General features: G+C 35.9%; 4 protein-coding genes, 4 long non-coding RNA genes, 1 other non-coding gene and 4 pseudogenes across 12 annotated transcripts in view; 4 read left to right on the plus strand and 9 right to left on the minus strand.

Moving 5' to 3' along the window:
• LIN7A (lin-7 homolog A, crumbs cell polarity complex component) overlaps positions 1 to 41987 on the minus strand; it is a 124076-nt gene extending 82089 nt beyond the window's left edge. Inside the window, exons 1-2 of one of the 2 annotated variants that reach the window (XM_042992816.1) lie at positions 41897 to 41987; positions 40985 to 41389 (exon numbers count right to left, since the gene is read on the minus strand). In XM_042992816.1, coding sequence (XP_042848750.1) covers positions 40985 to 41066 — 82 coding nt within the window. In that variant the 5' untranslated portion in view covers positions 41067 to 41389; positions 41897 to 41987. The remainder of the gene's footprint in view (positions 1 to 40984; positions 41390 to 41896) is intronic. The other variant, XM_042992815.1, reaches the window with a different exon arrangement.
• Positions 41988 to 56783: 14796 nt separating this feature from the next.
• Positions 56784 to 57680, minus strand: LOC102949616 (annotated as a pseudogene).
• Positions 57681 to 62149: 4469 nt separating this feature from the next.
• Positions 62150 to 69817, plus strand: LOC122240396. Its single transcript, XR_006220077.1, has 3 exons — positions 62150 to 62238; positions 66487 to 66520; positions 69522 to 69817. It is a non-coding gene; the product is annotated as an uncharacterized LOC122240396 (long non-coding RNA).
• Positions 69818 to 75602: 5785 nt separating this feature from the next.
• Positions 75603 to 75698, plus strand: LOC122240722 (annotated as a pseudogene).
• Positions 75699 to 155857: 80159 nt separating this feature from the next.
• On the plus strand, positions 155858 to 311377 carry ACSS3 (acyl-CoA synthetase short chain family member 3). The gene is made up of 16 exons (XM_007088761.2): positions 155858 to 156592; positions 190096 to 190240; positions 203961 to 204149; positions 208169 to 208303; positions 212334 to 212474; positions 222088 to 222168; positions 222250 to 222345; positions 247768 to 247919; positions 262051 to 262154; positions 278341 to 278436; positions 281140 to 281203; positions 291426 to 291507; positions 293685 to 293807; positions 307353 to 307452; positions 307543 to 307718; positions 309102 to 311377. Exons 1-16 carry the CDS (start codon positions 156279 to 156281, stop codon positions 309168 to 309170), a joined length of 2067 nt encoding a protein of 688 aa, XP_007088823.2. The 5' UTR covers positions 155858 to 156278; the 3' UTR covers positions 309171 to 311377.
• LOC122240713 lies at positions 254036 to 254193 on the minus strand (annotated as a pseudogene).
• PPFIA2 (PTPRF interacting protein alpha 2) lies at positions 309847 to 797478 on the minus strand. Of its 3 annotated transcripts, XM_042992819.1 has the most exons (32): positions 797424 to 797478; positions 792984 to 793234; positions 710153 to 710206; positions 511337 to 511438; positions 500437 to 500601; positions 494176 to 494250; positions 460835 to 460951; positions 433671 to 433892; positions 424635 to 424781; positions 423486 to 423620; positions 417971 to 418054; positions 417578 to 417709; positions 415957 to 416019; positions 411077 to 411168; positions 406778 to 406913; positions 404493 to 404713; positions 391535 to 391772; positions 388180 to 388209; positions 384212 to 384342; positions 380928 to 381082; positions 372143 to 372236; positions 347703 to 347784; positions 343565 to 343765; positions 335634 to 335696; positions 334056 to 334085; positions 332262 to 332455; positions 327958 to 328055; positions 321676 to 321851; positions 320718 to 320786; positions 316966 to 317125; positions 315652 to 315743; positions 312030 to 313407 (listed from the first exon to the last, which is right to left on the minus strand). In XM_042992819.1, the coding sequence occupies exons 2-31, from the start codon at positions 793230 to 793232 to the stop codon at positions 315685 to 315687; spliced, it is 3774 nt and encodes a 1257-aa protein (XP_042848753.1). In that variant the 5' UTR covers positions 793233 to 793234; positions 797424 to 797478; the 3' UTR covers positions 312030 to 313407; positions 315652 to 315684. The 3 variants fall into 3 exon arrangements, with proteins under 3 accessions (XP_042848752.1, XP_042848753.1, XP_042848751.1); XM_042992818.1 differs by lacking the exons at positions 312030 to 313407; positions 315652 to 315743; positions 710153 to 710206; positions 792984 to 793234; positions 797424 to 797478 and adding an exon at positions 309847 to 309930 and having other exon boundaries at positions 511337 to 511416; XM_042992817.1 differs by lacking the exons at positions 315652 to 315743; positions 710153 to 710206; positions 792984 to 793234; positions 797424 to 797478 and having other exon boundaries at positions 511337 to 511416.
• Positions 402441 to 403253, plus strand: LOC102958660 (hsc70-interacting protein-like). The gene is given in 1 exon segment (XM_042992820.1): positions 402441 to 403253. A coding segment is annotated over 1 exon segment (783 nt). The 5' UTR covers positions 402441 to 402470.
• LOC102959227 lies at positions 610101 to 641434 on the minus strand (annotated as a pseudogene).
• A 53988-nt stretch (positions 797479 to 851466) lies between the features above and the next one.
• LOC122240601 lies at positions 851467 to 851573 on the minus strand. Its single transcript, XR_006220381.1, has one exon. It is a non-coding gene; the product is annotated as a U6 spliceosomal RNA (small nuclear RNA).
• A 120592-nt stretch (positions 851574 to 972165) lies between these two features.
• On the minus strand, positions 972166 to 986810 carry LOC122240144. Its single transcript, XR_006219500.1, has 3 exons — positions 986694 to 986810; positions 984975 to 985089; positions 972166 to 972250 (listed from the first exon to the last, which is right to left on the minus strand). It is a non-coding gene; the product is annotated as an uncharacterized LOC122240144 (long non-coding RNA).
• A 44809-nt stretch (positions 986811 to 1031619) lies between these two features.
• Positions 1031620 to 1049945, minus strand: LOC122240398. Its single transcript, XR_006220081.1, has 3 exons — positions 1049765 to 1049945; positions 1047249 to 1047378; positions 1031620 to 1031737 (listed from the first exon to the last, which is right to left on the minus strand). It is a non-coding gene; the product is annotated as an uncharacterized LOC122240398 (long non-coding RNA).
• A 20672-nt stretch (positions 1049946 to 1070617) lies between these two features.
• LOC122240399 lies at positions 1070618 to 1131430 on the minus strand. Its single transcript, XR_006220082.1, has 3 exons — positions 1131372 to 1131430; positions 1087270 to 1087367; positions 1070618 to 1070685 (listed from the first exon to the last, which is right to left on the minus strand). It is a non-coding gene; the product is annotated as an uncharacterized LOC122240399 (long non-coding RNA).
• Positions 1131431 to 1153433: the final 22003 nt, after the last annotated feature.

Consider the following 1153433-nt stretch of genomic DNA (forward strand, 5'->3'; position numbering starts at 1 on the left):
TGGTTTTGTAGTGCCTGGAGAAAATGATACGATGAAAGGACATTTTAAAAATAACTTACGGTGACCTCTTCTATCTGTTGTAGTTAATAACTCAGTGCAGTCACTTAGGCATTTATGTTTAAGATGGAAGGTTTTCAGTTTCTAAGTGATTAGCTACAGAAAGCATCCCATATCCCTGTCAGATTATAAATTCATCCATCCATCCATCCATCCATCCACTAATTTCTCTTCCCATTAGACTTGGCACTAAGTTTAACTGGAAGAGTTAAGACATACTTCCTTTCTGAACTCACAATCAAATGAAAAAGAAATATAACAGCATTGCTACCTATAATAAAATCATTACCTCCTCAGAATTTGGGTGGGAATGGCATACATATATGTCTCTATCAAAGAAAATAACTAGTGAGTGACTTTAATGGAGACTCTCCCTTGAAGTATTGCCAACTGATTGTTAATTGTGGCCCAATGAAGAAAAAATCATGAAATCAACACAACACTGCCAGTCTGAAGAGTTTGTCTTTTTGTGCGTAAATTGGAAGTCAACGTAGTCAGTTAGACAATACCAACTGTATCCACAATCAATAAGTTACCAAGCTAAGAACGTATGCATCTTTAACTACACAAAAGACTACATGGATGTCTACAGGTATGTGGAACTCTCAACTGTTACAAACTGAGCTCATTAATTTTTTTCCTGAAACTAGTTCTTCTCTTTCCTTATTCCATAATTCCATGAATAGCATTCCTACCAAGCCTGTCCTCCAAGCTAAACATCATCTTTCACATTCACCCCCACACGCAGTTAGTCAGTAAGAGCTGTATATTCTATCTGAAATGTACGTTTTGAATGGAGCCCTTTCGCTTGATTACTTCAGAAAAGCCTTTATTATTTTTCACCTGTATTACTGGAACATCTCCCAACTGTTTTTTAAATTAGCCTTTTTTTGTTCATTCCATCCTCCACCTTGCTACCAGAGTGATTATCCTGAATGATAAACCTCATTATTATACTCCGCCACATAAAACCTCTGACTTCCCACTGCCTACAGGGTGAAGTTCAGATCATATAGGGTTACATACAGGGCCCTTAATAACCATCCTCTCCAGACTCATCTCTAGAAACCTCCTCCTGCCCATTCTATACTTTGGCCATCCAAAATATTTTTTATTCTAGGACATGCCACAGATTTCCATACCTATATGGCTTTGCACATATCATCCCTTATTCCTGGAATGCAGTTAATTCATTCATCCAATAATGCCAGACACTGCAGTATGCATGGGACATAGTGCTGAAGGGGATAGCTGGTTGCTGTCACTTGCATGAAATTTATAGGTTTGGCGGGGGGGGGGGGGAGGAGTCACAGACATGCAATAAAATGGGCTTGTCCTATAAAAGAATTGCTTAAAGTTAGTGGATGAATGTATAACAAAGACATTTATCATAGTTCAGGAGGTCAGGAAGGATCTCTTCGTGGAAGTAACAGCTAAGCAGAATCCTAGGCAGGAGGTGCAGGTGGGGAAAATGGGAAGAGTGTTCTAGGCAAATAAATGCAGGTTGAAGTCTTGTAAGAGAGTGTGGGGCATTCAGAGAACTGAAAAGAATTAGGCAGGCTGAAATTGGAACCAGAGTAAGAGTAGCAAGAGATGAAGTAGAGAGATATCATAATCATGGAAGGTGTTTTAAATCATGTATGGAAGACTTGGCTTAAATAGCATCTCCTTAGACATGTCTATGTCTATGTTCTACATTTCTCTTTTCATTCAGCCACTGTAATAAATACTACTCAATTCTACACCTCTGTTTGCATGTATACACGCCCCTTTACCCTTGCAAATCTATAAGCTTCTTGAGATTCCAGGAACAATATCTTATTTGTCATTGTATCCATTGTTCAATGCAGAGTACTAGACAAATATTAGGTGTTTGATACACACTTACAGAATGAGCAATAGATTAATTAATGAAACTAACTCAAAGGGTTAGAGATTTATGTCTAGGTGGACACATAACTTCTCATGAGACTAAACCTCCAGATCGCTATGAACCTTGGTCAAGACTGGCATGGATCTGGTGTGGGGAAGGAGGCAAGCCTGCATCTGTAGGCTAAAGGGCACTGAGTAACCACACTGAGGGAAGTTCAGAAAAGCTGAAAATGACACCAAGCGGAATATTCAGGAGTTCTCAACCTTGGCTGCACATTACATTCATCTGAGGTACATTTAAAAATTATTAGCGCCTGGGACTCATCTCCCCCCCACCCCGCAGATTATACCAGAATATTCAGAATACTGGTTCTCAGGGGCGCCTGGGTGGCTCAGTCAGTTAGGCATCCGACTTCGGCTCAGGTCATGATGTCACGGTTTGTGGGTCAAGCCCCGCATCAGGCTCTGTGCTGACAGCTCAGAGCCTGGAGCCTGCTGCAGATTCTGTGCCCCCGTCTCTCTCTGCCCCACCCCTGCTTGTGCTCTGTCTCTCTCTGTCTTTCAAAAATGAATAAACATTAAAAAAATTTTTTTAAAAGAATATTGGTTCTCAACCTTGGCTGTAGATTGGTATCACTTAGGGAGTTGTAAAAACCATAGAGGCTTACGTCCCACCCGGGAGATTCTGATGTGATTGGCAGAGTAAGGCCTGGGTATGAGGCTTTCAAAAAGCCTCCAGGTGATGCTGAAGTGCAGCCAAGGTTGAGAACCACTGGTCTATTTGGCATGGGTATCTTTATAGCCCCTATGTGATTCTAATGTGCAGTCGGGGTTGAAGAACTCAAGTACAGATTAATGGCTCTAAACCATGAATATGCTTAACAGTCACCTGGGGGAAATTACTAAAATGTATGTTTATGACCCCTCTCCCACCCCCACTTTAAAGAGGTTAATTCAGAAGGTTGTGAAAGTAAGGCCTAGGAATTTGCCTTTTAAACAAACACTTCAAGTGATTCCAAAGTTGTCGGTTCACAGACCCCATTTGTTGAGAAAGTAAATAAAATGATTTTTCATTATTCTTTAATGCCCTGGATAACACTAAATGGGGTTTTTCCAAGGGTCTCAGAATGACTGATAAAAGCCCATGGATGAAAGTAATTAGTGTTAAGTACCACCCCATTCTAAACAGTGTTCCTTAGCAAAGGCTGTCACTAGAATCACTTGCAGAGTTTTTAAACCAGTCTGCTACCCCACACTAATTGTATCAAAATCTCTAAGCCTGAGATCCAGTCATCAAGATTTTTGTTTGTTTGTTTGTTTGTTTGTTTGTTTAAGCTCCAGATGATTCCTGTGACCATTCAAGGTTAAGATATATCATTCAAAAAAAGCGATCAAGGAAACCAGCACATCCTATTAAAGGCTGGGCCAGAAATAAAAAATAAAAAATAAAAAATAAAGGCTGGGCCAGCCCTGTCACATTACACCATAGGCCTTTTCCAGTCCTGAGTAAACAGTAATTGTGAGATGAAAAAAAAAAAAAATCCATGGAGAAGTGTTACATCACTAATTGGGGTCACAGTACTGTCTTTGCTTCCCTTGTGTCACTGAGAAGTGTTCACAGTAGAACCAATGGTAGCCACTGGGGGTGCCTGAACGAAGGCAGACTAGACTCTTTCCTGGGTGCACAGGAAACGCAATGGACTTGGTGTCTGCCTGCCATCTATGCCTATGTGATCAGAGGGAGAGAACTGGACAGTGGAGCCCACGGGAGCCTGACCCATCTTGTCGGTACCCACCCAAGAGAATCGAGCAGTATGAGGTCACGGGATATATAGCAGTTGGTAAAAGCCAAAAGAAGTCCAAGAACCAAACGTGGGAGAAATCAGATCCCTCCAGCCCAGACTTGGCTGGTGCTACAAACAAAGAGGTGATGAGTGGATAAACTGGATACGAGACTGGAATTTTCAAAGTAATTCTGATCCCTTTTAGCTCTGTAAAAGTACCAGAAACCTACAAGGCCAGGACCTGGAAGGGAGCAAAAGAAGCCTTTGAGTCAGCAAAAATGCTTGCTTTTAAAACTAATGCAATAAAGTGTGCATAGTTTAGTTATGAGTCCACACAATGTTCCTATTCAGAACCTCCTTGCACTTATTTTATGAAACTATTCTACCAAATTTGGTTACTAATATAGAAGTTTGGGCTAACTAGTTTAGCTCAGGTTAGGAGGAATATTAGGGAAGGATGGGGAGGCTGCCAGACAAACAATGAAAGCAAGAAGATCTCAAGAATATTTTCTAGAAACCCACTCCTCCTCTGGCCCACCATTTCTCAGGTTCATCCGCCTACTCATTACCTAAGCAAATGCTGGGGTATTACCTTTGCCCCCTCACGCTTTCTCATACTCTGGATTCCATTAAACCGCACTTCTTTTTTTTTATTAGTAATTTTTATTGAAATATAATTAACATACAGTGTGATATTAGTTTGGGGCATAAAACATACTGATTCTTGAATTCTATATGCTATTTAGTGCTTATCACAATAAGTGCAGATACATCTGTCACCAAACAATATTATTACAATCTTTTTTTTTTCAGGTGTACAATTTAGTGATTCATCATTTACATACAAAACCCAGTGCTCATCATAAGTGCCTTCCTTAATCCCCATCACCCATTTAACCCATCCCCCTATCACTTCCCTTACAGTAACTATCACTTTGTTCTCTATAGTTAAGAGTCTGTTTGTTAGTTTGCCCCCCGCACCATGTTCATTTATTTTATTTCTTAAATGCCACATATGAGTGAAGTCATATGGTATTTCTCTTTCCCTAACTGACTTATTTGACTTAGCCTCATACTCCCTTGCTCCTCCCACATCATTGCAAATGGCAAGGTTTCATTCTTTTTAATGGCTGAGTAACACACACACACACACACACACACACACACATCTTCTTTATCCATTCATCAGTCATAAACATCGGGGTGCGTGTATCCCTTCGAATTAGTATTTTTGTATCCTTTGGGGAAATACCTAGTAGTGCAATTGCTGGGTGTAGGGTAGTTCTATTTTTAACTTTTTGAAGAACCTCCATACCGTTTTCCAGAGTGGCTGCACCAGTTTGCATTCCCAACAGTGTAAGACGATTCCTGTTTCCCCACATCTGCCAACATTGTTGTTTCCTGTGTTGTTAATTTTAGCTATACAATAATCCTCACTTTTTAAAAATTTTTTAATGTTTATTTATTTTTGAGAAAAAGAGAGAGACAGAGCATGAGCGGGGGAGAGGCAGAGAGAGGGAGACACAGAATCCAAAGCAGGCTCCAGGTTCTGAGCTGTCAGCACAGAGCCTGACGCGGGGCTTGAACACGAGAACAGCAAGATCATGACCTGAGCTAAAGTTGGATGCTTAACCGACTGAGGCACCCAGGGGCCACAAGAGTCCTCGCTTCTAAAGGCAACAATAACAATAAACTTTTATTTAATGTCTATGAAGTAGGGGTCACTGTATACTAAGAGCTTTACATTTTCTCCTTACAACAACCTTTATGTGGTAGTAAATATCCACATTTTGCAATGAGAAAATTGAGGCTTCTACAGAGTTTTAAGTATCTCATTAACAAACAGGAGATCTGGGCCTGGAGTCCTAGTCTAAGTGATTCTAAACCCTGTGCCTTTTATTTTTATTCCATTCACAGCTTTTCTTTTAGCAGCTTTTCCTTCAACATTCAGTACTTTTGTAATAGCTCTGTGCTCTGCAGGCTTTCCTGGTCAGAGGCTGAGCTCTTAATCTTTCCTCCCTCAATAAAGATTAATCCCTAGTCCATTTACCAGTAGACCCCTTTCAGATAGTATTCACTGATCATCAGAATCACCTGGAGAGCTTTTAAATGACAAGGAGTGGTTCCCAGTCTTGGCTACCCACTGTAGTTACCTGGGAGCGCTGGGGAAAAAAAACAAAACAAAACAAAAAAAAACACCCAACAACACATACGTAGATCCTACCTACATATACTTCTGCTTTCATTGCTCTGGGGTATGGCCTAGACATCAGGATCTGCAGAGCTCCTCAGTGATTACAATGTATAGTTATAGTGAGAATCACAGATATGGAATCTTAAGATATACCCTGGGGATTTTATTTTTTTAATTTACATCCAAGTTAGTTAACATATACTGCAGCAATGATTTCAGGAGTAGATTCCTTAATGCCCCTTACCCATTTAGCCCATCCCCCTACACCCTGGGGATTTTAAATAAAAATGCTACTTATAATATTAGTATCTGTTATACATAATATTTAGTACCACATTTATTTAAACATTTTCCTCCTCTTTTTTAAAAAAAAATTATTTAAGTTCAAGTTAGTTATCATACAGCGTGGTATTGGTTTCAGGAGTAGAACCCAGGGTTTCATCACTTACATACAACACATAGTGCTCATCCCAACAGGTGCCCTCCTTAATGTCCATCATCCATTTAGCCCATCCCGCACCCAGCATTTTACTCTTCCTAACAGCACTATGAGATAGGTACTATTATCCTCGTTTTACAGAAAAGGAAACTGTGACCAATAGAGTTAAAATTACTTCCCCAAGGAAACAGTTAAGTTGTAGAATTAAGATTTGAATCTCAGTGACATGGCTCTAGAATCTGGGCTACACTGAGATGTAACTCAGAATCCATATTCTTAAAATCATTCCCAGCACTTCTCCAAGGTTGTTAACAGAGATTAAGCTAAGCTGATCAACAAATCCTTACTTGAGGGTGAAATGCAGTGGTTCTCAAATTTTAATCAACAAACAAATTTAACCCTGGACCATTTATTATTAAAAATTGACATAAAAAGGGGGCGCCTGGGTGGCTCAGTCAGTTGAGCGTCCGACTTTGCCTCAGGTCATGATCTCGCCCTTGTGGGTTCGAGCCCCGCATTGGGCTCTGTGCTGACAGCTTGGAGTCTGGAGCCTGCTTCGGATTCTGTGTCTCCTTCTCCCTCTGTTCCTCCCCTGCTCGCACTCTGTCTCTCTCTCTCTCTCTCTCAAAAATAAACATAAATTTCTTTTAATTGACATAAAAAGAACATGGAGGGTTGAGCCTTGAAATCTGCTCTTTTATTAGTCCTCTCAGATGACGCTGATGCAGGAAGCTGGTCACAGAGGCATCTCTTCAGTTTACTACTGACACACAGTTTTCTATGTGATCCAGAGCAAGGTGAGGTAATGGTCATCATTTATTCAGTGCTTACTGACCCTACTTATATCATTTTGCAATATCCTCATAAATAAATAAAAGAATTACTATTGTTTCCTCTGTGTACTTAAAGATAAACAACGAAAAACTAAGGCTTGGAAAGATGAATTATCTGGGTCAAGGCAATACAACGAATAAATGATAGGGCCAGGATCCAAAACCACATGTTTGACTGCAGTGTCTATGCTCTTATTTATTTCCTTATGCTGTCACAGAAAAGGGAGTAACAATAAAATAAAGGTATGGCCAAAAAAAATTTTAGGGGCGCCTGGGTGGCTCTGTGGCGTCTGACTTCGGCTCAGGTCATGATCTCGCGGTTTGTGAGTTTGAGTCCTAGGTCGGGCTCTGTGCCAACAGCTTAGAGCCTGGAGCCTGCTTCGGATTCTGTGTGTGTCTGCCTCTCTGCCCCCTCCCCTATTTGCCCTCTCTTTCTTTCAAAAATAAATAAACATTAAAATTTTTTTAATTTTTTTTTTTTTTACATAGCATCATGGGTCATTATATGCTGGGGCAAATAACACTACCCAAAGTCTCAGGAGGTAACCCTTCAATATATTATGTTATAATCAATATGTTCATATTGATAACATATTTTGACCATTGAAAAGTGATCAATCATCAACTGCCTCATGGTAGCAAGATAACATATCTTGAAAAGATTTCCTTTAAGATAGGTTGGACATTACAACCCAAACCAAGAAAATACTGAGACTTAAATGGCATGTGCTTCTCGTGATCTGGAATAATCCAATTATCATTTTCTTTTTTCCTTTGCAGTGAATTTTTATCAACTTGACTGACATTTAGACTGAAGAATTTGACCTATGACTCATCTGAATCTGGAACCTGGGTGAAGATGGATCTGGGTCATTTAAAGCATATTGTCCACTAATTCCATAAACATGCACTGGGTTCTGTGGCAAACAATGCACATTATCTACTCCAAAACCATCTAAAACCTGCATGTCCCTTGCCTTCTACTATAAAAGCTGGAAAGCAAAAATACTTTTCTTTCCAGACTCTTGTCATCTGGCCAATTGTTTTAAGTGTAAAGGCACTGGGTATGGCTTCCAGGAAGTCTTTTTAAGTGGACAAACTGCTGACATATGCCTTCAGCAATTTGGTCTTTGCACCTTTCCTCTTTTCCCACTTTGCGATCATACAGAAAACCCTCCCATGCTAAGGAAGGTGGAGCAGGAAGAAGAAAGGGGCCTAGCCCTTGACGCCATCACTGAGCTGTTGTACTAGCCTTGAATTGTGTAACCCCATGGTTCTTGATTCTTGTCTCTGAGACAAACACATGCTTTCCCACCTGGTTTTCTGTGGCTTGCAATCAGATACAAACGAACTGATACAAGAACATGTAACATTTTTTTAAGTGTGTTTACTTATATTGAGAGAAAGGACACAAGCAGGGGAGGGCAGAGAGAGAGAGGGAGAGAGAGAATCCCAAGCAGGCTCCACAGAGTCAGTACAGAGCCCGATACGAGGCTCGAACTCATGAACCGTGAGATCATGGCCTGAGCTGAAACCAAGAGTCAGACGCTTAACTGACTGAGCCACCCTGGCGCCCCACGGAGCACACTTTGAAGACACTATTCCAGGTTGCAGAGCTAAGGTTGATAACATTGAGTCACATGTGGTGGTCCCTTGATGAGGATAGTCTTGGAAAGCCTCTCTGGAAAGGTGACATTTAGAGTGAAACCTGAATGTTAAGAGACAACCTTCTGAAAATCCAAAGGAGGACCATCCAGATAAAGAGGATAGAAAGGGCAAAGACCTTAAACTGAGGGGAGCAAGTCCCATGTTGGAAAAATAGGCAAAACCAGTGTCACTGGAACATGGTGAGTGAGGCACAGAACAAAACAGCAAGAGTGGTGTCCTGGTAAATAATCAGTAACCGGCTCTCCAAAATAAATTGACAAAACAGAACAAAACAGAAGCCCTGGCTGGTACCATTTGCTGATTTCTGTTGTGTAAATATTCCTACCATAGGCAGTTTCAAACCACCAATAAAATTCTTCACTACTTCATAACCAGCTCCCAGTACACAGATAAATGGTCAGTTTAAAAATCTAAAGCTGTACAACAGAGCATATGTACCAAGAAAATGAAATAAATGGTCAATAATGCTTTGCACTTCCATGGCTGTGTTGTGAAAGAAAACACTCTCACACTACCGGTTACTAATAAGACATGATCATCAGTGTGTCCTTCTCATCTACCAATCATTTCTGCTTTCATCCACCAAAAACTCGCCATGTTTCTTAAATGAAGACTAACTGGTAAACCCTAAAGATAATCAGCCCAATTTAAATGTGCTCAAATTAAAAACTTCACTCCCTATGGTGTTAAAGATATTCTACTCTGTGTTATTTATCAAAAACTGAATGACTTCTCTTCATGGGATTTGGGCTGGCATTGGAGTATATCACAAAAAACGTTTGACAATCCTAGAATTGTTAAATCATGAATTTATATAATGACAAAATCCTGGCCCAGACTCTGCTTAAAGTGTTTGCCAAACCTACCACAACCAAAGGAACAATTTAGGCTCCAAAACGAAAAGCTGTAGTTGCTAAGAGAGTCTCTGAAATGGAAGGTACCTATTTCATTTGAAAGTGATTACTTACCCAATAAACAAATCTTTAGGTATACAAAGCTTAAGATACAGTTTTCTTTGTTAAACAATCCATTATGTGGTCAGAATGAGTAATGCTTCCCAGTTTTTCCAGGAACTATATTCAGCATTTCGTCCTTTTTCTTTTCTTCTTCTTCCTTCTCCCTCACCACCTTTTTAAATTCATTCTAATTTTCCCAAGCAGCTAAAATTGAATCTTGATTTGCCTGCATTACCTGAGACCTCAGGAAATCAAAATTCACTTCCTTTTGTTTGAGCTTTCTTTTCTATTATATTAGATGTCTTCCCTTTTCTTCTATAGCTTCACCTCACTTTTCTATTTAATCTCGCATCTATGTCTGTACATCATGACAACCAACTATACCCTTGCTCCTTGAAATTAGCTCATTTCATTTTTTCTTGTTTCCAACCTTCATGGCATCCATGCAAATGAACACCTGATTTGATTGTTTTGGGAATCTGTCAGGGATTAGACCTGAACAAAATGTAATCTGTCTTTGCATGTTTGAAAGACGTTGAACAACCTACTGTCCTCTCCTATACTAAATACTAGGACATCCATGTCCTACTAATTTTTGTTTATGCCATTGTATCCAATACAGCATCATGACAGTTGTAGGCACTTAAAAATTGTTTGTTGAGTGGAACTGATTGTATGGAATTAGGTTTTCTTGTGACATAAATATAAGTATTTGTATTCACTAGTTAACAGTGATACCTGTGTCAGGCTCTACTGACAAGATTTAGACTTCTTACAAAATGTGAATTCTGAGAAAATGAGGATTTAAGGGGCTGGACTCCATCTTTCTACAATGATCAAATTTAATCTTCCTTCCACAAGTGGGAGGAGTAAGAACCAGTGGGTATGACTCAAAAATACATCAAAGTTCATTTTAGCACTTGTGAAAAATTTTAAGGAAGTCTTATTTTAAGCTCTCTGGGGAGATATTTTAAAATACATTGTCCAAACTACAACATTTTGTGTGTAGACAAGTTGTTTCTGAAGTTTCTTAGAAAATGAATATAATGAACACTTATCCACTGGCCAGTTAAGTATACTGGATATATATGACTGTAGGAATACAATAAAACTACCACATACAGATTAGCAATATGATACCTCAATAGTGCACCCCCAGCTACCCAGCCTGTCCAGCCACACTATTATTTATTTATGCTTCATTTATGACCTCAACTGACCTTAGATGCAGCTGGATGAAAGAACGGAGTATCTTTCACAGAGCTTTACGTTTACCTTAAAATTGAAGTGTGTGTATTTTACCTTTTCTTCCACAACTCCTGATCTAATGATTTCTCAATAAAAGTTAAATACTTATTATTCAGCATCTTAAAATACTAGACACAAAATGATGTGGACCCTTCGGCTCTGTAATATTTCCCTAGCTTAGCACATAAGAAAGCAACCAAGCTTTTATATTGGTAGTGATTCTACCCGTGCATATTGTAAAACTGGGAGGCTTTTTTCATAATTATCATTAGTAAGTCCCAATTCCCTTTTTCATAGTGCTCAGGAAATTGGAAGAGAAAGACTTTATCAAGAAATTGCTGGAGAGACACCCAATCAAGCTGGGTAAGTTTTCAGAGAGCTTGTTATAAAGAAACCTTACAAATTTAACTTTTTATGTCCTCGAGTGTCTCCTCTACTAGAAAATGAATGAATGTTTTTATCCAAACTGACACACTTTGATATATTATTCTGCTATCAAGCTACTTAACAATATGTTTCCCCTTTTACCTTATCTCTGCTATATCATACTGTCATCCAATTTCTTAGTTACTTTGGGAATTGCATGGTGAGGTTAGCGTGATACTATCTACGTCTACATCTTTAAAAGATGTTCATAAGACAAGGTGAAGCTTGGAGTTTGCAGAAATGGTTATAGTGAATAGTTTATGCATTTTGTTAAGAACATGATTACTATTAAGATGATTTAAACTTCTAAGTAAAAAACAAAATAATGAGTTTCTCCTCATTATGTTAGATTCCCTGGGGCTGCTTTCTAGCTTTCTATTGATGTTTCTTTTATAAACTAAAGCTTGGGATAGAGAAGGAGGAAAAATACTTGTTTAGTAACTTACTGCATTTTCATATCAAACTAACAAGTAACTAATGAAGTGTTGCTTGGTTATAAGTATAGTTATATGGAATATTGGATAAAATTAAAGATTATCAAAAACAAACCTGAGTACATTTTCTCCTAATTATAAAACAAAATCACATCTTCTGAATTTATGAGGTGTATGAATCTCAATCCTGTGATTTAGACATTTTTTCTTTGTTTAAAAAATCTTTTAAGATTTTCTACATTTTTTCCTGAAATTAAAATGAAGATTTTCAAAGATGATGCAAAATAATTTAACTAAATAAATAACTTTAGGTTAAAATCAAAATAATATATTTTTTAATTTTTTTAATGTTTATTTATTTTTGAGAGGGAGAGACAGAGCGTGAGCAGGGGAGGGGCAGAGAGAGAGGGAAACAGAATCTGAAGCAGGCTCCAGGCTCTGAGCTGTCAGCACAGAGCCCAACTCAGGTCTTGAACCCACGAACCGTGAGATCATGACCTGAGCCAAAGTCGGACGCTTAACCAACTGAGCCACCTAAGTGCCCCTCAAAATAATTATTGTATGTAATTTTCTGACTCCTAAAATTCATTATTTTATCAAGACTTGTAATCATGGGTATACATTGATTCCATTCTATAAAATGTTAGTTTTATGATAATCATTTACTCTGACATCAGATCATTTGTTATATTAGAATTAATCAAATGCTGGCTAATATTTTATTTACTGAGTTACAAGATACTATTTTCCATTAGTTTTAGTTAAAACATTTTAGAAGTACCTATTCTTTGAAGGGTAGATTTCTGTAAATTCATTTGGAACTGGGGCCTTTCTTAAGGATAGGTTTTAGCTTTTCTTTTCAATTTCTTCTGTTATTAAGCTATTTCAATTTTCTATCACCTGTCAGTTTTAATACTTTCTATGGTCTTAGAATGTGTATTTCATCTGGATTTTCTCTTTTTATAAGTTGTACCAGTGCTCTTTTTATTGACAAACATGAAAACATTTCACTTATGTTATTGGTCTTTTCAACAATCCAGTATTTGTTTTTATGAAATATATTTTGCGTCATTATGATTTACTAGTACCGTATGCTTTTATTCTTATTACTTTATTCCTTGTAGTTTGCTTAGGTTATGGGTGTGTTAATGACCCTGCATGTTTCCTCAGAATCCCAATTATAGCTATATCTTGTTTCTTTTGGCAGAGTGGATCATTTCATTCTTGTCTACCATTCAATTTTGATTTCTTATTTAAAGCAAATGTTACTTAGATAAAAAAAAATGTTTCCAAGGGAATGGTTTTAAGAAGACTACACTTTTATTCTTTATTTTGTGATTTTGTTACATATTCATCAGAGAATATTACCTGTGTGATTTCTCATTTTTTATTTTAGTAATATTTTTGGAGTCCTACATGGTAAATATTCCACAGATGTCTGAAACAATAAATAAATATATATACAAACCTATATGTGTACTCAAGCTTGTTAAGTAATTTACTGAAATCTCATATAGTCTTACTTTTTTGTCTATTTGAGCTATTAATCTCTGAGAAAGTTGTGTGAATTGCTAATTTTTCCCACTATCAGTTTTTGCCTCATTCACATATATTTCAAAACTCTGATGCCAGATACATGAAATTTAGGAGGCTAATAAATTCTTTGTAATTTTTCTCTAAATTAAGTATTATCCTTTATCACATTTAATTTTGGCTTAAATTCAATTTTGACTGGTATTTTAATATTGTTTTGCCATATTTTTGTGCTAATTATTCCTAGTATTTCTCTTTTTAGTGTATTTTTCATTTTGTTATTGTATTCTTCAACTCTGATAGGTTCCTTACATCTTTCATCTCTTATTTTCAAAGTTTTTCTTTATGATTGTCTCTTTTTCACATCAGCCTATTATTTTCTTGATTTTCTCTGATATTTAAAGAATGCAATCTGTTTGCTCTATGAATTCTATTTGCTCTGAGATAATTTTATATATAAAGATATACATATACCTTCTTCATAAAGAATAAGGTAATTCTCAAAGAGTCAGTGATTTTTTGCTCTACTTAATATGTTTACTTAAAGACTTAAACTATATGCTTCCATAATCAAATATGCATTTCTATCTGTCAGTGGATACAGTTTCTAATAATAACAGCTTATTTCCAGGAGTAGGTATGCAAGTGACTCAAGAATGGCCACTTCAGCAAGGGGTAATAAAGAGATGGTCTGTCACTGTGTATGGTGGCTCAGTCCACCCCTGGCCTTTGGAAAGCATCTGGGGATATTGCTATGCCTCTTTTCTCATCTCAGCTCCTACTCCAAAATTCAAATGTCCTACTTTAGAGAGGTTTAACCTAGGAACAACTGCTACTGTCTTGAAGTCTAACGAAGGAAGAAAAGAGAGGGGATACACTCGATCAACTGAGTTCTTTAAACAATTACCAAATGTTTGTACTAGGAATCCCTTCTGCCCTTTGTATTTGAGTTTATGGTTTTTCTGTAGCCTTCACTGGGAGGATCTGCCCATACCCATGCACTACTTTCTCAGGTTGATGCTTTGAGTTTTAGTCTTCTCTGTTCTGGCAGAATATCACAGTGATTCGAAACAGACAAAACCCAGAGAGGCAGGGAAGCTGAGGGATTTGAGCATAGGGGATTAGATGGGGGTATTAACCTACCTGAGTTTCCTTTTCATTAAAACAAAGATCATAATAGAACCTATCCAGGTGTGTGTGTGTGTGTGTGTGTGTGTGTGTATGTGTGTTGAGGATTAAATAACATAATAAATAACATAATAAATGAAAATGGTCAGCACAGTACCTGGTAAATGCCTAATAAATGTTACTACTGATTATTATTATCATTTTCACTCATCTATCTGATCCTATGTGCTTGTTACTTCCAGGAATTCTTCAAAATTTTGTCTTTTAATAATACCCTTTATCCCCCATCACATTTTATTTTTTATTTTATTTTTTGAATATTTATTTAATTTCGGCAGAGACAGAGACAGAGCGTGAGCAGAGGAGGAGCAGAAGAGAGAGGGAGACACAGAAGCCGAAACAGGCTCCAGGCTCTGAGCTGTCAGCACAGAGCCCGACGTGGGGATCGAACCCAAGGACCATGAGATCATGACCTGAGCCGAAGTCGGACGCCTAACTGAGCCACCCAGGTGCCCCTCCTCCATCACCTTTTAAAATTTATTGTTTGTTTCACATCTTTTTGACATTTATGATGCTTGAGATGGGAGGAAATAAAGGAAACAAAAACCTACAACCTTGGTACAAATCTTCCTTTTATCATGATCCACTTGCTCTAGAAACACATTATGGTATTATGAAAAACATAAAGGCTTAAAAAGCCAAGAGCCCTGGTTTCTAGTACTGAGATTGTTACTCTAACTTAATTTTTGGAAATATGCTTAATTTCTGTCAACTTCAGCATTTTTATCTATAAAATGAGTGTCTTGGACTAGCTGATCCTCTTTTGGCCTAAAAACAAGAAGTGTTCTGCCTGAAAGACTGGTTCATTTAACAAGAGTGCTATTAAGTAACAAGTGGGACACAAAACATGAGTGGTGGGAAAGGGCAGTTTGAGTTCCCAAAACAACAGGCCAACACAGAATTTATGCTAAGATGGCTTCAGAGAGCTGAGTTCAAAAGGCAGAATCTCGAAGAAAAGGAGGTTATAGAATACCCTGCCACCAGGTAAACAAACAGTAAATATAAGACAGTAAAAGAAAATGAGTTATTTAAAAGTGCTCTCGATAGACAGTGAGCCTAATTTAAATTTTCCTATGTGCCTGAAAGTAATAAATCTGAATAGAAGCAATCAACTATCCAAATGGAAGGTACCCTAGTGGTAATCAAATTAGACTCCATACATTTAAAGATGAGGAAACCAAAACCTTACTTGTCCATGATCTAAAGGTTGAGTACTTCTAAGTAGTGTGAAATAGTGATAAAGCCAGAACCAAAACTAAGATACTCTGAATCCCAGGGCATATCTTTTTCCACTATCCTTTTCAATACTTAATTGAAATTGTTCAGACTTGCTTTTGTCCTGGAGTTCTAATTAAAAATAGCTTGCTGTATACAGAAATGTGTACCAATTATAAGAATGAGTCCAGCGTCTCCTGGGAGGCTCAGTCTGTTAAGCGTCTGACTTCGGCTCAGGTCATGATCTCGTGGTCTGTGAGTTCCAGCCCCGCACTGGGCTCTGTGCTGACAGCTCAGAGCCTGGAGCCTGCTTCAGATTCTGTGTCTCCCTCTCTCTGACTCTCCCCCCGCTCATGCCTCTGCCTCTCTCTACTTCTCTCAAAAAGTAAATAAACATTAAACAAATTTTTAAAAATGAATACAACATTTCCTAAAATCAACACTCACGTGTCTACTCTATCACTATTCATTTTTTTGGGGGGGGTTGGAATTCAGATAGATAAGTAATGAGAGTTAAAATAAGAATTTGCCTCAGGGGAAAGGGTTGAAAAATAATCAAAATAAATGCTATGGTTTTAAAATGCACAATTGTACTAGGAGTAGGTCTTACCAGAATTAGATATCTATCTGCATCTATTCATAGCATAGATATGGCAAATGTAACTGAAGGAGGCTATTTTTGCTTGATTTTTATCAAAAAGTTGTCTCAATTTTAGGAGAGTAAACTAGTATCACAGGGTTGGAAGAGACTTAATGTTCCAAACTCTACACTTTACATTTGAGGAAACTGGGGTCAAAGGACACAATATGATTTGGCTGAGGTTTTGGACAGGGATAATTTTGGGAAGATGAGTGTTTATTATCAAATGAAAGGTAACTACTAGAGAAAGAAGATGGAAGGCATTGAGACTACATAAGAGATCTTGTACGAGAGAAGAACCATTTCTATCCTGTCTGTAACTGAGACAATAATCATGCACGGTACAGTTTACCTTTAAAAAAAATCATACACAGAAATAAGGACTATTAAAAAAATCCTAATACAAGTATCTTTAGTGTAGTTTTAATTTGCTTTTCCCTAAATGCTAATGATATTGAATATCTTTTCAGATGCTTACTTGGGTCCACTTATATATCTTCTTTGGTGGAGTGTCTATTCAGATCTTTTGTTTTAAATTGGGTCATTTCTTTCTTTTATTGAATTTTAAGAGTTCTTTATATGTTCTAGACAAAATCCTTTATCAGATATATTTTACAAATATTTTCTCTTATTCCTTGGTTTTTATTTTGCTTAATCTCTTTTGAAAACGAATTATTTTATTTTTCATTTTTTTGAAAACCAATCATTTTAGATTTGGCACTCTTTTCTATTATGGCTCATGCGTTTTACAGTCGATCTAAGAAATCTTGGCTTAACCCAAAGTCTTAAAGATTTTCTTCTATATGTTCTTTTAAAATAATATAGTTTTAGGTCTTACATTTATATTTATGGACCATTTTGAGTTGATTTTTGAATATGGCACCAAAGATATAGTTCATACAGGTATCCAATTTGTATAGTACCATTTATTGAAAGGCCTAGCCATTCCTCATTGAGTTTCTGAGCATAAATATTCAATATCAATTGACTATGTATTTGTGAGCCTTTTTTATTTTTTTAATTTTTTTAATGTTTATTTATTTTTGAGAGAGACAGCATGAGGGGGGGGAGGAGCAGAGAGAGCGGGAGACACAAAATCCAAAGCAGGCCCCAGGCTCTGAGCTGTCAGCACAGAGTCCGATGCAGGGCTGAAACCCACAAACCAGGAGATCATGACCGGAGCCAAAGTCAGACCGACTGAGCCAGCCAGGCGCCCCAATGCGAGCCTATTTCTAAGCTCTATTCTATTCCATTGATCTATATATCAATACTTAAACTAATACCGCCCTTTCTTGATTATTATATCTTTAAAATAAGTTTTGAAATAAAGGAGTACTATAAATCTTCCAACTTTATTTCTGCTTTTCAATTTTGCTATTCTATACCCTCTGCAGTTTCATGAAAATTTTATAATTAGCTTGTTAATTTTTTTTTTTTTTTAACAAGAGACTGCTGACATTTTAACTGGGATTGTCTTGAAGTTTTGTAACAGTTTAGGAAAAACTAACATCCCTACAATACTGAGTATTCCAATACCATAAATATGGCATGCCATTCCATTTATTTAAATCTTTAATTTCTTTCAGCAGTGTTTTATAGTTTTTAGTATACAGTAATTGCACATATTTTGTTACACTTGACTCTAAGTATTTCATGGTTTTGATGCTATTGTAAATATTACTGTTTCTTTTTTTAGTTTCTAATTGCTCATTGTTACTCTATAGAAATACAATTGATAGTTTAATGTTAACTGTATATTTTCTCACCTTATAAAAATCAATTCGTTTTAGTAGCTTTTTTGGTAGATTGTGTAAGATTTCCTACATAGACAGTCATGTTGTCTGTGAATAAAGACCACCCACTCCAGCTATTTTGAACTTCTATTACAAGCTCATTCTTCTTTATCTGGCATGTTCTATCTTGCCACCAAGGCCTTATTTTCATTTTTGTTTTAGACCCCCTTTCCTACAATCTTTACCAAGTGAATGCTTATTCAGGCGTCAGATCTCAGATCAAATATACCTTCCTCAGGGAAGTTTTCTCTAAGAGAAGTCTCTATGTTATCCCTTTCCTTCAGTAATTCTTTCATTAATCCAGCCAACAAATATTAAGTGCCTACTATTAAATGCCTACCACGTGCCTTCATTCTTTCATAGTACCATCTATCTTTGCTTCCTAGCATTTATCATTATTTGAACTTTACATTTATCCCCATAATTATTTGGCTACTTTCTGTCTCCTGTAGATTGTAAGCTTCATGAGAACGAGAACCATGATTGCTTTTTGTTTTGCTTTGACGTCCATGCCTAGCTTAAAGTTTGTAACATGACAGGTACTCATTAAGTATTTACAGAATAAATAAGTGAGCCAAAACAAAATACCTGTCCAGAGGGTAGAGGAAATATTTGGAGGTAGGGTTGAATTGCTTAATGCTATTCAACACACACTGTTGTTCAAAAGGCTATTTACTGACTCTATAACAACAATTCAATCTGTATGTACATGAAAATGTATCAGAAACTTTTTTAAATGTAATTTTAAGGAAGTTCTATGAGATGAATTGGGACATTGAGTTGTAGACAGCATGAGGAGTTAATGTTTAAATTCACAAGTAACATAATTGCATAAAAACAGATGCTACAAGCTCATATTAGATTAAATAGTAATTTAATATTTTGTCAGATGAAAAAATTTAATCCCACAGACCACTAGATGTCCTTAAAATTATACTTATACTTGTACCTTTTCTAATTCATGAGTCATTAGGATCTAATTAACTAAAATAAACAGGTAAATGCAATAAACCTGAAATGACTTACTCAACAAGGTCTCAAATTTATAGTAAATAACTTGGTTTTGTTCCATTTGAGAGAATATTAAATAAAATAAGCTTAACTTTATCTTTGGAACAAGATTCCAATCCTTAAATCTGACCATGGATTCTCTCTCCCTCCCTCTCTCTCTTTTTTTTTAATGCAAGACAAATTACTCACACATGAACAAGTTTAATTTGAAAGGCATTTGTTTTTCAAGTGGTATTAAACCACTCCTGCCATAATTTACTGAGTAGTTTTATCTTATCTTTACTTGTACATACATTGAGCACCTTAACTCACGTGCAAATAAGTACTTCATCACATTTTACTAATGCTTTAGGCGCATTTATTTTCCCATTACATTGATCAAAGGTATCTCTAACAGAAAGAGAAAAAAGTAATAGGTATCTCTTAGGAATCACTTTTCTTTTACATGCATCTCAATGTTAACACTTATTAATGCAAAAGAAATCATTGTGTTGGTTTATTAGGCACTGATAGAAGTAGCCTTATTATCTTTACCTGACATTTCAATAACAGAATGCCAGTTCAAATGCCATAGAAGTCTGAAAGCAGTGACTGAGAAAAGTACATTGTTTACCTGAAAATCATTGTTTATTTAAAGATATTATGTTCTTCTCAAGCATGGGGTAGATGATGTGTGCAGTAGAACGCGTGACTATCACATTCAAGAACATTTTAAATTCAATCAGGTATGAAATCTATATGGCTATCCTTATCATACGTCATTGATCTACTTCAAAAATGCAGGCTATAGAAAAGATGTAATATATATTTTGAAATTGAACAGATCCTAAAAGTTACTCAAGCCAGTCTCCTGAAAAATGCAAAAAAGAAAACCTTTATGTGTGTCAAACCACTATACTTGCATTTCTATTATCATAACATATCATACAATTTGAATTATAAAATTCAAACAAGCATTCTAGGAATCCCCAAATATGAATATGTTACTTCATTCCAAGCAAAAATAAGAGTAAAAAAATATAAGGGGTTTTTTTGGTGAAAAAAATCAGGATTTATTGTTTTTATTTTCAATTAAAATGTCAAATGCAAGAAATCACATGGCAGGGAGTGAGTTGAAGAAAACACAGGTGCCTAATTCACAAGCTACAAAAACAGTATAAAGGTGACCATCTGGGGAGAGCTGGCTGACTTAATTTTCCTATGAGCTTACCGTCTGCTCGATATTTTTCTTCCAAACTCCACATCCTGACCTTGAAAATGCATTTACATGTTTTGCTACATCCATTTCTTTCTGATCATAAATGCAGGGAGACCCAATTACATAAAGGATATTCATACAACAAAGGACATAGTGCGTTATATATCATTTAATTTCAGATTTCTGAATTTTTAAAGGTTTTGTTTCAGGTGGTGGCGCTCTGTCAGCTTTTCTGCCAGTCAGTAAATTCCTACACTTTCCCTGATACACCTGCAACTGCTGACATGCACGGTTCTAAGGACAAATGCTTCTTTGAGAACGATGGTTCTCCAGAAAGCCCAGAACGTAGACTTCTGAGCATGTCCAGGAGAGGAGACAGGAACCTAGTACTGTAATCCTGATGTGGATACCACTGATGGATTGCCATCAATACTTACAGGAAAGATGACAAAGCTAAAAGAGTGAGGAATTCCTGACTTGTCACAAAACACTGAGTGCGCAAGTATGCTGAGTATGTTAGGATTTCTGAAGGAGGCATCACACTTTCCTGCCATGGTGAATTAATATGCTGAGCAGAAAAACATTTTTTACATTGGTTGTTTTTTTTTATATTTCAGTCTGAACATTGAAAATGTTGCAGTCATATACTAAAAAAAAGTACTTAGGGGCGCCTGGGTGTCTCAGTCGGTTAAGCGGCCGACTTCGGCTCAGGTCATGATCTCGCGGTCCGTGAGTTCGAGCCCCGCATCAGGCTCTGTGCTGACAGCTCAGAGCCTGGAGCCTATTTCAGATTCTGTGTCTCCCTCTCTCTGACCCTCCCCCATTCATGCTTTGTCTCTCTCTGTCTCAAAAATAAATAAACGCTAAAAAAAAAAATTTTTTTTTAATTTAAAAAAGTACTTATTTTAAAGTACTTGTTGCCATATCTCTTCTAAAACTAGTCTTTTTTGCTCTACCCTGCATTTTTCCTGAAAAAAAAAAATAGCAGCAGCTATTATTTCTTCAATATCCTTAATTCATGCTCTAATCATTCCCATTATTCTCCAGGTGTCTGTGCTTCTGAAATCTTTCCCGTCTTGAACCCTTTCCCAGGTCAAAGCCCTGGTTTATACTTCGTTGTTCCTCCAGCATCTCAAAGCTCGTTAAGTGCTAAGCTAAACTCATTCAGCTTTGGGGACCAAGATGTTTCTCTTCTGGCTTTTTCCTTTCCCTATTTTCACCACCTATTAGTCAATAAGGCATGCTCATTATTGTCTCTTCCTTCCTTCCCATTCCTATCATTCCTCCTCAAGTTCAGGTTGGGTCATCCAGATCACAGTGATAATACAGCCCCAAATTGTCAAACTGTTCCAAAGAAAAATGGAGTTCTTGAACAAAGAGTCCTATGATGTGCATTCAACTTGGGAGATTCACAAAGCCCGTCAGAGACTACATTAAAGAAACATCTTTAAATCTGTTTAATCCAGTGTTTGGAAACCTGGTATTTCCTTATTTGTTTCACCATGGAACTTTTTCAAGGAGCATCCAATAAAATCTCTCAGAGCTGTGTTTGTAAAACACTGCTCTTCTCCATACATTTCAATCCTGCAACCAATTTTCATATTAGTTAATAAATACACAGCTCAGATCATTTCACTTCCCTGCTTAAAACTTTCAAACACTCTTGACTATCCATCAAACAAAGCTAAGCACCCCTATCTATCTGCACCTAGATATTTCATCTTATCTTTTGTGACTTCATTCATTTCTGTAGTTTCCTAGATGTCAGGCTTTCCTAGATGTCAGGTCTATAGTACAACAATTGACCATTCTTATATAAAAGAAATGCGTTTCATTAAATAAATGTGTACCATCACTTAGCAATAAATCAACCTTTCACATACAACTACTGTACTCCTTAAAGACTCTCCAAACCTAAATCAAAGTCTACTTTATTGAAGAAAAATAGATTTACTTTCTTTTCTCCATGGTTTGAAAAACTCTGCTACAGATAATTAAAGCTACCTGTCCTGAATATTTTAGGCAAATTAATTTGTCACATTGCATGGTTTTTCCGAAATAAAGGTGGTATGCAGTGTTCACACAATTAAGTCAGCTGGAGAACTGGGGAGTAAATGTGGAATAATCATATTATCTGTGATCACTTCATTTTTTTTTTACCACTGTCAAAATACATATTCTGAAAAAGCAGCATCAATTGAAAATATTTCTAAACGATAACAAATTTGGGGTTGCAATTTTAGCTAAATTGTACCTGTCTGCTTGTACTTCTACATCTCACTTAGGTCAGGTATTATGGTAAGCAAAAAGGAGTCAACAAGATGGACATAACTGTTAACCACAATGTACGGTTCTTACCATTCTTACAGACACAGGCATTGTAAGCACATTGAGTATTATCTCTTCCTTCAACTACTCTATGATGTGTCTGCTACTTCTGAAAGCAAAAGTTCTCCAAAAAATAATTCACTCTGTCTTTAAAATATCTGCTTCCATTCCCTGTTGTAGTTGCTCCAATGAAGCCTTCACCTGTTTTTCACCAAAATGTCAGAACCACCAATGACGTCCACACGGGTAGACACAATGGTCAATTTCCAAATGGCATCTCCCCTCACCTAGCATCATTTCACACAAATAATCCTTATCATCTTCCTAAACACATTTTCTTGAACTCTGATCACCATCTTCTTTTGGTTTTCCTCCCCAGCTGGTGCTGGTGCCTCATCTTCTCCACCCTTAAGTGTTGGAGTTGCCCAGAGCCGAGTCAACAACCTTCATCTTTTCATCCTCCAGACGGATTTAAATACTATCTATATGTTAATAATTCCCCTATTCACATCTCCATCCTGAACTTTTCCCTTTAGTTCCAGAATCTTATATACAGCTGCCAACTCAAACTCTTCATTTGTGTGTCCAAATTTATACTCCTCCCGGAATAACCTCTTCTGCGCTGCTCTTCTGTTGTCTTTCCAATCTCAGTAAATTGAAGCCTCACTCTTTCCAGATACTCAGGCCAGAGGCCTGATTCATCCTCGCCTACTTGGTTTCTCTCACACTCTCCATTCAATCTTTCATCAAATCCTGCTGGCTCAACGTTCCAATGTATTCAGAATTTGACCACCTATCACAGTTTTTACTACCCAGATCCCAAACACCATCATCTCTGTTCTAGATCCTTTTCATTACTTTCTAACTAATCTCCCTGTCTACTCTTTACCCTCTATGGTTAACATAGCAGAGACCTTGTTCGAACTAAAATCCCTCCCGTGGCTTTGATATCTTAGGGATAAAAACCAAAGCCCTAAAATAGCAAGCCTCAGCCTCAGCCAGTCCGTGGGCGCAGTGGCCTCCCTCCAGTGCTTGGCTCATCTCCAGGAAAACTTACATGCCCTCTTCCAGGAGGTGGCCAACGTGGCCCTCAGCAGCCACAGTCGTAGGGACTGGGCTGTGTGGGTCCCTCTCTACAGTGACCGTCCGAGCAGCACGTAAAGGAGCTGGGTGATGCTGACCTTCTGCTGCGTTGGCTGAGCTCGACCCAGTCCCAAGCTGTGACCACCGAACTGTACCTCAAACGGATTCCAGAACTGGGGACCGGGATCCCTTAAGTGGAGCGAACCCCCTCTGAGGCTTGAGGAAAGGAGTTTAGGCCCACCAGCCTTGTAGAGGGCTGGTCCTGGAGTCCCCTAGAATCACTGGCGGCCTCCCATTTCCCAGCCGGGGGCCACACATTCTCAAGCGGCCAGTGCAGCCTGGCGCCATCTCGCGGCTGGTCCTGGGGCTACACCTTCAACGCGGGGTGCTCCTTTGACCATGTGCAAGGCAGAAGCCACACCCATCCCCTTCCCCCTCGGCCAAGCCCATCCCAGTGGTTGATAAAACATCACTAAAAACAAACAAACAAACAAGTCCCTCTCTGACTTCATATTGTTCACCCTTCCCCTTGTTCACCCTGCTCCAACCACACTGGACTCATTGCTATCCTACAATACTTTTAGAACATTAGTGCCTCAAGGCATTTACCCTTACTTTTCCCTGTAACTGTACCACTTTCCCCCAGTAGTCCTCAGGGCCAATGCCTCATTCTCTTTAAAAACATCTAATGCATGAGGACCTCCATGGTCTCTTATGTAAAGGAGCCACCCCCAGTTCCTCGGCTCTCTCATTCCCCCTTAGCTTGCCTCATGTTTCCTCAGGTTACTTACAATTAAACGCAATACTGTGTATTTACTTGTTTACGTACTTCTTGTCTGTCCCTTCCCACCCCAACCTCACTGGAATATAAACTTCATAAGACTTGGGATGATCTGTTGTTTTGGACTGCATTCCCAGGGCCTAGGAAGGCATTGGGACATAGCAAGCACACAAAAACCATCTGTTGAGTGAATGACCGAGTGATAACCGGGCATTATAAGGTGCTCTGGAAGCACAAAACAGGGATGGAAACAAGGCTGAGAGAACAAGAAGAGATTTCTTGCCAGGAAAAGGGATGAGGTGGACAGGAAGAACTTCCCCACAAAGCACACCATTGCCAAGACCTTGAGTTTATCTGTTCATTCAACAACTATTTATTAAACACCTACAATGTACCGGACTGTTCCAGGCATTGGGGACATAGAGCAAAAGGGAAACGTCATGCAGAATAAAATATTTGGCATATGCTCAATTAATAAAATTAAGAACATATAAAACATAGCAAGAATGTTGGACAAAGGGAAGTCACCGAAGAGTTTAACGCTAGGGATGGCATGACCAGATTAATACTCAGAAAACCAAAACCGAACATAACGCTCACCCCCAGTACCTGGCTTGTTTAATATGTAACCCACAAGAACTTCCTTTCAGATTCCCCAGTAATTTCTAATTGAGCCTATAACATCAGATAAAGTGAAAAGGTTCCTATGTAAGTAATTTTTTTCCTGTATGTGAATGCACAATAATGGTCTTCTAAGTAAAAGTTTTCAAATTTTTCAGAACTTTAATATCATTTAATGTCATTTTATTTTTAAAACAATCTTCTTTCAGTATTCTCTTCTCATATTTTTCAATTATGTTTCTCAAACATACCTATTACTTTTTCAGGATCACATTCCTTCCTTTTAGTTTCCATTCTTCTAAACTACACTTTTAAAATAATTATAAATTGCTAATTTTATAGTCTCTTTCTGATTTTTTTTTCCTACATCAACTTGTTTTCATTTTTCAGACATACCTTATTCTCTGCGAATTTCTGTTCCCTCTGCCAGAAATGCAGGGTTTATTCACTTAATGATTTGTCATGAATACTGACTCAGTCCAAGGTTCTAGTTTCTTCTCACATGTTTCTTTTTATTTATTTATTTATTTATTTACTTATTTATTTACTTACTTATTTATTTATCTAGCTAGCTAGCTATTTTTAGAGAGAGAGAGAAAGAGAGGGAGAGTGTGCACGAGCGGGGCAGAAAGGCCAAGGGAGCAATCTAGAGAATCTCAAGCAGCTCCAAGCTCAGCAAGGAGCCTGATCCAGGGCTTGATCCCATGACCCTGGGATCATGAGCTGAGCTGAAATCAAGAGTCAAATGCTTAACCAACAGAGCCACCCAGGTGTCCCTCTTCTCATATGTTTCTAATGTCTGTGAGTGCACCTCTGACAGGGATTATTTATGAGAAACCAGTGTAGCTAGGTGTTTCTCAAGAGTACGGTCTTCAATTTTCTTCCTCTAGTTTGTTCTAGCTTAAGAATCATTTTATGTAAATTTGAGAGAACATTTCCTAAACCAACTCCATAGTGCATATTTCGAATCCAAGCTTAGTAACACAGGTTAAGGTACGGGAGTGCATATCTAATACCTCACCCCCAGTTCCTGCTTTGCCCCCAGCCATGGGGCGAATTTCTAAGTCTAGAACCACTTGACACATTTTTCATCTCCCTTCCCCTTCACTTCTACCAAGACGTCAGCTCAAAATCACTACCATTCTAGCCTTCACCTCCCTTTTCATTTTTGGCATCTGGAGATTATTCTTTCTCCCTTGCAATCTCAGCTATAGATAGTTTTATAATTGTTAGATTTTATCTGGCACATCTTGATGCTTGTAATGGGAGAGGTTCTGTGTTAGCTCAGTCTACCATATTACAGATTCAGTCAAATTAGTCTCTAAATTAGATTTTAATGTGAAATATGACTAACAACATAAAGACAGTCTACCTAACCTAATAGATACTCAGATGTGCAAATCAGTACCAAAAATTAACTAGGCTGTAAAAAAGCTTGCAAAGCCTGTCTTCCCAACTGGGAACACAATTCCTTACTCAACTAGGTTAGTATGAATTATAGCTCACACAGGATGAGCTAACTTTGCAAAACAGTAGCTGCAAGGGTATAGAAACTCTTCCAAGCTGAGAGGGAGAACGAGCACAGGCAAATATTCATAGGCTTTTTTCCACAAATGTTTACTGGGGGCTCATGAGAAAGAATGGACCAAGATGAGGACCAGAAATGAAGACCCATTACAACCAAGAGAAAGTAAAAGAAAAAAACCCTCCACAACAAGGGGGAGGAAAAAGAAGAGGAAAAACAGTCCTAGTTCCAGGATCTTATGCGAATGCTATTAGAAATCCCCTACCACCAGGAAGGGGCAGAGAACTCTCCCACATAAGACCCTCCAATGATGAAGGCACAATTTTTAGTCTGTAGAACAAAGACAGGCATTATCACTGAGAAAGCCCCATTCTTGAGACTTAGTTATAGGGACTTCCTGAGACTGAGGCTGGGCCAGGAAAACAGAGAAACCTCTCCTCCCCCCACCTCCTAGACTAATAAGTATCAAGTAACAAGCAAGAGGAGTCTGCCCTTGGGGGGAAGGCAGAGAGCAAGAAGAAAGAACCCTCTGGAACACAGGTGACTAAGACTGAGAAGACTAAAAGCTGAGGGTGAAGACGCTCAAATGTTTAAATTGAAGGTAAATACAAAACACATGTTCTCTTCTCTATTTTTTTAATGCTCTAAAATCAGAGGTCAGCAAGCATTTTCTGTAAAGAATCGGATAGTAAGCAGTGTGGGCTTTATAGGCCAAATGGTCTGTCACAGCTCCTCAACTCTCAACATTGCCTCTGTAGCTAGAAAACAGCCATGGACAAAATGTAAATGCATGACCATGGATGTGTTCCCATACAACTTTACTTATGGGCACTGAAATTTGAATTTAATAGAATCTTCATCCATCAAAATATTCTTTTGAGTTTTCTAACTATTTAAAAACGTAAAAAAAAACAATCTTAGCTCATAGGCTGGATGGGATTGGGGGGCTATAGCCTGTGACCCCTGGTTCAAAGCAAAATTAGTAGCTGTGAATCATTGGTTTCCAACATGGGCACAACAATAGCACAAAAGATGGGAGTGAGCAGCGAGGTATATTGTTTGAAGCACAACTATGCTAAATTAAAGACGTATACCATACACCCTAGGGCCTACAACCACAGATAGAAAAAGGAAGGTAACAGCAAGATAAGCAAAGGCCTGCATCAATAACAGATGGGTAAAGTATTATTTGAATATAAGACAATATTAGTGAGCGATCCTTTACATTTGGAAAAGATATAATTTGCAAATAGAAAATCTCCTCTTGAAAAATATTCCAGAGAAACTTTTAAGAAAGATAAATGAAATGTATTTTCTTTTCAAGCCCTGAAAACAATGGAGAGCAATCCCAGAGAAGACGCTTTGAAAACTTGTTAGTACATGTAAAACAGAGATTTCTAAACCCGGAGAGGGGAGAAAATGGAATTAGGTAGGAAATTAGGCATGCTTTAGGGTGTGTCTATGTACAACACATCTTGCCTATGGCTAGTTCGTTTAGCTGCTAGGACAGAGGGTTGCTAAGGCCAAGACTGTGGGGTGAATGTTACACTGTCTTAGTTCAGAGTGACTATAGATATCGTCAATATAGTCAATGCAATGACTTAGATATCACAAAATAGCATAGAATAGGTGGCTTAAAAGTTTATTTATTTCTCATATTTCTAGAGGCTGCGACGTTCAAGATCAAGGTGCCAGCAGATTCCGTTCCTTCAGTTCACTTGCTGGCTTGCAGCCTCTGCCTTCTGGATGTGTATACTCAATCAGTGAAGAGAAAACTCAGATGTCTTCTTATAAGGGCAATAATCCCATCTTGGGGCTCCACGCTCATGACCTCATCTAAATCTAATTACCTTCCAAAGTCCCCATGTCAAATATTATCATCTTGGGGACCAGAGCTTCAACATACAAATAAGAAGGGGAGAGACACAGTCAGTCCATAACATATGCCCAACTTAATATTTTTCTATTTACAGTTATCATTTGGATGCCAAATTGGCAATGCTTGGAAAGTGTGTGACATCAGAAGAAATGAGTGCCTACGTGATCCAGAATCGTTCATTTATCCAGAGGCAGGTTATCTGTCAACCTCAACTAACTAAAATAGGTCTGAGAAGCAGGAGAGACGCAGAATTTCCCTTTGAGCCAGCCAAATAAGTACCTCATCATTCCTTCAGTAATGTGCATTAAGCCTCACTGACTTCTTTGTTTTATCTTCCACAATTCCTTTATAAAAATCCCACTTTCTGGAGAACATACACTGTACCAAAGAAGGAAAGTAAATGAATTTTTAGGTTAAAAATTAGTAAGTTTGGGGCCTCAAGGAATAAACTTCAGCTATTTGTTAAGTTTTATTTAGATGGAACATCTCTTTCACATTTAATGCTAAGCAAATACAGTATTACTTGGACCACTGGAATCCATATTAAAACCTCAGTGCATGCATTTTAATAATAATGAGTAAGCAGAGAGTATTTATAATCTTCAAGATATTTAAAGCTAATTTGGAAGAAGAAAAAGAAGTCACAATTTTCTCTGGGTCTGAAATTTAGGTCCTACTATATTCCCAAATTCCTCTCACTAATCCCACTTAGAAGCAAGGACTGTAAGGAAAGGGGATTTGGGACACTATTATCACTCACTTATAAGAGCCTGTCAAAATTCTATGTCTATTAAAGAAATTTTGGCAGTGCAATATAGGTCACTGAAAGGTAATCTGAATGCCACAGTCATTTTCTCTTGGTTCACTGGCACAACATGGGAAGGAACAGAATATTGCTAGTACTTCGTGATACTAGCATTTATGAGTATTTTGCTCTTCGGTATTAAGAAATCAACAGTAAGCACAACCATTTATTAAACATTTGCTATTTTATAATAATTGTGCTAAACTTGTAAAATATATCACTTAGGGTCGCCTGGGTGACTCAGTCGGTTAAGCGTCCGACTTCGGCTCAGGTCATGATCTCAGTTTGTGGGTTCCAGCCTCACGTCGGGCTCTGTGCTGCACAGCTCAGAGCCTGGAACCTGCTTCACATTGTGTCTCCCTCTCTCTCTGCTCCTCCTGCATTCATGCTCTGTCTCTCTCTGTCTCTCAAAAATAAAAATAAAAGTTAAAAAAATTTTTTTAAATATCACTTACGCTAATCTTTACCAACATTAGTATAAGGTCCTTTTTGCGAGCATGGGAGAAAGTCATTTCTCTTTAGTCCAGGGTCACATGCTCTCCTGGTGTGCCTTCTGTCTGTTTGTCTCCTGAAGACTTTACAAGCACCTCTGCATCTTCTGTCCCTTAGAAGTAAGTTCAAATTCCTCAAAGCTTGATACAGACCCTGTTACAGACCTATGCCCTTGCTCTCCAGTGTAGCATAGTGAGCTGAAGGCCTCAAGAATAAACCAGCCTGAGCCTCGATCACTTTATTTAGCCTCTTAAGGCTCCAATTCCCACATCTTCAAAATACTAATAGCATCTGCCTCAAAGGCTCATTTTGACGACTAACTGGAATGAAATAAGAAGAGATCTATGCGTGGGGCACCTGGGTGGCTCAGTTGGTTGGGCGACTGACTTCAGCTCAGGTCATGATCTCGCAGATAGTGAGTTCGAGCCCTGCATCGGGCTCTGTGCTGACAGCTCAGAGCCTACAGCCTGCTTCAGATTCTGTGTCTCCCCCCCCCCACCCCTCCCCTGCTCACACTCTGTGTCTGTCTCTCAATAATAAATAAACATTAAAAAAAAAAGACGAGATCTACGTGCAACGCCTGGCTGTGTAGTAGTCTATGTAATGTGATGCAGTGTAATGTAGTAAATGCTCAATGTGTGAGCTATTATTATAATCCTTAAATTATGTATCATAAGTCATCTGCTTAATGTCCATCTTCCCTAGACTGCAAGCTCTACCTCTAGCCCTTGACTTGCTACCAGGCACAAAGTAGACTCTCATTCACTCCTCTTTGAATGACTAAGTGAAGGAAGAATCAAAGGACTGTATCCCCACACAAAGTGAATGTCATCCCTGCATTAAGAATGAGAGAACTGGGGCGCCTGGGTGGCTCAGTCGGTTGAGCGTCCGACTTCAGCTCAGGTCACGATCTTACGGTTCGTGAGTTCGAGCCCCGCGTCAGGCTCTGGGCTGATGACTCAGAGCCTGGAGCCTGCTTCCGATTCTGTGTCTCCCTCTCTCTCTGCCCCTCCCCCATTCATGCTCTGTCTCTCTCTGTCTCAAAAATAAATAAACATTAAAAAAAAATAAAAAAAAAAGAATGAGAGAACTAAGATGTGGAGAGAATAAACAATATTTTAAGTGTCCACAGATAGTAAGTGGCAGAATTGCAATTCAAATCTCTATGTGTCTGAAACTGAAGCTTGTGCACTTCCCATTTATTGCACTGGGGGAAATGCATGCCCTGGGGAGAAGAGGTGGGGAATAATCAATCAGTATTGAGCACTTGTACGGACCTGGAAGTTCTAAGCACTTGCATATGTTTTCCCAGTTCATTTTTATAACAATCTCAGGAGGTAAAGAAATACTATTTTCAATTTTACAGGTGAAAACTCAAATACAGAGAAGGTAGCAACAGGCCAAGTTTACATACCAAGGAGGAGGCAAGGATAAGTAGAATTTGAACCCAGGCATCTGGACCAGAGCTCACACCTCTGAGGGGCACACGTATGTTTCTCAGCATTTTGTGATGCCTAACAATTAAATAGCCCTAAAAAGGAGTTAAAAAGTCGTTTTCGGTTGTATTTTCCCCAGTCAACTATTTAATACATATTTGTTTGATATCTGCATATAAATCAAATCAAACATAAACAATGAACATCTACATAAACTCAAATCCCTGTCTTAAACTATTACTGAATCTTAAAGTCATTCTGTAGCTTTTCCAGTTTGTCATTCAACTTTTGTCTGTACATTTCCAATAATCCAGTAAAAGGATTTTCACTGATTCCTGGAAGGCACTCATTTGAATTTTGAGCAGAATAGGTGTAGGGAATTTTTTCTTGAATAAAAAGTTATCATCTTGTGCCATCAGCTCATTTACCTAATCTTATCCCCCCACAAAACTATGCAACATGTGAAGACAAACCAGTGATTTATTTAATACACTGTGATAGGCAACGGGTACACAAAGATAGATGTAAATAACTTATGTTGTTAGGGTGACAGCAATGTAAAAGAAAAAGAAAAGTTAATCCTGTGTGGTAAGTACTCCAATAGAATTATGAAGAAAAGTGTCATTTAAGCATCAAGAAAGAAGTGATCTGGGGAGAGGAAGTTGGCAAATGAGGAAACTTTTGGTTTCAACCTCCAGGCACTTCCAAATGCATCTTGCTTCTAGAGAATACCAAAATAAATAATTTCTACCTTTTAGTATAGCCTGAAGACAAGAAATATCTTCTGTCTATGCCCCTTGGCAGTAGGGTGGGAGTACAGAACTTCCAGGACTCAAGGAAGAAATAATTATCATTGTCGAGTGGTTCCTAGGATGACCTGTTCTAACTACTTCATACATATTAACTCATTTAAAGCCAACATTTCATGGAGTTAGCGCTATTTTTGTCATTTGCCATTTTACAGATAAGACAATGGAGATTCAAAGCGGTCTAGCAACCTTGGAAGTTTGCAGAGCTAGTAAACAGAAAAGCAGGGCTTCAAAATCAGGCAGGCGGGCTGTGGAATGCATCTTTGCCATTTGAAACCACCCCTAACTCCAGCCCAGGACTGAGTCATGATGACATGGCCCGTCTGTGGTTTTCAAAGTAACTGAGTGGAGTCTAGTGGGGCAGTATTCACTGGACAGTATAACCAAGAGCAATAAATAGTCAAGGCTGGCTCCTTTTATCCCAGTGGAATGAATGAATGAATGAATGGCTATATTCACTGTCCCTATATTTTTCTCTTATATTGTAACCTGCTATTCCAGCTAGGTATAATTTTAGAATATCGATAGGATTTCTCAAATAATTTGCTATTCCTCCTAGTTCTATGTCACCTACATAAATCTTCTGGGGACTCTCCTCCAAAATATCAGTAACAATGTCGAATAGGACAGAGAAGCAAACTGCCTTGTAGTAGTGTTTCAACCACTAGAAATCCAAAAGTGCAATCATCCACTTGATGTATTTCTACATTTTCCACAAGGCTTCTATAAAAGTTGTGATGTCATGGGTGTCATGAGGATGGTAGGGCCATAGCACACACCTGAAATTCGACAAGATCTATTCTTAGTGATCCCATGTAGGCTCTGTGGGATCATCACTTTCTTTTATAAGTGCCAATACCCCATTCTTTTATTAATATCATTAGAGTTTTTTTCTTTTTTTGCCAGAAAGCAAAAACAAGTAGATTGAACGGTAGTCTCCTAAGACACCTTTCTCACCTTTTTGGAACCCAGGATATTTGTCCATCAGCAATTACTGCTCTTCCCCAATTTTTCTCAAAGATCTCTTTCAGGAGTCTCTCAGCCATATTCCCCACCTCTCTTATTATTATTAAATAGATTCAGCTGTAATTTAATGGTTTTCTTCCCCGTATAAATTGGGGGCTTAACTTGTACTGTCACTTTGGATTCCCATTATTCTATCCTTTTTTGATTACAGATAATTCTTTGGTAGGAAAAAAAAAACACAGATTTTATACTGAAATATCAGAACTATCACCACACTGAGCAAGTAAACAAAAATAGCAGAACTGGCTGGACTTGAAATAGCCACATTATTTCTGTGGGAAATTACCATCAGTTTAAAAAAGAAGCTATAGTTTTCTGTCCAATACAGATAACTATCCGAGTATAACTTCAAAATAAGTTTCAATTCAACATAACTTTTTTGCAAGTAATCCTTGGGCATATTTATATTTTATAAGACCAGTCTTCAAATTCAGCTAGCACATAACGGTGGTAAAATTCAATCATAAAACAACTTGTCTATCACTTAAACCATTAGTAAATCATTGATGTAATCAATATGACTTTTAAAATGTGTGCTCACTTGCCAACACAGAGTGATTTCAAATTAAATCCATTTTAACTGCTTTATCAAGACACAGCTTTCTCATTCATCCATTTGTAATTTTTAAAAAAAGGATGAGGCAGTGGAGCTTGTGTGTGTGTGTGTGTGTGTGTGTGTAGAGGAAATTCTGCTAGACCTCTCCCCCTCACACACACACACACACACACACACACACACACTTTTTTTTTTTTGGATGGGGGTTGCTTTTCAGTTGTATTTTGGCCTTAGTTTATGTGGTTCAAATAACAAGTTAAAATAGTGGGTGGAGGTGAGCAATGGAAGTAGGCTATGATATCAATACCATCACTTCACATCCTTTCTTGGCCGGGGAAAGCTGTCGCTCTTAGGAGTTTGTTACACATAAGCACAGAAACAAAGTGATAAAGTAAGGTAGTCATCCCTTTCATATTATTATAGGTTGGAAGGCTTTGTTTTTTAAGCACTAAAAATGTGTCCATGATAACGAGTCCAGCTAGGTCAATTGCATTCCATCATTCAATCAACAAATATTAAGGGTGTGCCAACTATGTGCCAGACAATGTGTTGGGCTCTACATAAACAAATCCAGCATGGTCTCTGATCTGACGAAGACTGTATCCTAATCGACAGATGTCAAGACTAAGAAAAGAACTCTCTATTGGCTTTGCACTTAGAATTGCATCCCTAAGATCCAGTATACATTTGATGCTACTCTCTCAATGTTTCCTTTTCTTTACTAATAGTTAAGTCCTAGTTGTGATCCCTGATAGTTCTGTAACTATATAGTGCAGAATGAAAGACTCAAACATTGATTTGCCAAAAAAAAAGTTCAGTGAAAGTATTTTTTTTAATGGGTAGTGAAGCTCACAGAAAACGTGAGAAATCAAGCAAGCACTTAATGTTTGTAGACTAAAACATTCTGGCAGCTGCTGTGAGAAGGTTTTAGGACAAGAGCCGTATATAGTCAACCCCTCTTCTTTTTTTTCTCCACAATCATGATCACTGGGGTATACATCTTTAAAGCAACAGAAGAAATAACTTACTTTTTTAAATTTTTATTTACTTATTTTGAGAGAGAAATAGAACAAGGGTGGGGGGGAGGCACAGAGAGAAAGGAGAGAGAGAATCCCAAGCAGGCTCCACACTGTCAGTGCAGAGCCTGACACAGGACTCAAACTCAAGAACTGTGGAACCGTGAAATCATCACTTGAGTTGAAATCTAGAGTCAGATACCTAACCCACTGAGCCACTCAGGCACCCTGAACTAATTTAATTTTTATTTTCCTTTCTTAATCTCTCCTCATGTTAAAAAAAATAGTAAGGAGAGAGAAAAGGGGCAAGTCCCTTTGGACTGTGAGCAAAAGCAATTTTCAGGCAAATATAGATTTTATAAAAACTGGTGAATACAGTCGATTAGAAAGCTATATGCTGCCCAAGGCTTGAATTGGGAGATATATAAAGTAATAAGCTCTGCATGCCTTGAAAAGTGGAAAGAAAAGAAAGAAAAATTTTAATGTATCACAAATTCCATGAAAAGTGTGGTGCCCATGGGATTTTCATTTGCGTTCAATTTCGGTTTTTTTTCCCCCATAAGGTTGAAACCCACAAAATATAAGCTCTTGGTTTTAGGTTTTATATTAGAATTTCTGAAGGACTAAAAGTTTTATTTTTTTAAAAGGGAAAACACATCAAGATTTGTTTAATCAATATCTTAGATTAAAATTCTTTTTAGAAGCCAGGAATCAAGATTTCCATTTATACTTTTGTGACTTAACCAAGTTGTATTTAACTCACAGAAAAAAGTTCGATGACTGACAACATTTTATTTTACATAGGCACCTAATACAGATTATAAACTATCGATTGTGTCATTAACAAAGTCTCAAATATTTAAAATTAGATAATTTTAATTACTCCTAGCAATTGCTTTATTTATCCCTATTTCTCCAAGACCTGGTTTTGTATTATTTGTTTATGAATGATGATTTAAAAAAAAAATCTCCCTCTGATTAAAGTTAGAGGGAGAAGTTACACAGACGTGAAATTTTGAAGAATTCTGTTGTATTTCCTTTTCCAACCTTGAGATGGAGAGTGAAGGAGAGTTTGAACTACTATATTTAAGAAAGTACCTAAATCCATGGAGTCTTGAATGTAGTGAAGTATTCCTGTGTTGTTACAAAAGTGTTAAGTATCGAAGATTGCATCCTGCTTTGTTCTCCTGAGTTTAGCTGAAGGTCATTCCTGGTTTTAGAGATTATAATGGGGCAAACTAACCTCTGGTGGAGGGAAGAATTGCTATAAACATCTAAACTCTGGCAGAAAAGACTCCACACTAATCTCCTTATCAGCCTTTCCTCTTTGCCATAAGGGTAAGTTATAGGCACTACTTCCTATATCACTAATATAAAATACTAGACTAAAAGCAACTATATCTCATATTACGACCACTTGGGTTCGACATGTAGATTTATGCATAGTGACATGTAAATTACAGTGTTCCGTATGCCTTTGAACGTTTAATTATATGATATTTTAGCCTAGTAATAAGCAAAAGCTGATCTATAGATTTCTCTTAGTATACTTGAAACCATATTCCTATCCTAGGATGAATACCTAGAGTGCTATTACTTCTTGGTAATTTTTCTTTTTGATTATATGTTTGGTTATAGATGTATTAATGGGATGGTAGTCAAGATATACACGTACTAGTTGCTTTTAGGGTCTTCTTCCCTTTATCCAGAATTATCCAGAATGCCGTTCCTAAGAATCTTATTAATATATCAGAACTCTGTTTAAATTTTCCTTTCTCATGGAGCTTACCTTGACCAGCACAATCTAAATAAATAGGTCCTCCCCCATTAGTCTCCATCCTTTTGTCATTTCCATTGTCTTCATAGAACTTCATACTTTAAACCCCAATCTAAAATCCTAATCATAAAATACATCATCTGACCCCTGGCCACCAACTTCACACATTCATTTTCCACCAGTCTTCCCTGCGCTCCCATTTTCATGTTGACTTCCTTGTTTTCCCAGATTGCACACGTGACCTCCTTCTCCAGAGTGCATTCCCCGAGACATCTGCAAAGTTTGCTTCATTTCCTTTGGATCTTTTCTCAAGCATCATCCATTTAGGAAGGAGGACCTTTCTTGACTATCATATGCACAACAGCAGCCCCTGCCACTGTCCCTGACCCAGTCTTATTTTTTCTTCCTGGCACTTACAGTTTTATGTGTATATGTTCTGTGAGTGACTCACTCATTAGTGTATAAACTCCATTAGACTTTATCTCTTATGCTCATTAGCCACAAACCTGAAAACAGTGCTTTCCATAAGGCTGACACTTAATACTTATTTGCTGAATTAATTAATTAATCCCTTATTTATTATCTATTACCCCCACTACGCTCTTAAGGACCAGGAAAGCAGAAACTTTGTTTCTGGCATTTCTATAGTATATTATTATCATATATATATACACATATATGATACATTCAAGGAATGAATATTTATTGAATGAGTAAATTGTGTATGTGTGTGTGCGTGTGTATGTGTGTATATTAATCTCTCTCCCCCCATGGGCTCTAATTGCCACAGAGACTAGAATTATGTCTGTTTAGCTTACCACTGTATTAACCAATTCCACAGTAGGGTCTGGCTTATACCAGGCACTCAATGGGTTAGTGAAGAATCCAAAGTACTGGGACCAGAGTGAACAGGAGCCTACTCTGGCTCATAGCCACCCAGAGGCCTACACAGGGTTAATCTGAGGTCTTAATGACAGGTGGAAAAGAGTTTGGAATATGCACAGAGTGGTGAAAACCTTAAGTAACTCTGTTCATCCTTTCCAGGGCCCAGTCTGATCTTGGCAAAGGCTTCCTTCCCAAATAAGATCCAAGAAGCTAGTGCAGACTTCTGAGTGTCTTGCTTTCAGATAGTATCTTTTAAATTCTGGGAGGAGTAAATCTTAATTTCAGTCATAGGTTTGATTTCTTTAATTAAAACCTTTGCCCTGAAGATTCCAGATAAATCAGTTTATGGTGCCAAAGGGCATCAAACAAGAAAATCTAAATTTTAGCATAAAATGTCCCACTCACTAGTAGAGTAACCTTGAAAATACTTATCATTGCTTCTTCAATATTTTTCACTTGAAAAGGAAAGATGCTAGAAAAAAATCAAACTATGGATTCATGCTTTAGGTTTGCTGAGATGCCCTTGGAAGGTCTGGTCAAGCATCTTCTTTCCTTCTTCTCCTTTGCCCACCTGCCCCAACCCCTCTTGGTTATTAATCATAACTTTGGTGAGCTACGGTTACTGATTGGAATCCAACAAGCACACAACGGAAAAGAAAGGTTAAGAATCACTGGCCTGTGTTCCTCCTGCCATCTTTCCCAGGGCCAAAATATTGTGAATCTGTGAACTGTACCTTGGTTCACTACTAAATCCCTATCTTTTAACATTGCTTAAATCACTGCAGTCCTTAGTTCACTTACACTAACTTACATTAATTTTTGATCTACTGTGCATCAGAAACTATGACAGGCACAGAGAATACCAAGATGATTTTAGAAATGGTCTCTTCCCTCAAGGAGCACCATTCAGTAAGGAGACAGATACATCATCAGCATGTGAGAAATGCTTTGATAGGGCCAAATCAGTGAGTGACCTCCAAGCACATCAAAGGGCACCACAACAACCTGGGAGAGGGAGTAATCTGGAAAACCTTGCAGTAGATGACCAGACACTGAGTTCTAATTGCAACTAATCGAATTATAGACTGTTAAAGCTGCACAGTGTCAGAATCATCTCATCTAAATTTCTTATGGAGCAAAAAAACAAAACAAAACAAAACAAACAAACAATCCCCCTGCTCCCCCCAAAAGAACTGATGCCCAAAGATGCTAACCAAGCCATCCAATGTAAGTATGACAGTTATAACTAGATGGGACCAACGTGCATATTATTATGCTGCCTTTTTAAAAAGACTTTGGTTTTTTTTGTAGGAACATTTTCAGAACCCCTTCTTTCATTGGTTTAATGATGCTATTAATCAATTAATTAATCACATTTTAATAAGGTATGGGAAAAATATTTGACTTCATGCACAGCAATGATGTCAATAACCCATCATCCATTAATTACATACTTTGCAGTTAGCTTCTGGTTAATTTATTCAGTTACATCCACAGCCTCATTTTGCCTCTTGAGCTACTTACTAAACGGACCTAACCACACTGGAAAGGACAGGTACTGTCTGGCTGTGAACAAGAACAAACTTTAAGAATAGATCTAGGTCTGACTGCAGTTCTTCTCCACAACTGAGTAAAGAATCTAAGGGTCAGGATAAAATCCAAAAAGTGAAATATTTTCAGTGGTAGCAATATGTAAAATTGCCCAGGTATGCAGTTTTCTTGGAGTTTGTTTTTTTCTCCCAATGTAGTCGTTTTACTTGGGATGTTTAAAGACTGATTTAGTAATGGGACAATATAAGAGCCCATTACATTAAAACAGAAATTCATGGGAAATCTATAATTTCTAATAGCTCGCCATCTGTTCGGCTCTTAGTGGCAATGGATTTATCCTGCTTAGTATAGATGATGATACTGGGGTGCATTCATGGATTATAGAGTGCATTTCTGAGCTCTTTAAGTACTGTTATTAATTTACGAACTTGCAAATCAACATTTCCCAACACAAAATCAATTATTACTTTTTTTTTTTTTTTTTGGCTAATTTTTCAACTCTTACCCCAAGTAAGGTTGCTATGGGCACCACATAATATCTGTTCTGGCGCCAACAGATTGCGTTAAAGTCATCCACAGTCTCTCCAAATTAAAGCCCTACTGAGTTCACCGGCTTTGCACTGTACTCGCAGCAGGATGCTCTTTTGCTTTGCTCCACAGTCCAGTTTAATCTGCTAGAAGAATATTTTTAGAGGCACATCGGACTAAATCATCTTCGACTGAGCACACCATCTCCAAATGGCCGCCCAGGGTCCTAAATCCGGCCGCTGCGGACCGGGACGAGCAGGTGTCCTCCGCTGCGGCGGCGTCGTGGGACTCCAGCGCCAACATAACTAGACGTCGGAAGCCAGAAAGGAAACCTGAACACACAGGCACAGGTATAACCTCGCACGCGCGCTCCAGACAGACCCCCAGCGCAGCGGAGCCTTCTAGCCTTAGGCTTGGCAAGGCTCTGGGGGGAAGCAAACACTGCTTCCCCATTCAAGTCAGAGAGCAGGGCGCAGAGGGTCGCGGGTCAGAAGTTGAATTTCAACCCAGCCTGCGCAGCGTCCCGGCGCCTTCCGCAGCCCCGGCATCGCTCTGGCGCCCGGGCTGGGAGAGAAACCAGGCTGGCTGGGGCAGGAGAAACTGAGTTGCCACCACCGGAGAGCTGCGGGTGGCGGGGGCAGAGGAGACCCCGGCCACCTTCGGAGCACGAAGCCGAGCAGAGTCGGGCTCCGCTGCAGCGACGCTGCGCCCCTAGCCTGGCCACTGCTGCCCGCGCCCCGCGTTGCCCTTTCGGCCGAGGGCGACTCCCCGCCGCCGCAGCCCGGCCGCCGTGCGCCCCGGCACAGGCCACCCCGGGTGCGCCTCCTCCGCCCCCGGGCGGTCGCCTGAGCACCCGCAGCCGGACAGACCTTCGTCCTCCCCGGCGCCCGGACAAACTTCCTCCCTCCTGGACCCCCCCACTCCCCTCCCCCCCACCCCCCCCCGGGCCGCGCTGGCTGGCAGGCGGCTCTCTCGCCAGGCTTCCCTGGTCTCCGGCTGCAGGCGCCCTCGCCCGGCACGGCGAGCTTCCTCCCTGCCCCTCTCCAGCCCCGAGCCCGGGCGCCTACCGGTCCCTGCGCCTCAGCTCCAACAAAGCCGGCGGCCCCTAGGCGACCCGGCGAGGGGCTGGGAGTGGCGGCGGGGGCGCCAGAGCCCGACGAAGGCATCCCTCGGCCGGGCGAGTGCAGCGTGCGGGGGCAGTGGGGACGTGGCGGGCAGAGAAAGGGGAAGAAAGTGTCCTGCTCCTGGCGCGAACGCCTTCTACGCTCGTTTTCGCTCGTTTTCGCCCGCCCCGCTGCCCCTGCTCGAGCGCGTCCGGCTGTCCCGGTGGGAGTTGGCAGGGGCAGAGGGGCAGGCAGAGGGGACGCAGTGGGCTGGCGGGCGAGCCGCTCCCTTACCTCTGTCCAGAGTGAGCGGCTGGACCACTGTCAATGTCGCCATGTCTGCCGTGGGAGCCGAAGTGACGCTCGGCTTCAGCATCAGCAACCGCTTGTAGTGAGAAAAAGAGGAGGAGATTGGGGGCGGGGGTGGAGAGGGAAGACGGAAAGGAGGGGGAGGCGGGGGGAAGGAGGGAAGGTGGTGGTGGTGGAGGAGAAGAAAGCTTGGGTGGGTTGGCAGCCAGATGGAGACGCAACTGTTCCGCGGCGGGCGGACCTTCAGTTGCGGCGTGAAGCTGAGCAGGTATCGGAAGTCGGCTGCATCGCGGGCTCCGGGCAGGAAGGCTCTGCCCTAGAACTTTGCTATGCCACCCCAACGAGCGCCGGATGGGTGCAGCCGGTGTGGTGTTCGCTTTCAACTTTCCACTCAAATAAAAATGGTCAGAGTGTAGGTGTGCCGGGGGGGGGGGGGGGGGGGGGGGGGGGGGAGGCGGAGTGAAAGGGGATGGGGAGGAGAGGGAGGGAGATGGAGAGATGGATTTTTTTTTTTTTCAGATTCAGAGAATTTGTCAATCCGGTAATCCCATCCCTTAGAGACAAAATGCTTCTAGTTCAGAAATGTTAGGATTTCATTATAGTTGCTGTTAATTTCTGTTAAAGTACCCCCCCCCCCCCGTTTGGAATGTTGATTTGTAACAGTATATAAGACAACTGACTTAAGGCCAGGGTTTCATCATTAGGTCTCCATTAAGGACCTGAGTGTATTGCCTAGAAAATTACTTACTTTAAACACAAACTTCTTAAAAATGATTTTGAATCAAAAAACACAAAGGGAAATTTCTACCACTCGGTTTGAAGAACATGTACCAGGTACCTAGCAGTTTGTCGGGTTAATTTATAGTCAGTCAGTGGTTACTGAGAGTTGCCACTTACTGATTAATTGGCATGTGTGACAGGAAATTAGCTAGGAGTGTTCCATGCCCTGTGCCATGGTCTGACTTGGGGGTTCAGGACAGTTCCTGCCTTCATGTAGCCTGTGGTCTAGGGGGAGATGATGCTATTAAAAGGGTCATTTTAGAGTCAGTTGATCAAGATTCCATGACTAGAACCTTCAAATACTGACTGTGACCCCTTCACCCCAACAGACTGTTTTCACTATCCTGCCACTGTTGGGACTTTCATTTTCTGATCAAGAAAATAAGGAGCATATAGAAATCTTATATAAGCAGAATGGTGATGACTGTGGGTTCAGGATTGAAAATGACAAGGCTGTCTCCATCCCCTTCCCTATGACAAAGCAGAATTGTTTTGGCTAGCAATCTACTCTTAGAGGCAGACACTGTTTTATAGCAAAATATTTGCATATTATCTACTTCATTGTCTTCGGATTATAGAAACCACTGGTTTCTGAAGATCTTTTCTATCCCATTTTCTACATTTAAAAAAAAAAAAAAAGCAAGATTTCGCCAATGATTCAAACAAGTCAAAGATGACTGGCCACACACCAAATAGATCCTAAAGACATACTTAAAATAGTAGTTCAAAATGCCTATGTTTTCACTTAGTGTTTAAAAAAGAACCCTGATCTTGAAATTCAAGTCTTAGTTATGTGCTCTTCAGAAATCATGTAATCTCTCACTGATCCCCTTCCCTCATCTGTCAAACAAAGGAATTAATAACCTTCCATTTCACTGAGATTCTGTAAAATGAGAGAAGTAATTCTACCCTGCAATCAAACTGAGTTTTGTGAAGGTCTGATGATACTCTGCATGTGAGCATGCTTTGGAAACAGTAAAGTATATATACATTTACTCATACAACAAACATACATCCCACATGAACTGTCCAGCAAGCACTATGCTGGGTGCTGGCCATGCAGAGATTAAAGAGAGTTGGCCTTCTCCCTGGACAGTGCTCAGTGCAAGTTGGGAGACAAAAAATGAGCAAGCTGTGAGAATTCCATGAAGTAAGTGCTCCAAGCAGCATAGAAAGGACAGGACGAAGCAACAACTATGGTTATCATTATTCACATCCCTTAAATCAAACAACAGAGAAAAGTTTAATTGTGCACAATAAACAGTAGAGTATGTTCTGTGGATTTGCACAAATATCCAACCTCATTCAATAATTGAAGATGAAAAGAACATATAAATCTCTTGGTCACTAATGTAGCTCTTTTAACAACAGAGTTTATTATGAATATGCGTTTGAGTGGCTTGATTCATAAGTCTAAAAGCCATAATTGTACCAATTTCCACACAAATCCCAGATTGTAAGGTCTATAAAATTAGGTTTTTTGTCTTTTTGTTTTCTGATGTATCCCCAGCACCAAACATTTTATAACGTGTTTCTGTACTTATAACTTGAGCTCCCTAATTGAAAATTTGCTCTATCATTCTCTATGTTGACCCTGTAGGGCTTTTGTAAGGATTAAAAGAAAAAGTAAGAGAAAGCACAAATCACCATATATTCATTAGTTATTATTTCTAGTAGGGACAAGTTCAGTGTCTTAGCTTATGTGTATGTAGGTGTAGAAAATTAACAGCAAATACTGCATTATCTGTTAAGATTTATTTTTTATAGAATATGAATAACTATCTCCAATAGTATTTCTGAGTGTCTGCTTAAGACTTGCAGACACATAAGAAAAGTTCCTTATCCTCTTCTTTTGCTTCAGTAGATGTGATCATACTTAGGTCTCATGAATAATTGCCTGGATCACTACTATACTAACCATAGCATTTCATCAAGGTCAATATATTTGATCTATTCATATGTTTTTTGCTTTGTTGATTGTGTATTAATCAGGGAATTGTAAAACACCTGTAATTACACTTGTACCTTAGCTATTGGGTTACACAATCACTACAGTCTTTCATTAAATCATGTATAGTATATGTGTGGTAACTATGTTTTCAGTGGAATTCATTAATTCAATAAATGATTATTGAGCACTTACTATATGCTAGGCTTAGTGCCAGGTTGGTTTCTCTCCTCTTTTTAGTCCAAAAAAGTAGGTATTGTTATCCCATTTTATAGATAAGTAAACTGAGGGCAGAGGGGTTAAGCACCTTGCTTAAGAATAGTAGCACCGAGGTTCAAGAGCCCCTGTGCTTCCTGCTAAGAAATATTACACCTCATTTTGTATTACTGAAGATTTAGGGAATTCAGCCTTTTATATTATATTTGTAATTATGTAATATGTATAATATATATGTAACTTATATATATGTAACATATATATATGTAATGTATGTATAAAATATCTCTTCTCTCTTTTTGTTATGCTTGAGTTAACCTCAAAGAGAGGAATGCATGGAAGAAATTTAGGTCAAAGGAGAAAAGAATTGTGATCCTGAATCCATTCTATATCCATACAGATTAATATTAAAATGACTACCTACTTTGAAATATAAAATCTGTTTTTTCTAAAAAAGTATTTCAAACCTATGTTAAGGTCTGTTTCACTTAATTGAATCTTTTTGAATTATATGACAAAACCAAGTGAGTGTTTGCATGAAGAATTAGTATACCAAGAAAATGAGTTTAGTTAGATTATAAATGGAGTATAATAAACACAGTTTCATATGAGGAAAATAGCACCTTGAAACTGGAGTTCTTTCAACCTTAGGTGTTAAAAATTATTTTTGACTTATTCAAGATATCACATTATCTTCCTTGATTCTCACAGCTTTGTCAAAATAACACTAGATTAAGATGAAGTGCCAAACTATACTTTGGAATGTAAATGTTTGTGTTTTTTTAGTCATCATAAATATAGAATCCTACTAAATTTATTTAATCCTTGGATCTGTTTTGATTATTACTTTGTTCATTTAACAAATGCTTAATGCACTTGCTATATACTAGGCACTGTTCTAGGCACTGGGATATTGCAGTAAACAATTATTCTCACTTGGTTTATATTCTGCAGGAGAGAGAAAGACAATAAACAGAGTAATAAACAAACATGAAAGAGATCAATTAGTGACTAAGTGCTGTGCAAAGAATGAATGATTTGATGACTGAACTGGGTCTAGAATAACATTAGGTTTACAAAAGACAGTGATAGGGAGAAGGGCATTCCCAGAAGCAGGAGAGCAAAACCACGGATGGGAGAACAGACATGGTGTATATTTGGGGGGAAAAAAGCTATTTAATCTGGAGTAAAAGAAAAACCTAAAGAGGGCCTTTGACAGTCAGGTTGTGAAAGATAATCTAATTAACAGAAATGTAATGAACCTTTTTATGAACTACTTTGTGTCCGTTATACAATGAAATGTACCAATACAATGCAGGTAAGAAAAAACATTGTATGGTAGCATCTACATTAAAAATCACTCGCATCAGAATGAAATGAAGAGTTACTAATTCAGAGTTGGATGTTAGAAAATTAAAGATGAAATAAAAATACAAAAAGTCAATTCTAATTATTTTTTATTTCTTTCCAAAAAAACGAAAAAAGACTTTGAGAGACAGAAATCTGAAATATGAATAATTTTTCCTCAGTGGTACGGTCTTATTTGCATTTTTTTACATTACCAGTTATCCTGCAAATCATAAGTATAATAATTAACTTGTACTCTGATTCTGCCACAGGCAATGGCACATATAATAAGTCCAAAGTCTTTCTGGTACTAGGGTATTTTATTTATGCCTATTTAACTCATTGAATATAAAGATGTTTTTGTTTCATTTTGAAATGAACATTTTTCTGTTTTCACAATTGCAAATTGTGACTGATCTTTTTATAATGAAATTTAAATTCAAAGCTCACAAGTTTCTTCTTTTTTTCTTTATGCATCCCAACCTCATATATACACCACTGAGAAAGCCTAAGAGATTTAAGAGAAGCAAGATAAAATGATTTTTACAAGGGATACTGGACTTATCTCTTTCTCACATCTACTTAGGAGATATCTCCAAATGTTTAAAACTCACAACCTTTGGGAAAGGTTCAATAAAAGCAATTATTACTGTTGCATTTTTTAACATTTAATACATTCAATTTTGAGTGGAGAATTGCGTGTTTTACAAAAACTGCTTACTATGTCCTTGCTATGCTCCAGGCACTGTTTTATGGCTGGAGAGATTCGATGGTAAAATAGGATACGTCCCTTTTCTTATGCACCTTAGTTTTTATGAAGGGAAACAGATAAACTACTAAGAAACAGTCATTATACCAAGTAATCTTAGGTAGTGGTAACAACCACAGACAGTGATCTGCTGAAACTTGTTCGCACTGTTCACAAGACCCAATTATGTGCATAATATTCCAATATTGCTTTCAGTGACATCACGTACAAATGGCCACGGTGGGAGCATTTACACCCTGTGCATTGGCAAATACTCTATGCGAAGTTTTTTGTTTTGTTTTTCTTCTCCCCCCACCCACCCCGGAAAGTTAAACATTTGCCAGCACACCACAAAGTCCACAAAAAAAGTAAAAAAGGAAGGTGTGATGAAATATGCCTCAGGGGGTAAGTCAACTTTAGAATGGTCAGAAAATAGGTCACATTGTACTTGATAGAAAATTTGTTTAAATGACAAATCTACCCGTAGTTGATGGAGTGCTGACTAGCATAAAATGTTATACTTTTGAACAGGAAGCTACTCTTTGCAGTTTTGAATCAAAGGATTGCTAACCAAGTGGGCCAGGATCTTTTGATGAGAAACTAAAGAAAAAGGAGGAATATGATCATTGTAATTGGGCATCTGTATTGTTGGAGAATCTGACTATGGTGAAAAGAGAACACTCTTACCTTGATCCTTGAAGAGGGCACTGTGGCCAAGGCTTGTTTGTTTGTTTGTTTAGGTTCTCAGCTTCAATTAAAATATGATTTACATGGGTTTTTATTGAAAAACACCTCAATCCTGACTTAAAAAAATATCCAGCTCAACTTATTTATTTTTCTCTAATTCTGGTGCTATGGAATTAATTAAGGATATTAGGGAGAAACAGATGAAAAGGGCATCCTTGAATTCTTCCCAGATTGTGATACAGTACAGTAATTGAGGCTAGTAACAGAATTTATTGTAGGTGTGCTGAGGGACATATATGTCAGTAATTAGCAAGCTTAACAGCAAAATGCAAAATTAGCATGGACAGCACATTCAGAACAGAGCTTAAAACTCTCGTTTTTATCCTCCAGTGCTCTAATTTAAAGCAAAAATTGCTACAATTTTAATTGGTTTGCATTTAAATTTCTGACCCCAACCCAAAGCATTAAGTTTTTGGTTTTGTTTTTTGTCTTTGTTTGTTTTGTTTTGTTTTTGTTTTTAGTTTGTTTGTTTTTGTAATTTAGCAGTTGGATTAAATTATGCTCTTTTATTTTTTATTTTTATTTATTTTTAATATTTATTTATTTATTTTTGAGAGAGAGGGACAGAGCACAAGTGGGGGAGGGGCAGAGAGAGGGAGACACAGAATCTGAAGCAGGCTCCAGGCTCTGAGCTGTCAGCACAGAGTCCAACACGGGGCTCGAACTCACAAACCACGAGATCATGACCTGAACCGAAGTCGGACCCTCATCTGACTGAGCCACCCAGGCGTCCCAAATTATGCTCTTTTAAACTAAGTTCCTCTCTTTTAGCTTCTCTGCCTTCCCTGCCTTTCTGGTACTGGATGAACTCTTACCCACTTGCCTATGTCAGTGGCCCTTTCTGACACTTATAATCTCACTTTGCCTTTTCCAGAGTCTGTAGTTACAAGGTAGATCTGCCTCCTGAAATAGTGTCTCTGAGAAATTTCCTTTTTTTAAAGATTTCTTAATTTTACTTCTTACTCAAAACATGTACTCACATAATAAATCCAATTATGACTTGTATTTTGGCTTCTTGAGGATTTAACTAGAATAAGAAAAAAGTGAGGCAAATAGAAATGGTTTTAATTCCAAATATCTTCACGTTCCTGTCACCTGGAATTTTGCCTTGATCAGTAGTGGTGAATCAAGCCAAACAAATATTTTTGGCAGATAAATGGGGAGAGTAAACAAATCTCTACCGTTCGTCTAGGACAAGTAAATAAACTATTAAATATTTTATATGGTTTCTGTATTCTCTTTTTAACAAGTGATTTTGTTTTGAAATTTTAAGTGTAAGACCATGCACATGGAAAACAATTCTCAAAAGGTACTGCAAAAGCTCTCTCACTCATTGCAAGCAATAAATGTTAACAGGGATTTTTTTTTGGTGTATTCTTCCAAAAATTATACATATTATGTCACATTATATTATATTATTGCATTATTATATTATATGTATCTTATTAAATATTATATATTATACATATATTAAATATTATATACAATATTTTAATTTCTATAGATACACACATGTGTATGCACATATCTTTTTTAAAACTCAAATAGCTTTGGGGCACTTGGTGGCTCAGTGGATTAAGCATCTGACTCTTGATTTTGGCTTAGGCCATCATCTCACGGTTGGTGGGACCAAGCCCTGTGTGGGCTCTATGCTTACAGTACAGAACCTGCTTAGGATTCTCTTTCTCCTCCCTCTCTCTCTGCCCCTTTCCCATTCATGCACACGTGTTCTCTCTCTCAAAATAAATAAATAAAAGCTCAAATAGCTATATTGTACACCATATTTACACCTTGATTATTTTATATACTGATATTTTCATAGCAATCCATATAGATATATATAACATTTCTTAAGTACTTCACAAAATTCCATTGAAATAGGCTCTTACAGGTATTCTTCCAGGTTTTTTCTAGGTTTTTTTTCTATGTCAAACAGTGCTACAATTGACAATCTTTGTTATTTATATCATCATTATGAACGTAGATTCCACTCAGTGAAAGCTTTGTACTTTTGTATAATCCAATGCTAAATGTGGCCATTCTCAATGATATGCTTCCAGATTATAATATCTGTGACTATTTTATTCCTGCTCCATTAACATTCTATCATACACCAGCTGATACCTCTTAGCTACAGAAATGTTATATTTAATTGAATTTTTGAAACCTAAGATGACAAAGTGATTTAAAAAAATTAGTTGCCAAAGACTGATGTCCATTATTCTGTCTAAAATATGTGGTATGATGCACCGTCCAGCAATTCAGAAAGTCAATGATGATTACCATAATTTTCACCTAAGAAGCTGACAGTATATATGTCTAAAGGAAGTGAAAATTAAAAACTTAAAAATACACTTTTAGATGTTTTTTTAATTGATTTTTCTATTTCCACCAAATGAAATGAGATAGGAACACCATGAAAACAAAAGGAGATGTTTAAGTACCTTATTTTTCAAATAAAAAGAACACATTGATTATTAATTGGAGAAAAACATAAGTAATATTTAAGATGAAAAATAATATCCTTTCATTAAATGTTGTTACTAGTTAGTATTCGAAAGAATATTTAAAAATTTAGTGCAAGCAGTGCTCTCTACTGGTCTTATATTTATTGCAACTACAATCAGTGTCAAATAGGTATTTATACAGAGTTACAAAAATCATCTCTATCCTAAAAGACTACTAGTATTTTTATTTTAATCTCTATTTGGTTTCCACTTTAACCGTGTGTGTGTATGTTGCATGTATATGTATGTGTGTACATAAATATTCACTCTTGAATTTCTATACTAAAGTTAGTTTTGAACTTTGCAAATGAATTGCTGTCATACATTATCACAAATAATTATATATTAAAGAGATGATACAGAAAAATGAATGGGGAGCTTTAATGTAAGGCATACTTTTGTATACAGTTGTTTTAATAAGCAGTGGCACTTGTTTTCCCTGATCCCTGGAAAATACAGGGGAAGGCCTCCCAAGGGAATGGGTGTCCGTGTATATGGGCAATTCAGAGTAAACAGTGACCACCACCACGGACTCTTTCCTCTTTTCTCTCTCTACCACACCTTCCTATACCACTCTGCAAATACTAAAACGATCAACATATTGGTGCTTCTTTTAAAGCTTGGGAGAAAATTTTATTACAAGTACTTATGCAAGCCATTTGTTTCAGAAGGGTGTGTGTGTGTGTGAGAGAGAGAGAGAGAGAGAGAGAGGTAATCAAGTGATTACCATGTGCTAAGCCTTGATGATAAAGCAGTTTTTAAGACAACAAGTACCCTACTGGAATTAATTGGTATTTATTGAATTATTTCTCAATTTAAAAAGTTATAAATGCTATTAAGGAAAGTACATGGTGCAATGAGAGTCTATAACCTAAACCAATCTGGGGATTCAGAAAAAAACTTCTCCAAAGATGAAATATTTATGGTGTGTTAAGGGAAATCCTTGAGCATATTTAAATACTTTTAAGGGAGAAGTAGCTACCAGGGATGGAAGGTTGAAGATACAGGAGAAACAATAAAAGGTAGCATATGGTTATCAAGAGGGCAGGAGAAGGTAAGAGGGATCCAGAGAATAGGTGGCAAGATAGGTCTTGATAAGAGAAGAGAATAGAAGCTGTTGCAGGCAGGTTTGTAGAGTTTGTGAAGTGATTGGCAAAGCTCCCACTGCAAGGCTTCTATGATATCAATGATGTAGGAAACAAGCCCATCTGTTGAGATAAAAGTCGGTCTGGGAAGAGTAGAGACTATCTGAAGCAACTATTTTATAGAGTTGATAAAAGTGGATATAGGTCCAGGTTCAGTCAGTCTTAGAGGGATTTTTCTCCTGCGTTCACTGATAATGACTGGGTCTGTAAGGTCTTCTGATCTCGAATCCCTTAAGTGCCAAACTGTGGACTCTGAATGGCTTTGTGAATTACTCTCTTTAATGTTCTTCAAAGTAGATCATAACATTCTATAGTTTATGGTTTAGCCATTGTTTAGTGTCCTTATTTCCTTCCTATAGCACTGAACTAATCTTGTGAAAGTCATCTTTCCATCATGACTATCTGACTGAATAAACATGGCTGGAGGGAACACTCAACTCTGGCGCACTTTCTGGCCAGGAGTTTCCAATAGGGAGGGCCATCATTTGTCTGAAGCAATACATACTAATCCTATATTTTTTATTATTAACATTTTGTAAATTATACTAGGCCTACTAAAATATTTGTTTGAAGCTGATTTCTTTTTCCTTAAGATTAAGTGCTTTTACTTAGTAAATACATGTGCCGGTACTCTATTTGGTCTACCCAGAGAGAAAGCAATCTAATTATTTTTAAAAAAGACAACATTGATATTGACATATATATAATTGAACAAGTTGCATCCACTGTGTTTCTCTAGAGTCAAAATAAAATATAATGATATTTTTGAGCCATAAAAGATGGTAAAGAACATCAAATCTAACCAACAGTGGTAAATGAGATCCAGAGAGATTAAATTTGAGATTACAGCTATATGCACAACAGGGTAGTGTGTGGTAAATGCAACATACAAGACATATGAACAAAGCATTATGTGGAACATGGAAGGCTTTATAGAAGAGATGGCATTTATGCTGGGTATCTAAAAATAGGAGGATTTTTTAGATGGAGATAGAATCAGAAGACATTTTACTTAAACTGACAGAGCATGTAAATGGAGTCAGGAAACAATGGCTTGCGTGTTATTGTTGAAACAGTTCACTTTACTAGAACATGGAAGACATGAAGTAAACAAATGTTAAGACGAGAAAGAAACTGGCAGGGAAGGGGAATGGCAGGGACTGCAGAAGGCTTTGGGAATCACTCTCAGGACTTAGAATTTATTCAGAAGGCCCTTAGAGCTTTTTGAGTGAGAAAGTCATATGTGGCTCTTCTTGAAATAGTATATTAAGATTTATTACAGAAAAATGATTACAAGTTCTAAATTGGATAAAACAGTCAAAATTATCCATATCAGTGAGGGATGTTCTAGCCACGTCACATTTGAAGACAACAAATCCATTCTGAGGTTATAGATACAGACCTTTACACCAAACTATAGCTCGATTCATTGGTTTGATGGCACTGACTACCATTTTCTTTATTGGGAGATGAGAAATTTTAATGTGGATAGGATATAAACAAAATATGGTATTACACCGAGGATAAGATGCTCATTAAGAAAGGCTTTAGGAAATTATCGAGGAAACCTCTTCATTCCCAGATGAGTTTTGAAATCATGATATGTTCCTTCAGTCGAAATGTTTTGAAGAAAATGAACTAGGCGAGGAGAGAGAATAGCTATAGAGATTTAAATGGCGGCGCATACACGGAGTTACTTATGTCGTTCTTGTTACAATTACTATTAACACCAATTTTTAGATTAGAGACAAAACCCGGGAAAAAATGGAACATGTCACTGAGCCTGTAGAGGTTATGTTATCAGGTAGGAGAAATCTTCCTCTCCTTACCCCAAGTCTTTATTTGGACAACATTCCTACCAGAGACTTTCAGCATCATAATGTGTTAGTGCACAGTGATTGCCATTTGTCTTCAGACAAGTGGTTATATAAGACAAAGATTCATGTGTGTAAGACATATCTTAAGCAAAGACATGAGATTTATCTTTCATTTTCATATGGGATGTATATAAACATTATAGCTCTTAAGATACAAAATATCTGCACTTGACGTCAGTGGAACCTTCATGTTAGTAGATGAGATAAAATATTTAAAGAATAGGAGAGATGGTAAATGAGCAAGGTAGCAGTTTTGTATTATGTGCAGCTCATAATTGTAGCTCTGTAAAGAGCTCCCATTGAGTCAATGGGAAGTGTAGGTGGAGGTTAGTGCCAGGTTAATTGTTGCATTCAACATCATTCAGGAGAAAAAGTGGAGATAAAATTACAGCATTTATATTTCTGCCCTTCAATTTTCCTTCATCTCTATACTTGTTAGATTTTCTTCACTTGTTATTATTTACATCCCATGTCTGATTTTTTTTCCTCCCCTAACTCCTTGGGTTATTGAAGAAATATATTCCATAAAGTTGACTTTCAAGACAGTTTCAAAATAAAGAAAATGCCATTCATCTATTCATTTTCAATATAGAGTTGGAAATACAGTTTCATGGAAAATATTATCAAGTAACCTTTTGAAAAATAGATTTTATGAAGAAAGAGGTATATTACTAGATGTCTCCATGGCATTCTAAAGATTGTGGTATATCACCAATGCTAAGCCTGCAGGTAATTTTAATTATTATCTGACAGGTCATTTTTCTCTTTTAGTAGTTTTCTAGTCCTCTGGGATCCACCTACTCAATGACTATAGAAATTTCTTCCCTGTTAAGAAAGAACTTTTGACTTCAAATACGCAGTTTCAATAATTTGGCTTTCATATTATCTGAGTCCTCATCTTTACAATGTGATTTAGATGTTGATTATACTATAATAATGTACTAGGATACTACTACCTAATTATCATCAATTTCATGTTGACATTGTCTTTAAATTTGAGACTTCAGATTACTATCAACATAGTTTACTTTGCTAATTCAGAAAGTCAATATTTATGTAAATTAAAAATAGCTACATTTTTCTTTCCATCTACTAATGTATTCTTTTCTTCACGCTGTCATTCTTCAAATTTCCACTTCTATGTTTGCTTTTATTTTTATCCTTTTTATTGATATTAATATTACCTTTCCAAATGTCTATATTTTAAGACATTCCATTGTTCAGTTTGGAAACACACAAATCTTGATGAAGTTAAGGTGGCAAAAAGAAATATAAAACAACCTTTTGTGAACTGTAAATTGTCATGCTTATTAAATGCAAAAATTACTAAAAAAAGGAATAAACAAAACTTACTTTTCTTTTGTCTCTTCAACTTTAAAAGAGAGCTCTGGAAAAGAACATTCCATTGGGTTCCAAATTTTATTAGGTGGTTTAGTGAAACAGTCAAATTAAATTTATAGGCCTTTGTCATCACTTACATGTTTAAAATTGTATGGGGGTCCCTGGGTGGCTCAGTCAGTTGAGTGTCTGACTTTGGCTCAGGTCATGATCTCATGGTTCATGGATTCGAGTCCCATGTCGGATTCTGTGCTGACAGTTCAGAGCCTGGAGCCTGCTTCAGATTCTATGTCTCCCTCTCTCTGCCCCTCCTCACTCATGCTCTGTCTCTGTCAAAAATGAATAAACATTAAAAATTTAAAAAAACTTGTCATTACCTTGCCCACCTCACAATTTAAGTTCTCTGTCAGAAAATGCCTATTTTGATAAAAAAAAAAAACAATCACTTAGGGGCGCCTGGGTGGCTCAGTCGGTTAAGCGTCCGACTTCAGCTCAGGTCACGATCTCACGGTCCGTGAGTTCGAGCCCCGCGTCGGGCTCTGGGCTGATGGCTCAGAGCCTGGAGCCTGCTTCCGATTCTGTGTCTCCCTCTCTCTCTGCCCCTCCCCTGTTCATGCTCTGTCTCTCTCTGTCTCAAAAATAAATAAAACGTTAAAAAAAATTTTTTTTAAAAACAATCACTTAAAATTGTTTTTTAAGTTTTACAAAACTGTGTATATTCTACAGTAAAAAAGCTTATATATTTGTTCATAAGCTTATCAGTGATTTTGATCGTTGTTTTATCTATATGGAAAACGTGAGTCATACATTCATTTTCCTGGATATACAAACTACAAGTTCATCATAAAATTTTAAATATATTAAGATGTCTTTCTAAAACTTGACAATATCCTTGTCTCCACTAATGGAGATCTTTTCCAATGGGCATCACTTTATTGCATTGAGGGAATATAAATGTGTTTCCTTCAGAATCAGATGTAGGTTGAACTTCCTCATCCTATTGGCCTGGATTCTTCTCACAAGATTCATTTAATAATATTCTGGTAATATTCATGACTTAGAAATTTTCTTTTGGACAGAATAGCATTTGGGCATCAAACTTTGTAATTCTATTTGTAATGTTGGAATACTTAGAAATTAAAATCCAGGAATTCTTACTAAGGAAATTTTAAATGTGGAAACATAAAAATAGAATACAGATAACTGCATAGAATAGAATACAGATATCCTAGCTTGATAACAGATGGACGTTTTTAAGAGCTAAACACATTATTTCTATTATTTAGCAATAAAAGAAAGTGTTATGATGACAAGCAAATACATGTACCAAATTCAAAAGAGATTATTTTAATCCTCTTATTTTGCCGCAATTTTATCCATTAGAATTCTAAAATATAAGTATCAAGACATAATTCTATGCATCTTAAATTTTTCTATGGCTTTAGGCAAAAGGCCTAGTTCCACTGATTAATATTTGGCATGTTTCTTATTTATTTATTATTAATTAATTCATTTATTTATTTATTTTTGAGGGAGAGAAAATGTGCAGGTGAAGGGTAGAGAGAGAAAGAGAGAGGAAATACCAAGCAGGCTCTGCACCATCAGTGCAGAGCCAGTTTTGGGGCTGGAACCCACAAACCATGAGATCATAAATCAAGAGTCAGATGCTTAACTGACTGAGCCACTCAGGTACCCAGTCATGTTCCTAGGAGGGAAGGCACTACTGAGAAAGGTAGCTGGTTCTTAGTCATTTGAAGGGCATAAGCTGAGCATGTTTGAGTTTTATTTTATTTTGTTTTGTTTGGTCCACATACCCAGCACATAGTAACAAATGAATTATGAATAGATGGAAAGAAAGGAGAGAAAGAGTAAAGGGACAAATGAGTGAATAAATTAATGAAGAGTGATTAAGGCTTGCTTGAAAAGGCGATATTTACAAAAATACATTTCTTTTTTTTAGAAATATTTAGTGAGTTTACTCAAATGAAGAAAGCTTAAATGATACAGAACTGAAAATATTAGAACTCTACATACAATAAAAAGTGAATATAAATTAACCAACTACATGGACATTTCTAGTTAAGCATTCATACAGATATATATTCATCTTTTCCTTTTATATAGGAATAGCACATACATACATGACACGATTCTGGCAAAAAAAAAATCAGAGATACTAAAAATATTCTCAAGTTTTAAAAATGGTATGGAATAAGTTTTAACAATATTCTACCTGATTGCAAACCCCTGATTTAATTCCATAATTTTATCATGCCAGAAGCATGGTTGGTATTAATTTTTTAAACAGATATTCATATCATACACATTGGCTTATTAGTAATTAAGGCATTTTGTATACACAGTATCTCAGTGTGGACAACAGATTTTTAGTATTGATTATTTCCTATGACAGTTTAAACTTGCAAAATCTTTTCAAAATAAGAAAGTGGCTGCACACATTTAAGTGTTTTCTTATAAAACACAATCTTCAAAAAAGTCACAATGATTGGTCATTGTGATTCCTAGTAATAAGTCCTGTCTTCTTTCTGACATAGTATCAATGATATTCTTTTTTTTATTAAGAACAATTTTTTAATGTTTATTTATGTTTGAGAGAGAGAGACAGAGCACGAGCTTGGGGAGGGCCAGAGAGACACAGAATTTGAAATAGACTCCAGGCTCTGAGCTGTCAGCACAGAGCCTGACACGGGGATCAAACTCACAAATTGAGATCATGACCTGAACTGAAGTCGGACGCTTAACCGACTGAGCCACCCCGGCACCCCTAGCATGAATTATATTCTTATGCAGGATTGCATTAAGACCCAGTAGCTCTTGAACAATGTTACCAAATAACCATATTAGTCCCAAATGCAGCAAAAGCCACAGTCTTCACTGTGCACTTTCACCTCATTGAAGTTGAAGCTGCTCCTTTTGTATATTTTTCCACTTCAGTGTGACATAGATTGTTAGGGTTTCATTAGTGGTTTCATATGTGGCTTTTTAAGGAAAAAAAAAGGTTTCAATTTCTTGCGCAATTCACAGTTCTCAGATGAGACTTTTTTTTTTTTTTTAAATCTTAGTCTGGGGACATTTTAAATAATCAAATGCTCTTTATAGTAGACTGTGTCTCAATGCAACTGCAATAAATAAGCATCTACATCCTTGGCTATGTTACCGGTATATCCTGGAAGCAAAGTAAGGTGATTTTCCTGTTCCCATAGTCCACTTAATTGTTGCTTTAAAATCTGAATATGTCCATCATTTATAGTTTCTGATTTGGATGATATTTCTGACCACCACCTTTTTATTTCTGCCTGAGGCCAATTTAAAGCAACTATTCTATATTTGTCAAATTTGCTTTTAAGTAGGGACTTGACTAGAGGTAACAAATCTACACAGCAGCCAAGTGAGATGTATTGTTTTTCCTTCTGTAAACTATTGGTGAGCACAAGAAGGCAATCCATGACAACTCCAAGGTCTTCTATCCTTACCAAATAAGCTACAAGCTCACTTATACTTCTCTTTTTCCAGAACGCTAAAGCTATTCCTGCTGAACAAAACCTGTGCCATTGTTTCATGGTCCTGAGAAACCTCAGAGAAAAACCCACTATATTTTAATGATGGGCTTTCTGTCTGTGAAGAACCAGAATCACTGGAGTTAAGCAAGTATGTTCGACTATCATGGCGTAATTTTTCAGGTGGGTGGCCTGCACAAGCCAGTTCATTTTATTTGCCGTGTCGCAGCCCGCACTTCTAGGGGACTGCTTTTTTCTGTAACAAAGATTTGGAAAAGGATGATGCACTTTCTGCGATAGATCACCTCACGTAGTTTATCTGGGCTTTTCACAGCTTGTCCAACTGTTCTATTTATGTAAGCAGCCAACTGTTTTGGAGATTTCTTAACCTCCCTCCTTCATGTTCTTATTAGTAAAATTAGAGACCCTTTTTCTAGGAAGACCGGTGGAATAGGCCTCCATAGTATCACAATAAGTTCTTTTTTTAACACTCTGGGCTTCACATGCCATCATGTCTTAAATACCGGCGTCTCTTGGTACCACAGCACCTCAGCCCTGCCCCGGGGCTGACAAGCTGCGCCCGGCAGCCTAGAACGTCCCTCCGCTGCTGGGCCAAGCCCCACTCTGAGCCATTCAAACAGGGCCGTGCCAATAAAAATACATTTCTAAGTACTTATTTTACATTTTGCATTTCATATACTAACTGTAATACCGCAGGCACACTAATGGTACCTAAAAAATGCCTAGGCCCAAATAGATAAGTTATCAATAGTTAGCATGTCCAAGCACCCTATTAGGGAGGGCTGGCTTCTACTTACATTACATTTACTTCACAGGCTGGCTATGATCTTGCACATTACAGTGAGATTGCTTCTTGCCAGGGTTAAATTCTCAAGTCAGCTAGTAAGGCAAAAATTGTCCTTGAATTCCTTTATATCATCTATAAAACTTGATTTGGGTCTATACCCTAATTCTTTTTTTTTTTTTTAATGTTTATTTATTTTTGAGAGAGAGACAGACAGAGCACAAGCTAGGGAGGGGCAGAGAGAGGGAGACACAATCCAAAGCAGGCTCCAGGCTCTGAGTTGTCAACACAGAGCCCGGCTCAGGGCTCACACTCACAAACCGTGAGATCATGACCTGAGCTGAAGTCGGACACTCAACCAACTAGCCACCCAGACACCCCTTATACCCTAATTCTTAGATGCATTAAAATCTGAGGACTACTATGCTAAACTTAAAACCAAAGTTGAAACCTTCAGGTAGCTAGTGACTTGGTGCCGGGAGACAGTGTGGCCGCAGTTTAAGCGTCCCTCCCTTGAAATCAGCCCACAGACTTTGAATCCTAGAGCCATCACTTAGCACCTGTGTGACCTTGGTTAAATGACAGTGTCTCTTGCTCTGTTTCCACATCTGTAAAATTGGATTATAATTGTACCTATGGAATAGGCTGGTGTGAAGGTCAAAGGAGATAATCTGTATAAGCTGTTTGCAACGGTGTCTGGCATGTAGTAAATGTGTTCGCTATTCCTCCTGACTTGAAAACTATAAAAATCCTAATAGAGAGCAAATGATGGATGAGAATTATAAAATGTTTCTGTTTGCCTGAAGGATTTAGTCCATTCTGTTTTAATAAATCAGCCTCTGCAAACCTAATGAATATAAATAAATAGTTTCCTGGGAGGAGGTAACAAAATAAAATGTCACCTGGCACACAGTAGGTAAATGCTTACAGGATTTTAAGTTAAATCTTGCGTGCACAGCTGGACATGCATACTATTCTTGGAAAAAGTATGGAGAGGACCTTGACTGCTTGCATCTATCTTTCCAGTCTGTCAATACCTTTTTGAGGCCCCGCTGAACAGGAATCAGGCTCGTGCTCTTAGGCATTAATGCCATGAAATAAGGGTTAGGCTCTAAATCCACCTCAAAAGTACCTATACTATAACTCCACTGCACTGAGACCTCCCACGTCACTCCTTCTGCATAAAACGTTTTCAGCTTCTTGGCCAAAAAGCCCCCCCATAGTATGATAGCTCACCAAGTTTCAACAGCATATCCAACCCCAGCTAGAATTCCCAAAGGAATGGTTTCTCTAGGTGCTCTGTCTGAAAGCTGTGGGGTCCATTATTCACTCTGCACACACACACACACACACACACACACACACACACACACGTTCTGTAACTCCAGTTACTTAAACTTCTACCTCTTTGTCACCATTACCTCCATTGAGCTTTTGCCTGGTAGAGCAGTCAGGAGAGCCCCTGCCTCTGCCAGTGTAAGGGCAGACTGTACCCTTTCCTGCTGAAAGCATACCTAGTCTGAATATCTCAGTCACTGAACCAATATGCATTCTGTATTGCAGCCTACCAGAGATCGCATAGTGCATTTAGGAGACCAATGGATGAGGAAGAAGATACACTGATCTCATGACACCTATGAGCTGGAAGGGAGGAATGAAAATTATATTAATGAAAATTTGCTATAATATGTGCCACTGTTGCGACTCTGTACCTAACTTTCCTTTGTAGGATAGCAAGACCAGACCACATCCTACGTAAATATGAAACACTTGTCAACATTCAGGTATTATTCACATGTGAGGGGCAAATATAGTTGATGAGGGACCATAAGGCAAGCTGAGGGCCAAGCACAAGCTGGCATTAACCCTCCCCCCAAGGGTGGGATACATGTGACCTTCCTCAGGCACTTCTGGCTGCCTAAGGACAAAGGAAAGGACAGAAAGCAAATGGTTAAACTGATAGAGTCTCCATCAGTTTACAAACACCTTACTAAATTACAAGAAAAAGCAATCTATTAATAGCCTAATCTCCAAAAACCTATAGACTCAGTTTCCTGGAGCCCCCAAATCACCCTCCCCTCCATAGTGATGTGGGGAACAAAGGCAAGAAGGAAGTGGCAGATAAAATTTGAATTTCCTTATAACCTGCAGCCCACTGACAAATACTTGAGTCAGGCAGAGTAAAATGTTTCTCCAGGAACTTCCTGATGTCTTAATTCTAACATCATTTTACTTAATTTTTCCTGTATCTCTACGAAGAAGATACTACTCTCTAAGAATAGAGAATCAATACACAGGCCACTTTCCCTCATGAGCTTGATTTCAAAGCCCACCTCTCTTTCTTTCGGCCCTATCTCCACCTCTCAAAAAGCTGCTTTTAAAGACGTACCCTGGACCATATCAGCTTTTCATCCACTGTTCAAAAGTGAATTCACCTATCACCTCCCCAATCTTCCTTGTTAATAATTCTGAGATTAATATTCAAGGCCGGAAATTGTTTAAATGCCAGCAGGTTAGCTGGCCAAGAGGAACTGTATTGATATGAACACTATTTTGAATAAGACTGTAATGTGGACAAAGCAGATAGAAATGCTATAATTATATAAGACAATGAGGATCGATGCAGAGGTTGATTTGTAGTTACAATGTATTTCTCACAAAAAGAACACACTCAAATGTTTTCTTTAGCTTTTCTTATATATGTATATAATTGGCCCTCAGATCTGAGGAGTGGTTTGAATGTACCACATAAGTGGAAAGTAATGTTGTTTCTTTTTTATTTAAATCTCTTGTTTATCCATATAAATCGTGCCCATCTCCAGCTCCTCTTAAAAAACCTTCAAGCATTCTCAAAGCACAGAACCAGTGCCTTAAAGACAATTTGCATTTTACATTTGGCTATTTCAATTACTGTGAATGGCTCCTTTCAGTTTTCTTTCTGTTTTTATGCTTTGTTCTATCATCCAAATGCCTTTGTAAAGTTTGGAAGTTTAAGAAACAACAGGAAAGGACCATATGTTTTAATCTCCTTAGTGAGCTCCTTTTATCTTAATAATATTTCTTGCCCAGTTTCAAAGTTACTTTGGACATATTTACTTTCTCTGACATGATAGCTTTACGGCAATATAAACCAGGGACATACATGCAATGTCTCTGAGATGTTTTCTTCAACCACCTCTTTGTTTAGTCCCTAGGGCCCTTATCTCCCCTACTTTATTTTTTATATTCTTTTTAAAAATTGTGCTCTGTAACTTCATTATTGCTATGGACTGAATGTGTCTCCCCCAAATTCACATGTTTAAATCCTAATCCCCAATGTAATGGCCTTTGGATATGCAACCTTTGGGAGGTGATCTGGTCCCAAGGCTGAAGCTCCCACAAATGAGATTAGTGTCCTTATAAAAGAGACCCCAGAGAACTCCTTTGCCCCTTCTACCTTATGAGAACCGGTTAGAAGATCCAGGAAGTGGTCCTTCACATAGTCTGCTGGTGCCTTGATCTTGGGCTTCCCAGATTCTAGAACAGTGAGAAATATATTTTGTCTATGGTGTTTCTGTTATTGCAACCTAAATGAAGACAATGATGAAACTTTCCACTGAACAACATATTAAAATTTTTCTTAATTTTTTAATGTTTATTTATTTTTGAAGGAGAGAGAGAGAGAGAGACAGAGCGCAAGCAGGGAAGGGATAGAGAGAGGGGAAGATACAGAATCCGAAGCAGACTCCAGGCTCCAAGCTGTCAGCACAGAGCCCGACATGGGGCTCGAACCCACGGACGGACGGTGAGATCATGACCTGAGACGAAGTCAGATACTTAACTGACTGAGCCAGCCAGGTGCCCCTAAACATATTAAAAATTTAAGGAAAACTTTATACCCTTGCATCCAAAGTTATTATCTTTCCTATAAACACCAAACATTGAAAGTTATCATTCCATCCTTTTTATTTTTTGTAACAACTTTATTGAGTTATAATGCACACGTCATAAAATTCATCCATTTCAAGTGTACAATTGAATATTTTCACATAGTTGTACATTCTTCACCTCTATATAATTTTAGACTATTTTCACCACCCCAAAAGAAAACACCATATCCAGAAGCTTTCACTCCCTATTCCCACTTCCCCCCAGCTCCTAGAAATCACAAATCTTTTCTCTCTCTAGATTTACCTATTCTGGAAGTTTAATACAAATGGAATAATTTTGTGTCTAGTTTTGTACACTTACCGTGATGTTTCGAGATGATCCATGTTCCAGCAGGTATCAATACTTCAGTCCCTTTTATGGACAAATAATATTCCCTTATATAGATACACCATATTTTTGTATCCATTCTTCAGTTGATGAATATTTGTGTTGTTTCCAATTTTTTGCTATTATAATGTTGCTATGAACGTTTATGTATGAATTTTGTATAAACATAGATTTTCAATTTCTCTTGGACATATATCTAGGAATGGAATTGCTGGATCTTAAAGTAACTCTACCTTTAAGAATTTTAGAAACTGCCAAGGTGTTTTCCAAAATGGCTGCACCACTTTGCAACTTCACTGACAAAGTTGTTTGTTTAGTGACTTACCTGAGCTATTTCCACCTGTGTTCTTTGTTATGTGCAGCCAATGAGGACTTTTCTCAATTAACTTAGTGATCAGCTAGCGATTAGACAAACATTTCCTTAGAGGCCTTGAACCACTAAGTCATTCAGTCTTTCTTGACGGGCCCTGTATGCTGGGATATGCCTTCAATGCCCCATTATGCAGTTAAACTCTGCCTTAGTCACTACTTCCTTCTTGGGCAGAGCATCAGTATCAGCCAAAGGTGAGAGACTAGAGCCTTCTCAAGTCATTCCTGGGTATATGCACAGCCTCGCAGGTGAGCATGTCCTTCTGGATTTCCAAAAATATGCTGGACCCTTTCAAATCCCCCAGGGGACATTTCATTACCCCATTTGCCTTGTTAAGATTGTGATTTTTATTTCTTAGCTACAACTGGTATTGCTGCCTAAAGCAACTGTAATGTTAAATAATTACTAGTAACCATTTTCCATGAATGCAATGGATATAAAACAAACAGAGAAGGAGTTCTGAGTTATGTCAACTAAACGCAAGCCCTAAGAAGGGAGCTATACCTTCTTTGCTGCTAGAAAGACCAAATAGCAACATTTCTCTGGGGATGGGGCTTTAGGAAGGTCCAAACCCACTCTGTTCCCTCTAGTGGCTGATGGGTGCTGATTGTTAGCTTGTGGGTTTTCAGTGCTACTGAGCAGCTGGGAACAGGGTGATGGGAGTAAGGCAAATTAAAGTGCCACAGAGCTCACTGTTGTGATTCAGCCATCTTCCTTACATGAAAACTCCTGTAATCATTGTAAGCCTTTGCTTGATTTCCAGAGTTTTAAAAAAGTTGATTTTGACAATTGTTGCCAGTGTTCTCATTGTTCTTATGGGGGGCAAATTTTCAGAAATCCTTATTCTGCCATTCAGGAAGTGCCACTGTGGCCATCCTTTCTTCTAGATCCCAGTGGTATCTTAAAGTCAACATCCCAAAATGGACTCATTGTATTCAACATCATCTTCTTTCTTTAATAGTCTTTTGTCGTCGGTCCTAATGAAACTCCGCTACACTAACCAGAAATCTATGGGCTAATTTTTACACCTGTTTTTCTTTCTACACTAACAGAAACTACACTACACTACATTAACCAGAAACTACACTAACCAGAAATCTATAGGCTAATTTTTATACCTGTTTTTCTTTCTCTCTTTTATCTCCCAGCCCATGTTCCACCCATCACCAAGTCCAGTGCATATTCTTTCTTAAATGGCGCTCAAATCTATCGACTTTCTTAGAATCTCCAGAGAAAACATCATGACTCAGGTTCTCAGAAACTAACTCCCCTATACTGTAATAGCCCTTTTACTAGGTTATTTGAAACTGGATCAACCCTGTCTCGTCATCTATCCACATAGTAAACTACATGGCATTTTTAAAAGGCAAAAATAGTTACACCACTTTGGTTAAAACGCAATGTTTTCCTACTCTTTTAAGATAAAGGCAGATATTCTTACTGTGATCTCCAAAGCTCCTCATGGTCCACACTAACTTTCAAAGAATGTAGTAGCATACATTTTTCCCTCTACCTGGGAAATTTTCCCTCTTCTCGTGTTCTAGTGAACTTTTACTTACTCTTTAGGTCTGATCTCAAGTGTGATTGTCAGAGAAGATTTTCCAATTCTCTGATTATGCCACATAGCACTATGTACTTGTCCTTCTTGCCAATTATATAAGAGGAATTTCACATTTGCTCATGTGATTATTTAATTAATATCTGTCTCTTCTATTGTCTTATAGGCTCCCCAAAGACAGACACCCCTTTTTAATTTTGCTTACAATTGTATCCCTAGAGTTTTAGTATAGTATCTGATGCAAATTTTGTGATTAGTAAACATTTGTTAAATAAATGAAACTTGATTAATCTATGCGAAGGCTATACTGGAATAAGCAAAATTAATTCTTACTCTGGATCCAAGAACTGAAACAACATTAACTATTAAGCAGTCAAAGGGATCAGTCTGTCTGTTTCACCTTTACTGTTTTACTCTTCAATGAAATACCAGTTGTGTTAAAACAACAACAAGAACAACAACAACAACAACAACACTATGGACATCAGGCTAAAGCAAACATATGTAGAATTTATAATGCTCAATTTTTAGTGAGTCATTATAATAAAATTTTGACAGTGAAGTTCCTAATAGCTCATTGTCTGATTTTTGTATATGTAAGTACAAATATAGAATATCAATAGCCAATACATACATTCAATTTAACAGATATTCTCCCATCTAGTATCATGGAACTGATAAGTTAAATTGCTTTATTACTTTGAGTTGTTTGAGGACTATCTATCTTTAAAAAATTATTTTCTAGGCAAAGGTGGTATAATTCTGAGTGTTTCTATTCTTTCAGGGAAAACCATTGAAACCTGTGATTTGGGTTAACTGTATTCACAATAGCATGTCTTCTGAAGGGAATAACATAGTTTTCTGAAAGGTTGCATTACTTCCTTCTATTTGAATAGATTGAAAAAGATATTTCCTGAGAATTGAATCCCTTTGCTTCTAGCATCAGAGACCCAGGGTATCAATACCTTACTCCAACATGACCTGACAACAGCCCTTGTGAAATACCCAGTTTCTCTTTCGGGAAAGGTTGCCAGTATGATTTAATTTGGCTTAGAGTCATCATTTTAAAACCAAGCATTGTGTCATGGATTTAAAATGCTTCAGATGACAGCTTTGGATTTTTTTGCTTAACTTTTTAAAAAATGTTTTAATGTTTATTTTTTAGAGAGGGAGAGAGAGAGAGCATGAGCGGGGGAGAGAAGAGAGAGAGAGAGGGGGACACACAGATTTTGAAGCAGACTCCAGGGTCTGAGCTGTCAGCACAGAGACCGACGTGGAGCTCGAACTCACCAACCGTGAGATCATGACCTGAGCTGAAGTCGGACGCTTAACCGACTGAGCCACCCAGGCGCCCCTTTTTATTTAACTTTTAAAGCATTCAAACTTTAGCAGTCTCTAGAATAAACTGTGTGTCAATTTTAGATTTAGTCTTGGCCAAAAATTGCCCTTGCATTATAAGCTGCACATAATAAGCTGCACATTTTTTTAACCTAAAAACAGTTATTTCTTTGGGAAATATGCTTATGGCTTAGACTATTTTTTCTTTCAAAAGTAGGAAAAGTTGTTGTTTTTTTCTTATTATGCCCGTGTCTTTCCTCCAATGTACAAATGAACTGCCATTTTATTGTACTGCTCTCTCTAATTTTCCTGACATTGTGCTAAGTCTCTTACTGCTTTTGGGTAGTTTCCAAAACACAATGCTTGAATTAAACATGTCCCCAGTAGATTTTACCCTTTAACTGTATCCCTTTCTCATTTTTTGTACTGCAATGACATAGAACCTCTGAATGACTTTATTATATTTCAGAACATGACTGCTATTTCCTGCTATTTTTGTCTTTTCTACTTGAAATAGAGTTTCTTATTTCTTTAGTACTTTTAGGATCAGAGCCCATTCGTTACAAATGCAAAAGCTGCAGAAATTTTCAAGTAAACATTTTAGTACAGTAGATTACTATAAGAGAATAAAAATATTTGGAACTTTTTTGTTCATTTTGTTCTGCTTTGTTAGAGACACATGGTGAAATAATTTCTACATCTAAATGCGTAGAGATAGCCATCCAAATACACTAGCTTTTCAAGTGTTTTCTCCCAAATCTTTATATAAACTTTTTCTTTTAGCATAGTTTTAGATATACGAAATGTATAAAAATAGAACAGAAAGTTCTGTTTACCCCAAACTGTCTCCTCTATTATTGACATCTTACATTAGTATGATACATTGTTATAATTAATGTGGCAGCAATATTGATAGAGTATCATTAGCTAAAATCCATAGCTTATTCTGATTTTCTTAGTTTTTACCTATACCCTTTTTTTGTTCCAGAATTCCATCCAGGAAGGAACATTACATTCAGTAGGTACGTCTTCTTAGCCTCCTCTTGACTGTGACACTTTCTCAAATTTTCCCTTGTTTTTGATGACCTTGAGAGTTTTGAGGAGTACTGGCCAGACACTTTTGGAATAAGTCTCAATTGGGATTTTTCTGGTGTTTTTCTTATGATTAGTCCTGGGTTATATGTTTTGTAGAGGAAGGCCATGGAGGCAAAGTACCATTCTCATCCCATCATATCAAGGGTACATATTATCAATCTGACTTACTCTTGTTACTGTTGACCTTGATCTCCTGGCTGCAGTAGTGTTAGTCAGGTTTCTCCACTCCAAAGTTACTCTTTTCCTTTTTTTTTTTTTTTTTGTACTGTACTCTTCAAAGGAAGTCACTAGTGCAGCCATGCTTAAGGAATGGACAGTTATGTTACACCTCCTTGAGGGCAGAGTATCTACATAAATTATTTAAAATTCTTCTGTACTGGAGATTCTTTGGTTTTATCCTATTAGTTATTTATTCAGTCAGGTATTTATATCACTTTGGACTCATGGAGATTTATTTTAGACCTTGAGTTACAATCCAATACCATTTTTTATTTGTCTATTTATTTACTCAAATGTTTCAGCTTTTGCCATCAGGAGAACCTTCATTTGTCTCTTGTGTCGCACTGACATACCCCTATTATTATTTATTTTGCTTTTTTTAATCGCTTCTTTATTTTTTGCCACTATAGGGTGCTCCAGGCTCATCCTGTGTATTTCCTGCCCCAGCCCTAGAATCAATCATTTCTCCAAGAAGCCCTGGTTCTTTTTACTGGAGGTTGGTTTAGAAAAAAACCAAGACCCAAGGCACTAGGTGTTCTGTCATATTTTTTCAAGCTAAAAGGGACAAGACTACTATTTCTTGGTATTCTGCTATAATCTAAGCCAGAGATCAGCAAATGTTTTCTATAAAGAATAAGATAGTAAATATTTTAGATTTTGCAACCATTTGGTCTCTGGCACAACTACTAAATTGCTTTTGAAGTGAACAAATAGCCATAGAGAAAATGTAAACAAATGGATATGGCTGTTTTCCAATAAAACTTTATTTACAAAAATAGGTGACAGGCTAACTTTAGTCTGCAAGTCATAGTTGGCTGGCTCCTGATATAAGCCAAATGTGTGGCATGTGCGTGCATGTGTGTGTGTGTGAGAGAGAGAGAGAGAGAGAGAGAGAGAGAGACAGACAAATGGACTGAAAGAGAGAGGTGAATTAAATGAGTTAATCTTTAGAATAAAAGAGTCAGGGGCGCCTGGGTGGGTCAGTCAGTTAAGCCTTGGACTTCGGCTCAGGTCATGATCTTGGGGTTGGTGAGTTTGAGCCCCTTGTCTGGCTCTGGGCTGCTTGGGTTTCTGTGTCTCCCTCTCTCTCTTTGCCCATACCCCCCTTCCCCGCGCCTGTGCGTGCACTCTCTCTGTCTCAAAAATGAATAAACATTTCTTAAAAAAAAAAAAAAAAAAGAGTCAGGGAATGAGTTCAAGGCTTCTCATTATAAAGTCAGTGTTATTTTTATTTCACCATAATGTCTTCTAGTAAACAACTTTTTCAAATGACGTTCCAGCAGTTCTTTGGATTTTCTTCTTTCAGCTTTCAGAAAGCAATAAATTGTTTCATGTGTAGAATTAACAGATGTCACAAGTAGTGTAACTGTAACAACAATGCCGATTCTAGTGTGATGCCTGGATATCAATCTTATTTATATTTACTCATATGTGGTATGGTTATCAACTCCAGATTATTAATAAAGGCATCAACCTAACCAACAAAACTGCTTGCTGAAAAATACTGTTGGGAACAGCCATTCAAAGTAAAGACATTTTTCCAGCTAACATAATTAATGTGTAATAAGGAGCCTCTTGTTGGCCAGCAAAAACAAGAATATAGGACTGACAAAGTGAGTGATAGTCTTTGTCAGACAGCAACAAAAGAAGACAATGAGGAAAGACAGATATGACAGTTTTAAGATAGAATTAAGTCCTTGAAGAAAGAGAAGAATGAGAACCAAATCAAAACGAAGAGACCCTAATGTGAGCCAGATTGATCTCTTAGAACATTTTAAGTGCATTGCTGAGCCAGATGCTTTCCCTCCACATCAGTTTTCTCTTTTCCAGATATTTTTTTAAAATTATTCCCTAGTTTTAAGTCCTCACATTTACAAATTTTTCTGTGAGTTTGTAATTCTAGATTCTAAGTCCATTGATTAAAGTTCCTTCTAGCAAGGCAGTCCAGATACTGAAAATAAACTACAGTTGTTTCAGCGGTACAAGGTCACCTGTGTGGTATATATTTTCTCCTTCAAACTGTTGTAAGTCATGGGTAATCAATAGAGAGTTAGAGAAAGATAATGTATTAAAGGTAAATCACACAATATTTCTTGACATGTTTGCTTTATGTAGGACAGAAGAACTCTCCTATTATTGATTACACATTTTTCTAATTGTTCAAAATCTGTTCTCCAAAACACCAATGATCTTCCTTAGACTGGTGTCAAAGGAAGTAAATCTGTCCACCCATTAGGCCGTTGATCAATGATAGATATAAACCCATAGTGGTGTATTTAAATGAGACAACAGTTCATACAACTATTGATCATTCATTATATATGCTTCTGGATCAAGGATTAAGTCTGTGGGGAAAAGAAATAGAGGAGTGGATTGAAAACATTGGATAGGGATGTTATATTCTTAGACATTGTGGTTCCTGGAAAATGTTTCAGAGGATATGAATGGTAATATTAATACTATAACTGATATTAATAATAGAAATAATATAATAAAGTTCTAAGAACTATGTCCATCAGTCGGAAAAACAGAAACCATTAGATATTTCAAGTGTAAAAGGATTTAATGCACAGTATTAGGTACTGGCAGAGCTGGGTGAACAAAAGGGTACAGGGGTTTCTTCATCGATCCCGAGCTGGTAATACGCCTAGGTCAAAGCCCTGCCTAACCACCACTCTGATGGAGGCTCTGTCTTTCCTGTTTTTGCAGCTGACTGGAAACCTGAGAGCGACATTCCCACGGAAGAGCCTACTGACACTGCTGCTACTCCTTCTGCTGAAGGCATCTCCAAAAGAAAGGAAAATGGCATTTCTCTTCCTTTTGCTTTCCGAAAATCTGAGCCTAACTAACAAGGGAAATACGATTTTCAGGCTATGGCTCCTATAATTCACAAGGGAGTGTTGAAAGGCAAGAAAGAGTTATGGCAAGAGAAGATTGCCAAAAGATATGCGATATGATAGGCACCGCTTTAAGTCTTTTAAGATGATGGATAGTGATAGATGATAGACAGATAGATATTTTTAACTTTTTTAATGTTTATTTATTTTTTAGAGATATGGACAGAGGATGAGCGGGGGAGGGGCAGAGAGAGTAAGAGACACAAAATCTGAAGCAGGCTCCAGGCTCTGAGCTGTCAGCACAGAGCCTGACTTGGGGCTCGAACTCAGGAACCATGAGATCATGACTTGAGCCAAAGTCAGATGCCCAACCGACTGAGCCACCCAGGTGCCCCAGATGGGTATACATTTAGTTCCTAACAACCCTGTGTGGTAGGTATGCTTTATATGTATTTCACCACAAGGAATTAGAGGCAATATGAAGCTAGATCACATCAATCAAACTCATATAGCTATCAAGAGGTGGAATTAAAATTTGAACCCGGACAATATGATTCTAGAGTTCATACCTGCAATTGTACTACAATTCAACAAGCACAGGTGCTCAGCACCCTCATTCATTTGTCTAAAATTAAAAGCTAGTTTTTTCCAGGACCCCCTTCTAAGCATTGTGACACACATCAGCCTAGGTCTTTCATATGACCTGATCTTTGCTTACCACTGGTGTTGGCCAAGTTCAATCTATACAGCTCTTTTTCTTTGTATAACCAACGATTTTTAACATTATGTAATTTCATATAGGTTGTCTTGCTTGGTCACCTTTCCTTGAACAACTGCTGCTAACTATACTGGCCTCAGCATTTGGAAAACTACTGTCCCTCCCTTTTCTCTCCATGCTTAACATGAATACTTCACCCAGTCATGGAACAGACCCTCTGTTTAAGTTCTTATCCATTGGCTATCCATAGCCAAGAGGCTATCCATTGACTGGGTTTTACCAAAGGCTGGAGATACAGAAAAGCTATCAAAACACAGAATAAACACAATTACAATAAAATAAGGCTACTTTTGGAGTGCACCCCTCCTGGCTGATCCTTGAAGAATCCCAGTCACAGGGCACCTCCTGGCCTTATTTATGCCTCTGCTTGGGCAAAGCCAAGTTACTCTTACTACATGGCATGTGTTTGAGTCTACTTACAGTCATCAGAGTCCTGGCCTACAGCCCAAGCTCCAGTTAAAGAAGTCCCTCTCTCACCCCAATATATTATTTTATTTTATTTCCTTTCTCTTACTGAGAAAAAGTATCCAAAATTTGGGGATACAAAGAATGACTGCACATCCTGTCCATGACATGCTAGAACACTAACAGCTCTAGTCAAAGTTTATCTGATTTTCTAGGAGGCTTCAGTTTTCTTTGATTTACTATTTACTATTGATAAAGTTCCAGACTCTGTGCAGTTAGATGTAACCTTTAGAAGATTGTTAAATTACAAATGATTTTTGTTCAGTTGAGATACAAATGAGTTCTGTCTGATAGAAAAGATAACCCCAAAGGTTATGTTTTATGGACCTGGAGGATATTAAATAGTTTTGTATTTAATTTAGCAATGCCATTTCAGCATTTTTTTCCCTTCTGTGACTATGCACACTTTGGTCTTTCCTATACTTCACTGAACTAGTTTAACCCTTAGCTTAGTCCCCTATGAATGTTTTCGACATGAGCTTACTTTATGTTTTTATGAGTTATATTTTTTTTTAATATTTTTTTTTAACGTTTTATTTATTTTTGAGACAGAGAGAGACAGAGCATGAACGGGGGAGGGGCAGAGAGAGAGGGAGACACAGAATCGGAAGCAGGCTCCAGGCTCCGGGCCATCAGCCCAGAGCCCGACGTGGGGCTCGAACTCATGGACTGTGAGATCGTGACCTGAGCTGAAGTCGGACGCTCAACCGACTGAGCCACCCAGGCGCCCCTATGAGTTATATTTTTAACTGGTAGAAAATTATACTTTGATGCTCTGGCTTCTTCACAAGATTAGTGAAAATAGAAATGCCTACTTCCTTCAAAGCAAGACTCACTATCAGATTTACACCTGCTATTTGTGAGACCTAGAAAATATTATAAATCTAGGTCTATATACAATAAGATGAAATATTTAAAAATTATAAATTAGACTTACAGGCTATTAAATGAAATATAGTCTTCCTTTTTACCTTGACAAACATCCCTTCATAATGAATACATTGAAATATGTGCACTAAGCTTTGATAATTTTTATTACTGAAGGTCAGCAATACATCAAAAATGAACAAATTTAAATATGACACATGCTTGGCTATCCTATTGAAAGGAAGAAGGTATTTGGATGAATAATAAAGCAAAGCAAATCATAAATTATTATATATTTATTTCATATAATTTTCTAGCTCTCATGTCAGCAGAATTACTCATTATATTGCTATCATCAAGGTTTTCAAATAATTTTTATTATATTGACAGCAATGCCAAATTAGACTTTTGTCAAATCATCACAGTGCTTAAAAACAGTGTATTTGCTTTAATAACTTCAATTTGGAGAAATTTGTCTGGAATTGTTTATAAATTTATAGTGCAATAGCTGGAATTATTACATGTTCAAACATTGTATTGGTAGTAATACATGAAAAATTAACACTTCACAGAAGCTATTACAAAAATATCTAATTACACTATTTTATATTATTTATATCAAATTTTTGCCATTTCATAATACAACTTCTAGAAATATACGTGTTTCTTTGACTTTTTCCAATAAGATATTATAATGAAAATTGAAAGTAGTAATATATGCTTCAGTTTGTATGTTTTATACTTTGAATTTACACTTTTTATACTTTGAATATTCTAGTTTTGAATTTATACTATTTTATACTTTGAATTTATAATAGCTAGAAAATAGTATCTATAGACAGTTTCACTATTATTTGATGTGAATCTTCTCCTTTATAGTTATGCAAGTATTTTCATTTCCTTAATTTCTTCACATTTTATTGGAAATTCAATTTTGTTGCATATCTTATATGCAGTTTTTTCCATTTAAAAATTATTTTCTCTAGATTTTGAAATAGTGTGCTTTAAACTGTCTAAAATTGAGGTGTCCAACATTAGTGTTTTCTAACATCATCAATGTCAAGCAATAGTTCATACCAAACAATTATATATAGAACAAAATTAAAACTGTTTTCATTTTCTGCCAAAGACCTTAATTCACTCCTTTATTATTGTTGATATTTGAAAAATTATTTTACTATTTTAATACCTTATCCAATTATTTACATTAATCCCAGTGGAAATTTTTAATATATAATGAACATTATCTGTAGTTAATTTTTTGCAGCACATAGACAACAATTTTAAACATCACGTGTGCAAAATTAAGGACAGATTCCAAAAGTATTGATTGACAATACTTGTCAAGTATTGACGTTGACATCTCAAATTCCCATCGCAGTATAAAGATCTGATACTATTTCAAAGATACAGCTCCACATTTATACACATCCCATGAGATTCTCAGACCTATTATGGAATTGGTCAAAGAGATACGAGAGTTCTTTGCTCAAGACAAATTCTTAATAATTTGGGTATTCTGGGGGCAACACATGAACTAATTAACTTCATTTAACAAAACAATAAATACAAGATTTTGTTGTGATATTTGAATAACATATAGACTACGAAAGTTTTATAAACCTTTCCCCAAACAGAGCTTGACCTCCAAGCATCTCCTTTTCTTGGCACTCCTTGAATTTGGGGTCTGGTTTTATCAATCACTCCTAATCTGAGAACCTTGTTGTTGTTTTTTTTCCTTAACTTCTCTAGTGTGTCTTGTTTTAAAACCATGTGGTAGACATTTTCATAGTGAGTCTGAGTGTGGGATTTGGTATTTATTTCACCAGATATTTCAAAGAATGTTTCCACTATTGGCCTAGTTGAAGCCCCATGTTTTTTTGTTTGTTTGTTTGTTTTTGTTTGTTTGTTTGCAGTAGTTTAGAGTAAGCTCATACACAGCAAACAATGTGATTCTAAGTGTTTGGCTGCAATTCTTGAATTTAGTACTAATTCGTGAGCTTGCCCTTAACATTATTTAACTTTATCATGTATTTTATTTTATTAGTCTTCTAGCCTATTTAAGTAAAATAAAATGAAGCATTTAATCACTTTTTGAAATTTCAATTAAATCTTCCTAAACATTTTTACACTATCAATTGTAGCAAATACCAACCTATACTCACATTTAAGAGAAATATGAATTGTTTTATATTGTAAACTGTTTTTCAGCCTCCACAAGTGACTGGCACAAATATTGTGCAATTTGAAACTGCCTCTGAAACTATGAATTGGATCAGTAGGCAAGAAAACATACACCCAGTTACAAATGGGAAAAGAGATTTTGTTAGGCGAGACTTTGCTGCATGCCTAAGAGAAGGAATTTGAGAAGTTACTTGTCTTTTCTCTCACCTTTCGCCATTGTTCACCACTTAAATAATCCCTATCTTTGGAAGTACTAAGGTCTGTCTCAAACTTCATCAAGGCACAGCACAGCACGCAAACCTCCACACCTAACAGCAGGTGCCTTTGTTTTGAAGACACGAAAACGCTGGGCAAGAGATGGGGAACCTTTCCTCACCAGTGTTTGTGATACGTGGATCCCTGTAAAGTGCTGGGCACATTATTTAATTCTTGGTTAAAGATCCGATACTCCTTACCTTAAGTGAGTGAGACTCCCCTCTTTATTTTATGAGTAACTTCCCCAAAGAAATAGAGCTCTGATTAATTGCCCCAGTTTCCTTTAAGAACAAAGAGGAGGCAAAGAACTCGCTTTGTTTATGTGTAACTGAATAGCCTAATAAAGTGTCTCCTTTCCCCAACAAAGCACTGTCCTTTAAAGGACTATTCAAATTCCACCATTTTCTCCTAAATTTCTTTCCAGTTCTCTTTTTCTAATTTTAGCTGACCTCAAAATTCAAGAATAATATTTTTCCAAATTGAGATAAAATGGTTAATGACTATTTTTTCAAGACATTTATTCATTCACACAAGCATATTTTATACTGCATCTGTTTCATTCCAGCCACTATTCTAGTTGCTGGGAGTAAAAATGCACAATCGATGCTTTTGGTCATGTAAAGGATACATGTCATTGCCTGGCTTATTTATTTATCCAAGTGAAAATATCTCTGTAGGCAAGGTGCCTTGGGAGCACAGAAGGGATCTATTGGACAAGCAGGCACAGCCTCCATTCTCAGTGCTATTTCTCCAGAGTAATGAGAATTAAATTCAATTCCCCATATTAATCTGCATTCATTTAATGACTGTTGATGACCTTGAACCCATGAATAACCACAATTCAACTGAGGGATTGGAGACCCCAGCTGAGACTCCTTTCCAATAATATATTGAATTCAATAAATAAATAAATAAATAAATAATAAATCCAACCTAGTTACAGTCACATTTTTACAATCCCCACAACTGTCCCCATTGCATAGAATTGCTTATTCTGCCAGAGGGATCAATGGATTATCTGTTGTTTCTGATAACTTGCATCATCGCTCATCTCTATTTATAGGTAAAATGGTGGTTTGGAAATAACACAATTAAGATTGAAGATAACAACACAATGGATTTTATGAATTAATGTGAAGAATATAATTTGTTAACTCTATATAGCCATTGACTTAACTGTTTATGGTTGTAATGCAGGATAAAAAGGTCTGGGTATGTAATTCTGGGTTTAAGCTCGATGGCCCAGAAAGAAATGCTGTGAATGCTGGCCCATGAGGACTTACTAGAAGATCAAAACTAATGAACTCAAGAAGAAAAACTCAATAGCATTTATTCTGAATCATCTGAATCAGAGAATGTGATAAATCACTGACGCTTTTTTTTAAGATATATTGAATATATCTAATCGCTTCTCGGCCTTTTGGCTAAGATCAAGTGGAATATATCTATGTAATTTTATTTACATTAAAGTATAAAAATATTATTAAATGTCCATTCTATAGCTTCTCAATAGCAATTAATAATATAGTCTGGTTGACCTCTTAATCTACAGGCTGTTCTTCTAAATGACTCTTTCAAGTCTCTATACATACTCTTTCAAGTAACCCAAAACATGTTCATGTATATTATGCCACTTATCTTCATAATAGCCCCTGTGAGATACAGGGGAGTTATTATTATCACCTCCTTGGAAAAAAAGAAGTTGAGGGAACAATAGGTTAAACGAATAGAAGCAAGCATAAATTGATTTATAGCTTCAAAGCCCTGCAAAATAAAATCATGCTTAGTTTACAATTTATTTTCAGAAATAATGGTTTCTCGGGTGTTTTAAAGACCATATTTATTGCCTTAGACTTTATCTGATAATTGTAGAATGTATCGGTTTTTCAATTACCCTAGAGGCTCATATTTTATTTCTGGACGTATACTCCACATAAGAAAATAATGCCTGAATGATGTGTATCTAGCTATTATTAATACGATTTTGGTCAATAACTAACATATGAAGAAAATTCAACAATTTCCACTTACACATGAATACTTGAGTAATTAACTTATGGATAAATGTCAAAAATGCAGTTCACATTTCCCATTATGGCATTACTATTCTAAACATACCTCACATAATCATTCACTTTCAAATTTGTCATGTTGAGAGATTTCGTGAGGATGTAAACGGCTCATATATAATTCAGATTACTTTTATAACCTTGGTTCAAATGAAAATACGGGAAGAAAAAGTCCGATACGCTTTAGTTACAAAAAGAAACAACAAAACCCAGACAATAAATAAGATGATCTCTAAACCTTCCCTTAATAGACAGTCTGTTCTTGTGAGGCAACCCTTGGGGAATGGTTTAATTTATGTCCTAGCCTAAGGGGGTATGCCACAAAGGCTCTCAACCTGTGTTCCAGTATTTGGCTCTTCCCTTCATCTCTTTGCAATATTGACATTATCTTTCCTTTCCTGATATTACCATATAAAAAGCTTAAAAATAAGTCAGAGGCAAGATGACAGAATCCTTTGTTTACTTTCTTTCTTTGTTCTTTCTTTTCTATTTTTTTAATGAAAGAGATTATGTATGTATATTTCAAATATGGTTACACTATAGGATTATCCATCTCCTAAATACACTTTCTAGGAGGGGATTTTATAAATACGCAGCCTTAGCCCCTGTGAGCGTGCATTTACTTCTTTTGTGGGAATAGGCACACTGCTCTTCTGTACTGATAAACCATAACTATAGTCATGGAGTCTGCATGTTTACATCCCAATAAGAGCTGCAGAAGACTTGAACATAACTGAAGAGTGAAGAGTGTTTATCAAAGGCAGAGGTTGATGCCCTGGGGAAGTATTTCAACGCCACATGGAAGGACACCTGGAGTGAGGAAATACATGCACAGTATCAACCACATTCTAAATCTCTACTACCTTTTTCTTCCTTCCTTCAGATTGTGGGTGTCAGCTAAACCATTGTCCCATTTATGGAATATCATCTTCTGCATTAGCATGTGTGAAAAGCTCAGAGGGAGAATTTTTGGCTTTCTGTACATTGAGGTTCAATAAACGCCCTCCTAGATGTCAATGACTCAGATTCATTGGGTGCAGCAGTTTTGTTGCCCACTTAATCCACACGCTGTTAGTTTTTCTAAATGACTATTTCATTTGCTGTCAACACAGAACAAAATATCCTTGGTACTACATGGCACTTGAACTTCCCCTCATTGACCCTTTTTAAAATGCGGTTGTGATAAGAATAATTCTCCTTTTCATATCTGTCAATAAAAACACTGTGATAAAAATGGGAGTGTTTAGCGAATATAATACTGATGGTATTTTTAAATCTGAATTGCATTGGCTTCACATGTCTCCATGCCTGGAGCACTGCTCCGAGCCAAATGCACAGAGTCAGATGGCAGTGTGAATCACCACATTCATAAACCAATTTCGTTGTGATGGAAACTGTTTTGACTGGATTTGGACCAGGCCTCAATATTGGAAGGGTGACTGGTGTGACTGGCAAAACAGAGGAAGCTGATCAGGCTCTCTGGGGCCAATTTGGTCATAGTTCTTCCCAAACTCACTAATATATTTGTGGGCAATTGTTTGGGGCTAATTTTGTTTTTGTTTTGCACAGCACCTGGCGCAGTGTGAGCTCACCCAGAAAAGCACATGAATAGGTGTGAAGTCACACTAATAAGGTAAGGAGTGTCCCCTGACCACCCAATCTAAAGCGACCCATTCCCTGGCACTGCCTGGCACACCATCCTGTTTAATTTTATATGTAGCTCTTCTCACTATCTAATGTTTTCTAGTTCATTTGGTTTCCTGGTTATTATCTGGTGTCCCCATGAGGGCAGGGCCCCCAGCATACAGTAAACTGTCTGAATGACTTTTGTTATAAAGTAGATATTTGTTCAATGAATAAATAAATGAAGAATGCTAAGGTTTTTAAGAGTTTCCTCCTCAGGAGGATGGGGGGAGCAGTTGACTGGCTCAGTTAGTTAACCCAAGTGTCCCACTTGGGTTCGGGTCATGATCTCTGTTCGTTAGTGTGAACCCCATGTTGAGTTCCGCACTGTCGTCACAGAAGCTGTTTTGGATCCTCTGTCTCCCTCTCTCTTTGCCCCTCCCATACATAAGCACGCATATGAGCTCGTCCTCTCTCTCTCTCTCTCTCTCTCTCTCAAAAATAAACATTAAAAAAAAAAGAGTTTCCTCTTCAGGAAGGTAACGACTATTAGGCTTTCTTCCTTCCCACCTTTCCTTCATTTTATGTGTGTGTGTGTGTGTGTGTGTGTGTGCACGCGTGTGTGTCTCCCTCTTTCTTTTTCTTTCTTTTCTTTTAGCTTTCACCCAATATCTCATATGGCACAAGAATATTGCTAAGAATTTGTGGTCACAAAATAAAAAGATAGGGCATTAGCAATGGATGAGAATGTCACTCAGGTCATAGATCTCGGGTTCTTTCATGTTTGACGATGACAATGACAAGACACATTCACATATACTCACTTTCAGTTTAAGAACTGAAAAGGCCACTTTATTGTTAGCTTTCACTGAGGCCACACTTCATGAGCTTTCCTACCAGAAGGAATAGGAATTGCTGTGTCTTTTAACAAGCTGTGACTCATGTATTGTCATCTCCTTGCTAGAAAATAGATGGTACCTGCATCATGCCCCAGCAGCCAATAGAACAGGCAAAGAGTGCCTGTGGCTCCCTCAAGCTGTTCCCAAAAGAAGGCTTAGCACCACCACTTTTTTTTTTTTTACACCACCACTTTTTAAAGTAGCTGAGCATCTGAAACTATGATTGTCCTCATAGATGCTCACTGGCTCACTTCAGTTCTTCCCAGTTAATAACACTATTTGAGTACAAAACAACATGTACAGCATCATCACATATTATTTTCACCTTAGGACCTAAAAACTTTTCAAATGTGGTTTGGTGACTGACTAGAGAGTCTCAGCAGCAGGCGAATATTAACCAATAAACCATGACTAGAACATTCTCAGGAATTTTTCTGGTCATAAGCATAAACACCGTGTAAAAGAATTTACAGTATTAAAGATAGAATAATCAAAACTGGAAAGCTATAATAAAAACAAATGAAATTACAATGTGTTAATTTTATACATTTAGGGAACGCTTAGCAGTAAAAGCATTCTGTTGAGCCTTTTCCAAGGACACTCTTACTTAATCTTTGTAACACACCTATGACACAGCCATACTTTACTAACTCAGATGTGCCAAGAAGCAATGTCAGGTGAGGTGAAATTCTATCCATCTTCCTGAAGAAATCAAATCAATAGAACCTTCACAGAACATTCACAGAAGACCTAAAGAATGATTAGGGGTTGGCTAGTCATATAAGCATTCCAAACAGATGGAAAAACATGATGTCAGGAAAAGATATAGTTTGGAGGAAATGGGAGGAAATAAGGTTCAAAGAGTGAAAACACAAAGTGCCTTTTGAGCCATCCTAAAAAGCATAGATATCATAGTGTAAGTGATAGGGAGCCATTGAAGAACTATGAGCAAGAGATGACTATATTACTTGCTTGTGAAAAAAAAGAAAACAAAACACCCTGTGGTTATGGAAGATGGGTTGGAATAATACAGATGAAGACTATAGACTTCTTTATTATATGTGTAGATATAACTCAGAGAATCTGCCGGTATAACCAGTATGGGCTTCAAGGACACAGAAACCTGGGTTTGATACCTAGCTTCACTACCTAGTAACTTTTTGACTATGGAAGTATTACTTAACCTTTTTTTTAATGTTTGTTTATGTTGAGAGAGAGGAAGAGTGTGTACAGGGGACACAGAGAGAGCAGCAGAGAGAGAACCCCAAGTAGGCTCTGAGCTGTCAGTGCTGAGCCTAACATGGGAACCGTGAGATCATGACCTGAGCCAAAACCAAGAGTTGGACACTTAACCAACTGAGCCACCCAGAGGCCCCTAACCTTTTTTTGATTCTGTTTTTTCATCAGTAAAATGTAAATGATTACAGTACTTACTTTGCCAAATTGTTTAATGATTAAATAAGATAATGATTATAAACCCCTTAGTGAAGTGCCTTGAACATACAATGCACTAAAAAGTACTATCTCATTATTATATAAAATGAATCACACAGGATCTGACACATAATTGCTTCTCATAAAATGGCAGTCTTTACACATGTATTTATAGATATCAACATCTTTATCAGTGTATTTATCTACATGCCTTGGTTGTAGTACCAGATTTGTATTATACAAGAAAAAAATTGGAAAACTGGCTGAAAACAAAATGAGCAGAAAATAACACTCTAAGAACTCTTTTTCAAAGGCGAAGATGAGGGGCACCTGGGTGGCTCAGTTGGGTAAGTGTCCAACTTCGGCTCAGGTCGTGATCTCATGGTGTGTGAGTTCTAGCCCCACGTCAGGCTCTGTGCTGATAGCTCAGACCCTGGAGCCTGCTTTGGATTCTGTGCTTCCCTCATTCTCTACTCTTCCCCTGCTCATGCTCTGTCTCTCCATCTCTCTCAAAAATAAACATTTAAAAAATTAAATTTTAAAAACGGTGAAAGATGAAAATGAATACTATCTCTTCATGCATTCCCACAAAGTCTCATAAGTAAGCAGAGCCTCCCATAAGAAATCAGAGGTTCCCCACATGTTGTCCATGCAGAGACATCTGACTGAAGTGGGAAGAAAATTCTCTGGGCTATGATATTTCAAGAGCTAGGCAGCGGAGCCCATTCTGCCACAGGCACTAAGACAGTGACCTCAGCATAAAGCACCAGTAGAAAACTTTCCCTCTTTTTGTAGACAATCTGGATGAAGCTACAGCAATGCCAAGGCAAGGGGTATAGCCGCATGAGAAAGTTTCTTGTAATAATGTTTAAAATAAAATCTCTTACACATGTGGATAGAATTTTGATTTCACAGGACTTAAAAATATGTGTGTGGTAAAGCCTCCAACGTAAATATATCCAGTTTCAATAAGAAAAAACAAAAATTATTCTAAGTGTTATAAGAAGGAAAAGATTTAATACAAGGACTTAAAAACTTGGAAAACCATTGGGTATGTTGGAAGAGAAAAGGTAAAAAAAAAAAAGGCTCTATAAGTCTCAGGTTCACTGTTAACGTTCTGAGACCTAAGCAACTTCAGGAAATGTGAAGATTCACTATGTATATTTATAGTCATCTATAGTATCCAAGCAGAAATTTATGGGAGAATTCTCAGAGGCTATGGCAAATCTTCACATCTGCTGAATCTCACATGTATCCCACTGTTGATCCAAGAGCAACCAGTGGCTTTTATTTCTCACAGGAGGGCTTTTCATGAAAAATTCATGAAAATTTCAGTCCAAAAACCTGCCAACCTAGATGCAGAATAAGATGATTTAGGAATGATGCTAAATTTCCAATAATCAGAGATGATAATGAATGATAACTTTTTTACCCCTCCAGGTTGGTGTGACAAAGACATTCATAAAATTTATAACCTGTGTATGCGTTATTTTGTTAAAGAATGGATCTTACTTATACTGGCATGTGTTGCCAAATGACCTAGCAATTCCATTCCTAAGTGTGTACCTAGGACAATTGAAAACGTATGTCCACACAACAACTTGTATATGAATGTTTATGGCAGCATTGTTCATAGTAGCCCAACTGTAGAAACAATCAACATTATCAGTCAACTGATGACTGGATAAACAAATATGGTATTCCACATGTCCTATTTGTCCATAAAAACAGGAAAGTACTGATACACGGTACAATATGGATGAATCTTGAAAATATCAGTGTAAGTGAATGAAACTAGATGAAGAAAGCCATATATTGTATGATTCTGTGTATATGAAATATACAGAATGGACAAATAGGCGGTGAATCCTAAGGACTCAGATAAAGGAGGAATGAGTACTGATTGCTCCAGAATTCTTGGGGATGATGAAATGTTCTAAAATTAGATAGTGGCAAATATACTAAAAACTACTGAATTGTACATTTCAAATGGTTCAATTTTATGGTATGCAAATTGTATTTCAATAAAACAAATTTTATAAAATACTAGAGCTGAAATCTGAAGAAAAAAAAACGAACATTAAAATGCATACCACTTAACTTCTTATGTTGACAGATCATTAGAACTGTAATGTTATAAAATCCAAACTATAGGGGGACCTGGGTGGCTCAGTCGGTAAAACATCAGACTTCAGCTCAGGTCATGATCTCGTGGTTCATGAGTTCTAGCCCTGTATCTGGCTCTGTGCTGACAGCTCAGAGCCTGGAGTCTGCTTCAGATTCTGTCTACCTTTCTTTCTGCGTCTCCCCCACTCGTGCTCTCTCTCTCTATCAAAAATAAATAAAAACGTTTAAAAAATTAAAAATAAAATAAAATAAAATCCAAACTATAAAACAATGAAATGAGATTTTTTTAAATTCACAGATGTATAAAATGAGGAGGGATTTAGAGTCGTTTATGAATTAGATTGTAAATTACCAGAAGACGATGAGCATTTATGTTTTGTTCTGTAGTCAGTTTTTCTAAAACACTAATTCACACAAGTGAAAAGCCTATAGCTAGTCTTTAAAGTTAAACCCATTAAAAAGATTACTAGGAGCAGTTTGTCTTTGCTTACCACGGTTATTTCAATTTTCTACCTCTCTACAGGAATCTTAATCATCCTTACAGCCCATAGTTTTTTTTTAAGTTTACTGCACTGATGACATCTTTTTTGGATCTGGTTGACAAGAATCAACAGGTATCCTAGATGCCCTTGGTAGGATAAATAATGTGCCAGAAGTTCACAAGTAATCTCCATGAAAATTCTGGAGCCTGCTACCTCAGCAAAGTTTCTAAAGTGCCAGTGGCCTCTGTCATCTTAACATGTTCCCTTCAAAGTACAAGAGAAGTTGCTACACCTTGCACTATCACTGAGAACAAAGAGCCCCTTCAGATTCTGCAGTTAGCAAGCATTACCACCTCTCTCTCGGCCTACAAGGGTGACCTCGTGGGGAGTTTCTTATAACGGATTGTGTAAGAAAGAAAAATTCCAAGTCTGGTTTTGGTTTACACATAAAAAGAGATTTGCAACCTGTCAGAACTACACAACAGTAGCATAATAACTCTACTCAGTCGGGGTCCTAGAAGGCTCGGAAAGAGAAATCTTCCTAGTGGACTGAACCTTGAGCAAGGCGTTTAGTGTTTCACTTTGCTGGTAATCTGGAAATGACCAGATATACAGGTATACACCAATTAATAGATGATTTTAATGGATTTACTAAATAGTGATAAATATGGGAGGAACATCGCTGGAACACTGGTGACAAGGAAGTCAGAGAAGGAATTAAATAAAAGATCAGCAGAAGAGGACCTTTTTAAGTCATTACTTAGTGTAAGGATTCTTGTGTCCCTCTTACACGCTGCCTCACCAAAAGGTCACACACTGAGGAGGAAACTCTCAATAATCACGTGCATGTTAATCACTGTTTTTTAACAGCCACCCCAGTGTTTGCTCAATGAATTAAAAAACAAAGTATTCAGTGTAGTTCAGGTGGAAGTCATGCAAAGTTAAGCCATTTGAGTGGAAGTTCTCTAATGCTAATCCAGCCAGTGAGTACTGTCACTGAGTCCCCAGTCCACCAAGGGCTGAGATGAAACCTGAGTCCCCAGTACTGCACCATTCCCTACCATCAGCCAATCACATGGCGGCAAGTTGATCCATTGAATTTTTATATCTCATTAAAGGTAGCAATTTGAGCTCTGTTCAATAGACACTATGGGTATAGATTTTCCTCGCCAGTCCCATAAACTTTGCTGGCAGAGTCAACCTCGAACTTCCTGTCATAGGATCCATTGTTTCTGTCAGAGAAAACATTGTTTCTGACCAAGGAACTGATTTATTGCACTATAAGTGAGGGAATGAACTAATACCCAAAGGATCCACTGGTCTTATCAGACACCCAATCACCTAGAAGTGTAATGAGAATACAAGGGTCTGAAACTAAGGAAATAAGTGGGAGTGGCTCATTTCATTCTTAATGTCCCACATCCTGTCCTAACAACTTTTGCTCCCTGGGTCCCAAGGGAGGAATGCTTCTACTATAGGACAAATGGAATTTCTATGAAACTGGAAGATGAGATTGCCAATGAATCAATAGGCAAAGAAGAGGTTCACTAAACGGTTTGGAGTGAATGGTCTTGGTTATTAAGGAAAAATAAGATCTCTGCTACACAGTGGGATGGGGTGTGAAACAGAAGGGATTTTCTAGGACATTCTTATGACTTGCATCTATGGAGGACCATAGCAACCTAATGCAGGTGGGACCACTGAGGTTTAGGGCAACTCACCAGGTAAAGAACTACAAGGAGCTAAAGTGCCAACTGAGCACAAAGGTGACAAAACAGTTACCACAAAAACAAAGTTATTAAAATCAATTATTATTTCCTATCTAGGTACAGAAATCACTATACTGCCCAGACATAATTTCTTGCCAGATTCATTATGAATATACTTGTGTATATTAACCTATATTATTTTTTTCCTTTCTCCTATTTTATATAAAGTATTCTGGTGGTGGATAACTTAAAAATTTATGGTTTAGGCTAAAGTTTATCAAAACAGTGTCATGACCAAACTAGAAGGGTAAGTAACATCACTCTGGTTTGGATAAAGTATCTGATGTAATTTGGTATCTTTCCCTTATAAGAAGAGAGTAGGGGCGCCTTGGTTAAGTGTTGGACTTCCACGCAGGTCATGATCTCACAGTTTGTGAGTTCGAGCTCCATGTCAGGAGCCTGGAGCCTGCTTTGGATTCTGTGTCTCCCTCTCTCTCTGTCCCTCCCCTGCTTGCACACTATCAATCTCTGAAAAATAAATAAACATTAAAAATTTTAGAAAAAAAGGAGAGTAAGCACACCTGTATTTAAATAAGAAATAATAGCAATATGTTAGATTTAGGAACATTGTTATTTTTATTGTTGTTTTTAAACTTAAATATATGTAGAAGGGTCTATATGGATGCTGAATGGCCAAAGAAGTGACTTACATATTATTTTTCCATGCCAGAACGACTGGCATGCACTTTTTTGTTTTTCTTGCTGTCCTCACATCACAGTGGCTGAGAGTCTAGAAAACACATTTCCCAGAATCCCTTGCTAACAGCTTTCTGGTTTAGAGTCCACTAAGCAGAGGTCACAAAGGAGGAAAGAAGCAGAAACCATTATTTTTCGTCCAGTAAGGAGACCTCATGGGCTTCAACAGATGTGATTCTTTGCAACTCCTTCGGATCCCTGGAAATTGTTCATCTGGTGCTGTGGTGAGCTGAGATCATTAGCAAACTTTCCTGTGACTCCTGGAACTTTCTAATCCTCTCATGGTTGGTGATAAAAGTGAATAACATTGAGTAATTGTGGGTGCTTTCCACAATCACTACTCCTCTAGCCCTTCTTAGGTATTTTTAAAAACATTTTTTTAATGTTCATTTATTCTTGAGAGAGAGAGAGAGAGAGAGAGAAGAGACAGAATGTGAGCAGGGGAGGAACAGAGCGAGAAAGGGACACAGAATCTGAAGCAAGTTCCAGGCTCTGAGCTGTCAGCACAGAGCCCGACCCAGGGCTCAAATTCACAAGCCATGAGATCATGACCTGAGCCAAAGTCTGATGCTTAACCGACTGAGCCACCCAGGTGCCCCAATCCCTTATGTATTTTTAAGTCACTAGTTCACTGTATTAAATTTCTTCCTGTTCGAAATACCAGAGTAGTCCATTTTTCTGACTCAACCTGGACTGATACCACAAATTGCTTAAATCAATCCTGAAAATTTGAGATTTGGCAACACTACCTGTTTTAGCCCAAACTTTTTTGGTGAAAATTTGATCAACATTTACCACACTGAGCAAAATCCTTAAACAGGCTCTACAGGATAAGAAATGAGAACACTATTGATTTTGAGGGAAGAACATAATAAATCTATGATGCTCTATAATATCATTATAGTGAACTAACATTTCTTGAATATTTACCTTGTGCTAGGCTCTGTTCTGGAAACTTTATCTATCTTATCTCATTTAATCCTCACGACTCTATGAGGTATACACTATTAGTACCACTATTTTGAAGATGTGAAATAGAGGTTCAGAGAGGTAACTTGCCTGACACTGCATAGCTTGAAAATGGCAGAAACTGCATTTGCATCCAGGCATCCTGATTCCAGAGACCTTATTCAAACATTTTAATGAGCTGCTTGTAATGTGATAAATAAAGGTTAATCCAAAGATGCATAGTCAATAAAAATGTTTAGAATGAATAATGTAGATGAGCATAGGTTTTATATAAATTAAAATGTTTCCAGAGGCTGCCTATGTGACATGAATGTGCTCCTTTCCCTGTTTATCTTTCTGTGGCCCAAAACTTCCACTGATATTCTGGTATTACTCTTTGAAATAATACTCTTTGAAATAATTACTCTTTTGAAAAAATAATGATGATGGCTATGTTAATGGGTACCAGCTGTCGGGGAGATATTGGCCAGGCACTGTACGAAATCCATCACAAATGTATTTCATTCATTCCTCACCAGAATCTTACTACTGCCCACATTGCACAGACTGGAAAATTGAGTCTTAGGTGATTAAACTATTTTCCCATGAAAGTGACAGTTATAAATAATAACCTACTCTATTGGCTTCGGAGCCTGGCTTTTAGCCATTGGGCTATCATGTTTAGGAAGCTGCCACTATGAAGGAAATACATTCATGTTCCTTGGAGAGAGCCCTGATATCTTAAAGGCACTGGAGAAATTCAAATTTAAACTTCTCTCTCGTCTTCTCTCTATAAATACCTCTGTGAAAATAAACTCATGCCCAGGACCTAAATTAAACTGAAGTGGCAAAGAAAATGAGAACACTAGCCTAAAAGAAAATCTATTTTCTGCTTTGTGGATAGTGGGTTTTTATGGGACTCTGTTTCTCAAGGAGAATTCTGGATTTATTTCCTGCAGGTGGAAACTTCTACTCTCTGAGTTTACAAGACCTAACCAGGAGAAGTAAAGGCTGCACACAGGAACGGCGCGACTTTGCAGATAACTTGATGTCTGAGGCGACCAGGAGACATTTATTTGCTTTTTCATGACTGTCTTTCTCAAGTGATGTGAACACCTATTTTGGGTTGGTGAGGGGAAGAAAACTGGATCCAAGCCCTTTGAGGATTGAGGTTCCAGAACTCCAAGAGGAAAAGAGGATTAATAAAGCATGTCAGCAGACTGACGCCATACATTGCCCTGTGCTTCAGTTTGATCTTCATCAAACACATCAGCTGGAGAACATCCCTGTACCCATCAGCTGCCAGCCTTAATATAATCCAGATTCCACCTTTATCACAGCTTTGAAAAATGCATTGCTTCTCTCGGAGGCACTTACCTGCCAGGTGCCTCGTTATGTGTTTTCACAGCACCCTGTTCAACTTTTGTGGCACATACCACAGTTGTGATATGCTTATAAAATTGCTCTTTTTGTAATTGTCTTCCGCTTTGGCCTGGAGATTATGTTAAATTGTAGCCTCAAGAAGTTGGTTTAATTGTAAATGAATAATCCAAGTCTATAGTTACAAGGTTAAAAAAATGAGTACTTTTTGAGGAGATAAATTAGTAAATGTGGTTTTACGTTTTAGAACTTTGGTGGACATATCACTCAGCAGGGAAATAAAAAAAAACCCAGATTTATTGCAGGCTTTGTCAATAATTCTGATTCTGTTGACACGTGAATATTTGGGGTAGGAGCTGTCAAACCACTGGGTTAAATATAAATTTAGTTTGCAGACATTTACTGCATGTAGATTCCATCATGGTTAAAGTATCAAGAACTTTAGGCTTGGGGGCAACTGAAATGATAGTCAAATATTCTAATTTTGTAAGTGAAGATGTTAGGTACTCAAAGTCATAGTTACTCAGTTTCAAAGCTGAACTTAAAAGATGGTATATTCTCCTCCATATCAGTACCCTTTCCAATAAGTGAAAGACATGACTAAGTTCCATAAATCTAATCAGCCAGTGAATGTCCTCTATTGTGAGCTATAGAAATGGACTCTGGTTAACTTTAGCAGAAATGCAATTTACAAAATAATTTCAGGGATTGTGGATAAAATCTCTATGAATTAGGCTTCAGTGGGGTCAACCATGAGGCAGAATTTCTTTGGTCAGAACTCCATTATCTTTCTGACTGCAATAAACTCATTCTAACTGACAGACTTCAGGGGTGATGTGGGATAATAGGAGATAACCAGGCTCAGTGTACCAATTCCCTGATGTGATTGGGCCGTTATGTGGGTGACTAGTCACGAGTGGCTTTAGGAAATAAACAATTAGGCTCATGTCAGCTGACTGACCTAACATATTGAATCAGTAATCTCTGGGAGGTATGTTTACATTAATACTTTCAGCTCAATTTCAAATTATATTAGTCCCTTTTTTTGAGTACTCTTAGAATCTATTTTCACTCATGTTCCCACACATTTACAGAAATAAATATCAACATTCTGAAATTCTTTGAGCCTATAGGAACCATGTTAATACCTGACTCCAACTGGAAGCCCAGAGACCATGAAGGATGGACCGTGTGATATGAAGGAAATTGGCTTAATTTTCTATGTAACACTCTCATGCAAGAGAATTACAGTGTTTTAGGCAAATGAGAAAGGACTTCTTTATATGGCAAAAGGAGTTCAGTGGGATTGAAGAATGAGGATATTTCAAGTCCTCCAGAATCTCACCTATCTATCCCTATTGTGTCCTCACTTTCTCAACCAATGCCATAACCCACAAGCCAGAAATGTAAGTCTCATGTAATTTAAAATTTTCTGGTGGCCACATTTTAAAAAGTAAAAATTAAACAGATGAAATTATTTCTATATTGTATTTCATCCAACATACCCCAAATATTATTATTTCAACATAAAAACAGTATAAAAATTAATACTGAGATATTTTACATTCTTTTTTTCCAAGCGTTAAGTCTTTAATATCTATAGAGTTTAGCCATATGGAGCTAGTGGCTACCACAATGGACAACACAAGTTTTAGTCTCTTTCTTTTTCTTTCCAACATAATTAAAAGTAGCCACCCCACCTTACAGTCTTGAATTGTTCATGCCTTGCATACCTTTATTGCCAGATTTCCATGCATCATAATAACAGGAGATTCCCATTCCCCTTCCACATTCTTGAGCCCATAACCAATTCAAAATTTCTTATTTCTCTAAGTATCTGCTGTATACAATCTATTCCCCCAAGCCAATTTCTTCACCAGAGCTTTTGTTGTACGCAACACTATCAATTCTGGAGAACTTAAGAAAAATTATTGTTTTCAACTATCTTACAAAAACATCCAGGAACTAAAAACGGTGGGATACATCTATCTTCTTGTTATGGCAAATGAATATATGGACTATAATAAATATGCTCTATAAAAACTAAGGACTAACCAACTTCTTTGAAATGAGAGCTCATTATTTTTTGTGATCAAATTTATGTTGCTAAATATTTTAAATTTCAAAAATAATATTTCTTATTTTAACAAGTAGCAAAAAATTATAATCCTTCCTGCAGTAGCCAGTGTTAATAGTTTGGAAGTTTTTTTTCTATGTCAGGAGTGAAATTTTAGAGACTTCTCTGACCAAATTACTTTGAAGTGATAAAGAAAAGCCTCCATCCACTCTTTATACTTTTAATTTTGATGTTGTCAGAGTCTTAAAGTCCCTAGGAAAGGGAACCTTTAGCTCTGAAAACAGCTTTAAAAAAAAAAGCATTAAAAAAATCTTTGTTATGAAATCAAGGCAGTGGTATAATACTTATTTTCAATAGAGAAGGAAGACAGTCACAGAATCACCACTTACATTAATTTCAATGTCACTATATTAGGATTTAAAATGGATTTTTATTGCCATTTGTCATGTCATCAGTTTCAAAGGTTAGAAAAATGATGTATACTATGCCCCAGTCTTCCCCATGCTTCATTTTCTCTATGTAATGAAATGTGAAAATGGCAAGACAGTGAACTCGGTGGATCAAGAGACTGTGTAAAACCTCATCACAACCAACCAATAAAGCCTTTTAATCAAGAAAAATGTACACAGGACACAACACAGCCGGATTGTGATCCAGGGGCTGGCAGTCACATAGCAATGAAGAACTAGGAAAATTTTAAACTGAGTTGCAATCTAATTTTGATTGACTCTAAATGGAAAATGACACAAGGAAATTCAGGTGCTGAATGTTTTAGGGTGAGGTCTGTTTTTCCTAATTTTCTCCACTGATGCCTCAGTACATATTTTAGGTTAATCAAAAACATTCATTGACAGCTAATAGAGTTTATATTTAGGACAATATTCCGGAGTCATAATGTAAAGATAAGTCTAATATTACCAAAAAAAAAAAAAATTAGCTGTGATGTTATTCTATTTTCTCTTCCATATGTAATAATTAACATTTTTAAGTGCCTACTAATGGCACATACTGAGCACATAATATTAACCCATATAAATGGGTAACTAATTCCACTTCCTTGTAATGATTTGAAATGCCAATTTGGTAAATGTGTCCCAGCTGCTTATATTGGAAGCAATTTGATGTAATCAGCCAGCAAAGTGATTTATCTCCACCTGGCATATTGCTACTTTCTTCATTCTGCATCAGGAACTAGTGTGAAAATGAGCTATGGTTCCATATTTGCTGCTTTGGTATGCTCCTACCTATTCAGCTGTAGAACACTTTGCTTCTGTAGACACTGAGGAGCACCTTGAATGCTAGAGGAACAAACTCTATTGAGTGTCTTTATTTACCTACTGCTATGCATGCCAGAAGATAGGAAAAAATCAATACAGAGTTGTTTTATATTTTTCAAGCTCTTATATTGCTCTTGGCAGTGAGGAGGAAGTCACAATGAAAATGACTGAATGAGACACAGCATCTGGGAATGGAGAAGCAACCTATCACTAGCATATCTGGTTCAGTTTTCCATCTTCTACTATATTCCCACCCTTCATAGCACATGCTCATGCCATCATTTAATATTTTCATTGTCAATATGAATCCAGAGTACTGAGAACTTCATTCTTATTTTCTATCTCAAGATACTATCAAATATTACGGTCCTATCCAACTGTATAACTATTATGTGGGAATATAGAAACTCATATAGACCAGCTTCTGTTGGCACATGTTACCAAGAATACTAAATGCCGTATTGCATAATATAATAAAAAAAGTTTTATTTAAAAACTTTCTCCATTACTTCCTGTAACACCCTTGACATTTTCTATAAATACATTTCCATTTCAACCTGGGTTTTGTTTTTTGTTCAACAAATATTGATTGAGAAACCATTCCGGAAACTATTCTAGTAGCAGCGATTAGAGCATGAACAAGGGCATATAACATCTCTGACATCTCAAAACTTAAGTTCTAGAGTGCTGAGGCAGACCATAAACAAACAAACAAATAATAAATAAAATATAAAATATCAGAGGGTGATAAACGCTATGAGGTAAAATAAATCAGGGTAGGGGACATTGGCAGCATATTTTTAAATAGGATGGCTAGGGAAAGGCTTGCCAGGAAGATAACATTTGAGTTAAGACCTGAAAGAAGAGAAAGATCAAACATTGTGTATATCACAATTAAGTTATTAGTAAGAAAATTGGTTTGGGTGGCTGGAGGTGAACTACATAAAAATGCATTAATGTAGGTATCATAGAAATTATTAACACAATAGCCACAATGCTGTTCCAGTACTTTTGACAGAAGTATTTAGTTTACTCTCAGAAGCAGATTCCATTTAGCACCTGTAAACTATGAATCAAATAACAATGGCAAGTTTGAATTACACTTGAAATAAGAGTATAAAAAACTCACAATATGCTGTGTTCAAAATCATATCCAAACTAGATGGCTGGAAATTAACCAAGCAGAAGGTGGCAACTTTTAAAGGTAATGATATATGATAGTTTGAAAAATGCATATAGTGTAATATTATGAGACAGGTTAGTCCTCATTAATATAAATCTACCACTAGAATTTTTAGAGACAATTTTGTTAGTGGGAGGAGAGACTGTACAACTGTGATGAATAATAAGCTTACATGTAGACGGCTTACGTGTAACTAGGATAAGAGTAGATCTTGTGTAGTGATCATTACTTAGAGCCTATTACCAAAAACATAAAAATTAGGAACTTGCTAATACTTCTTTTTAAGAGATATTTTAAAACTTACATTAATAGATATTAATGTTAATAGATATTAATGTCCTTCCTCAACTTTTTAAAAAATTTGGATAGCCTTTCATTTTATATGTAAAAGCTAAAGAAGTCCGGGACACAAATTAGTTTGATTATATCATACATACAATGAATCAGATCAAACTAATAAAAGAAGTCACAGAATAGTTCACTAGATCATATGAATAATTACTAAGTGCATGATAAAAAATATAGACTATTCTAGTGATTTACTTAGCTTTCCAAATATTGAAGACATTCAAATCGACAATTAACTGTTTTTCTTTGGATTCATTTTATTTTTATCATTATCCTCCAAAATACCTTGTAATCCAGCTATCACTCTTGGTATGATTCCCTAGATATAAATTCAATTTAGCTTCTAAAATGTTAATCACACATTCTTTGAATAGACACAGGATGCCTGAACATTAATTAACTTAAAGTTAGATTAGTTGATGAAAAAGTTTAATTTAAAATTAACTTCAGTAGTGATGAGATGCTATAAAAAGGATATTCATATATTGAATGAGCAGAGACCGTAGCAGAGAGAAAAGATCCTTTCTGCCATGGCAGATTTATTAAGTCACTATAAATATTTTACAAATTCAATCTCCAAAAAAAGTAGCAACGACTTAGTTACTTATCTTACCATTGCTCTCCTACAAAGCATCAAGGAGAATGGAGGGGAAAAAAGAGGAAGTTATAAATATTATTTTCTGCAAAACTATAAAGGATGGAAATTGTATGTACATCTAGCAAAAGCATGTGAGACTTGGGGAATCAGCAGGGGAAACAGCTGGGCACAGGGGCCTGGGGCTGAACAGGGAGGTCTGATTGGCAAGTATCAGACATTAATGGAAAATAATATTTCTCAGAGAGAAAGAGCCATACACAGAGTAAGAATTTAAAACCTTAATTAAAAAAATTCCCAAAGTAATTATTTGCTTAAATAGAAAATAAAATCTGCATTAATAAAATTCTTAGATATAAAGAAAAGAAAAATGAGAGCTTGTAAGACAGATGGCCAAATGTATACTCAGAGGTAAAGTAACTTATTTCAAAGAGGGCAATATGTTATTAAGAAAGGAGAAATTAATATAAATTATTCAAATAAAGAATACAGAAGGGACAAAAATAGTTAACAGAGAGTACTGAAATGGAAATAAATGGGATCAAGGTAGAAAATTGATAACTTATAAAATTTTAGTAAGAAACATAATTCATAAATATAAAAATTGTGATTTCTGTTGTACTTGCTTTTGCTTTTACTTGTGTGTGGAGGATGGGAATGAGGAGAAGGTGTGGTAAAATGGAATATAAACTCTCTGACAAATGTAATAAGGGAAAAAATAGCTTTAGACATAAAAGTAAGAAATATGAATTGGTTTTAAGAGACTGCTTTTCATAAACCTAAAAAATTTGAAAATATTAATGAAATAGATAATTTTCTGAAAAGTTACCAATATGGACACCAGAAGTAAAAAAAAAAAGTATTCTGAATAAATAACCATGATAAAAATTTATGGGGCGCCTGGGTGGCTTAGTTGTTAGGTGTCTGACTCTTGATTTGGGCTCAGGTCATGATCTCACAGTTTGTGAGATCAAGCTCTGCATTGACAGCATGGATCCTGCTTGTGATTCTCTCTCTCTCTCTGTCTCTCTCTGTCTCTCTCTGTCTCTCTCTCTCTCTCTGTCTCTACCCCATTTGTGCTCTGTCTCTCTTTCTCTAAATAAGTAAATATTTTAAAATATATTTATTTAAATATAAAATAAATATTTATTTAAATACTTAAATAAATAAATATTTAAAAAATGAAAGCACATTATTATATTTATTAAAGACATTGCTAAATTTATTTAAGAATTCTTCCCTGAATAGCTTTATTGCAGATGTAACAGGTGCTATGGGAACTACCAAAGGTTAGAAAAATGGAGAGTTTTTTCTATTATTTTCAAAGTTAACATATGTATTTCTGAGATCAAGACACAGGAAATCACTCTCTTTCTCACTTAACTCAAACCTGCTTAGGAATATGTAGAATAAAAAAAAACTTTGGAATTGATTACAAACAGCAATAGCTAATAATCCTCTGTAATCTTGTAGGTATTCATAGTAATTCAAGGATATATTAATATCAGGAAATATATTGATATATCATCAATGTATTATAAAGAAAACACAACCATTTAACAAGTGAGCGAAATAATACGTAATAAAATTATATGTCTAGAAGCTGGTGAACTAGGAGGAAAATGAGGCAAGGGTAGAATCATAGAAACCAGAGGAAAAGAAGTTTCAATACCAGGGTAGGTGTTGTTGGTTCTAAGAGTTGGAATATGATGAAGATAGAAAGCCCTTGCATTCTGTAAGATGAAAATCATTGTAACCGTGATAAGGAGAATTTCGGTGGATACAGTTAGGAATTATAGTAAACTTATGGTGTTTGGCTATAAGGTCAACAACATATAAATAATTAAATTGTGTGGCTAGCAATCCAACTTCATTAATATCAACCTGGGAATAGGTAGAATTTAGAAAATTGTGTATCTAACTAGTGATTCTATTATTTAGGAAATTCATTCATTTTTTTTTCCTTTTATTCACCAGTAGCAGCTAGTGAGTAGAAAGTACTATATCAAAGGATTTCAAAAACAAAATTCTATTCTATTCATGAGGAGTGTGTATTCTAGTTTGGGAGATTAGGAAAATTAAAATACAGAAGGGAAGGTTTAGGACTCTAATAAATTTTTGTCCTGGAAAGAAAACTCACAGCAGCAGAATATTTCCCATAATACTTTTTCTGCAGGCCATAGCTTAAAATATATCCCAACAAAATGCATGTTGATACTTTTTAAATTGCACTGTGTCTAGAAAATAAAGGTAGAAATATGTAAATATGTTACACCATGATAATGTGGAACATCTCAAAATAAAAGGCAATTACTCGGATGCTTCTGGCAGTAATAATATATAACCATAAATCTTTCAAGGATAATTGTTGGTTATTCAGAATTTCTGTTTGGATAGCACAAATCTCATTCCTTCTGTAAATATTGGCCTGATTCTAGTAAAATTTTGGGGTAGGACAGGTGAGTCAAAATCTTCAAATGCGAGGGATAGCAGAATTGGGCTAGGAAAACAAAAATTGCAAAAGTTGGAAAATGAGTTATTGATCATTCAGATAATTGGAAACTACTTTTTATTTGTTAATTAATTACAATAATGGATTGTAAGAAATTAATTCCTGAGCACCTACCTTGAGTAAGTCCATGACCTGCGATGGGAGGAATACATAAAGGAGAAAGAGCAGTCTGCCCAATTCCATTTCATCATCTAGAATCTTTAGCATTTCTTGTAGTATAGATCTCTGGTATGGATTATGTCAGTTTTGGCTTTACTGAAAAATATCTTTTTAAATCCTTATTGTTAAGGAATATTTTTTCTTGACATAGAATCCTGATTTCTTTTGGCACATTGAAGGTATCAGTCCATTCTCTTTATCTTTTTTTCTAGTGAAAAATCAGCCCACTTAATTCATATTGCTATTTCCCTAAATGTAATATATCTTTTTCCCCCTCTTGCTGCTTAAGACACTCTCTGTATCTTTGATATTCATTTGTACCTTAATTATGGTTTTCTTTGTGTACTTTCTGTGCATTTATCCTGTGTGGAGTTAGCTGAGCTTTCTTGCTTTTCACCATATTGGTGAAAAATGTCTCCAAATATTTTCTGCTCTCTTCTTCTCTTTCTAGAACTCCATTTGCAGACCTCTTCATATTTATCACAGTTTAGTGAGACTGTGTTCTGTTCTTTTTTTTTTTTTTTTACAATTTTTTTCCTCTATCTTAAGATTGGATAGTTTCAACTGATTTGTGTTCAAGTTCATTGACACTTTCTTCTGTTATCTCTAATCTCATACTAAGCACATTGGACGTATTTATCATGGTTCCTTTAAAGCCCTTGTCTGGTCATCCGGATGGCCAACAGGCACATGAAAAGATGCTCAACGTCGCTCCTCATCAGGGAAATACAAATCAAAACCACACTCAGATATCACTTCACGCCAGTCAGAGTGGCCAAAATGAACAAATCAGGAGACTATAGATGCTGGAGAGGATGTGGAGAAATGGGAACCCTCTTGCACTGTTGGTGGGAATGCAAACTGGTGCAGCCACTCTGGAAAACAGTGTGGAGGTTCCTCAAAAAATTAAAAATAGACCGACTCTATGACCCAGCAGTAGCACTGCTAGGAATTTACCCAAGGGATACAGGAGTGCTGATTCATAGGGGCACTTGTACCCCAATGTTTATAGCAGCACTCTCAACAATAGCCAAATTATGGAAAGAGCCTAAATGTCCATCAACTGATGAATGGATAAAGAAATTGTGGTTTATATACACAATGGAGTACTACGTGGCAATGAGAAAGAATGAAATATGGCCCTTTGTAGCAACATGGATGGAACTGGAGAGTGTTATGCTAAGTGAAATAAGCCATAGAGAGAAAGACAGATACCATATGTTTTCACTCTTATGTGGATCCTGAGAAACTTAACAGGAACCCATGGGGGAGGGGAAGAAAAAAAAAAGAGGCTAGAGTGGGAGAGAGCCAAAGCATAAGAGACTCTTAAAACCTGAGAACAAACAAAAGGGCTGATGGGGGGTGGGAGGGAGGGGAGGGTGGGTGATGGGTATTGAAGAGGGTATCTTTTGGGATGAGCACTGGGTGTTGTATGGAAACCAATTTGACAATAAATTTCATATATTTAAAAAAAAATTAAAAAATAAAGTAAAAACTAACCTAGAAAAAAACAAATAAATAAAGCCCTTGTCTGTTACTTCTAATACCTTGGCTATCTCAAGGGAGTTTTCTATTGAACACTTTTTTAAAAAATTGCTTGACAATGATTTATATTTTCTTGCTTCTTTGAAGCCTAGTACTTTTTATTACATGTTAGACATAATGGAGGGGGGAGTTGTAGAAACTGTGCATTCTGCTACCTTTCTCTGAAAATGTTTATTTTTGTTCTAACAGGCAGTTAAATTACTCATCATTCCCCTAGACCTTGTGGAGGTTTGGTTTGATACTTTGTTACATTTTGGGGGCTCCCGGGTGGCTCAGTCGGTTAAGCATCTGACTTCAACTCAGGTCATGATCTCACTGTCTGTGAGTTCGAGCCCCTCGTTGGGCTCTGTGCTGACGGCTCGGAGCCTGGAGCCCGCTTCAGATTCTGTGTCTCCCTCTCTCTCTGCCCCTCCCTGTTCATGCTCTGTCTCTCTGTCTCAAAAATAAATAAAACATTAAAAAAATTTAAAGAAATAAAAATAAATACTGTTACATTTTTTATAAAATCTGAAACCTATTGTTTTAATAAATGATTTTTCACTAAATGTAGCTGAGACACAATTGGGAACAACTATAACTGCAACAAGAAAATCTTCTAATGAAGTGAAAAACTTTTGAAGGATAGATTCAAACAAAAAGAGAGTAAAGACAAAGAAAATAAGGCTGCTGCCTTCTCCATTGCCCATAGGATGAAATGCAATCTCCTGAGAATGAGATACATCACCCTTCATAGACCATCCAAGAGGAACTTTCCAGCTTTCTCATCTCCGCTATATTCTACTAACACCCAGCAATAGAACTTACCTCTGTTCAAGCCTCACAGCTTTGCAAATGCTGTTTTCTACACTAACAATACTCTTATGGCTAATCTCTTTTAAACACTGCTCACATGTTACTCATGAAACCTGTCCTAATTCTATCAGATCCTGCACTTGAGACCTTCCATAATACTTATTTTTTCAGGTCTCTAATACGGATTTTATCTCACCATATCACTTCTCTAGAGGAATTCTTGAGCATTCATTCATTTATTCAACAACAGCTATTCTGTACATAAAATGTATCAGTCATCAGTCTGGGTGCTCAAGATGCAGTGATGAAAACAATATAAATGATTTCTGGCCTCAGCATATAGTAGGTGTTGTGTATAGATTTTATCTTGAGGAACAGTACTAGAGGGTGGTTAAGAGAACAGACTGGAACTAGACTGAATGGTTCAAAGCCAACCTCTACCACTTATGAGCTGTGTGCCCTTGCAGAAGCTACTTAATTTCTCTGTGTCTCATTTTCACTATTAACTATAGATAATACTTCATATATTTGATGTGAGTGTAAAATAACTTGAAATGTGTAAAGCATTTAAAATGGTGCCTGGCATATAAGAGGTCAAGGAATATTTGATATTGTTGTTTTTGTCTCTCATACTTATTGTATTATGTCCAAACAATAGTTAGTATAGACCACATACTGTTGAATGAATGAATACACGAATGAAGAAATATCCATGCTTCTGGATTGAAAATTACATATCATATGTTGAAGAAATTTTGTATTACTTCTATCTTTTCTATGTTTTATAAAAGAAGCCCTGGCTAAGAGATGTTACAAGTGGATTTGTTAATGCAATAACTGTATTTGCTTGTTCCCTACTGCTAATTTCATTTACTCATTCATTCCTTCAACAATTTGTGTGTGTGTGTGTGTGTGTGCGTATGTGCTCTTCTTCATTAGAAACAAATAAAAGTGACAGTTCTTTTCCTTAGGATTTTTCTAGCTAAATGGGAAAATGGTATGTTTAATTACATACAATGAAATGTATACAATGAGTACATGAGGGAATTAAATGAATGACACATTTGAGAGCATGCACTTCCTGCTTGACATATATTAATCTGAATTATATGAAATTGCCAACATTTTGACGCTTTAAGTATTTTAAATGGCAATCTTATATGGCTTAAAATAATGGCAGATAATAATATATATATTGCATCTATCAGAATAATATATCATTCAGAAGAGGAGGAAGCGTTCAATCAGGATGAGCAAAACGAAATTTAGGAGAGGAAGCAAGTGCGATAGATTTGAGGAAAAAGTAGATTAGGGTCAAGAGGTTCAAGTCAATAATTCTCAAAATGTGTCCCACGATTTTAGATGAGCATAGGAAATGGTGACCAAAACATAGCTAACCTGGAAGAACAATGATGAGGGGTTTTTGTTTGTTTGCTTGTTTGTTTTGTTTTTTTGAGAGAGCATGCACCAGTGTGAACGGGGGTGGGGAGAGTGGGAATTGGGGTGGGAGGGGTTGGAACAGAAGGGAAGGAGTAGCAGGGGAGAGGAGGGATTCTCAAGCAGGTTCCATGCCCAAGGCAAAGCCCCATAGAGGGCTGGATCTCACAATGATGACATCATGACCTGAGCAGAAATCAAAATCAAGAGTCAGATGGTTAACCAATGGAGCCTCCCAGGCACTCCAGGTATTTTTTAATAGTGATTTCACTTCCTTTTCTTTATTTTTCCTATAATATCCCACTTTCTGAAATTGGAAGGGAGAGAGCAAATTGCTCAAGACAGAGTATCCCTAAGCAGTAAACATTCTTATAATTAGTTAAATTGTACAGATCTGAGAATTTTATAGATCTAATAACTTCAAACATCAAAGTTTATGTGCCATATGGTAACATTTCTCCCAGGTAACTTTTACTTCACGTAACTTCTAAAATTCCAAGTGACTAAGCTGGTTTTCAGTTCTCTATTGTGTAGTACTAAAATATTCTCTGTTAAGTCAGAAAATTTTAAATTCAATTTTTGATCTACTTAGACATTCATTCAATGAAATGCAACAACATGCATTCCAAGGAGGCAGCTCTTTGTTCAAAATAAAACATTTAACGAATAGAAGGAAACCAGAGCTACAGGACCCTCAATACTTAAAGCACTGCATAAAATTAAAAAACACTGTGAATTTAAAAGAGGAATTTTTAGTGAAGTTCCATGTTTTAAAGTGTAAGTAACTTGAACTCTAAAGATGAATTGTTTGTTGATATTTCTCACTTGAAGGCTTGGGTTTATGCTTTTCTAAAATGGAAATTTCAAAGGATGTATGTGCTATTTATGATAACTCTGCTTAGCTAAGGGACAGTTTTGACTATATTTCATATTCATTTGTAAGGTTTTAATGCTAATAATGTTATTTTACTATCTTTATATGACATTAAAATAAGCAAAATAGCTACTCAGTTTTGAACAAAATATCATATTACTACTAAAAAAATGTGTTTTGCCTAAAATACTGATTCAAAAATTACTTCACTCTGCTAACTTATCTGAACATTATTCTCTTACAGTTATCAGTTCCATTCCTGAAACAATTATAAATAAAAATGCATATGTAAGGAGACATTTTGATATTGCACAATCACTTCTGAACTGGGATTTAGGAAATCTTTGTTCATCACCTGGGAAATGAAGAGTGTAAATTAGATTGTCTTTATCAGCTCTAAAGTTCCATGATACTAATATTAGGCACACAAAGAATTCCAAAACTACTGTAACAATGACTTAATGGAAAATGCAAAGAGTTTGCCAGAAGATAAGCTATGTGTCTTGTCTTTTCCTTTCCCATAGTTTAATCTCTGTCTGTACATATCTCCTGCGTTTAGGGAGAAACAAAACAAAACAAAACAAAAACTTTAAAACACATAGAAGAGATATCTGTTTAACTGAAAGCCCTTCCAAAGACAACAGAAAGGAGATAGAATTCTTCTCTATATTTAAATAACCCATAGGAAAGGATTAAAATATAGTCTTTAACTTTGATTAAAGTATCCATTTTGCAGTTAATCCCACTTACAAAACAAATATTTTTTATAGAATTAATTTTTTTTAACATTTATTTATTTTTGAGACAGAGAGAAACAGAGCATGAACGGGGGACGGGCAGAGAGAGAGGGAGACGCAGAATCAGAAGCAGGCTCCAGGCTCTGAGCCATCAGCCCAGAGCCCCACGCGGGGCTCTACCTCACAGACCATGAGATCGTGACCTGAGCTGAAGTAGGGCGCTTAACCGACTGAGCCACCCAGGCGCCCTATTTTTATAGAATTAAATACAGGCAAATCTGCGAAGAATCTATAGGAAAACATCTTGAATTTCAAATATTTAATCATCACACTGGGCTTCTCTTTCCATTATCCTGATACCTTTTCTAACCTGGGCAGTTCTTTTTCTTACCCTACAAGTACTGAGACTAGTTTCCAACTGATTCTTCCTTATAGGGCAAGCAGCCAGCAAGTTTAAGTATGATTCTACCCAGTGAGAAATACTTAGACTTTAATACTGAGGACCCAAAGGAGTGAATACTGAAGTATTGAAATCTTGATATGACAATTTATTTAAACGAAATTGTCTTCCATGAGACTACCAAATAGATACCTACAGGGAAAGCTGGTCATATATTTGCTCTTCTGTGTTAAACTCTAACAAATCTATTTTCTTGGGCACAAATTCACACTCACACTCACACTCACGTCGACTCACACTCATATAAAGGAATAAGTGGTTTACAAGTTTAAAGTTAGGGGTAATGAGGAACTAGGTCTAGAGAGAGGCCATCAAAGGGATTTTTGGCAGTAGGAAGAAAGAGTAATTGTCATGCCAATCAAGCATCAACAGATAGGAACCTACTCAGGCAGAGAGGGGGAAAGCATCAAAAATGCACTGGAGGGGCAGCCTCTGTTGGATTTCAGAGTACACTTTATATCTGGTGTGTGAAACACTGATGATGCTGATCAAGCTGTAACAGATTTCTTAGAATATTCAACTTACACTTGTGGAAGACTGTCCTTGTCTGAGCATACGTGCCCTCCATCTGATCCTTCACTAATGCTCTGCCCTTCTGAGAGTACCCAACAAAACACCAATCAACCAACCAGCAAATGAAATCAGGTAGACAATTTTTCTGCTTGATTTTTAAAATCATTTTACAGAATGGTGTAAAGTGAAAACCTTATTCCTTTATACTTGATAAAAATAAATACCTCTCTGGTTGATTAGACAGATGATACAGTATTTTTAAGTCTAGTTTCAAATAAGTAAAAATTTGGTACAATTATAAGTGTTGGAAATAGCTAAAAGCTATCTAAGCTATGATGAAGAAATAAAAGTCAAAATTCCCAAATGTCTAGGACTGCCATTTCACCAATTTGTGTATTATTGTCAATATCTTTCAAAAATATTTAAACGGTATATGTATTTTGCATAAACATTGTTTAACTATATTTGAACAAATCCATATTTCCCAAAATTCAGGTGTATTTGCTAAAATCTTAGCTCTCACATATTGAAGTGCCTTCAGAATTATTTAAAAATAAATAGCCTTTATAAAGGGTGAAATAGTCATAAAAACATATATTTTAGGTACAAGCTAACAAAACCCAAATGGTTAATTGGATTCTTCCAAATTTTTAGGATGTTTTGACATTATCAAGACATGTAAAAATTATCTTCATTTTTATATTTATTTATTCTTTTAGAGAGAAAGAGCATGAGTGAGGAAGGGGCAGAGAGAGAGAGAGAGAGAGAGAGAGAGAGAAGAGGGTGAGAGAAAGAGAATGCTTAAGCATGGAGCCAGACATAGGGTTTGATCCACGACCCTGGTATCACAACCTGAGATGAAATCAAGAGTCAGATGCTCAACCGACTGAGCCACCCAGGCGCCCCTCATTTTTATACTTATTATGAAGCATATCTACATTATGCCACATTGATGACTTATCAGGGGGATGTTTAGATGATCAATTGGCACCTATATTAGAGTGGATGCAGTTACACGCACAGAAGGGTCTTCAATCCTTTCAAATTTTTTACTAGCTTTTGCCCTTCAGGTACTGAGACTTCATTAGCAAAGGTTATAAAAACAAAAAACTTTTAGAAAAAAAGTTATTTAAAAGATACCAAATACAAATAAAAAACTCTTTACTTGATTGTTGGTTATGGTTGATTGGTTATGAGAAAGATGGGGAAATTATGCAATATACCAATCATTGATAGTCAGTAAGCTTACCTACCAGCTTGAAAAGAATTTTTGTCAAGAATTAACGTACTCTCATTGGTAATTGAGCAGAGATGGGAATTCTGAAAGCCTGAAGTAAGAATCTTGTGGAACTAACATGGAAGGAAGACAGGAGAAAATGACAGGAAAAATTTCTTAAGAGAGACAATTTACCACAAGTGACATGATAAAAAATAGTGTCTGAACAGCCCTATATGCTTTGAAGGAATTGAATCTGTAACTTAAAGTCTTCACAAAAAATAAAACTCCAGCCTTTACTGGTGAAGTCTTCTAAACACATAAGGAAGAAATAATATTAATCAAAAGGCAAAAAACTTCTTTGGCATATAAAAAGAAGGAATACTTCCCAGGGCATTTTAGGAAGCCAAAATAAATTTGATACTAAAACCTGACAAGAACAATATACGAAAGAAAAATTATGGGTAGTGTTTTTCGTGGTGTGTAAGTAAAACTCTTAAATAAAAATTAGCAAGTCGAATAAAGTAATATGCAGAATATATGATATGGTATCTTGATGAAGAATGTTTTATTTCAGGAAAGCAAGATTGGTTTAATATTAGAAAAGTTATCAATATAATTAATCGTATGAAGAGAATAAAGAATAAAAATAATATAATCATATCAATAGATGCAGAAAAATCATCTGACAATATTGAACACTCATTAGATATTAAAAAAGAGAGAAACCACAAATTGCAGTGGAAGGAAGCTTCCTTGATTGGGTAAAGGATATTTACAAAAAACCCATAGGAAATATCATAACTAATGGTGAAATATTTAACTTTCTTTTTTAGGGTGGGAACAAGACAAGAATGCCACTATCACCACTTCCATTAAATTTGTACAATAGGTTCTGTCCAATGCAAAAGACATTTAAAAAAGCATAAAATTGAGGGGACAAAAGAACAGATGACATGATTGTATATAAAATCTAATAATATTTATTTATAGATAAACTAGTAGAAGTTACTGTGTACATTTACTAAGGTTGTTGGATTCAAAGTTAATATACAAAAGTAAATTTTATTTTGATATGCTGAAAACAGCAGTTAGAAAATAACACTAAAATATTATTTATAACAGCACAAAAATAATTCCTAGGAATAAATCTTCCAATAGATGTGCTGCAATGCAAACTATAAAATACGGTTGAGAGAAATTTAAAAGTGGCTTCAAGAGGGGCATCTGGGTGGCTCAGTCAGCTGAGTGTCCAACTTTATCTCAGGTCATGATCTCGCAGTTCGTGAGTTTGAGCCCTGCATCAGGCTCTGTGCTGACAGCTCAGAGCCTGGAGCCTACTTCAGATTCTGTGTCTCTCTCTCTCTCTCAAAATAACCAAAGATTGGGGTGCCTGGGTGGCTTGGTTGGTTAAGCGTCCCACTTCGGCTCATGTCATGATCTCACAGTCTGTGAGTTCGAGCCCCGCGTCGGGCTCTGTGCTGACAGCTCAGAGCCTGGAGCCTGTTTCAGATTCTGTGTGTCTCTCTCTCTCTGCCCCTCCCCTGTTCATGCTCTGTCTCTCTGTCTAAAAAATAAATAAACGTTAAAAAAATTTTTTTTTAAATAACCAAACATTAAAAAAATAATAATAAAAGTTGCTTAAATAGAGAAAATGGCATTTTCCTGTATTGGAAGACTTATTACTTTGTACTATGCAGAACTGTAAAATGAGCTCTAATGATTCATACTTTATATAATTTCTTTTAGACTGTGGTCAGGGCCCTTAGCTTGCTTCTTACCTAAGGAATATGGCAAAAGTGAAGGGATTTTGCAGATATAATTAATGTCTCTAATTAGTTGAAGTTAAGGAAAAGTTCAATTTTCCTAGATGGGCCTGACTGATCACAGGAGCCCTTTAAAGACGGTTTAGACAGCAAAGAAGGAAGAAGTCAGAGACTCTCCAGGTCTTAAAGAAGCAAGCTGTCAAGAATTCTACATAGTAAGGAAAAAATAACTGATTCCTGACCGTTGAGTGCCCCTGAGGCTGATTTAAAGTAAGGAGAGGCCCGTCCTAGGGTGAATGGAGGGAAAAACATAACCAATGACCTGGTGAGAACCACCATGGCACTCACCATATTTAATGTAGAGGTCAAGGTAAATGTCGTCTTCCCCAATGATCCAGGTCACAATCCACTTCCAGATTCACCCTGCACGTTCAGACAAGAGCTCATCAAGAGCATTGTGGCTGATGACTGTCCAGTTTTGTGTGTTGAACCCCTCTGAATGACCAGGCCTTGGGCTATCAGCTGCACCAACAGATCATGCAATTCATCTTCCTGGGAGTCACCATTGGTATGCATAACATAGACAGCCACACTATATGAACTTCACGACTGGCATCTACTGGTTTAACCTAATTGACCTCTACCTTCAGGACTTCAGTAGTATCCAAGGAATCAGGGAGAAAATCTTATGGCAAGCCTATGAGAACCAGGTGAAATTCATCTTTGAGTTGATGCAGAAGCTGACACAGACCCCAGCCAGTTTCTTATCTACATGAACTGAGGGATTGTGGAGCCAGCTAGATTAGGGGTGCCTGGCTCTAAACCAGGACTAACCCAAGGGGGAAAGCCAACCTTTAGTCAAATCTATATCATAGTACATTGCCCACCTGCCTTGCTCATTTTTAAACTCACCCAAGGCCAAAGGTAGTAAGAATAGGCCAGCTAGAATCTGGTTCTCCCTTTCTTCTGACATCTCCATCCTTCTAACCAACTGACCTGTATTTATTTGCTATTGCCCCTCTTAGAAGGTATCTGGCTTCTCTGTCTTATGCTAATTATTTAGATGCTCCCCTCTTCAGGCTTGACTTAAGAAACGCAAATTTGAAAAATCTCAACCACTTTTTACCAACCAGAAGTGTTTAAATTTGGACACTCTTGCAGGACTGCTTTCACTAGGGTTTATATTTTTCTTCTTGTGGTAACTTCCTTTCCCTTCCCCAAATCCCCAAGCTGGATTATTTAGCTGTCTCTTCATCTCTCCTCTCCTGCCCTGCATCCCATCCCTTCCCCTCCAATTTATTTTACTTCAGTAGCAGGACTTATTCAAACTCTGATATTACTGTCGTCGTCACAACAAGTTGTCAGAAAAGTGATCTACACAGCAAATTAAAAAAAAAAAAAGGAACAAGTACTTGGAAGAGGACCTCGAGCCTCATTTAAGACCCCAGATCCCACCAACACTTTGGCTGTAGACAAACAGCCTTGTGATTCTTGACCTTGGCCAGAGAACCCAGATAAACCATGCCCAGACTTCGGACTATGGAAATTGAGGTAATTAATGTGTTGTTTTAATTCCTTAAATGTGGTAATTTGCTAGGTAGTGACAGAAAACTCAAATACTAAAGATTTTAGACCCCATCCAAATTAGTCTTTATATTAAATAAAATCCCAATCAAAATCCCAGCAGCTTTTTTTTAATGACAATTAAGCTAATTCTATAATGTATAAGAAAATGAAAAGGATTTAGAAGGGTCAAGGAAATATTGAAGAAGAATAAAGTTGAATTACTTATATTAGTAGGTATCAATACTTAGTATAACGTCACAGTAATTGTGAAAGTGTAATATTGGCACGAGTATAGACATAGAGATTAAGGAATCACAATGAGGAGTTCAGAGATAGATTCACACATACATGTTCATCAGTTTTGTGATAAGAACACCACTGCAATTTGTTATACAAAGATGGTCTTTTCAATAAATGGTACTGTGCCAGTTGGATATTTATAACTAATAAAATTACACTTGACTCATAAAGGGGCACCTGGGTGGCTCAGCCAGGTAGGCATTTGACTCTTGATTTCGGCTCAGGTCATGAGCTCATGACTGTGGGCTGGAGCCCTGAGTCAGGCCCTGCACTAACAGCATGGACCTGCTTAGGATTCTCTCTCTCTCTCTCTCTCTCTCTCTCTCTCTCTCTTTCTCTCTCTCTCTCTGTCTCTCTCTCTCTGCCCCTCTCCACTCCCATGTGTGTGCTGTCTCTCTCTTTCAAAAATAAATAAACATTTTTAAAAATTTGACTCTTAAAAACTAGTTTGAGATAGATCATAGATTAAAATATAAAAGGTAAATTAATAAAGCTTCCAGAATAAAATATAAGAGAAGGCTTTCATGTTTGAGGTATGCAAGATCCCTGAAACAGTTCACAAAAAGCAAATCATAAAAGAAGGTTTGATAAATTAGCTTTTATGAAATTAAGACTATTCACAAAAGATACGGTTATGAGACTGGAAAGATAAGCCACTGACTAGAATGGATAATTGTCTCACATACATTCCTCAGAGGACTTGTCTCCAGACTATCTTATTCAATAAATAATCTATCAATAAAATTAAGGTTAAAAAAAACCAGTCAATAGGAAAACATAAATCTCAATTTTCTAAATGGGAAAAAGACAAAGGCATACAAAAGACATAAGAGTCAGGTGGCCAAAACTCACAAAATGTACATTTATCATTAGTCATCAGGGAAATGCAAATTAAAATTGAAATGAGGTATCATTGCACAGCAACTGAAATTGTTAAGATAAAAAAAAAAGGCTGATAATACTAAATGTTGTCTTCTTATATCTTTCCCTGTTAAAAAAGAACCTGGTTGGAAAGTATGATTCAGATCTTGATTTGGGATTGAGTTTGAATTGCTAATGCAGGGTCCTATTCTTTCTTTTACTTTTTATGTTAATATCCACAATGGACATTACAGATATTAACTAGTTAGCTTGTGAAAGATAATCTGTGGCTCTTCATGGTAACTAAGAAAACTATGGTATTCTTCAGTGTAGTGGAGAGAAGAGTCCAACATGCTAAGAAGAGAGGAAGCTCTTGGATAGCTTTGGACCAGAAAACTCAGTTATAGTGCAAGCCACTCTCTATAAAAAGATGTGAAGAGACATCTACAGCCATTATGTCCAGGGAAGTGATTATTGCACTTCCGAGTATGAGTTCTTGGTTGTTCTATGTTGTGTTGTGTTTTGATATTCTCTTTTACTTCTTTGCTCCTGGAAAGAACATTTTTTAAAAGAATGAGTATAATAGCAGAAAACTTCCAGACAGCAATGTCTTATTACTGCAATATTCTGTAAAACATGCTACTTACATGGTCTGCCATCACCAACTATAAGAACCTTAACTACAATTCCACTGAAAGTCCCTATTTTGATATAACTTTATAAAACTATCAGGAAGGATTCTCTGACTCATATTATGAGAAATTGGTAAGAATGGTTCAACTCACACTACAGGAAAAAACAAGTATGTTATGAAGTTAAACATAAGTAATAACTATAAATAATTCATAAATTCCCCATGTCCATTACTAAAGCACTTATCCAGACCCTTAGACATAAAGCTAAGGAATTGTGCCTCTGCAAAGTATCTTTCCTGTTCCTTTGTCCAGCTTCTTCTGATCTCTGTATGTCCCGTTTTCCTCTAATCCTACTACGCATTCATATAGCATTGTTTCCTTTCATCAGAGCTGTTGTACTAATAGCAAAAACTGGTCTATTCCTGTCCTCCTCATCCTCCTATTCTTCCTCCTCCTCATCATCGTCCTCCTCCTCCTCCATCTTCTTGAACTATAAGATTCTTCTTACTAGATATAGCTGAGTGAATCATTCATGGACATTTAACCTTAGCTGGATCAATCAGATTCTTTATTCCAGGAATTTGAAACTATGATTTAGAAATAGGTAGACACCGGGCATGTGGGTGGCTCAGTTGTTTACATGTCCAACTCTTGAATTCAGCTCAGGTCATTATCTCATGGTTGTAGGTTTGAGCCCGGCACTGTCGGTGCAGAGCCTGCTAGGGATTCTCTCTCTCTCCCTCTCTCTCTGTCCCGCCCCAGCTCACGCTCTCTCTCTTTCTCAAAAATAAATAAATAAATATTTTTAAAAAAGAGAAACTGTCTTTATGTGTGCATGAATATGAAGCTGCAAACTCAGGGAGTCTGGGGTTCTTGTGCATGGAAACTCCTGCTGGTTGAAGAGCTCTAAACTTATCACATAGCAGATGTGTGTGTGGTGGGGGGGGGGGGAGATGACAATATAAGCATTCTTTTGTGTAGGGACTTATTCCAACTATAAAAGCAACTCCTTGAAGCATAGAGTGCAATGAAAGACAGATTGACTCCAGAGTTCCCAATAATATGTGCTAAAAGGACCATTTCAAGGATTAAAAGCGCTAAAGTGAGGCATCTGGGTGGCTCAGTCAGTTAAGCATCTGACTCTTGGTTGCAGCTCAAGTCATGATGTCACGGTTCATAGGTTCCAGCCCCACATTTGGCTCTGAGCTGACAGCGCAGTCTGCCTGGGATTCTTTCTCTCTCTCTCTCTTTCTGTCCCTCCCCTGTTCGCACTCTCTCTCTCTCTAAAAATAAATAAAGAAACATTTAAAAAAGAGAGAGATTTAAGGCATATAAAAATATAACACAGCCTCTGGGAAATAATAGGCAGTCAATAAATTTTAGCTAATATTATCATTATAAAAAATTGGGTTTGGTGAAGTGACATAGAATCTCTTATGATAAAAAAAAGAGAGAGGTGCCTAGAAAAGGAAGGGGAAAAAAAGAGAGATGACATGTTTATCAGAATATGTGAAAACATCTTGCAAGTTCACAAGATTGTGGTCAGAGTAGGACATAATATAAAACTACACAGTCACTCGGTTCTGAAAAAGATAGTTGAATAACTTCAATGAGAGGATTTCTTCCCTTTAATTTTCTGAAATGTGCTTTAAAAAATTACTCATTTTCTTTTAATCCCTTTAAATATTCAGCTCAAATTGGTGCATTTGAAAGTGTATCATGAACACATACATCTTGAGAACCAATGAGCTAGTTAATGAAATTACTGTACTGTAGTTTTTTATTTGCAAATAAACCATTGCTGAATAATTAATTTAATTATAAATATTTTTATGGAAATAAAAAGGGAGGATGAGAGCAAAGAATTGTTTGAATCAAGATATACGATTAGGCTCTCTGTATAAGTCAAATTCAGCACATAAAATAACAATAGTTTAATTTAGTCATATAGAATAAGTATCCCAGAAAAATTACTTATAAGATACTCTATATAATTGTGCCTCCTATATTTTAGATTGTCTGCTAATAAAATCATCAAATGAAATGAAAATAAAGTAAAAGCATTAGAGGAAAAACATTATCTCATGTTTATGTATTTTTTTACTGTGTGTCAGAAACTCTCCTGGGCGCACTGCATAGATTACTTCTTTCACTCTGTAACCACCCAATAAGGAAGGCTGCAGGGGACAATGATTTTGGCATTCTCCATTGCCATTTCTGTCTCTTCCCTCACTGTGAGCTTGCTATGTGGCCTGTTTACTACTGAGCCTGTGCCCAGATCAACACATTGGCTTAAGCCACTAAGAGTACTCCTCATTCTTCCTGCTGCAGAAACAATTTTTAAAACCTTCTAGATAGTTAAATCCCAATGAAACTTGAAGGGTTTGCATTTGACGATTGTAAGGTAGAGCTCTCTTACTCAGAAGGACACAGCGTGACATGGAAGGTCAGAACTATTGCAGGCATTTGGCCATCCTGAAGTAGGCCAACATTGTCACAAAACTTGAGAAAAATGAAGCCAGAGCTGGGATCAAAGACTTCTTGAGAACTCTGAACTCTTAATTTACATAGGCCACTGCATTTTGGTTATGGAGGTTTGTTTTGAGGAGTTTTATAAAACTTATAATCAAGCATCATAAATGATTCATAGGCATATTATTGTCTCCATTACATGCATGGAAAAAATAGTTTCAGAAATGTTATATCACTGTCTAGAAAATAAGTTCTAGAGCTAGGATTTGGATTCTGAAAGTCAGAACTCCAAAGCCCAGTGTGAGATAAATGGCCTTCCTAATTGATGACTGAAAACATTGTAGCATTTACTATCAGCACATTCAAGAAATTTTATTTTATTTTTCAACGATAGTTCAAATTTTTTTTATTCAAGAAATTTTAAAGAGTATTTCTTTAATATTTCTCTATCTAATTCAAAAAATATTGATGGAGAAGTATTTTTTTTTTCATTTAATTTATTTGGCAAAGTGAAAGAAAAGATTGAAATAATTATTTGGATGTTTTGGAATCTGAATACTTGGGTTACACTGTACAAAAACGAATTTTGGAAGTGTGTATAATTGCAATAATTGTCTCATTTTCTTAATTTGAAATCATTGTTGGGCTCTTGACTGTCCTCCTTCTCTGATGTATTGAATAGACCCCTTGGAGTTGTGGGAAGAGTATTAGTTTAGGGGACTAGAAGTTTGGAAATCTTTGAATTCTAATAGATCAAGTCGCTTACTTCTCTCAGGTCATTTGCCTAAAAGAAAAAAAGAATGCTTGAAAAGAAAAGAAATAAATGAGTGAATTACAAGAAATAGCATCAACCACAATAATAATATAAATAATACATAAAATGTCTTCCAGGAATTAGTCATTATATTAATGTTCGTTCTCATTTGTCTCTCTTACCTATCTTCTTCCTCATTGTTACCCGTGCACCACATCAGAGTATTCTTTTATGTGTGGAAAAATCAACATCTTTCTGCTTTAATGAATGAAATTTATTCTCTTTGTGCTGAATATAGTTTAAAAGTGCTGAATATAGTTCAAAACAATGTTAAAACTAAAACAAACAATATTTCCTTCTATGTTTCAGATGAGTTAATGAAATCCTTCTGAAAATGTTGGAAAATGTTGGTTGGAAATGGAAAATGTTACTTTAAAAACTTCAAGTGGCTTAAGAAATGTAAGGTCTCTTGGAAGCCTTTTGTTTGATTTTTACTGTAAAATGTAAGACCATTTAATTCCATGTATTTTACTACACACACACACACACACACACACGCACATGCACACACGCACACACAGAAACCATACACAAAATAATATATCAAAATTATACAGATCCCAAATCTTTCTCTTTTTATTTATACATATATTGGAATTTTTAATCTGAAAAGCATAAATAATTGCCTTAGTTCTCCATTTTTCATGCACTTCATACATCAACTTTAAATTTCGCTCTTTTAAATTAACTTTGTTTGCTGTCCCAACAGACCAGCACTACATAGCATATATTAAATATGTAAAAAAGGTACTTTATAATGCATTATCTTCACCAAAGTAAATTAAGGCTCTTGGTCAAAGAAAAAGAATGTCTGTGTAGAATGCTAATAAGCTAAATGTTTATTCTTCGGCATCCATTTCTAACAAACAACAATGGTTCTTTAAAAAAAAAAAGAAGAAGAAGAAGAAGAAGGAAAAGAGCAGCAGAACAAAGCAATAGTCTAAAATAAAACCTGAGCAGGTGCAGAGTAATGCAGTATTCAGGGTAGAGTAGTGGTAACCTCTCCCTTTGGGTATTTGTCGTTTATGTATTTAGCATTAGCACGGTGTCTGTAAGAGATTAACTTATAAAAAGAAAACCAAATTGGAACCAAAGGCTTCTCTAAATGAGGTGTATATTGTGTAGGGACTATCTGTCATCTTGTGCTCCTGAGATTGGCTCTGACAATGGGCCATATTAGTATGCAGGCACTTGTGTTTTATTCCTTTTCCAGTTTTTGTTCTTGGAATGAGGTATCCCCATGAAACTCATTAAACCTCCTATTTCTGCAGCTGACACTTCACTCAGGCATGAATAATCTAAGGGGTAAACAGACAGTTGATATAAATATGCAAGCATTTTTGATTAAAAATAACATAATAAATAACTAAAAAACTAAAAGTGAGTCATCCACATGAAAAGAACATTTTACTACTTTTATTATGCTTAGTTACAAGAAACTTTAATCTGAGTTTTAAATGCTTGTCAAATGCATTTAGAACTCTTTAAAATTGCCAAGTGCTCATAAGGTATAAGATATTATTAGTATTATGAATATTTAAAGCCCAGGGATGAGCAAATTCAAATAAATAATTGTAAATTCCTTTTCCTTGATCACCTTTAAGATAGTCTTATATACAAGGTAACATTGGGGGAAGGATACATTATTTAATACATTCTTTGGGGATATTTGCTTCTCACTGAAAAAAATAAACTGGGATTCACAAATCATGCAAACTTAGCAAACAGACCACCCATTTTGGAAAAGTAAGTGTGTAATATATCTCAAATAAACAAATTGAAAGAAAAAATATCTTTGTAAAATGACTGCTGATAGAACAATTAAGGCTTATCAGATTGGTGCAATTTAATGTTTGTTGATGCTCATGAGGAGGTAGAACTCATACTTTACTAGTAATAGAACCAATTTAACAATTTCCTTAGGATAATAATTTTGGCAGTAGCTAGTGAATACGAAAACATGCATTTTCTTCACCCCAGTACCTCCTCTTTTTCTTTTCCATGTGCTCATGTGCACAAGGAAGCCAGTTGCATCATAGTTTGTATTAGTGAAAAAATGGTTTCAATGTGGTTATTGATGCAGCAAAAATAAACTTTTGGAACCATACCTCAAATGATAACTAAAATCTATGGATTAAAGACTCACAAGGAAAAGTAAAACTTTATAAAAATATTCACGAATGTATAGGACAATTATTTTTCTTACAGGGACAGGAGGTGGGGAAAAGCATAAAAACTTAACACCACAAGCCATATGTGAACATTTGTTGGAATATATATTACATTAAAATGACAAGTTTTATTTCAAAAAGAGACACTGAAAATTAAGAAAACATACCTGAAACTTAAGAAAAAGATACTTGAAATGCGTATAACAAATAGAGTACTGCTTTCCAGAGTAGCTTGAAGAATTGTTATCAAAGAATCAAGAAGAAGAAAAGAAAACTGAGGAAAATAGGAGATATGAGCAGGTAATTCAGAAAAAATATGATAATTATATTGAAATGAAAAACCTCATTAGTAATCACACAGTTAAAAATTTAAATAATATTTTGATAGCATTTCACTCCCAAGAGATTGGCAAAATTGGAACAGTTTGACAATAAAAATGTAGATAAATATATGTAGAACTGTTAAGTCTCCTAAAATATTGGTGTAAATGTAAACTAGCAAAACTACTTTTACTTTATCTTTTATGCCATTTTAGATAGCAATTTAGCAATATTTAGTAAATTTAAAGATGTATAGGTGCTTGGATGAAGCAATTCCCACATCTCAGCATATATCGCAGTGAAACTCTAGCACTTGTATTCCAACCTACAGGCACAATTATTCATCAAAGTATTTAAAAAATAAAATTTGATTAGTTTTTGAGTTCTGCCATCACACTTCTAGGCTTTTCTAAGTCTAATTGTTGCAATATTTTTATGTATTTATTTCTTATTTAATAATTTGGTACCTTTTCACTCATTTTGAAATAGTGGGTATAGTTTTAATATTTGTTTATTCTAAATAAAGTTCTCTAAGGAATTAAATCTTGACAGCAACCATGTGAGTGAGCCTGAAAGCAGATCCTCCCCCAGTCAAGCCTTCAGATGCAGACACAGACCAATCCCTGATAATAGCCTCATGAGACTTACTGAGGCAGAAGAATCTAGCTAAAGATTGTATGTGGATTGTATCTGGAATCTCAGCACACAGAAAATGTCAGATAATAAATATTTGTCAATTTAAGCTAAAAGTTTCTTATGCTATAATAGATAACTAATATAATTCATATGTGCAAAGTTACATATATGGGTATATACTTATATGTTGCCACATTATTTGTAGTGGCTAAAAAAATAGACACAACTTAAAAGTACATTAATAGAATAGTAAATATGCAAAGGTCCAATCATAAAATGAAACATCATGCTACACTAAGAAGGGGTAAAGGATGTTTTTTCTTCACGGATGTGAAAAGATAATACATTATTAAGTAAAGAAAGCAATCTACAGAACATTACATAGCATGCTATCATTTATTTGTGCATTTAAAACATTTCTGGAGAGATACACAAGGAATCAGTAACCATGGGTACCTATTTTGGGGAGTGGAGGTGGGTGGAAACTGGGTGGCTAAAGTACAGGGGTGGGAGGAAGACTTAACTCTACAGTGTTTTATGCTTATTGACTTTGGAACCATATGAATGGATTAGCACAAATTAATTAATTGTTTAAATGCTTAAGGAGAAAAACAAGTAAAATATTTAACAGGAATGCATTCGCTTTTTTGAACACAAACCAAAAAAAAAGCCCATAATGTTGAATAAGAAAAAACAAATTGCATTGCGTGTGGTGCATACATAGCTAACCCTTGAACAACCCTTGACCCTTGACCCTTGGGTTTGACTGCAGGGGTCGACTTATGCGTGGATTTTTTTTTTTAAATACAGTACATTACTGTAAATATATTTTCCCTTCCTTATGACTTTCTTTTTTTAAAAATTTTTTTTTAATGTTTATTTATTTTTGAGACAGAGAGAGACAGAGCATGAACAGGGGAGGGTCAGAGAGAGAGGGAGACACAGAATCTGAAACAGGCTCCGGGCTCTGAGCCGTCAGCACAGAGCCCGATGCGGGGCTCGAACCCACGGACCACGAGATCATGACCCGGGCTGAAGTCGGACGCTCAACCGACTGAGCCACCCAGGCGCCCCGCTTATGGCTTTCTTAAAGACATTTTCTTTTCTCTATCTTATTATAAGCATACAGTATATAATATACACAACATGCAAAATGTGTAAATCATCTGTTTATGTTATTGCTAAGGCTTCCAGTCAACTGTAGGCTATTAGTAGTTAAGTTTTGGGGTAATACATGGATTTTTGACTGTGTGGGGGATTGACCCCCCAACCCCTGCATTGTTCAAGGGTCAACTATATATGTTTTCACAGCAGCCAAATCAATAATATATAATTTATTAATACCTGCTTATGTAGTAATTCCAAAATATGCATGGGAACTATAAATTCCAAATTTAGGTTAATGGTTATTTCTGGAAAGATAAAGAAGTGAATAGGATTGAAAGGAAAGCCACATGATTTCAAGAGTAACTTTCACATTTTAATTTTTGATTTTTTTAATGTTTAGTTTTGAGAGAGAGAGAAACAGAGAGAGCATGATCGGGGAAGACAGAGAAAGAGGGAGACACAGAATCTGAAGTAGGCTCCAGGCTCCGAGCTGTCAGCACAGAGCCCAACACAGGGCTCAAACCCATGAACCGTGAGATCATGACCTGAGCCGAAGTCAGATGCTTAACTGACTGAGCCACCCAGGCACCCTCATATTTTTATTTGAGATTAGGTCACATAGATTGAAAAGTTCAGAAAAGGGCAGAAAGACAGATATACGTGTTTTTTTTCAGATAAAGGAATTATTTTAGGGAAGTCTTTTGAATATATTTTATATTTTAATGATGTTAACATTAACTAGGATTCTGTAAAAAATCATGAAATTTTAAAATGGTTATAAATTGAATAGTCACTGGATCTCTTTAAGAAGATTCACATAAAGAAACATAAAAGCTCATCTATCTTCAATATTAGGAGCTATGAAAGTAACACTGTAGCATCATTAGGGTCTATTGATTATTAATTACTTTACCAAGGCAATTTCATTTTGTATTCATAATAAACAAATCAATCTGTAACACAGCTGAAGTTCACTTTGTTTTTTTTTTTGTTTTTTTTTAATTTTTTTTAACATTTATTTATTTTTGAGACAGAGAGAAAGAGAGAGCATGAACAGGGGAGGGTCAGAGAAAGAGAGAGACACAGAATCTGAAACAGGCTCCAGGCTCTGAGCTGTCAGCACAGAGCCCGACGCGGGGCTTGAACTCACAGACCATGAGATCATGACCTGAGCCAAAGTGGGACGCTTAAACGACTGAGCCACCCAGGCGGCCCTGAAGTTCACTTTGTAAAAACAAAGCATAATAAGTTAATTGTAACAATAAAAACAACCAAACTAAAACAAAACAAAAACTGTAATATTCCAAGGACAGCAGAACCTATAATAGGTATAGTCACATATAATATGAGTCACATATAATAGGAGTAATTTTTAGCACAAACTTAATAAAATCTATGAATTTTTCTGAAATTCAGGAGACTTCTAGTCCAACCTATTAATCCAATATAAAAATAGTCTCTGTTACACCCTGGAAGGTGGTTTTTAGTTCTATTTTTGTCCAGTTGGTCATAATTATGTCCTCCAGAGATATAAAAAGCAAGCTCAAATCCTCATTGCATAACCCTTTCAAATATTTGGAGATTGCTTAAAATACCTTCTAAATTTCCAAGCTGTACACTCATAATTCTTTCAACTGTTCTTTTTTATGATAAGTAATCCAGGTTTTAGTAAAATAGTTTTTAAATACTTCACTTTGTCAAATTCCTTTTAAACTCAGTCCTCAAAATTTGCTCTATGACTGCTCTCAGTGCATAATTAAGTCAAAAAGGCAACTCATTGGAATTAGGAAGGTTAATTGGGATTGGTGGAGATCATGGTGAACTATAGACTGCCTACCACTGTCTGAAGAGACTGTATTAGGGATGCCTGGCTGGTTCAGTCAGTAAAGCATGTGATTCTCGATCTTGAAGCTGTGAGTTTGAGCCCCACTTTGGGGTAGAGATTAGTTTAAAAAAAAGAGGTTTAGGCTAACTATTGTAACAAACAATCTTCAAATCCTAATGGTTTAATAAATACAGTGAGGGTTTATTTATTGTTTATGTTATAGTGTAGATTAGCATGGGAATTCTGTTCCATGTAATAGCTCAAGGATTCAGACTCCTTCTATGCCTCTATTGTCTCTTATAGCCTTGAAGTTTTCCAATTGTATCCTCTGTACCAGTCTGACATACAGGGTAAGAAAGGGAACAGTGAGTATCATATAGGCAATTTTTTCAGCAGCCATTCCTCCAAGTTACATGTATCACTTTAACTATATTGTATTGGTTGAACTCAAACAGCCATACCTGTTTGATTGCAAGTGCTCAGAAAAGAAGACAAGAAAAAGAAACAAGATTTAGTGAACACATAGCATTGTATCTTCTAACAGGATAACAGCTACTCAGCTCAAGCCTATTAATAGAATGAAGGCATGTTGGCCCAATGTTGCCAGATCTTTGAATTTTTTCAAGAACATCTAGAAATTCTATTTTCTTTTTTTAACATGACTTCTCCTGATTTTTAAATGTTGGCAACTAAATCACTCTTTTAATGACCTTAATGAGCCAAGTAAAATAGGTCTATAAATCAGATCCAGTCTGTAGGCTAACAGTGTGCAAACTTTGACTGTATTAAAATATCTTACAAGTGAGCACTGAGTGGGGCTCAAAGTGCAAGATTTCTTCTACTATGGATTGTGAGAAAAGTGTTCTAACACTAACCTTCTAGTTGCAACTCATAAGAAGAGTTGATGTGTGACACCACAGAAGTCAAGGGGTGGGATGAAGCTTTGTAAACAATTCTGGTCAACAAGGTTACAGCTACTAAACTAGATTGAAGGTCCAAGTGTCATTGGGTCCAGAAAATAAAAAACTTGGGTCAGTTACAATTCTATAGTAACATTGTACTCTCAGGCCTTTTGGAATTGAGATGCAGTTGGAAAAAGTCTGCATACAAACAGAAGTGCCTACAATACAATACCTCCCAGAAGTTGTAGTATAGATGGAATACATGAAAATTCAGAGACATAAATCATCATAATGAGGTTTGATAATCAGGAAAAGCTTTATGAGGAAGGGAAGATTTGAAATAGAGCTTGAAGACTTTAATAATGGAGAACCTGAGTATATTCACATAATAAGGGGAGATGTGGTAAAAATAATAAACAAACAAACAAATAAAAATAAAGAATAAACAGGGGGGTGAATGGGTAGTTCAATCGGTTAAGCATCCGACTCTTGATTTCAACTCAGGTTATAATCTCATGGTTCTTGGGTTCGAGCCCTGTGTAGGGCTCTATCCTGACAGCATGGAGTCTGCTTGGGATTCTCTCTCTTTCTCTCTCTCTCTCCCTCCCTCTCTGCTCTTCCCCTGCTTATCCACTCTCTCTCGCTCTAAAAATAAATAAATAAACTTTTTAAAATTTTCTATAATTTATTTTTTTTCATAATTTACATCCAAGTTAGTTAGCACATGGTACAAAAATTATTTCAGGAGTAGATTCTTTAAGCCCCTTACCCATTTAGCCCATCCCTCCTCCCACATCCCCTCCAGCAACCCACTGTTTGTTCTCTATATTTAAGTGTTTCTTATGTTTTGTTCCTGTCCCTGTTTTTATATTATTTTTGCTCCCCTTCCCTTATGTTCATCTCTTTTGTATCTTAAAATCCGCATATGAATGAAGTCATATGATATTTGTCTTTCTCTGACTAATTTTGCTTAGCATAATACCCTCTAGTTCCATCTACATAGTTGCAAATGACAAGATTTCATTCTTTTGGACTGCCGAGTAATATATATATGTGTGTATATATAATATATATGTGTATATATTATATATATACATATATATACACCACATCTTTATCCATTCATCCATCGTAGACATTTGGGCTCTTTCCATACTTTGGCTATTGTTGATAGTGCTGCTATAAACATGGGGGTGCATGTGTCCCTTCAAAACAACACACCTGTATCCCGTGGATAAATGCCTAGTAGTGAAAATTTCTGGGTCTAGGGTAGTTCTATTTTTAGTTTTTTGAGGAACCTCCATACTGTTTTCCAGAGTGGCTGCACCAGCTTGCATTCCCACCAACACTGCAAAAGAAATCTTCTTTCTCCACATCCTCACCAACATCTGTTGTTGCCTGAGTTGTTAAAGTTAGCCATTCTGACAGGTGTGAGGTAGTATCTCAGTGTGGTTTTGATTTATATTTCTTGGATGATGAGTGATATTGAGCATTTTTTCATGCGCCAGTAGGCCATCTGGATGTCTTCTTTGGAGAAGTGTCTATTCATGTCTTTTGCCCATTTCTTCACTGGATTATTTGTTTTGGGTGTTGAGTTTGATAAGTTCTCTATAGATTTTGGATACTAACCCTTTATCTGATATGTCATTTGCAAATATCTTCTCCCATTCTGTCAGTTGCCTTTTAGTTTTGCTGATTGTTTCCTTCGCTGTGCAGAAAGAAGCTTTTTATTTTGATGAGGTCCCAATAGTTCATTTTTGCTTTTGTTTCCCTTGCCTCTGGAGACGTGTTGAGTAAGAAGTTGCTCCAGCCAAGATTAAAGAGGTTTTTGCCTGCTTTCTCCTCGAGGATTTTGATGGCTTCCTGTCTTACAGTTAGGTCTTTCATCCATTTTGAGTTTATTTTTGTGTATGGTGTAAGAAAGTGGTCCAGGTTCATTTTTCTGCATGTCGCTGTCCAGTTTTTCCAGCACCACTTGCTGAAGAGACTGTCTTTATTCCACTGGATATTCTTTCCTGCTTTGTCAAAGATTAGTTGGGCATACGTCTGTGGGTTCATTTCTGGGTTCTCTATTCTGTTCCATTGATCTGAGTGTCTGTTCTTGTGATAGTACCATACTTTCTTATGATTACAGATTTGTAGTATAGCTTGAAGTCTGGGATTGTGATGCCTCCTGCTTTGGTTTTCTTTTTCAAGATTGCTTTGGCTCTTCGGGGTATTTTCTGTTTCCATACAAATTTTAGGATTATTTGTTCTAGCTCTGTGAAGAATGCTGGTGTTATTTTGATAGGGATTGCATTGAATATGTAGATTGCTTTGGGTAGTATTGACATTTTAACAGTATTTGTTCTTCCTATCAGGAGCGTGGAATCTATTTCCATTCTTTTTGGGTGTCTTCTTCAATTTCTTTCATGAGCTTTCTATAGTTTTCAACATATAGATTTTTCGCCTCTTTGGCTAGATTTATTCCTATGTATTTTATGGTTTTTGTTGCAATTTTAAATGGGATCGATTCCTTGATTTCTCTTTCTGTTGCTTTATTGTTGGTGTATAAGAATGCAACCGATTTATATGCATTGATTTTATATCCTGCAACTTTGCTGAATCTATGGACCAGTTCTAGAAGTTTTTTGGTGGAATCTTTTGGGTTTTCCATATAGAGTATCATGTCATCTGCAAAGAGTGAAAGTTTGACCTCCTCCTGGCTGATTTAGATGCTTTTATTTCTTTGTGTTGTCTTACTGAGGCTAAGACTTCCAATACTATGTTGAATAACAGTGGCCAGAGTGGACATCCCTGTCTTGTTCCTGATCTTAGGGGGAAGCTCTCAGTTTTTCCCCATTGAGGATGAAACTAGCTTTCATATATGGCTTTTATGATCTTGACGTATGATCCTTTTATCCCTACTTTTTTGAGGGTTTTCATCAAGAAATGATGCCATCTTTTGTCAAATGCTTTCTCTGCATATATTGAATATGGATATTGAACCAGCCCTTCATCCCAGGTATAAATCCCACTTGGTCATGGTGAATATTTTTTAAATGTATTGATAGATCCGGTTGGTCAATATCTTGTTGAGGATTTTTGTATCCATGTTCATCAGGGAAATTGGTCTATAGTTCTCATTTTATGGGGATTTTTGGTTTTGGAATCAAGGTAATGCTGGTTTCATAGAAAGAGTTTGGAAGTTTTCCTTTCATTTCAATATTTTGGAACAGCTTCAAGAGAATAGGTGTTAACTCTTCCTTAAATGTTTGGTAGAATTCTCATGGAAAGTCATCTGGCCCTGGACTCTTGTTTTTGGGGATATTTTTGATTATTAATTTGATTTCTTTACTGGTTATGGTCTGTTCAAATTTTCTATTTCTTTCTGTTTCAGTTTTGGTAGTTTATATGTTTCTAGGAATTTTTCCATTTCTTCCAGATTGTCCAATTTATTGGTGTATAATTGCTCCTAATATTCTCTTATTTGCATTTCTGTTGTGTTGGTTGTGATGTCCCTCTTCCATTCTTGACTTTATTTATTTGGGTCCTTTCCTTTTTCTTTTGGATCAAACTGGTTAGATGTTTATTAATTTTGTTAATTCTTTCAAAGAACCAGCTTTGGGTTTCATTGATCAGTTCTACTGTTTTTTTTAGTTTTGACTGCATTGATTTCTGCTCTAATCTTTATTATTTCCTGTCTTCTGCTGGTTTTGGGTTTTATTTGCTGTTCTTTTTCCCGATCTTTAAGGTATAAGGTTAGGTTGTGTATCTGAGACCTTTCTTCATTCTTTAGGAAGGCCTGGATTGCTATCTACTTCCCTCTTATGACTGCCTTTGCTGCCTCCGAGAGGTTTTGGGCTGCGGTGTTGCCATTTTCATTGGCTTCTATGTACTTTTTAATTTTCTCTTTAACTTCTTGTTTAGCCCATTCATTCTTTAGTAAGATGTTCTTCAGTCTCCAAGCATTTGTTATCTTTCCAAATTTTTTCTTGTGGTTGATTTTGATTTTGAGCGTGGTAGTCTGAAAATATGCACGGTATGATCTTGACCTTTTTGTACTTGTTGAGGGCTTATTTGTGCCCCAGTATGTGATCTATTCTGGAGAATGTTCCATGTGCACTGGAGAAGAATGTGTATTCTGCTGCTTTAGGATGAAATGTTTTGAATATGTCTGTTAAGTCCATCCGGTCAAGTGTGTCATTCAAAGCCATTATTTCTTTGTTGATTTTCTGATTAGATGATCTGTCCATTGTTGTAAGTGGGGTGTTGAAGTCCCCTACTATTATGGTATTAGTATCAATGAATTTCTTTATGTTTGTGATTAAGTGATTTATATATTCGGGTGCTTTCACATTTAGAGCACAACTGTTTACAATTGTTAGATCTTCTTGGTGGATAGACCCCTTAATAATGATATGATGCCCTTCTTCATCTCTTGTTACAGTCTTTATTTAAAGTCTAGATTGTTTGATTATGGCTACTCTGGCTTCCTTTGTCTACCATTAGCATGATAGAAGGTTCTCCATCCCCTTACTTTCAATCTGAATGTGTCTTCAGGTCTAAAGTGGGTCTCTTGTAAACAGCATACAGATGGATCTTGTTTTCTTATCCATTCTGTTACCTTATGTCTTTTGATCAGAGCATTTAGTCCGTTGAAATTTAGAGTATGTACTGAAAGATATGAATTAATTGCCTTTATGTTGCCTGTAGAGTTGGAGTTTCTGGTGGTGTTCTCTGGTCCTTTCTAGCCTTTGTTGCTTTTGCTCTTTTCCCCCCCGTCTTTTCTCTTCTCAGAGAGCCCCCCTTAAAATTTCTTGCAGGGCTGGTTTAGTTGTCACAAACTCCTTTAATTTTGTTTGTCTGGGAAACTTTTTATCTCTCCTTCTATTTTGAATGACAGCCTTGCTGGATAAAGAAGTCTTGGCTGCACATTTTTGAATATTTCTGAATATTTTGTGAATTTGGCTAAGATATGCCTTGTTGATGGTTGGTTTTTGTTGAATCTAATGGGAGTCCTCTGTGCTTCCTGGATTTTGATGTCTGTGTTTTTCCCCAGGTTAGGAAAGTTTTCCGCTATGATTTGCTCACATAGCCCTTCTACCCCTTTTAGTCTCTCTTCATCTTCTGGGTCCTCTATGATTCTGATGTTGTTCCTTTTTAATGAGTCACTGATTTCTCTAATTCTTAAATTTGCTCTTTTGTCTTAGTCTCCCTCTTTTTTTTCTGCTTCATTGTTCTCTGTAAAGTTGTCCTCTGTAATACTGATTTGGTGCTCTGCTTCAACCATCCTTGCTGCTGTGGCATCCATTGGAGATTGCATCTCAGTTATACCATTTTTTATTTCATTCTGACTAGCTTTTATCTCCAGCGAAAGGGATTCTAATCTGTTTTCAACTCCAGCTAGTATTCTTACTATCATGATTCTAAATTCTGGTTCAGACATTTTGTGTGTATCTGTGATGATTAAGTCCCTGGTTGTCATTTCTTCCTGTTCTTTCTTTTGGGGTGAATTCCATCATTTCATCGTTTTAAAGGAAGAAAAGGAATTAATAAGGTAAAAAAATTACAATTAAAAAATTAAAAACAACACAAAAAATCAAATAAGGGATGCTACATCTTAGGTGTGTTCTGGTCTGGTTGTCGAAAGAAACTTGATAGATTAGAGAAAAAAAGGGAAAGATAAGAAAAGAAAGAAACAAACAAACAAAAAATAGGAAAATGTTTGAAAATCTGAAAATTTGAATACAACGAAATAGAATAAAATAAAATGATGGAAGTAATAAAATAGAATTTGAAAAATTTACAAAAAAGTAAAAAATATAGTAGAAAAATAAATTAAAGTATTTATAAGAGAAATGGAAAATAAAAATAAATTTTTTCTCTTTCTGTATTCAAGAATAATAAAAGAAAAAAAAATTGAATAGATGGAGCAGCAATCAGACTGAAGTACAACTGAAATTACATAGGTTTCTCTTAGAAGTCAAACTATGAATCATTTTATAGTCTGTAAACCAAGCAAGCAGAGAGATTTGTGATGTTCCTGAAGAGCAAGGTTGGCCCAGGTGGGCGGGGCTTAGTGTAACGGCTCCATTCTCCACTAGATGATGTTGCTTAGCTTACTGAGGTGGATTGCTGGGCGCCTGTAGGTGTGTATGCACAGGTGCTGGAGGAGTGAAAATGGCGTCATCCAGCTACCCAGTCTTTAGTATCAGAACTCTGTTCTCCCCAACTAGCAATTGCACATTCCTCCTTTGTCTCTGGCTTCCATCCACTGTCTGCTTTTACACTGTCCATGACCAAGCCATCAGATTGCCAGGCAGCACCTCCCTCCTGAGTTTTATCTCAGATGCAGCTGTGGGGTTCCCAACCTCTCACTTCTGAGGGACTATAGTTTTGACCCTTCTGGAAGAGGGTCATACCTTCTGGGAGAGGGTCTCACTGAGAAATGGCTGGGTGCTGGCCTGCCTCCAGGAACATTTGGGAGACCGTGCTGCTGCTGATGATCAGAGACTCTGGCTGAGTGCCAGCCGGTCCCAGAAAAAGTTCACGCGATCATGTAGCAGCAGTGCTTCAGAATTTATGGAAAATCACAACACGCATCTGACACCAGGCTTCCTCCTTAATGTCCTTGTTCCAACAACAGCAATGTGGTTGTTCTCCAGGGTCTGCTGGGACCTTGGCCTGTGGGGTGGCCACACAGACTTTACTAAATGTCCTCCCAGCAGGGGAACTGCCTCTCCCCATGTGGCCTGAGGACCCTGAGGACCTCGCTCTCTGCTCCTGGGGATTCGCCCTTCCCACCAGAGCACCGCCAGGTATCAAGCTGTGGAGTTTCAGACACTGCACTCCCTCTGTTTATAGAGTCTTAATGGAATTTAAACCCTCTCCTTTCTCCTTTATCCCTTTTTTCTTCAGTCCCTTGTGTACTCTTTCTTTTCTCTCCAGCTGCTTGGGCAGGGGTGGGGGGGATGCTTTCCATACTCTGCTCCCCCCATCTCCATACTCTCTCCTCAAGCCAAAACAGCTCCTTGCCCTCCGCAGCTTCTCTCTCCCCCAGTTCACCTCTCCAGACCGGGTACCTGCTGAGTTCTCTGGTTCAGGTTGTTGTGTTAATCCTCAAATCAGTTTTCTAGGTGTGCGGGATGGTTTATTGTTGATCTGGCTGTATTTCAGGGACGAGTGACGCAAAAAAAAAAAAAAAAACTTCCATGCTGTTTGGCCATCTTGGCCCCTCCCTCAATAAACTTTTTTTTTTATTTAAAGAAAAAACAGTAAATCTAAAAAGCTGATGCCTTAATTGGCTTCCTGAGTGGCAGAGGTTGTTAATTATCCCTTAATCACTATTCTCACTTTCTTCTCAATTTTTAGCTGGGCATACGGCTTCCTTGCCTTTAGGTTTTGACCATATGCCTAAATTCTAATGGTGGATATGAGGAGAGAAGGGTGTGCAACTTCCGGAAAATGCTCTTAAAGAGAATCCTTTTGGGGCACTGGGATGGCTCAGTTAGTTAAGCGTCTGACTCTTGATATCAGCTCACATCATGATGTCCCAGTTGTAAGACTGAGCCCCAAGTTGGGCTTCTTGCTGAACATGTAGCCTGCTTACGATTCTCTCTCATTCCCTCTCTGTCTGCCCCTCCCCCACTCTCCCACTCGTGTTTTTTTCTCTTTCTCTCTGTCAAAATAAATAAATAAATAAATAAATAAATAAATAAATATTTTAAAAAAGAGAAAGAGAGAATCCTTTCATCCTCCTCTTGTTGCTGCTTAGAACAAACACATAAATACTGAAATGCCAGCAGCTACCAGGGACCATGATGGGGCCTTGGGAATGGAAGCCCATGTCATCAAGACAAGAGCCAGGGCTGGAAATCTTTGGGTTCCCTAAAGATACGAGAGAGAAAAAAAACAGATATCCTGTTTATTACTGTTTTTCTTAGTTTTTGCTGTTTTTTTTTTCTTTTCTAATACTTAGACTTGAACATGTTACTTTATCTCCTTGAACTGGGATTTCCTTAAAGCAAGAGAGGTAAATTTATTAAACAGTTCCATTGACTTCTTCATACTTTAATATTCTATATGATTCAGCAAAACTTTCAAATAATTTATTTGAACAATCCATGCCACGTCACAGTCTGCATCAACACATTTCATATAGAAATGTGAAAAATTCAGTGACTCACTCAGGTTTTCCACATATACAGACATTTCTCTTTGAGAAAATATGTGATGATACACATCACACCTAAAATGTTATAGACTATGTCCCAATAAAAATTGGAATCAAAAAATATTTCAAATCTTCTCATTCACTAATATCACACTTAAAGAAGAAAAAAACATCATTAATGATAGTATTAAACTTTTCACAATTGTTTCTTTAAAACAAAGTATTAACATTAGCTTCTACCAGGCCAACATTTCCCAAAGTACCTTCATTTGAGATCAAATCTTCATAAGAAATCAACAAAACATGCATGCTGTGGTGAAACCACTGTTTGTACCACTTTTATCCATATTTCCTTTTGAGGATTCACCAAACACATTAGAATACAAAAACCCCTAAGCCATCTCAAACAAGCAGATACACAAAAACATTCATTTTTGTTGAATCAGTTATTTCTACATAACATGTGACCACATCAAAAGGCTGGGGAAACAGTTCTAGATCGCGTACTTTCCCAGAATTCTTTCTTTAATATCCTGCTGCTTCTCCATTTAGGAGAGTAAACAAAGCCCCAAGGTAACAGATAAGTTAAAATCAGTTTGCTATTTTAGGGCACATCCTGCAAGAAAACTGTTTGTAAACCACAGCTTGAGGTTCTCAGAGGAAAACAAGATGATCAGTGAACTCAGTTTAGACATTGCACATTTAATTTTGCCTTCTGGCTATGCCTATTACAGCAGAACTCAGCTTTGAATCATAAGTACCACTGTCACATTATGAGCATCAGTCAGACATTTGATTTACACCCTGGAGTTTATATTCTTAGAGAGAGATTTTAAGAAGAGAATTTTAGTGGTTGCTTCTAGGTCTTTCCTTGGTAATAAACCTGATAGTTTACATAGGCAATAAATAATCTTTTTGTTAACATCAGTAAAAATGGAAGCAAGAAACTAACAAGTGAGGAAAGGACATACAAAAATAAAGTGAGTACTTGGAAACAGCTCCTTTCTGGTACAGAATAATTCATTTTGTTCTTTCAAAGGTTTTGTCTACCAAGAGAACAGCAATCTTCTATAGAGACTAGGAGATGTCATCTGGTGATTTTACACAATATTATTACTTAAAAAACTCTATTTTTTCCCAATTTTATTATATCTAAAGACTCATTCTTTTGGGATTTCAGTGATTGTGCCTAGGGAAACAGATTTTTAAAAATTTTTTTTTATCATTCAAGAAAATAAGGTAAAAGTTATTTTCATTATTTAAAACATGTCCATAGATTTATAATGTAAAAGTAAGGAATGGAAGGTAAAACTGATATGTATCAAGAACCATAAATTCATAAAGTTGCTGAGAGTCCAAAATATTTTGAAATATGCCATCAAAAAAGATCTGAATATACTTCCTCTGGAAATCAAAATAACATGAAAAGGCTACAATAGACCGTGTTGCAAAGAGGTGGAATTTTAATACATAGAACAGATGGCAGGTTTTCATTTTATTCAGTTGCTTTACAAATGGATGAACCAAACATCCGGTCAAATTTTTATTTTTATTTCATTTGCATTTATAACTCTAATTACATATAATGGGATAATAAGAACTGTTAACAGAATGCTTTTATAGAAACATAACAAGAATAATGTAGGATTATTGGTTCAAAACTGCTGTTCTTGGGGAAAGCCTAGAAATCAGTAAGTTGCTAAAATATAAAACATTTGCTTAGAAATAATTATCAACTTTACATTTCAAAATATGTGAATGATCATGTATAGCTATTTTTGGTAATGACTAGCTTTGAGGTATGTTGGTAGGTTAAAACAATGAGTACATATTATACAGAAAACAAAGAACATCTTTAGGAGATCAGACATGAGAATGCCAAATTTGGGTTTTAGCCAAATTGAATTTTACTGGGATGTTAATAATTTGGTGGTGACCATTTGTGTTTATTTTTGGAAACTGTGCATTTTATATGTGCACAAAATGTGATAATGTACATGTAACTTAGACCAGAAAATACATTAAGCTATAGACCTGAGGCTTCTCTGTTCAATTTTTATTTAAACGTTTACTTGCCCACAGGAATATTTTATGAAGCTCTTGAACTTATGAACTCATGGCATTCTACATGGCTAGTTTAACATGTGCGATGTTTGATTACTTTTCTGAATGACCGCTAATATTAATGCGTGTACATATTCAGAATATTCTATTTTGAAATCCAGAATAACATTGCATTTCAAACTACTGATTTAGTTCTCTAGGATGGACAGAGACTATTATATTTTTAAAGCTTCTTGGTGCTGTTCCTGTATCTAATAGAAATAGCCAATTGAAAATAACTACTGTGGTTTCTCCAGGGAATCTAGCTGTGCCTTATTACACAATGTCCATTTTCTGAGACATGATGAAATCATAATTAATCTCAAGCTTATTAAATTTCTCTACTGGCCTTTAGAGATTGTTATTTTTTATGAAAATAAATTCTAAAAGTTTCTAAAGAAACAGTGAGGCGCTGCGTGGTAATATTGTCATATACCTGCTGCTGTTGTGAAATTCACTGCTTCAATAAATGAATTTTATATAAGAATACCAAATTAAGTATTAAAGATCACATTTTCAACAATATGTGTTTTAAGTTACAATCCTATAAAATGATGAGAAAATTTAAAAAATTCTACTAAAATAAACACACTTCCTGTTTGCTTTCAGAAAAAGAAAATCATAAGCATAATTTAGCTCTAACTTTAATAATTTAGAGTCCTTTCCATGACCATCAATTTTATTCGTAGTTTTAGTATGGTTGTTTTTCTGTTGTCTATTGACTAGAACCTTGATTCAATATTTTATATAATGAATGGACATTTTTATTTGCTTTCGCAAAAAGAAAATCATAGGTACAATTTAGCTTTATTTTAACAATTCAGAGTCATTTTCATGACCATCAGTTTTATTCTTGGTTTTAGTATGGTTGTTTTTCTATCCCACCCCTTGCTGTTATTTCACTATTATACAACATGTTAGTTTGTCAGTGCAGGGCTGACCACATGGGAAGTTCTTTCAAAAATGTTTATGGAATGAATGCATGAATTCTCAAATGAAGCTTTCACTTCTTCTCCTTCTACTTTGATGTGGGCAGAGAAATCAAATACCCAAGCTTGTTGAAAATGTCCATTCATACTATAAAATATTGAATCAAGGTTCTAGCTAGTAGACAAGTTGCACGAATCTTCGAACACCAGGTATTTCAATAGGTCAGAAATTTCCCACTTGCAATCAGGTTCTCAGGTTGTTAACGATGTTGAAGCTGCCAGAGACTGACCGCTGACTAAATCAGATGTTATTACCAAACAGACAATGCCATTTGGAAAACAACATGTTGTACTCTTGGGCAATACTATTATATTAATAAATATATGCATCGCCTTAAATAGTTGTAATATATTTAGTCATTGGCTTCGATATTGAGGAAAATTCTGTGCCCATTTTTATTTTAGTTTTTTATATTTTAGTTGTTGTATTTTATTTTTGTTTTATTTTCACTTTTTCGCTGGATGCCGTCCATCCTTCGGGAACCCCTGGACTTGCTGGAGCTGGAGTCCAGCACAATTCTACATTCTGAAGAATGTTAGATATAATTAAGGGTCCATGATCTCTCTGAAGGCTGATTACAAATAGCTTAGCTGTTACCTACCTATCATTGCCCTACTTTCTATCCCAACCCTGTTTATTTAAGCAGAACCTCAGGGAATAGGGACAGCTGAACTGTATCCAGATTGTAAATTATTAACCCAGGGTTTTCACTTCTTTGCCTCAACAGTGGAGAAATGGTGTTTACTAAATCCAAGAGAGAAAGCCTCAAGAAGTGATACTCCACGAAATTAGAAGTCAATAGTAGTATCTTATTCCCCAGTTGAACATTTTTCTATGCAGCATATTTGTTGATTTATGCCTATCTGTTCAGAATTAAGAGAATTAGATTAAGGATATACATTAAACTTAATTTATTAATTTGTTAAAAATTTCCTATAGGTTTAACATGTATTTTTTTCTGGATCAAGTTATTTTAATATGGTGTGCAATTCATCAAAACAACATATTCTACAAATGTAATCCAAAATAACAAAAGGTAAAATTTTATTACAAATATAAAATTATTAAAAATGAATCTCCTAATGAGATTAAGTTATCTATAAATTTAAATTTAAAATATTAGTTAATATATGCAAAGATTAATATCATTTAATGTTAGAATACAACAAATTAAGGATCAATTCCATATCTGTTTTTTATAGTTGTATAGAGCTAAAAATATGCCTATATAAATATGTTGATAGGAATGATAGTATTTTTTAATATAAACATCACTCACTTATTTGAACTCTTTCTATGTTGTAAGTAAAAATAGCACAGTAATCTATCACCAAAAATAACTGTTAATGAGCTATTTAGTCATAGCTCAGTTAGGTCTTCCTTCGGTTTTGTCAAAAGCGAATAATTTGAAAAGCACTGACTTGCAAAAAGATTTGTTACCTAGAGGCGAAAATCATTTGCTTTCTCCAATTCTGGGAAGTATTCTGAAATGGCTATACCAAAACTTACCAAACAACTGTTATCTGTAACAGTTACTCTAATAGTATCTAGTTGAACTGAATCATAGCTAAGACTTATTCTGTATATTTCCCACCATATGACAGGCACTGTTTGTTCTAAGAACTTCTTATATTAGGTTGAACCCCATGAAACTGAACTTATAGGTCAAAAGGTTTGGCACAGAAATTTCATACAGCTTAACCTATCTACTAACAATTCAATCCTCATCACAACCTTATGGATAGGTCCTGTTGATACCTCATTCTAAAGATGAAAATTGAGGGGCACCTAGGTGGCTCACCTGGTCAAGCATCCAACTCTTGATTTTGGCTCAGGTCATGATCTCACAGTTTGTGACATCAAGCCCTGCGTCGGGCTCTGTGCTGTCAGTGTAGAGCCTGCTTGGATTCTCCCTCACTCTTTCTCTCACTCTCTCTCTCTCTCTCTCTCAAAATAAATAAATAAATAAACTTCTTTTAAAAAAGATGAAAATTGAAGCATGGAGAGGTTAAGTCACTTGCCTAATATCTCCTGGCTAGAAAGTGGTGAAGCCAGGATTTCCATTCAGGTCATCTTGCTTTAGTTTGTTCTCTCACCCACTAAATTAAAACTCCCCTCAGTGTACTCAGAGATGTTGGAAAATAAATTAATCTAAATTTTAATATATATTTGCCAATATAATATTTTTGATAATATGTTTTTCTCTTGCCATATGCTTTAAATAAGCTTTATTAAAAAAAAACTTTGGAGCTGCAGATTTAGCTAAGTTTGATTACTATGCAATTTAGCTAGTAAAACCATTTCTCATTGCCAAACCAAAAAAAAAAAAAAAAGAAAGAAAGAAAGAAAGAAAAACACATTATCAAAAATACTATCTGGAGCACCTGGCTGGCTCAGTTGGTAGAGTATACAACTCTTGATCTCAGGGTTGTAAGTTCAAGTCCCACAGTGGAGTAGCGATTACTTCAAAATAAAATCTTAGAGAAAATGCTTTCTGATGAGAGTCTAATATCAGATACTACAATTTCCAGAAAAAAGAACAAAGGTGATAAAGAGGAAATTCTAAAGAAATGACAGAAGAGAAGTTCCCAGAGCTAAAGAGCCAGGAGTCTTAGTACTGAAAGAACCCATCAAATACCTCGTATAATGGATGGGGAAAAATACCCAGAACCCACAGTGAGGCACTTTGAATATTTCAATATTCCAGGGATGAAGGGAAGATCTTAACAGGTTTTCAGGCAGAAAAACAATTCTTCTCACAAAATAATAGGAATTATACCAATCTCAAAATGTTAGCAGTAACACTGGATGCGAGAATCTAATGGAGTAGCATCTTCAAAATTCTGTTGGGAAATGATTTGCTAGTCAGAATTTAATAAACAACCAAAACACCTAATCGAATGTAAGGGTCAACTAAAGCCATTTTTTTTTATTTTTTTTAATATTTATTTATTTTTGGGACAGAGAGAGACAGAGCATGAACGGGGGAGGGGCAGAGAGAGAGGGAGACACAGAATCGGAAGCAGGCTCCAGGCTCCGAGCCATCAGCCCAGAGCCCGACGTGGGGCTGGAACTCACGGACCGCGAGATCGTGACCTGAGCTGAAGTCGGACGCCCAACCGACTGAGCCACCCAGGCGCCCCTAAAGCCATTTTAAAGTATTCATAGATGCAGTATTACCTCTGACGACCTCTTTGTTAGGAAGGGACTTGAGAATGTGTTCTTACAGAAGTGAAAGTAAATCGAGAAAGAGGGAACAGAAAACCTAATAAACAGTGAATCCAAACCAGAGTAGTGTTCTTCATCAGTAGAAAAGAAAAAAGTTTTACATTAAATTGGCTATCTGTGACCTTTTGAAGCGGCAGCCTATCCTATCCTTGTTTGTTTCATTAAATTACACTCTCTCTTGCCTGTTAATAGAGTTGTTTGGCACACACCACAGACTCCTTGTGTGATACAACATGGATTGCTGTGTGCTACAGGTTAGATGGTGTTCTCTAAATCTCAACTTGGGCAATAAAAATCTTAGCAAAATACAGTATGCTGGCTTATAGCATAGTTACTGATTCTGTCTTCTCATCCTCAAACAATACTATGTTACAAAATTGCTATCATCACACTTATTTAATAAGTCAACGACACTACTAATTGCAAACATAACATTACTATTTGCCAAGCAAGTTTTTGCACTTGAACTGATGACACTAATAGTTGGACAAATCATTATGCTGCAGTTTAAATGCAATTATACATACCAGTGAATAAAGAAGAGACATATTCAAGAAATATCAATAGATAACCTCTTTAAAATAAAACTTGGAAAACAGAAAAAAATACTTTGTGATAAGGAAAGTCTAATGGCATTTTTCTAGTCAAGTAAGCATGTTAATACTCGTTTTCAAAAGTATTACAAAAAACTGAGAAATATAGTATAGAACATGTCTTGTAAGATAGAATCCTCTCAATCAAGATAAGATTAATTCATACAATTTTATAATAATTTATAAAATAAAATTGTAAATCAATGTGCTATTTCTTATTACTAATTTTTAAAAATAATGCATGTAATACAAAGCCTAGATCATAAATCATTTATTTACCCCGAAATATTTCCTTGTTAAATATGTGTACATTCATCTATCAGGGTCTGTTACTTGGTCACTGGGAATAATTAAATTTTTCCATATGAAATTAGAAAGAACACTATCAATTTTACTAGCCATCATGATCAAACTTCCCTTATATCTTAACAAAGGGAAATTTCTCTATTGGTAAAACCTAACTAGTCTAGAAGCTAGTATATACCTTTATTTTTCATAAATAAAAAGTAGAAAATATAGTCATTTTATAAGATAAGAGGAGAACTGAGTAATTAGAATAAGTATTTCATGATATGACTTGATAAAACAGGTTTTAACTCCTTTGTTGAATAATACATACCAACTCTGAAAGAAATCATAAAAATTTTATCCAAAGTATCTTGAAAATTTTGGTGGTCTCAAAAAATATTCCAATTATATTAAAAGGATCTACTTCATTAACCTATACTGCTTTAACTCTTCAAAATTTTTCTTTTCATCTAAAAACATGTCCCAAAGATGAGAAAGCTGAAAAGAACTGCTTACATTTAAATACATGAAAAAAGCTGTTTTCAATTTTTAATATTTCTTACCCATATGTTATTTGCTTTGCTTTTGTGGAACCCCCTCAAAATTGATGCATTCTTTGGCAAAAGTGGGAAGATAGAAGATGTATTGTTTAAACAATAATTAACAAAACCAATCCATTTTAAGTGTCAGTTTTTCAGCTTTAACAGAAATGTCTACAAGATAGGGAAAGGCACAAGTCGTAAAATGGTGTATATTTCCTTGGTTATCCATTGACGGTGATATATTTTCTTAGGTCAGTATTTTGAAATCACTTTCTTTGATGTCCAGGGAGATTTTTGAAGTGTGTGCCTCAGGGAGACACAGGGAGAGAGAGAGATGGAGAGGGAGAAACTGCCTTTGAGTCTCTCCCACAGATCTCTCAAAACTAGATCAGTATTAGAAAAGAACACATAAGAAATTGAGTGTATGGAAACTGATACTCTTTCAACTACCCTTGCTCCTTTATTACTTTTAAAGTCTTGGTGTTACAGCTGTGTGCAGACCTAGATTTAGAGACTGCTTCCAGAGCACTGCAAAGGCAGTGATTAGAGAAAACTAATGTCTCTATTTGTGCACAACCAAGTCCAGACTCTTCAATAACTGGATGAACAAATGGATGGATAGACAGATGTGCATGTATGTACACACATATTTTAGGTAATTCTATAGCTTCTTTTATCATCGTGCAACTGCCTTGTAATTTCTGTGTAAATTTGTGTTTATAGTTGTACTAGACCAAGCTATAATGAGACTATGTTCAGTAGTTAATTGTAGTATTTCTCAATTAGGGTCTATAGACCCTTAGGGAACCACAGATACATTCTCAACAATCTGTAAGTTCTCCAGTCTGAAAAATTCTGGTTAATGGATTTAGTCATTAAAAGGTCAAGCTATCAGAGCCAATCTCATTAGGGTCAAATGCAGCTCTCCCACTTATTAGCTGTGGATCCTTAAACAAGTTACCTTCCTGCTCTGAATCTCAATACTTTCATCTGTAAAATGAGAAATTTAATGTAATACAAAATGCTCACTTCCTTTTAGAATTAAGGGGAACATTGCATTCACCCATAAAATTAGTAATCCAAAAATGCTATTTTAGAATAACAGTGATTCCTTGTTATTGTGGTGTGGATTCTGAGTATAATTAAGTGAAAATAATGTATAGTACTTTAGAAATAATGGTACTACTTTTGTTAGCCATCATGACCAAACTCTTTCTATGTATTTAAAGAATGAGAAACTTTATATTGCTAATAGCTAGTCAGTCTGATAACTAGCATATAATTTTGTTTTTTTAAATAGAAAGCAGAAAGTATATTCATTTTATAAGATGAAATAAAATGAGGATTAACTTTAATTTGAATGAGTATTTCATGATATGATTTGATAAAATGGGTTTTGACTACCAATATGGATTTTCATTAAATCAGACTCCCTAGAAGCCCAAATTATTCTTTTTCTACCAATAGGAAATTGTCCAGTAAAATGATCTTACAGAAAATACAGAGCATGTGGGAGAAGAAAGTAGTACTAAGAACTAACAAAGGTGTTTTAGTGTTCTGTGGGACAAAAGGAGAATAGTTTGGCTCTATGGTAAATACTATATACTTCTAATTTAGACTCACACTTTTTATTATAAAAATGCAGGAAACAATTGATAACTAGATTTCCTAGCAATATCCAGGTCAATGCTATCTTTGTTTAGACCAATTTGTACACAATTAATGATAATTCAGTATGTAGCAAGGTTGAGCATGTTGGGTGGTATTTAAGAAAGGAAGGCATCAGACTAAGTTTAGAATCTTCTTCATATCCTCTATATTATTCAGATTAGACTATCTACTGTAATAAACTATCCCTAAATCTCGATGGCTTACCATAGTAGAGATTTATTTTTTTACTCATATCACCTCTAAGCCAGGAAGTGGTAGATGTTACTCTTCATGGTTTCTCAGGGATGTAGGCTTCTGTCATGTATTTCCACTACATTCTAAGGTCTTGGAGACTTCCAAAGGATTTTCTGCCGTTAGATAGCAGACAGGTAGAAAAAGGATCTGGAGCATCTTGTTCAAAGGTTTAGGAACCAGGCTTGGAGAATACACATCATTCAGGCCCACATTAGCTGTCCAGAACTTGAACTCTTGGCCCCACATCATAAGGGGCTAGAATGTAGTGTAGTAGTGTGCCAAACATAAGAGAACATAGATATTGATCATCAACTGGCTGGGCTTTGCCAGTGTTCTATAAAAATTAAGGAATCTTGGTTTAAGTTCACAGATTCTTGCTGATATAGTAATGGCATTATTTTTTACAAATATTTCTGTTACACTCAACACTTTTATTTAATCATAATTGAATTAATTCATTTATCCTAATTTCCTGAGATTCTGAACAATCTTATATACATGTTGACTTAATTCTTTTGTAAAGATTGAGTTAATTATAATAAGAGCAATTAAATAATTGCCAGCAGGTTAAATTTGAGTGATTTTAAATCCAATTTACTGAAGAAAAAAATCTACAAAGATTAAGTACAATTTTCCATAACCCCAAGTAAACAAGCAACAAGGATCTTGAGGTTAGTAATAAAAATAATGATCATAAAACTAAAATCTCATAGGAGATCTTCTTTCAAACAAATTACTACATTTATAGGTGATAAAATATAAATTTTATGGTGGCAAGATGTAACAAGAAAGGAATATTACCCAAAACTTGCTGTTATATCTTACTGTCTTCAAAGGTATCTGACTTATAAATATTATTCAGCCTTCTATTCTATTATTTACTAGATGTTGAAACATGGCCTATTGCTTTGTATATTCAAAACAGTCATATGAAGAACTTTAAGTTTCTTATTCTCTCAAAATTCTGGTTACTCAAGCTTGGGGACAGGTGTCACTTCTAATTTATTTTAATTGACACTGCACTAAAGACATTTGATATTTAAATTTAAAACAGAGGGCTTAAATGAACAAAATTACTACTGAAAGAGAATAAATAAGAACCAGCACCACAAAAATACAAACAGTTGAACAGAATATTATGAAAACCTCTATATCAACAAATTGAACAACTAGGAAGAAATGAAGGAATTCCTAGAAACATTTAACCTACCAAAACTGAACCAAGAAGAAATAGAAAATTTGAACAGACTGATTACCAACAATGAAATTGAAATAGTTATAAACAAAGAAACAAACAACCCCCCCCCAAAAAAAAACCTCCCAATAAACAAAAGTCCAGGACCAGGTGACTTCACAGGTGAATTCTACCAAAGAAGAAGAGTTAATACTTATGTTTCTCAAACTATTCCAAAAAATAGAAGAGAAAAAAAACCCTTCTAAATTCATTCTATGAAGCCTGCATTACCCTGATACCAAAACCAGATAAAGACTTACAAAAAAAGAAAACTACAGGCCAATATTTCCAATGAACATAGATGCAAAAACCCTCAACAAAATACTAGCAAATCAAATCCAACAATACATGAAAAAAAATAATTTACCATGATCAAGTGAGATTTATTCCTGGAATGCAAGGGTGGTTCAATATTCACATATCAATCAATGTGATACATTGCATCAATAAGAGAAAGGATAACAACCATATGATCATTTCAATAGATGAAAAAAAGACATTTGATAAAGTACAACATCTATTCATGATAAAAAAACCTTCAACAAAAGAGGCTTAGAGGAAATCTACCTCAATATAAAGGTCATATATGAAAAAACCGCAGCAAACATCATACTCAATGGTGAAAAACTGAGAGCTTTTCCCCTAAGGTCAGGAATAAGACAGGGATGTCCTCTCTCACCCCTTTTATTCAACGTAGTACTAAGAAGTCCTAGCCACAGCAATCAGAGAGCAAAAAGGAATAAAAGGCATCCGAATTGGTAAGGACGAAGTAAAATTTTCACAACTTGCGGATGACATGATACTGTATATAGAAAACCCTGAAGATTCCATCAAAAACTACCAGAACTGATAAATGAATACTATCAGAACTGATTAGTAGAATACAAAATCAATATACAGAAATCTGTTACGTTTTTGTACACTGATAATGAAGTAATACAAAGAGCAGTAAAATCTTTTTAAACATTATGGGTAAGGCGTCATTACAGTGTCCTGCCCTCCCTTCTTTCTTTTCATGTGTGCTCTTAAGTCTTTTTGTTTTGATTTTTTTTATCTCATTCATTCATTCATTCAGTCAGTCAACTGGCAGGTCAGATCCAGCCTCCAACAAACACTTATTAAACGGCCACTATGCAACAGTGCTATCATGGATTCCATGATTCCTCTGGAAGTTAGATCCTTACTTTCACAAGTTATAGTTTGTTGGGGCAGAGAGTAAAGTGTGGGAAGTGCTCTGACAGGCGAAGAATGTAACCAGAGGCATATACTGTGCTTAGAAAAGCTTTCTTGAACAATCAACATACAAGGACAGATCTGAAGGCTAGGGAGAAATTAAGCAAGTGAATAAGGAAAGAATGATCTAGCAAAATGAAACCATGTGTAAAGCAGCAGGGGATGAGAAGCAGGCATAAAGAAACTGAAAGTCCAGAGGCAACTTGGGGATGTGGCAAGAGATGAGGAAAGGGAGGTAAAGAGAGGATAGACATCAGAGAAAGTTCTAAGTTAAGTGGAGAAATACGGAGTTTATTTGGAGTATAATAAGCATATCAAATTATTTTCCCAATTTCTCTTCTATCTCTGACCCATTACGGTCCATTTCTTGCATCGCATTCTGGCGTAAAAGCCTCTTGTGAGTTTTCTCAGCAGACAGTCATGTTTCTGTTGTCACCACAGCTGTCACTATCTTTTGGGCTGCACATTCTGAACATTTATTCCTTTATACTCTGCTGGGTTCAGTTTCTCTTCTTGCTGCATATATGAGTTTAGTATCACAGCAGATACTGTTTTCACACTGACTATAGAGCTATATAAATCTTAAATTAATGCTATAACTTTCAGCTTCTGGACCATTTCATCTGTGGGTCTTTTTTCTCAGCATCCAGGAAGATCCATTTCTCCTCTTCTCAATGTAAGTTGATGCTGTCTAAGTAAAGCACAATGAAGAATAGTACCCTCCAGGAAGCAATGGTGTCACATACATATGCACTCTCTCTCTCTCTCTCTCTCTCTCTCTCTCTCTGTCTCTCTTTCTCTCTTACACACACACACACACACACACACACACACACACACACTTAAAAACCTTCAATGACTTCTTGTGACTCTGAAGATAAATTTCATATAACTTTGTGTGATTTAAACAGTACTAATATGACCTTGTAGGTCCTGATAACACCTTTCCTTGACCATTAGAAACCACTGTGTATGGGTGAGGTGGAATGGGGAGGGAGCATACAAAGAGGCAGAAAAGTATGCTAGACAGAGGTCACGGTAAGTAAAAATAACTAGAGGTGACGATAGGAAAAGTGTATGTCCATCTCAATCTCTGAAAAATAATAGGCCTATTTGCATATGCTTTTTCCTCTGTCTGGAGCATTTCTTACCTTGTTTCTTGCTTAACCCCTGTCTATTCCTGCATTTCTAAACTTTTAAAAATCATCTCCAAGCAGCTTTCTCTGGTTTACCTCTTCCCCCACCCTCTTCAAGAATGATCATGTGCTCCCATATTCCCACAGCACTTTCTTATAATGGATTATTTAATTTTCTGTCCTTCTTATTAAGTTCCATGACAAGAATCTTGCTTCTGTTATATTCCTATTCACCAGCAGAATACCTTGCATATATACCTGGTACCTAATAAATAGATGTTGAATGGATGAATGGAAATAACCATTGTTTAGTGTGAACAATGAATTAAGCATTGTACCAAGTACTTCATATACATGACCTTACTTAAGCTTCCCAGTATTATTCTCATTTTAAACATGAGGCAACTGAGTCTTGAAACAAGAGGCTTACCTCAAATTATACAGCTAATAAGAGACAGAATGTGGACTGAAATCAAGGACTATCTGAGTCCAGAGCCTGAACTCTTAACATCTATATGATAATAATTTCTCTCTGGTTCTGTCTTTGATAATTACTCCTTTGTTTTTGATGGCCTAGAATTTACAGCTTATTTGGTCCACATTAAAGGTTATTGTGCAGAGTGGAAAAAATCATAAAATTTTTAAATATTCTTGTTTCCTTCCTCTATTTTTCTCTCCTCTGGGTAAATGTTAGCTACACATGTTTATTATCAATGTTTCCACATGTATTTTGAACAGATACATCTTCAAATTGTGCACCTCAAATTTTATTAATTTACCTCTACAGAATGGATAAAGGCCACTTTTTTTTAATAAGTGGGGAGCTTACAGGTAAATTCAGAGTAGAATTTAAATAAAGAGTTGTGCTCTTTTAGGAAAGAGCCCAAATGTCCATTGATGGATGAATGGATAAAGATGTGATATATATATACAATGGAGTATTACTCAGCATTCAAAAAGAATGAAATCTTGCCATTTGCGACTACGTGGATAGAACTAGAAGGTATGATGCTAAGCAAAATTAGTCAGTCAGAGAAAGACAAATATCATATGATTTTGCTCATATGAGGACTTTAAGATACAAAACAGATGAACATAAGGGAAGGGAAGCAAAAATAGTATGAAAATAGGAAGGCAGACAAAACATAAAAGACTCTTAAATATAGAAAAACAGAGGATTGCTGGAGGGGTGGTGGGAGGGGGGATGGGCTAAATGGGCAAGGGGCATTAAAAGGAATCTACTACTGAAATCATTGTTGCACCATATGCTAACTAACTTGGATATAAATTAAAAAATAAATAAATTACATATAAAAAAAGTTCTGCTCTTTTAGTTCTTAATAAATCTGTTTTGATTGCATGATAATTGAATCATTATTATTTTTTAATGTTATTTTTTAAAAGCTATGTTCCATCTCCAAAAGAGAAATTTGAAGTGGGTTGAACCTTTCCTTTGCAAGCTTACCAATTATAATTTTTCTAACCTAAGCTGGCTAAGTTTATTTTTTGAGAAGTGAAGGAAAAGTATTACCTACAAAACCCAAGTCTCCTGAATTTAAATCTTGCACAAAATCTTGATCAAATTACCAAAAGTAAAACTGTGGCAGTTCAGTTAAACATTCACTTCATTCTCTATTTTGAATTCATTTAAATTTCTATTACAATAAATCACTTAAATGTTATTTTCTAATGCTATTTGTGGAGAAACAAGCCAACTTGAAGGTGAACACAACAAAAAAAAATTTGACCATCATTTGGTTATATACAATGCAACCAAATCCTTAGGATATATTTAATTTATGTTTCACTGTAAAAGCATTTGCTTTGCCATATGTAATTGTTTTGACTTCCATATAAACTTAAGAATTTTGTTACCTACCTTAATTACAACATAATTTTAACAGCTTGGACTTTTTAATCACCAAAAATGCATTTATGGTGTTGAGGTTCAAATTTATTTTCCCTCTACAGAGTCTGAGAACAGTGCTTCTGCACATAGATGTTCCTTGTAGTGCTATCAAAACCGATGGACATTATATATTTACACATCTGGTAGATAATAAAGAAGTACAGAGATGCAAAGTTAGTCACTTTTCTATTATTCCTTGTCTAATCCCAAAAGCATAAATGCTCATGTTTAAGGACATTTTGGTTTTTTTTAATCTAAATTTTTACTTCAAATATTGATTGGGGTCTAAGGGTTATTTATAACAATATTGTTCAAAGACAGAAATAAAGGTTTACTTTAGTTCCTGAAGCATCGAGTCCCAGGAAGGCAAAGTATAAAGGGGGCATCCACATAACTGAGCCTCTTTCTACCTCGGCTATACTTGTTTATACAAGGTGTGATTTTGTTTGTTTTTAATGGTTTTCCATTATAGAAAACTTATATGGAAAAAGCATGGTCTTGATAATATTGAGGAGGAGAATTTTTGAGGAAAGGGGTAAGAAATATCTTTAAAAAATTTTTTTATGTTTATTTATTTTTTGACAGAGGGAGAAAGACAGATGGTGAGCTGGGGAGGAGGGGAGAGAGAGGGAGACACAGAATCTGAGGTGGGCTCTAGGCTCTGAGCTGTCAGCACAGAGCCTGATGCGGGGCTCGAACCCACAAATGGTGAGATCATGACCTGAGCCAAAGTCAGATGCTTAACTGACTGAGCCACCCAGGTGCCCCGGGGGTAAGAAATATCTTAAAGTAAATGATCTTTTATCTAAAGTTGGTAGGTTAAGAACTTTCTTAAGCAGTCTGAATGTTCTGGACTTAGAATATCCATTGAATGTGCTCCAATTTGTAAAAAATAATGATCAGTTATGACACTGAATGAGCAAGGAATATGTGGCATTATCTGGCTGTGTTAAAATTGTATTTTTAAGGGCCTAATCCATTTAATCATTTTTAGTCTTAAGAAGCCCGGGATGGAGTTTGAGACGTTTGAGTTTTGGGGGTTCATTTGTTTTTTTGGAAGGGGAGGAGGAGATGTGGAGGGGGAAGTTTCCTTATAGCTCTCTAATATGGACCTGACAAGGGAGTTAAAAAGGCTGAGAATGACTGAAGAATTGAGTGCCTGTCTAACCAAAAGGTAAAAGTAGAATATAGAATCTAGGAGAAAGGACTTCCTGAACTTGAGTCAGGGTGGGACTGTATTGAAGCTCCATGATATGTGAACATTGTAAATAGAAGAGACAGTGTACTCTTCTCAAACCCAAGCCACCTCTACTTTTAGATACTTTGAAGACCTTTTGTCAGAGATGTAAATTCAGGAGCTAATGATTATGTTACCAGCTTAGGAGGGTCAGAACATCCCTTCGGTTTTTGAAATCCACCCAATGGCTCTCAACTGAATTGAAAACAAAATCTGAGCCTCTTTCCATAGTCTTCCTTCTTGATCTAGCTCCTCCTGTCTCTCATACTGCACCTCTCCATCTTTTGACATGCTCCAACTATGCTTGTTAACTTTCTGACTCCCATACTTGCCAGACTTGTTCCAACAATGGAAACCTTGCACTTGTTAGTCTCTGTCTCTCTAAAGTTCTCGTTCCCCAGATATTCATCATGGCAGTTCTTTCCTATAATTCAGGACTTAGTTTAAATATCACCTCCTAAGGGAAGTCACTCATGCACCCTTTACTTTGTTTTATTTTCACTACAGTTCACATCCTTATCGGTAATATTTATTTATTGTATTATAATGTGCTAGATTAGTATTTCCGATATTTGCCCACTAGAAACTAAATATCAAGAGATATAGCTAAAAGTGTCTTTCTTTTTGACCTCTGTTATCCATATATATGCCTGACATATAGTTGACATTGAATTGCTCTTTGCCAAAAGGCTACCTGAATGAATGAATATACATTGAAATAGCCATATTTCTAAGAGCATCGGAGGAGTTTAGGACCATGTGAAGGTCCAGGAAGCCATTCAGTATCTGGAAGATTTAGTGGAAGTCAGTCAAGGCATGATCATGACTGGCAGGCTGAATCTTTCATAAATAGAAATACACAAAAACAGACAATTCTGGGATCAAACACCAGAAGTAAAGCCCCAAGCCCTAGGAGGCTACTAAATGATTCCTAAATAGCACAGGTGCTTCTGTTAATAAGCTACTCCTTAAGTTAATGCATTTACATACTGCATTAACTCTTTTAGCATAGTAAACTTCAGTTTTCGTAGCTTCAGATTACTGTTGTTCATAAGTTAGCCCATTTCTCTTTGAGGATAGTAACCTTTTATCCTATTATTGTAGATCCAGTTTAATAAATTGTAGTGGCTGCAACATAAGATGCATGTATTAACTCTTGGAGTTCAACATTTAAACATCATGAAATATACTGAGGCACGATTATTCTTTCTTGGTTTGTACTGGATCCTAAGCTCTTTAACATGAACATTTTCCAAAAGATAAGTGTATTAATCAGGTAGTGTCCCCTAAAATTTGCAGACATGATCTATGAAAACACAGCTTTCGGTTATCCTTTGGCCAAAGATACGAGATGTTTATTGTAAAAACATATGAAATGTGAAGGTGAATTTTCACTTGAATAAGACATGAATGCAACAACGCAGAATCTGGGTTGAAAGAGAGCACATCAGTTCTCAATCTCTTACGTTCTGCAGTTCTCTCTCAAATGCCACCATCCTTGTAAACACATGTCCACCAACACAGACAACATCTCACTAAGTGGTTCATTCATTCGACAAACTTGTATTAAGAAGTATTTGCTGTGTGCAGGGACTGTGTAAGGTATGGGGACGCAGAGATTAAACTAAGATTATACAACACGTTCCTGCTGGGACTCTTAGTCTTCTAAGGGAGAATAGCTGGCAAAGGTAGTTACAGCAGTGTAATAAGTACTGTAAGTGCTATAACAAAGATGTAAACAAGGCAGAGAAAAGCAAGGGCTCATCTGCTTAATGTGATCAGGGAATGCATCCAGGAGATGAAGGTATTTGTACTAAATCCTAAAGAGGGAGTTTGAAGGGTTGCCAAAGTGAAGAAGGCACTGCAGCCAGAAGGAAGATTTGTGGAGATCAGAAGAAATAGCATTTTATAGGGAATTGCCAGAAGCCAGGTATGGAGAGGCCCAGGTGTGTACATACGGGAAAAGGTAATGTACACAAAGCATAGAAGAGCTATTTGGCAACACTGTTGACAGTTTAAAGAGTGGATACAATTCTTTCTTGTTCAAGACTTTAAAATCCTTGTTCTTTGCCCATGCTAATAACAATCACCATCATTATAACAAACCAAAGGTATCCAGTCTCCAAATGGTTCCCAATCATCTAGACTCTTGCTATGCACACCCTCGTGTAGTCTCCTCCCACTTTGCACTAGAGTTTGTGTGATCAGTGGCATAAAAGCAGTGACAAATTGCCTTTCTGAGATTGGATCATTGAAAGATTGTGGAGTGTGTCTTGGTTTCTTTCTGTCTGTCTCTCTCTCTGCCTCTCTCTCTCTCTCTCTCTCTCTCTCTCACACACACACACACACACACACACCCTTAAATCACTCATCTTGGGAAAGGCAGCTGCCATGCCCTCTAAACAGCTCAGTGAGCTGTAGCAGTTTTCTGCAAACAGCCACATGAGTGAACACAGTCCAGATTCTCCTGCCCTTTCAGATGACCATACTTCTTTAAAAAAACTTTTTTAATGTTTATTTATTTTTGAGACAGAGAGCAACGGAGCATGAACGGGGGAGGGTCAGAGAGTGAGGGAGACACAGAATCTGACACAGGCTCCAGGCTCTGAGCTGCCAGCACAGAGCCCAACACGAGGCTCGAACTCACGGACCTGGAGATCATGACCTGAGCTGAAGTCGGACACTTCACCGACTGAGCCACCCAGGTGCCCCTCAGATGACTTTACTTCTGACCAACAACCAGACCATAACCTTAATATAACCAGAACTACCTAGTTAAGCCATTCCAATTCCTGATCCATAAATCTCATATAAACATTTGCTGTTTCAAGCTGCTAAATTGGGATAATTTATTAGTTAGCAATAGATAAGAATGCACTACTCACCTCCAAATGCCCTCCGGGGAACAGTGTAAATAACAAATGAAAACCACAGATCTATGTGGAGGGCTTTAGACTTTTCACATTTAAGGTAAGGGAGTGATACAATTAAATTATGTTTTAGAATGACTATTTTTGCTTTGAACACAGAGTTTTCTGTTTGCTTCTCGGGTCCTTCGCTATTGCCTTTTCACCTAGCTCAAAAGGAGTAACAAACTTTAATGGAATTTGTTGACTTGTTTTCCTCCTGACTAGACTGGGAGCTACCTGAGAACATAAATGAATTATTGGTCATTATAAATCATTCTTTGCATTCCCAGAATCCTTCTGACCATGGTAAGAGGCAATCAGTAAATACTTGCTGATTCATTGAGTGATAGTAGGTAAATGAAACTGAAGACAGGAAGTTGGCTAGCAGGCTATTACATTAGCTCATTGGAAAAGTTTTGAAGAAAGAGATTTTAGGGGCACCTGGGTGGCTCAGTTGGTTAAGTGTCTTACTCTTAGTTTCAGGTCAGGTCATGATCTCACAGCTCACAAGATCGAGCCCTGTATTGGGCTCTGCACTGACAGCATGGAGTCTGCTTAGGATTCTCTCTCTCTCTCTCTCTCTCTCTCTCTCTCTGCCTCTACCCTGCTCATGCTTTCTCTCCCTCTTTCAAAATAAATAAACATTAAAGAGAAAAGAAATAAACTTTAGAGATGTTAAAGAAGAAGAAACAGAAATTAGTCATTTTACACACACAAGGATTTATAGTTAATTTTGCAGGTGTCATGAATTATCAAAAAGTCTAATTCTTTGTACTGCCTCCTGGTCTTGTCATAACTTTTAAGCAGAAATACCAGGAAGACTGCTCTATTCTATTCTGCTAGAATGTCTGGCATAGCCCAATAATATTAGCTGAAGTTTGTAGTTATAAAAACAACAATCGAAAAAAAAAAAGGACAAATAATAAAATTTAAAAAACCAATAACAGTTTTCTTGCTCTTTCAAATTGATGAGTTGGTTTATACTGAGCTGATACAAATATCAATAGGAATGAACAATAAAATGTTATAAAAATATAAACCCTATATCCACATAGAGTTATAAGTATATAGGCATAAAGAAATGAATTTTATATTCACATCAATGTATAGCAGTATCTGAATTAAAATTCCAAGTGTAAGCAAACAACAAAGACATGTTAATTGAGATAATTTTTTCAGAGAGAGAGAGAGAGAGAGCATGCACAAGCGGGGGAGAGAGACAGAAGGGGGAGAGAGAGAAAGAGAGAGGGAGGGAAAGAGAGAATCTTAAGCAGGCTCCACGCTTAGTACAGAGCCTAACATGGGGCTCAATGTGCGGCTCTGATCCCACGACCCTGGGATCATGACCTAAGCCAAAATCAAGAGTTGTATGCTCAACTGCCTGAGCCACCCAGGCGTCCCAATCAAAACACTTTTTATACACAAACATCTCCACTGAAAATTCTGAATACATTCTGGACCTTTTAATAAAATTTACAAAAATCTTTTTTTAAACATTTTTTTAAACGTTTATTCATTTTTGAAAGACAGAGAGTGAAGGAGGGCCAGAGAGAGAAGGAGATACAGAATCTGAAGCAGGCTCCAGGCTCTGAGCTGTCAGCCCAGAGCCCGATGTGGGACTTGAACTCACGAACTGAGCTGAAGTTGGACACTTAACCGACTGAGCCACCCAGGTGCCTCACAAAAATCTCTTTTAAAACAAATGTCTTAAGCAAGTCTTAAACATTTACTTGTTCAACACTAAATACAGATAGAAAGTTGTATCAACAAATAAAGCATAAAGGTACCACAAGATTCATCTAAGCATTCCATCATTCAGCATGATGGCTGAAAAAGGGTGCCCATATACCTCACGTGTACTTTATACTTTTTAGTTTTTTTACCTACACTGCTTCCAATAAATAAAGGAGACATCTGACTTCATGATCTATCTAAAGTAAGTCATTTATGTGTCCTTATATTTTTGTCGTCAATTAAAAAAAATTTTTTTACATTTATTTATTTTTGAGAAACAGAGTGAGACAAAGCGTGAGTGGGGGAGGGGCAGAGAGAGAAGGAGACACAGAATCTGAAGCAGGCTCCAGGCTTTGAGTAAGTGGTCAGCACAGAGCCTGTTGTGGGGCTTGAACCTGTGAACTGTGAGATCATGACCTGAACCGAAGTCGGAGGCTCAACCGACTGAGCCACCCTGGTGCCCCTTTGTCTTCAATTTTAAAACAGCACTTCAGTTGAGATACTTGCGTTTTTTTGGAAACCCCAAAATTACTGCTCACTTCCTGGTTATATAAGAATAGCTCTTGTTGTCATAAACTGGCTTTAAGTTTCTTTTGCTGGTTCAATTTCATATGCTCCCTCCACACGTTCACAGAAACATAAAAAATGGCAACCTAACGTAATGGTAGGTAATTACACTGTATGAAAAAAATATTAGTACAAAAATATTTCTTTTCCTTTCATCGTTTATTTGCTGACGCTAAGATAATTTCTTATGTATTCAAAGTCTTATTACAAATATATGGGCACCATAGAGTGATTTTAGTTGTGGAATATGAAACAGAAACAGGGCAATTTCTTAGCAATGATCTGTACAGAAGAATTAAAATGATCTCACAAGGATTTTGGTGATCTGAATTAAATATTAATGATTTGTATTGGGATTTCCATCACAACTTCATTATCTGATAAAGCATTTTTAAAGTTTTTATTTAGAGTCCAGTCAGTTAACATACAGTGTAATATTAGTTTCAGGTGTACAACATAGTGATTCAAAACTTCCATATATCACCTAGTGCTCATCACCACAGGTGCATTCCTTAATCCCCATCATCTATGTAACCCCCCATCCCCACCCCTCTGGTAACCATCAGTTTTTTCTCTATAGTTAAGAGGTTTTTCTTGGTTTGCCTCTTTCTCTTTTTCTTTTTGCTCTTTCGTTTTGTTTCTTGAATTCCACACATGAATGAGATCATATGGTATTTGTCTCTGACTGACTTATTTTACTCAGTATAATACTCTCTAGCTGCATTCATGTCATTGCAAAAGACAAGATTTCATTCTTTTTTTAAATTTTTTTTAACGTTCATTCATTCTTGAGAGACAGAGCATGAGCAGGGATGGGGCAGAGAGAGAGAGAGAGAGAGAGAGAGAGAGAGAGAGAGAGGAAGACACAGAATCCGAAGCAGGCTCCAGGCTCTGAGCTGTCAGCACAGAGCCCAAAGTGGGGCTCGAACCACAAACTGTGAGATCATGACCTGAGCCGAAGTCGGATGCTCAGCTGACTAAGCCACTCAGGTGCCCCGAGATTTCACTCTTTTTTATGACTAATATTCCTTTATACCTCTATACCACTTCTTTATCCATTTATCAATTGGTGGATGCTTGGGCTATTTCCATAATTTGGCTACTGTTGATAATGCTGCTATAAAAATCAGGGTGCACATACCCCTTCAAATCTGTATTTTTGTATCCTTTGGGTAAATACCTGGTAGTGTAATTGTTGGGTTGTAGGGTAGTTTTACTTTTAACTTTTTGAGGAACCTCCATACTGCTTTCGACAGTGGCTGCACCAATTTGCATTCCCACCAACAGTGCAAGAGGGTTCTCCTTTTTCCACATCCTTGCCAACAGCTATTGTTTCTTGTGTTAGTGATTTTGGCCATTCTGACAGGTGTGAAGTGGAATCTCATGGTAGTTTTGATTTGCAGTTCCCTGATAATCAGTGATGTTGAGCATCTTATGTGTCCGTTGGCCATCTGGATGTCTTCTTTGGAAAAATGTCTGTTCATGTCTTCTGCCCATTTTTAAATTGGATTATTCATTTTTGGGCATTGAGTTGTATCAGTTCTTTATATATTTTGGTCATTAACTCTTTATCAGATTTGTCATTTGCAAATATCTTCTCCCATTATGTAGGTTGTCTTTTAGTTTTGTTAATTGTTTCCTTTGCTGGGCAGAAATTTTTATTCTGACGTAGTCTCAATAATTTATTTTTGCTTTTGTTTTCCTTGCTTCAGGATATATATCTAGAGAAAAGTTGCTATGGCCAATGACAAAGAAGTTACTTTCTGTATTCTTTTCTAGAATTTTTATGGTTTCAGGTCTCACATTTAAATCTTTAATCCATTTTGAATTTATTTTTCATTTTGGTGTAAAAAAAGTGGTCCAGTTTCATCCTTTTGCACGTTGCTGTACAGTTTTCTCAACACCATTTGTTGAAGAGACTGTCTTTTTTCCATTGGTGAGGATGCAGAGAAAGGGGAACCCTCTTACTTTATTGGTGGGAAAGAAAACTGGTGCAGCCACTGTGGAAAACAGTATGGAGATTCCTCAAAAAGTTAAAAATAGAACTAACCAACAACCCAGAAATTGCACTACTAGGTATTTATTCAAAGGATACAAAAATAATGATTTGAAGGGGCATATGTACCCTGATGTTTAGAATAGCATTATCAACAATAGCCAAACTATGGAAAGAGCCCAAATGTTCACCTACTGATGAATGGATAATGAAGATATGGGTTATGTGTGTGTATGTATGTGTATATGTATATACATATATATATATATTTATATATATGTATATACATATATATGTATATATATGTTTATAAATATATATATGTATATACATATATATGTATATGTATACATATGTATATATGTATACATATACATATATATGTATATACATATGTATATTTATATACATATATATACATACACACACACACATACACATACACATGCAATGGAATATTACTTAGTCATAAAAAAGAAATAAAATCTTGCATTTGTAACAACAAATGGATGGAGCTAGAGTGTATTATTCCAAGTGAAACAAGTCAGTCAAAGACAAATACCATATAATGTCACTCATATGTCTAATTTAAGAAAGAAAACAGATGAACATATGGCAAGGGAAGAAAAGAAAGAGGGAAGCAAACCATAAGAGACTCTTAACTATAGAGAACAAACTGAGAGTTGGGAGAGGGAGGTGGTTGGGTGATGGGCTAAATGGGTTATTGGTATTAAGGAGGGCATTTGTTATGATGAGCACTGGGTATTGTATGTAAGAATCATTAAATTCTACTCCTGAAACCAAAAAAAAAAAAAAAGAGTTAGGTATAAATAAAACCCAGAATACATAAGGAATTGATACAACTCAATACCCTTCAAGTGGTCCAATATAAAAATGGGTAAAAGACATGAACAGACATTTCTCCAAAGAAGACATCCAGATGGCCAACAGACACATGAAACAACCCAACATCACTCATCATCAGGGAAATGAAACCCAAACCACAATGACATATCACCTCATACCTTTCAGAATGGTTAAAATAAAAAACACAAAACAATAAGTATTGGGGAGGATATGGAGAAAAAGGAATCCTCATGGACTGTTGGTGGGAATACAAATGGATGCGAGCATTGTGGAAAACAGTATGGAGTTTCCTCAAAAAATTAAAAATAGAACTACCCTAAAATCTAGTAATCACACTACTGGGTATTTACCTTAAGAATACAAAAACACTAATTTGAAGGGATAAATGCACCCCTACGTTTATTGCAGCATTATTTATAATATCCAAACAATGGAAGCAGCCCAAGGGTCCAGTGATAGATAAATGGGTAAAGAAAATGTGGTATATATATACAATGGCATGTTATTCAGTCATCAAAAAGAATGAAATCTTGCCATTTGCAGCAACATGAATAGAGATAGAGAGTATAATGCTGAGCAAAATATGTTACTCAGAGAAAAACAAATACCATTACCATATGATCTCACTGATATATGGAATTTAAGAAACAAAATAAATGAGCAAGGGAAAAAAAGAGAGAGAGAAATCAAGAAACACACTTCTAACTATAGAGAACAAACTGATAGTTACCAGAGGGGAGGTGGGGAGAGGATGAGGGAAATAGGGGATGGGGATTAAAGAGTACACTTATCATAATGATAAATAAATGAAAAATATATACACAATTTATTGACACACAAGAAAATAAATATTTTGTATTAAAAAGCTGGAGGTTTAGAGGTATAACCATTGCAAAGGTTGTGATTAACCTGTCCCCAAATTAGTTAAATATACAGTTTTATTTTTTGAAGCAGTACAGAATGTACATGCATGTTTGTTTGCTTGCTTGTTTATATTTTAGAGACAGCAAGAGAGAGTGGGACAGAGGAGTGGAAGGAGAGAGAGAAACGTTCATATGCAGGCTCCATGCTCAGCACAGAGCCTGCATGATGCGGGGCTCAATCTTGGGACCCTGGGATCATGACCTGAGTTGAAATCAAGAGTCTGATGCTCATTCGACTGAACCACCCAGATATCCCCATGCTTTTTTTTAATTTAAATTTAAATTTTTAGTTATTATTTTTTTTAATAATTATATTTGAGAGGGAGAGAAAGACAGAGACAGAGTGCAAGTGGGGGAGGGGCAGAGAGAGGGAGACACAGAATCCAAGGCAGGCTCCAGGCTCTGAGCTGGCAGCACAGAGCCCAACATAGGACTCGAACGCACAAACATGTGAGATCATGACCTGAGCCGAAGTTGGATGCTTAATTGACTGCCCCCATGCACGTTTAAATTAAAATAAGTTCTTTCATAATTTTCTGATTGTAAATTTTTAGGTATGTTGATGAAGCTGGAGGCTTTTGCGGTTGACCTTTAAGGTTGGTTGGTTGTTTATAGGCTTGGCTGCTGTCCTAAATTGGCTTGTTTTGCTACTGACCTGATGCTAATCAATGTACACATATTTAAATCTTGCAACAATCCTGTTAAATAAGGATTGTGAGCCTCAGAATACAGATACTGATATTACAGTGTAAGAGAGTAAATAATTTTCCAAATTTCACCAGCACTAGGATCCAAAATGAGACTCAGTGGTTAATGATCTTAAGCTTAGTGGCCAGTCAACAGGCTTTGAGTGGCTTAATTTAAAGGCCAGTGTGTACCCTCTGACTCTGGTCTGCATTTGGCATTATTTTGCACTTCCATATTGAGCTCCAATAAAAATTTCTAGTCTCATTGCTCACTCGTGTTCTACTTATACACTATGCTCTTTGCCTTTGCTGGACTGTATCTTCACTCATGCTCTTCCTGTGGCCTGAACTGGAACTTACATTAACAATCTATTTTTTTTTCAAGAATTTTTCTTTCTTTTTCTTTCTTTCTTTCTTTCTTTCTTTCTTTCTTTCTTTCTTTCTTTCTTTCTTTCTTTCTTTCTTTCTTTTTTGTTCGTTCTTTCTTCCTTCCTTCCTTTCTTCCTTTCTCTCTCTTTTCTTTCCTCTCTCCCTCCTTTCTTTCTTTTTCTTTCTCTTTCCCTTTCTTTTTTCTTTCTTTCTCTTTCCTTCTTCCTTCCTTTCTTTCTTCCTTTCTCTCTCTTTCCTCTCTCCTTTCTTTCTTTCTTTCTTTCTTTCTTTCTTTCTTTCTTTCTCTCTCAGAGAGCATGTGCATTTGTGTGGGGGAGGGGTAGAGGAAGAGGGAGAGAGAGGATCTTAAGCAGGCTCCATGCCCAGCTCTAAGTTCCACATGGGGCTTGATCTCATGACTGTGAGATCATGACCTGATCTGACATCAAGAGTTGGATGGCTCAACCAACTAAGCCATCCAAGGGACCCAGTAATCTATTTTGTACAATTACTTAAAATAAGACCATGTATTGCCAGGTCCAGAGAAAATGGTTTCACCCAGCAATGTGATAGTCTTTGTCTCACACAATGTTTCAATTAATGTTTTTGTTTTTAAGCCCTAAACCTTCATTCTGAACCTTCAGAGGAAATCCGGGCCTTGAAATCCTGAGGCATTCCAAGTTTCTGAAGAGAAAATCCCTTTCTCCAACAAAAGCAGTTAAATTCAAGACCCTCTTCACCTTTAAGTGACCCTGTAATTCTCATTTGGTTATTTTCTCCTATTCTTTGCCCTTGTAGGTTTTTACCACCACTACTACTGCCCCTCTTAGATTCTCTTTCAGTGGGGTTTGTAGGAGAGGAATGGATGTGGATACTCAATCTGTCATATTTTATTGGAGGTCTAAAATCTTCCCCTTCCTTCCTTCCTTCCCTCCTTGTCTCCTTCTGTTTCTGTCTCTTTCTAAATAGGAAGATTATCACCTTAGTGCAAAAATTATAGATTTCAGAGTCAAATTCCCTACCTTGTTCCAGTCATGACACACAGAGAAAATGATACTATTTGTAGAGTATTCTGGGGTAAGGAACAGAAGTGGAGCAAACCGACTCAGAGAGCCCTCCAGTTTGAGGCCATGGTGATCAGTGTCAAGGGCGTTCAGGCCCTGAAATGTGCAGGGGCTGCCAAACTCTGAGCGTCAACAAGGTCTGAATCCTATTTTGCTTGCCCTCAAGCAAGTTAATTTATCTCTAATCTCCATTTGTAAACATGGGGATAATAGTTCCAACTTCTTAGCACTTCTTTGAGAATCATAGGCACTAACATATTTGAAAGGGGAGCACCACACACATACATAGTAGGTGCCAATAACGTCTGCTTCCCTCCTTCAAATCTCCCCCAACAAACCATATCTTGCCGGGTAGGTGCTCACCCATTTCTTAAGCAAATAAGGGAACTGCACATCATTGTAATACAATAGGGGATAATTTGGAGTTAAGGGATCTTGTATACCAGGGAGCAGCATTAAGCAACTGGGCAGATGAAAGGAAGAGACTAGGAAGTGAAATGGCTTTATCTCTGAGTTCAAGTGGTAGTGAGTGACTCTTAGCATTGGAAATCATTTGATGCGAAGCCTTTGGAAGGAATAAAGTAGGCTGCAGGTGTCAGGGGAAAGTCTAGTGCCTTGTTTCTCAGTTGAAAGGGAATAACTGAAGTGGTTATTTAACTTTTCTAAGTTCTGCATTACATTTATCTCTGTTCTGTTTAGCCTTTATCTCCGGATTATTCTGTTGCTACAGAGTAAACTGGCAACAGCTTCTCAAGTTTACTATCCTTCCCAGGGGCAGGGGACATTCCGCTATTTCTCACCTCTGATTTGGGGATACACAATTTTACAAATAAAATGGCAAATGCTAAGGCAAACAAGATCGCATCCGAATTTCACTAGGGTGTAAAAAACAGCGAAAGCGCTTTTAGAATGTTAAACCCAGATAATAATTTATAGGGCCTTTGTGTTTTCATTTTCCCCAGCTTCCTCTTTCTCCCTTTTGTTTGATTCACGTCTTTACCTAGCTCCTCCTTTTGGCTTTCTTGTTTTCTCATCAAAAAAAAAAAAAAAAAAAAAAAAAAAAAGAATAAATAAATAAATAAATAAATAAATAAATAAATAAAAGGACACAGAAACTCGAAGGACGCAAATTGGAAGGGAAGAGATGCAACAAGTCGGTTCTGTTTTCAGCTCCTACAACTGTGGGGGAGTCGGGCAGCAGGTGAATCCGAGTTCAAGCGGCCTGTCAATCACTCTCACGAAGCACTACTCAATTCTTTGCAACCTTTCTCCACTCCTCCTACCCTCTCAGCTGTGATGAAATCCTGGAGCAGTCCTTGCCCTGGAGCCGCTTGTGCTTTTAATATCCCGGGGCTGGGCCGAGTTTAAAAAATAAACAAACACCGCAAACGGTGCAGGGGCCTTGCCGCAAAGCCCACGACGGTGGGTTTCCGCCGCAGGCCAGAGGCGGTGCGCTTCCACCAGCGCGCAGTCCAAAGAGGAAGCCCGAGAAGCTGCGCGCGACTTGTTTGTTTGAAAACTGAGTTGGGCGCGTCGGCCTCTTCCGAGGGCCGCTGGAGGGTCTGCAGCGTTTCCCGGGGGAGCCGCGGGGTCGGGAATGCACCGAACGGCTGGATTCCTCACTCTGTGGCCCCCCACCCCTCACCCCCGAGCCCCAACACTCCAGCCTGTTGCTTCGTCCCCACCCCCTCCGCTCCAGGTCGGCTTTTCCCGGCAACTCCAGTGTGACTTCCAAACTCCTGGGCCCCAGGCTCACCTCGGGATCTGCCTCCGCCTCCCGCCTGCTCCCCGAGGGCCTCAGGAAGTCGCCAGAGCCCTAGTCTTCGCCCGAGAAGTGCACTCCGGACCGCGGGCAGCGCTGCCGGCGGGGGCCAGCCCGCGGCGATGAAGCCGTCCTGGCTGCAGTGTCGCAAAGTCACCGGTGCCGGGGGACTCGGGGGGCCCCTGCCCGGGTCCTCGCCGGCCCGGGGCGCGGGCACTGCCCGCAGGGCTTACTTGGCCCCCGGCCCGCGGGGCGCGCTCGGGGGTCGGGGCTGCCGAGCGCTGTCGTCGGCCGGCGGTGGCGGCGAGTACAAGACCCACTTCGCGGCCTCGGTGGCCGACCCCGAGAGGTTCTGGGGCAAAGCCGCCGAGCAGATCAGCTGGTACAAGCCCTGGACCAAAACGCTGGAGAACAGATACCCGCCTTCCACCAGTTGGTGAGTGCTTCCTTCGCCTAGCCAGAACTCTCACGACTTTTGAGCGACAGGGCTTATCGTTCCTTTCTCTGGGAATCCGGCCTTGTGTCAGGACAGGAAATCAAGAGCGGAGACGTGTTCAGATCTTTTCATTCGAATCTCATTTAGTTCCAGAGTCAACTCTCCTCCCTTCTCTTGAGGAATTCGCTTACCCGTTATGAGCTGAGCTTCCTATAGACCAGAGATTTACCAATATGGCAGGACTCCACTTGGCATTGGAGATGTTCCACGGTCAAAAACAAGGGTCTGTCTCCACGGACAGCACTGTCTAGTGTAGGAGACAACCACGGAAACAAATAGGGAAGTACTGTCAAGTGCCCTATACTGCAGGGAGGAAGAGATTTGAGGAAAGACTTCAATAAAATCACACCTAAGTAGGGTCTGGAAGTATGGTTGTATCTTCTCAAGGTCGGCAAAGATCTAATTATTAAGACCAGGAGGTGGCTGAAATTTGGCTGGTAACCGTGGTTGCAAATAATTGTGTTGACTGGAGAGGTGGGGGAGTGGGCTGGCTGGTGAGTCAAGGGTTGGGAGGGGAAGGGATTTCTGTGTGTTGACCAGTAGATTGGGTTAGATCCATAGCCCTGTCGTGTATAGGGAGCTGTGATATGAGGTTCTCCAAAATTATGCACAGATAGCCAGGTAGTGCTGGAAATCATGGTAGGAATACAATTTTTTTTTCTGCAGTTGCAATTATAAGTAGTTATACACATCAGTTTTGCATTACAACAAAACAGATACATTGTAGAATAAATGCCAGACTTGCCGGAATGGTGAGGCACACAGCTATGAGAGTTCAGAGTTCTGGGTGTTCTTTAGGCTATGTGCCTAATCCTAAAAACGTGGTTGCTCTCATCTTCCAGCCATTAGGGAGAGTTGTTTCTTGTAAAAGTTTGAGAAACACTACAGTGGACTTTCCCAAATTTCCAAATTCCCAGCAGTGAGTTGGGGGAATGACACAATCAGGTTTGCATTTGACAAATGTCTCCTTGTTGAGAGCAAGGGAGATGGAATGGAGAAAGGCCAAGCCAATAAGAGTCTGTTCTATATTGTCACTATGCCGGGTTCTCTCTTCAATGTTTGGAATATTTATGTTGTTTTCCTTTAGAATCTGAACACATGTTCTCTTCTAGTTCAGTTGTTTCAGTGGTGTTTGACTAACCCTTTTTAACAGGGCCAACAGTGATTCAAGCACTGTGTGTATGCCCATGAGTAATATAAGACCCCTGCTTTTTGGGAGTCATGGTGACTAACCGCATGGTCTGTGGAGCTAGAATACTGGGTTTGAGCTCTAGCTCTCCCAGTTACTGGCGGTGTGTTCACAGCCAAGTTATTTAATCTCTGCTTCCATTTCTTTATATATAAATGTGGAAATAGTATGAGGATTAAATGGGTAAAGATTTAAGACCCAAGACCATGTCTTGGATGAAATAGACCTTATAAATGTTGGAGGAAGAGTAGCTAGCTATCTTTGCACTCTTAAACCACAATTATTTTAGGAGCAGAAAACCCTCTTTGTGTTTCTCAGATCAAAACAGAAATTAAATAACTTTCCTAAGAGTGTGTTCTCAAAGGTCTGTGTCTGCATATCTGTCCTAAGGTGTGGTACTGAAATTATTTATGTGACCCTCCCCTCCCCTTAAAACCATGTGCAGAGAAGTTAGTTTTTCCAAGTAAAAACCAATGGGGGCCAGATGTAAGGCAGTGACAGTGGCAATGAAAGGGAAAGGACAGATTGTTAGAGGGTTTGGTTGGGGTTAGCAAGGGCCTAGGTGAGTGCAGAGAATGCAGAAATCAAAAGTTCATCAAGTAGACATTTTAGACCTGGAGGTTTTCTTTCTGTTTTTTTCTTCTTCTTAATCTCTAATTCCTCGCCTAAATTTTCTAAAATTGTGTGCATAAAATGTTTTTAATGAGAATTTTTGCCAAAAGGTCTTTGTATTTTTAAAACTTCAGTACATTGTAGATCACTGACATTTGATAATACTGTAGCTGAACTCTTCATCTTTGAGCTCTTGGAATTGGAATCGCATGGCCAAACCTGTTTACAGCAGCCCAAAAGATCAAAGTGAATAAAGATAAGTCTTTGGCTTTGTATTTATTTCAGAAGAGTGATTCGATCTTACTAAAAATTTTGGTTGGCAGAGCAGATTTGGGCAGGGAAATTGAGGTGGAAGATCACATATCTAATCTTAAACTTCATCAATAAGACTTTTCAGTTTCAAGTAGAATCCATTACTGTGTTGGACACTTATTTGCAGACACTCCTCATTGGTTAACAGTTTTCTATAAAGCTAAATTCAAGGGCAGGATGAAATGTCTCTCTCTCTCTTTTTTTTTATCTTTATATCCCTAGGGTCTAGGGCAGAGCTGACATATGAGTTTAAAAAATTATAGTAAAGTAACAGAATGCATAGATTTGCTGATTTTTGCTACTATATGTCTTTGGGAGGTAGTAAGAGGATATAGGCACAATTTGATGTGAAAGAGATTTGCTTATTTTCTTCGAAGCTGGGGTCTTGGAAATGTGGATGTGGGTAGCCAAATCTTTAAGAAAACTGAGGAGTTCATTGGGTGCTGTAGCTAACTTCTAGATGGAGCTGACATACAGGGAGTCAAGATCTCTGATGCCCTTTGGCTTCTCTTTTTTCATTATAATCTTGTCTGTTTGTTTTTCATGAAAGTAAACTCCGCTCAGAATCTGCAGCCTATCAGAAGCTCCAACATATAAATAGTAATGCATATTAGCTTTCACAGTGGCATAAACTACCCAATGGTAATTTACATATGCAGGAGTATAAACATGGGATAGAAATCTCTTTTTTTTGTCAAGTTAGCCAACATACAGTGTAGTCGTGGCTTCAGGAGTAGATTCCCATAATTCATCACTTACATATAATACCAAGTGCCCATCCCAACAAGTACCCTCCTCAATGCCCATCACCCATTGTCCCCATCCCCCACCGAACCTGCATGCCCATCAACCCTCAGTTTGTTGTCTGAATTTAAGAGTCTCTTATGGTTTGCCTCCCTCTCTGTTTGTATCTTATTTTTCCTTTCTTCCCCCATGGTCTTCTGTTAAGTTTCTCAAATTCCAAATATGAGTGAAAACATATGATATCTGTCTTTCTCTGACAGACTTATTTCACTTAGCATAATACCCTCCAGTTTCTTCCACATTGTTGCAAATGGCAGATTTCATTCTTTCTCATTGCTGAGTAGTATTCCATTGTATGTATAAACCACATCTTCTTTATCCATTCATCAGTTGATGGACATTTGGGCTCTTTCCATAATTTGACTATTGTTGGTAGCACTGTTATAAACATTTGGGTATGCGTGTCCCTACAAATCAGCACTCCCATATCCTTTGGATAAATTCCTAGTAGTGCTATTGCTGGGTCACAGGGTAATTCTATTTTTAATTTTTTTAAGGAACCTCCACACTGTTTTCCAGAGCAGCCATACCAGTTTGCATTCCCACCAACAGTGTAAAAGTGTTCCTGTTTCTCCACATCCTTGCCAACATCTGTTGTTTCCTGAATTGTTAATTTTAGCCACTCTTACCAGTGTGAGGTAGTATCTCAATGTGGTTTTGATTTGTATTTCAACATGGGATAGAAATCATTAAGGGTGATAGACTGAAGGAACTTTTCACTGAAGTCAATAGCCCTGTAAAATATATTTCTTAAAAAAAATTTTTTTTAATGTTTATTTTTGAAAGAGAGAGAGAGAAAGAGAGAGAGAGAGTGTTGGGGAGGGGCAGGGAGAGACGGAGGCACAGATTCCAAAGAGCCTGATGTGGGGCTTGGACCCGTGAGCCATGAGATCATGACCTGACCTGAAATCGGATGCTCAACTGACTGAACCACCCAGATGCCCCAATACACTTCTGGTACTGTAATCTCTACAATCTTTGGAAAATAAATCCCAGGTATATGTAGGTGCTTTAGGAAGTTGTGAAGAACCACCTTTTTCTCAGTTTGGTGGTCAATTCACATTGTTGACACCTGGTTTCTGCGGTGATGAAATATCTATTTCAGAGACTTTAGTGGAAAACTATAGCCAAAGGGGAAGCAATTAGAATTCCTAGTAGTTTCTCTAATCCTGGAACAACAAAATGGATGTTTGGTTAGTTTCTCCTCACGAATTAGGATTCCTGCTGCCTATCCTGAAGTTGAAATCGAGCTGCCACCCTGTGATATAAAGATTAGGCAATCTACTTTTGCATTACACATTGTGGTTGACTCTTCTGTCTAGTTCATCAATTTATTCCTTTCTATGGAAGCATTACAATCCCATTTTTGTTTATTTTTATTTAAACAATGTTCCATGATAAGACTCTCATATACTATTTGATTTAGAATTTAATATTTATTAACAGTGACTATAAGCTGAAAAGGAAAGACTCCAACTTAATGCAGATTATTAGAAAATGGTTTCAGGTTGGTTAACATTTCTATAATGGAGTATAGTTTTTTCAACATGCAAGATCTCACTTACTAGCTATGAGATAAAGGTTGTTTAATCCCTCCAAGTCTTAAAATGGTTCATAGAGTTAAAGATATCAATCATTAACTTACTGTGTGGATAAGACAGAGAAAATTGTGGAAAAGGTAGTGAAGAAACTCACCACATAGTAGCAGGGGGGATGTACATTGACTAAACTATCACAGAGCTATTTATTTAGAATTGCAGTACATACTATTCAGTACAATGGTTAGTGGTGGATTTAACATAGTCTTCTCTAGAAGGATCATGGGAGGAGTCTTGAGGAAATGATATTTAAACTGAGATTCCAATGAGTAGAGATTAGACATGAGAAGTGGGGAGGAACATTCCAGGCAAAGAACACAGTATATGCAAAGGCCATGAAGTATGCAGTGGCTCAGTAGATTGTAGAAACTGAAAGAAGACTACTGTGGCCGGGGCTTAAGGAATGATGGGGAAATTATCAAGAAATGGAAGAAAATAGCCATATGGTGAATGGCCTTGTGAGTCATGTTACAGATTTTTTTATTTTTTTCCCGGTACATAATAAATCATATAATGCATGACCAAAACATGAATTTCCTACTCTTATTTCTGCACTGGAAAAAAATAGTTATGAGTTCAACTCCAGTTCTGCCACTTACCTTGGGCCAGCTTCAATACCCTTATTTGTAAAATGGGAATGATTGTAGTATCAATTTTTTGGGATTATATGGGGTGGAGAGGGGCTTGTAAAGTGTCTGAGACTGTGCCTGACACACAATACTAGGTATGAATGTCTTTGGATTTGGGCAAGATATTCCCATAAGCTAATGTGGTCTAGGAGGTTTTCAGAGAAATGATAGCGTTTGAAAATAGGACTTAGGAAAAAACTTTTTGTGTGTGGGAAACAAACATGACAGGCACAGAGGTTAGAAAGAATCAAGTGTGCTTAGAGAATAATGTAGTAGAGCAGTTGGCTTGTAGAGGTTATTTTGGATTGTCCCCTTTATCCCCCTTATACATTCCAAGATCCACAGTGGATGCCTGAAACCATGGATAGAACTGAACACTTATATACTGTTTTTTCCTATGCATGCATACCTATCATAAAATTTAATTTATAAATTAGGCTCAGTAAGAGATTAACAGCAACTAATAAAATAGAATTATAACAATAGCCTGTAATAAACATTATGTGAAAGTGGTCTCTCTCTCTCAAAGTATCTTATTGTACTGTACTCACCTTTCCTCTTGTGATGATGTGAGATGATAAAATGCCTACAGAATGAGATCAAGTGCAATGAATGACATAGGCACTGTGAGATCACATTAGGCCTGAGATTGACCTCAGGTAACTGAAACACCAGAAAGTGAAACCACAATTGGGCAGGGAAGGCGGGGCACTACTGACCTCGGATTCAGAAGGTAGTTTCAGGATGGTTTTAAAAATCTTGGAATAATAAGAAAAAGGGATTTGCATTTATGTCTTAGGCTACAAATCACAATCTGACTGTAAACCTGAAGGTAGGTTTTGTTTGCCCCAGGTGCTGAGTTTTTGTTTATTTAGGTAGTTCTCAGTATTTAAACATTGGAAGATTTTATTTAAAATCTACATTTCTATTAACAATTCAAGTTTTGGTCTTCTTTTGGAAAAAAAAAAGCGGAATATCCATCTGCAGTGGGCAACACTTGGCCGGAACTGAGTAGCCCCTATGGAAGGCTAAATGAGACATCATGACTTCCTGGCAGCGGGATTCAGGGAAGGAAGGCATTTATGGTAACTGCAAGAATTTGAGTCAGATGTCCAACTGGAGCAACTGATTGTGAAGTGAAAGTTAATGGGTTTAAAACTGGGTGGAGCTTATGTAGAATTATAGATTTAACTATAAGTTAAAAAGATGTGAGAGTTAAAGCCTGTGAATGTTGAGTGGAGAGTGGGGTGGAGGGGGAGAGAGGGAGAGGCAGAGCAAAATACTAAGAAGTGAACTTAGGAGACAAGTAGAAGAAAGAAAAAAAATACCCCGTAAGAATGGATGAGACTTAATCAAAGAAGTAAAAGGAAGAGCAGGATATTTTAGTGTCATGGAGCATGAGGGAGAGAAGAGATAAAAATAGGGGAAGTCAGTAGAGGTCAAGGGCTCTGGAGATGTTTTGAGGCTATTGAGGATTGAACAGGCAGTTTTGATTCAGAAACCCTCAGTGACTTTTCATAATGTGGTATCAATGTAGAGATGGAGGCCAAGGCGAGAATAGTGCGTTACAGAGTGAACCGATGGCGGAGGGGTTAGAGACCGGTACGGAGACCAGATGACTGTGTGTGGAGGTACCTGGGTTATGTAACTTTCCTCGCCATCTTTACTTTTCCTTCCTCCCCTTTTAGGAGAAACTTCTGACTAATGGCAGAAGTGATGAAATCTGTGACATAGGAATGAAGGGAATTTTGCTTATTCTGAAACCCATTCCTCATCAGCAGCTCTCCCTGTTTTTTGCAAGTTGAACTTTGTGTGGTTTCTTATCTTTTTTGTTTGTTTAGATACTAGAAGTTCATGGAAGAAACCCAATGGAAAAGCCTAAATGTTGAAATAAAGAGCTACTCAGGCAATCTGTATGTTCTTGATATATACTGGAACAATTCTATTAAGTTAGATATCCCACATTTGATTGTGAGTTTGACAGGGAAGATACGGAGACAGTTGAAAAGGGGTGAAATAATTAAAATTTGTTGATTTGTTAAGTTATTCTGGGGTTATTAGGCATCATGTAAGTAACTGGTTCAGAGGGAACAAACGTTTTTTTATTCTTGTATTTGCAACTTTTCTGAGTTTGACTGTGTTTCAAAGGAAAACAAATAAGCAAAATATAATGTGGATTTTTATGTAACCGGGAGGTAATTTAATTTCGCTACTGAATCTTAGTACTTTGGCAGTCAACTGGTTAGCCACATTAAACTGTTTGGGAATTTTTTTTAAACTTATTAAGAGTCTGTGACGTTTCCTTCATATTTATCAGATTTTATTAAAATGATATTTAATTCTGGTTTGAAGGTGAGAGGTTTACCTAAAAATGAAAAATCAGTCCCCTTTTGACAAACTCTAAATGAAATGAATTTATTCATAATATTGTGCACAGTACAGGCATATTTAAAATTTAAATTATCATTTTTTTTATAAATACAAAAAATATTTTAAGAAGGTACATGGTCAGCATGAAAAATTGCCTGCTGGAAATATAGTCCTGCAGAGTAACCTCATCAAGAAAGACCAATTTTAAAAGATGGGCCTTATTTTATATTCTGAAGGTCAGCAGCTTGAGGCTGTGCCATATCTAATTTTCTCAGTCCTCATGCTGCCGAGCCTTCAGGGCAGAAAGAAGTGAACTACAGGAACGCTGCAATTACATAAGCAAGGATGGATTGCCTCACAAATGGCACAATCAATGAACAATGGAAATTCAATCGGCTGTGACCCGATCAAGTACCAGGTGTAGGGGAAAATCCAAAGGCTTAGCACCTCCTGGAAGGTGGCTTAGTCTTCCTTTGTTCATGCCATATACTATTAGTTGAGGGGAAGAAATCCAGTGGTCGAAGTTATTTGCTTCTGCTGTTACCTCCGCTGCTGCTGCTGCTGCTTCTGCTGCTTTTTAAAAAGAATTCCAGTTTGATAAGCAACAAGCAGCAACTCATTGCTTTCCATTGTGGTGTGACATTTGCAAGAGAAATATGTAGGAGGCTAATGAATCTTTGTGACAATATATATGAATCTAAGAACCTCTTTAAATTGTAGTTTTAGAAGCACATCTGAATGTGGAACTCAAATCTTTTAGCTAAACCATGTGGATAGAGAATTTATTATGACAGATTCTGTGTGCTTGTGCTAGTATTGGGGCCAAATGAGGTAAAGGACAGTGCATGGAAAGGAGAGGCATTCATCTTATGATATCTAGGAAAACTGAAGTTTAAGAATTTTAACTTGGAGGGGCACCAGGGTGGCTCAGTCAGGTAAGCCTCTGACTCCTGATTTCCACTCAGATCATGATCTTGTGGTTCGTGAGTTTGAGTCTTGCATCAGGCTCTGCACTCTCAGTGTGGAGCCCACTTGGAATTCTCTCTCCCTCTCTCTCTGCCCTTCTTCCACTCACTTGCTCTCTCTCAAAAATAAATAAATATACTTAAAAAAAAGAATTTTGAGTTTGAAATAGTCCAGTTAAAAGTCCTAGAATAGCTAATAACAACAACAACAATAATAATAATAATAAAAAGAAGCAGCACTTTCAGATTCTAAGCTAGAGAGCAGTAGAATTTAGTTTATGAATTTTAGGTAAATAGTGAATTTTACTGATTTAAAATATAAATTTTTCTAAGTGGAAGGGAAGCAATTAATTTCCATAGGTCTTTGACTTAAAAGCTGACTCTGGACAATAGGAATAACTTCTCCTTAGGTTTTAATATTAGAATAAAAATATTTCCCAAGTATAATCTTTCAAGACCTCTCTCCTAAGTGGATACATTAGCTAGGTAAAAGAACTTTAGGAAGATTTAAAAAAAAAAAAGAATGCTCAGTATCTACCTTAGACATGACCAATATAGATATTTGTAAAAAAAAAAAAAAAGTTGGTATGATAGATAGTAGTCAAAGGGATATAGCATCAGTATCATTGACTGTTTGCTAAATAACTGTAAGCAAAGCATTGGAGCTTAGAAAAGTCCATTTTTGTACAAATCTAACTTTGCTTTCTCTCCACAGTTTTTCTTATTTTTACAGGGTTGTATTGATTCTCAGCTGAGAGTTAAGTGCTTTTCTAAACCACAGATGCCCTGACTTTGCCTTCCTCCCTACTCCCTGCCTTCATCAAGGCCAAATGAAGTTTGCCAGTTACCAATGGGAGTTTGTTAGACACCCGATTTTGGTGGGTAGGAGAAAAAAAAAATCAAGGATCATTATTAGTGGAGAAAACAAATGATTCCTAGAGATTAGAATTTTGGTTCCAGTCTTTGAACAGTGCTTTGCCCAAAATAATTGTAAAATGGGAGAATTATAAAATTAGTCTGTGATAGTTATTATTAGTCAGTGGTATCTGTTTTCTACTTCAGACATGCAGGGGGATTGGATATCCCCCTATACCCAGGGTTATATAGTTAGCTTTGGCCAAGGCGGTGAGAAGAGGAAGGTGTGTCACTTCAGGGTGAAGCCTTTAGCTGTGAGTGCTTCAATCTATAGTTCTCCGGTCTTCTCCACCATCGTGGAACACGTGTGTAATAGATGTAATCTGGATTGCTGAGCAAAAATCATTGATGTCAATGCTTTGGGGAGTCCACCCCGCAGTAAAGTCATATGAATAAGACATAAACATTTGTTTTTGCAAGTTACAGAGAGTTTGCAATTGTTACTGCAGTGCAATCTGTCCTGTCCTTTTGACTGAGAAGGAAATAATAGGAAATAATATTTCCTCAGCACAGAGCCCCACACGGGCCTCGAACTCATGAGCTGGGAGATCATGACCTGAGCTGAAGTCTGACGCTTAACGGACTGAGCCATCCAGGCACTCCTCAGTTTTTTATTCTCATTTAATGGGTGTGGGAATGAAGATATGGAGAGTTTAAGAAACTTGCCTAATCTTATAAATCTAGTAAGTAGCAGATACAGGATTTGAACCCAGGTAGTCTGAGCTTAGCATCTGTACTCTTTCTAAATACATTATAGTGTTTCTGTAATAAGAATCTCAATCAGGGGCGCCTGGGTGGCTCCATCAGTTGTGTCTAACTTTGGCTCAGGTAATGATCTCACTGTTTTTGAGTTCGAGCCCCCTGTGGGGCTCTGTGCTGACAGTTCAGAGCCTGGAGCCTGCTTCGGATTCTGTGCCTCCCTCTCTCTCTACCGCTCCCCCACTTGTGCTCTGTTGTCTGTCTCTCTCTCTCAAAAAATAAACATTAAAATTTTTTTTTAAAAAGCATCTCAATTAATTTTAGTTTTTCTTTCTTTTTTTATCCCTTCTCCAAGGAGACCACTAAAAGTAATTTAGAACATCTAGATCTAATTCCCAGAAACATTTGGAAAATATCCATATTATATATATGGAATAATATGTTGATACTCTTTGAAAAAAATAAACCATGTTTTATATGTAAATATTTCAAATGTGTACCACAGTCTCAAAGTTGGGGGAAGAGAGGCTTTATATTAATTGTTACCTATCTTAGAAATTTTTCTTGGACTCTAGAAAGTAGTATTAATCTTCTCTCTAAAAAATGCTCTGTTGGTTTTCTGGCTTAAGGAAAATCTATAATGACCACATTATTCATTGCTTGCAGTATGCTTTAATATTATTTTTATTAGAAGATAGGAATAGTCTAATTAATTCATCTAAGTATGAATATTTGAACTTTTTTTCCCTCTAACCTTTCAGTAAAAGAAAATACTTGACTTCTTGTATGTTTGTAATTATGGAACTTGTTGATTTTGTTTACTGCATTTATTACTGATTTACACATTCATTTACAGTATTCTTTCCTGTTTTTCTTTCGTTGCTTTCATCTTGATCCTAGTGTGCATGGACAGACCTTGATAAATGGCTTATGTTAAGTGCAGAGATGAGTTTCTCAGGAATCATACTGCATACAGCTTATATATATATAATATTATATATCATAGATTATCTGATTATATATGGTATATAATATTATATATCATCACATACATAATCATATACATGATTATGTATGATGTATAATATTATATAGGATCATATATATGATTATGATATATATAATTTATATTATATATATTTTTAAAATATACATAATTTTTAAAAATTTAGTACAAGGACAATGAGTTGTAGGCGCTCCCACTTACTGTGTTATTGCATAGATGTAACAAACTTTGGGGAACACGTGATGTAAAAATGTTAAAATGCTTTCTTTGAGTATTTAGAGGATGTGCCACATTGAAATTTGGGATGTTTGTAGAGTCTGTAATGGATTGAGAAGGGAATTCACATGTAATTGTTCTCTAGCTCATGCCTGAGCTTTTCCATTCTTTAATACTAACAACTATGGCAATACAAAAGCAGTTAACTAATTATGGAACACTTACTGTGGCTCAGGCCCTGTGCTAAAACTACATATGTATTCTTCGACTCCTTCCAACACCTTATGAAATAGATATAATGCACTTTTATAGCTCTGTAAACAAAAGGACAGAGAGATTAAGTGACTTGCCGTATAGTGGTGGACTTAATTTTTCAACCAGTTGGGTCACACTATGAAGCACTATTTCTGTAATGAGTTGTAACTGCACTCTTTAACTTCTGTCTGGTTGTCCTGTGACTGTTTAGACATCAGGACCTAGAGGGTACAAAAGAATGAGAACTATGTTACAGTTCTAAAAATTTTTAATCAGAGATGTAGTTTCCCTTTTTGTCCTGTGTCAATTGTGCTTCCATGTATCTTCCATTCTCTCATTTTAGAGGAATTGTAAATCTTCACCGCTTTCCCAGAATCAACTTTTACATGTGTTCTTGACTAAGTGTTGTTTTTTCCCCCTAAAAATCACGTCACCTTGAATCGTATTTCCCTTTAAGTAGTTTGGCAAAGAATAACTCAGTACTCATTTCCATCCACTATACATCCACTTGATAAGCTCACACTCCGCGGATACTTTACCAGCAATTTAACCAATCATACTAGGTAATAGAAGGGCAGGGATCAGGATTCAGTCACCTTTATATCCACAGTGGAATGCAGATAACCTTGTGGATATCAGTTGCTCTGATTTAAAAACTTTGCCATGTGCAGATGTACTTTCTTAATCTATCTTATATTCGGGTTCCTATATAGATTGTAGGTAGGTATTACCTGAATCATCCATCCTACCTGAACCCAAAATGACTTATGAATCTTCTTTCTATCAAGGCATCAAAGAGTTTGAAATTTTTTTTTTCCTCCAAATTTTTATTTAAATTCCAGTTAGTTAACATACAGTGTAATATTAGTTTCAGGAGTAGAATTTAGTGTTTCTTTACTTACATTTAACACCCAGTCCTCATCACAACAAGTGCCCTCCTTAATACCCATCACCCATTCAGCCCATCCTGTCACCCAGCTCTCCAGCAACTCTCAGTTTGTCTTCTATAGTTAAAAGTCTCTTTTATGGTTTGCCTCCCTCTCCTTTTTTTTTTAATGTTCCCTTATGTTTTTGTTTTGTTTTGTTCCTTAAATTCCATATATGAGTGAAATCATATGGTATTTGTCTTTCTCTGCCTGATTTATTTCGCTTAGCATAATACTCTCTAACTCCATCCGTGTCTTTGCAAATGGCTAGATTTCATTCTTTTTGATGGCTGAGTAAATAGTCCATTGTATGTATATACCACCATTTTCCATTCATCAGTTGATGAACATTTGGACTTTTTCCATAATTTGGCTGTTGTTGATAATGCTGCTATAAACATTGGAGTACATGTATCCCTTTGAATCATTATTTTTGTATCCTTTGGGTAAATACCTAGTAATGCAATTGCTAGATCGTAGAGTAGTTTTATTTTTAACTTTTTGAGGAACCTCCATTTGTTCTCTAGAGTGGGTACACCAGTTTGCATTCTTCATGGGTCTAAGTGCCATTATGAGGCAGTTGGCTTTCTTTGCTTCTCTTTAGCTCATTTATCTTTAAGTTGTAGTAGAGACTATTTTACAGTCAGCATGAGTTTCTAGTCATCGAGCCAAAGACACACATATTACATGGAAGGAAAATACTTTACTTATGTGGTACAGACCCAGTGCCCATGTGAGTAGGGACTGAAAAAGTTGTCTCTCTGGAACATACCAGATTCCCAGTTTCAGATTTAATAGTTGAACCAATAACATATTACCATATTGTCAGTTATTAGTCATTTTGTAGTCAATAAGTTAACCAAATAAACCAAATTTTATTGATCAAATGAAAATTATTGCTTAAAAGTGATAAAAGACAAATACTGAATGGCCTCACTTATAGGTGGAATCTAAACAAAACAAAACAAAACAAAAACCTAAGCTCACAGATACAGAGAATAGATTGGTGGTTGCCAGAGTGGGGAGCGGAAGGGGGTTGGATGAAATGGGTGAAGGGGGTCAAAAGGTACAAACTTCCAGTTATAAAATAAATGTCATGGGGATATAGCATGATGACTATACTTAATAATACTGTATTGCATATTTGGAAATTATGAAGAGAGTAAACCTTAAAAGTCCTCATTACAAGAAGAAAGAAAAAAAAGACAAAAATTTTGTGCATGGTGATGGATGATAACTAGACTTATTGTGGTAATGATTTAGCAGTGTGTACAAATGTTGAATCATTATGTTGTATACCTGAAGTCTATATAATGCTATATGTCAATTATGCTTTAATTAAAAAAACAATAAAAAATAAAAAAGTGATAGCAATGAGATAACCTAAAAATATTATATTTCTAGGACACATTTATGGTATTGCCATAAATAATGATACAAATCTTAATATTTTGTTATTTGGAGTAAAAGCTGAATATATTCTGTTAAGCGCTTACATTTTGAAAATATAAAACTGATTTTTATTATTGTTTTATTTATTTTATTTTTTTAACATTTATTTATTTTTGAGACAGAGAGAGCGCATGAACAGGGGAGAGTCAGAGAAAGAGGGAGATACAGAATCTGAAACAGGCTCCAGGCTCTGAGCTGTCAGCACAGAGCCCGACGTGGGGCTCGAACCCACAGACCGCGAGATCATGACCTGAGCCGAACTCGGACGCTTAACCGACCGAGCCACCCAGGCGCCCCTTTATTAGTGTTTTAAAATTCTGGGTCCTGACTGTTTAACACCTGCTACATGTGTCTACTAGAAACATTTCATTATTTCGCCTGAATATTTTAAGAGCTATTTGAAACGTGATTTGTAATTACACGATTAGTCGATCTAATTTGATGACATTTTCTCTTATCTAGGTTTAATTAACTTATAAAAAATTTAATTTTTAAATTTATAATCAGTAAAAAATATCTTTAATTAGGAAGATTTTCCTTTTTTTAATTACATATCTAGTTATTTCAAAGTCTGTATCTGATGGAAATAATAATACTCTTAAATCAAAATTGCTTAAATCCTAGAAGATGATTTTACTCTATATGTGTGTATTTGTATGAGTAAGTGTGCACACACGTGTGTGTGTGAGTTTGTGAGTGAGTGGTAAAGTGTTACAGAATACATAATATATTATTACAGTAATGATAACAATGCATCGTTACCATAGTTATTTAATTTCTCAAGCACATACGTTCTGAAAGAAGAATTTAGGGAAGATTAAGTACCTTGTTCATGTTTACTTGGCATGCAGGTGGCAGATCTGGGATGAAAAACCAGATGTGTTAGACTCTGGAGTGTGTCAGCATCTCACTGTATCATAATTCCTCTCCAGTTAATCCTATTTTATCCTCATAATACCAGTGTTTCAGATTTAAAAACAAGCCAGGCACATATATACATATATACACACCTATATGTTTGTGGTCCTACTATATTTATGAGTGGAGTATTTTTGGCTCTAGAATTTATTTATTCATTAACTCATTTGTTCCTTCATTCATTCTTTCTTTCTCTTGTTCATTCATTGAACATTTATTAAATGCCTTCTACAATCCAGGAGCTATTCCAGATACTGAATGAGATTCCAGATAGATTGTAACTTTGAAGGGCAATTTCATACATCAAAGGAAAAAAGTGTGTTTGCGTGCAATGAGATAGCTTTCATTTTCCTGTTTAAAAAGAGTAATTATGAGTGCTATGTACTATCTAGTTATAATTTTTGAAAATATGGGTAATAAAATTTGTTTTATTTGACAATTGACTCTACCCTGAATTACCTTTGACTGTTGAGGTGTGAGTAGGTAGAGTATAGAACCTCACACTTTGGTCAACAGAAGCCATTTTCTGACTAATGAATCTTTTCATAGATAAGAGAATCAGCCATTTTAAATTTTATCCATTTGTACAATCTCTCATTTTCTGCTAGAGGTGCTAATACACAGGAAAGTGAGGAGAAGACAAGTAACAACAAAGAAAATAAAGGGAAATAATGGGCTTAGAACCAGCTAGACGATGAACTCTTGGTTAATTGAGTAAACTGCACTGTATTCAAGTTTCATATTATGGAAATGTTAATGGGAAATGTTTTATTTATGAATATAATACATATGTAGATATTGGGGACATTGACAAGGATAAAGCAAAGATACAGTTTGTGATATTGTTCTCAGATTATTTTGAGGATAAGGCTAGGGAAAAAGGCATAATAAAAATTTTAAGTTATGTTCAATAGTATCTAGTCCAATTAGATGATCTTTGTAGATATGTCCATAGCATGCATGCTTGTATCTGAGTGTAAGGTTGTTTCGGTGACGAACGAAGGTGGGAAGTTGGATGGGACATAGTAGGGTTTAATTAAGAGAGCAGAGGTTTTATGATTACAAGGCCTAGGTTTGAGACCTAGGTTTGAATTGACATGGCCTCTTCAGTGACATTGCTTTATTAAAAATAATTTTGATTAGGGGCACCTGTGTGGCTCAGTCAGTTGGGCGTCCGACTTTGACTCAGATCATGATTTTGTGGTCTGTGGGTTCGAGCCCCGCACTGGGCTCTGTGCTGACAGCTCAGGGCCTGGAGCCTGCTTCAGATTCTGTTTCTCCCTCTCTCTCTGCCCCTCCCCTGCTGATGCTCTATTTCTGTCTCTCTCAAAAATAAACATTAAAAAAAACGACTAAAATTTAGGTTTATGCTTTTTTTTCTCCATAAAGAAGCAGTAGTTCTTTAAATTCTTATTGGGTAAACTCAGGAAAGCTGAAATAGATGGAAAATCGGCTGTATAGTTCAATATCTCAATACATTCTCAGTGTATATCTTGGTATATTTTGCATATTTTCCTTCAGCCTTTTTATTTCATTTAAAATTTTTATTTTGTAATGATTGTACACTCACAAGAAGGTACAAAAATAGTGCAAAGAGATTTGTTTGTGCCTATCCCTCAGCCTTTCCTAATGGTGATGTCTTACACAACTAGTATATTATCAAAACCAAAACTATTATATTATCAAAACCAAAATCTACATTGGCACAGTACAATGAACTAAACTAATAAACTTTAATCAGATTCACCAGTGTTTGCAGGCACACATATTTATTGTGTATGTGTTTTGCTTTTTAAAAATCTATATGTCTGTAAGTCTGTTTGACACTCTAGGTCTCTATTTTTGTTCTTACAGAAAAATGGAATTATGCTATCCCTACTATTGATAGGTCTTTTTTCCACTGCAATAAGCTATATTTTTCCATTCTTCTATTTCTTCTATTCAGTGATTTTTAATGTTTGCAGAATGCTTTAACATATTGGATGAATGTTATTTATTTCACAATCCCTTCATGCTGAAATTTAGGTTGTTTCTCTTTATTGTTATTATAAGCAGGCAGATATACTTACATCTTCGGATACAGCATTCTGAAGATTTCTCTCTCTGTCTCTATCTTTCTCTGCTTCTTTCTTTCCTTTCTTCTTGCTGATGAATTCTTAGATTTCTAGATCAAAGAGATATTATGCCCTTTCTAATATAGAGTCAAATTTTTTGTTCAAAAACATTAATACTGTGAATAAGGTATCACAACCTTCTTCCTTATGAAATATCTGAAGAATAAATAAAGATAATAATCTAGTGGACATCGAACACCGGGCTTTGTAAAATCTTAATGTTGTATCACATTTCCTTTAAATCTTTTTGTTTTAAGCAGGAAAACAAAATTGATGCCCCCTTTGTAGCTCTGCCAACTACACAATCTTTGTAGAAACAATCTCAGAATAATTTATGTAGCTCAGTGGGAAGAAAAAGCTCTTTTCAGACATTCTAAGATGACTGATTGTATTCCTCCTCTTTAATAAGAGCTTGTATTAAACATCTCTCTGTGGACATGAGCTAAGTGTTGTGCAGAATGAGTTAATGAACGTGGTGTCTGCGTTCTGGGAGCGTCAGCTGTAGAGGAGAGTTTCATCAGAACATTGTGGTGTGTAATTCTACATGAGTTATAGCCTTAAAGAGAAAGAAATGGATAGCTAAGATGAAAATGCAATGTGAAAATAGGAAAAAATATACACTCCTAACGTTCTCATGGTTAGAGCACATTAGTTTCAATTCTTACCTATTTCTCGCCTCACTTCCTATTTCTCCTTAACCAGAGTAAAGTAACACCATATTAACAAATTAGCTTCCTTCTCCCCTGCGTGGTCCTGGGGCCACTATCTCTCTTCTCCTTTCCTCCCCTCTTCCCTTTTTTTTTTTTTTTTTGTTCTTTCTTCATCACTTCATCATTGTTATCAGTATTAAATTCTGAGAGCTCTTTTTCTTCCCTTCAACCAGTACTGATTGACATTGGAGATGTACCTTCTCTTCTGTCCCTTCCTGGTTCTCTGGATAGTTTTGAGGTTCCAGGGTTACCTTCTGGGAGACCTTTTGAGCACCCTGGTCTGTAAGTCTGGTTTTCTAGGAACCTGCCCCAGTTTGGAGTTTAGTTCCTCATGAGCTCATCATGGCTTGTTTCTTAATTGGTTGATTGAGGACCTCTGCTCCTAAGAGTATGCTAAATACCGTCTTGAAGAGGGCAGAATGATGCAGTTTACTTTCCTTTAAAATGTTCTTTTAAATTTATATTCATTTATGATTATATTTCAATCTTAATAGATTTGTGCTTTGAAATCCAAATGTATTTCGATTGTATCTTTAACATTTGACCTTTAATATTAATTTAATTCATTATAATTTTCTCTTTTGTTTTTTATATTAAACTGAATCCTATTTCTGTTTGCTTAAACCCTGTTTTTCCTAGAATAAAATAAACCTGTATTTCCTAGAATAAAATAAAATATTTTCCTAGAATAAAATAAACCCTGTATTTACTAGAATAAAAATGAGGCAAACAAGGCAAAATGGTGTCTTTACTTTCAGCTTTGAATTTAACTGTCGGACATGACTCACAGTCTGTGGATCTTTAAAATCCTTCATTCATGTCTTTCCTCTTCATTGACAGTGTGGATCCAGTTCAGATAACAGGTATTGATTTCTTGAAAGTCTTTCTTTCTATTCTTTTTTCCTGTTGGCTGCATTTCTCACCTTTGGCAATTCACTCAGTTTTAATCCGAGATGATCTGGCAGAGATGCAGATGCCTGGGCTGTCCTTTCATGTTGAGATGGGACAGTCTGTGGCTAGGGCTGGTGGATGGGGCCAGGTTCTGCACACACGTACTCATGTATAAAGGATTGGTAGGGCTAAAGAATGTCGCTCTCTTTGTGTTAGGTTTTTCTGTTAAAATAATTGTCCTATAGAGAGATGTGCTTTCCAAGTACGTTTACAAAAACAATATCCCTAGTGGTTAAATTAACGTAAGGTTATTATGCTGCCCCAAGTAGGCAATTACCCAATTTGGAGGGTTTCCTGGAACAGTCAGTTGATACTGCTCAAGGCCAAGTATCTGTAATTTAGATGAGATGTCCCTGTGTGAAGAAAGTAATGTGATGCCCTCCTCAAAATGCTTAAAGCCTTGTCTGTTTGTGTGCAAGAGTAGTCTTTGGAGCTTGTCATTGTTTTTACTGAGCGTTTACCTCATGAGACTCTTTTTCTTATTTGTGTTAATGTGTCAGAAGAGTACTATTTCAATTCACGTTCATTCACACTTGCAGGCATTTACTTAAAAATAATTATTGAGCATTTGCTGTGTGCCATTAATGAGCTAGCATGTGGTCTCTGCGCACAGGAAACAGCTTCTCGTGAAGGTTCACGAATTACTCAAATAAGCAGACAGACATGTAAAATTGGAAACTCATCACATTTTCCTTAGAGGCAGAAAGCACTGGGCTATAGTCTGCCATGTGTTAGTTTTATAATTCTGGGGAGTTATTTGACCTCTCTGAGGCTCATTTCTCATCTATAACATGGGAATAACAGTGTCTTCCTCAAGGGATAGTGTGTGGATTAAATGATTTGATGCATATAAATTTCCAGATGCAGAACCTGGCATACTGGCGATTAACAAAATATTATTTCCTTTTCATACTTCAAAACTGTTTCTTTTTCTTCTTATTCCAGGTCTCCCTTAAAGACAACATAAACTTGGCATCCAGAGATGGGGAAAAAAAAAACCCTCAATTTTCTTTGATGTCACTCTTCCCCTACTTCTAGTTCCTTTTTAATTTGTTTCTATAATAGTTCCTCTTCCCCCAAGTTTTCATTACTTACTTTGCCTTTCTTGGCTAGTCAGTATAGATCCTAGCTGATTCCATTTCCTCCTTTGCCTCTCAAGACTGACCTGAAATCCATTTCTAAGCACAGCATTCTCCAGCTCTGAACCCTTTAACGGCCTGCCCTTCCTTAACTAGGCATTCCAGGCTTTTAAGATAAGGCTTACTCTCATCTTCGTTGCTTTAGTTCAGGTTATGCTCCACGCTAAACACACATCTATTTCAGCGGCATTAGTGCACTTCTAAACCAGAACCTGAACTTTGCCTACTTTTTGCACATGTTCCACTTGCCACTGCCATTAAAGAATCATATTGCCATTAATTTTCAATGCTGCCTCCCCTCAACTGCCTTCACTTTTCACCCTTTTAGATAAAAGCCAGTTGAAAGATTTGCACAAGCCCAAAGAGATGTCAGAGCATCCCCCTTCTCTTGATATCCTCAGTTCTCAGCCACATTGTCTATACTCCAGGCTTTTCTCTCCCTTATACCCCTACATATCCTTTTCCCTTATACCCCTTATATCCACTGCAGGGGGCCTCAGTCCTCATCACTGTATGCAAACTGCTGTCCCCAAGATCACCAGTACCTGTTTGTTCCTTAATTCAATGGATTGACTTGAAGTCCTACCTCATTTGATCTCCCTTCAGTATTTGACTCTGGGGACCACCTCTGCCACTTCTAAATTCCCTACAACTGCAGTGTCCAACAGGAAAGTTGGTAGCCACATGTGGCTATTTTAAGTTTAATTTGAATTAAGATTAAAATTCAGTCCTGCAGTAACATTAGCCAAGTGTGGCTAACTGAGCACTTGAAAGGTGGCTAGTGTGACTGAAGAACTAAATTTTGAGTTGCATTTACTTTTAATTAATTAAAATTTAAATTTAGCCAGCTACCTGTGGCTATGCAATTGAACAGTGAAGGTACAGAAAACTTCCATCATCACAGAAATTTCTGTTGTACAAGGCTTCGCTAGAGACAAGACTGGCAAAGTTTTTAACAGGTCAAATGGTAAGTATTTTTGGTTTTGCGGGCCAGATAGATTCTGTTGCAAGCACTCAATCTTGCTATTAACGAGCAAAAGCAGCCACAGAGAATACAGAAACAATGGAGTGTGGTTGTGTTTCAATAAAACTTTATTCACATAGATTGTGGGCCAGATTTGGCATGTGACTATAGTTTGCTGACTCCCCTTGAGCCCCAGTTTCTTTGATATGCATTCTTTTCATTCTCTTCCTCTTATTCTCTAAAATTCTTTTTTCAGTCTTCTGCATTTCTCAAACCCTTCCCTCCCTTCCATCTCTATCACCACAACATTATTATTGCAAAAAAGTCTTGCAACAGTCGCCCTCCCCTTATGTCCTGCTTCAGCCCCAATCATACCCATTGCCACAAAAATGTGCTTTCATAACTTATCTAATCAGTTTCCCCATTTGTAAATGTGTATAATGATAGTAATTGCCTAATAGGGTTATTGAAAGGAGTCAAGGAAATGTGTATGAAAGCATGTTTGTGGAGAGTGTAGAGTACTTTCGTATTAACTCCTCAGTGCAGAATAAGAGGTTGTGACTTGGAGCCTGACTGCTTGACATCCAGTCCAAGCCTGTAACACACCAGTGTGGACCTCGACTAGGCCACTTAACCTCTCCATACCTCAGTTTCCTCATCTGTAAGATGAAGACGATATTGGTGTCTACATTGAGTCATTATGAAAATTGAATGAATGTGTGTTAAATGTTCATAGTGTTGTCTTGGTATAGAGTAAGTGCTATGTTGTTGGGTTTTCTTTGTTTTGTTTTCCTGGTTTTATAGATGGAGGAAGAAATACCTAGGCATGTTAATTTGCCTGCAGGCCTGCAACTATTACATGACATGCCCGAGATTTGAGCTCTGGTCTTTTGACCTCAAGGCTCAGACCTTTATAACTAGACTACATTCCTTGCAACATCACCAGTTCCTAACCACATTCCCCTAGCCAGAATTAATCTCTTTTTTACTGTGCTTTCATCACACTTTGTTTCTACCTCTGCCAGGAAGTTGGCCACATTTTGCTTCTTATTATAGTTATTGTAAATCAGTATGCCTGTAAATCAGTATGTTCTGTAAATCAGAATGGTGGACATGTTCCCAATTATATTTTTTGCCTTTTCTTAACAGTTTCAGGTCGAACCAACAACAAATTATTGTTAAATTTGTTGGCTAAAAAAAAAAAAAAAAACATTTGAAGAGAAAATCATTATTTAAAAAAAGTTAATGTTTTTATTTATTTATCTTGAGAGAGAGACAGAGAACATGAGCAGAGGAGGGACAGAGAGAGAGACACAGAATCTGAAGCAGGATCCAGGCTCTGAGCCATCAGCACAGAGTCCAACGTGGGGCTCTAACTCACAAATTGCAAGATCATGACCTGAGCCGAAGTCAGATGCTTAACTGACTGAGCCACTGGGGAGCCCTGAGGAAATAATTATTGATAGTTAATATTGGAGGTTATAATCTGCCAAAGTCTGCCTATAATATAATAAATTATTTCTTATAAATGTTACACATTCCTAATATAGATTTAGTATTTTAGTAGGTAGATAACCAAATATATCCATTACCCTCAAATTCTTTTCAGTATGTTATCCTTAGATTTATTTAACTTTTGAAAAAGAACTTGAATTTTTTTTCTGAAATTGTGCCAAAATAAAAACCCAAATAGGAGATCATCAAGGAAGGACATTGTAATATGATCCAGGGAAAGGAGCTCATATCAGAAGGTAAATTATATGTTGGACTTTCCAGTTATTTAGTAGAAAATGTATGTCCAGTACAGAAATCACTAGCTGGGACTACAGACAGGGTTGCAACATTGCAACTACCAAATATACTCATGTCAATAACTATTTCATGCAGATTGAAATATGGCAGTTTGTGAAAGAGTTTCATAGTCCACACTATTGAAAGTACAATAAGTTTTGTTCTTGAAATAGGAGGGAGTGGTGAAATTGAGAGGAACACTTTAGTCTTTAGTTCTTCTAAAGAAGAAGTCAAATTCAAACAAGCTTCCCTCCAAAGAACTGAGTCAAAGTTTTTATTCTGGATGTAAACTAGCAGGGTTAATGAGGAAAAGGCAAGGGAAAATAGAAAATTATGCATCAGAAAAAGCCTCGAAAGAATTTCAAGAGCTTTCTTCTTTTTTTAAATGTTTATTTTTGAGAGAGAGAGAGAGAGAGTGAGTGAGTGAGTGGGGGAGAGGGCAGAGAGAGAGAGAAAATTCCAAGCAGACTGTGTGCTGTCAGTGCAGAGCTCAGTGCAGGGCTTGATCCCACGACCCTGGGATCATGGCCTGAGCCAAAATCAAGAGTCTGATACTTAACCAACTGAGCCACCCAGGCGCCCCAAGAGCTTTCTTCTTAAAGGAGCTCCTTCTGAAGCCTCTCAGCTCCACCTCTCTGAGCTCAGACACAGATGATGGTGCACCTTGACTTCTTTTCAGGGACATCTAACAATTCTATAGTGACTACATAATTATACCAGCTGAGATTACACTCATTGCTTTTGCCCTGGAATGTATCCCTCTGCCTCTAAAATTGTAAACTATGACAATTTTAAAGTTTGTTTGAGTTTGCCAAAATAGATGGGTCTGGGGACTTTTCTCTCAGTCGGAATAGACTAGGCTGTGCTGTAGGAGTAAACAGCTTTCAAATATCCCTAGTTTAAAATAGCCCAGGTGTATCTCACTCATGTAAATGTATCTTTGATTACGCAGCAAATTTGTTTCATATCATCCGTGTTCACTCAAGACTACAGGTTGGGGACACCTGGGTGGCTCAGTCAGTTGAGCATCTGGCTCTTGATTTCAGCCCAGGACATGATCTCGTGGTTCGTGAGTTCAAACCCTGAATTGGGCTGTGTGCTGACAGCATGGAGATGGCTTGGGATTCCCTCTTTCTCTCCCTCTGTGCCCCTCCCTCTCTCTCCCTCTCTTTCTCTCTCTCTCTCTCTCTCAAAATAAATACATAACCTTAAAAAAAATACAGGTCGACAGTGCTGTCACCGTTTGGAATGTCACTGGTCCTTGTGACACACAGAAGGAAATGTGGAAAACACACACTGAATCTTAAAGGCTTCTTGCGTTATTTCTGTAGCCACGTCATGGGCCACAGCAAACTTCGTGGCCGTGCCTCATTTCTAGTGCAGTGTTACAAGCGCCTGGAATGAGGGCAACCAAAATCACAGTGGGCAGCAAGCAAGAATGATGAACACAGATTTATAGTAGATCTGTCTATGCGATTTGAAGGTTCTGTCTAGCCATTCTTAGTATTACTATATATCTTCTTGAGGTTGATTCTGGTGAGAAAAATAAATAAAAAGGAAAAGCAAAAATTTGATGGCCCGTTTTAGTTTTTTAAAACTGAGTTTAGATGTTGTCATAAGTATAAGAAATACTCCTTTTTACGAGAAGAAAATTGAAAAGAGATGTTTTAATTAATTAATTAAATTATTTTTTTTCATTAGTGGCAGTTATAATGATATGGAGTTGATGATTCGGTCAATCCAAGAGCCAAGCAATCTTCTGTTAAAATTTATATTTTTATTAAAATATATTTAATACATAAAAGAATATTGGTAAAAATCAAATCACCCAAGTATTTATTACAGAAAAATATAGACTATTCTTTTCTGTATTGCACCTCAATTTTTCTTTTACCCAACTTTACCTCTCTTGTACTTTTTTCTAGACTCTTTCTTGTGCTTTTATTTATTTATTTTTTTTAAATTTTTTATGTTTATTTATTTTTGAGAGAGAGAGACAGACAGCGAGTGGGGGAGGGGCTGAGAGAGAGAGGGAGACACAGAACTCCAAGCAGGCTCCAGGCTCTGAGCTCTCAGCATAGAGCCTGATGTGGGGCTTGAGCCCCTGAACCGTGAGCTCATGACCTGAGCTAAAGTCGGATGCTTATTAATCAACTGAGTCATCCAGGCGCCCCACCTTCCTGTGCTTTTCTATAAGCACAGAGATAAACATACAGGCAACTTGCTTTGGCTGAGTTAAAACTACTGTGTATTGTATCTTTGTATCAATCCAATGGGGAGAAATGGAATATTATTATTGTTTTAATGTTCATTTTCCTGATTGTCAGTGAAGCTGAGCATCATCTTTTTTTGCTTATTGACCATTATCATTTTTTTCCTCTATGGATGGTGTGCTGAGATTCTTTACCTACTGGGTTTTTAATTTTTTCTGTATTGATTTTTAGGTACACTTTAGATATTGTTGAAGTTAAAAATATGCCTTTCCCCTTGTTATTTATGTTGACAATATGCCTTTCCCGCATCTCAGCTTTATGCTGTCCTCTTTTTCATATATATGTTCATACACACCTACGTGAACACCTACACACACACACACACACACACACACACTCACTCACTCATCTGAGTGCCCAGGTTCAGGTAGCTAAGTGGAGTACATTTCAGAATCCAGGTAAGGATCTTAGTTCATGTGTCAGTAAATGTAGATTTTGGTTACTTAAATCCTTCTTACTGTGATTGAGAGAAAAGAGGGGATTTCCGGGTGGCAATGGTATGTGGGGTTCCTAGGCCTCCTGGAAATTATATAGAACCTTGTTCTTGTCCTACTCCTAGATCATTCACGCAGAAACTTGTTTCAGAAAGTTAGCCTCTGGGCTGGTGAAAGTTTGTGCGACATGTATGTAGGTGTGGCTTATGTGTTAATAATACATCCAAACATTTATGGCCTGTTTTTTATTCCTACTTGCCTCTGATCTTGGAAATAGTTCAGAGTTCTATTGAGAGCCTTTTAACGAGCCTTTTAATTACCTGCTTGGGGTTTATAGTTTCCCCATAAATGTATTCTATAGTATGGTTACATAATTTTTCTACACATTATTTTCTTTCTTTAATCTAACTAATAGTATCTAAGATGTCATGGAAATCTTTCCATGTCAGGAGTCCACCCACATCCACCCTGTTTGGCATGACTTCTGGGTTTAGCAGTCATTCTGCTTCTGTTTGCTTCTTGTAGTCCCCAAATTTGCCACTGCTGTGATCTCGTGGTCACTCCATTTCTAGTGGTTCCACTGCTGCTATCAATTTCATTTCAGTTTTATATTTTTTCTGTTTTTTGAGTGAGCTGTGGGGTGCATTCAGATTTCTTTCAATTTTCTGCAGAAGGAATTCAGGGCAGAGATGGGGTAGAATAGAATATGAGGTTTTTTTTCCTTTCTTTCTTCAACAGAACTTAAAGCTGACTGAGTTTAAAGAGAGAACTATTCACAAGACTCTACTGACAGAACATTCCAGTAGTTATAGCTAGAAACTACATAGCCTTGACAGAGACTCTGATATATATATATATATATATATATATATATATAGATAGATAGATAGATAGGAGTATGTATGCATAATACATATGGGAAGAATGAAGCATCATAAAAAAGTGAGGACAGTAAGCATTAGTCAAACATTGATGCTTGTAAAATTGACTAAGGATAAATAAATATAATTGTACTATCATTTAATATATATACATATATATATATGTATATATATACATATATATATATATATATCAACACACACATACACACACAGACGTCATGTGATACATCTATGTGTAGATGCCTCTTATGTGATTTGAAGGTTCTGTGTAGCCAGAACTTTTGAATATGTGTGTATACACACACACACGTATATTATGTACATGTGCATAATATGTATACATGCACAGTTGTCCTACGATACATATGTATAATATATTCTGTATAACATGTATTACCTACAAGTTTTATACATGTATGAATACTTATTGGCTCATATCAAAGATCAATATAAAAACTGAAACCAGAAGAGAGTAGTATGAAGTTTCTTACACAAAGAAATTGTAAAGGAAAATGAGTATTTGACTATATGCAAATTTCAAATAGTTTTAAAATGTTTATTTATTTTGAGAGAGATGGAGGGAGGGAGGGGTAGAGAGAGAGAGAGAGTGAGAGAATTCCAAGCAGACCCTGCACTGTCAGCGCAGAACCTGACATGGGGTTTGATGTCATGACCCATGAGATCATGACCTGAGCCAAAATCAACAGTAGGATGCTTCACCAACTGACCCACCCGGGCACCCTAACAAATTTCAAATATTTTTATATCAGGAAATGGCATGAATTAAAATTAGTGAATAAACTGAGAAAATAATTTGTAAGTGTCAGACTTAAGTCTAATGTTCTATATAAAGCGCTTTTAAAACTTGGTAAGACATCATACGTAATACCAGTAACCAGAGAAACTAAAATTGAAACTATTTTTCAATTCTCCAATTGAAGAAGATTGAGAATAATCTGTATTTGGAGGAATGTGATAAAATGGAATTTCAGGTAATGCTGATTGTAATATAAATTGATTCAATATTTCCAGAAGGAATTTAATTATTTGATGTATGTGTTTGATTGTAGGAATGACATTTGCCTGCAAATGTAATAAAAAAACAATGTAACCAATATTTCTCTATAAGAAACATCATTTCAGGATCATTTAAAATAATGACAATATTATGAAAGGCAATTTGCAACAATACAGAGTTAACTTTATTATTGAATAGCCATTGAATGTAATATGATGCCGTCATTAAATGTGTGTTGTTGTTGTTTTTTTAAATTTTTCAGGCTCTTGGGAAAAGCTCATAATGCAATCTTAAACATAGAGGCAAAATATTTACATATATAAAAAATAAGAGAAAATACTCTAAAGTTATTTTCTCAGTTGTCTAGAGGGGGGCATCAGTTATTTTTATAATCTGGGGAGACAAACCCTTTGGAACCTACTCATGAATTTAGAAGGGACAATGAAGAGCTATCACATAGAAGGCTTTCAGTTGACCTTTACTGAAATGATTTGAGTTAAAATGAAATAAGAATCTTGTCATAGTAGAATAATCAAATCTTTGAGCCGGAAGGCCCCTTGCAGGTCACTTGGTCCAGTCAACCACAGTAAACCAATCTTTAATTTAGCCAATTTATAGTGGTATATGCACTAACTCTTACCACCTCTGGAGCCATGCCAATTTGTCATCTCCTGCAGCAGTTCTTGTTTAATACTATTTGCAGGCCCTTCCCTCTGAATTTCCTTTCTGCCCTCCTAAAGGGAGCCCTTAAAATTTTCAAAACTTCTTTAAGGGTATCCTTCAAAAAGAAAACCCTAGGGTATAGTAACCTATATACTAAACTTGTACATATTTCCCCTGCTCTTAGCCAGGCCAGTGTCATGGAAGCCTAGTGGGATCCTGAACTTTTACCCTAGTCCGGCAGTAATGAGATACCCCTCACGCCCACCAGTGTCAAAAGAGGACATTAGGGGAACAGGGACTAACACACCTGTACCTGGGAGTAATGAGACGTCCCTCTCCTCCATTGACACAGTGTTAGAGGAGGTATGGAATTTAAATAGAATCTTTAAGCTCCACAGTCTCAGTAAGATGCCCACGATGTTCAGGATACAACCCTAAATCACTCGCCGAAACTGAGATGACACAGAGATTGGAACACTCTGATAAGGACTTTAAAGCAGCCATCATGAAAATGCTTCAACAAATAATTATAAACATACACAAAATATATTTTTTAAAAGCCTCAATAAAAGAAATAGAAAGCTTCAGCAAAGAAATTAAAGATATAAAAAAGAAGCAAGTGGAAATTTTAGAGCTGAAAAATACATTTACCAAAATAAAAATTCTCTGAATTGGCTCAATAGCAGAACGGAGACCACAGAGGAAAGAATCTGTGAATTTGATGATAGTAAATAAATGATTGATAAATGAGTGAATTAATATGATGTGAATAATGATACACGTCTAGATGCCTAAAGATTTGGGTTACAAGTGTGGCATTCTTGAATTTCTTGCCAAATGTCCTGGGAAATATTCTTTTTAAGTCTCTGTTCTCTCAGCTTTAAAATAAGTTAGTAAAAACTACCCTGACTACTCTAGCTGGATTCTAAATCCAATGTTTCTTGAACACCTATTAATATTTTTATTCATTGATTTATCAAATATATACTGCATCCAAATACAGAAGAGCTTCTATAGTAGATCCTAGTGATGAAGTTTTGGGGTGATGGTGAGGTGATCCGGACCCAACAGCCAAGAAAGAATTCTTGAAGAAGTCTTTGATGCAAAAGGTGATGTTATTAAAGCATGGGGATAGGACACTTGGGCAGAAGAGCAGCTCTCTACCCTCAGGTTAGGAGACGGGGGGTCAGGGATAGAGTAAGTCTCTAAGGAATTTTGGAAGCAAGATTTCCAAGACCTTGAGGGGCTAGCTGTTGGTAGCGAAATTCCATTGATTACTGTTTAGTAAAACCTCAGTCATGAGACCCTTCAGATGCATATTGGGGGGCCATAATCTTGGAGTACGATTGCCAGCATATGTCTTGGGGGCAGTTGAGATAAAGCAAGTAGACTTACAGGATCTTCAAGGTTGGGATAATGTTAAACCAAGATTCTCTTTTGCTCCTAAAAGTGTCATCATCCAGGCAGCTGGGCTTCTAGGGGGTGGTCACTCTGCCAGTTTCAAGGACTTGTCAATGGGCTGTAGGCAGGAAGGGAATTTAATTTTTCATTTGCCTTAGTTTCCCACATTCCCATGGCAAGCATTTAAAACCCCTTTCCTTTGTTCTTGAGTAGCCAGGAGTGTCTGAGGAATATCACACATTCCACTTGGTGGGGAGGTTGCTGTTAGCCTGTGTTTTGCCCTCAGCTTGCCCCACACTCCGACATCACTAGGACTATAAGGAGAATAAGGCATTTTCTCTGCTGTAAGGTAGATTACAGTATAATGAGGGAAATATATCAGTAGGTAGACCAATTGTTAATACAATGTGATAAGTACTATGGTAGAGATGTGTGCATAGGGCTTTGGAACTGCTTGGGGGAGGTAAAGGTGGAGTAAAGGTAAAGGTGGAGAACAATCACAGAAAGAATCCGCAGCTGAGCGGATTCAGGAAATATAGATTTTATAATTCATTAGAGCTGGAGTGTGGGAAGTTGGATGAGGAGAAATAAAGCTGAGGTGAATGGGCTTTGCATGCCATCTAAAGATACGTAGTTTTTATTCTGAACTTCATGCAACAGTAGTAAATGACTTTGAGCACCAAATAGTTGGTATGAGAACATTTATGAGGAAAAACATTCTTTAAAAACTTTTTTTTTAAATTTGAGTATTGCTGACACACAATTTACATTAGTTTCAGGTGTACGGCATAGTGATTCAATTTATACATTATACTATGCTCCCTCACCACATGTGGAACTACCTTCTGTCGTTGTAAAATGCTATTGTATCATTACCTACGTTGCCTAGGCTGTGCTTTTCATCTTTGTGACTTCATTACATAACTGGAAGCCTGTATCTCCCACTCTCTTTCACACATCCCCCACCTCCTTCCCTCTGGCACCCATCAGTTTGTTCTCTATATTTATAGGTCTGATTCTCCTTTTTGTTTGTTTATTTATTCATTTGTTTTGCTTTTTAGATTCTGCATTTGAGTGAAATCATGAAATTTGTCTTTCTCAGTTTGACTTATTGAGGAAAAACATTCTAATAGCATAGAGAGATGACTTGAGAGGATAGGGTAAGGCCTGGGGCAGGAGGATTAATTAGGAGGCAGTAATTCTAACCCAGGTTGTGAATGAGAGAACTGAATTTACAGAGACTAATGTAATGTTACATATACCCAACTGAATGTAGAGAATGAGGGGTCAAATCTGACTGTGGGGTTTCTAATTCAGGTCCTTGGGTGCAAGGTGGTTCCTTGAAATATGGAAAACAGGAGAAGGGGAGGGTTTGCATTTGGCATGGGGCTATGGGTTGAGATAGGGCGAAAATGACTATTGTTTTGGACGTGTTATTCTTTCCAAATAGATGTTGTTGGGGAGGAAATCCTGTATCCTTCATCGTTCTTTTGGCTGATCTATTAATTAATTTGACATAAAGTGAAATTAATAGGAGAAAAATTAATTTTGGATGTATGGGAGTCTCACACAGACATGAGAGGTTTGAAGAGAGACCGTTGAGGTTTATATGCCATCCTGAGCTAAGGAGAAGGGGGTAGGGGCCTATAGCTTCAAAGGGAAGGAAGACAGTTCACAGGAAGATGGCAGGAGCAAGCGTTTGGTAAACAAACGTTTGCCATGCCATGCAAAAGCCACGGGATACAGAGAGGAATTGAACAAATAGGCCCTGCCAAGTACTCTCCACTCCCCACTCCACCCCTACCATGCCCAGCCCATACTCTTTGTACTTATCTTCAGTGATAAGCCTTTCCTTGGACTAGGCCCTCTATCTAAATTCTTAGAGACAATAAAGAGGGGAGGTTAAAAAGTCTTCCTGAGTCTTGGTACTTGATTGTCTTCTACCCAAAATAACCTACATTCCAAAGTAGCATGTTTTGGGGAGGTTCATTCTGGACTCCCTTCAATGTCCAGCAGACTGTTGGCTATAAGAGTATGGAGCTCAGAAAGGAGGCCAGGGCTGGAGCTGAGGATGGAAGTTAAAGCCATATGAGTATTAAGATCACCCAGGGAGTATATGCAGAGTGAGCCAAGGGATGGATATGGAACCTTAGGGATCACTGTCAAAGATCTGGCAGAGGAAGTAGACTCCGTGAAAGATATTGAGAAGGAAGAAGAGGTAGGAGAATAGTCAGCAAATGATAAAGTGAATCCTTTATCAATCTTTGGTATTGAGAGGGCCTCTTTATTGTGCAATGTCATGAGTGTAATTAACTGTTGAGCACAGAGTGGTAGAGTAGAAGTTGTAGATAAAGAGAAGGACAATAATAACAACATCAAGAAGTATTCCAGCAAGCCAATATTCCATGTGTCCGAAACGTGTTCTTTTCAGGAACAAAAACAAAAACAATACAAATAAATATTCTTGTGGGAAAATTCCATAAAACATCTTTTCTTCTTTCTGATACAAAACATTGAGCAAACTATCTTTTCTCTTGGCATGTTAGCTAATTAAAGCCACAATTATGCTGCATGTCAAATCATCATACCAAATGTCCAAATCATAACATATTCGGCAGTTATTCCCATGTATCTCTAGGTTGTCACGGGGTCAGATGACTGGAAACGTTGCTCCTAGACATGTATCTGACTGGGTTACACTTCCTGCTTCTTGGGCTCTCCTCCACCTGCAAATATTTGCTTTGGATACTAGGCCGAGGAGGCAGCAGTCACAGACACCCGGAGGCTCTTCTGGAGAAAGTAGAGGTGAAGGAGGCTCTTCTGGAGAAAGTAGAGGTGAAGGAGGCTCTTCTGGAGAAAGTAGAGGTGAAGGAGGCTCTTCTGGAGAAAGTAGAGGTGAAGGAGAGCAGGCACAGGTGCCTTCACGCCTCTGCTTGACTTATGTCAGCTCTTTGGCCAAAGCACAGTCACCTGCATGAGCCCCAAACAAGGGAAGTATTCTCCACTCGTGGAGGTGGGGCAAGGGGAAGAGACGGTATTTTCGAACAAACATTGAATCTTTCGCACTTGGTGATTCAGAATCTTTACATTAGCTGCTCCTTGTGCTATGCTGTCAGGTAGTCATATTTGGGTTATTGAAGTATATAGGGTCATTTGACCCTGAGTAAGTGATCCCTCCTCCTGTTGTGTTCTCTATGTGTTATTTCTTAATGCTGCCACTGTATCTATAGCTGCTTTTAATTCACTGCCTCATTTCACATAGGGCTTTTTGGGTGAAGACCTGAAGGTGATATTCTGCTATCTGACAGGACTTTTTCTTTTTGCTTCAATGTTTTTTTTTCCCTGTTATTTTGCATTGTTATGATATTTGCTAGCCTGATGTTGGGACAAATAGACCATTACTGTCCTTGTATGCTTTGGTTTAATCCCCTCCTCCTAGAGAAGGGGCAAATGCAAAACTTTTTCTTTTGGAAAAAAAATGAGCTATATTTTTCAAAATGTTATCTCCATCCATCTACATGATGTCTGTGTTTTCAGAGGAAGGCATTGACAAATTGGGAGATGAAAAGTACGAAATTGCAAAAGTTTTTGAAAAAATTAATTAAAATGTTATATGCATGTCCATACTTTATTCAAATTATGGAGCATTTCAAACATGCAGAATAGAGCTTATCCATTTGGGCAATTGGAGGCATCCCACTTAATTGAAACAAATATATATATGTGTGTGTGTGTGTGTGTGGGTGTGTGTATATGTATATATATGTATATATATATATATATTGCTCTTTTAAAGGAGAATTGAATTTTCCAGTAAGCTGGTCTGTTTACAGCAGTTACCCAAACTCAGTCATACATCTGCCATTTGTTCTCTCAGCCTAATGCTTCCGTGGGCTGCGCTGTATTTACATACAATTCATTTCATCCATTTCACGTAGATTATTTTGGTGTCTATACTGTCGTTCCGTCCTAAGCAATAAAATCTACAAAGCTGTCACCTTGAAGTGTGGGGTATATTTTTTTTCTAGTGCACATGAAAGCAAACACACATGAAAACAAAGATGTCACTTCTGTACCGTCTTAAATGTCTGCTTTCTAGATACTACCTGGCGTTGCATGTGTGCCACGGGAAGCACTAATTTAAGGGCAGCGCTGCCAAACTAGAAATATACAACCTAGTTAAGCAACGGTATATTTTGGAAAGAATTATTAACCTTTACCTTCCAATTTTTCAGGTTTGTGGAAGGAATGCTTAACATTTGTTACAATGCCGTTGATCGTCATATTGAAAATGGTCAAGGAGATAAGATTGCTATCATCTATGACAGTCCTGTTACTGATACTAAAGCAACTATTACCTACAAAGAAGTTCTGGAGCAGGTAATATCATACACTTTCTGTATATGCTGTTTGGAAATGCTATCGAAATTACTTAAAACGCATTCATATTGTTCAAACTTTAATTCACTTAATTCACTGACATGTGTTACTTTGCTTTTCTTTTGATGCACATTGGAAAAAATAGAGGTATGTTAACTAATTGAGTTTTTATCCCTTATATTTATATGTTATTGTACTGGAGAATACTCATTTTACAGGGAGAGGTGAGCAAGACTCTAAGAATATGTTCAAATCCTCTCCTGGCCTCTGCTTCCACCCACGTTGCCATCCTGTCAGCCTGGCTCCTTTCAGCTCTTGTACCAGTGCAGCAGCCTCTCCCACCCTCCCGATGACCAGCCTCCTCTCACGTTAGATCACCACCTAGTGTGACACCAGAGTTTTCTCCCTAAGGAACAACTAGTTAAAAATGTTTTCCTTAAAAATTAGTGTTACTTAGGGGTGCCTGGGTGGCTCAGTCTGTTAAGCGTCCAACTCTTGATTTCAGCTCATGATCTCAAGGTTGGTGGGATCGAGTCCCGTGTTGGGCTCTGCGCTGACAGAGTAGAGCCTGCTTGTGATTCTCTCTCTCCCTCTCTCTCTCTCTGTCCCTCTCTCAAAATAAGTAAATAAACATTTAAAAAAATTACTACTACTTAGTATAATCTAGACTCCTGTGATGTAGAAGACATTTGGAATCTGATCACAGCATTTCTGCAAGCTTTATTTCCAGATATTCTTTGCCATAAACACAACTCTTCTTCACCCTGGGGATCCTGTCTTGCCCTTGGGCACTCCTGGCCCTTTACAGGTCTTTTTACATACTGTGCCTTTCCCTTATTTGTTCCTTTTTGTTGTCCTTTCCCATCTGTGTAGTTCTTGGGTGAATTATAATACTGACAGATGAATTATGAGACTCACTCTTTCTCTTTCTTTCTTTCTTTCTTTCTTTCTTTCTTTCTTTCTTTCTTTCTTTCTTTCTTTCAAGAGCACACATGCACAAGCAGGGGAGGGGCAGAGAGAGAGAGACGGAGACACAGAATATGAAACAGGCTCCAGACTCCGAGCTGTCAGCATAGAGCCCAACATGGGGCTCGAACTCAGGAACCCTGAGATCATGACCTAAGCCGAAGTGAGATGCTCAACCAACTAAGCTACCCAGGTACCCCATGAGATTTTCTTTGAACATTAGGGTGGAAATGAGGTTTCACAAGTAATTATAAAAGGATTTGGGTATTGTGGACTATGTAACACGTATTCTGTGGGACATTTACTTATATTGATTTAAAGGGAGATAATAGTATAGGGCAGGGTTTCTCAACCTTGACACTGTTGACATTTTTAAAGCAGAGAATTCTTTGCTGTGGGGTGCCGGTACGTACATTGTATGATGTTTAGCAGCATTCCTGGTCTTTGACCATTAGATGCCAATAGCACCCCTCCAGCAGTTGTGATGACCAAAATGTCTCCAAACCTTGCTAAATGTCCCCTGGGTGGCAAAATGGTTACTAGTTGAGAACTACTGATTGGGCAAAGTGTGTCACAGTAGGGTTTGGAAGCATTTGCTTTTAAGTTAGGGCTTGTGGAAACACATTCTCTTCTTTTGCTTTTTAAACCTATTTGGTGTTTGTGCTGGATTTTTAGAAAATCTGGTCAACTTTCCTTGACTCTCTGAAATTATACCCTTTTATGTCAGCAATATTCTTGTTTATTTTTCTAAGAGATTTCAAAAAAGGCAACTGGGACAATCCAATGTCTCAATCCTGAGTTGTTGCAAACAATTAAGAGAAAATTTAAACCAGTTTTGCTCAAGCTGGGTCTCAGCCTGGTTGTATGAACAAATGCCAGCTTCAGCTGATGTAAATATAAGAGGAATTCATAAAAAGGGAAGACTGAAGAACTGGATTCAGAAAAAAGTAGCCCCAAGAGAGAAGGGGCAGCGGTAAAAATTTAAGGAGAACCTACAAATTGGTAACTAGACTTGCTGACTTGAATCAATCTCCTAGATTGACATATTAGGAACACCTACGTGGCCAATTTTAGGTTACATGGCTAAAGCACCAGGCAGTGGAGAAAGAGATGTCTTTTCCTCTTTTGATTTCATAGTAGGAATTCCAAGATAATAAGAGGGAAGTTCAAATGCTGGGCAGCCCAACACAGAACAAAACAAAATACTGCCACAAAGATACTGTTGGATACTTTGTATTGGTCTGTAAGTGGGAACTCTATTTTCAGAATGAATTAAACAGAGACAGAGCTCACACTGAGCCTGAAGAGAGAAAGAACTCCATTAGCAAATGACCTTGTTACTCATCTAAAGCCATGTTTTATTCAAAGAGATAATGAAATTCCCCGATAACCTGTTATACTCTGTGTTTTATTGTAGGTTTACATTTTCAGCTTTTAGATGAGGTTTTGTCTATGATTAAAATCTTATTCCTATGATTTGGGCATATTGTCACAGTTTCATTTTATTAATTAAAGGCCTAAGACACTGGTGAATCTTAATTAGTATACAGATTAGGAAGCTTATTTGTATATTACACAGTATTATCTATGCCAATATTGAATTTGATTCATAACCAAACATCAGAGTCAACAAGAAAGCTTTAGGAGCACCTGGGCCACCTAAGACTTTAGTCGGCTAAACATCTAACTTCAGCTTCGGTCATGATCTCACAGTATGTGAGTTCTAGCCCCATGTTGGGCTCTGTGCTGACAGCTCAGAGCCTGGAGCCTACTTTGGATTCTGTGTCTCCTGCTCTCTCTGCATTTCCCCGCTTGCACACTCTCTTTCTCTCAGAAATAAATAAAAACATTAAAAAAAACTGAAGAAAAACTAAGAAAAAGCCTTAGAGAAACATAAAATAAGAAGAGTTAAGTAATTTGCTCATTTTCTATTTTTTTTTTTTTTAGTCAATTGTATGAGTGTATATGATAAATACACATTTTGCTTAGAAGCATTTCTGCTAACCCATCTTGATTTTCTAATATGGAGTCTGGACTCTTAGACCCTTTTGAGGTTTGTACTGGTTCATTGGTTTCAGTTTAGCCTGACATCAAAGTACTTAAAAGGCCTGTTTCTCTCACCTGCTGACAGCTTCTGATTCCCCAGGCTTTTCTTCTCTAAAGTACTAAAGGAAGAAGAGTTAGGAAAGAGGGAGGCATTGTGCTTGACTTTGATTACCTGCTCCTGGGTCCCTGTGGCCTTTATTTTATTAAGTAGAGAAGACAGAGGAAGAAAGATTTAATGGTAATGCCATTGAGAACAAACAAAGAGAAGTGGCTTTGTACTTTAACTTGTTTTAACCTCCCCCATCTCATTTCTATTGGGAGTTTCTGGCTATGTAAAACTTGATTAAGTTAGTTAGCATTTCTTATTTAATTAGCGGACGGATAAATGTTAGACTAAATTGTTTCAGTGACATAAAAGATCTGAATGATTCAGAAGTAGAGCTTTTCTGAAACTTTCATTTTTTATGTAGATCTGAGAGTTCATACAACCCTTTATTAAGATTTTTGTATAGTGATTTGAACCTTGTTCAAGATCCATTCTTTATTCATTCAACAAGCATTGACTTTGTATGCCAAACCCTGTTAGGAACAAGGGATACAAGCTAAATGCACCATTCCATAACTTTAAGGAGCTAAGCAACCCGTATAAACACGATCAGGGTGATGTTCGAGGGTAGTAGTATATTCTGTGGAAACACATGGGAAAACATGTAGTTCAGCCAACCGTTAATATGGCATAGAAAGACTTTTTGGAAGAACCAGTGCCTAAAATTGCCAAACCACCAAAAGTGGGAACGGAAGTGGTAGACAGGAGAGTCCTGCAGATAGAGGAAATAGCACCTCCAGAGATCTTCAGGGCAGGAAGATCCTAGCACCTCCACAGTGGCTTTGGCAGAAAGCACAAGTGGTTGGGGGATGGGACTCCCATGAGCCAGACTCTCGAGAACTCTGAGTGTGGCACTACAGATTTGTTCTTAATTCTGAGAGCATGGAAAGAAAAAAAGCAAAAGCCGCTCCCCACTGTGACCTGTGCTTCTGCATGATTGCCTCCGGTGACCTACTCCCCAGCCCCACTGCATCGCACACCCCAGCCCCCTGCCTCCTGAAGCCAACTGTCAGCTTGCTCTATTCCCAACTTTGTACTTACCTACCTTCTGCTGGAAATAGTTTTCTTCCAGATATCTTATGGTTCATAGGACCTGGGTATTACTTTCTCAATGAGATTTTCCCTGGCCGTATTGAAGACAAATGTTCCCATGTGCACATCACTTCGGATCTTCCTTTTCCACTTTCTTTTTAATTTTGCCACTTATTACTCAGTACCTTTGTTTATATTTTACTTGTCTATCTTCTTTAGTGCTGTTTCCTCTTCTACAGTGTACTTTCCATCAGGGAAGGAAGGGGAAGGGGTTTTTGTTCTGTTCACCGAATAGTGCCTGGTACATAGCAAATGTGTTCAATGATGAAGGAATGAATGAAACTGTATTTGAAATTTTTAAATGACTCTAACTTCCTTTATTGTGGGAACTTCTTATCTTTGAATTGGGTCAGTAATATAACTTGAACTTCTTTCTAGGCAAATTCTGACCTCTTACTATCTCTGAAGAATTGTAGCCTATTTACATTTGGCTTGGAAGTTCAAGATGAATATTTCCTCTTTGAATTTTCCACACTTACACCCAGATCTGCATTCCAGGAGAAATATATATGCTTATTGTGTCCTTCTCTTGGTAGCTCTTTTCTTTTCTTTACAAAGTTTTTAAATGTTTATTTACATTTGAAAGAGAGAAAGAGACCTTGCACGAGTAGGGGAGGGGCAGAGGGAGAGGGAGACACAGAATCCGAAGCAGGCTCCAGGCTCCGAGCTGTTAGCACAGAGCCGGGTGCGGGACTGGAACTCACGGACCACGAGATCATGACCTGAGCTGAAGTTGGACGCTTAACTGACTGCACCACCCAGGTGCCCCTAGCTCTTTTCAAATTAGTGGTTATATTAAACCTCAGCAAAGTAAAGGGGTGTATATGAGAGTTTTGTTTGTATTTGGCTGTATATGTTATATACTGTATTCATCATTTTAAGAAATTCCTTCTTTAATTTTTTTGAGTTTGTTTTCTCTATCTCTAATTTCATTTTGAATTACCTCTGAGTTTGCTTTATTTTTTTATTTTTATTTTTGGTATTCAAACAATTGTGAATTTTTATTTATTTGCTAAATAAAAATGTGACCACTAGAAATTTTCATGAATATATATATACAGGGAGAATTGAGGAAGCCCAGAGTGTGCCAAATTTTCTTGATTTAATTCAAACTGAAAGTGTCTGTGATCTCCGCTGAAGGCAATTGTTTGAAATATGATTACAGTGGTGGTTGTAATTATGAAGTTTGAGTAATTTGGAGGAGAAAATTACTCTGAAATCAAGGGTCATGTCGCACGAGAAGTCCTTTCTCCAGCTCTGCCCTTTAAGGTGCTCTTTTCAAAGTGTGATTTCCATCTTCTCAGAAGTATGTCAGGGTATGATAATCTGATATTTCTTTGTCTGTCACATCATCATCATTTTCTTAAGCAAGAACTGAAAATGCAAAAACGTGCCGAACCTGCAGAAATTCAGCCCTGCCAGCACTTGCCTTGTTGAGGGGAAAGAATGCAACAGGGCGTGTGCAGTTTTCGTTCTTTAAGCTTCTTAAATAAGCAATAAGAACTTCAGTTGTACTGCAGTCAGCTCTGCTAAAAAGTACGTCTCTGTAAGGTGAATTACCTTTTCCGTGCTTGATGCTGGAATCATCATTCCGTGAATGATGCTGGTTTGAGGTTGAACTTCATTCACAGTGTTTTGTGTAGGTTTTTTCCTCACATGCCACTTTGTCAACTTTTAATGAAATGAATATACGTTCAGATGAGTACACAGAACCATGTTGGATTTTTCACAAACAGAACACACCCACATAACTGGATCTGGAGACAGAAGATCTCCACCCCCAGAAGCACGTACCATGCCTCATGTTAGTCATTTCTCATTCAGCCTTTATGGGATTATCATGCAGACATTGATACACCGTCCATGATGACATTTCCTTGCTTTTGAACTTTGTATAAATTGAATAATAGGATGCACTCATTTGTGTCTGGCTTTTTTTACTCAACTTTTTGTTCATGAGATTCTTTCGTGTAATAGTTTTCCAGACTGGTTGTACCCATTTACCATTCCCCCTTGCAGTGTATGAGAATGCTAGTTGTCAATAGTTGGCATTGAGAATCCCAAGTCTTTTTTTTTCTTTTTTTAATTCTTTTAACGTTTATCCATTTTTGAGAGAGAGAGAGAGAGAGAGAGTGAGTGAGCAGGGGAGGGGGAGAAAGAGGTGGGGAGACACAGAATCCAGAACAGGCTCCAGGCTCTGACCTGTTAGCACAGAGCCTGACACAGGGCTCACACCCACATACTGTGAGATCATGACCTGAGCTGAAGTCAGACACCTAACCGATTGAGCCACCCAGGCGCACCCCCCCTAACCCCAAGTCTTTTTTAATCTGGGCCTTTCGGGTGAATGTGTGGTGGTATCACATTGTGCTTTTAATTTGCTTTTCCCTAATGACTGCTGAAACTGAGCTCCTTCACCCGTGCTTATTGGCCATTTGTTTCACTTTTCTGGAGTGCTCATTTGGATCTTTTGCCCATTCATTCTCCTATTGGATTGTTGTTACCTTGTTAGCAAGTTGCAGGGACTTTCTCACAATTTAAAGCGAATATCTTTTCAATATCTGAAAACCTCAAGAAAAAAATGATGAAGATTCTTTAGCGCAAGTGTTGCTGAGTTAAGTGCCTTTCAGAATCTAAAGCTAAGAAAATATTCTCCCCTGTTTTAAAAATCGTTAATGATAAAGTCTACACTGTGCTATTTTGACTGCTCATTCTTTGCAAGGATATTTAGAAGCGAATGCCTTCCGATAGAATACCTTAAAACAGGAAGCGTTATTTCCACTGTTTAAGGCTCTAAATGATCTATTGAACATGATATTATGTTAAATGAATGTTAAAGAGTTCTAGTTATGTTGATTTTTGAGTGGTCTGGTTAAGTCTTATTTTCCCATAAGCCTTAATTTTTGTGAGCTATTTTGGGGGCACCTGGGTGGCTCAGTCGGCTAAGCATCTGACTTCTGCTCAGGTCATGATCTCGTGGTTTGTTGAGTTCGAGCCCTGTGTCAGGTTCTGGGCTGACAGCTCAGAGCCTGGAGCCTGCTTCAGATTTTGTGTCTCCCTTTGTTTCTGCCCCTCCCTCACTCACACCCTGTCTTTCTCTCTCTCTCAAAAATAAATAAACATTAAAAAATTTAAAAACAATTGTGAGCTATTTTGTATAATGCAATGTTGTAAAATACGTTTTAGTAGACGCTTGTATTTCATGTGAAGTTGTACATGAGTAGGCACCAACTACTGATTTACATTTTTATCAAAATTGTAGCTAAAAGTTTGTTTTGAATAACTTCTCAACTTAATAAAATTTGTTAGATTCTAAGAATACTCCATGTAAATAAAATAAATATTATACCAATTTGATAGATAATATAGGAATTAATTAAATGAGAAAACAACATTTTAGTATCTCCTAGCTTCCTTTTTCCATGTTTAGAGTCATGTATTCAAAATACAAATGTCTAAATTAAATTTTTACATCAACCAAAATAACAATGCAACCATTCCCTTTGAATTTTCTCAGCAGACTTTTTGAGATTGTTTGAAGTGTAACCTCACTTCTTTTCACTTCCCTCTACAACAGAAACTATTTCACCATGATTTGAAGTCCAGAACACTTTATTTGTACCTTTCTCCGTGTATGGGTTTATTTTTGCTTTTTACATTACTTGTTAGTATATCTACTTATTAGCGTATTTCTTGGCCAAAGTAATACCCCTTGAAGATAGAGTTAATATTTTATTTATGTATTTGTTTTTAGACCAACACAATGTCTAATACAGACCTCACAGCATACTCTCATATTATATAGAAAGAATAGTAACTCATCCATTAAAAAGTAAAGAAAAATGTAATCCTTGTCTGAGAGAAATAATTATTTCCAAAAATATCACTTGTCTCCTCCACATTGTGAGTTTCTTTTTACACTGGGAAATTTTTATTTTTTAATATGGTGAGAAATTTCCTTGTTTTAGTGCATTGCCTGACTGTGAAGGTTTATATCCTGCCTCAGCTAAAACTCTGCTTATAACATTTACCTTAACTTGGCTTTCTTGCAAGCCTGAAATTCTGGTTCATGGCTTTTATTCTTACATTTGCTTAACTGATTATTTTTATCATTCATTGATAGATTCTTAACAGATGATTTGTATTATCTTCAGAGTGGCTAAACTCTGACTTTTAGAAAGTCAACTTAACAAAATCAGTAGACTGTTTTGAATTCATTTTTCTGGACTGGAATGATGATGGAGTCAATTTACTTATTAAAACATACTTTTAGGGCACCTGATCTATATGGCACTACTGTGGGCATCATAGACTGCAGTAGTGAATATTATAATCTTTTCCCATAGGGAAGTTGCATTCTAATTAGGGAGCTACATTATGAATAAAAAGATAATACACCATAAATGAAAAATTATACAATATAAGTAAAGAAAAATATGCTACAGAGTGACTTGGGCTGCCATTTTAGATGTATGTCAGAGAAAATTACTTGTCATCGAGGAGATGACCCAGTGACACAAACCCAAATGCAGGCTGGGAGACAACCATGTTCCCATTTGTGTGAAAATCAGGTGAAACAGAGGCCCCAGAACAAGAACAGACTTGGACCACCATGGGGTGCCTGGAGGCCCGCCATGAGAAGAGAGTGGAAGAAGGTGAGGTTGTGGGAGCCTCTGGGAGTCAGATTCCATAGGACCTTGGGCACCATTATAAAGACTGTATTTTATTCTAAGTATGATGGAAAGCTCCATCACTTTGATTTCTCCAAAGAGGAAGCTGTGGTGGGCAAGATTGGAAGTCAAGAGATGACAAATGGTCCAAGAGAGAAATAAATAGGTCCCCTTTAGCTTAAAATCTCCTTAATGATAGCAACAGTTGCTTGCATGGGCAATTAAAGGATACCACCACTTTGTGCCTTGTGGAAACTATTCCATATGCATATCTTTATTTAGGATCTCTGGCTATACCTACTAGGCTTGAAACAAGTCTGATTCGAACTTTTATAGAGCAGCTACTTGTAAATTCCCTGCTTGCTCCCCATTTTTCAGGGTGGTTTTATATAGCATACTAAGGGAAGGTTTCTGAATATTTTTCAAGTAGAATCCTCGGAAAAGAAGACTGTTTTCTCAGATAATGTAATTGGTTTTTCAATTAGTTATATTTTCTGTGATTGATTAGACCAGGGTTTGCAGGGTGACATCACTGCAGCTTGAAAATAGGCTTCCTCGTGTCTTCTCTTTCATATAATTTTCTTTGACATGGCCCTGAAATTGCCCATAATTATTATCTTTTTGCTATAATTTGGACACCAGCTCTATCTTTTTCATACAAACATTATTTTCTTTAGATGGACACACTTGCTGCTTGTGAAGCAGGTGCTAATTTGCTCTATAGAACATAGTGTTTGGTCAGTTTCACCTAATGTTTATATTTGTGTCCTGGGCATTTGATCATGAAACTATACTAACCCACAGACTGCTTGTGAATGAAGATTTTGCAGAATGAATACATAAAAAAAATCTATAAAAATCTTTTTTATTATTTATATGAGCATGTTTTCATTTTATAATTTTAAAGTTTAAAGTTTTTACTTGTGTCAAAATAAGCATGTGTTACATATAAACCAAATACATGTGTATACTATTTTATATAACATAAATATCTGTTACTGTATTTTCTTATGTTGGTATTACTATTTATTCATATTATTTTTCCCTGGACTCTGAATTGCTTTGCTTTAAGGACTATGTCTTCCTCTTTTGCATCTGACTTGCAAACTTGACTTTAGTATACATAGCTGATACTGTATAAATTGAGTCAATAACAGGGCACTCATATGTTAGAATGGTTTTAAATTAGTACCAAAATAATGATTAATTCATATAGTCTCTAGTGGGAAGAAACAAATAATGTTGTATCTAAATGAATATGTGTGTTCATTTTGTTTCTTCAGGCTTCCTTCACAGCTCAGTTATCATCATGCTAGCGGAGAGGCATGGCCTGACCATGATTGCATAGCATAGGTCCTGCCCTTAACTCAGACTAAAAACCAAATTTGGTGGTGTGTGAGTGATAAAATGATTAGATTGTTTACAAATTAAAACACAACTTTAAGAAGGTGCAAAAATGAATATGGATTGGGTGAATTACACATGATTTAACTTTTCCTTTAACTATAGTTGAGAAACTATAAATTATACAAGATATATGTTAAATATTTTCCCTTTGGATAGCAATAGAAATTATAAATTTACATTCAGATATCTATGGTAGGATAAGACTATAACATTAAACAAAAAGAATATAGAATTTCTTTCTCTTTGATAATTTTACATCTGAAGGTCAATAAAAGCAAGGCGAGCCCTGAAATAGCAATCATCACATCCCCCTTGTGTTGAAGCTTCATAGCACTTTATTTGAGCGATTATGAACTTTCAGGTGACTGGGATTTCTAGATTTTTCCTCTGTTTGCTGCTGCTCACCCTTCTTTTCAAAATGATTGTATTGTGTCTGAAGTAAGACCTAAGTATTCTGTTCTAGGTCTCCCATATTAACTAATTCTAGATTTAATATTAGTAAGAAATACTTTTTAATGAAATATTATCACATATGTTCATATTAAACCAATGTCCATTCTTGCAATGAGTTAATATTTTGTTTTCCATATGCATATTTATTAGAAATCTCACCAGAAATGAATGTTTTCCCGTTTTCATTCATATATATAAATATATATGTAAAATTTCATATATGTGTATCATTTATATCGATATAATTTCATACATGCATATCATTTACATAATTTACAATGTAAACTTTTACTGGAGCGGCATTTATCCCTGGAAACTACTGAAAAATAGATTTTCTCTGTTGATCACATATAGCTTTTTTTCTCTAGAGCAACTCTGGTGTGGTTAGCACAGTATCAAAACATTGAATGGCTACAGGAAGCCAGTTTAAGAAGGCCAGATGGGCGCCATCTAGTGGTTGTACACACCTGCTGCAGCCTAATTTATTGAAGGTTGTCTTCATTCAGGGAAGTGGTTCACAATTCAGATGCTGGAGCCAAGTAGGTAACATAAGTGGGAGAAGTGGGTGGGAAAAAAATTCATTATCAGTATATATCACACCTTTATGGCTATAGAACTATGGTTTAAGCATATGATATAAAATAAACAAGATGTAGAAGAATACATTTTAAACTCAGGATGGAAAGAAAAATTAATTCTCTGTCAATAATGCCCCCAGGAATGGTGAGCTCAACCTAGTAGCTGATCATCAGGTTCAGTTGATAGTTGTTATTCAAGAACACAGGCTCGGTGTTGCTAGACTTGACAGTTTTTCAGGAGAACCTGAAAAACTGGATTTGTATATGAAACATTCTAATTTAATATGTTGGCTCATTTTTTTGAAGCTGTGACATGACTCCAACTTAAATACTTCTTGGGGTCTCATTGGGTCATTTTGAGATCTTTTTTTCAAAAACTTTTTTGAATTCATTGATTTCATTTCTTTCAAAGGACAGAAAAGTTTTGGGGGACATCTTTCAGCAACATTGAGAAGTGAGACTAGAATATAAAGTTACTGAATAACTACTAGATTGGGTGTTGGTTGAAGGTTATTTTTATTCAGCAATAGGCACTATTCAAGATGCTGAAGTTATAGCTGTAAATAGGACAGACTTCTCATTGGTCTCTCCTAGTGCTGTAGCTTAAATGGGATACCCAGTAATGTGATCACAGAGCATGGTACTTTTCTGCATGGATTGCACACTGAGGGTTTGGATAGAACCTTCCAGTGTTTATTTTGGTCTTTAGCTCCAGAAAGAATTAAAGTTCATGATTATATCACTTTGGTGTATCTTTCTCATAACTTGATGCTGGGCAGCTTTGAGTTCTTAAAAAATAGCACTAAATTATACCATGCAAATAGGAGAGAATAAAACACTAAGATAGCTGTTACTTTCTGTCTTTCACCAGAGCCCTTAATTTTGACCACATTTTTCCCCCTCTGCACAGAGGAAGGGAATAAAGAGAAAAAGGAAGAATGATCAGGATCCCAAATCCTTTCAAATTGTTGAAAAAGTAGGAAAGGCAGAATAAAATGAAAGGATCCATATAAATAGCCCTGCGGCCCAATTCCTTGTCTCAGGTCTCCTCTGTTCATTACCTTGAGCAGCCACATCCAAAGGCAAGCCAAGGTCCTTCCAGTTGCCCACTGGACCCCTACAGTCCTTTCGTTAGCTCTCTGACCTGATCTACGACCACTTTCTCACTTGTTCTTTCTGTTCCAGCTCCCTAGTCTCCTTGCTTTTCCTCCATCACATCACAAATGATCTCCCTTACACCTCTGTGCTGGTGTTCTCTTTGTCTGAAATAGTATACTCCACTCATTCTTAACTTCTACATTACTTGCTAAAGTGCTACTTTCTGAATGAGGTCTACCCTCACCTTCCCACTGAGAATTACATTTTCTGCATTCTCAATCCCTCCACTTTGTCCTGCCCTCCCACCCCCAACAGTACTGACTACCTTTTCACATAATAGATCACTTACTAATTATGTTTATTGTATTTCTTCTGCTAAACCATAAGAGATCTTTGTCCTGTTTTGTTTACTGGTGTATCAGAAAATAATGTCTGCCATATACAGGTGCTCAATATACATTTTTTAAGTGAAGGAATGTTGAACTTCTTTTTCATAGGTCTGGGTGTATTTTTCATAACCTGTTTTAATTTCCAAAACACATGTTAAAAGTTAAGCAAAGTTTGTGTGTTTGGTCTCAATGTACAGGGCAGTCACTTTGTATAGATAATTAGTATAAAAAACTATAAAGAAAAAATAATTGGCTCGAAGCAATAGAAAGGGCAAAGAATATGAGGTCAAAAGATTTGTGATGGTATCCTGGCTGTATTTACTATCTCTCTGCTTCTGAGTTAGCTGTTTATTATATCTGAGTCTCAGCTACCTTATATTTAAAATAAGAATAATAATAACAGAATCTATCTTACTTACCTTATAAGTAGATGATATGTTTTCTTTCCTAACATGTTCTTGTCTCTTTTAATAGTTAACCCAATGTAGGTCTAAATTTGCCATTATTTTACTTTTCTGTTCACTTGACAGATTTGCCCTTTAGAATAAAAGCTCCATGGGGATATATCTGTGTGCTTGTTTTTCATCATTATGTTCCCAACTCTAAACACAGTGTCTGGTACATCATAGTTGCTCACTAAATATGTTGCTGAATTAATAATTAAGCAAATTTAGGCCATAGAGTTCATGTGGCATAATAATAATAAGTTGGTTCATAGTCAATTATTGTCATACTGTTTGTTATTACTGTTATTACTCTCACTATCTAAGCTCACATCATCATCAAATATGTGTTACTCAGGCTTCTTTAATCCACTACCAAGAGGATGATCAACTTCTTGTGTTACTGTCTTAACTTAGAAGTCTAGTGAAATAACACAGAAAACACTTTGCTGATGTAATGATTTTGTTGTAGGTCTCTAAGCTGGCTGGTGTTTTGGTCAAGCATGGTGTCAAAAAAGGTGACACTGTGGTTATCTACATGCCCATGATACCGCAGGCGATGTATACCATGCTGGCATGTGCAAGAATAGGAGCCATCCACAGTCTCATATTTGGGGGATTTGCATCCAAAGAACTAAGTAGTCGTATTGACCATGCAAAGGTAAGTGCTTTATTTGGAGAAATCAAGTAGTAGCTACGTGTAGTACAGCCATAGTTATCTGTGAAGGAACCATCTGGAAGTGCTCTGTACTTACTAGATTCCCCTTTCCAATGAGATGCTTAAAGTTTATATATATATATATATACATATATATATATATATATATGTATATATATATATATATATATGTATATATATATGTATATATATATATACATATATGTATATATATATATATATATCTCCTTAGGTTTGCATTTCACTGTATGTATGTATGTGTATATATATATGTATATGTATATATGTATATACACATACATACATACATACATACACACACACACACACACACACCAAATTTTATTTTGGGGTCAGTTTTATGTGAAAAACATCTTGCTAGATGCTGTGAGGGATGTAAAATAGAAGATTAGGTATATACTTTTCAAGTTAGCTTGCCATTTATATGGGTATATAAGACATACAGGGAAAATAACTAATAACCAATTTATTCACTTACCCTATATTTATTAACTTCCCACAATATGCCAGGTACTGTCCTTAAATCCGGATAATGAGTCATACTTATCAAATGGATGGCACGCATATTAAAGTTTTATAATTTACACACATCCAGGAATGGTGGTATACCACCACACAGTGGTTAAGAGGGGTGCCAGTAGGGGTGGAGTTACATCTTCAAATGGGGGTACTAGGATAACAAGCTTGATTAGGCTGTTGTGAAATGATGATTGAGATATTACATTGAAAGCACTTAACACAGTACCTGGTATATAGTACTCATTTAAAAAAAGGTTAGCTATCGTTCCTCTATGAGTCAGAAAACTTTGTTCTGGCAAGTTACCAGATAGTAAATGTTTTAGGCATTGTGGTTTACACGTGGCTGCAGCAAGTACTCAGCTGTGCTGTTGTAGCACACAAGCAGTGTTAGATACTACATAAGCAGAGGGCATGACAGTGTCCCAGTGAAGCTTTGCAGAAACATGCTGTGGGCAGAGTTTGGCTCTCAACTGTCATCCGTAGACCCCTGACTTAGAGGAAGGAGTGATTTCTTTTAGTTGGGGTGGCTGAAGAAGACTTCCTAGAGGTGAGATTTGGGTTAGATCTTGGCCAAGATTCAGCTAGTTGAAGAGAATGATGTCAGGGGATCCAAAAGAAGAAAAAAAGACTATGAGTCCAGCATTCGAGAGGAAAGGGTAAAATTCATTTGGAGGACAGTGAAGAGACTGAGGAGCCCAGAGAGGGAGAGATGGTGAGCTTGCAAAGTCAGTTTTTGTCTGAACTGGGTGCTGTAGATCTTGACCTGTCAACGTTTTTGAGCAGGTGGGTGTCTTGTTGTAGGCAATGCTAAGAGGAGGAAGGTCTTGCAAATAACGTGAATGGGGAAGAGGGGAGGGTGAAAGAAGACATTTTGCACGTGATCTGTTTGTGAAGTGTTGGGTAATGTGCAGCAGACTAATAGCAGTGGGAAGATTAAGGAAGGAAGGTCGTTATGGGAGTAAGAGATGGTTGGCTTTCAGAGTTCCATAAATCCGAGATGAGACATTCCTAACAAGGGAACTAATATCTGATATTAGTGCGAGATAGACAGTGAGGGTTTGCATATCTGACTTCATCTTGTAATAGATCAGTTATTAGAACTAGGAAGCTGGCTTGTGAACTAACTAGATAGATTTGTTCCCCTCTCTTTTTTAAACTTGTTGAGTTAGTGCTTATGAAGGTAAATCTAGGGGGAAATATCAGTCAGTCACTGACCTGGAAACCAGTGGGCATTTGGGGGCTTCTCCAACGAAGGTATAGACTCCAGTTTTTTAACTAAAGAAATCCTTAACACCATTTGGATAAAAGAATGAGATATATTATTTTCTTTTTAAAAAATTTATATGATGTGGGGAAATTTAGATACATAAAAATAAGGATTTATAAAATGTTTACTATATCACTTGCTAAGTTTTCATTACACACACACACACACACACAACCTTGTTAAGCAGCTTAGGCAATGAGTGTATATTCCTATGGGCAAGACCTTTGAGCAGGTCAAATTAAAGGTGAGAAGATAGAGATATATATCTGAGATATTTGGATAGAATTACTCAGGAATGATTGAAATCAGGAATGATTTTGATGTCAGGATTTTCAAATAAACTGGCTCAAGAAAAAGCTTTATGTTGCCGGCTGACGATGGGAAGAATGTACAGTACCCTAACAAGTCAGTCTAGACTAAATAGAGCCTCCAATAAAAGGCCGTTAATAGAAATGTAGAAAGGATTCTTTTTCAAGATGAAGGTTCTAATTTTGACTTTATTAAATTATTCAAGTTTTGATATATTCTCTATATATTTTTAATTTGATATGGAACTTACTTTCATTTATTCTGAATTCTAATCTTAGGAAATATTGCCTGGAGTTATTTTTGTGAGTATTACAGATAGTAAAATGTGAATTCTATTCAAATGCTGGATCTTTAAAAATATAATAAAAGGAAACAAGACTTATTTTTGTTTTCTTTCCTTTGTGTGTGTGTGTGTCTTTTAAAAGGTAGCTTGATATAGTGGGAAGAGACAGGTTCTGTAATCAGACAAAACTGGCCCTCTTTCTGATTCCACTACTTGTAACCTGGGGCAAGCTATGTAACTGCACTGAGCCTCAGCTCCATGAATATTAAATGATATTCAAAAAGCAGACAGTAATGATATATGCATATACTTGGTATAATATAAACCTTCCCTAGATGAAATGTATTGTAACTAGAAATCAGAATTCAGGAATAGATGCACTGTCTTGGATTGATTATCTGTCTCTTGAATAATTTATTAGCTGCCTCCTTTGCTTTGGATTTCTTGGTGAAGAAACAGTGTACTTAAAAGAATAAAGACATGTTTGTTTCTGCAAATTAATGAGAATTTTGGTTCAGTTCCAAAAACATTTGAGAGCTTACCATATGGCAAGCAAGCATTGTACCAGGCATAGAAGACAAAGAGATAAATGGGATCCAGATTTGGCCTCAGAGAGCTTCCTGTGCAGTGTGTGGCTGAGGGAACATTTGACTATATAGTAGGGCATCTGAGGCCTGCCCAGAATGGAGATTAACCCTAACTTCTTAAGCTTCCAGGGACTCCTTTTGGCTACATCTCTGTATATCTTGAAGGAGACTAGAAAGTTGTCAGGTAAAGAGAAGTTACTGAGTGTATCTTAAGGAGCAGGTTCAGGCTTGTGGGGCTTGAAGATTAAATCATTTGGGGGCCCTTTTAAGAAAAATACAACAAAATTACAAATATAGTATTTGGCAATGAGAAAAGAATCGCGAAAGAAAAATCAGAGATTCGAGCCCTTTTTTCTGTGGTCACATTTAAGGAGAGATGCTGACATTTAAAAATGTAGTAATGCTTCCTGATAGCAATTGGCTGCTCTCCCCACCTGAGAAATACTACAAGGTCACAATAACCAGCAGGTACAAAGGTCTCAGTAAGTGAGGGGCCCCTAGGTTTGCATCTCACTGGTTCAGGGCAAGTCTTTCTGGTTTCATGAATTCTTTGGATAGTATTTTTTATTTAAAAAAATTTTAATGTTTATTTTTGAGGGTTGGGGGGAGAGGGGCAGAGGAGAAGGGGACAGAAGATCCCAAGCGGGCTCTGCGCTGATAGCCTGATGTGGGGCTTCAACTCATGACCCTGAGATCATGACCTGAGCCAAAGTCAGAGGCTTAACTAGGTGAACCACCAGGTGCCCCTGGGAAGTATTTTTTAACAGCTCATACTCACTAGCCCAAAGCCTCACTGAACTTGTAGTTTCAAACAGGTTAGATCTGTGTGGAATTCGTTAGGTCTACAACATTTACAAATGAATTTTTTGTTTTCAAGCCATTTATTCAATAGAGAACAGAATCATTAAAACATTTCTTTAGAAATGTCAAATTGCCAATCTGCACCTGAAATATTGGGATTACCTTAATTGGTGTTGTTAAACTTTCTCAATTACTGTTATTTTTTCCATTGTAGCCCAAGGTGGTTGTTACAGCATCCTTTGGGATTGAACCCGGACGGAGAGTAGAATACATACCACTTCTAGAAGAAGCACTGAGACTAGGACAACACAAACCAGATCATGTTGTCATTTATAATCGTCCAAATATGGTAATCTGAATATTGAATTTGGTTCTTGCGTATGGTGATGCACTAAGGATTATTCTAGTGTTGACCTTATGAAATACTTGATTTATACACCATTTAATATACTTCCTGAATGTCACAATTTTGGCAAAAAAAAAAACTGAAAAAGGTATGAATGATGTTTTCTGTCTTTATGGAAAAAAACTAGGTTAGAAACGCCTGGGTGGCTCAGCCAATTGGGCATTCGAGTTCAGCTCAGATCTCGCGGGTCTTGTGTTCAAGCCCCACGTTGGACTCTGTGCTGACAGCTCAGAGCCTGGAACTTGCTTCAGATTCTGTCTCTCTCTCTCTCTCTGCCCCTCCCCTGCTTGTGCTGTCTCTTTCTCTGTCGCTCAAAAATAAACATTAAAAAAATTTTAAAAACTGGATTAAAACAATAAGATTGAAATACATATAGTAATAATATGTCATGTTGATGATTGGATTCTCTGCAGAATCTATTGTGGTGCCATATATTAATTTAAATTATAACAATAATGATAATTTTAACAAACACTGGCCGCTTACCATATGATTTTTGATATTCTGGTAATGAATGGTTTTTAAAAAATCTTTCTGACAACTTTGTGAGCCGGGTGATAGCATTATTCCTATTTTATGGAAGAGGAATTCAGTGAACAGCAATAAAATAACTTGCCCAGCTGGTGTCAGAGTCATGATCTGAACACATGCATTCTGACTACGTGCTTGATCCCCCAGCTATCCTGCCTCGTGGAGAGGTATGATTATTTGTATATAAAATTTGTCTTTCAATAACTTTAGAGAAGGCATTTAGTCTAGAAATAAAAACTATGTTCAAGAAAACAAAATATGAATATTCTAAGCACATAAATTATTCTGTGATCCATGAAGGAAGAAAAAGCAGTATAATACAAAAAATGAATGTATTTTACAGTGCTTTTCCTAGTAAATTTGATCTAATGATCACCTTATTTCTATATCCAAGTGAGTGTCAGCAATTTATAGTAGAACCATCTTGGGTTCCTAGCAGTTTACAATTTTTTGCAGAAGAAAAATTATAAGAGTGCAAAGAATCGTGTAATGTTATGGAACTCTTGAGAGGTTATCTGCAGAAAATGCTTAAATGACAGGATACAAGAAGAGAAAGCATTAAAGCTATGTCACTTTGATTACCACCTAGCAATTCCCATTACCACATTAAATTCCTGTGTAAAGTTTTAGTAGTCTGTGGTTATGAACCACGTCCCTCAACGATTTTAATATTCTTACTGTCTCAAAGAATTTTGAGTTTCTTTCAGATGCCCTCAAGCATATTTTTTTTAAAAAAGGCCTGTTGCTGTTAAGGAATACAAAGTTAGCAATAAAAGAGGCTTGGGGTATGAGGAGGTTAGAGGAAAGGTAGGAACACATACACATACACACAGGTGTTTCTGTGAGTATGTGTGTGCTAATCATGTATGTGTGGGACATTCACACATACAGAAAGTCATGAATTTGTAAAGAATTTATGCTATGCCCAAAGCTAAGTACTTTCAAATACTTCTTATTTAATTCTCACAAACAAATGAAGTAGGTGCTGTTACTGGTCCCATTTTGCAGATGAAGAAACTGAGTTATGGAGAGGTCATAGCTCAAAGTCACAACCAATAATTGAGGCCACAATTTGAACTTGGTTTGATGACTTTTACCCAACAAGATATATACTATTTCTTTTACTTGTTCATATATTTACATATTCAGTAAACACACTGAATATGGGTATGCAAGTTTCCTATTCAGATTTTTCTAATGCACGTCTCTTCTCTTTCCTGCTAATAGGTATAGACACACTGCTCCATCCCTCCCTCCCCAAATGGCATACTTTCCCTTTTTCTTGAGGCTCTTCCCTCTATTTTGACTTATCTTTATTTTATTTTTAAAGTTTATTTCTTTATTGCGAGAGTGAGAGAGCACGTGCATACAAGCAGGGGAGGAGCAGAGAGAGGGAAAAGGAGAGAGAGAGAGAGTCCCAAGCAGGCTCTACATTGTCAACATGGGCCCCGATTGGGGTTCCATCTCACAAACCCTGAGATCATGACCTGAGCTGAAATCAAGGGTCAGACGCCTAACCGACTGAGCCACCCAGGCGCCCCAACTTGTCTTTATTTTAGATGAGGGCTTTGGATGTCTCCTGTCCTTTATAGTAGTCCTGCTGTTTAGTTAGTAATTAAGCTCAATGGACTGGATTTGCTTTCAGCTTAGAAACACAAATTATGAGGCTCTGCGGTGTGTCTCATTAACCAGGATTGCGTTTTTGCCAAAGGAGGTAAAAACCTGGCTGCCACTCCTAAGCCTCAGGCAGGCGACGACAGAATCAAAGGAATATCACATCAGTCAACTCTGGTGCTCTGCCAATATTACTCTTTAAGAACGATAACAGGACACATCTATAGAAGTAAATGGACAGATGTAGAAGCTAATGCTGATTTTCCCTCTCTTTCTTTTGTCAAATCTTCTTTACATATGCCTGTAGAGGATTTTCTTAGCCTGAAGAAAAACCATTCATTCAAGTCCTCATTGTGTTCATCTGTAAAAATTTTTGTGATCCTCCGTTGACATTTTTCATTATAGGGTGTGATAATTTTTTTATGGGTCTGTGATTGTAATGTCAGAGGCTTGGTAATTTGAAATTTGTTGTGTTTATCTGATTCATAAAAACAAGTGGAAATATACAACTGGGTTACAGTTAACTATTTTTATTTATCTCAGTGGTACATTCCAGCTGCATCAGAGTGAGGCTGGAGAAGACAATTGGGCCTTAAACTTCATCTTCATGAAGTTCTGTTCTGATGGTTATCTATTATTATTTATTCACAGAGGCATTTTATTTGTGACATCATATTTAAGTGTTATTTTGTAAATGTACTCATTTAAATATATGATCATTTTTTACAACCCCGATTAATATATTCAGGACCCTGAAGAATGGAAGTGGCCTGGCTTTTGTAAATCCCTCAGAGTCTCTGGGCTTCACCCAGGGATCACCTGGATGAAATGAATGGTTACATACATTTTAGGTGGTGGATCTTACTAACTCTCACTGAGGAATGTGTAGCCTATATTAGTAAATTCCCCAAATGTAAACTTTCTGGTATGTCATCTGGAGTTAAGTTAACATTTCAGAAAATAATTAGACATGTACTGAGTCTTAATTCTATTTACATAACTGTGACCCTCCATTAGAATAATTTTCCCATAAGCCACTTCCCTACTCTTTATCTATGTGGCTTATTTCATTGGCACCATCTTAAATAAAGAGGTCTCATTCTTTTTAAGGTGTCTCTGACTAAGTCATGACTATTATCATAAGGTTGATAACACAGAGCTCAGTTCTAGGAACAAAAAAGAAAACAAACATGTCTGCCATATTAATCAATGACTTGTGGGAAAAATTGGGTAGCATTCTAGATATGTCACATACACTCATTAGTTTTCAAAATTAATTTTGTTCTTGAAAAAGCAAAAACAGATTTCTCCTCCACCCTTGAAAATGATTTAATGTTTCCTCATTTGGAAAGATGGCCTCAGTGTTAGTGCTAAGTTGCCCTTATATAAAGAAAAATTTTAATGGGTTAGTTGATACTGTATTATGAAGACTTTAGTTCCAAAGTAAAAGAAGAAAAGTTATAAAAATAGAAACTGGTTTATAAAGTTAATGGTGTATGTATGTTTATGGAAAACATGAACCTCTGTTCGTTAAGCTCTGACTGTTGATGAAAACATGACTGCATCACATTGAATTTCTTACATATTTCCTTAGATGTGAATAAAACATGTCCTTTTGTTGAAGCCAATGTCAAACTGTTGGACTTTTTAGGAATATTTATTTTAAGTCATGACCTTGAAATATATAGTCTTAAATCTGCTAGTTAGTGCTATATAGGCCTAGATTTCCAATCATATGCTCAGACTAATACAGATTTAGCCAGTCTGCATTGTTCTCCTGACTTAACCTCCTCTGTTCAGTGCATATTCCTGTATACTTTCTGTGCAGGAGACCGTTCCCTTGGCTCCAGGTCGTGACCTTGATTGGGATGAAGAGATGGCCAAAGCACAGTCACATGATTGTGTTCCTGTTCTTTCAGAACATCCGCTGTATATTCTTTACACGTCTGGAACAACAGGGCTGCCGAAGGTATTTGCTCTCTTAAAAATAAGTATCTATAGCGGCAGATTTCTTTTGCCCTGAGAATGTTTGATTACTGACTGAAAATGCAACTGTACCTGAAGGATTAGACTTGGGTACTTTGTACCTTAAAGCTATGTTATGTTCAAATCTAGAAAAATATTAATTATATTTAATGTCAAATGCTTTGCCCCTATTTCTTCCGAAATTTTCACATACATAAGCAAGCTGCTATTGATTTAGTAACCTATTAAAATGAATAGGTATTTGATCAAAAACATCAGTTGGTTTAATACAATTTTATAAAACTATATTTTAAATTAAATAGTTTTATTTTCTAAATTAAGGTGTAACTTTTATAGAGTATGGAATTGATTTTTGATCTAGGGGAATTCAATTCTTTGTTATAAATGCAAGATTGAGAATTGGCCTAGACAATTTGAACAACAGGCAATTTATCCAGAGTATTGAACTATGTGATTTGTAGCACTGAAGACACTCAAGGATTTTTAAATCTGCTTACCATGAAAGGTGTTTTCACAAAACAAAGTTAGAAGAATCGATATTTTTGCAGGTGTCAGATAAGAAATAAATATCACTTTTGTCTGTATCTCCAAATTATACTGTTTCTTCATACAACTTCATAAAGGCTTGCAATGTCATCTTCCTATTCATTTTTAATTTTTTTTTTAGTTTATTTATTTATTTTGAGGGAGAGAGAGAGAGAGTGGGAACAGGGAAGTGTCAGAGAAAGGGAGAGAGATAGAATCCCAGGCAGGCTTGCACTGTCAGCATGGTGTCTGACATGGGGCTCGAACCCAGGAACTGTGAGATCATGACCTGAGCTGAAATCCAGAGTTGAAGGCTTAACTGACTGAGCTACCCAGGTGCCCATATTAGGGAGTTCAGTAGTCACTGAATCCTAAAATTTTAGTGGGGGAAGGGGCTTTCACAATCACTCACATCCTGGAGGACAGTGGCCTCTTAATTAATAATTAGATTTCTGTAGCATCAGAGTTCTGAGAATGTAATTTGTTAATAATCATAAAATAGTGATTCCATTAGATTAGTTTTAAACAGAAAATTAAGATGTTCCACATCAAACTCACTTGCTTATAAAAAAGGAAATATTTGGTAGGGAGTATATTCTCTCTGAGGACAGAGACCATGTTTTATTACATTTTAGTCTACCATTGTGCTTTTTTTTTAAGTTCATCTTTATTTATTTTTGAGAGAGAGATAGAGTGAGCAGGGGAGGGGCAGAGAGAAAGGGAGACAGAATCCCAAGCAGGCTCCGCGTGCTCAGCCCAGAGCCCAGTTGTGGGGCTCGAACTCACGAACCGTGAGATCATGACTTGAGCTGAAATCAAGAATCAAGATGCTTAACCAACTGAGCCATTCAGGTGCCCCACTACCATTGTGCTTTGTATGTAGTTTGGTGCTTAATAAATTTTTGTTGCATGCATAAAAAAACAAATTTGTGTCATTGTGGAATCAATCCCTTATGATTTTTTTCACAACTCTGGTCATCTGAAAAATAAATATTCCTTCATATTGATGACTTGTTCAAGCAGTCCAAATGATCTTCTGGACCCTAACTTTAACCTTCCACCTTTTGCAATTCTGCATTATGCACCAGCTGCATAGAGTCTAACTGGATGTGTGGCTGTAAAATAAAATGGGATTCACCAAGTTATAATCTAATAGAAAAGTTCAACATGAAAGGGAATCCCTGACCCTGAAAACATAGTATAACCTAACCAAATAAAAAAGAACGCTTTAGCTCCTATTAGCCTGAAGGATTCTTATAAAAACAGTTGTGCCACTTCAAGATTTTAAGTTACCCTGAATTTCACTTGGTCTGGATGGGGATGTCTATGGCAGGAACGAAAGAGCTTGTTAGAGACTCAAACCTGACTCAGCCAGTGTGGTAGAGATGAAAGTAACGTGTAGAGCATCAAATCGGAAAAATGGCGGTTCCAAATAAAGAAGGATCCTAGCTTTTCCAGGTGTTGTTTGGGTCAGGAAGTTCTCTCCTGGAGATGCCCAAACTGAAGATCATTTGAAGTTCCAGTCATTCTCATTTACTTCCTTATGTACCATCCTAAAGATAATCTCCCTTCACTAAATTGGAGAAGGCTTTAATTGTGTGGAGGTCTCTATTTATGTCAAATTCAACTCCATTCAATATACGTGTATTGAGTGTTCATTCTGTGCTAAACGATATGAGTGAACCACAGTCCCTTCAGTCTAATGGATTGAAATATTCATGAACACAGGTAGGCGAGGTAGACTGTTATCCCTGCACTATTTCTCTCTTGGAAAAGATGAGATTGAATGGTATCTGAAGGATTCCATTCAACAAATTCAACAAATATTACTGAGCACCCAAGTATGTGTTTGGTTATCTTTTTAAAAGTTTAAAAGTTTATCTTCTATAGCCAGGACACAGGAACTAAACAAAGAGCTATTTAATATGTGGAAAGTGTTGTGAAGAAAAAATAAAGCAGGATAATCGGACCGAGTGGTGGGAAAAGTGGGAGAGCTGTTCTATTAAACAGTGGTCAAAGAAAGCTCTTATAAGGTGGTGTTTGAAGGATAAATAAAACGTCTTCATAGAGTGGCATCCTAGAGAGGAGGGCACTGTAGGCAGAGAGGGTAAGCATAAGCAAAGGCAGGAGTGTGCAAGAAAGTTTCCAGGATGGCTATTGCATGTGGTACTAATGAGGAGGACAAATGATTAGATACATAGGCAAGGGCCAGACTCTTAACAAATATTTAGCCAAGAAGTTTAGGCTATATTCTGTATGGAAGGGGCAGAGGGCACTAATGCTTTTTAGGCAGGAGAGGAAAAATATGAAGGAAGGTAAATCCTTGCAACATTCTGTTGGGAAAATAAGCAAGTACACACAATGGAGGCAAGGAGATTCGTTTCCAGACTGTTTTAATTTAGGACTTTACTTAAGATAGCACATTTAATAAAGAGAAATCAGATCTGGTTCAAAGATAGGCGTGAGGCAGAGGACAGGTCCAAGACTCAAAACTGAGAACCCAGGCAGATGGTTTTGAGTATTTGCCAAATAGAAAAACAGGATGTGGTTTGGGGCTGGGGGAAGCTGAGAGTTTTTGAACATACTGAGTATAATGCATCTTGGACTGAGTATGATGCATCCTCAGATGCATACTGAGTATGATGCAACATGGAGATGCCTAGCCAGAGGTTGGAGATGGAGGTCTGGGTCCGAGAATGCATCTGGGTTGGGAGATAGACCTTTGTGGTTCATCAGCTCTGGTGTTTAAAGCATGGTGGTGAGTAGGTTTTGCAAAGTGGGACATGCAGAATGGCAAGAAAAGTAGTCATCTCTCAAGGTCCCTCAGAAATACTTCCTTCATTCCTCTAGTGCATTTTAGAATTCCAGTTGCATTGAAATTATACATTGTCAACAAACCTTTATGTCACTTATTTTATTCTACCTTATGGATACCAGTTTTTATTTACTTATCTTCATAATGTTGCATATTCTCAGAAGTCAGAATATATTTCATGTATCTTTGAATCTACTATGTCACTAACCTAAAAACTGGGCCATGGTAAATTCTCAGAAAATTTGTTAAATGATCTTTGACTTCTTGAGTTAGTTCCCAGACTCCTCTTTATTCAGAAGATTCTCATTTCACTTTTGGTAGGTATAATCAGGCTTAATGGGATCTGAAATTTTAATATTTGTATTTCCAGAATAGAAGTACAGGAAAGATGAGCACACATACATTCATGAAGCATTTAAATAATTTTAATGTCATCATACAATTTGTTCTCTCAATCTTTGGTCTTCATGAGGAGAAATAATGTTCTGGGCCCGTAAAAATATTCTGCTTAAAAATACTTTTCATAAGCACATATAAGACACACATAAGGCAATCTGTTCTTTTGTTAGAAGTTGAAGATCTATTTAGGACATATTTGCATCTCTGCATCTGCCAGCCCTGGATTTGTCAGGTTGCTCTATGAGAGGTTAATCTGTAAATATTCTAGCAACCACAACTGAGCGACTTTGCATACATTTCTGCAATGTTGTGGGCTTCTGTCCTGTTTAGTCTGGGTGACTGTATTCAAGATACTTCAAAGTACTGCACAGTGGAAGAATTCTGCATCTGGATGCAGGAGCGTCCTTTTGGGAAGGGGAGATTTAGTGATGATAATACTTCTCTGCTTCCAGCTTGATATCATGAAGGGACAGTGATAATTACACACACACGCACACACACACACACACACAAAACAACGTCCAGTGCCAAAACAGAAAAGGCGAACAAGAGAATGGGGGGTGGGAAAGCCAGGGATTGAAAGGAAAGCATGTGAGGGCATGATGCTAAGTGAAAGAATCCAGACACAGAGAGAGAAATACCATATGAATTCACTTCTATGTGGAATCTAAAAAACAAAACAAACCAGAAACAGACCTATGAATAAAGAGGACAATCTGATAGTTGGCAGAGGAGAGGGGCTGGAGAGATGGGCAAAATAGGGGAAGGGGATAAAGAGGTGCAATCTTAACAGCTAAAAAATGAAGAAAAAAAAAGACACAGAGATACAATGTACAAACTATAAGGAATATAGTTAATATGTAACAACTTTGTATGGTGATAGAAAGTAGCTAGATTTATCATGGTGACCACTCCTAATGGATATAAATGTTGAATCACTATGTTGTACACCTGAAATAATAGAATATTGTATGTCAACCACACTTCAAGAAAAGAGGAAAGAAAGAAAAAGGGAGGGAGGGAGGAAGGAAGGAAGGAAGGAAGAAAGAAAAAGGAAGGAAGGAAGGAAGGACAGGAAAGAAAGAGAAAGACATGACAAGAAGGTGGAAGGCCTTTTGTCCTGATGTGCATTTACACAATTTATGTCACTTTTATTCCCACATGTTGGGTGACATTCATATTTCTTACCCTAGAACAAAAAATAGGAGAAATTCGAATAAAAAAGCAGTGAACTTTTTTTTCTTATCTGTGGTACAATTCTTGCAGTTAAGATGCTGAACTTGCTATACCTTTGCCCCTTATATCACAGTTGTTCAGATCGATAAAAAATTATATTGCTGCTAAAGTATTCTCCATAGAGGTTGCTTCAGAGTCATCCGAAAACCTGTAGCAACAGATTTCATGTTGGATGAACTAACCCAAAAGGAGCCGTTCCATTCCCACCAGTATGATTCACTCAGTTCTACAAGTTTCAGAGCTTTCTCCTGAAGAAAGAAGACGGTTATATTTTTCTTACATGTGCTTATTCACTCAACTGTTCATGTATTGAATCGGTCAAGAAATGTATTACGTGCCTACTCCATGGCAGTTACTGGGCTAGATGAAGAGCGTTCTCCTCATAGTGCTCATCGTTGGGGGGAGACGCATCACAGTGTCAGGTTGCCACCCGGAGGAGGTTTGCAGACCCTGGGGACAAGGAACAAGACAGGAGAGACCATTACTTAACACAGACTGTGGCACTGGGGACAGCTTCTAGAAGAGGTGACACTTTCATGATGTCTTTAAGTACTTGCGTGATGAAGTAGGAGCTAACCAGGTTCAGGAAAGAGGTGGGGATGGGGGTTCATTCTAGAAAGAGGGCTGTCATCTGTAAAGCCATTGGAAGAACACAACTACTGTTGGTCTATTGGATTTCTTTTAAGTAATCAGAACCACACCTCTTATTTCTCAGTGAACTGACCCCAGCTATCATCTGGTGATGGCTTTCTTTTATTTACGTAAAATACTCATTTATCCTTTCTTCTTGTTCTGTTTTGTACTCAACTTGTCAGGCCAAATCGAAACACACATGCACACACACACACACGTTTACATATGTATGTATGAATAAATACATATCTCATGTATGTAAATATGCATATCTCTTTTGTATAAACCTTGTTACACAGTAGGAGGACAGAGGGGCTGAACTTAGAAAGTATGAAGTTTTGTTGAGTACTCCAGACTTCTCTTACCTGATTTTTGAGATTTGCTTTTCAGATTTTTATAGATCAATTAAAAAAAATAGGATGTAGAATTCCAAGCTCCTAATCTTACCACACTCCTCGGTCTTCTCCTTTTGATAAAACCCATATTGTTTTGTATTTTTCTTAAGTTGTGGCAACCAACACTGCATACCACACTTGATACTGACATGTTTTCTGTTTTCTTACGTTTCACTTTAATGACCTCATTTATGACGTTTTGTGGCTTTCCTTGTTTTCATAGGCAGCTCATTAAGCTGGAAATCATAAAGAATACCTGTGATGACTCTGTGGTCCTATTCTTGGGCGACTTAATAACCAGAGTTTAATTTTACGTGTATGGATTGAAGTTTAAAATGCCATCACTTAAAAATTGTTGTTGTTGTTTTGTTTGTTTTAAAGAGCACTTTCATATTGCCCCCCTTTTGCATGTTTTAAAAAGTTTATTTACTTATTTTGAGAGAGTGCATGTGGGGCAGGGTGAGAGAGAGAGAGAGAGAGAGAGAGAGAGAGAGAGAGAGAGAGAATCCCAAGCAGGCTCCAGGCTGTCAGCGCAGAGCCCAACGCGGAACTCAATTTCACGAACTGTGAGATCATGACCTGAGACAAGATCAACAGTCAGATGCTTAACCAATGAGTCATTCAGACACCCCTCCTTTAGCGTTTTTGAGATAGAATTCACTTTCTTGTCTTTATTTGGGGTACAGGATGCTATTCCCACCCGGAAGTCTTTTAAGCTCTCCAGAAGACTTTAAGTGTTACGGCTAATACTCCAAAAACCAGAACAGTATATTGGTAGGTTCCAGGGATTTTCTGACAATATATTAATTCATCTAATGGTTTTACTTTCAGGTAGATAGAGTGTAAGTACATAAAAAGAGTAGTAACACAGACTCAAGAAAGTAAAATGCAGTATGCTTGTGTTTTAGGAGTAAGCATTGATACTGGGTAAGAATTTTTAATCTCATACTCAACATTTCAAATATATTCTTAAGTAGTTTTCAGTTCCTGATTAATTTTGAATATTAGAATATAATGATTTGATTTTTGAACATGATTTATGTGTTTTTAGAGGCTGAACAGAGTTTCTCTTTTGCATTTTAATCATTACCTGGAAAATGTGATTACAAACAAAACAAGAAATGCTTTAGCACCTTATTTTCAGTCACATATTTAATATTATAATAAAGGCATTCTCTTTTTAAACTGAATCTTTCAATTTTTTTTTACTTTCAAACTTTTTATGAAAGGTCTAATGGAGAATATGAAATTATGCTGCTTTTTTCTACATCATCTCAAATACTCAGAAAATTGAAAACATCACCCAATACTTTGGAGGCAAGGCCAAATCTCAGATTTTTTATCTAGATTAATGAATGGTAAAATGATACTTGACAGAAATTTTTATCCTTATTCTTAAAAAAATAAAAACAAGTGGATCAAAACTAATGAAAAACAGACGTCACAGCTTTTCTCTCTATTAGCTGCATTTAAATTGTTCTTAATGAGAATCTTTGATGGCAACCTTTAATTGTTTTGACATTTCTGCCTTTTGGGCAGTATTAGCACAAGGAAAAATAAAAAGCAGTAATTGCTAGAACTAAGGAAATAATTTTGCTAATAGGATACAAAATTCAATTGTAAATACTTTATGATTTTAAATGTGTGTGTTTTTTTTTTTTTTAATGCCTGGCCTCATTTTTAAGTCTCACTTTTGTGGCATCAATTGGATTTAAATATCCACTATTTTATGGGCAAAGCAACAATGGTAAATATTCTTTAAAGAAGGGTAAAGGGTAAGTCCATTTGTGAGGTAAATAGGAATTTGATAACGTATTCCTTTAAATTATCTTTTTCACTTTACAAATGAGTTACTACTTGTTTATATTTTTTCTAGCCTTTTCTTCCTTTTTCACTTCCAATTGATTCATTTTATCCTCTGCACCATAAATTTACCCAGTTATAATAATATTTAGAATTACTGATAACAACGAGCTCTAAATGCAAGGACAAGTAGATGGAGAGAAAATTCTAAAACATTTTAAATGAAATCATTACTGACATTAATTTTCACTGTCTACCATAGTATATATGGCTAACATCTATCAAAAGAAGCTTCACTTTTTCTTCTCTACACAATGAATAAAATTTTTCAGAAAAAAAAAGTGTTTGCAAGTTGATTCATGTCAAACTACTCGAGGAATTGAATCATAAGAAAAGATCTCAGTGGAACAAACCAATAAGCAAAGTTCATGGAAGATGGCACAGAATATACTGGGAAAAGAGCTTACCTGGGAAAATGCACATGTGAAACCCCCTTGCAGGAGGCTAAGGTTTCTAATACGCGATGGTGATCAAGAGAGCCAGCTGTTTGCTGACCACATTGTACAACTTAGAAAGTAGCTGTCAAATGCCTGCATGTGACATTTGCTGAGAGACCAGGTGTTTTTCTGGTAGATAAAATGTGTTCCTCAGCTTGATACCTATGTTTTATCGGTGCCTGCGGAGAGCAGCAATTTTAGTAACTAACGGAAAGTCGATTTGTTTTTCATTTCTCTGATTCACGTACGTATGTTAAAGCTTCAGAGTTATGCCAAAAAGTCCCAACCTTAGTACATTTCTTAATTCTGGCCATGTTTGCCTTTAGGTAAAATATTAGGTAAATTATTTTCTGTATACAGTAATAAATAATTGTTTTACTAAAGGATGTTTCAAAATACATGTGAGTGGAATACAGCTTTACTTTTTCACTAGCTCATTCTGAATATTCACATGGTTAAGCCTTTTCAAGCCAATGATGATTAATGTTTGTAATGAAGCAGTAAATAAAATTATTAAATTTACCATCAGTTTTTATTTGTGGTGACTCTTGTGCCAGTTTTCAAATATTAATCTTGTATTAAATTTGAATACGTTCAGTATCGTGTAGCTGCTAGAAACTGATTCAAGAAAGCTGTGGCACTGTGATGTAACAATCCCTACTTTTGCCCCAACTGTAATATAAGGCAAGTCTGTGAGCCTTAGATCCAACTCATGAGGTGAGGACTGATTTGTTGGAATTCTAGAATTCATCATTAAAGAATTGTTCAGCTCTAATACTGTGCTAGCACAATCCCTAGTGTAGCATTGTAACGAGGCTCCAGCTAGAACATGACTTTGCTTCTTCTAAGCATCCTATTAATATTCAATCATATAATGGAATAGCCATCCTTATGTTAGTCTGTTTGAAGAGCACAGCTACCTTTGATTTTTCTGTATACACCATTTGAGAATTTCCGTTTTCATTCTGGAAATATACCTGCAAATGTAATGTTAATTTATGCCACCACTGGAAAAAAAAATTTTATTGCATGTAATTCTGTGACGTCGTAAGTTTTCTTTAGAAAGTCAAGAATGGTCTGTGAGAATGGATTCTACAAGTGAACTGATGTGGATATTATTAATGGGGGAACCAAATAAATATTGAAGTAAATACAGTTGGATGAAAACCAAATACGTACTTTATGGAATATAAAAGACTTTAAACAGGAACTTTTTGAGATGGATAGTGTGAAGGCAGAGAATCTTTTAACACATTGTTTATTGATGTTAACCTCATGTTTTCTCTCTTTTAGGGTGTGGTTAGACCCACTGGGGGATATGCTGTGATGCTAAACTGGACAATGTCTTCTATATATGGACTTAAACCTGGAGAGGTAATCATGGTTTTAAATTCATGTTACAGGAATATTTCTCTGATGAACGTATATGTATTTTATTACCTTCTTATTTTTTAGGTGTGGTGGGCAGCCTCTGACTTAGGCTGGGTTGTTGGACATTCCTATATCTGTTATGGACCTCTTCTACATGGGAACACAACAGTTTTATATGAGGTAATAAGATGAAATTAATACCATCTAAACAATTTTTTTAACTGAAGGTTTTAAAGAAGTGGTTTGTAAGTGGGAACTGAAAAATTTGAATTTGGGGCATGACACTTTTTTATATCTTCTTCCAGTTAAAAATAGGATATCAAAAGAGAATGGAATATAGACAATAATAGCCAGCTGTTAAAATTGTGCTGAACAAAACCAGCAAAAATTATATTATGAAAAACATATACTCATCAGCTTGATGTCTATCCCTAACAGATTTCTAGAAAGTATTATACAAAGGCATTGCAATAAAATAAATGTTTTTTTAAAAATAAGGATTCTCTTTGAAGTAAACAAATTAAGCCTCAACACTGAATCCCTATTATGAATTATGGTGTTAGTAACATACATGTAACAGAGTTGAAGGTGCCATTGTAAGTATTTATATTTAGAAATATAAGCTGCCTTTAGAACTGAAGAACATACAATTCTTGTGCATTTACCATTGGCCTTTTATTACTTCTTGAGTTTATTTGAAACATGATTTTAATACTATGAAAGGGGCTTGGGTTTTTTTTTTTTTTTTTTTTTCTGGAATGATGTACTCAAGAGCAATGTAGATGCTTTATAAATATTTTTGTGTAAAGGAGTGAATGTAATAGCTACATTCTTAAACCTTTTATCTTAATTCTGGTTTCCTTCATACCAAGTGTAAATATCTTCAATTCTTTCTGATAACAAAACAAAGCTTTTTAGACCTTTGCCCACTTCTAGCTATCCCATCTTTATTTTCTTCTCCACTGAACTCCTTGAAAAAAAATACCCAGTTCACACTGTGTGAATTTCATATTCTTCTAGTTCCTCTTTATCCCACTGTGGTCCAATTTTTATCCACATGACTTCATAGAAGCTGCTGCAGCAGAGGTCAACAGTGACTTCTTAAGTGACCAAGTCAAAAGGTCTTCAATCTGATTTAATTTTCACTCTTTTAGTGCATCAACCATGCTATTTGCTGCAAGTAATTATTTCTCCTCTTGAGCTCCCTGCCCTTTTGCTATTTGTTCAGGCTGTTTCTTTTGCCTGGCATGACTTTTCCTGTGTCTTTCCTTCCCTTCCAATCTTGAAGACTCTGCTTAGACCTTATCATCTCTCCAAAGTTTCCATCTTATATTCTTTGGTTTTGTTTAGGGCCCTTTCCATGGTTCCATTGCCCCCTGAGCACATGTCTATCACTGAGCACTGAGCTGAGCACACTGGTTTGCTTTGTCTGTTTATATCCAGTAGAGTGTGAGATCTTCAAAAACCAGTCTCCCAGCACAGTGTGTAGCACACACTAAACACTCAATAAATGCTCATGGAACTAAATTGAGCTCCACTCCTTTGTTCTCCTCCTACCTCTCAAGACAGCTTGTCCTCCTTTTCCTCTCTTGGTTTCCCTTACTTTGGTCCTAAACACTGGAGGTTAGAAGGGTCTTATTCCTAACCTTCTTTTCTCATCATATATATATGTTTTGTAATCTCCATGCAGTTGGATTTGAGTAGTACAAATTAAACCAAGGCTTCTGTCTACTCCTGTCTATATCAGATCTTCCTGCTGAGCACCAACTTATTGTTAGACCATCTTTGGATGGTCCATACACATCTTATGCTCAAGATGACAACCTGAACTCACCATCTCCATTCTTCCCTGCAAAACACATTTCTTCCCATGTACTCTACAATGTTAATTTGACCTGCATTTACTCAGTTATCCAAACTAAGAATCAAGGAGTGATTCTAATTTCATTATCCTTACATATCACACCCTATTAGTCATTACATTTTGCTGAGTTTATATTTTAGTACCTATCAAGAGTATCCTCTTTTCCATGCCTCCTGCCGTATATTCAAAGCTGATATTCAGCTGCTATGCATATGTATGTTGTTGACTGGTGTGTGTTCTGTGTTTGACTTCTGATTTGACTCGTGCCTATGCTTTGCAGTTGTAGATTTCAGATTATCCTCAGATAATCCATCTAGAGCGCATTCTAACGGGTGCTCTTGCCTTTAAAGTTCCTTTCAGTCTACCTCTCCCCTAACTCCAGTTTCTGAGCTCTCCCTACTTATGTAATTATCTGTCTAAAATGCAAAAGCCAACATAGAACTTTGTTGCTTAAAATCCTTCAAAGGGTTAAGTTCTACTTCTGCAAAGACGAAGATGACATACTTTCCTCTATTCCTGTCTCTAAATAGGACTAAAAATCATAAGAATTATGTCTAGCGAAAACATTACAAGACTAAAAGTTGGAGAGAAGAAGGGAAACTTGCTTTTAAGGACCTTGGGACCCAAGGAACAACATGGTGATAAGACCCTGGGTTTTATTTTTCCCTCATATATCCTATATTCACTGCTGAAAAAGCTGGTAACCCAGAAACACCAATAACAACAACAACAACAACAAAACACACACACACACACACACACACACACACCCCTAAAAAATGTAAAGAAACATGATCTCTTAAGCCAAAGGAATAGGAAAAAGAAAGCCTAAGTAAAATGTAAAACTTTTAGATGGTTCTCCTCTAGGCAAACACCATAGAAAAATTCATGCTCTCTCTCCCCACCCCCAACAACAAAAGCTGAGCTTAGTCTTCCATATTTGTCAAGGTGTAAGGTAAGGAGGAAGTGTAACCCTCCATCTTCCCACAGGGGTATCAGAGAAGTTTGAACTAGGGAGCCAAGACTTTTATCCCTGCCAGGTGGTAATGAGGACCCCTCAAACTTGTAGTGACAGTGGAGACCATAGGAGTCTGGACTTATACCCCCTCCTGTCAGTAATGAGGTACCCCTCTTCCCATTAAGGTGGTATCAGGGAGCAGTTACTCTTACCTCACCCAGCCTGGGGGTTATCAGTGGAAGCCTACTGTTAGAAGTAAAACCCACCCAGAACAATGCGAAGCATCCTCCCACTTGGGTATCAGTGAAGGCCAAATGAGGAATCTGGATTTTTATCTCTACCTCTCCATTCCTTAATGGAGTGGAACCAAAGTAAAGCCATCTATAACAGAAGATGTAAATATGAGCCAGTCTTATAATATAATACACAAAATATCTAAGATTTGATGAAAAAAAAGTCACTCCTCATACCAGAAACTAGAACGAACTCAAGCTACTTGAGAAAAAACAATTTATAGAGACCAATTGAGATGTTAGAATTATCTGACAAAGGTTTTAAAGGAGCCATGATGAAAGTACTTCCACAGGGATTATGAGCATTCTTGAAACAAATGGCAAAATAGAAAGTCACACTAAATGTGTCGAAGTTATAAAGGACAACTGTATGGAAATCTTAGAACTGAAAATGACAATAACCTAAATAAAAACTCATTGTGTGTGTGTGTGTGTTGGGAGGGGGTGTGGTGGTGAAATAAGTGAAAGGGATTAAGAAGTACAATCTTGCAGCTATCAAATAAGTCACAGAGATGAAAAATACAGCATAAGGAATACAGTCAATAATATTATAATAATGCTGTATGGTGACAGTGACAGATGGTGACTACACTTCTCATGGTGAGGATCATGTAATGTATATAAACTTGTCAAATCACTTTGTTGTATGCCTGAAACTAATATAACATTGTATGTCAACTGTAACTCAATAATAAATTTAAAAAAACAAAACAAAACACCTCAGTGGATGGGCTCAATGCCAGAATGGAGGGAGGGGGAAGAAGAATCAGTAAACTGGAAGAAGGAACAATAGAAGTTACCCAATGAAAACAAGAGAAGGAAAAGAGACTGGAAAGAAAAATTAGCAGAGCTCCAGGGACATGTGGAATGATGACACAAGATCTAGCTTTTTTGATATTCGTGTCATGAAAGGAGAGGAGAAAGGGGGTCAGGCTGAAAAAATAATGAAAATTCACACCTTCTTAAATTTAGCCAAAACTATACATCTATAGATTCAAGAAACAGAGTAAACCTCCAGACCCCAGATTAGTCTACAGAAACACACACACACACACACACACACACACACACACACACACACACAAATCATAAATTTCTGAACACTAAAGACAAAAAGTAATCTTGAGACCAATGGGAAAGAAAGAATACCTTATCTATGAGGGAAAGCCATTTGAATGACAGGATTTTTCTTTGGAGGCCAGAGGAAAGTGACACATTTTTCAAGTTTGGAAAGTAAGGAATTGTCAATCCAGAATCCTATATCCATCAAAAGATACTTTGGAAATAAAGAAGAAAGAAAGATATTCTCAGGATGAAGAAAAACTTATAAGAATTTGTCACCACAGGCCTCCCTCAAAGGAATGGCCAATGGCCAGTACTTAATGGTAAAAGATTTAATACTCCTCCTATGTCTAGACCAAGGCTAGGATGCTCACTCTCACCCTCTATTTCAACATAGTTCTGGAAACAAAAACAAAAACATTTCAGAAAGGAAGAAATACAATTGTCTCTATTTGAGTCTGCACGATTATCTATGTAGAAAATTATAGAACATATAAAAACACATAATAAGTGAATTCAGTCAGGTCTTAGTATACAAGATAAACACAAATATCAACTGTATTTCTGTATACTAGCAATGAACGTTTGTGGTTATGAAAAGGCAACAGGAGGAATCCATATGGAGATGGAACTGTTCTACATCTCACTTATATCAATATCCTGATTGTGATATTAAACTACAGTTTTGCAAACTGTTAGCACTGGGTAAATCTGAGTAAAATGTACATGGCATATTTGCAGGTGAATCTACATTTAGCTCATATAAAAAGTTTAATTCAAAAATTAAAAAAAAAATTAAAAATCTTCAAAGAACTCCTGTCTGTTAAAAAACATAATTCAAGCTTATTTGCCTGATACAAATGATTGATAGTCATCTGCCCTTTGCTATGTTTAAATCTTATTTCTGACTCAGCTTCCCACTTAATAATCCTGTTTTACAGGCACTTACGTGAACAGAACTGCCAGTATTAGCTTGTTCCTGACAGTAAAATTCCACTTGTTCTGATCATGTAATAGAGTGGTCCTTTTTCTTAAGAGATCAAGTTAAATATCATCTCCTATCTGATATTTCCTTTGCTTTTCTCAGGCTGATTGAGGTGTTCTTTGTGCTTCTGTGGTATCTAGATACCTCTGACCTTGTAGATTCAGTGCTGTGATGCTGTAAACTTTAAGGGCAGGGGATGTTTGTCATTTCTGTACCCTCCCCATGCCTGACACAGTGCCTTCCAGGTGGTAGGTAAAATTTGTTGTGTAAATGAACCATTTCTAAGGGGATTAACTGACAATGCAAGTGTGCAAAATGCAGGGAAAAAACTCACTCCATTAATTAAACAAAGCTAAAATAAACTGGAAATGAGTTCTGATTTGTCACCAGTCCAGCAAGTGAAAAAATATTGATTAACCTCCCCCAAATTATCATCCTATTTGTGCCCCAATGTTAAGTGGATTACCAAATTAATATTATTTTTTGTCTGGTTAGTATTTTTTATTTAAGAAGCCAAAATATACCATTAAAAAGTTAAAAATACATTCTTTTTATGGTGAATAGAATACTTCTTGTACTTCTCATAGGATTATCTCTTCTAAAGAGAAATAAAATCATATACATCTCAGTATGTTCAAAGTTTTATTTTCATTTTAAATGAGTTATAGAATTTCAAAGCTATAACATAGTTATTGAATTGGTGAGTGTGACAATATGTTTCCATATTGATGAATTTTGAGTTAATAAAAATTGATGTTCTGCAGTACTGGTTCATTATGTGCCCAAGTCATCTATGGTTCATAAAACATACCTCTTACTGAATGCAAATGGTTCGTGATATTTAATGAATGAATAATGAATGAATTTTTTTCTCAGCAAAGATCACTTTTTTATATTCTGGAACTTAATACACATCTATAATTATATCGGCCGAAAAAACTTAAAAATGGATATAACTAAGTTGGATCATCAGTTTAATTTCTAGATATGTTAAGAGTCACCCACCTGAAATGATCTGTGTTTCGACATGAACACACACAGCGGATATTTAAATACAATTTTCTTTTCTGCCATAGTGTACATATAGCTGTGCATCTGTAGAGTGAAAACATATTGGAAATTCTAACTGTGGGTTTGCCTTTAACTTCCTGATAATTAAACCAAATGAAAAAAAAATATGTGTTTGTTTATTTTTGAGAGAGAGACAGTGCGAACCAGGAAGGGGCAGAGAGAAAGAGAGAGGGAGACACAGAATCCGAAACAGGCTCCAGGCTCTGAGCTGTCAGCACAGAGCCTGACATGGGACTTGAACTCATGAACCATGAGATCATTACCTGAGCCAAAGTCAGACGCCTAACTGACTGAGCCACCAATCGCCTCGATAATTACCAAATTTTTAACACATTACTATTTCTTTCGTTAAAACAAACAAACAGTCCCACAGAAATCCTTGATTCCCTTATCCCCTTGCATTTAGAACACTGTCTTCATCTTTGAAGACTTGCCTGCACCCAGTAGTTGGAAGTTACTCTGTAGTTCTCACGTTGGCATCTGTCACCATCATTCCATAATAACAGTTTTTGATAATTTCCCAAGTTCTCTCTGTTTTTCCTTTTTTTTCCAATATATGAAAACTATTGTCAAATTGGTTTCCATACACCACCCAGTGCTCATCCCAAAAGGTGCCCTCCTCAATACCCATCACCCACCCTCCCCTCCCTCCCAGCCCCCATCAGCCCTCAGTTTGTTCTCAGTTTTTGAGTCTCTTATGCTTTGGCTCTCTCTCCCACTCTAACCTCTTTTTTTTTTTTTCTTCCTTCCCCTCCCCCATGGGTTTCTGTTAAGTTTCTCAGGATCCATATAAGAGTGAAAACATATGGTCTGTCTTTCTCTGTATGGCTTATTTCGCTTAGCATCACACTCTCCAGTTCCATCCACGTTGCTACAAAAGGCCATATTTCATTCTTTCTCATTGCCACGTAGTACTCCATTGTGTATATAAACCACAATTTCTTTATCCATTCATCAGTCGATGGACATTTAGGCTCTTTCCATAATTTGGCTATTGTTGAGAGTGCTGCTATAAACATTGGGGTACAAGTGCCCCTATGCATCAGTACTCCTGTATCCCTTGGGTAAATTCCTAGCAGTGCTACTGCTGGGTCATAGGGTCGGTCTATTTTTAATTTTTTGAGGAACATCCACACTGTTTTCCAGAGTGGCTGCACCATTTTGCATTCCCACCAACGCTGCAAGAGGGTTCCCGTTTCTCTACATCCTCTCCAGCATCTATAGAGACTATAGATTTGTTCATTTTGGCCACTCTGACTGGCGTGAGGTGATATCTGAGTGTGGTTTTGATTTGTATTTCTCTGATGAGGAGCGACGTTGAGCATCTTTTCATGTGCCTGTTGGCCATCTGGATGTCTTCTTTAGAGAAGTGTCTATTCATGTTTTCTGCCCATTTCTTCACTGGGTTATTTGTTTTTCAGGTGTGGAGTTTGGTGAGCTCTTTATAGATTTTGGATACTAGCCCTTTGTCCGATATGTCATTTGCAAATATCTTTTCCCATTCCGTTGGTTGCCTTTTAGTTTTGTTGGTTGTTTCCTTTGCTCTGCAGAAGCTTTTTATCTTCATAAGGTCCCAGTAGTTCATTTTTGCTTTTAATTCCCTTGCCTTTGGGGATGTGTCAAGTAAGAAATTGCTACGGCTGAGGTCAGAGAGGTCTTTTTCTGCTTTCTCCTCTAGGGTTTTGATGGTTTCCTGTCTCACATTCAGGTCCTTTATCCATTTTGAGTTTATTTTTGTGAATGGTGTAATAAAGTGGTCTAGTTTCATTCTTCTGCATGTTTCTGTCCAGTTCTCCCAGCACCATTTGTTAAAGAGACTGTCTTTTTTCCATTGGATGTTCTTTCCTGCTTTGTCAAAGATGAGTTGGCCATACGTTTGTGGGTCTAGTTCTGGGGTTTCTATTCTATTCCATTGGTCTATGTGTCTGTTTTTGTGCCAATACCATGCTGTCTTGATGATTACAGCTTTGTAGCAGAGGCTAAAGTCTGGGATTGTGATGCCTCCTGCTTTGGTCTTCTTAAAATTACTTTGGCTATTCAGGGCCTTTTGTGGTTCCATATGAATTTAGGATTGGTTGCTCTAGTTTTGAGAAGAATGCTGGTGCAATTTTGATTGGGATTGCATTGAATGTGTAGATAGCTTTTGGTAGTATTGACATTTTGACAATATTTATTCTTCCAATCCATGAGCACGGAATGTTTTTCCATTTCTTTATATCTTCTTCAATTTCCTTCATAAGCTTTCTATAGTTTTCAGCATACAGATCTTTTACATCTTTGGTTAGATTTATCCCTAGGTATTTTATGCTTCTTGGTGCAATTGTGAATGGGATCAGTTTCTTTATTTGTCTTTCTGTTGCTTCATTATTAGCGTATAAGAATGCAACTGTTTTCTGTACATTGATTTTGTATCCTGCAGCTTTGCTAAATTCATGTATCATTTCTAGCAGACTTTTGTTGGAGTCTATCGGATTTTCCATGTATAATATCATGTCATCTGCAAGAAGTGAAAGCTTAACTTCATCTTTGCTAATTTTGATGCCTTGATTTCCTTTTGTTGTCTGATTGCTGATGCTAGAACTTCCAACACTATGTTAAACAACAGCAGTGAGAGTGGACATCCCTGTCGTGTTCCTGATCTCAGGGAAAAAGCTCTCAGTTTTTCCCCATTGAGGATGATGTTAGCTGTGGGCTTTTCATAAATGGCTTTTATGATCTTTAAGTATGTTCCTTCTATCCCGACTTTCTTGAGGGTTTTTATTAAGAAAGTTGCTGAATTTTGTCAAATGCCTTTTCTGCATCGATTGGCAGGATCATATGGTTCTTATCTTTTCTTTTATTAATGTGATGTATCACGTTGATTGATTTGCGAATGTTGAACCAGCCCTGCATCCCAGAAATGAATCCCACTTGATCATGGTGAATAATTCTTTTTATATGCTGTTGAATTCGATTTGCTAGTATCTTATTGAGAATTTTTGCATCCATATTCATCAGGGATATTGGCCTATAGTTCTCTTTTTTTACTGGGTCTCTGTCTGGTTTAGGAATCAAAGTAATACTGGCTTCATAGAATGAGTCTGGAAGTTTTCCTTCTCTTTCTATTTTTTGGAATAGCTTGAGAAGGATAGGTATTATCTGTGCTTTAAACATCTGGTAGAAGTTCCCTGGGAAGCCATCTGGTCCTGGACTCTTATTTATTGGGAGATTTTGACAACTGATTCAATTTCTTCGCTGGCTATGGGTCTGTTCAAGCTTTCTATTTCCTCCTGTTTGAGTTTTGGACGTGTGTGGGTGTTTAGGAATTTGTCCATTTCTTCCAGGTTGTCCAGTTTGTTGGCATATAATTTTTCATAGTATTCCCTGATAATTGCTTGTATTTCTGAGGGATTGGTTGTAATAATTCCATTTTCATTCATGATTTTATCTATTTGGGTCATCTCCCTTTTCTTTTTGAGAAGCCTGGCTAGAGGTTTCTCAATTGTGTTTATTTTTTCAAAAAAACAACTCTTGGTTTCATTGATCTGCTCTACAGTTTTTTTTTTTAGATTCTATATTGTTTATTTCTGCTCTGATCTTTATTATTTCTCTTCTTCTTCTGGGTTTAGGCTGTCTTTGCTGCTCTGCTTCTATTTCCTTTAGGTGTGCTGTTAGATTTTGTATTTGGGATTTTTCTTGTTTCTTGAGATAAGCCTGGATTGCAATGTATTTTCCTCTCAGGACTGCCTTTGCTGCACCCCAAAGCGTTTGGATTGTTGTATTTTCATTTTCGTTTGTTTCCATATATTTCTTAATTTCTTCTCTAATTGCCTGGTTGACCCATTCATTCTTTAGTAGGGTGTTCTTTAACCTCCATGCTTTTGGAGGTTTTTCCAGACTTTTTCCTGTGGTGGATTTCAAGCTTCATAGCATTGTGGTCTGAAAGTATGCATGGTATGATCTCAATTCTTGTATACTTATGAAGGGCTGTTTTATGACCCAGTATATGACCTATCTTGGAGAATGTTCCATGTGCACTCGAGAAGAAAGTATATTCTGTTGCTTTGGGATGCAGAGTTCTAAATATATCTGTCAAGTCCATCTGATCCAATGTATCTTTCAGGGCCCTTGTTTCTTTATTGACCGTGTGTCTAGATGATCTATCCATTTCTGTAAGTGGAGTGTTAAAGTCCCCTGCAATTACCACATTCTTATCAATAAGGTTGCTTATGTTTGTGAGTAGTTGTTTTATATATTTGGGGGCTCCCATATTCGGTGCATAGACATTTATAATTGTTAGCTCTTCCTGATGGATAGACCCTGTGATTATTATATAATGTCCTTCTTCATCTCTTGTTACGGCCTTTAATTTAAAGTCTAGTTTGTCTGATATAAGTATGGCTACTCCAGCTTTCTTTTGACTTCCAGTGGCATGATAAATAGTTCTCATCCCCTCACTCTCAATCTGAAGGTGTCCTCAGGTCTAAAATGAGTCTCTTGTAGACAGCAAATAGATGGGTCTTGTTTTTTATCCATTCTGATACCCTATGTCTTTTGGTTGGCGCATTTAATCCATTTACATTCAGTGTTATTATAGAAAGATATAGGTTTAGAGTCATTGTGATGTCTGTAGGTTTCATGCTGGTAGTGATGTCTCTGGTACTTTGTCTCACAGGATCCCCCTTAGGATCTCTTGTAGAGCTGGTTTAGTGGTGACCCATTCCCTCAGTTTTTGTTTTTTTGGGAAGACCTTTATCTCTCCTTCTATTCTAAATGACAGACTTGCTGGATAAAGGATTCTCGGCTGCATATTTTTTCTGTTCATCACATTGAAGATCTCCTGTCATTCCTTTCTCGCTTGCTAAGTTTCAGTAGAGAGATCGGTCATGAGTCTTATAAGTCTCCCTTTATATGTTAGAGCACGTTTATCCCTCGCTGCTTTCAGAATTTTCTCTTTATCCTTGTATTTTGCGAGTTTCACTATGATATGTCGTGCAGAAGATCGATTCAAGTTACGTCTGAAGGGAGTTCTCTGTGCCTCTTGGATTTCAATGCCTTTTTCCTTCCCCAGATCCGGGAAGTTCTCAGCTATTATTTCTTCAAGTACACCTTCAGCACCTTTCCCTCTCTCTTCCTCCTCTGGAATACCAATTATGTGTATATTATTTCTCTTTAGTGCATCACTTAGTTCTCTAATTTTCCCCTCATACTCCTGGATTTTTTTATCTTTTTCTCAGCTTCTTCTTTTTCCATAATTTTATCTTCTAGTTCACCTATTCTCTCCTCTGCCTCTTCAATCCAAGCCATGGTTGTCTCCATTTTATTTTGCAGCTCATTAATAGCATTTTTTAGCTCCTCCTGGCTGTTCCTTAGTCCCTTGATCTCTGTAGCAATAGATTCTCTGCTGTCCTGTATACTGTTTTCAAGCCCAGCAATTCATTTTATGACTATTATTCTAAATTCACTTTCTGTTATATTGTTTAAATCGTTTTTGATCAGTTCGTTAGCTGTTGTTATTTCCTGGAGATTCATTTGAGGGGACTTCTTCCATTTGTCATTTTGGATAGTCACTGGAGTTGTGCGGAACTATGGGGCACTTCCCGTGTGCTGTCTTGAATAACTCGCGCTGGTGGATGGGGCCGCAGTCAGACCTGATGTCTGCCCCCAGCGCACCGCTGGGGCCACAGTCAGACTGGCGTGTGCCTTCTCTTACCCTCTCCTAGGGGCGGGATTCACTGTGGGGTGACGTGGCCTGTCTGGGCTACTTGCACACTGCCAGACTTGTGGTGCTGGGGATCTGGCGTATTAGCTGGGGTGGATCGGCAAGGTGCACAGGGGCAGGAGGGGCAGGCTCAGCTCACTTTTCCTTTGGAGATCCGCTTCACTGGGAGGGAGTCAGACCCGCCCCCTGCCGGAGGGATGGATCTGCAGAAGTACAGCGTTGGATGTTTGCGTGGTGCAAGCAAGTTCCCTGGCAGGAATTGGTTCCCTTTGGGATTTTGGCAGGGGGATGGGCGAGGGAGATGGTGCTGGCAAGTGCCTCTGTTCCCCGCCAAGCTGCACTCTGTCGTCCAGAGCTCAACAACTCTCCCTCCCGTTGTCCTCCAGTCCTCCCACTCTCTGAGCACAGTTGTTAGCGTATAACCTTCCAGATATTAAGTCCGCTTGCTGTCAGAACACACTCCGTCCGTCCCCTCCGCTTTTGGTGACCAGACTCGGGGGCTCTGCTTTGCCAGTGGGCTGCCCCTCCGCCCCGGCTCCCTCCCGCCAGTCCGTGTAGCACGCACCGCCTCTCCGCCATTCCTACCCTCTTCCGTGGGCCTCTCGTCTGCGCTTGGCTCCAGAGAATCTGTTCTGCTAGTCTTCTGGTAGTTTTCTGGGTTATTTAGGCAGGTGTGGGTGGGGTATAAGTGATCGCAGGACGCAGTGAGCTCAGCGTCCTCCTACGCCACCATCTTCCCAGAAGCCCTCTCTGTTTTTCCAAATGCTGATGGCCATTTTCAGTCCTACTAATACTTGGATTCTCAACCCTTGAAGGTTGTTGAATCTCTTCCCTTATAAGGCACACCCTTCTAGAAGCTGTTCTAGTGCTCATTCTCGCTACAGGAATTTGCCCATTTGTTGCCTGAAATATATTCCTCTTAACCTTTAGATCTCAGCTCAAGTGTCTTTTCCTCCTGGAAGTCCTCTCTGACCTCTCTGATTAGCTGAAACTTGTCATCTCTCCTAAGTTCCTTATGTTTTCCCTCCTGGTTTGTGTCCCAGATACAGTTTCCTATTAGTTTATAGGCCCCTTTAATTCGCTTATTTGCCCCTGTCTGCTCTTTGAGAGGGAAGAGATCATCTTAACATTTACATACCATTAATTCTCAGCTACTAGACTTTAAAAAAAATAATCGTACTTTAATGTATATGTTTCATATATATTCAGTCACTTATAGCATAAGTATTATTTCTATTGAATTTTTTTGCAGTGACAGTTGAGTAATACACAAAACCTGGAAAGTGTGTGTAATAGGTGTCCTTAGCCTTGCTGTCCGCATGTATTTGGTTCCTACTAAATATTTGTTAAATAAATGCCTGGGTGAAGATATCAGTAAAAAAATAACTTGAGTTGTAAGTAAAGACCTGTCCCTCTGAGGGAGGAAAAGTAATTCTAATTATCTTTACCAGAGAATTTCATGAACAAATTAAATAAATAAGGTAATAGGTTACATTTTTAATAAGCAAAGATTTATTATTATTCATTGAACTGGACATATTTAATGTTTATTTTTGAGAGAGGGAGAGAGAGTGTGAGTGGGGGAGGGGAAGAGAGAGAGTGAGACACAGAATCTGAAGCAGGCTCCAGGCTCTGAGCTGTCAGCACAGAGCCTGATGCAGGGGTCGAACTCACAGACCGTGAGATCATGACCTGAGCCGAAGTCAGACACTTAACTGAGCCACCCAGGCACCCCTGAACTAGGCATATTTAAAGTGTACAATTTGGGAGGCCAGATTGGACTGCAAACCAATTCTGAGTAACTCAGACCTTATTTTTGAGATGAAGAAAATAAACAGTGCTTTTCAGAAACTTACTTTATTAATGGAGCACTGATTCCCACAGACTTGCTCCAACAACAGATAGACAAAGACATATTTGGTACAGCAGTTTTGTCAAAGAGGAGAAATTAAACAAACGTTGCTTTAATATAGGAACTTTAATGTACAAACAACTTTAGCAACCTGGTATGTGTGTGCAGGCACATGTCTCTATTGGTAAGTGATGGTTATACTCAGATATGCTTTCTGGTTTCTGTCTTCTATTTTGTATCTGTCCCCTTTTTCAAAAAGCCTATCATCTGCAGAATCAAAACCCAACATTTCTTCTCAAGGTCTAAGAAATCTGCTCAGACCCCTTTTCTCCTCATCTCTCTTTGGGTACTAATGTACAAATGTATATCTTGTACATAAATTTCAATTACAATAATGCTGTGAAACCCAGGCTTCTGTAATGGCGGCAGTGTGGCTAAGCAAGAAAACTTTACTCAACAGACATCTATCTCCCCATTATAGTCCTTTATGATACTTTTTATTTCTGAAGCATCTGTTACATTGTCTGCTGTTTCTGATTTTATTTATTTTGAGTCTTCTCTCTCCCTAGTAGTCCAGCTAAAGGTTTATTGATTTTATCTTTTCCAAAAACTCTTAGTTTTTATTTTTTCTATTGTTTTTTATTCTCTATTTGAAGTATTTCTACTCTAGTCTTTATTATTTCCTTGTTTCTGCTAACTTCCATCTTAGCTGTTCTTTAGATCCTTGAGATGTAAAGTTAGTTTGAGATCTTTCTCTCGCCTTTTTAATGTCAGGGTTTGTTGCTATAAACTTGCCTCTTAGTGTCACTTCTTTTGTTGCATCCCATAAGTTTTGCTATGTTGTGTTTTCATTTTCATTTGTCTCAAGATACTTTTAAAATTCTCTTTTGAGGGGCGCCTGGGTGGCTCAGTCGGTTAAGCGTCAGACTTCGGCTCAGGTCATGATCTCACAGTCTGCAGGTTCGAGCCCCACGTCGGGCTCTGTGCTGACAGCTCAGAGGCTGGAGCCTGCTTCTGATTCTGTGTCTCCCTCTCTCTCTGCCCCTCTCCTGCTCATGCTCTGTCTCTCTCTGTCGCAAAAATAAATAAAAACATTAAGAAAAAATTTAAAATTCTCTTTTGATTTCTCTATTGACCCAATTGCTGTTCAAGAGTGTGTTGTTTGCACATATTTGTGAATGTCACTGTTTTCTTACTATTGATTTCTAGAGTACAAAGTTTCAGTTATTTAAGAGGAATAAGTTCTGGAGATCTAATGTATAGCGACACGACTATAGTTTAAAATACAATATTGTATTTTGCTAAGAGGGTGGATTGCAAGTGTTCTCACCGCCCCCCTCCCACAAGAAAGTGTATACATGTATCAAAACACCAAGTTGCACATTTTAAATACATACAATTTTTATGTGTCATTATACCTCAGTAAATCTGAGAAAGATTATATAAAACTATGTGTACATAAAAATATACCAAAATATACTAAAATAGGCTTTGCCTTAAAAAAAAAGAAAGTAGCATACTGTTGTTGGCTAAATTACCTAGAATGGAATGCTAGATATTGGTCTCCTTAACTTTAGCTTGGCATTAAGTCATAAACTAGTTAGTATGCTTGATCTTGATATGGCAGTTCTCATTTTTATGTAATAACTGTATCCTTGGAAGTCCTCAAGGAAGGAAAGCTTGCTCTCATTTTACGTTTGTTTGCATTTCACAAACTCTACACTTCATAACAGCAAGCCATTTCAATAAACTCTTATGCATGCTCACTAAATTAACCAGGACCAATGGCTGTCTGTTAATTCAACAATTAGCTTTGAAGATATATCCTATATTCCTCCTTCTCAGACAATAAATTAGTTAGAGGAGGTAGAGGATTTATTTAAGATTCTGAATTGTAGTATAGGAGCATGGTTACTGGACTGGAAATACGAACACCTGTGTTATTTATCTTGCTGTGCTTTTATCTACCTATATGACGTTAGGCAAATTAATTCAACCTCTTGGGGAATCTGTTTCTTCATCATTGAAACTAGAGGATTGACACATGGTCTCCCCATTCTGCACTTCCGTGAATCTTCTCCAAATCAATTTTTTTTCTAGAATAAGTATATTATTTGGTAACATGTTTTAAATTTTAATTCTGGAATTCATTTCAATTTTTTCCCTAGAGAATGATACTGACTCTTCAAATGTATTACTGAAGATTTCATTCTAAATTAGTGAAATTAAAAAAACCATTTTTTAAATGTTTATATATTTTTGAGAGAGAGACAGAGTGTGAGTGGGGTGGGGGCAGAAAGAGAGGGAGACACAGAATTTGAAGCAGGCTCCAGGCTCCAAGCTCTCAGCACAGAGCCTGATGCGGGGCTCGAACTCATGAACCATGAGATCATGACCCGGGCCGAAGTCGGATGCTTAACCGACTGAGCCACCCAGGTGCCCCCCAAAATTTTAATGTTTGAGAGGCAGCATAACAGTTAAGACTTCCATTGTAAGATTCCTGAAACTTCTATGTATTATTTGTTTGGCCTCAGATAAGTTGCTTAACTGCTCTCAGACTCAGTTTTCTCATCTATAAATGTCAATATTAATATTACTTTTCAAAAACATAACAGTATTTTTCTCATATATCATTAAATTGGTTAATCCATGAAAAGCCCTTAGAAAGGTTGCCGGGCTATAATAGTAGAAAAAATGCTGGATATTATAAGCTACTGTCATTATCCAAACATATGAATCTATTCTTTGCCAGAATAAAATTCTACAATATAAACACCAACCGTTCATTCCCATGCAATCCAGTCATTGTAATGCTTGAATATTCAGGTGCTCCACAATTCTTCCTTCAAAGTCTATGCTCCTAACTCTGTCTGCAGCAGTCATCAGAGCACTAAAGGCAGCTCCCTTTGGAGCCCATTAACTTTCTTCTAAGAGCCAGGCAGAGGAATCAGCACACAAGGATGTGTTGATTCTGCTAGTACTGATTTTGAAGAATGAGTAGCATATATGGAAAATAATCCAGTGATCTGTCCCCTCAAGGATCTGTCCTTTCAGAGTTGAACCAGGAGTGAAAGAAGAGTAGCCTTGATGCCTTTCATCTGTGAATTAACCAGTACATTTAATGGCTCACCATTATCCAAACATGTATAATCTTTCTCTTCTATTTTTTGGTGGGCTTTATCATTGCTGGTTTATAAGCTGTATGTATCTTTTTTTAAAAATTTTTTTTAACGTTTATTTATCTTTGAGACAGAGAGAGACAGCATGAACAGGGGAGGGGCAGAGGGAGAGGGAGACACAGAATCCGAAACAGGCTCTAGGCTGCGAGCTGTCAGCCCAGAGCCCGACGCGGGGCTTGAACTCACGGACCGCGAGATCGTGACCTGAGCCGAAGTTGGCCGCCCAACCGACCAAGCCACCCAGGCGCCCCTAAGATATATGTATCTTTAAAGAATTCAGAATATTCAGCTTGATAATTTCTTACTGAGTGCTCTTTTCCTGAATTCATAGGAAAAAGGAAGAGTTTAGATACTATCTATTCTTTCTTCATAGAATGATTAGTGTGAAAATGAGCTCTACACTTTCCTTTATTTGCATGGGAATCAGATAAGATAATGTATATGAAATTAGTTTGAAAGCTGCAAAGAAATATCACAATATGTGTGTGTATAGTAAAATATGACCACACATATATTTTACACATAATTATTATTACTTTATATACATGGATCAAAACTTGTAGCCATTTTCCTATGTGAAATCTCATGTTTGAGAGTATTGAGGATACTACTTTAAATATTTTAAAATTATTTTTGTATTTAACATTCGTTAGATCATCCACAGTGCACCTTCAATGCACATGTCACCTACTTCTGTACTGCACTGGGCCTATAATCTCCATGAAGACATCCTATGATGTATGTTCCACACGTGGACCTTCTGAATTCTTATCTCCTTCAAGGCTTCATTTTAAACATGTAATTGCTTGCATGTATAGAGTTACCTTCTTTTTGCAAAAATTTTGCATTTTACGTGTTAACCTGTTTTCTCTAATTTGATTATCAGTTGTTTTCGGGACAGAGATTTGCTTCCTCCAAGCACAGGGATACGTTGCTTCCTTTTATGACTAGTAGCCGTGATGTTGTTAACTAGTACCCTCAAAGGCACTCATCAGAGTCGTCCTACCACCTTATCAAATGGAAAATGATTTCTTTCTTTCTTCTTTTTTAATCTAGTATAACAGCAATGTATTTTTATGTATGTATCAAATGAGAAAAATGATGACACAGTTATTACTCTAATTCAGGCTGTATAATTTGATCTTCTCAATTGGAAAAGATTGCAAAGCTGATGCCAGCATCTTTTAGATTTCTCACATGGCTAGTTGTTCAAAGATACTTATTCCGGAGTTTATTTTTCTCTCTGTGTGCCTGTGTTTTATGTTGAAATAAGGAAGTGCAGCTATTGTCATGACTCCATCAACAATATTTATTAGTGCTTGTTGTGAGCTCAGTATCTTCTAGGGGTTGAGAGGGAAACAGAATAAGTATCATACACACTCCTTGCTCTGAACACACTGACACTATATTAAAAAAAAAAAAAAGTAAGATTAATGTAAAGGACAGAAAGCAAACAAAGCAAGACACTACCTAAGAAATTTCTTACACAGTGTAGAAAATATAAAACTTTTTTCCAGAAATTACATTGAGCCATTGCCTATGGTAAATAGTCTACATTTAATTTTTGTACTTCTTTTGATGCAGTTTTGTGATGATAGAACTAAATAAGGATCAAAGAAATTAAATAAGTTGCCTTAGGTTACATACCTTGTAAAATGGCAGCTTGCATTCCCACCAGGCTCAAAATCTGTCTACTGGTCTCTTAAGGGAAGTTTAGGATTAAAGTAGATAGGGAAAGCTTTGTGGATGAAACACTGCCAGTAATAATAATAGCTACTGTTGATCGGGTGTTGCCTGATAAGAACTCTACTAAGCGCTTTATGTACATAGCCTTAACTATTTCTATCCATACATCTATAGGATAAATATTTTGAGTCCCTATTTATAGCTCTAGAAACCAAGGATCAGAGACATTAAATAATTTTACCAGTGGCACATGAGTGACAGAACTGGGATTTGAAACAGGGTTCTCTGGCTCCAAAGACAGTGCCCTTTGGCCATAATTTAGAGATGAACAATTGGGAAATTACTGAATAATACCAGCTAGTGACCAGAACCGGGGTATCAGTGATCTTTAAAGGCAAAGGCAGGATATTAGGGTGTCAGGTGGATATTGTAAGATTGAGCTCAATAAGTTGAAAATAACTCTGATGTTTTCAGCTAAGATAGCCAATGTGATGGTGGTTGCCAACTGAGCTGCCATAGTAGGAGTTACAGCTATTGTGGAGCAGGAAAGAGTATTTTTAGTTTTGGTAATGTTGATTTTAAACCTACGATGCAGACATTTGTATGATATTGGGAAACTCAGAAAAATTTTCAGAATTAGAGACATAGAAGAGTTAATAATTCAAGTTCCTAAAGTGATTAAAATACTCAGAGGTAAAGATTAAGAAAGGGAAGCTATATAAACTGAGAATGAAAAATTAGGCAGTGGGAGGACCAGAACACCGGTATACTGAGGTGGAAGGGAGGTTTTCCAGAAGGTGGGGGATCATCGGTGCCAACTGCTTCAGAAAAAGGTCTGCTAGGACAATAGATGAAGAGAGTTTTTGGAATTAGGGTTTTATTAGTCACCCTTATGACAGCACTTCCGTAGGAAGGTTTGTATGTTTGTTTTGTTTTTAAACATGGGGGGAATGTGAGAATGTTTGAAGGTTATCTTAGGTAAATTATTGGATGGTATGGAGTAGCTGGGGTTTGTACGACCTCAGGTTGAACTGCAGTGTATGTATGGAATAGCCACACTTCCCTTCCTGGGCAGAAATCTGTTAGCGTAGTAAAAGCAAGGAGCCATTTAATTTCTCTGCTTATAGCAAAGTCTAACTACTCACTATGAGTAAAGAAAACCTTAATTTGTCCCTCTTCTACAGATAGTAGTGATCGCTCATCAGCATGGAGGAATTCAGAGGCGAAAGCAGTCCTGTTAGAAGCCATGAGCTACCAGCTATCCTAGTGATAAATGCTCTTAGTGACTGCTGAGAGTGGTAAATATGTCAGAGTCCCTAATTAGCTCAGCACTGGGTCTGCAGAATTACCAATTCCAGTGCTCTGCTTCATTTACTTGGCATTAATACTTTCAGAAGTAAGCATCTTTTTAGTGGGACAGATGGACTCTTATGACTGGGGTGGAAGCAATGGCTTATTCATTGGAGGGTAGCCTCATCACAAGGTCCCAGGTGGTTAACTCTCTCAGAGATGTGGGAGAAGGCAGGAGAAGAACCGAACCAGAGGGTAGATCTATTTTTTTTTAATTTCAGCTTTATTGAGGTATAATGAACAAAATTGTAGGATATTTAAAGTATATATCATGGCATCTTCAATTTCTCTCATCTGTTTTATGGTTTCCAGTTTTATGGTTTTAGGCTTTTATGCTTTTATGGTTTTGGTGCCATTGTAAATGGGATTGTTTTCTTTGTTTCTCTTTCTGCTACTTTGTTATTAGTGTATAGAAATGCCATCTATTTCTAGTTATTACTTATGTATCCTACAACTTTACTGAATTCATTTATTACTACTAGTAGTTTTTTGGTGGAGTGTGTATAAGTATGGATAGTATCATGTCATCTGCAAATAGTAACAGTATAACTCCTCCTTACCAATATGGATGCCAAGCTGTTCCTCAGAGCTAGACAGAAAATCTTTGAAGAGATTCTTGTGTTGGGGAGGCTCTCATAGGCCTAGAAACCTTTTGGTTATGGACTCCTTTTCAGGATCTGATCATATTGACTAATCTCCCTAGGAAAACAAACATATACACATTAAAAAAAATCAGGACAGTTATAAACTTCCCTGAAGTCTGGTCAGAAACCCTTCATCAAAAGATTAAGACATAATCATTTCAAGCAGTGATACAACAAAACAAAACCCTGAAACTAAAACTTAGCTTTCAGAAGTATCTGGGCAACACAGGAGCTGCTGGCCTGGGGCTATTCTTTCCATCTTTGGAAAAAGGGTAAGTGTATTCAGGGTGTGACAGCCTATAAATCTTAATATGTATGTACAATCTGGAATCTAGTTTATAGAACAAGACAAAGGATGAAGCAATTCTCCCCAATAACGGGGAAAAAAACCAGCAAAGGCTAATCTTAAGTTCTAGGCTCATCCCCTAAGGGAACCAGACAGGTGGGTACTGGATAATGTCCTAGCCTCAGGTAATGCCTCATATATAAGGACTATGCATTGGTTCTCAACCCTGGCTGTAGATTAGAATTACTTAGGGGACACGTGAAACAACAATGCTAGACCCAAATTAAGGCCAATTAGATCAGAACCTCTGGGAGTGGGGAACAGACACTGGTACCTTTCAAAAGCATCCCAAGCAATTCTCATGTACATTTAGGGTTGACAATCAGTGGGTTAGAGTAAAATTAGCCGGTGATATGGATAAGATAAAGGAGAGCTAGGTGGCAGCATATCCCTACAGGTGAGGCCCATGGAATTATGGGAAATCTCTAGCAAACAATCAGCCAAGTCAGTTGATATAAATTCTTAGTTATCAGATTGTATTTATAAGTAAGTTTTTACTCCTTAAAAAGGAATCTGCTATAGTAACACAAAATCGTAGATCTGAAGGTTTTAAGGCATAGTGCAGTTATCCCATATGGCTTTAAAACAGTGGTAATGTTTTCAAAATTGGAAAAAGATAATGTGAGCTATTGAGAGAGGGACTTTGGGGAAGAAAAAGCCCATTTTTTAAAAGCTTGTACACTCATTTGGTTTATATTTCAAAACCCACAAAAGGGTAAAGAGTGCAAATCTCACTGTCCCCCGTTCCCAGCTGTTCAATTTCTTTGACTTGGAAGCAATCTTATGTGTATAATGCTTTGTTATTGTATAAGCAATGCCCCTCCTTCATTTTCATACAGATGGCATTGTAGAAATGATATGTGTACTATTCTGCATTTTACCTTTCTTTCACTAAATATTATATCCTGGAGAACTGCTTATGTTTTAATAAGTCTCCAGTTTAGATGTTGCATGCCCAAACTTTCATCTCTTGGTAAAGGCACAAGGCATATAGTAGGAATTCAACACATGCTATTGCCAGTTTCATCACGCTTCCAAAATAAACAAGCCAACACTGCTGCACCTGTCTGCTGAAATTAAATTCAGGACTCTTCTAAAAGGGATGTCGCTGTCTTCGCCTTAGAACCGCAGTGCAAACATGCCTTTGGTGATATTCTCAGAAGCGGCGTTCAAAAAGGTACCAGGTGTGTTTCTAATCCAGCCACAAAAGGAGGCAAAGACTACAGTTGACTCAAAAATTTGTATGTCAGAGTCTGAGAAACTGCACGTAGCCCTGACACCAAGCCTTGGATAAACCGAAATCAGAGGATCAATAAAACAAATATTATTTTGCTCAAAGATCTAGGTCTAGTGTTTAAGCTCATCTTCGTTTTGTTAAGTTGCTGTCTTTCACTACTTTCCTGTGCTGAAACTTAACCTCAGTAGGGATTATGTGAAAAGTTGAGATATTACCTGGTTTTCTAGCTCAGGGTCTATCATTTATGGTTCCTTAAAACTAACACAATGAATCATAAGTGGTAGAAATTTGTACGTGCAATTTAATCTTAAGGTATTTATCTGCTTGGATTCTATGCTTTGTACCATCACTAACCGCATTATAAATATTAGCAGTTAGTGTTTTATAAATCTCTGATGGTAAAAATTCACGATTATAATAGCTGAAAGCTTAGAATCTCTGCTTCACCGTTGTAGGGATCGCTTTCTGCTTTCGTGTTCTGGGTGGCAGTAAACACTTTACCCCTTAGTTTGGGGGAAGGAAATAAAAGCAAAGGGTAAATTACATCAATGGATTTGAGTTTTGAAGAGTTTTTAAGTTATTGTTACCTTTTAGCTGCATTACTGTTTTTGGTGTATATGTTGTTTGTTAAAAATCCCCATAATCTTGGGATCTTCCTGCTTTTCAATTGTTTGGGCTGTTGCTTCTCCCTGAATATGCAAGTTCTAGAATCAGGGTCCTTTTCTCTAGGTAACTCAGAGTGGTTAGCATGTTATTGATTAAATTTACAAAGTACTGTAAAGGGATTATATTGCCTGTGTGTGCATGCACGTGTGTGTATTTACACAAGCTTGTGTATGTGCAGGAGGCCAGGGGAGAAGAGTTTTCCATAAAACCACTAAGCTATTGAGTCACTTAATTCTAAAATAGTAAAACATATCATAACATTGAATGATCCTGTGAGAATAGAAAATAAAATGGAAAAATCTGAACCTTTCTGAGCTCAGCTAACTTACAAAGGAATATGGTGAGATTTTATACATCACTTCCTTTAGTATTTTAATAGTAATGCTACGTTATCATGATTTTTATTCTCAATAAATAGAATACTGATGGAAATTTATTTGGTGCAGGTCAGAATTGCAGCAGCAATTATATTATTTATAAAAATATGGTACAGTTTTTAACTAATATTTCTAATGTTTAAGCTGTCATTATCATTAGACATAATTAATTGAAGGCATTGTAAAATACATGAAAGTCATTATGGTATAGTATTTTGTTATGACACTAATATCACCCTTTTGTGGGTATATTGTCTTTGTCCCATGACACTGGAATTGTAATGAAATTCAACTTCAATTGGCTATAAAATATCTTCCTTCATTAGAGGTCAAACTACTGTAAAATATTATCTCAATGCTTTTATCGAGGAAATATTGGAAAAGTGATTTATTCTTATTTAGTGGGCAAGAAAATGGCAACATCGATAGGGAAAGTCAATTGCACATGATCAGTTAATAAATAATTTTTATGTGGATGAGATCAGATTTCCAAGGTCACAATCTAGTACACCAGGGACTGATCAGTGCCTAAGACAGATCGAAAAAGTAAAAGTCAAATGTTTACCTCACTTGCTTCAAAAGAATAACTTTTTGATTCATTTTAGACTGATGTGCTCAAGGCTTCAAAATGTGTGAGTCAAGTTATGTACATGAGTTGCCAAATTGTATCTGGCAGCTTTCCATACTGTATCAACCTCATGACCTGTATGAGGTGGTAAAGGAATAAACCGAAATGAAAAGTTTGGGATAGTTGTGATAATAAAAGTGAATTTCTAGTTACAATAAATACTGTCTTTGGTATTAAAAGACCAAGAGAAAAAGCAACAGAATATAAGAAAGGGGTTATATTTTTCCAAAAGAAAATAAAATTGCATTTAAAGAATATTAAGGGTAACCATTAAAAAGAGGAAAGTACAAACTAAATAACGCCCTATCAAAGATCCAGTCAGAAGTAGATACTGAATCTAAATTACTAGACAGCTGTGATTGGCCTCTTATTATCATCCACTCATTTATTATTCTGTGTTTGAGGAGAGCGCTAAGTTTGCTACTAGCAACTTCTTTCCTCTTTTTACCTCATCAGTGTTTCCCAAGTGTGTTCTCTAGAATATAAGATCTATGAGATGTTCATATAGGGGATGTGGGCAGAGAAGTTTAGGAAATATTACATATAGTAACTCTCTTTAGGGAATTCCTGATGTTCTTTAACATCTAATTTTCCAAGAAATGATCCAAAATAAGAAACCTGCTTTCCTTTTTCCATCCCAACCCCTTCTAAAAGGATTTGATTGTGAAATATTACATATAGTAATTCCTCTTTTGGGAATTCTTGATTTTCTTTAACACTTTTAAATCTTCAAGTGATGGTCCAAAGTAAGAAACCTATTTTCTTTTTCTTACCCAACCCCTCCCAAAATGATTTGATTGTGAAATATATATTACATACCTATAATACATATTTTTTCATATAACATATATTAACATTCCAGGCACCTTGCCTTAGAATCAAAGGAAAAACTAGCAGTGATGAGAATGGATTGAGGAAGGAGGGGATATGGCTGGGCCAACATAGATTTTATGTAACAGAATTTTTGCAGAATCACTGATTTATGCTATGCGCATTTTCCACTTTGTGGAAACATCAGTAATAAAAATGCTTTGTGTCCCTTTGATTACGTATTCTATAATAATTGTTAGATTTTTATTCACAGAGTTTCCACTGAATATGTGAAATGTCATTTGGAAGCTATGGAAAGCATACATCTGGAGATATCTTACTGAATTTTTAAGTCATAGAAGTTGCTTTCCTTGGAGTGAGGCATTTAATTGAAAAGGTTATTATGCAGAAATTACTGTGATTCCATATTTTTCTCTGTTCTCAAAAATTTAGAGAATTGTTATTGTCACTTTTAGAAGTGATTATGAAAAAAAAAGTGTCAAAGTTAGAAATTCGTAGCAATCATATTTCTCCTTTAGTCCTACCACACAAAACAATGTCTTGAATTTCTTGGAAAACAGAAGGCTGTTTTATGTTATTAATTTGAATGTGATACATACGCCCTATCCTTTATCGTTCAAAACTTGAGAAAGGAAAACAGTGCGATTTGAAAAGCTTTTAGGATGATGTAAGGGAGCAAATGGCCTCTCTGAAGCCTGGGCGTGTGTTTGTTTTTTTTATGTATTTACTGTAGAGTATGGGGACATTTTAAAACTCAGATCTGTCGAGAACCCCATTTTATTAACATTGCTGTGTTAAGTGTATAAGCATTGAACTGTCAGTGAAGTAGGAGACATTTTACCCGGTGACATTTTAAATGAATCTCATCGCAGGGAAAGCCTGTGGGAACACCAGATGCTGGCGCTTATTTCCGTGTGCTCGCGGAGCATGGAGTAGCTGCCTTGTTTACAGCGCCGACTGCAATTAGAGCCATCCGTCAACAGGACCCTGGGGCAGCCTTGGGGAAGCGGTACTCTCTGACAAGGTGAACTTGGGATGCGCGGGGCAAATTACATTAAAAACTGCCATCAGAATGAATAACTGAACATTATACATTTTTTTGGCACTGCGATACCTCGATGGAAAGAGCCAAAAGATTCTGCATGTTATTAAGAATGACTGTTCTAAACATAGCTTTGAATTAGTTAGAATGTTAACTATACCCGGGAATATTTTTAATACCGTATTGTGTTTATTTCAGTTCAGATCTTACCAAAATATTTCTCTTTTTTTAAACTGTTTTTCTTGTATTTCCCTTAAAGTAAAATGCAGACCATGACTTAACATGCATTTGTACATGTATAATAGCATCTAACGATCCTTTGAAAATAGAATAATAGTGTAAATAGAGGGAAAATATTATTCGATTTCATATGTACAGATAAAACGTGAAAATTATAGTCCAAATTACTGTTGTTGGAAGAGTGAAGGAAATTATTTTTCTGTTGTTTTATAATAGTATGCTCTGAATAGTTTAAATATTTTTTGTTGGTTTATTGACATCCATTTTAGTTTAATGATATGTATATTCAAAGATAATTATAGCAATTTGTATCTGCAAGGCACTTTCCAACATCAATTCTTATTGAACCTCTTTGAAATTGGTCACTGCTATCATAAACTAAAAGAAGGATTTTGTAATTTCTTCAAGCCAGAAAAAACGGGTTTGAATTATTGTTTCGAAATTTTTAAGTTAAGCACCAAATGTTATGAATTGTATGTTGTTATAACCCAAAGAAGGAGTTAAAGTAGATATCATACACTGCAGGTGTAAGGAAGAAGCTCTCAGTTTGGGCAGTCAGTGACTTTGTTTTTCATTCTTGTCCTATTTTTTTTTTTTTAATTTTATGAAAACTCAGGTCTGGATTTACATAAAATTGCACCTGTAATCTAAACAATATACTCATTAAAATAAAAGTGTTCATAAAATGAACCTTCCATTGTAATATTTCCACTCACCCTCTATTTGTTCCTTCATTTACTACATTTCAATTTTGTTTCCTCCATTGCAGCCAAAAGGATAGAAAAGTAGATTTTGGTATTAACGTCATAGGCTGTGTATAGTCTCTATGTCTTAGACAGTTTCAGGGAGTTTTGAAGAAACAGTGATTGTGGTATCTTGCACTGTGTCTTTACTAACAAATGCATTCTGATTGCAGGGGGTGAAGTTGTGTATCCTGGAAGCTAAGGTCTCTCATTTGCTAAACCATCTTCTTTTCGCGTTTGTACATGAGTTTTGAAGGTTATTCATTACTGTGAAGGCGGGAACCTTTTCCAATTTTCCTGATATATACAATATTGAACAGCACCAAATGCCTTTTTTCAAACTAATACTAATATGGCATATGAGATCTTAGTGTAAGGAAAATTGCAATAAGTCCCCCCTGATGATGCCCTTCTGTCTTTAGGCACCTATGTTATTCGGGATGGTGTGCACGTAGGTTTTAATAGATGTTTAATGATGCAGACTGTGAAAACACCCTCAATTATTCAAATTACTATTAATAAATTCAAACATTTACTGATTACCAGCTACGTGCCAGGTATAAGCAGTTTAAGTTTCTCTCATTCAGTCACCACAATAAGGAAGAATTGTAATTATCCTCATTTTACGAATGAGTAATATTAGGACCAGAAAGTTTAAGAAACCATTAGAAAGAAATTAACTCAGGCAATCTGACAAGGGCCCACATTCTTTTTTTTTTTTTTTTTAATGTTTACTTTTGAGAGAAAGAGAGAGAATGAGCAGGGGAGGGGCAGAGAGAGAGAGGGAGACACAAAATCTGAAGCAGGATCCATGCTCTGAGCTGTCAGCACAGAGCCCGACATGGGGCTCGAACCCACAGACTGTGAGATCATGTTCTGAGCTGAAGTCGGACACCTCACCGACGGAGCCACCCAGGTCCCCCGAGTCAATTCAGATAATACCTTCACTGAACTTTAATGGATCCTCCCTTGTGAACTAAGGAACTGTTAGAAACAGAAGGGACGTCAAAAATCTAACTCTCTGATTTTAAAAACAGGGAAACCGAAGTCCAAAAAAGTTAAGTTTGGGTTAGAGACAGAATAAAGACCAGGACTCAAGTCTTTTCACACAACTGTATCTTTAATTTTTTTATTTATGTTTAAGACTTTTCATACTTATTTACCGCACTGACACTCACTAGGTATTATGACTGCAGGCTCGTGATATATCTGCAGAACTTAGCCTCTCTCTTCTCTTACAGGACATTCCAAATGATGCAATTGTATTTTTAAAATGTATTACAAATCTCATTAAATATTGTTTTAAAGTAAATTTGGGGGAGGGGGCTAGGTGGCTCAGTTGGTTAAGCTTCTGACTTTGGCTCAGGTCATTGTCTCTAGGTTTGTGAGTTTGAGCCCCACACTGGGCTGTTTGCGGTCAGCACAGAGCCTACTTTGGATCCTCTGTCCCCCTGTCTCTGCCCCTCCCCTGCTCACACACACACACACTCTCTCTCTCTCAAAAATAAATGAACGTTTTTTTTTAAAAACAAGTAAATTTGGAGGGGTGCCTGGGTGGCTGGGGTTGGTTGAGTGTCTGATTGATATCAGCTCAGGTCATGATCTCACAGTTTGTGGCCTCAAGCCCCACATCAGCCTCAGTGGAGCCTGCTTGGGATTCTCTTTCTGTCTCTCTGTCTCTCTCTCTCTTTCTCTCTTGCTTGCTCACCTTCTGCCCCTCCCCCTCTCTAAATAAATAAATATTTAAAAAATCAACACATAAAATAAATGTGGAGATCTGCCAGAAATTTTCACTCCCAAAGCAAATTTCAAAAGATGTTCTGAAACAGGGTACTAAGCAGAACTATAAATTCATTTTATCATAGACGAGTAGAAGTTAGAAAAACAGATTAGAAGTCATCTAGGATAGTTACCTCATTTCACAATTGAGAAAACTTTGTCACAAAGAGGTGAAGGTGAAATAATGTTCCCAGAATTGCAAAGCTCCCTGCAGCAAAGCTGTGACTAGGCAGTGCAGTGTCATATAGTTAAGATTCTTACTCTGGAGTTAGACTCACTGAGCTTAAGTCTACCATGTACTGGTTGTATGACCTCAACGATGTTACATAGCGTCTCTGTTCTTTTTGTTGTTGATTTGTTTTCTTTTTGCCCTCCTTCCCTTCTCTCCTCCTCTCTTCTCCCTCCCTTCTCCCCCCGCTCCTCCTTCCAGAATATAAATATAGTAATAGCACAAGAATATAATAAAATAAAAGCTATATGATCCATGCAAAGCACTTGGAACAGTTCTTAACCTAGACTGTCATAGCTATTTTTATTGTCTGCTTTCTAATTTACTGCTCTTTTTCATCATGTCATGTTGATTTATTTTCCCACGTTCTTCTCCTAGTTCAATCTTAATAAAGTTAGAAAAAATTCAGTTCTGGTACTTCCATTCAAGGTATCACAGTACCTCATGCTCCGATGCAGCCCTTTTTCCCCCCAATTGCACTGTAATGAGAGATAATACACAAAAAAAGCAGAGCATCAGAGATGAGCTCAGAATTAAAGTAAACATATCTGCGGATCAGAAATGGAACAGATTTGCAAAGTAGTAAGCATGGCTGAAGCCAGAGGCTTGCTAGGTGTAAGAGCAGGCATGGACATCATAGTAGAAACCCGGTATTCTGCAGCTTTGATTGTGGAGTCAGAGCCAGCTCAGTGCTTGAACTTGCAGTGCAGTGTTACTCTTCACTCGTGAAAGGAGATTGATAATGATGGTTAGAGGTTGTTTTCTGGGACTAGGACTTATAGTGAGCTTTGGTACAGAGGTCTGAATGAAACAGAGAATAGCCCAGCAAATGTAGACTGAACTAAACTGCCCACCTGCTGTCCTAGAATTGGATCTATGATATCCTGAGTATCACTGTGTATTAAGAATTCTGGACCATCATTGTGGCATCGGATCGCTGGGGGATAGCTACATCACCCACAAACTTATTGAACAGAGAAGGCGAACACAGGAGAGGGAGCAAGAGATAAAAATAACAACAAAGAATCTCTTTTTCTTCTACTTAAGATACGAGTATAGAAGCAGGGATCAACAAACAAGACTAATAAAATTGAATAACGGATCACATTGCTATGGAAACCTGATTTATAGAGGAGGTGGTTTAACAAACGAGTGGAAGAAGGATAGACCCTTAGATAAATTGGTGCTGGAACAGCTGGCTGTATATGTAGAAAAAAATGAGTTCCCTACCATATACGATACACAAAAATACATTTCAGCTGGATTCAAGGCTCTAAAATTGTAAAGCAAAGACTTAATACTTTCAGAAGAAAATGGAAAAATCTTTTAATATATTTTTAGTAGGGAATAACCTTTTAAAGTGTAAACCACAAATCATAAGGAAAATATTGATGAAATTCAGTACATTAAAATGAAAAATCGCCCACTAAAAGAATAAACAAAGTTAAATGATGAATGATTCACTCAGAGAAGATATTTGCAGCATGTATAACCATTAAGCAATTAGTGTAGAGGATATAAAGAGCTTCTACAAATCAATAAGAAAACACACCATCCAATAGACGAATGGGCAAAGGATATGGACAGTCAGTTCATGGAGAAGACAAGAGTAGTCCAAAACATTAAAAGATCTTTAATCTCACTAAGAAACAGAGAAATGGCATTTTATTCCCATCACATAGACAAAAGTTAAAATACCTAACAATGATACTTGCTTGCAAGGATATAAAGCAGCAGAACTGTTTTTACACTACTATGGAGAGAATAAAGTGGAAATATCTAGTAATAGATATTTATGCACTCAAGATGTCCCATGATCAAGCTTTATTAATATGGAGGGATGAGAATGAGAAACTCTCAACAATGTGAACAATAAACCATGCATTTGAAGGTTTCTAGCAGGTTTGTTTCAAAACAAAACAAAATATAAGTAAGTACATGTGTAGCAAAAACATAGTAGAAAATAGATTATGTATTGTGGTGTATTAATTCAACAGGATATTCAGAAGTGGAAATTGACCAGAACTTCAGTATTAGCATGGATAAATCTCAAACGCATAATGCTGAGTTTAAAAAGCAAGTGAAAACTGATTATTTTTCTCTTACACATAGCAAGAGAAATTTGAAAAATTATGAAAAACCATATTGTCTTGTTTAGGGATACACAATAGGCAAAAAAGAAATTAATGCAGGAAATGAAAACCTCTGAGTAATGCTAGTTACTGAGACTAGGTGGCTAGTGGGATGGTGAAGAGAACTATGAGTTAAGTAGGGTTTGGGGAGAATTCAATACTCTTTTATTTTCTAAGTGAAATAAATATGGCAGAATGATAAAACTGAGAATTATCCCATAACTGGGCAGTATGTACATAATAAGTCCATTATATTATCATCTACTCTTGTCCTGTTTCTCAAGGAAGTTAAAAATCTCATAACAAAAAATTCTTCCCATTTTCTTTATGTGCTCATTTGACATGAAATCTCTGAACCACTTTGGTAAATCGAGGATGTCATACTATAGGTGTGCCTTCATAGTAGGAGAGGTGGGCGAGGGTATGTATGTGTACATGCTTTGCACCTCTCTTCATTTGGTCTGACAGAGCTGGCAGCGCCTAAACAAATAACTTTCCTACTTCAGTGACAACGACTATTAAAATTTAAACAAATGAGAAAACCTCAGAGTTATCAGTCCTTTTTTAAAAGCTTTCAGAGATCTCCTACATTTGACTCACTGCTCCAAATATGTGGTCTTCCGAATCTCAGAATGACAGTGACCATATGTTGCCTGTCTTTGGGTTGGTGGTGGATTGCTGATGAGCCATCCAAATATCCAGCTTGCATTGTTGAATCTTTTAAAAAACTTAGTTGCCAGTTATCACCATGGTAGTTGAATCAGAAAGTAAATAATTTAAAGCCATTATGTGAAGAAGTAAAAATTTATTTATTTATTTATTTATTTATTTATTTATTTATTTATTTATTTATTTATTATTTTAGAGAGAGAGTGTGTGTGAGTGGGGAAGAAGGACAGAGAGAGAGAGAGAGAGAGAGAGAGAGAGAGAGAGAGAGACTCTTAAGCATTCTCCGTGTACACCACAGAGCCCCAACACAGGGCTCGATCCCATGACCCTGGGATCAAGTCATGAACCAAAATCAAGAGTTGGACACTTAACTGACTGAGCCACCCAGGCACCCCAAGAAGTAAAATCTTAATAATTTATACAACATACTACACTTGATCTTAGCCAAAAGGCCGAGAAGCGATAATAATTTATACAACATAGAAAAATATTACATCTCTTGTTTATTGTATTTTAAAGCTTACTGCTTTTTCATATTTCATCAGCCATTTGAAGATTCTGTTTTGTGAAATGTTTATCCAAATCTTTGGCACATTTCAGTTTTCTTTTTCTTGTTGATTTGTGGGACTTTTCATATACTTTTAATTCAGTTTTTTTTTTTACTGAGTATATGTATTACAAATAATCTTTACCTTGTGATTTGAATTTCTCTCACTATCTTAGCGGTGACTTTTGATGAAGAGATGTGCCTTTTCATCAATATTTTTTCTCTATGGCTAGTGCTTTTTAAAATCCTATTTAATACATGTTACTTATTTGAAGATCGGAAGTTATTCTTCTATGTTATTTTTTTTTTGATAGAGAGAGAGAGAGAGAGAGAGAGAATGAATGAGCGCATATGGGGGAGGGACAGAGAGGGAGAAAGAAAATTTCAAGCAGGCTCCAAGACCAGTGTGGGGCTCCATCTCATGAACAAGAGATCTTTTTTTAAAATTTTTTTTTATTTCAAAATAATTGTAATTCACAGGAGATTTCAAAGATAGTACAAGGAGGGCCTATGTACCCTTCACCAAGTTTCTCCCATGGCTTCATCTTCCATAACTGTAGTACAATACCAAATTAGGACATTTACATTGATAAAATATGTGTGTATAGTTCGGTGAACGTAAGATCTTGACCTGAGCCAAAATCAAGAGTTGGACGCCATGCAGGTACCCCTCTTCTATATCATTTTCTAGAACCCTTAACTGACAGCCATGCAGGTACCCCTCTTCTATATCATTTTCTAGAAACTTTATTGTTTTACCTTTCACATAATCTTACTGGTTTGATTTTTGTGTATGGCATGAAGTAAGGGGTCAAACTTGTTTTTTTTTTCCTTATATGTATCCAATTAATCAAGTTCCGTTTATTTAAATGGCCATACTTTCCCATGGCTCTGCATACCACTTTTGTCATAGAAGTGTTCATAAGTCCTTTCTGTTTCTTGCTTTAATTCTGTTTCATTGATTGGCCTATTTGCCTATATTTGTGCTACTCTCACAGTGTCTTTGTCATTATAGATTTATAACAGGTCTTGATATCTAGTAGTGGTAGTAGTAACAGCAGTACATCACCTTTTTCTTTGCTCTTTAATCTGCTCCATTGTATTTCCATACAGATTTTAGTATCAGCCTGTTTATACACACACACACACACACACACACACACACACACAGATAGAACTGCTAGAATTTTGTTTGGGATTATTTTGAATTTATAGATTTCTATGTTAAAAACTGGCAAGTTAATATTGAGACTTCTAGTTCATAATTATAGTATATCTCTTAATTTATTTAGGTTATTTTAATTTATCGCATTAATGCTGTGTTGTTTATTGAATGAAAGACATCTTAGATTTGTTTCAAGAAATTTTCCTTTTTTATTTTTTCCATTGAAGTATAATTAACACACAGTGTTATATTCGTTTCAGGTGTACAATAGAATGATTCAACAATTCTATGTATTTCTCAGTGCTCATCATGATAAGTGTACTCTTGATCCTCTTTATTTCACCCATCCTCCCATAAATTATGGATTCAATTTCATTTCATTCAAATTGCTTCTTAAATTTGTAACTTGATAGCTTTCATTATTTTTAGAAACTCTTTTATCCATTATCTCTTCAAATATTGCTTCTATCTATTTTCCCTTCTTAGGCATTGATACTTTAATGGCATTTGTTAGAACGTTTTACCCTATTACCCATATCTCATAAACTCTATGTTTTTTCTCCTTTATTCTTTTCAGTTGCAGATTGGTTATTTTCTCTTAACTTACATTTTGGGTTTTCAATCTTGTTTTCAGTTGTATATAAACTTTCTTTAGATCTAAACTTCTCTAAGTTTGTACTTTTGTGTTTTTAGTTCAGAGATATTTATTTGATGCTTTATTATAATTTCTAGTTCTTTGATAATTTATACAAATATTTCATGGACATATTCAGAGTTATTGCGAAGTCTATGTCTAATAACAAGACTATCTGTGAATCTTTGTGATTTTTTTTCGATGACTCTATTTTGCATGTTGGTCACATGGCCTTCTATCTTAATGATCATCATATGTTAAAAATTATATAGCTACTTGGACACTCTGGAGTTGTTAAGGTCCTACAAAGTAATTCTTATTTTGGCAGGCTGTTAACATAAGGGAAGATCACTTTGATCCAGTTCGGGTTTTAGCTGATTTGCAGCTGTACTTCAGTATTTAAGAAGGCAAGTTTCTTTCCAGTTTATCTCTATTGTTAGGATGTAAATCTTCAGGCATTCCAATGGAAACTTGAGTGTTTTACAACCCTCTACTCCTTCTTTTCCATTATGAGTCTTGAGTTCCAGGTTGGTTTGTTCCCCCCTCCCCCCCAAGAAATTGTGGTGGCAGGAATTGCTGTTCATTTTCTAAGCCTCTCAGTCACAGTTTTTGTTCAGTTTCTCAACCCCTAGTTGCTTGGGCAGATATTCCAAAGGGGGAAAAACGGCATGTCAGTGTAAGACGTTTCTATACATTTTTTTCCTTGGGATGTTAATGCTTCCAGTGCTGATTGTCTTTGTAGTTCTCTGATACCTGAAAGAGATGTTTCTATTTTACATTCTGTTTAGCTTTTCTGGTTGTGCTTGAGAGAGAGCCTGGTGGACAAAATGCTAGTAGGTCCTTGACAGAGTGACAAATGCATGTGTAATACTAACACTAGTGTCTGTAACATTTTGAAACTGAATTCTAGAGGGGAGCAACTGGAAGAAAATAGCATGAAGAAAAAATGGAGATAACCTCAGGGACACTGGTGGCAAAAGTAATGATATTCTGTAGACTAGAAGTTGACAAGGCATTGCTGAAATGATCTATTTTTATTTAACTTCTTTTGGCACAAGTGAAGAGTACTTTTCACTTGTTTGGTAGTTTATGGAGCTTGAAAGAAATATTCACTTTAGTTTTCTTCTGTTCTTAATTTATTACCTGAACATTCTTCATCAGAATTTATCTTTAGCTTTTATCCATTTTTGGGCAGCTTCCTTTTTATTTTGGACTAAAATTAATTTGACAATATTATTGTTTTTCTCTTTCTCTTGGCTTAATTTTCAGCTTCATTTGAGTGTTGAATTGTACTCCATTTTACACAGAATTGGGGAAAAGTAGACAGGTTTCATTCCCATTAATTCTATCCCCCTACTGGTTTTTTCTACTCTAGATATTGTATGTTATAATTTTGTTTAAGTTTTTGGTAGTATATGCTTGGAAGTAAATTCATCTTTCCCTGTGTTACTATCATCAGAATATTACCCGTATATTTATTAGTCTATCAAAATCTATGGCAGCACTATACAATAAAACTGAGCTCTGCAATATGGTGGATAGAAGTTGCATGTGACTATTGAACTCTTGATAAGAGGATAATCCTATCATGACATTGATACATTTTTTTTAAATTTTAACTAATTTAAAATTTAAATAGCCACATGTAGCTTAGAGCTTCCATATTATACAGCGTAGTTATAGCGTAGATAGAAGACCTATGTAATTAACTTAGGTAAATTTGGATTCCAGAGAATCCAAGTTACTACAAGAGTGGCTAATATTAATGTTTATAAAATGCATTTTCAAGGAAAAATTGTTTAAATATTTTCATTTTGAGGTATTTGTCTTTTCATATTATCAATAAAATATTTGCAAGGTCATTAATGAGAAGTTTATTAAGTGATGTTACTATTCTTTTTTATTACAAGCCACAAAATGTCCTTTAAAAAATAAGACTGACCTGAGGCATGAGTTTATCTTTAAATTATCTTACAATTTATCTTTATAATTATAGATATATGCTGTTTTTTTTCTTTCACTAATCATCTTGGTTATAGAAATATCATATCACATTGAATGGTTTTATTTACTATGAGGAATTGAGAGTTAATAATATATATATTAAATAAGCTTTTTAAAATTTTTTTTTAATGTTTATTTATTTTTGAGAAAGAGAGAGAGAACATGAATGGGGGAGGGGCAGAGAGAGAGAGACACACAGAATCTGAAGAAGGCTCCAGACTCTGAGCTGTCAACACAGAGCCTGATGCGGGGCTCGAACTCCTGAACCATGAGATCATGACCTGGGCCAAAGCCGGATGCTCAACTGACTGAGCCACCCAGGCGCTCCATTAAATAAGCTTTTTTTAAGTTTATTTTTTGAGAGAGAGAGAAAGAGAGAGAGAGAGAGAGAGAATGAGAGGGGAGGGGCAGAGAGAGAAGGAATCCTAAGCAAGCTCTGTGCTCTCAGCAAAGAGCCCAACGTGGGGCTTGGTGTGGGGCTTGATCCCACAACCCTGAAATCATGACCTGAGCCAAAATCAAAAGTCAGATGCTTAACTGACTGAGCCATCCAGGTGCTCCAGGAGTTAATAATATTTGATTAAGTATTTATTACAAGACTTAATTTTTTCATTAGTCATATTCTATTCGTAAATCTTTGTATACAGTATGTTAATGTTCAATAATGTTATACAATTAGGAGTCTGTAATTGACAAAAGTAATAACTTTGGGGCAGTTTGAGGAATTTTAATAAAAAAGTAGATTGATAGTTTTTAGTGTATTTAGGGAAAGGAATTAATCTATACTACTTTAACATTTTTCTAAATCACCAATCATCTTGCAATTTTTCCTCTGTTTTAGTAAATAATAAATGACTTTTTTGGAAATGGAAGAGACTGACATGCAGAAAAGCCAGATGTCACCTTTACTACTCATTATGGAATTTCATCTTTATATATGGCTTATTAGTGCCAGCATGAATATTGCTACCATAATGATAAAAATGTAATTAACTTCTAAGAAAAATAAGTGATAGAATTGTACTGCAAAACCACAATAATAAATACTAAGCTTTAAAATACATAATGTGGAAATTTGTCATCAGATAAAAACTCAATACTAGTTAATACTTTATCATTATAACCAATTAATTAGGTTAATTGTAATTTACTTGACTGGGGAAAAAAGCCAAAAAAATAAATTAAAACTTGCAAAAATGCTGGTGATATCAAGATGTCGGTTGCCCTTTAATTAGCCAAAAATTATTTTGTATTATGTGTTAATATTTTTAATTGACAATATTTTACCCCATGTTTTCAAAAATATATATAATTCTAGATCTGCAGTTTCACATATAAACTGAACACCTGACCATCTGAACAATCTAGAGCTCTTTGGAGTAATCTGTGACTTGATAGATGATGGAAATATGGCCTCTGATATCTGTAAAACACTTCCTTTTTATTGTTCTTTGCCTAAACTGTTGGGATCACCCAAACATATCATTTATAAATTTTAATACAAATTATCTATGTGCATAATGGTTGTAATCACAGACTTTTTCTAAAATATTAGGAATCTGTTTAAAGAAAATGTAATTAAAATAAGTTCACATTTTTGAGTCATAGGATTATCAACAATATGGGCCTTTATATTTAAATTTTTGTCTTGTTTTTACCTGGCATCTAAAAACACAAATGTATTGACTTCATTTTAAACTTTAAAACTTTACACTAATCTTGTTTTTAAATTTTTTTTTAACGTTTATTTATTTTTGAGACAGAGAGAGACAGAGCATGAATGGGGGAGGGGCAGGGAGAGAGGGAGACACAGAATCGGAAGCAGGCTCCAGGCTCTGAGCCATCAGCCCAGAGCCCGACGCGGGGCTCGAACTCACGGACCGCGAGATCGTGACCTGAGCTGAAGTCGGACACTTAACCGACTGAGCCACCCAGGCGCCCCTATTCTTTTTTTTAAATATTTTAACCTAGTTTTAATAATTTAATGTTTTAGTATTTGTTTTATTGTGCTATATCTGTTTTGCCAGATGAGGTCATATTTGGTGTCCACATTTTAATGTTAAGCATGTTATAATGAATATACATTTAATTATCTAAATTTTATCTCAGGTTGCAAACATACATATATATTATGTAAATATATATAATATATATATGTATATATATACACATATATATATACATAATATATATAGTCAAAAAGTCTAATTTATTCTTTTCTAGTCTCTGTCTCTTATTATTCTCCCTTTTTGCTTTCCTACTTTTATCCCTTTTCTCTGTTTCCCTTGAGTGCTCTTAAAGATTTAAATTATCACCTAGCAGCCTTGCATACTTTGAGAGGTGACTCACCACAATGATTGATCCACATTATTTAAATGGTTTCTTAACAAAGACTAGTAATGGGTGATCTGACATTTGAAATTACATCTCTCTGTCTTTATATTATTTTTCCTGATATCTTTCTCCATCATGATTATTCCTACTTTGCTTCCCTATTTCTCACACCTGCTCTAGATTTGCCAGACAGCAATTTTAGCGTGACTTGCCACCCGTTATTTCTGTACTACACCCAGTTTGTGTTGTCTCCACTTGGCCTCCTAGACCTACTAATTGAATCAATGAAAGAAAGCCAAGTGGCTGCTCTTCACTTCTTTTGCTTTTATGTTATTCATTAAAAATTTCCTAAAATTGCCAGAAATTTTCTCTCTTCAAGTCACTTTCCTATTGTCTATTTCCATGCTGTAACAAAACAGCATGCTTCCTCTTTTACTTAGAAGAATGAGTCAAGCTGACATAAGTTTTACCTATACCCCACCTCTCTACTTCATCTTCCTGAGCTTCTAGAAACGTTCAAGGACCTAAAAGTCCCAGATATTCCTTTATGGGTATTGACGTCATGAAGATAAATGCTCTTAAGGAGCTCACGGTCCACTGTGGGAAATAGACAAGAAACAAATAAGTATAAAATGATGTATATGCTTATAACCAAGAGGGGAAATGTATATTGTTGGAGCATAGGTGTGGGAGTATCTGCATCTCCATGAATCTTCATGAGATGATAAGGGAACTGTAAGAAATCTCCTGTGGCTACTATTATATTGTTTAGAATGGGTAGGCAGGTTTTTATTTATTTGATTGATTTTTACCTTGATGACAATGAATTAACTCTTCATACATACATTTTTTTTGATAGACCATGGAAACATTGAGAATAAAAGAAAAACAATCATTCTTTTAATGAACCACCAAAAGTGTCAACCCAATTCCATTTATCTATTTCATCCTTTCTATTCTGTGGCATAGTGCTCTCTTTAATAACCTTGCATTCCTTTTGATAAGAGTCTTTTTGACCAGAAAGGTCACAATGGTATTTACTTTTAAATAACCTGTTTTTCCTATGTATGTCCTTGGAATAGGGTAAATATGTATTTGAAATCAGAGTAATTTTTATCAAAGGAACTCACCAAAGTGAACAAGCACATCATATTTATGAGCTTGTTTGTTGCTTAGCTGATATTCAAGAGTATATTTTTGTGTATAGACTTAAATAGAATACAGCAATCAAACATGGGGCTAAAATTAGCAGACATAATGTCAAGGAGGAAAAAGGTTTTCATCTTTGATCATTAGATGAATATGACAGATGCAGTACAAAGATCAACTCAATTGCTCTTCTCCAAACTGTAGTTGTAAATTCTTTGGAAGAATGTAGTTGTAGTTGTAAAGAGAAGCTGTAGTTGTAAATTCTTTGGAAGCACCTTTCTTCAATGTTGTGATGCCCATTTGGCTACATTTGGGTCAAAACAAATAATCCTTCTCACCATTCTATAATATGATATAGTGATAATACGGTTGTTTTCCTTGATGGAATTAATGTGGTTGGATTCTAGAATGTTTTAAAGAATGAGGATGAAATTATTTAGATTTATTTTCAAGGAGTAATTTGAATTCATGCTCCCTCTTATATTCAGGTTCAAAACGTTGTTTGTGGCTGGAGAACGATGTGATGTGGAGACCCTGGAATGGTCCAAAAAGGTCTTCAGAGTACCTGTCCTAGACCACTGGTGGCAAACTGGTGAGCATTTTCCAAACATGTACAGAAATATTGCAGAAGTGTTCGAAAACACTGCAAGGATTGGAGGAGACCCTGAGCTATTACCGTCAAGCATAAACTCAGGACTTAGGTGGTTCTGGCTTCAGTAGAAATAAGCAATTCTTTGGTTATCCTTTTGTTGAAAATGTCTCTGTAAACGATATCAATGACGCCATTTTCCTGGTCTCTAGGTATAGAGTATTGAAGATCTTGCTTGCTTCTCCTCCTCTTTGTTTTGCCTGTATCCAATAAGTGACTAAATCTCAGATTTTCCTTTGAAGTGTCTGTTGGATTCATACCACCTCAGCGCTCCCATTGCCTTTGAGCTGTGGCAGCTGCATTATCATCTGCCCCGATTTAAATTGTCCTCATCACTCATCTCTGTTCCCTCTGCTTTGCTGTAGCGCTGGCACAGTGTTCCCAGAGTACTTTTCTTAAAGCAGTGTTTCTCTCATAAGATTTTCTGTGGTTCTCTGGCTCCCTTCTTGTGTTCTATAAAATTAAATGTATCTTTCTCCAAAACATTTATCATTATATGTGTAATCTATTTACTTACTTATTTTGTTTATTCTCTATTTTCCTCCCACTAAGTGATCCCTGGGAAACAAATTGTCATATTAAGCGGATGTAACATGAAATTTAATACAATTTAAAAAAAGAAAAAAACCTTTCTGCTGCTTTCTTTTTTTTTAAGTTTATTTATTTATCTATTTGAGAGAGAGTGAGAGAGAACGAGTGGGAGAAGGACAGAGAGAGAAGGAGACAGAGAATCCCAATCAGGCTATGTGCTGTCAGCACAGAGCCCATCATGGGGCTCAAACTCACAAACTGCGTGAGATCATGATCTGAGCTGACTGAACTCAAGAGTTGACACTTCACTGACTCAGCCACCCAGGCGCCCCTATGCTGCTTCTTTTTAGGGATATTTGTGTATATATGTGAAAGTAAGGAAATTAACTGGAACCTGTTTTCCCCTTCACTGAGTACAGAGGTTTTGTTGGGTTTTGCATTTGACTCACAAAAAGTAACTGAGCTATGAGAACCTTGTGGCCTTTTTATGTACATATTTTAAAGCAATTTTTAAAAGTTTATTTATTTTTGAGAAAGAGAGAGTGTGAGTGAGGGAGGGGTAGAGAGAGAGGGAGATGGAGAATCCCAAGCATGTTCTGCATTGTCAACTCGGGGCTTGACCCACGAACCATGAGATCATGACCTCAGCTGAAATCAAGTCAGACACTTAACCGACTGAGTCACCCAGGCACCCCTGTATGTAAATATTTTAGTTCAGTTCTACTTAGTTTAACAAATTACATCAACCCTTTTAGATTAATATTTTCAGAATTTTTATCTTCTGAGTAACTGGGGCAGAGTATCAAATTTGAATGAAAACAATTTTTAAATATATTTTCTTTGCAAAGATTAAGCCTGATTTTAAAAATAATAAGTGTCTAGAAAATCAAGTGAGTGACTAAAACTGAAGTTCATTGTTTGATATTTTAGAACTCTTTGATTCTGATAAATGATACTTTTTATATTATCTTCTTGGATATTGCTCTTTGGAAAAACATGTTTTCCATATCTTTGGTAATACAAAATATAAAATGAATGATCAGAGTGGAATACATTTTCCTTAAATACAGTGAAAATCAGAAAGAGTTTCTATTCTCTCTAGTTTTATTTGCTAAGGGAAAAACTTCTTACCTAAATTCAGATTTGTAACTATTTAGGAAATAAAAAATGATAAGACTGAATTCAGAGAAAGAGCAGTGCCATATGTAGAAATATACAAAAACAAGTGAAGACTTATTGTTTCTGCAAGGAAGAGTATTTATAGGATTGATGCATCCCCTTATTCACCAGGAAAATTCTAACTGTTACTCTCCTAGGTAGGAAGAGGAAAATATCTTATCAACTTTAAGATGATTTTCCTTTCCTTTTCCTGGTCAATATGAGGGGTTGTTTCCAACACAGTGACCTCATGCAAGTGCTTGCAGAAAAATATTGTTTTTCTCCCACTATAGGTGACTATGCCAAAGCCTACTGAAGGAAATCAGCATATTAATAAATAAAATTATGATTCTTTTTTTCTTGTTAATATCTTTATATATAATAGCTTGTGCAGATGTATGTAGTTAGTGCATCCAGGCTTACGAAAAGCTTACTGACACCTGAAAAACACACATAGGAGTTCCCTGGTGGGCACTGAGTTTCATGTGAATTTTCAATTTTTTCTTTAATGTCTTGTTTAGAGAAAATTAATAGCAACATTATGTCAGTGTGCCATCATTTTAATCAGGTTTGAAGGGCTGCTCAGTACTGTGGAAACCATAGTGGATTTCTACTAATAATGACTGATTCTATCCCCTCCCATCTGATTTTACAGAATTTGATGTGTCCAATTAAAGTACAGAAATACATACATGTGGAGAGGTGGATAGGTAGCCAGTCAGGTAGGGAGTTTTGTACCTTATAAGAGAAGTTCATCCTAGGTGATGCAGATGTCAGCTACTAACAAAATTTCCTTCGGATTTTTATTCAGTTGCATAGAAGGAATCAATTCATTACTTTCAAAGTTGTATGATGTGGCAAGTAACTGCAAAGTGATACTCAGGTTTAATATTTGCAGCTTTTTTTGAGAGAGAGAGAGAGAGAGAAGGAGTATGAGTGGGGGAGAGGGGCAGAGGGAGAGAGAGAGAGAGAGAGAGAGAGAGAGAGAGAGATTCTTAAGCAGGCTCCATGCTCAGCAGCAGAGCCTGATGTGGGGCTCAGTCCCCACATGACCTGAGCCGAAATCAAGAGTCGAGATGCTCAATCAACTAAGCCACCCAGGCATTCCCCACAGACCTTTCTTAAAGTGATATCAAATTAATGTTAACTCACCAGGGAGAAAAAGGCAAGTACTTTGTGGGTTATTATTAACTCTTAGGAAAGAGAAAGGAAAATTCAATGTGTTTGGCACAGTCATGAATTTCCTACTATTTACATATTAAATGGATGGAGTCATGTCCACAAGAGTGGCCATGTGAAAACCTGATAGCATTTGAAGGCATGTTAAGCTTTGGCCAAAGAAATACTTTTCATTTCAAATTTCAGATTTTCTACAAGATCTTTTTTCTTGTTATTGACTTAGAAATTGATTTTTTTATATAATCGTACACTTTTATGAGCCTTCCATACAATGTATAATTTATGAATTTGCTCTCTGATTACATTAATATATGTGTACAAATGGCTGCTTAGAAACTGTGATGTATGATTTAGAATTAATTAGGGATATGGTAAGTAACTAAAATGTATGAATAAAAATTGATTAATTTCTGTGACTTGAGTTATAAGAAGGCATTCTGCAGTCAATCCATTTCATTACCATGTTGTTTTTGTTACGTTAGTGAAATTTGTATTAGCAACAACAGATTTCTGGGGACTGTCATTCTCTTTTGGCCCCTTGATATCAACACTCTTTAATATTTGATTTAAATAATATATAAGGTTCTAAACTGAGAACTAATCTGTGGAAAATTTGAGAACCAATCAACTCCTTGCAGGAGCATTTAAATAAAAACATCATTATTCAACATGACTGAAATATTAAGCCCTTGTTTTGGATTGTGCTAATGTAAACACTTAATGCTTTCATGAAGAAAATTTGTCTTGCTAAATTTAGATAGGAGAGTTGTATATCTTTGATTCATAAATCTGAATAAAAGACAAATTGTTGTCATTCATTCAGATTTTTTATCTTCACCATAACTTATCCCTAAAATGATTGAAAATATCTGCATAATTGACTGAATCTTTCATTTTCTGTTATACATAGAGAAAGAGAAACAGAGGTGCTACAATTATAGTTTAAACAGGGGAAATTAAGGGCACCTGGGTGGCTCAGTCAGTTAAGTGTCCAACTCTTGATTTCGGCCCAGGTCATGATCTCATGGTTGTGAGATTGAGCCCCATGCTTGGGATTCTCTCTCTCTCCCTCTCTGTCTCTCTCTGCCCCTCCCGCTCATTTGTTCGTTCTTTCTTTCTTTCTTTCTTTCTTTCTTTCTTTCTTTCTTTCTAAATAAATAAATAAATAAATAACATTTAAAAATTTAACAAAACAAAAAGAGATTAAGAGAATAGATAATCGTCCCATTAAGATATGGTAATTCATGGGCAAAAATAAATAAACAGCCAAAACTTCATTATCCTCAGGTATACATCACCAGATAAAACACCCTACTGTTATTAATCATTTTTAGCTTTTCCAAAAATCAGATACAAAGCACAATTTTGGAAAGCACTGTGCAGTGCATGGTGTCCTTTGCAGGAAGTTGTTGTTGTTGTGTTTCTGACTAAAGATAACTATAAATATCTTTTTTGTATGTTTATTTATTTTTGAGAGAGAGAGAGAGAGAGAGCATGAGCAGGGCAGGGGCAGAGTGAGGGGGAGACACAGAAACTGAAGCAGGCTCCAGACTCTGAGCTGTCAGCACAGAGCCCGACGCAGGGGCTCGAACTCACGGACTGTGAGATCATGACCTGAGCCAAAGTCGGATGCTCAACCTACTGAGACACCCAGGTGCCCCTGTCTGAAGATAACTATAAAGGAATCATTTTCCTTATGAGTGAATGGCCAAATACAAAAAAAAAAAAAAAAAAAAACATTCCTTAAATTTCAGAGACTAACTACTAGAACCCAAAACACAGTAGACCTTATTCTTTTTAGAGGTTTTCTTCCTTCCTTTTCCTTTGCTCTCCTTTGCTCTCCTTTGCTTTCCTTTGCTTTCCTTTGCTTTCCTTTCCTTTCCTTTCCTTTCCTTTCCTTTCCTTTCCTTTCCTTTCCTTTCCTTTCCCTTCTTTTCCTTTCCATTTACTGTAAGACATGATACTGGTTTAGAAGTGATTGTAACAAAACAGCTTGGCATCCCACTTTTTAATGTTAGTTAAGTAGAAACCCTATTTTTTCACATGCTACCAGTCAGTTAATTAAAGACAACGACTGTGAGGTTAGAATACCCAAGTTCCACAAAGGCTTTAATAAAGAACACCTTGGTAGGTAAAGGGTTGAGATGAAAGGAATCCGTGATTCTTTCTATCTGCTGTCAGAATATTGTCTGTGTGATTCCCATCAGAAGATACAGAGCTTACATTGAAAGTATTTCAAGTACCCAAGTAGTGATGAAGTAGTGATGATGTAATAGCTACCAACTTGAGCGGCACTGGGTGATTTTGTTGTTTGTTTACTTGTTTTGCTTCTGTCACTTTAATGAGGGAATAAGATTCTTCATAGTATTTGAGAAACCCTAAGGAGGGATTTCAATGAGAAAACAGTAGCCACCTAACAGATTGAGACATTGGGGACAATTAAGTTATTGATCTTACTTTATCTGCCTTGAGCCATCTTTGCTGAGTTCTTATGTCTCAGAGTAATCACAGTGTTTCTCTCTCTGTTTGATTGAACTGCTGCAGTTTCAATTGCAGTTGCCAGTTCTGAAGTCACTATGTTCTCTACATAGACTAAATCTTCCTCCTTTGAGAAGGAATCTGATAATTTTGAATTCTGTTAAAGTGGATTCAAAGCCTTCAGCAAACTTCGATCATGCCAGTTCTTAAATCAAAATCATTGATCTTAAAAGCACACCCTCCCAATACTACTACCTTGTTAAGATATGTCAAGGCCACATGACACAATAATCCTTTTTTTTCGCACAGTGTAGTAGGATATACTTCCTAAGAACAGACAACTCAACCACAGTTTTAACCACAAAAATTAGTTAGGCTGACCCAATTCAGTCCCTAGTCTTAGGTTTATCTCGACAAGATCCTTTAGCCCAGGTATTTAAAAAAATTTTTTTTATATTTATTTTTTTGAGAAACAGAGTGAGACAAAGCGTGAGTGGGGGAGGGGCAGAGAGAGGAGACACAGAATCCAAAGTAGGCTCCAGGCTGGGTAAGTGGTCAGCACAGAGCCTGATGCAGGGCTCGAACCCTCAAACCGTGAGATCATGACCTGAGCCGAAGTCGGACGCTCAACCGACTGAGCCACCCAGGTGCCCCAGCCCAAGTATTTTTTTAAAGACAGCAAAACATTTTCTTTACAAAAATCAAAAGTACAAAATGGAATAAGTAATTACAGTTTAGTAACAATTCTCCTAAGCAGAGACCTCTGTGGAAAATGGTACATTTCAAATGTAGTACTGTCTCATTCCTTCTAGGTAGACTAATTGTGAAACAGCCAACATTTGAGGATTTGATAGGTAGGGTATCAAAGTGGAAGCCACTTGCTGTTTTGGGTCATCCTCTCCCTTATTACCCCTGCTTTCTCAGACATTCTGCTTTTATAAGTAAGTTGGTACACTTTTTGCTGAGAGATTCCAATCCGTCAGTCTGGAGCCCTAAATTTACTCTACAGTAGGGACTTTTCTTCATCTTTGGAATTCAACGTTGGAAGCTTTATGACTCTTGTTATTTCTGCCTTTTTAAAATGTTTTATTTACTGTTTGAAAGTAAGAGTGTAAGCAGGGGAGGAGCAGAGAGAGGGGGACAGAGTATCTGAAGCTGGCTCCGTGCTGACAGCACAGAGTCCATTGCAGGGCTGGAGCTCATTGAACTGCGAGATCATGATCTGAGCCAAAGTCTGATGCTCAACCTACTGAACCACCCAGGCTCCCCTATTTCTGCCTTTTTAAAAATAAATGTACAACTGTGTGAAAAATTTATGACTTTCTTCTAACTTAAATGTACTTAACTTGTGCCTCACGTAAAATCCTGTATATTTTATTGCAAAATGCTTTTCTAGGACTCAGGCATAAGAGGCCCTACATGGCTGAGATGACGGTGAGGAAAGCATCTTCTTGGTGACTTACCTTGAAGATTCTATCTTTATTTGAAACATACTTTCTATAGTTTGGGTGCCAAGAGCTACTAGCAAAACTTCCCATGGCTGCAGATCTCAGAGTGAGATACCTGTGTACAACCAAATGCCGCCTTCCTAGGTTCACTTTTGGACTCTTTGTTATTCCTTGCTTTTGGGTTTTGCTTAATGTCTGAGTCCATCAAATTCAGGTGCTATGGCTTCATTAAAGTACAGGCCTGTGTTTTCAAAGACACAGGATTGCACTAAACTCTTGAAATACACACTGTGGAACCCAGTTCACTGGATTGAACTGCACTGGACTGACAATGCCTTTGCCCCATGAATGGGGCTGTCCAGGATATACCGTATGCTACTTTCAAATAGTAGAATGCAGAGTCTTTAGTTATGTGAATGGATTACTACTGTCTGCTGCACTTTTTTTTTCAATGTCACAGTCAAAAATAAATTCATCTCTTTTTTTCATTCATGGGGAAGAATTTTTACATAGTTTAGCATGAGAAGTTGTGATTGGGGAAAAAACAGTTTTATGGATTCAGTGGCTTCTCAGCAATGTTCAGCTAGCGATGCTGACACTATCCATCTGGTGAGAGAGGAAAAAAGTCCTGATGCCATCTTTGTTGCCTGGCAACAGGATTTTTTTTTTCATTTAGAGCAATCTTCATTAGTTTAAGGTAGGTAATTTTTACTGATAATTTGAGAAGCAGGGGCTTAGAGGTAAGCTACATGAATTTGATTTGTGGAAGGAATAATCTCTTGTCAAATGTAAGGCAGGCTTCACAAGGCTTTTCTTTCTGAAAGTGAGTAACTGTTTACAAATTGTTAATCCATCTGAAAATGAATCTTCCAAGTCAAATACCACCCTTTGAATCAGACGTTGTCATCTTTATATTATGATCATGTAGAAAGAACATCGTTTCTTTTTTTTTTTCCAAATATGATTACGTGAAGTAGTTTGGATATGTATAATTGCTTTTTAGAATATTTGTTTGTACTCATTATTGTATTAGTGGTAATGTTTTCACAAGAGACTAAACACTGTAAAATCAACGAATGATATAAAGTTGGTTTGGCTTTTGAAATGTCATCCACTCTAATCCTCCTACCTTGGGCAAGAATCACATTTAATCCACTCTTGAAAGGCAAAAATATGTTATGGTTTTGTTGATCTCTACAAGAAAAAAGAGTTCCTAAACCCTTCCTTGACAAACCTTACTGTCTGGAAATTTGATTTTCCCCCTGTTGCTTATAAACCCCTACATCGTGGACCCATTGACCCTCTCCCCCCCCCAAAATAGTTCCCAGTTCCTCTTGTACTGTCAGTTCTAATTTTAGAAACCACAGGTGACTGTTCTCCTTGGAAAAGCAGTGTAGGTAGTGAAAAGTGATGCTGACTCCTAACAGGACTGCTTTTCAATCCTGGTGCAACACTCACTCTGCAGCTATAGGCAAGGCCTTGATCTTCTGCGGGCACTTTATCTCACGGGCTTGTAGGAAGCTTGAAGTGAAGTGAAATATGTACAAACAATGCAGCAGAGTTTCTGACCTACAGGAACTCTCAATAAATATTTTCCTTTTTCCTTCCCTTTCTTTGAATCACCTTTCATGAATATAAAGGCCATCTTTCGCCTCCTGGCCTGTAGATAATCCAGACTCAAGAGAACTTGGAACGTAAGAGTTCAGTTTGTACATGAGAAAAAGTAATCATAGGAGTTTAATTTCCCGGAGTCAACTTGCTGGTTAAGATTAAAACGGGAACTCTCATTGCTCTGTTTTGTCCACAGTCCTCCCTTCCTAGGTCTTATCGTATGCCTTCATTAATTCAGCGTTTCTTATCTAACTTAACTGCAGGTAATTTATGAGTTTCTCCACAGTTAGAGGCAGTAAGGGGCTGGTAAGGGAGAAGGATAAGACCACAACTCAAATTAATGGTCTGCTTCCAGTACAAAAAGTTAGGCTGCTTTGAATTAAGTATTTTAAACTGTAATCGTACCATCTCGTGAACACAAAGATTCAATTGATTTTCTTTCACCGGTATACATCTCACTGTTCTGCTTCCCCTCTGCTGCCACCATTCAAGTTATTTATAGCACACTGCATAGATTCAGAATTGGAGAGAATGGTTTCTTTACAAATTGCTTTTATGCCCATGATGATGCTGTGATTAATATGACTCAGCGGTACCAGGCTGCTGAATTGATTGATTTCCAGGACTTCAGCTCTCTGCATGGGCCACCAACTTCTAAATCCATATTGCTTAAATGTAGTGCTTCTAGAACCACAGTGTGCACAGAATGGCAGATTTTCAGATGCAGCGGGAGCTCTTATTGACAGAGATGGGCTTTGTGAACCTGCCACTGTGTTCTTCCTCTTAACCCTCACTCACATCTACTCTTCTTTCTGCATTGCCTTTCATTTATGAGCCAAAACCCTGGGGTTGTCTGGACCTCTCCCTCTTGCACTTTCTCCACACTCAAACAATCACCAAGACCCTCTGATTCTGAGTGTAACTCAGATTTGATCTCATCTTCCACAGCTGCTCACCCCTCATCAAACCACCAACATCTAAATGACTTCTGCTCTGGATTGGGATCCCCAGTTTAGTGCTCCAGTTTGCAACTGAAGAGATTTTTGTAAAATGCAATTCTGAGCAAATCACTTCTGCTAAAACCCGCTCTGCCTCCCATTTTTCCTGGAATGATATCTAAATTTCTTACCCTGGCACAAAAGGCACTTTTTGATCTGCCTCTGCTCATCTCTCTGACTTTGTCTCTTGTTGTTTCTCTTGTCCACCCTACACCCCTGAGCTTTGCTCTGCTGAATGTCTTGCTGTCAGTCCCTTGATGGTCTAACTTCTCAACCTTTGAACATGCTGCTATTTCTGTTTGGCATGTCTTTCCACCCTTAACACTGCCTTCCCATTAAAAGAAATGCCTTTCAGAGAGAATTCCATAAATATGTATTGGAGGCCTGACCTTTTAATATCATTCTTGGGATAAGAAAATGTTGGAACAGAATTATAATGATAACATACAGCTTTTTCTCTTCTGAGTCCTCTATTTCTCCCGCTCCCCATTTCATTTTGGGATTGCATTATTCTGCGATCTGCTATTTATTTTTTTAAGAACCCTGACCTTAATAATGGGAACCGGAGCCTAAACCCATGGAAGAAATATGTATTTACTAGTCAGCAAACAATTCCTGAACATAAAATGTCAGGGACTAGACTGTGTTTGGTTCTGCTGATTCAAATGATTCTCAAGCACTCAGGAAGAACCTGATTTGAAGAGAGTGTTTTCATATAATTATGTGCACAATTCTTTTTTGAGAATTGCACTGATTCTTTTTTGGAAGATTTTATAATATTTTTAGTGGCCAGTGTTCCAAGTGTCTATTGCTGTATTAACAAACAAACAAACAAAACCAAGCTACTCCAAAACCTAGTAGCTTAAAATAACAACCATATATTATGGTTTTATGGATGAGGAGTATGGGCAGCGATCAACTAGAGGTTTTACACTGCATGTACTCTGTACTCTTTTTTTTTTTTAAATAAAGTTTATTTACTTATTTTGTGAGCGAGAGAGGGCAACTGCACACGACTGGAGGAAGGGAAGAGAATCTTACGCAGGCTCCGCACTGCCTGCACAGAGCCCAGTGCAGGGCTCAAACCTACAGACAATGAGACCATAACTTGACCTGAGCTGAAACCAAGGATGGATGCTTAACTGACTGAGCCAACCAGGGGCCCCACACTCCATGTACTCTTGATTGAGACAACTCAGACAGTATTTGGTGGTGAATAGGCTGGTCTGGTGGGTCCAAGATGGCTTCACTCTCATGCCTGGGAATGGCCACAAGGTTGGAGTCAGTCAAGACTTTTGATGGGAATGCCTGCAAGTGGCATTTTTAGCCTGCAGGATTCAGAATAATGGGCCATTTTACATGGCAGCTCAGAGGTTCCAGAGATAATGATCTAAAATTCTTAAGGCCTGTGCCTGGAAACAAAGAGTCACTTCTACTCTTTTCTATTAGAGCCATCAAAAAGTAGCTGAGACTCAAATCGAGAGGACATAGGTCCCACCTTTCAATAAGATGAGGCTCCAACAAATTGCCGCCAATCTACTCTCCATAGTGAGTACATTTCAAAATTGTAGATATAGCCTTCTGAATTGATCAACATAATTTCCCCTTCGCTCACCATTCAGAAATAACTTGTCAATATTTTAATGTGTATCTTGCCAAGATATATAATTTTGCTCAGTGCATATTACATAAAAGAATCATATTATGCATTCTCTTTTATAGATTTTCTAAATAATACTTTGTAAAAATTATTTCCTATCAGACATTATTCTATGATGTTTGAGTAGCTTTGCATTGATTCTTAATATGGTCTGATCTCTATTTGTGGACAGTCTTCTAAACATCAATATAAACAATACTGTGATAAATATCCTTGATGCTTAATATTTGTGAACATCTACAAACATTTCCTTGTATATATTCCTTAACGTGGAACCACTGGGTTAAAGAGTATGTGCATTTTTAAGGGTTTTTATAGTTGCCAAAGTGCCTTTCAGAAATGTTGTGCTGATCTATATACACACTAACACTTATATAACAAAAGTGATTATTTTTGGTTGATGTGGGCAGTTGTCTTCCCTGCATCACCTGACTGGACCCTCGCCTTTCAACTAGTCTAGGGCATTTTCATGTGAATTGGTTCCTGAGTGTTCGGGAAGACACAGAAATCTCTGTGTCTGAACCAACAATTCTAATGCAACGTCTGTCTGTCCATGCATTTTCTCACATACAGCTCTCTCAAAACCCCAAATAAAATAAACTTGGCCATAGAACTGAATGTTGTGCAGATATTTACATAAATTTTATTTGCATTGTTGTGATTCATTACTTTTTGTTCAAAAGCCCTCATTAGCATGCAACATCACTCAGAACTAAAGCTTGAGGTCTTACGAGGACTTCAAAGAACTTTTAAATGATCTGTCTCCTCACTACCTATCTGAGCTTATTCCCTGTTAACACTTTCCTCCTTTATTCTGCTTCAGTAACACTAGCTGACTAACCATTCCTCAAACACTCTACAAATAAGCTTACCTCAGGACCTTTGCCCTTGTGTTTCCTTCCTCCTGGATTCTTTGTCCTTAGATGTCATGTGACACAGGTCCTCACTCGTTTCAAGCCTTCACTTAAATGTTACCTTCTCAGAGAAGTCTTTTCTGGCCACCCAATCTAAAATCGCAATTCTTCCCCATCACATCACACACCCCGTCTATGCTTTCAAAAATTTTCTTAGTGCTTATGACTCCTTAACATGTCATATGTTTTATGTGTGTTTTTATTGTTTGTCTTTCCGTCTAGAATGTGAGCTCCACGACAATAGGAATTGTGGTCACTTTTGTTCATTGTTCTAGCCCCAGTTCTGATGACAGCACCTAGCACATAGTAGCTGCTCAATAAATATTTGCTGATAAGTGCTATGTCCCACCATTACTTCCATTTACAAATCTGAGAGACTGGGCTCACTGTCTGTTGCAAGGATTTTTCTTCCTCTGAGACACAGTCCAGGTGATTTCAGCCCTTCATATTCTACTTAAGAACCTCACAAGTGGTATGCTTTTCTATTTCATTCTGATCCTTTTCTGTAAGAACTATGCAACCAGGAAAAATGGTTTCAATTTTCTAGGTCAGTCCTTAGTATTTTTCATTTGTAAAAAGAATATCCCTTTTTTTTCTATCTCCCTGCGTAGTTGGATTAAATGCAATAACATAAACAAAAAACATTTAGCATAACACAGCATAATTCATATTTGAAAAAAAATGTATGTTCTCATTATTTTTCTTTAGAGTTAGAGGTTTTAGGGAAAAATCCTCTAAGTAATAGCAATGCAATAAGGTGGAGAGGCACCAATGCAATAAGGTGGAGAGGCAGTAAAGATACTAAAAAATAAAAAAAAAAAAAAGTGAAGTGTCTGCATTAGCTGTTAATGCAGTATGAATATAAATGTACCAATCTAACGTCTTCTTCACAGCCTTCAGCTCTCTGCCACCTTCTTCCTGGGTGTCTCTTTCTAAGATTAGGTATCTTTGGGAAGATTTCTCCAAATGAAGCATCCAATTCTTTTCCTCAGAAGAATGTTCTGGTTGGTTTAAATGCAGCCATTTCTCGGTCTCAGTGTGACGTCCGGATTTCCTGTCTTCTTAGATAACTGCTAGCCAGTTAATTATAGCCTGGGCAGTGTGAAGCAGATGTTTTAAGAACATCTTCGCAATGGGGCTTTGGGAGTCCTTAGAAGTTTGGGTCAGGGCGGCAGTGTGCCTGAGGGCTTTCCCCAACCAGAAGCCTACTTTGCACCTGGACAAGCCTGAGAGCCAGGGTGGCGACACAGTCTGTGTGCATGAACGTGTGAGCACACGAGTGTGCTTGCCATGCAGGTGGATCGGTACATTCTTTGGGTCTCAGGACGTTCAGAGGTATACAGAGAGACAACCAAAGTTTCTATAGCGACCATTATGGCCTTTCTTATTCCACTTTGGTCCTAACTATGGCTCCCTGTGTGGAGAATCCTGGAAACTGTCATTTCATCTGAATGTATCTTTTACATGTCACTACCAACAGTTCTTTTCCCAAACCCCCAAATGAATATCAAAATAAAATCAACAAGGCACTCAAATTACTAATGTTTCAAGTATAAACCTACAGTATCTACTTTAAGTACCTGAATGGATAATCCTTTTCATTGCCCTTAAAAGTGAGTCAAAGTAATCTTATAGAACAACAGCCTGTTCATTTAACTTAACAGTCATTGGTTATAACAAAACAGCGGAAGGTTGACAAGATTATAAATATGTAGTCACTATACAAAGATGCTTAAGAATCTCAGGAAGTATGCATAGTGTCAACTTACTTAGGCAGGACATACTGACCGTGCTTCACTAACTCGTTCTTGTGTCTTTCTTTAAGACTAGGTTTTATTCTCGCTTCCTCTAGCCCCCATCCCCTCTCTCCCGGTGGTATAAGAAGGGCAGAGGGCCGGGATCTTTCATGAGAGTCCGCATGGAGACGAGATGAAGCAGAGTGCAGTTAGAGCTTTGTTGTTGTGGTTTCTGTTTGCTTCTCTGAGACAGCAGGTCCTGAAGTCATTGGAAGGTTCATTTGTAGGTTCTGAGGCCATCTCTTGACAAGTTGCTAAGAGGCTTTATGGCGTTTAGAAATGTAGAGAGTTTGAACTTGAAATGATTGGAGTGCCTCTAGTGATAAACTAAACTTGATGAGACACACTTTTAACATAGAAGACGTACTTTAGCAGCTGCTTTCCCCCTCCCCCGCCTTGGGGTGGGAGAGGGAACAGAGGCGCCATAAAGGGGACCTCTCCCTTCCTCATGCGTCCTAGTAGCTTCTGCCCCTGTTGTCACCTCACTCTGTCTGTATACCTTCCTTTAAGCGCCTCACTCGACAGGGTTGCTTCTTGTCATCACGCTGTTCTTGTCTCTGTCAGTTATGGAGGACAGCTGAGGTCAGTACTGAGACATTTTTAAAAAGGCAGAGGGGAAAATGTTGCTAACCTTTCCAAAAAGGGGGCTTCCTTCCCTGCTTCGCGTGCACCATAGGAAGAAAGGACAGGGGTATTGCATGACTGATGGAATGCCATTGCATAAAATGCCTGCCCGGTTTTGCTTTTTTTTTTTCATAGTATGAAAGTACTTGAGAATTTTTTGTTAAACATCAGAAACGTCTGCTCTGGTTACTTGCTGCTTCTCCTCAGCAGTGACCATATGGCTTAGCATCTTAAGCACTGGACTGTGACTTAGGAACTGTGTTTTAATGTTCGAGGGTCCATCTTCTGTTATTGATGCCAGCCGAGCCACCATCCATAAAATGTGAATAATAAACTGAGCTACTCTGGAAAGTAAAGAACAGTAATAAATTCCTCCCACCATGCTAAAGTGATATAAATGTATGAAAAATTATGATAGAAACCATAGTGGAAAGAAGACATTCTGAGTCCTTAGGAAGATAGTTGTTTTTTAATATTTTGGATTCCCCTGGACCCAATTGGTTTGACAATTAATCCTTTGGGGATATGTACGTGTATGTTTCTGTGTATAATATTAAGCCAGTAGTTCCAGAACTTTTCACTGTCAGTACTCTTATCCAGCTCCTCCAACACACATGCCTCATATTTAAAAGATGCTCTTAACCCCAAACTCGTGTTTACCAATAATAACAAATGCATTTGTCCATAAAAATAATTATTTTCAGAACTTATGGATATCATATAATAGCTGCTGTTATTCGGTTAGCAACTTGAGATAGAGAAAACTAATCTATCATTTTTGTTAATTGATGCAGGTTAACGGTGGCTAAGTGTCTGCTCTTGATGAAATCATCAGCATACAGTAATGTCCTTCCTCCCTCTGTTCCTTTCTTCCTTCCTTCTTATACACCTGGCTGCCAGACTTTTGGAACAGCAGGCTGAGAGCAGTTTGACAAAGCATTGTTAAGTTCAAGTTCAGATGCAATGTCTGTAAGCAGGGGTAGTTCTTAAAAAATTCGCGTTGATATTGTTCATATATTCCCCCAAAATTTTGGATTACTAATTTTAGAGATTAATCCATAAATAACAGAAAATATTTCACAAGTAGCTGTTATTACCATAGTAAAATAACTAGGTGAATTAAGTGAAGGCATCTTTACTAGGGATCTTTTAGTGTTTAACGTGTGTTGTAAAATTCTCAGTCATGGGGAGCCTGGGTGGCTCAGTCAGTTACGTGTCTGACTTCAGCTCAGGTCATGATCTTGCGGTTCGTGAGTTCAAGCCCTGTGCTGTTGGGCTCTGTGCTGACAGCTCAGAGCTTGGAGTCTGCTTCAGATTCTGTGTCTCCCTCTCTCTCTGCCCCTCCCTGACTCACACTCTGTCTCTCTCTGTCTCTCAAAAATGAATAAATGTTAAAATTTTTTTTTTAATTCTCAGTCACGTAATTCTCCATTTTTCATGCCTTTTGATTCATAACCAAGGACATTCGAGAGGCCTTTCTTTTCTTTAGAAGAAGCATTACAATATATGTTATTCTCAGTTTGTATCCTTAAGTTTTAAAAATGTTGATCTGGTATAGATTGCTAATATATTTTTTTTCATTTTTAAATAATACACTTGCACTATTTATTCCTCATGCAGTTAAATTTGTTGAGAAACGGTGGGGTGGGGGGCAGAGAGAAATGCATACACTGAGGAAACATCATGATTTCAAGTTGAAATATTAAATGATAAATAATATTTATTTCTCCAGAGACTGGATCCCCAATTACAGCCTCATGCATCGGATTAGGTAATTCTAAAACCCCTCCTCCAGGACAAGCAGGAAAAAGTGTTCCGGGATACAATGGTGAGAAATGATTCTGATCATTTGAAATATGTAAGGTTAATACATTTGGTTTTTGTTCTGTCTAATGCGAACCAAAATGCATAGTAGGTACTTAAAAGCATTTGATTGAATGAATACTTTGTACTGAAAATAAATGCGTTAATATTGTTATTAGTCAATTTGATAAAAAATAAGATTGTTAACTTCCAAGGACATGTCCTACATGACTGTCATAACCAAGAAAATAATATTTATAAGGCACATTAAGAATATGGCTGTGAAATTAATATGTATGGAATATTTGCTAGGTATGGAGTACTTTGCATACATCATTTCATTTAATGATGAAGTACATTTAATTTAGAGGTATCATTACCATTTTAAAGATGAGTTAGCTGTTGCTCAGAGAGACTGAATAACTTTGCTGAGGTAACATGGCTGGTTAGGTGCTGTAGAGAACGCCCACCATCATGTTTTATTTTTTTGTTTATGTCTTTGCTTGTTTTTCTCACAAAAGCTGTAGTTCTTTCCATTATATATATGCTACCTTTTAATTTAGGAGTGATGACAAGTCTTCTGAACCTCATTGGTTAAAGATAAAGCCTAAAGATTGCAAATAGAAAAATCATTTCATTCATGCCAGTGGTATGTGAAAATGAGATACAATATATTTTAAATATTTGTTTTTAGATTGTTGGTAGTGGTTATAATAGTTCAGAAATTACCCTTTTTGGCTCTGCCTTCTAGTTGTATAACTTTTGCAACAATTCACCTAACTTTCCAAAAAATTCAATTTCCTTATGTCTAAATGGGAATAATAATGGTCACAACGAAGCATTAATGCAAGCTCTTGCCAGTAAACAGACTAAACTAAGTCTCACCTAGTAGTGTGCTGAGATTTCAGAGAAGCCGGACGAGGTGACTCAATTTAGACTTACACATTCATTTTCCAGACAAGGAAAATGAAGAACAGGAGTTATTTTATTTGCATAAGGTCACACAATTTAGCTTCATAGATTCATGAGGACCCATCTTTGGGTGACAGAGTATGGTTCCTACACAGAGTTCCTATTTGCATGTAAATTATAAAATACAGAGATTTGTCCTTGCTTCTCTAAAGTAACATGTTTAAATAACATGCATTTTCTTTTCAGGACAATGATTAGTTAAGGAAATGGAGATCATTCGGTTTAGTCTAGCAGATGTATTTATAAAAAGACACTTAAGATTTTTTTTTAGAGCAGAAATAGATATTCTGTGAAGTCGGTGACTTTTCCAGGCATGGAAGGTGAACCCAGCTTTAGTGATATCCTCACTTTGAACAGTTCTGTCATCCCTATTCCTTTTATCAGAAAAAACGCTTTGTGTTGAGCCATTTTTAGGGGCTAATGTTTATGGGAGATGTTAAATACATTTCCCTTTCAGAATTTCAGTACCATTTTTATATCCAGCTATAAGAATGAGTTGAGCTTTGACGCCTCATGAAATTTCAGTATAGAAGTTTCTTGTTGTCTGTAAGCCAATGGCTTACAGACAGCATAGGTTAAACGTTAGAACTAAAGTATTTATAACCAAAGAAATAGTGACGTTATGACTCATGACTTTTGTGTTTTGTGGTTAGTCAGAGATTCAAAGCATAAGTTGTATCCACTTGGGAAAAGAAAGAAAACCATTTTTTATGTGAAAAATATTCAATGTAATGTAACAATTTCACATTCATTGAGTACCTTCCAGAAGCTTGTCACTTTTTTTTTTTCAAGTAATTCTGGTAACAAACTATGAGAAAAGAATTACTCCCACTTTTTATATAGAGAAATTGAAGGGGTAATACTTGTTCAGGGTAAATTGAGTGAATTGACCACTGTGCTGGGATTTGGGGACAGTTAGGCATGACCTCCACCCTTAATGATCTCACCATCTTATGAAAGGGATATTTACACCACTACTAATTGTCAAAATAGAATTTTAAAACAAAGTGCTCTGGGAACACAAAGAAGGGATGATTAATTTTTTCCTGGGGACAATGTCCTTCTTTTCTCATAGCTTCACTCAGTAGAATAACCTGGATGGATGAGGCCGCATACAGGATAAATTAGAGCTTAAAACATGATATATCCTCATTTCCAGTTTGCACTAGCGGTGGCTGAATGGGGATACAGGCTTCGGCCTCCTAAAATATTTCAGGATTGTAACAGCTTAGCACGGAAAGCATTGGGATAATATTTGGGAAAGTTAAATGGAGCTTTAAGGCTCATAAGTGGATATTCAGCCTCAAATTAGGAAAAAAAAGGGGTTTTCCAGGCTTTTAAATAGTTTATTTTTATTACTTGAGATATTTTTTTTTTGGTGTATTTAAGAACTTGATTTGTTTCCTTTAAGTTTTGAAAAACTGGATATATTTTTAATGTTTTTGATAGAATAGAAGGGTATGTTGAAGTGGATATAAACATAGATTATGAAATTAACAGCATGCTTGAAATACGATGTCTTTATTTAACGGAGGTTCTGAAGGAAAATTCATAATCTTATTAGGAATCAAAGCATATGCTCTTAATTTTTTGTAAGATGTTAGCATAGTGATATAAGTTCATGGTCTCATAGGACTTAAAAGATACCTTTAAAGGCACAGTTTTGGGGGCTGGATATTGAAAATATGGAAAGGTTTAAGCTTTAAGGTTATGCATTTTTATTCAAATTTATATTTGTTTATATTTTACTTTGCAGTTATGATTTTGGATGACAACATGCAAAAACTGAAGGCTCGATGTTTAGGAAATATTGTGGTAAAGTAAGAAAAATTTGCAATGCTACTATTTAAAAGAGCAATTATTAGTATATAATATTAAGGGAAAAATGGAGGGACACCTGGGTGGCTCAGTTGGTTAAGCATCCGATTCTTGGTTTCGGCTCACGTCATGATCTCGCCCTCTGTGAGTTCGAACCCCGTGTCAGGCTGTGTCCTGACAGTGAAGAGCCTTCTTGGGATTCTCTCTGTCTTCCTCTCTCTGCCCCTCCCCTGCTCTCTCTCAAAAATAAATAAATAAACTTAAAAATGGAGTGGTTGCCGTGACAGTACTAAAGAGGGGGTTGCAAAGTAAGCTTGTGCATTGTGTGAGAATACACAGTGTCAACTCTTATGGTTGAAGCACGGAAGCCCCGTAAGGTAGAACAAATTTAGATACAATTTTTAAAAAGATAAATCCTGCATTTTAAATAATTTTTGATTATACAAGTAATGTGTAGGTAGTGAATTTAACTTAAATACCAAATATATAAAGAAGTAAATAAAGTTTCTATACTCCCACACTTTAGCAATATGGCATTAATTTTATAATAGATCTGACTTTTTACTTTTTGGCCAGCATTTTAGAGTGTTGAAACAATTCAGCCTATTCTTCTGTGCTGCTGTTTTTCCTTTACCCTGTCTCACGAGCATTTTGAACTTCAACTCTGCCTCTCAAAAATGTTTATCCCCATTCTAGACCTTTTAGTCTTTTTTGAAAATTTATGATTATAAATAATGCTATATTGAACATCTTTTTTGTGTTGTCTTTTCTTTCTTTCTTTTTTTTTTTTAATTTGTTTTTGAGAGAGAGACAGAGAGAGACATGAGCAGGGGAGAAGCAGAGAGAGAGAGGGAGACACAGAATCTGAAGCAAGCTCCAGGCTCTGAGCTGTCAGTACAGAGCCCGATGCGGGGCTCAAACTCACGGACCGTGAGATCATGACCTGGGCCGAAGTCAGATGCTTAACCAACTGAGCCACCCAGGTGCCCCTGTGTTGTCTTTTCTTCTTTTCTGATAATTACTATAGAATTGAATAGATTTCTAAAAGTATAATTACTAGGTCAAATAGCAGCCTAATATAAAATCCATGATTTAGCAAGTACCACAATTCCTTGCTAACAGTTTTCATCCTTGTTCATTTGGTAAGCAAAACATGTCAAAATTTGAAGTGAAAATATTAAAAATTACTTTGATTAAATCCATACTTTAAGATCGTTATGATAGTAGAAGCTGAAATGCAAGTAGATTAAGTTGAGGGACACACAAGATGTGACATTGTAATAATTGATATAGGTTGCTGGAGTGCCTCCGATTAGCATGATACTGGCCTCTTTACTCATATGGTTTAAGTAGTAGAGTTTGGCAGGAGCTGTTTTAAATAAAGAACATTCTATGTCAAGCCTTGAAAAGGATTTGTTTTCTCATTTATTTAGAAGAATTCTTAGGACTTGACATCCTCAGATTGATATGAAGTTGTCTCAGGTGAGGTCTCTGAATTGCAGGATACCAAACACATACTCTCACCCGTTCCCTAATCTGAACCTAAATCCTAGATCTGAGAGAAAAAAAAAAAAAGGAAGATATGGTATATTTATACAATGGGGTATTACTCAACAGCGATACAGTATGAGATCTTGGCATTTGCAATGACATGGATGGAGCTAGAGAAAACAATTTTTTTCCCCCCTCAGGTTAAAAAAAATTACAATTCTGTGAAAATTAAATGAAAAACAGTAACTTTAAAAAGAATGTATTTCTTCAGGTCGAGATACTTTGGCCTTATAGAAAGCTAACAGAGGAGATATACTTGATGATACACTTCTCAGATTCTCATGTTATCAGTAAACATGTAAATGTTATATTACTCTTTTCAAGTTTAAATTTTAATAAATCTTGTTGGCAAGATGGAAAAATAAAATACTGAATATGCCGTTTATAGTCATAATTTTTCTGAGCCAGAATCCATGTTCTGGTTGAATATCTGCTTGAAATATTTGGTTGAAATCTGACCTCTTGGGGGGGGAATGGTAGGGATGGGAGGACGGCGTTCCAAGGAACTAATAATCTGAACAAGATCGTGGGTGGATGTTTAGCTTACTTATGGAAGCACATGGTTTTTGAGAGCCTTTGAGAGCACTCTAGCAGCATACATTTTATATAACTGCCTGACTCTATGTGAGCCATCTATTTCATAAAGCAACTCTTCCTGTAAGATCCTAGAGGTACCATTTGATGCCAGCAGTTATACACCCATCTGTGTTCTGTCATTCTCATTATTGGTGGCTTTGCCCTACTTCCATTCAAAAATAATAAAACGTAGCAATAACCCACGTAAACTGTATTTGTTCTTGAAGCCATGAGTATTACTTCAAGTACTTAAAATTAACACAATTGCCTTAAGTCATTCTATGGTTTAAATTGTCACCAATTCAGAATTATTTTCTTCCCTCTGCATTCCTAAACAGGGAATTTTATTATGCTCATGTGGATTCTGAAATTTCTATGTGAACTATTTGGAGATACACTATGTTATGACATGCAGTGGACTTTGATCCCTCCCATACATTAATGGTGAAACTAGATGTTTGAAAATATTATATATATATATTATTGTATTCAAAAGGTTAAAGTAGAAAAAATAGGAAAAAAGTTGCCACCAAAATCCCTTTTTTCTTCAAGAATAGTTCTTGAAATGTAATTTTAGGAACTTATTTTTATCTGTGAGAGCAAGGATTTCCTTTTGAAACCTACATCTCTAGAGGCCATTCTATCCTAACCCACCAACCTCAAAATTATTCATGCATCTGAATGGCTGCCCGCAGTATGCATAGAATGTTTTCATGTTTAACATCTATCCATAAGACTTGTTTGTGTCTGTCTATAGCTGTTCTATGTGCCTTGAGGGGATACATTATTCATCCAGAATGTGAAATAGCCAATGAATGCTTTTTAAGAGCTCATAATAAATATATGTTTAGTTGAATTAAGGGAGAGAAAAAAACATAGCTTTTTGACTTAATGAAAATTATTTTGGTTTTAAAAAGGAGTGTGTAATTTGGGAGATAAAGTTCTTTCTGTGTTGATCACATTCTAAAAGGTCTGTGATGTGAAAGCAGGCTTCTTTCCAGAGATTAGCTACATGGGCCCCCAGAAAAACAAGGTGGCATGTAAAAGGGATTATACATGGTGAGAAGGGTCCACAAAATATCTGAGATTCTAAATTTTATTTATTTATTTATTTATTTATTTATTTATTTATTTAATATCTGAGATTCTAAATTTTATTTTATTTTATTTATTTATTTTAATGTTTATTTATTTTTGAGAGAGACAGAGACAGAGCGTGAGCAGGGGTGAGACAGAGAGAGAGGGAGACACAGATTCCGAAGCAGGCTCCATTGCTCTGAGTTGTCAGCACAGAGCCCAATACAGGGCTCGAACTCACAAACCATGAGATCATGACCTGAGCCGAAGTTGGACTCAACCGACTGAGCCACCCAGGCTCCCCTGAGATTCTAAATTGAAAAACAAAATGTATTGACCCTCAAATTTGAAAAACGGAACAAAATTAATACATATTTCATTAAATATCTTTGAAATTTAACATCCTAACAACTTCATTGTCAATTTAGCCTTAATAAAGTTTTCATTTCATTTGCAAACAATTTTTAGGTCTTATTTTCTTACTTGGCATAATTTCCGAATATGTACAGTGACTGCTGACAATTAGTAGCCAATCGTAAACTAAATGTGTGACTTCTTGCCAAATAATTTTAAAAGCAAAATTATTACTTTTCTTCCAGAAAAAGTTTTAGTTTCTATGGTGTATTGCTATGTTTTATTATTTGTGCATAGATATGGGGTGAGGCCACCAGCAATAAGAATAATTAGGGTCTATGAGGAACTTAAAACTGAGCTGGCATCCAAAGCCAGCACTGGGAGTGATCCTGGCCAGAGATAGATGTCCACTCTCAATTATTCATGCCCATGCTTTTCTTTATTACTTTGTATAATAATGGAGTGGGAGCAGTTTGAAAGAGCAGTATTTCCTAATGTTATTTATGTTCACTAATTATACTTAGAGTAGTATAACCAAGAATGCAAGGAAAATCTGCATAGAATATTTGCAATGTATGGGGCTCAAACTATGTTAAAGTAAGTCAATAAAGAAAATGACTCATTGTTTTAGTCCCAAATTTGTTTGCTTTTGTAAGTACTGCTATAGCTTCTTGTTTCGCTATAAACTGTGTTATGAACAGTATAAATAACATTGGAAACTATCTTTCTCTGACAGTTTCTTTAAAATCTGAAGCTATAATCATATTTTTACCCTTTTCAAGATATTAAATGTAATGATTCATTTTATCATATTAAGATGATTCACCCTAAAATGAGAAATCATGGTATGTGGAAATGTTAAAAAGAAAGCTCTTGTTCCACTTCGTTTTTTCCATTTTCTTTGTTAATGCTTTTTAGAAACCGCTGTTTTGCTCTCCTGGGGATCCTATAACTGGAAGGTAGATATTTAAGTGATTCCTAAACTACTGCAGACTCTAGGATGTAATAAACATGAATCCAAGGCTTTTGTAGATTTCTTGCATTCCTAGGATTTTTTTCCTTTCTAGTAGAAGAGAAAACTACATGTCTGCCTGGATGTTAGAGAATTCCTTTGATTTTGAAAGCTACGCCAGGCAATTAATTTAGCGGGAAAGTTATGGCATCTGAATTGCTATGAATACAGGATGTTCACGCATTTGGGGAAGTGTTCCTGCAATTGTGTCCAAAGCTCTAAAGTGCAGAAATAAAACTGAGTCAGTAATGTCCAAGTACCCAGAGCAGGGCATGAAAGAAAATTTTCATTGCAATTGCCTTCCTCGGTACCACAGTGCTCACTGTTATTAAAGCCATAGGTCTCTGGCTACTGTAATGAGTAAGCAAGAGTTGATCATAACCAACTTGCACTAACTAATAAATTGTTTCCACAGCATTCGGTTTTCTAAAAAAGAAAACAGAAGTCCTCTTTTATGGGCCTGCATTTCTTGGACCAGATCCAGTGGTTGCTACCGGAAGTGGGGCCTGTCTCCCTGCTGTGTGCCCCCAGCCAAGCCTGGGAACATTGCCCCACAGCCAGTGGTGGGGTATGAGGGAGCCGGATAGCATTGTCCAAGTGGCTTCTACTCGGGTGCCTGGCGATAAATATCTCAGCCACGAGATATTGAACTCCTGTCCCCTAATGCTGTTTATTCACATCTTTATAGCTTTGCAGGAATGATTCAGTCACTCTGCTGCTGTCTTGGGAAAGGGTCAGACAGCTTTCTTTTCATCAGTGTAGCCTTTGAGTACAAGTTTGTCGCATAATTATAATCATGTTCCTTTTCTAAAGGTCATACACAGATTTTAGCAAGATGTTTTATTAGCCTTACAACATCACTGTGAGGTAGACAGTGGGCCAATGTCGTCCTCGTTTTAGACATGGGTATCTAAACATCATTAGTAGTTACACAGCTGGAGCTCACATTCAAACCTAGTCTTTTGTCTGTCCAAAGAGAAAGAAATTATGGCCTAATCAGTCTCTTTGTGGGAAGACAAAAAATAGCCTCACATGAAAATCTCAAGTAAAGCCTAAAGACTCTATCGGAAATATTCGGGTGCAAAGTTGGGATCTAACCCCAGAATTCTCCAGGAAACTGGAGTTATATCTTCAATTTACTTCTGTTACCATGGAGACTTTTGATGGAACAGTAAATACAGACCAGCCTGTATCTGGGAATGGAGGCATAAAAGGAGTTTGATATTTCAGAGTGGTCAGGAATGTGTCACCTTCTACAATGAGGGGCATTCCCTTCCTTTCTTAGCTATTTAAGGATTTTTCAGCATCCCCATGCTTCCCCATCATGTGTCCCCTCCACCCACCCCCCAGTGGGATCACTTCAGTTATTTCTCTTTCCCCTTAAGAATGGTCTCTTTGGAAAGACATTCTTTCGGGGTAACTCTTGATTCACAATTAGGTTGCAACAAAACCCTTTTCACTCTGCTTGAAAGAGTTGGGAAAGGTATCACAGGGTGGTAGCATTTTACCTTGGATTTGAAGGAGGAGTACAGATGCTAACCAGCAGATGCCTTGGGATTTTAATATCTTCCTGTTTCTTCTGCCAGTCCAGTGTATCTTTATGTTATTGTAACTACAGAAAAAAGTTTTTTTTCTGTAAGATAACTTCAGAAGAAAAGCCCCAGTGCACCCACTGTTCCAGAAAGAAGACCTACATTTAGTATAGAATAATCATTTGGATATCAACAAGAAAAGTGTTAATTTAGAATTCTGCCCCCCCACCAAAAAAAAAAAAAAAATCTGCTCTAGCTCATATATACCTAACTTCTGTCTGAAGCTCATTGCTTCTCTTCTCACATGTTTTATTTCACATATATTTTATATACCTATAGATAATCACAGATATTCCTAATTCTGGAAACCTCTCTTCCTGCTTTTCCTTAGGACTATTATATGGCATCTTTCAAGGTTCCTTTTACAGAGTTCTTCTCTAATATTGAAATAACAACATGAGACTTTATTAGTGAAGAACAGATAGCATTCCCTCATTTTACCCCATTAATTAACAATTTCAATCTCATATATGCTTTCCAGCCTGTTCCTCAGTTAGATTTGGAGATAATGAAGTAGTTTTCTGGGGACATCTCAAAAATGATCAGGAGGCAAATATGCTATTTCCAGTAGATCCACACCTTGGCTTATTAGGCGTGACTTAGTTTTAGGGATAAAACCTTCCCTTCCAAGAGCTCCTGCCAGTAGAGAGTTTAATGACCTGCTGTAAAACTTGCCTGACAAACATCTTTACGTTGTTATTTCATTAACGTGACTGAATAGATATCATTCATGACAGGCTTTCTCCCTGTCTGTTTTGTAAAAATACATTTCTTGTAGTACACAACACGCCAGGATTTTCATATGTCTGAGACCAGAGTTCTTATATCTTTGTATCATTAATGTCTAATACAATGATTGAGGAATACCGGAATCGAACAAATATTGATTGAATGAAGAAAATAAATACATGAGTGAATGAATGAATGAATGAATGAATGAAACATAAGTTCTCTGGCATTTTCTTCTCTTTCATATCTTCATCCTCTCTCCACTGGCTACTTCTACTCAAATCTTCCCCATCTTAAATCAGCCTGCCTCTCTGCCTTAAACAATGACATATCTCTCCTGCCCATCACCCACAAACTTTTAAAAAAATATAGTCTAAACTTGCGGCCTCCACTTAACTTCCTGTTTAGTTTTTAGTCACACCCCTTGTTGGCCACTCCACACCACTGAAATGGCAATCCTAAGAATACTCAGAATATCTTAATCACTAAGTTCCTTAACCTCTCTTGAATCCACCCTCAGACAAAATCCGTGCTTTCATTTGACCTTGTTGAACACTCAGTCATTATTAAAACTCTATTTTAATGGCTCCTAAGTTACTATTTTTTCCTAGTTCTCATACATCTCTGTTTTATTTTATTTTGTTCAATAGTCTTTTTTTTTTTTTTTTTTTTTGGTCCTTAAAGAACAATAGCATTTGGCCTTGAATTTCTCCTTCCTGTTTCATGCTCTGTCCCTGGATCTTATCTTTGGTATGTTATTCTTAATTCTCAAGGTCTATGGGTATACCCAAACTTATGCAGACCTTTCACACAGGAATGAGAAATGGTATAAAAATCCCTACTGTCCCTGTTCTTCGCAAAATTTAAGCAGGTATTTAAAATTTTGTGCAATAGCTGAAAAAGCCCAGGTCCTTAAAGTTTCCTGCCCCTCGCCCCCGGAGGATGACTACCTAGACTTTAATCCTCTAAGCTTTAATTAATTATCAGAATATAACGTATCTGTTATGTATTGTTAATACTAGGGGTAGATAAAGTGAAAGAGAAGCCTGTTTAACAATATGTCCTTCTATGTGCATAGTTTTTAGTATGGGCAATATTAAGAGACTCAGTATTTGGACGGGCATTTCTGTATGCCAGATGGAGTTAGGAAACAGGTGCTCCCATTACACCTGGCATGTGCATTCTAATTTGCCTCAGACCCCACCACTCTCTGATGTCTGCCAAACAGCCTAGCGTCAGCTGGCATTTATTATGGCAGTTATCTTTTATTTTTCTTAGAATATTGTTTAAAAATATCACCATGAAAAACATACAGGATTATATATCATGATATATTTGGGGAGAAACAATTGAAAATGATTTATTTAATATGTAAGCAGAATCTATCTCCAGCAGGGTTATTGTTGGCGTTGCTTATTTTATGTATAGTCGGCTTCACTGACTAAGGTTATCTCTTCTGGCCTGTTTTGGCTTTTGATTCACCATCTACCATCCCTTCTTGGTGTCCTCTTCACCTCTTCCTTCTCGACATCTTGAACATGATGCTAAGTTGCATGTGTTTTGGTGGCTTCTCTATCCATATTTTCTGTCCATGTTTACTAATCAATGATATACACTGGTCTGTAAAATATTAATAATAAAAACACACCGATGAAGTGAAATTATATACATAGTGATTTAGGATTGACATAGTAAAGTCCGTTCAAAGGACCTGAAGGGATCATCTGCTTCAGCCTGCCTCCTGCCCGCAGACTTAGTGATGAACAGCAGTAGTAACAACAGCAGCATCTCTGTAGTTTTCTTTACGGATTACAGAATGCTTTCACATGCACTTTTATGTCATGACATGAGGTCCAGAAATGCAGATGTTGCATTTCTCGTCCATCTTAAAATGTCTCCAAATGAAGCCCTCGCAAGGGAGGACCTGCCTGGAGGCTGGAGAGAGTGGGGCTGGGCGATGGCAGCTGGGCTCCTGAGGCCACCTGTAACAGCACTTTCCGTCTGACCGAATGTGAGAATACAGTTCGGCACCTCAGAGGCCTAATACTGGGGTGGGGGGAGGGGGGGGTGTGTGACGTTGCCTCACCTGGGCAGCAGCCACGTCTACTTTGTTTGCAGTTTTCTCAGCAGCCGTACTGTACGGTCCCTGCTTCACTATGTATTTTATTGTATGAGTATGGACGGGGAAGGTTTTTCAAAATCCTTTAAGTTTTACGGTATCTAAATCTCCAGACTTTAAAGCATCTAAAAGATTTCTGTATCCAGAAAACAATTTGAGTGGGTATTTTTGTCAGGTGGCACTTCTTACAGGGAACCAATCTAACATTTACCTGTCAGAAAGATAGACAGGGGTGCCTGGGTGGCTCAGTTGGTTAAGTGTCCAACTTCAGCTCGGGTCACGATCTCGCTGTTCGTGAGTTCGAGCCCCGCATTGGGCTCTGCTGACAGCTCAGAGCCTGGAGCCTGCGTTGGATTCTGTGTCTCCCTCTCTCTCTGCTCCTCCCCAACTCACGCTCTGTCTCTCTTTCAAAAATAAATAAGACATTTTAAAATTTTTTTTAAAAAAAGGAAAGATAGCTACAGATTAAGCCTTGCCATGCGTAAAACATCTGTTTGGTACTTTGGAGGAAAGCAGGAAATACAAGAGCAAATTGGTCGGAAAGAAGAAGTGTATCCAACCTTATATTTTATATTCTCAGGTATCTCCATGTGTTCATAGGATGAGAAATCACAGAGGTTGGGATGGTTGTGAAAAGGAAGAATAGAGGGCGTACTGAGAGGGAATTCCCTGAGCCGGGAGGGGAGGCAGCTTGACTGTGAAGATAAGATTGTTCCTGGAATGTTTAATTGGAGCATTTCTTCACAGAGACATGCAGGGGTGGCAGTTGGGACCTTGATACTTCAAAAAAAAAAAAAAAAAAAAAAAAAAGAAAGAAAGAAAGAAAGAAAGGAAAAAAGAAAAGAAAAAAATGTATTTGCTTATGGTGGAAGCATTTTTGTCGTAAAAAGTCATTCAGTGATACATTTTTTATTCCTTTTTGCAGATGTTACGCTTCTTATTGAAACAGTGATTGCTGCTAATATGTCTTTGAATGCCAACTGCACGTGCCTTTTGTGCCCTTTGCAGAAACTACAGTCATCCCTCAATGATGCTGCTATGTCATGATCAAACTACTTCAGCCCTTACTAGACACGATCGATCCAGCAGATTTAGGGGTTGTATTCAATGTGGGATTTGACTTGCAATTATCCATCACACTAGAAAACTATTCAAATCAATCTTTCTTTATTACCATTTTGATCATAATTCTAATTGCTCTGTTTTTATATAAGGTTGCCATTACCACCTGGGGCTTTTTCAGGACTCTGGAAGAATCAGGAAGCATTCAAGCATTTATACTTTGAAAAATTTCCTGTAAGAACTTTATTATACTTAAAAAAAAAAACAAAAAAACAACAACCTTCCAAAGTACTTCTTTATAGTTCTTGCCTATTAAATTGAGCAGCTTTGTTCTGGAATCATAGATAATACTACAACTCTTAAAGTTTATCTGGACCAAGTTCTAGATCTCAGAAATAAGAGTGTCCAAAGTAGAATTATCTAAATGAGTCATTTTTATATTTATTTTTCTCAGTCTGTGGACATAGAAAATTTTCAGTTTCTCTTAGCACATTTTCCTGAAATTTAGCAGCCCTCATTATCAGGAAAGTTTCTGTCAAGTTAAAAACTTTGGGGCCATCTATTCTTTCCTACGTTGGATCCCTCTGCAGAATGAAAGTACCGGATGAGAATTGTACACTGTCACTAGGCCCCCTTCACCCCCTAACCTGGTTATGTGAGCAAAGTTCATTCAGATGGCCCACAAGTTGTATTTTTCTATCCCTTGCCTATTTTTGACATTTTGTTCCTGAATGTTCTCTCTTAGCTTTTTATTTTAAACTCTCATTTTTAAATATGGACACATGCTAGAGGCGGTGTTCTCCCAGCACAACGTCCAGTACCCTGGATAACAAAAAGTGTTCTCCTACTTTCTGTTTTGTCATTTTTTACCTGTTTCTCCATATCACCGTGATGTGTTTTGTGTTTATAACAGCACTTTACTGATAATCCACATCAGGTCCCACCATCATACTGCTGCTGTCCTTTCATCTCTATTTCTTTCCCTGAGACATCCTTGGTTCTCCTCATTATGCATTAGATGAAAAAATAAATAAATACATGGTCATAATTTCATAAAAAAAACGAAGTCTCAGTATTTGGCATTTTATCTTTATTATTTGTGAGTGAAAGACAGGTAACCTCATCAGCCAGACAAATGGCAAGATTTAAAATAGCTTCCTTTAGAAGGAGATCATGGAGTTAAATGACCTCAGTAGCTAAGATTAAACATGCCCCAAAGGACTGTGGCAGGGAAGATTTGTCAGTAGGGTTGACTCCTGTCAGCCCAATCTATCTGCCTGATGGGCCACTGTGAAGTCATCAGAGTTCTGATGTGATTAATTACACCCGACAATGGCAAATCAGATGTGAGTGTGGTTTTAACGTGATCACCTTTAACACTGAAAGCTCTTTCAAAGTCTCAGTTTGTGGTTAAACTATATGGAGTGACTCTACACTCGCCTTGTTACCCTGACCTCATACTTGTCATTAAAGGGCTTGGCCACAGTACAACAAGGTTGAGTAACTTGCCTGTCATTTAGAAGTGATGGAGCTGAAAATTGAACATAAAATCTGATTCCAGAGTCCATTCTGTTTAACTGTACTCTAGGTTTTCTCTCCAACAGAAATCGCAATAAGAACTGACAATTACAGAGGGCTTATGATGTGCCAGAGTCGCCCTCTAGGTATAAACCATCTCATTTATGCTTCATGGAAGCCTTACAGGGTATAGTTCACTACCCTGTTTAACAGATGAGCGTCCTGAATCTCAGAAAGATTAGGAAACCAAATAGTGACTCATCTGGATTGTTCCTAAAGTCTGTGCTCATTACGTAAGAATCAAGATGACTGAAAAGCGTTAGAAGAAATATTTCTTTCTACTTCTTATTCCTCTTTATTCATCATTCTATTGTGATTTTCTGGGTCAGTGAAGATGTGCTGCTACTTTGAGTTGATTAAAAATTATACTTCATCCTTATTATATTTCACGGAAGCTTGAGTCCAATCCAAATTCATGTTAATAAACTTAGCGCTGTATTTTCTAATTATTCATAGAGAGCTTTAAAGCTTTTAAAAATTAATATAATTAATGAAGAAATCTATCAGAATTACTTTACAAAACCAAAGTATATTGGAAATATTGAACTATTCTTCATTAAAAAAATTGAGTTCATAAACTTTATAACTTATAGTTCAGACACTTAACTTGACCATATATAAGAACACTTAAATTGATTCCTGGCTGTTAGAGGAGCAAAGAAGTTCTAGTAAGTTACCAAAATCAAAAGGAATTTAATTCCATAGTCTAGGTATGAAAAAAGTCAAATGCATGGAGTAAATCCATTTTTATCACATATTATATATACCAAGCTTAAATGATTGTCTTACCTAGCAATACATGCTAATTAGACATTATTGATTCTTATTTACAGGGATACTATGACACCATGGATGCTGGTTACATGGATGAAGAAGGCTATCTATATGTTATGTCTCGAGTTGATGACGTGATAAATGTTGCAGGTCACAGAATTTCTGCAGGTGCTATTGAAGAGGTATTGATGAATATTGGTTTACTATTCCAGGTAGTATTTAGAGACAGAGCTGAACTTAAGTTAATATTGAGGTTAAGTCACTGTACCTGGAAAATTACTGTACCCTTCAATGGAAGCAGAGGCTAGATTTCTAGTATTCTCTAGTATTTCTCTTCCCTTATTTCTTCTTGTGTGAATCTTCATATTCTCCAAACTCCCTGATCTCTGCCTGGGTGGTAGTGAGGAATTTTAAGGATATATATGTGTTATTTATAGAAAAAGCCTATATATATATGGTATATATATGTATATATGTATGTGTATGTATATATACACACATACATATATATCTATATATATGTATACATATATATCCTTAAAATTCCTATATATATATATATATATATATTTATATATTTATTTATTTATTTATTTATTTATTTATAGGCTATAGCCTATAAATATATATATTTAATTTTTTAATGTTTATTTTTAAGAAAGACAGAGAGAGAGAGAGAGAGAGGGAGAGAGAGAGAGACAGAGCATGAACAGGGGAGGGGCAGAGAGAAAGGGAGATATAGAATCTGAAGCAGGCTCCAGGCTCTGAGCTGTCAGGACACAGCACAATGCGGGACTCAAAGTCACGAACCATGAGATCATGACCTGAGCTGAAGTCGGTCACTTCACTGACTGAGCCACCCAGACGCCCCGCTAGAAGGAGAGCCTATATATTTTTGCTTCTTGATAGCCTCTATCTTCTTGTTTTTCTCTTGCTTGATAACCAGGTTGCATATAGCCTTTAAGTGGTATGAGATTTAGACATTTTACTCTAATCTTAAATCCTGAGAATTTTCTTCCAACGTAAACACATTGCCACAGAGTCCCCAGAAGATTTTTTTTTAATGTTTTTGGTTTTTGATTTTTACATTTACGTAGAGTAAAATCCACTTTATTGTTGTATAATACCATGAATTTCTATACTTGTTTGATTCTTGGAACCATCACCACAGACAGGATACAGAAAAATGTCAACACTGCCAAAGACGTCTGTCATAAAATTATCTTTGTATTCTAACCCTTCCCATTCCTAACCCTTGGTAACTACTGACTTTTCGTTTCTATGTTTTTGCTTCTCTAGAATGCCATATAAATGTAATAACACTGTATGTAACATTTTGAGACTGGGTTATTTCATTTAGGGAAATACATTTGAGATCCATCCACGTTTTGTGTATATCACTAACTTGTCCTTTTATATTGCTGTGCGGTATTCCGTGTGTGCATGTACTAACCAGTTTCTGCATCTATTCACTCACTAAAGGATATTTGGATTATTTCTAGTTAGGAAAAATTTTGAATAATTCTGTTGTATACATTCACGTATAGGTTTTTGGGCAAAATTCATTTTCATTTTTCTAGGATAAATACCTATAGTGGTTTGCTGGTTTATATGGTAAGTGTATGTTTAATCTTGTAAGAAACTGTCAAACTGTTTTTCTATAGTGTCTGCGCACTTTTACGTTCACACCAGCAGTGTTTGAGGGTTTCTATTTCTTCTTCATCAACGCTTGGAGTTGTCATTATTCTTTATTTAAACCATTCTAGCAGATGTGAAATGGTATCTCATTGTGCTTTTAATTTGCTTTTCTCTAATGGCTTACTGACATTGGGCATCTTTTGATATGCTTGTTTCTCATCCACATATCTTCTTGTTGTTGTTGACATCTTGTTGTCATCATCTGCCCCCCCTCCTTTTTTTTTTTAATTAGGTTGTTTTCTTATTTTTCAGTTTTGAGAGTCCTTTATCTGATACATGATATGCAAATACTGTCTTCCAGTCTGTGGCTAGTCTTTTTATTCTCTTAACAGTGTTCTTAACAGAGCAGAAGTATTTTTTATATTGATGAAGTCAAGTTCGCCAACTTTTTTCTTTGACAGATTGTGATGTTGGTGTTGTATCTTAGATTTCTTTCCTAACCTAAGGTCATAAACATTTCTCATTTGTTTTGACCTAAGAATTTTATAGTTTCATGTTTTACACTTAGTTTAGTATTTCACATTTTCTATCAGTTTACATTTACATTTTGAGTTTTCATGTCTGCGTGTGAATGGTGCAGGATGTAGTTGAGGATTATTACTTTTTTTTAATATGGATGTCAGTAGTTCCAAGTATCAGTTCTTGCAAAGACTCCCTTTCTCCTTTAAACTTCCTTTACACCTTTGTCCAAATCAGCTGACAGTGTTTGAATGGATCTATTCTTAGAGCATGTCTTCTCTTTCATTTTTCTTTGTGTTTATCTCTTTACCAATAATATTCTGTCTTGACACTGTAGCTTTTATGGAATGCCTTCAAGTTGAATGGTGTCCACATTTGTTCTTCTTTTTCAAAGTTGTTTTGGATGTTCCAGTTCCCCTACTTTTCCATATATATTTTAGAACAAGCTTTTGATTGGGTCTTAATCTATAGATTCTTTTGAGAAAAATTGATATCTGACCTATACTGAATCTTCCAATCCATGAATTTCATACATGTCTCCATGCCTTTAGGTCTCTTTTGATAGGTTTTGTCAATATTTTATGCTTTTTAGTATATAGATTCTGAGCATATTTTGTTAGCTTTATACCTAAGTATTTAATGTTTAAGGTATTGCAAAGAGAATCTTTTTTAAAATTTTCGTTTCTAAATTTTCACTGCTAGTGGGTAGAAATACTATTGACTTCTTTGAGCTGGTATTTTTTATAGATTTCTTGAGATTTCCTATATAGATAATCCATCATGTCTATGAGTAGGGATAGTTTTATTGCTGTCTTTTTAGTCTGAATGCCTTTTATTCATTTTTTTCTTGCCTTCTTGAGCTGGCTAAAACTTCCAGTATGATATTGACTAAGAGTTGTGAGAGTAGACACCCTTGTCTTGTTTTTATCTTAGGGTAAAAAAATTCAATGCCTTACCATTATGAATGTTTCCTGGAGCGCTGTGTGGCTCAGTCTATTAAATGTCCTCTTGATTTTGGCTCAGGTCATGATCTCATGGTTTGTGAGGTTGAGCCCTGCATGGGGCTCTGCACTGACAGCATGAAGCCTGCTTGGAATTCTCTCTCTCTCTCCATATATCTCTGCTCCTTTCCCATTCGTGTCTCTCTCTCTCTCTCTCCACCCCCCTCAAAATAAATAAAATAAACATTAAAAAAAATGTTTCCTGTCAGTGTTTCTGGAGATAAACTTTATCAAATTAAGATGTTCATTCTATTCCTAATTTGATCAGTTAAAAATTTTTTTTAATGTTTATTTATTTTTGAGAGATAGAGACAGAGTGTGAGCAGGGGAGGGTCAGAGAGAGGGAGATACAGAATCAGAAGCAGGCTCCAGAGCTGTCAGCACAGAGCCCAATGCAGGGCTCAAACTCATGAACTGTGAGATCATGGCCTGAGCCGAAGTTGGACGCTTAACTGACTGGGCCATCCAGGTGCCCCTGTAATTTGATGAGATTTTTCAAAAATCTTGAGTGAATGCCAAATTTTGCCAAGTGCCTTTTCTGCTTCTATTGATATGGTCATGTGGCTTTTCTTTTTAAGCCTTTTAATATGTGAGTTACATTAATTAATTTTCAAATGTTCAGTCTTGCATTACTAGATAAACCTTATTTGGTTGCAATGTTTTTATATATTGATTTTTTACAAACATCTATAGTAATTCTCTTTGTTCTGAAGTTGGTCATCTGTGGTAATCACATAGCCACTCCATCTTTTGTGTTTCAATCTTCTATCTTTTGCCATCCTTTCATTTGGATCATTATGGATCATTATGGATCCATATAAATCCATCATCCGGATCACTATGCTTTCTATGGACTTGTAGATAGCATATAGTTGGATTTTCCTTTTGTTTTTATCCAATCTGAAAATCTCTATCTTTTAACTGGTGGTGTTTTTGGACCACTTACATTTAAACTAATTATTCATATGTTTATATTTATGCCTATCAGTTTATTGGTTTTTCTTTTTGCCTTTTCTTCATTCCCCTCATTTGCCTTTTTTCCCTTCTTTTAAGTCATTTCTTTTTTTTTTTTTTTTTTTTTGATAGCTTTTGTTTCTTTACTGAGAACTTCTGTTTCCATTCATTCCAGGAAGGTTTGCCCATACTTCTTGGGCCATGGCTATTTCTGGGTTTTTAATATTCATCTTTGTCAATTTTATCCTGAATGTGCAAATGGGGTGTTATGGGTCAAAGACAGATTTCTTGGTAGTAAGTGTGTCATTTCCTCTTACCTGAGGTCTTAGCCCTAGTCCTACATAAGCACCAGACACTTCTAGATGACAGAAAAGGGAGATAATTTTTCTCTGCTTCTAAAGGGGAATGGAACAGCTTCTTCACTCCTCCTCAGAAGGTCTCCTAAACTGAAGGGCCTGCATCCAGACTCCACTCTTTGATATGTAAATAAAATCTCTCCAGGAGCCGGACAGCCCTGTGAATCTCAACTCTTACAACCTAGAAATGTTTCCAAGATCTGAGGCCTCATCTTTTTTGACATGTCAATACCTAGGAAGCTAGTGAGCCAGTCTCCCTAGCACTTTGTAAGTTTAACCTAGGGAGCTAGTCTAGACTTTAATAATTTTGCCCTCCCAGGTAAATTAGAAAAAGTCTTATTATCCTGTCAGATCAGAGCAATTAACTCGACAAATAGCTATAGATCAAATTCTCATGGTATTTGAAGATTCTCAACAGGCTAGGGCTTTTTATAGGAACAATGAGGAATCCAGGAAAGTTTTATCCCCCTGCTGCCATTATAATAGCTGCATTAAAATCTTTGTCTGATAAATCTAATATTTGGGTCATCTTGGAGTTGGCATCTATTGACTGATGGTCTTTTTTCTTGAGATGTTTAGGTTTTCCCAATTTCTTTTATGTCCAGTAACTTTAGATTTTATCCTAGATATTTTGAATATGACATTATGAGATTTTGGATCCTGTTTAAATCATCTGGATTTGTGTTCTTGTGATTATTTATTTTAGTTAAAATCAGATCATGCCCACTTTCTATGGGCTGTGGTTCTAATGTCAATTTAATTTTCAAAGACTCCGAAGTGCTATTTGATCCATCTCACTTGTGTCTCTCCCAGAGGCCAATCTGAAACTCGAGTTAAGTGCTCAAAATCCTCACTGTGCTGATTCTGGTTGGATTCATGCCTGCACCAATCTGGGGTTGGCTCAGGACTACTTTAAATACACAGATTGAAAGTATGCCTTTCTCCAACTCCTTCCTCTCCATAATTTACTTTGTACTTTCTGATTTCCAAGGCTCCTCATTGCTGCTCTTCTGGGTAAAAAGTCAGGGCTTTACCCTCCCTATGTTCTTACCAGGGTTCAATACTGCATGTTCTACTTACACAGCGTGCCTGGGCGGAGGATGGGACTCTGTCTCATTGACAGCACTCTGTGTAGAGCAGGGCAAGTTAACAGGGACTGCCTGGCTGCTATTGTGGGAGGAGGGGGCAGGAGACAAATGACATTGAATCTTTCTAGACTCCCTTAGATTGGGTGCTTTTTTGGGGGGGGGGATCTCCCAAGGCGCCATCCCACAGGATGCACACCAGTAGTGGAGGAAGGAAAGGACACAGCTCTTTGCTGGCCTTCACTTGGAGTAGGCTGTGGAAAGTCAACAAGGTTGCTACAGCTCGGCAGGAAGGAAGAGGGACAGTGCTTCCTTGTTGGTGTTCACCTAGAGGAGAGAGGTAGCATGAAAAGGATTGTTTCCCAGATCCTCTGCTCCTTTCCCTAGACCTCTGTAAAGGCAGATGTTTTGGGGGGCTTTTTCTGTCTGCACTTATTGGCAGTTCCATCTTTTGTGCTACTCCAGCATCCAGGCTGGAATATGCAGGAGGCAAACAAACAAACCATAATGACAACAAAAACCAAATCCTACAAAGAAACAAACAAAAAAGAGGGGATTCACCATCAGGTTGTGTCTCAAGTTTATAATTCTAATAGTGTCATCTGATCTGGTTTTTTCAGCCCAGAGTTTTTCATTGCAATTAGTGAAAGTGATAAGGTGGAGTGTATTTATTCCATCTTTATCAGAACCAAACCCAGAATCATTTTGAAATGGAATAGAGCAAACTACAGTTTAAATGAAAGAAAATGTTTAAAGTAGTATGAGTAGTAATCCAGTGGGATCAGAGCATGCAGAATCAAAGTTTACTTCTCTTTCCTATAATTAAAAGATGGTCACCTTCTTTAATTTTTTTAACATTTATTTATTATTTTTTAGAGAAAGAGACAGAGTAGGAGCAGGGCAGGGTCAGAGAGAGACACAGAATCTGAAGCAGGCTCCAGGCTCTGAGCTATCAGCACAGAGCCCGAGACAGGGCTCAAACTCAAGAACCGTGAGATCATGACCTGAGCCGAAGTCGGCCGCTTAACTGACTGAGCCACCCAGGCACCCCACTGGTCACCTTCTTTAAAAGTCACACTTACTTTCAGCTAAAACAAAACATATGAACACTTCTTGTCATGTTGGCTTGTGTGTGTGTGTGTGTGTGTGTGTGTGTGACAGTTTGATATCATTTGAGTAAAAAGAAAGAATTCTATATAATATTTTGGGATATGTGGCTTGTGCTCTATTATAATATTATCTTGTTTTTAACCTACTCTGAATTTTGTGATAACCTGAAATTGAAATTTATGCTTCATGTATTTTGGTGTGTTGGCAAAAGTTTGTTCTGGTTGCATGAACTTTTAATTTCTTGCCTGTAGGAGATTTCCTCCAATATTCACCTGTATTTCTGGCAGACTCAGCTAATCAAAATTTGGAGATTACATATGCACAGCTTTTATTATCAAAGTTCTTGGTTCTCTCTTTTATTTTTAGAATAAAAAGGGAAGTATCAATCTATTTAAATGTAAGTTTCTACTGACATCCTCACTGTATGTAATCAGAGAATGAGGCAGGCAGAAGATAGTTAAAATGACAAAATTGGACAAAAAAAAAAAAAAAAAGCATGCTGGAATCCATGCTTCCCAACAAGAATTTTGTCACTAGATCTTGGAGTAATTACAGCACATAATAGGACACCTGCCAGCCTTCAAGCCTTCTTGAAGTGAATGTCTCCCTTTGTATAAATTAAATGATTAACTCTATTGTATACTTACGTCTAATAAGGAAGTTAATAACTCAATTCATATCAGGTTTGTTTCTTTATGACGACATCCTTTAAAGAGTTGGGAACTAACATTTTTTACTGGCTTTTTCCCACATCCTATAAAAATTGCTTAACATATTGATAATTAATATGTATGTGAAATGTTTTTATTGATGACATAACCAACTTTTATTAAAGTGTCCAAACCTTACTTTACATGTAGATGCTTTCCAGGATTCCCATTAGGATTCTCAATTGTCAATTCTGAATGCTGAATTCTGTTTTGAGTTTTTGAAATAGGATTTGAGGGTCTTAATGCTTGGGAGTGTCATCTGTAATAATTAAAAATAGACTGAATGTTGCTTTTGTATATAGTGAAAATCTGTGCCTTCCCAGTTTCTTAAAGTAAAATATGACAAGTGCATTACATAAGACTAATCAAACAAATTCTATTAAAGTTACTACATCAAAAACATTTTAGGAAACTATGTTCTTTTCTGTTCTCATCATAAGAAAACAAGAGTTCTAGAATAGCTTTTATAAATTTAAGAGGATCTTATCCTTGCAGATCTCAACACCTGTTAGGGCCTTCTGTAACTATTAAAGAACAATTGTATCTATTTGAAAAGTTGATCTTTGAAAGTCTGGCATCTAGCTAGACACTTGGAATATTTTGGTGGAAGTTCAAGGTGTTCTTAAGAAAATTGGGTCTGAAGTCTGCTAGTTCAGGTCTTATGAGCCAAAATTACCAGGAGCCAATGCGGTCCTTCTTGCTTGGTGCTCTTTCGCCGCTGTGGGCAGGCTATCATGCATAGACACCTCCAGGGAACAAATTAGGCTCTCTGATTTCATTCATTCACTTGTAGCTTAAAATAATCCCACTGGTATTGTTGGGAACTTGGAAATCTGGCATTAAAATACTGCACTTAAAGCCTAGGGCAGTGTTCATTGCAATTTGCCCTTTGGAAGTTTATTCTAACCATAGTTTCACTGTTTGTTTTCCAAGCTGACTATTTTGTTTGCTATTTTTAGGAGTGATTTCTTCAGGATTGAATATGTTTCCATAAAGTGTATATTCAACAAAGATGCCATGTAATTTCTGTTCTACTCAGCATTAAATGATTACTGGATTTAAATAGTTGTAAAATTACTGAACATTTTCCTGAGTATGAATATGATTACTGATAATAATGTAGAATCTGACTCCAACATCAGAGGGAATGAAAAAGCATTCTTCTTTTCCCTACTGCAGACACAATCTCCCACCAAAACTGGCTCCTTGCATTTTATGAAAGTGCTTGATTTAAACTAATACTTCTAAGATTAAACTACTTAAAAACATAATTAAGAGATCTGTATAATTCAGCTCACTAAAGCCACAAAACCTTCCAAATCCATTAAAATTTACCCAGAAATGACAGTACCCCAGAAACAACAAATGACAAGCATTTACAAGGACTGTTATCCTAACATTATACAGATATTCCTCAATTTGAGAAGACATTATGTCTTGATAAACTTATTGTAAATTGAAAAGATCATAAGTTGAAAATGCATTTAATACACTTAACCTGCCCAACATCATAACTTAGCCTACCTTACCTTAAACATGCTCAGAACACTCACATCAGCCTACAGTTGGGCAAAATCATCTTATGTAAAATATACTTTATAGCAAAGTGTTGAATAGCTCGTGTAATTTATTGGCTATGGTACTGAAAATGAAAAAGAGAATGGTGGTATGGGTAGAGAGTGGTTGTAAGTGTATCAGTTGTTTACCCTATGATCACTTGGCTGTCTGGGCACCGAGGCTTCCCCCACTGCCCAGTGTCTCAAGAAAGGATTGTACCACATATCCTAGCCTAGGAAAAGACCACAATTCAAAATTTGAAGCATAGTTTCTACTGAACTCATATTACTTTCAGACCATCCTAAAGACGAAAAGTCGTAAATTGGAACCATTGCACACTTTTGGTTGAGACAATTACCTTTTAAGTTGTGTTAGTTTTTCAGTTCTTAAATGCCAGTTAATCACAGAGGCTTATGGATTTTATGTGGAGAAAATATATGAAAATGGCTCTGGATATTTTTAGCCCCCCAAGACATTTGTTTGGTTTCTGTCCCTTAAATGTTGCCAAGACATAATTTGATGCTTTCCTTTTTAATGATTCAGTTGTTGAAATCATTATTTGGCATGTAAATATTATTTATGGAGCCAACATAGAAAGCCATCCCCCCCCCTTCCTTTATGGCATCTTTTCAATACTGATGTATTAATATAATATTTTATCCAGTATAATAATGAACCTTGTTTATAGATGACATAAAATTCTGGTAAATGATTATGTTTTGCACAGATTTTTAAGAGCTTGTCTACAAACTAGGAAAAAATGTGAAACTCTGATACTGTAGAAAACTGTGTTATATATTCTGATTTTAAAATACTCTGCCCATATGGAAAACCAGTCAGATTTCCCCATCCACATCTTTAAAAAAATTTTTTTAAATGTTTATTTATTTTTGAGAGAGAGAGAGAGAAAGTGACCAGGGGAGGGGCAGAGAGAAGCAGGCTTCAGGCTCGGAGTTGTCAGCACAGAGCCTGACATGGGGCTCGAACTCACGAGCCGTGAGATCATGACCTGAGCTGAAGTTGGATGCTTAACCAACTGAGTCACCCAGGAACCCCCCTCCATCCACTTCTAAACATACTAATACTGAGGGTAGAAACGTGGTGAAATTAAAACAATACGGTGAATGAATGGCAAACTAGAAGTTTTGATGTTTGATTTAGTTAAAATTACACTGGTTAGGTGACAAAATACCTGGATGATCAGATTTTTTTTAATAGTAATTTGAGCAGATACATTGGCATTTAAAAAACTAAGGTAGAGAGGCTTATGGCACCAATGAACACTTTAACAATTTCTTCTTTGACAATCAAAACTCTGGTTAGCCAGAAAAAAGTTTTTCTCCACCCATGAAGGGAATCCTAAGCCAGAAGTACAGGATCGGGCCCACCAAATCGACATCCTATCTGCCATCGACAAAATATTGTCTCCACAGACTGAGTATACTAACTCCCAGTACAGATCTCTGGCAATGAAATTTGTCTCTAGCATCTGCACCTAACACATAAATAAGATCTTAACAAATGGGAAGCCGTTGGAAGCATTTTGAGAGTTCCAACTGAAGCACTGGGAGAAGATGGTGTTGTGTGGTCTGTATAGTACGTGTTTTGCAGGAGCTTTTTAGTCAGACCCAACTAATGGAAGATGCAGTACGCAGCTCTATCTCAGCAATGAAGTGAATAAAATATGTACCACAGAAAATAATTTATTGAACACATCCTATCGTCAGCACTAGAAGAGTCAAAAACTATGTGGCTGGCAACTCTTATAACTCAGTCCTTCAAAGTGGATGGTAACAACAGGATATGGGAGAAATGTTGATTTCTGTGCTTAATCAGGGGCAGTGGGAGGTAGTGCACCGGCTTTGCACCCAACATTCTAGTCGTTCGCTGACTCTTCCAGGACTCATTTTCAACTTGGTGTAATTAAAAGAAAAAAAAGATTTTCCTGGAAACTTCGGGACTGGAAAGCATCATGTCCCAGATTCTGCTGTGTTTTTCCTGTCTCTCTGGTTGTGCCTTTTTCGTCTCGTTTGTCAGCTTCTCCTTTTTCATGTAGCCATTAAATGTCAGAGTTCCTTAAGGCCTTCATCTTCTTATTGCTTTCTCCCTAATTTATTTTTTATTTTTTTAACATTTATTTTTGAGAGACAGAGAGAGACAGAACATGAGCAGGCGAAAGGCAGTGAGAGAGGGAGACACAGAAGCCAAAGAAGGCTCCAGGCTCTGAGCCGTCAGCACAGAGCTTGATGTGGGGCTCGAACCCACAAACCGTGAGATCATGACCTGAGCTGAAGTTAGATACTGAACCAACTGAGCCATCCAGGTGCCCCAATCTCCCTAAATAATCTAATCTTTATCTGTAGCTTTTGTTACCATTTATGCATTAATGACATTTAAATGTGCATCTCCAGATTAAGACTCCCATCAGACTCAACTACTTTGACTTAGATATCTCAAAGATGCCTCAGTGGAACATCTCCAAGACTTAATACATGATCATTCCTTCCAAGCTTAGCCTTCACTAGTATTTTCTGGCTTAGAAAATGGCACCACTATCCAAACATCTGTTCAAGCCAAAGAACATAGAATCATCCATAACTTCCCTACCTTCTTCTTGCTCCATATCCAATTTATCATAAAAATATGTTCATTTTACCTTTAAAGAAACTCTAGAATCCCATTACCCATTGTCATAGCCTTAGTCTACTTGTAGCCTCATGGGTGATTTGAATAAATTGTAATACTCACCCTTAACAATCGTCTATTTGTTCTCCACAGTGAACCCAAAGTAAGTTTGTGTTTCAAAATACAATCTGAAGCGAAAGAAGCCAATCTGAAAAGACTACATACTATATGATTCCAGCGTTCTGGAAAAGGACTTTGGAGACACTGAAAAGATCAGTGTTTGCCAAGGGCTAGCAGGAAGTAAGGATGAATAAGCAGAACACAGGAGATATTTTAGGGCAGTGAAACTATTCTGTAAAATGCAATATAATGGTGCACACATTTCATAAGATCCATAGAATGTACAACACGAAGAGTGAACACTAATGTAAACTGTCGACGAGGGCGAGAATGACGTGTTGATGTTGGTTCGTCAATTCTAACAAATACACCACTCTAGTGAGGGATCTTGAGAGTGAGGGAGGCTGCGCATATATGGGGGCGGGAGAGAAATGACAACTCTGTGCTTTCCATTCAATTTTGCTATGAATCTAAAACTACTCCAAAAAATAAAGTCTGTTAAAAAAAATCCACAAAGATCTTGTATCTCCTCCTCAACTCTTGAAATTGCTTCATCGCTTTTCCAACTCTACTAAATTGGAAGTCTTTAGCACAGTCCCTTTCTACCTGTACAGCTTCCTTTCCTCTTGCGCCTCTCTCAGCCTTGCTGCTCTCCTGCCACATTAGTTTCTTTCAGGTTCAAATGCTTTGTGTGAAGTCTCTCCTCAGGGATTTGCCCCACCCTTTCTCCTTGCCTAATCAGTGTCTACTCATCCTTGACACCTGAGCTCATTGTCATTTCCTGAAGGCTTCTCTGAGACCCCTGTCCTTCTGCTTTTGCTCTGTATTTCACATAAAAACCTAAGTTATTTTGGAGGCTTTTGCTATAGCTTTCATATAAAAACCCCGTTATTTCCCCAGAGCCCTTACCACTTTTATATTTAGACATTCACAATAACAAATATTAGTGATTGTTTATTAAGATTGTTCTCATCTATTAGACTGTAAGCACCTATTTTTGCTCAGCATTGAGCCTGGTGCAGTAGTTGGAACATAGAAGGATTTGGTAAATATTTGTTGAAAGAATAAAGAATAAGAAGTGTCAAATGGGCTGTTGGTATATTGCCCACTGTTTTCTCTAGCTATTAGAGATTTGCAGTCACTGAAATACCTATTACTCTCTCAGAAGAGGACATTTTGAACAATCATTTTTAAAAGTACCATCACAGCAGAAGTGTTTTTTTAACCCTAAGCTTCTGTATTTCATGTGGTTACTCTGTGGTTTCTTGTGATTCTAGATTGATAGCTGCTTTGTTCTTTAAGATATTTAGAGCTTAGAGTAAGCAGTATGAAAATGGCTCCCTGACAGGGGTGATTATCTGAAGTCAGGGCTTCATGCTATCTCCAGCCTTTTCTTTGAAGTTGGAAAATCCTCTCTGGATGGGTGGTCATTCAAGAAAAGAGATGCTCTGTTCATTGCTTAGTAACAGATACAGAAATAAAATCCGTTTAGTCATGGGGCTGCCTTGGATTTCTCTGGAAAGTGCGTTTATGGTAGCCAGCACTAACGCTAAATCACCATGAGGCCCTTTTATTTCGGATGCACACTGCAGTGTGTTCTCACTGCATACCTGCCCTGACTTCATTAATAAACAAGTGAGGTGAAGAAACAATTCTCCTACTTTCCAGGTAAGCTAAGCAATTTGTCTTAATCACTGTTAGCCTTTTGTGAGTGACTGCCGTGGGGGTCCTAATCATTCATTCACCCTGGCTATAATGATACGAACTGTGAATTAGTAGTAACTTTCACGCAGGCAGCTATAAGGTTTGATTTCTCTGACGTGTACTTTTTTTTTCCGATTGAAATACATATGTCCGTATCTCTCTCTCTATATTCTTATACATATACTTATACAGAGAATATATATAAATATATATAGAGAGAATATATATTCTCTTTATATATTCTTATACATATACTTATACATATTCTTATACATATACTTATGTGTGTATATATATATATATATACACACACATAGGTTTTCTAAATGAATGCTTTCCTTATTACAGTCGGTCCTCTCCCATGGCATGGTAGCTGACTGTGCTGTTGTTGGTAAGGAAGATCCTTTGAAAGGTCATGTCCCCTTAGCACTCTGCGTGTTGAGAAAAGGTGAGAGATCTTTGTTCTCCCAGAGTGTTTGGGCCCTGAATGATTAACCCTAGTTAATTCAGTGCTTATCTACCTGAACTTTCTCCCTAGATATTAATACAACAGAGGAACAAGTTTTGGAAGAAATTGTGAACCATGTTAGACAGAGCATTGGCCCTGTGGCTGCTTTTCGAAATGCAGTGTTTGTGAAACAGTTACCCAAAACGAGATCTGGAAAAATTCCCCGGTCAGCTCTGTCTGCCCTGGTCAACGGCAAGCCATATAAGGTAAATTATCCAAAATGTTCAACGCCAGGTTCTGAAATGTTTTTACATTTTTTTTTTTTTTTAATGTTAAGGGGGAAAATGCATAACCACTCTCTAGGAATGAGGGTTGTGGAAACACATATTAATTAAAACCATATGCTTTGAGATTATAGGAACCAGTGTGTGAAAATACTTTTACTATCAGTATGTCAGTTAAATGCAAACAACTAGTGGAAATGCAGTCTTAATGAATTAAAGACACATCTTCCTTCATTATAGTCATTAATGGCTATTACTGAATGAGAAAGCAAACAATTGAGACTGGTTATGCATGCTGGTTATATACATGCTGTATATGTGCAGATATATATGATATATATATGTGTATGTATCATATATATAATATATATGCTGGTTATATAGTTCTCATTCATATATACTCTATAGCTCTAATTGATATATATTCTAATTATTTCTATTTTGAGTGAAAATTATTTTGGAAAATGTTAGGCTAATTCAAGTGTATGTACTTAATCACCAATATCTACTAGAAGGTGATGCAACAGTAAATAGTTGTATGAGAAAATGTAAAAAAAAAAAAAAAAAAAAATTCAAAAGAGGCACAAAGAAAGGCTTATTAGAGGGATTCTAGAGAAAGTACCACTTAGTGATGAAGGAGCATAAGGCAAGTTGACTTGCCCCAACTCCCCCACCCCCAACGTGGGCTATGTGACACATTCCTCAGGCACTCCTGGCTGCCCAAGAACAAAGGAAAGGACATAAAACAAATGGCTAAACTGATACAGTCTCCATCAGTTTACAAATATCTTAGTAATATTACAAGAAAAAGACCATTTTATCAATAACCTAATTTCTGTGACGTCCCTATCTTAATGATAATGCTTTGCTAGAGGGAAAAACAACCTTAGCTTGACAATAGGTAGGCTTCCAATAATCTGTAAATCCTCTTTAGCATGTGGAAATCCCTTTAAGAAACTTCCTCTTGACTTTGCCTCCCCCAACAGTATATAATAAACAGTCACTCCTCACAACCCCAGTGCAGCTCTTTGTGCCCGTGGGTCCTGTCCCCGTGCTTTAATAAAATCACCTTTTTGACACCAAGACTTCTTCGAGAATTCTTTCCTGGCCATTGGCTCCAAACCCTCACCAACACCCCCAAACCCCATCATTTAGGACCAATAGTTTTGCTAAATGAACAGTTTATTATTCTGGAAGACTACAAATTATATTTTAAAATATTAAAATCAGAGTTCCCTTGTTTTCAACATTTTTATATGCATATTATAAGATAATGGGGAATACAACATTGCATGTAATTGTTTAATTATAGAGAGATGGAAGGGGTTCAGGGATGAACATTCATCTCTTGTTTTTTCTTTCCAGATAACACCTACAATTGAAGACCCCAGCATTTTTGGGCACATAGAAGAAGTGCTGAAGCAGGCATCATGACTTTCTTTTTTCCTATTTTGCGTCAATTTGAGTCAATTTTCTAACTGGAGTCAAATTTTTTGAATTCTTTCCCATAAATAAATATTTAAGTAGAAATTACTTGCAACCCGAAATGTGAATTATAAAGCTTGGTCTAAAAAAAAAAAAATAGTACTTGAAGACTAGAAGAAGACCTGTGCCTTCTGTTTAATTAGACCCAATTAGCATCTTTTTCGGTTGCCTGGAACATGGTTCATTGTAGATTGTCTATCACTTTAATTTAGGAAAAATATAGCTAATGTATGATTTTAAAAAGCTTACTCCCTCAAATATTTTAATTGAAAGTGGCATATTAACATAGAGTACTTCCTGAAATGAGGAATCTGTAGCTTTGACCCAAAACCTAAAACTCAAGTTGAAGTCAGAAAATAATGATAATTTTTCTTATAGAAATTCTGAATATTTTCTAACATTCTTGAGATGTCCCCATGCATGGTTATTAAAAAAAAAAAAATAGATAAAATGGGAGGTTTTAGGGAATCACCTAGACCGATGACTTTGAAATACGAGCATCCATCTAGACCTACATTTCCTGAGGGAAGCTTAGATACCAGGATACAGCTCTGCCCTCGGGTCATTTTGACCTTGTCAAGGGAAATCACATGCCTGACAGATCCTAGAGGTCATTTAATCCAGTCTGTTTGTCAGGGAGGTGAGAGCGCTTTGGAGTTCCTCCTGTCTCAGGTTCTTAGTTGACCGTACACTTAATGATTCCAGCTTCCTATAAAAACAAGGAAATGACACAAAAATGCAGTAAACTGACAAGGAAAACTCTTAAGGAAGAAATGTAAAAGTTTTTATATTATGCTGAAGACCTGGAGTTTTTAGTAATCCCAAATCTAGATTTTTATGTGAAATCTGTAATTTTTTAATAATAACTCACTAAAAACACATTGTGACATTCAAACACATGTTTCCATTTAAACTTATCTAAAACTATTGAGAATTTAAGAAAAATTCCTGAAAATGAATCTTTGTTAATAAGTTTATGGTAATGTACCAATTAGCCAGAGTAGATAATTAAATATATGATTTACTTAGGATTCTACATGCTATCAGTTATCGAAGAATACATTTAAACTAAAAAATATATATATACCATGCCCATTGAGTCTTTGATGGTGCTAAAAGTATTTCCCAATCTTTCAGTCCATCAGGAAAATTATTTTTTAAGAGCAGCTGTCCTAACATGATAGTCTGGGTATATGAAATATATGTGAGAGATAACAGAGAGCTTATTTACTTGTTTATTTCATAAAAAATGCTTACAACTTATATATAAAGACATTATGAAAATGATAGGTTTTTCTTTTTTTTTTTTTTTTGGACCATAAGCTATAAATCAATGGCTTCTCAAAGTAAAGTCCTCTTTGCTTAAATTGGCTTCTTGATTGTTACACCTGAAAATTTTTTCAGCTAATTGTTCTCTTAGTTTCGGTAGCCTGCATTAAACCAACTAGACAGACATTCAACTTATAATTTGAAGCTGTGAAGTTCCTTAAAGTGTCCCTTCTGTTGGGTACATTTTACTCATTATCACAACTGTAATCTTAAGTAATATATTCTTGTTAAGAATATAAGAATTATTTTTTCGTGTAACATCCCGTCAATTTGAAATGGCAAATTCTTTAGCTGAATGTGTACCGTTGTTCATTTGTGAGGGATAAACAAAGGCAGATCCGAGAACTGTGTGAAGGGTGTATCTGTGGACCTCTTGCACATTTTTCCTAGCAATCAATTCTGAAGGGACACATTAGCAAGCAGGCTCAAGTTATTTTCCAATAACTCGGTGCATGAGACTGGGGAGGAAGTACTGTTCCTGCATCTGGTTGAGGAAATTTATCTCCTCCAAAGAGAGGAAGTACTGTTACTTTCATGGGACTAAAAGTGGGGCAAGAAAGATACACTTGAGTTGTTGGACTGCCTAAAATTTGGTAGGAAAAAAAAAGGAATTTTCTCTTACCATAAAGCACTTTCAGTAGATAGTACCTAGAATATTCTGGATTAAATGTATCTTTAAAAATAACGATATAATGTTACCAAAAATACAATCATTGTATTTTCTGAAATAAAGTCCTCATGACCTTTTCTTGGTATTTTCATAGAATATTTTACTGTAAGACATTGGAAAAATTTAAATAAGATTTTCTTTCAAATCTATGGAAAAGTGTTTTCCAGTTATTTTGCTCCAGACAATACATTAAATATATAAAAGATCTGCTTTATATCTAAGGAGCACTTTTGTTTATATAAATTGTATTTGAGAAGGCTCTCATCATTACAAATGTGAAAATTCATAAGTTTGAGAACTGGTCAGAAGGAAACATATTGAGATTCTGAGCTTACTCCAGTAAATGGATTTTAGATTCTGGCAGAAATTATACTATAAGTTGAAGAGTATTTTATGTTTTGTTTTTTTTTGTTTTGTTTTTTTTTGTTTTGTTTTGTTTTTGAGGGAATAGCTAGATCTTTTTCTCTCTATACATTAGAATCTATTATAAACGATTAACATTTCTTACTGGATATTCTCTGAGTCATGTATTGAGAGTAGATACAGATCTAGTGTGTTGTTATAATATAGTTTCTGTATTATATTTCATTTCCCTAAGTCAAGATCCCAGTGATCAGATGAGCTGAGAAAGCTCCTTTGCATTGTTTCTGCTCAGGCAACATTTCCAGAAAATTTTAAAAATCACCTTCATATGCAAGTTCAGTGCTCCCTCTTGTGGCAGACTCACTTTTGAAGGTAAAAAATAGACTGAGAGTCACTAGAAGACCAATTTTCATTATAGTTTAAATATTATGTGACTAGAAAACAAAGATTAAACAGAGAACTGGAAGTATTTTTTTTTTTATTGACAATGGAGAGGGTTTCTGTTACCATTACCTTTTGACTGAATCTGTTAAACAAAAATAGACATCAAAACAAATGTACGTGCAAACAGCAAATTAAATACAAAAAGGAAATTACTAATGACAGGTCTTGCGCTTCATAAGATCAAGCAGCAGAAAATCAGCAGTTAGATAAATGGTATTATTAAATAGGTTTTACTTTGAAATCTCCCGTATAAACAAAGAATAAACAACAGTAACACCACCAAATAAAGCCACAGGGAAGAGATTACTCTTCTATACTTTTATACACTATATATGTTAATCATTCTGTCTTTCATTTATTTCCTCTGATAAGACTGACTTCAGGGAAGTCGCAACAAGGCCATCTTGGCTAGAAGCTTATAACATTAGACATGAGTCTGGCTAATGCCCTGTTACATTGACAAAAGGGAAAGGTTTCTGGGTTTTTTGTTTTTTTTCAATGGAAATGAGCCTCAGACTCTGCAGTGGTTGACATTCACTGAACAGTGCCGGCTGGCGGTTCGAGATATCTGATGAACATGTGGTTCTTAGTAAAGAAGTTTTTTTTTTGTTTTTTCTCTTTTTTCTTGGTCCACAGATAACAAGAGAAGATGCTGTTTATTCCTTATAAATTATTTTTTTAAATATTTGCTCTTGACTCTTGTAAACAGTTTAGCTTTGTTTTGTGTCGAAAAGGAGATCGAGCCATCACAGTGCTATTTCTAAAGATATAGGACATCCCTGATTGCCTTTAAAGGACTATTTTTGGCTCCAGTTCCAGGTTAAATCATTCCTTTTTACATGATCAGAGGCAGGTTTTCAGCTTTAAGTATTGACAGACTTGAAGGAGAAACATATCGATTTGACTGTTACAATTCAGAAACTGTAAAAATGGTGGAATGGTAAAATACAAACGGTACTTGGAATTGTCAAATGTTTGCACTCGAGACTCCATGAACCATATATTTTATTTTTTTAAAAATCATATTTATATCCATTTACATAAGACTTACACATTTAAAAAGAAATACATACACAGTAATACATAAATGCCTAGTATTTTACAATAAAACATGAAAAAACGAGTGGCTCCATTTCATAAAAGCATCTGTTGTACAGAATTTATGACGTGGATGATGCTTATTATTCAAATGACTTAAGCATTTTCTTACAATTGTAGTAAACTAATCAAACTTAATATCTGAGTCCCCCAAAATCACATTTTCAGCATAATAAACCACTGGTGGTTGTTTCCTTAGAATTCAGTCTTCACAAAGGTTTTTACTGTTTGTCTTCATAGATGGTAGTGCACTTTAGGTAGAGTAGGCTGAAAAGACGACATCTGAAATATTTAATGAACAGTGTTAGTCTGCTGTCAGCTCCCGGACTGGAAAGTCCCCCTGTGCCACCAGTGAGACTCCTCCATGGAGCCTGCCTACTTCCATCCTAGGAGTCTACAAACGGAACGCCATCTAGGATCTGGCCGATAGCTGGACATAATTAACATTTGCTCCTTCTCCAACTTTGTGCAAGCCAATTTAATAAATCACAAGATTTGCTCAAGTTTGTGGAAAGCATGGCAGTAAATATAAACAAAGGTATTCATAGAAAATGTGAGCAGTCCTTTTGAAAAATCTGCAGCTTGCTCATCAGTAAATTCGGTTGAGTTGACTTCTTTCATGGAATAGATTCTTATTCTAGTTCATATCTTTTAGAGCTCTTAAAAAGAAGACACCTTTATTTTTTTCTTTTCTTTTCTTTTTTTTGAAATTGGGCAGGGGGAAGGGCAAGCTGAGAGGGAGAGAGAGAATCCCAAGCAGTCTCTGTGCTGTCAGCTCCAAGCCCAAAGTGGGGCTCTAACTGACAAACAATGAGACCATGACCTGAGCCAAAAACAAGAGTTGGACGTTCAACCGACTGAGCCACACAGGCGCCCCTGAAAAGACATCTTTGTTTACTTGTGACAAAAACACCATATTTCAAAGGATCTGGATCAGTGTCTGGATCAGTGATGTGGCATCACTGATTCTTCCTGTCATAATATACTTAGAAAAAGCTCACAATTTCTATTTCTGACACAAATGAAATGATAAATAATATGTTCTGAATTATTTTAATAATAAAAGTGTTAATGTTTCGTCAAAACAGAAACTGGCTGTCCTTGATTGGGTTATTGTAAACAAATACCTTTATCTTATTTAATGGTAAAAATTAGGAAATATGAACTAGAATGCCATGCACAAAATACAAACTGCAAATAGCTAAAGAGTAATTCTACCCATCAGTCAAAAACTAAGAAGCGAGCCCTATTCAACATATTAGTCATTTGTAAATTAGTGAAGTATTCAGTTCCTGGGGAAATTATCATGTTATGTGTAGAAGCTATTACAAACAGTATTTTGGAAAGCCTCTTATTTAGCCAAATCATTATATACTTTAGATCATGCCTAATTAGATGCCAAATTGTATACCATAATTAAATTTTTAATGTTAGGGTTTTACATTCTGAAATTAAATCTCTTAAAGCTTTTTATTTTATCAGCAGCTTCAAACAGTGACCCAAATAAGGCAGCACACCAGCTCCCATAGTAGGCCCCAAAGACCAACAAGAAATTGCATGGAGCTTTCATTCAAGGCGATGAATAAACAACACAAGATGAGCTGTTCCTCTGCCTGTAACTGCTTCTTCTCCCTGTCCCTGTGCGCGCACTGGGTTCTAAATATTGCTCTAAAAAGTCTTTTTCCAAAATATTAATTTATTATAAATGGCAAATATTTTGGTAAAACTCAGTTTTAGGTTAAACAAGTTTCATGAGCATTTGACATGTACAGCCTAGGAAACCACAGGCTTACTACCACCGTTTTTCAAAAAAACTCCATTTTTGTATGGACTTGGAAGTAGATCCCATCAGCCAGTATTTCTCTAAATACAAATGCCTAATACCTTATAATTATATATCAAGGTTTTAGTCCTATTTGCCATTCTTAGAATTTCACTTTGTTCCTATGCTGTGAGCCCCAGATCCTTAAAGCTCATATTTGTTTTCAGCAAATATAAATCAGTGATGAAAAACAATACACTGAAATTCAAAATTATCAGTCATACGTTGGCTTCTAATAATAAACTACCTCTACATCATTTACCTGCTTCTGCTGCTAGTTGATTCTGTGTACCTACTAGAATCACTTTCTGCTTGCTTTAACTTTCCCTATATAAAATATTCACTTAAAAGTGTGTTACTCTGTGAGTGCCGAATTCTCTTCAATGAAACGCTATGTGCGTCCGTATAAAATGCTACTGAAAAGTAGATGGCGGTGGCTGGGGCTGCGACCTGCTGATGTGTAATAAGATAGTGACAGGCCTCCAACAGATGGACCTTAAATCAGAGCAGACAGATGGTGATCGGAAAGATGAGATTAAGAGCTACGATATTAAGACTCCTCTTCCACCCTCTAGCAGTCCAAAAGGGTCATCTCCCCTCTGTACTGCCAGGCCATACCAGAGAATATCGTGTGGATTTACTACTCTATGTCGGTTCCATTTTTGGGTGGTTTGTTTTTTTGTCAGCCGAGGAAAGCTACTCACAGCAAGTCAGTGCTGCCTCCTTTGAGTGGCTTGTCAACATGAGTATGTGCGAACAGTGGAGTTGTCTAACCTCTGCAGTCTTGATGAGGCAACTGCAAACGGAGAAAAGGGCTTTAGAGGAACTTGGATGATTGAGTACAAAAATCTCAGATGAGAAAGATTATCCCCTGCGTAAAGGGATCCTGAACATACTAGTAGACCTTCTTTCTCTCAGACATCAGCCACTCCTATCCCTTCCCGCTAGACCAAGTTACTAATGAAAACTTATTCCGTTGTGATTCGACTGTACTTTCGAGTTGCTGTGTATTCCTCCTTAGATGAAGCCTGTAACAAAAGCAGCTCCCCATGGTGTTTCTGTTTTTGAAGCAAAGATTGCTCCCAGAGAATTCAGGATAGAGGATTTTTTCCCCCTCCAAGTGCTGAAGAGCTTCTTCACTAATTTTAGTTGCAATAAATTCCTCCTGAATTTTTTAATATGTTCCATGATGTTAACAAGTTAGAAGACGTGTAGAACAAAGATCACGGGTTATACTGGAACTAATTTTGAGGGCCATGATAGCTACAACCCTGAAAAGAAATAATGGTTCTAGGCAATTGTCTTAATAAAGAGAGTGGGGCTATTTTTTTTTCTTTTAATGTCTACCAAATAGAAATAATTTTGTGACTGCTATTTCAAAGTGGTCTCTCCTTCAGAATGGCTGTCTTCCTTTGTGAGGTATATAACACAAGTCTAATGTCCACAGAAGGAAATAATACTAATTGGGAAATTACTATTGGCTTTGTGTTTGTTTAATTCTCTTCTCATAGTTGTGCTTGTTTATTTAAGGCCTTCTGCCTTGGTCAGAGGTGAAAATATCTGATGAATCTGGGTTACTAAGATGAAATACAAAACTTGCAATATTCAAACATGTAGGGAGACTGTGGAGTTAATTTCCATTTACTAAGGACCTTTTAGTCCGAATTCATCTTCTAACTAAACAAATTCTTTGCTTTGAGAATAGAAGAGTAAAGAAACACAAATCATGCAGATGAGTATTGTTCTTCCTAGATGTGGACATTAGCCAAAACTGTCCTTTCCAGGATTTTATAAATTATGTTTAATAATGTGAATGAGGTGCCATGGGTTCATGCATCAGCCGTTTGCAAGAGTCTGTTTTTGATGAAAGCAAAGTAAACTTCAAGCAGAGCAAACCAACTTAAGAATTTCCAGAAAGCTATGCAAAGTCAGAGAACGATACTAGCATTTGCTAAACAGGTAACATGTTTTTTTTTTTTTTTTTTTACTTTATAAGCAGAAATGCAAAACTACTGTACCATCCGTTGTCATTTTCCTCGACTGCCCAGATGTTGTGGTTAACCTAAATCCAGCTGGTAACGTTTCTGAGGACCCAGGCATCATGCTGATTCCGTGTACTTCACGGGGAGGAAACTGTCTTCTCCATGTTGACCCACGCCTGAAATTCTTATCATCACTCTGCCAGTACAGAATTATAATTGGATGTAATAACAAGTAAACTAGTCCAGGTCCTTAAAACTGTGCACTTAGAAACATGCAACACTGATATCTACAGTCTGTCTGTAAAGCACACCTATGGAATATTATGTTTTATTTGGAGAGTTCTACTGATTCCAAAACAATAACACAGGAGATTTGCAGCAGAAATGCTTTCATAAAAATTTTCCTCTGACTCCAAAACTAAGGTTTGCTATCTGTAAAAGTAAATCGTTTTGAAAACCTAAAGTAAAACCCCAATATTATCTCTTCTTTGTCACACTTTATGCCAACTGATTTTATAGTATGAGATTATATATTTAGTTCACTAAGTGTTACACAAACCGTGTTTGACTCACAAACTTAAATAACTATTTCATGAGTTTTGCTTTTAAGTAAAAAAGAGACATATGGGAGAGCTATATTTGATACAGCCTGGATCATATCAGATAAATAACCTATAGTTTGTGTAAGAAACCAAATTTGTCATTTGTTAGATTTCAGCTGATAATGAATTAACTTGTGGTTTATTGAAAAACCTGTGGAGCTTGGAAACCATCCTTTTAGCTCTTTAGACACCACTAAAAGCATAATATAATTCTGGTTGCTGTTTTACAAATGTATTTCTGGCTGCTGATTCTGTTCTATCATAATGATATAATCTCTTCCCTCTCTGCGCATACACAAAGCATCTGCTTAGATACAATGAACTTTCTCTATATTCACAAGGAGTGATATGTAATCTACTGTTTAGCAAGTATTATTCTTTATTAAACACAAATTACTCTTTATGTCAAATTCTAAGGAAAATATTAATCATTCTACGTAGATCTTATCTTCTTATGTCACTATGTTTCTCATGTAGGGAATGGTTATCTATTCCCTGAAGTTAATCTCAGTGTGCGTGGTTACCTTTATTAGCTCAGGTGACTTCATTTTGGCATATAGAATAATAGGTCAATACTTAGCTCAAATTATCATTGTTCTAAATAAGTAAAACTATAAGGTATTCTTCATCATGGACTGCTAATTTAGTTGACATTCAGAGTCAATTTGGAAAAAATGAAATCACCTAAGAAATTATATATATCCATTGTTCTACTAGAATCCATAGCATCCAAATCTAAATTTTGTTTAGATTAGGGAGCCATTTTACAATTTAAGAGATGTCTGCTACTCCTTTTCTCCACTGCCAGGTTCTACATTGTCCTAAGCCTCCAAATGTTTATAAATAGAGAAAAGAAGCAGAAGTTCACAGTTGTGGCCTCTGATTTCTTGGAAATCAGAATTTTGGAAGAGTTGTTGCATAAACATAAACACTCTTCAGTTCTACAAAACACTATATTACAGTGTAGGGATATACAACTCCTGCAATGTAAGGGTTAGGGACTCAAAAATAAGCAAGTGGAGGATTTAAATCATGATCTCTTTTGCTCTTTTACACTGTCTTCCCTCAGAAAGTTAATGGGACCTATCAGCAACATCAGAGGAAAAAGTTTCCATGAGGTAAGGATAAAGGATACCCACTAACTTGAAGTGAAAGTCTGCAGAAGCACAGGAGCACTTCTCAAATTCTTTCAGTGGGGGCTGAATGTAATCAGCCCCAGAAACAAGCACAGGTTCTGGGTAAGTTGTTTAGCTACTTTTGCTCACACTCAAAAAACAAAAACAAACAAACAAAAAAACAAACAAAAAACTAGGACAAAAGAGACTACAGTGTTGGAATGATAAAATCATGTGCTGTGTTCTTTATTTAATAAATAAGAACAAGATGCAGCATATTTTAAAGGCAGATAGTCACATACCATTTAGACCTTTTGGCTTTTTATTACTTTCAGAAAGCAACAGTAACTCATATATGCTTGAGTCTCTACCTGGCTCCTTTGAGTCAATCCACATTTTAAAATGTAGCAATAGGATGGTTCTCTAATTATTTTATTTTATTAAAAAATTTTTTTAATGTTTTTATTTATTCTTGAGAGAGAGAGAGAGAGAGAGAGAGAGAGCATGAGCAAGGGAGGGGCACAGAGAGAGAGCAGGACACAGAATCCAAAGCAGGCTCCAGGCTGTGAGCTGTCAGCACAGAGCCCGATGTGGGGCTTAAACTCATGACTGGTGAGATCATGACCTGAGCTGAAGTCGGACGCTCAACCGACTGAGCCACCCAGGCACCCCAATAATTTTTATTAACATTCCTTTTGCAACTTAAATTTTTTTTTAATGTTTATTTATTTTTGAGAGAGACAGACAGAGACAGAGACAGAGAGCAGGAAGGGGAGGGGCAGACAGAGAGGGAGATACAGAACTCCAAGCAGGCTCCAGGCTCTGAACTGTCAGCACAGAGCCCGACGTGGGGTTTGACCCCATGAACCATGAGATCATGACCTGAGCCGAAATCAGATGCTCAACCGACTGAGCCGCCCGGGTGCCCCTCCTTTTGCAACTTTTAAACAAGGAGAATAATTGCATTCAAGAGCATGTAGGGCTTATGTAGATTATCTTTTTGATTCAACAATTAAGAATAAGGATTAAAAAGATTATCAAACAACTTATAAAATTAAAATCAGTTAAGTAATTAACTGTTTTAAAAATATCAATCATTATTCTGCTTGGACAGGAGTATGGATTTATAGGAAGTTAGCTGAGGTCAAGACTAGAGCTAATCTGTCTATAACCTCCTCTACAAAGGAAAGCTTGGATTTTATAAATCCAAGATCATCTTCCTTGCTCATTTGAATGTGAAATAATTGCCTCATTTTAGGATTTGCTGGGTTCATTCACAAAATTATTTTAATCAGCTTTTCTTTCTAGTCAAGAAACGCCTGCATTTTGCAACACAGAATTATGCCTCTCTGCATTTTCCATTTCATACTCGGGTTTTCTTTCTACTTCTTCCAGAAAAACCCTGTAAAAAACTCAGAAGGACTAATAAAATCCACAGCATCTATCAATGCACAGAGTTCGCTAATGTTGCTTGTATTCCTTTGTCTCAGGAGTCTACTCATATGTTTATTATTTTCCAAATAATTTAAACATGCATATATTATGTTTGGGATTCTTACAGTTCATGTAACTTTTAAATCCTATGACTGTTAAAATGTTACTCATATGTTTTTAAGGAAAACTCAATGTCACTTTCTAAAATAATGAAAAGCTTCCCATTTACCGAAAGCAAGTTTTCTTTTCATCGTAATATCCTAAAATTTATTGTAGGATACACTGATATTTAGGAAGTCAGCACACAATTATTTAAAAGCTGAGTTTATCAGGATTAATGTTATCACTGCTTTTTTAAAAAATGTCACTCATCATAATTTTGCCATCACAACTCATGAGAATCTGTTTTTAAATTACTTCTAGGTGTTTCTAACTGCTGATATGATAATATTTATGAATTCATAAAGGTTTTTCCAAAACCAAATGACTAATAAAATTTAATAATTAGGCACAATACTGGGGAAAATTCTAGATTCTATCCAGAGAACAAGCTTCTGATTGATTTTTGAGCACTATCCCTTGAAAGCTGTTTTATTTGTACTCTTAGATCCCTTGTGAATGACAGATAAGGACTTACTTCATCCAGCCGCCGTTCAGTTCCCAGAGCCAGGAGGTTATTGTATTCCCTTTCAAGAATCTGCCTTGCCTGTTGACATCAAACTACAGTTACCATCACTGAGGTCACAGTTTACTTTAAATATCAGAGAGATTGTATTCATCTGAGAAAACATTACAATCCTGTTTTATTTAAAGCATCTTAAGATTTTAGTCCTCCGTGTCTAAAAGCCATTGCAAGTTTTAGTTATAAATACAAGCTAGGGCCATTTTCTTTATAGTCAGTCTGTGGACAGTGGAGAGACAGCTTCACATACATGTCTGAGGTCAAGGGGCACTTCGTTACTTTAATCCAACTGAATATTTTATATAAACTTTGCAATAAATGAAAAAAAATGAAAAATGAAGTTAGACTGCCAAATTTTTGTCAAGTCTATAGAGATAGTTCTCAAACCTGGCAAATGCTCATCATTTGGGGAAACTTTAGATAAACTGGATTCCTATACCCAATCTCTGGATATCTGATTTCTTAGGCCTGTGCTGTAGCTTGTAGGTTTTATTTTAAATTTTTAAGAAACTCGGCCAATTTGAATAATTATCCAGGTTGGGGAACCAGTGGCATACTCATTGTTAAATGTCTGTCTAATTCAGACATGTAAATAGAAATGAACGCCTCTCAGAGAGACAGAGACTGAAAGCCATCTGCCAGGGATATTGTTTTGGGAAATCTGGCATTCAGGTGGAAGGCTGGACTACATAACCTCTAAATCCCTTTTCCTGATTAATTTTATGATTTTGTTTTGGCTAGAAATCCAGTGGCTTCAAATTAAAGCCCCAGTGCCATATTTCAAAGGTTGAGCTGAGCTAACTCTCATTAGGGCTCATGAATACACAGCCAACTTTTTTTTTTCCTCCCTACAAGTGTACTTTATCGCTCCATAAACTAGGGCACAGTGCAACTACAGCGGAAAGGGGCTTGCCTGGGTGTTCTGTGTTGGAATCTGTAGTAACAAAGCTAGGCTGCTGTAGTCAAAGTTCTCATCCAAGGCTATCAGTGAGCCGTGCACACCACTCTCAAGAATATTATTTGCATATTCTCGAAGTCCAATTGCTTGTATCCAGCGAATCACTCGATCGTTGCTCCACACCAACACATCTAGGAAAAGAGGTGCATCGTTTTAGGCGGCAGTATTTCGCACAATAAACAAAACTACCGGCTGAAATAAGCCACAAGTGTCTGGCCAAGTCAGCATTTATGCTGATTTCTTTATCCACTCCCCAATGCACCTGGCCCCCTTGTGTTGCATTTCATTCTCAGAGCTAACCTGTCCTACTTTTAGCCTAGAAAAAAAGTTGTCTTTTGAAGCGTGTTTGTTATCACTGAAAAGCACTTCCAGCACATGGAATACAGTGTCTCACGGTGTTTCCTGTTTGGTTGTGGAGCTCCAGGGATCTGTCCCAAGCTTAATGTTTTTTTATTACCAGACAGGAGCATTTCTTATTCCTGCCTTGATATATAGCTCTTTAGTAAAGACAGAAAAATGAGAAGCTAATATGGTTTTTCATCATTGTTTTTTAACCACTAATTAAATACTGAATATAGACTAGAAGAGCCTTTTTTTTTTTTAACCTGAAGCAATAAATCAAAGAACAGAAGAGTAAGATAGAACAGGGATTCCATAGTCCGAGATTTACCCCACTATTTTGTCAGTTCATTATGTTTCAATCACATGCTGATGCAAAAATCAAGCACTTGGTCAAGTCACAAGTTGTTTTTCCTTTTAGGTTGAAAGTAGCATTTTATTGAGATATAAAACACTTGCAATTTTATTTTCTAAAAATAAAATCCTTAGAGAAAAATGTCATTATGTGCCTTTTTCAGACTTTTGGTCTGGAGTGTCATAGTATATTCTATCATTTATATTTTTTCCATTGTTCTCATTATGAGTTGACAGAATTCTACATAAAAATCAGCAAAATAGACAGAAGACCACAATGTTCCACAGAAAGGAAAGAATGTTAACGAACTAAGAAGGAAATGTGAAAAAAAATGATAACTTTTTTTCTAATCCTGTAAAAAGGGAAATAAAACCCAGAATTTAATTTTATGCTAAAATTTAAGTTTTCCTGTTAATTTTTTTTTTCTTTCTGAGAGAAATGTATAGCTTTTCCAGAAAAAAAAAATAAAGAATACTCTGGGATATATTCTTCAACTTCAACCGTTTATCATGTTCCTCTCCCCCCATTTTAATTATAAAAGTCTGTAAAAATCAAGGTAGTAGTTGTTTTTGTTTTTGTTTTTTTGGCAGTAGCAGAGAGAGTATATATTGTTTACGTTTTTCAAAAACATTACTAATTTGTTCTAATACATTCATTTATAATCAAGTTAGGTTTTCTTGTGCCTAATATTAAAGCAATATAGTGATAACTCAGCCCAATGGAGACCCCTTATGTCATATTCTCAGCCCCTGACCTCACACCAACAGTAACCAATATTCTAACTATTCTCACCGCAGATTAGTTTTGCTTTTTAGTTTTGATTTTTTAGCTTTTTATAAATAAAATTGTACAATATGTACTTTTGTGTCTACATCTTTCACTCAATATGAGATTTATCCCTGCTATAGAAATGGAAGTATCTTATTTTCATTGTTATATAGTATTCCATTGTATAATTATACCACAATTCATCATTCTACTGTTGATGGACATTTGGCTAGATTCCATCGTGGGCTATTAAGGATAGTGCTGCTTTAAATATTCATAGATATGCTAAATAAATTCCATTCTCACAATTTAAAGCCCCAGTAGCAATGTATAAAAATCTGCATCTTTACCAATACTCTGTATTTCTCAATTGTTTTATTTGCCTTTTTTAGCCATTATGGTAAATTTCTTATTGTTATGGGTTGAATTGTGTCCTCTCAAAATTCATATGTTTAAGTCCTAATCTCCTGTACCTCAGAATGTGACCTTACTTAGAGATATAGTTCTTATTGAAGTATTAAAAAGAGATTTTTAGGGTGGGCCCCAATCCAATATGATGGTTTCCTTCTAAAAATGGGAAATTTGGAAATAAGATATGCACACAAGGAAAACACCACAAAGAGCAAGGCAGAGATCAGGGTGATGTGTTCCTTGATAAGGAACATCAAGACTGACAGAAAACCACCAGAAAGTAAGGCAGTGGCATGGAACTGATTCTTCCTCACAGCCCTTAGAAGAAATGAATCCTGCTAACACCTTAATCTAGCCTCCAGGACTGTGAGACAATACATTTCTGTTGTTTTCCAGAAAAAGTATAAAGAATACTTTGGGAAATATAGTTGCTTTTTCTATTAAAACTGTAAAATAGCTTTTATTTTTAAAGAGTATTTTTTTAAGTTTTATTTATTTTGAGAGAGAGCGCGTGGGCACGAGAGAGCACATGTGCACATACGTGAGCAGGGGAAGGGCAGCAAGAGAGGGAGAGAGAGAATCCCAAGCAGGCTCCATGCTGTCACCACAGAGCCTGATGTGGGGCTCGATCTCACGAATTGTGAGATCATGAACCGAGCCAAAATCAAGAGTGCAATTGATGCTCTACTGACTGAGCCACCCAGGCACTCCTTAAAGAGTATTCTTAAGTTCACAGCAAAATTGAGCAGGAAGTACAGTGTTCCCATATATCCCCTGCCCCATAGATGCACAGCCTCCCTGACTATAAAATTCCTCACTCAAGTGCTACATTTGTTATGACAGACAACCTGCATTGACACAAAGTCCATAGTTAACATTAAGGTTCACGGTGGGTGTATACTCTACAGGTTTGGGCAAATGTATAATGACATGTATCCATCATTACAGTATCATACAGAATAGTTTTACTAAAAATAGTTGCCCTAAAAATCCCCTGTGCATCATTTATTTATCTCTCCCTCTCCACGAACTGCAGGCAACCACTGATCTTTCTCCTGTGTCCACAGTTTTACCTCATTCAGAATGCCACAGATTGGAATCATGTGGTATGATTCTTACAGTATAATCACATAGTACTTTTCTTTTAGTTAGTAGTACATGCTAAGTCACTCCATGCCTTTCACAGTTAGACAGCTCATTTCTTTTTAGCCATATTGAATTTTTATATACAGACCCTTCTAAATTCACATATTAATTTGAATTATATGGCATATCATTAGATTACTTGGATTTTCTATATATCTTTTCTAATCCTTATATTTTTTTAGTTAATGAAGAACATGTGAAGAAAGACCCACAATATCCTCTTCCTACAGTCTTATTACTATTTCCTGTTCCAGTCAAAGCAGAATTAATTTCTTAAGGGAGTAGGATGTTTAATGTCTCCCTCAGACTTTTGCTCTTTTTCGCCTTTCTTCATCAATGCAAGACTTCCTTAATGATCTTTAGTATATTTTATATTACACATATTTTATATATTATACTATATTATACATTATACTGTATTATATTATATATCATATTATAATATATATATATATATTATATATATATATATATATATATATATATATATTAACTAGGTCTCCCTGGGTCATTCCTAAAGTATATACTTTCCTCTGAGTTTTCTTTAGCTTGTTCTATTGCAGTGTTAAATCTCAGAAAATGGGATATAAATTGGTGAGTATTATATTTTGGTTACATTAATCAACTTCTGTTGATAACAACTGATTAGTTCCAACTGTTGGTTATACTAAACTTGCACTTCAAAAGTTGGGCAGGAACTGACAGCATCAGTTCTCCCACTGCTTTCACTAAGTGCAACATTTTTTTTTAAAAACAAATGTGACAACAATTTCCTCAAAAAAATAACAAAACTGTCCAGTTTTCCTTGCATTAAGTGGATCTGCAAATAAGAAGTGTTTGCTCTTTTCTAGAGATGAGTTTATATTTTGATAGTCTAAGACATTTGTAGTTATCATATTTCTGCAAATATATCTTCGTTAAGAATGTCATTGCCACACCTGTAGTTAAGAGTCCTCAGATTTACAAAATATTTTTACAAAATAATATGTAGAAAATAATTCAACTGAGTTATAATTGAAGGTAAATACGGCACCAATCTAAGCTTTTCTTTTTCAGAACAGCAACGTACCTTTCTTTTTCATTTTGTAAATCAGATCCCTTTCTATAAATCTGTTTTCAAGCCAAATTTATGCCCTGACTTTAAAGCTTTGTAAGGATCCTCTTGACCTAAACAATAAATGGCTAGAGATCAGTGTTGACTGTTTCCTAGCAACAAATGAAATGTTAGTACATTGTTGATATTCACTCGGTCCCCTCACTTCAGAAAGCTGTTTATTAAGGTCAAGGTTAATTAACACTTCAGATAATAACAGAGACCCCTGGTCACAGTTAAGAGTTATTCCTGTAAATGTCACTGGATCAGTTACGGGAAACAGGGGTTATTTATGATCTCACTCACAACCACCCATCATATGGAGCTGTCTGTGTATAATCAAGTGAATCACAGTAGCTTTTCTTAGGGCAGTGCTCTAACCAGCAACTGCCAAATACAAATATAATATTTGGTGTAGGGCCAAATGGGTAATTCCTCCTTCTCTTTTATATCTATCTATATATGAAGCATTCTATGTGGTGAAACCAAGCATAATAAAATCTACTTGGAAAAAAAACACTTCAGACAGAAAACTGGAAGTGGTATCTCATGGGTAAAATATGTGTGCTAAAACTAAAACATCTTTTGTTAAGTCAAGCATGGACTTCCTTCAAGGGTCTTTGTGTGATCAATTAGTTTCCAAATTTCAGTTCAACCGAATGACAATGTACTGAAAACAACTTGCAGTTTCCTGGGCCCCAAAATAAAGTGAAATCTAACAACTCAATTTTGATAATGGAAAAACACTTTCTTGCTCCTAAGTAATGAGTCAAATGAACTGTTACAAGAAATCCATTGTGTGTCTATCTAGTCTCCAATGAACCATATATAGAAAAATGTATCAACCAATCACTTTTGCGTGCATTGAAGCCCATTGTACTAGAATTAATGTGCTGTCCAAAAACTGCCAAAGATAAAAGTAATTTCTGACATTGTTTATCACAAATGAAAATGATAGAAGTCTAAGGTAATCTTAAAGAATAAAACAATGCTAAGCTTAAGGGGAAGGGTAACATAACATGGGGTATATACTATTTTCATATCTAAATTGGGCCCCAGAGGAAGTGAAGATGAAAACAGAGACTCATGGCTAACTGTAAACAATTAATGTTTAAACCCCTATTCAATCTGATGAAATGCTTCCACATGTCAACTCCTGGTAACAGTAAATGGTAATACAACTGATAGTTTATTTTGCTTGTATCCAAAATTTCCCACAAAAACTTTTGGTTATGTTTCCCTTAATGAGAATTTTTTCCTTTAAAAAATATAAATGGACATAAGTGGACTGATGATTTTCACCAAAAAAGACCCATAGATACTTATACCCAACAATTATATTTTCTTTCATCAACAATAATAAAAGTAATGTGGTCTCTAATAAGTATAGGATCTAACGTGTTGTTCTTTTAAACAATTCTTTCCTCTGTATATTAAGGTATTTCTCAACATTTAGAGGATTAATTATTAATATGGTGGTGTTCTAATCTTTAATAGGGAATGCCTTTTCTTATTCAAGTCAAACATTTTTGTACACATAATAGTTGCAGCAATTAGGGATGCTTCTAACCATTTATTTGACTTAATAATTATAGCTAAAATTATCAATGGACTAGTTTCATTTATAGGTGGGAATCTCTATTGTAACTTCTATATAAAATCCCTACATAATATCTCTGTAACTATTGTACAAAAATAACATTTCTAAGCACTGCAATAAAATTCAAATGATACACACCAAAGATGAACTACTATAAATAAATTATATACCATGTTTCTCTGAATCATATGAGAATGTTCTATTAAAAGTTTGACAAAAATATCTGCATGGAGGCATCTTTAGGACAAACAGAATGTATAATTAATAGGTTCAGAGGAATAAATGCCAATTTAAAAAATCAAGAATATGTCTTAGATGGGATATTCACCTTATAAAGTGATGATACCCTTTCAATGTTTCAATCACAAAAGTAATGAAAAAGAAATAATGATGACACTATTCCAGCCAAATACTTATGCTACTTAGTGACCACTGTTAACATATAAAGCATTTTAGGTTCATAAAAGTGAAAGCTATCCCCTCTCCCCCCAAAAAGGTATTTGCTATGAAAGAAAGACATATTACCCTTTATTTCATGTTGGCTTGCTTCTCGTCTTCTTTCTAGTTCTTTTCTGTCATAATTTAACCTCTTTAAACACATAATTCCATATTGTAAACTTGTTCTGTTATTTTTTTTAAAAAAAGAAGAGAAAACAAATTGAATTTACTCAGCAGATAATGCATGTTCTTTGATTAAGCATAGTTAACATTTTGCACTACTTCTCAGGGCAACAGAATAATAAATTACGTTTGTAATTAAATCCTCTAGTACTGGAGGGAAATAAACTGCAGTTATTCTAAGCACACAGTGTTTCTGAAGAGTAAAAATATTAATTTCAAAATAAGAAAACCACCCTTCTTAAAATGATTATGGATTATGTTGTTCATCCATATGTCTTTGTCTTCCATCAGGCCGTCTTGACATTATTTGCTGACAAATGAACATTTCACTCATTTGGAAAAAAATTAAAGTCGCTAATATGAAAATAGGAAGTAATTTATGAGAAATGAATACTTTCTTCTTAAGCTGCTGAGAAAAATAATATAAAAACATGAATAAGTTAAAATAAGATAGAGAACCACATACCAAAATGAATAGCCACCACCTCTCAGTGATACAGAAGTATGTGAAAGAAATAGGTCACCAGACATGAAACTCCCTGTGGAAAGGATATCGTGGAAGAACAGAAAACTGACTGTCCTTAAACGATCAGGTGGGAGAGAAAGAGTCAATAAAGAAAATGGAGCACCATGAACACAGGGTTGCCAATGAAATTTTAAATGTGTGGTGATAGTGAGACATACTGTACAGTGTTGGGAATCCATGATAGGAAGTAAGGAGGAATATGGGGACATATATACGGGGTAACATAATGGGGTAACATCAAGGAAAGCTTGCATTCAGCGAAAGCGCGGAACACATGCAGGTGATTGAGAAGCACTGAATGGTTTCACAGGGAAAGAGATGATCATAATAACATTTGCTATCAGGTTAGTCTTCCTTAGACCAAAATGATCATTTCAGTTTAAGAAGGCTAACCTGGTAGCAAAATCAGAGAGAGAGAAAATAGGTAAACCTAGGAACAGGGCAACCAATTAAGGGGTCAATGCTGTGAAAATAAAGGGCAGAAAAAGGACAACTGCCATGAACATATGAAGCAAATCCAGAAACTAGAGATGTTCAGAGAGAAGAAAGGGGAAGACATGGTGATATTAGATATAAAGGATGTGACAGAGTGCAATAGGAAAAGAAAACTATCTAGGCTTATTAGTGATTTCTGGTTTAGAAATACACACAAATTTAGACATACACACTGGCCAGGTAATGCTGAAGCACTGTATGCATTTCTAAGCCTTTCATTTTAATAAGGACAATGTTGAGTTAAAATATTTCAGAATCGGAGGAAACTGGAAAAAAATCCCAAGTGTTATGGGCTGAATTATGTTCCCCCAAATTCAAATGTCCAAGCCTTAATCCCCAGTATTTCAAACGTAAACATATTTGAAGATAGTGTTTTTAAAAAGGTAATTAAGTTAAAATAAAGCCCATAGGGTGGGTATTATTCCAGTCTCACTGGTGGGTGTTTTCACAAGAAGAGGAAAGTTGGACATGCAGAGAAATCAGGGGTGAACACACAGAGGAAACACCATGTTAAGGATGCAACAAGAAGGCAGCCATTTGCAAGCCAAGAAGAAACCAATTGTGCTGACGCCTTCATCTTGGATCTCTAGATTCCAGAACTGTGAGAAAATACATTTCTGTGGTTTACGCTACCCAGTCTGTGGTATTTTGTTATGGTAGCCCCAGCAAACTAATTCAGTGGAAAAACAGAAAATACTAATGTAATAACAGTCATAGACATTAGGCAGCTTGAGGTTAAACCAATGGCTTTTGGCTAATTTCTGCCAAGTTTTTATAGGTAATATAAAACGGTACCAGAAAGATGATACATATTATTATTACTTTAGCATCTGTGAGATGAAAAACTGGGCCATAAAGACAGCGGGATGCACTGTGTAGTCAGTACTACCTGCTTTAAGTCTGAATTAGGCATGGTGCAGAGATGAAGCTTGTATATTTCCCAGAACAAAAAGAACCCGGCTGTTTCAGTAATTTTTATTAAAAGAAAAAACTTGGGGCGTTGGAGTGGCTCAGTTGGTTAAGTGTTCGACTTTGACTCACTCACGATCTCACAGTTTGAGCTGGAGCCCCACACTGGGCTCTCTACTGTCAATGCAGAGAAACTTCCAAGCTCTGTCTCCCTCTCTCTGCCCCTCTCCCACTTGCATTCGTTGTGTGCTTTCTCTCTCTCTCAAAAATAAATACACATTAAAAAAATTTGACCATTGTAATAATCATCTTTACCATAATGTAAAACAATTAAAAGTCAATCTAGTGGGATGCCTGGGTGGCTCAGTCAGTTAAGCATCTGACTTTTGATTTTGGCTCAGACAGTGATTTCACAGTTCCTGAGTTTGAGCCCTGCATGAGGTTCTGTGCTGACAGTGTGGAGCCTGCTTGGGATTCTCTCTCCCTCTCTCTCTGCCTCTCCTCCCCAACTCAAAATAAATAAATGAGCTTAAAATAACCCCATAGATTTAAAAAAAGTAAATCTAGTGAAGAATGGAAAATAGGCACAAATATGCCATCAAAGATTTTAGTATTCAAATATCTAATACGACCACACAAAATTTGAGGGCCTAAATGTTCAGTGACAAGGAACTCACTACCTAACAATGTGTATACTATATGGCAAATGAGAGTTATACAGAGCTCTCTTTTGGACAGAAGTCATTCACCCTACTACCTACACATCTGAACTAGAAAAGTACATGTTCAACAGAGCAAATATTATTCTTCTAGCATGTAATAATATCAAAACATGGGAAAACATATAAAGTCTACCCTTATTCAAGCTAAATGTCTTCAATTTTTTCAACTTTTCCACCGGGATTTTACCAATCAGTAACAATTTAATGCCCATAAATTAATAGTTTCTTGTTGTCATTTCACCACGTGGTAGACTTTTATTGTATCTGCCAAAAACCACAATCTAAATATGCCCTGTGAATCCATTAAACAAAACTGAGATTTTAGTGCCATCTATATATTGTATCTTTTTTCACTTGATCTACTTTTAAATCATGGATTCCCCATCTAGCATTTTAATGGTATTTAAATTTATACCATATTTATCTCTACTAAATTTAACCCAACAGTATCAACAACTGTGTTAAGATTCAAAACATCTCCATAAGTTTAATCAAAGAGGTCCGATTGTTATCTCTTTATCCTATCTTTATGTCATCAACATATCTGATATTTATAACTTTTTTATTTCAGTCACTAATTAAATGTTGGATAGGATGTAATCAAATAGGGTTTTATAAGCCAAATAACCTAGATTTATATGTATTAATTTACCATCATAATAATCTGTATATGAAACCATAAAACAAACTCTTAACTACAGAGAACAAACTGAAGATTGCTGGAAGGGAGTTGGGTAGGGATGGGCTATATGGGAGATGGACAGTAAGGAGGGTACTTGTGATGAGCACTGGGTGTTATACGTAAGTGATGAATCACTACATTCTACTCCTGAAACTAATATTACACTGTATGTTAACTAACTGGAATTTAAATAAAAACTTGAAACAAAAAAGAATCATAATCCAGCTGACAATTTTTCACATAACCTACAAAGATATCAGCATGACATTTATGACATGATATTATAACAAGCTTCTTTTTACCCCCCAGATGGTAAACTACCTGAAAAGAGAGGTTGCATTTTATTCATCTGTGTGCTTATAGCTGTCTCACAATCCATTCAGTATTTTTTTCTGAGAATTAATACACAAAGAAGCAAAAATATATTAAAAGCTTCTTATGAGAACAAAAGAATTTGTCTTCAGAGAATTCCTTCTCAAATTTTTTCTAGTATATATCTAAATTATGTAATTGGTAACAACATATATTAATAGAGTTGCAACTGACTTAATTTTAAAATTCTTATTAAATAATTTTCTAATATAAAAACATACATAGATACAAATCACAAACATGGAATTTCTTAAAGAAAAAAAAGATTTATGTTGAATGAGAATTGTGTATATGTGCAGTTCCATAAACTTTGGGCTCATAGTACGTACACAGCTCTACATTAGATAGTCCCTGCAATTTGCTGCATGAAAATATTTTGCCAAGTATATGTACACAGATGTCTTGAATAGCACACATTCTCTATTTCCTAGACATCTCTTTTTGTTTTAGTAAGGTATACATTATTTGTTTCATTTTAATTACTGTTTGAAGAAAAACCTACCGATGGAAACTATCCACCATTTTTAAATGGACACGGAGATCTTTTTTTGTTAGGTGATCTAACATTCTTGCATCTACCAAGCATTCCATAAAATAACTTCTGTATTGAGGTAACCCCAGGCTGGGAAGCCATTCGTTTCCAATCCACTCGTGGTTCATATCTCCATATGCCAGAGTCTGTAGAAAAACCGGACACTAGAATTGTTTTATAGCAGTCAAGTTTCTTAGCCAAAAAAATGAGATGGTAATAGGAGGATACTGTATATTATTATAACTGACATTTAATTACTATGATATATAGGACAAAAGCAAAAATAATACTTAGACTCTAAGTATTTGATTTAATTTGGTATCAAATGGAACTCTGGGTACATGTATCATGGTACCCACCTCTAGAAAATAACTGTGTTCACTTTATATTCTCAAAAGAAATTACATTCTATACAAACATGCATTTTTAAATTAAAAAATCGAATTAAGGGTATAATATAAATGCTTAGCTTAAAAATTCTTTGTATAGATAGGTTTATTTATTTTTATCTGTCAGCTAATACTCCACCATTTCCTTCTCTTCGAGGATACTACTACCATTGTTATGGTATAATGGCAAATCTCAATGTGAAAATAGAAACCTCGGTAATAGAAACCTCGGTAAACAAATAAAGAAAGGAGCAACAAGGCTAGAGAGACAGAATGCTGAAGATTTGTGTGGACCATGTTGTTATCTGGTGAAGCATGCAGCCAGTATTCCAGAAAGATCATTGGAAAGAATCAGTCTCTTTTTAGAAATCAATCAGTATAGGTTCTGTATTTTAGAAGCAGGATATGATAAAAAAAAAAAAAAAGACAAATAATCTAATTCTTTAATATAACAATATGAACAAAGTCATCTAACCAAACATTGCTCATAACAGCCAAAATAAAAACTAAAGTCAACCATCCTCTCTAAACCTACTTTTAAAAAGGACTACTACTATCTATTAATTTTACTATGTCTTTGATTCAGTTTTTTATGGTACAACAAATTCACAATTGCGATCATAACATGTATTTCTACTGAAAATCTTAGGTGCTCCCTTTCTTTTGTGTATTCTTGAAAATGATGAAATTCGAAGCAAAATCAAAACCAAATACCACCCTAATTTACGGAATGTTTAAATACAGGTCCTAGCAATCAACACTGCCAAAATTTTCCTTCCAGCCAGAGGTCTGAATCACATGCGCTATTCCACGCATTCTTTTCAGTTGTGCGTCACGTGGAAATGCTGACAAATGTTCAGCTCCCTTGCAAACGTACAGACTCGTTCAAAGTCCATATGCTTGCGTCATAGCGCCGTCTCAATTAACGGACGTCAGTTCTGACTTGCAGTCACAATGCTGACACATGTTCCTCCGACCCCAGTCCTCCCACACTTTCCGTTATACTTTAAAGCAGATGTTTAATAAGGTATTTTTTTAATGCCTCCCCCCCTTTTATATATCCAACTTGAATGACTCCTGATTAAATATATTCAGGGGCGATTTCAGAGACATTTAAATTATAGTTCATTCTTTGGAAAAGAGAGAGATAATTTCCCTTTCCGAAAGAGGCCACATATGAAATGATAATCATTTTCTTTGCAAAATATGGTGATTTTAAGAAGACATATATAGTATTACACATAATAAATTCAAATATACCTATTAGCCTAATCCTAAGCTAAGTGAAGGTTTATAATATTAGGACATACTACAGTTTCTTACTTTATATCCTCATAGCGTACTAAATGGTATTTAAAGCATTTGAATTTCCTACCTGGGCCCAGCTTCCTTCCTCAGATTCTTTCTGTGTTAGCAGCAGAAAATGATTAATAAAGCAGATAAATATAAATTAATCTCAAATGAAGACAGTAAAATTTATCTAGCAGAAGCAAACTTGTTATTGAAAATGTTAATTATGACATAAATAGATAAATACATGGATCCTTATTCAAATCCACAGCAATCAGGTTAGCAGTTCAAGGGCAACTACAAGGACAACTACATGGTTTCTAGTTAATTCCAGTTAAATATACACACATATGACATATGGGGTTTTCATGATACATTTGATCTGGTCATTCCAAAACTTTTCATTCTTAAAAGTGTGTAGCTTTCCAAATGTAATGAGCTATAATAAAAATTTCTGATTATATGTATACAAATATACAATACACATATATGCATATATACATACACATATACACACATACATTTAAAATAAAGAAATCTTATATAAAGTAAATTCATGTGCAAAAAGTAACTTTTTCCCTCTAACAAAGCTTTGTGGTAATCCAGTAGATTTCAGCAACAGTCAACAACAAACAAAATTAAACAACAATAAAACCAAACACAATAAATTGAACTAGAAATGTAATTAGGAAACATTGGCATTTTTACCCTTCATAAAGTAGATAGTTGATTTTTTGAATATGGATAAAACCAAAAGGACATTAAATTAAAAGAAGCTGCTAAGAATAAAATATATGACATACTTAACTTTGTTACTTTAAATGAAAAATGACTACATATAACATTATAGTGTTAAAAGCTGACAATTAATCAAAGTCACAAAAAAAACTTTTGAAGCCTGTATTTGAAAATCAAATGAACAGAACATTTTGGGGAGGGGTTGGTTTAAGCTCTGTATTGGTAAAGTACAAGAAACTAAATTATTCCATTAAAAATGAGTATTCAGGGGCACCTGGGTGGCTCAGTCAGGTAAGCATCCAACTCTTGATTTTGGCTCACGGTTTGTGAGATTAAGCCCTGTGTCTGGCTCTGTGCTGACAGTGCAGAGCCTGCTTGGGGTTTTCTCTTTCCCCGTCTCTCTGTGGCTCCCTCACTCACACTCTTTTAATTGGGTAGGGTAACATGTACTACCTGTGAATATGCCCAATACTAAGTGATATCTGTTACTAAAAAATTCCCAATGTCGCAAAATGGATAAAAAAGTGTTTTTAAATTCTTGGGGTGCCTGGGTGGCTCAGCTGGTTGAGTGACCGACTTTGGCTCAGGTCATGATCTCATGGTCGGTGAGTTCGAGCCCCGCCGTCGGGCTCTGTACTGACAGCTCAGAGCCTGGAGCCTGCTTTAGATTCCTTGTCTCCTTCTTTCTCTGCCCCTCCCCCACTCACACTCTGTCTGTCTCTCTCTCAAAAATAAACATTAAAGTTCTTTTTTTTTTTTTAATATCCAAGTGCAGTAAAATAAAACCTTCATGAAAATGTTGGTCTTCATGCATATCACTATGTCAACATACCCATTACTCTGATCTGTCACAAACAAGATAGTTTGTCACCCAAACAGCAGCAAAATAACGTTTCTTCATGTTCAACAAAGGCGTAAGACTAACCGTTTTCGCTGGAGCGGCAAGATTTTCCATTTCTTCATGGGTCACCCAAACGTTGCCTGAAGGCTAGTGAGGCGGTTCAGGGGAAGCGGCGGGGTCCACAGGAGGGAAGCAGTGGTAAAGAAGAAAGGCAGCAGGACTGTAAGTTAACAGCAACACGACATGCTCTTGCCTCTATGGCATGCACAGGAGAGACAGCATTGCTGGTTTGCTCAGAGCTCCCTTTTTCTTCTACTTAAAAAAGATTAGATAGAAAGAGGCATGCTGTGAAGCTCATGTGGGATAGATTTAAGATGATACTCTTGCAATTATTAATCGGGAAAAAGGCTAAATCACAATTTGCATTGCAAAGGTATGTAGCTATTGGATCCATTTTTTTTTTTTTTCAATCATGAAGAACTGATTACATTTGATCTGTGGAGGAACGTATTTGTTTTTTCTTCAGAAAACAAAGGCACAGGTACTTTGCTGTGTGATTACCAATATTTCATTCACAAAGGTTTGATTCTTCAATGTCCTTGAAAACAGAAAATTTGTTGTCAATACAAAGCTGAAAGCACTATCATCACGTGTCTGGAAAGTAATATCAGCTTTTCCCAAATGATTTCTTCCTTTTACAATTCAGTAGGTATGTTGTGTTCTTATATTCTTATAGAGAAAAAAGAAGTGAAATGCTATTTTTAATTTAATAAAGGGTATTTTTTCAACCTTGCTAAATATTGTTAGAAATTAAAAAAGCTAGGCTTCCTAATTTCTCAGCAGTGTGCTATACGATTACAGAGAAGAACATTTTATATATATATATATATATATATATATAAAATTCCCTCCAGCAGGCACTATTCTTTTATAAAGTCTCATTTGCTTTCTAAATAAGATAACCCATGATACTTGTTCTAGACACTGAATGATGTACAATTTCTAAACTAAAGTCCAGTCAGTAACATACAGATCAGACATTTTGTTGATGATAATGGCCCCTGGGAACCACTTCCTATTAAATTCCACTATTTCACTGGGAAATCCTTATGAACATAGCAAGCTTCTGCAAATATGTCCATCCTATAGTTACAAGGGAATTAATATTCTATGCATTGCTTACTACTTGTTTTGGAAGGGGTCTAGAATCTGAAGTAGCTAAGTTGATGCACCAACATGAGCCTCCACCATAAATCACTCTGGCCTCTTCTACCAACACATATAGCATACATGTTAATTTTCCTTCTCTTATAAATTATGTAATTCAGTATAATTTGAAAAATAATTACATATAAACTAAATTGATGAGTATAAATCAATAAAAGAGAAATTTCATTAGAGAATTATATATATGAGTAATAAGTAATATAGAATGAGCATTTATATATATAGTTGAGTAACAAAGGGGAGTTAAGTAGTGCCCCACATTGGGTGTAGAGCTTAAAAAAATCCCAGAGGATAGTCATCATATGTGCAAAATTTGTATGGTAAAAAAAATTCTCACTTTCCTACCGTTTTGGAATTTAGAGTATATCTGAATTTTTCCCCTATAAGATAAAACTATGCACACCTATAAACTGTATTTAGAATACAGAGGTCATCCATGTTACTAAGAGCCCCTCCCCTCTACTCCTAGCTTTTGGGAATGGTGCTCATTATAAACAAAGAGGCACATGAGTGTATGAATCATTAAATCACTTGGAATAAATAGCTTTTATTAACTTTGTGTGTGAGGAGTGTACTATACTAAAAAGTCATGTGTCATGCTCATGTGTCACATGCCCTTTATACCCAGTGACCACAGTGCTTTGCCTGAGTGGCTGTGCTGTTTGTTCAAAATGAGCTATTTTAAATGAATTTCCTCTCAGGTACTCACCACCTGAGCCACCTTAAGCCAGTCTCCTTTTACAATGATTTCTGTAGCTTCTATCTTAACTGTGAATCCAAATAATTAAGAGCTTCCTCCTTCTACAAGAAACTTGACCAGTATTATACTGGAATTCATACCTGTATAATCTCTTTCACGGTTTATCTTAAAGTGTATATTTACCAGTTTATCATCATATTGTGGAATAGGCAAGATGCTGGAAGTCATTGGTTTTATCTTTAGCTTTACATGCAAAGTAAGTATATATGCAGGGCAATCTTCTAAAGTATGGTTGGCAACCTTTCCTAAGTTGTATGTTAGTCGTTCTCCTTTGATCTTCAAGTTTTACTTGTGAGGCGCACTGCCTGCTCCAGAATCTGGTGAAGGAACTCACAAAATAGCTTCTGTACTACCCAAACATTTAGACATTAGTGTAGGTTTCAACAAGTCGATTTTACAAGCAAGCCCATGCACAGAGGGCCAAGTATTCAGATTCCTTTCTCTTCAGCACCAGTTAAAGGTATGAAGCTTTCACCTGGGTGAGTCATAAAGTGGTGCTTCGGAGCAGAAGCATTTCAGTGAAGAGTGCCTCTTAGATAAGAGCTGGAGTGGGAGACTTTGAGCAGCCAAAGGACAGAGGATACTGTGTCGGGGGCCAAAGATAAAGAGTGCGAAAAAATAGCTTGGAAAAGCAGAAAGGACACGGATCATGTAATCTGGGTGTGGTTCTCTGCGAACCGTTGAGAATTACTCATTCCTTGGCAGTCCATGCTGTAGCCCCTAATATCTTAGCTGGAGAATGCAAATCTGTAGTCATTTGTGCGTGCGTGTGTGTGTGTGTGTGTGTGGTTCATAGTCTGCATCTAAAAGGTGATTTCTAAAATTTCAACTATCTGAAAATTTACTAAATTATAATCAAGAGGCTTGAGGTCTACTATGCCACTTTTTAATAACTACCCTAGGACTTTCCCTAACCTCTCTAAATTTTAGATTCAACATCTGGTAAGTGGGCTAAAAATATACTTCATCCTAGAAAAAAAATATTGAAAAGTTTAAGCTATGATATTGCAAATTCTGATACAGGCCTGAGACTAGGATGAGGCGGATGGGATGCCAAGGGAACTCCATTCAAGGATGCTCTCACTTTCCTGGCAGTGCAAACGCAAGGTCAATACCCGACAGTGTGTGCCTCCCTCAGTTTTGTGTTTGACATGCCTCGATTGCCTCACCTTTGTCCAACTAGAGTAGAATATGGATATAGTATTATCAAATGAGAATTGGGAGGAAAATTCCTAAAGGATGTTCGGTATTAAAGCACTTACCTAATTAAATCATTCAGGAGAGATTTACGACATGAAAATAAATATTAAAATGAGTTTAAAGGATAAATCATGAAAATTAATTGTGGGAAAATAATTAATTCTCTTGCCTTCAGAAATATAAAATAAGTAAAGCAGTCAGACCTCAGAATGATCCTAAACCTTACCTGCCTGGTAGTAACTTCTGTTACTTCCTAGGTCATTTTGCAGTATTTTTCTACTTTATAATTGAGTTACAAAGTAAATAAGCTTGAAATTTACTTTTTACAACCAAAATGGCCAGATTCACATGTCTCCCTTATCTGAATTTATGTTTCTCAGTATGAGAAGATAAATACTTCTCATTATAATAAGACTAGTATTGGTACAATGATCCCTCACTTTATTATGAGGTTACTAATAAAGAAAGGAGGAACCAAAGCAGGCTGGAAGAATGCTGTAAAAGAGAAGAAAACAGAGTGCAGGAAGGAGTGTGTACTTATTATTAGAAGCATAAACTCGGGTAAACCACACAGCAGTGTGACCTTAGACAAGTCACTTAACCTCTCTGTATATCAGTTCTTCCCATCTATAAAACAGATGTGATAAAAGTACTTATCTCATAGGGTTGGGCTTATATGAGTTATTACATGTAAACAGCATGTGACACTTAGACATCCAATGATGTCGGATATTACCACAATTTCTTTAGAAATTTACTACAGTTTCATTAGGAATTTTGTTAAGCAATCTCCACTCAAGTAAGTCTTTCATTTAATAAATGCTGTTTCTCCTGTACATTATACCGACTGATTCCTATTTTATGCCTTACATTCCTACTCAAATTTGCTGAATTCTATGTTCCCAAACCTATTTATTTCTACTGCACTATTTTTTAATTAGGCAATTGAAATATATACTACATAAAACAAAAATGAATTTGGCTCATGTATGAACACTAAGTTGAATTATTTGGAAAGACCAGTATAGGCAAACCTTAACACATTGCTATCAATGAGATACAACTTAATCAGTCTGGGGGAAAAAACTGTAAATGTTCAGGAGAATCTTGCACTCCAACAGAGCTTTTTAAGTATCTTAAAGTTATCACATTAAAAAGACACTCAAACTAGAAAAATTGAAGATGTTTTATAGATGAAGTTATAAAAGAAAGATAATGCCGAACTCCAGGCACTGGAATTGTACTCAAAGAAAAGTCCTAAGTGTTTCATCTAAATTTGCAAGTGCCTGAATATTTACATATTTTTATCAAAGATAAAATATTTAAACCATGTACTTATTCTTTATGACATCCCCCTATAACCAAATATTTCATTGGACTGATATCTCCATCCCTATTCTATGAGGTAAGAGACCTTCCATTGTAACAGCAGCTCAGAAGAAGAAACAGAAAGCTGGAAGATTAGGGTTGGCCCAAGAAAATAATACATGTGAACATTAGATTTTCCTTTTGGTGGTTCAGCCCATTTCATGTAGACAAGAAATGAGGCAGAATTAGAATTTCTTTTTGGGTAGAAAATTAAAAAAAAAAAAAAACACCCAAGTGAAGTAATTTGTCTTTTTCTCTTGAGAATTTGAGGAAATAAGCAAGATACACCTGACTGAGGAACTCAAACCCAAACCTAAACACACAGAAACACCTGTATGACCTGAACTAGTCACAGTGTTCTGGGAGACATAATACCATTTCCTTAAAAAAAAAAAAAAAGACAACCTGCTTTTTTATGTTTTTAAAATGTGAATCCTAATATATAATTTTATGTGATGACTTTAGTCTTCACTTTATATGGTGTATTCATTAATAACAATTTATAATCACCTTTTTTGCAAAGCAAATAGTATTCAAAATATATTAGAAAATGAATAAATACTTCCATGTAGGTGGAGTAAAAGGAAGAAAACCTACTCAGTAGATCATTTTTAAGACAAATAGATACAACTTATCTTTTATGTAATTTGTATTAATATTTGGTAAAGGGCATATATATCCTCTCTGAATAAAGAATTTTACACATTAATAAAAAGAGGTATAGTCCTAGAATTCTTTAGAAAAATTGAAGAGATTACTAACAGGTAATTCATTTAAATACCAAATCAATAAGCATATGAAAAAATTTTAACTGTAGTAGCATTTTTAAAAATATAAATTTAAGCAGCATGATAATGCTGATGAAAGGATGAAGAAAAGGCTACCCAATATAATTTAACAATTAAGATTGAAAAGTAATAAGAATATAAAAACCCTATATACAAATATTGCTACGGAAGTAATCAGTTTATGCAACAATATAACTTCATGTGTATCCACTACGGTATTGTGAATAACAATGAAAATTGTCAAATAGGCAAGATGTCCAACATTAGGGATTTGGTTAAATACATTATGGTATTTCCATGAAGCAGTTATTCAGCAATTAAACATGATATTACAATTGCATATTTAATAAAGTGAGGAAAATGCTCATGCTATATTATGAAGTTTTAAAAAGAAAAATATAAAATATGATATGAAATAATTCATTTTTATAAACAGATGAAGAAAATAGACTGAACTGAAAGTTAATCTGTCCAAAAGTGAATATTGAAAAAAAATAATTTTTAATAATTAATACTATATTACCTGTCTTTGAAATGTTAAATCCTCTTTGAAGCCTTATTAGGCCAGAAATGGTTTCCCCTTCTTTGGAATTCCACAACTCTTTGCTTCTACCTAACACTGAGGAATTAAACTATATCATCTCCTACTTAATCTAGTGGTGAACAAGGCTCACCTTCTTTACCATAGTTATCCTTTCTGAAGTCAGGATATTTTATATCCTCTGTAATAGTTGGTAGAGCGACTTACTTATACAATCACCACTTTTAGGATGAATTTTACTGACCACTCTCTACAATTTGCCAGGCACTGAATTAAGACTTGGGGACTATGGAAAACTGATAATATCTTTGGTTGGCTTAGAACAGGATAAATTAAGAAGAGAAAATTATAAAATGGCTTTTGTAAGCATACAGAGTAGTAATTCGGGACGGGAAGCAAACCAGATTTTGGCGCCTGGTGAAAGATTTCTCAAGAAAAAACATTCAAGATTCATTCAATGAAGGATGAGTTGGGGAAGGACAGTGATCCTGGAGTGGGGAAAATGTTTCAGTCACAGCACAGAGCAACTACAAAAGCTCATAATTACCCAAGAGCATAAAAGTTTAGCAAAGTGAAATTAGTTCTGTGTCGTTGGGGTCCTGACCTGAGGAGGTGAAGTTGAGGCTAGATCGTGAAGAGTCTCATAAATTCTCTTCACATTTGACTGTCCTTTAAACAACTGAATATGCTTTTACTTTTAATAGTCTGTGATTTAAATTTCTTAAGTTCACTTAGACATTTTTAGAAAAACAGTGCTCAATTATTCTATTTTCCAGTAAGAAATAAATGGATTAGGATGCTAAATAAAAATATAAAGCATATGCTACTTTTCATCTTGAAATTGGGACTTCAAATGTTCTTAATGTTGCATTTTTAGCAATTATGCATGCATTTGCTCTTAGGAAAAGAGTGCTGATATAAGCCAGTTGTGATGCTTCTCTGTCAGTTGGAAATCATGCAGGAAACTCTATCAGATCTGAATTCAGCTTACAATACCTATTTTAATGGCCTACTCAGCTTTTATTTTAAACATATCCTGTGTTATTTTTTAGCTTGAGTAGTATTTTAGCTATAGTATACAACATTATTTACATTTAATGTTATACATAAGAGTTCGTTAAATTATAGATTTTTTTCTACATCTTATTTAGAAAGAAGTTAAAAGGGAATTATACAAGAAAGATAAAACCTTTTTAAAGTTGACCTGGTATTTCTGGCATTAGAATCTGGAATACTGGGAAGGAATGTAAAGATAGATACAATAAACATGAAGCTAGTTTTTCAAAGCTGTTTAAGACCACACGGAAAAAGTAAACTCAAGTTAGTTTTGTTCCTGAAAGATTGCAGTAAAGTAATACCACTTTTCTATCTCTTACCTGCTACTCAAATTTCCCTCATTCTTCCATATTTTATTGTTCTGCATTAAGAATAATAAATTTCCCAATTTCTCTGAGATCAGAGAAATTCAGTTAACGTCAGAAATCATATCCTTTACCAGCAAAAGACATAATTCAGAAATGGACTAAAGAAAGAATGAATATTATGTGAGTTGTTCTTACTATATGGATCTGTCATTTGGCATGCATTTTTTAGACATTTTGTTCTTTCCTAACATTAGGATAGGAACAAAATTACAGAAGAATAGGGATTTATAAATGAGAAACAAATAGAATTTGAAGGAAGGTATTCCACTTGGTACCTATAAAATATCAAATATGTGCATACTTTCATAATTGTGGAAACTGCTTAAGCTAAGCACTGTATCTTCCAAAAGCACTAACGCCAACAACTCATCTCCTGAGATACTGGATGTTGCCTTTTTTTAAAAAGGGGAACATCCTAAAAAAGAGTAAAATTGGGGTCTTCTTGGCTGGGAGAAAAACCTAGACTTCCGTTAGAGACTAGCTCAAAAGCTTATCTTGGTTTCAGCCTTCAAGTCTGATAGGAATCACAGCTCCTCACTTGAAAACCTATTAAAAGTAGCAGCAAGGTTAATGAAGAGCAAGTGAAATCTCTTCAGAATAATTCATGCTGACATTGAAATGTGTGCTGCCACAGTCTCGCTCTGTGGACTTAGAGAGGCTGCTACTTGCCCAGCACTGGGAGAGGGAAGGAGCTCAGCTTGACTCACAGTTCGGGATGTCGGAGGAGCTGAAGGACTCGTTAGGGAAACCATCTCCTGGATTGCTAATCGCAGCTTTAAGCGATGCAGGGGATTGCTGATTCCAATTTCTCTCTGGATCTCAGTGTCTGATAAAGCAGACATGATGGCACCACTTTTCACGTTGGCTCGGCAGGCTGCTACATACCAAGCAGGCATTCCCAACCAGAGCTGTTGGATAGGGAACAAATACATACACAGGTTATACCAATAGTTACACAGTTTAGTGTCTTATGTGCCAGGCATTTTCCTAAGTACCTTACATGTGTGAACTGTTTTGTTGCCCACACCCCAAAAGATAGATGCTATTATTATTTCCCCCAGATGACACAGAGCCACAGAGGCATTAAGCAATTTCTTTAAAAATATCAGCTAGGCAGTGATGGAAAGGAAGATTTGAAATCGAGTCTCCAGGGTGTCCAATTTAACAACTAATTTATATTATTAGGCTAAACATAATAGGTGCACATCACCAAATCCAGCCCTGCACCCCCCCCCCCCCCCCGCCGTGGGTTTAAGGGCAAGAACAGCCACAAGCCGCATTTGGTGAAGACTCAATCAACGTTTGTTTAATGTGTGGTTTCAATTTATAATTCTCCTTCGGAATTCTGAGTGCAAAGAAATCCAGCTGCCCTGATAAGAGACTGAAGCCTGTATTGCATGTAGCTAGACCCCTTTCTCATGTGATAGTTGTGTGAACTTAATTTGATGTCCTGCACGAACAAAGTTTTGGAGAACAAAATGATATGCTAAAGGAAGAGGCTAAAGCTATAAACATCTGGAAAACTTTAGGCAAAGAGAGTAACTAAATGAATAATGCATTAGAAATTAGGGATTCCAATTTTTCAACTTTGTTAAGATGCTCTTGAAAGACAATCGAATCAGTAGTGCAAGGAGCACAGCACAGTGTCTGCACACACCTTAAGCACTGGGTGAATGCCAACTCACATGGATTGTGTTGCAGCATTTGAATTACACACACTTAAAAATGGAATATTCTCTCCATTCTCCCTCCCCACCATCACTAGATAGGAGTAAGAAGCAAGGCACATGCGAGTAAGCAGTTTAAATCTTGGTCTTTAAGTGTCCAAAATATTGATTTTTTTTGGACTATTTGTTGACATGAATAGACTGAGCAAAAGGGAGAGAACATGAGTAAGAAGAGTGACAGTAAGAGAAAGAAGAAAAGGTATAAACCAGCAAAAGTCAATGCCAAGAGCTCTGGACTAGAAGGCTGGGCTCTAATTCCTTCAGTGTCACTGGTGAGTCCTGTAACTTCTCTAAGCCTCAGTTTTACTTTCCTCATTTGTAAAACAAAGAAATTCAGCTTTATTATTTCCAGGGCATTTTGGTAGGCAGCTTCTAAGAGGATCTTTGGGTTTCCTCTTCCTGATATTGTTTTTTCTTTTTAAGATTTTTAAAAAAATGTTTATTTTTATTTTGAGAGAGAGAGAGAGAGAGAGGGAGAGAGAGAGAGAATGAGAGCACACCAGTGGGGGGAGAGACAGAGAGAGAGGTAGAGAGAGAATCCCAAGCAGGCTCTGCACTGTCAGCGCAGAGCCCCACACGGGACTCGATCCCATGAACCGTGAGATCATGACCTGAGCCGAAATCAAGAGTCAGACGCTTAACCAACTAAGCCACCCGGGGGCCCCTCCTGACATTTCTGCCTTTGTGTAATTCTTTGCTCTTCAGTTTGGGCTGAAATCAGTGACTTATATCTAATGGATTATGAAAATGACAGGATGCCACTTTCCAGACTAGGTTACAAAGGGACTCTGGCTTCACTCCTGCTAGTCCTCTCTACTTCCCTCCTCTCAGAGCTCTAGCTTGGGGAATCCAGCTGCCATGTTGTGCACAGCCCTGTGAAGATGCCCACACGGCAAGGAACAGATGTTTCTAGCCAACCACTGGCAAGGAACCCAGTCATGACTGTGAAAACAGGAGTCAGCTTGGAAGTGGATTCTCCCCACGTTGATCCTTGAGATACCTGCCACCCTGGCTGACACCTTGGATGCAGCCTTGTGAAAGACTTTGATCAAAGCCCCAAGCTAAGTCAGACTCCTGACCCACAGAAGCTATGAGGAAAATAAATGCTGAGTTTTGGTGTAATTTGTTACATGGTAATAGGGGATTAACCTAGACATCCTTCTATTTAAAAAATTCTGTCATATTAGAAGGCTACTTGTTTTTATAGGGGAGACAAACAAACAAACCAAAAGCCAACTTTGAGTCATTGTGGCCTGGGCTGTGACTGAGGTAAAAGACAGGAGAGAGGGGAATCTAAGTAGGGCACATGACTGAATAGTTCATACTGTCTTCCAGCAGGTGAGACACAAGGAATTGGCCTTACCTTGACAGGTACCATTAAGTACCATTAGGTACCACTGATGGAAGATGGGACTTAATGTCTTAGTTCATCAACTCAACTTGTTCAAAAATAATTAAAGATCTAAACATACCTTCGCTGGACCCTAACGATTTTTCACTCCCTCTTTTTAAAGATATTTTTATTCCCATACTGAGTAATATTATCCAAATGCTTGCCAATACATTGTTATCAGTACCAACTCTAATTAGACTTTTAAAAAGGTTTTGGTGTGATAAATGGTGTGTGAAGCATCAGACTTCCTTCTGCTCATCATTCTGAGCAGGCTGTGCACATGAGGAGGTGCTAAAGGAGGTGAGAGTTAAGAGCTCTCATTCACTGGATCACCCCACTCATTCATCTTGTTTATTCCATTTTACAATTTGAGTCACTTTAGGAAGCACATTATGAGCAATTTCTGTGTGCTCAGGATAGGTTTAATTAGCACAAAACTTCACTGCTTGTCATTTCCTAGCCCCTTAATGTCAGTAAATCTTTTTTTTTTCTTTTTTTAATCTAAGGGTTTGTTCATCATTTGCCAAAATAGGAGCTAACTCTCTGTCACTGCAGCTCATTTCACTGGAGTGACACTGAACAAAGAGCTGCTATTAATTTCGAGGTGTGTTTTCTTAAGCATTTTGACTCATAATTGATTTTTAAAGTATAGTAATTTTAAAGGCACGTTTGGAAGAAGCAGCTCTGATCATTAATATGCTAAAAATTCCCTGACTGCTGCGAGAGAATAAAATAAAGCAAGACATAGGCCTCTTTTACTCAGTCCAAGAAAAAAAAAGGCAAAGCATACTATTACATCTATCTATTAAAGGCTGTTTTTTAAACTAAAAAAGGGTTTTAACTTTTCATCATTGATTATTTGTTAGCCCTGGATATGATATGAAAGTGAGTGATTTTATAATCCCCAACCAGTTAAAACAATGGGTTCGAACTGCCTCTGCCAGGCAAGGAAAGCATATTTTCTTCTTTGCCCCGACATTGGCATATCCTGGTAGCTGCCGGCAGCCCACATTAGAGGACTGAATGGAACAGGCAAGTGAACACTACTACTAAGTGGTATGAACTGGTCCTTTGTGGTCAAATGCGTTTTTTTCACTGTTGCAGTCTGCTTCTACTGGCCTCCACTGTGCTCAGGTACTGTTTTTATTTTTCCTGGCCCCCGTGTTACATATAAAATGCTGAATTACATTCAATTTAGACCCAGAAGAGAACAAGGGGATAGTATTCTCTTGCTTAATTCCAAGTGTCTAAACCTAGCTGGCCTCTGGGCGTTAGAGAATTAGGTTCAGGAATCATTTTACAGGCAAAGAAACGGCTCTCTGCGCAAATAGGTGACAGTGATATCACGGATAACATGATGAATATAGAGATGGTTCTTGTTTGTAACCTGCTGATGAGAAAGAACTCTAGACTGACAGACGAGGGCAGATGTTTTCTTGCAACATGAGAAATGTGGCTCAATACCTGCCTTCCCTTCTTCTAAAGATGAAGACAGTGAAATTTAGAGAAACTTCCTTTTATCCTACTGGGTGCTTCCTTCGGCCACAATCACAAGAATGCATCACAACAATGCTCACAGCCCCCTGGATAAAGCAAATATTCCCTCTATAAGCTACTCCAGGCTAGTGGAAAGCTGTGACTTCAGGAACCCATCTTCACCTGTTTCTAGAAAAACTATCAAATTGAAGTCATTAATTTAAGAGCTTTCTGGTTTAATTCTCTTACCTCCAGCCATGCAACGACAGTGGGCCCATCCCACTGAGCAAAAGGTAATCCCTTCCTCCGAGCTTCTTCTAGAAGTTCATGCCTGAAGTACACAGCAAAGATCATTAGTCAGGTAACATGGAAAAAGATGGTAGTGATTAATTTAAATGCCAATATTTTTAAAAAACCAATAATCCTTCACAAGCTTTTTCTGAGTTAATATAGAATAACAGAATTCTTTCTTCCTCTTAGAAATACATGGAAATCAGCCATTGATTTTATGAGTAAAACATTGACATCTAAAAATAATTTCTCCCAACATTTATTCACAAAATTGAAACATTAAATGTTAATGGACTAAGAAGCTGAATTATATTATCAGCAAATATCTTAGCTCTTTAACAAGAAAATGGTGCACATGTGCATTTTCAAGCATACATTATGGAATCTAAATGAGGCTTCTTTCAACCTACTTACTTTCCCTTACTATTTCAATGATAGAGAAAATGTCTGAATATAGCGGCAGTGGATAAATTTGGTTATTTTATCCCCATTTAAGAGATGTGCCTCATTTTAGTATGCTCTCCAGGTCACGGTAGCTACATTAGGAGTTTTTTTTTTTTTTTTTTTAATCTAGACTATGAAATTGCCTCTCATTTAAAGAAAACTCAGAGAGAAATTAACTTCTATTACTAGAAAGCAATGTAAGGTGTGAAATTCAATAGTACATTCATTTTCATTTATAATCACTCCTGTTTTTAATGAAAGTGAAACATTTCAATGAAAACAAATGGTTGTTTCTGGTAGCAAAATGTAAAAAGCCTTGAAAAATGCATTATTATTCATTGTCCCTACAACTGAGCCTTATAACTGACATCCATTTACAAAGCCAATTTGAGTCATTTATTGTTAAAATATCAAATATGTGTTTTTACTGAAACTCAAATTGATATATACCTGACCAGGGCTATATTGGAAAATATATTCTGTTTCTTAGTATACTTTGATCTTACACACAAATGATAAAAATGTAGTGTATATTCACTCTTTTGAATGTGTGTCTTTCATGCTAGGGAATCTATCAATAATATCACATATGAACTCCAAAATGAAACATTTGATTATATCCTACTATCAATCAATCAACTGATTTTTATAATTTGTTAAGATACAGTTGACCTTTGAACAACATGGCAGCTAGGAGCGCCAACTCCCTGCATAGTCAAAAACCTGCATTTAGCTCTTGACTCCCCCCCAACTTTACTAATAGCCTTGACTGGAAGCCTTACTGACAACATAAACAGTCAATTAACACATATTTTGTATGTTATACATGTTTCATACTGTATTTTTACAATAAATATAGAGAAAAACTATTATTAAGAAAATAATAAAGAAGAGAAAATACATTGCAATGCTTTAGTGTATTTATCGAAGAAAATGTGCGGATAAGTAGGCCCCAGCAGTTCAAGCCTATGGTGTTCAATGATCAACTGTACATAACCAAAAATGCTTTTCAGCGAGAACTTTCCATATTTGCAGTGGATGCTACCAACAAAAGTTCAGTGTGACAAAGAAACAAAGAGGCAAAACAAAAACTGAAGTTATAGCTGCTGAAGAGACACATAAATCAACTGCTGTTTTATCTGAATAGCAAGGAAAGCATAGGTGAATTCTGCAAGTAACTTTTTCAGCACCGAGGACAGGGAAAAGTGATCTCAGCACCCCTGAATACGAAGTGAAAATTAGAGGGGCTTCCTCACTTGGCTTCCCATTCCCTTGCACTTCCCAATGACATTCCTTCAATGAAAACCTGACTTGAATAGGCTACTCTCACTGTTACTGGTATTGACAGAAATGGGTTGAAGGGTCAAACAACCAACCATCAGGTACTCATTGAGCATCTGTTGTGACCTTAGATCTGTGCTCAACGTGGAAGACATGGGCTCAGTTTTTCACAAGGTCCCTAGTTAGATAGAAAAAGCAAACACACGAACTGTCCAAAAACACAATACAATACACAAATAGATGCTAAAACTCAGTGATGCACATTCTGGGCGTGAGGATTTTGAAAATGGGTTAACAGCAATGGAAACGATTGGTGAAGGCATTTGGTAACTGAGCTGGCTTTGAAGGGCGTGTGGGAAGGCGTTCTAAGCAGGATATGCAGTAAGGTTGAGCCTGGACTATGTGCAAGACAATTGAGATTAGGCCTCCACAGAGCTGAGGATTATTATTAAGAGTTGTAATGTTATACCCAATAGGGAAGAAACACTTCCAGTTATGTAACAGCTGAGTGGCATTAAAGGAGAAGAAACAAATATACACTTACAGCTGGGGTTTTTTTTGGCCACATTTAGTAAAAAGGCAAGTAAATATGCACTCAACACCTAGGAAGTACATAACATTTAACAAGTGAATTATATGAGCTGTACAAAAGACATTTTTAAAAGTTAGAACATTTTAATTGTGAGACTTCTCACTAGTTCTCTAAAAATATTCTACCACACAAGCGAGAGTGAACTTGTTAAAACTTAAGTCAGATAATGTAACTTCTCTGCTCATAACCTTCAATCACTCCTTGTCTCACTCAGAATAAAAGCCAAAGCAGCAGTTAGGATCCGCCTCTACCCTCTCTGATTCAGTTGCTACCTCACACAGCAACACTGGCCTCCTCACTGATCCTGGAAATAGCTCAGGCTTCTTTCTGCCTCAAGACCTTTGTACTCGCTATTGTCTCTGTATGGAATGCATATGCCTCCATCTCCACATGGCTCACTCCCTCTCCTACTTTTAATCTTTACTCAAATGTCACCTTCTCTGAATGTCTTCTTCCCTACCTCCTTCAACCCTCACTAGACATTCTTTATCCCTGTTCCTTGATTTATTTTTCTCCACAGTACTTATCTTCTAACGCAGAGTATCATTTACACCTCCGTCTATTATATCCCACTCAAATATAAGCTCAAGGAGGACTGATGTTTTCACATATTCTGTTTAGAGATAATTAGAAGAATCTAGAGCAAAGTCAGGCACTGACAAGGTGCTCAATAAATATCTGTTAATGTTGAGTCAGAATAACACCCATTCCAGCTGATGCCAAGAATCTGATCTGGGCTGGAATCCCTGACAGGAGTCTGGTTAAGAGGCAATCCAATGTGCTCAGATAGTTCTATTCTTCATCTGAATAGAAATTTAACTGCACAGTTGTTTGTGAAATCTTTGCATGATCTTGTTCTTGAAAAAGTTTTGTTTTTGCTTTGTTTAATCACAAACTCTTGTAACATAATAACTTTAGTAAGAGTATGCTAAGATAATAAGAAAAATAATTCTAGTCCAGTGGATGCTATTCTTTGGTCCCCAGCTGGCAGGGCTGAATCCCCAGCCTTTGAACTGACACACTTGAAACTGGGGAGGAACTGCCGGGTTAGGGGTAGATGGCTGGGTTTTGCAGCAGGGCTGCATGTCACATGACTTTGACTCCAGATGTGCTTTCCCTTTATCTGAGGGCACTATCAACTGTGTAAGAAATGCATTGAAATTCTCAGAGCAATATTACATTTAATTCTTCTCAATTAAAAAAAAAACAACTCTCACCATATTAATAAGAGACATATTTATAAGAGACATATATCTGGGTGTATTCCATGAGAAAGAAGCAATGTTAAAAAAATAAAATAATATGGGCAACACTATAATAATTGGAAATCACTGAGTTTAACACATGAAGATTTCCTAACAGATTATTAAAGGTAGCATTAATTGTATGGGGGCATGCTTCTTCCCACCAGATATTTTGACAGAGAAACAGTGATCTGAATTGTTTAGGAAATATAAAATAAAAAAACTGATTTGCCACAAATAGGCATTTTGAATATGCTGGTGTTCTCTGTTCAACCTCTCTATGTGTGAAAAGGTATGTATTTATTCTGTACCTGAGATTCAACCTTTTCAAAGGTCAGAAGACAGTTCTTCCAGAGCAAGGCTAGGATCAACTTTCCCTAGTATAAGTGTGAGTCTGGAAATTGCTGTTTTTCTATCTAGACCTGAAGAAATATTTTTGTTTTTCTTTCTTTTTTTTCTCCAGACGATCTAATATTTAATCATCCTTTCCCAAAGGATCACTTATATATCACTATAGTTATGGATATGCATTTTTGTTTTAAGATTTAGACTAGATTTTAGAGAATACCAGTAGCACTTCCTTTTAGGAATTCTATCTGACATAGGGTTGTCATCACCTGTGTGAAAACCCAAAAAAGAAAAGTACTAATTGTAAAGGAATGTCATTTTGAGTAAGAAAAATTTTTGAATTGTTGACTATTTTCAAGAAACACATTCTCATCTCTAATAAAGAATGCCATTAGACTCTCTTGAAATAGGTGTCAATGAGTTACTGTGACTGGAAAGTGACACCTTAGGAAGGCCCACCAGGTGCATGAGTCATTTGCATACTCAGATATAACTGTGCACAGGGAAGCCTGTGCATGCTATGCCTGGTCTGAGACAGGAACAAGGTTGGGCACCCTAGTAATAACTAGATCCAAGGATTTCTGAATAAAAATCGAGAGTGTCTAAAAACTGTACATGAATCAAAGGCAGTTGCCAGGCTTGTAGTTTCTTACTCCTAATCCACACTAATTTAAGCAAGTTTGACTTTGCTTAAATGACTCAAACCAAATGGAAATGTCTGGCTTCTACTTTTTTTTTTTGGTTTTATGTCTCTGCTCAACTATTGCAGTTTTAACCTAATTGGTACAGTATGCTTGCATTTGTAAGCCATGTTTCTATCACACTAAACAATGTCCTCATGTCTCCATGCCTTGTCTCCCCAGTCACTTTGTCTTGATTTTTAAGACATACTAAAATACTTCCCTGAAGCCATCTTTTCTTGCCCCTGAGGCAATATCCACTACATCTTTTTATAAGCCCCCTAGTATACCCAACATTCTTACCTAGAGTACCTTTAACATTTTATTGACTCAGAGATTCAGTTGGTCTTATTCTTTGCTGAACACAAAACCTGGTACACTGTAGATCATAAAAATGAGATGACTGACTACCTAACAAATTTGGTTCATCCTGGAGTAGGAAAAGTCCCTGTATTCATGCCCTCACAGTAGGGGAACCAACTTATAAATCAAAAAAATTCAATAAAGTGTTAAACTCTGAAAAATAAAATTCATTAATTACTCAAAAAAGTCACAGACCATAGGGCCAGTAAAGTCTCCTTTCTCATATTCTTCCCAACATGAATGGTTCATCACTGTCAGTGAAAATAGACTTTATTCTCAGACCACTTAGCCTCCAATGCTATTTTGGGATTGCCAATTTGTGATATGACTGTCTGAATACTATACAGTACCCTTTCCTCTGTCACTCGGGATGGCCATTTCAGTCACTTTCCATTTAATGCCTGCCAATTTCCCCCTTCATATTTTCTATTTCATCTTCCTTTACTTTCTATTTTTGTCACCACCATACTCCTTTTTTTTCACCCCTTTAATTGGCCCCTATCTCTAGTCCTCTAACCCTCTTAATACACTGGCATAAGAAGAAAATCTGCCATGACAGCAAAACAGGTAAGAGAGCAGCCTCTAAAGTCTGATGGTTTGGGCCTGATTCTTGGTGCCTCCTCTTCTTAGCTGTGCATCCACAGACAAGTCACTTTACCTCTTTGTACCTCAGTTTCCTCATCTGTAAAATAAAGCTGACAATACTAGTCCCTACCTCAGGAGGTTGCAATGCAAGTTAAACGAGAGAAAACATATGGTAATGTGATTACAACAGTGCCTCACACAAAGGAAGCAGCTAATATATGTGAGGTGTTACTTTTGTCATAGTATTGTCCTCTGAAAACCTGCCAACGGCTTCTTAAATGCCTAAAGTATAACCCTCAACCTGCATTACGAATACTAAAATAGGTTTAGTCTTGACTTACCTTTCTAATCATCTTCATTCACTTCTAACCAGAACTGAAAAACTACTTTTGCATATAATTTGTGCATTCTAATTTCTCATTGCAAACACCATTTTCCAGGGATGGTAAGTTCTTTCCCTTCAACTATCAAAATCTTTCTGTTTGCCTAAATTACGACCCTAGCTTTCATTTTGTGATAATCCCATTCCATAAAGACTCTTTATCCTTCAAAGTCTGGAAACTTCTAGTGTGTCAGTATCACTCATACAGATTGTTGATTAGCACCACATGTGTGCGCCTCATATCCCATCCCCAACTCTAAAGTCCTAGAGATGAGAGCTTGTCCTTCCACTGCATCATGCTTTTCATCATCTGCTCTAGCCAAGAAAATCTTTCGAATGACTGTTATACTGTAATCCACAAAACTCTCAATGTTGACAACCACCTGGGATCTTTGATCATAGGATGAATTGTAAGTATTTTGTTTTTGTTAACATCAAACTATGCATCGCATCTTAAAAAGGAATAAGCATTTTGTTTAGCAGTTACCTATACTGGCTGCTCAGAAAGAGAAAAACATGCACTCTCTAACATTAAATAAGATATTTTGCAAATTGACTACTACCAAAGCTTCTGTTCAAATCCTCATCATTCGCGGATCATGGCAAAGGACTCCCAGAGTCTGTCTCTGGTACCCCTCCACCCATGCTTTTTCAAACTCCCAGTGAGAACTTCCTAAACGCAAATTTTTGTTAAGACTTGCCTACTTAAAAACCTCCCCGTTGTCCTAAAAGTAACGGTCAAATACCTTAGCATGATGAAAAAGACCCTTAGTAATCTGGCCCCAGCTCTCTCCAGACTCTTCTGCTCAATCAGTACTGAAACACTTGCCATTCCCCCAATACCACATTCTACTTGACCCTCTGTGACTTTTATCTCCCTTTTTCTTCTGATTGAAACATCCTTCTTTGCATCATAATCGTGGCAAATTCATACTTGTCCTTCAGGCATAGCTCATGCTTTATCCTTCCTGTTAAGATTCCAAGGCCTCTCCCAGGCAGAATTAATTTTCTCTTCTACACAAATATTATGACTTGTGCATACTCCAGTGATTGCACTTATTATACCTCTCATTTAAAATTTAAAAATATATTTAAATGTAATTTTTTAGATTTTACTACAATTCAATATAGTACGTACTGTAATAGAGATTTTTCTAATGTGACTTCTTGTTTCATTTAAACCACTTTCTATTCTTCTGAGATATGATACATGGTTTGAAAGAGCAAAGGTTCTGGATGTAGACAAATTAGGGTTTAGATCCCCGATAACAACAGCTAACACGCATTGCCACAAATTCTGTGTGAAACGCTATCCTAAGAGCTTTGTATGGATAATTTCTTTAAGCTTCACACAATAAGATACATATTGATACTCATTTGCAGATGAGGACACTGAAGAACACAAACCACTTGGAGCATAGAATCAGCAGTGGTAGAGCCAGAATTTGAGCCCCAAGACCTTGGCCACAGAGTTAACTTTCTTAACCCCCATTCTATCCTTTAGCTAATTAATCCCTTGAACTTTTTGTAACTGAAAAAGGAGGATAAATTGATTGCAATAATTTGATTATATTAAAAGCAACTTCCTTGTTAGTATTAAATTAAATGGTATTCTCTCCCTTTTCTTTCTTTTCTTGTGGTTCATTTATATTCAGAAGTGGCATATATTTATTTGACCTCCTGGGTAATATGTATAATCTTTACCCGCTTACTATCACACCATTTAATTCTTAACATTATCAGATAAAAAAGGAGCTTTGCCTTTTCTTTTCTTCTTCCTCCCTAATATCAGGTTCTGCATCTCTGCCAGAGGAACCAAGATTGGTCTTGATTATCTCATTGGGATGGACAAACTGGATTGCTTGCACTTTGTGTCAGTTCAATTGATTTTGTATAATTGCAATATAAAGGAATTCTCTGATTGAAAAATATATCTTAAGGGCTTATTAATTTACTGTGGCACATGACAAGTAATTAGTTATTGATATAACCAGAAGAAATAAATATGTGGCTTGATAAGAACCAAGAATAAAACATAAGTCAAAATAATTTGACAGTTGAATCTACTTCTTAACAGTATAGTCCAGAGAATAAATCTCTCTCACATAACGTAGCAGTAAATTTACTTATACTTCATTTCACACCGTTATTAATTGTTCCATTAAAATTCAGTAGTCAGGAGGGTAAGTAGGATATGATCTCAAATTCCCAACAGACGATGAGCTATAAGTCTATCATTCAGAAATATAGACTTGTTGATCAATGCTATGAAAATCAACATTACATATTTGAGAAACTATTTGAAATTCTGGTCAGCAAGTATGAACAAAATGTGGTGCCACCCACATTTTTTCTAACATGTGCAAGCTGAAAATGTATATCTTAATTAACATAATTTTTCTAAACAGAAATGTCACAAATCCCAATCAGCTGCTTCAGAACATTGATTGCCTAAATATACATATTTAGCTCCATAAAATTAAGAGTTTCGAATTCAACATTAACAAGGTTGACTTGATTTTAAAAAGCATAGCATACTGTGATTTTGTGTGTGTGTGCAAGTGTATGTGTGTTTGTATATCCTATAATGGCACATTTTCCCATGAAGTGCATATAAAATCCATTACACTTCTAAGTAGTATTTTATTTGGATTCCAAGAACACATGCTAGGTTGTTTGGAAATGAAATAGTTTGACGACATTAAAACCAAAGTTTATTCATACTGAAACCTTTTTTCTTCAAGCTGCTCTGAAATGGAGGGCACAGTCTCAGAAACAAAATGTAATTTATTTGTGAATTTGAGTTGGGATTTACATAATTTCTTTCCTCACTTTATTTTGAATTTAATCAGTTTCAAAGCCATTAAAAAGGTATAAACACACACACACACACATGCACACACAGAAATGTGATGAAGCAATACAATTACTCATGCTGTTACTGAAAACTAAAGGGATTTGTATTACTTTCCATTAAACAATTTCATTTTTGAAAGATTCTGTGGTCTGTTCTCCCTAGTCACCTCCTGATAGTAAATTGGGGACTTATTGGAGGAACAGTGGTAATTTTCAGGTTATTTGGATACCATTTAGACTAGATTACCTTAGTGCTTCATCTAATTTTCGCCCTCTTTAACTCAGATTTTGAAGTTTATAGTTTTCATCCTTCTTGAGGTTATAGATATTTTCTCATCCTCTTGTGAGGTTCAGGAAGTTGATAGTAGTGTCAGTAAGTACAGAGAACATGTCAGTCACTCAAGGGTACACAAAACAAATGGGAAAGCTGGGGCTTACATTCTCACCTTCTCATTCCTAATTCAGGGAATGATCTTTCCACCTCCAATCTCCTCTCTTCACTAAGTTTGTACTATCTTCTCCTGACACTTTAACCTCCTAAGCTTTCTTTTGGCAATTCTGCCGGGGAAATGATTTTAGAGTCCTAAAATGTTAAATTCCAGGAGTGTGTACAAGACGGCAAGAATCTCAATTTTAGAATGAAGACAATTCCATCAGTTTCTTAAAGTACATAAACGACAATGCATCATGCATTTATTATTTTTCAATATTTAATTCGAAAAGTGGAGGGAAAATGAAGTTTTATTTCTTGGGATTATTTTCCTTATGAAACTTAAAAACCATGAGAAGACAGACCACTGATATTACATGATAACATGAAAACAATGTTTTAAATCTAATATCTAGAATATTCATTATATTTAAAAAGAGCTTACAAATTTGGCTATCATAGTTGAATAGTACCCTAACCACAGCTTGCCTTGCATTTTTAAGAACACTTACTAGGCTTTCCTTAATATCATAAATTATCCTAACTGAAGTAAATTCTGCATTACTAAATAATTAGTAGTAGTAACTAGAACTTAAAATTAGAGTAGAAAAATATAACAAATATAAACCATACTAATGAACTAAGCAATACTACAAATATAAATATGTTATATATATATATATATATATAAAATTTGGTTTTCAATTGAAAAGCAATACCTTTCCCAAACAGAAGTGTTTTTAAAAGCTCACCATGTTACCAATGTAAAAGTTTAAACCAATGTAAATATTTTATAAACGTTATGCATAATTTGTTTTACTTTGAAGCCCCATTTGTCTTAGGAATAGATAATTAACATGTTTTCATTTTAGTTCACTGTAATCTGAGATGTTTAGATTTTTAAATCTTTGAAAATTAACCTGTAGTACAGGAAATAATGGGAAGCACATACAAAACCAAAGGAATAAACCAAAACCAAGGATTACTTTGGAATCTAAGTGTAAAAGTCCTACTGGGGAAGATCCAGCATTTATCCTCTTCATTTAAGTGCAGTTCTAATAATTAACAAAGAAGTTTGTCTCTGGAAGAGAATGTGGGTGGAGAGCCACTAACCACCAACGAGCACACAGGCCAACCCAGCCATGCAGCACAGTCCAAAATAACAATGTGGCCTCCAACTATTACTTAAGCCTCACTGAGTGCCACACTAACTCCTAAAGCATGACTTGAGAAGGAAGGAAATGACGTCTGGAATATCTTTTGACGTGTGTCTAATAGAACTGAATAAACAGAAGTGCCTGCAAGGCCAACATAATTAATTTGAGTGTGAACATTTCTCTGAACCAATGATTCCTTTTACAGTGTGGAAATGAATACACTTTGCAGTTTTCATTTTAGGTCAGAGGCAGTGCAGCTTGTGTTAAAACTGAAAAGAGAAATACTAAAGATAAAAGACAAAAAGGATGGTGCTGAAAATAAACATGTTCAGCAGCCATTGTCATTCAACTTACCCAGATGTGCTTTTCATGAGATGGAGAAGGATGGATGGAAAAGAAAAGCACACAAATGTTAATGGATACATTTTAGTCCAAAGAAAGCCATGGAATAAAACAAGAGCATCATTTCAGATGTGCAAAAGCTCAGATATGAGAAAGACATGGTGTCTTTTTTTATTTCACCGTGGCACACATACTCACTGCGTCCAAAAGCATGATCAGGTTGAGGGCAGGTCTAATTGTTGACTAGTAAGTCTGTCTCTTGAAAATGAGCCACTCTGAAACATGCATGACCACATTTTTCCCAGCCTCTAGTATACTCCAGGAAGAAATCAGGCGTTTTATTAAAGAACACTCTTTACCTCAGGCCACTCCTGGGTTGTTTTACAAATAGAAGCAGCATTTACAAAATGGTGCTCAGATTCTCATACAGCCTTACATGTCTACTGTTCGAGCTCAAGAAAAAGTACAAGAGACCCCTGGAGAGGCAGCAACTTAAGAGAGCACTGGTGTGAGCGTCAGAATATCGGGGTTCTAGTTTTTATACATGATTTGGCCAAAATTACCAGCAGGTTCTGATTTTCAATCTCCTTACCTTCATATGGGGCAAGAAGAAAATTATACATTCAGGTCCATACTTGTAATATTCTAACAAATCCCATAAGAATAATAATTTTTATAATATGCATTTGCCAGTAATCAGAACATGAGAAGGATAAAAGAATCCCATGACTCTTTTCCCCTTGCTACAATAATTCCTTCTCCTCTGTTTGAACTGGCAAAATAAATGTTGTTTGTGCCAACTGAGTCTCTTTCGACAGAAACATTTATTTGGACAGATGTTTATAAATGTTGCTCTGAGGAAAAAGGAAACTAGTTTGGTTCACCAATATTACCATAAATCATCGCAAAACAGCATTGATTTAAATATAATTTTTGAGGTAGCCCACTTGCTCCCTGGATATAGTAGTGGCACTGGGAAAATATGGAATTTAAATAATTCAACAAAAAGCCATGGTAATATTATTTAAAATTTTCTATACAAGCATAGTAGACTAATTCTTAGAAAAAATAAAACTTTTACTACAACTCATAAAATATATTAAATATAAGAAAATATGAAGCAGAAATCCGTATCTCAGATATTAGGCAACTTAGAGAGTTTCTTTTTTATTGCTCAGTCATTATAAAGAAAAGGTTGGCGTGCAATGAAAACACCCTGTACGTGCCTCATCTAAATGCATTCATTCAGAGAAACCATGTATTATTTTATTAAATAGGCCTTTTGGAGAAATGCGTATTCTTTGACCTTAGCTCCAGAACAGCTGTGGGAAGCTCTTTAAATATTCACATAAACAAAAACATAAATGTCCATACATATTGGCACCACAATGACCTAAGAAATTTAAGGCATTTTTTTTTTTACATCATACATGGAACAGAAAGAAAATTAAAACCAAAAAGAGACAGTTTCTAAATTGTTAAAATGGCTTTCCTGTTAACGTATCTGTGAACTCTTTGATGAGCTCTTAAAAAAGGCAATTTCTGAGCTTTCCAGGAAAATTGCCAAAAGCATTTGGGGCCAGTTATTCCCATGGACAAAATCATCTTTCTCAGCCTACCAGTTATCTAGTAATTGCTCTCCAATAAAACAAGTTGATTAAATATGTGCACGATGGAATATTAATAGTCCCCATGTATTCATTTAGCATTTTCAAAAATAGAAAACTAATATCAATAAAAATACCTTAAATATAAAATGTAAATTATGAAAACAAACAGGAAACACAAATATAAAAAAACATTCAAAAAGTATTACTTAAATTTCTAATATATTTGTTATCAATTGTTGTAAGTTTTCTGATTTTTCAGTTTTTATGAACTTTCTTATTCTCCAGAGTCAATTGAAAGCAATACTGAGCAGTTACCTCACTTTAGAATATTAAGGATTTCAGCTCATGATGTAAAAAAAAAAAAAAAAAAAAAAGTCCTGCAAAGGACAAAAAGCTAGTCATAAATGACTCTGACATATCTCAGAGTGGTAAATACTCTAAATTCATGTCAGAGGGAATATATATTTGCAGAGCTTTTTCATCTGGATAAAGTATTTAATTTTTCTTCTATGTTCTTTCCTACAAGCAGTTATTTACAATAACACATAACCTCATTATTCGTTTTCTCTTCACTCCAGATTGTCAAGGTTATGATAACATCAAGACAGATTCTGTGAAAAATAAATGTTCTTCATGTAAAGATCACTGTGAGTAATAGGCAAATAACAAGTTTTAATTGACACAGAAAAAGAACAGGTTTTAAGTTACCATTTAATGAATATGATCAAATCCAATTATTGGCATGTTTTCCTTGGGAACATCAGCATACATCCAGACACAAGTAGACATTACCAGCGAACATCTGTCTTTTTTCCAAAATGGTGCCTGAAACTGTTCAGATGTCTCATTTTAATCTTCTAGATCTCCTACTACATGAATGGGCCATTTCCTGTTTATAAACTAGTCAACTTTGAATGTTAAAACTTCACATGATACATAATTCACTACATGAGCTTCATATGTGAAATGTGATTGCTTCTCTCTTCTTAAGGTTTAAATTGGTGACTCAGAAAGATTTTAAAATCAATTATTAATACCAGATTGAGGAGTGAATGGGTAGCAACTGATGTGAAAAAGTAGAATAAAGAAAGGATTTCCTTTAATAGGCGAAACCTGAGAATGTTTAAAGAAGAGAGCAGAATTTGAAAGTATAAGAGCAAATGAGAAGTCAGCACAACAGGACTGAGAGACTGGGAAGAGATGAGCACTGAAGCAAGAGAGTATCCTAGTTTCCTGTAATAAAACAAAAGAGGGGCTAGTGTTAATATGCATTTGGCCGCAAATAATTTAGGGCACTCAGATGGTTTCTTCCTTCTCTCCCTCTAAAGCAGAATGTGAGTTCATCTGCAGAGGATGCAGCTTTGAGAACAGTGGAGGTCTCTAACAAAAGCTTCAAGGAGTAGAAACAAGATTGGTAAGAGAAAAATACTGTAATTACAGGGCACTGATGAAATGCCAAAGGAAGCTGGCCTGAAGTCTTGTACTATAATGTTCTCCAGCAGCATAGAGGTGTTCAGTTGTAGACATAGAGAAAGAAAATTCATTGGTGGCAGCAATAGTGGCATGTGGATACAACCAAATGAAAGAAGAGCAAAAAAAAAAAAATTACGAATTTTTGAGTGTGTTGAAATCATGGACATGGAATCTAAGCTAAATAGGAAGCAAGGAGAGAACAGAAAGGGGCAACTGTGCTGGGAAAGGATAGAAGTTAAGAAGAATGATAGTTGAAGAAAATGACAAAGCAAAGCTGAGAGGAGAAGACTAAGGTTAGGAAGGAATGATCTGTTTGAATTAGTAAGAATTAGTAATTTTGGAATAAGAGTGATTTGGAGGAGATGAGATGATATAGAATATGACCATGGAAGGTGTCTGACCTGAGTAGAGAATGGCATTGGAAGCCATGACACTTACAGATTAAATTGTGAATGGGTGATCTATGTGGATATTAGGGCACCACAGGGTGATGGAAAGGTTTACTTTATGTATAAAGACATGGGACACATTGAAAATAAATAGTCAAGCATATTTCTAGTGATCTTTATAAATGAAAGGAAATGGTTCAGAAGTTTTCAGTATGGTTCATCATCACACTACTACAGAAATAACTTTTCTTTAAAGTTAATGCTGATTTCACTCTAATTCCATCTGTGTCATTGCAATGGCAAGATTTCATTCTTTTTTTGATGGCTGAGTAATATTCCATTGTACATATATACCACATCTTCTATATTCATTCATCAGTCGATGGAGTTAGAGTGTATTATGCTAAGTGAAATAAGTCAGTCAGAGAAAGACAAATACTCATATGTGGAATTCTGGAAAGAAAACAGATGAACATATGGGAAGGGGGAAAAGAGAGACAGGGAAGCAAACCATAACAGACTCATTCCTATAGAGAACAAACTGAAGGTTGTTGGAGGGAGGTGGGTGGGGGATGGGCTAGATGGGTGATGGGCACTAAGGAGGGCATGTGTTGTGATGAGCACTGGGTATTGTATGTAAATGATGAATCACTAAATTCTGTTCCTGAAATCAATATTATACTATGTTAACCTAAAATTTAAAGGAAAAATTAGAAGGAAAAAAAAATCAAGTTAATACTAATTTCAAATAGTTAGAGATTTTTGAGACTCTTTTAAAGAAGTTAAGAAATGTTTATTCTTCTAAGAATTTTGTTCACTTGCCTAGCAAATCTAACCTAGTCAAACACAGTTAAAGTTGTGGTTCTGTAAAACCTGAAACAAAGACATTTCTTTGTATTTTTACATACATGTACATAAAATATACATATATCCATACATATGTTTTTAGGGGACATATAGAACTAGTTTTTAAAATAAAACTCTGAAAATAAGATACAGATAATCACCGCTCTCCTTAGAAATGTAGAAACAAAGAAGAGAATCTTATTTGATAGGTGGCTAATTTTAAATAACTGTGGGAAGAGATAGCATCTTCAAAGACCTTATGAAAAACCTATGCAGAGCCAATATAAGATCCTATATTTGTGGAAACAAATGTGGAGAATTCTTTCCAGATTAAGATGTCAGCATTATATTTAAAGGTACCCTAATTAGTGACTTTTTCTCTTCTAAAAAAGGAGCTTAATTATCCTTGGTATTCGATACTAACTTTTTAAGTTTTATTGGAATGAATTGTGTAAGATTGATTCAAGCACACATTTAAATTTCTTACATAGCTTATTTGTAAGTGCTCATTACCATTCTTACATCAAACTTTGAGATATTATGTGTGGCTAATTATATGAAAAAAAGCAACTTTATAACACAGCTACATTTTGTGCTTTGAAACTATCTCCTCTTCCCAGTATTAAAAAAAATAGTTTGGTTTGAATATATTTATTGCTCATGTTGAAAGATGGGATAAGGTCAGATGACAAACTAATTATCCTCCAGAAAAAAAATATGCTACTCTTTTTGGAGTATAAAGAGGGTGAGGGATTCTCTTTTGACTCCCTATACAAACCATTCAAATATATAGGATATAAAGGCCCAGCTGACAAACAACTACATACTTTAAATTGTAGCTTTACCCTGAGATCCCAAATAATTTAGAAAAAGGCTGGACTCAAGAGATCCAGACTCTTGTATCGTACAGTGCCTGGAAAGCTATGTTTCCTCATAGGTGGAAGAAAATCTACCTCGAAGGCTTTGTGAAAATTAAAAGATAATACATGTAAAATATGTAGTATAGTACCTAGAATACTGTAACTGCTCAATGTGATTATCAAATTCTTATTACATATATAATAAATATTATCATTACTATACAAAGAATGAGGAGGAAAATGGAACAGGGGTAATTACAAACAAGTATTAGATATTAAGTATATTAACACAATAACATACAAGATGGGAAGTAGAGAGAGGTAAGGCTGGTGAGATAAATAGGAACCAGATGATGCAGGGATTTATGGGTCATATAAAGTCATCTGGAATTTATCCTAGAGAAGCTAGATAATAGCTGAGGGATTCTAGGCAAGTTCAGAAATATAATTTAGATAGATCTCTTTAGCTGAAGTACAAAGAATGGATTACAGGAAGGCAAGCATGTATCATGGTTTTAGTATGATGGTCTGAAAAAGGAAAGAAGAAAACCAATACATTTGAGAGATTTTAAAGAGATAGTATATGGAGCAAGAGTATACAGAGGTGCACAGAGGTACACAAAGGAAGAATAAGGACAAGGATGACCAAGGGCAAAGATGAAGCCTAGTTTTCTGGTTTGGTCATCTGAGTAGAAGTCACTGCCCTAGTTCCTATTATTTTCTTAGGATTTCTTCTTTACTTGAGAGTTCTTTCTCTTGGCAGAATCTGGATTTCTGTTGTTTATACCCCACACATTCCTAATTATTTCTAGCATACCTTGAAGACATGTTTGATATAATCTTGCTATACTGGTCATGTTCCTTGGAACATATGCTGGTTTGAATATATCCACTTAAAGTATATTTCCCAGAAATTAACACAATATCCAACTATAATCTGAGCAGTACATAGAATTTTGGCCCTATCCATTGCTTTTATCGATATTGAAAATCATTAACACCCTTGCTACACATTGCTAACTTGTCTTTTTTGTAGAAACAGAGATCTTAGGAGTTGCAGTTAAGATCCCTCTATACCTACACGCATACCATATCCCCCATACACAAGTAACCAGTAAGTAGAGTCGTAAAATTGGATGTAGACTTATATAAACACCCCTATTAAACTTTATCTTGTTAGATTTGGACCTCTATGTAAAGGTCTTCCTTAAATAAAATAATTTATCTAAAAATTTAACTATGTCTTCCAGCTTCATTCTTCCACAAATCTGATACTCTTATTTAAGTCACCTGTGAAAGAACTGAGTCTGTCACCTTCTATTTTACTTAGTCCTCACCAGTTCTTTTGTTCAGCCCCTTCGGTTACAATGGTTTCATCAGTTATAAACCCATTTTGTTAGTTTCAATCCAATCTCGTGTTTAGAAGTAAATTAAATACCTTGCTGCACTCAATAAATGGTGTTTCTACAGTATTTTTTCCTCCTCTACATGTCTAGAAAACATTTGAAAAGTTTAAGGGCACAGTTTATTCTTAAAGGATTCCGTTTACTCTTGGTAATCAATAATCTCCTTTCTTACTGATCAAAAATAATCTAATAAATATTGTAGATTTATTTTGGCAACTAACAATGAGGTGAGCGGTCCCTAGCTTGGAGAACAACTTTGAAATAAGAACATTAGGTAGCTTTAGGTTTGCAGCACTTTTTTTTATTCTGTTCAAAGACTAGTGATTTAGAGAAATGATCATGGCCTCTGAAATACCTAAGTGCAATTATTTGTTTTCACATCTGTATTTCTACAAGTGCTCTGAAAAATGGAACTGTGCAATTTGAATATCAGTAGTTTCCAACACAGTTCTTGGGACATAATAGGCATTAAGGGAATGAGTAAAAAATGATCATTTGTGTATTCTATTAATCTAGGATATACTTCAGTAAAGACAAATGATATGGACTTATTTAAAAAAGGAGATCATTCTTCTAGTATATGTAGCTATCGTAAGTTTTAATTTCCTATTATTAATTTTTATTTTAATCATTCCATATCATAAATGTTTCCCCTGAGCAGAAAGTATAGAGACTATATAGCGCTTCTGTTCTACTTATTCTGATCTATGAACATTGCACTGTTGGCTCAAAACAGCAGCTCTATTCATTCTGAATTCTTTTCCTTCCTTCAAATAGATAAAATATACCTAAAAATAGTTAGTTATAAAAACACTTGGATTTTCCTTAGCTTTATTTTTCCTAAAAAAAAAAATCAATGGCCAAAAAATCATTTTGGCCTTTAGCCTTCAGATATTATTATTTTCTTAGGTTTAGGGAATTTTTTACAATTGTCCGTGGTTGGAGTCAGACCGCAACGTAGGATCAGATGGCAAGGCAATGTTAGCGCTAGCTCAGTGCAGGTAGAGAAGACATACTTGTGAAGTTTCGAGTAAGAAATCGAGACACATTTCCCAGAGAAATATTGAGAACATTAGATTTGGGTTATGTCTTGCATTCATGTCTGTATAAAACGAACCTATGACTATAACTGATTGACCCAAGCACACATATCTGTTCCTCACTAAGCCAATCACATGCTTTCACCTAGGAATTTAAAATTTGGACTTAGGTGACACAGAAAATATGAGTTCTTGGGGTGTCTGGGCGGCTCAGTCGGTTAAGCTTCTGACTTTGGCTCAGGTCGTGATCTCACAGTTTGTGAGTTTGAGCTCCACACTGGTCTCTGAGCTAACAGCTCAGAGCCCACATCGGATCCGCTGTCTCCCTCTCTCTGCCCCTTCCCTGCTCATGCTCTCTCTCTATCGGAAATAGATAAATAAACATTAAAAGAAAGAAAGAAAATATGAATTCTTGATAACACTCTACAGAAATATTTCATAATCTCTTACTGCTGAAATTTCGGAGGTGTGCTGGCTCTGTTGTTTCTGAAATCTCTGATACTCTAATAACCTACCATGAATTCTCATTTTTGCTTTATCTAGTCAGATTCAATTCCTATAACAGGCTTACAAAATAGATTTTTGAGGAGGAAGCAAAGACATTTACCTTCAACATATATAGCACTACTTCGAAGGGAAAATGTATTCAAAGCTTCCAACACATGTCTTACAAACTAACCTCTGGAATGCAATTCATTTATAAGTTTAACTTGGCACACAGACACTTAATAAATATTTATTAAATGAGAGAATGTAGTGGAATTTATGTGATACCTCTAATTATGAATATTTTCAGTGATATTTATTTTACTTAGAGATATGCAAACTCTGAACCTTCCAAATGCCAAAGATTAAAAGTGCCAAGTCTCAAAACACATTAAAGATTATGCACTGAGGAAGACCCTTAGGACTGCAATGGAAATAAATTAACTAAATCTATAGAGCTTCACTTTTATGTCTTTGAAGTTCTAACATAAAGATTCATTGGTAGTGATTAACTATGACTGCCATGCTTCAAGGATAAAACCGCTTCTCTGGAGGATGCTACTGATAGCTGAGTTGGAATGTTAATTTCATTTTAATGATGTTGAAAAATTGATTTCAAATCCATATTCATTTAGCAATGATATCCATTTGGAAGAATATAACATATCTAACACAATAATAATAATATATTACCTACATTATAGCTAAAGAGTGAAAATGATAAATTAGTGTATTAATATTTATATGGTACTTTTCAGTTTTAGTCTCAAGGTACAAAAGATTTCAGTATACATGCACGTTTCAAAAAACATATACCGTGTAAAGCGCAGGAGGAAAATCAGCAGATAAAAATTAGGATAAAGACTTCAGAACATATATATCTGGAGATATGTATCCATTTACAGTGTATTCTGTCAATTTTAATATGTTCACTGACTATCAAAGACTGTCATGAGAATTAAGGACATTACTATTGAAACAAACAAGTTCATCTTTAATCTCATAAGTCTCTAAAAATAAGCTTCTTGGAAGTAAAGTTGAGCCTAAAAATGAAATTTTTAAAAGTCAGTACATGTAAAACAGTTCAGGTTAACAAGTCTCCAGATTGCAAGTATAAAGTAAAAATATGAAACAAAAAATATTTGAATGGAAACATGCTTATGATATTTCTGAACCCCGAAGAGAAAAATCTTAACATGTTCAGAGAGAGAGAGAAGAAGCCCTACATGTTATATACAAAAGTGACAACTAATTGACATTAGATATAACTAGAGGCAAGAAGAACAGTAGCTTTAAAGTTTTGAGAGAAATTACTTTAAACCAATAGTTGTACACTTCTGGCCATTATCAACGAATTTTAGATGTAAAATATATTTCCAGATCTCTAAGGACGCAGGAAGGTTGCCACACACCCAACATCATGTTTCTAGAAATGGTGATATGGGAAATTGTCAGCTAAATATATTCCAGGAAAATAAAGACAAGAAATATGATGAGATATTAATACAAATACACTAACATTGACACTTTAAAAATTCTTTTAGATGCTAATGACCTAAACTTTCATTTCTTTCCTTGTAAGTTTATAGTCCTTGATTCTAGAGGGACACATTTACAAAATCACAATATTGTAGATGCTATTTTCAAGGAGAAGTGGGGATTATATTTGTACACCTTGCAAGTCTGTGACAACCCAGCTTTTTCTGTGTCAGGTAAATTTGTTGACTTTTGGGGTTCAGTTTTAGGAAACCACCCCTTTTTTGCCATATACTTAAGTCATATTCTAACAATTTGATTGGTGATAAAGCTGACATTTTGATCTCTAATTGCCTGACTCCTTTGTCTATCATCAAATAGATTCTCAACTTGGAATATGTTGTACACCTGAAACTAATATAATATTTTATGTTAATTATACTTCAATAAAAATATTATGCTCAGAGAAAACAATACAAAGAAATTCAGGTTTTTATGACCCAGACCATGTAAGTTTGTGACCTTGCAATAGTTTCTATCATGCCACACAATTACCTTTTGTATTTGCGTGGCTGGCTTCAGTTGGCCACTTTGAGCAAGTAGCTGTAGGTCTTAGATTAAAACATTAGCTGGAGAGCTAAGAAAGGGAAATAAGTTCTTAAATATCAGGGTGACAGTTACAAAAGGGAAGAGGTGGAATTCTCAGGTCTAGTTGCTCATAATGTGAATTTTAGAAATGGTAATGCCATTTAGTATGTGTTGAGTCAGAGAAGGTGGTTGGAGTCCACTGAAATCAAACAAAGGATGATGGACAAGATCTCAGAGAGCAGTGACACTCCGGAAGCAGCCCACATCAAGAAAACTACAAGAATCACAGTTTTAATATGAAGAGAACATATTGAGAGTACTAAGTGACTCAATGCTTAAAGATTAGGAGAGCTATACCATGAGGCTATAGAAAAACTGGTCAAATTTTAATGGGGAAGACCAGAAAAATTAATGTGAAGTACTCAAAGAATTACTAGATGAGTTTCAGTTTGACACAATCATTGTAGGTGTTAACTGTACCCTCTATTAACCTGCTGGAACAATGGATGCAATTAAAGCTTTAAAGGAAAGTGTAGTAAAGATGAGGCATAGTAAAAGCAAACCAGGCAGAACAATAGTAGATCAACTTCAGGCCTAGGTGAGACTGTTCTGATGGGATAGCACCTGAGTGATAACTCAGGTTACCCAACTCAGGAAGGGAAAGGTTGGCAAGATTTTCTTGAAAGTGGGTGCTTTCGCAGATCCAGTATTGTCCTATTCCTATTTCTGATCATAGGAAAATAACTAGAAATATAAGAAAAACAAATGCCTACATCACAAAGCAAAGTAAAAGAATGAAGTAGGGACACAGAGCCAGTAAGCTGTCCTAACCTATGTATGTTGAATATACTGGATCGCAAATGTGCCTCAAATTAGACCTTTGTTTGAGAATGCCAACATTACAAATTTCTGAACTTTGCAAGAATCTGGACTATCTTGCATGCTGTTCTCTGTAAGTATCTCCCACATATGGGTTGTTTTAAAAAAAATGTGTCATAACTAACTTCTTTAGATAAGATTTCTCTCAATTAAATTTAAATTCACAGATTGTCAACTGTAGATACCTGATACGCTAGTAAAGTTGAAAATAAGATTTTTATTCAGCTCTGCTTATTACCATTGAGACTAAGGAAGCTCTGATAGGAATTTTGGAGCAGTGAACATAGGTCTAAGTTAATGCTATACCTTCATGCTAGACTTCATGCTAGAAACATCATTTGGCTTGGTCAATGGATAGAATGTAGATAAACAACTGGCAGGAAGCCACAGTCATTGCGACTATGCACATAAACTATAATTGTTCAAAATTTTGAAAGAAATTACCTCATTTTGCTTTTATTTTTCAATAAAATGTATTTGATTTTTTCCTCCATCTTGAAAGACTAATAAACATGAGATAATTTATTTTGTCTAGCTTATAAAACTCATTAGATGAGATTTTGGTAATCCAGAAACTAAGGCACAGTGTCATCCAAGTCCTGAATAAGTATTAGCACTTACATACATCTCATAAATACTGGTTACATATTTATACACATGGAATAATCAGTAATACCAGAAATACTTCTGTCCTTCCATTAATCAACTCTGCCTTGTCTTGTTGGATCCATTTTAACCCAAATACTATTATTCTATAAGAAATAATTGTACTGAGAAATGTTATTATTATATTATAGAATTTTCTTAATATCAAAGACCAGTATTTTATTTAACACATTATAAAATTATATTTTGCCAAAACATATTGCAAAATAACACTCAAAAATCAAGTACAGTAAAATCTTCAAACTAAGTCCAGAATTAAAACTGGTTTCTGACTATGAGGGTAGTCAGGATTTGGGAAATAATTCCATAAAGTTAACATTAAGTCAATCCAACAGAAAGAGATAAAATGTAAATATATTATTGTTTAAATCCTGCATAATTGGAATGTTTAATTTTAGTGGCTGTTGAAAAGGACATTTAATTTGGTTCCATAAACAACCAATGAACTATGTTGTTTGCCTCAATATCATCCTTGCATGCAATGTGAAAACAGGCCAAATTGCCATTATATGTAAGTATTTCATTATAGGATAAATGAAAATTAAACTTTAAGTGAAATAAAACAAGTTCATTAGCCAGGCTGGGCTTTAATCACTCTTATTCCTTTAGACTTAAAGTAATTTTGAATAAATAAAATTGAAAGTTCTTTACACTTGAAATAAATTGTAAAGACTTTATCAAAAGAAGATTTTTTAGAAGAATGGTTTCTCAATAAAGAGGCAAAAAATTGAATAAAAAATTCCTTGATAGTAATAAATAAAGGTAAGACATTTCAAACAGATTGTGATAATATTTAATTATACATTTAGTGATCAGTAATGAAAAAAGAAATATCTACTAGTATTGAATAACACCGAGCAGTTGGCTATATTCAAGAAATAATCTTCTCAAGGTAATTTTTTTCTGCACAGTATTTCTATTAAATTTGGATATATATGTGTATATAAATATAATATAGATTGGATATATTTATACATTGGATATGTATTATGGGCTATGTAGAAAATTAGTGAAATAATTAGGCTAGTGAGCTTTTCTACAACTTGCAAGTCTGTATTTCCTCATTATTAGTAAACATCTGTAAAGCAAATGAGAAGGCAAAATATGAAGTCAGTTGATTACACTGAATACTATAACCCCATGAGCATATCTGCTACAATAATGATGACTAGAGCAATGAATATTATTTCATAGGAAAGAAAGTAAACATAAAAACTACAAACACAACGTAATAAAATATATGAGAAGGAGGAGAGGAAAAGAAGTAACCCACCAATAGATTCTGGAAGAGAGAAATCCTTTGGCTTTTAAAGAACATGTTCTATAGGTACTAGTTCATCACTGAAAAATGTTACTTTGTATTTTAAAAATATGTTGCTTATGGACCCCACTAGTTTTCTAACAGCTGCTGAGACTCAACATTTGCCAATTTTGCAAGTCATTTAAATGTTCCATATTAAATATATGAATGAAAAGATACACTATAATTTCCTGCCAGATGCAAAACAATCTGCTCTGGGTCTAAAATAAATTTATGTTCAATCAGTCAGGGAAATATTCTTTTAAATACTCCTGTATAAGAGGAGATACTTTAATTGTCAGAGGAAACACGAAGTTGGATAGTATACATTCCCTTTTTATCATACCAATTCAGCCCTGAATTTCATATCAAATAGATTATCACATTACTTACAAGGCTACATTTAAATATTTTAAATATATGTGATTTTTGCAATCAATGCATTGGTCTCTTAGAAGAAACTGTCGATTTCTACTACAGGTCAGAGATGTGTACATCTATGTCAAACCGTAGTTCAGCAGAACCAGAAAACTCCAGAATTGAATAGTTTTAGGGAATGCTAGAACAACAATGGCCTTAGTCTATTGTTTCCAATGACTGTCTTTTTAACTCCCCCACAAATGATAAAGAGTAAGTGCAAGTTAGAAAATAGAGGAAGAAAATCTCCAAACCTACTTTTTCTTCAGTCTTCTATCCTTCTCAGCTTGAGTTCCAAGTTTGCCTAACCCCAGGGACTCCTGAGCAGCAGCTTCAGTCTCCATAAAGCCTCCTGTGAAAAAGTAACTATTCATGTTAGGTTGGATACACTGGGTCAATTCTGAAAATAAATTTTTAAAAGTTATTTGTTCAACTGCTCAGTATCACGAATTCTTTTTCTTTTTTAGATCGTCCTTATACTGCCAAACCAACATGCATAAAATGGCATGGGTACATAAATGAACGTACACTGAGAGAATGAAAAGAAAAGGTAACGACTGACCTACTATTCATACCACCCTTGACATAATACATAATCTATGGAATATACACTCCATGGAATATACAAGCTTCAAGGTCTCTTTTTCTTCTTATGAAAAAGAAGAGCACATATCTGTGTAGTGCATGAAATTTGTTTTCAATATTTTAAATTTGACATATTTGATGTAAAATGGCATAAATGATAGCCCAATGAACACAATTGGGTGCATGTCTTCAATTCTAAGTCAAGACACTATAGAAGTATTTGCTGACGTCTAAAGAGTTTGCATATCCTCCTTCTGGCACCCTCTTTTCCTCACCTGGCTGACTCCTTTATCCTTCAGTATATGCCTTACTTCCAGAACTTCATATGTTCTGGCAGGTTAGTTTTGTTTTGTAAATTTCATAATTATATCTGAAAAAAAAACCTATATCTTCAAAAAATCTTGGTAAGAATGGTTTTTATCCCAGCAAGCCACTAATTATTTGGTGTAGCGTCATTTTTATTGCTGCTGAAAAATATGCAATATACATAACCTTGAAAGGAAAGGAAGAGGAAAGAAAAGTATGTTGGGCATCAAATAGAATTACATATTTCACAATGCAATTATTTCATCCAGGATCCATAAACATATAGTTAATTCATAAATTCTTTGTTACACTTGAAAAATGAGAACTTAATCCTGGACTCTGTTTTCTTTTTGGTATTTACTATATGCAAAAAACATGAAGTCAAGGTAAGTGAAAAAATGTTCACTATTTTTAAGTGGGTTAAAGTACACATATTTTTAAATTTTTTTTTATGTTTATTTATTTTTGAGACAGAGAGAGACAGAGCATGAATGGGGGAGGGTCAGAGAGAGGGAGACACAGAATCTGAAGCAGGCTCCAGCCTCCGAGCTGTCAGCACAGAGCCCGACACGGGGCTCAAACTCACGGGCTGTGAGATCATGACCTGAGCCAAAGTCGGACGCTTAACCGACTGAGCCACCCAGGCTCCCCAAAGTACACATATTTTTTAAATGGAAGGGATTTCAATTCCAGTTAAGCTCAAGATTAGGTAGAAAGAATTAAGCTAATACCAACTCTTACAAAGACTACTACTACTACCCACACAAATGTCACCAATATGTCAATAAATAAAATTATTAAAGATAATTTTACTATTCTGCCACTGTAATTTCCTGACTTCACATTTGCAGGGCTTGACCAAGTTATGGTTTCTCTAGTGAAAAGTAATATCTTATTAAAGTGTCAGTGAAAAATTTTATTGTTACTGTTTTTCATAATTTATTTTAGCAAACAATTTATAATACTCAATGCTACTAATTCTGGAGCATTGGTATAAATGTTAATCTCATAGCCTAGTGACTCTGTTACTGAACTATATCATTGTAACACAATCCTCTTTAATTGAAAACACACTGACTGCTGTCTAGATCTAATCAATACTTTTGAGTTCAGGGACAAACATTTACTTTATTCAATTATGCACATGTGCAATTAATACTTAAAAATTTTTTTTATTATGAAAGAATTTCATTGGTGGTACCATTAGGAAAGTCATCCACTAGCTGACTTAAGGACTCTTGGGGTTCATTTTTAAATGTGGGATTTTCCATTTATTCACGGTGTGTGAATATTTTATTTCTCTCATCGGTGTACTTGCCTTATTGTATATCTAGAAATTATTATTCACAGTCTGCAAGTAACAATAAAATTGTTTTCTTGAAGTGAAAACTAAAATTAATGATTCACATAAAAGTTACGAAATTCTTGATCAGATGGGGACATGGAGATTGATGAAGTAGACCCATTAAGTAAACAATGATACACTTCATCCACCAAGTGGTTATATGAATCAGCCTTTTTATATTTTTCTGAGCAAAGAAGAACATATAAATTATCATTTAAATGTTTTTAAAAACCCAACGTTTTAATTAGCAAAAATAACATAAAAAAAATTAAAAGCTCTGGGAGAGAAACAAAGAAAGTTCTAGAAGAATATTGTGAGTCAAAGCTAGACCCAGGAAAATAGATGTTAGAATTGTTTCCCATAAATAAAACCATAAAAATAAAAAGCATGAGGAGCTTGGAAATACTCTGAATACTTCAAAATCTAATATCCTTTGAATAGAGCACTTAATAGAGAATTATGGCTACACCCTACTTCAAAATGCCAATAAAAAATGAAACTTATTGCCATAGTAGGTACAATTATTTTTAAGCATCGCATGTAGGACAGTACCCTTAAGCAGGAGCAAAAGTCTAGTCATGTGCATTTGTTTTAGCCCAGCTAAAACATTTCTGGGTGAGAACCTTCTTTCATAGAAGAATTTTCAGGTTCTGTTAAGGATGATGTCAGCCAAACCAGCTTATGAACTCTTACTTTATGAATGATCATCCCAATCTGGAGAGAGTCTGCCTCATTTTTGCCCAGCTGGTAGTGGGTTCATATGGCTGTGTGGGTTTTAAGAATGTCTACCTATTCATCTATACCAATATTTTATTTACTAGTCGCACAGGGCTATGTTACATTTTTGTTGCACAGCTCTATATATCTCGGTGGTTGTAAACTGGAGACTGTACCAATCTCCATAAGAAATATGAGTATTTGTGTATGTTGGTTGGAGGAGAGAAGTGCATATTCAGATGTCACAGTGACTGCAAAGGGCAACTGATATATACTGGGCAGGGAACAAGGATTCTAAGCATTCTTCAATGAGAAGAAAATCCTCTAATGTGCCTTAAAATGGCAGGAGTGCCCCTGATATGAAACATTAGCCTGTGGGAATCTGGGGGGTTGCTCACTTTCCAGGAGGTCTTTTAAGAATATGAAGAGAATATCATTAGCTCCACCCTCTCATGGCATGAGGTATTCAGGAATACAAGGCTTGAGTTTCATGATTCAGAGGATTACTCAGATAATAAACTGCTTATCACTTTTCAATGGCCACCTTGTAGTTGTGCATGCAAACACCAAGCCCAAATCCTCATCTTCAATGAAGTTCTCTGGGCTATCACTATCACTCTTACTTTGGCAAGGTCTTTGAGGAGTTGGAATTGTTGGACACAGGACCACCAGTGGGATGTGAGTGTTCCACTAAAGTATTTTTTTTCTAGCTCCCTTTCTACATAAACATCTTGAGTAACCCCAAATCAGCAGGACAAGGATCTGGTGGTCCAATGTCATACAATATCATTCTAGAGAGCAGGAGTGAGTGGTTCACTTGTCAGATCACCTTCTTGGAAACAGAGTTAGGCCAGTGGCCCAGAACAACCCCATGGCTCTAAGTCTCTGGGCTCCCTGGGATATCTGGTTGACCCCAAGCATGAGGTAGAGAGCATACACTCTGAAGGGAAGCAACAGAGACTCAAATCCACATGGTTTGGTTGGATCAGACACCATGCCTGGATAGCACTGCCTCCCTGTTTTGTCCTAGGGTCTGAAAGGTTAAAAAAAACCCAAAAAACAAAAAACAGTGCTTTCAGTGATTGGACCCATACAGGTACGAATCTTGGCTAAGAGTCCTGCCCAGATAGCACTGCCAGCCCCAGTCTCTCCCAGGCAACAGAGAGGGATGATAGAAAATTCCAAGGAAAGTATTGCAAAGTATGAGGCTTCCTAAGACCCAGGTCAAGGAGTTCAGTAAAGGACTCTCATATACCTGGGTCTACGAATGGTACTGGTTGGAGCCTTCTGTTCATCCAGACTGTGAGGGCAAATATCTCTATGTTGCTTGGTCCTTTGATTCCATTCAAAATAATTTATTTCATGTCGGCCCTTGAGGTACAAGTCTGTAGGAATTTCTAGCCAAAACCCACATTGCAAAGTCTGTGCCTCTTCATTTGTCCAATAGACAAATGGACTTAAAAAGGGACTTCTCACTCCAGAGAGATTAAGACTGCAATCTGTTGCCCATTGGTGATTTCATCTTTTTCATCTGATCTCTTTTCAGTATTAAAGCCATAGCATTCAGTTGGATTTAAACACACTTTGAGTTTATAAATGGTTACTTCATTGCTCTATATCAGTTAATCCATTAGCTCTCTAAAAAATGCACCTAGACACAGGGCCTGGCTCAAAAAGGGTATATGATAAACGGTCTCATAATTGAAGCTAAATAGTGTTTTCTTCACAAAAGGCCCTTTCACCATGCAGAGTATGAGTCATCTTTAATAGATACTTTGTGGAATTTACATTGTATCTGTTGGCTCCATAGCATCTAGGAACAATCTAAATTTGGGAGTAAAGGCCAGCACAAGTCACCCAAATTTTATGTGTAGAAATATGCTTGCCAAATAATCCTGGTGCAATGTTGATGCTGTTTTCGTCATTATGAAGTTATTTTCTTTATTATGTTGATTATTGTCAAGGAGTTCAGGCAACTATAATACAATCTGTCAGATGACCATAAAGGAAACAGAATTACAATGTAGTAGGCAAAAAAAGTATCTCTTGGAGATGTATAGCCTCTCATATTCATTTAAAGGAAATTCACAAGAGTACCTTTTATTTATTTATGTATTTAATTATGTATTTGTGTATTTTTACTTAGTGATACATGTATTTTATACAGCAATAACTGGGGACATTGCCTGTTCAAATTTAATCTATTTTTTTCTTTTTTACTGTTTTGTTTTTCATAGATTTGTCTCATTTGGTTCTATTGGATCAAGGCTCCATTCTTGAAAATCTCTTTGTCTTTGATTTGTGTTGCCCTCTCTTACAATGCCTGTCAATGGCTTCTTTCCCTAAATTTTTTTAATGTTTATTTTATTTTTGAGAGGGAGGGACAGGCAGAGAGTGACGGAGACACAGAATCCGAAGCAGTCTCCAGGCTCTGAGCACAGAGCCTGACGTGGGGCTTGAACTAACAAACTGTGAGATCATGACCAGAGCCGAAGTCAGACACTTAACCGACTGAGCCACACAGGCACCCCAATGGCCTCTTTTCTTAATACTTAACATTAATTGTTAACATCAGCTAGGATGGTCATGTGCATTCTGTTCTTTTTTTCTTTATAGTCATTATAATTGGAGTTCTCTGATGACCTGGGAAAGCTGGTGCTTCCCCAGGTAGTAAGCCAAAGAATGTGGTAAGATCACAGGGAGAGAGATTTTGGACCCTCCGTAACTCAGTTTTTGAGACAGTCTTTAGAAATAATACCTTTTTTTTCCATTTGTGTTTCCTATCCATATCAATAATCCAAAAATCAGATACCTGTGCTATTGAAATATTCACATACAGTGACTAGGGATGTATTTACCAAGGACAGAGTGAGTCCTAATTAGGCCATTAGAAACCCTTGATCCAAGGTGTCATCATTCTACTTATTAGCACCGTAACAGGAGGACTATTCAACCAGTTACAAACCTCACTGCATTTTTCCATCACCTAGGCCTCATTTTGACATCTTGTCCACAGGGATGCCATGAGTCACAGCTCACGCACTGCCCTTCCTATTCTCTTCTGGAGTAACTTTGTCAAAGAAAAAAAAAAATGAGTGTCATCTGATACAGTTATTTTTAACACAGTTCAATTTGTTTTGCTTCAAAATAGGTTAATGCCTTCAGATAAAATTAAAAGGCAAGCCCGTCAGGATTCCAATAACTGATGTATAATCATAGATTGTGGGGTTCAAACCCCTTTTCCCTAGCTATGCTGGTAGGATAGACAATGTAGCAGGTAAATTTTTTCTGGGTCAGAAATACGTTGAAGTTTTGTTTTGTTTTAAATAAAAGGTTGTATATGCTTATGTACTCTATCCTACTAATTTGAAAGCTCCTTGATGCCAACAGTTATGCTGTAGCCATTTTACTAAGGCTCATGGTTGGTACTCTAAACTTAAAAGTGTTTCAATATATGCTTATTCACTCAAAGTAGGAAGACGTAAATGATTTTGGATTATCTGTGTGTTTTTTTTCTTCCCTCAAATTCCCAAGCCTGTTGGGTTTCTCCAGGAGCTTTGATTCACCTTCAATATAGCTTCTACGTAGCTCCAGAGGAGTAGATATTTGTAACTGTCTTCCTCATCAGTATTGCAGTCCTTAGCGTGATTTAGACTCTGGTTTTGTTTATGTGGTAACTTTTTTGTTCTTCAGGGTAAAACAAAATCGCTCAGAGCTCAGAAATCTTCCCAGGGTGATGGTATGATCATGAATAACTATTGCTAGTTTCTGATTTGGATGGAGTTGATCACTGATTCACTTTATAACTGGTATGACATAGAGACACAAAGTTACTAAAAATGGGTAAGAAAGGCTAGGTTTCAAGAAGAATGTATATTTTTCTAGACTTTAAATTATATTTTGGATACCTTGATTTTGACAGAATATTGTTGGCAAAATTTCTAATGATTCAGTAACTCTTCATCAAAATTAAATTTAAAATAAAATAGAAAAAAGCCAAAAGAGAAAGGCAATTGAATATATTTTAAAAGGGAAAAGTAAATTATAGATCCCAAAATGAATATATATGTTTAAATAGGAGTAAATAAAATGATTACTATGTTAGCAAAATAGTTTAAAATAACTACCTACACTATTGTTAATTATACTGTAATATATTGGAAATGACAAATAATTTGGTAAGAATATAAATAGTTATCAAACAAGAAATTAAAACAATGCCTTGACACGTACATTTTATATCCAAAAAATAATCATCTTCTATCTTCTTTCCTTATGCAATAATTTTTTTATAGCCTTAGGAGTTCCTTTCCTGAGAAACAGAAGTCCAAAAAGGATTTAATTCATCTGTTGAGTAACATTTAATCACACAGCTGTCTGGACATTAGTTTTTCATGGCTTCTGATACTTTGTGTGGATTTTACAAAGGCACTTTTGAATATATGACATTTGTACCTCTGCAAACATAAATATTGCTCTCAGAAATTCTTTCAGTGCCAGGACAGGAAAGTTAGCCAGGAAGTTGGAGCATTACTTGTAAGTAATCATTCCTTTATTTGGGAAACTAAAGAAAGTGCTAAGAGGTTTGTATCATTCTGTTCAGCATTCACCATTGGAGGAAGGAGCTAAATATTTTTTCAATAGATTAACTATATTTCTATGTTAAATAAGAAAAGATAGAAAAAAGAAGATGCAATCACAATAACCAATGTGATGAAAAGAGATTTCAGAAGAAAAAATATAGGAAGACACACACACACACACACACACACACACACACACACATACACTACAAGCCAAGTGTATATTTACCTAGGGTCATTTCAAATGTACTGATGTATGTATGTATGTATGTATCTATCTCTTTTAAAGTTTATTTATTTATTTTGATAGAGAGAGAGAGAGCACACAAATAGGGGAAGGGCCAAGAGAGGAAAAGAGAGAGAATCTGAAACAGGCTCTGCACTGTTAGTGCAGCCCCTGATGTGGGTCTCGAACTTATGAACCATGAGATCATGAATTGAGCCAAAATCAAGAGTTGGACACTTAATGAATTGAGCTACCCAGGCTCATATATATATATATATGTACACACATATATATATATATATATATATGTACATATATACACACACACATATACACACGTATGTATACACATGTGTGTATATATATATACATATGTGTGTATATACACATATATATAAAGTTTACTTATGTATTTTATATATAAAGTTTATTTATGTATTTTGAGAGAGAGAGAAAGCGTGAGCTATGGAGGGGCAGAGAGAGACAGGGAGAGAGAGAATCCCAAGCGCTAAGAGCACAGAGCCAGACACGGCCTCACTCTCACAAATCAAACTGTGAGATTCTGACCTGAGCAGAAATCAAGAGTCAGATGCTTAACGGACTGAGCCACCCAGGCGCCCCTGTACTGATCCATATTTTTATTCCATTAGTGTCCAACAATAACTAACACAATCCCTATTGCCCTATTCCTTCCTCTGTCCTCCCACTTACATACTGTAGAGTTTATTTTGTGGAAAGCTGTGATAGCTTTAAATAAAGAAACCTGTACTTTTTTGGCCTGAATATCACAATTCTTTATTTTGGTTAAAAACTTATTATGGATTTTTTGTAGGCATCTCAATTTTTTCAACAGAAAAGCATTTATATACATCTGTGTTTTAAGCGGCAGTATACTCAGTGGTTTTAAAAATTGACACTAAGATGAATATTTCAGTTCTGTAAATTACTAAGACATTGTTTACTCATCGATAAATAAGAACAACAGTAATAACACTTGTCTCGTAGGGACCTTGTGTCTATCAGAGTCAGTCCTAAATAATGTCTAGCTATTGTTATTCACAGAGGAATCAAAAGGATTGGATGTTTTATAATATTCTTCCCTTGTAAGTTTTGTCAAACATTATTCAGCTAAATTGAATTTACAGAGCTGACTGAAAAAGGAAGTGTGTCAGGTAGGCAAAAGAAAAATGCAGAGACGAGAAATGAAATGAAAACTAGACAGACCCTCACAAGTGACCAAAATGAGTCGCAGTGGAAGTTGTCAAATTCATGCACACTTACGGAGCTGCCCGAGTCGGGCTTTTTCCTTTTTACCAAACAGACGTCCTATTGAAGACTTGATTCCTTTCTTCTTGGGGGCTTTGTGAAGAGAGTCTTGGCTGCTATTGGAACTGCCAAGCCCAAGGCTTTCTGGCTCAAGGGAGGCAGATAAACTACTGCAAAACACAAAAGAGGGCAAACTGCTCATCCACAAGGTACACAGACTTGTTCCTTCATAAAGGGACAAATGAAAGAACACTTACTCTCTTCCTTTCCTCCCACATTTGCTCTTAAGCATATTGAAATTTGTTGTTGTTGTTTTTTTTCCTCAGCCTTAGGGCTCTGAGCCTCCAAATTTTGTCTAAGGAAAATGATTTTTGTTCTAAGTGATTTTCCCCCTTATTTTAATACAACCAATGAACATAGGCCAGCTTATTAATTGCATGTTAAATGACCTTCCATTATTTAGCAAGTGACCCTTTACCTATTTCCACCTCAGAGTATGATTTTTTTAGTCTTAAACATAATGACCTATGATAAGACATTTAAATTTAACTAACAGTGAAGTTTAAGCTGCTATTCTAGGTCACAGCTTTACCTGATTTTCTTCTAGCCATCTTTCTCTCTCTCAGTTTTGGAACCTGATTCATTTATTTCTTTAATTTAAAAATGTTTATTTATTTAATTTATTTTTTAAAAAGTTTGCTTATTTTGGGAGAGTGAGAGAGAGAGAAAACGTGAGCAGGGGAGGGGCAGGAGAGAGGGAGGGAGAGAGAGAATCCCAAGAGGGCTCCACACTCAGCTTGGAGCCTGACAGCAGGGCCCAATCCCATGAGATCACAGCCTGAGCCAGTATCAAGAGTCAAATGCTTAACCACCTGAGCCACCCAGGCACTCAGTAGCTAACTATAGATGCACAGATTAACAAACAGGGCACTGGCAAATGAAGTAACTTGATCTCTTCCTTTAAGAGAGATTGGTGAACAGTCAGGAAACCAGAAAAGAGGCATTTTTAATGGTTAAATTAGTTTGAGAAAGAACAAAAATTTTAACCAGAAATAACTTCTAGTTGGTATTAGTAGATCATCGCTGTTTTTATGAGATGACTATTTCTCTTTTGGATATTAAGTTTTCAATTTTAATTCTAACATAGTTAACATGCAGTGTTAAATTAGTTTCAGGTGTACAATACAGTGATTCAACAACTCTATGCATTACTCAGTGCACCCTAAGTGTATTCTTTAATCCTTATCACCTATTTCACCCATCCTCCTACCCCTCCCCTCTGGTAACCATCAGTTTGTTCTCTACAATTAAGAGTCTGTTTCTTGATTTGCGTCTCTCTTTTTTTCCTTTGGTCATTTCAATGTGTGTGTGTGTGTGTACCACTTGTTCTTTTTTTAAAATTAAAAAAAAACTTCTAACATGCATTTATCTATTTTGAGAGAGAGAGGGAGAGCGTGAGTAGGGGAGGGGCAGAGAGAGAGGGAGAGAGAGAATCATAAGAAGGCTCCACACTCACTGCAGAGCCCAATGGGGGCTTGATCCCACAACCCTGAGATCATGACCTGAGCCAAAATCAAGAGCCAACCACTTAACTGACTGAGCCACCCAGGTGCCCGTTATTTATTTTAGAAAGAGAGAGAAAGAGAGAGAGAGCGTGCTCGCATGCAAGTGAGTCAGGGCAGAGAGAGAGGGGGACCAAGTATTCTAAGTGGGATATGCACTGACAGCAGAGAGCCCGATTCAGGGCTCATACTCATGAACCCTGAGATCATGACTTGAGCCGAAGTCAGACTCTTAACTGACTGAACCATCCAGGCACTTCTGGTGCCTCATTCATTTAATTTTAAATCATCTAGGTGGGATTTAAAAGCAAATACTCATATGCTCTAGTGATCATTTTGTTTTTTTCTTACAGTTCTCAGGTATTCTTTCAGGTACATGATAAACTGAAATGATTTCCAAGAAGTTGCTCTAGACTCCATTCCTGGTCAATGTAACTGACATAGTATTAATAGGAGAGGTACAATAGATACATTGCTATCTATTCTACAGCTGTCCATTTGACAACACCATGATGAATTACTTAACTTTACTTATTCATCCTCTTTAATGAGTTGACATTCTCTAAACTCCAAACCAATAGCTTTTCACATGTTAAAACAGGAGTGATTCTTTTCTTGGAGGATGAAAGCAGATAGTTTGAAGCTGGGGTAACTGGGGTTTTATACTCACATTAGAAATTAAACATAAAACAGAAAGGAGCAAATGTCTGCCAGCACAGAACCTCTGTTTTAAAGCATATTTGTTGTAAAACTCATACTATTTAGAAGATAAATTCTTACTTAAAGTGTTAATACTAAGCCATTATGCACAGCCATATCAATGATGTGTCTTGAGATGCTGCAATTGATAAGACTGTAAAAGCATATATATTTAAGATGTGAATTGCATGTTTAGATTTGTTTATGCTACTTATTATAGCGATCTGCTTGCAATTTTGTAGGCAGATGGAAAGCACCACAGGATGAGTTGCTACAACAAATAGGGTACTTCCCCTTACCTCTTCTTTTAACATTTTGGCAGATATGCTTTTTCCCCCTCTAAGAACTTTCTGCTTATTAGCTGTTATAGCTGTCAGCACCAGACCCTGGGGGGTAGTATACATACCTGTTTGCTAAAAATAAATGAACTGCAATTATGGACTTTTCAGAACTTAATTACTTTTTAAAAAATGTTTTAGTTATTGGTGGTGGGGGGGGGGGGAGCAGAGAGAAAGGGAGAGAGAGAATCCCAAGCAGGATCCATGCTCAGTGCCGAGCCCTGTCTCACCACTGTGAGATCATGACCTGAGCTGAAATCAAGAGTCAGATGCTCAACCAACTGAACACCCAGGCATCCCCAGACCTTACTTTTACACCTAAGCCTAAGCCAAATTTATAGTTTTGTCCTAGAGTCTGTTAAGTTTTTTGCTATTCTTCCTAATGTGTCTTTCCATTAGCCTGACTTCATTTTAATACTAAATATCCACTAAATATAGAAGAGATAATCTCATCAATATTGGCTAGTAATAAGACCACAAATACATAGTTAATTTTAAAACTAAAAATTTGATCTCAGAATGCATTTTTTTTTCACAAGAGGAGAGGGGAGAGGGAGGAGGGCAATACTCTACTGGAGAGTTATAGCTCAAACCAAATTTCTCACATAAATTTTTAAGCAGTCTATTTGACAGCACTTAAAGAAAGAATATTTTCAGAAGGAGAGCATGCAAACCGTGAAGTGAGCTGAGAGAATCATACCTTCGGGCATCATTGTGGTAGGAGGAGGGAAGGGTGTGAGTCATCCTGATGGCTCTAGGGGTAGGGGGAGGAGAAGTTTCACATTTTATAGTTGCTTTATCCTCCCGACCATCTTCTTCCACCACTGCAATCTAGAAATGAAAACAATTCATTCAGATGAATTCTTTCTAGATTTCAAATGAAATTGACAGAAATGGAGAGTCATTGGCAAAACTATTTGAGTAATTCTAATACAAACACAAAACAAAAAACTTGAGGCATATAGGTCTTAGACATATAAATTCTTATTACTGAAGCACGTGAGTTTAATAACTTTTAAAAGTGAAGGTATTCCAGTTTAATATATAACCTGGACACATTTCATAAAAAATCATTATTTAAGAGTGAATAAGCACCATAGATCAATATCCAGGAACTATGAAAAAGCTATCACGGACTCCGTTTCAACATATCAGAATGTAAAAGCTTACAAAAAAGTTACTGGGTACATATTTGAGTTAATTCATTAAGAAGGTATGCATAGTCAGGTTATCATAACATGGAAATCTTTTAAGTAGGAGATTTTTTTAGTATTTATTTTTGAGACACAGAGCACAAGTGGGAGAGGGGCAGAGAGAGAAGGAGACACAAAATCCAAATCACACTCCAGGCTCTGAGCTGTCAGCACAGAGCCTGACATGAGGATCAAACTCATAAAGCATGAGATCATGACCTGAGCCAAAGTTGGATGCTTAACCGACTGACCACCCAGGCCCCCTTTAAATAGGAGATTTTTGAAATGAGAAGAGAAGATGGCAAAACTACAACTTTATCAGATAAAGTGTATTATTAACGCAGGCAAATGAAATGTGGTCCAGATGTTTAAAAAATGAGTTGTAGCTTATTAGAAAAAAAAATTCTTTTTAAAGATTATAAAAGGTAAGAACATAATTCTTGCAAACAGTTTCATTTCACTATCTCCCATGGGAACACAAAGGCATACAGAAACCAAAAGATGGATGGAAGGGCTTTCCTTAAAGAATTTAGTTCAGGAGCACCTGAGTGGCTGAAGCATCCAACTTCGGCTCAGTCAATTGGTTAAGCATCCAACTTCAGCTCAGCTCATTATCTTGTGGTTTGTGAGTTTGAGCCCCTTGTTGGGCTCTAAGCTGAGAGCTCAGAGCCTGAAGCCTGCTTCAGATTGTGTCCCCTTCTGTCTCTGCCCCCCACCCCCACCCCTCGTACTCTGCCTCTCTCTCTCTCTCTCTCTCTCAGAAAAAAATAAACATTAAGAAAAAGAAAGAATTTAGTTCAGAGTCCAGAACAATTCAAGATACCATAAATTTTGTCAGAGATAGACATATAAAACCGCATTACAGTAAAGACTATTCAACAGTAAAGTTGACTGTGAAGAGATATTTTTTACAACAATCTTGCATTTCTTTTCATGGCATCACTGTGCGTTAAAATACCTATACATAGAAAGATTGTGGAAAGCATAGCTAATAGATATGGCTCTGGAAGTTCTAATGACAAAGAGCAATATGGCTATAGCAAAAAAATTTAAAGCTGTGTTCTCATCTTATGTCTACATAATGTCTTGCTTTGTTTCTATGTTAGGCTATCATGCATAAATGTGTTTCTATATGATACATGATAAAGACTTCATGCATTGAAGAAACTGAATGAAGTTGTTTGTCTGGGCTCTTGTCATCCAAGCCTTGATTCCTTTTAATGATTTAAGTAGGCATCTATATAGGATTTCCTCTCTCCATTTCAACTAGCAAAGGGCCACCAGAAGAATCTTTTTCAAGAACTACTTTCAGCATGATGTTAATCCTACAGAAAACTCTTTGTAAACTCACATCTCATCTAAATTCATAAAGTGTGTTTCTAAACTCTTCCTGGTATGTATTTATGTCTTCACAGTTCCATGATCTAGCCATAATTGTTTTCTGTGATTATTTCTGCCAAGCCTGACCTTTCTGCTTCCATTACTTTTTTTTCCTGAAACACCTCCTAAAATGCCTTCCTCTTTCTATTCTGCCAGTCAAACTATGCAAACTTTCCAAATATCAGCTCTTAAAAACATCATAGACACTCTTCCTCTGAATAATGCTTAGAGTTAACACTATATAAATAAAATAGAGGAGAAAGGATTTGGAATCAGAGATGGATTTGAATTCTGGTTTCTCTTATTTGTTGAAAGACACATGCTCATTATTTACCTGCTCTAAGATTCAATTTCCTCATCAATAAAATGGAAACTAATAATACTTACCTTAATGTGTTCATTTCAAGGGTAAATGGAATCACACTTGTAACTCCTTAACCTGATAAACAACAATTTTTAGTTTGTGGCCTTCTTTCCATGACCTACCTTTCTTATCAACTATTTCTTCATCCTATGAATTCCCTGAGCCTGCATTTCTGTATGGAACCTTCCTTTGTGACTTTTTTTCTTATATCCACTAAACTTCTTTTATATCCATCATCTACTCAGATATCTTTCTATATTCCCAGTATAATTCTTTTCAGTGGCAGAGAAAGACAAAGACAAATAATAAGAACATTATGATGGTAAATTTGATAGTTGAGAACTGTTAGTATCAAGGAGAAGATGCTATAGGAAGATAGATGATAACTCCGGAAAAGAAATTCCATCAATCTATGCCACACAAGTTAATATAGATTCCCTTAATTTAAAAAAGAAACAAAGAAAAAAATACTTTTATAGTTTTAGAAGTGGGCATAATCTGACTACCACATCTTTTTTTGTTTTTAAGTTTATTCATTTTTGAGAGGGAGAGACAGAGCATGAACAGGGGAGGGGCAGAGAGAGAGAGGAGACACAGAATCCTAAGCAGGCTCCAGGCTCTGAGCTGTCAGCACAGAGCCTGATGTGGGGCTCAAACTCATAGACAGCGAGATCATGACCTGAGTGGAAGTTGGACGCTTAACCAACTGAGCCACCCAGGTGCCCCCTACCACATCTTGATGATGCTGAAAAATAGATTTACACTCTGGAGAGTAGGTTCAACCTTTGAAATCTTTCCCATCTGATATCCCATGAGTCTGAACTCTGCTGTTATCAATTATCTAAGAAGATGTCATTTTGTGAATCAGGACTGGAGTCAATTTTGTTTCTCATTTCCAATATGTATTCTATTGATGTCACATTAAACAAGAAAGGAGCAGATTAATTATATTTTTGTAATTTCTATATTCTTGATGCTCTGGCGTCTGGCACCATGCTGACCCAGGACATAATGCGCCTCCCAGGACTAGCTAATTCCTAGAGATTGCAAACTACTTCCATGGAGTATGACTTCCATATGTACATCAATCTATCTAGACCAGTATCCCAAATCATATTCTTGACCTGGCTCTTGTAATACTCCAGGAGGCAATATTCCTCTGCCTTAATCATGCCAGGCCAGGAATCAGACAACTAGAGACAGCCCCTATACCCAGAGCCCACAGAAATGATTAAAACAGGCCAATCTTAAGCCTGCTCACCCTGCCTTGCCTTTCCAACAGAAACTACGATAAAACTCCTACCCATCCTTTCTCCTAGTTCTTTTTGCCTCATGACCTACTCAGGTGCTTTTGCCTTTGCAAAGGGAAGGGTGAGTAACAAGGTATCTTTTCATTGGCAGTAGTCTCCTGATCTGTTGGTCTCACATCCATGAATAATAGTAAAACTACATTTAAAAGTAAGCAGCATTCTTCTAGCATTGACAATAAATAATCTAATTCTAGGATATGTAGACTACATAATCTAATCATTACTCTAGAAAACATAAACAATTTTATTTTGAGGCATTTGCTCTTATAATCATATTTAAACAATTCGATAATGCTTAAATACTTTTAATATTTCTGTTTATGTTAATAAAATGCTTCAAATAAAGGGAATGCAATTTTAAAACTTTCACAGAAAAAAAACAATATTCAACTAGTAATCACACAAAAGATATTTACATTACCTTTCTCCGATGTTTCCTTAGATCACTTGGCTGTGATTGGCAGAAATAAAAGCAACATAAAACAGAACTAATTAATGAGTATCATTTGACCATGTTACAATTTTTAATAGTATTCTATAACTTGACTGTCTTGTTTTTTCATTCCATTGTTTTCTAAATAAATGTCTTTACCCATTATAAGAGGACTCCTCCTGAAAGTGACTTCAGAGAGGGAACTTCTTAGAAGGAATGGTGGGGTGGGGGGGGGACAGGTCTACATGATGGGGTCAAGCATACATGCATGGGATCTGAGACATGGAACCCTGGGGAATATGAAGCACATGTAGTGAGCTAGTGAGAAATAAATATGGGACTTATCTTCTCCCCAAAATATAAATGGGAATGAAAGAGATTATCCATAAACAAAGATCCAATGCACATGTATGGAGTTTGTAAGCATTCCCTCTTGCCTTATCTATGCTCAGCCTTGGTCCACCCTTGGACAGGCATACTGCTCCTGAGCTATCTCAAACTTCCTGGCTTCCTAACTAGTCTCCCATTCCCAAATGCTAAGAGCTCTGGCCTCAATAAAATATGTTTTTAGGGCTGCTGTTTTCTTGTCAACGTTACAATGTTACAAAATTACATAATTTTTTTTAAAGTTAATTCTTTATGATTTCAGATGAATCTTGCTCACTTAGTATCTTTGTTAATTTTTCTTATGTAAGTAAAACAATTTTATTCCATTATAGTTATATTTACATTTATATATTTTTGTTCCTGGAAAATGGGTTGATTTACTCCACACAATATTCTTACTAAATATTGGCAGGATGTTCCTTATGCTTATGGATTTGTGGTGAGGTAAAAGTAAATAAAAGTACATTTTATAATCAGGAAAAATAACAATCTTTGTAAAACATATACACACATACAATACAAATGAAAACAATGTCTTTTCAATCTCTGCTTTTCTGTCTCCCAAATTTTTCATTTTCCTCTGAATATTCAAACATGGATTATATTCCCCCAAATTATGCCCTCCCTCATATTTTCTACAGGTAAAAGAAAATCTACCTGCCTTTCACTATAACAGTGATGAATTTAATGACGAAGTTTTATTAGGTGATAAAGACTCCCTGAATTTCACTTATTGTTTTTCTGAGTCAGATATGGGACATTTTAAGTACTTTTTTACATTCAAGAAATGCTTTAAATATTTTTTAAGTACTGTAATTATAGTATAATAATGTTCATTTGGTATTGATTTATTTATAACTAACTGCTAAAGAAAGTGCATGAAAGCAGTGGCATCTTTTTCATATATATATATATGTATATATATATACATATATATATATACATATATATATATAAATCATGTCTAAATGATTATAAATATGTTATTTTGCTATTATAAAAATATTAACACTATCAAGGATTAGGATACTAATGCTTATGAACATACTTAAAAAGCTAAATATATGTAGCAAATATAAACAGAAACTAAGCCAAAGATAGTATCATGTCTAGTTAATAAAGTCAAATTGATGGTTCCTAGATTTCTAAAATCACCACATCATAACGTAGCTCAGTATATTGGGTTATTATATCTTAGTACATTGACTAAAAAGTTTGTGCTGTGTCTAGGTGGGGTCAGTTCTGATTACTGTCCTTTGTTCTGAACAGGCATTGTCTATGATGTCTATTTTAAGAATATTTTTAATATCAAGTCTGGAAATGAGCGCAGAATAGAGGACTCAATGGCTTAAGAAGGTAAATGTTTCCTTTTTTAAAAATATTGCCATTTCTCTTTTATGTTGACTTTATTGCACTGAAGTCCATAATGGCAAAGAGTCTGAATATGAAAAATGCTGCCACACCATACAGTTTTGTTTCAATTCACAATTGTAAAATTAAAGAAAAAAGATACTTATACATAATAAATTTTATAAAAATAAAAATTAAAAAAATATGTGTTAGTTTTCCCTAGACGTGAGAGCATGAAATATACATATATATGTATATGTGTATTATATATATACACATAGATATATATGTTAGGTACAGTACACATTTTTGCAGCATATTTATTTAAAGGTGCTATTTAGAAAATTAATTAAAATTTTTTGTTCAGATACTTTACACACATACATACACAGATACAGATATTGTGACACTTTTTATAGTAGCTTCACAGCTTTCTGAACATATGCAGAAACACTATATACACTTCATGTTCTTCTGTGGTAACATTAATTTACTCTCCATTTGTTATATTTGTGCTAGTTTTACAGTCTCTAAGCTATTATTTTATCCATTTATTTTTAATTAATTTCTACCCCCAAATTTATGTTTAATTGGAATTTTGTTTTAATAGTATAGTTTTAATATTCATTACAAAACCAGAATTTTACCTCCATAAATAGTTTAGAATGTTTAAATCTTCATTATTGTCATTTAAACATAGTTCTAGGTAATCACAGAAAAAAATAAATGGACAGAATAGTATATGCTTTTGCGTCAGCAAATGTGAAAGACATACAGCTCCGTTTACTGTGTTAAACGTGGGCAATTTACTCATGCTCTCAAACGCCCGTTACTTCTGCTTTCTGTTGAAATGATGTCCTCTGACGTGCAGATGTTATGATGGGAAGTAAAACATCACAGCATTCAGTAGTCATTTTTTTTTTCCTATCATTTTTTTTTCCAGAGGTTTTTCTACCTTATTTTTAGCGAAGGGCACTTTGATTTTCTCTGTTATGTTCAGAGCACCTCCTAATAATTTAGGTTTCCAACTTTTAATTCCTAATAATTTAGGTTTCCGACTTTTAATTCTAAACATAAAAATAAATGAAACAAAGGATTAAAGAATAAAGAAGTGTAAAAATGTTGACATGAAATTCTAAAACAAAATTGGGAAATTGTTGCTATTGGTTTTGGTGGTTCTTTTATTCAAGTTATATTATTTATATTATAAAAATTTAACATTTTATGTTGTTATATTGGAGCAATTAGAACCAGTATTTTCTATTATTTATTGTGTTAAAAGTAAAATACTCACTCCCAACTACTTCACCAAGATATCATAAGGAAAAATTTACTTAATGGTTTCCGTCACTCAGATTTCTGATGTGACATTTAGATCGCTGCTCTTCTATTTCCTTATTATGTGACTTGAAAAATTACATCTTTGTAGGCTACATTTCCTCCACTCATAATCGGATTAGTAGTTGCACCTACCACATATGGCTGTTGCGAAAAAAAGAAAAACAATAAAACACACAGAAAGTCCTTAGAACAAACACCCAATATGAATCAGCTAATGCACATGAGTCTTAATGGGGTCAAATGTTCTCTGTGCACATCATCATACCAGTGTCATGACTCCCATCCGATCCATTTCCCTGGCAGGGCTTCGCGGGGTGAGCTTTGGCGTTGAGTGTCCACTGGGGGGAGATGAACTGGCCAGCGAAGAAGCTGTAACCGAGGCAGTGATAGAGGTACCTGGGTGGACCCTTGCTAAATTCAGGCCTTCCAGGCTCACACTAGCCACCCTATTCTCAATTTCTTCAGCACGTAACTCTGTAGATTCTTTTTCTTCCTGAATTAGCCTAAAAGACACAGTTGAATTTGGATCCATTATATGCTGCTATAGTGGTAATGAGAATTCACATAATAAAAAGCAAATAAATACATAAATAAACAAATAAATAAATCTGTGAGCATTTTATATCAAATCTAATGTTTTCTTTACTCAAAGGCAATATAACTTTCAATAAATTTCAGACACTTTCTGGCTGAAATTTAGAACATCTTTCTTTTCAAATGATATACAGCTCCTCCCCACTTTGACCCTCTATCTATACTATCACCTGCTAAAACCTTTAAAACCTTGCCTGCCTAGATAATTTTGCCACTAATCCTAATCTTATTTTTTTTCCCTAATCTTATTTTTGAACCGAGGTGCCAATAAATGAGACTTTTAGAAACTCAGATCCTAACAAAGATGTTGAATCTTACATCCCAACTGATTAAAAAGTATACTTGATAGAATCTTCAATAAATGGTCATTCATAATTATCATTTAGTCAAATAAAACCCTTACACTTTTTTTTAAACCAATACCTACTCAGCCACGTCAACTTTAAATAAGCACCACGTGGGGTGCCTGGGTGGCTCAGTTGGTTGAGCATCCAACTTTGGTTCAGGTCATGATCTTATGGTTCATGAATTCGAGCCCCACATCCGTGCTCCACATCAGGCTCGCTGCTGTCAGCCCAAAGCCCACTTTGCATCCTCTCTCTCCCTCTCTATCTGCCCCTTCCCCCACCTCTCAAAAATAAATAAACATTAAAAAAAATAAGCACCAGGCAATTTAATAATGTGGAGATGATCTATCTCTAGATAGATACATACATCATACTTACATACATAGTGAAAAAATGTTTTAACTCTTGATATAAATGCTTTTCAGAAGACAAAGCACTAATACTCCTTTTTTCAAATAAAGAGAAACTTCAAGAATATGTATAAATGAACTATTACAGAGATGCAAAGAACAAAGAATTTTAGCAGGGTTGCATAAATACCCTATTTAAGCTGTGTCTATTTGTTATAATGAAACTGTACCAGTAGGTGACTTAAAAAAATAGGGTTTAGAACTTCTCCTAAGACATTTTCCTCTTAACTATAAATGGCTTATTATGATCTCCTATGATATATAATCCTTAACTATAAGGTTATGATCACCACAAAGTTTTATATTTATATATTTATTTTGGAAAACTGTTTGGTGGTTTCTTATAGAACTAAACATACTCTTACCATATTATCCAGTAATTGTGTTCTTTGGTATTTAGCTAAATGAGTTAAAAACTATGTCCACCCAAAACCAGCACACTGATGTTTATAGCAGCTTTATTCATGACTGCCAAAACTTGAAAGCAACCAAGATCTTCTTCAATGGTGAATGGATAAATTGAGGTACATCCAGACAATCGAATATTATTCAGAGCTAAAAAAGAAGTGAGCTATCAAGCCATGAAAAGATATGGAAGAACATTAAATGTACACGACTAAGCAAAAGAAGCCCAATCTAAACAGACTACATATTATATGACTCCAATTACATGACACTCTAGGAAAGGCAAAAACTATGAGGACATTAACAAGATCGACGGTTGACAGAGGTTGGGAGCGGGAAGAGATGAATAGGCAGAGCACAGAGAATTTTTATGGCAGTGAAAATGGTCTGTATGAAACCATAATGATGGATACTTGTCATACATTTTGCAAACCCACAGAATGTACACCACTAAGAGTAACCTGTACTGTAAACAATGGAATCTGGGTGATTATTATGTGTCATATAGGTTCATCAATTGTAATATACTACTGTGGTGAAGGATGTTGATAATGGGGGAGGCTGTGCATGTGTGAGGCCAGGGCATATATGGGCAATCTCTGTACCTTCTTCCCCTCAACTTTGTGTGAACCTTAATCCACTCCAAAAATTTAAGTAAAAAAAAATATTGAGCAGACTTACTCTTTTTTTAAATGAATATAATTTATTGTCAAATTGGCTTACATACAACACCCAGTGTTCATCCCAACAAGGAGGCATATTTACTCTTAATTATAATTTTTCAGTTCCACAAAGAATATGAATTCTGTTACTGTGAAGTTTATTTTCATGGATGCACTTTAAGTTCACCCAGAGGAAAGCTTAATCAAGTAACATAGCACAATATTATTAATGCTTTAAACACATTCCAAAGGAAACACTGTCTCCTCTTAAAAAAAAGAATTTGTACTTTAAAATGATTGGTAGGAGGGGCACCTGGCTGACTCAGTCTGTTAAGCGCCCTCCTTCAGCTCAGGTCACGATCTAGTAATTCGTGTGTTCAAGCCCCTTGTCCAAGCTGTGCTGACAGTTTGGAGCCTGGGGCCTGCTTAGGACTGTTGGCCTCCCCCTCTCTCTGCCCCTCCCCCACTCAAGTTCTGTCATTCTCTCAAAAATAAACAAACATTTAAAAAAGTTTTTAAAAATGGTGGGAAATAACTCCTCTAAAAAAGTTTTTTTCTAAAATTAACTGTAGTTATTAACTCTAGGCATTGTATTAATTGTAAAGGAAGAGTCACACCTAGAGGAAAAAGCTGAGTAAGAAGTAGACTGAAGTTTAATTAAACAGGAAATCGAATGCTACCTTAGATATTCAGTTCATTTGGAAAAATAAATGACAATCCACTTATCTTTAGAATCTGGATGTAGTTACAGAAAGTAAAAGAACTAACAAAACAGGCACCCTTTGAAATGTCCCAGTGTGTTGGGGAGGGCGTACCATATACAAAAGGATGAAACAATAAGTAAGACCACAAAAGCAAGGGAGTCAAAATAGTAGCTAATTAGCTACTATATATATATTAGTATATAATATTATATATTATATATAATATATATTTAATATATATAATATAATATAATATAATATAATATAATATAATATATATTAACATTTATTTACTTTGAGAGCAGGAAAGAGAGCGTGCATGTGTCAGTGGGGGAGGGGCAGAGAGAGAGAGAGAGAGAGAGAGAGAGAGAGAAGAGAGAGAATCCCAAGTGGATTCTATGCTCAGCGCAGAGCCTGATGGCAGGGGGCCAGTCTCAGGAGATCACAGACTGAGCCAATATCAAGAGTTAGATGCCTAACCACCTGAGCCACCCAAGTGCCCAGTAGCTAACTACTGACGCACAGATTAACTAACAAACAGGTCACTGGCAAATGAAGTAACTTGATCTCTTCCTTTAAGAGACATTAGTGAACAGTGAGGAAACCAGAAAAGAGGCATTTTTTAATGCTTAAATTAGTTTGTGAAAGAAGAAAAATCTTCACCAGAAATAGATTCTAGTTGGTATGAGCAACTGTTTTTATGAAGATGCCTATTTCTCTTTTTTATTTTTTTAAAATAAACGGGGTTTATTCATTTTGAAACATTCAAAATGAATACATGCACTATTTATTCATCCAAAATTCAAATGCTTTAAAGAAAAATAGAAACATAACTTTTACATTTACACAATCATCAAACAAAATATTTATATCACAGCACTTAAGTAGCAAAAATTTGCTAACAATTGACACTATTTCTCTTTTTTATATTGTTTTTAATTTTAATTCCAATATGTTAACATGTAGTGTTATTTTAGTTTCAAGTGCACAGTATAGTAGTTCAACAACTCTATGCGTTACTCAGTGCACTCTAAGTATATTCATTCTTTAATCCTTATCACCCAGTTCACCCCCCCCCCCTTACACCCTCCCCTCTGGTAATCATTAGTGTGTTCTCTACAATTAAGAGTCTGTCTCTTGATTTGTGTCTCTCTCTTTTTCCTCTGGCCATGTTTCTTAAATTCTACATATGAATGAAATCATACGGAATTTGTCTTTCTCTGACTGACATTTCATTTAGCATTATACTGTTTAGCTCTATCCATGTTGTTGCAAATAGCAAGATTTCAGTCTATTTTTTATGGCTGAATAATTCTCCAGTGTGTATGTGTGTGTGTATGCCATTTGTTCTTTTTTTTAAAATAAAAAAAATTAAAGTTTATTTACCTATTTTGAGAGAGAGAGGGAAAGACAGTGAGTAGGGGAGGGGCAGAGAGAGAGGGAGAAGGAGAATCCTAAGCAGGTTCCACAGTCACTGCAGAGCCCAATGCAGGGCTCGATCTCACAACCATGACATCAGGATCTGAGCCAAAATCAAGTACTGGCTGCTTAATTGACTGAGCCATCCAGGGACCCCTATACGACTTGTTCTTTATCCATTCATATATCTATGGACTCTTGGAGTGCTTCCACACTTTGGCTACTGTAAATAATACTGCAATAAACACAGGGGTGCATTTATCCCTTTGAATTAGTATTTTTATATTTTTGGGTAAATACTTAGTAATGCAATTACTGGATCATAGGGTAGTTCTATTTATAACTTTTTGAGGAACTATTTTCCAAACTGCACTAGTTTGCATTCCCATCAACAGTGCCCAAGGGTTCCTTTTTCTCCACATCCTCACCAACATTTGCTATTTCTTGTATTTTTGACTTTAGGCATTCTGACAAGCGTGAAGTGGTGTCTCTCTGTGCTTTTGATTTGTATTTCCCTGATGATTAGTGATGTTGAGCATCATTCCATGTGTCTGCTGGCCATCCTGCATGTCACCTTTGGAGACCTGTCTGTTCATGTCTTCCGCCCATTTTTCAATTGGATTATTTGTGTTTTGCATGTTGAGCTTATAAAAGTTCCTTATATATTTTGGATACTAACCCTTTATTGGATATGTCATTTACAAATATATTCTCTCATTCAGTAGGTTGTCTTTCAGTTTTGTTGATTGCTTCCTTCACTGTGCAGAAGCCTTTTATTTTGCTGCAGATCCAGTACTTCATTTTTGCTTTTGCTTCCCTTGCCTCACGAGATATATCTAGAAAAATGCTGACATGACCAATGTCAGAAATTACTGCCTATGTTGTCTTATAGGATTTTTAGGGTTTCAGGTCTTACTTTAGATCTTTAATCCATTTTGAATTTTTTGTGTGTGTGTGTGTACAATATAAAGAAGTGGTCCAGTTTCTTTTTTTTTTTTTTTTTTTTGCATGTAGTTCTCCAGTTTTCCCAGCACCATTTTGTTGAAGAGATTATTTTTTTCCCCATTGTATAGTCTTTCCTCCTTTTTCTAAGATTAATTGACCATATGCTTGTGAGTTTATTTCTGGGTTTTCTTTTCTGTTCCATTGACCTATGTGTCTATTTTTTGACAGTACCATACTGTTTTGATAACTACCTGCTTTATAATACAGCTTGAAGTCTGGAACTGTGATCCCTCCAGTTTTTTCTTTTTCAAGATTTCTTTGGCTATTCGGGGTCTATTGTGGTTCCATACAAACTTTAAGATTGTTGGGGCGCCTGGGTGGCTCAGTCGGTTAAGCATCCGACTTCGGCTCAGGTCATGATCTCATGGTCCGTGAGTTTGAGCCCCGCGTCGGGCTCTGTGCTGACAGCTTGGAGCCTGGAGCCTGCTTCAGATTCTGTGTCTCCCTCTCTCTCTGACCCTCCCCCATTCATGCTCTTTCTCTGTCTCAAAAATAAATAAAACATTAAAAAAATTAAAAAAAACAACTTTAAGATTGTTTGTTCTAGTTTTGTGAAAAATTCCGTTGCTGTTTTGAGGGGGATTGCATTGAATTTGTAGGCTGCTTTGCATAGTATAGACATTTTAACAATATTTGTTCTTCCAATCCATGAGCATGGAATGTATTTCCATTTCCTTTTTTTAAATTTTGTTATTTTTTTGTCTTTCCATTTCTTACTGTTGTCTTCAATTTCTTCACCATTGTTTTATAGTTTTCAGAGTAGCATCTTTCACCTCACTGGTTAAGTTTATTCCCAGATATTTTATTATTTTTAGTGCAATTGAACATGGGATTGTTTTCTTAGTTTCTCTTTCTGCTGCTTCATTATTAGTGTAAAGAAATGCAAGAGATTTCTGCACATTGATTTTGAATCCCACCACCTTAGTGAATTCATTTATCAGTTCCAGTAGTTTTTTGGTGGAGTCTCTAGGGTTTTATATATATAGTATTATGTCATCTGCAATTAGTGAAGGTTTTAGTTCTTCCTTACCAATTTGGATGTCTTTTCCTTCTTTTTGTTGTCTAACTGCTGTGGCTAGGACTTCCAGTACCATGTGGAATAAAAGTGGTGACAGTGGACATCCATGTCTTGTTCCTGACCTTAGGGGGAAAGTTCTCAGTTTTTCCCCCATTGAGTATGATGATTGTTGTGGGTTTTTCATATACAGTCTTTACTATGTTGAGGTATGTTTCCTTTAGAAATACTTGGTTAAGGGTTTTTTTTTTAATTTTTTTTAACGTTTTATTTATTTTTGAGACAGGGAGAAACAGAGCATGAACAGGGGAGGGTCAGAGAGAGGGAGACACAGAATCTGAAACAGGCTCCAGGCTCTGAGCTGTCAGCACAGAGCCCGACGCGGGGCTCGAACTCACGGACCGCGAGATCATGACCTGAGCTGAAGTCGGCAGCTTAACCGACTGAGCCACCCAGGCACCCCTAAGGGTTTTTATCTTACATGAATGTTGTACTTTGTCAAATGCTTTTTCTGGATCTATTGAAATGACCATATGGTTTTTATCCTTTCTCTTATTGATGTGATATATCACATCAATTGATTGATTGTGAATATTGAGCCACCCTTGCATACTGGGATGCATCCTGGGAATAAATCCCACTTGATTGTGGTGAATGATTTCTTTTAATGTATTGTTGGATTGAGTTTGCTAGTATTTTGTTGAGGATTTTTGCATCTTTGTTTATGAAAGATATTGCCCTCTAGTTCTCTCTCTCTTTTGTGTGTGTGTGTGTGTATACGCGCGTGCTTGTGTGTGTGTGTGTGTGTGTGTGTGTGTGTGTATGTGTGTGTGTGATGTCTTTATCTGGTTTTGGTATCAAGGGGACACTGGATTTGGAAGTTTTCCTTCCTTTTGTATTTTTTGGAATAGTTTGAGAAAAACAGGTGTTACCTCTTCTTGAAATGTTTGGTAGAATTTGTCTGTGAAGCCACCTGGTCCTGGACTTTTGCTGGGAGTGTTTTGATTACTGATTCAATTTCATTGCTGGTAACAGGTCTGCTCATATTTTCTATTTCTTTCTGCTTCATTTTTAGTAAGTTATATGTTTCCAGGAATCTATCAATTTCTTCTAGATTGTCCAATATATGGGCATATGATTTTTCAAAATAATTCCCTTACAATTGTTTGTATTTCTGTGTTGTTGGTTGTTGTTTCTTCTCTTTCTTTTGTGATTTTGTTTATTTGGGTCTTCTTTTGTTTTTATGAATCTGGCTAGAGCTTTACCAATTTTGTTGATCTTTCAAAGAACAAGTTCCTGTTTTTACCGATCTGTTCTATTGTTTTTGTTTTTGTTTTTAGTTTCTATATCATGTATTTCTGCTCCAATCTTTATTATTTCCTTCCTTCTGCTAGTTTTGGGTTTTGTTTGCTCCTCTTTCTCTAGCTTCTTGAAGTATAAAGCTAATTTGCTTATTTGAGATTTTTCTTGCTTCTTAAGTTAAGCCTGTATTGTTATAAACTTCTTTCTTAGAACTGCTTTTGCTGTATTCCAAAGATTTTGGACTACTGAATTTTCATTTTGATTTGTTTCCATGTAATTTTTTATTTCTTCTTTGATTTCTCCATTGACTCTTTCTTTGTTTAGTAGTATGTTATTTAGCCTACACATATTTGTGCTCTTTCTAGATGTTTCTTGTGGTTGATTTCTAGTTTCATAGTGTTATGGTCAGAAAAGATGCATGGTATGACTGTTTTTTCAAATTTGTTAAGACTTGTTTTGTGGCCTAATATGGGATCTATTCTGGAGAATGTTCTATGTGCACCTGAAAAGAATGTGTATTCTGCTGTTTTTGGATGAAATGTTCTGAATATATCTTTAAATCCATCTGGTCTCATGTGTTATTCAAAGCCACTGTTTCCTTATTGATTTTCTGTTTGGATGATCTGTCTTTTGATGTAAGTTAAAGTCCTCTACCATTATTGTATTGCTACTGATTAGTTCCCTTACATTTGTTATTAAACCTTTTATGGATTTGAATGCTCCCATATTGGATGCATATTTACAACTGTTATGTCTTCTTGTTGGATTGTCCCCTTTATTTCTCATATAGTGTCTTTCTTTGTCTCTTGTTACAGTCTTTGTTTTGGAGTCTGTTTTCCTGATATAAGCATTGCTACAATGGTTTCTTTTGACATTTATTTGCATGATAAATATTCTTCCATCCCCTCACTTTCAATCTGCAGGTGTCTTTAGGTCTGAAATGTATCTTGTGTAGACAGCATATAGATGGGTCTTGATTTTTATCCAATCTGTCACTTCATGTCTTTTTATTGGAGTGTTTAGTCTATTTATATCCGAAGTAATTATTGATAGATATGTATTTATTGCCATTTTGTTACTTGTTTTGTAGTTGTTTTTGTAGTTTTTCTCTCATCCTTCTCTTTCTCTCTTTCATGTTTTGTTGGCTTTCTTTAGTGATATACTTGGATTCCTTCCTCTTTATTCTTTGCATATCCATTACTGGTTTTGGACTTGTGATTAACATTAGCAGTCAATATTAAGTTGATGGTCGCTTACATTTGAACCCATGCTTTAATCCTCTCCACACCACATTTTAGTCTATAGTGTCATATTTTACGTCCTTTTATTTTGTGAATCCCTTGACTAATTTTTACAGATATCTTTTCTACCTTTAGTTATGGAGTTTTTTTCTTCCAGTCTTCTAATCATCCTCTGGGTTATTTGCACTGACATGAGTGTTATCTAGTTGTTTATGGGATGAGGCAAGTTCCTCCTACTCCACAATCTTTCTGTGATTTCCAAGATTCCTGTGTCTTTTGAATGTTGCTATACACTTAAATTATATGTACTTCTTAATTTCTTACAAATTAGCAACTATATTAAATACATTACTAGGGTCAGCAAAGAAATATATAAAAGGACAGTAGTTTGAACATACTATTTATCAAACTTAATTAGCCTAGGTCAAGATTATAACTGGGCTTTACTATCTTAATGTAACAAAGCTGAGTTCCTGGAGGGACACAGGTTGTTATTGAGGGTGTGTGTATTTATTTTCAGACAAAACAAATATCACAGAGATATATACTTGATTTCAAATCTATGCAGTGAGTTCAACCATTAACTGCAAAGCATCAAAAAGTGTTATTTAGTTGAATTTACGTTCTATATTCCTTATTTTTCTTTTTTTAAGTCTATTTATATATTTTGAGAGAGAGAGAGAGAGAGACAAGCACATGAGCAAGAGAGGGGCAGAGAGAGAGAGAGAGAGAGAGCACATGAGCAGGGGAGGGGCAGAGAGAGAGAAGGAGAGAGAGAGAATCCAAGCAGAGCCTGATACAGGGTTCAAACTCATGAACCATGAGATCATGCCCTGAGCCAAGATCAAGAGTCAGACACTTAGCTGACTGAGCCACCCAAGCACCCCTATATTATTTTTTCTATTTATGCTAATCTATCATTATGAAGCACTTTCTATTTATCAAGAAAAGTGCCAAGATCTGGACATAAAACAGTGAGCAAAGCAACATCCATTTCTTGTTTTTATATAATTTACAATCTAATAAAGGTAAGGAACTGAAGGACAGTAAAACAAACCGAAGGTCAGAAGAAGGAATGGTGGAGATGTTCATGGTGAGTAAGGGTAAAGAGGGTGAAACGTTAGGGCACAAGGGTGTGGAATGAGGATAATGTTCCAGAAGAAAGGAACAGCAACAACAAAGGAGAGAACATGGAACATTCAAAGAACTGGAAGTCATGTTTAATGGGATACAGAATAAGGTAGGTGAGAAAGTTGAGGCAGATGGGGCATTGTAGACCATATGAAGTATTTTGTTCTTTATCTTAAAAGCAACTGAAGGGGTTGAAAAAGGGTGACCTTACATAAGCAAACTGGGTTTTAAAAAGTCAGATGGGGAACCCGTATATCATGAAGAAACCAGGCAGAAACTATTATTGTCATCTAGATGAAAACTTATTATAATGCCCAATAGGGTGATGATAGTAGAGAACTGGATAGATTTGAATCATATTAGGAGGCCGACAGATTTAGCTAGAGCCAGAAAAACAAAAACATTGTTCAAAATAGTAAAATACTGTTCATTTGTTGAAAAAAAAAAACAAGTTAAGAATAGTTTCTCAATGTTCAAAGGAATATAAATCCACTTGACACAGCTGGGTTCTTCACTGAGGTTAGTTAAGTCAATGATATAAAAAAGAAACTATGACCCTTCCACACAGTCACGCTGATCTAGTACCCTCGCCTGGAATCAGGCTGAAATCTTAGCCTTGCCACTGCCTGGACCATCGACCCCCACAAAGTGAGTGAGCTTCAGACCTTCATAAAAATGAGTAAGCACTATCTGAGTGTGCTGCACACTGAGAAAAATGTGCTTCCTGCGGGAGTGGGCGGAGAGCATGGGGGGTAAAAATACCACCTTCTACTCATAAAACTAAATCAGAAGACAATAAATATCAAGGAAGAAAAAACAGATAGTAAGAAGGTGGAGGAAAGAAAATACAAAGACAGACCATCAAGTGAGGAGAGTGATCTAGAAATTAACAATGAAGGTATGATTGAACCAGATACTGATGCCCCTCAAGAAATGGGAGATTAAAATGTGGAGATAACCCAGGAAATGATGGATCAGGCAAATGATAAAAAAGTGGCTGCCACTGATGCCCTAAATGATGGTGAACTACGGAAAACCGTTGACTTGTTCACACATGCCATTAAGCTGAATCCTCGCTTGGCCATTCTGTACCCCACGAGAGCCAGGGTCTTCATCAAATTATAGAAGCCAAATACTGCCATTTGAGACTGTGACAGACCTATTGAAATGAATCCTGACTCAGCTCAGCCTTACAAGTGTAAAGGAAAAGGACACAGACTTCTGGGCCATTGGGAAGAAGCAGCACATGATCTTGCTCTTGCTTGTAAATTGGATTATGATGAAGATGCTAGTGCAATGTTGAAAGAAGTTCAACTGAGGGACCAGAAAATTGCTAAACATTGGAGAAAGTATGAGCAAAAATATGAAGAGAGAAACATCAAAGAAAGAATGGAAAGGGCTAAGAAGGTTTGGGAAGAACACGAGAGAGCTCAGAGGGAGGAAGAAGCCAGAGGACAATCAGGAGCTCAGTATGGCTCTTTTCCAGGTGGCTTTCCTGGGGGAATGTGTGGTAATTTTCTTGGAGGCATGCCTGGAATGGCAGGGGGAATGCTTGGAATGGCAGGAATGCCTGGGCTCAATGAAATTCTTAGTGACCCAGAGGTTCCCGCAGCCATGCAGGATCCAAAAGTTACGGTGGCCTTCCAGGATATGGCCCAGAACTCAGCAAATAGGTCAAAATATCAGAGCAGCACAAAAGTAATGAATCTCATCAGTAAACTGTCAGCCAAATTTGGAGGTCAAGCATAATGCCCTTCTGACAAATAAAGCCCTTGCTGAAGGAAAAGCAACTTAGATCACCTATTGGATGTCGCAGTAACACAAACCAGTGTACCTGTGACCTCCTCGTGGAGAAAGCTGGAGTGCTGTGAAGATAATCCCCACCCCTCTGCTCCACATGCAACTGAAACATTTTATAGTGGTTTTCCATTAGGGTATTCATTCAGATAATGTTCAGGTAATGTTTTCCTACTAAGAACTACAAACTGTAAGCATTTTTTAAACCTTAAAAATATTTAAAAACATATTCAAAGGGTGTGTTAATCCTTACATTTTTCTTTACTAAAAAAAAAAAAAAAGAGAGAGACTATGATAATCATCGGGATTCAAGAAAGTATATATTTGTTAAAGTTGAAATTATCCAAAAAAAGAGAGATTATCTTAGTGACAATATTTCTCAATGTTTGAATTGTTAACTTATACAACTTAATTCCATAATTAATCTACTCATTTTTTAAAAATTTTTTTTAAATGTTTTTATTTATTTTTGAGACAGAGAGAGGCAGAGCATGAGCAGGGGAGGGGCAGAGAGAGAGGGAGACACAGAATCTGAAGCAGGCTCCAGGCTCTGCGCTGTCAGCACAGAGCCCGACGCGGGGCTCGAACTCATGGACTGTGAGATCATGACCTGAGCCGAAGCCGGACGCTTAACCGACTGAGCCACCCAGGCGCACCCATAATTAATCTACTCTTTGGAAGCCATCTATTATCAGTGTGGTGACAGTGCGGTTTTTTTTTTCATATCTGGTATATAATAATTCAGTCAGTTAGTTTCACTCTGATGTCTATATACTTTTAAGAAGCTGGCTGCACATTAATTGCAGGCTATTTAGTACCTTTACTGTAGTGTTAAATGTACCTTCAAAATGTACCTTATTACCACAAAATATCATTTAAATAGATTTTAATTTAAAAGGCGACTTAAAATTCATCAGAGAATATTTTATCTTTACCTTAGGCTTTTATATTGCCCTAAAATCATTAGTTTACCTATGTTTCATATATGTTCCTTATAAAGATCGTCCTAATTTTACACAGGACATGTATAGATATCTAAGAATCTGTGAAAACGCACATTCTGATTCAGTGTAGTGTGAGGTCTCAGAGTCTGCAGCTCCCAAGTGATGCCAGTGCTTCTGATCTAATCATGATATTTTTAGGATCAAGGTCTTCTAATCCCTTAAAACCATCAGTGATAATTGAACTCACCTGATTTCTTTGTTGATGGCATCCAACTGTTCTTGAAGCATCATGGCTAGAGTCTGGGCATCAGAATGACCACTTGGCGAGAGAAGATCCATTGAGCTAAAAATAGTTTCTCGGTCATCATCATCAATATCAGACATTTCAGTGTCACTTTCAAAAGGGTGGCTGCTCAGCACTCCAATTTGCTGAGTTCTATTCCACTCATGATCCCCAAGAGATTTCACCTGAATGGTAAATGAGTAATTATTGTACATATCTTATTGCTTATTATCAAAGCACTAGTCTGAAAAAATCAACTTGCACACACTCTTTTGTAGCTTACTTAGGAAAAGTGGAACTGATTATTAAAATTTTAATGTATTGTTTAAATAAAATATTTCTTTGACATCTTAAGTAATGGCAAGTACTAATTGTCAGCATAAATATCAAGATTTTAATAGGGATAATTATGATAAACTTACACATGATTTCTGGTTCAATTTGAGGTATCAATTACTTTAAAGCATCTATGTTTGAAACATTTTTCTTCTTTCTAAATATAACAACCTCTATTCACTTGTACTGATGCATTTCCATCTCTTATACTAATTTAGTCTTACTTACACTTTCTTGTTACAGGCTGACTACAAATATTGCCACACAAATTATATAATAATTCTCTCCCCAACATTCATTTACATAGGTTCTAACAACATATTATTAAAAAAATATTAATTTCATCTCTACTGTTCTGATCACTCAAATGCTTCATTGATTTTTTTTAAGCCCAAGGCACACTAATTTACATGGCTATGTTTTTTTTATTTGATATAATAAATCCCTCACATGAATGAAAAAAAAAATTTGTAAATAATCTGATACACCCATTGTGGGGCTCCAACTCATGATCCCAAGATCAAGAGTCGCATGCTTTATTGACTGAGCCAGCCAGGTGCCCCAGTGAAAATCTTCAGTAAGCAACAGACCAGCATTTTTCAAGCTGTGATCTGAAGGTAGGAGAGGAAGGAAAGTAAGAAAGAATTTTTTGCATTTAAAAAAATGTTTTTCATTTTTGTGATGATGTAAAATGATTTTTTTCCCGTGGGGGGGGGGGACCACACGATTTTGCCCTGAGTATTTATTTAAGATTGATGACCTGGGGGCACCTGGGTGGCTTGGTCGGTTAAGCGTCCGACTTCGGCTCAGGTCATGATCTCACGGTCCGTGAGTTCGAGCCCCGCGTCGGGCTCTGTGTTGACAGCTCAGAGCCTGGAGCCTGTTTCAGATTCTGTGTCTCCCTCTTTCTCTGCTCCTCCCCTGTTCATGCTCTGTCTCTCTCTCAAAAATAAATAAACGTTAAAAAAAAAATTAAAAAAAAAAAAAGATTGATGACCTGAATTAGTATTTGTGTCACAAATTGGTTTGGTACAAGTGGCACTAGTTTATTTGGCATATGAAAAGAACCAAGATGGATTTGATTTAGTCTTCCTCTGTTCACTTCTTTATTCATTCATTTAACAGATATTGAATGCCTACTATGAGGGATTAAATTATGCATGACATGGGTACCAATTAAAAACCATAGGGTATCCAAGAACCTGTGTACAAATAAGGACAAGTAGGCTATGTAGTATTTGACACATAAAAGTGGTTGGGGAGAAAAAGCTATACTTAGGGCACAAAGGAACTATATCACTTCAGTATAAAATGCAATGATAAACTTACAATATACATAGCTTGCAAGTTAACTGACTGAATGAAAGACAGCCCTGCAATTTATCAGGAGAAGTTCTCCATAAACACTTGCAATAGTGTGTGTACATTTTTCCCGAAGTTTTATTAAAATAGTAATTCGACTTAAAATATTTAATTAATTTTAATTGACAATATGAATGCCAATGCATAAGTGCCCAAGCAAACCAAAAGTCCATTTGTGTGGCAATACAGCATACTGGATAAAAGCATGGAATTTGAAACAAATAGAGGTTCAAGTTTGGATCCTCTCACTTTGCTGGCTGTGTAATTAATGTTGAGCACTTAAAATTTCTGAGCTTCAATCTTTTTATGTCTGCAATTGACATAAAAATAGTACCAAACTCATAAGGTTATGTGGATACACACATGGGAAGTGTATAGTTCAACTTCCAGCACAAAGTGGTAGTTTTACATTAGTTATAGTTTAAAAAAATATGTCATGCTTGAAACTAAAAATGCTAGCATTTTAAATTCTCTCAGTATTAAAATTCTATCCAAAATGGAACAGTGTATTTACTGAGAATCATCAAAGACTTGAAATAAAAAAAATTAACCTTTGGCTCATCTCGTCGTACACCCATGCGTCCTCTCCTGGGTCTTCTTATTACTTTAGTTGTTCTGTAATCAGTCTGGCTGTCCACTAGAGATCCAACAGAATACCGCAACTCAGCTGAGGTGTCTAGATGAGTTCTGGAAAAGGGAAAAATATGAAATATGCTCAATCTTAAAAGTTAAACTTTCCAGCAAATCACTATGAACTGCTCAATTTTCAATAAAGAATAAAGCACAAAAAAAAAGGAACAAAGCATAAATGCTCAAGAAAAAAGAAAAAAAATCACAGAGGAAAACTGGTGAATTGTCATGACTCTTTGGGGTCTCTTCTGAGGCTTAGGTCAGAAATTGGTTTCAGGTCCATTCTTGAAGGTCAAGTGACCTTGTCTGTTTAAACAGAATATAAAACATCTGTCCGTTAATTATCATTTTCAAATGTGGTAGTAAAATAAAACAAGTTAAGATTGACAACCAAGATCCACTGGCTTAAATTCTGGCAAATAGGATAAACAAAACTAAATAGAATTGTAGTTGAATTATTTAGTGTACATACCAATATATGTTATTTATTGCTGTGTCTGTTTTAAATATTTCCCACTAATCTAACAGTAAAATGTGTAAACTTTTGGGGTCCCAGAATTCTCTCTCAAGGTGTTCTATTTTTCAATTTAGGAAATTAACAAAATACTTAAAATTAAATTGACCCAAGGTTAATGATCTTATTTCTTTTAATATAATGGGACCTACCACCAGGACAATTTTTCAGCTTTTGATAAGACATTGTTTCAAAAATATAAAAATCTTTTGATAAGCACATTTGATTCTGAAATATGGTTAGAGATGAAATAGTTGCAAAATTCCGGTTGAAAAATATCATCACACTGGTTTTCAATAAACACTGTAATCAAAGTGTAATAAATATTTTGCTACACATGTTATTTATATATAGATTTATAGCAAGTTCAGTTTATTGCTATAATAATGATGATAATAGTGACAGCATGCTGTCTTATAAAATGATCCATCATCAGTAGGAAATATGTTTAACACTGTATTTTCTCTTGAACTTGGGGCTCCTACTGATCTACTATGCTCTGTTAGTTCTTTTTGTGAAAAAAAAGAAAAAAAAACTAGCATTTCCAAACTATTGGCAAGATCAGAAAAGGTTACGTGAGGTCTAGATTTTTGCAACAATAGAAGACACTGACCTAACTAATGCAAATCCCTGTTTTGTCAACCAGAAATTTAAAGCAAATGAACTAAGGAATCATCCTCCAAGTGGAGGGCAGCTATTGTTTTTATAGCAGTGAACTTGAAACTCAATCAAGGAAACTGGTTTTATTATGGAATAGCCACATATAAAACCTAACGAACCAAGTCACATTCATAAATAGGACCTCTCTCGGGACCTATTTATAACAGGGTATATGTTTCATGAAGACAAAGGTCAGATTTTAGTTACCATCGTATGCTAAAGGAGGCATTCCTAGCATATAATAAACACTTGATAAATGTCTGGTAAGCTCATAAATGAATGAAATTAATCATAATACAGTCTAAACTGTCTACCTTAGAACATTCTAGGTATCTTGTCTGTCACTGTTTGGGTAACGTCTCTTTGGTCATTGGAGGGGCGATTCTAAAATTATAACTCATCTTCCTAGGAGTATTGTTTTCTTGTTGTCTTATCTCTCAACTCCAGGTCATTTATAAAAATGTGAACCAAAACACAGATCTGCTACTATTGATGCCCTGCTTAAAACCCTTCGATGGCCTTACAAGGCCCTCTACAATCTGGAACCCTGCTTTCTAGCTTCACTTCTAGTTACTATCTCCCTTCTCTCTCTCCATCCAGCTGTACTGACTTTCTTTCAATTTCTTGACTAACTCACACTTTCCTTTGATCCTGAGCCTTCGAACATGATGTTCTTTCTGCTAGAAATAGTCTCTTCCCACATTTATGTGGTTGACATTTTTAAAGTCAGCTTAAAATTCCCATTGTCTTATACTATTGTAGCCCCTTATATTCCCTTTATTGTAATAGTCCTCAGAGTATCCCTGTGTTTCCCATTTGAAACAGGTATTATTCATTCATCTGTAAGATCAGTGAAGTTCCTATGCATCTTCTGTTTTCTTATTGCTGTTTAAATTGTGCATTCAGAAGCATGTCTGTTCAATAAGTAATTGCCATTCAATACATATTGTTATCCTATAACATATTATAAATTCCATCAGTTTGTCTAATCAGTAATTCCTATAATACTTTGTACTTTTTGATTTACTGTTTACAAAAACCCCTTTGCTGACTAGTCTCATTTTATCTACAAAGTAAGCTTGTGAGATAATCATAAAAATATTATTTTATATATAATTCATGTAAAATACATATAAAATTTGAACTTCTTAAGGTAAATGGGTTTTCCAAAATGAAACAGCTAATAATTGTATGTATTAGACCCAGAAATGTCAATCTTCTTATTCTTGGTCTAGTTTTGTTTCTACTACAATCTGGTATATCAAAGAAGAATTGTTCTGTATGTAGTTCCCAAGCTTTCAGAATGATCCTTCATTGTGGACAAATGTCATATTATTAGGCTGTCCATGATGACTCAATGTAGTGATGAACTTTTAGAACTTTTAGATAACACTTCTACAACTCTCTATTTTTTAAGGATATTATATACATATATGTATATATATATATTTAATTTCAGTAATGTACAGTGTTTTATTAGTTTCAGGTGTAAAATATAGTGATTCCACAGTTCTATGCATTACTCAGTACTCATCATGATAAGTGTATTCTTAATCCCCTTCACCTATTTTACCCTTCTCCCTACCGAGCTTCCCTCTCTTGTAACCACTAGTTTGTTCTCTATATTTAAGAGTCTCTCTCTCTCTCTCTCTCTCTCTCTTTTTATACAACTCTGAGATCAAATTTCTGAGACCAAAGGTCAAAAAGCCAACAAAATGACCATTTGGTTCTGTTAAAAAAATACTAAATTTGTTGACTGGATGATGGTCATTCTATGTATTTATTCTGTTGCTATTTTATCAGCTCTTTTTCTCCTTCATCAAAACCATCATCATCACCCTACCTTGTGAACACATATCACTGAATTAATAATTTCAGTTCAGATACATAAATCATAATAAAGCATTTAGAAAAATAAACACAATTTTCTAAATTAAAGACCTACATGTTTAAAAGTTCTTTGGATTTTTTTTTTTTTTTTTTTTTTTTGCCTGCAGAACTGTGTTTCTTATATTAAACTGAAGGTAAAAATACTCAAAATACTGAACTTTATTTTTACTAATACTTACATTCAAGAGAATATAAGCACCTTTAGGATTTTTAACTTGGATTTTTGATCTGAATATCTAAAAAATGCTTTATTACACATATTCATTTGTTCAATGATATCTATTGAGAGTATACTATATACCAGGTTTGGTTTGTTTCTTTGTTTTAGGTACTGAGATTACATTAACCAAAACAAACATATATTCCAGTGCCCGTGGAATGAACATTCTTAGAATAACTCTAAGACCAAGAAAAATGAACTTCTCAAAGTCTGTGGTGGTCAAATGTTTCAAATAATTGATACGATTGTGTTGTCTAATAAATAAATGATCAAATGAGTAAATCCTTGTAGGGTTTCTCATTAACTTTAAATAAAAGGCCCTAAGCACAAAAGAAAATTACATGTGAATTATCAAGATTATTGTATTTATCTAAAGAGTAAATAATTATGTCATTGCTTCTTTTTTTCAAGATGAGGTACTGAGTCAAAGCAGATGAGTATGGCTAAATTTACTTGTTTTCAAAACATGTATAATTACTCCTTCACTTTGTATTTGCAATTAATTTAACAAGATAGGTGGATGCTAAGTGACCATAATCAATGATACTTCTTCAGTAACATTATACATTGAAAGCATTTCTGCATGTAGAGAAAAGAGGTGTTGCCTCTTCCTGGAATGAGAAGTAATCTCCTCGCATACAGTTCTATTCCTTCATTTAAGACTCTTTTTACGTTATTTATAGCTGTGTAATTAAATGCAGAATACAAAATGTAATATTTAAAATTTTTATTGCATATTTGCAGAACAGATTACTAAGTTAGAGAATTATTTTTGAATATAGAAATAGTAAATCAGTAAGGAGTAAGGAGTGAACATAGGGTAATGCCTGCTGGGCAGTAAGAGGCCTGTTTTATTTTATTTGAGGTAATACGGGACCATAAAAAAATCATATTGATTTTTGGCAAACTATAAATAAGATTTTAATTTAATGTTACCTTGACATTGTGGGTTCAATTAAAGAGCCAGTTCTCATTTTCAATTGGTCAAGTTCAGATCTCAGCTTTTCAATTTCTTCTGCTAATCTTTCCTAAAAATCAAAGATGTTTGACTCAGAAGATATGCATATGCCAAGAATACCAACATTCAATTATGATAAACCAAGCTATCAATCTTAGTGGTTTTTTAAAAATGGAAAACTGATGGATATATTTTTATTACAGGTCATTAGACATGACAGCAAAATATGCCTCATTTTTCCCTTGTAATGAAAATGTGAAAAGCACAAATCAATAGAAAGTTATCTAAACATTAGTGCCTTGAAGATGTTTTATAGAGTAGTACCTTAGACTGTTGAGACAAAAATAAACACAGAATAACATGCTATGCTTAAAACTTCACCATCAATGAACTGAACTCAATATATGAATGGTCATATTTCCTAGTACAACTAATATCAATTCTTTCGATCTTTATTTCTTTGCACTTTCATGGTCATCAGTTAGTTCATTTCTGATGAAAAGATGTGTCAAAAACTCCTAAAGTTTGTTTTGCCAGTAGTTAATTTGGGTTAAAAATAAAAAATACAAATTTACTTCCCTAAAAAAAATTATCTACATTGTCTGGCATTCATTAATCCTAAATTTTTGCAAACATATAGGAATACTAAGATCATGACTAGCTATGTATACATCACTTCAAAATGCAAAGTCATAATCATAGCAGATTAAAAAAATAAAGAAAAGGTCTTATTCATGAAGAAAAGGACTTTGATTATTCTATAAGGGTTGTAATACACATGATGAAGGAGAAAGAAAAGTGGATTAAAAAGATGAGGAAAAGTGGGCAACTGGGTGGCTCAGTCAGTTAAGCGTCCAACTTCAGCTCAGGTCATGATCTCACGACTTGTGAGTTGAAGCCCCACATTGGGCTCTGTCCTGATAGCTCAGAGCCTGAAGCCTACTTTGGATTCTGTGTCTCTGTCTCTCACTCTCTGCCTCTCCCTCACTTGCATTCTCTCTCTCTCAAAATAAAGATTAAATAAAAAAAAAAAAAGATGAGGAAAAGAGTCATTACCTGATATAAGTTAAAATTGTGAGCTTGATATTGGTAGAATTATTTGTACACCTGAAAATTTTCTCAGATTGTCATTACCAGTTTCTGTCCATAAATCTTCAATGTAAGGGTCACCTAATAGTCCTTAATTAAATGCATGTGTAAGGATTTATTTTGTTTTCATGATTATAACATTTTATAATGTTGTGAAAGTTTAAAATATGTCCTTCTAGATTTCCTCTTACTGTTTTTTTCCCATCCCAGCAGCCAATGCTTGACATTTTACTTGACTCATACTTCGTTTCTCACCATACTTTGTTGTTAATGTGGCTTTCCCAATATTTCTCTTATCTGCCCTTTTTATTCTTACTAACATCATCCTACTCGACACCTTTTTAAGTTTTTTCCTGAATTACTTCACCAGCTTCCACACAGGCGGTGCTCCCTTCAATCTCTTCCCTACACATTTCTCTTTTAGATGTATCATTTAAAAAAACACATATGATCAAATAAATTATTTGCCTAAAATGTTAAATGATTTCTTATTGCATTCATTAATCCCTTTGTTTGTTATTTCCACATACACACATAGGGCACCTCTATTGTGCTATGCCCTAAGATAAAGTAGTAAGATAAAAAATTCCCTGCCCTCCTATAATTTATAATCTAGTAAACAAGACAATAAACAGAGTCTATAGGATGTTTGTAGGAAAAAGAAAATAAGAGAAGCATGGAAGATCTCTCCAATAAAGTGCTATTTGAGCAAAAACCTAAAGAAAGGAAGGGAGTTAAAAAAAAAATAGGGATGTCTTAGGAAAAGGTTTAGCAGATACAAATGCTCCCTAGTGAGAAGGAGTATATTTGTTGAAGGAGAGGGCAAGGAGGTCATTGTGGCTGGGTTGGACAGTAAAGAGAAAGACAGGTAGGGAATAGACTTAGAAATGTTTTGGTTGCAGGGCTTGGGAAGGGTAGTCCTAAAAGGCCTTGTTAACCATTTTTAAGTCTTTGGTTTTTACTCTGAGTGAGGTAGAAAACGACTGGAGGATTTTTGAGCAAAATGGTGACATGATCACTCCTGATGAATGAGACTGGGAGGGAGGGAAGAAAGATAATTATTACTGTCTTTCCAAACACATAGGCAAGAAAATTGTGGCTTGGACAATAGCAGTGTTAGAAAGAGACTGGATGGATTTGGGTTATATCTTGAAGACAGAACTAACTGAATTTGCTATTGGACTGAATGTGGAGTGTGAGATAAAGGGGTCAAGAATAACTCCAAGGTTAACCTGGCTAAGAGGAAAAGTTGTAATTTACTGAGAGGACTACTGCTGGTGGTGGTTGAGGTTGGTGGTGCTGATTTTGGGGGTGGGGGGATTGAACCTGTGAACATTTGAGTTGCCCAAGTGTCCAAATAGAGATATTGAGTTGGCTCTTAAATACATGAACTCTCTCAGAAGAGAGGACCCAGTCTGTGATCTAAATTTGGAGGTGCTCAATTTATAGATGGTTTTAAATCCATGAGATCAGAAGAGCCTCAACTCAATGAGTGAACATGAGAAGAAATTCAAAACCAGTCCTAGGAATTTCAAATTTTAGAGGTCAAGATGATGAGAAACAACGAGAAGAGGTTGAGTACACAGGAGATTTGGCTAATGAATGACTGTCAGTTATAGAGAACTGAGTGGAAATTTCAGAAGTTATAGGAGATGTGGTTAGATTAGGAAATATGTTCAGCTGTGTGGGATGATATTCAGAAATGAGGTATGACCTGGGATTTGCTTCCTCTAGTTACTGGCGTGAACAAGGGTGCAAAGCATGGAGTGATTAGTACTGTTAGTTGCTTAGGCAGATTGTTGAAGCTACAAGGTTTGGGTAGGTGGTGGGGGAGTGGGTTCTGGGGATCTTGCCAGGAGCACAGAGAGCTTTGGAAAACATAACATTGCATAATAGGATCAAGTCCAAAATCCACAATCTGGGCACAACCTAGTTCTTTAAACACATACCAGTCACAGCAAACTTCTGGTAAATCAGCAAATCAACCATTTTTGTTTTCTCTGTGCTCTCACATAGGCTCTGTCCTCTGCCCTACCCTTGCCTATTTGGCAAGATCTTTTGTGCCTTCAAGAGCCTGATGAAATGGCATCTCCACTCTGTAGACTTTTTTTAAAACTACTTCAGAAAGAATTAGATGCTATCTTCTAGGGACCATATTGTATTGCCACAGAGAGATCTATCTTTCAGATCATATATACGCTGACTGTGGGGCCACATAGTTTTAAATTAACATCATAATATGTAGAATTTAGTGGGGCTAAATGTACAGTTTTCCTTTTTTTAAATCTTTCTTCTCTCATCTTTTCCAATACTTTCCATATGCCATACTGTTCCCAGATATTCCCTCCTCTCTCTCCGTCTCTTCTGTCCCTTGCTTCTTCTCTCTTTCTCTTCTCTTTTGTTCAACACACATTTGTAGGTCACTTTTTAAGTCAATAATTTTATATTACATTATTTTCCTGTGCTAAACAAAATGAAATCAGACAAAATTGCTAACAAAAATTTACAGGTGGGACACCTGGGTGGCTCAGTCAGTTAAGTGTCTGGCTCTTGATTTTGGCTCAAGTCATGATCTCATAGTTGTTGGGATCGAGCCCTCCATCAGGCTCTGTACTGATGGCATGGAGCCTGCTTGGGATTCTCTCTGTCCTCTCTCTGCCCCTCCCCTGCTCTCATGCTCTCTCTCTTTCAAAATAACTAATAGACTCAAAAAATATATAGGCTAATGAAGAAGGAGAAGATATATTAGCAATTACAGCTTTTAACATTTCATAATTTGGTCCTTATCTGCCTCTTATATAATATATCCTATAACAGGAATAACTGATTCCAGCCAAACTGTTATGCTATTATTTTTTTTAAAAAATTAAGAAAATTTTATTTTAGAGAGAAAGAGAGAGAGAGCAGGGGGAGGGGCACAGGGAGAGAAAGAGAATCTGAAGCAGGCCCTGCTCCCAATGCAGGGCTTGATCCCATAACTCTGGGGTCATGACCTGAACAGAAATCAAGTCGGACGCTTAACTGAGCTACCCACGTGCCCCAGGTTATGCCCGCCATTATTTAAGAAATGAAACTCCCTACCACTCCTGCCTCACACAAAGCACTGGCAATCATGCCACATGCACTGTATTTGAAAGGCTTGTAACATATTCTTCCCTTTCCATAGAGCTTTGTCAAGTGACACCTCCCTGAAGCCTTATTTATAGCAGCAGTATATGGTAGTCTCTCCTACCTGTAGCTCTTACTACATATTTCACTCCTTCGGCACTTGGCATGTGTTCCTCTGCAACTTGCTGCTTTGTCAAAGGTGTGTTCTCTCTCAATTACATTTTTCAGCTACTTTGGAACCAGGATCATGTATGCAAACATAATTCAGCACAATCATTGTGCATGATATTTAATACATGTCTGCTTAAATGATATCTCAAACTAAATACAAATTAGTTTACTCCAATTGTGTAAAGCACAAAAAGTCAGAAGCATTTTTTTTTTTTTTTTTAGAAATAAGACAGTGATTATCGTTTAGGATAAGAGTAGTAATTGTATTTGAACAAGAAGGGGGCTACAAGACTTGATTTTCAGTGTGTTTGGTTTGTAAAAATTTATCAAGCTCTCTAGATATGTACACTTTTCTGGACATATAATACAAAAGTTAAAATTGTTTTAAAAAGGTAGCATCCTAAATTTATTTCTTATCAAATTTATTTTACAATAACACATTTGTCAGTCTAAAATAGAAAAATGGGTAAAATGCAAGTTTCCATTATACCTTGTCATGTAAAGATTCTTCCAGATTCTTTCTGAAAGTTTCTGATTCTTGAATTAAAACATTCTAAAGAAAAGAAAGAAAAATAATTAACTAAAGAGAAAATAACTGAATATGTAGATTAATGTTTTATTGCTCAAGAATCTTCTTTGATTCCTTCTCTTTGATTCCTTCCTTGGTGCATCTATTTCTTGGTTTCCATGGAAACCACATTTAAATAGAATCCTTAAACATAATACCTTAACATTTAGAAAAATACATAATTTAAATGGGAAATGTTATTTTGTAACACTTGGACTGGCAAATGGAATAAATATTATCTTCTAAGCTATATTTTCTTCTTCTCCTCAGTGTTTTAAGATTTGAAATAATTAGGTTACTTTTAAAATGAAAAAATGTGAGTAATAAACTCAATATTAGCCAAAGGTATTACAGATAAAGAATTCAGATGAACTCATTTTTATCATCTGAGGAAAAAAATAAATGATCAGATCCTATTTCTGGAAAGTTTAATTTCTGGACTTCTATTTCAAATACAGAATAAATAATTTCCAATAAAGGTTAAATCATTAGAGAAATATAAATGAAATTTTAGCTATGTACAAAACTGTTACATCTCATGACATGTAGAAATAAGCTGCATCATAGAAATTATTTTTAAAATTTTGTGAATCAAATGAAGTGATTGCTATCATAAAAGCTTTATGCTTTTTTATATTACCACAAAGCATGATTTTTAAAAATGTATTTTTTCAAATTTAATTTTAGTAAAACTAAACTAAGAGTGTAGTGATTGGTAAAGTGGCCATGCATTTGGACTTGAATGGGAAGAAGGCATGCCTTATCACTTTGTAATGAAAGTTAGCCAGTCTACTTTAACAATTTCAGGGGAGTATTTTTTTTCTATTTTGGTTTATTGTCTGGGTCAGGGGAAAATGTCTAGCTTAAGTAGTGACTGGCATTCATTCTCAGTTTCCAAAATGATTTGTCCATCTGGGTTTTAGCCCCTACCTTTGTATCTGCTCTGAAATCGGCAACCAGCTCATGTAACTCGTGCTGGTGTGGTAGTCGCTAACTATCAACAAGACACATAGCATTGTGAATGACATTGCACACTGTAAAGAGGCAATTTTTGGAAATGATGCAGCTGAAATTATTGCGTTCCTAAACTGTAGTAGGATCAACACTAGTTCTATTGGTAATATAAATTCACTTACTCATTTTGGCTTTTAGACAAGCAGTAGATTCAGTTACTCGAAACATGTGAATAGTTCAATGCAAGACATCCCCAAAATAATCGATTTTTGTCTCATTGCTCTTTTTTTGCACACCAGGTGAAGAATAACTAAGTATTTTCACCACAAAATACATTTTAATACATTTATCTATATGATCATGAGAATATGCAAGATTTACATACCATGCAGCACTTTTACTCATTTAAAAATTTATCTTACACATTTTTACAGAAACTACTCGGTCACTTCTAAGACTATGTCATATATACTTAAGGAAAATAAATGGACCATCCGACCAATACAATAATCACAGCAGGGTGTAAAACAACCATGCTCTTAAGAACATTGATAAATATTCATGTGATTCTACTCTTCTGTCATTTTACCTTCTCCTCTAGGGCAGCCATTCTTTCCTTTAAATGTAGTTGTAAGCGTTCATTAGATTCAGTCAGAAGTCTGTCCACCGTATCAGATAATCTTTTGTTGTGCTCCTCATTCATTTTCTCTCTTTGCCTAGCCTTATATTCAAGAAAAAATAAATAAACTTGACATAACAATCATTTAAAAAGCACTGGGTTTGTTTTTATATTTTTCTAGTTTAAAATTGGATTCCATTTTATGTCTGGTGTGATTAAATTGGCAGAACCTTTTCTTTTTTCCTTTAAAATGCACACAGCATATTCATAAGATTTTAAATATAACCTATCATCAAGAAAGACATTCATTTCTTACATGCCCATAGACTGATGATTGAGGGGAGTGGTTCTTAATATACATACTCTTTGAAGTTCTTGATTTTTCTCTTCAAGTTGACCTTCTAGATGTCTCATGCGTTCTTCAATGTTTCCATGTCTCTCTTCAGCCTGTTAAGAAATATGAAAAATGTACCTGACATGTAAGATTTGATTAACACTTTACCTCTAAATAAATTGAAATAAAATGTAAAGCAAGCTACTACCAACCGCAAATGTAATTTTCAAAAAATAAACTTTTTTTAAACAGGCAGCTGAACAGCATTGCTTGAAATGTGTCAGCTACAAAGGCCTGTTACATCCAAGCATCAGCAAAACATTGGACTTATTTATGAGCAATGAAATCAGCCAAATGTAACATGCAGACTGTGCATGGTTTGAACACAAACCTGCCATTGTCCAATCTTAAGCTCCTGAAGCACTGAACTGCACAGATGGTTGATTATCAATAAATAAAAATAACATAATTTTTATAAATGAAAAGAAAAACTTAGATGGATTCTATTTAGCAATAGAAAGTAAAGTCCAGTAGGACTACCTTCCTACGTATGGAGATCATTTCTTGTAGTTTAGCTTCCATAACATATTGATAATCATCAGATGAGGTAGAAGAGGTTGGATCAGACTAACAAGTCAAGGAAAAGGAGAGGGACAAAATTGAAAAATCAGAACTAAAGACACTGACACTGAACAGAACATAGCACAGAATGCTTAAAAGAAAAATGTGACAGCAAATTTAATACTTTAATAGACAGAATTTTACATGGAAAGAACTACACTGATATCTGGTGAACACGATGCAGTCGATGGTTATAAATGAAAAACAATGATACGCCCAAATAAAAAACTACCAACCTAAGGTATGGAAGGTTAGTGACGGCTGGCGATGAAAGACTACTACAGAATGAATTAAAGCAACTCTGAAAGAGTCATGTAATAGTTGGGATTATGGGAAACCAAACACTAGAATATGTCTCTGATAGATTGTTAAATGTTTTGTATTTTGGTTTGTTTGTTTATCATATTACTAAAAAATAATGCAAACTGTGTGTCTCAGCGTTGAAGTGTATGCTAGGACAACGACCCAGGTGAAATAAATTTGGAAAAAAAATTTATTACAAACCTAACACTGTAGACATCAAGACAAACTAAGCCACAGGATTAATTATTATGGGTATTCTCCAATTCCAGCAGGGTTGAGTTTCCTCAGCAACAGTGACGAGCTGACAAACTGACTTCTGGTCTCTGAATACAAGTGTGTAGTACCTGGTCTAGTACCCTGGCACCTATTCTCAGATGTAGTCTTAATTTGACATTGTAAATGAAAGTGATTAGAAGTCCTCAAATTATCAAGGTGACAATATATTGTGAGGACAAGAATATTTATTTACAAAGTCTCCTGAATGACACTAGGAACCACTCAGAAACTGTTTCTACATTGATTTGTTGCCATGGAAACAAAATAGCGCCCTAAAGTGAACAGGCAGCATGGTGCCTTTGTCAGCTAATATTTGCCCAGTGCCAGGATTCGTTACATGTCTTGGAGGTGATTGTCAGGTTATCACAGACACAGAGTGTTAACACATGTGACATTGCTGATAGCTGAATTGTATTAGTATGTTATGCACAGATTACATGTAAAGTTAAATCAACATTTTGATCATAATTACAAGTATATATAACATCAAAATTATTCTATGTTAGATCTATAAGATTTAACTCCAGAGCATATTCCATTACATTCTCTAAGTTTATTCTAAAACAGTGAAACTTACTTTATGCAAATATAGGACTATATATAAATATGTCATGCAGTACCTGAAAAGAAATAGTAGCCTATTCATGTATTGGCTCACACACATATGTACTACTTTATGCAACATATTCCAACTAATCTATAAAATAAACATTTAACATTTAACTGGTGTACTTATATAGATTACAACTCAATATTAACATTTGTAAGATTTTCCTTTTGATATTCTTGTTTCATAAATGGGGAAAATAATGAAGACATAACAAATAACCAATTTCTCTCCCCAAATTTCCAAGCAGAAGAAACACAGAAAGCTACCATAGTTCCCAAATGTCACAAAATGGTTTTCTAATATCACTTAAAACCTAGAATTCAAATAGGAATATAGTAAATGGGTCAAAATGTTGTTGAAATGATATCATCTAAATTCATTAAGATATCTGTAATCTCTCAAAAGTACATTTTAACATGCAGTTGGTGGTATAAAAATTAATCAGGTGACTGATTCAAGGTAGTTAAAGCATGAACATTTCAATTTCCAAAGCTGTCTCTTTAAAAACACAAGCCCAGTAGGTCTTCCCAAAGGTCCTTAAAACTTCTACCTCTTTCCATCTTAACTATTGAAAACATACTAAACATTGTAAAAATTCACTTAAAGATTGAGCAAGAATTCTGTCAAGTTTAAATTACTTTGTTATTGTTGATATGTTTTACTGGTACTAAAAATGAATGAAATACCTTATGGAATTCAATACGAATTATGTCCTTGCTGAGGGAATATGCACTTTAATTAAAGAAGTAAATATAATAAATCATAAAATTGGGATCCCAAAGTCTTTATTGGTTAATTTTGTGCATACTTGCCATAGCCAATGTTAACATTTATCTGTAGCCACTCCTCAATATTTCTGACTTTTTAAAGCCTTAAATGAGCTTTCCTTACCTATCTATACACACACACACCTTATCAACCACAGAATAGATTCAGACATCATTTCTAAACAAAAACTGGGATCAATTTCAATAGTATTGATTTATGTTCATCTTAGCCTTGTGAAGACTGTAGTTTAAGTAATTAGTGTAAATACAAAAGTCACACAAAAACAATCTATTTTTTGTACTCCTTGATGGGATACAGGGCTTATCTTGGTTTCACTCTTTAATATGACATAGGAAAATTTCAAATGAGCTACAGTTAGAGGAAATTATAGGCAGAAATGGCTTTGAGAAAAACATGAGTAGATTTTGAAATGGCGAAGAAATAAAAGTCAGATAGGGTGGGGCAAAGAGAAGAAAACAATAGGTAGCAGGTAATAAAAGCAGAAAAAAATATATAGGCCAAATAAAATGCCTGAAACATTATTTAGAATGCCATTCATAATATAGGAGAGGGAAGCCTAGGTTTAAGCTAAGCAGAAATCTTTTTACTTTAGTATCAAAAATAGTAAGAAGTAGAAAAAGATTATGATGATCAATAACAGTGAGATACTGAAAATACGGAAGTGATAAAAATATATAAATAAAACTGGTTCTAGAGATAGTCCCTAAAAGTGTCTGAACAGAGGTGAAGAAAAAGTACAAGATCATTGTAGCCATAAAACTTGGGAAAACAAATGAAAGAGCATCTTCAAAAGTTATAAAAATGTTACAAGCATAGAGAGTGTGCTGAGGATAAAACCTCTTCTCTAGACAAGTGTATATTAAATATGGCAATAATCTAGAAACTCTGTAGTTGAAATAATGGTGTTGATATAAAGTCAGTCTGAAGAAAAAGCAGGAGAAAAGAGAAACACAGTGAACTCTAGCATTTTTAACACTTCTTAAGAAAGATGAAACTCTACTGAAAAAGGAGGAAATCAAAAGGATTCAGATGAAGTGAAATTTTAGCAATATATTATTAGTTAGATGTAACTATATTATTAGTTAGATGTAATATATTACCATATATTATATTATTAGTTAGATGTAAACTGAAGAAATTATTTTGGGTACATGAATGAAAGTATGTATCAAAAACAAGTAAGAGCCCCAGAGAAAAAATGAGGGGAAAAAAGATAAGACACCTATTTCAAGTTATTTTTTTATATTCTAAATTAAGGATGCTTAGGGATATATACTTTGAAGCCTTGTAAGTCAAGTATTATATTTTAAAGTATGTTTTGTCCTCAGTCCATCAGAAGTTAATTAGGAGCAATTATTTGGTGAATTTTAAATTGTATTATTTTGGAAGAGATTCCAGATTTTCTCGTATTTTACTCAGGATAGTATTGATGATTATTTTACACTAAAGTTTTACAAAATTATTTTTATTATTTAGTCACTTACTTAAAGCTCCGGAAAATAGTTCAGTTCAATAACTCTATATAAGTTCATGTTCTTCAAATGAAGAGCCTTAGTGTGTGTGTGTGTGTGTGTGTATATATGCACACACACACACACACACACACACACACACACACACACACACACACATCCTTATCCATATTTGAGTAATTTTAAATGTGTTTGCAAGAAAAAATAGAATACTACTACTATATTTGCACATTTTTATATAATTTAGAGATTATTTCTCAAATTAAATGATAAATTTATCTTTATTTGAGAAAGCACACATTTCTAAAATTGCCAGAAGGGTTTATGGTATGTCTATGACTATAGAAGGATCCAGATTGTGACATTATCCTAATCACACTAATGTTTTATTCAGCTGGTTATTCCAATACTCTGTAGACAAGCAATTATTCCAAAACTTTCTAACCCTGCTCTACTTTGCAAGTATTTGTCTTTTCACTACCTGACTAATTATCTTATTTTAACCAATAGGCATCAGTCTACTTTTCCTCTTTAATTATCTACTTTTTTGGGAAAGCAAATGTGTGTGCCTACTTTTGTATTGCTGTATTGACTGTTTTGGATAGTCCTAATGCCAGAATTTGTAACCTGTAGTTCATATATCTGTCTTACCCATTTATTAGGTGCATGGAAAATGTAGCACTGAGCAATGATTGCATGAATATCTAAAATGTTTGCACATTTTTGAACTGATATTAAAAGTAAAATATGCTTTTAGTGAGCAAAGCTGAAGTTTTATTGTACATATACACTTTGAAGCACTGTCCTTTCCATTTCACTGTGAATGATAAGTCATTTTTAACATTATAATGGTTGCAAAATTTACAATATGTGTATAATTGCAGAATTTGACAGCCATAACATGGCAGACAATTTTGAATATTCCTCAGATTAGTATTGAATTTAATTGGTTCAGAAGAAACTGTAACTATTAAAACCACTTTCTATTTAGTAACTTTAGAATTTAGACTTTTGCAAATCTAACTTCCAACTGCTAACAAATGTTATCATATATAGTGAGAAAGGAACTGCTTATGATATTTCCTACATTTTTAATACCAAACAACTTCTGTTAAGGCTATTAAGTTATTGCAACTTATCTATATACATATTAAATTTCATCATTATTTGTTTATATTCAGTGATTATTCTAATGTTCAAATATTATCATGGAAAATTAACCATCAGGATACAAAATTTTGTTTTTGCTAACGTTTACATAGGCAAAGGTATCATCACATTCATATGTAAATCATTCATGTCAGCATAAATAAGATCTATAATATGAAAAACTCATCTAAGTAACAAACCAGTATAATAAAGACGAAATAAACTTAAATTTCATGAAACCTAAAGACAATCTATAGATTCCATTTGGATCACTACTCCTTTCTACGAGTGTATCTAGACTGACTAATTGTTTTATGGCAATACCTTTGTCAGAGCTGCAATTCTCTGAGCCAGTTCAGCCTCTACTTCAGGTAAGGTCTCAGCTTTCCTCATAGTCTGCTGCAACTTTTGCTCAGCCAGCTCAAGACGCTCTTGTAACTGCCTGTTCTTCTCTTCCATCTGAAACAGGGATGGAAAAAGAGACACTTAAAGAGTTCCAGTAAGGATAACAAACACCAGACACTAGGGTTTCTGCCATTATTCTAGATTTAAAATCAACCACACTTACTGTGCAAAGAGATGACTGTACTCATGTTTTTATATGTTACTTACTCACATTCCTTAATAAAATTCAGCACATTAAAAAAATAGAAAAGCTCTTACCAATGGCAACAAAAAGAAATAAAAGTTACTAGTGAATATAAATGTGGACATGTGCAATATAACTCAACGCTAAGGTTTCAGACGTACCATGAGAGCATATTATTGAAAATTATAGTATTAACTGGAGTGAGAGATGAAATGTAGCACAATGACTAACAGCCCAAGCTCTAGAGATAGGGTTAACAGAACTTTTTTCTCTGAAGGGCCAGATAATAAATATTTCAGATTTTGTGTATCATTTAGTCTCTGTTCCAACTATTCAGTTCTACTGTTGTAGCACAAAAACAGTCAGAAAATGATTAAATAAATGAGTATGGCTATGTTTTAATAAAACTTTATTAGTAAAACAGCTATAGTTTTGGCACATGGGCCATAGTTTGTCCAAATATGGAGCTCTGGAGCCAAATAGACTCTGCTCTGGAGCCAAATAGACTTGGGCTTCCATTAAGAACTGGCATTTTCCAGATGTGTGACATTGGTAAAGTCTTTATATCTCTGAACCTTGATGCCTTGGTATAATAATTGTGCTTACTTCACGGGTGGTGGTTAGATTTAAGTGCGGTAATTGTTAACTGCTTAGCAGTGTCTGATTCATGTCCAGACCCAAAGTAAATATTAGTAATTATTTTTATTATTATTAAGACATATTTGTAAATTACATGCTAGAAATCACATCTGTTGAGTCAGTTCCATTCTAAATTTTAGAGAACAGTTGAATGCCAAGAAATACTGTATTTTATTTACTCTGCATTTTGTTAGAATGGTGAGAGCACACATGGACCAGAACAAAACCAAGATAAGATACTCAACCTGCCGTAGGATGGCCTCTTTATTTGCTAACTCATTTTCTAATTTATCATTCATGTCATGTATGGAGGTAGATTCTCTCTGAGCACTGAGGTAACGTTTCTCAAGGGTTGTGATTCTTTCTTCCATATCTTCCTTCTGTGCCATGGCCTACAATCAAAATAATAAATTAATTAAAATCAGATTTTCACATAGTTTAATGTATTGTCTTGTTATTTAAATAAAATAGTAAGATACAAAGGCTACCGTTTTCTTGAAGCAATATTCATTCCTTTCTTTTTATGGAAAGCATGCCAAATTTCATGTGAATTTTCCCAATTTACCTGTCAGAATTCTTTTTACATCTTGGGTTAACAAAAAGTTCCTCTCTCTGAGAATGGAATGGAGTACAAGAAACTGCCTACTGTAGAACTGGCATTAGAAAAGAAGTGGCAGATAAATTAGCTCATTATACAGTAGAGATAAGTACAATTATGGGTACAGTTGTAAACCATAAAATCAGTAAAATGGTGGCTACCATTCCAAACTGCAAATCAATCTTCAAATAAGGATAACCAATATCACCAGTATCCTCATCTACATATATAAGTAAGAGTAACCCAGTGTTTAAAAAAGGAGGCCAGGGGTACCTCTGTGGCTCAGTAGGTTGAGTGTATGACTTCAGCTCAGGTCATGATCTCAAGGTTAGTGAGTCTGAGCCCGCATCAGGCTTGCTGCTGTCAGCACAGAGCCCGCTTTGGATCCTCTGTCCCCTCCTCCTCTGCTCCTCCCCCACTCACGCTCTCTCTCTCAAAAATGAATAAACATTTGTAAAAAAAGGAGGCCCCAGAAAAGTAAATTAGAGTCATATTCACAAATGAATTGACCAATTGACTTGGGAATGTAACCATTTTCCTTGTTACATATATTCCAATTAAAAAAAGATTTTTTTAATGTTTTTATTTATTTTTGAGAGAGAGACAGAGCACAAGGGGGGAGGGGCAGAGAGAGAGGGAGACACAGAATCAGAAGCAGGCTCCAGGCTCTGAGCTGTCAGCACAGAGCCCGACGCGAGGCTTGAACTCATGAATCGTGAGATCTTGACCTGAGCTGAAGTTGGGTGCGTAACTGACTGAGCCACCCAGGTGCCCCAAGAATTTAGAAAACTCAAAGAATACACAACTCTATGGAAAAATCAGCTATCAGTGTGAATGTAATAACCATGGCATTAATATTATTCTCAACTATAATTTTTAACCACCTAATTCATAGATAATATGGAGATGATTTTATCTTCCTAACAGCTTACATGAACATTCACTAGTAGGTGGATAACCTACTTTTTAAAAAAAGATATTAAGAAAAGTCAGCTGCAGAAGCAAGCCTCATGGGCCTGTGGAGGTTTCCTGATAATGTGGGGAGCTCCTTTGCGTAAGGAGCCTAAAATTGAGTTGGTAGTGGTGGTTTCCATATGTTGCTATCCAAATTCCTTTGGTCAATGTTCCTAAGCAACCCTTCTGGTCCTCTCCTTCAGGATCTGGAGCCAGTCCTGCCACATGCACAGAGCAGATACATTTTCTTCCATTTTTTTCCAAAAGAAATAGAAGTCCTTAAATGAATAGTCCTTCATTTCCCGATTTTCCCTCATCACCACCTGGAAATAACCATATGCACGAATCCTTAACTTCTAGCTTTTACTTTTACAACAGGTGTTCGCCTTCTCTCAAAGTTTTAATCATTATCTGTGCTCTAGTTTTTATGCCTTTTCTGCTTTAGGGACCTTGATCACTTTTCTGTCCTGGATTTTCAAGATGATAGCAGAAGTAAATCCCACAACTACAGCTAAAACAATGAAGCAGGCTTACAAATAAGCTTGTACAGATGAGACGTGGAGGGAAGAGGAAAAAGGAATGATTTAAAGAAAATAAAAATAAGAATGATAAATTATCTGCTTGATCACTGACCATAACTGAATTGAAATTATGCAATTTTACTACTCTGGTGGAGCGGCTGTGAAGATACACCATCGTTTTAAAAACAAGCAAGGAAATAAATGTATCAAGTAATTAATAAAATCCTGGAAAAACAAAAAGCTGTACAACAAAAGGAAATGCTATCATAGGAAATTACTACTTGGATCAGTTGTGGAAATGACCTACACAGCCATAATAATGGTGACACTAAATGTGATTTGGGGGTAATTGTAGTGGAAGGATGGGTGGGAGAGAAAAGTAGAGAATAAAAAAGCTAAAATCCTCTGGGTGCCTGGGTGACTCACTGGGTTAAGCATCAGACTCTTGATTTTGGCTCAGGTCATGATCTCAAGGTTTGTGAGTTTGAGCTCCGCATTGGGCTCTGTGCTGACAGTGTGGAGCCTTCTGAGATTCTCCCTCTTTCTCTGCCCCTCCTCCACTTGCACACTCTCTGTCTCTCTCAAAATAAATAAGTAAACTTAAAAGAACTAAAATCCTCATATAATAGCAAGGCATCGATTAAATAAGAGAGAAAATAGCACAACTAACAGCGAAAGGATTGAAATTAAGAATCTCAGGCAAGTGAGATGGAAAGTAGGTGGGCACTCTGTGTGTGTATGCGTGTGTGTGTGCGCGCGCGCATGTATTTAGATGTGTACCCTCTTGACATTATTTGTCTTTGAAAAATTATGTATTGTTAAACTGTATACTGTTAATTTCATTTTCATATAGAACTCTGGGAATATTGTGTCAATTTTATAACCAAAAAAGAGACTTCTGAATCTAGCCTACATATATAACTTCTTATAAAATTATAATAGCGATAAACTCAGTTAAAGACATATACATGTTTCTTGACAACATGAGCATTGGAGTAACACTTACTAGCTCCAAATCCCAGTTTTTGCTACTTTTTAACTCAGTTATCATGGGTGAATGCTGATTACCTTTTCTATAACTCATCCTCTTTTCTTTTCTTTTTTGGTTTCTCTGCTTGCTTGTCTATTTTGTTTTCTGTTTTAGGTTGGGATACTAGTATCTACCATATAACATTGTTGTGATACAGTATTTTAAGTGCCCTGTGTAGTCTTATGCATAATACACACTCCATAAATAATAGCTTTTTGATTATTACTTACTATTGTGCCTATAATTAGCTGATCTGACTCTATGGCATACATTGCATGCAGGAGTCACTGTACAGACTTTGGTACTGCATTTTTGATTCAGTGATACATGTGGGAGATTCAATTTTTAACTGCAAGCTGTGTTGCCAAAAATAAATTTTGAATTTACAAGTTGGAGAAATATCTTTTCCCTGTGTGTCACTTAGAAATTCTAAAATGGGAAGCTTTTTCTAGTCTCTAAAAACTGTTCCCTAAAGAAAGAGGAAAACAGTATAAAGATTCAATTATCTCTTGACCTATGGTTTGTTTACAAAATAGACTTTATTATAGCAAATAAATATAACTCTATAGTAACTCAGACATAGTAAACTAAAAAATAAAACTCCATGTTTCAGATAATGGAAAAGACAAAACTGATATGTATTCATTTAATTACTTAGGAATTTTTGAAGAACTCTTAATAGGAAGTTAGAAAGATAAGCTGGTTTTATTCACAAAACAATATAGAATTTAAATTCTAATTCTTTGTTGGGGTGGCTCAGTCGGTTGAGCATCCGACTATGGCTCAGGTCATTATCTTATGGTACGTGAGTTCGAGCCCTGCATCAGGCTCTGTGCTGACAGCTCAGAGCCTGGAGCCTGCTTCAGATTCTGTGTCTCCCTCTCTCTGTGCTCCTCCCCCACTCACACTCTGTCCCTCCCTCTCTCTAAAATAAATAAACATTTAAAGAAAAATTCTAATTCTTTGCACATCAAAATTTGCATAATATTTGCATATTTTGCATAATATTTAATAAAGTATTATTCAATACTCCATTAGTAGCTTTTTTTAAAGTTTATTTATTTATTTATTTGAGAGAGAGAGAGAGAGAGACAAAGCGCAAGTGACAGAGAGGCAGAGAGAGGGAGAGAGAAACCCAAGCAGACTCTGCACTGTCAGTGCAGAACCAATTAGGGGTTCAAACTCATGAACCGTGAGATCATGACCTGAGCCAAAACCAAGAGTCATACATGTAACTGACTGAGTCACCTAGGCACTCCCCCAATTAGTAGCTTTCTTAATTATAAAGTGGAGAGCTAAGCATGTTATAAGATTGTCTATGTTTTTAATATGTGTACTGTTCTTTGCTTTACTCCAGCCCCCAACTACATATAGGTCACAGTCAATTTAAGGAGCAACTAAGACAAAACTTCAAAGAAAGTAAATTTTAGAAAGACAAATACCATACGATATCACTCATATGTGGAATTTAAGAAACAAAATAGATGAACATATGGAAGGGAGGAAAAAAAGAGAGGGAAACAAACCATAGAAGACTCTTATTGACAGAGAAAAAAACTGAGGGAAGATGGAGGGAGGTGAGTGGGAGATGGGCCAGATGGGTGATGGGTATTGAGGAGGGCACTTGTTATGATGAGCACTGGGTGTTGTATGTAAGTGATGAATTACTGAAGTCTACTCCCAAAACCAATATTGCATTATATGTTAACTAATGATAATCTAAATAAAAATTTGAAAAAGAAAAAAAATCATAAAAAATAAAGTATATCTCTTATAGTCATCAAAAAAGTAAGTTTTAAACAGATTTACTTATTGATGAGGAATAATGACAAAAATATATTCTAAAAGCATTAATGAAATATACTTACATAATTCATTTTAGATATACTAGACAGTCCTCACACGTAAAGCAAAATGCATTGAAGCTTTTAATTATATGGTTTTTCCTACTCTCCCCTTTTTTCCTTAATCAACAAATACATAGTGCTAATACAATACATAAATCATACTGTGCTAGCAATGTTACACATTGGGTAGCAAGAAGAATCACTTTTTTTAAAGTTTACTTATTTATGTTGACAGAGCACATGGTGGGAGGGGCAAAGAGAGAGAGAGAGAGAATCCCAAGCAGGCTCCACACTCAACACAGAGCCTTAGGTGGGGCTCCATCCCACAACCACAAGATCACAACCTAAGCTGATATTGAGAGTCAAGAGTCGGAAGCTTAACCAACCGAGCCACCCAGGTGCCCCCACTGTTTTTTTCTCTTATAAATACTTGCAATCTAGTAGACTTTGTGTGTCCACAGACCACAGTCTGGATTATAAAAGCGGAAGCTGGAGTTTTGAGTGTAAGTGATACCTTTTTAAAGTCCATGGTTTTCTTCTTATTGGAAACAGAGAGCACAAGATTATTTCAGTGGTGGTTACAGTGCAGCTGCATTTTTTATGCCAGTGCTATCACTGGTAAATGATTCTGTTTTGTTGATTTTAGAAGTTGCTCATAGTGGAAGAAGCACAGGTTTTGGAGCTTGGCTGATCCTGTGTCTTCCTGGTGCTGAGGGTTTGGAAGGAGTGCAATGCTCGGAGGGCAGTGCATATGTCTTTGACAAGTCACTTTACCTCAATTGAGAAAAATGGGCATAATGATGAGTACCTTCTGGATAGGACAGATGTAAGAAATTAGACAAATTAAATATAATACACCTGTAATAGTTTTCATGGTTGGTCTTTAAGAATTTCCTAGAAGTAAACCAGGGCCTCAGGCAATCGGACCTTTTTGGAAACATTTTATTTGGCCTTTCATGGTGTCCTTAACACACATGCGTGCACACACACACAGCACACATGATGTATACAGAAAGTCAGGCAGTGTATAGGTTTCTTGCCCAGGTCTCATTAATTTCTAGCGCTTCCTATGTCATACCTTTACTGCCGAATGTGTCATACGTATATATTGCCTGACTGGCTCTTGAAGCATCTGTATTTGCAACCTCCCTTTAGAGGTGAATGATGAGAGATACTCTTCACAAATCTCTTCTAAAATATAACTACATAAAATTTTAGAGATGATAATAGTTATATTTAAATTTTTTAAAATGTTTTTATTTATTTTGAGAGAGAGAGAGAGAGAGAGAACAGGGGAGGGGCAAAGAGAGAGAGGGAGAGGGAGACAAATAATCCGAAGCAGGCTCCAGGCTCTGAGCAGTCAGCTCACGGGGCTCGAACTCACGAGCTAGGAGATCATAACCTGAGCCAAAGTCAGACACTCGACCAACTGAGCCATCCAGATGCCCCAAGAATAGTTATATTTTATTTTACTTTTTAAAAAATTTTTAACGTTTATTTATTTTTGAAAGAGAGAGAGAAAGAGAGAGTAAGTGGGGGGGGGGGCAGAGAGAGAGAGGGAGACAGAGAATCCAAAGCAGACTCCAGGCTCTGAGCTGTCAGCTGAGAGTCCGACACGGCTTGAACCCATGAACGGCAAGATCGTGACCTGAGCTGAAGTTGGATGCTTAACTGACTGAGCTACCCAGGTGCCCCAAGAATAGTTATATTTTAAAAGAATTCCACATGAAAGCAGAATACCTTACCTATTAGAAGAGATTTCCTTATTAAAAAAAAAATACCTGGCATCAGATGATTGATATTTTCCATCTGAATTAGCTTTTCGTCACCTACACCTGAAGACGATTAGAATTAAGGAATTATTTTTACATAGTCAATAAGAAAGGGGGAGCTGGAGATACTGGGCTCTACCTGTGACACTGCATTAAATAAACATGAAGAGAGGAAGCAAGAGAGGAGTGTTAAATGAAAGGAAAATTGCTAAATCTCTGGGACTAAGAGAATGAAGAAACCGGGATAAGCAAGGCCTCAACAAATAGCTTTACAGCCAGAAATTGTAGTGTTTCTTAACAGTGATATAGAAGAGTGGCAAACCTTCAGCTAAGGAGTGAAAATGACAGACGTGCCTTTGAACGATCAATTCATATAAAGAAGTAGAGAGCACAGTATCATCATTTGCATGGTAGCAGAGCAACCTGCCACTTCATGGGTCATCTACATTTTTTCTGAGATAGTAGGTATTGTTCTAACCCGCATTCTAATCTCATCCATGCCTTTTGACATTTACATCAAACACCTATAAATATCCATTCTTTCAACAAAGTTTTCTTGAATGCCTATTATAAGCTCAATAGTTGTGTTGGTGATTAGAATAGAGAAGTGAACAAAACACAACAAAACAAAACTCCCAGCCATTACGAATCTTTATGTATAGGGGAGAGGGAGGTATATGACAAACAGGTAAATTGATAAAGTATATATTGTGTCAGATGGTAGTAAATACTGTGAGATAAAACAAAGAAAATGAAAGAAGAGGAAGAGTGTACATGTGCAAATAACAAGGTTAGGGAACACTTCACTGAGAAGAAAACATTTGAGCAAAAGGAAGAGGGAAAAGAAAACCCAACAGAATAGGTCTGGCTAGTTTAAGAGGCCATCCATCTTAACTGAACAGAGTGGACTAAAATGAAACAGCAAGAGATGAGTTCCCAGAAGTCAGAAAGGTGGTAGTGGAGATTGTACACGGCTCGTAGTCCACTGTAAGGACTTGGATTTTCCTGTAAGTAGGACAGGTAGCCATTGAAGCAGAATGGTAACTTGAGCTGACTTAACATTGTAACAGGTCACTCAGGTTGCTATGTTGAGTATAGACTGAAGCGAGTAAAACCCAGAGGAAGGAAGACTAGTCACAAGAGTACTATAATAATTCAGAGAGAGAGATGGTGGTTGTGTGGAATAAGGAAGAGCCATAAAGATTGTGAGAAGAGGTCACATTATTGATAAGTTTTGAAGTTGGCTGAATCATATGCAGTGTGTGAGTGAAACAGGTACCAAGGACAGCTCCAAGGCTTCTGTTCTGAACAATAATTGAGGACAGGTGGGCTGTGTAAGAAGACAAGAAACTCTGGTTCCTTGGGGGTGGGAGAATAACAGGAAAACACTCTTGAATGTGTTAATTTTGAGAATATGTTAATTTTACAGGCAACTGGGAAACGGGACACAGGATAAGCTGGAGATATAAACTGGGAGTCATAAGGCTGTAGGTGTTTTTTGGAGCCGTGAGACTGCATGAACTTAGCAAGGAAGTGAAAGTAGATTGAGAAGGGAAGGCACTACAAGTCTAGGGAGACACTGAGCAAATAAAGAAGCCCGAAATAAGGGCAGGAAGTAAAGACGGATGAAAATCAGAAGCATATAGGGTGCTATGACCCAACTGAAGACGTACTTTAGGGAGTAATGATTGGATCCAGTGCTGGGTTCAACAACATGGAGGTCAGCAATCAGTTCTTATCAAAGAAGGGCATGTTGGAGGCAAAAGTAAGTAAAATGGGCTCAACAGGGAATGGGAAAAAAATAATTGAATACATGGAGTGGAGTCAACTCCAATAACAATTAGTTAATTATATACAAAAATGTAAATAAGATAAAATATGTAATTTAAACAAATATGTAAAAATGACAAAAGGTGAAAGGTCACCAAATAAATTTTTTAACAATTATGAATAATTTTCTTTTTAATTGAATAGAATGAGAAAGTGAAAGGTTCTAAACATTTCACCTTAGTTGGTAAGATGATTAGGCAGTGTTACAAAAAAAACTCGTATTTTTTGCAGTAACTTTCAAGTACTCTATTAAACAGATGAAGTGATGTTACATCTAAGAAGAACCGAATACATGGAGAAAGAAAGGTGCACACATTCCCAAATATATATTCACATTCACAGACACAACACCAAAATAAGAGGGGGAAAATTTAAAGTAATGATTTTGAGTATTCCCATTTGCTAAGAGTGTAGCAATTTCATTATTCATACCCACATCTAAAGCTATTTAAAATTAGCAGCTTAAATTTTTTAAAAATTCATTAAAAACTATAGAAAGTTTTTACTGTACCTGAGACTTGATATGAAATTCCGTACATATTTAAAGGGTCGATAAGTAAATAAACTATTTTTGTCTTAGCAGACATGTTTCATAACTAATATCATGCATCCCAAATTTTGGCTTTCTGAATAGATGTAAAGATTATATGCCATTAGGGGAGATTTGCAAAAAGCATCTCAGAAGCAGCATTCAGAAAGCAAAGCCTGAAAGCGTTATGAATCACTTACCTCCCTAATGTCCCTTTGATATTTAGTGTTCATTTCTTCTGTTTTAATGAGATCCTTTCTTGCTGTCTCTGCTTCCTGTTCCACCTCTCCCACTCGGGAAGAGAGTGCTGCTAAACGTTCCTTCATTTGAGCCATTTCATAGTTTTGCTTTTCAAGCAATTCTTGTAGTTCGACTATTTGGCTAGTTTCATCAGTTGAGTCTATAGAACCGTTGGACAAACGCTGCAGGAAAAGAACAAGAAATGGCACTTAGGATTCTCTTCATCTTTAATTTAAAATCCATGAACTTAAAGAAATGAAACTGATGGAGCTTTCACACTGAGAAATAAGAACCCTAACTAGTTTTGAAAAAAAACTAAGTTTTTGAGAAAAGTCTTAATGGACATTAAAATATAAAGGTAGATCAGTAATTTTCAAACAGGTTAACAGATGCATTTGAACAGATGCAACTTAGCATGAAACACTCGTGTATCCCAAACATTTAACAAATGGCAGTTATTATTTTGTCAGTTATATCCAAAGTTTATTGTAAACAATATTTATATAAGCAGCATATTATTAAATGATAAGGAGCACAGAAACTGTGTAATATTTTTTATTTATTTATTTATTTATTTATTTATTTATTTATTTATTTTTGAGAGGGATATCATGCAAGCGGGGGGGGGCACAGAGGGGAAGAGCAAATTTTTTTAAAGTTTTTTATTTTGAGAGACAGAGAGCAAGGGAGGGGCAGAGAGAGAGGGAGAGAAGATGAGAAAGGGAGAGAGAGAATCCCAAGTAGGCCCTGTGTTTTCAGCACAGAGCCTGACATGGGGCTTGATATCATGAAATGTGAAATTATGATCCAAGCCAAACTCAGGAGCTGGATGCTCCTGACTGAGCCACTCAGGCATCCTGGGAGAGAAAGAATCTTTTTTTTTTCAATATATGAAATTTATTGTCAAATTGGAGAAAGAATCTTAAACAAGCTCTCTTCCCAGCACAGAGCCCAACATGGGGCTCGATCTCAGGACCATGAGATCATGACCTGAGTCGAAATCAAGAGTCGGGTGCTTAACTAACTGAGCCACTGAGGTGCTCCATATTTTCTATTTTTATTCAAGATCCTGGTGCATTTGCAAGTTTCATTTTCAATGACTCTCAGAGAAAGAACTTTACACACATTTTTCTTTTAACGAAGGTTATTCCTGGCGTGAATGTGACCTAGCTAGAATAAAGGTATAGCATAAAAAAAGCCTTGATTTCTATATTGTTAAGAACATAAAAGTCATGAATGCATACAACCCACAGGAAGGAGGCTTAAAAGGATTAAATACTTTGAGACCGATTTCTCCCCTTGCTGCTTAGAAACCAGGGTGACCCATGTCTTCAGAAGCATGTCCTACAGCCCAACTGTACTGGAGAAGTTCTGTGGTGGAGACAGGGCCACAACTGGAGAAATAGCACTAAAAGAAAAAGGGCACAGCCAGGCTGAAATAAGAAAATGATGATGCACTTTGCCTTAACATAAATGCAAATAACAGATGCCCAGATTAAAAGGGCAAATTAAATTTTCCCAAATTAAAACCCAAATCAAAAAAGATAAACATGAAAAAAGAATGAGAAAATGAGAAAAAGCAAAGAAAGTACCGTTAATTTTACTACAGTGCTTGTTTGGAAAACACGAATCTGTGTTAATACAATAGACACATGAAGAAACTATTTGAATGTTACATAAATTTTGCGTTTTCCTTTTTTCAATATATTGAAGTCGAGCTGACCTACAATGTTCCATCAGTTTCAGGTGCACGGCATAATGATCCGGCGGTTCTATATATTATGCTGTGCTCTAAATTTTGTGTTTTCTTATGCGCGACTTCATTCCTGAGAATCACTGGTTAAACACAGAATCCCATACCCAGCTGAACTGAGCTGTGTAGGAACACACAAAATGAACTCGTGCACGCTCCTCAGACATCTAACATCGCCTCAGTGTATCTCAGGCTTTGAGTCACACCACCCCCATCGTGTTACAATTTTCTGTCTGATTTCAGATACCCCACTTTCTATCACTTCACAGTAATGCACAAACCCCCAAACCCATCTGACATCCATTTCTGCAAGCAAAATTCAGGTCTTCTTCAAGTCCAAGAGTCATATTTACAGTATTTATGCAATTCTTGACTATTTAACGTGTAAAACGGTGCTACAATTTTCATTGGTTTTCTATCTCTTTGTTTTATGCCATTGATAAAGTTGTGACACAAACCCCTCTTCTGCCACAAGCCCTGTGTTTTGCATTGTGCAGTTTTGCAGAGCTCAGAACTTTGAGGGATGCAAATGACACATTAGAGCAGCACTGACTGTTGGAGAAAAGAGGGAGAACAGAAAGCACCACAAAAGCAGTGAGAAAGAGAAAATAGAGAGCAAACAGGGAGCACAGACCAATGGCAAGGGGTGTTGACTAAGTCCAGGAACTAACACATGAAGAAGCAGCCTGGAAAATCTAAATTAAAATAGCAGAAAAGATGGAGTTAATCTTAAAATGGTATCTAAAGATGCCAGATCTACAGACCTAATACCTTGAAGGTATTACTGAACTCTTAAATTGCAGATACTGAACATCTGATAATCTAGTAAAAGAAGTAAGAGATTTTACAAATATGTAGGAATGTCAGAGATGCTGCTGAGATCCAGCAACTCTATTTCCCCGACTGCTGAGATGGCTGCTTGCTGAGGGATCAGAGTCCGTCAGGGTCTTTCCAAAGATCCCTGAGGTGTGCAATGCCACACACAGTGAAGAGGTACTGGGAAGCTAATGAAAAACCAACTTTCTAGACAGTTTTTATGAATACAAAATGCAAACACATTGATGGTGACCCTTATACAGGACACAACTATGTGTACATGAAGCTGAGATAAGCCAGTTTATAGTCATTAGGCAACAACTGAGAACTGGTTTAGGGAAGAAGGCTAGAGCCAATTGCCAGTCAGTTATGCCCAAATTTGGTATAACTGAGGTATGATATTACAGGGTTTTTTTCATAATAGGAAATATCTTTGAACTCTGTATACTACTTACAGGTAACTAAGTGATCTTAAGCTTTAATAGAACTTCTACTTCCTCACATTGAGGACTTTCTTTAGTCAACTAAAAAAAAAGGCAATTTTTTAGAAGCTACACAAATCACTAGAAAACAAATTTTTGCTTTGAAAAATGTTTTATGTTACTGGAGAGAATGCACTTAGGTTTCTGGAACCCTAAAGAACTTGGGAGAACTGAGACTCACGTAATCACACAGAGCTGATTTGAATTAAAATGCAGAACTTTTCTTTTCAAGTTTATTTATTTTGAGAGAGAGAGAGGGAGAATTAGAGCATGCATGGGGGAGGGGTAGAGACAGAGGAGAGAGAGACTCCCAATTAGGCTCTGTGCTGTCAGCGCAGAGCCTGACTCTGGACTTGATCCCATGATCCGTGAGATCATGACCTGAGCCAAAATCAAGAGTCAGATGCTCAACAGACTGAGCCACCCAGGCACCCCTAAATTGCAGAACTTTTAATTCCCAGTTAAGTTCATCTACCCTTTACCATATTGCCTTTACTCAGAATATAAAGATCAACAGATACAAATTATGCATGGTATATGGTATAGACAAGTACCAAGAATGTAGTGTGTATTCATACACACACACATATGCATTCAGTAAATATTTGTTAAGTCAACGGAATCATGTTAATTTTCTAATTAGAAAAATGATTAGTCCAATTCTGTGCACCTGAAGTCCATTAAAATCTTGTTTAAAAATTGCATATTTTGAACGGGCTCAAGGTAAGAAAATTTTAATTAAGTATAAACAGTAATCAGGCAACTAAAAAAACCACTTAAAATGCTAACCTTTTTAATTCCTTTAGTAACAGATGTATAACATAAGGTCTTTACACTACTTTGAAATTTGGGACTATCCATGGAAAATTTCTGAACTCTCAATTTTTTTCTGAAGTGTTTTTAAATCTTTTATTTTTTTTAAAAAAAATTTTTAATGTTTTATTTATTTTTGAGAGAGAGAGAGAGAGAGAGACAGAGTGTGAGTGGGGGAGGGGCAGAGAGAGGGAAACAGAATCCAAAGCAGGCTCCAGGCTCTGAGCTGTCAGCACAGAGCCTGACGCAGGGCTCGAACTCATGAACTGTGAGATCATGACCTGAGCTAAAGTCGGACACTTAACCGACTGAGCCACCCAGGTGCCCCTTAAATCTTTTAGTTTTTAAAAAATATGTAACATTTCATGTATTCAAATCACCTTAAATATATTTTATGGTGAGGTTAATATATTTTCTCATAATTTCATGGTAAAAGTTCATTTAAAAACTGTGATTTATATCTTAGAAAAAGAATACATAACTTTTGTTCGAAATCATTTAACAGTGATTTGTAGACTTATCTTTAAAATAAATTGTGGCACTTTAACTGAAATGACCTATTATTGAATTAAAAGAAAATCCAGTGGTTCTTTTAAACAGCTTTATTGAGATAGAATTTATAACCATAAAATTTTCCCATTTACAGCATAAATGTCAATGGTGTCTAATATACTTAAAGAGTTGTACTATCAACAGAATCTAATTTGAGAACATTTCGTCACCCCAAATAGAAACCTCTTGTCCATTAGCAATCATTTGCAGCTGACCCCACCTCCAGCCCTAGGCACGATTTATCTACTGCTGCCACTGTAAATCTGCCTATTTGGTACTTTTCACATAAACTGAATCAGAATAGATAGTCTTTTGTGACTGGCTTTATTCGCTGAACAAAATGTGTTTGAATTTCATTCATGTTGTAGTATCAGATTTTTTTTGATTGCTGAATAGTATTCCATCATGTGGATATACTACATGTTATTTATATATTCATGTGGTAATAGACATTTAGATTGTTTTCACCTTTGGGCTAATGTAAATAATGCTGTTATAAACATCTGTGTACAAGTCTTTGTGCGGACATGTGTTTTATATTCTTGTGGATAGATTCCTAGGAGTAGAATAGCTGAATCACATGGAAATTCTACATTAACATTTTGAAGTACTATTTCCCAAAATGGCTGCACCACTTTACATTCCCACTGGCAACCATGTGACTTCCAATTTATCACATTCTCACCAAACCTTGTTATTGCCTGCCTTTTTATTACAGCTACTCTAGTGTGATTGAAGTGGTATCTCCTTGTGATTTTGATTTGCATTTTGATTTGCATTTGATTTGACTTGATTTGATTTTGATTTTGATTTGCACTTCCTAATGGCTAATGATATGGAGCCTCTTTTCACGTCTTTATTGTCAGTTATGTATTTTCTCTGTCTATTCAAATTTTTTACTCATTTACTAATTGAGTTATTTGTCTTTTTATTAATGAGTTACAATAATTATTTATATATAGGTGTGTGTGTGTGTACACACACACACACACACACACACACACACACACACACACACACATATATATATATATATACAATTCCTTTATCAGTTATATGATTTCCAAATAGTTCTTCTCAGTCTATAGATTATCTTTTCACTTTGACAGTGCCGTTTGAAATGCAAGTGTTTTTAATTTTAATGAAGTCCAATTTATCATTTTCCCCTTTATACCTTGCACTTTGGTGTTGTATCAAGAAATTATTTCCTAACACAAGGTTATGAAGAGTTTCAATGTTTTTCTCTTAAACGTTGTACCAGGAAGAAAGAACTAGGTGTTGGGATTTTGTTAAATGTGCTGATACATTCCTGACATCAAGGAAAGTCTCGTCAAGCAGAGGAATAGCACATAAATAAGCAATTATTAAGTATGACAATGAATGTTATCATAAAGTTTCATGATAAACATCCTAAATATTTATGACATGGGACCAGAGAGACGATACTATTTGTGATACTCTTTGACTTTGATCTTTAAAGATGAGTAATTACATTTAAAGTAAAATAAGGAGGGTATTTATTTCAGAAAGGTAAAGCATGAGCACAGGCAGGGAGGTAGTTTCTGCAGGGCAATTACAGGTTGTACTGTGTGGAGAGCCAGACACGAGTGCTGTAGACGAGTGCAAGAGACTGGGAAAAAAGGCTGCCATAGATTAAGATGGCTTTAGCTTTTTGTATGAAATACAATGCACTTTGAGTACTAAATAGAATGACAGAGAGTCATCAAAGGTTTTTGAAGAGGGAAATAACACGTGAAAACCTGCTGTCAAACTGTTCATCTCTCTTCATGACCTGGTAACCTATTTAAAGCCTTAACTACCAGTAACTTTCTCTTTCCCTTTCACTTTCTCTTTCCCTCCCCTCATGGCTAGAGTTGATGGATAAAATACAGGATGTCCAGTTATATTTAAATTTCAGATAAACAACGAAAAATTTTTAGAATAAGATATAACATGCAGTATTTGGATTAAGCTTATACTAGAGGAATTGATGATGCAAAGAAAACACTGAGCCCAAATCCAGAATAAGAGCACATCATGTATTTATCTGGCAGAGGAAATAGAAAAATCAAAGACTGGGAGACACAAGTGGGTTTAGGATTTTCAAGGGGGACCAGTATAGCTAGAATGGGATAGGCTATAGCAAGATGATGGGAGTGAGCATACATGGGTAGATGATGTTGATTCTTGAGATGCCAGGGGTTCCTGAGTTCATTGTAAGACACTGACTTTTACTCTGGGTTAGATGGGCCCCATAGGAAGGTACTGAGCAGAGGAGTGACAGTCTTTTAGAAAAAATTTGTCTGCTTTACCCTGTGACATATTTGAATTAGACCCATTTCTATGACCTCTTTATGTGTCAAGGAACACCTTGTGTGTTCAATCCTCTTTGATGACTCTGAACCCTTAGAAGATGTAGTAGGCCAAGGTCTGTGGGCTCCTACTTCTGGCAGTTGGTATTGTTACAATCTTTGCCATCCTCCACACCAATCCTCACCTGGGATTTGTAGCTGGATTTTCCTGTTCAACACATGATGTCTGGGTCATCTACTCCCACCTGAATTACTATAATAACCTTCTAACTGGTCTCTTTGTTTCTAACCTTATCCTCTTACTCCTATTTTTTAAAACAGTCAGAGTGGTCCATGGTAATCTTGTTACATGGTAGTCAGATCAAGTCACTCCTCTGCTCAAAACACTCCAGTGGTTTTCCATCCTACCCAGTACAAAAGCAAAAATCTTGTAATAAGCAATAACCACCGCCCCTGACTCCCTACTCCACTGTCCTTCCCTCCATGCCACAGCCTCCCTGACCTCTCTCCTACTATTTTCCCACTGGCTCTCTCAATTCAGCCACACTGGCAACCTCACTGCTCCTCTAATAAGTCCATTACTCTCCCACATTGCAGCCTTGCCTTTAGATTGTCCTTTTTTAAAAAAATTTTGTTTTTAATGTTTATTTATTTTTGAGAGAGAGAGAGTCAGAGCATGAGCGGGTGAGGGGCAGAGAGAGAGGGAGACACAGATTCCAAAGCAGGCTCCAGACTCCGAGTTGTCAGCACAGAACCTGATGTGGGGCTCGAACTCACAAACCACGAGATCATGACCTGAGCAAAGTTGGGTGCCCAACTGACTGAGCCACCCAGGTGACCCTAAATTGTCCTTCTGACTGAAATGTTCTTCCTTAGTGTTCCAAGTGGCTAACAACCTCAACCACTTCAATGAAGCCGATCCTGACCACCTTATTTAAAACAGAAAACTGCCCTTACTTCCACATCTCCTCAGGACTCCTGATTTTGTGTGTGTGTGTGTGTGTGTGTGTGTGTGTGTGTGTGTGTGTGTATGTGTGTGTTTATCTACTTTTTCTTTTCTTCAATATCAGCTTCTAACATACTAAATGACTTACTTATTTGTATTTATTGTTTATTGTCTGTTAACCTCTTCCAACTTGCTAGATCGTAAGCTCCAGCCAGGAAAAGAGCCTTTATATGTTTTCTTTTTTGTGTATCACAAGCGCATAGAATGATGCCTGGCATGTGATGGTAATGAGATAGAATTTGGTTGACTGAATAAATGTTTTGATTACTTGTGTCTCTAGTGAGTAAAACAGCACCTTCCACAAAAATATATTTGTTAAATGAATGAATGAATGCATGAATGAGTGAAAGAAAATTTCTGGTAATAAGTAAGATGAGTTTTAGGAAAAGCAGTAAGGATTCAAAGAAAAATAAAATACGGAGACAATATTTTCAGCCATCATTGTGCAAAGTTGACGAAAAAATATTTTCATAAAACGCAAATACAGGGGCACCTGGGTGGCTCAGTTGGTTAAGCGTCTGACTCTTGGTTTCAGCTAGAGGTCGTGATCTTGCAGTTGGTGAAATTGAGCCCTGCATTGGGCTCCACACTGACAGCGCAGAGCCTGCTTGGAATTCTTTCCTTCCCTGTCTCTCTGCCTCTCCCTTGCTCACTCTCTCTGTCTCTCTCTCAAACTAAATACACAAACTTAAAAATATAAGCAAATAGGAAAGAGAACTTATTTTTCTCCTGTTTTAAAGCAGGAGAATTATCTTTATGGTAGAAAAATCTGAAATAAACTAAAGAAACATTATAAATGTACATTAAAGTAAATGATATGGTAGAAATATACAGCCTACATCTAAGACCAAATGAAGCGAATGAAGCTGAAGCCCCAGATGTCCTACCATGTCATGGCCATAGTGCTTCTAAAGTTAATCCTGAGATAAAGCCAGAAATATAAACATGTTCGTCCATTGTCTATCAGGTAAATACTAGAAATATGTCTCTCTTTGTATTTGATAATCTTCAACAAAATGACTTCACCATTAATATGTTTTCCTTCCTACTTCTGGCTTTAATATTGAGTTAAAAAATAGTATAACATGTTAAAAAAAACCCCGGTTGTCTTGTTAAATTACTAATTGCCCATTTTCATTCTGCATTTTATCTTGGTTTAATGGTTGTTCCTTATTTTGAGCATATTTTAGTGACTACATAGTGCTCCTCTACCCCACTAAAGAATAGTAGTTTAGGAAACATAATAGTGAATATAATTTTCACATTTCTTTTAAATGGTAAAATAATGCCTGTTGAATGTACAGAACAGAGAGCATTTAAAGTGCTATATTAGTATAACAATAATTAAGTTCCCCTTGGACAGTTTTTTTTTGTTTTTTGTTTTTTGTTTTTTAAGAGAGAGAGAGAATAAGAGTGCAAGCAAGTGGGGAAGGGGAACAGGGAAAGAGAAAGAGAATCTTAAGCAGGTCCCATGCTCAGAGCAGAGTCTGACACAGGACACAATCTCACGACCATGAGATCATGACCTGAGCCAAAATCAAGAGTCATACAGTTAACCAACTGAGCCACCCAGGTGCCCCTTTATAAGATCTCTGAGGTGGATGGACACTGACTATGCAGAACGAAATACTTGTTTGACCTCTGCCTACACCAAGAAGCCATTATTTTTGAGAGCTGATACCTTTTCCTCAGATTTACTGAGATATACTTGATATGTAACACTTTGTAACTTTAAGATGTACAACATGATAATCATTACATGTAAATGTCATGAAATGATCACAATAAGGTTAGCTAACACACATCCATCATCTCATGTAGTTACCATTTCTTTTCTGTAGTGACAACAGTTAAGATCTACTCTTAGCAACTTTCAAATATGTAATATAGTACTCTTAACTGTAGTCGCCATGGCAGCTGATAATTTAATCTTATTATGAACATATTTCCACACGTGATTTGCACATTTTGACACCTCTTTTCTAATGTTTTTCATGCCTAATGCATAAGTCCTTGATTCTCTCCTAATGACTCTCTCCTAATTTCAAGTAAATCTCTTTCTCTTATGCATTTTATTTCTCATGGTTTATTAATCTCTCTAGAGAAAATAAAAAAGGTGGGGCCAAAGAGTAGAAAGTAGGAATTTATTTTACTATCAGTTAAATCCAGATGTTAAAGGCACAGATACACGTAAGACTTAGCATTGAAGGGGTCACACCAAGCCCTTCCATTCCATTTTTGAAAATAGATCTATGAATATTATGGTTAGAAATAAATTATTGTTTGGTCAGAAAAATATACTAAGATTTTCAATCATTAACATAAGCAATCTATTTCTAATAATTCTGTGGTGGATTGGGGAGAATCTATAAAGTGGCAAAGTCTTATAAGATATATTTCACTCTGTGAGAAGAAAACTATAGTATTATTGAAATATAGAGCCAAAAACAATGAAATAACACAAATCTAGAGGAAAAGCATTCATAAGCACAAAAATAATAGAGAAAAAAAACCTAGAACCAGTTCATTGGAAATTTCCTAAGTGAGTCAGCAATGTTGGGGTGAAAAAAAATGTATATAACAGAAAAAAGACTGAATCAATCAGGGATTCCATGGGCTGTTAGTGAAGTCTCTTTGTGAAGTCTATGAGTAAATCCTAGACCAAGCATTGACTCAAGGAGGGACTTTGGAAGACTTCAGCCAATCTGATGTCCCAGTAAATATTTCCTTTCATTCCAAGAGACCATTATACTCTTCATTTTACTTTAAATCTGCAAATTTGGATTTGCCTCCAAATCCTCAATAGGATTGTATCTTTCATTAGAATAATGACAACTAATAATAATAGCTATAATTTACTGAGTACTTACTTATCCTGACATATTCATAAGATGTCTGGCTCTATGCATGGGTTTCTAATAATTATTCTACTTCACTAATATTTGTTAAGTTCTGACGATGTGTTAGGCACTGTTACAGAGCATGACGTGCCTAAACCCTATAAGGAACTATTGTATACAGAAAAGGAAACTGAAGCAAGGAACACAGGTATTTTGCTTACAGTCACACTACTAAAAAGTGATGAGGTTCAAACATGAGCATAGGTATTCCAGTGTCATATTTCTAGGAATTTTTTTTCTTTTCTCCTCTCTCTCTTCTTTTTCTTTCTTTCATTCTCTCACTTTCTCACTCTCTCTGCTTACTTTTGTTTCTTTACTCTTTTATTTATGAATTTATTCAATCTCTACTTGTTATTTCATTTATCCATTCATTCAATCACTAAAACTCTGTTTAGCCTTTACCATATGCCAGACAGTAGGTTGGGGGCTCAGAATATGAGGATTCCTACCTGAGTGTAACATAATATAGGAAAAAAGAGTAAACCAAATCAAGCAACTAAACAATTAACAAAATTCACAAGGACCAAAAAGTATTTAAGCACTGAGGAGTCCAAATGCTTCACAGCTATGATTCTGGGCATTTTGTGTCAGCCTAGACTGTTTCTGTTAATTTCCATACTGCTTTTTAGCTCCCAGAAATCAGACCTGAACTCAGATTTCAAATCTTCTCCTATATGTACACACATTTTGTCTTTGTTCTGAAATTCTCCAGCACAGAATCCACAGCTATTATTTCCAATTCCACATTGACTCTTTAAATCTGTTTAATCATATGTAAACCATCTATTTATAAACCTTACAAATCTAGAACCTAGAATAAAGCAGACATAATATCTGTACTCCATATCAGTTATTCTCAACCACGACCACACATTAGAAACTTTGGGAGGGTTGAATAAAAATACAAAGTGAATTCCACTCTAAATGTGATACACATAAGGCTCCTAGAAGAAAACATAGGCAGGAATTTCTTTGGTATTGGCTGTAGAAATACTTCAGACAAGGGAAACAAAAGCAAAATTAAAGTATTGGGACTACATCAAACTAAAAGGCTTTTGCACAGCGAAGGAAACCATAAATCAAACAAAAAGGCAACCTACTGAATGGGAGAAGATATTTGCAAAAGACATATCAGATAAGGGGTTAATATCCAAAATATTTAAAGAACTTATATAACTCAACATTAAAAATACAAACCATCCAATTAAAAAAATGGGCAGAGGATCTGAACAGACATGTTTCCAAAGAAGACACACAGATGGTCAACAGACACATGAAAACATGCTCAACATCACTAATCATCAGAGAAATGCAACTCAAAACCACAATGAGATATCACCTTACATGTGTCAGAATGGCTAAACTGAAAAACACAAGACAGAACAAGTGTTGGTGAGAAAGTGGAGAAGGAACCCTCACACACTATTGGTGAGAGCATGAATTGGTACAGCTACTGTGGAAAACAGTATGGAGGTTTCTCAAAAAGTTAAAAATAGAATTACCATGTAATTCACAAATTCTACTACTGGGTATTTACCCAAAGAAAATAAAAACACTAATCCAAAAAGATATATGCACCCCTATATTTATTGCAGCATTATTTACGATAGCCAAAATATGGAAGCAGTCCAAGTGTCCATCCACAGATGAATGGATAAAGAAGATGTGGTATATACAAAAATATATATTTATGTATATATATGTATATATATGTGTATATATATATATGTGTATATATATACACACACACACACACATATGTATAATGGTATAATACTCAGACATAAAAAAGAATGACATCTTGCCATTTTCCAACAGCATGGATGGACCGAGAGGGTATAATGCTAAGTGAAATAAGTCAAGCAGAGAAAGACAAATACCATATGATTTCACTCATATGTAGAATTTAAGAAACAAATGAACAAATAAAGAATAAAAAAAGAGACAACAATCAGACTCTTAAATACAGAGAACAAACTGGTGGTTGCAGGAGGGGAGGTGGATGAAGGGAGGAGTGAAACAGATAAAGGAGATCAAAAGTACATCTAACTGGATGAACACTGAGTAATGTAGAAAATTGTTCAGTCATTATATACATTTGAAGCTAATATAACACTGTATGTTAATTATACTTCAATTAAAAAAATGATCGCACTCTAAACCATATCCAATAGTGGAGTCCGGGTATATAATTGTTTTTAAATCTCCCTAAGTAATTGTAATGTTTAGTTGTGTTAAGAACCATAGATCCATATTATCCAGGTACTTTACTAATTACTGTATCCAATTTAGTCATCAAACCTAAAAAATTGCCATAAAGAGGGAAAGAATTTAAAGTAATAAAATAATATAATGACTGGTGAAATGAATGTAATAAAAGATGTAATAACAGATCTGAGAAATTAGTATTCTTTATTGTAGTATCAACAAATTATTTTAAAATATATTTAATGGTTCAAATGGAAAGACTTGACTACCTCTTATTTTTGAAAGATGGAAAGAAATAAACCTCTATATAGAGTTGACTGAAAATTGCCCTACTTGGAAAATTTCTAGATCAGATGATTTCTTATAGTTACTTCCCCATTAATGATTTTATTATTCTACATTGAGAATTACAAAGTTATTATGATACCATAAATTCCTAGAAATTTTATTTAGTTAGAATATCTAGCTGATGGACTTTCACTTGTCAGTTCTTTAATGTGGTCAATCGTTTCATTAATAACTATAAAATATATTTATTATTTTCTCAGACATTTTAAGTCATTCTTAACTTCCACCAAATTTAAAAGCAAGGATATTTTAATCTGAGGAATATCTGTTACTTTGAAGTTCTAATATTTTCATAATGTTTAAAGTAGAATATAATTTATTCACTATATCTGGTATATGTAGCTTGACAGAAATATACTTCATTCTGTAGTGTCTTGAATCTAGATGAAACATGAAGAATTTCGATTCAATAGTCCCATGATTGATATTAATAATACTCAGAAATGTAAAGAGTAGTTATTTCCCATATTACCACATGAAATAAACATACCGAATGATTAATGTGGAAAAACATTCATCTATAAAATTCTTAAATGTTCTAAAAAAAGAAGATATAAGGAGGTATATGTATAGCGGAGAATTTTTGGTTTTTGTTTTTCATTTTTGCTTATAACTGAAAATCTTGAATTCCTTCTTTGTTTAGCTATAGAATAAAGAAGTAACATTGGAGAAAATCTTTTTTCTTTTAGGAAGAATCACTCAGCACTCCTTTTAGATATGTAAATATAAGGCTAGTAGGCACCCCTGCCCTAGAAGAATATTTAATGAAACCTTGACAAACTGTCTCTTCCAGTGTTTCTTGATATAAGAGAGGATAGCAGGAGGGTAATTTGCATAATTACTAGGAAACCTCAGGGGAGAAAGGAAAAACAAGACTGCTTTCCTTTCAGTTTTGAAGTTCAGAGTTATTCCAAATTATCCTACAAACTAAGACAATTGACTGAATCATTATAGTTTCCAAGAGCTAGTGAAAAGAATGTAGGAAGTGGGAGTATGCACTGGGACCTGAGTCCAATATCCAACATCAGTCATGGTTCCAGCTCAGTGGGTAGCTGGCTCTGGAGGACATTCCTGACTCAGTCATCTTGATGAGTTTGGTAGCCTAACTGTGAAACTAAGCCCTCAAGGTGGTATAACTTGAAGAAGGGGGAATCCTCACTGAAGAACCACTCTGCCATGGGATGTCACTACTGCTGGCGGAACTTCACACCAGGCCAGTGACTGGTACGGAAGGATTTCACTTAGCCTGTATGTCAGTGGGCTATTGCAATGGTACATGGATGACATTTGATTTTGAGGAGCCACCTATTTTTAAAAGTGATAATTTGAAAACTCAAAAGAGGCAATGGCAATTAAAAAAAATTGTTGCTCACTTGTTACCTTATCACATTTTCTAGTTCTCTTTTTACAAAATGTTTAAAAAAAATGCTTCTTTTGACCTAAGTTTTAGAGGTTCTTAGATAGTTCAGGCAGAGCAAGAATGGTCCCAAGAGAGAGCTACCAGGTTTACTGTTCATTGGGTCACGTGAGTCCTCTTGTATTTAAGTTAAATAGTCAAAAGAGGGCTCAACTTATTTGTAGCCCAATTAGATCATAACTGTTATATATGTAAAGAATTAATAATGGACATAAGAATAATAAATGTGAACCAAACACTTTTATTTTAAGTTTTTAAATTTAAAATTTCTATGTTTTTACATTAAAAACTTTTTTTAATTTAAAATTTAATTTCTGTTAGAGAAGCATGCAGATGGTTAAAAAACAAACATTTAATCCCCAGGTTAAAAAAAAAATAGTTTACCATCGGAATACCTATCAATGAAATTCATCACTCTAAGAGATGTATTAGTCTTGATAATAATTCTTAGAAAACTTGTAATAGAAGAGCAATTCCAAATCTGAAAAATGGTTACTATGGAAAGCATCATAATTAATGTTATCATTACAGTCTAGATCATTATAAAGTTGCATAAAACGTGACTTTATAAAATCAAGTATACCATTCTGACCCATGCTACTCTTTGGTGTACTGAAGTCTTAAACATTGTATTGAACATTGAAGTCTTGGGCAATATATTAGAAATAAAGAAATAAAAATTGGGAGGGAAGAGAAAAAAGAATAAAATACTTCTAAATTTCTTAAACTCTTAGAAAAGTCTAAGACCACAACATACTCTTGAAATCAATATGTCAGACAGCTTTTTAAAAAATTTTTTAACGTTTATTCATTTTTGAGAGAGAGAGAGAGAGACAGAGTGTGAATGGGGGAGGGGCAGAGAGAGAGGGAGACACAGAATCTGAAACAGGCTGTAGGTTCTGAGTCGTCAGCACAGAGCCCAACATGGGGCTCGAAGCACAAACTGCGAGATCATGACCTGAGCTGAAGTCAGATGCTTAACCAACTGAGCCACCCAGGTGCCCCAATACGTTAGCAAGTTTGATGGATGTCATATCAATATTGAAAAATCAATAGAACTTTTTATGCCAGCATTAATTTATTAGAAAAATATGAAAATAATCAAAATAGCAACAAAACTATAGATGTCTAGAAACAAATAACAATCTTCAAGACCTCTATGTGACAGATTAACAATTTTATTGAAGAACATAAAATAATTCATAAAAAAATGGAGACAGAAGCCATGTTACAGATGGCAAGACAGCACATCATAGAGGTGATTATTCTCCCCAAATTAATATATTAACTTAAGTAATTCCAAAATAATCTCCCCAGGGGTTTTAAATGGGATCTGAAAAGTAGATATTATAATTAAGCTCTAAGAATTAAGATTTAAAAACTAACAATAGTTAAAATAGCATGGTACTCATTTATTTATGTACTGAACATATACTTATTAAGAGCTTACCATGTGCCAGGAGCTGTTCTAGACACCTGAGCCTCATAATGAATAAAACAAAGATCCTAACCTTCATGAAGCTTATTCTTTAGCTGGAGTAACAGACAATAGATCACAGACAACATAAATAAATAAATTACATGCCATTTAGAATATGTTATGGAATTTGAACAAAGGCTTGATGGAGGTGACAGAAATAGCCATGTATATATCTTGAAGAAGGTCATTCTAGGCAGAAGAAAGAGCAAGTCAACAAGAGGCCAGTGCAGCTGGAGTGGAGACAGAGGTCAAAGTCAGGAGACCAAAGAGGAAAACAAAAAAAAAAAGGCAAATCATTTAAAGCCTTGTATAAATGGGAAGCATTTGCAGACTTTTGAGCAGACTGAGATGTTGAAAATAGACTGTGAAGGCTGCACTGGAGAAGCAGAGAGACGGGGCAGGAAATAATTACAATAATTCAGGTGACAGATGATTGGAAGTGGTTCAGAGTGGAGAGATTAATAGAGATGATGAGAAGTGGACAGATTCTAGGTATAATTTGAAAGCAGGGCAAATCTAGTTCTTTACAGTTTGATGTGGGGTATGAGACATAGGGAGGACTTGAGGGTGACTCAATATTTTTCACCTTGAGCAACTGGAAAGGCAAAGTTTCCGTGATTTGAGATGGAAAAGATGCAATTTGTTTGGGTGGGGGGATACAAGAAGTGGGTTTTTGACATTTTAAGTGTGCAATATCTTTTAGATGAACAAGTGGCGATGTTGAATAGGCTGTTGGATAAGTGTTTGGTTGTAGAGTCTGAACTAGAGGTAAAGATTTGTAAACTATTAGCATATGGATACTAGTTAAGACTGACTGGCAATCATTGAGAGAAGAAATGGAGGACTGAGCCCTGGATCACATCAAGAAGTCCGAAAGAAGAGGGGCGCCTGGGTGGCGCAGTCGGTTAAGCGTCCGACTTCAGCCAGGTCACGATCTCGCGGTCCGTGAGTTCGAGCCCCGCGTCAGGCTCTGGTCTGATGGCTCGGAGCCTGGAGCCTGTTTCCGATTCTGTGTCTCCCTCTCTCTCTGCCCCTCCCCCGTTCATGCTCTGTCTCTCTCTGTCCTAAAAAAATAAATAAAAAACGTTGAAAAAAAAAATTTAAAAAAAAAAAAAAAAAAAAAAAAGAAGTCCGAAAGAAGAATATGGTCCAACAAGATAGGAGACTGTGACGGAGCCCCTGGTGAAGTAAGAGAAAAACAAAAATAGTGTGGTTTCCTGTAATGCAAGTTAAAAAAAAAAAAGGAATCAAGGAGGAGTGATCTACTATGACATCAACTATAACAAAGGTTGAGAATTGGCCTTTGTATTTACCAATATAAAATTAGTGGTGATGGTAACAGGAGACGTTTCTGTAGAATGGTGGGGCAAAGACTCTATTGGAACAGATTTATAAAAAATGCAAAGAAAGCAATCGGGGAAAGTGAGCCGACAACCCTGTTGAACAGCTTTGTGGCAAAAGGGAGCCAAAAATAGAGAAATAGCTGATTGTAGAAGTAAGGTAAAGAGAGAATTTTTTTTTTTGAGTTGCAAGAAGTTTCTTTGTTCTAGGAATGGGATAAAGAAGAAAAATGACAAAAGAGAGAGAGACCAGTAAGAATTGCCGCAGAAGTATAATTGACTAGGTGATTGCTGAAGACACCAACATAGGAGGTAACAAAGTTTTCTTTGTCTAAGGTTTATTTTTGAATTTTTCAAAGATTCATGCTCATCTAATAAGCTCTTTCATCCTCTTAGACATGTGGGCAAATTTAAGTAAACACTCTTGCTCAAAGTAAATACTCTTATATTTCAAAATCCATGAAATCAGGTAGTTGACATGTTGCTTTTCTTCATTCTTGTTCATTTTTAATATGTGCATGCTTGTTATACTATTTCCATCCACTCCTCCTATTGATAAGCTATAGGACTTTGAGCCAGTAATTCCTGCTCTGTAAACCTCACAGGGTTATTACAGGGATCAAATAAAACAACTGCGTGAAAGCACTTTTGGAAAGCTGTGAAGAGCTTTATACAAGTTATTTATCTTGTTCATACTTGGGGTGTAGCCTTTGCTAATAATATTTCCAGACAGGTTTGAAGAATAGTTTGCTTATCTTTAAAAGGCCAGAGGGGCGCCTGGGTGGCTCAGTCAGTTAAGCATCCGACTTCGGCTCAGGTCATGATCTCACAGTCAATGGGTTCGAGTCCCATGTTGGGGCTCTGTGCTGACAGCTCAGAGCCTGGAGCCTGCTTCCGATTCCGTGCCTCCCCCTCTTTCTGCCCCTCCCCTGCTCATGCTCTGTCTCTCCCTGTCTCTCAATAATAAACATTAAAAAAAAATTAAAAGGCCAGAGCCAGCATTAAGAAATATTCTTCAGAACACTCATCCTGGCATGTGTAATTTCCCTGCAGATAAAGGGGATTTCTGGTCATACAAATTTCGGAAAAACTGAATACTGTTCCCCTTGGAACTTGACAATATTAAAAAAAATAAAAAATTCTAATGAGTACTACAGTAAAGACGTCAATTCAAAAATATACAGCACAATATGTCCTAATATTCTTGTCCTAGGAAATCTCTTTTTAGGGGAGTGCGTTCTGTAAAACACCCATCAAATTCCTGGCAAACTAGCGCTATATGAGAATTTTAAGATGGGTAAACTCCACAAAAATGAAAAATAAAAGTAGAATCAATTGCAGAGTGTCTGAATAATAGACTTAAACATTTTCCTGGATTGGCTTGGCAGATCAGAGAAGACAATACACAGGGAAGGAAAAACACTTGTTCTTCTCTGTATCACTTTAAGGGAGCAAATTCATGGCATAAAATTTAAATTATATCAATAAAATAGAGATAAATGAACACACTCTGTCAAGGTCTGTGAATAAGCCTTTTAAAATCTTAAGATCTCTGACTTTAGCAAAGGTGTGTTTATTCTTCTGTCCTCAGATCTAGACAGATAATATAAAGGATACTGAATCTGCTTATAGAGATAAACAAGTCAATTCCCCTTTCTCTTCCCATTTAGTAAGGGTGTAGTTAAAGCACAAAAACTCAGTCACTGAAATCAGAAAGAGATTTATTTTGAGCTTAATGAGTTCCCACACAATATTAGAACATTTTTCTTATTCTTTCCACTGCATAAAGAAGATGCCTAACTTGTGGTCATAAGCTTTCTCTCCAATTCGGCTCCTATAAAATTGATATGGGATAACTTCATGTACATATGAATGAACCATGGAACATCCCACACTTGCCTCTGCTGGGCCCTTTCCTAGCCACAGACCTCTAAGCCACTCAGCCACAGGTATCTACAGACCTTTTCTTTCCTGAGAGGTGTGCCAACTCCAAGATGGCAAATTCATAAATCCCATCCTTTTGTTTGGTTTTACTGCTTGAAAACTCAGTTGAAGAATGAAAGAGACGTGTACACATTATTATCATGTTACTATGAGGAATTAGATCACAATATATGGGATTCATGCACAGAAGAAAATATTCTGTTAGGGCTATTCAGATGTAAATAAATCCAAATGATAATTATCTTTGATACAGAGAAGAAATTGGGGCTTAATCAATAATGAATAAAATAAGCCACAGTTGACAAAGACTGAGTTTCTAGAACAGTTGTTGGCATGTAGTGAGGAAGGCACAGAAACATGGGCAAAATGCAATTAATACACTGAAGACATCCCTTTGGATAACTGCTTTCAGCTAGAACTTAGCAGAGGACTGTAAAAGAATGGCATTTGTGACAAATAATGTTTATTATTAGTATTTTAAAATAGAAATATGGTATATTCATAAGCCAAACACTTAAATGTTCAGCTATCAGCTTTGTATGAAAATTATTCAGAATCTTCATGTTATGATATTGCATAATAGAACACAATAGCATGATGAAATAAAATCCTTCTGTCATCATTGAGGATCATGCTACTAATATAGCTTTATGAACTTTTCCTAAATGCCTATTTTTTTGTCACTGGTAGTTCAGTCTAAAACATAGCATGCATTGCTAGAAATCCACAAAACCCTTAATTTTGGTAAAGGCACATGCCGTATTTCAATTTTTATAACACATTAGCTCAGTGTCCTTCATGACCAAAGTTCTACAATGCAAGCATTACACATGCAGTTACTAGATCTTCTGATCTGAGGATTATTCTTGCCACTGGTTCTTCATTTTGATCTGTACATTTTTTGGCTTAAATTTTCCTGCCTATCTGGCAGGAACTAAAGAACTGAAAAAAATGCAAACAAAAACCCATTTCTGAGTTTGCATTTACACAGCTTTTACATTTACATATCACTGTTGCTTAAATTGCTATGTTACATTTTATTTTAATTTAAAAACAGTCAGGAAGTAATGTCAGATTTTAAGAGAGAATAACAGAGCAACAGTTTTGAAAAGGGAAGATGCAGCTTGGATCATCCAGAGTACCTAGGTTCAAAGTGAGGATGACAAGGGAAGGAAGAAGCTTCAGAGGGTAGCAGATAGCCACCAGCCTGGAAAGGGTCTCACACGTCCAGATATGCCTCAGGTGTTGGATGGTCACTGATAAATCAGCCACCTCCTTCACTCTAACCTCTGTGAAGAACTAAAGTTTCAGTCACTGATGAATAAGAAGTAACAAGATGTATGGCCCATGATAAAATGTAACTATTGTTTGGTGAGACTTTACTTTCAGTTTTACACATAAAGGCAAACAGATGTAATACATATATTACAGAGTAAAAGGTTGAAATTAAATTGTATTTCTTACAGCTTGTAGTAGACAGGTAGGTCCCTAGTATTTGTGGGGCCCAGGGCAAAACAACAAAGTGCGGTCCATATACCATAAATCTAAATATTAAACAATTATAAATCAAGTTAGCAAACTGTCAAGTAAAAATATCACCTATTATGTTTCTTGAAAATACACCTTTCACAATGACTGTTGGACCAGATTCTAAACAATAGTTTACACCAAGAAGTTCTACACCAAGACTTAGCCAGATATGATCCCTGAACTACAGCCTGCTCCCCTTCTCTTCCTGATTTCATCTCCTTCCAGAACACTGATCTGTTTTTGCCTGAATGGATCCCTTAGCCAACACTTTCAAATTTTGTGTAACCCCAGCAAAAAGGCTTCCTTGGCCACTCCTTCAGTCTAGGAATGAGTGCATGAGAATGCAGGCCGACTATAGACATTGCTTCTGGGAAGAAGTCAATAAAGGCCCTGGAGGCAGGCTAAGGTCCCTTTGGTCAGAAAGTCCTGGCTATCAAGTACCAGGCATGTGGTCAAGAAGGGGTGGTGGTGTGGCTTACAGGTGTGCAATTTCCCCTGGCCCCATAAACTTCTCATCCTGTAGAGGGGCACAGAGGGCCACAGCAAGGCCCACTAAATCACGGTCCCCTCTTGCCTCGGTTTAAGAGCCATACTTGGAGTGATCAAAACTTGTGAATGCCATTGCCTCGGAGGAAGGATCTGTTCAGAGTAAAAAAATAACTGGGAGAAGTTGAGGGAATAATGAAAAAAAAAATCTTTTAAAACACACTCTTGAATAGAATAAAATAATCAACTCAAAAAAACAAATGAGTATGTGTAATAATAAAGGAAGAAAAGATCAGAAAAAAGTTTGGGTTAGAATGATTTTTTTTTGAAAATCAACAGTAACACTTAAAGAAATCATGCTGGCATATGAGAAGAAATGTGAAGGCATAATATTGTCTGGAGGTGAGAAGACCAGGGTTGTGGCCTTCCTCTGGACGAATAAGTCATTTAATCTTTCTAAGTAAGCCTCAATTTCATTATCGGTAAAATTAAGAAAAGGAACATCTCTATCTACTTCAGAAGTCTGATGTGTGAGAAAATGACAAATGGATATAAAATTGTAGTGCAAACGATTTTTTAAAAAGGTACCTAATCAAGATGCTTCTAAGTTAAAACACTTCTATATCTTCCCATTGCTCTGAGAATGAACTTGGGCTCCTTGCCACAGCCTAGGAGAACTTACATGATCTGGCCCTGTTCACTGCTCAGTCCTGTCTCCTGCTGCTCTCTCTCCCCTGACCCCTAGGCTTCAGTCACCCTGTCATCCTTCCTTCCCAAGAATGTGCCAAAGAAGCTCTTTCCCACCTTTGGTGCATTTGCCCTTAGGACTTCCTTTGCCTCAAAAACTCTAATGGCATAGAGTTCTCCGTATGGTTGAATCCCTGTCCTCTTTCAGGTTTCAGTTCAAACCCCACCTTCTAAAAAAAATCCTTCCATGCCATGTCTGTTTAACATCTCCCCACCCACTTTGTACCTGCCCCTTCAGCACATCAGTCCCTCTGACATACAACTTGTTTATTGCCTGTGCCTTCATCTGCCTTGTTCGTTACCACGGTCCAACCACCTAGACCAGGACCTATATCCTAGCGCTATCGATAAAGTTGTCACTAAATATTTATTGAAAAATGAATGAAAACACAGGATTAACAAATAATATAACCACACCATTTATTGCTTGTAATCAATGTGCCAAGAGTTTTGTTATTCGTAGTCAGTGTCTACTCTTTACAACAAAGCTGTAAGCTGGGTATGACTATTTACTGGTAAGTGATGCTCAGGGAGGTAAAAGTGTAAGGTCACACAGCTAGTAATTGGCAGAGATGGAATCTGAATCCAGGTGTACTGACATCAAACAAATCACTACTCCATGCTGCCTCTCTACCACCTCCCATCACAATTAATTTATTTTCCTTCAAACTCTAAGATCATTTTTGACACTACTCATTTATCATGTTTTGCAACAGTAATTTGGGCATGCTTATTTTTCTCTCTAGTTTCGCAGCAAATTTAGTACCAGAGACTATGTCTTCTGAACCTCTACCAGTGTCTAACAGTCTGGTTATCCATATCACTCAGCAAAATTTGCAGCTGCAAAAAATAATCGGAATTTCAGAATATATACGTCAGGAGCATTGTTAACTCCTTTACAAGAGCAGTGTGTTTACTGCAAAAATTTCACAAATTCATTCCCTTCTAGAAAGCAACAGGAGTAAAGTTACTGAGCCCAGTTCTGAACTTATTATTAATGAGGTAAAACTTAGTATTCTGAACATTTTTATTACCCTGTGAGTATGTTCTTCTAGAACTGATTAAATTTCTGTCCCACAGAGACATTTAAACTAATTCCAGTTAAGCTTATTTCTTTCTTTTAATTTTTTGTTTTTAAAATGTTGACAATAATTACACAGCTTTTCTGTGAGTAATAAGGCCTGTTACAGACTGTGCTTTTATGAGACTATTTTTATCAACTATTTTGTCAACAGAGTTCTCAAACCACTGACATAAAACATCTGTTGGCTAATTTACTACCCTAAACAAGGGGTAATCCTTGTGACTAGGATTTACAAGTCACTTTCTGACAGCTCCATAGTATCTAACAATAGTTTTGTGTATTTCTCCCCAACAACCATTTTGTAATTTATACACTAATACTACAGTCATGCTATACTGATAATCGCATAGATACTACCCAAAATAATATTTTTTTTTTGGTTTGAATATATTTTTAAACAATTCCCAACAAAAAATTAAGTGGTAGTATTTAAATTACAATCTTTTAACACTTGTTATTCAATGCTATTGATACACTTTAAATAATCAAGTTATAGAGGATAATAAAGGGAAGATGCTTTATAATGTTTATTGAGGTTATGAGTATTTATATAAGGATGATAACTGTAATGATTAGGATATCATTTAATATTTTACCTATATATGTCAGCAGTTAGAATATTGTGGGGAATCTAACAAAGCATGGTGAATATCATCAGCAGTATTGTATTAAATACGTAAAAGTTGCTGAGAATAATTCTAAAATGCTCTTAGCACACACACGCGCGCACACACACACACACAAGGTAACTATGTGAGGTAATGAATATGTTAATTAACCTTATTGTGGTAATTATTTCACAATATATACATATGCCACATCATCATCTTGTATACCTTAAACTTACACAATGTTATATGTTTGTTATATCTCAATAAAACTGGAAAAAAATGGCGGGCAAAGAAATGTGATATAAATGAATGAATAAATGAATGAATGAATGAATGAATAAATGTAAAACTGATGGTTGCCAGGGGTGAAGGGGTTGTGAAATAGATGAAGAAAATTAAGACATACAGTCAGTCTTCCAGTTATAAAATAAATAAGACATGGGGATGTTATGTACAACATAGGGAATGTAGTTAATAATATGTAAAAACTTTGTGTGGAGACAGATGGTCGCTAGATTTATCATGGTGATCATTTTGTAAGGTATATAAATATCAAATCACTGTGTTATACACCTGAAATTAATATAATATTGTATATCAATTATATTTCAATAAAAAAGAAAAAACCTCAAAATACTTTCTTTTTTTTTTTTTTTTTTTTTTAATTTTTATTTTTTTTTTTCAACGTTTATTGATTTTTGGGACAGAGAGAGACAGAGCATGAACGGGGGAGGGACAGAGAGAGAGGGAGACACAGAATCGGAAACAGGCTCCAGGCTCTGAGCCATCAGCCCAGAGCCTGACGCGGGGCTCAAACTCACGGACCGTGAGATCGTGACCTGGCTGAAGTCGGACGCTTAACCGACTGCGCCACCCAGGCACCCCCAAAATACTTTCTTGAATCATCTCAGGAGTAATATGAATTGAAACAAATTACTTATTTTTAAATAAGAAACACACACACACACACACACACACACACACACACATATATATATATATATATGCATGATATATATTTTAGGTTTACATTGGAAGAGGATAGGAGCATGATATTTTAAACAATACTAGTATATCATCATTTCAAAGCATTTGGAAATCACTCTTCCTGCAATCATGGGAAATTGAAAAAAAGAATACTAATAATTACAATGTTTAAAAATCTTTAGTTACATCCGTAAGGAAGAGTGAGTAAGTTAGCAATGGCACAGAATTTCCCTTCTAAAGTGGCTGAAATGCCTTCTCCAAGAACTGGAAGGCAAGTCAGAGACAAGTACTTTATTTATATCACCAACTACTCAGAATCCTCCATATATGCACCTTATCTGTGGAGTCCAAGAGAGACACACATCTATTATACAGGGGTTCCTTGGTGGCTCTATCATACAGTTGGTTGAACATCCAATTCCTGATTTCAGCTCAAGTCATGATCTTGCGGTTTCATGGGTTCAAACCCCATGTCGGGCTTGGGAGGAGCCTGCTTGGGATTCTCTTTCTCTTTGTCCCTCTCCAGCTCACACTTTTTCTGTCTCTCTCAAAATAAATAAATAAACTTTCAAACATCTATTATACATAGGTCCTCATCCTAATCTTGTAACCAGTTTCTGAAAGTTAATCTGACATGAACTGTCTTACGTTCTATTATGTCTGGATATTTAGGGGTTGTATGTTTAAAAAAACAGCATTTGAAAAAAATATGTGTGTGAGTACTCGCCCCTCCCCCAAAAGTACTAGAAGAATGTTTTATATATCAAATGGTTGGTTAGAGAATAGACAAAATCTCAGGTTCTTTATCCTTTCAAAAACATATTTCTTTAATTATAGTCTGGATTAGTATAAATACAACACTGTTAAAAACACAATATTTTGTAGATTCCTATGAAAAGACTGCATGACCACAAAGTCCATTTTTATACCCAAACAAGTATACTTTAGAATTCTCTGGGAAAAGGTATAGTACTGTATAACTGATGACATAATTAAAATGAGACAGTAATAGAAAATTACATTAGTTTCCCAAACTGAGTTTTGTGTGCAAACATTTTATTCTAAAGAGCTCAGTGGTTTGTTTACTGAATTAATGTCAGCTCATTTATCTGAAGGGAAGAGAAATAATTTTATTCAAATTTGAAATACAGCTCATGAAATCTAGCTTTCAGGTTTTAGTTTATTTTTAAAACTCAACTTGAGATTTCTATAAAATACATGGATAAAGGCTAAAATAGTGAAGCCTTAAATTAAAAGCTATTTGCTTCTCAGCCACCAGAATTGATGGCAGTCTCAGGAAATTAGTCTGGATTACTTGGCTTCCTTTGCTTTTACACTTGAAGGAGGAGACATAAGAAGCCCCTCCATTTGTTTCAACCGGTAACGAATCAAGTGTTCAATTTATTTTCTGGTAAGAAGTCTGGTGCTGTTGTTTTGTGGTCCAGTCACTTGCTTCTTAATCTCTGTTTTAAAACCCCTCAACATTCACAATGACACCAATTTAGCTACTTAATTCATGTAGTCTTGATGATTAAAGAGCTTAACCATCTGAAGATATAACTTGTAAAGGCAAATATTTAGCAGACTGTCTATTGTCATTGGATATGCAAATGCCTATATAATCTTATCTGATCCCTACCTACCAGCAACTGACCTTCTTCCTTTTGTGCTGGAAAAGATGGCTGAGCCCACAAAAGGTCCAAAGAGACTGCTAGGTTTTCTTAGCCTGGGTCTAAGCCCCACCAAAAGGAAAATCATTCCCTTCTAAACAACAGTAAAAGTCCCAAGACTTCAGATTCTTTTATATAACTTTTCTTTAACAGGAGTACTATTAGGACCTTCTTAAATACACAGAAAATACTAAATCAAATAGGAGATTACCAAAAAATTTTTGCTGTGATAAGCCACAGATTAGTCACCAACCATACATAATACCACTTGTAAATCAAAATTATTGTTATTGTACTTTAAAAAGTCTTAGATGTATATTATTGATATATCTAACTATACAAATATATTTATTTAATTATATATGTTCAATTTGATGCATAATTTAATTATATTTCAGAGGATCAAGTTAACAGCAAGTAATGAGAAATTCAAATCTATGCATATCTATGCATACACACACATATATTATTTTTAAGCAAATCAAATTAAAAGCAATAAGTGAGAAGAAAAATCATGGACTTATGACCAACAAATCAAAAAATAATAAAGAACGCTTATCACATGGATTTCATATTTCTGTCAAAAGATATATAGCAAGTGAACATTTCCATATAGGGCCAGGTCATATGAGTCATACCTTTTCATGGACTTTCTGACCAGGTTCCATCCCTTCAAGGTGTTCTGATTCTGTGGACCCCTCACTTGATGCCATTTTTCTTTGTATATGAACATTTTGTTCACGCAAGGCAACAATCTGCAAAATAAAAGCACTATGCCTTAAAAATCTAAAATATAGTATAAAGTATAGAAAAACTGAATTTATCCAAATGTGGTTTAGAGCTAATGAATATAAACAAATAATCAGAAAATAAACATTAGATTTTACTCATATTATTACTTAAAAATCTTTTTAAGATTTAAATTAGCATTTTGAATATTTATCGTACTTACAGGAATATGAAATTTATTGGAGAAAATATTTTCTAGTTGCAAATGTATCTATCTAGTTGGAAATGTGTCTAAATCAATGCCATGATCTGTGTGTTATTCATTCAAAAAGTACTTTTAAAATTAATCTATTAAATGTGATAAAATTCATACTGAATTTTTAAAGTATAAAAGAAAGATAAAGGAAAACATGCAGGCTGAAGGCTAGATATGAGCACATTCTTTTACCCTAAGAGGTAGCACATCTGTAATTTTAAAATAAACAAATATATAAACTGGACATAATTTTGTGGCACCATCATGAATACTTAGAATTAAATTGGTCTCATTATCATTATTTTAATGGCGATTATCTTAGCACTGCTAGTTCAAATATAGTTTGCAAAATAATTCTCAGAAGGCAAAATTCTTGAAAATTTTCAGCTTAATATTCAGACATATATTTTAAACTACGAAAGATTCTCAGTTCTGGTTTAAGTAATCATAGTAATAAACAGGAAAAAATAGCATTCTAGCATTTTAAATGATGTTTTAAAATAAAGTTGCTATTTATATATATTTTAAGGTATTTTATGTTGTTACCATAACTTACTTATGTCATGGCAAATTTTATTATATTATCAACTCAGATATGGAACTAGTGCTTCTTGGGGAAATCAATGCCCATAGTATTTAATGCACAATAAATAGTCAATTACATACAATTTATGTTTAAATTATGAGACCAATAATACGTCACACAGATCAGTAATTAGCAAGTAAACATAAAACATCAAGAGGTTGGGTTTTTTGCCATGATCACTGCCACTGCTTCAATGCCCAGATGCACAATGATGTGTTTGTGAGATCGGGTATCTTGTGTATGACCTGCAGCATTTGAGCACACAACATATCTTTTTGTAAGGGCATATCACAAATAATGAAGAACAACTCTGTAAATGCTCTTCTTGGAGAAGTGCAATCACCAAACAATTGGTTCCCTTGCTCCCATTCTTGCCTATCTACAATCATCCACAAAAGGGCCAGATGCATCTTTTAAACTTAAGTTACATTGTGTCCCTCCTTGCTTTCTAAAGAACCTCAACGTTTTCCCAACTTAAACTTCTTAACAAAGTCAATAATATCATATATAATCCCTTCAGTCACAATGGCCTCATTTCTGTCTCTCAGATACACTGGGCTCTTTTTCACCCAGAATTTAGGAACTTAATCTTCATGCCTGAAACATTCTTCCCCAACTCAGACCACAGTTGACACAATCCCAGATTTCAAAATTCAACTGAAATATCATTCCCTCAGAGAAAATGTGCTTTGCCATTAATTACTTGTTACGATGTCCCTGTTTATTTTTGTGTGTATTTCATTGATTAAAATCTACTATTTCTTAATTTAATCACTTTGCTTATTTATTTAGCAAGCAGAAGTCCTAATATCTCAAGGGAAAATAATTTTCAAAGGAATACCTTATTGAAAACAACATTTTCATATGAAGTAACACATCATATTATTATGTGCAAGGTTTATTTTATTCAATAAAAATGTGTTGATTTAAATAATGAATGGATAGGGATAAACAAAGAATGTAAACCTAATTCATTCAGAAATAACAAAAGATAAAGATTTAGAGTGTGTGGAAACCTACAGAGACATTTCTCTGATGTTAGTTAACATAGAAATGAATTACATCAAAGGAACACATATAAAATAGTCCCTGGGTATATCATTTTTATATTACATTCTTAACATCTTGTCTCTTGAATACAAGAATATTATATTACCACCGATACATAATGGAATTTTATTCTGAATTTTTAAAAATTCAAACATTGTACACGAACATTCCACTAACATAACATCCATGACTTAAATATGTTGTGGGATGCCTGCGTGGCTCTGTCAGTGAATCATCTGACTTCAGCTCAGGTCATGAGCTCACAGTTCATGAGTTCAAGCCCTGCACCAGGATCTATGCTGACAGCTCAGAGCCTGGAGCCTGCTTCAGATTCTGTGTCTCTTTCTCTTTCTGTCCCTCCCCTGCTTGCACTCTGTCTCTCTCTGTCTGTCTGTCTATCTCTCTCACTCCCTCTCAAAAATAAAAGATTAAAAAAATTAAAAAAAAACCAAGTATGTTGACAAAGGTAATAATACATTTAAAAATGTTCTGCATTTTCTTCCATTAGTTACTTAGAAGTGAAGAGAGACCTTTTTAAAAAACATTCAAACCAAATTTAACCCTGTTTACCGAGGAATTTCTATTTGTTTAGTAATTCAGATAAATTTTAAATATGTCCTAGTGCCTAAAATAAAGTAGGTGCTATACAAAGGTTTACTGAATGACTCAGTGAATTAATGCCTTTAATAATAATAAAAAAAGTCAAAATACCAAATTCATATTGAAAACACTCTTTGCAAATACAATTGTGCAGCCATGTTAAAAATATGACAAACTAAGTGTTTTGCAAAGTATACCCATGACAGTTCCAAGAAAGACATCAATTTCAACCACTAACATGCAAACTGCACACTTCTGTTGCTTTAATCAAGACCCCAAATCATGTTTTTGAAACAGAAGAATAGATGTAGAATACTCTGTATTCTTTATCACTGTTAAATGATTTTATTCTGTTCTATTTTTGCCCAATAACAAATTATCCTGAGTATTTATGAAAGCAAAGCTTCAGCATCTGATTTAATTGTAGGTGCTAATAATGTTGATTTCTTTCTTTCACACTGGAAAAAGTGAAAGGTTTTCTCCTGTGAATGCAACTTTGGGGGGTGGCCCCCTCTTTAATGTGCTCAAGGGGCAGAGATGGTCACCTAGAGATTACAAGGGTTCCAACACAGGCCTCTGTAGGAAATTCTCCCAGCTGGCTTGAGAAACAAAGGCAGAAGATGGCTTAAGAACTAGCTTGCAAGCACAAGCATAATGAAAAGAAGCTAATGGCTCCCAAACATTCTCTGGCCTCTCAACTGACAGAAAACGCTGTAACAGGGAGGGGGCAGTGACTGGTCTAGGATACCAAAGTAGACCTGGATCCCTCATTGCTAAACAGCATGACCTACTACAACTGGAATGGCATGGCAGGCAGGAGGAATAACTTCTGGGTAGTCTCTGGGGCTTACCCCGTGTTACATTACTGCAGGAAAGTACTGGAAACTCAGCACGGGCCAAGGACTGTGCTAAAAACTATTTTAATCTGCAAATAGTTTTCATGATCCACACTTAAGTGATTAAACTGGGATAAGCAGAGTATGATGAGAACTAAGTAGGAATCAAATTAAAGTTAACTTCTTGTCTACTCTGTCACATGGTCTCAGATGGCTTTGCATTTGGACTCTCTTAAGTCAGGGTTAATTAATTAGTAGTGGGTGAGGATGGGGAGAAAGCTTTTCCTTTCCAAGTACTGTTACCTTCCAACCCTGGAATCCTTTGTATATCATTAAGGTACGGACCCCTCCCTGGAGAGATTCACATACATCTTCAGGGTATCAATCCATTGAAGGCCAATGGAATTCTGGTTAAGAGGAACTGTCCACAATAATTTTAACTTAGCAACCATGGTTTGTCAACTGTTCATTGACATTTGTTTTTAAATGCCCAGCATCACTTTGATATTCCTTTTGTTAACAGCATCCTACATTTTCACTGGGGAATTATCCTTCCCTATTCTAATCCTAGAAAGACTATCAATTAGGGGGCCAGAGCTCAGGGCAAATCATGAGTACATGATCCAAGCCAGGGCAATCAGAATATTGCTTCAGATGTTTCTGGCAGAGATATGGGGGCAGGGAAGATTCTTTTTCTACTATGGGAGATAAGCTGACAGGATACAATCAGGATGGCTGTTTACCATCAGTTCTGCCTTATGGAGAAAAGCAAATGAAAAAGACAGAGCCCTAATGAATCACTTCTGTTCCTAATTCTAGCCATTCTCAAATCATCTCTATCCTTGGCATTTCATTAATATGAGCTCCAAATTTCTCTTTTTTGCTCAAACTTGCTTTTCTGTCACTTACAACTAAAAGTGTCTTTGCAAGTGTAACAGGGGACGTGGAAGGCAACAAAGAGCATGGAATGTCTAAGTGGAGATTTTGAAGAGTGGCTAAGAATTTACCAGGGAGACAATGGGAGAAAACTGTCCATTTTATCCATGTCCAAAACTGTCCATGTGGATAGAACACAAGCTGTTTGTGTTCCCAGTATTATAGGTTGTTCAGTATTCCTGTGGAAAACATTATGTGGATAAAGATAAAAATGACAGCAAACTAAAAAAAAAAAAAATTAAAGTACCTCAACAAACACTCTGCTATCTCTGTGCTTCTTGCTGTATGGCTTATTGTTATTCTTTTAAATGTTTATTTTAAGAGAGAGAGTGAGAGAGAGGGACAGTGTGCGTGTGCGCGCATGAGCGGGGGAGGGGCAGAGTGAGAGAGGCACATAATCTGAAGCAGGCTCCAAGCTGTCAGCACAGAGCTGGACATGGGGCTCAAACTCACATACGGCGAGATCATGACCTGAGCTGAAGTCAGACGCTTCACTGACTGAGCCACCCAGGCGCCCCGGTATTATTATTGCTTCACCTTGACCCTTATTTGCATTTCCAGATTGCTCATCTAGCTTCTGAGAGCCTGACCCATTGTTTCTAGGCATTCCCAAACTATGGTATTTCCAAGCCAATCTTCCAAGTTTTGTTCTTGCCTTTGCCTCTGTCAGCTGCTTTTGGCTCTTCTCAATCTCTGACAAGCTCTGACCCCATAGAGTGGACTACTGGTGTCCTGTGTTCTCATGTGGAAAATACCCCAGCTCTCCATTCCTTTTTTTCTACCAGGCTATCTCTGGGATCCCACTATGTCTTCCCACAGACCCATTCTTATCCCCTTTCCTTTGAACAATTGTTTTCCTTAATGGCCTGGAGGAATTTATTCATTTTAATTAGGAATTAGGTAATTTCTACAAAGAGACCTGAAGATAAGAGGGAAGAATCAATGTGGATATCTGGGACAAGAACTTTGTAGTCAGAGGGTGTGGGAAATGTAAATCATTATTAAAAACAAAAGCTTGAGACTTATGCAAAGTTTCAGTGAGTTCTTCAAATGATGTAAATGTCCTCTTTAAAAGAAAGTTAAAACAGAAGTAAAAGTTGAGAACTTGGATACTTAAGGTGTCAGAAAATACACAGAAACATGGATTCTTGGGAGAAATGTGATTTGGGAGAAAATAACAGTCTATTTAATATTTCTGTATTCTCAAACTTGGGGATTTCTCTAGTGTTTAAAATGTCTTAATCCATTTTTTCAACAAACTTTCATTGATTGCTGTTCTAAGTATCGATGCCACGGGGGGGGGGGGGGGGGGGGGAAATGCAGATAAAAGTCCTTCTCTCCAGGAGATTACATTCTAACAAAGGAAGGGAAAAAAAAGAAAGAAGCAGTGAGAAAACAACAAAAGTCCTTCATTGAGCTCTTAACAATGTACAAAAATTGTGCTAAGCACATTATATAAATTTGCTTCTTTGCATCAACTTTTCATCTATACCATCCTTTCTTTCCAAGTTTGAGATTTCTTGAAAGTAGAAACAAGTAATTGGTAACAAATAGTGTATTTGGGAGACAATTTCCAGAAGCATAGCATTCATTAAATATTTTTTTAAAAACCAGGTTGAGTCTTGGTCCTAGATATTACTGGTTGTATGACTTTGTATAAGGTACTTAACCTCAAGTTCAAGTTCCTCTGCTGAAAAATGAGGGACAATAATACCTACCTTTTAGTAAAGTACTTAGTCAAATATGATGTATACTAATCATTCATTATGTAGTGACGATAATGGAAACTCCACTCACCACTTCAACTTCATCTTCTTATTCATACTTTATGCTCTAGTTCATTGAAGACTTGTAGTCACATACAAAATGCCATCTTGACTGCAAGTTTTTATATTCAAGTGAGTTGCCCTTTGTGAGATAACAGAAAATATATACACATGTCTCTGCCCCCAGTTTCTGGCACAGAGCTCCTAAAACCCTTGCAAATTCCTAAGTGAGAAGAACACTTGGAGCATCTTTTGATCTAATGATGGGACTTTGGATGGGCTCCTAGATGGGGACTGGTCACCAGAAGGTGAAGCCATGATTAGAAACTTGGAATTTTTAACTCTACCCCCAATTATCCAGAGAGGGGAGAGGGCCTGGAAATGGAGTTAATGACTGATCATGCCTATGTGAAGAAGCTTCCATAAAAATCCCGAGTATGGGGCTCAGGGAGCTTCCAGGTTAGTAAACACATCCATGTGCTGGAGGGGTGACACACTCCCACTCCACAGGGACTGAAACTCCCGGGCTGGGGACCCTCCGAGGCCTTGCCTTACGTACCTCTTCATCTGGCTGTTCATCTGTATCCTTTAATAATGGTAAATGCAACTGTTTTCCTGAGTTCTTTGAGCTGCACCAGCAAATTAATAGAACCCAAAGAGGGGGTTATGGGAATCTCTGATTATAGCCAATCAGTCAGGAACACAGGTGACAACTTTACTCATAACTGGCATCTGAAATAGGGAGGGAATAGTCATGTGGGACTGAGCCTTTAACTTGTGACACCATTTTCAGGGAGTGTCAGAATTAAGCTAAATTGTAGAACACATAGATGGGGTTTCAGTGAATGCTTGGTGGAAGAACACTCCCTACCACATCCATGCATGCATACATCTGATGTTAGAAGTGTTGTGAGTGTGGTAGTCATGTGAGAGCAAAGGAGAAACACACGAGGTGGATTGGGGTTTTCCCCTACACATGCTTCTTCCTTCTCGACTGCTTCTGAGTCACCTTTTAGGTCTTCACTTATATGTCACCCACTCTGGGACAGGTTCTGGAACCATCCTCCTGCCAGGGATTTAAGTCATGTAATTCTTTAGCATTCTCCAATAACTCATGTCATACAAATTATTATTCTTTATCACAATTAGCTGTTGGTTTTCTGACTGCCCCTTTTGACACCAAGTGCCTTGAGACCAGAAACTATATCTGATTATTTATTCCCAGCTCTTAGGACACTAATGGACAAGTAGGAGACACTCTAGAAATACTACAGGTTGTTGAATGAAAGTAGATGATATGACTGGAAAAGACCTATAGAGAGTTGGAAAAATTGGATGGAAAATTTCTTGAAAATTTATACATGAAGAAGAAAATTAGTCATCTGTGTGGAAGGCTATGTGAACCTAAAATCTCCCCAATGTTCACACCACATGATTCAAGGTTAGAAAGGAGTCATGAGAATGGAAGAACTCACTGAGAAAAAAAATAGGAAGAAAAGAATGAGAAGTGGTGGCATAGCCTTGTGGGATATTCACAGCTCTAGTATTAGGCGGACAGGATGGAAGGCATAGGCTATAAAGGAGGATGGGAATGGGATCATGGGAGGGCAGCTTCATGAAAGTCAACCAGACTTTCTGTCTCATTGTGTCTTAAAATATTTACAAGTATACTGCAGCCTAAGTAATACTATTCAGGTGTACTGAAGTACATGCTATGTTTACATGTTTTAGATTTACAACAGATCGACATTAGATGGAAAAATGGAATTCCAAGGGTATCTAGAAATTCATTTCTGCCAAAAGAATTCTTAAAATAAAAAAGAAAAGCAACGTAAATTAAATTAAATTTTCACTTGGTTTTACTCTTCTTCATTTTTTGAAAATATTAGTGTATAGGACATTCCATGAAGTTATATAAGGAAGGAAGAGAAATAAGAAAAAGAAATTTAGAAATTAAATTTCTAATTAAGAACTGCTAGCAATAATAATACTTGTATATGCTGAATATCTATTACATGCCACATACATGAAAAATAATTGACATGCATTATTTCTTTTCATCCTCCCAATCGTCTTATAAAATGGGTATTATTATTTTTATTTTACAAATGAAACTAGCACAGAGGGAATAAATAATATACTTGAAATTGTACAGAAAAAGATGTGACACAGACAGTTTTCCAATCCAGGTTTGATAGCTTCAAAACTTGTTCAAGCATTATGCTATAATGACTTTTGAAAATTACTGAAGTGAGTCACTGCATACACAATCCAAACACTTATCTAGGTCAGGACTACAGTTCTATGGTCTGATAGCAAGGGAATTTACCTGTCCTGATTTGGCAAAACAATTTAGATACAGTTAGAAAATATCTTCAATTACTCCTAGGAATAAAAATCATGCTGCTTACATTTTTATTTATAACTCTTATGTGGCTCAAGCCTTTCAATTTACTTTGAAAATTGCCCAACTGCTTTTTAAAATAAATCATGTCTATGCCTCATGCTAATTCTCCAAGGATCTTCATTCTGATATTTGTGAATTCATACTTGCCTTTACCTACTTAACAACAACTTCCAGACAGTGCCCATGTCTAATTAACAAAGATTCTTTTCATCTATTTTTACCCCAAACTCAATTAACAATTCCAAGAGTGAGACTTACAGAAGTCTCACTACACTAACACATAATTTGCTTCTACACACACACTTATTCTAATTTAGCTGAACTCCATGCTTAGATTCCACTGACGTTGCAACATGAAAAAGCAAAAAAAAAAAAAAAAATGGCAACTAGTAGAACACTAGAGATTTACAATTTACACTTAAGCAACTCTCTAGTCGCAATAGTTTGGATTTGTGTTTTTATATGGGTTTGTGTTAATTGGGAAACTATAAAGATTTAGATATTTATTCAAACAAGCCAATAGCTATTTCACTTTCTAGCTTTGGCTCTTGGCCACTGATCTGTAAGCACCACTGAAGCATATTAAAACCAGAGTAAAACACCTTCATGTAGTCTAATGCATTTTGGTCAGCTCACATGTAATATTCATTTTCACTATTTTGCAGTGAGCATGGATAACCTGAAAACTTGTGAAACTGAGCAGATTCGATGAATGATCAAATTGTTTTGAGATAAGAATCAGACGTTTGCACTGTGAGATTCTGCCTTTTTCAGGTTCAGAAAATATTTAAACAATGGTTTAATAAATGAATCCATATATCCTAGTGAAAAATCAAATAGCTTGGAGGTAAAAAAAGATTCACTTCGTGGTTGTTTAGAATTTTTACCATCTGCTACCTCTATTCTGTCAACAAATATTTATTGAATAAATGAGAACACACTATGTACCTTTATGTTTAACCTGCTCCTCTTTGGCTAACCAGCCTTTCCAATCCCCATTAGATGAATTGACTGGGTGCTCAAATTTAAACGCAAGTCACAAGTAAGTTTCTGGTGATTTTTTGATGGAAAATACAGTACATTAACAGTACATGAACTTTGTCTATTTCCAAATTTTACATATGAAATGATTTTGCTTATACCTAAAAAAGTAAGGGTTCCTTATATACTTTTTAAAGGTGAAAAAATCCTTTTAACAATTAAAAAATTTTAAGGCCCATTTTTAAAACAATAATTGGCATGCAAAACATTTTTTAAAGTTTATTTTTATTTATTTTTGAAAGAGAGAGAGAGAGAGAGAGAGCAAGTGGGGGAGGGGCAGAGATAGAGGGAAACCGAATCCCAAGCAGACTCGACTCTGTTAGCATAGAGCCCAAAGCGGGGCTTGAACTCATGAACCATGAGATCATGACCTGAGCTGAAGAGTTGGATGCTTAACTGACTGAGCCATACAGGTGCCCCTAAACTCTTATTTTTAGTTTTAAGTTTAAGACAATGGAATAGATAGATAGATAGACAATAAAATAGATAACAACAGTATTTCAAATGTTTGCTTGGATAGATTTGTTTTTGCATAGAATGCTTATGGTGTTCATTTTCAATTTAATTATAATATTCAACAACAGTAATTTCAATAGCTATATATTTAATATAGTTACTAATACCTAGTTCTAATATGAATTACAATTCTTTACCAAACTGTCTATTCTGTTCATCTAATTGATATTTCAGTCATTCCATTTTTGATACTTGGTTACTCTTTAATTTATTTCCATTATTCAAATATTTCTCTAATCTTTAAAATTATAATAAAGTCAAATGCTGGTATTTTCATTAGGGGCATATACATGACTACAGAAAATGCAAAACAATTTAAAATGGACAGGATTAGTGAACATTGTTAAGGTACAGGACTGCTGTTATAGCAGGTTAGCAGCTAAGAGTGTCATAAAATCGAAGAATAGTAATAAAAACGACAAGGAAGCCGCTTTGTGGTAAAGTATAATAATTAGTCAAGAGAACAAAAAGCAAAAACAAAGTCCTAAAGAGTTTTCCAAAAGTGTCACTAATAGGAAAACACATTCTGAACAAAATATACTTATCACTGCAAGAAAGCAAGCCACCATTTAAAATATAAATAAGGAGCACCTGGGGTGGGTCAGTTGTTTAAGCATCTGACTTAAATTTTATTAAATTTCAAGAAAAAAATACATTGCAATATCCATCACCCAGGATGATGCCAGTTGCTAATAACTTGTCCCCCAACCCCGAAGACAGTAGAATCTTATTTCAAAAATAAACTATTAAATTAATTAAACAAAGGGGCCATTAGACTGAGGTGGCTTTAATGCCATGGCACCCTATATAAGCAAACCAAAATAAGACTCTATAAATGCCACAGGGTTAAGCAATCAAAATGTTAAGGACTGCCAATCACAAATATCCCACTAGACTTTACAATAGCCAATCAAATAATATCCTTCTTTGTGTTGGCACTCTCTCTACACAGTCTGTCTCTAGCCCTATCTTGTCAGGGAGGGTTCCCAAACATTTCCAGTTTGACCCTGCTGCTCAATTCAAATGGATTTTTGCTTAAAGAAACTCAGAATTTTTAATATGCTTCAGTTTACCTTTTAAAATGTCTCACAGTGAAAAAAGCAAATAGGAGTTACTACTAAAGGTATTGATTATCATAAAAGACATTTTGGCTTTGAACAGAGGCTTCCCTTCAAGATACTTCCCACAATCATTTACTCGACCCTTTACTTAAAACCAGAAGCAATGAAACAAAACAAAATGAAACAAAACAAAACAAAACAAAAAGAAACATGCTAACTTGACATGGCCTTCAGCAGAGGGCAGGACAACTGACTGTAGTAATTATCCCATACTCTCCAAATTAAAAAAAAAAAAAAAAAAAAAAAAGCAAAAATGAGGAGACCAAGACTTGCGGAGAAGAGAGTCACAGCAAACTACATGGTCCAATGGGTCTAGACGTGATTAGTTTACAGAGTAGCAAGTAGGCTCTGCGAGTAACAGCCTGTCTTTAAAAGTCTCAAGAAATGTTTATTTTTATGAACTATGTTAAGACATGAATAAAAGTTTCTGCTTTAGTTATCTTATATACACTAAGAACTATTAAATGCCTTGAGTAAATATTGATTATTAAATTAATAAAGGTAAATCTACCTAATACTAATCAAATTTCTGTCATCTGTTTACTCAAGAGTGACTCATCTGCTGTCAGGAATTTTTGGATGTTTTAGAATGAAATTTCCAGGGGCGTCTGGGTGGCTCAGTCGGTTAAGTGTCTTAGTGGCTCAGGTCATGATCTTGTGGTCTGTGAGTTTAAGCCCCGTGTTGGGCTCTATGCTGATGACTCAGGGTCTAGAGCCTGCTTCTGGTTCTGTCTCTCTCTCTCTCTCTCCCCCTCTCTTCTGCTCATGCTGTCTCTCTGTCTCAAAAATAAATAAACATTAAAAAACATTTGGAATAAAATTTCCACCTTAATAATCCAAACACACTGTATTTCCATCAACAAATATTCGAATCTTTTAAAATGTCACCTTAAAATTAACCTCTCTGATTTGAGTACTAACCAGGCCCCCACCCTGCTTAGCTTCTGAGATCAGAAAAGAGATTTAGCACATTCAGAGGGTTGAGTTGAGGGGGAATTGTTGCTCAATGAATACAAACTGTCAGTGAATCAAGATGAACACATTCTAGAGACTCCCATACAACAGAATGCCCTTAGTTAACAGAATACAAACTGTCAGTGACTCAAGATGAATAAATTCTAGGGACTCCAATACGACAGAACGCCCTTAGTTAACAATATGGCATGGTGCACTTTAAAATAAGCTGAGAGAGGGGCGCCTGGGTGGCGCAGTCGGTTGAGCGTCCGACTTCAGCCAGGTCTCGATCTCGCGGTCCGTGAGTTCGAGCCCCGCGTCAGGCTCTGGGCTGATGGCTCGGAGCCTGGAGCCTGTTTCCGATTCTGTGTCTCCCTCTCTCTCTGCCCCTCCCCTGTTCATGCTCTGTCTCTCTCTCTGTCCCAAAAATAAATAAAAAACGTTGAAAAAAAAAAAAATTAAAAAAAAAAAATAAAATAAGCTGAGAGGACAGATCTCATATTAAGTATTATTACCACAACAAAATAAAAACAAAAACAAACCAACAAGAGAACATAAATATTTTTGGAGGCGATGAATATATTCAGTACCCTGACTGTGGTGATGATATTAATGTGTGTATACATATGTCCAAATTCATCAAACTGTATACATTAAATATGTCCAACTTTTGTATATCAATTATACCTCAATAACACTTAAAAAAAGAGAGACAGCCAATAAACATATAAAAAATAATAAATGAAAGTAACCTTTTTGAAGATGGACTCTAATCCCTTTCAAGCACTATTAGATTTGATGTCCTCAGCCAGGCACAGCTAACACAGTGAATACAAACTTGAGTTTTTTGTTGCCCCTCCCTTTTTTTCCCTATCAGGGCAGAAGTGACAAAATTATAGGCCTCGTCCTGGAACAATTCTTTTTAGCTCTGTTAAGGTAAGGGAAAAAGTCTTGAGGGAAAGAAAAGCATTTCAAAGTGCTTGAAAAGTACTTGAGAAAATGTAAAAGCAGAAACAATACCCATTAGTCATTCGTGCACATAAAAAAGGAAGCCAGAGCAATACAAAGAGTTTATTCATTTAGTTCTTCCTTCGAAGTAGCAAAAGAAGCATACTAAACCCATTATTCTGAATAACTCCTTTTAAAGTACCTATTTGGTTGGGTTCTAGTGGTAATAATCATGTGCTATGGTTCTTTTGCACACATTCCAATTTTATTTTTATGTGATTTTTAAATGTGTATACATCATAAGATATCAGAATGGAAAGGGACCAGAACTTATATAGTCTTTATACTTTATTTTCATAGATAAAAGATAAATAAATTTTACAGAGGATGAATGATAAACCTTATTCTGTCCCCACAACAAACTCTACCTAGTCAGTCCCACTGTGGGACACACACTCCATCTCTCGGGACCTCAGTTCAATCATCTTTAAAAGGAGTTGGACAGTATCATGACTAAAAAGATCAATATCAGCATTAAAAATATTTACTGAAAGGTACTTGGTGCCTTTAAGCACTTTACCTGTATTAACTTATTAAAACCTCACAACAACCTGATAAGTTCATTAGGAGGGTTGAGCTAATTGAGGCAAAGAAGATTCAGGAAATTGCCTACAGTCACAGAGCTAGCAGATGCCAGAATGGCTCAGGGAGAAAGTAAATTCCCATGCAGGCAGATTACAGCTCCCATTTGCGGTGTTTGCTCCTTTCCTCTCTTGCCCTCACCCTTCTTTTCTCAGTCAGGGCAGAATTTATTCACAGCACCCAATTAAGTATTCTATATAGAAGAGGGTTTTAAACTTGCCACTTTCTTCCTGCTTGTCCACACTAACTTCTAACTACTCCCTAGTATCCACTTTTCACAGAATATCTGGTATTCTTTGTTTGGCCCCTGCTGATTTCTACTGAGCTGCTTATCTCATTGTTTTGTAATCTCCAGTTTACGGGTTCTGTGTTCTATGTTTATGTTATATTTAGGTCCAGGTTCTTGTTAGCAGTTCAAACTCACATGCATCAAAATCTCCTATGATGCTTGTTAAAAATGTAGACTCCATTTTAAAGAATCTGAATTTGAATATACTTCCAGGTGACCATTCTACACCCTTCAGTTTGAGGATGAGTGCATATGAAGTCTTCAGTTCAGGGTTTTTGTCTCATCTCTTGCGCAGGTTGAGGCAGGCAGGTGCAGTGAAAAGCTGCTGAAGGCCTGTGACAGTGAACCTCTAGGACAGGCCCTAAGTGATCATCTAGTGCAAAGGTATTCAGCTACAGCCCTCAGGCTGCCTATTTTTGTCAGGACTGAAAGCTAAAAATGGTTTGTGCATTTTTGAATGGTTGAAAAATAATCAAAAGAAGGATAATACTTTGTGACACACAGAAAGTATAAGAAATTCAATTTCCAGTGTCCATAAATCAATTTTTATTGGAACATGGCCAAGTTCATTTGTTTACATGACTGTCTATGATTGCTTTCACTCTACAATGGTAGAGTAGTTGTGACAGAGACCATCTGGCCCACAGAGCCCAAAATATTTATTAGATGCTTCTTTACAGAAAAGTTTTGCTGATCCCTGATGTAGTAGATCACGCCTATCTCTTTTTTAAAAAGCTGCAATGGGTGGGGGGTGGCGGGGTGGGGCATGCCTGGGTGAGTCAGTTGGTTGAGCATCCAACCCTTGGTTTCCGCTCAGGTCATGATCTCGTGAGTTGGTGAGTTCGAGCTCTGCATTGTCGGTGTGGGCCTGCTTGGGATTCTCTATCTCCCTCCCTCTCTCTCTGCCCCTTCCCCACCCTCTCTCAAAATAAATGAATAAAAATATTTTAAAAAAACTAAAAATAAAAAACAGCATAGGGGATACAGTCAATGATATTGTATTAGCGATACATGGGGACAGATGGTAGCTACCCAAGTGGTGAACATAGCATAATGTGTAAACTCATCGAATCACTATGTTGTACACCTGAAACTAATGCAACATTGTGTGTCTACTATATTCAAATAAAAAAAAAGTAAGTGAAATAAAAAAAATTCAAAACTGTTCAAATGGACCCAGTGAAAGAACTGTAACTGCATTTCTTGAGTTTTTAGGCTTCCGTTCTCTACTCAGTTTCACACATTGTTTCTAATGCCATTTAAGTCAGTAGAAATATAGGATAAATTATCCTTGACAATGAAATTACTCAATGAAGTGAATGTGTTCTTTTTATGTGCTCTTTGGTATTCTCTGGTCAAAATAGGAATTTTGGATGACATAATGACACTGATTAATAGTATTACAAAAGTAAGAACTGAGAGAACAAGGAAATATCTTAAAAATAATTGTAGATTAGATTTGCAATATTTTCTATCCATAGCCCCATGTGATTTGTTTCATAGAATTTATTACTATCTGAAATTATTTTTAAATTTATATGTTTCTAACACAAGCTCTTTGAGGCAGGGATAATTTCTGATTTGATTACTGGTATGTCCTCAAGGGCCAAAACAGTGCTTGCTACTTGTCCAAGGGGATTATACAAAGTGCTGATTAAGAGCATGAGATATAAGACTCCTGAGTGGCTCAGTTGGTTAAGTGGCCAACTTTGGCTCAGGTCATGATATTGTAGTTCAGGAGTTTGAGCCCCGCGTCAGCCTCTGTGCTGATAGCTCAAAGCCTTCAGCCTACTTTGGATTCTGTGTCTCCTTCTCTTTCTGCCTCTCCTCTGCTTGTGCTCTCTCTCACTCTCAAGAATAAATAATAAAAAACATTAAAAAAAAAGCAGGAGATATGAAGTAGAGTTCTGGTTCTGCCACTTTTAACAGGATAAACTTACATGAATTATTTACCTTCTCTGGGCTTCAGTTTCCTTTTCTGTAAATAATGATGTTTGTAATAGCAGCCTCAAAGACTACTAATGTAAAGACACAATGAGTTAAACTGCATAAAACACTTAGAAGAGGGCCTCTCTAGGTACTCTATAATTGTTAGTTACAATTGTTATTTCAATGAATGTTGAGTGAATGTTGTTTCTGCTAAATATAAATAAGATCTTAAATTGTTACGTTTGCATACATTTTTGATAAATCATTTTTGATGGTCTTCAATTTTTGTGATTTTGATTTTGCTACTTAAAATTTATTTTTTTTTATTTTAGAGAGAAAGAGAGTGCATGAGTGGGGGATAGGGGCAGAGGGAGAGAGAGAAAGAATCTTAAGCAGGCTCCACATTCAGCATGGAGCCAGATGCGGGGCTCAATCCCATGACCTTGGGATCATGACCTGAGCCAAAATCAAGAGTCTGAAGCTCATCTGACTGAGCCACCCAAGTGCCCCTTGATTTTATTACTTTTTATTTCTATTTATTTATTTACTGCTAGTGTGGGAATGCTACTGATATTTGTGTACATATTTTTATATGACTTTATTCAATTTACCAATGAATCTCAAGCATTCTTTATTTTTTGAAGTTTATTTTATTGATTTTGACAGAGAAAGAGAGAGAGAGAGAGAGAGAGAGAGAGAGAGAACACGGGAGGGGCAGAGACAGGGATAGAGAGAGAATCCCAAGCAGGCTCTGCACTATCAGCATGGAGCCTGATAAGAGGCTTGTTGACCTAAGTCGAAACAAGAGTTGGACACTTAACTGACTGAGCCACCCAGGCGCTCCCCGAGCATTCCTTATATTCCATGTGTTCTAGAGGCTCCTTGTTGCACATTAATATCAATTCCCCCATTCTTTAGCAACAGAACTTCTGCATACAGCCATATGACTAGAGAATGCACCTGTTGGTCTCCTTTACAGCTCAGGGTATTTGTTCAATGGCATGTAAACAAAAATCATGTGTGCTGCTTCCTTATCATGCCCCTAAAATTTATCTTTATATACATCTTTATCCCCTTCTTGCTGCCTAGAGTGATGACAACTATGGCAGGCACTTCAACCCAAAGTCATTGTGCGTGTGTGTATGTGTCGGTTGAGTCAATAAAAATTGTGATAAACTCTGTCAGTAAGAAAGGATAAAAACAACTTGTAGAAATGGATGTTATGAGTTAGAACCAGCTGTATATTTTAGAAGCACTATATTGAGTTTATATACAGATAAAATTAGTTACTTTGGTTGTTACAAGAAGTATGTCTAAGATGATGCACTATCCTTGTGATGAGTCTAATTCTGACATAAGTGGAAGGAGATTCTTTAAATTTCAAGGGAGCATGGCCCTGAGCAATGAATTTAATAACCGTTAGGGTTTCTGTTACCATGGTCAGAAGTGTGAAAAGACAGTAGAGCACCTTGGTTGGAGCACCATGTTGGACTGGGGGCTTTGCTATAATGTGGTCATATTGGACAGATGGGCCCTACTTAATATTCTATCACAAATAGCCAGTAAAGCAAGGTGACTCAGGGTTCGATGTTAGCTTAGTCATACATGTAAATCAGAATACATATTAGAGCTGGATTATGGTCTGAATGACTAGAGGTAAGTTGGTTCAAACATTTATCTCATCAGTGTCCTCTTGCAGCAAATCAGGACCTAGATCTGCACCTGTTAATACTTCCACACTGAGCCTATAGGTGTCATCCTCTGAACCTTATGTTTGATACCTGAAATAGTGTTTTGAGCATGTTAATTTCAAGAAAAGTTTTTGGTGGAATTTAATCATACTTTCCAAATCATATCCCTAGAGTTTCTAACTAGCTTTGGGAAGAATGGTCCTGAGCATTTGCACAACATTTTAATCATCTCTTCATGGAACAAGTTTATATGTCTCCCAAATTATTCTCATTAGAGAAGTAAGAGCCATCACCATTTTGATTATCAGCATGATATTTATCATTTATTGAGTATTTTTATATTGTGCTAGATTTTTTACTTTGTTATTTCATTCTTACAGGTTTGTAAGTAGTTATTGATCTCATTCATATTTTGCTGATAGACACTCACAGATTTAAAAATGTTAACTGATTCATTAAAAAATATTTAGGGGCAATACTGGGTGGCTCAGTCAGTTAAGTGTCCAACTTCAGCTCATGGCATGATCTCACAGCTCATGAGTTCGAGCCTCACGTCGGGCTCTGTGCTGACAGCTCAGCACAGATTCTGTGTCGGATTCTGCTTCGGATTCTGTGTCTGCCTCTCTCTTTCTGCTCCTCCCTGCTCGCACTCTGTCTCCATCTCTCTCTCTCTCTCTCAAATATAAATAAACATTAAAAAATACTAACTGACTCAGGAAAAATAATATAGCTTATAAATGGCAGGCTAGAAAGTCAAACCTGTCTGTTTGCTTCAAAACCCATGGTTTTCCTCTACTATATCCTTCCTCTAGTTCTAATCTTAAGCTAACATAGGAATCAATTATAACACTTTTTCTTTTAAAGTGAATATAGCCAGGTCTCATGCTAACAATGGATAAGAATTTCTAGATATATTTATATTTTTCAAATGCTTTATAGGTGATGCTGGTTGAGAACTATTCAATTATGGTATATTTCCTCTCCATTTATTTACCTTTTTTAGTGACAGAATCCTATATATCAGAAATAACTGATTTAAAAAAAAAAAGGACTAGAGCTTCAGCAGACTGCTTTTCTTCTAACGTTATAGTATTAACTTATTTTCTTCCTCCAACTGCTTTATTCAGCATACAAAAACATACAGAAACATTTGTGTGGGTACAAATCCATCCAATCATTTGGATAGATAATAGCTACACTTCCGGAAATCAATGGGGAATAACCAAAACCTTATGAAGAGTTTTAAAAAGTAAGGATCTGAAGAAATTAATGGAGCCAAGAAAACCCTAGTGGCTCAGTAATTTACTAGTTGTATATTTCAGGTGAGTTACCTCTAGCTTTAGAACCATGTTTCTGCATCTCTAAAATGGCTGTATGGTGTTGAGGCAATAATACGATCTCAATATATTTTCACTGTTAATAGCAATTACCTCATGATGTAGAGATCCATAAACCTGAGGAGAGGAGAGGCAAGTGATTGAATCTGCCTAAAAGAGAGTGTAAAAGCACCACTTTAGTGTTTGGCCCAGCCTAATGCCTCCAAAACAGTAGGTGCCCCCAAATATTTCTAATGACACTATAATCTGTTTTGCAATTTTCTCTTAAAAGACTGTATTTTCCCCTCTCTCCCTCTGTCATGCTTTTTCTGTTACAAAACTTTCTCAACAAATATTCTGATCCTGCTTATAAGTTACTATCCTCCTTATGTCCCACTGGCAGTGTTTTCTGGGTGAAAAATAACATATTTGCCTTATCAACACGTTACTAAATAAGGAGATATTATCAGCACTTAGTGTTTGTAAAAATCTTCAATTAAGACAGACAGTTAAGATAATTTATTGTTGTATAGTAAAGATTTTGGCCCAACCCTTAGCTTTTAGGAGGTGATCTGTGCCATGACTTCTAGGAATGTCTTTGTTTAGGGCAAGGTCTGGACATTGTAGTTCCTAGGATGGCACATACAATAGTCTTAAGTTGGGGGCCGTTTATCCCAGAAAGACCAACCATATGATTTAGGAGGTTTTGCATCTTGACTTGGAGGCTGAGATCAGCCACATGGACAATCATGTTTATGTAAGGAAATCGTAATAAAAATCTACACATCAAAGCTTTGGTGAGCTTCTCTCGTTGGCAGGCTCTGTGCATATTGTTATGGACCAATTCTAGGAAGGTAATGCATCCTGAGAACAACAGAAACAGCCTCTGGAGCCCTCCTAGACTTTGCCCTATGCATTTGTTTCCTTGGCTGATTTTGATCTATATACTTTCCCTGTAATAAAACATACCCTGAGTGTAACAGCTCTTAGTGAGATCTATGAGTCTTTCTAGTGAATTACTGAATCTGAGAGTGGATTTTCAAATCCCTTGAACTTGCAGTTAGGATCAGAAGTGAGGCTAGTCTTGTAGGGGACTGTACCTTCAAACTTTGCAGTTTGGCTTAGTGCTGTTCTAAACATTTGTTTCCCCTCAAAATTCATATGCTGAAATCCCTCTGTCCTCTATTCCCCTGTGAGATGGTATTAAGAGGTGAGGCCTTTGAGAGTGATAAGTGCATTAGGGCTCAGCCCTTATGATTGGGATTAGTGTCATTATAAAAGAGAACTCAGAGGGGCACCTGGGTTTCTCAGTTGGCTAAGTGTCCGATTTGGGCTCAGGTCGTGATCTTGTGGTTCATGAGTTCAAGCCCGTGTCAGGCTGTGTGCTGACAGCTCAGAGCCTAAAGCTTGCTTTAGATTCTGTCTTTCTCTCTCAAAATTAAACATTTAAAACAATTTTTAAAAAATAAATAAAAGCGAACCCAGAGGGCTCCCTTGCCCATTTAGCCATGTGAGTACACAGTGAGAAGACAGCCATCTTTGAACCCGGAGTGGGCTCTCAGCAGGCACCAAATTTGCCAGCATCTTGACTCTGGACACCTTAGCTCCCAGAACTATGAGAAATGATGTTTGTTGTTTAAACATCCAATGCTATGTTACAGCAGCCCAAATAGAGACAAACAGCATATGATAAATACTAGCTGATCAAATTTGTGATGTCTTCTGCTATTAAGTTTTTAAAAAGTATAATCATGAGCAGTCAAATTACTAATTACAAAAAAAAGAAATTAAAGCAATTCATGCATCCTTTTTGTTCATCCATTTCCTTTCCTTCTTTAAAAAAATTTATTTATTTATTTTTTTTTTTTTGAGAGACAGAGACAGTACAAGTGGGTGAGGGGCAGAAAGAGACACAGAGAATCCCAAGCAGGCTCTGCACTGTCAGCTTGGAGACTGATGTGGGGCTTCAACTCATGAAACCATGAGATCATGACCTCAGCTGAAACCAAGAATCTGACACTTAACCGACTGAGCCACCCAGGCACCCCCATCCATTTCCTTTTAATGTCTCAAAAGTTCACCTACTTGAAACTTCCAAATTTCTCAACACTAATTTTTTTTTTGTTTGTTTTTCCCTGAAGAAAATGAAATGAGAATAAAGAAGTGCTATAAAAACTCTCTGATCTTCTTTAATATAATCTGAGGTCTCACATTTTCTACATTGAAAACATAGGGGCCAACACAACATTGCCATGCTATTTACTTCAGGGCACTAGTCAGAGTCACTGACACTTAAGTCTATACCAAGAAAAAACACTTAGATGCAAAGTTTAAAATCCAGTAATCTTATTTTTCCAAACTGCAAATATCTAGATGTTTAAATCTTTTCTATAGAGTTAATTGTTTAATTTCAATCCAATATTCAACAGTTTAAAAATTGACTAATTAGTTGATTTAATGTATGTTTTATTAATTTAGTTAACACCTATTTTTATCCCTGTCAATATAATGAAACTATGAATCTTGAACTCATCCATAAGAATATAACAAATATGAGGATGTCACGATGAATTTAGTTACTGGTAGAAGGCAAACTGTTTATTTAAAAATACAGTTTTCATACATAAAGACATTTTGTTATTAAGAGAAAGGCCATGCAGCCTAGTGGCTACTGTTAAACACTCCAATTTTGAGTCAGAGATCCTGGCTCTGGATTCTTACTGACTAGTGATAACTCTCAAAATAATTCTATTAATTTCTCTAAGTCTCAATTTCCTCATTTGCAAAATGCTAGTAATATTTCTACTTCTCTCATAAATTAATTGGGATGATTAACTTAAAACTGTATGCATGTGTTTGGGTAGATATATAGTGCTCAGCAGGCACACAATCGTCTCTCAAAAAACTGTAGACTGCTGTTATTTTTACCAACTGCATAAATAAGTGAATTGCAAAGTAATTTATAAAATGCATGTTGTGCTACACAATCATCTTATGAATAAATGTTTATTTATCCAAGAAAAGGAGATTTAGTCCTGGGCATAAAAGAAAGTACTGTTATTTTGTTTACCATAAAGTTGAAATTGTCAGCAGAAAATATTTTTCATCTTCTCAACTAATAAGCAGCTGATATTGGCCTTTTGAGCCTTGTAATAGCAATACAAGTTTAGCACTTCAAGTTTACCAAGTACTCCCTTGTATATAATCTCATCCAAGTATCATGCCTTCTTTGAAAGATAGGCTGACACTCTGGAAAGCAGTGTGGAGGTTCCTCATAAAATTAAAAATAGACCTACCCTATGACCCAGCAATAGCACTGCTAGGAATTTACCCAAGGGATACAGGAGTACTGATGCATAGGGGCACTTGTACCCCAATATTTATAGCAGCGCTCTCAACAATAGCCAAATTATGGAAAGAGCCTAAATGTCCATCAACTGATGAATGGATAAAGAAATTGTGGTTTATATACACAATGGAGTACTACATGGCATTGAGAAAGAACGAAATATGGCCCTTTGTGGCAACGTGGATGGAACTGGAGAGTGTTATGCTAAGTGAAATAAGCCATACAGAGAAAGATAGATACCATATGTTTTCACTCTTATGTGGATCCTGAGAAAGTTAACAGAAACCCATGGAGGAGGGGAAGGAAAAAAAAAAAGAGGTTAGAGTGGGAGAGAGCCAAAGCATAAGAGACTCTTAAAAACTGAGAACAAACTGAGGGTTGATGGGGGGTGGGAGGGAGGGGAGGGTGGGTGGTGGGTATTGAGGAGGGCACCTTTTGGGATGAGCACTGGGTGTTGTATGGAAACCAATTTGACAATAAATTTCATATATTGAAAAAAAAAAGAAAGATAAGCTGATCCCAAATTTATTAGTATTCTATTTCACAGATAAGAAAACTGAGCTGCAGAGAGTAAATAATTTGCCAGCAGTTACAAAATTAGAAAGTGATATTCTACGACTCAACTGGGATCTTTTTTTTTTCCTCTACCTTGTCACCCACTAAATTTCAGTATTCCTTTTATATTTTTTAAAAGAGAAGTAATCTTTTTCAAATTTGTCAGCTTTAAAATTAATAAGAATGCTTTAGTAAACATATGGGTAACATAAAATGGGTCAATTTATGATGCTTATGATCAAAGTATTAATATCAAGCATGATCTTGCTGTTAAAAGATTAAAAAAAACCAGTTCATAATCTCCATATGCAAAGATAAAAAAGTCATTCCTGCTATCTTAGAAAAACAAATCCTATGCTTTCATCAGGGAAAAGATTCTAACCAAAATGGGAAAAAGAGTAAAAAAAAATTGGCAAACAGACTTCAAATGTTTCATACACAACAGGAGACAACTTTAACCTATATTTTAAACAATTGCTTCACACAGGTTTTGGAAATAGTAAAAACAGTGGGAGTAGCAAACAGCAATTTCTTTAGCTCTTTTCATTGTTGCGTTTTAACATATGTTGTCATAAGACATCTTGACTTCCTTTTTTGGGGGGAAAGATTCTTTGTGTTGGAACAGTACAATTATCAACAGCAAAGAAGACATTTCCTACTGATGATAATAACGTGAGCAATTTACAGTATCTACACTTATCTTTACAATACAGTATCATCATGAAGGATAATCTAGAAGTATAATAAGCAACTGTAGGCCTTTGTGAATAACAGTTGGTTTGACAATGCTGAAGCTTTGAGTTTACCAAAGTAAAGCAAAAAAAGGACATCATTCAACTATTATTAAACTCTTCAATGAAATAAAATCAATTAAGAACTACCCAATTTTCTAACCCAAAATGATACAACTCCAACAGGAATTATAGGTTTCCAATAAGTGAGTCTATCAGAAAGTCATAATAGTTTGCAGGCAAGCTAAAAATGTCACATTGGAGAGTTTTACATTGTCTTCAAGGGATAGAAGTTAGGGGCTGCAAGATGTCATTACTTTATGCAAACACTGCTGTCATTAAACAAATAGCATTTTCAGGTAAGTGTAGTGATAATGACTTGCTTCAAATGCTAATAAAACACAGAAAAACTTGTATTTGACTTTCTGTGAGAATGTTAATTCAAAATTGGTCATTGAATTTACTAATGATGAAAATAGTTTCATACATTTACTAATGGTGAAAATAAGCTAGTCAGCTGATTAGGCTATCTGGAATATGTAAACATGCAGGAAATTAGAAGGTTGTTGTAAGATTAATCATTTTTATGAAGGCAGTAATAGACATTCATCTCATGGAACTGGGAAAGAGAATGAAAAGAACCAAAAAACAAGTAGTTGGCAGAGTCATCAAGATGAATAATTATGAATTTTACGAATCTGAAATAACTCAAGAACTTTTGCAGTGGTCTCTTATTTCTACATCTGGAGCCTTCCACTCACAGAAATGGCAGCTTTAATTTGAAGAGGAAAATGGCTTGGTCATTTCATTAAGTCTGCAAATAAATGATCACATAAGTTTAGATGACTATTGCTATCAGTTCCCCCAAAGCAAATTTCTTTACTAAAGCTCTCTCACTTTCCACATTTTTCTGGATCATGTTCAGCTACTAAATTTCTTTCCAACTATGTAAATATAGCTAAGTTGCTCGTGGATTTTAGAAGCTTCCTGATTTTTACCCCTGTCAAATTTTAGAAAAGCATTTCACTTCTGGATTTATTCAAAGTGGCCAAAGTCATCTGAAACAACTTCAATTTCATATTCCTATTTCTTTCTTTCAAATTGTGATGTATAACAAACCTTGATACATTTACATAAGGAAACATCATGGTAGAATCCATGTTGTTTCAGTTTGTAAGTGTTGTGGAAGCCAGCAATTATAAGTTCACTGGGGAACTCAATGAGCATCTCCCGAGAGATTTTCCTTGTTTAATCTTTTTTTAAAAATATGTTTATTTATTTATTTTGAGAGAGAGAGAGAGAGAATCCCACACGGGTTCTGTGCTGTCAGCCAGAGCCCAAGGCAAGGTTCAATCTCATCAACTGTGAGGTCATGACCTGAGCCAAAATCCAGAGTCAGATAGTTAACCAACCGAGCCACCCGGATGCCCCTTCATTGTTTGGTCCTACTGGCTCCTTGCCATATTCTACATTGTCTTATTTTAATTTTATTTAAGTTCATAAAAAGTATCTCTGTTCCCACCTCCCTTAGCAGAGGACCCTTATTTCCTTGGGAAAAATATTTCTGATAAAATCTCTATGCCTTCTTTTCCCTCCAAATCAAACCCCTCCTTCATCTCTACACTACATATTCCATTCTCCCTTCTCCATTTCTCAGAGGAAAGAGTTCTACTACCTACAATAGATCTTGAAACCATGCCCATCCTCTATTGTGGGTGCCCATCAAAAATCGCTTCTCCTTTGTTTTTTCCTTGGCCGAAAGCTTTTTCAATAGGCTATTTCTCAATATTGCCTACCTTTTCAGCTTTTAACCTCCTCTCTCCTTCTTTGCCAAACTTCTCAGAAGAATATTACTCATCATCTCCATTTCTAAACTTATAATTGACTCATAAATTCTTTCCATCACAGCTATTCTCCTTCCATTATATTTTATTGAAACTGTCTTTGCAAACATTTCCAGAAACCTAATTGTAAATCCAATCACCCCATATTAAACATAATCTTTTATGTCTTCATAAGACATTTGACACTGTTGGCCATCTCCAATCTCTACACTTAAAACTCTCTTTCTCACTTTCTCTTTTTCTTTTTGCTTCACTTAAAAAAATAATATTTACTTATTTTTGAGAGACAGAGAGTGAGCAGGGGAGGGACAGAAAGAGAGGCAAACATAGAATCGAAAGCAGGTTCCAGGCTCTGAGCTGTCAGCACAGAGCCTGAGGTGGGGCTTGAACTCACAAACTGTGAGATCATGACATGAGCCAAAGTCCAATGCTTAAGTGACTGAACCGCCCAGGTGCCCTTCTTTTTGCTTCATTAACTCTTGACTCAATTGAGTCTCACATCTCTCATTGCTCCTTCCCAGACTTTTGTTTGCTTTTTAAGGTAGGTTCTCCCTTTACCTGTATCTATTCACTGTCTCCATTCATTTCCATGGATTCCACAGAGTACTGGGTCTTATCCAAACCCAATACATCATTTCGATGACTTAATGATGTAATGTATTTAAAGCAATGGCCACAGTCCATGGTCCTACAAGTTTCCCAAATGTGAACTTGCTACCAGTAGCTCCTCTCACCATTCTGATCCAATATTCTGAATGCAAATGATACTTGATATACCCATGAAAGTTCTTTAATTTTTCCTTAGGAAATTAGACTCCCAGGATAAGGCTGGTTATAGAGGAAGTGAAATGAAATGCTAATTTCCTTAAGAAAATTCTAATTGAAAGTTGGTAAATTCACTGCTTGGAATAAACAACACAGAATGAAAGCAATATAAAAAAATTTATATAGTTCAGCCTACAATTCAATGTGCCAGTTCTTTTTATGTATAATGCAACCATGTAGAAAAGCTTTTAAAATAAGCACACCTGTACATTCAGTGAAAATTAGTCTGTCAATTAAGTTTTTACTGTAACTTCTAAATAATCCATTTTGTCTCATTTAATCAAATAATTTTAAGAGTATATGGGCTTCTGCTAAAAGAGAACACATTGTTAGGAAGTAATCTATTTATTCTTCTTTGCACTTCCCTTTATTGTACATTTGGTGTGTGTGTGTGTGTGTGTGTGTGTGTGTGTGTGTGTGGTTTTCCAATTTTAAGCAGTAACAAAAATACTCTGCAAGAAATAAAGGCTTTATTGTATTTTCTGTGTCTAAATAACCTGAACTCACTTTTGTAAGACAATGGCCTGGAAAATGTATTCAACGTTAACAATACAATCTACCTAAGTGGAGTTATTCAAAGAGGCATAAAATGACAGCAAATTTTTATTATGTATATATATTTATTTACAATATTATCTTGATTCTTTAATTTATATTATTTTCCATTACTAAAAGAACATAAAAAATGCCAGACTTGGTAATACCTCCATTCTACACAGTTCAGTATTTTCTGACACTAGTCCCTTGTTTCTTTCAAAAAATCATAGTGAGTTTTCAAAATCTGAACTATAAACATGGTACTTTGGCTATCATATACATTTTTTTACCTTTAACCTTTGGAGGTCCCACTGGTCTGCAAAATTGAAAATGTGATCACATTCCTTCCCTCCTTAATGACTCTTCATTGGCTCACTGTTGCCCAGGCTCCAGGCGTCTCTACCCAGATCTGCTATTTTCTGCAGCCTAGTCCCCATCCCTCCTCCTGCCTGCTTCCCTTCTTTTCCTCCAAGTCCATCTGGTAAGCTCTTTAAAGTCATCCTTCAAATTCTAGGTAATTTTTTTTTCTCTAGGAAGATTCTGAAATATTTTTCCACCTTTAGTGAGATATGATTGATAAATACATTGTGTAAGTTTAAGGCATACAAAACAGTAATTTGATATATGTACATATTTTGGAATGTTTACTACAATAAGGTTAGTTAATACATCACCTCCATCATCTCACATAATTACCATTTTTTAGTTGTTGCTGGTGAAAACATGTAACATCTCCTGTTCGAGCAAATCTTAAAATTTGCTGTATACAATACAGTATCATTAACTACAGCCACTATGGTATATGCATCAGATCTCCTAATCTTATTCCTTATAACAGAAAGTTTGTATCCTTGGCAAACCTCTCCCATTTCTCCCACCCCTCCAGCCTGGGCAATCACCAAGCTACTCTATTTCTGTGAGTTCAACATTCTTAGATTCTACATATATAAGTAAGGTCTTACAATATTTCTTTGTCTGACTTGTTTCACTTAGTGTAATGTCTCAACATTCATCCATGTTATTGCAAATGGCAAAATTTCTCTAGGAAAACTTTTATAATACCATCTGCTTTTCCTCTTTTGTGCCCATACAACTGGTTACTCTGTTTTGTAATATTATAAAACCTTGTACTTACTCCCATTTTCACATTAGTCATATTGTATTATAATTAATTTCTTATTGTAGTAAGCTGTACCATTTACCATTTTAACCATTTTTAAGTGTAGAGGTTAGTGACATTAGGTATGATTACATTGTTATGCCATTGTTATACCACCATCCATCTTCAGAACTTTTTTCATATTCTCAAACTGAAACTCCATCCTCATAAATAATAACTTCCCACTATAATTTCTTTGTAACGTCTATTTCCCATATTTGAGAGAACTACTGATTTATCAATGTCTGAGTTTTATTAATATATTGATATCTAGTACTTAATTCATTGCCTGGGAAACAGAAGATGCCCATTAAATGTTTGTTGAATTGAGGTGTCATGATCAAAATCACATAGCAGATAATTACATCAGCCAGCCATGCCAATCATGTCAGCTTTCAAGCTCTACTCCACTCCAACGTAACACTTTACAAAAAAAAAAAACAAAAACAAAATAAAATAAAAAAGGAACATACTTTCAGTGGTTTTCACTTTACCAAAACAAAACAAAACAGAAATAAAACAAAGCCTTCAATGCTTTCTCATTTCATTTCTTTATTCTCATAACGTATGAATTTTACACTTCGTGTACGGCATTTAGGGCCCTCTTGAAATTGAGTCCTCCCCACCACCCCACTTTCTACTGCCACATCTTTTCACACCCAAATCCTTACCAACACAACATCATCCTTTACTCTTGAAATGGCCAATTTCAGGTTTTGTTTTGTTTTTTCCATACGCTCTGCTCAGCCTGAAACATTTTCCCCCTGTTTTAAAGCCAAATCATAGTTTTCCTTCAAGGGTGAGCCTTCTCTGATCCTTTGGTTCAGATAAATACCCTCTTCTCTCTGCTTTTTGGGCCTATATTTTTCATTTATTTAGTTTTGCACGACATTATATCTTACTTATGTTTACATGTTCGTCTTCATCACTCGAGGGAAAATTGCATGAAAATTTGCATTATGATTCACTTATTTTATTTTTTTCCTATTCTTCCTGTCAGAGACTTGGAATTTTCTGCACTTGGTGGTTACTCAATAATTGTATTTGGAAAGACATCTTGTTCATATAATCCATATAATCAATACATTGTGGTTTTTGAGCATGAAGGTTATTTAAACTTGAGTATTAAGGAAACAGCAAAAGAACAATGTGACAACACTGGTTAGAACAAATTCTATACAATGAAATTTGACAAATATATATTAATCATGAGGTTCATATCACTGTGGTGAATACAATAAATACAAATGAACAAGATGCAGTCCACTTTATCAGGGAACTAACCACTTAGGCTTAGACAGATATATAATTAACCCCAATAGTTGTTGAACAGTCATAATAAATGCTGCAGCAATGAGCTTTAGCAATTTAAACTAAAGAGTGATGACTGTTAGCAAGAAATCATAAAATATTTCATTAAAAAGGTAATGTCTGAACTTGAGTTTAAATGGGGAAATATGATTTCAGTGTGTGAATTGGGGTTGTGGAAGCATTCCAAGAGAGACATTAGCATAAGATGCAGGAAAAATGTTGGCTGATTTCAAAAATAGTGAATACTATATTTTAACAAGACCTTAGAATGACTCAGTCAGGGCAGTAAGGGGGTGGGAGTCAGAGCTAGATTTGTAAGTTAGGACCATTGAAGAGATTCTTGATATATCCCTATATTATTAACATATGATAATACAGTATATCGTTATGTTATTAATGCACTAATATGCTATATATTACATATAAGTATGTATTACACATTAGAATATGTTATTAAAAATAGTCACTATGATTAGAGCTTTGCTTAGCAGGTTTAACCTTGGGAGAATTATATAGCAGAAAAGGATAGGAGACAAGAATAAATAAAAATCTATAGTAATATTCCAAGTGAGAATTTATGAAGACCTGAACTATAGTGGTTTTAATGTATATGTAAAAAGAAGGGAGTAAATGAGTAGCCACAGTTAAATGGAGGGATTAGCACTGCCTGAATACAGAGAGTTAAGACAAATTCAGAGATAACAACATTTTCTAGTAGGAGAGAATGGCATATTAGGAGACATAACCTCTCTAGGTTCATCTGTAAAATAATAGCAGTACCAAACTTCCAGGATTATTCTGCTGATATATATGTATAATATAATGATGACAGAATAAACTACATTCTATCATTTTCTCAGACTCTACAATATATATATATATCTAGATATCTAGATATATAATATACATCTCAAGGTATCACTTGCAGTCTTAACCTCTGCTCTCTGATTTCTCCTTTCTGAATTTTGGAACTGAAACAATTCAGGAAAATGTTTGGATAGATTCCTTGCTATCTGGATGGTTATTATCACTACCAGAAACTCACAAATCAGATTCTGATAATGTGGTATCCTCACTTGTCAAGCTTGCTATATGAACTCAAGAAATGCACAGATTGAATTATAAGGGACACTTGTAAGTATTTTTAATTTTAATTTAAAATCTGAAGCAGCAAATGAAATTTTCCCCAACGCTTTGTTAATTTAGCCATATGCAGAATTTTGTTCTAGTACCTGGTTGTTTTTGGCTATGTTACATATTTTTGTTTGGTTCTTACGAATGTGTTCTTAAATAGTTTTCTTTTTTTCTATAAAAAATTGTCCTTTGTTTTCTAAAATATTTTCAGTTACTTCCTCTAATAATCAAACTTTACCTAGTTCCCCTTTCTAAAGCTGCCAATAGTATACATTTTTTCTAAGCTTATTTTGTCAGATTTCTAAATGTTTCTTATCATCAATACATGACGCCTTACTTATAAGAGATTTCATGTACCAACTGCTGTTCTAAGAACTCACACTGCAGGTGTCTTCCGATTTTTCTCTCTCTTTCTATTTTTGATTTTCAGAGTGAAATATAAATTTCATTATGAAGTAAAAGTTGGTTTTTCCCATGTACTCTCTCTTAAAATCATTAATTATTTATAAACAATTTATTGTTAGAAAACTAAGATAACTTTGCTACCCCTTTGCCCATCTGTGGATATGTGGCTTCCTAAGTAGGGAGTCTGGTTAAGCCACCTGGAAGTTAATAAAAATCAACAACAAAAAGAAAACATATTGAAGTTAATAATGAGCACACAATTACTATCCTCTTATACAAATTATTTAAAACAAAACAAAAAGCATTCAGAAGGACGGCAGTAATTGTAGAATGATGTTAATGATTTAAAATATATTTAATTTACATATAAGAATCAAATGGACCATGCTGCCTATAAGAGACTACAAAAAAATTTGAGGCTAAAATGTTTAAGACAACCAGCAAAAGTCTTCCTCTGCTTTGGTTCCCTCAAGTGTTGTTCTCCCATTTTATATCTAATTGAACTATTCAGTTGCCATTTCTGGAGCTAATTTTCAGCGCCTTACTTGAACTTGAGGGATATTTTTATCACAGCCTACATACTTTGGCCAAGGGGTCTCACCTCACCTTTGTTTATAACAGACAAACGCTTTATTACTGTATGGTAAGCAAGGCTTTCATATTCGTAGTTGCCAAAGCTTTTGTTTCTCTACCCTTATTGATAAAATGTTTTGAGGGATGTACCCAAAATAAATGTACTTTTAAACATACATGAAAATCAAAATTAACAATGATAAAACACAAAATAAACAAACATTTAATATTTTCTTTCTGGACGTTCCAGGAATGCATATACCTGCTGTATAGGTAAAACCTATCCTTTCTCATAAAAAGACTGAGTTCTTCTTGTCATCATCCATGATCTCAGAGGTTCTTTTCTTCTGTGATGACTAAGATGTACCAATCTCTTATTTCCCTTTGTTTCATTTATTTATTTATTTTTATTTATTTGAAGCCATCCAGTTTATTAAGCTGAACTGAATGCTTTGTCTATTTATTTTTTAACTATTATTCCACCATTTATGTTTTTTTTTTTTTTTTTTTTTTTAATTTTTTTTTTTTTTCAACGTTTTTTATTTATTTTTGGGACAGAGAGAGACAGAGCATGAACGGGGGAGGGGCAGAGAGAGAGGGAGACACAGAATCGGAAACAGGCTCCAGGCTCCGAGCCATCAGCCCAGAGCCTGACGCGGGGCTCGAACTCACAGACCGCGAGATCGTGACCTGGCTGAAGTCGGACGCTTAACCGACTGCGCCACCCAGGCGCCCCATCATTTATGTTTTTAACACAGCTAGCATTTAGTTGACATGGAACTGATTGTCTCTGCAATTAAAAGTCCATTTTTTCTAAAGTTTAAGTTGTTAAACCCAGAACAAAGGCAAACTTTAAACTTGTTTTTTTTTTTTTTGGTTTAGCTTATTTTAAAGAACAAGGTGATTTGTACTAGATGAAATTTTTAACATGCCTTAAAAACGTGTATTTGTGTGTGTAATGTAAATGCAAATATTATTGTAGTAAGAACGCCCTGATAATACTTATAATTAATGACATTAGCTGCCCACATAATTATTTAAAATAAGAATATTTTGTAGAATTATTTTAGTATGTCCAACTAGCCAATGCCAATATTTACCTTACTGGAATACATTTCTGGAGGAAAAAGTAGCCTTACAAGTATTCTCTCTCTTAGAGACAGAGAAAGAGATGGGTCGATTTTAGTGGCCTATACACATTATTGTTTATATATTTTAATATATTCTTTTACAGATATATAAATTATCTATATCTATATCTATATCTATATCTATATCTATATCTATATCTATATCTATCTATCTCTATATCTATCTATCTATCTATCTATCTATCTATCTATCTATCTATCTATCTGTCTATCTATATATCTGGTCTAGTGACCCAAGTTAATCTGTATACTAAAAACCAAAATAAGTCAATTTTTCTAAAGAAAAAAAAACACAACTTTTTAAATCTCAGAGATGGTTATAATACCTTAGTCATGAATGAGAGCAAGAGAAGTGGATTTAATGGTGCCACTAAACACGGGCATGATGCTTTAGAAGATAAGAAGAGTAAGAACCTTAAGGGAAGTATGTTTATATCTCCAAGGACTTAACTTCATTTGTGCCATTTTCTACGTTTAGCAGATATTTGACATGCTTTCCAATTTTGGAGCTGTGTTTTACTCTCTGAAAGGACTGGCATTCTGACTGCAGTCTTTCTAAGCCACTTTGTCACTAGAGCTTGATAATTTTCTTTTCATCTTTAAGTGACTGATCTGAACCACCAGATATCAGGGAACATGACTCTGGCAACTGGTTTCAACACACCTTGTTCAGTGGCATATACAGAATGTAATTTCTTTTTTGTGACAGTTTTAATCAAAGTGATGTGAAACACAAGGGCTATAATGCTAGTGATATCACACCTCAAAAGAGGAGAAAGTTTGGTATGTTACCTCCTGATTAGCAGCAGCTAGTTCTTCTTCCAGTGCAGAGACTCTTTCTAAAGAAACCCTCAGTCGCTCCCTTACCTAGAAGAAAAACCAAAATATGTGCAGTAATGTACATCCCATACATGTTAAACTGTGCTGAATCCATCATTAACATTATCCGAGACAGTCATATTTGGCGAATTTTTAACGTAGTTATAGCCCTAAGTGCTCATAAATTCTATGAATACATTGTCACCTTATAGCATCTCTCTATCACGGTATTTCCTTATAAGCAAGTCATTTTAGTCTCAATGACAGAATTTCTAACGGGAAAGAGACAGACCTGCTTATTCTTAATTCTGACTCACAGTAAGTGGAGGCAAAGTTCAAAAATATATTATGAATTCCCCTGAAAAAGACTCACTGATTAAGTATGAGACATAGGCAAAATCTTTCTACTTTTTAAAAAATAATATGTGAGCTTCATTTGGTATGAGTAACTTCATAAAAGATTCTCAGAATCTGAAAAAATGTTGTCTATTGCTTATAGTGTTGTATTAGTTAGAGGTCTACATTGCTACTGAGGGATTGAAAACTATTTGATTACTCTGGAATTCCTAACTAGCTTCCAGATACCAAAGGTTAAGCCATCATATTTTATAGAACCGAATACTCTGCACATTTAGTTTGAAAATATTTATGATTTGGAAATAATATGATTTACAAATGTTTCATAAATAAATGAAACTCAAAGAAGTGGTCTTTAATTCTTGCTTTCTTAGAACTTCTAAAATTGTTTTAGTTATTATATGTTCAGATCTTTAGATATGCTCTACATGACATATATGTAAAATATATATTATCATGTAAAAATTTAAGGAATTCAGAGAAAGGATTTTAACTGAATTTAATTTAATTTAATTCAAATTTAATTGGAATTAAAATTAATGTCTACAGTGACTTAATTTTCCTTAGAAAACAATCAATAAAACACACAGTTCTTCAACTTAAGATGCAATTCATGGTGAATTTTTGAATATGAGCTAACATAGAATTTGCTCCATGGGAATGTTATAGTATTTGTGCAGTTAATATGTATTTTAATATATATTTTTATTAGCTCTAATTTTATTAATGCATTGACAGTATATTTTAGTGTATCACATTTTCCTATTTTAAAAAGATAAGATTTAAGTGAGAATATAGGTTAAATATATTTTAGAAATTCACATAATAATTAAAGTTGAATTTAACATTACTTTTCAATTAGTAAGCAGACAAAAACCCCCCACTAATATCCTATTAATCTAGAATCTAACAAGAAATTTTAAAAAATATCAATTATATTTTTGTGCTGTATAATGATAACTGATACATATTCAGGTGGCTGGGTGCACTTCACTCCTGAAATGTATCTTGAGTTAGAAAGAATAACTATCTGAGAAGAGCTTAATATGAATTATATTTAGTTATGCTCAAATCCTCTGAAAATTAGTAATATGTACATGAATTGATATTTGATATCAAAGATAATTAATTACATAGGATCTTTCATGATATTTAGGTGTGCTAGATAGCCTGACACATACCCATGCTGTTTGACAAATATCCAATTGTTCATTAAAATGCATAAAACTAATAATTCTGATTAATAACTGAACAATAACTACTTGAAAGGAAGTCTTTGATGATTTGACTTGGGGAATACTTTTTTTATGAGCAGCCTGGATAGATGTAAAAGAAGCAAATATCTGAAGGCTGAAAATAAGGAGGATTGCTGATGCGTGGAATTCAGATATCAACAAAAATCTTAGTAGATGTGCTTGATATTTAACAGGGTTGATTATAAAGTTTTACACCCACTTCCTAAAATACCAGCTATAATATTCAGGTGTTCTGAGTGAGAAAGTTCTAAGAATCGTAGTTGATGAGAAGAGCAATATGAAATTGTCAAAATGTAAGTTAACGATCTCACTATAAGCAACATTGATACTATCACATTAACACTGCTGTGAAGAGGTTAGGTGTCTTATTTTAAGATATACTGATACACTGGAATGTTTCTAAAAGAGTTCTTCAAATCATTTACAGAATGGCTGAAACCAGGCTATCCTGTAGGTTAAAGTATCTTCCTGACTTTCTTTGCTAAACTGATGATCACAAAAATTGTTCTAATATGATTCCTATTTACCAAAAAGTTAAACATTTTTATTCTCATTATAGTGAGTCTTCAAAGGGTAAAAATCATTAAGCTTATCAAACAACTTGAATATAGAATAACCCCTCAAATAAATTTAGAATGGTATCTACAGCTTGAGATTATATTACCCACAAAGTAAAGAATCTAAAGGTGTCTCTACAAGAAAATAAAAACAATTTCTGAATATATTTTGAATTAGTTGTAAATCCAAAAATTGGGGCGGTAAATATCAATACATTATGAGATAAATGTATGATTCATGTTTTTATTAGGATAAATTATTCTCTATATTTAATTCATATTGCACTAATTTCTGCTAAACTGAATAAGACAAACAAACAAAGAAAAAAGGTGGGATGCAAAAAAGTAACTTTTCTAAGGCATGAAGAATCCCAACATTTTACCTTGTCTATATAGCTTAAATTGCATTAGTAGTGAAAAAAATATTGTCTCTGACCAGCTTTTAGCTTTTTGCTCTGCTCTGCTAAGCACAGCACCAGCAGAATGACATAATTACCTTTACTTTCCTTGTTAGATTTGGTGTGCTGTGGAACTATCTAGACATGATTGATATGCCATGAAAAATTATAATTTTAACTTTTTTTTTCCTAAATGTAAGTACACAGGTGATATCCTTAGCTCTATACGTAACCTTTTCTGATTTCTTTTGCTATTTAACCACATTCAACGAATCCATTGTTTGCAGTCTCTTAGTTAATACATGTTAATTTTTTAATTTATAGAACTATAGTATAACCTCTAAAATATTTATGTACACCTAGAATTTTTTATTTATAGTTTCATCTACTATATCAATTTTCTTCAGAAGGGTATAAAAAATAACTAAAGAATTTTTTCCCCAAAGGATGTTTCAAAGCTACATACATCCTATCCCTGAGAATTTAAAATAAAATAATTCTCTAAAAATAACAAATGTGTTTCAGGATGAAAAGAAACTTTGGTGGAAGAAGCATAGATTCCAAATTAAAAGTAAGGTATGGCAGGGTTTCATTTTGGAATTATCAGTCCTATAACAGAAAACACTGTAAATGTTTTCTCCTTAGACCAGAAGTTCAAATCCAGTTTGGGCAATATGATATTAGATCACAGAAATATGTATGGAGTGCATATATATATTTACTGTGAATTTTTACTTATACTTAAACATGTATATTTATCATTTCCTCCAGCCTCCAAAATTGGTTAACACACTGGAGAGTGATATTCAAAGTTACGGTCAGTCTTCGCTAATAAGGAAAATTCAAACTTACAACTCAGTGTATGTATAAATAAGGACATTAATAATGACAACTGCCAGTAATTGTAATCATCCATAGCTATGCTTAATTTTCTCTACTTTGTTTAGCTCTTCGTGTGTAACTTTACCCTGTAAAGTCGGTAGTGTCTTGTCCTCAAGAAATGGTTAATTGCATCTTCTTCTGATCATCTCTCTGTATTATAACATGGTATCCATAGTACTTATAGAATGTTGTAATTTGTTTCCCCACCCTTCCTAGCCTCTTGAGTAGCTGTGAGTTATTCCTAGGGGAACTGTCCATGAAAGCACAGATTAATCCTTCAATAACTAAATAAAATGCTACTTAAAACAAGCATGTGGATCAACAGTAACACCAACATCTTTACTTAGTTTGAAAGTTTTATCAAGTGCTGAAATTTATTCACATTAACAGTAATACTCATTAACATTCAATGAGCACTTGCCATATGCTAAGTACCATATAAGAGTTTTTTGCACATCAGATCACATTTAATCCTCATGGCAATTCTATGAGCTAAGTACTATTAGCTCTCCATTCAAAAGAGGAAAACAGATGTTTAGAGAAGTCACTTGTCCATATCTGTCCACCTCCAGAATCCAAGCTCATAACACTTTTCCTTTAGACTGTTCAACAATACTTAGCTGATAATCAGTTCAGTTGCCTATGAACTAACCAATGTCCCTGGAACTTCTGATGAGTTAGTACATACTATTACAGCTCCTAGCGCCATAGTATAAAATGCTTCATTTAGTTATGCTAAACTCACTGAATGTCTACATAGTAGATTATTTGTCTGGTCTAAGTTGTGCAACAACTATTTTCTTCTTAAATGTACTCACAGCCATCAGGTTATTTGTCCTGAATACTGTTTACTGCCTTGCATGCATTCTTTCATAAGATACCGCTCAAGTGATGTGGGAGTGCATACAGGGAACTTCTACGATCACACATTCTCAAGCACCTTCATTCAAGGCATTCAAAACTATTACATTTTCTCTGGATAGGCCGTGCTCTTCTTATACATCTGGGTTATTTTACATATTGATCCTGTTGCTCAGAGTATCTTCATTACTCTGCTTAAAAAACTCCTACACATTCTCTAATATTCAAGTCCAAATGTCATACCCTCTGTGAAGACATTCTTGAACTTTTTAAAATCACTTTCTCAAGTGGAATTAGTCACAACTTTTCCTGTGGCTCCCTATTGCATTATACATACTGTTTCTTAACATTACCCGTTATTGACACGTGAATCTCTAGCAATAACTTTGAACTCCTCAGTCGTAAGGACAATGTCTTATCTATTTCTGTTTGTCAAATATCTGTCTGACTTATAATAGAATATATATATAATAGAATAGAATAATATGAAGTCTTGCAAATTCTTAACAATGTATTTTTTTAATAATAAAGGGAATATGTACTTAATAAATAAAGGGATAATATATAGTATTATATATAAAGGGATATATATATATATAGTATTATATATAAAGGGATATATATAAATAAAGGGATAATATATAATATATAATATATATATAAAATAATAATAAAGGGAATATGTACTTAAACATCAAACATATTAAGTATTTGATACTTGATAGTAGTGATATTATATTTATCAAGGATCTTTATATAATATCAATTTCTATCTTACTCAAAATTATTCATAAACTACTTTCCTCTCATGGCTAAAACGAAAAATAAGCTACAATTTCTTCTTAACAATCTAGAAGGTAGAATTATAGTTATCCTTATGCACATACTTCACATAATACCCTGGTCTAAGACCATCTGAAAGACCAGTGATAAAAGTATATATGTACATAAATTTTAACTAGAGCACAAGTGTCTGCATGCTTAAAACCTAGATATAACCGGGTAATAATCTCTCATTTGGATTTTAATACTCAGAACTTATCAGGTACTTTCTAATTGAAGTGCCCCAATTCCCACTCTACAAAATCCTAAAGCTTTATTAATTTTAAAAAGTTAATTCTGTAACATTTCACAAAATTAAAATCATGTCATAAGCCTTATTAATCTCCAAAGGATATTATCATCATATTGGCTTATTTATGTCAGTTGAAGTTTTTTGAGTAACAGCTAAAAGAAGCTTACTGCCACTTTTTTAAAAAGACCTAAAGCAAGTTTTCTCCACTGATACCTTATGCTGTTATATTCAGAGATTCCTCAAAATATATACTCAGAATATATACTCAGAAGTTATCAGAGATCGAATAAAATGTATGCTTCTAATATAAACCTCCAAAGGTTAGAGTATACATCCAATTTACACTTCAAGATATGTTGAATTTCCAGTTAGTGGTCTTCTGTGTTGGGATCTATAGACATGCATTTCAGAGAGGGGCTGGGAGGAGAGAAAGAGAAGGAGAGAGAGGGAGACTGAATGACAATATTAAATTTCAAATGGCCATCTGGACTAGGACCATAATGCACCACAATAAAAGTGTAACTTGATAAGCCATAGATTCGGTGGCATTAAAAAAAACAGGGTTATGAGCATCACCAATATACACACAATAATCCAGCCGCAGTTATAAAAATGATTTTCCTATAATTCAAACGTGTTTCTCTGTACTCATTTACGTCAGGAGTCAGCTGAGTCATGGATGAAGACAAGGAACCTGATGCTCATGACGAAAGCACAGTGAAGCTTGAAATCTCCTGTCAATACTCTTTAAAATTGGTAGCTGAAGTTTATTTTATTTTTTTAAATTTCAGCTTCACTGAGGTATAATCGACACATAAAACTGTAATCAACCTTTCTAAATACTCTACCTTTTCATCCAAGGCCTTGTGGTGCTCAAACAAAGATTTCAGTGCCTTGAGAACCTCGACTTCACTGGACACTCCCGAGGGGGACTGGGCTTGCCGTTTTACCACCGTCATTCTTAGCGACCTTTCATGTCGTGACACCAGGCATTCCAAGTGCTCCAGTAACAGCTATTGGGCGCAACAGAAAATGTAATTACCCTAAATGCAATTATCTTATGAACACAAGTTACTAATACTTATGAATGACTTCTATCTGAAAAGATTGCAGGTTTACCTAGCATCTCATGATAACCTCAGAGTTTACCACAGGTAGCAGCAAAGAAGCACACACCTGAATCTAAGCCAGGGTCCATAAAAGGCATTGAAGGTCCATAAAACTGCATCTCTATCATATAATGGAATTACTCATTTAAAAAATGTAATGTAAATTCTTATTCATCCTTTTAGAAAATTTAATAATTTCAGCATGAGCTCAGTAGAAATAGAACACAAAATAGATGTGATCAAATAGAGTAATTATTGAAGAACATTGCACAATGCATGATGATTTTGTTAGAAGAGTATTAAAAGTCACAACTAACTTAATACACATTTGGTCATTTAAAATTGTTGAATTGAAAGAAATGAGCATAATTATGTTGGTCTGAATGTGATTATAGTGATAATCACATTTGTATAGTGATTATAGTAATAGTTATAATCACATGTTGCTATAAAAATCACAGTGAAAATCACTAATAATTTTATTTACAATTAATTCTTAGGTTACATAATAAAGTAGATGCAACCAAGTGGAATATAGGAACTGAGGTTTTGCAATAGTCATTTGGGGAAAAGAGGTTTTTAAATAATGGTCTACTTGAGAACCTACACTCACCCAGAGTAGCCTCTGGGGCCATGAAAGTCCAGAAAACAGTGTCTCAGTCTGTTCCAGACCTACACCCTAACATTTCCCAAAGAAATTTTACTTTCAAATGTTTTGTGTGGGGCGACTGGGTGGCTCAGTCAGTTAAGCATTCGACTCTTGGTTTTGGCTCAGGACATGATCTCACAGTTTTGTGAGTTCGAAAGCCTCACTGGGCTCTGTGCTGACGGTGCAGAGCCTGCTTGGGATTCTCTGTCTCCCTCTCTCTCTGCCCCTCTCCCAGTCATGCTATCTCAGTCTCTCTCAGGATAAATAAATAAACTTAAAAAAATAAAAATGTTTTGTGAATTGGGGCTTCACCTTTGTTTAGTTTAATAAGGCAGTTCTGCTGCTAAAAACAAAGATACCTGAAAAAAAAAACTGCTGGGTTAACTTCTCAGTTATTAATATTTTGGTCAGGGAAGAATAATATATGACCAGGAAGTTTTGTGGGAGAGATTTTCAGAAGGGTAGTGAAAAGTATAGGCTAACAAATGCCTATGTAAAATAAAGCAGAAGTTACTCAAACAAAAAAGGAAAAAGCAGATATAAGATACTGGGATGGAAAGAAATAAAGAAAACATATTTTTTTCAGGAGTTTTCCTAAAGCTTACATATCCTAAAGTAGTAAAAATGCTTGGTTTTCACAATGTCATTGTTCAATTCGGTGTCACATATTAGTGTCACATTTCTTAGTTCTTTTTTTTTTTTTTAATTTTTTTTTTAACATTTATTATTAAGAGACAGAGCGTGAATAGGGGAGGGGCAGAGAGAGAGGGAGACACAGAATCGGAAGCAGGTTCCAGGCTCTGAGCTGTCAGCACAGAACCTGACGCGGGGCTTGAACTCACAAATTGCAAGATCATGACCTGAGCTGAAGTCGAATGCTTAACCAACTGAGCCACCCAAGTGCCCCTCTTAGTTCTTAATAAATTAATTTCTCTACATTCACCATCAGTAATTATGGTTCGAAGTGTCAGAAAACTTTGCCATGCATTGGCACAGAAGAACACAAATAACTGAGACCCTAAATGTATAGATCAGTAGGTAGGGATTATATTTAAGGGTCAAAATAATATTAATAGTTCTTCCGTGTGAAATGACACAATGTTTTCAAAGAGCTTTCCTTTTATTTCTCAATCTTTGATTATATTCATGGTATTCTACTCTCTTGAAGTCTACAGATACGTGTGTGCACTGGTTAAATCCGAGCTGTTTCACGAAGGTTATGGGAGTTTGTACAAACTTAACCCTAAAACAGAGAGTTATGGGAGCTGAAAAGAGGAGAGACCTACTTTGCATAGAGCAGTAAACAGATGTTTCATTGAGAGGATGATATTGAAACTGAGACTTAAAAGATGAGAAGAGCTGGCCAAATGAAGAGCCAGAGGAAGAAAACTCCTGGAAGAGGGCACAGCTGGGCATATCGAGGAACTGAAAATAGACTGGTGTGGTTAAAGCAAAGTTTGTCAGGGAAAGGCTAACATCAGATGACGTTGGAGAAATAAGCAGCGTTAAGTTCACACAGAGCCCTAGAACCTATGAGAAATAGGTTGCTCCCAAGCAGACTTTGCAGAGTCCGGATACTCGAGTTATCCACCTCAAATGGTGTGCTGACACTGGCCCATACCAGCTTGTTAGAGGGGATTGTTAATTTTCAGGAATTCTGTGAGCCGGTGGTTAAACATAGTTATTGTTGAAGCTTAAATTATGTAAGCTTATAATTAAATAAACAATATTTGAAAAGATAATAAACACTCAAAATGTATTAACTCCTAATTATTTTACTAAATTCCAAGTTTTTAATAAAATTCCTAAGTATTTTACCATTATCTAGACTCTTTGGGGTGTTTACGTCTATTGCCTCTGAAGGTAGAAATACCACAGGTTGGTTCTCTATTGTGCATCATTTCACTTCTCAGCTTTCAGTGATATCATGTTGGTAGCTTGAAGTCAGGCACCATGGGAGTATTAAAACCATGGGAATTCCAAATACTATAGGTTAGTGCTTTTTAAATTTTTTCTGGTAAAATAAATCATTTACCAGCATATCATTGTCACTAGCCATCAAGTCATCGGGTTGCGAGCCCAAACATTACAGAGCGGAGAAGGGCCATCATTACTGTGCCCTTTCTGAATCCCTGACCCATTGAATTGGTGAGTACAGTATAATGTTGTTTCTGAGGTTAAATTTTGGTGTGGTCTGTTATGAACCAATAGCTAATCAAAAGATCTTCTCTAAAAGAACCCTCAACTATTTAGCATGGTAACGGTACTGAGGAAAAGAAAATACCAAATTTCTTGGATGTTACCTCTGAACTAGGACTAGTTAGTTCAACAATCTGCTAGACAAAAATTAATCACCTTGTGGATATCAGCCTATTTCTCTGGCCACCACAATATTTGTTCAATGGGTATAGAAAAGTGACCATGGTTTCAGGGATGGAAGTTATTCACTGACCTGGCAAAATGGGCTTCTCATCATTAAGGTTGATAGGGTTACCACCACAGCTGAATGGCCAAGTGACCAGCTGCAGCCATCAATCTTGAACCCCTGATATGATAACAGTCCACCTAGAGACCAGGCTAGTCACCTTGATGCAAGCAGATCACATCAAATCCCTTCCATCAAGGAGGGGGTGTCTATCTTTTCTTAATGTAATTTTTTTTCTGGATATGGATTTGCCTTCTCTAATGGCTATGCTTCTACTGGCAATACCATTTCATCAAGATTTTTGCTTACAGTCTTGTTATCATACACAATATTACTTCTGACCAAAAAAAACCACATTTTAAAGTGAAGGGGGTAATGCAACTGACTGATGCCTCCAGCCCTGGTTCACTACACTATCACATCATTCAGAAGCAGGTGATTCTATAGAACGGTTAAAGGATCCAAAGAAGAGTCTGTCTTAATTCAATCTTGGAGATAACACAGTGCTAGGCCGGGAGGCTATCATCCTGAAATTATGTACTTAGAGCTGGTGATGAATATATATCAGTTCATCTACAGAAGTCCAAGAATTGAGGTTTAGAATTGGAATTTATAACTGCCATTAGGACTTTTTGACCAGCTGGAGAAAGGGGGATTTTTTTTTTGTTATATTATATATACATAATGTATATTATTCTCCCTCTTTATTTTATATTGGATACTTGATTCTGATTAACACTTAAAGTAGTCAATAGGTTATAGAATATTAAGATATGATTGACATTTAATAAGAGCAAGAGTATACATATGGACAAACCCTGGTTATGTAGCTACATTCATGGACTTTCTTTTTTGAGAAAAGGTGATTTTGTTTATGTTCAAGTATAGTTGTATTGCTGGATAGATACATGTCAGTATCGCTGCTGCTTAGAATTTTAATATGGAAGAGTACAACAAAAGTTGTAGTGGAGACGTATTTGTGGTTGCCCCCAATTTTTTGAACATATCCTCCATCTTTGATAGTTCTCTGCATTCTGAATGTCATCCTCCCAATACTGGATTCAAAACATTTCTCAGGCATGTTTAACCACTAGGTGGCAGACATGTGACTTAAGAGTCAGCCAACCAGAGTCACCCACATAGGGCAGATTCTGAAGGGAGCCAGATGAAGAAACTTGCTAGCATGGGGGTCCATTTTGTTGGCACAGGTGGTAGCAGAGGCTGCACGTTTCTGGGTCTGGGAATGTAAGGAAAACCCACAAGGCTAAGAAATATGGTCCTAGACATTGTGCACAGAAGCTATGTTTAGAGATTTCTCATATTCCTTAATTAATGTCTTCTTGATTAATACAGTTAAGCTGTACTGCTTTATGCAATTAGGAACTTTCATCTATCTAATAATAACACAAAATAATGTGTTCTTTAAAACAGACGTCTTAAGGGCTTAAGAATACTGAATACTCCTCAATACTTACTGAATACTAAGGGCTCCTGAATACTCCTCAATACTTAGGAAAATATTCTATAGAATATGTGCTTAATACTCACTTGTTGAATTGAAGTAAGATAAATGTAACTTATCTAGCCTAGAGAATGTGGCCCAAAATGTTCAAATCTAGCATATACCTATAGCTTTGAAGCTTGCAAATTTAAATAAATGAAAAATAAAGAGGAATTCAATAAGATACCACTAATAATCTACTAATTATACACCTTTGCTAGGAGCTACACTTTTATTTATTTATTTATTTATTTATTTATTTATTTATTTAGAGCGCACATGAACAGGGGAGAGGGGCCAAGGGAGAGAGAAGCCACACTTAGCATGGAGCCCAAAACAGGGGGCTCAATCCCCATGACCCTGGGATCATGACCTGAGCCTGAATCAAGATTTGGACTCTCAGCCAACTGAGCCACCCAGGCATTCTGCTAAGAACGACTCTTTTTCTAATATTTAATAAATCTTGCCGAAGGCACTCTCCCTGGTGTACTCAAAAGACTGCAGGGACTACATAAATGGCCACTAGTTCTACAGTGTAATTCATTTCAAATGACCACAGATTAGGGGCGCCTGGGTAGCTCTCAGTTAAGCATCTGACTTCAGCTCAGGTCATGATCTCACAGTTTGTAGGTTCAAGCCCATGTTGGGCTCTGTGCTAACAGCTCAGAGCCTGGAGCCTGCTTCAGATTCTGTGTCACCCTCTGTCTCTGACCTACCCCCACTTGCGCTCTGTCTCTCTCTGTCTCTCAAAGATGAATAAATGTTAAAAAAATTTTTTTAATGACCATGGTTTATATATATATATACACATATACACAAACATATAATATATGCATATGTACATATTGATTGCATCATTGGAAATTTTTGAACTAAATTTCTAAAATTATACAACTTATTATTACATTTAAATTCCACCTAACCTATGTGAAATAAATTCTTTTCTTTTTTAAAAATTTTTTTAATGTTTATTTATTTTTGAGAGAGAGCCACAGAACATGAGCAGGGGAGGGTCAGAGAGAGAGGGAGACACAGACTCTGAAGCAGGCTCCAGGCTCCAAGCTGTCAGCACAGAGCCTGGCACAGGGCTCGAACTCATGAACGTGAGATCATGACCTGAGCTGAAGTCGGATGATTAACCAACTGAGCCACCCAGGTGCCCTGAGTGTAAAATTATTTTCAATCACAAATGACATTCAAGTAGAAATACATTCTGGACTGTATACTAAATTTGGCTGCTGTAATACGGCCACATAATACATCACTAACATCTGAGAATGAGAAACTTCAAACTAGTTGCTTTTGTGCTCAGTGTACTTAACATCCTCTACCCTCAAATACTGTTTACCATCCCCTACAGTTCTATGTAAATGCTTAGGTCTCATATTGCAGAAGTTGTGCTATTAGTTATGTCCTTAGTTATGTTATATGTTAGTTATATGTCCTCTTCTGCTTATCATATCCTATCAGAGCACTTTCAGATACAAGCACATATGCACGCACATGTGTCTTCACCTGCCTTCAACTGCTAGGGTCTTCCTTTCAATTGGCCTGTACTTTCTACTCATTGAGGAAGTATATATGAAGGGATTTTATTAACTAGTGTAGACAGAAGTTTGTCAAAAATGGGAAGCTTCTCTAGTAATGGAAGGGGTCTCATTGTAATTAAGCGTTTATTTGTATAATTTCTTGGCTCAAAACAAAAGTAAGGGCATTTTAAGGAATGTTTCAAATTAGTCTTTAATTTGAATTGAGGATAATTAAGTCTTTTAGTTGGTGACCTATAAGATAAAATTATAGCTTTACTATTTATAATTGACATTAAGAATGCCTCATAATTTCTTTTACAAAGTCATGCAATAGCTACTTTCTAAAACACTGCCAATAACATAAACATTCTTTGAAATCTTCAGCCACAAAAACAGTTAAAATGGTTCCAAAACAATAAAAATTTTCCACTCTGATATTAATAAACAATAACTGTTTATTATTTATTATTTATTATTTCTGGTTTATTATTTCTGGTTTTCTTTTAGCTTTTTACTAATTAATTCTACTAAAACATGATAAGGTTTAGTAGTTGATCTGAGTTATGTTGAAATAATGGCAGGAATAAATTATTTTCTATAAATATAATTTGCCTAAGTATGGTCAGAAAAGTTTTAGAAACAACAAATTTTGGGGGTGCCTGGGTGGCTCAGTCAGATGAGTGTCCATTGGACTTTTGATTTCAGCTCCGGTCATGGTCCCAGGGTCGTGCGATTGAGCCCCACATCCTACTCCGATCTGAGTAGAGAGCCTGCTTAAGAGTCTCTCTCCCTCTCCCCCTCGGTCCCTCTCCCCTGCTTTCTTGCTCTTTCTAAAATAAAAATAAATAAATAAATAAATAAATAAATAAATAAAATTAAAAAAAAATAAAAAATAACAAATTTTGCCTAATCATTTTTCTACACTTACAGTGTGATAATATTAAACATTAAAGTTTTTTGAATGTTTTTATAAATATTCTCTACAATTTTTGAAATTTCTACTTTTGCATGGTAATTAATAATATTAGGATGACTTTATTTGGATGTCCTGAATTTAATTACTTGAGGCAACTGAATTTACTGATTACTTTGATTTCTTTCATTCATTCATATTTTTGAGCTGGGGACCAGGTGTTACTATAGTGACAAAATGATAAATGGCCACAACTTTCAGCTCTGACATCAGAATAAATACCTCGTATTTATCAATTTGCACACAACTGATACAGAATAAATTACTGAACATTAGAACTGAACTATAGAAAAATGGACAAACTCTCCTTTTTTCCTAAACACAACCCTTGTATCATGTATGATTTGCAAGTGACATTAGGAATATGGTCTCTTAAATATATATCCTGTGGTTAAGCTGAGAAGTAGATACCCTAAATGTGTCACTTATAAGCTGGGTGGCCTGGGGCAAATTATTTATATATTAGTTTTCCCATCAATTAAATGGGAATAATGAGATTTCTGTAACGATAAAGTGAGTTAAACATACAAAACATTTAGAAAACAGTTCACATGTAATTAATGTCAGCTAGTATAATATGATCATTATTATTAATTGCTATATCCAATAAATCATTTATTGAACTCCCTCTGACACATATATTCTAGTTGGAGAAGATATAATTCATTCAAATATTATGTAGTAGAGCCCTGTCTCATTTATTGTTTTGATGATACTCAAAATTAACACAAATACTCTATCCTCTTATGAGTTCTCTTTGTGGACTTTTTTTGTTGTTGTTATTTATCTCAATTCATGAGGATAAGTTAACTCGCCAACATGGAAAGAGAATGGTATCAGAATGCTGGAAATGGAGACACTCACTTCTACTTTAAACCTCCTCACAATATCAAGAGCAAATTCTGTAGCTCTTTCTCTATGACTAAATAGTGGTGTTTACAGCAGGGAAAAACAAAACAAAACAAAAAACCCCAACAACAACAAAAAACAGAACATGTAGACATGTAGAAGGAGAAATTATTACATAAATTTATAAAAAGTACTACATTTTATAACATTGAGAGGGCATTATGGGGGAAGGAAGAAGATATGTTTGATTTTTAGCCCTGGATATTTTTTGGGGGAGGGTGATAGGTGATTATGTAACTTAGGAAGTTGATATGTAATTGATGCTTTGCACAAAGAAGGTTCCATAAATCTTTTTTCCTTGGTTTAATCAACAACAAAAGTCCTCCACACGACTGCTTTAAGGAATGTGGAAAAAGTGTTTTTCTGCTCTATTCATGGTTTCAAAGTAAATATCATTCATGTTTAAAGTCATGTTTAAAATCAATGGCTTCTGTTACCCTACTGGAATTTAATATTTCTATCTTTCTCACTTTGACCCCTGAAGAGGTATTTCAAGTACAGCTTGCCTTACTTCCTGTATCCTCCAAGGATCCTTTGCAGGTGTAACAGCTGCAGGTACTCCTGGACCTCGTGGAGTGTAATATGATGAATATTGTATGGATGCTGCTTCCTAGTTCTCTGAAATTAGTCACAATCAGGAAGGAATGAGGTACTCACTCCATATTGCAATGGTTTATTCTTAGGCAATGTCTTCTCTAAGCTGTTGTAAATCTTAGTTTTTTGGTTTTTTTTTCCATAGACCTAACTTGAGTAATTATGCCAATGGTCTCATGGCTAAAGGCACAAGCTCTGAAGTTAGACTGCCTTAGCTTTCAAATGCCTTCTCTTCTATCTATTCACTGTGTAAGTTCTGGCAAGTTATATGCCTTTTTCTGAGCAGTTGCCTCCTCTGTAAAGTGGGGGTAATTATAATGTGTCCCTCATAGGCATTAAGAAGGAGTAAAGGGCTGTAGGGAAAAAAAAAACTGTATAAAGAAGAAATACATAGCTAAAAGAAGAATTTCTGGTGTATTTTAAATATGAGAATTAGTTGAAAGTCTACCAAGAAGTTTGCATTTCCCTCCATGCTCAGTTTCCGGATCCTACTTTTACATTTGGCTGTACTGTGCTACAGCAGGGAATGTAGCCTAAAGCATTAAAATGGAAAATAGTGAAATAGGGCAGAATAAATCTCATGGCAGAAATAAATTTTAAATTTGCATAAAAAAATTATAACTTAAAAATCAAGGGTGAAAAAAATAGAAAAAATTCATCTGACACCCGATAACATGATCTAAACTGTCTTTGTTGTGTTCTCTTTGAGGCAGCCCATGTAACTGGCTCATCAAAGTCTCAATGAAAATCAATTCCTTGGGGGGCCTCGGTGGCTCAGTCGGTTAAGTTGTCTGAGTTCCATTCAGGTCATGATCTCACGGCTTTTGAGTTGGAGCCTGCATCAGGCTCTGTGCTGACAGCTCAGAGCCTGGAGCCTACTTCAGATTCTGTATCTCCCTCTTTCTCTGCTCCTCCTCTGCTTGTGCTCTCTGTCTCAAAAATAAATAAACATTAAAAAATAATAATAAAAAAAAGAAAACCAATTCCTTGTGTGTATGCTGTGTGAATTCTCTTTACCGTAAAATAAGACCCCTAAGAATAAGGAGATAAATCGAGTTTGATCATATAGCCATTATTCATACAATGCATACTTCTCATTAAAGGCACAAGCTCACTGTTTGTGGAGGTATTATTTTTATGTTACTTTCTAAGTCCAAGCATAAAATGAATACACTATTAACTATATCTCACTTTCTCATTTTATAGTAATAATCTGATAGAGTTGTAACCCTGAAAATATTTTTCACCTACTTCATGTTGAAATTGAGTTATATATCCACACAGAAGTGTTTTTAGTAGAGAAATTTATAGGTAATCTGGTGATTTATATATCTTATGAAATTTAGTGACTTTTCCTTCTGAATAAGAAAATACAGCATCTTTGATCAAATTCTGGGCTTTAATGTCACAGGGCATAAGACTGAAAGAATATATGAGTTTCTAAGAACAGAATACAGTAAAGCCCATCAGTATCATGAAATCAGAACATCAGAACTGGAAATCTCAATCATCTTCTGAAATAGAAAAGGTATGCCTCTCTTAATTAGGAGAGTTCTGCTCCAGTGGTTTTATACATTCTCTTTTTTTTTTTCTTTTTTAATAAATACTTTGCTGGAGTGAAGTGAGGACCAATGCCCAGCCACTCCCTCACATCACCCCACAATTGAAACTTACACCCTCTTAAGCCACACCTCTTCTGCCCACTTCCAGCCTCTGAGGTATTGGTCCCTTACTCCAATACAACAGTTTGGAAGTTTGAAACTCACTATTGAAATCCAGCCCTTCTTTGTAAACTCAAATAAAGCAAAGGAAAGAGGAATAAAAACATTTTCTAAGGCAACATAGTGATTTAGTAGCTGAGACTGTAATTTAGGTTTCCGGCCTTCCTGTTTTGAGTTTTACAGAATATTCTCCTTTACTTTAAATAACACACTATGAGTTAGTATCTGCTTAAAGTCTTCCTCAAGCTTTAAAATATTTTATTTGTATGAGTATACAAGAGATAAGGCACTGCATTGTATATGGAATTAATTCCAAGCAGAGGCAGTTTTATACTTACTCTTGTGTTGTTTCTTTCAGCTTTCAGTTCAGAAATTTCTTCTTCCTTTTCTAGAAGTTGTTCCCTACAAGCATTGAGTTCTTTTGTCAGTGCAGCAAATTCCTGAAAAGGGGATAAATACATTTGAAGACATATTTCAGATATAAAAAGAAATGTCCCGCAGGGATAAAAAAAATCAAAATATAAACTTCTGAATGTCAAAAATGGAAATAATGACTTCAATGACAGGAATATAAATATATTGCTATTATTAAATTAATTTGGTTCCAATGGTCAGAAAATGCTAATCCATGATATTTAGCATTCACATTTTATTATAATATGTTGCTCAGATGAGTGTATAAAATATATTTCAAAATGTACCAAATGTCACATTGAAATTGACATTAGTATGACAATATGCAAATTATATATATACACACACACACACAATATTGATTTAAATATAGCCAATTCTGTGAACAACTCCAAAAATCTCACTTTAATCCCTATTTAGCAATGTTCAGACTGAGTATACTAAATCATCAAAAATCAAAACAGAAAACAAAACAAAAACCATTACCAACAACAACAAAAACCCTACTAAATGCTATGCTATTTAGAGATTAAGATGTTCATTTATATGTTAACAAGATGAAAAAAAGAGAATGTACCTCTTACAAAATAATAAATATCTAAGAGTTAATAAAATCATCTAGCAAATTATTAATTTATACATTATTCTGTTCTTCCCTTTGAAGCATAAGCACCTTGTGAACTGGGACTTTGTCTAGACTTCACTGCTACACTCTCAATGTCTAAGACATAGCGTGTACTCAGTATTTATTTTCAATAAAAAAATTAAGGGTTCTGGAGTAATCCTGTCTCCATGTGACAAATGACACTTTGGAGGAATCTTCAATGGCTTCCCCAAAATGGGATCAGAGATTGTATAATCTGGGTATTTTTACCATGAGGCTGAGAGTTTAGACACAGTAAAGATTACTTAAAAAGAAAATCAAGAAACTTAATTCAATTATTTGGTTATTCCAATGTGTAAACAAATATTATTTTAAAATAATTTTGAAAAATAGTAAAGAGATCCATGTTATCATTACAATGATCATTAAATTATTTAAAAGTGATTCTCAGTAATAAAACTGAGAATTGTTAAATCTTTGCCAAATATTTAAATATTTTGGAAAACGGCCCTGTGCTTGGAAGTCACTGTCAGAGGATCAAACATAAAAATGAAAATCAGGGAGACAGTTTGGTTAACCTAACCTCTCTAAAGGCAAATATAGTCAAAAGTAAGTGAATATGATGATTATGCAAAGCTGGGAAAGATTTAGGGTTTATATTTTTGTTTGCTTCAAACCATTTATTTTGTTGAGTTTCTGAGTGGCTATAGCCCAAGTGGGTACTTCAAAGACCTCAGAGCAGACTTAGAGCTTAGAATCAAGATGAAAGAATTCATTGTTACACTTAGGCTAGCATTATAGATAAATGTTTTCTCCCCCCATTGCTGCCTGCTTAAATGTTGTTGATAGTCTCTGAGCATATTCTTTAAGTGGAGAATGGAAATAAGCAACAGGTAGAAAATAATAAACATTTCCATAAAAAACAAAACTTTTTAAGAACAGCATAATTTTGATGGAGAAAAGAAGAAAGTGACAATTCCGTATTATATATTGTTAACATAGGCATTTAAAAGTAATCGTTATGGATATTACTAGACAAAACATAAATCGAATCTATATTTAACATCATATCAATTTAAAAAATATATCTGGGTTTATCTTTCTAGAGATTCAGCTTACTATATATGTATAGAAAGACAAAATACCAGAAGGAAGAAATATTTCAGAATTTTAACATGATATATTTCCAGGTGGTAAAAAAATAAGTGAGGTTTGTTTGTTTTTTTTCTGCTTCCTCCTATGTATTTTTATCATCTCTACAATGAAGAAATATGCTTTTATGCTTAGAGAAGAGAAAAATACAAATTTATAAATGTACTGAAGCCATCACGTATTCAAAACTGAGGACGGCAATTGGTCAAGATGTTATTGGCGATAGATGACTTTGGATTTGGTTTATTTTTTATCATGGAACTGAATCTGAGCACGCTATTTGGTGACTCCTTGTATTAAGATTAATTTTAAATTTATTAACTTCCTAGCAAATTGCAGGCACTGCTTGACATTCCTTATCTCTTCTTGTTCTCTAAATAATCAGTCGGGTAGTCTCATTCCCATTTGATGGCTGAGAGAACTGAAATACTAAGACTCAAATCTTAAGTTCATGAAGCTCACAACCCATAGAAAGAGGGTTAGACTGTGAACATAGTTTTCTAGACCCCTTGTCTAGTGCTCTTCTACTATATCACTTCACCCTAGCTGTTTGTCAGGTTTATATGATTCAGATTTGAAGTGCATTTATCAGTAAGTTCCCTCCCCCTCCCCTTATCTGAAGAATTAGATAACCATTACGTAAATTATCCTTCTTACTCAGTCCAAAGGGAGTATGGGGAACTAGAAGGCCCAAGGCAAAGTATACCTTCCATGCAGAGTAACAAGAATTTGACAAGCACATTCTGTGTATCTGGGACTGCATTAGATGCCAACACCACATATAGAGTTAATCATCAAATGTTTATACTTTTCCTGTGACATTTGTCTCCTCTGTACCTACTTCTCCATCCTTACTGTGAAAATGAACGGAGTTTTATATATCTTTTATGAGATAATAATTACACCAAAAATAATTAACACTGATTCAGCCCTTACAATATGCCAGGTACTCTGCCAAGCAATTTGTATGATCTCATTAATCATAATAAAACTCTGTAACAAAATGCTAGAATGTCACTAAATAAAACTAAACACTCTTACATGCAATCCAGCAACACCCCTCCTTAGCATTTACCCAAAGGAGTTAAAAAGTATGTCCACATAAAAATATGCACATAGATATTTATAAAAGTTTTATTCATAATTGCTAAAACTTTGAAAGCAACCAAGATGCCTTTCAATAGGTGAATGGATAAACTTTGGTACATTCAGACAATAGAATATTATTCAATGCTAAAAAGAAATGAGCTATTAAGACAGGAAGAGACACGGAGGAAACTTAAATGCATGCTACTAAGTGAAAGAAGCCATTCTGAAAAGACTATATATACACTGTATGATTCCAACTATGACAAAAGCAAAACTGTGGAGATCAGTGAATGACAAGGTTTGGGTTGGGGAAGAGCACAGAGGATTTTTAGGGCAGTGATAATACTCTGTAGGGAGAAATGTTAGATACATGTCATTATATACTTACCTAAACTCATAGAATCCACAACACCAAGAGTGAACAATTACCAAGAGTAATGTAAACTGTGGACTTTGGGTGATAATGATGTGTTAATGTAGGTTCATCAATTGTAATAGATGTACCATTTTGATGGGGGGGGGTGTTGATAATAGGGGAGGCTGTTCATGTATGGGGGTAGGAAATCTCTATACCTTCCCCTAAATTTTGCTGGGAACCTAAAACTGCTCTTAGAATATACAGTCTTAAAAACAAATCTCACTGAGGCCTAGTGAAAATAAGAAATTTGCCCAATGTTAGAGAGTCAGTCAGTGCTATAGATGATAACTTGTTTGTTTTTTCTTCCTGCTCTTTCTAATTTGTCCTTCTTTCAGTCTTTGCAAAAAATTTATTGGTCTCAAGCTCACAAAACTTCTCAGAGCTTCCTACTTTCAAACACACCAAATGTAAACAGACTTTAACTTTTAAAATTGAAACCCTCTAAAACATGGCCCTTTCATAATTAATTCACTTTATCATTGAACAATAACTACCCTTTTGAGCAGGAGTCACTTTGCTCTGCCCTGACATTAGCATTTCATATGAATTACTTAATCTCTTCCCTATTTTTCAGATGAGGATGCTGAGGCTTATTACGGATGAATAACTTGCTCAAGGTCACACAGCTACAAATAATCCACCCTGATTCCAAAACTCCTTAATTTCGGCAACACTGCCTTCTTTGGGCTGAAAATGAAAAATTATCAAATTTCTTAATAGTTCCAATTGATACAAACTTATCATCCTTCTTATCCATCCACCCACACAACATTTATGGGGCACCTACTACATTTCAGACCCACTGCTAGGTGCAGAGGACACAGAGATAACAACACTAGCTGCACCGACCTCCTAGGTCTTTCAGAATTCACATTTGAGGGGCATTAGGGATTTTTGTCACTAAAAGCCCATCACTAAAGTTACACACACTTAACTTCTTAATGTTAGTCTACGTTCTTAGAGACATTGTTGATTTACAGGTGACTCTGAACCTGTAAAGCCTCCTTCTTAGGAGGTCCGTCTTCTGCATCTACCACAGATTTTTCTTTCTTGTTTCTATTTCCACCTTTCCATTTCCTCATCTCTCTCTGTTTTTCGATTTCTTTCTTTCACATACTATCTCTTAAACATCCTCTTCCTATACTCCTTATATTTCCTTATACTCTTCCATATCCTCTCTGCCTAATTTATTTTTAAATTAGCAGTACACATTGTTAATGTTTACAGTACCTTGTCCAAAATCTATCAATGCATTTACTAAATTGTTTTTAAAATAATTGAATTATGTGTTCATCTTCTCTAAGTAACAGTATGACCCTTTAATACAAGGTTGTTATCTTGCTTATTTTTATATTCTTAGGATTTAGCATAGTTCCTGACAAATTATAGACACTGATTCCTTGTTTTTACAATAAATGAATGGATCACTTTTGCCAAACTTTTTTACTATAATAGCCAAATGATTTTTAAAAGGTATCATTTGGTAGTTATTTCTTTTTCTGATATCTTTAGAATTTGCACAACATATAACATGTCTGATATCCTTTTTACTTTGTAGCAGTTGTTTTTGTCTACATCTGAAATATTATGCTGTGCTATATTCTACACAGCAATGGCATTATTGTCTACTATGTTTTATTGCATGTATATATAAAGTGATACTATTATCCCAATAATTCATGCATTCAGATGTATTATTTATCCATTGACTATATTTTTAAAAAATGTTTATTTTTGAGAGAGAGATAGAGTGCAAGCAGGGGAGGAGCAGAGAGAAAGGGAGACACAGAATCTGAAGCAGGCTCCAGGCTCTGAGCTGTCTGCACAGAGCCTGACATGGGGCTTGAACTCACGAACTGTGAGATCATGACCTGAGCCAAAGTCAGACGCCTAACCAACTGAGCCACCCAGGTGCCCCTTTTCATTGGCTATATTATATTGTCTTATTCATTCTCAGAGAAAAAAAATACATATTTAATCCATGTTACTTCTCTAGCCTATTGTTTCCCAAACTATAGTCTATAGAACTGTATTTCTGTAAGATTTTCAGAAAAAAAAAAAATCCATAGTCAAATGAATTTAGGAAGTGATTTACATTACATATATTTGCTGTTGGAACAACATTATGGGCATCAGAATATTAGAGATTCTGAGGAAAGCTGGCTTTGTGGCCGAGAATTGGGAACAACCTGGATTTCCATTTATAGAAAATGGGTGAATTAAATATAGTAAATGCACATGATGGGATACTGTACAAAGGGCAGAATGAATAGGCTACATCTTTTTATAGAAATATGGAATGATTTCAAAAATATAATTTTAAGTGAAAAAGTTAAGACACAGAACACAGTGTTTAACAGTATTTTCAGAAGCTGAGGACAACAAAGATAAATGTTATAAGAAAACTTCATTCATAACTTCACTGTTTCTGAGTTCAAAGGAGTCTATAGGAAGAGCTCAGTTTGCTTTGAATCACTGAGACAGGACTAGTAGATTAGTTACCAACCATAGGCCATATTCAACAACTTTTCAGACTAATCATTTGTTTTCCCAATGATAGTCTGCCAAAATTCCTACTTTTCCCCAGGACCAAAATGACTTTCCGTACTCTATTTGTTTCTTGTAATTTTAAAGAGCGGTCAGGACACAAAGTGCCATGTAAGTACCCTCAAACCAAAGGGGATGTACTGTTCTTTGTTAACACATACTCATGTATCTGACACACACACACACACATGCGCACACACACGTGTACACACACACATTTCTATGAGCACTCCCTATGTACTGACACTATTCTAAGTGCTAGGTAGATGACAATAAAAGAGGCAACTTAAAATCTTTGCTCTCAACATGTTTATATACATTCAGGTATTCACCATTGAAGCAACTTTTACTCAAGAGTCAATCATTTCTAGCTATATCAATCACACTAAAAACTAAATCTTCACAATGTAGATTAATTCCTTTAAAATATAAAGCAAAAATTAACTCTTAGGACTGCATCAAAATCAGAAGCTTCTGCACAGCAAAAGAAACAAACAACAAAACTAAAAAATGGGAGAAGATATTTGCAAATGACATATCTGATAAAGGGTTAGTGTCCAAAGTATATAAAGAAATTATAAAATTCAACACCCAAAAGACAAGCAATCCAATTAAAATGGGCAGAAGACATGAACAGACATTTCTCCAAAGAAGGCATACAAATGGCCAACAGACACATGCAAAGATGCTCAGCATCATTTGTCATCAAGGAAACACAAATAAAAACCACAATGAAATACTACATAACACCTGTTAGAACGGCTAAAATAAAAAAAAAGAAAACTCAAGAAACAACAAATGTTGGTGAGGATATGGAGAAAAAGGAACCCTTGTGCACTGTTGGTAGGAAAGCAAACTGGTGTAGCTCTTGTGGACGGCAGTATAGAGGTTCCTCAAAAAAATTAAACATAGAACTATCCTACGATCCAGTATCACACTACTGGGTATTCCCCCAGAGAATATAAAAACACTAATTTGAAGGGTTATATGTACCCTTATGTTTATTGCAGCATTATTTACAATATTCAAACTATGGAAGCAGCCTAAGTGTCCACTGATAGATGAATGGATAAAGAAGTTGTGAGATACACACACACACACACACACACACACACACACACACATACATAATTCAGTCATAAAAAAGAATGAACTCTTGCCATTTGCAACAACATGGGTGGTGCTGGAAAGTATAATGCTAAGCAAAATAAGCCAATTAGAGAAAGACTAATACCATATGATTTCACTCACATATCGAATTTAAGAAACAGAACAGTGAACAAAAGGGGGAAGAAAAAGAGAGACCAACCAAAATACAGACTCTTAAGTATAGCAAACAGATGGTTACCAGAGGGGAGATTGGGGGGGGGGGGGAATGGGTGAAATAGATGAAGAGGATTAAGAGTACACTTATCTTCATGAGCACTGAGTAATACATGCAACTGTGGAATCACTATATTGTACCCTTGAAACTAATACAACACTGTATGTTAATGACATTGGGATTTAAATAAATAAATAAAGCCAGCCAAGTAGATAACTGTAAGAATTCTATTATATATGTATATATAGACAGAATTTTTTGGTTTTTTAAAAATTTAAAGTTATCATTTCTTATACACAAACACAAGTCATCTAGTTCCTGTATACCCCTAATTGTAATTTACAAGTCTTATAAACTGTATGAAATCTAAAGTAGTCTATTTCAGCTGAGTTGCTAGTCTTACCTCTTTTCTCCTCTGCCCACATCATTCTCTTCTTAAGCTGTTATTTCTTGAGCATTTTATTATAGGCTTGGGATGTTGCTAGGAACTTTACATCTGTTATATCATTTATTCATCATGGCAGTCTTAGTCTCCCCAGAACACATATGAGAAAACTTGATTAAAAGAGATTAACTAACTCTAGCAAGGTCCATGCTAGTATATGGCAAAGCCGAGGCCTGTCGAATCCCCAGAGCAGAGGTAACCTGCTTTTGTATCTTAAAAGTCGTTTTGCCTGTGCTTGCTGGGATGAGAGCTAAGGATGAACTTGAGAAATTTAAGTGTCTGAGCTAATATTTGAAATAATAGCCTTTAGGTCAGTGACTTGTTCTCAACAGGTTTCATGCAAAGAAGCTTCTCTTGTTTTGGTTCCTAGATGTGTTATTCTCAAAGCGAAAATTACGAGGGCAGAATACAGATTGACTCAGTTCCGGTGCCTAATTACGTTCTATGGGAGTAACCTGGACAGAGGAGTGTTTAGATCAGAACTTCCTCTCGTCATCGTTTCTCTTCCTTTCTCCTCATGTCTCTTTTCACCTGGTAATTCCCTGAAGCCCACTAGGCTGTCCATCTTCAGATGCAGAAATATCTACTTTGATACATGTTCATTTTTAAGTGAGTTTTCTGTTATTTAATATTAAACATAGGACTGAAATAGACCACTAACATTTCAGAATGTTGTGCTTACTCGAGGGGCTTTATTTTGGGGAAAAAAAGACATATTTTCTATTCAAATAAATGGTTGAAAGGCTTTGATTTAATAGGTGAATTGTCACCTCAGAAAAGCAGGTCAGGAGAAGCTGTGTGACAAGAGGGAAATTCAACCTTTTAATTTCAAGTTACTGACACCAGGCAGCAGTCTCCAGAGTAATCTCTGACAATCCATTCATCATAATTACAATTTTAACCCTCTTTACCTTCCAATTAAACCTGCATTCTCTACTCTTGGGTGCCACTTAATTAATTAGCTGGCAGTGGCCTTATTTCTGCAATTTATCTGAGTATGTACTGGCTGAAGAAGCGTAAGCGAAAATCAGTCAGAGAGAAAAGAGAAAAAGGGTGAGCTGGAATTCAGCTTCACTAAGCACCACCAACAACCTCACCAACCACAAAAAAAGCATCTTTTAAGTTTATTCCCCAACCATCTAACATTTGTGCAAATCAAAAATAGCTCTGAGGAAAGCATATGGCATGGAAGCATGCTGACTTGACCATCTAGCATTTAAATTAGACAAAATTAACGACTTCAAAATGTTTTTATAATGACTTCCTTAGGCACTATCTCCAATTTACTATATTTTGGTGTCTCATCTTCTGAAAATTGAAAATTCTTCTAACAATTTTATTTGTAATGTGCAGTGGAAAGCTTTGGATTTTATATCTACATTTCTTTGGATATAACTGCACATAAATTTACATGTATAAGGATACATATTTCCTTCCCTGCACCATAGGACATATTTTCTAGAACAAATTAATAGCAGAAATATCACATTGAAGAGATGAAAACAAAAAACAAAAAGTCTTAATAGAGTCTTTACATTATCTACACACACACACACACACACACAAACACACACATATATATATCTCAGAATATCAGTTATAAATTCACAAGAGTCTGTAGATTTTCAGTATGAAAACAAAAAAGCATTTGTTTTAAAGAAATTTATATCCCATCTCTCTCTCTTTCTCTCTTTCTGTATGTATATATACGTTTCTTTTTACTATTATTATTGCCATATTATGTTATGCAATCAAATGCAGTGTTAATGACCTCTGGTCTCATAATTGCCTCCTAGACTTGCATTAGCTCAGGAAAAGCTGTCACCCAAAATTACTGTGCGGAACAGCCATATCTCATGGTCAGCCTTGGGCTAGATGGCTTGCAGGTAGGCTCGCCTGCATAACTAATACAATTTGACAGGCACAACTGGACTCTCAGAGTTTTCACAGAAATTGTTGAGTAAGGCTGCCCAATTTAAAAGGAAAATGAGATTTAAACTCCATGAAAATATTTTGTGCCCCCTTGATTTTTATGTATCCATATTCCAACAAGAGAACTGTGTTGTCTTTTCCCTACAACTGCATAATAGCAAATTCTATTAATGTATTACGGTCACCCGAGAGATGTGAGTCTGTTTAAAATCAATCAAGCTACAAGACTCATTTTATGCTAGATGTGGACACAGGTACCAGGTAACTTTTGTTTTCAAAATTTTTCCAATCAAGGAAACTGGCATCATCTAAAAAGTGGATATTTGTTGAAATCAAGGATAGGTGCTGTCAGGCAGGCTCGGGCTGTCTGACCATGAAGCCATGTCCTTACCCTGCCTCGCTTACTACATTTCCACTGAAATGTTCCCATTTTCTATCTTATCTCTGCTCTTCTGTCTACTCTTTAATTTGTCAGTCTGTGTATAGAACTGCCCCAGGTATCAGATGCTCTTTAAAAGCAGCTGTTAGAAATAATTCAGTTTTGTTGTTGAATCCCAGAGGACAGGCAATGCTATCATAGATTGGCTGGGGACATATTTAGAGGGAAGCACATTTTTCAGCAACCCCAAAATTGACTACTCTGCATTATGACTTCTGTGGGCCTTAAGTACTTTTGCCTTTGTGGGGCCCTTCATTCTAAAAAAGTGTTAAAAGCTGTATTTTGTGATTGTGTTGATATAAAGATTAATATAATCTAGACTGGACAATATTCATTTTTGCTTTTAATTTTAAAAGTAATTGGAACATTTGCATGTGCCCCTAAGAATATCGTGAACCCTAAGCAGTGCTTTTACTGTGCCTAATGGGTAAATTGGGCTTATACTCTGCCTACTCATAGAAGTCTTATGTGGCTTTCAGAGTGAAACAGAGCTAGGTTCATATCTAAACCAATAGTAGTGAACTTTTTAAGCCACAGTTGTCTATGTAGGAAATGTAGGTAGCAGTGCTTTCTTATTTGATGAGTGTGGGTAAAAATGAGCTCATTAGTCCATATGATTCAGTGGTTGTGCTCCTTCACATTTATCCAAAGGAACTGAAAAACGTAAGTCTGCAAAAATCCCGGCACGTGGATGTTTATACTTGCTTGATTCACAATTGCCAAATCCTGGAAGCAACCAAGATGTCTTTCAATAGGTGAATGAATAATAAATTGTGGTTCATCCAGACAATGAAATATTACTCAGTGGTAAAAAGAAGTGAGCTCTTGAGCCATGAACAACATAGATGAACATGAAATACATATTACGAAGTGAAAGAAGCCATTCTGAACAGGCTACATACTGCATGATTCCAGGTATAGTTTAAAGTTTAAACTATGGAAGACATTAAAAAAACAAAAAACAAAAAAACAGCAGTTGCCAGGAGTTGAGTCAGAGGACGTTGGCATGAATAGATGGAGTACACAGGATTTTTAGGCTGTGAAAATACCCTGTATTATAATATAATGATAGATACATGTCATTATACATTCCCCCAAATCTACACAATGTACAACACCATGAGTGAACTGTAATGTAAATTATGGACTCGGATGACACTGATGTGTCAATGTAGATTCATCAATTATAGAAAATTCTTGATAATTGAGGTGTCTATGCATGTGTGGGGGCAAGAAATACCTAGCAAATCCATGTACTTCCCACTTAATTTTGCTGTGAATCCAAAACTGCCCTACAAACATAAAATCTTAAATACATAAATACGTAAATAAAATAATGAGATCATTAATATAAATGTGACTAGCATAGGTCCTGGTTACAACAGATGTCCAATTAATGATATACACTCTTATTTTTTAGCTATGTGTGGTTATTCTATATACACTTTTATTTTCTTCTAAGACCCAGTTTTCCATATTAGGATTTTATATTTAATTATATGCTTTAGAATATCATGAATTTTCTTTTCCCATTCATGGCAACTGAAATGCAACTCAAGAGTCACATAACTGACTTAAATAAATCAGTTAAATAAATTTCATTGAGATCCCTACTCCCTGCCATGCACACGTACTTTTCTTTTGGAAGCCAGGGAGGGCAGGAATGCTCTCAAGAGGAACAATAAAGAAAGGATCCCATTGGATTATTAGTGGAATAGCATGGTAAAAATGATAGACATTAATGTGACAGACTAAACACTTTTGTAAGAGAAAATGCCTTGTTGTACCTGTTTCCTCCTTTGCACCTAATATATTCTTTCTCTTCCATTAATTTGGATAAAATTACCAAAAACACATCAAATAACACTCTCTGTTCTCTTAAGCATAATATTAATGTCTGTAAAGACATAAACTATGAAGAAATTCTCTGGACATCATAAAACTGTTCTTAAAAGCCTCCTAAAATGCATGTGACCTTATCTGCTCTAATTCCCTCCACACCTCATTGTATCTTTTGATCCCCCCTTGGGGCTTACACAACTCTCAAGATGTGAAATCACAAAATAATGTATATTTGAGGAGCTTTCAGTGAACCCCTGTGTTGGTTGCTATGAGCTGTTGTTTGAGAGCAGCCCAGCTGCCTGCAAGTCTGGCTGGAACCCAGGGTTACAGCCTAAAGCCTTTTATAGATTGCCTGACTCAGGTGAGTGGGATGGACCACACTGAATGAAGAGCCCTTCCTCTCGGGTTCTGGCTCTAAGTTTGACTAGCTTTCCAAATCCTATCTTTGAGTTGCTTCTGCAACTTCCAAATCCTGTTGTGCCTCTGCATATTATTACTGAAATCACAAAGACAGACAAACTCAATGGCCTATGACTGACGTTACACACTCCAGGTATCTTTTTCCTTTAAAACTGGTCCAGCTCCCTCCTGTACTTTTACCCAAATGGGAATAGCCCTTGGGCCCGGGTTTTATTGTATCAGATATATGAAAAAAGAGAGAAGATCCTCAGAGAGAAACCCTACCACAGGAACCAAGCCTTTTAGTTCTGTAACCCCATTAACAAGCTTGTCCTTGGGCTTGACTCATTTTATGGAAAGAGAGGGAATGAATCTTTTATTCAAACCAATGTCCAAAAGATACTTTTTTCTTATTAGATGCTTGAAAATAATTAGAAAATTTATTAAAACTCAACATTCTAAGCACATTAGTAAAATCACCTGGCCCAGTAAGCATCGTAGCTAAAGCATGTCAGGGCTGAGTCATTGCCAACCGACAACTCTGTTGGCAGGAAAAGCCAATTTTCAACAGCTCTAACGGTGTAAAGCAGGAGGCATGTTTGACAAGATGCTGCGTATTAATTTAAAAGGCTTTAGCATCTGGTTAGGTAACACCTGCTGTGGCGAACACTCCCAGGCACACAAAATAGCATTCAAGCTGAATATTTAAATCTCCCCACATAGCCCAACAAGGCTCTAACTCTAAACAAAACAAAACTAAATCATGTCTCTAGTCAACAGAGTTATAATTATACAGCCAAAAATATTTGGGCTAGGACAGTGTTTGCTATCCACTGAGTTAAAATGCTCTAGTGGGTGCCCTAGAAGTTATAAAGGATATTAAAATATATTGTCCTGCCTTGGAGAATTTTACTGTATGCAGCATTTAGAATAAGAACACAGTTCAGAGAATAACACTTTGGGTCCTATTATGTTGTATTAACACAAAAACAGGCAGAATTTGTCAGTGAGAAGGGGGAGGGGGTGGCAGCCAAAAAAAAAAAAAAAAAAAAAAAAAGAGAAAAACAATCCAAAGAAAAGAGCTGGCAGGGATCTTCTAAGCACACTGTCTCTGAAAGGGAGTCAAGGCTCAAGGGTTATAGTCATGTGAGAATAAGGGTTAAGACAAGTACATGTGTACTCTGGAATTATCAGGACACACTAACATGACCTGGTGCCATAAATGTTCAAATAACGTAACATGTTCTGAGCCCACGGACAGCAAGACATAGTCTTAGAATAACTGAATTTTCTGGGCAGTTTCCTGCAGAGAAGAGACTTGCCCTGGTTGGCCTAGTTTAGATACCAGGTCTGCTTGACAATTCTCTCACCATGAGTTAATAAATTAACATTTTGATCATTTCTTTATTGGCCCCATAAAATATTCTTGAATGCCTAATATACAGGAGGTCCTGTCATCTTTTCAGACTTTATAATATGTACAGTGGAGAAAAAGACATAGTAAACAAAGGTAGCCGAAGCAATTACCATACAATGTGACAAATGCTATATTGGGGGCTGCATCCAGGGTGCTCAGCATACACAAGCACAGATCAACCAAGCCCTGCAGAAAGTATCTGTATGGAGGGAGCACCTGAGATGACAGGTGAAAAATGAGTAAGAATTAGCCAGGCAAAGTGTGTGTTGTTGAGTAAAATATTTTCCAGATCAAAAAAACACCATGAACCACTTCCTGAAGTCAAACCAAATGAACAAAGAAACAAAACACTTAAATATACAAAAACTGTAACACTCTTAAACCATAGGGGTAAACCATAATCTTGGATTAGGCAATGGTTTCTGAGATACGACACTAAAAGCTCAAGCAACAAAAGAAAAATAGATAAAATGGACACCATCTGCTATGACCTGAATTGTGTTCCCCCAAATTCATATGTTTAAGCCCTGTTTGCCAATGTGATGGTATCTGGAATTGGGGACTTTGGGAAATAATTAAATTGAGATGAGGTCATGAGGGTGAGCCTCTCAGGATGGGATTTCTGCCCTTATAAGAAGGGGAAGAGACACCAGACCTCTCTCTCTATGATGTGAGGACATAGAAAGCAGCCAGCCGCGTGCAAGTCAGGAAGAGAACTTGGCTATCCTGGCACCCTGAACTCAGATTTCCAGCCTGCAGAACTGTGAAAAAATAAATTGGCTTCAGCCATCCAGTCTAAGGCAGACCAAGGTTACACCACCAGAATTTTGACATCATGAAAAGGAATAACTTTTGCACTTCAAATGAAATCCTGAAAATGAAAAGACAACCCACAGAATGAGAGAACATGTTCTGCAAATCATATATGTGATAGTAAGAACTTGCTTCTAGAATATATAGATAACTATTACGACTCAATAATAAATGACAAATAACCCAATTAAACAATGAAAAAAAGTCTGAATAGATAGTTCTCTAAAGATCTACAAATGGCCAGTAAGCGAATGAAAAGACATCCAATATCATTAATCATCAGAAATACAAATTAAAACCACAACGGAATGCCATTTCACACCCACTAGGATGGCTATAATCAAAAGATAAATAATAACAAGTGTTGGCAAGAATGTGGAGAAGCTATACACTGCTAGCTGAAATGTAAAATGGTACAGCTGCTTTGAAAAAAGTCTGGCAGGGTCTCAAATGGTAAAACATAGTTACCAGATGATTCAGCAATTTCACTACTAGAGATATACTCAAGAAAATGAAAAACATGTCCACACAGAAACTTACACATGGATGTTCACAGCAGCATTATTCTTTACAGCTAAAAAGTGGAAACAACCCAAATGTCCAATAATTGAAGAATGGATGGAAAAAAAAATGTAACGTATCAGAAAATGGAACATTATGTAGAAATAAACAAAATCCTGACACATGCTATAACATGAACACACCTTGAAAATGTTATGCTAAATTAAAGAAGTCAGCCCCAAGGGACCATGTATTGTTTAATTCAATTAATCTGAAAGGTCCAAAACAGGCAAATCTATAGAAACCAAAAAAGGCAGCAAGGAGATTGGAGGTGATAGTTAAGAGAAGGCAAATCTATAGAAACCAAAAAAGGCAGCAAGGAGATTGGAGGTGATAGTTAAGAGAAGGATTTCTTTTCGGGGTAATGAAAATGTTCTAAAATTGACTGGGGTGATGGATGCTTAACTCTGTGAATCTAATAAAAGCCAATGAATTGCACTTTAAATGGGTTAATTACAATGCATACCACATTTTTTCGTGCTTCATTTTATTGCTCTTCACAGAGAATTGTTTTTTTTTTTACAAATTGAAGGCGTGTGGTAACCCTGAGTGGAGCAAGTCTGTCAGTGCCATTTTTCAACAGCCGTTGCCTCAGTTTGTGTCTCTGTGTCACGTTTTGGCAATTTTCCCAATATTTCAAACTTTTTCATTATTATTATATTTGTTATGGTGATCTGTGATCAGTGATTATGACTCCCTGAAAGCTCAGCTGATGGTTAGTATTTTTTAGCAATAAAGTATTTTTAAATTATGTACACTGTTGTGGCAATGATGTGGAAACATTGGGGTTCAGAGAGAATGATCAAGAAGGAATTCTTGATGCAAAAAGGTGGTATTACTGAAGCGCAGGGACAGGACCTGTGGGCAGAAAGAGCCTCACTGGAGGTTTTCTTTTGCCTTTGTTTCCCGCATTAATGCTATTGTACATTATAGTATAGTGCAGACACGACTTTTATATGCACGAGCAAACCAAAAAAACCTCATTTGACTCTCACTTTATTGTGATATTCGTTCTATTGTAAGTGGTCTGGAACCAAACCCACAATATCTCCAAGTTAGGCCTGTAAATGGTATGTGAATGATGTTTCAATAAAACATTTAAAAAAAAATAGCAGTTCAGTATGGCTGCAGTGGAGTATAAGCTATGCTTGCCATTTGTTTTGGTCTTTGATGAAGAGAATGGGAGCGATAGAAGGGATTTAAGCAGGTAAATGACATTATTAAACCTCATCTTCCTTCATAGGAGTTTATCTGCCACTCACAGACATTGAAAAAAAACAAACAAATTTCTGGACTTTCCCAGCAAAATGCCAGTTGTTGGACCTTGCTATGTTTATTAAGGTAATAATACCCTTGCACACTCTTTTTAATAACCATTTGGTCTTCTTCTGGACACCTAATTGTTTCAATTTCAAAAACATTTGCTTGTTGCTATTTGAAAATTTTCCATTCTTATCCTTTTGATCATCTTGGTATTCCTTCCCCAGCAACAAAAGTTATTAAAAACAACACTTTACATAAGAAATATGCCATTGTTCCTTCTTTTGCCAGGGGACTTCCTCTAACATCTGAATCTTTCTGGTCAGTAGAAGCAAAAAGAATCTCAGAATACTGCTTCCTTGGGAAGCAATTTGTAAGATACATTTGTCAAGAAGAACATATATGGAAAAGCACTCACCTATATTCTTAACCTTTCAACTGCTCATAAGAAATCTTTGGCAAAGACTTAGCCAAAGTTAGGAAAAACTCCTGACCTACCTGTATTGTACAGATATTTACTCATTTATAAAATAAGTCCCATCAATATTGAATTGCTACACAAACACACAGTGCATAAAATTGCATATGGATAGTAAAATGTACATTAAGCTACATAATTGATTTTTGCTATCTTACACCATCTTTCTATAGCGGTATCAAATAAACCACATGAGTATTGACATTCTATCCTCCCTTGCCTGGGACAACTTTAAATAACCATTTGTTTCTTGAAGCAGCCTCACAATATTCCTCTTGATGCAATTTTAAGCAGCAGCTATTTACTAACCCAAACTGGTACCCAAGATGAATCCTACTTGCCATTCTGTTCTGGAATTTACTTTTTTTTATATCTTCAAAAAATAATAATAAATGTTTCAAGTAATCCAAGTTAGAAACTTCTATTATAGAAAGTTCTTCAACTGCAGAACCATGACTTAGATTATCATCATTTGTTTACACGTATAAATTATGCAGAGAACAACATGGAAAAGCTACTTTATTTGACTGAGTGTCCATAATACTCCTTACTTGTTTTTTGTCTTGTTTTGTTTTGTTTCTTACGCTAATGTTGCTTGAGAGAATGAAAAATAGCTATGAGTCAATGTATATATTCAGATGTTCTTTTTCCCCAGTTTTATCTTTTGGTGTAAAAATAGTTCATTTAATAATATACTTCAAGAATAAGAACATATTCTATGAGTGAGAACTTTACACAGAAAGAAGTAAGAGGAAGTTATAAATCTTGGGGAAGAAAACATTTTTAATACTTCCTTCCATGTTGAGTTTTTACATTTTTTAAAACAATACCACACTTGTAAATATATACTAGCACCCACTCCCATTGTGTAATAGTTTAATTGCTCTGAAATACAATTATTGTCTTCTGATTATGTTCTTTAAAAATCGTGCATCTGGGGCATCTGGGTGGCTCAGTCACTTGAGCATCTGATTCTTAATTACAGCTCAGGTCATGATCCCAGGGTTGTGGGATCGAGTCCTGCATGGGGCTCCGTGGTGAGCATGGAGCCTACTTAAGATTCTCTCTCTCTCTCTCTCTCTCTCTCTGTCTCTCTCTCTCTCTCTCTCTGTCTCTCTCTCTCTCTCTCCCCGTCTTCCCCTCTCCCCCACACTCTCTCTCTCATTCTCTAAAATAGAAAGTAAATAAAAATAAAAAATAAAAACCCCGCTCTTCACAAGTAAGCAAAAATCACTTTGTGTTTCTAAGTCTCTGCCTCCAATGTATTAAAAAAAAAAAGCCTTTTAATTCCCTATAAGTTTGTTAATTTTGCTCTATTTGAATAGATCACTCTTAGAATCTGTGTGGTAAAGTCAATAGTACATAGAAAAGGGAGACCCTGACTGAAGAACTTTGACAGATGTTGAAATGTAAATTGTTCAGAACACAGTGATACGTAAAACATAAAAAAAAAAAAAATGGTCTTTTAAAATTAATGAGAATTTTAGGAGAGTTATGTCTCATTTTAAATTACTCATGCCACTCTTTGTTTGACTTTAGTTAATCTAGAGTCTAAATCTTCAGATCCCAGTAAGACAGAAAGTAGAAGGTTTACTTCTAATCCAAGATAAAAATTTCCTCTTATACATGGTAAATTATGAGGGCTAAGAACTAAGATTTTCTTGCCTCTGCAATATAGTCAGATCCTCACACTGGGCCTGTCATAGAAATGACATTTGTTAAATAAAAACAATTTTTAACTATTCATATTTAGTGATGACAACTTTAATGCAAGTTAATAAGCATTTTTAAGAAAAACAACAGAAAATTTTGTTTCTGATAAAGCTATTGAGGAACGAATTTTAAAATAGGCATACTAGTTTCATTCTTTTTAATTTTTAGATGTTCATTTGTTATTTTGAGAGAAAGAGAGCAAGCAGGGGAGGGGCAGAGAGAGAGGGAGACAGAGAATCCCAAGCAGACTCTGCACTGCCAGAGTGGAGCCTGACGTGGGGCTCAAACCCATGAACCGCAAGAACATGACCTGACCTGAAACCGAGAGTCGGACACTTAACCAACTGAGTCACCCAGGTGCCTCTCATTCGTTTTAAAGTGTTATTCTTTAAATATTTTAAACTTATATTATGTGCATTATAATTCTAATATTCAATATCCTTGAGAATAGAATTTGGTATTTACTGTTTCTTCTGATTCTAGCACAAGGCAACTTAGTTCCTCTTATGACTTAAAACAGTGATTGCAAACTCATATTTGGTTTATCTTAACCTGTGGGAAGTCTGTAAGGTCTGGCTGATAGAACTTTCTTCAGTGAGAATATATTTATCCTTCTGCTAAGCACTATGAAGCAGGGACTACTTTAAGTTTAAATAATTAATAAAAAGTATGAACTTCAACTCTTTTCAAGGGCAAGATTGTGTTGTTAATCATGGTTTTTGTTGTGGTTTTTCTAAACCTAGTTTCCTAACTCAAGTTTATACTGATAGTCTTCCTGACATTTTTTTGCTGATGCCGGATTTATTCTAGGCTACCCTGTCTCTGAGGGGTTAGCCATTTACTAGTCCTGGATTCATACAGGGTTTTAGTATCAATTCCCTTTCTTCCTCCCCTGCTCCCAATTTACCCCATTGACATTAAACCCAAGTTGCCAGTTCTTCAGATTAGGAAATGTCTTCAGGTTGCTCCAGTCTTCAGAAAACATTGTACTGGTATTTTAGTGTCCTTTTTGGTACATGTTGGCTTTTGTACTGGGAAGCTCTTTCAGACGTCTATATTTACCACATTAGCAGAACACAGAAGTTGAATGATATATTTATAGATATTTTATTAAATGATAAATACAAATCCCCATTTATTTATTCAACATTTGAAAAATGTCACATGTCAAAATTGTGCTGATATCACAAAGATGGCTTTTAAATTCTGCTTATAGTCTAAGGAGGTCACAGACATGTTCCAGATATACTGTGATATATATTATATTGTGATTAAAAATTAAAAGTTAGGGATGTTTGGGTGGTTCAGTTGGTTAAGTGTATGACTCTTGATTTCGGCTCAGGTCATGACCTCACACTTGGTGAGATGGAGCTCCTAAGCGCAGAGCCTGCTTAGGATTCTCTCTCTCCCTCTCGCTCGGCCCCTTCCCTGCTCACCCGCTCTCTCCCTCTCTCTCTCTCTCTCTCTCTCTCTCTCTCTCTCTTAAAATAAATAAACTTTTTTTTTAAGTTTCTTTCTCTGTCTGCTTCTGCCCTCTCCCTCGCTTATACTCTCACTCTCAAACAAACAAACAAAAAAAAATGGAAGTTATTACAAAAAGTAGAGATGGAATTTTTCTTTAATTCAACTGTATATCATAAAAACTTATTTAGAACCTTCATTCATCATTGCTGGTGGGATTAAAAAATGGTGCATTCACTTTAGAAAGAAGTTTGGTACTTCCTCAAAATGTTGAACATCGAGTTACCACATAACCCAGAAATTCTACTCCTACTTATACATCCAAGAAAAATAAAAACACATAGTGTACACAAAAAATGTATATGATTGTTCATAGCAGCATTATTCATAATTGCCAAAAAATGAAAACAAACCAAATTTTCATCAACTAATGAACAGATAAACAAAATTTTATCCAGAGTGACAGATCTATATTATGGAATATTATTTACCAATAAAAAGGAATGAAGTATACGAAAATATACGACTACTTAAATGAATCTTGAAAATATGATAAGTGAAATAAGTCAGTCACAAAACACCACCTATTGAGTGAGGTCAATTAAATGAAATGTCCATAATAGACAAGTAGTAGACCAAGAAAACAGTTCAGCACTTGGCAGTGGTTTCTAGAAGAAGGAATAGAGAATGATTATTAATGAATACAAGGTATTTGGGGGGAGGGGTTATAAAAATATTCTAAAATTAGATAGTCATAAAGGTTGTACAATTCTGTGAGTATGCTCAAGAACACTGAAATGTACACATTAAAGGGGTAAATTTTATGGTATGTAAATTATCTTAGTAAAGTTGCTATAAAAACTATAAGGGAAATAAAGTTATACAAAACATTTAAAAATCAAAATGAAAAAGGACTTTCATAGAAGATAGTTTTCCAATTTCTGAAGTCTAGTATTTTCAGTTCTATAGGATATAGATTTCAAGTTTAATTAAATTCCTTTTTGCATACTTGGGAATTTTTAACATAGATGCATTCATTTCAAAGTACTTTATAGAATTACTCCCTGGTTTTTCTTTTGTTTTGTTTGTTCTGCTTGGTGAATATACAAAAATAAAGTAGTTCTTGCCCTTGTGCAGAAAATTTAAGTATCTCTAGGGGAGGAATCACTTTTTAAATGCTCTACTCTTTCATTTGCGGTACTATATTCTTAAAGAACACTAAAAAAGAAGTGCGGTACTGCCTGGGTAAAGGTCATTTCCATATTAATAAATCCATTATATTCTAGTAACTTGAGTTTTTAAATAAGCCCAAATAAAAGGCCTGAAATATAATTAGTTTAAAAGTCAAAAGCTCTTGAGATAGGTATAATGAATAAATCTTAAAAATTAGTCCGTAGTGTTTGGAGCCCAGCTCTCTGACAGACATGTTTAAATAAGACGTAGTTTCAAGTGATGCTGATTATCTGGTGGGGAAAACAAAGCAAATGAATAGTTATAGGCCAGGGCCTTATGATAAAAACATGTGCAGAGTGCTACAGAAATACTCCAGAGGAAGTGGGATTAATGGTGAATATGGAGCCAAGAAAGGCTTTCAAAGATAGTTGTTTTCCTATTCTCCAGCATATTCCAACACTCAAAGGCTTTATTTGCTGTCATGCTTCCATATTATTCAAATGCATATATTGTAATTTAATTATACCTTAACAAATTGAAATAATAGCAACGTTTCTTATGGCACCTTGAAAATAACTATTAGAAATAAGAATACACATTTCATAGTAGGTCAGACCCTTATTTCAGCAAGAAATGCATTAGATTATATTGAATCTTCTCAGCTTTCAAATCTCCATTCTAGGTTTCTGTTGGGTAAAATTTAATGGTTTTCTCTATTAAATATCTTCCATTAAAATACAAATATCATTGCTGATTTCAGGTGCTAATAATTTTATTAAGGGGCTAAGCTTTAATAATTACCTAATGTTTGGGGCACATTTGTGGGTCAGTTGGTTAAGCGTCTGACTTTGGCTCAGGTCATGATCTTGCAGTTCTTGAGTTCAAGCTCTGCGTTGGGCTCTAACAGCTCAGAGCTTGGAGCCTGCTTCAGACTTTATGTCTCCCTTTCTCTCTGCCCTCCCCTGCTTGTGCTCTGTCTCTCTCTCAAAAATAAATAAACATTAAAAAAAATAATTTCCTAATGGTTGAAAATTCCATTTAAAATGTAATTATTTTGGGGGACACTGATTTTTTTTTGATTTTAGGTTTGTTCTGCTTGGGTGAAACTTGCTGCAATGGATTGAAGGAGTTGAGGCATTGGCCAAAGTGCTTCATTTACGGCCTCAATTTTTGTTTTCAGAAATAATTAATATATTAAACTAATTCAAATTTTATCCATTATTACTGTGAAAATTGGATCGACAGTGAATTAGTTATCTTTCAACATCAAGATTTCCTAGAGAAAAATTACCTTTCAATACCAAGCTTTTACTGAATGAAAAAATGGAAACTTCTGAAGAATATTTCCTCTTTTGACTTCGTATTTTATTTCAGTAGTTCATTGAACAGAATCTGTTGTATTGTCATACATTTTCAGCATTAGAAATTAATTTTTAAACACAATGTAACTCATAGGAGCAATAAAAATAACAGCAAACATATCTTGCACTATATTTCAAGCATTATCTTAGGTACCTTGTATGTATTGACTTACTTAATAATCACAATTTCATATGGTATCGCTACCAGGATTATCTCACTTTGCATGTGGAAAAATGGAGGCACAGATAATTAAACAATTTTCCCAATGTCTGATATGTTTTAATGTCTTATATGGAGGAGTTAATACTTGAACCTAGTCACCTGGCATCAACTTTTTTAAGCATCACACTGTATGTCAATCTCATTTGTTATAACATGAACAGTGGTAGCTCAGTCTAATATAAAAGGCAGAGAACTTCAGGATGTAAGCTCAAAGAAAGGGTAAATACCCATGGTAGCTCTAGAAATGATATTACCAATGCATTTTTCAGGCACCAATTGCTTTAGGAAAAGTATCTATTTACTATAAACATATACCAATATCATCTTGTTTTGTTTTATTTTTTGTTTGTTTGTTTTGAGAGAGAGAGAGTATGTGTCTGGGCAGGGGAGGGGCAGAGGGAGAGAGACAGAGTCTTAAGCAGGCCCCATGCCCAGTTCAGAGCCTGACGCAAGGCTCCATCTCACAATCCTGAGATCCCGGGCTGGACATTTAATGGGCTGAGCCACGCAGGAGCCCTGTATATGCTAATTTTAAGCTGCACAGCTCTACTGAATAAACTTACACAAATATTTTCAAACTTGGTTGCTGAATCCTCAACTCAGCTAGTGATTACTTCTTAAAACTAACAGGTATGCCATGTTTCATTCACATAATTCACACTAGCAGTAATAGGAAATTAACTGTACATCTTTAGCTTAGAAGAGTCATGCTCATATCCACTCTTGGCTGGTAGGAATCATTATAATAATAGTAGATAACATTTTTAGTCAGTCTAAATATATTATTTTTACATAACTGTCAACTCCAATCTGTTGATGAGAGAATGCAGTCAAACTAAAAGAGAAATATGTTTTTTATGAAATACTAATTTTTACTTTTAAGTAAACCTAAAAAACATATGCCACTCACCTCATGTCCTTATTTTTTTTAAACATTTTTAAAGTAATCTCTACACCTAACTTGGGGCTTGAACTCATGAACTTGAACTCATGAACCTGAACTTATGTCCTTCTTATAGTCAAATAATGAATCATGTGAAATTCTGGGAACTTCTTTTTAAAATTTCTTTAAAAATGTATAAATATAGGGGCGCCTGAGTGGCTCAGTCGGTTAGGCATCCGACTTCAGCTCAGGTCACGATCTCACAGTCCGTGAGTTCGAGCCCCGCGTCGGGCTCTGGGCTGATGGCTCATAGCCTGGAGCCTGTTTCAGATTCTGTATCTCCCTCTCTCTCTGCCCCTCCCCTGTTCATGCTCTGTCTCTCTCTGTCTCAAAAATAAATAAACGTTAAAAAAAATTTAAAAATGTATAGATATAAATATATATATAATTTTATTCAATGGATATTCCTGTTTTGCAAAACATAATGTGATCTCTACTTTTCACAGTGAAAAGCATCTGAACATTCACAACACTGTGTGCTGAGTTTGAAGCATCTGGAACCTCATCTGGCAATGGACAGACTAATCTATCAGGGGTCAATTTGTCACTGCCCTGTTTACATGAAGGAGAAAGGTGACTTCTGGGAAGGTAAAGTAGCAGAGTGGTTAAAATTTTCAGCTCTGGAGGCAACTCTTTGTGTTAGAATCCTAGCTCCATCTTTTAGTAGTTGTATACCCTTGGGAAATTTGCTTTTATCTTTTTGTGTCTTACCTTATTACCTATCAGAAAAATAGGGATAAATCACAGAACCAAACACACAGTTTCATTAAACACACACTGTCTCTGCAAGACAAGTGTAAGTACTTGCTAAGTATTAACTATTTATTATTGTTGGAACAAACTCATAGCTTATGGCTTTAAGGACAGGGCACTCATGTCACAGGTCATTGGAGGAGTAAGCTATATGTCCCCAAACCCCACTTATGTATAGGGACTGACACTGTCACTTTATTATTTTTTTAAATGTTTATTTTATTTTTGAGAGAGAAAGCATGAGTGGGGTAGGGGCAGAGAGAGAGGGAGAAAAAGGATTCAAAGCAGGCTCGGCACTGACAGCAGAGAGCCTCGTATGGGGCTTGAATCCACAAACCATGTGATCATGACCTGAGCTGATGTTGGCTGCTTAACCGACTGAGCCAACCAGGCACCCCTGACATTGTCACTTTGATCATCAGCTTCCGTGACTGGTATTTCATATCCACAGTCTCAGATCCACCCTCAGAATTTTATCCTAGCGATGTCCAGTTATTTCTGTTATGGCAAGAAAAACACCCAGTAATATTGGGCCTAATATCATGATAAAGACATTTGTTTGATGGCTAACCTGATGTATAAAGGATCTGGACAGAACTGAACAGAAAGAGTAATTAATATAAATGGCCATAGAAGACAAAAGATAAAGATTATACAAATAATTTGCAATGTGTGCGGGGGTAACAAATCTCAAAATATGATTTCATGATTAACATTTGCCCTTCCACTTAAGATTTGATACTTAAATCAGGGATTTAAAAGACATGTAACATAGTTAAATACTTTATTAAAATATTAATCATGGGGTGCCTGGGTGGCTTAGTCAGTTGAGCGTCCGACTTTGGCTCAGGTCATGATCTCATGGTTAGTGGGTTCAAGCCCCGTGTCAGTCTCTGCGCTGACAGCTCAGAGCCAGGAGCCTGCTTTGGATTCTGTGTCTCCCTCTCTCTCTGCCCCTCCCCTGCTCTCTCTCTCCCTCTCTCAAAAATAAATAAACATTTAAAAATTTAAAAAAATGCATCAGTGTCTGAAGTAAATGAGTTACAGCTATACTTTTATGTCATTTTATTTCAAAAGCAATAGAAATGTGAGTTCAAGCCCCGCATCAGGCTCTATGCTGACAGCTCAGAGCCTGCAGCCTGCTTCAGATTCTGTGTCTCCCTCTCTCTCCGCCCCTCCCCCACCTGTGCTGTCTCTGTCTCTCAAAAATAAATGTAAAAAAAAATTTAAAAAAAATTAATCATTACTGAGAATTCCAGCATTTATATATGTATACGAACAATATAGTACAAAATAGAATTCTGATGGTCTTTCATTGTCTTTTCCCATTATTGTATTATTCCAGTTAAAAAAAAATATTTGTATTTGGAAAATAGGATCAGTCACATACACAGCGTATGATTATAATGAAGCCAATTTTTACTAGTAAACGTGTAAAATGTGTAATAAGCACTTCTGTTATATATTTCCTCCTACCACCCCTATTTAAAATTTTCATCACCTAAAATTTTCATTTTGCCATTTTAGAACTTATTTATTTAATTGAGACATAACTGACATTATATTAGTTTCAGGTGTACAATATAATAATTTGATAACTGTATATATGATGAAATAATCACTGCAATAAGTCTAATCTACTATCTTAGCAACTTTCAAATATGCAACACAATATTACTAACCATAGGGTCCATGCTGTGCATACCCATGACTTACCTATTCTATAACTGAAAGATTGTATCTTTTGAGCCCCTTCAACTATTTGCTCACTCTCTAACCCATCTCTGGCAACCACCACCAATCTGTTTTCTGCATGAGTGAGCTTGTTTTTTTTTTTAATTATTATTATTCCATATTTAATTTAATTTAGATTCTACATTTAAATGAGATAATAAGATATTTACCTTTCTCTGTCTGACTTATTTCACATAGCATAATGCCCTCAAGATCCATCCACGCTGTCACAAATAGCAAGATTTCCTTTTTATGGCTAAATAATACTCCATTGCATGTATGTATACACACTCCCCCCCCCCCCCCCACACACACACTGCATTATCCATTGATCCATTGATGACACTTAGGCTGTTTCCACATCTTGGCTATTGTAAATAATGCTGAATGAACACAGGGGTGCACATGTCCTTTTGTATGATTCATTTTTAAAGACTGTGTGCTATACATCCCTGTTCTATTATAATTGGAAATTTCACTGAAGTTACCAACAAACACAGATACAAACACACAAATTAAAAGGGACGGCAACAAATAATACAAAAATTACTCCCTGTCTTTTGTCATAATATCCAACTGATTATCATGTTCTGTCATTCTGCTTTTCTGATAGCTCTTGTATATATCACCCTTTCCTTCTCGATTACTATTATCTTAGGTAACATCAAGATTATTTTTGGCCCAGACTCCTATCAACTCTTCGTGCACCCGGTGCCTTTTCTCTCCACATCAACACCAAAGTGATCTTTCAAAAACAAAATTATCATCCTGTGACTCCTCTGCTTAAAATTCCTGTGTAATCTGGTTCCTGACAACGTTTGAGTTTGGTCACTTAAAAGCTCATGAACTTACAGCATTTGCCTAAGGCACTGGATCTCACTTATTTTGTTCTACCTGTTTCCTCTGCTCATGTTGACCTTGCTTGCCTTGTCTAACTGAACAACTCCTCTTTATTGTCTGAGACTTAGATGACATACCCTTTATTCTAAGAACCCTGTCTTCAATAAAAAGAATTTAGAAATCTGTCCTGAGGTTTCCCCTAGACTAGGCAATCTATTTATGGTACTGTAATTATGTGTGCAGATGTCTAACTCCCACACAAGACCACATGACTCTGTAGGGCAGAAACTGTGGTCTTTTTATTGTTCTAACCTTCTCACATGAGGTGTTTGACCAGAACAGAATCTAATGTATTTGGATGAGTAATGAATAATGGAGTAGAGGTAAACTGAGCACAGTACAATGATTTTAAGTTCATAGAGATCAGTCATATAAATAAGACCCTGCTTTACTTTTACAAATTACTTAGACCAGATCACCAATATTCAATTTTTATTTGATAAGATATACTGTTTACCATATTCTCACTATATTTTAATTTGGTAACACTGAGAATTACAAAAATGATAAACAGTACAGGGCATTGTTAATTACTCAGGTAGTTCATGAATTTTTAGGTATTCAAAGTGGCAAAGTAGAGAAAAAGCTCAAAAATGGTTCTCTAGTAGCTCAGTATTCTAGCAATAATATATAAAGAAATTATTAATAGATCAAAATATTTATAGCATACATTTATTTTTTAAAGTATTTTACCAAATATTTTGAGGGTAGCAGAAAAGTTCAAGATATTTTTCCCACATTCAAGGACGTTATTTCTGATGAAATAAATATGTTTATTTGGATGTTTCCATGTGTATATGTTTCAAAGTACCATTTTAAAGCATTCAAAATAACACAGAGAAAAATTATTAGACAGTCTGGATCATGGAACAGGTGGTCAAAAATATACTTAAAAAAAGTCTTTTTCTTGCTTTTCTGCTAAATAATTACCATACCCCATTACCACACAATCCTGAAAAAATAATCCCCAAACTTGTCTTAGATAAAAGTTTAATTTTCACATAATTTAAAATAATTCAACTGTTAGTTGTTACTCCCTATATAGTTTTTGCTGTGAAATGAAATTTCTATCAAGTACTTTGAAATTCACCTATGAATCATAAATAACATTTCAAAACATCGCACAAGTGGAGGTTGACCAGAATGTGCCTCAACTTTTTTTTTAATGTTTCTTTATTTATTTTGGAGGGAGGGAGGGAGGGAGAGAGAGAGAGAGAGAGAGAGCCTGCTCGCAGGCATGTACGTGCAAGGGAAAAGCAGAGACAGAGAGAGGGAGAGAGAGAATCCTAAGCAGGCTCTGTGCTGTCTGTCAGCATGGACACGAACCCGTGAGATCATGACCTGAGCCAAAATCAAGAGTCAGACTAAGTTTAACCATCCGAGCCACTCAGATGCTCCAATACTGGCATACTACTATTAACTAATATGACTTTATTAGGATTTCACCAGTTTTTCCACTCATTTCCTTTTTTTTTTTTTTTTTTCATTCTACAGTTCAATCCAGAATTCTCTATTGCCTTTAGTGGTCCATCAATTTTGTGATTTTCGGAGTTTAAATCATATATCTTGACTAAAAATAATATAATTTTGCTACTTTTCCTTCCTCCCAGTCATCTGTTTCCTATTCATTTCAATAAAATTACTGTGATTTTAAAAAGATTCTTAATGTTTGCCAAACAACTCAATAAATGTATAGATCTGCTGAATTTCAGGAGGTAGGTTTAAATGAAAGTCAGAAAGAAAACTTTGGGAAGGGATAATATGATCAACTCTTCTGAAGTTCATATGACAAATGAACATCATAAGACCATTAGACTGGTCATAACATCATTAGACCAGTAGAAGAAATTACTCTTCTAAAATTCCACAAAAGCATTTTATACCACAAAGTTAGAGGTAAATTAATCTGACTGCTGCCTAACGTACAAATTCTTAGTCTTCACAAGACAGAATTCCTCTTTGTAGAAAATCAAATTACCTAAGAATTCTAAGATCAGAGTTAGAGAGAGGTCATGGTAAAAAAGGTCAGCAAGAGCACTAACTTTGATACAGGACACCTTGCATTGTTTAGTCTCTTGACATCTGTGAGCACCATAGAGATTAGCAAGATGTTGTGTGGCACCATCTCTCTTATTTTCCCAAACTTCCCGGTGCATCGCTATTTGTGTCGCTTGTAGATGAGCTTCTCCTTGATTTTACTTTAGCTATGAAGATTTATTTATGATCTGTAAAAACTATTTTACTCCACTGAATGTCATTTTCCTAAGGATGAACATTTTACATTGTTTTGTTTTATACTTAGTTTTCCTTTCTTTATTATTATTGTTCTTTAAAATAAGGAATTTATACATATGGTAAAAAATTAAGGTTTACAATGGAGCTTATAGGGCAAACAAGCAGACACCCTCCCCCTTTTCTAGGCCCAGACCCCAGAGATAAACTCTTTTCATCATTTACATTTTGCTTCTTCTGGTGGCTACATTTGAAACTCTAAACAACATATTAACACCATATTACGAGCAACTTATCAACTTATCTTCGGAAAATATGGAAATTTACTCTATACTCAGACATCTGGCTCTTCTCCAACCTGGTGTCTGCTCTCCTTCCAGGTTTGATAGTCTTTATCTTCACTTTTCCCACAAGACACCTTTGTAATTTAATACTATACTAAATATCCCAATTCTTGTTCCACTGCTTTAGACAATGCTTTTGTTCTCCTTTTCCCATTATACACAATAGGGTTATTATACCCCTATTTCTTCCCTGCTGAGGAAGAATGTACTGAGCCACCCAGGCGCCCCAGATCCTTCTAACTCTTGCTGCATAGCTTGCTATTGATATGCTCCCCACCTATCAGGATCCATTTTGTATTCACCAGTATAGAAAAGGCTACTCAGATATTCCCCCAGTTAGAAATAAGTGAACTCTCCCTCCCTTTTTCTCTTTCTCTCGGTTCTTACCTATCTATTACCTATTTCATATCCTCATACTCCCTGCCCCCTCTTTTTTTACTTATTGTCATGGTCTTCATATATACAGATACATATAGATCTATCTATCTCTTTCTATCTATCTATCTATCTATCTATCTATCTCTCTCTCTCTCTCTCTCTCTCTCTCTATCTATCTATCTCTCCAGGTTCTCCATTATAAGATCTTCCTCATTGTAGGAACTAACATTTTCATGGTATCATGAATAAACATGTTAGCAGTTTTGAGCACATGATAGATGCTTAATAAATTCATGTTGAATTAAACTAATTAGGTAGTTTAGAAATACAAAACTGGAAGTTACAACATCTGCTGTTTCACAGATGAGTCCCTGGGAATTTTAGGAGCTAACAGGTTAACCCTTTGGAAAATTCTAATTTTATTGTTGTTGTTGATAATTCATTTGGGGGCATACAGCTTTTTAGGATATTTCTAAAAATACCATCCATTAGAAATTGCAAATGCAAACAGCACAAACTCTGCATAAACATAAACACCTGCCTCAGTGGAAGGGCATTATTGCCAAATAGAAATGCATCCGGGCCATTAGCACATTCTTTTCGGTGGTTTGTCTCTATCACTAATTTGCCATTACTAATGTTTCTAAATAGCAACATACTATCTCTTGTAAACTGGATATTTATGTTTGAGAACACTTAAAAGTAAAAGCACTAAATACAATTAAATGTTTGCTGAAATTTGTATATTTAAAACTTATAGAAATTCTGGGTGTCAGATTCACATTCAACAGATAAAAGTAAATGCTGGTTAAGTAGCTCTGACTTTGACTTTGCAAGAGAAAAGGCAATAACAAAAATGTCTGCAGCCTTCTAAGACTTCCAAACCATCAGATTCCCTGTTACAGCACCTTCCACCTCCTACCTTTCCAACCTGACATTTTCCCTCAGTCTTATTGTTCTTTTCTTGCTTTGTTCTCATTTCATCCCCCTGCTGATGACATGCAGACATTTGCCTATACGTGTTCCATTGATTCTCCTCATGTTTAACATTCTCAATTCATTCAACTTACTTTGAAGCATAACTCCTCTACTCAATATCTTTTAATTGAAGGAAATGATTCCCTAATTTGTCAACTGCAAGCCATTATCTGATTTCATTTCTTCTAGGCTTCTGACTTAATTCCCGACCTCATCTCCAGCCATTTCCTACTTGAGCATAATGCTTCTCTCACCCATCCTCTTATCACACCAAATTCTCACCTGCACATGGACTTTGCATTTGCTTTTCATTATGCCTGGGATGTTGTCCTCTTTTCAATACCATCTTCTGAGAGAGGTCTTCCCTTTCACCCACTCTAGGTTAGGTTTCTGCAACCCTTTCTTACCAGTTACTGCATCTCTGCATTCTATCATGCTTCAGGAAAATTATTTTGTGCTCTTTTCCCTAAATTCAACATTACTTTTCTTTTTCTTTCTTTTATTTTAGGCTTCATCCCCCACTCTCCTGAAATAATTGCCAATCCAGGTTCTCTATCTTCAGTCTTTCTTATGTTTAATTAGTCTTACAGCCATAACGTTGTCTATTCCAACACTTTGTTTAGCATTTCACTGCCACATTACCCCATCAAAATATGTCACCTCAACGTTTGATGAAAACCCCTGGCCTATCAGATAAAGTGAAAAGCTCTCAGCCCTTTGTTCAACGTCACCATGTACGAGCCTCTACCTACAGTCCTAAACCATAACTTCCCTCCTTCAGCAGGAATACTCTGCTCAGGAAGAAAAGCATGTTTACACACATTCCTGCCTGTTCAGTGTAGTTTCACATCACTTCTCTTGCCTGGATCATCCTGTTACTCATTTTCTACATTGCTAAATTGTATGTTCTTTATTTAAAGTCTAGCTCATGTCCTACAACTTCAATAAATACTTCTCTAACTGTCCTAGAATTTAGTGATCAATTCATTTTTTTCTTCGTAATTACTCAAACCTAAGCAAAAACAGTTTGGTGTCTGAATTATCTTCTAAATTGTTTTAGGAAAAGAATTATCATGTAGGTATTATGCTACTAAGGTTTGATACACTAAAATCTGCACACACACACAAAAGAGGACGTGCAGGAAAATCTCTTGTTTTTGTTTTTTCCAAAAATTAATCATTCATGGATTCACACACTCAAAAATATTGATAGGCTTCCTAGAAGAGGTTTGGGCACTCTGACAGAGAAGGGAAATACAGTAGCTGACTATATTCAGTCAAACCATACAAAAAAACTTGCCCTTGGGAAGCCTGCAAGGGATGGTGGTGGGGATCCTTGCACAGACAGTGGAAGGGGCTGGAAAGACAGACAATAAGGAAGACAAAGGCAAATAGAGAAAATATTAGATGGTGGCGAGTACTAAAGGAGTAAAACAAAACAGGGAAGGTGGAAGTGCAATGTCGATAGGAAAGGAAGAAAGCACTCAGGGATAGTGTGACATTTGAGCAAAGACGTAAAGATGAGGGAGTAATGATGTGGATACCTAAGAGGTAGAATATCATATCATATCTGGTATGAAAGAAGGGCAAGTACAAAGGACAGAGTAGTTTGGGTGGAGTGAGCAAGTAAGAAAAGCAGGCCAGTTCCCAGAGGTAACTTGGGACTCAAGTATGTGGAACACTATAGGCTGATGTAAGGATTTGGCTCTTGGAAAGCAATTGGAAGATTCTGAGCAGGGAAGTGACATGATCCAATTTCAGTGTTAATGTAATCCTTTGGGCAGCTGCTTGTGAGATAGATTGAAGTGGGGCAAGAGAGGAATACCAATGACAGCGCAACTGCAAGAATCCAGAGAGAGGTAATGGTGACTCGAACCAGAATATTAGCCATGGAAGTGACTGAAGTAGCCAGCGCATAAAAACTATACTGTGAAGATAAATCCAACAGGATCTGTTGAAAAATTATATGTGGGTGTGAGATAAAGAGATGAGTCAGTGAATTTTGGCCAAAGTAACTAGAAGAACAGAATAGAGATGCAGAAAATTTTGAAAAGAGTAGGTGTGTCACAAGCGGTAGGAAGTCAGGAGCTCGGTTTTTGATATGTTAAATTGAGATGCCATTTAGAACACTAAGATGTATTTTTGTTTTAATCTGAAGTTTAGGTCCAAGCTGGAGACATTCATTTGGGGAGTCATTATTTATAAAATGGTAGTTAAGTCTATAATTCAGCCAAACTCACCAAGGTATGTAATAGAATGAATAAATAAAGAAGAGGGCCAAAGACTGAGTCTGGTGTACTCCTCAATACCTAAGCATTGGGATAAGGAGAGAGCTAATAAAAGAAACTGAGTCAGAGTGGCCAGAGAGGGAAAAGAACACAGAAGTGTTATTACCGGAAGGCTGGAAGATGCTGCAGGAAGAGAAGTGTGCCAAGTACCCTTGAAGACTAAAATTTAATCACTGGATTTGGCAACATGGAAATCTCTAGTGTTCTTGACATTATTAGTTTCTCGGGAGAGATGGGGCAGGAGACTGAGAGAATTTGAGGAGGGAAATTGGAGACAACGAGCATTCACAATTTTCTGAGTCACTCTGCCGTAAAGGAAGTGAGAGAAATTGTGGTGAGAAGCGTAACTAGATCCACAAGTGAAGTCAAGAGGGTTTTTAAAGACAGTATTTGCATGGGAAAAATTTCAGAATTTTGAACTTTGATGGAAAAGACAAGGAGAAAGAGAGGAAGATTATTGAAAATGCATTTTGAGCAGGCAAGAGGGGACCTGAAGAAGGGATTTATCTCTGCCAAGAACAGGACCAGGTTTCCCATAGTAACAACAGAGAAGATAGAACAGGGGCATAAAGTGTAAGGAAATGGGATGTGATGACGGGAACTTCAGTTTTCTTGGAGGAAGAAGTAGAAACAACACTTGAGAATGAGAATGGGAAAGGCACTGTCGCAAATATGAGAGAAAGTGAGTTCAACAACATTTAGGGCACTGGCCTTCAAACATATTTGTTTAATTATCCCCGATGAAATTTAGGGAATGTAACTCCTCACACATCTTTAAAGTGAGACACAAAATTTGTCACTCTATGTTTAACTGGAAACAAACTATGCAATTTCTGATATATGGTAGTGATATATAGATATATTTAGCATATTAAAATAAAACTATTATGTCATTCTTTTAAATACATCAAACTGAATCATAGTACGTTTGCAATTTTATATCACCATTATTACTAAACAACAAAACCCACAAATTCTCCTCTGAGACAGAAATTGTGCATTTTTCTTTTGCCTAAATTGTATTTCTATTTCATTTCTCACTGCACAGAATGTATTTTAAAGCTTAGAGTCACTCACTAATCACCGAACATAATTGCCTGCAATAAATATGTTTAAATAGGTGGTAGTAAAAATGTATAATGTCATAAGGCTCCAACTTTTTAAATGTTTTTTATTTAAAAAAATTTTTTAACATTTATTTATTTTTGAGAGAGAGAGAGACAGAGTGTGAGCTGGGGAGGTGCAGAGAGAGGGAGAGACAGAATCCTAAGCAGGTTCCAGGCTCGGAGCTGTCAGCACAGACCCAATGTGGGCCTCGAACTCACGAGCCATGAGATGGTGACCTGAGCCGAAGTCGGACGCTTAATCAACTGAGCCACCCAGGCACCCCTATAAGGCTCCAACTTTTAAATCTTCCTTCTGGTTTGAATTGTTATAAACTATTATTAGTCAAATTGTTATTAGTTAAAATTACCAACTAATTGTTAGTCAAATATTATTCAAAGAAAAACAGTATACATATATTATAAAGTCTGATGTTTCTAAGATATAAGAAGTAAATTTTATTGGCAGTGCATAGCATAATGAAAAAAGATAGGGAGGAATGTTGTAAGTTGATTAAGCAATATTTCATAGATGCCAATGCTATGCTTTGTTTTATTGTTTGGCATCTCAGGAGTTTTTATAACTTAGAACTATGTACCATGAAAAATTCGAAATGGATGGAAGTCATGCATTGCATCCCTCCTTCCCTCCCTCCTTCCTTCCTTTTCTCTCTCCTTTCCTTTCTTCCATCCTTCCTTTCTCCTTCATCTTCCTTCATTTCATATAGAGGGAGATAGGCTTTTGTGACATGGGGTGTGATAAAAAAGAAATCAGCTTGATTCTTCAATAGGCAAATCAATTTTAGGAAATGGAGTGCATGGAATATCCAATTATGGATCCATGTGATCCTTGATTAAATTCTGGACTGAATAAAAGACCTATAAATAATAAGAATATTTGGGGGAGAATGAGAGAAGATTGAATATGGCCTGTTAGAGACTAACATTGTGTGGCATTCTTGAGTGTGATAATAGTATTGTATTATAATAGGAGAAAGTCTTCACTGTTACAAGAGACACGCTAAGTCTTTAGGGGTGAGCCACCATGTTATCTGCCACTTACTTTCAAGTGTTCCAGATAGTTCTCCAGCAAGTTGGAGAAGGAAATACATGAAACAAATATGGCAAAACAATCATAAATCTATGTGAAGGGAAAAAATGATAACAATAACTTTGACTCTACATATTTTGTCAGCTTTAATACAAATGATCAGAGTCCAAAGTTTCTAGCAGCCACCTCTCTGGGATGGTATGAGATAATTCGTTGGGAAATAAAACAGAAGGGATAGCTGAGTAGAAGCGTACGTATTGTGGGATGTTGATAATGGTATATTAGTAAGACTAGAAGGGTAGTTTAGTATGATAGAAAAGGAGGCGGCTTTGAGTCATAAAAAATAAATCTGAGAAAATAGGTTACGTTACGTGATGAACCATCGTGCTTTTCTTGACTATGACATGCCTCCAAGCAAATAGGGCTGACTTAATAGACATTAAAGTGGCTTTAGCCATAATGTGGCACCATCTCCCTAGAGAGTGGAGTTACAGCTTTTTTGAAAGAATTCAATAATTGCTAACAAAAATTTGTCATAATTAAGAGTTCTAAATCATAAAGGTCAAAATATATGTCCTAACCCGTGCTTAGTTCCTCATGCATGTGAGCTGTCTGGCAGCTGTCCCACTTCCCTAGAGACAACCAAATGCTTTATTCACCAATGACAGTTGTGACTACAGAAATAATCCTCTTAGAGATTGTTCTTTGTGATTAATAAAAATGAGAACAGAACCAACTGCACTGAGGCCACATTTTAAGGTCATTTCATTATTATTTATTTGTTGGCTCAACAATATTGAAAATTAAGGATTAAAAAAAATGAGATGCTTTGAATTTCTGGATGAGACCAGTGACTTAATATCTTTTCTTCCCAAGATTATCTGTAAATTAATTTTCTTTCTATTAGAACACAGGTTTCCTTTATGCTTTTACTATATGAGTTACGTTAAGAAAACATAATAGGGATGAACTATAAAAAGAACCTTTTTTCTCTTGATATTTGTGTATCTAAATAAGTCCCCATATTTCTTACATCTTTTTTGGATACTTTTAAGCACTACCTTAGCTTTTAGTTCTCAAGAGCTTCCTTCACTTTATGTGGGCAGGGCCCCATTTCTTTTTTCCACAATTATCCCTTTCTCTGGCTCTTCAATAAGATTGTTTGGGAAAGAGACAGACGGGGAGACGGCACTGTATTCCAAATGCCGATAAAATGAACAAAAACCCTAATAGCTCTCATTCTCACAAATTTACATAAAGCTGACATGGCTCAAGAGCCTATCCCGTGGTATGTGCAACAGATTTTTTTTTTTAATTTAGTTTGAAACAATTTTAAATCTACAGAAGAGTTACAAAGTTGGCAGAGTTCCCCTATACCCTTTACCCAGCTTCAATGACTGTTAACATCTTGTGTAGCCATGAACATTTCTCAAAGCTAAGAAATTAACAGTGGTGAAAAACTGGGGCACCTGATGCCTCAGTCAGCTAAATGTCTGACTCTTGATTTTGGCTCAGGTCATGATCTCACTGTTCGTGGGTTCGAGCCCTTCATCAAGCACAGAGCGTGCTTGGCATTCTCTCTCTGCCCCTCCCCACTCACGCCCATGCACTCTCTGTGTCTCTTTCTCAAAAAAAAGAGAGAAAGAAAATACCTTTATGAAAAAATAGTGGTGCAAAACTATAAACTATTCAGATTTCCGAAATTTTTCCACTAATATCCATATTCTGTCCCAGGATCCAATCCAAGACATCAAGATACCATGTTTTTTTTTAGTCATCATGTCTTCTTAGCATACTTTGCCCTATAACAGTCTCTTCTTTCTGTGTCTTCCATGACCTTGACCTTTTTGAGGAGTACTGGTCACATATTTTGTAGAATGGCTCTCAATTTGGGTTTATCTGATGTTTTCTTATGATTACACTGAGGTTATGAATTTTTTGTAAAAATATGACAAAGATGATGTGCCCTTTTTATTTGCGTCCTTTCAGGGAGTATGGTCATAGAGGTTTAGGAATGCATGGTTCCCTTTGGGAAGTAAGATAAAAGCATTGTGCATCAAGCAATGGAAGAAGAAAATTGTTACGATACTCTTTCTCTGCTGGCATTTCTGGCCTACCAGCCATAAACCAATACTACAAGCTAGCAGGTATTGTGCTACAAGAACTTCTGTGCTTCTGCTACATTAATCTTTGCAGCCTGCCACCCTTGCAGTGACCTCAAGGAACATCTCTCTTTGCTAGGACATACATCCTATCTCTGTACAATGCCTCTGTTGCCTCTTCGAAGGGTGCACCAATTCCACATCTGCTCTCCATCTTCTGTTATCAACCACAATGACAACTAGGGGGAGTCAGTGACTACTTTTTTCTTTTGTTCCAGCTACAGAAATTGCTGATAAACTAAAAAAAAAAAAAAAAAAAAAAAAAAAGTCTATAACTCTCATATTCTGTTTTTTTTTTTTTTTTATCTCTCTCCTCTCTTTGATTCTACATCTGAGCAGAGAAACACAGTCAAAAGCAATGCCCCAGAGGAGTTCACCCTCTTCCCTCAGTTAATTCTCACCCTGGGAGTAGAGGTTTAGCGAATAATAATTATTTGTGGAGGGATAGGGAAAGGGGGAGAAGGGAAAAATGACTCATTCTGTAGGTACCATGCCGAGCACTTTTCATTAGATCTCATTTATATTTGAGAAACCTATGAGGTGAACGTTATTTTCCCTATTTTACAGATGAGGAAAGTAGAGTTCAGTGGGATTAAAAAATCCTTCAAAGTCAGCCAGGTAATAAAGGGTAAAGACCAAAGGTCTCTGCCTCCCTCACCTGAAGGCGGTAAACCATGTAAACCCTCTGAGTTCATGGTTGAAATGCACACATCTTCCTGATATCCCCAAATACAATCTCGATCCCATTCTCTCAGAGGGTCAATGGCCTAGTAATTGCCCTGAGACAACTGGTAGTGGCTACTTCTGTGCTTCTGATTCCTTTCGAAAGGTAGAAATGATGTGAACAATAACATCTGCAGCACACAAGGGCTGCAAAAAGTTCTTATTTAATGCTATTCATTTGTACATAGAATGAACTCTGTTAAAGGTCTGAGGTGTGTGTGTCTCCCTCTAAGGGCCCGGTGCTTCCCCGCTCACGTGGCCAGTCCTACTCTAAAACAAATCTAAAGTGCAAATAAAAATTATGTTTTTCTGTGTTTCTGATGGCTCCCTGAATCCCACCCAACAATAACTAAGGATTTCTTATAGGAAATGTGGCAAAATGAGAAACTAAACACAAAAGATTCTTACTCTTTGTAAGAATTTACTCTTGGCTTTAACATTATCTGTCTGCAAAGATGTTGAACTTACAAAACAAATTTCTTCATGCCAATGCATTAACGCTTCCTATTAAAAATGAGAACCCCTGTTGATCACATAATTCTAATGGAAGTATATACAGTCCAGTGCTTCCTAAGGACTTTTAATTTCATGTGAGGTTCTGGGTCTGGGTCCCTGATCATTCTCCACGCCTAAGTGTCTCTTTATAGTCTCTCCAGAACACTACTGTTCCAATACTCTGCATTGCTATTTCCAGTCTTTATCAGGAATTCTAAAACCAAAGGACATGATCCTCCTGCACCGATTTACTTCGGCCAACACAACTCTGACCTTTTCCTCAAAGCAGGGAGCCGTCTGTGGTTGTCACGAGAGAGATGCTCACAAATATTTCAAGTCTTCTTTCCTGTTGGGCACATAGCAACATGCACTTCCCTTTCCCCCATGAAGTTAGCTATGGCCATTTTCAAATCCTAATTCCTCCCTTTGCTAGTTAAGTGACTCGGCCAAGATAGTTAACACCCCTGCTTCTAAGTTTCCTCATCTGTAAAATAAGGAAAACATTTAATTCAGAGAGCTGCTGTAAGGGCTGAGTGTATAAAGCTCCTAGAACAGATAGTTGCAGGATTTTCTTTTCATTTTCCTCCTCTCATTACTTCAAACAGAATCAAGCTTTGCCTTCTCTCCACTATACTCTCAGGGTATATAACATATAGGAAGTTTGAGGGAACACATATTCACATGGTGTAACTGTTGATTCTTACAAGTTGCCCTTTCCTATCATAGTGGAAAATGCTGGGCAAAGCTTATTTCTTGTAAAGATTACCATTTTCAGTTCTTAGCACAATTCCAGGATACAGCATACACAAAATAAATATTTATTAATTAAACTAACAATGAATGAATGAATGATAACCTCCACCTTGAGCATTCTTCAAAATTCATCTTATTTTCTCCCTTGCATACCTGTGTGACATCTTTCTTGATTCCTGCAATTACATTGAACCTATTTTATGACACATAACATTACGAAATGTAAATTTATTATCTTAACCTATAAACGCTTAAGCTCGGACAAAAAGCAGCAAAAGAACAACTGTCACCATTAACTGGGTCATTACATGCTTGGCTCTCTGCTAAGCACTTCAGATAATTATTTAATTTAATCTTCCATCAGCCCTATGAAGCAGAAATTGAGATTGCCATTTACACTTGAAGAAACTGAAGTTTAGAAAGATTAAATTACTTACTCAATGTCACAAAGTTAGCAAGTATCAGAACTGTTATTCTAGCTTCTCTGGTTCAAAGGTTGACCTCATAACCACTGCAGTCCTATGCCCCCTCCCTGTCCTATGCACCCCTGTACCACTCATCCCTGCCAAGCCCATATTTGTAGTAAACTGCTTGGAACACAATGAATGTTCCATAAATGCTGTTGAATTAAGTAATTTCCATGACATTTTATTAATTCTGAGTATATTTGCATATTTTATCCAAATTGCTAACCCTTAAGATCAGAAAGCTTCCAGATCAAAAAGCACACTCTAGGGGTGCCTGGGTGGCTCAGTCGGTTAAGCGGCCGGCTTCAGCTCAGGTCACGATCTCACGGTCTGTGGGTTCGAGCCCCGCGTCGGGCTCTGTGCTGACAGCTCAGAGCCTGGAGCCTGTTTTGGATTCTGTGTCTCCCTCTCTCTGACCCTCCCCCAATCATGCTCTGTCTCTCTCTGTCTCAAAAATAAATAAACGTTAAAAAAAAAAAATTAAAAAAAAAAAAAGCACACTCTACAGACAACACTGCTTTTGGCACTCAGCATCCAGGATCTCGTCAATCTACAACGTGCCTCCACTGATGCACAAGAGAAACTGTTCCATTGCCATTTCCATAATAAGTTATGTTTTTAAATATAATTCAAATTAACATAATCATATTTTATCTTACTTGGGTGTTATGCTGTATTAAATAGAGTCAAGCAGTAATTAATTCATATCCTGATCTGCTATATGACCCATACCTTTGAACTGTGAGATTTTTGGAATGTTAGCTGTTAATTTGACCCTGATTTCTCAACCACTGTTTGTGTTTATCCATGGACTTGATTCTTGTAGTCTTGGTCTCTGCTCCTCATAATCAGATTAACTCACATAAAGCTGCTTCAGGGAAGAGGTCAAAACCAATAATAGTCGTTGCCCTACTTTGGTCTATTTTCAACACAGTAGCCAGGAGATCCTGTTTATACCAAAGTCAGACCAGTATAACTACCCCTTGCTCACAGTCCTCAAGTGGCTTCTTACCTCATTGACAGTAAAAGTCAAAGTCATAGCTATTGCCTACAATGTCCTACACGATCTGCGCCCCTCTTCTCTGATTTAACCACAGGATATTTTAATCCTAAACCATTTGTAGTAGACTTGGTCTCCCTCTGTTTACATATGCCAAGAATACTTCCACCTCAGGGCCTTTGCACTCGCCATTTTCTTTGCCTTTTCCCAGATTATTGCTTCTCCAGTTCAGTCAAATATTTATTTGAATGCCCTCTTGTCATCAAGGCATTATCTGACCACCTTACTTAAATTTGCAGCACTCTTTTTTACTTTATTTTCAACCAGGGTATTTATTACCAGCTAACATTCTATATATTTGCTTTAATGAGTTTATTTATTGTCTCCCCTGAACATGGTGTAAGCTCCGTGACATAGGCACCTTTCTCCATTTTGAGCATTGCTAGATTATGGAGCCTAACGAAGAAGCTGATATTATGCAGCCATATTTTGTTAAATCTTTACATTTGTTGTTAGAAGTTTATCTATTACTATTACTATTTTTATTTTTTAAATAAAATTTTTAATAGTATATGCTCAGTGGTATTTCTAAGGTGAAGATCGGCTCTTAAGTATAAATAGTGTTCCTAACATTGCTATTGTCAATATGCTCCTAAGGGTAGATCAAAGAACAAGAAACTGAAAGCCAAAGATGCACAGAGCTAGAGACACTAATGTGGCTTTGAAGAGGAATAGATCTGAGCCCCGGTGTTGAGAGGAAGTTACATAATAAGGAACATTTTCTCTCTCAAAAAAAAAAAAATGAGATGTGCATTTTTGAGCATTTCTCTGTTTTCCAGTGGAAGACCATATTTTCATGGAAGCCATGCCCTGACCTAATTAATAATTTTAATCAAGTAGATCAAGTGACCTTTTCTCATTATGAGCAAACCTTTCAATCTTTCTCTTTTAGCCTCACTCTTAGAGAATCTGATTTAAATTAACCTAAATTTATTTTTTATTATTTATCTAAATAATATCAAAGATATGGTAAAACTAGGCCACCATTTACTACCTAATACAACTTATACTGGTCCCTTTAGTTGGAATGTCTCCTCTAGAAGAAACTGCAGTCTTCATCAGAAGCCATCTGCCCACAGAAATTTTAAGAGAGAAAGAGAAAGTAAGACAGGGAGACAGACACACAGAGAGAGAATTTAATTTCACTTGAGACCAAACACAAGATCTTCAATTATTTTTGAAACCCTGGCTGAGGTTTTCGTTCTCCAGACTGAACACTCCTTCTTTCCATAAGAAACACTTCTCTTTGATTAGCCCTTTTTTCTCATTCTCTCCCTTGCACCGCCACTGCCAGGGTCCACTTCCAGCAAAGACTATGGTAACAGCTTTCTAGCTAGTTTCCTGTGTGTTGTTTTCGTGTTTGTTTTAATATTCAGTCTGCAAACATCCCTTCAGAGTCCCAAGAAATATCCCTGAGACTCAGATCTGCTCATCTCATTGTCCAAAAAAAAAAAAAAAAAAAAAAAAAAAATCCAGACAAATCCCCATTGTTCAAAGATCAAGTTTAGAATGCATACACACTTTTCCACAATCTGACTCAGACCAAATTTTCCGGTGCAACTCTAGCTAGCCAAACCTAGATACGTAGGACTACTCACTCTTTTTTTGTTTCATAAAAAGAATAAACTTTACTAAGTGAAGAAATAACACAGAAAGGATGAAATCTTTGTCATTGATGCAGTTTTTGATAACCTTATAGGTAAAGTATGAGCTGAAAACTATAGTCTTTGTACAGAAACTAATTTTCCTGGGTGCCTGGGAAATTGAGTAGATTGTTCTTTTCTCCCTATTTATAAATCCTACATTTTTAAAGTTCACCTCACAGCCTAAATAGTCATGCAAATGTCTATGCATAAACACACAAAAAAGTTATTTTAAGAAGAACCTACAATGTATAGAAAACTGGGGCAGACGTCTAAGTAATGCTGGGTTTAAAACTCATTAAAAAGAAAATCTCTGGGTTGTTGTAGTTTATGAAAAAGTTACAAAGAAGGTAATTTGAGCAAAGTAATACTATGTTTAAAGTAAGATGATTAGAGATGGTGATATTCTGGAGGCAGGTTACAATTGGTTGAGATATTTTTATATGCAGTTTACAGTAAATAATAAACTAATCATAAATAAATTAGCTATTTCCCGAGTATTTAAAAATATTAATCCTCTTTCTCATAAATTTTTGAGGCTCAGAGGCAAGCAAACTATGGAAAGGAAAGGGGAAACTTAAAAAGAAGGGGCAGCCGAATGTATTGAGAGTAATGGTAGAGTAGCTGTTAGGCTTTATCTTTGTAAACAGATAGAAAATCTTGGCCATTAATCAAAAGGTCAGGATCTGGCATTCTGTTCTCTTTGGCCACATGTTTTTCCCATGATCGTTTATATTTGGTGTCTTTGTTGAGTTCTGGTTCCCTATGCAAGTGGGTCTGATCCAAACCCAGGTCTATAGTGATGGCAAGCAGCTGGAACTTGTTTTCTGGCATCTGGCTACAGGCTTGCCCAGAACATTTGCAGGGTCTACAACAAGAATACAAATGGAAGTTTGGTGCTGTCCTCCTTTTCCCACCACCAGTTAAACTGGGCTTATAAAATATTCTTTGTACTTATTTTTCAACAGAGACCAGCTACAGACGGAATGTATCCCCCCCCCCCCAATTATATGTTAAATGTTTCTTCAGTATGAGGTGGGGTTTTTGGAGGTGATTAGGTCATAAGGGTAAAATCCTCATGAATTAGATCAATGCTCTTAAAAAGAGACCCCAGAGAGCTCCCTTCTCATTTCTACCACGTGAGGACACAGAAAGAAGACGTTCATCTCTGAGGCAAAATACAGGTCCTTACCAGACACTGAATCTGCTGGTGCTTGATATGGGACTTCTCAGCCTCCAGAACTGTGAGAAATAAATTTCTGGTGTTTATAAGCCACCCAGTCTATGGTACTTTTGTTATAATAGTCTGAATGGACCAAGACCCACATGCTTTTATAACTTTTATTCTTCGTTCATGCATCTCTCTCTCTTAGGATGTTTCTTTCTTGTCTTCCTGTCCAATTTCCAAGGTCCTCTGAAGCCCAGGTCACATGCCTACACTGCATGAACTTTCCCCAATACACCATCAGCAGAATTACCTTAATTTCAGATAGGTCTTTGCATATAACTCTAACTTAACATTGCTACACAGCATTACATCTGCTTATGTGTATTTTTTTCTATTACCATATAGGTTCATCAAGCACATGGATTGTGGCTCATTCTTGCTTAACTCCAAACCAAACACAGCATGGGATCTATGCTAAGGAACTATTACTTGATGAACTGGATTAAATTAAACACATATATCAGGTTTTATTATTCCTACACTATTCCATTGATTTCTATCTTGAAATTAATGTTCATGATTTTTTTGTGGTAAATGTGACATAATATGATATTATATAATCAGGAAGGTTTACAGTAGATATATTATTTTCATTGAGTTCTTTAGATATTAACAAGGCAAAGAAACTTGAAATCACCCTTGACTCCTATCTTTCATTTCATTCAGTCTATTAAGAGATTCCATCAGGCTCTACTTTTCAAAACGTATCCATTTCTCTCCCAGCAACCATGCTGGTTCAAGCTGTCCTTATGCGTATTCTGGATTATTGCAGTGACATCATAATTGATTTCTGCTTTTATCTTGTTTCTTTCCACCTATTCTCACCATAGTTTCTAGAGAGATCTTTTTAAAACAAACATGGAACACACAAGTCTCCCCTTTGCTCAAACCCCAAGACATAATAAACTTTAAATGAATAATAGTCTGTTAAAGGGTAGAGGGACCTGTCAAACTGTGACCGGTTTGAGGCTAGCATAGAGAACATCTGGCATTTGTGGCTCTGTTATATGACCAGAGCTTCCTCAATTTACATCTATATGCTGATGATTTTATTAGTGTTAGGGATTTAAAAAATAATAATACCAAAGAGCCTTTACTCCTACTTCTGACCTAAGTCCTAAGTTCCTTAGCTCTGGATTCTAGTCACATTTTATTAAACTGTATGGCATGGCAATAACTTTATCATCTGTATATTTGCTTTTCATCTTTGAAATAAAGTTCATAGTACAAATCCTATTTCTTATATCATCTGCAAGTAACAAATGAGAAAATATTTATGGTGGAACATTTTAAAATTTAAAATTTAAAAAATTACAGGGGCATCTGGGTGGCTCAGTCAGTTAAGCATCTGACTCTTGATTTTGGTTCAGGTCATGATCTCATGGTTCATGAGTTTGAGCCCTGCAGTAGTCTCCATGCTGACAGTGCAGGGCCTGCTTGGGATTCTCTCTCTCTTTCTCTCTCTCTTCCCCTGTCCTGCTCTCTCTCTCTCAAAAAAAATAAAAAATAAACTTAAAAACTTAAAATTTAAAGAATTACAAATAATAACAGCATATTTTATAGGCATTTAAAGTATAGAAACAATACCACTTCATTGAGGATCAAAGCAAAATAGAACCATTTATCTATGAATTCCTGGTGAGGCGTTTGGGTGTATAGACAGTAGAAATGTGAGTAGTGCCCTCCACAAGGGCTCATAGACTTCACGTATTATATAGGACTTAGAAAACAGTAAGAGAAAAAAGGCTTTTAACTCTAGCCTTCCTGTTGATGAGGACAGACCTTCAAATTATATTACTAAGGGTGTCTTTTCCATCCTCCTCTTCTCTCACCTTTGGTCTGAGATCATGAATCAGGGTCAAATACCAGGTTTGGAGCTGAGGTGAACAAGCTTTTAATTGTAGGGATTTATATAAAGTGTCCCAAGGATCTCAGGGCTCTTGGCAGCTCCCCACTCTTCACCATGTTTGCTTGCTCCAGGGAATAAATACTTCCGGGCCTTGTGGTCTAAATCTACTTGCTCCACCTAAGCCATTCTGAGGATGCTTCATTTCAGTGTTAGCTCTTGATCCCAAACTTTCTCTTTAAACTTAAAAATGTGTAAAGTCTTCCTGTGTGAAATGCAGTCTTTGGTTTCTCTCTGCCCCAAGCTCACAGCTGCGGATGACCTCTACTTACTGCCATAATCAAATGTGGCGGTTGTTGACCCAGAACAGGTCAGAGTTCCAAAAGCCTAGCTTGAACAAGAGAGGAAGTCGGACATCGACTGTAAAGAAAAAATTCTCTCTCTTCCCTGACAAAAAAGGATTCAAGATGGTTTCTGTGAGAATTCAACCTTGTCTTTCTTCATCAGAAGTAATGTGAACATTTTTAAAAGTTTAGAACCATTATATTCTGATAAATATTAAAGGAGAGTAGAAGAAGAAAAAAGGAAGACACACATTCCACAGATAAAGTGCAACCCATCTATTCAAATCACCTAGTTGCCTATGCCTTATAGATTGGTTTCTTCGACTGGCAGATTCCAAAGGTTATCTTCACACACAATTCCAGATCTCAATTGAATATCCAAAAATTGAGTATTTTTCAAACAGCTCTTCTTCACATTTCCTTAATAACATATATACAAATAAACATGAAAGGCAGATGCATATGTGTATATATGTATACAAATTATATACATATATATAATAACTTCCTAGAGAAATATACATTTCTCCTGAGCTCCAGGTAATTTGAACCTCAAACTTGTCTACATGTTAATTTTTCTATTTATTACAGAAAAAATTCAAATTTGTTTTTACATTTGAGTTTTATCCTTGTGTAACTTTTAATCTATTAGCACAGCAACATGAAATCATTGACTACTGAATTGATTTTTAGAAGAAAAATATATGATACTATATCTAACATTTATTAATCACTTATTAGGTGCCAGATACTATTCAAAGCACTGCAGATTTTACATCTTTAATTCTAGACAACACCATGAAATAAGTTTCATGATTATATCCATTTTAGTGATAACAACGGAGGTACAGAAAATCACAAATGTGATAAATGTGTGGCATAGCAGGGATTTAAACACAGAATATAACTCCAGAGTCTGCTCATAACTATTTCTGTTTCATTTAATTAATGTCATGATGTACTAATTTTGTATGTCATCATAAAAGAAAAGCCTTCATCAAAGAAATTGCTACTGCAAACAAAATATTCATGACTAGAAATAATAAAAAGAAGACCAAGCCTAAAAACATAACCACCCCCACAAACGTAACTCAGCTTCAGCCAGGAAGCCGTTGTGCCTAGTAAAATATTCTAATTAACTGTCTTATTTTTCTTGTTTTCTATCTTCATCTCTTCCATAATCTTCAAATAGAAGTAGACATGTAGTTGTTAAACTCACAATAATAATTTACTAGCAACAAGAAAAGCCGCATATTATAAGATTTTTATTGCAAAATAAATGACAGCTTTTCTAAAAATAGTCATTGTTAGCAATAAAAAATTTGAAAAATTTTCAACCAAAACAATGAAAGCTGAAAACTCCTTGGCATTCAAAGAGAATTCTGAAAAATGCGAGATCAACCTTGTGACCATTTTGACCCATCTTTGCACATTTTCCAACAATATGTCAAGAAATAACATTTAAAAAACTCCTCTCAACACTGTTACTGGGCACTTTGCTGGTGGGAGTGTTAACTGGTACAACCTTGTGCAAAGTTATTTGTTAAGCAAGTAATACCTCCTCTAGAAAATCATTAGGAGGAAATAAAATTGATGATCAAGATTAATATACAATGATACTTTTAATTAAAACTGATTAAAACATAATTTAAAATCATGGAAATTTGAAAGCCATAGAAAATTTTTCTTGAATATTGTTTTATAAAGCACTAGGCAAGTGTGTGTGTGTGTGTGTGTGTGTAGAATTTGATTTCAAATACATAAAAACACACAAAGCTGCATTAGACCCTCCTGTATACTGGAGGGTCCATTAAGGAAAAAATTGTGTTGTTCATTCCCATGTCTCCAGGACCTAGTTCAATATCAGGAACACAACTAATGCTCAGGGCAAAAACAAACAAACAAACAAAAAACAAAACAGAAAATTAACAAATGAGTATTTATAGCTGCATACCTGGTAAGGAGTTTTTTAAACCCAATCATTTCCAACTCCTAAGCTGACTGCACTTCTACCATGCAGATATTCTCTAGTCAAAGGAAGGGACGTTTGCATCTCCTTTTAATTTTGCAAAACTAGGCAATAGAGTCTTTTTTATTTTTATTCATTTATTTTTAAAGATGGGTGCCTTGGTGGCTCAGTCAGTTAAGCTTCCGACTCTTGGTTTCAGCTCAGGTCATATCTCATGGTTCTGAGTTCAAGCTCCACATGGGGCTCTGCATTGGCAGTGAGGAACTGATTAGGATTCCCTCTCCCTCTCTCTCTGCCCCTCCCCCACCCATACTGTCTCTGTCTCTCTCAAAATAAATAAATAAACTGTAAAAAATAAGTAAAAAATAAGTTAAAAAAGATAGCAGCCTAGAAACAACCTCATAATGTTCTTGTGCAGCTTAAATGACACAAAGCATGAAAAGCATTTAACCATAAGCATACAGCACTAAATAAGTAAGAGCTACAATTATCATAATAAATTTAATCCCTTAGGATCTATTGAGATGCGCTATGTACTTTTTTTTTTTTCTGCCTGCTTTTAGTTCTTTTTTCTGTAGTGTCCATCAATGTCAGCATGTTAGCTAACAGTGTGTTTAATACTTAGTAGATGTTACCTTATTATTCCTTACTTAAAATCCCATAACGGCTTCCCAATGTCTTCATAACAAAATCTAAACTCCTCAAACTGACACAAAAGACACTTGATGGGCTGGCACATTTCTACCTCTCCTGTTCCATCTCCCACTAGTGTCTTGTGTGTACCCTCAGCCAAACTAAATTACTTACATTCCCTGAACTCTCTACTTTAGACTGTATTTTCTGTACCCTAGTTTGCAATACAATTTTGCCTTGATCTAAGTTCTAATCTTCCTTTAAAATTCACCACAACTGTCACCTTTCCCAGGAAACTTTCTCTGTCCTCTCTTTCCCAGCTGGACCTGGGGTTCCTCTTCTACACATGCCTAAGTGGCTTTGATACCATTGCAGCTTTCCTTGACTGACTTCCCGCCAGAGTGGCACCTATTCAAGGTCAGGTTCTGTATCTCAGTCATCTCTTCTGGTGCACGGCACATAGCTTGGCCCAATGCAGAAGCTCCATACATAGTTATGGGGTGAATAAATTGCCTAGCATAGTGTTTTCAGATGGATGAGTACAGAAACAGGAGCAGAACTTGTGAAATCTTCTTATTGATGTGATACACTGAATTAGTTAGAAATTACAGTACTCAGGCTCGAAATCCAAAATGGCTTAAAGTTTCAAAGAACGTTTTAATTATTTAGGGCAAGTTTACCAAAGAGGCCAATTAAGCATAAAAGCACATTTAGCATGGACCGAGCTTTCCAAGTTACCTTGCAAATTAGAAATGAACCACTTTATGTTCATAGGCATCTCACAGGCACACACACCTCTTTTTCTAATACAGTGCTTTATTGTTATGGGCTTTGATCATTTGCTTTTTTCTTCATCATTAGCATATGTGTGATCTTGTTTGATAAAGGCATTTCATATTTCAAATACCACTAAGACTCCTTTCCTAAAATAATCTAACAGCTAATGGGAATGCCTTGATACTATTTTTTCTAACAAAGTAAAAAATTATATTTGAGAGTATATTTACCTTAGTCCTTAATGTCTTCAAAGTGTAGACTTGGGGAAAGTAATCAAACACAGAAACCAAAAAGTCAATGAGGTGGTTTATTTTTTGTTGGGATATGTGAATCATGTTCTTGATGTTTAGGTAGACATATAAAACTCACTGTACAGTTATTGACAAACAGTGTCAATGTCTACCAATGAAAATAGAAGGGCTTAGATAGATTAAACTCAAACCAATGAAAATTTACAAAGTGATTTTTAAAAACTAAGCCAAATTTATTTTGTAAAACTGAATAAAGGGCAGAAAAAGAGGGATTACCAAGTGATACAAAAGGCCAATAAATAAACATAGAAATAAATATCCCATGTGACTAGAAATACACTTTCCTCATTTATGAAAGGGAGCCAGTGTTTCCTTATAGTATCATAGATATCATATATAAATTCATAAATATCACAGATGTCATTATAAGGTGACTTAGGTAAACTAGGCACACACTCGACTAGGGAAATATAAAGTCATACATATCTTTGGGAAGGAACTTGGTAATATTTATTAAAATTAAAAATGCAGGTACTCTTTGACTTAAACCTGCTTCTAAGAACTTACCTTACTACATATCTTCAAAATTATTTAAAAGGTATGTAAATGTATGTTCACTGCATATCATTTTTTGTGTCAGTATAAAAAAATAGAAATAATCTAATGCCCATTAATTTATATATGATTACATACATTATTATACATTCACACAACAGAATACTATACACTCATTAGAAGAAACAGATATTTTATTTTAACCCTGTTAGAAGCAAAGTTTTATTTTTTAATGTTTATTTTGAGAGAGGGAGAGAGAAAGAGAGAGTGAGCATGTGTGTAGGGGAAGAGAGAGAGGGAGAGAGAAAGTCCCAAGCAAGCTCCACACTCAGCGCAGAGCCCAGAGCTGGGCTCAATCCCACAACCATGAGATCATGACCTGACCCAGAATCAAGAGTCGGACGCTTAACTTGTTGAACCACCCAGGCACCCCACAGAAGTACATTTTTAAAAGAGTATTTTCATCTACACAAAATTAGGATCTTTTTGAAGTTATGCATTCTCTTATAATTTAATTCACATGTAAGTAAATTATTCAGCAAGACTGTTTAATTAGAAAAGAAAGATTTAGGGAGGTAAAATAGTATTCTGATACAACTAAATGATACATTTATAACACAGCTGGAAATTTAAAATAGTTATTTATATATAATAATAAATTTGATTTCTATTTCTCAAAGTAAATATATTAAACTATCCTACATGGTTTAGCCTTTTTCCTTGCTTCAACCCACTGTCCTTTTCTTGATAACACATTGTAGAAATAAATTAACTCATTTGTTATTCTATGACATGTTACTATTTAAGCTGTCATTTATGCTTTTATTTTAAAGAAGAATCACTTGTAGATTCTTAGTGCCTTTCTTCTTATGCATTTTTTTGCATTCCTTCAGTGTTTTTCCCTGCTATTTGCTTTAATCTGTAAGATCATGAGCGGGGAAACTAAAGTGAATTTAATGAGAGAGAAAATATTAACATGATCCTATTACTGACATCTCCATGAATTTTACAATATTTGTTTGCTTTTATGTACTTTAAAATCACAATACAAATGAGCTGACAAAACTATACTTTATTTGTAATGAACAATGTTTGGGATTTGAAAAATAACAGATAATGCTAACTCAACAGTAATGGAAGCTACATTAAGACTACACCCCTCTTTCCTACTTGCTTGATATATTGAGTTGTTGGCAAAGGGTAAATTAAAAGGAACCTTACATGTAGGATAAAACCTGCTATTTCTCAGAAGTCTTGAGGATTAACCAATATGTATATAATCACACTCTGATTATATAAAATAAATATACAAATCCATATGCATAATACTGATATTGATCAGCATACTGTGCTTACATAATTAATAAAATGTGTATTGTCAAAAACAAACATCATGTCACAATTATTTCCATTTCATTATCCATTTCTCTTATTTCTGACTCATGTTTGAATTTGACTACTTTTCACATTCACTCTGATATTCAGTCCTGGCTTCTGAAGACTATTGTTGGCTTTTTCCATAGGCTCAGATTCTCATATTTGAACTTCATCTGGATGTTTCAAAGTCACCTCCAATCACATGCCCTCAAAACGTACTTTTCCTGTATCTTCTCTTTTTGGATATGGTTCTATATACACATGAATGCTTTCGTGACTGACTTCCTTTTTTTCAAAACAGAAATCTGGAAATCATTCTAAACTTTCTTTTTTTCTCATTACTACACATCTAATAAATCATTAAAACTTACAAATACTACCCAGATATATTTCTGGGATCCCATCCCTCCTCTCCTTTTCCACAGTCCTCATCATCTGTTGCCAAACCTCTTACCAAAGTTTCCATATCAAATTCTTCCATACCTGGAAGGACCTTAAATTCCAAGCATACACATTTTCTGTTCCGCATGGTTGAAGTAGTTCAATAATAGTTGAAACAATTTATTTTCCATGAGGATTGCAAGCACTGAGAAAAAGATGCTTTCTAGATTTATAATTCTTATGTAGCTTTTCTATTTTGGGAAAACAGTGTAGAAGAGTGGAAAAGTGTATTGGATTTATTTTAAATAGATCAGTTCTAGAATTTCAGAGTTCAAACACTTGTCTTTATGCTTATTTAAACTTGGCCAAATTATGCAAATACCCAGAGACACAGTCTACTCATTGGCAAAATGAGGATGGCATTTCCTGCTACAGTTCTTGTCGAAATTAAATTAGTCAATTACAGTTCTTGTTGAGATTAAATTAGTAAATTAGTTATACAATCTTCCAGTCTCCAATTATCAACTCTACTATACACTTGCCTTTTAGACGTTTGTATTTTTATTTGGTTGTTATGGGTTAAATTGTGCTTTCCCACAAGGTGTTAAAGTCCTAACCCCCAGTATCTATGAATGTGACCTTATTTGGGAATAAGATCTTTTTTTTTTTTCTTTTTTTTTACATTTATTTATTTTTCAGAGACAGAGAGAGACAGAGCACAAGTTGGGGTGGGGCAGACAGAGAAGGAGACACAGAATCTGAAACAGGCTCCAGGCTCCGAGTTGCCAGCCCAGAACCCAATGTGGGGCTTGAACTCACGAACCGTGAGATCATGACCTGAGCTAAAGTCGGATGCTTAACCGACTGAGCCACCCGGGTGCCCCGGGAATAAGATCTTTGATGTTAATATTAATATATGTCACTGGGTTGGGTTCTGATCCAATATGATTGTGTCCTTATGAATCAAGGAAATTTGGACAAAGAGACAGACATTTACAGAGGGAAGACCATGTGGAGACACAGAAAGGACACTATCTACAAACCAAGATCCCCGAGGCAACCACCAGCTAAATGCGAGGCACGGTACAAACCCCACCTCACAGCTCTCCGAAGTAATTAAGCCTGCCAACAGCTTGATTTCAGATTTTGAGCATTCAGAACTGTGTGACAATAAATGCCTGTTGTTTAAGCCACCCAGTTTGTAAGACTTTGTTACAGCAGCCTGGGCAATCTAGTGAAGTTGTTTTACTGTATTTTCTATAAATGTTTCTGTTCTTTTGTTAACTATTTTAGAAGGTTAATTATGAAAAGACATGCATCTGGAGTATGTAGATCGTTTGTCATATGGCTTAGTAATGTACCACAGATAACAAGACAATTAACGAAAAATATTGATAATGCCAGACGTGGAAGTCTATCAAACCTACATGAAAACATGTTGAATAAATAGTCCTTACATGCTACAGAGCCAAAGGGAAGACTTCACGATCAAAAGCGAAAGCTGTCATTTATGTAACATTTTTCCTTAACTCCACCCCCCCCACCCATATGTCTACCATGTGTGGAACTCTAACTCTTCTATATGGCTCGAGCCTCTATTGGAGAGACCAGAATCCACTTTAGTTGTGGGGACATTTGTCACAGCATGTTGAATGACTGAACCACTGGGTGGGCTAAAGAAACAGACTTTAGGTTAAACATTTACTAACTAACCTTAAAGATACTACACAGAACAAAGATCCAGGGGAACTGCTCTCCCTGCCCCAAATCAGGAAGTCTCTGCACCACTGCACTGAGCAGAAAAACAAAAGCAGTGGCAGCTCCAGAACCATGGCACATAAAATGTTCCAGTCTACACCAGTGAGATCTGTGCCACATGCCCTGACTCTCCGCGTCCACGAGGGGCCTGACGAGATGCTGACACTGCCCCTAAGTCTGCGTCCGAAGCCCCGCATACCTCTCTGGTGTGCTTGTCAGCCAACTGAGCAGAAGTTACAGGACGAGAGCTTTCTGAGAGGGCATAAGATTAGACCTAAATCACATGTGATTAGCCCTGGCTACAAAAGAATCTTGAAAATGTAGCTTGAAGCTGTCCACATTCTGCTGGTCATCAAGGCCCATTAGAGAAAGGGTGGCAAAGTGTTGAGCGCCAATCCACAATAGCCACCTGATAAACTAGTAACGTTGGTTTGTTATGGAAGCACCTTAGACGCCCAATGAAAATGCCTGGTATAGGCGTCCTTCTCTTCACTGCCTCTTCCAGACTACTTGCTTCCTGAAAATTGCTTACCTTGAAGCCCAAACTCTCAGATTACACTGCCCGCCACCTTTCTTTGTTGAAGTAATTTAAAAATGTAATTTAATGATTTCCACTCATTCCTCAATGAGTTTAACACCTGGCTCACCACCACTTTGATTTCTCCATTCAGAATTCCTAATAATTCAACATTCATGGAGAAGAATCTTGACTTTCTCTTTTTCAATGATTTGATTCTCAATCATATCTCAGCCACCCACTTTCAGGCTTATGCTCTGTCCACTAATAATATAACTATACCCCAATTCCCATAATTTCAATGATGAACAACTCATTCTCTATAAACCATCTTCTACTGTCTCATACCCCAAACTCAGGAATTGTTCAAAGCTAGAAGGAGCATACCCACTGCCTATCATTTCTTCATTCTTTCTCATGTCCTCACATGCCGATCTGCCCATCGGAGATATTACAACTCATCATTATAATCTTGTACACTGTCACCTTTTCAAGTATCTCCTTCTCTTCCCTAACATTCTCTAAACCACTTTTCCTGACTTAATAATTTTCCATGAAATCTATCTATCTGTCTGCCTGTTTTCTTACTTGAGTGTAATTTCCATGAGGCCAAAGACTCTTTTCTTTTCTGCTGTTGCCTCAGAATGTACAATAGTGTCTAGCGTAAAGTAAGAGCTCCATAAATATTTACTGAGTAAATTAACAACATAATTATCTAGTAATAAATCCTTAATTTAACTAGAACACTATACATGTTCAAATATTTTGCTGAAAAAATGAGTTATATAGAATACAATTCCTTAAAATTCTATTTGGTCTACCCATTAATGGAAAATGGAAAAGTTCACTGTAAAGTCAATGACATACAAAAATACAAATGTATTCTTTTGGCTATATATTGTGAAATTGGAATATACACCTATGAAAATTTTCCTTTTCTATTTCCTCTTCTAGAATTTCCCACCTTTGTAACAATAATTACTTCAAAAAGCAACAATATAATTTTCAAAGATTAAAAAGTATATGATACCTAATTGAATGAATTCTTAAAATGGCCAATTAAAATAGCAATAAATTATATTAATGTTGTACTGAAACCCTTATTCTCTTCTAATTGATTCTACTCTTCAATCTGTCTTTAAGAAAGGAAATTAAATAGTTTGAAAATATTTAAAGATTCATTTAACGATGCCTTTCAGCAGTCATAATGTAGTTCCCAAGTTATTAATTACATCAGGTAAATCAACCATGACAATCTATTAATAGGAAATGGAGAAGAAAATTAAATTAGTAAAAACTATTAAACTGATTAGCTAATTATAGAGACTCATATTACATAAGCTTGAAATAGGAGAGCCTATATCTGTACACTTCCATGCATGTTACTTTGATTGTTTACAGCAATGTTGCTTTCATTACTATAATGAACTGTCCAAAGATCTACAGTATGTCAAATCGCATGAAATAGTATACTTAAAGAAATGTTTCAAGTCCTTGTGTTAATTAACATGCTCCTAAAAACGGCACAGTTTTATCACAGAAAATGCTGTTTAGAGCTTATCATAATATTCATGATGAATTAGTTTTAAAATGGAATTATTTGGGTTTATGTATCTGTGACTCCATCCTGTACGCAATAAACAATGCAAAAGACAATTGTTATTCTCTTCCCTTTTTCCTTTTTTTTTTCCCCTTTCTTTCCTTCCTTCACTTCCTTTTTCTGGTTATCTATTATGTGCTAGTCACTTTGACAGGTTTGACAGAATAACAAATAAAACAAACAAATTAACTGAGATCTGAAGGATAGAAAGCAGGCAGTCAAGAGAATAACTGTAAGGGGGGATCAGAAGTGACTGTCTTTCCTGAGAGCACCCACTCAACTTTCCTCTAGTGGGAAAAGCAGAGTATATTTTAAGAACCAGTGTGCCGAGAACAGGGTGGGTGACAGTAAGTGTGTTAAAGAAGAGAGAGTAGGTAGGAAGGGTTGATACCATGCAGTGCCTGGTATTCCAAGGAGGGTGTATGGATTCTATTGGAAGTTAATAAGAAGCCATTGTCTGGGAGGGAGGGAAGGTGGAGGAGTGCCAAATTATCAATGGATTGTCAAAGGTAATAGTAGAAACTTCTTCTCATTTATATGCCACCCTATTTTGTATATAATGTTAAAGAATCACATAAACCCAAAAATTATAGTACACTTATAAAAAAAGAGTAGTGCTAGATACTCATAAAAGAAATACTAGAGTGTAGCTAAATGATTAGTGGTAATGGAAAACAATGTGTTCCTGACACTTCTTAGAGATTTCAGGAGTCATATGAAAGAAAGCGTGGTCTAATGATCACTAGCAAAAGATCAAAGTGAGTTTCCAGCCTTCTGCATGCCCTAGATAACAGCCACTAATAAATGCTGCTTATACAGTAACTCTGGTGAGTGGTAATTTGACATATTAATCATAGAATTGAGTGGATGGAAGTTTATTCCGATCTTTACTAATCACAAATTCTTTGGATAAGAGCCAATATATTGCAAGCACCTGAAATGTCTAAGCCACAATATTAAGTGTGGTCTGTATATTCAGTAAGTGCTTAATAAGACTATTTTCTTAATTGAAGTACAATTTTGAATAGCAATACGTCATCCAAATTGAGACATTTTGAAATGTTAATAGAGTTTTGTTAAAATCACTGCGCACGCATACACACACACACGCACATAATATAATTCTTATATTATGAAGAATTTAAATTATATCGGGGCCTGCTTGACTCTGTTATAAAATTTACATTGCAGATTATTATGTAAAGGTGAGAGCATAGATTGATATTTGTGATTGTTTTTATTCCAACAAAACATAATCACATAAATATATTTATCTAAGGAAAGATATTAGGACTAATAAAATATTTGAAATACAACTATCCTCATATTTGTTCCATAATAGCTTTTTGAAAATATTAAATCTATAGATTCAAAAGAAGAAGAAATATATAATAAATGTGAACTGGAGTACATTCATTATTTAATATATTTAAAGCTAGTTATCTAATTGCTTTGAAATAATTTGTTGCAGGCTATATTTTCTCTTGGTTCAAGTACCTACACCTTCCCAGGGAATTAAGTACTCTCCTATATACACAAATACCCTCTTTTTAGAAATACACATTAATCATTTAGTGTAGATTATATATATATATATATATATATATATATATATATATACACACATATAAATTTAATGTAAAATTTAATATAACTCTATATGCCATATATTCAGAAAGATACAATACATTAAAATAGAGTATTATAGGGGTGACTGGGTGACTCAGTTGATTAAGCATCTGACTTCTGCTCAGGTAATGATCTCGTGGTTTGTGAGTTTGATCTCCACATCAGGCTCTGTGCTGATAGCTCAGAGCACAGACCCTGCTTTGGATTCTGTGTCCCCCTCTCTCTTTGCCCCCTGCCCTTGTGCTTTCTCTCTCTCTCAAAAATAAACATTAAAAAATTTAAAAAATAAATAAGAGTATTGTACCTATCTAAAGATTAGCTCTCTGAAAAAATGTTTTAAAAGTTCTTATACAGAATGTTTTAGACATAAAAAGCTTGAATCAATCAGTACTACGTCTCTAATTTTTTTAATGTTTATTTTTGAGAGAGAGAGAGATAGACTGTGAGCGGGGAAGGGGCAGAGAGAGAGAGAGGGAGACACAGAACCTGAAGCAGGCTCTAGGCTCTGACTTGTCAGCACAGAGCCCGACATGGGGCTCGAACCCATGAATGGCTAAATTATGACCTATGCTGAAGTCAAACCCTTAACCGACTGAGCCACCCAGGCGCCCCAATACTACCTCTCTTTTAAGTATACAATAAAAATATTTCTGAATCGGGAATCACACAAACTTTCTGCCTGTAGGCTCCTGCTGGTTCAGTACTACAATTCTCCCTACATATTGCTGCAAGACTTATCTTTATAAAAGTTATATCGCTTCTTCATTTCACTCCACTTTGTTTCCCTCCTATCCAATTTTTTCCTCAGAAGCCCTTTTCCATAATAAATCACTCTCTTATTTACTTGCATTCTTCACAGAATGCTTTTCCATCTGCCTGTTTTGACTGAAACCGAGCTTTATTTAGAATGCATTGCTCTCCTATGCTTTTATCCATGGAGACAATATCTCTTATTAGTTATGGTAATGGTAGCTTTGGCAACAGAGAAACCCTTTCATCTCAATAGAAGATTTTTTCTAATTAGTGGCCTGGGAAACTTTGCTGCACACACTCACTCCAGGACCCAGTGGATGGACGTTCTGTGATCTTTAACAGGTTCCTTCTAGTTTGAGGATAGCGAATGGGGAGAAAGATGAGGGAAAGTTTAGAAAATATTATTACCAAACTTTGTGCTCCCTTCCCCGTTTTAACAAACATAAGTAAAGGAACTGAATTATTTTGAAATAATTTTGGTTGCTGAACAAGATTCTGTGGATGGCAAAGTCTCTCTGGGACTGAACCAAGTAAGCTACAGATTTATAATTATCTCATAGTCCCATTTATACAATTTGTTAAATGAATTCGACTCATTACTCACTATACTGCAAGTGCCTGGTGGCAGGGAAAGGCATATCCTTGGTATCTAAGAGGTGCTTTGTACAAAGTACCACTTTGTCAATATTGATGGATGAATGAATGGATGGATGCATGGACAAAAGTAAAATTGCCTGTGATCATTCTCCATTGTCTAAAGAGGAAAGTGTAAACTTTTTATGACATATTATGATGTGGCCACACATAATCAAAACTAAAGACATTATTTTTTTTTCTTACCAACACTTTGGTTGAACAATATTGGACCTATTTTTCTACTCTACTTTTAATCACTCTTAGAACTCCATATACACTTCTATTCATTTTAATTCAGTACCCACATGTCCTTTCCTCTCTTATCTAAAAATATCCTAGGGACATCTGGGTGGCTCAGTCGGTTAAACATCCAAATTCGGCTCAGGTCATGATCTCACGGTTTGTGAGTTCAAGCCCCGCATCAATCTCTGTGGTGACAGCTCAGAGCCTGGGCTGGAGCCTGCTTCAGGTTCTGTCTCCCTCTTTGTCACACCCTCCCCCGCTCCCACTCTGTCTTTCTCTGTCTCAAAAATAAATAAACACACACACAAAATTTTAACATCTTATTTTCCATAACCAAACTCACAGGACCTGTGACTTGCTCCCAGCCAACAGATTATGACAAAGGTAAAGAGATTTTTGCATATGCAATTAATGCTCCATATTTGTTGATTTTGAGTTAATCCAACGTATTATTTTTGGGGGTGGGGTTGATCTATTCAGGGGGAAAGCCTTAAGAAAGACACTGGCCTCCCTTAAGATGAAAGACTCTCCTGTCGAAAGGGATTGTAGGTGGTCTCTAGGAGCTGAGGGCCTCCACGCTGCAATCACAAGGGCCCGAATTCTGCCAACAACCCTATGAGTTTAAAAGAGGACTTCAAGCCCCAAATGAGTACTGAGATCTGACTGACTGAAGCCTTAATTATGGGCTTGTGAGACTGAGCAGAAAACCCAGCTAAATCGTGCCCAGATTCCAGAAGCAAGACAATTGTGAGATAATAAATGTGTATGTATTATTTGTGGTAATTCATTATTCAGCACTAGAAAACTAATACAGAACTTTTATGTATGTTATCCCAGGAGCGTGTACTAACTCAGTCACAACACTTAACATGCTATAACTGTGGCTTGTTCAAATATTTTTTTCCAGTAAGACTCTGAGTTCCCTGAAGGCAGGAATTCCCTCTTAGCTATAAAATTCAGTAAATTAGTAAATCTTTTATTGCTAATAAGTATCATTTTTTAAAGTATATTTTAATAATATACTTACACAAGAAAATTCCCGTACATGTCCCTCTACTCTTGTCTAGTAAATACAATCATTGGTAAAAGAAGCAAAATAAAAAAAAAAAAAATCAGGAAATTATTATAAAAATCTAGGTCAGTGGTGACACTGCTGGTTCCTTTTATCCTAAGTATCCAGATTTTGGAACACTTATTTACCCTTGCTACATGTATCCCAGGCAGTATGAAAAAAAAAGCTAATTAATTTCGTAACTTCAGAGAACCTTTTTGATTTGAGAGAGTTAGCATTATTTTCTTGTCCTCAGACACTGTCTTAGGGATGTACCCTCTGTGAATATTTTACTTGGAATTCTGGAATCATAAAGTGTTTTGTCTCCTACTAGATGTGAATAAGGATGTCTGTAACTCTGGTTGCTAATGGAAGCCAATTTATGGCCATGTTTTGCCTATTTGATGACAGAGATGATGTTTCTGGAGGGCAGAACAAGGAAACAAAAGAAATCGTGTTTTTCATGACATTACTGGAAATATTGTACCACCAAATGCTGAATCCTGCTTTATTCGGGGATTTTCAGTTACCAGTAAATCACAACATAGCTTAAAACCAGTTTTGGTTGGGATTTTGTTGCTTACACATAAAGTTAGAATGGACAGACTTTCTAAAACTACATTCTCAAGGAATTACTAGGATTTGGTATAAATATCAGTCATTCGATTAGTGGTTTGTTTAAAAAATATTAAGTAACTGAATTGATAATTTTGGTATTTTGTTAATACTTCCTCATATGATAACATAAACCAAAAATAATGCATTTGTTACCCCAATATTGAGTTACAAAGATAAAAGTAACAAATATCAGATATTTTAAAATTCTTAACACATTTGATTTCTTAATGATATTTATCTCTAACTACTTGATAGTTCTGGTCTAGTGTACACATGATTTATGTTTGTTTAAATCGATAGATACTGGTACTCGTATTTTGGCATTCCAATAACAGAATCTATGCTTCTAGAAGGGAGTATGACCTAATGGTTAAAATAAAAGATTTTTCTCTATGAGAACATAAATTAGCTTTTGATCAGAACTAAGGCTGTGGCATAATAGCACAACTGGTGGGAAATTCAGCTAATCCTATAAAATGGTAATGGCAGGAAAGATTAATTTTGGAAAATTCATGATCAAGATGTTTGTGTCTTGATATATTTTTTAAACCATAACATTTTCTTTGCCTGTAGGAACTGGGCTAATCAATATCTTATTTTAATAGGTATCAGCACTGTATGAGCAAACTAAGAAACCAGATTTGGGCATCTGATGCATTATTATTTTTTTCTTTCCACTGAACCATTTCCATCAGTATACAAACATGCTGCAATTTCAACTATCTGGAAAGCATATCATTAATCCTCTTATCTCCTACTTGCTACCATCCCATTTTTCTGCTTTTTCTTAGAATAAAATTCTTTGAAAAAGTGGTCTCTACTCATGGTATTTACTTCCACTCTTTCTGTTTTCTCTCAAACCCTATTAACTAAAACTCACCTTGAAAAGGTTCACAGTGACCACCCCCATACCCTCTCGTATATCTGCATTGTCCCTTTCTCACCTTCTTACATGAGTTGTGCAAATGTAATCTTAGATAAGCCTTCCCTAATACCTCCAGGGTCCTATACTTTACATTTCTCTTTAGTGCTTAGTGATCGTCTGATATATTATTACATTTTATTTATTTATTATATATTATATTTATTATATTTATCATCACCACCATTCATTCCCACTAAATTGTAATGTTCACAAAGGAGGGTCTCTATTTTATTCATTAGGTTATCCCAGTTCCTAGAAAAGTAGGCACCCAATAATATTTGTTGAATGAATGAAGAAGCACCATTTATCAAGTGAGCAAAAATTAGCGCAGCCACCATCAGTAGCCACAGGATGTCAGGGTACATACAGTCTTAAAGCAGACAGGTTGATTAAAAGAGATCAAGAATCAGATCGTGATATAGGTAACAAGAATTCAGAGACTCAACAAAAAGACTAGGACTCCACCTTCTAGAATAGAATTAGATATAAAGGATCAGCTTTCAACTGGAGAAAATATCCATATAAACATATGTTCTAGAGGCAGCACTTGTTTTGAAAAAAGCTGAATGTAAACGAAAATAGGAAAACATAACTTCTAGGTCTGAGGTGAAATAAAAGAAGTTCTTGACAATGGGTAGAAATTCGCATTCCATTAAAATTACTGAGTACTTTTGTGTTCAGACCTAAACAATAATAATTTATAACTGTCTATGCCCACAAAGTGTTTAAGTTCACCAATTTGTAATTAAGTAAGTAAATAAACAGAAATTTACACCAGCAACACAATCTACAAAAAGTGTTATTAAAAGTATTTCCACAGCAACATCAGAATAATTACCTCTATAATCAGCAGCAGAGGAAATGTGCTAAAGCCAAGCTTTATTTTTCTCAGAATCATGGGACTGCAGTGCTCACCCACACAACAGAAAATTATATTTTATATATGGAACAGCCATGGTGCACTCTACAATTACAAGTAAACCAATGAGTATTAAAATATATATTTTATGATAACTACTATGAAAAGAAACATTGTGATATTTTTCACTACCAGTGGGATATATCATATTCTAACTTTGGATTATTTTTCTAAAATTAAAGCATTGCAGCTAGCGTTCCAATTTTAGAAGAAGAAATGCAAAAAATCAAATATCCTAATTGATACCTCATTAATGAAATTCATTTTCTTCTCAATGCTAAAAAGAGTTCATCTGGAACTAGGAAAGAAATACATTATCAAAGCCAACGTGTCAAAAGAAGAAAAGATCCAACTGACAGCTAAAATGAGAATCATTATTTTAGTGAATCACATTAAACAAACAAATACCAACAAAGTAAACACTTCTCTGTATTAAACAGGAGACGGGAAACCATCAAAATCCTAGAAGAGAACACAGGCAGCAACCGGTTTGATATGGGCCGCAGTGACTTCTTACTAGACATGTCTCCAGAGGCAAGGGAAACAAAAGCAAAAATAAACCATTGGGTCTGCATCAAAATAAAAAGTTTCTGCACAGCAAAGGAAACAATCAACAAAACTGAGAGGCAACCTAAGGAATGAGAGAAGATATTTGCAAATGACCTATCTGAGGGTTTGTATCCGAAATCTATAAAGAACTTATCAAACTCAACACCCAAAAAACAAATTATCCAGTTTTAAAATGGGCAGAAGATATGAATAGACAGTTTTCCAAATAAAACACCCAGATGACTAATAGATACATGAAAAGATGCCCCATATCACTCATCATCAGAAAAATACAAATCAGAAGCACAATGAGATACCACCTCACACCTGTCAGAACGGCTAAAATTAATAGCACAAGAAACAACAGATGTTGGAGAGGATGCAGAGAAAGGGGAACCGTCTTACACTGTTGGTGGAAATGTAAATTGGCACAGCCACTCTGGAAAACAGTATGGAGGCTCCTCAAAAAGTGAAAAATAGAGAACTACCCTCGACCTAGCAATAGCACTACTGGGTATTTACTCAAAGGATACAAAAATATTTATTTGAGGCACACAGGCACCCTGATGTTTATAGTAGAGTTATCAACAATAGCCAAATTATGGAAACAGCCCAAATGTTCAATGACTGATGACTGAATAAAGAAGAAATTATACACACACACACACACACACACACACACACACACAATAGAATATTACTCAGCCATCAGAAAGAATGAAATTTTGCCATTTATAGTGACATGGATGGAGCTAGAGTGTTTGTCAGAAAAAGACAAATACCATATGATTTCACTCATATATGCAATTTGGGAAACAAAACAGATGAACACAGGGGAAGGAAGAAAAAAAAAGAGGGAGGCAAACCATAAGAGACTCTTAACTATAGAGAACAAACAGGATTGCTGGAGGGGAGGTGGGTGGTAGATGAGCTGAATGGGTGATGGGTATTAAGGAGGGCACTTGTTGGGATGAGCACTGGGTGTTATATGTATTTGTTGAATCACTAAATTCTACTCCTGAAACCAATATTACACTACATGTTAACTAATTAGAATTTTTTAAAAAATTGAAAAAAATTAAGTCCAAAATACAAAATGAGGTAATCATATATTTTCTACCAAAAAAAAAAAAAAAAGACATCTGAGCCTAATGCTAATATTTCACTTACCTTTCCAGCATCAAGTGATAAGGCAGTATCATATTTTTTTAAGTTTATTTATTTTTGAAAGAGATAGAGACAGCGTGAGTGGAGGAGGGGAGGATAGAGAGGGAGAGAGAGAATCCCAAGCAAGCTCTGCACAGTCAGCACAGAGCCCGTTGCAGGGCTCAAAGTCACTAAACAGTGAGATCATGACTTGAGCCAAACCAAGAGTCAGATGCTTAACCAACTGAGCCACTGGGAATATCATATTTTTTGCTTTGTATTTTTCTTCTATTTTCAATCTAATGCTATTCACTTTTTAATTTTGTATTGCATAATTCTAGACTCGTGTATTAAAAAAACAAAACAAAACAGAAGTTTAGAGGGAAGGGAGAGAAAAAAGATGGGAGAAAATCAAATGGGAGAACTAAAACCCAATGCAAGAGTCCAACATGAAGGAATAATCTCCAGGGAGAACATAAGCTTTATATTCCTGTTCTAGACACTAAGAATATTTTGGGAGCAAGACTATTTCTTGTTCTGTGTCATTTGATTTAGAACTAAAATTCTTATTAAGTTTGCAGTATTGAAATATTTAAGGGAAATTAAACTTGAATATATTATAATTAAGGTTTGACAGTAACTTTAGCAATTTGAAATGATGTTATCTGTCAAACGATTAAAGTCATTAAAAGGGAAATCAAATTTATTAACTACATGATGCAGACCAGAACATAAAAAAAAAATGTATTAATTAAGGTTATAAATGGTAAAGTATGGATTTAACAAAAGCCTTGTAAAAGTTAAAATCTCCTAAAATTTTGAGTAGAAAAATATGATTCACAATTTAACATTTAAAGCTTTATATGAGAGAATTAAGTTTAGAACTTATAACTTTAAACCACTTTATATTCCTGTATTCCTGAATATTAATTCTTAAAACTATAGTCATCATCAAATAAGTATTTTCTATGTATTAAAATAGACATTATGGATGTATGCAAAAGGTAGGAATGAAGAGCAAAATTAAGGAAACAAACAAACATGGATGTGCAAAATATATATTAAAGGGATAATATAGATTAAAGGCAAGTGGATCATAGGATGATGAGAGAAACATGAATTGAAGGAGGTGACATTTAAGGCTGATTCAAATATCTAGAGTCAAAGCACTTGGGCAGGTTTGAGTGTAGCACTTTAGGCTATGAAGGCCAGAGTGAGGATTTGAGGGATTTTTTTTCCCCCCAAGTATTACACTGGGAGGCACTGGAAAATTTTAACTGTGGAAGGCACAAGATCGGATATGCATTTTTCAGTGATCGCTTTGGTAGCTATGTAGGGAAAGAAAAATGGAAGCACAGTGGCCAGCTAAAAGACTACTGTTATATTTCAGTTAAGATCTGACAATGCTTCATGCCAAAAGGAAATTAGGTTGTTTGGATGCATGAAATCATGTAAAGCTGATAAAATTTGCTGATGTCCATTGGGAATTTGTGGATGGGGGAGACATATAAGAAAAAGAGAGAGATTAAGAATGAATCCTAGAATTTTGGGTTGAGAATCTGAAAAGATGGTGGCATTATTTATTGAGACTGAAAAGAAACAAGTTTTAAAGGTGGAAAATCAAGATGTCTCTTTTGAGACATTTATGAGATATCCCAGTGGAGATGTGAACTTGGTAGCTGGATGTACACATTAGGATTCGGTGGATGTCAGGGCAGGAGAAACACATTTGAAATTTGTACCTGTTTATCTGCTTCCTTGTTTTGTATTAATATACTTCAAATTCATTTATATCAATTAGGTGGTAAGCCTAGAGTGTAAGTATCAACAGATAATTTTGACTTATCCTAGGAATATTTGTGATGAAAAAACTGATGTTACTAACACTAAAATGTCAATATTTTTCTATAATATTAGTGCTAAGGACTTATTAGAGATCATTTATTCCTCATTCTTCATTTTATGGGCGAGAAAAATAAGGTACAAAAAGTCATAATTTTTTTTGGTCAAAGATACAAAAATCATTTCAAGGAAATAACTTGAATTATTTTCCTAACATATCATTCACCTTTCTTAAGTTTTTCAGTTTTCTTATATTCAGGGAATGGATGCCACATCAGCAGATCAAACTGGCATAAGCAGTATAATCTCTATTCATTAAAACATGCCTATTGATCAGTTAGTTACAATGTACCTGGAACTTGACTAGGCAGTGCATATTCACAGGTGAAAGATAATTCCCCTGACCTTCAGAAAGTCATAGTATTGCAGAAGAGACACATAATCAAATAACAACATTAAAGAAATACGATGATAGTGTAAGTAGAGTGTACCATGAAATCTTAGAAAAGGGAAGCAAAGGACCACATCAAAGGATCAGAGACTTTCAGGGTAAATTAATGTTTGGATAGAATTTTAAATAATGAAGAGTTCCCTGGGCTAGGAATGGATCAGTTTTAACCAACTGCATTAAAAAAAAAAAAAAAGGACTAATGATAAGGAAGAAGATAATACTAGTTGGCAAGCAGCAAGTGATCAGGACGATGGACAGATTGGTATGTGATGATATGGCAAGACATGAGACAGAAAGGAAGAAGGCCTAGAGTCCCCAGAACACAGTAGGATATGTGAAGGAAAGACTTTTTCCTAAGGGTACTGGGAGGTTGTAAAGACTTTTTTTTTTCTTTAAAAAGGAGAAGAACACAGGTGGGTACACTGAAATGGATTGAGACTAGAGACAAAAAGATTGAATTTAAGGGCTATAATAAACAAAATTGGTTAGAAGTAATTAGAACAGAGTCTGAAACTAAGAAAGAAACTCAGAGATCAACTCTCACGTTTAAGAAATCAGTTCTGGAAATAATTGAGAATTCATTAAGCAGATATTAATTAGGAAAATAAATGTAATGGACACATTTCCTGATAACTGAGCTGCTTGGTTTCCTAAATGATCAGCATTGTCTTTAATACAATCCTGTACCCCCAACCACAACCTTTGGCGATAGTCAGAAGAGACCCTTAAATACAGAGAACAAACTGAGGGTTGATGGTGATGGGGGTGGGGGTGGAGGTGGGTGGGGGACAGGGTTAAATGGGTGACAGGCATCAAGGAGGGTAAGACTACACTGTATGCTAACTAACTTGAGAATAAAATAAAATAAAATAACATAACATAACATAACATAACATAACATAACATAACATAACATAACATAAAATAAAATAAAATAAGTTGAAATAAAAGCAGCCATGACATTTGCTAGATGAAATTTAGGATTTTGGTAGTCTGGCTTTAAGCCAGAGATATGCTAATGCAATCAGATGAGAGATGTAGAGATTGTTACTAGTGAGCTATTTACTTTACAGCTGGGGGATTATGTGCCCTTAGGTTCTGGAGTGGATGTTTGCAAATTTCTGCAAACTTATGACTAAGCCAATTCATAAAGGAGGGCAGAACAGACATAAAAAAGGAAAATGAGATAAGAATCATGTAGTCTTTGAGGGACTGTCACAGCAACTCAGCTCCTAAAGACCTGCCAGTTCTCATGAAGTCAAGTAGTCTTTCCCTCCCGTGCTTGGATTTTGTGAGGGTCTTCAAACCTTTATAATCAATACTCCCTGTTCTTGATCTTGATACATACGTTTGCATGTACGTATATGTTGCTTGCAACCAAGGCAACACTGGGTAGGAAATGCAATAAATCAATCAATAAATAAGATACTATGTAGTTAGGAATTTCTTTTACTTATTAAGTTATTTAGCCTCTTTATGAATACCTAGGTACTAGAAGCGTATCTGTTTTGGATAGTCTGTTGTACTTTCAGAATTTTAGGTGTTAATTATTAGCAAGTTCTTGATATTATGATGGAATCTATCTTGATCCTCATTTTTATTATCAAGGCAAGAACTATGCCTATTGTTTGTTTCCCCCCATTCCATAACCTCTTTCTCTTTAGAAGAGTACCTAGAAATGTTTTTAAATTGTTATTTGCCTCTTTCTCTCAACATATTAACTAAAGTAGCTTCTCACCAATGGAAGCAAGAGCCCCTTTATCTCAACCAAGAATCAGTCTCCATTTATCAAATATCACTTAAGAGTTTTCTATTAATAGTATGTTTCTCACATATCTGGTTTTTGGCCAAAATTTAGCTGACATTCCAATTTCGCATTGTAACATTGGTGTGAAATGCTGTGAAGGGGTACTTAGCTTTCTGAGTAAAGGAGGGTTCAGTTTCATATCCAATGTCACCTGGCTGAAAAAAAAGAAAGTAATAGAGTGCAGTGTGTAACCATGATGAAAAGGGCACTGGTTAAAATGTTCAAAATGCTTGTAAGTATTTAGGTATGGTACTGTTGTAAATAATACTGCAATATTTTAATACAAAAGGATACTGTGTAAAGGTACTAATTTTCTCTAAAGATCATTTGTGATTCTAGGGTATATCATATATATGTATAGAAAATATATATATTCTTTAAATGTATGTCTTCAATATTCTTTTTATCCTATTGTTTAGGCCCAGGTGATTTAAAAAAAAATACAACTGAACAGACCTCAAGATCTATGGCAAATAAGTTCTGGTAGATTACATTCGGTTGAAGACTGTCCATAGTGATTTTCCACTACTTATGAACTTTTAAAATTTGTAAAGTTTCAGGATGGGAATAAAATTGGGTGCAAAAATTGCTCTTAATTAGAAATAGTCCTAACATGATAAATGTGTGAAATATTAGAACTTATCAATGGTATGGCAAAGATCTTTTTTTATTTTAAATGCATTTATTTTATTTTAAATGCATTTATTTATTTATATAAAATAAATGCAGTTATTTTAAATGCATTTATTTATTTTGAGAGAGACAGAGCAACTGGGGGAGGGGCAGAGAGAGAATGCCAAGCAGGCTCCATGCTCTGGAGCATGCACAGAGCCCAACGCGGGGCTTGAACCCACGAAACTGTGAGATTATGACCTGAGCCGAAATCAAGAGCTGGATGCTTAACCGACTAAGCCACTCAGGTGCCCCTTATCCTCTTCAGTCAAAATGGTTTCTAACTTCAAATTTCCTTGCTTTGAGCCACTGTCCTATCCCAGTGACTTTGCATAATAACATCATATCTGTCTTTCATTTATCACTCCCTTGCTGGACTTTTTATAAGTTGAAGAATGGAGACAATGAAGGGGGTCTGTGTTTTGAAACACTGCCAATACATTTTCTCTTCTTGGAAATTAAATTGTTTTCTTGTTACTTTTCATCTTTTGGAATACTTTTAGAAAAGTCTGTAACAGGACCTCAAAGACTAAGAACTCGTTACTGAACTTTGAGTTTCAAACTTAAGTCATTGGAAAAATATCTATTCATGTCTTCTGCCCATTTTTATAATTGAATTATTTGGGTTTGGGGTGTTGAATTTTATAAGTTCTTTTTTTTAAGAAGGGTTTTTTAAATAATTTTTTTAATGTCTATTCATTTTTGAGAGAGAGAGAGAGAGCGAGAGAGAGAGCAGGGGAGGGACAGAGAGGGAGACACAGAATCTGAAGCAGGCTCCAGGCTCTGAGCTATCAGTACACAGCCCAACATGGGGCTTGAACCCATGAACTGTGAGATCATGACCTGAGCTGAAGTCTGATGCTTAACTGACTCAGCCACCCAGGCAGTCCTCTATATATTTTAGATACTAATCCTTTATCAGATATGTCATTTGCAAATATCTTCTTCCATTCCATAGGTTGCCTTTTAGTTTTGTTGATTGTTTTCTTTACTATGCAGCTTTTCATTTTGATGTAGTCCCAATAGTTTATTTTTTGCTTTTGTTTCCCTTGCTTCAGGAGATATATCTAGTAAGATATTGCTTATGTCTGATTTTCAAATTTGTTCCTCAAATACATTTTCACTCATCATCACAGCTAAGTCTGCAGTGAAAACACGAGTGTAGTAAATACAGTCAGCATCTCTACCTGCACAGAATACACTATAAGAATCAATTATCAAAGCAGTTAATATTCATCAAAAATCACAACAAAGTTGACAACTATTATTTACTACCATATGAGATTGGCTTAAGATAAACATGAAACAAGATAAATGTATCATCTGTTCTGAACTATCAAAACAGTAATCCTCACTAGCTCAGAGTAAAATTTCCACATTTTACTCTAACATACTCATGAATATTTAATATTATATATAAACTGTAATTTATATGACTTTTATTGTGCTTTACAAATAAAGCTTTTAATTATACTTTCCAAACTACTCAAGTACCATACTAAAAACTATCAACCACCTTATTTAAGACACCAGCTAAAGATCACTTGTTTTCCCCCCAATGATATTACTACAGAAAATCAAAAAGAGAAACTGTCTCTCAAAGTTCCAAAATTTTTTATTGAGCAGAATAAAATTATTTAATTTCTCTTAAGGAATAATAAAAATTACGAATGGCAAATTAGCTACTGTAGATTATCAAATTACTAATATATATTATATAATATAGATTCAGTGTAACAATTAAACATTTTTGAAAACCCATGAATGATTCCCTGCCAGTGCCATACAAGCTTATGATTTTACATCAGTAAATATTAATTTATCAAGCACATACTGTTTATACTACAGGGCCCTAAAAACCTAAGTAGGAAGCGGAAGGAAAATGAATTAAAACAAAGTATCTTCTGGTGCTCCTGGGTAGCTCAGTTGGTTAAGCATCCAACTTTGGATCAGGTCATGATCTTCAGGTCTGTGAGTTCAAGCCCCATGCTGGGCTCTGTGCTGGCAGCTGCCCCTCTCTCTCTGCCCCTCCCCTACTCTCTCTCTCTCATAAATAAATAAACAAAAAAAAGTATCTTCCAATAAAGCACCTAAATATACATGTTATTTTATAGATGACACAAAAGATTCAACCTGAAACACTGATAGGGAAACCAGGCCAAAAAAAAAAAAAAAAAAAAAAAAATTAATGTGATATAAGTTTAGAAAACAAGTTCTCTGCTGGGACAATTATGTAGTAGATTAAAGCCAACATTTAAACATTTAAACATGTTAAAAAACATCAATTTTTTTTTCCCCACAAATCTTCCCCACTGGCAATCCAGACACTGCCCCCAAACCCCTTACTCCCTAACTAATAAGGAAAAAGGGAGAAACAAAGGAAGGAAAAGAGGTAAGGGAAAGAAAGAAAAACACAGTGTGGCCTGAACTAGAACCAAAGGCATCCAAGAAGACATCAGCTCTTTCTCACTTCTGTGCCTTTGCCCATACAATGGATATTTAGATTCCCTCTACTGCTCTCCACCAACGTTTGGTAAATAATTTACTCCTCTAACCCAGGTCCCTGAGATGCCTTTCTACACCTCCTGGCAAATGTACATGCTCTTGATAGACCATTTATTCTACCATTAACACACCTCTAGTAGAGTGCAGATCACAAAGTATTTTAAGAATCCCTTCTTCCTGTTAGCCTGTGAATGAGTTCTTTATCTCACCAATGTCTTCCAGGGCCTGGCGCAGTGCCTGGCCTATGCAGATGTTCAGTCTGAACAAGACACTTGAGCTCTGAGGGAGAAGAGAGCTGAATGCTATGAAGGATCTCAAGGTGTGACACTTCCTTACAGAATCTTCCCCAGATCAGTACCTTTCCCACATCTTGTATGGTGAAACATTTGATATGGACAGTATGCTAAGAGCGGACCCACATTTTAAACTGAGACTCACATCACCCATTTTCATAATTTGACATGAGCACAAATCCCAACAAGTGAATGCCAGGCATCACAGCCTTGTGGTTCAGCTTACAACCCCTGGATCATATCTTATTAAATCAAATGTCGCCGTCCCCACTAGCTGCTGGTGTTGGAAGTTACTATATCCCAATAAGCCTGTTTCCCCATTTCTAAAATAAGTATAATGACAGATAACCTCAAAAGTTGGATTTCAATATTAGAAAAAGATAAAGTAGGATAAATACCACAGCACAGTCACTGCATGTTCACAACAAGTAGAAAATGTTCCTATTGCCGTAACAATAACAAAGGCAAAGAAGATGAAGTTGTGGATCTTGATGATTAATTAATTCCTTTCTGAAACATATTCTTATTGAGTGCCAGTCACTATTCTAGATGTTTGGATACATCCATGTACAAAACATTACAGAGTTTATATTCTGGTGGGGATGGAGGTAAATATAAAAATCCAATAAATATATATATTTACTACAACATATATTTTATATAATTAGAAAGAAGATGATAAGTGCTGCAGGAAAAATAGGAGAGAAGATACAGAGAGATGGAAAATGCTGCAGAGAAGGAGAGGGAACAGGAGTTTAAATTTAAATTGGGCAATTCCCATCAGTCTCATTAAGAAGATGCTATTTGAACAAAGTCTTGAAGGAGGTGAGCATGTAGATTTCAGGCATAGAATCATCTTGGCATGAACAGCAAATGTAAAGTTCTTAAAGTATAAAGCCCTGACATTTTGTGTAGAAGAGGATGGGGGCTAGTATAGCCTGAGTGGAGTGAATGAGAATATCGAATGAGGTGAAGCCAGAGCATGAATTTTGTGTTGTCCTTTTAAGAATTTGGGGTTTTATTTGGAAGGAGATAGGGAGTCTTTGCAGGGTTCTGAGCAGAAAAACCACAAGAACTGACAGTTTTAACTTCACTCTGACATCTGTTATGAGGATAGACTGTAAAGAGACGAGGGTAAAAGCAAGGTTTAGGATATATACTTAGTCCTATAATAATCCAGAAGAGAGGTTTGCTCAGAGCAGGGTAGTAGCAATATAAATGGTTAAGATCTGGTCAGATTTCTGGATATATTGTATTATGTAAAAGAGGAAGATCAAGGATGATTTAAAGATTTTTACACCAATCCATTAGAAGAACTGACTAGTCATTAACTGAAATGGGCATGTCTGTGAGGGAGCAGTTTGGGAGCAAAGTTCAAGATTTCTAGTTTTGTACATGTCAGACTTGAGATGTCTATTAGAACTAGAAATGGAGATGTTGGGTAGGCATTTGGATATCTGTGTCTGAAGTTCAGGAGATGAATGCGGGAAGGAAATATATACATTTGAGAGTGTTTGGCTTACAAATGGTATTAAAACCCCTGAGACTGGATGATACCTGATAAGATCATCAAGTAGCCAAGGACCGGGCTCAGTGGTAGTCCAGTAGCAGGAGGTCTGGGAAGGAGAAACATCAGCAAAGGAAATTGAGAAGGTAGAATCAGTGAAGTAGGAGCAAAAGGTATGATTTTCCCCCAACTAGCATCAACAGCATCACAGGAAAAGGGTTAGAAATGCAATTCTTTGGCCTTACTCATGCCTTAAGGAGTAAGAAGCTTCAGGGTGGTACCAACAATTCATGTTTTTAGTAACTCTTCCAGATGATTGTGATGCATGCTTCAGTTTAAGAACCACTGCCTTGGAGGTAGTTGGATTTGGGTTAAAATGGAGGAACTTGCAAGGATTCCCTTAAATGTTAATAAAAATCTGTCATGGAGCCTGTGTGAAGAACCACACACTCGACTAGATACAGTATTGACCAATCACTCAGAGAGCGCAGACCCTAAGATGTTACTACACTTAGATTATTGCTTTTACATACTTTCATATTTCTTATTTTCTCATTTTCCATTTCTTTTTAGGCATGATTGCTTTAAGCAAATTTAATCTCCCCAGTTGATTTCATTAACTTCAATTCCTTTCCATTAAATCTAATTAAAGCAATGAAAATGTAACTAAGGTTTTTTACCCATCTAGGGATAATTAGCATTCTGAAAGAGAGCTTGTTTACCCAAATGAATTCCCTCAGTGGGGAGGAGGGATAGAAAAAGAGAGACACACAGAGAGACAGAGAATGTTTATATTAATTGCCTATTTCAGGCAGATTCTATACTTCTCACCAACTCCCACTCCTACCTTCACCAAAGCAAATAAACCAGATAAAATCACAAATAGCAAGGGAATAAACACATAAATCAGTAAGTAAATACACAACAGATCTTTTGAAATTTTCTTTAATATTTAAGGATGGTAGAAAGATTTGTCTTAAGAGTTAACAGTTAAGAACTGAAAGAACTGTGTTTGATATTAGCCCAACATCTAACTTGGGGAAAGTGATTTAATCTCTCAGAACCTCTTCATGTTCAACAATAAATATGTATACAAGTAGAAAAACTTCCCTGCAAACTCACCATGAAGGCTGAGATTGATCTCAATATTTTGTCAAATCAAGAACTAAGTAAAGATTAAGTTGCTATTAAGATAGATGGAAAAAATTATCTCTCATTAAAAGATGGAACTTTGGGACGGGGAATTTATCAACTATTTCATTTTAAATAAATATAGCTATTCAACTAGGGCTTTAAAATATTTTTAAGAGAAAAACTATATATATATATATATATATCTCGATATACCCTTTTGTATTATTGATAAAAAGGGGTATTCAAAATAAAAATTTAATACTCAAATAATTGTATGATAGTCATATATTATTTTTTTAGAATTTTTAGGTATTTTGGTACATTTCAATAAAAATAGAATATTGAAAAGTACAGAAATAATATGACATATAACCCGTATGTATCAAGATTTTAGAGATCTTTCATGTTTCCACATTAGCTTTAGATCTTTCTTTAGAAAAAAAATCACATGTCACAGATACAATGAAAGACTGTATCTCCTCATCTAGTCCTTTTTTATCTCTTTCTCCAGGGATATGCAATATCTTGAAATGGAACTATATTACTCCCTTACAGATTCCTGCATATTATACACATATATGTGTATTCATAAAAAATATAGTATCATTCAGTGTTTGAACATTTGCATAAATAATTTGGTTTATAACTTATCATTAGGTTTTCAAAATTTATCAGTATGGATATATGTAGCTGTAGTTCATTGGTTTTAATTGCTAAATCATTTTTATTATAAGAACAAAACAGTTTATTCTCTTAGAGAGAATCAGGTTATTTCCACTTTTTTTTCCCCTTGCATTACAAACAATTCATTGGCAGGAATTTTCTTTTTTAATGAGTGCTATTCAAATGAATTCAGCTGTAGGAAATTGTCCATGGCATAGTCAAATCTAACAACCCTGTCCATGAGCCCCTCCTTAACAACTGTCCATACTAATACAAGATAATTTTGTGTAAAAACTAATGTTTCTATAAGAAGTTCCCATGAGAGAGGCTGTCTTTTGTGGTGGGAAATCCAGTGCTAAAGGAAAATCGTGAACTCCAAGAAGAGATATACAACAAAGTAAATTCATTTTGGTGTGTCCCTGTGATCTTTATAGTATCTACAACAATGTGGAAAGGGCTTTATTTTCTCTGTAAGAAAATCAACTTGTATAAAAACTGTCATTGATCAACAAATAGTTCCCTTTTTATATTAATCAGATGGACTATGTCTTTATTTTGTTTAAGTTTATTTATTTTGAAAGAGAGAGAGAGAGAGAGAGAGAGAGAGAGAGAGAGAGAATGTGTGTGTGTGTGTGTGTGTGTGTACAAGTGGGGTAGGGGCAGAGAGAAATGGGGAGAGAGAGAGAGAATCCCAAGCAGGCTCTACATTGTCAGCACAGAGCTCAATGTGGGACTCAAACTCACGAACCATGAGATCATGACCTGAGCTGAAATTAAGAGCTGGATGCTTAACCAACTGAACTACTCAGGTGCCCCAGGCTATGTCTTTATAATGATCAATAAACAAAAGACTTCTAGTTGAGTGTTTCAGATATCTGGGATCAGGCTTGTGAGATAAAAAGAAACTTTTTCTTCAGATGACTTGCTCCAGGCTATCAGTTAACAATTTAACACCACTATAGATGTATGATGGAATTGAACAATTAACTAAACAGATGGCTTCACATGTATCCTTACAAGAGAGGGAGTTTTGAGACAGAAGAGGAGGAGGCAATGAGATCACAGAAGCAGAGAGTGGCCTGGTGTGGCCAAAAGCCAAGGAATGCCTACCACCACCAAAAGCTGGAAGAGACAAGAAATGAATTCTCCCCTAGAGCCTTGGGAGGGAGTGTGGTTCTGCTGACACCTCAATTTTGGACTCTAGCTTCTAGACTGTGAGAGAATGTATTTCTGTTTCACTTTTTATGCAATTTGTTACAACAGTCACAGGCAACTAACACAGATCTATCTATCTAATATCGATCTATCTACCCTATCTGTATGTACATATACATATGAATTAGCATATGCATATAATTAATTGTTCTGTCAGCTGGGAAAGCCAAGAAGAAATGGCACCTCAGTAGCAAAGGGAAAATTGACCAGACTCGATTTTATTTGAAAACATTTTGGAAAGCTCCACTACCAGTGAGTCAAGTCACCAATAGAGCATATTTCTGCCATATTCACAGAGATCGAACATACAAATAAACAATAACAAATTCATTATATCTGGACATGCCTGAACATTTATATATTAAAATACATGCTATTTGCTATGCATTAAATTTCTTTTACACTTCAGTTATGGTATTATGTTGACTTTTAAAAAATTACATATTTAGATGAATTATATTTGCATGAATGTCACTTTAGGAAGCAAAAAAGAGCAATGCATTAGAAAGTATTGGGTTTATTATAAGTCAGGGTTGTAGGGTCTGGGAGGCTTGAGCACCACTGGTCCAGGAAGCTCCTGATTCTGTTTGCTTTCTTCTCCAGTATGGAAAGAGTTAGCAGGTTGTGACTTCTCAATTCCTAATCATGTCCTAAGCCTGGCAATGAGAAGTGTGGCAGATGCTGGGGATGGGTGTGCTGGAAGAGAAAAGGAAATAATATTTTCCAGCACCTAGATTCTGGTGTTGGCAGCAAAATTACTAGTCCATGACAATCTGCATTTATCTTTTATAGAAACTGTGCTCACTTTATGGAATTATGCTCACTTTAAATTAACTACAAACCTAAGTTGTATTGTATAAGTTTTGTTTGTATTCCTACTTTATTACCAAAACATCTTATTGATCAATTACACATCTTGAATGAAATTGAATCTAGGTATCAACCCACAGTCTACCTTTGAGTCTCAATCTGAAACAAAATTCTATACTCTTCACTTTATGGTAACTATTAACTTGTTGATTAACTTGTAAATGGATCAGTGATAAATTTATGTGAAGAGGCAACAGAGAATTAGAGAAAAAAACAAAGAAAACTGTGCATTTGAGCTCAATTCCACAATGATTTTCTATATGGTTCTTTGACAATCTCTGTGAATTCCATATAACTATTATTTTGAGTAGAAAAAAAATAATAACTGATCTCTAATTATAACAATAGCAACTACCTAGGAAAAATGTAATAAGGAAATGAAACAAAACTCTACTGTGTTTTTCTGGCAAAGGACTATTCTTATTTTTAAAAAAAAGTAAGAAGATAATTAGAATATTTACTTTCCTTTAAACAATGACAACGTTAATTCATGACACCTGTAGCCACAGTTAGGAATTATGAGGGTAATCATTAAACTAATGTTACAATAGATACTATGATTTTACACAAAGACACTACAGGTGCTTATTATGGAGCTATAATACCAAATTTGCAAAGGAAATACATGTGTTATTTCAAAGCTTTAGTCAGTAAACTTTTTACTAGCAAAAATATGAGGAGGCTTAATTCCCCACAAGAGAAATAAATAGTAGAAATCATGTCTTTGAGCCATAGCTTGCCTCCACACAAGTAGAGAATCATACTGTCCCATCTGTCCTAACCCAACTATATCCTTTAGAAACACATGCCTTCCTGGAAAGAGCACTGGCACATATATTATTATTGCCTTTATTTATATATAGTTCTAGCTTTATATCTGTCTTTCTAGAAATGTTTGTCCTTTAACGATGTTGAGTAAGAGTTACATGTTTTATTGGAATATACTACAGACTACCATTAAAATTGAAAATAATATTTGAATTGACAAGTGGAAAGTTAATGCGTATTCTAAGAAAGAAATCTACTTTTAAGATACCTACTGGTGCATACATACTAGAAACACTACAGGAACTGATAGAAATTTTAGCTTCTATTAAAATATGACCTCAATGTCACTGGAGGTCTCCTTCATTTTGAAATTTAAATAATACTGATTGCTAAATCCACATTATGTCCTATGGGAAGTCCAATACACCCCCACCCTTGATATTTTTTTTAAATACAGAAGTGTTCATTCGCACAACAATCTCATCACCCCAAAGTGCTTAATCTTACTGAATTCTTGAATATGGCCCCTTTCCCTAAATATTCTCAAAACATCATTCACATAAGGCATTTGCATGTTCAATAGATATTGTCTAATACAGTAATCTCAGAATAGATAATAGTACAGCATAGTAGCATCAAGATAAATAATAACCTGAGCATAAAGCTTTTTTACTCTAAAATGTATTCTGAGACGCTATTTCTCCACATCACTGAAAAACTTGCTGTCCAGCTGACCAATTTCCTGTTGGGGTCCCTATTATTTTCTCTCCACATTTGCAGAGCCCAATTAACTTATTATGTAAAGCAATTTATTTGTCTCTGTTTTTTCCTAAATCAGTCCAAACCATTTATCTTAACAAGAAACCAAGTTCATTAAGGTATATTCCAAAACAGTTTCCTTCCTGACAAAAATTTGTGATCTTTGTGGTAAAAAAATAATTTAGTCTAATTTTTTTAATCTTTAATCTCAAATAAATCGACCAATTAATTAGCACTAGACACAGGAGATACAGGCTAAATAACAAAACTGTTCCCCTTTTCAGAATTCAGTCTAGTCAGGAAGATAGGTGAAAAAGATGACAGGCAATGCACTAAGAACTATAATGTAGCTGTATGAGATGTTTAAGAAGTAGGGAAAATCCAGAGATTACAGAGCTCATGGCCTAAGGCAAAATTCACGTAGAAGGAAACATCTGATCTGAGTTAAGTCTTCCCAGATGCATAAGAATTTGCTAGGCACTAGGAAAGTTAAGGCACTCCAGACCCAGGGGAATAGCATTTGTAAAAGCATGGAAGATTTTTATTTGGAAAAATAATAATAAGATATCTTTTACAGGATACACACAGAATGATGCAATGCAATTAGCCAGAAGGCAGGGGATTAAAGTGATATGTTGTGAAGGTCGTAAAGCAGGCAGTGGAAGTAAACAGTACTTAGAGGATTTTGAGCAGGCACAAGTTTCCTGTTAAGACTTTGGTTTCAATGGACTCAGGATTCTGGTTGAGGAAACTCCACAGAACAGTGTTAGAGAGTTTAATGATGGTTTTTAATTTGGCATTTGAGTTAAACTGATCTTCACATGCACATGGGACATCTGGGAGTAGAAATAAAGTCAAGATGTCTTTGCTATGCTATTAGTATAAAAGAGAGAATGAAGGCAACTATGTGAATAAAAATATTGAGAAAGAACATATAAGTGAAAAGACCAGTGGACTGAGGACTGAACCCTAGGGAAAATTAATATTTAACGGCTAAGGGAAAGAAGAATCTGAGCTAGGAAGATGTTTGAGAAGGAAATCAGAAGAACAGATGACTGAACTCTTACAATCCCAGTGAGAGAATTTAAGAAGGGGTTATCAACAGTAATAAATAATGCAGTGAGATCAAATAAGACATAAATTGAAAAATATTCATTGAATTTGGCAAACAGGACAGAAAACATGGCAAAAGCAATTTAATTGTCATGGTTAGGGAGAACACAGATTATATTGAGTGGAGAAATGATCGGGCTACAAATTTACACTCAGAATTTGGTGGCAATGTCAACAAACCAAGGTCAAAACAATAAGACTTAGCATATGGCAGATGCTGAATAAAAGACTATGGGGTAACTGAATGAACAGATGAATGACAAATGAAATTCCAGGTTTACTCATATCCCAAATGCAATATCAACAATGTTCCTCATTATTGGGTGCTGTGTTATTATACGATATTTAGTTAACTTTGTTACATTACAATACTATGATATTCATAGTAAGATGTTTTGTTATAAGGAAGTAGTCTCTTTTTAGAGACTATGTTTTTATAGTTACTTAATTTTTTTTATTATTAAAGTACAGTTGACAGACAATTCTGTATTAGTTTCAGGTGTACAACAAAGTGATTCAACAATTCTATACAGTACTCAATGTCCACCACAACAAGTGTAGCCACCATTTGTCACCACACCACATTATTATGATACATTGACTATATTCCTCATGCTGTACTTTTCATCTCTGTGACTTATTTTATAACTGGAACTTTAACCTCTTAGTCTCCTTCATCTATTTCACCAATGCCCCTACCCACCTCCCCTGTGTTTGTTCTCTACACTTATGAGCCTGTTTCTGACTTTTGTTTGTTTGTTCACTTGTTTTGTTTTTTACAATATCCAAGATATGGAAGCGACCCAAGTAGCCATCAATAGATGAATGGCTAAAGAAGATATGGTATAAATATATGCAGTGGAATATTACTCAGCCATAAAACAAAATAAAATCTTACCATTTGTGACAAAATGGATGGACCCTTGTGAGTTTTATGCTAACTGAAATAAGTCAAATAGAGAAAGACAAATACCATACGATTTCACTTATATGTTTAACTTATTTTTGTATTATAAAATTTATAGAGTAACTCTGTGAAATTCTTATTTTAAAAATGTTTTAAAATTGTACACATAAACATCTTTTCAAATAAGTGGATTAATGTATTCCTTGCCATAGCCTTAATTATAGTCTCAGTTGTATCCCTTTTTTTAAAATTTTTTTTTAACGTTTATTTATTTTTGAGACAGACAGAGACAGAGCATAAACGGGGGGAAGGTCAGAGAGAGAGGGAGACACAGAATCTGAAACAGGCTCCAGGCACTGAACCATCAGCACAGAGCCTGACGTGGGGCTCGAACTCACGGATGGCGAGATCATGACCTGAGCTGAAGTCAGATGCTTAACCGACTGAGCCACCCAGGCGCCCCTCAGTTGTATCCCTTTAAAACTTTTCTCCAAAAGAATAAGAACATACGCTGTAACTGTTTTAGTAAAAAAATAATCTGATTAATTAATTCAGTTCCTCTATTACTCAAAATGCTCTTTTCTGTACGACCACATTGAGATCTGGATGTAGCCAATATCCGATTGAATATTGAATATTGAATATTGAATACTGAATACCCTATTGAATATCCCCAGCTGGGACTTCACCTGACTCCATCCCCCAACTGCTTTCCAACTGCAACTGCATTACAGACTCCAGCAAGCATCATTTAGTCAACTCTTAGATCATGAGAAATCATGATAAATGGTTGTTTTAAGCCACTGTGTTTTTAAGTTTTTGTGTACTAAGAGTGTTTTGATGGTGATGAAGGGGTAGGTGGCAAGAGACAGAGCTGGATAAGAAGCTGGGAATCAGATTAAGAATGGTCTTCTTGACATTGTAAGATTTTGGTTTTATATTAACGGGAGTGATAAAACAAAACAAAAAAATGATCCATATAAATTTTTTTGCTAGGAATTGATCTCATATAATTTTCAGGTTAGATATTTGAACTTAAATTGAAAGAGTCTAACATTAGAATCAAGAGACCAGGTAAAAGAGTGCTTCACTAATTGAAATAAAAATATTGAGCCTGAAATAAAATCGTAATAGTGGGAGGAAGGTGGGACACAAATGGTGTCAAGATCTGTATAGGAGAAAAAATTTTGTAGGACATGATCAGTTGGATGGGAGATACAATTTGGGTTATTCAAATGGTCAAAAATTACAGCAAATTAAATTTTATTAAGGCAACATGCGGCATATTTGCAGAACAGTGGGGTTTCTCTTAGAACTGAAAGATTGAGATGTGTGTGTCTGGGTGTCTGGGACAACTGGAGCTAGGAACCCAATGTCCCAGATCTCTTTCTACTTTTCTTCTCCTCTGAATTTTCTTTCCTTCTTTTCTCTCTCTGTATAATGGTTTCTTCCAATTTTCTCAGGTAGGAAATTTTAGATTTGACAAATAAAATTGGATGGAGGAAAATATGGCCTCCACATAAGCTAAGATTTACATTTAATAGTCCAAAATCCAATAGATTTACATTTAATAGTCCAAAATCCAATAGAAAGCCTACTTTGTCTTTCTCAGATCGAGAACAAATTGTTTCAGAAATACCTGGGCAAATATTTGAAAAAGAATTGATTTCTTAGTGCTCATATTCTCAAAAGTGGCAAAGGAGAGTTTTGTCTGTGGTGTGAGACAGTCTTATAGAAGAAAATGATTATGTCCAAGTGAAAGGGCAATAGGTCAAGTGGAAGTTATTTTTGTATTTGAAATAGAAATGTCTTCTGAACTAAAAAGCTATGCACTTTTTTTCAGCACAATAATTGAAGGCTGTTTGAAATGTATGCTAGGGTTTTTCTCATTCGGTACCATGTGAGTTCATTTCAAATTATCAGTGATAACGTTGGGTGGATATTCTAAAAAAGGAAGACTCTTCCCCTTTATTTAAAGGTAGCCATTCTTTGGGGAATAGGATTGCATGGTGTGGTTTGTGAGCAAATCTTAAGAAAGTTCATTGTCTTTAGAAGAGCATTTCCCAAAGAGTATTCTTCTAAATACTTTAAAAACACAGACCTTTGTGGTCATGTGATTCTGCAAGTGCTACATTCTATGTTTGCCTCTTAGGCATTCACTATATAGATTAGAAGATCTGAAAACTCTCTGTCTCCCTCTCCCTACTTTATATATCCATAGTGTTATCTAACGTACTTGACAATATTCAAAAATAACCTTTCTAATATCCTGTATTACAGTTGTGGAAAATGCACTTAAGATAATATTGATTTAAAAATCTATTCCATGATTTCAAACTAGAAAATATTTAAACTACAATTTCAATTTAGAGTATACGTTGTGTAACATACAACATATAATAATGTGGATAAAATCATCACCATATATATTATTTGTTGAAAGAAATATCATTAAATATGATAACTGTAACTAAGGGATAACACTGGCATTAATTCTTTTCCTATTTTTTCCCAAAAGGAAAAAGCATTCATCTGAGATCCTTTGAATTGTCAATCTACGTATCTTACTAGGCATAATTTTCAGACAATGACAGACTTTCATTAGGAGAAAATATACAGTTATATAGTCACTGATTTCTGTTATTTAATCTTTTTACTGATATTTTGAATGGCAAAAACACAAAACATTACAATTAATTTTACAAAGGACAAGAATAAGACTACAGCACAATTTAATTATTCAGTAAATTGACAGAATTGAGATGTTTTTCAAAATAAATAATAACATTTTAATCTTTCTTAAGAAAATATCCAGAATCACAACTCATGTCTGCAGATCAAACGTTTAAAGATTAGGGGTGCATGGCTGGCTCAATTGGTAGAGCATGTGACTCTTGATCTTAGGGTTGTAAATTCAAGTCCCACATTGGGTGTAGAGATTACTTAAAAATAAAATTTAAAAAAAAAAGAACAAAAAAGCTTCAAAATTGGAGATGCACATGTTACAGTTATACTTCTGGGTGTTCAAATATGGCCCTCATTAAATATAATAGGACAAAAAATCAGTGACTCTGGTATCTTGCTGCTTGTCAGGAAAATCCAAATAGTTTTTAGTAATAGAGACCCCAGGGGTCTTTAACCCCAAATAAACTGAGTAAAAAGGTTTTGGAAACTCTTATTAGAACCATGAAATCTTTATGTTCAAAAGCACCTCTGATGATACCACTAATCCATGACTAGCCACGATATATGAAAATCACTGGACTGGGTATTTGAAGGTCACTTGCCAACTATTTCCAAATACTCTATATAATGTACATTATATTGACACCCTTTTTGATTATCATTACTTATTCATCATAATGAAAACTTACTAATTAGGCCAAATACTTTGAAATGATGATAGTTCAATAATTATTCATTGATAAATGCGTGGTGGTTATTTTATCAAAATTAACCCAATGAATAAATAAGAGTCTATGGCTATCAAATGAATAACACATCTTATCATGAATAATAGAATGGGTTCATTGAGATTCTAACATTTTAAACTAGTTCCCTGTTAAACTTGATTGACTTTGATTTGATGATCACTTATGGAATATTTCGTACAATTTTCCATGCACATTAAAACATGCAAAATTCTGAACTCTTCTTTTACAAACTAAATGTAAATTTGTTGATTGGACTTAATAGGTGATCCTATGACTGAAAGCTTGTTGCTGAAGGTGAGATTAGGTAGGCAATGAAGTGGGAACAGAAGTGGAGAAATGTAAGCCAGCTTTTGATGAGTGCATTGTTAGGTTGTTTTGGTTCAATTTACCCACCCCCTACACTAACTTCTGTGGCTGGTAAGACATCAAGCAAAATCTTATCAGTGACAACAACTTTAGAGAAACTTAGAGAAATTCCACATACAGAATGAAACTTCATTGTTGGGGTCCTTATTACTGAAATTCATGATAGATATAAGAGAAGCTAACATGTAGGGTGTACATAAACATGGTACATCTTGCACTTCTCGACTTATTTGTATTTTTTATTTAGTAGAAAGAATATGGCAGATTATCTAATTTTTGGATTCAATATAAATTTACACTAGCAGCTCTTAATTTCTTAAAATGCTGAAAACAATCTTTTATACTTATATTGATGTTATAAGAAAAAGAAGGGATTAAATAAGAAGTGGTTTATCAGGTCTATGCAAAACTTACACATGCGCATGCACGCACACACATACACACACATACACACAATGGCGGTCTTTTTCACAAAATGAAGTTAAGACTATCTAACCAATTCAATCCTACCAATCATTCTTGCAATTTTGGTTATTCTAATTGATATAGTTCCCATCCCTATTCACGTTTAGATATGTCATTGTAAAACCAAATCAATTTACCAATAAATTGTGGTTACAAAGACTGCTAGAGAATTGATGAGATACCGGATTTATGATCAAGAGCAATATAATTATACTCATCTATGGAAGCCTTTTCTATCCTCTTCCCAAGTTGAAGAAAAGTCATTCTAACATGCTTGTACACAACTGTGTATCTTTCCTTATCTATAGCTGTATATTACTTAGATTACTTGATTCATTTTGTTGGCCAACTGGACTAAATTTCCATGAGTGGAGGGTTCAGATCTACTTTCATTCATCATGATATTCCTAAATCAACATAATTTCTTGCCCCAGATAAACTCTCAAAATCCACAAATCTTTTTTTAATGTTTATTTTTGAGTGGGAGAGAGAGAGAGAGGAAGAGAGAGAGAGAGAAAGAGAAAGAGAAAGAGAAAGAGAAAGAGAAAGAGAAAGAGAAAGAGAGAGAACGAGCAGAGGAGGGGCAGACAGAGAGGGAGACACAGAATTGAAAGCAGGCTCCTGGCTCTGAGCTGTCAGCACAGAGCCTAACACGGGGTTCAAACTCATGAACTGCGAGATCATGACCTGAGCCAAAATCGGACACTCAACCAACTGTGGCACCCAAGCGCCCCCAAATCCCCAAATCTTAAATGAATACTTAAAATCCTTTCTGCTGCAGACACACAATGTCATCACTGTAGTTAGAATTCTTGCCTATTTTCCCTTCTGCTTACTAGAGCAGGATCTTTAAAATCGATCAACCTTAAAAAATTATATAATTGTTACACTTAATGTTTTCTTATTCAAAATCTTATGATAAAGGTTACCAACTGTTCTGGATAGCACCCTTTTCAGCAATTCCCACCAGCTATCATTAAAGTTAGTCTTTGCATAGATGAATAGCTGTAATAATTTCCTTTTTCTATTATTTAAGCTAATTCTTGAAAATACACTAAGTCTAGGTCATTACTCAGAGTTAAATACTTTCAGATCATAACTGAGCCTTCTCAAATTAAATAGCATTTAGCTCACTAAATGGGTAATTTACTTAAAAGTATTAATGGTCTGAAATAATTAATGCCTGTGCAAAAATGTACCTAGAAAATCTCTGGCTATAAATTATTTCTCTAATATCATCTGAGACCCAGGAAAGCTGTCTATAGGAAAGCTATGGCCTAATTCCTATAAACAAATTATTACTGCACTAAGCTCACACGCTGAGATCTGACTAGATACTATGTCTCTCAAGAGCCAAGTGCATTACCATAGGAAAGGGAATCAACAAGCTTCTTGAAGGACTGTGAGTTTCCAGTTACAAGTCATGTACTTGGGAGTCGGTAGCCTAGGTCATAATTTTAAAATTACACCAAAATTTCCTTCTAATTTCATTTTTTGGTCCACACAATTTGGTGGGTGTGTAATATGATATTTTCTTTTACTTCATCAGAGATGAAACATTTTAGTGACAGTCTTAAAAAATATGTTGAGGGAGGCAAACCAAGAAACAGACGCCTAACTATGGAGAACAAATTGATGGTTACCAGAGGGAGATGGGTGGGGGGATGGGTTAAACAGGTGTTGGAGATGAAGAAGTTTACTTGCTGTGATGAGCACCGGAGTTGTATGGAAGTATTGCATCACTATGTTGTACACCTCAAACTGATATTACACTGTATGTTAACTAACTGGAATTTAAATAAAAACTTTTTTAAAAAGTTAAAATGTTTCATGTGTGTTTTTAAGAAATCTACATAGCTAATAGAAACAAAATATAATGTAGACCCAATTTTTCCTTATTAGCCAAAAAACGTGACATAGAAATTTTCAGTCTAATTCTTTAAAATCTGAAAGACAGGACTATGGAATTGTACTTGGGTCAAATTTCATGACAGCCATTAACATAGTCCTTCCTTAATTGAAAAAAGAATTATTATATGAATACGTTATAATTCAATTTTGTAAGTCATTAATATGTAGAAGTGTAATAATACAATATTTTAATTTATTTTGAATAATGAAATAAATGGTCTATTTTAAAGATCATTTAAAGAGTAAGGAAATATATTTATCTAATTATTTGACATCATATTTAGCTATATTTGAAAATGTCAGTCTTATAAAAATTATATTGTGCATTTAATTGCTGCTATTTGACATAACATGCAGATAAACAATATTTTAATATAAAATCCACAGTGTATTTTTGAAGCATCCATAACAGAATGTTATAAATTTTAAAGCTATGTACACATATCAAGGGTGAACATTATAGAATGGAGAACGAAGTTATAGAAGGTAACTTACTCTTGCTGATAAGAAATGTATGTATTTTGGTAAACTAAAGAAATTCTTATATCAGAGCCACAGGATGGCAAAACTATAGGGTTCTCTCAAGGTAGTCTTGCCTGAGAAAATGGCATTATAGTAGGGATAGTATTTTGAGACATTATGTTATATTGAAGAGATCCCTTTTATACACAAATCACCTTAATGGTTAAGATTCTACCAGGTTTTATCAAATTATAGCTTCTTGGGATCCCTGGATTGTGGCTCATTTCTCAAAGAATATGTAGATGATTAACTCTGCCTTGTTTGTAAGAAATATTATTGTTATGATATCTGATCCTTCTCATTATTAAATTAAAATATAGAATTATAGTCATGGTTTTCCAAATGTTCTCTATGCTTCTCCATTTGTGAAGCTTGGACCTGAAACCAATATTTAAAACAAATGGAGGAGTGATGCATAGTTACTATGATCTACTATATTTGCTTACTTTAATGCAAATATATTTGCATGTAAATTTTAATTTGGTATGAGTCCACTGAGAATAATTAGGAAATCAAGATAAGCAACATACAAATAAACCGCTGGTAACTGCACTACCCAGAGAAAGCATTCTCACATATCTGCCTGAAACACAGGATGGCCAACCTATCTGTGAAAGTGGAGACAAGACCATCTTACATCACAGAGCTACAGAGTAGTGTATGACAATGAGGCCAGGACAGTCCAAAGAGCCAGGACAACTGATGTGCATTACTCAAGGGTTTGTTTAAGAGGACTCCTCAGGCATTTCTGGAGACCTGGAAAATACCTGAAGTTGTGGACAGCTCCGTGTTAACTAAAGGCCTGCAACGGCAAGTAAGGGAAGCACTAGTGAAAAATGGGTTACTCTCCACCAATCTACCCTCTGGCTGCAGTGGCCTGAGGAAGCTCATGCTGTTACATTATGAAGACATGCGTGTTTGATTCTATACCATACAGTAGTATTGGTACCATACCTAGAGGAGTATGTAGTGTGTTCAAAAGGCTGCAATACAGTCCTTTCTGCACCAGAAAAAGCATGAAATTTGTTTTCTAAGTTTATGAATTACAATTCGGGCTATTTGAACAATTTATATTCTTTTCTTAAATCCAAAATAGTCCCAAAAATTAAAAAAAAAAAAGTTGAACCTTTGTGAATAATGTACTTCATGCAATAATTGAAACAATTTTAAAACAAAGAAAATGCCATCCTTCATTTCTTTAAAAGAGTCAAGATTGCTTTAGGAAGCTCCAACTGGCACAAAATGCAGGTAATAACGGCTAATTACATTTCAAAATAAGTGTTAAAGAGCCATGTTCCCATTAAAAAAAAAAAGTGTGTGGAAGCAGTGGATGTATGTATGTTTGTATGTTAAGTGGTAAGGAAACTAGAGGACAAGAAAAGATGATATAAGATTGAAATCCCATGGACTTGCGTGTTATAGGTTCTCCTAAGTTTTATTCACTTGGAAGGAAAATATCTTTTTATCTGAAAGTTAAATTAGTGGTTTTTGTTGCACAATGAAAATTATGACTTCAACCTAAGTGAACTTTATAAATATATTAAAAATTATACCCAAGACACCATTACAAGACTTTTTTCTTAGGGCTCAGTAATTCTAGACCGAAGAATGGGTTTGGGGCACCTGGGTGGCTCAGTCGGTTAAGCATCTGACTCCTGATTTAAGTGCAGGTCATGATCTCACAGTTGCAACATCAAGCCCGCATGGGGCTCTGCACAGACAGCGCAGAGGCTGCTTAGGATTCTCTCTCTCGCTCTATCTCTCTGACCTTCCCCCTCTCTCTCTTGTGCTCACACATTCTTTCTCTCTCTCTCAAAATAAATAAAAAAACATTGAGAAAATTTAACATTTATTCTTGAGACAGAGACACAGAGCATGAGCGGGGGAGGGGCCGAGAGACGCAGAGACACAGAATCTGAAACAGGTTCCAGGCTCTGAGCTGTCAGCACAGAGCCCGACGCGGGACTCAAACTCACAAACCGGGAGATCATGACCTGAGCCAAAGTCGGACACTTAATCAACTGAGCCACCCAGGCACCCCTAAAAAAACATTTTTAAAAAGAGAACGGGATCAAGTGCTATTGTATCTAAAAGTTCACAAAAACATCAAAAGAAAAACATCTTTATACTTAGGTGGGATGTTGTAAGCCTCTAAAATTGCAAAATAGTGATACTTATTAAATGATTTTTACATTTCATTTGTTTTTCTTATCCAGTGTTTGTTCTGTGACGCTAAGTTATTTGGCAGTCTTCTGGCTCATTTTCCCCTTAGACGGATGTTGACATACATCTGCTCAAATTAATTATCACCCTACTTCAGTAGACTCATTTGGCCTGAATAAAAAAGTTCAAATGCTAATTTATGGTTGATCTATGTGGCCTCCTCCATTGAAAATATAACGCATGTTATTATGCCTCACAGTGACAGAGGCAGAAAAGCTGTGAACCCTCTTTCTTATTTTTAACTGACCTGCTTTTGTGTTTTTATCGGCCTGTACCTGGGTCTTGGGGAAGACAGGTACCAGTCACTGGGATGCAAGAAAGATAAAATGTGGGTGAAACAGCACAGTTACCAGAGTTAGCATGGTTAAAATGTTTAAAACATTGTCAAAAGTACTGGCATCTTGTTTTTGTTTTTTTGTTTTTTGGTTTTTAAGACAAAATACTGTGTGCGTGTGTGTGCATGAGAGACAGAGAGAGAGACGGAGAGAGACAGACAGCCAGGAAAAGAGAAAAAAATCCTTTAGCGCTGGACATAGAATTGTATGTGAAAAGCAATATGTAATCATATAACAATTGTTGTAGCATTGAAGTGTTCTCACCATTTACTTGTTCTTATAAAATACTAACAGAGGATCGTAAGTGTTTTGAAAAGAACTAGATTTATCAGGATGTCTTAGTTTTTGTTAAATAAAAACTGGATTGACTTATTTAATAAATGTCCACAAATGTCCATTAAGGGTCTACACTTTGTCAGGCAGAAAGTGGGCTCTCTCTCATAGAAGACTTTTTCAGATCTTAAGTATATAGCCCTAAACATTTTAATGTAGCTTCAATGTCTCAACAGTTTGCCTGTACTATTTCCCAGCATCATGTAACCTTATACTTGTTAAAGCAAGAGAAAGCACGGAATAGGAGAAAGAGGTCGCAGAGACCTAAGTTTAAGTTTCAGTGCTAGGGCCTCAGATCTGACTATTATGGGAACGATTTTGAAGCTTAAATTTAGAAAATTCAAAAAACTTAACAAAATACATCTACCTCAAAACAGCTGATACATTTAATTTATTGAGACTTCTGATGAGGGAAGAATAGGCATCAGATAAACCACATCTTATGCAAAAGACATTCTGCACAAATTATAATAAACGAGCTTTTATTCTCAATGAAAAGCTAACTGCTTATTTCTGTATATACCTTAGCTATTTTACTGCTATAGTTTACTTAATTCACTAATAAATTTAAAAGTATAATAACATGCCAAAATTATTCCTATGATTCATTTAAAATGATAGCACATATTTCTAATGTGGCTGACACAGGAGAAACGACAGACACAGACTATATATTATATGAGATGCCAAAGAGCAAAATGCATGAACATACAATATGCTGACTCTTATGTCCCACTTTTCTCTTATGATACTGGAACTAATTTAATCTCACTAGTTTGAAGCATAACATTTCAATTAGGATATAAGCTAATAATTCATAAAGTGGTTTGGGGTGTCTTCTTTGTGACAGGCGACTATGATAGAATAAGCAAGAATAAATTAGACACAGTTCATGCTCCAGAAATTCTACAATCTCTTTGGTGAAGCAAGTAGAAATAACAAATTAATGAGATAAGTCCCAGGATGTGCATACAGGCATACAGGGGCACCAAGAAAATACCTAATTGAACCTATTGCTATGGTAGAAAACCTCTTGTCCACAGGCTCATTCAATACCATCATACTCCCTGTCCTTCCTTTGAACTAGTTCAGTCCAAGTCTTCTTTCTAGTTCTGGACTTCCTCAGGGAAGTTTTTTCTGAACTTCATCCCTTTACTTTATAGGTCTTACTAATTTTTATATTTATATTTCTTTGAGTATTTGATAAATACTTACTCTCTTTTAGACAGGAAGCTCTAAGACAGCTGCACTGTTTCTGCTCTTTCTCACCATATAATTAGTAGCTACTCAATAAAAACACTGTTGGATTAATAAATAAAGACGTGAAATCTGAAGAAGCTTAAAGGTTAAATAGAGTTACCTGGTAAAGGTGGAATAAATTCAGCAAAGCACACAATAAGAAATAGGCTTTAATGTGGAGGGCAACTAACTAAGCATAATGTATAAAATAGACAACAGCAAGAAATGATGCCAAAAACATCCCGGGAGCCAACCTCTAGGGCTTTTAAAACTCTGTTAGGAAGAATGGGCAGTCTTCTTGGAGCAAAATTAGGAGCCTTTGTGGGGTTTTAGTCTAGGAAGGGTAGGGGCAATTAATTTTTTTAGGAAATATTTATTTTTAAGAGAGAGAGAGACAGAGTGCAAGCGGGGAAAGGGCAGAGAGAGAGGGAGACACAGAATCCAAAGCAGGGTCAAGGCTCTGAGCTGTCAGGACAGAGCCAACTTGGGGCCCAAACTCATGAACCACAAGATCGTGACCTGAGCTGAAGTTAGACCCTTAACTGACTGAGCCACCTAGGTGCCCCCATTGTTACATTTCTTAAATTCCACATATGAGTGAAATCATATGCTGTTTGTCTTTCTCTGAGTGACTTATTTCACTTAGCATAATACTCTCTAACTCAACCCACATCATTGCAAATGGCAAGATCTCATTCTTTTTTATGGCTGTGTAATATTCCATACACACACACACACACACACACACACACACACACACACACACTTCTTCTTCTTCAACCACTCATCAGTTGAAGGATACTTGGGCTCTTTACATAATTTGGCTATAGTTGATAGTGCTGCCATAAACATGGGGGTGCATATATCCTTTTGAATTCATATTTTGTATTCCTTGGGTAAATATCTGGTGGTCCAATTGCTTGATTGTAGGACAGTTCTATTTTTAACTTTTTGAGGAAACTCCAAACTGTTTTTCAGAGTGGCTACACCAGTTTGCATTAACTATGGGATAATTTTAGATCCTTTGTACTTTGAACATAGACACATAAAGCTGAAAGTATTTTCAGAAGAAATGTACTCAGGTAAGCAAGTAATTTGTTGACATAGAAATAACCTATTGTTTGTAAGTTACACGTCAAAGAACTAATCCTTCAAAGCAAACCATAACAGGCTTTTCTGAGGGTACAGTTTCTGTTTTCTCTCCTTTTTAATAGGATTTTTATATTATACTAAACTATGTGGCATTATTTATTACAGAATTTATTTCATAATTTTAAAAGTTTATAAATGTCAAACACTATATAAATATTTCACTATCTCACATCAAATCTCACCATATTTTATCTCATTTTAACTGACCTACAAATAAGGAATGTATTTACAGAACCAGAGTTAACAGACAACTTGAATTTACTTAAGTAAGAAGGGCAAATTATTATAATAGATGTCTCACAAAATTCAGGGATGGGAAAAGAACTGGGTCTCAGGAATTAAGAAAGCATACTTGAATGTCCATAGACTCACTCTTCTTATCTGTACCCTTGTCATAATCATATTGGTTCTTTTCTCTGTTACTCCTCTTAAGTTCTCCTTTTTCTACCATAGGCTCCCTAATTTTGAAAAAACCTCGGACTTCATACTGCTTCCAAACTTTATGTGTACAAGCACAAAGCTTCCTCTTTTCCTGTTTCTCCTAAAATTCCCTAGCAAGATCTTATTGGCAAGTTTAGATCAGGTGGTCACTATTTGACCTAAAGTAGCCAACCCAACCTGAGTTAGGTGAGAGAGTGTTAGATGGAGGGATGGGTGGGTCTCCAGGAAGAAAATATCTGCATTTCGCTGCAAAAAGGTCAGATGCTTACCTTGATCCTTAACAACTGGAGCACCACCAATACATTCAGACAGTTGGGTGCTTCTACTTGAGGTTTATAATCTGAGACTTGTGATAAACAACAATACGGACAGAGCCAGTTCATTCCACCAAAGTGGGGGCAATATTATCCAATGTCCAGTAACAGCCTTTTGTGCCCAGCCATCTGGCTAGGCTTTCTTTTCACTGTAACAAATATTCTATGTTCACATTTTTTGCTAGTGACAGAAAACAGAGATAGCATGAATGATAAAAATCCTTTAATAAGTTAATATTGACACAACTTCTTTAATTCTAAAGTGTTCTTATCTCTTAAGTAGAGGATGGGACTGCATGTTTTTCAGACTTAGTTTTATAGCTGTTGTCTGTTAGCAAGCACTGCAGAAAAATAAATATAACTTAGGGGACATAAAGAGAAAATTCTGAAGACCCAGTAGAACAGAAGAACTGAATGACTCTAAAAGTGGTAAGTTACTAAGAAGAATAAGGTGTATTAATATAAACCAAGGGTTAATTGCATAGGTATTCTCCATGAAAGTAACATGTGACAAATGATTAAGCCAGCATATAAAATAAAAATAATCTGGAGAATGATAGTGCATTATTTTCTTGCCAAACAATAATTTGTTTTTTTATTATACAGATAACTATTCAGAGAAAACATTAAAAACTTCTGTGTAGTTAGGATTAAAGGTGATAGCTGAATAAGGCTCACTGAGGAATATTTCAAGAGCATATAGCTATTTTTTAAGAGAGTGTATGTTGACTACGCATTAACCACTGGCTCTGGAGAATTCCAATATGGTAGTATTAAGACCTCTTCAGGTTATTAGGTAAGAAGAGACATTCTTGTAAGTCATTATGCATGACAATGGACATATGAACAATGAACACAATGAACACTGTCTACACAGAGAAGTGACAGCCTCCGCTTTTAGTGTTATTTAGGAATAAATTTCTTAATTTTGCCCTCTTTTACATGTATTTTCTTTTTTTTAAGTTTATTTATTTATTTTGAGAGAGACAGAGACAACATGATTGGAGGAGGGGCAGAGAAAGGGAGGGAGAGGGAGAGGATCCCAAGCAGGTTCCACGCTGCCAGCACAGAGCCCGATGTAGCACTTGAACCCACGAAACCCTGAGATCGTGACCTGAGCCTAAACCAAGAGTCAAATGCTCAACTGACTGACCCACCCAGGTACTCCACATGTAGTTTCCTTTTAAATTATCTTTTCCAAAGAACTCAACCATCTATTCCTTTCTAAAAGTATACATTTTTACATGTCATTACTTTTGTCTTCTCCCTCCTCTGATGTGTCTGTCACTCCACCACTTACCCTAGGTACCCTGCTCTCCCAGTATCTCCATCGGATCCTTCAGCATGACCTTCAAACATTATATACTAGTAATATATTCAAAGGTTTAAAAATGATGCCTTTAATATATGTACAACCTTTATTCTTCTGCCTTAGATTTCTCCTTTTTATAACTATGCTTCTTAAAGGGTATAACTTCACTGCTTCCATTTGGTTTTAATTTGTTCATTGCACTCCAGTTTCATTTTTAATGGATTAAATCCATGGTCCTTTTAGTCCACATCTAATAATGTGTCTAGCATTTGACACAATTTATGACTCCCTCCTTTAAAACTATCTCCTTTCTTGACTTCAATAATGACACAGTGTTCAGTCATTATTCACTAATTGGTTCATTTAACAGATATTTAATCAGTATCATTTGACAGGCATCATGGTAGGTGCCAAAGTATAAACTTAAATAAATAATATATGAACTTTTAAAGGAAAAATACACAAATAACTGTTATAAAATATGATAAATGCTATAAAAGAGATATTTACATTGTAAAATCGTATCACGGAAGAGGTCTCATTTTAAAATACTTCAATACAAATCACTGTTCCCATTCAAGTATATAAAGTTAAAATATATATATAAATCTGTTCATTTTAATGGAAAGAAACAAACAAAAATAGCTTCTAAAAAATTCTGTGTGAATGACATAAACCATTACTCATTCTGCAAAACAGATTAAGTATGAAAAACTAGTCTAAGTGATAGTATTAGTTCTGATTAACGTTATAGATAGAAAACATTCATCTTCATTAAATACTTATAAAAATAATTATTAATCAAATGGCACTTCAAAGGTGGTGTAGTTGAACTGAGAAAGTCTTTTAAAACTGAAGGGATCTCAGAAACCATCTGGTCCAAACTCATTGTTTTATAAAGACGGAACTGACTCTGGAAGACACTTGTTCTAAGTCACACACAGGGCACAACAGGATTAGAACCCACGAGGCTCTGTTCCAAATGATCTTTCACCAACCAGAAAAACTGAGCACAAAAGTAAGACTACACAGTGAAGTGCACACACCCCTTTCTGGAAAACATTTATAATAGTCCAGAGAAAAATATGTTAATGTGTATATGAGTATTACATGCTTTTCCCACCCCATCATTTATTCCAATTATAAAATGATGGATCAACTCCTAAATGCAGTATTAAACTCCCAGGTACCCTCAAATGGATGGTACTTAACACAGCTGAGACTATGTTGCTCTAAGAAACAAGAACAAAAAAATAAGATTCCTAGAAATGTCCTTCATATCTTATAAAAAAATTACAAGATGTGTCTCTAAATATCTCAAAGATAATGCAAGAAATATTTCCTTTATCTGTCATCTGATCACTTCATTTTAGCACAAATCCACAACTATTCCTTTTGAAAAAAATTAGTTGCCAACAGCAGACCTGAAGCTGATGTTCTCAAAATGTACATATTTACAGGAAAATTGCATCTTCTCTGTGGGGTGGGTTTGGTTTTAGAAGTCAGCCCATAAGGAAAAATCAACTTACTCAAAACCACTCTAAACAATTCCTCAGGGAGACATCACACAAGAAACTAACATACTATGCCCCACTCAGTCCACTCTGAGAGATTTTCCTCCCAACTTAAGAGTATATCACTCCTACAGGGGAAAAGCACCAGATGGATGACCTATCCTACCATAAGGACTTTGTTTTTTTTAAAGTACAATGTGTACTTTTTAATGTATGAGAAATATCTTTAAAAACAGACTGATTCAGCATCATGAGGCGTTCACATCATGAGCACAGAAGCAACTTCAGAAATTGTTCAGGTTTCTGATCTCGCATTCACTAGGAGAGAATACGCTCATTGTATGTAATCTTCTGTAATTCTTAAATGGCTGTCTCTCCGTTCCTTCTTTTGATGTTGCAGTACATGAATAATTAAATTTATATAAGATATATATGTAAGTGATGCCATTCTACTTTATATACTCTTTTTCATATATATGAGACATACCTGTATATATACTGATCAATATAAATACATATATGGTGTGTATATATGTATATCAATATTCAACTATATACATATATAAGAAATGTTTTGATGGTATTAAAGCTTATTTCAGAAATCTGAATTTTGTTAAAATGCTCCAACAACAAAATACCTAGTGATACAATTTCTAAAATACACAAACTGTTGCATAATAAAGAATATGTCTGGTCTTTGTCCCAGGTTTCTAGGAGGAAAATTCTAAACTCTTGGAAAGTCCCTGGTGGTGAGTTGTCTTTATTACTTATGATGGGTCCCTTAAACCACACCTGACTTTATGTTCATAAAGTGACTCATGGTAGTCCCTCAGATAGTTTCAGGATAGGGTCTGGGCAATCCAGAAAGATCAACCATGTGATTGGAGTAATGAGGCTTTCAGCCATGTGGTATTAGCATGACTTCATGATCTCCAATGAGAGGAGGGGACAGGAGATGGAATTCAATCATTTGGCCAATGATTCAATTAACCGTAACTGAATACCTGAAGACTGATGAGCTTCCTTATTAGTGATTAAAATACGCCAGGAGGATGATACATTCTAAGAACATGGAAGCTTTAAATGTGGGTCCCTCCCAGATCTCATCCTGTGTCTCTACATTTAGCAAGTTGTAATTTGTAATCTTTTTAATGTTTATTTATTTATTTTTGAGACAGAGAGACAGAGCATGTGCAGGGGAGGGGCAGAGAGGGAGACACAGAATCCGAAGCAGGCTCCAGGCCCTGAGCTGTCAGCACAGAGCCCGACGTGGGGCTCAAACCCATGGACTGTGAGATCATGACCTGAGCCCAAGTCGGACGCTCAACTGACCAAGCCACCCAGGCGCCCCTTAATTTGTAATCTTTATAATGAAACTTTAATTGTAAATATAGCATATTCCTCGATTCTTTGAGTTGTTCTAGTGAATTATTGAACTTGAGAGGGTTAGTGGGGGTCCTCAAATTTATAGCCGGTTGGTCAGAAGTGTGAGTGGCTTGGGAAGCCCAGAGCTTGCAACTGATGTCTAAATTGCATCCCTCAACATGTGAAGCCTATGCTAACTCTGGGTAGTTAGTATCAGAACCATAGTGCAGTGACCATGCCATAAATGTACTAACACTATGTTTGAAGGTAAAGAGTGACCTGTATATCTGCTTAATATGTAACTGATCTAAGCTTCTTCAAGAAGCTACACACACTGAGTAGTAGATAAAAAATGAACTTAATCTAGTCTGATAATGTGAACAGTCTATTTATTTATTTATTTATTTATTTATTTATTGAGAGAGAGAGAGAGAGAGAGAGAGAGAGAGAGAGAGAGAGCAAGCAGGGGAGGGGCAGAGAGAGGGGGAGAGAAAGATAATCCCAAGCAGGCTCCATGCTGATGGACAAAGCTGCCTCTCAACATGCGGCTCAAATTCATGAACTGTGAGATCATGACCTGAGCCAAGATCAAGAGTCAGACACTTAACTGACTGAGCCACCCCGTACCCCTGAACAGTCCCTTTAAATAAAGCTATGATTCCCCAAGACTTCCATATCTTGTGCCCTGGCTATAATCTGAGATGACAGCTCAGGATGATGGAACCTATACAAACTCACAAAAAAGGAGTAAGGGTCAGGGGCCACAAAAGATGCTGTCCTTTACCTCCTCCATCCCTTGTCCATCTCCCTTATAATCACAAACTATCTCTGGTTAATGTTACTTGGGATCTCTGATGGAGCCTGGTCACTGTTGCCAGTCAGCTTATACTTACCTAAGCCCCATGCTCCATTGATTCTCCTTGTACGGGTCGTCCACCTCCCACTTTTACTGCAGGGTCAAACTGCTTTTTCCCAAGGCTGGTCCAACTGCAAACCCACAAATACTCAAACCAATTGCCTCCATCATGTCCTCTCAGGGAGATTTGATCTGAGAACCCACGGGCCTTTTCATCCTACAGGGAAAACAGGCATGTCCAGGAAACCACATTCCCTTATACCCTTAGTTGAGGGAGTCTCATCTCAGAATAAAGAGTGGGAATCCAATATGGTCAAATCCTCCTTCTTCTTTATATGCCTCTCTTTTATCTAATATATCTTTAGATCTTTAACCTGACCAATATCTGTCCCTCCTTCCTGTCATTTCTTCTCTTATAGAGAGGATCAGGCTTTACCCATTCTTTACATCACTACTCAAGGTCAGAGTTCAGAAGCTACAAATGAAATTTCGGCTTAATGGAGAAATTAAAACAAAGCAGTTTATCTTTTTTCAAAACATTATCCTTCGTTAAATAAGGATATAAACTTGTTATCTATTTAAAATAATAAAATACGTGTATATGGCCAAAATAGAAAACCTGTTTAAAGTAAAACTACATTAGGTATTTTTCTGCTTTTCTTCATAATGATATTGCTAAAAAACAAACCAATGTTTCAACTATTTTAATTTAATCAATGTGCATTCATCTTGAATCATGCTTTTATTTTTTTATTTCTTTTCAATGTTTATTATTTTTGAGAGAGACATATTTTATAATATGTAAAATCAGGAAAAGAAAAATGGTTGTAATAACTTTCAAAATATATTTCCAGAATTTTTAAAGTTCATTCGCTCAAAAGCATTTATAACAAAAGGATCATACTGTACATGGAACATTGTGTCCTATATTTTTAATTTAACACCAAATAATAAACATAATAGTAGAATATTAAACAAGTTTGGAACATTTTTATTGTGGAATTAAAGAAAAATTAAATAATAACATCAAAACGTTCCACGAGCCCTTAATGAATAAAAGAACTGTGCAAAGAGCTTCATATATGTGATTTTATTTAATGACACAAAATCTATGTAATGGGCACTGTCATTATTCCTTTTATTGATTTTTTAAAAGGTTAGAAGTGGTTAAGTCAACTGCCCAAGGTTACAGAGCTATTAATATGTATCTCTGATCACTGTGGTTGCAGTCAATGATTAAATGATCATTAATATAAATGATTGTTCAAATACAACTTTTCCCATTAAACACACTCAAGGTATGTCTTTAATTCTTGAAGATAAAATGTTTGGAAAGATCAATAAAAAAGTTATTTTTCTTTATTTTTAAAGAGAGAGACAGAGCACGAGCAGGGGAGGTGCAGAGAGAGAGACATACACACACAGAATCCAAAGCAGACTCGTCTCTGAGCTGTCAGCACAGAGCCCAAAGTGGGGCTCGAATCCACAAACTGTGAGATCATGACCTGAGCCGAAGTCAGATGCTGAACCAACTGAGCCACCCAGGCACCCTTAAAAAACAGTATTTTTAAATGTAATTTAAATGTAATTTAAAAATGCTCTCTTGATAAAACCTCTAGCAAATGTGTGTGTGTGTTTTTTTTAATATAAAATCTTTACCCCACATTATTGTAATAGAGATCAAATTACTTTTGGGGGGCCTTGTAGTTTAAGATTTGCTGTTCCTAGTAAAAAATACCAAATTTGTAATTTGGTCCATGGTATATTTACACAGGAGAAAGAAACATTTATTTGGAACTGTGTATAAGAAGCTTTTAAAAGCATTCATGGTATTAATACATACAACAACTTAGATGGCTCTCCAAAGGTATTAGGTTGAGTGATAGCAGGTAGTGTCCTGAGGTTAGATTATATATGATTCCATTTACATGACACTTGAAAAGATAAAAGTAAAATTATAGTGATGGAGAACGGATCAAATTGCCAGGGGATAGTGGGCAGGGGATAGTGTGATGACACAATGATAGCAGGAGGGAATTTTTGGTGTGACAGAACTGTCCTATGTTTGGGTTGTGGCAGTGGTTGCATGCACTCTATATATGCGTTATAATTCATAGAAATTTATACCAAAAAAAGTCAATTTTACTCTAGGTTAATTTACAAAATAGAACAAAATAAGAGTTTTCTTAGAGTTATAATAATTATGACCATATAAAAAAACATGATGCTCACTAAGGCTGTTTTTCTAGAAATGTCTATTTTTTGTTGTTAAACAGTGTGAATTACTAACATATCATATGTAAAGAAAATATGTAAAGAAAAATTAATAAAAATTCATAACCTATATTTAAAATTACCAATGCAATATGTAACAAGAACTAATATTGTTTAGTTGGTATCATGAGAAGGCAATGAGATTGATTAATTAATTAATTAAGCTAATAATAAGTTTAAATGAAATGTCATGCTCCAAATGTCATATATGACTATCAGATTTTTAGATTGTGCTGCAGATTGGTGGGAAGGAACAGCACAGAGATATGTGTAACAAGTTCCTAATCAATATGGTGACGGTCACCAACCTTAAGAAAAGAGGGGGTGCCACACAAAGCAGTAGCATATCTTGGCCTGTCTTCTCCTTATCCACTGATCTCCTAAAGGGTAGGTACACAACTGCTACCACATTCTCTGTAGTAGTGTGAAAATAGCCAATTCTTTGCTACTGACAACGTGTGTGTTATGTCACCATTCTGGAATGCTAACAATCCATGCATGTCCATCTAACAGGTATTTACAGACAGCCATTCAGATTCTTGAACCACATTAGACATTAGTGAGACTGCACCCTCAAAGGAGAAAAGGCAGAGTCAATACTTAGGTTCTCCACGTGATCGCTATTTCTAGGTCCTTTCTGATAAACTTGAACCCCGCGTTCCTCTCTCTGCCTCTGATTTCAGAGCTTTCATCTGGTGATTCTGATCCTGTGTGTGGTCTGACAGTCCAATCACAAATCTTTCTTTGCAGCTAAGAACGTATAACCCCCTGAAGGAACACAAAAAAGAGCAGCAGGGCTTCAATCCCTGATGCTACTAGGAGCTCCAAAACCGCTATTTAAAACGCTCCTGCAGAATAGCAATTAAGTATCACCCTTAACTATATTATATTATTTTTGGAATATCTATTACGGGTGTTAAAGATGCTTTGGTTGACCCCAAGATCTCAAAGCGGTCAATAATGCTGCCTTAAAAGCACTCTAATATCATAACAAAAGGAAAAGAATCCATCTGTATACCGTTCCAGGCTATAAACATTCTCAGTAGGAATTGTACCTCTGACTTTCACTCTCTCATTAGAGCTTTACTTAATATGTCAGATCTGTGATCATGATTTTGGCTTGCAACTAGACAGATGGTATTCAATTGCACATTTAATGTTACAATTTCTAATATCACAATACAAAAATAGTGATCATGGGCTGCATATCCATTTTCTGTAGACACCCAGGAAAAATAACTCACATTTCCTCTTTTATCATCTACTTCTGTGCAGCCAGAAGGTTCCATGCCACGCCTTACCATCTGTTGATGGATTGCTTGCTAATATATTTTTGTTTTAATTAGGGAATTAATGGAGAATTCTAGATAACATAATATTCTGTGTAATAGTGATGGATGATCATTTTTTAAAGAGTTTTAATATATCTAAGATTAACGCTAAATGAACCATTCTTGACTTTTTTCTCAATGTTTCAGAAGCCCCATCAGGATTTTGAAATTCCTTGTATTTAAAAACAAAAAGAGCTTACAAAAATCCTACTAAATAGAAAACAGTCAGAATTAGAGCAGGTGATTCTTACTCCTATGTCACTGTGTTCAGCTTCCCAGGCACAAAAGTTCGCATCCTTCCATTAACACTAAACGAATGCAGTGATAACACATTGCACAACCCGTCAATTGCCTCTATAGTAATATGATCCCTAGAATACCCTTTGACTTTCCAGTGCCCATGAACAAAATATGTGCATCTGCATTTCTACCTGCAGGCACCATGGTGTCCTTACAGACTTTTTGTTTTTCTTAAAAAAATAAACCTCCGCTCTCCTGAGAGGGCTTGCATTCAATGAGTCACATGTTCCTTTATAGAAACACAGTCCTAATTTGATTGATTCTTTTATAGTTTACACTGCTCTCACGTTTCCCAAGATTAATTGTTTGCTATGGTAAGGCTTTGTGTTACCTGAGGTTAGATGACATGCAAACAAAAAGATTTTGATATCTTCTCCTACTTTCAGGTAATTTTATTAAAAGTAATTTGAATGTTAAGTAAACTGATGTTTCCTTTGGTTCTGAAAACTGGCAGATTATTCTATTATGAAGCAAAAAACATATATATAGTTATAGTTAGTTATATAGTTATTAAAATTTTTTCAAAGCTTATAGGAGGTTGAAGAGTAATAATTTCCAAAGGATGCCCTCTAAATTTAAATTTAAAAATGCACTATTTTTGAGATCACTGATTTTAAAATTGGTAAATTTTTATCTGTGACATACACACTTGATGTAATTTATGACCATACACTTAATAATTACTTTTATTTTTTGAAAAATAGAGCACAAGTAGGGGAGAGGGAGAGGGAGAGGAAGAGGGAGAGGGAGAATCTTAAGCAGGCTCCACACTCAGTGTGGAGCCAAATGCCGGGCTCAGTCCCACGACTCTGGGATCATGACCTGCGCTGAAATCAAGGGTCAGATGCCCAACCAACTGAGCTACCCAGGTGCCCCAATAATTACTTTTTAATACCCCCATCTCCACAATGGAAATAATTCCTAAAAGTAAAGACAAATGTAATTAAGACAGCTGGAAACTGAATTCATCACAATATGATGACATCAGTGAATTTCATCCACCAAAATAGACAGTATTTCTCATACCGCTCCTTTCACCAATTAATTCTTTAAAAAAATTTTTTGAATGTTTATTTATTTCTGAGAGTGAGAGAGACAGACAGAGCATGAGCAGGGGAGAGGCAGAGACAGGAAGACACATGTCTGAAGCAGGCTCCAGGCTCTGAGCTGTCAGCACAGAGCCCGATGCAGGACTTGAACTCACAGATTGTGAGATCATGACCTAAGCTGAAGTCAGGCGCTTAACCAACTGAGCCATCCAGGCGCCCCCACCAATTAATTCTTATGACAAAGTAGATAGTTACAAATCCATTACAACCACTGGCCATACAACCAGTGCAAATGTGGGCCTGAAACATAATCATTATTCACCGTATTTCATAGAAATTTAAAGTCCCACTTAAGCTTATCAACCTCAGCTCATACATATTGACCCTGTGATCATTCTTTATTGAGCAGATATCTATGGAATATTGACTTTGTGATCAGCACTATGACAGGCTTCAGTGAATAAAAGTAAGCACAAGTATACTGGGCCCTGCTGTCTGGAGTCTACACTGAAAAAGAAAGAAAGCCAATTTATAGAAATGTATAATTATATAGTGACATAACTAGTATGAAAGAAAAGAATATGGTGCTATAAACCTATGAAAATAGAGAAATCTGACCTTACCTAATGCGTAAACAAAGACTGTTATATAAGTTAGGCTAATGTTCAGTTGCATATAAAAATCACAAAATAAAAGTGACAGAAACAAGAGAGAAGTTTACTGCTCCCTCATGGAAAAAAACCTACTGGATATATGTGGTCCAAGGCTATTTATAGGAAGTCCAAGTAGCCAGAAGCCTATACTCCTTTTTTGGTTTCTGCCAATTTAAGTATGTGCTTCTGCCTCATCGTCGAAGATGGCTGCTTGAGGTCCAGCAATCAGTTTGCATTCAAATCAGCAAGAAGGAGTAAAGTGGGGAATAGTGCCTTCCATCTCCTTTAAAGAGCTTTCTAGAAGTTTTGCACAACCTGTTCCCAAACATTAGTGGGTGAAAACTTAGTCATACAGCCATACCTAGCTGTAGAAGAGGATGGTGCGGCTATGTGAAATGTGCCTAATTAAGAATTAGGAGTCTTGTAATAAAGAAGAAAGAAATTGATATTTGGAGGCAAGTACAGGAGTCTTGTAATAAAGAAGAAAGAAATTGATATTTGGAGGCAAGATGACTTTAGATCTGAGGTTTGAAGGTGAACAGTGGTGACAGATGGTGACAGGAGGAGGAGAATGAAGGGCTTTCCAGGCAAAGGCACAATCCACATGGTTGTGCCGGCGTCCCTTGCAGTGGGATGTGGACCACTGGTGTCCAGTAGTCTTTTATGTGGGAAAAGAAAGAACTTATCTCTTGTTTTAGCAGTGCTGTTTTGAGATTTTTTTTTTTCCCTAGAGAAAGAGGGCACAAGTGGGTGAGAAGAGAGACACAGAGAGAGACAGAGACAGACAGAAGCGGGGCTCACCTAGAACAGGGCTCGTGCTCACCCAAGGTGAGACTTGAACTCATCCGATGTGGGGACTCGAATTCACAAACTGTGAGATCATAACCTGAGCCGAAGTTAGATGTTTAACGACTGAGCCACCCAGGCATCCCTTGAGATTTTTAAAATATGCAATTCAAACTAATCCTAACTAATCCTATCTAATATAACAGCCTTTACTAACCCCTTAGATAAGGTCTAGTTTCCATATTTTACTATTTTTCTTGAGGCTGGTGCATAGTTTTGTTTATTAATAATCATAGGTTTACAATGAGTTTGTGTAAGCTTCCAACAGTATCAAAGACACAAGTAAATAAATCTCTCCTGTCAATATCATATAAATGTCACAAGTGTGTGTGTGCATAGACATATACACACACATGTGTATGCCACATATATACATATTGTGTATGTATACATATATATACACACAAACACACATATACATACATACATATTTCATAAAAGCTGTTTGAAGTACTTTTGCTAAAGTAAAGATTTTGAAAATTCTTAGGTGATCAATCTCACATTTTAGAAAATATTCCTTTGAAAACATGTCCTAAAGTCCATTTTACTGCTATGCTTTCATCTGATACATATTCTCTGGAAATATCCCCTGCCCATTTATTTTTTGACGAGAGGGTATTGGCAATTTATCCAAAACTATTTAAAATACTTTTAGAGCAGTCATTTGTTTTTTTTTTTTTTAAATCCAGACTTGGCAGGAATAGTTCTGAAATACAGCTGAAGATACTAGAATTTCACATAAACATTATCATAAGTCAAATATGAGAATTGTTATTTTGAATTTTGTTGGTCAGGATAATAAAATGCATTACTAAATAGGCTATTCTGATCTATAGATTTACTCAATAGGGATTCAAATTCTTTCAATACATAATGGTATTTTACCTAAGGAAGTTAAGCATTAGTGTATTTGGTCTTAAAATATAAAAAATAAAAAAAACACATAAGGAGTTACTTCTTTTACTTTTTTTTTTCTTCTAAATTTTCTCTTTGGATTGGTTATTTCCCATATAAAAGGCTCCTGTCCTAATTAGCAAACAAACAAAAGCAGACCCATAAATGCAGAGAACAAACTGATGGTTGCCAGAGGAGAGGAGGGTGGAGGGAAAAGGGTATTCAGCAAAATGGGTGAACACAGTGGAAGTTACAGGCTTGCAGTTTTGGAATGAATAAGTCACGGGGATGAGAGGGACAGCATAGATGGGGTGCCTGGGTGGTTCAGTCGGTTAAACACTGATTCTTGGTTTCAGCTCAGGTCATGACCTCATGGTTTGAGTTTGAGACCCACAAGGGGCTCCGCTGGCTTTGCGGGGCCTGCTTGGGATTCTGTCTCTTTCTGCCCCTCCCCTCCCCCCCACACACACTCTCTCTCTCTCTCTCTCTCTCTCAAAATAAATAATTTTTTTTTTTAAAAAAGGCACAGCACAAAGAATATAGTCAATGGTACTGTAATAGCATTTTATGCTGAAAGATGTTAGTTAACTTGTGGTGAGCATAACAATGTACAGTTATCAAATCACTATGCTGTACACCTATTGTACACTATGTCAACTACATTGTACAATATTACTAACGTAATATTTGTCAACTATACTTCAATTTAAAAAAAAAAGGCTCCTGGACTACCTGCATGGCTCAGTTGGTAAAGCGTCAGATGTCATTCAGCTCATGTCATGATCTTGCAGCTCATGGTTTCGAGCCCCGTGTCGGGCTCTGTGCTGACGGCTCAGAGCCTGGAGCCTGCTTCGGATTCTATGTCTCCCTTTCTCTCTACCCCTTCCCTGTTCTTACTATGTCTCTCTCTCTCAAAAATAAATAAACATTAAAAAAAGTAAAAAAATTAAAAAAAAGACTCCTTTCCTATGCACAGTATTAGCAAGTAGACATAACCTTCAATCACCTGCTTTTTCTACTAAGAAAAAGCCATTGGAAAATACCAGAGAGCATACATACATATGTTCTTTTAAAAGAATAAAAGAAGTTAAGTTACCTGCTAACAAGCAACTTCTAAGGGTACTGTGTAAATATCTTAGAAAAGACTTTCAGGAAGAAAAGTACATAAAATAACTTTAATGTGAAAGATATTGATGCTGTAAGATTTATATATTCATGAAGTAGATGCACTGAGAAGTAAAGTGGGGAGCAAAGATAAATTAGGTGGAGAAAGAGCAAGTCAGTTTGGCTAGGAAGGCTCTATTAGAGATAATGAAATATATCTGGACAGAATACATTACCATCAACTTGCTTAGAGATGACAACATTGTCTTTTAACCTTCGTTATTGTGTTAGTTACCTATTGTTGCACAACAAATTCTAAAATTTAGTAGCTGAAAAGCAGCGATTATTTATCATCTATCATTGTTTTTATGAGTCGTCAGGAATTTGGGAATGGCTCAGTTGGATAGTTCGACCCGGGGCCTCTTCTGAGGCTGCAGTCAGAGGTTGGTTGGGGCAACAGTCATCTGAAGTCTTAACTACTAGAGGATCCACTTCCAAAATGGTTCATTCACATGATTGGGAAGTTAATGCTGGCAACTGGCGGGCGGGGGCAGCGGCTCTCCATGTGGGGCTATTCTGACAGGGCTGCTGAGCACCCCCACAGCATGGCAACTGGCTTGTGAGCAATTCCAAGGGCACAAAGTACAGGCTGCAATGCCTCATGATCTCATTTCAGAAGGCACACACTGTCACTTGAACCCTGTATTATTCACACAGCGTCAGTTCTAGTTTAATGAAGGAGAGTTCTACACAAAGGCATGAGTAGCAGGTGGTGAGAATCATTGGAGGTTATCAGGAAGTCAGAAGACAAATCAGGTATTACTAATATTAGTATTATCACTATCATCATCATTTTTATTATAAAAGGGCCTACCATGTACTTAGCAGTATACTCATTGCTAATATTCATAAAATTCCTTTGCATCATTTCTTAGCTTCCTAAAATTCTAGGGAGACAGGTTTAATTATTTTCATTTTAAAGTGAGAAGACTAAAATTCAGAGTAATTCAATAATTGGCCCAAAGTCACATAGGCAGTAAGGCAGGATATATGTTGATCTGATTCCAAATCTTAACACTCCTTCAACCATACATGATTCTCAGAAAATATTATCTGCTCTGGGCTGACCCTGCTAGATTAAAAATGTCTGCATAGTGACCACTGTCCCTCTTAAATACAGCACAAAGTGCATGAGATGGAGACATTAGTCAACACTGATAATTCTGGTATTTTAAAACAATTTTTTCTATAATAGGTAAAATATATTTAATAGCTGTTATTTTACAAAATTAGAGTAATATTGTCAACTTTCTTCTCATTGAAGCTAAATTAAAAAAAAAATCTGGAGGGGCACCTGGGTGGCTCAGTTGGTGAGCATCCGACTCTTGGTTTTGGCTCAGTCATGATCTCATGGCTTCGTAGATTGGAGCCTCACATCAGGCCTTGCGCTGGCAGCACCCATCCTGCTTGTGATTCTCTCTTCCTGTCTCTCTGCCCCTCTCCCACTTGTGCCGTCTGTCTTCTCAAAATAAGTAAACACACTTAAAAAAAATTCTGGAGACAAAGAATTAGTGAATTTACAACTAAACAGTTAACTTTCTTCGTGAGGGTTTTAAAATCACAATTTTCTTATGAACCCATGATTTTGAAGTTGCAGATACAACCTGGTATAAGGGCAGATATTTTATGAAAATTAAGTGCCATTCTGTAAGCCTTAAAATTGAGATTTAGGTGAAGGCATAAAGATAATGGCTAAACACACAAGGAAGGATTATTCTTGATAACTGAGAATCGTGTAGGCCGGGTAGAGCAACCACCTAACACCCCTCTTCTAATGAACACTTATTATTTTAATCAAGTTCTATTTTAAACTCATGATTTAAAGAAAAAAAATTTAACGTTTAATCATCTTTGAGAGACAGAGAGAGACAGAGCATGAGCGGGGAAGGGGCAGAGAGAGGGAGACACAGAATCACAAGCAGGCTCCAGGCTCTGAGCTGTCAGCACAGCGCCCGACGCGGGGCTCGAACTCACAAATCGCAAGATCATGACCTGAGCCGGTCGGTTGCTTAACCGACTGAGCCACCCAGGCGCCCCTAAACTCAGGATTTTTAAAAAGGAACTGGTTATTTTTTATATTATAACCAGTGAATAATTCAAAGATTTTGTTTAATCCTACACAGTTTCTAGGTGACAGATAAATAAATAATTAAAAACAAACGAATATTTTTCTTCACATGGCAATATATGACGTCTGAATTTGGAAATTCTGTGACCAACACAGGCCCTAAAGGAAAGATAAGCTAAAGTTCACCACTCTTGAGCACTCGTCCTTGATTTAATCAGGTTCTCTTGGCAGTAGTTTGGAATCCTCAAAATCCATACATCAATTGGAGTTAAAAATTGAAACATGAAAAGCAATAACTAAATGACTTCATCACAACAAATCAAAAGCATGTCTTTCTAAAACAGAATAATTATAGTTGTCCCTCTAACAACATGGGTTTGAACTGCACTGATTCAGATTTTTTCAGTACGGTAATATAAATGTATTTCCTCTTCCTTGTGATTTTCCGAATAACATTTTATTTTCTCTAGCTTACTTTATTGTACGAATAGAGTATATGATATATACAACACATAAAACATATGCCAATTAACTTATTGGTAAGTCTTCTGGTCAACCGTAAGCTATTAGTAGTTAAGTTTTGGGGGAATTAAAAGCTATACAGAAATTTTCTATTGTTCAGGGTGTCGGCGCCCCAACTCCTACATTGTTTGAGGGTCAACTGTATTGAAAACTGGAGCAAGGCCTTATGGGTATCCCACCTATTCATCAGCTGTACTTCAAACAGAAAGTAACTCTCACAGTGCTAAAAAATTCTCCACCTCCTGTCCACTGTTTCCCAATTTGTGACATTTCTGAACAGACATCACTTGGAATTCTATTTAAAATGAAAATTCTTTGGCCCTTAGCAGATTTTCTGAATCATCTCTGGGGGTGGCACTTGGTAGCTGCATTTTGGATAGTTACGTATTCCGAAGCTTGAGAATCGCTATAACAATTCTAAGGATCTTTAACACTGATCCACAAGAGAGGAAGGATAAAATAAACTGTAGTCAATAACATAATATCCGAAATTCCAATGTCAATTCTCAGAAAGAATATGCACTGGCAACAGGAAGTAATTATATTCTTTAAAAAATTTTTTTTTAATGTTTATTAATTTTTTTGGGGGGGGTGAGAGAGAGAGAGAAAGAGAGAGTGCATGGGGGAGGGGCAGAGAGAGAGGGAGACACAGAATCAGAAGCAGGCTCCAGGCTCTGAGCTGTCAGCACAAAGCCCAACATGGGGCTCGAACCCTGCACTGAGAGATCATGACCTGAGCCGGAGTTGGACGCTTAACCAACTCAGCCACCCAGATGCCCTGGGAAGTAATTATATTCTTGAGAAACAAAGTATTTCTTTCAAATATTTGATACTTCAATAATAATATTAATAAAAAGAATTCTGTACTTACACCTGTTTTATATTTGTGCATGTTGACTCCCAGAGGGAGCACTTCAACAGACCTTAACTGTATTTTAAAATCTATACAAAAATAAATTATTCCTTAATTATAACTTCTGTCATTTTTGTCTGTCTACTCTGAGAACCAAATACTGTTCTACCATGACTTTTGGATAACTTTCCTTGAAGACACTCTAAGATTTTTAAGTGCAGAAACCAGGTGTTTTGCTCACCATTGTAAAAGTCTGGCATAATGGGGATACTCAACAAGGTGTGTTGAATGATTTGGTTCTTTTTTTTAAATTTTATTTTACATTTATTCATTTTTGAGAAACAGAAAGAGACAGAGCACAAGCAGGGGAGGGGCAGAGAGAGAGGGAGACACAGAATCCCAAGTAGGCTCCAGGCTCCGAGGCTCCGAGCTGTCAGCACAGCGCCTGACGCGGGGCTCTAACTCACAAACCGTGAGATCATGCCCTGAGCCAAAATTGGACACTCAACCAACTGAGCCACCCAGGCGCCCCGAATGATTTGGTTCTTTATGCATTAACTATTTTAATGTCTAAACAAAATGCTATTAAACAAATAATGTAGCTTAACAATGATAATGTATAATTCTTCAAATATAATATATAATATTTTATAATAATATATATTTTAGGATTTCAAACAAGGTTTCCTCTTTTAACATGAATCAAAATACACACGTGGCTTTCTATAGGCCTATCATAACTTCAAAGATGGATCATTTTAGAAAACAGATTAATGCTATGCTAAATAAGAAAAACAAATAAAAGGAAACAGTATACTATGTAACAGTGTAAAATGACACTGTAGTTCAGAGCTGTCACTTTTGCACTGAATGTACCTGGTAGAGAAAAACTAAGTGTAATGCTGTTTTCTATGAATCTTCTGTATTTTTTTTCCACCAACATAATTGAAATTGTGAATATTTAAGCAACAGGAACTAGGTTACAATAATTTCTTCTTAATGACATCGTTCAGCTTTCCATTTAACTTTGCCAGCTCTGCTTTGTGATTGAACACATCATTTTGTGAAATTCTTTAAACACATTACACACCTTTTAGTACTGTTAAAATGCCTCATTATTTGTGAGATGCTCAGCAATTCTCAGATGCTTCTGCTGCCAATAATAAGATTTAATTTTGCTGGCTCCCAGTAGCATAAACTACTTTAGATCTTTACATAGTGTATGGAGCACCCAACATACAAAGTGAGATACTCTCTAAGAATTTTTAGATATTTTGAATTTTATACTACATTAGCCAATTTCACAAACCGGTGATTTTAAATTTGCATTTGCATGTGTGCAAAACTTTAGATGATAATAAGTGATAATAAAGAATGCATTTGTAAAAAGGAATCCAAGTACATTTTCAAAAGGATATGTAGTATCAATGCTCCAAAAGTATACATTCTATAGGCACAAAACTATTTTATATAAAATTAAGATCTTGAAAAGTTAATTAAATATATTTTAATTATATTTCTGTATATGTACATTCCTGTACATGAAGTAAAGTGGTAAAATCTGCTCTCTTAGCATTAGTTTTTTCTAAATTTAAAATAAACCAAAAGGAAAAATATAACTTGTAAAATAAATTATGCTTTTAGTTGGAAAGTTCATTAATCATTAAAAACAACAATAGCTAATCTTGATTGAGGGCCATGTTTATTAGAAGGAAATACTTTACACAATTTCATAAATAATTTACTTAGCATTAATGATGACCTCATGACTTACTCTTTTACAATAAATAGTTAAGGGAAGCAAAAATACAGAAATGATTCTTCTTGCTCATAGCCACACTCCCATAAATGGCGGAACTTGGTTTTCAATCCTGTGTTTAATTCCAAAGGACATAATCTTAACTATTATGGAATTTTATTGTTACCAATATGGTAACAGTAGAAAAGTTAACCATGAACTAGAATTAAAAGTGGATTTGGACACAGAATTATTTAATTTAAATTTCCAAGTTATGATAAAACTATCTTTATATGTACCTTTAAAGTCAAAGCATTTTGGTTGTCTACTCCAGAGAACCAAATAATGTTCTACCGTGACTTTTTGGATAACTTTCCTTGAGGAAACTCTAAGATTTTTAAGTGCAGAAACCAGGTGTTTTGCTCACCATTGTAAAAGTATGGCATAATGGAGATACTCAACAAGGTGTGTTTAATGATTTCATGAATTAATAGAGAAGAATTAATTTTAGGCGGTCTCCAACTTAAACATGAAATATTTCATTCATTCAAAAAATACAGACAACCTCTGTTTAACAGACATTAGGCTAAGTGTCAATGAATAACTGTAAGTAGCTAAGTAAAATACATTTTATTCTCTCCAGGAGTTCACAGACTAGTCTTAGAGAGAGCTAAGTGAAAAACTACACACAGTATCATAAGCGGTATAACAGATATACGTCAATTACTTTACGCAAGTGTAAGAATTAAGGTTCAGGAATGACATTCAAGTAGGGGGTTGAAAGAGAATTTTAGCTTCCAAAACGCATTCACAAAATAAAGCAAACACACACATAAAGAGGCAGGAACATCTAACTTGACAGAGAAAAACCTCAAGAGTCTCTCATTTAGCTGGAGACCTCTGCCTGAATTGCTATGCAACCCTGGAGCCACGGGGTCTTTCTTATCTCTATAGGGCTAATTTGCTTTCATTTCTCTTTCTTTTTCTTACTTTCTTTTTTTTTTTTAATTAGGTTCAGGGGTGATATTCAAGGAGGAGTGATAAAGAAAAGGCTTCCAAATATGTTTATGAAATAAACCAAGTACATATACCCATAATGATACTTCTGAGTAGGTCGATATGTCCAAGGATTTCATGTCCCATCTGCCCCCTTCACCTCATTCATTGCCAAAGTCATTTCGTCCATTTCCATAGTGTTCTCTACTCTGTAAGCAGATGCCTCCCACATTTACATCTACTACTCAGACCTCTCTCCTGAGAGGCACAATTTTGTTTCCAACTGGTCTACTCAATCTGTCCAAAACTGAACTAAATATATTGTTTTTCAAAGCTGTTCCTCCTCCATATCCTTCTTTCCCTCATTAGAAACTTTGGGGGTAATCTTGCCTTGTCCTCTTTTGTGTCCTATATTCAGTAAGTTAAATTCTTTAGAATGTATCTCTTAATAGCTTTTCCCTCATGCTTAATTTCTTTTGGCTCATCCTTGCCACCTCCAGTGTGGTCCACAGACCCCATCTCTGCTGCTTCTGATACTGTTGCTGCTGGTTATGGAGCCCTTACTAACCACCTGGCACTGTGCTTGGTGCATGAAATGATTATCTCAGAAGCATCTTCAATCATTTCCCTACTTCCAATTACCCTCCCCTCCAGACACTACCTGAAAAATGAAGCTATTTTAGCTAGGTATAAGTGAAATATATTTGTGGACATCAGACTGGGAATCTTAGAACCATTTATGTGTTCCTAGGGGAAGGTCATTCTATATCACGCTATCAGTAATGCCTACATGATGCAGGACAAGACATTCTTCCTTTCAACTTGCTAATCAATTCAACATTATTTGCTAATCATGGCTGTGTGCCAAGCACTCTGCTTGGTGTTAGTGATTTAACAGTGAAAAGAAGGACACGGTGCTCACAGAACATATAGTCCACGAGATTTTCAATAAGCAGAAACCTCTGCAGGTTAAAGAATTATGATTTCCTACAGGAAGCTCCAAGGGCTACTCATTGATTCCCTTGGTTGGTCTCACTGATGTCCAGAGTATTATTTAATTAATACAGGCATGTATTTAGGAGAGCTTTCCCTCCCAATTTCTCTTTTTGTCATTCAGTACAATTTCAGGATATAAGTTTACTGATATAGTAATAGGATATAGTATAGGATATAGTTTGGTTACTATAAAAATGCCTTTCCAATAGGAGAATGTCGTGTCAGTAAAGATAAAATGAGGAGGGGTAACTAAATGAAAACCTTAAGTTAAACACACACACACACACACACACACACACACACACACACAAAATGAGACTGTAGTACAATGTGTTTAGTGGTAGAGCAGATTTCTATATGTTTATAAATAGATAGATCACTGAGGTTGGAAATTATGCAGCTTGGAATACTTTTGCTAATATATTTAAATATCAACACTACAGGCAGCAGGCTATAAGGGAAAGAGCATGGACTTTTGGGTTCCCATAACTTTGATTTCAGACAGAAACTACATTATTTACTCTACACTGTTAACAACTATTTGAAATCCTTTTGTGTGCATCAGTTTTTCTGAGTATCAGTTTAGTGTTTGTTTTCATCTGTAGCGCAGAGAAATCATAAAGAGTCATCTGAATTTTTTTGAAAGCTACTGAATTGTTCTCTCTGCTCTAGTCCTATCATCAAGCCAAGGCACAGTTCAAAATTCTAACTAAACAGCAACTCCAAGCTTGTCAATCCTCACTGAAAATCCTTAAATCTCAAGTCCAAGATCCCTGAGGATGACATTCAAATTTATGTTTAATTTTTGAGTTTGCACACTTCACTTTTAACCATTTCTTATCTCCAGTTTATGTTCCTGTTATACTAAACTCTGCCTTTCCCACACACCAGTAAGTGCCTCTGAATATGCTAGTCCATCTGTTCCACCTCTTATGTATCTCTGCCACTCGTAATCATGACTGCATACAAGTGGATGATAGAGAAAAAACGCAATTCTCTCATTTAGCTGGGGATCTCTGCCTGTATTGCTATGTAACCCTGGAGCCATGGGGCCTTTCTTATCTCTATAGGGCTAATTTATTTATTTCTTTTTAATTAATTAATTTATTTATTTTAAAAAATTTTTAATGTTTATTTATTTTGGAGAAACAGAGCGTGAGTTGGGGAGGGGCAGAAAGAAAGGGAGACAGAATCCGAAACAGGCTCCAGGCACTCAGCTGTCAGCACAGAGCCCGATGCGGGGCTCAAACTCACAAATCATGAGATCAAGACCTGAGCTGAAGTCGGACGGTTAACTGATTGAGCCATCCAGCTGCCCCAGTTTTTTGTTGTTGTTTTTTTTTTTTAACACATAGCATGTGCCAAGTGTTCTACTAGATACTTTCAATGAATTTCAAAATCATCAACAATAAGAAGTTACAATGTGCTCCAAATAATAGAAAAATAACAGTGGACTCCTAGGTAGTACCAAAAGAATAGATGTTAAAAAAAAAAAAATCTGGCTCTTTGCTAAAAAGCCAGAATTATCTCAACCTCATTTAATAACAAAGATATGGTGTGCCACACTAAAAACCAGTAAATCTTTTGAGTAAAATTCTTCATGCAATTGAAATTAGTAGCTTACTTTTTAGTATTCTGTTTATTTTGGGTGCTAATCCTATCTGCTGAATGGGAAATCTATATACTAATGAAATTTTAAATCTCTCTTGATGAAATATAAAAAAAACCTGAGTAATAAGGAATGGTAAAGAGATAGAAAGAAGAAAATCTCAAGGAGATTTTTGTCTAGCTGCCATAAAAATGCATCTTAAAAATAATAAAATTAACATTTTTCCTTGATTACTCATGTAACCATTACCTACTTTGAAGAACTTTGAAGAACAGCAGTACACAAAAGTTTACTATTAAATTTACCTTTACATACACTTTAGATATTTTAACAGTAATGCTTCACCTGCTGCCTATATCATTAAAAAAAGAATTTGTTGCTGATTGTTTTAAGTTTTCATATTTTTATCATTTACCTTTCTAATATATGCCCCCAGCTTATAAAACAGAGATACTGACAGTATCCATGTGCTAGGGACACAGATTGATAAAATGTTCTTGGGGATTAAGACAAAGCGTGATAAGTGTTCCAATGATTGTACGCACAGGCAAAGGAGCAAGGGGAAGGAAGCCACTTAATACAGCCTGCAGAAATGAGGTGAATGAGTAAAAGCTTCACGGGAGAGGTGGCATCTGAGATGAGTCTTCAAGTAAAAAGAAAAACAAAACAAAACAAAACAAATCCCAGTGGGCAGGTTCATGGAAGAGGCGGGCAGCAGAAGTATACAGACAGTATTCTGGGAGAGCAAAGCCAAGTAAATTAGCAGTATGTTGCGTGTGCACCAGACCATGAAGAGCTTTTCATGCCAAGCTGGAGAGATGAACTTTATCCTTTAAGGATGGAGGATACATGAAGTATTTATTTCAAACATAAAAATGGTGATTACTGTGTGGCCATATTTTGTTTTCTGTGGGTCCCAGGGGGCAACAGAGTCAGTCACTCTTATACACAGTCCTGGCAGTTGATGTTATTAATGCTAGGATTAAATGGTAAAAAAAGGTATTCTAAACAGAAATAACTTCCTTGCAGATTAAATAGACAAAGTTGCTCTCATCAGAAATAAATTCCTTTAATGTGAGGAAGTAGTACATAACATAACCTTTATTTTGTTCTGTTTTTGATAACACCATGCTGTTTGTTATTATTGCTGTTCATAAAACTTGCATAGAGCTCCAATGAGTAAAACTGGTAAATACAGAATAGGGAAACATTAAGAGCCTCAGAGTGTATTCTTCTTCCCTACTGTTTATGGCATCTACTAACAAACTTTCATGAAGTCTCAGGGCTGCGTGGTTACAGTCTGAAAACCACTAGGTGAAGACAGTTTATCTCTAGAAAATGAGGGGTAGTATGCTGGACCCCAATACCTCTGGGAGGATTCACACTTTAAGTCATGATTAGCCGATCTAGAGATTTAATAAAGCATATAGACTGTTTTATTTGCAACACTACAGCTAAATGTGAAATCACATTGGGACATAATTGTTATGGACATAAAATTAGGGAGAATTTACTGCATTCTTATGTATAGTGTGTGTGTGTGTGTGTGTGTGTGTGTGTGTGTATACACACACACACACACACATATATATATATACAATATATATACACACACACATATATATATACATATATATATCCATTCAAATTTGTTTTAAATAAGATTTCCCACTTATACACATTTGAACTCCATAAATTGGCAGTTCTAATACACACAAACATTATAATCAATTTTTTCTTATGGTAGCATTTAATCTTAATTTTTGTCAACCAAAAGGCATTCTAAGCAACCACACTCCAGAACTTGATTTTGGGGGATAAACAATTCACTAAATATATAGTGCAAATTGAGTTCTGGCATCATCCAGGATCAAAGCACCTCTGAATTAAAAACAAAAAAACAAAAAAACAGATACGCGTATATTCACAGTAATATAGAACTGAGATCTCACACATAAGGAAATTAATTTAAATTAAGTGTTAGTCTATACAAAAACAGTATTTGCATGTGTATGTAGAAGTATGAATATATTTGACTAAATTAAAATATAATGAAAAAGAAAGTCTTAATATCCTTTAGCTTATTTGTTGGCTTTTTACCTTTGAACTGTTCAGGTCAAATACATTTTAAATCTTACTCTTAAAATTTGGTAATGTACAGTTTCAACAAATATGACAGAACAGTTTGAACATTTAATGAGAAGATGGAACTCAAACTGAATATTATTCATGCTAAGCTATCTTAAATGTTTTGCATATGCTAACTCTTATGCTAAAATAATTTTAAGAAAGTAAGCATTAAAATCTCAACTCCTTGATGCAGAATCGTTTCTGAAACACACTTATGCATGCCATTCCATAATGAGAACCACTTTTGAAAATTTAACTATTTTCATGTTTTTCCCCAGAAATGGTCTGTTACTTCTCCAGCATCTCATCTCTTATAACAATATTTCAACCAAAGAAAATACATTGCCTTAAAATAGGTTGATACATATAACGAAGAAAACTAATCATGTTTAATTCTGCCCTTTGAAAATAAAAAGAGTCAGCTTTTATCAATCTTTACCTTTATGCTTTAAAAAATGATCTTTTTTTTCTTCCTTCTCTTCTGCCAAAAACAAAAACGAATAGCAACAAAAAGTTAAGCGCACATTGCCTGTTACCATAAATGTCAGGATCAAATGTCACTTTATGAATTAAAAATGTGAAATAGAGTTCATTATTTGTCAACATTTCTATTTTGTCCAAATTCCTAGAGTTTGTACATGAATCGTTATAACATCAACAACAACAAAATGAGTGTTTAAAAATCATTCCAGTGTGTTTTCAAAGAAAATCATCTGCCAAGAAAGGTGTCAGCAAGATCTTTACCGAAGGAATTGTAAAAAGCTTGTATCATGACTGAGCATATGGAATTTACTGACCCTTAAACTTTAAAAGACTGAAGTAGAATACCTAATGTCAAAAGCTGCCCCAAAGAGCCAGCTACAGGATATTGTAAAGAGTGTTTATATCTCAGTGTACGGAGAAGAAAAAAAAAAGTAATAATTCTGCAGAACAGCCCCAGGGCACTTGCATTTTGAGTCACTGCCACAATAAGCAGATCGCCACTGGGAAGTGAATATATTCTGTAACAGCACAGACTTGCACTATCAGTAGACATCAGTGTAAAGCAGGAGAGGCAACAGGATTAAAAATAGAAGTATAAAAACGGGGAGAGAGATGGAGTAATTATATTTACTGCTCATAGTTTGCAAAGGCAAAAGACATTAACAAATCAGATGTGCATTTATTCAGAGCCCTCTTTTAAAAGAATTCTGACTCTCTCCCATATTAATCTCTAGGTCTTTATATATATTTTTTTCAGAACACTGTAACTGTAGAGCTAAAATAATTAAATGCCAGGCTGTTTATATTCCCATAAAGTAAAATATATGGAGGGAAGAGGTTCATTTTCTTTTTTCATGTAATGATGAAATGACTGAATTACAAAGTAAACCTTAGTACTAAAAGATGCAGTTTGAGGATAAAAATGAGGAAGAATCTGATGTAGTTTAGGCTTATCCATTTTCCAGACTGATGACTGATTTATTCACAGGCAACTGAAATACATTTAGTAGGTAACAGCTTTGTTACTCACACTTATATTTATATTATAAATCATTCTGACTTCTTGATAACACAGAAAAGCTTCCATCTTAATGAGTTTCTACTTGATCTCAAATTGTAACGCATACTAAACATGATATGTAAGCTTCCTATATTATTGATTGCCTGTATATTGCACGTGTAACAAAATTAACTAACAAATTCTGTTGAGCTATGTGTATGAAATAGAAAACATTTTTCTAAGCCCAGAGGACATAGTTTTCAAAGTTCCATAATATGTCTCTTACTTCTATTCTCTCTGTGATATAGAAGAGAAGTAACTCTAATATTTACCATATTATAGCCATAAATAACAGTATCAGGAGACTCATCTCATAAACCCTCAAGGATGACACAGTAGCAAGTTTTAAAATCCCGGAGAAAATTAAGTGTTCGTTATTATTTTGCTTGAATTCACAGAGAATTCTAATGCCATCCTATTTCCATATTTAAAAAACAGATTAAACTGACATGCACATTATCCATTTCTTACATCCTCTTTAACACTTGCACACTTTGCAGTTTTCCTTTGATTATACTTCCTTTTATTAAAAGTTTGACTATACATTAACTTCCTAAGTAGTGAAGCCATTTAAAACACACTTACTTGAAAAGTGTAAAACCGGGTCCCATTAGGAGGATGCACTTTAGGGGAGCCAGAAACGGTGTTCATATCCGAGAAAATCATTTCTGATCACAGAGACAATATAATCCACAAGGAGCTACAGATGCAGAGCAGAGAGCTTAGCGTACAGATAAATCCGTGCATGCATTGAGGGAGGCTAGAGGGTAAAATGAAATCTGCCCCATCCTTCATAGATACACAGTGATAGCATTTTGAATCTTTCTCCTACGTTTGAAATCTAAGCTGAAAGGTTATCAGCCACCGACCTTTTGTGCAGCTAGTTCTTTAGAATGTACAATGTTTTTTAAAAAATTAAAACACAGAAGGGAAAAAGCAAGAACCAACAATAAATGGAGCTTGTGCAGAATCTGGCAGTGCTGTGGACCTGCCCATCTGTTCTCAGTGATAATCACCTCCCTCCACCACAGTCTAGCAGAGTGATTATGCTAAATATCCTGGTTAACCAATAACATACAGTTTCATTTCAGGGAAGCGCGCACAGTGTAATACAGAGGACCTCTTCTGACTAACCTGAAGCATGTTTCGTATGCTGTTTAAAGCCGTATTTAGCAACAAATTATTGTTCCATCACTCTTATTTCTGTATGTTTCCAGATCTCTTTGTTACTCCCAGCCTTTTCAATGAGATTTTAGACTTTTGTACAAATCCTTTTCTTTGAAAGGGAAGAATATTTTTAAGTTTAGAGATCAAAGCATATTATAGTTGGCTAGAACATTAAAGCTCAAGACATACAATTCAGGAAAGCTATATAATACTAGGAGTATTATCAAATAAAATGCACTAAATATTTCTACTTTTCTGAACTCTTAACGCACATCACAATATGAGCATAATCATTACTCTACTTCTCCCATTTTAACTCAAAAATCATTAAGTTTCAAAGTTAACTAAAAAAGGACAATACACTTGTTTTTAAAAAACCAAAACTTTAACTCTCATATATAGAAAAAAAGAAAATTATCTTTTAGATACATGAAGATTTTTAAGTCGATATCCAAAAACATTAACTGTAAACATATAGGCTGTGCTGCAAAGCGTGTTCATTTTTTATGGCTTTTAACACAGACTATTCAGTCTGTATGAAAGATCATATTCAGATGACTTTACACTTTTTAGAGGTAAAAATAAATGCTCCATTTACACATGGTTCAAAGGTGGAGACTTCGGGAGAACAGAGATGAGAATGAGCCCAAAGTGGTGACTTTGTGAATGTATCTAAGACGGCATAGTTATATATAATTAACAACCAGGAACCACCTGCTTTGAACCTGAAGACGATCAAACTATGATGGTGATGGGCTCTCAAAACTTAACTTTTTATTCATTTGTAGCTTTTATTTGCCAACTATGATTCAAATTTATACCAATGAGGAGGAAGCAGAAAAATGATTCTCAATTCTTTAGATAGGACCCCCACATTCTGGTAAATTCTGCAAGTAGGTAAATGTTTGCTTGGCAAACTGCTAAATAAACCAGAAGATAATTTTTATTTTTTATTTTTATTTTTTTTAAACTTTTTTTTAACGTTTTATTTATTTTTGAGACAGGGAGAGACAAAGCATGAATGGGGGAGGGTCAGAGAGAGGGAAACACAGAATCCGAAGCAGGTTCCAGGCTCCGAGCCATCAGCCCAGAGCCCGACGCGGGGCTCAAACCCATGGACCGCGAGATCGTGACCTGAGCCGAAGTTGGCCACTCAACCGACTGAGCCACCCAGGCGCCCCAGAAGATAATTTTTAAACAAATGTTTAATTTGAGAATAATTTTACATTTATGGAAGAGTTACAGAGATAGTACAGAGAGTTCCCATATATCCCTCAACAGGTTTCTCTGTTAACATCTTGTATTACTCTGATACATTTGTCAAAACTGAGTAACTGATATTGGTACATTATTATTAAATAAACTCCAGACTTTACTATGGTTTCACTAGTCATTCTACTAATGTCTCTTTTGTGTTCTTGGTTCCAATCCAGGGTTTCACATTCAGTTTGTTTCCGTGTCTCCTGAGTTTCCTCTGGCCTGTGACACCTTCTCAGCTTTTCCTTGTTTTTCATGATCTTGATAATCTTTGGAAGACTTAAGATTTACAGGCCAAGTATCCCACAGGCTACCCTGCTTTGATGCTTTTATTAACTTTATTTGATGTTTCCCTAATGATTAGCATTGGGCTATGGGTTTTAGGGAAGAATACCACAGAGGTAAAGTGTCCTTCTCATCATATATTAATGAAGTGACCTCATCACAACATCATGGGAGTATGTGATATCCACCTATCACTAGTGATATTAACCATCACTTGGTAAGGTGTTGTTTGCCAGGTTTCTCTACTGTAAAGTTACTATGTTTTCCTTTCCATACTCTATTCTTTGGAACTTGGCCACTAAGTCTAGTATATTCTCCAAGAGGTGATAGAAAGTGGTAAAATTAAGCTTTACATCCTGGGGGAGGGTACTGTTTATATGTATTAAATGGAATTTTTCTGTAGGGAAGATTTGCCTCATCTATAATTATTTTTTCAACTATTTACTTCTACCAGTATGAACTCAGAGATATTTATTTTATACGTAGAGTTATTATACAATATAATTTATTTTGATGCTTAAATCATCCCAGATTTGGCTACGGGGAAGTCCTTCAGGTCGGCTCCTATTTCCCTTTGATGTGTTCCCATCCTTTTTTTCCTTTGAGCACACAAATGATTATTTTTTAAAACTGCTTTTTTTCCTCCTGCATGATTTACCTAGTTACTAAAACTATTAGTTATCTTAACTATAACTCTACCACTGCAATTTAAATAGAAAAATCGTGCTTTCTTTTTCATGATTATTTAAGCAGCTACCTTATATTTTTTAAAAATTCTTTTTTCCCTTCTGATTTTTTAGGCTACATGGGATTCATTCAAATGACTATCAAATTAAATAAAATAAGTATACAGGCATACTAGCTTTGGTAATTAGCTATGTATGTAAAAAATTTTAGTTTTTCCCACTCAGAGATACTTCCTCTTATGGTTGGCAGGGCCAGGTAAGTCTGCTCCTCAAAGAGCTATCAGTGGAAACAATGTCTCGAAAACAAATGTGAAGCTTCTTGTGAACCCAAGTTTTAAAGGAATTTTTATTTATTTTTTTTTGCCAAATAGATTATTATGGTGCAAATAAAACCTGTGTGTTTTATGCTTACCTGTAAATTGGTTCTGATATAATACAGACCATATGATTCACTAGATTTCTTATTATTATTTAGAAGGCCAGTAAATCAAATATTCATGGTATAATATTACATATCCCTGGCATAATTTGCTGAATTTGCCTCAACCAACAAACTATTTCAGCAAGGAATTCTGAAGCTTTTTGGCCAAGAAAGGTACAGGTTTTTCTTTTTCACAGTTTTTGTGTGGGGAGGGGAAGAAAGAATTAATGTTGAGTAAGCTGGAAGGAGAAACAGTATAAATATATAATTATTTTAAATACAGTGCTTTACTCTAAATGTTGCAGAAATTGCCAAAAGATACATTCCTCCCCAAACTTTTGTTTTCTAAGCAGGCTATTTATGATAATGATGGTATATAATTGTACTGAATGTTTATTTGAAGATAACTTTCTTTCTCTGCTTGGTAGCCAACAGGGAAAGTGGTGTCCACATCTGAAAATTGAAAGGATACAGAACCTTGCCTTGTCCATTTTGGTTATAGAAGTCTGGTACTATTTCTTGGCCCTAGCATCATGATTATAAGAGATACAGTCTCTGTCCTTATTAAGGAATTTTAAATTTGGTGGGAGAGACATCGATTACTAAGAGGTTATTAACTAACAAGACAACTGACATGAAGTTTAGTAAGTGCTAATGAGTGACTTAATGTAAAGGAGACTGAGTTCATCTGAAAAGTATCTAACACAGGGATATATCAAAACGACCTTGGCAAAGGCAGGAGGTTGAAGGAAGAGAAGGAACAATGAATGAAGACATATAAGATGACATGGCATGTTTTGGGAAATATGACTGAAAGCATTTCAGGGCACCTGAGGTAACTGTGTTAGACGTGTTTTCTCATATATAAACTTTTCTCAAGTGAAATTAATAAAGAGACTTATTAATCTGGTCAACACCCCATTTCTATGAAATCAAGTAAAGTAAGAACATTCTTATCTCAAAAAATATATAAAATGTAGAGACATATTTTCATACTTTTGGTTAGTATATTTTGACATCTTTCTTAAGTTTTCCAAATAGCTTTCCAAGATTTTTTTGGCTTGTCAAAAACTTCATTCTTAGTTTGATTGCGTTCAATTTATAATAACACTATTTTAAGTATTAACTCGAAAGTAAAAGTATATAGCACAATATTACTATGTGAAACAAAACTTACTGTGCTCAGGCCAGGACTCATTAGTTTCTGGGCCATGTCTACCAACCACATCAAGTACTGGTAAGATCCATTTTAATTGCTACCCACGGACCACCGCCCAAAAATCTCTCAAGATATATCTCTTCTCAAAAGAAAGAAATTAAGAATACAAACTCCAGAAAAGTTTAATTCTAGCTGTCTCAACCACTTGAAGTTTTACAGAAGGAATTCGAAAATGAGAAAGTAAAAGGATAACTAAATTACACTTTCTTAAAAATGGGTAAAATAAAAGTCCTGAAGCCAGACACTGTTTTTAATAGACTTACAGAGAAGATTCCCAGAAGTCATTGAATCCACCTCTTGGCCTCTGAGAATAATTATTCTTAAAGCCTTATGAAATGTATGCTATCAACTTGATTTGATAAAAAGTTCAAAAAAATACTTTGGAGTCTACTATTCCATATACTGTCAGGAGGATTCAGCTCACACTTTTTTTATATCCCTTCAATATAACTTTTTAAACAAATAACTGTTCGGTATATTCTACTTCAAGACAAGCAATTCAATACACCTTTTTTTGTTCATTTACAGGTATTGAATAAGAAGCTCAAAAATTTGCTAGAGTGATAATACTTTGGGGAATTAAGAAATACACTGAAAGGGCTGTTCATGTGCTGTTAGTTTCTGATAAATGCTCAGGAGGAAAAATGCCATACTGGACAAAAATAGGAATGAGAGAGAGAGAGAGAAAGAGAGAGAGAAAGACGAGGACGAGGAAGAGAGATATCACTACAATTTACACCATAACACTATAGGATAACAAAGAATTCTCTAGCCAAGCGTTCAGCTAGAAGTCATGCCAGATGGAGTGAAATTTGCAGTCCAGATGGGCAATACATCCTAGTGATCCATATGGATGGCATGTGGAAGCTAGTTAAGTACATATTGCCAGCTAGATTATCTATCATATCTATCTACTAAATGTGTAGTCATATTTATGCATCTCTATATATCTGCATCCTCCTCTTCATATCATGACTTCTACAAGATTGAGCAAAGATGACCCTGTGTACACAGACAAAACTGTAAGTTTACTTTTACACCCTGCCTCAGAGTCTCCTTCCTGAGAGTCACAGCTGCTTGTGCATAAGTTGGTAGGTTTTGTTCATTCATTCATTTATTCATGCATTTATTCAAAAAATTTTTATCGAAGAGCAATGAAGTGCCAGACACCTTTTACAGGTTAGAACAGAAATGAAGGGCAGGTGAATGAAGTGAAAGGAAACACTGTGTTTGTAGTAAGCCAATGAGACACTCCACCAACAGGTATAATCAATTCCAGCAGTGAGATCTTACATTAGAAGATCCAAATTAAAAAACAACGAACAAAACAAAACAAAACTTGTAATGCCTCAAAGACTTTCTTCCAAGTTCAAGAGATTTTTTTAGCTACTTAATTACTCATTGAGAGTGTCTCAAGTAAATAAATATAGAACCCTTTGTGATCCTTCAAGATTTGTAGCTATGTGGACTAAATAAATAAACACAAATCAAGCATACTGAAATTTCCAAACTTCCATTTGTAACAAGACAAAAATATTAAATATGCTTTCAGTTCACATGTTGATGATAGTGTGTTTGGTTATTTTTTTTTTTTCACATAATCTCATAAAGTTTTTCATATATGTCTAGATACAGGCAGGTATGTAGATGCATGTATATATTTATGAGCATGTATGTTTTGTGTGTGCATTATACACATGTATGACTATACACATGTGCATACACATATGTATACATACATGCACAAACATACCTACATATATATTGTCTTCCAAACTCAAATTAGAAAATTTTAAAATGGTATCTTCTTTCCATAATCCTTCTTCTTTTGCACTTTGGTTTCTCTTTGCTTGAATGACATTTTTCACAAATATTTACATGTATTATAATAGCCCATAAACATCTTCATGCTTAAATTAAAAATATTAAACTGTCTGAAATTCAGGATTGAGCTTTGTTTTGTTTTGGTCCTTTAACAAAAAAAATACTGATTGATTAGAACTCTATAATTCTATGACTCAATAATTTTACTATATTTTGTTAAGCTTCTCTCATGTTCTAAAATACATGTCATTAGCCTGGTTTACAAATCTCACATTACAGTTTTATGACAGGATGTTATTTCTTCATCTACTACTGTGGATACCAGACGCCCACATAGTTCAAGTTTTTATAACATCTGAAGGGGTTTCTGAGTTCTGACTTTTATAAACATAAATAGTTGAGAAATACTGGGTCTATTCTATGGCATGAGACCTACATATAGAATATTACATATTGAACTTAAACATGGATATACCCTACACGTACTATACTATTGTATAGTACAGTTTTGATATTAAGTTTCCCTTTTTCTTAGAAATTGGCTAAATTCTTAGCTATTTGTAACCAATATTTCCACTCTGGATAAATCAATCTTTTTTGCTTTATTTATTGTCCGGTTTCCATAGATGTTCTCTGTTACTATACACCATAATTACCGCATCAGGATGCAAAAGAATTCTCAGTAACCGATACAGAATTTTTATTTTATTTTTTAAATCAAGAAGCATAATTTCCAGCTAAAGTCTGAGATGAAATAAGATTCCTTAGTGTGCAAAAGCGGCCTTATATAGACCTTCTTGTCTACAACTAACAAAACCAGCACAACGCAAGGCATAGAGAAGGCACCCAATAAATATTTGGGAAATACTTGACACATCTTCCTCTGGATGTTTTGTTTCTCTCTTTTCATGGGTTGTATTTTAATAGTAATTATCTCATTTTGACTTGCTGACTAGTCCTGAGAACTCAAAAAATACTTACTCTTATTCCCAGATTCTTATAGTTAATATGTGGTATATATAGCATTCAAAGTTTGGGCTGAATGCACTTCTTGGTACATAATAGTCAAGTTGTTGGTGAATAAATGAAAAACAAAAAGAGAGAATGTACAAATCACAGATATTCTAACTACCAACTCATATTGTTTGTATTAAATAATGCTGCCTAGTAGTTTAGAAAATGGATTTTTAAAAAAAGCTTCAAAAATAGATTTTAAAAAACAGGAAACAGATTGGAGCCCCTGGGTGGCTCAGTCACTTGAGCTCCAACTTCAGCTCAGGTCATGATCTCCCGGTTCATGAGTTCAAGCCCCACATCAGGCTCACCGCTGTCAGAGTGGAGCCTGCTTCAGATCCTCTGCCCCTCCTCTGCTTGTTCTTTCAAAAATAAATAAACATTTAAAAAATATGAAATAGAATGAGAAAGAAACTTTGCAAACTTACATGTATCCACCCACTTAAACGTACACACACATAAATTCATCTCCATGCACACATTCATGGAGTTTTGGGAGAAATATCATATTAAAGAGAAGAAAGGTATATTCCAAGCAAACAAAGCAGATGTTCTAATGCTCTTCATATAGTTCATTTGATGTTAAGTAGTTTGTCTATACCATCTCAGAAGATACAGGTTTAACTGATAAGATGAGAGGAAGAGAAGAATCATGGTGATCAATTCTATACAAGAGCTTTTCAGATAATGTTATCATAGCTATCTTGGAATAACAGAACATTTAAAAAAACATTCATTTATAGGGATGGACATTCTACTCATAATCCCATGTTTAAGATTACAAAGATTACAAGATTACAGGAACAAAGGCAATTATTAGTCAAAACTGTGGAAAATATAGACTAAAGCAATCTTTAGACTATCATTTCTTATTCTTTAAGATCTCTACTGCCTCTACTGCCTCAGTTGCCATGGTAACGGGTACATTATTTTCTCCTTAATTTGACTTTTTCCAAGAATTTCATTTGAAAGACAAAGCCAATCACTATCCTGTCTTATTTTGTTTAAGAGCAAGAACAATAATTCAATAGTTGCTACTTATTGAATGATATTATTTATAGGGATGCCAGAGTTGTCCTTTACAAAACCTTCTAAAAGGAGGTATTTATAACTCACTTATATATAAGGAAATGGAGTCTTAGGGAAATGTAACCGTCTAAGATCACATCTTAGGCAAATGGGAAAGTCACATCATTTGAAACCAGTTCTATCTGATTACAAAGGCACACCATAAATCAAAATTACATCTTGGTACTTCTTTATCTGGTACTGATTTTAATTCGGTACACAATATGAAAATGGAATTAATAAATTCCTAACTGATTTCACACATGAAATAATTCTTTGGTGATTGGCTATCTGATGAACTATTTTAATTTTATGGAAGTATTCAGGTTCTTTTGATGAATCAGAAGTGGTTTGTGAAAGACAAAAAAGGAATCCAGAACAACTACAAGGTTTTTGGCCTGAGCACTGAAAGGAGGAAATTGCTACCAATGAGATGAAGGCCGTGAAAGAAGCAGGTTTGAGAAAAATCCAATTGTTCAATTTTGTCCATGTTGAGTTTGAGATTCTATTAGTCATCTAAACAGAGGTGTCACATTGGCAGTTGAATACACAAATCAGGAGACCACATTAGCATACAGACTGAAACCCAAAAAACTGGAATGAAGTCATCAGGAAGTGAATGTAAATAGACAAGAGAAGTGGTCCAAACCCAAGCCCTAGTATACTCCAAAAATAAGAGGCCTGGGAGACCAGCGAAGGAGAATGAGTAGGAACAAACCAGCGGAGTGAGGTGGGGGTGGGGGTGGGGGTGGGGGTGGGGGCGACCAAGAGAGGGATGTGTCCTGGAAGTCCAGAGGTGAGCACTGAAGCAGGGAGGCAAGAGTGATCATCTGTAACAAATGGTGCTGAAAGATCAATTAAAACAAGGACTGAGCACTGGCCACTGGATTCAGCAGATGGTTGGGAGAAAAGCCTATTTTTTTTTTTTTTCTGACTACAGATTTATTCAACACAAAACAACCTCCTCCAACTTTAGTGAGGTGACTGACCACATCTATGACCAAATCTACCTCTAAACTGGAATTCAGTTACTGAGACAGTCCCGGACTCAGCTTTCTTGTCGGCACCAGGGGACACGGCGCTTGGTCTATAGGTGTCTATCAGCTTCCCTTTGTGTGAGTCTTGCAGATCACTCTCCAGAACTCTGGGCTGTGGCCTGCCAATCTCAGGACTTCTGCAGCGCAGAGTGGTAGACACAATCTCAGGGGGCAGGTAAAGGTAATCACAGAGATACTGGATACCCTCGTTGGTGAGCTAACAATAGAAATGTTTCCAGGCAAACTGTTCCTTTACACAGCCTCATGATTCGAGAGACTGCAGGACTTTCATGATGTGAAGACTGGGCACATTCTTGTCTGCCAGCTCAAGGTGTTTAGGCATGTGGACATCCTTCTTAGCCACCATCACTCCCTCCTTGAAAGGGAGTTCATAAATGGCAGTATGGTTCTTCCTGGGCATCAACATCTCGGCACCTGCTATGTCCTGGTCCAGAGTTGGAAAGGAAGGGGCATGCACAACATGCAAAAAGCCTCATCGATGTAAATTTAAAATGAAATGGGAGGAGAGGAATGGAAACCATGTGTTTATACAATACTTTTAAAGCACACTGCTGTACAAGGAACCAAAGAAATGAGACAGTAGCTGACAAAGAAAGGAGGGAAAGAAATAAGAACAAGCTGTGCTGAGGGAGACGGTCTAGCAGAAGGTGAAAGATTGTGATGTAGGCTCATCATAGGTGAAGAAGGTGAATTTCTGGAGAAATGTCCTTCAGTAGGTGAAAGGAGGTAGAACGTATGAGAGAAGACACTGGCTTTAGACAGAAGACAACACCATCTTTCATAACAGGTGGGAAGGCAGAGCATGTGGTTTCCCTTGCTGGTAACTATAGTGGTGGGGGTTTGTGTAACTGCTCAGGAACATAGGAAGCTGAGATATCAGCTGAGAGTCAGCTTAGGGGAGGGAGTAGTGAATGTTTGAAGAAGTGAGGAAATGGTATGAAACTGTCATGTAAAACTGTCATGTAAAAGAGAGAGAATAATAAAATATACCTATATTAAAGAACAAGCTTAGACATGCAAGCAAATCAGTTGATTTTAACTTCTTCAATTAAAAGCTTTGGCTGTGAATGGGTGGGTTGCTAGAAGCTAGAGTTTTTATAGCATGGCAGAAAGCAGTTTAGAATGCATGCTCTTTGGAGGAGGCAGATCCACAGACTGAGAACAGAAGGGAGGAAAGGGATGAGTCACACATGCCCAGTTCATTCTATCAAACTCATCTATTAAGGAAGTCATTTCTTCCTGGGGGCATACAAGTTACTCTAATGGGGCCAGAAGAATTACTCTAATGGGAGTCCAGCCACCTGGAGTAGAGGGGAATGTATTCCCCAGAATGTGACTCCCCTTTCTTCCATTCTCGTGTTCTCTTATTTTCACTACACTTTTTCTTAGACATCATGAAAATAAATACCATTTGACCAAGTTCTGTCCCAATCTATCTGCTAATTCCCATTTTCACTCTCTCTATACCCAACCAAGAATCCATGGTCCATCATATCTTTCATTCTCTTGCCAAAACCCTCACTCTATTTTCTTAATATACTTCTGTTTGACCCATTCAGTAAACAGTTGTATTAATCCACTCGTCCAGCTTCTCTGCTACAACCTGAGTTGATGTGTGTTGTTGGAGCACCTCAGATAATCAAAACACTGACAAATTCATAATCCTCAACCTCAGCAGTGCTCTCTGTACTGCCTGGCCCTTCATCCCTTACATTCCTTTCACAGCAGGTCAATAATAAACATTTCTCCAGTCTGCTAAGGCCTCTCTTTGTTGCTTGCTCACTCATTTGCGGCAGATTAATAGTTGATTGTTTTATACTAAAATTCCTTTCCTTACAATCTCACATCTATTTGCCCCTATCCTTATCTCTTCTTCTCTCATCTCAAAGTCTGAGACTGATACTTCCACTTGAATCTTGTCACAAGGAGAAAAGGAAGCTTCCAGGCAATTTTAACTCTGGGGATCTTCTTAGGCATCATTAGCAATGGTTTGCACTTTTTCTGAAAGACAGTCTCTTTTGTGGGTTTTCCTTAATTGTCCCTGCAAAGCATCCACATATTCAATGGCTTCTCCAAACTTAGGTTGCTATAGACTATCTCCTAACATCACTTAAAATCCTAGATGGTTACAGATATAGAACACACTAGTGATCATCTAGTGGAGTAGAATGTTCTGCACATTAGCATCCTCTATGGTGCTTTAAAAAATACCAATGGTTAGGCCTCAACGCTGGTGATTTTTTATGTAATTAGTTTAAGGATGACAAAACGGTGTTTTTCTAAATCTCCCCAGATTTTTTTTTTTCAATGTGCAAACAGGATTAAGGGATAGCTGATGTAGTGGAATTCTTTTTTTATAGTCAAACCGAACATAAGCAAGATAAAAATGTCCTGCTTTTCTTGGTGATACCATGAATCATTCTGAGCTAACTAGGACAGAGCTTCCCAGCCGGTGTGTTGCAAACAGATTACAGGTGTACTGAAACACCAGTCTCTCAGCTTCAGAGTGATTTGTCAAATCCTGGGACTTCCAGAGCTCCTGAGGTACTCAATACTAGGCATGAGCACCCTCCTCTGTCTACATTAGTATAATGGAAAACTTTATGATTTCCTCTTTACGCTACAATGTGAGCAAGATTGAGAAACACTGATCTGGTGTGTGCTTATCCTCAAGAGCCACTGGCTAATATTTCTTCTTTGAGAAGTCTATCTTTTCACCTTTTCTCCATTCAATTCCATTTTTTGGGCGCCTCGGTGTCTCAGTCGGGTAAGCGTATGACTTTGGCTCAGGACACGATCTCACAGTTTGTGGGTTTGAGCCCTGCTTTGGGCTCTGTGCTGACAGCTCAGAGCCTGGAGCCTGCTTCGGATTCTGTCTCTCTCTCTTTCTCTCTCTGCCCCTCCCCTGCTCATACTCTGTCTCTCCATCTCTCTCAAAAATAAATAAAACATTAAAAAAAACTTTTGTAATTCCATTTTTAATGTTTCCTCTCTCTTCTAAGCCCAGGTCATGTGACCAATTTTGTGTTATCAGTAATTTCTTCTGTCCAATAACTAAGTAAGGAATGAAAAGTTAAAACACCATGTAGAGGATGACCTCAGCAAAACTTAATTTTAAATGAATGTGAGTATTAGTGAATTATTAAAAGTTATTATTATGTCCTGGATCACAACCTCCTGGTTGGAAATGCAGACATCTAAATGACTATGGTCAAGTCACAATTTTTCAGCTTGTTGATTAGAAGGCCATGCAGATACAGAATCAAGAGTTTATTATATCACGATAAATTATGGGCATACATTAATTTCTTCAATTTATCTGCCTTGTACTTGACATTCACCACACATAAATAAATGAAAGGAACATAAATATTAACATTTCATAACAAAGACAGAAATTCTTATTATAAATGCATTGCTTTAATATCAAAAGGGCCATAATCAGTAACATGATTACGATGCCTTGGACAGCATTCCACACTCTAGCATCCCCAGTCATACAAAATAAATATTAATGTGATTGAACTTATTAGATGCAAGGAATTTGATAATTCTTTGAACTTTGATTGTATTATTATTAAATCACCAACTCAGTACATGGGACCTAGCACCAAACAGATCCAAGTTCAAATCTCCATGCTTCTTTCTTGATAAATAAAGCTTTGACTTAGCTTCCCTGTGCATCAGGTTTCTTTGAAGTGGGGATTAAAATAGGTTTCAACTCATTGTAAAAACAGAGATAATGTATTTTAAAAAACTTACTGTCATTGTTACCCTCTCAGCACTCAGAATCCAAACCGACTTTCCAAATTTCTTTATTCAACCCAACAACAATTGTGTTTCATTTATCCCTTGCCCAATTGTTTTTGGTTGCCTGGAATTTTCTTTTTACTCATTTCAAGATCTAGTTTCACTGCCCCCTCATCTATGAAGTCTTATCAATCCAGAAACTTTTTACTGTCACACAATTAGTCTACACTTCAATTGTGGCCCTTACTAAAGTCTGCAAAAGGTGAGTTATTAGCATGTTGGTGTGCTTGTACACTCAACTGGGGGCTGTTGGAGAATGTGGATTGTTCTCCACACAGCAGCCTGTAAGATCTGTTAAATATGTGAATCAGGCCATTGCATTCTCTTACTCTCAACCTTCCAGAAGCTTCCTGTCATATTTTGAAGAAAATGCAAAGTCCCTAAATACAATTCTGTCCTCAGTTCATGCCACCACGCCCCTATATACTGTCCACTGCCAAATGATCTCCTTGCAGTTCCCAAAATATAATGTCAATTGATACAATGAAGATCTACTGAGTACCAGCTATGAGGTGGATTCTATTCTAGGCATTTAGCATATATTGGTAAACACAACAGACAGACACCCTTCTTTGTAGAGCTCTCACTGCAGTGGGAAGAAGTGCAAAAACCACCAATACAATAAGTAAATTAAATTGTATGTCAGAGGGGATAAGTGTAATGGAAAGAAGTAGAAGAGTGAAGAGAAACAGGCACTAGAACAAGGGAAGAGGGATTAGTGAGCTGTGATTTCAAATTCCATATTGATGTTGCCTCCTTGGTATTTGCAACTGCGGCTCCTTTTGCCTGGCTCTCTCCCCCGCCCACCCAATAGTCAGATGGTCCCGTCCATCAGTTACTTAAGGGTATGCCTAAACGTCAGCACTTCTGTAAGTTCTTATCTGAAGACGGTCTAAAAAGTATGTCCCCACTCTTTCCCTGCAACACTTTATTCCCTTAGTCAGCTTTATTTTCTCCATTGCACTATATGTGAAAAATGACATTTATTTATTTTATAAAGGAATGTATTTTTTTTTGTTTTATTAACTGTTGCATTCATTCCCATAATGTTTGGCATAAAGTTAATAAATATTCATTGAATAAATGAACGTAGGTAATAATTAGCTTCAACTAATCGTTATTAAATATCAGAGGTAGGGCCAAGAAGACTAAAATTTAGTCAATAATCTATTATTTCTCAATAACTGGGAAGAGTTTTTATATTTTAAAGTTCTGCTTCTGATGTCCATGGCACTTCTATTGAAAAAATTTCCTGACAAACTTCTTTAAATTGGACCACTGATTCATCAATTCAACAATTAAAAACTGAGTGCCTATAATGTTCTCAGCTTTGTACTAAGCACTGGGGATACAGCAATTCACTATATTGTGCACCTGAAACTAATATAACACTGTAAGTTATTTATATTAGAATTTAAAAATAAATAATAATAAAATTGTTTAAATGGAGATAATTATTTTAAAGTAATCTTTAATAAAAACCCCTATACATATATTATAAAATTAAAATCCAAAAATTGTGAATATAATCACACTGCTAATCTTTTTGAGTTAAATTACCATTCAGCAATGGTCACAGAAGCTTGATATTTTTGTGTGTGTCTCCTCCCTGGATTCAGAGTAAAGCTAACTGTTTCTCCCTGGTGAAGGACCAGGAGCACCTGAATTGGTAAATGTTCCTTCTATTCTTAGGAGCTTTGGTCCTGATGACAATGACACTTAGATTAAGGGTTAGTGAAACATAAAGATTTATATGGTTCAAATTTGTCCTCTGGGTCCAAAATGATGCAGTACCAGATCTACTGAGTAGTTTTTATAATCTATAAGTTAAAATGTACCAACATTTATACTTTTATACCTAGACTATAACTAAAACCTAGAATGATATAAAGATATAAACAAATATCCAAACTTTCACGTGAGAGACAGCCAGAAAGACAATCTGAGGCAGAGAATGACCAATAAACTTTATGAACTATTATGTCTACTACTGATTTTAAATTATTTTCTGTTCGGTGATGTAATACCTTCGTTATCTTAAAATTATCCATAAAAAGCTGTATTTGTTACAATTTAGGGAAAGAAGGTAATGGAAATGCCTCCATGCATGAGTCAAGGAGGTTCAAGGAGAGGACAGATTCTGGTAGTATCTAAGAGTATCTAAGGTCATTGGAATTGAGCCTGCAGCATAAATCAGAAGCATCAAGTTTGATGCAAATGGCAGGCAAATTTAAAATCCCCCTTTACATCTAGAGAAATGTTAAGGGTACTTTAGCATTTATCATACCCATGATAAGATAGATATATTATTTAGATATTAAAGGAAATATCTTAACAAAATGTAAGGGCACCTTAACATCTATCACACCCATGATAAAGTATATTATTTACATATTTCAATATTAAAGGAAGGAACTTAAAGAAATGTCATTTATTTATTTAAAAATATATATTTGTATGTGTGTATATATATACAAATACATGTGTGTGTGTATATATATGTATATATACTTTATTTGTGTATATATATATATATATATATATGTGCTTTAGGAAATCAGTGTGTGTGTATGTGTGTGTGTGTGTGTGTGTGTATGTATACATACTTTCTATAAAGCTGTTTGAACTGTTGAGGATGCTACTGTGAACAAAACAGAAAAAACAGTCCTTTCCTCATGGAGCTTACCTTCCAGTGGAGTAAATAGGAGAACTGAATTTTTTTAAAAGGTAATTAGAAAAGGCCCCCAGGAAAAAGTAACATTTGAACAGAAACAGACTTGAGGTGAAGAATGAGCCATGGAGGTATCCAAAGGAAAAGGGTATTGGGTAAAGCAAAGAAGAAATACAAAGGTGCTAAGGTGGTAGCATGCTCAGGGTGTGAATAAAGAAAAGGGAGGGTGGTGTCCCAAGCTGGGTACATGAGCAAGGGAGCTTTAGATGACGAAATCACAATGAGAACAAGAAGCCATATTATGGTGGATGTTATAGGGCATTAACTGGGCATTGGCTTTTATTCTGAGTAAGACAGGAGGCAGGGTGGAAGGCTATGGAAGGCCTTGAGGGGAGGAGAGACATGATTAAATGGTTGACCAACGTTTTAAAAGAATCATTCTGCCTTCTGGGTTAAGAATAAAGTATAGACAATACCCAATAGTGGGATTACTAGATCATAGGGTAATTCTATTTTTAAATTTTTTGAGGAAGTTCCACACTGTTTTACACAATTGCTGTACGTTTGCCTTCTCACCTATAGTGCATAAGGGTTCCTTCTTCTCCGCAGCTTTACCAACACTTGTTGTTTCTTGTGGATGTGTTTCTAGCCATTCTGACAGGTGTGAGATGATAACTCACTGTGGTTTTGATTTGCATTTTTCTGATGGGAAGTGATGTAGAGAACCTTTTCATTATTTACAATAGCCAAGATATTGAAGCAACCCAGTGTCCACTGATAGATGAATGGATAAAGAAAATGTGATATGTATGTTTGTATGTGTATATATATATATATATATGTATATATATATATATATATACACACACACACACACACACACACACACACAATGGAGTATTACTCAACCATAAAAAAGAATGAAATCTTGCCACCTGCAACAACATGAGTGGATATAAAGAGTGTAGTACTAAATGAAATAAGTCAGTCAGAGAAAGATAAATACCATATGATTTCACTCGTATGTGGAATTTAAGAAACAAACAAAAGAAAAGAAAGAGACCACCAACCACCACCACCACCACCAACAACAACAAATTCTTAAATATAAAGAACTGGTGGTTGCCAGAGGGTTGGTGGGTGTGTACATGGGTTAAATAGATCAAGAGGATTAAGTGGTAATAACTGAGTAATGTACACAAGTGTTGAATCACTATTTTGTAAAACTGAAACTTAACTATAATGAAATTTTAAAAATACATAAAAATTTAAAAACAAAAAAGAATGAGGCTTGGGGAGGGGAGGTTAGAGGGGTACAAGGGAAATGAACTAGGGCGCTATTCAGGTGAAAGCTAATGGTGGCTCAGACAAAGGTGGAAGTGGTAAAGGCGACTGAGACCTAGCTGGACTTTAAAAATATTTTGAAGGTAGATTTGGAAATAAGAGAAATAAGAAACCAGCATAACTCCAAGAATTCTACCTACATGAAGACTATGGTTGGATCAAGTTTGGAAGGAAGATCCACAACTCGATTTTCAACATGGACATCTATTAGACATTCACATGGAGATTTTAACTAGGTGGTTGGACACATGAGCTTGGGTTTCAGTGGAGAGTCTTAGCAAGAACAATAAATTTGGAAGTCTTCAGTGTGTAGACTTAGGGGAGTAAATACTGGAAAAAAAGAGAAGGGTTTAATTACTAAACCCTCCAGTGCCCCAATATTAAAAGAGTCCAGCAAAATGAAGAAGGGCCAGCAAAAGAAGCTAAAAGGAGGGGCCAGTAAGCAATACACTAGGATGCAGATGGTGTTTCACCAGTGGAGCATCCCACTCGTAGTCTCCTACCTGAAGCAAAAGGCTTCTACTTAGAGAAGGCAGCGTCTTTGGCCAAGCCGATAACTTGGATAGCAAACCAGGTAGACTGAAAAAGGAAGTGGCATTTTCCTGGTCAACTAGATGATGTTCATGATGTTGATGTTCAGTCACATGATTATATTCCCATTCTGACTCTAATGGAGGGTCAGGAGGGGAATATAATAATGAACAACTTGTGCCTAAATTTGATACAGAGCTCAACGCCAGTACCTGAAATAATCTGGGAGTGCTAGATGTCAGCAGTAAGAGGTATATAGATTCTTCGAGTAAAATGTTGATATAATCCAGTGATTGATAATTTTCTTTTTTTCTAAATAGAATATATTTTATTTATTTTATTAAGTGTTTACTTTTAATCCCAGTATAATTAACATAGTGTCATATTAGTTTCAGGTGTCAAATATAGTAATTCATTCTATACATTCAATTCTATACATTATTCAGTGCTCATCAAAATAAGTGTACTCTTTAATCTCCCGATCACCTATTTCACCCATCCCACCTTCCACCTCTGCTCTGGTAACCATAAACAGAATGTATTTTAAGTGAAATTATATGTGGGAGCCCAAGATGTAAGCCATATAAAAGTGGAATTTCTTTGTTTGAGTCAGAATCAGAGTCCTGCTTGTTCACAGTCCTGCTGAAGCTAACCTCATTGAGGCATCCTGACATAGTCCTAGGGCCTTGGTAAACATGGCTTAAAAACACAAGCATAAATGTAAAAAAAAAAAAAAAAAACCTTAATCAGTTCAGAGGGGAAAATAATCGGCATTTGCAGCAGTCAGGAAAGGTTTGGGGGAAAAGGACCTCCATAAAATATGTCCAGGTTGTCAATGTATTGTTTTTCCTCCCTAGATTATGATGTGCAAAATCTCTAAAACTACTGATAGCATAAAGAGGATAACCAGGGCTATCTATCAATCATTTTAAATAAATTGTAATTTAAAGAAAGGGAGAAAGTTAATAGTGTAGAAGAAAATTAAACTTGATGTAAATAAGAATACACACATTTAGTGAGGTTTATCCATTTCAAGAACACATTAAATCTAAAATAAGGGAATAAAAAGATGCATTTAAAAGTTTAAAACAGGGGTGCCTGGGTGGCCCATTTGGTTAAATGTCTGACTCGTGATTTCAACTCAGTTCGTGGTTCCTGAGACTGAGCACACCCCTCCCCTCCATGTCCACCCCCTCCCACCATAGGGCTCTAATCTGGGAGGGCAGAACCTGCTTGGGATTCTCTCTCTCCATGTCTTTGTCCCTCCCTCACCCCCAAAGTAAATAAACTTAAAAAAAAAGTTAAAAAAAAGAGAAACAACATAGTGACTATGCTCTTCCACAGCCACCAAGACAGAAGTTGCAATAAAGAGGAGGCATGATAATGAACTCACAGTTGCAATATTAATCTATTTTAATCAAATGAGAGATAAGCCTTTCTGCCAGCACTAAGTGGAAGTGTGAATAGGAAAGCAATCTTGTGGGGTCCCTCAAGAGGAATACTCCAGCTTATTTAGAGATGTGAGATATTCAGGAGATATTCAAAACAGTGAAAACAGAGATGCTCAAAATGTACAGCATTAATTTAAAAGAGTAGCTGAAAAGGAATAAGTGTCATGAGAAATATAAACTGGTATTTATAAATGCTCATTAAAATAATGAGTATCTTAGGCAATTTTAATGACCTAAAATGATATGCCATTAACTTCATCCATCTACTGTACAGAATTGGAACATTAATTTTCTGTCTAAGGCCAACAATGTTTACAAATGTGAGCAGTTAAGTGATCTGCAAAGATGTCAGAGTAACTAACATTTGCAATGTAAGACTCCCACTACAATCTGTTTTCAGATTGCATATACAGTGTATCCACAATTGCATCCTATGGGTATGTGGGTACAGTTTCTAAAACCAGGCATTCAAAAGAAGAACAAATGTCCTAATGATTCAGATATGCATCTGGACCTTTTCTTTATACGAATTTGATACCAAAAAACAAACTAACTCATTTTTTCCTTCTACTAGAATTATGTAAATTATGTAACGGCAGGGAATTTTGTTTTGGTCATTGTTATAACCTCATTGCTTAGAAGAGTGCCTCACAAAGTCACAACTCAATGAATATTAGTTGATAGAATGAATGCCAGAAACATACACAAGATATAGTGACAACACCATTCCCTGGAAGTCAGTAAAAAGGTTTTTATTTTTTTTTTTATTTTTATTTTTTTTAAATTTTTTTTAACATTTATTCATTTTTGAAAGGCAGAAAGAGACAGGGCGAGAATGGGGGAAGGGCAGAGAGAGAGGAAGACACAGAAACAGAAGCAAGCTCTAGGCTCCAAGCTATCAGCACAGGGCCCGACATAGGGTTCGAACTCACGGACCGCAAGATCATGACCTGTGCCGAAGTTGGCCACTTAACCAACTGAGCCACCCAGGCACCCCAAAAAGGTTCACTTTAAAAAAGCTACTTTGAATAGTAGAATTATAGACTTGCATAGATAAGAGGCCCTAAAATGTATATTCACTTTTTACTACCAAATTATAGACAATACACTCCATTTTTGGTGAATATAGAAACATAACAACATTTGGTAATTAAAACAAACTGCAGGAGACAGGAACTGATTTTTCTAATTGTCCCTATGCTGATAATCATCAGAAGTAATTAGGGAAAGAGGAAAGCCTTATAACATGGTTAGGTGGCATTAGATTTTTTTACTCAGATAAGAAGTAGGCCAAAGCAGGTTAAATCAAAACAAAACAAAAGTATAGAAGCAAAACAAACAACAACAACAACAAAAAAACCAACCATAGGTGGTTAAAATTCAGTTTGCAGGTCGCCCAAAAGAGAAATAAATATTTAACTTTGAATTCTTAAAAAGCCTCTGTGTGTGTGTGTGTGTGTGTGTGTGTGTGTGTGCATTTGTGCATGTGTGTATAAAATAGAACAAAGGAAAATCTTGCATCCTAAATAACTCCGTTTATCATAGTTGCAACCAATCCTTGTGTGAATTACTATGCTATAATTATTCATTCAATATAATATATAAATGTTCATATAATAATTATCCATTCTTATATTCAAACAGTGGTATAATTTCTCCTTCTCAGATAGTCCCAGATCCTGCTGTCTATAGTTTTATTAGAAGGCTTACAACCTTATCTCTTACAGTAGAATTATTTGTATATTCATTTCCTTCAATTCACTGTCAGTTCTCTTAAAGACCATGGATAATGGCTTATTAACCTTTAGTACTAAGTTACTGATGGTTAGATCATAAAATGTGACAGAAAAATCTGTATTTTTTCTTGCTTTATCTATAAATTGATTCTGTAAGTCTTATGAGATTAAAGACCGTACTCACAACTTTATCTTCTATGCTAAGAAGTTACTAAAACAATATTTACTGAATGGTTAATTAGAAAAATTCATAATTGGAATAATTATGGTTTTGAAGAACCACAGACATGACACAAGTATACATGGCAATTAACAGAACTTATACAAAGATATCAAAAAATTAAAATTTAAGTTAGATACATCAGGACACCAGGAAATCTTTTGTGGAAATGGAAATTATTATGTGTTAGCTAAAGATATCATGTTTTTGAGTTTGGAGTCTATTTTGAATAGAGAAGTGTTAACCACATCATTTTCCAACTAAGATGTGATGAAAGTAAGACTGTGACATTGGGGTTAAAAAAGGCAAATTTTACTTAGTACTCTTTTATCTCCTGTAAACAAGGCAGTTACATTTGGGCACTAGTCAAATAGTTGCATAAAAAGAAAACACACCACAAAAAACAATGTTCACTATGTTCATGATCAGAACATTATGCCACCAAACCTTTATAGTGAGTCACTTGTCATATTTTATACTAATTGGTTTGCAATAATAGATCTTTGGCAAGGGAAAACATTCCTTGTGAAATGGTGACTAGGAAGGAACAGGTGCAACAGAAGAGACAGGTGGTTTGGAAAATGGATCTTCATATGTATAAGCACTAAACATCAAAACACAGTCTTCCTAGGGTAGTTGATAATCATATGACAATCATAATCAAACTGGCAAATCTAGAAAAATATAGAGTAGATACATGCTCATTATATATTCTGTTTCTTAATTATTAATTTGTTAGCCAGGACAAATCGTATAATTTATACACTGCTTTAGCACTTGTCCCAGGTCGCAGGGTTATATATAATATCTAACTATGATAAGGGTGATGACAAAATACCTTAAGGAATTTCCTCTCCACATTTTACCCCAGACAGCAACCAGAATTAAGGCAATGAATGGCATAGTCTTTTACTAGTCCCAAGCTTTCTCAGAATTTTAATAATGGAAGTAACAACTTCTAAGTGACAGGTTATATAAATGAAAAAGACCCTTTCATATGCTAAATATGATATCAATGCAAAAGTGAAGGAGGTTAGGCCACAATGCAATTAACTATGCTATAAAAAAACATTTCAGAATAACTTAGTCTGTTAAAATGCTAATAATTGGGCAAATTTCATACAGAATGAATTTGAGGCAGTTTGTTAAAATATAGAGGTAATGATGCTATGAAGTAATGCTGTGATTATAATAAATTAATCAGTTTTATTCTCTGAAGTGGTACTAGAATTTACTAGAATTCATCCATGTTCATCACCAAGCTTGTCTTGAGTCATAGGAGGACCTACTTAGCTAAAAAATATGGTTGTTTAAATAAAAATTTATGAAGTATGGGACATGTCACTACTCTCACTAAAATAAATAAAACTGCATATTTTATTTTTCTAAGGAAAAATACCACAGACATGACACAATATATATATGATATATTGATACGATACACATATCACACAGACATGTGTGTGTATATATAATATATATATATTATATATACACAATATATGTCTGCATGAATACACACACAAACACATACACACACACATATAATCGTGCTCTACATAAAGAACAGGAGGCTTCTGGGATATCAGAATTGCTTCTGTTCAGCTTATGAGAATTTTTTATAATCTACAGACAAATTGGGCTCAGATTCGTGCCTAACTGCTAAATTTGTGCATTTACACACTTTAAACCAGATCATGGTTGGGACCTAACCTTATCAGTCTCAGTAATTCTGATATGTCAAGGTTGTCTATACTACAGTCAATTTGCATGGACATGTGCTGAGCACTGGGAAAAAAGCTGTGAATGGGGAATTAGAAGTCTGCATTTACATCCCAAAACATGAAATTTAGTGAGAAAAATCATGCTTGACTTCAGATACAGTGTTCAGATTCGTTATTACAATTTGAATTCTCTATGGATAACACTCCAAGAAGGCAGGAAAACTCAATGTGAAAGGAAAGATCTGGAAGCTGTGTGTCAAAACTCAGCACTGGTGTCATCAATACAGTGTGGGAAGGAAGGAAGGAAGGAGGGAAGGAAGGAAGGAAGGAAGGAAGGAAGGAAGGAAGGAAGGAAGGAAGGGGCCTAAAATGAAGCCCGAAAAATCTTTAGAAATCTGGCTGAAGTTGAGTAACATAGCTGTAACATCTGAGAGCGAGCCCCTTATTCCCTGTGGTGCCTGTGTGAGTCAGACCTTACGCACAGACCACAAGAGCTGACAGCACATGGGCAAAGCAGGGTTTAGGGCAGAATGCAGGGGAGTAAGAGCATATGTGTGGAAAAGTGTCTTCTACTCTGTATTATGTTTTGGTGTCTCTCAGATACCATATCAAAATTCTCCATTTCCAATCCTGGCAAATTATATTCCTCTTTCTTGCTATTACTCTATTTTCCCTTTCTTTACATCCTTTCTCCTTCTGACTCTTCTTTCTATTAGGCATTATGAATATTCAAGAAATTTTGTGATCTCTAGTATTCTGGTAGTTTAGTGATTTCCTTTAGGAACTTTCACAAGAGCAAAACAAGCAAACAAACAGTAACAAAATAACACACACATAAACTGGATTTGGTCTCAGATGGCACCAGCTGAATCATGGCTCTGCTACTTTGCATAATGGCTATTATGTGTCCCTGGGCAAGATACTTAACTTTTAACATCATGGTTTCTCAGGCTGTAAACTAGCTACAATAACACATACCTGAGAAATTTCTTGAGAACACTGTAACTGGACATATTATTTGAAAATAACTAACATTACAGACACCTTAATATTTGTTGATTTCATTTATATGTTATTTCTATTATTCTGTGGGCATTTTCTACGCATTATTGTTATTTCCTTATTTTTCCCTCTCTTCTATTTCTACATCCCATAATTTTTTTGCACTATAGCTTCAGTGTCTGTGACAAAAAGAAATATGATGCAAAAGTCACAGAAAGAGAAAGAAACCATACTCAATAGCAATCGTTATCAGGTTTCATTAAAAAACCCAATCCCAGAGCCTCACTTAGTTGACGGAAATGTCCAGTTCCTGCAGCAGAACATGTAAAACTAGTTTTAGTTACTCCTTTTCTAAGTTTGATCATTAACTCGTGGTGCTACCATTTATAGCAACTTAGTAAGTATAAATTTTACACCATACCTAATACAGGAACCTTAAAGGTAGTGAGAGGATGCTTCTTAGGTCAAAAAGAACTTTAAAGAAACGTAAAAGAATTATTCTCTGTAAGTTTAAAAAAAAAAAAAAAAGCTATTTTCAGGGCACCTGGGTGGCTTAGTCAGTTTAAGCATCTGACTTCGGCTCAGGTCATGATCTCGTGGTTCATAGGTTCAAACCCGGCATCAGGCTCTGGGCCAACAGCTCAGAGACTGCAGTCTGCTTCAGATTCTGTGTCTCCCTCTCTCTGTGTCCCTCCCTGCTCATGCTCTGTCTCAAAAATAAGTAAACATTAAAAAAAGCTATTTTCAAGCCTTTTCCATTGCATATTTTCAAAGGAATGTTTTCTACTAAGTAGCTTAGTTAATTTATAAAATCTCAAATTAAATCTATAGTACATAGTCTGAAGTACCACCAAAAATATAATTCTGTAATAGATTTGTTATTACTGCATCTTTATTAAATTTGAAAAGCATATAATCTTAAAAAAATTAAGGGATGTAACAAATAAACACAACATTGGATATAAATAGAAATTCTCTTCTGAGCTGTTTGAGTCACCCTGCAGTATGTCTGGTAGAATGGGCAGAGTACTGCACAAAATAATGAAATTAATAAAACTGGAATTGTGCGCTGAACATTATGTTCTTGGCAGGAATGAAGGTGATGCTATCATAAAGAACACCTGCTTCCAGAAATTTGACTGGAAGACTCCATTGCATTATTTTCCTAAGAACAAAAGTGAATGTACATTTTAGATGACATGTATTATTTTGGGGATTGTTGGGGTGGGAAGTTAGTGTGGGCAGAGATTTTTGAAGTGCTCAGTATGCTAAACCATTCTTTATCCTCTAAACACTTTTTCCTCTTTGGTCCTGTGAAGAGTTATCATTCTTGTGCTACATTAACTTGAGTCATAGGGATGTAGATAAAATTAATAACTGATCTACTTCTACCTATCAAAAAAGCTTTTAATCCATAAGGGATCCTTTTATTTTTCCTTATGTCTTATGTGATGTGCGTCAAAGCAAGAAATACCTTTATCAGTGATTAAGCAAGAGTCATCAAAATCCACGACAACTTTACAAATAAGAATTATTTTGATCACTGTCACTCTCCTAGGATAGTATTGGCAGTTTACTACAATTGCTTTTCTGAGGTATCATTACAAGAATGTAATCTTATTCCAGTGTCACACATGGGATATATCTATTGCATAGCTATAAACATTACAACCTATAGGAAAATGTAGACCTTAATTTGTCTTATTTAAAATTAAATACTATGTAGTTAAAATGGAACCCTTTTATGTATCCCGAAAATGATGCTAAATTCATGATCAAAGGTACCTAACATCCACTTATTAAATGCTATGGTCCTTGCAATTGCAATTATTTTCACAGATTGCCCTCTTGTGGCCATATGTGATGCTACAAACAACAAAATGAAAATTTTTCATGTACGGTATTTTTTTTCTATCTAGGAAACGATTTGAGGGTTTATATCTTAAAATTCACTTTATAATGTTTCAAGATGAAATATCCATGAATATTCTTCAACGTAAGTTATAAGTAAAATCTTGATTTCTTTTTAAAAATTTTTTTAATGTTTATTTTTGAGAGAGAGAGACAGAGAGACAGAGCACAAGTGAGGAGAGACAGAGAGAGAAGGAGACACAGAATCGTAAGCAGGATCCAGGCTCTGAGCTGTCAGCACAGAATTTTATGTGGGGTTCGAACCCACAAAATGCAAGGTCATGACCTGAGCAGAAGTTGGATGTTTAACCAACCGAGCCACCCAGGAGCCCCAAATCTTGATTTCTGAAAATTCAAAACTGGCTGCAATAAAATTATTCAAGAAATACAATAAATAAGTAAATGGAGTCTTGTTATGGTTATTAATTTTAAACCGTGGACACTCATTGATCCATAAAACTAATATGATTTAATTTCATCAAATTAAGTTCTAAAGCTATCTGTAACATAAATTTCAAAAGAAAGAGAAATTTTAGGATATAATCTAATATTATTATTAGAAAAGTACTAGTATTAGAAAAGGATTTATTCTTGGTTACCTAACATATTTAATATACTGAGCACTTTCATTTTCAAAGACAGCTTAAGAAATAATACAATCAGACAATGAAGCTGCTAAAAATGTATTGATCTTGAGCTAGGTATTTAAGCTTTCTAAGCCACAGCTTCTTCATTTGTAACATGACAAGTTCGAGCCAGGTGATCTTAACATCCCTTTTAGCTGTGGCCTACATCGCATTAGCAAGAACTAACTAGCAATGAAGAGTTATGTTCTTGTTTTGTTTTGTTTTGTCTTTCTAGCTGAATTCTAGAACGTAAGTCAAAATATCTATTAATTCCTCTAAAAAAGATGCTGCCTTGTCGTCACATTTGTAAACTTCAAAGAGAGTTTTTCTCAGAGCAAAAGGACACAGTGACACATGATATTTACAGTCCCTGTTGCTTTCAGTGCTGGAATAGCAAGGAGTGGCGCAGAACAATAAAAGGGAGGGAGAGGACCACAGGCAGAGAGATGCTAAGCAGGTTTCCCTGGGTAAACTGAATTAGTTGACCTTTCTACCTCTTCCAGAAGGAATATATGCCAAAAAGAAAGGTAAAACCAGCTCTGTAGTCACCACCACAATGAGAAACAGACACAAACTAAATCATACAAGCTTTGTGAATGTTCATGTAACATAGATCTCAGGAGATACCTATCTATCTATCTATATATATATATATATATATATATATATAGACAGAGACTGATGGACTGATTTTATAATGCATCGATTACTTTAATGCAATGTACATTACATTGAATGAGCATTGATAGTTTGATTTAACTATACAGCAAGTTAAAATCCAGGAGTCATTTAAAATATTTAAAAATGTTTTTAATGTTTATTTTATTTTTGAGAGAGACAAAGAGACAGAGTGTGAGCAGGGGAAGGGAAGAGAGAGAGGGAATCAGACAGAATCTGAAGCAGGCCCCAGGTTCTGAGCTGTCAGCACAGAGCCCAATGCGGGGTTCAAGTTCACCAACTGCCAGATCATGACCTGACCTGAAATCAGCTGTTCAACCAACTAAGCCACCCAGGCACCCCTAAAACACTTATTTTTAGATGAAATTCCTTTAAGATTAAAAATAACTGCTTAATCTCTACTACATTTATTCAACAAATCAGTGATTAGCCTTTATAACAGCTAGAAGCTGGAAACTTAATTGTTTTTTGTTTGCTGTTTTTGGGGGTTCTTGTTGCTGTTGTTGTTTTGCCTGGACTTTCCATCTTCAAATATCATCTATCTCACCCATACTAACTATATGGTCTCTCTCTCATACAGGGATCTAATTAACTTAAGCAGACAAGGAAAGTATAGAAAAAGTACACAGTAGCTCATAGAACCACCAAAAGCAATTGAGGTACCTGGCTTGGAAAAACAAAAACAAAAACAAAAACAGAGGGTCTGGAGTAATTGGGACCACCCCAAACCACAAGACCCATCAAATGAACATACTATTGTCAGAGAACACTAAATGCCAATGGGCTGCAGATGTTCCCACCAAGACCTAGATCACTGAAGCCCCTAGGAGATAAATATTGCTGCTTCCGTTGATCCACAGAAAGGATTTTTGTAGCAGGTAGAGTTATGGCTCTTCAAACACATCCACATCTCTGAAATCTGTGAATGTGTTGCTTTACATTGCAAAAAGGCTTTAAAGATCTAATTAACTTAGGGATCTTGAGGTGGAAAGATTATCCTGGATCATTCAGCGGCCCCAAATGTAACCACAAAGGTCCTTAAAAGAGGGAGGCAGAATGCAAGGGTGAGAAGGTGATTTGAACATGATACGCTACTGGCAAGGCCATGGAGGAAGGGGCCTTGACCCATGGAATGCAGGAGACTCTAGAAACTGGAAAAGATAAGGAAACAGGTTCTTAGAACTGCCAGAAAGAACACAACATGGCTGACACCTTCATTTTAGCTTAATAAGATCAATTTCAGACCTCTGACTTCTAGAAAAGATAATACATTTGTGTTGTTTTAACTTACTAACTTTGTGGTAATTTGTTAGAGTCGCAGTAAGAAACAAATAAGTCCCCCAATGCAGATGCCTCCTTGATCACTAGTGCTCATTTACAATGCTGGTTGGGTACATCAGACTTGCCAGGCCCAGGGAATGCAGCTAATGCCTAACCACATGACAGCCTATAAAGCCAGTATTTTTGTAGCTTCTATAGGGCACAGAGGCTCTGCTTCCCTCTGACACACACAGTGAGACAAGCAACAAAAGCAAAAATAAATGAGTGGAACTACATTAAATTAAAAAGCTTCTGCACAGCAAAAGAAACAGCTAACAAAATGAAAAGGCAAACTATGCAATGGGAAAAATCCATGGGAAAAATGCCAATCATACTGAGAGACTAAGAGAAAAATTACCAGGTGTATGCACAACTGCAAAGAAAAGACCCCACCCCCGCCGTTCCCGGAACCAGCCAGGGCGTGCCCGGTTGTGGTCTGACCTAAAGGCGGGAACCAATCAAGTTCTGCTGAGTGTTCAAATTTAAATGTCAACCAATAACAGCTCTGTAACCGTGAAAAATCCCTAACTTGTTTGTGCCTGTCTATAAAAGAAGCTGTAAGATCCTCGCTTGGGACCTCTTAGCGTCACCGGTAATGAGTGCGCGGAGGTCTGGGTTCGAACCTGCAATAAACGACCCTTGCTGCTTGGCTTTGACTCTGGACTCTGGTGGTTTGTTCTTGAGGGTCTTTCGAATTTGGGCATATCAATACATCTAATAAGGGGTAAATATCCAAAAAATATAAGAAACTCTTATAACTCAATGGCAAAAAGAAACCTGAAATAATCCAATGTAAAAATGGGCAAAGGACTCAAACTGACATAACAATTTGATATATACACATGTATACATATATACATACATATCAAATTGTTATGTTATATACCTTAAGCTTACACAATGTCATGTCTCAGTTTAATCTAAATAAAATTAGATGCAGTGGGGGAAGAAGTAAATGGTGAAGAATCCTCAAAGCATAGGAGAGATTCAGGTGCTAGGAAACCCAAAGAAAGTACAAATATCTCTTATTATTATACTTTCATATTATCATTATTCTTTGGATTGTATCATCATCATATTGCTTTTGGAAGCCTGATGTTCTAGTCCTGACGACTTTCTGATCCATTACCTCCATTCTTTCCCAGATCACTACCTCCAACAGCTCAAAGCAAAATCATAAAACTTCAAAAACTAAAACTTCTACTTTAGCTATTAGAGATCAAAGCCAGTTCCTACTGTAGCTAAAACTATAGCTATTTCAGACATGCCATGATATTAAAAAATAAATATTTTCTATATAATTGTGTCTTTTCTATATAATGCTTTCATTAAAAGAAAAAAAAATTCCTGCTGCTAGTCTCTGTCCCATTCTTACATAAACATTGCTATGGAAGGGCTGTAGAACTTTCTTTTAACCTGATCCTGATCCATACAATTAGACATTGGTTTCAATGCTATTAGTAACGTTTACACTAAAACACATTTCTAGTTATTGTAATGAATATAAAATTGGATTATACTATTGAATTTGTCAGTGTTGTCTGGTGAAAAAATGATGAGTTAAGAGCCTGGATAAATTCACAATACAGTAATAAAGGTTTTTTTTTAAGTTTATTTATTTTTGAGAGAGAGATAAAGAGAGAGAGAGAGAGAAAGCACAAGCAAGGGAGGGGCAGAGAGAGAGGGAAACAGAGAATCCCAAATATGCTCCACATTGTCAGCGTAGAACCAGACTTGGGGCTCAAACCCACAAATCACGAGATCATGACGTGAGCCAAAATCAAGAGTCAAGAGTCGAACGCTTTAACCGACTGAGCCACCCAGGCACCCCTCATGATAAAGTTCTTATTGAATGAAGAGCTGATCTTGTGAAAATGATGCTAAGCCCAGTTCCTTTGGCTACACCTCTACCTCACCTAATCGCAAGGTCTGATGGTATTTAAATGAAAGAAAACAACTGACAACATTGTACAGAATTATAAAATTGCTGACAAAAATAGACAAAAAGCAAAATTTGAAGTTAAGTTTTCTTTCTCAACATTTTTTCTGGTGATGAATACAGGAGATCAAAGTTATGAATTGCTAAATCTTAAATTTAGAAGATACCATCTCAACCAAGTTACAACATAATCGCCACAAATCCTACTATGTAGTAGTGTTTATGTTTCTGTAAATGCTTTCATCCTAATTTTGTTTTACAGTGACTCCAAAATATTTAAGCAGTGTAAAAATGTGTTCAAGAACAAAGTCTTCATTCCCAATGGACATGACTTCCAGTTCTGGCTCTCACCTGTTCTAATTACAATCTCCAAATAACTTTCTTCATGCCTGAAATTGAAGTAATCATAGCACTTACTGTACAAGTTAGTAACAAGATTCCATGGCATGACATATAATACCTAAGAGACTTGACACATTGGGGCGACTGGGTGGCTCAGTTGGTTGGGTGTCTGACTTCAGTTCACGTCATGATCTCATGGTTCATGGGTTCAAGCCCAGGTCGGGCTCTGTGCTGACAGCTCAGAGCCTGGTGTCTGCTTTGGATCTGTGTCTCCCTCTCTCTCTCTGCCCCTCCCCTGCTCATGCTCAGTCTCTCTGTATTAAAAATAAACATTAAAAAAATTTAAGTGACTTGAGCACAGAAAACTACTCAGTACACGTTAGTTCTTAATATTAGTAATGTTAACTATGACAAGTCAAATATGTATTGAGTGTATTTGTGTTCATTCTTAGGGACACATACTATTTTTACTCTACACATTTCTACTACTATTAACCAGTACATGTACAAATAATAGGTCTTTTAAAACATATTTCTCTTATATTCTCCTAGAAATATCTTTTATACATGTGTCTTTACATAATGTATTCCATGCACCAGTGTGGTGAACATATTTTTTTCACTGAAATAACACTATCCTTCTTCACAATATACGGCTAGTATTGTTATAATCATCTTTTGTAATGTGCTTTTACATAGTATTAAAGTAGATTTCTTATCAAAATACAACGTTCAAAAGTATTCGTTAACAGAAAATAACAAAAGTGGCATATTGGTTTGTATTTTCTAATTTCAAGTAATGCGTATACCATAAAATACTCTGAATACAAAAGTAATCAACGACTCTGTAAACTGCAGTCATCTATTTTCCTGTTTTCATTGCAGTTAATTACAAATATCACCCAAAATCATTCTGCAATATTTTTGGCAATGCAAACTTTGTCACCCTACCAGACAAAAGTATCTGATTTCTTTTAAAGGTCACCCATCCTGGGTGGCTCAGTCAGTTAAGCATCCGACTTCAGCTCAGGTCATGATCTCGCAGTTCGTGAGTTCAAGCCCCGCGTCGGGCTCTGTGCTGACAGCTCAGAGCCTGGAGCCTGTTTCAGATTGTGTGTCTCCCTCTCTCTCTCTGACCCTCCCCTGTTCATGCTCTGTCTCTCTCTGTCTCAAAAATGAATAAACGTTAAAAAAATAAATAAATAAAAATAAAGGTCATCCTTACATCATTTGAAAAACATGTAATGAAACCCACTATATATATATGCATGTGTAGAAATATATATGTAAATGTATGCAAGTATGTATGTATGCGTGTGTGTATATATATACACACACGAATCATCTTTCTGGAAGTGATCAGGTGTATACTGCACTAAACCTGTTAGAAATGCAAAGGCAGTTAACAAAAGATCAAGGCAATACAAACATAAGGTAGTTTGATGGGAAGAAAAACTCTACATTGGGCTGGATATCTTTGCTACTTCATTCTTCTTCTCTTTGCATTTCTCATTCCCCTTGTTTTACCAGTAGCTTTCTTTAACTGGTGATAGAAATTACATAAATTTACATTCTCAGCCCCCCTAGGAATAAGAAAGGAAGCCTGCAAGATGCAAATGCAGTCCTTCTTAGTCTTTGAGCCAAAGAAAAGTAAGCAAGGATGTTTGTGAATGCTCCCGTTTTTTTACAGTCAGACTTGTGTCCCGAGGGCTTCAATGGCCCTTGGTTGTTCTGAAATGCTCTGCTCTTTTCTGTCCCAGCCTCTGTGGGCTCTGGCCAAGTGATAGGTCTCTATTAAAGTTCTTGGAGCTCTCATTTTTAGTGGCACTGGAGACCTAACTGGAATCTCAGTTTCTGCCTGACTAGGAAACAAAATGAATGCTTACACTGTGCAAAGCACTCTATTACATTTACTTGTGTTTCTTACATTTAATATTCATGGCAACTCTTTCGAGGTAGTTATGACATTCACGAGAAAACTGAGTCTTGCAGAGATTTTAAAAATTTGGTCATTTTCGCATATCTAGTAAGTGATGAATGTGGGAACTGTCGGACGGCCAAAACAGAGTGTTGCTATTTTTATTATAGTGCCCTTCTGCTTAATGGAACTAAAGGAAAGAAAATACTTTCCAATCTCATATTCCTAAAGCACACCTGCAATTTCTCTTTCTTACGCAAAACATAAAAGAATAACCTGTAGAAAGGCTTGGGATAATTCGAAAGAAAAAAAGTTTATTTTCTCTTAGGAAATATTTAATAAACCAGACACTGGAGTCGTGTGCTAGGTCCTGCCTTAGCTACTGGAGATTCAGTGATAAATTTCTCATTGTCACCACTTTTCATTGCTGAGAAACTTGTGGAGAAGCAGATGTGCCAACAACTCTAATATAATGGGACCTAAGTCATTCTCATGATCACCCAGGAACTTAGATGTGAAATCTAGTGCTGTAATCCTGGTTAGCTTGTTGTAGCTGCTGCTGCTTTTCTTTTTTGTTGCAAGACAGAAAAAAACAAAACAAAACAAGACATTCAACAAAAAACAAAAGCAAACAAAAACACAATAAAACAACAAAACTGGGGAGACTTCCCGGCAGAAGTGGCTTTTAAAGTGGTTGTTAAAAGCTAAAAGGCAGCTTGCTAGTAGAGAAGGGTATGGTCCATGCACGGATAGGAAATTCTATGGGAGAGGAATTTTATGAGCCAGGGAAAAAAATCTCAATAAACTAAAGTTCAAAAACATATACACAGGTAAAAACCGTACGATTAAACATACGAAGATAATGAGACTAAATAGAAACCATCAAACAAGATAGAAGAGTATCAAAGTAGCTATAATTTTCCTCTGGGTAATGTGATTTTGTTAAGGTGGTGAGGGGGGTAATAGGCTGTTTGTATTTTTACTAGGAGCTCAGGAATAGATGCCAAAAATGAGAAGACCAGGTACTTTAAACACTGCCAGGCTCTTTGGCAAAGCTTGGAGGTAAAAAAGAATCTACTTAAGGGTGCTCTGTGTTCAGCTGGTTTTCACTTCGGAATGGCTTGAAATGTAAGGAAAACGTTACCATTTCTTTCCTTTTTTTTTTTTTTTTTCAGGTTTTGTGCCCTGCCACACCAAATATGGATTCCAAATAAAAGTTCTTTCATTTCTAGAAAGTCTCTAACCTTTACAATAGTGGGTTTTGTTCTCATAGGCTGCTCTGTGTAAATTGTAGGTTTGAAGGTTGGCATCTTTTTGTAGCCTGCAAAATGAAATTCATAGCTGAGGGTTTGAAATTGTGGACAAGGCAAGAGGTCTCCATTCTTTCTTTGAATGTTCCTGCTGTAACCACTAACACCATTTTTCATAACACCAGAACGATTTCTGTAGGCTTATTTTGTGCGATGAAAAATGTTTAAGTTTTTCGTTTTGTATTCTTTAGAGTAAACAGCGTATTTCTGGCCTTCAGGTGAACTGATGAAGCGATCCAATCCAATTGTGATTTTGTTGTTCCCCAGAGTTGAGAAGGCTGTTAATAACCTCCTGAATCTGAGTCATTTTCGTGACTTCTACATTAATTCTTCGCGGTTAAAACCATCCTTCTCCCAGATGCTTTTGCATCGCCCTCTTGTGGTGAAAGTGGAGTATTTTTCCTTGAAGGGACATGCTGCACAGTACAATGTTCAGATACATTACTTCTCATAATAATTGCTTTTGAGAACCACATTAGACAGTGTAATCATTTTTGTTGCAGCCATTAAACAAACTTCGAAAATTCAAGAGAAGGAAAGTCTGTAGCTCTGCCTCTTCCATGTTTTTGCTTCTTTCCTGATGTTCCAAGTGGCCTACTGCTATTTTCTTTCTGTTTAGAGAACTGCCTTTAGACATTCTTTTAAGTAGGTCTGTGGATGTCAAATTCTCTTATTTTGCAATCACCTGAGAATGTCCTGATTGTCCTCTGTATTTTTAAAGGATACTTTCAGTAGATAAGGATAAGATTCTGTGCTGACAGTTCTTTTCTTTCAGCACTTAAAACACTGTATCACTTCTGATAGTCAAGGTTTATGAAATTCTACTCTCATTCGTATTGTTTTTCTCTAATAGATAATGTGTCATTTCTCTCTGGTTGCTTTCTAGATTTTTTTTCTTTGTCCTCGTTTTCAGAAATTTCTGGTGAAGATGTTTGAAATTACCCTATTTGGTTGGGGTTTACTCAAAAATAATTTTTTAGCTATTATTTATTAGAATATTTTTTTCAACTCACCTTCTTTCTCCTTTCTTTCTTGGACTCCATTGACATGAATAGAGATTTTGTTTTAGTTCCACATGTCTGTGAGACCATTTTTCAGTTTGTTTACTCTGTTTTTCAGAACAGATAATCCCTATCTTTTTTTTTTCCTCAAGTTCAAATGATTTTTTTCCCTCTGCCTTCATTCCACTGTTAAGCCCAGCCACTGTGTTTTTACTTTTGGTACTGTAATTTTTGGTTTAAAATTTCCATTTGGCTCCCTTTATATTTTCTAATGCTTCACTGATACTTTCTATTCTTTAGCTGAGACTTTACTTTTTATTTGTTTCAAGCACGTTTAACATTACTCATTGAAGCATTTTTATGATGGTTGCTTTAAAATCCTTGTCATAGAATTCTAACCATTGGGCCATCTCAGGATTAACATCTGTTGAAACCTGGACATTCTGGGTATTAGGTTATGATCCCTGGATCTTATTTAAGTCTCAGGTTTCAGGGGCGCCTGGGTGGCTCAGTCGGTTAAGCGTCCAACTTCAGCTCAGGTCATGATCTTGTGGTTCATGAGTTCGAGCCCAGCGTCGGGCTCTGTGCTGACAGCTCAGAGTCTGGAGCCTGCTTCAGTTTCTGTGTCTCCCACTTTCAGCCACTCCCCTCAATAATAAACATTAATTTTTTTTTTTTTTTTTTTTTACAAAAAATCCCAGGTTTCAGCATGCCTCCAGTCTAGTGCTTAGGCGAGGGAGATGCTGCCTCATTACTTCCAGGTGAGGGTAGAGGTCCAGGTCCTCCTACCTATTCCTATCACCATTCTTAATGGCTTGAAAAATCATAGGAAATTCATTCAACAAAGTGCTTTTTGAGCTTTTCAGTCTCCTCACCTCCAGTAGTTCTTCTCTGACACATGCTGATGAGTATACCTTGATCTTATTACCATCATCAGTGACAACGTGATTTTCTAAAGCTCGGTTTCAGGATTCTAACCGTTTGACTAGTCTCCTGTGCTCCAACTTACTTCCTCAGGGATTCCTTTGCAGCTAAACTGTGATCAGATTTATACATTATGGAAAAACACAGTGTATATTTATAGAATAATTTGAGGGAATGAAGCAGGGTATAAGGAATCTAATAAAGAGGTCTAACTGCAAGACAGCAGTGATTTAGACTAGGGCTGTGACAAGTGACAAGAAAGGGAAATGTTTGGTTTGAGATGTATTTTGAAGATTAAATTGATGAAAATTGGTAATGGAAGAGTGGTCCAAAAGAACAATATCCAACTTTTGAACTGGGGTGCCTGATTTGGTAGTAGAACCATTTAGTAAAACATAGAACACAAAAGAAAAAATTAAGGTTAATTACCGGATTTGTACTTGAGGTGCTTATGTGACACTCAAGTTATAAAGTGGACCTAGAGCTCAGGAAAAACCTAAGTAATAAATAATAGAAGTATCTATATAGTAACAGATAAATTTATCCTTACAGTGATAAGTAATTTTTATAGCTATACTTGGAATCACGAGTTTCAAGATTTTATGGAGAGAGAGAGGTAGAATGCGGAGGATGGATGTTGAAGCAATGTTTGTTTAAGATCTATGCAGGATGATAATAATTTTATAAAATTGGAATCTCTATACAAGAATTTCTTAGAGCTCCATATTTAACACAGTAAAATGGAAACAGTAATGCTAGCCTTTCCTCTTTTTGCCTTAAATTTTCTCTCTTACTTCTATATATTTTGGAACCTCTTTCCTGTATTTCTTCTCTAGTTTCTTGTCAAGTTTTCTCTTCTCTCCTTTGAGGGAAGTACTTGTTATTAAGGGATTTGTCAAAGTCCTTAGTGCGTCAAATATGAACGCCAACAATTTGTTCATCATTCAGTATCTGTTTCATGAAAAACACAAAACTACAAAAGCAATAACAACTACCAGATGAGTAGTGTAGGAGTGTTTGACTGGTATTGATTTCCCCCTACTTTTTTTCTCTTAAAACATGTTCCTCTGGATCAAATTTCCAAATACCACCTACAACAAAAACAACTATTCAGCATATCTCTGACAAAAGAAAATAGAAAGTACAATAGAACGTTCACTCCTAAGCCTTGAAATATCCCCAAAATATCCAAATACCACCTACAGCCTAGAAAAATAAACTACAACCTCCCACATCCCCTCCTACCTCCAGCATGACTCAAACACACACGTTCCCCTTAACCACATTTACAAAGAATGTCTACTCAGTTGAAATAAATTAGTTTTCCTGAAGTCAGCAATAAAATAAATTATATAGTCACCATAGTCTACCAATGCTGAAATGTCTTATTTTGGTTTTTTTTTTGTGATTTTAACATAAGAAAGTTAAAATATATGTGTTTCACACAAAGGTGGCAAACGTTTTATTAATAAACAAGAACATTCTTCACATAGCATATTCTAACCTAATATATTCTAACTTGAATAGGACTGAGAAATGATACAATATTTCACAGAAGAGTTCACACTAAGATTATAATACTAAATATACAATGGAGACGAAAATTGTTGATCTGGACAATGCTCTACCCTGGGGTGAGCCATTAATAAAAAAAATAAAAGGTTGTGCTTGAAGAAACCAGATGGTTCCATGTTTTCCTATATCAGATATAATTAGTAAATATTATTTGTACCTGGCAAATTTATACTCAACTATCAGGAAGAACTATTAGGTTTTTTTGTTTTATTTTGTTTTAATTTGAGTTTGGGGAAGTTTAGCTATGATGCATGATATTCAAATGTGAACATGATTATATATAAATATATGATTAGATATGTTTAAATTTAATGTTTATCATATATGAAGTGTTATAAAATTCTGGAATCCTATTATGAATCTTGCATTTCCTTTTATTCAATTAAAATATTTCTTGAGCTGTTATTTGCCTACAATACAGGCTGAGATCATTAAGCATGGAAAGCAGGGGATATATGAATAATTCTTTGCAGAATAGGATCTAACAGTTGGTGATGACAGTAATGACTGAAAACAGAATGAGCAAAAATTTAGTGCCAGGAAAGCAAACAACAACAAAAATACCATATTACCTTATATGTTTGATCAAACAGGCTGAATTAATCATAATCTAATCTTCTAAATTCCTAAATATTTAGATTTGGCTGCGTGTTCTTTTCCTTGCACAGATTTTTGCTCTATATTTCCTCCATTACCTGGTTTCAACCATCATCTCTATATGGGTATCTCAGTCTCTGATTTCCATCTAAAGCTCCAGTTTAAAATATTCAGAGCCCCAGCAACTATTTCCATTGACAATACAGTCAAATATTGTCCCAAACAGAATTATCTTCAACTGAGTTTTCGTCCTGAGATGTGGTTTTGTTGTAATCAGGATACTAATTGTAATACTACCAGTAAAGTATGAATTCTGCAAATAATGAATTAATGACACTTTTGAACCCTTAGTATATAAAGCATACAATTATGTACTTTACTTGCATGATTTCATTTCATTCTCCCAATCACCTGAGGTAGCTGTTATCATTTCCAGTTTTTTACAAATGAAGCAACAAATGAGCTCTTAAAGAAATTAAATGAGATGCCTAAGGCCAGTTTTTAGGAAGGGAATTGGTAAAACTGAATGGACTTTTAATCCAGGTGAACCTTACTACAAATCTTTAACCATATAAAGTATGTTGCTTCTCATGAACTAAATCACTTAGTTCCAATAATTTAAACTTGACTCTTCTCCCTTCTTCATTTATTTGTCTGATTCCAAGTCCCACGGATCATTATTTCACCATGTACCATTTTCATTTCCATGGATGGCGACCAATTCTGATTGCAGTAGGTTACAAAAGTGACCACAATTCTTTGCAGATCTATCTGCTAACAAGGGGTGCAGTCACCCACTCCTTGAATCTGGGCTGGTTGGTAATTTACTGTGGACCACAGAAGCTCCAGAAATGAGGTTGTGTGAGTTTGGAATCAAAACCTCAAGAGACTTTTCATGTTTCTGCCTTCCTTCCTGAGATTTCTGCTCCTGCTAGCTATTAAACATATCTGCCCAGCAGGAGGATGAGACAGCTATACCAGCTGAGCCATCTTGAACCAGCCAGCATCCTTGATCTGACAACTGATTAGACTCATATGAACAGGCCCAACCAAGCTCACTTGAGCATTGCCCACATCAGCAGAACTGGCCTGGACAGCCCACCCCAAATTGCTATCCCACAGAACTACAGGCTAAATAAATGGTTGCTGTTTTAAATCACTAAGTGCCAGGGTTTCTAGTATGCATCAAAATGTAGGCTACTTATTTATGAAACTCTGCTCTAGTCAAAGCAGCCTACTTACTATTTATTCCCTCACTTTTATACTTACATACTGCATTTCACAGTTTCATATTATTTTCTCATAATGATGTCTTACTGATTAAATTTATTGGCATACTTTACCTCCTGATTACATTATTGTAGTTACCCCAGGCTTGCTATTTCAAATACACACACACACACACACACACACACACACACGCACACGCACACGCACACGCACATACACACACACATTTTATCACATACCTGTTATAAAAAGACTAACATAAAACTGCTTATGTAACTGAGTTAAAGAAATGCAGAAAAAGGTGGAAGATTAGCTCTCATTATAGAACAATTTCTAAACAGAATTATATAAGATTTTATATAGGTTATTTTATTTTTCTGGCCTTGGTTTTCACATCTGTACAATACTTAGGGCCCTCTGATCCTTCTATATGCTACAAGATTTTCCTGGGGATATGATGATGATAATGTTAATAAAAACTGCAAACATGTTCAGAAACTTCCGGGTGCCAGAAACTGTACCAAGGATTTTATATACACTCATTTAATTCTTGCAACATACATATCCAAATTATTTAAAATATCATTATAAAAAATATGCTATCATTCAATACTCTATTCAGATTGGCTTAAGAAGCAAGAGAATTAAAAAAAAAAAAGAAGCAAGAGAATTATTATTTGAAATTTACCCAAAATAATTTATTGTCACGTTATCTCTCTGAAGGATAAGTTTCTAGTAAATATACCGTAAGTAAGACTTCTAAAAACTGAAAGATAAATATCAAAGTCCCCTAAAGCACCAAAATATTTTCAGACTTTTGTCCTAAAGTTTCTGTAAATGACTTCTGGAAATCATGCATAGTTCAATAAATCTATGCAACCTAGTTCTTCAGATTCATGCTTTGTTAGATGCAATAAACTATGAAATGAAAATAGTTACAAATAGATTTATATGAATTATATTTGGCTATAAGACTAGAGAGATAAATACTACTACAGCCCAACAATCCTGGTGAGTATAATCACCTGAGTCAAGGCTCTTGGAGAAAAGATAAGGACACACAAGTTGGATGATGTGGTGAGACGGTTTCTTAGCAGAACGAATAACTATATGGAGAGTCACTTAAATGTACCAGAAGCAAGACTTAAGTTTTTATAATTGGCCCCTCCTAGTTTACTGTTGTTATTGTATATGAAGACTCAAAAACATATTTATAAATTCTATTTATCACTCAAAGTTAGAGAAATAAGAAACAAAGAACAGAATCAGAATTCATGAAGATTCCAACAAACTGGAAGAATCAAAGCCAGATTGCTTAACCTCACCAGAAATATTTGCCCAACTCACACAATTTACAACAGGGGAAAACCTGGGTCAACAAAACTCCATGTTTAAAGAAAAATAAAACAGCAACAAAAAGCATATTTTATTCTTCTGCAATTTCAACATGGAAGAATGATTATGACTTGATATCAAAAAGTAGTAAGGGAATCTGAAGTTCCAAAGCAGAAGACCAGTGTTTGAGTTTGCGACATAAAAAAGCCTATTTGTTTTTTGTTTGTGGAGAGAACTTTTTTTTTTTTTTAGTCATGGGCTCCTCATCCCATGAATATCAACAAATTTTAGTCCAATCTTTGAAAGTAAGCTGAGATGAAGGAATGTCAAATGTAGAACTTTTTAAAGAACCAGCAATACTTTAATCCATAAAAATATTAAGTTTTTTTTTTCAAATTAAGTTCCATGAGACAATAGATACATTATTTGATGTTAAAAAGTAAATAAGAATACACCATAGAAAGATTGTAGAAAAATAATCATTTTAAGCATACAATAGTATATTATATATTATGCATTGCTTTACTATAACAAAATTCACTTTTCTTAAATAATCTATTCCCAGTAGAGGTCAATGAAGCATTATCATGTTCTAATTTCTGCTAATTGATCAAAACCAGTTATGCAAACAGCAACAATGTTTCAATGAATATACCTATCCCACCATTGGTTACACCTAGTGGACATACTAAATACACTCCCTCAATTTTGATTTCCTTATTTTTTAAAGTAAGGCTTTTTTGGATTAGATCATCTTAATAGTTCCTTATAACAATGTTTACTATTTTATGGTAAAAATCAGTTCTAGAATAATGTTTATCTAAAAGGAATCATTAGCAATTGTAATATTGCAGAAAATTCTTACTGATTCATAAAGTATGAAAAAAACTGATGTAAATTGCACAATAAAAATTTTCTAATTCTATCTTGATATCTCCTAATCTTCCTTAGGAAAAAGTATGATGTTTTCTTTTTACACTAATAATTTAGTATAGATTATAGGTATTGTCAAAATGAGGTTTATTCCCTTACTATTTCTGTCTCACATTTCATATAAATACATATTCCCACAAGGTGGTGCTCTTAATTTAAAAATTCCACCAGAAAGCAGTTTTGTTCTTTACTTGCATAGTGTTCAAAGACATTACACAAGCTTCAGCATATTGTGAATCATCAAACGAGCCATGAAAATGCATGCATTAGTTAAAATTTATTTTTATTGATCCCATGTCACTTAGTGGATTAAAGTTGAATTTTTATTTAAAAATTGCTAAATGTACTAGTAAGTTTTAGTAGCAATTCAATTACTAAAAATTTGGATGTCTTAATCATTCAGGGTTAAAATCTGAACAATAAAATGCATTCTATTCAGAAGAAAAAACATGAAAGAAGAAAGAAGATAAATGTGTCTGGAATAGATGTTCTTCTCTGGAAATACAGGAAAGCTAAAATAGAGCATGGAAACACTATCTAAAAGCTTTTAACTTTATTTTTATTTATTTTTTTTAGGGGTAGCCCTCTTTTAACTCTTTTTTTTTTTTTTCGAAAGCTTTTAACTTTAAACTAAGTACAGATTCAGCTAGTGGGGAAGGAAAGAGGAAAGCCAGAGAGAGAGAGAGAGAGAGAGAGGAAAAAAAGAAAGAAATTGAATAACAATAGTGATTTTATTCGCCATTTCTTTCAAGGATTGTATTTCCTCAGTATAAAGTGGGAAGTTTGAATCTGCTATTTCTTCAGTGCCCTGAGTTCCCTCAATTCTCTTAGAGTATTACATCTCACCTTCTTAAGGCCCATTCTAGTGTTCAAATTGTTATATTATGTTTACATCACTCCTCAGGGAAAGTCAAAGAGTTCATCCAGTAATCAGCTAAAGAAGAAAAATATATTTCAATACTGGAAAAAAATAACTGGATGAGGAGTTCTACTTCCACTTAGGATACAGAAGCATTAAGAGAATACTGCTCCTATGCTAACAATGAGGAATAACCAGGTGATCTAAAAAACCAATTTTTTTCTTTAACAATCACAAAACTGAGGACACAAGGCATCCAGACGAAACAAATTTCCAAGGTTGACAAGCCCCTCTAAGGAAAAACAGGATACAAAAACTGTATAATTGTTGGCAGAACATGGGAGACAAATAAAAGGTGGTGTAAAAGTAAGTGAGAAGAAATAAACTCACATTTTAACAAACTCTTAAAAGTCTAGTGTGGGCTCTCATGAGAGATCTGAATCCTGGGAGCTCCATGCCCAAAGGGAGTCTGCACCTGTCTACTACTAGCTCTTTAACAAGATGAGCTCAGCTGCTGCTTGGGGACAGGTATGAAAAAAGAAAAAGATATCTGCCACTGGGAGAAGGGCTAGAACCCTTCTAATATCAAACAACTGATTCTGCTTTAATTTTTTTTTTTTTAAGTCATCTATCTACAAGAGATAGAAAGTCCCTGCTGTAAGTCCCAGGTAAAGGTTGGCTTTCACTGAGGAAGGGATCAGAAGCCCTCTCACCCCTTGCTCCCAGGCCAAAGGCAATCACCACTGGGAGAAGTACAGAAATCCACTCCCTCTAACCAGCACTGACAGTAAGAAAAAGTTATCTGCCACTGGGGGAGGAGGAAGTAACCTACTCAATCCCAAGAATCTACAATGATCTAAAGAAGAGGTCTCTTGCTTGAGGGAAGCAGCAAACTGCTTGTTGAAACACCTACTGAATCAAGGCAGTCAGCTACCTTGGAGGAGGGATAGAAAATTTTCCACCCTGGAAGGGGCAGGACAATGCAGAAACACTTGGTCCTGAGGCTTGGTCCACAAAGCCAATTTAAGGCTAAGACTTGAAGAGAACTATCAAGTCCCAGTACCTCCTTCCCCTGGCTCCTACCATGAGCCTTGCAATGAGTAACAAGCAACTGCAATTTCTTGCTAGAGAAGATGCAAGAATGCAAATAGACTTCTCCCCGCCCCCCTTGTAGGATAGGCATATAGTGTCTTATAGAAGTTGAGAGAGGAATAGAACACTTCAACAAACCATTTGTCATTCCAAAACTCACATAAAATACAAAATAGATACAATTGAAAAATGGGGGACTTTTAAGCTTGTATTGCAATGAAAGTGTCATTCTCCCTCTAGCTCTCCCTCTCTCTCTCTCTTCCTCTTGAGAGAGGAAGAGATTGAAAATTCACTTGATAGACTTAGAAGCAGACAAACTTGAAAATGAAAATAAGTAAATAGAAGTTATCCATACTGAAACTTGTAGAGAAAAAAAGAATGGGAAAAAAAATTGAATAGAACTTTCAAAACCTGCAAGACAGTTTCCAACAGTCTAAAATACATGGAAAACTTCAAAAACTAATGGAAAAAAGAACAACAACTATATATTCAAGAAGCTCAGAGAATTCCAAGAGAGAGAAATAGGAAGAAAAACATAAATAGGCAAATCATAGTAAAAGTACTAAAAATCAATGATAAATAGAAAATCTTGAAGGTATCCTCAGGAGAAAAAAGACACTAAATATGAAAAAAATAATTACAAATTAAAGGATACTTCTTGTCAGAAATTGTGAGTGCATGTACACAATGAAGCAATACCTTTACTGAAAGGCAAAAAAAAAAAAACCTCAATCTAGAATCCCATAATTAATGAAAATACATTTGCCCAGGATTATATAAAAACCACAAGGCTTCATATTGTAGTATAGGAGTAAAGCTAGTTCAACAATCAAAATTAATTCATACAATTTACTAGAAAAAATACATTTTTCAATCAATAGAAAATCAGAAAATAATTTCATAAAATACAAGTCAATTCATTAAAATGGTCCCTAAAAACTAGGAAATTCTTCAATTTGAAATGGAAGAAGTTATTAAAATTAGATAAAACAAAACAAAAAAGAAAGCCCTAGAGCTAATATATATGTGTGTTTTTAATTTCCTGTAGAGTCCAATGTGGGGCTTGAACTCACAACCCTGAAATCAAGACCCTGAGATCAAGACCTGAGCTGAGATCAAGAGTCGGACGTTTAACCAACTGAGCCACCAAGGCACTCCCCAACATCCTTCTTACTAACAAAATACTACTCCTCCTAAAAACAGGAACAGGAAAAGGATGTCAGAATTACCACTGCTTTTCAGTGTTTTTTGGAAAGTCCTAACCAGATAAAGTCTGTCTTTTTTTTCACAAAATATGATTATCTACATAGAGAGCAACTGGAACTAATAAGTGTATATAGTGAGATGGTAGAATATAAGGTCAATGTAGAAAAACAAACTGTAAGTTTATAGAATATTGGAAATTAAAATATTAAACCAATTTCTGAGATAATTTTTTTAAAAACCTAAATAAAGAGGGATATCCCACGTTCATGGATTGTAAAATTCAATGCTGGTAAGATATCAGTTCTCCCAAAACTGATCTACAGATTTAATGCAATCTCAATAAAACCCTGGCAGGTTGTTTCGCTGCTTCTCACTAACAGAACTTGAGAAGTTGATTCCAAATTTTACATGGAAATGTGAAAACCTAGAATAGTAAAAATAAGAACAAAAGTGTAAATCTGTCAAGAATTAGTATACTATCAAACCACAGTAATCAAGACTCTGTGGTATTGAGAAAACACAGACTTATATATCAATGGAAAAGAAGAGGGAGTTCGGAACAGATGAAAACAGATATGGTGAATTTATTGTGGCAAAGGTTATGAAGAAGCCATAGTCTTTTCAACCACTGAAACTGAAGCAAGTGAATATCCATGTGAGAAAACACAACACTGACACATGATCCGCGGAACACAGACGTAAATGTCAGAGCTAAATCTATAAAACTTCCATAGAAACTATAGGAAAAAATGTTTTTTATCTTTATTTAGGCAAAAATTTCTTAGGACCCAAAACACAAATCATAAAAAAAAGATAAATTGGACCGCATCAAAATTAAAATTAACTTTTTGCAAGATACTGTTGGAATAAATGAAGATAAGCAACAGATCGGAATATATTTATAAAACATCTGATAATGGACTTGTCTCCTCACTATGTAAAGAACTATGAAAACTTACTAATAAAGACAAAAATACCTTTTAGTGGACATACAGCCATTAATCATAATGGCTAATAAGCATTAGATAGCATGTTCAATATCATTACTCATCAAGAAATGAAAACTAAAACTCTAACAAGATACCACGAAATACCCACGAGAGTGACAAACATAAAAAGAATTGACAATACCAGGTGTTGGTGAGAAGGCTGGAACAATTAGAATTCTCATACTTTGTGTCAGTGATGCAAAATGATAAGTAACTTTGGCAAACAGCTTGTGAGGTTCTTATAAAGACCACTTAATAGACAATCTAGAAATCGCACTTGTAGGTATCAAGAGAAGTTAATACATATTTGAATGCTCACAGCAGGATTCGTCACGATAGCCAAAACTAGAAATATCCCTAATGTCTATCAACTGGCAACTGGAAAAACAAATTGTGGTATAACTATACAGCAGGTTAGTACTTAGTAATAACAAAGAATATACTACTGATACAGGCAAAACTATGTAATAATCTCAAAACTGTTATGCTAAGTGGACGTAGGCATACTGTGTGATTACATTTATATGAAATTACAGAAATATCAAAATTATCCTCACAGAAAGCAGATTAACGTCTGCCATGGTTTAAGTGTCAGGAAGGGTTTTGACTACAAAGGGACACAAGGAAAGTTTTAGGGTAACAGCAATGTTCTATATCTTGATGGGGGTGGTGACTAAAAACTAATCAAACAGTATACTTCAAAAGTGTAAAATATACTCCCTATATATTACACCTAAATAATTTTTAAATAAATATATTGGATGAGTTGAACATAGTGTACTTACTATCTGTCTTTATAATGGCTTCTTCCTAAGGGATTTTCAAAAATAATTTTAACTCTTTTCTTTTCTTTCTTTCTTTTTTTGTCTTCTGGCTCTTAGAACTCCAAATGCATAAGAAACAATCCACTTGAGTATAGGCTTATAATCTATAGTCAGCAGGAAATAGTAAAAACTCCTGAATAGGAGAATGAAATCAAATGTACAATTTGTAAAAATGTACAAAGGAAGGTAAAACTAGATTTGGTTATCAGAAACAATTGGTAGGGAGAAGGGTGGGTCACAAGTTAAGATACCTCTCTGTAATACTCCTTAAATATGTTTTTTTTTTCCTTTTAATTGCAAGTGGAAGATTAGAGACCAAAAGAGACTTTAGGTCTGCAGCCAGAGATTTTAGATTTAGCTGCACTATAGTAGAAGCCATGGTAGTTCTTAAGCACTGTAAAAATGTAAGTATGTGCAGAGAGAAGCATATGACCAAGGACTGAATTTTAGGGTATGTTCACTTGGTTGCAGTGGGAGAAAGAAGAGGAGTCTTTCAAGGCAGGGACAGAGCAGCATCAAGTGCCACAGAGAGAGCAAGGGAAATGAAGAATGAAATTAGGTCAGTGGATTCAATTACGACAGCTCCAAATATAATTTTCAAACATTCTGTTATAGTTTGGGAGTAGACATAATTTCACAGAAAATGAAGGAGAGAGGGAGCTGAGCAACTGTAGCAGGGGGCACCACGTGGTTTGAATCTGGTTGCGTAGAAGAGATACAGACCCAAACTCGAGAGGACAGTATCATCTTACAGAAGGGTTTAAAGCACAGGGACTATTTGAAAGTAGAGAAAGAGGAGTCAGTGGAAAGGTAGAGATTGCTGGAGAGAAAAGGTACTATCTGAAGGTTAAAGATCCCCAAGATGCTGAAAGAAAAAGGGGGAGTGATACTATAGGTAAAAAGCCATGAGAGATGGGAAAAAAGTAATCTAACAAGATGGGAAGTAGTGAAGGTTTAGAATAATAATGAAAAAAAACCTGCTGCAGGGGAAGTTTATAACATTTTTTACAAAAAGCTGTACAGTAGCTGTATCTAGTAATAGATAAACAGTTTAAGGTCAGTGTATTGGTGTTACACGTACATGACCAGAACTTTAAAATACTGTTGTTTTTATCTTTGTTTTCATGACTTCCCTCTTTCCTCTACTTGATTCTTCCTGTCAAGGCCAGCTTCCAAGGTGAGTCAAAATTGCGTTCCTTTAGTGGTGTTATGACTGAAGGCTACAAGAGACTCAGAATCTTAATGATTGCTACTAAAGGATCATCGCAAACCCTCACATAAGAGTGCATTTGTGAAATGCAGGTTTAATTGTACAGATAAGAAAACTGATGCTCTGTGAGAATATGCTGCCTGAGGAAAATCAAAGTGCTTATTAAAGTGATAAAACTGGGATTAAACCTTAGGGTCCTTTATTACAACTTGTACAACCACAGTATATAATTTTTTTTTGTTCTTTCCCTCATGAAACTAGAACCTATTATTGCCTTCTGAATGATAGCATTCCCTTATCTATCATAAGGGAATAGTACAGTTTTGACCAAAAAAAAAAAAAAAAAAAAAAAAAAGCCAGTTCCATTTCTGCCAAGATAAGACTATATGCAAGTTTGGTTTTTATTTGGTTGGTCTTGCCTTTCTGATTCTTGATTCCCTTATTTTTGAGTAAAGATATACTTCCAGACAGTTTGTAAGACCTTCCAGTTCCACACTCCTCTGAGTCTAAAACTGGAATAACTGCTCAGCCATATGTATGAACAAAACTTTGGACTGGCTGTGGGTTTATATCCTCCTTTACTTGCTACTTGGCCTTTACATATAGACACTTTTTTTTTAAGTTATACCATTTGATCTGATTATGAAATTAAGAAGGGAATGCTATTGAGGTTTATTGCTCTTAGAAGCTATTGAAAGCAAAATGAACTAGATTTGTGACCTTACAAAAAATGTCTTTGGCAATTTGCTTCAGAATTCCATTTCTGTACCATCTTCAATAGTAAAAAGCAGCACAAAGACAAAAGACACAGATATGCTAGAGTCTTACTTTGAATGTATTGCTGGGGAAAATTTTTCTCAAGATGTTAGGCTAAAGTCCTGAACTCTAAATCATTTGACTCATAAATCCTTCATTTACGTACAAGTAAATGTTATACGTACTCTAATATCGTGAGGCAATAGACCTTGGCTCCCCACTTAGAGCTCTCTTCTTCTATAACCTAACACTCATTACGTTTTCATCCAGGAAGCTCCTTATTTAATGCCCTATATTGCATACTTCTCCTCTAATTTGCTTCAATATTGGCTTGGACTTCTCTCTCCTCTCTTTCTACACTCTTTCCCTAGAAGAACTTAACTATTCTCATGCCTTTAAATATTATTCATATACTATCATCCCGGAAATTTACATCTCAATCCATGTAAACAACTCACACCTGTCAAGCTAAATAACATTCTCCTCCTTCCCTTTCTCCAAATTTTTCTCTTCTTTGTTCTTGTTTTGGTAAATGTAATAATCATCTATCCAGTAGCTTAGCCCACAACTTAAGGGCATTTTTTTTTTATTTTTGTCAGCACATAAACCCAAACCACCATCAAGACATCAACTGTAATTTCAAAATATACCTCAGCCTAGTTCACTTCTCTGTCACCAACAACTTAAGTCAGACTCCCATCATCTCTTACCTGGACTCACACAGTTGTGATTCCTGCTTCCATTCTTGTCTTATTCCACTCATTTTTAAAGAGTGTAATACATGCAGCATAATATTTTTAACATATGAATGTTATCATGTATTTCCCTCACATAAAACTCTCCTATGACTTCCCATAGCACATGAAAAAAACCCCAAACTCCTATAAGACCCAATATGATGGGCTGCGGGGGAAGTTTAATTTAACATCACCTTCCTGTAGCTCACTAAACTTTAGCCATGTTTGTCCAGGTCCTGTGCACCTTGTCTTAGTTTCCTAAGGGTGCTGTAATAAACTACCACAACCTGGTGGCCTAAAACAATAGAAACTTATTCTCTCATAGTTCTGGATGCCAGGGGTCTGAAATCAAGTTGTTGGGTAGGTTGTTTTGTTGCTCTTGTTGTTGCTGCTGTTTTAAACATAAATTCTGAGGGAGAACTTATCTCATACTTCTCTCCAGCTTCTGGTGGCTATCAGGAATCCTTGCCATTCGCTGATACATTAGTGCATGAGATACATAAGTGCATGACTCCAATATCTGTCTCCATTTTCATGGTGTTTTCTGTGCGTTTCTGTGTCCTCTCATCTTCTTATAAAGACACTTGTCATTGGTTTAGAGCCCATCTTAAATCCAGGTTGATCTCATTTTAAGATCTGTTTTGTAAATAAGGTCACATTCTTAGGTTCTGTGTAGACATGAATTTTGGGGGACACTATTTAATCCACCACATTCTTCATATTATTGCCCAGATCATTCATCATCTACACTTTAAATGGCTCATCTTTTTTTTTAATGTTTATTTATTTATTTTGAGGGAGAGAGAGAGCTTGAGCAAGGGAGGGGAAGAGAGAGAGGGAGACAGAGAATCCCAAGCAGGCTCCTCACTGGCAGTGTGGAGCTCGACGCCAGGGCTCGAACCCATGAACCGTGAGATCATGACCTGAGCTGAAACCAAGAGTCAGACGCTTAACAAACTGAACCACCCAGGTGCCCCCTTAATAATAGCTCTCTGTTGCTGCCTTCACAATACTAGCCAAACATGCATAATTTCAGTGGTATATTTTATATGCAGCACATTGTGTATGTGTACATGTACATTATACACACACACACGCATACTGAATACATATATAATACATATATACATACTAAATATAAATACATTCTAAATATAAATATATAAATATAAAAGAAAACATAAATATAGTAACATATTTGTATGCATGTGCACATGTACATGTTGTATGATCACTTAAGAACATGAAAACATTTCTTTTTCTTTCTTTTCAAATTTTTATCTTAATTGTAGTTAGTTAACATACAGTGCAATATTGATTTCAGGAGCAGAATTCAGTGATTCGTCACTTACATACAACACCCAATGCTCATTATACCAAGTGCCCTCCTCAATACCCATCACCCATCTAGCCCATCCTCCACCCACCTCCCTCCATCAACCCTCAGTTTAAGAACACGAGAACATTTTTTAATTTAACTTTGTCATGGTATATACTCAAAGGAAGCTAGCAAGAAATGAGTGGGATATTTTAGAAATAGAAAGAGTTTTTAAAAATCACCTTCAGTATAAAGAGTACAAGGAAGGAGGAAAAGAAAATGAGCAGGAACATCTGTCGGTCTAAAAGGTATCAAAAGAGGGGTGCCTGGCTGGCTCACTCAGCAGACATGTGATTCTTGTTCTTGGGGTCATGAATTTAAGCCCCACACTGCGTGTAGAGATAAGATAAAAAATAAATTAAAATTCAAAAATAAACAGATGTCAAAGAAAAAATATGAGAAAATAATGGAAATTCAAAGGGAAGACATGGGGCAATAACACTTAGTATTATATGAGTTGTTAAAAAAAAACAAACAAACAAAAACAAAAACTAAAGTTAGACTTTCCAGTCTATTAATCTCAGTGTAAGGACTAAAGAGTCCTCTGATAGGATCAGCAATAAAGAACTATTTTTTGTCTTCCAAAAAAAATGAGCTTTCCAAAGACAATAGCATCTTAAGAGTGGAAAAGGAAGGAAAGTAGGCTTCTGAGTCATTCCTATTAAATCCAACCTTGACAGGAGATAAGAGTTAGATGTGTGGCTATGGATATCCTGATTGATGTAGGTATCTACATAAAACCTTCATACACTTTAGCAAAACCTGCAGTTTTATAGTTACACTTTGGCAATACATTTGAATTCTTGTCATATCTTCAACATTAATATAAATGAAACTTCCTTTCAAGTATTTGCAGCAATCTTTCTTACTATAATGTCTTGAAAATGGAATTCCTTCATGTCCAAATAAATATTTAAAATTGTTTGAATAGCATTAAAATATGTGAACTTAAGCTGATGTCTTGATGATTTCAGAATTACATTTCTTAAGAGCAAGAATTTGGCATTTTTCCTATGTTTCTTATGGCATCTAACCTCATCTAGTTTAGATAAGCAAATCAAGACTGCCATATAATCCAATCCAAAGAGCTGATTACTGCCCTCAAAGAAATTGATTCATAACCAGAACTTTAAAGGGGGAAGGGAGTCTTACCATATGATATCAATGGTATTCTTTTGCTTAATACTAATAATGTCATCTAAAAACTTGAACTCTTTTTGTTTTCCTTAGGCTGAGAAATATTAAGTCCCAATGTTAACAAACATAAAATAAACAAAACATAATTACAAGTAACAAGTTCCAGACATTTATAAGTACTTTAAAAGAATACTATTGTAATCCCCTCCCTAATTATTGCTAGTGATGTATGCATTTTGGTGATTTGTTTGTAGAGTTGAATTCTGCACAGAGCAGCAAAACAAAGAGTATATTACTTTTCAAGTCTTCATTCTGGAGCAGGTTATCGTTTTACATAAAGAATATAATGCTATTTTTATACTTTGTGTATAAATACCTTCATGTTTGCAAACTTTTCCATACTCCTAATTACCTGGGAAGTATATTTTACATAATTCACTTGCAATAGTCTGCCTTCTTTCCACTTTAAAAACAAATCAAACTAAGTCATACTTCCTTGAAAATTTTCATTTCGTTCATTTCATAGTTTTAAAAAATATGTGTGTGATCTATTAAAGGGGAGTAGTTATATTAAATAAACCTTGAAAATTGGACACAACTCCAACTGCTAAATATGGAAAGATAAGGAAGAGTTACTAAGTTTGGTTAAATACAAGGAAGGAAATTCGGAAGGAAGGACAGGAGGAAAAATATTTATTATCAAATAGAAATAAGTTCAGATGTAAATTTTGATTAGTGTAAAGTACTTTGTGTGTACTTCTGATGTGTAAGTACTTTGATAAGTATAATGTGGGATAAGTATAGTGAACGAATATGAAGAGCTGCCAATATTTTAAAGGGAGTGATCTTTATGAGCACATAGGGACAGGGAAAATAGTTGAGTTCCTGATGAATATTAGTTGTTGAATAAATATTTGAATAAAATAATGATGGAGTAATTAATGAATAAGAAAGTTCACTTCTAAAAAAATAAAAAATAAAAAAATAAAAATAAAAAAAAAAAAAGAAAGTTCACTTCTATTCCTAGAATGTTGACTTTTTATCATAAAAATAATCATATAATTAATATATAATGATATTGAATCATATGTTATATATATGTCATATATAAGAGAATATGATATATAAGAATATACCATTGTAAAAAGTACTTAGTTTTTATCTACATGTTGTCTGCACTTATGTATGTATATAATATGCACATAAATCTGCACATATTATACTCATGTATACAATTATATGATGAATTACATTCATTGATTTGTGAAAGTTAAAATAACTTTCCTTTTCTTTAATTTTTTTTTTAACGTTTATTTATTTTTGAGACAGAGAGAGACAGAGCATGAACAGGGGAGAGTCAGAGAGGGAGACACAGAATCCGAAACAAGCTCCAGGCTCTGAGCTGTGAGCACAGAGCCCAACGCGGGGCTCGAACTCAGAGACCGCGAGATCATGACCTGAGCCGAAGTCGGCCGCTTAACCGACTGAGCCACCCAGGCGCCCCTAACTTTCCCTTTCTGGAACAAACCCAACTAGTTTCTGATGTCATATCCTTATGTATGGCTTCATTTAATTAGCTAACATTTAGGTTAATTTTTCAGGCTTTGCTTTAAGATTTTTCTCTCTGGCTTCATGTGGCAGACCCTAGGATGGCCCCATGTTCAGCCTTTCTTTAATCCCCTCCCTTTGAACATGGGCAGTGTCTGCGATTTGCTTCTAACTAAACAATATGGCAAACGTAATAGGATGTCACTCCCACTGTTACATATGTACGAGTATATGTGTGTGTATATTTGTATATATGTATATATAGGCATATATACCAACAATTGCATGAACTTGGAAAGGGAGCCCAATTCCATAACAAAATGCAGCCTAGCACACACCTTGATCACATCCAGTTAAACCCTGACCAGTATACCCGGCTAGACTATTCCCAAACTCCCGACCCACAGAACCTGAGATAATTGTGTTGCTTAAAGCATCTAAGGTGTGGTAATATGTTACACAGCAATAGAAAATTAATACACCTCATAAAATGACTTGGAAAGTGTTCTTTTCTTTTTAATTGTCTTCTAAAGCTTTTAATAGTTGGTATAGGGGGTTCCGGAAGATGGCGGCGTAGGAGGACGCGGGGCTCACAGCGCGTCCTGCCGATCACTTAGATTCCACCTACACCTGCCTAAAGAACCCAGAAAACCGCCAGAGGATTAGCAGAAGGGAGTCTCCGGAGTCAAGCGCAGACCAGAGGCCCACGGAAGAGGGTAGGAAGGGCGGCGAGGCGGTGCGCGCTCCACGGACTGGCGGGAGGGAGCCGGGGCGGAGGGGCGGCTCGCCGGCCAAGCGGAGCCCCCGAGTCGGGCTGGCAAAAGCGGAGGGGCCGGACAGACTGTGTTCCGACAGCAAGCGCGACTTAGCGTCTGGGAGGTCATAAGTTAACAGCTCTGCTCGGAAAGCGGGAAGGCTGGAGGACAAAGGGAGGGAGAGCTGCTGAGCCCCCAGACAGCAGAGCTCAGCTTGGCGGGGAACAAAGGCGCCAGCGCCATCTCCCCCGCCCATCCCCCAGCCAAAATCCCAAAGGGAACCAGTTCCTGCCAGGGAACTTGCTCGCTCCGCGCAAACACCCAACTCTGTGCTTCTGCGGAGCCAAACCTCCGGCAGCGGATCTGACTCCCTCCCGCTGCCACAGGGCCCCTCCTGAAGTGGATCACCTAAGGAGAAGTGAGCTAAGCCTGCCCCTCCAGCCCCCGTGCACCTTGCCTACCCACCCCAGCTAATACGCCAGATCCCCAGCAACACAAGCCTGGCAGTGTGCAAGTAGCCCAGACGGGACACGCCACCCCACAGTGAATCCCGCCCCTAGGAGAGGGGAAGAGAAGGCACACACCAGTCTGACTGTGGCCCCAGCAGTGGGCTGGGGGCAGACATCGGGTCGGACTGCGGCCCCGCCCACTAACTCCAGTTATACACCACAGCACAGGGGAAGTGCCCTGCAGGTCCTCACCACGCCAGGGACTCTCCAAAATGACCAAACGGAAGAACTCCCCTCAGAAGAATCTCCAGGAAATAACAACAGCTAATGAACTGATCAAAAAGGATTTAAATAATATAACAGAAAGTGAATTTAGAATAATAGTCATAAAATTAATCGCTGGGCTTGAAAACAGTATACAGGACAGCAGAGAATCTCTTGCCACAAAGATCGAGGGACTAAGGAACAGTCACGAGGAGTTGAAAAACGCTTTAAACGAATTGCAAAACAAAATGGAATCCACGATGGCTCGGCTTGAAGAGGCAGAGGAGAGAATAGGTGAACTAGAAGATAAAGTTATGGAGAAAGAGGAAGCTGAAAGAAAGAGAGATAAAAAAATCCAGGAGTATGAGGGGAAAATTAGAGAACTAAGTGATACACTAAAAAAAAATAATATACGCATAATTGGTATCCCAGAGGAGGAAGAGAGAGGGAAGGGTGCTGAAGGGGTACTTGAACAAATTATAGCTGAGAACTTCCCTGAACTGGGGAAGGAAAAAGGCATTGAAATCCAAGAGGCACAGAGAACTCCCTTCAGACGTAACTTGAATCGATCTTCTGCACGACATATCATAGTGAAACTGGCAAAATACAAGGATAAAGAGAAAATTCTGAAAGCAGCAAGGGATAAACGTGCCCTCACATATAAAGGGAGACCTATAAGACTCGTGACTGATCTCTCCTTTGAAACTTGGCAGGCCAGAAAGGCTTGGCACGATATCTACAGTATGCTAAACAGAAAAAATATGCAGCCGAGAATCCTTTATCCAGCAAGTCTGTCATTTAGAATAGAAGGAGAGATAAAGGTCTTCCCAAACAAACAAAAACTGAAGGAATTTGTCACCACGAAACCAGCCCTACAAGAGATCCTAAGGGGGATCCTGTGAGACAAAGTACCAGAGACATCACTACAAGCATAAAACATACAGACATCACAATGACTCTAAACCCATATCTTTCTATAATAACACTGAATGTAAATGGATTAAATGCGCCAACTAAAAGACATAGGGTATCAGAATGGATAAAAAAACAAGACCCATCTATTTGCTGTCTACAAGAGACTCATTTTAGATCTGAGGACACCTTTAGATTGAGAGTGAGGGGATGGAGAACTATTTATCATGCTCCTGGAAGCCAAAAGAAAGCTGGAGTAGCCATACTTATATCAGACAAACTAGACTTTAAATTAAAGGCTGTAACAAGAGATGAAGAAGGGCATTATATAATAATCACAGGGTCTATCCACCAGGAAGAGCTAACTATTATAAATGTCTATGCGCCAAATACCCGAGCCCCCAGATATATAAAACAATTACTCATAAACATAAGCAACCTTATTGATAAGAATGTGGTCATTGCAGGGGACTTTAACACCCCACTTACAGAAATGGATAGATCATCTAGACACACAGTCAATAAAGAAACAAGGGCCCTGAATGATACATTGGATCAGATGGACTTGACAGATATATTTAGAACTCTGCATCCCAAAGCAACAGAATATACTTTCTTCTCGAGTGCACATGGAACATTCTCCAAGATAGATCATATACTGGGTCACAAAACAGCCCTTCATAAGTTTACAAGAATTGAAATTATACCATGCATACTTTCAGACCACAATGCTATGAAGCTTGAAATCAACCACAGGAAAAAGTCTGGAAAACCTCCAAAAGCATGGAGGTTAAAGAACACCCTACTAACGAATGAGTGGGTCAACCAGGCAATTAGAGAAGAAATTAAAACATATATGGAAACAAACGAAAATGAAAATACAACAATCCAAACGCTTTGGGATGCAGCGAAGGCAGTCCTGAGAGGAAAATACATTGCAATCCAGGCCTATCTCAAGAAACAAGAAAAATCCCAAATACAAAATCTAACAGCACACCTAAAGGAAATAGAAGCAGAACAGCAAAGGCAGCCTAAACCCAGCAGAAGAAGAGAAATAATAAAGATCAGAGCAGAAATAAACAATATAGAATCTAAAAAAACTGTAGAACAGATCAACGAAACCAAGAGTTGGTTTTTTGAAAAAATAAACAAAATTGACAAACCTCTAGCCAGGCTTCTCAAAAAGAAAAGGGAGATGACCCAAATAGATAAAATCATGAATGAAAATGGAATGATCACAACCAATCCCTCAGAGATACAAACAATTATCAGGGAATACTATGAAAAATTATATGCCAGCAAATTGGACAACCTGGAAGAAATGGACAAATTTCTAAACACCCACACTCTTCCAAAACTCAATCAGGAGGAAATAGAAAGCTTGAACAGACCCATAACCAGCGAAGAAATTGAATCGGTTATCAAAAATCTCCCAACAAATAAGAGTCCAGGACCAGATGGCTTCCCAGGGGAGTTCTACCAGACATTTAAAGCAGAGATAATACCTATCCTTCTCAAGCTATTCCAAGAAATAGAAAGGGAAGGAAAACTTCCAGACTCATTCTATGAAGCCAGTATTACTTTGATTCCTAAACCAGACAGAGACCCAGTAAAAAAAGAGAACTACAGGCCAATATCCCTGATGAATATGGATGCAAAAATTCTTAATAAGATACTAGCAAATCGAATTCAACAGCATATAAAAAGAATTATCCACCATGATCAAGTGGGATTCATTCCTGGGATGCAGGGCTGGTTCAACATTCGCAAATCGATCAACGTGATACATCACATTAACAAAAAAAAAGAGAAGAACCATATGATCCTGTCAATCGATGCAGAAAAGGCCTTTGACAAAATCCAGCACCCTTTCTTAATAAAATCCCTTGAGAAAGTCGGGATAGAAGGAACATACTTAAAGATCATAAAGGCCATTTATGAAAAGCCCACAGCTAACATCATCCTCAACGGGGAAAAACTGAGAGCTTTTTCCCTGAGATCAGGAACACGACAGGGATGCCCACTGTCACCGCTGCTGTTTAATATAGTGCTGGAAGTTCTAGCATCAGCAGTCAGACAACAAAAGGAAATCAAAGGCATCAAAATTGGCAAAGATGAAGTCAAGCTTTCGCTTTTTGCAGATGACATGATATTATACATGGAAAATCCGATCGACTCCACCAAAAGTCTGCTAGAACTGATACATGAATTCAGCAAAGTTGCAGGATACAAAATCAATGTGCAGAAATCAGTTGCATTCTTATACACTAACAATGAAGCAACAGAAAGACAAATGAAGAAACTGATCCCATTCACAATTGCACCAAGAAGCATAAAATACCTAGGAATAAATCTAACCAAAGATGTAAAAGATCTGTATGCTGAAAACTATAGAAAGCTTATGCAGGTAATTGAAGAAGATATAAAGAAATGGAAAGACATTCCCTGCTCATGGATTGGAAGAATAAATATTGTCAAAATGTCAATACTACCCAAAGCTATCTACACATTCAATGCAATCCCAATCAAAATTGCACCAGCATTCTTCTCGAAACTAGAACAAGCAATCCTAAAATTCATATGGAACCACAAAAGGCCCCGAATAGCCAAAGTAATTTTGAAGAAGAAGACCAAAGCAGGAGGCATCACAATCCCAGACTTTAGCCTCTACTACAAAGCTGTCATCATCAAGACAGCATGGTATTGGCATAAAAACAGACACATAGACCAATGGAATAGAATAGAAACCCCAGAACTAGACCCACAAACGTATGGCCAACTCATCTTTGACAAAGCAGGAAAGAACATCCAATGGAAAAAAGACAGTCTCTTTAACAAATGGTGCTGGGAGAACTGGACAGCAACATGCAGAAGGTTGAAACTAGACCACTTTCTCACACCATTCACAAAAATAAACTCAAAATGGATAAAGGACCTGAATGTGAGACAGGAAACCATCAAAACCTTAGAGGAGAAAGCAGGAAAAGACCTCTCTGACCTCAGCCGTAGCAATCTCTTACTCGGCACATCCCCAAAGGCAAGGGAATTAAAAGCAAAAGTGAATTACTGGGACCTTATGAAGATAAAAAGCTTCTGCACAGCAAAGGAAACAACCAACAAAACTAAAAGGCAACCAACGGAATGGGAAAAGATATTTGCAAATGACACATCGGACAAAGGGCTAGTATCCAAAATCTATAAAGAGCTCATCAAACTCCACACCAGAAAAACAAATAACCCAGTGAAGAAATGGGCAGAAAACATGAATAGACACTTCTCTAAAGAAGACATCCGGATGGCCAACAGGCACATGAAAAGATGTTCAACGTCGCTCCTTATCAGGGAAATACAAATCAAAACCACACTCAGATACCACCTCACGCCAGTCAGAGTGGCCAAAATGAAGAAATCAGGAGACTATAGATGCTGGAGAGGATGTGGAGAAACAGGAACCCTCTTGCACTGTTGGTGGGAATGCAAATTGGTGCAGCCGCTCTGGAAAACAGTATGGAGGTTCCTCAGAAAATTAAAAATAGACCTACCCTATGACCCAGCAATAGCACTGCTAGGAATTTATCCAAGGGATACAGGAGTACTGATGCATAGGGGCACCTGTACCCCAATGTTTATAGCGGCACTCTCAACAATAGCCAAATTATGGAAAGAGCCTAAATGTCCATCAACTGATGAATGGATAAAGAAATTGTGGTTTATATACACAATGGAATACTACGTGGCAATGAGAAAAAATGAAATATGGCCTTTTGTAGCAACATGGATGGAACTGGAGAGTGTGATGCTAAGTGAAATAAGCCATACAGAGAAAGACAGATACCATATGGTTTCACTCTTATGTGGATCCTGAGAAACGTAACAGAAACCCATGGGGGAGGGGAAGGAAAAAAAAAAAAAAAAGAGGTTAGAGTGGGAGAGAGCCAAAGCATTAGAGACTGTTAAAAACTGAGAACAAACTGAGGGTTGATGGGGGGTGGGAGGGAGGGCAGGGTGGGAGGGCAGGGTGGGTGATGGGTATTGAGGAGGGCACCTTTTGGGATGAGCACTGGGTGTTGTATGGAAACCAATTTGACAGTAAATTTCATATATTAAAAAATAAAAAAAATAAAAAAAATAAAAAATAAAAAAAAAAAAAAAAAAAAAAAAATAGTTGGTATAATTCCTTTGTTGAATGATTGTAGAATCCATTGGTGAAGCCATCTGGTCCTGTAGTTTTCTTTGTGTGATTTTTATTTGAAGATTTCTCTCATAGTAAAAGTATTATTTGTATTTCTTACTTCTTGTGTTAAACTGGCCATATGTGGTTCCCTGGGAATTTCCTCATCTCATCTACAATTTAAAATTCATATGCATAAATTGTGTTCAAAATTCCTTTTATTATATTTAATTTATTTGCACCTTCTCACTTCGTTATTTTACCAACCCACCAGAGAGTTATTAGCGTTAATAATTTTTTCAACAAACCAATTTCTAGCTCTATTTGTAACTTTTAAATATTTCTACTCTATTAATTTCTGCTACTTGATTCATTATTTCTTGTTTTCCATAAACCTTAGGTTTTATTTGCTTCTTTTCCCATAGCTTCACAAGATGAATATTTACATCATTGATTATTAGCCTTTGTTTTTTCTAATATATATAAATGTAAATTTCTAAGTGGGGTTTTAATTGCCTCCTCCATGTTTCAATATGCAGTATTCAATATCACTGAATGTAAAAATTTTTAATTTTTGAACTCTTCTCTAACCAGTGAGTTATTTAGATTTAGCTGCCATACTTTTCAAAAACATAAGTATTTTCTAATTTTTTAATTTCATCTTTTTTACTAATTTCTAGCTGAATTCTGCTATTATAAGAAAATATTCCAACTGATTCAATTCTTTGAAATTTGTGGAGTCTTCCTGTATGACACACATTTGGTTAATTTAGAGAAATCTAGTATATATGTATATATATATACATATATATATATAGCTCCCTAAATATATCACTAGACTCCCTATAAATACCACTAGGCCATGCTTGTTTTTCATATTGCTCAACTTATCATTACCTTTACAGATTTCACCTTCTTGTTCAACCAGGTACTAAGAAAAATATTAAAATGTTCCACCATAATAGATTTTTTAAATCTTTTTATTTCTGTTAATTTTTGTTTTCTATTTTTTAAGACTACGTTATTAGGTGCATAAAATTAAAAATTTTTTGTCTTCCTGTTATATCAATTTTTATTCTTAAAGTATTTCTCTTTTTATATTTAGCAATCTTTTAAAGATTATTTTCTGATGTTATATAGTTGCATAGGTTTTTTTTTCTTTAGTTAGTATTATATGGTACATATTTTCTATCATCATAGTTTCAACCTTTCTTTATTCTTATATTTAAATTTTATTTTGTAAACCCATAACTTTAAAAAAAATTATTCAGGTAATCTTTATCTCAAATTGACCATTTTTCCCCACTTAAATGTAATTCAATTACTTAAATACCTTTATGTAAAAGTTAGAATAATGAGGTAGGATGCAATGTAAAATTATAGTTAAATTCTTGCTCTTTTAGAGAATGGTAATATAAATTAAATGAAATCCAGTGCTTCTGAGTAGGCATAACAGGAAGATTTTTTTTTTAAGTTTGCAGAGAGAGGGGCGCCAGGGTGGCTCAGTCTGTTAAGCATCTGACCCTTGACTTCAGCTCAGTCATGATCTCACAGTTCGTGAGTTCGAGCTTGTGTCAGGCTCTGCACTGACAGCGTGGAGCCTACTTAGGATTGATTCTCTCTCTCCCTCTCTCAAAATAAATAAATAAACTTTAAAAATGTTTAAATAAAGTTTGCAGAGAGAACTGTCTATAGAGAGATAAAATAGTCATTTATGTGGATTACTAGTTTTTATCTGTGATAAAAGAAAGGGAAAGTAGAGAAAATAACCAGGCTTTTCCACAAAATTCCAATAAAAATATAAATGATTTCTATTAGTGAAATAAAAAATATCTGCAGAATTTGTTATGTAGCCAGAAGACAATTTAGAAATTTTCAGAAAATCTTGGTGAATTCTTTTTGTCAAATATTAAATTTCTGGTATTTTAACATTCCACTCTTCCATAATGCTTATAATTTTCTAAATATACTTCAACAGCTTCAAATATCTTTTCGAAAAATAATTGAATAGCCTATCATAAAATCTTTAGGACATATTCCTATCATACAGTGTTCTTGAAGCAACATAGATAGACTTTAACTGAAAGTAAGAATTCTGCAGAATCTCAACTTTAACTTATTATGAATATACCAGCAGATTCCTTTTTAAAGCTCCTGCCCTGGTTATAATTAATATTAACTGAAAGAAGGATATGCATGCAATTTCAAACATTTGCATTTTGCTGGTTCGTGTTCCCTGACTGTGTGCATCTGAAAAAGACTTATCTGGTTATAAAGACTAGTCAGAGCAAGTGGTTTTCCTTCCAGATAAATGTTCCTTCACACAGAGACACAAGTTCCTGCCGTAGAGCTAGAAGGCAAGCAAGCTTTCAGGTGGCCTCCTGTCCCCTGGAGGCCAATGAGGGAAAAGGGGAAGATCTTGGCCAGAGGAGTTTGCAATTTCCTACCAGTAAAACTTTAATAAATAACACAAGTGTAAAGGGGGTAAATTCTTAAAAAACTAGCTCCTTTTCATCTTTCCAAAGAAGGTAGAACATCACCTTACTGGGATTCTTGGAAAAGCAAAAGCAGCAGCCTTGGATCTGAGCAGGTCCTGTCACCTCAAACTATGCTGAATTGCCCACCAGACCCTTCCTCTTGGAGGGCCCCTGGGGGCAATCAGAACCACTTTCCAGAATGGCCAGCAAGCATCATCCAGGAGCCTAGTCTCACTGAGGGTGAACCAATGTTTAGTTCTTAAACTACAAGGCACGTGGAGGTTATCTGGGGCTTCCTAGAAAAACAATAACCCACACACACTTTTGAAAAGGATATCTAAAAACCAAGTTGCAGCAGCCAGCTTTATTAGTTGCTAAAACCTATATATAGAATTGAACTACTTTAGATACGAGGATGATTTCCTTCCATCCAGAAAATAAGTTTTAATTTAATGCAAATTTGCTCTTTAAGACCTGGCTTAACATTTACCTTTCAAAACAGTCTTCCAAAAAAATGAAAATCAAATACCCAAAAACACATTTCCCGTAATTATTTCCATATAATACAAAAATAATAATGTATCTATATACCCTTTTTTATACTTATTAAACATGTTTTAAAAAGAAACAATTGCTAAGCAGTTAGAGTGCAAAAATCTATTGCACTGACTTGATATTTTTTCTAAAGTGCTTAGAATAGCACTAAGTACACAACAGGCATTACAGATATGTTTTCTAAATAAACCTTTATTTTTACTTTATATTTTTCACATTTTAATGAGCAATTATATGTAAAAAGCTGTATCCGTCCATCTGTCTTTTCAGAAAAACATCCTAAATTATAAGTATCTTTGATCAAAAATAAAAATAGTTCCACTTTATTGTGTTAGATAATAACAATCTAATTAGAAACCAGCCTCTTATTTAGCTAAGAACTCAAGAGACTAAAAAATCTGTTCTTTGTAGGAAAAGTATATATATATATAAATATATATGAGTACATATGTTATATATGTTATATATGTGTTTACATATGTTATATATAAAAATATACATATGTACATATACACAAATAAACACATTATATATAATAAAAATAAATAGTAGAGAAAAGAAGGCAGAACAAAAGAACAAAATATAAATAGGTACAATGTCTGTGGTTGAAATTATATTACTATTTTGGAAAAAGGTATTTCGGAGAGCAAAGATAAGTGCATTAATTTATATTGAACTTCATATGATCAGAAAACAGAATTATCAGTATATCTTCCAATGTTTAATATTATTATTAACAAAAATAATGTATCTTTGCAATAATGTAAGTTCATAATTTATTTTACTTCTGTCTTTTTCATTCACATGAAAACCTTTGGTTTTCCCTCATATTTTTTTCAACAATCTTTTTTCTTAAAATTAAAAATTAACAGTAAATACCAAGACTCTATTTCCAACAAGGAGTTGTTTCATTACCCGAGCTTCTCAAATAATGACCTACACTGGGGAAATCATTTCTAAAATATTTCTTATCACATTAATCATTAGTGAAACAATATGCTGAAAGACCTCATAAATGCTTCCTACATTCAGTATTATTCCAAATCCAGCTTTCAGATGTTAGTCTATAATTCATCTCTTTTCTCACTTTCACACTTAGCACATGCTTTTGAATATAGGAAGCCACATTCTAATGTCCCCTTTATAAGTGAGTAGTTTGTGCTGAAATATAAACGCTCACTTAAAGAGTTCTAATCAGTAATGCCTTAATGAGTAGGAAATAACAGAGCATGGGAATCATGGTACCATATATGCTAACAATCACATTTCTCTCATGATAAAATTTCTGCATCTGAACTACTTTCAGCATTTTGGCTACATATTCATGCCATCAATATTTTAACTACCTTTTCTGACAAGTTAAAAATATTAATTGATTGCAATGAAACAGATTCCTTTCTTTCCCATTCCCTATCCACCCTGGTATATACCCACGTCTTAAGAAGAACATCCTTAGGAGTTCATCAAATTATTGGGTTGGACTGATTTAAAAATAATTTACACAGACTATTGTTTTTCCATCTCCAATTAAAATATAGCATACACTCTAAGCCAATTCTTTGCAATGACCCCATATTAGTTAATGAAGACTTTCATTTATATAAAAATTATGATGGTAAACACTGAGGATCTGCACATACCACACACTATCTGAAGCATTCTGTATGTGGTATCTCATTACATATAACCACCCTGTGGGGGCACCTGGGTGGCTCAGTCAGTTAAGTGTCCAACTTTGGCTCAGGTCATAATCTCATGGTTCGTGAGTTCAAGCCTCACGTCGGGCTTTGTGCTGACAGCTCAGAGCCTGGAGCCTGCTTCAGATTCTGTGTCTCCCTCTCTCTCTGCCCGTTCCCTGCTCATGCCCAGTCTTTCTCTCTCTCTCTCAAAAATAAAATAAAATAAAATAAGCATTAAAAAAATAAAAAAAATATAACCACCCTGTGAAAGAGATTATATTTTTACCCTCATCGTATAGTTTAGGAAACTGAAGCACAATGAAGTAAGTAACTTCAAATAAGTTGGTCAAGATTACACATACCTAAAAGGGACAGAGCCAAAACTCAAATTGAGGCCATTTTCCAGAGCCCACACTCTAAATTACTACATCTTATGCTATTTTCTCATGGATTACAAAACAATTCAAGTATAGATTTACAAAAAATGTAATTTGTATACTACATTGCTGAATATGTGTATGTGTGTGTGTGTGTGTGTGTGTGTGTGTGTGTGTGTGTATAGAGAGAGAGAGAGAGAGAGAGAGGGAGGGAGGGAGGGAGGGAGAGAGAGGGAGACAGAGACAGAGACAGAGAGACTATGTCTATATATACATTTTATATATATATATATATGTATATATATATGTATATATATATAAAGAGAGAGAGAGTTTATTTTTTGTAAATTACAGTCTGAGCAGCATCTATATGTACACTTGGTATGAATCATTACAGAACGTTTCCTGCCAGTTATTAACTTTTTTCATCTTTAGGGGATACACAAAATGTTAACCTTTCTAAGTCACCAAGTCTCTCTAGCATATTTATCCTGTAGTATTCTGTTTGCTCTTTATCTTACTTTCCACTCTTCCCTTCAAACTTTTCATCATGCCTTCTGAAATTCCTATTTTATAGTAAATAATCTTTCCTGTGTATTTTATCACTTTGTTGAAGGAGATCACCATCGCTTCATCTTAACTGAAATGAATTTATATGGCTTCATGGGTAGCACTAAGATTATTCTGTTCATAATTTCTCAGCTCACTTCAGAAGGTAAAGTCGGCATCCTTCTTGAAAGCCATTAGAATTTCTAATCCATTACTCCTCCAGTCTCCAGTAAAACCATCTTCACTTCGAGTAAACCCCTCGCTTCACCCCTCCTTGTCATTAATAGCTATAAATGTCATGGTCTTTCCACAATATAAATGACTTTATTTAATGAGCTGAATTCAATTTAAATGAGTAACTGCATACAGGTAACAGATCTAAATAAATACCAACTTCATTTTTCATCCATCCTTGCCATTAAATAAGCTTTGTCATATATTCCCTCCTTATGTCTAACTCCTTCAGCTTGAGCATATTCCTTATAAGAAAAGTCTTATTTTGGATTTTAAGACTGTATCAAAACTTTAGTTTCTTTTTTTTTGTTTGTTTCATTTTGAATACTTTATTTTTTTTTCTTTTCCTGAAATTTATTATCAAATTTGTTTCCATACAACACCCAATGCTCATCCCAACAGGTGCCCTCCTCATTGCCCATCACCCACTTTCCCCTCCCTCCCTCCCCCCATCAACCCTCAGTTTATTCTCAGTTTTTAAGAGTCTCTTATGGTTTGGTTCCCTCCCTCTCTAACTTTTTTTTCTTATTCAACTCAATTGATCAGTCCGATTTAGGAGTGAGAAACTCATATTGGGAAGAGGGAAATGATTCTTTTTTTTTTTTTTTTTTCACCTATCTTCTTTTTCACAGACCTTCCTTCTAGGTTAGGACAGGGGTATGAAAGGGATAATAGACAAAAATAGGCCAAGTCTTATATGATTGGTGACTTATATAAGCCAGGTGCCTAAATATTAAAATTTTAAACTGGGATTCATTAGGGAATTCCCTGGACATCCTCCCATGGGGATGTCCCATGCTACACAGTTCATTGACACAGGCATTTTGTTATTTGCTTCATGACTAACCACTTGCCTCCCCTCATATCCCAGCTTCTATCTTTGGCAGAATATGTGACATTCTTTTAATTCTTAATACTGGGTCCCATTGTGGTAGAAAGTAGCCATCTTAGGAAGGTTCCATTATCCTTCTACCTCATCAACCTGGTCCATGAGAAGCTCATGCATCTTTGACACAACAAACTCTAGTTGTAACAGCCACTCCTATTAAGACCCCTTTCCATTGCCCTGACTTAGGATAGCTCTAATCATGCTTCTGCCATTCAAGTTTACTAGACAGGAAGCAAATATCTAATTTAATGGTTATGCATCCAAGTGATACACATTAATTTCTTTCCCTCCTTACTTTACATCTATTCCATGAAACCACATACTGATTTAGCTACTGAATAAATATCCAAACATGCAGATGTCATTGGGTCCTTCTTTGAGTCACTGTTTTGGGCTCATTTGATTTAGGAGAAGCACACCCTTCTCTCTTTCACAGGGTAAAAACCCTGTAGCACTCCCTACAGCTGAAATTTTGCTGACTCCTTTCTGGTCATCTCTCAAGAATCACAGTGGCAGGACTGATATTACTGTAATTATTACTTAGTAAGTCTGTGGTGAGTATGTCTAGCATTCTCCATAGAATGTGGGGATATTTATCATTAGTAGTATATGTTTTGGAGCTTAAAGTAGTATTTTGAATCAACAATGGAAGTTTCTTTTTTTTTTTTTTTTTATCTTTTATACTACGTCTCCTTTTTTTCCTCCCTTATACTGAAGTTTGCAATACTTGGTTCACAGTTTCACCTTCTGAAGACCCTTTAGCGTTACTACTCTTGCTTCATTCATTTGATCATTAAACGCTTACTGAAGGCCCACTATGTTCAAAGCATTGAAAATGTGGCTATAAGCCAGACAGAAGCATTCTCCTTTCAAGGGGAATTATTATATAGTGATAGTAAACAAGATAAATAAGATACACAGTATCCAAACATATATCCTTCTGGTTTTATATTGCTGTTATTTTTTTCCCCAGTGGCCAATTTTTTAATTTATCCATGAGTCTCACTTCCTTCCCCACCAAAAAGTTCTACCAATATTGTTTTTTTTAAGGTTTTAACTCTCTGCTATTTTAATTCTTACTACCACTATCATAGTATAACTGTGTAATCTCATTACAGAATTTTTATAACATCCTTAATCTCTTTCTCCGTGCAGTATTCTAGTAATCATTTTAAGCACACAAATGTAATCATATAAATCATGTGCCTAAAATGTGTTTGTTCTTACTTATTCATTCAGCAAATCTATATTGAAGAATTCATATAACAGATTTTATTTCTAGATCTTTGGATGTTATACTGAACAAAAGAGACAAAGACCCTAACCATATACTTTGTATTCTAGTTGAAGAACACTAACAGTAAACACATAGAGGCAAGGAAAAGAATATTGGGTGTTCACGGATGATCCCTCTGTTCAAATAGCATTTTAAGGGAAACGTGAAGAAAATGAGGGAGTAAGCCATGGTGATATCTGGGGAAGGAGCATGGCAGGCAGAAGAAATAATAGCAAGTGCTTGCCTGGGTAAAGAGTAGCAAATTATTAGTACAACCAAAGTGGAATGACCTTTGGAAAAATAAAAAGGTAGATGAGTTCCTAGAGGCACTGTAATGAGAGAAGTCATAAAGGGTCTTAGAAGCTACTTCACTAGCTTTGGGAATTTTTATCTGATCGGAAGCCAACAATGATTCAAGCCTAGATGTGACATGATCTGACTTTAACAAACTTATCCTGCTTGGTTCACTGAGCATATGCATATGAGAAAGAATGATGGCTTTGACAAGGCTGGTAGTTTTCTAGGGGTAGTGAGACTTGGTTGGATTCTACATAAATTATGAAGACAGAACCTGTAAAATGACTCTAGGTCTTGATTTTTTTGAAATAGTAGCCATTAACTGATATGGGGGAAACTGCAGGAAATTTGTAGAGAGCGACAGAGCTGATCAGAAGCTCAATTTTTAATTTGTCATGCTTTAAATTCCTTTTTTGAGTGTATAAGACGATATGTCAAACATTTAGTTGGATACACAAGTCTAAAGTTCAGGAAAGTTATCCAGTGTAGAAATGTAAATTATTCAGTTATCAGTTCCTAGATAGGTTAAGCTGTAAAATAGGTTGGGATTATCAAGGGAATGAATGTAGTAAGAAAGATTGCAGGATTCACAGAAATGATCATCCTACACTGGTCCCTCATTGTCTTGGCATCCTCAAACTCAGTGAGCCTCATTCCCTCTGCACTTCACCCATTCCCATGACCACAACCTGGATCTTATTAGACCTGGCAATGTTTGGGTCCTGAAATGCTTAAATCAAGCATCTTACTCTCTCACCATAACCTTTTATCCTTTTCCCTACACCCACTGCAACTATTTTTCAAATTTATTAAGAACTTTGAATCCTCTTGTTTTATCAATTTCTTCCTATCTCCACTGCAATTCTTATTCAGCTTAGACTGTACGGCATCTTTGCTAACATTCTCCATTATCTTGCCCCATTGCCCTTCCATAGCAATGGTCTGGCAGAGCAACCTGAAATTAAAATGCTTGCAGGCATTCTCCCCTCCAACACCTGAGCACTGTTTTGAAAACACACCTTTGAGTCACTTAAAATCATTACAAATTCACTGCCTAAAACCACATGTGGACCCCTAACACTTTCCAGTAATCCATCTGTGATTTACATAGTTCTCCCATAATCCATAATGGCTAGATAAATCTCTGTATTCCTGAAATTCCTTATTCTATTTTCTTCCCTACTACTATCAGCTAATTAGCACCTTTATACTTTGTGAGGAAAATAAAAGCTATTAAATGGAAACTTTCAACTTCTTAAGACCTCCACCTGTGAATGTTTTTGAGAAACATATTTCTGAAAACAATCTTTTCTTTCTCACTCATTTCACATTTGTAGACACATTGCTCTTTCTCCATAATATGCGCTGGAGTCCTTGCTTTTTTTGCCTCACCTCGTGCTCTATCAATTAATTTATCTTTCCTCAGTAAATTCTCCTCCCGCTTTATGTGCTTTCCATATGTTTCAACACACTCGACCTCATAACCTATATCAGATATTATTCCCTCCCACTTTTCATAATCAAGCTCTTTGAGATTGTTTTCTGTAGTCACTGAATCCAAGTCTTCTTTTCCATTTTATCATTCAGGTCACTGGAAATGTGATTCTACCCAAGTTAATTCCATTTAAATTATTCTCACCTAGAACACTTTACCTTCCTGTGGCTCAATAAAACGGGCACTCTGTTCTCCTTGAACTCTCAATGTCGTGAAACTGCTAGTAACCCTTATCACCACTTTCTCTTGACTTTAGCATGTTTGATTCCACAGCTTCCTGGTATTCCTTCCTTGCACCCATCTCTGCTCTTTTTTGAGGCCTACTTTCCCTCTGATCTTTCCCTTTCCTCTGATTATTACTTAAATTCTTTTCTTCCTCTGAAGTTTACAATGAACATCACTTGGAATACCTTTTTTGGAGGTAACTTCATCAACTCCAATGGCTTCAATTACTGACTATTCTACATGTCCAAATCAATGGCTCTAAATGAGATCTCACCTAGAAATTCCAACATCATTCATACATTCCCAACTGTGTCAGCTCAAATTAATGTGTCCAAACTGAACTCATCATCCCCCCTCTAAAAGTGCACTACCTCATGGTATTCTTGTCTCTATTCTTGTCTTCCATTCACTCAATTGCCAAAACATAGTCAGCCTTAAGTTCTCAGTATGTCTCATTCTCCCCTCTCTGAACAACCCCTTATTCTTGAGTATTCACTGTGTCCTTACTAACTCAATCGGTCCATCCCTCTCCATTCTCACTGTCACTCTATAGGTTCATATTAATCATTCAGTGTTTCACTCAAAATGTTGACATTCTCTTGAGATATGGCCTTCTATTAGTATTATAATTTAGTGGGATACGCACACACACACACACACACACGCTGCAGTTATCATTTTTATTATCTTTCTTTTGGATGACTGCAAGAGCCTTTCACTTGTTCTCTTGCTTTTTAGACTTTTATAAACCACTCTACAAGTGGAATAAAAAAAAAATGTTTGACAGAGCTGATTAAGTGATCTCCTATTTAAAGACTTTAATGGTTTTTCATGGTTCTTACTATAGAGAACAAATTCCTTCCATGAAATTTCTCATGTCTTGCCCTGGCCTAACCTAGCCTTTTATCTTCACCATTACCTCCAACACTCCAGCTTATTCATACTCTAGCCACAGTAAGTTATTTTCACTTTTTTTGACCTATGCACACACACTGTTTCCTCTGCTTAAAATGTCATGCCCCACTCTCCTCAGTTGGCAAACTTCAACTTATCCTATACTTATTAAGTTAGGCAGTATTTTCTTCTATTCACCTTCCTTGATTCTCCAGCCCCTTTCACTTCTAACAATCAGATTATATGAATTATCTTACTCATTTTCATCTCATCCTGTGTTTAGTTTACACTGGAATTGTTTTTACCAACCTGTCTACTCCGCTACATCATAAGATTCTGAAGTGAGAGACTGTGTGTTGTACATCACTATTTCCAAAACCTAAACGAATGTCTAACACATAGTGTATACTCAAATATACACTGAATTTCAAATAAATAAAGAGAAGAATTAAAGTATGTAATATAGCAATATAAAGTCTAGGTTGAAATAAACTATATTATATCACAATTCAGATTTACTTTTTTTATTCTCTTATCTTTTGAAGCAAATAAGTAGAACACTGGCATTTTTTGAATAATCAAATTAAAATTGGTTTTGGAGACTAAAAATTTAAGACCATTCAGAACTTGAAAAATATATAACCTGGTCTAAACACCACCCTCAAGAAAATAAATCTGTTTCGAATTCTATGGAGTATTTACCCAAATTGCTCAGAACCATCAGGAAGATATTAAAATGAGAACAGAAAAAAGCAAAATATGGAATGTACAATTCTGGTTCTTTAGTGGAGAAAATTAATAAAGCTAGAGAATGTTTAGGATGGTGTAAATATCAAACCCAAGGATATGGCTTAGATGGGCATCCACTTATTCACCATACTTTAGAAATAAAAAGAACCATTAGCATTTGGATAAAGGAAACAGAACAATGAAAAGAACTAAGTTCTGTAAGAAGCAAATTTATAGATCCTGTTACTCCAACGTAACAAACAGAAAGAAAAACAGGGAAGGGACTGCATAGCCCCAGTTTTACTGCTATAAGTTCTGGATGAGGCAATGAGGTAGACTTAATTCAAACACTGATACTAGCACTATGAAATATCATGACATTTCCGCATTTAACCAATGTGTATGTTACAGTGAAATATGTTCAAAAATGTGTTTCATGTAGTTTAGGGTTTGTCCCTATCAGATTTTGCCCATATTGACCCTTAAAAAGAATCAAAAATGATAAGAAAACAAACAGCTAATTAATAATCAGACATTTCTTAAACCAAATTAAGAAGAGAAACCTTCCTCATTGTGTATGTTAGTCTGTATGGGTCTGCTGTCATTAAACTTAAGTTTTATGGCCAAGTTGAGCTACTAAATTCTAGCTGCAGATTAGAATTAGCCCATAGGCTGGGACAAATCCTGGTTCTTGAGTGGGGCTGGTCAACACCTCTGGCTCTGGCTCATGGGCTAGACAGTGATCCATCACAATACTGGTTTCACATGACTACATACCACAGCTCTCCAGATACCAACTGCAGCTAGAACATCTGTCTAGGAATATTTGTGCTTTGTGCCCCAGTCTTCAGTATCCAAAATCCTCTTGGCTCTCTGAAGCTGAGTGGTTTAGATCTTACCCTGGTCTTCCTAAATGTTGTCTGACAACTGATCACCTGGACACCCTCATAAGAAATTTCATCAGATTTTGACATTTTAATATTTTTTTTAAACTTTAAAACACCATGAATGGATGTTGTACTTTGTCAAATGCTTTATCTGCATCGATTAAAATGATCATATGGTTCTTACCCTTTCTCTTATTAATGTGATACAACACAATGATTGAATTGAAAATATTGAACCACGCTTGCAACTCATAAATAAATTCCACTTGATCATGGTGAATGATTTTTTTAAACGTATTATTGAATTTAGTTTGTTAGTGTTTTATTGAGAATTTTTGCATCCATGTTCATTGGGGATAATGGCCTATAGTTTTCTTTTTTAGTGGAGTCTTTACCTGGCTTTGGTATCAGGGTAATGCTGGTTTCATCAAATGAGTTTGGAAGTCTTCCTTCTATTTCTATTTTTTTGGAACAGTTTGAGAGAACAGGTAGTAACTCTTCTTTAAATATTTGGTAGATTTGCCTGTGAAGCCATCTGGCCCTGGACTTTTGTTTATTCGTTAGAAGATTTTCTTTTATTATTGCCACTTATTGGTCTCTTCAAGTTTTCTATTTCTTCCTGTTTTAATTTTGGTAGTTTGTATGTTTCTAGGAAATTATCCACTTCTAGGTTATCCAATTTGCTGGCATTTAGTTCTACATAATATTCTCTTATGATTTTTTGTATTTCTGTAGTGTTGATTGTTATTTTTCCTTTCTCATTTGTGATTTATTTATTTGGGTCCTTTCTCTTTCCTTTTTAATAATTCTGGCAAAAGGTTTACCAATTTTATTATTTTTTTCAAAGAACCAACTCCTGGTTTCATTGATCTGTTCTATTTTTTTTTTTTTTTTTTTAGCTTCTATATCATTTATTTCTGCTCTAATCTTTATTTCCTTTCTTCAGCTAGCTTTAGGCTTCATTTGTTGTTCCTTTTCTGGCTCCTTTAGATGTAATATTAGGTTATTTATTTGAGATATTTCTTGCTTCTTAAGGTAGACCTGTATTTCTATATACTTCCTAATGTTTATAGCAGCATTATCTACAACAGCCAAATTATTAAAACAGCCCAAGTGTCTATCAATTGATGAATGGATAAAGAAGATGTGGGATACAAATAGTGAAAGTAAAACTGAAGAAGACCAAAGCAGGAGGCATCACAATTCCAGACTTTAGCCTCTACTACAAAGCTAATCATCAAGACAGTATGGTATTGGCACAAAAACAGACACATAGACCAGTGGAATAGAATAGACAACTCAGAATTGGACCCACATACGTATGACCGACTAATCTTTGACAAAGCAGGAAAGAGTATCCAATGGAAAAAAGACGGTCTCTTTAGCAAATGGTGCAGGGAAAACTGAAAAGCAACATGCAGAAGAATGAAACTAGATCACTTTCTTACACCATACACAAAAATAAACTCAAAATGGATGAAAGACCTTAATGTGAGACAGGAAACCTTCAAAACCCTAGAGGAGAAAGCAGGCAACAACCTCTTTGACCTCAGTCGCAGCAATTTCTTACTCAACACATCTCCAATGGCAAGGGAATTAAAAGCAAAAATGAATATTGGGACCTCATCAAGATAAAAAGCTTCTGGACTGCAAAGGAAACAATCAACAAAACCAAAAGGCAACTGATGGAATGGGAAAAGATATTTGCAAATGACATATCGGATAAAGGGCTAGTATCCAAAATCTATAAAGAACGCACCAAACTCCACACCCAAAAAACAAATAATCCAGTGAAGAAATGTGCAAAAGACATGAATAGACACTTTTCCAAAGAAGACATCCAGATGGCCAACAGACACATGAAATGATGCTCAACATCACTCATCATCAGGGAAATACAAATCAAAGCCACAATGAGATACCACCTTACACTGGTCAGAGTGGCTAAAATGAACAACTCAGGAAACAACAGATGCTGGTGAGGATGTGGAGAAACAGGAACCCTCTTGCACTGTTGGTGGGAATGCAAACTGGTGCAGCCTCTCTGGTAAACAGTGTGGAGGTTCCTCAAAAAATTAAAAACAGAACTACCCTATGACCCAGCAATAGCACTGCTAGGAATTTACCCAAGGGATACAGGAGTGCTGATACATAGGCGCACTTGTGCCCCAATGTTTATAGCAACACTTTCAACAATAGCCAAATTATGGAAAGACCCTAAATGTTCATCAACTGATGAATGGATAAAGAAGATGTGGTTTATATATACAATGCAATACTACTTGGCAATGAGATAGAATGAAATCCTGCCTTTTGCAGTAATGTGGATGGAACTGGAAGGTATTATGCTAAGTGAAATAACTCAGAGAAAGACACATATCATATGTTTTCACTCATATGTGAACCTTGAGAAAGTTAACAGAAGAACATGGGGGAAGGGAAGGGGGGAAAAAAGTAGTTACAAATACAGACGGTGGGAAGCAAACCATAAGAGACTCTTAAATACAGAGAACAAACTGAGGGTTGATGGGTGGTGGGGGAGAGGGGAAAGTGGGTGATGGGCACTGAGGAGGGCACTTGTTGGGATGAGCACTGGGTGTTGTATGGAAGCCAATTTGACAATAAATTGTATTAAAAAGATAAAAATAAAAATAAATTAACATTAGGAAAAAAAAGACGTGGGGTACACACACACACACACACACACACACACACACACACAGAGGAATATTACTTAGCTATACAAGAAAATGAAATCTTGCCGTTTGCAATGACATGGATGGAGCTAGAAAGTATGCTAAGCAAAGTAAGTCAGTCAGAGAAAGATAAATTCATTTGATTTCACTCATATGTGGAACTTAAAAAACAACAAATGAGCAAAGGGAAAAAACAAGAGAGAGAGGCAAATAAAAAAACAGACTATATAGACTATAGAGAAGAAACTATAGAGAACAAACTGCTCGTTACCAGGGGGAAGGTAGGGGTGGAGATGGGTGAAATTGATGGGGATTAAGGAGGGCACTTGTCATGATGAGCACTGGGCGTGGTATGGAAATGTGGAATCACTATATATCTGAAACATAAACTGTATATTAATTACACTGGAATTTAAATAAAACCAAGAAAAATAATTAAAACACTATGGCAAATGGTATATAAAAAGCACTATTTAACTTAATGATATTTTTACCCTTTAGATTTTAATTATACATTTTCTTTCAGTTTATTTTTATATGTAAATATATGTTATGTTTTTACACTGGAAGTTAACTTGTGATCCAATTTTTGTGAATGAAAAACATATGCTAAATGTAGACTATGTCCGATACAGTTTTTCAAAAGCAGTTTCAAGGTAATATTAAACTATTAATACATTTCTCAATGATAGAAGAGTTCTTAAAATTAACTGTGATTTAGAAAAATCTGTAAATTCTATCTACTGAATCAATTAATTTTCAGTTTCTGAATTAAAAAAAAATCCTCTTGAAATCCTTTTCAGAGAAAGAAAGCCATCATAAAACTTGAATTGCTCCTGAAAATCATAAATGAATGATACTCTCATTCATTATCAGTATTGAAACTGAGACTGCTTGAATTTTCAAAAAGAAACTTGCTAACATTTATTGTTAAAAATATTAATGTAAACTATATTCTTGGACTTCCTCAAATTTATTCTTTCCAGGTATGCAAACTTATTTATAATTACATTTACAAATGTACACAACTTTTTGTACATGTATACTATTTAAGATAATATAAACTTCACTTTTTTCCCATGCTTCAGAAATAATACATGCATACCCAGAGAAAAAAATTACAATTTTTAATATAACACATTTAAAAATATCCCAGAGATTTCTGTTATACTGGTAAAGAAATTATTTCACAGCTCTGCACCATTGTGATGGTATCGTAAGACGCCATTCATTCAGCACTTTATACATTCTGTATAATGAGGGGGAAGTAAAGGACCTTGAATTTCTTACCAATAAAAATTTCATTGTTGAATGATTTTGGTAATATATTGTAAACACTTATGCAAAAGACATAACTTTAGAAATGGACAATAGTGTTTACATGACCTATTATAAAGATGTTTTTTAGAGAAAGGGAAAGTTATATAAAACTTCAAATGGGTTTAGGTTATAATTAATATAATCTGACTTTCAGTTTTCTAACTTGGGGGCAAGAACAACAACTCCATTCAAAGTCTTACTCTTAAATGACTGAAGTAACACTAGATACTATTACCATTTCACCTCTGCTTAGACTGTCCTATATAAGGTTTATATGGGACTAAAAATGATTTTATTATATAGCATCCAGTAATATATTCTAGATAAATCTTTAACAATGGGGGGGGGTACTAAATTTATGTGTAGTGTTAACCCCTAATTAGATTGCTTAAGCTATTATGTACTCTAAAATCTGCATGTTTTCCATTCTACAAAAAGGTAAAAAATAGGCATAGTCATTGAATTTCTGAAAATACAGGCAGCAGTATAAAATATCCAACATCATGGTAGGGCATGGCCAAGAGGGAACATCTATCTTCACAATATTATAAACTACACACACACACACACACACACACACACACACACACACACTTCACTTTTAGCAACTGGGAATGAAGTTGATGAGGCTTGCCTTCTGTACACCATCATTCCTTTCTGTGATCTTTTTTCCCTGCAAGGAGCTTCTTTCAACAACTAGGCTTAAAGCCCACTCAATTTTCCATATTTGGAAAATGTTTTCTTGAAAGGACATGCTTAACTTATTTTAACATATAAATAACGAATAAGATTTTAATCACCCCTTGCAGAAAAGAGGTGTTTAATTTTTATTTGAGCCAGGGACAAATCCTTTTAAAACCGACTAATCTCTAATTGTGGAATTCTTTTAAGAATCAGTAGACCTATGAGGGTGCGATTTGGAACGAAATGGGTTTACTCTCCTAATAAAATTTGAGTGCTATGTAAAACACCATGCTAAGCAGCAGGCTGAAATTACATCACATAAACATTCACCTACACTACTTGAATATAGGGCTGCCTGTAAATCCTGTCACAATATACTCGCTGGCTGACTTACATTTCATCTTGCTTTATACTGTAATGTAATAGGTTCAGGGACTAAATATAAGATACCTGAAGACAATACATTTTTTCCCACTTAAATTCAGACACTGAAAAAAAAGGAAGGGATAGGACTAAAATATGTTGTTTAGCCTACTTTAGGAGTAATTTGATGAAGATCAGACAACGTCATGGACACATGAGGGAGACAGGAGAGAAAGAGGTGCCGTTCAAAGTTGTCTTTGAACACCTCACTGATGTTTTAATGTGATTATGCACTCCACCTAGATCCTAGAGACCTAGAGGAAGTATAGCTAAAATTGATGAGAGTAGGTTCTGTGTGTTCTGCATTAAACCTCACAGTGCCAAGTGAAAAGCAAACAGTGATAGAAATTTATGCATTGATTCTCTGTTGAAACAGACTGAATCTTATTACTTAAGATATACACCACGAACTCATGTTTGTACTTCAAACATGGAATCACATATCTTAATCAATATTTTCTGAAAGCAGATATCACAGAAAGTACCAAGATATTCCAATACTAGACTATCAATCTCTTCTTATTGCTTACAAATAATAATCCTTTAAAACTTTAGAGCACTTTTTCTAATTTTCCAGAAGCTTCCCAGATAAAGTAGAAAAGAAACAGCAATATCACAAATGAACACTGTTGATAAAATGGGCTGATACAATAATTTTTCTCAGTAACTAGAAAATATATTGCAACCCAAATCATACATTCATATTTAGAATGGTAAAACCTCCCCTCATGTTCCAAAAGTTTTGGTGTAGGCCATAGGACGTAAAGTATTTACACATTCTAATGAAGATTTTACTCTTATTTTTAAAGTCAGTACATGGAGATAATTTTATGAGATCTTAAAACTTTTAAAAATAGCAAACAACACCTCAAATCAGTTCACACTTTTGTATTAGTTATGCAATAACTACAGATTTCCAAAAGGTATCTATATCACAAATTGTATACAAGTAACTATCTCATGATCTGGTGTGTACATAATTCAATTTGTCAATAGTTAAATTTAATGAAGAATCTAACTTACCGGTGGATCAGCCCCCTTAGAACCAGTCAGCCCTCCTGTTAGGGATTCGATATCCTGAAAAGGGGAGAGGTGTTGATTGTAAAATGCTACTCAACAGCATGGAGAATTTCCCAAACCCATAGTATAATATTTTCTTTAGCTACTAAGTTAGGGCACACAGCTACATTTGTTTTCTTTGTTTTGTTTTCAGACAGTCTTGCATACTGTAACATTATACAAATAACCTGTATCTAAAAATCTAGATATTTCCTCTAATTCTGCACACTCTGTAAAAAGAAAAAAAAATGTACATAGACAAGTCTTGACATATGAAAAAAAAAAAAAAAGGTTAGGCTCTAGGTAGGAAAGCAAATGTTTTGTTCTCTAAGGTGTTGAAATGAGGACAGAACAAAAAAAAAAGTAATTTTAACAAAACTGCAATTTAACATATTATTTGCAAGAATACAAATCCCATGGAAAACGCTGAACCTATAAAAATTTTAATTATGTATAGTCTACTCTATTACTGTACTTGGAAGATAAAAATATTTTTAAAAAAGACTAGCTATTCTTCTACAAGGTCTGATTTCGAATCTTGAATCAGTAACCGCAGAAGATCATGCCTGAGTAATGATTATATTGTCAAAGGTATCATAAACGGAGAAACAGGTGACTGCGACAAACTGGAGAGCATGTGCCTGTTTATAGGTACGAACACAGCTCCACCTTGGTTGCAGGACTTTGCTTCCAGGGTTACTAACCATGTGACTTTTTCAAAAGCTAGAATTCTGGATTTTTAACTAAAACCTCTCAGGATTTTAATGCTTGCAACCATCGTAGTTTTAAATCATACCCCAGTCCCCCCAGTGAAAAAACAAAACCAAAACTCTCTGCTCAAAGGGGGCTGGATAGGAGTCTGGGGCTTCACTGAAGAGTTATACTTCATAAAAAGTTTCTTGGTTGTGACCCTGGTCACTTATCTGTCTGCATCTAGTTGAAAGGATAGGGATAAGGAACCTGGGAAATACAGTTGCAGTAAGAAATCAAAGATGAAAGAGAATGGAGTCAAGATTGAAGGAAGAGAAAATTAAATACCTGTGATCAGAGAAATAGCTGATTCCTTTATACCATTAAGAAGATTTATGCTACAAATTCATGTGTGACTTAATCACATTATTTCCCTAATATCTCAAAAATAGGAGTCCTAACAAAAACAAAACAAAACAAAAACAAGGGGCTGAAATAAGCATGTGATGACAACATTAGACAACATTAAAGGAAGGATAAGGGAGAAGAAAGGAATGGTGTGATGGAAGTTTCCATCAGAAGAAGCTGACTTTGAACAGGAACTCAATGGGCGATGAATTTCTACATGCATATTTTATCAAGGGCCATAAATGATAAGGCAACCACAAGGAATGCTTGCCAAGAAAATTATTAAGTTGTCTTCACTGTAACAAATATATTGTATATCATATTTTTCCATAGTCAGCATCCCTTTGAGGAACTTCCTCTCCCTCACTCTAGCTCCAAAAGAGGCTTAGAAAGACTGCTTCCAATGAGATAGAAGTCTTATGGAAAATTAAGGCAATGTGGATTTAGAAAGATATAATGGTAGGGTCCAAGTCCTTGATTCTATCATTTGGGCCACATTTGAAACTACATGTTCTCCTGCCTGCAACTTTAAATTTCTGCCTCTCAAAAACAGGAAGATCCCAATTAATATGCCTGCATTGTTAAGTCTATTGTAAAAGGCTCTCCCTTTCTGTCTTGCTGAAGTTCTTTATTTCACTACCATGTACACCATAAACAATCAAATCATTTAAATTATTTGATCTAACAAGTTCTTTAACGTTATCATTAAATCATTTAAGTAATCTTATGTCCTTACATAATAAAAGTAAAGTATGAAACATTTATAAACTGGCAAACATTTTTAATCTAAAGGTAAAATATAACTTTTAAAACTGTTTTAGAATTTTATGGAATGAACTGACAAAATTAGGTAGTAAAGTAGCTAAAATACTAGATAAATAGAAAAAAAAACACACACAGCCATTGCACTGTTTATAAACACACCTGTTATGACCATGACAAAAAACAAAGTTCTATTCATATTAAAAGTTATTTCTAAGTACATTTAAAATGAAAGAAAATAACGTTAAGTACATTTTGAGTTAATATATGCCTTTCTAAATAGACATACATATAAAGTACATTAAAGATAAACATTTCTGATGTCATTATCAGACAGGTAACAGAGAAACTGATTCAGATTTAAAGTAGTTCAGCCATTTATTTAATGCATTGCCATTTTTTAATTTTTTTATTCTTTTTAATTTTTTTTAACATTTATTTATTTTTGGGAGAGAGAGAGAGACAGAGTGCAAGTGGGGTAGGGGTGGAGAGGGGGGGAGACACAGAATCTGAAGCAGGCTGCAGGCTCCGAGCTGTCAAGTACAGAGCCCCATGCGGGGCTCAGACTCACGAACCGTGAGATCATGACCTGAGTGGAAGTCAGACACTTAACCAATTGAGCCACCCTGGCACCCCTGCATTGTCATGTTTTTTTTAATTATATCTGAAGATTTCTTGGTATCATAGATATGAAGATTTCTTGCTATCTTAGATAAGTTGAGCAAATTTTCACATTTCTAAAATTTTAAGCCTTTCATGATAGTTATCATCTTCAGAAAAATTAAGCAAAAGAATTTAGAAGATGAATTCAAAGGCATTGGTATTTATGATTTTTAACATGTTGAATTAAAGCACACTAGGAACTCATGACTCTAAACAGAGTACAGATGTACATTCTTACTGTTTATTCATTTAATTGAAAAAATGATTTTTTGAGCTTATGTGCTGTTTTGAGTATAAATTAGAAAAAAGTGTCCTACTTGGATAGATGCCAAAATTATAGTTTATCTATCAGTTGATGCAAAAATAAATTTTTCAGGTGTGAATAATGAGCGTAAGTGTGCATGAATGTATTTATGTTGTAAAATTAAAAGGTGAGATAAATAAATCTTTTGAGGAACACTGAACTGAAAGTGAGTCCATTTTTTGATGGTTCTTGAATAGTTTGCAAAATATAACTTAAATCCTTAACAAATCCATCTATCTTGTTACTTAGATATCTTTCTATATAGATAACAAAAGTACATCAAAAAGTAAAAAAAATTGATTTCCTAGAAACTTTGTTAACTTACTATTATAATAATGTTGTTTGACTAAAACATTGAAAAAAACTGATTTTTAAAACTAGTTACAGGATTTATTTAACTATATTACATACCACGTTCACTTAAATAGCTTCATTTACATCTAATAAAATATCTACTACTTAAACATTTATTACATACCATGTAAATGTTTTATAAACATTAACATTATTATAGCTTTATAAGGTACTTATTTCTTTTCTTATTTAAGAGGTTAAAAAGTTTATGTAACTTGGGGCGCCTGGGTAGCTCAGTTGATTGAGCATCTGACTTCGGCTCTGGCCCTGATCTCATGGTCCGTGGGTTCAAACCCTATGTCAGGGTCTGTGATGACAGCCTGGAGCCTGCTTCAAATTCTGTGTCTCCTTTCCTCTCTGCCCCTCTCCTGCTCTCTCTCTCTCTCTAAGAATAAACATTAAAAAAAATTTTTTTTAAAGTTTATATAACTTACCCAATATCATATAGCTATCAGGAAGTGGTATTACAAACATACTCGCAGGACTGCAAACCTGTGTTTTTTAATACCAGCCATAGGGAAATAGCTTTACCCTTGCATTCTGGTTACCTTGAACATATCCACATGGGCCATGTAGGCAGAGTTAAACAACAGGCTGGCCTAATTCTTACTGGAATGTCCTGCCAGCCTTCTGAGAACATAACAAGGTAGGCAGTCTTAGAAAGAGCTTCCATACAGCTGTTTCTCATTTGCCTCTCTGACACCAATGAGGCAGGGAACTTTCCACCTCATTCTTCCGCAACCTAGATCCACCTGCGAGCTGTAAAACTGCTTAGATGCACTATGGAATTTGCTACTCCCCGTTGCCTCTTCCTTGTACTATTGCTGTCATCTGGTCCACCCAATTTAGTGTTGTCCTGTGGGACAAGAGACCAGGCCAGGAAGAGTGAGGTAACTGATGTCTAGGGCACACAATTAAAGGAGGCATTTGTTCCAAGGGTCATACAAGTACTGACCTGACCCTGCAGGTGCAGGATCCTGGCAGTGAGTGCCTCCTTAAATTTTATCCTTTAGGCACCTGATTCTTACAGGTGCCTACAGGAGCAGCGTTGGCATCTGTACAATCCTAGGAGTCAGTGACTCCTCAAAGTTTGTGCCCTAAGCACCCCACCTGTCTCACCAAGTCCTGACCCTCTGAGGGATATGGAGAGAGCTAACACCATGGTGACCTTGGTCATGCTGTGTATGCAACAGACTCTTTCAATACATTTGACTTGTTTCCCGGTTGAACTTATAAAAAGATGCCAAGCCAGCCTAGTGCCTGCCCACATGCTGCCGCTCAGGTACCATTGCTGCTAAACACCTGTATGACATCACCTCCGCTATATGTGTTGCTATCATCTGCTGACTAGGATCCTTCACTATACAAACAATTTTATCTCTTAACATGATTTTAGATCATGAAAGTTTCACTTGTCCTGCAAGGTGTCAAACACCTAAGAGACATTATTAGTCCTTGACACAAGCCATGTAAAGGCAGCCTCGTCTAATGCAGGAGAGCTCTGCTCCTAGGTCAGCCAAGGCTGGCTTATGAATCAGAAGTCTCAAGTCTTGGGAAGGTTGAGCTGCAAGAGCAGCAATTAGTGTCAGGGCTCCAAGAAGTGTAAGATTTGAGGGCAGCCTGGACCCCGAGGATCGCATCAGGACAGGTTAAATAAACTCCACATTGTGCTGCACTGGTGCTGTTGGTTACCCAGCTGCACCCTCCTCCCCGTGACTCCTTCTCCAAGAGTTGACATATTTTCCCCCTTGACAGACACTTTGAATAATGGAGCTTAGGGATTAATCATGTGGTTTTCAGTGCACATCACTTAAGTTCGCTGTTTAAGTCTTGCTTCCCCTGCACACAGGTGGGAAAAAAAAAGATTTTGGGATTGAGGTCTCCCTCAGGGCTACTGCCATATCCTTATTTTTATCGCTAAAGAGTGGATCAGCCAGGTACGGTCAAAGAAAAGATGTTAAAATAGCTTGGGTATCAAATACGTTAAAAATGAAGAAAATTAAATTCTAAATAACACACTGAATCTAACACTGCACATGCCATAAACCCAGACTATCTCGAAATCTGAGAGTTGCATTTAAATTAATATCAAATTTTCAAGTTGCACACTTCTAAAAAATCACTTTACATAATATAAAAATACTTAAAACATTGTAATATTGTTATCAGCTACTGATATTTTAAATTTTGGTTTATACATATTTAAAATTTGGGACCATTTTAGAAATTGTTTGAGGGAAAGTGATTCAGTATCAATACAGAGTGCATTAAAATAATCTATCAAAAGTCTATCAGTATAGTGAAATCAATAAAAAAAAGATATCAACCATTTTCACTGCATGATTATATTTATAATTTGTGCCAAGGCATTTAAAAACACTTAACGGGGTATTTTATGTTTGTAGAGAAGCTTACAAAATTTATATATTCAAAATATCAAAATTAAGCATTTCTCTCAACCTTTTTACAGAAAAATTTCTCGAATGTCCCTCATCTCCCATTCTCTCTTCATGCAGCTTTTGTCCCCACTGGATCACTGCAACCCTCTTATTAAGGCTGCCATTGACATCCAATTGGCTGAATCAGTGGTCAACGTTCATCATCACCTTCCTTGATCTTTAAGCCACATTGACAAAGCTGACGGCTCCATCTTCCTTCAAATACTTTTCCTCGTGGTTTCCATTTAGTTTCACCCTCTATATGATTGTACTGGCTACCATGGCTTTAAATATCATGTATGCTGATGAATTAGGAAATTACATATTCAGTTTCAACTTATCCTCTGAGATGCACACTGCCTACTCTGATCTCCACTTGGATGTATTATAGCCATTTAAAATTTAATAATGCAGGAAATATTTTGAAGATGGCGGCGTAGGAGGACGCGGGGCTCACAGCGCGTCCGGCCGATCACTTAGATTCCACCTACACCTGCCTAAAGAACCCAGAAAACCGCCAGAGGATTAGCAGAAGGGTGTCTCAGGAGTCAAGCGCAGACTAGAGGCCCACGGAAGAGGGTAGGAAGGGCGGCGAGGCGGTGCGCGCTCCACGGACTGGCGGGAGGGAGCCGGGGCGGAGGGGCGGCTCGCCGGCCAAGCAGGGCCCCCGAGTCTGGCTGGCAAAAGCGGAGGGGCCGGACAGACTGTGTTCCGACAGCAAGCGCGACTTAGCGTCTGGGAGGTCATAAGTTAACAGCTCTGCTCGGAAAGCGGGAAGGCTGGAGGACAAAGGGAGGGAGAGCTGCTGAGCCCCCGGACGGCAGAGCTCAGCTTGGCGGGGAACAAAGGCACCAGCGCCATCTCCCCCGCCCATCCCCCAGCCAAAATCCCAAAGGGAACCAGTTCCTGCCAGGGAACTTGCTCGCTCCGCGCCAACACCCAACTCTGTGCTTCTGTGGAGCCAAACCTCCGGCAGCGGATCTGACTCCCTCCCGCTGCCACAGGGCTCCTCCTGAAGTGGATCACCTAAGGAGAAGCGAGCTAAGCCTGCCCCTCCAGCCCCCGTGCACCTTGCCTACCCACCCCAGCTAATACGCCAGATCCCCAGCAACACAAGCCTGGCAGTGTGCAAGTAGCCCAGACGGGACACGCCACCCCACAGTGAATCCTGCCCCTAGGAGAAGGGAAGAGAAGGCACACACCAGTCTGACTGTGGCCCCAGCGGTGGGCTGGGGGCAGACATCAGGTCGGACTGCGGCCCCGCCCACTAACTCCAGTTATACACCACAGCACAGGGGAAGTGCACTGCAGGTCCTCACCACGCCAGGGACTCTCCAAAATGACCAAACGGAAGAATTCCCCTCAGAAGAATCTCCAGGAAATAACAACAGCTAATGAACTGATCAAAAAGGATTTAAATAATATAACAGAAAGTGAATTTAGAATAATAGTCATAAAATTAATCGCTGGGCTTGAAAACAGTATACAGGACAGCAGAGAATCTCTTGCCACAAAGATCGAGGGACTAAGGAACAGTCACGAGGAGTTGAAAAACGCTTTAAACGAATTGCAAAACAAAATGGAATCCACGATGGCTCGGCTTGAAGAGGCAGAGGAGAGAATAGGTGAACTAGAAGATAAAGTTATGGAGAAAGAGGAAGCTGAAAGAAAGAGAGATAAAAAAATCCAGGAGTATGAGGGGAAAATTAGAGAACTAAGTGATACACTAAAAAAAAATAATATACGCATAATTGGTATCCCAGAGGAGGAAGAGAGAGGGAAAGGTGCTGAAGGGGTACTTGAAGAAATTATAGCTGAGAACTTCCCTGAACTGGGGAAGGAAAAAGGCATTGAAATCCAAGAGGCACAGAGAACTCCCTTCAGACATAACTTGAATCAATCTTCTGCACGACATGTCATAGTGAAACTGGCAAAATACAAGGATAAAGAGAAAATTCTGAAAACAGCAAGGGATAAACGTGCCCTCACATATAAAGGGAGACCTATAAGACTTGTGACTGATCTCTCCTTTGAAACTTGGCAGGCCAGAAAGGCTTGGCACGATATCTACAGTGTGCTAAACAGAAAAAATATGCAGCCGAGAATCCTTTATCCAGCAAGTCTGTCATTTAGAATAGAAGGAGAGATAAAGGTCTTCCCAAACAAACAAAAACTGAAGGAATTTGTCACCACGAAACCAGCCCTACAAGAGATCCTAAGGGGGATCCTGTGAGACAAAGTACCAGAGACATCACTACAAACATAAAACATACAGACATCACAATGACTCTAAACCCATATCTTTCTATAATAACACTGAATGTAAATGGATTAAATGCGCCAACTAAAAGACATAGGGTATCAGAATGGATAAAAAAACAAGACCCATCTATTTGCTGTCTACAAGAGACTCATTTTAGATCTGAGGACACCTTTAGATTGAGAGTGAGGGGATGGAGAACTATTTATCATGCTCCTGGAAGCCAAAAGAAAGCTGGAGTAGCCATACTTATATCAGACAAACTAGACTTTAAATTAAAGGCTGTAACAAGAGATGAAGAAGGGCATTATATAATAATCACAGGGTCTATCCACCAGGAAGAGCTAACTATTATAAATGTCTATGCGCCAAATACCCGAGCCCCCAGATATATAAAACAATTACTCATAAACATAAGCAACCTTATTGATAAGAATGTGGTCATTGCAGGGGACTTTAACACCCCACTTACAGAAATGGATAGATCATCTAGACACACAGTCAATAAAGAAACAAGGGCCCTGAATGATACATTGGATCAGATGGACTTGACAGATATATTTAGAACTCTGCATCCCAAAGCAACAGAATATACTTTCTTCTCGAGTGCACATGGAACATTCTCCAAGATAGATCATATACTGGGTCACAAAACAGCCCTTCATAAGTTTACAAGAACTGAAATTATACCATGCATACTTTCAGACCACAATGCTATGAAGCTTGAAATCAACCACAGGAAAAAGTCTGGAAAACCTCCAAAAGCATGGAGGTTAAAGAACACCCTACTAACGAATGAGTGGGTCAACCAGGCAATTAGAGAAGAAATTAAAACATATATGGAAACAAACGAAAATGAAAATACAACAATCCAAACGCTCTGGGATGCAGCGAAGGCAGTCCTGAGAGGAAAATACATTGCAATCCAGGCCTATCTCAAGAAACAAGAAAAATCCCAAATACAAAATCTAACAGCACACCTAAAGGAAATAGAAGCAGAACAGCAAAGGCAGCCTAAACCCAGCAGAAGAAGAGAAATAATAAAGATCAGAGCAGAAATAAACAATATAGAATCTAAAAAAACTGTAGAGCAGATCAACGAAACCAAGAGTTGGTTTTTTGAAAAAATAAACAAAATTGACAAACCTCTAGCCAGGCTTCTCAAAAAGAAAAGGGAGATGACCCAAATAGATAAAATCATGAATGAAAATGGAATTATCACAACCAATCCCTCAGAGATACAAACAATTATCAGGGAATACTATGAAAAATTATATGCCAGCAAATTGGACAACCTGGAAGAAATGGACAAATTTCTAAACACCCACACTCTTCCAAAACTCAATCAGGAGGAAATAGAAAGCTTGAACAGACCCATAACCAGCGAAGAAATTGAATCGGTTATCAAAAATCTCCCAACAAATAAGAGTCCAGGACCAGATGGCTTCCCAGGGGAGTTCTACCAGACATTTAAAGCAGAGATAATACCTATCCTTCTCAAGCTATTCCAAGAAATAGAAAGGGAAGGAAAACTTCCAGACTCATTCTATGAAGCCAGTATTACTTTGATTCCTAAACCAGACAGAGACCCAGTAAAAAAAGAGAACTACAGGCCAATATCCCTGATGAATATGGATGCAAAAATTCTTAATAAGATACTAGCAAATCAAATTCAACAGCATATAAAAAGAATTATTCACCATGATCAAGTGGGATTCATTCCTGGGATGCAGGCTGGTTCAACATTCGCAAATCGATCAACGTGATACATCACATTAACAAAAAAAAAGAGAAGAACCATATGATCCTGTCAATCGATGCAGAAAAGGCCTTTGACAAAATCCAGCACCCTTTCTTAATAAAAACCCTTGAGAAAGTCGGGATAGAAGGAACATACTTAAAGATCATAAAGGCCATTTATGAAAAGCCCACAGCTAACATCATCCTCAACGGGGAAAAACTGAGAGCTTTTTCCCTGAGATCAGGAACACGACAGGGATGCCCACTGTCACCGCTGCTGTTTAATATAGTGCTGGAAGTTCTAGCATCAGCAATCAGACAACAAAAGGAAATCAAAGGCATCAAAATTGGCAAAGATGAAGTCAAGCTTTCGCTTTTTGCAGATGACATGATATTATACATGGAAAATCCGATAGACTCCACCAAAAGTCTGCTAGAACTGATACATGAATTCAGCAAAGTTGCAGGATACAAAATCAATGTGCAGAAATCAGTTGCATTCTTATACACTAACAATGAAGCAACAGAAAGACAAATGAAGAAACTGATCCCATTCACAATTGCACCAAGAAGCATAAAATACCTAGGAATAAATCTAACCAAAGATGTAAAAGATCTGTATGCTGAAAACTATAGAAAGCTTATGCAGGTAATTGAAGAAGATATAAAGAAATGGAAAGACATTCCCTGCTCATGGATTGGAAGAATAAATATTGTCAAAATGTCAATACTACCCAAAGCTATCTACACATTCAATGCAATCCCAATCAAAATTGCACCAGCATTCTTCTCGAAACTAGAACAAGCAATCCTAAAATTCATATGGAACCACAAAAGGCCCCGAATAGCCAAAGTAATTTTGAAGAAGAAGACCAAAGCAGGAGGCATCACAATCCCAGACTTTAGCCTCTACTACAAAGCTGTCATCATCAAGACAGCATGGTATTGGCATAAAAACAGACACATAGACCAATGGAATAGAATAGAAACCCCAGAACTAGACCCACAAACGTATGGCCAACTCATCTTTGACAAAGCAGGAAAGAACATCCAATGGAAAAAAGACAGTCTATTTAACAAATGGTGCTGGGAGAACTGGACAGCAACATGCAGAAGGTTGAAACTAGATCACTTTCTCACACCATTCACAAAAATAAACTCAAAATGGATAAAGGACCTGAATGTGAGACAGGAAACCATCAAAACCTTAGAGGAGAAAGCAGGAAAAGACCTCTCTGACCTCAGCCGTAGCAATCTCTTACTCGGCACATCCCCAAAGGCAAGGGAATTAAAAGCAAAAGTGAATTACTGGGACCTTATGAAGATAAAAAGCTTCTGCACAGCAAAGGAAACAACCAACAAAACTAAAAGGCAACCAACGGAATGGGAAAAGATATTTGCAAATGACACATCGGACAAAGGGCTAGTATCCAAAATCTATAAAGAGCTCATCAAACTCCACACCAGAAAAACAAATAACCCAGTGAAGAAATGGGCAGAAAACATGAATAGACACTTCTCTAAAGAAGACATCCGGATGGCCAACAGGCACATGAAAAGATGTTCAACGTCGCTCCTTATCAGGGAAATACAAATCAAAACCACACTCAGATACCACCTCACGCCAGTCAGAGTGGCCAAAATGAAGAAATCAGGAGACTATAGATGCTGGAGAGGATGTGGAGAAACAGGAACCCTCTTGCACTGTTGGTGGGAATGCAAATTGGTGCAGCCGCTCTGGAAAGCAGTGTGGAGGTTCCTCAGAAAATTAAAAATAGACCTACCCTATGACCCAGCAATAGCACTGCTAGGAATTTATCCAAGGGATACAGGAGTACTGATGCATAGGGGCACCTGTACCCCAATGTTTATAGCGGCACTCTCAACAATAGCCAAATTATGGAAAGAGCCTAAATGTCCATCAACTGATGAATGGATAAAGAAATTGTGGTTTATATACACAATGGAATACTACGTGGCAATGAGAAAAAATGAAATATGGCCTTTTGTAGCAACATGGATGGAACTGGAGAGTGTGATGCTAAGTGAAATAAGCCATACAGAGAAAGACAGATACCATATGGTTTCACTCTTATGTGGATCCTGAGAAACATAACAGAAACCCATGGGGGAGGGGAAGGAAAAAAAAAAAAAAAAAAAAAAAAAGAGGTTAGAGTGGGAGAGAGCCAAAGCATTAGAGACTGTTAAAAACTGAGAACAAACTGAGGGTTGATGGGGGGTGGGAGGGAGGGCAGGGTGGGTGATGGGTATTGAGGAGGGCACCTTTTGGGATGAGCACTGGGTGTTGTATGGAAACCAATTTGACAGTAAATTTCATATATTAAAAAATAAAAAAAATAAAATAAAATAAATAAAATAAAAAAATAAAATTTAATAATGCAAAGTCAAACTTGATTCCCACTTCTAACCCTCCGGCAAATTAAGTTCCTGTCCCGGTGCTCTCCATCTTCACATCACCTTTCACCCAGCTTCTCAGCAAATCCTGTCAATTCTATCTTTAAAAAATGGCTTGGGGTGCCTGGGTGGCTCAGTTGGTTGAGCATCCGACTTCAGCTCAGGCCATGATCTCACGGTTTGTGATTTCGAGCCCAGCATCAGGCTTTGTGCTGACAGCTCAGAACCTGGAGCCTACTTCCAATTCTGTCTCCCTCTCTCTCCGCCCCTTCCCCAGAGACTCCCACTCTGTCTCTCTCAAAAATAAATGAAGATTAAAAATTTTTTTTTAATAATTAAGTAAAAAATAAAAAATGGCTTGACTTTGACTATTCCTTACCACATACATTCCGACCATCCTATTTCATTGGACTGTATCAATATTTCTCCCTTGACTAAAGAAATAGCTTAACTGTTGTCTCTACATCTGTCCATGTCTCTTCTTTCCCCCACGTATTCTCCACACAGCAGTCAGGACTATCCATTCAAAATGTAAGTTACGTCAGATTCCTCCTCTGATCCAAACCCCCAGGGAGGTTTCCATTAATCCTAGAATAAAACACAAATTTATTACCATGTCCTGCAATGTCTTGTAGTGATCCGGCCATCTCTCTGATATCATCCTTTTTCCATTATCCAACTCTCTCATGCCACCCAGTCACACTGACCCCACTGTTGTTCCAAAAACAGTCCAAATATGATGCCTATCTTAGGGTCATGTTTACACATGCTTTTCATGCTTCTCAGAATACTCATTTCCTATACATCCTCCTAATTAACTCACTCCATCAGATCTCAGTTTAAGTATCAAAATCTCAAACAGACCTTCCCTAACTGTCTAAATCAGTGAAAGTTCCACCCGGAAACAAATGGCAAACTCAAAAACATCATAAAAGAGCAATTAATACAAGGATGCTTTACAGAGGTACCGATGGTTCCATGGATCCAGGAGAATAGGGAAGCACAGGGATTAGTAATAGCTGGAAGTTTTACCCAACCCTAAATCCAAAGAAGATAAATGAACAATGTTGTCCAGAGCCCAATAAAGGGTGAACACCTCCCGTCACTCTCTAGAACAGCTTGCCACACAGTAGAAGCTCAATAAATACTTTTTGACTGGATGAATGACTGACTGAATAAAGCACATAATACCATTTTTATACACAAAATAGCTGAGGCTCAGAGTATAGAAATGATGAAGAATTTCTCATTTTTGTATAAATATATCACTTTGAAAGATGGCTCAAGGCAACAGTGTTTGCACTACCCATCTTTATAGAATGCCTGAATGAACAAACTAATAAATGACTTGCCCAAGATCAAACAGCTGGTAAATTCTGGAAAGAAACTTTGAAATCCCAAGTGTTATAACCCCAAGCACCACGTACATTTTTTCCATTATACATCACTGATGACACATCCTACTAAAGGAAAAGGCACTCAACTCTGTATTATCTTAAGGCAACAAATTTCTATATATCCCAGGGTTTCTAGTTCATAAGAAGGAAATATACAAAATGACTTAATAGATAATAAACAATATATTAAATTTATCTTCTGGTGAAATACTGCCAATACTTCAAGTTAAAGACCTGACACCTTAATCATTATACAGTGATATGCTTGAAAACTTGATCTAACATATATGCTTAGCAATAATAGTTCAAACACATTAAACTACAAGTCCGTAATGTTTTTTATGTAACATCTCATAGTGTGTAGGTTCACAGCCCTGAGGAGTAATAGAAGAAAAAATTTCCTTAAAAATCATTCAGTTTTTCACACAATGCTTAATGGAAACAAACTTCCATCAGAGAACAGCATCTCCTTGAAGCAAGCATCCAAATAATGAAGCTGAGTTTGTTAATGAGGCATCTTTCTCCTCTACCAGACTTCAGCTGTTAGTGTTTCCTTGGCAACTTTACAGGGTAAATTTCCTGGGAGGCAGAGAAGCAGGAAACACACACAACCAGTTTTATAAACCTCCTTTCCTACAGAAGCCAGAAAAAGCCCTTTGTAGTCATTCTTTGAAATTAAAAAAAGGAAAATATCTACACTTTTACTTTGACCACAGTCCAGCCCAAATCTGAATGTTCCATGAGCCACACAATTCTTTCATAAAAGAATAGGGGCACCTGGGTGGCTCAGTTGGTTAAGTGTCCGACTTCGGCTCAGGTCATGATCTCACAGTTTGTGGGTTCGAGCCCCGCATCGGGCTCTGCACTGACAGCTCACTGTCATGGGATCAAGATCTGCATCAGGCTCCATGCTCAGCATAGATTCCCTTTCTCTCCCTCTGCGCCTCTCCCCCACTCACTCTATCTCTCCATCTTTCTAAAAATATTGTTAAAAATTTAAAAATTAAAAAAAAAAAAAGAATGATTGAGCCTATGTGGTGACTGTGCTGAACATGAAGAGCATGATGGTAAATAAGTCAAGGTCATAGCTTTCAAAGAGTTCTGAGTCTGGTAGGGAGTCAAAATGACAAAGACAATTTAGTCAGTATATGTATATTGTACACATAATAAGCACAAGGCATCACACAGAATTTGATGTATGGGATCTAGAGGCTATGACATGCTTTCTCAGTTCAAGGATCTGTTCAATCAAAGAGTGTGTCAACCTAAGAGTAAAAGTAGATCTTTCAATCTAACAACATGAGGAAGAATTCTGAGAAACAAGTTGTTAAAATTATACTATACAAGTGTTGTAGGAGTAGATTTTATAGGGTGACAATAAGTTTCAGTATTTGTTTTTGAATGCATACTGGGTAAGTTTGTCCTAAGACCTTGGCTGGGTAACAAAATAACATTAACTGGGCACTGACTATACCAGACACAGTATAAACAGCTCTACTGTCCTACTACATAGCATCTTAGCTCTTTTAGATGTAATTTCCATCATTTTTAAGATGGAAGAGAGTCTTCCCAAAATCGCACAGCTAATAAGTGTTCAAATCTAGAAAGGCTGACTCCAAAGGCAATGATTTCTAACAATTATGCTCTCTTAAATAAGTGGAGGTGTGGGGAGAAAACGGGGAGAACTTCCTGGGATGCCACATAATGACTTGAGAGAAAACATATTTATTCAATATTTGTGGAAAGAATGAATTGACTTGCAAACAGAATTTTTCTGAAGTGAAGTGGATCGCCTCTGATGGGAAAAAGAATAGCCTTGTTTGACCTAAAGATATGAGAGTGAATGCCATTGAATTTAGCAAAAAAGTACAATTCCAAAGATTTCTGGCATATATTTGTAATTTCAAAGCATTGTCCTCAAACTCACACCTAAACAGGGCATCTAAAATGTAGCAAAGACACAATTGTGCTAGTGTTGCATGGAACAGGGTTTTCTGAAGAAAGTACCAAAGAGATTTAAGGTTCTGCGCCTTTTCTATGAAATACCTTCTCTGAAACGCTTTCCTTTATGAATGTTTTGTGTGTTACTTTTTCTTTTTCTATTCCCTTCCATATGGCTCAGGTGATAAAGGGAATCTTTTGCTGAATCCTGACTCAGTCTCTGTCAGCTCCTCTTTGCCAACTTTTATACACTGATGTATCCTTGTTATCTCAAACTCGACAAGTCCAAATCAGACATCATCTCCTCTCCTCCTCTGCAATTACTATGGTCAGCTGCCTCCCATTCAATTTCTTCCCCCAGTTCCTATGTTATTGGTCCTTCCAATAAACATTCAGTTGCCCGATCTGGATTTCTGGAGGTTCAATAAAGTCTTCCCTCATCCTGATATCTATATACCAAGCCAGTTCATTTTTCCTTCTAAAATATCTGCTCAGCTCAATCTATTGCCTACTTTTAATAACTACTGCATTCACTGCCTTAGTTTAGAATCTCATTTTATTTTTACCCCAACATAGGCCTTCTCCAAAATAGTGTATTTTTTGAGTTATTTTTTCCACTCTCACACTCATACGATCTCATCTACTGAGAAGTGATTCTCAAAGAGTGGTCTAGGGGCCAGTAGCATCAGCGTCACCGGCAACTTAGAAATATATTTTCTTCAGCTTTACTCCAGTCTTACTGAATTGGAAACTCTGCTTAACAAGCCCTCCAAGTAAGTCTGATGCAGGCTAAAGTTCGGTAACCACTACTCTAGAATGATGTGTTTCAAATACAAATATGTGTAGATTATTCCCAAATTCAAAATTCTTCATAAAGTCCCCATTCTTCTTAGGAAGAAAAAATATCAAGTGTATTTATGCATGAGGTCTTTCATTATATCATTATGGACTACTTTTCTCATTTTACCTTTCACCACTTCCTCAAAGAACCCTTATACCCTTATCATAATGAATCCTGTACTTCCTTTGTTGTGTCAAGTGTTTTCTTACTTCTATGCTTCTGCATCACAGACGCTAGTGCCTAGAAAGCCACCTCCCTCCTCTGGATAAATCTTACCCTTTGAGATACACTGCAGGCATCATCTCCTCTCAGGAGACTTTCTTGAGTCCCTCAAATGAGACTGATGGTTCTGCTGTCATCCCCAGTATTCTGCACCTAACTCTATCACAACTTTATTACACTATTTTGTAATTGTCATTTTACTCATGTGTCTTTCCCATTCATTTGAGGGTTAAATCAGCTCAGTACTGTACTTATTACTTCTGTATCCTAAGAAATTACCACAAAACACAACCAATAAATGTTAGAGGAATTTGATACATTTATGTTGAATTTAGCTTCCTATGAATTCCTTCTGCAAGGAGAGGATGAGCTGATTGGCTGACATTAGTGCTTGGGACTGCTTTGAAATGTGCATTATCCTATAATAATAGATCTTCATTCTTATTACATATTTGTTTCATTAGTGTAAAGCAACCACTGAGGAACTGATTACCTTTGAGTTTACTGCAGAAATTCAACTTCTGGATGACAAGAGTGATCAGATATTTTTGTTAACACAACAGAGGCACCATCCCAAGAGACCCTGCCTGAGCCCTTCAATTCTACCTCAAGTCTGCAAAATGCAATACATATGAAAGAATAAATACTTCAGTGATTAGGAGAATAGGTTCAAGCCTATGTTCACTACTTACTAGCTGTGTGAACGCAGGCAAATTTCTTTATGTTCCTCATGTAAAATAAGTCAATCTATGTCCTAGTACCTATCTTAGGAGGACACTGGAATATTAATTGTGACTGTTCATGGAAAGTTACTTATTGACAACTTATAGTAAATATTCAATTAATATTAGTTATTACTATACATGAAATAATGCATCGACAAATTAGATTATAAACAAGTAAAATAAAGATAGGTTATCAACACAGATTACATGGTATACATTGAAACAGATATGGGTTATCAACACAGATTACATGGTATACATTGAAACAGATATGGATTAGAATACATATGGATAAGACCCAGATACAGATTAATTCTAGCTATAAATCTCCATTAAATTTATAGAATGTATTTTCCCTGAAAGGCAAAAGACCCTAAATTCTGTATTTTACCTCCTCAATGCACCCTACAATTTTTCAGGTATTTTTGTGGCTTTGGTTATTATAAATTTTCACCATTAGTTTTAAATATATAATTTGTATTCTTCTTACTAAAATTTGAGCAATCTTTTTGCTGTAGAATTATTTACTGAATAAAATTCATACCATCAACCTAAACACAACTTATTCCTCTTTCAGTGTGTGTTATCTGACATCACATATTTATGTACCATAGTGGGCAGCTTTCAGCCTGTTCAAAATGTGCTATAGGAACTGAAAGAAAAGATCTGTCATTTAAAAGAGGATATCAATGCTATAATCCTAGATACACATAATTTATGGGAGATTTATCTATCAGCCTTTGTTGGTTGAGAGTCAGAGACTCAATTACTGTGATCTTAGTTTACAATGAAACCTCCAATTATATTATACTTAGTCTTCCCCTACCAGACACAAAACACAATAACTAGGAAAAAATACAGTATCTTACCCTTAAGAAAAACCCTTATCCGGTTTTATTTTTAACTCCATAAATAAGAGCCTAAAATATTTGCTGGGTTGAAAAACTAACTGGAGATTATCCTATCTAAGGTGATTTTTAAAAATACATCTATCCTTCCAACAACTATTATCTGGAATTTCATTAATTACACTAAAATACCTCAACACCATTTATCATTTTGACTTATAAATACTTGCAAGAAAGAATTGCTTGTGAACTGAAAACTAAAACAGAGCAAATAATTTATTAAAAAATATATGTATATTAAACACATAATTCTAATAAGTATCTAACTATCTCTCTCTCTTAATATATTTAAGTATTTGGCCAATTAACATTAATAGTTTTTAAGGTAATTATGAGAAGCTGGCAAGAGAGCAAATAAAATATTGTCAAATACATTAAGTTCATACTTTCAGAAAAGTTTGGCACGGGTTTGTCAGCTAAACATTATGTATTGCATGCGCATACTTTAATTTTGGAAATGACAGCCATGGAGGAATCAGATAGAACTAGGGGAGAGATGAGAACTTGAAAACACAGGAATCAGTAGCACTATCTAAAATCAGATATGCAGGGCACCTGGGTGGCTCAGTCAGTTGGGCGTCCAACTTTGGCTCAGGTCATGATCTCAAAGTCTGTGAGTTCGAGCCCTGCGTCAGGCTCTGTGCTGAGAGCTCAGAGTTTGAAGCCTGCTTCGGATTCTGTATCTCCCTGTCTCTCTGCCCCTCCCCTGTTCAAGCTCTATCTCCCTCTGTCTCAAAAATAAATAAAAACATTAAAAAAATCAGATATGCAAAATTTTCAGAATGGAGTCTAATCTGAATCTAAGGGATATGCAGACAAATTCCCTTTGCATTGCTATTTAGTTTGGCAGGAAAAAAAAAATTACCAAGTTCTAAATCATAAGAAGTAAATTTCAAATTCACTTCCTATTTTTTCTGCTTTTGAAATGATGAATGATGATTAGAATGGTAACTAGAAATAGCAATTAAAACATATGATTTCTCTACTTTTCTTCTGGGCAGCTCCATTTCAACTGATGCTACCAAAATTCTGATATGAATCAATGTTTACGATATCTATATCATACTCTCAAAATACTATTAAATGAAAGGAAATGAACTCACTGAAATGAGAACATAAAATGCATTGATGTTATGCTGCTAAATTAATTGAGATTACAATATAATGCAAGAGTCTTCTAACTTGAAGACTTAAAGAGTCAATGACAGAATGTTCTATAATCAGTTTATGCTCTATAGACAGCCTTGTTTTCTTCTACTCATTTGATCAGATTCCCTAAATAAATAAATAAATAAATAAAGCCAAGCTTCACATTTATAATATGCTTTGATTTACTATGATTTAAAATATTTTGTATTCAGATCTTTCTTTTCCTTCATATTTCTGGAATATATTTTTCACTATTAATTATTCTTCTCAGATGTAACAGAACATTCAACTGAGCCACACAGCCAGGTTAAGAATTCCAAAGTGAACAGAACACTAAGTCTCCTGGGATTAGTGCAATAACAAAGAAGTATGAATCTTTCTCTTGCTTAAAGCCACCCAGACAGAAAATGGAGACAATCCTCCATTTCGCATGGCACAGTGTTAACTGAAACTGGTAGATGTAAGAACCATGTCCTGACTTCGCATGGCTCTGTGGTAACACAGCTACTGTATGAAGCAAGGACACCACTCTCTGGTTCTGACACCCACTGGTTTCAGGTAACACAGTACATGGAAACTAAGGACTGCCTACAGTTACACTGTAATGGTACATCATTCTTTATTTCTCTGCCTCCAGCATCCCCAAAACTGGATTGTGAATCCTGAATGCATAATGCAGTGGCTATGTATAACCCAATATTAAAGTTAAAAACTGTCTCAATTTTAGTTTGGCCCAAAACCAGGAACAATGTTATGGTGACAAATATCCCCACATCCTCAAGCAAGGAGCTACACCAGGCCATGCTAGAATACTATTAAAAAAAAAAGTTTCTGCCAAAATTCACAGGCATCTTGTCTTAAGAGGGGCATTATTGGTTATATTGGGTAAGAAAATCTTTCTATACATATATTCTACTATAATGAAAACATTTAACATGGGATCTAACCCTTTAAAATTTTAAGTATATATTAACTATAGGCATATGTTACACAATTCCCTGGAACTTACTCATTTTGCATAACTGAAACTTTGTACTTGTTGATTAGCAATTCCCCATTTCCTCCTTTCTAGAGTCCCTGGAAACCACTATTCTCTGTTTCCATGATTTTGACTATTATAGAGACCTCATATAAGTGAAATCATGCAGAATCAGTCCTTCTGTGACTGGCTTATTTCACTTAGCATAAAGGCTCAAGCTTCATTCATATTGTTGCATTTGGCAGGATTTCCTTCTTTTTTAAAGCCATATAATATTTCATTGTACATACATATGTATTAATGTGTGTGTGCACAGCATATGTGTATATATGCACATGTGTAAGCATACATTTTCTTTATCCATTTATCTATTTAAAATTTTTCCACATTTCTACGTAAATTGTGCTACACCGAAATCTTTTCAAGATCCTAATTTTAATTCTTAGTTGGATAAATACCCAGAAGTGAGACTGGTAGATCACATGGTAGTTCTGTTTTGAATTTTTTGAGGAACCTCCATACTGTTTTTGATAGCAGCGGCACCATTTTGCATTCCTACCAACAGAGTACAGGGTTCCAATGTTTGCATATCTTCACCGACATTCGTAATCTTCTTCATGCACAATGCAGTATCTTTGCCTTCAGGATGTGTGGCAACTTCAGACATGGGCACTAAAACACATCCCTATTTCTTTGATTTTTGTTTTCAGTTTATTTATTACAAAGACAGTGCACAGAAGAGGCAGAGAGAGAGAGAGAGAGAGAGAGAGAGAAAGAGAGAGAGAGAGAAAGAGAGAGAGAGAGAGAGAGAGAGAGAGAGAGAGAGAGAATCCCGAGGAGGCTCCACACTGTCAGCGCAGAGCTCAATGAGGGATTCAAACTCATGAACCATGAGATCATGACCTGAGCCGAAATTAAGAGTCAGATGCTTAACCGACTGAGCCACCCAGGTGGCTCCCTATTTCTTATTCACTTACCCCAACAACACACACACACACACACACACACACACACACACACACACACACACACAATCCTGAAGACCACATTTGGGCTACACAGGTGGGAGTACATGCTGAAAGGTAGTTGACCCAAGAGACTTCCTAGAAGGGTTAAGTAACTTAGCCTAGGGATGGATAAGTGGAATTTCAGGGAATAAGAAGTGTATTGATTTCTTATTGTTGCTGTAACAAATTAGTACAATTTAGTGGCTTAACACAACACACATTTATTCTCTTACAATTCTGGAGGTCAGAAGTCTAAAAATCAAGGTGTTGGCAGGGCTGCGTTTCTTCTGGAGACTTTGGGGAGAACTCTTTCTTGCCTTTTCCAGATTCTAAAGGCCATCTGCATTCCCTGTTCCATGGCCCCACTTTCCAACTTCAGAGAGCAGAACTCCAATCTCTGTTCTACCTTTACATCTCCTTTTTCTGATTCTAATCCTCTCGCCTCCCTCTTATAAGGCCCGTTAATGATTACAGGAACTCATCCAAATAATTCAGAACCATCTCCTCATCTCAAGATCCTAAACATACTTGAAATGTCCCTTTTACCACATAAGGTGACATATTCACAGGTTCTGGGAATTAAGAGGTGAATACCTTTGGAGGTTTGCTATTCAACCTACCATAAGGGGATATTAAAAATATAAGCCAGAGTAGGCTTAGCCTGTATCACAGGAACTGTAAGGATATCTCAGATTCAAAACAAACAACACTTTCTGACCAACCCAGCCAGAAGTGACCTCTTCATCCACTGACCTTCCATTATATTTTTTTCATGTACAAATTGTCATACATTGTTTTCTTTTTGTATAAAATTTTAATTTCCTTAGCAGAGATTTATCTACACCTCTCTATGTTCTATAATCTCTTAATATGTCAATTCAAAAACCCCAAATTCAAGGAAGGATGCTTGGAGTATACAGTTGTCTGTGCAGTGGAAGCAAGGTGTTCTTAAAGCCTCTACCAAAAAGGATTCCCTTTTAGGTCCCATTACTCATTATTCTCCTATTCTAAGGCACTGAAACCTAAGACGTAATTAAAAGATAACTCATTATTGGAATTACTCACTAACACTAAGTGAATCATTTCAACATATTCTAACCCATCTTAAGTACTTCCAGCACAAACTCATTGGGAGGAAGTACATTAAGTTACTCATTCTTTTACTGTCTACGCTGCATTTGCTAAGCATCTTGAACACAAAATAAGATTACTTCAACAAGTACCTACTGATGGATAATAGCTCAAAGCAAACTTTAATCAGTCGTAGAGAAGAGACAAGTCATTTCAGACCCAAGGAGAGAATTCCGTAAGGAAGAAAGTTATCAAAAAGGGAAAGAGAAGAAAAAAAGATACATCTCCCTTCTTCCACAATATTAGGGGTTTTTTTAAGCTTATTTATTTATTCTAAGAGAGAGAAAGAGAGAGAGAGAGAGTGAGAAGGAGTAGCAGAGAGAGAGGAAGACAGAAAATCCCGAGCAGGTCCCATGCTGTCAGCACAGAGTCAGACACAGGGCTCAAACTCACCAACCGTGAGATCATGACCGGAGCCAAAACTAACAGTCAGATGCTTAACTGACTGAGCCACCCAGGCGCCCCTTCCACAATATTGTTTAGTATGTCTTTGGACACTGTGGTAGAAAGACTCTAAAATGGCTCTCAATGATTTCATGTTCTGGAATTCATGCCCTTGTGTAATCCCTTCCCCTTGAATGTAAACTGGACCTAGTGAAAATGTGATAAAAGTAATGGGATGTCACTTGTGAGGTTAGGTTAGGTTTTGAAAAAATTGTGATACCTCTCTCTCTCTTTCTTTCTCAGAACCCTCTAGAGGAAGCTGCCACATTGTGAGCATCCCTGTGGGGAGGTCAATGTGACAAGAAACAAACATCTCGTGCCAACAACCAGCTGGGGACTGAAGCTTGCCAAGCTCATGCAAGTGAACTGAGAAGCAGTTCCCCCCTCACTTGAGCCTGACATTTCTGCAGCCCTAGCTAATATTTTGATTGCAGCTTCAGGGGAGACCTTGGGTCTGAGGACCCAGCTAAACTGCACCAAACCTCTATCCACAGACACCGTGAGGCAATAAATGCTGTTGTTTTAAGCCACTAAGTTTTGAGGCTTACAAAACTGTGTAATTGTTTACAAAAGACTAGATAGCTAATACAGCAAGTAAACCCAATATTCATACATTTCTACTTTATCATCAATTTTATATATTCTCCATATAAGTGCTCTTATAAAACAAAAATACTGCACAGGATTAAACTTTTTATACTAATATATCCAGAAAAAATAAGCATTCCTCTATTTTTTATGCATCTGTACAACTATAATTATATTTTTAAAATCAAAGCAATGTTTGGGGGAAAAAACACTAAGTGATCAATTGATTAGCTGCATCATTGATACTTATCACTATGAATCATAAAAAAGTATGCATAACTCACAATATGCCTTCTTCCAAACACATTTCCATTGTCTTGGCCATTTCTGAATACTAAAGATTCTTAAATTTCTAAGAAAAACATTTTTTGGTGATGATTACTACAAGGTTGAGTTTTGATACCTCAAAGCCTTGTAACTATCAGTTACAATATGGAATCTTATAAAGAAAAAGCAGTTTCTTTTCAATTATGTATGAACAACTTAGTCAAATTGACACAGCAAAATGTTTTAAAAGCACTGTGATTTTTAGCTACTGAATATACCATCAGAGCAGATGACTCATACTTTATTTTTAACCTGAGATATTTTACAACAGAGATTAAAAATACTCCTCATTCAATGTCTGACCGTCTAATAAAAATATGAGCATATCCATCCAATTCATTTCTACCTAGTGCTTTAGTAATAAATAAGGCAGTTTAAAAACATCCTTTTGAGGAAGCACTATAAAGTACAAAAGACACTAAAATTCCTTATAAAGAATTCCCCTTTATATGAGCATTTACAATGATCCGGCCTCTTCTGCACGCGCGCATGCGCATGCACACGCACACACACACACACACACACACACACACACACACACACACAAACCAGCCAGAAACATTTTAAAAACATTTTCCTAAAAACCCTTATCTTTCTGCTCAAATGATCACCATCGATTCCCACTTCTTCTAAATGGTTTTGCATTTTATATCCCCAACTCATTTCCTTAGCCAACTCCTTGACCTCATTCCTTATTTCCAGGACTATTATGTAATTGTCTGAACAAGCAGGGTCCCCGAAAATGTGAGACAAATTTATCCAGAAGTCTGCACTGAGAAAATAGACTAGGAAGATAATCTAATTTCAACATCTTGTGGTTCTGTGTCATATAGTTTGGTGGTAGTGTTAATATGTGGCGTTGGACAGTGTAATTAGGGAATATGAGCTTTCGAGCCAGAATCCCTGGGTTTCAATCTAACCAGATATGGAACCTTAGGTTAGTTACTTAATATCCCTGTGCTTTCCTGTCTCACATATAAAACTTCTGTAATAGTACCTGTCTCACAGGGCGGTAGGGAGGGTAAATGACTGTGCATAGCAACCGAAAACAAGGGTTAGCTGGTAGCAGCACAGGCAGCAAAAGCAGCTGCAGGCGTAGTCACCGCAATATTGTTTTGATGTATTTTGTTTTAAATTCTGAATTACATACTGACAGAGTAAAAAAAGTATGGCCTTTCAATTTTACCAGGTTTGTGGCCTCCAGGCTCTGCATCTCATCCAATCATGAGGACGTGGTGACATAATTTCATCAGGAGACAATGTGACTGAATGAAAAGGAAAAAAGACTGACATATTTAAATATTGGCATACTTAAACCCTGAATATTTGACTTACAAAATCATGAAATAAACAAGCTTCTCTTATGAAGCAGAGGCATAAGGCAGGGTTAATAGATCTCATGATATTTTTACAGGTTTAGTGAGACCTAAAATTAAGCAGGATCTCTTCAAGTCTTCTTGCATTTCTCGGCTTCAGCAAAACTTTTTGTGTTAACACATATTACTGTGCTTTCACTTCTTTGAAGCTTACTTTTGAACAAGCAATTTCTCAAGCCATATCATGTTTTCAATTCTTCTCTCAGAAAAGGAATTAAAAATGTTTTGGACACTTTTTGGAAAACAGACGATAAAAAAGTTAACCTATTAAAATAGGATCTAATTAGTCTTGACCTATTTGATCTCCTGCTATGTTTTTCTACACAAGATGAAAAGATATTCTTTTAGCCTTAAACCTCATATACTTAAAAGGAAATAACGTTCTATCTTTTCAATTTGATTGTTTCTTTTGAGAAGCAAGATACTGTTTGCCTGTGAAAGTAAAAGATTTTAATCTTAAATGTGGATTTCTTGTGAATCTAGAATAATTTTTTGTGGTTAAAATGAATCACAGACAGACATTACCTAATACAGAAGTGGCAGGCTTACATAGAAAATGTAGACTGTCCCTTGAATTTCTAAATTTTCTCTAATGAATATGTTTTAATTGTGTAATGAATTAAACATAGAAAGGAAGACAATCTTTTCCTCTCTCTCACTTTGGAGGTCTTATCAGAAAGTTATCAGAAAATTTCTCAGTAAATCATTTTTAAAACCTTAAGGCTATTTAGAGTCACTAAATGTTATACCATATGGTAAGTTACAGAAAATTATGCTAAATTATTTAAAAACTGATTCACAAAATACAATTATTTACTCTAGTTACAATTCTTTCCCCTTACAACAATTCTCAGCTCAGACTAGGAAGAGATATTTAATTAGTCTGGGGAAGGAAAGGAAAAGAGGATAAATTAAATAAGTTGGATTTATAATTATGACGAGTTTTAAGGCCACTTCAACTGAAAAATCTATACATAATTATATCACACTATTGGATTTAGATTTACGTTATTCAGAAGAGGATAATTTACACTTTTTGGTAATAACATTAACCTAGAAACCGCAAGAGAACATGGGTTGTCCTCAGTAAAATGAAAATCAATCAATAGAAAAACTTCCAGAATGTTGCAAATGCTCTCACATTGTCTCACTATTCAGCACGTTTCCTCATGGCCAAGGCTTTGTTTTGTTCACTGGTCGCTTTACAGGTATCTGGGTCAGTGTCTACAGGTACTCAATAAGTGAGATTGAATGACTGGATGAATATACTATTTTAATTCAAATTAGGTTACAATGATCAATCAAGGAAGTATGTGAAATTAATTTTTAAATACCTTCATCTATGGTGTTTGGAATTTGCAATACAGAATACTATAACCAATGTGATAGGAATAATCCTATTCAGATAAATTTGTTTAATGACATTTTTAAATAAGCCATATTTTATATATACATATATTTTCATATAGGCATATATATTTCTACACACACATATATCTTCATATATATACATATATATTTATACATATACGTATACTCACATATATACACATAGGCTTTTACATACACAATCATGCGCACACATTTTCATATACACAGACAAATGTAAATATGTTACACACACACACTATTAGTGGAAACATATTTCCATTAGTGGAAAATTCATTCCATTTCTTCTTTAAAGTAGCAGCATTAAGTAGACTGGATCTAAGTTATTTGTTCCATGTTCCATGATAATTCCCATGTATCAAAATAAATGCATTTGAGCAAAAGGGACTTTACTATAAATACTGGGAAAGCTAAGATATTTGCTATCCATGAGTAACTCTGAAAACAAACTTATTTCTTCCAACTCAGAAAAGGCTTTAAATCAGTATTCTACTATCAAAGGATATAAAGAATCAGATTATAGAACTACTATAAAACAACATAAAGACTTCAGAAATGAAACATGATAGGATTCAAGAAATTAAAAGAACTAACTAAAGATGATATATAGAGTAGAAACCTTTTTTAATGGGCAAATTAACTACCCATATCCTCAAACATTAATAAAAGATAAAACAGGATCAATTTGACTTGTATTTGATTTGTTTCAGTAGCAGTTTAAAAATCTGATAGGGTTGGAGTATCTGGGTGGCTCATTTGGTTAAGCATCCAACTCTTGATTCTGGCTGAGATCTGATCTCACAGTTCATGTGATGGCCCCATTTCAGGCTCTGTGAAGATAGCACGGAGCCTGATTGGGATTCTCTGCCCTTCCCTCACTCATGCTCGCATTCGCGCACTCTCTCTCTCTCTCTCTCTCTCAAAATAAATAAATATTAAAAATTTTTTAAATCTGCTAGGATTGAGCAGACCCTACTCTGGTATACATTATATGAAACATTTTATTTAAAAAATATAAATAAGGGGCACCTGGGTGGCTCAGCTGGTTGAGCATCTGACTTCAGCCCAGGTCATGATCTCGCAGTTTGTGGGTTTGAGCCCTGTGTTGGACTCTGTGCTGACAGCTCAGGGCCTGGAGCCTGCTTCAGATACTGTGTCTCCCTCTCTCTGCCTCTCCCCTGCTCATGCTCACTCTCTCTCACAAATAAATAAACATTAACATTTTTAATATAAATAAATAAATATAATCTACATAAAAATTATTTTATTTTTAAATGATTTTAAGATTGTGTAAACACTAATTTTTCAATAGATATTTCCTTCTTGTTTTAAAATTTTTCCCCAACATTTATCATAAACATTTTATGTATCAAAAATTGTGTAGTGGTAAAATTACTTTGTTCATAGTAGTCATGTAAGCCCTTATCCAGAATATAGAAACATAAAAATTATTGTAAACTCCCTAAAACAAAAGTTAGCTTCTCCCCTGATCATTAGAATCAAGTGTAGATTAAGTGTAATCTAATTACAAAATGTAAAAAGAAACAAATTATTGGATTCTAAGATGATTCCATAAAGATAAAAGAATACCTTTAGTGGTTTTTATCACTATCCTTTGTAATTGTCTTACAACATTAAATGATATTAATTATTGTATCTTAATATACATTTCTTAGCCCTGAACCATCCTCTAGGTATCTTCCTGTCTTTCCTGCCTTTTAGTCCATCTTTTAGAAGAAGCAAAGGTATATTAGCTTCCTATAGCTTCAATTATTCAATACCAAACCTGTTTCTGCTTCTACAAATTCTACTGAATTTTATCTTGCCAAAGGCACAATGATCTTTACGTATGTCTAAATATTTTTTTTTTAATTTTTAATGTTTATTTTATTTTTGAAAGAGAGAGACAGAGTCTGAGTGGGGGAGAGGCAAAGAGAGAGAGTGAGACAGAGAACTTGAAGCAGGCTCCAGGCTCTGAGCTGTCAGCACAGAGCCTGACGTGGGGCTCAAACCCACGAGACATGAGATCATGACCTGAGCCGAAGTCAGACCCTTAACTGATTTAGCCACGAAGGCGCCCGTAAATAAAATTCTTATTAGATGTCCACACGACTATAACATGGTTGAATCTTCACTCCTTGAAATTTAAACCTATGAAAATTGCTTCCATGAAAATATTGGACTTTCTCCTAGTTCTAACCCTATCCCCAATGACCACTCCTCAGATTCTTTCATGCCTGTCTCTACCTGAAACTAGTATCCCTCAAAATTAAATCCTTGACCCATCTGTCTTCTTACTCTGTGATTCCCCTGGAGGATCTCAACCATTTATAGGGAAATAATTACCAGCAATAGTGTACTGATGATTCCTGAAACTTTATCTGTCCTGTGGCTTATTGTCACTGAGAAATCTCAAATGTAATGTATCCAAACTGAAGTCTTCATCTTTTCTTCTCAACTGACCCTCCCACCTCAATTAATAATACCACCATTCATCACCCAGATCAGGCTTTGTAGAACCCCTGGATGATTCCTTTCTCCATCACATCACCCAGGCCTTCTAATTTTACCTCTTAAGTAAGTCTCAAATTCTGTGCCCATCTTTCCAGATGTGAAATACAGAAATACAGATTCTACATCTTATCCAAAAGTGTCTGATTCCATGGGTATAGGAATCAAAATCTGCATTTCTAGCAAAGGATGTTGGTTTTTGTAGGATGGGTAAAATATGAGGTGTACAGGCTGTGTACAGACTATAGATAAGGAGTCATCAAAGAATAAAACAGGGAACTAATAATGGTGCTAGGCATGTGAAATCAATCCTATAACATTTAGTAAAACACTGGTTTGGAAGGTAGTGGAGAGGACATGCACAAATTTAAAGATCCCATTATCATTCTATCTAGTCTTTTCTTAGCTGTATTCCTCAGAAAAATATTTTTTTTCTGTTTTTTCAAGATTTTTGTTGTATCTTATTGTTGGAGAAGATTATATCCTTTATTAAAAAAAAAAAAAAGACAACAGGCCCAAAATGGATTTGCTTATGCTAAACCCTATGTCAATACTGAACCAAGACTTCTCCCAGAAATGAAATCTTACTTAAATCAGTCAATCAGGAATCTCCTGATCAGCACTAGTTAGGTAATATTCATGGCAGACCCTTATAATCCCCTAAAACAAAAGTAACTTTGAAGTAATGAACTCACTTTTTTGCCTAGTATAACCTCTTTGTTCCTGCTCCCTTCCTTCTATAAGAGTCTTTAATTTTGTACTGCTCCTCAGAGCTCCTTCCTATAAATTAGATTGGATGCTGCCCAACTTGAATCAGTGTTTGCTCAAGCAAACTCTTAAAATGTATAATATGCCTCGGTTTATATCTTAACAGTTCTTAGTGACGAAAGACAAAATGAAAGGAGACTCCCGATCTCCCCGCCTCCCAAGCTCCTGGAGCAAGGAGCAACCAGACATGGATGGGTACCTGTTGAGCCTCTTGAGCTCACTGCTTTCTCACTGCCTCAAGGGGTCCTAAGTCCTTCTCGGATCCTCTGCAGCTTTGCGTTATGAACTTTCAGACTCTGAGAATTTCTTTTTCTGGACTGGACCGTGAAACCAACTGGGCCTGGACGGGTCTGACTTAGAACCAGACTGGGTTCAGGGTTGGACTGGGTCCTACAAAGAAACGGGACCAGTCCAAGTTCAGGCAGGAACTGGCTTACAAACTGGACCAGATCCAGGCGTCTGCGTGGAAACCAGACCAGGTCCGGCGTTGAACTACTTCCGGCTTAGAAACCAGATCATGTCCAGGGTCAAATTGGGTCCCACTCAGAAACCAAACCAGGTCCAGAGTCGTTCTGGTCTACAATCATTCTTGGTACGACTTAAAGCTGCGCTGGGTCGAGTGCAAAACCTCAGGTGAGTAAAATTCTACTTCCAGGCTGAACGAGCAGGTTAAACTTATCAAAGATAGTCTTGAATTACAGAGGCCTGTAATTTATGAGCTCATCCATTTATGAGCTGCCCTACAGAAAAAGGGGTCTCAGCCAAAAACTCACCATAAAGGATAAAGGGTAATTATTTTTCCTAGTCTACAGTTTATCATTACTAGGATGAGATCTGCTCATTCCAGAGTCTGCAGACTAGATTCTGGGAAAAATGGCAGAAGCTGGCAAAGGCTAAGAATTCTTACCAAAGCCAGCTCTCCTAGATAGCTATCTGTGTGCCTGGTTGAGAGAGGAAGGTGAAATTTTATGTTCCCTTTTCCTTTCCAAATTCAGATTGGCTGGCAAAAACAAAACAAAAAACCCATCATAGATATAGATAATAGATGATGTAGATACAGATAGATAAATATAGTTATAAATATATAGATGTAGATATAGACATATAGAAATAGATATAGATATAACTTCTCTTTAAATTGTGACCCCTGAATTTGCTTTCAGACTTTCAAGTATTCATTGGTTGTGGATCCTTTCTCTTTCCTGAACAGCTTTGACCTCTTGTTCGACTTGTTTTGTCTCCTGAGAAATTTTTTGGCAACTCTCAGGTTGAGGACCACAAAATTATGGCTGGACAGAAATGTGAGTTGTTTTCCATTTGGGGGTAGGATCCTACTGACCCTGATCTTTGGGAGTAGCTTGTATCTCAGGAAAGTAATATCTTTTGCACCCTCTCTGGGGCGCCACTGTGTTTAAGGAGTTGTTCAGTGCTGCCAATGAAGTCCCCAGGTAAGGGCCAAAATGACCAAAAAAATGGATTTTTTTTCTTTGCCATAAATGCTAAGTCTGACCTTGTTACATAAAATCATTTGGCTTTTTGGGGCTATTCTCTGGGGACCACAGTTAACTCAGAAAGCACAGTAAGCCTATCTAACCACAAGGGTAACAAAATTGCACTTGATATGTAAATGAAAATGTTTTTAAAAATTACAATTGTTAAGGACAAATTTTGACTCAATATATGTCTATTGCTTTCAAATTTAAAAAAGGTAAAATTCCTGTTCTTATGCTTTTTAAAAATGTTTTCTTCCGTTAAATATAAAATTTATCATAGCTTGTGAAAACATAAATGATGAGCTTATAAGAAAAATATATAGAACCTGAAAACTTTTTCTGTCCAAAGGTTTTTTTGGTTTTTTGTTTTTTTTTTTTTTGGCACATTCCACAGCATATGGTTTTGGAACATGTGTTTCAAAACAATTTTATGTCACCATGTAAAAGATTACTAGTTTCACTTCTGGCATTATGCATTATGTTTGAATTTACATTTCAATTTCACTCAGTGTTCAGAATGATATAAAAAGTAAGTGATGGTTAAAACTTACCACAGAAATATTTCGGAGAACAATTACCAATAACAACCAAGAAGAGAAAGAGAGAAAGAAAGAAAGAAAGAAAGAAAGAAAGAAAGAAAGAAAGAAAAGAAACATAAAATTTAAATAAATTAGTTGGATATAAAAACTGAGTGAAAAAAATTTGAATGGAAATAAATTTCACTGAGAATGCTCAAAATATGAATTTCCTATATTTTTTGTACTTTAAAAATCAATAAAATGTTATCTACAAGTTGTTCCCAAATTGGAGTGAAAAAAAAAAATCTGGAAGATAAAGCAGAGACTGCTACGGAGAGTTGGGTAAACTCATCAAGAATTTTGAACAAGTAAAAGTGTTCAAGATTTTGAGATTGGTAGCCTAGATTCTGGGGTAATATTGTGTCCTCCTGTACTTATGGGCAAGGTGGCAAATTACCCCACTCTGAATCTCATTTCCCTCATCTGTGAGATGAAGACCATCGTGAGAGCCCTGCACAGGACTGTTGGGCAGATTAAATGAAATGCTCCAAGTAGAATTGTTGGCACAGCGCCTGGCATTCAGTCATCATGTAACAAAGGTCATCTCTTACCAAATGTGACTGTCATAGATGTTGCTAATACTACTACTTGTAGGTGTTGGTAGAAACACGGTGCCCTCCTTTCGGGGTATGGGTCAAACTGATCCATGCATTTTGAGGGATTCAGAAGGATAACATCTTGAAGGAGCTACGTAATGCTGGCACTGTTACTTCATCCACACCATTTCCAGGCAGCAAGATTTAGGGGGTTAGAGCCTAGGCTCTCTTTCAGACTATTTGGGTTCAAGTCCTGGCTCCAAAAACTTGCAAAATGCATTATCTTAGTTACTTAACCTCTTCATTTATCTATTAAACAAGGACAAAAATGATAGGTAACTAAATGGATTATTGTGAAGTGTATATAGCACATGTCACATAAAGCATGTAAACAGTTTATGAAGCATAGTCAGTGATCAGTAAGTAAATATCAGTCACTGCCTAATATTCTACCATTCTCCTGTTCTTTTTTTGCAAAATGATAATAATAATAATAATAATAATAATAATAAAAGACCTCAATTAAAACTAGAGGCGTTTTATTTATGCTTCACTTTATCAGTCACATAACTGTTCTGATAAACCCTGAACTGTACTCTTTTTCTGATTTCAGTTAACTTCATAAAAATAAACTTAGTTTTTATGGCAAGGTAAAAAGAATAAAAAAGACAGTGGCTAGAAGCTTAGATTAACAAGAGTTGGATAAGTAAGGAAAGAAAGAGAAAGAACAGCAGACTGGAAACTTGAGAAAGTGAGAGAAAACGTGGGATGTAAGCAGGCATTTCCTATCACTTGCTTCTTAGCAGCTGGTTGCTGGAGATGAATAAGAAAAATAGGGCAGCTGGCAAACACCCGGAGTGTAGCTTCTTTCTCTGAGACCCACCCCCACCACAAATGGTACTGTGACTACTCTTGTCTAGTGCCATACTCTAGCCCAGATTTTGCAAGTTGATGTAATTCTGCACACACACCCCTTCAATATGCAAAAGTGCTATAGCATGTCCCAGGCTAAATGTATCTTTTCCCAGTCCATTTTCTTTCCCAGCTACTACTCTCTTTCTTGCCATTGATAGCCAAATTTTTAACGTTGTCTCCACTAGTTCCCTTCGCTGTATTGCATGATAGCATGCAACGCGTACAACTCCCATCTGCCTTCAAGTACCACCACTCCTGGAAAGCCCATCTTGTTGACATCACCCAATTATTTAAATACATTTTACTATGTCAGTGGCATCTCCTGGAGGTGTTCGCATCCTTTTTTAAAACACTGAGATTTATAGAACACACTAAAAATCTTGGGTTTTATCCAAAGTGCCACAGGAAGCCACAAAAAGATTTTTGGGGGGAGGGCAAGGCTCCAAATACACTACAATATCTGAGTTTTAATCTTACTTCCCTGGTGTATTCTTCTCAAACAAAAGTTGTCATGGACTGAATGTTTGCATCTCCCCAGAATTCATATGTTGAAGCCCTCCACTCCCCTCCCCACAGTGTGCTAGTATTATGAAGTGGAGCTTTGTGGACAAGATTAGGTTAAGATCAGGTCCTGAGAGTGAAGTTCCATGATGGGACTCGTGTGCTTATAAAAAGGAGACACAGAGCTGTCCCTATTTCCTCCGTGTGAGGATACAGGAAAAAGGCAGACGTCCAAAAGCAGGAAGAGGGTCTTCACCAAACACAAAATCTGCTAGTACCTTGATCTTGGACTCCCAGTCTCCAGAACTGTAAGAAGTAAATGTCCCCATGCTACAATAAAAGCACCATTTTGCTCCGAAAAAAAGAAATAATAAATAGAGCAATAAATAAACAGCCTGCCTACGGCATTTGTTCTGGCAGCCTGACCTCAGACAGGTATTCCCCAGGGTTTAGTTCGAACCCTCACCTCTTCTTCTCCACACTTTTTCTATCCAGTTCCATGCTTTAAAGGCTATCTATGTGTGTCAATGAATTCCACATTTGTGCATTTTACCCGCAAAGGTTCCTCTGAACTCCAGATATTTGAAACAATACGCCTATTTGACATTTTATTGGGCATGTCCCAGACACCTCAAACTTAAGTCTATTTTTTTTCCTTTTCTTGTTATTTAAGTTTTTTTTTTTTAATTCCAGTTAGTTAACATACTGTGTTATGTTAATTTCAGGTATAGAAAATAGTAATTCAACACTTCTATACATCACCCTGTGCTCATCATGACATAATCCCCATCACCTATTTAAACCCATACCCCACCCTCCTCTTCTCTGAGCACATCAGTTTGTGCTCTATAATTAAGAGTCTGTTTATTGATCTCTCTCTCTCTCTCTCTCTCTCTCTCTCTCTCTCTCTCTCCCCCCACCCCCATGATCTGTCTCTTATTTTTCCCCTTTGCTTGTTGGTTTTCTTTCATAAATTCCACATATGAGTGAAATCATATGGTAGTTGTCTTTCTCTGACTTATTTTGCTTAGCATTATACTCTCTAGCTCCACCCATGTCATTGCAAATGGCAAGATTTCACTCTTTTTTTATGGCTGAGTAAGATTCTATTTATATATAATATTTTCTTCATCAATTCATAAATCAATGGACACTTGGGCTGCTTCCATATCTTGGCTTCCATATGTTGGCAATTATAAATAATGCTGCTATAAACATAAGGGTGCATTGATCTCTCTGAATGAGTGTTATTATATTCCTAGGGTAAATACCCAGTAGTGTGACCTCTGGATCATAAGGTAGTTCTATCTTTAACTTTTTGAGGAACCTCCATACTGTTTTCCACAGTGGCTGCAACAGTTTGCATTCCCACCAACAGTGCGCAAGGTTCCTTTTTCCCCACATCCTCACCAATACCTGCTGTTTCTTGTGTTGTTGATTGTAGCCAATCTGACAGGTGTTAGATGATATCACACTGTAGTTTTGATTTTTATTTCCCTGATGGCAAGTGATGATGAGCATCTGTTAATGTGTCTGTTGGCCACATTCTTCTTTGGAGAATGCCTGTTCATCTCTTCCACCCATTTTTAATTGGTTTATTTGTTTTTTGGGTGTTGAGTTTTACAAGTTCTTTATATATTTTGAATACTAACCCTTTATTGTATATGTCATTTGAAAATATCTTCTCCCTTTCCATAAGGCTACCTTTTAGTTTTGTTGATTGTTTGCTTTGCAGAAGAAGCCTTTTATTTTGATGTAGTCTTAATAGCTTATTTTTACTTTTGTTTCCCTTGCCTCAGGAGACATGTAGAAAGAAGAGGCTATGGACAATGTCAAAGAAGTTACTGCCGGTGTTCTTTTCTGGGATTTTTATGGTTTCCTGTCTCACATTTAGACCTTTAATCCGTTTTTGACACATTTTTGTTTATGGTGTAAGAAAGTGGTCCAGTATCACTCTTTTGCATGTGGCTGTCCAGTTTTTCCAACACCGTTTGTGGAAGAGACTGTCTTTGTCCCATTGGATATTCTTACATGCTTTCTTGAAGATTAATTGACCATATAATTTTGGATATATTTCTGGGTTTTCTATTTTGTTCTATTGGTCTCTGTGTCTATTTTTGTGGCACTACCATAGTGTTTTATTACTACATAATATAACTTTTATAACTTTTACAATATAACTTGAAGTCAAGAGTTGTGATATGTCTGGCTGTGCCTTATTTTTCAGGATTGCTTCGGCTATTCAGGGTCTTTCATGGTTCCATACAAATTTTAGGATTGTTTGTTCTAGTTCTGTGAAAAATGTTGGTGATGTTTTGATAGGGATCACATTAAATGTGTAGATTGCTTTGGGTAGTATAGACATTTTAACAATATTTGTAATTCTAATCCATGAGCATGGAATGTCTTTCAGTTTCTTTGCGTTGTCTTCCATTTCTTTCATCAGTGTTTTATAGTTTTCAGAGTATAGGTCTTTCACCTCTTTGGTTAGGTTTATTCCTAGGTATCTTATTATTTTGGGTTCAACTGTAAGTAGGATTGTTTTCTTAATTTCTCTTTCTGCTGCTTCATTACTGGTGCATAGAAATGTAACAGATTTCTGCACATTGATTTTGTATCCTGAGAATTTACTGAATTTATCATTTCTAGCCAGTGTTTAGTGGAGTCTTTTGGGTTTTCTATATATAGTATCGTGTCTTTGCAAATACTAAAAGTTTTACTTACTCCTTATCGATTTGGACTCCTGTTATTTCCTTTTGTTGTCTTATACCTGGAGCTAGGACTTCCAGTCGTATGTTGAATAAAAGTGGTGACAGTGGATATCCTTATCTTATTCCTGATCTTAGGGGGAAAAGCTGTCAGTTTTTCACCACTGAGCATAATGTTCATTGTGGGTTTTTCATAGTGGCCTTCATTATGTATGTTCTCTCTAAACCTACTTTGTTGAGGGTATTTATCATGAATGGGTATTGTACTTTGTCAAATACTTGTTCTGCATCTGTTGAAATGACCATATGGTTTCTATCCTTTTCTTTTATTGATGTGATGTATCACATAATATTTAACTTTGAAAACTAGAGGGGCTGAATTCTGTGAGTTGTAGAATCAGTGGAACTTGGAGCCTGTAGCTTTAAAAGTCAGCTGACTCAGCACCAGGCAAGTTGGGAGAGCTAGTGATAGAAGGTTGCTACCCTTAAAGAGATAGCAGCCTACACAGGAAAGCAATGTAAAAATGGCAGTGTACACAACACCATGGGTAAATGGAAGACAGATCTGTTCCTACTAGCTTCAGAGAAAGTTGAGGGACTTCTCCAAAAATGAGGGACCTGACAGGAGCCATTTTCCTACCCTTTCCCCCAGCATAAGAACAGAGACACCTATGAGAGATGGGACTGCACAGACACTTGCTACCCAACCCACTAGCAGTGTGCCATCCCCACTGATTTTCATGAGGACTTGCATACTCCAAGTCTGATAGCTTCAGCCCTGGACTCCAAGCAAATCTTGTTAAAGCCGGGCACGCACCTCGCCTAGTCACTGGGTCACACAGCTACCATTGTGCACTGCACCCATCTGTGCATCCTCAGCCACCCTCAGGCACTAGACCCAACCACACCCAGTCATCATTGTGCATTGCAATCAGGCTCCCACCCCCAACTACCTTGGTATGTGGCCCCTAACCACTGCAGTGTTTGGGGGGATCTGGCAAATACTAGTGGACCAGCACAAATTTTGTTAACACTGCTGCCCCACTCACAAGTTCCCCAGCAAGCACACCCCCTCAAAGCTGTCCTGCCTGGGTCCCAATAACACCACAGAGAGCAAGCACAGCCCACAAGGGGCAGAGTCAGTACAAATGACTGAACCAAAAGGAAAAGTGACTTAGACATAACAGCAGGGTGTAAGCAACACACATAGGATGTTCTCCTGAATTGCTAGGTTTTGGTGAATAGGAGACACTGTACTGCAGGACACTCCAGGATCTCTTCTTCATAAAGTCATTACTTTCAAGAAGACACAGCTGACTTTCTTAATACTTAGAAACAGACACAGAGAGACAGACAAAATCAGAAGACAAAGGAATTGCAAATGAAAGAATAAGACAAGGCCATAGACAGAGATCTAAATGAAACAGATATAAGCAACATGACTGATAGGGAATTTAAAGCAATGATCATAAGGATACTCACTGGAGTTGATAAAAGTGGAAGACATGAATGAGACCCTTAATACAGAGATAAGCAATAACATAGAGAGAAAGTTCTCAATAAAGGAAATAAGAAACATATCTGATGGAATGAACAGCAGGCTGGAAGAAGCAGAGGAATGAATTAGTGACCTAGAAGACAGTGTAATGGAAAGTAATCAATCTTTACAAAAGAAAGAGAAGAGAATTATGTAGAATAAGGATAGACTTAGGGAGATCAGTGACTCCAGCATATATAATAACATTGATATTACAGAAGTTTCAGAAAAAGAAGAAGAAAAGAGAGAAAAGGGGGTAGGCAGTTATTTGAAGAAATAAAGGATGAAAATTTCCTTAATTTGGGGAAGGAGACAGAACCAGGAGGCACAGAGAGCAACTATCAAAAGCAACAAAAGCAGACCCACACCAAGACATACTGTAATTAAATTTGCAAAATATAATGATAAAAAATTTTCAAATCAACAAGACCAAAGTAGTCAGTAACTTACAAGACCCATAAGTCTAACAGGAGATTTTCCAACAGAAACTTTGCAAGCCAGAAGGGAGTGGCATGATATAATCAAAGTGCTAAATGGGAAAAATATGCAGCCAACTCTATCCAGCAAGGCTATCACTCAAAATAGAAGTAGAAGTGAAGAGTTTCCCGGAGAAAAAGAAAACAAAAACAAAATATTGAAAGGCGTCTATTACCACTAAAACAGCTCTGCAAGAAATATTAAAGGGGACTCTTTGAGTAGAAAGGAGAGACCAATAGTGACAGTATAGATGTAGGAAACATCAAAGCATTAAAAATGAATATTTCTGTAAAAAATCCATCAAGAAAACTCACAAAAAAGAATGTAATATATAATAACATATACCTAAAATGTGGGGAGGAAAGAAGTAAAGAATGGGTTCAAACTTAAATGACCATCACCTTAACATAGACTGCTATATGCAGAAGATGTTATGTACAAACCTAACGGTAACCACATATGAAAAACCACTAACAAGTATGCAAAGAATAAAGAGAAAGAAACCAAAATATATCATTGAGCAACCTAGGCCCTCAAGGGCTTGCTTCTCTGCCCTCTCTACATGCAAAGCTGCCTTCCTCCTACAAGCAGACTCCCTCTGCCTCTCTGATCTTCTCAACCTTCCAGATGCAGCTGCTTCTTTACATTTAGTTGTGAATTTGTTCTGTCAGTCTTTGGATCAGTCTCCAGTTTATTGACTTGCATGTGGATGATACCTAGTTGTAAGTGTGGGATGGGATAAACTCAGGGTCCACCTCTGCCACCTTCTATCCATTCCTAAAAACTATTTTTAACAACCCTCTTACTGTGTTTTCTCTGCCAGCTCATTAAAAAAAAAATCTAACATCCACAAGTTGCAAAGCAGAAAAATTGTTAGTCATTTTTGATTCTTCACCCTTCCTCAATCCTCATCTACAATCTCTTGATAAATTTTCTGTAAACCGGTGCACAATATGTCATCTTCTCTTTGTCACCATTGTGACAACTCTAGCCCAAGCCACCAGCTTCTATCATAAGAATTCCTATAATGTGCCCCTAATCTTATTCCATTTGCCCTCTTGCTCTCCTCCACTAGTTTCTGTTCAATATGAGTCGTGTCCTTCATTGCTAAAAACCTTGAGTAAAACCTAATTCCTTAGCATAGCCTGCAAATCTCTGCTTAATCCTGTGCCTTCCCTCTTCCTCCATCTTCATCCCATGCCACTCCCACTGGCTCACTGGGTCCTAGCTGCATTGGCCAGTTTTTAAATTCCAATATGCACTGTGCTCTTACAAAGGCTGTTTCCTCTCCTGGGAATGCTCTTTCTCCCACCTTCACACAGCAATGATTTACTAATCACTCAAGCCCCAGTTTGGTAAACTCTACACCCAACATGGGGCTTGAACTCATGACCCTGAGATCAAGAGTCTCATGCTGTACCAACTGAGCCATCCAGGGACCCCATTCAAGCCCCAGTTTAAATGTCCTCTATTTGTAGAGTCCCTCTCCACTGCATCTATATGTATTCCTCTTGTTTTTTTTTTTTTCTGTTCCTCAACCATTCATTCCTTCATTGAATTAAGAAGAATTCATTTATATGTGTTTGCTTATTTATTTGCCATGTGTACTTCTCATTATACTGTAAAACACACAGGGGTGGGCTCTTGTCCCTTGTTTTCTTTAATGCATGCTCAGTATCTAATACATTTTCTGCACTCTAATTTGTTGCACTCAACAAGCTGAATGAATAAACTCAAGTATGAAACAGGCATTCAACATACACTTAAATAATTAAGTAGGGTTTATTATAAATTTTACAATATTAAAAAATTTAACTATATTGATATAGAGTAACCTCTCAATATTACACATAATTGTTATGCAGGAATATTGTGTGTTCATCAAGAAGATTTTACTGAACCTAGTACCTACACTATTCCCAGAAAACTGCTTGGTGTTATGGGGAGAGTTGAATAAAAATAAAAATAGTCATTACTCTCTAAAAATGTTTACATTCTTGAGGACCTAAGTTTTAAAAACGCAAAGCAACGGTTAAAGGATACATGAAACGACTTCATGATGTCGCAAATAGCTGTAAAATATTTAATAAAACTTAATGATAACAAATGGGTCTCTTTGATGAGAGCAACCTTAAATGTCCACGGCCCTTCAAAAGGTGAGCACCAATGAAATGAGATGAAATCAAGGACAAAAGTAGATCCCACTAAGTAGCAGATTCAAATTACATATAAATGTGCACATACAAGCTTCATGTGCCTTGAGAAATTTTAATAACTATATAGATAACTTACAAGAAAAATTCAGAATTGTGGTGTACAATACTTTGAGATAGCAATTTAAATATAATTTATAAACATTTATTAGGGGCCTATGTTGTGTCTATCCTCTAGCTGAATTCAGGTTGGCTAAAATGAATAAGATATGGTGTGTACTCACAGAGCGTCCATAATCCAGTTAGAGAGAAAGGGAAGGAAGATAATGAGACGAATGTCAAGTCTATATACACAGTGCAACAAGCAGTATAGAAGACATAATACAATGTTATGGAGGCCCCACTATTGAGAGGTCAATGAATTCTATCTAGTGGATTCTAAGATGGATTTACGAGGCACTGGAGCCAATTTACAAATTTACAATTTTACAGTTTACAAAGCATTGGAGCCAAGCGTCAAAGGTAAGTAGAGTTTTGATTTTCCATAAAATGACAGTAGCTTATTCCAGATAGAAAGAATGAATGACCTGTTCAAAGTCATAGGTCTGGGGAGTGGGGGCAGGGAACAGGGTGTCTGAGGAATATGGAATGCAAAGCAGTCCAGGTCAAGGGTTGAGAACATCTCAGTGAATTAATACAACAAGTTCTTGCAGCATAGAAGACTGTTCACTCAGAGCCATAACATCCCACTAAAAGGTAAAAAGGCAAAAATCCAAGGCAGAGTGATACATTTAGTTGCTGTCATGATACAAAATTATTTAATCAGCCATTTAGCCTTCTACCACTATAACCATGTTTGCTAATTGAAACACGCTTTCTCTTTTGGAGAAACTACAGTCTACAGGGACTCTTTTAAGTCCTAGATCAATGCATGTTCTAAAGCTTCTTTGACCAGATTTGGAGCTGTTAGCCACAGGTGGCCTCTGAGCACCTGAAACGTGGCTACTGCCACATGCTGATTTAAATAAAATATATTATTAATATTATTTCACCTATTTTTCCTGTTTTTAAATGTGACTTCCAGAAAATTTTAAACTACATGTCCAGCTGTTTCTATTGGACTGTGCTGTTCTAAGACGTTTATAAAACAAGTTAATACTATTCTCCAGGAATGGATAAGACCAATTTAGAAGATTAGAGATTACTCAACACTGAGCCCATAAAATCCTCTCTAAATAATATGTGCCTTAAATGAAAACCATAAAAGTTTAGCATTATATAACACGGTAGTAATCTGTAATACATGTGGGGAAGCATTGAGCATTTTTAATGTAGTTTTACCTAGGGAAACTGTATTTTATAATTTTAATTAAACCTAAAAACATCTAAGGTGTCCTATACTAATGGGAAATTTCATAACCACCTTTATTTTTTTAATGAGGCTCTTTATTTGTTACTTTTCTTATTTCCAGAACCCTAGAAAATTAACATACAAATATACTTAATTTTTTCAATCCATGTATCCCCTCCTTTGAATCTATTGATTTCTAATAGCACTTTATACATGTTAAAGCTAAAGATAAAATAAACATCAGGTAGAAATGTGTAACGATTATATATTCATGGTGATTACCTTTATATTTTTAATTTTAAAGAAACATAAAAGTACAATGATAACATAATTTAAGAATTAAGTTAAAAATGACTTCAAATAGTCAATATCTATTTGTGAAGCCTAAACTAGATATTTTGAGACCCATTCATTAATTACTGTAAAATTAAGGAAGGTACCTTTAAAAATTACTTTTAAGTCAATGACCCTCATATAAAAAGTTTTCTGGTTGTTTTAATAAAATCATTACTTGTACAAAAATTACAACTAATATTTTATTTAGCTGAGTTAATATAAAGCAATAGTGGCATTCAGTAACATTAAACTAATTACATAGTACCACCAATTTCTGTGAAATGCCTTAAAATAAAATGGATTGTTACTATCTACTGTGTTTAGGGAATCTCTATTAATGTAAGAGACTCAGTTTACAGCTTCCTTCAAATGATTAGGAATAACACAGCTGTTAAAATGCATGAGATTACACTGTAATAGCATTCTTTACCTAATAACAAATCAGGCCACAAATACTAATAAACATAATCACCGGGCCCTTAATGGAAGATTTCTGCTAATTCTGAAAGCTTCACAATTAGCTGTGATTCAGTGAACCTGATTCACTGTTAAATTAAACTTAGGGAAGGGAAGGTGAAATACCCTTGTTTTAGGAAGGCAATAACAATTCTATTTGAATTTTTTACTTTTCAAGGCAAGGGAATTTTAAAAATAAAATTATTTCATTAATTTTTTGTGTCTGTAAAATTTAGTCCTGCTTAACTCATACATGCACTAAGATTAAAATACACTTTTTTAAAAGACTCCTAACTGGATTCATTGGATTGCTAGGGTCTCAGATTATTTTTTTTAATATTTAAATTTTTTTTAATTTTTTATTTTAGAGAGAGTATGTGTGTGCAAGTGGGGAAGGGCCAGAGGGAGAGAGAAGCAGACAGAATCTTTCTTTTTTAATTAATTTATTTAAATTCAAATTGGGTAACATACAGCGTAGTAAAGATTTTTTTCTCACACTCTCTCAAGTGAGAGAGCAAGATTTTTTACTCAAATCTCTGTATCACTTATGGCTTCTTTCTGCTTGAGCCCTACAAACCTATTGTGGTCAGAGAATCCTTGTCTTTGCTGTTCCCTCTTCTTAGAAGGCTAGATTTCTCAGTCCTCTTACAACAAGCTCCTTCTTTTCATTTAGGTCTCAGTTCAAACATTATTACTTAAAAGACATCTTTCCAGAGTTCCTTTTTTAAGTACCATCATTTCCCCTAACGCAGAAATTATTCCTTTCTTTTCCTCAGAACAACCATCAACTCTGAGTGTATCTTGTTAATTTGTATGCTTAGTTGTTTACACTTAAACTTCCCTCTGTAGAACACTCCATGAGAACTAAAACCTTATTTGGTTCTTCCACTGCCATTAACAAACTACCATTAACAAACAAACTGATGGTATGCATACAAACACACATACCACACACATACACATACACAGATTCACATATGTATATAACCAGGTTAATTTCATGTTGCTACTGATATTGGTAGCCAGGCTTTTTTTTTTTTTAGTAAAAATCTATTATGAGAGCTTTCAAAATCCATAAGCATATCTCTATAGCAAATTTTTTAAAGGTTACAGGCTGGCCCACCATCCAAATATAGTAGATATTGTTATCAAATTCCCTACTGTTGATATTTAGATTAGTGCTTTTTTTTTTTTACTGTTGTAAACAATATTTTTATTTGCATCCTTGTACATAGATATTTGAACACATGCCTGATTATTTCTGCCAGATAAATTCCCCTAATTAAACTGCTAAATAAATAAAAATATACACATTTTAAATTTTGACTCATATTGCTGTACTCTCCTCAAAAATGTTTTCTCTTTCTAATTATATCAACATTGTGCAAAAGTGACTATTTCTCCATATTCTTGGCAATACTGAAAGTATCAATACTTGCCAATTCAATATGGGTTGATATATCATCCCCTTTTCAATAAATGATTTATGGCCTGTGATATTTTTTCCATTGAAAAATTTACCATTTTCATTGATTTCTAAGATCATTCATATATTAATAGTATTTAATACATGTACTCAACTTGCAAATATCTTTTCCAGTTTTTAATATGTATTTTGTCTTATTGTATGTGGTTGGCTGTTTTGTAGTCAAATTGGTTTTCCCTCCAACATTTTATATCAACTTTAATTTTTATACCAAGTTTTTTATATCAAGATTTATAGTATCAAGTTTTAAAAGGACCTAATTTATCCCAAGACTGAAAATTACACATACCACACACACAATATACATATATTATAATACATATGACACATGTATGCTATATGTTAGTAACACTTTTATCTTTAATATTCAGCAAAAGTCAAAAATAATATCAGAGAAACCATTTTGCAAGTTTGAATGTGTTGAGGCTTGTATCAAAGTGCCATTTGAATAGTTTGATACAAAGTACTTAATGTTTCCTATTGATTGCAAAGAAAACGTCCCTAATAATATTGTTCCTCTATGGGACAAAAATGCTTATTTGCAAATGCATCTCTCCCAAATAACAGCAAGGCTGTCTAAACTTCTAAATAGACTTGGAAACTTAGAGTAAGAGCTGAGTAATAAGTATCAGTTATAGAGACTATGTGCCTTTTACTTTACATTTCAGTACCACATATTTTTAGTTATGACTAATGAACAGCCCACTCTTAAATATATCCTGAAGGTAGATAGAGTTTGAAACATCATGATTTAACAGGTGGCTTACCGGGTGACTCAGCCCCTTCACTGTGGCTCTAACAATAACACAAAAGGATGTTTTAGTGGGACATCACTGTTTTTTTTTTCTTTTTCTTTTCTTTCTTTCTTTTTTTTTCTTTCTTTTTTTTTTTTTTTTTTTTTTTTGGACATCAACCACAAAAAGAGGCTAGGTTATACTTCCAATTGTGGTGCCTTTCACTTGGCTCATGGAGCTGCCATCCTGTCCATGCCTAAAACTTCCTTAAAGGTTCTGATATTTTTAACTACATCTCTAAGAGATGGTGTGGCTAGAGTCCCACTGAGTAGGTAAAGTTTTGTTTTATCATTAGGTCATTATTCTCAAGGCAAGGGCTGGAGCCTATTTCTGGAAATCTAAAATACCACGATTAACTTTTTTCATTTTTTCACTCTTGCTTAATAGTAAGTCAAATGTACACCCATGTGATTCATGTTCATGATTAGTATTTCTGTGATTCCCTTTAATATTTAGTACAAGTTTATTAGAAAATACAATCAAAGTAGAAATGTTTTGAGGGCCGATTGCACGCTAGGAGCTTTAAGTGTACTCATTCAGTTAACCTTTAGCAAACACGAACTTAGTTCTATTTGTATTACTAATGGAAAGACAAGAATATTGACACAACAACATATTCGGATACTTGCCAATACTTATTATCTAGGAGTAGTAGACGTAAGACAAAAGCAGAGCAGACTGCTTCTACCTCCCACTCTCAAAGAGTATACTGTCTAGTGCTTGATGTAGCTTACACTTTTTTTTTCCAGCTACCGTAGTCCGAAGTTATAACAAGGTCATAATGAAAATTTTAGAGACAGCATTTCCTTGATTCAACAGTGCCAACTTCTACAGTTCTACAGCAACCCAATTTTAATTACCTCTAACAAGTTCTGTAAATCCTAACGTGTTAGCAGTGTATCATGAGCTTGCCAATGTGCTTAACCTATAGCATATTCCTCATGTCATTATCATAACATTTTCTGCTGTCTATTTTAACCTGCAGGTCAGTTTGATTCTTTTGTTCATCAGGATTTATTTAATGCATACTATGTGCCCATTACTTGTTGCAGCCATTGCGAAAATGGCAGAGAATAAAATAAAATTGCTGCTTTAACAAAGCTTATATTCTAGATAAGGGTGGGGAGTGTTAATTAGCCAGTTAGCTACAAATACTTTGTAAGAAAAAGTCAGAGATGGAGAAAGTCATTTTATATAGGATGGTGGGGTAGTGCTCAAAAAGAGATTGATACTTGAGTAAAGGTCTAAATTAAATGAAGAAGTGATCCACATATATCTCTGAGAAAAGACCATTCTAAGAAGAACAGCCAGGGTGCCAGTGTGAGTGGAGGAAAGAAAACAGAGGGGGGAGTAGTATGGATTAAAAAGATGCAGGGGACAGATGAAGTGGGAAATGTGTATGTAAATATGTGTGTGTACATACATATATACATAAATGCATACATTTATGTACTGAAAGTAGAGCCAAGAAGGTAAGTGCTGGTTTGGATAGATATGAAAGAAAAAGAAAATTAAATATAGAATTAGTTCAAATTTTGGTCTAAGTAACAGGAAGAATACAATCTATTACAAAGATGTGGATGGCAGTTGGGTGAGCAATATTTTTTGAAGGGTTGGGTATGGAAATCAAGTATTCAAGTTATAAATATGTTAAATTTCAGATTCCTATTCAATGTCAAAAAGGAACTGTTGAATAACCCAGTTGCAGATATGAGTCCTCCTTGAGGAAGAGTTACTAGCTGTAGATGAAATCTGGGAGTTGTCACATTATGCATCATATTTAATGCCATGAGACTGGATAAGATCACCTCAGACTCAATGTAGAAAGAGAAGACACAGGATGAAATTTGGTGCATAGTGACATTTAAAGGCTAGGAAGATGAGAAAGAAATTATATCATCTGAGAAAAAAAATAACTAGACTATAGAACATGAAGGAATAGAGAGAGTCTGAATATCCTTCAGATAATATTCTATAAGAATACTATGTTTTGCAACTACTCCTTTAATAATGAAAGATACACTGTAAAATTCATGGAGATATAGTACTTGGATAAGGGAAGATCCTTTGGCTTTAACAATGAACTAAGAGGAATATAAAGTTGATATTATTTTATGTCACAGACTGTGAGTTTGGAGTTCTCTCTTGTCCAGCAAGAGAACGGATGCAGAAGTGAAAATGAGAGACGCTAATGTCTGGGAGGAAATAAGAGCCCTGAGCAAGGGTTTCGTCTCCATATTTATTGAGTGCTCAAGATCTTACACACGTGGTGAACATGAAGAAAACAATCAGATAGTAACCATTAACTCCTGTGTGTAAGAAGTAAAGAGTCTGGGCGGTAAGTGGAGTTTGTGGTCAAAGTATATTGGCGCCAGATGCAAAGTTATTTCCTGCAGGTGATACAAGTTACTCGTGATTCCATTATAATATCTCACTAGTTAACTTTGGGTGCTTTCACCCTGTGGTGGCAGCTTTCCACCCTAAGCTTTTTTAACCCATTTATGTAAGTATAAGGAATTCTTGAACTTATTTCCCCACAATTTTATGAAATAATGGCATTGAAGAAGAATACATATGTTAATTCTTGATATGAAATGGGGTCAAGAGCAGAAGCCAACATTTATCATTTCCAAAAGTTAATGGTGGATGATTTGTTATAAATAAAATATCTATAGGGACACCTGGGTGGCTCAGTCGGTTAAGTGTCTGACTTTGGCTCAGGTCATGATCTCGTGGTTTGTGGGTTCAAGCCAGCATCAGGAGCCTGTTACCAATTCTGTGTCTCCCTCTCTCTGTCTCTGCCCCTCCCCTGCTCACGCTCTGTCTCTCATTCTCTCTCAAAAATAAGCACTAAAAAATTTTAAAAAGTATAAAATATCTGTAAATGATCAATGGATATTAATGAAAAGTCTGTTAACAAATTCTCCTGAGTATTATTAGCATTATTCATATTATTAACCTGGGTGTTATTCATACTATTACTCTGTCCAGCAGGAGAAGTTCAAATTGTTGAAGATATAAAAGTACTCCCTGACTCTAATCTCATAAAATGGCACAAGAACCCTGGTATGTATATGCAGATAATTTCCTAATGTTAACAGAAGACCACAGAAATACAATATTTATATAGGTGTATAGTCCTGGGAACAATTTCTATACATTTATAAGACTGAGAATTCTTTATTTTCATTAATCTATTCCCTCTTTTTACTAATATTAACAGAATTTAATTATGTCATAGCTGAATATACTACATGTTAGTAGCTGCACACTAACTGCTGAGTCTGGTACACGTGTTTAAAATCATGCTGGTATCCCAAGTTTAATACAGACAACACTTTTTAAAAAGGGAGGGGTATAATAAATAAGACTTCATTTTTTCAGATGATTTAATTTTCAAGCCTCATGTTAGCTGCTGGGTATTAGCAGATTAGGAGATGATCAAATATGATGTACTTTCTCTCAGCTTTTTTTCTTTTTTTCCCCCCAATAACATTAAGGTGAGGACCATAACATCAATGAGAGTAATGTAACATTTGCTGGTAGACTTTATGAATGTAATTTTCATTGCTAGGGTAAATAATGAGAAACACATTTGTAATTTAAGTGTAATGCTTTTCAAGCTGGAGTGCAAAGTTTAGGCAAGGAAATCTAAATTATATAAAACAAATGAATAATTACTGATAAAAACATATAATTCACATGACTTTAAGAGAAGCTAATGGCCTATATACCTCTGATCTCATTTTACCTTTATTTTTTACTATTTAAAAATAACTTTTAAGGGTATAAACTTTCAGCTATAAAAAAATAAGTCAAATCATGGGGATGTAATACACAGCATGGTAACTATAGTTAATAAAAATATATTGTATATTTGAAAGTGGATAAAAGAATAGATCTTCAAAGTTCTCATTGAAGGAAAAAATGTAATTATATATGGTGATGGATGTAACCACACTTACTGTGGTGATCATTTAACAATATATACATATAATAAATTATTATGCTGTATACCTGAAACTAATATGTTATATATCAGTTATAGCTCTATAAAAATAATTTAGAACAAGCTTTAGTGTATTATTAGCAACACGATTACAGCTTATTACATATGAATGACCTTGGTGTATAGACAAATTTTAATTTTTTTCAGCCTTATTGAGATATAATTGACAAGAAGCATATTGTAAGTTTAAGGTGTATAATGTGATGTTTTGATATACATATATATTATGAAATAATTACCATAATAAGGTTAGGTTAGCTAACACATCCATCCCCTCACATAGTTACCTTTATTTTTCTTTCTTTCTTTCTTTCTTTTTTCTTTCCTTCTTTCTTTCTTTCTTTCTTTCTTTCTTGTTAGAACACTTAAGATCTACTTTCAAGCAACTATCTACTTTCTTAGCAACTTTCAAGTATACCATACAGTATTAGTCCCTTTAATGTACATTATGCCCTCATAACTTATTCATTTTATAACTGAAAGTTTGTACCCTTTGATCATTTCTCCCACCCACACCCCCTGGAAACTACTCATCTACTCTCTAAGTTTGGCTTTTTTTGGATTCCACATATAAGTGGTACCAAAAAGTATTTGTCTTTTGCTCTCTGACTTATTTCACTCAGCATAATGCCCTCAAGGTTCATCCATATTGTCACAAATGGCAGGATTTCCTTCTTTTTCGTGGCTGAATAATATTCCATTCTATATATAAAACCACATTTTCTTTCTTTTTAAAAAAAAAATTAATGTTTATTTACCTTTGATAGAGAGAGCACTGGGGGAGGGGCAGAGAGAGACAGAGACACTGAATCCTAAGCAGGCTCCAGGCACTGAGCTGTCAGCACAGAGCCCTTCATGGGGCTTGAACTAACAAACTGTGAGATCATGACCTGAGCTAAAGTTGGGTGCTTAACTGACTGAGCCACCCAGGTGCCCCCAAACCACATTTCTCTCCATTCATCAATCAACACTTAGGCAGTTAACATGAAAGTGCAGATATGTCTTTGAAATAGTAATTTCAATTCCTTTGGATGTATACCCAAAAGTGGGATTGCTAGATCATATGGTCGTTCTATTTTTAATTTTCTGAGGAACCGTCATACAGTTATCCACAATGGTTGTGTCAATTTATATTCCCATCGAAAGTGTGCAAAAGTTCCCCTTTCTCCACATCCTTCTTGTTTTTTGTTTTTTGTTTTGTTTTATTTGTTATCTCTTGTTTTTTGTTTTGTTTTATTTTGTTTGCTTTTGTTTTTTTTTTTGATAGCAACAATTCTAACAAATATAAGGTGATACCTCACTCTGGTTTTTACTTGCATTACCCTGATAATTAATGGTACTAAGCACCTTTCTATGTACCAGTTGACCACTTCTAAGTCTTTTTTAGAAAAATTACTATTCAGTTCCTTTGCCTATTTTTAAATCATTTTTTTTGTTTTGGTTTGGGATTTTTGCTATTCAGTTATATGAATTTCTCATATATTTTGGATATTAACTCCTTACCAGATTTTATGATAACCATTCCATTTTTTGTCCTTTCATTTTAGTGATTGGTTCCTTTCCTGTACAGAAGCTTTTTAGTTTGATATAGTCCCCCTTGTTTATTTTTTTATTTTTGTTGCTTGCACGTTGGTGCCATATCCAAAAGCTCATCACCAAGACCAATGTCAAGGAGATTTTCCCCTATGTTATTTTCTAGGAGATTTGCAGTTTCAGGTTTTACACTTAAGTCTTTAATCTATTTTAAGTTGTTTTTATGAGCAGTATAAAATAGGGGTCCAATTTCATTCTTCTGCATATGAATATCCAGTTTTTTCAACAACCCTTATTGAAGACACCATCCTTTCTTCACTGATTATTTCTGATGTCAAATACTACTTGACAATATACGTATGGATTTATTTCTGGGCTCTCAGTTCTGCTCCACTGGGCTATTATGTCTATTTTATTACCAGTACTGTACTATTTTGATTACTATAGCTTTATAATATAGTTCAAAATCAGAAAGACTGATGCCTCCAACATTGTTTTATTTCTCAGGAATGCTTTGACTATTCAGGATATGGCTCCACAGGTGAATTCTACCAAACATTTAAAGAAAAATTAAAGCCAATTCTTCTCAAATTCTTCAAGAAAATTAAAGAGAAGGGAACACTCCTAAGCTCATTTTATGAGGCAACAATTACCCTGATATCAAAGCTAGATAAGATGCTATAAGAAAAGAAAACTATAGGATAACATCCCTGATACAAACACTTGCAAAGATTATCAACAGAATTCTAGCAAATAAAAGTCAATAGGATATAAATAGATCATACCAGTAACCAAGGGTACTTCAACCTACCCTTGGGATACAAGTATAGTTCAACATATACAAATCAATCTACCATATTAATAGAAGAAAGGATAAAAACCATATAATCATCTCAATAGATACAGAAAAAGCACTTAACAAAATTCAACATCCTTTCATGATAAATACTCCCAATCAACAGGGTATAGAAGAAACATACCTTGGCATAGTAAAGGCCATATATGACAAGCCCATAGCTAACATCATACTCAATGGTGAAAGGTTGAACGCTTTTCTCTAAGGTCAGAGATATGACAGGAGTGCCCACTCTCACCACTCCTAGTTAATATAGTGCTGGAAATTCTAGGCAGAGCAATTCATCAGGAAAAACAAATAAAAACAAGTAAGAAAGGAAAAAGTAAAGTTGCCTCTGTCAATGATATGATCGTGTATACAGAAAACTCTAAAGACATAAAATAATATTAGAACTAATAAATTCAGTAAAGTTGCAGGATACAAAATCAACATACAGAAATCAATTGTGTTTCTATATACTAACAATGAACTGCAGAAGCAATCCCATATATAACAGCATCAAAAACAAACAAAACTATTTAGAAATAAATTTAACCAAGGAGTTGAAAGATCACTACACTAAAAACTGTCAGACACAAATTAAATAAATTGAAGAAGACACAAATAAATAGAAAGATATCCTGTATTCATGGATCAATAAAATTAATACTGTTAGAATGCCCATATTTCCTAAAGCAATTTATAGTTTCAATGTACTTTCTTTCAAAATTCCAGTGGCATTCTTCACAGAAATAGAAAAACAATCCTAAGATTTGTATGGAACCACAAATTTTAAATTTAAACTCAAAGTTCAGAGAAATTTTAGGTAGAACTGGAGTAAATTTATTTAATCAATTTTCTTTAATAAATCTTTAATAGATTTATTGAATAAATCAACGAATAACATTAACCTTGAAACAGTAACAAAAATTGGTTCTAATATTGTCATTATGTCAACTAGTCACAATGGCTAATTGTTCACTTTTACCTCTGAGTTTTGTTTTTTTGTATAATTTTGTAATGTTTATTTATTTTTGGGAGAGAGAGAGAAATACAGCATGAGCAGGGGAGGGACAGAGGGAAAGGGGGACACAGAATCCAAAACAGGTTCTAGGCTCTGAGCTGTCAGCACAAAGCCCGACACAGGGCTCGAACTCACAAACTGTGAGATCATGACCTGAGCTAAAGTCAGATGCTAAACCACCTGAGCCACCTAGATGCCCCTACCTTTGAGTTTATATTTATCTATGCATCATCTAGAATAATAAGACTTATAAATATTAAAATATAATCTAAATATCTTACATAAAATAAGGTTTCTTCTCAAATGTGTATATAAGCTGTATAATTAAATTTTACTGGTTTCATCCACACTGTTGCTGTAGTCTCTATGCTAATAAAGATCTGGACCAGCAAAACATCTCATCAAATTGACGTTTCAATGGCCAAAGAAGAGCATAAAGCTAATTAGCCTATAGGAAACAAGTTCATCCTTTTCAACTCATTAGCACTACGATCTAACTACTGAAATAGTTAAATCATAAAGCAGTTCATAAAACTGCCAAGACATTCATTTTTAATATCAAATGTAATCCATGGTTATTGTTTGAGATTCTATTTCTCACCTAACAGTTCTTCAGCTGGATAATAAACTACCTCTTAGAAAGCATCAACACACGCACACACACACACACACAAGCTTTGGCTCCTCTCTATACTTTTCATAGGAATGATAAAAAAAAAAAAAGACCTGTTATCTAAGAATGCAAGTTAGAGATAGTGACAAAATTTGTTTCATATGGAATAAAAGACTGTGGGACTTGTATCTGATAAACAATAAAAACTTAGAAGAAAATTGCCACAAGTGGAAATCTTTCGTTCTATTTTCATGTATTCAATTTTTTTTTTCTTGTTTCTACTAGTAAGACTGTGGCAGGAATGTTTTCCTGGGTAAGACAGCAAATATACTCAGAGAGAGTTGTAAATGTTTTGGATGACTAAGAAAGTTACCAGCTAGACATGTAACAGCTGGTAAGTAGGAAAAAAAACGAAGTTCCCAACAGGAAAGAATAAAGTTAGTTTCTTGAATGAAAGAAGTCGGAAAATAATGACATGGAAAAGTATGGTGTCATGGGTCTGTTGGATTAAAGACATTTCATGATCTAAAGTGATAATGAAAGGTGCTTTTAAGAATCCAAGAGGTAATGAGACATGAGAGTCTACATCTGAGGAAAAGGATCAGCAAACATTTTCTTGCAGTGGGCCAAAGAGTAAAAATTTAGGCTTTGTGGGCAGTATAGTCTCATAATTACTAAAAATTTCTGCCTTTGTAGCATGAAAGTAGCCATAGACAATACATGAATAAATGATCATGGCTCTATTCCAATACAATTTTATTTATGGACACTGAAATTAGAATTTCATACAACGAAATTCCCATGCATCATGAAATAGTATTATTTTTAAATCTTTTTTCAACCATTTAAAAATGTAAAAAAACAAACAAACAAACAAAAAAAACATTCTTATCTTACGGACAATACAAAACAGGGCTGGATTTGACCCACAGGTCAGAGTTTATCCTAAATCTTCACACAGAACTTCAAAAAGCCCATTGCTCACTGAGAATAATAGAAAAGATTTAGGTTAGTGAAACTCATTTTTAACTGAATTTTAAGATGCTTGCAAGTGGAGAATATAATGTTGGTTGATTTTTATTTGTTATTTGTTTGTTTGCTTGTCTTTACCCAATATAGAATGAGTACTCAAATCCTCTAAAATAATTAGGGCCTTCAAGACTAAAACAGTCATTCTAAAATATTTAAGTATTTACAGATGCCAAGTTGAATGCTGAGAATGTGGCAGTGAATAAAGGACACAAATTGTCTAACCTCAGGCAGCTTACATTCCAAAGTAGTGCATTGGGTCAAGTTCCATAGAAGCAGAGGCTAAGGAAGAGGAGAATGGAGGAGGAAGATTTAGTAGAAGAGGTAAAATCTAAGCAAGAAATAGTCTTATCTGGGGACTGGCTTCACATTGATACAATGGAGAAAATTTACAGGAAGTTACATATATTAAACATATTCCTCAGAGACCTGAGGAAATTAAGAGTTTTGGTCATGCAGTTATCCAAAAGAAAGACTTTAACTCAAGACAGAACTAGCCTTGGGGGCATCTGGGTGGCTCAGTCGGTTAAGCATCCAACTCTTGATCTCAGCTCAGGCCATGATCTCAGGGTCGTGAGATCAATCCTGTAGTCTGGTTCTGCACTGGGGGTGGGGGGGGGAGCGGGGAGCCTTCTTGGGATTCTCTCTCTCTCTCTCTCTCTCTCTCTTTCTCTCTCTCCCCTTGATGCCCCTCCCCAACTCATGCTAGCTCTCTCTCTCTCTCTCTCTCAAAATAAATAAACTTCAAAAACAAAAAGAACTAGCCTTAGAATTTTCTAGGAAGTTTGAGAAGGTGGATGTGGCTGAAGTAGTTGAGGATGGGTAATGAGGTAGGTAGGAACTAAGCTGAAGAGGAAAGAAGTGGTGACAAATCATAAAGAGCCTTACAGATCATTGTAGGGTGTTGAGCTCTTATACTAAGAAAACAAAAGTGCTCTGTTCCACAAGATATCTTTTAGAACCAGGAGGTCTCTCAAAAGCCATCTGGTCTACCTTCTAAATTTTAGGGAATTTCTACAATGAAAAAATCTCACTGAAGCTAAAAGACAAGGATAGAGTTCTAAAGTATATGGAAAGCAACTTCCAGTTAGTACATTTGAAGGAAGTTCTGCTATAAATATTTGAGCAGTTTCTGTGTATTAGGTTTCATTTAAGTCCTGAATCTTAATGTCACCCCATCAATGGCAAAACTGCAAGAGGATGAGAGCAAGCTGGCTGATGTACAGAGAATGCATGCTCACAGTCTGGCATGAGCATGGCATTTATTCTAGCTGTAACTCCAGCACATTGGGGAAGAGAAATGGTGATATGGTTTCAAGCAAGTGAGCCATATTTTCCTTACATGCAACAGTCAGCTACTTCCAGGATGACTATAGCTCCATAAATTGTCAGTTCTACTAGGTCCAATGCAAAGTATTTTATGCTCAAGTTGATGAATGGAGAACAGCAGACCATCCTTGAAGGGTAATCAGTAAGTAGTTATAAAGCAATTTGAAAATGACACTGCACATGAATACCCAATAACATTAATGATATCCTGTTGCTTCTATTAGTTTGAAAGAAATATCCCATTTCATATTAGTATTGGCCTTCATAGAAATATTTATTAGTTGCTTCTGTGCTCTGTTGTTGTTGTTGAATGTAGAGTAACTATATCCAGTAACTCAATTACATCAAAATACTTTATATTCTCCAATGCAAAGCCATACCTTGTTTTCTTCAAACACAATTTCTTGTTTCTGGCTTTACCTTAAATAGTCCATATCTCATTCTGATGTCAATCTCCTACATAAGAATTTCTGATCCTAATAGTGCTTCCTGATTATTTGCCAGTAAAAACTTCTTAGCGTGGGGGCACCTGAGTGGCTCAGTTGGTTAAGCCACCAACTTTGGCTCGGGTCATGATCTCATGGCTCATGAGTTTGGGCCCCACACTGGGGCTCTGTGCCGATAGCTCAGAGCCTGGAGCCTGCTTCAGATTCTGTGTCTCCCTCTCTCTCTGCCTCTCCCCTGCTCATGCTGTCTCTCTCTCTCTCTCAAAAATAAATAAACATTAAAAAGAAAAAGAAAAAAAACTTCTTGGTGTGGTGATTAGCCCTTTCTGAGATATCCTTGAAATAGAAGCCTAATTTCCATTTCTGTGTCACACTTCTCTTTTTTAAATATGTTGAGATATCAATGACATTAGAAAATGATGTCAAACAGATATATGTGGAGGAGTTAAATCTTTCAATTAAATATCTTTATTTTAATTAAAACAGTATTCAAGGGGAGCCTGGGTGGCTCCGTCAGTTAGGCATCCGACTTTGGCTCAGGTCATGATCTCGAGGGCCGTGAGTTTGGGCCCCGCTTCGGGCTCTGTGCTGACAGCTCGGAGCCTGGAGCCTGCTTCGGAATCTGTGACTCCCTCTCTCTCTGTCCCCTCCCTTGCTCATGCTCTGTCTCTCAAAAAATAAATAAACATTAAAAAAAATATTCAAAACAGTATTTAACCAGAGATCTTAAAAAGATAAATGAATAAAACTTCAATTCTTTTCTGCAATTATACTTTAATATTTTGCCAGGAAAAAGTCATTACAAAATAGTATATATGTCCTCTGACTTTTAAAAATGGTATATTTCTGGGGTGCCTGGGTGGCTTAGTTGGTTAAGCATCCGACTTCAGCTCAGGTCATGATCTCACAGTTCGTGGGTTCAAGCCCCGCATTGGGCCCTGTGCTGACAGCTCTGAGCCTGGAGCCTGCTTTGGATTCTGTGTCTCCCTCTCTCTCTGCGCCTCCCCCACTCATGCTCCCTCTCTCTCGCTCTCTCAAAAATAAATAAACATTAAAAAATTTTTTAAATAGTATATTTCTGGTAAGTAACATATAGCACAATTAGTTTAATTTATTTAAATGTTCTCTTTTTAACTATATAGAATATTTGGGTGTTAAAGCATTTATTTCATTTGCTTGCAGTTTAAGAGTGATGTTTGCTTTACTAACAAAATATCCCTTCTAATATGCTTAGAGTTGGTAAACCTCAAGAATACTTAATGCAGTTTAAACCTAATCTGGCATTCTCTAAGGGGTCAAATATGAGTCCCTTAAGGGATCAAATATGAGTAACCTATGATATAATTGGTGAAGCAGCATCGCCTATATATGTTCATGTCTTAAATTTCAAATAAAATCAAATCCCTAATTGTTACTTACTTCTGGGCAGACAGTTGCTCTCAACAGGATTCTTTAATTAGGAAGAGAAATGTTTCTGGAAAAAGCTCTAACTGATTATAAAATATGTTTTTGGAGGAAAAATTGGTTGAAGTTACTGGCACTAAATACATTTGCATCTGTATGTCAAATGCATATTCTAACTTCATTCTTGTACAGCCAAGAGCTACACAAGTATGAGTAGAACTAAAATGGATCAAATTTAAGACTCCAGCAGGAATGTCATCTACCAGTTTCCCTGCACAGTGCCTATCCCACCTTTCTGTTAATGAGACCTCAGTTTCTTAGAAACATACCCCTCTCTATCACCTACGCTAAGACCACTGATGAAAGTATTGCTCCCTTCTGGCCAAAGTGTGAGCTTCTCAATCAACTTCAGCTGCTTCAGTTCTTTTACCTGGGAATGTGAATTTTGAACAGAGTCAGAAACACTGAAAAGAATTGGAGGGGGCTCAACCCGAATGCAAACACCATTCGAATGACTTTCGCTTTCTTCTTGCTCACATCCCTGGATTTTCTTTCATCCCTATTCTTTCTGAGACCTAACTATTGGGTTTCCTTTCTGAGACTGCACTGCTTTGTATATGTCTAATTAATTCTTTTTTCACTATATTTAGTTAAAATTAACTTCTGCAACTTGCAAGATCTCTGACCAATCAAAGCTCCTAGAAATGATGAAATGTTAAATGCTCAGAGAAAAATGAAGTGTTTCTATGTGGCAGTAATAACAAATAAATCAGAATTGGCATATAGAATGTCCCATAAATCTCGACTTGGAAAGTGCAACAAGCAGATGATTATGAAATAAATGATAACACCTTAGCAAGACAAAAATATTGACAGTTCATACTGCCTCCTGCAAGAATTACAAATTACATTAGTACTACAATAAAGGGGAAAAGCGTAAAACCTCCAATAAAATGGGGAAACCAGTGTAGATGAGGCCAAATTTGGAAATTCTTTCATGTTGATCCCAAAGATTTTCCTAGAAAAATTCCCCTGATCATTTTTGCTTAACCATAGTCTGCTCTTCAGGACTGTATATTTGGCTGTATAGGTGTTCTAAACTCTTTTGTATCCCTCCATGCATTTTTAAGCTCCAACTAGGCAGGGCTTGTGGCTACCATGTTTTCTATATCTGGTAGAGCGAATTGTGCAGAATTTTTATTCCATTAATACATGTTTATTTCATTCCACTTAAAAAGCATACACACACACACACACACACACACACACACACACAAGGGCTATTGGAGCTCTAAAATTGTCCCCAGTGACTAGGTAGCTGTAATTAGGGGTCTCACAAAGCATATCCCCCCAATTTTTTCATTAGAAAAGTATTATTTTACTACAAGTATTTTCTAAAAACAACTCCACTCCTTTCTTCATAATCTCATGATATAGCACTGATACTATACCATCCATATATTTTTAGCTACACAAATTTCATATACTTAAGAATAACACAACTCCACCACAGAAGCTCTAATACTCTTCCATAGCAATCTATTTAAATTCTTTTTGACAAAATTATGTCTATTTAAAGCCCAAGTTCTTTATACAATTACACGAAGAGCACTATTAGCACAATAGTCAAATAAAGCATCCTACAAAAACTTTGGCATGCCTAAAAAGAAATGCACAACAAATTATGTTCATTAGAGAACTATGAACATTAAAAATCAATACCAGAAGGAAGAAAAAAATTACTGTTCAATCATAAATGTTCTGAATATCCCAATGATCAAAACAAAGAGAACATAATCACTTTGATCATTCAGGGTCTCAGCTCCCATGAGTACAATCGTGAGAGCCCTGGTGAAATGTGCCTAATGGATCAATTGCTACTCAGTTTACGCTCATTGTTTCCATGAATAAATACAAATCTAGTCATCAGATTACCCAAGTTTTAAGAGAAAATAGAATCGCAGATATAAAAATCTCCCAAATTTAAAACTAGGATATTAACTCGTAGTTGGTATTTTTTAAAAAATTAGTTCTGAAATCAGACTGCCTAAGCTTATGCCTTGGCTTCATCACTTATTGGTGTTTTACCTTGGACATGACAATAATTCTCCTTACCCCCCATCTGGAATACAAAATAATACAGTTGACCCTTGAACAACCACTTAAATGGTCCAATTAAATGCAGATTCTTTTCAATAAATATGCATACAGCACTGTAAATGTATTTCCTCTTCCTTATGATTTTAGTAATAACATATTTTTCTCTAGCATACTTTATTGTAAGAATACAGTATGTAATATATGTAACATACAAATATGTGTTTTTTTTATTATCAGTAAGAATTCCAGTCAACAGTAGGCTATTAGTAAAGTTTTTGGGGACTCAACAGTTACACACAGATTTTTGACAACATAGCGACTCGTGCCCCAACCCCCATGCTATTCAAGAGTCAACTGTAATTATCAACTTCAAAGGAATTTTGTAAAGATTTAAATGAGATAACTGAGTGTCTGATGTATTATAAGTGCTTAATAAACATTGGCTATTTTTACTACTTAAAACAATGTATTGTAAAACCAAAAAATATCTGTATGATAAGTATAGGTCACTAATTTAGCTGTAATTTATAACTGTTCCTAATGTCCAGAAGGGAAAATGCATCAGTTTTTCAGAGAAAAACATTTCCTACAGCATTTATCTCTAAAATAATATAGTTTTCATATAGATGATGATGTATCTTCATATAGATACAGAATAGGTATAAACCAGATGAGTTTTGTGATGTAACACACTTCTCACCTTCTCCCTTAACTCCCACTTTCCAACCCAATTTAATCTTAACCAAAAATCAAATGGTGTTAGACTTTGCAATAATGTTATAATACATTATACAAGAATAAGAACTTGATTTCATCTATATCAATCTGCCTTTGAGATAGATGTTTCTCTAAGATTTATTGTCCATCAAGTCATTACTTATGGGGATTCTCTTAAAGTGTATGGAACACATATCTTATTCCCAAATCTAAATTGGCTAAATCTGTATTAACATTTTTAATGTATTTATATGATAAAAGGTAACAAAGCTTCTGTAATTTCCTTCAATACTTTATAAAAAATAATTCCTCATTTATCAACAAAGTATTATCTAACATCACAGAACCCCATGAGAGAAAGGGCATCTATCCCACTTCCTATATTAAACTTCAGCTTCCCACAGAAAAATTCCTCGAGGAATAGTTACTATATTTTCTCCTCTTTGCCTTCCCAAATGCAAATCAGGACACCATTTCAGGCAAGCTCCAGTTTCTACACAGGAAGTTGGTGGTTTTTTTTGTATTATCCAGAATTGAGGCCTTAATATTGATTTTCCATATTCTCTCATTCCAACCCACCTAAGCAAGATTCCTGTTCTGAAAAATCTGTCCACTTGATGCTTATCTAATCTGGTCTTGCTGCTTTGCCAAGATATGATTTATTTTCAAATTTCTCTTCTGAGAGTTCACAGGTGCAGTGCAACAAGCATAAGGGAAATTAATTACCTCTTCAACTTGTCAGGTTTCTGACATACATGAATTACACATCAATTGACAATATATAACTGCAAACAATGGAACCTGGCCAGAGGATATAACCTTCTATCATCTGTGCCTCGCCTCAATTAAAAGTTCAGTTGCACATGTGTACAGGTTAAAGCATGTAGGCAAACACGTTCAAGAACATAAAGGTTATGAATACACTGTGCCTTTCCTTTGCTGCCTCGTACTCCACTAACTCCATGCATCCCCTTTGAAAGCTGTAATTAACATCTCAAAATACCAACTAGCTGACTGCACCCTTTCTGCTTGCAGTTGAATACAAAACATAAGGAGGACGTGTTTGGTCAGTCTATAGAAAATGCAACTGGAAGACTGTACAAGCTGCCTCATAGGTTATAGTGACAATTAAAGGAGATGATATGTGACATACCTACATTTAGTTTTAAATACATAGAGCTAAAAAAATTAATAAGTAGAAAACTAATTTTTTAAGCCTCATAAAAATAATGACGAAGGGGAAACACTCTGCAGAAAACTGTCCCTATTGATGTACTTGGGGGGGGGGGGGATCAATGAAATACAATTTTAACTATCAATTATCGTCACCTATTCTGTCCTTGATATACAATTCTAGTACATTCTCCAAGTATCCAAGAAAAGAATTACTTTTCTTCATGAAAAAAATCATGTCATTGCTTAGTAGAATACAATTCCCTCTACACACTGAAAAGCTTCCAGTTGAGTGCATTAAGTTCTTGCAAAAACATCTATTATAATGCAAATTATGAAATATAAAGACACCCTAGAGTTTCTGTCTATAAAAGCAAGCTCATTGAGAAAATTCTGCATATTACAATGGGATAATTCCCCCCACTTAAGGTGCTTTATATCTGAAAGAACAAATTAGAGGGTAAAATTAAGAGACATTTCTCCTTCAAGACTGAAAATGAGATAAATTATAAATGATATTTGCTGTTAATTTTATCTAAATTGTCAACTAAAATGCCTGAGATTGAAGCACATTTAAGGCAATTTCAAACTATTATTGCTTTGCTTATTTTAAATAATGGAGCTATCTGCAAATACGAGAAAAATAAAGTGGAAAATACCACTATTTCATATGAGAGTATTTCCAGTCATCTTTTGTCTTGGTTTCAACTGTTTATCTTAAATTTGAATAATCTTAAAAATGTTAAAAGATTTATAGGATATCCTCTTTTAAAAGGCTGTATTTGACATTGTTAATAGTGATCATTAATTATTCTACTTATTATAAGTTCAGAATGACATTATGTTATGCCTGGCTGATAACTTGAAAGCTCTGTAATTATAAGGAATGACAAAATGTTATTAAATTGCCTATATAATTAATTCAGATTTTTCTCAGTTCATGTGAGATCAAGTGAACAAAAATTAAATAACAATTTATAAGAACTTAATAACAAACAAGCTAGGTCTACATGATATCCACATTGAATTCTACACTTTGAAAAATAATAAAGTTTGATTCCCAAATTCCCTTAGTTCATAAATTTTGCCATATTGGAACACAAAAAAATCAATAATTTGAAATCTGGCACTAGTAGAGACCACATTTTCTGATCACAATGCACTACAGATAGAAATAATAATTAGAAAACAAGCTAAAAATATCCCATCACCTAAAAATCAAAAATTTTCATCAATTATTTAATATTTTAAAAACTACAGAATATCTTAAATACCATATATATCTGAACCTAATGGAGAGAAACCAAACAGTTCTCAGGGGGAAAAAAGCCTTAATACTCATATTAATGAAGAATAAATACTGAAAATATGTGAATTAAACATGCAACTCATAGAAAAAAGAATATAAACTTACAAAAATAAATCATTTTAAAATCATAAATAAATAAATGAATAAGGAAAAAATTATACAGCTGACAATCCAAACAATAGTTAATTGAAAAGAAACAGATAACCTTTTGAATCTTTTAATCAAGAAAGAAAAGAGGGGCGCTCGGTGGCTCAGTCAGTTAAGCATCCGACTTCAGCCCAGGTCATGATCTCGTGGTTTGAGTTCGAGCCCCGCATCAGGCTCTGTGCTAACAGCTCAGAGCCTGGAGCCTGCTTCGGATTCTGTGTCTCCTCTCTCTGCCCCTTCCATGCTCATGCTCTCTCTCTGTCTCTCAATAATAAAATAAAACGTTAAAAAAATTCTTTTAAAAAGAAAGAAAAAAGAAGAAAGCATAGATACACAAAGCAAAAAGACAATGGGTAAATAACGGATGCTATAACAAATCTTAAGAGGGTTGTTAATACTTTTCTGCAATTATACTCTATATTGTAATTCATTTTTTCTTTCACACTCTTAGGAAACTATTTCATATCTTCTATCCTCAAACGTCCAACTTCTTTCCCATAATCATTCTGAACTTATGCCCTGCTCCCTACTGCACTGAGAAAACAGAAGCAACCAGCAGAGAACATTCACAGACTTCCTAATCACATCTGTCCACTTACCAATACCTCTACTGACGTATCTCAGTTACTAGCATACAAAAAAATAGGTATTCTCTTACTGAAACCATTCTCATTATCTTCCCTTTCCACCTCCTTAAAGACCTAATCCAGGAAGTCATCCCCCACCCCACCTTTATACATCACAAATTTATGGAGATTATTCTCATCAGCATCCATCAGCATAAAAACATCCTGTTACTCTGTCTGGAAGGAAAAGAAACAAATTATTTCTTTTGATTCCACTTCCCCTATCACCTGTTTATATCTTCCTATTTATAGCAAAATTCCTTGAAACATCTCCTTATACTTGAAATCTCTAATTCTACTCTATTCATTTTCTCTTAAACTCATTGAAACTGACTTTTGCCCATCCTACTTTACCAAAAATTTGCAGGAAATTTACAATATTTACATGATGCACAGTGTTAGAAATAACAAAGTTGAATTAGATACAGGCTTGGCTTCTGAAAAGTTTCTAACTATCAAGAGAAGAAATACATGCCATTTATTTTTTTAAAGCACAGTGAAATTGTTCAGTGCTCAAAGGTACTCTTTAATGATAACAAAAAAAAGTCAACAGTCTTGGCTTAAGCCATTACTTCTCTGGGTCTCCTGCCATCCTGATACTGCTACTCTGATTACCACCACTTCCAAACGCTAACGTTACTGTCACCACTGCTACAAAGCTCAGGTGAAATACACTCTTTGCCGTCAGAAGTCTGTCTTTGGATGCTGCTCTGTTGGCCTGGTGCTGGCTGCTCAAAAATGCTTTCTTCTCTTTCCTCTCCCTTTTTTCTTTTCCTATCTGATCCCAGCAGTTAAAAGAAGGCTATCTCTGGTCTGTCTGGAAGGAGTGAAACTCGAACTGTAACTTTCCAGTGTCCCTTTCCATTGTTCCACATAACAATGTGAAATACTTTCAGTCCTTTTTTTGCTGACTTTTTATTGGCTACGGATATGAACCTCACTAATTTTTCAAAAATGAAGAACTGGGAGGCACAGAGAGGTTCAAGACATTGACGTAACTTGAAATCTAAACTTAAAATTTCACAGGCAATGCTTTTCTTTGTGCATCAAGGCCTAGAGTCTTGTAGAGTTCAGGGTCTCAAGTTTCACAAAAGGGCTTTATTTTGCTAGTATCTTATGTGAAAAACTTCTCAACCTTTCCTTTTAAGACATATCAGTTAGTTTAAAAATATGTAAGTTTGAAATGGTTTTAAGAGTTGTGTATCAGTCCAGTTCAGAAATTAGACCATCATGATGAGAACTGAAAGTCTACTATATACTACTACCTTTGTAGCCTGGGAACATGCTCCATGTTAATTTCCGTAGCTGTAAAAGGGGTATAATTACAGTACCTCTAGTCCATATTGTGGTGGTTCAAATTAAATTCGTTATTTAACATATATAACATATTTACATAGACATGTAAAGCCCTTAGAACTGTATCTGGTACAAAAACTCTCAGACAGAGGCTGTCATTTCTGTTTCTGGTTGTAGTTACCACTTGAAGAGCTAGTGGTGCAGGGATGCATGAAGATCAGTTGTAAAAACTTTTAAACAAGAAAACACAATGAAAACATGAAAGCCAATTGCAAAACCTGTGCAATGGCATGACATAAGGAAATAGGTGGATGTAACATGAAGTATGACCTTATATTAAATCAATAGACACTGCCCTATATGTTCAGTGTTCAGAAACATGCCAACACTCAAATACCTTTCTGAGAAGGTTGACTAAAGTTACATTCCATTAGGCCAATGGATGAAATCAAAATGAAGTATCTTCCTATTTATAGGAATAAATGGATAAATGGTGAACATATAAATGATACATTCAAATATATTAAACATTGCATTTAAATAGGTGCTGAATACTTACCTGCAACCCCAAATGCAATTATGGACAACATCTTAAGTAAAAAAAAAAAATGCATACAAGTTTTATGTTAACACAGATGGGCAAGTTCAGTATGGGAAAAGAGCAAGAATAGTGTACAACAAATGTAATTAATCAAAAACACAGCTTAAAGCAATTTTATAGTTTGGGCAAAAATCATACAATTATTTTCCTGATTTTGCTAAATAAGGAAATATAGATAATGTTTTTAAAAAAAAAAAACTATCTTTGACTATCTTTGACTCTATAATCTTAAGTGCTATAAGAGAAGTTTCATTTTAAAGGTGCAATACTACAAAGTTTCAGTTATGCAAGATGGATAAGTTCCAGAGATTTGCTATACAACTTTGTGCCTATAGTTAACAATACTGACTGTGCAGTTAAAAAAAAATTACCAGGGTATATCTCAAGTTAAGTGCCCTTACATACCATAAAAAAGTAAAATAAAATATAAAATAAAATGAAATAAAATAAAATTAGAGAAACTTGAATTTAAATCCTGCTTTTGACATTTACCAGTAATCTGACAGTAGGAAACATACTTTCCTGAGATTTCATTTTACTATGTCTATGTAGAATTAAAGAGATTGATCTCAGGACTCTTCTGAGGATAAAATAAGATATTCGAAGGTGGCAACTAATGTAATACATGATTATACATGTATAATACATGACCAACAAATGCTTCTTCTCTTCCCCCATTGCATTGCTCTGGTCTCCTTGCTTTTGTTCATTAGCTACATACTTCTATCATTGTTATACTTCTATCACATATCATCATAAATATTGATTTAATCATCAGTCACCTCAATCAATTTTTGTGTAATCATTTTTTCTTCTGTGACCTTGCTGAAATAGTGTATTAGTTCTAATAATGTTTTTGTTGTTTTGCTTTGATTTTTGTGGACATGGAAGCATTTTAAGAAAAGAGTGGCAAAGTCAGATTTGCATTTTAAATAGAGACTTTTGCAGCTGTGAGGAGGATGTATTTGAAGGAGGAAATGCTGGAGGAAAGATTATTTTTCAACACTGTTGAAACAGTTACTGACATCCAGAAGCCTACCAGGAATATATAACAAGACTAGGAGTATACTAGAAAATGAATTAAGAAAGATAATTGCTTAATTTTTTCACAGAAATTAGCATGTTTATTTTAAGAAAATTGCTTTCAGCTCTCTTTTCAATTAATTACATTTATTGTACTCATTAAAGCTCTTGGACTTCTGTTTCTGGTAATGTCAGACTGTGCAATTTGGACTACTTCTCTAGATAAGGAAAACTAAAAACACTGGAGATATATCTATCTATACATATTTATTTATATCTATATTTTATTTTGTATTCATGTATGACCTAATATAGAAAGATAGTAAAAAATTGAGTATTTGGGATCAGGGGAAAAGTTAGGTCTCAGACATTTAGATCTGCTGTGACTGTTTCATAGGACTAGAGGGACAGGCGTTGGAGTCAAGTTCTGATAAGATGAAGGGGCCCTGGGAAATCCTCCTCATTTGAAGTTGAGACTCTGAAATATCCCTGGATGATGGGTCCCTAGAGCGAATATCCCTGGATGATGGGTCACCCCAGGAATTATTTGAATAAAGGTGAATGAGAATTGCTATTTTCCTAGGCACCTGGCCAGAATAAATACATGTTCTCCCTGTAGGAAGATAACATAATTCTAGAACTAAAATGACTTCCACAACTTTATAAATGAAATGTCTGCCACACAGTCAAAAATAACCATACACATGAGATTACAAGACAATAAGAATAAATGATAATACAAATAGTAAACAACAGAAACAGACCACAGGAGTCCCAAACATTGAAGTTATCTAAAAGACTTAAAATAACTATACTTACAGTGTTCAAAGTGATAAAAGATGAGATTGTAAAACTTCACAGAAAGCTAAAAATTTACATACAAACAAATGAAATTGTAAAATCAGAAGGGACAACAAACACAATAAAGAACCAGATAAATAAGTTAACATCAAATAAGATACAGTAGAGAAAATTAGTGAACCAAAGGGTGGGTACAAAAAAAAATCCTACAAATCACAGAGAGATAAAGGAATAGAAAATACAGAAAAGAGTATAAAAGAGAGAATAAAATGAGATTAATAAACAAGTAGAATTCTAGAATGAGAGGAAAGATCGAATGTAACTGAATTTTTAAAATGAGTAAAAATGTTCCTACCTAATAAAGGGCATTGAGTTACAATGTCAATAATCCCTCTGAACACAAAGCAAAAAAGAATTTAAAAAATACATATTAAGCACATAATACTAAAACTTCTTAAAAAAAAGAATTATTTAAGGAAGCCAAAAATAAAAACAAAAAACAGGGCTCCTTGGTGACTCATTCAGTTGAGCATCTGACTCTTGATTTCAGCTCAGATCATGATCCCAAGGTCTTGGGATCAAGCCCCCAGCAGGCTCTGTGCTGAAGGTGGATCCTGCTTAAGATTCTCTCTCTCTCCCCCCCTGCCCCTCTCCCCTGTTCATGCTTTCCCTCAAAACAGAAAACAACAAAAGAAATTTACCCTCAAAGAGGCAATAATTAAATTCACAACTGTCTGCTCAATAGCAAGAATGATGGTCAGAATAAAATGGCATGTAAAGAATGCCAAAGGAAAGGGGCACCTGGGTGGCTCAGCCAGTTAAGCGGCTGATTCTTGATTTCAGCTCAGGTCATGATTCACAGTTCATGAGTTTGGGCCCCGCATCATCGAGCTCTGCACTGGCAGTTCAGAGGCTGCTTGGAATTCTCTCTCTTTGCCCCTCCTCCTCTCTCTCTCTCAAAATAAATAAATAAACTTAAAACAAAACAAAACAAAAAAGAATGCCAAAGGTAATAACAACTAATTTAAAATTCTATATCCAGTGAAAACATCCTTCAGGAATAAAGGTGAAATAAAGACATTTTCAGAAAGTCTTAAGCTGAGAAATTATTCATCTGTAGACTACGCTTACGGAAATATTGAAGGTTGTTCTTCAGAAAGAAGAAAAATGATCTCAAATGGAAGATTCAATATCCAGAAAGAGGAATTAGTAACACACATGGTAAATGTGTGAATAAATTTAAAGGAATATTGCCTGTATAAATCTACAAAATAATATCTTTCACATCACACACATGGGAATAGATGGCAGGAATAGTACACATTAAACATTACATTTTGGTATAGTGAGAATGCACATCACAATTTATGTGTTAACTGTTAAAAGAACAGCAAAAGAATATGAAACTGCCAGAACAATAGAGGGGGAAATTGTACAACAAAAATATATATTCAATCAATTCAAAAGTTAAGCATGAAAGGTTAATAAAAGGAACACAAAACAGAAAAGGAAAAGAGAAAGCCCTTAGTAAGACAGTATATTTCGCACAAACATTCAAGTAATTACAGTCAATATAAAAAGACCAAAAAAGAAAGACTGTCAAACTCATAAAAATAAAATTTGCTATCTGTGAATAATGCACATAGAAACACAGACACAGTGATAGTAAAAGGATAGATAAATGTGTACAGTACAGATTAGCAAAAAAGAAATCTTCTATCGTACAATTAAAATCAGACAAAGCAGAATCTATGAGAAAATGCCTGTTTAGGAATAAAGGTGATCATTTCATGATGATTTTCAATTGACCATGAAAATAGAATAATGATAAAGTAGAATGCAACTAATAAGAGTCTCAAAACATGTAAAAATTAATAGAATTGAGGGGAGAAATAGAGAATCTACATCATAGTAAGAAATAAAATTTGTGATCATACCAACATAGAATTTTAGACTTAGAGCTGTAAATTGAAGTTAAAGTTTTAGAAGAAAAATTAAATTTACCTAACATAATTACTAAAAACTCTGATTTCAGACATCAAATCTTTTCTACTAAAAAGATATTAATTGATAAATTTCTTCTAATTCAAGCAATATCAACTGCCATGGATTATTTTGTACATATTGAATATAGTTCATAGGACTCTATTTTGATGACAGAATAGACCAGGCAATTAACTAACAGAATTTTCCAAATGACATTTGTATAAATATCGCTAAATAATGTTTTCCATATACAAAATTAACAAAGATAAAATAATCTCGCTGTCATTTGGAACTGATTTTTCTCCTTTATCTTAGAAATAGATCATTAGGTAAGATTTTATCATGAAAAACTTTTAAATTAATGACCACTATTTTTTAAAGCTCATCAATTAATGATCTTTTGTAAGTCACCAAAACATAAATGCATGTTCTAAGCCCTAGCATAAATATATAATAAATTGAGCCAAAATATTATATACTTTAATTGAAGCAGATTATCCTAAAAGTGGGCATAAAAAGAGAATCATAAGTAATAATAAAACAGGAAAATTAGTTGAGCATAAGACAAATAGTGACAAATTCTACTTGCTCACATCCATGGTTGAACAATTTCCTTTAATTAACATCAAAATGAACATGGGCTTGCAGGCAAAGTAGTGTTGCAAAGCAGAAATCTTCATTTTAGGCCAAATACCTTAGGAACTAGTGTCAATCTTCACACCTGCCTTTGCAGGCAATCTGACACCTCTAGATCTCCTGGGAGGGAGACTCAAGTGGAATATTTACCTTGTTCCTACAGCACCTATTCTAAGTTCTGCTATCAAGGATCTCACTTCTTGGGAAGCAAAAAAGGATTTAAAAGTTCCATTTTGGGGAAAATTTGTCCTAATTCAAGGCCCAAGGAAGAAAGTACCAATCATTCAAAATCTCACTCAATAAATTCTGTTGCACTTGGGGGAAATTAGTAGAACTGTATTAAAAAAAAAAGTTAGAGTCACAAACTCAATTGCAATGCAAAGAAAAATTTAAATTCAAGCACTATTTCCCTTCGATCTACTAATCTTCACTAAGAATTATTCACGTAATCTTTATGATTGTTAAGTAATCAGACAACAAATTTTAGGTGCCCACTTAAGATCTGTGACATATAAGCTAATAGAGAGCTAAACCAATTAAATTGCAGAAATGGATGCAAAAATGTGTGATATAATTAACTAGAGTGTGAAAGTCATGTTTGTAAAGCATTCTAAACTACAGTTCTAAACTCTCTCTTTTCCCAAACTAGAACATTGTGATGGTTGCTATCTAGCCTTAAGCTATAAGGTCCTGAAGAAAAAAGACCAAGAAAAAGTAAACTGTAAATTTCAAGGTCTCTGTTACTGAACCTAGAATTTTTCTTCAAGGATTAATAAAAACAAATGAATCATATGCATGCTAGTATTAAGCACACCTAATTATGCTATAAAATTGATTGGAAAACTCAAGTTAGAAATTCATCTTGAGAATACTAACAGCTGTTTTTCTGTTGATATAATTCCTTCTGAGAGAATGAGAGAGAGAGAAAGAAAGAAAGAAAGAAAGAAATAGAAAATCAGTAATTAAAAGATAAACTGTTAAAAAATAAAAATTAACCAAAATATTCTTTTATTTTTCTGTTTCCATGAAATAAAACTTGTATATAGATTTCAAATCATGGTAGTAGTATTATGACATTGCACAGCTCTCCACATCATTTCTTTCATGAAAGCTGGTTTAATTTAAGAAATAAATTCCCTATAAAAGAACATGAAAATGTGAAAAAAGTGGAATTTGAAGTAAAAAAGCCTTGGACTAATATCTTTTGTTCATACCTTCAAAGCAAGCCATTTACATTCTGATCTCCTTGCTCTGATTTATAAAATATTTTAAAAATGCCACAATCTTTTGATATAAAACCCACTTCATTCTAGAAGGACCTTTGAGGTATAATATCAACACCAGCCTCATATATACTATGACTTTAGTGTTATAAACACTTTAGCCATAATACTGTATAAATTGTATTTGTTTTCCTGTTCTGTCAGTATATGTAATTCTTTATGACTGTATGAGACTTGCCAAATAAGCACAAACTAGATACCACAGAGAATGTGTTCAATAAGCAAAAGAATGACTTTTGTTTTCATTTCATTATTTAGTATTTTTGAACAATAACTAAGTGCCAGATACTGTTGTGGGCAGAAAATACAGCTGTAAATCATTAGAAAAGAGTTCCCAGGTTTCATGGAACAGAATCTAGTGGAGGAAGAAAGACATAGAAAATAAGGCAAAAATAAATAAATAAATAAAGTATACACTGTGTTGGATGGTGATAAGTGCTAGGAAGAAAAAGCAGAGAAGAGGGATTGGAAATATTAAGGAGGGAGCTATTTTAATTTAAAATACATTGCTCAGGTAGGGCCTCACTGAGAAAGTGGTATCTGGGTAAAGCCCTAAAGAGTTGAAAGAGCCAGTCACATAGCTGTCTGGGGGACAACTTTCCAGGCCTAAGGAACACCAGTGCGAAGACCCTAACACAGTTGAATGCCTGACATGTTGAACAGCAAGGACACCAGGATAGTGGGAGTAGAGTGGATGAGCTAGAAAACTACAGGAGATGCTATCAGACAGAAAAAGGGGAGGGGCTGTTAGAACTTTACTCCAATTTAAAGACCTGGGCATTTACAGTGAGAAGGGGAGGCATTTCAGACACTTGAGCAGATATGAAACAAAACTTGACTTACCTTTTATCAGAATCAGGATCTTTCTTGTTGTTATGTTGGCAATAGATTAATGAGGTACAGACATGAGCAAGGAGAAAGGAAAATACTGTCTAATCCAGGTAAGAGATGGTGACTCTGACCAGGATGGAGTTGTACAAGTGATTATTGTGGTTCAAGTCTACATATATTTTAAAGATAGAATAGAGACACTTCACTGCTGGATGGAATACAGAATGTGAAAGAAATAAAACACTGAGGTTTTGGCCTAAGCCAAAAGAAGACTGACGTTGCTATTAATTTAGATGCAGAAGAGTAAGTGAAGATCATGAACTCAGTTTGAGACATGTTTAATTTCTACATTTGACAATAGGAGTCTGAAGGTCATGGGAATGTCTGGGTTTGGGAGGTCAACTCTGAAGTCATCAATAGTTAGATAATACATAAAGCTAGGAGATAGGAGAAATCATCACTGGTATTAGCCCAAGATGGAAAGAGAAAAAGTACAGGAACTGAATCCTGGAATAATCAAGCATTAATAGGTCAGGAAGATTAAGAATGACTAACAAAAAAGACTGAGGAGTGACCAAAGAGATAGGAGGAAAAGCAGGCAAATGCACTGCACTAGAGCCAAATGAAGCAAGTGTTTCAAAAAAGAAGAGACCCAAAGTATGAAATACAGCTGATAAACAGGAATGAGACTGAGAATTGACCAATGCGTTTAGCACTATGGAGATTACAGGTATTGTTCACAAAGCAGGTTAGAAGTTTTTGCGGTAAATGCCCAGCTAGAGTAGATTCAAGAGAAAATGGAGAAAACAGGAGGAGAGAAATGAGAAATAATGATTGTAGACAATTTTTTTAAACTTTTGCTGTAAAGGGAAAGAAATGGGGTGGTAACTTGGTTAGGTGAGTTGGTAATAGAATTTTTTTTTTAATGATGTAGGAAAAAGAGGGGAAACGTTTTGTCCTGAAATAGCAAGAGGGGGTGATTTCTAGAACACAAAAGAGGGACTGCCCTTTCAAGGAACATGGACGGTTCATTACATTAGAGGATAAAAGGCAATGGAGCAACTAGAAATAACTCTCATTTCAAAGAATTTACTAATGAACATGATATCCAGTGGATTGTAGGCATTACCTTCTTGTTACAATACATTCCTAGGACTCATGGTTAGTCAAGTTTTAAAATAAAGCATAGTTATCAGCAACACTATACTGTAAGCATAGAACCTCACACATGGTAGGCCCTAAAATATTTGTTGTATAAAAAACAATTGTTTGGGGCGCCTGGGTGGCTCAGTCAGTTCGACGTTCGACTCTTGATATTGGCTCAGGTCATGATCCCAGAGTCATGGGATCGAGCCCCATGTCAGGCTCTGCACTGGGTGCAGAGCCTGCTTAAAATTTTTTTTCTCTCTCTCTCCCTTTACCCATCTCCCTAGCTTGTGTGCCCCCCCAAATAAAAATTAAATAAAAATAAATAGCAATTGTTTATTAAATTGTGATTATTAAATCAATAAAGCTGAAGTCTATACCCTTATAATCATTTGAAATTAACAAAAGTATTCAACATATTAGAGGGAACCAGAATTACCCATGTACATGTAAGTAAACAAGAAGCCTCAGAAGTTCACTGGTTTTTCTGTGTCACGGGGTTTCACAAAGTTGAAAATGAAACCCACGTACTATAATTTCTTGTTAAATACTTTTCCATGCAACCCATACACTCTTGCTTATAAAAAGTAGATGATGGGCTATGAAGTATGCTTAATACACTAAAAGGTAAATTTATAAATACAAAGAACTGAGATTCTTAAATAATTGTGTGTATAATTATATGAACTCTAATAATCTTTTCATATTTAAATCATAATGTTTGCCTTATTAAAAACTTAGCAGTAGTCATGAGAAATACTTTCAATGGCCCATGTCTCATAAAGAAGGTTTCAAGAAAGGTTTCTTTGTATCTAATGAGCATAATGAGATGAAGGAGATGGCTCAGAGTAAAACAAAAGTAAGCCATGAATAAAATCCTGGTGAGTACCACTTACCAACTGTGTGGTGTTGAACAAGTTACTTAACCTCTCTGTGCCTCGGTTGTATCATCTGTAAAATGGGAATAATAATAATAACGACCTCATTGGAATGTTTTGAGGATTAACTGAGATGATACATCTAACCAGTTTAATGAAGGAGCTGGATTCAGAAATCAACATTTCTGTGTCTCCTGATTTCCTCAGGTGAAGAAATGAACCCCAAATAAAATTTCAGGTGGGTGTCTTAGCTTTTCTGCTCATGCTTAGAAAATAAACTATCTGTCCTTTTGTTTGGGAATTAAGTAGTCTAACAATTTCATAGTTTCATTCCATATAGGACTATATAATATACAAAGCCCCAAGCTTCTGTCCTGCCTAAAGCTCACCCTTTCACTTAGCTCAGGCTTGTTTCAAGCTTTAAAGTCTATAATGGAGGGTGGGACAAGGCAGTCTCCTTCATGCTGATAGCCTACATTCACAGCAACAATTCCTGACCGTTCCAGAGTCAGACCCTAGGAAAGTGAAATTGGAATGAAAGATCACAGTGGAATGTGGCTGACGCAATTGTCATGTGTGTTCAGGGCTTTCTGAATGGCAAATACACAATTAATGACCCTTCTTCTGGGGCAGGTTCATGGCTTTCTCAAAGAATCTGTCTTCCCCAGTTTTATTTGACTAGCTCTGTTTGTCCTTTGAAATCAATCCTCCAATTTCTCTCTCGTTATTCACCACCTGGGACCTGGGCTTCAAAATCTTACCAACCTTTATTCTGACATTGGAGGACTTGAAGCTTTCCTACCATGTGACTTTCTAATCTATTATAGAGGCAGGGGCATCTCCAGCCACAGCTGTGGCTTTTAGACTTCAGACTATATCCTTCGGCTTCTGGAGGAAATACATCAAGTTCTCATAAGTGTCTGCCCTGAAGTTCCTCTCACTTGGTTCAACTGAATGGTAATCACCCCATCCCTCCTACATGGAATGGTAGATTGTGTACAACAAACCAACAGCTTTCCAAAACAATCCAGTCTCTCTTCTAGCTTTACCACCTCAACCTTTGTTGAGACTTAAAATGGAGTTTGAACTAACGTTGGACTTATTAGTTGGATTATGTCCTAGTACTTTCTGCAATAGTTACACCTCACTTATTTAGCCTCCTTCAAAGAGAAAGACAGAAAGACCCCCATTTTAATATCTGAATACTTAAATAAAACATTGCCTAGCCTAGTGGGAGTGTTTAGAAATATTAGCCAGTGTTATTATTCATTATATCTTTTTTTTTAGATTTATTTATTTATTTTGGATGAGAGAGAGAGGGACAGACAGCATAAGCAGGGAGGGTAAAGAGAGAGAGGGAGAGAGAGAATCTCAAGCAGGCTTCGCACTGTCAGCCCAGAGCCCTATGCGGGGCTTGAACTCATAAACTGTGAGATCATGACCTGAGCCAAAACCAAGAGTTGGACACTTAACTGACCAAGCCACCTAGGTTCCCCCATCATATCTTTATTATTTAACATTTAAGGAGTGGATTCACAGAAAAGGAAATGGGGAGGAAAAAGTCAAAAATGTTTAAAAACCAAGATAGTGTGGTGTCATACAAGTTAACAGTGTAAGGTGTTTGGCTTTTTAGTTTGTTTTGTTTCACTCTTTGAGAAGGGAGTCATCACAGTGTCAAATTTTGCAGTGAATTTTAATAAAACAGACCTACTGCATCCATCACTTGGCTGCTGATTACATCATTTTGAGCAGGGAATCTGAGGGAAAGCCAGACTTCAGTTGCTCAAAGGTGAATAGAAAATGAAGAAATTGAGACAGTGAGAACAGGCAAGTTGGGAAATAAAGTTATAGGAAAAGAAAAGATAGACTGGTAGCTAAGCGGAGACACAGTGTTAAGCAACTCTTTTGTGGGTATTGTTGTACTTTTACTTTTAAGAAATTGATTTGGATATGTTACAAAAAAGCCAACTGATAGAGCAAGAAAGATTGAAGATAGTAGAGACAAAAAAATAATCAAAAGGACATGAGAAGGGGACATCAAAGATCTAGAGGCAGGTACTAGCCTTAAACAAAAAGGGCAATGCTTAAGATTGGACAACACAAGAAAATGAAGATGAGTATGGAATAAATAAATGTACAGGGATTTGTGGGAAGAGAATCAGTATTAGAGGACATCAAAACTAGTAATCTAGGAAAGGAATGGTTATAAAGAATTCAGGACATGGGAATTATAAGATGAACTAATTAATAGTATTGCTTGGCACAGAGATGCCAAGGAGCATGGCAATGAAAGAGGATCACTAGATTTGCAAAATCTGTATCCAGTGATGGCATGCAGAAGTGTATTTTTAAGAAAATGGTGACGATAGACATCTGAAAATAAAGGTTAAGAAAGACATATAAATAAAGAGATCTAAATCATGAGAAACAAAGGCTGCTTGTGAACACCATTTCATTTGGCCAGGGGAAAAATAACTAACTGGAAGAAAGAAAAGCACATTAAGAAAATAGAATAACTATAATAAGAGGCAGCAAAAGATGTAGCATCTTTGACAGAGCAAGGGATAAAATGCTTAGTGCACTAACATTAGGTTTCATTGAAAAGGAAAGAGTTCAATCCAGATATTATCTTCTCAGTAGAATAAGAAGGGATATTGTTTGACTCAATCACGGGACATGTGAAACTGGTCATTGAGGAAGTGGAAAATTGGGGGAAGCCATTTAGAAGAGTGTAGTTAAGAATTTTTTTTAAAAAAAAGATAAAGGACTTCCAAAATTTGATAAAGATTGCAGAGAGTACGGCATTTTAGTGCTTTCAATTCGTGCTGGTGTTCATTATTACCCAGCAAAATTATGCAGTTAAGGTTGGCTAAGGATAATTATGATAATATCTATAATAATAATAACAGCATCAATAGCGGCATTTAACATTTATTGAGCATGTACTATCTGTGAGGCATTGAACTGATCATTTGACATGTTCCAGGTCATTTATTCCTCATAATAATCCTATGAGGTAGGTCTATCATTATTTGAATTAACTACTTTAACCAGAGTCACTGAGCTAGTACGTTGCAAGCCACAAAGATACCTAGGAGGTAGTCTGTCTCCAGAATAAAAGTGACTCTCCATAAGTGTCACTTAAATATTTTGCATTTTAAAATGTCAAAATATAAACATATTCCTGCTCTCCTTAAGTAGCTTCCTTTAACTTAATTCCTCTCAGAGTAAACTACTAGCACAAACCAATTAATGAAAAATGACTCCTGACATTTTTAAATGTTCAAGGTTTCTGAAGAATATATACATGCCTCCTTTTAACCACTCCCAAGAGAGGATATCATCCCTCCTTTGAATTAAGGAAATAGAGTTTCAGAGAAGTCAAGTTACTTACCAATGGTCCCTCAGCTAATAAGTGGAAGAACTCCAATTCAAATTCAGATCTTCTGACTCAACTTCCAAGTCTTTGCCATTCAGTTCATTACCAGTCTTTTTCCATCCTTTCTCCCCAACATTCTTTACATTTCTATTGTCTTTCTTAGATTCAAGTTGCACAATCCTATTTCAAATTCCCACAACCCACCAGAATTATTACATTATCACAATAAGCTCTCCCTAACATAATAATGGCCCAAATGACCCTTTTAGCTTATATTTGTGATAGACCAGTTACCGTGGTGGTCCTTATGCTTCATCCCCTCCTGTAATTTTGCCATGTAATTATGTATTGCCTTCCACTCTGTCTCTGGGCTTGGCCATAACTTTTACCAAAATAAGACTCAACCAGAAGCTTAAAAACCACTTGCTTGTCTCTGCTTTGCTCTTACTCCTCTTCCACGACCATGAGAACTTGCCAGGGCTAGCCTATTGCAGGATTACACACATACATAGAGATGAATGGCCCCAGTTGGTCCAGCCAAGGCCATCCTAATTCAAACAATAGCCACTTAACATACAGCTAACTGAGCCAACCTTCAGCTAACCATAAATTGGGCTAACCATAAACTGGGCGTAAATGAGCCCAGGCAAGATCAACCAATCTAAGTCAAGATCAGCTGAATTCCATAAATCCAACATTTTACATGAGGTTTTACACTGAGATTTTGTGTTGTTTGTTACATAGCATAATTTTATTTATTGTTTAAGTGTTCTTATTAACATTCCAGTTAGTTAACATACAGTTATTAGTTTTAGGTGTATAATGTAGTGATTCACCACTTCCATACAACACCTGATGTTCATCACAACAAGCTCACACATTAATCCCCATCACCTATTTTACCCATCCCCCCACCTACCTTCCTTCCAGTAACTATTAGTTTGTTCTCTATAGTTAAGAGTCTGTTTCTTGGTTTGCCTGTCTCTTTTTTCCCCTTTCCTCATTTGTTGTGTTTCTTATACTCCACATATGAGTGAAATCATATGGTATTTGTCTTTCTACACAGCGATAGATAGCTAATGAGTACATTATGTAATCCATCCTAAATCAAAATGGCAGAGTAATATTCCTTCATCATTACCTCATCATGTCACCAGTTCACTCAAAATTCTACTGATCATACTGTGTACAAACTCCTATTGTTAACAGGTCATATTCGTCCACTGCCAGTATATAAAATTTCATTCCTACACTACAACCCTTTGACAAACAAATCTTTCAGTTATTCTCCTTATTTGATTCCTATATAGTCTTTCAACAAATAAAAACAAAACTCAGGCATGCTGCTAGTTAATCTGTCTCCTTTGTGCCAATTAGGAACCTCAGGCCTAGACTAGAAAGAAGAGCATAGGCTGAACTTTAACCCCCCAAAAGTCTTTGAGAGGGCCCTATGCACAACTCTACAACTCCACACAGAATATATTTGAATTATTTCCAACATTTTCTTAAAAAGACCTCCTTAATATCACTTTACACATGAAAGTTTCTATATTTAATCATATGCCTAGATTATAGCTCAAAATTTTTTCAATACTTGTACAATCTTCTGGTACTATATTAAGTTGGGTTCGTTTATATATTGTTTCTAAGCAAATTTATTTCCTAAGTTCTCTGGGAGCCAAATAATGTGCCTTTTCTCCTTTATCCCCTTTTCAAATATATGTAACTAGTTAATAATACACAGAAGATCCTCAATATATGCTAAATGAAGAACTAATATATTTTATGTATAATATATATGTATATATCTATATATAAATAATATAAATAAATATAAAAATAGAATATAAATAATATATTATAGTAATTTTTTAATACTGTAAATAAAAATATGTAAATATAAACTAAATATAAATATATTTTCATATAAATTATATATATATATAAAATGGACTTTTTATAATGGAAAGTTCACTCCTCTTACCTCCTCTTACCTTTCCTGTAAATATTCTTAATAAGCATATTAGTAATTGACAAATATCTGTCCTGTACTCAAAAATTTTAAAACTATTTGATTAATATTCCTAGTAAATTATTCTAACGCTCCATACATATACAGAAATTAATTTATCTTTTGGCATTGGAGACAAAACAAATGCAAGCCTTTTTATATTTATACATTGCAAATTAATTAGTTTTTACTTATATTATTTTCTTTAATCATCACAGACTACCCTGTGAAGTATTAGTATGAACTGATTTTTATAGCCTGGAAACCTGAAGTCCTGACTCAAGTTGATGATGCACAGAAGAGCCACAATACAAACTAGATCTTCCTGTATCAAGTTTATTGCTACTTCTCCATCCAAATGAATATGCATTTAGTTCTGATTTTACTTTAAAAGCCCTCACTCCAGACCTGGTACTCCACTGGTTCACAGGGTTAGAGGATTAAGATATGCTCCTGTTCTGAAGAAGCATATAGTCCAGGTTGGGAAACAGGCATATACACAGATAATTTAATGATAATATGGGAAATTATAAGGCTAAGGAACACAGAGGAAATGTACTTGAGGGTTCAGAGAAGCCTTCCTGGAAGAGATAGTCTTGGCTAAGTTTAGACGTGAAGCAAAGACATTGAGAAAAAACATTATGGGCATAGAGATGAATATGTACAAAGGAGAGACCGGAAAAGCCTGAAGCTTATGGAGATCCTGCAAGCTGAGCAATATTATTCAAACACATGGCATGACGCATTTGCTAAAGTGGAAATGTTAGGAGATGTAAAAACAAAGAAGTTTGGGACCAGGTGCAAAAACAAAAACAAACAAAAAACATATAGAGAGATTTGAGAATTATTTAGAAGATTAAAAACAATATGGCTAAATGATGATTGAATTTAGGACTGTCAGGTGTCTGGGTGAGGAGATAGAGCACCCAGATTTGGGTGGGGAATGGGAGGCAGAGGATGACTGAGTTTGGGGCATGTTGAATCTGAGGTTCTATGGAACATTTAAATTCATCTGTGCATAAGAAAGGTAGAAAATTGAGTGTGAAGGTTAGAAACATCAGGCCTGGTGATGTGCAATTATAAGTACTCTTTAAACACAGTTACGCCCAATCAAGTGATGAAAAACTAAACACTATGGCTACAAAATACTTTATATGGTTAGGATTGTTAAAATCATCGCTAAGTTTGTTCATAAAGGAATGTTCTGAGAGAAAGTGACTAAAGCAAAGCATCAAATCACCAACACCTAAAAGTATTATATAAAACATAGTGTGTCATAAAGTTTGATTGACTCTGCTTTGAATTCTATCCCATGTTTGTTAAAATAATTTTCATTTTTATGTTATTGTAGTAGTTTTCAATTTTACATGCTTTATTCTGCCTCAAAACACACATTTATAGTAGTCATTTTCTCCTTCCAGCTAAATATCCAATGCAATGCCACTGAACAGTGCAGGCACATTGCTTACAAAAAAGTCAAAAATATTCAAAGATACCAGTTAAAGAAGAATATTCCTCTGTTGCCTGCAGGATACCCAGAGCGCTTAAGTTACAGATTAGATTATTTAAAATTTACTTTAAAAATATTATAGGACCATCACTGTCTTTAAGGACCTGTGAATTGCAGGCATTATTCAAATACGTAGAATAGTAAGATGTAAATCAAAAACAAGAAAAGTGTCAAAGTATTCACAAAAGACTTGGGGACTATGTCCATCTGAATATACAGGTTCATAATCCCTAACCTATAATTCCAAAACCCATATACTCTGAAAACTGATATTTTATTTGTAAGTGTGTTGCAAATTTGATAGGTACAAAACTAAAGCTGTACTAATGTGAGAGATTTATGGTCTTTATTTTTTCCATGCAATAGGAATATTCATGTAATTATTTTCAGATATGAAAACGTAGAATTATAGGGTGCTTCCCAGAATGCATCTAGTTTTCCATAATATACATCATATACTTACAAAAAAGTCAAGAAAATTCTGAACTCTGAAACACACTAGCCCCAGAGTGTTGAGATAAGAGATTGCAGACCAATATAATTCAAATCCAAAACTTAAAATTTTAGGGGTGCCTGGGTGGCTCAGTGGGTTGGGCGTCCAACTTTGACTCAGGTCATAATCTCATGGTTCATGAGGTTGAGCCCCACGTCGAGCTCTATACTGACAGCTCAGAGCCTGGAGCCTGTTTCAGATTCTGTGTCTCCCTCTCTCTCTGCCCCTCCCCTGCTCACACTCTGTCTCCGTCTCTCTCAAAAATAAATAAACATTAAACAATTAAAAAAAAAACTTAAAATTTTAGATGTTATTATAATCAAAATATTCAATACAGCTGAAAAATATAACTCTAGGTAAAGATATGATAGCTGTCTTTTGAGATGAATCAACTCATTCTGTGTAATTAAATAAACCGGTGTAGCAATGGGTGAGGGTTACAGAAAACAGTATTGCATCTTAACACAAGACAAACTGAAAACAAAAAGGACTACAACAAGAGTTCTTCATATAGGGTTATGGGGTTACCTAGTGGGGATGTGAAAAGGATTCTAGGTGATCCTTTCCATTCTGAGAGTCTTTAATATCTCAACAACACACTTCAAGTTAATAGTACATCTGGGTTTAGAATTTTATCAACTTTGATTATATAATTTTCAATATTTATGAAAAGATATTTGCTACAAGACATAACTTCATGGAGAGAGGTCAACTCGTCAACATTTCTATACTGTCGTTAAAGTGGAGGGCCAATCAAATTTGTATTTAAGAGAAAAATATAGTGTATTGGGGTTGATTATTAAAAATCTCATTCATATTCTATAATTTTTCTCATACCTAAAACAAACACAATTATTCTATTCTTAAATAAGAAAATTGAGTGTCAGTATTAACTTTGTATGTAAATAAGCTTGAAATTCTTAAAATGGTATCTTTTTCTATAAAATAAGATGCTTGACAAACATATTGAAAAATAGCTAATCTAACAATTTTAAGTTTGTTAGAGTAAGGCTGAACTTTTGCCTTTTCTCTAACTTCCAAAATATATTTTCAAGAAACTGGTTGAAATGTTTTTGAAGAAGAGGGTATAATACATTGAAAATTCCAAGAATTTTTGAGCAGGTGCTAGGCATTTTTAAAGAAAGACAGTAGACTTCCAAACTATGATTATTTCCAAAGACAGACCACACAGCTGAAAATGGAAAACACATATTTCCAAATGTCATAATACTGTTTAAAGAGCAAGAAAGAGAAAACTAACTATTCCCATATTTGGGTGATTGAAAGCTGATCAAGGTGATTTTTCTACACCCACCAAAACATTCAGATAAAATTTTCAAAAGAAAGACCTGATAGGAACTCAGCCTTCACACCCACCATCACCAAAGTACTACAAATTTAAGATAAGATTTTATGTGAACCAGTAGTAATCTATTCTTATGCTTTTCTCACCAAAACATACATATCATACATTTTAAGCAAAAAGATAATTCTAAGAATAGAAATAAAGCAAAGTCTTGTCACATTTGTGATTGCAATAGGAAAGACAAATATTACCAGGAATCATACCTGTGGCAGGGCTGAATTGAGCTGTCTCTGGAGCGAATCTCTGTCATAGATGACATCCTGCAGTCTTTGCTGGGCAAGTGAGAGGCTTTCTTGGGTCTCCCGAAGGGTGTCTAGAAGACGGTCCCTTTCATCTAGCATATTCACCATCAGCTGCTCAAAATGGGAGTCTGAGTCTGAGCCACTGCTTTGGGACCCCCTTTGGCTCATTGGGGTGTCCTCATTAATCGTGGGCATCACTTCACACATCATTGCTTAAAGGAAGTAAAGGGGAGGGAAGTCTTAGTACTAAGAAACTACTTGCGATAATGCCACTTGACCCTCAACTCACCAAACTCTGCAACTCATTAGTCTGATTGTCTCTTTCTTCTCCTACACACTGTTCCAACTCCAACTAAATATTTTGACCTCAATGAAATATGATTCATTGACTTCTGCCAATCTACATCCTTTCTCTTTTATTGATAATCTATAAAGCTTCTACCCAAGATACAACTTGGTTTCACCTACTTCTCGAAGATTTGGGGTTTTTTTCATGATTTATTCCTCCAATTCAATTTATAGTAATATGTTATTCAACTTACTAATAAGTGATATCCACCTGTAAGTTTACAAATCTCTTATAGCTAACACCTCCATTTTACCCTTATTTGTTATATTGTTAAAAGCAAGCAGAGTGTCTGGCTCTTAATGGGTAGGAAGTAAATGATTTTTGAATGACTTAAATAATTGAATGAATTAATGTTCACTCGTTCATTTAGGAAACCTATGAATAATTGAGTATTCATTTTATATAATAATCAGTTTTGACTTTTTAATTTTACCAACAGATTTTTTTGCATACCAACTAGTTTATAGTTTCTTGACTTTACAACTCCCATTTTATTACTTTTATGTGCTCTCTACCTAAATTGTTAAGGTGGTCTACATAAAGTAGATAAAGTGATATTGACTAAATTTGATAGAGGCTTTATGAAACAGACTGAGGTGCATAAGTTTGTTTAGGTCATTATTCCCCTAATTACTGTTAGTATTCCTTTGTCTCCTGAGAACTGCATTGTCTGCTTTCCATCCAAACAATACAAGCTAACACTCTTTCAAATATTCCACAAAACAGACACCATAAACTACATTAGCTAATGTAGTAACTTCACATCTCAGCTGTTAATCACAAGGTTCCAGTCATGAAATAAATGAACTGCTTAGAATATTTTTAAATCATTTATTAATTTGATTTAAAATAGCCAACAGACTTTTAGATATACTGATATACTGTATAGCATTTTAAAAATCAGAAATTATCTCATTTTCCCTTTTACCTTCTATCTTATGTTTGAAAAAGAATCAAACCCATCTCAATTTCAGTTGTTGTACTGAGGCCAGGAGCTATTAATTAGAGGGCTTGGTTTTGCAGAAGGCTGATGTGGAGAAATACTGGTTTTGCTGTTGATCCTAGAGCATTCTTTGGTTTTATAATGCAAGTTCAATTCATTTTTCTGCCTATATATTCCTGTCCTTGGGGAAAATATTTCTGGTGATATAGTCAAATAAAATGTCAAGACTTAACAGGTCAATAGTTAATTACTTTTATGCAATTCTTCATATAAATTGGGTTATTGAGGAGATAAATTCAATTATCTGAATGATTTGGTCAGGGCACACTGAAAACTAGGAGAAACTTTTTAAAAGATAAAAGGAAAGTATCTTGTGGCTGATATTCTACATAAAAATGTAAGGGGGGGGGGGATGAATTGTAGGATAATTCAAGATAATAGTTTGAATTGTTGCTCATCACTCCAAACACTGGGCTACCTGAAGGCAAAAGAATTGACTTGTTCAATTTCTTATTCACCCTAAAATAAGTAAAAGAATAGATACATAAGATGTATTTAAATGCACACGCGAGTGCGCACACACATTGTTACTATTGCTAACCACTTAACAGATAAAAATATAATATTTTTTGTATTTTTCTCAATTTGAATTTTATTGAAACACTATCACAAAAATGGAAAGAAGACTCGTTTCTAACTGCTATACATCTTCTTTTCATTAATTGAGAAGGAATTGGGGAAAAAAATGTTCCAACGCATTTGAATATTAAAAACAATTAGTTCACATGCCATGCATGAAAATCCACACACTGAACAGCTGTGTCATTCTGAGAAATCATTAGCAGGAGCCAATGTGTTTCTTTTTGACATTTAAGGTTAAAACAAAACACTGGGAGAGGAAATTATAGCACTGTGACAATTTGTGCCAGAACACTTGCAAGGTTTACATTTTAGGGTTACTTAAACATTCTTAAATCCGTATTTTACATCATATCCTTCTTGGGAAAAAGCCCTTCGTGCATCTTAACTCTGAATTACTCATAAAAACTTGAAATTCCAAGGAAAAGCATAACTGCGGTGATTACCTCAGCTACAATGCCCTCCTGGATATACTACCCTAGTGCTAACAAAGGCTTGGTGTCACCATGGGACATTACACATTCACGAACTTTAGGCTCTTATATCAGTATAAAAGCTGGTGTCTGATTTAGTCAGTCCAGAGATGCTACAATGAGAAGTAGCTTAGGGACTTAGGGTCTTAGCCTATTAATTCACTCAACTTGATTTCACAACTAAGGCGTTGGAAGGAGAGCAAGTCACATCACCTCTCAAAACCTCAGTATTCTCTTCTGTAAGGGAGGGGTAGAATCCATGATTTTCTTTTAAAACAAGCCCATTGTAAGGCTTCAATAGAATACCTGACTGAGATAACACTGTAAAATTCTAAAGGGTAATTAAAAATTCTAGTATTTATTTAGTTATTGTATAAAGTGAACAACATTAACCTTTTCAGACAGAATATTTTCCCTTTATGATTCATTCTAATTCTAGGCCTAAAGTTTTAATTCCAGTGGGTACTCTGAACTCTTCAAATCCAATTGGGAGAAATTAAACTATGCAAAAGTTACTTAGGAAATAGATGACTTAATCTGCTTTTTCTTCACCAACAGACAACCCAGATGAGCAAATCTAAAGTCTTTTCACCAAAACTAGAAGAAAAATTTTTTTTCTAAAAAATTTAAAGGCCACTTTCATGAACTAGCTTAGTTTCTGGCACTAGAACTCCTATCCTGTCTTATATAAATGACAAAATACTTGTATAACCCTGAAGACAAAATACAACTTGTTTCTAAATGCATATTTGGGTATTAAGATCATATATTCAAGGTAAGAGTTAAACACCCTATTGTAGAATGGCCAACATCTGAAGCAACTTCCAAAGGCTGTCTACCCTTTAGTGTACTCCATCTTCCTATACCACTTTTAACTTTTACAATCATTTTCAGTCTTAAAAATTGTATTGTACCACATAGTTCCTGAAAAACCAGGAAGGACATCCTAACAGCTCACTTGGATATTTGCCTTTTCAGCACCCCTCTCCAAAGCCAATTGAATTTATGAATTATGTTATCCTCTTCTAGATGTTGATGCCTGTTCATTAAATTACCTAAGGTTTCAAGACCTAGTTAGAGACATTGTTTATTTTGTTGTGAATGGAAAAAAAAATGATAATCTGATTGGTTTAATTGTCCCAGTGCTTAAATTTAGCTGGAAGAATTTTATACCAGGAAAACCAACTCCCTTACTCTTAGTATGTAACCTTGACTGTCTTCCAGATCTCACAGATTTCAAAATAAAAGTTTTGAATGCCCACTGGAGTCGTTACCCAAGGGCTTTCAAGATCCAATGTGTTTCTTAGTAATATACGCCTCTCAAGAAGTACTTATTCAGATATGACAATGTTACAAAAGGCTTTTTTTCTGTCAATGAATCACTTTATTGAAGCAAATCCTTGGGATTTAGACCCGACTAGAGGCAAAGATGCAATTATTCTGGGTAGTTAGTTTCCTCTTCAAAGATTTAGTCTTAAGAACCAACCCAGCTCCACCTCAGTTAACCCACAAGGAGAGAAATCCTAGCCATTGTCTGATTACATTACATGAATATTCCTCCTCCTATTTAACTCTTTGAAATCCCTTGTCCTCAGGAAATATTATTACCACCTCTAATGGAAGCATTTTGCACTTTCTTTACCCCAGTGCTTTTACAGATGGCCAGGAGCCAGCCCTCGCCACACAGCTGGACAGTTATCTCTCAGCCACACCCCCCCACCACCACCCTGAAGTTGACTTCATAATTTCCACACTAAAATTCTGTATGGTTTGCCCAACGAGAGACAGCCAAGTCGGGAGGAGGTGGAGAAACAGGAGAAGGGAGAGGATGGGGGTGGAAAGCAAAAGGTATGGAACAGTAATTGGCAAGGAGGAATTTGCATCTCATCTTCCCTGGGGGCGGGGTGGGGCCGGGGAGGGGGGTGGTAAAAAAAAAATAAATAAATAAATAAACAAGGCGGAATGGAAACCTTGCAACTCGAACACAGTTTCGGTACCTAATGTCTGTAATTTCGGGTCCTGCTTCTTCAGTTGATCAATGACAACCGCAGTCTCAGGCTTGACGAGAGGGGAAGCTCACCGCCGGCACTCCTGGACCATTTCCCTAGCAACCGGAGGAGAAAGGCAGCTTAGACACTCGCGTGCCCCGGCGCCCTCCCTGAACGTGCCCCGGCTGGGTGGCGTGGCAGCAGCCCGGCATCTTCCCGCGGCTCCGTCAGCAGCCAAAAGGAGAAGCGTCCATCGGAAAAATGGCATATTACAAATTTTGCTTTGGGAAGCAGAGCTCGGTTCAGACCATTGTCAAAGGGAGGAGAGGGGGAGGCGGCTCTTAAAGCAGTAGCGGCCCCTTTGGCGGAGCAGCCTCGGCTTCCCGCGTGCAGCTGGTGACCCGGGGCGGGGAGCCGGGAGCAGGGGACTGGGTTGGACTCACAGAAACTTAACCGAGCGGCGCCGCTCCCCCCCCCCTCCCCGGCCACCATCCCCCCTCGCAGGCCACCCGGAGGGGGTCCCTGCAAACGCGAGCTTTGGGGAAAGGCGAGAGGAGTATCTGGAAGAGAAGTTCTCCACCCATGCCCCCACCCGGAGCCTCTCCGGAGTTGATGGCTAACGCCGAGAGTTGGGAAGCTAAAGGGAAGCGACTCCCCAGGGATGCGGGGAGCACGACAGGTCGTCTCCCGGCCCCCAGACTGTTTCCGCGCCAGGGCGTCTCATCGAACTCAAAAGAGGCGCCTCTTCTCCGGAGAGGCGAGCCGTCGGCCCCCCACACCCGACTCTCCTCCCAGCCTCTTGGCGAGCCTCGTTGCTTGCACCAGTCGGCCGGGGGGGACCAACCTGCCGGGAGCTGGTGCGGACGCTACAGCATCGTCTCTCCTCACTCGCCTCGTGCTGTCGCTGCCGCCGCTCCTCCTCCCCCGCCTCTCCCCCCTCCTCCTCCTTGGCAGCCGCCACCTCCTCTTCCTCTGGAACCAGGGCTTCCCCTGGAAGCTGCTGCAGTGGTTTCCACCGGCCCTTAAATAAATTCTGAAGTAATCACGTCTTTGCTCTCCTCCTCACGCACACGCGCTCGCGGATACACACGACTCCCTCAAAGCCGCTCCCGGGCTGCTGGGGCTGGCGGCCGTCCCAGCGCCCCCTGAGAAGCCAAGGCTGGGGGTGGGCAGGTGTGGGCAGGGGGTGCGCTCTTCCTCGTCCGGGCTTCCCCCCGCACAATGGTCGCCGCAGGAAAGCGCGTGTCGGCTGGTGCTGTGGGGAGGCCGATGCGCTTGGGCACCTTCTCGCTCTCTGGCCTTCCGTGCTTGTCATTTCTCTAAGCAGCGCCCTGCTCCCCGGACCGAGGCACGGTAGTCATGGTTGACCTGAGTCAAGCTAGGGTGTGGTGGCATCTGTCACTTCTCACTACCTCTCCAGCTCTTCTCCATGCATTGCTTTGGCGATAAGGATGGTGTGCGAAGTCCTCCCCGCCCTAGTAAATTTCAGCTTTGAGCAAAGTCTGGTCTTTGGAAAGGGGTTCCAGTCCCCCTCTATACCTACACATCTCTTTAAGCTCTTCTCCTTTCCTTCTGCCGTCAGTACAGACTCATTCCGCCAGGAATAGGGAGGAAGCAGGAGACAAAACCAGTACCCACTCTGAGAAGGGAGGAAAGGTTGTCAGGGAAGGAAATTAGCCTCGCTTAGTTTTAGTGAACGGGAAGAGGCCACGGAGAAGGGAACAAGGAGAAGGATTAAACTCTGTGTATAATATGGGGATTAATGCAAGTATCCTCAGGGTTTAGGGCAAGAAATCCAAAAGGCATGTTTTGCTTTTATGTATCACAAAGAGTCCGAAGCTAACTGAAAAAATAGTTTGTAAACACCATCTCACTTAAATCAAGTACAATATCAGGAAACAGGATCTTTTCTTCTGGAGTAGCATTTAATTCAGTTAGCAACCCCATAGTGAAATGCGAGGTCAAGTTCATATATTTCCCCCTTCTCTTCTAGACTGTTATTCAAATTCTGCATCATGACATAATCCTATAGTAATTAAATATAAGAACTAGGTATTTATCCAAAGGATACAGGAATGCTGTTTCAAAGGGGCACATGCACCCGTGTTTATAACAGCACTATTGACAATAGCCATAGTATGGAAAGAGCCCAAATGTCCATCGACTGATGAGTGGATAAAGAAGATGTGGTGTGTGTGTGTGTGTGTGTGTGTGTGTGTGTGTGTGTGAATATTACTTGGCTATCAAAAAGAATGAAATCTTGTCATTTGCAACAACGTGGTTGGAACTAGAATGTATTATGCTAAGTGAAATAAGTCAGTTGGAGAAAGACAAATATTGTATGATTTCACTCATATGTGAAATTTAAGATACAAAACAGATGAACATAAGGGAAGGGAAGCAAAAATAATGTAAAAACAGAGAGGAAGACAAACCATAAGAGACTCTTAAATACAGAGAACAAATTGAAAGTTGCTGGGAGGGTGTTGGGGTGGAGGATGGGCTAAAAGAATTGGGACATTAAGGAAGACACTTGTTGGAATGAGCACTGGGTGTTATGTGTAAGTGATGAATCACTAAATTCTATTCCTGTAATCATTATTACACTTTATGTTAACTAATTTGGATTTAAATTAAAAATAATTAAGTAGAAGAATAATTAGATGATTCATTAGATGTCTACTGAACCATTATTTCTGAAACATAACATGCATATAGATTACCAATGGATCTTATTAAATTGTGGATTCTGATTCACCAGGACTGGGGTAAACCCTGAACTTCTATACCTCTAACAACTCCCAGAGAAGATCACACTTTGACTAACAAGGGTCTAGACCACTCAATCAACCTACCATTTGATGTGGCTTAACCACTCTTAACTACAGAAAATTCATTAACTCATGCAATAGTCCAGTCCATTTTCAGATAGACCTAATTTAATAATAATTTTTGCATATTAATCATATATCAGTACTCTTTTAACTTTCACTCTCTGGCATTTCCCAGAAGACATAAAATGCCCTTTATACTTGAAAAAACTTCATATGTTTAAAGAGAGTTTATATGTCACTCTGTAGAAGAATTCCTTTCTTATTAAACCTTGGTTCTAATTTCCTTAGTAATCAACATTTGCCTTGTACAGCTTCAGATATTGTTACCATTTCCAAGAAGAGTGTTGATTTGCCTGACTCCCATTCACACATCAAATAAAAGTTTTAATTCTCAGTATAATCCCTACATGCGTCTGACACACAATTAAAGGATACCCAGTAGATGCTATCACAAAAAGGAAGAATTTGATGATGGAAGGCTGGAAATAGTCATAGGTAAAAAATATTTTAGTAAGAAGAGATAGTCTTCATGGGCACTCTCAGCTTAGAAACTATACGTTCTCATTTTCTTACCACTAACATCACTACAAAAAAAAAATAACCTTTTCAATCAAAACTGAGAAGCATTTATAAATAGCAATTTTGCAGGAAAAATTAGGTCAGCCAATTCACATGAGTAAAGAGGAGTCACCCTCTACACCAGTTCTTCTAGTTTAATAGCCCTCAAATTTAGCATGTAGGAGAATCTCCAGAAGGCTTGTAACAACACAGATTTCTGAACTCCATCCCAAGAGTTACAGATTCAACAAGTCTGTAGTATGGTCAGGGAGCTTGCACTGCTAATAAATTCCCGGGCAATGGACTACTGCTAGGTCAAGAATCCCACTTTGAGAACTACTGCTTAAATAAATCTGAAGGAATTTGGGAACAAAATACATAGAGATCCAAAAAACACATTTCATCTTGTTCATTGAAGACAAAAAGTCTCTCAAACAAATATAGAACCAATTGATATGGTACAGTTACCATCTGCTCTTTAATAACCAAGGATCACTGATTAAGATGAGATATGCTTATCTTCTGGTCAACTAGTGTTAGGAAGAGATAGTGCAGGGCACCTGGGTGGCTCAGTCGAGTAAGAGTCCAACTCTTGATTTCGGCTCAGGTAATGATCTCACCGTTGGTGAGTTCAAGCCCCCGCCTTCGGGCTTGTGCTGACAGTGGGGACCTGCTTGGGTTTCTCCCCCAGCTCACTCTTTCTCTCAAAATGAATAACTAAACTTTAAATAAAAAGGGGGAAGAGGTAGTAAAAATCACCCCTTTCATTAGTCCCAATACCTTTTATCAATGGAAGGATTTAGTCCATAGAGGTATACGGTGTTACTAGTCACACTTACTAATGTTCCCTCCATATATTTTATTTTACATACGATTTTTTTCTATATATTTTCTTAAGTGGGAGGTGTCATACAACTACTCTTTAGTAATAATAATAAAAAGGGCTTTTTTTTTTTTTTGATCAAGGATGGTTTTGTTTATAAGGATTAAGTTACTGAGATCAAAGCACAAGAGAAGCAAGGGCCATGACAACAACAAAGATTCGGTAAGTGACAGTAATTTGTCTTTTGAGTGCAAGGATAATTTGGATGCAAAAAGAAAGCAAATAATATTAGTTGTAATAGACATGTTGATCTCAATATCACCTCATTTCAATCGTATAGTTACTCATTCTAAAAATATTTCGCCTATATTCACAATAGTTTATGTTAACATTGTTAAAATAATTAAATGACATTTTTTTTGCACTTATGCTTACTGTTGAGTTTAAAACTGAAGACAGATTTGAATAAAAAATAGAAGTAACTCCTTTCATACACTTTACCTATAGTTTTGTGGGAATGTGAATTTTATTTTATTTCATTAAGCAGCAAGGCCACACAATACTATGATATCGTATTATTTAGAATAAGCAACAAAACACCAAATACATAATGACTCAATCCCAAATGAAGTTTATTCTTCACTCTCTCAATATTCCAGGGTAAGACGTGGTCAGTGGTCTCCTTTCTTTCACACAGTAATTTGGGCACCTTTCTTAGCTGGCCCCTGCCATCTCCTCTGGTTTTATATCCAGATGGTGAAAGGAAAAATATAGGGTACAGGAAGCACCCCACTTCTAAAACCCTTGGTCCAGAAGTAACACACACTTTTCTCATGTTCCATTCCCGAGAACAACCCACATGGCAATATCCACTTATAAGAGAAGCTGGAAAAGTAGTCCACAGAGCCTTAAGGCTGAAAGAAGAATAAAAAGGCTCTTGTTGAAAACTTAGTTTCTCCCACATACTGTTTGTGAAATGATAATAGAAAGAAAAGATATGTAAAAGCATATTATGTTTAATTTTTCTGTTATGCACACATTAAAAAATAGATCAAATGCAATTAATTGAAATGAATTGTCAGAAAATTCATATCCGGTTCTATCATAAATAGCAAGCACTTTTTATTATGTAGGTTTCATGTTTCTTGTGTTAATGCTACACATTACTCTACTTGTCTAAAAAACAAACTGCAGAATAGGAGAGCTATACTAAGCACATTGTTGCTAACTCTTGTGCCTCCACATGAATATATAAGCATCAATTCTCACAAGATAAATTGTTGTGAAAAGACTACATTAATCAGCCTTTATCCATGCATTTACATGGGATTACTGTAAAATGTACCAATTTGACAAATAGTCACTGAGATTTCAGCTCATAACTAAGAGTATCTTAGCATTCGAGAAAAGCAAAAACTGTTATTGTCTAAAGTCAAAGTACGAGAAGAGAAGGCAAGTTCCAGAGAATTTTCTCTTGCATCATTCTGTGCTATCTGACATCAAATCTAAGACTAATACCAAGGCACTGGAAACAAACAAAATAGTGAAAACTTCAGAAATATTTTTTCTCCTTTTAAAAGGAAAAATAACATTTGTAGGGGAAAAATCTGTTATGTTCCTCCTCTTTAGATCATTACGAGGTGAAATATCAAGGGAGAAGAAACATCCTAAATACATTCAGCAGTTGTTTTCACCTAGAGAGATTTACTCTAATATAAAGCCCCATAATAAAGTTTTTCATTTTTGCCTCTGCTCAAATTCTGGGATCCTCACTTATAATTCTCTAAGAATTATAGAATTTTATGCTGAGAACACTAATCTAACTCCATTCTTACAGGTGAGTAAATTAAAACTCATTACTAATAATTCCTGGGTTTTCCAGGTCAAGCACCTGAAGAAGCTAGGTACACACGGCTTGACTTCTAATATGCACTTTTTAACTTCTGTCAAATATAAATCTTCCAGAATTTGACTCAAACTTATTTCTGATTAGCTAACTACCTTGATTATCAACATCACTGATACCAATCTAATATTTCTTTGAATCAGTTGGCAACACAAATAAACTGAATAAAGTTGAGCTCAGTGATTACTGCTGTTCTTTTGGTGAGACATCTTTGGGAAAAAAATCACCATTTCTTTTTCATTCAAAGACATGTGCAAGCAGTCACGGACAGTCAAGTAAACAATGAAAATAACTTAGATGGGTAATCTTCACTTTGGATATACTTTAAAAATTCATAGAGTAATGAAGCACATAAATGTATGATTCAGAAAGACCATAATTAGAAAACAGTATCTTCAGTATTAAAGTAATAAGAAAAATTTACTTTTTTAAAGTTTATTTATTTTGAAAGAAACGGAGAGAGCATGAGTGGGGGGGGGGGGGGGGGAGGAGCAGAGAGAGAGAGGGAGAGAGAAAGACTCCCAAGCAGTTTCCACACCAGCAGCGCAGAGCCTGATGTGGGGCTCAAACTCATGAAACTGACCCAAAATTAAGAGTTGGATGCTTAACCAAACTGAGACACCCAGGTGCCCCTAAATTAATAAGAAAAATTTAATAACAAGGAGTCCTAGACAGTTGAAGTCTGTACAAAACTTTCTTCAAAATGACAATTATATAATGTACTTAACAAATGGCTCTTGTGTTCTCAGTCTGAAATGGAGTGGAAATACGTTCATAAATGTAGAGGGGTGAGATGTGGAAGGGAGGTCAAGACTAGGTGGGGAAATGGCAAGTGTTCTAGCATGTGCTAATGGGTAAAAAATCATTCCAAAACCTAGTAATGTAAAACAACAAACATTTTCTTATTTAATCATGGTATCGGTCAAAATTTGAGAAGTTCTTGCCTACATAGTTCTGGCTTAGAATCTCTCATGTGGTTGTAATGTGACAGTGGCTAGGCCTGGGAGAGTAGAAACGCTAAAACAGCTCAGGCTGACTGGGGAGATATCTCTAACTCTATTTCTCTTCTCACCCCCTCCTTCTGTGGTCTTATGGCTTCTACATGTGGATTGCTAAAAGGGATAGGTTGGGCTTCCTCGCAGCATGGCAGCCTAAGGGCAGTCAGATATCACAGCAGAAGTCAAACCAAGTGGTGAACAAGGCAGAAGCTTGTTATGTCACTTTTTATGACCTAGCTTTGGAAGTCAAGGTGTCACCTCTGCAACATTTCATTATTGGATGCCAGTCACCAGCCCACTTGATTTCAAGGGAATGAAACATAGACCCTCACCTCTCAATGGGAGGAGCATCAAAATCACATGGTAAGAGAAGTAATATTGAAGCCATTTTTAGCAAATACAATCACCCACCGTAGGCTACTTTTGTGAAATGCACATTTGCTATGAAAATATTCTATTATATGAATAAGTTTTTAGTTTGTAAAGTGTAGGCAAAGTATTTTAGAATGTTTTAAAAATAGGTGAAGAGTTGGTAAGTAAAATGTTTGTTAGACATGGGTGGAATTCATGAGAATTGTCCAATATAAGATAAGTAGTTATAAAGCAGAGCATACTTGTGTTAAACATAGGCAGAGAGGGGTGGATATATCAGAGATACATAATATTCATGAGACACCTGGAAACTATATATTTATAGTATGTAAATATACCTAATAATAAATATACAAGAAGCCTGTATGTATTTAGGATACAATAGATATACATGAAAAATTATCTTTCAAAAGTCTTTATTTGGCCATCATTGGTGACTTCAATTATGACTTTATATGTCTTCTGCTTAAATAACACAAATAAAACTCATTGCTGTTCATTAGGCTAACGGGAGAACTACATCTATCAGCCACGTGTATTTGTCCCTGCACCTATGAATCATTGAGCCAGAGTGTATTTTGTCTTTTGAATAAAGCTCAAGCTTCAAGCCTGGTCTTTGTGACCACACCATCAGTTTGGAAGGTTGATGTAGCAGAGAGAGGAACAGGACATTTGATGATTGCATACCTCAGGATTATGACCGTGTAGCCCTTCCGCACTGTACCATATTCTGTGTCTTAACCTACCCTCTTTCCCTTTGCTTCTGTGTGTTTTTAATAAACTAGATAAAATGTGTCATTTAAGTATTTTAATTTGTTCTGTGAGCTTTTCTGTATCATGACCCCCCGGATAGCGTGCTGTTGATCTACTTGGAGGCTACTATTCATTGTATTAAGGCAATGTCCTATGACACTTCATATTGGGAAGTGAGGAGGCAAAGTTTGGGTTCTTTTAACTCCAAGTATTTTTCCATACTTTTTGGATTGGGCCCCAAACAAAAACAAACAAAAAACAACAGTAAAAAACCTGATCTTAACCTACCAGGTGCCAGTCAACTGGCTTTTCCCTGGAATCCCTGAAGTCTCATTCAGCCACAGAACCCAAAATTATGCCATATGTGTAAGTTGTGTCAGACAACCACCAACAAATGGTGCCAACCTGCGACTGGGTCCAGGTTAAAATTGTATAGGGGACCCGGAACCTGGACTCCTGGCAAGCTGGCAGTAAAGGCTCATTATGATCCTTTGATTAATCTTGAAATTATGCAAATGTGCATATTATGTAATTAAATTTATTTTAGTAACCATTTACTATAGTAAATATTCGTTACAGTACACGTCTGTGTTTTCTTTTCATTTACTTTCTCAATCAATTTTAGAGTTTTCGTATTATAAAATGAGTCTTTGGATTTTGGATATCATACATTTGTAAACAAGGTTTTTATTCCTGTTTCTAGGAGTCCATGAATCATCTAAGAACCAGCTGGCATAGGGAGTCAGGAGTCACACAATATGATAAGAGAAAACTTGGAGGTGATATGGGAACCCAGAAAAGAACCATCTAATCTATTTATGAGAAATCAGAGCTGAGGAAGAGAAAGGTTTACTAAGTAAATCATGAATGGATGGTGTGAAAATGTAATAGCAATGGCAAATAACCAGAGACAGATAAACTATAACTTACATACTGAAGAGGACATAGTGACAGTTTGGCTACTATGTGAAGATGGGGGAGACATAGACTGAGAGAAGAGAATAAAAATCGAAGCAGCAGCCATGACCATGAAAGAACATGTAAATCTTGTTAAAGAGCCTAAAATTTATCCTGAGGGAGCCTAGGAAAATTTAAAATCAAGAAAAAGGAGAACATATTTTGGAAGGAGCAGGATAAAAAAATAGGAAAGAAGAAAGCTATTATAGGTAAGGTATGAAGATAGAAACACTCTTCAGTGGCATATGAAACAGGCAGGAGAATATTTAGGTTAAAACAAAATGAATGTGGTTTTGACCATGTTGAAATTTATTATCTGACTGTGAGCCATCCATTTACAGATATTCAAAATACGTTGGAAAAGCTAACCTATCAAATGAGAACTCTGTTTGGAAATCATTAGTGGTATTTTAAACCATGGAAGTGAACAACATTGGTGACAAAAAGTGCAGGATTAGAAAAGAGAGCTGAAGTCCAGAATCCTAGTGAACACTAATATTTACAAAATGATTCTAACAAGAAATAGGCATATAAGAGAGAAAAATCAGGAGGGTATATGACATGGATACAAGTTAAAAAAAATTGCAAAAAGTGGGGGATGGTCTAGAATATTGAGTAAAGAAAGTTTCATTGAAGTGATAATTATAGAAGACAAATCACCATGGCTTAAGGAGATTACAGGTTGAAATAGTGTCCGTCCAAGGAATATGGCTACTGATGGTGGGAAAGGGATAGAGTAAACTGAAAAGAGAATATAAGAGTTCTTGTCTTGGAGTCACTAGAGCTCCACATAGTCCTTTGGTGGGCTTTAGAAAGTTCTAGAATCCCCTGAAATAATACACAAATAATAATTTGTATGTGTATATACACAAGTGCATTTTTTAAATGAATATTGATAGTATGAGATTCTTTTTTTTTTTTTTTACGTTTTTATTTATTTTTGAGACAGGGAGAGACAGAGCATGAACGGGGGAGGGTCAGAGAGAGGGAGACACAGAATCTGAAACAGGCTCCAGGCTCTGAGCTGTCAGCACAGAGCCTGACACGGGGCTCGAACTCACGGACTGCGAGATCATGACCTGAGCCGAAGTCAGACGCTTAACCGACTGAGCCACCCAGGCGCCTGGATAGTATGAGATTCTTGAGGGAAGTCAGAGATCAAAAGATTAGTAACCAGAGCTGTATGTAATATATTAGATACTCATTAGTTTTTATACTCTATGTATAATTTTTATAACTTGCAGAGACCTAAATTTGTATATAATCACAATATATTATTGTGACTAGTTCTTATGAGACAAGAAAACAAATCTACTTACTTTATTATAATGCATATTGTTATATATTTTATTACTATTTGCTATTACTCACAATATTCCCTGAAGAAGATTTTAAATCCCCACCTGTTGCAATGCTTATTGCACTGCCTCCCATAGGAAGAGTATGCATCCCTCCTGTATTGACATAAGCCTGCTCATGTTTCTTGACTGTGTTCATGGAAGAAGTGGCCATACCAGGACCTAAAAAAATTTTATCACAGTTTTTCTATGGCTCTTTTCCTTCTGCCACAGATCTAAGAGAGATGCTATTCCTTTAGCCTAATATATTAATATACTTTCCAAAATCATATCTTTGGCTAATGTGTTCACACATCAATATTCTTGGGATATTGTTGCCATTCTCAGGTTTTTCTCCTTTTCCATTCTATGTAACCAATGCAAAGGAAGGACTGCATCAAGAATTTTATTTTTTTTCACAGAACAAGTATATATTGAGGAATGACAGAATATTACTTAATATGAACCATGCAAAAAGAAAATTGGCCACACTCCCTGGGGTCCTAAGGAATAAATAAGACAAAATCACAATGGACTTTAGCATAAAAATGTAAAGGTATAATCCAGTGAAATTTTATGGAAATCAAAGCAGTAATGTTCTCAAAGAAGGTAGAAGTTAATTCGGTTTAATTTTTTTTTTTAATGAGTAAAAGTATGAGTAAACAGCTTGAAGAGTTACACATAATTAATTTGGGGGATGGGGGTAGTGGAGAAAGAGTTATGATGAGAAGGACCATCTGACTAGAAAGACATCCTAAGACAGTGATAAGACAGCAAAATTGCCAATTATTCACCTGCTCAAATAAGTGACACCAAAACTTTTGTGAAAGAAGGAACCAAAGACATTTGGAGTACAGAGGAAAAACAACATTATGTTGATTATAAGTGGAAATAGGTAACAGAGGAGGAGGAACAAGCAGTTAACTTGGAAATACAAGATGATGTTTAATACTTGGTTTGGAATTAAGCATATAGGGCTTGGAGGAACAGCGTTAATCCAAGTGGCTGGAAATACATTTTTATATTCATATAATTTCTTCCCTCTTCTAATTCATTCCTTATTTATGGATTTCATTTCTTTCATATTATATATGTCTTAAGCATCTTGATGTGTCAATGTTAAGGAAGTGGCAGTGAATTTTAAAAGACAAACCTATGCTCATGGAGTTCATATACCAGTATTCATTTATTTCAAAATATTTATTACAGATCTTCTTTTTATCAGACAATTCATCAGTACAATGGGACCCAGTAACAAACATCAGTTATTGTCCAGTGCCTTGCAAACCACGGACCCATGGTCTGTGTGTACGTGTGTATATACAAAAAGAATCTTTTACCCAGAAGCATGTCATAAATATCCTACTCTTAAAAGGCACTTTACTTCTATATCCATTTCTATTAAGGTACAGAGAAGCTTAAACATAAAATGTGCTTTAAAAAAACATATTTATTTATTTTTTGGGAGAGTGCAAGTGGGGGAGGAGCAGATAAAGGGGGACAGAGGCTCTGAAGCAGGCTCTGTGCTGACAGGCTAACGGCACCAAGCCAATGTGGGGCTCAAACTCATGAACAGTGAGATCACAGATCATGACCTGAGCTGAAATCAGACGCTCAGCTGACTAAGCCACTCAGGCACCCCTCAAATGCACTTTACAAAATTGTTCTTTATTGTCTCATTGTATTTGTTTATTTTCACGTGTGGCTTTTATGACTATTATGATGTTCCCACATTTTAATAAAGTTGACAAGAAAACAATTTGAAATAATTATTTGGAAATAAAAAAGCACAAAATTAGATATCTGATAAGGGGTTAACATCCAAAATATATAAAGGACTTATACAACTCAACACACACAAAAAACAAATAACCCAATTTAAAAATGGACTGAGGAACTGAATAAACATTTTTCCAAGGAAGGCCAAGAGACACATAAAAAGATGCTCAACATCACTAATCATCAGGGAAATGCAAATGAGAACTACAACCATATTTCCCTCACTCCTGTGAGAATAACTAAAATCAAAACACAAGAGGGGCATCAGGGCCTCTCAGTAGGTTAAGTGACCCAGTCTTGATCTTGGCTCAGGTTGTGATCTCACAGTTTGTGGGATCAAGGCCTTGTAGGCTGTGAACTCTAACAGCCTGCTTGGGATTCTCTAACCCTCTTTCTCTGCCCCTTTCACTAGCATGTGCATGTTTTCTTTTTCTCTCTCTCAAAATCAATAAAAAAACTTTAAAAAATACACAGGAAACAAGTGTTGGTGAACACTGGACCGCTCGTGCAGTGTTGGTGGGAATGCAAATTGATATAGCTGCTGTGAAAAACAGTACGGAGTTTCCTTAAAAAATTAAAAATAGAATTACCATATGATCCAGTAATCACACTACTGGGTATTTACCCCCCCAATATGAAAACACTAATTCAAAAAGATATATGCATACCTATGTTTACTGCAGCATTATTTACAATAGCCAAGATATGGAAACAACCCAAGTGTCCATCCATAGATGGATAGATAAAGAAGATATGCTATATATACACAATGGGATATTAGCTGTAAAAAAGTGAAATCTTACCATTTGCAACATCATGGGTGGACCTAAAGGGTATAGTACTAAATGAAGTAAGTCAGTCAGAGAAAAGCAAATACCATATGATTTCACTCATGTGGAATTTAAGAAACAAAACAAACAAAAAAATAGATTTAAATACAAAGCACAAAGGGCAGGTGGGTAAGAGCATGCATGTATAGATAAAAGGGATTAAAAATGACACAAAATTGTATTAGTGATTTCTGAACCTCTTCAAAATCTAAGGACAATCAATTTTAAAGATATACCAAAGAATATAATTCTCTTGGAAATTAATTTCTGTCCAATTGGGTTTCAGTGTCCTACATACAAATTAAAAAAAAAAAAAGAAGAAGAACAAAAGAGAAGTGAAGGAAAACAAAGATAAAAAATATTCTCTGCTCTCTAAAAATATAACTGCATCAATTTATTAAATACTTAAATGATACAAATAGTAACTATGTACAACTTCCCAAGCAAATTATCAGGAACAAATCTCATAATCTTTTCCTTCAAACCTCTGTTTCCTTATGAAATGACCTGGAATTAAAATTTAAGCATCATTAATCAGAAACTTTTAGACTGATTTTTAATTTCATTTAGTAGTTATTAAGGGTAAAAATAAAAATTCTTAGAGCACCTTTAAATATAATACCAAAAGTTTTTAAGATTAATTGAATATACCTGTAAAGCAGATTCTGCTTTAAGTGACAACATTTGATATATTTTTCAATTCATTAACAATTGTAGCAAATTCAATTTGAAATGAATTGGCCTTGAAACTGTCAAAATTAGATATCAATCTATGCCTTAGTCATTTAATTACAATTAAATTTACAATGAAATTCCAGAGCACCTATTATGTACTTCTTACTGCAATTTCCCAAGCTCCTGCTATTTCACTATTTCACTATGAGATATTAAAATTTAAAAATATATATCATGCATGGTGATCAAATAAACATGTGGACATGGTGATATCAAGAATCTCTGTATGTTTCTCCTTTGCTTCAAACTCATGGGAGCCAAAACCAAGTTTATTTCTTTTCTTTGTATCCCTACCTCCTCTCAAGTTTCTCTTTGCTCTGAATGACACATCCAACCTTCCAGTAAATAAGCTTCATAATTTTGAAATCTCTATTTAATTAATTCTATATTTTGGCCTGGTATCTAGTATGATATCAAGATTTGTTGAGTTTTAACTACAAAGTATTTCTGGTTTTTTTCTTTCTTTCATTGTGATGTAAATCTTACGCCATATTATTATAGAAGTTATTTAACTGACTGTAATAATCTTGAGGCATTCAACAAGTGTAGGAAGAAGTCAGAATATAAACGGTCTTGGGGCAAGCCGCAAGTAGGGAGGTGTAGTGACAGATTATACACAAATATTTCAGCAGGCAGAGCATCTGAACCATCATGTCCGCACATAACAGGTGAGACTCCAGCAGTCAAGCAGGAGTGAGTGGGATGTCTGACAGCATGTGCGGTTTACTCGGATACACACTGAAGCACAATTTCAGCCCACATGAGGGTTGCAAGAGAAAGGCAGGAAACTTGCCCCAAGGAAATAAAATGTCATCCTGAAAGCATTATCTAAGCAGACTGCCTGGTTTCAAATCCTATCATAGGCTAGCTGAACTTAGGCAAATGATTTAAACTTTATTTAAAATAAAGTTAAATAAATAAATAAATGCATGGGAAATAACTGTCTTTCCCATTTCATTATGTGTAAAAGAAGGATAAAATCGTATCTACATCGTAGGATTAAAGAAGATCATTTACATACAAAGCTAAATAAATGCCAGCTATTATTAGCAACAGTGATTCCAGACCTGAGAAACCAGGCAAAACCTAGTATTTGCAGCTGAGACAAAAATTAGAGGTCACAGTAGAGCAAATTTGTATAAGCGGATAAAAGTCAGGGATGGTCTTGATAGACAAACATACCTTGCTCTACCCTCTCAATTCTGTAGCTTCAAGTAAAAAATGCATAACTAAATTATACGGAATTTATGTTAACATTTAAGGCACCAGCATACCATTTCGTTTATTAATGATTTTATAAAATGCTTTCTAATACAGTTATCTTCATTGCCTCTTTATCAGAGTGTAAACACGTGGTTAGGTCAGATTGTTAACATGTGAGAACCCTTTATATCTTCATTTGGGGGAAAATACATTTCAAATTACCCTTTTTTGGGACTTCAGCTTGTATTCCTAAATTGTATGGTATGGAGCTCAAACAGTGTATGAGAAGGCAGAGCAGACAGAGATATCCAAATAATACTGATTCGCCAGACAGAGATATCCAAATAACACTAGCTCTCTGACAAGACTTTCTGGGAGTTCTTTTAAAAGGCATGAAAACACAAGGCAAAATATTAATATAACTATGTTAGGATTATACATGTTTTTGAACTATAGAAGATAACCCTGTGTTTAAATTAATAAATTATTAATTCAACCAAAAATATTTATTATGTCAGATACAACACTGAATGTGACATACTTTCTTTGAGCAATTTATATAATTGTTAACTTCAGATGAGTAACTTATCAAAACAAGCAATATCTACTTAAACTATTCTAAGGTATTATTTTTACTTTAAAATTGGTAAGAAGTATGTGCTTCCATAGCACTCCAATTTTTCATAACTGCTTTACTCTATATCAAACTGTTTTATTTATTCATTAATTTATGTATCGCTTCTACTTCACCAAGATGTCATTTATTTGATTTCCATGTCAATATCATAAGTTTCAGGCTAACTTCTGATATCATCAAGGATAGTAGTTATGAGAAAATATTTTAATCTCCCAGTACTGGGATTTTGCATTTCGTTAGAAGGGAACATTTTCTTTTCTTTTTTCTTTTCTTTTCTTTTTTTTCTTTTCTTTCCTTTCTTTTCCTTTTCTTTCTTTCTTTCTTTCTTTCTTTCTTTCTTTCTTTCTTTCTTTCTTTCTTTCTTTCCTAGAAAAGCAACCGTCTTCAAAACCTTAAATAAAACGTGTATTTTTTTTTTAAATACTGAACTCACAGTAACTATTTTTATGGTAAAATGTGACAAAATTTCCAAACAGAAGGCATGTTACAGGAAACTCTCTTAAGTACTCTAAGATAATTTGAATATTTGGGTTCATATCAAAAACTAACATTAAAATTATATTGGGAATAAACCTGGGAATTTCTTTGTTGTAATATGGGAACATACAATTTAACTTTTCCATTTTACTACAAGAATAAACAATATTCCTGTCAGTGTTTAAGAATATCATTATATACTTTTATGTTTATTGCCATAAACACTACATTTCAAGAATTTAAATGGGTAATTCATATTTTGGTTCATTTCAGAAAAGACATTACATTATATTTATATCAAATGGTCCAATTTCAACAAATAAATTATAATATTTCATATGAATGTACTCTAAACATCAACTCAAACTGTGCATAAAGGATTATGCACATTTAAAATTGTCTAAATAATTGAAGATATGACTAATAAAATAGGTGCTGCCATAACATTGTAAAATGAGCATATATCTAAAGAATGATATCTTACATTTATCAATTACCAACTCCATAAAATATTTTATTCCCAGTCACTGCATATTTACACAATTGCTGTTTTAACACAATATCTTTCTTTCTATCCACACCTATACCTACCTATCCATCATCAATCTATCATCTATGCCTACCATTTGCATTATATGCATAGGAGATATTATTTCCTACATGCACGTTTATATTAGGCATTTTAGTTTAAATCTTGCTTTATATTATCTTACTAACCCACATTACTTGAAAAGTGTCTTTACTAATATTTTATTTACTTTCTTGTCTTTTACTGTAATAATGTACTTACCATGTAAATCGAAGACTGCCTCTCTGCCTAAAAGTCCTTCAAATGATTCAATTAATTGCATTTTCATGACCCAAAGATATGATTAACTTATTCAAGTAGGAAAACTACTCAAGGCTCTAGGATTGAGCTGATATCATCTACTTGAGGAACTTTAGAAAAACCTATACTTGTGAAGGAAGGGCACATTTTAGAAAGAACTAGCCACATTGGCCAATCTGGCCAAGATTAATAAAACAGCACTAGCTTAATAGGCTGCATATGTTTATGGGTCAGGCAACATGTGGACATCAAGAGTAATCTAATATTCTCTTTCTTTGTCACTTACCTACCAAAGAACAAAAGAACTATACAGATGGACAAGGTAATTTAGTTTTGACTAATTTTCAATGATTATTTAGTGATCACATAGACAGTGGGTGTTAGATACAGTAGTTTGTCCTTTAGAAATTAGATAAAGATATTGAAGATAACCTTCAGATGGTGACCTTTGTTCCTCGTCAACTTCAGCTAATTATAAGTCCTGGTTTCAAGGTTAATGTTGTTATATCCATTATGCTGTCAATTTTCTAAGATAAATCAATTCTTAAATGATATCACTGTAGTGCAAATTTTTCACATCAGGAGCCATTATGGCCATGCACTTCACAATTTAATTATTGTGAAAGGAAACTGCATTAAAATGTAGTCATGTTAAATGATGCCTTTAAACTGAGTGTAACCACTACACTTTCATTTAGATCTTTGAAAATAAAAAGTAAAATCACTTTAGAAAACTTTAATTTAAAAATGCAAAAAAAGACAAAATAAAACAAATCATTTGCTTATCTTTGCATCATAGAGTGAAAAAATGTTCTATATCTTTATCTAGATAATATATACACAGAATTATATATAATGCATATGCATATAAATATATATATAATTTGTGGAAGACAGAGAACAGTAAAACTAATATATTGCCTTTCTTCAAAGAATTTCCAGTATGATCAGATACAATGGTAGTAGAAGTAAGTAGTAAATATGGTGTATGGGGCTTAAAATACACGTAAACATTTCTAACTCCTTCATGCATGACTAATTTATTCACATGTAAGAAACTTGAGAATAATATATGATTTCCATAGTGAGATTAATTTTTGCCTGCCACAATATATGACCCCACTCCATGATCCCACTGTGAACTAAAATAAAAAACAATAGTGTTAATATAAATAATAATAAAGACTTTCCTGTAAAGGAAATTAGGTCATAAGTATTAAATCACTTTTTTGTTTCATACAGTGGCTTATAATCAAAGCTAGAACTAAAATAAAATATCCACTCTTACAATCTGCATCTCTGATTAGTCAGGAAACATCTTCCAATACTACACAAAAAATATAGATATGGAAAGTCTTGGATTAAAAATGGTACTTTGAGCTCTAGTTCGAAGAGTTATTTACTTGAGTGTACCATTAGATCATCATTACGATATTTCAGTTTAAAGAACATATGCAATTCTAAAAAATATGCCAAAATCTACCTGAGAACTCTGATATAGCATTCTAAGAGATCAGGTAGGAGGTTTTTATTTAGTTGAACATAATTTGATGAGGCTAAGGGAAAAATTACAGAAAAAAGGTATTCTCTTTTGTGTCCCTCAGTATTTGGCCAACAGGTTAAAGGAAAGCTAATTAATTATCTTTGAGGGTTTTGCTCTGGGAGCTTTTAAATTTAAACTTCACATTATAACTATTAATTTAATCAATTATGTCACAGATCTATTCATCAATGTAAATGATGTATAATTTAACTTCACCATCACATTGTTCAATATCATTTACCAAAGGAGCTCATGTTTCTTGTTATTTTGCACCTCCTTTAGAACATTTAGTGTCTTCCAATTACAAGAAAGAAAAAGAAAAAACACGTGAAACTGGTATATGCCTTGAAGTTTCCTTGCCACTGAATTAATTAAAAGCATAGTCTGTAATTTGCATCTTCAACATTTTCGCCACTCAGCCCTCTTTATTTTCTTTGTACACAGCAACCTGACAATGAAAATATCTGCAATAGATAAATAAATCACAAGTTTATTGATTGCAGTTATCCATTTTATACCACATCTCAGACACCATATTATTTGAACAATAAATTTACCAGCAAGGAGTTCAAGCAAAATGATCTCTGCCCTCAAATAGCAACTGTAATCACAACATTCAAGCATCAGTGTTGACAGTTTGCCTGAATGTTTCATCGTGCACTTCATTCTCCACAATAAATTGTAGTTTAAATTAGAGTCATCGTTTTGGCCTAGGAATCCATATTACCTTTTGGAAATTAAAATACATATTTAAATCCATACTTACATAAAGCTCAGCTATCTTCCTTTTGTATTATATTCTGTCATTTTATGTTCAAATTATTCATATATCAAAAAGTCCTGCGGTTTTGCCTTTCTCCACGAGAATGGGAACTAACAATAGAAATGTTCAATGATGAAACCATGGTTACATTAGAAGAAGTTCTGCATTAGTCAGAGATTGTATTAATTTGTGTTATGTCCATCATTTGAGGCATATTTCAGCATTTTTAGGCAGCTTCTACTCTTGAGGGAGATACAATAAGAGCAAGGGTTTTAAAAGATCAACTACTTATATTAAATAATATTGGCAGCTCCTAAAAAAAACAGAAATGAACAAAGTATACCCTTTCCTTTGACACATGTAAAATAGCATTTCTCAGACAAAAATCATCATCGTGTATGTTAGATGACAGCACAAAAGCAAAAATACCTCTCACATAGCTAGAGATATCCTTCTTCATATCCATAAGCAAACAAACACTATTTTCCCTAAAATATCACAACTACATATTTTCAAAACAAGGTATATTTAGTGATTTAGTCATTTTGTCTGATGAAACAAGTTTCAAACTCTTGACTATTGTTCATTAGCTACAAGAAAAAGTTATATTCTTCAAATTAGGAAACGTAGGCAAAAATAATCTTAAACACATGTATTAATTTTTGTCATACATGTAGAAATAAATAGGTTACAATTTTATATGCTATATATGTACGCATTTATAGACAGATAGATCTATATGTGTCAGGTAGTCACTAGATAGATATACACGTAGATAGACACAGATACACTTATATAATTTATTTTGAATTTCCAGATCTGTAATTTTGAAATAATGGCTTACTATGTAGTCTTCCTTGACATAGTCTGTGAACATACAAATATTCATATCATGTGTATATATATATATATAATAAATATATATACCATATATATACACCATATATACAATAAAATATATTTCTAATATATGTTTACATAAATAGAATCATTTAAACAGTAACAATCATAGGTAATATCAATTTGATAAGTGCACATAAAATATTGTGGGTTTTTTTAATGTTTTTATTTTAGTTTTTAGAGAGAGTATGAGTGGGGGAGGGGCACAGAGGGGGGACAGAGGATTGGAAGTGGGATCTGTGCTGACAGCAGTAAGCCCATGTTGGGCTCGATCTCATGAACCCCAAAATCATGACCTGAGGCAAAGTCAGACGCTCAACCACTTGACTGAGCTGCACAGGCACTCCAAAATATTGTGTTTTAAAGCCACTTCCTAAATTCAAATCCAAGCTAAATTTCTTGTTTGATAAACCAACCTTCAATATTGAACCTCTCAGTTTCCTCATCTTTAAAATTAGGAAATTAGATGACAATGATAATAATACAAACAATTATATGATATTTGCTATGTTTCAGATGCTATTCTAAGGCATACATGTATATATATATATATATATATATATATATATGTACACACACACACACACACACACATATACATCTCAGCTTATGTAATGCTCTCTATTCCGAAGCTATTGAAAAGACTAAAATAGTACATATAGAGTGCCTGGAATATGTGGTGCACGGTAAGTGACCAGTACCTGTTGCCTTTTATTACTAATGACCAGTCTTTTGGGTCAGTACATTACACTCATATTCTCAGTTAACCTTCATGATAGCCCAGTGGAACAGAAAGTGTCTGCTTTATCCAGGCATGGGAAAATTAAGGCTTAAAGAAGTTGAGCAATTTTCCCAGAGCTACCCTAGTCAGTGGTATAGCTGAGACTCAAGCTCAGACTCCAGAATCTTAAGTTCAACAGCTGTGATTTACTGCCTCCCATAGTCACCTTCCTTTTGTCATACCAAACAACATATATTGCCTAGGGTTCCAGCTGGCTACTTAAAATAATTTTAAGGGTTCTTTGTAAAGTTATGGTTGAGGTGAAGAAAAACCACAAGGATTACTGGAAGCTGGTAACTGTGGGGGACTGGTAAGTAATAGGAGGGCATCTTCCCATCTCTCTAGACCTGGAAGAACCCCAAAATACAGATCCAGAGAGGACTGGGTAGATAGGATTGCCTTCTAGGAACCACCAGCCCACTCTAACCTTAGTCACTCAGCAGGGAGTGGGAATGGCAGAAAACTCCCACTGTTCTTCCAGTCCCATCCTGACTCGAAACCAGAGGTCAAGGAAGCTCTTGGTGACATTTATACAAGTCTAGATAGAACTTAGTAGAGAGAGGGAAGGAATAGATGTGGAGGGGCACACTGACAAAATCCAGAACATTGTCCTTATAGCACATCCTTTTAAAACCTTGCAGAATATTAATTGTGTTTCAAAACTTTAATTTTCTTAAGTTTATTTATTTATTCTGAGACACAAGGAGGGGGGCAGGGGAAGAGAGAGAGAATCCCAAGCAGGCTCTACACCATCAGCGTGGAGTCCAATGCAGAGCTGGAACTCATGAACTGTGATATCATGGCCTGAGCCGAAATCAAGAGTCGGACATGTAATTGAGCCAGACAGAAGTCCCAATATATTATATCTTTTAATACACACATACACACACAACCTGGTCATAGAACGTGCTCTGTACAATTTCTAGTACACCAGTATTTTGAAGTTTACTGAGAATGTTTCATGGCTCAGCTACACTTGCTGATGCCCTCCATTACATTTTACTTATTCCAGAGAAACGTGTGAAAGTCAGCAGTGTGATTTTAGAATTAGTTTTATGAAGACATTTTCTAGAGCTAGTTCTTTGAAGAGCTGAGAGTGCTCCCAGCTGCTTCTTTCCCCTACTCCTGTCACATTTGTATAGTCTGAAAGTTTCTACTCTAGTTCCCTAATTCTGTCCAGTTCTTTATGAGATTGAGGGTTTGCCTTGAAACTGTTCCCACCACTGGTGACAAACACTGCTTGGTTCTTCCACCTGTGGTCCTCTGGGAAGTGGACCCTGCTCCCTGACACCAGCTGCTTTGCATGTGCTGCAGTGGGCTAGGTGACCTCTAGGAACCAGAAAATGACCCTTGCCTGCCATAAACCCCACAGCCTGAGCACTGCTGTGGGCTAGGATTCCCTGTTGACTGGATCTGTTCTTTGGATGTGGTCACCATTTCCAGTAACTTCCTGTTTACAAGCAGCCTTCATCTCTAACTCCCATTTTTGGATAGATGCCCTCCTCTATACAAATTAATCTCCCTGCATTTCCCATACCCAAATTCACCTGTGATAGGACACTTCTTTTAAAACCGTATAGAGTGGCAGAATTGATTATTCCACCTCATGACAAATAAGTCTTCTCTCTTTCTCTGCATTATCCCATTAGGAATAGGGCTTGGCAAAGTCATCTTTTCCTTTTATAGCTCAGTTGTCTTCTTCCCCAGTGTGGAATCAGATCTCCTACAAACTTTTCCCTTCCCTTTCTGCCTTAAAAATTTCCATACCAAAGAAACACCTGTCTTCCTGGGTAATCTATCACAACTGCTTACAATTACACCCTGACTGCCTTTCCTCATTCTAGGGGCTCTTTTTATGTTACTCTTTGGACCACAGCTACTCAATACGTTAGTATCCTTTGTCTCCTCCAAGGTACCCGCCACCAATTTCTAACTGGGCCTCAATCAAAGATATCAACATTCAGATGCCTACAACTCTTTCCTTTGGGAAGGAAGTCCCTGGAGGAAGCCTGCCAACCACCACTGCCTTCTCTCATCCATAGTGAGCAGGTGTTGAACTCCCAAAATCTTCATAACGCCCCCAGCAGCTTGAAGAAGCCACAGTGGTCATGTCCCAATTTCCAATAATTTGGGGTCCAATCACTTGAGCGGGGGATGTTAGACAGCTGTTTAGGCATGAGTGAGAAGAGATAAAGCAGATGCTCACCATACCCTTGGAGGAGCCACTTCTAAGAGGCTAACAGAACAGGAAAGGCGTAACCATAGACCTGGCTCAAAAGCCATGAGGGGACTTCTAAGAACTGAGCATGTACACAAAGGGTGCAACTTGCCCTTAAGTACGTTTAAGGTCACAACAAAGCTTATTAAATGTCCATAACTAGGCAACACATAAATAAGTACAATTATAATGCAATGCATCATGGGTATGTGCATATGCAGAGGTCAAAATGTTTTATAACCACCAGCTGTCAATCAAAAATGTCAAAGTCAAGTTTACAAGTTAACCAAGCTACTTAAAAGGCTACAGCTAGGGCGCCTGGGTGGCTCAGTCGGTTGAGCGGCTGACTTCAGCTCAGGTCACAATCTCGTGGTCCATGAGTTCGAGCCTCGCTTCGGGCTCTGGGCTGATGGCTCGGAGCCTGGAGCCTGCTTCTGATTCTGTGTCTCCCTCTCTCTCTGCACCTCCCCCATTCATGCTCTGTCTCTCTCTGTCTCAAAAATAAATAAACATTAAAAAAAAAAAAGATGCAGCTAGAGTTTTTTGGTGCCATTGCCACTATTGCTCTGGAAGTGGCCCCCTTTTACTCTTGAAAGTGTACTATACTTACCTACTCGATAAACTCTATCTCCCCATTCTGATCTTGGGTGTCCAATTCTTTGGTGCATCTGGGACAAGAACCGAGAGACCCAGTAACATACTGAAACAGCTTTAAGTTATTTTTCCCCCTTTATCATTACATAGTGTGACTGCAAACAACAGTGATAAACAAAAAGTACTTTAAAAAAAGCTGTTTCCATAAATTATGGAATTTATTTAATTCTATGCTGTCACTGAAAGAATCATTTTGTAATTAGGATTTTTTTTTTAATTTATTTATTTTTGAGACAGAGAGAGACAGAGCGTGAACGGGAGAGGGTCAGAGAGAGAGGGAGACACAGAATCCGAAACAGGCTCCAGGCTCTGGCCAGTCAGCACAGAGCCCGACGCGGGGCTCGAACTCACATAACGCGAGATCGTGACCTGAGCTGAAGTCAGACGCTTAACCGACTGAGCCACCCAGGCGCCCCTGTAATTAGGATTTTTAAAACCAAATTAAATTCATTTGACTTAAGAAGTGATGAGTTATAATTCATATTTCACATAACACCTGTCCATAATAAGAATAATTAAGGTAGGAAAATAGTTAATTAACAGTTTTGTTAATTAAATAATCAATATGTAGAATAAGCTACTTCAATTCAAAAGGGCTTGGGGCCAAAATGTATGGTTATGTCATTATCCAAATTTGTGGCAAATGAAAATAAAATTTCACAGTTTCATAAAACCCATCTTGTATGTTTACTCTCCTAGTATCACGATTTTTGAGAAATAAATCACTCTAATTACCAGAATAGGAAAATATTAGTAAAGACATTTTTGTATAGGACTTTACAGTTTACAAACAGCTTTCACACATGGGTAATCATTCTAATAAAAAAGAAAAGATAAAACTAGGCAAAACTTATGCTCCTTTGGTTTATATCATTCCACCTTTCCTTGGAATTCTTTTTAATGATTAAACTGAAGTCACACGTTAAATATTTTTTGAGCTCAACTAAAAGATATGTTTAATTTCGAAAAACTATCTCTTTTCTCAATATGTATTTAAATATGGTGTCGTTCATATGCATTCTTTTCCTGCATGAGAACAATTTGTTTCTGACCCACATTGTGAGTTTTTCAGCACTACAAATCAACATCAGTTAAACTATTTTGACTCATTTTGATAGCAAGGGAAAACTGTTTTATTAAAAATATTTGAGGGGCACCTGGCTGACTCAGTCAGTGGAATATAGGACTCTTGATCTCAGGATTTATTTAAGTCCCACATTGGGCACAGAGCTTCCTGAACAACAACGAAAATATTTGAATACATTGGATAAAATAATTACAACATTAAATAGAATATATCATTAATAGCTATAGTGATCTCTAAATGCTATAGAGGATAGGATGGTTATATCTATGAAATTTGTTCCCTTGTGAATATGTAGAAAGTTGTTATCTTATTTAATTTTACTTGCAGCAGTGAAATATAAATAGATAGCCTGGTGTTTGTATTGTTACACAATGAGAAGTCACATTCCTATATATTCCACATAGACTATAAGGTTTCTCATTTTTAGGTTTTTACTAAGAGTCACTACATCATCTACCTTAATAATGAAGAAACCTTATTTTTATCAGGCATAGCATACAAACAGATACTGATTTCTTTCCAGTAGTGACATAAATAATGGAAGGATGGAATGACACAGCCAAATGTAGGCAATGAATGAAACCTTTATCTAGTTACACTGCTATGTGAGAAGCAATGACTGAGTTGAACCAAAGTTTTTAAACAGATGAATTCTTTAATTATATCTCTACATAGTAGTTTCACTGGTTTTCAACTCTTAAAAATTTTTTTTCAACCCTAGTGAAGTTTCAGAAATTCTCATTCCAGAAACTGTAAAAACTATTTTTTAATGTTTTATTTATCTTTGAGAGAGAGAGAGAGAGAGAGAGAGAGAGAGAGAATATGAGTGGGAGAGGAGCAGAGATAGAGGGAGACACAGAATCCAAGAAACAGGCTCCAGGCTCTGAGCTGTTAGCACAGAGCCCGATGTGGGACTCGAACTTGTGAACCACAAGATCATGACATGAGCCAAAGTCAGACACTTAACTGACTGAGGCACCCAGGTGCTCCTGTAAAAATTATTAAACAGAACTTTAGTTTCCATAAAAACATTTGGAGCCAAATTTTACTGAGATTCAGGATGATAAATGAAAGCTTAATTATTTGAGCTAGAATTATATTTATCTGAACACTTTAATAGCACTCTTGTTATAGGTTCCATTACTATTTTGCATTTCTAAGGATTTCCACTCAATTTCCACTTGAAAATTCTGACCTAATTATCACAGCATTTTATAAAACTTAAAACCCATTACCGCTATGATCAACCTTCTTAATATTTTCTCATTTATTTAATGTATTTTATAAAGAAATTCATTTCAAACTACTGAAAGCTTGTCTTCATAACTTAGTAGTTTACCCCTCTTAAAAAGTGTTTTTGTATGTTAGTTTTGTATGTTTGTACTTGTATGTTAGTTCTATTGGTTCTAATTCACTTTAGATTTACTTCACCCAAGTACAAATGAACTTTTTATAAGTATTCAAAATTTATTTAAATTCGTTTCCAATACGTGCCTGTCTCTAGAGCTCTTTCCATGTTTTGTTCTACTCATCTTTTCTCTCTCTATTATCAACTTCTCCTCTTCTTTTGACTCCTTATTATTACAAGTATATAAACTTACCCAAGTCCCATCCATCTTTGAAATTCCTCCTAGGACCGATCTACTCTACTAATTACTACCTTAGATCTCTTCTTATTTTCAGTCACACTTCTTGACATATTCACCTGTCACCTGTCCATTTCATTAGCCCCCAGTCATCCCAACACCCACACCGATATTCTCTAAGTAAGGTCATCTTTGAGCTTCATGTTGCTAAACCAAAAGAATGCTTGACAGGCTTTATCTAATTTGAGCTCGAGACACAGTTGGCAATGTCGACAAATCCTGTCTCCCAGAACTCTCTCTTCCTTGACTTTCTTAAAACCAAATTCCCTGACTTTACTCCTGACCAGAATGATGATATTTCTTGGTTTGCTCAGGAGAGACTTGGATTATGCTTGCTGGTATGGTGTCACACCCAGTTTTTATTTGTCCACAAATTTTTTATTTTTTTAATAAAATATAACTATTAATTCTTGCATTAAGTATGGCAAGATGTGTTTGGGAAACCACTACTTTGAAATGTCCAGCTTCAGCTCTGGTCTTGTCCAGCATAGGCAGCACAAGGAATTCTCATTTTAATATCACTTTACACATTAGTATTACAATATTGCCATATTAAAATATCCTTGGACATAGTTTCATGGAGACTTTGGCTTAAATTTATGTTCACAACATATTCGAACAGAGAAAAAGATAGAGATAGTATGATTAGTCCCTAATTAATTATTTCTGTGCCCTTCCCAAATAGATGTTCAAGCTCTTAGAAAATGTATGAACTGAATCCTCGGGATCATCGTTCTGAAATACACAGTCTTCTACTACACTTTGAAAAATTCATTTTCAATTTTCTTTAATCTGAACTTTCTAGCTATTCTGGGTGTTTTTCTTTCTCTTTCACACACACACACACACACACACACACACACACACACACACTAAAAGGCTCGCCTACTATTTGATTTGCTTTTGGCTTATTATGCTTCACCACTGATTTCCTGTAGTTGAAGAGCTGAATCATCCACTCAGGGCACATACTTTTAAAAAATATTCATTTCCTTGTCAGGGACAGTGGTAGATAGATTGTGACTTGCACAGGTCATATTTATTAAAGTTGATGATGAGAAATACGTGTTTGCCGACTTGGGCATTTGTCCTTGAGCACACTGTGCTGTTAAAGTCACTTTTAATATTAAGAGAACACTTGCTATTCTCAATATCTGGGTTTAGAGTTCTGGAAACTCTATTCTCTTTCTCTAAAGACTTATATAACCATATTAATAACAGACTGATGCATTCAAGAAGCTGGACTGGGATATGGGGGAAACTGTTACTGTTTTTCTATTACCCAGAATCTTCAAGGCTGTATTTCAAACACTTCATTTTGTTTTTTAAAACAAAATCTAGATTCTCCACACTTCTGTTTATTTTCCCTACCAAGAGACATAATTATTCTGACCAAACTTTTTACATTTCTATTCATCTAGTATCACTAAAATGATTTGAAAATCAGTATATTTTTTAAGCTTTTTTTTTAAAAAAAATTAATTCACAGAAAGTCCTTCAACAATGTAAATATTATGCAACTCTTAAAAAATGAAATGCATTTTTAAGCATATCTTTAGAAATTTAGGGAAGATAACTTGGGGCACCTGGGTGGCTCAGTCAGTTAAGCGTCCTACTTCCACTCAGGTCATAATCTTACGGTTAGTGGGTTTGAGCCCTGCATCAGGCTCTGTGCTGACAGCTCAGAGACTGGATCCTGCTTCAGTTCTGTCTCTCTCACTCTCTGCCCCACTCCCCACTCATGCTTTCTCAAAAATAAACATTAAAAAAATTTTTTTAAAGAAATTTAGGGAAGATAACCAATAAAAACTATTGAAAATACATGGATTTGACCTGAACAATCATAAAGTACTAAGCAAATGTAGAATAATACAGTTATTGTTATTACTCAATTGAGCACTGGAATTATTGTTATTCTGTGTAGGTGGTCAACAGTGAAGGGAGGAATAGGATCTTGGGAGAAAGCAGATCCTGAGGGCACTCTCTGTAGTGCTTACACATCCCTGTGAAACAGTCTGGATAAAGCCCTGTGTGCTCTCCCTCAGCTCTGTAGCTAAGCTACGTGCTTCAATTGCCACAGCTTCTTTGACCCTGTTTTATTAAATTCCACACTAGCGCCAGCATGTGAAGTTGCTAGGGACATAATTTGTAAAGAAACTTCTTCAGAACCCCAAGTGGTTTCCTCTGGATTAATAAGTAGCTCAATGCAATTTAATTCATTTCAAATCAATGATGCTACCAATGTATCTGTGGAAGAAATTGTGCTTATCTCTATTTAACATTTGGTGAACAAATTACCTATTTGTGCTGCTCGCTCCTCTCAGTCCTTAAATGCTTTTAATTCCAATGTGAACAGAGTTATCTGTCTGCACAATTCCAGCCTTTAACATGTCGTTAAAGTTTTGCAATAGCTTTCTAACCTCCCATAACCACTTTTGGTGTCTTGCATCAACTCATGCCAAGAGCGCTTGTCTAAGACAGTGATCCCACCATGGTGCTTTTGGCTCAGAAAAGGCCATTAACTTATGAAAGTCACAGAATCTTTCCTTTTGGGTTTCTGAAATTCCCTAATAATGATTATCCCGATCAATCATTTGTCAAAATCATATTCTGTATTATAATGCTGATTCTGTGAGTGTGTGTGAGTCATGTATCTGCAATTATATTCCAAGCTGCTTATGGAGAGAAAACTTAGATTTTAATTTTTGACTTCTAGCCATCTTTTAAATCATGCCCGGTGTGTTCTAAGAACAATACATATCTCCGATCTCTAATTGCACAGCACTTCCTGCTAGGTATTGTCATCACTTGTATTAGGGAAACTAGGTAACACAGAGATGTGGGCTTGTCTAAATCCACACTCCTGACAAAGTGACAAAACCACAATTCAAACTAAAGACGCTTGGCCCCAAAGCCCTCTGTCTTCACACCACAACATACTGCCTTCCAGACACTTGTGTTCATTTTTTTGTGAAATTTGGTATCAAGAAAACAAAATTATCAGCAAGAGGATACACGCTGGATGAAAGAAAAACCATTGAGACTGCTGCTACCTTCTCTGTTTGCTTGATTATTAGGGCCCGGAAGGAGCAGCAAAGCAAAGAATCATAAAGCAGATGGCAGGGGAAAGATTCAGCTGGAATGGGGACACTGCACATTGGTCTTGTATGACACATTTTCCAAGATTCAGTAAAATGTAAAGAAATTGTAATAGTACGGGCACCTGGGTGGCTCAGTCGGTTAAGCATCCCACTTCAACAACGGTCATGATTTCAGTTTATGGGTTCGAGCCCCACATCAGGTTCTGTGCTGACATCTCAGGGCCTGGAGCCTGCTTCAGATTCTGTGTCTCCCCCAACCCTGCCCTGCTTGTGCTCTCTCTTTCAAAAATAATCATAAAAAATATATTAGGGGCGCCTGGGTGGCTCAGTCGGTTGGGCGTCCGACTTCGGCTCAGGTCATGATCTCGCAGTCCGTGAGTTCAAGCCCTGCGTCGGACTCTGTGCTGACAGCTCAGAGCCTGGAGCCCGTTTCAGATTCTATGTCTCCCTCTTCCTCTGACCCTCCCCTGTTCATGCTCTCTCTCTCTGTCTGTCTCAAAAATAAATAAATGCTAAAAAAAATTTTTTAAAAATATATTAAAAAAAGAAAGAAATAGTAATAGAAATAAGCCTGCCTTACTTAGACACCAATTTGTAAGGTAATTGAGGAGGGGGAAAAAAAGCACAAAGAGAATTGGCACCTGATCATTAACATTCTCTCCAGGCTAATAGAAGAAGTAAAAGAATCTTTAGGCCCTTTTCCTTGAGTGTTGAAACTCAGGCAGAGTAACTTTTCCAACAGGAAATGCCACTGGCTGCTGGGAATTTTTGGTGGCCTTTGTTCATAGACACGGAGAAGGCAGTGCATATAGAATACAGGGCTTTCCTGAAATCCTAGGTCCACGCTAGACAAAATGTTTCCTACATGTCTATTGAACATTTTGCCTGATCTCATGTTTAGTCCATTAGAAAAAATTCCCTTCATCCCACTGGCAAGAGAGTAGAAATCTTTTTTTGTTCTGGAGACTTGTAGACATGAATTCCTTAATTTAAAAAGGGAGTCTTTTAGTATTCAGTTTCTGTGCTACCTAATCAGCCCTTGACAGTCAGACAAAGACAAAAATTAAATTTTTTTTCATAGAAGATACCACAAAAAATGAGTTACCTGTCATTTTATGAAATGTTGGAATTAGCAACATCTACGTTCATGACTTTGAAAATCTCTGTTAGAAGCGTAAACAAAGTGTACTATTGGGACTCTAGTTATGACACTCAAGTTCCCTATAGAAATCATCTGATCCCTTTTCCACCAGCAGGGCCATTTGGCATTCCTGCCCATTTGATCAGTTCTCACAAGTCACAGTTTTAGCAGTGTGGAGGGCCTTTGTGAATGCACATGTTACATGAATTTTACATGCATACAAAATTGTAGAAGTCTTAAAATCCTTTTGACGGAAATTTTATGTGACAGTCTCTTTTGTAGGAAGGAAAGCAGGAGTTGTCTGCCAGGGATAGTAGTTCAGTGAATTTTATCAATTTCCAACACTATAGGAGAGAAAACATTAGAGAACCAACTGGAATAGGAAAGATTAGTAGTATTCCATAATAGAATACGGTCTCTAAACTTAATAGTACCCTCTAAGGGTGCAGCTTTCATTTTTTTAAAAAGAAAATATTAATATAAAAGACAGGCAATTATTAATATTACTATTCATCCTTGCTCTTTTTTTTTTTTTTTCTGGACACAATGCAACCTCATTTCCCTGACAAGCTAAATAATTGAGAGGAAAAACCAAGGATTGGCCAAAATATGTCAAATAAGACAAAGCCCACTTTATAAAAACATGATGGCGAGTGACCATCTATATTACCAATGTAAATTTGATTCACCATGGAAATATAATGTGGCAAAAAAAAAAAAAAGGCTAATTTTCAAAGACAAGCCCAATTCTGATATATTCTGATATAATTCTCACATGTCCACAATTTAGAGAACGATAGTAGATTGGAAATATGATATAATTGTACTTTTTGTGATAAATATATTGCGATACGATTGCAATCATTGTTGCTATTGTTGACTGCAAATGCAGCTGGAAACAGCGTAAATCACACTGTGCAGACGCAAATTAGAGCTGCAAGTAACCCAAGTGTAATGGAGTCCCTGTGATCAGCATCTCACTCTCTTGTGCCTTTCCTGAATCATCCCAAGAAATTTTTGCACTCCCTACCTCAGAGTGGATCCAATTCTAGAAAGCAACAGTTTGCAATGTAGATTTTACCAAAGTGGAAATTCATTGCAACCACATAGCCAAACTTAAGACTATTCACAAACACCTTCTGGTCTATTCCCCTTTGTTAGCTCTCTTTCCACAAAGGTCTCTCCAGACTCCAGGGCCACAGCTTCTTTATAAACGCCTTGGAATCTGCTCATTAGTTTCTTCTTCAGCAGAATTCACCTACCTATCAGATTTCCTAGTTTTGCAAATTTCATCATTCCTATCACCCAGCTCAGCAAACAATGCTTTGGGGACTTGAAATATTAAACACTTTTTCCCTGTCACAAATAATGTATTTTATTCACAAGTAATACAGATATCTGAAGATAAATGATATTTATGGATTGGAACATGAGAGAAAAAAAAAACATTATAGGATAAATTTATAGGAATTTATCGGCACAAATTGGTTAAACGGGCCACCAAGAAAGGGAGGGGGCAGAATATTGATGAATGAGACAGAAATGGTCTTATTTATTAAGTTCTGCCACATGGTAGCAATGTCTCTCCGTTTGTGATATACCTTTATTAAAATTTATTTATCAAAAGACACTATTCAAAGCCAAGGTTCAGAGAGATGATATTTGTAATACTTGTGTCTAAAGAGAAATTGTATTCAAAATATTTTAAATTCAAAAATTACAGCAAGACAAAGATAGATGATTCTTTTAAAGAGAATAGACAAATGACTTGAATAAGCACTTCACAAAAGAGGAAATCTAAGCGGCCTTTAAACATCCGAAGAGGTGTTGCATATCCTTAATGAAAATGAGCAGTGAGATACCAATCCTCACCTTAAGAAATAGTTGACAATGCCACATGTTGGTGAGGATAAAGAGCCATTGGATATTGCTCCAAGGAGGATAAGTACAATCTCTTTGGAAAACTGTTGGATGGTATCTAACAAAACTAACTGTAATCATTTACTCCTGGGTATATACACAGCAAGTAGACATGCACACAGAAATGTGTAATCTGAGCACAACACTAAATTAATAGCTGAATTCTTCATAATAACTCTAAACTGGAAACAACCTAAGTAATCATCAGCAGTAATAAGTAAATAGTGTCACATTCTTAAAATGGAATATTGTACCACAATGAAAAAAAAAAAATCAATGCATTATGTTGGGCAAAAGAATACAGGCAAAAAATCATATACCAAAAGATCTAAAGATCTGAAGATATAAAAACATTGTAATAGGTCAACTTATAAGATATCAGAAAGCTTATTGTACATAAGTTCAGCTTAAACTCACCTTTCATGAATAATTGAGATAAAAGGCTAATTTAGTTCCCTATTAGGGTTATCGTAAATTACTAACCACCCTATCTCTCTTCTGTGACCTCGCCTGCTTGCTAAATAGATAACCTAGGATGCAAAACGCTCTCCCACCCCCTCTACCAAGATCTGGCCTAGGCAAGACCAACATGTAAAAAGTCAGGTACTTGCTGCCCTTTGGCATCTCAGGTGTCTAACTATGATTGGTCATTTTAAACCCTCTTAGGACAAAGAACTTTAAATTGATAGGTTCCCGCCAAAACTAACGTCTGTGTGTCACAATATAATTGGCTACCATGAAACGCCATAAATTGTAATTGGTTAACCAAATAATGATGTATTCTGACTTGCTAAAATCCATATAAGCTCACTGCTACCTTTGTTGGGGCCATTCTCTGCACTTTTCTCCTTAAGATCAGGAGCTCAGGGGGCGCCTGGGTGGCTCAGTCGGTTGAGCGGCTGACTTCGGCTCAGGTCATGATCTCACTATCCTGAGTTCGAGTCCCGCGTCGGGCTCTGTGCTGACAGCTCAGAGCCTGGAGCCTGTTTCAGATTCTGTGTCTCCCTCTCTCTGACCCTCCCCCATTCATGCTCTGTCTCTCTGTCTCAAAAATAAATAAACGTTAAAAAAAAAAAAAAAAAAGATCAGGAGATCAGGTTTGGCCCTGCCATGAATAAAATCTTGCCTCGCTTCTATTCGCCATCTGGTCGTTTTTTCGACAGCACCCTGTCTGAACATCACATACTGTTTAAATCCACCCGTGTAAAATGCAAAAAGGGCAACAAAACTAATGTACAATGATGCAAGTTGGAATAGCGGTCATCTGCGGGGACATCACGGGAACAGGCACGAGGGAGTCTTCTCATGGTACGAGGTCTGTAGTGTATTTTGATATAGGTTACATAGGTGTATTTATTTCAATACTTAATCAAGCAGTACAGTTATGATTTGTGCACTGTTATGTATGTACAATGCAGTTTGATATAAAAGTTAAAAAATAAATTCAGTGACATTTTGAATTTCCTTCCAGTCTTGTCACCCCAACAAAAGCAAACGTAGAATGTCTGCTGCTTCAGTTTTTCTGTGTTCAAGATATAGATGCTTCAATTCATTCACTTGTTGCCATTGGCTGTGTTTATCTATGCAGTAGCACCCATTTGAAATTATACATAATTAGAAGGGAGAGAACAGACTGCCTATCAAATTTGCAAAGATTACAGGATGATGGTGTTGGTAAAAGTACATGAATCAGACACTCTTTCTTCCTCATGCTGGAAGGAAGGCCCAGAACAATCTTTTGGGAGGCAGTCTCATATATTAAAAAAAAAAATCTTTAAAAATATTACATACCCTTTGACCTAGTGTGCTACTTCCTACTGTTCTCTATCCAGAGGCAATAAAAATTCTGACAAAGATTAATGCACAGATATGTTCATTGTCGCATTACTTTTAATAGCAATATATTGGGAACAACCTACATGTTCAACGTTTGGAAAATGATTAAAAGAATATTGGCACATCTTTCTGCTTTTGGGAGACTAGGTAGGCATAGATTTAAATACTGATTCTCTCTCTTCTCTGTGTCTTGACTGTGTCTAAGTTAGTTCACTTATCTTAGACTTCATTTTATCAAATGCAGAATGGGGCTGATAATACATTTTCAAGTGAATTGTGGTCAAGAGTAGATATGATGATATATTTAAAGTGCCTGGCACATATGGGACACTGAAACGTGGTGCTTAAGAAAAGTTTTCCAAATAAATGTTTGTGTGAATCAAATTATATGAATTGGTCTGAATATTTTGGGGGAAAATCTGTACGTAAAATTTAGGATAGCGGCGCCTGGGTAGCTTTGTTGGTTAAACATCAGACTCTTGATTTCAGCTCAGGCCATGATCTCATGGTTTGTGAGTTCAACTCCATTGTCGGCTCTGTGCTGATAGCACAAGGAGCCTGCTTGGGATTGTCTCTCTCCTTTCTCTCTGCCCCTCGTCCATTCATGCTGTCTCTGTCTCTCTCAAAATAAATAAACTTAAAAAATTCAGGTTATTACTATGCTCATTCCCTTGATTCTGACATGCTTGGGCAGGGTGCTTTGCTCCTTCTTCATACTTGACCTGAATTTGGAGCCTGGATTCTGTAAACTGAACCTCATTAGGTAAATAAGGCTCCTTTCCCAAAAGTAGAAACAGATTTGCACACAAGCAGCAGGGCCTGGGGATATTGCCCTCAGGGAAGCCTTCAGAATTGCAGAAGCCTCTTTATCAGCAAGCACTGCAAAAGCCTGAGTGGATTGATTACATGGACCACCTAAGGGGATTTTCCCCCACCGGTTCAGGAAAACTAGGCAGTGCTGTTTGGTGTGAACAGTTTAACAATAAGCTGGAAGGCACTTAGAGGAACATTACATGTTTACTCACTTATAAACAAATACAGACCGAAAAGACAAGACCTTCAGATGTGATAAGGTAGAATTGAAGTAATTCCTCAATAAATAATACGAAAATGTATTGAGCTTCCAGGTGCTAAGCATGGATCTTCATACTTCAGTTCATGAACTCATGAATTAGTTCTGTGAGTTGGTTCTATTATTAAATCGACTTGATAAAGGAGGAAACAGACCGATGATAAATGACTTATCCAGGGTCATACACCTAATATTGTCTGAAAACCCAGATCTAGGAAGTCTGATCTCAGAATCTGAGCTCTTCAACAATATGCAGATCTCGCTCATTGATACCTTCACTAATAACATTTTAAAACAAGTAAAGGCCACTTTTGAATGTTGGCTGGACACTAGGCTCTGTACTAAGTATTTTACAAAACTTATCTCCTTCAATCCTCACAAAACAATCTCTGATCTACATGCATTGTGTTTTTCTGCACAATTTGTGACTGGCTGATACCAAACATGAATTTGCAAACCATTTGGCTATAGTTCCTTCCACTGGAGCCACAGAAAAGTCAAGGGCATACCCCTAGTGATTATAAGTATTTTTGGTAAAGGAAAGAGAATTAAGGATAAATATGAATGTGGGACCCAAGGAATTTAACAAAAATCCCCTACCCCTGGACAAGCAGAGCAAGACTAACTCCGTTTTGTGCTACACCCACCATCTCATGTATAACCCCCATATGACCTACTTATTGCTTAAGACACTCCCCCACCCTAGTCTAGCTGCTGAGCACACCCTTACTGGAAACCAGCTCAAATAGGAATGCGGAAGCCCTAACCGCCAAAGAATGTAAACCCTGCCTTTTGCCCGTCAAACTTGCGCACCAATTCTGACCAGAGTGATAGGCTAGTTCAAACAGTTACTATAGGGTAAATTGTAATTCAGTTGGCCACCTGCGTGTGGACTGACATGACTATGCAACTTTCTGTGTGTGTTACAATCTCATTGGCCACTGGCCTCTATTAAGCTGCTACGCCTCTTAACCTAGGGGTCCAAGTCTCTGCTCTGCTGTGTGGGGTATACTTGGGCCCAGGCTCGAGCTTGCAAATAAACCCTCGTGCGTTTGCATCAGTATCGGCTCCTTGGTGGTCTCTCGGATTCGAAATCGGGGGCATTACAATGAAGAATTCATGCCTACACACTGAATTGATAGAAAATAGATTTTGTTACCTGGAATCCTGACCACTATTTATTCAATGGTTAAAGATTTTTGTGTACTTTCCCAATTATAGAAATTTAAGAATAAGCTACCATATAGAATGTATGATTTTATGGGATATAAAAAGCTTATATACTCCCAAATATCTCCTTCGACTACCTACTGCATATATGAATTATCATCAGAATTATTCATATAATAATAGAGTGTGTAGCTCCAAGAATTGTATTAAAATGCAAATATATTACCTAATGTATTAATTTCCTATGGCTACTATAACCAGATACCACAAATATGATGGCTTCAAATAACACACCTTTATTCTCTTATGATTCTGGAGGTCAAATATCTCAAATCAGTTTCACTGGGTCAACATCAAGATATAGGCAGTGCTGTGCAACCTCCAGAGGCTCTAAGAAAGAAGCCATTGCCTTGACTTTCCAGCTTCCAGAGCTGCATTCCTTGGCCCATGACCCTCTCTCAAAACCGGCAAAACCGGCAGTATGGCATCTTGCTTCAGCGGTCACACTGCTTTATTTGTGTCAAATCTTCCTTTGCCTCTCAATTTGGGATTTCATTTAGACCCCATCTGGCCAATCTAGGATAATTTCTCCACCTCAAGACCCTTAACTATTTACATCTGCAAAGTCCATTTTGCCACACAAGGTTACAAAGATCTCAAAGATTAATACTTACTATATTTTGGGGCCATTTTTCAGCCTATCCTGCCTGAGAAAGGTCATTATTTTCAGTAACAGCAGGTAGTGAATTAAGAATCTAAAGAATGAGGAGAAAAATAAATGTATGCTGTTTAGTAGTTACAACAGGTGATAAACCTGCACAGATTATCTCAGAGTGTCACAATCAGAAGGGTTTTGAGGTTTACTAAGTACAAGTTAGGGGGGCCGTGAACTGCTATTCTATCCTCAAGATGACCCTTTGAATTTGAAAAGCTTACCTTTAAATGTTTACCTTGTGGAAAATTGGAACCCTCATACATGCTTATAGAATGTAAAATGTTACATCAGCTTTGGAGATTGTCTGACACTTCCTGAAAAGGTTAAAAAGAATTGTCATAGGGCCCAGTATTTCCACTCTTAGGCATATGCCTTGGAAAACTAAAATATGTCCATACAAATACATGTACATGAATGCTCATAGCAGCATCTGATTTAAAATAGGTGAGAGTGAAAATAAGTTGAATGTCAGTTGACGAATGGATGAGTAAACTGTGGTACATCCATTCAATATATTACTGTGGAATATTATGTGGCAATAAATGAGATGAAGTACTGATACCTGTTACAACATGGATGAACCTTGAAAACATTACGCTAAGTGAAAGAAGCCAGCCACAAAGATCACATATTGCATGATTCCATTTCTACTTGATGTCCAGAATAAGCAAATCAATGGAGATAGAAAGGTGATTGGTGGTTGTCCAGCCCTGGAAGAAGAAGTACGGGTGGTGGGGGTTGTGGAGGGAGGGGGCGGTGACTGTCAATGGGTACAAGGTTTCTTTTGCGGGTGACTAAAATGTTCTAAAATTGATTGTGGTGTTAGTTGTATGACTGTAAATATACTAGAAATGACTGAGTTGTACATGCATAAATGAGTGAATTATAAGTTGTATGAATTATAGATCACTAAAGCTCTTAAAAATGTTTGCTTTGACTTTCATTTATACCAAAGCCTGGAGTGTCAGCTAATTCTAGAAGTATTCAGAATAAGAATCACAAAAATTTTAGTATTTAAAGAGACATGAGATATTTTCTATTTCAACCTCAGTTTACATATCATAAAACACAATAGTCATGGTCTTTCCCCAGGCCTCATAACTAGATAATAAAATTGTCCTTTAGAATCTAGACTATTCCCTACCACCTTGCATGATTAATATACACTTAATTCCAACAACCTTGCTTTAGATACACTTTAGCAAGAAGGGCTTCCAGATCCTGGTGATTCTTGACAAGACTCTGATGTAATCTTTTTTTTTTTTTTAACTTGCCTCAATCTATTTCATTCAGGTCTTACCTCAGACATCATTCACTTAGAGGCGGACCGTGAATACCCAATAAATTAGTTTAATATGTGGTATATTTATTTATGGATTGTCCATCTTTCTTACCAGAATATAAGCTCCATAGGGTAGGGGAATTTTGTTGTAATTTGATTTAAATAGATTTTTTGAAGCACCACTTTTAAGCTTTTATTCTTTTAGTTTTATGTTTGTACATTATAGCAACTGCCAGAGAGGTAGCCCTCCTCCACAGCTTTCCTTTTCTTCCACAGTTTTACTGCTAGATCAGAATGAAAGTTATCTTAGACCAGTTCTGTTACATGTCAGAATTTGGTAAATGTACAGTCATTAGCAAGCAGGCACAAAATATGTCACACAAAGTATTTTATACATCAAAACGTCCCAGCTCTGTCTTTTTAGGGGCTCCAACCACACTTTTTTTTTATATAAGAGGCAGAAAAAACTATCCTCTGTTACACTTGTGATCGTCTTCAGGCACCAGCCATCACCCTGCCTGAGGCTAACTGTAGGATACGAGATGCAGGATTGTTAGAGTCTTATGCTCCATGGTGCAAAGACAGTATTTCTAAAAACATGTTCACCAATGGATATTTCTTAAATATTATTAGAATCTCTGCGGAGAGCCCAAATGCAGTATTCATCATTATAGGACAGAGTCACTACTTTTCACTAATGAGGACTGACCACCCCAGACTGTGCATTCTTGATTACAGCAGCTAACAGTCCCTAGTTATGGGCCCTTAAACCAAATTTGCATAATGATATCATCCTCTCTGGGCAGAACTATTTAAGTATGGTTCAAATATCTTAATATCTCTTTTATTTGCTACTATATTCTCATCACCTCCAACTGTGTCTTAGCACAGTATAGATGCTCTATAAATATTTCCTGAATAAATAATTTCTGCAGATGTAGGTAAAGTTCTTCAAAACTGTCCATCGTGAGTTGTATTTTTAGGATATTTATTTTCTTATGAGAAATCAGTTTCAGAAGTTGGTTTCAGGATTTTTCTCCAATAGAAATTATAAGAATTACATGCATCCCCCTCATTTATATGAATTAATTTCCTCACTTATTAAACATACACCAGTTTCCTGTCATTGTATATTAAAGTATTAACAAAAACTCAAGATAATGCTCCCTGTCTCTTAGTGGCATAGTTATAGTATATAATCAGATCTATTATAATATCTTAAACTGAAGCTATGATAAAGAACTTTACTTAAAGAAAATAAAAGAACTAAATGTGATGTTCTCCTGAATCAAGTTCATTCTTATTCATGAGTTTTGCCTTATTCTTTTTCTTTTTGTATTCTTTTCGATGTGCTGACCAAAGGATTTTTTCACTGGGACTCAAGTAGAATTTCAATTGAAAATCAATTTCTTTTGTTTCCTGAGGAAAAATTAATATTGCACACCATGGCTTTTTTATTATAATTGAAAATACTGTCATCTTACTATGGTTTTGACTAAGAATTATGGTCTCAGTCATGAAGAAACTTCTGTCATGATAGATCAGAATTAGTGTTTAATTATGCCCCGTGTTGCATAGTACATAAAATTGTTCAGTCAATAGTTAATATACATATTACCTAAAATCATAAATGTTTACTATAACTAAAGTTTTATCATTACAATGTAATTTATACTTATGAATGGAGATAGATAATGATCTTTTCAAAGCTTCTTTAAGTTTGAACACATGCCAAAAGATAGACTCATGTCAGTGTGACAGATGCTGGCTGTTGGCTCACTCATGACTCACTGCCTTCCTCTACTCTGAAGGCTGGGAAGCAAAATACTCATTAATTACTCCAGTGTCCTTTGCAACCTCCCTACAGGGTTGGACAGGAGATAGAGTTTTGGCAGCAGAATGTAGAAGATACCCCCGGCTTTACTTCCTGAACAAAATGTCAAAATTTCTTGAAAATAAGGCTTTTGCCTTTGACCTTCCCCTTTCTTCTTCCTCCCCTCTAGAATGTAAAGATAATCACAAGTGCAACAGCTTTCTTAAAGCCAGCAAATGAAAAGGTATATGTTAAGGATGGAAGAGAAGGATGATAGAAGAAGCCTGGTTCCCTGAAGACATCCCTGAATAGCTTTGCTAGATCTCAACCACGTAACCTTCAGATTTTCGATCATAAAGAAAATTAACTGCCTCATTATCCTAATAGAGCAAATATCTAATAGAATTGAAAAAGATAGAAATATTTGCAGTGATCAAAGTATATTTTAAAGACAAGACAGAATGCTTTCCTTTTTTCCTACCATAGAAAATTATGATAAACTGAAGGATGTGATTTTTTTTTTTTTTACTTTGAGGCATAAAAATGACAGAATCTTACTATGAGATAAATTTGAACTCCATGCTACCTTTTGGTAGTATAACCCACCTAATTTTAACTTATTTTGTTAAATATGTATTAAGAACAAGATAAATCAGAGGTACAATTTGAGAGTTATGCTGTAAATTATGACAGAGTGTTGACCTGTTGTTTTTATTCTTATGCATAAAGGTTTCAATACTCTTATACAGGGGTCACTTTTGGAACTTTGATCATAAAAGTTCTTTTATCCCAGGCAAATAAAAGCTAGAGTTTGAAGGGTACTAACAATGGGTAGCGTAGAAGTTTTAATTGTTTTTGTTAAAAATATCAATTTTCTATACTTTTGAGGGTTTCAGATGCTTACATCATTATTCCGTGTTCCATTATGAAGGCGTATGTTGCGAACAAGGTAAGGGGGAAAGAAAAGCTGCTGAAAGACACAAGTTTGTGTGTTATGATTTATATTTTGCAAATGGTGACCCAAATGTATTTTAATTTTGCCTTTAAATCATGTTTGATTTTTTTCATTTCCCACTTCCAGAACCAAGCCAGGAAGTTTATAGTTTTCTGAGAAGGACGGGGTAGAGACTTTGCTCTCTTTAGCAAGACACTGGTCATGAAGAGCCAGTTCTATGAAAAGGAAAAAAAAATTAGCAGACTGTTTCAGCTCCCATTCAGCATTTTGAGGAGCAGTAAAAAAGGACACAGGAATAGCAAAAGGAAGATGCCTCTTCCTCCTGTCACAGTTCGGTTTTGAGGCCTTTTGTTTTTAGTAGGAGGGAGCTGAGACATGGAGGATAGGGATAAGCCAGTCCTTCATTGTTCCATGGAATTATGGAAGCAGGGAGGAGAGAAGGTGAAATTGGTGTGAGTTTTCCTTTCCAGGATTTGACAAAGAAAGAGTCAGATAAATGAGGGAAAGAGGCTCTCTGGCCCCATATCCTTTTGGATTATGAATAAAACTTGGGACACCTGGTTGGCTCAGTCAATTACATATCCAACTCCTGATTTCAGCTCAGATCATGATTTCATGGTTGTGAGATGGAACCCAGAGTTGGCCTCTGCGCTGGGTGTGGAGCCTGCTTGAGACTCTTTCTCTCTCACCCTTTCTGCCTAGTATAACAACTTTTGCTTCCCACCCAAGAGATGTGAGTAAAATGATGTTATTATAGGGCTAGCCTTGAATTCACTGGTTTTTCTATTATGTTTTATATTTATTTATACCGGGCATAGGAATGCTAATGATTTTACTAAGTGGAACTTATAAAGACCAATGTTGCTGAATCACTGATAATTGTTTCTTGATTCTCCCAGATTTTTCTATGTAGACAACTGTATCCTATGCAAATAAGAGGATTTATCACTTCCTTCATAATTCTTATATTTTCTTTGTATTTCCTTTGTGTGTCTCATCTTATCCCTTTGATTAGGAACTCTCTCTGTTGAAATGAAAGAGTAAGAGCAGACATATGTATCACAATATTCTTCCTTTTTATGGATGAATAATATTGTATGGTATGTATAGACCACATTTTGTTTCTCCTTTCATTCATTGATGGACACTGGGTGGACACATCACGGCCATTGTGAATAATATGGGTAGATAGCCAGAAATGAAATTGCTAGATCACATGGCAATTTCATTTAATTTTTTTAAGGAATGAGTATACCTTCTTCTACATTGGCTGCACCATTTTACATTAGCACCAACAGTGCACAAGGTTCCAATTTCTCCACATCTTCAACAATGTTTACTTTTTTGTTTTGTTTTGTTTTTATGATAGTCATTGTAATGTGTATCCAGTGGTACCTCATTGTGATTTTGATCTATATTTCCCAATCTGATTAGTGATGATGAACATCTTTTCATGTGCTTCTTGGCCATTTGTAATCTTCTCGGGAGCAATGTATAGTCAAGTAAGTTCTTGGCCCATTTTTCTGTTAGTTTTTTATTGTTGTTGTTGAACTGTAGAATTTCTTCACATTTTTTAGATATTCACCTCTATTTTTGCAAATATTTTCTCCCATTTCATAGGTTGCCTTCCATGTGGTTGATTGTGTCCCTTGATGCATGGAAGTATTTTTTTTAAACCTATTTTTATATTTGTTGCCTACCTTGTAGTTTTTTAAAGCAGGGTGTGTGCCTTTTTTTCCTGCACGTGTTCTAAGTCATTGAGACTAAGTGAGCAAGTCAGTCTTTCAGGTATCTCCCAGGCAGACTGGAACAAACAGGGTCTGCATTTGAGGAGAGGAAACCAAGACTGTGGGGCATGAATAAGGAGTCATAAAACCTCCCTACCGCTGTGAACATGGCTTTGCTTGTTTGGGCTTTTGCCTGGTTGCTGTAAACCTTTCATTGTTTTCCAGTGCTCCTATAGAATTTGTTCAGACAGAGCCTGTTCTGTTTTGGGCTTTTTGTTTTGTTTTGTTTTGTATTGGTGTGTCTTTGGGGAAGATGGGAGCTTGGATCTTCTTAGTCTGCCATTTTGCTGACATCACTCTGTGCAGGTGTCTTTTTTGATGGGTGGTGAGAAGCACACTTTTGATTATTATTTACTTTTCTAATTTTTAAAAATTTTACTTATTCTGAGAAAGCGTGCACACAAGCAGGAGGGGCACACAAGCCCCAGCATGGGGCTTGATCTCACGAACTTTGAGATCATGACCTGAGCTGAAGTCCAGAGTCAGATGCTGAACCCACTGAGCCACCCAGGTGCCCTAAAAGTATAATGCCTGATTGAGGAGGGGAAGATGGTGGTGAAGTAGGAGAACCCTAGGCTTAACTCATCCCGTGAATACAACTAGATAACTATCAAATCATCCTAAATACCCCCAGAAATTGACCTGAAAACTGGCAGAACTTCTCAAAAGATAGAGAAGAGCCACATCAAAGAAGTAGGAAGTGTGGAGTGGTGGTTTGGGAGAGAAACTAATCATGGCTGGTGAGGTGGGGAGGGAGCTATAGTGGTGAAGGGCAAGAGAGAGTAGCACACAGGAGAGCACATGGGGAAGATGATTCCCCATAATGATTGGCTTGGAAAGTGGTAGTGGCTGAATTTCTTGACTTCTTGCAACCAGTAGGGCTGAAAGCCTGGAGTTTTAAACATCAGTGGACTTGGCTTGAGGAGAGCCCAGAGGCCTTGAGGCTATTCTTGCAGAGAAGGCAGGGCAAATATCCCACAGATACATAGCATGGAAATAGTGATATGAAGAGCACCTGGAGTACACAGTGTGAAGGTTAGTTGGTCATCTAGGGGCATGTCCCAGAGATGCAGCATTCATGGAAAAAACCCTTTGGGAACAAAAGAACTGGCAGGCACCATTTCCTCTCCTGCCCCTCAGCATAAGCACATGGCCATCTGTGGGAAACAACACAGCATATATACTCACAACTTCATTTGTTTATACCAAGCCCTACCCCCCACGTGTTTCAGTGGAACCACCCTCCCCATTCACACTTGCCCTAGTCCCAGCACAGTGGGACTCTTCTCCCAGAAAACTTGCTCAAACCCCTACCAGCACTGCATCTCCAGATTTGGGCATTTTGTGGGGCCTCAGTTCTGGCAGCCATGGCGACAAGTCTTATTTCACAAGTAGACCAAGCACATCTAGTAAAACACATCACATTCAGGTCTGTAGTGAAAAAGATATAAGTAACATGGCTGATAGAAAATTTAAAGTAACGATCATAAGGATACTCACTGGATTTTAGAGAAAGGTGGAAGACATCAGTGAGACCCTTAACACAGACATAAGGAATAACATAGCAGAGATAAGGGGCTCAAAAAATGAATTGAGAAACACACATTATGGAATGAAGAACAGTCTGGAAGAAGCAGAGGGACAAATTAATGACCTAGCAGGCAGAGTAATGGAAAGTAATCAAGCTGAACAAAAGAGAAAAAGCATTATGCAAAACAAGAGTAGACTTAGGGAACTCAATGACTCCATCAAATGTAATAACATTCACATTATAGGAGTCCCAGAAGAAGAAAGAGAAAAGGCAGAAATTTATTTGAAGAGACAATAACGGAAAACTTCCCTAATCTGGGGAAAGAAACAGATATCCAGATGCAGGAGGCACAGAGAACCCCAAATAAAACCAACAAAAACAGATCCATGAGTAGACATATAATCAAAATAGCAAAATAAAAATGACAAAATAATGTGATAAAGAAAAAAAATTAAAAACAGGAAGACAGAAGAATACAGTTACATACAGAGGAACCCCCATTAAGCTAGCAAGGGATTTTTCATCAAAAAATTTGAAAGCTAGAAGGGAGTGGCATGATTATTCAAAGTGCTGAATGGGAAAAAATCTTCACCCAAGAATATTCTACCCAGCAAGATGATCATTCAGAATAGAAGGAGAGGTAAAGAGTTTCCCAGACAAACAAAAATTAAAGAAGTTCATGGCCACTAAGCCAGTCATGCAAGAAATACTAAAGGGGACTCTGAGTGGAAAGAAGAGATCAAAAGTGACAGTATAGAAGTAGGAAATACAAAAGCAGTAAAAATGAATATCATTCAAGGAACTCACAAGATAAAAGGATGTAAAATATAACAACATATACCTAAAAATGTGGGGAGGAGAGGAGTAAAGAAAGAATTCAAACTTAAATGACCATCAACTTAAAATAGAAAAGGTTATATACAAACCTTCTGTATATAACCTTACAGAAAAGGTTATATACAAACCTAATGGTAACCATATATCAAAAACCACTACTAAACATGCAAAGAATAAAGAGAAAGAAATTGAAATATATCACTAAAGAAAATCAGCAAACCATGAAAGAAGATAAAGACAAGAAAAGATCAGAGAAACTCTTCAGAAACAACCACAAACCAAATCATAAAATGACAAAGACTCATATCTATGTAAATGTATTAAACACTCCAATCAACAGACATACAGTGACAAAATGGATAAAAAAAATAAACAAGACCCACATATATGCTGCCTATAAGAGACTCATTTTAAACCTAAAGACACCTGCAGAATAAAAGTGAAGGGATGGAAAAACATCTATCATGCAAATGGATGGCAAAAGAAAGCTGGTGTAGCAATATTTATATATGACAACATAGACTTTAAAACATTATTTAACAAGAAGCAAAAAGAACACTATATGAAAATAAAGGAACAAGCAAAAAGAAGATATAACAATTATAAATATTTATATGCCCAACATAGGAACACCCAAATACATAAAACAGTTAATTACAAGCATAGAGAAAATTATGGATAATAATATAATAATAGTCAGGGACTTTAACACCACACTTACCCATGGATAGATCATGTGAGCCAAAAATAAACAAGGAAACAATGGCTTTGAATGACACAAATTTAACAAACATATTCAGACCGTTCCATTCTACAACAGCAGACTACACATTCTTTTCAAGTGTACATGGAACATTCTCCAGAATGTATCACATATTAGCCCACAAAACAAGCCTCAACATATTCAAGAAGATCAAAATCACACCATGCATCTTTTCTGACCACAATCCTATGAAACTAGAAGTCAACCACAAGAAAAGATCTGGAAAGACTACAAATACGTGGAAGCCAAATAACATGCTACTAAAAATGAGTAAGTGAAACAGAAAATAAGAGAAGAAATGAAAAAGTACATGGAAACAAATCAAACTGAAAACACATGATCCACAAACTTTAGGATGCAGCAAAAGCTTTTCTAAGAGAGAAGTTTAAGCATTACAGGTTTATCTTGAATAACTTAACCTTGTACCTAAAGGAGCTAGAAAAATAACAACAAACAAAACCTAAAGCCAGTATAAGGAAGGAAATAATAAAGATTACAGTAGAAATAAATGATTTGGATACAAAAGCAAAAACAAAAAACAAACAAAAAACCACAATAGAACAGATCAATGAAACCAGGAGCTGGTTCTTCGAAAAAAAATCAATAAAATTGACTAACCTCTAGCCAGACTTATCAAGAAAAAAGGAGAAAGGAATAATATAAATAAAATCACAAATTAGAGAGGAGAAATAGCAATCAATACCACAGAAATACAAATAATCATGAGAGAATATTATGAAAAACTATATGCCAACAAATTGGACAACTTGGAAGAAATGGATAAATTCCTAGAAACATATAGATTACCAAAACTGAAACAGAAAGAGTAGAAAATTTGAACAGACCAATTACCAGCAAAGAAATTGAATCAGTAATCAAAACCTCCCAACAAAAGTCCTGGATCAGATGGCTTCATGGACAAATTCTACTAAACATTTAAAGGAGAGTTAATACCTATTCTTCTCAAACTATTCAAAAAAACAATAAATAAATAAAGGGGGGGACCTTCTAAATTCATTCTATGAGGCCAGCATTACTCTGATACCAAGACCAGGTAAAGACTCCACTGAAACAGGACCACATGCCAAAATCTCTGATGAACATAGATGTAACACTCCTCAACAAAATACTAGCAAACTAAATCCAATAATACATTTAAAAAAATCTTTCACCACAATTAAGTGGGACTTATTCCTAGGTTGCAAGAGTGTTTCAATATTCACAAACCAATCAACATGATACATCACATCAGTAAGAGAAAGGATAACAACCATATGCTCATTCCAATAGACTTAGAAAAAACATTTGACAAAGTACAGCGTTCATTCACAATAAAAACCCTCAACAAGTAAGTTTGGAGGGAATATACTTCAACATAATAAAGGCCATATATGCAAAACCCACAGCAAACATCATACTCAGTGGTGAAAAACTGAGAGTTTTTCCCTTAAGATGTCCACTCACTCTCACTACTTTTATTCAACATAGTACTGGAAGCCCTAGCCACAGAAATCAGACAACAAAAAGAAATAAAAAGCATCCACATTGCTAAGAAAGAAGTAAAACTTTCACTATTTGCAGATGGCATAATACTATATATATAGAAAACCCAAAATATTCCACCAAAAAAACTGTTAAAACTGATAAACTAACTCAGTAAATTTGCAGAATACAAAATCCACATTCAGAAATCTGTTACATTTCTTTACAACAATTATGAAGCAGCAGAAAGAGAAATTAAGAAAACAATCCCTTTTACAACTGCATTAAAAATAATAAAATACCTAGGAACAAACCTAAGCAAAGAAGTGAAAGACCTATACTCTGAAAACTATAAAACATTGATGAAAGAAATAGAAGACAACAAAAAGAAATAGAAAGACGTTCCATGCTCAACCATTAGAAGAACAAATACTGTTAAAATATTTATAGTCCCCAAAACAATCTACAGATTTAATGCAACTGTGTCAAACTACCAACTGTTTTCACAGAACTAGAAGAAACAATCCAAAAAATTTGTATGGAACCACAGAAGACTCTGAATAGGCAAAGCAATCTTGAGATATATGTCATGAAGTGCCATCCAGGCACTCCAAAAAATCCACATTTTAAATCAACATTTCAACTTTAGTGTGAATAATTTTTCACATTAAACATATAGATATTTTGAATAAACTGCCTCTCCTTCATTTTCTCTCTGTTGAAATAGTCCTCTTTCTTTAAGATATGGCGTATTTGTCGGCCATATCTGCTTTGAAGTCTTCCCTGATCACCAGAGAGAATTGAACTCACCCAATCATGAATTCCAATGGTAATTGCTTGTACTTATCTTATTTCCCGATACTAATTAGTTACCACTCCATATTTTAGTTATTGGTTTATATGCATTACCTCTAAGGTGATGACTATATAATATTAACCTAACATGACCACCTCTAGGAATAAAAGGGGCATCAATATTTAAGGTAGGGACACAGGTATAAACTCAGACTTCTCTGAGGAAACTATGAAGGGTGGTTATGTTTTTATCTCCCTTATTTGAATGAAGCACATGGATTAGAGCTATGTTTTAGTTCCTTTATGGTATTTAGTAATGTTCATGACAATCAAAATAGAGGAACCTAAAAGAATTTATTAGATGATTACTTTACTTGTTAATTTTAGAAACTTCTTTTTATTCAATTCCAAATAGTTCATCTTTTGGTTTATGGACAATCAAGTCATTACATGGACACAGCTCAGATAAACAAGAATTTCATAGATTCTATAATAAACATTGTTCACTGTCTGGTCCAATAAATGCACACATACACACTTGCAAATATGAGGTTGGTAGACACATTGCTATGAACAAAAGTCAGTCTGTATCATGGAACATAATATGTACTTTTTAATTTAATTTACCACAGGCCAAATTTGAAAGATTTGGATCTCAATAAAGGATTAAACCAACAAAATTAATTATAGTAAGGGAGATTGAAGAAAATCAGTGGTTTATCACATTCCAGAAATTCAATATTATTAATTATAATATCTGGATCATTCATCTTTCTAATTGATATAGTTTTCTAGAATATATTTCATATTTTTTCATTGAAAACAATGGTAACATCAGAGCGCCTGGGTGGCTCAGTTGGTTAAGTGACCAACTTCAGCTCAGGTCATGATCTCATGGTTAGTGGGTTCAAGCCCAATGTCAGTCTCTGCGCTGAAAGCTCAGAGCCTGGAGCCTGCTTTGGATTCTGTGTCTCCCTCTCTCTCTCTGTTGCTCCCCCACTCGCTCTCTGTCTCTGTCTCTTGATAATAAATAAATGCTAAAAAAAATTAAAAAAAAAGAAAACAATGCCAACATTTTTTTCTGTATATTATCTATAAAGGGTTATATAAAAAATTCAAGGATCATCAACAGTCTTAGATCTCGAATAAGATTGTGACATAAACTCTTGGATGTTTTACCTGATATTTTTGGTAGTTTTTGTTTGTTTGTTTGTTTTAAACTAAGTTTTCATTCATTCAACGAATAGCTTAGTTTACTGTAATTCATTAAAAGTAAGTTGCTCACCGTGCTATAACCTGGAGACAAAACACTAAAGATGATATATTTAATCAGAAAGAAACATCATCTTAATGATATTTTAAAAGTATTTGAGGGGCGCCTGGGTGACTCAGTCAGTTAAGCGTCCGACTTCAGCTCAGGTCATGATCTCACAGTTCATGGGTTCGAGCCCTGCATCGGGCTCTATGCTGACAGCTAAGAGCCTAGAGCCGGTTTCAGATTCTGTGTCTCCCTCTCTCTCTGCCCCTCCCCTGTTCATGCTCTGTCTCTGTCTCAAGAATAAACATTAAAGAAAAAATTTTAAAAAAGTGTTTGAATTAGAACCTAGTTTTATATTTGAGGATGTAAAATGTATAAACTGAAGTATTACTTTAAAAAATAATATACTGTGGTGCCTGTGTTGCTCAATCAGTTAAGTATCTAACTCTTGATTTCAGCTTAAGTGTCTATCTCATGGTTGTGAGATGAGCCCCAGGGGCAGGCTCTGCATTGAGTGTGGAGCCTTATTGGGATTCTCTCTTTCCCTCTCTCTCTGCCCCTCTCTCCTTCTCTAAATAAATGAATAAATAAATAAATAAAAATTAAAAAATAAAATTAAAAAATGACATACTAAACTAAATACAGTTAGGACACATTAGGTGTATACATGATTTTTACCTATATATAATTAAGCAAAATAACAAATGTAAAGAAGAATTCACTTAAGTTTCCTTCCTATAAGTAGAATAGTATGTAATTTACCATATAAGTTTTTGATTTTGAAAATTAACTTGGTTTTTGGTACAACAACATTACACTCTATTACAGCTGACTTTAACAAGTCAGATTGTATTCAATTTTTATCAAGCTAGTAATTTCAAAGCTTTCAAGATTCAGATTATTTTCTTTGGCCAAATATATTCCTTCAGTTAGTTTCATATTGAATATCCTGGGAGAAAGGAGGGAGGAAATAAAGTTAAATACTGTAGAATATGGCTGCTAAGTCCCCACTTTTTTAGCTAGTCAAAAAAACCTAGGTTGGTGATGGTAACTGCCTTAATTCATAATACATTTCATATTCTCCTTACTCTCTGCCAGAACTTTTCTGGACAGGGTTCTTTAATGTGGTAACCTGAACCATCTGTCCTATGAAACCTGACACATTGCTTTACCACTGTATTCCACTGATTATGGGGATTAATAAACACAAAGAAATAGCAAGAGGTACCACGGAAAATCTTCTGGATTCCAATAATAGCCCTCTTTTTGTACATTATTGTAATACCTCCCTGATAAGGGAACCTAATCAATAACTTTGGTAAGTTCCCTTCTTGTTGATGAAGAAACATGAGAAGCCCCAAGTGGCCAGGAATAGATTTAGCCTCCCATTCATTGAATCATGATTGTATCTTTTTGAGTAAAGATTCCTGCTTTGGGCACTAGAATTCTCACAGTCAATTCTCACACTCACCAAGTTCAAGGTTGCAGTGACAAGAAGAAAATTTTCTCAAGGGGTTACTATATGTAATAATGATACCCTTCACTGTTACCTCTTGGTTTCCAGATCTATGCATTCTAAGCATTTATAAACTGCTAGTTCAAGGTACAAATCACATTCTATAAGCCTACCATGTCCTATTTTCTCCCAACAGTTGAAGTCCTTGATGATATGTGCTTGTAAACCATAAATCCCATTAGGCTACCTCTGTTAACCAGCTACTCCTATATTCTCAACAGGAGCAATATCACTCCCAGGTGGGGGAAATTGGATTTTGAGTGTGAAAAAATCTGGGATATTATAATAGCATTTAATAATGTCTAAAAATATTCCTTAGGGGATAGATAATGAAAAAAATGTTGAAAAACAATGAATTACTGTATCACTTAGAGTCCCAGGAGAATTCATTTTAAAAACTATTTACAAAGCTATGGGGAAGGTGTTGGAAAACCACAAAAGATAGTGCAATATCCTGGGGCTAGTATCAGTGAGGGCAGGTATTATCAACAGTATGCCCTAAGAGAAAAAAAAGAGATGTGGAGTTAAGAGAATCTAGAAGCAAATAATCATATTCCAGTGACCAATTTTAGAAGAATTGGGACCTTTGACAAAAACAAGCAATTCAAAGTACTCCTTTAGGAAAGACTTCAGGGTAAAAGATTCCCCAACCTTACTTTCCTACCTTTTTCTGATCTCCTGCAAGTTCCCAAATTACTGATTCTAACTGAAAGCTATAGGGAAAGGGAACCCATTGGTATAGTCTATTCAGGTCAGTCTTCGATCTCAGAAAGCAGAGTGGAAAAAAGGTGGGATAAACGGATGTTATCTAACACAGTAACATTTAAGAGTAACCAGAAACAGGAAGACTATGTTTTAAATTTTGCCTGCTGCTTTATTGTAGGTGAAAATATGTGGACTAACCATTATCTTTAAGATATATGTCTAAATAAAATCTTTTTGCATCAATCTCAATCTAAATTAAGATAAGAAGTCTGTACAGAAAGTCTATATAGAAGATTCTAATTTTATCTAAAAATAAGTAAAGCTAGTATGTTTTTTAGCCTAGATGTAGCATATCAAGAGTTAATCAATCAACGCTAAGAAAAGAAATTCATTTCCAAAATACCCCCTCTATGTGGTCTGACACTTGACCATCATACACTTCTCAGTTTGTGCACATATCTGTCCACAGTTACAGCACTTGGGGAAGGGAATACCAGGAGGCACTGAAAATGGATCACCAGGGTTTCACATGCATTCCTTTCTTTCCTCCTCAGTAATACTAGTCTCCAGTCTTCAGCTGATCAAGGTCATCTCCTGACTGTTTTCAAGGGGCTCAGTGTTGATTTCTATCACTGACAGTTGCACATGCAGAGGCAGCAAAGACTAGATATACATTGGTAACAGACTTCATGAAATTGAGCCCATAAATAGTCTCCAACTCTGCCACTTTGGCCATTTGTTTTTTTATTGTGCTCATTATCCTAATTACAGGATGGTCAATGAAGAAAGCTGGTTAAGTCATTTTGTCTACTTCATTGTGCAGTGCCTCTTCCATGATGGATGCTTTCTGATATAAATACAAAAATCTTCACTCTATGCCCTCTGCCATATATCCATTCACACAACTCTACCAAAGACCTTGTCTCAGATCTCTCAGCTTTTTTCCTTTTTTTTTCTCAATAAATGAAGTTTATTGTCAAATTGGTTTCCATACAACACCCAGTGCTCATCCCAACAGGTGCCCTCCCCAATACCCATCACCCACCCTCCCCTCCCTCCCACCCCCCATCAGCCCTCAGTTTGTTCTCAGTTTTTAAGAGTCTCTTATGCTTTGGCTCTCTTCCACTCTAACCTCTTTTTTTTTTCCTTACCCTCCCCCATGGGTTTCTGTTAAGTTTCTCAGGATCCACATAAAAGTGAAACCATATGGTATCTGTCTTTCTCTGTATGGCTTATTTCACTTAGCATCACATTCTCCAGTTCCATCCATGTTGCTACAAAAGGCCATATTTCATTCTTTCTCATTGCCACGTAGTACTCCATTGTGTATATAAACCACAATTTCTTTATCCATTCATCAGTTGATGGACATTTAGGCTCTTTCCATAATTTGACTATTGTTGAGAGTGCTGCTATAAACATTGGGGTACAAGTGCCCCTATGCATCAGTACTCCTGTATCCCTTGGATAAATTCCTAGCAGAGCTACTGCGTGGTCATAGGGTAGGTCTATTTTTAATTTTTTGAGGAACCTCCACACTGTTTTCCAGAGCGGCGGCACCAGTTTGCATTCCCACCAACAGTGCAAGAGGGTTCCTGTTTCTCCACATCCTCTCCAGCACCTATAGTCTCCTGTTTTGTTCATTTTGGCCACTCTGACTGGCGTGAAGTGATATCTGAGTGTGGTTTTGATTTGTATTTCCTTGATGAGGAGTGACGTTGAGCATCTTTTCATGTGCCTGTTGTCCATCCAGAAAAATATGGCACTCTTCACGAATTTGCACATCATCCTTGCGCAGGGGCCATGCTAATCTTCTCTGTATCGTTCCAATTTTAGTATTTGTGCTGCCGAAGCGAGCACACTCTCAGCTTTTTTCCATCCAGACCCCTGACCGGTTGACCAGGTCAATGGTCATTAAAATGAATCGATATATATTCTTAATTCAGGTCATTTTTTGTTCACTCTATCACATTGGAATTATGTCCAATGATGTAAGGGTTTAGTCTGATGTTCTACGGGATTTCCCTCTAGTCTGAATCTCTTTGCCTTCAATATGAGAAAGCATAGGAGAGTTGACACGGTCCTAAGATAAAACTACAAGGCCATTTTCAGGGAGGCCGACTTGAGAGAGCTCATTTTTGAGACCCTCCAGACGGGGTGCCCAAAGTCTAGGAAAGCAGTCTATTATGAGTTTCTCTCCCACAATCTAACACTAAATATATGACCAATTTACCAAACAAGATTGCCTCTGAATTTATTAGATATTATGTATGAGGGAAAAGTGCTCAAATTAAAGTTTGAGCATTTTACATGAATGTGATTCCAAACCTACTTCAAAGTGAAACAGATAGTTGTAAAACAATATATATTGTATTCTGGGAGGAAGATGGCGGCGTAGGAGCACGCTGGGCTCACCACATCCTGCTGATCACTTAGATTCCACCCACACCTGCCTAAACCCAGAAAACCACCAGAAGACTAGCAGAATGGATTCTCCAGAGCCAAGCGTAGACGAGAGGCCCACGGAAGAGGGTAGGAAGGGCGGAGAGGTGGTGCACACTACACGGACTGGCAGGAGGGAGACGGGGCAGAGGGGTGCCCGCCGGCAAAGCAGAGCCCTCGAGTCTGGCTTGCAAAAGCAGAGGGTCCGGACAGAGTGTGTTCGGACAGCAAGCGGGACTTAACATCTGGAAGGTTATAAGCTAATAGTTCTGCTTGGAGAGCAGGAGGGCTGGAGGACAACGGGAGGGAGAGTTGTTGAGCCCCGGACGACAGAGCGCAGTGTGGTGGGAAACAAAGGCGCTGGCCAGCACCATCTCCCTTGCCCATCCCCTAGCCAAAATCCCAAAGGGAACCAGTTTCTGCCAGGGAACTTGCTTGTACTGTGCAAACACCCAACGCTGTGCTTCTGTGGGGTCTGACGGCGGGGGGTCTGACTCCCTCCCGGAGCCACAGGGCCCCTCCCAAAGCTGATCGCTGAAGGATAAGCGAGCTGAGCCTACCCCTCCCGTCCCCGTGCACCTTGCTGATCCACCCCAGCTAATACTTCAGAGCCCTAGCACCACAAGCCTGGTAGTGTGCAAGTAGCCCAGACAGACCACGCCACCCCACAGTGAATCCTGCCCCTATGAGAGGGGAAGAGAAGGCACACACCAGTCTGACGGTGGCCCCAGTGGTGGGCTGGGAGCAGACATCAGGTCTGACTGCGGCCCCGCCTACCAACGCAAGTTATTCAAGACAGCACAGGGGAAGTTCCCTGAAGTTCCTCACCACTCCAGGGACTATCCAAAATGATGAAACGGAAGAATTCCCCTCAAAAGAATCTCCAGGAAATAACAACAGCTAACGAACCGATCAAAAAGGATTTAAACAATGTAACAAAGTGAATTTAGAATAATAGTCATAAAATTAATCGCTGGCTTGAAAACAGTATAGAGGACAGCAGAGAATCTCTTGCTACAGAGATCAAGGGACTAAGGAACAGCCAGGAGGAGCTAAAAGATGGTATAAATGAGCTGCAAAATAAAATGGAGACAACCACAGCTCGGATTGAAGAGGCGGAGGAGAGAATAGGTGAACTGGAAGATAAAATTATGGAAAAAGAAGAAGCTGAAAAAAAGAGAGATTAAAAAAATCCAGGAGTATGAGGGGAAAATTAGAGAACTAAGTGATGCACTAAAGAGAAATAATCTACACATAATTGGTATTCCAGAGGAGGAAGAGAGAGGGAAAGGTGCTGAAGGGGTACTTGAAGAAATAATAGCTGAGAACTTCCCTGAACTGGGGAAGGAAAAATGCATTGAAATCCAAGAGGCACAGAGAACTCCCTTCAGACGTAACTTGAATCGATCTTCTGCACGACATATCATAGTGAAATTGGCAACATACAATGATAAAGAGAAAATTCTGAAAGCAGCCAGGGATAAACGTGCTCTAACATATAAAGGGAGACCGATAAGACTCGTGATGGATCTCTCTACTGAAACTTGGCAGGCCAGAAAGGAATGGCAGGAAATCTTCAATGTGATGAACAGAAAAAATATGCAGCCGAGAATCCTTTATCCAGCAAATCTGTCATTTAGAATAGAAGGAGAGATAAAGGTCTTCCCAAACAAACAAAAACTGAAGGAATTTGTCACCACTAAACCAGCCCTACAAGAGATCCTAAGGGGGATCCTGTGAGACAAAGTACCAGAGACATCGCTACAAGCATGAAACCTACAGACATCACAATGACTCTAAACCCATATCTTTCTATAATAACACTGAATGGAAATGGACTAAATGCACCAACCAAAAGACATAGGGTATCAGAATGGATAAAAAAACAAGACCCATATATTTGCTGTCTACAAGAGACTCATTTTAGACCTGAGGACACCTTCAGATTGAAAGTGAGGGGATGGAGAACTATTTATCATGCTACTGGAAGTCAAAAGAGAGCTGGAGTAGCCATACTTATATCACACAAACTAGACTTTAAATTAAAAGCTGCAACAAGAGATGAAGAAGGGCATTATATAACAATTACAGGGTCTATCCATCAGGAAGAGCTAACAATTATAAATGTCTATGCACCGAATATGGGAGCCCCCAAGTATATAAAACAATTACTCACAAACATAAGCAACCTTATTGATAAGAATGTGGTCATTGCAGGGGACTTTAACACCCCACTTACAGAAATGGATAGATTATCTAGACACATGGTCATAAAGAAACAAGGGCCCTGAATGATACATTGGATCAGATGGACTTCACAGATATATTTAGAACTCTGCATCCCAAAGCAACAGAATATACTTTCTTCTCGAGTGCACATGGAACATTCTCCAAGATAGATCACATTCTGGGTCATAAAACAGCCCTTCATAGTATACAAGAATTGAGATCATACCATGCATACTTTCAGACCACAATGCTATGAAGCTTGAAATCAACCACAGGAAAAAGTCTGGAAAACCTCCAAAAGCATGGAGGTTAAAGAACACCCTACTAAAGAATGAGTAGGTCAACCAGGCAATTAAAGAAGAAATTAAAAAATATATGGAAACAAAAGAAAATGAAAATACAACAAACCAAACGCTTTGGGATGCAGCAAAGGCAGTCTTGAGAGGAAAACACATTGCAATCCAGGCCTATCTTAAGAAACAAGAAAAATCCCAAATACAAAATCTAACAGCACACCTAAAGGAAATAGAAGCAGAACAGCAAAGACACCCTAAACCTAGCAGAAGAAGAGAAGTAATAATGATTAGAGCAGAAATAAACAATATAGAATCTACAAAAACTGTAGAGCAGATCAATGAAACCAAGAGTTGGTTTTTTGAAAAAATAAACAAAATTGATAAACCTCTAGCCAGGCTTCTCAAAAAGAAAAGGGAGATGACCCAAATAGATAAAATCATGAATGAAAATGGAATTATCACAACCAATCCCTCAGAAATACAAGCAATTATCAGGGAATACTATGAAAAACTATATGCCAACAAACTGGACAACCTGGAAGAAATGGACAAATTCCTAAACACCCACACACTTCCAAAACTCAATCAGGAGGAAATAGAAAGCTTGAACAGACCCATAACCAACGAAGAAATTGATTCGGTTATCAAAAATCTCCCAACAAATAAGAGTCCAGGACCAGATGGCTTCCCAGGGGAGTTCTACCAGACGTTTAAAGCAGAGATAATACCTATCCTTCTCAAGCTATTCCAAGAAATAGAAAGGGAAGGAAAACTTCCAGACTCATTCTATGAAGCCAGTATTACTTTGATTCCTAAACCAGACAGAGACCCAGTAAAAAAAGAGAACTACAGGCCAATATCCCTGATGAATATGGATGCAAAAATTCTCAATAAGATACTAGCAAATCGAATTCAATAGCATATAAAAAGAATTATTCACCATGATCAAGTGGGATTCATTCCTGGGATGCAGGGCTGGTTCAACATTCGCAAATCAATCAGTGTGATACATCACATTAATAAAAGAAAAGATAAGAACCATATGATCCTGTCAATCGATGCAGAAAAAGCATTTGACAAAATTTAGCATCCTTTCTTAATAAAAACCCTCAAGAATGTCAGGATAGAAGGAACATACTTAAAGATCATAAAAGCCATTTATGAAAAGCCCACAGCTAACATCATCCTCAATGGGGAAAAACTGAGAGCTTTCCCCCTGAGATCAGGAACATGATATGGATGCCCACTCTCACAGCTGTTGTTTAACATAGTGTTGGAAGTGCTAGCAGCAGCAATCAGACAACAAAAGGAAATCAAAGGCATCAAAATTGGCAAAGATGAAGTCAAGCTTTCACTTTTTGCAGATGACATGATATTATACATGGAAAATCCGACAGACTCCACCAAAAGTCTGCTAGAACTGATACATGAATTCAGCAAAGCTGCAGGATACAAAATCAATGTACAGAATTCAGTTGCATTCTTATACACTAATAATGAAGGAACAGAAAGACAAATAAAGAAACTGATCCCATTCACAATTGCACCAATAAGCATAAAATACCCAGGAATAAATCTAACCAAAGATGTAAAAGATCTGTATGCTGAAAACTATAGAAAGCTTATGAAGGAAATTGAAGAAGATATAAGGAAATGGAAAAACATTCCATGTTCATGGGTTGGAAGAGTCAATATTGTCAAAATGTCAATACTACCCAAAGCTATCTACACATTCAATGCAATCCCAATCAAAATTGCACCAGCATTCTTCTCGAAGCTAGAACAAGCAATCTTAAAATTCATATGGAACCACAAGGCACCGAATAGCCAAAGTAATTTTGAAGAAGACCAAAGCAGGAGGCATCACAATCCCAGACTTTAGCCTCTACTACAAAGCTGTAATCATTAAGACAGCATGGTATTGGCACAAAAACAGACACATAGACCAATGGAACAGAATAGAAACCCCAGAACTAGACCCACAAAAGTATGGCCACCTAATCTTTGACAAAGCAGGAAAGAATATCCAATGGAAAAAAGACAGTCTCTTTAACAAATGGTGCTGGGAGAACTGGACAGCAACATGCAGAAGGTTGAAACTAGACCACTTTCTCACACCATTCACAAAAATAAAATCAAAATGGATAAAGGACCTGAATGTGAGACAGGAAACCTTCAAAACCCTAGAGGAGAAAACAGGAAAAGGTCTCTCTGACCTTAGCCGTAGCAATTTCTTACTTGACACATCCCCAAAGGCAAGAGAATTAAAAGCAAAAATGAACTATTGGGACCTCATGAAGATAAAAAGCTTCTGCACAGCAAAGGAAGCAATCAACAAAACTAAAAGGCAACCAACTGAATGGGAAAAGATATTTGCAAATGACATATCGGACAGAGGGTGAGTATCCAAAATCTATAAAGAGCTCACCAAACTCCACACCCGGAAAACATATAATCCAGTGAAGAAATGGGCAGAAGACATGAATAGACACTTCTCTATAGAAGACATCTGGATGGCCAACAGGCACATGAAAAGATGCTCAATGTCGCTCCTTATCAGGGAAATACAAATCAAAACCACACTCAGATATCACCTCACGCCAGTCAGAGTGGTCAAAATGAACAAAACAGGAGACTATAGGTGCTGGAGAGGATGTGGAGAAACAGGAACCCTCTTGCACTGTTGGTGGGAATGCAAACTGGTGCCGCCGCTCTGGAAAACAGTGTGGAGGTTCCTCAAAAAATTAAAAATAGACCTACCCTATGACCACGCAGTAGCTCTGCTAGGAATTTATCCAAGGGATACAGGAGTACTGATGCATAGGGGCACTTGTACCCCAATGTTTATAGCAGCACTCTCAACAATAGTCAAATTATGGAAAGAGCCTAAATGTCCATCAACTGATGAATGGATAAAGAAATTGTGGTTTATATACACAATGGAGTACTACGTGGCAATGAGAAAGAATGAAATATGGCCTTTTGTAGCAACATGGATGGAACTGGAGAATGTGATGCTAAGTGAAATAAGCCATACAGAGAAAGACAGATACCATATGGTTTCACTTTTATGTGGATCCTGAGAAACTTAACAGAAACCCATGGGGGAGGGTAAGGAAAAAAAAAAGAGGTTAGAGTGGAAGAGAGCCAAAGCATAAGAGACTCTTAAAAACTGAGAACAAACTGAGGGTTGATGGGGGGTGGGAGGGAGGGGAGGGTGGGTGATGGGTATTGGGGAGGGCACCTGTTGGGATGAGCACTGGGTGTTGTATGGAAACCAATTTGACAATAAATTCATATATTAAAAGAAAACAATACAAAACAAAACCTATAAATTAGTATTGTCTATCTGATGTGAATGAAAACTGTTTCTCATTTCTTTTATAATTGTAATAGAAAAAATCCATTTGTGAAATAAATGATCACATACCATTTGCCTGAGACATTATTAATCTGTTCTAGAAGTTGACATCATGCCTGATGCAGCAGGTGATATTGGGGCTACTTCTTATAGAGCCAGCGATAGTCTATAATAATTAATTCTCTAGTTTCTGCAGGGGGTACAATACCAAATTAAATATATATGTTATAGGGACTCAATATCTCTGTATCCTTTAGGTCTAATAGTCACACTAGTCTTCATCATATATATTAGGAAAAGGTATTGTTTCCTTGGATGTGGTTGGGAGGAGGAGTGATTTTAAAGTATTCTATTAGGCTTCCCCCATTATATTAACTTTTACTCCATAGACCAGGGACTCAATCTGGAGTGACTCCTACTGGCAAGTATTCCAATTCCATTTCTGTGCTCAGGAATCAAGAAATGACCACAGACTGAGTCTGCAGACCCAGTGGGCTTACTGTGGGCCAGACTTTCACTAAAACTTCATTTTTTTTTAACCTGGCCCTTATACATTTCCCTTTGAACAGGGGACAGAGAAGAAGAGCATGAAAATGCTTTGGATCTCCAGGTATTGATGACAACTCAGATCTTGTTTGCAATAGTCCCTGAAATGTTTGCACAAAAAGAAATAGAGAAGGAACCAGGGAAGGGTGGACAAGTTGTCACACTGTGATGTAAATGAAGGACAAAAGAAGAGAATGTTGGATGGAGTTCAAGGTAGGCTCAGCAAAACCATTTGTGAGTTAAGAAGCAAAGTTGGTCAAAAGAGTCTTGTGTATCCTAGAAGGGATCTGCTTTAGTATTCCCACTACATTTAGTCACTGGAGGGGGGTAGGCAGGCAGGTTGTGGAAGGCAGGCAGGCTGTGAAATAGATTTCAAGGAGTACCATCTTGTGCCTGCAGTCAATTATCCCCCCTGTTATAAGAGATTGGCTGGGTACTCCCTCATGCCTATCCCATTACCATAATGTGGAGAGGACAGTACTGTTAGTAGGATCAAAAATTGGATTACAAATAGAACTAAACTGGGGCAGCCCCAGAAATCTGTCTTATTTTTTCAAAGTCCTTTGTTTTAAGCTCATAGACAGGACCTGAAGGTGGCACTTACTTGAGAGATGAAGGAATAACAAGAAGGGGAGCTGGGTGAAGGCAGTTTAATTCTACTGTACTCTAAGCCTTAGGAAGAACTGTCTGTCTCAGTTCACTCTATTCTCTATCACCACAGCCCATTTACTGTGAAATGTGAGAGACCAAAACCAGAGTGTGTCCTTAACACTGAGGTTTATAAAAATCTTTTTGATATCATGGTTCTCATAGATCTTCTGCTTAAAAGATGTGTCTTCTGCATTCTTAAAAACTAAGACATCTGGTGGCAGGAATCCTTGAAGAGACTGAATGGCTTCATTGTTATCAATCTAATATATGCATTTCTCTGCTCCCTTTTATAGCAAGAAACAAACAAAATAAAAAGAAAAACAAATCAAAAAGTTATATTTACTTAAGTTTCTTTCTTATTCTCTCTTTGAGTCACTCACTGGATTTCCAGAGACAATAAAACTTCTATTTCAAAGTCACCAGTTGCTTAATCTCATAGTCAATGCTCACTGCTCATCTTACTTGATCCCTCAGCCACATTTACACAGTTGATCAATTCTACCTTTATTCATTATACTCACTTGGCTTCCAGCACACCATATATCCTTGGTTTCTTCTTTTCATTGTGGCTACCTTTCAGTCTCCTGTGTTGACTCTCAGTTCCCAGGAATCGGGTCACTTTCCTTTGTGTCTAGTCTTTCCTTGAAGATCTCACTCATAAATAATGGATCTACAGTAATGACTCCCAAATGTAAATCTCATGCTCAGTCCTCTTCCTTGAACTCCAGTCTCATACATTCAATTGCATTCTCAACATTTGAATGCGTAATGGACATTTCAAAATTAGCATTGCTCTAACCATCTCTGCATTGAGCCTCTCACACCCCTCACCCTGCATTAATACTTTTAACAGTTAAAGGCTATTTGTTCTTCTAGCTACTCACGTAACCAAATAGTTGGAGTTATCCTTGCCATCTCTCTTTCTTTCATACTCCACATTCAATCCATACACATCTACTCTTGGTATATGTATATGCTGATCACTACCAACCACCACCTCTTGCCTAGATTCTTGTAATGTCCTTATTAAGACATTAAGATATTCAGTTTCCCCTGTCCTTATTTATTTTTCTCTATAGCACTTATTACTTTACAGTATATTATATATTTATTTGTTTCCTTTTTGTCTTTCTCTTGACAGTATAATATAGAATCCATATTGCAGAATTTTTTTTCAATTTTGTTCACTGCTATATCTCTAGTTCTGAAGCAGAATGTGTCATAAAAGAGACATTTTACCAACATTTACTAAATGAATGAGTTTACATTTGCTTTTTAATACCATATTGCTGCTTTAAAAAAAGAGTTAATGGGTTGACCATACTCTCCCATATTTGCTGGAAAATTCTCTTGCATGTGAAATAAGGATGTAGTCATTTTATAACACTATACAAGCAAAAATAATATCAAAGTCTCATCACTTTAATAGCACTTTCCTAGTGACATGAAAAAAGCTGCTTTAAAACACCTATTTTAGTAAATAATAAATTAAATTCATAGCTGAATAAAATCATTCTTATTTAGTCTCTACCTGAATGGAGTAATGCTAACTTCTTTTTCTTGCTATGTAAATTTTGTCATTAATTAGCAAATGCAAGTTGTGTACCTGTAAAGTACACATAGGACAGACATGTAGATAAAGAAAAGCAGTGAGGAGAGCACGGAATCTGAGTACTCCAACATTCAGAAGTTTGAAAACAAGAGATTCAGCAAAGGAGAGGGGGAATAGTCAGTGAAGTAGGAGGAAAACTGGCAAAATCTGGTATTATGAAAATATGCAACAGGCAGTATTTCCAGGAGGTCAAATGTGTCAAATGATACTGACTTGTCAAATGTAACCTTTTTCTCAGGAAAAGGAAAAACAAAGCTTATTGCTTACACCTGACCTTTAATCAAAGATATGTGTTGAAAAGGCAAGACAAGTTCTCAAGGTCCTCGTATGTACCTGTTGAATAAATTAGAATTGAAGGTCACACCAGGTTTGGATCCAAATCATGGTACATGATATAACATTTGGCTGAGCACATATTTTGTCACTTGGGATATGGGCATTAGCTTGCTTTTCAGTTTAGATAAAATGATCATGGGGCAACAATGTTGATGGCTGACTGTTCTGGCTGACAACTCAGGTAGTATAAAAGAAGAGAAAAAAGGTGCTAAGCAAACACTAAATTGCACCTGGAGTCAAGTAATGAGAGCCCTGTAAAATTTGTTAAGAAGAAAAGACATGTACCACAGACAAAATTATAACTGATTGCACTGCATTATTTTTTCTTGTAGTAATTTGCAAAGAAATGGTAATAGGTAGGACTACTTACCTATTATTATACAAGGTATTTAAAAAAATAGGCATCTTAAAAGAGAAATAATTAACTAAATTAATAATTTAAAGTACACAATTCAATGTTTTTTTAATATATCCACAGAGGTGGCCAACAGTTACCACAATCAATTCTAGAATATTTCCTCACTCCAAAAGAAAGCTTTGTATCCATTAGCAGTCACTCTTGTTCTTGTCCAACCCTTCTCCTAGTCCTAGGTGACTGAGATGGCCTTCCCAAGAGCTTGACTAAACTTTAGATGATTTTTTCCCTGACTATAGACACTTGACCCCCCCTACCCACTCCCCATCTTTCCTTAGAAAATTTACTTTAAAGACTTGTGATTGCATATTCTTTTTCTGCTCTTTTGAAATATAGATAAATCTTCCTCCAGCCTCTTACCAGTTTTTCAACCTAGGAACGTCTTTCACAAGGATTTGGGAGTCATCCTTTTGAAATATAATCATCAAAAGACATACCGGCACTATCTCCCAGTCTCTGTAGGAGTGTAGAATCCAACTACATTAGCAAACATAGAGGGCCTAATCACACTGATCTACTTCACCCTAATATCTTCTAGTACGTTTCCTTTAGCTCACCCCAGCACTTAATCCTATCACCTTTTGTTTCAGAGAAAGGAAGTTCAGTCTCTCACCCTGATTGCAGTAGTCTTGAATAAAGTCTTCCCTGCCTGTTTAATTTTCCTTTGGCATAGGTAACCATTAATAATAAAGTATCTATTTTGTATCTCTATGTATCTGCCTACTCTGAGAAATTTCATATTAATGTAATTATATAATATGTGGTCTTTGTGACTGACTGATGTCTTTCATTTGACATAATGCTTTCAAGTTCCATCCATGTTGTGGCATGTATCAGAACTTCGTTACTTTTTACTGCAGTGTAATATTTCATTTTATGGATTATACTATATTTTGTTTATCTACTCAGCAATTGACAGACATTTGGGTTGTTTCTACTGTTTGGCTATTATGAATAAGGCTGCTATAAGAATTCATCCACAGGTTTTTATGTGGTCATATTTTCACTTCCCTTGGATATACACATAGGAGTAAAATTGCTGGTTTATGTGCAACGTGCAACATTTTGAGGAACTGCTAAACTGCTTCTCAAAGTGTCTGTACAGTTTTAGATTCCATCAACAATGTATAAAGGTCCAAATATCACCGTATCCTTGCTCACACTCATTATTATCTATTTTATCATAGCAATTCTAGTGGGTATAAAATGACATCTCATCCTGGTTTTGATTTGCATTTCCTAGTGACTAGTGAAATTGAGTTCCTTTTAATATGATTATAACCTTTGGAGAAATATCTGTTTGAATTCTTTATATGAATCTAATTAAAACTGATCTTGTCTTGATTTTTCAGATTTTGAGGAGATTTTCAAAGAGTCTTTCAACTGTCACTACAAGTGCTGTTATGGAATAGTAAATTAATGGGGGTCATAAAGAAATAGAAACATTTTTTCTTTATTAGTTGTACTGTTTATATTTGGATCTCAGCCATTGTTGATTTATATAAAACATTAAACCATGAATCATGTCTTCAAAGCTTGAAATTGTTTCCTAAAATATATATAGATTTGAAATGCAGATGTCTAATTTCTTGGTTATTTAACATTATATGTTTAATTTTTCTTCTTTTAAGTTCAAGTATGTCTCACTCTAGAAAAAATGGAATAAAAAGGCTATATTTACAAAACAAATAAATTAGTGTAAGATCATATGTATTTTTACCAAAAAAAAGAAAGAAATGATTAAAGAATTCTTTTAAAGCATCAGCCCACTGGATTTAATTACCTGACTAATTAATTTTGAATTTACACAAAATATTTATGAAACATATTTGGAAAAAATCCTATATCTGTATCTTTATGTTCAAATAACAACATATGCAGAAATGCAAGTCAAGTCTCCAGTGTAATTAAATCAATCTGACTAACAATGTATTACTGTAGTCCCTCTGTCCTATAGAGGAAATGTCACTAGAATTAGAAACAGAATAATTAACTTTATGGCCTAGGCATGCAGCACAATAGTTGAATGAACCTGGACAAGAGAGGGGAAAATACGTGGTAAATTCTGAAGTTTTATGCAAACATAAGGTATTATGAGTTCTAAATCTGACAATTAGAAGGAATATAAAGAACAGAAGACAGCAGGGAAACTCATCTAAAGGGTTATATAATAGGATATATTATACAGGTTATATAATAGGATATATATATGGTTGACACTTGAACAACACAGTTGGCTCCCCTGAACAGTTAAAAATCTTTGTGTAAACTTTGACTCTTTAAAAATTTAATAACTAATGGGGGCACCTGGGGTAGCTCAGTCAGTTGAACGTCTGACTTCAGCTCAGGTCATGTGCTCACGGTTCGTGGGCTTGAGCCCCACGTTGGTATCTGTGCTGACAGCTCAGAGCCTGGAACCTGTTTGGGATTCTGTGTCTCCTTCTCTCACTGTCCCTCCCCTGTTCATGCTCTGTCTCTCTGTGTCTCAAAAATAAATAAACATTGAAAAAAAAATTTTTTTAACTTAACAACGAATAGCCAGCCTACTGTTGATAATATAAACAGTTAACACATATTTTGTATGTTATATGTAGTATGTACTCTATTCTTACAATAAAGTAAGCTAGAGAAAAGAAAATGTTAAACTCATAAAAAAAGGAAAATACATTTACAGTACTGTACCGTATGTACTGAAAAAAATCCACGTGTAAGTAAATCTGCACAGTTCAAACCCATGTTGTTCAGGGGTCAGGAATATGTACACACACACACACACAGTTCAGGTACCCTATTGCATATATATTATATATACACATATAATATGCCACTACAACCTGAAGTGACTTCATTATGACTTTTAAGTAGCTGATGATTAATCATACAGGTAATAGTTAATAATTATTTTCTTTCTTCATCACACTCAGAACCAAGTTATAATATAAGGAAATTATATTAAAGACTTTTTAAAAAATTTCTAAGCATAATAGTATTCTGTATCAAAGGATGTTTCTATATGAAGGAATACCTAGACTTGTATTGAAAAAAATGTCTGTGGGAGAACATATTTTAAAAAGCTTTTTAAAAATACAGTAGCTTGTGGTGTTACCTGCAAAATGACAAGTTGTACACTTGTTTCAGGAGAGAATTCTACAATAACCAAATTTATGATAACCAAATTTATGATAACAAAACTAATATTAACTTTCAACCCCTCCTAACAGCTATCCTGCTAAATTTCTCTGGTTAAATTGCTCTCTTACTGTATAAACTATTTGAAAACCTCTCTACTCTACATCCTATCCTTTGCCTCCCTCCCTGTCAGCAAATGGTGTCCCTTGCTATTTCACAGAAGGAAAGGATTCAACTTCCTCCCACCTATCTTGCAAACCATTTATCTATACTCATTCTCTCCTGTATTTCCGCTTTCAAAAGAGGTGTCCCTCATCCTATCCAAGCCCAATCCTTCTATTTTGGACCCCTCTGATCTTTCAGGAACCTCAATTCATGACATTGGTTGTTATTTCTCTTTCCTTTATATCCATGTTTTGCCTTTCAAGTGTTTACATTTAAAGATGAGCAAGCCTATAATCCAACAGACAACAAACACAAGGCCTTCCTACATCATACAACCTTATCTGGCTAACAACCTATTTTCTTCCTGCTTCTGATAAAGATATAAAAGAGTTCTGAAGGATTTAAAAATATTTTTTCCAACTCTTAAAATCTACATAAAAACCATTTTCAAATTGCATTAAAACAAAAATAATTGCAATCCAATTTATAGTATTTTCCTAAAACAGTCAACTGCTGAAGTATAAATTTTATACATAACTATTTGGAATTTTATTTTGGCTCAATGACATTTGCTTAAATATGAAGGTGATGTATAGTGAATTTCTTATCCTTACATATCATTTGATGAGTCTAGATAGTCTGAATAATTTCAGTGACACATTACAAAATCCAAATTTGTCCATAATAAAAATTACATCTCACTGGAGCTATCTCCAGTTTCACTAAGAAAAAAATACCTGCCAATTTTATATTGTAATAAAGTAGTAACTCCTTGCTTGCCATAGAAAGATTTACAGACTAATTAAAATATGAACTGGACTTTGTCTAACCCACCTAGGGTTCTCAAACAAAATCCAAGGAACTTTGAATAGCAAATAAAATTTTAAAAATGAAATTTTATAGAATTTACCACTAACAGATTATAAAGCTTTTTACAAAGCTACAGTAATTAAGACAGTGTGGTACTGAAATAAGAATATTCAAATAAACCAATGACTAGAATAGGATGTCAAGAAGAAGATTTAAACACACTAAGTTATTTTATTCATAAATACACATGCCAAAGCCAGTCAGTGGAAAATGGGTGGCCTTTTCAGTAAATGGCACTATAAAATTAAATATAAATAAGAAAAAATATATCTCTATTGTTATATTTATCATGAAGAAGAAATTCAATTCTGACTATTGATGCAAATGAGAAAGGTAAAACAATATTACTTATAGAATAGAACGTACGGGTATATCTTCGTGACCTTAGAGTAGGCAAAGATTTCTTAAGCAAAGCACACAAAAGATATTCACTAAAAAATTGCTAACTGTATGACATTAAATTAAGAACATCTGTTCATCAAAGATTATCAAGAGAATTAATATGGAAGACATACTAGAAGAAAACATTCACAATAAACAAATCTGACAACGGACTCATATCCAGAATATAAAAAGAACTCTCACTAAAAAATAATGAAAAGATAAGTAACTCAGTTTCAAAAAGCCGTGACAAGACTAACCAAACACTTCAAAAAAGAGGATGTTGAAATGGTCAATAAGCATATGAGAAGTTTCACATTATTTACTATCAAAGACATTAAAATTAAAACCACAAAATGCCCACTACAGTGACTTAAATTAAGAGAATATTCCAAGTGTGAAAATAGAGATGGAGGAAAGAAAATCCTCATACACCGCTGGTGGTCATGTACACTGGTAAAACCACTTTGGCAACCTTTTTAGAGGGTACTTATGAAAGTTAAACCTACAAATTACACTAGACCTCTATGCTTAGATACTCCTAAGAATGAATAGGTATACCAAATAATTTGTACATGATAGCTTTACTTATACTTCTCAATTACTGGAAAAATATTAAATGTCCAAAAACAATTGAATGGATATATAGTCTGTGTATGTGCATACATAGAAGAATACTACACAGCAATAAAAAAGAACAAATTTGTGGGGCGCCTGGGTGGCTCAGTCGGTTGGACGGTCGGGTCATGATCCCGCGGTCCGTGGGTTCGAGCCCCGCGTGGGGCTCTGTGCTGGCGGCTCAGAGCCTGGAGCTTGTTTCAGATTCTGTGTCTCCCTCTCTCTGACCCTCCCCTGTTCATGCTCTGTCTCTCCCTGTCTCAAAAATAAATAAAAACGTTAAAAAAAATTAAAAAATTAAAAAAAAACAAATTTGTGATAACGACAATGGCCTAAATGGATCTCGTATATATTATTTGATTGAAAGAAGTTATACATGTTGTATAACTCAATTTAGATTAGCTTCAGGGGTAAACAAATCTGTGGCAATATATACCAGAATATTAGTTCTATCTGGAGAAAGGTACCCTGGGATGGAGCACAGATTGAAGGGAATATTCTGGAGTTCAATACCTTGATCTGGGTAGTGGTTAGATGGGTATATTCATATGTAAAAATCATATGTTAAAATTCCTCCAGCCATACACTTACATTAGTGAAATTAACTGTATAGATATGGACTTCAATCTAAAAATAGACACACACACGAATAGGTAGGATCAAATGCTTTGAAAACGTAGGGGAGAAAGCTGTGATTTTTAGCTATGGAAACTTAAGTGAGTTCAGCTGAAAAGATGTCCCACTAAATATACCCTCCTATAATATGCTTCCTGTCTAAGACTGAGTATAAGCAAGTCTGGAAAACAGTTTGGTTAAATTTTTTATACTGATACATAATGACTTCCTTCTATTTTCTTCATGCTTTGTGAGGCTTTGCTGACAAGACCATGAATCTTTTTAAATTAATGTCCTGACATGATGAATCACTTTTGAAAATGGAAGATTTTTTAAGGAAAATGTTTCTTTGTAATAATTAATAATTTTATCCCATAACACTTGTATGCTTAAATTCTTATGTCCTTTCCCCTTCCAACGAGGCACATAGCTGTGAACCTGGATGTGGTTTTCAAATAGGAATTCAGTGCAGAGCTTGTCTCCTCAGTTACTTGTACTTTTCATGATGCCTACCATTCTCTCATCTATTCCCATATGATTGACAGCTCTTGAAAAACGCCTATATTACTTTACTTTGTTGAATACTTAATTTTATGCTGCTAGTGCCTAATTAAATGATATACATTGAATGAATTAAAGATATTTTATATAATAGTTCATGTGAAAATTATCATCTATGTACAAAAATGAAAATAAAAGAGAAAAGATGATTTATTAATTTGATAAAGCTGAAAGGGAGCAAAATATACCACCCCGAAATATGCCTCTTTGGCATATTGATTTTTTTAATGGTTATTTTTAAGAAGTGGCAGACACAGTGAAGCTCTGAAAACGGAATAAAAGTTACCCTTTTGTAAGAGACATTGACATTTATAGGGGAAATCTCCTTAGTTGTAAGGGGATCTCCTTTGCATACCAGGAAGAGGAAGATATCGAAATCTTTAGAAACTGCAATCAAAAAAGACTTACATGTGCATTACAATCTTTCTTTTATTTATTGTGCTTTTCCTGGTAGCCTACCATGACTGTCCCTCTCATTCACAAGCACCTCCCCCAATATGTTCTTTTGTCTTTAGCTGAAGATGATATTTAAGTTGATTACTTTGACCATTTTAGAGAGTTGCACTCTGTTTTCTTGGGTCTCTCCCATTTATACAGTAGGTATGCATGTTATTAAACTTCTGTTTTTCTCCTGTTATGCTATCTTTTATCTATTTAATTATTAGATCAGCCAAAGAACCTAGAAGGGAAGAAGGGAAAACTTTTCTGTCCCTATAAAGCTTATACTTACTTTTCCAAGTAAAGTTGTGTAAGAAAAACCTTAGCACCATGAATGTCAATTATCAAGTGAAATGCATTGAATATCTTAGATATATATAAAATCTATATCTTCTATATCATATAAAATATATGGCTTAATAAATCTCTTCTTTTTTGAGACAATCAAAGGCAAAAGATTTTATATAATAAAACAATTTTAAGAAAATAATTTAAATCATAAATACATTTTAAAGGATAATCATTTTTTTGAATGTTTTGAATTTTTTGAATGTTTTTTGAATGTTCTAAAACATTCATTCTATTTGGTCATAATGTGCATGAGATGAATAGAAGAGTAAGCAATAAACTTGTAATTTATCATTTACTTCAAAAGTGATAAATTCCATGAGTTTAGCAAAAATAATTAATCAACTGGAATATAATTTATCTTCAGCTTCATGAGCCAATATAAAAATTCACACATCAAAAATATGAATGAGAATTCAAGTAGTATAATTTAAAAATAGTTTTTCTTACTATTTGTCCTATTTGTCTCTTACCTTTTCAAACTGTTTCCTGTTCCAGTCAAAAATTTTAAATATGATATTAATATAGTATTATTTCTAAATTTAACATACTCATATATGATTAAGTCAAAGATCTTGACAAGAAATAGAAATTAAGTGAAATTGATGGGAGCAGTGGTTTTTAAAAATTTAGCCTTCAAAACATTCATTGTCTACCGTTACTGCATTCATATTCTCTGTTCCCTTTATCTATGGTCCATGCCTATGACTAACTCCTGTTCCCCAATACTAAAAGTTGGCTTGTTTCTCTTTTGATGTTCTTCTATACGCTGGTATTGAAGAATGTAGCTTTCATAAGAAGTGGAGAAGTTATTGAAGATTTTCTGCTTAGAATGAGAAAGGATGCAGGGAAGATCTAAAATCAAAATGAGGGGAAAACTGGAGGCTGAATTGATATACTGTCCTTCAACTTACTATTTTTTCCTCAATCAATCCTATCTGTTCCCTCCAAAATTATTTTTAAATTCAAATACAATCATGTTACATTATGTAAATTGACAATGTCTTTCCTTTGATCCTTGGACTGAATTCAAAATCCTCAACATAGCCTCCATCATTCGGTTCATGCCTGACAAAACTCATGGCCTACAGGCTGTATGGTGTTGAGGAAGGAAAACTTTTATCTAACTTTTAAAACTTTTTCTGGCTGGTCTAAGAATTAAATTGACATGAGACAGATTAATAATAGAAAATCAAACTTGATTTCACATGTACTGGAACCCCACATACATGACAAGTTCCAAGACAAAAAAGCAAAGTGAGGTACATACATCCTATCCTAAGACAAGGAATAACATAGAAACCTGGGCTTCAAAGGGGAGGAGGGCATTTCACAAGACAGTAAGAAGAGCAGATGCTTGGTAATTAGATGTTTGTCCTGCAATACAGATGAATCACTCGGGTAAAATATATCTCTGGTAATAACTTTAAGTCTGGGAAAGACCCCCAGATTGTTGTGGTAGTAAATGGAGGGGTAAAACTTTCACGTGAGCCTGCAGTCTCAATCTCCTTCAGCTCAAAATGGTCCACATGCCCACATGGCACATTTGGGGAAACTTGTTCTGCACAACTTTAACAAATTTTTCAGAAATAAAATTTCAGCTGGTTGTTCGAGTAAAGGAAAATAATTGAAACAAAATACCAGATGCTTTATATATTCCAAACAATACCAAATAAAGCGTTTGAAATGGAATATTGGCCTCTCTCTTTCTCATGTGAGCTTTAACTATGACTAATCCTGTGTGGCTTCCAGAATGAGAGCATACTTAGCATAGGAGGGGTACTGTGGTTATACAAACCTTTCATAAACAAATGCTAAACAAATAAGGAAATTCCTCAAGCTAATTTTATATAAAGTGTATTTAAAGGAACTAATAAGTCCTTGATATTCTTTACCGTAAGATATTTCATTTTCAACTCATAATTTGAATAAAAAGCTGAGTAAATATTTATGAATATATATCTTTATAATATTTATTAAATGTTTGTATAAATATTTAATATAAAAATAATTGCTTCTCAGGCCACATTTCCTTACTGTTGGTGATAGAACTATTCAAGACATAAGAGCTAACCATAGAACTAAATAACAGCTTGATGATATTTGTTCATGTCACCTATCAGTAAATATCAATGACTTAAGTCCAATTCCCTCTAAATCTATTCAAGGTTAAGCATTATTTTTCTTTCTAGATAGTCTGAAATGTACCATTAGCTATTCTACTGTAACTAAAATTTTTCAGGGGCACTTGGGTGGCTCAGTCGGTTGAGTGTCTGACTTCGGCTCAGGTCATGAACTCACAGTTCGTGGGTTCTATCCCCATGTGGGGCTCTGAGCTGTGAGTTCAGAGCCTGGAGCCTGCTTTGGATTCTGTGTCTCCCTCTCTCTCTCTCCTCCTCCCTCGCTTGTGCGCTCTCTCTCTCAAAAATAAATAAACATTTAAAAATAAATAATTAAAATAATTTTTTTCAAATCTTTCAGTATTGGTGATATAGACATATTTCCAACATATTACGTTATTTTTTTCAATATTGGCATTTATCCATTAAATAAAATGGATTTTAAAAGAGGATAATTTTAGTTGTAAATTATTTTTATATTACTTTTGTGCTTTTAATCATTCACTTGAAATTGGATTTCATCACTATTTGTAAAAGAAATTTAGCAAATGCAAGGAATGTTATATTTTCTACTTATGTCCCATCTTGATCTGTATTCAACTTGAATTATGTTAAAAGCAAATTTCAAATTGTATATACATTTTATTAATAGTAAAAAAGTGTGTCCTTTTATTTGGGGAACAAAAAGCACACTTGACATATCATTTTTTTTGTTTGCAGACTGATAAAGTGGAGCATGTTATTAGTGTGATCATTTATTTTGCTCTTCAAATTGGGACAATTTTGAGAGGGCAAAGAGACCTTAAAATTAAGTCAAAAAATTTAAAATATTTATATATTGGCTTATAAAACTGTCTTATTTTTTGTGGTTGATCTATAAAATGCTTATAATCATAACTATAATCTTATGATCTTATGACCCAGTAGTTCTACTTCTATTTATATATTCAACAAAAACACATACATATGTTTTCAAAAACGTACACTAAAATAGTCACAACAGCACTATTTCTAATAGCCCAAACTGGAAACTACCAAGATGTCCATCAAAATTAGAATGTGTAAATAAATTTTGGTGTTCACGTAATGCAAATCTACAGAGCAGTGAGAATGAATTAACTACAAATATACGTATGAGTGACTTTCAAAACATTATATTGAGGGGCGCCTGGGTGGCTCTGTCGGTTTAGCCCCCAACTCTTGATCTCAGCTGAGGTCAAGACCTCATGGTTCATGAGTTCCAGCCCCACATCAGGCTCTGTGTTGACACTGCAGAACCTGCTTGGGATTCTCTCTCTCTCCCTCTGTCTCTGCCCCTTCCCTCCTTGCAAGTACAAGTGTGCGCTCTTTCAAAAATAATAAATAAACATTTAAAAAGTGAAGAAATATATTATATTGAGATATGAAGCCAGATAATAAAACTGCATGCTGTATGAGTCCATTTATATAAGTTTCAAAACTGGCAAAACAAATCTATAGCTTAATAGTGAGTAGAGGGGGCCATAAGAAGGTCTTATGGGGCCCTGGTAATGTTTTGTTTTTGATCTGTTTTCTGGTTACATCAGTGAGTTCAATTAGTGAAACTCTATGGAGTTGTACATATAGTATTTGTGCACTTGTATACATATACTTCAACTAATAATTTTTAAAACTCACTGATAAATTATATAAGGAAAAGAATTGTTCTTGGTAAGTATTCATAAGCTTTAATGAGTTTCATAAATGTCTCTTATTCTAATGTCATATCTGCTACTTTTCTGAAGAATAAATGGTCTCACGACTTTTATTTTTCATAAATTTGTCTGTAATTAGCTTCAAAATTGCATTTGTGGCTAATAACTTTTAAATGGTTGACTTATTTAATTGAGCCTCTTTTAAAGATCATAATCTTATTTCAGAAAATAATGTCTCTATAGGCACTGAAGTAAAGGAAACGCAGAGAAGATTTTGGTCAATGGAGTGTATTTTCACTTCTATTTTTTAATATTGAAATGGACATCTATTTCAACCCAAACATTTACAAATATACCTGAAATTTTGCCTTCACTCAGAGGAACTTTTTATTACATCTTATAAGTAAACTAGACAATAAATTAATTCTATGTTTACTTTTTAAAATTTCACAAACTCTAGATGCTGCAAAATCATAGGGCCCCTCAAGCTAATTCAATTTTAGCATAGAATATAAATTTATTCAATTAAGCATATGAGTTCCTTCAAAAGAGTCTTAAGACAAATCGATACATAATAACAATTACTCTATTTCAAAACTACATCCCATATATGTGTTCCCATCATTTAATTTGCTCACTTCCTCCTTTGCTTTTGTAGATAGCAAATGAATTCCTGTTTCCAAGTGTTATTTGTGGTGACTGTAACTTACTAAAAGCTCTAAAAGCTGGAGATTGTTAGTGCATCATTTATTGGTTACAGGTTTCCAACTGATTTTGGCCAAATGCAAATAAATTTAGAACACTAATACATAAAATAAGTTCGATATTATATTAAGACACGTAGATTATTTTACAAAGTAGTTCATCAAAGGCCCAATATTTTTAAAACCCAATTGGAAATGGGCAGCAAAGATAGAAATTACATATTGCTATGCTAAGTAATTTTTTGGTATTTAATATCAGCTTCATCGTAAAATATTTTAGTTCAATTAGTTAACAGCATGTACTAAAAAAATTCTTGTAATTATTGTACAACCCTATTTTGATTGGTGGAATATCACAGTTTGTTTCTACACAATTACAAATTTGCATGTGCCCCGCAATCAAAATCAAATCACATTACTATTCCAAGAGTTCTGAATTTGATAAGAAACAGTTTACCCTGACATTGTGCTTCCTCGAAATCTGCATTTAAATTTTCATCATAAAATCACTAATTTTATGGTAAGCATTGAATTTCTAAACTGAATTTACAGCAGCATTCATAATAATGTCAGATATTTCACCATGTGTAGAATGAACTTCCAAAAGCTTTACTTTGATTTCATGAAATGAATGAAAACAGTGAATTCATTCAACTGATTTTCTCTCTGGTAATACTGACAAAAAGTCACTGTGGATGTAAAAACGTATCCTTTACTTGTTTCTACAGTTCTTCTGCTAATGAGCCAACACACTGACAGTGACGGTTTTACTTTTTGTACGTGCGAAAGAAAACTTGGGAGAAACACGGTGACATTATTTTAAAAGAATACTTGTTTGCTCTAAATAAAAAGTCATGGTTTAGAGAGAGCTCCCTAAATACATCTACTACAACTACATGAGTTAATTATTCATCTTCTGAGACAACATCTTACAATTTGAATGTTACAATACTTACATTTGAAGTAAATGCTGATGCCTTTTCATCAGATTTATAACTTTTTATTTTCATGGGCCATTGATATCATTATAAGCCCCGAGGCAGATATTAAATGTAAGCAAACATTTTGAGCAAGTTACACAATCAACATCGGTTTTCATGTGAAATGGATCTTCAGTATTTCACATTTTATTAAACAAGAGATTAGATTTTTTGACTTGTCAGAATTTAAAGATATTAACAAATATAAAATAAAACCATATATTAATAGTTATGTATGTACATCAAACAATAAATGGGAAAACCATGGCAGGAAGAACATTCAGAATCTCTATACTTTCTAAAAAATTTTTTTTAATGTTTATTTATTTTTGAGAGAAAGAGAGACGGAGACAGACAGACAACAGAGTGTGAGCGAGAGAGAGGCAGATAGGGAGGGAGACACAGAATCCCAAGCAGGCTCCAGCCTCTGAGCGGTCAGCACAGAGTCGGACATGGACCTCGAACTGACAACTGCAAGATCGTGACCTGAGCCGAAGTCGGATGCTTAATCGACTGAGCCACCCAGGCACCCCTGGACTCTGTATACTTTTTAAAATACGAGGCTCAGCCTCTATTTCTTGCTCATGTTTCCTACACCTAACCTATAATTTCCTACTGATGCCAACTGCTTCCATGCAGCTTCCTCTATCATTCAGGTTGTGAAATGCGCCATGATGCACAGACTGTCACATCAGAGTCTAGCGGGGCCTAGAAGGCCTTATTCTATTTGTTCTTCACGTTGTCCATGAAGAGAAGTGTTTGTTATCTTGTGCCTGGAGAGAATGGGGCAAAAGACATAGGTAGCTGCTGGTTGTCTTCCAGTTTCACACGCACTTTGAAGTGAAAACTGTGCACTCCATGTGTATTTTAGATACTGCTAGGAAATATTACGGCAGAAATGGGGCAGAGTCAAGTCAACCAATTGCACGTCAGCTTATTTTAATGTGCTATTAGTAATAATACTTAATGAGAAAGAGAAAACTCTGGGACATACACTAAATAAGATGAGATTCCAGAACAACAGACAACAGTTGAGAAGAGGTGGTTTGCAGATGATGATCCTGAAAGGATTCTTAGAAGAGCTCGCCCTAAATTTGGGGATTAAAAGATGAAGCAGTGTTGCTGGGATGAGCACTGGGTGTTAATTAAGTGATCAATCACTAAATTCTACCCCTGAAACCATTATTATACTACAAGTTAACTAACTTGGATTTAAATAAAATTAAAACAAATACAATACTGGTAATTAAAAGCCCCTTTGAATTACCTTCCAGTCACTATCCTTCACCCAAAGTGGCCATCATTATTTCTATTTGCATAGATTTATTTTTATCTATTTTAATACTTAAAAAAATGCATTTCTTCAGCATATACTCTTTGTGCCTTGCTTCTTCGGCTTAAAAACATTTTGTGTAATCCATCCATGTTGCTGCTATAGCAATAGGTCATTCATTCTCATTGCTGCCTAGTGTTCATTTTACTGACTACAGAACTATTTATTTATCCATTGTACTGTTGATGCACAACTGGGCTCTTTCCAGTTTGGGTTGTTATAAATAGCAAGTATATGAACATTCTGGGGCATGTATTTTGTGAATCAATATACACATTTCTGTTTGGTTAAAAAAAAGATGAAGTGTTTAACAGGCATAAATGGGAGTGAAGATACTTGAAACAGAGAGAATGGCTGTAGCAAAAATTCACAACTATTTTACTGTCGGTAAGTAAACCAACTTTCTTGCTCTCTGTAGCGATAATACAAAAACTCAGATCCCCTAAGAAACACTAATGCTTTCCATAACAATAAAATCTCCAATACATTTTCTTGATACATTCCAATATGTGGGATCATACCACTGGTGGCAAAAGACGATTTTATGTATGTGAACACAATGTTAAAAATTGAATCAAAGAGTGAAACATGTACATCTTCAATCTCTCTCATCACCTCAGAAAGAAAATCTCACTTTGCTGTCTTCAACACCTTTCTAGACTTAATAACATATGTTTTTCAAGTAATATTTATCTGGTAAAATTTTAATAATTGTAAAATAGATTATACAATTTATAAATTTATTTATTTAAATAAATAAATGTAACAAAATTGTTTTCATTTTATTAACTTTCATATTTTATTTGTGGAAGTTGATTTTTTTATATAAAGACATGATATATAGTTTTATTTTTAAATAAATCTCTTCAAGTGAAATAAGGAAAGTCGCTTTAAATGCAATATTTAACAAATAATAGTTAATGCAGTTTGCAAAATGGTAAAAATTTCAAAGGTTGTACATTAGTGCTTAAACTTAGGGAAATAGTATGTTCAAGATTTGAAAGCAATATATAAAGAAAAATCTAAGTTCACCAAAATAGTGAACATTTTAATATGTCAAAATAAATTTAGCACTAAATTTGTCTTTTATAAAGACTTTTCCAGTCCATTCTATATAGAATGCAACATTTATTTAATTCTAAGGTTTATCTCCTTATCTTGTCAACATGTAGTCAACCTGAAAAATTTTAGGGTAGTTCTTATATTTTTTCTTGAATATTTCTCATGAATTCTACAAGTGTGGTATGATCTTGTTTGTTGTCTGACCTTTCCCTTCCAAAAGAACATATTTAACATTTCCCCTTTTGTATCTACATTCAAAATATTCTACAGAAACTGAAGGGGGAAATGATATGTAAAATATTTTAATGGAATATTCCATAAGTTAACCACTATATTTGATTATCAGAGCACTTTGAACTACAGTGTGTTTTTATTACTATCTATATAATAAATTTGTTTCTTTTTGGTTGGAAAACATTTCTATTGCTTTTGAAAATAAAATGACATAAAAGTATAGCTGTAACTCATTTACTTTGGACACATGCATTTTTAAAAATTTTTAAATGTTTATTTATTTTTGAGAAAGGGAGAGAGAGGGAGAGAGAGAGCAGGGGAGGGGCAGAGAGAGAGGGAGACACAGAATCCAAAGTAGGTTCCAGACTGAGCTGTCAGCACAGAGCCTGATGCAGGGGTCACCCACCACAAACCTCAAGATCATGACCTGAGCTGATGTCAGATGCTTAACCGACTGAGCCACACAGGTATCCCAGACTTTGATGCATTTAAAAATAAACTTAAACACTCCACTGCAACCATTCCTCTATTCATCACACAATACTAACAACTCATACAGAAAGGACATTTTCATATGATACCAAAAGAAAAAAAACTCAGTTATATTTTATATCACATGCATCATTTCTTTGGTTAGGTTAGAGATTGTGCTAATAGTTTAACTTGCTACATTATAATTTATCTGAAAATTTGCCAAGACCCTGAACTCAACCATTATTTCCCTTCCTCTTACATCAACTCCTACATCATGCCTCATGTTTCTAAACTAGGCCCAACATTAACCTGTAATCAGACATTTAGATAAGATATATTGAACATTAATTATGAGTTGATATGATCTCAGAGCCACAAAAATATTAGTGTTACAGAAATGTAAAAAGGCAGAATCTCTGCTATAAAGTATAAATGCTATTTAGGAAAAATAAAAATATAAACATAGAAAAACTTTAAGGGAATTTAAGAAGTAACTTGCAATTTCATATAAATTAATTTGAATAGTAGTTGAAAATTAAGAAATACAAAATGAAAGGTGAGCATATTCTCAATAAAGTTCCTAAATATACCATTTATTAGCTGTGTCATCTTAAGCAAGTTTTCTAAAAATTCTACAGCTTACTTCCCTCATCAGTAAAATGTCCATTACATTAGCACATACCAGACATGTAGGTTAGCTGTTTGACACTCTCCCCTTCTATGTTAGTCAGGTTTTGCTGGAAGATGTTTGCTCATCTAGAGACTCCACTTCTCAGTTCCCATTGCAACCAGGTATGGCTATGTTACCAGTTCTTACTGATAGAATCTGAGGAAAAGTAATGTTTGTCTGTCCTGAGCCAATATAATTAAGCAGGATATTTTCCTCCATGCTTTCTTTTTCACTGCATTGAATCACTGCATGGAGAACATCTGTCCAACAACCAGCAATAATATCCTTGGACTATTCAACCGAGCTTTTGGATTTGAGCCATTTGCCAGTTCACCCTACTCTAACTAATACAACTGACCTAGGGTTGTAGTGAGGAACAACATAACATATAGTCTCACCCACAGTAAATGCTTCGTAAATGTTATCAGCACAGCTTCCACTATGAAATATTTCTTGACATTTGCTTAGTTGCCTTATCAACCAGTTCTTCCTATAAGATAGCTGAAAAACTGTCAGTCGACGATAACTTGAGAGAATTTAAACAGTAAACCCAATTTTTAAGGCCATATCATTAGCATACCATTTGATCCATAAAGTATTCCATATTACCTGAAGAAAATAAATTATTCTGCCATACTGAATCTCCAGGGGTTTGTACAATAAATGCCTGTTTCCTTTATATTTATTATTGTAGTTATTTGATAAATGAATAAATGAATGATCCAAATATTGATAATCATCTCTAAATCTAACCTATAGTAAGTTGATGTGTTGGCTTCTGTGTATGCACTAAAAATAATGGCATAAAGGTTCAGCAATAGTTTTTTAGTCTTTATTTTTGTTGAAGAGAGTTAGTATCTTCAATAACTCAATGGTGAATTTTGTAAAGTGGTAATACTACATTTTCCTGGTTGTCTTTTCAGTGGAGTAATCCATTGAATAAACTGTTCAGCAATTCATTCAATAAACAACAAGCTATTGATTTTGTTGGGTGTATAAATCCAGTCTTATGTAGAAGTTACTACTTGACAACCTATATCACACATGTTATTTCTTAGGAGTCGCTGCTTTAGCTGCCATTTTATCAGTCACTTTCAGAACATACGACATCAGTTTCTGTTGTAGCACCCTGTAATGACAAACCATCATCTTCCAACTTTTTAAATCGTATAGGATTTCTGTCATTCACAAACCAGGTTATCTTCCTACTGGTTCCGGGTATTTCACAACCAATCAAATGGCAAGTGATCTCCACTTTCTGCTTTCTTCTACAGGAAATATAAATCTAAGCCAGTGAAACTGATTGTGAATTCAATTTAAGGATCTATATTTACACAGTAATGCACAATTTAAGTACAGCATATTTGTCACTTTGACACTTTTTATAAATTAAAAAATAATAAATTGAAACATTTAATACACTAAAGAAAATAGTCTGAGGAAATACGGACTGAAAATAAGCTTTGAAAATTTTTTGTCCTGAGACAAAATTTGGCAGTAAAGGAATTTACCGAGTTCTCCGTCATCAAGATAGTTCTGTAGATTTCTCCCCAAAACACTACATACATAAGAATGTATCTAGAACTGGATAACTAATTAATATGAAAAGACCAATTTAAATCAGCAACATTTTCCAAAATCCTTGTACAATTTATTTTTAACTGAAGAAAAGTTTATAATACCTTTAGCAGTCTGAAATAAATAATAAACTTTCACAGAGACATATTCAACAGTGAAGATCTCCTGACAAATTATGTTTCTACTACTAAGGACATTTCCAGTGAGATTTAAGTAAACTGCTTCAAATTTAATATGATTGAAATCTCCATGCATAGGCTGAAAGACATAAAATTGTGTTTCCTTTAAAGAAAAACAAAAGAGTTGTATTTCTTAAATATCGCTCATTGTCTTGAGGATCACAAAGAAAGGAATCCCCCACGTCTTTTTCATCATAAAACACAATGTTCCTAAGTATATGAGTAGTACAGCTCTTTGGGGTGGGTTGGGGATATAATACAAGTACTTTCATTTTAGTTGAGAGTCGCTAACATCTGAAACAGATGTACCTAAGATAAATAAATTCTATTCTAAAACTAGAGGCCTAAAGAACAACACCTCTAATCAAACACCGGATGCCTGAATTCCGGTTTTCACACCATCCAAAATCCAATTTCCTCCCCACATGAAAAGACAATTATATCCCTATTTCCTAACCAAGTAATGTCTGAATGTTTCATATTTTTTTCAAGGTCCTTTGTTCAGCATAACCTGTTCCTAGTGAAGTCAAATGCCAGAAAAATATATCTACAAGGGGAGCAATCATTTAAAAAAATTTTTTTTAATGTTTTTTATTTATTTTTGAGACAGAGAGAGACAGAGAATGAGCAGGGGAGGGACAGAGAGACAGGGAGACACAGAATCCAAAGCAGGCTCTAGGCTCTGAGCTGTCAGCACAGAGCCCAGTGAGGAACTTGAACTCACAAACCAAGGGGTCATGACCTGAGCCGAAGTCGGATGCTTAACCAACTGAGCCACCCAGGCACCCCTGGAAAGCAATCATTTTAAAGGACTACAGGTGGTCCGGGTAGTTGTTTGGCTTCATTTACAAATTAAAACCAGGGAATCTGCAAACATGAGGTGAAAATTGAATCCAGCTAAATAGTAAAAGACATCTATGAAGGGGCAGTACTTCTGGATCTACTAAATGCTGTTATTCTGCCCAGCTGGGCAGCACTTACTGGTCTGTCTTTTCCATCCGAATTAGATGATAGCTGGGGCACCTGGGTGGCTCAGTCAGTTAAGTGTCAGACCTTTGATTTCTGCTCAGGTTCTGATCTCACATGACCCTGTTGTTGGCTCTGCTCTGGGCAGGCATGGAGCCTGCTTAAGATTTTCTCCCACTGCCCCTCCCCTGCTCTCTATCTCTCAAAAACAAAAACAAAAAACCTGGATGATAGCTGACATTTACTTCACATGCATCAGATGCCAAGCACCTATCTAAGGACATTACATACACTAACTCATTTAATTCTTCCAGCAACCTATGAAAGTAGATAATCTCATTGTCCTTTCTTACTATTTGACAAATAATGCTACCAAAGTTAATATTGCCCATTTTCATAGTTAGCATATAATTTGCTGTCTATGCAAATTATACTGTGAGAGAGAAAGTATGAATATTTAAGATAAGACGACATAAAGTAGCACTATCTGAGGGAAAATGAAACGTATGGTCATCCTACCCATATTTTAAAATGGATTTAAGGGAATAGAAGTTATGCTATATATGTTACTCATTGTTTTTCTAGTACTTAAAAATCAGTATAGTTCTAAATTTTTATTTTATTTGTTTCAAATACTCGGGATTGGTTGTACAGTACCTACGGAGCAACACTAAACAATGTTCAGCAATGTTTGTTTTATGTTTCACATCAGCAGAAATACAATTTGGCAGAGGAGCTAGATAAGGAAGAATACAGAGAATTTTATCTTCTCTTTAGATACACAGAAAGTTCAAGCTTTTAAATAAGAATGCTTAAGTCATTTCTTTAAAAAGGGTAAGTATAAAACAAATTAGAGCACTATATAGAAACCTAAATCCATCTGTAAAAGTTAGTTTTTCATCTCAGAAATGTCTACATGAAGCAATTACTAAAAACTGTACGTTTGTTCAGGACACACATGAAAGGTGGTAATTTAGATTCTGTCTAAATACTGCATGACACATAGTCTCAATTAGCTAGAGAAATTGATTTAACTGACATTTATTGACAACTTACTATGTGCCAGGCAGATAGGAATGGTGAGAAGAAAACATTCAAATTCTACTGAGGGATGTGTGTGGGGAGAGAGAGAAAAGGATTAGCGGTGTAAATCATCACAAATAATCAGAATTTGTCAGATATTAATAATTGCTATAAAATATATTATTGAAATAGTGACATGAGGATAGCAGGGTACTTTTGATTGAATTATTAAGGAATTTCTTTTTTAGGCTTAAACATTTCAGCTGAGATTGTAATTATAAGAAGGAATTAATCATGAGAAGGTTGGGGACGGACCTGAGGCAGAGAAAAGAGAGCAGATTCCGAGGCCCGAGATGGGAATAAAGTTGTCCGTTGGAGAGGAAGAAGCAGCCAGTCGGCTAGAGCTTTAGCACAACAGGAGAGAAGGGTATCAGGTGAGGTTGGGGAAGTCAGCACAAGCCAGAATACCAGTCGTGTAGACCCTGGTACGTGTGAGTTTATTCTAATATAAATAGAACCTCTAGAGTTTTAATGAGTGGGTAACATGATTTGGGATACCTTTCAGATACATCACTCTGGCTGAAGTGCAGAGAACAAAGTATAGGAAGGCAGGATGGAAACACAGACTAGATGAGTTATCTTCTAGAGAGCCAAACAGTGGCTACAGTCTGAGAGGGGCTTTGGAAGTGGGAAGAGGCAGGCAGATTTGGATGCATTTTGAATTAGAAAAAGAAAGGGTTACTACAGACTTTCTGGTAAAGAAATCACAGATCCTTTTTATCTGCCATCATTTTGGCTTAATTAATGAGCTCAGTTGTTGCTGTTTTGTTTTTCACCTGTCAGAATTCAGGGAGTCAATGAATAGATTTCAAATGCTCAGAGAACGCTCTAAAATTGTATGCAAAATAACTGAATATATATATATATATATATATATATATATATATATATATATATATACACACACACACACACACAATTTTGAGGGGAAGTGAGTTAGTTACTTCCACCAGGTAATCAAGGATCTGTGACCCAAAGCAAGAGAAGAAACTATTTTATCTACAAGATACTTTTAGTGATGTCTTCTGGAATATTGGGATCTTAAGTTTTCACGGAATTATGCTGTGGCTGCCATGCTTTCTGAAGAGATAAAGAATTTCTTTGTTTTTCTTGAAAACATTTCTTAAACCAAATACACAATCTACATATTAATGCCACAATGTAAATAGTGGGTTTAATAATGAGCCCATAGGAAGTCAGTATTACAGAGGTAACAACAAATCGTCGGCTCTGTAATAAGAGAGACTGGAAATCTAAGATCTGTCACTTACTAACTCTGTGACCTTGGGCAAGTGAATAGATTTCAGTTTCCTTACATTTAACGTAGGAATAATGATAGCATCAACCTTCTCTTGGGTATATTTTGGGGATTAAATGTGATATTTAATGTAACAGGGAAGCAAATTAGAGATTATTCAATAATGTCAGCTGTTATAAAATAAAGTCAGAAAATCACTGAGAAACTACTCAGTAATCACAAAATAATGTCTTTAAGTAATATCTGGTGACTGTGAATATAGAGCTTTTTGAGTTTTATTCCTGGGAGTTACATCATGGCCCTCTGAGGTCTTCCTCACTTCAGTGGATATGCGTACCAACAAATTAGGCCATTGTGAAAAATGCACACTTGACCTGGTTGTTAGTGAACTACAGCTTTTTTCAGTTGGGAGAATGTTTGTTCTCTCCCATTAACTGTTTTTCAGTTAAATCAAAACTGAAAACATAATTATTTCAGTTTCTTTTCCAGATTGCTGAAAGTGATGACTTCATTTATTATTAAGAGCAGCAACTGGTAACATCTCAGAGCATGCAAATTTGTTAATATGATTTGGTCTTCATCTCTTGTTTTGAGTGGACTGCAGTTTTCTTACCGATCCAAAATGGAATTATGTTTAATACAGGAAAAAATCAGGTTTCTTATCAATATCAAATGGATCATGCACTGTGAAGATATAGAAGGTTTTGTGTTGCTGGAGTAAGAACTCCTAGCATATTACAAGAACGTGATTGTTAGTATTTAATTTAAACATGAGGAAATACTTTACTAATGTGATAAATCATTGCAATGCTACCTTGCTTACCTGTGTCATCTGAATTAATTATATTATAATAATGATCAAGGCAAGTTTTGGCTAACATCTCTCAGAAAGAAACAAACAAACCTATTTTATTTTTGATAAGCTATTGGAATCAACTCCTGTGTGGAATATAAGATTTTTTAAAATTAAGATATGAATCCAATTTCATTTCATTAGTGGTCTAATAACAAGATGGAATTCTTACATAAAATTAACATGTTTAATAAAATCATAAGCCATATCCTTATTAGAAATGTTAGTAAATCTTGATGATATTTATATTGTTATCACAGTAGACAATTGTTTCATGTTCACCTCATCTAGTTCTTTTACAGGGTAAAGAACCAGGAAAGTGGGAAATATTCTGTCTCATATGGAAGGAATAAATATTTCCTAGCCAAAATTCTTGGCTTTTCCCATTTATCATTTACCCTTTGATTACAAAATAATTATAACTGTTATTATACAAATTGCAGCATAATATTATTCACATATTGCTAAGTATGTTTGGAAATGCAAACCTACTATTCTCATAAGACTTTTATGAATATTAAATGTATATTTCATAAGTGTCTTCTAGTATGAAAAACATGACTAATGCAGACTAAAATGCTAGGCTTTTCCCTAGACCATGCCAATTATTTGATCTGGATTCCATTTTTTATTGGTTTTCTAGTGCACACATTCAGGATAATATTATTTTTAAAAATCCTTATTTTCAGAAAGTGTCATAGCCAGACAGCATATTTCCTTCATCATCACCATCACACTTACTTTGTTATGTCTCTAAAGTAAAATAAAACTCAGAAACAAAGATATTGCTGAATTTTAAAATATACATAAATATTTTATTTTATTTTTTTAATTTTTTTTAACGTTTTTTTATTTTTGAGACAGAGAGAGACAGAGCATGAACGGGGGAGGGTCAGAGAGAGAGGGAGACACAGAATCTGAAACAGGCTCCAGGCTCTGAGCTGTCAGCACAGAGCCGGACGTGGGGCTCAAACTCACGGACCGCGAGATCATGACCTGAGCTGAAGTCCCACGCCTAACCGACTGAGACACCCAGGCGCCCTGAAATATACATAAATATTTTAAAAGAAAGAAAACAAACATTCCCATTTGGAAAGCCAAAAAAAGTTCTCAGTGACCAAAATATCCTAACTGAAATTTGACAAAATTTCAAAGAAAACCAATTTTGATTTTTAAATATATTTCATTATGTTGCTGGCTATTTTCATTTTAATTTATCCATGTAGTTGATTACTTATTACTTATTCTACTTTTTCTCGGTTATTTCAAAAACTAGAGAATCTGTTGTCCTTAAAATTAACTACTTTTGCATTTGACTTAAAATCTTCAAAGTTTAAAGACCCTTTAAATTCTCTTACTGTGATAGCTGCATGCTGAGAACAAATTTCCACTTTTGGAACTGCTTGAAGAGAATGGTGTTTGGCCTTTTTAAATTTTGGAGCACACCTGGAGATTTATTGATTCTGCACCACAGACATAACCTGACTCAAGTAGCTAACTGAGCATTCTTCTGTAAGAGATGAGACACCCAGGCCAGAGAAGTAGAAGAGGATTTCCCTGAACATCCTGAGGCTTTCCAGTCAGAAGATGAAAGGACAGCTGAAGCACAACCAATGAGAACATAAACAATTTCTGCCCAAATTCCAAATACTCTTCTTTTTTTCTTTTTGGAACATAAGTGAAAAGAATTAGATAAACAGCTTATTATAATAGCTTATAGTTCATGAAACATTATTCACATTGGCTCATACATGGCCTTCTGTCTGTCTTGTATTCTTCATAAAAATAAGAAGTCCCATAAAAAGACTGCCCATTAAAAATTATAATATTAGCCCTAGTGGATATTTATTATGGATTATTCCTCTGATCCAGTCTGTAATCTGAGTATTATATCTTTCATTGCAATATAAAATTTCTTTGGATCTGCATTTTTCACTCAATATTGTTACTAAAATTCATTGCATATTTTCCTGTACTTGACTATTTCCTGTGCTACTTCTATTTCTTGACTGTTTTAGATCTTTCATATAAGTGGAATCATGCAGTGTTTGACCTTCTCTGACTAGCTTGTTTCACTGAGCATAATGTCCTCCAGGTTCATCCATATTGTTGCAAATAGCAAGATTCCCTTCATTTTTTTGGATGAAAGGCCTAAATGTGAAACAGGAAACCATCAAATCCTAGAAGAGAACACAGGAAGTAACCTCTTTGACTTTGGCCATAGTTACTTCTTACTAGATATGTCTCCTGAGGCAAGGGTAACAAAAGTAAAAAGAAACTATTGGGACTTAATATAAAAAGCTTCTGCACAGCGAAAAAAATAATCAACAAAACTAAAAGGCAGTCTAAAAAATAGGAGAAGATATTTGCAAATGACATATCTAATAAAGGGTTAGTATCCAATATCTATAAAGAACTTATCAAACTCAACACCCAAAAAACAAACAACCCTGGTAAGAATTGGGCAGAAGACATGAATAGACACTTTTCCAAAGAAGACATCCAGATGACTAGCAGACACATGAAAAGATGCTCAACATCACTCATCAACAGAGGAATACAAATCAGAACGACAATGAGATATCACCTTACATCAGTCAGAATGGCTAACAACAGGTGTTGATGAGGATGTGGAGAAAGGGGAACTCTCTAACATTGTTGGTGGGAATGCAAACTAGTGCAGCCACTCTGGAGAATAGTACAGAGATTCCTCAAAAAGTTAAAAATACATCTACCCTATGATTCAGCAATTGCACTAGGAGTCTTTTACCCAAAGGACACAAAAATCCTGATTTGAACAGATACATGCACCTCAATGTTTATAGTAGCATCATCAACAATAGCCAAATTATGGAAACAGCCCAAATGTCCATCGATTGATGAATGGATAAAAAAGTGGTATATATATATATATATATATATATATATATATATATATATTAGATTATTAGAATAAAATAATAGAATAGAATATTACTCAGCCATAAAAAAGAATGAAGTCTTGCCATTTCCAGTGATGTGGATGGAGCTAGAGAGAATTATGCTAAGCAAAATGAGTCATAGAAAAACAAATACCATATGATTTCACTCATATGTGGAATTTAAGAAACAAAACAAATAAACATAGGGAGGAAAAAGAAAAGAGGGGCAAACCAGGAAATAGACTCTTAACTATAGAGAACAACCTGAGAGTTAGTGGAAGGGAGGTGGGTAGAAAGAAGGGTTCAATAGTTGATGGGTATTAAGAAGGGCATTTGTTGGGATGAATACCAGCTGTTGTATGTAAGTGATGAATCACTAAATTTTACACCTGAAACTAATATTACACCATATGTTAATGAATTGCAATTTAAATAAAACTTAAAAAGGAAAAAAAATAGGTGATAGGGATTAAGGAGTGTACTTGTTATGATAAGCACTGGGTTTTGAATGTTAAGTGCTGAATCACTAAATTGTACACCTGAAACTAGCATTACACTGAATGTTAATAACTGTAATTTAAATAAAAACTTAAAAAAATCCCTTTACTTTTTGGACTGGATAATATTCCATTGTATGTATATGACACATTTTCTCTTGCTTTCTTATGTATTCTTTCATTTTTTTTTGTTAATCTATCTAGTCATTTATTTTTTTTAATTTAATTTTATTTATCTGGAGAAAAAGAGAGTACATGGGAGGGGCAGAGAGAGAGGGAGAGAGAGAGAATCCCCAGCAGGTTTCACACAGACAGCACTAGGCCTGATGCAGGGCTTGAACTCATGAACCATAAGATCATGACAAGTCAAAACCAAGAGTCAGACGCTTAACTGACTGAGCCACCCAGGTGCCCCTAGTCATTTTTTTTTTTTAATGAGACATAACTGAATTATAACATTGTATTAGTTTTAGGTGAATAGCACATTTGTTTTATCCATTCATCCATTGATGGACATTTGTATTGTTCCCATATCACAGTTATTGTAAATACTGCTGCAATAAACATGGGAGTGCAAATATGTCTTTGAGACCTTGATTTTAATTCTTTTGTATATATACATAGAAGTGGTACTGCTGAATCATGTAGTACTTCTTTTGTAATTTTTTGAGGAACCTCTTTCCATATTGGCTGCACCATTTTACAGCCTCAGCAACAGGTTACAAAGGTTTTAACTTCTCCACAATCTCACTGATACTTGTTATCTTTTGTTTTTCCCATAATAGTTATTCTAACATTTGTGAGGTGATATCTCCTTGTGGTTTTAATTTGCATGTCCCTGATGATTAGTGATGTTGACAACTTTCTCATTTATCTATTGGCTACTTGGATGTTTTCTTTGGAGAGATGTCTAGTCAAGTCCTTTGCCAGTTTTTAAAATTGAGCTTTGTTTTTATTTTTCCTAAAAAGTTGTAGGAGTTTCCTATATATTTTGGATTGTATATATTGCATAGTACAAGTGTGCTGAAGTTTCCTTTGGGTATATGTACCTTGAAATGGAATTACTTGAAACCTTATGACTGTTCAGTCACAATACAAGGTCAAACTGATTTGTGAAATGGTTCACTCATTAAGTATTTATCGAAAAACTATAGTGCCAAGCATCATTTGTATCCATGGAATACATCAACGAATGAAAGAAAAGAACAGCCTTCATAGGGTTTACATTCAGACGGAGAACGCGGACAATACATAAAATAAGTAAATTACAAAATATGCCAGAAGGTGGTAAACATAATGGAGAATAGAAAAGTAAAATAGGTTTAGGAGAATTGGGAAACTTGTCCACGGGAAGGTTGCAAATAAATTCCGTTGAAAATTAACTGGAGCAAGAATTAAAGGAAGTGAGGTAATTGGCCACACACATATTGAGTGGAAGAACATTTCAAGTAGAGGGAGCAGTGCAAAATGTCTTGCATATGAATGCCATTATAGATGAAGGAATGACTAAGTAGGAGGTGAAATCAGAAAGACAATGGAGTAAGCGGTGGCACAGATAATTCAGGAAATAGTAGGTCATTATAAGGACTTTGGGTTTTATTCTGAATGAAATGGAATTTTGAACAGATGAAAGACATGATCTGATTAATGTTTTAAAGGGACCATCCCTGATACTGTATTGAGAATATACCGTACAGGGGCAAGGATAGAAACAAGGATATCTGTAAGAAGACTATTACAATAATCCAAGTGAGAGTTGATGGTTGTTTGAATCAAGTTTGCATCATTGAATTTTGTAAGAAGCGATTGGATTTTACAATATTTGAAAATTAGACACAAAAGGACTTCTAAGAGGATGCATGTGGGGTATGAAGATAAATAGAAGTCAAAGATAACCCCATGACTTGTGGTCTGAGCAGCCAGAAGTCCGAGTTGCCATGACCTGAAATGACAAGTCTGGCAAGACAACAGTTTGTTGAAGAAATATCTTGGAGCATACTTTTGGAGGTCTTCATCCAAGTTTAAAATATCCACTTGGCATTCAAGTAAAGATGTTAAATATGTAGTTTTTTATTCATATCTGGAGTTGGAGAAAGAGGGGTCTTAGCAGGAAATATAAATTTGGAAAAAGTTGGGGTCTCCTGGATAAGACTATAAGGAAGAGGTAAAGAAGAATGTCTTGGGACATTAACACTAAAAGGTCAAGGAGAAGATAATGGAGAAGTAAAAAAGAAAAATAAAGAGAGATTAGGGAGGAAAAAAATATTTACCCAGAGAATAAGAAAGTACTAATTTAAAAAGATATATATGCACCCTATGTTTATTGCCACATTATTTATAACAGCCAAATTATGGAAGTAGTCCAAGTGACCATCAATAGATGAATGGATAAAGAATAGATGTGTGTATGTGTGTGTGTGTGTGTGTGTGTGTGTGTGTGTGTGTGTAGTATAGTGTATATATAATACCCACTATAGAATATTACTCAGTTATAAAAAAGAATAAAACCTTACCATTTGCAAAAACATGTATGGGTCTAGATGGTATAATGTTAAGTGAAATAAGTCAGTCAGAGAAAGACAAATGTTAGATGGTTTCACTCAGAGATGGAATTTAAGAAACAAAACAAATAAAGGAAAAAGATACAAACAAAAATAAACTCTTTTTTTTTCTTTTTCAATTTTTACTTAGTTAACATACAGTACAATATGGTTTCAGGAATTGAATTCAGTGATTCCACTTACATACAACATCTTTTTTTTTTTCTTTTTAAATTTTTATTTTAAAATCTAGTTAGTTCACGTACAAAACAAACTCAACTATAGAGAACAAACATGGTCACCAGAGAGGAGGCTGGGGGGATGGGTGAAATTGGTGAAGGGGATTAAGAGTACACTTATCGTGATGAGCACTGAGTAACATATAGAATTACTGAGTCACTATATTGAACATCTAAATTAATATAACACTGTATGCTAATTATACTGGAATTAAAATAAAATTGTTTTTAAAAAGAGGGGAAAGAAAAAATACCAAGAGTATAGTGTCCAGAAACTAGTGGCAAAAATGTATGAAAAAGTACACAGTGATCAACTTTGTCAAATGCTGCTGGGAGGTCCCATAAAATGAGAACAGATTTGACCATTAGGGTTCAGCAGCATACAAATCATCAGTGACCTACATAAGAGCAATTCCTACTGGAGTAGAGGAAGTGAAGGCCTAGTCAGAATGATATGAGAGAAGAAATATCCGTTTATAATTCCACCAACAATATATGAGGTCCTGCAACCCTCAGTCAAGTTATAACCACCCTCAGCTTTCCTATTAACGGATCATCCACATGTAGTCTCCAAGTTCTTTTTGGTGACTAATTTTTAGATCTCTTCCCTGCATTCTATTCTCACTCATTCATCATCTCTTATTTACACTATTAAAATTGTATCCTCCCGGGTCTTCTCACCTCTCTTCTCTATCCAACCACCAAAAGACCACTATGCCTTTCCACAACAAATCTGTTAACAGATTCTTTAGCTGTCTACATACTACAGATATATAATTTTAAATGGAGATCTTTGTCCCCCTTACTCAACTTGCTTAAGATTGAGCAACTTTAGGGTCTGTGGAAAGTCGCCAGCAGCCTTGAAAAGAATAGATAATGAGGACATTTGTGGGAATAGTTGTGGAGGTCTCAGACTTTGACAAAAGATAATAAGAAAAATTGCATAACAAATTTTAGAGGATTGAAAAGTTCCTTCTCAGAAATGAGAATAATATACAATTCCTGTCAAGGTAAGATGTCAAACACATATCAGTCAGTACTTTTGATTTAGTAAGACAAGGAGAGGATGATAATGATGGTCCATATGACAAAGTGGTCTACGAATGGAGGTCCTTGAATATTTGTGTGAGGAGTCTGAAGGTGTTTTTGAGAAAAGACTAATATTGACAAGCCTTTTTTGTATCTTGCCCCATGTAGATTAAGCATACCTTAACAGCAGTCAATAAACTGATGTAGACAAGTTATTTGTTCATTTGGTTTTTATTAAACCACTGAATCTAAATATACTCAAGTCTGAAATTTCAGAATCTCTTAATGTATTGAATTGTCATGTCCCTGAGTAATTACTACTAGGATAAGGATGGACATTTGAAAACACTACTCTTCTATTTAAAAACCTTCAATGGCCTTTATGAGATAAAGTCATTACTCTTTTTGAAATTATTTTTTAATGTTTATTTATTTTTGAGAGAGAGAGAGAGTGCCAGCAGGGAGGGGCAGAAAGAGAGGGAGACACAGAATCCGAAGCAAGCTCCAGGCTCCACGCTGTCAGCACAAACCCCAATGCAGGGCTCGAATTCATGAAATGCGAGATCATGACCTGCGCTGAAGTCGGATGCTCAGCCAACTCCAGGCCCCCTCATTATTACTCTTTTAATGAAATGAAAATCCTTTATATCCAGTAGCTTCTCTTGCTTGTTATCTACTATCCTTACTAGTCTGTATCTGGGGGTCCATCAGGAAATAGATAGTACACTCACACTGGGTAATTATGGGGGTTTTTAAAAAGTGGTGTCAAATACATATTAGATATTATAGTATACATAATTCAATAGAATAATTGCCAGAAATAGCATCATAAAAGCATTGATAAAAGTTTGTGGTTAGTTTATGATGTTTGTTATGTTTTTGTTCTTGTTTTCTTTTCTTTTTTTTTTTTTTTTTAAGAAAAACTGCCTGAAAGACTAATCTAGTTTCAGGGCAAGGCATATATCCAATTCAAATGCAATGATCACAGTTGATAAAGCACAAGGAAAATTAAAGATGAATAATAGAATTAACAAGAGGGTCTAGATATAAATTATGTTCAAAACATCAATGAACATAGACATACTTCTGTTCTTGGCAACCTTTGTCCTCCCTAATTTTACTGAATAATTGGTTCTATAGGAAGAATATAAGCTAATTATCTGTGTACATGAGTTTGTTTTGTTTTCAATGAGAAAAGAAGTGGGACAAGGACTGTTTATTTTGCCATCAAAGGTTGACTTTGTAAAATCTGGGCCCTATAATTTGATATCAGTTGGTAAAAAAAGAGCCCCTGACTGGAGTGGGTGTGTGATCAGAAAGGAAACAATGCATTCATTGTAAATAACATGTTTTCATTCATATTATTGCACTAAACAGAACTTTGAGGTCAGCAAAGCAGAGCATGTTATGATCCGTGCTTGACAGCTGAGGAATCAGAGGCTTTAAGTGTTTGCAAAAAGTGGTCCACAGACTATTAAGTGTAGAGCTAGAATATGAATCTAAGTCTCCAAAAATCAGACTTCAGGAATCTTTTATGCAATCCAATTGAATCCAATCACACTGCCGAGAATATAACATATTGATCAATGTTCATGAAAAGGAGTTCTATCCTCTAGGAACTTTTAATCTGGTTTGAGAAAATAAACCTACAAATTTGGTATCATTGTTCAGAAACCCTTTCTGAGACTTACAAATTTTTTTTTAAATATAAAGCACTATATATAGAAAAAATGAAAAACCACCGTGATAATTTTGTGCTGATAGGGATTGCATGAGTAAACAATGTGTAATTTAAATCCTACTAAACAGAGAAAATAATTACCATGCATTTATATAAAAATGAATAAACTACTATTTATACATTCTAAACCAGTTTTCTCTGATTTCTTACGAAGCTTTTCCCCAAATACTTTATGAAACACTGTTTAAAACATTTTGCATTCTGTAAGCACTTCCTCTGATATGTTAAAGTCATGCAAATGCATAAGTGAAAATGGCTATTATATGAATCTAGAGAAGGAGCATATAATTATTGATATTACTTGATGTCAGTCCTTAATTGCACATTACATGGAATTCAGAATTATCTCTGTGGTGCAGTAAAATTACCTTTGATATTTTAAGCCTTAAATACAGTTGTTATACTCTTTAAGACATATATGGCTTAAATGTACAGTAGAATGCCTTAAATATATATGCACTCGGGATGTACAAATTTTTTAAAAACTAAAATACTCAGTCAAGGAAATCATAATCATTTTGTGACCTCCTCTACTCTACAAAAAGTCAAGTTCTTATATTAGGGCAAATGCTGATTATTTGGTATACTATAATATTCCTTGGAAAAAGCATGAGTACATATTTCTATCTTTTCTAATGGTTACCAAAATTTCAGGGTTACTAAGGGTGTACATACATTATCTTATTTATTATACACAATTGTTAACTACTTTTTCCATTTTCAGTTAGGAAACTGGGGTTTATAGAAGGTAAGTAAAATGCCAAATATATATTCACTAGATAAGGGATGAAAATTCAAAATTCTCTAATTTTTGCATCTGATTTTTATACTCCTTATTTCACCACCTCATAATATCAGAGTGATTACCTTTAAGCATTACAAAAATATATAATATTTAAGAAAAGAATATTTATTTCCCTAGAATGCTAGAACTAACATGGATTAATTGATGGTACACAAAATATTTTTTCTTGCCATCTGTTTCTTGGATCATTTTGGTTAATAGATAGAGATCATTTTATTTCATTTTACTATTTTAAAAGCAATAATAACATGTCCAGTACTAGTTTATTCATTTTATATATAAATCCATGGCAATTATTTTCTCTGTTTAGTAGGATTTAGGTTATCTTTTAAGGGGTGTCTGGGTGGCTCAGTCAGTTAAGTGTCTGACTTCGGCTCACGTCATGCTCTAGGATTTGTGGGTTTGAGCCCCTATTGGGCTCTGTGCTGACAGCTCAGAGCCTGGAGCCTGCTTTAGATTTTGTGTCTCCCTCTCTCTTTGCCTCTCCCCCACTCACGCTCTGTCTCTGTCTCTCTCAAAAATAACCAAACATTAAAAAATGTTATCTTTTGATCATACTTTCTAACTCTATCTTCTCTAAGAAAATACATGTTAGCCATCATGTATTGCTAAAACAAATGAGGAAAATGGTTAATCCAAAAATTATATTTAAAAATTTTGTTCCTATTCCAAATTATAATATTTTATATTATAAATATTATATATATTTTACATATATAATAAAATTATAAAATTTTAATATTTATAATTATAAATATTATAAAAATTATAATATATTATAAAATAAAATGATATTTCATATTATAAATATTGTATACATTTTACATAAAATATTAGACATTTAATATGAAAGACATACATCTATGCGATCATCCCGTAAAAAATTCTAGGAACCCGCTTAGATAAATGAATAACCCTGAAAGACATTAAGATGTGAGGAGGATTTTCAGTGAAGTTTTTCAAATCCTTTAAACATTAAAACATTATAAAGGAAGATAAATACATTTTTCTTACTATTCTAGTAAATATAAAAGAGACAAAACAAAACAATATGATGAGAATCCTTAGATGTATATTATGAATCATTAAATGTGCATTATGAATCATCTCAGAACCTTTTTGCATCTTTTTATTGATGAAACCAATTTCTTTACTTTGCGATGTGTGGACTGCTGCTTTAAACAAACAAACAAAAAAAAAAGCAGGACTTTTTAACTCTTCCTTAACTTCAAAGTTGTACCCTTCAGTGAAAGCACTCTTCTGTAAATTTCTGTGACAGGGTAGCATTTATTAGGTCTTGTGAGACTTGAAAAGGGTGGGCAAAATAATGGAACCAAGGCTTATAGGGTGCTATGCTAGAATACTTTAAAAAATCACTTCCTTATTTACAGTAGGTATTATTCCACCCCCACCCCCTTCTTGTAAGATGACGAAATGAAGTCCAGAGAAAGATGAGGAAACTAAGTCCAACTAGAAACATATAGCAATTATGCTCCTTCTTCAAAAGGAAGAAAGCATCATGGTGTTGATTAGTACTATGTGCCACTTGTAATTTTTGTAATTTGCTTTCAAGCCTTGAATACATCTGGGAAGTCTTTGGCTGGCATTTTTCTTAACTTTTAAACTTGACCACCTTCTTGACCACAGCTCCTGACTTTACTTCTTGTAATTATCCTGGGGGTCTCGGCCATTATCTGGTAAATAGGGACATGATTATGTATTAATTATACTGTATGAATTTTCAAAACATATCAGGAAGTCTGAGATTCTGGATGGTATTGATTATACAGTGCAACCATTTTTTAAAATATATGAACTATTTTGTAGTTGACATTTTGTTTCAGAAGTCATAAAGTCTGCAATAGGGTAGAATTTCTGTAGGGATATGACCACAAAAGCCCCATAGTTCCAGGATGCATTATTCCTTTATGTCACTCAATGTACCCCTCACTTAACTACCTTTATGCTTCAATGACTGGCATAATTTTGTGGGAATAACAACAAAAAATAATTTTACTGGATCATTTGAACTTAACAGATGATCTGATCAGTGAAGAGAAATTGTCTCCTGTTCTGTAGAAGGTGCATTAACATTTGTTTCCATCTAACTCATAAGCTTTTGAAAGATATCTCTATTTTCTCTATTTTCCTATATCCATTTTCTGCAGTTTTTCACACATGAAACATTCAACTAGTTGTTACTACAACTCAATTTAATATCAGTACTAATGGTCAGGATATTTTGAAAATGATTTACCATCTTTAAAGATGCTTTTTATGTTATTTAGAATAAATAGTGACAGTTTTATTAGTAACTATAGCAACCTGAAATTCTATTTAAAAATGTGACATTCCATTTCCTCAGAAGACATTTTAATTAAAACATACTCAAGTGTTTACTGAAATGAATATCTAATCTCACCATCATAGCAGGAGGGCATACACTATAGCTGTGTCTGAGTACACATCACTGAAAACGAATTGAATTGGGGAAAATGTGTTTTTTTATTTCGCTTAATATTTCACTAATTACACTTACCACTACCACCACTACCTATAAGTTAATTCTCCCACACTCTTGACTTACTGAATCTATAGAAGTTGCTCTTCCTTGAATACCAGCCACTGTTTCATACTTCTTCTCCCTGATCCTGAAGCTTACAAGTCCACAAGGTAAACAAACATCTTTATATCTTAAAGACTCAACTCAGATATTCTTCTTTAAGGCTATTATACCATTTCCCTCTTGGGAAGAATTGCCCACTCCTCTAAGCACTCCTGGTGTTTTCTATATAGGTCACTAGTATGTTTTATATGTGTTTAATTCTGTTTCCTCTTCACTAAGTCAGTATGTCTCAAGGGCAGAGCTGCATTTGCCTCCTTGCATCAAGTTCTAGCACTCAGAATCATAGGCTCTCAATAGTAGAATAATGCCTGATGTATATACATGCATGCAAGAATGAATGAGAATGAACCAAATCACAGGAGGTAATAATTTACAAAGACACATGTTTGAGAGATCTCATGAGAAGAATGAATGTTATATATCTAGATAGAAACTCTGTGTGTGTGTGTGTGTGTGTGTGTGTGTGTGTGTGTACTTAGAGATCTTGAAAGGGTTCATTAAAGTATAGTAATGGTTACATTATGGTGTTAAAATGTTATGCCTTTTTTTCTTTTACTTTTTAAATTTATTTGAATTTCTAAGTTAATCATATAAATTTACTTTAAAAAATCTATTCCCTAAAGGAAAATATATTAGCAAAAATTCATATTAAATAAAAATATGTTAATAAAATGCACATAAATACTGTGACTGAATGATTCAAAATGATAATAATATTTTCCTAGGTGAAGGGACTATAGTTATCATTTTTCCTCTTTTTTATTTTTATTTATTCTTAATTTTTTTAAATGTTTATTCATTTTTTTTGAGAGAGAGAGAGAGAGAGAGACAGAGCATGAATGGGGGAGCAGCAGAGAGAGAGGGAGACACAGAATCTGAAGCAGGCTCCAGTCTCTGTGTCATCATCACAGAGCTCAATGCAGGGCTTGAACTCATGAATGGTGAGATCATGACCTGAGCCAAAGTCGAAGGCTTAACTGACTGAGCCACCCAGGCGCCCCTTCCTCTTTTTTAAAATATGTATTTTGTAAATAATTGTCCAAGCATGACATTTTTTCACAATGGAAAAAAAAGGTAAGCTTTAAAATTAACAACAGGGAAAAAAAATAAATGAAATCCTTTGCCATGTCTCTAATTGCTTACTTCCAAGATTTTTAAAAAGGGTAAAGTGTAATGTCAGGTAAAACAGGAAGCATTGCACACCAATAGTCCAGATGATTTTATAGATTCTAACAATGAAGACACTAATAGATAATGATGACAAGCATCTATATATAATGGGACTTCTGTTTCACACATAAGTGGCTAAGTGAATTGATAAACCATTCTCACTACAGTCAAACTATATCCTAAATAGAACACTTTCCATGAGGCATAGTTGACTTCACAAGAGTAAAGAGATCTTTGATTATTCTCCTCATAATGAAAAAAAAATGTGATCTGGTGCTGGGACAATACATGCCCACATTAAAATGGGTCGTTCTGAGAGTTTTCCAATGATAACAATGCTGGCAGGATATTCAGTCTTAGATGGGATGGAGCAGAAAAACAGAGTCTGTGATTTGCCCACTGATGATGGTCAGCAGGAGGCTGATCTCAGTTTGGACACTAGTAAATCCAGAATTAAATCTTCTCTGGAAGACATGTTTCCCAAATTGTTTTGTGTTAGATTCTCAATGGATAAAGTCAACCAATGATCACCAAATGTGAAAGAAGTCAAAGTGCATAAGTCAGAGTCAGATGAAACAATGAGTGAAAAGATCTAAAATATTCACTTATGAAGACATGGAATTACAAATATTAGAACAGTTACATATGAGTTGTTTTAAACCTTTAGTCTGCGTAATATATATAAGGAAAAAAAATAATTAGAAATAAACTTCCAGGAATAACCATAGATGATTTTGAGATAAAAAAGAAGCACTAGTAGGTTAAATAGTGGATGAGAAAGAGACAAAAAGGTAATTTGTAAACTGTAATATGGATATATGACCAAAATACATCACAGAATTAAGGGCATGAATATATTTTTATAATATTAAGAAATATGGAAGGCAGAATGAGAGAGATATTCTGATTGGAATATCAGAAGCAAAGAAAAAAAAGTGAAAGTAAAACAATCTAAAGGCTATATCCAACATGTACTAACCAAAACATTTAAAAAGATAATGGTTGTGAGTTCTGAACAAAAATAACAACATCCCTATCCAGAAGGCACATTTTATCCCAAGCAAGATAAAATAACTTATAAAGAACAATGGTAAAAATCAAGGAAGTTTTCCCAATAAGAATAAAAATGCAAGCCAGAGACAGTGAAATAAAATGTTTAAAGTATACAGAGAAAATTACTGTCAGTATAGAAATATATAAATTGGGGTGCCTGGGTGGCTTGGTCGGTTAAGCGTCCGACTTCAGCTCAGGTCATGATCTCACAGTCCGTGGGTTCGAGCCCCGCGTCGGGCTCTGTGCTGACAGCTCAGAGCCTGGAGCCTGTTTCAGATTCTATGTCTCCCTCTCTCTCTCTGCCCCTCCCCTGTTCATGCTCTGTCTCTCTCTGTCTCAAAAGTAAATAAACGTTAAAAAAAAATTAAAAAAAAAAAGAAATATATAAATAGCAACACTACCTTTAAAAATAGGAAGCTGTGGTGACTTTATACATAAAGCAAAAGTTAAAAATAGGAAACTAAAAAAGCATATTAAACATAAGATAAATGACCTGAAGAAAACCAAAAATTTTTATTGTAATGAATATAACTTGGTTAAATTCTGTATTAAGAGAAAAAGCCTCACAAGTGATTTTTTGTTTGCTTTTGTTTTTTTACTACTAAATAGTTTATGAATATGAGATAATTCCTTAACCTGATGCAATACACAAAAATAGTCTCTCCCTCTATACCATCTGTTATTAAGATCAAATCATGAGGCACAATCCCTTCCTGTTCATGAAACTGATATTTATGCAAATATTTATGCAAATTATTACCCTGTTTTGCTACCTTCTAGCTTTAAGAGAATGAATTTAGGACCACAACACCTGCTTTATCCTTCCCCCAATCTCCACTTATTTTCTGAAGGTCACCAATGTGTGCTTTATACATTCTCAAAGATATTCCCTCAATTTCTTCTACTTGTTTCCACCTGGATGTGAAGCTCTCATACACACTAATGATGTGTCGGTTCTCATGGTGTCAGAGTTGCAGTTTGATCTTCACAGAAATTGAAATAAAACTCCTGACTACTCATGATCACACTTTATCTCCGAAACCCTGAGACAGCACTATATATTCCCTGTATTTCCCAAATCCCTTTGAAAATGTTTCCCTTCACTTTTTAATTATGGTTCTCTTGTTAGGGATTTCAAAACTAGTAAATGGAAGCAAGTTTGAGCATAATCATCTTGTACTCTCCTTCTCCCCACCTAATCCATCACTTCCTCTAGGTACCGCACACAAAAATGTCCTCTCTCCCCCTAACACTACACTGTATCTGGTTCTTAACTGTCTATCACTTAAAAACAAGAAAGTTAAACAGTGATAATGTTCAATACTTTCAGCAACTTGTATGTCATGAGAACTGCCTGAATGATCAGAACACCCAGTCAGTATGACATATGTATATACCTGCTGAGGCATATAATGGCAATACTAATAGCATTACAAAGTTATATTTCATCTTATGGTGGCTTGAGCAGGTTGAAACGTCTTACTCTGCATAGTTTTCTTCTTGCACTGTTTATGGTTCAATATCTACCCTCCAAGGTGCTGTCAAAACTGAGAACTCAGAAGTTTTTGATATTTTGATGGCAAAATGATTGATAGTCCCAGTTTAAAAAAAAAAGTTACAGTTTAATATTATCTGCAGAAGTGGAAGCCTTTACTAGTTGAGTCAATTTTATAGTTTTATATTTTTGTAGAAACAAAAGTCTTTTAACACTCAAAATGGCCACTGGCCCTTTTTTCAATGTCAGTCTAACGCATGATAAATAATTTTTTGATTCCTAGTGTCATGGAGGATGATAAGTTATAAAATGTCTGGACATTAGCTAGTATTAAAAGCCTCACATGGGCTATTGCCATTGTATTGATTTGTGTTATAAGCAATTGTGGGAACTAGGCATGTCCGCTTACCTTTTTCTGCGAAGTGATTGGGAGGAAGGCAGGAAATAGGAGCAAGTTTCTCACATTGCAGCATTTCAAGTTCTAATGTAACCTCAATTGTGATACCCAGCTACCCTTCATGCTTCCACTTTTTCTTCTCTACTAAGATGAGTTAACTCTATTACCACTCCTTATCCAGTTCCATGATTACACAGCATGAAGAAAAAGACAACATAACACATTTTCTGTTTGCACTTGTTGCTCATTTATATTTTAACAACTAAAAATTGGCCATTGCTTAAGTTTAGAAGCTAAGTGTAAAATTTTTAAATGAACATAAAAAAATGAAAAAGGTCGCACGTGATAATGGAAAAGGTGTAGATACATACAGTCCTAGCCAATCCCCTCCTGTTATAATTTTCAAGGTATAAATCCTGGGGTAGTAAAAAGAAAATTCTTATTTTTGCCATTAGATAGGACACAAACCTTTAAAAGAGAAGTTGAAAACGTCATCACCTCCTCTACCTAACTCCGAAGAGCAGCAGTAAGATTTTTATTAAATCATATTCCTCTGCAAAAATCTGCTTATGTTGAGTATCAGAGCCCAAACATAAAACACAATTCCTAACATTTAGAAATGGGGTTACTTATATGCCATTAGTACTTAATGCACACTGAGTTCTCTGTTCAGAAGTGGAGAGAAATTTGCACTGATCACTCACAGTGTTACATATCATTCTTGCACATGACATTCTCTATAGCATTTAAAAATTTACGAGTATATTAATATGTATGTAAGTTTTTGCATTCTCAGTAGAAGGTATTTTTGCTTTGTTTTATCCAATTAAGGTAACAGATACGCAGAAGCCCTAAATAATTGGCAAATCACAGATAGCTAGAAAAGGGGAACTAAAATTAAGATTCTCTAATTTCAACTCCAATGTTTTTTTTTCTATTTGCAATATTATTTTGTAATTACGGAATAATTTTTAGCCATGAAGATAAAATGGTCAACAAGGTCATATGATTATTAAAACTCATTCATTCTAAGTGGAAAATTACAGAGAAAATCATACTGAGCTTTGAACCTTAATTTTTTCCCCAAAAGCATACATTAAAAAAAAAAACCAGGAAAACTAAATGAAGACACTTATTAGAAGAAATCTAATAATTATTATTATTAATTTATTAGTTAATGCATTGTGAATTATATATAGGTAAAATTATATGATTTACTAGATTTGTTTTAAACTATGCAAGCCAAAAAAAGTGTGTCAGGAAGATAAATAAAATGAAATAGTAGAGGTTTATATAATTATAGATGATTGAAGTTGGGCAATGGGTACAAGGGAGATTATTTTATTACTTCAATGGATTCATGTTTGGAAAATTTCTATAATAAAATGCTTTGAAACCAAAAGTGGTGCAAATCTATGACAATGAACTTGAAGACTTAGGTAAAATGAACAATATTCTAAAACATACCTTATCAAACCTAATTTTTAAGAAATAAATATTTTAATAGATATATAACCATTAGAAAATTAGGTCAATAACTAAAAACCTATACTCATACACAAACACATCTTAAAAGTACTGGCCTTAGGTATTTTTCCCAGTGAGGTGTATATATTCACAAAATAGATCATTTTAATTGCATGCAAATACTTTCAAAGAATGATAAAGTGATTGTAATCTCTATCTCACATTATGAAGCTAGTATAGCATTGATATCAAAACCAGAAAGGACAATAAAAGAAAGAAAATTTACATATTCATCTCACATATTATCATGGATGAAAAATTCTTAATAAAATAGAAGCAAATTTTATTTATCAATGCATTAATACAAGTAATGCAAAAGAGTTTACCATCAGAAAAGTCTTCATATGCTTTGCTTTAGTCATCATAAGAGAAAATACAATAATCTTAATTTAAAAGTGAATAAATAGCATTAAGCATAGATTAAATATGCATTTGTAATAAAAAATAATAATAAACTCTCAGGACACTAGGAATAGAAGATAATCCCTTAAATTGATGAATGCTTCTATACAAGCTCATATCAAACATCATACTCATGGTGAAACATTAAGATAATCTCTTCTGTATAAAAACAAGAACAGTATACCATATTTTATTTATATTTTATTTTATTTTATTTTTTTAGCGTTTATTTATTTTTGAGACAGAGAGAGACAAAGCATGAACGGGGGAGGGTCAGAGAGAGGGAGACACAGAATCTAAAACAGGCTCCAGGCTCTGAGCTGTCAGCACAGAGCCCGACGTGGGGCTCAAACTCACAGACCGAGAGATCATGACCTGGGCCGAAGTCGGCCACTTAACCGACTGAGCCACCCAGGCGCCCCAACTGGCTTTTTATAAAAAAAAAAAATTGCCTACACCTGACTTAGATCTCCAAATAAAATATATTCACAACCTAAACAATTAGAAATGTAATTTATAAACACCATTTACAAAAATTAATATACAGAGTAGGACTAATGTATGAAAGAAGACTTTTGTACAGAAAATTATAAAACTTTTTTGAAAGTTTTTTCAAACTTTAGATTAGCATGTTAAAAAATACACAGAATGTAGACTGGTGCAGCCTCTCTGGAAAACAGTATGGAGGTTGCTCAAAATAGAACTACCCTACAACCCAGCAATACACTACTAGGTATTTACTCAAAGGATACAAAAATGCTGACTTAATGGGATAAATGAACCCCTGTGTTTAAAGCAGCACTATCAACAAAAGCCAAATTATGGAAAAAGCCCAAATGTCCGTCAACTGATGAATGGATGAAGAAGTGGTATATATGTACAATGGAAGAGTACTCAGCCATAAAAAAGAGTGAAATCTTGCAATTTGCAATGATGTGAATGGAGCTAGAGAGTATTAAGCTAAGCAAAAAAAAAAAAAAAACAAAAAAAAAAAACAAAAAAAAAAACCCAGAGAAATGCAAATATGATATGATTTCATCCATATATGAAATTTAAGAAACAAAACAAATGAACGTGGTGTGTGTGGGGGGAGAGAAAGGCAAACCATAAAACATACTCTTAACTATAGAAAACAAAATAAGGTTTGATGGAGGGGCACAGGATGGGCTAAATGGGTGATGGGCATTAAGGAGGACACTTGTAGTGATGAGCACTGGATGTTGTATATAAGTGATGACTCACTAAATTCTACTCCTGAAACCAATATTACACTGTATGTTAACTAACTGGAATTTAAATAAAAACGAGAGAGAGACAGAGAGAGAGAAGAGAAAGAGAGAGAGACAGACAACCCCTACCAAGCAGTTAAAAAAAAGTTACATATTTCAGTAGAAAATGGGCAAGAGCACAGGAAATACAAATGGCCTGTGAATGTAAAAATATTTGTATATCATTAGGAATTAGGGAATTGCATATTTAAACCATAAGGATATACTATCTCATACCTATCAGACTGGTAAAACTTAAAATTTGACTATGTCAAGTATTGGTGAGAATATAGATCAAATAACGTTCTAATATTCTGGTACAATCTCTGTGGAGAAAAATTTTAAAATACCTACTCATTTTAAGATATAAATAATCAATGCCACAGCAATTTTACCACTGGGAATTTATTCTACAGAAACTTTTGTTCATTTGCAAAAGACAGGTTTGTACTGGAACATAAGCTTTGGGAGAATGGGGAACTAATTTTCCTTTTGTATCCTTGATGATTAATAAATATTTCTTGAGTGAATGAATGAAATAAAATTGGTTACCAACTAAATGTCAACCAACAGGACAATGGATTTATCTTGGTATAGTCATAAGTAAAAAATCTATACAAAAGGCAAATAAATGAACTAGGTCCACATGAATCAACATGATGAGTCCTAAAGGTATAATACCGAGTAAAAAACAAGTTGCAGAAAGATACATACAGCACAAATATATAATACTAAATCTTAAAATGGTACTATACATTATTTAGAGACGGAAACATAGTGCAAGTGTAAAGACATTTATGGATCTGGTTTTCTCTGAAGTTTAAGAAGGGGAGGAGAGGGGCACCTGGGTAGCTCAGTCGGTTGAGTGTCCGACTTCAGCTCAGGTCATGATCCCCAGTTCGTGTGTTCAAGCCCCCATCAGGCTCTGTACTGACAGCTCAGAGCCTGGAGCCTGCTTCGGATTCTGTGTCTCCCTCTCTCTCTGCCCGTCCCCGCTCATGCTCTGTCTCTCTCTCTGTCAAAAATAAATAAACATTTTTTAAAAAATTAAAAAAGAAAGAAGGGGAGGAGAGGAGAACATAATTAACTTCCAAGGTTTCTTAATGCTTTATATTTTATTGTAGGTGACAAGAACATGAATATTCACCATATTATTTTATAAACTTTTTCATAAGTCTAATATAATTGTTAAAAATAGGGATGCCTGAGTGGCTCAGTTGGTTAAGTGTTTGCCTCTGGATTTCAGCTCAGGTTATGATCTCACGGTTCATGAGATCAAGCCCTGCATTGGGCTGTACACTGATAGCACAGAGCTTGCTTGGGAATCTCTCTCTCCCTCTCTCTCTCTCTGCCCCTTCCCTGTCTCTCTCTTTCTCTCTCTCTCTCACACACACACACACAATATATAAAGAAACCTAAAAATACTTTTAAGTATTTAAAGAATAGCAATGAAGTATTCTGGAAACAAGGAGAAGAACAGATTATAGGAAAACTGAACTATGTTATTTATTTGGTACAAGATGAAATGCAAAAACAGAAGGCTTTTTTTCCCTTTTGCTATGACCTGTATCCCTGAGAATAACTGCTAATGGAAATCAACTTTATAAGAATGCAATCTGAGTTTAGGAAACTAAATGGTAGTTTACTCATAAAGGATCATGAATGCTAAGTAAAAAGTTTAAATCCATTTCTGAAAACAGTGCATATTTTCTAGCAAGGAGATGATGCACTCAAATGAACATTTCAGAATGATGTGCCTAAAATGCAGTGCCTAAAATATAAAGGGAAAACTATATGGAGACCCTTAAGATAGTTTAAGTGTTATTTTATGAAAATCTGAACATATACCAAAAAAATAAGACTTTATAAACAATATTGAGGGAAATAGAAAAGCTAAAGATGAGCTGAAGTTTTCACATTGAATTGAACTGTGGACAAAAGATAGCAGAGTTATCTGGACAGGAGGCAGCCTGAGAGAAAAGTTCACAATGTCATTCAAAAAAAAAAAATGAATTGGTTATGTAAGTGTTGAGTTTGAATTTCCCTAACTTACAGACAGCAAGATAGATTCAGATAGGTATCATAATTCAGGAGTACCACAAAGAACCACTGTACCTACCCCTTTATTTCTCTTTTAGTTGATGGTTGATAATGTTAACTTATTACGTGAGAAGAATCATTCTATAGGCTTTGTATTTGATTTTTCCATTGTCCTCTGAGGTAGGCTGCCTTAACAAATTACCACAAACTGGGTGGTTTAAACAACAGAAACGTATTGCCTCAGAGTTTTGGAAGCTAGAAGTCTGGGATCAAAATGCCACAGGTTTGGTTCCTTCTGAGGGCTCTGAGGGAAAATCTGTTCCATGCCTCTCTCCCAACTTCTGGTATTTGTTGGCAGTTGTTCATGTGCCTTGGCTTGCAGATGTCTGCCTTCATCTTTAGTCTTCTTACTGCGTGCATGTCTGTGTCCAAATTTCCCCTTCTCATAAGGATGCCAATCATTGCATTAGGGTTCCACCCTATTCTAGTATGACATCATTTAACTAATTATATATGACTCTATATCCAAATAGGGTAATATTTTGAAGTACTAGAGGTTAGAACTTAAACATATGAGTATTTGAGGGACAAAATTCAAGCCATAAAATGTAGGCATTATTTTCAACCCTAATTTTTACAGATGAGTAAACTGAGGAGGAGAAGGGTTAAGTCAATTTCAAAGGCCACCCCGGTAGAAAGTGAGGCAGTTAAAATGTGCATTTAAGCAGCCTGGCTTCATATGCCACTCTCGAATTTAGAGGTTAGAGTTATTTTAAAAATAGCTTTTGACAGCAACGTGTCTTACTTGGTGTATACAAAACACAGTAAGAATGTTTAACTTCAGGGAGAGTGATAAATTTGGCTTTAAGAAGTGTAAGTAAAGCATGTGAACAGTAGGTACGAATGGTAAGGGTGAAAAGATGGATACAAATGCAGAAATATGACTCTCTGGAAGATTAACTTTGCCAATCGTCATTTACCCCAGGCCTTCCCTGAATCTGCTAGTTTCTTCATAAATCATTAAAGTCAACGGGAAGATTGCAGAGAAGGATGTGAGAAACAGCACAAGTCTTGAGAAAATTAGATATTTGAAGTGGTCTTTGTTTAACTCAGTTTGCTTTAACTATAATATCTTAAACTTACAGACCAAAATGTAGGTATTTCTAAAGGTCTACCCCTATTTCAGGCTCCCATTGTTACCTATTCCAGATGTTTCCAAATGTTTGTGTTCTAGATAATGCTGTGAGGAGCATCCTTGCTACTCTATCATATTTTCCTTTCCACATTATTTTCTTAAAATAAACTCCTAGACATGCAATTGCTTAAATTGTACATAACCTCCTAGACTCTTGAATAAGTTTCCCAAATGTCCTCAATATTCCTAGGACAATGGAATATATAATATATAATATATATATATATACACACATATATATACATATGTATATATATGTGTGTATATATGTATATATATATATATATATATATAATATAAAACACTCTGCCCTCTGTCCCAATATCATTTTTAAAAAAAATTTTTCCATGTTTATTCATTTTTGAGAGAGAGAGAGAGAGAGCATGAGCAGGGGAGAGGAAGAGAGAGAGAGGGAGACACAGAATCCGAAGCAGGCTCCAGGCTCTGAGCTGTCAGCACAGAGCCCATCGCAGGCCCGAACTCACAAGCCCCAGATGGTACTCACAAACCATGAGATCATGACCTGAACTGATGTCAGACACTTAACCAACTGAGCCGCCCAGGGGCCCCTATCCCAATACCCGTTAGCATCCTTATCTCTGTCATCAAAGTCATTTTCCCATCATGTGGGTTTACTTATGGCTCCCTGAACTGCCATGTGCTTTCATATATCCCTTCACTATATGATGAAATCATAGTTTTCTTTCTGAGTCCAATTCACTGTTACTGCTTTTGGAGGAAACTTTCTAATTTTCACGGCAATATTAACCTATCCTTCCTCCGTGCTTCCTTTGCAGTTGCCTGGGATCATGACCACAGTTATCACATGGTACTGGTCAGCTGTCTTTCTGCCAGATAAGTTGCTAGCTCCTTATAAACAGGGACCGTGTCTTTTCCTCTTTATAGCTTCAGCAAGGACTAGTGTGAGTAATGTATGATCAGATTTTGGTAAATGTTTTTGAGCGAGTAAAAGAATATATTCTAGTTTCCCAAGATGGGCCTAAATTCTCTGCCCCAGTTGTTGTTATCCCCTTAGGCAGTAAACCATTCTGAGAACTGCTGACTCTGGTAAATCTCAATTCCAAATTATTTGAGATAAAATTCAAAAAGTTGAATAGATTTATAGAAAGAACCATGTTGGGGATTAAATACGGATTTAATTCACATTTTATTAGTGGCTGTATAAATGGTTTCATTACCATTTTAATCATGTTTACTCTTAGAGCAATGTCAAAAATAGACGAATTGCATGTATACTGAAAGGAAAACAACAGATTTCAAAATTGTTTTTCATGAAAGGATAAGAATTAAAAAGCACTCCTGAGATCAAACTACTATAGAATATTAAACATATTGTATGGCGGTCTCTTTCTTTAAAAGACATGTATATTTAAACACACATTTTAGAAGTCTGCAACTGACTCAGATTGTTCAAAAGCCAATGTGAGCAGCTTTTTAATCTGCTAGTATTTGTATTCACCACAGGTCAGGAAATTTTTACACATTAACTTCAAAAGTAACTTTGTTGCTTTCTGTGGACTGTTTTAACTTCCTTCACAGCCTGATCACGCAGACTTTCATCGATGTTTGGTACCCATTGCTTCTGAATGCAACCCCATGAACACTTACATATCCTTTATATCACCTTCACTGGGAACTTTATTCCCTGCTTGGGCATTAACAATCCAATCTTTGTAAATGTGAGATTGAAATTACCAATGTCTCCCATGATACACATCTGCTCTCTGCCTGGAAATTTTGTAGAGTTCCATAAACCAAAAAAAGTCTTTATTTATAGGAATATGATAGCATAGCAGGTATGTTGGGAAATCATTTTCTAACAGCAAGATTTTGTACATAACCTAAGGAGGTGATCATAAATTCAAATTTTGTAAAGGAGTAGGCAATGCGGATCTTGGTGAAAGCCCCATCTAGGGCGTTCTGCAACTTATCTATTCCAGAAGATTTTTTGCCATGCCAGATAGAAAGAATGAAGCTCAGGGTCCCACATTTCAGTTTGTTATGAAAGCAAATATTTTCAAATTGTTGTTAATTCAATATTTTTTAAACCTTGTGTGGGCCAAAAAGAAAAAAAAAAAAAATGCCTCCAGGCAGGATGTAATAAGGTGGCATTCAGTTTGCAACCTTTGTGGCATAAATTGTGTCAAAAATTCTGCTCCTGGGAGTAAAGGCTCTAATTCCTAATCCAATGTGCCGTCGGGGATCAGAAAAGTTCCAAAATTGAAGCATTCAAGTTAGGAACATGATCTAGTCCCAGATCTGATTATTTGCAGCTATCTGGAGATAGGAAGTGTGAATTTGCTATAGGAATCTTTTGGAAGTGTTTAAAGTGTGTTTTAGAAGTGGAAAATTCCAATAAAAAGGGGGGTTTGCTATGGATATTTAACATGGTAGGTGGGAAACATTGACAAAAAAATCAGTGAGGCAATTTCAACATGATCTAAATTGTCAATTCTCCCAGCCCTTGCTTCACTTGTTATGGCTTATGTTTATCTTTCCCAAATTGTATGGTTATACTTTAATTGGAAAAGAGAAAAATGAACTCATATTCTTATGAGTTCACATCAGTTTAATCATCAGTGACATTGTTTCTTAACACTAATAAGTATAGTCTTTAAAAATTAACCTTTCTCTAAAAGAGAAAGATGTTGATATTTTTAAATATCATTTTTCTGTTATAATAATGAATAAAATTTCATTGCAGAAAATATGAAAATAAATAAATTAATAAAAGAAATTCTTCTTATTATCAACCCATATTTTCTTGCTAATCTTATCCCTTTATTTGTCCAAAATAAATTTAGGATCACTGACGTTAAGTTACATTGTTAATGTTTCCTCAGGTTCTTCATTATATACCTTCTACTGGGTACATTGTGATAACTTACATTTCTGTAGAAAATTAGCCATTACATGAAGTATTTCTAATTTATGAAAATGCTATTGGAAATTATAATCTCTTATAATTTAAAAATATTTTATGTGATTGTATTTTTCTAATTCTAAATTTTGTGCATCTGTGTTTTCTCTAACATATTTCTTTATTAATGTTATGAGTATACTTAAAGCCTAGATGTTATGATTTATTTAATAATAACAATAAATAAAATTATTTATTTTATCAGTATTTTTACAATATTTATATACTAATTAATTATTGTGAGCAATTTAGATAGTGCAAAAGTAATGGTAGGTGGAATTATTGGTGCCTTAGGCACTGACACCCAACTGTACTACCAATTATTATTGCATTTGACCATGCACTTGCAGAAAAAGTCAGTTGTGCTTAAAACTAAAACAGTAAAAATTATTATTTTTATTAAATGTTGACTTTTTAATGTTCCATGTGATGAAGTGGGAAGTATGCATAAAGTACTTTTCCTAGAGGGGCACCTGGATGGTTCAGTTGGTTAAACAGCCGACTTCAGCTCCAGTCATTATCTCACAGTTCCTGAGTTCGAGCCCCATATTGGGCTCTCTGCTGTCAGTGCAGAGAGCCTGCTTTGGATCCTCTGTCTCTGCCCCTGCCCCGCTCCCTCTTTCTTTCTCAAAAATAAATATAAACATAAAAAACAAGTGCTTTTGCTACATAACTAAAGTGTGGTTGAACCAGAAAAAAAAAGAAACTTGTATATTTTTCGAGTTGAGAGCTGAAACTAGCTGCCTTTTTCATGAAACAACATTTTTACTTGAAAGAACTGGCAGATAAACCACGGTTATTCAGACTTGGGTAATTGGCAGACATTTGCTTGAAAATGAACAGAGTGAGCCTGTCACTTCAAGAAAACAACCGACAGTATTTGTTGCCAAAGATTAAATTGGATCCTCCAAGTAAAACTTAGAACTTTGGAAAACTGCTATTTTAGATGGCATGTCAAAGTGTTCCCCTCATAAGAGAGATGCTTGAGCAGATACCTGAATGAAGCAAAAATACAAGTTATGGTACTCTCTAGGAGGAAAGCTTTCCAGCCATATGGGTGGCTCAAATAAGTGCATTATAATATGTATTCTCAGTTGTAGAAAATATAAATTATACACGTCTCTTGAAGATCAGCAGCACATCTGTGCATGTTTGTGGTACCCCAGTGATCCACAACACTGACTGAAAATCAGTTTTGATAGGATAAAAACTACTTTCTGTTTTTGCATTTACTGTGGCCACACCTAATTCTGTATTGATGGGTCTCAGAGTAGCAGTTAAGTTAGGTGGTCAGTACATCAGCACTGGGTCTGCTTCCACTTGATGACCAGGCATTCATTTCTATTCTGATGTTGCTCTACTCAGAGCTGTCACTGGGCGATAAGCTATCATCTGATCTCAGACTTCTTGAACTTCCCGTCGATTAAGCCATGTATAAATCGTCTTGAATTATGGGATCAAATATACTATCCTCTTGCAGAATTTCCCTTTTGTGCCTTTTGTCTTTGCAATTTAAACATATGTGAATAAGAGGAGGACTAGGGACCAGCAAATTACAAAATTCCTGTTAAATGCCAGGTATTCAATAGATACTTTGCATATCTTATCTACTTATCTTAACAACTCATGAAGTATTATTAGCTCCACTTTGCAAATGAGAAACTGAGATAGACTAAACTTAAGGAACATGTACAAGACAATTCTGATTGTGGCAGATGGAAAAATATGAATCCAGGTAAGATTGACTCTTAAATCCTATCCTCTTTCTAGCTTTCTTTCTTCATAAAACTGTGAGCTTCTTCTAAAGAAAATAATCTGCTTATACTACCTCCATGTTTAAAACTGTTAGATGTCGATGTCTCTTCTACTGTCTTTGGGACTAAAACTAAACTTACAACATGTTTTACATCCCCTTTCAGAACCTAGCCCTCACCTGCCCCTGACCGGCTGGGAATCTCTCCTCATGTACCATATTCAAAAATATGAAGCATATTTATCTTCCTCTAATGTGCCCATGTTCTCACTCATGTCTTGGCCTTTGTTATCAATTGAATGGGTTCAGTTATAAAAACCAAAAAGTCCTCATTGAGTGATTTAAAGGTAATATTCCTTTCAAGTCTTAGGTGTGAAGTCCAAATAGCTCTTTTTAATGGAAAAAAGAATCAAGCAGCCTTTTTAAGACCAACTCATACTTCAATCTTTTCATAAGACAGGAACAATATATTTGATTACAATTACTAATTCTATAGTATTTGTCCAGAGTAGTGCTGTTCAGTAGAACATTCCATAATGACATGAATGCTCTCTACCTGCACTGTGCAGTCAAGTATCTGCATGTGGCTTTTGGACACTTGAAGTCTAGCTATTGTGATCAAGAAAAGGAATTTGAATTGTATTTAATCTTCAATTTAAAGAGCCAATGTAGTTAGTCACTTTCCTATTGCATAGTGCAAATCTAAGGAAGTATAGGAAAAACAACTTAAGAAAACACTGATAAGAGGCAGCAGCATATGTATAAAAAAAAATTCAGTTCATTCCTTACACCCTTGCTTCTATTCTAGTCATGGAAAGTCCATATACTCTCTTTACTTGACCTTTTATATCCCCTGATGAAAAACAAGCCATGTTTAGTTTAGAGCACTTTATATTAGCAAAGTTAATTACTATTTCAAATAAATAATGATGTAGAAAAGACACCATTTTTTTCTCAACATTTTTTTAAGATACTTATATTGGGGGAAAATCTGGTTGAGTTGGGATATAATTTAAAACAGCACTGCACATTACAAAATCATGGATTTGATGGTTAATTTTATGTATCTTATTGGAGAGTGTTATGGGGTGAAATTAACCTTTAAATCTGTAAACTTTGAGTAACTACATTGCCTTCCATAGTGTGGGTGGGCCTTATCTAATCAGTCAAAGGCCAGAATAGAACAAAACATTGACCTCCCTAAGCAGAAGGGAGAGACCTTTCCTGGGTCTCTGACTGTTGACCTTTAGACTGTAACTGCATAATCGGGTCTCCTGTGTCTTAAGCCAGCTCCCACACACTGCAACTTTGAATTTGTCAGTCTCCATTATTGTGTGAGCCAATTAATATAAGATAAATCCCTCTCTCGATGGATAGATATATAGATGCATAGGAAGATAGATAGATATACATATACATCCTACTGGAGCTATTTCTCTGGAGAACCCTAACGCAATGGACTTTTAACACTTAAAATTTTCATTGGTGTGCCTTCTTCGATATTACCCTTCGATGTTTTCCTATCACCTGGGTGACTGTAGGCTTTCACCAGAGAAGTTAACAACAACAAAAACAAAATTATGGAAAAAGAAAAAAGTTTTAACTTCATGAAAAGATATTCAACAGAAGAAATATAAATCACAGTACACTCAACAATGTATAATATTCACATAGCCATGATAAGATAAACACTGATTACTGATTTAAGTACAAGTTATGATTTCCATATTGAGTGGAAGAAAGAGAATAGCAAGAATGCAAGGAAACTAACTCTTCCTCAGCCATAAAAGGAAGTCAATAGGTATTGTACAAAGATACAAATTAAGAAATAAAGGCGTTAAAGAAGTGTTTGTCACTGGGGATTAACAGTAGAGGGTGTGATTTTCAATATTATGTATTTTTAAATTTTATGTCCATATTACTTTGATAAATATATTTTATATGAAAGCAAAAATAGGGAGGGTAGTCAATGGAGAGAAAAATGCAGCAGTCTATGAATCTAGTAAAATGGAATGTTACAATATGCCTGATGGAGCAATTATCCCAAAACCTAATCTTATTATAATTGCTGAATATATATGTAAAGAGTACTCTCTATGTAGAAATGGATTAAATGAGTTCTTTAGTTTGTAATCTCAAGCCATGGACTCTTCAGGCTGGAAAGAGCCATAGAGATCATGTATTCATTTCTCATTGCTCTTTCTTTTCCATCTACCATTTCCTTTATATCACAAAGAGGTGGAAATGTGGAGATGTTACAGAACAGGGAAGGGGTATGCCACAGATTCTGTCATGCTTACCTGTCTGCAATTCGTCAAGTGGGGCTAGCCAAAGTAGAGAATCTTAAATCTATGAGGAAAAATCAAATGATTTGCTTGATAAAGTATTATTAAAGTAAAAACGAAAGTTAGACTTTCTTATTAACTACATTTTTAAGCCCACTATTTTAAATATCAACAAATTTGAGTCATCCTCATTTTAAAGTCTTCCACATATTTTCATGAAACTTAAGACTTTTAGGTCTTCAAAAATGGGGCTAGATTAGACAAATTAAGATGAATACCCACAACAGTTAACATAGCAGTCTTTCTTTTACCCTAGAGTAAGAAATGTTCAGAATTGGACTCTCTGGAACACGATGATGCATTTCTTTATCCTAAGAGACCTCTGACAAACTGTGCTTCCAGCTGTTTTTATCATTAGACTAGGGAAATAATAGTCTTTCACTCCCAGAAGCATTTGCGTGTGTGTGTGTGTGTGTGTGTGTGTGTGTGTGTGTGTGTGTGAGTGAGATATCATGGCTACTCATTTATCTTTCTTTTCAGTTGTAGTCAGATATACTAACGTTATGATGGCATTACAAGTACACTAATAAATATTTTTGTAGGGTTTTCATCTTATTTCTCTTGCCTTTCTGCAGGGAAATCCTACTGCCTGCATTATACACCTATAGAAGAACACTAAGCAGGCCCTTGGCTTTGAGACTGCCCACATCCTCAAACAAGCATTTGGGGCAGAAATGAGGCATTGGATGGGGATTAGTTAAGGACACTCTCTACTCTGGAGCTGAGAAATCGGTGACAATTAGAAAGAATGACTGTTAAGGCATTACTAGGTTCAAGATATAAGGATAAAGACAACAAAGGTTCCAAGTAAGGTGGAGATAAAGAAGATAGGCTGTTGTTAAAGATGCAAATCAATCTATAAGATTAGATTACTAAAATATAATTTTCAACAATTTCTGTACATAGAAAATATTGAGATTTCCAAAGAAATTTCTTATTCATTATCTCATCATATCTTAAAACATCAATGAATCTTTTTAGGTGAGATATTGTCACTGAGCCAAAAGGCTTCGAAGGGATAAAAATTGACAACAGCTGGTTGGGTTGTATGTGCCAGGAGTGAAGAGATGCCTGACAAATTGCTTAACTATAAATCTGGAAGACAAATGTTGTAAGTTGACACAGAAAAATTTGAATTAAAAAATTTATGGAAAGTATAAGAATATGAAGTTTCCTGCCTTCCATGGTCACAGTGGATCTGAGTGATAGAAATATAGACCTCTCATGGATTTTTTGGATATGTTCCAAAGGACGTTTGGCCTTTAAAAATATTAGATTTATTTGGTATCTTGTATTTGTACTGTTGATAAAGTACATTCCTAGACTAAATTACTAAAACTTAAAGTACTAATTATGCAGTTTAAAATTTTAATTAAGGTATGAAGAAAATTACATAATGTGGCTATAGAAATAAAAATTCTCAATTTTCTGTTTGAGTTTCTATTTTGATCAAAGGCTGTGGTCCTCCTTTTTTAAAAGTTTATCTTTTTGGCAATGAAGACCTTGAAGGACTTGTTAGACATCCCATTCTTATCCCAGTAATTCTGCACCTGCTCATTAAAGATCTCCTGGAATCCCATGCGGTGTCATGGAGACTACATTATGCTCTGGTGTGAGCTTAAGAGAAATTCTAAACAGAAGGTTGCAATGTTGATTTCTTCACCAGCAGAGAATTTTAAAAAGTCATTAATGGCATCATGTAGATTACCTTCCTGGAGAAATTTACGCACAAACATTAATTAGAAGAGCATAGAATTTTAAAACCTAGCTTTAAGTTCATTGTTAAACACCCTATAGCTTAAAAGCATAAACACCCAGGCCAACTGGATGTTGTGGCTATTGTCTGAATTAAGTAGAAGCGAGCCACTCTACTAGCAGTGTGAAACTCAGGGAGCTGACAGGTAATCACTGGCTATTTTTAGAATCTTTGTTCTATGATTTATCTTCTTCTTGCTTGCATTGTAAATTGAGCTGTATTTGAACTACACTATTGTACACAGAGGAGTCACCCAGTTGACATAAAACAAAATAAATATATTTCTGCCACTGCAGCAGTTTTGGAGGGTGCACTTGAATTTTTATAAAATGACAATAAATTCATCATGAAGACCGACATCTTGAAGTTTCACTACGCTACTGTCTAGTTATTGGTAAAATATTTCAGACTGAGAAAAAGCAGACAGACTTAGTAAAATGTTGTATTATGTGCCATATATGCTAAACTGCTGTACTATATACAAAATGCTGTATGGAATTCTATTAAGATGCTAACAATGAGAATAAATCTTGGCCTAATAATAATAATAATAATCACCACTAATTGAAAAGTTACAATGCACTCAGAAATATACTGGGTTTTAAACAGTATATCTTCCTAGAAGATAATTTATTAACACTAACTATATATGTTTTGTGGTCTCACTATTGAATGCCTATTTGATCAGAGTACCTGCAGAAATAGATGGTACACTCAAATGGGTAGCTGAGGGGGCTCCTGGGTGGCTTGGTTGGTTAAGCGTCCGACTTCGGCTCAGGTCATGATCTCACGGTCCGTGAGTTCGAGCCCTGCGTCGGGCTCTGTGCTGACAGCTCAGAGCCTGGAGCCTGTTTCAGATTCTGTGTTTCCCTCTCTCTCTGCCCCTCCCCTGTTCATGCTCTGTCTCTCTCTGTCTCAAAAATAAATAAATGTTAAAAAAAAATAAAAAAAAATGGGTAGCTGAGGTAATTCTGATGAAGGGCAGATTACAAGGCTTTAGAAAGGGTTGAAGAAACCAAAGGAAGAGTATGAGAGTCTAAGAATTAAAACAAAAGACTTGTCTCCTAAGAAGCAAAGACAGGAAGCAGTTACCAAAACCTGGAGATCCCACAACCTTTGGAAAGGAATTATGGGGCAGCCCTGGCCTTCACTGGACAGATATAGCCACTTTTGGTGTGCTGCAAGAGAAATGAATATCCAACCTAAATACCCTTTCTCTCCCAATCCTCTGAAAGTATTTCCCAGTTGGCAAACTTCTGAGTGTAAGCCAGAGGACGAGAGTCCAGATATACAATCTGTAGAGTCCAGCCTCCCATAGCACAGAACAGGCAAGAAAAAAACTTGGGGGTAGATCTGGTGTAGCAAATGAAGACTATCTAGCACTGTGTTCCTGGTATTCTTTTAGGTTCAGTGATATTACATGTAAACACAGAAAAATACCTGCAAGCAAGGAGCATACATTCTAATGTGACAATGCATATAAATAAATATATATAGTACATATCAAGATGGTAAGGGCTATGGAGACACATAAGGCACCAAAAGAACAGAGTAAAGAATAGGAAGTACAGAAGTTGGGGAGAGGGGTTTTAAATTTTAAATAGGGTGGTTAGGGAAGGTCTTACTGAGGAAGTGAGCCAAGACCCATCTCCCTATTTGGCAATCTAGGGAGTACGTATTTCAAGTAGAGGGATCAGCAAGCGTGAATCCCTAGGTGGGAACATGATAGGGTGTTAGTGAAGTAGTAAAGGAGCAAAAGAAAGCCAGTGTGGTTGCTGAGAAACACTAAGGGGGAGCATGGAGTGGAATATGGCTGGCAAAGTGGTAGAAGCCTCGAAGGTCATGTAAAGAAATCCTGTTTTATTCTCAAAGCAAAGAGTAGTCCTTGAAGAATTGAAAGAAGTTGATGTAATTTCCAGATATACATCCCAGAAAGATCATTCCAGCTGTAGTAAGGAGAAGTGAAAGGGATGTGTTGGTATGAGACGGTGAGGAAAGGGTGAGGAGGAAAAATGTAGGTGGTCCAGGTTGTTGCAGTCATGTAGATGTCAAATGATGGCAGTTTGGATAAAGATGGTGACATTACAGATGGATGCAAGCAAAAGCATTCAAAAGATATTTAAGACATAAAAGTAACAATTCATGGTAAAGCACTGGATATGGAAGGTTGTTTGGGAGAAGGAGGTGAGCTGTGTGCTACTTTTCATAAGACGGATATGATTGGCAAAGGATCATGCTTGGCTTTAGTTCAGCTTCAGATAGATTGAGGTTTTTTATCAGACACCCAGGAAAAGTTGTCAGGTAAACTACTGGTTTTGCTTTGGAGCTTAGAGAATCAGCCTGCATCAGATGCACAAATCTGTGACTCATGTAGCCATCACACTTCATGTGGTAACACACACACACGCACGCACACACACACACCATATGCGGAGTGGGGCATGGATGTAATTGGGTTGAGAATGTGGATGAAGTGATTAGAGACAGCAGTATAGAACCAAGTTTTGAAGAGCTTTTTTTTGAATAGCTTCAAATTTGATAGCAGATAGAGATGAAAAATCTTGAAAAGGAAGGGAGAAAAAAAGGCATATATATGTGTGTGTGTGTGTGTGTGTGTGTGTGTGTGTGTGTGTGTGTGTGTATATACATATATATATATATGCCTAAAATACATATAAGTATAATTAAAAATGCATGACCTCATACTAGAATGAACTATACTTAATGTTATAATTATCAACCAGGCATGAGTAGTTATAAAACTACAACTAATATAAGGCTGTATCTATAGATGTGTTCAAATACTAATGTTATTTTCTCCTCAGTATTTTCAGAAAATTACCTCTTTTCTTCACGTCTACAAGTTTTCATCATAATCCTTGGTTGATTTTCTTTTCTAATTTTTTTTAATTTTAATTCCAGTGTAGTTAACATACAGTGTTATATTAATTTCATGTGTACAATATAGTGATTCAGCAGTTTCATATATTACTCAGTGCTCATCCAGACAAGCGCTTTTACTTCTTTTGAGTGTACCCTCAAGTGGAATTGTTAGATCCTATGGCAGTTCAACATTTAATTTTTTTAGTAATTGCCATACTGTTTTCCACAGCAGCTGCACCATTTTACATTCCCAAGAATGCACAAGGCTTCCAATTTCTTCACATCCTTACAAACACTTGTTAGTTTCTGTTTCTCTTGGTAGTAGCCATTCTAATGGATGTGGGGTGTTATCTCATTGAGGTTTTGATTTGGATTTCCTAATGATTTTTTAAATTTAAATTTTACTTGGTCAACATACAATGTAATATTGGTTTCAGGAGCAGAATTCAGTGATTCATTTTACTCCTGCAACCATTCTGGAGAACAGTATGGAAGTTCCTCAAAACACTAAAAATAGAACTACCCTACAACCCAGTAATTGCACTATTAGGTATTTACGCAAAGGATACAAAAATACAGATTTGAAAGGGTGCATGTCTCCCAATGTTCACAGCAGTATTATCAACAATAGCCAACCTATGGAGAGAGCCCAAATGTCCACCAACTGATGAATGGATAAAGAAGATGTGATGTATATATATACAATGGAATATTACTCAGTCATCAAAAAGAATGAAATCTTGCCATTTACAATGACATGGATGGAGTTAGAATGTATTACGCTAAGTGAAATAAGTCTGTCATAGAAAGACAAATACCATATGATTTCACTCAAATGTGGAAATTAAGAAACAAAAAAGATGAACATATAGGAAGCCGGGGGCGGGAGGGGGGGAGAAGAGAGGGAAACAAACTACAAGAGACTCTTTTTTTTCCCAGACATTTCCAAATATTTGTTCTGAATCTAAATATCCATTCTTTTCTTTTGCAAAAATACTATATTGCATACCTAGAACCAATATTAAACTATATATGTTAACTAACTGGAATTTAAATAAAAACTTTAAAAAAACCCACATATTCCAATGTCTTCAATTCCAGCATTTTGGTTCCAGCATATCTAAGAAAAGCATTTGGATTCCAGAATTTGGATTCCAGCATATCTAAGAAAAGGTAACCTGAAATTTCGTCCTTTCCTTGTTCAAAAATAATCCTCATTTTTTTCTTCTTACCTTTTCCAAGGGATCTCCCAGACCTATTGTCCTTTAAACAGTCTACTGACAAATTTCCCTGTGTACTTTCAACCAGCTTAAAAAATAAGACAGCTCAAGAAGCAGTAAATATAAAATTTTAAGCCAAGAGAGACTAGAGCCTTTTGGAACATAAACTACATATCAATCATAAAAGAGAGAAGAGAACAATTTATGCGTAGATTTTCTTCACTGAATTGCCTGAAATAATATTTTGTCATGCAATGGTTGTTTGCACTTTGATTTACAATTTATGGTTCTGCCAACCCTCCCGCAAGGTAACCCTGGTATATAGAGTTCCTTTCTACTTAACAGAAAGGTTTATTCCTTTTTTTCAACAGGTGGGCCTCTCATTGTCCCTCATCATCTATGACAAAATACTGGCTGCTTATTCACCCTGGGATAAAGAGTCCTCAAATCCTTTTGCCTATTATATGGAAGCCTTAGTTTTATGGAAACATAATTCTTTGAACTTAAACAAAATGTACAATGAACCAAATTCTCTACAGATTAATCATAAGGTTAACTTTGAAATAGTAATAAGTTACTTGCCCCTAAATGCCTTCAGAGCACAAAGTATAGAGTGCATTACTGTTTTTATGAGATCTTCATTTCAAGTTCAATAACTAGAATATTGATATGGTTGACTAAGATAGCGTTCCTTAATATTCCCTTAAGTTCAACAAAACTTTAGGCCAGTTTCTTCCTCTGTATAGTTCCATGACCTCTCATCTTAGGATATTTACTTTAGAAACCTTGAAACTGTAAATTCTTGCTCTGCCCTTTGAGTTATAAATCTTATACAATCAATGAATGCTTTCTCAAGGACTTGGAAGTCATCCTTTGAAATGTAATCCTCAAGAAAAATAATATCCTTATCTCCCAGTTTCTGTGGGAGGGTCAGAATCTAACTTCTATAAATGTCAATCAAAAGACACAAATGCCCAATTCATTAACTGAACCCTCCACTCCACACAGTGTACTTCAGTACCTTTCTGCTTTTCCACCTTTGTTTCTGTGGAGTGGAGTTTAATATTATTTCTCTATTACAGTGATCTCTCTCTTCTATTGCAATAGTCTTAAATAAAGGTGACCTTGCTTGTATAACTGGTTTGTTATAAGTTCTCTTTCAGTGAAAATTATGCAAACATTTGGCTCAAATGGACAGAGATTCAATCCTGATTTATAATCTAACTTTCATTCACTCAGTTAAGCAGCACAGATACAAAATTAAATAAGACTGTGAGGCTTAACATTTCTTGAACGAGTTCATTGGTTTCTCTCCATCTTAGTATATTTGAAAAAAAAAATACCATGATCCTGGTCCATATTGTTTCACACCCATGTCTTTTCTTTAAATTTTTTGTTTAAATTCTTGCCACATCCATGATCTAGTTTTAAAAATTATTCAATGTCATTTTCTCATGGATACCTTGATTTTAGAACTTTATAAATTACTATAGAAATTAAAAATTAAGTCATTCTAACCTCTTTTGTATTTCAAGTAGCTAAAACTATTAAAAACAAAGCTGAACATGTTATTAAAAAGTTGAGCAAATAAAAGAGAAAGTACAACATGCTCAGGAAAAAGACACATTTTAGTGCACTCTAAAATACAGATATAGTGATCAAATATTTTAAAAATGTAACATAACAGTAATTCCACTTAGGGAAATGGGCAATTTTTTTCACCTTTATTGAGGCATAATCGACATAAAGTTGTAAGAAATGGAAAGTGTACATTGTGATGATTTGATGTATGTACACATTGTGAAAGGATTCATCCCATCTGTATAAGTAACACATGCATCATCTCACATATTTATCTTTGTGTGTATGCTTGTGAACATTAAAGTTTTACCCTCTAAGCAATTTTCGATTATATAATACAGGGTTAACAACTATAGTTACCATGTCATACATTAGATCCTCAGAACTTACTCATCTTATAATTGAACCATTGAACTCATCTTATAATTCTACCAACCTCTCCCTCTTTCCCCTTACCCCCTATCCCCTGGCAACCACTTTCCTACTGTTTCTATGAGTTGGACTTTTTATTTACTTTCCACATATAAGTGGCATGCTGTAGTACTGGTCTTTCTCTGTCTGGTTTACTTCACTTAGCATAATGCTTTCAAGTTTCATCCATGTTATCATGTTATTCACAACAGCCAAAATATGGAAGCAATAGCCAATTTATGAATTATACAAACAAATTTGAAAGATATTGTCTGTATTATGAAAGTTCTGAAGACCTTGTAAAATTTCACCTTATATTACCTGAACTTATTCAAAATCAGAATCAGATCTTTAGTGGTATAAACATTCAGGTTAATATTTTCTCCATCACTTCTCCTTTCCTCCCCCAACCAACAACCATTCTCTGCCCTGCTCTGTGCTCTTGCAGTCTGAACTCTGTGGGACGGAAGACTCTTTCACCTCTGACAGCTGGACTACAGGGATGGAAGACACCAGCAGGGGTTAGAAGATGGTGCTTTCCCTTCAGGCATGTTTTCTACAGAGCTCTACCTTCTCCCATAGACCCTTCCCAGAGCTTGTTCTCACAGGTTTTAGCATCACTGTTCCAATTTCCTGCTGTCTCTGCAGTCCCAGGTGACACTGACTTCCATAAATCCCTTAGGCTTCACCATCCCTTGGTTTCATTCACCCTGAACTCACCTCTATAAATAGTTCAGGCATTAAACTTTCATCAGTTAACTTCTTGGAGGATCCCATCAGTTTCCTGCCTGATATATACAGGATGTATCATACTGAGGCTACATATGAACTGAGTTCAAGTTCCTATCCTGAACATTTGGGAAGGGAGGAAATTAACATTACATTTTAAAATAAGGCCCATTTTTCTCCTTTCTCTTCAAAGACAGTAAAATATAACTTCACAGGTAACTTCATGTTCTCTTTATAAATTTGCATTAATAATATTTCCAACATATGCAATAGTAGGGTAAAATAAATTTTCATGACTCCCATCATCCAGTTTCAAAAATCATGACTATTTTGCTATATACTTATTTCAATCTATTTTCCTTGCCTTTTGTGGGTGGAAGGGGGGTAGGGGTAGGGGTAGGCCTGAAACATTTTATTTTATTTTCAATTTTTTCATTTTATTTATTTTAGAGAGAGAGACATTTTGTGTGTGGAGAGGTGGGAGGGTGGGCAGAAAGAATCCCAAGCAAGCTCCATGCCTAGCATGAGTTTCAGTGTGGGGATCAATCCCACGACCCTGGTATCATGATCTGAACTGAAATCAAGAGTCAGACACTCAACTGACTAAGTCACCCAGGTGCCCCAGGGCTGAAGAATTTTAAAGCTAAGCCCAGGCAGCAAGTCATTTTTATTTCAATATACATCAAAGGCAAATTAAATCAAAACCATAATGTCATTATAATTACACATAATTAACAAAATTAGCAATACTTTTTTTTATTATCAGCTAAAATGTCCTTGTCTCAAAATGTCTTTTTACATTTCCTTAGTTTGAATGAGAATGGAATCCAAACAGTCCACTTTTGTATTTGGTTATTGTATTCCTCCCCACCCTTCCCTCTCTCCCTTCTTCCCCTCCTTCCCTCTCTTCATTGTTTTTAAATATAGACAAGTCTCCCTCCTCCCATTCTATTTTTCACATCATTGCCTTTTTGAAAAAAGTAGATCAGTAATCCTATTGATGATCCACAGTCAAGATTTGGCTGATTATTTCTTGAGGTGTTGCACAATACATTCCATTAGACTGGATATAAATTCTTTTTCATTTCTTTTTAAAAAAATATTTAGGGGCGCCTGGGTGGCGCAGTCGGTTAAGCGTCCGACTTCAGCCAGGTCACGATCTCGCGGTCCGTGAGTTCGAGCCCCGCGTCAGGCTCTGGGCTGATGGCTCGGAGCCTGGAGCCTGTTTCCAATTCTGTGTCTCCCTCTCTCTCTGCCCCTCCCCCGTTCATGCTCTGTCTCTCTCTGTCCCAAAAATAAATAAAAAACGTTGAAAAAATATATATATATTTATTTATTTTGAGAGAAAGAGAGAGAGCATGAATGGGGAATGGGCAGAGAGAGACAGAGATAGAGAATACCAATCCCTCTGACAGTTCAGAGCCCGATGTGGGGCTGGAACTCACGAACTGTTAGATGGTGACCTGAGCCAGTGAACTATTGGGACCTCATCAAGATAAAAACTTCTGCACTGCAAAGGAAACAATCAACAAAACTAAAAGGCAACCAACAGAATGGGAAAAGATATTTGCAAAAAACATATCGGATAAAGGGTTAGTATCCAAAATCTACAAAGAACTTACCAAACTCAACCTGAGCCAAAACCAAAAGTCAGATGCTTAACTGAATGAGCTACCCAGGCTCCCTGGATATAAGTTCTTAAAGACAATTCAATTCAAGTACTTTTTCTTTCTTTTTCACAAGAGCATCCTATAGGTAATCCTTTGTACTTTATATTGCATCCCTTTGGAGGCACACATTGATTGTCTTGCTTCAGTGATACCGGTTGATATGTGGTTTCAGACGGTAACATCTTGATTCCTTCAGTGCAAAGTTCCCCATTAGTTTCACCGAATGGTTTTAGCATCCATTATTGAACATTTCCTAAATCAGTCCTTTTGTATGTGGTAGCAAAACAGTTATTTTCTAATTGTCATTCCTTCTGCCTTTATTAGCTGTAATTATTCTCTGTAAAAGAACTTTTCTCCAACAACTGCTAGTATCTTTTTGTTACCATAAGTTACAGTTTATGTTGAAAAGGTAGAATAATTGCATAATTATTTCTTTTTAAATTATCAATTATTAGAGTTATTGGTATGCTATTTATTTCCAGTGATATGCACTGAGTTTTATTTCCTTTTCCTCTCCTTTTTTTTTAAAAAAAAGTGCTACACGAAATTCATGGTCTTTAATACTCTTAATGTTTTAATCAAAATCAGTTTTTTTCCTGAGACTCACACTGCCCCATCTTCAGTCAGTGACAGTACCTGTGAAGTTTTGATATCACCTTGTTAGTTTTTTACAGCTTATTTTCTAGCACAACATGATGTCCTAGGCTCCTCTTCTACATTTTCTAACCCAAACTTGAAATCAGCCATGTTTTCAAGGAGTCCTCCTATCTTTTGATGGGAAATGATATTACAGACCAATACTTAGAGCTAGGAGGGTTCAATACCATTATGCTGTCTTTGCCTCTAGACCTTTGCAATCAGTAGAGATGGGCAATATGTAAATTTTCAAAAGGAAAGTTAAAGTGATCTTACTATTTCCCATGAACAGTAGAATTATAGGGTTTTCCTTAGCTTCTTTGCTTTAATTCCTCCATCATTTTACTTTGTGCTGAAAATGTTTGTTACCAACAAATAATATGTTACAAAAGATAACACTTATTTACTTTCTCCCATAATACACATGTCACGTTTATAATTTTAGGACCAATTCAATGCATATCTTTCAGGAAAAGAGAGTTCTTAGGAGAAAACAAAAACACACCTGATTTTATTTTGGTCAATAATTTATTTAAAAAAACCTCACACTTCCAGCTATAATGGAGTAACTGGTATTGTAACTATCCTCCACCATAAATAATTATAAAACTAGACAAAATCCATGAGTCACGGTCTCACTGAACTAAGCGTCACAGACTGAAGTTAGGGTTTCAAGGTTGATGAGGATTCAGAAGTCTGTGTGCAGGTTCCTTATGAGTCTTGGATCAATGGCTGGGCTGCAAAGGCAAAGGGAAACACCTAAGCTGCTTGGCTGAAAGAGGAGAATGTTTTTGGAAGGCCATCACTCAAGTGAGACCCCTTAAAGTTCAAATCTTAAGAGGACAGACCAGGCATAGAATAAGACCACACTCGAGGAGTGGAAATAAAATTGAAATAAACTGCCCAAAGAAAAAAAAATGGAGATAAAGGGATCCCCCTGCCAGAACAAAGCTTGGTAGTCCCCTTTCAAAAAAGTTAACATAATCCAGACTCCTTTTAATTATGCACCATCCATAATATTCAACATAAAATGATTTATCTAAATATTTCTGATTGTTATCACTTGTGTTTTTAAAAAACAACAGCCCATCCCTATGTATTGTATAACACTTTTTTTGAAAACTTCCCTTTTGAGCAAGTATAAACTTTTAACATTTTCGAAGACCTGTTCTGTCTTTGCTACTGGTTTCCATTGTTGAAAAGGAGAAGAGGGGTAGAATTATATATAATATCAGTATGCTTCTTTGTATTTTTGTTTTGACTTCCAATGAAATTATTCTATATTCTATTAACTTTATATATGACAGAGTCCCTTTTGATGATCTACATATTTCTGACTTTTGACAGAGATGTATTAATATTCATAATAATTAGGCAAAGAAGAACAGAAGTTTCTTTTCTCTAATTTATAAAGATTTTTCAAGTATTATTTAATCTCCTGTATAAGGATAGCATAAAATATTTATCTCCTAACACTGAAGAAGAAAAAGCAGAGAAACTCAATATGTTATGTACTTAACAGTAAGAAAAGGAAAATATTAATCACTCACAGTCAATTATTTTTGTTAATGCAAAGCTGTTGATTTATAAATGATCATGTATACTAATAGAATGGCAAAATACACAACTCATTTTTCTTATTGTAAACAAATAAAAAAGAATTACTGATATTCAGCACCATCTGGGTGGTTACTTTCTGACACTGCGCTGTTTTTAAAATGCAAGATATATCACCTGTAATGCAAAACTTTGTGAAGACAGTGCTAAGTGTTTGACATTAAACATATGGTGCATTGTCAATTAAAAAATTATAAGAAATTATTGCGCATCAGAATTATGTAGCAAAATGGAGGAGTTAACAAATTATGACAAATTTTGAACTGTAAAAAAAGGAGAAACTGCTGAGGAAGAAATACATATATGTCTGGAGGTGATGGTCAGCCCAGTTCATGGTAATTGTGAATATATTTTCCATGATGGAAGCCAGGCACGCCAGCAGATGTACCAGAAAGGGTACCTTCCCAAGGTGCTGGGTAGCAGAAAACCCAGCACCCTGAGTTCCTGAGCTTCTCTTCTGTTTCCTGTGTACACCATCATTGACTTTTCCATTTCTTCAATCAACTCTCTGAGCTGTTTTGTAGAGTATCACGACTAAAGAATGAGGAACTTTATTTTAACAAACATAAAACACTGTAGGCAAGGGGGTGAAGGGGAGTGGGAGGTACAGGCTTCCAGTTATGGAATGAATAAGTCACGGGATGAAAGGCACAACATAGAGAATGTCATCAGTGCTATCGTTATAGTGTTGTCTAGTGACAACTGTAGTTACACTTGTGGTGAACATGACATATAGAGTTGTAGAAACACTATATTGTATACCTGAAACTAATGTAACACTGTGTGTAAACTATAGTTTAAAAATGATTTTAAGAAGGGGAAAAATTAATAAAAAATAAAACTGTAAAAGTACATATTAGCTTCTAAGTGCACTCTCTTTGGCATTGTCTGTTAAGTACTACCAGAATACCATGTGGTCTTAAATCCTTGAAAACTAAAAAAAAAAAAGTAAGCTTATAATAATTGCTTCAAACTATTATCATAAAATTCACAGCCTAGGATTTTTAAAACATAGTAGTATTAGTTTTTCATTAAAATGAAATGGAGTTTCTTGCATGTGATTTTTCAATTACTTAGGCAGTAATGAATTATGGAAAAAACATGGAATCTAAAGTCAGCCAGATTTCCATTTTAAATTCTGACTTTTTAATTTCTAGCAGTGGGTCATTTAAACAAATAGTTTAATCACTCTGTTTCTCAGTTTACTTATTTGTAAAACAATCACACTAATGCCTTTATTTCAAGAGTTTTGTGAGGATAAAAACTGCATAAGTAAAATTTCTCGAGTGCCTGGAATGTGGTATATATTCTCTAAATGTTAGTATCCTTTCTTTTCTTTTCTTTTTTTTGCTATTCTCTCATGAAGCAAGAAAAGTTCAAAAATCATACTTTTTTTCTGAATTTTCAGAGAATGGGAACTTGAGAGAGATATTCAGATCTTATTACACAACTTTTCAATCTCTCACTATAATATGCCTCAATCTACTACACTATAGTCATCATTTCCTCTGTCTCACCTACCATTTTAAGAAATGAACAGAGGTGCCTGGGTGGCTTAGTCCCTTAAGTGCCAACTCCTGATTTCAGCTTAGGTCATAATGTCACAGTTCATGCGTACGAGTCCCATGTTGGGCTCTGCACTGAGCTTGGACCTTGCTTGGGATTTTCTCTCTCTCTCTCTCTCTCTCTCTCTCTCTCTCTCAATCTCTCTCTCCCTCTTTGCCCCCTCCCCTGCTCGATCTCATTCTCTCTCTCTAAAAATAAAATTAAAAAAATAAAAAAAAAAGAAATGAACAACTTGTATTTCTAAATGCCACTTGTGCCCTGCATTTACGTGCTTTTTCATAGTCTAGAGTTTTGCTTCCAAAATTTCCCTCTTTCTCTCTCTCATGTCCTCCTTTTCTCCTGGGTTATCTTTCATGCTGTTTTTTTTTTCTTTTGTCTTAAGAAACAAAAACAAATTTCTCTTGCCTCACATTCTCATTCTGCACCATTTTTTTCCCTATAAGCAGAAGTAAAAATTTGCTATACTTGCTATACTCTAACTCCAGGCTTTGCCAAATTCAAAATTTTTTTTTATCTCCTACCTTCAGATATCCAGCACCACATAAATTATTCATTTTTATTCCAGTGTGATTGTTTAAAAGGTTTTCTAAAAGGAAACTAAAATTTGTCTTCTCAATCCATACTAATTTCTCTTTGAAAAACATCCTACTTAAAATTTTAATGGGTAGACTTCATCTTATCTACATTCTAAAAACTAATTTTGAAGTACATAATGAAGGTCAGATAAGCACTGAAGAATTCATGTTCCATATTTTTCAAAGAAAGGAAAATAGAGGTGCCTGGTTGGCTCCATCAGGGGAGCACATGACTTTTGATCTCAGGGTCACAACTTTGAGCCCCACATTGGTTATAGAGACAACTCAAATAAATAAAATTTAAAAAAAAAACAAAGAAAGGAAAATACAAATATTAATTAGGTACAATGGTTTTATATTAATCAAATTACTTTCATATGAAATTTTAACCAAAGGTTTTGTCAAAAACAATCATAAAATACACATGATTAATCTCTTTAAAAAATTAGTTTATCATTAACTAAATGAAGTAATAGGATAAGAAGGGGTGCCTGGGTGGCTCAGTCAGTTAAGCGTCTGACTTCAGCTCAGGTCGTGATCTCACAGTTCATGGGTTTGAGCCCCACGTCGGGCTCTGTGCTGACAGCTCAGCACCTAGAGAGTCTGCTTTGGATTCTGTGTCCCCCTCTCTCTCTGCCCCTCCCCTGCTCATGCTCTGTCTCTGTCTCAAAAATAAATAAACATTAAAAACATTTTTTTAAAGAAATGAGGTAATAGGATAAGAAGACAACTAAAGGTTGTTCATAGTGTCCATCAGAATTTACTCAGTGGGATGAATCAGTCCACTTACCAGACTGACCAACTGGTCAAAGACAGTAGATACAGATACTTTCTGGGAGGTGTTAAGAATTCAAATAGGCATAATTGCTTTTAAATAATAAATATATCTCTTCTAGCCTGTAACTTCAGATGGCCTTTGTACTTCCAGATGATCTAAGGATTTGATGAAAAAGATGAACTTTTTCCTTTATTTTTATCATTCCCTTTATACCTCATTTACTCCTTCTATTCAAAATACAGTTGACCCTTAAACAACATGGGTTTGAACTGTGAAAGTTTACTTATATACAGATTTTTTTGGTAAATAAAATACAGTAATATAAATTTATTTTCCTTATGATTTTCTTAATAACACTTTTTTAATCTCTAGCTTATTTTATTGTAAGAGTAAAGTATATAATACATATAACATACAAAATATGTGTTAATTGACTATGTATGAATAAGGCCTCCAGTCAACAGTTATGAAGTTTAGGGGGAAACAAAGATTTTTTGCAAATTTTTACCTATGTGGATAGTCAGTACCTTAATCCCCACATTGTTCAAGGTCCAAATGTATGATTATATAGTAGTAACTTTTATTACTTCTATAGAAAAATATAAAAAACTTACAGAAGATTTGAAATCATACTTTTACTTTCTGAATCAGATGTCTATTTTTATGTATGCCTATATTAAATATATATTATACATATATACATATTTATATAATATGTAAAAGAGAAACCAAAAAATAAGCCAACATATTTTAAAGGGGAGAAATAACTTCTTAAAATCAAATTCCCACTCTAGGTTTAGTGTAATATGAAAAGATAATCACATACAACATATTCCGGTTTTTAAAATATCAAATGCTTATATTATAATTCAAATTAAAATACACTATTTCTTAAATAGGGTTAGCTAAATACATATATATGAGTAGCATGTAGTTTTAAATTGTAAGATACTATTCCACTGCATTGGGACTCCCATTAGTTACATAGAGAAAACTGCTGACAAACAGATTAGCATTAGTTTTCCTCTTTTTGTTCCTCCAGCTTCATTTATGATCTTGTCTTTGCCTTTCGTGTTCTGAATTTTCACTCTGATGCATCTGCAAATGTGTTGCTTTTTGTTTTCCCTAATTGTGTTGAGCTTTTGAATTCTGAATTAGTCTTTTATAAATTCAGTAAATCCTTGGCTAATATCATAGAGATCCTATTCTCCCTGGGAATTTCCTTTGCTATTTGGCTTAGATTTGAAGCAGCCAATGGTTTAACAGCTTGCACTTGCAAGCCAGTATGAACTGGCTCCAGCCAACTACTGAATGGACTTTTAAGTGACAGTATTTTTCTCTCTATATTCAAGCTAATTATTATACTCTTTTGACGTTTGATTTTATGGAGAAAAGCCTACTGTGAAAAATGACTGAGAAGGGGCCAAGATGGCAGAACAACATAGACATTTTTTTTGCATCTCTGAAATATAGCTAGATCAACACTAAACCACCCTGCACACCTAGAAAACTGATTTGAGGATTAACACAACAATCTGCACAACCTGAACCACAGAACTCAGCAGGTATGTGGCATGGAGAGGTGAACTGGGGGAGAGAGAGGCCAAGGAGGGCAGGGGGCTGTTTTTGATTGCATAGAGGTTGCAGACAGGGGATGGGGGAGAGTATGAGAAAGCATCCCCATGTCTGAAAGCAGCTGGAGAGAAAAGAAAGAGTACTCATGGGAGTGAACAAAAAAAAGGGAGAAAGGAGAAAGGAGAGGGTTTAAAGTCCATTAAGACTCTATAAACAGGGGAAGAACTGAGTCTGAAACTCTGCAACTCAATACCTAGTGGTGCTCTGGTTAGAAGAGAAAATCCCCTGCAGCAGAGAAAGAGGTCCAAGGGTTCCTCAGGCCATATGGGGAGAGGCGGTTCCCTTGCTGAGAGGACATTTGGTAGGGGCTATGTGGCCTCTCCACAGGCAAAGGTCCCAATGGACCCTAGAGAACAACCACATTCGCTGGTGCTGGAAGAAGGATGTTAAATGGGAAGCGTGGTGCCAGATGGGTGTTGTGATTTTCCATAAACCCTGAAACATTGCTCTACACGATCATGTGAACTTTCTCTAGGGTGGGTTGGTACCCAGCTGCAGTCTCTGGGCATTGGCAGCAGCATGGTCCTGCGAACATCCTGGGTGCAGCTGGCAACTGGCCATTGCTCAGTGACACCCTCCCCCAGAAGGTCTAAGCGGGTCAAAACTACAGTCCCTCAGAAGTGAGGGGTTGGGAAACACAGCCACATCTGAGATAAAACTCAAGAGGGAGGTGCCATCTGGCAAACTGATGACGTGGTCATGGACAATGTAAAAGTGGGGAGTGGACAGAAGCCAGAGACAAAGGAGGGGTGTGTGATTGCTGGTCAGGGAGAGCAGAGTTCTGATACTAGAGACTGGGTAGCTGGGTGACGCCATTTTCACCCATCCCACACATGCAGACACACACCTACAAGCTCCACAACAATCCACCCCAGCAAGCTAAGCAGCACCATCTAGTGGAGAACAGAGCTGTTACACTAAACACCACCCAACTGGGTGTTGCTTAGTTGGTCTCTGCCTGCTTAGTTTATGGATTATAAAGTGCTTCTTAGGTTGACTTCTAAGGGAAAACAATGTAATTTCAATCGTATTTCAGTCTGTTCACTGGTCCATCTATTCAATTTCTTTTCTTTTCCTGTTCTTTAAAAATTTTTTTAAAAATTTTTAATGTTTATTTATTTTTGAGAGAGAGAGACATAGCATGAGCAGGGGAGGGGCAGAGAGACACAGAATCTGAAGCAGGTTCCAGGCCCTGAGCCATCAGCACAGAGCCCAACATGGGCTTGACCTCACAAACCATGAGATCATGACCTGAGCCAAAGTTGGATGCTCAACCGAGCCACCCAGGCCCCCCTCAAAAATTTTTTTAATGTTTATTTATTTTTGAGAGAGAGACAGAGAGAGAGTGTGAGCAGGAGAGGGGCAGAGAAAGAGAGGGAAACACAGAATCCAAAACAGGACCCAGGCTCTGAGCTGTAAGCACAGAGCCCAATGTGGAGGTCAAACCCACGAGCCATGAGATTGTAAGCTGAGCTGAAGTTGGATGCTCAACCGACTGAGACATCCAGGCACTCCCTTCTTTTCTTATTCTTGAATACAGAAAGAGAAAAAATTTATTTTTATTATTAATTTTTATCAAAAATCTTTTTCCTTTAAATTTTTTACTGTACTTTTTTTTCTTTTCTGTAAAGTTTTCAAATTCTAATTTACTTCCATCATTTCATTTTATTCTATTTAATTGTATTCATTTTTTCAAATTTTCAAACGTTTTCCTTTTTTCTTTTTTCTTTTTTTTCTCTTTCTTTTCTTATCTTTCCCTTTTCTCACTAATCTATCAAGTTTCTTTCAACAACCTGACCAAAACACACCTATGATCTAGCATTTTATTTGATTTTTGGGTGGTTGTTTTAATTTTTAATGTTTTTTACCTTAATAATTTCTTATCTTCCTTCAAAATGACGGAATGAAGGAATTCACCCAAAAAGAAAGAGCAGGAAGAAATGACAGCTAGGGACTTAATCAACACAGATACAAGCAAGATGTCTGAACCAGAATTTAGAATCACAATAATAAGTATACTATCTGGGGTTGAAAATTGATTAGAATCCCTTTCTGGAGAGAAAAAAGAAGTAAAAGCTAGTCAGGATGAAATAAAAAAATGCTATAACTGAGCTGCAATCTCGAATGGATGCCATGGCGGCAAAGATGGATGAGGAAGAGCAGCGAATCACTGATATAGAGGACAAACTTAAGGAGAATAATGAAACAAACAAAAAAAAGAGGGACACTGAAGCAAAAGAGCACAATTTAAGACTTAGAGAAATCAGTGACTCATTAAAAAGGAACATCAGAACTATACAGGTCCCAGAAGATGAAGAGAGAGAAAAAGGGGTAGAAAATTTATGTGAGCAAATCATAGCAGAAAACTTTCCTAACATGGGGAAAGACAGATATCAAAATCCAGGAAGCAGAGAGAACTCCCATTAGATTCAACAAAAACTGTCCATCAACAAGACCTATCATAGTCAAATTCACAAAATACTCAGGCAAGGAAAGAATCATGAAAACAGCAAGGGGAAAAAAATTTCTTAACCTACAAGGTAAGACAGGTCAGGTTTGTATCACACCTATCCACAGAAACTAGGCAGGCCAGAAAGGAGTGGCAGGGTATATTCAATGTGCTGAATCAGAAAAATATGCAGCCAAGAATTCTTTATCCAGCAAGGTTGTCATTCAAAATAGAAGGAGAGATTAAAAGTTTCCCAGACAAACAAAATTAAAGGAGTTCATGACCATTAAACAAGCCCTGCAAGAAACTTTAAGGGGGACTTTCTGAGGGGAGAAAAGATTAGAAAAAAAGACCAAAAGCAACAAAGACTAGAAAGAACCAGAGAACACCACCAGAAACTCCAACTCTACAGGCAACATAATGAAGTAAATTCATATCTTTCAGTATTCACTCTTAAAGTCAATGGACTAAATGCTCCAATAAAGAGACATAGGGTAACATAATGGATAAGAAAACAAGATCCATCTATATGCTGTTTACAAGAGACCCACTTTATACCTAAAGACACCTTCAGATTTAAAGTAAGAGGATACAGAACAATCTATCATGCTAATGGTCGACAAAAGAAAGCCAGAGTAGCCAAACTTATATCAGACAATATAGACTTTAAAATTAAGACTGTAACAAGAGATGAAGAAGAGCATTATATAATAATTAAGGGGTCTATCCACCAAGAAGACCTAATAATTATAAACATTTATGTTCCAAATGTGGTGGAACCCAAATATATAAGTCAATTAACCACAAACATAAAGGAACTCATTGATAATAAGACCATAATAGTAGAAGACTTCAGCACCCCACTTACAACAGTGGACAGATCATCTAAACAGAAAATCAACAAGGAAACAATGGCTTGAATGACACACTTGACTGGATGGACTTAACAGATATTCAGAACATTTTATCCTAAAGCAGCAGAATACACATTCTTCCCCAGTGCACATGGAATGTTCTCCAGAATAGATCACATACTGGGACACAAATCAGCCCTCAACAGTACAAAAAGATCAAGATCATACTGTGCATATTTTCAGACCACAACGCTATGAAATTCAAAATCAACCATGAGAAACAATTTGGAAAGATAACAAATACTTGGAGACTGAAGAACATCCTACTAAAGAATGAATGGGCTAACCAAAAAGTTAAGGAGGAAATTAAAAAGTACATGGAAGCTAATGAAAATGATCACACCACAGCCCAAAACCTCTGGGACACAGCAAAGGTGGTCATAAGAGGGAAGTATATAGCAATCCAGGCCTTCCTAAAGAAGGAAGAAAAGTCTCAGATACACAACCTAACCTTACACCTTAAAGAACTGGAAAAATAATGGCAAATAAAACTCAAAACCAGCAAAACACAGGAGATAATAAAGATTAGAGCAGAAATCAATGCTATCGAAACAAAAAACAAAAAACAAAACCAAAACAAAACAAACAAAAAAACCACACAGTAGAACAGAAAAATGAAACCAGACGCTAGTTCTTTGAAAGAATTAACAAAATTGATAAACCACTAGCTAGTTTGATCAAAAAGAAAAAGGAAAGGACCCAAATAAATAAAATCAAGGATTAAAGAGGAGAGATCCCAACCAACTCAGCACAAATATAAATAATAATAAAAGAATATTATGAACAATTATACACCAATAAAATGGGCAATCTAGAAGACATGGACTAATTCTTAGAAGCATATAAACTACCAAAACTGAAACAGGAAGAAATAGAAAATTTGAATAGATCCAAAACCAGTAGCGAAATCAAATTATTAATCAAAAATCTCCCAAAACACAAGAGTCCAGGGTCAGATGGCTTTCCAGGGGAATTCTACCAAACATTTAAAGAAGAGTTAAGACCTATTTTCTTGAAGCTTTTCTAAAAAATAGAAATGGAAGGAAAACTTCCAAACTCTTTCTATGAAGCTAGCATTATCTTGATTCCAAAACCAGACAGAGATCCCACTACAAAGGAGAATTATAGACCAATTTCCCTGATGAACATGGATGCAAAAATCCTCAACAAAATATTAGCCAACTGGATCCAATACATTAAAAGAATTATACACCATGACCAAGTAGGATTTATACCTGGGATGCAGGGCTGGTTCAGTACCCACAAAACAATCAATGTGATGCATCACATCAATAAAAGAAAGGAAAAGAACCATATGATCTTCTCAATAGATGCAGAGGAAGCATTCAAGAAAATACAGCATCCTGTCTTGATAAAAATCCTCAAGAAAGTAGGGATAGAAGGATAATACCTCAAGATCATAAAAGCCATATATGAAAGACCCACCACTAATATCATCCTCAATGGGGAAAAACTGAGAGCTTTCCCCCTAAGGTCAGGAACAAGACAGAGATGTACCCTCTCACCACTGTTATTCAACATAGTATTGGGAGTCTTAGCCTCTGCAATCAGACAACACAAAGAAATAAAAGGCATCCAAATCGGCCAGGAGGAGGTCAAACTTTCACTCTTTGCAGATGACATGATATTCTATATGGAAAATCCAAAAGATTCCACCAAAAAACTGCTAGAACTGATCCACGAGTTCAGCAAAGTCACAGGCTGTAAAATCAATGCAAAGAAATCAGTTGCATTCCTATACACCAATAACGAAGCAACAGAAAGAGAAATCAAGGAATTGATACCACTTAAAATTGCACCAAAATACATAAAATACCTATGAATAAATCTAACCAAAAAGGTGAAGAATCTATACACTGAAAACTATAGAAAACTTTTGAAAGAAATTGAAGAAGACACACAAAAAAATTGGAAAAATATTCCATGCTCCTGCATAGGAAGAACAAATATTGTTAAAATGTCAATGCTACCCAAAGCAATCTATATATTCAATGTAATACCTACCAAAATAACACCAGAATTCTTCACGAAGCTAGAACAAACAAACCTAAAATTTGTATGGAACCAGAAAAGCCCCGGAATAGCCAAAGCAATCTTGAAAAAGAAAACTGAAGCTGGAGGCATCACAACCCTGGACTTCAAGCTGTATTACAAAGCTGTAATCATCAAGACAATATGGTAGTGGCACAAAAATAGACACTCAAATCAGTGGAATAGAACAGAGAACCCAGAGATGGACCCACAAATGTATGGCCAACTAATCTTTGACAAAGCAGGAAAGAATATTCAATGGGATAAAGACAGTCTCTTCAGCAAGTGGTGCTGGGAAAACTGGACAGTGACATGCAGAAAAATGAACCTGGGCCACTTTCTTACACCATACACAAAAATAAACTCAAAATGGATGAACGACCTAAATGTAAGACAGGAAGCCATCAAAATTGTAGAGGAGAAAGCAGGCAAAAACCTCTTTGACCTTGGCTGCAGCAACTTCTTACTCAACACATCTCCAGAGGGAAGGGAAACAAAAGCAAAAATGAACAATTGGGACCTCATCAAAATAAAAAGCTTCTTCACAGTGAAGGAAACAATCAGCAAAACTAAAAGGCAACCGACAGAATGGGAGAAAATATTTGCAAACGACATATCAGATGAAGGGTTAGTATCCAAAATCTATAAAGAACTTATCAAACTCAACACCCAAAAACCAAATAATCCAGTGAAGAAATGGGCAAAAGACACGAGTAGATACTTCTCCAAAGAAGACATCCAGATGCCCAACTGAAACATGAAACAATGCTCAACATCACTCATCATCAAGGAAATACAAATTAAAATCACAATGAGATACCACCTTACATCTGTCAGAATGGCTAACATTAACAACTCAGGCAACAAAAAATGTTGGTGAGAATGTAAGCTGGTGTAGCCAGTCTGGAAAACAGTATGGAGGTTCCTCAAAAAATTAAAAATGGAACTACCCTACAATGTAGCAATTGCACTACTACATAGTTATCCAAGGATACAGGTATGCTGTTTCCAAGGGACACACGCACCCCAATGTTTATAGCCGCGCTATCAACAATAGCCAAAGTATGGAAAGAGCCCAGATTTCCATCAGTGGATGAATGGATAAAGAAGATGTGGTATATATACACAATGGAGTATTACTCAGCAATCAAAAGGAATGAAATCTTGCCATTTGCAACTATGTGGATGGAACTAGAGGGTATTATGCTAAGTGAAATTAGTCAGTCAGAGAAAGACAAATATCATATGACTTCACTCATATGAGGACTTCATGATACAAGATAGATGAGCATAAGAGAAGCAAAAATAATATAAAAACATGGAGGGGGACAAAACATAAGAGATTCTTAAATATGGAGAACAAACAGAGGGTTGCTGGAGGGGTTGTAGGAGGGGACATGGGCTAAATGGGTAAGGGATGTTAAAGAATCTGCTCCTGAAATCATTGTTGCACTATATGCTAACTAACCTGGATGTAAATTAAAAAATAAATTATTTTAAAAATTAATAATTCATCTGTACCTGATCTGAATTTTTCCTACATCTGATTTTAAGACCTGGTCTTGGTGTTCTCCATTTTTACTATAATGTTCCAAGGGATGGCTTGATTTTTATTCTGGTTTCTCAGGAACCCATTGTGATTCTTAAACATGAAGATTTATGTCTTTTATCAATATTAGAAAATTTTAAGTGTTTATACTTTCAAATATTGTTACTTCTCATTTCATTTAGTTTCTATTTATGTAATTCATATTCAATATATACTGAATCCTCCCTCTATATTAATTTCTCAGATTTTCTTTATTTAATTCTCATTGCTGCATTTTAATCAATTTCTTTCAATCTATTTTCCACTTTACTAATTCTATGTTATGTTGTGACTAAGTAGCTATTTAATTCATCTACTGGGGTTTTAATTTTAATTTCAATAACCCTATACTTTAATTGTACACGTTTTATTTTATTCTTTTTAAAATCCCATCAATTTTCATAAAACATTGTCACTTATTATCTTTTGACATTTTATGCCTTTATTTTAAACATACTTATTTAATAATGAGACTATTTTTCTTTCCAGAGTCCAGGCTAAGGCAGACAAATGTCCTTGTCATCTTCTCATACTGACTTGTGTGTATTTCTAGTTTATCCTTAATGATTTCTCCCAGCGTTATCTCACTCTCCCTTCTCCACCAAGGCTGCAGCTCCTTTCCTTATATGAAATTTGAAACCCCTGTCTCCAGTAGTAAGCTAATTACTCAGACTTTGTTAAATTAGCATAGTCTATCTTTCTTGCTCATAGTAATTGGTTTGCAGTTAGTATTATCATCCAAATGTGAGAAATCAAACTAAAATCAGAATGTTTGCATTGGACTTGCTAGAATGAGGTTTATGAAGTCCTGAGCAGTGAAGGAGACAAATGGTGAAGTTGGGAATCCAGAGAAAAGCAGAGGTGAAAGATAAAGAATGGGAATCCAAAAATTTATCATTGTATTTGGGCCTCTCAGTTCAGCAGCACCTGAAGTTAGCATTGTTCCCAGATTTTCATTTTATATGTGCTGGAGACTGCTTGAATCGGATTGCTGCATCTTGATCTGAGTCATCGCTAGTATAACAACATAAGAGTTGTTCCCAGTCTCTCCTCATCTTTCTCTGCCTGGCAAGTGGCAGGAATATAAATTTGAATGTAAAAGATAGAGAAATAATTTAACTATCCCATGGTGAACACTGGGATGCCTACCCAGTGAAAGATTTCACTCCCTTCTGGAGTGACAGATTAATCCACCAGCTACTTGACATTCTGTTTGTAGACAATTCTCAGCCGTCAGCTTGCATCAGTTAAAGTTCAACCAAAGAAACAGAACCAGTAGGTTCTGTTATTGCAAGGAATTGACTGACACAATTGTGGGGACTGGTAAGGTTAATTCTGAAATCTGTAGGGCAGGCTAACAGGAGGAGCAGACTGGACCTTCTGGGCACCAGCTGAAGCTGCTGATCACAAGTAGAATTTCTTCTTCCTCAAGTAAACCATAGTTCTTTTCTTAAGGCCTTTCAATTTATCAGGCCCAACTAGATTATAGAGGATAATCTCCCTTAAAGTCAACTGACATGACCTTCACAGCAACATGTATATTAGTGTTTGATTGCATAACTGGAGAGTATAACCTAGTCAGGGTGATAAATAAAATATACCATCACAGAGCATTCATTGAGAAATGTTATAGTTGAAGAGAATCTCCTCACCCAGGGTCATGGCTCTTCCCAGAATAGCCAGCATTTAATGACTGTTTGAGGCTATTAAAGCCTGTTAAAACTTGCCCTAACTTAGGAAAACTCTCTAAGATCATATCATTTTCTGAATTTCTGGATTGGCCGAAGCCTTTGCTGTGTTTGCATCACAATTGCTCTCCCTTTCTCCAGTATGCTTTTTTTGCCTTCCTTCTACAATTGTGGAAATACTCCTTAATAAACTTCACATGCAAATCCTTTCTCAGAATATCCCTCAACCCATGACAGGCTCCAACATTACCTTTAGTTATCTTCCTAAAATACACATGAACAATACTTTACATGTTTCCTTTTAAAACATTATAAAATAGTAAGACTATAAGTCTCCAGAATATTTTAATGCTGAGACTATATCCAAGTAGTTCACCACTTTATTTGGAAAATTATGTGCTCAATAAATGAAAATACAGCATAATATTTGGCTTTCACTGATAGTAAAATCTCTGTTCATTAACTTAAAATCAGATTATTCAGATCAACATCTAAATTTAAAATTGTACTATTTTTTATACAAAACATAAAGCATGGTGTTTATTTTAGATTCAAGTTTTTATTTAAATTCCAGCTAGTTCACACATAGTATAACATTAGTTTCAGGAATAGAATTTAGTGATTCATCATTTACATACAATATCCAGTGCTCATCACAAGTGCCCTCCTTAATGTCCATTACCCATTTAACCCATTCCCCCACCTACCTCCCTCCATCAACCCTCAGTTTGTTGTCTATAGTTAAGAGTCGATTTTATGGTTTCCCTTTCTCTTTCTTCCCCTAATGTTCATTTATTTTCATTTATTAAATTCCACATATGAGTAAAATCATGGTATTTGTCTTTCTCTGACTGACTTTTTTCACTTAGCATAATACCCTCTAACTCCACTTGGGTTGTTGCAAATGACAAGATTTTATTCTTTTTTATAGCTGAGTAATATTCCATTGTATTTTAAACTGAGGGAAGACTGGAGCACCTGGGTGGCTCAGTTGGTTAAGCATCTGACTCTTGATTTTGGCTTAGGTCATGATCTCACAGTTCATGAGATAGAACCCTATGTCAGGCTTCACGCTGACAACATGGAGCTTCCTTGGGATTCTCCTTCTCTCCCTGTCTCTCTATACCCCCCTCACTTCTGCTTTCTCTCTCTCAAAAGTAAATAAGTGAACTTAAAGAAAAGAGTGTATAAACTGAGGGAAGACTATTGAATGAATATTTTGCCACATTAGAAATGATCAATGTCATATATCAAGATTCCCCAAATTAGGGGAAACTTGTGATGCTTCGCTTCAATCCATTTAAATTCTGGTCTACTGGAGTGGCAATGACTCTGAATTCAGACATCATTTCATTCAATTCTCTTAGTGTCTTTATTATGAATATAATAGCTTTATTATTGTATTTCTATTATTCCTACTTGGATGGAGGAAGAGGAAAATTACTATCACTTAAAAAAACCCATAGCACACACATTGTTTCATTCTAGAAATTGTGATGTGTGAACATTGTTATAATAATGTTGACGAAATGACAGACATGTTTACTTCCTAAAAAAATTTCTCAAAAAAAATTCTGTGTAAATGACAACCTTTAGATAGATGCATTTACCTCTCTTGTCCATAATCACTGTTAAATTGAACAGTGTTCAATTTTTAGGAGGGAGTATTTACACCACAAAAATCAGCAAATGCAACAAATCAAGGCTTCTCTCCAGAGAGTTTGTTGTTCATACGTACTAGCACACATCCTACTGGCCTCCCAATTACTCAAAGATGTTGTTCTAACAATTTTTCTTTCTCCTTATCATCCAGTTTTAATCAAATAAAAAATGTAAAAAGGATTTAAAGAAAAATGAATGAGGACTAAGACAACCAAGTTTTTATTCATCTCTTCAAGATAGTAAATCAGTTTTTAAATATGTATTGATTATATAACAAAATCATCATGTGTGTTCATTAGCATTTCAAGTCATAGATAAGGTTGTTTTTGCTAAGGAGTTTGTAACTTATGGGAAAATAACACCATATCATTTATTTGGAGAATTAGAATCAGAAAGCATGGCCCTATTTTTATTTGTGTGCTTATTTACGTATCCTGCCATATAGAGAGTTTGTTTATGACAAGGGAGATGATATGCACACTTATTCATTATGGAAGCTGGGTACACTATTAATTCTGCTTCCTCACCTCTCTTTCCTGTGTTCAAAACCCTCCAATGGCTACTGTTTTCCTGCTGAGGAAAAGCCTTACAATGGCCATATAGAAGGCAGCCTTTATGAGAAAATGGACTTTGTTTTACTTATTGCTATTTGATCAATCTGTAGAACACAATAGGTGTTCATTTGCATAACTGGTCAAAAGGACAAAATTTAAACTCAAATTACCAAAGGTTTGTTGGGGAAGGTGTGAGTTCCTTGTCATTTTCTTCTTAGGTCATAGATTTTCTGTGGACATTGTCCTAATGGTAGTCATAATTATACAATGGTTTCAGAGACTTAAAGTGTATGTTCAGCCAACCTGAGAAATTTGAGTTAATCAATAAATATATTGTTAAAGAAGAACTGATCCTTTTAACAACTAGAAAATTTAACCATTTCTTGGATCTTGCTGGAGGAAAACTTAAATAAAATTATTACATGTTAAAATAAATTGAGATATAGATAAAAGATATTTTAAAAAGCTTATACCTGGAATACTGCAGGCTGGATAATCAGAGTAGTAGAAAATGAACAAAGGCTAATATTTATCAAGTACTTATGATTTGTCTGATATTTTGCTAAGTAATTTGATTGCACTGTTTCTTTTTTTACTCTTAATGACTCTATGATATAAATGATTTTATTATTTCATATAAGAGATAAGCTAACTGAGACTTAAATAATTTGTTAATAATTATTCATTTGGGGGAGAGCACAAGTGAGGAAGGGGCAGAGAGATGGGGACAGAGGATCTGAAACAGGCTGTATGCTGACAGGCTGACAGCAGCGAGCCCAATGTGGGGCTCGAACTCGCAAACTGCAAGATCATGACCTGAGCTGAAGTCAGACGCTTGACAGATGGAGCAACCCAGGCACCTGAGACTTAAGTAATTATTAAAACTTGCTATGGTATGTTCTCCACACTATAGCATGGTTCGCCAGAGAAATCTATAATGTTTCTATAATAATATTTCTAATATTTCTATAATCATATATATACACATATGTATCTGTCTATAATGTTTATGTATTTTCTATATATAGAAATAGAATATATATATTTTACCTATCATCTATCTATCATCTATCTATCTATCTTCTATCTATCTATCTATCTATCTACCTACCTATCTCTATCTAAAGAGATTTATTTTAAGGAATTGTTCATGCAACTGTGGGAGCTGGCAAATTTGAAGTCTGCAGGGAAGTCCGGCAGGCTGGTACCTCAGACAGTTGATATTGCAGCTTGAGTTTAAAACCTAGAGAGCCAGGATGGATACTGGGGTAAGATTAATACTTTAGTCTTAAAGGACAATTTCTTCTTCTCTAGGAAACCTCAATTTTAGCTCATGGTTTTCTTTGCCTGATGGATGACTCAAATGTTCATTCCTAAAGCATCTGGACATCAATAGTACTAAATTGTTATTGTAGTTTTCCATTGACTTTAATCATAGGGTATGGTAGTGATAAGAGATATCCTTAAGGAATGTCTTTTATTCCAGAAACACTCTTTCCTTAAAATTTAAATCTATTAGAAAAATTACAAGACTTGAGGCACCTGGGTGGCTCAGTCGGTTAAGTGTCCAACTTCAGCTCATGTCATGATCTGGAAGTCTGTGAGTTTGAGCCCCGCGTGTGGCTCTGTGCTGACAGCTCTGAGCCTTGGAGCCTGCTTTAGGTCCTGCCCATTCCCCATCTCTGCCCCTCCCCCATTCATGCCCTGTCTCACTCTATCTCTCAAAAATAAATAAATGTTAAAAAAAATTTTAAAGTTACCAGATTGTATTTTGGATAATGCAATACAATTCAATTCTACCACCCTGCCTGAAGAAATCAGCTTGTGAATTTTGAACACAACATCTACCTAGAAATCCAATGAAGATGTGAAAAATTCCTATTGGATAAAAGCTTTATAAAAGCAAATGTCATAAAAGAGATACTAATGATATCAAGAATTAATTTCTGAACTTAGAAGGTGAAAATCCAAATAGGAATTTGTCCATTTTTCCAGATTGCCCAGTTTGTTGGCATATAATTTTTCATAGTATTCTCTTATAATTGTTTGTATTTCTGTGGTGTTGGTTGTGATCTCCACTCTTTCATTCATTCATGATTTTATATATTTGGGTCCTTTCTCTTCTTGATAAATCTGTATAGGAGTTTATGAATTTTGTTAATTCTTTCAAAGAACCAGCTCTTAGTTTCATTGATCTGTTCTACTGGGTTTTTTGTTGTTGTTTCCATATAATTTATTTCTGGTCTAATCTCTATTATTTCCCTTCTTATACTGGCTTTAGGCTTTATTTGCTGTTCCTTTTCTAGGTCCTTTAGGTGTAAGGTTAGGCTGTGTGTTTGGCATCTTTCTTGGTTCTTGAGATAGGCCTGAATTGCTGTATACCTCCCTGTTAGAACTGTCTTGGCTGCATCCCAAAGGTTTTGGACAGTCGTGTTTTTTCATTTGCTTCCATGTTTTTTTTTTAATTTCCTTTTTAATTTCCTGGTTAACCCATTCACTATTTAGTAGGATGTTCACTAACTTCTATGTATTTGAAACCATTCCAAGTTTTTTCTTGTGGCATGAATTCAGCAAAGTCACAGGATATAAAACAAACATGCAGAAATCTGTTGCATTTCTATACATCAATCTCAAAGCAGCAGAAAAAGAAATAAAAAAGTCAATCCTATTTGCAATTGCACCAAAAGCAATAACATACCTAGGAATAAACCTAACTAAATAGGTAAAAGATCTATTCTCTGAAAACTATAGAACAATTGAAAGAAATTGAAGAGGACATGGGAAATGGAAAAGCATTCCATGCTCATGGGTTGGAAGAGCAAATATTATTAAAATGTCTATACTACCCAAAGCAATCTACATATTTATGCAATCCTTATCAAAAACCACCAGCATTTTTCACAAAGCTAGAACAGATAATCCTAAACTTTTATGGAACCACAAAATACCCTGAATAGCCAAAGCAATCCTGAAAAAGAAAAACAAAACGAGGCATCATGATTCCAGATTTCAAGCTATATTACTAAGTTACAGTCATCAAGACAGTATGGTACTGGCACAAAAAAACAGACAAATAGATCAATGGAACAGAATAAAAACCCAAAATGGACCCACACCTATATGGCCAACTAATCTTCATCAAAGCCAACTATTCTTCATCAAAGAATATCCAATGGAAAAAAGACAGTCTCTTCAACAAATTGTGTAGGGAAAACTGGACAGTGAAAAGCAGAAGAATGAAACTGGACCACATTCTTAAACCGTATACAAAAATAAATTCAAAATGGATGACTGACCTAAATGTGAGACAGGAAATCATCAAAATCTTAGATGAGAATATAGGCAGAAACCTCTTTGGCCTCAGCCACAGAAACTTCTTACTAGACATGTTGCTAGTAGGGGAAATAAAAGCAAACATGAACTATTGGGACCTTATCAAGATCAAAGCTTCCATACAGCGAAGGAAACAATCAACAAAACTAAAAGGTAGCCTAGGGAATGGGAGAAGATATTTGCAAATAGCATATCGAATAAACAGATAGTATCCAAAATCTATAAAGAACTTATCAACTCAACACCCAAAAAACAAATAACCCAGTTAAGAAACTGGGAAGAAGACATGAATAGATACTTTTTCAAAGAAGACATCCAGTTAACAGACACATGAAGAGATGCTTAACATCACTCATCATCAGGGAAACACAAATCAAAACCACAATGGGATGCAACCTCACACCTGTCAGAATGGCTAAACTTAACAATACAAGAAACAACAGGCTTTGGTGAGGATGCAGAGAAAGGGAAACTGTCTTGCACTGTTAGTGGGAATGCAAACTAGTGCAGCCACTCTGGAGAACAGGATGGAGGTTCCTCAAAAAACTGAAGGTAGAAATACCGTATGGTCCAGCAATTGCACTACTGGGTATTTACCCAAAGGATACAAAAATACAGGTTCAGGGGCACCTGGGTGGTTCAGTCAGTTAACCGTCTGACTTTGACTCAGGTCATGATCTCATGGTTCATGAGTTTGAGCCCAAGTCAGGCTCTGTGCTGACAGCTCAGAGCCTGGAGTCTGCTTCAGATTCTGTGTGTGTGTGTGTCTCTCTCTCTGCTCCTCCCCTACTCATCCTCCATCTGTGTCTCTCTCAAAAAATGAATAAACATTAATTTTTTTAAAAAAATACAGATTTAAAGGGGTACATGCATTCCAATGTTTATAGCAGCATTATCAAAATAGATGAACTATGGAGAGGGCCCAAACTGTCCATCAACTGCTGAATGGATAAAGAAGAAGTGATATGTGTACACACACACACACACACACACACACACACACACACACACACATATTCACACAGGAATATTACTCAGCCATCAAAAAGAATGAAATCTTGCCATTTGCAATGATGTGGATGGAACTAGAAGGTATGCTAAGCAAAATCAGCCAATCAAGAGAAAGACAAATACCATATTATCTCACTCATATGTGGAATTTAAGAAACAAAACAGATGAACATATTAGAAGGCGGAGGAGAGAAGACAGGGAAACAAACCACAAGAGACTCTTACTGATAGAAAACAAACTATGGTTGATGGAGGGAGGAGGGTGGGAGATGGGTTAGATGGGTGATGGGTACTAAAAAGGGCACTTGTGATGAGCACTGGGTGTTGTATGAAGGTAAAGAATCACTGAATTCTATTCCTGAAACCAATATTGTACTGTATGTTAACTAAAATTTAAATATAAAAAAAAATTAAAAAAAAAAACAATAAAAAGAAACTGAGGCAGAGAAAAGTAGGAGGCTGCCAACTGCAGATCAATTTGAAATAAAAGCTAATCATCTTTGAAGAAAATAATAAAATCACCCTTCCTTAAAAAAAATCCAAATAAAAAATTGTGTTAGTATTCTATAATAAGGCTTACATTTCTTTATCTTTATTTCTTTATTCCCTCTCTCCACCATCATGGTCCCAGACTTACTCCTGATCTATACAGAAATATTTGTGAATGGGAGAGAGCAGAAATTTTATAAGTAAGTAACTTAATTTTAACCTCTCTAAACTTGTATTTCATTACCTGTCTTCAAAAAACACTTTAATACTCAAGAAGTGCTATATTAGAAAGAACACATAGTGTGCATCAGAATTGGGCTGGTAAACCCATTTCTCTACCTGCTGTCTATAAGAGCTTGGACAAGTTTATCACGAATAATTTTCAATTTCTTTATCTGCAAAACTGAGTTAATAATAGCCACTTCTAAAAAATTTATTTTAAAGAGACAGAGAGAGAAAGAGAGAGAGAGAATCTCAAGCAGGCTCCATGTTCAGCATGGAGCCCAACACAGGGCTCAATCCCATGACCCTGGGATCAAGATCTAGGCTGAAATCAAGAGTTTGGCCGCTCAACCTACTGAGCCCCCCATGCATCCCAATGACAGCTACTCTTAAGAGTTGAAATGAGGATGTATATCCATCTGTGTCTATTTTTAGATCTCTCTCTCTCTCTCTCTCTCTCTCTCTCTCTCTCTCTCTCTCTCTTTCTTTGTTTCCATCTGTCTGTTTGTATGAAAACACTGTATTAGGCTCTATGTACATATTTTAGTATCAATAGACAGTGCCTGAAAAATAGTAGACACTCAACATCAGTCATCTATTCCTTTCCCAGGTTCTAATTCTACATAATCATTTATTTAAGCCATTTTCCTCTTTTAAGACCCAGATAAAATCCATTATTTTCCACTTGAATTTTGTTGACATTCCCACATCATAGTAATTTGTGCTCACTTGCCAATTAGCCTTCACATTTTAGTACTGTTTGTTGTTTGTTCTGTTGGGTATATAAATAACTGCTCTCTGAACTCCCTTCTAAGCATCTTGAAGAAAAGCATTATACATTTTTTAAATGCATATACCTTAGTCTAATATAGGACTTAGATATTTAATTAAGACTGAGTATAAAGAAAATGTTATTCATTTGTACCAAAGATCTATATGGAGCTTGAACCAAGGTTGTGTCTTCCTGTGTTTACTTTCTCACTTGACCCACTATTTATTCAAATGAAATTAGTTAACATTGATTGAGCTTCTGTGGTGAGCCAAACCCTTCGCATTTATCATCTTAATCATCACAGTAATCCTGTGAGCTATAAATTATGAATCCCACTTTGCAGAGAAGTAAATCAAAATTCATAGAGGTTAACAAAACTTCTTCAGGTGCTCATAATACTAAAACATGAATTAGACCTAAGTCTGTCTGACTTCAAATCCAGGTTTTACCAAGATACTACAATGTCTACTTAGATAAATTTTTCTGATGTTTCTTCCAAGTTTCTCACCACTAAGATTTGCACAGACTTCTTATGTAAAAATTGTGTGACTCTGGATCAAATACACATAAACACACACATTCACATACTCAATCACACACATTCTCCAAAAGATAACTATTTGTTCTCAAAAATGATAAAGTAATAAGGAGAAAAATATTTTCCTAAAGATCCCCAAAGTTTACATGCAATTAGTACTCTAACACTACTGCAAATTATTTGTACAATGTCTTAGATTCTCATTCTTGTTTGAACTAGTGTTTCCTTAGTCTTACTGAGATTAGAAAGTAATTAACCACTGAGCCTCCTACTTCTTCAACACTACTCAAATAAGAGAAATGTCTAGTCAGAACTGAAATGAATGTACTGACTCAAAATCTTAGTATCTGACATACTGTCAGGTGAGTGTGTGTGTAGGGGGAGTTGATGAACCCCTGGCAACCATTAATCTGTCTACTGTTTCCATACATTTGCCTCTTCCAGAATGTCAGATCATTGGAATTATACAGTATGTAACCTTCTAAACTGGATTAGTTCACTTGATAAAATACTTCTGAAGTTTTTCCATGTCTCTTCTTAGCTTCATAGCTCATTTTTAAAATCATTTAATAATATCCTTTTGCATTGATGTACCACAGTTTGTTTATCCATTCACCTATTGAAGCACATTTTCATCGTTTCTACTTTGATAATTATGATAAAACTGCCAAAAACATTCATGTCCAGGTTTTTGTGTAGATATTACTTTTTGACTCCTTTGCGTAAATAAATAAAAGTAGGATTGCTGAATAACATGGTAAGACTATATTTACCTTTGTAAGACACCATCAAACTGTCTTCCAAAGTAGTTGTACTATTTTGCATTCCCACCAGCAGTGAACGAGAGTTCCTGTTGCTCCACATCATCACCAGTATTTGGAGTTGTCAGAGTTTCAGATTTTAGCTATTCTGATAGATGTGGTAAGATCAGCCTTTGTTGTTACCTGTATCAATCTTTGCTACTCAAAGTGTTTCTCACTGTTATCTCCACTTCAAGATCTAACAACAGTTGTCTCTGGCCTTGAGTTTCTAAGAGTATCTAGTCCTATTAATTCTTGTCTGTACATTCAGAAAATTCATTTTTTGAGTTCATCTTTCTCTAAAATTCCTGGGCAAGTGTAATCAACAATGACCATGCAGGTTGGCATTCTCTTTCCCAACTTTTTTCCCCTAAGACTAAGATCATGTGTACATGATATGTCACCCAAAGTTAGCTTAGGAGATAGATTTACCAAATATTTTGCTACAGCATAAAATAGATTGTTACCACATAACATGGATACCATCTATCTAGCCACCTGTTCCTAAGGCAATGTCATATTTTACTTTCAAATTTTCATGGAAGACTCTTACTTCTGATTGTCAGCTCCTGTATTAGTGAAAACAAGCTACTTTTTTTTTTTTTTTTTTACAAAGGCCCACATTCGAATGTTTTAAAGCAAAAGTTTATTTTTTACTCATTAAGAAGTATTATTTTTTAACTGAAGGCTTCTTTCCTCATCTCAATTTTTTTCTCTAAGAAAGATAAAGGTAAATGTATTAATCAATGTTCTCCACAGAAACAAAACCAATAGGGATAGATGATAGATAGATAGATAGATAGATAGATAGATAGATAGATAGATAGATAAGAGTTATTATAGACATTGGCTAATGCTGTTATGGAGGCCAAGAAGTCCCACAATCTGCTGTCCACAAGCTGGAGAACAAGGAAAGGCACTATTGTAGTTCAGTTTGACAGTAAAGAGCTGAGAACCAGTGGAACCAATAGTGTAACTCTTGGTCTGAAGCCACAAACCTGAGAACGTGGAGCTTGGATATCTGAGGGTGGAAGAATTCACCCTTCCTCCAACTTTTTGCTTTATTCAGTCATCAACAAAGTAGTTGATGCCTGACCAGATGCATAAAGGCAGATCTTTACTCAGTGTTACTGATTCAAATGATAAACTCTTTTGAAAACATTTTCACAAATACACCCAAAAATAATGTTTTACAAGCTCTTTGGACACCCCTTAGCATAGTCAAGTTAACCATCATAGTAGACTCTCTCTGACAGGTGCCCTCAAAAACGGTTACCTCAATTAACTTTTGCTTGGGCTTTTAAGTGTGGAGTTCAAGTGCAATTAAAGTAACAAAGTTGCACTTATTTTTATTTACTTCTTTTATATTAAAGCATCTCCAACTCTTTGTGATCTGAAAAGAGATTTCTAAGGGATTGTCCCCCGACCCTTTCTCCCTTCTCCCTTCCTTTCTTCCTTCCTTCCTTCCTTCCTTCCTTCCTTCCTTCCTTCCTTCCCTCCTTCCTTCCTTCTTCCCTTCCTTCATCTCTCCCTCTTCCTCTCCCTCTTCTTATCCCTCTCCCTCTCCCTCTCCCCCCTCTCCCTTCTCTTTTATTCATCAAAAAGGGCCTATCAAACAGAAACAATGTTCCATGATGGTTTAGAAATAACAAGAGATAAAGTCAGACAATATGAAAAAAATTCAGGAGAGGGTAGCCTATTAGACATAAAATAAAACAAAGCTCATTCAAGATAGTTGTTTCTGCCTGTCCTACATTAATTTCCAAGAGGATTAGGGAATAGGGATTGTTCTCTATTTTAAAGAAAAGAAAGCAAACAACTAACAATTTAAAACCATGTGTATACATGTTTTTTCCTTTAAAAATTTTTGAAGATTTTGATCAAATGGCCACATTTTAATAGCTGCAATGTAATAAAGCGAAACCAAGTTTGGTTCTCAAAACTAAGATACATTGCTTTAATAGCCATGCTTAGTTTAAAACTCACAGCTGTTAAATCCATGATAACTTACTTTAATAATGCTGGTTGTTCCAAAATAGGAAAATTGTATCAAACTACTTCAATTAATTCACTTGGAAATGAAAATCAGAAGTAAATATTTAAACATATCCCCAATTATAATTCTTTATTCACACAGGGCACCATTCTCAGAATTTAAAAGAACATTAAAAATCTATGATCTGATTCTCTTTTTTCTTTTTCATGTGTGAAGCAGCATCCATATTGTTCCCTTCTCTGCAGAACACTGAAGTTTCAGTAGAAAATAAAAAAGAGTTCCTCTTCCCTAAAATGTATCCTTTATCTTGTGCTCTGAATTCAGGCCTCCCTTAGCTTGCATAAATTATTCATCCAGTCATAGATTCTCCAATATTGCATTTAGATCCTACTATGTACTCAGCACTATGCTAGGCACCAAGGATACAAAGATCCTGGAAAATATGTTTGAGAAAACAGGAGAAACCTGACATACAGTAAACCTGGCAGTCAGCTCCTGTTCTCCATCCAGCTCCCATTCTCAAACTGGAATGAATCAAAGCTCTTATTTTCTGAAAGTCAGGAAGTATACGACAGGGGTTGGAGTCAGGCAGGAAAATACTTTCCTTTTCTGCAGGCATCGGAAAATATTTTTGTTAGCAGTATTTTTCAGTCCCAATTTTACAAAAGCAAAACAAGTAGGAATATTCTTGGAATTTCAAGTGCTGTCCTGGAAGTCACAGCTTTAGGTCCTAGAATCATCTTCATGTATATTTAGGCCAGAGCAGAGAGCAGCTATCAAGTCATGCCAAACACCAGCCAGGACAAATTGGATTTGGATCTTGCAGACAGACCCCTGGAACTCAGGATGGATAGCTGTGTAGACACAGACTTCATTTCATTAATCTTGCAATTGTACCCCTCCCCCCCCATATTAGGTTATTTAATTTTGGGATCCTTCTTGCAATGTTATGGTGGGGTAATTTACAAGAGAGAAGCATTTTTCCATTGTGACATGGTGCAAAGAAGAGCAAAGGAATAAACACAGATGCTGATAGTTTTCAGTTTTGGTGGCAAGGAATTAAGACATGTTCTACCTCTTGACTTCTATTTCTTTTGTAATTTAGGAAGCAAGCTTATCTGATGAGAAGGGAGAGACAATATAAATCTGAAAATATACACAATAAATAAATAAAATTAATAAAATAAAACAAAATAAAATGAAATATACTCAGGTCTTTAACAACCTGAAAAAAAAGAAAAAAAATGTTCCCAGGCCCTATGCTTTTTCTCCCTCAACACTCCTCCAACAGATACTTCCTTTTCCTCTACTTCTGAGCCCTTTTAAACTCCTCTACTTCCTTCTAGGTCCATGACTCTATTTTTATTTCATTTGTTTTACTTGTTTGCTTCAACTCAGCCTGCCATATGTGGTTTCCACATCTCTCAGTTCTAAAGTTTAGTTTCTTAGAAACAAGAGTCTGATGGGTGAGCTTGGCTCAATTGGACCCACCTGAAATATTCAGCTATGGCCACGAATCATAGCCATATAGTTCTGGTGGCCATTCCCGCATATGGAGACTATTTATAGAAAAAGGGAAAATTGTAATATATCAGATAGTCAAATAATGTGTATCTATGACACAAAACCATGCCCATGGATTCTGTGTTTCTAGTATTCTTCATTTTCAGAAGGTTCCTTCTCAGTCTCTATGTTGAACTCTTATTCCTCCACCTTCAATGCTGGTGTTTGTCAAGATTCTCTTCAAGATCTTCTTCTCTTCTCACTCTAGAACCCAGATGTGATTTCTAGAACCCAAAGGTGATTTCATCCTTTCCCAAGGATATAATTAATAGTTATGGGGTGGTAACCCCAAAATCTATACCTTTTTTTTACAGGTCTCACTCCTAAATGTCAGGCTAGTAAAAACTACTGAGAACAGAGCTGAGCAATGGAGAGAGAGAAAAATCTTGATGACATCAAAAGTATCAAAACCCTGGATTGAACTGGCCTGAAATTATATCTGTTCCTTGGATGTTTTATAATAAGGATTCTTCTTCCTTAAGCCAGACTGACCTGGGTTTCTGTTACTTGCATCCCAAAGCATATCTGACTGATCCAGGGATTTTTTAAAATTTTTTTATTAAAATGTTTTATTTATTTTTGAGAGTTAGAGAGAGACAGAGTGTGAGTGGGGAGGGTCAGATAAGAAGACACAGAATCTGAAGCAGGCTCCAGGCTCTGAGCTATCAGCACAGAGCCGGATGCAGGGCTCAAACCCACGAACTGTGAGATCATGACCCGAGCCAAAGTCTGACACTTAACTGATAAGCCACCCAGGCACCCCCTGATCTAGGGATTTTTAAAGGTTGGTTTCTTTCTCAGTGCTTCCTCTTACCATTTGTTCAGTTCTCTTTTTGGCCACCTCTTTCCTTCTGTCCTGAGGTCAGGCTAATAGCAACCCAACAAACATTCTCATGCTCTTCCAGAAACATTCATATTCTTTCCATTAGCATTAATCCTCTTTCCCAAGTCAACACACACACATGCATGCACACACACGGAAACAAATCCAGAGTGCTAGTTATCATTTAGCTCATACTTGATAAACAGTTAATTTGAGAATGTGCAGTCATCAAAGTTAATCCAAATGATATTCTCCATTTTTATGAGAAAAGGAGACAAAGTTTCACCATGACTTGTATTAAAAAAGGAACCCAAGTAACCTGAGAACCAGTCCCACCTATTCTGACAACAACAACAAAACAGCTGGGATAACACATTTTTAGAAAATATTTGTCTTTTTATTTCTATGCTAATAAAAATTATAACATATGTTCTTCATAGTGTTGTCACAAAACTTCAATTAGTAAGAACTCTGAAATGCTTTGAAAAATGAGGAACTGCTCTGTGATAATGATATAATAAAAGAGGTAGATATATATTATAAAGTAGAGGAAAATTAGGTGGTATTAAGCAAATGACCTCTTAAAAATGCATATGTAAGTACTTAGATATATGCCATTTTTATCTTGATATATATAAGAATACTTACATTTTTATTTATCCAATCCATAATTTTGAAAATAAAACCTTCCAAGTTATTTTCACATATTTACAAATATGGCCATACTCTGTGGAATTCATATACAGTCCAGCACCTTGGTATGTATACAAATGATTCAATTTAAAGAGAAAAGGAGGGGCACTTGGGTGACTCAGTCAATTAAGCCTCTGACTTTGGCTCAGGTCATGATCTCACAGCTTGTGAGTTCGAGCCCCTCGTCGGGCTCTGTGCTGACAGCTCAAAGCCTGGAGCATGTTTCAGATTCTGTGTCTTCCTCTCTCTCGCTCTGCCCCTCCCCCACTCATGCTCTGTCTCTGTCTCTTTCTCTCAAGAATAAACATTAAAAAATTTTTTTTAAAAGAGAAAAGGACATCACATTGATAAGAGAAAGGATGAAAAAAACTTGATCTTTTCAATAGATGCAGAAAAAACATTTGACAAAGTACAACATCACTCATGATAAAACCTCTCAACAAAGTAGGTATAGAGGGAACATATCTCAACATAATAAAGACCTTGTATGAAAAACCCACAGCTAACATCATATTCAATGGGGAAAAAAACTGAGTTTTTCTAAGGTGAGGAACAAGACAAAGAGGTCCACTCTCACCACTTTTATTCAATATAGTACTGGAAGTCCTAGGCACAACAATCAGACAACAACAAGAAATAAAAGTCTTTCATCCAAATTGATAAGAAAGGAGTAAAATTCTCACTATTTGCAGATGACATGATACTGTATGTAGAAAACTTGAAAGACTACCAAAACACTATTAGAACTGATAAATGAATTCAGTAAAGTCACAGGATTCAACATTGATGTGCAGAAATCTGTTGCATTTCAATACACTAATAATGAAGCAACAGAAAGAGAAATTAAGAAAATAATCTCATTTACAAGTGTACCAAAAATAATGACAATTAGGAATAAACTTAACCAAAGAGGTAAAGGAACTGTACTCTGAAAACTATAAAACATTGATGAAAAAAATTGAAGACAACACAAAGAAATGGAAAGATATTCCATGCTCATGGATTGGAACAACAAATACTATTAAAATGTCTATACTACTGAAAGGAATCTACAGTTTTAATGCAATCCCTATCAAAATACCAACACTGGGGCACCTGGGTGGCTCAGTGGGTTGAGCGTCTGACTTTGGCTCAGGTCATGATCTCGTGGTCTATGAGTTTGAGCCCAGTGTCACAGCTCAGAGCCTGGAGCCTGCTTTGCATCCTTTGTCTCCCTCTCTCTCTGCCCCTGCTCATTCTCTCTCTCTCTCTCTCTCTCTCTCTCTCTCTCTCTCTCTCAAAAATAAATAAACTTAAAAAAAATACCAACACCATTTTTCATAGAACTAGAACAAACAATTCTAAAATTTGTATGGAACTACAAAGGACACTCAATAGGCAAAACAATCTTGAAAAAAAAACCCCAAAATATCACAATTTCAGACATCAAGTTATTTTACAAAGCTGTAGTAAAACAGTATGGTACTGGCACAAAAATAGACACATATATCAATGGAGCAGAATAGGGGTACCTGGGTGGCTCAGTCAGTTAGGCATCCAACTTCAGCTCAGGCCATGATCTCACAGTTTGTGAGTTCAAGCCCCATGTCGGGCTCTGTGCTGACAGCTCAGAGCCTGGAGCCTGTTTCAGATTCTGTGTCTACCTCTCTCTCTGCCCCTCCCCTGCTGGTGCTCTCTCTCTCTCTCTCTCTCAAAAATAAAAATAAAAATAAAAAAATAACAAAAATAAAAATAGATCAATTGAGCAGAAGAGAAAGCCCAGAAATAAACTTACAATGTTATGGTCAATTAATCTTCATATCTATGTAATACAGATTATATAAATATGTAATGGAATATTATTCATTCATAAAAAAGAATGAAATCTTGCCATTTGCAACAACATGGATGGACCTAGAGAGTATAATGCTAAGAGAAATAAGACAGAGAAAGACAAATGCCATATGATTTCACTCCTGTGGAATTTAAGAAACAAAACAGTGAACAAAGGGAAAAAAGAGACAAACCAAAAAACAGACTCTTAACTGTATAGAACAAACAGATGGTTACCTGAGGGGAAGTGGGCAGGGGGAGGGTAAAACAGAGGAAGGGAATTAAGAGTACACTTATCTTGATGAGTACTGAGTAGTATATGGAACTGTGGAATCACTATATTGTACCCCTGAAACTAATAGAATACTGTATGTTAACTATACTGGAATTAAAATCCAATATAAAAAATTAGGGGAAGAAGAACTCAACCATTGTTTAATATCATACAGACGTATTTGTATCTTAATTGCATGAATATTGATCTAGCCAGAAATGCAACATTGACCTGATCACAAATGTAACTGTGTTTCTATATGGTAGATTTATGTAAAAGACTGAGTGCAACATAATAAGATGCTGTAAGCAAATGCAAAACAATACTTTAGAATACTCCCAAGCAATTCCTAGGGCATCGAATAAAAATTAAATTCAATACAAATTAAATATAGATAATATACTTTATTTCTAACATATATCTTGCTTACAGCATATATCCCAAAATAACTTAAATAAGACTTACAATCTTATAGCAATAGCAATATTGATTAAATATTAATTTATTTTTTGTTTATGTAAAATATTGTTTAAAAAGAGAGCTTATGAAATTAGAACTAGATAATAATCGTCTTGCATCTCTAACCAAATCCTTACAAATAATTCCTTTAAGCTAAAGATCTCACTTCTTTTTAAATGTATAACTACCTTTAAAACAATTTGTTATAAATAAGCATTCAAAAGGATAAAACCAAAAGAATGAGTAGAATAAAAAATATATAGTGATGTAGTAGAAAGAATCGAAAGGGAAGAGAATGAGGTCTTTGCCCTAGTTTAGCTTTTGTATTAGATAGCTATGTGAATTTGTTCTAGTCATCTGCCTTCCTTAGGGCTCCATTTTCTAATTTTCTAACCTGAATAAAGGGAATGTTGGTTTCATTAAGAAGATTCCTATTCATCTTAAGATGCATTTTTGGTATGTCAGCTATTATTTAGTGTAGTAAGGAGAGGAATTAATAGATATATAATGGAAGCACGTGCCCAATCTTAAGTAACATTATACAGGAAAGTAAAGGGTGACATTTTTCCAAAAAGAAGTCCATACATCTTCTGAAATTGCCAAATGTATTTATGGAATGGTTAGCTCCAGTTTACTCTTAAGAACTTGGAAAATGTGGTTGTTCACATATCGTGGATTATTTGTGATCTTCTGTTGTATCTTTCTGTACTAAGTTATATGCCTCTTTTGTCACTCTTCTTCTAAAAAGCTAAGAATTTAGAGGATTGGGCTATGGTTGGGAAATAAGGAAAAGCACTAGGTGACCTAAAACTGTTTAGAATGTATTTGTGTTCCAATTTAAGAAAGACAGTAAATCAAAGAAGAGTAAGTAAAAAGTTGCCTGGGGCTACTTTAACTTATGCACAAACAGCACACACAAGATTCACAGGGTGCTTCAAATAACTACCATTTTTCACTTTCTATTGAAAAGCAAATGCAGCAGGATCCACTTAAACATTAGTCATGTCAAATTGATGCTGGATTTCTCTTCTTTCCTGAAGGCACTTCTATTAACACAATTGTCATTACTGTGGAAGAAGCTGAGCCTAGCTCTGTGCTCAAGATGCCAAAATAATTTAGTCATTACCAAATTCTATAGTTTAGCATTATACAAACATTGCTTTATACTTGGACTAGTCTGTCTTTTGAGATTGTTCAGAAATAAAACATAAGCCACCTGCTCAATCAACAAAAGCAGTTAAAGAGAAATGAAGTCAGGCTTCAGTGCAAATAAAGGTTAGAACAATAGCCACCTGGGGACAGAGTAACACCAAGCTCACTACTGAGAATTACTTTAAGGACAAAGGAAGGCAATTTCGTCCATTTAGTGGGGAAAAAATACTCTAATGAGACTTTAATGAGGGAGGAAAACACATCCCCAGGCTTAAGTGGGGTATTCTGTGAAACTCCTGACAATGGATTTGAGTTACCCTTCCTTCAAACCTGCTACTCTGCCTTTATTCATTCACATAATAATTATGAAACATCTACTGTATACCAGATACTTGCTGGTCATATGGAGATGAAAAATAAGCACTTGGTTTGTAGAGTGATAATTGCTGTAATAGGATTGTGATAGGAGACAAGAAGAGTAGCATGTGGCCAATGCTGGAACATTAAGGAGGATGTCCCAGAAGAGGAAATTATTGCCATAAGTCTTAAAGATTGTAGGAGTTAGGCCAGGTGAAGAAGTGGGAATAGGCTTTTCCAGGGGAAAGGACATTTTCAGTAAATCATGATAGATTCAGGAAAATTGCTGGAAGATCAGCTATGTGTACAGGAAGAGTGAGAGATGAAGTTAGAGGCAAGGATCAGACCATGGAGAGCCTTGTAGGTTACACCAAGAAGCTTAAATTTTATTTAGAAAAGTGTGGAGATATTGGCAGAATATGAGGAGGCAGAGTAACAAGATTTGGATTTTTTAAAGCTTTCTTTGTATGTAGAGTTTCATCTTTTATTCACATATTTGACAAATATTTGTGGAACATCTAACTGTGATCAATGTACTGTATCAGAAAAAGAAAATGCAACTATAAATCAGAGTGTCAGGTTACCTGCCCTTCATGGAGTTTATAGTTTCTCAATAGAGATGAATAGCCAATTGCTTTTTACTCAAGAGGTTGTTTCAACATTCATGGCAAGAAATAATTGGGTTTCACAATTCAGACAATAGCAATAGAGGTAGAGAAGAAGGAATACAAGATAGGAGTAGAAGTAACAGGATTTGGGCTCCTGGTGACCTTAACATAGGTAACAGTTCTTTTTTTTTTATTTTTTAATGTTTATTATATTGGAGAGAGAAAGAGAGAGTGTGCCAGAAGGGGAGGGGCAGAGAGAGAGAGAGAGAGAAAGAGAGAGACAGAGACAAAAACTGAAGCAGGCTCCAGGCTCTGAGCTGTCAGCAGAGGGCCCGATGTGGGGCTAGAACCCAGGAGCCATGAGATCATAATCTGAGCCAAAGTCAGATGTTCAAGGAACTGAGCCACCCAGGCACTCTACACAGGTAGCATTTCTAATAATAATTATGTAGCTGATAAAAAGTTATCTATTGATTGGCTGCTCTTTGCTAGGCACTGAAACAAGCACTCTATTTTACTCAATGCCCGTGAAAACTCTGCAAAGTATATTTTTGTCAATTTTATCAGAAATGCATAGATTTCAAAAATGACCTCAGTACTTTGCAGCTCTTCCTATCAAGAGATGGAGTCTGGGGTGCCTGGGTGGCTCAGTTGGTTAAGCATGCAACTCTTGATTTTGGCTCAGGTCATGATCTCAGGATTTGTGAGTTCGAGCTCCACATCGGGCTCCACACTCACAGTGTGAAGCCTGCTTGGGATTCTCTTTCTCCCTCTCTCTCTGCCCACCCTTCCACCCCTCCCCTCCCCGTCTCTCTCTCTCACTCTTAAAAATAAATAAACTTTATTTTTAAAAGGGAGATAAAGTCTATTCTCCCACAAGTTTTGATATCCTGACTTGCTTTCACCCACACAACACAACACGAATGACATTATACCAATTCAGGGCTTAGGCCTTTGTCTTGGGAGCCCTCCTTTGTCCACATGCCCATAAAACCAATGAACAAAACTGAGAATGGGCCCCATCCATATAGAAGCTTTCCTAAATTTAGGGGGTACTTATTTTCACATTTTTCAAAAAAGATACTATTCTTTGCACAAGTTTCAAATTTCATATCCTTTATTTCTGGATATCCATGGCACTCCCTATTTTTAACACCATGGATTCTGGATCTTCAGGCAAACTCAGAGAAACTCTCTGAGAAACACTGTCAAGTGTTTGTGGTTCAAGATTCTCTCAGTGGCAGGGAACCTCTAATGGTTTTTCATAGACATTTTAAAATATAAATCTCTGTTTATGTAATTGCTTACTATAAAAACTGTGAACCAAGAATCATACCACAGAACCATTTACAGAAAAATATATCAGAAATTAGAGAAAATATATTCTAACTACCTGCTTTCACATATGAGAGAACTGAGATTCAAAAATATTGTCTGTCACCAGCCCGGGGTCATACAGTTAGTTCATTAGTTACAGAGAGGTGGAATCTTCCAAAACTGTCTAATGGCATCTCAACATTAAAAAGCATTGCTTCTGGGATGTCTGGCTGGCTTGGTCATGTGAGCATGGAATTTTTGATCTCATGGTCAGGAGTTCAAGCCCACGTTGGATGTAGAGATTACTTAAATAAATAAATAAACTTAAAAGAAAAAAAGAAAAGAAAAGAAAGCACTGCCTCTATCCAATGATTAGTTAATGGAGGCAAAGCTAAAATAGGCACTTTTGTCTCCCTAGGAAATGTTCAAGTTCTACAATATTAAAGTACAACTAAAAGACAGGAACCTAAACAACTAAAGCACAAGAGAACATGGGGGGAGAAAACACAATAATACACTTCCCCTAAACTACATTTTCTAACACTTTTCTTGAAAGGCAAAAATCAATTTTTATAGAGTTCACTTGAGAGGAAAAATTCAGTGGAGACTATTTTTAAACAAAATTAAAAATTCAAGAAGGCAGTTAAAACACACTTTAAAGAATTTAAAAAAATGTTGTAGAGCAATAATTAGTGCCTAAAAAGGAATCATTATAAAAATAAAATGATTGTGATTATTATCTTTCCTAAGGTAATATAACCTCCAATAATCATTTTTTATTAAAAAATAGTAACAACTTTTGAAGTTTAAATACTCCTATTTCACCCACATTTTAATATACACAACTGAACTCTCTAAAAATATGATGAATTAGGGTTTTTCTAAAATTCTCAAAATAGTGCATATAATTATGTTATTTATTCTCACGAGGAGAAGTTTACAATTCTGGGATGAAAGGTTTCAATGACTTGTTGAAGGTTACATAGGAGAGCTGAAATAAATGTAAAAACAGAAGAAAGCTGGTGAATCTGTGGATATACCACGAAATGCCTTCGCAGCCAAAACTTCTCTGAGAAGCATCCTCAGACCCAGACTCTGATAAAGGGGCGGGCTGCCCTCCTATGTGACTGTGACGTCACTGCAAGCACAATTCATGGGAACAAAGGTGCACATGCATTACAAAATAACCTAATCTTATTCTCTCAGAAATTTGCTTTCTAATTCACGGATTTAGGTTTTTGGTATTGTTTCTCAAAGTTATAAGGTATTGTTCAGTGGGTGTGTGAACCACTGTCGTGGAGACCTACACTCACCGTGAGTTAAGAGAGAGTCATATTCAAGACATTCTGAAGAGACCAATGAAGCCAAAGTGCAGCATACAGTCTCAGACAAATAGCTACAGTAAGAGAGAACTAGAGTGTAAGGAAGAGAAAGGACATGATAGTGGGACAGAGGCTGCTTATTAACCTTCTAATATATGTGAAATCAGCTGTATTTCCTACAACTGGGTTCCTTGAGATTCCTCGGGCTCCTCAGTGCTTTACAGGCCATCAAATCTGTTAGGGTCATTCAGAGATAATAAATTAGGTCCCCAACTTGGAACCAATTGAGAAGTAACTTTAGAAACATAAAAGAAATCAAATAGCTTTAGTGATAAAAGCTAAGTCTGTTAATAACTCACCCTAAATTTGTCAGATTTACCTACCCATGCACAACCTCAGAAGGAATACTACAGGTGTCAAGGTACAAGGGCCTGTAACTGAAAAAAAAACACAATATGGAGGCACAGGTAATACACATCTCTGCACTTAGGCAAACTTCAAAATGAGAGCAGAAAGAAGTGGGTGAGCTACACACATTCAATGTATTCTTCAAATTCACCAAACAAGGTAAGTCATGTCCACCTCTGTGATGTTAGGTCTCATCCCAGACATTCTTATTTAATTAGTCTGGGTATTATCAGACTAATAAAGACTTTTAAAGCTCCCCAGATGATACTAATGTTCAGTCCATCTGGAGAACCCTTTCTAGGGCAGACTTGCTAGAGAAAGGAGTGGTCTTGGTCCACCACTCCCCACCCCCAAGCTTTGTGCACTCTTAGCTATTGGAACGATCATTTGACTTACGGTCAATCTGGGCAGTGATTGCGCCTCTCATGAAAGCATATCAGTATTTTTGTCAGAACTATCCTGCTTCCATACTCAAGAGGCTCCAACCAAAATATGAATGACTTCTGTCTGGACTATCTTTAATCCTCTGATGGGTAATGTATATCCCACAGAAAACTGAGGAACCCACCAAAAACTACTTTATCAGTTAAATTAATGCCAAGCATGGCTCAATCCAAAATTGCATACTCTTCTATTTTTCACCTCAAATTATGTTAATTCCTGTTCATTATAGCTCATCAAAGTTTCTGCAATAAGATTAAATGACTAAGATATGCCAATGATAAAATAACAGTTAAGATATGCTCCATATTTGAATACAAATCTCTTCCATAATTATTTCATGGGAAGATATGGAAAAAAATCAGAAGACATTTTATGTTTAAAATCAAAATATCTTGTTCAGATGAAAGAATTTAAAGCCTAGTGAATTTAAAGTTCCCCTCAATTTCTTATCTCATTTAGTCTCTGCAAGAAGAGGTCATAATACTTACAGATATTGTATCGTTTTCATGGAAAAGCTATAAATCCCATAGTACCTATAAAGTTGAATTTAAAATCAAAATCTCTAATGTGCCTCATTAAAAAAAAATCAAAGCATTAGCAGGACATTATTATTATCACAGAATTGGACCATTCCTGAAAAATATGGAAAACAAGCCAAACCACAACACCAAACATGCCCTGTTAAAATTATATTACAAGAATATACTTACTGTTGTCATCAACCAACAGATCACAATCTTATCTGTATATTATAATCACCTGAAGTACTTGTAAAAGATTCTGGTATCTTTCCAAGCACAATTAAATCTATATCTCTAAAGAAGGAATTTGTGCTGATACATTTTTTAAATCTCCCCAGTTTTTTTTCCCTTAAAAAAACTTTTTTAGCAGTTTTATGTTAACAGAACAATTGAGCAAAAAGTACAAAAAGTCCCCATATACTCCCTCACTTCCCCCTCTGTTCTCTGCTATTATTAACATCATGCATCAGTGTGGTACATTTGCTACACTGATTATCCTATATTTGAAACATCATTTTTAACTAAAGTCCGTACATTACATTTATATTACAGTTCACATGACAGTTCACTCCTTGTGTTAAACATTCTCTGAGTTTTGACAAATGTATGCTGACATGTATCCATCATTACAGTATCATATAGAACTTTGACTGCCCTAAAAATTTATCCCTTCTTCCCTGAACCTGAACCTGGGACAACCACTGATTACTGTCTCCAGAGTTGAACCTTTCCACATGAATTCCCTAGTTGGAATTATATGGTATGCAGCCTTTTCAGATTGCCTTCTTTCACTTAGCACGATGCATTTAAAGTTCCTCCATGTGTTTTCATGGCTTGAGAGCTTATTTCTTTTTATTGCTGAATAAAATTTTAGTATATAAATATACCAGAGTTTTTATATCTATTCACCTATTGAAGTACATCTTGGCCCAAAGTATTTTAACATCCAACCAGAATTAAAAATCTACTCCCATACACCAGAGCATAAACTCAACAGTTTTTGAAGAAAGGAGAAGAGATGCAGAAAACACTTATTTTAGCTATGGTGGGATTTCAGGTACTCAATGCCAGCATATATTTAAATACACTTGTGAGAAACATAATTGAGAGAAAATTTTCATCAGGGGTTAATATTTTTCACTAAACATTTTTCATTTTGGGGTGAAAGTCACCTATTCATACTGTCTTCTCATGCTGAGTTTGAGCTATTTTCTTCTTACAATGTCTAGAAGTTTGCATTACTAGCAGTTCCAGTCACCTTTTGCTGTTTTACTTCCTCCCCATCTAGCCATCAAATTTAATCTCTCCTAATCCACTTATTTGGGGGGGGGGGGCTTTCACACTATCTTATAAATAAACATTTTAGCCCTATGATGTAGTTCAGTCATTTAATAAGGACACTTATTAAATGGCATAGGAAAGGTTTCCCCTAATCTTTTCATTTGTTTCAACTAGAGATATACTTTTCAGCATATTTCTAAGGAAATGGTCTCCTGTTTTTTTGGTTTTGGTTTTTGGTTTTTGTTGCTGTTTTGTTTTGTTTTGTTTTGTTTTGTCTAGCTTGTGACTCCAGAGGCCTATGATGGATCCACTTCTGTCATATAATCCTCAGTACATTTTCCTACTGAGCTTTGGAAAAGTCACAGGTCTCATGCATCATTTCCCTTTTTGTTGTTGTTTGTTTTTATTTATCTTCAGTCAGCTCTACTAAAATATAATTCACAATTCATTCTGTACAATTCACTGATGTAAAATGTAAAATTCAACATTTTTCAGTATACTCACTGGGTTGTGCAACCATCACAACAATCTAATGATACAACATTTTTGGCTCCTCTAAAAAACCTATTCTGATCTTAGTGTAAAAACATTCATTCTTTCATCATAAAACACAGCATTAGCTGTATTTTTTTTATAGATATCCTTATTCAGGTTAGGAAATTCCCTTTTACTCCTAGTTTGTTGAATGTTTTTATCATGAAAGCGAGTTAAATACTGTCTAATGCTTTTCAAATGATTATATGATTTTTGTCTTTTATTAATATGATATGTTACATGAATTGATTTTTGGTTACAAATTCAACCTTGCATTCTTGGAATAAATCCTACTTGGTCATAACGTATAGTCCTTATTTTGTTTTTGAATTTATGTTGCTAGTATTTTATTCAGTAATTTTGTAGATATATTCATAAGAGATATTAGTCTATATTTTTTTCTTTTCTTGTGATATTTAGCCTAATTTTCATATCATTGTATTACTGGACTCATAAAATGAGTTTCCAACTCATCTATGTTTTGAAAGGTTTTGTGAAGAATTTATATTTAGTTTCTTTGGATCTTTGGTAGAATTTACTAGTGAAACTTTTTGGGTCTGGATTTTCTTTTGGAAAGTTTAAAATTATTAGTTCAACCTTTTCACTTGTTGTCAGGCCTACTAAGAATTTCTATCTCTTCTTGTAGTCAGATTTCATTTGTGCCTTTCTAGGAATTAGTTCATTTTATCTATTATCTAACCTGTTGGTTCATAGTAATTTATAATATTATTATAATATTTCCTTACAATCTTTTTTATTTCTGTAAGGTCAGCAGTGATGTCCCTCATTTCATTCTCAATTTTAGTAATTTAAGTTTTCTCTTTTTTATTCTTGGTTAATCTACCTAAAAGTTTGTCAATATTATTGATATTTCAAAGAACCAAATGTGGGGTTTATTTATATTTTCTCTATTGTTTTTACCTCCTTATTTCATTTATTTCTACTTTGATATTTATTATTTCCTTCCTTCTACTTGCTTTGAGCTTAATCTGCTCTTCCTTATTCTAGTTTCTTATGATGGAAGGTTAAATTATTGAGTATATATCTTCTAATATAGGCATTTACAGCTTTATTTAAATTTTTATTGCTTTAGCCATATCCCCATATACTTTTATATTTTCATTCTACTCAAGCTATTTTCTCTTTTGTTATCTCTTTGATGTATTAATTATTGAAGAGTATGTTCATTTCAATATATTTCTGAATTTCCCATATTTTCTTTTATTACTGATTTCTAATTTAATCTTATTGATATTGGAAAACATCATTTGTATGATTTCAATCCTATTAAATTTATTCAGGCTTGCTTGATGGCCTAGCATATAGTCTGTTTTAGACAAGGTCCCAGGAGCACGTGAAAAGAATGTGCATTCTGCTGCTTTGGGGTGGATGGTTCTATCTACAGATGTCTGTTATGTCTGGTGAGTCTGTTTCCATGTTGATCTGCCCAACTGTTTTTCTGTTATTGAAAGTGTAGGACTGAAATCTTCAGCTATTATTTTTGAGCTGAATATTCCTCCCACAATTTAGTACAATTTTGGAACTTCATTGTAAGGTGAATTACATTACATTACATTACATTGTAAGGTGAATTACAACAATAATTGTTACATATTTCGTGAATGGATCCTTTATCATTGTAAAATGTTTACCTCTGTGTCAGTAACATTTTTGTTTTAAAATCTGTTTTGTCTGATGTGAGTATAGCTACTCCAACTTTCCTTTCCTTCCTGGTGCATGGTATAGCTTCTTCCACGCTGGTACTATCTACTAGTGTTTTTGAATACCAAGTATGTCTCTTCTAAGACAAAACATAGAGTTATGTTTCCTCTAACTTTTGATTGAATTGTATGATCTATTTACATTTAATATTACTGATATGATTGGAATTAAATCTGCTATTTTATCTTTTGTTTTCTATGTGCCTCATTTTTTTTATTTTTGTTCCTCTACTCTTCCTTTGTTAACCTCTTTTATATTAATCAGATTATATTTAGTGTAACACTTTAAATCTCTAGTAAAGTTTTGATTACATTTTTGAATGTAATTTATTACTGGCTTCTTAAGGACTTACAACATGCCATCTAAACTTATTAGAGTCTGTTTCAGATTAATACTGACTTAACTTTACATAAAATATAAAAATTTTATGTAGCTCCATTTCCTCCCTATATTTTTGTGCTATTATTGTCATTTATACTACATCTATATATTTTAAAAACTGAACAATATATTGTTATAGTTACGACTTCATAGAATCATATGTTTTAAAGAAGCTAAATAGGGGCACCTGGGTGGCTCAGTCAGTTAAGCGTCCGACTTTGGCTCAGGTCATGATCTCATGCTCCATGAGTTTGAGCCCCGCATCGGGCTCTGTGCTGACACCTCAGAGCCTGGAGCCCGCTTCAGATTCTGTGTCTCCCCCTCTCTCTGCCCCTCCCCTGCTCATGCTCTGTCTCTTTCTGTCTCAAAAATAAAATTTAAAAAAAATTTTTAAAGAAGCTAAATAAATAAAAGCATGTATATATGTTAACTTTATTATTTACCTTCTCTAGTTCTCTTTACTTCTGTCTAGTGTCATTTCTGTACTCCAACATGGCTTTGTTCCTGTTCATCCCTTTGTGCTGTTATTGTCAAATATATTACATTTCCATGTGTTATATGCCCAATAATAGCATCATGTACATGGTATGTTATACAATTCCTTTTTAAATCAGTCAACAGAAGGAAGAAAAAGAACTGTGCAGTTACACTGTATTTTGTAATTACCTACATAATTACCTTTACTGGGACTCTGCTTTTTCTTGTGGTTTTGCATTACTGTCTGTGTCACTTGCTTTCCTGTCATAAGAACTTCTTTTATTATTTCTTTTAAGGTTGATCTGCTAGCAACAAATTCTCTCATCTTTGTTTATCTGAGAATGTCTTTATCTCACCCATTTATCTCACCCACATTTTTGAAAGATAATTTTGCTAGATATAAGATTTTTTAACAGTGTTTGCTTTTATCACTTTGTGTCATCCCACTTCTTTCTGAACTCTGTAATTTGATGTTAGGCTCCTTCTTCTTTTGCTTCTTTCAAGATTTTCTCTTTATCTTCCAACATTTTGACTGTGACTGGTATGGGTGATTTCCTCTTTGTGCTTATCTTCATTTTTTTTGGTAATGTTTATTTATTTTTGAGAGAGAGAGATAGTGTGCCTGTGGAGCAGGGGCAGAGAGAGAGGGGGGACAAAGGATCCAAAGCAGGCTCTGCAACGACAGCAGAGAGCCTGTTGGACGTAGAGCTCGAACTCACAAACCATGAGATCATAACCTGAGCCAAAGTCAGACTCTCAACCAACTGAGCCACCCAGGCGCCCCAACTCTTTGTGCTTATCTTATAGTTTCTTGGGGTTCTTGGCTTTGTACATGAATGTTTTCCATCAAACTTGGAAGTTTTCAGCCTTTGTTTCCTTGATTATTTATACTCTCCTTTGCTTTGGTTTCCTTTTTGTAGCCCTCTTGCAAGTATGCTACTGTGTTTAATAGTGTTCCACATTTCTCTGAGACTCTGTTAATGTTTCTTTGTTCTTTATTCTCTTTTTCAGATTATATAATCCTATTGATCTATTTTAAAGTTCACTGATTTTCTTCTATAAGCTCAAGCCTACTGTTGAACCATTCTAGTGAATTTTTTATTTCAGTTATTGTACTTTTCAATCACAGAATTTTAATTTGGTTCTTTTTAATAATTTCTATCTCATCATTGATATTCAATATTTTATGAGATGATCATCATACCTTCTTTCATTCTTCAAGCATAGCTTCCTTTACTTCTTTAAACGTATTTGCAATAGCTGCTTTAAAGTCTTTGTCTGCTAGGTCCATCGTCTGGATGACTTCAAAGATCTATTCTATTGCCAAATTTTTTGTTGTATGTAAGTCACACTCTCTTGTTTGTTGTCATGTTTCATTATTTTTGTTGAAAATGGGGTATTTTCAAAAATACATGGTACAAATTCTGGATTCTAATTATACCTGGTTGCTATTTGCTCGGTCATTGGTTTCTTTGTTTAGAGACTTGACTGAAATGATTCTATAAGGTACATTTTTCCTGCAGTATGCAGCCTCTGATATTGTCACTCATATTGTCCTCTCTTATTGTTGTTGTAGTTTAGTCTTGGTCACTCTTGGGTCAGCATAAACCACTTATTGGTCAAAGATTACACATAAGCCTCCTTAGGCAGTTAGATTTTTACCCTTTATTGGACATGTGTGTGTGTGGTTTTACCTTTTATTGGACATGCGTGAGTGGTTTGGAGACTATCATAGTCCAGGAATTTTATTTTACTTTTTCCCCCATATTCATCCAGGAAGAGTAGGTTGGAGGTTCTCTCTTTGATCATTCTTGAGAGAACGTGGCCTTGGGCATTCATATAGTTTTTGAGGCTGCCAGGGATGACTGTAACATTATTTTAAAACTTGGCTTCTTAAGAAGTCGTCTCTGATCAGGAGTGCCTGGATGGCTCAGTAGGTTAAGCGTCTGACTTCAGCTCAAGTCATGATCTCACAGCTCATGGGTTTGAGCCCTGTGTTGGGCTCTCTGCTGACAGCTCAGAGCCTAGAGCCTGTGTCAGATTCTATGTCTCTGCCCCTTTCCTGCTCACTCTCTGTCTCTCTGTCTCTCTCTCTCTCTCAAAAATAAGTGAACATTAAAAAAATTTTTTTTAAAGAAGTCAGATCTGTTCAGAGCAGGTTATTGTTATGGCACTGTCCCATTAGAGGTGGTGTTTCAGCCTCTTTGCTGTGAAGCTTCAGACATTGTTGATCTATTTGAGCCTTGGAGAATGCTTTCAAGTCTACCCCACCTCTTGACTGTTCCTGAGCAAGTTCAGCCTAGAAAAAATGTGCACTGACTTTCCAAACCCTAGAGTTGTCTGTAATCCCAGGAGGGTTTTTATTGATTGTCTCTTTCCCTGTTTCTCTTTACTCAGCTTCTGGCTACTCTGCCATTTTATTTATATGAGAACTACCAGCATCTTAGCCTTGAGGCTTACAGTAATGTATTTTTCTACCATCACAACCTTGGAAGAAGGATTATTCTTTTTATAATAAGAAAATTATTTCCTTTGATTTATTGACTTATAAGATCTATCCCTTCATTGTGAAAAAATGACACATTGAGACTTAGCTATCTAAAGCTACTTTCAGAATTCAGTGATTAACAATTCCAGAGCAGATTGGTTGAAAGTTGTCTTGACTGCGAGACAGTATGCCTAGCATGGTGTGCCTGGCATGAACGATTTTAATCTAAAATATCACATGATTTCTATAGCATCATGTGGAACTCAACTCTGTGGATAAAAGCCTAGATTTAGCTTAAAATAGATTTAGCTTAAAAAGTCTATTTAAGAAGCTGAAAGATGACTTCCTACTGTAATATCTAAAGGTCTGTTTAGGAATGATTCCCTGTGGTAGGCAGAATTGATAAGAATAAGATATCCCCTCTCTCTGCCTCAAGATTCCCAGCCCTTGCTGTACAAACTTTTTTCCTAGTGATTCAAACACTAATGTGTTACTATGGGTTTAGCAGATGTAATTAAAATCCTTACCCAACTGGTTTTAAATTGGAGATACTATCCTAGGTGAGTCTGATCTAATTAACCAAGTCCTTTAAAATAAAGTGAAGTGACAGGACGTTCTTCTTCTTTTTCTTTTAAGGATGAATGATATTCCATTATTTGTATATACAAGATTTTCTTTACCCATTCATCTGTTGACAGACATTTAGGCTGTTTCCATATCCTAGCTATTGTGAATAATGTTTCAGTGAGCATGAGAATGCAAATATCTCTTCAAGATATTGATTTCAATTTGGGACAATATATATCCAGAAATGGGATTGCTGGATGATATGAGAGTACTATTTTTAATTCTTTAGATTTATAATAACCATCTAACAGAAGTAAAGTGCTAGCTTGCTGTAGTTTTGATTTGCATTTCCCTGAAAATTAGTGAGGTTAAGCAACTTTTCATATACACATTGGCCATTCTGTATGTGTTCTTTAGAAAAATGTCTAGCAAGTTCTTTCTCTATTTTTTAATTGAGTTATTTGCTTTTTTTGCTATTGAGTTGTACGAGTTTCTTATATGTTTTGGAAATGAACCCCTCATCATATATATAGTTTAAAAATATTTTCTCCCTTTCTAGGTTGCCTTTTCACTCTGTTAATTGTTTTCTTTACAGTGCAGAAGTTTTTAGTTTTATGTACTCTCACATTCTATTATTGCCTTTAAGGCCTTTGCTTTTGATGTCATATCCAAGAAATCATTGCCTAGACAAATGCCATGAAGGCTTTTCTCCTGTTTTCTTCTAGAAGTGTTATAGTTTCAAACCTTATGTTTAAGTCTTTAATCTTTAATCCATTTTGAATTGATTTTGTGTGTGGTAAAAGGGTCCAATTTCATTCTTTTTCATGTGGATATCCAGTTTTCTCAACACCACTCAACAACATGGGTGAACCTCGAGGACATTATGCTAAGTGAAATAAGACAGTCACAGAAGGATAAATACTGCATGTTGCCATGTATGTGAGTATTTAAAATAGTCAAGCTAAGAGAAACAGGGAATAGAATTTTTAGGGACTGGAGAGAATGATAAATAAAGAGTTGCTGTTCAATGAATGTTCAGCTGTTCAAGACTAATAAGTTATAGAGGTTTGCTGTACACAATTATACCTGTAATTAACAATACTGTACCGTGTCCGTCAAGACTTGTCAACAGGGTAGCTCTCCTATTAAATGTTCTTATTACAATAATAGATAGAGAGATGATAGCTATATACATAGATTGATAGATAGATGATAAATAGATAGATAGATAGATAGATAGATAGATAGATGATCGAAGGAATAAGGTGAAGCCTGAGAGACATTCTCCTATTGGCCTAGAAGAAAATGGAAACTGCCACGAGTTCTACAGATGCAGAGAAATGAATCTTGCTAACAAATTGAATGAGTGTGGAAGAGTTTCTCAAACTTCAGATAAGAATGGAGCACCCTCCCTGCCAACCAAAAGCCTGACTACAACCGTGTGAGACTTGAGCAGAAAATCTACCGGCCCCTTCACCATAGAAACTGTGAAATAATATATTTGTACTGTTTTAAGCTGCTAAGGTTGTGGAAATGTGTTACACAGTCTCAGGAAACAAATATACTCTTTTTCTCCATAATTGAATCCTTGCCTCTGCTCTGCCTGATTGCTAAGGGCAGGACTGTCTTCCTGCATTTGCTAATGTTGTTACTGTAGTCCTAATGATTTAAAAACAGCCTGAGTAAAAGTCGTTCACCTAAATAAAAATTGCCACAAGCCTGTGAATAAAGCCTTCATAAAGTGTGGTAACCTGGCAAGTTCGTAAACCCAAGGTTTAAATTTACCTTTATTATGCTCTGTAGAAATTAGTGTTATCTTCTCTTCTTTGATAATCCTGACATTATTAATTGGAGCACAGGCTAAGCTGTTATAACAAAGAATCCAAAAATACAGAAACTTAAAGAAAACAGATGTTTATTATTTCTTTCATAAGTCCTTACCTCTCCAGAAGTAAGGAGCCTGGATTAGAAGGTAATTCTATAGTCCCAAACACATTACTTCCATCTTTGGGTCCACAGTTGCTGTCTTGTCAAGTACTCGTCACCTGTCACAGCAGGGAATAAGAAGGCAAGAAAGCATAAGTACAATTCTGTTTATGGGCATGACCAAATAACATTCTTTATTTCCAGTTATGCGCTATTGTCCAGAACTCAGTCACACGAGTACACAAACTGCAAAGGAAGTGGGAACGTAGCCTGCAAATGAAAATCACAGGCTCAGCTAAAACTTGGGAACTTTAATATTGAAGAAAGAGATAATGGATAGATATTGTTTGACTTCTAGTATTTGTCCTTAGTTCTTTATCTTACCACACAATAACCTGTTGTGTTTGCCTTCTCCTGTTGTCAATGACGATATTCCAAAATTACTTTTCCTTCCTTTCTCACACCAAACCAATTTACCATGACCTTAATGGTCAGGTGTAGTGTAATTATTAGACAATATTTTGATGAAGTTCAATTATAAAATGTGAAGATTTAATATCATATGATACTTTCTAGGATTTTTTCATTTCAAGCAGGAGGATACCCTATACCTTTATTTTACTGGAGCAGACTAAAGATTCTAAGACCGAACTTTGATCAAACCAAAATGTGATAATGTATGGACAACATTTCTGTGTACAAAAATTGGGGGCAGTGAATAGGAAGGCATGAATCAACCATAAGGGAACTGACTCCAGTTTCCCACATCCATGCTTCTCATTACCATGAATAGGGATGGCACTTCTTTGAATGAACAGATTCTGTATGTCACAAGTCTTGTCATTTCTCTGTCTTTAGCAGTCTGAGACTGCATATTTTGTTTGCATAAAACATCCTATCTTGGAGGGGCACCTGGGTGGCTCAGTTCAGTTAAGCGTCTGACTCTTGATTTCAGCTCAGGTCATGATCTCATGGTTGCTGAGTTCGAGCCCCACATTGGGCTCTGGGCTGATGATAGTGCAGAACCTGCTTGGGATCTCTCTCTCCCTCTCTCTGCCCCCTCTCACTCTCTCTCTCTCTCAAAATAAATAAACTTAAAAAAAATCCTGTCTTGGAGATTAGCATCTACTCTTTGTCAGTAATAAAGTTAAGGGCAAGAAACATAATTGCTATATAAAAAGCATTATATAAAAGCAATTGCTTAGGACTGTCAGGAGGACATTTGTGTTTTTTCAACAATGCAGTTCCACTTCAGGGATATAAACTTAATATTCCAATATTGAAAATACAACAATGAATCCACAAAGTTATCCAACCTGGAGCTTACATCTACAACAACCTTTACCCTAAGCTATTTTCAAATGGCCTAAAAATGAAGTGACTGGGTATCAGCAATTACTATGCAACAAAGAAAAAAAATACCATAAAATAGCTGCACTAATCATGACCTCACCACCAGTAGGGACTCAGCATCCTCTTCCATAGTATCAAGTCACATTTATGTATCATGATTTGGTGTGAGGTAAGTAACAAATTATTTGTTAATATTAATAAAGTGCCAGAATCTGCAAGCCATTTATTATTTAAAAAATAAATTAGAGCATGAAGTTTAAAACTTCTGTTCTTCAAAAGAAACTATAAAGACAATGAAAATAGAAGCCACATACTGAATGAAAATACTTATAAATCATGTTTCTGGTAAAGAATTTGTATACATAAAGAACCCTCAGGACTTGGAATTATGAAAAAGAAAACCCAAAAATTTTAAAAATAGGCAAATATTTTAACAGGCATATTACCAAAGAATGCACAGATCTCTGACATACATGTACACAAAATGCTCAAATCATGAATCATTAAAGAAATGCAAGTTAACCACAATTATATACTACCACCTATTAGAATGGCTAACATCAAAATGATTGACTATAATGCTGATGAAGACAGAACACCTGGAACTCTTATACACTGCAAGTCAGAATGTAAAATAGTATAACTAGTTTGGAAAAGAACAATTACTTAAAAGGTTAAACATATACCTACCATATGATCCAATCATTCCTAAGTATTTATCCAAGGGAATTGAAAGCACATGTCCATACAAGTTATATATACGAATGTTCATGTAGCTTTGTTTTGTAATAGTCAAATATTTAAAGCAAACAAATGCTCACCAGCAGGGAAATGGATTAAAATACTGTGGTATATTTATATAGTGAAATGTAACCCAGCAATAAAGAGTAATGACCTATTTATACCTACAAGAGATATGAACAAAATAATTGTGCAGTATGAAAACCCAAATCCCCACCTCCCGCCAAAAAGTATCTTTCTATTTCTTGATTTCATTTGTTTAAAGTTTTAGAAAACTCAAACTAATCTCTCATGATAGTAACCAGATCAGTAGTAGCTTGAGGACAGAAAAATATGGTGAAGCAGAAGGGAGGAATTACAAAGAAGCATGAGGAAATCACTGGAGTTGCTAGATACATTCATTATATTGTGATCATTTTTCAGGTGTATACATGTGCCAACAGATGAAATTGGACACTTTATATATAAAGTTTATTGTATATTACGCCTGAATAAAGATGTCTAAATAAATGAACAAAAGAAGATTCAACAGTGGATTTCAAAATATGACAGAGAAGGGGAGAAATTTCCCATGTGGACATGGAATAGATCATAATCACATGTGCTTCTCTAAGTATGGATTGTAAGTGTGACTATCATCTGTTATATGTGTCTCAATGGAAAAAAAACCTGGATCTTCTGTTTTAGGCTGTGTTTGGACTTGAGACCTGAGAGAGAATAAAACATGGCTCCTGTGCTATAAAACTCTCACAAGGAATTGCAGGCAATGCAACTCTTCTCGTTCTACATTTCAATTAAATTGTGAATTCCTGGAGGAACACAGTATTCTAGACTCATAATATATTAAAGAAGAAAGCAGTTTAAGCTCATGTAGTCAAGCCTAACTATTTTCAGAAGGTGGAACTGAACTTACACATTACTCAGAAATATATCAGTCTAGTTGTGACCAAATTCCATCTCTTCAACTCCCTGCCCAGAATTTTCTGCATTACATCATTATGCCATTTCCCTTTTACTGAACACTATACCCTGAGTATTGCCAGTCATCAATAGACTTTCTTACGAGCTGATGACCTTAATTGACAAAATGTACAGAAAGAGTCCCTTCGCAGTTATGTTATACTCAGGAGGTTGAGGGACAAATAGTTCACAAGAATAAGAAATAGTGGAAAAACCTGAATCTCCCTGTTTATTACTCCTTCTCCTCTTTCTTTAAGACTAGCTAGAGTTACAAATAAGTACACTAAAACAATTAAGGGCCAATTCTCTACAAACAGTAAAAAAAATTAATTGGGACTGTGGTGGGGAAAATCCAGAAAAAAATGCTAAAATGTCAATTTATGAATTAAGACTATTAGTAGAGATTAAATCAGTCTGGTGAACAATCAGTGGGAGACCTTTGAGAAACTCCATGCTATTTATAGTAGACTCTGAAGCCTTACTGTTCATTTATATTAGGTAACAAAATTACTACTGCAACAGAAGCACTTTGTAGGATCCATGGCACTTGGCAGGAAAAGAGAATTGATTCCAAGCCAAGGAAATGACAGCACAGTATAGCTGCTGCTGACTTGAAGGAATTAAAAAAAGAAGAAGAATGGATAATAATAGATGCATATGGGCAGTGAGGAGAAGTGCAATCAGCTCAGATTAATTATAAGCCCAATACATGTGCACGAGACACATTTTGAAGGAGACCAAGATAAAAGGGGATAGGCATTTAAGGTGACTGTCGGGAATTGACACATACAGGCAAAAAGGAAGCTCTATATTCACATCAGCTAGGACAAAAGACCTGTCACAAAAAGAATGTCATGAATGATTCTGTAAGCGGGAAGAAGCAATCACAGGCCCTGGCACATGGAGACACTTTTAATCTGCCCAAGGGACTTATTCGTAGTTCTCCCTGTCATTCTGTGATGTTCATTTTTCTTAGGCCATCTTGGGAAACATATCATGGTGAGCAGGAGCACTGACGACTTATTAAGGAAACAAATTACTTGAAAATATTAATAAAACATAAACTACAAACTTTAATTTCTAATTGAGTCACATTATCATATCCTAAAGTGACACATTCAATTCACCCACATAGATCATAGTCCATAGTTACATATATGAAAAAAACAAAGCCCACAAAAATTCTGTGCCTAAAAAAGATATCACAAAATCTATGAACTTTGATCATACAAGAAATATTTATGATATTCCTTAGTTACCATATGACTCTTGATTTAAATTTGATTTCAGTAAGATTGTGTTCTCCAACAGCAGATATACAACAGCAAGTTCTGGTGGGAGGAACACTGTTATAAATAGTTTAACAGTAAGAAAATGTATGTAAAACCAATAAGGTAAGTGGGATTCATAAATTATAAGAATGGACAAAATAAATAAATTCTAGAATCAGAGGTCAATTAATGTATAAGCATACATTTCAATATTTCAATCAATCAATCAATACCAACACATTCTGTGATAGAAGATGATCTATGTTCAGAATGATGACTCAAAATCATTGGAAGAATGAAAATTCATATTTAGTACACTCCACAGCAAAGATATAAAAGTGAAAAGTACATTATAGAAAAACGCCTCCATGCAAAATTATTTTTAAAATGAAAAAAAGTATTGCCTTGAGCATAGAAATTATTGGGAAAATCCCCTTACATGGAACACCTTATTAGTCATGAGGCATTTTCTAGACAGACCACAGTAAACTCACTGGCAAAGAAGATAAATACATATTTGTCATATCTCTTTTGCTTGAAAGTGAGAGAAATCCAACTAAAATGATTAAAGAATTTTTCAACTCATGACCTGAAAGACTAATGGGTATGTCTGTGCTCAAATATGGCTGAATAGAGGTACACAAAGTTGCCAGGAATCTAATCTTAATCTGTTGACTCAATTTCTTTTTGTGTGTGTTTCTTTAACTGTTGATTTTGAAAGCGTTTTAGACTTACAGAAAATTTGGAAGAATATTACCAAGAGTTCACATATATTCTTCATTCAGTTTCCTCTAAAATGTTCACAATTTAAGGGCACCTGGGTGGCTCAGTTGGTTAAGTATCCAATTCAATTTCAGCTCAGGTCATGATCTTGAGGCTTCATGGGTTTGAGCCTCACGTCATGCTCTGTGCTGACAGTGTGGAGCCTGCTTAGGATTTTCTCTCTCACCCTTTCTCTCTGCCCCTCCCCCACTTGCACTGTCTCTGTTTCCCTCAAAATAAATAAATAAACCTTAAAAAATAATAATAAAATAAAATAAAATGTTAGCAATTTAGATAGACATAATACAATTTTCAAAACCAGGAAATTAGACGGGTGCCAGGGTGGCTCAGTTGATTAAACGACTGACTCTTGATTTCAGCTTAGGTCATGATCTCACTCTTTATGAGTTTGAGCCCTGTATTTGCCCTGTCAGAGCAGAGCCTGCTTGGGATTCTCTCTCTCTCTCTCTCTCTCTCTCTCTCCCTCTCTCTCTCTCTCTCTCTGTCTCTCTTCAAAATAAATAAATAAACTTAATTTTTTTTAAAACCCAGGAAAATTTAGTGTTGGTACAATATTATTAATTAAACTTACAGACCTTATTTTTAAATTTCACCAAATTTTTTTTGCCTAAAATCTTTTTTTTATTTTCCAAGACCTAATCCAGGTTGCCATATTGCATTAGTTGTTCTGTCTCTTCAAAACTTTCCACAGTCTTTCCTTATCTTTCATTATCTTGAAACTTTTGATGAATACTGGTCACTTATTTTGGAGATGTGCCTCATTTTGAGTTTGTCCGACATTTCTTCTTGTCTGATGATTAGCTTAAGTTTCTGAATTTTTGGCAAGAATACCACAAAATATTGATTTATTTTTCCTCTTTAAGTATATAATATTGAGGAAATATAATGCTAATATATCTTATTTCTGGTGATGTTGACCTTGACTGCTTGGTTAAATTTTGTCTGCCAGATTTCTTCATTGTAAAATTAAGATTTCTCCCTTTGTAATTGATAAATGACTTGGAGGAGGCACTTTGAGACTATGCTAATATCCTGTTTCTCCTCAAACTTTCACCCAGTGATTTTAGCATTCATCAGTGGACATTGTTAGGAACAGGTATTCTTTGGTGTTTGCCTTGGCACTGTTTCTTCCTCACTAGCTTCAGTCTCAAAGGGATGTGCTGAAGAAATAGTGACTACAGTAGCTCTACTCTTAAATCCAACCAGCTCAACAATCCCAGTGAAAAGAGCATACCTCTTTCCCCTTTTGCAACAGAACACCTAGTGCTAATTGTTTCCTTTGTGTCATGTATTAATAGCTGAATTACCACAGGGATAGCCAAAGGAAAGGCCACTGTCATGGATAAGGCATAGATTATGTTCCCACTTCTGGGGTTGGAGGGTGGGTTGTCCCACGTGACCATATGAACTGAGAATGGAGGAGAGATTTCTCAAGGGAAAAAACAAATCAAAAAACCCAACAACAACAACAACAACAACAACAAACAGGATGCTGTACCAGATGAGACAATATACACTACACAGGCTAAATCAACAGATATCCATTACACCAAGATATAACTAATTATGCTTGGTGTGTTTTGAGATCTAAGCTTGAGAAAAACAATTGTTAAGCCTATCAATACTTAAAAGTATAAGCATTTCAATTTACCTTATTTATCACAATGTGGAAGACTGCAAGTTCTTGGTTATATATTAGAGTGTTTCCCAGCTTTTGTATTCACTATAATTTAAGAGTTCCTTCTCCCCTGCCCATGATGTAAACAGAAAAAATAACATAATTGCTTCTACAATTAAAATAGAGTGCTTGATATGGTACATGGCACATAGACAACTGCTCAAAAATATTGTCACAGTTACTATGATAATTATTGTTATTAAAATATTCAACTTGATACATGTTGAATGCCTGTTATACACAAGATACTACCAGATTATGAGAACTCAACAACAAATAAGAAAAGGTTCTGGGTGCCTGTGTGGCTTAGTTGGCTAAGCATCTGACACTTGATTTTGGCTCAGGTCATTCATTATCTCATGGTTCTTTGGATTGAGCCCCACGTCGGGCTCTGGCTACAGCACGGAGTCTGGTTGGGATTCTCTCTCTCTCTCTCTCTCTCTCTCTCTCTACTCCTCCCCTACTCGTTTGTGAGTGCACACTATCTCTCTCTATCAAAATAAATAATTTTAAAAAAGAAAAGGTTTTGATCTTAAGGAGCACAGAGACTAGTGTGGAGGATAAAATATGTGCAAAAAACTAATACCTCAGGCAGAAGGTAACAAGTTTTTATAATAGAAGCATTAGTGCTCTGCATTTAATACATATTTATGTGTTTTAAATATTAACTCCCTACTTAGTCACCTCTTCAGGTAACACAAAAACAGAAAACAAAGAACCTCATTTTCATCCAGCTTTTTTCTTAAAATATTAGGCTGTTATATATACTTAACCTTTTGGACATAAATTGGATGCCACATTAACCAGTAACTGAAAAGAGCGAAGAACAAATGACTTCATTATTATTAATGTTTTAAATAAAAAGACTTAAAGATCACAACAAATAATTTACTCAGAATGTTATTTTTCAGCATTTAATACAATAGTCCTTTTATGCACAACAATGGACATTTTCTCTGCATTTTTTTCTATACATGAAAAAAAGTCAAAATTTTCTTATTTCTTTTTCACAAAAGGCTTTGTAATTTAGAAGTTGTTTTTGAAATAAATGACCAGAATGTTGCTAAGCAACGGTGTAAAACAAGTCTTAAATATGAAAACATGTCTAAAATATGAGCATGTAAAGTCTATGGCAATATGTCTGACATTTTTGTATATCCAGTCCATATTATTTTCAAAATAAATATTTTCAGTGTTCTCTTTCAAAAATGAATTATATGTATGTGAGTGTATTCAAAGAAAGTGGATGGATTGAGTGTGAAATAGAAAGCAAAATCTTAACCCAATCGAGTTAGTTTTAAATAACAATTTTTCAGTTCTGAATTGGCCCTGTTAGCCTGCCAAGACAGAATTTTTCTAAATACTTTTGTGTTTTTTGTTGTAAATGTTGAAGCACTTCTAAACAGACAACCATTTGGGTGTTCTGGATCAATGCATTCTGTTCTGGAAACAGAATTTTACAGATATTATTTCTGGGAAAATACCAAGACAAGAAGGTATTACCTGAATTGATAACATGTATTCTAATTTAGAAATTACTACACAATTAATGTAATTTTATTATGAGTACACCACTAAAAATACAGCAATTTATTACTTAATAAATGTACGTTTTCACTAATACTACAAGGCCAGGAATATACTTGTCACTTCTTAACCAAAAAGAGAAGACTCACTTTTCATATAAAGCTGTAAGTGGTAAGTTTGGTCTTTTTACGACAGGGAAAGATAAAGTAGGCAGAGAGGGAAAGATTAGGACCTGAGTTCCTTGGGTAGGGAAAACACTTATTTTGGAACAATGCTGGGAGTATCTGACCATAGCAAACCCCCTCAAGGGGTAAAGTTCCTCTTAAGGATATAAAGGACACCACCTACTACCCCTCAGGTTCCCCTAAGAATTTGAAAAAAGACCCGACTAAAACCAAGTAGACCATAAAACATATGACCCACAAGGAACAGTAAGGCCATAGAACACTCATCATACAATGGAAATGAACCAATCAAAAAAGAATGACTAGATGTTTAGAGTTACTCAGTCAATAAGGGTAGAACCTGAGAAGAAACAAGGGAGAAAGGAGGGGTAGGAGTGGGGGGCGACCAAAACCTTATAAAATAAAGACCCTTGCCTATAGTCATGGGCATTCACTTTCGAATGCACCCTCTCTGTAAAGAGAACTTTCATACTATTCTTACTTTCTCATACTGTAATAAACTTTTGCCTGCTGCTTATTTTATTTTGTGTCCACCTCTTCATTCTTCGAAGCAGCAGGACAATGAACCCCAGGTATTGAGGTAAAAAAAAGAAATCCTGAAACACTTTGAAGCCAAAGGAAGAGGCCCTTGAATTATTTTCCTATGAAATACTACTTTACTTTTACAGAGATAGCTTTCCCATAGGATGAGTTTGGTGACTGATGAAGCGATCACTGTGAGTTGTTGACCACCAACCTCAAGACTCCCCCTACAGTCCTAACTACAGAATGTCAAGCCCTCAGTTACTACAAGTGAACCCTTTCTGCCTCCTTAATCTAAGGATATTTCATTCACAGAAGTCATTTGGACAAGGCAAAATAACTTCCCTTAGAAGGGAAATGCCTTTGGCTAATTATCCTGCTAAGCTACTTTCTATAGAGGGTAAATCCTACGAAGGTTAGTATCAGAAAATACCAAACTATACAATGGTGATACACTTTTCTGTAAGAAACAAAGATATGAAGCTTTTGTTCTTAGGAGGGAAGTGTATGGAGACAAAGAATTGTGAGAGAGTCAGAACCAGAGAGATGGAGCATGGCAGGGACATCTGTAAGAAGTATCCATTAGAAACTACCTACTTTCTAACTCTTTCTGTTGCTTCAATGTACAGCCTCTCTTCTGTCAGCTCCAGCACCCTGCCATCATCTGCTTCTCAAATAGTATTTAATGGAACTATCTTAGTTACGAGTGATTTTTTTGTAGAATATTTTTCTTGATACGTTGCAAATGGGGATAAACTCACTTCTCGGTTGTTTGAGGGTGAAACAGCATGTACAGAAGCATAAGCCCAAAGGCAGAGGAACCATACTCACAGAAGCTCACATAATGTTAGAGAAAGGGCTTAGGTTTCCAAAGGTTATTTTTGGAGTCTGAGCCTGTCTTAAGTTATTTCAAAGGAACAGGAGACTCCATCCAGAATATATCTGGTTTATTGTTACAATAATATAAATGAGTTTGGTGTCTTCGGTTATTTCATCTGCTGAATCTGTTGAACTGCCATCCTAAAAAATTGTGTGTAACAAATATAAGCTGTCACATATAAAATCAGGCAGTATTATGTTTGTTGCAAGAGTGTTTTATGCTTCTTGCGTCTTTGAAATGTGGATCACTACTGTTCAAACCAAATAAAACCAATCAGAACTCTAATTTCATAATTATATAATTCTCTATGTTAAGGTCACATATAGATTGCATTTTACAGCACCAGTCTTGGTGCTCGTTAATATACTTTATACAAAATATAAACCAACCCAGGGTGCCTGGGTGGCTCAGTTGGTTAAGTGTCTGACTTCAGTTCAGGTCATGATTTCGCAGTTTGTAGGTTCAAGCCCCGTGTCAGGCTCTGTGCTGACAGCTCAGAGCCTGGAGACTGCTTAGCATTCTGTGTCAACCTCTCTCTCTCTCTCTCCCTTTGCCCCTCCCCCACTCATGCTCTGTCTCTCTCTCTCAAAAAATAAATAAACATTAAAAAATTTTATTAAAAAAATGTAAACCAACTGAAGTAGTGTTTAGTGACTAAAAATAAAATAATAAGATTAGACCCATGACAAAAAAATCAATAAACAACAACAAAAAAATAAGACCCTTATTTATATTATTCACAAAGAAAAAAGCAGCACACTTTTGAATAGAACAGAGTATCCTACTCATACATTTCCTAACACTGGGTATTCCTTTGTTCTTCTTCTTTCCAGGCCTAGGTATTTCCTCATCCAGAAAGCAAAATGATATAGCAAAGATTATTTTTATTCATAAAGCTTTTGCCCCTGGAATCACATTCAAAACTGAAGATAAATTACAAGGAGGAACAATTAACTGAAACATCTTGTCAGAGTACTAAGGGAGTACTCACACCTTCATAGATTACGCATCATTAACTATGTAGTCTAGCAACCAAATCATGTGAGGAAAGATGTGGCAGTTTTTAGTATTCTAGCAAATATGACTAATTATGGGGTAGACCTTTACAATTTAATTTAGAAGAAAATTTACCACCACATCTCAGGGTATAGTTTTTTAAGTGAGTTTAGTGTAAACTGTATTAATAAAGCAGTATCTTCTACTTGGTTCAATTCTGTGAATTTAGTGTGGCTCTTGGAAACATTTTCAGATACAATGTGTTCTGTGGTAACTGTAACAAAAGAGTTATGTGCATTTAATTTTATAGAGAGCTGTAAAGTTGCTCCAGTGATACTGTCCTTGAGTTTGATGATATGAAAAATAATGCATGTTCTTCCTTGGACATATTTATTGGATATAGCTAAAGGTCTTGGGAATAAACTTTTGTATGCCTATATTAAATCTATTTAGGGAAAGAAAAGACATTTTCCCATGAGGATTAGCAATTTAATACAGAACAGTAGTTTAGCAAAAACCCTACAATGTGTATACTGTAAAACAAGGAACTGGATGCTGTAGGCAGAAATAGAAGGGTTGTATCTAGCAATGCACACATAGGCGCGCACACACACACACACACACACACACACACACACACATGTACACACAGTACACACTGCACACTTGATATACTACATGACAGTGCAAGAATAATAGTGATAACTTAAAAGATCATAAGTGATGAACAAAAGTGATGAACAAAAGAATTTCCTCACTGGGAATTATGTACTACTTTATAAATATCTTCTCACATTAGGATACAGTAGACAAATGGTCTACTACATATAACTTAGAAGAGTAATAATATACAACAATTAGAAAATTTTACCCAGGTCCCATTTCTGTAGGCCACAAATTTGGTTTGAACCAGCTTTGCTGCATGAACTGGGCATCCTTTATTTGCTTTTATGTTTGTACTTCCAGCTCACTACACACAGTATGACAGTGCTCATCCTCGCTCACCCTACTAATAAGATTTATCTTTACAATGAGTATCAACTGAATAAAATGACACACACTCTGGGCAGTATTTCCTTTCATTATGCTATTCCTCTTGACTGTGCAGATGCTAATGGAATTAAAGCAGATACACAGGCCTCAAAACTGCATCAAAAGATGTAACAAATATTTGACCTTGACACCTTCAGTGAATCTCTGACAAAGAATCCGTTATTCCATAATCTCCTTGCAGGAGTAATTAACACCTGTCTTTTTTATTGTTTTATCCCCATTACATGCTACAATAACACATAGTAGGTGCAAAAATAGTTTGCTGAATTATTTAGGAATTTTTCTACTGGTGAAAAGATGTCAATTCCAAAGAAGTAGAAAGTCATTTCCTAAAAATCTATTTCAAGATTTAAAAAACATCAGATTCACATTTATTCGTACTGAATGTTTAATAAATGAACCATAAAAGATATTCAAGACAATTTCATTTTCTAATTTTGGCAATCTCAACAAAATGCCTTTTGGAACCAAAGGCAAAAGACACCTTCTTGCAGAAATACCATATCAATCGAGTTTCCACTATTTAGTAGAAGCTCTAATGGCTGAGATATTGTATTAACCATCTCTTCCCTAGAACTGTTAACTTAAATAGTCAGGGGCTCAATAAGAATTTGAGTGGAGAATGCTTTTTATTAGCATTTTATAATTCACTCATATTTAAGACAATTTCAATTTCTCCAGAGTTGTCTGCCTAATGAATAATAAGAGAATATGTGTGGAAGTCTTGGAAATATTCCACTGTCTTAGATCTGCTGAGAAGAGTATAATGTACTCATAAACTCAGGTGCTACATATCTAAATTTCCATCCTATCAGTAACCTATTATTCTGCTTAGCTGCAATAACACAATACCAATGACTGGGTGGCTTATACAACATAAATTTATTTTCTCACAATTCTGGAGGCTGGAAGTCCAAGACCAAGGTGCCAACATGATTGGTTTCTGGCGAGGCCTCACTGCTGGGCTTGCAGATGTTACCTTCTTGCTGTGTTGTCACATGGCCTTTTTCTTTGGGTATGCATGGAGAGACAGAGTGCACGGGTGAGCTCTGATGTCTCTTCCTCTGCTCATAAATATATCAATTCTATTGGATTAGGGTCCCATCCTTATGACCTCACTTAACCTTAATTACCTCTTTATGGCCCCTATCTCCAAATAGAATCACAATAAGGATTAAGGCTTTAACATATAGATTTTGGGTGGACACAATTCAATCCATAACATCACAAGACTTCCCAGTGTGCACTATTCCACCAGAGACCAACTGGTCACTTGGGAAACCAACTGCCTTGGGCTCTCCCATGCTGATAACTGTTGTGGGTCATTCTCATTGTGATAGACACTTACTCAGGATATGGATTTCTTTCCTGCCTTCTGAGATTCAGTTACCAACCACTATCCTGGGGCTTACAGAATGTCTGATCTACAGATACTGAATCCCTGTATCACAGCATCCAATCAGCAGACCCACTTCACAGCAAAGAGGAATGAGAGTGGGCCCATGACCATGGGACTCACTAGTTATTTCTGGCATCTCATCATCTAGAAATAGCCAACCTTATAGAACAATAGAACAGCCTTCTAAAAGCACAGCTGAAGCTCTAGCTTTGAGGCAATATCCAGAAAAGATGGGATGATATCCTTCATGATGTTATGTATGTATGAGATCAGAGAACTCTACTATGACGTTGTGTCCCAAGTGGGAAGATTACATGTCTCTGGGAATTCAGGGACAGAACCACTGAGTGTCTTTAGCATTATTCTTACCATCACTCCTCAAAACCTAGTGGAGAATTTTCATTCTTTAGAATTTCATTCTAAATCAACTCTGGGATCTCTAGTGTTGGATGTTGTGGTCCACAAAGGGGGGCATATCCTTGCCTGAGGATATAGCAAGGATCTCATTGAACTACAAGTTATGTCTGCTACCAAAAAAATTTTGATTTCTTATATTTAGGACCCAGTAGGTAAGAAGAGAAGTCATTATGGTGGCATAGATAGTTGACTGTGATCATCAGGAAGAAGTAGGGATGCTTTTACACAATGGAGGTATGGAGAAATACATATGGAACCCAGATGATTCATTTGATCCTTCTGGTATTACCTGACCCCATTGCAAATGTGAAGAAGCACATACAGTGACTCTCACCTGAGGAGGGTATAATTATCAAGGTCTTAGACTCCTCAGAAATGCAGGTTTGAATCCCCAAATTAGACCATCCACTAAGACCTGATGCAGTCATAGCTAAAGGTGAGGAGTGTTTCAAAAGGATGGTAGAGAAGGAAGCTCAGATGTGGCCTCTAGATCAACAGCAGGGACATTGACTTTTGTTCATGCTGCTAACAATAGTCCTCAGGTTTTTTTCCTCAGGTTGAGAGACCCACAAGGGCATGAGGAGATGCTCCTGGAATGTGCATGGAGAAATAGATGTGTGCTGCATAATGGGTAAATCTTGGTGACCCTGATAATGAGCCACATAGAACATAACTGACAGCCCACCAGCTATGTCTCTGATCTGCCACTGCACTGAAACTTTTAGACTTGCCCTATGGCTTAAAATTTTGCATATTCAATTCTTTTCACTCCTTGCACTCCTTTACTGGCATCAGACCTGTGTCATGATGTGAAGATTTTCTCAGTCTTCTCCAGTTCTCCCCGCTTGTCTCAGCCTAGGTGTTTCCTGCAATAAATCTCTTGCATGTCTAGTCCCATCTCTGCAGCCACTTCTAAGGAGACCTAAAGCAAAACATAAGGATATAAAGACACGAAGTATCTAATTATAAAGGAGAGACATCATAAGAGACTGTAAGAAAACAACTCATTATTAATAATTTAGAGATTATGGGATTTTTATATTTTCATAAATACTCTTTACAAAATAGTCTAGAGTGAGCAAACATTTTTGTAATCATAGAAAGCAAACAAAATAGAGGGGTCCCTGGGTGGCTCAATCTATTGAGTGTTTGACTCTTGATTTCAGTTCAGGTCATGATCTCTCAGTTTGTGAGGTTGAGCCCCAGGCCTGGCTCTGCACTAACAGCATAGAGCCTGCTTGGAATTTTCTTTCTGTCTCCCTCTCTCTGCCACCTCTCCTCTCTCTCTGTCTCTCTCTCTCTCAAAATAAACAAACAAACAAAAAAATAAAGAAAAAGCAAACAAAATAGAAATAGAGAAGGACTGAAGGGTATGTCCAAAGGCAGTATGGACAGGAGATTTCTCAGTAGAGTGGAAAGAAGATACTAGGAGACACTTTCAGAGCAACAGACATCACAATCTGCCTAGTCTGTGATCCAGGCAAACAGCAAGTAGAACTGTGTCAACCAGCTTCTCTGCTGAGAGCAAAAGAAAATGTCAGTCCTTCTCCCTTTTTGGTAGCCACAAAGGCCATTTGTCAGATTACCTGTAGTCAAAGCCTAGGTCCACACTATCTCTGAGCTCTTGGCCTCAGTCTCCTCATTTGTAAAATGGGACTAATAATAGTACTGCCAAGGAAGTTTGTTTTAGGATTAAATGAGATAATACATCAATGTGTTTAGAAAAGTGTCTAGCATGTGATGTGAATGCAATTAATATTATTGTTTTCAATATGATGTTTCACAACTATCTCTCATGTACTTTGTATAAAATATGAGGTTAAATCATAAAATAACTTTTCCACCAGATATGTAGTAGGAGTAAAGACAAAATAATATGGAGTTTGGAAGGCAAATCTCATTCTAATGATTTTCTGATTTATATGACCACATTGTGCAACTCTGGGTTTCAAGGGTTTTGAAACTAACTTTAAAATAATGCAGATAAGCAAAATGTATATAAAATAATACCTTGGTTTGCAAGCATAATTTGTTCCAGAAATGTTTGTGATCCAAAGCACTTATATATAAAAGTGAATTTCCTCATAAGAAATAATGAAACTCAGATGATTTGTTCCACAACCCAAAAATATTAATATAAAAATGATTACAATGCCATAATATAATAAAAAATAATAAAGAAAATACAAAATATAAAGACAAGTAAACAAATTAACCTGCACTTACCTTTGAAAACTTCTGTGGCTGGTGTGAGGAAGATAAGAGAGAGGAGGGTTATTGTGTAAGATGACTTTCACTATCACTAACAGATGTTGAGAACAGTATAGTATTAATAAAGTCTTGTCTTATACTGTATATAATGTAACTGGAAATAAGACAGCAGAGAAAAGGGTCTATGTCTGCAGGCAGCCTGACCTAGAAGGAAGCAAGGCATTCCTAAACTTACTCTTGTACAGGAAAGCAAAGTACTGTTCATAGATGCTTTGAAGTGACAAAAAATACACTAGTGCCAGTCATGGGCACCTTCCAAGGTTCTGAAAAATCAGTTTTTTGCCAAACACTGCAGCCTGAGACCGAGCATCCAAGTGAGGGATATGATCATCCACAATCCCACAGAGAGAGACAGAGACAGAGAGAGAGAGAGAGAGAGAGAGAGAGAGAGAGAGATGGAGGGAGACAAAGAGAGAAAGAGAAAAGAACCATTGGCTCAGTTGTCATCCTGTGACATTCGGCATTTCACATACTACTTGTATTGCGAGATGTCACTTGTTCATCAAGTTAAAATTTATTAGAAATGTTTGCTCATCTTGCAGAACACTCACAGAACAAGTTACTTTGCAATCCAAGGTTTTACTGTAATTTTCAATTAGAGATTTAAGTAGAAAGTACACAGTGTTTTCAAGTGAAACCATTGAGCTTTGCCAAATTAAAAAGTAAATCTTACAGAATGACCTATTGGCCATGCATTTGAGCTTTTTAAAACTAATGAATATATTTCACAGATACCAATTTTCACATAGGAAAAAAAAAAACACGGTCACTGAATGAAGAAAATTTCAACATCCGCAGTCCTTATCCAGCTTCTAGAGAGTAGGGGAAGAAGACATTCCCAGGAAGACTGTCCACCATCTTGGTAAAGCACAATTGAGGTTTATAACCAGCATTGTTTGTATAAGCTGTTGTACTTCATTTTTATTACATTCATTAAAATCATAAGAAAAAGTGCTGATTGAGAAATTACTGGGCACCAGGTTCTGTCAGTAAAACAGAAGATAGGGCAGTCAATATGACAAACTGGCTTACTCCCTCAATAAGCTTGCATTCAACCAATGGAAACCAAACAGTAAATAAGGACACAAATAAATAAAACTAATTAATATAAGATGTATAAAATAAACAAAAGAATGGTGTAATGAGATGATTGGGTGGGAACATAGGAAAATAGTCTGTTATAGACACTGTAGACTATTGTTCATTAAAAAGCCTCTTTCTTAAAAGGTGTACTTAAGCCAAATTTGAATAAAGAGAAAGAGTCAGACATTTGAAGATTCTAGGGGAAATTTTCATGAAAAGGAAGGAGGAAATGCAATACTTGAGAAGGAAGTAATATTGGTTGCTAAAAGAATAAAAAGAAAATTGGACCCTGAGAATGAAAGAGAAAATGTAGGAGGTGAAGACAGAGGAGCAATCTGATTAAATGTAAGTTCCATGAATGTTTTTTTAAATTATAATGTACAATAACCAGCAAGCATAAACTCATCCACATTGCAATGAAACAACATAGAGTTTTTAGAGAAAAAAAATGGAGGAATCATCAACCATTATATTACATGGGGAAAAAAATTAATTGTAAAGACAATGTCAACTAAAGTAGATGTCTGACTTTCTTTTGAGAAGTTATTGATCTACCAAACATTTTAAGCCTCAGAAGTTTAAAGAAACATTGACTTGCTCATGTTGTTCTTCTCTTCACTCCTATCTGTATGGAAGAATGGTAAATTCCTCTCTACTTTAGAAATGTCTAGGTTTAGAAGATCAAATTATTTCTTCAGGAAGTCACATCTCACAGGACTATTCTGAGCCTGGTAAGAAGCAGAGATTGAAGAATGTCAGCATTTGCAGCCACACTTAACAAGTTTTCTGCTAGTAGACACAACCTAATTCCACTCCATGCATTTGTACTGCAATGTGCTTTCAATAAATGTCACCATGTACTCAGGAAACAACTCTAAAATGAATCCCATCTGTGGTAATATGTCTTTGCACTGGACAGGATAAAGGCTCCCATGAAATTTTACATGATATTTAAATATCAGATGTGGCCATTCAATGTAATTAGGAACTTGTTAGTTGGAGGAGTTTTGACTTATGTATAATTTATTTATATGTTTTGGTCCATAAAGTAGTTTTAAGGAGATATACAATGAAAGACAGAAATGATATAGCTAGGTAAGATTAAATTCTAAAATGAGAAGAAAAATGAGGCAAAGAGAAAATAAGGATGGAGAAATAAAATGGAGCCAGCATGAACTTAGCACAAATAAATAAATACTATTAAACTTTTGGAGGGTTCACAGATTGGCTCCAAGCTTTCCAGAAGAATGACATGTATTCAGTTACATTCTCAGTGTCTGAAAACAAAAAAAAAGTAGTTTCTCAAGGAAAGCTATAACTTTCTGGTTCTGAGGTCAGAGTAAAATGTATCTTGTGGATACTTATAAAAGACCCTCTTTAATGCACAGAGTGACATCCTCAACAACATTCTTATGGTAAATGTAAGATTCATGGCATTGTTTTTATAAGGAATTAGATGAATAAGTCTTTCATATCTACACATGCAACAATAATATTTCCTATTTCTTATTTTAAACTGTTTTCAGCATTGAGAATAAACAAGCAGCTTAGACTGGGCTTGCAAGAGGTTGAAAAAAATGTCTGTGAACAGACTCCCAAGCTCTCTAAACACTCTTTGCTCAGATGGACACTTAAGCAAAGAAAGGTGAAATGATATCATCATATTTATTGAATCTGACTAATTCGAGGAGAGAAATGATTGGGATGCAAAGAGATGTGCAGGAGAAAAAATGTACTTTTATAAATCTCTATTATTGGTGGATGAGAAAGTTATGGCTTTGAAACAGCATAGAAAAATGTCCAAAGGGTGCATGGGACCAAGTACATTTCTCTTATAGAAGAGATTCTGAATTAGAAAACAAAACAAAACAAAGCACATAAATTTTCATATATATATTTTTTGGGTCAAGGACTCCTTTAAGATTCAGATGAAAACTATGCATTGGGAAAAGGCACTCACATTCTACTGTAGCCAACAACTTTCAGCCCACCCTAATTTTAGAAAAATTTTGATGCTGACATTCTAGAGCAAGGGAAAAAAATCCCAGGAATATTTATTTTCTTGGCTTATCAATCTGAAAAACAAGAAGCAAGCTACCAAGTTACAGGTGCATACATATGGAACATATTTTGTCTAAAGGTAAGAGTGTCTTAGTGTGTAAGTGTCTACTAGTTTGAATTGAAATGACAACAGATACTCAGTGGCGACAATAGGTCTGAGAAGGATATTGGCAAGGGCTGTAGGAAACTCTAAAAAGTATATTAATGGGGACGAGTAGAGAATGATTGGGGGCATCCTTGGCAGTGACCATGACATTGACACAGCACAAGGGAGCAGAATTTGCCTCGACAGGGTATCTTAGGCCTTTGTCTTTGCAATGCCAGGAATTCAAGTACTAGGAGGCACATAGAAGAAAGGGTAGGCAATGACATTATCCCATCTTACATTTGAGAGTGTAGAATGAGCTGGCTGGGGTATGTGAACAGAGAGGAAGATGAGAAGAATGGTTAAGATAATTAAATGGAGGAGCATAAACTCAGTCTTTAACCTAAAATCAAGTTGTTGATGTGTTCTATTGTGCTAACCCAATAGATTTTTAAAAATTAGTTTCCCGTATGTACAATTCATATATCATATAAATATCTACATTTCTGGCTTCACAAAAAGAAAACACCAAAAACAAAACAAACAAGCAAACACACAAAAAACCCCAGAAGATCTGGAAATGCTTGACTCCAATTTTTGCATGCAACAATCATTCCCTCACAGCACCAAACCTTGTTTTCCCAACACTGAGACAAAATTATCTTCAAGCTTGAGCAGTGTTCCTTTCCAGTAACTAGGCTGCCTACTTTGTTCATTTATATTAGATAATATATATGTATATTAGATAATATAGACTCATACCTGTAGTTATTTGAGTTTGTAACCTAGCCCCCTCTACCCCTTGAACTAATGTATTATATTTTATTCACTTAATATGGCAGCATGAGGATGTACCCTGCAGACCTCCAGGTCTAGGAAGCTTAATTGGCCAAAGGCATTGGCTGCTACACTCTGAACACACCACCACATTTTTCACCAAGGCCATACTCACTGGCTTCTCCCTGAACACACAGGGATCCTAAAAGGCCTCCAAGACTCTGATGATTCTGTTGAAACTTCTAAGATAGTGGGGCAGACTAGGATGCTTCCATACAACCTTCTTTAGTAAGGGTCAGACTTACCTCTCCCAGGTTTCTCCAGCTCCCTCACATTTTATGTCACAGAGGCATCTCCTCTAAGAAAATCCTTGCCTAACTAAGCCCATCTTATTATCTACTTCTTATTAGGTCTAGACTATAGAAGGGATATCAGAATTACAGTAATCTGAGAAAGCGGGAAGTAAGTTTTGGATTTGGGACTGGCTCGCCATCACCCCAAGAGTGAAGGGAATGTCATTCTGGTTGATAAATGAGGCATGGGTGATCCCTAGTTCAAAGTGACAGTGTAATTGCTAACAATTTTACGTGTAGGGACTTGAAAAAAAAATAAAACGAAAGAAGAAATCAGCCCCAATGGAGAAGAGTGCCATGGCAGGTGACATGAATGAAGGCAATGAAAAATTTAACAGGGTGGGGGGGGTTGCTTACAAAGATAGTGGAGTTGCCTGGGTACTGCTATATTGTATTGCTGCCCTGTGGAAAAATAATGAGAGACTCAGGCTATTAACAAGCAGTTAATGGCTAAGTTCTAGAGCCAAGAGCCTCTGCAATAGAGAACCCTATTACCTGCAGTAGAAGGACAAACACAGTCAAGCACCAGGTTGAAGATTGTTAGAGTACAAAGCTCCAGAGATATTAGAATGCTCTATTAAGGCAAGTATGTTATACAAAGTTCAGGGCCTGGTATAGAAAACCTGAAATGCTAAAATATGGTTCAGAGACATCTGAATGGAGATGCCTGACCCACTCAAATTCTCAGGTCTAGCAGAGAGTTGACCCATGCTTCTCTGGTAAGAGCTGACCCATGCTTCTCTGGTAAGAATGAGCACTTCACTCTGCTATAATATGCTGCAGGAGCCGCTCTGTCAGGAAGCATCAGGTGTCCTTCCGCCTTCTCTGGTGGCCACTAAGCTGACAACCAGAGTAAAATCCCAGTATAACTCAGCTGGGGATGTGCTCAGTCTGATAAGGTAGGATAGAGACTATATACAATAAGGAATTATAAGAATTAGCTGGCATTTATCAGCAGGAGCCTAAAGAGTCCTCCTGGGATTAGATTTGAAGTGTGCTTAATTAAGAGTGCCAGAATGTAAGACTGAATAAACAAGAATTCATTGACTTGGAAAGGTAGAGCATTTTCTTGGGACATGAGATTTAAAACTCTGCCAAGGACACCATCAGATGAAGGAAAGTTGCAGTGGAGTGGTTCATAGAAGCCTGGGGAAAAAATGATAGCCAACTCTAAGTGAAGTAGAAATGCCTGAGTTTCCCTGGCAGATGATTGAGAAAGGAATTAAGAGTCTAAGAGAAGTGGGAATGCTGGAATGGATATATTATGTAAGGACAAAGGACCCACCAAACAATTCTGATCCAGGAGAGGGTCCAAAGAATACACAATTCACAAATCCTACAGGCATGTGTGGTGACAGGAGTACAATCTTTGATAGATCTCTAAGGCCCAGGGAAGTAGATGTAGAAGAGGAGATAGATCAGTGAGCTGCTGTCATTAACATTCTTGGGCGAATAGGGACCTCAGGGTAATAGATGTTATAGGTAGTACTTAATATTCAGAAGCCAAGAGACAGTAATTACTGTTTGACAGTAAGGTCAGGGGAGCAAACAAGGGGACTTTACCTGCAGAAAGTTGTGAAGATGATTAATAGACCATGATGTCCCTAAAAGAAAAATACCCGGGCAGTTAACAAATGTGGAAAAAGTTCAAGCTGAAAAGAATGGCAAAACAGGACGATGAGTCTCAACTAAAATCACAATTCCTTGCTCAGTTTCCATACCTGAGCCCATTTTCATATCTGGAGCCTACAAATTGAAGAGGTGTTCCAATCTCTGGGAAGAATAACCTGGCAACACCATGGCAAGTATGTAACATGGAAACTCTCCAAAGGGAGTTACATATGACCATTTACTCAGATACTGTAGCCTAGTTAAAGGGAAATAGCCAGACTTCTCAATAACTATTAGACAAATGTTCTGAGATGACTTTGACACCTAAAGACTCGTAGTTTTATCACAGTCCTTTTCGCTAAAGTCTATAGAAAACAGGTAATGAACAGAATCCTGGCAAAATTCTAAAATACTGTGTGCCCACTGGGTCCAGAAACTCAAGTCAGTGTTTGTTTTCCCAGTCCTGGAGGGAATAGTGGAATTAGTGTAGAGTCCATAAGAGTCCCTAGTCTAGAATAAGAGCTATAATATTAGGAAAGGCCAAAGGGAAATCTCTGGAACTGTCCATTTTCCAACCATCCACTGCCAGCCAAGATGGAAAATTAAAACCAATATCATGTCCCAGCAGTTATAGCAGAGATAAGTGCTATCATTAAAGACTAAAGATGAAGGGCAGTGCTCCATATTATACCTTAACTTAATTCACAGACTAGCCCCTGAAGAAATGGATACTGAGAATGGCTGTAGACTATTTCCGATTTAATAAAGCAGTACTGATAACAGGGACTGTTCTGCTCATGGTGTCATTGCTGGAATAGATTATCAAAATCACAAGTATATGACTGGTGGTTGTTAATTTGGTGAATGTGTTTTTACCATTCTAATTAGAAAAGAAGATAAGAAATCACTGCCATTCATATGGAATAGACAATTTTCACTTGCATATTTGCCTCAGGGCTGTGTTAATTGTGTTATCCACTGTCATAACATAGTCTGAAGAGACCTGTATCACCTAGACATTCCACAGAACATCTCACTGATCCATTACATTGATGAACATCATGTTGATTGAACAGGATGAGCAGAAGGCAGTTAGTAGTTTAGAGGCTGTGGTAAGACACATGTGTTCCATAGTAATGAGAAATAAATGCTAGAAAGTTTTAGAGACAGGAAACTCCGGTAAAATTTTCAGGAATCCTGTGGTCAGAAGAATGCTGTGTTTTCCCACAAATTCAAATACAAATTGCTGCATTTTGAATTCTCTATAGAATAAATGAAACATGTAACTGTAGGCCACACTGACTAGGGCCTGGAGCACAAAAGGATGCTGTAGTAGGTCCAGGGTTGGTACAGTCTGCTCTCCTGCTTACATTATGTGATCCGGCAGATGTTATGGGGTTGGAGATGTCCATGATGGGAAAGGATTAAATGTGGAGCTTATAGCAAGCTCTCATGGAGAATCAGATGTAAACCACTGGGACTCTGAAGCAACACCATGTGGATAATCGTATGCCTTTGAAAAATAAGTCTGAGGACCTGATAGAAAAGAAATGTTTGACCAAGGGGACTTTCAGTGAATATGCATCCAGAGCTACTCATGATGAGTTGGCTTCTTTCAGAACTGCCAAGTCATAAAGTTAAACACGCCTAACAGCAGCCCATCAGAACAATGAAAATAACACAGCTGGGATCAAGCCCAAGCTGCTCTAGAGTCGCCCCAGTGACAGACATGAAGAGTACATATGGATACCAAAATGATGGACTCCACCTCTCAAAGTAAATTTACCTACTAATACTTCTGAGTGTCTCACTTGTCAACAACAGACATCAACACTGAGCTCTCAAAATGGCATCATTCTCTCACAAGGCTAAGCAGCCAGTGAATGCCAAATTGGCTATATTAGCCTCCTTCCATCCTAGAAGGGCCAGCTCTTTGTCCCCTCAGAAGGAGATACTTACTGTGGGTTAGGTTTGCTTTCCCTTCCTGCAGAGACTCAGCCAATACCACCACCAAGAGGCTTATAGAATATCTAGTTCTTAAGCTTGGAATCCCACATGACATAGTTTCTGGTCAGGGCACTCACTTCACATTAAAGTTGTGAGAGTGAGCCCATGACCATAGAATCCACAGGTCAAATCTGAAACCTCACCATCCAGAAGCAGCTAATTTCATGCAATGCTACAACAGTCTTCTGACTGTTGTAACTGTTGTTATAAGTGAAAGCGCTATGAAAAGACAATGCATTATCCTTCAAGGTAATGTAGTCATTAAATCATGGACCACGGTATAGGGCTGTAATAGGAAAGCTACATATAGGTCCTTCCAGGAAGCAGGAGTTATCCCACTTATCATCCCTTCCAAAGACACTCTGGAGAATTTTGTGCTTCCTGGCCCCATCCCTCTGAGCTTGTCAGTGCTTGAAGCCTCAGAGCCCAGAGGAGGCACAGGCTCATCGGGAGATACCACAAGGGGCCTATTGAATTATAAGTTGCAGCTGCTGTCAGAGCTTTAGGCTTCCTCTCGCAAGGAATCAACAGCAAAGAGAGGAGTTGGCCATCATCTTTGGGATACTGACTCCAATCAGCAGGAGGTGGAGCTGCTTTTACACGGTGAAGACAGAGAAGAATCTGTGTGGAGATCAAATGATCCACTTGGGGCCTTTTGGTGCTCAGTGTCTCACTGTTACTGTAAACAAACACATAAACCAATCTTAAATTGAAAAGGGTGTCATTACTAGGGCTCAAAATCTCTACTAACCTGAAGAAAAGCAACATATGGTAATGGCCTATATCATAGTGGAACTGATCTCTAGTCATACTGGATCCCTTTAATCCTCTGACCTTATTCTGATCTCGCACTTAGTAAGCATTTGCCCTGTACCTGAAATGTTCTTTCTTAGGAAATTCACCCAAGTGTTTTGGTTTTTTCTTCACCTCATTTTGTCTTTGTTCAAATATCACTTTCTTGGTAGGAGCCCTGTGACTGCCCTATTTAAACCTTCACCATTGCTTCCCAGTTATCTATACTTCACTCTGGCTTTATTTCTCTCTATGACACATAGCATTACCTAAAATACAACATAATTCACTTTTTCTTTGTGTATTGTCTATCGCCTCTCGACCTTTAAAAAGACTGGGACTGGATGGCCTGGGTGGCTCAGTCAGTTAAGCATCTGACTTCAGCTCAGGGCATGATCTCACAGTTCATGAGTTTGAGGCCTGCATTGGGCTCTGTGCTGACAGCTCGGCACCTAGAGAGTCTGCTTTGGATTCTGTGTCTCCCTTTCTCTCTGCTCCTCCTGCACTCATGCTCAGTCTTTCTCTGTCTCTCAAAAATAAATAAAACATCAAAAAACTTTTTTAAAAGACTGGGACTTTCATCTGTTCATACACTGCTGTATCTCCATCCAATAGAACAGGGCCTGGTGCACTGTAGATCATTTTGAATGATGTGACAAACAGTTATCATTATAGGCAGCAATTTTTTTAGTGTGAAGTGACATAGGTGGAAGCTGGATTGCAATGGCATCGTAGTGTAATAGACACGGATAAAATAGCATCATCATCATCAACATCATATTATCTCAACAACTGACATTTATTAAATGCTTATTATTGGCTAGATACTTTACAATCTGTTTTACATACATTAGCTTATTTAATCTTCCAGACTCTGTGACATGGTTTCAGTATTATTCCCATTTTTTTGTACAGCTTGGAAAGGTTAAATATCTTAATCAAGATAGAGATAATTGGCAGAGATGTTATTCAAACCATTTCTGACACTAGAGCTTTAATTCATTACCTGAACTCTCTGATGAACTCAGAAATCAAAGAGAATAGTTTTAGAACTTTGTAGAAATGGAAAAGGACAGAAAACTATTAAAGTAATTAAGCAATAAGAAATGTAAGCATTTAGGGGCACCTGGGTGGCTCAGTCGGTTAAGTGTCCGACTTCAGCTCAGGTCATGATCTCATGGTTCGTGGGTTTGATCCCTGCATCAGGCTCTGTGCTGACAGCTTGGAGCCTGAAGCCTGCTTTAGATTCTGTGTTTCCCTCTTCTCTCTGCCCCTCCTCAACTCACTGTCTCTCTCTCCCTCTCTCTCAAAAATAAATAAGCATTAACAAAATTAAAAAAAATAAATATAAACATTTCTTATTTTAAAAGTGTGATTTAATAAAAATATGGATAGTATTTTTAAAGAAATCAGAAAAAATACCAAAATTAAAAAAAAGAGGAAGCTTTATACTACACCCTAGATATACATCATTGCCTTTATTAAAAAAAATAAGCAATGACTATGCTCTTCCATCCGTCTTTAAATCAATTTTAATGAAAGCTTAATGAAGAGATCGTAACGATATTACAGCAGAATCATCACAAAGACAGGTAATAGCAATATTCTAAGTCCAGTAATGAAAAACAGAGATTTTATGGAGGAATAGTAATAATATGTGTTTTAGAATTTTAAATCATTAGCTTTAGCCCATACTATTCACACACACACACACACACACACACACACACACACACTCACACACATTCATGCACCAAATGGAAGTTTATTGTGCTTTTTCCAATTTGTCTTTTGAGGTCTAATTGAGACTCAGGTGCAGGAAATCATAAAAAAAGTCTGTTATCTCATAAGCATAAAGCTAAACATTTACTTTAAAACATTTACTTTTAAAACATTCAAATTCCAAGGACAGTTCTTTCTGTTGCTTCAATGAAAAGTAGGTGAAAACTCTACAGAAAAGTAGAAAATTATAAAAGAACTGTAGATATGGAAGGCACTTAGGTCAAAGCTAAGAAACAATGGTAGATATATGGATTTGTGTACAGACTGACCTCCGTTAATATGAAAATAAAGGACACATTGCCTTTGAAAATTCTCATTGCATTTGTTGTTTTTATCTGTATTTTCAATTTTGCTGAAAGAAATCTTCACTACATGAAAAATTAAAAGAAACATTTATTGTGCTTTGCTGTGCACATAGAATTTTAATTTACCATACTGCTACCTTGTGTGTTTATTACACACACACACATACACGCACACACACATGCACATATTATTTTTTAATTAATTAAAAATTGTTTAGGTGTTGTTAGGTTTTCTTGTAAACATAAACAAGAAGTTTTCCTTGCCCTGAAAGGCAGATAGTGGAAACATACACATACCCTGAAAATTGCAATACAACGGGAGAAGTGGTATGGAAATAGGTAGAACCTATTCCCTGGGTCCTGGATGAAAAATTGCTGATTTCCAAGGAAAGATTCACAGACTATGTACATTTCTAGGAGTGAAGGATATTAAAGGACAAATGTTAGTCATGAAAAATCTTGAGGGACTCAAGAGTCTCAATATGACAGATACTCAATGGGGCCAGAGCACGGGTCGCGCGGCAATGAGGTGAGGGGTAGAAGATGGGATTAGAAAGTGAAGTGTGTGCATCAAGTAACATAGGGAAAGTAAAGCATATTGTAAACAGGAAAACGATGTCATCAGTCTTGTTATACAGGAGACCTGTACATAGTATGCAGAGTGTACTTGAGTTATTAGAGATGGAAGGCAGAAACAGTATATGGTAAGGTATGGTCTAAACCAAGTTGTGACAATTAATCTAAACCAACGTAGGACTTGTTTGGGCTGGTATAAATAGCAGTGAAATTAGGCAGATGCTATGCATAGGGTTCATAAACGCATTTATTGCCTGATACTCTTTTTTCTTTACACATTAGGGAAGAGATGTTAACAGTACAATTCCCTCAGGCATTTAAGTTTGTGAGATCTGGTCTAAATTTAGGAGTAGCAGAAGAGTTGCAGAGAAAGAATCAGGTAAAGCTGGTTTTCCAACAGGATGTTTGTGATGCTGTCACCAGTACTAAAATATTAATGTTTTTCATAGTTGAGAAAAAGATTTTTGAGTAATAGAATTATGAATGTCTGTGACTATAAGTTCACTTTTAATTGTAAGGGTTTCTATGAAAACTGCTAGTCACAGTGTTATATGAGTTGAATATTATCAATATTTCATTACATATCATGCATTTTCTTCTTGGGTTCATTATCGATGTCCCCCGATCCTACACAAAGTACTTAGCATTTAACGTGTAAGTCACATTCTCTGGAAAACAATTATGAGAAGAAGCACAGAGAGACATATCACAATCAATGAACCAATTTCAGGTCAGGCAGTGAAATCCAAATATATGAAATCAGTTCACAACTTGAAGAAGACAATAGAAAGCCTGATGTAAGTTCATTTTATGATAACTACTCTGTACTCCCCAGTGAGAAACAGTTGAGAACAGTGGAGGTCATCATTAAAGGCACAAAATTTCATTCATCGTGCACAAATTTTTAGAGATATTGATTTGATGGAAAAATTCCACAGCGTATTTTGAAACCAGAATCTTCCCCCAAATAGCTTGTCCTATCAATCCAAGACAGAAGTGAAATGAAGCAAACGCTATAATTCTGCGTGTGATCTCTAAACTGACAAAACAATTACCCAGTTATTTTCTGTGAGATCTATAACTGCAAATGCCAAAAAAGTGCTTTGTGTTTGGGTCCTTTTGCTCTTCTTGGGAAGAAGAAAATGGACCCACATTCCCATTAATATTTCTGCCTTTAACAAATATTTACTTTGACAGTACTGATGAGAGAATTAAGGTGTTTTAGAAAAAAAAATTCTCTTTCACCAGACATGAGATGAAAACATTATTTCAACCTAAATTAAACTGCTAATTGTACACATTATTTGTTCTAATTGCAAAATCCCTTATGTGAGGGAGATATAAAAATATATAAGTTGGAAGAAAAAGGATGAGGTAGCTAGGAGCTAAGACAATTTGGCATACAAGATAACTAGATCTATGGCATAATTAAATGCTTTTAAAAGGGACTTTAATGAGACTGACTTCTTAAAGTTAAAAAACATGAGTAATTATTCAGTGGTCACTACTATATAGTCAGTCCTTATAATTTGTTCATAAACCTTGATTACATAGTGGTTCTTTTCTCTATTCATGAAATAACTAATTAAATCCTCACTTCACTTTACATAGATATTACCTAAAATAGCAGACATCTACCATTTTAAGGCTTTAAAGGGCTTGTTATTTCACAATTAAAGAAGCTGACATGTAGTTTCCTGAATGTTAATACTTCATATTTATTGAAGGCTTCTTCTATGGCCACTACATTACATGTTCTATATCATTAAAACCTCATACCAACCTCTGATCCAGTACCATTATTATCCCCACTTTACATGGGAGAAAATTGAAGTTCAGAAAACTTACACAACCTGCTAAAGGCCACCAAAACTTAAAAATGACACATTTAACATTTAAATTTATACAGTTTAACTAAAAAGCCTAAATTCTTTTCAATTTTTTAATGTTTATTTTTTGAGAGAAAGAGAGAGACAGAGTGGGATCAAGGGAGGGGCAGAGAGAGAGGGAGACACAGAATTTGAACCAGGCTACAGGCTGTGAGCTGTCAGCACAGAGCTAGATGCAGGGCTCAAACCCACGCACACAAGATCATCTCCTGAGCCCAAGTCAGGGGCTTAACCAACTGAGCCACCCCGGCACCCCAAAAGTCTAAATTCTTAAATGCTATATCATACTACCTCCCATCTCATAATGTAAATTACAACAAAAAAAATTCAGTAGCATGAGAAATGTAGAAAAATGCTGCTGATATTTGAAATCTATCACAAAAAATTTTCAACTCTTGATTAACATGTACCACCAAAAAGACTCGTGAATGACAGTTTTTACTTAAAATTAACATTCACTTGTTTATTTAGTAAACCTATGAGCTAATTAACTAATTGGGAGTTATGATTTTCATTCATAGATCTGTCTCTTACGCCTCATAGCAAGTTCATTTTATAAAAAGGAAAGCAAATCCATTTCTAGTTTTATTCTTTTCATTCTATGTTCATCTAACAGCTTGGTTGTTTATGCCTTTTTAAGAATTTGAGTTAACTTACACAGTTACACATATGCAAAATACAAGCATTTTTATAAATGAGGCAATATCTACCAAAGACGTGCAATTAATTTTGAATAATTAAGGCCCGAGGAGCAGGAGAGTGGACACCACACACTTTCTGCAGAGCCCTGTCTTGCTGGATCCCACTCAAAGCTTATGGTGAGGGCATCAGAGCAGCATACTGAAATGTGGCCTCTACACCAACATCCAGAGAGGTTCTGTAGGTGCTGTGCCTCTTTATTCATGGGTGAGTGGTGTAATGTAGAGAAATGTACCTTTCTCTTTAAACAGAGCCCCCTGACATGCGGCAGATGTCCCAGCCTCTAGAATCAACACAGAAGTGGCAGGCTTCTAAGTTTCATGGAGTTTATCTCTCATTCTCTGGCATTCATATGTTACTAATCTCTTGGGTACTCCCTACTTTCTACTTACCACATCCAGTGAATCTAGGGGCGGAGAGAAAATAGAGAAAAGCTGGTACACTCTACAGGACTATTCTCATGGAGACAAAATGAAAATATGAGACAAAATGAAAGGGGTAATATCATGGTGTTGACTTTACTACAATAGAAAAATCAGCAATTGATTTGATATCTTACTTTAACTGGTTGTCTAAACAAACCAGGATGAATATTGCCCAGCTGTCAGAAAAATAATTTCAGTGTTGGCACACTGGCTCAAATGAAATATTTTAGTTTCTTTCTAGACAATGGAAATCAATAGAAATGCTTGTAGCTAACTCATGTCTTATGACCAATGGCAGGTTGTAAAGAACCACTGAAATGATACCACTGATGAGTGGATTATGATTTGGGCAATATTTATATTTTAATGTCAGGTAATTTTTTACATGTGTGACAGTGTTCCCTAATAAGTTTTTCCCATCATTCCCCTAAGGTAATGTATAACAAGGATTAGTAGAATTTGATAGGATCTTTAATTCAATATAGGAAATTAAACATTTTTTCTTTTTTTCTTCCTTTTGTGTTTGAAGTTTTCTTCATTCAAAGTAATAGGCAACTTAAAGTTGCCAGACTAATATTTCATAGTGCTGTTTTGATTCTTAAAATACAGGTATGGTTACAACTACATTTCCATAAGCGACTTACATTATTACTAATGTAACATTAAGCCTAACAATAAGCAACTTACATTATTACTCATAAATTTGACTCAAAAAAATTTTCAGAAAGGTGCTCTAAAATACTTAATATGACATAAATACATAGTCACCAATGGTGATTATTTTTAAAGAGAAAACTCAATATAGCTATTTTACTTCAGTTTAAAAGTCTTATGACTTCACTTCTCACCTTGATTACTTCTCTAGGAAAGAAAAAACTCAGGATCACAAATAAAATCATAAGTGATTGTTGAAGAAGGCTGATGATGCTTATAATGAGTTGAGTTATAACAATTTGCTAGAAGACTGACTATATATATATATATATATATACACACACACACATACATATACATGTATTTTACATATAATTTTCCTAACAGATATAAAAATATGATAACCAATGCAAAAAGAGGGAATCACAATTCAATTTCATCTGGTTAGTTCTCTTATAGTAAACTTGATTCTAAAAACAATTCCAAAAAGGTGCTCAAAGTATTTAAAATAAGACACCATCATTTATGTAAATGTATAGGAAATAATGTACAATTTTGTAAAGTGTAACCTCATAAAACCCGGGACTCTTAGAACATTTTCCAGGCAAATAAATGTAATTTTATTAACTAGAAACAAGGATTAATCTAAGTGTGGTATCATTTTTATAAATTAAGTGTTGTAAAAAACACACCCAAAATATATGTAAAATACCACCCATCGAAAAGTCAGGCAAAACATTCAAAAAAACTTTGCAGTGATCTACCATTAATATTTTGCAACAAGAATTGCTCATTCTGTTATTTTCTCTCAATTTCCACTTTGAGTTTGGGAGCTAGCAAGACTCTATTTTGAGCTGGCCAAAGATATCTTTGAATTATATATAGAATAAGCAGGCATATGACTTAAATGAGATATTTCCTTCCTATAGAATAATATAGAATTATGTGTACCATTTATAGTACTTAAGACCAACTTCATTTCCATATTTAACAGTATTCTTGAATAAATCTACAAATGAATCTGGAATACATTATAACACTATGTCCTTTTTCTATAAAGGACATGTAAGAACAGAAATAACAGTTGGAATAAAATCTGTTTACAGTGTCTTAACAAATAAATTATTTGAAGGTATCATTTTTTGGGGGGTAAATTTGCATCATCAGGTTTACCAATTATTTTGTGGGATGTTAATTAGTTTTTCAACATGAAATCAAGGTATACAAATAGATTTTTCATAAGAAAACTATATATAACTTAAGAAAAATAATTAGAAGCTAAAAATTATAAATGTGTGGCTAAATATGGGACACCTCATATTCTTCTATGAAAGGAATTAATTTGAAGTGGTTAATTTTTCTCGAACTTTATTGACAACTGCATTTCCCAATTACAATCAACAAATAAAATCATATGTATTTAAATTGCTCAGTGTGATGATTTAATATACATATACATTGTTAAATGATTATCATAATCAAATTCATTAACACATGCATCACTTCATACAGTTATTTTTTGTGTGTGCTGAGAACACTTACGTTTAATCTCAGCAAATCTCAAGTATACAAAATACTTATTATAGTCACCATGTTGTACGTCAAATCCTCAAAAATGATTCATCTTATAACTAAAAATTTGTACCCTCTGACCAATATCTGCCTCTTTCCTCCACCTTCAGAGGAACCAGTAACCACCATTCTAATTTTGTTTCTGAGTTCAATTTTTTTTTTTTGGTCCAGATTCCATATATAAGTGATACCATACAGTATTTGTCTTTTTGTGTTTGGTTTATTTCATTTAGCATAATGCCCTCCAAGTTAATCCATGTTGCCACAGAGGGCAGGATTTCCTTCTTTATTAAGGCTGAATAATATTCCATTGTAGAAACATATCACATTTTCTTTCTCCATTGTCGACAAGCACTTAGGTTGTTTGCATATCTTGGTTTTTGTGAATAATGCCACATGAATACAGGTGTGCAGATATCTCTTAAAGATAGTGATTTTGTTTCCTTTGGCTATATACCCAGAAGTGGGATTGTTATCATATGATTGTTCTATTTTTAATCTTATGAGGAAACTCCATACTGTTTTTCATAATGGCTATACCAATTTTCATTCCCACCAACAGTGCACAAGTGTTCCCTTCTCTCTATATCCTCTCCAGCACCAGTTGTCTCTTGTCTTTTTGAAAATAACCACCAACAGGTGTGAGGTAACATTTCACCGTGGTTTTGACTAATCATCATCACTGATGATTAGTGATGTTGAGCACCTCTTCATACACCTATTGGTCATTTGCAGATCTTTGCCAAACTGGCATTGGAACTAATAGGGAGAGAAATATTTTCAAACAGAAGAAATAATAATATATTTGTATACTGATCCAGCAGCAAGTAAAAAAGAAACAAACGTATTGGAGAAGAGTGCATTCTGGAATAATGACATTGAGTAGGTGACAGGAGATGAGATCTAGAGCATGAGCAGAGGTGTTATGTTTAAATAAAAACACTGTGGTCTCATATATGGCAACAAGTATGAATACTGGAGTATGAATATGCTAATATTGGTGGCTGGTTAAGAAGTGTAGTCATGGATTTCTGTGAAAGTTTGCTGATGATAGCTATAATTTTCTCAGCAAAGTAGAAAGTAAGGTGAGGATGGAGACATGTAAGAATTTGAGAAGGAAAGAAGAGAAGTGGTCATTTAGAAGATAAGTAATATGAAATGATTAGGGATATATAGTGTGATTGTTGAGGGAAATGAAGGATTTGTTTGTGATTCAAAATCATGAATTGAAAGTAAAACAAGTTAGCATAGTTGTGTTTTTCCCCCCCAGCCTTATGGTGCACAGGTGGAGCTTGGTATAGGAGAAGAGTTTAATTAAACGAGATTTGTGTTTTGCTAAGGAGGTAAAAAATAAAGCAAGGATAACATAAAGAAAAGGCTATAGGGAGGATATACAAGAAATTAAAATCAGAAACCATGATTTTAAGCTGAGTGGAAGAAAAAGACATGGGGAGGTATGGTTAGATTGAAGAAGATTAGGGGTCTGGGTCTTGAGGTAAAATAAGAAAAAAAAAAGAGGATGTAGTTAGAGGGATACATAAAATTGAAATGTGGAGTGGTTGTAATTATAAAGGACAAGATCTTTAGGGTATTCCCATGGAAATGTATGGCTGAGGCAGGTTGAAGGACAATGTCATGGAGGAGAGGAGGTCAATGCCAGAGGGTATAAGGTAGTGGAAAGATTACTTACATGAATATATTTAAATGCTTAAAGTTAAGTCACAAGGGAGTGACTGCAAAATAGGAGATAAAATTCTTGAGAAATTAATATCATTTATGAAATATATTCTAATGAAGAAAATGATTGATGTAAAATTTGTGCTCCCCAATGGTCTTATTTATTTATTTATTTATTATGTTTATTTATTTTTGAGAGAGAGAGTGCAAGCAGGGGAGGGGCAGAAAGAGAGGGGGATACAGTATCCAAAGCGGGCTCCGCATTGACAGCAGCAAGCCCAATGCAAGGCTCAAACTCAAAAACCGTAAGATCATGACCTGAGCTGAAGTGGAACTCTCAACCAACTGAACCACCCAGAGGTCCCTTATCTTAATTTAAAGCTTTGTTGTTGAATGAAAGGCTGACCTGAGTCAATATTTATATACAATATATATGATATTTCTGGATTTTATTTTTTAAATAATATTAAGTAAAACTATATGACTTCATGAAATCAGACTCCAAAAGAATACATTCTATTTATAGAGCCAGGGTTGCCAATTGAAATGGAACAGGAATTCTTCCTCCATGCTATAAATGCAGGGAGAGAAAAGCTTATTTTCCTAGTGAGATCAGAACAACTTCTCAAAAGACTGATACATCCTCTTATTACAAACAATAGTGTGAGTAGGTATCAGGTGAAACCCTATGGGCAACATGCTTATTAATTTTAAGAGTCAAACCCATGGTCAGTGGTGGCTCACTTAGTGGTGGCTCACCACTAAGATTGTGTGAGAATATGACAACTCAGACAAAATCAGAGAACATATGGATGTGATTTGAAAGCAAAAAGTAATAGCATGGAAAACCAGGTATGATTTCTCCTAGGAGCAGAAAAAAGGATAAGAATTATGGGGATTGTAATGTAATGATATAACAATATACGACAATTGAAATAACAAAACTAATGTGCTCCAGTAAGATATCTTGATATAAATTTTAACAAATTTTACACCATTCAAGATCCATAGGGATATATTCAGAAGAGAAAAATTATGTGTTAGCATAGGCAAGGGTGTCTAAGTTATGCTACAGTAATAAGTAATCCCCATATCTCAGTGCATTAGCACAATAAAGGGTTATTTCTCCCTCACACTACATGTCCAAAGCAGATCAGCAAAGAGCCTGTTCATGTAGTTCATTCAAGGTCTGAGACTGATAGTCTCCATCCCATACTGACATGATAACACCTGGAAGTTCCACATACCACATTTACTCATAATTTGTCCGTCAAAGCAACAAAGGCAGAGAAATGGAATATTTGTGAATAGTCACAATAAAATTATAAGAAAATAAACCAGTTAAACAACAAAATAACAACAAATAAACAGAAAAATCCCCCCCCCAAATATGCACATATAAATGGTGGAGAAGGGGAAAGACTCAATTCAACTAAGCAGTTAAAGTCTCCAGTTCCTAACAAATCTATAATATTGTCTTACAACTTGCACCCTTTAAAAAAATATAGAAATTGGCACCAAGTCAACCTATCCCTCTAGCTCATCATTCTCAAGGGAACAAAACTGACCCTTGCATAAAATTGAATGTAAAATGCAATACAGAGGGTATTCCCAGTCAGGCAAGAAGGATTAAATCATGCTTCTAAGCCAATATTCTTTTTAGAGTAATTTTAGGAACATCTCCCTTACTCTGCAGTAATCTCTTTTTTCTCTCTGTCTCCCTCTCTCTCTCTCTCAGGTGACTCTCACTTCTTCATTAGACATGATTTGATGGTTTTATAATTTGAGATATAAAACTGAAAATAAATATCTAATTACACTGATAAGAATGCATATGATTTCAAAAAGAAGCTGAGATCTTCCTCCAAAACATTCAAAATCTTAGTTGTTTTTTTCTTTCACCAACATTGTTTAGCTTCTGCTCTGTAAGGATAAATGGAAACTGTCCATGGAAGTATTTTGGTCACGCACAGCTGCACTCAGGCACTGTTAGCAGAATGTTGCTGTTGAGGAAGATAATATGGGTCAACATTTCCACACTTATGAGGACTTCATTGTAAAATCACAATTACTTCCTTTAAACAAAGGTTTGATTCTAGAAGAATTAATATATCACTGAAGGATTCTTTGTTTTGATGGAAGTGACAGGGAAGGTAGGAGGGAAGCCAAGAGAGAGCCCAATAGCTATCCAGCTGTCACACACAGCTGAGGAGCCCAACGCTGAGAGACAGGAAGTCAATTTCCAAATGGATCATATAAGACCAGAAGTTTGGTGCCATAACCTCAGATACATAAGATGAATCCAGCACACTCTGTGTGGTTGTCAAGACAGTCTCATAGATAGGATTTCTGAGAGTTCTTTGGAAAGAGTTGGGGATGACAGCAACTTAGGTTGTGGAGAGTAATGCAGAGAAAGTATATTATGATGCACAAAAAGAAAGAGACTTTCCTGTCATTTATGTTTGGAACACACAGAATGGGGAAAAAAGGGAATATTATGTCATAACATGCATTTTCTTTAAAAGATCTATGCTATATTCAAAGACAATGTTTTCAAATTAAGAACAAAGAAGTAGTTCTTATTAAGTATCGATAGCTAATATAGCAGAAAACATAGAAACATGAGGCAGATTATGTGGATCCAAACTCTGCCTTTGCTATTCATATGCTGTGTGAGTTTTCACAGGTTACCTGTCTTTCTGTGATTCAGTTTCATCTATAAAATGGTATAAACATCGTAAGCTTTTGTTTCAATGATTAAATAAGTTTATATGTGTAAATCACTTACTAGAGGGTCTGGTACATACGGATCACTCAATTAACTTTATTCATTACTGTTATTATTCAAGTTAATAATGTCTTATTTGAATAATATGTCCCCTATAGGAGTCTGGCAAAGTACTCAAATAATTTGTAGGTAATGTTGAATTATTCTCCATAAACTGACTCTAGGGAGAAATAGCTACTGACAGTAAAATACTTTAAATATACCCATTGGAAATATGTCCACTTTACTACCTATATGAATACCTATATATAGTATATTAATTAAAATATTTTCCAAGGTATGCCCCAATTTTGCTTTAAAAACAGGGGCACCTGGGTGGCCCAGTCAGTTAAGCATCTGACTTCAGTTCAGGTCATGATCTCACAGTCCTTGAGTTCGAGCCCCGTGTTGAGCTCTGTGCTGACAGCTCAGAGCCTGGGGCCTGCTTTGGATTCTGTGTCTCCCTCTCTCTCTGCCCCTCTCCTGCTCATGTTCTGTCTCTCTCTGTCTCAAAAATAAATAAAAACATTAAAAAAATTAAATATATATATATATGTGTGTGTGTGTGTGTATAAGTATTTATATTTGCAAACATAGAATATTATTTCAAGAAAGATACAAAAATCTGTTCATTGTTATTACCTCTGAGGAAGGAGATGTGGATATGTAATGGAAAGAAACTTAATTTTCATTGTATTATCCTTAATGTTAGGATTTTTAAATCTAACACCATTTCAATAAACACTAAATAAAAATATTTTCTTTCCCCATACAAAGCAATTTATTTTGCCTTATCACATATATTTTCTGTTTCAATGAAATATTTTTCTTTTGCAACGATAGGCACAGTCCTCAGAAATCAGAAGGCACGTGTTGAATTATGAATGAATGTTAAGAGAACTTTTTAACTCTGGCATTAGCAGAACTTCCTACCGGTGTAGGGCAGGAAAACACCCTGTTCATTGATGACCTGCCAGAGCAAGATTAACACCAGTGCACCTTGCCAAAAGTAGTATTCTCTATTCCAGATTATTTAAAGTATGTAGTCTTCCAAACCAGAAAGCTATATTGGGATCCCATTACCATTTTTGTCTCCGACATCAATAAATCAAAGAACTGTTTGGTACAAATACAATGGACATATCACAAGGTTATAATGGACCATTGTGGTTCAAGCAAACAAGGGATCCCTAAATGAAGAGTATACTTTTATCCTGAAGAGAAAGAAAACCAAAAAATAGCAGAATTTTTCCAGTACAATTTCTAGGAAAGTTGTGAAATAACCTTCTTTTTATAAAGTGTTGCCACTGTTGACTACGCATATTAAAGGAGCACATATTTTTTCTTCTTTTATTTTTAACATCTTTGCAACAATTATTATCTAACTTTGAACTTGTGCAAAGTTTCTTTAAGGATAGTTATTTTAAGTCATCAGAGTGAGCACTCACACTGGGGGATATTTTCACTTTTATCTATAGACTATAAAAAGTAACTTAACAGGTATAAATTGCTATTTTGATAAATTCATTAGCTGAAATATTTTGTAGAACCTGTGCGCAGAATTAATTGCTTTCCCTCTCAGAATAATCAAGCCATGTTTGTTCACAAAAAATGTAATGAAATTATTGCAGTAATTTATAATTATGCCAATGCTGGGAAAATTCATTGTTTTCTAATTGCATAGAAAATGTATAGCTCAACCATTATGTTGTACGTACTAAAAAGGAGTTTGTTATACTATAGAAAATGAATTTTATTTTGAAACAAACTCCTTTTTAGTACGTACAACACAATGGTTGAGCTGTAATAAATTCTTTTGCCTTTTTTAAAAAAATACTTTACTCTTTTAGAGCAGTTTTAGGTTTACAGAAAAATTAAGAGGACGGCACAGGGATTTCCTATTTACCCACTGCACATGCAGACCCTTCCCATTACCAATATCTACTACCAGTGGTACATTTGCTACCACTGGTGAGCCTATACAGACACATCATATTACTAAAATTCTGTAGTTTGCCTTAGGGTTCACTCTTGATGCTGCAGAATCTAAGGATTTGGACAATTGTACAACGGCACATATCTATCATTATAGTATTATATAGAGGATTTTCACTGTCTTAGTGTAATAACATTTTACCCTGAAAAGTTTGGTCACAAATAACTCACATCTGACAACACTATTTGAAATGCAAATTTCAAACTATTATTTATTTAATCAGTATCTTTCCTCTAGCATAATACTGATGAAATAATTAATAATATCAAATGAAATGATTAATGTTAAAATCTCCGAACAATTGCTTCTGGACAAGAGCTATTGGCATTAAACAAGAAACCCCATAGTACTCTGCAATCTAATTCCATATTTAACTAAGACTTCAAGCAGAAAATTGCTCATCCTTCCAAAAGAGGTTTAAGTAACCCTTTAATCACGAGGGTCTGAATAATGCTAATCACTGAGGAAAAAATAATTATTAGGTCAGAGGAGAAAGTCACTAAGTGCACTTATAAAAAAGATGCTAATATATGTATTGTGCAGCCATTGGGATAACAAGTAAGGCAGGCCATTACTATTTTTCTATAGACAATTGGAGGCCTGTGTACTCTGCAAAGTCTGTGAACTTTGACCTTTAACTGCCACAAAAATAGATAAGGTGTTAACTATAGGGAAACAACTCCACCATTGTGCCCTGGTTACCTTGCACACATCCATACAAACAGAGGTTTGAATCACATCATATCTGAGTCTTGGCAGGATGCTTTATGATTCTCTTGGAATAGGAGAGATGCTGGAATTCATAGAAAGGTAATTGTTAGGAGTAAGGTTTTGACGGTGAAGTTGACTGTATAAAGTTCTGGTATATATTGGCTGCGGAATGCTCCAAAGAGTGATATTGTTGTGTGGATGTTTTTTACGATTATATTATGATAATATTGGCATATTCTGCTAGGAAAAATAGGGCAAAGGGGTCTGCTGTACATTCAACGTTGAATCCAGAAACAAATTCTGATTCTCCTTCTGTTGGGTCAAAGGGAGCCCAAGTAGTTTCTGCTGATGTTGAAATGAAGCATATTATGGCTAAGGGTCTTGTGGGGAAAACTAATCATAGGTGTTCTTGGGCGGTAATTCATGTGGCTAGTGTGCAAGATCCATTTATTAGTAGTACTGATAGGAGGATGATGGCTAGTGTGAGATGTGAGCGATAGGAGGATGATGGCTTTGTATGAGATTGTTTGGGCTTTGGCTGGGAGGGCTCTGATTAAAGCGTATTTTGAATTTGAGGCTCATCTTGACCGTAGGATTGAGTAGACAGGGAGGCTTGACACAGCCAATATAAATAGCACTTCTAGGCTTATGTTAATGAGTGGATATGGTATTGGTAGAGGGATGCATATGGGTAGGGCGAGTGAGAGGGCTAAGATGGGTGCTATAATGAATATAGATATGGAGGATGTGAGGGGTCAGTGGGGTTCTTTGGTGAAGAGTTTTACCATGTCTGCAGTGGGCTGAAGCAGGCCATATGGTCCTACAATGTTTGGTCCTTTGCAAAGCTGCAACCTGTAAGACCCTGTCCTACTCACTCTTTTTATCCCATGAGAGGCTGTTATGAAACAGTTTTTCATAGTCTCTGGGGTCTGATGAGGTGTGGGACTTTCTAGCTCATCTCCCCCAGAATAGTGTCAGAATATAAACTTACTTAGCTACAGTCTATATTTGGTTCCTCAGCAACAGTATGTCCAAAAGATCTCATTGCAACCTCCCATCCTTTTCATTTCCATATTATCCTTTTTGGTGTATGGAACAAAAATAGCGTGGAACAGGCACCTTTGGCTTATAATTCTTTTCATTATTTATGTAAGGAATAAACTGTCTAAATCTGTAAATGGCTCATTGTATCCTTACCAGCTCAAGTAGTCTGGCCTTGGGCTTGGCCTTGCCAATCTTGTGTGTTTGCTTGACAATAACAGAAGCTCTACATTGAGTATATTACGTTTAAACTCAAAACATGAGATGCCATGAGGTATATAGAAGGAGTCCAGAACTGAAACAACAAAACTGTAAAAGTATTTTGGATGGAGATCCATTGGTTGTCTAATAATTTATTTCAGTTGTTTATAATCATCATTTTTAAATAATGAAATAGAAACAAAAAAGAAGGAAAATGAAAATAGACTAGTATAATTATAGAAAAAATCAGAGTTCATAGCATTTAATAATGTTAAGCTAGCATATAAAAACATTGTTTTGTGAAATTTATATTTCAGTAATTTATATGAATATCCTCTGTATCATTTAACTATGGCCATAATAACTCTATACTAAAAAAAGAAACAGGGAAAACTAAATCTCAGCAGCATACAGTAAAATTTTATTTAGCTCTGAAGTTGGTAGGTTGGTTAGAGTTTGCCTATTCTAGTCTAGGCTTCACCAAATGCCTCTACTAATCTCAACTGGACTCATTCATTTTAAAGGATGGGTGTCAATGGTTCTGTGGTCAACTTGGCTCAGGTTGGCTCTACTCCATGATCTGTCATCTTCCTCCTAGGACCAGAGAGCTGCCGTTGCATATTCATGTTCTTCCCATGGCAGTAGTTGGGGCACATATACTTTTCATGTTTCTGTTTGCATTATATCAGCAAATATCTGGCCAGACCAAGTCACCTAAGAACCTAGAGCCAAGAGATCAGGAAGGACAGTCTTCCTACAGTGGAAGGGCACTGCAAAGTGACATGGTAAAGGGTATGCATATATAATCCTATTACTGAAGAGTTGGAACAATAATCCAGTTAGCCACATTACCTCTAGCCAAAGTTTCCCTATCTGAACATATGCTTCAATGGAATGCAATCATGTGTATTCAAAATATCATGTCAAAATCTAAAAAGCTTTATAATAAATATATATGCATTTTCCAACAAAAATAGTTTAGTTGCCTGTGAGTCTAAGAAAATATAAGATCAACTTGTTATCATCGTTCAGATTTTCTTCAAACAGGATCAAATTGTGTACTTCTGTCATTTAAATGTATTGTGTATTATGGCTACAACGCACCCCTTATTAACTTAAAAACGTCTTCAAAAAATGGTACATGTTTTCAAATAAGGTAATTGAATTCAGAGACCTAGAAAGGCTCATGCATTAGAAGTTGGAAGTTGTAAACCATATAGATAGAGTAAAGCACATAAAGGTTGTAAACCTGGACATGAGTAAGAACATAAACAAATATGGTGGACACGGCATTTGATTCTAGAAAGCTTTACCATGTTACCAAACTACAATTTAATCTTTTTGCACTAACTAAAGAATCTTTTCTGTAATGGATTATTGGCCATCAAGTATCACATGCATACTACAAAATATGTTGTACATATTTAAAAATCTGAGGAAAGAGGAAATCAAGAAAGAAGTTGATTTGGTGCAGGAATTGGGTTTCAATAAATATTGGATGCATCAATGACCTGAGAAAAATATGCAAATCTATATAAGATAATGGGTGAAATGCCTTCCACAGATAGTGAGGCAGAAACAATTTTTCCCAAAAAATTACACTAAAAAGCAAATTTCCATGCTTATCATTGAGGCACTCAGTCAATTTAATTTTCATTGTCAATCTAAAGATCCAGGGATAGTTGACATCAAATATTAAAGGAAAAAGAAAATATTAGAAAGACAAAGTCATTTAAATTGCAATGAGAATGAGTGTGACATAAGCTGAAAGCTTATTTTCAAAAATGCAATTACAAAAAAAAATCTTGGTTTATCAGGCCCAGTATTAAGCAGGGAAAGGATCTCAAGAAGACTTTTTCTGTTGTTCATTGCATTGCTTTGACTAAGGCTTCAGACGATAGGTAATGCATAGTCATTTTCTTAAAGAATCTTGGGACCCAAGAAGAAAAGACTATCTACCAGATCTTTGAATTTGTCACAAATGGAATTTGGACATTTACTCTTTTACTTGTTCCTTCGCTGGCTTATTCTCGCCCATCCCTCAAACATCAATGAGGACTACCACATTCATCTCCACCTTCTCACCACTAAATCCTACCTCCCTTCAACTGATAAGTAGCTTTCATTTTAGAAGTTTTTACATTTTTTTATTTTTCCAAATGTATTTGGCTTCATTATGAAATTTTAAAATATCATGCCATTAATTGTTTGCATCATATTATGTTACATGTCCCTTGCATTGAAAAATGATAATGTATTTTGTATCTAATAAAATACACAGTATCATTGTGTTTTTCCTCAAAATATGCCTACAAATGAGTTCGTTAAGTGTTACAATATTAGTCAACTAGACTTTTAAGTGATTTATAATATCCTTAAACTCCTAATAGATTTTTATATATTCATTTGAGTTATTTGTTTTAATAAACTTTGGCAAAGTTTGAGGGGACTTTTGTATGGGCTGAGAAATCACTGAATTTTTTTAAATGATGACCATCAAGGTTCCTACTATGTTAAAAATTTTATATTAAACAAGTTTACAGAAATGGGCTAAGTTTCAGTAATGAGAGATGCCTATATTGTGTGTGTGTGTGTGTGCATGTGTGTGTACTTGATCATGTAAGTCATTATCAGAAAAGATTGGAAGCCCCTAGAGAACTCTTTTACTCCAACACTATAGAAGTGTTAATTTAGGTCTCTAAAAATAGGGGGTAGGGGACAATCTACACTGAATTCCATGACCTCATAACTATATTTAATCCAAAAGGTACAAATGCTTTTCCTCAGATGAAGGGAAAAGACAAGAAAAGATATAATAAGCATTTACTGGATACTTTTCAAATATGGTAGTTAGTCATCACAGCTGCTCTACCATTAATTCAGCATTGAAGGCAGTGGAATAGCCAGCAAGAACCAGGAGATCTCCTTAGCCAGGACTCACTTAAATGAGGAATTTAGGTTATATACCATATGAGGTTATAAATGGAACCATGTTTTTGTATGTAGTTTCTTGCATTTTTTTATGCTTCAGAGAGTCCATTTATAAACAGAGAAAAAAGTTCCCAATATTATTTATTTAAAAGTAAATGTTTAAGGATGCCTGGGTGGCTCACTTGTTTGAGTGTCCAACTCTTGCTTTTGGTTCAGGTCATGATCCCAGGGTTGTGCGCTGAGCTTGGAGCTTGCTTAAAATTCTCTCTCTCGCTCTCTCTCTCTCTCTCCCTCTGCCCCTTTCCCCCACTCACACGTTCTATCTTTCTACAAAATAAATAAATACATAAAAGTAAATGTTTAAAATACACCACAGGTTTTATAATTCTACTATATAAAATTGGGCTTCTGTGTTCATTTTATAATGGAATTCTCAGAAAGTGTAGCTTAGTCTGGCCTCTGTTACCTGATGACATCTCTTGCATGGGAATGGTTATCACCCAATGTTACATGGAAGGAAGATGAGATGAAAGGAGTTACTCACCTAAAGAAGTAATATAGCTCTTAAGCAAGAGATGCATGATTCAAAAGCAGAGAATCCATACATCTCTCACTACAAAGCATTTAAATCAACTTTAAGCATGCTTGACTTTTTGATAATCTTACAAATTTTGATATTTGGAAAACATTTTTTTCATTATTGTAGCTATACTTTGCAGGTGTAAATAATCAATGATAAAATTGTGTTGAAACACTGTTTTTTGTAGAGTAAAAGAGCAATACATTCAAATGACATTCTTTTGTTTAACATAAGGTTAACAATAATATGTATTGATAATTTATTTTTAGATCCAATAATAATCTTAGGTCTATTATTTATTTCAAAATGAAAAGATAACAAAGCTTTTGTTCATCAGACTCAAGAAACAGTGGAACATAAACTTGTCTTCAGTATATCTTTCATATAAGTTTAAAACCATATTTTTACTAAAAATGTTGTTAATCTATACACATATTTAGTTTTCCTCCCATGTTCTTAGGCACTTGATGACACATAAATATAATAGAAACACTTTCGAGCCATTTTTCTGAAGTGCCTCCATGAGGCCAGAGGCTTCTGAGGCCTCTAAATTCTATAACTTTACAGAAGAATACAATTGTACAATATTCATAACAAAATTGTACTTGTAACTAACTTTGATCAGTAGTCACATTATCTTTGTGGATTTGTTTTACAAAAGTAATAAAGATGATTAATATCTATCAATATTCCTTCAAATACAGTCCCTCAGGGACCAAACTCAGGCAATCTACTCAGCTGCACAAGGTTACTCTGTCCCTACTTGCAAATGATTCCAATTCTTCCATTAGCCTAAGACAGGACATTGTAGGTATCTAGAGTAAATACAGTGTTCTTACCAGGACTGGATTCTTTTAAATTCTTTAGAGAATAGAGACAACCTGCTCAGGATATAAAGTAGGAATTCTCTGCCTTCATTCATTATTTCAGAATTTGTATGGTAGTTTCTTGGAGCTTATTTATACTTTGTAGACCTCACGATCATACAGAAAAAAAGGTCTTCAGTATTTTTTTATGTCTATTTATTTTTGAGAAAGAGAGAGCATGAGTGAGGGAGGGGCAGAGAAAGAGGGAGACAGAGGCTTCAAAGTGACTCCGTGCTGACAGACAAAGAACCTAACTTGGGGCTCAAACTCATGGAACCACCAGATCATGGCCTGAACCGAAGTCAGACACTTAACCGACTGAGCCATTCATGTGTCCCAGGTCTTTAATATTTTTTAAGCAGATGTTGTTTAAGGAAAGATGTTGTTTAAAGATACAAACTTGCAAGTGGTAGATAAATAAATCCTGGAGATCTAATGTATGGTGCAGTGAATATAGAAAACAATATTGTATTATAACCATCAAACTTGCTAAGAGACTGGATCTTAATTATCCCACCACAAAAAAGAAATGATCATTACATGACGTGACAGAGATACTAACCCTCCCTGCAATGGCAATCGTACCACAATATATAAATGGATCAAATCAATATGTTGTGCTCCTTAAATGTACGTGATATTATATGTCCAATATATTTCAATTAAAAAAAAGTTTTAAACTGGTTCTAGCAGAATCAAACATCAACAAGTACATTTTTTTCTCTCTCTCTGGCTACGAGCAGAAGTAAACTAAAACAAGAAAAATGCTATGAATAAAAATTTCAAACGTATTAAAATGTTCACATTCCCCAAGATAATTTCATTCAGAGCATTATAATTTGTATTTGACCATTTACCTCTGAGAATTTCTACCTATAGTCTATTAACCTTATAATCAACTTGCCAAAAGCTGAAAGCAATGTTTGCTCTACTGGCAATCTTTTCATCTCTAATAGGTCCCTAATAAATTATTTTCTGTAATTGAAAACATTATCTAAATACACCCAAGACCCAAGCTTGTATAAAGGGGGAAACTTTTTGCTGTAAGAAATTTATATTTATTGTTGATCCCTAATTTTTAAAAAGTAGTTTTTAAATCATTATTTCCTTTAAGATACTTTTCAAGGACAAAGAAAGGTAAGTCCCATTCCTAGCTGAAAAATAACTATATAAAAGCCAGTTAGAAATATATATTTGTTTCTTCTTTTTCATGAAAAGCTTCTCAGAGTTGAGCCTTCACACCATTCAGAAAGTTATATCCTCTTCACTCAAGGAGAAATAGCTTTATTTTTTTTTAATTTTTTTTTAACATTTATTTATTTTTGAGACAGAGAGAGACAGAGCATGAACAGGGGAGGGGCAGAGAGAGAGGGAGACACAGAATCTGTAACAGCCTCCAGGCTCTGAGCGATCAGCACAGAGCCCCACGCGGGGCTCGAACTCACGGACCGTGAGATCATGACCTGAGTGAAGTCGGACGCTTAACCGACCGAGCCACCCAGGTGCCCCAAGGAGAAATAGCTTTAAATGTAGTACTTGGACTATCCCACTAGTTCATGTTATATATGGAAACTAGGTATACTGTGTTGTTTGTCTTGCTGAATAAAGTTATGTAAAATCAGACAAATGGCAGATGGCTATGCATGGGCTTTAATGGTTTCTAGAGTCACTGGACTCTTTTCTTTAGCACCAAAGCAGAAACAAACAAAGAAAAAACAAAAACACTTGTGTTCACAGGCTGGCTACTGGTAAAGACTATCATCTCCTATCTCATCACCAGTATCCAAGAAAACCAATCTGGATTGGAATTTGATTCTTCTCAATTTTCACAGTGGATGACATTTCTCTTGTTTTCATGAACATAATAATAAGAGAACATTCTTCACTGAAGAATATACTAACTCAAGAAAAATGTAAATGGACTAGCATACCCTATGATGCACTGAGGTTATTCATATCTGAGAAGAGATCCTGCTGTTAGCCTCAAAACCTTGATCAGAGCTGTACATAATTAGCATCCAGCACTTAATTAGCATTCAATGAATGTTAGTGGAATTGGAAATGAGCTACTACAACTCATCATGTTTTGTGGGTTTTTAACATGATGAAGATGATATAGGAAAAAGGCTAGGATTTAGAGTCAGAATATCTAAGTTTGAAGGCCAGCTCTGATATTTACAAGTTTGGTGTCAGAAAAGTCACACAACCTCACAGTCTCAATTTTTCTCACATATAAAATGAGAATAAAGATGATTTTCCAAGAGAATTATTGGGAATATCAAAAATATAAAGAATATGAAAGCATTTTATAAAATGAAATATCCAAATACTCTTAAATGAAGGTAGAATATAAATAAAACAACAAAAACAAATTTAACCCACCAGTATTATGCAAAAATTCTAATTAGTGTTACAGTACCAGTGGTGTTTACCTTTTCTTGTATCCTGGAATAAGAATTTCTTCAAATAACAGTAGCTAGGATTAAATAACTGAGTAATATTGACACCACAAGAGTGCACTGCAATTAAACAACATAGAAATATTCACAGATTAATCACTTGTCCTCTCATTGCAATTAGTTCATTTATTCCCTCTTTTCTTCAATGGCAATTTTTCTGTGTAATCTACTTTCATTCTTAAGGCATTAGTGTATAACAAGACAAAAGATTTCTGTTCATTAGAGAATATGTAGTGAGTTATGATGAAATCATGTTTTGATTATGTCTAATTTTAGTTTAATTTTCATCTTGTACATTTTACCTATAGGGATAACAGAAAAATCTGAGAAAACAATGTTAATGCAACAATTTGGAAAGAATCAAAATTAGGTAGCAATGAGGAAAAGAGTAATAAGTAAGATAAAGAGATTTCTGGGGCATATGGGTGGCTCAGTTGGTTAAGCATATCCAACTCTTGGTTTCAGCTCAGGTCATGATCTCACTATTTGTGAGATTGAGCCCTGTGTTGGACTCTGTGCGGACAACATGGAGCCTGCTTGGGATTCTCTCTCTCCCTCTCTTTCTCTCTCTCTCAAAATAAATAAAAAAAGATTTTAAAAATGGATTTCTGAGAAGTACTAATATATTATAGCAGCAAGAACATAAAATTGACAAGAAATACATGCATTTAAAAATATTACAACACATTTTACATTGTCAAGTAAGGATTAATATAAGTAGCTAATTAGGTTTGAACTAGCCAAACCCACTGTGTATAATTTAAGACTGCTGTTTTCCCGAAAATCTATAGCTAAGTAAATATTGTTTGTAAATAAAGCCAAGAATAGATCAAGTTGTAGCTTCAACACTCTTCAAACAGCCTTTAATGTTGATCATCTCTGAGGGCCCCTTTAACATTTGATGTGTCACTTAGAAATTATTTTTAAATACTGTTTATAAAATAATTCATTTCTACTCTATAACTTATCAGGAAATAACTCCTGTAATTATAGTCACCTTTGCATTTATTATGCTTTAATATTTTCTTCAAAATGCTGTAGCTTCAGATTGCATGTTGCTGGGGTACACTGTTTTCAGTTGGCTGCACTCCTGAATCTCCACATTCCCTCAGTCACAAAGTCCTGATGGTTCCACCTCAGTATCTTTCTGTTTGTCCACTGACCTGAGAAGTCTGCTTCTAATCTTATCACTTTCACCAACTCAATGCATCCTCCAAAGTGCAGCTAGAGTAAAATAATTCTTCCACAACCCAATTCTGAGTATAACACTACACTCTGAAGTCTCCTGGCTATCATTCACTGACTCCAAGACAGTCCAGACTTTCCAAAAACTGTACAACCATCTCCTGCATACAACTGAGCCCTTTTTCTCTCTCCATTACCAAGCACACACTCTCAAGTCCCACCCATACCTACACATATGTTCTATTCTTCAGTAATTCTCCATGCTCTTCCTAATCTCAAGTTTAAACATATACTTTTTCCATTTGTTCAACCTGCCCTTCCCCTATTTTGTCTAGTTAATCCTCATCCATCAGCTCTCAGTTTACGTGTTACATTCTTCAGAAATACTAAGAATCAGTATAGGTTTCCTGCCTGTATGCCCTTTTGTATCCCCCCTTATTTACCATGGTATCCTTAGTATAGCAGAGAGATAGTAAAATTGGCAGTTAACAGACACTGAATAAGTAAACAATAAAGAAAATGACTATATTAGATAAATTTAAGTGTCATGTATAGCCAAGGTGTAATTCTCATTACATTTTATTTATTTTTTAAAGTTTATTTATTTATTTTGAGAGAAAGCTGAGAAAGCACACTTGTGGGTGAAGGGCAGAGAGAGAGGGAGAGAGAGAGAATCCCAAGCGGGCTCTGGCTGATAGCAGATGTGGGGCTGGAACTCACGAACTGTGAGATCATGACCTGTGCCAAAATCAAGTCTGACACTTAACCAACAGAGCCATCCAGGTACCCCATCATTACATTTTAAACTATAACATTTATGAATTACTTCCTAAATTCACTACTCTATAGGATCACCTAGTGATAAAATACAAAGATACATAACTGAAAAATTCTCAAGGTAAAAGTGAAGATTTTCTTTTAAGGTAGAGATGAAAAATAAAACTTGTTAAATATGTAGAAGAATTTTTTATGATGCTGAAAGAGGTAGACATGTTGACCGAATTTTAGTGTCAAATGGGCACTGAGGATATAATGTACATGGCTCAATGAGAAGCTAAGAAAATATGGCATATAAATTAGTGTTAATCTGAGAGAAGAGGAAATATATTGGAAAAAGTTTGAACACTGAAACCAAACAAATCTAGGTCAAATTCTAATTCCATCAGTCATTAACTGCATGATTTGGGAGGAAGTAAATTATTTGAGCCTCTGTTTCCTCATCAATAAAATGAATATGATAGTAATACATCCTCTTATGTAAAATTTGGGGAATAAATTTTTAAAGCCAATACTGCAATATCTAACACAAACTGGAAATGTTGGTAATGTAGTTAATGTTGGTAATGTAGTTGGTAATGTAGTTGGTAAATGTAGTTAATGTTGGTAATGTAGTTAATATGGAATAGTGGAAGAATTAGATCACTAAGAATTATGGCCATGAGAGAAGATCTTATGTAGAAGATGATTTTAATCTGGGCCTTGAAAATGGCTAAACATTAGGAAAGTGATAGAAATAGGATGGGAAGTCTGGATTTACACTTCATTCACATCTTTATTATGGAACATTTATTAAAGACTAGACTGTGCCATTGTTATTTGTAAATTAACAAATGTCCTCTACTATATCACAAATTTCTAGAAGAAACAGAGCATTTTTTCACCAATTTTGCTAACTACTTGGCACATAATAAGTCCACAATATTTTATTGCTGTCATTCATTTAAATAGCTGTTTGGGTATCTCTGAGGGGAAAAGTCTGATTACCAAGGCAAAGCTATGTAGTTTGAATGAGGTCCTGATATTTTGGAGGGCCTTCAAAACCAGGCAACATTTATACTCAATTTTATTAAAAGTCTTAAACCTTTAGTAACTGATGAGTTATACAATAAAACTATGAAGTCTTCTTAAATTAACATAAAAATCACAAAGGAAAAAAAAATATGCAAGGATTGGCAATATTTTTTATTTTAAATATATTTTAAAATATTTATCTTTAGGATAGAGGGTGCCAGTGGGGGAGGGGCAGAGAGAGAGAGGGACAGAGGATCCAAAGCCAGCTCCATAGGGGTGCCAGCCTGAGGCCTGGCTAGAACTCACAAACCACAAGATAATAACCTGAGCTGAAGTCAGATGCCCAACCAACTGAGCCACCCAGGCACCCCAGCTATAATATTTTTAAAGAAAAATGCTGAAAGTACATATTCTTAGCTATTAAAATTTGTCTTAAAGTAAATATTATCAAAACTGTCTGACAGAGACAAATAGATGAAATAGTCTAAAGCTGAGACACAGATTCAAAAGTGGGCTGTTTTGACCACATTCTAAAAGATTCTGAAGGTTAGGGACTAAAGGAAATCCTTTCAGCAGGCAGAATATTAGCCTTATATCTCATTGTCCACTGCCTGCAAAGATAGATAGCCTAAGATAAGGAGACATACCAATTATTGAGCTATGGATTATAAATACTTGACTAATGATCAGAGACTTGTAAAAAACAAGGTTAAAGACTTGGGACTAAGAACAGTAGGGGAGAAAACTCAACAAAACACTCTCACAGTGAAGTAGACCTTTAATAATTGGATGCATATATTCATCTACTTTAGGTGTGTGTAAGCTTTCTTCTCAGCAACCTAGTGCTTGTTCAGTTGGCTCATAAGTAAGGAGGGTGGCCATGGTGGCATGGGCATAGAATGAATATGTACAAACATAATACCATGAGACTGTCTTCATGAAGACTGACCTGTCTACTACCACTGTCATCCAGTTTTACAGAAGTGGTGACTAACTAGTCCCTCAGCATTGTTATCATGCTTCAGTAAAATCAACCAGCAAGACAATACTGAAATAGATCACTACTTTGGATCTCTTCCACCGTGAAAAAGGCAGTAAAACATCCTCATGGAAATAAACACTCATTCTGCTTTTGAATTTGCTTTCCTTACTCATTATCTTTTATCAGAACCACCATCTGTGGACTTACTAAATGCCTAATGCATCAACATTTTGTCCCACACATTACTTCTAATCATCAGACAAATGGCAAAAGACATAGACAAAGGGTTAGTGTCTATGGATTTATCGGTCTTACTCATAAAATGGTGGAAAACCTAGTGAAGACTCAATTATGTCCTTAACTAGAGGACAAAATGTCTAGATACTGCTATCTTACCAGCTCTTAATAATTACTTACTCTGTACCTCTAACAGAATTAGATTCTAGATAGAGATTCCTTAGATAGGAAATTTATTCAGGCCCATTTCAGACACTGAATCTATAATCCTCAAATTAGATACAACCCTAAGAATGATGGGAGTAAAGGAAAATAGCATTATTGAGTACTTAATATGTATTGTGCATAGTGTTAGACCTATTTTACAGGTAAGAAAGCAAACTTATGGAATAAGAATTTCACCTGTCTTGTGTACTATTATAGCCCCAGTTCTTCAAACAGTATATGGCTCTTGACATATACTCTGTATGTATCTATATCAATGAATGAATGAAGCAAAACTAATGATTTCCAGTCAACTACCTCTCACCCTTCCACCAGAGGTTCATCCTTCTACAAATTGAAGTTCAAAGAGTAACTACTTAAGGGGCCCTTTGGTTCGTAACAGACCAATCTCATCAATCTGATATTAGGTTACAGTTGAAAGACTTCCTGGCTTGATCAATGACTCTACCTTCATTTAGAAAGATGAATTTGAGGGGCACCTGGGTGGCTCTGTCGTTTGAGCATCCAACTTCGGCTCAGGTCATGATCTTGCAGTTTGTGAGTTCAAGCCCCACGTCGGGCTCTGCACTGACAGCTTGGAGCCTGCTTCGGATTCTGTGTCTCCTTCTCTCTCTGCCCCTCCCCCACTTGTGCTCTGTCTTGTTCAATCAAAAATAAATAAAATATTAAAAAAATGAATTTGGAATTGCCAGAAAGCACTGAATATTAGTAGCCTGTGAACCTACTACTGACTGTCCCTAGTGAGCTGTGAGATCTTGAAAATGCAACTCAGTGATCTGGGTTTTATATTTCCTTATCTCAAAAATAAGTTGAAGAAATTGATCTCTCAAACCATCTCTGTAATCTAAAATTCAACGAATCTAAGAGTTTACAATGTGGACTGTTTTGTTCATTTTCCAGACAAGTGGGATATTTTCATTTAGCCTATAAAATTTATAATATAATTTAACACATAAAAACACCATGGAATAAGATATATCTATTTAAATCTAAGAATTCATTTACAGTAGATAACAGGAAAAAATATATTATATGTAAATATAAAATATGAAAATAGAAAACAGAAAATGGTAGAAAATGTGGCATAAATTTAATTCTATTGGCTAAGATAGTTAGCTTTTCTTTTTTCTGATCATGTATATTAGGTACATATTTTGTAGTTTCCACCCAAAAGATTACTGCATAACAAAACTGCTTAAGACATTCAATTCTCCCTTAAAGATAAAGTAAGTAGTATTTATTGCACAGTAGCAGGAAGCAAGGTCTTTTCCATACATCTTAGGGAAACGCAAAATACCTTCACTTCAGTAGACAAAGAGCTTGATTGCTGTTATTCAATTGCTAAATTGATAACATTTAAAGGTCCATGGTATTCAATTTTCTTAAACAAATTAAAAATACATAGGAGATATCTCCTTTTCACTGACTTTACAAAAATCCCTGATTAACATTCCAGATGCCAAAGCTCTTCAAGCCTGATGAAGGCTCCCTGGAGTTAATGTCCTTTCTGCAGTTACTGCCAAAGTACTGAAGCAGATTGTGCCAGGCTGCATAATCATATGATTTTACTCCTATTGAGAAACTACTGCTACAGGGAAAATCAACTGCCTTGATGAAAAAATTTAAACCATAAAATATCTGGATAATAAAAAATTTTTCATACAAGTCAGCGGTATGGTATCCTTTGGCATTCTAGTGCTAAAGTCTATTTCAATTCCTTCTAATTGAAATGAAAATCACACCTTTTTATCACCATGAAACAAAAAAAGCTCCACAGCAGCCTGGCTAAAGAGAGAGATGCTTTGGTGGGTGCAGGTTATGTGTGTGGATGTTATAAATAAAAATAAAAGATAAGGAAAATTAAATCGCCTGAGAAGTTTTATTTTTTAATTGAATTTTCACATTCCTTTAGGGTACATATTCACTAATTAGGACTATCATAAACAATCATGGACATGGATCAGCCCATAAAGCAGCACATTTACACCGAAGCACAGAGAGTCATGACGACCTATTTCACTGTGCCACTGGGTCAAAATGGCTAGCTGTGGAAGATACTATTCTCCTGCCAGCATCCACTCTCCCTTTCTCCTTTGCTAACAGAATCATATTTTCTTTGGGAAAGCTACATGGCACCCCAGTGATGGATCATGATAATCAATCGTGACCATATTTTCTCCTAATTTAATGGCTATGGCATCTGTTTCTGGATTAAAAGACTTAAAGAAGTTAAGGAGAAGTTAAAGTTAAGTTAACTGCTGAATAAGTTTCTGGGAAGGTTTTCCCTTCATGATAAAACAGAACATATGCACTTAGCACATCCCTTTTCCTTTCAGCCATTTCCTGGCTCACTTTTTTTTGTATTCAAGAGGGAACAAGTATGAGATTTCCCAAAGAACCACAAAAACATTGGTCCTTCCATCACTGAGTTCCTGAACCAATTTTAGCCACCATCTACTTCCAAGCATCTGTTTGTGAAAGAAACAAAGTAGACATTTATCGCTGCAAGTTGGATTTTCTATTACTTTCAGTCAAATGCCTTTCTAATTAGCATGTTCAGAATTGTATCGCATTTAAATATTCTTACTAACACACCAACATCTCTGGCCTGGATCAGCCATCTAATTAGTCTTATTGCCTCCAGTTTAATCCATTTGCTATCAGATAATCTTTGTATAATCCAAAACTTGTCCATGCATCTCCTCTTCAAGATCCTACAGGGGCCCTTGAGTGGCTCAGTTGGTTAAGTGTCTGACTCTTGATTTTGGCTCAGGTCATAATCTCACGGTTCATGGGTTGGAGCCCGATGTTGGGCCCTTCGCTAGCAGTGTGGAGACTGCTTGGGATTCTCTGTCTCCCTCACTCTGCCCTTCCCCCACTCATGCTCTATCTCTCTCTCTCTCAAAATAAATAAATATTTTTTTAAAAAAGATCTTTCAATGGTTCCCCAATTCTGTCAACATAAAATTACAAAGCCTTATCATAACCCAAACGACTGGCACACAATTGCCTCTCCAGCTTCATAAACAATTATTTATTAATTTCATATATATATATACATATATATATATATGGTTCTAATAAATATGTGGCCAACACAATCCTACCTCTATAGAGCTTCCTTTTTATCACCATTTCCCCTTCTTTAAATGACCACAAGCATGAATATTGCCCTGAATCCCATGTCAGAAGCTTTAGCAAGCAAACTGCTTGGACTCTAGTCTTAACTTATGTATAGAAAATAATACAAAAATACATTCCTGGTCTTTTAGGTCATAGAACACAAAATAATTTCCAAACTAATTTTTTAACTATTGCTATAACATATGAAGATGCTGAAATCTAATCTGTAGGCCATCAAAACTACACCAGTGAGCACTGAGGGCCAGTTAAACCTTCATTCCCAGATTATTCACTTGAATCTTCATTTCCTTATGAGAAGCCAATAGCTGGCATGGATTATTATTCAGTTTTTCATTTAGTTAATTAGCTAGAAACATAAGTTACTAAACTTGGTCAGTAAATATGGCTGCTTTTATTTCATTTTTTTTAAAATTTTTTTTAATGTTTATTTACTTTTGAGAGAGAGAGGGAGAGAGACACTGAGCATGAGCAGGGAGGGGCAGAGAGAGAGGGAGACACAGAATCTGAAGCAGGCTCCAGGCCCTGAACTGTCAGCACAGAGCCCAATGTGGGGCTTGAACTCACTAACCATGAGATCATGACCTGAGCTGAAGTTGGATGTTTCATCGACTGAGCCACCCAGGTGCCCTGATTTTATTTTATTTTTTTGTTTCAAAATTTTAGTTAAATTCTAGTTAGTTAACATGGAGTTTAATATTGATTTCAGGAGTAGAATTTAGTGATTCACCACTTATATATAACACCCTGTGCTCATCACAAGTGCCCTCCTTAATCCGCATCACCCATTTAGCCTACCCTTCCCCCTCCCAGCATATGACTGCTTCCGGAATTGACATTAGTAAAGCAACAGGATTAAAATACAAACGTCCACTAACAACACATTCAGTTGAAAGGAACAAAGGCAAATCTATCATGGTATTGATTGAAGCAAACCATTCACAAAAACGCACATTGGTAATGCCTCAACTAATGTCAAGCAATCAAAAACGAAATACACCTCTAAATCAAATTGATATGTAAGATAAATTACTCAAAATTGACATCAACACATATATTTTCATTAATTTAAAAATGCTTCATCTCATAGGGGCACTTGTACCCCAATGTTTATAGCAGCACTCTCAACAATAGCCAAATTATGTTAAGAGCCTAAATGTCCATCAACTGATAAACGGATAAAGAAATTGTGGTTTATATACACAATGGAATAACTACATGGCAATGAGAAAGAATCAAATATGGCCCTTTGTAGCAACGTGGATGGAACTGGAGAGTGTGATGCTAAGTGAAATAAGCCATACAGAGAAAGACAGATACCATATGTATTCACTCTTATGTGGATCCTGAGAAACTTAACAGAAACCCATGGGGGAGGGGAAAGAAAAAAAAAGAGAGAGGTTAGAGTGGGAGAGAGCCAAAGTATAAGAGACTCTTAAAAACTGAGAACAAACTGAGGGCTGATGGGGGGTGGGAGGGAGGGGAGGGTGAGTGATGGGTATTGAAGAGGGCATCTTTTGGGATGAGCACTGGGTGTTGTATGGAAACCAATTTCACAATAAATTTCATATATTTAAAATAAATAAATAAAATAAAATACTAAGTAAAAACTAACTAACTAAATAAAAATGCTTCATCTGAATACTTGCATTTCAGGTAATGTGCAGTTCGTATAATATTCTCATACTATACCTTAAAGGTTATTTTGCCTCATAAATTTCATATATGTAGAAATCTTTCAAAAATAGAATCTACATGCAAGAAATAGCCATATATCAGAAATATGTATAGAAATCCATGCTGTCATAGAAATGTACAGTCTAACAAGCTAATGTGTATTAAAACTCATTTTATGTACAAAAGGACAAAATTCACTCTGTTTTGTCCATGAGCAAATATATACTGACCATCCACCATAAGACCTATGAAAATCATACCAGGACTTATATTGCATGTTTTTTTTGCAGTTGCGAAAGTTTTGTTTGCGTTTGCTTTCTCGTTTTATTCTTACAACAAATCCGTAAATATAGATATTTTTCTTCCTTTAAAATGGATTTCCCAAACATTTTAACAGAGGTTCTAACTAAACTGGAAAAAAATAGCATCCCAACATTATGGACTTAAATCGTTCATGTTTGTATTTGGCAGTTTTGTATAATGTAAAATCAGTCATTGGAGTCAGGCATACTCATATTTAATTTCTGGTTGTGAAATGTTTTAATTTTTTTTAAGTTTTTATTTTACTTCCAATTAGTTAACACAGTGTTATATTAGTTTCAGGTGTGCAATATCCATACATCACCCTGTGCTTATCACAACAAGTACACTCCTTAATCCCTATTACTTATTTAACCCACCTTCCTCTGGTAACCATCTGTTTGTTCTCTATAATTAAGAGTATGTTTCTTGGTAATTCTCTCTCTTTTTACCTTTGCTTATTTGTTTACTTTCTTAAATTCCACATATGAGTGAAATCATATGGTATTTGTCTTTCTCTGACTGACTTATTTCGCTTAGCAATATCCTCTCTAAATCCATCCATGTCATTGTCAATGGCAAAAAAGAATTTCTTTCTTATGGCTAAATAATATTCCATTGTACATACCACTTATTTTCTTTATCCATTCACCAATCAATGGGCACTCAGGCTGCTTCCATAATTTGACTATTGTAAAAAACACTGCTACAAACATAGGGGTGCATATTTGAATTAGTGTTTTTGTATTCTTTGGGTAAATACCTAGAGTATAATGGCTGGATTATAGGGAAGTTCTATTTTTAATTTTTTGAGGAATCTCCAGACGGTTTTCCACAATGGCTTTCCCAGTTTGCATTCCTACCAACAGTGCACAAGTGTTCCTTTTTCTCCACAGCCTCACCAACGCTGTTTCTTGTGTTATTGCTTTTAGTCATTCAGACAGGTGTCAGGTGATAACTCACTGGAGTTTTGATTTTGCATTTCCCTAATGGTAAGTGATGATGAATATCTTTTCATGTGTCTGTTGGCCATCTGTATGTCTTTTTTGAATAAATGTCTATTCATGTCTTCTGTCCATTTTTTAATTAGATTATTTTGTTTTTTGGGTGTTGAACTTTATAAATTCTTTATATGTTTTGGATACTAACTCTCTATTGGATATGCCATTTGTAAATATCTTCTCCCATCCCAAAGGTTGCCTTGTAGTTTTGTTGATTGTTTTCTCCACTGTGCAGAAGCCTTTTATTCTGAAATAGTTCCAATAGTTTATTTTTGCTTTTTATTCTCTTGCCTCAGGAGACATATCTAGAAAAAAGTTTCTTTGGCCAGTGTCAAAGAGGTTATTGCCTGTGTTCTAGGACTTTCATGGTTTTAGGTCTCAAATTTAGGTTTTTAATCCATTTTGAATTTATTTTTGTGTATGGTGTAAGAAAGTGATCCAGTTTCTTTCTTTTGCAGTTGCGAAATGTTTTAGCTGCATTATATCATTTAATTTCTTTAAGTAAAAAGGGGGTTGTCAAGGCTTATTGCAATTGTGGACAAGAGTAAATGGATTGTCTAACACAAGCCTGAAAAATAGCTAGGACTCACTATACTCCCCCTCAACACTCTTCATTTTCTCTCTTTTTCCCTCCTTTCTTTGAAGACATGTCCATGGGTTTAAGAGAAAGGAAGGCTGAAAAAATAGGATGACAAGTATTTTCTACATCATGGAAAAGTGGTTAGTCTTTCTAAGTTTTCCTGAGTTCATCCTAAGAATAGGTTTCAGTTACTGAAAATTCATCGTGCTGAACTCCTGACCTAGTTTATAACCCAAAACACAAAATGGAATAACTTAAAAGTATTTTAGTTATCTATTACTATGTAACAAAATATTCCCCCAGTTAGTAACTTAAGTTACAAACATGCATTATCTCAACAGTTTATAAGGGTCAGAAATTCAGGTGGGGCTTGACTAGGTGCTTCTGGCTCAGTCTTTGCCTGTGATTGCAGCAAAGTCATTCAGGGCTGCAGTTCTAGGGACTGAGAATCCATTTCTAAGTTCACTCATGTGACTTCTGATGGACGTTTCATTTTTTTTTCTACCATATATTCCTCTTCCTAAATCTGCTCACACAACATCGTGACTTCCCTAAAGCAAGAAAAAGAAAAGAGAAATTTCAAGACAGAAGCTTCAGTCTTTTACCCCTAATTTTGGAAGGGACGTACCATCACTTCTGCTAACTTCTATTGATCACACAGACAACCTGGTACAGTGTGGTGGGGGACTACAAAAAGGTGTGAATTCAAAAAGGTGGGAATCATTAGGTGTCATCTCAGACGCTGGCTACCAAACACATACTGCCATTATCCACCTTGTGGAGCAGAGCCCACTTGTTCCAATGGCCCAGACAATGTGTGCTGAGCAAGCTGGATGTTTTAGAGACATAGGTTTTATTCTAACCTAAGATTATCATGCAAAAACAGTGTAGATGTTTGAAAGCTTCACTGTTGCAAAGCTGAAAGCGTAGAAGAGGACAAAATGTTTGCTGAGCATCATGCTTTGCACATGTTACCAACCAACTAAATACTTAAGCAAATGTGTCCCATTAAGTCTAGATACTTTGGGAAGGGTCTCAAGTTTATTCATATCTACCCTTTAGAACAAATATATTTTCTCCCCCTACCCTTTAAGGTCTCAGAGCTACAGAATTCACACTAATTGTAAAGAAAGACTTCCAAAAACCAGGGAATTTTCATTTCAATGGTATAATTTGATGGAATTCTATTGATATTTTTAATAAGGTTATATTACATTGTGATTCAAATAATTGAGAGTGATGAACACATAGTGCTTGGCACGTAATAGGCAGTCTAAATATTTATTGATCAAAAAAGTACAAAATTTCTACCATTTTTATGTACAATGACAGAAGAAAATATTGTAATACGTTAGATTTTTTTGCTGATATTTCAAAGAAAAGTGGACCTTCTAAGAAAAACTAAAAATCCATAGTAGAGAATAAATTTTAAAAGAAACACATACACAAGAAGCAAAATGTTACTGCTAGGTTAGAAACTTGTATTTACAAATAACTATAATTTGAACAAGAAATGAAAGTTTTTTGTATCTTTTTTAAAAGTGTCAGTACTCATAAAAATAGGAAAAAAAATCTCCTTCCTTTTATAGTTTATCTGTCTAGTCTCAATAAAAATTGTATCAGGACTCAAAAGCTGAAATTAAGGTAATTTCAAACCACTTCAAAGATGTTATGAAGTCCCTGTTATTAAATCTTATCTCATAGGTACTTCCAAACTATAATTTATAATTCATGATTCTGAAAAGAAAACAAAAAACTGACTTTAAGAAATCATTTTAAAGACAATTTTAAACTGACAACTTGCTCAAAGATATGATTGAGGAATTTAAATATTCATAAATTTTCTCTAGGTTTTATTATTTTAAGCTATCATAACCTATACTTTAATAATAATCTGAACTATTCAAACACAATGAATAAAAGGCTAAGAAGATGCCTAACAGATTCTTAGAAATATTACTTGCACTAAAAATGTAGAGTGGGGGAGGTTCAAGAGAAATGTTTATAGGTGATGATTAAACAATGGTCTTTCAGTGGCTGGTCATTTACTTCAAAATGTAAATCATTTTCTATATAAAAAATAATTGTTAGGAACATTTTAAATGACCAGAACAATTAAGTTTCTCAGATTTTACAACACTGTCAACATAAAACAAAAGCCCAATTTCTTGAAGTTTATTCATTCATTCACTCTGCTTTCCCCCTGATCTAATTCATCCTCATAGCAATTATCACCACCTAACCTATTATGTAGGTATTGTTTCAGTGGTGTACTGTCTATATCTACCTGCGAGAATATGAATGCCACAAGAGGAGGGTTCTCTCTATAATATACTCTGTTTTATGCCCAGATTCAAACCAAGAGCTTTATAAACATTTACTGAGTGGATGAAGGAACAAATTGTTATCACGTGTCATGCACTGACCTGGGTGCCAAAGATGTAGTAATAAACAATGTAGACATGGTCCCTATCATGAGAGAGCTTATAGTTCACTGAAGGTATAGACAAGTCAACAATTACAGGAACCAATATCATAAACACTGTTAAGAGAGAAGGACACAATGGTGGTATGAATTCTGAAATTGGAGGAAGTCTTTTGGAAATCAAAACTCAGATCTAAAAGATGTTTGGAAATTAGCCAAGTTTTGAGAAGTGAACAGAAAAGAGAGAAAACTGTTCAACATGAGGAAACCGTATGTGCAATGATCCACAGATAAGAGAAAGAATGACCCGAAAGAAATTCTGTACAATTCCATTATAGAGATTAAATTGAGGTGAGAGAGGTAGAAGTTAAGATATTTTCAACAGATGCTTTCAAAACCAAGTAACAGAAACAAATCCCTCTAGGTCCTGAGATGACTGTGCAAGCAATTAGGCTAGGACCCAGTTTATTTTTTTCTTTTCCCAGGTCCAATTCCTCACCAAGATTTCATCCTTGGCACCCAAACACTTGCACTGATGGTCTCATAGTGACTATCAGCACCACACAGACCTGCTTGCTTCCTCATCACACCCAGCATAGAAACAAAAAAGGAAGACGAGTCCTATTTCCAGGAAAATCCACAGATTCATTTTGGTTGGTCCATTTAGGTCACATGAAAGCTAGGTACTGAAACAGACTGGCCTTAGCCGGGTCTCCTGCTGAATCCTTGAAACTTACATGGAATCCGTATCCCTGACACCATAGTGAGCCAATAGAAATCAGGGGCACTTGATAATGGAAAAAGGAAAATTAAGTACATAGGCAACTGGCCTGTTGTATTTGGCAGGTAACTTCAGATTGTATCATATAAGCAAGAGCCACTGAACTGTAAAGGAAGAACCCACTCAGTCACGTTAGAAATGTCACTCTTTCTTCAATGTAAAGAGCAAACAGAATTGAGATAAGAAACACAGAAACTAGTTAGCAGATTGGTGCAAAGTGCTATCAGTAGAGATAGACTAACAATAAACGATTCAAGAGATATCCAACTATTAGAATTGACAGACATTGGAGAAGATTTAAATGTAAGAAGTGAAGGAGAGAACAATGCCATTGACAATCCCTGTGTAATGATTGGCCATGTGGACATGTATGGAAGTGCCATGAAACCAAGAAGGAAAAACACCTTGTGGCAGAAAATAATGAGTTGATTTCTGCATATGAGGTTGACATGCCTACAGGTTATAACCTTAAAGTTGTTTCAGTTCTCAGAGTCTTGCCTTTTCAGATGTTAAAGAAGTTGTATAATTCTATAGCGGAAGTAAAAAGTAGATATAACATTTGCTAGTTATTAGCCAAGGATCCATTTACATTTTTTGCTTAAGTTTTTGTTCCATAATTTCTAAATACTAAGCTATTTTCCCAAGCTAAAGTTTAGGAGGAAAAGTGAACAGACCAGAAGCATATAATAAATCATCTGTGTTTTTCTCTAACAAGAAACATAAATGCATATTAAATACCAACTGCTACAATGATATGGAAATAAAATAAGAATTAGAAATATCTTGATTCAGTGTACAGAGGAGCAACACTGGATTAGATAATATCAAGGTCAAGTAGTGACACAGGCAAATAGAAAGTAGAGCAAGATTTTTTTTAAGTCTACCAAGATAAAAAAAAATTATTATTGCAACATGGATACCCCAATTGCTTATAAAATTGGGAGCATCTTTGTGTGGGACAGTATCTACCTGAAACATCACTTGGAGGAAGAGAGCTAGGCAGTAAGATTAGCAGCTGCAGTATAAAACTGATTCAGCAGCAGATGCGAGGCAAAACTCCTTGTTTCCAAATTTGCTAGAGGGATGTAGCCTTATTAGGGAGGAAGCTGAATCTAGGTTATACAATAATGAAGCAGACAAAAAACATAGCTGAGCTTTACTTCATAATAAATCATTGAGAATTTTAGGATGGAAGAGAGCAGAGAAGAAAGGAGAGAAGAGAGGAAGGAGGTGGGGGAGGAGGAACAGAATCAGACAGGGAGGATGGCCTAGTGGAGAGCAGTTCAGAGGGGAAAGGGGGAGAGAGAAAGAGACAACACAACAAAGGAACCAGAGGATTGCTTTCTTGTGGCTAAAAGCATTGTTTGAGAAGAGAGAGTACTTAATATTCAATTCTAAGCTATTTTCATTGATATAATATTAAACCTGTATTTTCAGGAAAGTCTGATATACTGAAATGTCCACATGTGGTGATACTGAGGAGAAAAGAAACGGATCAGTCATGGGATATGTGGTCCTCTCTACAATTACCCCTTCTACCAATTTGTGATAGAGTACAACCATCTTCTCAAGAGGCAAGATCAACAAGAGTTTCAGGTCCCATGTGTCCTGGCAGTTTCCCTTGCATTTAGGCTTAGGTTTCATTCTAATGAATTCAAAATGAAATTATGTTTACATAACATAATTCCTTCATGTATTCAACGAATGCAACCAAGAGCAAATTGAATGGCTGTATGTGGCATAAAGGACAGTGTTTTAGTGAAGCAGTTATAGAATAGAACTGACCCACGAGTGAGCTACAAATATACAAATAGTAGCTGAACTTAATTACATCAGTGGCAAGTGAATTTAAATGAGGCAAGTCTGACATCTTTGCTATACTAGAATAAATCTGTACAACATATACAAGGTTTTAAAGGCCATTCTTTTCAACATTTATCAATATGATACATTTTTGAGCATGTAGGACCAAGGTTCTAATCATAGTTCTGATGCTATATGCCTTTTTCTAACATGTTTGCATTTCTACTATGGTTGCCTTAAGGGATTTCTATCCAGTCATTTTTGAAAATAATTCAAAATTAAATATAAGCTCTTCCAACCCGGGGCACCTGGGTGGCTCAGTTGTTTGAGCATCTGACTTCAGCTCAGGTCATGATCTCACGGTCTGCGAGTTCAAGCCCTGTGTCGGGCTCTGTGCTGACAGTTCAGAGCCTGGAGCCTGCTTCGGATTCTGTGTCTTCCCCACCGCTCTGCTCTTACCCCACTCATACTCTCTCTCTCTCTCTCTCTCTCTCTCTCTCTCTCTCTCTCTTTCTCTCTGTCTCTCAAAATATAAATAAATGTTAATTTTTTTTAAAGATGTGCCAACCCATTAATGACCTTTTTAAATAAAAGCTGTGCAACTTTTTTTGTAGAAAAGAAAGATAGTCTACATTATGACCTATTGGAAACAATGATCTTTTGCAATTAGTGTCTTCTGATATCATGCTTTTTATTTATGGGATTTTTATAACCTTCCCAATTTGACTGTTCTGTTAGAAAAGTGAAAAAAATAATTATTTCTTTATATATATATTTTTTAAATTTTTTAAATGTTCATTTATTTTTGAGAGAGAGACAGAGCACAAGTAGGGGAGAGGCAGAGAGAGAGGGAGACACAGAATCTGAAGCAGGCTCCAGGCTCTGAGCTGTCAGTACAGAGCCCGACACGGGGCTTCAACTCACTGACTGTGAGATCATGACCTGAGCTGAAGTCAGATACTTAACTGACTGAGCCACCCAGGTGACCCAAAAATTAATTACTTCTAATTGCCATGACAGATTCATTACAAAAATCACTTTTGGGAAAGTTATTAATTTACTTATTTAAAAAAGGTGCATTTTGTAATTACCAGGAGTAAGAGCTGCAAAACAAAATGAACTCTCCCTGTCCAGGATATTCGTAAATATCTGAGCATCCAAATAATAGACGGTATTTTAAAGGAAAATGGCAAGAAAGTATAGAAAGAATGCAAGGTCTACTCTGGTTGAATCATAATATCTCTGTAAAACAAGAATGATAAAACTAACATAGTTGTTGTGAGCATCAGATAAAATAATGTTTGTAGAGCACTTGAGACATGTATTGTTTAGCAAATTATTTTACTGAATCCTCCCCACAGGTCCACATATCCCAGTTTTACAGATGAGGAAACTGAAGCTAAAATTATCCAGGTAGTAAATGGTGGAGCTGATATTCAGATCCATCAATATGACTCCAAAGGTGGTAGTCTTAAATCATGTACTGTAACAATATTCAAATGTACTACTACTATGCCCACAACTTCTTGCACGCGGCAATAGAGGTTTGTTTGTTTGTTTGTTGACAGTTAACTACTGAATGAAACATTCACAGACAGGTCAGCATTTATCCTCCAATGAATATGGTCATGGGTTTACACACAGACAGCAAAATTATTTGCAACAGATAATTAATCTTAGGGATTCATGTCTTATTGTAGGTATGGGATATAGGCACTGATGACCAAGCCAGGGGAGAAATAAGACATATTCAATACAGGAAGCAGTCAGAAGCACCGTAAGGCTGGCATAGTATTCAAGTAATAAGGGAGGGGTCAACTCAGGTAGGTGATACCTACATAGAAGATAACAACAGATGTTACCAAAGGCAAGTATAGAAATAGAAGTAGGAATACCAGTGGCAGGAAAAATGAAAATAGTAACAAGAGTTAAAATATAGCAAGTACAGCAAAATTCCATCATAATACTTGTATGTGAGATTTAAAAAAATGACCTGTACGATGTGAAGTTACACTATATGAAATTAATAAAGTAACTGGGGTGAGGCTGCTGCAGAGGACTCGGCTAACTGCAAATTACATTCTATCCAAAATGTCATTATTGCAGAGTACATTATCTCAGTGTTTCATTCTGCCAGTCACACACCCAGCAAAACTTTAAGGGGTTTACTTGTAGTAAACTCATTTAATCTTCCCCAACAACCCTATAGTTAGTATCATTTCTCCATCTATGCAGAGCAAGAAAACTGAAGTGCAGTGAGGTTAGTAACTTGCCCAAGGTCGAACAGCCAATAAAAGGCAGAACTAGAACAAAGACCCATGGTTTCCACCTCTAGAGTCCACTCATAACTAGGCAACCCTGCCTCTGCAAAGTCAGGCATCAAGCAGCTAATGTCAGAGAATCTGGCAGCTGATAGCAAGACTCACATCTCAGGTTAGAGATCTGAGGTGTGGGGTCAGAGCTCCAGTCTTTATGGCACAGAAGATGTGAAGAAGCTAGAACAGTGGCTGGCATATAATAAGTACTCAATGAATGTTAGCCATAAAAATAATAATAGTTGTTGCTGTTGTAACAAAAGAAGAAACTTCTATAAGCTGAATCTACTCCCCTACCAAGTTCATACATTGAAGTCCTAACCCGCAGTGTAAAATATGACTATAGATAAGGTCTTTAAAGAGGTAATTAAGTTAAAATGAGGTGTGCTCATCAGAGTAAGCTCCATTCCAGTAAGAAGAGAAGATTAAAACACACATGAGTACAGAAAACAGACATGCACAGGGGAAATACCATGTGGAAATACAAGGAAAAGTGCCATCTGCAAGCCAAGGAGAGAGGCCCCAGATGACACCATACTTGCCCACACTTTGATCTCAGACTTCCAGCCTCCAGAACTGTGAGAAAATGCATTTCTGTTGTTTAAGCGCCCCCTCCCACCCCATCTGTGGTGCTTTGTTATGGCAGCCCTAGTAAACTAATACAGGGACCAAAATGTGTGAAACATAACATGAGCAGGAAATGTAGTATGAGATCTGCATTAAATTCAATATGAATGAGACTGAGGCCAATACTGCAGGAACCCATGTAATAGAGAGGGACTCTAGACAAGAGCTCAGATACTTGGTCTGGGGCAAATTAGAGCATGAATAATAGCAAAAGTAGTTAGAGGCCAAGCTGTTCTCTAAAGCGTCTTAAATATCTACTGCTAAGGAGGGGACTGAAGCTTAGGGATGGAGCAGAGTTGTCATCAAGGGAATGCTAAATGTGTGCAGGTATAACCGGAGAGTCACGAAAAGTAGGAGACTGCCTAATTGTTATCATGCATTAATATCAGATGCAAAAAAGCAATCTTAATTTAATTATTTTTTAAATGTTTATTCATTTTGAGAGGGGGGAGTGGAGGAGGGGCAGAGCGAGAGGGGGACAGAGGATCTGAAGGGGGCACTGAGCTGACAGCAGGGATCCCTATGAGGGGCTCAAACTCACAAACCTTGAGATCATGACCTGAGCCAAAGTCAGACACTTAACCATCTGAGCCATCTAGGTGCCCTAAAAGCAACCTTAATTTAAAAATCCTTCCAAATTAAACTTCAATGTATATTAAGCCTAAACTAGGTCACTACAGATGTACTTTGTCTATTTCAGTGATTAATGGCCCAAAATTATGGTGAAAATTTCCTAAAAATGATATGATGGTGAAATCTGTAAGTCATGTAGCATTCAAATATGTGTTTAGAACTTCCTTGTCATCTACTAATCTGTTTTAAATACTAATTTTTCTGCTGTTCATATAGGTTTTATTACTTTTTGTATGTACCTATATATCTTTAACATTAGGTATGTCTAGATGTGAGTAATATACATTGGATTGAGTTGATAGAATTATTCCAGAAGAATGGCATCAACAATACTTTTCTTTTCTGTTGGATCCCCCCCCCCCGCCCCACACATACCTACTGTATTTAATCCAATATAACTCAACAAACAAGATCTGTTTGTGAGATCATTTTTCTTTGCATTCTTCATTAACAATGTATATTGCATGCTCACAACATCAAAATTGATCAAATGAGCACAAGCAAACTAAAAGTTCAATTAGTGATATTATAACCAGTTACAATTTCCAGAAATAATAAAAAAGCATACAGTGTGGAACAAGTGTCAGATGAAAACATTCTGAATGTGGAGGCTTTCAGTTTTCAGAACTCAATTGCAATTAGGAAAGCAGAAAGAGCTAAAGCACACCCTCCCTCACTCTTTGAACATACTCCCCTTTTACAGGTGCTTCACTGCATAGCCCATCAATGTTTTCACAGGTTTGATGGTGAGGCTCAACAGAAACAAATCTCCATTCCAGATTAATGAAACCTAAAAGCAATGATCATTACAATAATCGAAAGCATAGGGGCCACTGCCATTGTTTCAGGATTTCTATGTAAGGAAAGGAGTAAGGGATTTTTTTTAAAAGCTTTATTTTTCATGGGGCGCCTGGGTGGCTCAGTCAGTTAAGCGGCCGACTTCGGCTCAGGTCATGATCTCGCAGTCCGTGAGTTCGAGCCCCGGGTCAGACTCCGTGCTGCCAGCTCAGAGCCTGGAGCCTGTTTCAGATTCTGTGTCTCCCTGTCTCTGACCCTCCCCTGTTCATGCTCTGTCTCTCTCTGTCTCAAAAATAAATAAACATTAAAAAAAAAGCTTTATTTTTCAAAAGATGCTTTAAAAGTAGTAGACGGAGAAATGCTTCGCATGTTAGTCATGAGCAAAGAATGTATAGCTGCTGTCCAGCCATGCATTCGTCAGATGCAACTTATCGGTTGTCCTGTTTTCCTTAAAGAAGGAAACAAAGTAGTCTCTATTATCAACAATAAAGTGCCCATTAGCATGATGTTAATTAGCATATTCATGTTGAATCTTTGTAATACTTTAAAGGAAATCATGACATCCTGTGATGAGGACAGTTTTCTACTTACTATTGAAGATGACACCATCTTCATGGGTAACTAAGGCAACAGTGGAAATTATCAGAGTCCTGATTTTATGTCAGAAGATCATACTGACAGCTGTCCTCCTAATGCAGTCATTTGTTAAGATGAGCAATATGGCTGACATTTTAAGATACCAGTTATGTGTCCTTACATACTAATGACTTTTTAAATACCAAAAAAAAAAGTACACATTTTCAGTATTTTAACCCCACATTCAAATAAGATTATTTAGACTTTCTTTTATTCTCCTTCAAAATATGCTAAACCTCTGCAGAGATCTTTCTAGCTTTTAGCTACCAAGGAATTAATACATTTTTCTTGAACAGTAGTTGTTATTTTCAGATAAAATGTGCCAGAGTCTGAGGGTTTTATGTATGTATAAAAGAGTAATCTTAGCCCTCAAAGATTTTCCAAGGAAAACTACAATGGGAATAAATCTCAACATATTTTTTATTAATATGAATTAGAGAGTCTTACAGATGAATTAAATATCCAACATATTTCTGCTTGTTATACAATGCATATAACTTAAGATTAAATGAAAAACAAGCATTTTTCTATAGGCTTCAAAATATTTGAGTTATGCTTTCTGTAATCTTTTAAGCCTCTGAGAGTGCTATTTTTAAATTTAAATAAATGAAAAACTAGAAATAACCATAAGGAAATTAACTCCTATAAATTCACTTTTTAGGCTTTCTAGTGGAAAGTTTCTAAAACTGATTTTTCTCAGAATCTTCAAGGCCTCTACACCCTTAGGGCAGATAAGAAAAACCTGGGACTCCTATAAAGATATTGGCAAGCTTTTAGACAAGAGCATCACCATTACAATCAATTAGTTTTTTTTAATAAAGTCAACTGAGCTCTACTAAAATTTACTAAGTACCTACTGTGTGTAGACACTAAGGTAAATACTGGTTTCCTTCAACCCAGAAGTTCCATTCTTTGAAAAGAGAGAGAGAGAGAGAGAAAGAAAGAAAGAAAGAAAGAAAGAAAGAAAGAAAGAAAGAAAAGAGGAGAGGAGAGGAGAGGAAGGAAGGAAGGAAGGAAGGAAGGAAGGAAGGAAGGAAGGAAGGAAGGAAGGAAAGAGAGGGGGAAGGGAGGGATGGAGTGAAGGAAAGAGGGAGGGAAGGAGGGAGGGAGGGAAGAAGGAAGGAAGGAAGGAAGGAAGGAAGGAAGGAAGGAAGGAAGGAAGGAAGGAAGGAAGAAAAATGGTCAGGAGACAAAATCTCTATGTTCTCCTGATTATCAGCCAGGGTAAATCAGAGCCAGAACAACCATTTCTAAAATTAATTTTTTAAATCATGATAGAGTCAGAATCATGAAAAACTAAAAAAACTTTTCTTCTGTTCATAGGCTCATTAATTATTCATTTATCTCTTAACAAATATGTATTAAGTATATTTCTGTGCCAGATAATCTTCTAAGCACTTTATATAACTTACTACAGTAATGTTTTTAAAAATCTTATGAGAAAGGCATTAAGCTATATACTTTACATTTAAGGAAATACAAACTTCAGTTAAAATCTTTCCATGATTAACTAATCTTTCATGTTTTTGGCAATCAAGTTCCAATTCACTCATCCTTCAAAAATGAATTAAGTGTTTGGTACAGGGAAACCATGAGCAAAACAGACCCATTCCTGCCCTCTTGGAACTCATAATAGAGACCAAGAACTCCCTCAGATCCAGGCTCTGCTCTTCAAGAGGCCCTACACATTCATGGGCTTTCCTCAAAATTGTTAAAATTCCCCCTCTGTGCCTGGGGCCAGTTGATGCCAGAAATTATGTCAGGGCAGAGTCTTAGGCTCAGAGGAGGAGCCAAGTGGGGTTCCCCTGGTCTCTGTGTTTCCCTTTCAGATACTTCCCAAATTTCAATCCTGTGCACAAGATCAACCAGAAGCCCCAAGGTGCTCCATGACTCATGCCTGGGAGGTCATCCCAAGGCCCCTGGGCTAGGCCTTATTTCCTGGAGGGTGGCCTAGAGGGTGGCCTTGCTCTCTGCAAGCCAGTGTATTATTTCTTTCACAGGATTACATAAGATTGGCTTCCAGAATACCCCTGACAAGTGATTGTGTATGATGCTCACTAACATTGGGCATAGAATGAGTTCAGAACTTTGAGATACCAGCAGCGCACTGCTGACCCTTTGACTTGAACTCATGTGTTGGATCTTATGTTAAAATCATGTGTCAGATCTCATATATGTGCTTTCTGACCACTGTGCTGCAGTATCTGAAGATGGTGACAGGTATATTTTCTTTTTTATTGTTTTGTGTGTGTCCTTTTTTCTTTCTTTCTTTCTTTCTTTCTTTCTTTCTTTTTTTTTTTTTTTTTTTTTTTAGAGGTATATTTTCCCCTGTGTATCCCCCGCTACTAGCACCCAGGGCATCACCACCCCTCCGTAGGCTCTATGCCTTATGTAAGGGAGTCCCCTGGGGCTGTTGCACCTAACCCATACAAAGGCTTCTGAGACTATTTTTCCACAAAACCTTCTGATCAATGCCCTCTTTTGCCTCCCATAGATGTAGTGATGGGTGTAATACTTTCCCAGGTCAGTCCCAACCATACAGGACAAAGACAAGAAACAGCCATTCTTTGCTCAAATAAGACCACTCTTCTCATTCCACCCATGGGGAAAATTTTGTAGTATTCCACTGTGATTCACTACAATCTATCGCCTTTGAAGGGGCCAGCTTAGTAAACTATATTGATATATAATGAGGGTCATTGATCTTTGTAGTCACTGATCTTTGAGGGTGGCACTAAACTCTGTCATTTATGCATCTCAGATGCACTATAGTTTCTGATTTATTAATCTGGCCAAGATAATATAGTTTTAGAGATCTGGCTTTTCCTTACATGGAAACAGTATGATGGTTCTTCCATATGCTAAATACATACATATCAGAAATTCGGGAAATTTTCAAATAACCACACAGGTTAGCCCTGGACTCCTCAAAATTACAGTAAGAGATGCTTGAGCCCCAATCTAATACAGGCTCCTTGATGGCATTTTAAAAATTTTTCAAAACATTTATTTATTTGTGAGAGAGAGAGAGAGACAGAAATGGAGATAGAGCACGAGTGGGGGAGGGGCAGAGAGAGAGGGAGACACAGAATCTGAAGCAGGCTCCAGGCTCTGAGCTGTCAGCACAGAGCCCTATGCGGGGTGCAAACTCACAAACCTTGAGATCATGACCTGAGCTAAAGTCGGATGCTTAACTGACTGAGCCACCCAGGTGTCCCTTTGATGGCATTTTTGAACTCCCAATATCAGTGTAAGCTTGAACCCTATATCCAACAGCTTTCAAAAGTTTTGGAAATTTCTTTTCCTCAGAATGCAGTTACTCTGAGAAATGACAGTAGTATTCGGGGGGTTAATGACTGAGGGAATCACTACTGTATATCTTTGGGTTGTTGTGGGATTCCTCTAGAGAACATGGCCTATTCATCAATTGATGGGCTCTAGGTCTGAGAAATGGATCGCATTTCAAACCTGAATAATGATGGTCATTTTCCATGGCAGTAGGTGGCATCAGCCACTTGCTTATCCAGTTCTAATCCACCTAGTTGCCCAAGAACACCCAGGCTGATCCCTGCAGTTGATAACTCCTTGGAGCAATTTGGTCTGCTGCCCATTATGTTAATATCATCTACCTTGCCTCAAATGTTTAGGTGCTATCCCTAGCTCCTCTTCTGGGAAGCTATTATTTTAATGACACTCGAGAACCTGTTTTCACCAGAATTTCCTACAACCAACCCTGCTCAACACAGGATAGGCAACACTGAGCTTCTCAGTATTGCTGATAGCCCCCTTTATAGTACATTCCTTGATCTGTTGTTAAGAAGATACCCTATTAGCACCCTAGGGCACATGTTATCTGTTGGGTACTGAGATCTTGCAGTACCTACCTCTCTGAGCTTTCCTCGACACTCTAGTAACGCATACCTCGCATCTTCACCTCATTTCAAATGCACCATTATCTTTTCCAAGTTTCCAAGATCCCCTGAGCATGCTAATAAGACAGATTACAGGTTCTTTTCCTAAGAACTTGAATGTGAGGTAATAAAATAGTGCCCTTTCCCTCAACAAATCTTCTCTTATCCAGTCTTACAATATAATCTATAATATAATCTATGTAAAATAGTATAATCTAGCCTTATATGCACGTATATATACAAAAATAAATTATATAATCCACATTTCCAAGGGAGATGGTGACTTTTTAGAATAGTTTTAGATTTACAGAAAAATTGCCAAAATAGTACAGAGTTCCCACATACCTCCAACCTAGTTTCTCCAATTGTGAACATTAGTGCAGTTGGTTCATTTGTTACCATTAACAAATATTGAAACATTATTAATAACTAAAGTCAATACTTTATTTAGATTTCTTTAGCTATTACCTAATGCCCTCCTTCTGTTTCAAAGTCTTAACCAGTACACTACATTCCCTTTAGTCATAACGTCTCCTTATGTTCCTCTTGACTATGACAGTTTCTCAGACTCTCCTTGTTTTTCATGACCATGACAGGTTTGAAGATTGCTGGTCAGGTATTTTGTAAAATGGCCCTCCACCAGGATTTGTCTCTATATTTTTCTTAAAATTAGACTGTGGATTTGGTGTGATGGGAAGAAGACCACAGGGATAAAGTGTCATTTTCATCACATCATACCAAAGGTACAAACTATAAACATGACTTACCACTATTGGTATTGACCTTGGCCACTTGGCTAAGATAGTATTTGTCAGGTTTCTCCACTGTAAAGTTATCCTCCCTGCACCTCTTTCCATACTGTACTCTTTGGAATGAAGTCACTGTGTACAACCCATATATTTTTTTTAATATATGAAATTTATTGTCAAATTGGTTTCCATACAACACCCAGTGCTTATCCCAAAAGGTGCCCTCCTGTACAACCCATATTTAAGGAGAAAGTAGTTATGCTCCACCACCTAAGGTCAGAGTATTGACATATATTATTTTGAATTTTTTGCATAGGACATTTCTCTTATTCTTCATTTATGTGTTATTTAATCATCTATTTATATCAGTATAGACTCACATCGATTTATTTTATATTTTATGTTATAACCCATTACTACTTTATTTTGTTGCTTAAATTTTCCACTGGGAGAATTTTCAGTTGGTTCTTGTACCCTTTGACATACCTCCTTCAAAGCAATTTGCACTTTCCTCATTCTCACACAATATGATGCTACAGGCTCATCTCTTTCCTTTCCCAGTCCTAGAATCAGCCAAGTTTCCCAAGAAGCCCTGGTTGTTCCCTGGTTGATTCCCAGTCCTAGAATCAGCCAAGTTTCCCAAGAAGCCCTGGTTGTTGTTTTTTTGTTTGTTTGTTTGTTTGTTTTTTTTTTTTTTTTTTTTTGTTTTTACTGGTAAATGTCATTAGAAAATAAGATCTGGGAGGCAACTGAGTGGCTCAGTCAGCTAAGCATCTGACTCTGGATTTCAGCTCAGGTCATGATCTCATGGTTTATGAGTTCAATCCCCGTGTTGGGCCATGAGCTGACAGTATGGAGTCTGCTTGGGATCCACTCCCTCCCTCTCTCTCTGCACCTCATGCTCTCTCTCTCAAAAATAAATAAACTTTTTAAAAAAGGGGGGGGGCACCTGGGTGGTCAGTTAAGTGCCCAACTCTCAAAAAAAAAGATCTGGGTTTTGAGTATGATCATTGCTACTAAATGCCATTGCTTCTAGACTCTCTAGCTGAGAAAAGAAGGAAATATATGCATGTATATTAACCCACACACATGCATGTGTGTATATATACACACATATTGTATAGACTCACGCATATACATATATACTTTTGTTTGTGACCATACTTTTGTATCTATATTAAGCTAAAATGAGTTCATATTGATAATCTCCACTCTAATCCATGCCACATGGAATATTCTGATCACTTTCCCATGCTTATCTGTAAACTTACCCTCCCAACAGTGAGAAACCTGGTTTCCAGAGATGGCGCTTTTTACTTAATCTCTGAGAGGGCAAATAACTAACACAGCTCCAAATTCTGCATTTTTAACTATATATACCTACATTGTACAAAATACCATGCAACACAGCTCTCAGCTCCAAGCTCTTCATTCCATACATTTTTCTGTGATGCTGGTGTGGAGTCTATGAAAATTACACTTTCCAGACTCCTTTGTCAGCTGTTAGGTTCTACCTTGGGGGGCAATAAAAAGAAATGGGAAAGTGTGTGAGGGAAGGGCCTTGAATCACATTTTATTCAGTTTCCATCAGCACTGATCCAACAGCAGCAAATTGTTGGCTGTAGCCTACAGTTTCTTCTTTCACATCAAACAGTAGCCTCACCACACCCACTCAGGTTTGGATATAAACCTGAACCTGGTCCTATGCCTCACTTACTTATCCTTTGAGCTAAATGCTCCTTTATGTTGGGGCAGCTGGGTAGCCTCAGTTAAGCGTCCAAGTCATGATCTCATGGTTCCTGTGTTTGAGCCCCACGTCGGGTTCTGTGCTGCCAGCAGAGAGTCTGCTCTCTCTCTCTCTCCCTCTCTCTGCCCCTCCTTTCCCCTGCCCTCTCTCTCAAAATAAACAAACAAACAAATAAATAAATAAATAAATAAGCTTTTTTACATAATAAAGTTTAAATGATCCTTAGGCTATCCAAGTATCCAACAGTATCCTTGGTGGTCTGTGTACCTTGCAGATTATGACACTTTCACAGAGATCTGACACCAGTTGAGAAGAGCTTTCCCAAAGAATTCCAGGCCTGAGCCCTGGTGAGCAGAGCTTCCCCAAAGAAGTCCAAACTTGAACCCTGTAGGCTGTCTTCTCTAATCTCCTATGATCTGATAATATATCTCTTCTCTTTTGTTTCCTAGCTCCAGGAATGATGGCTGCTACCAACCATTTTTACCTTTAATGCGGGTTTGTTTTGTTTTTGTTTTTGTTTTTGTTTTTGAGAGAGAGAGATACAGAGACCAAGAGAGCAGGAGACGGACAGAGAGAGAGGGAGACACAAAATCTGAAATGGGCTTCAGGCTCTGAGCTGTCCGCACAGAACCTGAAAATGGGGCTTGAACTCACCAGCCATGAGATCGTGACTTGAGCTGAAGTCAAACTACTGAACCACCCAGTGGCCCCAACCATTATTATCTTTAGATGTTGTTGGCACCCCCTTTTTGCTCTCTTCCATCATTATTTTATTTGACTTTCATCATTATTTTATCCTCCATATTAAATGTACTCTGAAATACTTGGTATTTTGCTTTCCTCAATGAATTCTAACACTCTGTCTTCCTCATTTTTTCTGCAAGGTACATATTTTAATGGTGCTACCTCAATATGTTTTTGTGAAGATTAGCTTAGTTTTTGCATGAAAATTATTTAACACAATGCCTCACAATTAAGAAATGCTCAATCAATATTTATTATTATTTTTCTTACCAACTACACTAGTGGAATGGGATTTAAGGGCAATCTTCCCAACAGAAGAACAATGTTCCAATATAAAATCTTGAGCCTGGCTAGTTTTAGTTTTGTAGACACTAGTTTCTCTCATCACTGTCTTTTTTTTTTTTTTCATATGCTCAGGACTATATCAAAGTAGTACATACTATGTGACTATACTATTTGTTTATGATAAGAATGCTCATACATTAACTGGCTAATAGCACCAGCACTTTGTCCTCTGAGTTCCTTCTCACTGCCCAAATAATTTCGTCTTTTTCTAGGACCCGTGGGACCTCCCCCTATTTGGCAATGAAAAGCTAAATGCTTCCAGGATCCTGTTCCAGTGCTAGGGTCAGTATCTGTTCTAATTGGTTTACATGTATGCCAAACATAAAGATTTTGTGTATCACCTACATATGTGTATTGTCCCTCTCTCCATCAAGAATATTTCTGAAGTTAACATTTTGGAAGTTCTTACTATGTGCCATATGGAGGTATTGACTATTATTATTTTCCCTTTTGCTTTTTAGCTAAAAAACTCAGACACAGAGAGATTTTATAGCTTGCCTGAGGTCACACAGCTGTTGAGTGGTGAAGCCAGGATTCATGTCAGGTTGTTTGACTCCAAAACCTGGGCTTTTGACTGAGGAACATGAGTTGAGTTTAGTTGGTGCAGAGCAGAGAGGGACATAAGAACTTAAAGTTTTACTTGGATGTGGATTCAGAAGAAGAGACTACATGAGGGATAAAAATTCATCACAGTAGATGAAGGATTGAAACCAAGGTTATAAAGTAGATTTTTTAAAATCAACTTGTTTCATTCATTGAAGATAGGTAAGTTCTTTATTTCATTCTGAAGCTATTCTGTGACTCCTTGTCAAAATTTACTAGAAGAACATGGTATCTTCAAGTCTATCTGAGTCGCATGATTCTGTGCTCTCCTCATGGTGTAGTGTTACAAAACACTGTGCTCTTAGGATGACCTTTGGAGCCAGACCTGGATTCAAGTGCCAGTTCTTTTTATTAATTGTATGATGTTGGGCCACCTAAACTTCACAGTCTCCGTTCTCTAAATCAGTAAAACATTGACTCCATTTCCCCTACAACTACTTGTAGGATTTCATTTACAGTACCTGGTCTGTATAGTGGTCTTTGTGACTGTTAAATTCTTCATTCTCTACATTTCATGTTTCCTTCCATTCTTCTTTTAGGTTTCATAATTTAGATTTTTCATTATGTGTCTGCTCTCTAACTTTCATGTTCACTTGGGTAGTTCTCTTGATGTGCTGATACCATCAGTTACCATATGACTTTCTAAATAAGCCTAGTAATTGAGAATTGAGAGCTGTTAGCTTAAATTATACCAATAATAGTCCTAAGTGTCTCAAAATTATAGTTATCCCTTCTTTAATTTTCTACCTATCTAAAGAGCTAGTCATCTAGAATCCATTTTGCATGATATGAACAAGCTCCCAGATTGTATGAATTGATGCCATACGCCCTTTCCCAATAATTGTAAAGAGGGACAGAGGGAGGGAGAGAGATGGGCTGGGTATAATCTATCTGCCAGTATCTGATTGTATGACTGTCTATAACTCATCTGTCTGGTTCTCAATGAAGCTACACTGCATTCCATAATTAAGCCCCACTTTTCTGCATAAACTACCTTCTGTTTTATATTCACATTTAAAAAATTACTGAATTCCTAACAAATGAAAATTTGATTCCTGCCTAGAATCTTGATAGAAATAATAACAAAAAGTCTCCTCCTAAGAATTTGCAAAGTCCTGCCATCATATAAGGTTAGAGTGTGAATTTTGACTTTATAATTTTATATATAATAAATCCCATAGGTGCCTGACAGAAGAAAATATATTTAATTGAGGCCCCATAAGATTCCCACAGATAAATCTCTCATGAAAATAAGCATATTATACAAATTTCCATAATATGGGAGGGAAAAAAAAAACATTGTGAGAGTCAGTAAAAGCAACACATACAATAATTAGACCCCTGAGAATTACAGTTAAAAAATGATCAAATGGATATTTAAAATAATTATACAAATAAAAATTGAAGATATGAGAAAGAAATCTATAAAACAACAAGACCAGGAAAGTTGGAAAAGAAGCCAAAGAACTTATAGAAATTGAAAATGTCGTCATTGAAATAAAAATAAACCTCAATGGTTTGGTACAGACCAGACATCGTTCAAGAGATAATTAATAAAATGCTGGTTAGAGCTGAAGAAATTATCTGAAATGTAGCAGGCAGAGATAAAGAGAGAAAAGTTTTATAAATGGAGATTAAAGGACTCTCGAGAGTGTAAAGGTATAAATTTTACCAAGTGGAAAGCATAGGGGAGAGGCAAAATTTCAAAGAAAAAAATCACTAAAAAATTTATAGAATTAGTAAAGGAAAATCAAGTAACAGCAATCAAGAAGTATAAGAACAGGGGCACCTGGGTGGCTCAGTTGGCTAAAGGTCAGACTCTTGGTTTCAGCTTAGGTCATATTCTTGCAGCTTTGTGGGTTTGAGCCCCACATAGGGTTCTGTGCTGGCACTGTAGAGCCTGCTTGGGATTCTCTCTCTCTTTCCTTCTCTCTCTACCCCTCCCCTACTTTCTCTGTCTCTGTCTCTCTCAAAATAAACTTTTTTAAAAAGTATAAAAACAATCAGGGAAAATGAAACAAAACCAAATCTGTACTCTGACACATCAAAATGAAACTGTAGAATGCTAAAGACAAGGAAAAGCAACCAATGAGAAAAAAACAGATCACCAAGAAAATAATAACAATTAGTAGATAACAGAACTCAACAGCAACAGCAACAACAAAAAAACTGTAAAACAAAAGAAATATACTTTTCATATCTAAAATAAAGTAACAATTAACCTAGGATTTTATGCCTACCTAAACTATCATCTAACAGTGAGTGTGAAAGAGATATTTTCAGACACATAAGAATTAAGGCAGTTTACCATCAACATATCCTCAGTGGAGGAAACTATCTTCAGGAATACATTACAGAAAGAAAATTAATCTCATAAACAGGCAAAGATGCAAGAAAGAATGCAATTTTGTCTAGAGCCAGCTCTGACCTATTACAGGCATTCAAAAATCACTTGTTAGAAAAATGAATACATTATTTTTATTCACATTTTAAAATAAAAAGTGGTCATAAAACCCTTTTTGTTCAGGACAAGAGGAACATGGCCTAATTTTAAAAGAATTACCAAATTCTGAAATAAAGACTATAAGTCAGACAACAGAAAATTTATTTTTTTCCATACTGGTTATGGGTTTTGAGTTTCTTAACATAGAAAAACTAGAGGTTGATATCAGAACTTATATATCTTTGTATTTTTGTTTATCTCAAAACAAGAATAGTCTTCAGTCACTGTAAATTCTCTTTTATCTTTTGAAGAATATTATTTGGTCACTATTTGTGTCAACATCAATTAATGACATCTGAATAAGTATCCATGGTTAGTAGCCATTGATAAACATTGAAATCAGAACTTTGAAAAGTTTAAATGTGCCTTAACTCTCCTTTTCTTTTTAACTCTCCTTCTTGATTAAAGAGCAGGATACTTTTTTTATTTTTTTAAGAAGGCTTTGAGCCCAACAAGGAGCTTAATGCATGGAGCCTGAACCCATCACCATGATATCAAGACCTGAGCTGAAATCAAGAATTGGAGGCTTAACCGACAGAGCCACCCAGGTGCCCCCAGAACAAGATATTTCTGAGCAACCCTTTCTATGTCTCCATGTAAGTCTGTGTCTAAACTACTAAATAGAACAAAACAATGTCAATGCCTTTACTTTGTGTTTCTTGAATCTCTCCCATTTAATAGGATTCCTTAAAAATCATGTTTGGTACTTTCTTCCTTAAATCCTCTCACTGCTCTAACATATAATTCAGCTAAAGTAGGCCAAGACACAGCTCATTTGAGCATCTAAAACAATTAGTTCTCACATTTCTTGAGTGAATTTTTTTCCACCAAGATTATTTATCTTAAGGGCAAAGTTCCGTTATCTCCTGGATATTCATTAATACTCTTCTTTCAGCCAGCCCCAGGACTAAAACCTTATCTCTTTATAGAAAATATAAATGTAAAGGCTCTCTCAGTATTTTTTAAAACATTTTTAATGTATCAGTTCATTTAGGATATTAGTCTTCCTGACACTATTCTTAAAATTTAAGTATTTAAAAAACTTTTTGTAAGTACTCTTTTAAAATGTGAGCTCAAGGTAATTTAATCTGCCTTTTTCATACCTTACTTTTATCCTTTGTATAGTTCAAATCTTAAGAAAATCCTTACTGTGGTATGCAAATGACCCTCCAAAGATACCTATGCACTAATCTCTGCCTTTTAACATGAAAAAAAAAATACAGGGGGGCTTTGAAGACATAATTAAAGTTACAGGCCTTAGGAAAGGTCAAGGATTCTGGATGACCCATGTGTACCCAATCTAATTATAAGAATCCTTTTTTTTTTTTAAACATTTACTTATTTATTTTTGAGAGAGAGAGAGAGAGAGAGAGAGAGAGCATACAAGCAGGGGAGAGGCAGAAAGAAAGAGAGGAAGACAAAGAATCTAAAGCAGCCTACAGGCTCTGAGCTGTCAACACAGAGCCTGATGCTGGGCTTGAACCCACAAACCTTGAGTTCATGACCTGAGTCAAAGTTAGATGCTTAACCAACTGAGCCACCCAGGTGCCCTTCACAAGAGTCTTAAAGGCAGAGAATTTTTTACATATGGAGTCAGATAGATGCAGGAGGAAGAGAAGTCAGAGATATTCAAAATGTGAGGAGGACTTGATGTGCTGTTACTGAAAACAGTGACATAAAAAGCATGAAAGAGGAACATAGGCAACCTAAGAATAAAGATTAGCCCCAGTTGACAGCCAGCAAGGAAATAGGGATGTTAGTACTACATTTCCTCAAGGAAATGAATTTGATGAACAACCTGAATGAACTTAGAAGTGAAATTTTCCCAGGGCACCTGATGTCTCAGTCCATTGAGCATCTGACTTTTGATTTCAGCTCAGGTCATGATCTCACAGTTCCTGAGATAGAGCCCCACACCACGGGCTCTGTGCTGACAGTGTGGAACCTACTTGGGATTCTCTCTCTCTCCCTCTCTCTCTGCCCCTGTCCTGCTTGCACACACACTCTCTCTAAATAAATAAATAAATAAACATTAAAAAAAAGTGTAATTTTCCCCAGAGCCTCCAGTAGGACTCTAGTCCAAACAAGATATTAAGTTTGGGCACATGATGTCTTAAGCCAAGAATCTGGCTTAGCCTCACTGTGTCCAGACTTCTGAGCCACAAACCTGTGATAACAAATTGGTGCTGTTTTAAGTCATGAATTATGTAATAATTTGTTATAGCAGCAATAGAAAACTAATACACTCACAACTCTTCCCTTGTGGAGTTCTAGCTCATGGAAGTGAGCCTATAAATCCATGCATTTATAAAGCTGACCTTCACCATATGTAGACTATTTGTCAATACACACCCAGCCTTTCTTTCATGGCTTTACTAACTTCCAAAACAGCATTGTTTCTTTTCCTCAAGGCTTTCCATCTCTTTTAGTCTACCAATTATTTTGAGAAGAGGGTCAAAATTAGGAGAGCAATTTCTGTTCTTACTTTTTCTGCCTTTTGGGAGATGAAGTCATCAGCAAGGCAAATCAAGAACTTGTCAGATGCTGTGATTTTAGCCAACTGAGACTTCCAGCAGATGTCCAGAAAGTCCCTCACTTTGCCTCTGTGCCAGTTCTGTAATTTGTGTCAGAAACACATCATCCATTCCCTCCATCTGTTAGTCTGTCACCTTCAAATGTAAGAATTTTGAAGAAGTAGCATTTATGTATTTGGCTCTGAGATGATATTACTTGAGCACTTTTCTCCTTTACTTTTCACAAATGCTCTCCAGTTTGATGTCATTTTAACATTAAGTCACAGACTTAGACTTTGCTAGTTCATTAATTTCTCATGTCTGGCTGTAGGCTCTTAGTCCATCTTTAGTTCAAGTAATAGCTAGTGCCCTCCTCCAAAGGGCTCAGTTCTCAATCAGGATTACACAAAACATCTTACCCAGCACCAAGCCTTACTACTAACTCACAAAGGACACAATCATGAAAGGAGACATAATCAGTGCCAAATCAAAAGCTGGGATGTCCTAACTCCACCAGATTCCCTTTCCTAGAATTACTTCCACTCTGAAGTGTGTTGTAAGTTAGAATGACCAGCACTAACAGTGTCTGCTGTAAACTTTACAGGGAAGCTGCTTAATTTGAGGTTCTCTTATATTTCACACCTTACAATTCAGGTAGCTACACAAATTATGTGACTAATTTCTATTTTTCAGTTTGGCTATATCTCATCAATCCATAAATTATAGGTTTATTTATAATAAACAGACCTCTCAAACCAGTTCTCTGCTAAAACAATAGGTGGTCAGTATACAGGAGCTCCTGGAAGATCTTTATCTGTCTTCCAGCCTGAAAATTTCACCAGAATATTCATTCATAAGGAGGTATAGTCCAGTCAAAATTGCCTGCCCAGAGGAAAAGGTGAGGAACTCAGTTATAAACTCACTTTTCTTCCAACTCCCCATTATAGTCAAGGCCATTGCACTCCTGTGATGCTCAAAATTTTTCTTTCCTTTAAAAGAATTATTTCTCAGGTGCCAAAGAGTCCACCCCAACCCTCAGCCCATTATAATTTGGCCTCTGATGCCTCCCATAGTCTCAATTTACCAGTAATGCCTATCTAGCCTAGATCTATACCCTAAGTACTGAACAAGTGAAAGTTTATTTTGTTTGATTTGTTTCATTTTTGTTTTGTTCACATTGTTTTCTCCAAGAGGTTCCTAACTCCATGAAGATGAGTGCACATAAAATATATGTATACTGGCATTAGGAGGAGAGTATATTCACATCTGTTATCAGTTACAGCTCCAGTGAATTTGGGAGTTCAGCATATATTATCATATTTCTTCCTGATGCTGGCTACTGCCGGTCCTCCTCTCCTGACTTTTATGTGTATTTTTACAAGTTCCAATTGCTTATTTCCTTTGTGAATCCATTCCAAGAACTCTTCAGGACATTAATGTGGTTAAACTTTACCACCTTATGTAATAATCTCACATTTAGTTTATTTAGTAGCCATACCCTGGAAATTGGTATATGATACATCTGAGACCATAAATTTATTTTATTTTATTTTATTTTATTTTATTTTATTTTATTTTATTTTAGAGAGAGAGACAGACAGAGTGTGAGTGGGGGAGGGGCAGAGAAAGAGGGAGACACAGAATCCAAAGCAGATTCCAGGCTCTGAGCTGTCAGCACAGAGCCTGATGTGGGGCTTGAACCCACGAGCTGTGAGATCATGACCTGAGCTGAAGTCAGATGCTTAACCAACTGAGCCATCCAGGTGCCCCATAAATTTTATTTTTTAATGTGTCTTAAATAAATTGTATTTATTAATAGTTAGTAATCCATGGAACGTGGATGGTTCAGTTGGTTAAGCATCTGACTCTTGATTTTGGCTCAGGTCATGGTCTCACAGTCATGAGATTGAGCCCTGTGTTGGGCTCTGTGCTGAGTGTGGAACCTGCTTGAGATTCTCTTTCTTTCTCTCTCTCTCTGTCCCTCTCCTACTCACACTCTCTCTCAAAAGTAAATAAATAAACATTTTAAAAAATATAATAATAATCTTAAAATTTGTATAGAACTACAAAAGACCCTGAATAGTCAAAGCAATCTTGAAAAAGAACTAAACTGGAGATATTGCAATTCCATATTTCAAGTTATATAACAAAATGGTAGTAAACAGTATGGTACTAGCATAAAAATAGACACATAAATAAAAAATAATAGAGAGCCCAGAAATAAAACCATGATTATATGTCAATTATTCTCTGACAAAGAAGATAAGAATATGCAATGGGAAAAAAACCATCTCTTCAAAGAATGGTTTTGGGAAAACTGAACAGCTACATGCAAAGGAATGAAACTGGACCACTTTCTCACACCATACACAAAAATAAACTCAAAATGTATTAAAGACCTAAATGAGAGACCTGAAACCACAAAAATCCTAGAAGTGAGCACAGACAGTAATTTCTCTGATCACAGAGAAAAGGTCACAGCATTGGTCACAGCAACATGTTTCTAGATATGTCTCCTGAGGCAAGGGAAACAAAAGGAAAAATAAACTATTGGCACTGCTACACAATAAAAACCATTTTGCACAGCTAAGGAAATCAACAAAACTAAAAGGCTACCTACTGAATGGGAGAAGATATTTGCAAATGACATATCTCATAAAGGGTTAGTATCTAAAATATACAAAGAATGTATAAAGCTCAACACCCAAAAAACAAATAATCCGATTAAAAAATGGGCAGAAGACATGAACAGACATGTCTCCGAAGAAGGCATAAGCATGGCCAACAAAACACATGAAATGATGCTCAACATCACTTCTTGCAGAGAAATGCAAATCATAACTACAATAAGATATCACCTCATATCTGTCAGAATGGCTAAAATCAAAAGCTCAAGAAACAAGAGTCAGCAAAAATGTGGATAAAAAGGATCCCTCATGCACTGTTGGTGGGAATGCAAACTGGTGTAGCCACTGTGGAAAACAATACAGAGTTTCCTCAAAAAGTTAAAAACAGAATTACCAAATGATCCAGTAATTCCACTACTGGGTATTTGGCCAAGGAATACAAAAACACTAATTCAAAAAGATATATGTACCTTTATGTTCATTGCAGCATTATTTATAATAGTCAAATTATGAAAACAACCCCAGTGTCCATCAAAAGATAAATAGAAAAGAAGTGGTATATATATGTGTGTATATGAAATATTACTCAGCCATAAAAAAAAAGAATGAAATCCTGCCATAACACAGATGGACCTAGAGGGTAAAATGCAAAGTGAAATAAGTCAGTCAGAAAAAGACAAAAACCATATGATCTCACTCATATACGGAATTTAAGAAACAAAACAAAGAAAGAAAAAAAAGAGACAAACCAAAAACAGACACTTAACTATAGAAAACAAACTGATGGTTACCAAAGAAGAGGTGGAAGGAGATGGGTGAAATAGGTAAAGGGGTTAAGAGTACACTTATCATGATGAGCACTGAGGAATGCATAGAATTGTTGAATGAGTATATTGTATACCTGAAACTAATATAACACTATATGTTTATTTTACTGGAATTAAAATAAAATAAAGTAAAATAAAATAAAATACAGTACATTTTTAAAAAACAAACATTCTTCTTGGTTTGTGTGACAACTAATTTCTTAGTCAAGGACTCAAGCTTCTGGTGTTAGGATTCAGATTTTAGATGCCCTTTTTTTTTACCACTTGTAATGTCTGAATTCACTTGAAAACATCACTATTCCTTGAAGTACTTCCAGTTGCTGTTCAAAACCACATTACACAGTTCTCTAAGATTTTAGGGAGCTTTGTTCTGGAAATATCATTTACCTCCTTATTATAACTCAGCAGCAACAATTAGCATCCAGCAGATTAGACTGAGTAGAGGCAGGATGTCTGTTACAATTCCTTACTTAAAGAGCACATCTTCCAGTGGATCCCCTTCTTTCTACAACCCTCAGCAGGGAGTCAACAACAAATCATCAGTTCTTTCCAGGAACAAAACTGGATTATTGGAATCACTGAAACTCAGGGGATTTATTACACTGCTAAATTGTTTTTTTCCCAGAAATCTATGTTTCCTATAATAGAACATGCTTACTGATTTTGGAGCTCCAGTAGATCAGTTTATCCCTCTACTCTCCTAGTTATATCACTTTTCTAAACTCTGTGTGACTTTGTCTTGATTTCCAAATATTTTCTCATCTTTCTTTCACAGAACCCATGTTCCTCCCAAGTGTGACCCTTGATGCCACAAGTCTCATATGTATTAGTTAGAAAGCTACAGAACTGTTGTCTCCATTCGTGAGACATCAGTCTCCATTTCTCTGACTGCTTGATACAGATTTTTTAGATGTTCAGTTTTCTTAAGACTCTTGCGCTATTTCTTCTTTCTCTAGTGGTTACTCCATCATAACAGAGGAGCCGTGTTTGGCAAAATAAACACTTACCATAGGATCAAAACTACATGGATATTTTTTACAACATGACCCTGGGCAATTAAAAACTATTTCAAGCATCTATTTCTCCTCTAAAAATGGGAACAATGATTACTACCTCAGAGCTGTTGTGAGGTAAAATAAGACAATATATGTGATTATCTACCCTATAGAAATCCTTGGTATTTAGAAATTAGTGACCCTTCATTCATTTATTCATTTATCCATTCATGTTTTCAAAAATATATATTAAACTTTATGTGATTTTCTTTTCACTCCAGCCCAAACAGTTATTCAGGACCATGATGCTTCTTTATCTTAAAGATTTTTGCTCACCAAAACAGAAACTATTGGAAGACAGTATTTTTTCCTATTTTAATTAGTAGCCTATTTCATTAAAATATGTTTTCAAAGATCATAAAAATGAAAGAAGATGTTTCCACAGACTAAAATAAATTTGGAGAATGGGGTGGGGGGGGATAGTTTCACCCCTATGTACTTTAGGACAGTAGCTGGGAGGCTGGTAAAACTCAGAAAGGCTTGTGTTACATACCTAAAAAATTGGCATCCAAACAGTACTCACCAAGGAGTACTGCAATGGTTAATTTTATATGTCAACTTTACTAGCTTAAGGGATGCCCAGAAAGATGGTAAGACATTATTTCCTGCTGTATTTGTGCAGATATTTCTGAAAGAGATTAGCATTTATTTCAGTAAAGGGAGATTTACTTTCACCAATATGAGTGACATCATCCAATCCATTGGAGGCCTGAATGGGGAAAAAACAGGTAAAGGAAGGGCAAATTCTGTCTCTTCTTGAGCCTGGGCATCCATCTTCTCTGCCCTCAGACATTGGAGCTCCTGGTTCCCGGGGCCTTTGGACTCAGACTGAATTATACCGCTGTTTTTCCTGGTTCTCCAGCTTGCAGACGGTGGATTGTGGGACTTAGCTTCCATAATCATGTGTGCCAATTCCTGTAATAATATCCTCTTATGTATATCTCTATAGATGCTCTTGGTTTTGCTTCTCCTGAAAACTCTAATACAAGTCCCAACCTTTAAGGTAATTTTTAAGCATTAGAACAGTACCTGTAGGCTAGGTCAGTGAGCATTATACCCCAATTAGCATTTACAGGTAGAAAATATCTTGATGCTGCACTGAACTATGGATACATCGCATACCTGGGAGAAGGAGGAGACCTATGACTGAATTTACCCATAAACCAAGGAGATAAATCTAGGTTAGACTCAGATTTAGTTATTAAGAAAGAAAGAAAGGTTTGCCTATTGAAAACAAATAGATATGAGAGAAATATCTCCCCCACACACACATCAGAAAAAAAAGAAGAAATACTCATTTCCTTATATCTAGGTTTTTACTCATTAATGTAAGCAATAAAAACATAGCATAGTGTCCAACAACACTGGGCTTGTTTCTATGGCTGCCTAGGCCTTTATTAGGCTCTCGTTAGCAAGTGAAATTACATTATCTGACTGTTTTTGAGAATTACTCCTCCTGTATTCAACAATAAATTTCAGGATAAATTGCCAGTTTGATGGACTTTTTTGCTCCTGGTTATTTCTTAAACCAATATACTCCACAACCGTATGAAAGAATATTGTAGTGCCAAAAAAATAACCTTTCTGAAAACTAAAGAGGGGGAATGCTGAGGATATATCTTTAAGTAGAAAAAGTACAATCCAGAGCTGAATAAATAGTATGATGCAACATTTTTGTTACTAGAAGTGGTGGTGGTTATTTGTATGTATTTATCAAGACATATAAAGATAGATGATAGGTGGAGCTGAAACTCACTAAATTATGCAAGTGATTTCCTCTGAGTAGAAGAGTCATGTTAAACTCTTACTGTTTTCTTTATATTTTCCATATTTTTTAAACTTTCAACAAGAAGAATGTACCATTTTTATAATCAAGCAAAAGCAATAAATGTTATTTTTGCAATTCCCTCTGACACTTCTGTTATCTCCTTCCAGTTGTCAAGGAACAATTGGTTGCCAAATACCAGGAAATTAACAGCAATTATCACCAGCTGGCTAGCTGCTAGGAGTAGTTGCTGGACTGTAATCCACTCAGCATGAGATAGAAAACCTTGAAGGAATAAAGTCAATGATAAATTAAACTTGAAAAATTAACTTCCCAGGATATCACACATCAAGATGGTTCATTTACTGAGCACTGGACATCATTCTTTTTTTTTAAATGTATATTTATTTTCAAAGAGAGAGAGAGAAAGAGTGCAAGCAGAGGAGGGGCAGAGAGAGAGAGAGAGAGAGAGAGAGAGAGAGAATCCCAAGCAGGCTCCATGCTCAGTGTGGAACCCAATGCAGGGCTTGATCTCACAAATTGTGAGGTCAAGACCTGAGCTGAAGTCAAGGGTTGGACACTTTACCCAGGTGCCCTGGACACTCTTGAAAGTCCCATTTAATGATTTCAGCAGCATCAGATCTTCAAAACAGATTGCTGAATTTCATGTGTTTCATATTTCATGTTTGAACTCATATGTTTGAGGTAACTTTTAAAATTCCAACTAACATTGAAATATCTCCTTGTCCAGGATGCAACAATAACATTTATATATAAGCTACATTTTATTTAATAAGCACTGAGTTCAAGTACACAGTGAACAGCAGTGGACTGCATCCTGGCTTTACAAGGTAGACAAGATATAGACCTCTAAATTCCCTTCAATCTAGGCAGGTCGACTGACTGCATGAAAACATGTGCTCATTTTGAGATTTTCAGAAGTCGCACGCAGTAAGAGCTCCCTTCTTCCCCACTCAACTTCTGATCATGTTAAAATACACATGAAATATTAAGACAGAGAATGAAAACTGGGTAAGGCATTTCTATTTATTGCAAAGTAGGCTTACTTATATTGAACCAGAATTGGACAGACTTACCAATCTTGTTAGACGTGACTGTAGTGCTGGCCTTACCAGGGAGGCAGAAGCTGCCACTGAAGAACTGTTAACATGGCAGAGCAGAGCAGAATGCATGCTCTTTTTTTGCCAGGGAGTTACTACAGAGTGGTGCTCCAAGTGCGGTTCCTGGATGAGCAGCCTCAACATCACTTGAGAAACTATTAAAAATGTAACGTCATGGGTCCACCCTAGACCTGCTAAATCAAATCTCTGGAGAGAGGGCTCAGAAAAATTCTTAAAGAGTATCTCTAGTATATTTAGTATCACACTAAAGTTTAAAAATCACCTGTGTTAGAGAAAGAGAGAAAGATTGAGAAAGTAAGCTCTCTAATAACATAACTAACTCCTCATTTGTGGGGAGAAGTGGGGGTAGAGGGATAAGAGAGAGGCAAGGAGGGCTATACTATGGAAACTCCCTCCAGGGATAAGGAAATATCAAGAATAGGAAGAAGCATTCCCCTACTAACCTTCCTTAGCTATTGGTTCTCTTAACCCATTGACTTTAAACATTAAGTGTATGGTTACATGGGGGTTTGTTTGTCCCCATTGCTGGAGATTACAAGAGAATCATGACAGTTTGGTTTTTCTTTCATGAAGCCACTACTCCCCTTAACAATCTTTGCTTCTTATAGTACCTTCCTGGGACCAGTAGACAGTGAAGATTTTATTTCTCAAAGCTTCCAAAATAATTAAAAATTCCAATTAATTAAATGCTGAGGAAAATATTCTGACTAACCCCTCCAGAAGGAAAAGTTTAGGGCTACTGTTACGAAATGCATAGGGCTATTTATAGACTGTTTTTGATGACAAGGAAGAAAAATCTTTATTCTTAGCTCCAGAAATTTTTAAAAACTTAACTCAGAGGATTTATCTAAAAGTTTCACAGCCAAACTCTGCAAGTCAAGCTCAAAGAACCTACTTCCAGAGTTTCATCTAATTACCTACTTAACCAGGCAAATTTTCTTTCTCTTTATTTAATCAGAGAAATGAAAAAGTGCAAAATACTTTTAACAGTCTGATAATTCATGTGAAGAGTAAATTTGAAAATCCTAGAATTGTTTATATAACTACATAAAATTACACACTGTTGAAATTAAAGGCACAGGGCCATCGCAAGTTGAACCTGATGATTTTTTTCCTGTGTACAAACTAATTACCATGGAGGACTGATCATTTCCTGTTCCACTAGGAATTAACTCCAAGTCCATTATGTACCTAAAGTCACGGCATACTCTCACTTCTATTTTCCATCTCAAATTATATCCACCCGCACTATCCAATATAAGCAAAGATTTTGCACATAGGTTCAAATGTTAAATTAGGATAGTCCAATAATAATAGTAAAAGTTTACAAATCTAAAATAAATTTCTTGTCATTTTTTATATTCCAATGAAGAAATTAAAATGCAAAGACTAAATCCTGATATAAATTAAAAACATCAAGATTCAAATGAGCTAAAGCTTCAGTTGGACCATCTTGTTCTTTAAGTACAGCCTAAAGAAATAAAATTCTTCTCCAACTTCTTATCATGCTGGATCTCAGTCAATGTTTTTAATGCTCCTTATGAACTTGGGGTTTCTTCACAACCACAGATTGGAGGTCTTCCAAAGAATTTAGTATAGCTTCTTTAGGACCTCATAAATTGACCTTGTCTCTCCTAGAAACCATTTTAAAATTTCTGAAGAAATAACAGATGGAAATTGTGCAATAAGGCAGATAGATATCTAAGAGATTCTCTACTAAAAAAAAAAGACACTTTTAGATAAAAGATACTTTTTAAGCCATTGTTAAATTTAAAGTAACCAAGAGAAATGTCCAAAACAACAATTTTATGTCCAGAATAAGAAAAAACAATAGCCCATGAGCTGAAACTTGAATAGGAGTGATTAATGGTCAGTGAAGGTGAAAGGTAGGGCTGCCCATGTAATTGTTCAGATCAGAATACTAAACTTTGAGGTCTCTGGTGAGATAAGGAGCTAAAATTAAGTCACTTGCATTAAATTTGGGACCTGGTTCCAGCAGAACAAAATAGAATTTCCCTTTCCTTCCAGGAGAATATCTTAAAAGCAATCAGATATGATTGGTAACCAAAACCAGAATAATTCATCAGGAATAGTAACAGCAAATGTAAATTGACAAAGACATGGTATTTGGGCTTGTTTTCTGTTTTCAAACAGTGATCGATTTTAATTCTGAATTGTTGTATAACAAACCATCCCAAAAATGTTTGGCTTAAAATTAAACAGTTTATTTTGTTCACAACTTTTGTGTGCCAGGACTTTGGGAAAGTCCAAGCTGGTCGGCTCATACCTGATCCACTTGGAATCAGTGGGAATCACTAGAGCTGGAGGAGCTATTTCCAAGATGTCTTCTTTAATCATATGGCTGGTGCCTTGATGCTCCTTGGCTTGTCTCTCTCTCCACATGGTGACTCATACTACAAGGCCTGGTCACTCAGCTTGAGCTTCTCAAGAATGGTTGTTTCAGGTTAATCACACTTCTGGTATGTTTGTTGGCTCTCAAGTAGGATTGTTGTGTTCAGCAAATACAAATTCAGGACATGGGGTGCTGGTGGCTCAGCTGGTTAAGCATCTGATTTCCACTTAGGTCATGATCTCACAGATTGTGAGTTAGAGTACTACGTTAGGCTCTGTGCTGACAGCTCAGAGCCTGGAGCCTGCTTCAGATTCTGTGTCTCCCCCTCTCTCTGCCTCGCTTCTGCTCACTGTCTGTCTCTCTCTCCTTCAAAAATAAATAAACGTTAAAAGAATTTTTTTAAAAATTCAGGACACCCACTTCAATCTGAATTTCAGATAAACAAACAAATTTTCTTAGTGTAAAATATCTTAAGTATTTCCTGGGACACATTTACACTAAAAAAATTATTAACAATCTTAATTCTTAGAAGCAACAAGCGGAAGTCTTCCAGGCCATGTAAGGACCTTGCTCAGAATTGCACCAGTGTCATTTCTACCATTTCTATTTGACTGTATTGGTCAAAAGAGTCACAGTGCCCACCCGGATCTCAAGGGTAGAGAGAGAGACTCATTTCTTGATGATGAAATGGCAAATTCAAGTTGCACAAGGGCATGTGAGATGGTATATATTGTGATGGCTGTTTTTGGAAAATATAGTCTGCTGAAAGAATAAAAATGAAAGAAAAATTTCAGAAAATAAATTATGGTAATACTGGTCTTATAAAATGAGTTTGGAAATGTTGCCTCCTCTTCAATTTTTTGGAAGAATTTGAGAAGGATTGGTATTAACTCTTCTTTAAATGTTTGGTTCATGGGTGAAGCCATCTGGTCCTGGATATTTCCTTATTGGAAGGTTTTTGATTATTTATTGAATCTCCTTATACTCATTATTAATCTGTTAAGATTCTTTTCTTCATGATTCAGTCTTGGTAGGTTGTATGTTTCTAGGAATTTATCCATTTCTTCTAGTTTATCCAATTTGTTGACATATAATTTTTTTATACTAGTCTCTTATGATTCTTTGTATTTCTGTGTTATCAGTTGTAATGTCTTATTTTTTATTTCTGATTTTATCTATTTGAGTCTTCTTTCTTAGTCTAGCTAAGGGTTTGTCAATTTTGTTTATATTTTCCAATAACCAACTCTCAATTTCATTGACTGTTTTTTTCCATTTTCTACCTCATTTATTTCTGCTCTGATCTTCAGTACTTCCTTCCTTCCACTAACTTTAGGATTAGTTTGTTCTTCTTTCTCTAATTCCTCAAGGTGTGAAGTTAGATTATTTCCTTGAGATCTAACTTTTTTTTTTTAATTTTTCACTATAAATTTCCCTTGTAGAACTACTTTTGTTGCATTCCATGGTATTGGTATGCTATCTTTTCATTTTCATTTGTTTCTAGATGTCATTTTGTCTTTTGATTTCTTCTTTGACCCATTGGTTGTCCAAGGATATGTTGTTTAATTTCTAACAAACTCAAAACGGGATCAAGATATAATTTGATTTTTTTAAGTATTATTTAAAAAATTTTTTAATGTTTATTTATTTTTGAGAGAGACAGAGACAGAATGCAAGTGGGTTAGGGGCAGAGGACACAGTATCCAAAGCAGGCTCCAGGCTCCAAACTGTCAGCATAGCCCATTTCAGATTCTGTGTCTCCCTCTCTCTCTGCCTCTTCCCTGTTCATGCTCTGTCTCTCTCTGTCTCAAAAATAAATAAACGTCAAACTGTCAGTACAGAGCTTGATGCAGGGCTCGAACTCACGAGCTGTGAGATCATGACCTGAGCTGAAGTTGGACACTCAACTGACTGAGCCACCCAGGCGCCCCTAAGTATTACTTTAAAAACTATATCACAGTATCACTGAAAAAAGTAAGTGAGAAAAAATAAAGGTTTTAGAAAAGGCAAGTGATAAGAAAAAAAAGCACAAAAACATGATAAAATAGAAAAAAAAGTAAAATGATGAAGACTAGTCCAAAATTACCAACAATCACAATAAAATTAAATGGACTAAACTTGCCAAAGATTCTCAGATTTGAAGGGGGGAAATATCTAACTACATGGTCTTTATAAGAGACATACCCAAAATATGATAAAATGCAAAGTTTGATAGAAGAGGCTGGAAAAGGATATACCAACAAAATACTAAAAAAAGAAACCTGAGTGATTCTTTTACTTTCAGACCAAGTCAATTTCAGCCAATGAACTTGGTTGGGGTACAGCCTGAGCCACAGTAACAAATTAGACTCCAAACACACCTGTTCTATCATACGACAATCCAGAAGCAAGAGGTCAGCTAGTTGTGGGAAAGTAGCAGCAATGGACCAGAAGATCATTAAGAGACTCATAGTCCTTCAACCTTGATGGTCCACCACCACTTTGAGTATTGCTCTCTTTTTTGTTTGCTTTTTTTAATGCATAAATCTGGGTCAACAACATGTCTCAGCCAACAGAAAGAGGAAAAGGAGAGAGAGAGCAATTACCTTCCTTCTAATGCACATAATGAGAGGTTATTTCACTTTGCTCCCACTACATTAATTAGAATTTAGAACACCTCATTAGTTAGGTATATGGATACAGCTTGTTGCAAAAGAGACCAGAAAAGGAATTTTCTAGCTAGGAAGCTATGTGCCATCTAATCCAATTGAACAGAAAGATGTAACAATTACAAAATTGAAAGCCCTTAATAAATAGCTTTAACATACATATAAGGCAATTAGAGTTATAGAATGAATATGACAAATTGACTATTACAGTGAAATATTTCAATATGCCTTTCTCAATGATTGATGAGCCATGAAGGAAAAAAGTTAATAAAGATGTAGTAAGTTTATAAAGCATAACTAATAATCTTTATTTAATGGATACATATAAAGCTCTGTACCCACACATTAGAGGTGCACATTTCTCTCAAGCACACATAATTTCTTTACACAAGCCACCACACACCAAGCTATAAAACCACTCTCAACCAATTTCAAAATCCACTATCTGAATTATACATTTTGTGACTACAATGATATTAAATTACAAGTTAATATCAAAAAGGCACATTTAGAATATTAAAAATACCCCTTCCAATACTACATGAGTCAAAGAATTTATAACGAAAATTCCTAGGGGACTAGTTTATTTGATACCTAAGCAAATCTAGACAAGAGAGATTGAAAATGTATGAAAATACTTTCTCACAGGAGATTTTTCATGCGATTACACTAGACTGTTCTCAGTTTTTATTGAATACCAGGGAGCCTGACGTATGGCACTCAGAGAGGAGACAGAAATTAAGATATATTTAGTATAGGGGTGCCTGAGTGGCTCAGTTGGTTAAGCGTTGGACTCTTCATTGCAGCTCTGGTTATAATCTCATGGTTAGTGAGATTGAACCCCAGGTAGGGTTGGTGCTAACAGCGTGGATCCTGCCTGGGATTCTTTCTCTTAGTCCCTCCCCCACTCATGTGTGCTTGTGCTCTCTCAAAATAAATAAATAAACCTTTAAAAAAGAGATATATTTAATGAACGAGGCAATTGGATGACCCACTTTATAAAAATCTAAAGTTAGCAAGAAGGAAATAGTAACTCCTAATAACTTGTATTGTTCTCACATATTTACTCCCATTTCCTGTAAGCAAATTCTGAGTGTCATTGCTGTCATAAGGCATGGGGTACCTCCAGTGGAGGAGTATACATATCTGTCACACTAATGTTGAGTTTGACCACATCCCTTGCTCTGACCAATTTTATATGAACAAATATGGCATTCACCATGTCCACAGAACAGCTTTAATAGCCACTGAATATTTTTTTGCCCTCTCTCTCTTTTCTCTCTGCTATGAGAACAGCATGCTCCAAATAAACAAAGATTCTTCAGCCTGAATCCTGGAATAAAATGAGATGTGGGACAGATCTTTTGGGTCACACAGGTGACCTAAAGTGACCAGAAGCTAGCATGTTAATTTTTTTAACCACTGACATCATATTATAGTTTGTTATAGCAGCAGATTAATCCAGACACAGTGCCTGACATCTCTCATCGTGCATGAACAGGAAGCATGAGAGTATTTCCCACAGGTATGATAGTGATATAATGCCAAATTCATCTTTTTTTTAAGTTTATTACTTATTTTAAGAAAGAGAGAAGGGGGAGAGAGTACACCTGCCTGTGCACAAATGGGAGAGGGGCAGACAGAAAGAGAGAGAGAGAGAGAGAGGATCCCAAGCAGGCTCCACATTGTCATTGTAGAGCCAGACACCGGGCTCAATCTCACAAACTGTGAGACCACAACCTGAGCCAAAATCATGACTCAGATGTTTGACTGAGCCACACTGGCACCCCTAAAATTCACCTTCTAATGTGGGAACTATACTTCCTGCATTTAGATTCGCAGACATGATGTATTTCAGACATTTGGTATAAACTCACTGCCATCCTAGAGACCAAACCTTGAGAGCAGGAGCTGTCCCTATTTTCCTCTCTCCTTCACTGAAATAACTCAGTCTTTCCTAATAGCTTTTGGCAATAAAATTTGGCCAGGAATAACTTCTGTTAAGTGGGGAATGGTTAGTTTTCTAAATTTAATAGACTTGGGATTAGAGTTATACTTATCATGCATGCTCTACAAAGTATTTGGAGTCTTAAAAAGCGAGCCACTTAAAAGCTTGGCATTCAATTAATTAACTTCTGAGTTCCCGCAGGGTAAGACTGCTGAAGAAGTCCTAAATCACCCCAAACACAGGAAATCCTTCCAGCTGAGATGGAAAAAAAAAAGAAAAGGATAAACTTTGGACTTTAATTTTTTTGAAATTTAATAGCCAGGGACAAGAGCATTTGATATTAACTTCATTTTTTTTTTTTTACATTTTTTTTGATACCTTGACCTTCAAGAGGACTAAATTTCCTTGAATGTTGATTTCTCCCCAAAGATCAATAATAGGAAGGGGTTCATGGTGCAGATTTGGGGGATCCTGATATTGACACTTCATTATTTGCATCCTGATGTTGTCATATAATGTAATTATAAACTATTGATAGGCTACTTTGGAACAAAATGGCAAGAGAAATAAACATGTAAATAAATTTTTCAGTGTTTATACAAGTGAGACCTAAATGTTAATTTAATATTGAATTTTTTGGTCCAATTTCAGAGCCTTGTGGCAACAAAATTATATTGCCCATCACTGGTCCCAAAAAAATCCCCAAAGAACAGTTGTTTATATAAAGGATGTGGCCTCATGAACGTAGGAGGGAGATTGTCTTTATAAGCTGATGATGCCTTTCCCCCAAAAGAAAAGCCACAACACTGGAAATCCATGGGTTATTAAAATTAAATCCAGTGGGCTAAGAGAACAGGAACAGCTAGAATGTTAGAGGAGTTGAACTTTTCTTCACACTCTTGATGTTTATTTGTATGTGGCAAGAACTCCACTATCATTGTATCTTTTTACTTGTTCCACCACCACACATGATCCATGAGTTGGTAAAAAGAAATTGGGTACATTTAGCCCAGCTACTTGCTGTCTTTTCTCTTTTGGGAGAGAGAATGTGCTCCCTACAGAGAGAATGTACTCCACTCTGCTGTCCCATTCTCTGCAGGAGGAAATTCTGCCACCACCAAAGGACTAGGTGAGAATGTGTTTTAGGTATGTTGAATTAGGCAATGCTGAGATATCAAAATTTCAGTGGCTTCGCATACCGAAATCAGCTTAGATCAGTAGCTCTATAGGGCTACTCATTTCTGCACAATGACTCAGGGATCCAGTTGGCTTACACCTTGCCATGATACTATTTGAACATGTAAACTTCTGGCAGTGTTGCTAAGATGAAGAAAAATCGATTGTATAGTGAATTTAAACACTTTAACCTGGAATTAACATCTGGCATATGTCTAGAACTAGTGACATTATTCAGCTTAACTGCAAAGGGTTCAGGTAATATTGGAGAGAGGATCTGGAGATTTGGTAAGCAGTTGTTATTTCTACTACAGTAGAATTACAATATTCTGGTGAAAATTATTAGCAAACCTATTTGGCCATAAGATATGAACCACGTTTAGCTATATTAAGTTTATCACTAATGATATATTTTTTTATCTCCTGTCTGCTCATTTGTCTTATATTTTAATTGCTTCAGAATTTGGATAAGGTACTGGTATAATTTTTATTGCCACCCCCACTGGCTTCAACAATGAGTACTAAATGACTAGTAGATACAATATAGAATCTCAGAAAAAACAACGAATAATTTAGGCAAAGATTTGGGAAGTAGGTAGAACCTAAACTTGGATTTGAGAGATCAACGAGAATCAGAGTTTTAACGTAGAATTATCAACATTTTTTAGTATCTTTCTATTTCCCTAAGTATAATCAGAAAAAAAAATTCTGAAACTATATCTTTTTAATGAAATAAAAACAAAAGAGATATGGAAAAGCCAATGAATTAATCCAGAGGTTGTGACAGTCTTGAGAGGCAGGTCCTGAAATGTAAGGTTCCTTGCTTCCCTGTAATACAAAAACCATTATTTTTTCTCAGCGGCTTAACAAGGATGTATTGAATATGTCCCAGATACATGCAAATACAGACATATTCCATTGGACAATGTGACAGTGAAGAGGCCTTCAATGAGATCCAACATGTCATTATTTGCTAACATTTTAAGATACTCAGTCGGATTCACTCTGAAACTTCTTCCAAGTACTTTTTCTTGCAAGTACACCAAAAAACTGAACTTTGTCGGCTACTTTGTATGTCATGTTCTGCATTCATTGCCATGGTAGTAATCATCCTAGTAGATCTTCCATGAAACTTGGTAAATGCTAAGATTTCTTCTCTAAAAACTGTTATCATAATCTCCTCACTCTATTTGGCTGTTGTGAGTCTGTAAGTATGCCAAGTATTTTTAATCATAAGTCCAAGCCTATAAAATTCCAAATTTGGTATTCCTTATACTTGTAAACATTAGCTTGATGTTTATGGAGAAAAATCAATGACTCTTCTTCAGTGATTGAGTCTCACCTAAATAAGAGCTATAATTTACTGAAATTCAATTAATGACATTAAACTTTAGTACACGTATTACACAAAAGAGTGAGTTCCTTGATTAAATGTTTACCATCTAATGATGTCCTTCATAATAAGTAGAAGTTAGTTTAGGAGGCAAGATAAATTTTGTTGTATAAGCAGTAATGTTTTGGGTGATTTTATATAAATAATTTGCACTAAGGTTAAATATATACAATATGTTTTACTGTTTCAAATGACTGACTCAGTATTACACAATGAAACAATTACCACAGATCCCAGTCCTGTGTCTGCTCTCCATTAGCCTATTCAGATCCTTTAAATCTATATTCAAATTATTATTATTCTAACTTCATTTGAGAAAACCTGTGCATTGGTCAAATGGCAAGTGACAGAAAATCAATTCAAACTAATGTAAAGAAAAGAAGAGAAGAGAGAAAAAAGAAAGGGAAAGAAAGAAAGGGAGGGAAAGAGAGAGGATGGAAGACAAAAAAATTAATGGCCAACTAAACGGTCTTGGAGTAGATTATGCTTCCTTCGGGCATAAATGGATTCAGATGTTCAAATATTATCAGTCTCCATCTCTCTCTCCCTCTCTCTTTCTTGTTCTCTCTCTCCCCACTAGATTTTCTTGAAAGATAGATATTGTTAGTACAACTCCACTTTATTTTTTTAATATTTTTTTATTTTATTTTTTTTTATTTTGAGTGAGAGAGAGAGAGAGAGAGAAAGAGAGCAACCAGGGGAGGTGCAAAGTGAGGGAGAGAGAGAATCCCAAGCTCTCCACACTGTCAGCATAGAACCCAATATGGGGCTCAAACTCACAAACTGTGAGATAATGATCTGAGACGAAATCAAGCGTCAGACACTTAACCAACTGAACCATCCAGGCACCCCTACCCCAACCTTATTTTTAAAGCTTGAAGTAAATTAAGTCCACAAGAGACTCTGATTGGTCTAGTTTACATCGCATGTTCAAACCTATTATTGTAAACTGAGCGATGGAATACTCTGTCCAGAGACAGCATCACAGACCCACTCTGTTACCAGATTTAACAAAGCAGTGGGATTAAATATGGCTAATAAACTAAAAGTAATATGTAACATTACGGTTTATTTAGTGCCAGTCATATTTCTGCATATGATCTCAAGAATTAAATAACACAATAAACTTGACATATCAGTGCTATTATTATTCTCTTTCACAGGTGAGGAAACTGTGGGACAGAAGGACTGAGAAAGTGACAGAGCAATGAGGAGCAAAACCGAGATACAATTCAGGTATTCTGACCTTATAATACTGTCATTTAATAAACATCATCAAACAATATTGCATGATTTTCAGAGCCTTCTATAAAATTCTTTGTCCAAAAATAATAAGACTCTTAAGAAATCTAAAACTCTGAACCTTAGAGCTCCTACTATTGTCACCTACATTTTTCTAATATATATATATATATAATATTATATATATTTCTAATATTATATATATATATATATATGGGAAAACTTTATATTAATCTCCTGATTTTAACCATAAAAACCACATGGGAAAAAATCCAGTTCCCCAAAGAATAAGAAACATTATACAAATAATTTTCAAAAAGGAAAGTGATTCTCTGAGGCATTCACTGTTAGTTTAGCAGTGTCCGTACCCGGCAACGCTCTAGCAGCTCAGCTAGACAACACTGGCACCCTTTGGATTCTCATCACATGTGGAAGAGAATGTATCAGGAGAATTCTGAAAACCTTTTTGAAGAAACTCCCTTTATTTGATCCCAAATCCACATTCTGGGTGGTTATTTGCTTTCATCCTCCAACACAATCTCTTTTATTTTCTTCTCCCTCAACCCTCACCAAGAAGAGAATGATATCTCTTTGAGATTACATTTGAAGCTGAAAGTATATGGTTGTGTATTTCCTTATGGAAAAATTAACAGCGTATAGAAGATGAATTCTTCACGAAGGTGCTGTCACTTATAGCAATCTAAGTTGATGAAAAAAGTAAGAAAAAAAGAGGAAAAAGATAAGAGGAAGAAACCTCTAAATTGTGTGTGTGTATGAGTTGCCTGGTCTTCCATATGCATTATAGCAATTCCAATAGCATCTTTTGTGCCATTCTTTAAAAAATCAGTCTCTGTAGATAAAGATACCAAAAAAACACCCTAGTTTTCTTCTGTTTTTAATTTAAATTCCAGTTAGTTAACATCCAGTGTACTATTGTTTTCAGGTGTACAACATAGTGATACAACACTTATATACATACTCTGTGCTCATCACAAGGGAGCTCCTTAATCCCTCTCCTATTTCCCCCATCCCCCTACCCACCTCCCTCGGGTAACCATCAGTTTGTTCTCTGTAGTTGAGAGTCTGTTCCTTGGTATGCCTGTTCCTCTCTCTTTTGTTTCCCTTTGCTCATTTGTTTTGTTTCTGAAATTCCACATATGAGTGAAATCATATGGTATTTTTATCATGTAAATAATTATATTTATATAGCAAATATTTATGTATATTATATATGAAATATAAACAAGACTAAAAATGTATATTATATATTTTTGTATAAGAAATATTTATATATATTATATATGTACATATTTATAAATCTTTCCATACATACAAATCTTTTCATAAAATAAATAAAATTGACAGTTTATAAACACGGTGCTATGGACTGAATTGTATTGTCCCAAAATTCACATGCTGTAGCCTTAACCCCCAAAGGGACTGAATCTGGAAGCAGGGTTTTTAGGATGAAATTAAGGTTAAATGAAGTCATAATTGTGGGGTTCTTATCAGATAAGACTGTGGCCTTAAAAGAAGACTGAGTTCCCTCCCTCCCTCTCTCTCTGTCTCTCTCTCTCTTTCTACCATGTGAGGGCAAAGGGAAGAGGTAGCCGTTTCAAGCCAGAAAGAATGATCTCCCTAGAAACCAAATCTGCTGGCAACTTGACCTTGGGCTTCCCAGTCTCCAGAACTGTGAAAAATAAATTTCTACTTTTGAAACCACCAAGTCTATATAGTATTTTGTTATGGCGGCTCAAGTAGACTAAGAATATATGTATGCACATATAATACTAGTAAAAATGGTCAACATTTATTAAATGCCTACCAAATGCCCAACATGCTATTTTAAGCCAGTTATATGCATAATTGTATTTACTTTTCACAACAATTTTATGCATTATGTATTATTATCATATCAAGGTCATATATTAAGTAATTTCTGGTATTCAGAGTAGAGCTATGATATATAGTATAGCCAAGATTTAAACTCACATTAGATAGATAAGTTCAAGATTAACTAACCATAGGTAGAAAAAAATGGGAGCAAACTATTCATCATAAAAAAAAAATATTCCTTTAAACTATAAATGAAATGCATTGCAGAAACTGAGGCACAGAGAAAAGATGTTTTAAGTGTATTTTAAAAATCAGCCCTAGATGTCACCTTGCAAATTAATTGAAAACTATAAAATTGGTGGTTAGATATATTTTTAAAGAACACAGTTATGTTTCCTTTTGAAATTTATTTTACTAACTAATTACCAACCTACTTCAGTGCTTTACTTAGAAGCAGCTCAATGCTTTTACAAGAAAGTGCCTACCATTTCAGGAAAAATGTAAGTGTTGGGTATTAAATAAATGTTAAAAATTATCCTAAGTATCATGGCTTCTATTTTTAGCATGTAAACAGATTTCTTCTGCATAACGTTAAACTGAACACAACTTTCTTATCATCTGATTTTCTTATTTAAAGAATTTACTGAGTTCTTATACTTTTAGACTGAATTCTCTTTTGCACTGTATAAAAATATTATATTCATTATTCTAAAAGCTCCTTTTCGATGAATTTTTCTATTTCAAATACATACATACACACATGCAACCACACTTAACATTATCAAAAAATTTTTAATGTTGAAAATCTATTTGGCATTTATATTATAGGGAAAGATTAATAATGTGAGTATACCACACATAAAAAATTTCCAAATAATTAACTATATAGTCAGCTCTCAAATATTTACACTAATACTGGAATACATTGTTCAGCTAATTAAATATGCTGAACAAATTTTATGAGGTTTAAAAATATGTTTGGTTTTTTATGATATGAAATGTGCTTTAAATTTAAATTCATATTACCAGTTATCACTTGAGATCTAAAGAGGTTAATAAAATCAAAGAAACACACCTTTAAGGAACAGATATATTCATTTTCAACTGGAAGCTGACATATTTTTAATTGTATTTTCTTACCATGAAAAATCATATCAGCAGGATCGATTTTAGCTGTTTATGAAGAAAACTCAAAATAATATTGGCTTTTAAAAAGACATGGAAAGTACTAGCCATAAAAACTTATAAATTGGACACCAAAAAAATTTAATGACTTCTACTCATTGAAATCTATCACTAAGAAGATAAACAAGTGAACCACAGACTGGGGAAAATGTATTCACAATACATGCATCTGACAAATAATTGAGAGAGAGAGAGAGAGAGAGAATATATATATACACACACACATACAGACACATATACAGAGAGAGAGAAAGAGACAGAGAAACAGAGAACATATATATATATATATATATATATATATATATATATATATATATATATTTGTCACTGCCCATGACTCTACACATATTCTTATCATGGGCCACACATGTGCACTGTGTAAAGATCTACCTAATGGAAGGATTTTCCCTTGCAATAGTCTTTCAAGGCCATCCCCTGAGTGAGACTATTGTCCAGCTCTCCATTTTTAACTTGCCCCCAGGTACCAAGCGAACCTGTATGTAAAGCTCAGGAATTTTTCTTCTCTATCAGCTGCTTGCAAGAATTCCTCCAATGACTGTGGATGTGAGCTGAGAAATGGGATCAGACAATGGTGGTAGATAATGTGGGTGTCTGGGCTACCTGTTTATGCAGTTGGAGTGTGTCACTGAGTCTTGCTCATGTTCAATCTTGCTCATGTTCAAGTGCTCAGTACTTTCATCTTCTGATAGATTGGCACTGGTTTTGCTTGACCTTACAACTTGGTAGGTTTCCCATGTCTCATGATGGACAATCCTAGAAGTCACTTGATGGCTCATGGTCTGGTACAGAGACTCTATACCAGTGTGCAGGGGCATTTCAAAAACTATCTTTCAAAAGGCATGTAATTATCCACTGTATTTAGCATGACCTTCTTCTAGAACTCTAGGAAGTTTTTGTGATTCTCCAGCTGGCTCTTCCCATAGACTCAACAGAACATGTTCTCCCACCACCATCCTCTCAATATCATAGGGCCTGTTACAGCGTTTTTACTGTTTTCTTTTTCCACATTGGTTCCTCTTGTTTAGGTTTTTAGTGTCAGGCACTGTATTTGAAAAATTGTTGGTAGAAACAATTTGGATCCTAAAATTATGTTATCTTCCTCCAGAAAGGATTAAAGTGAACTTCTAGTCTCCTAGGGGCACGAACCCACCAGGATCATCTTAACCCAATTTCAGAGATTAAGATCACTCAAAGCTAAGCTGAAATTCCCTACAAGGACCTCTCTGCTTCCACTTTATCTTTACATCCAGAGTGCAGCCCTTAGACGTTCTCATGTGTACATAGCTGGGTCCAGGACTCTAATATCTGTCTTCATATCTATGTATAGCTGTTGAAAGCTCCTCTGAGTACCTCTAGTGCCTGATACGTAGTATGCACTCAATATATGTTTGTTCAATGAGTGAATGTATGAATGATTGAATGATGAACACTTAAGTATCAATAATGATGAGTGTGATTAATAAGCATGACCGACCAAAAAGACAATTGGTTCAAAATGTGTTTATGTGTGTGTGCCTGTACATGCATGCATATTCAATCTTCACAATATATGACAATATGGTAGTTAACATTATTACATTTTATGATAAGGCAACCTCAACAAAGAAAATATGTGAGTGAACTGTCATGAAAGTAGCAATTGCCTCTGGGGATGTTTATTTTCTGAATAACTCCTGCTTACCCCTTACTACATCCAAAGACTCAAGCCTCTCCTACCATAAAGCACGTACACATTTCACTAAGAGTTCTTAATAGTACAGGAATAAAAATAAGAGTCATTGGAATATTTATATAATTATCTATAAATATTGATTTTACCCATTGTATGCATTCACTACAAACACAATACCTCAAAAAACTAAATGCAACACCATATTTTTATCTTTTAATGAAATAAAAAAGAACAGGGAGAAAACTTAATGTGCTTCAATATGAATATTAACACTTTTTTTATTTAAAAAAATTTTTAGTGTTCATTTATTTTTGAAAGAGATCATGCAAGACACAGCGCGAGCAAGGGAGGGGCATAGAGAGAGGGAGACACAGAATCTCAAGCAAGCTCCAGGCTCTGGATTGTCAGCACAGAACCCGATGAGGGGCTCAAACTCACAAACCAGGAGATCATGACCTCAGCTGAAGTTGGATGCTTAAATGACTGAGCCACCCAGGCTCCCCAGAATATTAACACTTTTTAGTCTCACTGTCCCTAAACTTAATGATGACACATGAGAATTGTAATATGAATATTCCATTTATCACATGCAGTAACTTCAAGTAGAAATCAATAATCAAAATAATAAAATTATCAATCTTTTAAAAGTCACTGTTTTAAGACAAATTCTGCTTTCCTATAAAATGACAACTTTTAGTCTATAAACTCTGCATATATCTGAAATTAATCAGTTCTATCTGATAAAATGAAAGTATAAATAACCTTTCTCTTAGCATGATTCTATCAAGCAGTGAGGTTAATGCTTTGAGATGTTTTCACATTCTTCTCATTAAAAAATAAAATTGCATAAATTGTCCCAACTTTTATTTAAGTTCTGTATAATTGACATGCAATTACTTGAGGAGGTCCATGGCAGCATATTTGACAAAATATTAGGCCACTTCTGTCTTCTGGAAATGCATGCTGAACCTAATAGAATCACTTCATCTATCAGGGCCTCCATTTTCCACCTTTAAATGTTGTTTTTGGACTAAATGGTTTCCCAAGGCCTGTGTACAAACCTGATACTTACTAGCTGGAAATTTTTATTAAAAATTCAGACTCAAAGACCTATCCTGGAATACTCAATCAGAATCTCAAAACCTGGAGTTTAGGAAATTCTCTGGTTGATTTCTGTTGTGCAGTCAAGTTTGAAAATCACTGGACTGAATGAGCTTTAAGGCATCTCTCACAGTTCTAACATTCAGTGATTCTGTTTTTTATGTTAGATAGAGAATATTATGTCAAAATCAATTTTCACATTTTCTGCAAGATAAGATATTTGTCTATCCCCACATATACAATATGGTGTGAGCAAGTTCAATTATGTTTGAAAAGATTGAATTCACACAAGCAATGAGTTTGGGGTTTCAAGGAAGGCAGTTTTTGTTATTGTTCCTCCCTCTCTCTCCTTTAGTTTATTGACTTCACATCAGCACAGTAATCTAGTAACTTAATCTCAGCTGCTCAATAAATATTTGCTGACTAGATGTAATTAACTTCCAGGTAAAGTCCATACAGAGTGCAAACACAGCTTTACATATGCACAACACAAATATCTCATAACTTATGAAAAACCCACAAAAATGAAACTTGGTGGAAGAACCAGCCTTTCTTTCACAGCCTCTTCTATGCATCCTTATCCTCCTAATATGCTTTCAACCATTTACTTTCATGGAAGTAAAACAAAATTGAAAGACTAGAAGGAAAGACACAGGGTTCCAATCCAAGATCTGTCACCTATTAGTCATGGGGCCTACGGTAAGCTATTTCCCTCTCTGAGACTCATTGCATTCATTTACAAAATAAAAAAAAAAAGTATTTCCTCACTTATTAAATAAGGAAAATAGTATTTCTTTACTGAATTGTTATGATCACTAAATGAGACACTACATTAATAATGGTCAGAATAAAACCTGGCACATATAAAGTACTCAATACTAGCTGTCTTATTTTCCTCACTGATTTTTATGAAAATCTTTGTACATTAAACTTAAACAGTGGACCATTATTTGAAAGATAAGTAATGTTTATAATTTCCAGCTATCATTTTCATTTGTTTTACTAAAACATATGACATTGTGTGATTGTTAGTCATTTTAGGCTCCATCAACACATTCTCCTATTTTGAAGAATCCTAAAATGAGAGAAAGACAGTGTGATTTTCCAGGGCCAAAGTGGCCAGTGGTGGGAATCAAAGATGTTTCTATTGTTGGAATCATTGCCATACCTTGAGTTCTGGCCATAAGTGTCAGTATATCCTAATGGTGAGACTCTGAATCCAGACTTCTTGATTTGGAATCCAGACTTTAGCATTTACTAGCTATACTAACTTGAGCAAGCTACCTAAATTGCTAGATTCAACATGGGAATACCAACATCTTTGCCAAGGGTACAACTGATGGTTTGAATTCTGTAATTTCTTGAAGAGTCAAGGTCACACTATATTCTATGTAGCATTGAGGGAAAGGGAAATGACACTCTCTTTAACTCACCGATATTTACTTTTTTCATGAGTTACGAAGCAGCACTGCTTGTGTCCAGAGTCCCATAAATTATGTCAAGGAATAAATTAACTAATTTTTCCCTCTAAAGAGTCTGAAAACCAATCTATTAGGCAACAAAAAATATGATACATGCTACAACATGAATAAACTTCAAAAACACTATGCTCAGTGAAAAAAGTCAAATACCAAAGACCACATATGATATAATTCACTTACATAAAATGTCCAAAAAAATTAGTGGTTGCCTAGGCCTGGGCCGAGGGGATCAGGGATGACTATAAATGGGCACAAGGTTTGTTTTTTGAGGTGAGGGATACATTCTAAAATTAGATTGTAATGATGGTTGTACAATTCTGAAAATAGAAATAGATCATTGAATGATACACTTAAAATGAATGAATTTTATGGGATATGAGTAATATCTCAAAAAAGCTGCTAAAAGAACAATAGAAAAAAATCCAAAGAGCTTATTTTGTCAAACACTCCTGGAAAAATACCACAACAGGGACAATGGTATGTAATGTTCAATTACATATAGAGTTCAAAGATAAGAGGCAGACTGAGTTGTAAAGCAAGAATGACTAACTATGAGCACATGAGAAAGTGACCCACTTGGAGCACCCAGAAATAACTTTAGGTGGGCATTGGTGGAATTGTATGTCCTGAGCAAGACTAAGGATGTGAAAATAGGAAATGTCAGTGACTCTAACTTTGTAAATCCAACGAGTTTTTTTAACATCACTTCTTTAATATAGACTTTTAAGGTTATAAAGTTCCCTCTAACAGTTTCCACAAGTTTTGATATGTTGTACCTGTCTGCATTATCATTCAGTTCCAAGAATTTTTGCATTACCATTTTATTTTTCAACATCCCATTGGCCAAAGCAAGTCACATGGCTGTGCCTGAGCTCAATAGGGTGGGGAAGTAAATTCTTCCCGTAAGGGTGGGCACGAATGAATATTTCCTGTATAAATTCTAATTGACTACATTTCTGAATGGCAAGTATAGATGGAATTCCAAGTGGAAAAAAAGGAGGGCACCAAACTGTGATATTTTGAAAACTTATAATCAGCTCAAAATGACTGAAAAGGACTGCAAGGATGGTGGTAGAGATAAGCAAGGCCATTGTGCTCTTTCAAATATGTTGAGTACATCAGTGACAATTGCTTTGCATCTATTTTCTCAGAATTGGAAGTAAGACTAGACTATTGAATGTCTTTGCAAAATCTAAACAATAAGCTGGCACATTTCCAAAGAATTTTAAAAATAATTCACAAGGGGCGCCTGGGTGGCTCAGTCGGTTAAGCGGCCGACTTCGGCTCAGGTCATGATCTCACGGTCCGTGGGTTGGAGCCCCGCGTGGGGCTCTGTGCTGACAGCTCAGAGCCTGGAGCCTGCCTCTGATTCTGTGTCTCCCTCTCTCTGACCCTCCCCCGTTCATGCTCTGTCTCTCTCTGTCTCAAAAGTAAATAAATGTTAAAAAAAAAAATTTAAAATAATTCACAAAATCAAATAAAGTATAACAGCTAAAATAATTTTTTAAACATTTTCATTTGCATTGTGACTTTTATAAAGTACAGTATCCAGTGTTTTTATAATGAGGCCTCACTGACAAAAATAATTAAAGTTCTTAAGAGCAGTGCTCTCTACATTGTAAGCATGCCAGACTTGTTCCAGATATCTGCAAGAGTAATCTAGAACATCGTTAGGGTTTGCAAAGGTAAGTACAAACTCACATTGTATTTCACTATAATATGCTATTCATATTGAAGTACTCAAAACAATTTTAAGCTTTTCATTGCTAATATTACAAAAAGGAAATTTGTCAGTGCAATAAATACATAAGATAAGCAAGAACTTTTTAGCAAAGTTTTTCTCTGAATTTCAGAAATTGAGTTTCAGGGAGAACTTTGTTTAGTTTCTTTTAAATTAAAAGAGAAGATACAAAATACCCTTTGTATTAGCAAAAGGGATGACCAATATCTTGTTAGGTTTCTCTTTCTTTAACATCAGTTCATTTAAATATCTCCAAATCTTAGGGAACATTTTGACTTCACTCTAACTCCTGAAGCTTGTGTCTTTTTGCTCATTTGTTAAATAAATTTTGAACAGTCTTTCTGAGCAAAGATTTCTGAAGGAATTCAGAAATATAATTCCAGATAGTTTTTATTTAACAATAGCACATATTTCTTTCCTAATCTTACAACATGTTTTAAAATTGACCTCCTGCTAACTTATTCACCTTCTTTATGCAAAATAGAAAAACATACTTCTTCCATCAGGAAGAATTTCAGCACTAACTTATCTGCTTATTGGGTGGGTTAACACCCTGAACAACTGTATGCTATGGTCCTTTGTGAAGGATTCATTTTTTAATTTGTTCAATTGTTTATTTAATACTATTCTTAAGTAGGCCACCTTATTTGCATAATAAAAAATATTTTAGTGCTAAATTAAAACTATTTTCTAAATTAATTATAATGAATTACATTTTTAATTACTTCTTTTGAAGTAAAAACCCATTAAATCAATATTTAAAAAGTGTTTGATAGAATTTAGAACAGAAAAGAATATATATGTATATTGAGGAAGAAACTCTAAATTATGCTTGATAGGAGGATTTTCATATATTGAGCTTAAATTTGATGAGTTAATGGAAGTCTTTGGACTGTAAGCATGGGTGTGGTCAATATCTGCTTTGTTGCTAAAGAGTTCTAGAACTTTAGTCCAGTCACTTTATCTTCTAGACTTGTTTCTAAATCTATAAAATGAAAATGTTTTACTACATGATTTCTTATATATCTTCTAGTTCTCAGATTCTTTATTTTTATCAAATTGTATATTTAGACTCTGGAAATTTTTCATTGTAATAATAGAAAATCAACTAAGTATGAGTAACAACTAGCAAATTTTTTTTAATGTTTATTTATTTATTTATTTGAGAGAGAGAGTCAGAGTGTGAGCGGTGGAGGGGCAGAGAGAGAGAGGGAAACATAGAATCTGAAACAGGCTCCAGGATCTGAGCCATTAACACAGAGCCTGATGCAGGGCTCGAACTCATGAACCGTGAGATCATGACCTGAGCCGAAGTCGGACGTTCAACCGACTGACCCACCCAGGCGCCCCCTAGCAAATTTATTTGTAATCCTACTTATTTTGCAACTCCAGGACAAAATAATACTTACATAGATCAGGAGGTCAGAAAGTCAACTATTTTCTGAAATGATATAGTATCCCATGTAGGAAAGGCATACATATATAAGCCTTCCAAGGGAAAAAAAAAAAAAAGGATTTTTTTTTTAGTTATAAGAGCCTTCTATTTTCAATGACTTAAAAAGTGATTACATAGGCAATGATAATTTGTTACAGATGTATAAAAGAAGCTGTATTTTAACATACAATTTTTAATATAACAAAGATTAAACTTACAGTGAACTTTTAAAACGAAAAAGATTAAAGTATTCTAGTAATATGTTCAGAAGTTGATTTTAAAAATCGTATAACTCTTTAATGAAAGACTAATGACTTGTGAGCATTTCAATGACAAAATTATATTTACATTGATTGTCTTTTACCATTTTACTCATTCAGTTTATTACCACAATTCAACTTTTTATTCTGGTTACAAGGAATTCTATACAATAAATAATCAAGCCAAGTTCAAATTTGTATATAAGGAAGAAAAATAACCCTAGCACTTTAATTTTGTATTGATTACATTATAGGTTGGAGAAAAAGGCAAATTAAAAGTGCTTAACATCACTTTTATCTGTTGTCAACAGGCAATCACACTTGAACTTACTCCATTCTTTGTAATTTAAATATTTCAACTAACTCTCAAAATTCCATCAAACTAAACTCTAAGAAAATACCCTTGCAAGAAGGAAGAGGTTATATTCTTCCATTTGTCCTCCTCTTCTATGAAATTTAAAATCATCACTCATTCTTTCACTCATTTATTTATGAACAAAGTTTACTGAAAACTGACAAAAATCATTTCATGCTCACCTGTTTTCTCCTCCTCCTGGATATATAGCTAGGCCCCATTTCCCTGACTCTCTTGCATTTAGGTGTGACCATAGACTGAGTTCTGGTGAATGAAACATGGACAGAAGTGATAGCCACCACTCCCAGGAGTAGGATTTAAAACTTTCCGCATATGATTCCTGTTTCTGATCTCAACTCTAGGACCAATCAGAAAGGAATCTGCAAACCTAGAGGAAGTAGTAGCCTCAAGTTTTACAACATGGTCCAACGGACCCTATGTTAAGTCAACCAGGTAGGAATGCTATCAAGGGTCTATGACCTGAATGAGAAATCAACTTCCAGTATATTAAAACACAAAGATGCTAACTAAGGTTTATTTGGTACATCACCTATCACCATACCTAATACAAGAACCTTTCTCCCAGATGTGGAGAAGTGTTGAAGTCTAGGGAAAGAGAAATAGGAGGATTATTTCTATTTATTCATTCAAAAACTAATGTAATAGTTACCACTCGAGAGACCTAAAAGACTGAAAACTTATCACCATGGTCCTCTCATGTCCTTAGTCTCCAACTTTCCCTTGTCTTCCCTTTTGCTAAACTTAAGTTGCTCAACTTACATCTGCTAAACCATAAAAATAATTTTTTTTTCTCCAAAATCCATTTTTGATCTCATGTCACAGAAATTAGTAACACTCTGGCTGACTCCTTTTGCTAAAGTTCTCTAGAAATCTCTAACTTTCTTCCCTCAAACCAGAACACTGCTTTGGGGTTCTCATGTTCTAGCAGTCTGATTAAAAGCTTATGTTTACTAATGTTCGGGATGACTTTCTTCTACACTTTTGCATCTCTGAGCTGTATTGAAAGTAAAATAAAAAGTAAGAAGATGTAACTGCCCTCAAGAAGCTTCTCATCTATTGGGGAAAGAGAGAGGGCACAGACAAGGCTGTTTAATATAATTATGCCTCTAGTCAGGTTCTGTTTAAATTGTTACAGAATTATAAATGAGTGAGCAATTAATATGCCTAGAGCTTCCTGTTAAAGCTACATTGAGAATCTGAGTCTTGGTTAGGGATTCTCTTTCACAGAGGAGAACCTGCATGCAAAATAGCAAACAGCCACCAAAAATGGAAGTGTCTTGGAGGCAACTCAAAATTAGTGGGTCAAAACCAAATTTCATCCCCCAAATTCCATCTCATTAAATATCACCCAGAACTGTGCAAGCCAGAAGTCAGTCATTTTCACCCTATTATATCCCTCACTGCCCTCTATAATAAGCTATTCACTAGTTTTAATTATTTTTTAAGTTTATTTATTTATTTTGAGAGAGACAGAGAGAAACAGAGAGGGAGAGCACAAGGTGGAAGAGGCAGACAGAGAGGGAGAAAGGGAATCCCAAGAAAGTTCCACACTGTCAGCACAGAGCCCAAGTTGGAGTTTGAACTCAACAAACTGTGAGATCGCCTCAATCAAGAATCAGATGCTTAACTGACTGAGCCACCCAGGCATCCCAACAAGCTATTCACTATTAACACACTTCAAATGTATCACTTATCTCCATATCCCCTGACACCATCATAGTCCAAGTTATCATCTTCTCTCGCTCAGATTATTTTAATAACCTTACATGTGATCTAACTTAATGACATTTTTCTTCTGATGTCCCCTTAAAAGTTAAAATTCTTAAAATGAGTTACAATACTCTACACAATCTGAACTTTTTATGACTGCCAAGCATCATCACAAATCTTTCTTGCTCTCTGATGCTATAACAATATTAGATTCATTTTGGGTCTTTGAAAAGGCTGGGTATCTCCTATACCAAGGCCTTTGTACATGCTGTTCCCGCTCCTTTGAGCAATATGTCTCCACCCCACCATTATCCCCACACTCTTTATTTAACTGTTTACTGTATATCTTCTAGACAGAATGCACCAAAAGAGAGAGAAGTTACTATGGAAACAATCTGACTCAGGTGAAGGCAATAAGAAATGCATTGTAGATAGAGAACTTTAAAATAACAAAAAACTCTCTAATAATTGGTCTACTTTTTATCAAAACCATATTCTGACAATTATAAAAACATAAGTAATAAAGTACTTCCCTCGATTGGGAAAGACCATTCCCACCAACCCACACCACTCTTGGTATGGAACTGCTTTTAGGTCTTAGCACTCAGAAACATTCTCAAGAAAGCCATCCATGATCCTTTAGACCATCTCCTCTGTCATGATCCTTTGTTCATGAGAACCTACTATAATGATGGAAATGTTCTACATGTGTATTGTCTAATGAAAGTAGCCATTGGCTACATGTGGCTCTTGAACACTGGCCAATATAACTGACCAAAATGGCTGTGGAATTATATTTTTTATTTTATTTAATTGTAATTAATTTAAAGAGCCAGCTGTGGTATGGGGCAGTACAGCTTCAAATCAAACTAAATATTATTGCTAAATGCTCTGTTACTCCTTTTTAATCCCCTATGAAAAGACTCACTAACTTTTGTTCAACATTCAACAAATATTTCTTCAGCATCTATTGTATTCCTGTTACTGTTCTAGGTGCTCACTCAGAGTTTACATTCTCAGGACTTGTTTGTCTAACAAATCTTTCCTTTAAAACCCTAAGTTCCATGAGGGCAGATACTGTCTTTCTTGTTCACAGTTTTATTTTGGAACCTCACCTATACCAGTAGATGGTAGATGACACGTAATAACTGATTCATCATTTATTGTTTGAATTACTTCCATGTGTCCATGCTACAGCATGAGGAAATGTCAGAAAACCAGGCCAGTTAGGTCTACTGACAACGTTAAAGAATCTTTATCCATGGGGAACTATCAAAGGTTTATAAGCAAAGGAATAATGGATCAGATTTGTGACTTTAAAACTGTCTCTGGCAATAATAAAATAATGTCTAGTCAGGAGCAGGACTTTAGCTTTTTTTCTTTTTAAGTACTATGAGACTAAAAGATGTGCTTATTTTCTTTGAATCAGAAATTTCGATATTATTACGCCTGTTGAAATTGCAGATGGAACTCTACACTTCGTGTATTTTCTAAAGCATAAATCAGCTCATATCACTCTCTTGTTCTCAACCTTTCAGTGGCTTCTCAGGACCCCCAGAATGAAATCCAATAAAATCTATGATCTAGAAGGTTTCACACACCCAATTCCTGTCACCTCTCTGACCTTACTTCCTCCTTTTCAACCCCTTACACAATGTGCTCCAGCCAAGCAGAATTCATAGCTCATCCTCGAAATGTTGGGCATATTTCTGTCCCAGGGCCATTGTACTTCTGTTTCTTTGTCTGAGAATGCTTCTTTCCATTGACAATTACTTAGGATACAGTTTCAACTACTATAACTAAAACCCAGAATTAACAATGTCTTAAGCAGAGTAGGTATTAAATTCCCTCTCATTTAAATGTCCATGTTGAGAGTTTAAGATGGGTATATAAACTACAATCAATAGGGACCCATGTTCCTTCTGTTATGTTGCCCATTCTTAAATAGTTCCCACCTACCTGTTCAAAATGATGTTCCACTTTATACCATCATATCTTCTTCCAGCAGCAGAACTTGAAGAAGAGCACAGGGAAGACACACACTTCCGTTTTAGCCCCTGACATAATAATTGGACAAATTATTTTCATTCACAACCCATTGATCAGTCCTTTGTCACACACGACCGTTAGAGAAAAAGAGGCTAATAAATAAAATCCTCATCTGGAGTAATGAAGCTAAAAATTCTACTACTGAGCAGTTAGGCGGGAAAAAATATTAGGGGCTAATTAGTATCTTTCATAGTCCGTTCCTTTCGAATATGCATCCTATTTTCAGTAGATAAAACACACTTGCCCTATTCCAAGGGAAATAACTCCAAATTCAATACATTCAGTGTGTCCATTACAAAGTCCAGGCTCTCTGCTTTATGATCAGTTTTCTCTACCATATCTGAAAGTGGCTGCTCATAGTCCAATAAAGAATTTTTTAAAGGCTACATACCTAAATTTCTTACCCAGATAATTAATATACAAAGGTAGAATTGGAACTAGATAACATTAATGAAAGCTTCCATTTGGAAACAGGAGGAAAATACCAGTAATCACTTGTCCATAGTAGTTATTGATTCCTGCTCTTCAAAAATCAAACTCCACACCTAGCTATGGGGATATTTATTGAATAGTTCATTTGGCTCCCCCTGGTTCTCCTATTCTTTGAGAAAATTTCTTTGTCACTGTCCTCCATGGCCCCTGGCTTCACTTCCAGGAGGTTCTTCATCTTCCACGGTCACCCTTATAATGGGATGGGAGAGTATGTCCATCATGTTATTCAAAGAAAAATGTATAGACATCAATGAATTAATTAGTAAGAATAAAGTTTAGAGTAGTGAAATTTAATATCCATTTTGAAAAGTTAGGAGGAATTTAAAGAAAGTATACAGAGATAATAGAGATGGAGGCTGGAATTAGGAAAATAAAAACAAAACAATGTAGAAAGTATAAATTAAAATCAAAGATTTCTTTTTTTTCTAATGTTTATTTATTTTGGAGAGAAAGAGAGTGAGCACGAGTAGGGGAGGGGCAGAGAGAGGGGGAGACACAGAATCTGAAACAGACTCCAGGCTCTGAGCTGTCAGCACAGAGCCCAATACAGGGCTCAAACTCACGAACCACGAGGTCATGACCTGAGTCAAAATATGTCACTTAACTGACTGAGTCACCCAGGTGCACCCCCCCTTTTTTGAGACCAATAAAATAAATCAATCATATTAAAATGAGAAAGAGCAAAAGATAGACAAATATAGGAATTAGAAAGGCACACACAATCACAGATAAAAAAGCAATAAAATTATAAGTAAATCATACCTATAAATAAATGGCAACAAATTCTGAATTCAGGTGGATCATTTCCTTATAATAAATTACACATGCATACATATATGTATCTGTATATGTATATATACATACACCAGCTGATACTCAAGATGCAAGTGTCCTAAAATAGCACTTAACTCTGCTCTTTCCTTGCTTTAGTTTCCTTCATCATACTTGTCATTACCAAATATCATGTTATATACTTGTTCATCTATTTTTTTTGTCTTCCAATACACACAAATTTAAGCTTCCTGAAGGCTGGTGCATCATCTGTTGTGTTTACCAGTTTTTCTAGTGATTGGGCTAGTGCCTACACAGAGTAAGCATACAAGGAAATACTTATTAAATCAGTAAAAAAAAAACATATCCTTTGTGTTTTCTCATGCATTTTTTAAAAACCTATGTTCTTTCTCACCAATGCACACATCATGTAAAATACTTAATGCATAATTTAAAAGCCTAGATTTTGCAAAGGCAACCTCCAGAATGAGACATGAAGGAAAATTGGGAATTGATTTCTTCAGTTTCCAAAAGAGGTTAAAATCCTATTTTACTTGAATTGTTTTTCCCTTATATAATGTAAGTGTACTTTTCTATACAGGCTAAAAGCAAGCTGCTCCTCACCCCAGATTAGAGGATTGGGCTTATTTAAAAAAGGAAAATCCATTAAGTTAGAAAATTAGTATTATAAGGTTCATTTCTTTCCAGATAAAAATAGAACTACTATTAAAGTCTTATAGAAAGCATATTCCTAACAAGAATCTTACCAACATTGCCTTCCAAGAGAATTTAAGGAATCTACTAGACATGGCCTTCACTATAAATAACCATTAATGTCCACCATTCAGCATTCAAATGAGTTGTTTGCAATATCTTCTTTTAAAGAATTGTAGCACTTAACTTTCTGAAAAGAACATTACTTGAAAATAGGTTTTTTTCCTCCCCTATTACAATGTGTAAAATTTACTTTCTTTTAGAACAGCTGAAAATAGAATAAAGCAGATAGACAACCTGACAGAATATTCACTATCTATTTATAGAAAGAAACTGAAAACAGTTACTATTCTTTCTAAATCAAAGATAAAGAAGATCGCTATTTCAGGCCTCATCCACCAACCATATTCTTTCTTTCTATCTCTCTCAAGTCAAGCAGGTTCCAGTGTCCAGGAGAAGTGAATAAGACCTTGTGTACTGGGGATTCTGAAGGAGAGAGATAATATGGACAAAAGTCAAGGTAAGAGCAGTAGAAAATTGAACTGAGAGTTAAAACTAATTTCTGAATCCAAAGAGAGCCTGGCTTGCACCTAGTCACAGTAATGTTTGTTTCTTAGAGGATTTTCCCCAAAGAATGAAGGAGAAGCCAGATGGACAGGTTGAGTTCTCTTTGTTATTTTGACTGAGATAGTGCCAGTTTGGGGAAAGATGAGGGATCAGAGAGTAAAGAAACAAATCACTTGCCAACGAATCACTAACCCATAAAAATAGCAACCTCTCTGCCTCTCACAATTAACTATCAGTGAAGTTAAGGCACTCCGGCTGTCAAACTAAGGACTGAGATGGAAAGTAACCCCATATCTAGAGAGAGACAAAACAGATTCTCAAATAAATCAAATTTCTAGAGTACAGATGCATTATCTTAATGCCCTCTCTCCTCACCACCTCCCCCCAAAATTTGGAAACTTGAGTTCAGCTTACATAAAATATTTAAAAAGATAAATATTTAAAACAATTTCTATTCAGCATTGTACTAGCAGACATAGCCAGTGCACTAAGGCAAGAAAAGTAAATTCATGGTACAAAGAATATAAAAAATCAGAAAAAAAGACGCTGAAAAATGAAAAAAAAAAGGAACCTAACATTATTTGCAGATAACATGACAGTGTTTTAGTAAATCAATAAAGAATCTATAGAAAAACATTTTTAATTCACAAATAAATCTGGCAAAGTTGATGGACATAAGATCACTTAAAAAGTAATTGCATTTCGGGGCACCTGGGTGGCTCAGTCAGTTAAGCATCTGACTTCGGCTCAGGTCATGATCTCGAGGTTCGTGAGATCGAGCCCCACATCAGGCTCTGTGCTGACAGCTCAGAGCCTGGAGCCTGCTTCAGATTCTGTGTCTCCCTCTCTCTCTGCCCCTCCCCTGCTCATGTTCTGTCTCTCTCTCTGTCAAAAATAAACATTAAAAAAAAAGTAATTGCATTTCTATGTACCATCAGCAAACATTACAAAATAAATTTTTAAATGATACCACTTATATCAGCATCAAAAATAAAATATGTCCATAGATTATACAACACCAAGAGTGAATCCTAAAGTAAATTATGGACTTTAGATATACCATTCTGAAGAAGAAATGCACCACTCTAATGCAGCATGTTGATAGTGGGGGAGGCTGTGCATGGGAATGGGAAGGCAAGGACTACATGAGAATCTTGTGTGCTTTCTGCACAACTCTTCCATAAACCTAAAACTGCCCTAAAAAATATTGTTTTAAAAATTAAATACATAGAACGATGTTTGTTCAATTTAATATCCGTATAAAAGATAATACTTGATCCTTTACCTATTCTCACATATACAAAAATTAGTTCCAAGTGGAGCGTACTTGTAAAGAGTCAATAGGAGGAAATAATAACTCCTCTATATTAAAATGTAAGAGGATACCTTTTTAAATAGAAGTAGAAAAGGGCTTTTTAAATAGGGGGGAAAAGCATTAATTATGAAGGAAAAGATAAGTGTGCTATAAGTGACAAAGGACTAGCATCTAAAATATATAATAACTTTACAAAAAAATAAAAAGAAAAGCCAGGGGTACTGGGTGGCTCAATTGGTTAAGCGTCCGACTCTTGATCTTGGCTCAGGTCATGATCTCACAGTTCCTGAGATCGAGCCCCACCTCAGGCTCTTCAACAGCATGGAGCCTGCTTGAGATTCTTTCTCCCTCTCTCTCTCTGCCCCGCCCCTGCTGGTGTGCTCTCTCTGTCTCTCTCTCTCTCTCAAAATAAATAAACATTTAAAATTAAAAGAAAACCCAAAAAGGAAAATGAGCAAGAAACTTGAAACGCAATATATGATAGGCAGTAAGTACATGAGATTAGACATCAGGGAAATTCAAATTAAAATCTAAACGAGATACAAGTCCTCAAAGGCTAGTAGGAGTAAATTTAAAAAGTTTGATAATACCAAGTATGGACAAGGTTGTAAAGCAATAGAAACCTTCATACTCTACTGGTAGGAATATAAATTGGTACAAGCTGATGAGAGACCATAAGGCCAGCTGAGGGCAAAGCACAAGCTAGTACAACTACCCACCCCCATCCCCCAGGTGGGATATGTGTGATACTCCTCATGCATTCCTGACTGCCCAAGAAAAAAAAAAGGAAAGAAAACAAATGATAAACTGATAGAGCTCACAGTCATAAAGGACAGGAGTCTCCCTCAGTTTACAAATGTCTTAGTAAATTATAAGAAAAAGGCAATCATATCAATAGCCTAATCTCCAGAAACCTATGGACTCAGTTTCCTAGAGCCCTTATATCACTCTCTCCTCCATAGTGATGCAGAAAACAAAGGCAAGAAGGAAATGGCAGATAAAATGGAATTGTTTTATAACCTGCAGCCCACTGATAAACACTTGAGGCAAATACAGAGTATAACACTTCACCAACAACTCCCTACTGTCATAATGTTAATGCCTTACTAGAGGGAAAATAACCTTAGCTTGGTAATAGCAAAGCCACGGGTATCTTATGAGTCCTCTTTAGCATATTAACGTCCTTCTGGAGGCCTCCCTTTTGCCTTCCCTCCCCCAACTCCATAGTATATAACCAATCACTCTTTACAACCCCAGTGCAGCTCTTTCTGCCCATGGGTCCTGTCCCCGTGCTTTAATAGAATCACCTTTTTGCACCAAAGATGTCTTTAAGAATTCTTTCTTGGCTGTCAGCTTTAAACACCACCATCACTCCAAAACCTCATCACAAACCACATTAGAAAACTGGTAGTATGTACTAAAGTTGAACGTCGGCATCCCCTATAACACTGGTATTCCACTACTAAGAGTAAAGTGAGATTAGCCTGACCATAAATCAAAATGCTCATCATGCCTTAACAGATGTTAAAATTAATATAATCAAATTATGTACTACCGGCATGAGGATATGCCAATAAATCAGTGAAACAAAATAAAAATCCCGAAACACTACCCCAGAAATAGTATTTTAATTCAGTAAGAAAGAAGAAAGTTTATTTAATCAGGGGTGTTGGCAAATTGGCTTTTCCCCCTAGAACTCCAATTCACAGCATTTGAAAACAAAATTAAAAATTTAAGTGTAAAATGAATAAAAGTATTAGAAGGAAACTTAAAAGGCTGTACAGTATTTAAAATCTAGTGTTTGAGAAGACTTTTATAAAACCAATATAGGAAATAGATTTTTTGCAACTTGATACTAAAATATCAAAAATGAAAAACAAAGAGGTGAAAAAGAGGTATATGATTAAAAAGGCAGACCTAGGCCAGCCGACTCCATTTTGTTCTGTGTCCTCCATCTTGAGTGACTATGTTCCCGACTGGCCCCCTTTCTGGGAAAACCGCAGAAAGCAATTCCCGCTCAAACCTCAGACCATGCCTCCTCCCCTTGAGTAACTTCCTGCTCACCCGTTCAAACTTCCCATTCAAACCATGCCCGGCAACCTGTGCATTGGGACTCTGACCCTTCCCCAGCCAATTGGCTAAGGCCACGACCATCACCTCACCAACTGCCCCTAGATCCCTATAAAACCTTTGTGCTTTTGAAACTCGCTCTCTCTCAGGCATCTCACCGCTGCGTTGGTGCAGGTAGGGGATTGAGCTCGAGCTAGCTTGAATAAAGGCTCTTTGCTTTTGCATCGGACTTGGCTCCCTGGTGGTCTTTGGGGATCATGAATTTTGAGCATAACATGATTAGTCAGGGTTCCTCCAGGGCAGCACTGTTTGAAACAGAACTAACATTGAGTTCTCTCCTTGGTGAGCAGAGACTGCACGAGGTGGTGTTATGGAAACTGGTCTGGATCACCTGGCAGAAGAACCAAGCGGCACTCAGAGATCTTGGAAGGCAAGAGGTTTATTTTACACTGGTGGGCTCAAGAGGAGGTCATTCTCCAGAGGTCTGAACCCAGAGCATCAACAGAGGGGACAATTTATAGGCTGTTACTTCCTCATTCCTCATTAGTAGTAATTTGGCACCTGAGGCAAGCAGGGTGGGAACAAAAACCCGGAAGGGAAGTCTTCAGGCAGGGACTGAATTCCCTTATCAGTCCTGTTGGCCATCATATAACAGATTTTTCCCTGACAGTGGAGTGGTTACAGAAAGACAACTTTATTTGCAAAAAATAAGGAGATCACGGTGGATAACTTCCAAAACGGTAACTCTTCGAGGAGAGGTAAGCAGGGCTATTATTTTTAATGTAGGGTTTAGGATAAATATTCAGAAAGGGGAACTTTGTCATCACATGTAAAGGCTGGCGTAAGTTTTCGCAGGAGTACTTAAAACACAAGCCTATACTTGCATCCTATGTTATGTTTATGAGGTTTGCACTCCTCCTAGGATGGAGATTTTAACATTATAATGTAACTGTCTTAACTGTGGGACAAGGGGACAGGGCTATGTACATGCTCAGAGAGTTCATACAAACTGGATGAGGTCTTGGATTCCTTCATCTCCACTAAGGGATACAAGGTCTTGCTTACTTTTGAAAGAGCACTGGGGACGTTTACCACTGATTTATTGTCGGTGGTTAGGCTCTTTCCAGGCCTGGTAGAGACTATTACATTTTGCGTCCCTTTTTATTCCCTTAAAATCCTTAACTACTGAGATTTTTGTATTTCTTTGTAATTGTGACACCCACCTAGGAAGTTCTGCCAGAAGTGTGCTTGGGCCAGTAGAGCAGAGTAAGGCACAGACCATAGCAAATAGCTGGGGGGCTAAAATGACTTCCCTTGTGTCAGAAATGCTATGTCTGGGGGCACCTTGGTGGCTCAGTCAGTTAAGGGTCTAACTTTGGCTCAGGTCATGATCTCATGGTTTATTTAGTTGAAGCCTTAAATCCATTTATCTGCTGGAAGCATGGAGCCTGCTTCAGATTATCCATCTCCCCCCTTCTCTCTCTGCCCCTCTCCGTCCCTCCATTCCTCCCTCCCTCCCTCTCTCTCTCTTCCTCTCTCTCTCTCAAAAATAAATATTTAAACGTTTCTTTAAAAAAGAAAAGAAAAGAAAAGAAAAGCTATATCTGTCTCTTTTTTTCTTTGGATCCCTAGAAAAAGGGGTTTTTCAGCTTACATATTGACATTGCAGACTAAGTACATCTTTGTTGTGGGAGCCTATCTTGTGCAGGGTTTTCAGAAGCATCCCTGGTCTCTACCCACTATATGCCAGTAGTACTTTCCACTCCTGTGAGCCGTAACAATAAAAATGTCTGTGATCACTGCCAAATGTGTGTCACTGTGGTAAATTCATGTCATGGGATATTATCTAAACCCCAAAAGAATGCATTAGTTTACCTGATCATTTTCAGCTGGTTCAGATGGATTATCACAGTATAGAAGTAATGTAATATGAGATAAAATGCAGAAAAATGTATATAATATAGCCTTACTTTTGTACCCAAAAGGAAAAAATATATATATATATTGGCTCTGTATGTGTGTTGTTTTTCATCCTTTATGTTTATATTTTTTAAAAATACATACGGTAACTACTGAATTCTTAGTTTTTAAAACCTAAAGTATAAGATATCACCTTGAAGTTTGGGTTGTTTTTTTTTTTAAGTCCAATTTTGAATAAGTAAATTCAACAGAAAGTTGATGATGAAATACTAGAAAGGTTGTTTACTCAGTTTTTGCCACTGAACTACCACCTGTATTCTGCAAAAGTATGTTATATCATAGAGTGTCCGCAGTGGTCTCAATTTCATGAAATTGTGTTCCTTAAAAACAAAACATATTTAGCTACTAGGTGTTTTAATATTCTAAAACTAATTTTATAAATAAATTCACTATTTAGGGAACACATCTCTTTTGTCAACTCATAATCCCCATTTTGAACCAGAAATAATGATTACCTGTGATCATTTTAAGTATTTGTCAAATTTCTGTAGGAAGATATCAAAGACACCAAATATTACCTGTGAACAATTTCTTAAGAAAAAAAGAAAGAAAGAAAAAGAAGAGAAGAGAGAAGAAAAGGAAAATAACAGAGGAAATTTTTTAACCAGTAGAGGATTAAATAAGCAAAGGTAAAAATTAATTCATTCAACAACTTGAATGTAGATTATGCCAGGTAGAAAGTTGGCAGATTTGAGTCCAGAGGCAATTGCTTTGAAATCAGATTGTTCCAATGAGGCCACCCTCAAGTTCATGAAACTACAAAGTCAGCCAGTAACACACTCCTTACACTCCTTCAACATTTCTAATCCAAGTTCTTTCCTCCATACTGTAAGATTCAGAACTCTTGAGATTCAAAGAGAATATACAAAGTTCTTTTGTAGAAGAAAATAAGGGCTTTATAGATGCTGCCTGCCATATCCATGACAAAGTGAGTTGTCCCTTTGTTCAGGTAGTGACATTAATTTGGGCTTTAGAATCATAAAAGAGTGACAACTTTGCCCCTTCCCATCTGATGGCTAAAGTTGCTAAGGCACTAATTAAAGACTACAACAAAATATGAATATATGAGAGCGAGAGTCTCACGAGATGGTAAGTATCACTCATCTGGATTTGGTAAATTCTATCTCTGTAATAAATGACACATGGGTCACATGGACCTGAACCATAATAGCTGAACCATAATAGCTCAGAGTCCCACAGAAATGCCTTGACTGAATTCCCTCTTGCTCCCTCCTCTGATTTAATGTTCTGTCCTCAACCTTTATTAATAGGTAAAATAAAAACTATTTCAACAGTGGTTTTATTTCTTTGGTAAAAACAAAAATGAAGACATCAAATGTAGAGGTTGCCCCTTATACATAGACCTCCATGATGTATGTCTCACTAAATATATTTACAAGAAATAATTTGCCCCTGTAGAGAAATTTTTATGTCTTTTGTATCAGACATGAATATTACTTAGCTCAGTATGTTTCTTTTTTTGCCTTAGCTGCCAGGAAACTAAGCCAAATTGTGTGCCCGGCAGTAGTAATGAGGTCATCTGAGAAATCTGGTGACATAAACTCCTTCTGCTTCTCTAAGCTGGTGTCTCTTCCTTTTTATTCTGTTATTGAATTTAAAATAATTTAAAACTCTGTATTTCATGTCTAAATCATTTGAAAATAGGTGAAATCGGGGTGCCCAGCTAGCTCAGTCGGTTAAGTGTCTGACTTCGGCTCAGGTAATGATCTCTCTTTTCATGAGTGGGGGTCCTGTGTCTGGCTCTGTGCTGACAGCTCAGAGCCTGGAGCCCTCTTTGGATTCTGTGTCTCCCTCTCTCTCTGCTCCTCCCCCTGACTCTCTCTCTCTCTCTCTAAATAAATAAACATCAAAAAAATGTTTGAAATAGGTGGGATTGAAATAAGAAAATAAAAACACAATTTTAAAGAACTATAATCAGACATTATATCTTTCCATAAACATAAACTGCAGATGGAATGTGATCTATCATTTAAAATTTTCCTGATGTACTTCAGCTATACATCTCAGATCTTTTTATTCATATTGGTCATATATCCATTCTTTCAGAAATATTTAATGAGTACCAACAATAGGCCAATTTTAAAAAGACTGTGCTAGGTAAGGTTGCCTACGTGGCTTAGTCAGTTAAGCATCTGACTTCAGCTCAGGTCATGATCTCACATCTCATGAGTTCAAGCCCTGCATCGGGCTCAGTGCTGACATGACAGCTTAAGCCTGGAGCCTGCTCAGATTCTGTGTCTCGATCTCTCTCTGGCCCTCCCCTGCTTGTGTTCTGTCTGTCTCTCTCTCAAAAATAAACAAACATTTGGGATACCTGGGTGGCTCAGTTGGTTAAGCGTCCAACTTTAGCTCAGGTCATGATCTCATGGTTTGTGAGTTCGAGCCCCACATGGGGTTCTATGCTGACAGCTTGGGGCCTGGAGCCTGCTTTGGATTCTGTGTCTCATTCTCTCTCTGCCCCTCCCCTACTTGTGCTCTGTCTCTCAAAAATAAATAAATGTAATAAATAAATAAATAAACATTAAAAAATAATAAAATAAAAAGACTGTGCTAGATACTGTGGTAAGAAAATAAAATATAAAGATACCATTTTAATCCCTTAAACTAAAAATCTAGTTGGAGAAATGGCAACCTAAAATTTAAATAATATCAAAGTCTACAACTATCAGACAATCCAAGGCATTCCAGGAAATGAGAGCATTAATTCAATTTCTCTGCATGGGGTCATTAATGCCTAGTCCCCATGAAAATATATACCTGACACTGTAATTTATCCTGTAATCAACAAATTATGGTATGACTGACTTGTGGCTTTATCTTTTCTGTATATTTTAGAACTGTTCTCATGATAGAGCCATTTAGGCTTAGATTACTAGCCTTATTAACCTGGCTTGAATTAAAAGCTTTTCTGATAAAAAATAAGTTACTAATTGTAAAAAGAAAAACCAGAGCAGAATAAACAAACCAAATGGATTGGTAAGTGGCCACTCAAAGTGAGGAAAGAATAATATGAGTCACTGACTCTCAGTGAGGGAGAATACAGATTGAATAGTGTTTACTCTACCATACAGTGATTTGTTGAGGGTTATAGCAAATCACGTCAATACCAGCGAGCATATAACAGAATATACCTATGTATGATGATATATGATGATATGTCATCATAGTTTATTAGTTTGAATCCCTTTCTTCTGCCACTAGAAAACATGAGGGTAGAATTTTTCCCCACCTCACTCATCCTTTGATAGTTATAATAAATGTTGTTCATGGAAAGAATTGCATGCTAAATGATTGATACAAACCGTGAATCAGTGGGGAAGAAAAAAGGGTCCTCTGACTCTGGAGTATTGTCTTAGGACTAACTGCCTCCATCTAAACAAGGATTTGAGAGCAAGTAGTGCCTTTAGGAAGTAATCACAAGAAGCACTAGATAGGAGGTAGAGAAATGAGATGAAGAAAAGAGGGAAGTCAATACAGGTATGTTATCCAGGAGGTTCCTATAGCAGATTACCACCACAAGCAGCTGGGGAACTCTGAGGACACTAGACTATAACCCAGAATTATTCCTCCTGAGAGATGAGAAAGATGAAGTGTTTATCCTCCAACAGCTATCCCACAATGGTTGAAGGTAGGTTCTTTGAATATTAGTCACCACCTGTTCCAGGACTTCATTCCCGCCTAGTTTGCACTGAGAGAGAGGCCTCTGTCAGGGAGTTGAATGTACTTGAACTAAGATGCAGTTAGGCATGTACTGAAATGATGACTACAAGGAAGGTATGGGTGAGGCATCAACATTGTCAACCAAAACTGTTAATGAAACAGAGGAGCTAAAAATTGCAGTGCAACTAACTATTTAATTTGAATCTAGCTGAAACATGGGTAGGATTCAAATAGACAAAAAAAAGGAAAGCAAGAGTCATAATACAAGTAGGACATATTTAGGAGATCAGAGAGAAAACCAAACCTAATGGAAAACTGGTTAGAATGAGATGTGGGGGAAAAAAAAGAAAGAAAGAAAGAAAGAAAGAAAGAAAAGAATGAGATTTAAAGATCCAGTAGTTTCAAATTGCAGGGGTCTAAAAGGTCACCAAAGACTTTGGACTTTATCCTGTAAACAACAGGAACTCTGGAAGATTTTGAGTACTAGAATAATATGAACAAAGTTTAACAAAAATTAATTTGTGAGCTATAGGTAGGAAGAAATGAGATATTTTAATCTGGAAGTGTTGATGTAGTGATATTATAAGTCAGGTTTGAGGAACCTGGCTAGAATGGTAGAATTAGGGCAGGAAACAACAAAATGGTAACTAGGAAATAATGGATTATATGAACACAATAAAGGAGGAGCCTAAGACTGCCAGAGTTCAAATCAGTAGGCCATGATGTATGTGCTTTCTTAAACTAGTCCTAAATTTTAGAAGTAATTAAACAGCTTTCACTTTGGATATAGTTTTTTAGAAATTTATTAAAAATATGCAAATTCCTGGTTCTGATATCATTTCAAAAGTTAAAATGTGATTTTCACAAATCTAACATTATGATTCTGGTCATTCACAATAATGACATAATGATTAAGAAAGTTGGTTATGAAATATTTTTATACATTTATTTATTCTTCTGTACTTTTAGTCTATATACTCCTAGTAAGGATTCTTATGATGTATCTTATTTTTGATATTTTTATTATGTTAATTTATTTTGAGAGGGAGAGTGCGAGAGTAGGGGAGGAGCAGAGAGAGTGTCAGAGAGAGAGAATTCTAAGCAGGCTCCACACTGTCAGTGCAGAGCCTAATGTGGAACTCGAACTCACAAACCGTGAGATCATGACCTGAGCTGAAGTCCAGTCATATGCTTAACTAACTAAGCCACCCAGATGCCCCAAGGTGTGTCCTATTTTTAGTCAAATTATCTTGGAATTCTTAAAGATTATAAAACTCCTTATATTTACCTTTTTTTTAAATTGAGAGAACTTTGTCTCCCCCAGCTATTACAGCAAGAAACATTAAATACCTACACTGCGGCAGCTCTATGCTAAGCTATAGGGTCATAAAAAGGAGTGGCAGGTGGCCCCATGATGACCATTTTAAATAATGGAGGGATAGCAAGTGTTCTGGTTACCTAGTGCTAAAAAAAAAAAAAAAAAAAAAAAAAAAAAAAAAAAAAAAAAAACACTCTCAAACTTATTGGCTCAAAATGTTTATTTGGCTCATGAACCTGCAATTGGGGCAAGATTAGCAAAATCTGGCTCCATAGCTGGCCAACTCAAAGATTAGAAGCTAACACGTATCAAGGCCCCATCACTCAATGACAGTGGTTAATGTTCAGTGTCACACCATCACCTTGGTCATTGAATTGGCCATAGCGGGAGCATGGAAATCAGCAAATTCTACCAATCAGGGTTAGTTATTTGTTGCTTGATTGGTTGATTGACTGACAGATTGGAGAGCTTTTTGTTAAACATTTAAACACCCCCACTGAATAGCTGGAACCAACTATTTAAAAATAGCAACTAAAAATTCCAGGATGCAAAATTGTGAATAGCAAATGCACTATTGAATTTTTCAAATGTTGTTTAGAATTGAGCAAAACAAGTTGTTCTGGCTTTCCAAAATGCTCTTTAAAAACCATCTCTTATACGCAAGTGTTATTGTATGTGTATATTTTTACATTTTATGTGTAAATACGAAATATGCATTTACACAAAGTACGTATTGTCCACTTTCCCCTTTTTCCTAGGCATGCCAAGAAGTGAAACCAATAGTTTTTGGTAAACTCACCTCATCTGTCTCTAGATATCTAGCAATCATCATTTGACTCTGGTTTTTGTTTTCAATATTGTTGTAAATTTTCATTTTTATGTCTATCTTTATAGGTTTTTGTTGAGAAGTGGGGGAAAGTTGCACTGGAGACTTCTAGCTGGATCACATTTCAAATGTCATATAACAAGCAAGGCCTTTTGCATCTCTTTTAAATCTAAGGAAAACTTTTGAATAAAGCAAGTATGCTAAATTTTAATTTAGGTTTATATTTGCATTCGTGAGTTTTGTCTGTGTGCGCACAGAATTTTTTGGTGCCAATCGACTATATCACAAAAATGAATATTTTAGGGCAAATACAGGATCATGCTGCTAAACTCCTTTCCGTGGTGAAGGTAAGAGATTGAGCCTGCTCTGCTGTATTATTACATCATGGACTGTTAGCCAGCAGTTCACACTACAGCATTGAGGTGTGGTAATATTTTGTGTGCATGCAGGGTACAGAGCTGACACATTCACACCTCTCCCTTGAATGTACTAGTGAGTCTTTCAGGTAGTAACAGATAGCATGTCTCTTCTATGCTTTACATGTATTAGCACATTTAATCCTCACAATGACTCTCTCAGGAAGGTGCTGTTACCCTCATTGATAAGAAAATTGAAACAAAGAAATGAAAATAGGTTTGCCCAAGGTCACACAAAGAGAAAATAGCAGAATCAAACGTAGATCGTAGATCGCAGGCAGTCTCTCTCCAAAGCCGCTTTCTCAACCCATCTTTCCCTCTGCCTGAGCAAATGAGGTCTAACCCAGAGGATGGTATTTGATGAAACTCATTTTGGATGTTCTGATATGGCTGACTCCTCCATTTACAATGGGGAAAAATGTTGAAATTTGTGCATTCCATGTGACTATTATTGAGAGAGAAGCAAACTCGGAAATTATAATCCCTCCTTTCTTGTATAAATAATTTTGAGCTTTGCCAAGTTTACATTGTTTAGTCCCAGAGTTTGTTTCTTTTTCATCATTCCCCTTTGAATTTTCCAAAGGATAGTCACATGTTTGACAAGTTCAAGATTTTTTTATCTGAGACCTAGTCACCATTGTAATTTCCTCCAGCTCATAGATTCTGAAATCTCCTATAAACATGCAGAAATCTTTTCTCATTCATTCCCTGAGATCTACAGGGGTAAGAATGTTGAACCTGGCAGAATGACAAAGGAGAAGATCCTTAAAGGCCACAGCAAGTAACTTTTAAATATAAAATCTATTTCCTTAATCACTTTTTCTCCTCTTTAAAGGTTAGGAAATTGCTTCTGTTGGATTACCTATTTAGTAGTTATAATATCCTAAGCATATATTGATTTTGTTTCTAAAATGATATATTATGGAATACTTCCCAGAGTTTGTAACATTAAATTTATACTCATCTATTTTCTAAATCTTTTTTTTTAAAGGAGCTGAAATGAAATTAGGGTATAGTCACATTGTTACAAGATTGCATATACCTAGCACCTCGATTGGTAAGTCTTGCGCTTCCTTTTACTTATTTATATCTTTTTTCCTTACGAGGTAACATTTCATGTTACTCAACAACCATTCACTGGCAAATACCATGGGCCAGGTACTGTGCTTAGAATTGAGATAAGAGGATGAATAGAACCCATGCCCTACTCCAAAGACTTCATATTTTCATGGAAGCTACAGATAAGTAAGTATATATAAGTATAATATCCTATTGTGGGTACTGTAATCATACCCAGAATAATGCTTCCCCAAGGACATCCATGTCCTAATGCCAGAAACTGTAACTATGTTTGGTCACCTGGCAAAGACAGATCAAGGATGCAAATGGATGAAGCTTGCAAATAAACTGATCTTAAAGCAGGGAGAGGACCCTGGAATATCCAGGTGGGACCAATGTAATCACAAGAGCCCTTAAAAGTGAAAGAAGAACGTGAAAGAGGAGAGTCGCTCAGAAGTAGTCATTCTGACTAAGGAACAAAACTATGGAGAGATTCAAAGGTGGAGGAAAGCCCTCAATCCAAGGAATTTGGGCAGCTTCTAGAAGCTGCAAAGATCCAGGAAACATATTTTCCCCTAGAGCTTCTGGAAAGGAACATAGCCCTGATGACACCTTGATTTTAGCCCATTGAGATCAGTGTTGATCTTCTATCCTACAGAACCATAAAATAATAAATTTGTGTTGTTTAAACTACTAAATTTGTGATAATTTGTTGTAGCAGCAACAGAAAATTAATACGCCAATAAAAATTATAGAAGGGCACCTGAGTGGCTCAGTCGGTTAAGCGTCTGACTTCAGCTCTCAGGTCATGATCTCACGGTTTGTGAGTTTGAGCCCCACATCGGGCTCTGTGCTGACAGCTCAGAGCCTGGAGCTTGCTTTGGATTCTGTGTCTCCCTGAATCTCTGCCCCTCCCCTGTTCTCTCTCTCTCTCTTTCTCTCTCAAAAATAAATAAAACATTTTTTTTAAAAAAGTATAGAAAACAGGGATAGCTCATATAATGCTAACAGAACCCAGATGGGAGATCTTAGCCTGGAATGAAAAAATAAATGCCCTCCTCCCCTCAAAAGAAATGTGATAAAGATCAGTTTTCACATTGTTCCTCTCCCTGGTCTTCAAAATATCTAAATGGTTAAGGACACAGAAAGAAACACTTGATACTTCCCTGAAGGTCCTTGTTGGATTGTTACACATTTAAGAACAAACAGAAGAGCCAAAGCCAGATACTCTTTTCTTTTCAAATCCTCCTTTTGAGATATAATGGTAATGTATATCAGGAAATAGAGTCCAATGGTGGAAAGCAGTTTCAGCCATAAAAGAATGGAAAAGGTGTTTTTCTTTCCATTCAATTAAATATGAAAATCTAGCATCTAGTTTGACATTTTAATGTTCTATATAGTATAGATATATGACTTTGTGTAATTTTTGAATATACATTCTTTGAACTTTGGAAAAACACTAAATTTCAGAGTTGCCAATTCAAGGCACATAGACAGAAGTATACATGGCACAAATCTAATCAAAGTCCTCAAAAAATTAAAGATAGCAAAAGTAGCATTGTGACAGCTAGCCTATAGGGATACATGCACTCAGTGAGTTAAAGATTATGTGTGAATATTACTGAGAACGTAAAATGCAATCATGTCTACTGTTGGTGCACACCACAGTGATGCAGTAACTTTTTTTTATATTTAAAAAAATCACATCTATGGGAGATCAAGTATAGTAAAGTTTTTTATAACTACATGAAAAATAATGGTAAAGCAGGTATCTCTCTGTCTCTGTCTCTGTCTCTCTCTCTCTGTTTCTGTCTGTCTCTCTCTCTCTCTCTCTCAAGCACTTAAATAAAAGACACTATTTGAAGAAACAAAAGGAGTAATTTTTCTGCATGACCCTCTCAGCAACTCAGAGAAAACACCCCAGAATGACTTCCAGATATTAGTCTATAAAATTCAGACAGGCTTGATCTAGGTGTCTACTATAGGAAAACTATGGGAATCTTAGTGTGAATAAAAAGAAAAGAGGAAGCTAAGAGATTGCTAGAGAATTAATGGTGACAGCTACATTTTTATAAGCAGGTGTGGTCACCTCTCAAGAAGAGCTATTTAGGGGGTCCTGTGACTAAGATCTAAAGATTTCTCCACTAATTGGCAGTGGAATTACCATCTCTTCTACTAGAGGAGTATGCCTTTGAAGACCATGACCTCAGGGACTCTTCACCAATAAATCTTCAGCATCAAGCAAATAATGCCTGGCACATAAGAGATATTTAATCAATGTTTGTTGAATAAGTCAAATGATTATTTTTGAAATTTTGAAAAAATATTTTAAGACATAGTACATTTCCTTAAAATAATAGGTGAAAATAACAGGATTCAGACACTCTGTGTTCCCAAATTAGCACAAATACATGGCAAAGAAATTAGAAGGAAAGCTCAAGATATTAACAGCAAATATTTCTGAGTGGTGGGCTAATGAGTCCTTTGTAGTATTCCTTTCATACTTTTTCTTTCTTTTCCAAAATCTTGAAAATAAGTATGCATTACTTTTATAACCTGGAAATTCTAAGCCATGTGGCTTTACCTCAAAGGAAACATATACCTTAGTCTTAGAACTTCATATTTTCACTTTGGATTTTCCACCTTTACCTGGTTTGGAGCACATTTTCTGTATAGGGAACTGGAAACTACTAGATTTTATAAGATGATATAAATAATCTCTTTCCTATCCTATTTTTTTCCTATCCAGTTCTGAACTAATACCAAAACACAGATTCCTACAGACTCAAGTCACTGTTTATAATGGCTCTACAATCAAGCAAAAAACTCCCCTGTGGTTTGAAGTAATTTAAAGAGCAATTGTCCTGATAAGGCATTCATTCCACCATTCACTCACTCATTCAATCATGGATTTATTGACATAAAATAATACATCATCAGTCCTCAGTGTGACGATTCTATGGCTGAAAGACTATTCCATTTCATCACTAGTCTGGGTTCCCATGTATATCTGGTCCTGGATCTTAACACTTCTGGTCTAAATAATTCACTTTGTTTCCCAACTGGTCTCCCTGTATCCTGACTCTCATTCTAATCTATCCTACATTATGCTTCCTGAAGCTTTTTAACAAAACAAATGCATTACATGGCATGTTATAGGGAAATTGTGACTTTGGGTATCAGAAAAACCTGGAATGGAGGCTAATACTTCTACTTACTATATTGGTCATGAGTATTATCTTTGGAGTTACACCATCTCTGTTTTTCAATTCCTGTCTCTGATTCTTACTAGCTCTGTGCCTTTGGGAAAATTATTCAGTCCTGCTAAACCTCACTTCCCTTCTCTGTAAAACAGAGCTAATCACACCTACCTGATAGCATTCAGTGACATAATTCATGAAAAGTTCTTAGCTCAATGCTTAGTACCTGTATTTCCCATTGCTGCTATAACAAACTTCCACAAATTTGGTAACTTAAAACACTGAAAGTTATTTTCTCATAAATCTGGAGGTCAGAAATTCAAAAGCCAGTTTCAGTGGGCCAAAATTCAGGTGTCAGCAGGACTCTGTTCCCTCTGGAGGCTCTAGGGGAGAATATGTTCCTTTCTTCTACCTTTTGTCTTTCTTCTTCTTCCATTCCTTGCCTTGTGGCTGCATCATTCCAATCTCTACCTCTTTAATCACATTCCTTCACCTCTTCTGTCTGAAATATCCCTCTGCCTCTCCATTATAAAGACACTTGGGATTGACTGCAGTTACTATCCCTATATAGTGCAAAATAATCTCCCCATCTCAAAATCCTTAATTTAATTGTACCTGCAAAGTTTTTTGCCATATAAGGTAACATTTGCACATTCCAGGGATTAGGACAGGTACATCTTAGGGAGCCATTACTTGAGCCAACTATAGGACCCTAGTTCATAATTAGGTTCAATAAATGTTAATTATCTACATTATGGGATTTTGGATTACCTTCTTGCTTTTCATGAGTTTCCTTATTGGTCATATGAGAATAACTATGTAATAGCACCTACACCACTCCCCCAATTATGATATAAAAGATAATAATAATTTCTTAATAGATGTATTTTTCCTTTCCCTTCCTTAAACAGGGACTTGTTGAGGGTATGGAACAGCAGTGAAGTCTAAATTGGTACAACCACTTTGAAAACCTGTGGGCAGGATTTACAAACACCAACCATTCCACTATACACCCATTAGAAATGTGTACACATATTCACCAAAAGACAGGTACTAGAATGCTCAAAGCAATACTTCAAAACAGCCCCAAACTGAAAATGAGCTAAATGTCCACCATGTGTTTACCAATTGAGTTGATAAAGTAAGGTGTATTCATAAAATAGAATACGGAGGTAGAAATAAACATTCTACAACCATATACAGCAATATGAATGAGTGTTTCAAACATTAACAAAAGAAACCAGACACACAAAAAGTACATACAATAATTCCATATCTAAAATACATAATCAAGTGAAACTAATCAATACTGTTAAAAGTCATGATAATGGTTACTTTTGGAGTACTGACTGGAAGGGAGCAAATAGGGGCTTTCCAAGATGCTTCAATGTTCTGTATTTTCATCTGAACAGTTGTGTTTAGCTTGCAAAAATTAATCAATCCATGTAGTTATATATGCCCTTTACTGTGGCATACAGTACTTTAATTAAAAGTTAAAATTGAAAACAAATTCTTCAGGAGTTCCCTGCTTTCCATACTTTAAGTCTAAATTGTTTAGGTTGGCACAGAAGACCAACTCAATCTCACCCCACCCCATTCTGTTTCCCCAGCCTCATTGCCTGTCATTTCCCCCACCCTATCACAGACGTGTAGGTACCAGTCCCTAAAACAAGTCACAATGCTCCATGCCCCCATTGCACTTGTACTTCCTGTTCCCTTTTCTTAGATGCCATTTTTCCCTTCTCTTGCTTAATACTACTCATTTTTAGGTCCCAGCTCAAATTCTACTTTGTCTTTTTAAAAACCTTGTCTGACTCTATGCACATTGTACATAAATCTACCATATAACACTTTATCTCATGATATTTAAATTATTTATGAGTTTACACCTCTATATAGGAACTGTCATTAACACTCCAAGGTGGGTTAGGCAATCAATCCTCTTTTGTCTTTCAAAGCCCCCTCGTGGATCTTTCTATTATAACACATACTTTACTAGAGTCATTTCTTTATGCACCTGTCTTGCCCTTATAGGATATAGGTTTCTTGACAGCAAAGACCTCCTTATCTTCATGTCACCTGAAACTAGGTGTTAAACACTATTTTTTAGACTAAACTCAACTACTTTTTCTACTATATTGTGAGCTATGGAGCAAAGGAATTGGATTAGTCATTATTGAAACAGTTACTCTCCTAATACTTGATAGTAGTAGGTTCTCAATACATGTGTGTTGAATAATTAAGTCTATTCTGTTTCATGTTTTGGATTATGAAATTTCTGAATCACTCCTCTTGAGTGGTCATCCTCTGTCCTTAGTGTTGTACCTTGTTTTGCAGTGCTTTATTTGTGGAAATTGAGATGAGAAATGTCTTTACACATAGCATCACTCATGAACTTTAAAATATGACCATGTCTTTTGGGAAACCTAAAATGGAAAAGTAAATCAAATCAGTACATTTAATTTAACTCAATAAGTATCTACTAAGAAACTAAAATATTCTGCTAGACATAGTGGGGTATACAAGATATAAGAAATACTGTCCCTGCCCTCAAGGGATTCACTGTCTAATGAGACAGCTAGAAGAATCAGCCTGCACAGCTCGAACCTGTAGCATCTAAAACATGGCATCCTGTGGCATAAAAGAAGATAAATAATAGCTATAGGAGAGAGCAATTCTTATGAGGCAGATCATTTCAGTTCATTTTTAAAAGATATATAGATTATTAATATAAATATATAATAATATATATTATATATAATATATAACTATATATGTTATATATATTATACTTATATATTAATATATATATTAATATCAAGGTCATGTATTTTAAGGGAGCAGATTATTTTCAATGTGTTTTGGAAAGGTAACCAGAAAAGTTATTAGTCACTGGGGGGAAAAGAAAGAAAGAAAGAGAAAAGGGTAAGAAAAGTTCAACTGAGCTCAATTTGTTAAGGGTTTTAAAGGTTTTTTTAATGTTTATTTATTTATTTTTGAGAGAGATAGACTGCAAAAAGGGGAGGGGCACAGAGAGAGGGAAACACAGGATCCAAAGCAGGCTCCAAGCTCTAAGCTGTCAGCACAGAGCCCAACACGGGGCTTGAACCCACCAACCGCAAGATCATGACCTGAGCTGAAGTCAGTGGCTTAACCAACTGAGCCACCAAGGTGCCTCTCAAATTGTTAAGGGTTTTAAATGACACACCGAGGTTTTTGGACTCTCTTCTGTATGAAATTACGACTATTAAATATTGATTATTTTCAGTAGGAATACCATTTGATGATTGACTGAAGGTCGACACTGGGAGCAGGGAGCAGGTTGCAATAATACACACAAGAAGTAAACAAAGTCTAAAATAAAATAAAGACTATAGTAACAGGAAAAATTTGAAGTCCATTGCAAAATTAGAATGAGTATCAATAGACAACGAATTTATATGAGTGGTAGTAATTTGTGAGGAAGGAAATATAAAGATGAAAATTGAAGATAACATCTATGTTTTTCTGATATTGTGATATTATCAAAATTCTCTTATGAAATAGTTATTTTCAAAATCACCAAAGAAGAAAAGGAAATGGTTGCTGAACATGCAATCATTTCTCAGTCAATAAGAATCTACAAGTTGAGCAAAATTATAGGAAGGCAGGATATCCCTAAATTCAGGCTTAGAATATCAAACAAGTGGACCAGAAATCAAGGTCCTTGACCCACTAGTCAAAATAGCACAAGTTATGCCTTCCTGCACCCTTATCCCGTAAAGTTACCATCAAATCATAATCAAGCACAAGGTGCAAAGAAATCCTACCTGAGGAGTCTTCAGACATTAGCAATGCCTTAAACAAATTATGTAAGTGAAAAGCCAGGTATAATGCTTTTTCTTCTATTTGTTAGGCTATAAAAGTCAATATAACTCAGGACATTGTTGAACACCAAAACGAAAAATAGTTTTCAGATCCTGGTTAAATACATGTAATATTTGACATTTAGAGCTCCATACAGACCTCATAACAAATTCCAAAGAAGTATGGAAATAAGGCATGAAGATGTGAGGATATGAGGTCCTTGAAAATGAGGCAATTCACACCAGAGACGAGGAGGACTTCAGAGATGTTTGCAGAGACTGTGGAGTTCTTGACAGCAAGAAAGAAAATTGAGTTTTTCCAAATTGACTTCAGGTAGGGACAACAATCTATTTCAATTATAATCCTTATAAATCAAACCACCTCATTTGGGGAGTAAAAACAAAAACAAAAACAGGATCACGATGATACTACTTACAAAGAAAGTGCTTCCCTGCATGCACCCAAACCTATCCTTCCAGAATGTTTACTCTTCCACCATCATTATCACCAATACCAGCAATCTCATACCTCCCAAAGAGATCTTTGAATCCCCACAGGATAGCTCTTGTACCCTCCATGGATTAGTCCTCTTAGCATGCCTAAGGCATTTTATATTTTTCTCCCTTTCTTCTCCGACACACTGTGGTGATGTCTCCTGTCACTGTTAAAACTGCAGAAATCCCCACTGCAGATGCCTATAGAGTGGCTATCAATGCTCATATCTAGAGAACTCATAACTCCAAATAATTCTAATCCAAAGCATTGCTAATCACCTTCCATAGTTTCATAATTTCCAAACATGACTTCCTTGACCGAGAGCCACCTTTATAATAGCTTGAGTTTTTTGAGACTGAACCAAAATACAAGCTAAGTGACAGATTTTCTTCTTAACTTAGAGCCATGCTCTCCCTCCATTCCTACCCTTTAATAAATATAACAATACTCAATCATTTTTGCACTTTTGCTATGGACCTGGCACTGTGCTAAGAGACAGTAAATAAGTTCTCTTATTTACACCTCACAGAATTCTATAAACTAGTATTTTTATACCCATCTTATAGATAGGAAAATAGGTTTTAGAAGTAATGTAACTTATCCAAGTTAATACAAGTACTGACTAGTGGCTTCAAATCCGAATAGTCTCATGCCAAACTATACAAACAACTTCTCATTTCTTCGAATAAACTGATCTGATCCTTTTCTTCTACAATGTGATGACCATGTGGGCAAAGGACAGATCAGTCTAGAACAGGTCCTACTGGACTTTATTCAGGTATATGTAGAAAATTATGCCTTTGCAGGTCAATTACCTCGTGTTTTGAAAGGCTTTCCTTGAAGTGCCTAGTCCCTGTAAATATGTCCAAAACAGAAGGTTGCCCTTTTTCCTGCATGGCAAGATATTAGGTTTGTCTTTGCCTAAAAAAGAAATGTAATGCATCCTGAAGTTCCTGAGATGGGAGGTAAATGTCTATGATCTCTCCTTTGACCCTTTTACTTTCCAGTAGCCTAATAGTATGTCTGGTCACAGTGCTTCTGGAAGTCCAGCAGCCCTTTGTCAGAAGGTTTTACCCTTGATCATAAGGGCCAGTCTCTGGGTATGAGCTAGAAAGTGAAATGTCAGTGAGCCTGGGACATGTGAGGCTTCTGGCTTCTGGAAAAAACTCTCTGCCATATAGTTAACCACTATGAAACAAAAGGTGATGTCAAATTGCTCAAAATAGGTGTTCCTCCATGCCTATATAAACTGAGTTGTTATATGGGTTTCAATAACACTAGTATGAAAGAAAAAGACTAAAATAAATGTAAGGAAGAAACAAAAAACTAGAAACAATATAAAAACAGAAGATGATTTATCAAACATAATCCAATATTCTCAGAGAGATAATAGAAAATAGAACATCCTTAAAAAAAAGAACAGGGGGGTATGAAGAAGAAATAATGTTCAGGAAAAAATATTAAATGAATAAATACACATATTTGTGTATGTGTGTGTGTGAGATTTTAAAACATCAAAATAATGGCTTGAAAATAATGCTACCAGTATTTCCCAAAAAGCAAAGTGAAAGAAAGTAGAATAAAAGATTGGAAAAATAAAGGATCATGGTAGTTCAACACCTGATAAAAGAATCAACGGCATGGAGAATAGAAAAAACCTTAAGGGCACCTGTCGGTTGGGCGTCTGACTCTGGTTCAGGTCATGATCTCATAGTTCATAGGTTAGAGCCCCACACTGGGCTCTGTGCTGTCAGCTTGGAGCCTGGAGCCTGGAGCCTGCTTTGGATTCTGTGTCTCCATACACAGAATGGAGGAGCTCTCTGACCCTCCCCCACTCACATTCTGTCTCTCTCTCTCTCTCTCAAAAATATATAAACATTTATTTACCCCAAAATGGCAGCTGTGCATCTGGCCTCAAGATTAGCTAGTACAGATGGGAGCAGGAGGGCTGAGGTCTCTGAGATGGCCACCATGAAAAAGTAAACAGCAATAAGACAGTGACTTGAGAAGATGACATTTGGAAAATACTATTGATGTGTTCATAATGGCTCCAGTGAAGCATAGGGACAAAACTAAAGATGGGCACCCAGGCAAATAAGAAAATTATAAATTCTAAGAAAATCAAAAAGTACCACAAGAAAGGATACATAACCACTTCTTGACTCTGCAGTAAAAATCTTTCTTAGACCTTGAATGTAAAAAATAATGATGTAACCAAAACTATGATCGAACCATATTAAGAAGGGAGAAAGGAAATAAAATGTATGGGGAAGAGTGACACAATCTTCAACTATGGAACTGGAGGGTGTTGATAAGTATGCAAAACTGATTACAAGCAGTATAAGAATATTTGAAGGAACCAAAAATATAAATACCTAGAAAAATAAGAACAGGTAAAAGAGTTGTAAGTGGATGTTCCTGGGAAGCAGGATTGGAGGGTGGCAAGAGCTGATCCAGGAAACCATTTTCCCCTAGAAATCTCTGAGAACTGCTTAATTCAACTATGTGCCCAATGTATTTGAAAAAAAAATTTTTTTAATTGGTAGACTGCTATAGGACTAATTTCACTGTAATAGGCAAGTCCAGTTGTTTCTCTTCACTTAAAAAAAGAAGTTTGTAAGGCACTTACAATATGAATGCTATAGTTAATAGTGCTTTATTATTTTTTTTTTACTTCTAAGATTATTTTTGGCCCCTCAGAAACTTAAAATTGTAAATAAAAGGTACCAAAACTGATAACACTTTAATTTGTTTAATGTTTTTATTTATTTTTGAGACAGAGAGAGACAGAGCATGAGCAGGGGAGGGGCAGAGAGAGAGGGAGACACAGATTCTGAAGCAGGCTCCAGGCTCTGAGCTGTCAGCACAGAGCCCAATGTGGGACTGGAACTCACAAACTGTGAGATCATGACCTGAGCTGAAGTTGGACACTTAAGCGACTAAGCCACCCAGGTGCCCCAGCTGATAGTACTTTAAAATGAGTTTATCAGGAATGGGAAAGCATCAGTTGGAAGATGACAAACTGGGGACAGGGCAGCATGAGGTGGAATGAGTATAGCAACTACATAACATTCTAGTGTAGTATTAAATTAAGTAAACAAGGAGGCCATTAGACTGAGGTGGCTTTAATGCCTTTGCAATCTCTGTAAGCAATGAAAACCTAAGCCTATAATCCCTCAAGGTTAAGAAATTGAAACCAAAGGACAACAAATCACGACAGACAACTAGGCTTTCTACAATGTGACTGCTTAAACAATAGCCAATTAAATAATTTCCTGGCATTGTTTCTTCTGCCTCTTCTCTATGAAAGACTTTCCCCCAGCTCCTCACCATGGACAGCTCCTAACCATTTCTGGTTTGGCACTGCCCAATTGGAATTAACTTTCACTCAAATAAACTTAAAATTTTAATATGCCTCAGTTTATCTTTTGATAGGAAGCACTACCATAATGGATTACTCTCACTCCTAATATTATAATTTTTGTTTTTTATATTTGTCAAGTATTTGCCATATATCAAGCATCAAATGAAATGTTTTACATACATAATTCCCAGAGTAGCCCTAGATAGATACCATTACAACTCCCCTTTCGCATTAGTAGTTCTCTATCACATTATCTTCTTTCATTTTCTTCTTAGCAATTATAACTTTCCAAGTTGATATTAATTATCTTTTCGTTTCAGATGTTTTTACTTGTCACGAAGTAAGCTTCGTGAGGGTAGAGGCTTACACTGTTATCTAATACCTGGAACATTGTAGGTGCTCAATAAATGTTGCATGAAAAATGAATGAGGTTGACAAACTCAATCTGGAGAGAGGTTAAAAAATTACGTAAGAGGAGTGTTTAAAACAGAAATATGCTCAGATACAGAAAGATGTTTAAGAAAATGGAAAATAATTGTTATTAAATCATGTAAAATACGGTTCTGTGTGAGTGTGTGAATACATATATGCATATGAAAAATGAAACTTTGGAAGCATGTTAAATAAAATATTAACATTACATATCTCACAATGGAGAGCTAAATTCTTGTCTTTGTTTCTCTGCTTATTCTATTTTTTTACATTAAAAATCATTTGTAGGGGCCCCTGGGTGACTCAGTGGGTTGAGTGTTTGACTTCGGCTCAGGTCATGATCTCACGGTTCATGAGTTTGAGCCCCATATGGGGCTCTGTGCTGACAGCTCGGAGCCTGGAGCCTGCTTTGGATTCTGTGCCTCCTTCCATCTCTGCCCCTCCCCTGCTCATGCTCTGTCTCTCTCTGTCTCTCAATAATAAATAAATGTTAAAAAAATCATTTTTATAATCAACATAATAAAATATGTAAAATGTTTTAAAAGATCACATGCTACAAGATGTCTAGTCTGCTTGAGAACAAACTGAGACACCATGACCCCTTTATCACAGCTCCATGAATCATGAAGCTAAGATAACAGATCGTCAACCAAATCAAAGGACTAAGCTCTTTTTAATGATTCTCCTTAAGACATCCTCAGGTCTCCACTGCTGAATTTAATTCTTTCATATGATCAAAATCACCTACTGAAGTTTAGAACCATATGTATTGTTTGGGCTTTGGGGTCACAATAGCTTTAGACAATATTTCTCCTTAACAGACCTGGAAATAACCAAAAATACTTCCTGTTCATATTCCATTTTTTCTTTTGAGTCTAAACTCATTTGCTCTGTTTTCTTTTTTGCTTTCATTTTCAGGTTTCTTTTTTTTTTTTTTAGTAGTTTGGTTTCTTTTTCTTGCTCTTCCTTATTTTTTCCACATCTTTTCTCAAATATGAAACTGCCATCTCTTGAGACCTAAATGTTCTGGTTGGTGTGGTCATGAAAATTCCCTTATATCCTTCCTGTATGAATCAATCTGTTTCTCTCCAAAGCTATTTTTGATGGCCCAGATTCAGCTCACCATGTGCTAATAGAGAGATTGTTTACCTAATGGACTGAAACATAATAAAAATTTTGTCCTCACCTCATTTGATCTGCGAGTAAGCTTTCATTTCTAGTTTTCACATATTTGTATTGCTTTTTTCTTTTTTTTTTTTTGTTTGTTTTTTTTTTGTCTTGCTTGTAATAATACAAATCTGGTTGTGGCTAGCTGATTTGCCAAATCTCCATCTCATAATATATGTTTTTAGATAATTAATAGGACACATTTACCTAATATTATGTATTCTTGCTTAATTAATAAAATTAAGTGTTTGAAATATATATATAAATATGTGTGTATGTGTGTGTATGTGTATGTGTGTATGTGTGTCCTCCCAAGCAGGAGGAACACTACTGTTAACTATGTTCAATTAAGAACCAAGCGTCATATAAAAATGTAACAGATGTATTTTCACAATTCACTGAAGCTTATTTTCTGATAGATATATACAACATCATATAAAAATGTCATATTCCTGAAAGAGTCTTGTGAGATGTGTAAAATGAATGGAGCAGCCTCTATTGTTATCCATGAAGAGCAGCTGTGTGATGAACTCCCCAACTGCCTTTTGGGAATAAAGCCAACTCTGGGACCAGGCACACCAGGTACTAATCGAACAGATGCAGCATGACTTCCACCTACTCACTGCACCAAAACACAGACTTCATCACCTAAAACCAAATAAAAGCATCCTGTGTATCAAGCGAAATAGAAACAGTCATCAGGTACCATTTAGGAAGTCAGTCTTCCAGGAGCTTACCAAGTAAAGAGAAATAGCAAACCGAACATTTTCCTCTTTTTTATTTCATTGAAGTAGATGCCTCTTCTATGACATTATTAGTAACTCAATCAAATAATATATATTAAGCAAACTATGTGCATGATGCCACAAATAGATGAAATTTGCTTTCCTATGTTAAATATTATTTGGGAGGGAAATTAAATGGATTGAGTAAGGAGACTGCAAAAAACATGTGCAGTGAAATAAATCTAAGATTGACTGTTACAAACCCTAAGTAGAAAACTAAGCCCAAATGACTTTATTTCATACTCAGGAGCCAGAATGCCAGAGTTATTATTTTTTCCCTACTCAGACATTGATTCTCAGAATGGCCTACAGCATGTAATAACCTTTCTACTTTAGTATCCTTATGCAGAAAACTGGGATCATATATTTTATTACTTTGGTTTCACTGCCAAAGTGATGAGAGGATTAATTTACTCATACATGTTAAATATATTTTGTAAAATTCCTTTTGGAATCTGCCAAGAATCAGCCTTCTCATCTGTGATAATCAGTTGTTGTTTTCAAATGGTTGTAAAATATTTTTTAATTGCTTTTATTTTTTCATTGGTAAACAAAACTTCTAGAGGAAGATCTTGAATGCAACTTGATGAAATCAATGCTAATTTCTGCAAACAACAAATTTACTTAAAGGCCTATTTTTATTTTTATTGCACTATCATGTAAATTTTAGCAACTACAAATCAAACATTCCAGAAATTAGGTCTGATAGATTCAGTACATTAATGGGTTCAATGCGTTGTTTAGCATATTTCTTGCAGAAAGCTAATCTTATCTCTGGTATCTCACATAGTCATACAGCTAAAGCTAAAATGAATGTACAGTTTTCTGAGGCTTTCCCAATGGGACAATGCATATCACATAGCAACATCTGCCAAGGAAAAAACTACATAGCCAGCTTCAGTTTTCCCTCTTGTAAAGATGATTTCATCCAATTGCAGGAAATGTATGCAACATCGATACCAATTTAAACATACTTTACTATGCATGTCTGTGGCTATTTTATTGGGTTCAATAACCATTATCACACCTTAAAATTTGCATTTCCAAAGAATTTTCACATATGCTTAATAACCCTGTCACGAAAGGTATGATCATACCCGTTTTATATATGGTGTAGCTGATATTTAGAGGAGGTGTATGTCTTGATCAAGGTCATAAGGCTGCCTTACATAGAACCAGGACTAGATTCATTACTCAGTACTCTTTTTTATTATACCTTGTCATAGATGATACATATGTAAACAAAAAATAAAGAATACTAGAAGTACACAGTTATGCACTAACAAGCTGACTATTTTATAATCTACTGGGTCTTATGTATTGTGGAGGGAAGTACTACATCTATTGATTGCTCTAATTTCTGTGTAATCATAGTGCAGTTTGGTTTTTGTCTTATAAATGATGGTGCTTTGGAACTGCTGCAAATTGCTAATGTTCCTGGATACATTTGGCAGCAGCCTGAGGCAAGCAAACCCACAAGAAGCAAATTAAATCCTTATAGTAGTTTATCTCCAAGAATGTACAGTATGCATAACAAAGGGAATGTGGATCCCAACTGAAATAGAAACATAAGTGGTTATATATATATATATATATATATATATATATATATATATATATATATAGGAACCAGGCAGTTTAGAGCATATAATACAAAGAACAATGATCGGGAGAGTCAACCTCTAACTATAGTTGAAAAATCATGAGCTTTGAGGTACAACAAAACAAAAACACAAAAACAACAACAACAAAACCCAGAAAACAAACAAAAACACACTAAATTTGAAATATTTCAAATGCTATTGGATATGGAAGGAAAAGATTGATAATTGGGCCACAAAGGCATCCCAGGCAGAGAACATGGTGTGAGAGATGGAGAGGGGCAGATGTGGGATTAATGGATCCAGGAGTTGAGTTTCCTCAAGAGCTGCACCCTTCCTCTGGTTAAAAGAAACATAAATAATGACCAGGCAAATTGAAGGTACTATTACTCTCTGGTGTACTTTGTATTTCACTTTTTCTCTCATTCATCTTTTCTATGCCATGCCTATCCTCTATTCAAGGCCAACTTTACCCACATATTTGAAAATTTCTACCTTATGATTCTAAGTTATCAGTTATGAGCCACACATAAAGTAGACAGCTGGAGAAACAGCACAAAAGGGAATACATAAACTGTTCAAGAAAATTATTCATGACACTTGTTAAAAATAGAAAGTTAGTCTTCATTTGGGGGGACTATCATGATGGATAGATGGGCCACTGCAGTGGGGTTCTGCAGCAGAAGAGAGATACTGTGCTCAGCTCTGAACAGATCAAGGGAAAGTAGGTGTTTATAGCCAAAAAGCAAGGGTAGGAGGGTCAGAGGATGGAAAATTACTAGGACACATCAGAGGCAATTCTAGTGAAGCAAACCTAACAGGATTCTTGCTGAAAGGTGGTGAAGGATGAGGAACCCCATCAAGTATCAATTTTGATCAGATACTGAGGGCAAAAGATCTTGGATTAACTGATGTAGCAAGACTCTTGCTAAAGATGGACAATGCAAAGACAAACATGGAAGCTCAAATGTCTGGGCCTAGTTGAAAAGACAGTTCAGAGAAGCCTGACTAGAGTTTGGTCAAGAAAAGAAGCTTTGTAGGCACATGCATACACACACACACACACACACACACACACACACATACACACACACACACACACACACATGCAGACAGGGCCTCTATTCAGTCCACAGATACCTTCCAACACCCTCAAATGCCAATGCCACTATCTTGTCACATTCACTGTACCCTGTCTTACCCGTATGCTTGTATGCACTTTTGCCTACTTAACACCATTCAGGGGTGATTTCCCTGACCCTCTTATACTAGATAACAAGTCCCTGATAATTGCTTTCATCATCTCCATGTCTGTCTTTCCCAGCAGATCAATATACATATACCAATATACATGGGCTGGATGTTTTTTATAAATATAGTACAGTACTATATATGTATTGTCTCTTCCTTATGACTTTCTTAATTACATTTTCTTTCCTCTACCTTACTTTATTGTAAGAATGCAGTATATAATACATATAGCATATAAAATATGTGTTAATAGACTATGTTAGTAATAAGACTTCTGGTCAACAATAGCCTTTTTGTGATTCAATTTTTGGTGAGTTAAAAATTATATGTGGATTTTCAACTGCACAGAGGGTAGGCACCCCACCTCCCCACATCTTGCAAGGGTCAGTTCTAATGGTATACCTGTGTGATTCATTAATAAATACCTGCCAATCATTCAATAAAATTCCTAAGTTTTCACAGACCGTAAGCTCCATGAAGGGCCAGTGAATGGTATGTTTTGCTCAACACTGTATTCCAGCACCTTTCACAGAGTGAATCAATAAATTCTAAGTGAGCCCTTTCCAAAACTGATACTGAAGGTGACAGAGGAGTAGAAGTATGTAAAAAAGACCAGATTGATTAAAACAGAATGAACAAGAAAACTAAGTTCATTCACCCATTCATACTTGTAAAACTGTCAATTTAATGGCTTGTATACTGGTTTTAAATCTAGTAAATTTTAGTAGTGGGCCCCTTTACCTCTTTTGCTATATAATTGGAGCCCCTTATTGAATTACATTTATTTTATAGAGTTTGGAACATAATTTATCCACTTGCATAATTACAAGTTTTTAGTTGCCATGTGTTAATAGGTTTAGCTGCTCTGTATGTTGTTGAGCCCTTAGTCAGAAGTGAACCCACAATTATGATGCTGTTTTTAAGAAACATGATCTGTGGTCTTCATAACCTTAATCTATATAGAGCTGTGGTCCCATGTATTCTTTATGAAGAATAGCAAGAACTCACCTCTACATAAGAATGCTGATTATCAACCCTAAAGTAGTACAAAAGTCCTTCAGAATCCTAAAAAAAAGTGGGGGAACAACTAGGAAAAAGATGGGCAGAAAAGATAATTCTGGAAATTAAAGGAGAGGCATGAGATTTGGGTAACACAGCTCAAACATGTGGGTTGAGAAAATTATACAAATGAGTCCAAGTTTAGAAACTTTAAAATAATCAAAGTACAAGTAAATAACTAATGCAAGATATTAAGTTCTTTTATGTGTTATGCTTAACTGGCATATGCATTCATGTTTAATACATGTAAGGTTTTTTCTCTGAAGGGGATCAGAATATGCTACCTCAAAATGTGCCACTTTGACATCAAGATTATTTGGAGCTGAAAGCAATCGAGAAACTGCAAACACAAGAGAAACTCTGCCCTCTCCCTTTCTGCCTAAAAGCAGGGTATATATTTCAAATGCTGAAGGTGTTGCCCCTCCCATCTTCCATACCAAAAAGAGAAGAATGATTCTTAAACACTGAAAACAACTCAACTCTTATCCTTGGAGATGGCATCAACTCAAATCTGCATAACAAACCTTACTAAGCAATGATTATCTTCCATTAGTTTCTTCATATACTTCACATAATTTCCTGTTTCTAGAGGCCCAAACCTCTTTTCCTTCATCTCATCACATCCCCACAATTTATCACTCTTTGTTAAAATGGCATGAATGATATATAAATGGTATAAAATGGTATAGAATCTCTCAAGTCTATGAAATAATTCTTTGGATTTTCACTTCTTTTTTGCCATGTGCCTGTATCATAAACATTTCTCCTCTTATCTTCTTTTATCATTTTAATTTGCAGGGCCCATGTACTAAGTAACATGTACTAAACCTAAGAGGGCAGAAGAAACGTTTTTTTTTTCCCAATGCTACACTTCCCATCTCTAGTTTTTCACCTAGAGAAATGGGTATGTTGTAAGCTGTAATCAAGTAGGAAATACCTCATTGTAGACAATATTGTTTGGAAAGCTTTGCTGAAATGGGGTATGTCATTCAATGTATTACTTATTCATTGAAAGCATATTTATTAGGTACCCACTATATATCGAATCTATAGATACAAAGGTTTCTCTGAGAAACAGTGACTGTCTTCATAGATCCTATATTCTAGTAGAGAGAGTCAAGAATTAAGCAAAGAAACACACAGTTAATCATTTCATAAGAATAGTGCTAATGCTATGGAAGATAAGTAAAGGATATTGTGAAAGTATATTGCTAACAGACCTGACCTGGATTGGGAGAAAGAGGTGATCCATAGAGATGTCCTTGGGAGAGTTATATATTTCAGCTCAGTGCTGAAGAATGGGTAGGAATTAACTACTGTTGTTATTTGGCCAGGCAAAATCTAAATCCCTTTTTTTATTTGATAAATTTACCATTTAGTGATTTTTGGTAGGAGCTGTGTAAAAAATATTGGAAACCTGGGGTGCCTGGGTGGGTCAGTCGGTTGAACGTCTGACTTCAGCTCAGGTCATGATCTCGCAGTCTGTGAGTTTGAGCCCCGCGTTGGGCTCTGTGCTGACAGCTCAGAGCCTGGAGCCTGCTTTGGATTCTGTGTCTCCCTCTCTCTCTGCCCCTCCCCCGCTCATGCTCTGTCTCTCTCTCTCTCTGTCAAAAATAAACATTAAAAAAAATTTAAAAAAAATACTGGATATTCATTTTCCCAGCATCAATTGAAGTTCGAGTACGGCCACATTTGCATAGGTTCTGCCCTCAAGACATAAGTATGAAAGACTGAATTGAAAAGGAGTGACACAAAAAAGAATGGGAAATGGGAGGGATATTTTCTGTAGGTATCAGCTGATGTAGCAATAATGAGTTGCTTGGGCAACAGACTTGGCAGGGTGAACAGCCACATATGGAGTTTGGCATTGAGGACCATCATGTCTGCACTGCACTGAGTCTGGAGTGATTCGGCATGTGGTTTTGGCTTCGTGACCACAAGCTTTGTTCTCTAGCCACCCCCGTCCCAAATAAATCTGTGAGCCTCCTAACAGCTTTTAATAATTTCTTTTCTCCTTAGTCAGAGTTGAGTTTTGTTGCTTATATCCAAGCAAAGAAGGAAGAGCAAGTGAAGAAGAGCTCCCCAGTGGAGATGAGAGTCAGGGTATGCCTGCCACAGCTTGAGCAGCCCAAGTTGCTGACCAGAAGAAAATGACAGACAAGGCTTGCGAGGTGGTCAGGGACCACAGAGAAGTGCACTGAGGCCATGAAAAATATTCTTCACTTTAGTGTAAGAGCAATGAGAAGTCCGTAAAGTGCTTTAAGCAGGCAGGAGACAGAATAAAATTTGCATTTTTAAAGGTCATTCAGTGATGGGAGACTTTATGCCAGAAATTACTGTAGCTAGATAAAGAGCGTGGTTGTGGAAATACAGAGGAAAAGCTAGATTTTTGATATGCTGTGAAGTAAAATAAATAGGTTTTGGCAAGAGGTCAGATGTGTAAGAGTAGAGCATTTCACACAACAACCTGTTACTTGTTCAACAAATGGAGGGATTCCAGTATGCATGCATTCTCTGGCTGGTCTGATTCACATATGTTCTGTGAAGCCAAATATAGTGAGTAGAATCACATAGTTAGCACACAAGGCTGTTATTTCTCCTGTTCTCTTAACCTAAAGTGATTAAATTAGGTTCTTCTGCATTTCACATGGTCATTCTTCAGTAGTTTATAATACATCATGTCTTCAGTATGAAGGCCCATATTTTAAACTCTCCAGCATCTGCTCTTGTTGAAAATTGATGCCCTGCCTGTGCATTCTGACTTCTCACCTTCTATTTCTGAGTCTTACCAATAGCCTACTTGTGTTGTTACTTGATATCATGTTCCTGATCCTTTGCTTTTTCCAACACCAGTCTTGATTTGTGGTGATTCTGATTTGTGCAGTTTCCATCCCATTATTGTTATAAGCCTTGCCCTGGTTTCTAACGTTAGTGCAGTGTGACCAGGCATTGTATCGGTAGGATTTTAGGTGTGGTTTTTCTCAGTGCTTTGTACACTATCTAACATCATGAGGTAGGGCACTTGTGTGGCATAGTCCTCAAGGACTCTGTTCACATGGCAACCTAGAACACAACTGGCACTAGCTTATGAAGCAATCTTCAATAAATATCTATTGCATGAAATAAGAACAATATAGTCATTATACAAAAGGGCAGAAATTATTAAAAGTATCCATGTTAGCCTGTTCTAAAGAGTTTAGCATAAAGCTCATTTAATTCACTGTGTGTTTGAGTTATCATTTGTATTCAATTCAATATTCAATAATATTCTGGTATGCTGGGTCATTGCTCCCAATTCTTCATTACTGTCTCCTAATACACTTACAGCCATACCCTTTGGCATGTGATTTTTGGGTACCTCCCTTAGACACGGTATATACGTGCCCACCTCCGCTAACATTTGACTTAGGTGTATGACTTGCCTTGGAAGGTAGAATATAAGTGGAAATGTACACACCACATGCTATGAAAGGCTGTAAAGGTGATTAATTTGACTTAGCCTCCTGGAATTTTCAGCCTTAATCAGAAGAATGTCCCCCACGTAGCCATTTCCTCTTCAGTCTGACTCAAGAAGTAGAGGCTGTGGAGTAGACCTGAATCCAAATCAAAGTCAGAAGTTCGGCCTACACTAGCTGAAGCACAGAAGAGCCCAGCCAAGATCAACTAAACAGCAGTTGACCTGAAGACTCATGAGTGAGAAAAACACATGTTTATTGTTGGATGCTATTGGTATCTTTGTGGTTCCTTGTTATCAGCAATATCTCAGTGAAAACAAAAACAAAACTTAGTAATGCCAATCTGTGTTTCAAAAGTACTACTAATAAGTAAAACATCCATGTTCCCTGCCAGTGCCACTAGAAATGTTAAATAGCTAAACATCTATCATCAATTTTGGTGAATTAATTTTATTTAGAACCTGCACATTCATCTTGAAAAGTAGGTCAATATCTCCCTGTAGCCTTTCATCTGTTCTATGTTTAATGAAGTAAAACTTACCACTCTATAATCTTTCCAAATCATATCATGTTGAAGAATAAGAAACATATTTTGAATGATCACAGAATGTCATGTTTTAAACTACTTAGTTTCATCATAAGCACCAGTAAGTAAAACATCACATAGATCTAAAACTTAATGAAAATAGCACCCTGGAACTTTCTAGATTTACATTAAATGTATTTCATACAAATAATTCATACAAAATAAAGCAATAAAATCCAAATAGAGTTGGAAGTTGTCTATCACTGAAGTTAATTGCCAGTCTTGGTGTAGGTACAGAGGTGAAAGCCAACATAACAATGACTTCCATTTACTGTGACAGGCAGTGTCATAAGGCATTTATGTATATTATTTCTAATGGTCTTAATAGCTCTGCAAGGTAGACATTATTATCTCCATTTTAGAGATGAGGATACTGAAGCTCAAAAAGGTGAAGTTTTCCATCTGAGAATACACAGCCACTAAACCAGGCTTCAGACAAAAAAAGATGTGTCTGATATCATAACCACAGTGCTACTTACACAGTGTCCTAAGGCCATTTGTCTTTTAATATTTCAAATACCTAGATATTCATAGAAATGTTTGCTGAGTTGAATTGAGAAAGGACAGATACTCAATTCTACAAGGGATATATCAGCAAAAGCAGCCACTTTACCTCTTTTTCTACCTTTCCCCTATGGCAAGAGTAAAATTATTCCCTCTAAGAATATCAAACTGTGCCCAAATTTATTTTGATGTTGTGTTAAATTTATCTGTTTTCATAAGAAATATAGGAAACTTACTAGATCTTTAGCATCCATGCTTTAATGGCTCCTGAATTGGCCAACTTCTTAACCTAGACATTCCATTTAATATGAATAGTTCTGCAACCCAGCATGAAATTTTGATTTTCCAGGAGCAATCCCTTTAGACAATTAGAAACATCTTCTTTATGATTTTTTTCTTATATTACATGCTGCCATATGGCAACAAGAATCTACCCAGCAGAGCATATGGAAAACTTGCCATGCATGGGAAAACATTAAAGAAAACTATGGAAACAAGAGATGCTGCCATTGCTCATACCACTGCATAAGAAAGTGGCTCACCACTCGTGCCAAAGCATAAGTAGTTGAACATATCTCTTATGTGTGATTTCTATTTTACGTGTTAAGTCTGGCTTACCAAGCAATACCCTGCCAGTGTTAGTTCCTGTTTGGATGCCAGGTGGATGAAAATGCTTTTCTATGTAAACCATGGTCTAGCATGGCTAATCCAGAATGTTCTCTGCCTCCCACCTTGAAGAGCCTATTTTATTCTTAATCTTCACGTACATCACCATTGAATTAGTTTCTCAGACTAAATACTTCCAAGCTGTTCTCAATTACTTCTTCTCTCTCACCTCCCATAATGCAGCTAGACACAAATCCCATCACTTTTACTTAAGAAGTATTTTTAAATATGGTTTTTCTTTTCTATCCTCACTGCCCTTATACTTAAGCATTTATCTCTTCCTTGGAAAACTGCAGTAACTGTCTCTGTTCTCTCTCATCTAAACCTAGTCCTTCCTCCCACCAATCTATCTTCCAGCTGCTGCTGGAGTTAACATTCTAGAGCATAATTCAGGGCAAATCACTTCCGTAGTTCAAAACTACTGTTGATTTGACAGATGGAAAAGAATAAGACCCAAATTTCTTAGCTTAATACCTCAGGGGCTTTGTAATCAATGCCAATGAATCTCATCTTCATGAATGCTTGTGCTCCAGCCACCCTATTTTTATCTCACCTTTTCCTCAAACACATCAGACCCTTTCAGATCTCCAGGTCTTTTGTAAACTAATCTTCCTGCCCTGGAATCTCCTTCCCCACCATCTTTACCTTGCAAATTACAATTTATATGTGAAGTGTCGCCCTCAGGGAGGATTGGTTGCTTCTTTGATGTTTCCAGAGCTCTCAGGGTGTCATGCTATTTTTTCTAAGTTTTAGTCTCCGTTTCTGACAAGTTTTATAATGTCTGACATCTAAAAGATATTTAATAAATAATTGCTGGGTAAATGAATGAATGAATGGTACAGTCTATCTATTTTAGAATGATCTCATTTTCAACACTTCTAGAGTTCTTTAAAGGAGACTTTGGAAACTGTAAAAGAATAAGTTTGGGGAGGAAAAAAAAACAAAAATGTAGGGGGAGATGTTTTCATATGTAACATTACATAATAATTTGTCACAAATAAACTTAATTTATTAAGTGGATCCCCAAATGCAATTTAATATCAAACCAGTCTCAGGTTATTCTAAGTCATCTAGATCTAGATAATGAAGTCTCTTTCCAGATCCTTCAATAGTATCACATATTTTCTTGTTTTCCTTTTGTTTAACATAACAAGGACACGAGTCCTTGCAACTTGGCTGCTACAGATTTCTGGAATCCTTCTGAATTTCAGGTTCAACTTCAAATATTATTTGTTGAATGCTTACCATCTATCCCACATGCTTTTACTACCCTTACATATATATTTATCTTTAAGGGATTAGTCCTTACTAGTAATTTTTTTTCCATACCCCCCTCTTACCATTGCTGATTCCTACTGCTTCTGAGTTGCTCTTGCAACACTGCCTGGTTTGCCTGATTCATGAGTGTTGCTCATGTGCAATACTACTTATGTTAAATGTAGTTTCCCTCAATCTCCCATCTTTCCTGTTTGTTCCACAAGCGCTCCTAAAGCTAAGTCCTTTCTCTTTGGGCCATTTGCCCCCCAATATTAGTCTTAATCTTCTTGATCCTCTAGAAACTTGGGCATGGCCAAATCCCTACATGGTTCATGATGCTATTGACCATGTATTATTTCTGGTCTTGCTAACTACTCTGACTACATAGCTCAGCTTGCTACTTACTAATAGTCTAACTCAAACTATTCATATCTGTCTCACAGCCTGCTCTGACAGCATCCCTATGTCAAACATCAAAGGCTTCCTAAAATTATAGATAAGGCTCTAAGCCCTTTTTAAATCCTTTAACTTCCTCTTTAATTTGTACTAATCTCCCTCCCTATGTAAATTGCATATGTATCTACCAAGGTTCTAATTTTCTTAGCCCATTCTCAGATAATCAACATTGATTATCAACTTTTAATAATTGATGAAAGTAATTTTCCTAAAGGAAGAAATTATAAACACCTTCTACATGTATTATTCATCCTTTATAGTTCTGTGTGAGCCTCAAGAAAGAAATATATTGAGTCATACATAGAGGAAAGAAGAAAAAAAAACCAACAGTGCTACATCAACCTTGAGGCTGCTGAAACAACTATCACAATAAATAAATGTCATTGTCTTCTTTACCTACTGAATACAAGTTTCTGGCAGGGCTGAAAGAAGATGCTGATAGTTTATATTTAGATATTTCAGTACTGTTCAAAGTTCATTCTTTATTCTGCGCAAAACACCATACAAGTTTATCAAAACTCAGTATTTTCTTGACAAATATATGTAGCCCACCGTTTGTGAATACAAGCATTTTCCAAAAGTTTGCTTATAATGTGCTCATGTGGAACTTCATTTCCCCCAGAGAACTAATGTTTTAAGTTTGTCACCCCTTGACAAAAGTTAATTTCACCAAATGTGACAAAAACAAATACTAATAGCATTGATTCAACTCCATAAAGCCCTCACTCATATTTTTTTTTCCCATGGCAGCATATATTTCAGATTAAGATTTGGCTGACAGAAATATATCTTCCCCTACTAAAATACTACTGTCAGCTAATGTCAGGAAAGACAAGGTAGGGAGCAAGTACTCCCCAGACTCCACAACATATGACCTCTCAGCATGTGCAGGACAAAAGAGAACCCTATAGATCAAGCATTCCTCCAGGAGTTATAAATTAAGCAACAAATGCTTAGAGTCAAAAGGCTTTCCTAATATTGCCATGAATTGAGCAAAGATGGATCACACATCCATACGTGTAAGGAGACACTAGAGAGGCTTGTCTATTTGTCATTTCAAGCCAGTACTTAAAAAAAATATATTCATAAAATCAAATTGAAGTTCCTAATCCAGGCAGTCCAACTCTAAAAACAGTAGGTAGATAGGTAGATGATAGATTTTAAAAAGTGAACCATAAGACAAGAACTGTCTTGTCTTTTACTTTTATGCTTCTAGACCTTACTTGATTTTTTTTTTTTTAACGTTTATTTATTTTTGAGACAGAGAGAGACAGAGCATGAACGGGGGAGGGTCACAGAGAGAGGGAGACACAGAATCCAAAACAGGCTCTAGGCTCTTAGCTGTCAGCACAGAGCCTGACGTGGGGGCTCGAACCCACGGACTGTGAGATCATGACCTCAGCCGAAGTCGGACACTCAACCGACCGAGCCACCCAGGTGCCCCGTGGCCTTACTTGATTTTCAAAGCCCAACTCAACTGCTAGCTCCCATCAAATTGTAAAGTAAAGAACTTTAATTGTCTTCCATGGCATATAGTAGATATCTAGTAAATATTTGATTCACTAATTAAAGAATCTCCTCCATAAAAATCTCCTCTGATCTCTAATAATTTCATATTCCTCTAAATTTTCATAGCATTTTGTCTATACCCTCTTCTGTTTGGGGTTTTGTCTTTATTTCCATTTCCTGTGTGATAATTTATGTTAGTTATTTATGTGCATGGCTTATGACCCTCATATCTAATTTCTTTGTAGACAGGGTTTACATAGTTAATTTTCACACACACCAGTCAATCAATATTTGTAAAAAGAATGAGCATCTGGAACATCTAAGCAAATCAAGTTTTGTTTTGTTTTTGAATACTGGTTCATAATGGAAATATGGTAATAAGAATATTTTGCACCCATGTAGCACTCTTTGCAGAGTACAGATGGATCATTATTACAAGGAGAAGTTTTAAAAATAAAATTCTGCTTCTTAAGGACAAATCAGTTCTAAAGTAGTAATTTAACTCTCCAGAGATGCTTTGGTAAAACAGGTTATCAAGATTTCTCTAAGAACTATAGAGTTGGTATGCACGCTTTTATTTTGCAATTATAAAAATGACACCTTTGAGAATAATAATAAATTTCTGATAGTTTTTAAAATAATAAAATAAGAATTGTTCTCAGCCAGTCTGTGTATGATGCCGAGCTTATTACTTACTTGTTATATCTAGCATTAAATATAAAACCAGCAAGAGGCAGGAGGAAATTACTCACTGTTAGGCCCCCAACTCACAGAGAAGCTAGACTGTCACTGTAGAAACCATAACAGACATGACACATGAAATCAGCAACACAACTGCAATATGAAGTCACAATTCTATTTGTTCTTTGATAATGTAAAAACACCAGGAATGTTTCATCCAGATAAAAAAAGGAAGAGCAAAGAAATACTATGAATGCTAGGTCATCAAGAGTTGCAGCAATGCCACATCATACAGTGTACTAGTCACCGTCAGCTCCTCGCTTGGACACACACACACACACACACACACACACAAGCACACTGCCAACTGATGAGCACAAAATGTATAATACAAAGAACCAAGGTCATGACCAGAAAATAGTATCATTAAAATAAAATACTGTGTGGCACACCCATCTTCTAGTGTAGAAAATTTATTTGACCTGCTCTCAATCTAGGCCATTCAGAAGTTGATTAACTTGTGGATCATCCCGCGCTTCCTTTGGTACTTGTAGCAGAAACCAAAACAAGGGAAGGAGTGACAGTGAGTAAAGAAAAGAACTCCACTTAGTTTCTTTGCAGCAAATTGGTTAAATATTGTTGGGAGGGGGAACTGAAACTTGTAATCAAGTGAGGGTTTTCATGACCACTGGATTTCATTTTTTCTGACTCAGAACTCTATTATAATAGATAATTGAGATCCATCTTTAGGGCATTAAGAAAAATGCTTCTCAGCAGACAGTGTCAATTTGGAGGGAGAAAACTGAAAAAAACTGGAAGACAGACAATCTGTCCTTCTACTCCCACCTCTGGCCCAGCCCCACCACTGATACTCTTTGGAGGCTGCACAGAGCAGCTTCCTGTGCACAGAGTGAGAAATAGAGCATGATAACTATCACCTGCGCCCTTCAGAATTGTGGGTTACCATAGCAGCAAAGCACTTCAGAAGTACTGACGTCATGTGTTTGGAATTGGAGTATTAACCTAAAGGACCTAATGCTGTTTCTCTCAGATTAAAAAATAAATAAGTAGTGCTTGCTTTGGCAGCACATATACTAAAATAATAATAAATAAGTAAAAAGCTTGCCAATAAATACATAGCTATGTTGCTTTACCTTAAAGTGAAAGTTTTTAGATCATCTGCCATGAAAACGGTTGACAGAAAAACCTATGCACTTACAACACCCCTACTAAGAGATCTAGGAGCATTTAGCTGAAGAAAATCTAAAACTGTCAAGAAAGCAACTTTATGACCATAATCCTTGTCTGCTGAGAAATCCTGCAATGCTTTCATCAAGGACATCATGTTTTCTCAGATGTTCTATGAACCATCCCACTCTGGTAATTATCTGCTGCTGAGTAAGTCCTTTGCATTTATTCAAGGCTATCCCCATAAAACCCAACCAAGATGGCTAAAACAGATTAACTTCTCATCAGTATGCTTTAAAAGTAATATAAAACAGATTCCATTTACCCCCTAAATGTTTTTCTAGAGAGATTATACCTAAATCTAGACATTACTATGGGCATCTGCAAGGTCAAACAACATTTACAGAATAAGTCACTTTTCCAGAAAAGATTACAGTAGATTTTTATTCCTCTGCCATTTTGTTAAAAAGTCTCCCTAGTTGCTGACATTACCCTGAAAGTTATTTATGGGTAAGATAAATAAAGTTTCCTTTATTTATGGGTAAGATAAATAAAGTTGCTTTATTTATTTAAGATAAATAAAGTTTATTTATGGGTAAGATAAATAAAGTTGCTGACATTACCCATAAAGTTATTTATGGGAAAGATAATATGGCTCACCTCAAGATTTTGGGGGTTTCCTCAATCATAAACAAATTAAATTGTTTTAAAGAGTATTTTAGTTTATTCTAACACTTTAAAAATTAAGGAGGATCATACGGTTTATAACATAACCAGAATAACTGACTACCCAAAGCATTTCATTTCCAACCATGCTAGATAAAACAATTTACTGAAATTGACTGTAATTACCTCTCTAGAGTAGTTATTAGTGAGCTGATTAAAGGCTAAATTCATAAAAATTATGATACAGATTTATTCAAAAAAATATCAAATGCCTTTTATACGAGTGCTCTAACGTAGTAGGCAGCTAATTTTTATATACTGGACATTGACTAGGATCTCTACTTGATAAGGTGAAATTGTGTGGGAGATATATTCTTCCTTTCCTTCATTTTTCCTTCTTTTCTTCCTTTTTACCTTCCTTTTTCACTTCCATCCTCTATTCTGGCTTCCATTCACATATTCAAGTTAGGAGATTTAGTTAACATATTTGCCGAGCCTTCATAAAAGTTTAGGATGCAAAAATGAATGAAATCTATTCTTAAAATTAGAGGTATATATACACTAATCCCCATAACCTGTGAATATGTTATTTAACATGGCAAAAGGACTTGGCAAATAAGATTAAGTTTACAAACCTTGAGATGAGGAAATAATCCTGGATTGTCTGAGTGGACCCAATTTAATCACAGGAATCTTCAAAAACAAAGAACATTTTGACTGCAGTTAGAGAAGAAGGAGATGACTGGTCATCTGAGAAATGGCAGTAGAAAGGACTCACCACTCTCCTACTAGTTCTGAGATGTAGGGGGCCCTTAGGAGCAAGGGCAGCCTCCAGCTGACAGCCAGCAAAGAGACCTCAGTCCTACAACCACACAGAACTCAATTCTGCTAACACTTTAATGAGCAAGCAAATGGATTCTCCCCTAGAGTCTTCAGAAATATGCCAACACCTTGGCTTTAGCTCAGTGAGAGCAACACTGGACCTCTGATCTATAGAGCAACTCTAAAATATAACTTAGTGCTATTTTAGGCCACTAACTTTGTAATAATTTGTTATGACAGCAATGGAATACTAATACAAAGGGGCTATAATCTAGTGGAAAACAAGAAATACGACACATTAAAATGGGATATGGCAAATGCTTTAGGAGTAGAATAAGGAAAGTACTATGAGTGTATTAATTTCCTGGGACTGCATAACAAAGTATCACAGATTGGGTGGCTTACACAGTAGAAATTAATTTTCTCACGATTTTGAAATCTAGAAAGCAGATTTGGTTTCTTCTGAGTCTTCTCTTGTTGGCTCATAGACGGCTGCCTTCCTGCTGTGTCCTCACATGATCTTTCCTCTATGTGTGCACATGTTGGTGTCCTAATCTCCACCCCTTATAAAAACACCAATATAGGGTATAATAGGGTCCACCCATATGACCTTATTTTACCTTAATTACCCTTATAAAGTCCTCACCTCCATATACAGTCATATTGTAAGAATTAAAAGGTTAACATGTAAATTTGGGAGGGACAAATTTAGCCCACAAAAGTGGGATTACTGAGTAAAGAGTAACTTGGAAAAAAATTTATAAAGGAGATTATATATTTGATTAGACTATTTCTCAGGCAAAAAAAAAGGAGGGGGAGGGGCATTAAGCTTGAATGGATTACCATATGCAAAGTCACTGATTCTTTAGACTACTAGTCTTTCTTTGATAAAAACATTTGATCAAAAAGTACTAGAAGAATATATATTTCAAAGTCAAATTCCCTCTACCTGCTCTCTACCATCTGCCTTTAGACAAAGATACAACCCCTCTTCATAATCTTGTGTATTCTTCCATATGATTTGAATTCACATGCAAGCATGTATTTATTTACCCAAAAAAAATGGATATTGCTGGGCTACTTGATTTTTACAATTTGAAAACATGTATTTAATACATATCTCCATAATTATAATGACTATATAGTATTCCATTTCAGGAATATACCATAATTTATTTAGTCCCATTTTTTTTTGCTCTTACAAATAAAGCTGCAATAAACATTTCTTTATATACCTATATTTATCTATAGATAAATAGATGAAATAGACTGAACTTAATGGATGCAAAAGAATGTTTTGTTATTTTTGTTGATTTTTTTGTTGTTGTCCTTTTACTACTGTCTTTAACAATGGTTCTAAAAATATGGTCCCTGAACTATCAGCATTAATATCAATATCACCTGGAAATTTGGAAATGAAAGTTCTTAAGTTTCAGAGACACTCCCAGACCTACTGAACCAGAAACTCTGGAAATGAAACCTGCAATCCGTGTTTTAACATGCCCTCCAGGTGCTTCTGCTGTATGTTAAAGTTTAATAATCACGGCTCTAATCTCTCCCCCATTTCTACTCCTTCAGGACACCTCAGGCAGATCCCTTAGCTTCTACATATCTTCCCATTTCACTACTATTTTCAGGCATTAAAACGTCTTATAGAGTTTAAATAGAAAATTTGATTTTGCAATCAATCCAAGAACTAAATAATGACAGTGCAGAAGGGTGAGATCATTTATTCTTTCTCTTTTTTTCTTTTTCAGTCCCATTTGTCTAAGCTATTTTTGAATTTCTTTTTCTTTTCTGAGACCTGGAAGAAGAGTTGGGGAAAAGGGGAAACCATTTCTTAAATGATTAGTGCTATTGTAATTCACCATCAGGATCCTCACCAGGCGGTTACTCAAATGCAGATTTTCTGGAAGACCCCCACAGGCATTTCTAGTTTGCACAGTACCAGGATAGGGGTGATGTACTCTCTGGTTGACCTCTTGCAGCTCACTACTCCATCAGCCCCATCAACTGCCTCTCTACGCCCAGGCCTTGGCAGCCCACTGCACAGTCTCTTATTACTGGAATTGTCTTGCCCCCAGAGTTTACCATGTTGATTGATAATGGCTCAAACGTGGTTATCCTCCATAGCAGTGGAGAATAGCAAACCCATAGCAAATTCATGCATCTGTGTCATGCTCATTGTTGGGAGTATAGACGAGTCTTCTGCTATCCCTTCTCTCCCAACCTTTACAGTTTGAGAGGTTATGATAAAAAGTAATCCTTTTTCCATCTGAAATAAAAATCAAATACATGAGAGACATAGGAGTCCAAAATGGGGGGGGGGGGCAGATGAGCTGTTATTGATAAAAGCTTATTTGCAGGAAATAGCTTAGAACTTTGCTCATAATACTTGCTAATGCATCACCCCTAAATGAGATGGAATTATCTGCCCAGTCAGAGGCACAGCTGGAAGACTGTAATACTCTTCCCACAAAAGGCAGACTCCTCAATCCTTATCAGAAATTCAGATGAAGAGGCATAATTCTGGTGAACAGGTTGTCACCCAAAGAATGGAAAAAGGGAAAGACTGAGCCAGAATAGTCAGCTCCTTTTCCCAGACTCATCAGATAAATTGTCCTCTTTCCAAGAAATGAGTGAACAATGTAAAGAGAAGCAAGACTTTAGCCTAACTCAATACTGTCCAGCAGAAATATCATATGAACCACAAATGCTAGCCACATATAGAATTTTAAATTGTCCAATAGCCGCATTAAAAAGGAAATAAAAAATAAGTGAAAAATTTAATAATATGTTTTTATTAACCAGTATTCCAAAATACTACCATTTCATCAAGGAACAATATTTTAAAATTGATATATATTATTCTTTTTCTTATACTAAATCTTCAAATCCAATGTATATTTGACACTTTCAGCACATTTGAATTAGGACTAGCTGCATTTCAAATGTTCAGTAAAAGCATCTCCAATATGGCTATTGTATGAGATAGTTCAGGGCTACTTCAACACTTTCAACACTGAATATGAGAAAGGATAGAAAGCCTTCCCTACCATCAGCCAACTTCCAGATTTCAAAATTTTCCAGGCATAAAAGACACAATGGCTTCTATGTTCATGACATCTTCCACCACCACCCTAAGGTCCAATACCACAAGTCATGAGTTATTAGCTCCCCCAACTTTGTTTTCCATGAGAATTAAGATGGACCTACAAGTGTCTGCAGCTGGGCAAGCATCCCTGCTGAGAAGTGTGATCTCAATTTCCTATAATTTGAATGTCACTCTGATCACCACAAGCAGATCTTTTCGTGCCCTCTCACCTTGGATGGAAAGGAAAATTTGTCTACAGCAAGAGTCAGAGGACCAATTTAAGTTTTCAAGCTCTGTTGATGAGTGTGTATGTAGGGGAGGGACAGTATGCCTTGAAGTAGTTATTGTCTATCATCTCCAAATTTGGAGCTTCATGGACTTCTGAAACACTAGAAAAATTCCCATTGCATATCCTGTATTATATCCTTGGAAATATATCTTAAAGATACATTCATGAATGTGGAATTGCTGGATTACAGGGAATGTACTTCTTGTTTTTATCATTTGGAAGACACTATTTACTGGCTATTGCAAAGCCATACTCAACCTATGTCTCCTTTACCACTTCTCATTAAAATGGCTGGAAGCCAAATACTAGTTTTCTAAATCTTCTTTGGCTATAGGAAGGGTCTTAGGACTCGATTTGGCCCTTGAAACATGAACAAACGTTTCTGGAGGAACACCTGAAGATCCCTTTATTTTCCTTAAAGCTGGCATAGCCCTTCTCTCTTCCACCTTTTCATTGCTTTGGCTCCAGAAATGATATCTGAATCACCAACAGTCATTTTGGGACAATGAGGTGAGAGATATGAGGAGCAGACTAACATTGAGCTGGCACTGACATCATAAACTGCTGACCCAGCAATTAACTTCATACTTCTCAACATGGAAGGAAAAATAAACCTTATTTGTTTAAACCACCCTAAAACCAATTTTATGTTACTTGCAACCAAAACATTCCTAAATGATCTGTCCATTGCCAGAAGCCTCTCTAACAAGTTGTATCATATCCATCTGACCGTGTTTATACGAACAGTGTGTAAAAGTGAATGATCACCTAGTATATCCCTGCCAATAGTAGTCATTAAGAGTTTTAGTGTCTGTCAGTCTGATAGGTGAAAAGTGGTATCTCATATTCTTTTAATCTCCAAGGACTGAGATTTAGTTTTATTTTTAAATTAGCTCTCTTACCTGTAGACAATATTCCTGTCCACACACTATTTCCCAAAGCTGTCAACCCCTGTCAGGATATGTCATTAGTCAAAAAAAAAAAAAAATGTGTTCAAACACTTTAAACTATACTAATACAAATTTATAACCTGTAATAATAATAATGATAATAATTATAATATTTGTAATGATACACAATCACCCTATTATATATTCTTTGTGATAGACATAACATATAAAAGTATCAAAATAGCCCATTTTAACACAAATATTATATATGTGACTTGTCCTAGACAATGGGAAAATCTGTGACTTAAAGGCAATGAATAAACTTTGCCTATAAAAGTCCTCAAATTTTCCAAAGAATTTAGGACTCTACATACCTTAAAGATTTATCTTCTCTTGATCTTGCTTAGATAGGAAAAACTCCTAGGTTAGTATTATTTGGTGCACCATGCTATCATTGCCAAGATTTTAAGCTCCCACTGGCTAACAGTGGGACATCTTCTTGTTGCAAAGCAAAAAAAAAAAAAAAAAAAAAATTATCTAATTGGATCATAAGGAAAAAAATCTCTTTATTTTGAGTTTCTTTTATCTTACCCTTATTTGTTACAGTTATATGTGAGCTAAAAATATATTCAAAAAGATTACAATTGATTTTTATGCCAATTATACTTATTCAGTTTAACCATATTTAAAGAGTCAGGATTCATATCAAATATGTTTTCTAGCATACCCTATAAATATACACAATTAATTCTCTATTAGCGGTATTACTGTTTTCTTGAAATTTTGTATTATCTCATACTCACAACATATTGCATAAATTTGAGATGTTTGGAATATGATAATTTTGTAAGTGTGGTAAGATTTTCTTAGTAATGTTATAATTACCACAATCAGAAACTCATCCCAGTTGATTGTGATGAGCATGCAATCAGCAACAACAATGTCAAAACTGTCTGCTGCTGCAATAAATATTGAACCTAGATAAGAAGTGGCAGTTCCTCAGCAAGCTCTCTGTGAGGAAGTCAGGCCATCTATATTAGTCCCTCCTGCATGAGCCTTTGTTGCCTCAGAACTTCCCTCAACTCAGGGCGCCTGGATGGCTCAGTTGGTTGAGCGTCCAACTTCAGCTCAGGTCCTGATCTCATGGTTTGTGAGTTCGAGCCCCACATTGGGCTCTCTGCTGACAACTCAGGGACTGGAGCCTGCTTCAGATTCCATGTCTCCCTTTCTCTCTCTGCCCTTCTCCTGCTTGTGCGTGCTCGCTCTCTCTCTCAAAAATAAATAAACATTAAGCGACATTAAAAAGAAAACAGAACTTCCCTCAACTCTTGTCCCCCAGATCATTGGTACCTTGAACAGGGGTGGTCCTGGTAGGTACCTCAGATTACTGAATGTTGCATATTCCCTTTCCTTCTTGCTCTCTCTGTCTGGGGCTGTTTCTAATATTACACTTCCAAAACCTCCACAGTGTACTTCACTGGGTCTCCAAAGTCTTCACCATTTTAAAATTCCTCTAAGATGGTTATGTTTGTCAGAAAGGGGTCTAAATTTGAAACATCTCTATTTAAACCAAACACCCAATTTTATCCCCTTCACTGGGATTGTTGATTTTGCCCTCTTTTGTCCTATATTGTATTAATTTCCAATCACCTGTCCACCATAATTAATTAACAAAGCTGTAGGATATAGTAGTAGAGAGTACCTGTGTTCAAATTTCCAACTTGGATATCCACTCTCTGTGTGATTGTAGGGAAATTACTTAAATAATTAGTAGCTGTTTCCTCATCTCCTTCATAGAACTGTTTGAAAGAGGAAAGCCCTGCAAAGCCCATAGAAAATATCTGGCATGTAGAAAGTGTTCTATAACATTTCGTATTAATAACCTCATATAGTATGAAGCCAATTATAAACCCCCCAAATGTTAATATAAAAATGATTTGTACTAAAGGATGCTATCGAACTAAATGGCGAAGAAGAAGGAAGAGAAAAGAGATCAGTGATCTAGGTATCAATGAAAAGGAGGAAAAGAAGCAGGAGAAGCAATAGGCTAAAACATATTAAACTGCTATTTTTGTAGATCAAAAACTGGTAATTTCTTATCAATCAACCCCGCAGAAAAGACATTAAACAAAAATAGTGTCTGAGATGTTGCTGGACAAGAATGAACTCCAAATTGACATTGGAGCCATCCTAGAATTACCTGAAAAGAGATAAAGAGGCAAATACCTGAAAGAGAAGGGTTTTTCTGAGAAAGAATGAAGAAAATGAATTTTCAAACACCTTAAATCCAATAAACCAAGTAGGGAAAGGAAGGAGAATGGTGAATTACAGTGAGATCTGGATACCACATTTTGACTAAGTATATGGAAGGAAGCTCCTTGCCAGCCATCATATAGAATTAAAATTATCTTTATAAAAAGGTGTTGGCATTTCAACACTGGGATAAGTAAACTTATAATGCATGGGAAGCTTTTAGGAAAAGCTTATTCTTACCAAAAGTATATGATCACTATAACCAATTAAAACTGGGAAGTGTATCATGATTATTGCTATTATTCTCGTGTTCAGAATAGATTCTCATTGTGTTAATAGAATACTTAAAATTTAGAATAATTTCGATTTTAGCTCAATTTCCTGCCTGTTGGATGTGTGAGAGATAGGAGAGCCTATCTCTCCTATAGAATCCAAACTCCTTACCCTTGTCCTTGGTGTCCTTTGTAATTTGACTCTTGCCTCCCTCTTTAAAAAAATTTTTTTTAACATTTATTTATTATTGAGAGACAGAGAGACACAGAACGTGAGTAGGGGAGGGGTAGAGAGAGGGGGAGACACAGAATCTGAAGTAGCCTCCAGGCTCTGAGCTGTCAGCACAGAGCCTGACGCAGGGCCAAACTCACAAACTGCAAGATCATGACCTGAGCCACCCAGGCGCCCCTTGCCTCCTTCTTTAAATTTATTTCCTACCACTTTATTCTCTTCCCTTTTATTCCCCCCATTAGTGGGAGAAACCATATCATCTATAATCCAAACTAAAACAATTCTAAGAGTGAATATAGGTCTTTAAAATAATTAAACTAATGTAAACATTAATTTCTTGCTGAAAGTTGTTTTTATTATCCTGCTGGACATATAAAATTATTCAATTTAAAAACTATTTTCAAAATTAAAGTTTTATTTGGAATGTAGAGATAACATATGCAAGTATACAATAAAGGGGGAAACTACTTTATCTTGATTATCAGAATATTAAAAAATGACAAACCGCATAAATATTACTGCTACATATGCAAATAAGTTTTAATAAGTTTCTCAGTTGTGTCTGTCCCTAAATCATATCTCACTGGTATTTCTCTAAAGAATGTATTTTAATTGTCTTATTATTTAATATTTTTATGAAATTGCCTGCAATCTTCTTCAAAACCAAATAGAACATTAATATATTTGAAACTGTTGATATCTTCAGTAGAATCTTTTCTGCAATCACAATAATTTTCATTAAAAAAATATTCTCTCTACAGAACTGGGGTAACTGATAAGCTCAAACAAATATCAGTATTCTCAATTCTAATCTTTCATTATTTAAATGAGTAGATATTCCATCATAAATATTTTTGTAAGCATATCTTTCTTACCTACAGAGAATTTATCTTTAACAAACATTTTTACATGAAAAATTTATCAAGTAGGTCATCTCTATAATTGTTTTAGATGTTCTGCCAAATTTAGATCTTAAAAATTAGAGGCCTTCTTCGTATCACTCCTCTTGATTCAAGAAGCAGAAAAACTGGGTCTCAGTTTGAGGTTCAAAACCTTAATCACTCAGTGGAAATTCTACATAGCTTTCTTCTGTCCCTAAGACTTTTAATATCATGCTTTACAAGAGACATTCAATGTGAGAAGCTCTTACCTACCATGGTTCGATGATTGCAGAGGAGCTAGACAATCTCACTAAGATATTCATGATGTTGGGAATATGATGACTTAAAGGCCGCCCTACACAGAATAATGGTCTTTTGAGATTGTAGGTATGCTATTTTAGGGGGAAAATTCTTTTACTTTCATCTCTATGGATTTTTATGAGACCTTTAACATTATTAAGAAGAACTGAAAAACCAATGAAGAAATGATGAAAGTAACTGATTTGTCTAATATCCCTATATTTGGTTCTTCAAGCTCTTTAGAGTAGGAATGGAATCTGTTCTCCTGGTTTAATTTTGGCACTCTTGGATTTGGAGTTAGAAGTCTATGACCTCTAATTATTCTCATAGTACTTGTCTGAATGGCACCATTCAAATGTGTGTCTCTAGCACCTTAAATGTTGTTGTACAGCCACTGTCCTATCAAGTGATTCAAAAAAATAATCATCTTACAAGAAGAACAAGAAAGCCTGACCTATGTTGCAGTTGAAATGACTGGCCATCAGCAACTTTCTATACAATCATGACTCTCCAAAATGTGATGTAGATCTTGGTTGATTGTTTTCCTATGTGATAATGATGTACCTATTCTCTAGCTTGGGCTGAAAAATAACAAATAGGGTTGAGGAATTGAGACCATCTGTGTCACTATGACTTAGATAAGACTGTAGATCATCTATGTCAACATGACTTAGTTGTTTGTTTCAAGAAATTGTGCCAAGCAAAAATAAGGCTGTAAATCTATAAATAACTTCAGTGTTTGCTTCTGGAAATTCTCACAGATCAATTTACTGGAGGCAAGAGACTGCTCATCTGAGAAACCACTTGCTTGGCAATCAGAGTTTATTTATCAAGATTTTGCATCATGACCCTTGTTTCTCTATGTCCACCAATTCTAAACTATTATATCATTAACCCCGTTTAAACCCAATCAGTTCCCTATCTTTAAAGACCTTAAACAACTTCAGCTTGCAGAGTAAAGACCTGTAAGTATTACACTTCTGACCTTTCCTCTCTGAAACACTGCTAAGACTCTATTAAGATGGTAAACTCCCTTACTATAGAAGTCTTAAAATAAAAAATTTAAATATAAAATAAATTTAAAATTTATTTAAAAGAAATTAAAAATTAAAATAAAATAAAATTTTTAAATAAAAAAGAAATATTTATATATTATATGTAGTAATAGAATTATAATAAAATAATAATTATTATATTTATCTGTTAATCTAATATTTATGAACAGGTTGTCTGATGAGGTTTTATAGAATTCAACATATCCTATCATGTTTCTTTGGCCATTAATCTCCCATTGTCCAATGTCATGGCTCTCCTTAGTCTAAAACTTCCAATACATTTCCCCCTCTCCTCTCTTCTTCTCAGGATGCCTGTTTATTTTACTTAAAAAAAAAACTATAATCAATCAAAGTATAACTTCTATAGGTTCCCATCACCAAATCTATCAGCCTACCTGAATCTGTATCAGCCTATCTGGACTCAAATATTGTCTTTTTTGGCTTTTTCTTATTAGACAAACACCCTTCATGCTCTTCTCAGGCCAACCCCATCACATACACTGGAGTTCATCTTATCTCATGGAATCAAGAACTACTCACCCACAATTTCTCGTAAGTACAGAGCCAACATTTTAACAATGTCCGGAGACCTTCCATGATTTCACATTCTACTTTCTGACCACATTCTCTCACAGCTCTCCTGCTCATTGCCCTAAAGTTTTACTGGACTTCAAATGTACCCAGTAAGCTCCTGCCACAGGGATTTACACTTGTTCTTAACTCAGCCTAGAAACTTCTTCCTTAGGATGCTGCAGAGCTTGCTCTCTCCCATTCTTAAGTTTTCTGTTCAAATGTTACTTTGTCATGGAGGCTCTCTCTGGCTATAATATAAAAAGCGTTCTTCCCTGCTGTCATTCTCTATGCACTGAATGTGTATTATTTTTATTCATAGCATTAATTACTGCTGGTTATATTATATAACTATCTGTCTATCTAATTATTATCTTTCTTCCTCCATGAGAACATGGCTCCACAAGAGCAAGGATTTTGTCTTAGTCACTTCTGTGTCTCCTAAATCTAGAACAGTGCTTGGCACATAAAAGGTGAACAATAAACACAAGTAGATGAATGATGCCTTTTAACCATATTTTCCATAATAATTTTCATGTCTGTTATGTATCTTTATGAACAATATTTATGACAATTCATTTCAAAAGTATCAGAGTGGATAGAAAGAAATTTGTTATTATTATAATCATAATTGACTGTTTTGTTTCATACTAGTTCCCATCACTTTTTCCATAAACACTCCATTCTGTAAAAAAAAAAAAAAAAAGTTAACAAAGAACATACTTATTAGTTTGAATAAACAGGAGTTTTTCATCTGGCAATAGAGTAACAGCATTGAGCCAGTTGTCTGAGCCCCAAGTTTCCAAAAGGAAAGGTGAACAGGGCCCTAATGCCTACCCATCTAGTAGATTGCACTCCAGAAGACACATCCTGAGCTTAGAGCCTTCAGGTCTTCCACAATGGACAGTAAGTCAGCCTGACTTTTATCCAGAGGGAGACATCACTATACCAAACTATAAACAGACTTGCCCTTTGCTCCAGAAGAAGATACTATCTCCATTTTGTAAGGCTGCTCACTATACTCATATCCCTGAAAAAGTAATCTGGGAAGATAGCAGCAATGCCTCTGTTCACAAGATATACAGGAATGGGAGAGCCTGTCTCTCCACAGGCACAATTCAACATTAATTCCAAATACATGTGGCAACAAAGCTCCTGATGCACTTTGAGAGTTCTTTTCTGAAACTCATTTTTTTTCAACACTCCTCCACAATACCATTTGCCTTTCCCTTATTTAGTAATCAGATAATAAATTCCCTAGTCTGGGAAACTCCCATGATCCCTTGAGGTTGAAATAGGTGGTCCTTATTTCCACAGAATTCTGTACATACACTAACTACCATATCAGGCATCATTTTGTATTTCAGTGGCCCTATTGTCTTTTTCCCCTCTAAGCCATATGCCCTTGAGGGCAGGAGCTGTGATTTATTAATCAATTTGCTTCTGGAAACTTAAAACAGGATTTGACCTATTGTTAATTCTCACTAAATATTTGATCTTAAGAGTATGAGATATTTGAGGCACCTGGGGGGTGCAGTCATTTAAGAATCCAACTCCTGGGGCGCCTGGGTACTCAGTCGGTTAAGCAGCTGACTTCGGCTCAGGTCATGATCTCGCGGTCAGTGAGTTCGAGCCCCACGTCGGGCTCTGTGCTGACAGCTCAGAGCCTGGAGCCTACTTCAGATTCTGTGTCTCCCTCTCTCTGACCCTCCCCTGTTCATGCTCTGTCTCTCCCTGTCTCAAAAATAAATAAAACGTTAAAAAAAAAAAATTAAAAAAAAAAAAAAAGAATCCAACTCCTGATTTTGGCTCAGGTCATGATCCCAAGATTGTGAGATCAAGACCTACATTCAGCTCTGCACTGAATGTGGAGTCTGCTTAAGATTCTCTCTCCCTCCCTCCCTCCCTCCCTCTCTCTCTCTCTCCCTCCTTCTATCCCTCCCCCCTCTTTTCAAAGCTCTCCCTCTCTTTCTCTGTCTCTATCTAAAAAGAAAAAAAGAATATGGGATATTTTTATAATATCACAATTTTTAACTCTTTATTAATATTAGAAATTATGTAAAATATTTCCTGAGATGCATCTTCATGAAGAGGTGACATTTCAGTTAATTCAGAAAAAAAAGGTAAAAATTCCAATTGAAAGGATTTAAGATACTTGATAGAAAGTTGATGTCACTAAAATTAATTCTTAAAAATATTTTTTAATAGTCTGTCACAATACTCCATTAGTTATCCAGGAATCCTAGATAAGCAGATCCCAATACAGGCAAACTATACCTTTCAACACTAGACAAAATATTGTGATTATTATCAAATTAAAGAATGATTTGTTCGGGGCGCCTGGGTGGCTCAGTCGGTTAAGCGTCCGACTTGGGCTCAGGTCACAATCTCGCGATCCACGGGTTCGAGCCATGCGTGGGGCTCTGGGCTGATGGCTCAGAGCCTGGAGCCTGCTTCCCATTCTGTGTTTCCCTCTCTCTCTGCCCCTCCCCCGTTCATGCTGTGTCTCTCTCTGTCTGAAAAATAAATAAACGTTAAAAAAAAAAATAAAAAAAAAAAAAGAATGATTTGTTCTAGAATCAATACCCTAGGATAGTCTTACATTTTCTGAGAATTGTAAGGAGAAAAAAAAACACATTTGTCTCATATACTCTGATATATTTAATTAAATCTAGATAAATATTCTTTATTTTTTTCTGGTTTATTTCCTGAAATAGGAATTTCAGGAGAGTGTCTTCTAGAAATACTAAGGAATTAATTGTGTTATATTAAAGACAAGTACATTACATCCTAAGCACTATCAGAAATAAGATTTTCATAATAAAAGTAAACTCAAAACCTACAATACGTCATATTTTTTCTATTTTTAAAAACTTAAGTTACCATGACAACAAAGTAACCTGATGAATCTAATAGCTTTTTGTTTCAATTAAGATTTTTTTTTCCCCAAGAAAACAGAAAATTTTGTTCTCCTTTAAGAATTTTTATTGTACTGGCAAAATCTGCTATAAAATCAGTTAAAATTAATATCTCCAATTAAAATAATGCATCTTTTAGAAATAATATGTGCCAGAAATTTCAGAATCCTACTGAGTCTTGAAATTATTCATTCTTCTACTTAATCCCCAGGCATCTTGAATTTCAATACTTTTCAATAATTTCTCTGACAATGGCATATAGAACTAAGGGTGAAATGACACAAATTAGCTATGAATTGGCATTTTGAATGACACTGCAAAAGCTCAACATTAGTTGGGATCCAGCCAAAAGATCATAGGATAGAGAAGTGACATTCCTTCCTTATTAATTAGGTAGTTCTAATATTGCACACTATTTTAGGAATAATGATTTTTCTTAAATATGTTAGTGCAGATGCTAATTTCCAAAGAGTTTCTCCACCAATATTGCTTCAATGGTGAGATCATTCTAAAATCCCACAGTGCAAAATATTACCTTAAAATAGTCCACAATAGAATGTATCTTAGCCCATTCATTTATGTGCTCAACAACAAAAGGGAATGTGAAGGTTATTTAATCCTGACAATTAAAAGTAAATACTGAGAAAAATGTTTTAGACATTTATGTAACTCTCATTTATCAGGTTAAATACACTTGCTTATACATAATTTTAGCTGAATAAACTTGGTCTATAACTAAGATTTTTGTAATTGCTTTCCTTCATGATCTTTTGAGATTATAGTTATCAAATGTAGTTAAAAACAACAATAATAACCAGTAGAGAAAAGTAAATTGATCCCAATATACTACCTTTCCACACCTAATGAGTATCACTTAGACACACTAAGAGTTTCTCATCAAGTTAATAGCTATCAGTCTAATAAAGAAGCCATTAGTATATGGATAAGGGATATAGTTAATTCTACCAATTTGTTAAATTTTTTTTTAATGTTTATTTATTTTTGAGAGACAGAGTGGAAGTGGGGGAAGGGTGGAGAGAGAAGGATATACAGAGCCCGAAACAGGCTCCAGGCTCTGAGTTATCAGCACAGAGCCCAATGCAGGGCTTGAGCTCATGAGCCACAAGATCATGACCTGAGCTGAAGTCAGATGCTCAACTAACTGAGCCACCCAGGAGCCCCAAATGTTATTTGTTATTAAATATAAATGTGAGATTTTATGTAGATATTCACAGTCCTTTGTATCTGAAAGAAAATTATCTAGATAGAAACCATTACGCATAATTAAATCTATTGACGATAATAGCTAAATCATAACATATATATGTGATTTAAAATCTGATGGCTAAGCAAAAATATACAATGTACAAGCAGCACTGAAGCTAACCTTTTGACATTTTGAGCAAAATATATTATTCTAACTTTCTGCCTCACAATAGATTACATAAAATTGAAAGTAGTCATTGGCTAACAGTCAATGACACTGTGTGCCAGATTCTGTCCTAAGCATTTTATTTTTTTAAATATTAATTTATTTATTTTGACAGAGGGAGAGAGAGAATCCCAAGCAGGTTCCGCACCATTGGCACAGAGCTCAACGTAGGGCTTGAACTCAGGAAATGTGAGATCATGACCTGAGCCAAAACCAAGAGTCAGATGTTTAACCAACTGAGTCACCCAGGCTCCCTGTCCTAAGCATTTTATAAATATAACCATACTTAAGCCTTGCAAAAACATTAAAAGTAATTATTATCATTCCCATTTCATATGGTAATGAAACTGAATCTCCCAGAAAGACAGCCATGACAAGGAATACACAGTGGAATTCTGAGCAGTGATTCTGATCTAGGTCTTACTCCAGATCTGGGCTCTGAGTCACACGCTACAATCCATTAGCTTAGTCTCCTCTCCAATTTTTCATTGGTTGACATTTTAATTGTATGCCAATCTAGTTCTGTAGTGGCCACCATATTTGGAGATGGTCACTCACAGAAGCTTTTGGATGTCCTAGGATATTAGTCATATGCTCTGAGGCACCACTGGAAGAGTACCATGAAAGGGCAGATTGCTGACACTCCCTCACATATAGGGTCATCAGATTTAGCAAATAAGAATACAGGATACCTACTTTAAATTTAATTGCAGATAGAATTTGAATTTCAAATATTGCCTAGAACATACTTACACTAAAAATTATGTTGTTTATTTCAAATTCTAGTTTAACTGGGTGTCCTGTATTTTGCCCAGCTACCTATTCCTATTCACCCCACACACAGCTGTGAATGCTAACTGTAGCTCAAATTCCAAATTAGATTTTGGAAAACACATTAGCATTAATTTTTTTAAGTGTTTATTTATTTATTTTGAGAGAGAGAGAGAGAGAAAATGTATGTGCAACCAGGGGAGGGGCAGAATGAGAGAAGGAGACAGAATCCGGAGCAGGCTCCACGCCATTAGTGTGGAGCCCAACTCGGGCCTCTATCTCATGAACCATGAGATGGTGACCTGAACCCAAATCAAGAGTCAGAGGTTTAATCGACTGAGTCACTCAGGCATCCAGTTAGCATTAATTTTTTAAAACCATAACTGGAGATATCACAGTTGAGGAACCCAAAGCCTATGGAGAAAAAGAAAAAAAGACCACAAGCAAACTTATAAGACAAACTCATTTTACTTGTACTAAAACAAAAAAAAATTACAAAAAACATTTAAGAAAATATTAATGGGATGTTATTTTAACTTTGTAATAATGAATATTGGGATGTTGCTTTCATTCATTTATCATGAGATTTCATGGGAGAAGAAGGATGCTATTATAACAGTATTTATAAAAGACAAGAATTGTATAGATTCAAAAAGTCTATTTTTGTGTTTGTGTCTTTAGTAGGCTTCTGTTGGCTTTTTTAAAGTCAATATACAATGGTTCAAATTATTCAGAAAATATATCCCTATATTCTACTTTTTCATCTATATTGCTTTATTTTTGAGAAAACATGAAATTTGAACTAAGTACCTTTTCTGAAATTCTCCTTATCCTCTTTATAAAGTTGTAGCAAAACAGTCGTCTCTTCTGTAGATGTGTCCTTAGAATATAATTACACACATGCTCAAGGTACAAACTTTTTTCAGTTGATTTCAAAGAAAGGCCTAGCTTCCTGTCATTACAGTCTCCAAAACCACATCTGGTTTCTTTTGTAAAGCTGCAATGAACTGACATTTTAATCCAAAATAGTGTCTGTATTTTTTCTGGAAGCTGAATTGTCGCCATCATTACCAGCATTCTGCACACTTTAGCAATAGAAAGGAGATTTTAAAAAAATTCTATACATACCTATTTACATAATTTTTACATAATTCTTTCTTTGCCTCTGTATTAGTCTGCTTTGGCTGGATTATGATTTATAAAAAAACAACTGCAAAACTGTATTAACTTCAGAAAATAATAACTTTCTAATTCTAGCTATATGTACACTTCTGTGCTCTGCTGCCATAGCTCTCCTCCAAGTAATATTTTGGGTTCATACCTACTACATGTGTTTTCTCATTTAGGGACCCTCGTCAAAGGAACAACTTCTCTCTGAGACACATCCTTCTCTTGGCAAAGGGATCAAGAACAAAAGGCCTGGCAGAAACTTTGAACATGGCATACATCATGTCTGCTCACATTCCACTTGCCAATGTAAGTCAGATGACCCAAAGTCAATAGAGTGTGAAAGATCCTTCTCTAAAACTTTTTATGGTGGCAGGCAGGGATAAATAATCCTCTTGCAAGACAGACTGGATAGCTAGGTACAATGATACAATATACTACAATTTCTGAGATACCACAGACTTCTGATTTTCTCCCATTTCATTGATTCTTCCTTCTTAGTTTCTTTTTGTCAGTTCCTCATGCTCTTCCTTTTTTATTTTTTTTAACATTTATTAAATTTTTTGAGAGACAGAGTGTGAGTGGGGGAGGGGCAGAGAGAAAGACGTAGACACAGAATCTGAAGCAGGCTCCAGGCTCTGAGATGTCAGCACAAAGCCCAGTGCAGGGCTGGAACCCAGAAACCACCAGATCATGACCTGAGCTGAAGTCAGATGCTTAACTGACTGAGCCACCCAGGAGCCCCACTCCTCCTTTTCAAGTTTAAAGAATTCCTAAGATTATTGAGGGAGCTTTTCTTCTTCTATATGTATACTCTTTTCTTACTTAATCTCTATAATTCCAATGGTATTAAAATATTAACTGTAATTTAATGAGGCCCAAATGTGCATTTCATCCCCTACCCCACTGCTCTCTTAACATCTACAAAACAGAACTCTTGATTCATACACGTCATATCCCTTATGTTTCCACATATCACTAAGTGGTTCCAGTTGTGCAAGACAAAAACATGGGATTTATCCTGATGATCTATTTTTCTCATTTGTTACATCTAATCCATCAACAATTTCCAATAGTGTCATCTTTAATATATATTTGAAATTGTTTACTTTATTTCTACTACTTCACTTCATCTCCAAGGAACCAGAATCATGGTAGGTTTGGAAGTTACATTAAAAAAAAATATAGACACAATCCCATTTCTCAAAGAGCTTGCAATTTAACAACATGGACCAACACATGCATTTTTAGAGCTGTAAGATCGTATAATACATATAATATATAAATTAAGATAATATTTTAGTGCCAAGGGTCACACATAAGAAATAAATTAACTGCTTTTTATAGTAAGAGAAGTTAACTATGAGAAAAATATCTCTTAGCTTTTTCTTATAAGATTAGTAGAATTTTATCATGCACTTTGATAATGGGTGTGGATGTATTGGCGGAGAAGATTCAGGGGAGAGTGATATCGATATAAAGAATGGGAGAGAAAAGAAAATAAATAAATAAAAAGCTGGTGACCATGTAGAAAGTTGATGAACAATTCTGAGAACCTGAACTTGGATATTGAATCTGGAGGCTGAGAAAAGAAATTCTATAAATAGGAGTTTACTTTTTTACATAACTCAATTTTAATGTTGGGAGGAGATAGATGGCTTTACACCAAGGTACAGAACCCTCAAGATATTTACAAATCTTGCTGGCTTCCTTGGTACCTAAATTATGTAGTGTATTTGAATGTCTCTATTAATAGCCAAATCTACACCATCAAAAAAAGTAGGAAAATGAAAATCAGAATAAAACAAACAGAAAGAAATTGACCTATTTCTATTCTAGAATTATTTTGTTTCCTATATTCATTTTTAGAAATAAATCAAATATTTCAGAAAATGAAAACATATCACTTAGCTCTTACAAGTATTTATAGATATAAATACTACCTTAGTCTCTCAAACACTTAGTTTTGTATCATGTTAAAAATCAATGAAAGTATTATTGATCTAGCATCTGAACATAAAATCTATAAATTCAGAACTCAGATTGTGGCTGCCCATCAGCCTGAAGCAAAAGGCTGTTAGAGGAATCTGAAAATAAAATTTAAGGTAGATAGGCATCCAAGATATGACTTATTCATGCTTTTATATTTTTAGTGCCAGTACTGAAGCTGAAATTGTCACTATTTTATGTTGGATTTATCTTGAATGTATTTTAAACATCAAGAATGAAGTGACAGATCCGATAAGTTATTTCAAGACTTTAATCTATAAAATGCCCCAAGAGGTTCCACATATGCCCATAGAAAGACAGTAATATGTTCTGATAAATATATATAACACATTATTCTCTATTCTGCCAGTCCACTAAACAGATACAACCTTGGCCTCAAGGGGTAGATGTGAGGTGACATGTTATGTCTGCCTAGAAATCCCTGTTTGCTGATCTATCCTGTGTACTGCTCACAGGACAAGTGGGGCCACTAGAAGAAGGAAAACTGTACTTAAATAAAAGTGCACATAAATAAATCCCATAGCAGTTCCTCTGATTAAATCCAGCTTTCTCTCCTAGATCTCCACTGCATTTTTAAAACTTTGCTTAAATGCCACCCTTTCTGAGGTCAGAGGTTGCATGTTTTGGGGGTTTTGAATAAATGTGCGTAGAGCCCTTACCATATGTTAAGCACTGTGCTAAGTGACTTACATGGATTATCTCATTTAATTCAATTCTTTCAAACACTTAGTGAAGTTGGTACTATTTTTATCCCCATTTTGTTGATAGAGAAGTTGAGATTTAAAGAGCTAAGTGATTTGTAGATCATAAAGCTAGAATACAGGTACTCTGGTCAAGATTGTTTTTTCAAGAATAAATCTTAAATCAGAAGGGCCATCGAAGCATATATTGAGGCATTTCTTTTCTTGCAAAGCTAAACATTTCCCCATTAAAATTTAAGATTTTTTTTTTCAAGGAAACAGAGAAGGGTAAAGAGGCAGCATGGAAATTATCTCTTTAATTAGAGCATAAGACAATTATTTCTCTTTATGGAAATAAGTCACAGTGCTCTAAAATAAATGAGTTGTCTTTATATTTTAGAAAGAATTGATTCACAATGCAATTTAACAAGTATCATATAGTCTACATATTTACATATTTATTTTGTTTACATATTTACGCCCTACCCCATTCCACAAAGGAATTGAGTTACTCATAAAATGTTATTTATGAAGTCAAATTAGGTCCCTCCTCATATAACCAAGGATTATAAGATTGAAAGACACCTGGAATGCTATCTACATCAACCACACATAAATTATTTCAGTCCTCCTTTGTATCTATCCTCCTGTAAGGATCAGGAGTGAGTAGAAATTAACCATGTACAGAGACAGACCATTCCATCAGCTAGGAATTTATTTACATAGTTTTTTCTCATATATTGAGCCAAAATTTGTCTTCCTACACCCTCTATTTGTTGATCCTAATATTATCTCTTGGGGCTATTCTTTTTTAACAGCTATATTTTAGAACATTTAATCATCACAAAAAGAAACCCTGTATCCTTTAGCAATTACTTGTCATCCCCCTGCAATGGTCTCCTGAGCCTAGGCAACAAATAACCTATTTTTCTGTCACAACAGATTGCTTATACTGGACCTTTCATAAATATGGAATCTTACAATCTGTGAGTGTTTTTTGACTGGCCTCTTTTCCTTAGCAGAATGTTTTTAAGATTTATCTACATTATAGCCATGTATCAATACTTTATTCTTTTTTATTGCTTAATAATATTTCATTGTATGAATAACATTGCATTTCTGAAATATTTTATTTATCCATTAATGAGTTGATTGATATTTGAGTTATTTCTACTTTTTAGCCATTTTAATAATACTACTATAACTATTTGTATACAAGATTTTTGTGGACATACACTTTTATTTCTCTTGGGTATACAGTTGACCCTTGAATAATTCAGGGGTTTGGGGTGCTGACCCCTCATGCAGTCAAAATCTGCATATAACTTTTGACTCCCTTAAAATTTAACTACAATGTAGCCTACTATTAACCAGAAGCCTTACTGATAACATAAACAATTAACACATCTCTTATATGTTTTATATATTATATACTGTATTATTATAATAAAGTAAGCTGGAGAAAAGAAAATGTCATTAAGAAAATCATAATAAAGAAAATGCATTACAGTGCTTACTGTATTTATTTTAAAAGAATGCATGTATAAATGGACCCACACAGTTCAAATACATATTGCTCAAGGATCAACTGTATTCCTAGACATAGGATTTCTGCATCATATGGTAATTCTACATTTAACATTTTGGGAAACTGCCAAACTATTTTCCAAAAGGTTGTACCATTTTACATCCCTATCAGCAGTGAGTATAAAGGTTCCGAAATCTCTACATCTTCATGGACGCTTGTTATTATCCATCTTTCTTTCTGTAGCCACTCTTGTGGGTGTGAAGTGGTGTCTCATTGTGGTTTTGGTTTGCATTTCCCTAATGGCTGGTGATGTTATCTTCTTTTCGTGCACGTTTGGCCATTTGTATATATTCTTTGGAGAAATGTCTATTCAAGTCTTTGTCTATTTTCTTAAATTGTGTTACTTTAATCATCAAATTGTAAGAGTCCTGCATATATTCTTCATACAAGTCTTTTATCACATAATATTTTATCCAGTCTTATGTATCCTCTTCACTTTCTAGCTATTATCATTTGCGGCACAATAGTATTTAATTTTACTGAAGTCCAATGTATCTATTTCCCATAAAGGCTCTTCCCCATAAGGGCCCTTCAAATATTTGAAAACAGCTCTAATGTCTGCATTAAATCTACACCTTAGATGATCTGTATTTCTTCATCAAATATTCTAAACTCAAATATTTTCAATACACTCATTACTTTTCTCTGAACATAGTCATCTTCAAGTATGAACTGGATAATTCAGTTATTATCCAGAAAGTTCAAGGAAGTTAAGAATTTTATCTCCTTTGTGTTAATTTTTATACTTCAAATGTTAGTTCTTATTGGATCATGTTGAACTTACAGATTATTGAAATTTCTAAATTTTTTGCTGCTTTCTATATTTGTGTGCAAAGATCCATGACCAACATTATTTTGACCATAAAATATAGCTGTATATTTCTGTGCATGGATATAAAAATTCACCATAACTTTTTTATAAATAATGAAACTATATATTATTTAAATGATGTAAAATTATCTTTAAAGGAATGAAATACTTTTAAGGAATGAAATGAACATTAAAGTTAAAAATATGTTGAGGGGCGCCTGGGTGGCTCAGTCGGTTGAGCGCCCGACTTCGGCTCAGGTCATGATCTTGCGGTCTGTGAGTTCGAGCCCCGCGTCGGGCTCTGTGCCGACAGCTCAGAGCCTGGAGCCTGCTTTAGACTCTGTGTCTCCCTCTCTCTCTCTGACCCTCCCCCACTCATGCTCTGTCTCTCTCTGTCTCAAAAATAAACATTAAAAAAAAAGTAAAAAAAATAAAAAAATAAATAAAATAAAAATATGTTGATATATATCACTTAATCATTTTTATTCACACACACATACATACACACACATACAAACACATTCATACACAAGACTGGTAAGATATATGCTGATAAAATAAAATAAAATAAAATAAAATAAAATAAGCAAAATAAAATAAAATGAAAGTGGCTACATATGAATAAAAATGTTAAGTGTCACCTTTAGTTTGTTTTCTAAACA

This window comes from Panthera tigris, chromosome B4 (genome assembly GCF_018350195.1).
Source record: "Panthera tigris isolate Pti1 chromosome B4, P.tigris_Pti1_mat1.1, whole genome shotgun sequence".
NCBI classification, from domain to species: Eukaryota; Metazoa; Chordata; class Mammalia; order Carnivora; family Felidae; genus Panthera; species Panthera tigris.

Coding starts and splice junctions, on each gene's coding strand:
- PPFIA2 (XM_042992819.1), bottom strand. CDS start 793,232: ATGATGTGTGAAGTGATGCCCACGATTAATGAGGACACCCCAATGAGC. Junction 511,439..710,152: donor CTAAGGGGGCTGATCCACCG/GTAAGTTAGATT, acceptor TCCCCTTTTCAG/GAATTTGCTGCACTGACAAA. Junction 315,744..316,965: donor GAGGAAAATGACAACGGATG/GTACAGTAGTTT, acceptor CTCCGTTTGCAG/TTGCCTCATCAAGACTGCAG.
- ACSS3 (XM_007088761.2), top strand. CDS start 156,279: ATGAAGCCGTCCTGGCTGCAGTGTCGCAAAGTCACCGGTGCCGGGGGA. Junction 278,437..281,139: donor AAGTGTTCCGGGATACAATG/GTGAGAAATGAT, acceptor TTTACTTTGCAG/TTATGATTTTGGATGACAAC. Junction 293,808..307,352: donor CTGCAGGTGCTATTGAAGAG/GTATTGATGAAT, acceptor TCCTTATTACAG/TCGGTCCTCTCCCATGGCAT.